Genomic DNA, 976182 nt, shown 5'->3' with positions numbered 1-976182 from the left:
TAAGAACGAGATAATATATCGATGATTAGAGGATTTCCAGTACATGGACTTCTACGAAAAGGGATTTGTCCAAGTTTTTTTGCCGATCTGTTGCAAAATCTTTCAAGATTTTCGTCGTATTACGACGTACCATTTCCATTTGACAACTTGAATCGAACTGCAATGCTCATCCATCTAACGCAATCCATTGCAGCTTAAGCGATTATGACGACGTTCGTCGTTTATTGCACCCGATGTTCTTTCGCGGAACAAATTATCGCTGGTGAAGAATTTTCCATGCTTGGTTTTTCTTTCTTCAATAAACATCTATCCTATGATGAGATTTCAACGATTGTATCAGGAATTTTTATTCTGCTTACCAAGTGAAAAAATTACATCACTTTATTTGTGAATCATGGTCTTGAGAAATTTTTATCAAGATAATTAACAAGCCCGAAAATCTCATCGTTAATGAATCTAATCTATGATTCTTAAAACACAAAAATCAAGAGCGAACTAAACAGGGGTTCACTTAATTATAATTTCGGTCTCTAGTGTCACTCATCCTCCCTTAAAAATTTAAATCATACTAAAACATTCTTCTATGAAGAAAATATGCGGCAAATGAAGGAAGTGTCATCAGGGGTGTACCTAGACGTGGGTATACGAAGCAGGAGATGTTAAGTGTCAAGGAAGAACGACAAATCGCATCGATCATACTTACTCACCGGCATCGTCGTGTACGTTTTCCCTGAAGTATCCGAGGATGTCCCAGGGCAGTTCTATCTTCGCGAGGAAATTGCTTACCCTCTTACCACGAAAATAGGAAAACTCTTGGCTGCTGACGAGCTGATGCGAACGAATGATTCCCTTTCAACCTAGAGTAAGAGGAATCAGGTGAAATACAAAGATAAAACGCGGGACAGGTACCGAGTCCCGGAAATTACAATGTTTCCGTGAGTACGTGTCGTACAAAGTTCCCAATAAATCTAAAATCACATTAAACACCGATCGTTTTCAAGATACTTTATCAGTTTTCTTGTTCATCGGTTTGTTCAATATCGAACCTGGCAGAGTTTGTTTGCAGAAGTATATACCGGACGTGATTTACAAGCCTGTAAGATAACTTAATCCATCAGCACACAAATGGACATTCACGAACGTTGTAGCGAGCCTTAAGCGCGTCTCACAACGTCCACGATCAATCGTGTCAAGTATTGTGTACAGATAGGCAGCCTTCGATTCGTGACACTCGAAACTGAATTTACAAAAATGATTTAAAACGAAACCTAAGCCAGATTAGTTTCGTGTTGGCAAATAGTTGTACCTTGTAGTTGATACATGGTTATCTGGTGTAACCTACTTATCTGTGTGATGGACTCTGAAGAAAATTAACAGAGGATTATGATAAGGATTGTAGTTTTATTTTATTTATTTATTTTGTGTTGCATCAATAGGTAAGATTATTAGCGATATACAATGTATAGGAAGGCTATAACTTTGCAAATTTTTCACCAAGTGGACCAAGTGGGCTCTTGAAATGTGGGTTGGTTCCTTCGCCATTCTTAAATTCTAAGACTCCAAAATTTTTGCATTCTAAAGGCTTAAAACTTTGACTTGGAACTTGACCCACTCCAGAAGAGGTTCCTAGTTATGGCCAAATCGCGAATCTACCTTGACAAAGTAGTTCAATGCGCCGGATACAGGGGGACGAAGTGGCTGGCGCCACGAATTTAACACTTGATTGTCCCGTCGAACAATTGTTTCGCCGGTATTATAACTGGCTCGGTCTTTTCTCTCCACGAGTCAGACGAGAGGACATCGTCGAATGAGTCACTCACTCACGATCGAATAGAAACACGTATTAGCGATTGTCTTTACCAATTGGTGATGTGGGTGATGGTTATCACCGACGAACAAACGGATGGACACGTGAAACGATACACGGCGATATTACTTAGATGGTGAAGAAACCGGCTACCACACGCTGGCATGTGGGCAGACGTGTGCACACATCGAAGGATTACGTATCAAAAACGCAGATGGACCCCTGCGGGTAGGCGAACGATCGTTTTATAGTAAGCTATCTGGAAACGGATACGTAATTGGAAAGAATTGGTCTAATTTAAACCGATTAATCCGGATCTTGACGAATCTTGAGTGACTCGTGCACAGAACGATCGGTGATTTTCTTCAATTATTTTGCTGCTGTTTCATCCAAAAATAGTAGTATAATTCTTTAAGAAGATTCGTTTAAACATATAAATAAATCTTTGTATATTAATGATCAAATAGATTCACGGCTGAAATCTCGCACAGTTTACAAAAAAACAAAATGATTTCAAAATTCCTGATCGTATCTGTCTATCAACGCTGCATAACATCGAGAAATAAAGTTAACCACATTACGAGGGCATTAACGCGCTCGATCACTTCCTCGAATCGTTATCGTTTATCTAATCTCCAGCGAGTACGGACCCGATTTAAATCCGCGAAGATCGATAGATCTTCGAGCAGACGAGCTTATAAGTACGAAGATCGATCAATACCAGAAAAGTCACTCGTCAGAAGAAAACAGTGTTCATTTTAAATCATTATCTGCTAGTTCTCGGTACATAACTATAACACACAAAGAAGAGATTTGTTGTCGGTAAAAATCACTCTGTGTAACCCAGGCTCCTATCTTGAACGATTTAAGTTAGCTCGAGTGGTGTGATACTGATTTGCAGATTATTTGGTTTTGTATTCTTGAAGAGAATACCTAGGATCTATTCACACGTGAACCGATATACATGAAAATCCACTTAAATTTTTATTTTGAAAGCATAAATGTCAAAATAGTGAAAATATAGAAATGGTACCTGAGTATACCCCCATGAGGATTAAGAGGGTAGATTTACTTATCAGTTTCATATCAAGTAAACTTAACATTATTAAAAATAATATACTAACATAGAAAAATTTATATGTATTATATTAAAATCACCTTTTCACTTCCTAGAAGCAGAAGGGTATATAGTCGCGGGTTGATTCTCGATTAGATTTTCATTGAAAGAGGCTTTTCCCGTCTCCCGTATGATGGGAGCTGGCATATGGTGTACCATGGTGCACAGTTTCCAGCACAAGAGAGAGGAAAACAAGAAGCGAGAGAGAAGGGAACGTTTAACGCGGGACAAACGAGCGTGACCAGGGTCGGGGCCCCGTCGTACACGGGGACTTTCATGGTAAATTTCTACGGGCTATGTAATCCCCCATAATGTACAGACATATGCACCGACGAATACAGCCACCCTCGTGGATCCCCGTGGACTGATATTTAGGGACGATATTCATTAGCAGTTTCACGCCAACCTAGAGAGAAACAGAGAAGGTATCGTTAAACGAAAAGAGAGGGTGAACGTTGACCTGACTGACGTGCTCGATGATAACTGTTCAAAAGGGTACTTCGATACCCCATAACGTCACTCCCCTGTACAGTGATCTATGGTTTCGTTTTGGCACGAAGCAGAGAGAATCCAGATTGAAAGCATTCGAAAGGCAGTCTGTTAATCGGGGGGATCATAGAAATCATTTGAAAATGATTTATTCGAAGACATATTGAAATTGGTATTGTTTTACAAAAGTGAAGATTAGAAAAAAATTTTTATGTTTAACACGTTAGAAATTTGCACCTTCTCAAATAATTAACCCTCGGACCATGGAGAGCGCCCGAATTTTAATTCTTTTAAAATTATTCTTAATAATAAGTAAGTTTGGGTTTCAATTGACCCAGACTTCTCTATTCTTAATACTTTCACGAATTTCATATTTTGTCCAATACCGTTCTTATAATCCAAAGAAGGGTTAATAATTTCGTCGCGAAGGATCTGAAATATTTCGACGGGGTGGGTGGGGCGATAGCGATTCACAATTGGCGATAGAGAGCGTTCCTCGTCCACTCCTAAAACTTCGGGATTACGTCAGTGGCTGAACGAGACAGACGAGAGAGGCATATCCGGTTGGCTTAGATTGACTTGGCGCCAAGCGCTGCGCGTACGACTGCCGGAATTAAATGATTATTGGGTTATACCACGACGGTCGGAACGAACCGAACAACGGCCAAGTACTCGCGACAAGATGAACAGAGAGAGGACGAAGAAGAAGAAAAAAAGAACAATGTCGACGGGGTTAGTCGCTCGGTAGGAAGCCCGAAGTAAAACCCGCATCGGTTGGTCCGTCACCTAAAGACCCAATTCGACTGTTGGACCGCTCGGACTCGAGCAATGCCCATACAAACCAATTGAACGACAACCGACCCCCGTCGAGGCAAGAATTAGGAAACCGGGCAAAACGATTAATTTTTATAAGCGTACGCGTCGCGACGCCGTTTGTACGTTCGTGGAAATTCGGTGCCAGGAAAACCTAATAATCTAGAGAAAAGTTAAACGGGTTAAATTTAGGGAATTATCGATAAGATCGAAGGTCCATAAATTGTTAGGAAAATTACAATTTAAGGTAAAAATTTCGGGTTTTCCTTAAATTGAATCATCGTGGATTAATTATAATCAGAATTCGACGGAAGTGACAAGTCATTGACCAAATTCCCAATAAGCGTTAACAAGGATTAATGATAACTGATAACTGGACTGTGCGGATTTTTGTGCAAATATACATTTTCACAATATTTTTTTTATTGAAGATTTATTTTTAAAAAATGATAGGAGCTCCGATTATTAAAGTAAAATTATTTTCTTCATAAATATTCGTGATATATCATGAAAAAAAGTGACAATAAAACAATAGATTTGGGAATGAAATTGTCAACTCGTCTTCAAGGGTGTACTTTAACCATCAGAAGCTATCCATTCAACGCACACGCACGTAAGAGTGAAACAGATCAAACGCAGTTTTACCAAACGACTCCCTGCCTCATTTGAATTGATAATATCGACGTCAGCATATCAAAGACCACCCTCTATCCCTGACTAGCGTCTTCTGCGCCTACAGTGGTTCACATGAAACGAGAGCAACGCGGTGGAAACACCGCGGGACGTATTTAAAGCGAAAGACAACGGCAAAGAGCGGAAGAGAATTCGTTGGATTCAAATAAGATCCTCGTAAGGATATGTGAATTTGTGGGAACCAAGACATCCCGTTTCCTCCCCGGGTTAGAAATGTGGAAAATCCTCTTTCGAATCATTTCAACCGCGACTTCGAATTAAATATTACTCACATTTAACGCTACTGTCGTCTCATCAATTAGGGGTTAAAATTTAAGAACAATTTTAATATATCAATATAAAATACTATGGAACGATATATAAGAACGACGAGTTACTTCGAAGTTAGAGGATAGGTAAGTTGGAGTAACCCGCTTCGATATGATTTACCCTAATCGTGATAAAAAATTCACGAAGAAACGGATGCGTGTACGAGCGACAGCTTGCTGGTAAGAGGGTTGTTGTTTATCCAAGTTTCACCAGAGAATCGGATGTTACAATCTCTGCCACCTAGCTGGCAGAACGCTTTCACTAAAATAACGTTATATTATCGGGCGACTCTGCCACCTGAGCCGCTAAAAGCGTCGCTCCCGTTGCGGCCATAACGCGACCTGCTGATTCGAGATTTACTTGCTGTGTAAAATTACTGGACCAACTGGTTCAACCATGATTTCCATTCAACAAGAATGAATTAATTTTAAAATACCTCCGTCAACCGAGGTTTCGAATGTTTAATAAAAATATATTACTGAAAATTGTAAGCATTCTACGAATGACTGGTCATGATAGAAACTATAACAAAGATGATAGTAAATGAAGACAGTGGTAACGAAAAACAGCAGGGTCAGTTTAAAGAATATATTACATCATCGTGACGTTACGAACACGCGCCTTGCTGAAGAGACACGAACAAAGTCAACAACGACGACAATGACGACGATGATGATGACCAGGATGAGTCAGAGTCGAGATTGAGAATAGCGTCGAGGTTAACTGGCGAAGGAAGTCCGACTTGACCGGCATCGTTTGACCCTCGAGATTAGTCGATCGTCCGGCGGCAACGACCCATTGATCTGCGATCAATCGGATTCATTGACGCTATGTTCCAACCGTCGCCATTTTCGCGGCTGTCGAACCTCCGCTGCATTTCCCCTCCTATAAGAAATTGAACTTTTATTGCCACGGAGCAGTTAACTGCATCCTGAAGGCTTGTCCAGAATTGGAACGATTGATTCGAACGATGTTTCATTTAATGCAGAAATTGTAAGACATTCTCACTATTTTTGGTTCAGGTAGATAATTAGGACAATGGTAAAACATTCCTACAACTATCTTGATGAAGTCCATCTAACTCTATTTTTTTTTTATTTCAAGTATAAGTGGGCAAATAATCTTCACAAGTAAAGATTTCACCTAGAATCATGGAAAAAAAATCGCAGTATCATTTCCAGTTATAATTCTTCGTTTTCCCGCGCAAGGTAAATGGCCAACATTAAAGCAGCCGCAATACTAAACCCTCTTTGAGATGATACGTGGAATAGAATCAACGAACAAAGTCGTAAACGACGTTGAAAGGGGGTGAGGAACAAAGGGGAGGTGATTCGAGGCTCGCCCATGTTTGCCGAGCAATCAAGCCCAATCATTAACCCCTGGAAAGCATGGACGTATCGAACGTGTAGGCACACGTTATATGAATAAACTCTGGTACGCTTGTTCGTCGTTTCTATGTTGCGACGGCTCGTGGACAGGAAGTCCAGCTAATCAGGGGTAGTGAGTGGCAAACAGGGGCGCGGTTATGCCCGTCGGGGCTACCTAGTGTGTAGTACACCAGGGATTCGAGGACGAATCGTCGACGAAGACGGAAGAACCGCTCGTTTATCCACGAACGTATGTGCCCTATCCACCGTAACGATCGGCTAATTTAATTAGTCGTCAGTCTCTGATTAGTACGGTAAGAAAAGAGGGTGTTCTTTCACCTAGATAGGAGGCTTACTTTTGTCGTCCTATTAAACCATCCGAGTAATGACAGTTTAGGTAATTACACGGATGACTTCTGGATCCGTTTGGATTTTTCAGATATTTCCTTTCGTCCAAGAATATTTTCAACGTAACTGAGGATCTTGCAACTTTGATCAATTTTAAGTAAATTAGAAAAGAAGGCTTATAAAATTATTACTTTGACTTAACGTTAAAAAGAAAACACAGAGGAAATAGTAAAAAGTGGAACTGCATCGTTGCACTGCAAGATCCTCAATTTATCGGCGACGATTCGCGTTTAACGATTAATTCTTTCTCCGTTCCGCAGCGAAAGAGAAAAACGATCGTTCCCCGAAAACGTAAGGTCGTGTGCGCGATAAATAATACCGGCGTTTCATAACCGTTGCTTCCGTTGAGCAAATGGAAGGGCACGAGTTATTATCAGAAGGGCTTCTTTTCTCTTTCTCCTTGTTTTTATTCAAAGCGGGAGGATGGAGGAAGGATGAAAAAGTGGCGTGTTAGGAACCGCGAAGGATAATAATAAGGCTGGTAATTCGCACTTTGACGAGCCCTTACGCAACCCACGACTTAACTTTTCGAGTTTTCTTCTTCATCGTCGGCCAGGATGTCTCCCCAGCGTGCTCGAGACCGTCAATTAAAAAGCGACCACCTGGACAAAGAGGGTCGAAACTGGCGTACTTTGTACTCCAAAGAATAAGAAATATCGTGGCAGTGATTGTGAAACTTTTCAATTTGTACGGGTATGCGGTAATTATCATTTTGATAATTAATCATCTATATTTTTAATAATTAGAATGATCACACGGTCGGTTTCGTTCCCAAGCACGAGTTAATCATTTCAGTACCCCTCTTTTTTTTCAATTCCAATTGAACAGACGCGCGAAAACAAAGTGGATTTGCAGAAACGCACGGGCAGGGACAACGAGTAATTTACGAATCTGGATGATTACTCGCGGGAAGAGAAAAGGGCGGGAGGAGGAGTACGTGTGAACCGCTGAAGCGTCGACGTAAAAACGGTCGCGTTCAGCTAATTTAAACGAAATTGTCGGAATAAACGGAACTGCATGCATCCCGTCGCTCCAGATGTTTCGTAAATGAATCCTGCCGCGGCAACTACTCTCTAGTCTACCATGCTATCGTGCCTTGACTGCTAATTACTTCGCTCGACTCGTAGCCAGGGAGCAGTAACGAGAAGGAAAAAAGAGACGGTCTCTTATGAAAATATTACGACCACTTTATCGTCTCGCTTTTCCCTATCCTCGTCTCGAGCTTCCCTATCAAATTCCAGTTACATACACCGATATCCTAGCCCTGAGAAACGGAAATCTAATTCTCTCGGTATACCAGAAGAAATAAATTCATCTTCCTTGTAGTTGGAAAAGAGGTTTACAAATCGAGAAAAATATTTTACATCGAATCGAATGCATTCTTTATTGTATCAAAAATACATCTTCCGGTTTCTCCAGCTGAACCAAGCAGACCCTGAATACAGTTGCCATTTATTTTTTCTGTTGAAATTTCATTAAAAGCAACCACTCCGTGATATCTTGTCGCAGTAAGACGAATTAATTAAACGAGGGAGTGGATTCCTGGCTAACCGTGTGTCTACTGGCAGACGATGTAAAAACTCGAAATTAAATTCAGGGCATAGGTCACCGATGACCACCAAGGTCCGCGCGTTAAGGTTGCGGTTTCCTTCGAGACACCAGAAAGGATTCATTCTCTCGTAAAGAACCGAACAGTTTTCCCTCCTGGAATTCATGAGGAATAGTTCCGTCTCGCGTATCCTTTGCTCCTGAGAACCAGTGTACCAGGAGATATCTTGGCGTGGCCGGGAACACGAGTGGACGGGGCTTAATTAAAACGAGGAACGAGCCGGTACGTTGCGTTATCATCGGCCACCGCATCGTATAACGCCGTGTTTCCATAATTCGCCCGAAAACCCAACCAGACACGGTGGTCAGCAACGGTGGTCGGCTACCGTTAGTGGACCATGGATCCCAACCACGGTTATTAACTGACCAGGATGAACGAGACACCGGGGACTCGGACCGACCTGGTGAACACAAACTGTCGGGTATAGACGAGCGACCCCCTGGAAATTCTGTTGGCGAAAGGATTCATGAAACGAAACGAGCTTTCGCGCCGTTTCTAGAGAGAGGTGCAGTATCACCGCGACTGCAAAGTTAATTATTCAGAAGGTAACTCGGTACAGTAGACGTTCGTTAATTCATCGTTAGATAGTCACGGTGAATTATCCAAAAATTGACTTCGCTTTTAGTCAAACAATACTGCAATACTTTATAGAGAAGGGAGCGGAATGAAATCAATGATCATTCGAAAGAACTTGAAATTGTATTGCAGATGATCGCGACCCCTCATCAGGCCGTACAAAAGTATAGAATAAAAAAAGAGAAGCAGGGAGAGGTAGACAGAGAGGGGAGAGCAGTTGAGAGAAACCACCCCGAGCAAAGTCAACCGAGGATCTATCGTTCTCCAGGGAGTAACCGGATCGTGCAGGTCGGAGATAGAGAACGACTAAAAAAAAAAAAAGAAAGAAAGAAAAGCAGAGGAAAAGAGAAACATAGAAAGGAGAAAGAGCAGTGGAATTGAATCGAATTGGACCAACGGCGGTGGCGTGTTCGCAGGCAGTTCGTCCAAGGATATTTGTACCGCATACGTACAGGACCTTCGGAGACTTTGTTGTTGGGCGTAACGAGAAGGAAGGACGAGGATATAAAGCAGTGAGAGCTGGCCGAGGCACGTGGTGCATGCGAGTTAGTATTAAGCCCACGTGGAAAGTCACGCTCGTCCCGGGAGACACGGAACCTGAAGATGGGTGCGACCGGTCCCTAGAGTTACTCCGCGCACATCCATTCGCTAATTGTTTAAAATCTGATCGTACTGACACGGTGGCAGGATTAATTAACTAGTGACGCAACTACTTGTCCATGGATGTGTGATTTACTCGTGGTCATCGATCGTGGCTGACACAGTTTCTCTCGCGCTTAATTAACCCTTGCAAATTAAGTATCAATGGCAATGCTGAACGATGCTACTGTGTCTCATTGTCAGACAGAATTGTACTGTTCGATGCAAGAAGGGCCTCGTGGAATCTAATTAAACATTCTATTAAAAAAAAGGAGTTCAAGCAACCTGAGGCCCTTCTTGCAAGTTCTTTTCTCTACCAGTATCATTCTCGTGGAATGTCATCAACAGCTCGTTGAAAGCGGTAACCGCGGAAAGATCCATCCGGCGAGGCGATAGCGGTTAAGGAAAGTACGCTCGAGATTTGCGCGAAGCGTGAATGGAAGAGGGCGTGGGAAACGGCGAACGCGGATAGTGTGGTGACTTGCGACCGGTCCGGTAATTGTCGTAATTGTGCCGAGTGATTCACACATCAGGATCGGCGGGGCCAGTCCGCCCGTGGTTGCGTGCCCGCCGCGACGACTCGCACGATATTTCGCGCACTCACACGCTCGCAAACACACCGAGCGCGAGCGCATCTGCGCGGGATTTCGGAAACAATTGCCGACAATTCTCGCCACTTGACTCGCGGCCAGCGATTGACGTGAGAATCCGCTTAGAACGGCCGTACAAACTCCGCTGCGGAGAGTATGAGGTCATCTTCATTAAATCGTTCTCCGCTTAATGACTGATCTAATTTTTTACTCTCCTCCCGGAGCGGCGACCACTACCGACCACGACGCACGAGACCCGACCATGCTTACCTTTTTTTTTGCGCTTAGATCTTCGAGGAAGAGAGAGTGGTGCCCGTTCCTCACTTCCCACGTTCTTGTCGCTTAGAAGCATGCTGGCCAGTTACTTTTAATTACTGTATTTAGTAATTATGATATCACGTGGTTGTTATTCTCACTGGAGGATGAGGCTTAGGTACATCCTGGACTGGTCATTACCGAGATCATTTTATCTATCAAATTTGAAAATAAAGTCAGCAAATGGTAATACGATACCCTGGCCACGAACAGAGGTACCGATTGTTAACATTTTTACATTCTATGTGGTGAACGCGGAAAAAACATATGTTAGAATTAACGAGGTGGCCATGTATTCGCGGTGGGAGCTTCATTTGCCGCAATATCGATAGTTCCAGGTATGCCAGAGCTGCATACCTGGTATACATACCTGGTATTGCGGTACGCCAACGTTAAAATACACGCATGGTATACGGGTCGGTGTGGTTCCAGCGAGGATGGCTCGTAAGAGGGTTGATAAGGCTATCGCGCGCATCGCCCCGCGCGTTTAGCATACATTTGAATAATGGGCAGGCCGGTAATCCTTTAAACCGTTGGGCCCTCATCCCGTAACTAGGTATCCTTTCATCTCTGAAGCTCGGAGCTCGTCCGAGGCTAACCGTCCTCCTTCTCCGACCCATCCCCCTCGCGTTCAGAAGCTTCCCTCCAGGGCTGACTGGCGGGGTTCGTCCTCTATTTCTCTCTTTCTCCTCGGTCGGCGTTTAAAGATATTTCGTTAAAATAACAGTCTCGGCTCGACTGTGAGTGTTAGCCTCTCTTACCCCTCTGGCTACCCTTATACGACCGGATGGCCGTGGCAAAAAGGGGGTGGCATTTGCAATGCAGAGGTTAAATGGCTCCGGGGGTCGGTCCAGGGCGGAAACGGGGGTGGAACGTTAGAGAGGGAAGATAGTAGCACGCAGCCACTGCACAGACTCGATTGGTTTTTTACTTGCCTCTCGAGCTCTGCTTCCCTCCTCTACCTACTATTTCGACCCTCTTGTTTTCTCTTCTCCTTTAACTTCTCCATCGACTTCCTTCCACCATCTAACGCGTCCTCTCTTTTCCAGTTTCATCGGGTCAGCCTTTTCGCGAGCGAATCGCGACTCAGGAGGAAGCAAGGAAAAGAAAGCAGGGAAAGAGAGAGGATATTACCTGGGGAACAGAGGGGGCTACAGGAGGTGGGCGAGATTAAACATTTATTTAAATGGCAGCCCGCTTTGCTGCGCGACTAGCACGCACACCCTCAAGTATGTACACGCATTTAATATATGTTCTCTCATTTCTATACGTGTACGTGTCTTCGCACGCTCAAAGTAGAAAAATACGAAGAGAATCGTGCAGGTGGACGATCGGTCGTGTATGCCGGCTGAACGTGGGTGTGGATATTACGACTACACAGCGAGGAGGAAGGAGATTAGTCTGGTGGTTTTCAATCCCATTTTCATCGCGCTGCTACCACCCTTTTCGCGGTGGAACGATATCGTTGAAGCTTCATCGAGCCACCGTGATCGTCCACCGGCACGCGCGCAAATGGTTCAGGAATAAATCAAAGGTGAACGTAGACAGTACCTTCCAATCTTCGTTGGGGGAGAAAAAGGTAACAGAACAATTCGTAATAATCTTTTGTAATATTAATTCCTTCTTTTTCTTCGCATCTGATTGAATTTCGTTGGATGCACTTGGATTGGATGCAAGTTAGGATAGACGAAGGTCGGGTTAGGTTGCCTTCGATTGAGCTGAACAATCTCTGTCGACCTCGGTGAACTCCTGACAATTGATACTTGTACCGATACATTTGTCGAAGTGGGTCGGGCAATGACCAACGGACAGATATTTGGCATCTCGCAATCTCGATGATAACGTGCACCGACGTCCAAGTGGCAATCAATGGAAATAATTTCGATGACACGTTATCGCATAGATCTTCATCGATCTCATTATGATAACTAGTGCAACAGCACTTGTTCTAAAGATGCGGGAAGTGTATTTAAGGACGTTGAAACTGGATTTCTCCATTACTAATATAGGCTTTCGGATTAGGCCACTTTATGTTTGCGATGTTTCCTTTCTGCTCAGCAACTCTCGGCACGGTGGGTATTACCGCGCCATAATGGTAATTCGCGAAGCCACTTTGCGGCTCGCATCAGCATCCGTTTCCGTAGACTCAAGGTAGAAGTTCCTCGTTGACAGGTTGAAGCGGTGCCGAGCAAATCCAATCCATCCTTTCCCTTCCGATCTGTAGAATCCTATTAGATTCGACGGGTATCGCGAAATCAACCCCCGTCAACGCGAATCCAACGAAAGAAATCAATCCACGTCCCGCAGGAACTGACATTTGACACCTTGCTGCACCGTGCCAGTGATTGGCTGATTATGATCTCGCTAATCCGGATCGCAGTCTGGTGGGCTTGGACCACCCTCGACGTGATTGCCCGGTTCTAAAGCAAATATATCCGACCACCCCTTGTCCTGGCTCTGCGACCCCAATTCTTCTCTGCACGCGTGCAACGCGTATTACACGCGATTCCACTGGGCATTCGTCCACGACACGAACGAAAATCCCAGTCGTTTCGACGGGGTGACGTTTGAAAAACTCGTTGATCATAGCGAACCGGCGTGCGTGCGCTTCCGTATCGCTGATAAGAGATTATGCTTTCCCTTATGGGGATACTAGATGTAAAAGAGTGAACAACTCATCAGCAAAACTACCTAGATAGACTGCATGCAATTTAATAACTTCTTCTTTCGTTTCATTTAGATTTTGTTATCCGCCAAGATCAATCGAGTGAATCAGATTCAAAGCGAAACGGAAACGGTAAAAAGGACATCGGTGGTCTAACATATGGCTGGCAAAATTGCCGACGGGGTGGCGGTAACAATATTTACAGAAGGCTCGGCTAACCCCCGGTGTTTTGTTAAGACTGCACACCGTACATCGCCGCAGCCCTGGGGGCAAGGGTGTCACTTTACCCCGATAATCCCCCCCGTAATACTCTTTAGCGATCCGAGTCGCAGAGTAATATTAAGTCCCTCACATCCAATTTCTATGGACTTACACCTTGTTCCCGGCGATTAGCATTTTGATTGCGACTTCCTCCGGAGTTGTCTTTCACTTTGCTTTGTTTCTTGCCTCTTGACGCCTCGCTTCCGCTCTAAATACCGAATACTCTTATCGTTACTTCATCTTCATTTATTTTTTAGATCGTTTTCCGTGTTATTTCGAGAAATCGGATGCAGGTTACTCGAACAACCGCGATCGATGCTGCTGTGTTAATATAAAACGGAATATAGAGCATTAAGCACGGGGTCAGAGAGGGTGAATCTCAAATTAGAAAGCGGAGAACGCAGGACGAATTAGCATCGCTTTCAAGTCGCTTTCTAATCTCGGTAACTGGACAAATTGGTATTGAATGACGAGTAACGAACGAATAGACGAACCGACCAACGATTCAAGTGGGTTTTGCGGGTACAAAGAAGGTTCACAGAGGGGAGGGATGTTGAACGACGTCTGACGTCGGTGACGACACGTGGCGCGGACCTACGCATGTTACACGGCCAATTTCAAATATCTGATCGATATCATGGCTACAAAATGATTTGTAATAAGTGACTAACCCTATCGAGGTGGAATTTTATTCGGTTATCCGAAATTTTCGGGTTAACGACTAACATTTTTCAACAAGACTAATTTGAAAACAAAAAATTAACAAATCTACACATTTTCTTTTTTCATATATAAAATCTAAATTCGCAAAAATATTCTGAACACGAGCAAGGATAGTTACGACAGATTTCAGGTGGTAGACGGCTACCTTTTCCACGCCCATAGCTTTCGTAAACATAAATTCACCATATATCCCGGTGGCAGGATTTATTACCCATGAATCGAACCGAAGGGGGCGGTTTACAATGGGCCAGCAAATTGCGGACCGTTTATATCGATGGAGACGTTACAGCGGCGGAGTTTGCCAGTGCGAACGAACAAGTGTGAAATCAGGTGCATCCATAATGCAAAGGGGTGGATCGACGTTTGGAAATTCACCCTGATGCGGTCGTATCGTGACCCCTTGCCACGCTGGGAATCAATTAGACACGCAACGGAACGCTACATTTATTTCTGGACGTGACGAAAGGCGGAACAGCGTGGAAAAATTGTCGTCTAATCACTTGGTGAAAAATCGTGGATGTTTACACGTGTTTCGAAAATATTTTTCATCTCTTGGAATTTTTAGTTGAACGAAATAAATGTACAATAAGGTTGAAGGTCATGCTGATCGTAGAAAAGGTAGGGATGGTGATTCTAACTCGCTAAGAATTAAAGTGAATCGCTCGGGGGTGGCTAAGGGTCGTAGCCTCCAGCGATTATACTAATAGTCGGGGCGTAGACAAGCTGATAGGGTGAATAGGGGCACAGCTAAAGCTACTAATTGTTTTACACGGCGAAACTTCGTTTGGTTAATTTCTGTCCGTCTTAACGGGTTCATGCTATCGTGAAAAATCCATGAAAATTGAAACTCTGTCAATAGAATCTCAATACTTAATAATTTTAAATAAAAATTCTAACATCACCTGCCCGTATGAATTCGATATAAATTGTTTAAAAATCCTCGAAGGATACGAATAAAAATAACAATACATACATTTCACCAACTGTTTGTATCCGAGCAATCTTTCTGGACATTCGATACGGTCGTACAGGAGCAAAAAGTGCCATGTATCCGAACGATCGTCCAGGAAGATGGTGCAGCATCGATGCGGAAGAAACTCGGCAACGTAAAGGCGAACAATGGCCTCCTTGCTGGCAGGTTGATCCCGCTTGAGTAATGTCGAAATCTGGGGCGTTCCTGGGAAAGGACACCTGACCCCTGCGTCCCTTTCGTCAGACACCACTGGACCCTCCTGAACGAGTCATTCCCACTTTCCTTGGCGAGTATCCAACTTTGTATTAATGACGACGATAACAATCTTCAAGTTGTAGCCAATACATTGTTACAAGGTGTTCACCCCTTTTAATCTTCGAAAGCCTAATAGGCTCATTGTTAAATTCAATGGTTTGCCATTAAAACGGATCAAGTTCTGGTTCCGACAATAATCAATTAAGTTGTATATCTTGAAGAAAATGATAGGTCCTTTCAGGATATTGTGAAATTGTTCTAAAGTCATTTTTATATTTTAGGGTCTATAAAATTATGACACATGCAAAGCACGTTTAATTTAATTTAAACTTAATTTAAGTTTCTCTCAGAGTTATTAGTCATTTGGAAATCATTCCAGCATCACTGTTCTGTTTTCAAAAGACGTGGAAGTTTCATCATGGAAACGGTGGTACGGTTGGGTAAAAAGTAAAAAATATTGGAATTTCGACAGGACGTTGAAACGTTCGCTGTGGAGCAAACGGAAGCTGTTTGGGGATAGGCACGCGGTCGGGTAATGGAAAATGTGATAATTTAGTATGCACGGTGGAGTTTATTTGAATTTTATTGGCGGGCTCGCTGTCACGTGGGTCAACTCGTAGGAGTGGTGGCCGTGCCACAAGGGGGTCCCTCTTTCGCTTTATCGGATCTGGGGAGAGACGATGCTCCTCCCGTTTTCTCGTTTCCCCGAGGGGACACTTCCGTCCGACCAATATCGTTCTTCTCTCTCTCTGTCGTCCTCCTCCGTCCCTTTTTCCTATCTTTCGCCCTCTCCTGGGCCGCTTCCAATATCTTTCTAAGTTCTCCGAGCCGGCCATGAATAAACTATTCCCCGACTTTGAATATCTGAACGTTTCGCGCGGGAATGGGACCGCCATCGAGGGACCGACCGCAGAAAGGACGAGAGAGCATATCGATTGATCGACATGATACGTGGAAGGGGTTAAAACCATCGGTAGAGGGGTTCGATCGTCCAAGGTAGCGTTCTTCAATTTTTGGAAAATGATACGAGGGAGAAGAATGGCAGAAGACCGTCTTGGGAGAAGAACTTCCAATTCAGACACTGGCAAAACGTTCTTGGATATTTTATTTATTTGCATCCTTGTCAAGGAATCCATAAAGTATCTAATCTCCCTTATACAAATTGTCCTTTCCTTTCCAAACAGCTCGCATAACCATCCCGCCGATGGAGGTGGCAAGTGTTAATCAGAATCTCCAAGTTGATCCTTGTCTCCCCCGCTGATCACGGGACAATTAATTTTTCGTAGCGGTGACGGTGATGAAATCAAGCAGTCAGCATAATGAGTAGCGTTGTCTGGCGTGCAATTCATCGGATGTCGTAAAACGAGAGGTGTGCAGTGAGAGGGTGGGTGGAACAGGGGCGAGGAGAGAAGGGGGTCGGCGAAGGATGGCACAGGGTTATTAATATTCAGAACGAGGAACAGGAGTCGAGAGCAGTGCCGAGTGACAAATACCTCGCGCCCGTCCCAACCCCGGAACGGCTCAACTCTGTAATTAACGCTAATCTCCCGGCCGTTCCTCCGACACCGTACCACCCACTTCGTCTTCTCTCCCGCCTCTGTACTTACCCGAGCCAGAGGGTGGCCTTAAACAGCCTCTCGAGTCGACTCACGGACGAAGAGGGATCTATGATTCCTCTTGGCGACGAAGAAAAACTACTCGCTCCGTGAATCGAACAGCGTTTCTTTACTCTTTCTTATAAAAACGAAAATGAACTAAGAGCGTTTCTTTTGTTCATTATTTTGATCCCTTTTTTAAGGAAGAGTAGACAGCATCTGGGTGCTGAAAAAACATAAGTGGCAGCGGTTCCTGCATATTTTTGCAAACATTAATGTGCCACTGCTCATTCGTCAGGCATTTGCACGCCATTTGAATTTACAAAACCGGAAGCTGAATTGCTACCGGGCTAAATTATCACCGGAGGGTGGTGTGAGTGGTTGGTATTCTGTTCATTCACACATTTTTCTTAAAAAAATTCATTTATTTAGATATTATTTACATTGTTTAACCTTAGATTACAAAGTAAAGAATAGAGCCAGATAAATGGAAGCGTCCCTGCGAGGTCAAAGGACGAAGATTCCTTCATCCACTTCCTGCGATATGCCGGTGGTTGCGCGCCTCGGTTAGCACTTGGTGGACTAAAATAGCGAGTCAGCCGACCGCGAATATCCTTGATTAAACGCAAAAAAGCTCCGAGACCTAGGGCTCCCCGCGTTGCGCTCTGGTGTGGCGTGGCTGCGTTTTTTCGCCACCCTCCGCCATCACGGTGCTCGGGTTTGAGTGTGGAATTGGATTGGCCGTCTTTCCTTCTCCGCTTTTCTCGTTCCCCTTTCGCTTCTTTTCCCTCTTTCGACGAGAAAGAAACGCTGGAAGCTTCAAAGCTTCTCGGGGACTCGATTACAGCCAGCATGCGACATCAGAAATACGTAAGCACGTTCGTTCCCAGGTATTCTTTCCGGTTAAATTGTTGTACGATGTTCTAATCTCTTAGAGAAAAAGGAGAACACTGTTTTTACTGGTACCAAATTTCATTCGAAATATAATCCTTGATCTATTCAAGTAATTATGACCAGTGACGTCTATGGTACTCTTTAGGTTCTCCTAAAAAAGACATCCATTCCGCTTTTTTCATAACGTCAATGACTCGGCAGATTCAAAAGATTGCCTTAATAGAGGTGTTCTTTAAAAATACCCTTGAAAGGCACTCGGTATTCCTGAAGAATTCACCGGATCAAGATAGACCCTCTGGAAAATTGCAACACATGGTGTTAACAAAAGGATTGTCCTTTTGTAAAGCCATGATAATCGAGGGTAAGGCTGGTCGAAACAATGCGACAAACATCCTCCAAACGTGAGGCGTGAGTTTCGTAGGGGTGATGTCAGAACACGGTGATATATGGTTAAAGTAAGCACGGGAAATGGCACGTGCCCAACCATACAGTTCCAAAAGGATTAGGGACCTACTACATTCTGCATCACGTTATTTGGAAACGTCGTTGGATTCTTTTTGCCGCCGTTGACCCTGGCCTATCAACCAAACCTGGTCATATCTGGCACAGTTATAGAATCAATTTTTCTAATTGATTTCTTCCATTTCCTGAGGCGCCTGAGTCGTGGTCTTTGAGTTAAATGAATTTTAAAACTTTTACACTTTTGTACCTCAATTGTCCTGAGATCAGACAAAATTAGATCATGAACTAAACAATTCTATTTTCTTAAAAATAGAATTATCATTGCACAATGACACACTGTAGTCTTCTAGCTGATTCTTCCTGAAGCATAAACACATGCCTGTCGCTGATAAAGTAAGTTTCTTCATATCCAACAAGAGATGTTTGGTCGCTTCTCAGAAAATCGGTTCTAAAAGCAGCACTCTCACTGCTCACAGCGCAGGGCGACGGTAGCAATGCTCCAATCAGAAATCACAACAATGCACAAAGGAACAGCTGTTTCTGACAACTACAGTTCCAAAGGAAAGCAGTTGTAAGCTGAAAACGCTGCGTGGCTCTTGAAGCGTCGTTCATTCCTTACAAGTGTCAATGGCTCTACTAAATTATAGACCCTTTGATTTCTTCGCTTTGCTTTTGATTGTAATTAATAATGTCGTCGAAGGTTATCATGCCGTGGTCGTTATCCATGGTGTGCTCACTGGAAGCGATAGCATGGAACTTATCAGCAATAGAATCCAAGAAGTAAGTACCAGAAGTTCATTATCAAGGATGATGCAGATGTCGCACCTACTGGCGGGTAAACATGATACAATTAAATTTTTTGTTTTCTTCTTCTTTCTGCGTTTCCAACACGATTTTTGATTGCAGATGCACCCTGGAACTCAGGTTTATAACACGCCAAGGTATGCTGGATGGAGTAGCCTGGAGCCAATGTGGCGACAGGTAGAGGAGATAGGAGTGGATGTCCTGTCCATAGGAGCTGCATTCCCTGAAGGAATACATCTAGTAGGCTATAGCCAAGGTGGTTTATTAGCTAGAGCCATATTGCAGAGATTTCCTAAGCATAATGTTAGGAATTTCATTTCATTGAGTTCCCCACAGGCTGGTCAATATGGAAGTAGGTGCTGCCATCTCCGCAGGAAAACAAAGGAACTGCTCATTCAAATGATTTTTTTTTTTTTACAGCTCGTTTTCTGCATTTATTTTTCCCTGATCTGGTATGTGAAACTGCTTATGAACTTTTTTATTCCAAAATTGGACAGCACACAAGTGTTGGGAATTATTGGAACGATCCACATCATCAGGTCGATATACTTTCTCTGGTATTCTTTCTTTGTTTGTTTGAAAAGAGATCGTGTTTAAGATTATGATGGTTTCTTTTGTTTAGAAATTGTATTACAAGTACAGCAAGTTTCTTCCATATCTGAATAATGAAATAAATATGACAAGGAAATCGACAGACTTTAAGGAAGGTCTTACCAAACTGAAACGTATGGTATTGGTCGGAGGACCCGAGGATGGTGTTATCACTCCATGGCAAAGCAGTCATTTTGCGTATTACGATGCTAACGAAACTGTGGTAGAAATGCGTGATAGAGATATTTATAAGGACGATTTAATTGGATTGAAAACATTGGACAAGAGTGACAGGCTCACTCTCATCACTGTACCAAATGTCCCTCATTATGAATGGCACAGAAATGTATCTATAGTGGATGACTATTTATTGCCATATTTAGATTAATGTATTTTATTAGAAGTGACTGATGTCATAACATAGGGATCTTAAATAAAACGAGGATTTCGGAAATCATGACAATTTGGGACTGAAATTTTGTATACTAAATAGGAGAAATCGTGTATATAAGACAATTTAGTAATAAGATACTTCTACACATTTTCATGTATCAATAAAAGTTTACTACCTCTTTCATTATAAAATTACATATCAGTATTGCATTTGTAGTATGATTACGTTTCAGTTTTATTCGTTGCCATATAGCTTAAGTTAACATTTTCTTATGGCTATACTGCAGTAAGTACAACTATAATAAGAATTATCACATATTTTGTCAGATTGGTTGATACAAGTAATTAGAAACTTTTATTGTGTGTAAAACGAGTAATGAGATCAAGAGCCCATTTAGGCTGATCTGCAGGAACCATATGACCAGCATTTCTTACCATAACTTCAGTTAAGTTATCAACAGTTTTTGAATATCCAGCTAATTCATTTTCAACCCACCACTGTTTTCTAAGAGCTACTTTATATTTTTCAGCACCAGGCCATTTTAATTGTTGCAAATAACTCTCTGTCAGAGGGTAAGCAACAATAATATCAAGCTGTCCATTGTACAAGAGAACTCTATAATGCTGTGTAAGATCTGATACAAGGACTGCCACAGACTTCATAACATCAGCTTTTAGATGCATTTCTACTGTATTATCTTCAACATGGAATGAGCAATTACCAACATGTATTGCTTTCCTCACATCTGGCCTCTGAATCCATTCTGACATATAGTCAGAATCATTCGAGTCTTTGGTATGCAGATAATTGAAGTAGTAATCAAATCCAGTCAAGTTTTTGAACAATGATGGATACCCAGTTAAGTCACTGTTAAGAAGGTCATCAAACACTTGGAAGGCTTCTTCATACTTCTCTTGTCTAATCAGACTTCTTCCCTCTTCTTCATACTTATGGAACAAGTCTCTTCCATTTTCATCAACTAATCCCAACTGATACAAATAATCTCCATAGTGTAACTGATTCTCTGGATCAGTCAAACCATTCCCAATTGCCAAACCCTTCAAGTTTATCTTTGTCTTTGCTTTGATATTGAAATCTTTGATTGCATGAGACACTGCAGGTACATATTTCCCAGCATAAGATTCACCAGCGACATAGAAATCATTGTTCTGTAGTTCTGGGAACAGTTTGAAGAACTGTACCAGTGCAGTATGAACATCCCTTCCCACAAGAGTTTCATTGGTGGCATATCCTTTATCATTCTCAGTGAAACTATATCCAGTACCCACCGGATTATCGATATAAATTATATTATGTGACTTGTTCCAAGAATATTTACGCATTGCAAGAGTTTTGTTTGCAGTTGCTATGAATGGACCATTTTCAATAAATAAACCAAACATGGATGTAGCACCTGGACCCCCTTGAAGCCATAACATTACAGGAGCAGTTTTCGGATTGTGCTATGTAAAATAAGATCCCATATTACTGCCCAATTATTTATTTTATTCAACTTACACGAAACATGACCGTCATTTCGAACAACAAACCTTCTAAAAGTAACGTCGATAAAAAAAAAATACGAAGTATTCGATTACTTACCACAGCTGGGAAAAACCAAAAGAACATGTTCGAATTGTAATATTTATTGACGGTTAGGTAACCGGCATAACTGCTGACATCATCCATTTCTTTGTGCTGTACGACCGCTTTGTTACGAGCCTCTTCTATCTTGCCACTTTCGATAAGAGGCGTCAAGAATAGAGGCTCTCCCGTATCTTCATCGTCGGGAAATGGATAACTTTTCAATTTAGGATAAACGTTTATGAATCCACTTACGACTGAGATAAAGAAAGCGATCTGTAAGACGAACACGAGCCTCTTCATGGTGTTTCTCATTAAACCTAACGGTCTAGAAAAACCACTTTCAAATCTCGCCCACGAGATCGAAACGTAATTGTCCCGATCAAACGCAAAACGAATCTTTATATAGCGGCGCGTCAATGTTGCCAATATAACGAATAGAAAGTTTAAAAACCAAGGCGATGCGAGCGTCGAAAACTTTACCGACAGTCCCTAGAAAAATCCCTAGAACATAGAACACAAATTACGTCGTCATTACTGAACAGAATGCAAAAAAATTTGAGGGACGTGTCCAGGAGGCCCTACAGAATGGCGCTCTGGTCCTTATTTTACCGAAATCGTCAAAAAGTTATAAAATATTGAAATTTGTGTCTGTCCACAGTCAAGAAAATGGCGGATCGGACTCACCTGCATTAATTTATTTGTAATATAAACATTTCTGCCAATAGTTTGTCCAAATAGGGACCAGACTGATATTCTTTGGGGCGGATATAATAAAACGAGCACCCAAGGGATGATGTACAAGTCTCCAGGAAGAAGTAATTTGAAAACTACGATTTCGTTGATTGTTCACTCGCGAAAGACGTCAACAAGGTAAAACAGACCAGAAATTTAGTTTCTCGTTTATTCTGTACGGCGCAGTTCGTTCGTTTGATTAATAAACAATTGTAAAATTAAAAATAATAATTAAATAATTTTTAATAGAATAATTAAACAAAATTTTGCAATATACCCACGCGGAAATGTAAAAAAATAAACAATTTAAATAGATATAACAATAATTTGATTAATAAACAATTGTAAAATATAAAATAATAATTAAAGAAATATTAACAAATATCAGATAGAAATAGTTAAATCTGCGGAACCGGTGAAGCGGAACGTCATGCTTGATTGCGCGCGCCGCGCGCCGGTACAAGCGCGACCTGAAGAGAGGTCAAATCTAATCAGTCTTATCGCGACCGCCAAAGCGTACGGATCGAGCTGTCAAACATATACCGGTACGGGTTGACACTATGGATATTCGTGCATGGATTTATCAGTGTGTTACCACAAATGTGCCTATGGTGTTTCCTATAGTGTTTCCCATGTGTTTTGGATTATTTATACGGATATATTAGTGCATTTTATAGTGTGGTCACCCATGTGTTCTGACATTTTTATACAAGTGCATTAGTATGCCGTGTGGTGTGGTACCCCATGTACCTGCATGTGCTTTATTGTGTTTTATGGTGTGGTTTCCTTTGTGCTTTGGCATATATTTACGGATTTATTAGTGGGTTTTATGGAGTGGTACCCTATGTGTTTTGGCATAATTATACGGATTTATTAGTGGGTTTTATGGAATAGTACCCTTTGTGTTTTGGTATATTTATACGGATTTATAAATAGGTTTTATGGATTGGTACCCTATGTGTTTTACTATAATTTTGCAAATATTTTATAGTGTTCTATGGTTTTGATCTTCAAGTGTTTTGGGATGTATTTGCATGTGTTTTACCGTGTTTTATGGTGTAGTTATTCCCATATAGTTTTGCATGCATATTTTTGAATTATCCTATGTATTAGCATATTAACTACAACAAATTGAGAGAAAACATATATCGTTCAAGAATCGTGATTTTTATGCTTTCAGATGAGTGCTTTGGCCAGTAGGGATACCGGTTCAATCTAACAATAAGATGCGTGGCGAGTGCAGTGGTGCAAGTCAACGGTCGGTGAGTCGCATGCTTTAAAGTTCCTCCGATTCCCATCATGTCGTAGGACGAATGGTCCGTAGCGACACGGGAATTGGTTGTAATTTTTATTTTTTGAGCGAGCATAGTGACCCACGAATATCACTGTATTATTTTATACAATGATAATCGTGCAAATTGCTTTTTTGTGTATTTTATGCCTTAGCTCAGGATAGGGTTTTCTTGTACATATTTACATATATAGATTTCGAGTTTAAAAATGTAGAGAAGTCGGATGACCCTCCGACTTCACAATACACTTACTTTTTTATATGTACAAGAATTTATTTCGCGATGAGCGGATTTCAATATCAAAGTAATAAGCATGAATACTATTAATTATTATAACTACTTACTTTGATAACGAAATCGCTCTTGAAATTGAAACGTTTTCCCGATTTTACTCGTGAAATTGGCTTCAGTTTAGCATATGGGCTGACCCCCAGAGGGGTCGGTATTTGCTCTTCAAGCATTGTGTAAAGTTCCCCTTTCGAACTTGAAATTCATTCTGTCACGTTCACTCATCATTCACACGAACTCTATCACATAATCATTTATCCACCTGCATACTTTTGTGTAGTGAAATATTACCCCGTTAGATATTAATGTACCAGTCATGTTTCTAGATCAGGATTTTCTATTTTAATTAGTGTTGCGAAAAATTTCCAACGCGTGAGTAAATATGACAATGCACTGACTAGTATTCGGTGGGAATCCTTTTGGTTTTTATTTGATGAAATTAGTTACAAGGATTCCGCGGCATAAGACCGTGAAACACCATCTCATGGGAGACAAACCCATGCATTACTAGGCCTTTGCAGGCGCAGCTTTAGAATACGGAACATATGAAAATATGTTACCATATTCTAAACTGTAGTCCTTTTGTCTATACTATGGGCGTCCGTCAATCTGACACCGTTGGATGCAACGTGTTGGACGGGCGGGTAGCGCTCTTAGCGAAGGGGTGCATCCTGTCCTGGCGTTACGACGTCCAGGCGGGGTGGGTGGTATGTAGCGTCGAGCGCAAGTTCAGGGGGCCTAAGAACCTCCGTTGCCAGCTGATATTAGCAGTGGACGTATGTTTGAGTCATATTTGCTCAATTTTGCATTTCAATATTTGCTCTTCAAGCATAATTTAAAGCTCCCCTTTAGTCATGTTGCTAGATCAGGATTTTCTATTTTAATTAGTGTTGCGAAAAATTTCCAACGCGAGAGTAACTATGACGATGCACTTACTAGTATTCGGTGGGAATCCTTTTGCTTTTTAAACTCAATGTTTTATTTAATTAATCAAATTATTACAAGGATTCCGCGGCATAAGACCGTGAACACCATCTCATGGGAGATAAAACCATGCATTACTAGGCCTTTGCAGGCGCAGATTTAGAATGTGGCGGAGTACCAAATCTTCCATTTGATAAACTGCAGTCTTTTGTCTATACTATGGGCGTCCGTCAATCTGACACCGTTGGATGCAACGTGTTGGACGGGCGGGTAGCGCTCTTAGCGAAGGGGTGCACCCTGTTCTAGGCGGGGTGGGTGGTATGTAGCGTCGAGCGCAAGTTCAGGGGGCCTAAGAACCTCCGTTGCCAGCTGATATTAGAAGTGCACCGTTTTTGCGTCATAGTTGCTCTATATTGCTTTTGAGTATTAGCTCTTCTTTCGTACTTGAAATTCATTCTGTCACGTTCATGGTTCTCGACGCTAAACACTCATCATTCACACTTCAGCCTCACGAACTCTATCACATAATCATTTATCCACCCGCATACCCCAGTATAGAGAAATATTAGCCCGTTAGATTTTCTATTTTAATTAGTGTTGCGAAAAATTTCAAACGCGAGAGTAAATATGACAATGCACTGACTAGTATTCGGTGGGAATCCTTTTGGTTTTTAAACTCAATCCAATATTTTATTTATTTAATCAAATTAGTTACAAGGATTCCGCGGCATAAGACCGTGAAACACCATCTCATGGGAGACAAACCCATGCATTACTAGGCCTTTGCAGGCGCAGCTTTAGAATACGGAACATATGAAAATATGTTACCATATTCTAAACTGTAGTCCTTTTGTCTATACTATGGGCGTCCGTCAATCTGACACCGTTGGATGCAACGTGTTGGACGGGCGGGTAGCGCTCTTAGCGAAGGGGTGCATCCTGTCCTGGCGTTACGACGTCCAGGCGGGGTGGGTGGTATGTAGCGTCGAGCGCAAGTTCAGGGGGCCTAAGAACCTCCGTTGCCAGCTGATATTAGCAGTGCACCGTGTTAGTGTCATAGTTGCTCAATTTTGCTTTTCAGTATTTGCTCTTCAAGCATTGTATAAAGTTCCCTTTTCGAACTTGAAATTCATTCTGTCACGTTCACGGTTCTCGACCTCTCGAACTCTGTCTCATAACCATTTATCCATCTGCATACCTTTGTGTAGTGAAATATTACCCCGTTAGATATTAATGTACCAGACATGTTTCTAGATTAGGATTTTCTATTTTTATTAGTGTTGCGAAAAATTTCCAACGCGAGAGTAAATATGACTATACACTGACTAGTATTCGGTGGGAATCCTTTTGGTTTTTATGTGATAAAATTAGTTACAAGGATTCCGCGGCATAAGACCGTGAACACCACCTCATGGGAGATAAAACCATGCATTACTAGGCCTTTGCAGGCACAGCCATAGGGTACGGGACATTTAAGTATGTCGCACTCCATACGCTAAGCTGTTTTAAAGTCCTTTTGCCTATACTATTAGCGTCCACCACTCGGACACGTTGGATGCAACGTGTTCGATGGGTGGGTAGCGCTATTAGCGAAGGGGTGCATCCTGCCTTAATGGCCAAGTGCCATTGCGGCCAGGTGCCTTAAACAGGCGGGATGGGTGGTATGTAGCGTCTGGCGTATGAACTAGGGGGCCTAAGAACCTTCGTTGCCAGCTGATATTAGCAGTGGACGCATGTGGAGTCATATTTGCTTAATTTTGCTTTTTAATATTTGCTCTTCAAGCATAATTTAAAGCTCCCCTTTAGTCATGTTGCTAGATCAGTATTTTCTATTTTAATTAGTGTTGCGAAAAATAACGCGAGAGTAAATATGGCGATGCACTTACGAGTATAGGGTGGGAATCCTTTTGGTTTTGAAAGTCAATGTTTTAGTTAATCAAATTAGTTACAAGGATTCCGCGGCATAAGACCGTGAAACCATCTCATGGGAGATAAAACCATGCATTACTAGGCCTTTTCAGGCGCAGCTTTAGAATGTGGCGCACGACCATATGTTACATATTGTAAACTGCAGCCTTTTGTCTATACTATGGGCGTCCGTCAATCTGACACGTTGGATGCAACGTGTTGGACGGGCGGGTAGCGCTCTTAGCGAAGGGGTGCATCCTATCCTAGGCGGGGTGGGTGGTGGTAGCGTCGAACGCAAGTTCAGGGGGCCTAAGAACCTCCCTTGCCAGCCCTATATTAGAAGTGCACCATGTTAGCGTCATACTTGCTCTATTTTGCTTTTCAGTATTTGCTCTTCAAGCATTGTAGAAAGCTCTTCGTTCATACTTCAATTTCATTCTGTCACGTTCACGATTCTCGACTCTAAACATTCATCATTCACACTTCAGCCTCACGAAATGTTTTTAGATTAGGATTTTCTATTTTAATTAGTGTTGCGAAAAATTTCCAACGCGTGAGTAAATATGACAATGCACTGACTAGTATTCGGTGGGAATCCTTTTGGTTTTTAAACTCAATTCAATGTATTATTTATTTAATCAAATTAGTTACAAGGATTCCGCGGCATAAGACCGTGAAACACCATCTCATGGGAGACAAACCCATGCATTACTAGGCCTTTGCAGGCGCAGCTTTAGAATACGGAACATATGAAAATATGTTACCATATTCTAAACTGTAGTCCTTTTGTCTATACTATGGGCGTCCGTCAATCTGACACCGTTGGATGCAACGTGTTGGACGGGCGGGTAGCGCTCTTAGCGAAGGGGTGCATCCTGTCCTGGCGTTACGACGTCCAGGCGGGGTGGGTGGTATGTAGCGTCGAGCGCAAGTTCAGGGGGCCTAAGAACCTCCGTTGCCAGCTGATATTAGCAGTGCACCATGTTAGTGTCATAGTTGCTTAATTTTGCTTTTCTGTATTAGCTCTTCAAGCTTTATGTTTGCAAAGTCGAGTCACTTTTATTAAAATAGTCTAGTAAGAACGTTTATTTCATCGCTATCTTCTCCATTCGCTCTCGTCTTCGTCTTCTTTCGCGTTCATCCTCTAAGCTATCCGACTATATACTCCACCTCCCTGGGGGGGGCCAGCCCATATACTAAATCAGAGCCGTGAAATTTTGCCGATATTCTTTCTTTTAATAAAGTGGGAATATCATCTTTAGTTTTTGCTAATCATACGTTTTAGCTTAGGCATTTCAGCACACATGAAGAAAACTGGTAGGTGAAAATACCTTTGGCCTTGTTCATTTTTATGCCCAAAGCTCATTCGGGTACTTAGATGTACTCGCGTGGGTGGAGGGCGGTGGACAAGGTTTAGTTTTAAGTTTCATATATTTTGGCGACTGACGAAAGTAGTGAAACAATAGTGAACCACAATACAAGTTCCACATGTGTGTGTGTGGTTAGGATGTGGGATTTGTATCGTTTATTAACAATCTTAACTTACTATAACAGTACAAAATACTTATCAAGAATGAATTGAAAAATTTTTACATTAGATAATTTAATAGAATACGAAAATGAAATGTATTATTTTAGCATAATGTTCACTATTATTTGTCAGTCGATTTCAGCAAAAAGGTATGATTTTATTAGAGTGTGAAAGTTGAATTGAACTCGGGTGTCGGAGGCGTCCCGGGACGTTCTCCCTAGGTGTAGGCATTTTTGCACCCGGGTGGTTGTATGAGAACCGTGGAGTGAATTTTTGTGAGAATGATTTTTGCCCTTTTTTAAATATAGCGATAGGCAGGCAGGTAGTTTACTTCTGGTGTGATTGAGTTTAGTTTATAAGTAGGCAGGGCCAGAGCAAGCTTTCATGTTTCTCTTCGTATTCTCCTCTAATACGTGAGAAGCTTGTATCTGGGGTTGGAAATTAAAAAATCAAGAGGAAAAATGAAAATGCAAATTAATTAGTTGATTAATTAATTAATTTAGCATTCTCTCTTGATTTTTTCAAGGCCAAGCCTTATTAGTTTGTAAGTCGTAGTCGTGGTACTAGACCCGATTACAAAAATGAAGTATTAAAGTGAAAGTGCAGTGAAGTGAAGTGAAATTAAAAAGTGTTTTGTGGTTGGACATTTGCAAAAATTGTGCAGGTATGCGAGTAGCGATTCAAGGGATCGTTGCTCGTTTACGTGTTACGTTTTTACAAATGTCTGAGCAAACGTAAAATTTTCGCGAGTGATTTTTGTGAGGCTATTGCCGAAGAAAGAAGAGGCTATATGCTGAAGAGCCCCGGCAAAATTTGCCCAGAAGAGGGGAACTACTAATGGCTCTCCATCTTCGGATGGACAGTCATTCTGTCACTATGCTCGCTAATTTCTTTTTTCATTTTTTGTGTTTTTTTTTTAACGGTATGAATAATACCGTCCAGGACGTATTGAACTCGACATTTTACGAGTTCAATACCCAGCTCGTTGAATGGTCAACTCGCGATTTTATTTCCCCTATTTCTTTTTCGTTTATTGTTTTATTGAAATAAATTATTCTTTTCTTATTAATTTGCACATCAATTATATTTCATTTTCTTATTTTAATTATGTTCTATTTATTTAAAACATATTCTGAGATTGTTAATGGTAATTATATTTTCTGTTGTCGGCATTTTTCATTTCAATTCTAATAGAAATTATGATGTTAATTATATTTTTTATTTCAGCATTTTACTGTTGAATTATTTTTTAATTGTTACTGAAATTATAATGTTAATTATATTTTCTATTTCAGCATTTTATTGCTGAATTGTTATTTTGTTAATTGTTACAGAAATTATGATGTTAATTATATTTTCTATTTCAGCATTTTATTTCAGCATTTTATTTCAGCATTTTGTTTCAGCATTTTGTTTCAGCATTTTATTTCAGCATTTTATTTCAGCATTTTATTTCAGCATTTTATTTCAGCATTTTATTTCAGCATTTTATTTCAGCATTTTATTTCAGCATTTTATTTCAGCATTTTCTTTCAGCATTTTCTTTCAGCATTTTCTTTCAGCATTTTCTTTCAGCATTTTCTTTCAGCATTTTCTTTCAGCATTTTATTGAATTGTTATTTTCTCAATTGTTTCTGATATTGGGATGTTAATTCTATTTTCTATTTCAAGATTGTATTGTTTAAATTTTTATTTTATGTTGTCTGTTTTGAATGATTTCACGTTATTGTATATCTAATCCTAATAATTATGTTTTCCGTTACAGCATTTTATTGTTAAATTATTATTATTTTCTCAATTCTTTCTGATATTAGGATATTAATTTTATTTTCTATTTCGAGATTGTATTGTTTAAATTTTTATTTTATGTTGTATGTTTTGAATGGTTTCACGTTCTTATGATTTTAGGGTGGGTCACTAACGTAGCCACCTCCATGTGGTGTGACCTGGTAATTGATATCGTTTTCTAAAGATAACTTTTAGAAAGCGATATCAAGCTAAGAGCTACAATAAAAAGATTTATATATTTTTTAATTGGGAAACAATAGTTTAAATTCAGAAAAGTATTTTCGGGATTGCAATATTACCATATAGAACGTATAACTATAGTAATTTTATAGTTCCTGAAAAAGGAACTTGTATGATTTTTGACTAATTACAAATGACTAATTACCTCCTTCTTTTCAAAGTCGGTTAAAAATAAAATAAAAAGAAAATCACAAAGTATGGAATTTAGAAAGAACGAAGTTGTTTGATACGCAATGATAGAACGAAATGAACCCTGACTTTATCCATGACTCTGGTCAAACGCCAGATCTTGCTCTTGCATAAATGGAGGGTGGATGGGATGAGGTAGGGCGGGTCTCCAAACCACAGCAACCTCCTCGTGGTGAGAACTGGGCAATCTTTATTATTTGATGACTAATTAATAACTGTATCATTATTTCTATGGTACATTTATTAATTATACAGCAAATAATACGAACGAATTGGCTGCGAAATTCATGCTTTCTTTTCTATTTAATCTCTGTTATATATTTTTCAGGAACTATGCCTTTCAGATTCTGAAGTGTATCACATTGCAACTACAATTTTACGGAACGAAAATTAATAATAACGAATGCATGGTCAGTATTGTTTAATTATGTACTTATACATATAGCTATCGTAGCATACACGTATCATTTAGGTGTATGCGAAAGGTGACGTAGTATAGCATGCCGTTAGTTGATAGGGTTGATAGCATGCGATAATTGAGATGGCGCTTAAATCAGTTTCTGTTCGGCCTAATTTTCGATGAAACGTTGACTGTTTTATCGACACGGAATTCTGGGTTCGGCCTCGACGCTCGCATCAGGTGAACATTACTTTTCCACTTTTTAACATGGAACTATAAGAAACAGTGGCGATTATACTTGATGTTACGAGAGTCCATAACTGCGATAAGATCAGGTTTTATTCTTTTCTGCGCATCGCCGCTCTGATTGGCGATACTTCCAGACGAAGTGGAAAGCGATTGGCGGAGAGCTCGCTGCGTTCCCCCACCATCTTACAACCTGTGCGTCTTAATTATGGACTCTCGTGATATCAAGTATAGATGTTTGGTCCGAACGAGTTAGTTTGTTGTAGGTGGCGCGCAGATATAACGAATTTTAGTCAGCTGACTGTGTCTATACAACATAATTTGAATTGGTCAGGTATTTATGTTCACGTCCGGTAATTTGATCGAAGGTTACTGCAGATTTCTTACTATTTTTAACCCTGACCACAACATATTGCAGACTATTTGTTTTAGTAATTAAAGTGTTGCACTTCTTCTGGTTAAGCGGTGCAAACTGTTGGTATTTACTGATTTTATTATAATGAACTTTCCAACCAAGTTTTATGGTTGTTGTGATAGAGCATTTGTGAGATAAGGGTTGAAAGAACAGTTCCTAAAAGAGTTGTATTCATATACATGCGAAAAATTTATTTTCTACATACTGTTAAAATAATATATATAATTTAAAAAATGAATGACTCTTTCTTGGAAGACTTAGAATTAGTACCTGCTGATGTTAAAACTGTGAATGCTTATCAAGTAGATCGGCATGTAACAACCAGAACTGCAACATCGTCCCCCTTACATAAGACAGAGAATGTGCACCATAGAATTGAACCAGTTGTTCTTGAAAAGCAGCAATCTGTTAAGGAACTACATGGAAAGGATTTAAGGAAGCTGTCTGAACATGACACTAGAAAATATCAAGCGAAGGTAAAAGTATCTGAAAGGAAGGAGAGATCTGTTGAGGGGAAGTTGAAACCAATTGAGAATAGAGTAAAAGGTGATGGCAAAGAGCATGAAGTTAAAGATGATGTTAAAACAAAAATGAGAGAGACAAGAGTTAGGATTTCTGAGAATAAAATTATTGGGAAAGATAGAACCCGTCGTTCTGGTAGTTGTAAAGAGAACAATCAGACCCCAGATGTATCTGTTAAAGAAAACAGCAGTACTTCCCAAATGGAAGTTCCCAAAGACAAAGGAAAGAAACCAGATTTCAAAGAAACTGATCCAGTTGCTTTCCTTAATGCCATTAAGGACATAGTAAGCATCTGTACTAAACAGGAAAGCACAAAAATTTTGAGAGCAATGCAGGAACTTCACCTTAATTCCCAAGCTAATCTTATCAAACATCTCTTATTTCAAACAGAAGAAATAGTGAATGAAATACATCCCAGCAAAGATTCAACTAGAGTAAGAAGCTTAATTGAACAGAATGAAAGGCAACAAGAGGACATTGTTATCTTGCAAAAGAGGAATGAAGAGTTGCAGAAGAAGATGGAGGAATTTGAATTTCTTAAACAAGAGAATATTGCATTGAAACTGAAATGCAAAGAGTTATCTAAAGAATAGCAAAAATGTACACTGCTGTGATCCTAGGTTCTTAGAATTCGTTGATTAACATGTATCCATTCCATTTCATTGTTATTATCCTTGATTATCATTAATTATTAACATTGAGTATGAAAATATAAGGCAGTTCTGTAACTATCTCGTACTTTCCACGAATTTAGTAACACATGGCTACGTTATCGTTATCCACGCTATCGTTGTCCCGATCCCTATAACCGTACGGTTTCGAAAAAAACCCAATGAGTGGAATTTACCCAATTAGAATCACGCCACGATAAGAGTCCACTTAATTAGAACCAAATAATTGTTGCTCAAACGAAAGATGTATTTACGCTTATATCAATTACTCGATTAAAATCGTATCTAGTTAAATCTGATAAAAGTTTAAAAAAATTCGATTTTCCATTTTGATATCTTTGAGACTGTCTATCCATTTCTACTTAGTGATAATAATTGATATCGTAATGAGAAGTAATTGTTCACGAGCGTTTTAACTGTACGATACTTTCCACGTTGTTATGTATTTACAATTTATAGCAAAGAAGATGATAATACGTGCGTTGGAATGAACAAAGTCGTATATTTTTTAACGTTTTTATTAATATTTTTAAGAGCTAACGTTTGATGAAAAGTATTAGTCCTCCTTAAAGCGTGCTTCTTGTAATATTTTATTCCAAGTTAATTTAAAAATATATTTATAGAATCGAACGGCAACTTGTATGTATATCCTTTTCAGTGAGAGAAATAAATAAATGATCAATAGAGTACTTTATAAACGTGTGACTAAATCTGGGAAGGAAAATTACACGAGGTCCATTCGAAACATGATTTATATTTGAAGATACTCTTAAAAGGCATATCAAGGCGACATGATACAATGTTTCAGCGAAAACGCGCATCGTATAATGTAATATTTACAAAGAATGATAGTCATCGTAAAGACGAATCTTCATTTCAAACATGTAATATATAAAACACGCTCAAGGCTCTACCATCTTCGCTATTCGTAAATGACAACTTGATGTTTTGATGATTAGAAAAACGTACAAAAAAGAACTAAAAATTTTGCTAACGGCAGTTTTCCGATGAACATGCTTTTATCTCGTAAAAATGCAGTCTGAAATGGAATCATGCTTGAAATGCAGACGTGGGCGTGAATTATAAATAAATTACAGATAAAAAAGAAACATCTCACATATGGTACGATAACTCATTCGTACACATTAAAAGCACTTCATAATCACAATAGTCTCTTCATATATTGTGCTACCTAAGCGAATCTCTTATAAATAAATATTAAAGTAAAAATTTCGCTTAAAACTAGGACAGTGAAATAAAGAATCTTATTCTTGCATCTTTTTCAACTTTTCGAATCAACTTCCTCATTGTATGTACAATTGCATACTATTAATGATTGAAGATAGGAACAATCTCTTCATTCATCAATCTAACAACAAACAGAGTTATAAATTCCTGAGCTTCTTTTCTTTAATTTCCAAATCACTCGTTACGCCATTATTCATAAGTGCGTAAAGCTATTTATATTTTGAAAGAAGAACTAGGCCAAAGGGTTAACTCAGTTTTTAACCTTAATAATATTGTTCGTGTTCCATTTTCGAAAATGTTTATTCACGACGAGTAGCTTCTCGAGATTCTTCCCTTCCCTCCTCCTCTGCTTCATCTTGATCTTCATTATCAGTCCGTTCGCCTTCTTCAGGAGGCCTTGTCCACCTAAACAAGAATATAATTAATTTATCATGTTCCAAATTCGATAATCTGATAATGATTATCTAAGTAATTAACCTGATTAACGTCTCTGGTGATCTGTAGAGGAATATCAATTTGGCAAATAGGTCCTCTTCGAGACATAATTCACCGCTTTCGCGGACCAAATAAATGTCCAGACACAGTCGGAGGATTCTGTCCACATAGGGCAGGTCATCGAACATAATCTTCGGCGCCATGTCACTAACTATTTTCCTAGTCATTTGGCTTATCACTATGACCGCGGTGGTATACAATCCTAAAATTCTATTAAACCATACACTAATTAATAATTGATACTCAATCAAGTCTGTTGATCAAAGGGGTTGATTATTTTCCAAACGTACCCTAATCCACTGATGAAACTCAAACCCTCAGGGAATGTTTTTTCATTAAACAAGAACATCATGATGTATTTGCAATTATTCAGAGGTATTTTGCTTAACAACTGCTTGTACAATGGATCATCACAAGCTTCGCTGACGATCCACCATTTCTGGTGGGCACAGCATTCCATATCAGTGGACAGATGAAGACTAATATTTCTATAGAGATAGCTATCGTCATGTTCTTTTGTATCCTCGTCGTCTCTTCTTGCTGGAAAATTAATTGACATTTTATATTTGGACCAATTTATTGTTGATCTACTTCTGGGACGTAACTTACATAAATCCATCAATTGGGGAACCACGTCGGTGTCGCGACCGGTTACTTTCAAGAATTTCGGAAATACATTTTGCAGTAGGATAGTGCCGTTATGTGTAGTCGATTCGTCTGTCGATAACATGTCAGCTAAGGTTCTTCTAACAGGATTAAACTCATCGTTGACGAATGGGAACAATTTTATATCACGAGTCTTCGTCGTTATGCCACTGACGTCTTTGGCATCTGTCTTTCGTGACACTGTCCATTCCACGTGAACGGTGACAGTGGTGCTGTTATCTTCTAATTCTTCTCTCAGTCTGGTATAAAAGAAAAATTACGTTGTTATATAGAATGCTGGGCACATGGTGTATTTAACAGCAGAGGCCATTTTAATTTGGGACTTAAAGTACCTTTGTAAGTCTGGTGGAGATATACTCCACAATTTTCTGGAAAATGCACTCAGTTTAACTGCAGCAACATCAGAATGGACATAATTTTCTAGGAAAGTAACTGCAGGTCTATTCCTTGAATAATAATTCGTAAACTTCTTGAATTCTGCATCACTGTACTCAATGATGGAACTACTTTGAGCAGACATGGAGTAAATAGGCTCGTATGGACCGATTCTAATCTTCATAGAAACGTCGTATGGAAGATTGGAAACGCCAACAGTGCCACCAAGTGCAAACAAAAGTAGTGGGAACCATATCAGTCCTATCATAAGGAACAAAGCACCACCACCCACTAGGTACTTGCTCATCTGATTCTTCTTGATCCCTCGTGGTTGAGGGAAATCTGCTTCTACGCCTCGCATACACTGAAAGTTTTATTGTTTAAGTGCTATTAATGTGTCTACACGTCCAAGAATTGAAAGAAATTGATCGTACTTTAATTTGATAAATGCTGGCGAATATGTCTTCCATTTTGAACCAGTCCATGATAGCCATGGATGTGTCTGTCCAGATCCAATCCATAACAGCTCTCAGCTCGAACAAGAAAGGAACCAGCATGAACCTGTTTTCGAAATAAAGATTAAATTGTTGTTTGTTATAAAATATAAAGACAACTGCAAATGTTCTAACCCTTTGAAGAGAACATAGTTCACAATGCTGTACTCCTTGCACAGGAAGTTACCAAGTATACGTGTGGGATAACCCTGTCGCAATTGATAGGCAGCCAATAGAAGGTAGAAACATTTGACCATATACCAAATTTGTGGTGGAAGCTTCTCATTAAATTGTCTACCATAATAAATGACTTTAGGTTAGAAGAATTGCTGAGATTTTGATTAAAATTTATATGTAATTAGTTATACCGTTCAGTCACGCTTGGCAAAATGAAGAACATCCACATGTGGACACCGAATATTAAACAATACTGGAAGATCAATTTTCCTAAGATGGATTTTCTTAAGAACAAAGCCCTATCAATGACTATCAATGCAAATTGCAATAACAACATCAATAAGAAGGGCATGGGTACTCGATTTTCTTGTAAATAAGCTGTCACACCGCCATCCCCTTGTTGAGTCTAAAAATGTACAAAAATTAATGTCTATTCCCCATGAAAATATATGTAGATGAATATTCCTTACTCCAAACGCGGAGAATCCAAAAATGAGCAGTAGAAAATTGAAAAAATCACAGAGGAACATATATGCGTATACATTGGTCTTCTCTTTACCACTAGTACTAAGAATCATTTTGAAGAAATTTTTCGGCGGTTCCATATACTTTTCAACACTGAAACATAAATTGTTATTTCAGAAAATGAACAAATATTCAATGAAACATCATTCACTCACGTCATATTCATAGCTTTTTGAAATTTTTCATTTTGAGGATTTAATTCTTCACTCTGAACTGCAACAAGTCTTTCATTTTCATCCTGGGTTTCTGGATTTTCACCTTCACCACGGATATTTAAAATCCTTCCTGACGGTGTTTTTACATGAGTACTACCCCTGAAAAAAAATTAAATTAATCAAATTAAGCAATCCAAAAAAAAATTTTCGAACATACTCTTCAGGTTGTTGTGGCACAGCCTCCCCTTGTCCTCTGTCTTCAGGAGGAGGCTTAGATGGAACTACAGTTAAATTGGAGGGAATAATTTTCCTTGGCTTAAGGGTTGGTGCTGTCCACTGCCCCAAGGACTTCAACATAAACCTGAAATATAAAATATAAAAAAAAATTAAAATATTTCTAATAGTCTACACATCATTTACATAGCCTGAATAAAATTTACCTATGGAAAAATACCATGAGGAGTAATAATAAATCCCATAAGGCATAATTAGATTTCCGTTCAACCCCTATGATTCTGGGCGTAAAAAGAGGATTATTGGGTGCAGCATCCCGGTTCCAAGGCAACAGTTCCAATTGGAAGATGCATTTTACGATAACAATTACCTGTAGAAATGTATCAGGTATTATTAATTTAAAAGATAATTCATTTATTGAAAAATCGTGTCTTACCTCAGTATACGCGATTAAGGTAACCCAAAACGTTTTCGAGGGTCGCGGAATAGTCAATGAACCCCAGCAAAACACCATGAGAGGCAGAGGTGTCGACAAAATGGAGGCGTTTTTAATTTGATGAAGAAACACCATGAAGTAACACAGTAAACTCGAGTGAGCCAATACACCGAACCATATAGAGGCCAGTAATTGTATTATCGGGGGTTGATCGACTTCCGATAATTCTCCCACTTCCTCGTCGTGTGGAACAGGTGACATTTCAGAGAAAAGTGTGCTATATGAACGATAATTTATATTAATTACATCAAACAATTAAATAAATAAAATTTCAAACATGAACTCGCAGAAGAAAGAAACTGCATAATTTTGTACAGCATAAAATTTTCTTTCTTTTACGAAATATTAACGTCGAAAGCACATTCAAAGCTTGAAAAACCTGTGAATAAAATAAAAACATGAATTTTTAAGAATTCAGTTGTACAGCATGGAAAAATATACAGTTCGAAGAAGAATGAAGAACAAAATGATTGAAACAGCCCACACGTTGTGTGCAAAGATTCACGTGCAAAATGTGCATTCAGCAATTAAATGAAAAATAATTATTCAGTTTTGGAGAGTTTCTCGATACCTGGAGGAGGACAAGTCCAATCCTCGCTCCAAACTTGGCGCCAGAATTCGGATCTGAGGAACCGTCAGCGAGCTTCTTTTCCTACCGAAAACAACTCTCTCTTTCTACGTCTACTTGAGATAAATGCGGGCAGAATTTAAAAAGGTGACTACATTTTATTTACGAGTTCACTTGATTGAGACATTACGATCAGAAAACGGATACAATTAGTGGAGATGAAATTGTTAACTATCACCAGATGATATCAGCTGATCAGTAGCGCAACTATGGGGAGTCAGAAGGGTGTTGACCCCTCTATTAAAACAATTATGGTTGCACCACTACACCATTTGATAAAAGCCGTTTGAAGCATCAAGAGCTTACCTTTCTTCCTGTGGCCGAGGTTGACTAGGACCCTCGCCAGCATCGACAGATTCCTCGGCAATTCCATTAATCGAGGATCTGTCAGACCGAGTACATTTACTACTCTACCTTCTACTGAACGATTTCTGGGCTAAATAGCAGGGTCAAGTATAAACTACTACTTCGTATAGGGACTTTGAACATTTCTATCGAGGATCGACTACTTTGGGAAGCACATCACTACTCAAGCTTTATAATTGTGGACAGAACCGGATTAAGATTTCTGAGGCTCGGGGCTATCAGATCTTCAAGACCTTAATTATTAAACTAGGTTCAAAGTAAAAGAAATTTCATTCAATATTTTTGGAGGCTGAGACTGTAGCTCCCCTTAGGCGTCTTCTTAATCCGACCCTGACTATGGGATACAGTAAGAACAATTGAATATACAATTTTTAAGATGAATCCAATTCATCGATACCCCTGAATTTCTTCTAAGCATCTACGAACAGATAATTGAAAAAGCTAAGATCATTTATTAATTAAAATCTTACCTCTTCTTAATCAAAGGTATCGGCTGCCACATTTGATTTATACCTAGCCTCATTCCCATTCGAAAATCTGGTTTTGCCTAGAAAGAGGAGGAAATTGAAGAAAATGAATTTTTCATGCTTCATTCAATCTTTTACCTTCAATAATTTCTTTTCTATCGCTAGAACTTTACGAATGTATCTATAGTCCCTTGAAAATCTGTTCAGATACTTCGTCATGGAAGTTAGGGCGCTGTTAATCATGACAAAAAGGAATTTAAAGTATGTGCTCAAAGACACTTTTTTCTCCTCTTCTTCCTTCTCTTCTTTTTCTTCCACTTTATCTTCTTCATACTCGTCGTCCGAGGGCTGTGGTGTCTTATCAGGTCCCACCTCTGACGTGTCTTTTTCTTCGGTTTCGATGTCGGCTGACGTGAGACTCGTCTTGTCACCGCCCTGATTCAAATGATAAATCATCATTTCATATGATGATCCTTTGATCCGTGAGGAAATCTTTAGTACGTGGAACTTGAAGACAGTGCCATCGATCAATAATTAATTACATTTAAAATTAATCTTGGTATGATTTAATTGATAATTTTTCAAATTTAATAAATAATAAAATTTTCAATCTAAAAAGAAATCAGATGGCATTTTGTCCGGTTCAAATTCTGCGTATACAGCTGCTCGGCATCGAACAGATTATACTGTTACATATTACAAAGCGTGAGATTACAGGTGCTAAAGTCGCTGTAACATAATGGAAACAAATTAAGCCAAAGAAGTATCGAGCGGTAGATTATGTACACCAACGACGAGGAGCCTCGCTGTCAGCTGCGACTACAACATTGAAGAGAAGTAACAAAAGGAAAAAAAGAAGAGTTAATAGAAATACAAAAAATAATGAAAATGGAAATTAATCGACGCAAATGAAACGCCACCCTCTTCCATTTCCTTGTTTGTTTTACAAAGCTGATGGCGAGAAAAATAAAAGAAGAATTAACGTTCGACTGTAAGCGCTGCGCTAGAGCGGGTGTGTGTGTCATCAAATAAAATTACCATGTTTCTGCTGTATTTGTGCTGACGAGATATACGTCTCGTGTAATCGAATTATTGTGTTAAAAGTGTTAAACTTGCGTGAATGCCTGCGTAGCGTTTAAAAAATCATTTAGAAAAAAGAAACAAGAAGACACACTTTGGGTTGCGATCGATCTTCGATGCACCCTTCAGATTAACGACAACTACGACAAAATGAAATAAAATAAAACAACGAACGGAAAGGAGTACAACAAAAGCGAATGAAAATTATAAAACAAATAATACTACTGAAAGATACACTGATAATCGACGATGTATTAGAGACAATGATATACAAGGAAAAAGAATTTTAATAGAGAATAAATGTTGAGGATAGCATAAATTAAATGTAACACAGGATAAATCGGTAACTATCACCATTTCAGATGATATTTCCGAAAATTTATCAAATTTTATTTGGCTGAAATTATGCAAATAACTTTATTTCACATAAAAGAATTTTTCTATCTGCAAAACTTCAACCAATTCAGCTTTAATAAATTTTTCAGAAATACAGAGCCCCGATTGAAATAATCAAAACGGTAATGGCTAACCGGTTCATCCTGTACGAATGTAAAAAATGACAAAGGATAAAATGATTTTGGGCAGGTGTATGAAAGTGAGCCTTTGTAGCAGTGACATGCAGCCTTTTTCTTTCTTTAAGGGGGAGGGTCTCACATCGGTGGCCACTGCTGTGTCGGTCTCGGAACGTGCACTTAGATAGGACATAGACGATTTCTTCCTTGTTAAGGGTACACTCCGACGACGAAGTCTCAGCGCGTCCTTTTCAGTCCCTCCGTACATGGCGACGTGCGTCGCGATCTCAATGTCTGTCTTAATCAGCGTGTTCATCAGCTGCAAGTTGGAGCAGACTCTTTAGTCTTACTTAGTCGTTGTCAATTATCACGGGACACGTGTTGCCTTCTTTCTTTCATTGTCTGACGACACTCCTCGATGTACCCAAGGGCGTGGAACACGTGAATAATACGGGTTCGAGGGGGGTGCGGGGGGGTGGGGGGCATTGGGGTACATGGTTGGGGGGATAACAGATGTAAATTAATGGCAGAATTTGTAGCACACACGGAAAATGAAAATAAAAGTTAAAAAAAAGAAAAAATAAAGGTATAGAATATCATTGATCACACGATATGAGAAGTGTCAACGTTTGGCTGATGATCCAGCTGATCGATAATGGGTAATAATCGAACTTCGCGTGAATCATAAGTTAACTAAAAGTTAACTAAAACGCGAAGTAAATTGAAACAAAAGTAAATCAAAAGAAATCAACATTGGCCGTGATTTTGGCTGATGATCCAGCTGACTTAACGTCAAGCTTAACTAAGTCATACACAAACTCATTAGATTTTTCAGTGGATCAAGCGCTTCAATTGGGATTAGTCAAACCCTCGTTTAAGATCCAAAACTTCACAGCAGACACCAGAGATTCGTATAGTAACCTTCCAAGTCGTGAAATTCAATTTTCTCCTGGCATTTCATCTGTGGAAGAATTGACATACCTCGGAGATGGTCATCCTTCGAGAACGTCTCTCTTGTTCCTGTTGAAGTTCTTGCTCTTTCTTCTCAGAATCGGTGTCGGGTATTAAATCGGTCACGTCGTCGTCGTCCAGATCATCGAACATGTAGTAATCACCCGATCTAATAGCTAATCAAGAAAAAAAGAATACTTAATGTCTGAGGAAATTCGGACACTACTGGTCGCGCTATTAGTGTGCCAAAGCCATGCACGATAAAAGTTTGTTTAACAAATCGACGGTGCTCAGAGAAGACCTTATTCCAACAAATTCACTGGTTAGAAGACGACACACATCTATTATATTTATAGAAATTGTTAATTATTCACGTAACACACACTGTTTTTAACCTTCCCCCTATATGCAAAGGTATAATCTTCCCCAAGGCTAATCACAATTTTTAATCTTTTTTTATACCTAAGGGGTGTAATTGCAGAAAGAGAAGGTTAAATCTGTGAATTAAACACCTTACCTATACTTTATCATAAATAGATGATTAACAATTAGGTAAGGTAAGGTGTTAATTTTGAAGAGACACACACGTACATATAAATAGAAAACTTATGTACAGCGTGAAGTTCTGTAAAAGCAGAAGGACCAATTGTTAATTAGGATGTGAAGACATCAGTTAGTGGAGTTAAAGCCCAGAAAAACTGCGAAGAATGGAAATTGTTCATTTACCCTCTTTGTAGGTCTTTGGAGCGCGAACTCTGTACAACGGCCGTGTCCCTGGATAGAGAGTATCTAACGAAAAGAAAAAACAGAAAAGATAGATAGATAAAGAAAACTGAAAATAAATGTCATCAGCACATACGAATTGATCTATCTTACAAACAATATACATCTATACATAATACATATATTACATGTTCAATAATCATAGTAGTATCCTGAAGTCCATGATCAGCAGGATCGACAGGGTAGGACGATCTGTGAAGAAAGTAAACGGATTTTGGATCTTCTATTTCCTACAAAATAGGTGAATTTAATTATGACAAAGATGGAGTATGGATCAGATGTCAAGGGGTGGGATAAAACATCAACAAAATAATCTAACCATCGAGAAACAGATACGAAATTATGTTCAATTATTTACATCTATGTACCAAGAGATCACATCTAACAAATTCAACGAAAGCGTATAAAGAAATATAGGATGATTCAAAAAACAACATTTCTATGAAATTTATGAACAACAGGGGCGACAGAAAGGGGGAGGAGTTTAAGAAGAGCTGAACATGACACCCCTGATTGAAAATATCAATATGGACAGACGTGTCCAACTTTCTATAGTTTCAAAATCAACAAAAGACTCCTATCAACACGATCAAAATACGAAACGAGAAAGATACGGGTGCGTCATAGATGATCTAGAAGGTGCTGGAGCGGAAGCATATGTACAGGACATCGTAGCAGATCGACGAAGAGGACGATCTTGTTTCCGTTCTGTCGTTACATGTGTGATGAGAATGCGGGGAACGGGAGGTGGTCGAGACGATCGACTGTCGTGGTGTCTGCAACCCGTTCATCCACGGTGGACCGATGAAGCTGGACTGACGACGATGCCTGATCGACGAGGTCAACGATCGATCCTGTGGTCCACGATCGTACGGCGGAGGAGAGAACACCGGGAACGTCTCGTCCGGTGATGGCCCGCGTGGATTCAGCTCGCTACTCGGTGGAGAACCGAAAGAAATACGAGTGGGTTCGAGGTAACCCTCGAGGCTCACTGTCATCACAGCGGAATTTGGGGTGGGCGCCTGCAACAGGGAGGCTGCTCGCGGTGTCAACGGAGCTGGCTCCTCCTCGTCCTCGTCGATCGGCGTCTGATAACCCTGAGGAGGCGTATGACCCGACGAGACGCACGAACTTACGCTGGAAGACCTTGCCAAAGGCGCCTCCCCTTCTTTTTTTTCGGGTGCATTAAATATAGAGATTCTTGGTTAGCCTGTGAGACATCCTGTGGTGGTGCAGGTGAGTCACGAGTTAGGTAAGGTTATTTCTTGGGTGCTGAAGGGTGCAGGAAGGTGAAGGATCATTGCTTCTACTAGTAAGGCTGATACCTTATGCCTTGGATTGTGAAATAAATTGCTTTCAGCGAAAAGGTCAACATTCTTGATAATTATTGGAAGTTCAAGGATTACTTCCAGGTAGTGGAAAGTGTGCTCAGATCCAAAGGATCAGATAGACATTCAGGATTACACAAATAATCAATCAACCTGACTGTTTAATTCCCTACAAAAAATAAATCAGAAGATTGAAACAGTCCTTACCAACTTTGTGCATCTGAGGTTCTCTGTAACTGGGTCCTTGTATCTTCCTCTGATTGGCCTTGATCTTGTCCATCTTGAACTTTAACTTCTGCAGCACGTTCCTCTCCACGTTATCCTGGATTTCAATACGCTTTTGATGTAGCTCCTCCAGTAATTCAGCACCTCGAGAAGCTAACACACTCATAGCTTTCGTTTCGTCCACTATGTGGAAGAAATAGTAGCTCTTGAAGAGTCGCTTCTGCAGCAACAGGAAGCCAAAACATAGACCGTCCCAAACCATCCCTATGTCCTCGCGAGGAACTTCACAATCAACTTTGTCCAACACAATATCACTGGCTGAACTTCGAAACTTCCTTAGACAGCTTATTCCAAACAACTGGATCACTGGACATGCTGAAGTTTCCAACTGTAATATCAATTTTTCATTAACATTGTGCTTTTATGATAAGACTTCCAAGGATTTACCTCTGTTATCAGGACACAACCTATACCCTGAAGCAAGGCTTTCAAGAAGATCACAGTAACGTTGTATCCAATCAACAGATTCCACCACTTCAGGATCGTCTTGACTGGTCTCAGATAAAAATCGCTGCCCTGCCAGAGGAATATGAACGCCCCGATCAGATAACCCAAGGAGAAGAGGTTGGTCCTCTTGGTTCCAGCCAAGAACATGATGGACAAAGTGATCCACATGAGACTCATCATTACACCTCGTTTCACGATGTCTAACCACGAGTGAATGCGAGACACGTAGTCCTTCACCGGATTTACGAAATTTGGTTTCTCCATGTTCTGGTACACGGAGTAATTGTGTCCAGCTGGAAATTCCTCTCCAGCCGCGGCGGTTCGTTGCTCGATTTGGAAAACGAGGCTCTGTCTTACGATCATCATCAGCAGGATGAAGTCACCTGGAAAAGAATCAAGTGGTATTAAATTAACTGAAGCAACATTAAGAACACATTAATCTTACATATTAATTTCCTCGGATTTGGTGGAAAATCTGGGTCAGGGAAGTACATCCATTCTTGCAGCCTCCTCAGTATTTTAGATTTGCTCCATGGATAATCTGAAAATGGTTCATTTCGATTTATAATTTGTGTATTCCAATTTATCAATTTTCATTATGAATGTTTAATGACCTAGACACAACCAGGAGGGCAGTGACACGACCAGAGCATACTGTATAGGTAAGAGGACTATGGCGAAGAACTTGAAGAAGGGCCAAATTTTGGAGATAGTTTTTCTCTTCAAGGAGAAGAGCAGCAACAACCAGATACTGTATAGAACCGAGTAAAAGTCCAATCTGGTACCAATCAGAGCCACAATTCCTATCAAACACATTTCCACGCCAAACTTGTAGAATCCATAATTGAAAAGGAATTTCAGGCATTCTTGGATCCCTTTATCAGCATTCGCTCTGGTGATCGATGGGAACATGACTTGCGGAGTGTCCAGTGGTTCACCACGCTGTTGTCGATAGAAACACTGTCGAATTCTGATGATTTTTCTCAGTGTCGTCACTGTTATAATCCCTATGTAGCCTTTTAGCAGTTCTGCCAGGTGTCCTGGTTTTGCTTTCTTCACTCCAAACCACTCTGCTATGTTGTATACTGTGTTATTACTGGCGTAAGGATGTTGAGATTCGTCTGTGTCCCTCTGAAAATGTTAAAATAATTTTGCAGAAATTACTATTTAATTACCAATTATTAAGGAATTTTCTCGCATACTTACCGTGCAATTAACGTTCCAATTATTATGCTCAATATACTGAATCTGATAAAGCATCTTCACAACCAACAACATAGCGATGATCGCTGCAATGGTATTGACCGTGCAAATTTGAAGGCTCCTCTTAGAATTGATCATGATAACCACTATCGCAACGAACACGAAATTAATAGCACAGACCTGTAATATACAATTTAAGTAAACCATATATAAAACACAAAATTTAATTAAATCGATGAGAACTCACATCATTTACACAAAGAAGTATCACAGAAATGAAGATAATCTTCTGCATATGAATTTCAAGAAACAGCCAGGTGTGATTGTAAAAGTTCACAAGATGACCAATTACTTTACGGAATAATGCAATTCTTTCCAATCTGGACATACCTGAATAAATAACATATTTAATATATTTCTTGTGAAATGATTAAATTAACATACGTTTTAATTGCCGTAAGGTGTACATGGTTTCGTCGTTCTCTTCAGGAATAAAAACCTCCGTAGGATTGTTTGGTAATATGTTAAGAGTCGGTGAATGGCCAAGACTGGATCGTCTGATAGTGCTACTCTCGCTCCTACGATTTTTAATCGCACGTATTATCAACCCATTAGTCTCAGATTAAACGACATGGTCAACCTACTAACCCGAATCTCTCGATATTCGTCACTTCCAAGAAATCTTTATGGAAATAATGAATCTGAAGGACAGTGATAATGACGAAGAACGTTGGTGTTAGAAGCCTAACGAATAGATCTTTGGTCTCATATTTTTCTAATCCTATGTCCATTTGTAGATCCTCATCTATGCGCAAGTAATCCCAATATCCCTGGAAATTATGGAATTGATAAGTGTAGACGAGAATCAACATGATCACCGAGTACCCGATGACTGTGAGCCAGAATGAGTACATCATCTTCCTCCATACTGTCCAGGATATCTGGATAATCGTAAAAATTAAATGTCTTCACCATCTTCTTCATCATCTCATGAGCGAGAAAATATATATTTTTTAATTTCATGTACCTGGAACGTAATGACTAGAACCAGGAAGAGAGACATGTAGACAATCCTGAAGACCGTCATACGTTCGCCAGTGATTCCACAGATGAAGAGCATGATAGCTACTACGGCGATCCAGAATTTCGTAAGTAACTTCTTCAGGACGATACCAACGTCCTTCATGAATTTACTTTTGATTTCAGGTGCTTCTTGGTTCATGGCAGTGGTGGCTGTCGATACGGACACGTGTAATGGAGCTACCATGTCTCGCAATGCTGAGGAACGTCTCTGTCTAATTCTTTCAGCGTTATACTGTCTCATCGTGATCCAGAACATCGATATGAATAGACACTGTAAAATGATTGTTAGGATTTGTTGAAGATTTAGCTGATATTAATTTAACCCTTTCATCAATAATCGAGGTGACTTTTGAATCTGATAAGTAAAATTCAGATTTAAGAACGAAAGGGTTAAATGAGTTCGATAGATGATTTTGTTTTATTTACTTTGACAACTAAATGCCAACGACTTTGCTGATCAGCTTTACTAAAACCAATTTCCGACATTTTTACTCCATTTATCTTTGTTGGTAGTTCCTCCTCAGTTAAATCCATACTGTAAATATACTGGCAAAGAAGAAGAAGCATTGCATATAGAACGATGAAGGGAGAGCACTTCATCATCGCTGCTCTTTTGTTAGGTGCCATCCAGAGGATCAAAGCCCATAATAACAGAGCAAACGTTGTCCAACTATGATACATTATGCTCCAAGTCTAATCAATGAAATAATACAATAAGCATATTTGAAATTCTATTGTATGACAATTATGATTACGTTACTGATATCGATTCTTACCATCATTATAATATTGGTAGCGATGTAAGATGAATTGATGATCAATTGGAAAATCGAGTACACAGCCATAATGATGTGTTCGATGATACCAGATTGTTCATCAGGAACAGCTGAAGTTTATTTGATCAATTAATTGCATTTCACATTTTTATTTGATTCGAAGGAATACAAACCTTCGCTAAGACTTTGCAATTGAATACTGTCATCCTGATGACCATCTTGAACGATGACACTTCCGGTGGAATCTTGCAGCAGCCCCGTTCTTCCGGACCCAAATCGCATCAACTATTGAATAAAATTGAGAATTCTAATAATCTCTATGTATCTTTAAAGGATCCTATTTCTACATAGAACTATGCTATTTCTCGCGATGGAATTTTAATTTGCACTACAAAATTCTCTTCTCATTAAGCATACACATGCAAGCTACACGAGAGTGATATTATTCACCTTCACCGTTAATTAAAGTAGTGCAATTCTTAAAGTGTAAGAGATTTAAATGTGCAATGATTGTGTAAAGAGTAAGAGAAAAGTATTAACCCCTTCGCTGCGAACAATGAAAATATAAAGACAGAGGTTTTCCTGACCTTTCCAAATTTTGAAGTGGACCCCTCACCATTTTACAAAAAATTCATATTCTCGCAGCGAATTGATTAAATGTGTTTGTTTAAAATACATGAGAATAGCATCGACATCGAACGAGTGAATAAGAGTGATCCCTGCGATAATGAACGTGCAAACTTAATCATTATACGTACGGGTGTGCGCTCGTCGACAGGTAGAGACGACGAATTAACGATCGGCTTCTAAAACAATGGCAAACTAAACATAGCGGCATCCAAACGGAAAAGAGTTTTTTTTTTTGCTCAGCGTTAAAGAACAACCGCAAATCTGGAAGGCGACAGCAAATAAAAAACCAACATGGGGGTCGTCTGATTGGAAACTGGTCCATTGAGTAACAAAGAAATAATTTTTATAACTATTACCATTCTCCTATGTACAAATCAATCGTGTAACTGTAAATTGTGCTGCATTCCATTTAAATATCATTCCAGTATAAAACAAGTTAAAAATTGTTCCTTACACGACGGATGCAGTGTAATTTTGACACCAAAGAAATTTCCAAAAATTATTATAATATAATATGATATTTATAAATGAAAAGTAGGTGAAAATTACAATGGGTTCGTCTTGCAAGGTAAAACGAATCAATGGGAATTTACAATTGAAATGGTGCATAGTTCGATGAATAACATTCCGAGTTAATTGAATAATTGTTTCTACAAGGAAGGATAAATGATTGAAGCGTGACTAGGAGGAGTGAATAATCTTTATTAGGAAAATCAGGACATGCTGGAGGAAGAATCCTTACGCGGGCTTTTCGACGGGCAGATTGCCATCTTTGTGAAGGTGTCCTTCGTCTGATAGAAACGTGTCTAGACAATGGAGTGTCCAGGTTCTCCAGTTTGCCGCTTAAGCGTTTCACTTTCTTTGCCTGGAACGCCTCATTAGTAAAAGCAACATTCTTCAAAACGGAACAAACTTGGATTCGTTGTAAAGTTAGTTAAGAGATCATGGAAGCACAGTTATTCGTGTTATCATATCAGTGTTAATTGTTCTCTTTAACCACAAGGAATTATTAATTGAATAAGGCGAACAGGCACGCAATCTGAGAAGATAGATTCAGAATCAAGCTCTTAACAAATTTATATTAATTTGTTTATCGGTTGTTTTTAGGACACCCAAGGTATTCGAACAGTTTTTAGTCAAATACTATAACAATAATCATGATTAATTAATTAAATAATATTTGAAACTATTATGTTGAGGGTGAAGTCATTCTGGAGACAGTGTCAGATTAAGGGCGGGTCTTAGAAGGTTTCCTCTCGAAGGTTTAATAACCCCAGGATTTAAAATGACAGGTAACTTTGATAGAAAATCATTTTGAAACTTCCAGAATGACTTCCTCCATTGATTGCATCTGTAATTAATATAAAAGAAGACCGACATAAATAATGAACTCACCGGCTTTTTGCTCAGGAATTGAGACTGCAAAGCCAGAACGTAGTACAGCCAAAACAGTCTCAAACAGTATCCATAGATCAACCAGTCAGCATTTTCAGTATAGTTCACGTTTCTCGGATCACTGCATTTCGTCTGATAGATCGGAGTCAAAGCGAGATAACGCTGCCAGGTACTGTTCAAAGGTATCAATTCCTGAGGCAGTTGATTCTGATAGCTTAGGAGGATCAGTAGATGGATGATCACGATGATCATCACGATCCTGCAAAGCACAGCGAATCCCTTTCGAAGCTCTTTGTTGCATGCCCACCAGGTGGCTGCTCCTAGGAAGACGACGAAGTAGAAACCACCCTCCACTGATGGTTTCAGGGATGCTGTGATGCATAATGATGCCAAGACCACATAGGTTCCGATGCGACCCAGGAAATTGACAGCCTGAGTATTTTTCGTATTTTTAATATTCTTAAAATTTTCATTACGGAGAACAATGCTTTGGACTAATACCTTTGTTTTACTGTCCTCGGTCTTTTTAGTGTTCGTTGCACCTTGACGCAACGATGCATCATCTTCTTCGTCGGTGACGGAGTTTCGAGACAGGATACGACATATACAATACACTGCTATGCTAGTAGGTAGGACAACTAATTCTGGGGTTAACCAGAAAAAGATCTCCCAAGGAGATGCGCTATCTAGTCTCACGAAACCTATGTGTCTGAAGATCACTTCCATCCATTCGCCTAAAAATCATTCAGATACGTCGAGGACCAAGTAATTATTATTAAAATTGCACTTAATCCTTAATATATCAAGTGAATTAATCCTTAGAGATTTAGATTTTTTTTTTTTAATTTGAGAATCATATTCTGTTGCATGATTTACGTACAATTTTGAAGAAAGTGTCCATAAGCAGGCAGCGCCAGTAGAACTATGTGGAAGGTTAATTGACTGGTGGCTGTGAGGAAAGATAGGCCGATGCAGGTCTTCAAATAATGTCCCGTGTGGCCAGCCATTGTCTTCGCATTTGGTATGGGGACATGGGGTGAGTATAGCATCAGAGCTAAATAAACCAGGGACAGTCCCACAGGTCGCCATACCGTACCTGTTTAATTCAATAATCAAGCGATAAACAGAAGAAAATAGAATAGTTAATTTATATCATGACCTAATTTCTTTGCTGTATTAAGCTTTAAAAAAATTGTAAAAATACTCTGGATAAATTATAGTTGAAAAATGTCACAACCGAGTGGGTTGAATAACTTTTTACAAAAGGTGAATACTTTTTTGACAATGATCTATGATACAAAAGAACACCCACATTCCGCGACATTTCTAAACGACACTCGTCACGCAAACAAGTGCATTTCATTCTGACGATATGAAACAGGGACTGGGTAGAAAGAAAGACAATTTTCTTGCCTGTGAAAAGGTCAGTTTCAGCCTAGGGAGTTCACAGATGAAACTCCACGTGTATTGACATTTCAATCTTCAGTTTACATACACGAATGAAATAATAATGCTGAAGAATACGAGGGTCATTCAATTACTAAAAAGGCAAACACCTGTGCTTTAAAAATAAAATTTGTACAGGTGCAAACTTTATCAATGAATTATCTTTAGAAAGACCAAGAAGGGATCGCGTTCCCATACCTGTTTTTACATCTAAAAAATTTCTATGTAAAAAAATATTGAATGAAATTATTTACTAAATAATTTTTATGTATAAAACTCGATCTTTCGAGGATTAAGAATGAAGAACCGATGAGTGTTAATATTAAAAACATTGGATGATTCTCTGATGACATCATTATATGAAAATAGTGATTCGTAATCGACTGATGACCTTAAGTCGTGGTTAATCCTATTGAAAGTGAATGAATCGTGTGAAACTGGAAATAGTATCATTTTCAAGGTAAATTATAAATAGACTCCTTTCTCCTGCTCGAATATTTTTTCTATTTCGAAATAGAAATTTGTCTAATGATGGTACGTGAAATTTAAGTGTCTCGTGTTGATCATTCTATTAGCAGACGAGGCTTATTATTCTCATTAATTATCAGGGTGTTATCAATAGTGCCACATATGTTCATGATGCGTCATGATGTTTCTACGTTGTCTTCAATAAATGACAGCCTATTTTCTCCAATTAAAGAAATATCTCTTTAATGACACCCGATAGTTTCCTCGTTGGTGGTAAATTTATAAAAGGGATAAATTTTTATTGTAACAGAGTATCGTACTACTAAAAATAGGAATGATGTAACATGATTCTCCTGTTGTTAAAATGAAAAAGGAGAATTTTCAAAGGTGGTTTCACCAGCACATATATATATTTTGAGAAAGTGCCGCAGAATTCCACCGTCGAGACCGTTTCGATTCTGTTTGCAAGGCGCCGTCTATAATTAGAGAGCATCGCTTTCGTTAGAACGTTGTCTGCATTTTATAAAAATTCTCAAAATTTGTACTATTGGCGTAAGTAGAGTATTTTTCTAAATTTTAAGAATCTTAAATTTTTTAATTTTATAGTTTTGAAAATGTGAAATTTTAATTTTATAATTGTAGAATTTTTGAGGGGTCTCAGATCCACCCTGACTTCTACCTAGCTACGCCACTGATTTTTACATTACACTTTGAGAAGAGACGTCTATTAATAATATAATCGTGTAGGCGAAAAATTTCGCGAGTCAAAGGAAGTTTTAATTCCCACGAATGATCTTTTTCAACCACAACTCCCTTTGATCTTCTGACCGCAATCGGTGCAAAAAATGAAATATGAAAGAAATTACGACGTCGGTGTTGAATGCAACATCGTTATCGCCTGTATTATCATCTTGCACGAGCTGGACGAGGTAATTAACCGTCCACGGTTTCTATAATTAACGATGCATCGTGAAAAAAGAATGCGAGACGCGTTCCAGCGAACCACGTACACGTGAAAATAACACCAATTTAATTTTTCATAATCATACATAATTATCCTCTACTTCTTTTTCAAAATTTATTCAATTGAAAGAGGGCGGTGCTAAAATTGAAATAATTCGTGCATTGTACTGGAATACGGATAATGGGCACTCGAATTTATTGGCAACTGGTCAAACTTTTGGTTGCTGAACACCAGGAAGAGAAAATAGTAAACAGAGTGCAGTCTGCGAATAGAAATGCGATTTTCTAGTACCACGGTGCGAACCTGACACGAGATCTATAAACTTCCAACAAGAATTATTCGAAAAACATCTGGACTCGTTTACAGCTACGTTATTAAATATTCTCCTATCGTAATATGGCGTAACATTTCCTGAAAGCTTATCGTAACAAGTGGGACACGCTTATATTATCTATTCCAAACAGGCTGCATAAAATCATTAAAAGGATTCTGATGACGGAAGAAACAATTAAACATTCTATTACGGGAAAGCATTCAATCGAAGAATTTTATTAAAACCTATCCAAAAATATTCGCATCAATTTAATCAGATATTCTGTATGATCGAATTATTTATAAATTAAGATGACGATGGTGTAAAAGACTCACATCCTGTCAAGACAAGTGGCAGAACAACCCTGACGAGGGCCACGTTCGGCCAATACTGCGGCATGCCTCGATCTGCTCGGATGGCCTTTCACCCTGAAACACAGAGAAAATGGTCCCGTAAAATTATCCACCGTGTATGTACGCTGTCAACATCTCGAGATTTTGCAACGGCAATGTCAGCTCTACTGGAATCGATACGACACTGCCGCAGTCGAATACCTTTAACCTCGTTTTCTCCAACACGCGCCACCCGCTTTATTCTTACGTTCCGCTATCCCTTTTCACTACCCCTTTAACCCTTCTTCAAGAATTAACGACAAAATGTACGTATAAATTATCCAATTTATCTCTTAACCTATTACCTCTTTGATCCATCACAACAGTGCTGGATTAATCGATAAGCGAAATAAGCACGTGCTTAGGACATCAGGGAAACAGGAGAAAGGGACACTGAGAAATTTTGTGAATTTTTAGATCTTTTATGTAGCAATAGTATTAATAAACATTTATGCGCATATGTGTACGAAACAGCAGAAAGAAAACATTTTTTGGTAATATAAATATAATGAATACCCTGTATAGAGGGACCTCAAAATCTTTGAGGTCCTAATCTGGCAGTGCATTACAAGATCATTAATTTCAAGCTGTCTACAACGTTAAGGGATTTGTCTGATTTATAAAGTGTCGCTGTTATAATTTATTAAAAATTGTGCTCGTGCCAAACGTTAATGGTACCCAAACACCCGATGAATGTACACATCGGATATGACGTGCACACCGTGTGCACACATTTCCTGTTTCCGTATAAAATTTCACTATAGTATCGATGTTTGGTTTCGTGAAAGAGGGTCCGGTCATTGGGCGGTTTGGATGATCACCAAGAAGTACACAGTTCAAAAAGAAACCTTATTATTTCCTGTCGATTTAATGCTCCATAAATAATTCCCTCCTTTAACAAGAGGGTAAATTGTCATTCAGAGATAAAGGGTTGAAAATAGAGGAGAACTTGAAATTATTTGACAAATTGCTTCTCAGAAGAGCTTTCATCAGTTGCCAATGGTTTCGGTAAAAACTGGCGCACCCAGCTTAATTATCGAGCAATTATACGGTACTGTATCGAGTAAGGTGCGTCTACCTATTTCCATGGACATGATATATCATTATCTTCTAACATGATACCAAAATAACAGAGCATAAGAGGAATAACGATTGATGGTCGTAATGATAACGTCTATCATCGATATGGGATCATCTTTTATCTTTCATATTTCGTGAAAATTGTTAGACACATCGTCTCTATTTTTTTATTGTCTTCATGCGTCTCCCATTATCTACGAATGTTACAACCGATGGATATATGCACACGGTTTTATCGTTTGACCCCGATGGAAAGAGCAGCTGAAGAGTTTAGTGGTATCATAAAAGGAATTACTTCCTGATAAGCAAAGTAAAATGAAAATGGTATTCTGAAATTAACGTCCACAGCGCAATTCACCGAAGGTAATTTTTACGACTTACCAGTCATTAAATTAACACTTTGAAGTGTAAGAAAATTTTAAGCAGCATTGATATTATATCACATGATCGCTTTAACAATGGAGAATTTAAATGCACAATAATTGAAACACTATTTTTATATTTCCATTGAGAAAACAAAGAAGTGAGAATGTTACGAACTTCCGGTTACATGGAGAGGAAAGATTAGAATTTTTCACGGGGAGTTACCTTGCTTCACGCACAGTTGCATCGAGGAAACGCGATATCAGAGGAATAGTTAACGTGCAATTCGTTTTTAAACCCGATCCATTAGAGAGTTTTCCGCGTTCGTCCATGTATCGTCTTGTCGAGGCCTACGGAAAAGGTGGAGTAACGTCCCCCTTTGACAAATAAAGTGACAACAAGATATACGATCGATGACACGCGTGACTAACTATATATCACCGGAACCAGATAAAAATCACTGGGAACTATTGATAATTCTGACATTTTCCAATTCATAAAATTTCAATTTAAAAGGTTAAAAGAGAACAAATGTTTCAAAGATATGAAATTCAAGAACAGACGGTGTTTTGAAGCGTATGCAAACGACACTCGTGAGTCGCTTTGCATTAAGTCCATTTAGTTGAGCCAAGTAACTCGGTACGTGAAGGTGCATTTCAATCAACCACGTGTCGTCTTGCTCTGACCAGACCGGTTCAAGAAATATATTACTCGAATCAAATAACGGGGACACTTGTTTTTAATTCCTCTCCTTTTAATTCAGTCGATCAATGTTTCTCTTCGAATCAGGTAACACAATTCTATAAATGAACATATTAAAAACCTAATCTAAAAGTGTGAAGAATAAAATTTTAATAATATATTTTGGAATATTCTTTGCTTGCGATAATCTGCTACTATTAATTTTATTATCATCGGTTTTATTAATAGATTTCCTTCGGCAATGATCGCAGAAATGAATCACCATCTTATCGACTCCGCTGACAAACAGATAACACGATGCTAGACTATAACAGGTGCCTGAAAACACTGGAACGAACTTTACTATCTACAAAGAGTTCTTCGATACTTCCTCTTTGTTTTAACTTCGTTAAACGAGGAATATGAACAGCGTGACTTTCAATAGTGAATTAGTAGTCGTCAGGTTTACCTATGAATCGATACCAATGACAGAGACATTGTGGTATCTCAGTAATTTTAGCCTTCGTCGTTCTGGAAAGTCAATCGTGTAAACGTCGTGCACAGAGTTGCTCAATGAACGTTCAATTTACTATGCGATTGATTCTGCGAAACTTGGTGACTATTAATAAGTTTATCGATGAGGTGAAGTAGTAAGTAGTGAGACACGTTATGACGCTAATGACGAGAACAAGTACCACCTTGTCATTACAGAAGATTACTCATCATTTAATTATTATACAAGGCACACGTACAAAGGATTATTAAATTCTTTCGTCAACGCGCACGAAAGACTGTTCCCTCACGAGGACTCGCTTTGATTCTCGTACAGTACCTTCTATTAAATTAATCGGATACTCTTTTACAAGGAAATGGGTACACATTGCGTGTACCGTGTGCGTAGGGGGTGCGTGTGACACGCGACCGAAAAATGGTTTGATTAAGGGTGTGCACGGGGCTTGTTACATATTTTCAGAACGAGTACGATTCGGGTTAGATTTTCGAATAATTTGATATCGATTAAATTCTTTATCTGAACGTTTAGCATAAATTATAAATTTATTTGTAATTATTAAAATATAAAATTATTAGCGGAAATATAAATTCTAATTTCACACCATAAAGGTATATTTCTGTTATTTGTAGTTTTTGTCGCAAAAACGATCCCGTTTTGAAACTTTCGTGTCCCAGATTCAGAGGTCTTAACTATAATAGAGTTGTTTACTATTCGGCTTCTAGCCTTAGGAGCCTACAAATGACTTAGTCTAATATTGTACCAGGCACAGGATCACATCTAGAATTTTTCGGGCCCTAGGTATACAAATCAATCAATTTGTTTTATTATTATTTTACCTATTTTATCTAGGAGCAAAGACCCCTACGCAGTTCGATATTTTAAATTTGATCTTTCAAGCCGGAATTTAAATATCAATTCAGAAAATAAACGGAACCCAATATTCACCCAACTACATATTACCATTTTTTTAATTATTCCTTAGTCATTTTAAAGTGTACGAGTAACAGTCATTTCTTGATTATAAATTGCGTTATTTATAATCACTCGCGAGTAGCTTCGCTGTATGTAAATACCTAAACTCACCGACTTATGATAGTCCATGCATTATCGCCTGTTTCCTCAAGGCCTCATGCATATTCGTGAATGTACAGAAGAAAGCAAAGGCACACCATGATTCATTGGTACCTATCTCGGTGCTTTTAGGTACGTATTACTCTTATATCAGAATACTGCAGAGTTGGTACCCGGGTAATGACTCTTGTTAGAACTTTTCTCCAACGAAGAAATCGTAAACTCCGCGAAATGTCAGCGGTTTTACGAGCAGCTCGTATTCTTCCGCCTCTCGCGCGGAACCAAACTAGTTTCCGGGTCACGAAAATCGTGACGAGACGAATTTCAAAGGAGTAGAACGGGGGAATCAGAACGATACAGGTTTCTAAGATTTTTAACATAATTCTAAGGAACTCGGAGAATGTTCAATGATTTATATTCTCCTCTCACGATTCGAGATCCGTTAAGTATAACAGTGCTGCCACACGATGTTAATAATACTATGCAAATTTTACTCCGATATTCATATCGAACGATCGACAAAGAACCTCCCAATTTATAAAAGATTGCGGTGGTGTTTATACGTAATATTAACGTTATTCAAAATAATTTAATTGGATAGGAAAAATCATTGTTTAAATGAGTCAGATAGCGATTAAGACATCATAATTTATTATAGAGCAGATAAAATAAAATATTCATTTAACAAATCCTATTTTATAATAATAAGACATTAACGTGTTAGCCGCAGTAGATCCAGCCATGTGTGCTGCGGCATTCCACTGCGCTCAGAACATTGAACGGAGAGAATTAAAAACTATACAAATCTAACAAAATAATTAATCAATCAATATTGAATTGCTAACATTTCAAATAATAAAATAATTTAATAAAAGTAAGAGACTAAATATAAGAATCCATTTTAAAATTCTTCTTCTTTTAATCACAATTGGATGATTTAAGCCGGGAAGGGTTATAGGGTCAAATGCATTATCTCGTTCCGAGATGAATTCAGCTGAGAGGAGCCACGATAAAAAGAGGCTCACCTTGAATGAAATAACTGTGTGTGTGTTTCAAAGCATCCCTCCCGAACGATTTTCTCCCAGCTGTCTTCAGGTCGATCGAATCTTGAGGAGAGCAACATGCGCCTCCCGGCTTGAACACGCGCGAAATCTCGCTGTCACCGCTCTGTCTGCCACTTTCACTGAATCGTTAGTTTTAAGTTTCTACTTTCGATTCGACCTCGGTTGACATGTAACACCAGCGGATAATATTCTTGGCCAGTGAATGATACAAACGCCCATCGGACGTTTACCGCGAAGAATTGCGACGCCTCCGCACCCAACCGGACACTGACACACTACACGCTCCGAACGCCGACTACCATCGGCTGAACAACACCCGCTTTGAACAGCCGACCACTTTTCTACGCCCGTTTCTGGCGTCAACAATCCGCGCTTGCGTGTATCTCGACGTCATCGTCAGTGCCGTAACAAAAACTGTGAAAGAACTAAAGAAATTGATAAAAATCGAAATTTATATTATAGTTTTTGCGATCGATAGAATATTGAGCTTTTTAATTTGATTTAGAGTTGATATCAGTTTTAAGATTTGATGCAATGTTAGTTATAGCGTGTCGTAGATTGTATAAAATGCAGGACGCATACAGTGCGTCAGCTGTACTTTCAAAAACTTGGCAAATTTGATTTCACTAAAATTTTGCAAATAGCTTTGTTTTAAAAACAATGCAAGAAACATTTTTGGCGATTTTCAAATGAAATTTTTATCATTTTAATGTCATTCATAACTTTGTCAGCATGTAGGGCCGCAGGTGTCTGGAGTGGGGCCTCCGGACACCCTTACACGCGGCCCGAGGAAAGGCCGGCACTGGGTGCGACCCCTAGTGTCGGCCATAGAGTAAGGTAGCAGGGGGAGGTCTTAGTTTGGACCTCCCCCGAAATGGGCACCAGTGTGCAAGGCGTGTAGGGCTCCTAAGTAGTATATATAAGATCCTGGAGCCCTTCTTTAGCGCCAGTGCCGGTCGCCGTGAGGTTTTAGTCAGTAAGAATCTGACACTCCCCCGCTGCCCTGCCCTAAGGGTCGGTGGGGGGTCTTATGCAAGATTTCCTCACGTTAAAAAAAAAAAAAAAAAAAAAACAGTCTGCAGAGACCGCTTCGAGTAAAGGTAAACGAACGAGTAAACGCGTAATACAGATTTCTCGTTGGCTGCATCGCCGTCATTAACCGTTCGACCTAGAGCGAACGTCAGTCTTACAGCGACCGCCGAGGGGTGCAGATCTACCTGTACAACATCCTTATTTTATCTTCTGCATTTATTTAATTTACTGTATTTATCTTCCCAGCTTATTGAATAAACTCATTAGGAGAAAGAACGTGTTGATTTTATTGCTCCTATATGCATCCTTTACATCCCTGATTCCTGTACATCTCATCATCCCTTAGATCCTTGCACCCCTTACGTCCCTGCATCGTTTACACCTCTAGCTCCCTTATATTCCTGCATTCTTTACACCTCTACCTCCCTTATATTCCTTCATCCTTTATACCTCTACCTCCCTTATATTTCTGTATCCTTTATACCTTGACCTCCCTTATATTCCTGCATCCTTTACACCTCTACCTCCCTTATGTTCTTGCATCCTTTACACCTCTACCTCCCTTATATTCCTGCATCCTTTACATCTCCACCTCCCTTATATTCCTGCATCCTTTACATCTCTGTCTCCCTTATATTCCTGCATCCTTTACACCTCCACTTCCCTTATGTTCCTGCATCCCTTATATCCTTGTGCCACCTATATTCCTGCATCTCTTATGTAACTCACCCGCGCAATTTTGTACAAATTTAGTTCCTTTTTTCGCCGCCAGAGGGCGCTGTATCGATATCGAAAAATTAGTTCGCATTTTTGCCGCTAGAGGGCCAAAATTTCAGCATGATTTAGTTCCTTTTTCAAAAACCAGATGGCGCTGAACGAACATCGAAAATTTAGTTCACATTTTTGCCGCTAGAGGGCCAAAATTTCAGCATGATTTAGTTCCTTTTTCAAAAACCAGATGGCGCTGAACGAGCATCGAAAATTTAGTTCACATTTTTGCCGCTAGAGGGCCAAAATTTCAGCATGATTTAGTTCCTTTTTCAAAAACCAGATGGCGCTGAACGGACATCGAAAATTTAGTTCACATTTTTGCCGCTAGAGGGCCAAAATTTCAGCATGATTTAGTTCCTTTTTCAAAAACCAGATGGCGCTGAACGGACATCGAAAATTTAGTTCGCATTTTTGCCGCTAGAGGGCCAAAATTTCAGCATGATTTAGTTCCTTTTTTTGCCACCAGAGGGTGGTATTTCGACCAGAAAATACATGGACGTAAGGGATGCAGGAATATAAGGGAGGTGTAGGTGTAAAGGGTGCAGGAATATACGGGAGGTAGAGGTGTAATGGGTGCAGGAATATAAGGGAGGTAGAGGTGTAAAGGATGCAGGAATATAAAGGAGGTAGAAGTGTAAAGGATGCAGGAATATAAGGGAGGTTGAGGTGTAAAGGATGCAGGAATATAAGGGAGGTTGAGTTGTAAATGATGCTGGGATATAAAGAAAGCAGGGTGGTGAGGAATGCAGAGATGTTACAGAATACTGTATATATAAATAACTCAGAAAAGAAGTTAAGTACATTAAATAAAGTAAATGGGAAGAGAATTTAAGTCACTGAAATAAATAACTGGGGAAGGAAATTACTTGCATTAAATAAATAACACAGAACGGAAATTGTGGAAATTAAATAAATCCTCAGAAAGGAAATTGGATAAATTAAATAATAACTCAGTTGCTCTTTTGAAATGATTTATTTATCAAGCCGCATAAACTGGATGCAAGTGATTACAGTCATTTATTTTAATAAGTTATACTTATACTAATTTTGACCGATTCCTAAATAAAGAGAATCAAAGATAGTTAGAATTGTGTCTTTTTGGTTGTCAGTATGAGGTGTGGTAGTAACAAATGGTCTGGTAAAAATCTTACATATGTAAAGCGCAAAGACGTCCGTCTTTCAGTTGCGGGGTCCTAGACACCCCTTATGCCATTATATCGATATGCAGAGTATCACCTGTGCATCGGGGTCCCTAACACCCCAGATGATATTAAGCTGGTATGCAGAGTGAGTGCTTTGGGGTTTCTAATACCCCAAGATGATATAAGGTCGGTAGGCAGAATGCTTCGGGGTCCTTAACACCCCAAGATGATATCAAATCGATATACATTGAGAGTCCCGTCGCGAAGGGGTCCCTGATACCCCACGATGATATCATTACCTATCATATGAAATCTCAATCCATATTAAAGATTAAACGATTAAAGTATAAATTATAAATATTTATTGGAATTCGAATTTAAAAAAGGTTAACATGTCTCGATAGCTTGATGAATGATGGTGCACTTGCGCCATCTATTAAAACGTAGTGGAAACTATTCGGCAATTTATCGACTGCTGTGGAGAATCGATCGATAAGTCGGTAACTTGCCGAGTAGTTTCCGCTATTTTTGAATGGATGGCGCTGGGATCGAATTTTAAAAATACTTATTTTATGACAATGTTTTTAAAATATAAGTTTGTTACACAATTATTTTTATAATTTGCCATGAACCCCCGAGAACAAGGAAACAAGGACAAGACAAGTCTATCTTATGTGATTATAATTTCAAATAAAAGTTTTATGATAAATAAAATTGATATTATTTATTTTATTCTGTCTTATATACGATGTTTAGTACATTAAAATTTATATATATCTCCCTACAGTTCTATTTAATAACATCTGTAGTTATCGTAGTTTTTAATATTTATATTGCCTAAGCATATATAGTCAAGATAATAATGGAAAATTTTATATTAATCCAAACACAAACAGTGATCAATATGCTGGTCCAAGCATTGCATATCTCGAAATGTGGAATCACATTTTGGACATATAAATGTTAATACCAATGGAGGCACTAATCTACCCGCCGCGCTGCTCTGAAATTTAAATTATCAATTAATTTTAAGAATTAAATTGTATGTACACAAATTACGTGAAAACTTACTTGATTTTCAGATATATTAGGCGATAAGCGAGTAATTTCTTGCTGTAATTTTGCATTGAACTCTATCTGTTTCTGTAAGTCCGTACTTAAATTATTTCTCTCATCTAATAACGATTCCTTAATTTTTCTCTCATGTTTGAAATCTTCTTCGTAAAGCTTCAACTGAGTTTGTAGCAAATTGGCATTTTCTAACTATATGGGGACAGAAAGTATTATTATATTTGTTACTTTTAAAAATAAATAATTACTAATTTATACTTACATGCTGTACCATTTCCCTTTGTAATTCTTTAATACACAGCTCCTTCTTTTGTATACTCTCATGAAGAATACCAATTTCTCCTACTAACTGACTACATTTTGCTTCAAACTTTGTTTTCTCAGCTTCTAATGTCTTTTTATAATGACTTTCGTAAAGTTGACTCTGTTGATCCAAAGATGACTTCTCTTCGTGTAAGCTTATTCTTTCCTGTCGCAAAAGTTCTTTGGAATCGTTTAAATTTTTGTATTCTAGTTCAAGAGTTTTTCTCTGGTCGTTTAACAAATTTTTCTCCTCTTCAAGCTTCTCTCTTTCCCTACTAAGTAACACTTTTTCTTCTTCCAGTAACTGTTTGTTTTCAGTGTTTTGCTTTTTTGATTCTGCAATGTTTCGTGCAGATTCAGAAGTAACACTATTTTTCATTGCTCCATCTTCAATGTTTGTATTCATCGTTGTTTCTAATTCATCAACTATTGAATTACAATCCAATAGAGTTTTCTGAAATTGATTTTGTACTGTACATGCGATTTTTATATCCTCGGAAAATTTCTGTCGTTCTTCAATAAATTTCTGATAACAATTTAATAACTGATCGTCAAATTGTTCAGAGCCCGACATTACACTACAAGAAACTTTGTTTTCTAATATTTGTGTGAGATTTTTCAGGTACTCTCCTATAACAGTGCACTGATTTAGCTGCTTATCAAAACAAGCTATTAGTTCTTGCGACTTATCATTGTAATCTTTGATTTTTGTAATATTTCGTTGACAGTACTTTTTCGGATTAACTGAACTTTTTATACAAAATTGTACAGGGGTAGTAATCTGAAAATGTTATATAATTAAAAAACCGTGTTAAAGAAATGATTTTTCACGCGAGCATCAAAATACTTACATGTTCTATCTTATGTTCAAGCACAACAATCGATTCTTTTAAAGAATTAATTTCCTTGTCTTTTTTCAGACACTGTTCACATTCCGCACAGTTATTCATAGGCTTTGATTGTTCAGAAGTAGAACAATTAATAGACTGATTAAAATAATTAGAATCAATGGACTTTGACATTAAAGCTTCCACTTCTAATTTTTTTATATTCAGCCTTTGTTCCTGGATTGTAGAAGTAGCCTGCATCAACTGAGAGCTCATTAAATTTGATATACTGACCAGTTTCCCAACATCAGAGGATAATTTTTCGCACTTAAGTTTTGAATTATCCAATTCATCTGTTAAAAGTAATACTTTCTCCTCGAGTTCATTTTGAGGAATAGAGTTTTGTTTTTCCTTTATACTATTTTGCATACTGTTTATATTGAGAAGCTATAATCAAAAAATAATATTAAGTTAATATCATTAACAAAAGTAAAGTATAAAATAATACCATATAACGTACATCATATCCCATTTCCGTATTATTAGGTTGCTCGGAAGTTAGTTTCATTTTCAAATCAGTATTTTCCTTTTTAAGGTAATTTATTAACTCTCTAGTTTCAGCAAATTTCTTTTTATGATTTTGATGAACTTTCATGATTTCTTCCTGCCAATCAGACAAGGTATTAAACTGCTGTTTCATAGCTATGTTGTTCTGTTTTAATGTTTCTTTCAGCTTTGTATTTTCTTGCAGTAATTCATTTAGCTTTTTATGTACTTCTGTTGAATCCCATAATGCGATCATGGAGTTGTAATCCTGTAAACAAATAACAATTGTGATTAGTATAATTCTTTTACTTTAAATATTAATTTTTAGTTAAACAGACACATACAACAGACATACTCTTTTGCTGGATGTCAACATATGAAGCAAGCGATGATGCTTGAATAGCATCCAATGAGTCTTTACCTAATACCACAAAGGATAAGGTATCATCTGTGTCAACAACATTGAAACTTGTTAATGCAGCATTTGAATATGCAGATGAATCATCATCCAATTTAAATCTAGCCTTTCCATTATCTATGGTAAAGCCAAGACTTTGTAAGTGACTTTCTGGTTCAATGTATTTTGAATCAATGCTCAATGATTCGGTTGAGTTTTGGTTTTGTAACGAAGATTTTTTTGCTTCATTGGACTCCATGGTTGAGTATTAATCCGCATTGATATTAATCCAATGATCCCAATGTCCAACAGCACTGTAACAATTCACATCAATCTGGTCAACTTACTAGTAACTTAAAAATACGAATACAAATCATTTGAGAGAAAAATTTAAAATGTATATTTTCAAATGTAAGTTCGATTGCGGAATATCGAAAATTATAACATTTGGAATAATTTGAATCTTGAAGAAATTAACGAAAAAAGAAACAAAAGGCAATCATATATTTTTAATAGGTTACATCATAAACTTATTGTGATATAACGTTATCAGTTGCATTAACAGATAAGATTAGAAATTAGATTTAATAATTAATTGATACGTCAAACAGAATTTTCAAATTCTGTCCAAAACGTAATTTAGACTTACCATATCATTGCCTTACTCATATGACGTCGTATACAATGGTATACAAAGGATAGTGCTGTACTGTCACTGTGTTGACAAAATGATTATGGCATTGATGATGGCGCCACAATAGTACCATTCCTAATTATAGAATCGATGATTTTACTATGAATAGAACAATTTATATTATTGTTCAGTTTCTATTTATTTAATGCTTTAAATTTGTAAATCACCGTTCTTTTACAATTAATTCATGTAATGGTATTGTCTTCTTTTTTTTTAAGTTTATGTTGTAAATTAAGGTACTCTAATGGTTTAATTTGTGTTAAAAACAACAGTTTTTATAAAATAATTAACTTAATAAATTTAAAATGTTGTAAAAACTTAATTTTAACATGATTTTTAAAACGGTACCATTATCGATGCAGTACCATGCTCGGTACTGTACAAGAAATTAGGACATCATATTGTAATAATAATTTTATGCATTATTTAATGATGCAATCATAATCGTTATACAAATAATGTACCAATTAATTATTACCATAATTTACCATTTTCTAAAAGACTTACAAATTGTTGAATATCCCAATTCGATAGGAACAGCATAGAGCTTAAGAAGATTTCTTTATTGATAATTATATTAGTGTAACATTAATGGAATATTAGTTAATTATCACTTTTAGTGTCATTTTTATTAGTTAATTATCATAATGCGTGTACAATATGTAATCAGTATTGACAATTAAATTCAAAAGACACGATTAATCAACGGAGTTCCCGATTAGTCATAGTTACAGCTTATCTATCAATTATTAAACGAGGATAATTAAATTTGCATACGTAATGCATGCAAGGTGGATACTTGCATTTCCACATGTAAAATCTTCAGGAAACATTTAAATGTTGTGAAACTTAAAATGAAAAGGACTTAAAACGAATAATATTATAAATTTCCAATAGAGCTACTTATGCAGTTTGTGTCACATAGAAAATCAGTCGACAAATGGCCCGATTAAACCGTGAAACAGGGCGAAGAAATAATCAAGCAATCAAGCATATTGTTGCAAATTTACCAATCTAATCGACGATTTATTATTCTTGTCCAGAGTAATGTCTCATTATTATAGTCTGTCTATGAACTAGTTTATTTATAGATATTGCGCAAAGGATATCCATTCTGTCGTGACAGGGTGTTGCGTAAAGCTTACCATGCTGCTTACATGCACTTCAGGTTTATCGTATCAAGGATCACCTATGCAACCCACCTATGCAACCAGTTGTTTCTTCTAATTCTGATGTAAACAGGAGTTCGATTAACAGAAGGTCGATATGTGGTGTTATTTCTTGTGTTAAAAATCATTTTAATTTGTATTGACTGATGCATGCAATTAGAATAGGTCAAAGGGGAGCTTGGTCCTCCAAAAAGTGGACTCTCTCCATCATTCTAAAATTTTTAAATTTCAAAATTCTAAAATTTCATCTTACAATAGCTGTGAACATTTGTAACATTTTTCTATTGTCTTTCAAGGAAAATTGAAATAATTAAAAAAAGAACGTTCTCAGTTTCGAAGTGTACATTTTAATACACCAGCCTTGAATCTTTTTCCGTGCTCTTTAACGACAAAAGAACAGAACTGTGTCCCCATTTCTTCGATAGACCGTCCCGTAAAATCAATTATCGAATCGACGACCTTCTGCGTCAAAAATACACCTTCTCTCCTTTTCAATAATCCATTGAATGCCCGTTCAACAATAGATACATGTACGTTCACGATCGCACGTTTTCTATCTTCCCTGTTCACGTGATCGGACTCTGTTTCCACGTTCATGATTTAAAGGAATACCGTGCGACGGGACGGTAGCGAACACTTGGAACAACTTGGCAATAAAATTCGAGACAAACGGAGCTCGATACGAGTCTCACAAATATCTCCTCTTTATTCCTTCATAAAATGGCTCGATTCAATAAAACGTCGCGTGTTAGGGGCAGAGAAACCGTCATAGAGAGAAAATCATAGACTGTTATAGACTTTTCCAAGAAAGAAAATAAGGACATTTTTCTATCGATTCCTTAAACCCTTAGGTACCATGACTCATTGTTAAAAATATAATATACAGGACATGGCATGATTAAAATTGACCATCTATCTTTTAGTTTTATCTCTACTATATTTATAATAATTACCAAATTTGATTAATTAATTACTAGCTGAATAAAATACTTAATTAAATTAAATGAAAGGCTTTATTTGAAGATTTGAACACTCCCTTCTTTTTATTGTTTCGAAAGATAGAGATTCAATCATGAAATCAATGAGAATGATATTAAAAAATAAAAGAAAAGATAGCAAGTTTTCCAATTAACCTGAGTCGCTGAAGAAACGTAATAAAGGGGGCAAACAGATAACAGGTAACTTATCCGACACCTAAAATACAACAGTTCAGTTGTTCTTATCGCGACTAATATATTTCGGATACACGGTAGGCTGGCCGATGTGTTAACAGTTTAAACTCGATGCCAGCAATATTATCAGCACTTTGGTTTAACAGCCGAAACTTTTGGCAATAACGAACTCGAGGTATTATCAACTATCGACACAAAACTATGAACAAGTTCCTGCACGTACCTGTAATATCGTACCCCTTAAACCATAATCTATGAATTTTTATTGTTTAAGTTAAAATGTTTGTTAAATTTCTTTATTTGTTTCCAATTTTATATCAAAATTACAAATTTGTGTGGTGATGATAATTGTAAATTCCAAATTCTTATTTTTATCAAGATTATAAGAAGATTCATGAATTTCTAATTGTAAGTCACCATAATGATTGAATGCATATATGGATTTATCGTGTTCAAAGGGTTAATGTATTTATAAATAGGTATATGGAGCAATAATAATTTAAATATCATGGTGTTTGAATATTAAACGTAGGGCTTTGTAATTATAAAGCCGATAATCTTTCATGATTGTAGACTGTAGATTATCGTTTGAAAATAAGTACCCTTATCCTGAACATGGTACGTAATTCTGATGTATGAAGGTACAAACCTATAAGCCCTAACAGACAAGTTCACCGTGCTCCCCCTCCGCAAACGCGATGCCTTTGATGGATTAATTAATTAATTGCCTGGGGTAAATTCATATTTAAATGGAAGCAATTCGCTGAATCGTCGTTGATCGAACTCCTGTATTATTTTACTAAGGATGCTTAAAGACCGTTTAATAGGATCATTAGTTTAACCCTCGGACGGCGGACCATGGGCAGAACCCCAATTTTAATTTAATCTTGTATTCCATACTATTGTATTTTCATTTTCTAAAATGTATCCTGTTCCTTTAAAAATTATTTGTCCAATTAATGAAGAAATGATGAATCATTAATGTAATTGATGTAAGAAAACTGTTTTCCATATTTTTATGAATATATAATAGATATACAAAGTTTCTCAAGTTATACTTGTTTTAAATTATCTAAATATTTTTAATTTCTATATGCATAATTTCAAAATATTGAAAATAAGTATCTCAAGTCTGAAGTGTAAAATTAATTAAATCCCCTTGGATTTATTTGATTTAACGCGAGTGTACAATTTCTTATTGACTTTCAAGTATAAAATTACATTCTCTCAATTACATCGGCTTTAACCAGCCTGTTATTGATTTATACACGTAGGAGGAAGCCTGACACTGACGGAAACCAGATCCTAACGCTTGACTTGATTTATTAGTCTTTCCAAGACCTGTCTAACTTCATTGCTAATCTTAGACTAACCGATTCTTGAACGCATCCCTTGTGGCTACCAGTTTTCCAACAGGAAAATTTAATTTTAAATCGAATCATTTATTACGATTTTCGTGAGAGCTAAATTCGTCAACAAATTATATTTATGTATCTGATGGGATACATAAATATGCGTTAAACTGAGAAACATAACTTAATTTGGAATTTTAATGGAAGATATTTAAGGGAGTTGGAAATTTAGGATTATCATAATTTTTATTTAATAAAACAATTTTTTAAGATTTTTATTTACATTATTATATTTAAAATTATCGATATAGGCGACTGAATATTGGATATTCGCTACCCAATCCCTGGGTTAATATCTTTTATCCATTAATTGACACAAAATAATTTTATTTATTATGTTGAGGACAATAGTTTAATAATACTTTATTTTTCAAGATGATACAGCATACGGTTCTTCCATTATCACGATTCACTGCTGATTCCAACGCACTCACACACCTGAAACTTTGCTCACCTTTGTTTTCTCAAAGTAAGAGAGCACGAGGGCCAGGTAAAAAGCAAATTTCAGGCGTAAGAGTACTGTCGAGGATGCTTCGTTACAACCTAAATATTTATTCCCGTTTCCTGCAGACATTTAATTTCCATTATATTTGATATATTCATTACAAACACTAATAAATTCCTTTCTTTGTAATAAGAAAAAAAAGAACAGTAGAATTTTAGACCATGCATGACCTGTAAATAAATTTTTGAAATAAAGAATTCTTTTATCACTTAATGCTACATGTCTTTTTGAAATTAAAGAAAAACTTTACCTAACACTCTCAGCACAGATGTCGTCATAAGACGTCAAGGCTATAGATCGAATGTCATCATAAGACGTCATCCTCGACATGGCGGAGTCCTAATAAAAATATTAACCAATTTACCGAGCAATAATTTAATTTGCTCCATAAACCATGACGATAGACTGCCACGAACACACCTGAAACTTTGCTCACCCAAACGACCAGATACGGGCAGAGCAAAGAGTCAGGCCCGCCCGTAACGTTCGGCTCTTATGCCCTTCTTCTCGTGTTCTTCTTTCACCGATTTCCCCAATCGTGTTCCCGTGTCACCGCGAGAACATTGGAAGCATTGAGAAAAGATCCAGAAGCAGGTGGGACGAGTGTCACCGATAAGACAGGGACCTCGAGAGCCATTAGAGGGGCTATAGGAAAATAGGGTGCCGGATAGAGGAGAATGAAGGAAGAAAGAAGTGAAGAGCGCAGAGAACTCCGAAGCTGCACTCAGCTATGACGACCAAGGAATCAAGACCGTTCACGGTTCATCCTACTTTCGACTCTTTCTCCTTTTTTTTTTTCCATCCAGACGTCACTCGAATCTTCCATTGTTCATGGTCCGGCTGAAACAGAACGGAAAGGAATGATATTTACCAACTGATTTTAAATATTTCATGGAAATTCTTTGAACAGAAGGAACAAACTTTCTTTTTTTAAGATAAATCCTATTTTTCTTTGATTTAATTTTTAAGGTGATATTAGTTTAAGATTTCTTAAATTTGGATACTTTATACATTTAATAAGTACGAGTTAAACGTTATTTAATTTTATTTAGATTAAATTTTAATTTTTAATTAAAGTGTGAGTTAACCAACCAAGGGGGTCATGAAAGGTTTCAGGGATCCAGGGCCTCGGAAATCTGAATTCGCTCCTGACCATGTTCTCGAAATCAGGTATAAATATCTTCCTCTGTACCAAATTCTATTTCCACGAAGAACAAAAACAAATAACGATAATAATAAATCTTGAATCAAGAGGAATTCTCCATCAGAAAGTTTACAATTCCACGAAAGTGTAAGTTTCCTGGTTAATTGCTAATTATTTCTAAACAAGTTTCTATCCCCTGGAAAGTGGCGGATTAATATCCATGGATTAATCTGAAATTAGATTGATGTTTAACAGTCTCTCGGATACATTTAAGTTGCTGTTAAGTGCACTTACGAGGATGGCTGTTAACACCGCGCACCATAAAGTATAGTAATCGGTTTAGTGGCACTCGCTCACGGTCGATCAGGTATTTACTAAAGTGCATGTAACAATGCGATTACATATGGTTCTAACACAAGAGGAATGAAATGCTAACAACATTCTTATAGGATTTCGTGGAAAGAAAATATTATAATCAGATCTAAACATTTTCAAAATGTAATTGGAAAATTTATATCGTTTTCAAAGATTAAGTATTCCTGATCATCTAATGAGAAAATACTCATAAATTCTACTTAAATTATTCAACATGTTCAACATAGAGGCATCCCATGAGATTTTCCATTGATATCTCAATCAGCTATGCAACCTACTTCCATCAATCATTCTTCCAAGTAATCAATAACACCTTGCGTAGGACTCGTGAAAATAATATTTCCGTCAAAGATATACTTATTCAGGATCGGATTAAGATTTCTGGGACCCACAGTCATCAAATCTCGATTTATGTCTAAATGTCTAAATGATGGTTCTCAAGCGTGACATCTTCAGAGCCGTGACCTAATGAAATAGGACAGAACGTTTCCACGCAATCATCGTTTCCACGAATCTGATATTTTTCATAGATACGTATCTGGTTATCCAGTCGCACAAGGTGGAAGCATGGAGAGTTGCATCGTGAAAGAGGCTCGCAATCTCAAGATACAGGCTGTCAGAGGGCAAACTCGGTGTCCAGGAGAGGAAAGAGTATAGCATTACGGTCTGAGATGTCAGTGACCGGAGCATAACCCCAAGATAGTTTCACCATTACCAACCTCTTCCTTCGGCTTGCTCCTTTCTGTCGGCCTGTACAACCGTTCGCTCCACAACACCTGAGTGTCTCCAGTTGCAAATGTTCGTGTCAACGAGCTGCTTTCCACCAGGATATCTTCTCCTTCTCGAGACGAAACGATTCGTTTCTATGCTTTTGCTGCCTCTACTACCGTGCTGCCTCGGTAACCTTATTGGTTCACTTGCTTTCTCTATTCGTACAATCTTGCGATCGAAATTCTCCTGAATAGACTGCTTCATCTTTTTGGAACGTTTTACGTTTATTTTTTGATTTGATGAAGAGAGAGAAATTTTGAGTTTCATTGCAATACGATTAGCAGTCACAATTTCAAATTGCAACAATTGTTAAAATAATAATTTAAAGGCATCAGTATTTCAGTATCTTGGAGAGAAGAAAAAACTGCATTGAATAATGCATTCAGAAGTATAGAGTTTTACTTAAAAGAAGATGCAACTGCACTTTTCTGATGCACCGATGCATAAAAATGCATGTATCTAATTTTTGTTTTACGGTATTCTGTTCCTGATTATATAAGACACCCTGTACAAAATAAATAATCACCGTGGTATTTTTAGAAGACTATGGATGTACCATTCTCAGGAGATTAAATTGTTAACTGTATTTAATGTATAAATAGAAGAGAATAAAAAAGAATTATTCTGCATTGTATACAATGTATCTTTAGACGATACCTTTCCCTTCTAATTAAAGTGTAATGCTACAATTAAATATAAAATTCTTTCAGGAAATGCAGTATTGGATTCTGCACGCTTTTTCTTGAACAATTAACATAATTTTTTCCCAGTGAACGGGATAATAGTATACCATCAATTGTTCATCTGAAATATTATTTAATTCAACGGTGTAAATATAGAAATTAATTAATAAAAATGGTAATGAATTATTGCATTATGATATATTTTTCAGATCTTCTACTAATGTAAATAGGTTAATATTGATTGAATATTTGTAATAATTTCGAAGAGTATACCTTTCATATATTTTACATAATTTTCTCCCAGTTATAAGACAAAACCATACAACTGGATGTGATCCTGAATACAAAACAGTTTATAAATCTAGATCCTTAAACCAACAGTTATGGAAATATAGTTAATCATATTTGCAAATTTTGTCCCATTTTCATAAATCTTGATCTTATAAATGAATTTTTATCTCTGGAACTGTTATTCTTATGGACCTATTCTCCTTCTCATTATACTAAGGCAGATTTACATATTCTTTTTCTGTAAATTCGAGAAATTATAAAAAGAAATATCTCTGTTCTTAGGTTTGATAAGACCAATTTGATAATAAAATTTCTATTATCGTTGCTTTTACTTTTTTATATAAGATTGATGTTAAAGTTGATTTATTATATATTTGTTTATTTTTTAAGTTCACATGGGAAATTCACGTTTTCAGTTTAATTAGATTCGCGATTTTCATTAGCGCGATCGTGGCCAGTTTAAATGAGGGATGAATCGTGCAGTGAGTTGATTCCAGTTCGACTGGGGGATTCACGATCGATCTACGAGCAGAGCTTTTGAATGCTTAATTGAAATTCGCTGGTTAGAATGATGAGAAGATGCAATTTTCTACGTGCACTGATTAATTATAGTGCCTGCTGGAGAATTGCAATTAAGTGGTAGCTGGAAGTTTAGAAAACTTTTAGAATATCATTAAGTTTATATAAAGAAACTTCGATTATCGTTACAAATTACTATTTTACACTGTTTGCGTTTGCAAACAGCCCAGAAATGAAGTTATGAATATTTAATATTGCTTTCGATTTGTCATTACAATTTTTAAAATTTATATTATTTTCCATTTGAAAACATTTGTTCGCCAAGTTATCAATTTCATTTAGGTGATAACGAATTTAATAAAATGTAAGTGAATTGAGTTACATAATTTATGGTGCAAAAGCTGTAGCCCAACCTGTTTCGTGTTACGTGTAACATGGTAAGAGATTCGATCTAGTAATTGGCATACTTTATATCACGTTACTCTCATACTAATATCATCTCGTGCATACTAATAAGGATCATATAAAATTACATTCAATTTGTGATATATATTTTTATCGTTTAAAAGATAGAAATACATTTTTATAAATATTAACAAGACAATATATTCTCTTTGTGGATTGAGTGTGAATTATTCATCTGCGAAATAATTTATTGGTGCATCAATGCTGTAAATAAATTCATACAAAATTCAGAGATTACTTTATTATTCATAGATGAGTGGACTTTTATTAAAACTGGAAACAATCTTTTAATTTACATTTTTATTTCAGTTTAATGTCAATATTTTACTCATAAAAATATAAAAAATAAATTTAAGTTATGTAAGCTGGCAATTTAAAAAGTTGAAAGTTTCAAATTAGGTACATTAAAATTATAGAAGTTCAGGATGAATTCTACTTAATATTATTAAGGAACAGCGTCAAGAAAGCTAAATTGAACTTTCCTTAATAACTCGAACAAATTCCTACTTTGAAAGCATTAAATGGATTCACAAAGTTATACTTCATAACTCTGAAGACGGTAAAATAAATTACGAGAAACTTGTAATTCAAATGTTCAGAGAGCTTTCCAAATCAAACAGTAAAACAGCATTTGCTTTTGATTTTAGAACATAAGGACAGTGGCAAGTACTTTCCCTTATATTTTCCTTCAACGCATAGCGACCGAAAGGAGTAGAAATTAAAAAGAACTCTCTAAAATTAATTAAAACAATGGAATTGACTTTAGATTCGGTAGACTTGTTGCGAAGGTAATCTTTACTATTTCATGGTGTTTCGTATCCCACCTCTGGTATCATCAAATTAAGCTTAACTATGAACCGTGGGATGATCGTGACGAGGCGTATCAGTATTAGTGGGATCGATAAATAGGGAATTGTCGAATCGGTGCATGATAAAGGGTAACGACCGCAGCCAGTTTGGCAGCGTTCGTGAAAGCGGCCTTTCTTCGAACCGACGTAGCCGGAATCATGCGATGACGGGGGCGATTATGAGCAGCGTGCCAGCGATGGAAGACAGTGTACGCTTTCATTTGGTATGCGTAGGTGCGTACCAACGAAAGAGGGTCACAGAGAAGAGCCAGTCTGCCTGGCTGCAGGATGAAGAAGGAAGAGATCCAACATTAAAAATAAAAAAAGTGAGAAGAAACCAAGGAATGAGAATGAATGGAGACGAGTTAGAGAAGAGGGTGAAAGAGAAGAGGAATGGTAATAGGGAACAACGTATGAGGCGAGGAATGCGAACAGTAAGAGAGACGAGGATTACGTCAGGCCCTCGATTTAAATGCCTGGCATTGCTGAAATTGGTTCGAAATGACCTCGAGACTCGCCGTCGTCTCTTTATCTAACCCTCTTCTGTCCATAACCAGACACCGTGAGGTGCTCGTCCGGATAAAAAGGTGAGACGCGAGTCGGGGATACCCGGGGACAAAGAGGAACACACCGGTGAAAAGGGAGTATGAAGAGGGTCCGAGCAAACATTCGTAATTACACGATCATTTAATATGTTCCGGGATCTCACTGGCCGCTTAACGCGCCCCGCCAAAAACTAGACCTGAATACGGCTGTTAACGGACAAAAGGAGGGGTGAACTGTGGCCGACAGCAATTCCCGAAAGTTTCGGGATTAAGCGAAGGGAAAGAAAATGGATTTAAAAATCGGGAAATTTAAGCTGGACGCGAAAAACACCATTGGGAATACACCGGTGGTATGGTACCTAGGATTCTGCAAATTGCGACTGGTTACAAACAGAGAAAGAGAAATTATCTTTTATGAGGGATGATGCGCTCGGTTTAAATGTTTAGGGGACGATGTTGTACGATTAATTTGAGGCAAACGGGAAATGGCATTGTGTATTTAAGTTGGTAATATTTTGGAGGGAAGTGCTGTAGCATTTAGTTGAATTGGTTTAAGAATTTGTCACTTTAAAATTTTTTTCTAGTCAATTAATTTAAATAGTTAAGTAATTGAGCCATCAAATGAATATTATATCCCTGTAAGGCGAATGCAAGTTGTCTGAACGCATGATCAACAGTAATACAATTAAACCCTGCTAATTAAACACAATTCATCAGGAAGAATTCACAGGCCTTAATACTGTCGTGGATGGGTGATGAGTCGATGTAATAAATTAAATTAAAAGCAGACACTAAGGATTCACGCCCAAGCCACGCCTCCGTGATACCAGACGCTAAACAGAAATAAATCATGGGAAAACGATGATTTATGTTCCGGGGACGATCGTTAAAAATGCCTTGGGAAACCTCTTTGAGACTTGAAGGGATCAATAAATCTACTTTGTACCTTACGTAAGTGTAATTATGGGGCACATAAATTCTTATATTATAAAAGATTGCTTTGGGCTTCATTCACACTTCTCCACGTGCAAATAATATTTCAAAATATTTTTTGTAATTGTAAATATTTCTTAAAAATATCTTGGATTATATTTCTCCCAAATAAAGTAGGCTTTTTGAAAAAATACCATTCGTGTCATTATGTTTTTTAAGAAGAAAGAATAAAAAGGGATGCTTATTATGCAAGAAAGGATGAACGAAAAAATTAACAGCGTTTGAAAATATTAAAGGGAGCTCCCGTAGCTTGGTAACAAGTCCGAGGTTCATCGTAACATGTAGAAAGGAACGAATGATACTGACAGGGAGGAGAGAAAAAAAAGAGTATAAGGTGAAAGAACACGAAGAGACAAATGGGGATTTGCTTGGAAAGTTTCAATGAGAATAAACGAAACTGTGCGCCCTTTCGTTCGGTCGCGTGAGCATTTTTTCCATCCGTGTGCGTGTACAAGGATGCGAGAGAAAAGAAGAGTTCTAGAATGGAGAGACAACAGAAAAAGGGAGTACGAGCAAGAAGCACTAAATCTAATTGCCCAGCGACGTCGTAGAAAATGAACGACGAGACACTCTTGTTCCATATTCTCATTCTTTTTTTTTTCTCATTTTTTTATTTTCAAACATATTGTTTTAATAATCCACTCGATTATTTTGAATAGCAATTGTTAATCGCTAAACTGTTTCAATTCTCGTGAATTTTTAATATAAATTAAATTATCTTCATTAATAGTGAGAGAACAAAGCACCTTTCCAGAGCAGCCAACGTGCTAATAGCTCTAGTAAAGTAGCTCTAATCCGTTAACTGCCACAGTAGAAAGAGACGTACGTAGTATGGCAGATGATAATATGGTTTATTAACACATGGACTGCCAAGTGAAAATGACCATATACATAGTACAGCAAACTATAACCAGAATTACACAGAATATTTTATTTTTATTTCCCATTTGGAACTTTTCATTTGCTACCCTTAACTTACCCTCGTCACTGATAACATCTCAGAGTAACCATCTGGCTAATGACTGATAATACCAATTTTCCCATCGCTAGAGCATCGACTAGATTAACCACGATGAGGAGGAACGTTCAGAATCGCGATGACGATGATGGTAGTTGAAGCAGACTACTGGTAGGCGGAAGTGGGCTTGACCTACTTCGATCGTGGCAACAAAGAAAAAAGTAAAAAAAAAAAAAGAAGAAGTCTCGACAGTTCCTCCGGGGTCATGAGCCGCGGACTCAGGGAATTAAAACTTGTTCCTGTTGGTTGCCTTAGCGGGCGCCAACAAGAGTCACGTGTGCCTGCTGTGTGATTCCCCTCGTGTACACGAGCATCTTCTTTTTTTTTTTGCTCCTTTAAATCCCATCTGCATTTAATTTTCTTGCTTCCTCGAAGCATCCCCCTCCCCCCCATCCTGCTTTTCAATCATTTAAATGGCTTGCAGAAAAACGCAACATCCCCGGATCTTCGTGCTAGCGATTATGTTAGAGTTAATTAGTTGAAGGATTAAGCTACCTTTTTTTTAATCCTTGAATAAATGTTCTGTGTTAGAGAGATTAGTCTACAAGTGGAATTATTGTAGTGGTTTTTTCATAATAACTTAGCAATAAAAATTGCAAATTAATGAAACTGAGAATCTACAAATAGAGATATTGAAATGAAGTGGATTTAATTGATATGTGTCAAGGGCACTTAAGTATTTTTAGTACTTAATTAACGAAGGAGTTTTAAATATTTGGTCGTAAGTATGAATGAATATGAAAAGGTTCTCTGACGTTTCTTTATTTTCTTTTCCAACTCTGTTACTTTCACAGCTTTTCCTGGGAGCTACACGCATAGTGAGCAAAGGTAATATGTATCTTTGATGTACGTATATTTCGGTGCTTTTTAATTTTATTTATACGCCTTTGCAGTTTGTCAACGATTAAATTAATTTGAGACTTGCGTTTTTTAAAGGGTAAATATAAAGTGAAGGGTTTGAAAAAAAAATTAAATCAGCAGTGATATTACATTAATAATATTTTTTATACGAACGATTTAATTTATTAATAAATAACAATCAGATGAATAGAGGTCGATAAATTTCTATGGGCAATTGGTTGAAGCTTCCAAGTCAACTAACACATTACCAAATTAAACCAGCCATGTGTGTATAGTATATGAATCACTATAGCAAAATTCTATTATTCTCTTATGAACAATGATCCTATCTATCTGACTGGAAACAATATCATTAAGTATTTAGGAGTATATCTAATGGCAGGAATTAACTATCATGAATTAACAGAATCATTAAAATTATAATTGAGGTTTTCGTTCTTTGAATTATTAAAATCATAATTGAGGTCTTCATTAACAGAGTAATTAAAATTCTAACTGGAACTTTCATTATTATCTAGAATTAATAGTAAAATTATAATTAACATTATCAGCATTAGGATTATTAGAACATTGACCAAGACTATTCTTATTAGAATAATAATTAGTACTTCCATTATTAGAACTGGAGCTGTAACTGGTACCTTCATTATTAGGATTATTAAAATTCTAATTAAGATTTTCATTAATTAAAATTAGAATTTTCATTATTAGAACTGCTAGAATTACACATAACTGGAACCTTTTATTACTAGAATAATAATTGCTACTTTGTTATTAAAATGATTACGATTATGACTCTCCTTAATCCTGCTCTTCTCTAATATCATAATCAAAATCCTAGTAACTAGATTTCTTTATTTATAATTTCTGTGTTTTTAGGGCTGAACCTGCAGATATTTCTTCAGACTCGTACGAGCGATAAGAATAATTAAGTAAAATGGATACCACCATTACTTTGCAAGATTCATCCCGAAACGAAAATTGATGCGATCAAACGCATCAACAATTCCAACTTTCATCGAATTTCATTGTATCATCATCTCGTTCACGAGTCCGCAACATTTCGTCTCGGTTACAGAGCACCCACGCCATAAATCACCACGTAACACGTAGCTAAACGTTCGCCGTAGCGGTAGACAGAATGCACACACCGTAGGAATGGTTCCCGACTTGTTTCATTTTTTCTTTTTTTTTTTCAAAGAAGTTTCGTGTTCTTGCGCGGTGAAAGAGCCCATTTGTTATTCTCAATGCCGCACGAAATCGTGGACGTAACACGCGTTACGCTTCTACGCGGAGACGCAAGAACACGTCCATTATTTTCCGTTTAGATGCGCGGCCCGGAATAGATAAGAAGACGGCCAGGACAAAACGAAAACCCCGACTGACGTGTAAATTTTAAGTACTTCCCACCCCTCCGCCACCCCAACGTGAATTCAAACTTATCTTTCACCGTTTCAGGATCCACCCATTCTTCACTTCCTTCTTTATCCACTGAATTTCCATTTTAGCTTTGACTTTTCTAGGGAAACAGTGGATGAAAAAGAAGAAGTCATTTTTTTACCTTTAAATTTTCAAATTTTTAAGTATCCAAACTTGAAAATGAAAAAATATCTAAATATCTAAACTTGTAAAAATCATGAAGAGACTTTGACATCGTTTAGCAATGAAAAATTCTTCCACCCTCGTGAAATATCACTGGTAACGCACAAGGGGTGTCTATATGAGGGGGTGGTTGCCACGGTGAAGTTTCTCGCATAACTTAATTCTAATTTTCAACGAGGAACCAGCTTAAGCGAAAATAATTCACCGGATATTTTCGAATAAATTTGCCACACGCAACGGAACCCCTTGGTGAAAAAGGGGCGGCGAGGAAGTAAAAAAAAGAGAAAAAGAGAGCCAAGGCGTTAAGCTTTTCCACGGGGTATGTAAATTATGCTCTTCTTACAGGCCGTTCCACGGCAGTTTTCACTCTATCCGAACCTGGCCAACGGCCTGTATTTATGTTACGAGTTATTAAGAGAAAGTTTCAAGTTTTATGTCGACTAAACGTCCCACACTCTGTGTGTGTGTGTGTTAGAAGAGCGGTATGGCTTTGAACGTTATTAAGGGTACTCTCATTAAATCACTGCAAAAATGGGTCACTTTTAGGATTTTATTTGAAGAAGCTGAACATCATAGAGATAAATGATGGTAATTATGGAGGTGTATCTCGTTGATTTCAAGGGCTTTAATATATTGATGTTCTGAATATAATAAGCACTCTGCTTTAATTTTATAAATATGCGAAAGTATTTTTAATAATATTGCAATGTTTGAAGTTGATATAAATATACATTTTTTTATTATGTGATTTTAACCCCCGGATCGAAAAGAACAAGAAATTCCGTTTCAATTCGACTTGAATGATTCCACCGAATACGTGGGGAAACTCCAACAATCTGAAATTCTATGATAGCATTTGAATCGATGAATTCATTTGTGGTTTCAAGAAATGAAAACAATGTTTCGAAATGGGATACAGTATCTATAGTAATAATCTTTCTTTCTGGAAATAGAATCGTTTGGAATATTGGAAATTGTGATTGATATTTATTTTATTCTATCACAGTAAAAAAAAAATATTAATTGAAAAAGTACCATGGCCTACTATATCTCATATGAGAATAATTCAATAAAACCTGGGAAAATAAAACACCTGCTATATTAACTATGGATCTATATTCTATAGAAAATTTCCCCAAAATTTCGAATTTGATAAATATCATTACCAAAACTTTTGGACAGTAGTGTATAAAGAGGCTCATTCAGTAGATTCTCTGACGTTCAGTTCACTCGATGCCCTTCCCGTCCCTTTTTACTTTCCCCACCTTCCTGTATGTTCCTTTTACGCGTAGGGCTTCTTACGTATCGGCGGATCATTGTTATCGACAGGAACGAAGGCGCAAAAGAATCCGGAGGTCGAGCACCGACGCGTTTGCGGTATTCCTTTACGATCGTACCACCCTTTAATCCTATCTGCCGAAGAGATCGATCGATTTTGCCAAAAGCAAGGGGGATCGAAAGAGCTGAGTCACTCGAAAGACATTCGATAGCGGTTCCAGAGGGATGACGGGGTGATTCTGAAGCCTCGTTTTTGAAGTACCCACCGATGAACTGCCTTCAGACTAGGACTTTTCTTACGCTTATCTTTCTTGTCCCGTTCTTCTTCTTGCTACCGATGCAATTCAATGGCAATTCAAACCGCTTTTCTGTCGCATCGTGAGAAGATGTTTGGAAGATACCCTTTTAATCTCTTTCGAGACGGTGTAATTTCAATTATTTATGGTGTTCTTAAAGATTCATTAAGAAAAATGGAATATTTTAAATTAAATGTATGGAATAGGGATGATACTGGAGACTGATATTACAATATCGAACTTACAGGTTCAGATTTCTTTATGAGAAGGAAATGAGATATTTTAAATTGAAAACTGTTTGAAATTCGTCCATGTCAAATAAAAAAGGAGAATACAGTTTGGAAAGGAAACAGGGCCAACATCCTGTTTAAACGTATTTCCGGGAGGTTACGGCTATCAAATCGCACGAGCCTGTGGTTTCGATGCTCTGCTGCTTTTTTGTTCTTACCACCATCATCATCCCCTTCCTTTGTCTTTTATTCTCTCCTCCATAACGGCACTTTGTCGGGAAATGACGTAGAAGTCATTTTTCCTTTGATTTTCTTCTTTTCGATTCTTTTACCTTACTTTAAGCGTTTCCATTTCACTGGAGAACCGTGTCCTTCTGGAACAATTAGGTTATTCGTTTTTGCCATTGTAGACCACCATAGAAAATTGTGCTCTTCTGCAGTAGCTCTACTGAGACGAATGTAACAGTTTATTTCACTCTTTGTCTTTTTAATACCTGAATTGCAGGAATTATCCCTTTTCTTTTAATTCGAGGAGTTTTAATCCCACATTTTTTGGGGTGCCAAATGCACCCTGACCCCTACCCTACTTCTGCCAAGAAATATACGCACAAAAATCATTTACCATAATATTATCTCATTAAAAATACCTTATTCTCTTTCCAACGAGAAAACTCTCCAAAAGAAAAATGGCCACTTCGTTAATCAAGACACTGGGAACACCAGTTAGCAGAATAAAAGTTTGGACAGTGGTACGGAACAATTTTCCAGTTTAAAAACAGTTGAAATATCTGCGTATGACTTGGACGTAGCCGGAACTTGTTTACTTCCTTTCCCCCAGCGTTAACTTATAAACTTTATTTCCCCATAGCTCGCCCTACGCTCCGACCACGGTTCACCGAAACTCACCGTAGATCCCATCAGTTCTTAATTAAAATGCAACCGTCGTACAAATATCGTCGAGCAAGTCCTGCTTAAACAAAGGGAAACGAGAGAAAAATAAAAAAGAAGGAAAGATGGCCAGATAGAGAACGTTTACACGGAACGTTGAATTTGGAGGAAGAGATGATCGTACCAACTGATTTCGTGCTGTTGTGGCACGAGTATAGGCCTCGACGAGAAAACTGAGCGCACCATGACCGGCATGACAAACAACGATCACAATAATTCTTTTCTTTATTCGGAGTTACAGACTTCCTTTCATCTTTTCGACGATCTATGTCGACGTTATGGATGCTAATGAAACGAGAGAGCTGACGAGGCGAAAAAATCGGGAAAGTTTGACTTACAATTTTCTCGATTTCTCTTTAAACATCGTCCAATGTAATATTAGAGGGAGATGAGAGGGAATGTATGTATTTAAGTCGAAGTTAAATATTGAATCGTCCAATTAGAGTGTCGACGCTTTTGGTATTCGTTTCCGGGAATCATAGTGCCTGCTGAAGATTATTGTAATAAAAAATGATGGGATACTTTCATTGCATAATCGAGGAATTTAATTCTAAATATTGGTATCTATTTTGATAATTTTTATTTTTTTAAATTGTTTTGTAGGACGGTTTTATCATTTTCTTTTTTTTTATAATGAATAATTTCTGCATTATTTACTGAAGAATATCTGTATCACTGTAAAAGTGTATCACTAAGAAAGATATACACGATCGAAGAACATAGTGAACGAGATACATAGCTGTGAATCGAATGAGGACGAATCCGAACGAAGCCTCGTTACCGAGTCGCAATTAAAAGAATCGTTCCCATCTCCCTTCTTTAAAAGTCAATAGCAGAGCAAATCCTGAGCCGGTGTAAAGAAACCTTTCAATTGGAGAAGCCTCTTTAAACGACAGACGTTGCTTGGCCTGCCTTTCAAGTTATTCTTCGACCACCGTTGCCCTCGGTAAATGACAAATTTCTTTGAACCTCGCGGGAAAAAAAAGTATGCCCATTATTATCAAGCTGTACGTGCGGCTGGTTGTTGCAACGAAAACTTCAAATGTACGCCAATGGGACGTAGAGAATGAAGAGGAAGTCGTCGACAAAAGCCAACCGTAGGGCGGAAAAACAGTTTTTCCGTGTCTTTAAAGAGAAAAAAATATTCAAGTTTCGTGCATTCAAAGTGGCACTCGACGTTCAATTTCATGCGAACATATGCACTTCTTTTTTTTCAGGGATAAGTAGACTTTTAGTATACCAAGTAGGGCTGGTACCATTGGCGTAACTAAACCTTGCATTTCGCAATTTTGAAATTCTGCAATTTCGAATTTTTACCTTATAATTATGAGTACCTGATCCTTAGCTATACTTCAGTAGAAAATTATTGCTTCTGACGAAGAACGAGTCACGTTTACTCATTGTCAGATTTCTTCCCGCCATGGAGATAGTCAGTTTCGAACTGAAACTAATACCGTTGACGGCTGTCACGGGAAAAAGGAACGGGTCCGGAACAGTGGGTCTAAAGTGGCGTTCTTGAGGGAAAAAGGAGGAAGCTTTCGAAGCGACTTTGTATATGGGGTGTACCACGATTTTCTTGGCTCGTTTAACATCAATCAATTCGACAATTTATGGGAAAGATAAATTAATTTCAGAGCTACAGTTTTTGCATTTATTTATGAAAATGGTAAATTTTATTTTCAATTTATTTAAATAGAAAGTAAAGGCCAAATAAATATGAAAGAAATTGATAAAATGCAACAATTAAAATTAATTTGAAAAAAGTGGTATTATTTTGTATTTCTATTAGAGAAATAAAATATTGAACGAGAATAAATTCTAAAAAAGCAATCGACCTCTCGTACCAGTTATCATTTGAAACTTCAACTATATTACCGAATGGAGTGCAATGAAAAATGGAGAGCTATCATACTCGCCACCCCTAGCAAAAGTAAAACAATATACAGCTGCAAAAAATATTTCCACCTACCCCTACGGTGCGCCATCCAAAAATTCGATGGTTCTATGAATAAACATCGGTTTTTTTAGAAAAATAATTTCATTCATTCATTTTTCCTTCTAACTAGCTATAATAAATTGACACGTCAAACTCCAAAGTACCCTAAAACCACAAAAATACACTCAACGAAAATGAAAATAAAAGGATACAGTTTGGAATACCGGAAAATGGGATAAGGATCGTTAGACAGGACACCCAGTATACGGAGGCAATACCGCAGAAAGTCTGTATCGTGTACAAAGCCAGACGAGGAGAAAGAGTAAGAGAGTAAAGATGAAAAGAGGCTGGGTAAGAGTATAAGAGAAAGAAGGTGAGAAAAGATAGAGAAAGAAAGTGATAGGATGAAGAAGTGTAAAAGAGGAAGATAGAAGGGAGTATATGCCCGATAAAAAGCCCTGATTCCCACGAGCGTGGATAGCCTACGATGAAAACCTCTCAGCTCGGCGACCACGGCCACTGGCATTAGAACGTCCACCGAGTAACATGTCGGATTTTTCGTCCACAGACACTCACCTAGCATAGGGACGAGCCAACATCACCAGGCATCCACGTAACGATTCGCTCTCATTGTACGCGTTTACTAGGCTATGATTATGCAATCACCGTCAGCTTCTACGGTTCGAGCATTGTTCGAGCGGCCATTGTCTTGGCAGCTGGAAATTTCTCGCTCGAACGTTTTCCCTTTTCCTTTAACGCGTCTCGGTGTAGTAGAGGATATTCGCGATATTCGCCGATGGACGAGTGAAATCATCTGTGAACGAATGCCCTTTAGGGACCAAGCAGTTGCATCGTTTAACCCTTTTCAGACTACGATTCTGTATACGGGTTCCGATGAAACTATTGTTACAAAGGAGGCTATACAATGTATGGTGGTTCAAGATGGGTGGTGTAATTTGGGAGGAAAAATAAGTGGAAATTTTAGAATACATTTCTTCTCATAGGTAGCTTCATTTTTATGGAAAATAGGGTCAGGTGCAATTGCTATAGTTGGTAGTGCAACTTCAAAGGATGTAATTTTATAAAAACAAAAAAATAGAAATTTCAGAATAAATTTCTATTCATAGGTAGCTTGATTTAAAGAAGAAAATGAGATTGTAAATTTGCAATTTACAAGTATAGATGCAATTATCAAGCGTCACAAGAGTGGTGGCCCAATTTCAAAGAAAATTATTCTACAGAATAAATTCTAAAATCCAAATTCCCTTCCTCCATTCTGCTAACCTAACCGTTTGTATTGATATATACGTTATCACAAAGCTCAATTCTGCAGGATGTTCTCGTCGACTACGTGTTTCTCTTCCAGAAGCTTTCAATCGAACGCCCACCTTATATTATATTATCCACCGTTCGAATTCGAAGCGTCTTTTATTTTATCCGTGTATACCGAGAAGAAGCGTCGTGCATCGATTTCACGGAACATTCTGTACCAAGTGTATTGTTACTCGAGCATCAACTTAAAGGGGCTACAACGACGACGAGACAAAGCGATTGATTGTAACACGATAGCGAGGGAATATAAAAGGAAGAGACCGGTGTCTTCCTCTTCTCTTGCAGCCTCCTCTTTTCGATGGAAAAGAAATCCACAAAAGAAATCCCTAGCGATGATTACCGACAGACGCACTCGAGGAATTGGAATAACGCTCAAGAAATGATATTTTTCATTTTTCCTTTAATCCACGATTCAAGTAGAACCGATCGGAATGGAATACAACGATTCCAGTTAACCCTATTGGAATCATACCTATATTGTAACAACTATTAGTCGCGATGACACATAGTTGATAATTTTAAAATTAAGAAATTGAACCTGATAATGCAAATTATTCAATAATTCTTTCATAAGTATAATGAGAAATTTTTTTTTATATTTGCAAAAAGGGAGGTACCTCCTGTTGGATTATCTTAAATCGATGTTAAGGATCGAAGGTTCGATGGGAAGCAATCAATGGTAACGCGATGGCGAGGAGCCACAAAAGGAAGAACGAGTGCATAGTAGGCGTCCGAGTTCCGGCATGGAAAGAAATCCGGCAGCGTGATTACTAGCAGACACGATCGAGGAATTGGAATCACGCTTGAACACGGTAGAGCCGTTCTTTCTAATCCGCGACGAGACAAGAACCGGTCGATAAACGCGCTATACAGGGTGCTTCTTAACACGTGATACTTATACAGGTAGATTCAGGATAAAATGAAAAAAAGTATCTCAAAATAAAAATGTAATACTATAATGACTTAACAAGTTGATTGCCATGACATTTATATTTAGATAACACTGACCTAATTAGGAATATTTATATGGGGTGCAACATATGTGGATAATAAATACTTGAATTTCTATAAGAAATCATCACTCATATTAAAATTTTGTATGCATACATTTTGAATGCACCTATACATTATTTGCCACGTGTTTGGAAGTACCCTACACGGCTAGTAAAGAAAGCCGAACAAAAGGGAGAGAGAAAGAGGAAATCTGCAGGCGTTTGCCCTATTTAACCCTTTCGACGAAACTTTTTTCATATTTTATGCACGCGTTCCGTAGAAAACGGGGAGAGATCAGCAAAAGCGGATTTCAGATAGACCGGCTGCTGGAACGAACATTTGAAATTCGAATCGAGCTACTCGATCATTCGAGCTATACTGACGGCGGTCGAACTTGTTTAAGGAAGTTCGATGCCCGTTTGATTTGTCGAAATAGTTCCAGGAATGTTCCAACAAATTGGTTGCTTTTGATTTGTTGCTGTTTTGCTGGAATCCAAATGTTTCGTTCTGCTTTGGCATTTTGATGAACTCGCCAATAGGGGGTTGAAATAAAATTTGATTTATTGAACAAACTGCGAAACTACTTCAGTTTATGTGAAGTAGTACTTTAGTTTCTCTGATGAATTCTTATATTTGTAATAATTTTTCCATTTTTTTTTTCGTGGTAGAATTCCATTTTTCCATATAATTATTTATAAAAATTCCAAAAAATAATTTTGGATCAATCTAAGTTCCATTTGAAGAAACTATCCTTCTCCAAAATTGTGATAATTTTTCAACCCCCATGCGGTAGAACTGGGATAGTTTTGAACAATTTATAAGAATAAAAAATATTCTATTGTCAAGGTAAAATTATATTGTTTCCGGTCTATCGCGTTCAAGATAGCACGCCTCTATCGAGAACCCTCATTCAGCAAAGAGAGCACGCGATGACAAAGGGTTTTCAGTTGAACGAAGGACAATCAGTCACAACGTGTTGTATCACAATGTTCTCGAGACCAATGTCTCTTACGGAAGCCCATATAAAACCAGACGAACATTTATCGATCCTCGTTGCAATGAGAAATAATGCATCCTCTGGAGGGCGTCGTTGCTTTTCGATTCGAAAGAAAATATATGCACAAGCTGAGAATAAACTGTTTCTCATTCCTCTTTCTTTCTTTCTTTCTTTCCGTTCGAAACACGAGGCTCTTTTAACTTGTCGACTGTTCTCAGACGCATCCATTCGTGTCTCAACCTTTCACCTCATTTCTTGCCTCGTTTAATCTGTTCAGTTTCTTTAGCAACTTCTATCAAAATAATTCCATAGTTAAATTAGAAAGAAAATAAGACTTTTGAATGGTGATTTATTGGTACGTTTTTGAGAAAAATTTGTTCAATTTTATTATTGGAATAATTGGAATTTTTGTTTTAGAGAAATGAATTAAAGATTTTGAAAATGTTATTGAAAAAATAAAAATTCAAAAGATTTTCAGCAAAACACAATCCTTCCAGACAAATAAATTTTAACCATTAATTTTCCAATTATCAATTTGACTCAATGACAAAAACTGAAAAAATAAACATCAAAAGAAAATAACACAACATTTTTATGGTAAAATGAAATCAATTAAACCATTTTCGAAATATCCTTTATGAATAGCACCTCTGTATCTGACAATTTCCAATAACCATTTTTATCAAAAATAAATATCGAAAACAATTTTCATCCGTCGCAAAGAATTATTCTTCATTTCAACTGATTTCGATATCCAGCATCGAAAGAAGACGGTTGATTTAAACATTAAATTTGATAAGTTAATTACAGAAGATGAACCTCTTTCGACCGTCGGAGTCTCAAAGTAAACGTACTTTCATTCCCGAAGAAACAAAACGAAAAGGACTGACTAAAGTCGACTGTTCGGAGTCTGAAGAGAAAATCCAAGAATTATGTTAACTGTAAGCGAAGTTACCGTCCAATGAATTTATAGAGGCTGGCTTAATTTCAAGCGTCAGCTTAACTCGCGGCGAAAGTAAATTAGATAGAAGAGGACAGCACTTCCATAATTTAATGCGAGGAACCGCGTTTTACTCCGATGCTTTAATTTCAGACGTTCTGTATCCTTCGGCAAACGAAAATCGTGGTGTCTGTTGATAAATCCAGATTACCGGTTAACCGGTTTCTAGTTTACTCACTTTGTAGACAGAAATGATAAAGAATCGTTAATTGTTTCGCTTATCGTTCTTAATGTACATTTTCTGTTACGGTTAGAATGCTGTAGGTCCAATTCAAAATCCCCGTGATTATCTGTTGTCTAATTTCCTCTACAATTGTAAAATGAAATCCCCGGAATATCACGTCGACGATAGCAGAACGGAAAAGAGATTTTACACGTTTGAATCTCTGAGTTAACAAGAAATCTCTCGATATAGCAGACAAACACCCGAGGCAACACAGTGCTTTGGAAGTGCGTGTCGTAACCACGTTGTACATTCTCGGAGAATTATCCTGGCTGTTTTCCGGTGACGCAATCCAGTTAAGTCTCGAAACTAGATAAACCGTACCTCTCCAACGGGTATTAAATGATGCGAGAATTTATTTTTAAACGCTTACGAGACCATGAGATAAAAGGGAAAACGAAATAAAATCTCTCTCTGCTCATTATTATTGGCGTAACTAGGATTTGTTTGAAATTTTCCTTTGAAATTCTGATATCTTGAATTTTGGAAATTTTAAAATTCTGGAATTTTTAGAATCGTAAAATTTTTAAACGACAAGGACTCCATATTTTCGGGGGCCCAGACCCACCCTGGTCCTCAGCTAGTTACTTCGCTGCTCATTATAAAGCGAATTTAAAGTATAATTCAATTTTAATCTGTCTCCCGAATATATCCTCAATATTCACCGCCTTTTCACTAGTAATCTACTTAAGCTGCTCTTTTTGGAGGATTCCGTATAATTCGAGTATTAATAAATTTGCATTAATTACGAGGGAGAGAAGCGAATTCGTCATTGAAATGCGAGAAACTTTGATTGGGGAATCATTCGGTGGGAAAACGAGGGTGATTTATGATTTTATGATTGGTTGAAGGAATTGAAAATTATGAAATATTATTCAATATTTGTATCTATAAATCTTATTAGTAGAAACGATAAATGAATGAAATCAATATTTTCCGTTTTATTTTAGCAAAAAATTGTTTGCAATATTGATAGAGTATAGAAAAGAAAATATTTTATCGTGTTATTCGTTCAAAGGTTATTTAATTATAGAAATTTTCAATCAAAGTTTTAAAGACTTACCAAAATGGTGATTATTGCAATATTGTCTGCTCCAAATTCTGCAACAAACAAAAAAAGAATTCATTAGAACAGATGGTAACAATACAATTTGAAATATAGATTTCAACAATTTTTTAAAAATAAATAATCATCAGAATTTATATCGTATTACAAATTTCCATTTTAAATTCCACTGTAATTGAATACCAATGTAAATTCCAAATTTCGTGTTGTTACAACCCTGCAACTGCACATTACTGCAATGCAAGCAGTATTTAATGTTTCAAATAATACAAATGTTTGGCTTGCAATTCTTGCAACTCAATGTTGATAATAGGAGGTTCCAAAATTGATGGGGTTGCATTTATTGTACTCTGAGGGATGCTAAATTACAATTTTTTAAAGTAATGTTTAAAATTTTCAATTTCAAAATTATTAGAATTAAAATTATCCAAATTGCAAAGTTGTCAAGTTGCAATTTTTTAAATTCCAAGTTCACATTGACATATTATAAAATAAAAAATTCACAGTATTACTATTTCCATTTGCAAAGTTCCATTCGAAAACCCTCAAATACAATAAACGAACCATCCTATTAAATTTCATCCCCCATAGACGCCAATAATTTTTTCCCCATAAAAGCAGCATTATTTAAACAATACCAATCGAAAGACGCGACTGATCACCCATTATACAAGCATCATCGCGATTCGAACGGATATTTAAAACGAACAGACCCGCAGTCTGTATTGTTCGGCTGTTTATTCAATTATAGGATCCGTAAACGAGAGATGAATGACATCTTCAACGATCCTTCATATTTAAACCATTTCTCCTAGTCTATGGAAATTTATGACTGCCTCATAAATATCCCGTGGCTCGTGTAAATCGTGACCAAGTGCCATTAAACCGATGCCTACCTGGTACTTTCGTTTCGCCAGATCTTCCCGCGCATTTTTATTAAACATCTCCATGAGGAGCTATTGAACGAAGAGCCAGTATTCAGACAGCGATCCATTAGCGGATGTCAAAGGTAGTTTCCCTCTATTCAAGAAACACGGTTCGGAAAAATGTAATCCGCTTTCGAACTTATTCGATCTCGTTCGACGAAATAATAGGGCGATGGATACAGGTTTTTGAATAACAATTGGTCGAATTGTATTTCAATTTTTCGGTGGAAATAAGAGCCTTTAGCTTTGATTACCGAAGCACCAATTTAGAACATTCTATCAATTAATTTTTTAATACTTCAAGGCGTCATTATAGAGTCAACACCTTTTTATTTCACTATAGAGTCAAGGGTTATAAATTTGAGAGCATGGTCCTATTATACGTATAGTTAAGCTACAATAGCGAAGAAGACAAGAAGATTCGCCATGAACAACGTCACGAATTGTTTGCAGATGAGAGATACGTTCGCGCGATTAATCACATCTATCAGTCCCATTGAATGGAATTTCTTTGGTTACGGATCGCCCATTCCTCACGCTGTCGCGTTTGCTTGCATAAGCCTTATCTAGTCGATTTGTCTCATCGCGAGTTCTCACGATGAAAAATACCCCGCCGTATCGAATATTATGAAAAATACTACCAGGTAAACGAAACCTTATTACCGAAGAGAAAAATAACTTAGTCGCGAGCTGACTTATCGGTAACAAGTTTTATTCTAATACGATCACAAACATTTGATGGCTATCGCGTCATTCGTATTAATTAATATTAAAATTCTAGCCCCTAAATTTCTATTTTATAAATTTCAATTTGTTTCAGATAAGATCTTTGTATTTCTTTGAATTATTAAAAAAATAATTTTCATCATTTTAATATTTCCTAAAGATGCAATTTTCAGTACGAAAGGCAAGAGGGTTGGATGAAAGTCGCAGAAAACGTTTGAAAGAAATATTTATTCGTTGGATCAGCAGGAGAATCAACAGCAAAGAAATAACGTTTCTCCTTGCAGCACGGTTTCCCAAAACAAATAAATGTGTCTGCGACACGCAGGCAAATCCGGATATCACTTTGGTACATATTTCATGTTTCGAGCCGTCCTCGACGTGGAACTTCTTCCTACAAATTCGATGCAGTTTGAGACAGGAGCCAGATAACAGAGGAATCCGCAAGAGTAAAGCCGAGAAAAAGGAAACGCGTAGAAAAATCCAGGTTTTCAATTTCCCGTGTATACACAGGAAAATGGAGAAGCTGTACTGAATGCACATTCTACACGATATCTTCGAAATATACTCTAAATATACAATTTGTATATTTCTACAGTGTATTTTTTCTGTAGAAAACTAATTGAAATTGCAGCAAGAATTTTCCTACCTCTGCTTTATTAAAAAAGAGTGGAAAATTTTGTATAAATGATATTCCATTTGAAGCTGTAATTACTGATTTGCCTACCCTATAAATTATCGAAACAAATATTTTATAAAATATGCAAACTCCTACATAAAATTTATTTCACGATTTTATAAAGTTCTCCCTATTTCAGATCACCCTGTATATAAAAATAGGAGAGGAACTCGTACCTTATTGGTTTCTTATGTTAAACAAAACCGTATATAATGGCGCACGGTGTTCCGAGACAAAATCGTTGGACACACGTGTCCTCTCGGACTTTCATACGTTCCCTTCCTGTTATTTATGACATAACAAAACGCTTTCTGACACGGAAAAAGGAAGAAGCCTACAGTCTGAGGGTCTGAAGGGGTACAGAAAAGAGGAAGATAGAAGCAGCTTATCATAAAATCGAATTTCCTCCGGTCGAATGGAAGGCAAACTAAAGGGAACAAAGGGAATATTCTCTCTTGAAAGATATAATTCTGTATCGACTACATTTCTACTAGTACGGTAGCTCCTCTTCCTCGATACTTCTGAATAATTCACCGGGAACAGCTTTATCCCGTCTATGCTCCGGTGCAATTTGTGATATTACATTGTAAATTCTCACCTGTTGTCAAAGTTGCCTTTTCGGGAGATTGAAAAGAAATATTTTATGATTAGTTTAATTTTTTATTTATTTTGGGAGGTTATTGGATATCAAATGCTTCATTTCTATAATATTATAGTTTTATTTGTAACTAAAAATCTGTAGAAAATATTCATCTTAAAAATTTTTATCCATATAATCTACTTTGCTTTCTTGTAATGTAATTTTCATGACAATTGTCTGAGTTTTTTTTGAATTGAAGAATGCTACAAGATTTCAGTTTGCATTGCCAGACATGCAGATTAATGTCAGTACAAATCTATTGTTCGCACTGGGAGAATTCAAGAATAAATGTTTTCGAGGCGAACCAAACTAAAACGACTTGGCATTCCTGAAGAATAATAGGTTACTTCCTTCAAGAGAAGATATTTTCCTACCTTTAAGAAAATATGACCTACATTCAAGAAGTGTATTCTCAAATCTACATAGTTTCAAAGTATTATTTTACGTTCCTTAGATGCTTCCCAAAGATTGTAAAGTTTCATCCTGCAACATAACTTTGTAATTTTTAATTTTAAAGAATTGATTTTGTAATTACAGAATTCAGAAACATTAATAACAAATGATTAGATTTTAAAACTCTAATACGAGATTTAGAAGCAAATTGAAATATCAACATTTTGATTAATTAATTTAGAATCCAATCAAGATTAATACAATCAAATGGTTCCAAATTAATTCAAAGACATTTCACGATATTCCTGGCTCACGTGCGTCATTATAACAGTGGTCCAATCAATTCTGGGAGCACGATTTACATAATATATAATGAGATCGTCGTATTAGAAACGGTCTATCGAGCAAAGCATCCGGTTACCCGCGCGGATACAGTATATGCAAATCAGGAAGAGCCATGTTCAACCGTACGAAACTTACAAAATAGAAAAAAAAATAAATAAAAAGAACTATTTCCAAAGCGTTTCGAGCGGAATCGTAACCGTAACATTAAAGAGACAGCCACAATTTCCAGTCATTACATTAGGCTACAACCTAATCCAATTACTACGATTCTGTGTTACCCTGTACTCTAAAGAATTGACACGATCCAATTTGATTGCAGCGCCGTTTATAGGCGCTGTTAGTTTCTGTACACAGGTAGAAAAAGTATTTGAATAACTAGATTCACAGTTTTATAGGTAAAATGTAGAGGACGACTGATTGAATAGACCCAATTAATTATGAATATCAAAGATTTTCATAAAGTCTTGATTTTATTGCTGAATGATTTGTTACTTTTTAATTGGAAGAAGAATTAATTGTTCGTGTCTCCTCGCACCTGGCAAATTGATTTGATGCACCTGTTAAGTGCAACAATGAATGATGCACAATTTCAAATCAGATTGCAATATTTCGTTACAGAGTCCTTTTTTTGAGGTCATTGAACTTCCTTGCATTCTTTTAATGAGCTCTTTTAAATTCAGGGTCTGGTGGCAGTCGTACCAGCTGCATTACGAGACCAGACGTTCGTTGTTTCATAATTACATATAAAATGATACCTCTACTATGTGGTTTCCTTTTTTAAATTACATAGTAACTTAATTCTCATTTTAATATGTGTATTATTCACGATATACGATATTTTCATAATGAGAACTGTAATTACTTTATTTCTCACCGTTTTGAAATAATGTAGAAGACAAGAAATTATTATATTCAGGCAATTATTTTCAGTTACCAAAAAAGCAATACCACAGCAACAAATTCAATTTTTAATTAATCTTTCCTTTCTAAGCATAAGACGACAGCCTCATTTGCAAGAACTAATAGCAAGAATACTTTCATTGTATTTAAATCAGATTTTCCTAATCCTCTCAGTGCACCTCGTCTTACGTCGTCGACGCATAATACAAGCGAACGAACTTGACGCAGACAAGATTAAAACACCGTCCAGAGGATATGTAGGAATGTTCATTTTTCTCGTAGTAAGTGTAAAAGATGGGCGACACAAACGTGTCGGTTTCAGTCGTAATTCATTTTATATTTCCCTCTGTTTCCTGTTAACTACCACACGTGTGCACCTACGTCGCACTGGTATATCTACTGCGAATGTGTTCAGCTTGTGATTCACAAAAGCGTAACCGAATTTCCGTGCAGTCCTTAATTTCTACCTTTTTTCTGCGAAATCTCTCGGCAGTGAGCCGCTTTGTGGATTCACCACGACTCTGTCCGTTTCTGCGCCTAGGAATCGGATTTTTTTCGCGACCATACCATTCCAGATTCAGTGAAAACTTAATATCCTATTTAAATTAGAAGAAGTGTAACTGGAGACAGGAGACAGGGATTAATTTCTACACTTTCGATCAGCTCAAACTTATTTTTTGCTCTATTCTCCAGTGTTAAAATGGATTTTATAAAGAGGATGGAGCACAGACCCGTAGATTTTCCACGATTTCGTAACTCGACATGACGCAATCGTCGAGCGTAGGATGTGCCACAGTGCGTGATCAACCGCAAGCACGAACGTATATATACGCGTGTGTATTCACGTATTTCCGCCCGCATCCACGGGCTCCAACTGAAAACGAGGTGTGCCCCGAATAACGGCACCGCACGCTGTATATACGCTTGAAACACGCGCGGGTATAAATACGCTTTATGACGTCATCTTGCGCGGCGAAGAGGACACGAATCCGTTCCGTTGTTCCAGTTCCTTCCTCGCTTCTCGCGTTATTTCTTTGTTCCATCGACGTCCGCGGTACGACTTCCGGTTACCTTGGAACGTTCCCGAAATCTGCCCGTACGCGATGAACTCACCGCTCTCTGACAAAAGTATTTTTTTTTTTTCTTTTACCTACAACTCGCGGGTCACCGCTTTGACATCATGTTTCATGTTTTTCGTTGATGACACAAAGAGATAGGAAATAGTTTCAGAGGTGATTGCTTTGAAGGTGGAGTGAAATGTGTCAGCATGTTGGCTTCGAGTTCTATTATTGAAGTTTTTGAAATGAAGGGAAATAGTGATCGTGTGAGATCATGGTTGTCGCGCATATTTTTAAAATTAAGGGGTAGTGCCTTTCTTGGGTGGTCCCGACCCTCCCTAGTTACGTCCATGCCTAATAATCATTATTCAGAATGTACGAATTAACACTAAGAAAAAGATTTTAAAATAGACCATTTTCTGCCGTTATATTCCTGTATAAATAATATTTAGCATTCCAGGGATAATTGCATCGAAATCGTTACCCACGCGAAAGTAGGGATTGTTCTTTTGTTTTTCACCGCTTCTCATTCCCATTTATTCGATGCAATTACGGCGAATCTAATTTTCTACGGGGAGGGCTCAACACGTGCGGTTTACCCGTGGCAACGTACCAGTTCTATTTTAGAAAAGTGTTTCCCGATTATCAAGAGGAAAAGAGAACTGATAGGAACCCGACAAAAGTTCAAGATAGAACGTGGACAATTGGCGACTAGTCAACACCGAGATAAACTCTTAATTAATGCGACAATTAAGATCCAAGATTTCGAGTCACGTTAGAGAACTCGTTTCAGAGATTCAATTGGGTTGTAGTCGCTTGCGAAATCATCAGAGATATCAGAGTAATCTTTTTCTTTAAGCACATAGTATCAGAAGTTTGATCGTAATTAATTGCTCATTAAATTAATAGCAAGTTTCTGTGTGTTTATTATTAGGTTGTTAAATATCAAATAGTGGATGTCGAAACATAGAAAGTTTGAATTGTATTTCATGACAGAAAAGTATCATAAAATGGCGCTTATGGTGCATCATCTTTTTAAAAGAATCTAAATTAGAATTTTAATTATTTAAAAAGGAAATTATTGCATAAATTAAATTTGTTGTACAATATGAAATAATCGTCACATTTTTCAGTGATTAAATTTCTATTCACCAACTCGTACGATTAATCGGTTCGTCATGAATTTTCACGGTGATACGTTGTAATTCATCGGCAAAGAGATCATTTCCTGTGTCTCTTGTTTCACGAATATTCATCGTTTCACGAGGCTTCTCACTGAATTTCGTACTTTCCTATCGAACGATGACGTACTAGACAGCATTCATGCACTCAAGGATTCGTCATTAAAATTCAATTGGTCTCGAGGACAGAAAGGGGAAGAAATGCAAGAAAGGAAAAAAAGCAGAGAATCTATAGAGAGAAGCCACGTTTTTACTTTTTTTTACATAGCAGAGGATTTAGTGTAGTGATTGTTTAAACGATGAAAAAATAAAAAAAAACACTTGAATTTATGTGGGTTGTTATTATTTCGTATTAAAATTACCTTTTATAATAAATTTTGAGATAAAAAATTAATTTTAATATTATTATACCAATTAGAAAGCTTAACACGTGCCTCCCCCTCGAAAGTAAGGCCCCGAGCTATAACTCCCTTAAACCTCCCCTTAATCCAACACTGTTCTACAAGTGTATCCAATAATTCCTTTTTCACATAAAACAGTTACGACACCGTTGGATCGTTTTAAACTAAGCCGGGCAAAAAATCAATTAGCACAAAGTAATTTATTTTATTACCTTGTTTGAATGACGTACTAATTGCGCGACGAAACAATTTGTAGCAAGCACGACGGTAATAATTATTGTTGCTCTTTTGCTTCGTAATTGCTGACTGTTGCTCGCATTCAAGCGTTTCTGTTCGATATGGGAATAATTAAAAACACGGAGAAATAAACCATCGATCGAAGCAAATATAATTACGAACAAATCAACTATGAAATTTAAACTAACTTCTATCAAAAAAGAGTGATCAGAGTTCACACTTTTTTTTTCAATTTTTTTTTGGGCAATATTTCATTCGTGTATAATTTTATGCTTCACAAACCAGAAACCAAAATGTTTGAGTGATTTGCAAATAAAAGATGAATCACGTGTATGTCATTTAGGAAGTATTATTAATTCATAACCGAGAGACGAATAAAATAAGGATGGTTTATGTGGCCAAGTTATCTGAACGCGTTAAATATTATGCAGGCACATTAAAAACCAAGGACAGAGTCCACGTAATACTGTGACAATAATATAAAGCACGTGTTGAAGGCTAATTTGTAAATGGCCACATGCGTTGGTAGCTGAAAGGCGTGATAGTGATTCACGCCCTAACAGATGTAATCAACATAAATTATTTTGTAATAATTAATGGACACGTTATCTGAAGGAGCTGCCAAAGTATTGCCAAGAAAAATAATATAAAACAGTTTGAATTATTTAACATTAAGACATTCGGTTTGTTTTCTTAAAACAAAATCTTGGAAATGATCTATTTTTGTGGTGATTTGATGGAAATCACGTATCCTGAATCATTAATTCATCATCGAGACGTATACACAAAGAAAGTTACACATTATGACGTAAAAAAATTTTTTACAGTTCCGAGACGAATCGTTCGCACGGTATATCGTACTTCGATTCAAGGAACGGAATAATATTTTCCTTCGCGTTACTTGCTCCAGCTTTTTCTGTAACAACCAAACCAGGGGCCAGATGTTAAGCGTGCGAGTGGCCAGCCTCGTAAATAATTCTTAAGTGCCAAACAGCCTTGTGTATAGTAACGTACACAAGTAGCCGGAATATTCCTCTAATAAACAGAGCACCACGTTCGAATTCCACGAATTCGGTACTTGTGATTCAGCATGCCAAGAATACTTAAATTAAACATTTCATATGTATCCTGGAAATTATTTTCCAGTGAATTTAACAGTCGAATAAATATGTAGAAAGTTAGTAATAATAAAATGGTGAACTATGTAAATGCCGGAAGTGAACATTTTTAATAAAAACAAAAAAAAATGGTTTGTTCGTTTTCTAATTGTAATATAAAATAGAAACAATTTAAATATGTACACTTGCAATTAACTCTGACTTCCCCTGGAAATTGGAGATGCTCCGCACTCCCGTCCTTACCCCTAGGCGGCCCGGGAACGAATGACAGGGAAGGGGAGAAGGCCCACGACGCGTAAATCTTTGATCCCCACCACTTGCGTGCAAGCGCTTCGGTATTGTGAATCGGTATTTATTTATTATTCATATTTCTTACTTATATATTAAATCTTATGATATTGAATAATTAAAAATTGTATTATTTTGTTCCTAAATCACTTTTAATGTTTCATGAGAGTTAACGTGTGAACCATGAATTTATCACAGACACTGTATTTTTTGGTTTTTAATTTTGCGCAAGTCATAAAAATTCGTATCACGTATCAGTTTTCATTTCATCTCCACTGAACGAGGATTATGATCCGGTTAACGATCACCGGTTTACGCGTTTTCTGGTGAGATTACCGTCGTTTATAGATGCGTAACCGGTTACCATGCGCGCTGACGATCAATTACAATGTACCCCATTAAAAATTATTACTTAAGAAATCGTTCCCTCGTTACGTCCACGTTAACGTCTGATTACGTGGATTTATCGTGTAATTTAATCAGCTATGCTAAACGTGAACAATTACATTACAGGGTAAGAATTCTAGACTTTTATAATTGCTTTCATGCTAAAATATTTCAAATCATTTATAATTAATTAATCATTAACTAAGAAAAAATAACAAAATAATAAAGATAATATAGATGATGAATCCTCATAAAAATTCAAGTACATACCACCCAAATATAAATAACAGCAATTGCTACACAATCTATTAAACACCCCCGCACCTAAAAAATTATGAACATATACACAGCCAACAAAATTTCCACCATCAGATTTGATTCAAGCATCAAATATTGAACAACTGAACGAGAGGAATTCACCGATTTTCTGTCAAACGTTCCTCTTTTTCAACTCGACAGAGGGTGTAAAAAGTCACACATAGCACGATGCTTCACAGCTAGTTAGTGCATCCTGTACGCGCGTGCATACGCGTTTATGACACGATTCACCTCTCTGTTCCTCCCCGTAGCATCATGTAACGTGCTTCGGGCAAGGAATCGACAGTTTGACGGATCGATGACCCAACGCAACGTCGATCGACCAGATCTCGAACGGCGTGCATAGATACCCGTGACAGGATTGCACGGAGGCGCAAAGGGGTTTCCCCCATTATTTATGAGGACGTAAATCAGGATCGAGCACCGATCCGCCGGATCGATCACACGTCAACCACGAACACTGCCGTTCCCCTTTGTCGAGGAAACACTGACGAGCCGCCCACACGTCACGCCTATCATCATTGTCGAACGACGAAACACAGCGACGAGTTGCTGCTCTTCTTGCCCTTTGGCTTCTTTTATACGGCAACTTGTCTAGTAGTCGAGGAAATAGCCAGACATTTGAATACTGAATTTCCATTTTTCTTACCGTCTTCCGCCAGACACTTGGATTTATCAAGATCTGGCTGCTACTTCAGAAAGTTTCTATGGCTTTTGTTGGACGGTTACTGTGAGGCTTTTTATGGAAAACAAAAGTGGACCGATAGAGGAAAAATTTCTGTTGTATTCTTTGGTATATTGGAATTTATAGTAAAACTTTGAAATTCTGGTTCTCCTCGTCCGAGGGTTGAATTAATAATACTTTTTCTGATAAATAATTTGTATTTTTCACTCATGTTCATTGATTTTCCCGTTATCCAGGACAAAACAGTGTTGTTAAAAATTTCACTGTCCCTCAGCTACCTCTTTAACTTTATGTACCGCGTAAAGCCATGATCGCAGCCCTTACATAGTCATCATCGCCAGACGCTGAGGCAGCGAAGTTTCAGCCTTTCCCGCCATCTTCGCCGCCTTCGAAAACATTAATCAACCCTCCGCTTGGACGAGGGCAAAATTTTATTCGCTCGTTCGAACGGTACACCTTTCGTCCTCGATAAAACAGTGTCTTATCTTTCTTCGTTTTCCATTCTTCTCGATAGTACCAGCTGTCCCGATTTCAACCATTCTCTATCATCCATCGTTTCTTTCCCCAACAAGAGTCGGGCTCCTTCCGGTCTCTGCCAGCGTCATTCCACCCGGTTTGCACCTGTCTAGAACAGGTGACGAGTTTGATTCTGCCGTTGCCACGTCCACGAGTCCTCGCTTCGCGAACAAGGGACACTGTTTTGGATGGCGGAACAAGAATCGGTAATCGAGCAGAAGATGAAAAGGACGACCGCGTGGATGACAGTTCTTTAAAGACATTTTCCGCGATTTAACCCCTTCGTTTGAACTAGATAACACTTTCTTACGTTTGTATATTAAACTGCGAATAATTAATACTTGGGTTACGAGATTTGAAATTTTGGAATTCTAAAATCGAAATCTTGCAATTCTTGAATTTTACAATACAGGAACTTTGAAATTTCTGAATTCTAATGCAAAAATCAAATTACTAAATTAGAAACAAAATAATCCCCTATGACAAGTAAACGTTATAATCTTGCGCAGATTGGTCTCAGCGGAGATATTACTGCAAGTAAAACGCAAACTGTGCGTCGCACAGTAAGATGACAGTATTAAAATAAAAAAAGGTTAGATCGTAGATCGACGTGGGTGTATCCAGCAAGGACATATGGACGCGTGTTATGTCATTCAAGAAGGAGAAGAAAAAAATATCTCGTATCATGATATCTTGAGCGGAGGCGGATCGGGAGAGAAGCAAGAACTTCTGGATCTCGATTTACGGATACTTAAAGTACACCCACGAGTATAATGTTCTACGGGCATTAGGGAAAGCTTCTCGGTATCGATTATACTCGACCTTGCGCCTCGTTACGTCGAGCTATCGCAATGAGAATTTGATTCGATTGACCGTGAGAATGTTCTTTATTTTTATTTAACGACGGTTAATTACTTGATTGTGGTTTGATTACATAGTTTCCAGCCTTCCAATATTGTGGGTTTCAAGTGGTTCATGATTGAACTTAAAAAGTATAAAATTTGAAAAATTCTCAGAAAATAAATTACTGAGTCATTCTATGTCTTCAAAATAATATTTTTATTTCAAAACAGTATAATTTAACTAAGATTTATTAACGATTTCAATGATGAGATTAGCCCTCTGTCAATAAATGGAACTTTGTCTAAAGGGATGTAACTTGTATCTCAGTGGAATCATCATTTTCGAAACGATTAAGCAACCAAAGTGGTCACCCGATGAGAACAGTTAGCACGTTCAACTAGTTACCTCTGCTGTTTCATTAAACAGCTGAAAATAGGTCTGTTTAACACCTGTTAAGCCCCGTTTTAGATTAACCGTATCGCAGTAGAACCTAATCGGTGGTGTGCCTCAGCTTGCATCTGGAAATTACCTGCCAAGTTTCCAGCAAAGTTTTACTGCTAAGTTAATTATTATTATTATTATCCATTATTATTTTACTATTTGATTATTATTCAGAATGTCTAAAAGAATCGATATAGCGATTTAAATATAATTTTACACCCTTGTATTTTTCCAATTTTTAAACTTTATATAAAATTGTTTGGTTTAAAAATCTGAATATGTAATTTTAACTACCTCTTTGAATTGAAAAAACAAATAATCAAAGTGTCAATAAATTTTGTTTCAAAGTTTGCGTTGTGTTCTTTCACAAGAGGGAATTGTTCCCGTCACTGACACAAAGTTTCCACCGGAAATGTTTGCCATTGACCACGCGAAAGCGCGCATTATTCGAGCCAAATGACGTTTAAAAAAGCTGTAGATCGTTTTGGATGTGCGTGTTTCGGTTTAACAATTAAATTCCTCGGAAAAATACGTGTTTCTCATTCACCATTCAGTAGAACAAAGGAACAGAGTATGCGTTTTAAATTGTGTCTGACAGAAATGGCACTATTTTTTTTAGTTTATTTGTAATTAAATACTGTAGCAATATTAGAATACTTATCAAATCTAATTTTAAGATATTAATAGGCAGCTGTGAATTACCAACTGCTGAAAAATTATGATACATTTAGTGCAGTATATTTACTGGTTGGCTGGTCAATAGAAACAGCCATGGTACATGCAACATTATAAATTCTTTTTTATACCAGAAATTAATTCTTCACAATGCTCCAATTTACTACTTTGAATTACCACTATAATTTTGATGGTATTCAGAATTTTCTTCTTTCTCTCTAACATAATCCTTTCATCCTATAAATCCTTTGCTTTAGTGGTAATTCCTCCTTCGTAAATTATTCTTTTACCTCGAAACCGTCCGGCTGGCATTGTACATTTCGAAACGTTTATTTCAGCTAACGACAGTCAAATGCAATTACATCAGGCCCCGTGCCCTTGCCGGAAGCGCCCACATAAACGTATCCGCTCGGCGTTAAGGCTGTGCTGCATACCTGATGCATGACGCCACAAGCTTTTAAGACGCAACTGTATCGAGGTACATAAGATTTTCAAAGCCGCCGAGGAAATCGTATGACAATTAACTGACTTGCTTGAATTTCACGCTTCGACGACTTGTCGATAGTATTATGCATCATTAGCCTCAGACCTCGTTTTTTTTTTTTAATCGCTATAAATACACGCCTTGAAAGGGTGCATTCAGTTTTATGGGATTGCATTGTTGGGTGTAATTGAGATATCGTTCGCAAATCGAGATATTGTTTGCAAATCGTTCGTGTTTTATATGATTCAATAGTGAAGGATACTAAGGGGTCTGTTCAGTGGTATGACTAGAATTTTTTATGGGGTGGAATAGGGCTGTTAATGAACAGGAGACAAATCCATCTTTTGGAGGAGGCCAGGCTAGTCATATACTGCTTCCTATTTTACAAAAATCGATGAAATTTGAAGTAATGGAAAATAAGAATTAAACGTACGACATTAGAAGCAGTTGGAAAGTATTGTGTCGATGCGGACGGTCGGAATCGTGAACCATTTAAATGCAAATCCGTCGTAAAAATATATCCGGGGTGGGAGCGTTTAAATTATTCACGAGCCTCTGATGTTCAGCCACGTTTACGTTCGCGTTCCGCTCAGTTTTGCGCGCCAGCAAATACGCGTGAATCACTAACGTATTACGCAATTTGACGAGGAGAACCGTGAAAATGGTGATGCGTATAAACCAGTGTGTTTCGTGTAACTCTGACGCTCGACCGGCTGAAGGGAAATCGATTTTCACTCTGTTCGTTTATGAATTTTATTACATGACGCAATTAATCGTAATATTCAGGGAAAAGAAAAAATTTCACGCGTTGAAGACGTGATTCAACGGTTCACTCGGGTTCCGCTGTTCAAGGGTTAATAACACACCTAACAAGATATGTTAAATAGTGATTAATATCGATAAGCGAACGCTACAATGGCTTACAATCGCATGCGGGAACACAAAAAGCGGCACGATCAAAGTCACGAACGTGTTAAAGGAAAAACAAGCTTGGGAAAGCAATTTGAGAAACAGCGAGGTGTATATACACGTAACACGAGGCAATTCTATTGCGAAGTTCTCGGGTTATGCCACAGAGGTGGCACATATTGTGGTTCTCTCGCATACCGACTCTTCTCCACAATGCACACAAGCCTCGTATTCATCGTTACGATTTTTTCTTTTTTTATTTTCCACTTCTTTTGTGTCACTCGCCATGAATTCCAATAACAGGCTCATCAAGGACGCGACGCGATAGCGTTGCACTTCAATAACGACTTAACGCGCCTCTTGCGAGCCATTTAAATAATGGTTTAAGTACCACGAGGGCGCTTTACAAATGTCCGAAGAGTGCGAGTTTCACAGAGGAAATGTCTCGAGCACGCGTGTCAAAGTATTGATTCAGTTCGATTGACACTTTAGGAAAATTGATTCGTTTGATCTCGTGGAACCATATTTTTTACATTTAGGAAGATAAATTGTAAATTATTAAATTGTGTAACGATTGATGTTAGTAAAATAAATAATATAATTGAATAAGAAATGTGATAGATTACTTAAAAATTGTACCGGTGGATAGATGATTGGAACGTTCACTGGCACAGTAGATTCAGACGTGTCTGATTAGGCAGATCATACTACTGGGGATATTAGCGCGTTGACCGACAGAGTAGAATCATCCATGTCCAGTAATATACGCGCTACAGTGGATTATCCAAGATATTACAAATTTGTTTTTTAATACAATATTTTAATTTGTTATTTTAATAATTAATATTATTATATACTTTATCATTTTCACTATGATTCTATGATAGTCAACGTGTTAAAAGAGCTTAGAATTCACTTTGAAAAATGCACAATTATCATCAGTACTGACGACACGATGATTAGTCATCCAATAATCGTTTGTTTCAATTCTGTGTCCGTAACGATCGGCTCGACTCAACGACCTCCGACCCAATTATTAACCACGTAATTCATTCGTCTCGCTGGTTGATATTTCGCATAACTGTGCAATCGACGTGCCAACACCTCGAACCTTGAGCATATTCCCGCGAGCGAACAACGAATCACTGTGATCGTTGAAAACGAGAGCGGCCAAGTGGAGTCACATAATGGCCGGTTTGTATCACTGCTGACGACCGGTTCTTCTCGTTACTCCATCGGAGGCACCGTGAATCACTCGACGTGCGAGAAATGACGAATTAACGGTGCCGATTGAGAGAACACGTTAGTCACAAGGATCGTTAGCACATTCACCGGAACGGTAGAAGTAGCCGTGCTTAGCACCGGTACACGATACTATGAATTATTAAGAGTATTAACACTTTGAGCGTCGCGTTAAATCAACCGAAACTCGAAGAAGTGATTTCACGTTTAACGCGTTCTCTCACACGTCAGTCACGTGTGAGTGACAGTGTTGTTCGGTGATGTATGTCACTCATGCCATGAGTGACAGATTTTTTCTTTAGAGCCATGTTTTTTTACTTTCTGTGACATAGAGTAATTTTTTATGATAGATGATATTATTAATAATAGATTCATTGTTCCATATTTGGCTTTCATAAAAGAATTTACTTCCTATATTCATTTTTAATATTTTAAACTTGAAAATTCTATTTTTTTTTCAATTATTCAATTATATTATATTAAATTCTTGATGCCAGTCGCCAATGTATTCCATGACATGTAATGTATTAATTAACTATCAATAAATCTTACTTTATTGATCAAATAAACACGTTGAATCTCTGTCAATAATCAGTACCAAGTACTCGATCATGTTTCCAGTCTCATTTTCTGATCCCCTTGTCTATGTACACGTCGTTAGCAACCACTTGTCACAAATCCATTTCAATTTCACGCGACAGAACTTGTTTCTTTCCCAGCCTCGTCCTTTCCTGTCTCTACCATTCAGGTGGCTCATTCGTGTCATTTTTACCGCTTCTTAAACGGGTAGACTTTACTTTCACCGTGGTAAACTCGGATCCCAAGAACAGCCTAACCATTCCTCTTTCTGTCTATCCCTCCTAACAAGGCGGACGATTCAAATTGCCCGCAGCCTTGTTTCTTCCCACCCCCTTTGTCGCGCAGCTCTTCCATCGTGTTGGTCACGGAACAGCAATTACCGACCCTGAAGACTATGACTCGCGAGGGCGGAGATACGACTCGGATCGAAATCACGCGTAACGAGTCTCCACCAGGTCAGTTTAGGTCTCTGGGGGGAGATTCTATAGTCATTTGGTCCCTTACTCATTGTTTCTTTTTTTCGTATTGCAAACAGAAACCTCAAGATACAATTTCATGCAGCAGTAAATCGTGACTTTTACTGTCATCACAGGAAACATTAATTATTTACGAGATATTAATAATTAAAGTCAGTTACTATAGCATAACTTCAAAAATTAAAAAAAAAAAAATTACAGGGAGCAGGATTTGAACTCGCGAACCTTGGATTTAGAGTAAAGCCCCATAGCCATATGACTGCTAAACCATAAGTGTGCGAGTTCAAATCTCGCTTCCCTAATTTTTTTTTTTATTTAATTATTGAAGCTATGGTATGATAATTATATCTATTAATAATTTATTAATTATTTTAAACATGTCTAACAACATTAATAATCTTTATCAAATCTGTTAGTCCAATATGTGGCAAAACACCCTTTAAGCTGCTTAATAGAATTTCTCAGGAACTGTATACAAAAAATTTGAAGCAAGACAACCACCAACTTTGCGAATCGTTTCATCGAGCGATCGTGGAAGTTTGTCCGCGTGTCGCGTATGTGCAAACTTATCAAACTTTGAGATTGCACGGAAACTTCATAAATGTCTTGCGTCGTCTTGGAAATTTCTGACACCGAAGACAAACGCCACACGCTGTAGGAAAGAGCAGCGAACTGTCTGGCGATTTTTACGCTTCGAATTTCCGGAAATCCCGTTCGATTCGGTGTGTCAAGTGTGTCTCGACACCTAGCATCAGAGAACAGAAGGGCTACGATTCTTGAAGAAGATAATAAAAGGGGAAGTCTCATTCACCAAGGCTTTAATCCTGTCTGCAGAATGGCTTTCATCGTTTCGACTATGCTTTCTTGTGATCAACCCTCTTCGGCGATAAAGTTTGATTGTTATCTAGCTTTAATCGCGTCTGTTCCCATTTTTCATTCGGAATATTTGAAATTATTTCATTTGTAATTGGAATTTATATGGTTTCCTTTTCAGCAATGATTTTAGATATTGTTAGATATTTAGATATTTTTGTGGAAATATGATATAAATTTTGCTCTGTCTATTCAAACAAAAATTTTAATAAAAGAAGAAAATTGTTTGAAAATGTAATGGGACAACTAGTTACGATTTAAACGAAGTCTTTTTTAAATGCGCCTGCGACTGGGGACAGTCAATAAAAGCATTGTTCCGTTTCACTTTATTGCCAATAAATGTTTTCTTGCCAAGAAATGAAATTCCTGCCGAGCTTGCAAGAACTTAATGGCACTTGACCCCTCTTCTTCCGCACATTTTTACTCGAAAGATCTCGCGAGATCCTCGTTCACGTCGTAATCCCGACGAAAGTAGAGAAGTTTCGCTGTAAAGGAATGATCATGCGAACGGTCGTTGAAACTATCGCCGTTAACACATTTTCGAGCTGGCTAATTCTGGCAGGAATAATCGTCCTCCCGGAAAGGCTGAAAGCGTTCTTTCCAACTTTAAACATCGAGACTCCGAAAGTTTAAATATCGACGGATCCGTTCGGATATTGACCAACCAGCCTTCTTAATTAATTTCTCCGTCAATATTCGTGGTTCAACTTTAAACTTACTTTGAGTTCGATGAGTTTGCAGTCGGTTTCCTTGATTAAAAATGGTTTAACAGGTTGAGAAATTGTGTTAAATTGGTGCCAAAGTGTTGAACAATTATTTCTATAAATTTTAAAAATAGATATTAATTATATTCTACTTTTTTCCGTTTTCATTTCACTTAAGAAATGTTCACCAAGCATAGATCTTTGAAAATTGCTCTTTTACGTAGGTGTTCACTTCGCTTTACAAATTCTTCAATTCTATCCAGCTTTCAAACTTCGTCCTATTTCGTCCTGTAACGAAAAATAAGAAGCTCCCGTCGAAGATACATTTTACTTCGAAGCAATTCGATTTTCCTGTCCCAACTCTAAGTTTCCGCAAACTTTCTATTCTTCACATGGAACTTTTATCCGAACCTGTACCTTCTACAACCTTTTAAACTTTCTTACGTTTCATGTTGTATTCAAAATTGTTGCAAAAATATTTTGCTATTAACGACCATTAAAATTACAACAGGTATAGGTATGTAGATATTAGGATATTAAGATTTTAGAATCTGGAAATTTAAAAATTTTAGTCTTAGAATCCCTCGACAATGAGGGATCCAGTCCACATTATAAGGGTGCCAGGTCCCCTGCCCCATACTTAGTCATACCACTGATTCAAGCCTATAGTACATCCCAGACCACAATACATCATAAAACTGGCAAAAACATATTTTATTATGCTCGTGCAGATCTTCTTGTCTCAGTGGTGAACAAAGCATTGCGCGAACACAATCGTACAATATCCTTTAACCCAGTCCCCTTTTATCCCGACGCTCGTCCTTGCCGTGCTACCTTACGCTTGAAACCGACGTTACAACGTTTTTATGGGACATGCCCCCTGGAGAGAATCCGAGTGGGAGCGTTGCAGATTCATCCGGCCTCGTTTAGATACGACTTCTCCGCCAATTCAGATACACCGAAATTGCGCAAACCGGCGGGCATAACCACGGCCGTAAAACCTTCATCGTGCTTCTCCTCCACCTTCCACCGAACCCCTCTAGCCACCCACACAGTCGGTACCACTCTTCTTCTTTTCTCCTCCACGCCATCCCAGCCGCGACCTCTGACTCTGTCTGGCCGCTTCCTGCACGGCTTTAACGCTCTCTCCTCGTGCCAGGGACCCAGACACCGTGATGTCGGCCATTTCTCGCGCGCATCAAACGCTTCGAAATCGACCGATGTTTCTTCTCTTTCAACCTTTCCTCTTGGTCTTTTCACGACCCTGTTTCTTTGCACGTTTAAGATGCTTAGCTTGTGGATTGAAACGATTGATGCTGATGGGGGACGTTCTATGGTGGGACTTTCTTTTTATTACAGAGTCGTGATGGTATTCTATTTTCTTTATGGAATTGTGCATCAAGAGTAGGATTCATTTGTTTAACCGATTCTTGACCTTTTTCTTGATCGATTCTTAAATTAGGTCAGAAATTAAATTTGCAATCTTTTAACTTTTTAACTAACTGAATTTTATCACAGAAGATTGAGAAGAATTATCATAAATATGGTAAAAGATGATTAGTTTGAATGATGTTTGTTTAAAATTGTTATTTGCAATTAGCAGTGCGTTAATACGCGCTTATTAGATAAAACAGTTCAAAGGTTTTTGTATCCATATTTTATGTAATCTTTAACAGGTTGAGGTTTCGTTAAATTTACCCAACGTATTAACGCGCAGATGTTTAGTTTCAGCGGAAGTATTTACGCAAGAACGTGTTGAAACACAACACATGGCGGTGGTTCGCGAGTTGAAGTTTCATCCTCGTCTAGTTTCCGGTGAAACTGCATCTCGTGTAAACGCCATCTTTATGCTGTAAGTGCAGAAATGTGTTTACACGAGACCGGAAACGGACGTAAACCTTCGTAAAATGGCTGTTTCATGTTTTAAGAACTTTAACAATTTTCCACTAATTATTGTGTTTCTAATTACTAGTGATTGCTAATCAGATCAAATTATCCGCTTCACAGTAATCATCCCGAGGAAAATGTAACTAATGCTAAAATTCCCATCTGAACAAAAATAAATAATCAAAATATAACATTTTTTAAAACCAAAATTATGGAATAACTTAGTATGATAAATCTGGGTTTAAATTCTGGTAGATGACTGCGTTAAAGTCATCGACGTCGGCGCGAAATGCCGCGGGCTGTAACATTCTCTTCTCCGATAGATTCACCCCCTTTCCCATCCACCCTCTGTTCCAGAAGCACCCTCGCACTTCCTCGAGCCACCCCCGTCACCTGGCAGCTTCGCGTTGGGAGCCGCAAACTTCGTGCCTATGCTAATTGACTTCGCACCCCTCCTCCACTACCGCCCTCTGTTCTTCCTGGCGCCCTCTTCCACCCCTCTCGCCTGCCCTAGACACTGTAAACCATCGTGGTTTAAAGTCAATTAACGCCTTCCCCCAGACAGCTCGTTCTGACCTTTTCTCGATCAACGAACGAACGAGTTCGCGTCGAATTCCATTGTGCCGATGAAACAGAAGCGTCCTCCTTTTTGCTCGTATTTCCAGCCATCGTTTGATGAATTTATTTTCAGCACTGTATTCAACTCGTCTGATCGAGTTATTGATTTCTGTGGGAAAATCTTATGGGACACCGTATGGGATCATGAAGATGGCCACAATTTCAATTTCTTTAATTAAATTTTAATTTTTTCGTTAACTTTAATGGATAAAATAATATTAGAAAAGAAATAATTATCTGACAATTTGTTATAATACCGATGTTTTTACATATTGTATAATTGATGCTCAGATCTATATAGAGTGGATACTAATTTCCAAGCTTAATTAACAGCTGATGGTTCAATAATTGTGTTGAAAGTTACATTACGATAGTTCTGTCACATTCATGTCACGTGGTCTAATTTAAATCGTTCTGACAAGCTCCGACAATTAGCTATCAAACTAAATCGACTGGCTTTATTTCCAGCGATCGATTTTCCATACGTTCCAACTTCACCAACTTCGCCTCTTCAAGTTTGACTTCATAAATTACCTCGAAACTCGCTGAATTGGTATTCGAGAACTAAATCATGATGAAAGAGGTTCTTGCATAGATAAAAGAAAGTTTTTTATGAAATTTCTTCATAAGATCCATCATTAAAAATAGGAATATTCTTAAAAAAAAAACTTAATACACTTCGGATTGTATAATATTCCAATATTCCGTTGTTCAAGAGTTAAAGGTCGATTTCAATTAATAAGAAAAGCATCATTTTTCCAAATTATCTCGAAACCTAGTACCCTAGTTACCTCAATAACCTTGCCAGCATCCAATTCGTTGTTAGCCATCGAAGCCAATAAATTCAATCGACACAATCAACAGTATTCCAAAGGGAGTCTAACAAACCGAATGAAAAGGTCGTCAGTAAAAACGTGAAACGATTTTCAAGCGTAGAGAGGTAACAAACTGGGTGAAAATTGAAATCGAACGAATTCCGTGGAAACGAAATTTACTTGAATTATCAGAGGCGCAGAATATCCATGAAAAATGAATCATTGAGAAGGCACCTCTCACACAAGATCCATCGGCAAGTGTTCTTCTTGCGAGGAGCTACCAGTAAAGCCATCGATGTGTAAGCGACACGAGAGAGTCACATTTCTCGCCAATTCAGCGAGTTACAAGGCTGACGTCACCGGCTCGACATAATTCGATTCAATTCGCTTAATTTTGCGAAAATTGCCAATCTTCTCCGGCGTTACCGAGTTCCTTCGCGTCCCTATCCTTCCACACCCTTTTCGTCCTTCCTACAATTACCCCTTTTAAAAATACTGTTCTCAGTATCCTAATATTTTTCATTAAAAAAAAGAAGCGTGTTTATTTTTAAAATCAGATGTTCCATATTAGATGCAGTTATCTTACTTTGTTTCCCTTCAGCAGGTATCGGTTGGCCATAATAAAAATAAATGAATTAGAGCGGGAGAAAAATGGTTCTTGTTCAAGAGGAAGGAGATTCAATTTAGATGCTAGCCGTCTTTTTCGCGATCCCAAGGATCTTTTGTCGGTCTCCGTTACACAATGAAGCTGCACCGATCGTTTGTGCCTTCATTCAGCTCACCTTTCGAGCCTCATCGACGCCTTCAACCGTGTTCCTCTCTTTTTCTTGGGTTTCTTTAATCTTTCAAGACGAATCGGCAGCGTTGGCCGGAAAAATGACGAGCTCGAATACCAGCTTTTGCACGATCCCCTTTTCTTTTAGACGGACCGTGGCTGCGCAGGCATTTGTGCTCGCCGTGGAATGTTACCGTTAGTGTCAGGGGGTTAAAGTGCATAATATTAAATGCTGAATATTTCTTTCAAATTACTAATTATGGGATGTATAAATATTCTTAAAGTTTTTGGAAAAATTCTTAGATTTTCTTTATCGAGTAGGCTGAAACTTCATTCATTTAATTTCAAGCGAAGGGAAACTCATTTTCCGGAAGGTGAATCTGTACTTCGATAACTACTCCACTGACCTATATAATTATAATAATTAAGAGCAATTTGAATTGCGGTATTCTTACACTCCGGATATCATTAAACTGAAGTACCTAACGACAAAAATGTTAATGATTCTAGGAAACTGAATTTTAAGTTTTAAGAGTCGATATTAAGGAAGACTGTTTAAGAGTGATTTCTTTTAAGTACATAGTTTTAAAATTAGTTTAAAGTAATTTTCTTTCAAGAAGAAAGTACTTCAAGTTAGATCTAAATTAGGTAATAAATTTTATAAATGTACCTAATTCGATTTTTCAACTAGAACAATTTGCAAAAATCCACCCAATTAAAAAGGAAAGGATTCTCAAAACCCACCAATATTTTTAGGTTTACTTACACCCTCACCTGATACCTTGCTCTAAATTGGGTCCCAAAAAATGCAATCTTCGCCATACAATTCTCCACCCTAACCATTCATTGATTTGAGCCGATAATTCCACTGAAATCAACGCTGAATAAAAATCAAGCTACCAACAAGAAAGGAAGAGGATATCTGATAATCGAGCCTTTCGAATTCTAATCCCAGCTACTTTCCCGAGATTATGCTGACCCCGGTGTTTGCATCGCGTGCAACCGTCGAGACATTTAGCAATCCGAACAAATTGGATTCGCCTTCGTCTCATTCCCTTTGCTCTTGTTCTCCGGCCACGGTCTTTACCGTCCTCTTCGAATCGCCATCGACACGAGAAAGAGAGCGGATAAAAGGTAAATGAGGCGGTAACACGGGACGGAGAAAGATGAAATCTATTTACCAGTGTGCCCAGCGTCGATTCAATTTCCTTGCTATCACGGTCCTGGTGCTTTTCGTTTCGAAGACTTAGAACGAGGTGGTTATAACTGAGCAGGACAAGGAGGGTGGTAAAGTTCTTCTTAGCTGGTTACGCGTACGCAGCAGATTGCCAGCCGGGCTCGTTGAAAATAATTTCAAGCGTTAAAGTGTCGCGCGGAACGCGCTCGATGTTCTTCGTAAATGCGATGTAATTTCGTCGTAACTGTTCGCGTTTTCTGCTACCGGAGCCAAGATTAAGGGAATCGCGTTCGCCGCCTTTGGTGATTGTTTAGAATGCCCAATTCTGTCACGCTCACGAGATAATGTATCGCGCGGACACGCTTCTAGATCCCTGAGCTGACATTTGTACACTCGCGATCAAATTAGGTTTCTCAAGGGAAAACCATAGGGAATAAAATCTTAATTTTGACGATATTAAAAGTAATTAAAAAGAAAAAAAAACAGAAGTCTGATTTGATTATCAGTGTACCTAAAGGGTTAATTTCAATACCAAACTTCCTTTCAATGCACTTTTAATAAATTTCTCAATTTTATCACCCAGATATCTTATTAGCATTCAATTACTCAAAAATAAAATAATGTATAGCTGGTGAATAATAATTGATACGTATTTTAAAAGGAAGTTTGATTAATTCTAGTTTATTGTCAGTAACTGAACAATAATGATTTCATTTATAATTAAAGCATATTATGATTGTTATTGTTATATTACTGTTAATTGTATGCATATGCTCTGTTTGTTTCCATACATCGTAAATGCAAAAATACTTGTAGATTAGCTATTATATAACCACATTTACTGATAACACCTATATTGAGCACTGGAAGTACTGACGTCAATTCCATTGAACATGTGTGGGCAGAATGAAATGAGAATTAAAAAGAGGAAATTTTCAACCATGATACCATAAAAGAAATACTTCTAATGATGTAGTGAAAAAAGACAATTTCCAAAATCCTATTCTCAAAATTCTTATTATTAATCCTAACTATTCTAATGTAAATAAAATAATAATATTCCATTCTACTTTATTTCGGACTCAAATTCCGCTGGGTTCAAGGGTTAAATTTCAAGAGAAATAATTTCTTTTTTACTCACCAATTTCGTTGAACTACAAAAACGATGTTCTCCATAATTAGTTCTTCTAAAACGATTCTCATCAATTTTCCTCGTTCACTCGCGAGAATTCCCCCCCGAATCCTTTTGTTCATTTCCTCATACGTTCGACGAATTGTAATTTTCAGGTTGTGCCAGGTACCGGGAAGTGATTTTTAATTGAAAAATTTCGAAGAATTAATGGGAAGGTTTGTGTCCAAGATCACATTGGATTAATTTTTCCTCCACAACCCAGGAAATACCAATTTAAAGACCCCTAATCGATAAAGTAGTAATCAAGTTAATGGAAAGTTTGAATAGAAATAGAGCAAGATTGACTCGCGGTTGAACGGTTAATTAATCGACAGGTACGCGTAACGAATCGCGTCGACTCGTCGCGAATTCTCTCGCGTGCAACAGTTGAAGCTATCGGGCAGGTCGAGGCGGGCTAATTGCGGTAATAGTTGCAGAAAAGTGGCCGGCTATGTATGTACACAAGCGTTGGGAGCGTGTTATTACGCCGAGTAAGAAATTAGCTTTTGATCGCGGCCAACGAGCCGGAGACACGGAACCAGGTATCAGCCGGTAATTACAGAAGCTGCGAATTGGGATTGCAATTTGTCCTCTTGCTATCGAACAACCTTCTATGTATCCAGGGGAATAAAATATCTCTTGGTAATTTATATTATGGTATACATCATTATCATATACTTAGAAAAATTATCTACCACTCCTGCAAATGATACCTTGTTACCCTTCGATTTGATTATAAATATAATTTATAAAAATAAATAACCTTCGAATGAATCAATCATCTTTGACACAAACTTTTAAAGCAACTCGAGTGATCTATTTATAGTTTACTGCCTTTAATCACACATATCTCGTTAATATTCGTGAATTTTGTAGGCTCGAGGGTTAGGGGGATGAGAAAAATGGGTCGAAAGGCTTGAAAACGGATATTCAGAGGTGCGAAAGAGGGGTAGAAGTTTCGTGGCAAGCCGATAATTCGCGTTTGAGCGACGCTTCGAGCGGAAGGGAAAGGATGGGCCCTGGAATGACCCTCAAACTGGTACAACTGGAACGAGAAGTTAAATATTGAACGCGTCGCTGCCACCCTCTGACTGGTCCGAATATCGATGAACCGGCTGTTGCGTTAATTTGTCAGATTTAAGACTACCATAACACTTTTCCAACATCCTCGACTAATTTGTTCTTAAATTAAACAATGATTTTCAATAAATTCTTTAGACAAACTGAAATATCTATTAATTTGAATATGCCATTAACTTACAATTAGCAAAATTTGATTTTTTCTGCAATTGATTCATAATTAGAAAATTAATATTTATTATTGCTGTGATGCCCTCGACTTTTTATCATTTTTCTCACTTATGGTGAACACTTCGTTTCGTAATATCGGCTTTAAAAGCTGGCCCCATTGTGAAGCACGTAGCAACAGCGTTTCGATGCCATTCGTGGACCAATCGGTAGAGCGACGAGAAAAATGCAATGTAAGAGCGAATTCTCGGGATCTATTCTTGCAATGCATCCCTATTAAGAAAAGCCTCGAACCAAGTGGCAAAGATTAATGGAGGACAGAATTTTTAGAAATTCCCCATAACGAAGGTAATTTAACTGGAGTAATGAACTCCTTTGACACGTAACAGCGTAAAGAAACGATTTCGATAAGATCAATAACTGCAATGACGACGTTGCATTAAGAAATATTACATCAGGTTTGATCGAGAAACGACTCATTCTATCGATCCATATACCTATATCCACCTATGTCTCGATATTTCAATAATTTACCATAAAAAGTGCACGCACGCAGGGCAGAAATACGGTAGAAATTCAAATTCGATTTACATAATGGCTGGAATCGTCGCCACTTGCCCCCGGGAGAAAAGTCAACAAGTTACTCGCTCGGGATAGCTGTGCGAAAAGCTATCAAGGATTCACGGTGGGAGGACGAGAAGATTGGCCGTTATGTGTGTGTGTTTCTTTTTTCATGGAAACGGCTTTGAAATTTCAACGTGTCCAGTCAACAAGTTACCCAGTCCAGGGGACAAAGGAGACCGGAAACACAGTCTATGAACCAACATTTCGAAATGATCGTCGAACGATTAAAAAATGATTTCCAACAGAAGCGTCGAGGAAAATGCACACTTCCACACGAATGGTCCGAAGCAGCTGATTGGCAGCGCGACTGACAGTTCCGGGGTCAGTCCATTCAACTGGAGCAACCCGTACCCGAACACCATAGGATCAATCAAATAACACGTCTGCACAAAGTTCGTACCGATCCCGATACCCGGCAACCATCCTATCCTTCCTTTTGTCCTGGTAGAAAAAAAAATCCCTGTCCTCGTGTGTATCAACCCTCCTCGAGTACACGTTTCGTCGGAAACACGGACAAAGAAACGTAGCCGAGGCACGTCGAGGGTTGCGCGATACTCGTGTGACACTTGTGCGGGTGTACGAAACGTAGGTACGCGGACGACACGTACTCGTCGAGTGCTGCTGACCCAGCCAGCAGACTACTCCGGATAGCACGGAAGAGAGACCTCGGTGGGATGGCAGTTTAAATGCAACTATGCTTCCTCGGGTTTGGGTTGAGCGCGCAGGGTCCAAGTCGGCCCTGTTCGGTCGTGCTCGGCCAGCCTCGGTTCTCGTCGATATGCCCATAGACACAGTGTATATGTCTATGGATATGCCGCCGTGTCGTGCCACGCTACGCTCTCTTGCTCGTGTCCTACTCCTCGTGTAACTAGCCACTATCCTCGTCGATCTCCTTTTTCATCCATCGTTAGCTCTTTCTTTATATACCTGGTACATCTCCTTACAACGCTCCTTTCTTTTGCTCTCCTTATTCCTGCTGGCCTGTTCCTTTCTTACAACGAGCCATTCCGCTCTCGGTCGCAATTAGTGTTGGTCACCGGTTAGATGTGCTGGTAATCGCGGTACAGGTATGCTACGGCGTTCGCGATCGCCGACTGCGAGGGTGTAGGTGGGTGGACGGCTATAGAAGGGACAGTGGTAGGGGAAGCAATTGGTAGTGGGGGAGAAAGAGAAAGGAGTGGGGATGAACGGAGGGGGGAGCTTGCGACAGAGACGGTCATATGGCGCCCGAGTCGGAAGGGGGATGTCTTATGTCATTTTTCTTCCCGATACTCTAACGGGTGTTCTGATCGTTAGGGGAGGACGGCGTTGACCTTAACCCACTTCGATTGGCTGGATTTTCGTGAAATTTTTATTATTTTCTTCGGTGCTGCCAGATCTGGGTGGACTTAAAAGGATGACCTCGTTCGATGTGGATTTTTCAAGGAATTTCCTGCGTTTTTTTTATTGACAGCTTTTCTTTCGTGTATTCAGTAGGGAACTGTAATTTTGGTTTATTGCCACACGGGTGATATATTCGTTTTGGTTTTCTGAGATTTCAATTTCATTGTTTCTTTAAAACATGATGTTGGTTACCTTTCAACATCGATATTTCAAATTAATTTCATAGGGCTGAAACCAATTGTTATTCAACAACCTCAGAATAAATTCCCATAAAAAGGAGTGAAATAAAATCACGTTAACAAGACATTATCCATAAATCGCGAGCCCTCGTAACGTTGCCTCTCATTACGATCATCATTAAAGCATCCAGTTCAGCGAGCATAATGCACAATATCCGCGCGGCTCGGAAACGGCGGCGATTTTGAAACGCGTTACATTATTCATAGCCGGTAATGACACACTTCGAATATCACGCATCGCGTGTACTCGCTAAAACTATCAATTGTTCTCGACTGAAATGTAACTCATTTCAGTCCCGTGCGTATACTACTCTCCCTCTTTAGTTTTTTTCCATCCCTACCTATTTTCTTTCTTCCTTTCGTTCATTCCCAATGCTCGAGCTCTGCTCGACGAAAGAAAGTTTCCCAGAGAGAAAAGTTATCGTGCCCGTGTTGGATTTTCAAACTTTGTCCCCTGGAGCGCTAATCGAGCTGGCCGTTTTCTGGATGGAAGTAGAAACTAGATCCTCCAGATGCATCATCCTCGGAGACTCGATTATGATAATAAAATTTAATTGGCCGAGCTACACCACCGCCAATCAGGGCCAAGGATTTAAACGGTCTCGATTTTCTCCGGGGCTGTTTTTCCTCAGATGGTTTCTATTTTATTGGGGATTGTTGCTCGAAAGTGAAGTGGAACAAGTGAATAAATTGAAAATTATTTTTATAATTTTATTTGTCTAAAATGTTTCATATTATTTCTCCAAATAAATCAGCTTCCCAGTTTATCTTTATTAATGTACTTAGAATAAGTAACTCGTACATTGTTCAAGTACCATTGTTCATTTCTATTGTTCGGAACACTGAGACACTTTTGACCTTTCGACGCAAGCAAAGATGCAAGAGAAACTATCAAAATTTGCTGACACGGAGCACGACTGCCTTTAGGATATTCACCAACTATAGAACTCGATAACCCAGATTTCCACGTAGCCGCATAACATTCGGGGTAAGCAATACAAGTATGCATTGCAACCCCCCTCAGTTTCACAGAGTTGGTAACTGAATCCTAATATCGTTTCCCAGAATCATAAACTTCCGGTCAAATTGGAAACAGTGCTAGTACGATTCACCGTTTCCCTTTCTGGGTTTCCTCGTTTGCATGAATCGGAATAAATTTTTTTTATATAACTAACGCTAATTCCTTCTAAAACCTCTACTATAATAAAAAAAAAATGAAAAAAAAAGGGATGAAACCCACGAAGAAATATGACAAAAGAAGAACAAAAACGGAAGAGAAAGATAACCCATGGAATGTGACGAATATAAGGGTTGAAATGCGTGTAAAGAGGGATTGGGGGTCACGAATAACCTAGATTTTGATAGTGGTCCCCCGTGAGGTAGTCAGCGCACGCGGACACTCATTATATAACTTTATCGATCGATCGTTCCACGGGTCTTGCATGTTCTTCCGGTATGCATGTGCATACATGCCACGTACATGCATATATTTACGTGCAACGACGACGAATTGGATGCCGTTATCTTCCGACCGGCTACCGTTCGACGGCTGATAAAAGCGGCACTGGGAAAAAGTGAGCCGGGAACCGTTTTATGGGGTTTCACAGCGCTGATTTTACAGCCTTTTCGCGAACGCTTCTTACAAATCAACCGTGTAAGCGTCTATTGTGAGAAAAGACGTGAAAGCAGTTCTATCTACCTTTTTGAATCAATCTGAGAGTTCTGCGGATGAATTGAAAAGAAATTGCAGAATGGTTGATATCACTGTTACAAAAATTTATTTCAAAGAATTTTTTTAAATGTAATAGTCGTTATTCATTTAAAAGGAAAGAAACGTTTTAATATTACTGTTATAAGAACCTAATATAAAATGAATAATAAATAGAAATTTACTGAATGGTTTGGAATTTTAGAGAAAATAATGTTATGGAATATGAGCAACAAATGTTCAATATTAGTTAGTTGAAAATACGATAGTAGGTCGAGGTATGTTCTCTGCTATTAATGCAATTTCAGCGCGATATTGCACCTTTACTCGTACGAATATAGCGGCCTTTCAGCCTCAAAAAGATGACAGAACTTTTGCATTAGCTTAAAATTATATGCTTTCAGCATATAATATGATTCGGTGCAGAGCTTTGTTAAAAAAATTGCACCGCTTTTTTGTAAAAGATTTTACAAATGGAACAATTTATAAGACCTTTGTAATAAATGTATTAAATTTTGTAAATGAAAAATATATCATAGAAATTATGATATATTTATGTAGATTTATGGACAATAAGATAAATCATAATCTGGTATGCTGAATGGTAACACCATTAAGACTACATTTCACCAAGCACGACAGCTCGCTACACATTGACGTACAGGCACGCATACAAAGTTCTACACGTTTGAATGGAACGTATTCTGCATTATGTTTCACGTCAGAAATCCATGGGATAGGGTGCGTTATGTCGAACAACTGACAAGGAAAGTTATTGAACAGTCCTCTGTTGATTTTCATGAAAATTTTCAAATCTCTAGAACAGTAACAAATTGTAGATATATTAAAAAGAAAAAGAAAAAAATTGAACAAAATATTCAGTACTACAAAGTGTAATTGTAATTGTGTTGTTGACCTATTATATATTCAGAAATCAATTCACAAGGCAAAGTTACAAGTATCGATATTGTATTTGTTGCAAAGCAATTCCAATGGATCTCTTTACCGAACAAGAAAAGAATATAGAAAATTATTGCAACCAAGTAATTACGTTTCGTCGGGGTTTTAATAGCTCGGTTCGAACATTTGCAAAAGCGATTCACGACAGAGCGTGCTTCGAGTCATCGAGAGTTCGTAAGTATCGGATAATTAACTCGACTTTTCCCGTTTCTTGCGGTTTCTTTGTAAACCACTTTATTCAACTACGCTCGATCGGATTCAGTCTTATCGATCCCCCTCGTAGAAAACTCACAAGGGACATTATCCAAGTGTTCTAGCTATTTTCTTTCTTTCAGAAAAGTTTCTTTGAAATTTTCAAAGATACGTATCTTTTTATAATTTCTAGCACAGTTTTAAAATTCTAGTATATTTGCCTTTCTTCCTAGTTCAATTTTACATTTCCAGGATTACAGTCTTTCTGAGAAAATTAAGGATTTCAACTTGAAAATGTACACTTTTTACAATTTTATGTTGAATTTTGAGATTTGAGAAAAAAATGAAATTGAAATAAAATTTTGACATTTATTTGTTAATACTAAAATAACTCAACCTGTCAAATAATGAATTTCAGATTTCCAATTTTAAATTACAAAATAATTTCAAAATAAAAAATAATTTTATATGTTTACTCATTTTATCTTTCATTGATTTTTTCAATTGATTTTCAATTTAAAAATCGATTCTAAATATAAGTTTGATCATTATCATGACACATACCTATTTGGTTAAGATACAGTTCTATAATAATAATAGAAATATTTCATTACGTATAATACAAAGGGGGTGACACAATGTTGGTCGAAGTTCTGACAGGAAGCAATCCCTTTTATTTTTCGATCGACGAACACGTGTGTGACAATAATGGTCACGCACCACGATAGATCTCGTGTCGATTTCGTGTGCCTGGTAGTACGAGCCGAAACTTCTTTCGAAATTGATGTTTCAGAAATATTTTATCGGACCTTTACTAACCCCTTGAGTGATTAAGCTGTGCAAGGCACAGCTGAGTCATTAATGTCACGTTTCGAAGGGCTCTTCTTTCTGTCACCAGCAGATTTATTTCTTTCTGCACAGGCTACTCTTATTAAATCGCGTGTCCAATATCAAGTTCCTTATAAATTGCGTGTAAAAAAAGCATTGACCAAGAGTTTTCATTAATTAAATGGAAAAAGGTCATTTTGATACTAAGAACATTAATTCATTTTCTAACATTATTTAAAAACCCTCTTAAAAGGGAATTATTTTTTACTTATCAATTTATCAGTAATAGATTTTCTACGTTTTCAAAACTCCAATATTTTTTTTCTTGATACAATTTTCATAAAATATAGAAAAGTCAAAGGAAATGTTCTTGTGTCTCTCTCTAAAAAATTAACGACGAAAAATTGAAATTTCGCAACAGATATAAACCGCAAATTATTTTCTGTACTCAAAAGGACTTTCATTTCATTGGGTACTACTTTCGAAAGCATCGTGCGCCTTTGGCTGTCGAACAAATCGAATTTTCCGTCAAAGGATTAAATTAATAATTGCTCCGCTTGCGGAACGAAAGCAGAGAACCATCCGCGTAATTGCTTGCAAAGTTATTAGGAAGTAGCGGGAGTACCGCTTACCTGTTTCGCGTGTACCTTCGTAACCGAGCCTAATTGAAGGTTTGTTTTCACGCGGATATCGTGGCCATTTACAATGTAAATTACGTCTCCCTTATTCATCGAGCACCGGCTATACCAATCGAAGGCTATCGGAAACGATTTTACCGTCTGCTTACTCGGATTCCATTCAATTTGTTGTGATAACACATCCCATTACAATGGTTCAAAAATGAATACATACATTAACACAAAAATGAATTTAGAAATCGAAGCAAGCAGATCAATTTATTTCACTGTTATTTCTTGTTATTTCACTAAAGAACATATTTAATCTGTGACAATTCATAAGAATGTGCATACGATAAATCGGGGAAAACCAGGTTACAGTTTTTCCCAGTGATTAATGAATAGTACAAACATTGCATAATTAAGGCGACAATTCTTACAAACCTGTTAAACTGCGATTGTAGTATAGAAGAAGTTAAAAATTAAATTTTCACAAAATATTTTAACTATAAAAAAATATTAGAATCTGAATAATTATAATATTTGTATGTTTTATAATTATCACTGAAAAACAATAAGCAACCTGGTTTGCATCTAGAAATGCTGCATAAAATTGTGGAATTTCTCAACTGCAATTAAACCCAAACGAGCATGCTGGTAATTTTGCAACAATTTTTCCAACGTTTCGCGACAATCAACCTTTGTACGTTTCGTTAAAAGCGAAGTATTTGCATCTCTGCGATACTATTTACGTTATTCACAGCGGAATATTGTTCTGTATTGCAAAGCATGCCCTTTTACAGAAAGCATCGTTTTCTGCAATAAAATGTAATAAAGGTGATCTTTGGGAAACAGAGGGAACTGATTGAATACATTCAACAACGCCAGAAAATTATTATTTTCTTTCGTGAATCTATTCTCACAGGGTTGAAGAGAGAAAAAGAACGGCTGGATTAATAAGAATCTGAAAAGGAAGAAAGTGACATAGATACAAAGAGTTATTCTTCGTGAAAGAAGAATTCAAGAGAAGCAATGATGCATTTCCGGTGTACAGGTTTTCTCTGAAATTCAAGATACTTGGAATCGAGTGTCTTCTCAATTTCAGACGGAAATTGCAATAATCTATCGTCTCTGTTTGCGTTCATGCGAAAAATGTGCAGTAAACTATTCGTTTGAACAGACAACGTGAAAAATGTATGAAATGTGGAAAGTACACTGATCAAAATGATTTTGAAGAAATTCATAGAAATAAATATAAAATATAAAATATTCTTTACAAAGAGGCAATTTTATTCTGGGTATTATTCAAATTATTGAAATTTTAAAAAATTTGGTTTGCAAATATTTCTAATTAGCCATTGATGCAAATGCCATTTCTCATTAATTTTATGGCATGAAATTATATTCAAATTTTTGCAAATCCACCAATAGAGATAAATTTGTCACTGCACAATTATTGCACAATGGAACAATAAAAAAAAATGTCCCATTCCCATGAAAAGGAAATAAATTATAAGATTAATACAGATTAATACTGAGAGGTAATTTTTCTTTTCCTCCAACATTCACCATTGACCATTCCTTACCACTGTCCTTTGTCTCCTGGCGAACCGGTTCCTTCTTTTTTTTATTAAATCGTCAGGAGATCGTAAAAATTCCTGGTGAAATCCCCCAGTATCTTTAACACGGTCGAAATTACAATTTAAATAGCGACTCCCTTATTCATCGACCGTCAGATGTGAGCCCTCGCGACTTAAGGGTGGCTATCTTTTTCACCGTGTCGACCGGATGGAACCGTTGAAGATAAAGAGAGAGGAAAGATAGTCGACGACGAGGACGTGCCTAAGAAACGATAGGAAGAAAGAGACGTAGGGTGAACGAAGAGGGATGCAAGCTGGAAGGGTGCAGAAGAAAGTAAGAAAGAGGGTGCGAACGAGAACAGGTAGGAGAAAAAAAGAAAGGGAAACGGAGTGGTCCGAGAGAGTGTAACAGAGTGAAAAAGAAATAAAAAGAGAACAAGCGTCAGACTCGAAAAGAGAGTACGGCGAATGGTAGAGAAAAAGAGAAAGAAGTGTTCTTTGTGATGGGATTTGAGAGGCAAGCAAGGAGACGTTCTTGACTCAATGCTGTCCTTAAACCACGAAAAACCTCAAGAAGTCCGAAAACCAACGGCTGAGTTCGCGGAAATGAAGATCCACCGTGGCTGTCTTGTCACTATTGTTCTTCACCTTTCGCTAGGCTGAGCTTTTTTACCTCCCTTAATCTTTCTCAATAAATTTTTAACCTGTATCAAGTTTACTATTGATATTGTGATTGAGAAATAACTGCGAGAAATTAGAATGAACATCCTGTAATTTTAAGTTTCACCTCGATCAGTGTTGCAGGGAATTTCAATTTGCAACTATGCAAAATGCGAATAGATACCTCGCGACGATTTCCTTTCGGAATCTTACGATACCTCGCAAGGGAAATCCTGTGTCCCTGGGTGGTCGCGGGCGAGCGTCGACCTCGAAAATTGGATTTACTTGGGGATCGATAAGCCGTCTCATAAATCTGTCCATTATCGTCCCGTAAAGTTCTCCATACGAGCCGCGAGATCACCAAAGTTTCGCGTGTGTGCACGTGTGCCTCCTCCCTTCTAGTATAGATTTCTACCTCGTCACCTGGAAGACGCTTTAGGGATTGCTTAACAGAGGCTGCGAAGGATAGAGGGTGGAATTATCCTGACACCCCTGCATGGGAACAAATCCTCTGTTAGACACGTATTTTCTTCTCTTTGAGTAGAAGAAATGTACAAGTGATTTTGTTTCGAAGTAGGGACCAGGGTGGGCTCAACTTCTACCATTCTACAAAATTTTTAAATTCTAAGAAATTCTGAATTCTGGAATTTAGAAAATTTTTGAATTTTTGAATTTTAAAATAGTGAAGGGGCCACTCTAAACATACCCTTCTAATAATTTTTGTAATCCCCTAATAATATTAATGCAGAATTTAACAAGAAAAAAAACTATAATTCCAAATACCAGAAGGAAAAGGGTAATATATCAGATCCCTAGGATCGCGATCAGAATATCCCCTTCATCCCGATCCAACCGGCTGTGAATTCGGGATACGAAATTCCTGGCGGATACGGGTAAGGGTGTTGAAAGAAGCACGAGTCAAACGTTAATTTCACGTCTGCATCTTTCTCTCGAATTCCCTCTCCGTTCTCCTCCACTCTAGTTACTTTCGTCTGCCCGTTTCCTAGCAGACTGCAGCCCTGTTCTGGACCGAGTGCATTAAAATAAATTAATTTTCATGAGATTTTCTCGTAGCGAATGGCCGTTACGGGACTTAAAATAATAATTCAACGAGCCGCATGGACGAGATTTGCATTTTCACGTCACGGCACGCTTCTGTCAGACGGCAGTGATCTTCAGTTACAGGAGGAGCGAAGAGGGAATGGAATTCAGATGAAAAATCGACTGAATGTAAGATGGTGAATGTGAAACAGAGAACAGAAAACCGATGGTTTATTGGTAGAAAATATTTCTCGATTCCTTCCCGGAATTTCGATAATTAAATTTTGACAAACAATATGATTATTAAGTTTTTTGGAGTTTAAGGAAAATTCCTATGTTGCACCTTGTCAATATCTCATCATTTTTATTAATAACTGGAATCATAAATTTTTTGTAACGAGTAATTAATTTTTTATGTCAAATTTAATTGATGTTTACTTCATAATTCTGATAATTAAAAAAAGTCTAAGAGGAGCCACTCTCAATCCTCAAAAATTGAAACTGAAAATCCACCACCTCGAGTATAAAACTTAAAACTTGAAGACCATTTCTCTAAAACCATAACCACTTATCTAAAGTAAAAACCTTCTGCAAGTGAGCAGAGGTGTTAGAAGTGTTATCAATTTAAACATAGAAACGTGCAGAAATAAGAAGAAGAACAGCAAGTCATAATTGCATCAATCCAAGAAAGATCGCGATGTCGTTCGAAGGATATTCAGGGAATATCAGATCGACCGTTCGCATTCGCTCTTTTTATCGAACGTCGTAAACGTGCCGAGTGGGAAAGCGTTTATTCGCGGTAGACCCTTTTGAGTCCGAAAGTGCCCTTTGGCGCTCCTTGACCAACCCCTTGTACAACGGCACGTGTTATTTTCTCTCTTACGTTTTCTCATCGTTAAAACGGAAGAACACCGGTATGGAAAACTTGCTACCGATTAAACAGGAACAATTCTCTAGCAATTTTTATTTTTAACAAATTAAAAAAATATTAAAATAAATAATAGTTGGGATATTTTCCATAAAAATATTGTATTCTGTTATAACCCCTTGTCAGGAGTTGAAAAGGTTGAGAAAAGAGCACAATAAGTATCACTCACCATATGTAGAAAAATATTCACCATAAACTTGCGGTGGGTTGTTACACAGTCCTGAAACATAAAATAATTGAAATATTAGATAAAATATTGTACTGTCAGAAAACAATATCCTCAAGTTTATAATCAACAATGTACTTTCACCCCCGAAAAGCCTCTCAAGACCTCTCAAAATTCATAAACAATATTCTCTCTCGGTAATCCTATCGAAATTCCAACTTCGTATTTTCCAATATTCTCCAACAATTTCCAGCAGTATGTTCCTTCGGCATCCAAGCCACGAGGGTGCACTCGAGGAACTAATTTTAGTTTTAAGTAATGGTGGCGCAACACCGGAGCTGCCTGCTCGTTACGATTCCATGGGTTTCGAAGAAAGAACTCGACCGAGTCCAAGTGTCGTCTGTGATCCATAAACAGTGGAGAACAGAAAGAGAAGAATAAGGCTTGAAAAGAGCAGCGGAGATAGAATGGCGCTTTGGTTTTAGGATCGCCATGGGAGAGAAAAGCTCTCGGGCCCGACACGCTCGTTTTCCTCCGCGGACCCGGCTTCTGATCTACGGAAGAGCCACCGGGGACTGCTTCCGACTACTTCCTGTCTACGTACTTCCGTGTTCCTACGCCAAAGTTGCGCATTCAACTAGCTATAGTTTGTTTCACCTGTTTTACTGTCTATGAGAGGAACAATAGTAGATATAAATGAAATTCTACAGAACTAATTCTTTGAATTTTTAATAATTTCTATTACATTCAAAGGATTAAGTTTTTAAATTAAATTTCTGCTCTTCAAAATTATTTTACCAAAAAATAAAGAAACTGTTTCTGATTCTGTAAAAATTTAAAAATAAATGTATTCAAGGAACAAACAGTAGACCGAAGATAAAAGAAAACTAGTTCTAGACGCATCTCGTTCTGTTTCTACGTGAAAAGTCCGAGAACTAGAAAATCCCTATGCATTTTGTCGTCCAGAAATTCCGATGGTTGATATGATTACCAGACAGATGCCCGGAGCGGCACTTTCGTTTCCTCGTTTCTTGTTTTCCCGGATATCTTTGATCTTCTAAAGCGTAGCATCGAGCAACGCGTCTCAAATGGAAGAGAACAATGCATTTAAATGGGACGATTCGAGGCGGAAGTGGTAGCTGGGTCGCGTGCACTCTCGTCAGGGTCCGAAACAATCCGGAATAGTTTTTTGTTGGTTGCGTTGGGAAGGAAATGCTTTTTCCACGCGAGCCACTTAGAAATATTAAATTCTACCCTTTACCGGAAATTCATGTATCAAACGTTGAAAGTATTATACTATTATACGAAAACGAAATAAATAAATAGGTGAACAGTGATAGATGAAAATAAGAAATATTGTAAAAATTAGAATAATTAGAAAAATTAGAAAATTAGAATCGTTGTTACGTTTTGGGTAATTTGTAATTGATGAAACGGTGCTATGAATAGCGTTAACCATTGCTATTTATTAAGGTTAATGTAACCACATTTGAAAAGGATCAATATTATTCCATGGAATGTCCATCATCCTGTTAACAGTTGACAGCGTTTGACGGAAAGCTAGTCAACTCGAAATCCCAGCAATGCTGGCTTCGATTTAATAAACGGATAGCCGACGAGTCGAATACCAAATTAGCCGCATAATCGTTTCAATCCGTATATCAGAGTACATCATCCAGGCGCCCTGATAGATCGAGTTAACGTGTCAAAGGTCAGCGGCATGCATGTTTAGCTTTCGATGAAATTCCTCTAACCCTTAGTAGAACCGTACCTTTCCAACTTTCTATTTTCCAATTTTCCACGAAAACCGTATAAATGTCTCCATTTTTTATCAATTTTCTTTGAAATCCTGACATTTGTAACTTTCCATAAATCACGAGATATCCAAAGATTTTTCACCGTTGAAACGGTGGTCGGAAAAGGTAGGATAACGTGTTCCCGAGTTTCGCAATTCGCTGCGGAAATGTCAACTGGAACAATCAGCATCGCGTCCCAGGGGCACGATGGGCATTCCTTGCGACGCGGTCGTGCCACGATTTATTATGCATTCCGTGAACAACGGCGATTACGAAATCGCGCGATAGAAATAGAGCTGGTACGTACAGAGAGACGAAACGTGAGCTTAGAACTCGCACGAGCCTGTTGTTGTTCGAACGCGTTATAATTTATGCCGCCAGCGACGTTCGATTCTTTGTGCCTTTGGAACGTTCGCCAGTAATTCGGCGAGTAGATGTGTGTTAGAATCTTCGGAGTGGTTGGAATACAATCGGCTATAGGATTTGGAATGCTGTTGGTGTTCGGATAAATGGAATTTCAGATGTAACTGCCGTTGGAATTCTTTCGGTTTGAATATTACTGATGTTGAAGTCTTCAGAGCTTAAAGTACAATTGATAGTGGCTTCTCTAGGATTTGCTACTGAATTAATTTGTACACGTCACATTTTAATCGAATCGTCTGAACATTTTTATATTCTTCTGACATCCTTCTTAGATCCTGATGAACACATGTTTTCCTAGTAGAGATACGAGCGACAAGTCAACCGAATGACCAATGGGAAATTATTTCTGCGTCGTGGAAAAGAGAGGAATTCCCTGTGTCGGTGGATCATGCGAATGATATCACCGCCTGTTCAATCATTGCTTGAGATACACGAATATCCAGGACTGTAGCTAACCATACCCAAAAGGGTTCCTTCTCCTATTATTAAATTACTATCAAATTTTGATTTTTAAATTATTTTTCTAAGAAAATTGAAAAACACCTGTATTTCATACTAATAGCATTTATCAATAAATCAAATTTTTCACTTCAATTTTCAATAAAAATAAATCCCAAGACCCCATAAAAAATATTCCACAATATATTCCTGTCTTCTTATTTATCAAAAATGTGACAAGGTACATAAATGCAACGTCTGTCGGTGCACCCCTTCAAGTAGAATTAGTATCATTCTGTGGGAACGCATGATATTTACTCTGAATCAGGAATCGTGTACCTTTCACACCTAAAGTGTATATTGGAAATTTTAATCGATTACTATCCCGGATTGATTCAAATATTTAAGTCGCTGCTGTGGTTTGAACCGTGTCTTCCTCGACGAATTAGAACACGAAGATTTTCTTGAGAGAACGCCGACCAATTATCGCGTGTAACGATGCTAAGACAAACAAGAAGGTTGCGATGCACAAATTCGGTAGAAGTTTGTTGAGGATGCTTGAAACTTGCTCCCATCTTGTCTGACGATGTAGCAGAGAGTTCGTTCGTTCGTAAAAGCTGAGATTTTAATTATTTATCTTGCGAAGAACATATCTGACTGTAACTTCTGTTTTGGTAGAGGTGGAGAGGAAATTGGGGAGAAAAATATTGAATGGTGCGAAGATGTACAAATTTTTTAATGCAACCATTTTTCATATTTAAAATCTTTCAATCTACTTTCTTCAAGCTCAGCAAAAACGAAAATTCCCTGCTAGTTTTGTGGAAAAATATTAAATATGTATCCTCGTTCCACGCTATGGTCAGCTAAAATGTACAACATCAATAACAGCCGGGAAAAAAGAGAAATCTGTCGTCGGAAAAACTTTCGTGGCCAGGTTCAACAAGCTTTTTCTTCCTATCCCCGCGAACTCGAAAGTTTCCAGACCACGGTTAAATGTCCTGTAAGATGAATAATGCGATTGTTCGAAATCCCCTGTTTTCCAGGGGTAAGTCATTTAAACATCGTTAACCATCTTTTTCTTTTGGCTTTTAACACGGCGATTCTGGATCAAATTCAATGACCTGTTTTCATCAAATTAATGAGAAGATATTTTCCAAGTTACGAAGCAATAACCTTTTCCTATTTCTCTGATCAATGACTCAACTTTTAATTTAAAATATAAATAAACCATGGAAGCTATGGAAAATTAATTACCAAAGTAGAACCACGATAATATTAGTAGCCTGGTTATTAATCATTTTTTGTAATACTAATTATTAAGCGATAAATTTTAGATTTCTACAATTAAAATTATTCTTTTTTAATTTTAAAGATTGAAAAAGGTTGTCCCTTAAAATTCTGATTTTAGAAACAGTCGCTACAACGAATGACTGTCTGTAGTCCACGTGTACAGCTCATGCCGTCCAGTTTAAAAGGGAGAAAGCGAAGGGGTGGGAGGAAGAGGGAGGGTGTGAAATGTTTATCGAAGTTATTCCGGGGACCGAACGAACGGGCTAACATAAGCAAACTTTGCCGTGAAAGGGCAGCAAAAGCTGATTATGCCTGCTCGCTTTACATCCTGGCGAATTAAGACGGCCGCACCAGTCGTCGAGACGCTCTTGCTAATTATATTTTTTTCATTAGCGTGCCCGTAAACTGACGAGGAAAATGAATTGCGCCACTGTTGTTGCCTGACACAGTGCTTTGATAAAATGATAAAATTATTTCACAAAAGCATTTGCATTCTGATCTTGAAACTTTTTTGAAGCTCAGACATAAAAATGAAGAAAATAATAGAAGGAGAATTTTAATTAATTACAATGTGTAATTATAAAGAAAACGTTGAACAATTAAAACTTAGGACGAGTTAATGTAAAATTTAAACGGTAAATCAAGTAGAGAGAAGAACGCATTGTTTCTGATTAAAGATAGAAAAAGCTGTGTGAAAAGTTACTCACTGCTGTACCGTGGAAAACTCAATTTCGAGGATTAACGATTCATAGTCTTTCGAGAGTGCAATCGCTTTAATACGATACTGCTTTTTTAACGGGATGTGGCCGGAAGCGAAACGAAGAGATATTAAAGGTGAAAGAAACATGAGGATAGATAATTCATTGGTGGTAAAAAGGAAGATGAAAAGACCAAGGGAGTAAGAATAAATGGTACACGATGTTGCAGCTGTTGCAATAACCTATCCTTTCCCTTATCTGTGTACATTGTGGATTGATAAGAGCAATACTGAAAGTCAAGGAGATTGATTCGATAAGAAAAAAAAGCATTATTCAAGATACTAAGAAATATTGATAGAATTTATTTAAATTAATTTTAGCTTTAGGAGCTTTTTTTGAAAATTAAAGTTTAAATTTTAATAAATTTGAATTTAACTCCGTATATAACATTATTTTATGATTCATGGAGGCTTTCCGAAATTTAATCTAACCGACAGGAAATACATCCTAATAGATAGAATAACTATTTTTGAGTTACGTTTCGAGAGGGGACGAATGTTGCACCATTTCTTCCAGTACAGAAAACACACATGCTGTTTCGAGGTACGTTAAAGAGACATTAAGTTTCGATCCGTAGAAATATATATCTATTTTGAAACGTCCGCTGTACGCTTGCACGCTCGCCTGAATATTCAGCAGCAGACCCCGTTGGTTGCATCGGGAAGTTCGCGTGTATGCATCCGTCTGCATGAATATAGCCGTACAGATATTATACGGGCATTTACATAAGACGTAGGTGACGTTCGCATGGACATCGCTGGGACATCGTATCAACAGCTCAGCTCGTCCAGTCTCTGGAACGATGGAGAATTTCCAGCGACAGCTCGCCACGTTCGTGGAAATTCTACGCCGCTACTAGCGATGGTTTAATATACAGGGTGTTCATTGCCATTGAATTGATACTATGCATCCATGTAGTCAAATTAATTAAACCACTTGAAATCACTATTTAACACCTGGATGATGGACCATGAAGACAGCCCTAATTTTAATGTAACCCTTTAATAAATACTTAATAAATATGTTTCAAATTCCTTAAAATTTACAAAAATATATTTTATTGTTTAAAAGGCAAATTTCTATTATTGTCTTTTGCAAGAGATGTTACCGAATACTCATCGCTAGCTTTAAACTTTCAGCCATTAAATAGCCAACTGTGATGAGTGTTCAGATGGCCGGATGCTCAAGAAATCACGCCAGAAGCCATGAAAACACTATAAACCGTTTGGATGTTGGAGCATCGATTGTTTGAACGAGTGGAAGGGGTCCAGAGTGGCCAAAATAGGGATCATGGTTTCGTGGTATAAAGGATCGTGATTAGCTGACTTGTGTAGGAGGAGAGATGTTTCTAAAGAGAAGAATTTTGCTAAGAATAAAATATGAAATATTCCAGTTTCCAAGAAATAAAACAAATATATCTCTCATAGAATCAACAATTTTGTTTTTCAATGAATTTTAAATTTTCTGATTCCAGAAATGATTTCACCGGATAAACGAAAAATAATTTGTTTTATTTTCAAAATTCATTATCGTTTCGAATGTTTCGCATATTTTGCATGGATCCTTCGATATCCAGTTTCAATATGGCCGGTATATTTGAATACCATAGGGTTCGAATTAAATTAATCGTTCGAGAAGCTCGTACGATCGAGTACGAGCAGCCACTTACGTTTTACTGTCGCATCGTTTGCAATTTATACGGCTTTGAAGCGTTGGAACGTATTGAGATTGCGAGCCGATACTTCCGGTTATATCTACCCCTCCCACTTCGCCCAACCCTTAACTCCCGATATGTCAGCCAGAGTCGGAGGACCGTAAAATTATCGACAGTATCCGAGGAAATAAAGACGTCCCTCCAGGCGAGAGACGAAAAGTTCGACTAAAAAGATCGTTCGATTGTACGACGTCAGCGAAATGTTCGTAGAAGACGTTTTCACGGTGAATTGTACTTTTACGTACAGAGTTCACCTTCTTTCTTTTACTTTGGATAAATGATGCAAGGGACGTGTTTTGTGTTCTTATGTTTATGAGATTGTAGAATAAATCGAGTGCATTATTTCAGTGTTATTTACGGAGTTTAAATTTCTCTTTAATTTCATTTTCTATTTTCACAATGAAATAATTCCTTTTCACTTAAAAATCAACAGTAAACAATATCCAATTATACTGTCATTTTCTGCATCCAATTGTCCTCCAATTTTATCTTTTATTTGAAAAGCAATAATAAATATCGTTCAATTATAATTCCACATTCTGCAGCCATATCGAACCTTTACATCTGGTTACAGATTTTTCGCTCGCAGCAGGCGTGAATAATATCACGGCGTGCCATAAATTCAATGCAGTGCAAATTTCATGTTTGGCAGGAGTTACATCCGCGTGAGGCCAATACTCGAAGCAGGTGTTCGACGTGAAAATCGATCGGGTCCGTGCGAGTTCGAGCGATAAAATTCGTCCGTGCGTCAATCGGTGCCAAATTTAGGCTTCCCTCGAACCATAAGCCACGCTGGCTAAATCCGTTTCAGCTATATACCGCGCTGTTTTGCTTGCCGGCCTTCCTCCGACGTTTTCCCTTTGGTAAATTCGACCAGACCTGGCAACTTTACACGCTTCGACATTCAACCTCCTCTACTTCATCCAGAATTTCACACTAAATTGAGATCAGATACAACATTCCAATCTTTTATTTTATCATTGTGTTGTTTCACGTTGATTCGTCCAAAGAACGATAATTTCTAAGAATGACAATTATTTATTTTTTATTTTTTAAATCAACACTGAATAATTTTTATAATTTGTTACAGCCATTTTTCAACTTTGAAATGAAAAATTAGAATAGATTAGGTTAGCTGGCCTAACTTACCTTTAGGCAGCTGAAGTGAAAACAAGCATTTATGTAAACCAAGACACACATTTTAATAATAAATTCATTCTCTTGGATTATTATTCTTGGACGTTTTATTTTCACACTCCTGTAGCATAGAGCTTATAAAGCAAATATTTAGATTCTTCCTCAAGGACTCTGCATTGTACACACATAAATTGACTAAAAAGTCCATTTATTTATTCTTGAAGATTGCTTTAAATTATTGTCTTTATCTTCATCTTTAGAGGAAATTTTCAAAAATACTCCACACGTGTATCAAACGATCAATCGTGAGATTATTACACAGCAACAAAAAAGGATTAATAAACTCAAACGTCAACATCTCACTCTCATTAGGAACGATAAACTATCAGAAGTATCATCTCGTGGAGGAGATTATCTAACCATCAAATTCCAACGCCATCATCGTCACAACACAACTGCGACAAGAAACTCGTCCCCATTGCGACGGAAAATTCCATCCATCAGGGAACATCCTTCCCGCCATTAATCACTCGGAGAACGCGTCACGAATCTTCGTTCAACTTTCATAGAAGACAGCTCGAAATGTGTCACAGGTTGTCGCAAAGATTGCCGAAACGTTCTTCGTTGAATGGCGATCGACGTTCTACTAATCAAAGAGCTCGTCTCAAAGCTCAAAGAGGATTACGCAACCGCCGATGAGAATCGCTGGAAGTGCATATCGAGTCTGCGGCTAACCACGCTTCCAGCCCTCCAGCTGTCCCGTAGATACCGATAGACGGTTACTTGAATTTGAATACGTGCGCGACCGTCTGCCACGACGTATAATCGTATCTTTAGGCTGTGCGTGCACTAAATCATTTCGAGTGTGCGCTAAGTAGATGGCCACGATGCATCGCGTTAATCCTATTGCGGTGTGAAGGGAGTGGCACTGGGACTGGGTGACACGGCACTGTTATAACTACTCATAAACATGTGCTTTCCTGAATAGAAAAAAGGGATGGGAGGACTTAGGTCCTAGGTAAAGTCTAAGACCTAAAATCTAGGACGAGCCTAACTTAAAATCTTCTCTCCCTCAAACCAAGGCCTATCAATAAATCCCAAAAATGGTTGATTATTCATTCCTTTAAACTTAATCAAAACCATTCTATCAATTAACCATCCATTAATGACCACATTTGTACCCACCCCCTCACCTGTGCACAGTTTGAAGAACGTCGCGACAAAGACAACAATGACGATACATATCCAATTAGTGAGAACGGGCCACTCAGTGGAATAACGAGCCACTGAAAGAAAATGAACGCGTTGCAGGGTGGGCGAGGTTACGGTGGTTGGGAAGACACATTGTGTCGTGTTGAAACGTTATTGCCAGTAGTCTCACGAGAGTCAAAACGATAAGGACACCAACGTGGATGGTTACGTGACATTTGAGGATTGACATTAAACCGAGCGAGGACATTGCGCCCTTGCTCCCCATTCTCGGCGACATTTCGTTAATGCCAGCACCACCTTTAAGGGTGGTTTTTACGAGAAAATCCGTCGTAGAGGTGGCTGGTCTAAAGCTGTATATAACTGGCGGAAGAGACAGGACGAGACACCAGGGCGAATTTTACTTGAGAATTCCCTAGGGAGGAATACGAACACTGTAAATTGTCCATTGACGATCGATCGCATTTCACCCTGGGATTCAGAAATTGGTTTTAACGAGAAGGTTAGAGAAGGTTTTTAGGATAAGGGTGGCGAAGAAGAGGGAGCAGAGAATTTCTGTTAATGACGTATAGAATAAAGATATTTATGTTAATAATGTTGGAAATATTTTTAATTGCATTGTATTTATTTAAAAATAAAATGAATTCAAAGTATATTCCTATTGAAATAAAAGGAGAACGCACACACTGGAATTTTACCCTTCCCTTTATTCCCTTTTTAATACTTTTATTTTCGCACATTCGTGTGATACGACCCCATTTCCTCTCACGCCGTGTCAGGGCCAACCGGCTTTTCGAGGATACTCATACTCAGGGTTGAAAGTTCCGGAGAAAATGATTACCAATCTAGTCGTGTGTCACACGGCGTGAAATTTTATCGACGTAATATTAGTCCCGATGACAGGTTTATAACGGGGACAAACGCGGTTCAAGTTGTGTGAAAAATATCACGATACCTATACTGTCTCTAAAAAAAGAAATATACTCGTCAAATTGAGTAACCTTTTCCTTTCTGAAGATTATTAACGAATATTAATCATATTTCTTTGGAAAATTCATTAAATTAAGAATATGTACTTTGCACTATATTTTAATAATAACAGCAGCTATTAAAAAAAATTTGAAAACCTTAAATTCCTACTATTTTAATTTTTAATGTCAAAGAATCTTAACCAGAAAATTCGCCCTATTTTAATAAAAACAAATAAGGAAAAACAGAGGAGGATTACACTGAAATATTCACGAAACTCTTTAGAAAAACGTTTCGTTGAAGTTTTTGCTCGTTCTGACATCACGTTCACCGCGTTTTCCATTTTGTTCCTGAGAATTTTCCTCGTGGAAAAGTCGAGTGAAACAGAGGAAAGGGGAAAAAAGAGGTACACGAGTCAACGAAACTGACAAAGAAGAATGGGAATCGAAGGGAGGGAAGATGGAGTGTTGCAAAATATTTGTTCGGAAAGGGTAGATATCCTAATCGATTTTCAATATTCTGCATCCCCCTGCTGGCTTCATATTCCTACTTGTTCTGAACGTTGTAAGCTGAAACACGAATTTATTCTGAAGATACCTATTGATTTATATCGTGGTACAATCTCGATACTAAACAATTATTTATGAGAATGTTAAAAATAAATTTATTTTTATAGCAAAATAAATTATTATCTCTGTTAAAAATTTGAAATTAATGGAAGAAGTAATTTTTATTTTACCCTGGAAAGAGCTCCGGTTAAAGGATTAAATTGTATCGTACAATATCTAACACATCTATTTAATAAAAAATCGTGAATCTTTATCTCAACGCACGTAGGTATCGCGAAGATGAGCATTGTCGAACGGTTGTCGAGGAAATTTTAGGAACGTGAGGTTACTGAAAATCGGGCCAACGATCGGCAACTAAATTGTCGAACTCGATAGAATCGTAGATAGAAGAGCTGTTCCATTGGACCTGGTCGATTGTTCGTTTATATCGAGCCACGAATGAACAGGAAGGAAGAAAGGCTGGCTCGTTGGAAATGTCTGAGATCGCGCGCTCTATTTCCGCGTTTTATTCTTCGAGATTCTATAAAGCTTGCCTTCCCTTTTTGCTCGCGATTTTGCGGAAGATTTATTGCACGTTTCCCGTGACAAATGGCTGATCTACACGTACGAAAGCTTTCTCGACGGTCAATGACAATATGTCATTCTTGAAGAAGTTCAATACTTTAGTAGACAGAAATTAACACCTTGTATTCTGCATCCCTATTTATTTATTAATTGAAAAGTCCAAATATTGTATGAATTTTAAATAAATAAATAGGTAAAAAATGTTGAACAATTTCTGACGAACTCTTTGATAGAAGAAAACGTATTTCAAAGTAGCACACCGGTGCGAAGCGTGTAATAAATTCCACAACATTTACGGGGAGTGATTTAGGAGAACCGGGGAATAAGAGAGGCGAGTAGCAGCTTTTGCAGCCTCCTGTAAATTCCCCTAATGAAAGTCTCTCGGGGACTTTCCTGTAGGATCGTATTAAACGTGGAACACAGCTAGGAAACCATGGAGTATCCTGGAACGAGACATCAGACTCTTTCGCGTTCTAGCCAAGAATCTTCGTGGTTCTTGCTTCTTATTAAATATTCTAGCCTCTCTAAGATATTTTCCTTCACCCTATGCTTCTCTTGTTTAAAGCATCTTTTTCATTCTTTAATCTTGAAGAATTTTGCTTTACGTCACCTGTGACGGACGATATTACCTCCAACATATTTTTATCAAAATTAAGTGAAAAGTATATATATTTTTGAGGAAAATAAATTTACACTTTTCTTAATAAAATTATAGTAAATTATAAATTTTGAAGTTTTATGATATAAATGTAAGGTTTAGGACAGGGCACTCTGAAAAATAGGGCCGGGACTGATTCGATACTGGCCTTTCTTTGTCATTATTGGTAATAGCATCTCATAAACACGTGTCAGAGAAAGCAAAATGTCGAAACACGTATCCAAGGCACTCCTCCATGGTCTCCATCGATTTGTGAATATTAATGCACACAGACATGGGTATCTCCCTTATCTATTCATCTATCAGTTCCTCGGTCTACCCTTCGTACAGTCCGTCTGTCGATGACGGCTTACGCAATGTCGGAAACTGATCGGATTCATTGGGGCGACTAATAATATTTTGCAGGGTCGAGCAAGTTCGTTCGCCCTGGCCCGTCCACGAACAGGTCGTATCGATTAGCTCCCTATTTCCCTTCTCTGAATTCTTTTTTTTTCTCTTTTTCATTCCGCGTGTCTTCTCCTCTCGTCTGAACAGTCTATCGCTTCTCAGCCGCACCCGCTTACGCTTACATTTGCTTCTGGCACCTTTTTGTCAGTACTCGGCCAACCTTACCTTGTACAAACGAAAACTGATGGCGGAAAAAATTGTCTATCGTTTACATTCAGATAATTGATCAATATTTGACTGTTCTGGGTATTTATTGAGAAATATAGTTGGTTATTTCGTTAGAAATTCAAGTAATAATTAGCTGAATTGTTCTAATTAATATTTGAGAAAATATCTGAGAGAAATGGTAAAATTTTTTATCTTATGTTATTAGTATAATAGTAATTATATAGGTAAGATCCACGTGAACGTGTTAATCACTGTCGCTGTAACGTGTCTGACTATACATATCCATTTCCACTGTAGTGATCAATGTATAACACATTAACTGGCACAGTAGAAATATCTATGCTTGATACGACACACTATATGTTATTGTAATTTCGATTATTCGCAATTAAAAATTCTTATCATAATTACTTTATCATCACGAATTATAATTATAATTTATATAACAAACATCATTTTTGAATCATCTTGTATAATTTAAATTATGTTCTGTTTGAAAGCTTCACTTTTGAAAAGGTTAAAAACACCGTATTATTATAATCACCAGACTTCAAAATTCTATCAGCTGACACCTCATTATCTTTTCTCACCGAAATTCCCGCATCACCGCACCTTTCCGCGGCATTATGATTATCGATCACCGAATACTACGGCAAACGTCCGTCACGAAACTCGTCCAAAATGTTGAAACGAAGCGACGACCATCGTCAGTAAGCCGATATATCAAACGATACCACAAACAGCGTAACATTCCACGTCCATTAGTGTCGTGGAGTGAGCAAACAGAAGGAGAACGTCAGTGTAAAAGCGAGGCTTTTCGCAACGATATCGTTTATCCGAAGAAATGCAGAATCGACCCTGAACTATAATTAAACTTCACACTTTTAAAAAGTATTTTTTTATAAATCGACGAGATAGAATCAGGTAGAATATTGCTGTCAAAATAAAATCAAAATATGAATTATCTGTAATTATTAACCCTCGGACGTCGAACCACAATTGTATTTGTGAAATACAAAATTAAATTAAAATTAGGGCTCTCTCCATGGTCCGCCGTCCGAGGATTAACATAAAAAAAGGCTGTAAACGATCATCAGGTAAGAGATAGCTTCTCCGATCACTGTTATCACCGGCACAGCTGAACGAGTCGGTTGGATGTGCGTGCCGGAAGCCGCATAAATTTCGATTAGATAATCTGAACGGCGCGTTTAAGGTTTCCAGCGGGCGTCCTAAAATAACAGGGTAGAGGGAGGCGTCGCGAGGCGTCGCGTCGTTTTGTGCCCGCAGGCTGTGCATGGAAGAAGTGAAACGGTTCGCTAACGAGGGCTTCCTAGCCGCTTGAAATTCATCGGGCCTTGTCGATTCTGCTGCGGGTATTATAAATAAGCGTGAACGCCGGAAACTCGGTCGAACGACAATTACGAATCGGCCGTTAATGACGGCGGCTATTAAGCCCCGTTCTGCCGCGGTTAATATTAATGCGCTCACGAAACTTTTCCGGGTTTGGCGCGTTGAACGCGCGCGACGACCGACGGATTCACGAGGGTCAAATTAAATGGGGAAAATGGCCTGTTTAACGTACTGCTTCTCGTTTAGTTTTGAGAAGAGGATTTCTCTTGATTTTAGCGCCAAAGACTACTGGAGAGTTACTCCCTACTTTCGTTTTCGTTTGAATAATGGCAATAGGGCGATGGGGGTGAGGGAGAAAGAGAAATTAAAGAAAAAGCGTTTTCGGTGTTTTCTCTTTCTTTGACTTGATTAATTAATCATATTGCAAGATTGATCTTTAATTTTTTTAAAGTGATTCGCAAATTGAGAAATAAATAAATTATAAGTGAAATTATAAGTCTTGGTGAAAGCATGCCATTTTTTATAACTTTTTTTTTTCTTTAATTTCATCCTACTTTCTCTTCAAAGCATCGAATTTAACCGAGCCGATGCAGCTGTTCATTTATGAAAAAGCTCTGCCTCGGCTCGTGTTTCTCCAGCGACGAGATGTAATTTCTTTCGGGACGCATCGCTCTGTAATTTTCATCAGACAAACGATGCTCCATTGTTCCCGTGTTTCCAGAGAACGTTTTCTGGGTCTTATCCTCTTACGTTGCGTCAAAGTGTACGATGAATAGCGGAAAAATTGCACGGACCATTGTGAATTTCATTAGAATCGCGACTTACCGAGATACCAACGGTACCGCTTACTGTGGATCAACCTTTATCCGAAACGAGAAAATTTTTATTCAATTTTAGGCAGCTTAACCTCCTTTAATATTCCACGACTTTGCATCTTCTTTTGAATTTGTGTTTTGTATCTTGAAAGGATAGTTCCCGTTTCAACATTATTCAACGATTCTCATATCCATTGGTTTAAATAGGATGTTTTTCTGAAGTGGGCCAAAGTTTTCTTACTTTTACTGACAGTGTCAAGTGTTTTATATGAATTCAATATAAATAAATAATTATTAATATTATTATGAAGTCAATATTGAACTTGAAACTCCAATGGAATGATCTATACGATGCTATTCACTTCAAGAAGCAGATTATTGATGTTTCATAGAAATTGTTGACTATATTCCCTTTGTACATAGTTCGAGCTATATCCTTTATACTCTAGCAGGCAGCTTACATTCCGTCCTTCTACTTCCAAGTTCGTGGACGTAATACGTTCGAAATTGAAGCTGACTACTGACAGGATAGTCTTTGTTCTCGGAACACACGGTATACGCACGCATCAGCCAGCTGCGGGGCTCATTGTTTTCGGAAACATGCCAGAAATACGAGCACGAAGGCCGTGTGATTATTCGAAATTTATATCTATACAGACTATCTTTTCCGTTAGTTTACCCGGAAATCCAATATTCGTTTAATTATCACAAACGTTCCCTTTCCTTTTCAATCTATGCACATTATCTTCTACTATATAGCCTAAATAAGACGATGCTTTGAAAAAATTTAATATTTTAAATACTATTTGAAATATTTTCCTTCCAAGTGTATATCTTCAGAAATATTAAAGATTCCTTAAAAACACCGATTTTTAAGGAAAGATATTTTTTCATCTTTTTTTTGTCCCCTGATAACAGAGCAAGTTCCTTAATATCTCCGGAATCACTCTTTCGAACGAGCTCGACGATCTAAAACCACCCGGGGTTCCTGGAAACTTCCGCTTCCTTGAAAGCATCTTGGACGTCGTTAACCCGATCTCATCGAGGTAAGGAAAAGAGAGGAAAAAAAAATGGAGCCCCGTGACTTTGATCGGCGATAGGCTGGCAGGGTTTGGTGTCAAGATGAAAAGAGGGAGGATCGAATGGACCGGATAGAGGCATGGTTCGCCCCCTGGTAGACTCTTCAATTTTACGAAGAACGCCGGAAGTATATCACTCAGCGGCTCAGACATATTGACACTTTGCGCCCGGCAGGCTTGAGCTACGGCATGCCTTATTAAACTCGCTGGCTAAATTATGGCAACCACTATCGTCGCCATACCGCACCCCCACCGCACAACTATTCTCACCACCATCCTCGACTTTATCCACGTTACCGACGCCACGTCGAATTAGAATTGCTTCGTCCCCCTCCCCCTTCCCAACCCCCCCTCGAAATACCGGTGACTGTTGGCTAAACGGTTTGTCCCAGTTTCCTGTTTTTGAGAAACGATTGTGGTAGAATTAAATTACGGATATATAGACCACTTCCGTTTCCCTGATTCATTCTTGATATATTGAGGTCGAAATGAATTATGGTGGAAGGAAGTGGTACTAGGTCATTTTGTATATGGATTGTGAAAATAATATTTAACAGTCTTATGCTTAAAGTCACACATTTGAAAAAAAATCTGTTCAATTTCTGCACAGTAGTTTGGAAAAGAAATCGCAGGAAAAATGGCAATTATATTTGCATCGGAATTTGCATCGAGATGGAATTCATGCAATCGCTGTACCTGCGGATTTTTATTTTATCTGGATTTCTCCGTCGCTTGTAGTTCGATTCGCAGGCTCGAGCAACAACCCAACCCCATTCCGAAAATTGAGACGCTAGTATGGAATCGTGCGAACTACTTTTTTTTTGTATTTTTCCATTTCTTCTTAGCTCCTTGGATTTCGTTCTATCTCGAATTGCATTCCTACGAGAGCGTTGAATTTTTAGCTGGCAGAAGAATAATCCGATTGGCTACAAATCCAGTTGAGAGTTCGAAATTAAACCGTAACTGAATTGACCCTAGCCGAGAACGTGGACCGAAAGTCAGAAAGTGTTTAAGGACGGAGGTGAATTAACTGAAAGAGGTTTAGCAAGTTCGTTGCGAATTTGTCTGAATTATTTTTGTTATACGTGAATTTGAAATTGTTTCTAATAATTAAATTTATCCCTTTTACCTTTTTATATTTTTTAAATGATTTTATTTGATTTTTTATAGTTCAACCTTTCTTGCAATTCCGAAAATAATGATTTTTACACCTTGTACATTTATTCAGATTTTCTTGTCTGATTTAATAAGTGCCATACGTGTACCAAAAATTACAAAACGTCCAAAAAGTTCCAGTTTAATTTTCCCAAGGAACTTTTATCAAGCGTTGAAAAGTTTCGCGTGTTCTGATATTGCATGACACAATTTTGAAATTGGGTTGCGAAGTTCCACGTACATTTGCAAACTTTATCATCGAACAGACACTGGGAACACGCGTTTAATTCCATCGTTTGTAATTTCATCTAGCCATTGTCCGCGATATTAGACGCATATTTCTTCCATAATTTCATCGTGTCTCGCGATTAATAATTTCTTAAACCGGACATCGTGAATCACGTTTTTTACACGTATTCTAAAGTAAAATATTTTACACGTGTTGAGGAGGGCTCTTAATCTCGGATTTTATGGTCTCTTATCACTTTCGTGTCCGCCTTTTATCACGTGGAAAGGCACCGACGGGTTTGAAAGACACTTTCAGACACCGACTGGAAGAACTTTTTTTATTTTCACGTCTTCGTGACAAAATGAATGTAAAATTTTTATTCATTTTTTTTAAAATATTTTTTACGTATGGAGTAGATAGGAAAAATATTGTTAAAATAATTTATAAATTATTCTTGAATAAAGCTAAAGAATTTTTCAAACTTCTATCTAATAAATTTCCATGCTCCTACCAAACTATATCTTTATTAAATTTTAAGTTTCTTTTTTTTTATTATAAATGATTGTATCATTAAGTAAATGTACAACGCTAGTTTTATTACATTCAGCCCACCCACATAATTCAACAACTTTCCAATTCGTAAATCTCCAAGTGTCCTATAATTTCCATTGGCAATCGATCATCCCAAAACCAGGGACACTCTTTATCCCCAACCACCATGAATCATAACCGTGTTCGTGTTTACCGTCGTTTCGACGAACGTCTATCAAGAATTGCGTCGTGGGGTTTATTCAATTATTGATTTTTGCCTTGGAAGAACTGCGTAAAAACGATCATTTCATCTGTATCAGAAGTTTTGATATTATCAAACGGTACTGGAAGCCACAATGTCGGGAAACAAGAAGCGTAAACCGGTCTCACCTGGCTCTCCTCGACACGAGGCAATTTTATAGCGGCGCGAAACACGGCTGTTTGAACAGGTGACCCGACAGCTGTTGTCCGGGATAAATTGTCTACTACCCCTGCCACGCATCGACAAATGCAATAATTGCTTGGTTACAAGACATTCCGAAAAAAAAGCTTAATTAAAAAAAAAAATCAATCTCAAAAATCTGTCCATTTGCATCACCGATTTTATAAAAGACATAAAATGAAATTCACAAACAACAGTCTTAAACTGAAAATAATAAAAAGAAGCAAAAATGAAACATAACTTTTTTCAACCACTCTTTACCACCCTCACTCCTATAGTAACCTTTGCTACCAACGGAATCCACGTTTGAGAAAATTACATGTAAAAACACGAATAAACTCGGCGTTCAGTGAAATGGCGATACGTTTTACGACGACCCGTTATGTTAAAGGATGGGCAGAGATGAATCGAAGGAGAAACCTAGACAGATGCATGGAAATGCCAGGGTAAGGTGGATTATGCCCCCCGTAACTCAACGTAACTGCACTGCAACCTCGCACGTATGCTAAGCCAGAGAATGAAACGGAGAACTCGCAAAGTAACCTTAGCATACCTTCCACCAAGCCACCCTCTCCAACGGAGGAAGGGGGTGAAGAGAACCTTGCGGGGTTAAGCGATGAATTTCATTTTACGGGGCTGGCGCCGTTTCTGCCGTTTCCTACGGACGATTTGCGTGACATTCATCGTCCGTCGTGCCTTCTCCAGGGACCATCAAGAGCTGCAACGCTATTCCTTTATTTTGATTTCCTTCACTATTCCCATGCCGAATGGTATCTCGGGACTATTAATATATTCTGCTGTGATTTCACAACGAAAGAAATGTTGACTATTTGGTAGAATGTGGAAAAATTTGATAAATGAAAAATTTTTATATTTTCTTTATAATTGAAATATTAAAATACCCTTTCATTTCTGCTCCTATCCACCAATGATATTTTCAAAGTTTTCCAACGTTCCACTAAAAATCATCGGGAAATCAATTCGTTCGTGATATTTGATAATCGAGCGTGGGAGTAGGGATCGAAAATGTCGTTATCGGGCAAACCGTAGCCGTGGGTGCCGTTTGAAATGTCGGGCACGTAGAACGAGTGGGTTCGAAGGCGCTATTATCAGCTGGCAGCACGTGCCACAGCCACGTGCACGAGCAGATGGTACGGCCCTGGCTTACACCTTGCTAACTTTAACACACAACAACATCTCTAGCTTTCGTTGTTAATGGTGGCCAACGAACATATCCGCCTGGTCTCGACAAAATACCAGCCAGCTGTCCTTACGGGCTGATCGAGCGTGAACGCGACCATCAAACCCCGTCGAATAAAGTTATTCGGCCAGGGGAACCGTCTGTTACTTGACCTGCATCTATCTTTTTAAATTAGGACCGGAAACGTGGGTCATTTGTGCCTTATCAATGGTACAATGACAGTGGTTCTCAATTTTTTTTTCCTCTTGAGAGGTGATTTGTGAATAGCGGAGATTGAGAGATAATTTTATGGGAAATTTGCAATATAATTTTGAACAGGTGTGATTTAACAATATTATTTGATTTAATTGATTTTGATTTTCATAATAATGTCAAGAGAAATTGAAAGAAAATTTTGTATTCAATGGTGGGTGTATTGTGGAATGTACGTTATGCGAAGGAAATTGAACATATGGCGTTCGAGGGGGATCGTATGGAGAATAGTAGGTCAAACATAATTTCAAAGTCAATTATGTGCTTTCAAGCGGCGTTCCCTTAGTTTCAGTGCAAATTGAAACAACGTAGCCACCTGAATCGAATTATGTTACATGCTGCATAATGTCAATTAAAAAGATGCTAATGCAATTAAATTTTAGCTTTAAATAAAAATTACCATTAACTGGATTTGTAAATAATTCTTTTTCCAAAATAGTACCTGATATAGAACAACCCATAATATTAAAAATATTTTTTCTGAATTTTAATTTAAAAAAGTGTTTGAATTTTAAATACTTCCCTTTTCACAGAAAACACTTTTGGTGTTTTAATGAAGCAAGCAAAGGAGTTAGTTAAGTTGATGTTTATTTGCTGCAGATATTCGAGCAGAAGGTTGAGATTGTTAGGAATTAAAGGAGCAATTCAAGCACGCATAGCCTCCAGCTGCAGTATGCATTTAAATGTTAAGGAACGAGCGAATATTAACACGCGAAAAAAATAGCTGAGAAAGCAAGCATTTTTATTCTTCTGTTAATTTTAACGAGGGAATTGTGTTTCTGCTGAGCTTGAAATTTGCTACATTTATTCCGTGACGGTTCATTTAAACTTCCTTTAAACTTTTAAATACATGAATATCTATCATTTTTTTCTCCTAGTTAAAACAAACTCTTGAATTGTACCTATGAATATATTGCCCTGAAGCAATATATTTAAAATACTGTTGAATTATAAAAAAGTTATTTAATTTAAATCTGAATAATTTTGTAATTGGCAGATGATACATTTAAAATTTTAACTGGATATTAATTAAAAAATTAATGTTACTCTGTAATTTCTGCATAGATATTTTAAAAGTAATAAATTTTACTAAAATGTAGTAACTGCTAAAATTATCACTCACCACAGTAGAACGCCCTTTGTAGAACCCATTTTCAAACAATAAATCTGTAACAAAAAATAGAATAACATTTTACAAATTCAATTCTATTGTTCGGAAAAAAAGAAGGATTAAAACGCTGATAAATCCTGACACCGAAAGAAATTCTTTGGCGTGCAGGTTTTCCCGGAATTTTCGAGCGAAGGTAAAATTTGACAAGCGTGGAAAAAAATTGGTGAAAAAGAGTGGACGATGGAAAGCGTCAAAACTGGAACTCGCCACTCGAGCTGGCCGTCGAATTGCCGAAAAGTCAATTTTCATTAGAGGGAAATTGGGCTCGACCCGATAGTCGGAATCGAGCCGATAGATAAAACGAGAGATAGATCGAAACATGCCAAGTTGCGTGAATCGGAATCATAAGTTTGAACGTTGCGACCGTGCGCCTCGCTGAACGGAGTTAATTAAATTCACTCGAATAATTAGGCTATTTGTCAGCCTAGCCGTCGATTTTCGGCACGACCCACCAATCAAGAGAATTAATGATAGTCTGCTCACTAGTCCTTTGAACGAATGACTGTTCGATTCCGGGAAAATCGTTAAATATTGTCTACCTTTTTATTGTTTTAAACAATGAGGATTTCTTGCTCCATGATACATTCGGGATTCAAGGAATTCAAATGAAACTCTATGATCACGATTTTGCAACAGTGTGTATTCTCAGAAATCGTATCCACCATCGCAAATTTTTGTCGCGACAGACTGCGGTCGCGCGGAACCGACCAGGATCTGACATAAATCTTAATTCCTGCGCAACAGAGAGTGCTTCCTGGCACGTAGAAAATTCCCTGTTACCGGAAGAAGGGAAATTTAAAAAGTCCCTGCCTCGAACATCTCACATTTCACAGAATCACGGAATGTCTTCGAGAAATGCTGTTTCAGCGACACGCGGATCCCAAATTTACCATGAAGAATTTGAGGATCGTTCCAATGATGCATCTGATGATTGTATTAGGTTCAACAGTTAAAAGCTCTGACACACATTTTGATGATATTAAAGCACCGCAAAGTAGCACTCATGCGATATTGACTCAAAATTTAATATTCTCTAATGGACAATGTTAGTAGGTTCATTGTTTGTTTCACCGGAGAATCAGCCATTTTGTATTAGGAATATTGATGAAATGATTATATAGAAATTTTCAGTGAACTTTAAGCTTTAAATTGATATACCGTAAGTGCATTTTTGAAATACTTTTATATCATCGAATGATGGTAGAATTTGCAATAGATATTATGCATGGTTCATTTTGTATAATAATTCAGAAATGTGATTCAGTAATTACTACCTGAAGGGAAATGTTTCATCAGAAGCATCATTAACGAAAACGATTATGAATGATAGGACATTAAGGCTCCCGTTACAGTTCAATTCATTCTCGAAGCTAGCGACAGAAGGGTCCAAACAGACCAAACCCTTTAGCCACTCTCGCGATGGGAGTTAGTTACATTAGAAGGAATGACTATGGGTCACGTATATGTGTTTGCATTCATGGTAAATTGCCTTGGTGTGACCCTAACTGCAGTCATTAAAGTCGCGGAAACTCTGATGGCTACCACACCTTAAACTTGCCTTGGACGTGATTTTAACTGTTACGGTTCAACATTAAGTAATTAACTGACTTCAAGTAATTTGCTATTCAAGTTTTAATAGCATGCAACATTAATTAAACATGAAAGTTTTATTGTTTGAAGAAGACGTTAATTTAATGCACAAAATTAACTTGGACATCTAATATTAATAAAATTGATACACGTTTGATTTCTCTTTTTACATCCCTATATGAAAATCAGTGCAAATCCCCCGATCTAAATTAATTAATAACAAATTAATTATATACTGACTCAAAAATGTATAATTTCACTTAATAATTACAAATTAATCAACGAAAAATGTTTGTCATGTTTTATAATAGAATCAGGATATATTATAGAAACTTGTTTGAATAATCATTGACTAGTACTACTTGCTGATCTATTTACTCTAGTTTCTGGATTATTTAAACTTTCTTTTCCATTTAAATTGTATTTTAATTTTGACAATATAAATCACTGTATTTTCCCAGACTGGAAACCTAGCTTCACCTTACTTTGCCCTAATCAGCGGTTCAATATGACCCGAAAGAGGCTGAAACAGTTTCTAATTGTAAGATCGATAAAATGGCCGTCGTTCTGGCCAGCTATTGTTCGCCAGAACTTCGCTCTTTGTAGTAGTGTGGCTCACAGGAATTACTTTTATGTGCATCGTCCTAGGACGTCAGCAACTCTACGCCAGTTTTCCAGAGAATTCTCTTCGAAAACTATGATTGATCGTTCCGGTGTGTCCAGATAGACTTGCACGAATGCCAGCTTGTTTCGTTTCGTTGGCTCGTAATGTCTCTCCTCGAATTGCTTAAACACCACTATTCTCTCTATTACTCGATTCTCAAAATTAAAATTTCAAGAATTCCCATGGATTTTCAAAGAACCCCTAAAAAACATAATTCTCCAAGAAACCTTCATCCAACGTAAGCTTAAATATCAGAGTTATCGCAACACTTCCAGGTGGTCAACACGCATATCCCAATGGATGAACAGCGACGCGATAAAACCAGCTGGGAGGGTCCTGGCGTTTCGAGGAAACGAAGCCTGGTCCGGGGGTTCGACACGGCAATAAACAATTACTTAAGGCACTGTTACGCGCGGCACACCCACGCATTAGCCAAGTAGAATGCCGCACCCATCCATGATCGTGGGCTTGGTTCTCCATTAGTATACATACACGATTCCCCTTTGACGTGCTTCTTCCCGTCGACAAGGACTCGCGCATCGATCGAATCGAACGATGACTTACCGAGTCATTTCTCAACCGAGCCAAGTTAATGGTCTATCGTTGGTTTTTAAGGGTAATTGAATGGTTCCCGGCTACGGGAGCGATGCTTTATGGGAATCGTTTGGAGGTACTAGTTCTGGCCACTCCTTTCAGACATCGTTTTGGGTGTGTTCTTTAGGAATCATTTTTAGGACGCTTAAATTTTGAAATTTTAAAATCCTACAATTCTAGAGTTCGAAAATTTCAAAATTCTAAACACCTACTATAAAATTTTGTCCCTCTACCCTTATAATGCCAACGATTTAAGTACTCATCATCAGTATTCTCTGCAACCAATTGATTCGTATTTCAAAAATAGTTTACCGCAATTTACGTAGCTCGTTACCAGCATACACGTTTACCAACATTAACACAGCAGGAGGGGGCAACATGTGCATCCTTTATTCGCCAGACCATAGGTAGATCGAGTCACGTGGATCACGTGTTTACCATGTGCACACCGAGCCGGGGTAATTAGGCTGATACGCCGTTTAATTGTTTTATCTGTCAATGGGTTCGAATAGCCTTAAAGCCCGTGACAATAATGCTAATCGAGGCAACAGAGCCAAGAGAAGGAGTGGCCCCCGTGTGCCAGCGGAAAAATGAAAATCGATAAGCGGCCACGTGAGGGCTGTATGGGTCAAATGGAACTTCTAATCGACGGTCTAACGTTGCGCAATCTAATACAAGCATAATTGAACGATCGATAATTACGTAAAGCCAGATATTGACTCGATATATTAAAACGGTGCCTCGTGAAGGGGTCGATCTTATAACCCTATCGCAAGGAATAATGTACCGGGTATTTTAGCTAAGATGGAAATTGAAAAGTTTTTTAAATTCTCAGGATTTTTAGAAATAATTTTTAAAATTCCTGAAAATTGAACACTGCAAAATAAGTCATCAAATATTTGTAATTACATTTCTTCAGACTCTTGTGCTTTTGTATATTTCACTTTAATAATTATTTCACATTAACTATTTACCCCCCTTATTTACATCCATAAATTATTAATGATATTCACCTTTATACTATAACCAAACTACCTGATTTTAGTATGCAATAATTTGCATCACTTACATTCAATGAATATGAAAATAATCTATGCATTTTAAACAAGTGCCCAGACTTTTTCCCTAAATTAGGTTTCTTGGTTAATAAATGTTAAATATTAAACACGGGTGATTGGTTGGTTTTTCTCTGTTGTTCATTTGCACAGTGGGTCATCGATGCAAATATTTCCTGGGAGATCTTCATTAGCAGCTGGACTGAAATTTTTCTGATACCACTATTCTCACGGGTATACCTGTCTGCAATCAATAAATTTCTCCTACAAAAACACGCTGTTGCACGCTTTCATAATTAACAGACAATGAAAAAATTGCCAGGAATTTTGGGTACATATAACAGGAGCTAGTATGCAATTAAAGCAGTCTGCGTTAATTCTGGCAAATATTTATGCAAACAGGTATGAACCACTTTTTTGTAACTCGGTATGAATAATAATATTTTTTTATTAAATGTGGTAGCTATTGTTACACTGAAGCAGATATTTATGATAACAATAACATACTCTCTATAATTTTTTTTTTGTAAATTACCATAACTTTTTAGAAACTTTAATTTAAAACAAAGGTATAGAATTGATTTGTGCACCTAATTAATATTCAAAATTAACAATTGCATTTCTATGCATTCTATATTCTACAAATTCGAGCAATATTCATTGAAACGTGGTCGCCATAAATACTCAAATATTTATTCATTCACGTTAACTTAAATTGTTAAACATTCATTAACGCGTCTCGCGATGCACGTTCATAATCGATTTAGCCTCTATAATATATTTATGCACTAATTGTTTCTCGATAATCCTCACGTAATTTATGAAACATTCAATTTTTTACTATCCACGTTGAAAAGCCTGTTTTACGCTCATTACGAAGCATGATTAATAAAATATTGATTCATTCGTGTACCATTACGTGGGAAGATTCGTAAAGTCGTTGTTATTTATGATGTATTATTTTGTTAATATCGCGAACAATAGCGGACTAACTGGCTTGGAATACGATGGAAATCTGTCCTTCATAATACGCTGAAATTAGAATAATTGCGTATTGTTACATCCGCATTTGTAATGTTATTATTCGGAGAGCAATGTAATTAGCATGTATCAAGCGTTATTGTGTGATATGAAGAAAATTTGGTAGAAATATAGATATAGAGTAAATAACACCGTACAGTACTGAGAATGGAGATTTCCTGAAGGAAAAGAGAATTGTACAGTATCGAGAATGGAGGATTCTTTAAGAAAAATGACACTGCTGCTGGGCACGTACATTATAAACATTATTCTCAAGATGACCCTCATATATCATCGATATTAATTTCCAAAAAACACCGAAAATTACACTCGTTCCTAACAGGTAGCTCAACGAGCCAGGTGGAAGGAAGGAAGAGCAGAAGGAATGTGCGACGGCTCGTGACCAGCGGAAGGCGGCGAGTCAACGATACATTTCCGGTAGCCAATGTCGAGGGTCCACTTGGAGCAAGTTTGCCCCTTGATCGTGGACAATACTGTGGGCGAGCACGCTCGTTACACGGTACATTGCCGCGAAGGATATGGTCGCGGTCCCGTGTAGTTGTTATTCGTGACACGCACCATCGATGACATGACCGACCATGGGATCCACCATTGGAACGAATTTACGATTTTCCATATAGAAAAAATATATATTTTTTCATTCCAGTAATGCTTGGATAATATCTTGGATATTTTATACATTTCATATTACATGTTATCGTCTATGTTATTTGGATGTTTCTGGTGAAAAAACATCGGTCAAGAGTGACCCAATATTTACTAGGCAAATGAGTATGAAAAACCAATTTTCAAACGACTCTAAGAACAATAATTCTTTCTTACAATCAACCTTTGTATCACGAAGTAACCACTCTTTCGTTACGATGGTTAACCTCGAAGAATAACGCGGACAAAGAACCAGTGGAGCAGAGAAACAAGTTATCTCGCCGTTCGTTTCGAAATAGCCGGAAATAGGATTCGGAATAAATTACGCTCGGTTACTCAAGCGATTCCTTGGATCCCACCAGGTATGTAATATTTAATCTCTCGACTGCTACATCAAAATGGATTAATCTTGTAAAAAGGATCACTAAAACGTGACACCCTAATCTTATCATAACTCTAAATGTCTGGAGATCAATTTCGAAAAGCAGAAGGGAAATAACGTTTCGAAATGGATACTGGAATTTTAATAACACCATTGGTATTCATGCAAACGACAATGGTGAATTTTCTGTTCGATTCTGGAATATGCTTTCCATCAGGCATTAAATATCTTCATGCGAGATAGATCAGTGTTCCATCAAAGCGTAGAAGAAACATGGAAACGTTTCATTTAAAAGCTCCTTTTGTTTAAATACCATTTGAATTTCAGGATTTTTGTCGAAGAGAAAATCGTGGCAGCGTCCGTATCGATATTTGATTTTTTCTGTCGGGTCGAATTACTTTTCTTCTTTTTCTTCCTATAAATTTTCATCCCTTCTGTCTTACTCTGTTTCGTTTCTTTTTCACTGTCACATAAAGAACAGACATCTTTTTTTTCTGTTCAATTTCTTCTTTCTATTGTGACAGTGTATTTCTTCTTTTCTTTCATTCCATGAAAATATTCTTGTTTTTTACTTCTTATTACTTTATTTATGTTTCAAATTCTTTCAGTCTCATTAGTTATATTTCTTCCATTTAATTTTATATTCTCTTACACTATCTTAATGTATTTTTTCAATTTTACTTTATCCCACGTATCCCCTATTTCCTCGGAAAATTAAATTGTTTACTTCGCCTTATAATCTTCCCTTACATTCACCACTTTATCTTATCAAATTTTGACCCAACAAATTTCCTAACTTCTTCATTTTCTTTACTTTTTATCAAGCTTTCTCTTTCCTCCTGTCACGTCAAATTTCCCCTCTCCTCGTCCCTTTCGTTCATTTAACCCCTTTCCCGTTCTCTGTCACGTTAAGATCCTCTCTTCTTCTCCTCGTTCCTGTCTCGTCAAACTCTCTCCCCTTTTTCTTTTCCTTTCTCTTAATCGTGTCCCTGAACGGAGTGGCAGGAAGCGGCGCTATTAGCCAGCGTAACTCTAGCTTCGTCCATCCAAGGATAATTGCGCGGGCTAATGGTTCCTTCTTTTTCCTTCGACCAGGTAAAAAAGACGTCTTTTCGACCTAGGAATTTAAACGCCCGACACTGGGGAGCCTGGCCACGATATCCTTTCGTTAGAGTCTTCCGGGGCTTTCCTTTGCCCACGATCGCGGAATTCGAAAACAGACGGCACGGTTGCAGCATTCCAGGCGCGTTCTACTTGCTTTCCTTTTAATTGGCCCACTGCCGGGCTGGTTTCCCTGTTTCTGGACTCCAGGATTTCGAGTAATTCTATTTTTTTTTCTTCGTTGCTTCTTCTGTTTAGATCTGGATTTGCAATTTTATCCAGACTTCCAGGTGAAAATTGTTAGAAATTTCATTAAATAGTGCAATTTCTAATATACTCAATATCAGAAGTATCCATTACTTCAAATTTCTAATTAGAATTCAAAATAATTAATGATGATAAATAACTGCAAAACCAATAGTTAAATAATTATACTGATATTATCGATCATAGAGTAAGAACAAATATGAAAATGAAAATTATACTAGGCTAATAAGCTGGTAAAATTGGTCGATTGTTAAGGATCGTATTCCGAACGCGTGACATCGAATATTGAAACAATCACGTTGCGGCATGGTGTTCTCATATTAAATAATTACTCGAACGAGTGCGTGTAAATAATTAATTTGGTCGCGTATCTGAATCAGCGTTAATTAAAACGCAGCGGAACAGTGGCCGGCTATTTCGACTGCATTATGAGAAACAGTTGTTATCGTTTTGCAGAAAACACTTGGCAAATAATTAAGCATTTTTTAATCGCTTCCTGAATATGCGATTCCGGGCGAGCGGTTGTATTTAAAAGGAAAATTATCTGTTGCCAGGAATGTTAATCGAATGTGTTGATATTATGCAGTATTTGAAAAAATATTCCAGGAAAATTATGTTTCTGAAACTTGATAATTAACAAAATTGAAAAAATTTTAATTTGTAATAATTTAATTAGTAAATTTTTTATTTTAAGTGATTAATAATGTTAACAAAAATATATTTAAATTTTCTGACAGAAACAATCATATCGAAAGGGTTAAATTTCATAGTACATTAATTTCACTGGCAAAGAAAGACCACCATGAAGTATCTCAAGAAGAAATATCACTATAATCTTCGAATTAGCTTTTCTCTGGTCGAAGGTACCAAAGAGCCATGGATTATGGGAAGGCTCTGATTGGAGTAGCATAGGTACACGGAATAGTGTCGCGGAACCCGCCCAAAACCGGTAGCCGTATTACCATACAGATTGCCGTCGACTGTTGTACCTTCCACCATTGGAGAATCTATGAATCCGACTAATCATAATCGTACAACAAACCGAGGCTAATCTGGTGCACGGCAATTCAAAATTTTACTGTCAGACCGAAACACGAGCATATCTGGCGAACAGGGAATGTTTTGAATGTAACCCTGGAATATTACGATATACGCTTAAGATTCAGCATCGTTCCTGAAATGGTCCCTGGGAAACCATTCCCGGATTTTATCGATGTTACAAGGAACAAAAGGGTTTATCTGTTTTATTTGGATTTATTTTGAGTATTAAAAATAAAAGATATAGTCATCTAAAATTGTGCAAAAAATATAATCGTTTTTATATTCAATTATTCCATTAGTTAGAATAAAAAATCAAAAGCGTATTTATTTTTATAATTGTTGAACCGTGAATTTTTGCGCATTGTCAAGCCATGGAAAAAGAGAATGAATTTCGATCAGAGAAGTAGCTGCAATTTCGATATTGCAATACCAATGTTGCCGAAGCTTTCAGAACTATTGGAGAACGATGTGCATTAAAATATCGTTTTATTATTCAATATTTCCTAGCGTGCTGCATGAAGAACAGACAAATGGATAATCTCCCTGTGGAAACTTTAATGGCACTCCAGAAACTATTACACGCTATAAACATAAATAATCTATGAACTTCAACTTTCATTCAAAATTATTCTTTTACACGTTCAAAATTGAAAATTCTGTCTGAAATTACATTCCTACATTACAACTTTTAATTTAAAAAAAAAGGGAAAGTATATAATGAAAGTTTACATAGAAATTCCAGAAGAAAATTGACCTTGTAAGAGGATGAAGAAAACACAGAGGCAGTGGTTCATGCGAAAGAGGGTCTGCATTAGAAAAATTAGAGTGCAGAGAAGAGAATGAAAAGGATAGTCAGATTGTCGGGTGGACACGTAGAAAAAGAGAAATTCTCGAGGGCGTCGTGACGCATGAACGTGTTGTACCAACCACCAGTTCATTGTGAATTCATCGAGGATTTTCCAAGTGATTTCCTTGGTTATGTCCGAGGGTTATGGCCAACCCCTCAGCAAGCAACTGTGTCGTCGCAAGGGGAGAACAAGCAGACATTGCCAATTTAATATTTGATCGCCTTTTCTTTTTGTTTTTGTCCTACTTCTAATCTTACACTGGACTCCGGCGAATTTTGCGTGAAAGATGCAAAAAAATCCATCCTCTATTAATTATTATTTCCTTCCGCGAAAATTCGTAATTACCAAATACAGCACGTACACAATTTTCAGTAACGATTTCGCGAATTAATCATCGAATAGCGTGCATCTAGATTTTTCATTTCACGAAGATTCTTATTTCAACGGGCGTAATCGATTTCGCATTCTATCTTCCCTCCATTTCTCCGTTGCAAAACGTTCTTCCACCATCGTGTTCCATTCTTCTTCCTCTCATTCCTTTTCACTTTCTTGCCCTCTACCAACGATGTCGTTAATCACCGGCTATTTTAATACGATCTCTCCCCCGTACTGGCTTCGATCGAACCAGTTACTTTTACTGGCCGATCACGTGCACCGATTTCATTGCACTTTTAAAATGCATAACGTCGATCGGTAATAAGAAAATTCATTGTCCGGGTATGTGGGAGTATAGGAAATTGATCTTTTTCCGATCCGACCTGAACTTCCCTACCCATGACTTTTGAAAACTCGAATATCCCTAACTTCTTCCCCTAAATTCCTCAGTTTCTCAATTCCTCAATATCCAGTTAAATTCAAAACGCAAACCAGAAAGCTGCTGGAATGCAGAAAAATGTCATGGAAACTTACGTAACCTTCGATGGTCCGTCGAAGCATAACGCGAGCCGTGAGGCGATGGGGTGGTTAGAAGACGTTTTACGGCGCAGATTTATGCGCGATGCCTTGAGACGAAGGGCGACGCGACGCGTAAATTGAACGAGCGTTTAGCGACGCTTCGTCGAGCGTGGCCGGCTGCAGGGTCATGTCAATATTTAAATTAATCCTCGGCCACCCAACGTCCTTCTCCATCTTGAATTATACTCCCCGCTGCAATCATCACCTCCAGACATCTTCCTTCTATTAAAATCCTCACTTCCTTCGCTTCCTTTTTGTATTCTTGTGTTTTATTTATTTTTTTGTATTTTTCTTATCTGAATTCGTATCACGCCCTCTCTTGCCACATTCAATATTCTGGCTGTCGGTGATTTGTTCTTTTCTGTCATTGAAATTCGTGTTCTTTGAGATTGTTGGTTTGCTACATTTTTCTTTCTCACTGGCTATGTGCCATATTCCATTTTTGCCGCGTCAGTTTCGGGTTTACGAGTTGATTTATCTTCTTGTGTTATGGAAATTTGTGTTCTTTCAGATTTTTCCTTGATATGTTAGGTCATTTCAAAAATTTATATTGGCTGGGTGAAACAAAAAAATTGAACTTCTCGAAGGAGAATAGTCTTGTACTTGGATAATGCAATTTAACTGACATTCTTCCAACTACTTCCTATATCACTTCTTCCCCCCCATTCAATATTTTCTTCAACATTTCATCGTCGCATCTCATTCATTCTTTGTAGCCTTTCATATTCCCTCAGCTTCTCGAACTTCTCGTTTCCATTCCACTCGTCCTCATCCATCTTCTTTCCCTCGTCTCTTCTTTGTACGATTTCCTTTCACTTTTCTCAGATTCCGTTCTCAGCCGATTCAATCTCTCTCATTCCGAGACATCGTCTTTTCCTGTGGCTTGATTTTGGTAACGGTTAACATAGCCCGCAGACCTTATCCCAGACCACCCCCATTTTCAGTTTTATTGAGGGTAACCCCGACCTACCCGTCTCTTAGGGGAGCCAAGTTATGAGAATAAGCGTTTCAAATTGACATGACATCGTAGTGTCTATTACTCTTCCATCTTCTCTTAATTTACTTTTTTAACTTTCAAAATATTTATAGAAATTCTGATGGTCTGATGAAATTGTAATTTTTGTAAATTTAAATTTTTAATCTTCTTTTTTGTAAATTATTCAGTTACATTGAATTATTATATGAATAAAAATTAATGTGATATTATACAATATCTCACTGTCCATTGTATTAATATTGTAATTTAAATTTTTAAATAATTGCCAACAGTGGCCCCAGTGACTTTTATTAACGACCAATTTCATAAAAGCTGGAATTATCTGAAAGGTTTGAAGAGATTTTTTAAGCTCTCCATTATTTTAGTATAATTGGCTAATTGTTAATAATTTTTCCAGAGAGATTCTATAATGCTTTTACATTGTATTTTAAATACCTGAGGATACAGTAATTCTGTCTGAAACTGATTCGTAAGGGAAATTGTACAGTTTTATGTACAGTTTCAGCATATTTAACTACCTATTATATTAATTCTGTAATTCTCTAATGGTACCGTGTTTCGCTGTGTTTAGTTTAAATTTGCGTTACTTTCCACGTGATATTTGCTCTCATTATATTTGAATGAAACTCATAATTGAATCTGGGTGTTGGTTGTGTTGTTTTCACGAAAACTTTCATGAGATAGAAGTGGTAGAATGCCACGATGCAATTTTGATAATTAGCTGCTCTTTTAGAGCCCTAATTGTTCCATATAAGCGGTGGACATTGGTTAATTTCCTATTTGCATATTTTCCTCCTCTTACATTTTCTATCAACTAAATTCTTTCAAAATTAGATAAAATTATAATTAAAATTATTTATTATGTAAACTTCTTAACAAGGTACTTATTCTAATCAGTTTCTATAAGTGCATTTTCCATGCATATTTTTTTAAAACAATCTACAGAAATCGCTAAATAAGCAGATTCAGGATTTTGCAGCACTTTGTCTTCTTCTCCGGACAAAGCGGTTGGACAGCTCGAATTTCGTCGTGTCCCCGTAGTAATTCCATATGGGCACGCGGGACTCCTGCCAATCGAATTCCGCTCGGCTCTCGAATCGACGTGAGTCCCGTTGCGATCGTACTTTTTCCCGTTCTTGCATTTATTTATCGGAGAAAAGAGGGCGTTTGCTGGAAGCTAGTTCGAGCCAGGAAACGAAAGAACCGTGGATAAGGAAAACGTCGTTTTCATGGAGGACATTAATTTCCTTGTTAAATGGCGTTCGGAACGTGTTGAAAATTCATTTTAGAATTTTAAATACTTCCAATGTTTATAGAATTTGAGATAAGTTACGATGAATTTCGAAATATAGAAATTCTTTAAGTATCGTAATATAACACATATTATATATTAAAATAAAGCTCAAAGTATCTAGGAAAAGACTACGTAAACCATTCATTAATATCTCTAACAGAAAATGACTAGTTGTGGATCGCAACAAACAATGACAAGGATCCTTCGATTAGCTTCAGCTCCTCGAATCGATTCGTTCCCATTAAGGGTTCTGATAAACGTTCCTTCCAGCAGTTAGGGATAGAACATTCGTCATCGAAAAAATGGTGAAAGTCGATGATGAGGATCGCGAGGGTACGGGTGGTCGAAGAAAAGAAATTATTGCTTTCGAGGATGGGGTGGTAGGGATGAACGCCGCGTGACTGCCGCTTTGAAACGGGGATGAATTGTAATTGGACGGAAATGGAATTCGGATAGCGTGCCTCTCTGTCGGGAGGAGCGAGAGGGCGCGTTGTAACGCGGCTGGAAACAGTAGGCTGAGAAAGAGGGTTACAGCGAAGACGAAGAGAATACGAAGTTGAAGAGAGAGAATGATGGAAGAGTAGAGGGGTGAAACGGGGGGGTGAGAGAGCCGACGCCAGTGGCCTGTAACTCTATGCTTCTCTGAGCTTCGATCAATAGACGCGGTACAACATCGAACCGAAACGCAGCTGGCTAAAATAGTCTGTACAAGGCAGTTTTCCAAAAAATTCTCGCCTAAATTTCGTTACCGAGGGACGACGGACAGGGATGATTTTTTCCTTGCGGATGGATACGTCCAGCAGAGGGTGGCTTTCAAGGGGGCTGCAAAACGAGCAGCCCGACTCCTAACTACGATTTTTCGCGACAATTTAATTGGGTGAGCCTGTTAGGCTGCCTTTTCCGAAAGTTTACTCGTCCGGGTCGAGTGTCTGGAAGAGAGGGATTTAAGGGTTGAAGGAGTTGCAACTGGAATGACCGTGAGCGTAACGAGGATTTAACTATTACGTGGAAAAGAGGAATTTAAATGGTATGGTAGGGGAAATAGAATGAGAGAGAATAGAAATTTGGGGGTGGAAGGTGAAAAATTAAATTCTATCAAAAAGAAAAATATTCCAATACCATTTCTTTGTTACAATGTATTGTTGAATGTAATGGAAAGTATGTTTAACAATCTGGGAGTTGCAGAAGCATTTTGCGACCCAAGTTTCTGAAAGCTATTTGAAGCGAAATGACGCGTAATGGGTGGCCCTTTCTCGAACGAAACGGCTTCGTCACAAAATAGCCTTAGGCTGACAAGAATCGATCGGAAAGCAGTTTTAGTAAGTTATCTTCTAATTTCCTGTGCCTCAACTTATCATGTCGTCGATGGTGTTAAGCTAATCGTGTTGATAGCTCGAGGCCAACGAGAATGTCGAAGCACATTTTCTTCCCTTATTAAATTCAAATATTTCAAAGTTCCTTCACTTTACAGATACTTTACATTAAACACCATGATTGATGTGTACTAAATCTGAATTTTCAACTTTTAGTATGAAAACTGTAGCAATTAGAAAAAGCATGACAATATATAAAATATTAAAAATATTAATGATAATTTTTTAAATTCTAATATCCTATGTATTGTTCACCCTATCAAGCACAAAACTCCCCTCTGTTAGAAACAATAAATTTCAGTCAAAACCAATAAGAATGATGCGATCTTCCGATTATGTTCTTTCCGTTTACGCCAATTTATCGACGATATGTATCGTCGGTACCAATCATTCAATTAAGTGCCCACGCCCGTACCCGGGTCATTACTATAAAAAGTAAGTTGTTGATTAGCCACCTACGCTGTCGACTATACTTGGATATGCTATCGATAATATAACGAGGTATTATCGAGGATGAAACATCGACAGAGTCTTCATCGATTTCTCGTGAATTATTGCCACCCGTCATGGCTCGATTCTCTGCTACGTAAAAAAAAAAAAAACACTATAATTGCGTTCTAAAGCATCATTGAATGGATCGTGAAATTACTTGAAAATTAAACTATCATTGAACCAAACAGAGAAGAGGATAATTTCATTCTCCGTAATTCTGATTTATTTTTAATAAGACTATCTTCTTTAATTTTTATAATGCTTTAAAAAACATATAATAATATTTACAATAATTTCCAATGCAACATATCGTACCAATGATCGTTTCTACGGTAATAGTCAACGTTACATTTTCAATACTGTCTTGCAAACGATCGTTGTTCAATGAGCAAGCAATGGTAGCCAGGTTCGTAGCTATTCCCACCTGATGCCGATACATATCCGTTTTTAGTTGGATTATGTTGACCACATTACGGCCGTTTGCCCCGGTAATCCGACGCGCCCTTTGCCAGTGTTGATTGGGAATTTGCGACCGACCGAATCGATAATAATTGATTCGAGATTAGCAAATCGGTTACGACGCATAACGATTGGACGGCAGATGCACATTACGCTTACAAGAAAAAACATAGCAAACGCTTATTGGTAGATGACAACACGATAGCCTGAGGGGTGGGAACATCCCTCTTTTCTAATTCAATTGTAGAGAAATTGATTGGTTATAGAAATATGGAGGAGAGTATTCCTGTGTACTGTGTTAACTTTTACTACCATAACGGGGTGACAATTAAATTTCCATAGGAATCTACTACCCTTATTACTACGTAATAATAATCTTTTTATTTACCTAATTAAAAAATTTTCCAGTTATATATTTGACGTCGTAAAACGAAATATTGTGAAAATAATAGACACTCGCTGTTAATTCATGGAGTTAACTTTCAGAAATATTCCCGTTGCATCCAGGCTAATAATGATTTACGGTAACACTCTATATCTCCGCAACGGCCATCTGTTACTGCTACGTTTCGCGGTGCACGACGCAAGACGCGCAATAAACTTTCCTGGGAAACTAAATTGCTACCGTATTATGCGAACGCGTTCCAATTTAATGACTGCGTCTCTCGCGATTCGAACGTATACTCTGTTATTTGAAACAACGAAAACAGCCAGAATGCCATTCGAAATCCATAACGGGCTTCGTATACCAACTACAGAATCGTTTCGCCAGAATAGCGAAGAGGAATGAGTGAATATTTTGCTGACAAATGGATTTTCTACTTTCTGATTTACCGATTTTGCGCGCGATTTTGGGTGGATGGTTCCCATAATCACTCGTTAATTTGCGAACAGAAATATGATTGTAATTTTAGTTTTGCGAAACGGTTAATGAAGAGTTTCATTGATAATTGTACAGAGCTTTCCTAGAGAAAATGATGATAATTTTGACAATATTAATATGAAAAACGAATCAAATAAACAAAGTCACAAATTGCCTTCGACTCAGCTAATTACCTCCTTTCTCTTAAAATCTTTTCACTCCGTTCAGAATTCCTCGACGAAGGTGTCGAGGGTGTTGCATTATAATGCAGCCTAACGGCCGGATCTATGCGCGTTTATTCCATTTCATTAACGCTCGATTAGCGATTCATCGGTTCGATCTCTATCAGCAGTAGTTCTCGTTCACAGCAATTACCGTTTCGATAATTAGTGCAAATCGATGCACTTCGACGACGCTTTGTCGCGGCCTACGCGAACGTCCTGGCAGAAAGCGAAGCGTTCTTGATTTCAATTCAAATCGAGCCTCTCTCTGAATGCCCATTTCACGCGTACCGAAACTCTCTCTTTCTCGTCGACGAGAACTGTGTACACGCTTGTTTGCGTCTTTGTGTACCAACTTGCCAACCGTTGTCTACCCTCCTCGCGTAGAGTTCGATGAAGTCGCGTTAATTGAAGCTTTCCCCAGCTAGCGTTAACGTAGCTACGAGAATCTTGAATGAAATTTCGCCGGTCTTCAACTCGAGATGCAGTTGAAAATTTGTTTAAACTCGAGAAGTTCGGCGAAAAGGCAACGAGTATCGGAGCTTTCGTGCTGGCAAATATTTAATCGTTCGTGAAACGGGTCGCATTCAGCACTGGGGAACGATGCTTTCTCCTGTCTCTTTGATTCTTTCTTTTTCTTTTCTGACTTGGGAATACAATTTACTTGAAGGGGTGGTGTTAAGTAGTAAGATAAGATTTATCAGAACCGAATTAAAATTTCTTGAATCCGAAAAATATTAATTTATATACTTCTTGTTTATGAAATATATATAAAAATTTCTCAAATTTATAAATGCAATAAATACTAATGCAAAGTTGGCAGGAACATTTATGAACACATTTTTCATGCATCAGAAACTTATTAATGTACTCCTGAAAATCTAGATGAAATTAATGCACCGTCATCGAGTTAACGATGCATGCATAAGTTGATTTAAACTCACATGATGTATATATACCATGATAGGTGGTAAATGATCTGTCACATACCCTCCCAGCAGTGCTTAAATTAAATGGTTGGTAGAAATTTTGTTAAATAATAACAAATGTTAGATAGTTTTATATTTAACTCAACTATTTTACTTCGTTAATATATTAACTGGTAGGCGTTACAAATTTAATTGGACTCTTCCTCAAAGATCGATTTAATCTAATTTTACCTAAAATTACAACTGTCCTAATCAAATCATCTAACAGGCCCATTAAAAAAACAGAAGCCAAATTGAACTATCGAACAAAAAAGATGATCATCAGTCTGCATTAAGCTCGAGTCGCTTCAAATGGCGACTGTGAAAAGAACGTGGGTAGAGTTCTCGATCATTAACGATCATAGATCAGCTAAGCGAATATAAAAGGGACGTATCGGTGCGTAACTGTCCGCCAGTGTCTCGATAGCGCGTGTCCGATCTTTCGAGGAGCCTATCCCACTTCGAAGGCCTATAAAAGATGTCTCAAAGGGGACAGGACGACAGTGGCACGTGTGAAAACGACATGTCGACGTCGAAAAACAGCTCGTTGTTGCGACTGAACCAGGATGTTCGCCGTTGCTCTGGCGATTGGCAGGATCAGGACACCGATTCCGAGATCAGCGAGACTGATTTCCTGACCAAAGGTGCCTTTTTGTTAACGCCTAGCCACGAGCTCAGTATCGAGAAAGCGGCGACCATTTGCGAGAAGATGAACTTTCGGTAAGGATTCCGAGACGTTTTAATCAGTGGAATTAATGACAAACATATCACCTCTATACGGGCCCTATTTTATCTAGTGATAAACACGGTCCTAGTGTTACTACTAATTTATATTTCTAAGATTAAAAATGCTCAAAAACAGTTTTAAATGCAATCGAAATTTTTCATGAAAATTATTGAACGTCTAAACTCTGAGCGATAAAGAGGTAAAATTTCATTTTGAAATTCTACCCAGCACGAAATGTTAATTATATACTAACAGAACGGTGTAACTATTAAACAACTAACAAGCGTACGGTGCGGGAGAGACAAGAACTTCAATACTCGGTTATTGCTTTTAGTTCAAAACTCGCAAACCATTCCCCTGTAACGGTATATCACAATACGAACAATAATTGAAACAAATTAGTCGCTTCCCCAAAGGACAATATTGAAACAAATGTTTGATTAACGTCATTAATCATTGTGCCGTGATTTTAAGGAGGCGCCGCGGCGTTTCAAAGAGAGATAAATTATTTTAGCTTCTTCTTGAGATTGCATTTTAGTTTTTAAGCATGTGGCAGGATAAAAAGGAATAAAAATAAAATAATTATAGTTGTGTCTAATTTGAATATAAACCTTGGAAAGTAATAAACGAATGAAAAAAAAGAAGATAAAGCATAATTTTCCCTTTGAATTTTAGTGGCACATTCTCTCTGACGAAAACGGCCACGGGTATACTCTTCAAGTTCAGCAACATCGACGATTTTCAGGCGGTCTACAAAAAGGGCTTCCACAAAGTCACCGGGGCACGTTTCTACAAGAAGGTACTTATCTTTCGGTACACAAAGGACCTTTCTCTCTCTTCAAACGCCTCTAAATACGACCTTTCGTATTCATGAACGCAGGTCGCCATACCATGCAGACCCGCAAAGACATTCACTGTCTACGTTTTGGACGTACCCGAAGAATTACCCGAAGAGGATATTAGGCACGCTCTCTACAAGTACCGATCTATAGTGGAGGTAACACGCATGCCTCTTAACACTGGCACTATTTGTAAGTACTTGAATATCGTTACAATACATTTTTTACCAAATTTTAGTTTGAAGCAAGCAAAATGATTAATTCTTTTTGTTCTTAATACTTAATACTTCTTATTGCAACAAAGTGTTAATATGCGTGAAACAATTTTATTTATAAAGTTTTGAAAACAATTTTACCACTTTCAAAACTCAATTTACAAAATGGAACAGTTATCGTTCCCAATATTTATTCTCCCTTAAAATCCACTCGATAAATAAAACAGAAAATTGATAACAAACTTGTTTTTACGAATTAAAAACATTCACCCCTGAATCAACAATGGGATTGTTAAAATTGCCAAACTTTTCTCTTTGCTAGCAATCACGGAAATGATCATCGTTAAAAAAAATAAATAAAAATATTTGAAATCCGATAAAATAAATAGATGGTCAATGCAAGGGGATACATAGGAGTGTCTCGCAATTAGTTCCATTAATTCCGGTAACGGATGCCTCAACCGACCCCCGATCGAATTAATTCACCCCTCTTTTACCCTCTCATTTCCCTAACTGCACCCGTTGACCCGTTGCTGTCTGCTTTGTGAATTAGTGAAAGCGATCAACGACAAGCTGAAAAGCGACTCTCACAACCAACACGAACCGGCTACCATTTACACGGGTCCACCCGTTATAAGGGTTACGTTGGCCAACGTGGAGGAGACCACGATGCTGCTCAGCCGTGGCTTGGATTTTTATGGGGCCACATATTTCCCCACCGAAACGCCCTATCCGGCTGCTCAACCCCTCGGCAAATACAAAAACAACAGGTGGGAAATGAATGTGTGTTCACATATGCTTGCAAAACGTTCTCTCTCCTCCTGACCCATCGACCAAAATCAATTTCAATTTATCAGGGGTGCCTGAAACGATTCCATCCCCTCTACTCGCTTTTACTTAATTTGTTTCCTTTGCTGCTTTTTCTAATGGCTTTAGAATGCGTCGAGTATTAATTTTAAATTATATTTTTTTTGTACACATTATATTTATTATTTTAACAAATTCATTACCTTTCATGAGTAAATACGATTCCTAAATTATTTTGCCTCTAATGTTACATCCCCAATTAAGGTTAATTATTTCATTGTACCTTCATGAATTAACATAATACTTGGATAATGTACGAACCTCGAAATTAATTCCCATTTGATCCTTGTTTATTTATGCGCAATGTACATTATACACAACATTACGTTTCCTCTTGATGATACTCCCTGCATTTAGTATCCAGTTTAATTTTATTGATAAAAATAGTGTTAATTTATCATTTCAACAATTCAGCTTTAAATTGAATTAATGAAAATAAATCAAATCTTTTTTTAATTTTCTTCTTGTATTAATATGATTCACAAAATTTTCAATCAATTATTAATCTAATTGATATTTTCTAGATTTTCAAACAATCAATTCTGTCCCAAAATTCTCAACGATACTATCTTGTTTTCAATTTAGTCTGTTTGTTATTCGTGAATGGAACTGTTTGTCGGTCGACTGGAAGCTTATTAGCACCGACAGAAAATAACAAACGTATCGCCTGGCGGAATGCTTCGCGTTTATGAATCATAAAGGCGCGCTTTAGCCATTAAATTCTAAAGCGCAAATTGGAAACGTCGAAAATACCGCGGCATCGAATTTGCGGTTGTTCTGTGAAAAGCAACAAAGCATGGCCGTATACCGTCACTGAAAATGGACAAGCTCGTTCGAATGGTCTCGTAGAAATTCAGCTTTCATGACGAAGCTTGGCTTCACGTGGATATAATACGAACGATATTCCATGGGGACCAACAGAGTTTAACCCCCCTACAGTTGTCCACGTGATTTCATATTTTCCGGCACGTTTGCCTCCCATAAATTAATGAGGCGCGATTGAATTTCTGCTAATGTGAAACGTACCAAATGTTCGACAACTTTCATAGGGAATTCACTCTTCAAATTTTCTCACAATTATAAAAAAAAAGATTTCATTTTTAATTGAAAAGTTATTATGAAAAAGCATCAGCTATTTTTTTACTAAAATGTTTACTTTAACAAAATGGATCTAAAATGTTATAAAATGTAATAAAAGTTGAAGAGGAAGCAATTCATTTTTCAACCCTGTTCACCATCATTACAGGTGGCTCGAGCTGGCAGCCATTGGCGCCGGACAAAGAGTCAGGGACCTACTTCCGGTCTTCGACAACGCTGGCTTCAACAAATTGCCACCTCCGGCCAGCCGTCTGATAAAACCACAAAAAAACTGACACATTCCTCGACTTCTTTCATCCCTCCTTCGACATTCCACTGGTTTATCGTGCTTGACGACTTTAAGCTCTATCCGAGCAGAAACAAAAGCGTTGAAAATTGATTTAGGAGGATCCAGATGAAAGGAACAGGAAATCCTGTCTACGGTAACGAAATCGTGCTGAAGAAATGCTGTGTCAATTTGATGATTTCGTTTGTTGAATTAACCGTCAGTAAGCCAGGTAGTAGAAATTTCATCCAAAATTTATTTTGAACTTTAATTTTTTTATAAATAGAATACTATCAATTAAAAATAATTTTTCACATAAATCGTGCCAGAGAAAATTAAGAATTGCACAGATATTATTATTTAATAATATTCCTGGACAAACTATAAAGGAAATATTATTCACTTTTGATATCAAATTTAATCTGAACAGATCTTTTGTGTTATATTTTCAATAATGGATATTGAAATATTCATTATCTGATTTTCATTTCACAAAGATTTCATTAACAATTTTATAATATGATATAGGATATTCCTGGAAATATTACTGCCTGGCTTTTTATCTCTTTAAAACCGTATGTTCCTATTTTCTTTTTAATTTTTGTGCAAAAATAATATAATAAATGCAATAATGATTCACCGTTCCTAAATACTATAATACATTAACTCTCAGATGGTGGACCATGGGCAGTGCCCCAATTTTAATTTAAGAGAAATCACAAACGTAGAAACAGGAAGAAATCCGAAAACCAACATGGAATGGCGTTGCCATGAAGGCACAGAAACAAAGAACAAGCAACTTGACGGGGCACCATAACGATAAATGTAAAGTTAACGTACGCATCGTTAGTACCATTTCCAGACCTGTAATAATCGTTCCTGCCAGAGCACGACTGTGCTCTGGGGTCACTAACTACTAATTGTTACCAACTTAGCGAAACGAAGAATCCTGTTTCTACGAAGCATCCTCGTCGCGTTACTTCGTCAGATTAAAGAAATTTTACGTTCAACAGTATGTACACCGAAACGAAACGTTTCTCGTTTATGTTTGTCCAGAGTCTGCTTGTTGGAAAGGAAAGCAGACGATGATAATTGTTGAAGTCTCTCTAAGTTTATGCTTTGTGATTAAAGAACAATTAATTTTATGATTGTTATTTTAATTTAAATGATGATATATAATAAAATGCTGTTGTATTGAACGATCTATAAATAAACTACTAATTCATCATAAATTAAAGTTTACTCATTTGCTTCATTGTTAACATGAAGTTATATCAATTCAAGCGAAGAAAATTCCCTACAGAATAATTGAAATTTCAAAACTGATGCACCCCTAAAACAGGGGTGGCATTACTCAGAGGGAAATTTGACTTCCCTTTAGAGAACAGGGAAGTCAATTTTAATACTCTGAAGTGTTTATCGTACAGCTGCAAACAGAGATTATCACGAAATTATGTAATGCTCATAATCGTGTCGCTTTCTCGTTTGAACTTGCCTCTTTGAAGAAGTTCATTACTTAACGAGTAGTTAAGTAATTATTACATAGTCGGTACTGGGCTTTATTAAAACTTACTAATTTAACACCGTTCTCGTACAAAGGTCTTTTTAGTCAGACTTGAAGCACAATGTTCTTAGAATAATGTATACTTTACAACCCCTTTCTAAATTACCTTCAACATTAATATCGTTTAAATTAAAATTTTGGGAATTCTTATTTCCTCTATCACCATTTTCTCTATGGAAGTCTCATTTGATCACAAGTGTACATCACCCTGGAAAGATCTTAACCACGAAGCACGTCCTTTCGTCAAAACCTTTTGACTTTTCAGGAAGAAGGCTATCAAAGGACAACCTTGAAGAATAGACAGAAGAAAAGCCACGGGAAGAATGACGAAAAAGAGAATCCTAGTCGTTGGCAGGGGGTACGAGTAATAGTCGAGGAACGCTATTACGTCCTGCTGCGTCTTCGAGGGTGAACCAGGCTATATTACAACGTAATACCAGAAAGGGTGGTGGCGAATGTCAGCTGTACTAGGGATGGAGAACCGGAAGAAACGGGATACGAGGTTTCAGAATTGTTCGACTTGCCAAACGCTTTTAACCCCTCCCCGTCACGGTGTATTTAAGGGAAACACCCTTGTTCATCCTGGTTGTCGAGTGGAAGGCGTTCTGGACGGGAAAAGACGTCCACGAAGGGGAGGATTTTTTTTTCTTTCCCTGGCATTCGATTAGCATATCAGCCACGGAAATTTGTATCCTTCTTGGAAGTGGTACGCCACGGTTAATATGGAAATAGGCTTGTAGAAATTCGCGGAGAATTTTGATGGGTTGGAGGGTGGTTTGGAAAATTGATGCAGAGATCTTTGAGCTTTCAACTTTTGTGAAGGGTTCATTTTTCTTCTTCTGAAAATGTAGACTGGTCCCCTCACCATTCTAAGATTCTAAACCTCCAAAAATTTTTAATTAAAAAATTCTAAGATTTTAATCAAGAAACCACCCTCATTAAGAATGAAATCGATTTTTCAAGAATGATGTCATTTCCAATTTGAAAATCCTATTTTCTTTATCAGCATATAATTAAATATAACATTTCTTAATTAACATCATGAGTCTTCTTGCGAATCAATTGGTTCAAAGTGAAACTACGTAAAGTGAATTAAAAATGTATGCACGAGATCTGTGCTAAGCATCAGACACTCACTTGGAGTCCTTTAGGCTACTGTACGACATGGGTGCACCCTGAACGAAGGGTGAAAGGGATGGATAAAAGGACGCTTACCGCTAGGCAGACCTGAGAGAGCGGAACAGAGACGGAGAACGCGTAGTAAGCACCTCTGAAGGGCCATCTTCGCCGAGCTTGCCTTCCTAATCGCATCGAAGTCATCTATATTATTACGGGGACATGCATATAGTCGTTCGAAAGGCATAGAGAATATTTGCATCAGAAAGCTGGCCAAAAGTTAATTTTGAAAACCTTACCATCAATTTAAAATTATTATTCTATGAGGAATCTTCTGTTATGTATAAAATCATATTCAGCTTTAAAATAAAATGTGCCTTTTTTATTTTCTAAATAATAAATTATTTCATGCAACTGAATTATAAAAATAATTTTCCTCCAACTTTCTAATACAAATATTAGATTACATTTTTCCTTTCACGTTCGTTTTGCTTTCTTTTCCTTGGTTTCCCTACTTTTTTCCTCTACTTGCCCTCCGTGGCAAGTGCTTTTAAAGATACAACATGCGAAAGAGAGAAGAAAATGGAATTAGCCAGGGAGAAAAGTTCACGGCGGGGTAAAAATTGCTGGCTCGCAAAGGAGAGAAGGTTTCACTCTCTGCTGAGTGAATCCATCGTTCTGAAGGTTTTTAGTTTTAAATTCTCCTGGATGGTGGAACCGTGAGGTGTTAGGTTGGTGGTAAGAATTCGGTTCGTTTGATTTCTTGCAATGTATTGCAAGAATTTGTATTTAAGAAAGGATACCAAAGGAAAACCGAAAGGGGAATAAGGTGGCAAATAGATTTTCCAGGAGAAATTTAACGTGGTAAAGCTTGTCGTTAAAACCAGTACTCGGATGAAGTCAAAGTTCCAACCAGTTCGTACAGAGTTTAATTAGCAACTCTACACGGGCTTCTGAGTAATCTATCTGCAACGTCCAATACAGCACACCCCTTACCATCATTAGCCGATTAATTAAACAAATATGGACCGTGAAAGGAACACGCGGTCTTTTGGAAACCAAGGAATCAATTTCACAGGACCAAGTTTCTTGAACGACTTAATTAATTAATCTATTTTACTCGTAGCAATCAGACCTACTTGCGCTAAAATTCGGATAATTTAGAACAATTTGTCTTAATGAAATTTCACAAGATTAATTAAATTCTTGGTTTCAATTTGGCATGGAGCTGAAAGAAACTTATTTCCTTTTGCAAATCAAAGAACTAATTAACTTTGGATAAATTAGATTTCCTGAAAGATTCTATTATCTAAATTTTTTCAATTTTCTAATGTTTCTAATCTTCTCTCGTTGCATCCAAATTTCTAATCTTTTCTAATTATTTGTTACTTTGAAATATTAAATGTCCCAATTTTCCTGCACGTAAGTACAAATACTGTCCCTCCTTGCACCGTACCATCGTGGATGCAGTTGCCCATCACTACCTTACACCGAAGAATGAATCGAGACGAAAGAACAAGGAATCAACAACTCTAGAGGTGGAAACGAATGAAAGAAACTCAGCTGGAAAAGTGCACGGTCTAACATTGGCGAGAGGTTGTGTCAGGGGATGAATATTAAAACGTAAAGTTCCCGGTAAATTAATTGCATTAACGTCAGAATATTTTCGCTGGCGCCTCTCAGGACACGCGTTTCTCTTCCTTTCCTTCTTGCCAGGATTCTTTCTCACTTTTCCTCTGGGTCTCTGAACGTTCTATTTTTTTCGTCGAACCCAGCCTGCAGGCTGACTGCACTTCTCTGCTCCTGAATATTCATTAATCTTGCTTTCTCCTCTTTCTCCCTCCACGTCGGAAATGCACGTCTCGAGGAGAAATAAAAAAGAAAATAAATCTACCAGCCAGTCGGATTCTTTCTCTCCTGCACAGTTTTCATCCTTCCAGGAGCAACGCGTTGGATTGCTATAACGAAATTCTCAACGCGTTCTACGCTGATATCGCCACGAGTATGAATGCTGGATTTATCCTGGATACGTGTTCCGGGCATCTTTGAATTTTTATTCCCAATTCGTCGGGATAGCCTCGTCCAGTCACCAGAATATTCACTAGGTACTTGTCAATGATTGTATTTCTTTTGTATTTTTTTTCCAGAGAAAGGAGAGAGTTGATTTCAGAATAATAATTAATTATTTGAGGCAATTTAGAATTTTTTTAATCATCGTCGTACCATAGTACCACACTCTTTCTAAATCAAACTTGATTTCCTCCAGAACAGCACCATTCGCTCCAACCAAGCATTCAATAAAGGTAAAAAAGAACGCGCGTCCGCTAAAACAGTCCGGGTAATTATTCACCGACACACAGGGAGCGTGGTGTCGCGAAACACCGTACCGGAAATAAATCGCGAACGAAACTACATCGCTCAGCAGGCTCGAACTACTGTTTCAGCGGAAAATTGTTCGACGCGTTTGGCTTAACACCCCTTGGCTCGCGGTATTTCACATTCAACCCTTTCTACCTAACCCCCACTCGCTATAACTTCGGAAGAAAATCTTCGGCAATTCGTCCGCTTGTAAAATTCTCCAGAACCAGCTACTTTTCTCAGAGGAACCGGAATTTTTCACGGTACATCGACGCCACGGGGAACGTAGATGCACCCCTTGTAGCGGAAAAAGAAAGAAGGAAGCGGAATGTTTGCGGCTCGGACACCAGAACAATCTCTAGCATTTTTCAGCAAAGTTTGTCCTGACCCCTACCACCCTTTTCTCTTCTACTTCACCCCGCACCTATACCACGCAGACCAACCCCTTCAATTTCGCCTGTTGCGGCACTCGAAGTTTTTCCTGGTTTTTGAAGAATGTTTTTTCTTTTCTTGTTTTACTTTGAAAATGTTAGAAAAAGTGTAGCTTGAACGTAATTTTTCCATTAGATTATCAAATTTCCCTATTTAGAAATAAACTTTCAAATTTTCCAATGTAGAAATTTTCCAACTTTTAAATTAACAAATCAACTAAAGTACTCCTTGCATCCAAACAAACAGAGATTGAGAAAAAACAATGAAGTGAGAAAACTTTGAGGTGTCTCGATATTTCGACCCGTATTTCTACCGGTACCCGAACGTAACACTTAAAACGGACGGCTGCTGCGTGCCAGTTATTACATTTACGCGATACATCATGTTAATTGCCCGGTAGAGCGAGGCACGTTCCTCGTAACTTATACTGGCTGCGAGTTTGCACCGGATACGCGGCACTAATCCGCGGAAATTACGCGAAATTTATATTTCCGCTCGAAAAAAAAAAAAAGAAAGTAAAAACGGAAGAACAAGAGGAAAGGGGAACTCTCGCTTCCCCGTTCGTGCTTTATGAAAGCATCGTCCCGCTTTCGCGAAATTACGATGTGAATTTTATTCGAAGGCACCCCTTTCGCGAACGCTGTCCTCCTTTTTAAACGGAATTTATGTTGCGTTTATCTGTTTCGCTCTAATCTTATTTCCAAACGTAATTCTTGGCACCAAATGAGTTTGATTAATGCTTTCATTAACAACAGAACGTTTAACGAAAAATGAGCAGTAAAAATATGTAAATTCTAATCGTACGTGGATTACCTCAATCTATAAATATTATTGTCAAACTATTAATTTCCTAAATAAATATTTATTTTCCTCCATTACCGAGACATGTAATAAATAAAAATTTGCATTAAATACCATCCCATGTAATAATTCATAAAATTAAACCAACAATCTTTGCATCTTTTCAATGATATATATTACGATTAGCGATCAGATAAATATAAATAAAAGAAAACGAAGAATTTTCATAAATTAATATTTCCATGATGTTGTACGGCTATTATTCAAAAGATTAATAGAAACGCAATGAACGGGTGAGCATAATCCGCGAAAATTCCGTGAAATTTATACCCCTTTGATGAAAACGCACGCCCCTAAGTCCGTGAGGCATGAAAATATTCTGTTTTTCGTGAAATTACGAGGTAGACTTTATATCAGTAGACCGCGAAGGATTTCATTACATTACGCGAATAAAAGCGCAGCCCACCGCTCTTCTCATTTAAACAATTTACTCTAATTTTGTCGAAAATTACGACATGGTAGCCAGACTGAACCGCTATCGCCATAGTAATTGCATCGCAATTAATTTAATGTCTAACCATTACAACGTTATTAATATGTTTTTGCCATGATACGTGACAAAGAGAAATGTACTTTTAACAGAAATTTTATTCAATGAATTGAAATGATCCATGTTACTTGCTTCAAAATATAGATTTTTAACTTTAAAGGGCCAATAACCCTATCAGCTGTTACCCTGCATAAAATTTTCATTTCTATTAATTTTTCAATCAAAAAGAATCTAGAAGGCGATTAATAATTTTCTTAATAAAAAAGGAAGTTAACGGACATTCATCTATTCTTTCCGGTATTATTCATTTGCATACAAACTAGATTTGACATTGTTTTCCAGTCGTAGCGAGCTCACGTTTCGCGTCGACCTCGTCACGGGGTGGAAGCCAGCTTTGGGATTATTATCGAACCAACGCAAATCCATTGTTAATTATGAACGAGTCCAGAGGAAAATAACGTGTCACGCGACGACGGGGATGACAACAATTATTCTGCGTAACGGCATCACGTGTTACACGCACGTGCGTCCCGATACATATACATATGAACCTGGACGATTAATAACCTTGTGACAACCTACTATAAATATACAAGGTGTCTCAAAAGAATTAACTTACATCAGACGTACTGGAAACCAAGGGAATGTAAATTTTTGTCAAAAAATGGAACTTGTGACATTTTGATTCCAAGTGCCTAATCTGATTGTTGAATGAATAGAGGGAAATTTTTAAGTCGTGCGATATAGTTCACATAATTCATGGATCAGTTACATGATTTAATTAATATCCAAATTTCAACGACATCATTGACGTGCATGCACACGCAGATTTGTACGTACGATTAATTATGCCTGATCGCATTACACTCCCGTGCACCTGTACCTACATAGTTGGTCCTTAGTCCGTGATGCACCTACATAGATTATTCCACTTTGATGCATGCAAATACGTGCACCCATCCCATATCTAAAATCTATATTTGATGATGAACACGTGAAATCACGCGTGACTGTATGAAATCAAAAATTTCCAACCCTGTAAGCACCATCTGGGCATTGAAATCGTTGTACAAAATAATTCTTGGATTTCTCATAAAATACTGAAAATTTATATTTTTCGCTTACGAAATTATTTGCATTAAAATTCAACGAATAATAATTTTGAACTGAAGGAAGCAGAAACCAATAATTTTTGCTATATTTATGGTAATTCGAAAATTTCGAAGCTCTAAGATTCTAAATTTCAAGAATTCTGAGATTCTAATTTTCTATTATTCTATACCCCTATTGTCCTCACCTATCACAAGAAGAAATGTTAATTACATCAAAGGGTGTTATTCACCAGTGAACTTTATGGCATGCAAGTGTTAATTATATTATTATAAAAATGGAAACCTTAATAACGCAACGCAATTACTAAACGCAGGAAACATATCATAACAACGTAATAATTCATTGTAACGACTTTAACAGCTTCAAAGTAAACGAAATTCTTGATCACGTGGCACATGCACGTGCAAACATACACACATACATCGGGACCATTAATTATCTCTTGGCTGTTATGCAGCTGTATGCACCTGCATATGGACTGATCGATCCTTAACTTGCAATGTATCAATATGCATCACTGACATGCAAATAAATGCACTGCACTTGTCGTTAAGTAAATTTGACAAACTGCTCGAGCCATTCTGATCGTTCCCATGAATCATGAAGTTATTAATTTTGTGCGATATAACACTAGTTCAAGAATATTTCAAATAATTCGCCTGCACTTGAGTAACGAGCATCAGAAATTCTTTTGAATAATATTATGCATTTGATAAAATAGATATATGCAAAATTGAAAATATATCATATTTTATATTTTACATAGAATGTATTTCTGAATTTACCTATTGTTATTTAAAACACTGTAATTTATAATATTTTATTGAATAATTTGGTATTGAGTGGTTTCATTAATTATTAATCAAATTTGAGAATTTCAAAAGATGAATTATTATTATTACATGGATTAATAATTTTCAAAAGACAGTCTCAATACCAAATTTACAACTACAGCAACTGCAAATCACCTGTTACAGTCACAGGTCACGTTTGCGTACATTCAAACGACTAATTATCGCTCTATCGTCTTACGATCCTGTGCATTTGCATGCAAACCAATTGGTAAAGGGTCTATTCTCGGCTACGCTGCAATATACGCACCCAAACTACCACCCCTTGTATGTGAGAACAACGCAGTATCGTATGAAGGTAGGGAATGTTTGAAGATGGATACATAAGTATCTTTCTTTGTGAAAATTCAGTTCAAAAGAGCATAGTAGGAAGTAGTAGCAATATAGTACAATAAAATAGCTAATTTGCTAATGAAATATTTTATAAATGTCATAATTAATTGAACTCACCCCATCACCACACTCCACCATTCTGGTCAATCTGAAACATAAATTAAAAATTACAATTATTTTTACATAAACCGTAAAAAAATCTTTCTTCAATACAAATTTTTAAGCCACAAACTGTGTCTCTCTAAAACTTTGTCTATCATATCCTATGTCTGGAAATGTTTACTTAAAGTTCATAGTTCCTTGACAAAGCTTATTACAGAAGTTTATGGACGATAAAATAATGGTTTTTGTCCATAATTTCGGTCGTACACACGAGATCGACGTTGCTGGAAACTTCTGAAAGCTTTGCACAGAGGTTTGTGTGTCTGTATTGTGACTGTCGTAAGGTCTATATGCACGTCAACTATAACACGTATATTATGTACGATGGCTGAACATTACACGCATTTCGTCGTTGCATATTCATGCGTCTATATACAGGTACGTAGTTGCGTTATGTGCAACTACACCTATGTATGTATACGTGTGTACACATTAAGTACAAAGGCTGGCAAGCATTGTATCAGCGTTCGTACGAAGTGTAAGTTCTGTCCTACAAGGTAAATCACTGTGAACTAACACTTTAAGTAACTTCCTTGTTTTCCACTGAACGAAACCATAAAGCGATTTCAAACTTAAATATTCAGACGATGATGTTCTGGAACTGTATACTCTTTTGCTTGAAGAGTAATTAAATTATTCTTCTAATGATAATTTGAAAATATTTGATAAGCTATATGTTTTGTTTAATATTTTTTTAAAAATAGAATCTTCACTGATTTGAACTCGTATCATAATTATATCACTATAAATCAGAGATAATTACTGAAGTTTTAAAAGGATTCTTAAAAATAATATTAAAAAGTTTGAAGAGGATTTAAGATATTAAACACTGAAGATTCTAAAGAAAATTAACTTGAATAGAATTAATTACATTAAAGCTTGAAAGCTGGAAAAATATTCAATATTTTGCAGAATATACTGAACCAGTTTTCTACGATCGAACAGTTTCGATAAATATTTAGAATATCGCGGGCTCCTCGCAGAATTTATATAACTTGCAAACTACCTTCAATATTTGCTCCAAGTCCACGTAAACACACATCCAATACCGTCTTGTAAACATTTCATACTCTTGATTTTTTCGCAAATTTTGAATGTCGGCCAGAAATATCAAATACCCGTTTCAGAACCAATTGCCAAAAATAAAATAAAAATTGTTATAAAACTTCACCCCAACTTCATATCTTTTCATTAAATAAAAATTTATGTACTCCTCAAATTTATCAGAACATAATAATTAACAGTACTAATTTCTCTACAAATTGCCTCATGAATAGATAACGATCAAAGAAAAAAATGAACGTTCTGAATAATCGAGAACCTGTTACACGAAGATATCGAAGACGAATATCATGCAAGAGAATTAATTTGAATACTCCGCGTACTTCATTTGAATACGTTCGAAACCCTGCGTTCTGGTAGACGATCGCATAATATTCTTTTTCGAGATTTACGTATACCTTGATAATTCGCTATAGAATAGCACTGATATCAGCGAAGAATTTATTGATTAACCAGTGCGTTCCTTCGTGTCTGGATTATTCCAGTAATTGCAACAGAATATGTACTCGAAATTCGACGAACTAATTGTAAGAGAAATAAGAAGAACAATAAAGCAATTTGTTACCTGTATGACTTTATTTTGTTTAAGAACATTCAGGATTCTAAATGAATGATTTGAAACTACATATTTAGTTAGAGAACGGTTCAATTTATGATAGAATGACTGAATTTCTATGAAATTTCGGTGGCAATATAGTTAGCAGGGAAGCGTCGATAAGTAGTTCAATCCGAGGGAAATTGAGAGAAGCCGGAAACCAAGACGCCGACAGGGAAGAGTTATAATCAGCAAGGAATTTCGGGATCGTGCATTCAGTTTACCTTACCCTTGCTTAGTTACAGTATTTCTCTTCATCCCTGTTAATGATTACACCAACTTGTGGCCTCGCAAAAAGCAACATATTATAACTTGCATAATGATACCACTTAATTGATATTTTCAAGGTTTATTAGACTGAGATTATTCAACCCTAGAAGAAAATTGAATTTCATGTAATTTTAAATAATATATATTATTTTGAAAGCTTAACTTCCCTCTACTCAAAAATTAAATTTGTAAAAGAAGGAAGTCTCTCAATTGAAATAAATCTCAGTCTACCGTTTCTAGGTTAAACGATGGAACAGTGAAAGAAACATGGTAAAAGGGCGCGAAAAAGGGCAAAGGTTCGCGAAAACATACATTAAAGTGGTTAGAGGTGATTTTCTAGTACACTCGTTCTAGACAGGGTCGGTCCATGGTGGTCAGAGGATCGTAAAAGAAGTACAGGGCTCGGATCTACGTATGGGGAGACCCTTGAGCTTTACGACTTTACCCACTTTACATTAAAAGCACTCTCGCGGTTAATGGACGACTTCTCGTAAACGAACTCCGCTTGTGAATTATCGACGCCCGAATTTCTCGATGAACAAGCTCCCTTTCCAATCTTCTTTTACCATCCGATATGCCATAAATTATCGTCGTCTATTAAAACTTTATCACGACCATAATAAATGCCTCGTGCAGTTTCGATAAGGAAATTTCAACAACTTTGATTGCAGAATTTTAATCATTCTCGCAATGGTTTGTTAACATTTTACAGATTGAATTAAAAATTTATAACCCAATTAACTTTGGTTATTGAAGACTCAATCATACTTTTTATAAAAACAGTGAACGTTTGAACAATAACAGTCAGAGAAAGGTGTTCCAAAGGTATGTATCTGCATATCCCAAAGATATCTATTGTTCCCGCAGCTTGGAAAGAATGTGCATTTACCATTGTCCAAACAGACATTGATTCCTTCAACTTCACCGCTTGGCCCAATAGCTTTCGCTTGACTGGCTACGTGCTATACAGGAACCTTCATTGAAAAGAGCAACGGCTGAAGTTATTGGAAGGATGAACACGAAATCGTGACTGGTGTTTGTAGGAAAAATACAAACGACCAAGGTTCGCGCAGGATCACGTCCAATCGAACCTTCATGCTTCGCTGCGCAACGATTTAAAACCCCCTATTGAAACAAATATTATATTGTTTCTTTGAGCGGTGAATTAAAAAGTTACTTAAATGAACATTCTTGCTACGATAAATTTTAGGTGTATTTTTTTTTTTAATTTCTGGATCAAAACCACTCCTTGAACAACCATCTGTTCACCTTTTTTCCAAGAAGACGCATTCCAACGCAGACGCACAGAGAGGAACGAAAGCCGAGGAAAATAAAGGGAAGGAAGAAGAACGTGACGGAAGAGAAGGAAGCCAGACTGGAAGGGTGCAGAGCGTAATTTGAATTCCGAGTGAATTGAGTTCAAGCCTTACTCGAAGAGATCGCTCGGTCCTGTCGAATAACGTCGACTTCTAGGCGTGTCTACCCTTAATGGAACATTTCCTCGCGTCCCCGTTTCCTCGATCGTATAAATAAATAATTAAGACAACTCTTTGTGCGAGTCTCCTTTTTTTCTTCCCAGGCGAAATTTACATTTCATTCGCCAAGTTCCCGCGACGAATTAACCCGTTCACGACTCCGCTAATGCGGCCACTTCGAAATGCGACGAAGAATTTGAATGGAAATGCCAGGAGGGCTGATTCAGCCTGACTTTGGGAAAAATATTCCAATTTAGCACGAACCACCGTTCGTATCGGGGAGAGGGAATTTCGTCAACTACTTGGGAATTATATGTACAAGTGGAGAAAACTATGGTTGCGTCAGACAAGCGTCTGCCAGTCCAACAGTTTCAAAGACTATACTTGTGCGAGCAATATTATTTCTGCTATATTTCAAATAAATATAATAAATACATATTTGTAATTGCATTAGAAGAGTTGTAGAATTTTTTAATACCCAAATTCTAAAATTTTCAAATACCCAATTTCCTAATAATACCTGATACTTAAAATTTGAAAGTTCTAAGATTCTCATAAAATCTTGCGAAATTAAACACGTAAAAGAACCTAACTCACCCTAGAAAAAATCTTAATTAAAATCACAACATTTTTAAATATCACCCTAATTCAATAGCTGAAAGCTGTACCTTTCTATTTCTTTACTCAACCACTCATATTTGAAAGTACCTTGGACCTTAACAAAAGAGGCTCTCACTGCGGTTTCGACAACTATAATTCTCAGCCGTCCGTTCTAATACTCTTTGTAGCTGAGGGCTGAAACGTGGCGCAGGCCGCTTAAAACTTCTATCCAGGCCGAAGTCTGTAACTTAGATTTGAAGGCGGGAAACGTGGTTGAACGAGGTTCTGTAGCGGCTTGTGGTGTCCCCGTGGCCAAGCTCGTTCCTCTTTAATTCGGGACGCAGCTTCAGCTGCTCTTTGAAGTAGTCTCGTCTACGATGTTGCGAGTAATCAGCCTTGGATACTTGTGCAAGCCTGTTTTCCCCTCAAATCTCGCTTGCCACGAAACTTTTCTTCGTACAAGTGGAAAAAAAAAGAAATCGGACGAACACAGCTTTTCTTTACTCGTGTTAACGGATCGGTCTTAGGTTCCTCTATTCACGCGGGATTAAATTGGATTTTATTTGAGCACTTCAAAACGAAACACCCTTTTTGTGTTAAGAGATATTAATAGTTTTCGTACTTCACATTTCTAATATTCTAATATTTTCTATAATGGAATTATAAACGTCTTTAACTTGAATTGAATATTTATAATATCTCATAACACCCTATAATATAATTGTAACTAAAAAAATCTGATAACAAAGAAACAGCTCAAAAACCCCCGGAACCTTCCCTTATCCCAAATTCCTCGCAACCCTCAAAAACACCGCCCGGGGTGTTTCACCGTAGAAAAACAAAGCTTGCAACGATTCCAAGCCCTCGTTTCAACCCCCATGGTGTAACAATCACCCTCACGGTGCAAGTTGGCAGACTCGAAGTCTGCTCATCCATTGATCCTCGTCTGAATCACGGCCAACGTGCTCCCGAGGCGACTGTGACCTTTGGCGGCGTCGCGACGCGGAGGAGCGTCTCGAGGAAGCTACCTGGATGGGATTTTCTCTTTAATTTGAGACATCGTGCCGCACTCGTGCCTCTCGAGTGGTCTCGTGTCTGTGCCAGTGCGGTCCAGAACTTCACTCGTCTGACAGAGTTGCGTCCAACCCTTCTGGCACCCTTTTTCTCTTCACAGGGCGCGTCACCGTGAAATTCCTCCGTTTAATCTCCGCCAACGTCGAAGCTAATTGCTGGCCGCTTTTTTTAGCAGTTTCACGCGTTCAAAACCCGTCTGAAGTGTGCGACGAAATCCGGTCTCCTGGTTCGACGTTCAATAAGGGGGTGGAACAATGAACGTGTTCGAAAAAGGGTTCTTTTAAACATCGATGAGAAAGGGGACATTTTTATTCTTTTCAATCGTTTGTTTACGATGCTTGCTTGCTTTTTTTTTAGGGGAGGCACTGTTTGCTCGATGCGTGCTCCGTCTTCGAGGTTGCCACTTCAATGCCTGCCTGAGTGCGTTCGGAGAATGCCTTTTGACGGAGATGTAAGTGGCGAGCGATTTTCAAAGGCAATTCTGCGGTTTTTTAATTGTTCCTTCTGGAAGGCTTTGTATTTGAACGATGGTCGTTCGATTAGGATTTTATTTGGGTAAAAGATTCAGTTTAATATAAAAAAATAATAATATTAAAATCAGTATACGAGAATCTCAAAACTGATTTTATTTTAGTTACTAAAAGCTTGTAACAAAGAGGATTGTAGGATAATTGGTCCAATTAATTCACGGAATCATAATTATGTTTAAAAACGTTTGTAGGGCGCTCAATTTGATTTCCAAAGTACCTAGTCCTCGTAATTAAAAGTTTGTACATTTAATGATCTGTCGGATAATTACTCTCTAGCTTTACGAACTGGAATTTCGTGTTTGTCAAATGGAAAATTAATTTTCATTAAAACAATCTGTTTCACGAATGTAATTAATATGAAAATTTTTATTTCCAATCTGGTTTTGTTTCCATAACTTAAAAGCACTTGAATTTTCGAGTACCCGCACACCCCTATAATTTATCCTACTCCCCTTCTGGTTATACGATCACAAAAAGAAAATGCATTGCGAACTGAATTCTTAGCTGAACTACATATAAAAAAAAAAAACATCTATGTAGCCACAGTGGGAGAAAGAATCTCCTTCGTGAATCCACGATTTATTCTCAGGCTACAATCAACTATCGTTCGAATCCACGGTCCATCAGTTCTTCTCGGCGCAGCTTGAGCCCCGAATAAAAAATGTACTATCCGTCTGCATGGCCCCGTGTTTTCCTCCCTCGAACTTCTCTCTGGCCATATTCTAGAATTCCTGGTAATACCAGCCGCCTCCTTTCACCCTATCTCTTTCCGTCAAACTTATATTTCACTTCCAACTTTTTTTCTTATCTCGTGTATTTGCTGGCTGCCAGCTATCTGCGAGCCAAACCGTCGTCTTTTCTATTCGTTTCATTTACCAGTCACACTTCATGACCCGATAAAGTTTCTTCATCCTTGGGATACAAGTCCGGCAACGGACTCACCCCTTCCATTTTGCATGAGTAAATAGAAAGAACAGTGGTGATAAAAAAAAGTATATTTAAGTTGGGTAAGCTGTACTAATTTTGACATTGTGGCAAGTTACTAATGCACTCGATTCTAATAAGAATTCATAAGAATATTATTTTTTTAAATATGTAAAAAAAATAACCAGTTTCAAATATTTCCAAGTCACCACTGGTATCCAGTAGCAATCTTACGCTGTTCTGTTTTTAATATCAATGCAGAGAAAATGTTTGGCGGAAAGAAAGAAGAAGAAAAATAAAAATCAACAGGCAAACAACTGTAAATCATAACCGAACCTGAATATTTGAAGCTGGAAGCATTCTATTCGACATTCATCGCTATTTTCCAATTCTCCCCGTTTATGGATGTTCTTCTCTTGCAAAGCGACGACGCCGAAAGATCGATCGGCGCCCTTCTGTCAAATAGTAGAACACCCGATCGTTCATCGATTTCAATGTTGAATAATTTGAATTTACACCCGTATGAAATTTGCAATACACTTCAAGTTTTCGTACATAAAATATCTAAAAATCTTTTATCGTATAAAACAACAAACAATACGAAAATCTGCTTCCCTCATAACCCACTAAATGAATCATTCACGCCTCCCGCATAAATCGTCTAAATGACATCCATTCGATCGGATTTGAAATCGAGCAAAACCGAGGGGTTGGGAGGTGGTGGTTGTTACGGGTACAGTTTCGGTAGATGGAGTCGAATCGAGTCGAACCGTAATCAGGCGTAAATGCCGGCACAAAACGTAACTTTTAACGGGCCAATAAAAAGGAGGAAATGAAAATCGTCAGCGAGCGTGTAGCCATCGCATAACTCCGATAATAACGCGAACGCGCGCGCGACGATTCTCTGCAGAGCCATTTTCAATGGGGTTTTCACCGGACCAGAGGGGGTTTATCGTTGCTCGACCACGAAGAGTCGGTGACGCGGACGAATTTATCGATGCTACACGTCGATTAGAATTGTGCGGAATCGGTGAACCGCGATTCACTTTTGCTTTTCGAAAATCCTCCTCCTCCACCACCTACGCTTGAGGCTTTTCAGGAATAACGATCGGTGGACCGAGGAATCGAATGAAGGCCGATTCGCATTCAACTACGATCGAAACCCTCTGGCTCGTGTTGCTTTCGATTATTCCCACGAACCTGGTCTACCATTGATAAGCCTCCGATGGAACGGTGAACTTTTCATGGATCAGTTTTCGTTATAATGCAAATTTCTGGATTTTAATGCCGGACAAATTGGAGAGGTTCTTGGCAACCGGAACGAACCGGATTTATACTCGACTGAGAATTTTTCAATTCACTTCAGATAAATAATAAGTACGATATTGATTGGAAGGAAGGTAGATGTGAAGAATTTTCGAACCATGCATCCCTTCCTAGTCAATTATATTAAAGAAAGTGGACAGAAGGGGAAAAATAAGGAAGATCAGAAAACTCGCAGAAACTTCAAAGGGGAGCAAACACGTCCCACTTTCCCCTTTACTGCTTTCCATTGACCTGAATTCCTGCGCTTTTCTACCACCAACATACCAACGTTCCTTTCCTATCGCCCGAGAAAAACTTTTCACCGTCTATTCTACCTTTTGTGTCTCGCTACCGCTATCATCGTCATATTTTGTTTTTGTATTCTTTCATATTTTTTTTTTTTTTTTTTTTTAGCTCACCCGCATATTTGCTGCCAGGTGTGCGCAACATCGAGAAAGTTTCTCCCTCTTACAATCTACCTCATCCCCTGAACCAGAGCTTGATGTCGCATCAGCGTGACATTATTTTGCGCGCTTATCTGACGTTATATTTCACTGTTTACCCCGGTTGAATGTTTCACTGAATCGTTCATGTATTCAGGTCGGTCGCTGCTTTCTCTTTTCCTTTATTTTCAGCATGATTAAAGCCGAATTGGAATTTTTCTTACTGTTTCAGTATGGGTTTGACACGGTTTTTATTTTATTCTCAACGCTTAAAGCACATCCGTTCTTTCATACAAAAATTGGAAGTAACATTTGTTAAAACTTTCTACCGTTAATGCAACATTAGGTCATTAAAATTTATCAAAATTTAATTAGTCTTCCAATTTTCTATTAATAAACCTCACAATAATCAAACTTTATTTTCTACTAATAATAAATATCTGTTATTGAACAAATACTATTTTGGCTCAGAAATTGTTAACAGGAATTCTGGAATCTTTGTTTTAAAAACGAGAATATCGGTTGCAACAATTGATGCAAATAATTTGGTAGAAATTAACACGAACGAGGCAACGTTCACGGACATTAATACATGACTGGTCATCGAAATAACGTTATCGACGTTCCACCGTTGTAATTATCATAATTGGCCCTCGCAATAATGATTTATCGAACGACATCCGTTACACTCGATATAATCTATGGCTAGCTATTATGTACAGCAATTTCCATTCGAAACATATAAATAAACCCTAGGTATTCCCACGTGAAAAAGCACAAGCGTAGCCACAGGCGGATAGAAATGGTTGGATACGTAGTTCCGTGAAATAAGGCTAATTCTAACCCATTCTAATGAAAATTGACATTTGAGCAGCTTTATCTATTAGATACTAGGAAATAATACATCAACTAATACCATTGTTGTTGCATTAACAGGTCGTGATGATAAATTGACAGAATCAATTTTGCAATAAAGTACTAAATTTTCATTAACGCTGTCGCATTTATAATTTTATATTCTTCGTAATATTTAGCAAGAAATTATAACTTAATATCTAATATCAGTGATCTAAACCTCTTTATATTAATTTCTCTTTATAGTAAATGTTAAAAGAAATGTTACACTCACCATTTAACAGCAATTTGGTTGTTACGTAGTTACAGTGAGCACTGATAAGCCAAAATCACAACACGTTTATTCGCACAAGATGTATTCGCGACGCGAGCCACAGAGACACTGAACTATAGCGGCTCGATTTGTTTTGGTAAGAGTCTTCTTGTATACAAAGCCCCGAAGGAAGGTCCTCGACAAATAATAATATGTCGAGGTATAGCAAGGTTTACCGAGACGGTTTCTACAGACACTTATGACGCATTTGGGTATCACAGAATATTCTGTTATTCAGATTTTTTCTCTTACTAAAAGTCTTTGCCTAAAATTTCTTACGAGTATGGTAACGAGATGAACAAGGTTTGGCTTTTCTCGACGAAAAATATTTCTCCTCGATCGATGCTTCGTCACTTACGAAAATCTGAGCGCGATGAAAAAGAAGCCTCGACTGAAAGCCCTTTATCCGCGTACGCTCGCATTTCAGTATTTGTCGCGAAAAGAATCGTGGCTAAAGAACCGCGACAAATTTATCAGAAGCACGAGCTGATCCGCTCGTCTATCGATGCCTTTTTCTAGTGTTAATTCCACGCGTGCAAATGGAAACTGACGTTCCAGGATTATTCTCGCAACGAAATATCGCGCATCTGCACGCTTCGTGTAAGCCGATTGCCAGCTTCGAACGAAACGATAGAACAACGAAGGAAAAATAAGAAAAAAAGTTACGTAAATGCTTTGACGGTGAAATTAAACTCTAACTCTATTGTTATTCGTTCAGTGTTTATTGTTATTATTTAATTCGAAGAATTAAAAAATACCATTCGTAGATTTAAGCAAGTTATTGTCGAAGCGACTTCAATCAGGCTTCAAGGAAGAAACAAATATACTAAAATGATGAACTGATTTGATTACAGAGAATCTCCTATTTAACACATTGCAATGTTTGCTCGAAGCATCGATTGATTTTCCATTTTCCGCCATTTCTAATTAAAAGTCTCTGAATAAACGCAACATATAATTGGGAACGACCATTTAAATTCGAATTCCGTGGCTACCTAATAGCATGCGGATTTATGGCCGCATTCGAAACGGATCATTTGGCGTAATTGATGACGGAATGGTTGGACCGACCATTTGTGTATTTGTCGATAGTATAGTGTTAAATATAAATAAAAATAATGATAGTTACCACGGTCCATCGTCCGCCGTTCGAAGATTAAATGATATACACCTACAACACTCTAGTCCTTTTTTACTCTTCCTCAAATAATCTCGGACTTAACTTCTATCGCTATTAGCCCGAAGTAAAGTAACAATTTTGGCGCTGAAAACGCGACGACCGGCGGCGTCGAGGCGAGCACAAACTTTTACGATGCCAAGACGAGCCCGAGTCGATTAACTTAATTAGACAATCGCCTAATGAATTTCACGATAGCCACCGTTAAGGGACCACCTAACGCGCATCCTTAATCGTTTTCTAGTATACGATGTAGTCAAAATGAAGATGAGTATCGTGAACATCGTAAATACTGCTTTATCGTCCCTTCACTTCCAATATTCGATAGAAAAGCATTTCTGGATACATCGGAGTTTCTAATTTACTCGACGATGATACACAGAATGGAATATACATGATAAGTATCATTAAATAATTTACTTGACTAAAGCAAAAATTGTATTCAGTATTAAAATCTAATAAAATAAAAATATTGGCCAAAGTAATGAATTATTTTAAGATTTCCTCATCCTCCTCGCATCCTTTAAACTTGTTACTGGGATCAATAGCAACAGGGATGCATCTGACAAGCCTTTTCTTCCCGAAACTTTATTCTGCTCGATGCTGAGGTCGATGGAAAAATTGCTCGTTAAATTAAATTCCTACGGTGGTTGGTTGCACTGCCTACCGACTTGTCCCCGTGATAAAAACGACCCGGCTTTAAATTGGTTCGAACCTTTCCTAACAGGGTTGATACAGTTTTGTTCTCTCTTCCATGAGAGAAAGAAAGAGATGCAAAGGGAAAATTTGATCGCTCAAAACGAATGGCGAAATATTCGACAAAAATTGATTTTAAGATATCGTGTTTGATTTATAAGTTTTTGGAAGCGTTGATATTGAACGTTCTTTTATTGACGATTGATATCGTTTGATTTTGACTGATTCGAATGAAACGAAATCTACACTATTGATCTCCTGTTGCTATTGATCTTTTTCTGAGGTGGGTCAGATCTCTTAGAAATGTCGACATTTCAGAATCTCTACTCACGATTAGACATTAGAATTCGAATTACATTACATTAAGCTGATATTTTTTAAATATTTAATGATAAAAGCTAATTTCTGATTTTATGGAAACGATAAAAAAAGTCTATAAATTTAAACTTTCTGAAGAATAATACTGAACTATGATAGAAATTTATAAAATTTATTATTGAGTATTTTACGTTGGAACGTTATACCGAAAGGAATTTATCGATAAACTGTTTCTGATACCGATGCTATAAAACGTGTCATTATATTTCAGGATATAAAGTTTCCTGTTTAGATTAAAGATAAATTGTTGTTTGCAAAGTATTAAATGCATCTACGTGAAGTAATACATGATGTATGCATAGCTATTATATTAATAAAAATTGAACATAAATAAGGATTAAATTGAAATTTTTTTTCTCTTGTGTAATATATAACACTTGATGTATTACATAAAAAATAAATTATGTTTGTTTCCAAGAAAAAATTCTGTTTTTATTTCAGTTTAAAATATAAAAACGTTAAAAAATTATTTTTTAATATTAAACATTAGAAATATAGTTTTAATTAATTTTGCTTACATTATGTATTACGTACTTATGATAATTAATTATAGATTTAGAAATATCTTTCACTCACAAAATATCCATGCAGACCATTGTCCCAGAATTATGCTGATTGATGTTAATGATTCAATGTTGAAGCTTCATGAAGTCAAATTGCCACCTGCAATCATATGTATATAATTTTGTCAGAAAGGTTTTATTATAATTCGAAATCCCGATAAAATATTCTAAGAAAAACATAGATCAAGGAAACAACTTTTTTTTTAATTTAAAAGGATATTCTATATTCTTTTATCCATGATAACTAAATTAAATCCACTAGACGAACAAAAGACTCTCCTACACCGACCATTTCCTACTTCTAAACTTCATTTCGCGAAATAAGTCCGTCTTTCAACATGCCTCAGAGGCTCTCGTCGACGAGAACAATGTCCGCCTGAGAGACATTCCTGAACACGTCCTCCGCGTGTCTGTCATGAAATACCAGGGCGACGCGACTGCCTGGTACTCCGCTGAATTTTTCATTAAATTAACGACGCAACAGGTCGTGTATGGCGCGTCGAAGAGAATTGTTTAAATGTTGCACGAAAGAAGCGGCGCGATCTCCTCTTTTTTTTTCACCCTCCGACGTCGACGTCGACGTCGAATTAACGCGCAACAGGTGAGTTTCTGCGCTGTCCGCGCATAACTCAACGAGACGGATATTTCGAATTTTTCCTTTCTTTTTTTCGCTGTCATTTTGACACATCCTAGTTGTATGGAGTAAACGAACAAACCTACTGGACCAATTGTTGAGAATATGGGCGATACAGAAAGAGATTCATATTAAATAACTTTTCACACTGTCTAATTCACATGTTAAAATACAACAGAACAATCATAGCGAACTGACGACGCGCGAAACATAACCCCACAACTAGCCGCGTGGGTACTCTTTTGCTGATAATGCAGTTTCTCGAAAGATCAATTCATCGGTCGATAATCAACTTACCACTTTTGATACCATGATGCGGCGCTCATTATCACTATGTATTTCAATTATTTTCTTGATTATTTATTCACATTTATGTAATCAAAAACTACTTCAACCACACACTTCGAAAGGACGCCGCAAATGAAGCTTCTTCCGCGCTCCGTCAAGGGATACGCGGACCGGTGATTGGACAGAAGAATTTCAGAGGCACTGATTGGCTGATCGCAGGTAGATAAACTAACCAATAGTGGGGCTGTGTCTTTTACGCGGGAAAAAAAGTAGTTACGACTAATATAAACAATCAGCAAACATTAAACCATTAAAAAATGTTTAATAATTATTAAACTCATTGTCAGCTATTATAATATTAAATGTAATAAAAGAATTGAAACTTGTCTTGTTGCAAGTGGAGGTCATTTAATTAGTATTATTTTGAAATCAAACCAATAATAATTTTCCTAAAAATTAATATGCAACATAAATAAACATTGCAAAGAAAATCACTTGGATTTTCATACAAATCTTCTTAGAATTCTTTCTAAAATTGTAGTCTCGTTGCATACAAAAGTTTCTTTCTCAGTGATCGGCTAAGGGAACCGATAATCCGTGAAGGATCTCGAGAATTGTAGGAAGCAGAAAAAGGGAACAAAATATTCTTGGCAAACGAGATGAGCTTCGATGGAAGAAGTAGGTTCGATGAGATTGAAACGACTTTTACGATGAACCACTGCAGACAAGATGCCACTGTGTTTGTAATTAAAAAGGAATTAATTTTAAGGAGGGAAAGGCGAATAAAAGACGAGAAGTAAAACGAACTGAAGGGATTTACCATGGCTTTGCTTGTAATTAAAATATGTTTGATGAGAATATTCAATAGATTGAGAAAGTATCCAGATAAAAGAATTTAAAAGGTATTTGAAATACCAATAGTGATGGTTAAAGTAAGCACGCCTACAATACCCTCTAATATATTTATTTAAAAGAATAATGATAATTATAATATTTGAAAAAATACAAGCTATGTATATTTCAAACAGAAACTATTGAAAACTTTCCTCACTGACCGTGCATATGAAAATATCTTTTTCATTTAAAGACTAAACTCATACCTGCACAAGCGATGACACCGGAAATGGGAAAGTTGAAAGATCTTCGGGTGACCAGCAACAAGTTGCGAAATCAACGACATACCAGCAGGTTCCTTCCAACGCGTAGACGCGTAAAATTTTTCATTCGCCAAGTGCTTTCTTCTTCCTACTGTCTCTCCTTTTCTCTCCGACTCTTTCTTTCTATTTCTATCACTGTGTTTGCCTTTCCTTCTCTTCTACGATTCCCCAAAAACGATCGAGACCGCTTCGTCTCGTCTGATAGTAGGGTGCAACAGGTAGACACTTAGTAACCTTCTACGAAGCAGAATTAATTTCCTAGACACGACGCGCGTTTATCAAGATGAAACGAGTGAAACGGAGTGATGACACTCCTACTTCCAGAAGATTAATGGAAAAACCGAATCAGAGAAGATAGAAAATTATTAATTTCAACGTATGCCGCGAAGATTCCTTTGCTGAAAGTTATTTTCAGGGTAGCATAAAAATGAAATTGATTGGAAAAAGGAGAGCAAAGAAGACTGTAATGAAAATCTATTTCTTTATTACAATTTCCTACCAATTAACGGAGCCAGTAGTGTTTGGTAAGTCCTACTAATTAGACACTCCAGACAAGAAATACGTCTAGTAATTGAGCCCATTGCCTTAATACAAAATCAATATTTCATCAAATTTACTTCACTCTGTGAAACACACACCAATCCAAATATAATAAATTGTCAAAGTTCCCAACAATCTTTGTTTGAAATGAAGAATAATATGAATAAATAGCAATAAATCCTATTAAATGGAATATCCTCGCACGAAGCTAGTAACTTGATCATGCAGGCGTGAACGATAACGATGGACAAAAATGCAAAAAGGGCGTCCAATAAATGTGGTAATCCCAGGATGGCACGTTTCAACACTGGGTTACTATCCATAGACAGAAACGACAATGTTCAATATGTCGGTAAGGTAATTTCCTATAAAAGCAAGGTGCAACAGGTAGAGAACGTTGCCTCACCTGAATCCTGTCACCCCAGAAACGATATCCCTGATTTTCGATCACCCCTATCAATCATTCAAAATTCATCATTCAACAAATTATCCTTAGCACATAATTGCAATGTCTATGGCACTGAATCAACTAATGATATTATTTTGAAAATTGCAAAAATTGTATGCTTTGACTGAGGGTTCAATCACAAATGAAGAATTGATAATAGTTTTTTAAAAAATATGAAAATGATGAAATATCAGTGCTTATGCAATTAATATGAATTTTATTGAATTGTAGTTGTACTTTGTTGAGAAACTACTGTGGAAGTTATTGCGAAAGACGATTTCTGCAACGTTTCATTTCTGTCAGTACCACGGGGCAGCGAATTCGTCGAGTTTACCACTGACAAATGACTGGCGCCGACAGTTTCAAGTGGAACGAGTCAACCAGTGGTCAGACCAAGAATCGTATCGATTTTTCATGGGAAGCGCATGACCCGGTTTTTAGCGCACGCTTTGTAACGGTCAGTCACAATTGCACCGTGAAATTGCACAAAAATTTGTCGAAAAACAGGCTGTTAAAAAATAAAAACGGATATCAAGGAACTAACTTCTCGTGCTGTACTTGAAGATCACCACTTCGAAGATGTTCCAAGGTTCAAAGAAAGTTTCGAAGCTGAAGACTTTGATCAGAGAGCACGGGATGGTTTTGAAACTTCCGGATCACGGTGGACCCCTTCAATTTCACACGGACCAAACTGACAATTTCCAATTAACGCTTAATTAAAGAGAAGAGTGTCAGAGAGGATTAGAGAGACAGGAAAAGATAATTCTCCTAATTCTTCTTGCTCGCGACTTATTTTTACACACCGACTCGCGTGACCGTAAAAAAAAAAATGAAATTGGACCGATGAAATGAATAGAAGAATAGAAGAGGAAGAAATGAGGAACACGAAGAGATCGGAGAAGTATCGAAGGACGTTCTATGCCTGTCTCTGTCTCCGTAGGTACTGAAGCGCAGTTCGATACCAAGAACGGTTATATCCCTGCCCCTACCCCCCATCGACGAGTGGTACGCATCGCAAGATGGCTGGCCGTGTTTGCAAAATGGCGCTTGCGCGTGCAATTTCTACTTCAGCCAACCTCTCGGCCTCGTCCTCGCGCTTCGTATTTCCCTTCCTTCATTCTTTGCCCTTTCCTATCACACCGGATAGCGATGGCCCCAAGCTGGGTCAAATTTCAAGAAAAATATTTTTCAGTTTCTTGGGTTTCATTAAAGAAAAATTTAATAAAAATACATAAATTTATTTAACTTTTGCTTGTTATCATTTTAACCCATAATTAAAACATCATTGTACTTGAATTACAGCCTATCAAATTAATAGAGCCATTTGCATAATTGACTTAATGGCTACTTATTATCATTTTTATTTTTAAATATATGTTGAAGTATTCCTTTAATTAACACATACCATTACCTAGTTCTGATTAGATTTAAATTTAATGGGGTCAGATCTGACCTCTCTATAGTATTTAAGGGTTAATCCCATCGCTAACAGAAACATCCCCTCTCTTTCCTTTCTACCAACTTCATCCCTCCTTTCATTCGATCATCCCTATCCCCTATCTCCTTCCTAGGACATTCTCGCCTTTTCTTCCAATTCTTCGAACAGCCGATCTTCAGCAACCCCCTCACCGATATTTCCTCAAGTACTTCGTCTATGATTATTTCTCACTCCTATTGGGTTTAACCACTGAATACCATCTCAATACCTCTTTCCTGATTTACAAATTTTAATTGATTTTTCATTCACACTGTTATATCTTTTACATAATAGTGATGAGAACCTTTTATGCTTATGGGGTTTAGAATTCAGTTTGTTATCTCTTGTTAGATTGTCTTGATATATTAATGCAATATTATACATTATACCTTATAAATATTTTAACCCCTAATTAATCAAAGAAATTGATATTGTAATGCATATTGAAATATTCAACTAACTGCACTCTCAAGTACGTAGCTGGACTAAAATTCACCTCATAACTAGTTAATGTAGCAATAAAAATTTAAATGGGACACGAGCCCGTTTCTTGGAAGAGTCTTGTGAGTATTTGTCACTATTATGGGTCATTGTGTCTCGATCAATAAACGCTGTGCTAGACAAATCCTTGCCCGTGCGCAATCATTTTTATCGAGTATTTATTACGCGATACCAGCCCGAATTCACCCATTTACAATCATATTCCAATGTTTCTGGTATTATCGTCGACGTTCATGATCCAATGTGATTGGATCGTATCTTCAGTTTTGAATAGGAGCTGCATCAAATTGCAGCAATCAGAGATGATACAATACGACAGATAATTTTCCTTAAGAATTGTGTTCTCAAAATATGAAAATATTAAATATATTCTATATGTATCAAAGGAATTTTCTCTTATACATTTATGTATGATAGATAAATAAATAAATATTTAACATAATTATCAAATTGGGGAATTAATGGAACAAAGGATATTTTAAAAATTGTTTTTCAGAAATTGTTCCATCTAAAAGTACATAAAATATCTACACATTTTCAATTCATTTTCTGACCTGGATTCTAACCCCTCATACCCTAAGCTCTCCACTTTTGAATTTTTCATCAAATTCCTACAGACACCAGACTTCTCTAACAGAAAAATTTAGAAATGATTATACATTTATACTTGTGAAAATTGTAACCAATTTTTCCAAATATCCTATATAAAATTCCACCTGCTTCTCACCTAGATTTTATCTTCCCATAACCGTTTTTTGGTCATCTAATGTATTACAACAATTTCGTGATACCATAAAGTGTCCCATACGAGGTAGCAAACAGATGCCACCAACAGTCCCATCTCTCTTCGCGTGTACGCACACGTTTTGCGCGCGTTTCGTCGCGGACACATTGAGCACAAGGGGATTCATTAAGCGCTCATGGACGTGCTTCGTCAGTCTGTTGGGATGGATGCTTGTGACGTTATGATTAACGCGGTTGAATTTTGCGTGGGATAATTCGCATCGAGCAACGATTGTTGGATGGATCGATTAAATTTCTCGAGTGTTCGATACCTTTGAAAATTTTCCAAATTTCCGCAAGAAATCCTAATCACGACAATGAATAAAAGCGTTAAGAAAAATAACTTTCCTCCCATAAATGAATTATCCTTAACAACCCCTCGATTTTCCATCAAGTTGATCGCAACTCCAACCCCGTACGAACACACAGGATCGTGCCAAGGATATAGAACGTAAGATACTTCTTCCTTTTTCCTCGTTCTTTGCGGATCATTACATCGTACCGGATATCTAGTCCGAGAGGATCTCCTTCCGGAACACAATTAAAGGCCGGAAGACCTGAGAGCCATCTTACAAATGTATGTGGAAGGCAGACCTGCAGGATAATGACAGTACGCGAGGGTGAATGAACACAGTTTTCTCGACTCCTTAAATTTCGGCTCGTACCACTTGTTGGAGGTGCACGGGAGCAACAGATGACACTGCGCCGCTGCTTTCGATTGTAATTTGATTTTTGCTCCCATATAGGTACACGGGGCCAGGAATGAAGGGAATGTTGTTTGCTCGAACAATTTGCGGCTACGTTTGTACGTGACCGCGGTGCAGAAAGGGTGGCTGAGTTTCTTTGTCGCCGTCTCTGTTATTTGGGTCGTTCGTTTACAAGAGATTACGAGCAAACGTGAAACGGATGGTTTTTCTTGGGTCCAATGATCTGTTTCTGATTAGGAAGTTGGATGGATTTTTCAGCTTTAACTTTTTCCTCGAAATGTTCTTGAGAACGTTTAAAATAGTTACCTATACAAAAGGTGCACGATTCCCGTGCTGGCCATCGTAATATTTCCAAAGTTATTAGCCAGGCCCGTGCAACGCTAATTTGCCGATATCAACTGCGTTGCTCATCGCAGCCGAGGGACAAGTAACGGTAATGTCGTTATAATTACCCGCAGCCGGGAACTTCGGCTTTGAATATTCAGCAGGCGGAGGCAGCCAGTAGTTCGAGTCAGCGCGTAAGCCGGCGCGGACCTTTTAATTGATTCCCTGAAATAAGCCGACGAAACGCCGCGTGTCGCAATGAGATACTCAAACGATTGCCAAAATAGAGAAAAATGTGACCAGAAAATGAAAAATTAATCGTCAGATTAAACATTCTCAGCGATCATTAACGCAAATGAATTCTCAGAAATTCTTGATATCAGTAATTTTAGTTTCGAAATCAAAATTCCTAATGAAAAAGTAAGTCTACCTGTTCGAATAAACTGTTTCCACTGGGAGGTTGATTTTTCGCGAGAAAAGGCTTTGAAAAACAGTCTGGGAACACCATGCGTCACAGTTCCGCTTTTCAATCGATTGCAATCATTCCGTGGCTTTCGTTCACCGATATTTCGGCACGTTCTAATTAAACTCGCAGAAGGAGACTTTAATTTCGCGGCTACGATCGCTGTTTCTACGGTACTGGTTACATTCGCCATCCCTCCGCGGGAGGGAGAAAAATTTGCTGAGTGTAGGAATTAAAAGTGTCATCGTGACTTCACTCGTGCCGCAAGAGTGTTTCAACGTGTTTTACCTTCGGTTCTTTGAGATGATTATCCTCTGCGATAACTTGAGGCCTATTTTAACCCTTAGACGATGTCGCTGGGTCAATTGTGACCCAAAACAGTCAAAGACACCAATCTGAAAAAAGAGGTTTAATGTATTAAAAAATAATATTTAAAGGAATAGTATGAAATTTTATATATAAATCAAATTTTACGAAGGAATGGGAATAATTAATTAAAAAGAATGTCATTATTAATGTAAATTCACTGAACATCTATGTTGCCATTTCCACTTACACAAAGGGACACAAGTTTCTCTGCAATGTGTGGTTTGGGTCAGAACAGGTAAACCAGCTCTCAAACATGTGACGTTTATGAATGACAGTGGAGGCACACGTTTCGCGTTCATTTGCTCGCAACAGAATTTAATGGCGCATTCGACGAACGAGGGAGAAGTTAAGCATATTTCCCGGGGACACTGTAGCACACCGTGTGCGTGAGTATTCCAGAGATAAATTTTCCCCGGCAAACCTCTGACGGCTGTTAACTCCGAACCAACCCGTAGTAATTCGGCCTTTAAGTCAATTAACTTCTTCGTATCCCAAACCGCGCGACGGACGATTAAGGCACCGTGTTGCTTGCCACGATAAATTTCTGCGGTTTATTCGCGGCTTGTCCTCGCTCATACGCGCCCATTACGACCCCGTGAACGCTCGATAAAGGATATTTCACCCTCTATGAATGGGGGATATTTATGTTGGGATACGTGGTATTCGTATTGCGTGTATGGAAAATGTTTTACCCCTCTGTGTCTACCAAAGTAAACTTCCATCCGCCAATTACCAAGGCACAAGAAGATAAAAGAATTCTTAACTATAATTGTATTTTCAAGAAACTACATTTTCTCATTAACATCAAGGTATCCCAACATGGCAAAAAGAATCGTGAAATAAAAATTGTTTCGTGCATTAAGTCGCAGCAGGATTCGAGTAATTCTGTGTTAGGACATTCTTCAGATATTGCTACTGTAAATAGATCGCATTTAGAGGCACTCAACTCCTGGTGTGAGGCCATCTCGAAACACAGGAAAAAGCTGCGGGATACACAGGCTTTTTCCTTCATCGTGTGCAGGAATGACACGAGGGAATAGGGTGAAAGAAGCAATCGATTTTTTATTAACGAGAAGAAAGACCAAGGGGCTCGAGTATCTGTGAAGTGGCCTCGCCGGCTGAAGTAATCGAAAAATTAGGTTATTTCGATGATACCCGTGTACCGAAGCTCAACCCCTTCGCTGCGCCAGCATAAATCACTTATTTCGATATTACTGCTTGTTTTTTCTTTACCGTGGTATTAATCGTACTATACAGGGTGGACCATTTAAATGAGAACATAAAAATATAGATTGATCTCCTCACCAAGATACCAAATTAAAATGTTAAATTTGAAAATCAACTAATTGTATGCCTAGTAATTAGTATTTTGAATGTCTGACTATATACGTCCATTTCTACTGTGGCAATCACCGTGTTAACTTAAAAGTTCTTTTTGACAAACTTCTGTAAATACGACATAAATTACCAAGTTACTCCATTTCCTGCCAGAAGGACGAAACAGAATACCGTATTTTTCCATGTAATAAATGTTTGCCGAGGCATCGAAAAGAGGGACGCGTACGCGGAATGAAAGAGGAAAAGATAGCAAGGAGAAAAGTATTTCATCCTTCTTTCAAGGCTTTCCCTACCGGATCTTTGCCAAGTCTGGCCCGGGTATTACGTCCTTTGAATCTACCACGAACAAGGGTTGCTCTTTAAGACGCTCGCGGGGGTTAGGTTAGTAATTTGCGGATTATACTGCCAAAAGGAGGGCAATGGAAAACGAAGCAACGGAAAAGTAGAGAAATGGAAAGATTGATGGAAACTAGGAATTTGAATGTTGAAAATTAACAATCAAAGGAATTTAAATTCGAGTCTCCTTTTAATCATTCTTTTTCTTTACGATGAAATTGTTTAGAATAAATTTCAATTTTATCAAACAAGGCAAGCCACGAAGAAAGAAAGTTTTGGCTGGGTTTCTAAACGACGCCGAAAGAAGACAGAAACGTGTATTATTCCCACGTGAGAAACAGCGAAAGAGAGGCAAAAGAAGATGACACAAATGAAGAGGCTCCTCGAGTGATAGTACACGCTCTCATCTGTAATTTTCCCCCTTTTTCCTCGTGTTTCCTTCGCTATCCTTACGAAGATCAGTGTCCTCATGGTAGTGTGGTTCATCTTCCGACGATGCTTCGCGACAGAAACTTCTCGTGAAACTTTTTTATTTCAACCATCCTGGAAATCTGTCATTTAACCGTACGAGAAGAGTGTATTAGCTTTGACAGCAAATTACGCTGCAGCCCTACACTTTTCTCTGTTTCTCAATGCAATCAATGATTTCGTGGACGATTCTTCGATGATTAAAGACATCTCATGAAAATAATATATTATTTCGTAGGTACTTTGAATCTTGATTTTATTATATAATTTAAAGATTAATAATGATACTGATATATACTTTTAATAATTCTTTATGCGGATGTATCAATTTGTATTTTTTAGTGTGTCAGGCCCACCTTGAACCTTTCCTAATTACGTCACTGTCATCACAATAAAATTTTTTCAATCGATCATATAAAAATCACCCAGGATATCTAACACCTCCATTTCTCCCGTCATCCAACTTCATTAAAAAATAGTGTCATAAAAAGAATTCCAAACAATATTTTTTCACACATTGGTACATCGTTGAATGATCAATATCAGAACGTATTCGATCGACCATTATATCGCTGAACCAAAGATGACGAGGACAATGTCTGTCAACTGTAATTTCTTCGCAAACGTTTTTACTCCCGGCACGTGTGGGCGCGCGTGTTTAACGGTGTGTTCCCATCGTTCATTAAGTTAACGATCCATCGTTAACCTTACCTTTATTGGATGCGTTCAACGGGCTTCATAGATAGGAAAAAGGCAAAAGGAACAGGGAAGAAGAGAAAAAAAGAGAAAATGCAGGGCTTCCCGATGGTTCAGTGTTGTTTCTGACGCCATATGGCCGTGGTGTTTTGAGACGACCGATGCCATCCATTTCAAGGATAGTACGCTATTCTCTTGGGTTATGGAATGTCGAGTTTAAGCGTTTTCCTGAACGAAAGCAGAGAATATTTGTTTTTGTGTTTTTTATTCTCCATGAAATTTGTACAATTTATAAAATTGTATATAACTGGAAAGTACGAATAACAAAGTGAATAATAATTCAAATTTATATAGGAGAAAGCCTAGGAGCAAGGTCGGAAATCCGGAGAAAGGGTTACCTATAAGTACCTGAGAGAATGATTAAATTTACAAATACTCTTCAATGATCTCTCCTCGTTAATAATCCTATGAATTCCGTTTAAAGGTCGTTCAACATTATTTCCCGTTATTTCTAGGGGCATAAACGAACCGCAACTCATTTCCGATTAAACGATTTTAATCGAAAGTTTACCTGGCCGCAAGATCGCGGTAAGAAACGATCAGGGGAGCGTTTATATGATTGCGCGATAAATTGCGTCCGTTCCATTTCTCTCTTACCCTTCTGTTTCCCTCAGTATCTCGATATAACCGATTTTACTGCCTCATGAAGTCGAGATCCCTTTCATTAAGGCTTTTACTGCCCGCTAAATACGCTGAAGCGCGAGCTGTTCGACTGGAGAACCGATCCGTGGGAAACGAGAGAAGAAACGCGAAATAATACAACAGGTCGAAAAAGCAAAATGAGAGAAAAAAGACGAGGAAAATGAAAAATGGAAGAGAGATGGTATCATTGGCGTAACGAGGATTTTTATCTAGGGTCAAAAAAAGTTTCTAGTGTTATTTTTAATTTTAAATAATAAAAATTATTATTTCATATTTTAGATTTAGATATTTATTGCTATTGTGATACATATTCGAAATATTGAAATCTTTACTTTATATTATTATTCTTTGTCTTGATAAAATAATATCTTACCAATTACTGAATATTTTCTTATTTATTCCAATTATTTTTAATAGAGGGTCCAATTACTATTTTGGGGAGGGTGGATCAGACTCAAACTTGTTTCTACCTAATTACGCCAATGGATATCCTAAAAATAGGAAAGAAGATACAGGGGATGAGAAATCTCCTTGTTCGTCGAATGTTAACCTGAATCACCCTACGACAGCCCACTCTCATTACAAGCGACTAATAAAGTCCCAACGAGTGTATGAAGCACTCTGTTCCATAAGACTGAGCCAAGATTTCCATGAAATCGCTTCTCGTTGACTCCTTTCAACGCCATCCAGGCTATTCGTGAAATACAAAAGTCAGCTAGCGTGCAATTAACAAGTAAATGACTTCAAATTGTTCCATCAGAAAATCACACAGTTTCGAGATTTTACTTTTTATTTTTACCTCTTCGAATTCGACCAACTGTGTACCTGATTAAAATCTCATTAACCATATAAAAATCTTTACAAAAAAGAAAAAAATAATACAGCAAAATATAAATTATTTGAAACCCTAAACTTGAATTTGCATATGTAACCCTTGCAATAAATGAATATTTATCAATTTTCCTTATTTTTATTTAAAAATTTCTTGCAATTGCACTACTTTTATTAAAAATTATTGAAATGCATCTCTCCACTAGACCAGTTACGGGTTAATATGATACTCATGAATGTTAAGTAGTTGAAGGAAATTCAAGGCCAGCTAAGGAACGCTGATATTATTTCAAACTACCGGGACGTTCTTTGGATTTTTAAAGAACGACCACTTTGTGTCGGTACGTGCTTGAAGAGAGTGAGACGAGGTCGTCGTCGTCGTCGTCGTCGTCGTCGTCGTCGTCAGTGTAGGACGTTGAGAGGAGGCCATAGGCGTCCAGACGGCGACGTCGTCGCCGGCGCCAAGCGCCGTGCTAACTAGCACCCCTAGCGCACACACCCACGCCTTTATTAAACGTCGCCCGTCGCCGCCTCGCCGTATACGTTTCCCCTCATAAAATTGAACATGGCGTACATACCTATACAGGCGGAGAGAGGCCACGAGGATTGGGAACGTACAGATAGATCCGAAGGAAGACACGCGAAGAAGGAAAAAGAAATTGAACGTAGATGGAGATGAAAGACAGATGGGAAGGCAACAAAATATTGAGTTTTGATTTCCGAACCGTTCAATCGGAATGAATTGCTTCTAGTTTGCGTGTGCATGATATTGCTTTGAATAGAATCGCTTTTTCATCATGTTCCGTGAAGTCTATTTCATATTAACCCTATGACGGACCATAGAGAGAGCCTCAATTTTATTTTTATTTTCTATTTCAAATTATTTCTATTTTCTACATTTTTCACTACATATTATTTTGTTTTAATAAAAATCAAAATACATTTCCTAAAATGGAACATTATTTTAGCCAACAGCTTGAGCTTTTAGTAAACGATGACGCAACCATTCGTTAGAAGTTTCGACATCGGTTGAAAAGAAGTTATTCGCTAACGAACATCAGCCAACGACAGAAATACAAAGGACAAAAATAAGAATGGGAGAAGAAAATGTCAGGTGGGGTGGTGAAAGAAGAAGGGACGCGTGGAACGAAGAGGGATTAAACTGTGATCCGGTGAGAATCAGGGCGGAAAGACAACGTGAGTCACAAGATTTATTAGATCCCGGTTCCTGAAGTCTTTTAATTACGATGGGATAACGTGACGAAAAGCAAAATTATTTCCAAGAAAGCAGGGATAATAACTGATGTTAATCATTAACAGTTATGATAAGGAATTACTTAAAAACCGAAGATATAAAGTAAAATAAATATTAACATTGGTGACTCACATTAGAAATTTAATTAAAATAAATAATATAAAAATAAAAATAATAGGATAGTTTTAAAAAAACTTTTGAAAAAACTACCTGAATAATTGATTTCCGTTCAACAAATTTGCCGGAAGTTAAACGGAACAGGAAATATTGAAATTTGCTCCAGCAATCGTGCGAATACCTTCACACAATAAAAAGTTCATCCCGCAACCTCTCTGTCCGATACCCAGAAGACCAGCACGTTTTACACGAGCGAGAATATATACATCTTAATAGGAATGGAGAGTAGAGGGTGAACTCTGGTGCAAAATTTATTAAAACCCGCCTCTCTGTCCGTTTAACCGTCCAGAAAGCGGCTACCATACGTGAATTAAAGGCAACGACATGCTGAACATGCCCTATACCCGGTGTATCAAAGGAACCATCCGACGCTCAGTTAACACGGTTAGATCCCTGTACCAACGTGAACTCGCTGAAGGGTAATTAAAAAGAATGACCACGAACTGGCCGAGTAAATTTAGAATTCGGTGGAGAAAGTGATGAGAACGTTGATCGATCCATTGTTATCTGTAACAGTTATTCTTCATGATGCTTAATATTTATTTATTTTTAAAGGATTGTAAAATAATAGCCTTTCAAATGAAAATGTTATTCTTTTATTGTAGATTTGTTTTTAATAATAGTGAAAGGGTTGGGGTGTTTTACTTCTGATTGGAACTGGAAACAATTGTCTTTCAAAAGCTTGGTTGTAATTGTTTTCATTGTATACACTTCTGCTTTTTTTTATTTTTTATTACACGAAAACTAATTTTTTATAGAAAGTAATGTACATACATGTGTTGTTATTACGTACAGAGAAAATGGAACACTTGGATGAATTTATCCTCTTTGCAACTTGAAAGATATAACTGTTTACGAGTAAAAATGCAGCAGGAAAAACCTGCTTTTATTGTATGCAGTTTGCTGTGAGCAGTGATTTGTAGCACAATGAAAAGATGCCAAAAAAATCTGGTGCCAAACCTGAATGTTGTTCAGATAAATTAACCAGAAGACTTTTTTCCTAGATAACATCTATCGATTGCTAAATATCATTTGCCAAATATTCTTTACAGAGTCATTTATTTAATGCCTGTTTTAATAAATGTTTGAATATTCAAAAGAATCGAACTTAAATCAAAACACAGCAATTACTTCTCAATGTGAGAAGTTTAAGGTAGAATAAAATGCGACCTGCTCATCGCCGCTTTAATTTCGCTTTATATAAAAAATTAGATTCTTAAGCCAATATTTTGTACAATTACCATTTTACCGAATGGCTAAGTGCAAACGAATTGATTTTTCAGCATTTAAAGATCTGATATCAACCCTACTCAACCTTAACGAGCAAATTAATTAACTCAAAGGCTCTGTACTGTGGCGATAATAAATCATTTTCCATTGGCCACTATTTATCCGTATCGTTAACCTCTGCAACTGAAGTGTACAGATCTGGTTACAAGTCAAGCAGTACTTGTTTCAATAATGGCGTAATGGAATAATAGACATCAAGTACAGTTGGAATTCGAATGATATTGGTGGGTATCATCGTTGGACTTTGAATCGATTGCGGAATTTGAAATCGTATCAGCACGCATTCAACGTTTCAATTCAATCTCCCTTTCCGAACATCATGTCTGTACTTTGAATTTAAAATTAATAACAAGATTTATGATCGAAAATTCAAAAGATTTTTCAATGGACACAGTTCTATATTTCTGTAAAAAAATAACAGGCTTTCCCAAGATCAATAGCGACCTCCATTTTACCGGGATGATGGTAGAATTATTATTTAGTAATTAATTAACAAAACCAAAAACGTACAGAAAAGCTGCATTATTATGTTTTTTAATTAAAAGTTAAGGGGTAGTACAAAAATGGTACCGATAGCGCCATCTAAGAATATGTGCATGATGCTGTCTCTATAATTGGTCATTTTCCAGTTTTCGAGCCCAAACGGCCCAAATGGTAAATTGTCATCCCTTAAATAAAGTAATTTGTTAAAAATATCTCGAGAATTAATAATTTTTTTACCATGGTACCTTATTTATTTCATTCGTAGTCTCATCAACGAGAGATACGAAAAAAACGTAGACTCTCGTCGATGGTTAGACATATCAACCAACGGGAGTGGGAGCCCAACTTTCTGAATTACCGACGTAACGTAAAACCTTATTTTCGTTAGTTGCTTCCAACATCACTAACTATAAGTTTGTAGTCACTGACACGCGTCCCTTTCATTGGTTCAGTTTGAATCGCAAAAAGAAAGCGTTTGTTCAGGGCTCAACGTGCGATGTCAACGGTTTTATGGCGCGATATTGCGTGCGATAGAAATGTATCACGCACGGGGTATTGTTAAGTTTGTAACTAAAGGTTCAGAAAATTAACATTATCAACGGTACAAGTAGAATAAATAAGACCCAAGGAAAGTCGAAGAAAATCGCGGTGAACCTATTACGTGATTTTAGTACTTCATAAACATTAAAACTTTCATTCGAACAGATTCTGTATTACATCCAAAATGAGTGCTTCGTTATCATTATTAGCTAGCCACGATGAAGTGGTACGTTGTACGGACGTACTCGTAAACGGAGCATGTGAAGAAGGTTTGGACTTTATTCATTTACCTCCTGCAATGTTGCCCCTATTCAATGTACCCAGCCTCAGCAATATACTAAAAGTATAATGTCTTTTTTTATAGAATTCTTACAATTTGCAATAAACCAGGAAGAAATGAGACAAAAATGGCTAGCATCTATTCAAGAATGTCAGCGTCTTCATTCAGCCTTAGAGAAAGCTCATCAAGAAGCAGCAGACCTGGACAGAAAACTAAGTCATGCCAGAAGACTTTTAGATGAGGAAAAAAGAAAAAGAAGGACTGTTGAGGAACAAAGAAATGCATTGGTAAATGTAACAGCTTTTCAGTTAAAGAACATGCACGATTTTATTTTCAATGCCCATGTATTTATAGGAAAGACAAATTGCTATGACCAGAGATCTTTTATTTAATGATGGTGGGAAAAACTTTAATGATGAAACAAGAGAAAAGTTACAGTTTTTAAATAACACTACATTAAATGGTCGTCACAGTAATATGCACATCAAAGACTTACAAAATGATAAGTGAGTTTCTTTTCTTAAATGAAGTTTTTTAATTATTCAAGAGAATCTCAATTAATAATCATTTCAGATTAAATACCATAGCGGAGCTGGACTCCACTGGCTCTATTTTAAGTGACTTAAGTTGCTTTTCAAAGTCAGAAGATGACTTAGATACTAGTGTAATTATTCAGCAACATCAGAAAAAACGTGAATGGAAAGAACATAGACCTAGTGGTGAATATTCCACAAGAAAACGTCATAGTACAGTACAAAAGATTGCGGAATTAAATTCTTCTGATAGAATAGTGGCTACAACTACAGTAGTAATGCCCAAAGAAGGCAATATCACTGCATCCTCAGTAATTGAGGCTATACCTAGAGATGAGAATACAGATCCCCAAGGTCCTTTACACAGCGCCCGTAAACGACGTAAAAGCGGTGATCGTAGTAAATCGAAATTGGCATCAGTTAATACAAATGAAATGCAAATCGATACCGCGGTAAATATTATACAAGATATTTAGCTACACATTTCTTTGATAGTCTTAATTTTAAGTAATTATATTACAGCCCTCTGCACCAAAAGCTGACAATCTTACTTCAGGATCAGATTCAGAAGGAATTTTCAAACCTAGTCCAAACATAGGAGGATATACTTTGAACACGAAATCTGCTCGAGGTCATAGTTTTATAGCGAAGACAGTAATCAAACCGGAAATTTGTACACCCTGCGATAAAAGGTATAAACATTTACACGAGTAATTAGTTACATTAGATATCAATTGCATATATAATATTTCAGGATTCGTTTCGGAAAAGTAGCTCTGAAATGTAAAGACTGCAGAGCTACTGCTCACACAGAATGTAAAGACTTAGTACCATTACCATGTATACCAACGGGAAATACACCCACATTACGTGGCACATCAGTAAGTGTTTTATATTCCCAACATTTTTATTTCTAATTTATCACAATGCATGTTCTTAGGGAACTATAGCGGATTATACACCTATGATCCCACCAATGGTTCCATCATTAGTTGTTCATTGTATCAATGAAGTGGAATTGAGAGGGATGAGTGAGCAAGGATTATATAGGGTAAATGGTGGATCAACTGAAGTGAAATGTTTGAAAGAAAAGTTTCTTAAAGGTAAAGGAGCTCCTAATCTTTCTGATGTTGACATACCCACCATATGTTCTACTCTCAAAGACTTCCTCAGGTATGTTTGTCCCTGGATATTTTTTTGGAATTAAAAAGGGATAATTTACTTTTACATTTTTACTATGTATAGATCATTACGGGAGCCGTTAATTACCGTGGGATTATGGGCTGATTTTGTTCGCGCCGCTACAATTCAGGATAAACAAGATGCAGATGCTGCTTTGTATCAAGCAATTTCAGAATTGCCCCAACCCAATAGAGATACACTTGCTTTTCTAATATTACATTTACAAAGAGTGTCAAGTAGTCCCGAATGTAAAATGCCTATTAGTAATTTGGCTAAAGTTTTTGGTCCTACTTTGGTGGGTTATAGTTGTCAAGAACCATCGCCCACTTCTTTGCTTACCGAGACGAAGAACCAAGCTGCTGTAAGTATTATAATACGAAGGGTTTATTTGGGCTGTTTCTTGCAAAATGGTTCTTAATGTATTAAATTTTTATCTTTTTACAGATAGTGGAAAGTTTATTGAAAATTCCTTCGGATTACTGGGCAAATTTTGTTAACCCCGAAAACTTAAATGGTATCGGTACTCATAGAACTGGAGAACTAAGGCACACGCCATCCACGGAATCGTTACTTAAGCGTAGCACTTCCCGTGGCTTCTTTAACACTCCACTTGCTTCTAGGTTCCTATTTTACTACTATTCTTAATATTAAGTATCGATTACACTAAATATATTGATTTAATTTTTTGTTTGTTATAGTCGAACGTTCATGAGGAAAAACAAAAAATATTTTGCTACACCTCCTTCTAGAATAGGTTTCTAAAGAAGATAGGTATGTAATTAAGTTACAGTTACTTTAAGATATAAATCATTTTTTACTCATTCTTTTCAATACTCAGCATAATATTTCCATATTCTGTTTGAAATTTTGTAATATTTTGATGGAAATATATTGTTGCATAACGTCGGACACAAGGTACTGTTAGGTTATTAAAAGTACAATATTAGAAATTAAAAGAATTAAAATCTGAATAATATATTAAATAATATTTTGTATATGTAAACAAATTATGATAATAGAATCTCAATATTTTTCTAATTTGAAATTAAAATATAATTATATTTATACCTGATGTCACGAGAGTCCATAACTGCGAAAAGACCAATTTTTGCTCTTCACGCATCTCCAGTACGCATCTTCGCCCTGATTGGCAGAGAGCTCGCTGCGTTCCCCCACCATCTTCCAACCTGCGCGTCTTATTGTTAGTTATGGACTTTCGTGACATCAAGTATAGAAGTTGACATTGCATATTTATGTGTGCAAAAATTTGTCAATATTTTTCATTTGAAACACGTTTAAGATTTTTTTTTAGGTTAATCAGTAAACCTTTAATATAACTTCATTCCTTCTTTTTTATCGTAAATTTATAAATACACGTATTCGTAACAAAAATTATAAATTTATTATTTCTAGTTTCGTAAAAACAATATACGTCTTATGCAAACTAAGTAAACTCGAAATATATATTACAAACATTGCTTTTTAAATCCATTTACATCATATCTTTCAAGCATTAGAAAATATTTTTAATTTGTACATACTTTCGTTATCGTAATAATAATCGTATCACAAGTACATATTACATTTAAAATGATTCTTTAACCGTAAAAAACGAGGTACTAATTTTTTAATTATGGCGAAATTAAATTTCGTGATTGTGGTAATTAAACTACAAGCTTATAAAACAATACGCTATATTATGATATTTTTTATTCTGATACCTTATGCTGTTTTTGTGCAGGATTTTTCTTTTATTTCCCAACAAGATTCCCAAAACTGTCTCAGTCTATTATCCCCGTTTGAACAAAAGTGTCTAAAATCCTGAATGAGTTTCTTCTGAAATAATTCGTCACCGGCTAAGGTAGATGACGATTTCCATTTTCGACTAACCATATGATTCCATGACCAAAGAAATCCAATCTAAACGAAACAAAAATTATTTACCCAACTACTTTCTAAAATCAATCACAGATACTTACCCTTTTATCCTTATTGTAATCATCTTTATTTTTTCCACTGACGTGCCTTGTAATATAAGCTTCATGGGGACTAGGCTGTTCAGAATGAATCGGATATCCTTTCTGTCCTGTATTCCGTCTTACAATATTAGTAGCAGTTCGTGGACGTGATTTTGTATTTGATGTAGAAGGAATCAGTATAAATGCATTGCCAGTCATATGAACATACTGATGGTCGTTCTCTGTACTTTCTATCAAGCAAGGAACAAAGCCAAATCTTTGTACAATTGCTTCTTGAAGTAGGTAAAGTCTTTGTGCGTGCGTGTCTTCTTGAAATTCTGTAAGTTATCGCAGACACTTAGAGTCTTAGAAAATTAAAACTTTGATTAATGTTAGATTAATGTTAAACCTCCAAAGACATGTTGTTTGTTTTCCAAAAGACACTCCGTGTTTAGTGGTATAAAAATAGGCCCCCTTAAAGGATCGCTTTTCAAAGTGAACGGTAGTGCTAACAGATCACTAGGGATAGGTACCATTTGAATTCCACACATTTGAGCTTTACGTTGCCACACAAATATCTTTTCAAAATAAAACCCAAGTTTCAAAAATAATTTATCATCATGAAACACCCTAAGAAAGTAATGGTACTTACGAGATCAGCAACTATGCTACCAGACGATGCTACCCATTGTACCACAAGTTCGTACGAATGATCCACTTTGTATATAGATTGATACCTTAAATGACCCCATTCAATTCTATCGCTTCTATTATTTATGTCAATGTCTAAATGAGTATGCTTATATGATGGAACTAAAAAATAAGTAATTCTTATATAGAGTTAGAAACAATTTTCAGAAAATATTTAATTACTTTGCCAATCTCTGTCATCCTCGAAACTTAGTAAGTCTAAATCATCCTTGAGAAACGATGGTACATTTGATTCGTCAACGGTATCGCAGCTAGGTATAGTCATCGGAGATGTCACTGATGGAAGTGTTCCTGGGGAAGTAGGCTCACACCACCCTTTTGGCGCTTTAATTTCGACCTCCACCCACTCGTTTTCGAAACTTTGCAAATCACCCAAAGGCGAAAAATAATCTCCTAAAGATGATCCAAAAGTGAATTACAAACTGATACATGTCACTTAATGGGAAGCATTTCATCTTACCTCTTTGATTTTCTTTATCTTGTACTATGTGATACAAGTAAAATCCTAAAATAAACGGTTTGGAAAAATCACCGGATGCATGGCATATTAATTTGTCTTGTATCATGCCCTGAATAAAAGTATGTTATTACAGTGGAATCAATCATTTTCTAATATACCGAAAAATTATTCTTACATTCATGATGTTAATAGCACCTTCTACCGTTACTCCTCCCTCTATGTGATTATTTAACCATTGTACCGCGTCAGCGCTAACAAATGTTTGACTCGGTAGAGATGGGTGGTGTGTGAGAAATCCTACACCAGTTTGCGGATGTTTCATTGCCTCTAGAATTTCAGTATTTGGCGCGGTGTTTTTCAATTTTGTCAGTTCCATATTTGCACTGACAATGAAGTTTAAACGTTAGTCCAGGGTTCGTTTAAACAACTAAATGCAACTGGAGATTCAATTTACCTGTCTTCATTAGAGTCAAATGATCTTGTTGTTGCTCGAGTGAAAGGGGTAGGACAGCTTCACTTGCTGGTGAGACTCTACCTCTATCCATCACCTTAGAACCTGACCTGACAGAAACAGGGATAAAACGAAATGATTATATAATGTTCAAACTGCTAAAATGATGCATAGCGAAGAAACACGTAGCGAATAGAAGATTAAGGAATATCTAAGATTGCAATACGAAAAGCCACAAAACTTATTTGCATATGCGCAATACCGTTTGCATTGATTTCAAACAATCATTAAAGTTATATCTTGAACTTATATGTATGTACATTATAATGAAAATTAAAAATTGTCCATAAAATCTTTTAACTTAAAGCTGCTATGGATCATTGGAGCATTGGCTGATTGCTTCAGCACTTGAATTCTAACATGTACGTACATATTTTATCAGTGATAACGAGTATTAAGCTTATTGCTGAATTGAAAAAATTTAAAAGAGTAAAACCAACCTGTTTGGCACGTGGCGAGGAGTGTCGAGGCACGTGCGGGCAGTCGCAGCGGTATTCACTACATGCCTCTCCTGTACAGAGAACCCCGTCACTCCCTCACTCACTACCAATATTTTCTATTATACAGAGCATTCGTACAAATGTATAATTACATACTTAGCAATTCGCTACAACACCATTTTCTTAAGCATACAGCAAAATGATACGAGTACTCTGTATTTTACATTTACTAAATGATGAAAAATAAATGAAAGCAGCTGAAAAGTATAGAGTAGCCTGTATATGTACAAAGATACCCTCAATATGTGTACAATTTTCTTTTACTTGGTGAACACACCCTTTCCAGAAATAGGATGCATTAGGAAGTACCTTCATATTCGTCACCAGAGTTGAAGCATGTAATAGTTTCAAACATATTTGAAATTTACAAATTAAGCCCTTCTTGATGCAACATAAACATTACACGAAGCATGTGTGTAAAGAGTTGTAATTGTTGTATTGTGTTCTCATAAAACATGCAGATTTGCAGTTTGTCAGAAATTATGTGTATAATTTCAATTTATTCAATTCCATTATTATATGGATTATTGGAGATATTAAATAATAATTAACTGTCATAATTTCTGCAAAGCTATGTTAGAAGAATTGAATGTAATTTTAATATGTATGTAGTATATTTAGTTATAAATAATTATGCATTAATAATAAAACACACATAGCAGAAAGCAAGAAATGAAATAAGAAACCATCAAATATCAAATTTCAATGACCTGCCATCACAAAATGAATAGGCTGCAAGCTATACCATTACATTTGCAAAAGGCAACAATGTTGAAATCATCAATCTAAGCTTGTTCAAACCTTGGTCTTGGTTTCTCTGGTAGGCGATTGCTTCCAAGTCGCTCCCTGAAGGGAGAACTGCCAACTAGACTGGTCTGAAAAGCATGATGAAGAGTATGGGTAACTGTAAATGTAACGAATAAGCTGATGATCATGAAGAAGTATATCTCTGGTTTGTTTGACTGTAATGGCATCATTATTAACATAATATTTAGAGAGCGTTATTACATTATGAAAAGAAATAAGGAATAAATCAAATGTCGGTGGTCTGCATTATTCGGAAGCTTGCTAAGTCATGTGCGCATTCAAGGCAAATGTTAAGCATGGCTGCATTCATTGTGTAATATGTTGTACAAGCTGTCTGAACATTCTACGTAATTAAAAGTCTAATACATATTACTGAAAAGTGACGAATTAAATATTGTATATACGTGAAGGCAGAAAAATATCAAGACTTCGAAGTTGTTCCTAATTATAAAGAAGATAAGAGTGAGGGCTAAACATGATAATGATTTCATTAACATCTGGATCAGCGTATCGAGGCTACAGGATGCGAGGATATACCTGGTTAGTGAGGAAAATCAGGCTCGTGCTGTGCCTGCGTCTGGTCAAGTGAGAGGCGGAATCTCTCTGAGGAACACCACCTAGAGTTGAAGGATTCTGAAACATATCATGCTAAATACCCCTCTAACTAATCTAATTTCTCCCTATAATTAAACGTGTATATTTCATTTAACCGTGTGTATATGTGTGTGTGTACTGCCGGTATTGGCGATCCACTGACTTTAAACAATATGTTATTGTAAGAAAAATTAGTCCTTACATAATATTGCCATTTAAAAAATATTATATCAAAGAAGCTTACGGACAAATCGTGCTCTTTTCAATTGAAACTAGCCCTCGTGTTATTGTTATGTTGTAAGGTACCACACAACACTAATATTGCAGTGACACTGTATACAAAATGTTGCATAACGTAAATTAAAAAAATGTACAATTTCTGATATTCAATGAAATAATAATAAATTTTCAAAACTAACAAAAGCATAAAAATAAATTGCATTATTTAAGGCATTGTACATCAGGAGGCATGCGACATCCAATTCTACAGTGCAATAATACAGCATAATATAATACAAACTAAATTGTTAAACTAAAGTGGTTTAAAATTTGGATTAAACAAAAAATATAATATTAAATTGCTCGTATATATACACGAGTCTGTTTGAAAGAAAGTTATCTTTCCTCATCTTTCAACCTAGATAAAACTTCTCTATCTTATAGCCATTGATAAATAGACAAATCAGTTAATATTGTATTTGTAAAATTGTTATAAATAAAAAATTACCCAATTTTTGTTTGGATTCGGACGTCGTATTTTATTTGGCCATAATTCGATGAAACGCAGAAACCCGTCCATAAAGGAAACTTGTTCGGAAGTAGTGAGAGGTGTGTATATGTCACATCTCGATGATCCCTCTAAAAATTTTCGAGTTGCTGAATTATGTAAGGGTAGTAGAAAAACTCGAAATCTCCAATATTTAAGTGCCTATAAAAATTGCATCGTAACTAACAAATTACGATTGCGCAAACATTATATATATTTCTTCATTTTAAATCTTACCTCTACTAAAAAAAAATCAGTATGACCTCTAGTGCAAATGTAATGATCTAAATAATTCCAATTATAATTTTCAAGTTTTTCCGTTGTAAAAGATACCCAAGAAACTTCATACGTGTCATGATGGGGTGCATGAAATCGGTACAGATAATGAATATTGAATGGAGGATAAGGATGCCTATGAAAATTATACATTACCAATATTTTTTCTTTGACTTATAATGCAATAGTACGTATTATAATTATTTACCTTGGACGATATCTAGTAACCGTTATACAATTGTCAAACAAAGATATTTTATGAAATATCCTACCAATGCTTAACAAATATTCCTCTTTGGGTTCTGATTCTATTTGCCGCCCCCGCATAACAGAACTTATTGCTGGGATAGCATTACTACCTGGTGTATTGCTTTGATTTTTATTATTTTGCGGCAAGATAATTAATTGAAACCCCTTAATGAAAAAGATTCCAATCATTTATATGAAAGAATTATCAATCATTTTTATGATCAATTTTCCTCTGATGTAATACCTGTGCTAATCGTTGCGACACAAGCTCTTTAAACACTTCCGCAGTCGTTAAAGGCTTTTTATATATCGCTCGTTGTTGTGCGAAATCTGTGTTAACATCGTCAGGTAGAAGATTATAATCTGATACAACATAATCGTTCTGCAGACTTCTTTTATCTGGGAAGTAATCTGTGGTAATGGGCAAACATGCTGGAATTGTCAACGACTTCCAATCTACGCCTAAAAAATACGATATAAAATATCCGTGAAAAGCATTCTATACATAAAAAATGACTAAAAGTAAAAAACAAATAATCTATTTAATGTATAATATTAATTTTGTTACTACATAAATACTAAATCTAAGTATTTATAGCAGTTAATACAAAAATACATAAATATGCTATATGAAAGAAGTTTTTATAAAATTATTTCAATAATGAAAATATGTATTGCATAGCCTGTATATGTACCCCAGTTGAAGAAGCAATTGTATTAGTGTTATGGTATGTGTTTCTAGTGTATGAAGTCCAAAATGAGTATGATTAGATATTTAAACATGCGATATAACATTACAAAAGTAATGTTGAATAAATATGCATGTATCTATACCGCAGTTTACCAGAGTCCATAACTACGGCACGCATGTTGGAAGATGGTGGGGGAACGCAGCGAGCTCTCTGCCAATCGCTTTCTACTTCGTTTGGGAGTATCGCCAATCAGGGCGAAGATGCGTACTGGAGATGCGTGAAGAACGAAAATTGGTCTTTCGCAGTTATGGACTCTGATGAACTACGGTATAGTATTTGTTGGTGCAAAATAAATTATGTTGCAATGTCAGATAGAATTACAAAAAAAGTAACTATTATCAAGCTCTCACAGTATTATGTTGCTATACATTAGTAACAGATTCTACCAAATACTAATACATACCATTTCTTGCTAGCAGTGCAAGAAATGCGCCGATTAAAGAGAAGTGATAAAGTGAAAAAGAATACAAAGCAGATGAGAAAATGTTTGAAGAATTTGTGAATTACAAAAAGTTAACTATAGTGTATATGAAATCATTTGAAACAAAAATAAATTACATTAGAATGTAAACTTTCCATACAAGAGATGAAAACAGAATATAATAAGTCTTTATGTAGGTGTATAATACTAATGAATACATATTTAAAAGATTGAATAGGCCTGAAGGAATTATATTGAAATTAGAATTACTAATTTGCAACAGAGAATTTACATGCACTGAAGAATCATAAAGGTAGAACTATGAAGAACAAAAATTATTCTAAATTTAATGCTTTATAAATAAATGTATACCATAACCGAATCAACCCCCAATAACGTATAGCGCTAACCTATGATTGCTGTTTAATGTGACATCATAGTTGGACATCACACACGCGTCAATGCGTCCAGCGTTGCATCCCAATAAGACGTACCATAGCATGGAAATAAATGTAATAATTATTCATTTAAATGATCAATGAATTTCAAAAATAAATATGAGTATGTCCAAGAATGAAAATATTCCTTATGCATGATGACTGTGTGATTGTGTATCAAACTTTCATTCAATCTACATGGAAAACAGTATTTTTCTTTTGAGCGTACACCAGCTATTTTCATTCTTTAAAAATATATATATATATATTAAAATTAAATTCATTAATCCTTCTTGGTATGAGTGAAAGTTTTTTTCACATGAATTCATATTAATCCAATAATTTACAATACTACACCTACATATCATCAATGCTTTTACTGTTTCCTTAGAACAGCCAAGAAGCATTATGTTTTATATATAATATGCAGTTAATATTTTGGTATCATAAAAATGGTTATTTACTTAATTAAAATATTTTCTTCAAACTGTAAACTCATTTTGTAATCATTTGTGAAAACAATGTGACTAATACTGTTATTTCAATATGTTATAAAATATTATTTGCCAGTAGTTAAGTAGTTCCCTTTAATGTCCTTATCAAAACGTATGCAAACCTGTTGTAAGTGCTGGTGTCCATTCTTGTTCACCAGTAGCACCCCATAATAATGTCAATGACTTATTCCCGGTAGAAGATACTGGATGCCCGCTCTTATCACCGCTCGATAATGAAAGATTTAACCTCTGGGGTTTACCTTTTGTATCTATGAAAAATATAATTTTGGTTGTACTATGGTACCATATAACATATGTACTTCATATGAAATACTAACGATCTTGAAAGTGATTTGAATTAGAGATATCATTATGTTCCAAGGGAGATCCGCTTAAAGTGGAAGTGGCATCGGATTGTGAACCTGCACACATTTGTGTCGGTACAGCCTGATAATGATGTTGCTGTATAAGCACACCTGTTGGTCCTGTAATGTTAATTGAATTGAATTACAACAACTCATATATTTTTTTTAATATGTACCTTTAGGGAAAATATGTGTCCATCTTCGTCTGTTACTAGTCAGTTTAATTGTAACATGAGACGGATCAAAAGGATTGATAAGTGCTCTACTAGGTCTAATACTTGTTGGTTGTGATATTGTATTTGTTGGACTTCCGGCACTGCCAACAACTGGCCTGAATGGTGGAGATATTTCAGAATCTGTTAAATCACTTTTCACCGACGTCCTTGATTCTGCTTAATAAAAATTTCTTCAGATTTATCATCTACGAATGACATCTATGATTAATAAATATCCTTTAAATACATGCCATTAATTTCTCCATTAGATTCACTGATATCATCTGTTCTGTGAGGTATTGAGATTGCCGCACTCCTTGTTGTGGTTGGAGGTGAATGCGATTCAGGGGGTGGATGATGAATGTCAGGGTCTGACATCTTTCTCTTTAGTTTTAATATATGCACGGTATTGTGTGTCTCCATACTTGCAACACTCGTCTTTTTGGTTCTTGTTGTAACCCGTTGCAAACTACTTACAAATTTCGAAGTTCAAAGTTTTAGTTTTAGGTTCTTAGTAATAATATAGTAGTACTCAAATGTAAAGCGCACGATCAGGACCGAATGTGGGAGAGATGACTCTATACCATACATTTGAGCATTACTGTATTTAAAAACAAATTTACCTCGAGGTATGAACTGAAGGTAATTGAAAAACTTGTGCATCATATGCATCATAGTCAAATAGGGTATTGTGCAGACATTCTCTTGGATCTTCTTGTAATAGTTTATTTTTACATTGTAATTTGCCGTTTTCCACTGGTTGTTTTGATACCCTTTGCGGAAGTTTTATACGAGGTATAAATGTTGAATAAGGAATTTTTTTGTTTGTTGAATAAAAGCTAAGGTTTATCCAATGTGGCATACTATAATCATCAGGTGCATTGATGGATGTATCCTTATTATGAAACTGAAATCGTGTAATAAATATTAAAGTATGTTATATATGAAATTATTACGTTATTGTTTAATACCTTTAATAAAGGAACTGCGTGTAATGGCTGTTCTCCAACACACACTAAATCACTACCAACACCATTATCAATAATTCTTTGTTTTGTAACATTTGTTAGTTCTCTGTCAACTTCAAATACACCTACACCAGGTGTAATTACTACTGATAATTGACCAGTTCTATCAAAACTACGATCTAAATAATGTTTCTCAAACACTGTAACAAAGCATTTGTTAAGAAAGATATATTTTACCGCGTATTTAAGTGTATGTGAACAACTATTACCATTTAAGGACATGTTTAAAACTTCTAAAAAATTGCCTTGTGCAGCTGTTGAATTCACTGCTTTTGGTATAGTAACGCCCGGTTTTTGATGATATTCTAATACAATCTTTTGATAGTCTGTGAATAATTTTCTTAACTGTACCAACACATTACTCCAATCTTCAAATCTTTCATTTTGTACTACTACTCTATAGAAATCTTCATAAAATCTTCCCCTATAATCATGTTGTAAACATTCGCGCATATGGTTTGGAAATTCTTCCAAATTGATGGCATTATAAAATGTCCTTGAGAATAGAACTATTGTTACTTCATGATTGCTGCCATTCTTTTTCCATTTTTGAAACAAGTCAGCTAAAAATCCATTAACAGCTTTTTCAAAATATAAATCACCATGAATGTCAAAATCCCACATTTCAGAACTCATTTGAATAAAAAGGTACACCATGCTAGTTGAAGAACGAAATACAACCTGAAAGTTATGTTCTTTAAAAAAATGTTCTATATCTGTATTTTCATGTTATGTTTAAATGTAAACCTTAGTATCATTGGTTATAACACCACAAGCAACTCTATCACCCTGTGACCACATTTCATATACTTGACATCTTATGCAGCCTCCACAAAATTCAATCTTTTTGTTCATATATACACAAGTGTTAACCTGGTAAGAAAATAATAAATTATAAAATTATAATATTATAATAGTTTAGTATACATGTGGAAATAAATATATTGTACCAAGCTGTTTTTGAGTCTCCACATTTCACTACGGCCTAGATATTGATCTTTGAAGGTAAGTTCAACAGAATCCAAGGCTACATCATCTGGATTTACAACATTCATATATACATCTCCAAATGTTCTCAGTTGAAACATTGTTGCTACATTATTTTCCACACTAATTGTTTCACGTCCTTGTAAATCTTCTTTGAAGGAGGTGACTTGAAGAAGAAGCCGGCTAAATTCAACTTCTGGCTGATAAATTTCAACAACATCTCCAGTCTTTATTCCAGGATGATCTTTTGGATTAATTATTAAATCTTCTTCGCTAAAGGTCTTTTGATGTACTATTAACTTGTAAAGCTTCATTTTTAACCCATTACTCTTTGGATAGTAAACTTAACTGTAATGAATGATGCAAGTTAATTGAAATTACCCAAGCAATTTACATGCATTAAATGAAGCAAGTAACTTACTATTAATCTTCACTCAATATAAAATATTTCTTCAAGGTATGCAAAACAATTGTTATGCAAATAAATCATCTATATGTACTGTCAATGATGTATTATTAAAAAGTAATAATTTACAAACATAAGGTCCTACTTTATTTCTTTTGTATATGAACTAAATTTTGCGTTGATATTATATAAAATTTATTTATTTCTTATGTAGTTTTTAAAGGAAGTGTTAACACTACACTAGAGGGATAAAAATTAACATAAAACTCAACAAGATTTTCAATATACTTTATTCTACAGAATTTTGGTAACACGCATTTGTTTTATACAGAGGAATGTTACTAGCCGTGTGCTTCTCTTATACGATCAATATCATTTGGCATTCTCCTATGTATCAACTGCATATTTTATTGTTAAATAATAGTCGTGTAGAAACGAAAAAGGATGAATGGGTTTAAGGACCAATTTAATCATGTATCAAAGTATATTTTGGTGCAAAGAGACTTTTCGATTTGCTTCCGATCTTGGGAAAACTTATGGAGAGACGAGGAGGGACAGATAATGCCTTGGAGAGACAGGGAGAGACGAGGAGAGCCAGGAAAGCTTAATCTGCAACCTTTTATCTTTAAAGATAAGATGTGGACAAATAAAGCAAACGATGAACATATTTTCATCTACAGTTCTCCATAACTGGAGAAAGCCTAAGTTGCACAAAACTATTGCCCTATTCTTTCCAATGGCGTGCAATGGCGCTTACATCGATTCGGAGGAGGCCTCGAAGGAGTCTGTGCCTTTAAGATTTTGTTCGCTATATTCCAAAAAATGCATCATATACATAACAGATTCAATACATTAACGATATATTTAAATAAGATTAGAGAGATTTACAGGAAATCATTTTATTTATGTAAGTTTCAAATTTTCTTGGGACTTGCAAATGCAGTGATGCCATAGTTATTTTTTATCATATTCCTACCAACCGATCAAAAGTTTCTAGAAATGCGGCGTCTGCTAGAGCTCTGACAGTGTTTTGTTATCAAAGAAAAAAGAAGAATTTAATCTAATCTATTATTATATAGATTTTAAGCATTATTTGTCATGAAACTGACTCATTGATCAGACAATCAATGTATTTCCTCGACATTATATATTAGCAATATACATTCTACTTAAAATGTTATCCGAGTTATAACGATTAGTCATGTCACAAATAATGTATAACCTACGTGTGATGTTTCTAACGTAACGTATCAACATAATTATCATTTAAAAATTAAACAACCATCTGATCAAATGATGAGAGATGCGTACCAAAGGTCTGCTATTGTTGCTTATCTGCATAGCAGGGAGCAGCATCACTTTTATTGCTTTCAGTAATCAACGACCTTCCATTCAAACTCTGGTTACAGAGACACATAAGCAATTACGGAACTTCCAGGTAAATGTATTTATAACACTGTATTTCATTTTATTTTATGCTTAATATACATGGACATAATTGGTTCTGGGTGTTTTTGTAGGAGAACTTGAAAGATGTCGAGGAGAAGAGGTTGGTAACAGACTCTAAGTATCTTGCAATGCTTGGGCTGGATGGACAAACTAGCACAACACCTTTTAGTTATAAATCTCAAAATGTGACTGTTGTCTCTCTTATAAGGCCTGGAAATGAACAAAATATTTATGGCTTTGTGAGAAATGTCAGTCATTTTTTGCCAAATAATAGTATTATCATTTATAGTGTTGGATTGAATGATGATTCTTTGCAAAATATTAGAGCAGCTTGTAATTCTACAAAATGTAATGTGATTCATTTTGACATAAGTCCATTTCCAACTCATGTTGAAGATGATAGACTGCATGTTTATAGACCTCTAGTTATTCAGGTAGGTACCATTAGAAATGTGTAATATTTTAACACAATTGATACAACTTGGATATTATTTTTGTATGTTGCAGACAGCTTTAAACACACTAGGAAACATATTGTATATGGATTCAAATATACGTTTGAATTCATCTGACATCTCAAAATACCTTTTACCAAAATCTGGAATTTTGGCCTGGCCTACAAGGCATGCAATTAGCTCTTTAACGCATCCAAAGATGTACGAATATTTTCACGTTTCCGCTGAAAGTTTTTTCTTTCTTCCTTTAATAAGAGCATCACATTTAGTAATTAGGAATGTTAAAGAAATCAGGGAAAAAGTAATGTTGCCATGGGTACAATGCGCGCTAACGAGAGATTGTATTTATCCCATTGGTACGTATTCATTTTATTGATACATGCAGCGTGTTAATATAATTACTATATAAGCAATTTTTTAATATTACTATAGGTGCTCAGTCAGCAGGTTGTCGATTTAACAAGAAACCACAGTACCGGTATTCCGGTTGCCACGCGTACGACGCTTCTGCATTAAATATCGTACTCGGATTACATTTCAATTTCGACGATACATATTATGTTCATCAAGAACGAGAAACGTACTTTAATAAAATCCAACCGGAGGAAATCACGGAAGAGTATCTTCTGATCACGAGACAGAACAATGCGACCGAGTTGAACTTGAGAAACAGCATATCAACTGAACGTTAATTTCTCTAAGATCTCGATTTATTTTAAATCAAGAATTAAGTGATACGTCGATCAAGCACAAGTTAATATAAGTATAATTAATAAGTTAAGAAACAAATAAAGATTTCAACCAAGAAACTGCATTGTAGTATCTGTAAGAAATTCAAGTTATTTTTTTATTATTATTTAATTTGTCTACTTTTAAATGATTATCAAAATAAACATTTTCAAGGTTGTCAATTTTATTGTAAAAATCGACCATGAATATCGAAAAGTATCGAGCGTGCTCTGTTTTTCCTTCCGGTCAATTGTTGAAATTATCCACAGAAAGTCATTAAAGACGCGATCGAATCTCCCTCTTAATGGAGGGTGTACCAGCTTGAATGCGACACCTCCATCAAATTCCAAATCCGTACACGAAACTCCGTGAACGTCTTTTCCGTTAATTGGCCTTGGAAAAGTTTTATATTGTACTGTAATTGCGACTGTACTAAAAGGGATTCGTCGTTGTTTGTAAACGAAAAGCGCAGCATCGCGTTGATCATGGACGAATATAATTCCTCGAGTTCCGTCCGGACTCGTATCAATTAATTGGAACACGGTATCGCAGATCAGCGATATGTGACAAGTTTACAAAATTTGACATACATTTCGTCCGTTGTAATCTTCATCGCATTATCTGATTAGGGTTACTCGAACATGCTAGACAGCGACGTTGACAGTTGGTACGAATGGAAGCGAGGAGATGATTTTAATGAAACGCACTCGGCGATGAGTACGAATGATATGCAACTGATCGGCACTAGATCATTAAGTCACTTGCAGTCCGATGATTACCGAAAAGAGCCTTCCACGAGCAACGGACTGATCTGCTACGATGCAACTTCTACGAGCTCTAGATTCAACCCGGAAGTCCGTTTCATCAATCCGGCGATATACGCGGAAACTCTAGACAAACGAAGAGGATGAGAGCAAGAGGTTGAGATTAGAGTGAAGGTCAGATCAAAGGAGGATGGACGGATCGGTAATCACGGTGATTTTACGCAAATGACCGATATGATGACCACGTTGTCTGTTAACAATGACCTGGCCACTTCCTTCGTGGACCAAGCCGGGGACCAAGCTTCAGCCCAAGAAACATATCGTTGTTATTCCTTGAATTCTCCGACCACATTCTCGTCCTATAAATCCGACGTGATGCGTTCCAAGTCCGTTACTTCCTGTAGACCCTCTGGCCGTGTTGAGAGACGATGCAAAATCGTCGACATGGCGGCAGATAATGATCAACTCTGTTCTGTCAGGCAAACGGAAGTGCAGAGGTACATTGTAATTTAGGCTTCCTTTTGTTAAGAGAAGTAAAACTTACCCTTAATTAAAGGAAGGAATGATATTCAAATAATTTTTTAATTTCAAAGGGAACGCGATGAAAGTTACGACGTATCCTGCAGATACACGTTGAACGGGCATCGACTCTTACGAGTGTCCACGGCGTCGTTGTCCGGTATTAAAATTTCCGAGAACACTTCGAACGACTGCGAGTTCATGAAGAAGATCACTTACAGCGAATGGATTCGAAGAAAACAGGAAACGATTCGACGGAAGAAGGAGGAAGAAGAGATGGCTGAGAGGAAGAAGCGAATGGAGTCAGAGAGATTGGCACGCGAGAAGGAGGAAAGAGAATTAAGAGAGCGAGAGAATTTTTTAAAATGGTCCGAGAGGAAGAAACGAGAAGAAGAGAGGAAGAAGGCTATGATTGAAAAAGAATTGCAAGTGCAGAAACAGTTGAAAGAGATCGAGGATAAAGCTGCTGTTGCGAAGAATATGAATCTTAGCCAGTGGGCTCGTAAAAAGAAGGAAGAAGAGAAAGGTAATAGAGATATCTTTCCGTTTGTTTCAAATTTCATTTCTTCAATGTTTATACAGCACGTCGAAGAAAGGAGGAGCTAAAGCAGAAACGATTAGAGGAAGAGAAGCAGAAGAGATTAGAAGAGAGCACGAAGGCATATGAAAATTGGCGAAAGATGGCGAAGAACAAACCTAAACCAGCTACCCAAGGACTTCTACGTTAGTTTATTTAATTTTATTTTAACATTTTGATGATTGCTATTAGGAGTAATGTAATTATGCATAAATGTTATCCTTACCAGCTCATCAGAAAGCAAAGCCAGCGTATGTGAACCCTACACCTTGGCAGCGAATTGTCGAGGACACCGAGGATGCTGATGAAGATGGATTGAACAGCAAGAAAACACAAAGTCAGTCGAAGATTAGCACCAGGAGAAACGCTATATATTATGATTAATTGAGAGAACTTCTCTTAATCTTGGCAGAAAAATAGAATTATAAAAAGGTTATGGATGAAGAGAGAAACCTTTGAATTATATACCCGCATATCGCGGTCTATCTTAACACAGGATATGTACAATTAGAATCATATTACCTTCATTTCATAGCAGATATTCTTTGATACATTTTACAATCTTAGTATTAACATATCCTCCAAGCTAATACCGTTCTTCGATCATTATTTAGATAAAGTAGAAAAAAAAAGAACAGAATCATAATAGATAATAAAAAAGAGAAGAAAGTATACTTACGCAAAGGCAATTAAAAGAAACGTGTATGGAAAAGTTGAATACTCTTATTATTTGTACTATTGATACTGTACTGTATATTACACAACGTAAATTCATTACACGAGAGTAGGAAAGTGCTTTCTACTCGTTCATACCTTGAGAAAAGGATTGGTAATCTTGATAGACCAGAACGTACAAAGTGGCACATGTTTTCATTTCTTCCTACTGAATGTATATCGCATTCGTATAAATTTTCAAAGGTGTACCTAAACGACTGCATATTTAGCATCGTCCAGTAGATTTACTTGACCAAAGTCTCCTCTTCTTCCTGGAGCCTTTCAATATCCGATTTGTTCATAAAGTAATACGATGGTTGTCTCGATTTCTGAAAACGTACAGCATGGGTTATTATTAAATATTTGTTTAATATGAACACACAACTCACTAAATCTTTAGTGATCCGTTTCGCTCCAGCTTTGATAAGGATGTTGCTAAGCTCTTCGACCGAGGGTAGCCCCATTGCGTAATGTAAAGCAGTTCTTTCCAACTGAGACAAACAATTCTCTTTTATTTCCTTATGAAATTAGAGTCTGTGTGTAATTATAATTAGTTATTTCTCACATTATCGCCAATGCGCAGAGTTTCCGGATACGTTTTCGCAATATACTCGACTAGTTCTTTGTTTTCATGAAGCACCGCGATATGAAGAGCACATCTGCTCAGAAAATTCTTCCCCATCGCTAATAATTTTCCTCCTCCGTTGTTTTTGTTCAGTAATTCTTTTACTTTTGGTACGTTACCCATTCTGATCTCGTGGTGCACCTCTTCTCGTTGTGTCTGTAAAAAGTCTTTCCTCAGTATCTTACCTTCAGTAATAAATTTGTGTATTCTGGATGTTAGATGATAATCTTTGGTATTTTACCACGTAATTTGGAATGGATTGCAAAAATTGTACTGTAGCCTGTCGTCCTCTTTCTGCAGCTATGTCCACGATGTTGACACCCTCGTCTGTCACGTCCAAAATGTGATCGTATCCTTCTAATAGTAGTTCTACCAATTTTTCTGTTTCACCTGTGCAGATATTGATATTATAAAATTGGTGATAGCTTGTCATAAACATTTTAAGATAATTTTCAGGGATCGGTGTTAAATCTCACCCCTAGCTGCTAAGTAAGCCACGTAACGATCAATCTCATCGACATTTTCTTTGATGTTAGCCAAGTCAGCGACGTCTCTAGCTGTCCTATACAATTCATCTCTGAAACCAACGTTTATTTGACTTTCCTGAAGCAAATGAAGTAATCCATCTTTCGTATAAGATCGTATGGCAGCGAAATGGACCAAGGTTTGTCCGTGTTCGTCCTGAACAAACGGAAGTAACAATCGTTTCAACAATTCAGATACACTAAAATATAAATCAACAATTTATATTTACTCTGTTTGCATTGCTGAAAGCTGATTCCGGTATGTCGGAGCCTGGACTTTGTGGATAACCAGCATCCTCATTTTCATTTTCAATATTTTCTATGTTCTCCTCCCCGGCGTCGGGAATGATCAATACATTGGGTTGCTATAATATTTTCAAGTTTTTCCTTTTATTAGAAGTCAGAAATGTGTGCAAAGTAATTTACCTGTTCCTGTGCGCTATGCTTGCTTCTATTGGCAAAATTGTACAAATAAGTTGCCAGATAAGTAACAGGATCATTTGGTCTATTATTCGCCACTTCTGTCAAACCTTTGATCAATGGATCACCGAGAGCTACGAGGATAATTTGTTAAAAATTCTGCTTTGTTTCATTCTCTTCATTATTTTGACCTTAACTTACACGATGCCAAGTAGCGACCCTCCTCCTCTTGAAATATTGGTATCTCCAGTTGACTGTCGTCTGAAAAACAGTTTCATTTCATTTTCTATTAATCGAACGAGTCGTAAAAACAGTGACATCAATTCTTCTTTTAATAATCTCTAGCGAATAAACGCATCGTGAAAAGCACAGTGAATTTCACTCTGAAAAACGTGTACACATTACAGACAGAAGAGGGTTGAACGTATAATTCCAAATACAGAAGCACATTTACACAACAGCCTCATCGGAAAAAATGAAGGATATTTTTTTTCAGTTTATAGTATTTTACATACAGTTGGATTATTTATAAAAATACACCGTTTGTTGTAGAATCGAGTACAACGGAAGTTGGAAAGACACGTGCTACGCCATTTCTGGTCTCGTGTGAACATCGAACTCGTGCGTGACACATAAAGAAGCTCTGGTAAAAGGTTCATTTAAGTTCTCCTCGAAAAATGTCATCTCTGTAACCAATTTTTTTCATTCTAGATACACATATACACTGACGAACGTACGTGCGACAACATGTAGCAATAACGTTCGTTTCTACTAACCTAAGGTCAATCAATCCAGCCTTCGTCCGAGTAGTTAAATTTTTCGTTCAATTATCATCGAGGACAGAGAACAACGTTCACACACGTCTTTCCAACATTCTTCTCTCTACAGTTTCAGTCTACGAGGATTAAATTGGCAGTCGAACGCATTGGCTCATGAATTATCACAGAAAGTTTCCACGTGTAAGCGTATCGGTCCACAAAAAGAATCAAAAGAAATAGAAATTGACGTAAATTAAGTTTGAAAGTTGCATCCGCTCCTTTCTCGTCCGTTAAGTCTGGAAACGTTTCGCGCTGTTACGTTTGCGAAATATTCCCGCCAGTAGATTGGCGATTTTCAAGGAACTATTTATCGACAGTTCCTTCTCCAAGGCCAGGATGTTCAGAACAGCCCTAGAAAAGTCTTGAAGGGTTTGCAGTTCGCTGATGCTCAACGACTGTTGATTACCGATCCGCACCGTGTCCTTTCTAGCCGTTTCACGTATACTTAATCCACGTACCACGCACAGATGTTTCAGATGATCGAATTTCTTGGACAGTTCTGGAAATCTAACGATCACGTTGAATCTGAGGGTATTGCCGATAGCGTAGGGTCGCGAGCTAAGGAAGCCCAGCTTTTGGTCCCGTTTGAACTTCAATCTTTCATCGAGGATCACCATCACTTTTGCCAGTCTGATGTAAGTGCGACCGATCAGACCAGGTCTGCTATCGGTAGTACGACACACGATCCTCAGGTGATCCTGGACATTCACCCATGCAGCAAGATCTCCAGCAGAGGACACGTAAACTCCTCGTCCGTATGGCCAGTGTCTTCCATGAAGACGTCGATCATCCTGGGGGTCGGAGTCTGCGATCGGTAACAACAATCCAGAAGCCGCCAATTGGGCTCTGATTGGACTCGGTTGGTCCAGGATCTCGTTAAGGGTGAAGTAAGTTCCTGGCTCATCTTCGCTACTCCCTTCGGCCATCATCTCCGAGATATACTGACTCATCAGCTCGCTGGTGATCACTCGTTCCACTTCCTCCAACTGATTCACCGTCAGAGTCAAAGGGAACGTGTAATCCTCGAGGTTCCTGCAACACTCCATCACTGCAGCTTGAACGTACTTAGCCGGTGGATCGAGGTCGTAGCCTTCGATCGTGGAAATGGTCACCTCGTCGATCGAATCGGGGTTCTCTTCACCCTCGTCCTCGTCGTGGAAGTATCTAGGAGGCGGATGATCGGGCAGATCGCCGCTTGCAGTCACGCAATGAATGTCTCTGATCAGAGGATCGAAGAACTCCGCGAAGACGATGTAACTTTCGTAATCAGGTGCGATCAATAAAAGAGAGTCGTCTTCTTCGAGGTTCGCGACGAACGAGTAAGCGCTGCTCGTATCGCCGCTGCTATTCGGGTTACCGTATTTCTTTAAAGCGGGCCAGATCACATCAAAGAGATTGTGGTCCATGCGTGTCACACGGTGCTTGATACGATCGAATATGGGCCGTTTCAGGCAACGGCCGATCAGTGTACCGGAGTTCCCAGCCGATTTCGGTGTCGCACCGTGCCTTGTACCAGCTAGAAGACGGAAACACCTCTCCAAGGTGGCTAACGTCTCTGGTTCGGTTATGTCACGACGCGCGGAGTACGTGTCTCCTCCAGGAACTGTTTGACCCGGCCATTGTCAGCACAGGGGATGGTCCAGAGATAGAAGATGAAGTGCGGAAATGCATGGATCCGCGGATACGGGAAATTTGTCAGAATCGTTAGTTGTGACGGGGATATAATTAATTAAATTGTGAATATTTTAGGGTCTTAGGTTTCTAAGAGGTCTCTCAACATAATTCAACAAGTACCTATCGCTAATTTCACTTATGTGATTCTGTGATTAATATGATATTAAACGATGGTAAAATTAACACATGTGAGAAAGCAACGTGATAGTATTATTTGAAATGTAATCTAGATTGAACTGAATTGTTTGAAAAATGAAAACAACGGTGCTCTGGACGATCGTACAATTTTGTTGTAACGTGATCGATGGTGCTTGCGAGTGTTTCGTCGAATGAAATACCTTTGTCGGTCAACATCTCGTCGGCGAGGTTCTCGTTAGCACCGAAATCGCGGAGGAGCGATTTGTGAGAGAATTCTGATTGATTTTGTTTGTAGTAATCTGCCTTTTGTCCGAACTGCGTGACGAAGTTGCATGTAGATAAAATCATACATCAATGAATAATTGTAAGTTTTGAATTTTTTATTGAAATAATTGTACTTACGTTATCTTGAACTAAAGGATTGGCACCCAGATGAAGCAGAAGATTGTAGTAATGGCCATTGTCTGCGAGGGTGGCCGCATAATGCAAGGGTGTTCGACCATCTAAATCGATTGCATTCGCGGTTTCTGAAAACCTCCCTGCCAGATATCTAACGAAAACAGAAATAATTAACGGGACAGGCGATGGGAATCGATAGAACTTGATGGAAAGCTGACAACATAATTTCTAAGGTACGTTCTAATGAGTCCTCGTTAAACATCAACGTCGAATTGATAAATTCAGAAATATTCCTTTTATTTTAATTCTTATTAAAATACCTGATGATGGTGGTATTTCCAAACACGACTGCAACGTGAAGGGGTGTTGCACCATGCGGCGAGGAACCATCCCTTGCAACTGCGAATTTGCGACGATCTAATGCACTTTGCAAATCTCTGAGGTTTCCTTCTCGTGCTGCCATGTGAACAGCGTGAATTTTTCCCTGTTAATGATTAATAATATTATCAATAAATAAAAAGATGATTTTTTCAAATTTTTTTTTGCAGAAAAAGGGTCATTCTCATTGGCATCACCATCTTAATCGCGAAATAAATAATAAAGAAAATAATTTTCAAAGTCTGCAAACATTTTCAACTCGAAGCATGAGTCAGCATTTCTAAAACCATCACACAAACGGAATCGATTTAATCGGAATCCTCAGTCAACAACTTGCTCACTTAATTTCTTAATGGATCTACAAAAAAAACTAGATGGCAATTTGCAGATAAGATGAGGTAAGCAAAAATGAATTCTTCTTTTTATGTTACGCGTAATACCATATAAGAAGGAACACGATCGATGAACGCCTGGAGTTCAGGATTCCCCGAACGCCGACCGACCAATCTTCTCCCGTCCCCGTTCAGAACCAATCCCGCCAATTGCTCCATGTTTCCGTTCTCCAACAGCTTCTCGATTTCCGGATCTGCCGTCATGCTTGCCTCGTTCACTTCTGTGTCCGGTGGTTCCTCGTGTTCACCAACGATCACCTGCTAAATCATGCCTTGGTGGAAAACCATGCGCACAGACGACCGATGCCGATCGATAGAGGAAATATTAATCATAGTTTACAATCTACACGCGAATCGATCGCTCGTTGTTTTCATATCGACTTTACATTGCGTGACTTTGCGTGGCACGATTCGACGTGACCGATGGTTCGACGTGTTATTATCCCTTGCAACAGTTTTTCTATGATTGTCCAATGATTTTTTATGGGAGAGCAATTTGAGAATAGTTTTATGTGAAAAAAGAAGCATGAATAATTCTGTGCCTTTTTATGAAAAAGTTATGAAAATTATAAAAAATGATTAATAGGGTATTTTGATTAATATATAAACTATTTGCTGATCAATAATTTGAATATAGAATTAATTTTATTAATTGTCCAATTACTTAATTGAATAATCTTAACGTGTCAAAGAAAATGAAAAAAGAATAGCGATCGTCTGAATGTTTGCTATCGAGTCATGGGTCTGTTGCATTCGGAATTCACACGACAGAAGTTCTTTGCTCAGTTATTTATTTATTGGTATAATTGTGCGTGACAAAGAACATACTCTATAACACTGTATCGATCGTTTTATAATTTCAGTACACACGATACCCTAACTATTTCCTGACATTTCCAACCACTGTTACTAACTATACACGAACTAACAATTGAACCCTAAGTATCTAAACAGTGTTTAATCACTTATACTCGTGTCACACTAGAATATCCCTTATACTTTTCACTCATAGATATCACGTTTAGATTAGAGGATTCTTGAAAATCGGATTCGTCTAAGTGTTATGCTGTGACTGTACCTGATCTTCGTCGTTTCCTGGATCATCGACACCAGAATCACCTGTGCTCGGCTCGTTTCTTTCTTCTTGTTCCACCTTGTTTTCCTCCTCCTGTTGGACGACCTCGTCTGCCTCTATAGGATCCGGGCTTTTCGATTCATTCTTCTCCTCAGTTTCATTTTCTTCTTCTGATTTCTCTGCTTCCGCTTCCTCTTTCTCTGGATTTGCTTCTTCCTCTTCCGTCTCCTGCGCCATTGTACCAGTTACCACATCGTCATCCGAGGATCTTTCTTCTGTATCCTCGGCTTTTGTTTCTTCCACAGTTTGCTCTTCGTCTTTCTCTGCAGTCTCTGGGTCTTTCGAGTCCTCAGCATTCTCTGGGTTTTCCGTATCTTCTTGGATTTCTGTATTCTCTGGTTTCTCTGCTTCCTCCTGCTCCTCTTTCTGTGAATCTTCTTCCACGTTTTTTATCTGTCACGTTAAATTATTTGTTAATCTGGTATTTAATGTTTGATGTTGTCAATATGCACTTTACCTGCTCCATTGATTTGCTGAGGCTTTTTGAAGCCGATTCAGCACTGCCAAATGCACTGTCAATATCTGCACTGTTAACTTTCCTCATTCCTCTGGATAGAGATTCTTCGACTTCAAGGATTCTCCAGTCCCAGTGTTTAGGATAAGATGTGCTGGCGACTCTGGGCGCTTCCGGTACCACGGTCAATAGTGATTGGTCTATATCCGATGGTCTGTTCTTGTAGAAGGCTGCTGCTTTGTGTCTCTAATTGACGAATCAGCAAATTACTTATATTCATTACTTGTAATTTGTAATTTTCAATTTCAGGTCGTGTATAATGTAATTTAATGACTGACTTACATTGTCCAATTTACTTTCATCAGCACCATGCTCCACCAATAAATCATACAAAACTCCATCATCCTTTGCTGCAGCTGCATAATGCAACGGTGTTTTTCCGTCATTGTCTTGCGCTTCAACAGTCGATGGATATTTCGCAAGAATCTCTCGTACGATTTCTGTATGTCCCAATCCAGCAGCCTGTTTAATTAATATAAGAGAAGAATGAAATAATGATGTACAAAATTATATTTTTGTTACAGACCTTGTGTAAGACATTTAAACCATTGCTGTCTTTGCTGCACAGAATGATGGGCGACGAGGAATCAATTTTATTCCTGAGCTCATCCAAATCATTATTTACTGTAGCTGCGTGGACATCTTTTACGGTACCCTATAATTAAAATTTATAAATTAAATACTTCTGTTGGGATAAAAAGTAAAATTTGAATATTACACGAACCATTATAAAGGGCACAGCTTCCAGAAACCTTTTGACCCGAGTATTGTTGCTGGTTTCCATACGCAACCTGTTTCCATGACCTTCCCATAAAACTTGTTGCAATTTCCCAAGGTCTCGGTTGTGGATCCATATTCTTATAGTAGAAGGTTTGAAGTCCGAACCTGGAATAACTTTCCTTTCTTTGCAATAGCAATTAATTAAACACCAAAGGCAGTTCTATTTTTAAACAATGACCTTCCCATCTATTCTTTCGTTGCTTCAAATAACATTTATCCATTTCTTGTGACACGTTATGAAACAACTTCATCATAGAAAGTGCGTGGATAACTCATATTAAAACACCATTTTTCATTTCAATTAGAGTATTAAACTTTGAATAATGTAAAGGAAGACATAATACAGGAAATAATCTAAGGAATACATTGTAATTTGAAGTAGTTAAAAATGTATATAATTTTTTGAATTTTGCTGTAGTTTCAATTAATTTCAAGCTTTAATAATTTATACAGCGATCATTTCACATAAGGTCCTCTATAATGTTTGACATGGTCCTGCTTTTGAAAAATTCAGAAGGAATAAGATTTGCAAGTCCGCGTCGCATGTTAGAACAGTATCATTAATATTTTAGACAACCGAGGGAATCCTCTGACCAATGAGCATCGATTTTGCCTGTAACAATGTTGTTTTGACAGAAACTTATCAATTTTTAATCCTTCCTGTTCTGAATAAATATATTAATCTTACAAGAAAAACTCAACGTGCCTGAAAGAAACAATCATATTGCAATTGAAGAATGAATAAATGATTCATCGATTATTACATAACTGTAATAACACACCGATGCTCAGGTAATTAAATGAGGTGTCTAGTAAAAATTAAATTGATAATTGCGCCACGTATCTCGTGGTTCAATTATCGTATACATTCAATTTAAGCGTACATGTATATCATACGAGCCTGTTTTACTTGATTTAAATTATAAGGAAGGTGCACGTCAGCCATAATGTTTCGTTTCGACCTGGATTGCGTGTTCCACGGTGGATTAATAAATTTTTGAAAAGCCAGCCAAGTCGGGCCCCCTCGCTCACTGACACGTTTACACTTTACCTACACCAGCTATTTTCTTGGTAAATAGATCAATCAACGGAGGCGGAAATGCTGGTACACTTGGTAGCATCATTTTAGCAATTATTCATTACATGACACCAATTAATTTACAATTTATTCCTACCGTATAGAACGTAATAATTACATCACGATACCCTGTAGTCATAATTGATTTATCGCGAAAATTGATCTTTTGCTTTTCTAAATTATTAATCACATTTTCTTGAAACAGTTTAATATTCTGAATGACTAACGAAAGAATTAGAAGGTTACTTCTTTACATCGTTAGAATGTCAATAAGAGGTTCCACGAATTATAGTTTTTGAACATTCTTAAATAATTCCTTCCTCGATCGAGCAGACCATGTCATTCTATCGACCCCAGCAGTTTTCCTTGCCTTGTGCATTTAAGTTCTATCGATTCTTCCGGGTCATTATTAAGAAGATTCTGTAGGGTATAAGTCAAGGAATCTACATTCATTGATTTTACAAGGTTGACATTAATCCTTGTCTTTAACTATATTTAACCCTCGTGCGCGGCGAATTTGTGGGAACTATTCAATTTATAATTACTTACATTCCCTGACGGTGCTCGCCTTCCTCCGGGACATGATCTCCACTTCGGATAATTCAATTTCTGACCTATGTTCCAGATAATAGGACGCAGGATTGCCCTTCTTATCGCAGATGCTCGAGTCGCAGTCGTTTTCTATCAGAACATCCCAAATGACCCCAGGATTTTTGCAACCAGCACAGTAATGCAATGCTGTTCTACCTTCCTGAAAATTGAATGCAAACGGTATAAACCATTTATTATTATTTAAAGAAAAATCTTGATGCATTTAGTACCCTTCTAATGGAATCGAAGAAAGAAAAATGTGTTTGAAAAGTAGATCAACTACCTGCCCCAGTGACTCATCAAACTATTTTTCTCTTGAAAAAGTTTCAAATGGAAAAAGAGGAGCAAGAAATATTGCCACTATTAAGGAACGAACATGCCAAGAGAATAGGGGCGTAAACGCGAAGTCGACGACAGTTGAACGGAGAATGTGTTAGGGTTGAATTGAGATCGAGGGTGGAGAAAGGGGGTGAAAAGTTGGCGTTTGCCGTATTTCACGTGCTGCGTGTACCAGAACGCAAAGTCGGATGACTGCAGGGGAAGAACAGGTGGTTTACACTTCGTTATTAGCCCTGTCACGCGATCGTAGTTAGGAAAAATGACTTTTCGATTATTCACGAGCCGAATATCTTGCTCAAACATCCTTGTCACGATACGTGGTAACCTGAGCTTCAATGATCTCGCGATTGATTCTTCGTACCGACGATGAAGATAATGCGATCGATTTGCGATGATTACTTTGTCCTTCTGTTGAACGGTAATGGGATAATTTTGCACCAGCCACTCGACGATGTCCAGCTGATCGTAGTAGACTGCTTTATGAAGCAAAGGGATGCCAGAAGGATCCTTCGCGATGGCCAGTTTCTTTTTGGGCTCCCCCAATATCAGTCTCTGCGTTTCTCCCAAGGAACCACGTACAGCTGCTTCGTGCACCTGAGAAATTTTCGTCTGAAATAAAGAAATTTTGTAGAATTATCTTCATCTTGTATATTCCGGAGTTTTCTAACGATAATTTACCAAGTAATTCGGGAGTCCTTTCAGGAAGACACGAGTTCGGAGATCTGGTGAGTGTTCACCTAACAGACGAGCTCCACGTCCTTCCAAAACGACATGTTCCAATTTCTCGAGTTCACCTCGTAGCAACCAGGACTTTATTGTTGTTGGGTTCATCTATGAAATATTTCGATTATTACGAGGTCTTTTCATTTAAAGACCTTTCAATTAAAGAGTATTCCAAGGATTTGAAAATTTGGCTGAAGACTATCAAAAGTTGAAATGAAACGACAGGTCTTTGTCTTTCCCATAAAAATATGGTTTCATCCATCAATATTCTTCAACATACGTCACGAATCACGAGTCCTCAAACATTCGTTATTGATTCTCCATCAAGCTTACTGAATCGAAACCATATGTGTTTAAGTTTCCCGATTTAGGTTCGTATTGACACGAGGATTACTCGACACAGGGCGATTTACCCATAAAAATAGTTTCCAAAATCAAAACAGCCAACAATTCTTTATTCAGAATACAGAGCGTATAAAAATAATTACGATTTCCATTTATTTACTCTGGTCAAACATTATTTTCCTAAAAGGAGACAATACTGAGTCATATCACTGCCTCGCTGAAGAGGTCAAATAAATGTTAATGATCGAAGAATGTTTTTTCCTCTTGCAATAAAGCAAATCGGTAAATCTCACGATTTGTGGGTCACAAAGTGTGTACTTCATTTATTCAGGAAAAAAATAGATTCAGAAAAATAAAATCATTTTAAAGTATACGTAAACAACTTAAAATCGTTATTATCGTATTAATTTTCATTTTATTTAAAGAACGTTATTCACCATAATGACTTTGGAAGCACGACACGTGTCAACGCAGTAATTTCGTTCTAAGAAATTTTTTATTTTCAATTCTATAATCGTACTAAATAAAAGCATGTGACAGTAAAGTAAATGGTGAACAATTTTCGCGAAGATAAGGCGTTGAGTAGATCGAAACTAATTGCAGAATAATGAATAGCTGCGTGACTAATAGTTGAGTGACTCTGGTTTTTTTAAATACAAACACTAGTACACTATCTGTTAAGGAAAGTTGTAGAAAAGCATTAATTATGGAAATTGTACAACTCTGAAGTGGATGTGTTAGCTGAATATTAATAAATGTGAAATCATTGATTCAATACAATAAATGAAAAAACTATTCTTTAATGCCTTAATAGTTCATATTATCGTGTGCCATACATGATCGTTTTTACAGTGACAGATAATATATTAAAAAGAAAAAGCAATAGACTGAATAAACAAAGAGTGCAGATTTTACAACGACAGTGATTACGATCAACAAACAAAAATCCGTGGAAAAGCATCGATAAAGCATGTGAACACCGTACTATCGATGCCATCGTGTTCACCATAATCGTCCTTGAAACGTGTAATTACCTGACGGATATCGAATCACAGTAAGCACGTCATGTTGAGATCATTATTCGCAACATGGTGCAATTTTTCACAAACCGTAAAAGGAAATCCAAAAGGAACGTGCGATACGAGGAAGCGTCGCGCGGCAAATGAAGCGGATAGTAGGCGTCGCGACGCCACCTGCGAACTCGTTTCCATAGATTTAGGGTCATCCAGGCTGGACATTCGTTTCTTGCGGGAAACGAACTAGGAAACGAGCATGGAACACGCCCATTCTTCTTCCTGTTCCATCAGGCTAATAGCATCGATCGTGAATTTGTAATGGTCATATTTTTTAATTATTTCTTGGGCAGTTTGCTATCTCACATTTATTCGAAAGAAATTTATGATGTTGATTACTTAATTTCAAATTGAAAGGCGATTCAAACCTATTCAAAATTATAAAAAAAGAAAAAAAAACACATAGGTGCGATTAGTCATGCTCTTCAAGAGGAATCACATTGCGGAACCTTGATTCACCGTCACTTAATAAGAAGAAACTTGTAAGAAATATGCGCGAGGCCAACTTGCTTCTGGTGAAGCCCCTGTAATCGAACAGTTTGCACTCCACGAAGAATTGTAAATCGGACGATAATTGTAATGCAGGAAATTGCGGAAGTGCTTACACAACAGTGTTCGTAACAGTGATTTGATAATGATATTTTGTCAAACGATACTAGCAACGAGGAAAGTTGTTCAACAACGTCGTCAGTCCGTGACAAACTTTCCCAAAATCATTGAAAGTAATTTCCATATGTATGTTGAAAATAATTAGTTCTGTGAATAATTTGAATATTTGCATACAATTGACGATTTTTAATTTTTTGAGTCTAATTGAAGGGTTGATAAGAATTCAAATGAACTCTCGTTCATTATCAACGTTCTGGAAAGGTTTTCAGACAAACTATTATCGACTTTTATATTCGACTTACGATGCCATGACCGATTATTTCGCTCGTTCGCTAGTCGTTTACCTCGTTTACTTATTTAACCTGCTGGCCAGTATGTCGGAATCGATATTCCTTGGTGCAATGACACATCGATCACGCGTGTATCGTGTTCGCTAATGATCCAGATACACAATCATTAAACATTCTAATAGCCGGTGGAAGCACGTGTTCAAATGCGTGAAATCAGAATTCCGTTCGATTGCCAAAAATACTTTTTTATTCTCGAGAGTTTCCGAAATCGATTAATGTATCATCGAGAAAATCAATCAGTACTTTCGATCTTATTTTTACATCAAAACAATTTTTATGTATTGTGTTATTGATAAAAAATAAATGACTCGTATTTATCCGAATATCAATACATATTGATTGGTACTTGAAAATAACAACAATTGTGTGACTGAACGAACCATTTCTGCGTTTTCCAAATTATACCATTTCTCTGGAATGTTTTTCAATTTCATGAAAATCGGTAGCCATGATTTAAAAGACTTTTCACGATGAAATAGGTACGAAAGTCACGGTGTCTTTCGTTCGACTGACGATGCATATTTTTCCACGTGTCCTAGTCAAGCATGCTTTTTATTATTTAAGAAGAGTATAGCACAATGGCACTTATGCCTTGGCGTTGCAATGAAGACTAAGATTCTGTCAATCAATGCGACCAATCAAACGTGACAGCGTTGTTTAATGAAGTTTCAGCACTGTTATTAAAATATTGTTCTTTTTTATTGCTGACAGATTGACAAATTCCAAATGTGTCACGCTGACATCAGCAATTAATATGTTTTACAAAATGCAAGAACGAAGTCAGTCAGTATTTCGTTGTCCTTAGGTGATCGAAGTTGCGGTATAAAATTCTAATAAAAATGGAAAAGAAAGTTTTAATTACTTCATTTATTTTAATCATCATATCAGTTGTATTCGCAAGTGGTAATTATAATTCAATATTTTGTTGCATTCCATATTCTTCCTTGATTTTGATGTTACTTTGTTAATTGTAGAAAGAAGTCTAAATAGATCAGACTTTAATTGCAGTGGTCGTGCTTACCATAATGTGACTATGACTGCTTATTACCCTGATTTTAATAGTGACAATGAGTCCGATTACTTGGATGCTAGAATGAAGAAATTGAGGAATTTGCAGGTTGCTTCCTAAAATCATTGTCTTTCAATTTTCCTATTAACCCATTAATAATATCAATATTATTTAATTACAGGATTTTCTTGATGGACGAAACGCCTTCGTGACAGTTTCAATGGACCTGGATTCAGGAATACCATATGGAACGAAAGTGTGCATACCTGAATTGAACGCGAAATTGCAACGTCAAATTCCGCTTCAGGTATTATTTTCAACATGTACATCGTTTAATAATATATCTTTCAAATAATGCATTGTATTCTTCAGGTCAGGGACAGGAGTCACTACGACGATGTTAAATCCAAGTTACCAGACTTCTCCCATGTAGACATTTGTGTCAGAACCGAAGAAGACACTTATGATAATTCCGTGAACGGCATTGTGACGCTTTATGTGTGATTGTAAAATAATTACAGAAAATTTTCAGAAGAAAAATAATACACAATATTGCAATAGGAATTAGAATAACTTTATTTTACAGAAGTACCAAGAAATCGTTGATTGAACACACAACATAGAATATCACGTTTTATTAAGGAGTTGGATTGAATTTTTAGAGAAACATAATTATGCGTGTGAAGACCAATGAGGCCAGGTCTGGATCAGATTGTAAAGGCTGTCACCTGGGCAGGTGGTTTGTTTCGTTTGACGATGTCCAAGTAATGTGTAGGTTGACGTTATTTTTCCCATGGATACACCGTAAGATATCAAATTCTGTACCGCATTGATCGCTGCTGAATTTGGATTGCGATCTGCAAATATTTTTATCGGTGAATTTTAAACGATTTTCTTTAATCAATTCCATATTAGTTATTGAAAACGCCTGTGTACTTACTGACAAAGTTGCCAATTATGCAAATTCCAATGCTCTTCGAGTTGTAGTTAGGAGCATGTGCACCAATTTTACCCCATCCTCTGCCTTCGTACACGTTTCCGTCTTCTCCGACCACAAAGTTATAGCCGATGTCAGACCATTTGTTGGTGTTCATGTGATAATTCTGCAACGAAATGATTAAGTTAATTAAAAAGGTTTCTGGAATTTCCATGATTATCTGCATGCGGGGCTTGACCTTTAATTTCATTCAAGCAAATTATTATTCATTTTAAACATGATTATTTTACCCAAGTTAATTTTATTTTTCCATTGAAAAAATGGTATTTGCAATGGCGTCTGTTAAATTTTATGAGTTATTTACCTGGAAACTTCGTACTCTGGATTGGCAAATTGCTTGAGTCGTGCACCCATCAGTCGCTGAATGATGGATGATCACATATGGTGGTACGATTCCAAGATTACCGACTCTTTTCGTCGGTGGTTTTGCACCCCATTCTGATCTTGATATTATATTCGGCTGAGCTGAAGAAATTCAATTGATGTAAGGAAACTTTATCTATAGTGTTTATAGAAATTATCGTGTAACGCTCGAAAACATTTTAAAAATAACATCGTATCGTAATTATGCATCTAAAGTATCTTACATAAACGATTAGTAAAATCGAGATGGATTCTAATGAATTAATTAAAACAGATGTTCAAATCGAAGTAGTTCTTTTACAATCATCCATTCAAGTCATTTTACAAGCAACAGTTATTTTTTGCAATACTTCTGTTCGTTTGATAAATGTGTTTGTTGACAAACGTCATGGCCTGCAGCAAAACTTGTCAGCAAGAAAATAATGATTTCCTTAGAAAGATCGGATCTCGCGTGTAATTAAAGGCGATGGAAGAATTTCTCGCAAATAATTATGTGAACAGTGTCATCGTACTGTTGCAAGGATCAATAAATTGCCAATCTAATCAGTGAATTGATCATTCCAAGAATTTCATGCAAATTGAAGCGTAATATGCTATCAATAAATATTCAATAAAAAAACAGATATATTATAATGTACATTGATCATCTACAGTCGAGTATGAATTATTCATTTGACAATAAAAAAATGCACTTGCACTTTTTTAAAAACAATTTATAACGTTGAATCACAGCAAAGTAACGTGGAAGGTTTATTACCGAATGTCTCCTTTTCAGAGCAGATCACTAACTGCCCAAGTGCGAATAAAATGAGCGTAATTGCCAATTTCTCCATCTTCGTTGTTCGTTTGATACTGACTCTGAAACTTCAAGCAACATTAATATATAGTATGCACGTAACATTTCTTGATCTTTGATCACAACAGAAGCAGGGAAGAGGGGTTTTAATGCACTACTTGTGTTCAATTTAAAATCTCTGTTTGTATCATAAATGCATCAAGTACATGGCCCAGAAATTGATTGATTGATTCGTGCGGTACTCTTTGATTGGGGAACTCCACGAACATTCATTTGTTTTTCTTCGCCCATTGAGGAAAGTGGATATCTTCCAGATGCCGATAACATGATTAATATAAACGAATTCATTAAACTTTCTTATCATACAGTAAAAAATGATGGAAAACACAGATATTACAAAAATTACATATTCTTAATTTATTTTCGTACAGTTGATACTTATTTAAATTAGGAACTTTTTATTCATCTTAATTTACTAGAAATACTATAATTAACGATTGAAAATTATCTACGTAAAGGAATGCATCAGAAAATATTATAATTATTGTCAACACTTGAATACTGTTAAGTACAGTTTCCTTCGGAGACTATACAAATACTATGGCGATTTTTTAATTACTGAATTATTTATTACATTTTTATATAAAATCAATTTCTATCTAGATTACATATTCCATGTAATTGTCCTAACAAATCATTTCTTATTCAAGTTGTTGTATCTGTTGTTACTGGTAGAAAAATCTCGGTGTAGGCGTCGATGTCCATCGCGGATGTGTCTGAACATACTTATACAATTCTTCTCCTGGGCACTCGGTATCTCTTACTTGTCGATGTCCAATGACCTGATAATTTTCATTTATTTTACCAAGTGTCACTCCGTATTCGATGAGAGCATTCACAGCTTTTAGAGCGGCTGCGTTAGGCAGAGAATCTGTATAAAATCATATATATTTCTATAAATCGACCAACTTCTTTGAATTGCAATCAGTGTACGATAGATAATCGCACGAGGAATTAAAAATTCAGATCACGAATAGATCACCCACCGCTAAAATCACCGATTATACATATCCCAATGCTCTGGTTGTTGTAACCAGGTGCATGGGCCCCACACGAATTCCAGCCTCGACCCTCGTAAACATTCCCATCTTCGCCGATAAGGAAGCTGTAACCAATGTCGAACCAAACTCTATCATCCATATGAAGATTTTGATAATACTTCACGATCTCAGAGCACTCGTTCTGAGTGTGACAGTAACAAGGGATGCCCCCGTGATGGATCACCACGTATGGTGTTGGTGACACCTTCATTTCTTCACGAAATACCGGTGCTCTGGCTCCCCATTCTTCTCTGCTTACGATCCTTGGGATTTCTAAAGAAAAGAACAAAAAATTAGTATCAACTTCAATCAGTATTCGATACATTTCCTTCAATTTTTCGACGTCAACTGTTTGTCAAAGAAAATATATTGCTTACCAGTATCGTTTTCGAAGTTATTCCAACTGGTTTGTAAGGCGGAAACAATGTTTTGCAGCGTTAGAATCAAGATTAAAAAATGGAAAATAGACGAACCCATCATTGACAGTAACACGGCAATACGTAGGCGAAAGTGTAACTGAATGGGAACGATGAGAGGACGTCGGTTTTTAAACGAAAAATTAAACGTGACCGGGGAGTCCCTCGGAAACTCACGTTGGGTCTTTTAACCCTCCCCGCTCTATAGATTGTTCTGTTACGAAAACAAGAATAAACCTGCTGGCCAATTCGCGATCTACCAGTCGATAATCTGTTCTGACCCTACGAATATCGTGAAACAAAAAAAAAAAAGTAAAATCGCAATCAGTGATGGATATAAAAATTAGAAACAATAGCGGGGTGTTGCGAAACGTTGCAGCGATAAGATACAACGGTTGATAAATGTATGCTTGTTGTATCAGATAGAAATGTGCATTCAGTAATAGACGTATTACATGATTTTCTAAGAGAAAAGTGATTCCATTAGCAAGTGATTCTTTTTTCATAATATTAATAAAAAGAATTTTCGATTATCTGAGTCATTGCCGTGTGACTTGATAAAGAGTATTTAGTGATACGGGTGCTTATGTCTTGGAGTGTATGAATGCACTAAAGGAATTTATTATCAAAAATTCAATGAACATGTGTAGTGAACTGATTTAATGATTGAGAGATAAGGATTTAACGACGAAATACCGGACACTGAAATTCTATATATATTTCATCTAATTGTGATACTGTAATTATCAGTTTAGTGATAAGACATTAAAATGATATGGCCCATGTTGTTTTGGTGGTTTTTAAGTCAGATAAACTTTAATTCAATAATAATTTTGCATACTGAATGATCGTGATCCATAAATGAAAATACTAATAGTGTTATGATAGTCATCAAGATGTTATCATCGAGATGACCTTGTATGTTCAAACGTTTTTTGTATTAACGCTAAATGATTAGATTAATGAAAACGAAAGGTGATAGATGTCCGGATTCATTGAATTATTATCATTCAATGATCATTAATAATGGTTAAAAAACCTGAAAATTATATTACCTATACAAACGAGTCATTAAAAATGGAGAAATAAACTATATTATTAGTGAAATGCTAAGTATACATTTCGCGCATCTTTTTTGAACATTTATCGATTAATCGATACATCGATAGAGGCCGCCGCAATCGCAGAACATCGATTTCAGTAGATACCTAACTTATCTGTGGTGAGGTAGTTCTCTTCGGTCTCCAATTGATTTAGTCTTTTATTGCTTTTCATAACGTGAATCCATCCAACAAGATGACACAGTAAATGTGTATAAATTCACCTGTTCGAAGCATAGCGAAAATTATGATTGTAGCGTTTAAAAAACTACATCTATTTATATTTGATGTCACGAGTGTCCATAACTGCGAAAAGACCAGTTTTCGTTCTTTTCTGCGCATCGTCGCTCTGATTGGCGATACTCCCAGGGGAAGTGGAAAGCGATTGGCGGAGAGCTCGCTGCGTTCCCCCACCATCCTCCAACCTGCGCATCGTTAGTTATGGACTCTTGTGGCATCAAGTATACATATACCAGTGTATCCTAACTCGTCTCGTTGGACGGATTATAATTAGAATCAGGATGTTCAAGTTTGGCTTCTCAAAAGACAGCGAAACTGAAGGTATTTTCATTCTTCTTTAATTCATTAATCTGGCTCCACGTTACGAACTTAATTTTAAGGTTATCCTTACATTGTCTTGTTTCTACGGACTTATCGTTTTTAAATTTATTTCTTAGGATTAAGATGGGATTAGAATTTTATTAGGATAATTATTTCAGAAAAAAATGTTGATACTAAAAAATTGTCAATTAATTGGCTACCTGCCTCGATGATAGAGGTATCGAAATCAGAAATCGAAACCAATTATGATCCAAACGATTACACCGAAAATCTCGTATTTCCGGGCTCTAAATTAAGGTTAATTCGTTCCGAGAAAGCTTTACAAAATTTGACAGAGGAAAATTGTAGAAATATTATAGATGCAGAGTTACAGCATTCTGATCTTATTCCAGCTCGATACGAAGGTAGTTTTTTCGAAAAGATCTTGCTTAATCAATTCGTCATTGATAGCAATAAATCATTCGAATTTTTGTATCAAGGTGGTTTAAAAGTTTGGGAATGCAGTTACGATCTGGGTCGTTATATATTCGAAAATAACATCGAATTTCAAGATAAGGTTGTATTGGATTTAGGATGCGGTACCGGTATCATTGGTCTTATTGCTCTTCTGAAAGATTCCACCGTTCATTTTCAAGATTACGTGCGTGTGCTTGTCATAGTATTCACGACGAATTTTTTACAAAATCGTACATATAACTAAATTTTATTACAGAATGTAGAAGTGATCAAAACCGTAACTATTCCAAACGTTTTGTTGAATTTTGAGAATCGGGAAAGTACATTGAAAAAATGTAAGTTTTTTAGCGGTGATTGGGAATCGTTTACGAAATTAAAGTCTGAGAAATACGATCTGATTTTCACCAGTGAGACAATTTATAATCCTGACAATCATAGAAAATTGTATGAGGTTTTCAAACAGAGACTTAAACAAAATGGCGTGGGGCAAGTATAACTGTTAGGACAGATTAGGTTTATAAGTATAGGACGTTGAAAATAATTTTGGACGAATATTTTTAGGTATATCGGCGGTAAAAGTTATTATTTTGGTGTTGGAGGAGGAATGAGGCAATTTCAATATCTTGTAGAGGAGGATGGTGTTTTTAACATTGATATAGTATGGAAAAGTCAAGAGGGTAATTAATCATTTTGTTATGTCATAAGTATATTTTCCTAATTGTTCAGAACAACAATTGTGCATACATTTCAGGATTGCAAAGGGAAATCTTGAAGATAGCATGGAAACCACAATTGTAGACTCACCCAACACCTAATAAGGTAATATTATACGTTTTGCATTTGCACAAAATAAATAATTTTAATTTATTTTTAATATCTATGGAGATAGCCTTTCGTAAATCCATCCGTCGTCTCCTTGATGAACGAGCACGTTATCAATCTTTTCCTTCGGCTTTGGTCGTCTAAAACGAATTCTATCGTGTAAACGATCGCTTTGCCCTTGCCAGAATTCCACCGAATGTGGAATAACGATATAACCACCCCTGAAATATTATCTCTGTTTATAGTATAAGAGAGTCTATAGATTAATACAATTTTTTGATGATTAATTACCACCAGTTGGGCCGTTTAACTTGTCCTTCCGGAAACTGGGCTATTAACTCCCTTTCCTTTACAATGAGCGTTTGTCTACTTGCTATCACAGTACTTTGTTTGCTAGCCATTGATCCAATCTGATTCGAGTATGGTCGACTGAGGAAGTAGTGATCCGAATCTTCAGATGATGTTTTTTCCACTTTGCCTTCTATGCGTATCTAACAAAAAATATTAACAATTGATTCAATTTCTCCCTATAAAACCATATATCAATATCAGTTCTTACGCCTCGTCTCAAAGGTTCCCAGTAAAACGTCAAAGCAGCGTTTGGGTTTTCAGCCTGAAAGTCAATTTAATTAATTATTTATCATGACCGTGAGAAATTCATTTATATAAATTTAACTCACTAGTTCACGACCCTTTCTACTCTCATAGTTTGTGTAGAATTTGAAACCCTCTGTACCGTAACCCTTAAGTAATACCGCTCGAACCGATGGAATGCCATCTCTGTAAATAGGATCGATTTATATTAAATATCTTTCGAATAATAAATAGACACATCATTTGTTTAATATTACTTGGTTGCTGTGGCAAGAAACATAGCGTTTGCTTCAAAAATTTGCGGCATCTTACAAGCTTCGTCAAACCATGCTTTGAACTGACCAATAGGTTCCTTACTTACAAGACAATCCTCTGTAAAGGTTTCACATTTGTCTTTGTACTTAACTCGCATACCTGTAAGAAAAATTTGTTAATTAACAGTAATTTATTATTTTGAACTGCACTATCGGTAATAGTTATCATCATCGAAATTATTAGTAACGCATTCTTGCGGTAGAATATTACACCTACTACCACGCCTTAGGATCGATAACAGGTGTGTCAACGGTAACTACAGAAACACGTTTTTCGGTCTCAAATTTGATTTGTGTGACTGTTTAAAGTAGAAAAAGTAAGTCTAGGTTGAAGTGTTTATACGTAACAATCATTTTGTCTGTTATCTTTTCCGATATTTAAAGTATTAATCCGATTGATTTAATTGACAACATGATATGTGTACATCCACTTTAGAGTCACGTTATGGTTGTGAGAAAAATTCTTTGCCTCTAAGGACAATAATTATAGGAAAAGGAAATTTATAATGCCAACTTTACCTCCGATGTCAACAGTATACTTCATCTCCTGAGTGGTAGGTTTTATAGATGACATTATGCGGTATACTGTTCGATCCTTTGACAGAGAAGCAGCTGATGTTCAATGAAAGGCTAAACGTCACTGACACAGATTATGACTACGAGTAAACTCGTCAGAGCATCAATTGATAAAAAAGATTATATATAGTACAATTGCTGTAATTTATGTTACTCGTATTATTTGTATAGCCTTCGGTATGATTAGAGGTTATCGTCGTTTTTCTTTATACTTACTTACTTGCCTTCCTTTCTAACGAAAGATGGCGCACCATTTTTGCGCACCATGTATTTTTCTACATTTTTATTTATTGTAGAAGTTAATTATTGGTGTCTTTTATTTATCCAATTTCTGTAGAAATTATCTTTTGTTCTATTTTCGTTTTCTTGTTATTTGATGTTTATTTCATACATGTTTATTATCCTCCTAATTGATGCAATATACAATTGAAATTTCAAAAGGTACGTGGTACGCCATTACATTATAATAGCGTGTGGTATGATATGTGTAAATAATCTTAAGATATTATTTTTCGGTTGCGTAATTCTTATTCAATACGGTAATATTTCCCGCTATATATCACGCTTTTTCATGATTAATGTGAGAGGTTAATTAAAGTATTATTAATCGGCAATTAATAATACTTTCATACAGCTATATATAACAATGAAATAATTTAAAAAAGTACAAAGAAATAATTTATTTGAAAAAATAAAACATACATTTTTATACAATTCTCTTTAACCAACTGTTTAATTGTTCAATATCAGCAGCAGTATCCGGATCTTTGTTAAATGCACTGCATTCCGCAAATTCAATATTTGTATCTAAATGGGAAAAATCAAAATCTTTCCCTTGTTTCCCAAGAAAGACATTTGTTGATGATGCATCTGTAGCTTCCAATTGACTTGTTTTCGTCATACGTAATAAGTTTATTTCCTTTTCCAATAAAGCTTTTATAACAGTAGAACCTTTTGCCATAGTCTGATCTTGTTTATTGCACAAAATAAGTACAGACTTTTTCTGTATACCAGTATCGGACAGTAAATTATATAAAAACCTAAAGGATTAAAGCTCTTGTCATTTCTGTTTTAGAATGTGATGAAGCATTACTTATGGGTACTTACTCTGCTACGTCTCGGATATCCTTTTGGAAAGTCACAGAATCAATCACATAGACAAGTCCCTTTGCAGATAACTTGAATTGATCAAAATATTTGTAGCGCAATCGCTCGTGACCCGGTATGTCAACGATTTTCAAGGAATGCTGAATACATGAACAAATGTGTTTAAGTATGTAATGGTTTGTATCATGTTAAAAAATATATTTACAAAGACTTACATTATTTATTATGATATCTCCTGTATTTTCTTTCACAGATGTGTGTGTTTTAATAAATTTGGAACACAGCAGACGTGCATATATCAGTGTTTTACCAGCATCACTGAGGCCAGTTAAGAGTATATTGTTTCCTATAGACCTTCTCCTTCGCCATATGGCAAACAAAACTGAACAAAGAAATAAAATAGCAGATTATAAACAATATAGTAATGCCTACATCTGAACCATTAGTACCAAGAAAATGATTCCACAGACTTAAATGTATGAATATTAAATTTACAATCTAAAGAAATTTTCATACAATAATGAATCTATTTTTGTATTACATATATAATCACAGAAGTATGTTTATCACATTTTTGGTAACATCTGTTGTGTTTTTTAGGACTGTTTGTACTGTAGCAGATATTATCACATTCATTAATCTTAAATAAAGACAAAACATGATGTATGTGAGAGTTTACAAATGATGAGTATATATGAGATGGAGTATGAATGAGACGATGTCTATATCTTTCATGCTGTGTGTGATATACAAATGCGTAGTAGCTAAACATATTTTTAGTTCTGCTAAGTGTAAGTACAAAAAAGAACTGTGATGTTATTTTGAATAATATGATAATAAATAAGTAGAAGATATTATTTCTTGTCTTGATCAGGTATTATTGTGAAGTGTAATGAAGTGTTTAATACATGAAATCACTGGACTTGGACATGGGTACAACAACCATAAGTAAGTTATAACCTACAAGTATGTATTTTGCCTACCTATAGTTACTATAATGGCAATTACGGCAGCTACTATGCCCATAAACTGCGAATCCACATTGTGATCTGTTAGCGGTTTTACATATTTTTCCATCGTGGCAGTGTTCTATATTTACGTTAGATCACCTCGTGGACATACGTGGATTGTATAAAATCACATTAGTAATTGTATATGAATATATCATAAACGAGGTGTAAGGTAGATCTACGATGCAATGTAAAAATCTCTATCATATCCTGCTATACCAGCTATTATTCATTCCACGAGAGATCATACCTGTTGAACAACAAGTTTCCATTCGTTCTGCGCATGTGATCTATAATTCGTTCATGCGCGCGCAGTCTGCGCAGAGGAGTAGCGACACCAAGCGTCGTATCCGGTGGCCTTTTATTTAGCATACCCATCAATATCTCCGCGTGTGTCCTTTATTCATATATTTTTGTCTACCGTGTATATGATCGTCGTGGAGAAAAGTGTATAGTAATGGGTTAGTGCTAAGTGAGGGCGAGTTTACTGAAGTTAGCTGAGATGCGCAATACAAGTACGTATGGTCTCACTTTGAACGAATAATAACACGATTGGAATTTTACCATAGTGCTTTTGGTGGTAGAAATTAAAATCAAAAACATGGTAGATCTCTTTTATATTTCGTCTTTGGTGTACATAAGCACCGACATAAGTCGGTGACATAAGTTTCTATAACAATTGTGGATAAGGTAGAAAAGGTCTATACAGGATATTCCCGGATTAAACGATCAAACTGCACCATTATGTTCTATGAGTAAAAATAAGAAGAAAATGTTATATAAACATAGATCTGCAGAACATACTGGTGCAAATTGATTGTTTAATCCGGAAATACCCTGCGTATTGTAGGTTATATAGGTTGCATCTTTTGTCAGTATATTTAGTTTCCACTATGCGTTAACAGATGTCAGGCTCTGATGCCATTTTGTTTTTTAGTTATCTGCTGCAAATCACAATTTTCTTAATTAATAATTGAAGAATTCCATGAAACGTAATTAATATCCAGTTTCTAAAATTGTTTTCCAGTTTTGGGAAAATTGAGGAGGAGCCTGGAGAGATCCTGAGGAGAATCTGAGGAGATCCTGAGGACAGCCTCACATTGGACCCCTTCTTTGCACGCGAAAGGGTAAGTACTGTTACCTTTACACTTCTATCTCTTTATTGAAATAGAAAAAAAGAAAGTAGAAATCACTTGCGCCACGGTCACGGTTGTTTCAATCGTTTTAACGAGGGGTCGTGCGTTTCCATATTCGGTGGACGGCGAAAAAAAGGGTTTTGTGCGAGCAAGTTTCGCCGCTATCAGATCTTTCTGTCGGCGACGTATCCGCGAATTTATTGCTTCGCTTCCTGGCAGAGGCGGGAGAGCACGATCTCTCGCCGAGAATTCCCTTTAGGATAGCGCCTTGTCTGTCAATTCCTCGCTATGGTCAAGACACTTGGTTCCCCTCATCGATTATCTGTCCTCCCTCGAGGTTTCCATACAACCAGAACGCTCTTTCAGCTTGCTAACCAGTTCGCGTTCATGAAATGTTTTTTTCTTTTTTTCTTTTATCAAGTTGAATTTTTTGTTCATTATTTTCATACCATTTATTCATATTCATAGTATAATGTATACTTTACGTAAATTATCTACTTATCTAATTCCGTCGAATAAGCATCCCTTAATCTTTTCGACAAGATATTTTGTAAACCATTGCTTTAATTTATTTAAATTATACGTCATTTAATCTGGGATCAGTTCATTTATCCATAATCACTGATGGCACGTCTGTGATACGTTGACAGAGGACGTCTGGACATTAATAGCGTGTCCGGAAGGATCTTGATAAATTCGCCAGCTTGTTCTTAATTACCTCGTGTATCCCTCGTTATTAAATGCATATCAATTATCATTGAGTCGATCGGGTTATGTAAACGGTGAGAAGATGATGGGTTTCATCATCCAAATACATCTTGCTTCTATTGCACGGGGAAGGTATGTCATCTTCGCAGAACATACTTCTTAATTAGCCTAATGTTAGATCGTCATCATCCGAGACACGACTGTACATCAGATAATGTCATTTCGGTATGTTTTTTGACGATGGTATCCTCGTTAACGCAATGACATGTAATATACTTTTCCTTCAACCCGATGATCATTAGTTCGTTAAACTCGAGTGTTTGAATAATAAATTATAAAACGTGATATCCTCCTTGAGAGCAGAGATTGGAGATATTAATTATAGTCGAAGTAATCGGTTCAAAATTTTATTACAATCGCCTTAAATAGCGAAAGGGTTAATTTTTCAAATATTTTAACCCGGTACTTGGGGTACAACGTATAATTTTTATTCTGAAAGGGTTAAATATCCCATAACTTATGAAGGCAAATGTACATCGTCCACAGGAAAACAATTCCTCGGGAACGGGAGCAAAAAATGCTCGCGACTTGATTCACGGAATCAACGACTTAATGAATGAATCGCGTCGCGGAAACAAGCGGTGGAGCCTCTTTAAATCCGCAATCAGTTTCAGTTCTTTATTACCGTGTCCTTAGCGGGACAGCTATTAAGGATCTTTGATTTCCTTCACATACATATACAGGGTGGGCCATGCAATTGTTTCAGGTGATAACTTCGCTATTAAGTGCTATTAACTGCGCTATTCTTTTGCACAGATCGATTCCCTTGTTAGTCCTCTTCGAACCATTCATTTTCCTCCTTTGCCATTTTCTCATGAATGCGTTAATAACGGAGTTATCGCCTGAAACAGTTGTCTGGCCCACCCTGTATACTTTCACCGTGCTTTTGTCCCGTCGTGCGTTTACCGATCGAATCAGAGTGAAAGGGGGAGGTCGGAAGAGTTAAGGTAAAGGTAGAAGGGTTAAAAAAAAAAATCGGGACACGTCGGGTTTCGGGCTACCGTAAAAGCGAAGAGGAGAGAGAAAGAGCCTGAAAGAAGGCAGTAGATATCGTTGGCTGGTAGAAAAAGGAGGGCGTCGTGATAAAGTACGGCAAGAAGATAGGAGAGGATGTGCTCGAACCGAGGGATGGAGGGGGTGAGAGCATGGTCGCGCCGATCAGAGTTTCTTACGGTGCGGTGGGACAGAAAGATCCGCCGCAAAAAAGGACCGCCCTGGCTGCGTGGACGCGCAGAATCTGCAATTATATCGCAAAAAAGGAGCCGAGTGTCCGGGACAAACTGCTTCCTGGCCCGTAAACAATGCTGCCAAATAAGTCGGCGGGCATAAATCGTAGCCGTTCGCTGGTTCGCCGGGCTCCATTGCTGTTTGGCCGGCGTGCTCGTGCGAGAAGCTACCGAGCCGCGTCCCAATCGCACGATAAAAAGCCAATCGATCGCTAAACTCTTTATTCCACCGCTGAAAAGCTCGATGGGATGGAATCGGTAGGATGAGACCAGCTTGAAGGAGATTCGGATTTACGAGTTCGGATATCGCGATATAAAGTTTCTTATTGGTATACGCATCGGTCCGCGCCAGATGGATGTTGCTTGATATATCAGTTCTGTTTAATCGAACTCATAAGTAATTTTCTTGATCATCCTACCTGGAGAGGTGTATCGAATCATCGATTTTAATGAAACTCTTAAAAAATGTTGTATACTTCATTCTCTTTATAAATCGTTTCCCATATAGGGGAAGATACGCGAAAGTTTCTGAGTCGAGAATGATTTATATAAATTACTTCATTATTAGCGTTGTAAAAATTATCTTAGAATTTTTGAACGAAAATCATACATTTCAAAAAACGAAATGTTTTAATTGAGAGCTTGACTGATCGTAATGGACGTCGACGTGAACTTTTATTGGAGATCGATTTTCGTGTCTGGACAATTACTGGTCGATTCGCCGAATCGGGATGCAGACATAAAATTTTTATGAGCTCCGACCGTGGCGTTTAATGCCGATGATCAGACTTTGGAATACTTAATTCACGACGTTCAGATTTTTTGTTGCCTGTCTTCGGGAAGGATATAATTGGGTTTGTTGTTAGTCGAAGGATCTCCCGTAAGATTTATTCTACAAACAGAATAACGAAAGAGCGATTGAAATATTATATTATTTGGAAAGTCTTTTCATTTGCAGTTCAGGTATTCAAACCTTCGCTCATAATTTCTTCAGCAATTTCAATCTGCAATCTACCCCCGCGTTACTTTAAACTCCTTGCCATAATTCTCCGTATCTGCAGAAAATTTCTCGACTTCCCATGCTATCAGACACTCCGGAACACCAAAGGTTCCAGCAGAGGTCGAGGCCGACAACCAAATCCTATTAACTCCATCGAACTTTCGTCGATCATAAATTAACGTTTTATCCCCCGGTCCGATACCCGCGTTGCGCGCGAAACAGGCGTGAGATTATTTTAATGCTCGCTCGATTGAAATATACGTTCGATAGGTGATTCCTGTGGGAGGGTCTCGATAAAAGAGGAACCTAATTAATCTGAGTGTATCGCGAGAGTTCTGGTACCGCGAATTTCGAGGCGTAGACGTGGCCCTTTCGTCGGTAAATCTACCCGTTGGAAGCGGTGGTCGCGTTAACGCTTCGCTCGTAATTATAATGGCGCGGTTAATCTGATGGGATTAATTTTGTTCCCGAGGCCGAGCGAGCTCTTTCTCGATTATCAGGCGCCTGGTGCTCGCACCTGGTTAACGCGCTAATGAATTCTCAGCATCGCGTAATTATGGGTTAAAGCGCGAAATCTCGCGCGAACACTCCAACCTTTCTCGCCCTCGAGTCCTCTCTCTTCTCGTCACCCTTTTTCCACTCAACCCATGTGTGCGTGTGTATGTTACTCTCGTTCCTTCTTTTGTTCTCGCTGAGAAATAATTACACCACCATGGCAGCAGGCCGATATCCGGTTACGACTTGACACGAGCTCGTTCCTCTGTGCACGGGTTATCATAAATTATTGGCCAGCAGAAGGAATTCCTTTCTGCAATCGAACTTTACGATCGGGCTGCATCGTACCGCTTATTGAGACGCTGCTTTGGCAAACGTTAACAAGGATGCAACGAAACGAGCGGACCCCTCGGTCCGAGGCCCCCTGTTAAACGGTTTTTTGCAAGCGCAACCGACTAGGGGGTTAATTAAGGGTTCTTTTTCTAAGAGCGTTTTGTTTGGCGGCTAGTTCTCGTGGGTAGGATGAATTTCGAGATAAGAAAATGAATGTATTAAGAGTATTTTGTTTAAGAAAAATCGCTGTCAATCTGTAATCACATAATTTTCCAAACGATCCTTGCTCCGGGATGAGTTAATTCGAAATGGCAGAGTTTCTTTACAACCTCCTGTTGATCATTAGCTTATCGTCACAGATGGAAACGCGTCGTTAATCAGATAAGAGAGCCGAGAACAGGAAGGGTGTATCTTTGCAATATCTCATGAAAACCGGTCACGTACGATGCGGTGAAAAAAGGAGTCACGGATCCGCGAATCAACGGCTGATTTACGAAGGCGCGAATTAGCCTGTAATTGCCACTAAACGGATCGCGCGTTAATATATATCGAGCTGCCCTCTCTGCTGTACGACTTTATCGCGCGTAAATCGACCATTAACCGCGATTCCGTTCCACGCCCTCCCGTTACTTTTTAACGACCATCGCACGATGGAATCGAGAGAGATTACCCGACAAAATGACGTGTAACTGATTACAGTTCGATTTCTTCAGGCTTTCACCAACGGTGCCGCGTATTTGTAACTTTCATTCTTTAGTCCATTAATACCTAGTGTGTCTGTCATCAATTTTATGGTGAATGTTATTTTAGTAATTTTATTACCTATCGTCTGAAGCGTAATTGTATCATGAATTTTAAACGTGATTGATATATCTTGCTTCTGCGTAACATTACTTTTTGTATTGGATTCTTATTCATTTTATTCTACTCTTCGGATATTATAGTACTCCACTTCATCCCTGTCCTTATTTCTTTATTTTTAATTTCACCTATAAATCCATAAGATATCCAGGTTATTTTTTATCCAGCTACAGAATAATTTAACCATCTGCATTTTCAAAAATTTATTCCACTAGAGGTGTCTCCTTTCATCCCTTATTCCCCACGAGTTTCGCGGTGCTTCAGCCGACATAAAGAGTCAACTTTGTAACAGAACTGATCATAAAAGTGCCATTCCAGTATCCTACCTCTCGTATGGGCAACGGGCATAAATCTCCATCCGGATGAATGCAACCGGCAGGGCATAACCGCCTAACAGGGCCCCCATCAGAACAAAGTCTGCCCATTAAAATCCTTCTATCCTCGACAAAGTAGCTTTTGCGAGATCTCTCGCGGACATTGATGCTAGGCTCGCTAATAAAATGTTACAAATTCGTTGCACGGAGGGTAGTTTATGGCGCGTGTGAGGCCTTCATCGGATGAATCTAAAGGCCCTCGCTGGCTCTTTATAACCCCCGCGGGTTTTGTGGTCCGTGCATTAACGACTGTCCTTGGTACCAGGACAACGTGTGGGTTAAATCGATTTAATTCGCGCGAGATGAATCGAGATTCACGCCGGGTTAAGCTCTCGCTGGTTTTACGAGACGGAAATATACAGGGTGTCGTGGGATACCAGATGGAAGAATGAATTTCTTCTTCTAATATTTCAGAAGAAATTTATGAAAATATAGCTCTTGAAATAAGTAAACTTTTGTCCAAAAGGCTCATAAGTTTTAAAAAATTCTTAGAGATAGATGCTTTTTTTGGTTCTATGTATACTTGTAATAGTTACGACCCACCCTGTATATGGAAGTTCGAGGGGGGAGTTTCTTTGTGGATGTTCGAGGTTGTAAATCACAAGGTTGTGTAGGTTTCGTTTAGATGACCTTTTGCAACTGCCGGTGGCTTTCGAGGTATCAATTTTGTACTAAAATTGTTACAAAGTTGGTGGTCGATTTGAAGCTTTTAAGAGCTTGTCGTGGGTTCGTACACCGGAAGATATCGATGAATTATGTGGCTGTATTTTATCGATCAATAGGGAGAATTTTGTTGAAGCAAGTGAAGGATATTGTGCTGAGTATGTCTAATCGAAACTCTTCGTAATCAAATTAAACTTGTTATTATCAAATTAGAAATCCTCAGTGCTTATCCATTTCATCTGGAAACACTATATTTATTTTCTATAAAAAATCATGAGAAATTATTCGATCAGTTTCATCGTTTAAGGCTGTTTCATACCTACAGCAGAAGGATTTCACTCAGCCAGTATAGGGGTCATATATTTTGACAGTTATAGCGGTTCTTAACGATCAGGGATTAATTTTTATTGCGGCATCTTAAAACGATACCCCTAAGTCTGCACAAGGAAGAATCTCGAGCCGCTTTATACGCTCCCATAGAATACATCGTCAACGTTTTCACGTAACTTTTTATCCTCCGTTTTAATGATCGTCGATGAAAAGTGTACAGGGTGATTCTGAAATAAATGATAATTTTGTAAGACTGAGAAATAATATAGAATTTCGAAGCACGTGATATTAAGTTGTAGACATTCAGGGTTGATTTAAGAAAGTGTTCAGTGTTTTACCAGCAATGCAGTTAACTTTATACAATACACGTACATAATACTTTCGATAAGGGTTGATCGAAAGGGCAGGTGGTGTTTCCTCGTGAGAAAGTTCACGTAACGTCGTTCTTTTAGACGGAAAACATCTTCCTCGCAGGTGATGTGAAGTCTAGCTAACCTCCCCTTTATTTCACCAAGAAACGCAGCGAACCCTTAAGAAACCCCAATCTGGATCCTCCTTTCTCGCGAGGAATCCAGATTTCTGGAAATTCTATATCATACATCTCGTCAATGCAGCTTTGTCGTGTACGGAGTGACATGGGGTCCACGTACAGACGCCATTGTAGGGTTCCGAAAGGATTTCACCCTCGTTCTCTGGAAAATAGGGTTGGGAAGTTGAGCTCCTTGTTCTGGTTATTTGGAAATATTGATCCGTTGTTTGATCGCGATCGGTCTAAATATTGATCGCCTTTGATCGGATTTCTCAGACGTTTTAATTACCTGCTTTTGGAATAGGAATTGGTTTAGGAATTAAAGAATCTTATAAAATCTGGTAATTGGTTTCAAATTAATTAAGCTAGTTGGACGACTTTTAATTTAAAAATATTAATTATATTTTAATGCACGAAAGGGTTGAGGACTGACTACTCGTTTTACAACAGATTTTATTGAATTTACTGAACGTAATTTTTATAAAGTTCATTGTTGGCGATCGAACGTCGACGCGAGATAAATTTTTTTTACATTTTTACGGTCGAGGGACTCGTTTCGCTATCCCTTTCCGCCCCCGCGATTCTCGTCTAACGTAAACCCCCAATTTTCGCACAATGGAGCGTCTCGAGAGTCCTTATAAAAATTCCGGATACAATGAGCCTTTTGTCCACGGACTTATCCCATCCGTTCGATTGAACCGGACAATTTTTTTTTTCCTTTCCTCCGACGACCCCTGTACGGTGCACCGATTTCTCGTAAAACGTCCGAAAATCGGACACACTCGTGAAGAGGTTAAACCTTTTGTGCGGGAATCATCGTAGCAGCCATTCACCGGAACTTTTTTTCACCTTCTCCACGTACCCCGTTTTTGTGATACCGACTAGATAGAAAGGAATTCTATCTTTCTCGAGTTGAGATCAGATATTTTTCTTTTGGCGAAAAAATTTTCCGCTAACTTTTGATAAAAATTTATCAAAATTGTTAATCCTCGTCGTCTCTATGATTTATTCTAAATTTGATTAAAAAATTCATGACCCGCATCCTGATATCTCCCAGTGAGTCGGGTTAACCGATATTCCAATATCCATGGCATTCGAGGCATCCTCGCGATTGAAATTCCAACGACATCGCGTATCGTCTTCGGTTGGATCTTCAAATTGTAGCTCGAACGGGGAATCGGAAAAATTGACGATACTAGAAACCGATAGGGGAAACGGCTTTGTGGAAACGAGCGGGCCGACTACCCGCAACAGATCACAGACAGGAAATCGCGATAGCCACGGGTATAGGGAGCGCACCGCCAACTTTATAACATTTCACGAACCGGAAATGCAATATGGCCGGCGCACGTGGGCAGTCGCGTACAGGTCGTGATAGGGAAGGATCGAGGGCCAGCTACGAGCTAGCAGGCTTATAGCTTAAAATCGGCGACCGTGCTTTTCGCTTCTCTTCGTGAAATGAATAAAAGATGCTGAGAGAGTAGCATCGCTTACTCATTAACGCTCTCAGACCTTGGCGAGCTAGTAGGGGATGGAATTTAAGCGGGAACGTGTGAGAGAGGTCGGGATAAGGGGAGACACGTGGGCGACCCGATGCTTCGGTGCATAATACGAATGCATAATTTCTTCTGGTGTCTTGCTGCAACGGAGCCCCTATAAAGAGACCGTTTAACGTAATGAAGCTTAATGAAAGACTGTTTCTCTTCGAGATGCTAAACAGTTTGCAGGAATCGAGGAGCTGATGGTAGAGTGTAGATAGGTAATTTAGTAAAGAGAGAATTGGAGAAATAGTATGTTTCGTTTGTGTTATTTAGGATATTATGCAATTATAGATGATACAAAGAAGTAAGACTTTTTTTCTTTTAATGTCCTTTAAATAGCTTGTGAAGAATTAAAATATTTTATACATTATTATATTTACAAACAGTTACTTTGGATCTCGTTCACCCAAAGTAGCTCACCAAACGCAACTATGTTGTTATTATATGTAATTTTCTTAATGACTTCCAAGTAGTGCGACTCCATTCGGAAGATCGAGATAAATTATAGTCTCTTGTGGAGGCGATAGAAAGCACGATAAGAAACCGAGTCCATTGTCACTGTTTGTATGCTTGAATACGTTTTCGAAGCGAGACGCAAGGTCCAAATGTGACGTCGATCGATAAGGACACGTCAATATGCGAAGCAAAGGTTCGAAAGTGTCCCTTTTGTCCAATGGTCGACCTAAAAGAACTCGAATCGAGGACTGAATATCAGCGAAAACGCTTCTGCCCGGGGTCCATTAAATACACAAGATCTTATCCCTTCTACTGTTTTTTACCAGAGTGTATTCTCTCTGACGATTTCATCGAATCTACCGTATCGGATATTGAGGTTGATGTCAGAAGCTCTTAAACATGATCCTATCAGTATGCTCTCTTTACATATAAAAAGAAGTATAAAATAAGAAAATGAAAACACGATGCCATCAAAGTGTGCTTCATTGTTTTTTGTAATTGACCATCAGCCATTTTCTGTTTATGTTATCTAATTGTATCTTTCTAAATGTCAAACAAACGGTACCTAACGGAGAACGTTAAATAAACGAAAGAAGGAGGTTGAAAGTGATCCGGAAGGCAGCAGTCGCAAACGAGCTAACGAGAAAAACAGAGGAAGAGGATGAAGCGCGTAAAAGCGAGGCTCGAGTGTCGCCGAAAGGGCATAAATCCCCGTTTACAATGCTGGCCCTAAGGGCACACGTGTTCGCGCGAGTGAAGTTTGCCGCGCGGATGAATGAAACTCTTTGACGAACACGTTCTACTCCCTTGGCAGGCCTTTGCTCGGCTTCCCGTTCTGTTATCGCGTTGCTGTCAGTTGCCATCGTTGGTGTTCCATGTTGTAACCATCGTTGGACTTGCTACTAGACTGTGGGTCCAGTAGAAAGAAAACTAGCACATCTACTTCTTTCTCGTTAATTTTTTTCTCTATAATTCAGTTTCTTATGGAGGATGTAAATTGTTAGATGGTTTGCTGAAATGGTTTCATTAAATTCAAGCACCATCAATTTCGTTTCTTAAAATCAACTTCATAACTCTTCTGTCCAAATGACTTCGGGACATTGTGAGAAATTGATCGGACCTCTGGATGTATTTAAACGAAGCCCAGTGTGGGCGAACTACTTAACCAGGACAGCTTCTGTATTTCCTGGACGCAGTCGCATCCTACCTTCCACGGTTTAAAGAATAACGATGCGGACCGATCTTGTTCGAGAGCTATCTTAGATATCTCACTTCGTCTTCGCGTACGTTCGAGTAAGCAACGGCAAAAGTCGCGTGGGTGTACGAACGAGTATCGAGTAGCTGGTCACGGTCGTTTATTCCGCGTTACTAGGCACACTGCATTAAGAGTAGTTTAATAAATTCACGAGTGGACGACGCGCGACAGCCCCGGCTCTTCGCTTGAATTACGAGCGTATTTCGATTCGTTTCTGTAACCGGAAGCTGCCACGAGACACGGCTGTACGGCTCAATCGAACACCGTTCAGCTTCCTTCGGGAAAATTAATGACGCGAGATGGTATTTTATTTTTTCGATTACGTGAAAGTTCTTTGAATAAGAAGAGAACTTGAGTTTCTGTCCAGCAAAGTAATTTAAAATTATTTCAAAGTACCACTTTGAGAATATGAAATATTGTTCCCTGTATAATCTATGTTTACTAATTCAATGTATTCAAAATTCAATTCTAAGAAAATGGTGAGCGCAGTATGTGGTCTAATGCACTAATCATTACCAGCAACATCCTTCAAACTCTCTGAAGAAGATAAAGAACCAATTTAGCCCTGAATTTAAACGAATATCGTATAGAAAAATTCGAACCTATTATTAACAATTTAACAACCGCGTGATTAACACGATACGTGAATCCTCTCCTCGAAGTCAATATTTCGAGGTCGGCTTTCCAAACAGCAGGTGATATCTCGGTGATAGTTAGTGAAAAAAGAGAAGAAGGTAGCTCTTGATGCGAGGGGTCGAGGTTAAAGAAAGCCTGGCCATCTTCACGTCCATCAAACGCATATCGAATCACAAGGGAGAACGATGAGGATCCATTGTTGCTGAACCTTTGGGAGGACCTTTTTTTTTTGTTGCACTCGAAGAACAAACGTAGCCTCGATTATTCGTTAAATGGATCCTTCCAAGTGGATGATACTTCGATCGAAAGAAAATGTTTATTATCTTTGGCGATGAAGGAGGCAAAGAGTAACGTGGCAATGTCATTAAGTGGATCAGGAGATCTCAATTAGAAGCCCTTGGATTTTTTCAGACTATCAGCTGGAAAATCCTGTGATACTCGAGTAGACTTTTCATTTTATTACTTTTGGGCGAGAAATCTGGAGACACATGCCTGGGGCGGGAAACAGATGTCGAGGTGGTAATTAGGGTTAAACGAAACATTCCGCTCGATATTGCTAGACTGAGTTATTTTTAAAGACGAGGACATTTTTTAAATTACTCGATCGGAGGATCAAGGATCTTAATTAAGGATCGTAGGACCTTAATTAACAAATACACCCTTGTTTTAATGAAAAGGGAAAGAATGAGAGCCACAGTCGGTAAAACTTGGTTTCCATTGAAAATATCATCACGACTAAGGGAAAAAGATAATAATCATGAATGACGTAGTTGAAACAGCACTGTGCGTATTAATTTGCACACGCTTGGTGGCGCGTACGATGATTCACATCGGTTCTTTGACGGTCGCCGTTCATGTCCCTCACAGAAAGATTCGCGGCTCCGCGATCCCTCAATCGATTCTTCAATAATGAAATTCCACGATGACGTTATCGTGTAGGAAATGAGTTACGTGATTGTCATACGTCCTGCGAGTACTATGGCGAGATGTCGAACGTCCTTTCGAGGTTGCTGCTGCTGCTGCTGCCTATTGTAAGTTATCCAGACACGAAGTGCTTGGGAATAAGATTCGTGATGGAATTCATCGCGACTGTCATTGTTCGAAAGGTTTTGATGGGGAAGACAATGACGAAGGGATGGAAGTTCTGTCCAGTGGTTCTCTTCATTTTTTAAATGGAATTACATTTCCATAAATTCTATATTCCAGATGATTTCAACGACGGTCAGACTATTTATTCCCAAAAATATAAACCATCGTAAAGGGGGGAACGAAATCAAGCTACTTTTTCATTCCAATCCTTCTATTACCACAGATTGTCGTTTATCGATTCAATCTCGAATATTTTTCGATCAGATATGAATAATCCCAGTCAGACGTCTCTTCCATCATTCCTTCCTTCCATATTTTCATACAAGGTAACCACCGTTGAAACGCATAATTGCGTAACTTGCAAGGATATTCGTAAATCCCGAACGTCCCTTATAAATAGAAACGTCAAGATCTTAGGGAATGTTGTGGGGACGGTGGAAGGTAAAAGGGAGGCGCGTAACTGCCCCTTCTGTCCACGCGGTGGAAGGGAAACGAAGAAGAAGTCGGCGAAGTAAGGGCGAACGAAGGTAGAAAGAAGGGCCAACGGCGAAGATATTTCATCACGCGACATCTGCATATTCCTATATCAAGCCAGTGGCGAGTCGAAAACGAAAGAAAACGGCGCACACGTCGAAGCACACAGTGTTCGAGGGGGCGGAGAGGGGCATAAAGTATCCATGGAACGATCGTAAAGCATGTGATATCATCTTCGTGGCCGACCGCCAGTTGGGGGCTTTGTCTCTTTGTGAGTTGTGTCGTTGCATTGTCTTCCGGCCGTTCTTTATGGGCCCCGAATCTTCGGTTGTGCGCCAATAGCGCAAGAAATCGAAGGGCAGCCAAGACAGAAGAGTGTGCGCTTCTTTCTTCTCTTCAAGAAATCACGTGGACCAACCTGACCGCAGGATTGCTATCATAATTCATCGATCTCCTATGATTTTCAATAATACATACGGATCCGTGTTTCGTCGAACGAATTGAAGATTTTTCGTACTGGAAACCTACTTCCTGTCCATTAATTCGCGACTCCGAATCCGGAGTGAGCTCAAGCGGAGGCTGCACCGCATATCGGGGAACGACATCACGGAAATTCGCATTTCAAGCGAAAATTATGCGCTCTCGAAAAAATCCTTGCTTCGGTGTCGCGTTTGATCGGCGGCACATTTGAAAGTTAAATTCAACCGAGCAGGACGAGAGAGAGAAAGAGTTCCTTGCCATTCTGGTACGCGCGTGGTCAACACGTTGCATCGAGCCTGGCCGCTACCATTCCTACGTTTCCATCAATCCGGCTTGACATGCAAATAATTCGTGGAAAAAATCGACCGACCATGCGTCCAGGACGTTACAATTAATCACGTGACCGTGGCGGAGCCACAACACCGTCGTCCGGCTACCGAAGTCACAATTTGTTATGGCTGACAGGGTCCACGGTCCCCTGAGCGCATCGACAATGCACGCTTTTTCTTCGCTCGACCGTCGACGATCCTTCGATCCACTTCAGAAGACGCGTCTTCCCTTCGAGAGTTGATTTTCAAAGATCTCGCTGAATTCCCAAGGGACCGCCGATGCACTGGCGTGCAACACGAGATATTCCGGATCGCGATTTCTCCGCTTTCGAGGCTCTCGATTGGCGTATTTGTTCGGATGATTTCAAATTTTAAAGAACCCGATGATTTACACCGGTTTGGATTAATATTTGAATAACTCTTTCCCTACTATAACCGTCCAACGAGAAGTGTGCACGTTTCTGGAAGAAATAAAACCTTGGAACCATCGAGCGAACCATGAACACGAACCACGTGGCAATAACCAGGATACAATAAGCCAGAGTTACAATCTATAAACTGGTAAATTTTCCCGTGCATCCAGGCGATCCTGTTCTCCTAGGCAGCGCGAGATGCGAGAGCAACGCGGCGGTGCATACATGTGCATCGGTGTGCATCACACAGGTATGCAACATTGACCCGGACATGGCCCTTGCTTGCTACCGTGTAACGTGCCTCGTATATGCATACGTGGGTTCGAATACGTTCTCGTGCGGGTTCGTCGAATAAAAAATAAAAAAAAGAAAACAAAAAAATAAGAGAGGAAAGAAGAAGAAAATAAAAAGTTGCCCGCTATACATCTATAAGCATACCATGGCGAGAGCGGGTCCTGTATGGCCACGATAAAGTTCCGTGTTCTCCGAGGAGGCTTCGTCTGGAACAGTTGCAGATATACGATCACGAAAGCCTCCTCGCCACCGTACGCTTTCTCGGAATATTGCGCCGAGTATATCGCATCGGACGATTGTTTCTGACCGCATTAAGATCCACGCGATATTTGCCGGAGTGAAATATTCGCGTGGGTGGCTTTATAGAAATATTTCGTCCCCCCTCGCACACGAGAGGAGGCAGCTGACACCGTAATCTGAAATGCGCGGTTTGATTACACGACGCGTTTTATCGGTTTCTTCGCTGGGGAGAAAGGTATGCTCATTGTGTCGAGGAGGATGTTGGAAAAATCGAGGACACTTTTAAAGAATAAGATAAAAAAAAAATATTTCTTGTTTCGATCACTTCCGACGAATCATCGAGTGCACAATGATTTTTCTCGTTTCTTTAAAATTCCTGCAAATTCTATTCGTAGAAACTCGTGATTTTCCTTCGTCTTGGATCCATTAATCACCCCCCGGGTCAATATCAATAATTTAAATATTGACTGAACCCCCCGCGTACGGCGGGTACGCGGAATGAATACGTACGTGCGTGGCAACGGAACAACCTGGAAGGTTTACCGATCAAGATTAATGCATTTATATGCATCGATAGCACGATCGGCGCCTTAGAGCGTTGCACGCTGTGCGTGAATGCACGCAGGGATGAAGATAAATATTTGTACTGACGAGTCAAAACTCGCGGTTACCGCAATCAGACGTCTATTAGTTTGCGATGACTCGAAACGATCCTTGCCTAACTTATCTCTCTCCCTTTCTATCCCTCTGTTTTCACCCTTCGCTTCCGATGCTTTTCCCCCGATGAATCGGTTGCAAAGCAAGCAGACTCATTCAAATGTAAATCACTGTCACCTACGAGGGTCCGTGGAATATCGTGTCGATCTTTCACGATCGATCCCTCACCCTGCATGCAAACGAGAACGGTGTTTATACTGTTTCCAGAGGGATAAAAACGGGGAGACGAATCGTTGATCCACGTGGCGACGTTTCTCTTTGTTCACTTGTGCGAATCCGGTAGATCTGGTTCTTGATCTGTCATGGATCCTTGATACCATAAGAATTTTAGAATTAAAGAATCGAAGGTATAGACTGGGACAATAATTTCATTTCATCTTGAAATTTTAAATAAGATGCTTCTACTTTTGATCATCAGTGTACCTGTCTCATTAGGATTTTATAATGCACCTTCAGGTGTCATAAATGCATAAACATCCCCGATCAACATCAATCAATAATCTAAAGGATATTCAAAGTTTCATTGTAGCTCGTCAATTTTTACTTTCATACACGTTGCATTATTTAGTTAATGAATATTCAGAGAGTAAATGTGGAGTATCATTGACTGTCTCTTAGGCTTCAGCTATCCGATTCGAATTGATTATAGGTACAAATAAAAGAGTTATCCCGTGTCTTCTTCCCACGGCTCGTATAATATTGATAGATGAGCTGCAGCCATCTCGATGCTACGAAAAAGGGGGATCTAACGTTCGAATTTATCAAAATCATTTTGATACCTACTCGGCACAGCATGACGTCACACGTCACAGCAGTATTCCGGCTGATCCGTCATTAAGAAATTTGCATACGCCAATCAGTCAGTGGCGGAAGGATTAGGATACGGTTTTCCTTTTTTTCTGAAAAAGGATTTACATATTTCCTTACCATCCTTCTTCGGGCACCCTTTTGTAACGAGCAAGGAGTAAATGTTTGAACATAGAATCCTTTCAGGAAGGTGCAAATAATTTTTTTCAATTTTTTCTTCGCGAAGAATGAATTAGATTAGGGAAAATTTTAAGTAACTTCGAAATATCGAAATATTTATTTGAAAAGTTATCTATATAATTAATTCTTTGCGAATGCATCTTAATAACAAAGTGATCGATGAAATCCGTACGCTAGTCATGCGAAATTCCTTCGGGTTGCATCTATGTATGCCGGTGCACGTTTCATGAGAAATAAGCTTCGTGATCACCTATGGTGCCCTTCTTCCCATGTAATCACGATGTCACGTCATCAGATGAGGCACGAGGCTTGGCTGAAGGAAAAAAATGTTCACGCGAACGGACTGTTAGGCTGCTCTCGGTAACCAGAGAGATACCAAAAGAAACTGGCCTCAAACTGCCTGTTCACTTTTGCCTTATTATTAAATGTCGAGTTTCATAGCCGTGGAAAGCATGGTTGTCACGCGTTTTAACGAATCATACGCCTTTCCCTTTAGGGGAAAAAATTTTCGAACAATTTCTGCCATGGGATAAGCGTAATTTATTAAACGCTTTGATTAAAATTGAATTTAGAGAATTTAAAATAAATTCTTAGATGAAAACCTAACTCGTGTTGCGAAAATCAAACAAATGCATCGATTTGATGAAAACCTTGTTAGAACGTATCCGCAGATTCGTGGCGCCTGGTCGCCGCTCGACACGGTTGTAATCGAATTGTAAACACACGACAAAACGAGCAATTCGCACGGCATCCGTCCGTGGCTCGTCGTGTCTCGACGTTCTATAAATATTTACGCGATTTCATTCATTCGTGCCGCGTCGAAGAGGGAGCCGCGTGTGAATGCACTCGGTTCTCGCGGTGCATCGTTGCGACTGCACCGACGAACCCACGCGACGGGAAGTAATGTCGTTTTGTTAAGCGACGTGTGCCGACCGTTTCGGTTCTCTCGTTGGCGAGCAGAAGAAATAGTCTAGCTCGTATTCGAGTCACGAAAACCGGCTATTCGTTCATCGACAAGCAGCGAGCTCGTCTGATGAATGAAGGTAAACCGTCCATAAGTTTCAGTCTTACGTTTAAATTAATATTATATCGAATACCCTTATTATTAGAATTTCAAATATTGTCATCACTTTTCATGATACCTGTGCTTGACTTCCAACCGTCGCACAAAATTATACGTAACTTTAATATTTCTATTTTCGAGGCGCATCTGTCTTCATCCCGTAGAAAATTACCTCGAGCTCGCATCTTCATTCGCGTCCAATCAATTCTAGCAGGGACGTTCGTTGACAAACGTCTGCACGATGGCGAACTTTCCCATCGGGTTCGTTCACCTCGATGTCCTTCGCGTCGTTTAATCAACGACGGTCGTTTGCATGAACCTACGAAAAGACAGGAAGCTCGTTTAAAGGAGCTCGCGAGAGAGACGCGCGGGGGTTGAACGCCACGTGATGACCGCGAGCTACGCCATAAGATATTACGGGATAGATCATCTCCACCGGCACGCCGTCATTATTTCAGCTGACCTCTGCAACCTGAACGCGATCCTTTCTGCATGAGAAAAGTACGTAATTTACGGGTCTCGCGTTTCTCCAACCACCACGGGGATTTACTGCGTTGGGTGCCCGGAGGTCACCCTAGCGGGGGTTCCCCTGCCACGAACACACTTTTCTGACCCCCTTTCCTCTCGGCCGCCCTCTTATTTTCAACGAGCCTTCGAAAGCGAGAGTCCAGCTTCCAAGAGGCCACGTTAGTACCAACCGCGTGTCACGTTCTCGCGGATTATCGCTGTGGGAGATTATCACCTGCGCCGGTAATTTCCTGCCGCAAATTATCAGGGTATTACCGAGGGCTGTAATTGCTGGTCTGCGCGCCTCGTTCCCTATCAGCCTGTCTCCTCTGCGTCTGTATTAGTAAATTGATCGTTACCGTTCAAACGATCTGCACGGGATACGTGGTTGCTCTTCCATGGGGGCATTTTGTAAAATCCTGCTACCGAACGTGTCTCGTAGACCGCTTTATTCGAGGAGATGCATGGGGCTAAGCTATGCAACGTGGAAATGATCATTCGCTCGTCTACTCGATGACGAGGGCTTGATAGACCGTTTAGGATTATAATGTGATTAATCCATTCTGCTATGATTTTTTCGGTAGTTGCGTTAGTCAGAGTTAATCATTTATTGCTTGAATTTTAAAGCAATTTGATACATTTGAATTGTAAATTTCTGGCTTATTTTATTGAAAGCATAATTTCTTTGGCAACCACCATTAAATTCTGATGGTCCTAAAAAATGACCCACCGAACCTTATCGTAACCGTACAATCGAATCGTCATTTTTCTCACCCAAATTCCACTCATTGCCACCTGAAGGCACCCAACCCCGGACCCAACGGTGTCCACCACGGGGACGTTCCTGGAGATTCCCGTTGGGTCAGGCAAAAATTCAGACCGCGTAATCATTCGCGAGGATCACCGGAGTCGAGAAGCATAACGCGAGAATGCTGTAGCGGTGCGTTCTCCTGTAAAGGGGTTGAGACCGTTCCCCAGAGGGCCCGGTGTGCCCCACCATAAGCGAAGAGGCAAGCGGTATAAGACCAATGGAAAAAGAGTAGAAGGAGAAGGGTGACGGAGGCCTTAGCCGGCAGGTGGCCCCGACTCATGGGGCCCCCGTCCATGGCTTTTGCGAGGATGAGAATCTCGACGGACACGCGCGCGCCACAAGATGGAAACGTAGATTACGCGAATCTTCTCTTCGCCCTCTGCTCTTCCTCGTTGCCCATCTTCGTCTTCGTCTCGTGTCTTCTTGCCTCGAACCAGGATATGAACTGCTCGAAAAGCAAACTGATCAACTATATTTTTATTTATAATAGGCTTACTTTATCATATTCTGACATCGCTCGTAATTTTATTTGCAGAAGATATTCACGTAGATGAAAAATAATGTTCTTAACGTTAATTTTTTTTATTTTTTATTTTATGCAGTTGATCAATTTGGCTTCCGAGCAGCTCGTACCTTCTCCTCTTTCAACGCGTCCCTCTTCCATCACCGATGCTCTCCTCTTTCCCTTTTCTGCTTCTGTTAATCTTAGTCCGCGTATCTTCTCGGCTTACAAGCGAAGGACCACGGTGTCCGGAGGACTTTATTTATTAAGACTTGCATTACAAATTGGGAGGCGTAAGAAGATATCATTGAAAAAATGTCAGGATCCGTATACCGCGCCGGTCCAAACACACCACGATAAAATCGTCGGTTTTTTTCGGAGGATCACCGGTACCTTTTTCTCTACTCATTTTTCTTCCGTTCCGTTCGCGAAACTCGCGGGTTACACGCGTTGCACCGGTGAATTTCAGTTCGCGTGCGCTTGATCGTCGTACGACATGTTACCCAAGGCTATTTATTAACTCGGGAATTACGCGTAGGAAGAGATCGTTATTTTTCCATTATATCTTCGTGGAAAAAGAAAAAAAGGAAACATGGGAACGCTCGATGGTTGGGAAACGGATTGCGAAACTTGAAATTTTTGTACATTCGCGTTTGAAAGGTCGAAGAATCAGTTGAAACGTCGATCAACGATCCGTGTGAGATCTCTTTCGCTCGTGAAATATACAAGGGTTTGTTGTAGGATAATACGCATTTCCGTCGCTGACAGCGGCAATGACACTTATTATTGCCAATTGGATAAAGTGTCGGCGCGGGTAGTTTGACGAGACAGCGTCTAGACGTGAATGACATCTTCAATTTCGCTTGCTCTTTCACTACGTCGTTTAAGAATAATACGATCCTACGTGACGTGCCATCCGTACGGTTCGATGTGTTTATTTCGATCCGATCCTGCGAGGAATATCGTGTCAGCCTCGTGAAAGGAGGAAAGATAGATAACGTGACGCGATCTTGCATGAGAACTTGAATGTTACCTCATCGTTGTTGGACGACGTTTGATCTATTACCCAACTCGGAATTTATTTGAAAATTAATCTGTTTCTATCTTATGTATTTGTGTACCAATACGTCGGCTTGATCGTTTATACAATTCTCTTACGGTTTCGTCTCTTTTCCTCGTCTTTCAATCCAACCGAAGATCGTCTGTTTGACGCGTAAGGATGATCCCAATTAAACGGGTTTATCCGAATCGACGGGGGGCCATAACCGGTGCACCAAGGGACAACGGTGTATCTGAATAAGAAATCAGGATAGGGTGATTGGCTCGCGGTGTCGTGAGAAAGGACACACGTCCGGAGGACTTATGAATATCCTCGAAGGTTCCTTCAGGGTGTGAAACTCCTCGTCCGACAATCGTTTCAGCCACCTCAGTTCAAGCCTCGTCAAACACCAGGGGTTGTTGTCCGTTCCTCGTTGCGTAATGCATTCGTTGCATTACCTTGCATTCTGACGAGTAAAAAAGTTGCAGGTTTGTGCGGTCAGGTGTTCGTGAATGCAGAAACATTATCACGAAAAAAGGGGTTGTCGAACCTTGAAAGAGTTTCGAGTATTTTGTTTTGCTATGTTCAAGAGATTTTTTCCAATTGTAATTTTAGAATTTTAAAATCTTGGAGTGTTATTCTTAATTTTCTTATAATTTGAACGATTACGGTATCGATCAGGCTTGAAGCAATGACTGGCAAAAAGCAGAGTGTTTCGAATCCTTTTCCCGAGCGTTGTTAGCGACTATCGTTCGAGATGGTAAAAGAGGGTTGGAAAAGGAACGGCACGGTGTAGGTTGAATTGATGAGCAAAAACCAACGAAATCATGAGCGATTGGCCGGGTTGGAGCGGCAGCACGCATCTCCTTGCTTCCTTTAGCCGGTGCTGCCTGGCAAAGCAATTTTTTCTCGGTGTCGTCGACGCCGCCAGTCGTTAGCTGCTTTTTCCGAACTAATCCCAACGGGTATCCCCTCCAGCCTTCCTGCGGCTGTATTATAATGAGGTGTGGATTGTAAATGAAGCTTAATGACGCCGACGCCGCAACGTCATTTTTCAGCGTTTCGCTGTAAAGCCGGGGGAAAAAGGTGTCCCCGACAGAGACGAGCTTCGCTATCGCAATTAATATTACGGATAGGTTTATTTGTTTAACCCTTTGTATCGTACATCGAACACATTTTCGTACTCGATTTAAGGGAAAAATAGATAAAACATGGAGCAGTTAATATTGTTTTTTCAAGAATAAAGTAATTTGCGATTTGAGTTGGGAAATAAATAAATAGTAAAATAAAACGAGATTCTAATGAAGTCGATATTTTTTACCAGCTCGTGCATACGACGTTTTTGGTGAAAGGAAATATAGTCGATGTGTTCACGTCCGTTACACTTGTTGAAAAAAAAAAAAAAAATGTAAAAAACAGAGGCGGTAAATAGCAGCCAGCTGGTTCAATTGGGGTTGAAACGATTTGAATACGCGAATCATTTATCAAACGTGAAATTACCTGGACGAAACTCGTTCTTCGAGTGGGGTAATCTTCTTTCACGGAACACGTGACAATTCTCACTTCACAAACGTGTTGTGACCAGTGTGTAAAATATAAGAATGGAGTTTTTTGGGGGAGACACTTTGTTATTTTATTTGAATAATTTAACGTTTAACCTTTGCTCTTTCTTTTCATCCGAACTTTATACAGAAAGAGACGCATTTTTTATTTAATTCTAAATCCAAAGGGGCAAAAGAAGTATGGTATTTTATAAAAGTTAAATTTCATTCACCTTAACAATGATAAAATAGATTATTCTCTTCTCGTTGATCATTTATTTTCTTCTCGCTGACAGAGAAACAAGCAAAGTACATTCGCTCAATAACAGCTCAACCCTTTGAGCGATTCTGAATCCGTTACACTTGCTGTTGGTGGTAACACGAAAAGAAAACAAAAAAAAACGAACTCCGGTTGTCAGTCTGTGTACCACTTGGGGCGAGATGAAGCAAGGGGAGCTCGCTTCCGGACCAGTTTTCGAATCGCCTTGTTATGAAGTGTCGCCACTTAAGTATCGCATTTGTATACGAATTGCTCGCTTGCGGTTCTGGATCGAGCACCCTCCCTGCACGTTCTATCTTTCAAGCTCGGGCTATATTATATCGTCGTTTAGGTTGACACGCGAAATAGGGGAGGCTGTCGTTTTTAAGGAGAAACGGAAACGAAAGAAAGGAAGAACGAATCGTTTCAATTTTTCATGGAACGCATAAGAAGAATTTTGTCCGACTATAATCGTTAGAGATAATCGTTGCGTTGATCATGAAAGTCGTTTAATTTGCCGGAACGTTTATCAATCGGGTAGATTCTAGCGATGGCGTTGAACGTATCTTGAACCATCATTAGTTCAATTAACACTCGGTGGCAAAGAAATTTTTTTAACCCTTTGACTACTTAATACTTCAGACTTAAACGTGTGTGTGCACGAAATAAAAATTAAGGCAATAATACTTATCATTTTTTGTTTTTATTTCATTTCATTTTTTTTTTTCAAAGGGTTAAATATACTCAAATATTTTTGGTGAATTCTTGAGTGTTTATGTACTCTGAAAAATCGATATTTTCGATATCGATACCATCACTAATCATATACGAGACGAAATTTGTTCCGAGTTTCAATTCGAAGATCGAGCACCTGCACGAATGATGTTGTCCTCCCGAATTCCGTAATATCAGAGCAGCCTGGGAAAAATTTATTTCGGCGGTTTGCTTGTCCTGTTGAAAGGAGGCAGATACGGTTTTTGCCCCGAACCACGATTCATCGGTGAGCAAGCTATCGATTTACAATGAGCGATCGCTGAAAGTTGGTCCCGGTAAAAACTAGTATTGGATTAACGCGCACAGGGGGGATCCGTGGGTTTTTCGGTAAAACCAGTCGTCTCGCAAAGAAGAGATTGAAGTTTATGAAGATGTTTGGATCTTGTAGACACATGTCACGGTGTCTTGATTTTTGCGCTTTTCGACGTAAAAATCTTATTCGTGAAATTCTCGTTCAATTGCATTCAAGAGTTACCAATAATTTTTATAAGTTTTCAATATTTCAATAAATTATATATTTTACTTTAGAAAAAGAATTCTCCTGTAACAGTACTAAATACTTGATACAATTTAAAGAAGACAATTTCGATCTCTTCCGGGGATCATTTCAAAAGACCACCGATCTCGGTCTTGTTAAAGTCTTCATCACCAGCTCGTCGAATCTTTCCCGTATCAATAGCGGTCTAAATGGGAAAATAAACAAAGCCATCTCGTTAGAGGGAGTTGCTTTTATCCTTCCGTAGGATGCACGTTGTTATACCGTGAAATGGAGCCTCGCTGTTGAATTTCAGTCCACCTCTATTCTTCCTCGAGGCTCCATCACGTTCGTGATAAGTGGCTGCCGTTTTCACCGTGGGCGCCACAACTGTTCGCTTTCCTTTTTACCAAAACTTCATTTGTACAAGTCATTAAAGACCTACCAGGTTAAACCAAGGGATCGACCCTTGGGAATCATCTCGTGATCCTTTCTCTTGTTTTGATTTAGGAAGAAACCTGTGGGAGGTGAATGGTGTGTTTTTGATTTAAAAAGGATTAAATTCTCGCCTCTTGAAGAGGGTGTCGATGAAATGGAAAATTTTTAATTAGACGGTCGCAGGTCATGGCTTGAATTTGGATTAGGGTTTATAAAAGATGTAGCATGAAAATGAGAAGAGCTACGAAATAAAAATGAAAGAGTTTCCTCTTTTCTTTTAAGAGGGTCAGTGGGTTACAGAATCGTGATTCGAAGGTCCACCCTGTACAGTATCCTCGAGGAGACAAAAATTTCAGTCCCTTTCGAAAGCCGAAAATTTACCGTGTATTTTAACGTCGTCGCGACTTTCTCCTTCCCCTGCGTCGGCCTTTCTGCCGTTGAATCACGAGCTCTTTTTTGCCAAAGCTGCCGCATCACGTATGCATAGTATGTTATCGTACAATGCGACTGCAAATGCATTTATCGGCTGTGTGCCGAATGCACCGGCCAGCCGAGCCAACGCGTATATCTTCGCGGGCATCTCAGCTCTCGGGGAATTCCGAATAATTTGCTTCGGTTCTTGGCAAGGATTTAGGCCCCATAATACCGGGTGTCTTCGTCGTCACCGGTGAATCTCGCCGTGGGTATTTGTCGCGATAAAACACGCGAGTACATTGCCGGTAATCGACGCTGACATCGGCGGTCGGAAGATTCCACGCGATCGCCTCACATTCGTCAGACGGCAATTATTTTACTTTTGCGCACGTCAGGAGCTATTAGGACAACCGTACTAATCGGCGTCCTTAAATGGCCGATCAGCGAATTCCTGTCGTGCTGGGCAGCGGCGCATCACCGTGCAGGAAGACACCGAGTGTCTTCTCTTCGTTTTTTCCAGTGATTTGCGATAAGAAGCGAGGTCGAGAAACGCTAGAAATTGAATAAAAAATGATTTGTCATCTCCGCGTTAAGAATCATACTCGAATATTTTCAAGTATCCGGACCATTAATTTTGCGTATTCTTCAAATATTTTGAAGCATTCGTCTCTAGTTTCACCACGTGGACAAACCACTGGTCTGAGACACGAACGACCGGATGATTTTTATCAGGAACCACTTCTGCCCCAAAAATTCCAGCGAGATTCGGCGAGTTTTTGGTTCCGAGCGATTAGGCCCGAAGATACGAGGCCGAAACAAACAAATAAGAACAAGCGTGGACGGGGCTACCTACTATTCTCTACGTTCACCATGAATCCTCTTGGTGTCCTGTTGCTTTTCGTGCCGCGGCAGGTGCACACCACCGTGGAATTACTCGAATGTGACAAATATGCCAAACATCTTCGCTAGGGGAGACCCGGTACAAGAGAATACAAATGTTTTTTTTCCTTTACCCCTTTCTCACTGAACGCCGCTCGCAGAAATCGAGCCATTGTCTTCGCCACCGTCCTCTTCTCTTGCGAACGCTTTTAATCCCCTTTGCGGAAGGGTGTACCATTCTGCTTTTTATAGTTTCCTCGATTCGATGGTTTTTCGTTATTTTCTTTTTAGGAAAAGGTTTCGATTATGGGAGGTATGGAAGGTATAAATAAGTGCAATAAATGTTTCAAATGCCTCGAGTAAAATGTGGAGACGAAATTTATTCTTTCAAGTTAAACGTATTGTATAGAGTGTATAGTAAACGACGATTTTAACGGCGCCGTATCGCCTTTACATTGTCAGGAAAGTCGAAGTTGAGTGTACTCGAATTTCAGGGAAGTCGAGAAGGCGTTCCTCCCATTGTCGCACTTTCAAATTGCTCGCCTTCACAAAAGACATTATGCTTACCAATATTCCTATTATACCTTTAGATACCAGTGGTTTTCTCCATCCTCTTTTCTAAGAATTTTCATTTCAGTTTATATTTTTAGTAAAAAATATTTTGTACTATGCTTTTCCAATTGCACTAAATTTTTAATTTCTTTCTCAACACCGTGAGAAAAAATTTTCACCACGAAAGTAATCTTTATTTTTCGTTTTGTAAAAATTGAGAACCTTCTGGCTAGAATGAGTCAAAGCTACTGAATGAAAAGTCATTCAGGTTAGGACTCGCTCTGGGGATTCAAGTTCATTGATGCTTGCAGTTCATTTTTGACAGATGGTGCATCTGCAGCTAGCCACTTTGTTGCAACCAAACGAAACTCTTATCCGTGACGGTCACATTGTATGACCATTCGAAGCGAATCGACACCCATCGTGCTTTTATTAGCTAAGTAATTGTCGAGCCTAGTACCTTTGAATTGACCTCCTCCATTCTGCGGCTTTTCGAGAAATGGGCGAAGGTTATTGCTGTTTTCATTGATATCCTTTGAAAATCCTGTTGGCTAGTCGAACGCTACTGGCCTTTGAAATTGGTACCAGCATTTCTGGGAAAATCTTGGAAAATCTTGCAAAGAGAATCGAGCAGTTTGCAAAATGAAACTAAAAATTTAATTTATTTCTTTAAAAGCGCAAACTATGGGGACATATTTTATTTAAATTATTTTTTCATTCATGAATTTTCAAACTTATTTAAAGTAGCTTCTTCTGCATCTGAGCGTGCATAATCGTTTCACAGTTTCCTTTTTCAACTGAACAAAAAGTAGCTGTAAGAAAAATTCATTCAAGATCTTGGGTCATCAATGGGCCATTGCAAGGGACATTTTAAACGAAGTGGTTGAAACTCAGAAGGTTTCTTCGAGTGACTTTGTAGTGGCAATTCATTCACTATTTTCTGAAGATTTGACGCGCCCTGCTGCTTTCATGCGAACTACTCGAGGGTATGGCTAGAGCTCATTCAAGTGATTCAAATAGAAGATAACAATAAGTTCCTCGACTGAAAGTTGTTTTCAACGAGCGTCAAATTTACCCTTAATTTCAAATCATCCACTCTAGCTTCATCGTATTAGAACCAAAATAACTGGTCAACCTGAAATACAAATCCTAGATTCATGAATTTTTCAATTCGACATTCATTCCTCTATTCTCGAATTGAAAATCGTTTCTCATGCCCATTCCTTTGCATTACACGTTGCACGTATAAACGCGCAATCTTTCTTCGCGTCTGACAGAGTCAGCACCATGGTCGATGGTCGTATCGTTGGAATTAAAAAAGTCAAATAGACTGGCACACTCGATACACCAGCTGCCTGGTCTGAACCGTAGCTCGGACGTATTTTCTCGCTTCTCGAGAAGGCACGTGGGTGGCGGTGTGGCACTTTGCCGGTTTTATGAGGCCCTTAAGAATGGTCCCAGGTCCCTTTCGTCTTTCCTCCTCTCTCTCTCGCACCCTTCTCGTCCGCGCCTTTTCTCCCTTCGCTTTTCGAAACTTTTTGTAGACTCGCCATTACTCGACAAAGTCCTCTGCCGTTTGGCCCGTTGATGGATGCCCATTGCGTGGGCACCGTCGTTCCACTCTGCCCAATGGGCTGCGACCAAATCCACGGCTGGTTGCTCGCCGAAAAGACACGCGTCCAGCTTTGTAAATCGTCCTGCTGCCATGCGGACCAACGAAACGTTTCGTTCGTCGCGAATTTACGAAAGGGAAAACGCACAATATGTTTCGTACTTTGTTTCTGCAAAGGGGATGGGAGAAGACCTCATCATCCCCCTTCTCGGGTTACTTCTTTCCATTTCTTTTTCTTGTAATCCTTGCGGTGGCTCTGGCAGATATACGCACCCCATGGTGTCATGCCACTCGTGGACACCTCTGGAGATGGTTGAACAAAGAAGCAGCTTGTAGTATCGTTATTATTTTATTGAGCATGTCCGAGATTTTATTTTTTCCTTGTCAGATTCAAATTACGGAAGTTTCGCATGGGAAGAGAAAGTGAATCAACAGGAAAGATATTGTAATCTGATAATTCCTCTACGAGAGGAATAGTTGCTTACGATTAGTGCCAGGTGTTCGATAATCAAGCAGCTATTTTATGGAAGGGTTAAATAACGCGCTTAAATTGATTATCATTCGAGAATGAGCCAATTTAGACGTTGTTACAGCTTATTCGAATCGAATGCTCTAGAAGTCGTGTAACCCACGCTGCATTTGTTCGCGTGCACGCGAATAGTTGTCAGGATGGCCAGGTACACCCACGCGACGATAATAAAGTCACGGTCGATTCGCTCCTGTCGCTTTGCTTCGGATAAGGGTTAAAATATCGCCTGGACGACGATCTCCCGGCAGAAATTCGATCTTCACCGCGAGCTCTTTTTTTCTCTTCTTACCATTTACGTTCTCCTTACACCTCGCGAGAAGAGATATTACAATGTAATATGCAAAGCGTACGCCTGGAAAGGACCTCTTAAGTGATTCCTCAAGTTCACGCTCTACCAAGTGCAAAGACGTGTCCGGGAACAAGGAACGATAACTTGGTTATGTAATCCAGATGTTTGTAGATGATTTATACATATATATAATATTATTTTTTAATTTTGTACTCCAAATATTAATTTCTAATTGAAATTTGAATTCAGGTAAAATTGTCAGTAATGAAATATAATAACTCGTGTAAGCTTAGACAGCCTTATAAAGCAACGAAAACAGGCTGGGCAATCAACGCTAACAAGTTTCTGCTCGGTAAAGTGTTAACAGCAACCGGAGGAACCTTTTGCCACAAAAGAAATGGAACCAAAAGTTCTTGTTCCATTTTCGGCCGGGGGTAGACTGGTCAGCAATTTGCTTACAGAAAAAGGAGTTACAAGTGTAGGCGACCTATTACCAGCAGACTCGAACGAGCCAGTATCTTGCTGGAGAAATTTGAACGACTAATCATAAACAATTGGTCGAAATTTTCGTATGAAAAATTTGGGCACACGAAAGCCACACAGAGTATTGCAAAAGAAAAATCGATGGATAGCTGATATATCGTGATATTATTAAAATTGCCACCAGACACCTGAGATACTTTTCACGAAAAAGAAAGAATGCAAGGTTTACGAGAGGACTATGCAGTCTTGCAAACAAATGGCCGGCAATTACCTGCAATTTGCCATACATACCGGCGCCGTGGCCTCCCTCTCGCGTTCTACCGACAATAGCTCGGCTGTTCCTCGTTTTAGTGGTGGTTTTCGGTGCTTCACCCCCCCGGGCCATACATCGATCGCCAGGTAATTGTCAGCGCTCAGCGCCCCGAACGCAGGTGTAGCAGGGTAACGGCCTAAGGCCTGGAGGGTGCTACATAAGTGCGTTAATTTATATATTTCGAAGGGGTGGGGATGGTAGAGGGGAAAAAGTGGCAGAGCAACGTAGGCTGCTGGGGTGAGAACGACGGGAAACATTGACTCGGGTGAAGATTATAGAAATTCCTTCGAATCCATGGGGTGCTGACATCCTAAGTTGTAGAAAACATTAAATTCTCTTGGATTTTGAATTTTTCGAGTTGAAGTATTTCAGGAGATCTCATATTTAATTCTTGTCAATTAAATTCATTTCTGTTATTCGAACTTTTGAAATGTTGAATTATTTAACCCTTCAACTTTCCCGTTTGCCCTTATTCGAAGGAAATGGAAAGGATCACGTAACGGTTGTCGATTTTCTCCTCTTTTTCAAGCTGAAAATATTCAAGTTAACCCCCGGTGTTCTCTCGTTTCAGTCGAGATTCCCTTTTTAGCCCTCGTTGCACTTGCACGTGCGCCACGTGACGTGCTGCCGTCACAGCTGTCACATGCAGCATGTCCCTGGGTCGCGTCGGTTCCGTTCTTCTTCTCTCCTTCTGGCAGCCAGGGAAGGAGGATTTTTCGAGTTAAAACGAAGGAAAGGAAAGGGTGATGAAAGGATGCGACTGGCCGCTAGCACGAGGAAGTGTCTCGTGTGTCCCGATTGCGTTCCGCTTCGCCCTGAGACACTCGATATTCCGAGCGTGTATCGCGTGTGCCGCTTATAGAGGATCGTGGCTAATGGCCCGTAGATTACCAAGCGTTGCACGCAACTTCTATGCACTGGGTGACAGGTAAGGCCATCGGGACACTCGATACGCTCAACGACAGCCCGATAACTGCGCCGCGTAATCCATTACCTGACCAGAGTCCGAGGAATTAACCCATTAGGCTTGGAATTGCTCTTTTTTCCTTTTCACGGTCGCTAAACAGCGATATAAGATCTTATTTTTGTTAAAATTTCCTCCTGGTCCACCCAGTAAACAATTTTAGTTACGCCAATGCTTTGGAATAGTTAAGAAAGGGTTAATATAATTGGATTAATATTTATTTGAAAGTACCTCGTCATAAATTTACAAATTCATTAAAGGGCTACCTCAAAGATAAAGAACTCTCGTACGTCACAGTCTTCTTTTCGATCAACATCCTTCTCGTTCGACCGCGTTTCCAAAGGATCGTTACGTGAAAGGATCCTCGCGATTTTTCATTCTTCATTTGTTTCCCGATCGCTCGGAGCCAGTGTCTTATATAACTTATTGTTAGAAGGAAGGCACGTTGATCGAGTGCATTTTAACTGGCTGTGAACGGACCCTTTTTCAATGTCAGCCGAACAGAATGCAGACGGAAGGGAAATCGTGGCTCTGAATGCGAGCAATTAGCTGGTCGAATAAAAAAGAATATTTTCGTAGCCCCGAGCTTGCTCGATTAATCAGCGTATTAAATCGATGCACGGACGAGCGTTGAAATAATCGAATTTATTTGAGTTTCTTATCGACCGACGAATATTTTGCCGAATATTTTGAGGAGGTCTTTCTTTCTTAGCTGTTTGCTGACAAATATTTCTATGAAATTGGGAAAGCTAACAGGTTCGATATCTCGCGAGAGGTATTAGTCTAATCGCGGTGGATAATCCGGATAGAATTCTACTTGCATTGGAATTTTGAAAACAGAATGGTTTCGCACACCTGGCGGTGTACAAATATTCGGGGAATGCAAATCTGTTAATAGATAATTGCGTGTACAATGGAAACACGTGGCTGTCTTTTATTTTGTTAATCCTCAACCGCAGTATATCGCACCTCCATAAATTATCAGATTTTGGTACGCTAATAGAAGAAAAAAAAAGAATTTCAAGGAACAAGAAAAGAATTTGAAAGCAATTAATTTCCATAAGCATAACAATTTTTATATTATTTGTACGGTCTACTTATCATCGTTCAAACAAATTCCAGACGATGAAATACGGTTCACTATCTCCGAAACGAGCTTATTTACAAATATTATCAGCCTTCGAAGGGCTCGGTGTTCCAACAGGTGCGAGTAAACGTTCAGAAAAGCCCCGGCTACACTGCCGTCACGAATTCGATTCACCTTATCCGAAATAATTTCCGACGAGCATTCTCTGGCACGTAATTAACGCGGCTCGATACGGTGCACGCGCGAATTGCATCTCGAGGGCCAAAGAGTCGGCGAAATGGTTCGCAAAGATTCACCGCGAAGATGAACACGATATAATGGATCAACGCGGCCCGAAGACTCACGAGGATTTACTTAATTGCAATTAATGAGAAGAGATATTACCGCGTTGGATGAGCGCGAGTTAAGGGTAACTAATACGCCGACGGGATTAACGATGCTGAGTTATCGTCATTGCAAGAGCGAAGCATCGAATCTTTTCCAGCCACCTCTGCCCTCCGTCGCTTTAATCAAAGGATAAGAAGCTATTTTATGAGCTCGCTTGATGATTGTGAGAGAGAGAAAGGAAAGAATTTTTTGGTAATTAGCTCCGTTTAAATTGCTCGATCAAACGTGTGGGTGAAATGAAAGAAGAATTTAAAGTGTGTTAAAAAGTATATCAGAGTACCTTGAAAAAAATTTCAAATTCCAGTCATCTCGTTAAGCAGACATTCACAGATACAGCGGACGAAACAAGCTCTCGGTTAAAGAGACACAGGAACAGCTACCACTGGATCGAACGAACCGGCTCACGGGATAGAAACTAGCTGGATGGAGGGTCGGGTGTAACATCGATGTGTAACGAGATAAATAATCCTCGAAGCGAGCACGTTTCGCGTGGGAGTTTCGCGCGGATGGTGCACGTGGTTGTGGTGCACGCGCGTAATGTGGACCGACCTGTACACGGCTGCCTGCACATAAGTAACGCGGCTGCCACGTGTGCCAATGGCAAGTGGTCGAGGGGAAAGGAAGTAGGGTGGTCAAGGCACGGCACAAGGCGGCTCGTCTGATTGGTTGAATTTATGGGGTCTACTTATCGCGTACTTACCGCGTTGTATATCAACAATGACACCCGCACCCGCGGGCGCTCCCTTCGCCCCACGGCACCCTTTTACGCCCCCTTTCCCAACGTACCTGGCTGCCTCTCGCACCTTTATATTCCCTCGTCTCGACCCTGCGGCCCTTCCACCGGAGACGTTTACACCGGGTAAATGGCTGGTCGATATAGGGCCTGCTCGTTGGAAACGCGAAGATGGTGGTAGGATAGGTTTCAAGCAGGCCGTTGCCGACGAGATTTATAGGAAGACGATAGGAAGTTGTAAAAGAATATTTATAACTAGACCTCTTCGCCAACGTTCTTCTCTCGATAGGGTATGGGGATGGCTTCTGAAAATCGGTTAAAAAGGAAATTGTCGTCTGGATTTCATAGAAGTTTTGGTTACTTGGATGATATTTACGTTTAATTAAACAGCCTATAATTTCTATTACTTTCAAATTATTCCTTTCGATAGACTCGTTATAAAGTTTCATCGAAACTTCGTTAAAAATTCAAATCAGAAACTAATCTTCAAGTCCAACCATGTATAAGCGGTAGCCTGAGCTACGACCCCTGTAAAACACGACTTCCTGAAGCGTCAAATCTTTGTCTCATCGATGTTCCCAAGCAGGAATACAAGCGGCCATGCAATAAACTATTTATTAATGAATCGGTGACGGGGGATCAGGTTGAATACGAATCGTTCGAACGATCATCGTCGAGACACGCGTCGCGGCAATATCTGTCGGCTTCTGGACATCCTGGCAGGACAAACAAGCGTGGGATACCTTGTGGGCGCCAGGAAGCACCCGTCACGTGTCAGGGCCGTGAATCACGGAAAAAGGAAACCTGACTCCCGTGACTTCAATCGAAATTATTGTGGGCGCGAGGACCCGGAACTCGGCCAGGCGCCAGAAAGTGTCCTGCTGCTAAAGTGTTCCTGTTCGAGGACGTAAATCGTTCGCTTTAATACCATAAATCTTCTCCCTCGCCTCTATATACCTATCATTTCTTAATCTTCTTATTTTACCCGAGTAGTTTTAAAAATGTGCAACATCTCTGAAAAATTTTATGAACAAAGAGGATTATTATAAATTGTTAAGAGTTCTTTCAACGTATTTCAACCTAGAGCATTACCTTCGTGTCCTGGAGCAGTCAGGATCGGTCGGTGAACGTCAAAGCTTGTAATCCAATATTTTCCAATGGGATTGTAACGAGGCACCACTACCGGGTGGTTCTTGGATGTATACGTTCCGGGAGTCCTGTCAGGAACGCAGGATCGAACAATGGAAAGAGGAGACTGCGAACAGGTCGAATTGTTTCGGACGTGTTGCGTTAATGCGACCTGGCATAGCAGTGCGTTGGTCTGTAACTGGTCAAGAAAAATATTTTTAATACCGAAAAGTTATACCCAAATTATAATGGAAACCATTTGCTGAAAGTCCTTATTTTCAAAACATTTCTAAGAGCTAGGACAATTATAGGATATCTTCAAGAATTTTTCCGGTCGTTTTGTTGAAAGTAGAGCTTCAGAGCTAAGGGGTGTTCATTAATTTAACGGTTTAAAAAGCCATAGCGATCGAGAGCGATCTGGTGCGTCGGCGCGACGCCTGCAGGATGGCGATCGAAAATGTGCAATTTTAGAAAATATCCCGTTTCACGGGACGGGGAAATTACAGGGTGGGAAAAGAAGTCCCTAGAAACGGTCCCGAGGGCTCACCGCGGACGTTTCCTAAAGTCGTGACGCCATCGTAAGTGGCAGCTGTCTGTTCAGAAATTCTTCCTCGATAACCTCTTTCCCTTATGGTGCCCACGCGTATCCCTCATCCGGAAATTCTTTCCAGCCAATCGAGCCCTAATTACATACGTTTAAGAAGCAATCGTGTCCGGTGACTAATTTTAAATTGCTTTAATCGCGAGGCTCTTATGAAATTCTGACGATCATCGTTGGCTTTCATTATTTTAGATTGATCAAATTATGAAATCGTGACTTAAGAAGCTTTGGATGAAATTTATGATTAATTTAAATTGTAGACTTAATTATTGGAAAATATTGATGTTTTTTCATCAACCATGTGTCTATTGATTAAAATTCCTTCATAATCAATGGAACCATACAAATCTTTCATTGTCTCCTTTTCATCAATGGTTCAGGCATCAAGTAACGAGAATATGAATGATCCGTTGCGCTTGTACGAGACCGGAATTCCATTAAGGAACCCAAACAAACCCCTTGCCACCCTCTCCGGGCTTTCGTGCGTCTAGACTTGATTACGAACGTCCGTTCGGGACGTAGCCGTCGAGGCGCCAAAAGTCTCATTTTTAAGCTAATCAGCAGATACGTAAGGACGTCTCGTCGACACGCTTGAATAACATAAAACGCGAGGAAACGCAGGCGTCAGCTTACATATTGAAACAGGTAAAGGGACTATCGTTACCGCTTTCCTCTCCGATCAATATGCTGTTCAGAAAGTTTCGGTGATTCGGTAAATTTTTGACACTTTGGCGAATTCTGCGATCTAGGCTCATCTTAAAGGGATGATTTTTCCTTTTTTGAAATTATTAACCTCGGTGCTTCTAGGCTTAAATTATCGGGTCTTTAATAGCCGTTGAAAACAAAAAAATAAAAATTTTTAAACATGATAATCTTCAAGTTTCAACCACAATGTAACTTTCCATGCTTGCATGTCTTATCAGGCAGTGACGTTCGTTTAATCGTTCAATCTCGCGTTTGATTTAAACGTCCAACCGAGAAAATCAGCCTCGGCTTGCTAACGTCCCATTAAACAGCACATGTACCCTGACATTACACGGAACGACGGAGGAAGGAGAAAAATTTTCCGAGTTTGCACCTTGCGGTAATTACGGTGCAACGAAGGAAAAGGCAACTTAACTACCGGACAGGAAGATCGTGGCTCCACGAAGGAGGTCTCCGAGCCCTGTAATCCCAAGCAATTACGTAGTTTGTGCAACTCCCATTAGACAGACTTCTAGAAGAGACACGATGTGTCCTGTCCTGTGTAGAGAGCCTTTATCGCGTTCGCCAGAGAAAAACACTCGTACCCTCCGACTTTATCTACGATCTCTGGAAAACGGGCAATGATAGACTAGAAGAGACACGCGAAATGAGGTATAGCCTGTTAATTGATGGTTCCGATGGAAATATAACAATTAGATACACGTAAATCAACGCCCATTTTAAAATAGATTCAAACTGTAGCGTTGTAAAGTCAGTGTTTAAATATTGAATCGTCCGGAAGATAAAAATGATTTTAAAAAATGATTAGCTTTATTAAAAATTAAATTGCCACTCGATAAAAGACGCCCACAAAAGCGACCCATTTTCAATTTCGAAAGTTTCGCTGCTCTTCAGCATCTCGTTGCAGTAAAACTCGGCTGTATCAGCGGACCGAATAAACCTCGGAATTTACGAGCGTAGTTTCTGGAGCAAAATCGTGTCGTAAGATTCATTCGATTGCTCGCGAAGGCGGTTGGATCATCGATGATCAGAGAGCTCGAGTTTCTCGTGAAGGTTCATTTATAATACAAACTTTAGCGCGATTTTACAAGAATCGTGAACGATAGGGTGCGTCATTAGCGTCGTTAATGGGTCTCCATTTTGCGGACCATTTTGTCCGGACAGGCTAGAATTATCTTGAAGCTGGCTGGTGGAATACGAAAGCCTGGAAATAAGGGCAGCTCGATAATTTCGTTAAGTATCCCTTTACGGAGGTCGACCAGAAAATGGTTGCCAATTAATTTTTCACGGAACTGCGACGGGCATGTTAGGTCGCTGCCGTTTCTTAAAAAGGGGACAGATTTGACACACGTCGAAGAAATTACAATGTGAACCTCCGCCACCGTTTAAATTTAACAAAATTCTATTAAAAAACTACCGACGATATAAAAAAGTGGAGAGATCCGTTCGGAGCTCCTGTATCAGAACCGACTGCCAGGCATACCTGTACGTCGGGTTGCCTTTCGCCGAACCCTGAAGAATCTCCTTCGAGCCAGGTAGATCGCAAATAAAGTAGAAACTGTAAATCGAATCGAGATGCAAATGAGTGTCGGAACAAACGGTTACACGAGCCGCATGATTGATCAACTGTTCAATGCGATAGAGCAAAAAATGCAGTCGCAAGTGCGTGAAAAGATCTCGGTGGGCGTAGAATGCATAAAACCGATCGCTAATTTATGCTCGTTCGAGGGACGGGGTAGAAAGAAATTAGGTAACCACCCCGATGCCCGCGTTTTTCGTCCAATTACACGAAACCAACGAGAATCGTTTTTGGCAGCGCGACAAAAGGGCAGAGGGCAGGTGAGGCAAACGTATGACGAGCGGAAAAAAGAAGCGACACGTGTGCCGTGACACGAGGGATTTTTATCCTGTCACCCTTTCGTTTTTCAAGCTGGATCGCTTAGGTGTGCCGTGGTTGCGTCGTAAAGAAAAACGCCATCGAGATTTATACGGTCGGATTTTGTTCTGGTCTGGTAAATATGCGACGCTGTAACGCGAATTTATGGCGGACGTATGAATTTTATAGGGCGCAAAGATCGGGCATTTAGAAGAACTTTCGGAACGGGTTTAATTCTCGTAATTGGTACTTTTAGAAATTTTAAAATAAAATTTTGTAATATTGCAAATTTTCAACCTTGTAGCAGAACATTAGAATCTATTGAACTTAGGTTCGCCTATTCTCCTCTATTATCCTTAAAGCGTACAATAGGAAGACTGACAATAACTTGGTAGATAATTCAAAGTGGTAGATCGTTCGAATCGCAATAAGCGCGGTAGGATTAGCGTCTAAACGAAATCCTCTTAGAAGATGAGCGTAGAATCGTCCTAATTCTCCGTGAATTCGAATGATTTATCAGGACGTTACCATCGAAGCTTTTCGTGCATAACGGACTGATACGACCGATCGATTAGTCGACGGCTAAAGATACCGAGTTTCTCATTAATTTCATCAGGTAGGTCGGCATTTAACGCCCCGTCTAATCTATAATCCGATCTGCATATAATATTCGGTCCCGTCATTAATACACGATACATCATCGTCTGGTTATCGCGACGACCGGCAGCGATTTGAATAATAATATTCGTCCATTAGACGGTTCGTCTTTTGTGCCCAGTTAACGAACTCTTATGTAAATCCACGGTATTACGATGCGTCACAATATTGAGCAGGATTTAACGATTCATTTAACCGACTTAACCCCGTCTCGTGAAAACCGTGCGGAGATGAAAGACATTGGGAAATTGTTGTTCGAGTATCGATAAAATTGTGACATGCAGGAACGAGACAACGAAGTTCAATTAGTTTTATGATTAGAGGGGACTGGAGTCAAACGATCCACTGGTTGAATAATGTATTTCAAAGGCTTTAAAATGTGTGTCAGATAAAGTGAGATTGGAAATAATTGTTAATTAATATCGTGGAAGATTACCATAAAGATATTTCATATCTAAGTTTATTTTTATCATTTCAAATAACGTGTTAACGATCGCTAAACTTCCTCGACACCTCGTTCACACCCACCCGTTCGAATTCCACTCCGCAACAATACCGTCGTCACTCGACGAACCATTGCGCGAACGTATTATCCTCGTAAAGCTAGTTAGATACTACGAGGAGAGATCGTAGGGTCTTAGAACAAAGCGGAAGGTCCGGTGAACGTAAATTCCATATGTTCCTAGGAGACATATAGAGTTCCGACATCTGCCTTCCTGGTATTTCGCCCTCGACCCGGGTGGCTCCAGGCATATCTCTCTATCGTGCTCCCTTCGATTTCGCCGAAGCTAGCGAAATAATCCAGAAATCCGCCTCTATTAGCATCGGAGGCGTACTGGAACCGGCCCGTAGAATAAAAAGAGTCGGGTTGGGTCTCCTAGAGCAGCCACGAAATAGCTGCATCGAAATCAGTTCCCTGTATGGGGAAGAAGGTCTTGTGAGAATGCGGACGACCGCGAAATCGCATATAAATTAAGCTTTCAACCTTTTCGGTTCGCCCTTTGTCGGATTCGTGGTGTTTCACCACGGAACACCAGGAACAAACTGTCGATGGAGGGAAAAGATGTCCAGTTGTCTGTAATATTTTCTGTAGAGGCTCTTGAATTTTTCTTCATTATATTTGAATATTATTTTTAATATATCTACTCACTGTCATGTTTTACAGCGCCGTGCAATCAGTGTTTTTAATTAAGCTTTCCGTATCAAATGATTAATGATTTGAATCAAACAACGAGTACATTGTGTCTGAATATAAGCGTTAATAATAATCAATGGGTGGATCAACATGTAGTGTCATGATCAGACGACGATACGGAGGTTGTTAGCCTATCACGTTTGCATAGAAGCAATACAGAAAATGTTACGTACAACGTGATTCAACTCGGGTCCAAGGTGTTCAGGTTCAGCTGACTCATAACAGGTGAACACGCGTGTCTTCGATCACCCTAAGCAGCAATCTGGCAGGGAAGTTTTAAAATTGTCCATGCTATCGAATCTCTGCTTCTCTGCTTCCAACGAAACGTGCTTGCCTTCTTGGACAATTATTTCTCTATCCATTTTAATGAGCATAAGACATTTTCGAGAGTGAGAGCACGATTTTCTGTCCGAACGGCACGTGGAAGCATAAATAATAACATTGATGCATGGGAAGCTGTTAAATGTATTTCCTTTTGCATATTTAAAACGTTTTTTATAGAATTCTAATACACTCGAGGTAGCACTTAAATTTTTTGCTGGTTCTTAAAATCACTCATGACAGAAGTTTAACAGTTCTGATTTTTATTTAGTTTTTGGCTTGATGGCTTGATTGCATAAGGACGGGGAGAGGTAACAAAATCACACTCTGTAGATGCGACGATTTCTTTTTTCTACCATACACATTATTGCACTCGTGACTTACCGATGCAGCCTGCATGACTAGCGACGTACCCCTCGTAATGCAGGTTAATCGATGCACCGACCCGTGTAAAACACCAGCAGGATAGTCTCTGCTATGCAGTAGACGCAGCAAAATGCAGTCAACGAAGTGTTTCTTATGTAACCGTTTCCCCTTTTGCTTCTCCGTCTACTTTCCATTTCCGAGCTGGCACGAGTCCAGTTGCGTGGCATAATCTCGAAACGTTTTTCTTCCCTTCAACGCGTGACGTTCATATTATACTATGTACATGTAAAATAATTCCGCAGGGATACCTACAGCTTTTCGTTCTTTCTTCGAATCGAATTTGCCTTCCTTATTCGAGGAATAATAAAAAATAGGATTTATAAAGTTCATGATCGTTCGTGACGTAGCAACGATGATTCAGATTTGAAAATCTGCATAACTTTCCACACGCATCCAGATGGAATATTGTTCGATGCAAAAAGAATCCATTAGAAATCATGAACAGACGGTGGTTCGATTCATTCGGCGCACCTCTCGGTTCGCGGCATTCATGAATTTTAATATTTCATCGAAGCAACCCCTTTTCCACGGAAGCGTCATTAGAACGATTCAACGAAACTCCAATATCACGGTGCCATTATAATTTTCGCGCATTTGAATATCAGCCCGCTGTAAAAGGGGGTTCCGTAAGATTTCTACGCCTCCGGCCAGATGCTTCTTCGCGCGACCGGATCGTAATGACTCGCGAAAAAAAAAAAAAAGAAAAATATCGGGTAAAAAGGACGCTCAACCCGATCTGTTGACGTTTATTGTGTTTAAACGAGCGAAATGGTGCCATTAAAAATTTCCTCGTCGCGAGTCCTTCACCCTAACGGATAAATGGGGTTTATTAGTGCAAGTCAGCATGGGAATACACCATCCAAGTTCACGATACTTCGACCGGTTCGACGATCAACCTTTTCTCTTATTTATTGATTGATGGCTTGTAAAAGGGTGCCACTATTTTGTTCCGACGTTTAGTCATGCAGAATACTAGGAGAGGACAATGTTTCGATCGAATACGCTCGCTTTTTACCCCGAGTAGTAAAACTTACCGTTGACGATCATTAATGTGCGAACGTGGAAACGGTTGCACAGGTACCGAAACTTTGCCTGGGGTGAAATTTATTTTTAATGTAGTTATAAATATTCGAAGATATTTGGTTGAATATTTCTCCACATCAGAAGGTCATTTTAAAGATAAAATTATCTTTTAATATTTTTTTAATGGGACTGGGAATAATTAAAATATCTTTCAGTCCATAATGATTTTTTCTATATAAATTTTCAACACTTGCACGATTTGGAGTTACAAATATCGTATTTAAGAAGCAACCACCATAAATTGACGAAAGGTGTCAACCGAGTTTTCTCGTCGTTAGGTCTCACCTCTTAAACCTGCGATGTACATAATAAATTCACGATGATGGGTATGGTAGTTAGCGTAGCTTGGCAAGATGGACACGTCAAGTCTCGAAAATCATCCATCGACACGAGCGATCCTGATTCACGACGGCATCAGAACGCGATTTAATCCCCCTCGCTCCTCGGTTCTTCCATAAATTGGCCTTTAACAAAGCTCTCGTCCTCGGTATGCATAAAGAGGGTAGAACCGTGTGTTCACCTGCCGACAAAAACGAGATCGAAGCTTTAACCATAATTTAATAACCGATTCGGCCTTTAGTTTTGAGACGGCAGCGACGAGAGCCGAGTAGAATGAAGAGCGAGGTTGTTCCATGTTTAAAGTCTGAAACGGCCTCATAAATAAGCCCCGACGGAATTACAATAATCCGATCCAATTAAACCGGAAATTTATAGTCGCAAAAAGCGTAGACGAGTCCCTTTCGTAAACCACCCCCAACCCCCTTACCCCTACCCCTATCCGTGGAGGAAACATTTGCATTTCGAAATTTGCAAGCGTAATTTTGGAATTTACTTAATGACCCCGGTCCCTCGTTCGATTACGCGATAGATTCCAATTTTAGTCGATGTTTGAATACTATGACGGCAGAGAGAAGAGAGAGGGAAGATCACGCTTTGAAAAGGGCCGACGTCCATTATGAATTTCATACACTGACTGACCATCTTCTTGCTCGTTTTATAGAGAGGACCCTGTAACTTTCGAACCGTTTATCATACCTTGCTGCAGGTAAACTCGATTTTGTCCCTTTTAAACCCTACTTTCTATCAGAATCAATCATCATGATTTGTTACATTGTTTTCGGAGGATTGCTCAACGTTTGCTTTCGATTCAACAATTTTTCAAAAACACCTGATTAATAAATACAGGAAAATATTTGAAAGCAACACTGTACCATAGTCAGGTGTTCCATCATTATATCGAACAGGGTTCGAAACCAGATCTAACAATCATCATCGAGCGGATAGCCGGTGCCAAATTCGTAAGGGCCCCGAAATTTTCTGCTCGGCCATTAGCATAAATTACCAGCATCAAGGTGACCGGCCACGCAGCCCGTTATTCGGTTCGCGCAATTCCGATCGTTAATGTCATACATTCTCGCTTCGGAGGTGTCGAGGAACGAGGCCGCAAGGCCTGCGAAACGGCAGAAACTCGCGAACCTGTTGAAAACAAAGCGATTCCCTGGAGTTTTAAATCTTAATGACATCTAAACGACTGACGAGATGCGGACGCCTCGGAGCGCTATGGCGTCTGATTGAAACCCAGGTTACAAAGGGGTATCAATTTCCTGATTTCCAAACAGGTGCAACGTTTCTTTTTCTTTTTACTATCATTCCTTCGAATTAGTGCCGCGTGGCGACTACAGGCCCTTGATTCTAGTTCGACTACTTTTCATAATCATTTTTTGATAGCTACGGAGGAGATCTAGGTTACTATACCTGTTCTTGGAAGTTGATGACGTGGATGATTTGACTCATTAGAGAATGATTTTCATTTATACGACTCATTTATTGACTGGACTCTTAATTGGTAGAGGATAGACGTTAACGATTAGCTCTCGGAACGTATCTTCGTCCGATACCTTCGGAGATTATCAGATTTTTGCGCGACACTTGCATCGGCTGATTTCCGATCTCTCCTCGGCGATAGATCGCCGAGTCTGATTGCTATGGATAATCCTAGCCACTCGTTCAACCTCTCACCCTATCTGATTGCGAATATAAAGAGCCTGGGGATTCGGGTAACTAGGGACTTGTAGACTTGGAGGATTATACAAGTCAGCGAAAATAGTAAAGTGTAATCTTGATGATCGTGAAATTAACGATTCTACGTTTACGAAATTTTTATCCAGGTGCACCAGGGTTAAACGCATTTCAAGCATCCTCTGAATTGAATGGATTTAAGAAAAAATTCCGAAACATCGTCGTATCGGTGGTATTCGTTCGTAATTATGCAAATATCTCACGAATGGCAGTGTTCCCTTTAAAATCGATCGCGGTCCGGGTCACAGAGGACACATTGTGTTAGCCGGTTTCGTAATCGGGGTAATTTTAAGGAATCGAATAAACGACGCCCGGCAGACTTGAATAATTGAAACGTTTGTTTGCATATCGAGCCCTTTGTTCCCTCCTCGTCTCCGTATAATTCAGAAGCAACGAAGCAGCGGTGGGTCGAATTCAAATTCCAACCGGAACCTAACAGTTCGATACCTTTTATTTTCGTCTCACGAATACGATCGTGGAATTCGTAGCATTTCTAGATGGTGCCCCGTTCACGTGCGTCGCTCGTTACGCTCCTGGAGGAATAAAATGTTCCTCCAGGAGGTTCTCTCTTAAAATGGTCAGCCATTGTTCGGACCCCTTGGACGCTGTCGATGGCTAAGGGCGACCTTAAATCTCGCGTAATGTGGCCGACGTACACGCGAACAGAGACCCGCTTGGTTGTTCCCCTTGTTAGAGGGAAAGAGTAAAAAAGAGCAGAAGGGCAAAGGGACGACGGTGATCGCGAGACCTTCGCGAACGGTGGTCGGGTTCCTGCTACCAGGAACACTGTTTAACACTAGAACTACCAAACCAGTCAAAACGACTGTCATCAAGTTTCTTATTTTAATTTATAAATTCTATCCTTTATCTATTTAAAATTTTCTACATTATTTTATATGTTAAATAATATAAATAAATAAATAAATTATTTTCAATTTTTTCGACGGTAGTTCTAATGTTAATATCAGATAGGGTTTGTTTAGGGTTACTGAATTATATTTATTTTATTTTAAAAAAATGAAAGAAATCGATGAAATATAAATCACATCCAATCGTCGTTGATTAAGAGAGCAGGCAACCGGACAAGTTCGACTTTGAAAGTTGAGCTTTATCGTGAAATCTGCAAGCAGTTCGCGATTTTCTCTTTTGTATGCGGCCTCAGAGGGGTCGACTTTGAGCAGGGAGCAGCTGGTGAAGTAGTTGGGTCTATCTGGAGCGATCTGGTGCCTGGAGATCCGAGGGCAGGATCAAGATCGAGCGAAGATAGCAGAGGGAACCCCGTGGATTATGCCTGTACGTCGTGCTTGTCGTACGACCGCGTTAAAAGTTCGTCATTGTCCTGGTTATTGTGTCGCTTGTCGTCGATTCTATTCTCGAGAAAATATTTAGCCTCTATTTTCTCACAACACCGGACACTTTTCTACGCCTATCTGTAAAGACAGCCGACGTGTCGGAAATTTGTCATTCTCCGTCTTCGAGTTCTTGGAATTTTAGATACCTTCTCTTGCGGTACAAATTAAAAATTTTATTTTATTAGAAATATGTAAAAGTACTCCTTTGAAGCACCGGGTATAGAGTCTCTAGTTTCGCGATATTTCACAGGAAATGGAATCGTGAGAACCGGTGTTACGTAAACCCCCGTTAACCAGATCATATTCGTTCCATCCGTCCGAAAAGATTTTTATAGCCGACCGTAAAGGCACGTGGCTGGCTGGAAGAAGATTTAAATTTCCTGGCCGAGGGAAACTCTGCTCGAAATCGTCGCTTTTATTCCCGCGTACGCGTTCGAGTTTCTAAGCTTTCAAACCAGTCGCTCCTCTTTTCGTTTTACGACACGTACGTGCCATCGTGGTGGCGTTTTCAGTTTTAATTGCACTTCCAAGGAAGCGACGCACCTCGAGCTCGCTTGTCCTTTGGGCGTTACCATCTGCGCGATGAATGTTTGCTCGAAACTCGTTCTATGAGAGTTAACGATGCCATTTCAGTTAGAAACCCAGGGCTCCAACTCGTTCGCCTTTATGTCGTATTTATTTTATTAATAGTAACCGCGGTCATTAGGAACCTCGATACTGTTTTAATGGTTTTAGGTCGTTAATGATAATGGTGAGTGTACACGATTGCAAAGTTACCATTTATATAATCATACTATAGGTCAATAATTAATGAAATTGTGTACTATGTTATGAAAACGCAGCTGAGTAATTTTATTCGACAAATTAAGAATTTTTCCCATTTTAAATTCAAAAGGAAATTATCAGGGTGTTCTATTTTTTTATTTGAAAATGTTTGGTTCCTTCACAGGTTTGCTTAATTATCTTGGTAAATAATAGTTCTCGATGAATCATAGTTTAGTCGTGTTTCACCGATTTCCTTTCACCGATCTCCGTCCTTTGAAACGAAGGAGCCGGAAGATCGTGTCGACCTCTAGAACGTAGCCAAGGCGAAACGACTTCCCTGTTCTTCGTCGCTTCCGCGTTCAAAATGCGAAACACGCGGCATCGTCTCGCCACTTTACCAATTAGTCTTCGTACAATCCGCTCGTTATCCAACGAGATATCTGATCGTCGAGGGGCGAATGGGCCGGGCATTGTACGTCTTTATCGTCAACGAGATCAAATTATCCGTGAAAGGGCGGACACAGTCGAGTAGCTCCAGAAATGGCCCCACGATCGCTACGTCCCTGTCGAAATCTAATACGTTTTGTGAGATGATTCTTTTCTTCTTCCTTTTCTATCAAATAAATTACAGTCTGACTATTCTTCGTTTCGACTACTCAAGAGATAATCAGCAGCTGTATTTGTACAAAATTATCAATAGCTTTCGTTGCAAATTTGAATAAAAATAAAAAAGCGTATTATGTAAATTTTTGGCACAAGTTGTGCAAGAACAAAGATTGAGTTTCGTCAATAAGCCGCCGCTTTCGAACTGTCGCGGTGTCATGAACGCTATCTGATCATCGGCATCGTGACCGGTCGCATCATTGAAACACCCACGTTCTCGAGATTGCGATCCGAGATACCGAGAAATAGGGGACCAAAGTATCCTTGGATCCTTACGCTTTAGACACCTTTCGTTATCTGCCAGATACTGTTATATTTGCACCAAGAGAGTACCGCAAAATCCGTCTGCGATCGTCTCGATCGATGCTGCTGATGTTGATCTTTTCGAAGCCATTGCTCGGCGGCTATCATACAGTCCTTATCTTTATCTCGAGCAACTCTGGAGCCAGGAATGGTAAACTGGACTTGAAAGGGATCTACTCTAAGTGGCATATAGGGTAGTATAGATTTTTGAGTCATTTTTTTCTTTCAAACACACCACCCATACACCCAATTTCAAAATCATCAATCAATCAAGAGTATAGTACGATCCAGGAGGAAAATAATCAAAAGATCTACAGTTAATTAAAAGAAACAAGAAAACAATCTCACAATTCATCAACATATTTACTCTCCAAATCGAATGAGAGCAACCATCCTCATCGAAAGATACCCATACCCGCATCCTCTCGAATTAACCAGCAATCACGCGAGACTAAAGCCGACTAAACGAGATCTGAAAGCGATGGAAATCGAGTAAAAGGAATGGAATCCGATACGAATGGTGGACGGTACGATCGGAGAGACGTGTAATTGCACGCGAGCAATCAGCGGTGATCCAGGTGGAAAGAGGTACGAGTGTCGGCCTCGGCTGTACGATCCTTGCGGAGGACGTAGAAGACACGGAACACAATGGACAGGCGGTGTGGCCCCCTGGTGGGCCCCACGAACACCGCACCACCTTATCTGGCCAAGATCTATGGGCCACGGACTAGGACCCAGGGGCCCTGTTAGAAATATCGTGCCGACCGATCGCAGATAGGACCACGATAACAACCCCTCTTTTCACCGCGAACAGACCTCTGACGTGCTCTCAGAGGGCCAGGTCTGGAGGGGGTGGTGGATTACGGGGCAGCTGGTGGACCTAGACAGTTTACAATAAACTGCACTTGCAGCAAATTCGTTCGAGCAGGAAGGTAGGGGGCGTCGTTTGGCTGACGTCTTCGTCACAATGAGACGAATTCGTTCGCGTTCGCGACCCTTTGTCAGGGATTTTCTTCTTTCCACTATACATCCCCTATTCTTGTTGCTAGGATGAGGGTTGGAGTTTGATTCATCCTTTGATTCGATCGTTATTCATGAAGATGTCAGAGACGTAGGTGCCCAGAATTTTATATTTATTTATCTTAAAGAAGAACATAATTCTTGCTCCAGAAACATCCAAACAAAGGGATCTTCCTTCTGAAAGTCACGATACTTCACAAGCTTCCCCCGCTTGATAACCACAGGGTGTTGAATTTTTTGTGATATCATCCCGAATCCCGATGATTATTCCGGAATCATCTTTCACGTGGGAGCGAGCATGCTCGAAATAATTAGATATTAACCGTTCGGACTACCGTAGGGGGTCACGTCGGTGTCTAGGCGCGGAGTCATTCGGCTTAATACCCTCGAATCCGCCTTTGATTCGAGTGGTAGCCGACGTTACAGGTGGATCGGTTGGTCATTAGTTGGGGCCCGCGTTAATTACAAAGATCGTATTCATTGGCGGCTAACGTGGCTCCTTTGACATCGCCCTAGGAAGGCCGTTTCATCTCGCCGAAATATTAATTTCTATCGAGATCAGAGCAAAGGTGTTCCTTAACGAGGCCTAAGGATGACCGAACGCGAGAAGGAACAGGTAACGGGAGCAGCGGGCCACCTAACTACCACCTTCTGAATTATTATCGCCTCCTGGCCTTCTAATCAGTGGCTATTATTTAGCGGGGCCTCTGGTCGCCATTGATCGGCACCTTAAAAGGGCGCGCGAACTACGAGCGCTCCTTAACGTCGTATTTTTTTTTTTATTTAACGAAGAACCGAAGGTCTTTGATATTTCTTTTTTTTCTTCTTCTTATAAGAAAGTTGTTGGAGGATTTTTTGGACTGTTTCTGAACGAACGATATGAATGCATTGTTTTCTTACCTTTAAACGAGGGTAAGAGTGTCAACCCTTACTTACGATTTCCGGTTTCGAGGCCAAAGTCGTCGGTGCTCGAAGCATTTGGTGTCACGCGAGCAACCATTGTCCACCTGCAATGAAACAATGCAGCTGGTGGCACCTTGCATCACACCCCCTGCACTTTCTTCCCGACCCTTATTGTTCGACTAACAAAGGTCTTTCGGACTGTTCTTGATCCACGAGGCTGCACCTTCTTGCCTTTATTTCGTCAAAGTCTCATTGTCTCTTCTGGTCGTGCTGCTGGCAGGTGAACAGGGTCAGATCTATAGAAAAGCCTCACCCCAGGAGTCACGCCCAACAACGTCGCTAAGTTACAAGATTTTTATCCAGCTTGCTTCAAACTATCGTTTCACGATTCGATTTCCCACGATATAATTTTCAATCCTTCGAAAATTTATTTTTTTTTATCCAATTGCATCGAATATAATAACGCAAATTGCGTGAGTAAATTGATAAGGAACCCCTGGTGTGTCGCCCGAGCATCGACAGGTGCATTGAATTTACATGAACCATCACGAAACGCCTTTCAAGCGAGCCGATTGGACCGTTTAAGGGCAAATATGCGATAATGAATGATAATCATTGATAATGAAGATACGCGAACAGGTAGATCGATTCCAAGTACACTCGTGTATGTGTATCTTCCATATATGTACTTTTCTTTTCGTTCCAATTTGTCTGAAACGGTGGCTTGATCGTTCCTGTTTAACGCTACACCGATTTATTTTAATTCGACAGGTTTCTCGTACATAATCACGTAATGATATTCAAATTTCATTTCTGATACAGCTTTCCATAAATTTAATCAATTCTACACCTCTACTAGTGTACCTGCTCTGTAACGATCAATGTTTTAATTACGTTAGAGCAAGAAAATTATTATTATTCATCGAAAAGATAAAATTTGAAATTTTGATTTTATTAATCTTTAGGGTTGTTCAACGTTGTAATGATTTCGATGCTAATCTATTTAATTTCTGTATCTTGTTTCTCTCGTGTGTCGAGAAAGTTTTTAAAAACTCAGAAATGTTATAGGTTTACGTGCTTCGTAATAATATTATGGGCGAGTAACGTATCAGGAAACTGAAGTACATAATCTTTAAGCTTATTTTATCGTAAATGGATCTGGCTGAGTTGCAATCAAACTCTTATTGGCATGGAAATTGATGTACGCAGAAACGATTACAACTTAATATCAGAAAATTTAAAAACAGAAAATTACATTGTAATTTTCAATGCACTCTTGGTCAAAAATAAATTTCATTTAAAATCTTAATTATCTTGCCCGGAATAAGAATGTTCTATTTCGTGATCCGTCAGAAACGGATGTTCAGGGAAGACAAATCGAGGCCACTCGTCGCGGAAAGCATTTACATCGTTTCAGAGACGAGCTCGAGGCGGTGATAATCTTTATTAAAAATACGTCCCTTGCCCACTTTGTCCTTAATGCGTGAGTGCCACCTGTACTCCGTTAAGTGGTTATACCCGCCACTTAGGGGCACACAGATTATCTTCACGTCGAGGAGCAACGGATCCGTGGCTCGTTTTGGTATCCGATCGAGCCACGGCTCGTTCCGCTGTCGCGGTTAGGTTTCTCCGTCGCGATTTAGCGGAAGGTGTTCAAATTAATGACACACCGGTCCCGTGAAATCTTCCAGGCTTCGCTTTCTCTTCTGCTTCAATTTTCGGCCGATTTGCTACGGCGACGATACGCCGTGCTGGATCTGCAATTAGACCTCGTTTAGGGGCGTTTAGGGGCCCTCTTATCGGGGCCATTACCGTTATTATCGACTTATTACGAGGACGATGCAGCGCGATCCTTGCCTGTGATCAACGGCTACGTGCGTTTCATTGCGGACACCGTCGACTGTCTATGATTTTAATAGATCTTGTCGAAGATTCGACGAGGTATCGATTGGGATGATTAGGGATAACTTATCGATCTTGAGAACGAGAATTTAAAAGATGCCTATGCGTGAAAAAAAACCGTCAGGAAAAATAACTTTATACCAACTCAGGCGTGTACGATGGGAGGTGTTCAGATGTTAAAAAATCTCTTACACGAACGACTGAATGTTACCTTTAAAATATCACCGTGAATTTAAAATTTCATGGGAATAAAAATTAGTAGGTACATGGTACCACTTTAATTTTATCTCTTCTCAGCACATCCTTAAACAGCAACCTCTTCATAAAGAAAGCATAACAAATGGGATATACTCCTCGTAACTCTATTCCATGTTCTCTTTCATCGCCTGGAAGCATGCTAATGAACGACACTCTTGATCCAACAACGTATCAATAATGTAAACCCGTTCGTGTTATTGTACGTTTATACATATACGAGTACATATTTTTTCGGAGGCCACATTGCCTCCGGTTTAGAAAGTCGCCCGGAATGGTCCTAACGGTCCATCCAGATGGAATATTACCGGCGATTACAAATGAAAAATCATGAAGGTGCGAGCAGAAACTGACCAAGAGGGAGTAATTACAACGAGATTAATCTTTCTTTCACCGTGGCTTCAATACGCCTTCTTAACGAGCACCAAATGGATCACCGTTATACACGTGTGCCTGCAGACTGGTCTGGTATCGGTTTAAAAGGAAATCGTTCCCGCTCGCTTTTATATGATTCCTCTTACGAACATCTCGTGCGTGCTCCCCTTTTTTACTCGAATATATCATTGGCAAATTCGTGCTTCATTTTACGTAACAGGTGCTTCAACAATAAGTTTGTCAGAAAATTGCTTCAGGCCATCGAGATGTATTTTGCTTCTTCGATTCTTTCCCTTTGCAATTTTCAGATAATTTCAGAATGAAATTTATGACGCGTTCAGCTATACATTCGAGCACCTGTTCCATGATCCTTTGGGAAGGATGCCACTCATTGGCGTGACTAGGATTTTTTAGGGGGTGGGACAGGTTCTTCAGAATTATAGAATATTAGAATTTGGGAATTTTTCAATTTTAGAATCTTAGAATCTTGGAATATCGAAGGAGTCACTACACATTTCTGCGGGGTGCAAACCCGCCCCAATGATTCCCAAAACCAAAGGTGTTCAACGTTTTAAGATCATGCAAATCCCACAGAGGATCTTCCTCGTTTTCCTGCATTGTTTCGGGTACAAAGAAAAACGCAGCAAGCTTGCCACGAAGTGGGCGAAGCGTGGCCAAGGACAATGCTACCTGTCAGAATTGGCAATCGACAATGGCGAGAGAAAAGCTCTGAAGAGGTTTCACTGAATAGGACCTGCTGTTTTCCTTTCGCCTTGGAAAAGTCCTGCTGCAGGATGAATGGGATCATTAGTCCGCGAGGAGTCACTGATCGAGATCTATTATTCTTCGGTATATTTTCGTAGGATCGAGGAGGGAAAAGGATCCTGTCAGAAAGTAAGAAGGTTGTTCTTGGTTCTCGTCGCTGACAAATTGTCTTCGTCTCGTCACTGGCTCCTTCAAGACGGTTTCGTCCTTTGATTTTTTATCTCTGCACGATTTTATCTCGGGTCGAAAGTGTCTCATTAGTCATTGACGAAGGGAGCACGTCTTCGGGGCTCACATAAAAAGGAAAGGTCACGTTTGCAATAAAGTTTCAGCGTGACAAGACGCTTCGGCCGAAAATCTTAACATTGATATATTTTCTAGCGTAACCGATCGAACGATCCTACTCGGCCACGAAAATTACAGAGGACGATAATTTACGACGCAGCTCGCTAATGTAATTTATATAATTTTCGTAATAAATTACTAAGGCTGATTATACTATTTGCATACTCGGCACGAACCAGTTTCAGCATCCGCGATGTTTTACGACTACAGTCAACTTTGTACGCGTTCCTTTCACCGACGCTTTTGACAAAATTGTACACAGCGAGATTAACGAACCCGGGCGGTTGTATTTCTCGCGAAACACGCGAGAAAATCTGATTTTCACAAGGCTGGATCGAGTTTCGTTCGATAATTGTCCGCGCATTAAATTAATCCCGCAGGACTCCGCACGCACCGTTTTAATTTCTGATGTTAACTCACCTCGCCGTCCTAATTAAAAGCGTATAAAACAAACGCAAGGGTGCAAAACACGAAACGGCCTGCACGCAACCGGATCGGTCAAATACGAGTTTCTAAACAGTGGGTCAGTCTGGAACAATCAGGCTAAGTGGTATGTAGGTACTAGCTAATGGTGGCTAATCTGCTGAAATTCTAACACGTGCAGAACTGTACCTCAGAAACTAAGGTTGCACGTCTGGCAAAGAAATAAGACCATTATCGGTGAAAGATTATACGGTGTATACCTGAGATTGTTTCCAAAGCCATTGAAAAAATATAATGCTGGGTTTCGATTCTAGAGGAAGATACAAAAGTTGATTATTTTGCAAATGAAAATTTCGCAACCTTCATAATTTTTATCAAAAAATAGAACTGAAGTTCTCTTGAAAATGTACCAACTCCGAAAAACAAATTTTAAAATTTTTGATTGTTGTAAAAAAGGAATAACATTTCCGTGTATACGCGTGTCTCGAACGGCTTTCAGCCGGCGCAATCATCTCGGTTCTAGGGCTGTGCCCAGCGGACAGGCTTGTTCAGCGAGGCAGTCCTCGTGCCTGTAATTTTCACACCGTTCGGCCAGTTGGGCTTGCAAATGTGCGAATGATAGCTCCTCTCAGAATCCAGCCGGATGATTGCAGCGAGAGAGTGAATAGGGAAGGTGAAGGAAGAAACAGGCACTGTCTTTCGACGAACGAGGGTACGAATGCGATTTTCGGGCCCGTCGAAACGCCCGTTTGCATATCGGCCCTCTGGGCTCGGCTACTTAGCCAAAGAATCGACGCCACTGCAATTTCTTCGATGCCCTTGTTAGCAACAATCCCCATCTGTCCATGTGTCAGTTCGGTCTTGTTGAAAATTGAACCGAGGGAAAAGAAATGATATTACAACAGGAGACAAAGTAAATTTATTTTCTGTTCAAATAGAATTATTTGCCTTTTGTAAAGCGAGAAGAAAAATAATATACCGCGAGAACTTTTATGATGACCCAATTCTATTTGAAATAACGCAGCAATTTCTGCTCCATAATACCAGGTTCTCGTATAAAATCACTTTGGTCAGTAGTAATTTCGCCTAAATATATTTCTTCGTCCTTTCGTTGTATCATTCCCGAGGGAATTGCCGACTAATAAACGCGTTACCCGCGAATCTCTCCTCTATTACCAGCATTGATTCGATGACTTATATGATCTGGATGAAGTGTGCGGCTCGCGTGCAACGCCTCCAGCCAACTGCCTTCGCTAACGACGGTTAATTGATCAATTTTAATATCGACGCGAGGATCCGACCGCATCAATTACGCGATTTCTCGATGATTCTCGATCACTGTGATCGTCGAACGATCATCGATGAAAGAATCGTAGATAGGCTATACGGAACGTCCGCACTTTTGAAATGGGATTAAAGGGAAGATCAGGTTGGACAGGAAAAGAAATTTCTCGTTAAGGAAGTGGGTTATTCTTGATGTTGGTCGCGTGTACAGGCGAATGAATTATAGAATGTTACGAGGATTAATGGGTCTTGATGGAGGAAAGAATATAGGGTTCCTTTGAAGAGACTTGATTTTTTAATTTTGGGGATGATTGTGTTTTGAGATACATGTTAATTTAGCAATTGTGTTAATGAAGACATTGTGATTATAACAATTCATAATTACTTTGGTATTAATATCGTAGTCTTCTTTTTAATCACGTCTCTTCAAAGTTTATAAGAGAAAATTCAAATGATAATTTATTAAGTAATGAAACTCTAAATTATTCATCCGTTTGGTAATGAAGACCCATTACCGTTCATTCACGCATACTTATCGAACGGAAATTGAATCACAAGATTGGCCACACTTTGAATAATGGTAGGTTAAGTAAAATTTGAGGAAATTTTGTTGCATACGAAAAAAGTGTGAATATTAATGCTGCAAATGATAAGCTTGAAAAGTGGACCGGAGGGCAGGTGAAACTGAATGGACCAGCGTAATTTTGATACCCTCGTTACTAAACATTTCTGAGGTATTCATCACCTGCACTCGAACCAGAGATTCCGACAGTCGGAATCCGGTAATAAATGGCTCGAAGCTTGAAATTATTTTCGCCTCTCATTTTCTTTGCTCTATTATCTTAGGTGTTCGTCATTATGCACCCTGCTGCAAACAGGTTAGCATTTAATGACACTGTTCGCGACAAAACCGATGCAAATCACTATGTAATGTGCTGTTTTAATTTTAAATGCCTCGTTCCATTAAAAATCCAAATTTCTTGTTCGAAGTTGAGAAATATGATAAGTGATGCGTATGTTCACTCTCGGTCTTATTAATGCAGCAAGTGGTATAATGATACCAGCGAACGAAAAAAAAAATCGTCGAAGGTTCCTTCATACCGAGCCCATTAACGCAAGGTAACCCTTGGGAGTCGTAAGGCTGCAGAGTTTCTCAAGTATCAGTATTTTTCCCGGATACTTTTTTACGCTTTTTACACGGACCATGGTGCATCCTTCCATCAGCACGAGGGGGCTTCTGGCTCGGAACTTACGCCGGTTAGCCAACTGGCAAGCTTTACAACTCGACGACTGTCTGCCTCGGTGATTTACCACTCTCGAGCATGAGAATTTGCGAGAAACAACGAGGTGTAAAGAACAACCGCTCTGCCCCACGAATCCTCGTAACACTACGCCCAGACACCGCTCCTTTAAACACGGCTATCTGACCCAGCAAGTGCGGGTATAAACCACCTTCATAACCATGGCTGACAGTGAACCTGTAAACACCACAAGTTCCTTTCTCCTCGCAAGTGCTTTTGCAAGTTGCACCAGTTTTATATTTTGAGTCCCAAAATCTAGAATCTGGATACAGAGGGAAGGTCGCCGACCTTCCGGACGGATTCTTGGTAGGAAGGTACCATCTAATGGTACCGAAGTCCAAAAATATAAGTTCCTCTCAAAATAGAGGGACAAGAAACTGGGGCACAAAGTGTTGGAAAGTAAAAACGTTTCTTCGATCCTGTATTCCAATTCTGGTAAATGATCCAATTACCATTAAATCTCCACTTCTTTTTCTCTCTTACATAACGCTTCGCTTGCGTAATCCCGATCCAGAAGCGGATCCACAAAAAACTATATATCTTTGTGAGGAAAGCCAAGGAACACGAACGATTTCTTTTGTCGAAGCTGATTCGCAGTCGTGTGGCTCGCGTCGGAGGGACAGAACCTGTCAAGATCGTTCCTCCTATTATAATAAAGAGAGCTCCGGGCCAGGAGCGGCTTCCTTTTTTCGAGGTAAACGATTATGGTTGGCCATTGTGCGGCTGTGGTCGCGTGCGATAGTCACGCCACGTTACGTGCACAGAGGCGCTTCAGGATCGTCGATAATTTTCTAAATCGATCTAACAGCTGCACTCCTTTCGACTAGAAAACCGTGTTTCGAGATCGGCAATACTTTATTCCGTGCCGAGGTCAAGGTAATTGTGATTTGAATGGAAACGCTCGTACGTCTCTCTATGCAAGTCATCGGTTCTCCACGCGTTTAAGTCTTCTTTTTAAACAGCCTCTTTAGGTATAACACATTTCTTTTGGGGGAAAAAAAACGGTATAATAGCGTGTTAGCAGGTGCATAGTTCGAAGAAGCATCCTTTGTGTGAGAAATTGGGAAGGCGATTTGAAATATCTCGGTTTTTCGATAATTTACTCCTATTTTCTTGTCGTTTGATTCATTACGTTTCGTAGCTTTCGCAGTAAGCACTCGATAATTCCTTGTATTTGATGAGGCAATTTGTCGGCCACGGGCGATAATTTCGAAGAAAGTATAATAACGAATGCGATACGAGGTGCCAAGAGTTAATAGGAGAATCGAAAAGAATAAAAATCGAGAATGGTCCACGGAATCACCGGGTATTCGCGTTGTCGATTCGTATCGTTGACAGATTTAAGTAAGAGGGGTTAAACTGTCTGTTCGCTTTAATTGGGGCGCGGAAATTGCAGGAGAGACGAGCGTGAAGCGGACTCGAGTCGGGAGGAATTCATTTTCGAGCGTCCTAATGAATTCGAAGTGCGTCGTTACGTTTGGAAGAGAGCTCGAAACGAGCCAACTTCTCGCCAAATTCCCTCCAATTTCGTCCAGGATTCGTCGGTAGTATCTCTGTTTAAACGCACCTAATAAATGCTCCAGTATCTCTTATTTCAACTGGACGAAGTTAGCCGGCGCAAAAATGGCACTCTTTCACCCCAGAATACGAGGGACACCTTTCTTTTTTGCTCTCTCAAGAGCCCGCATCTTCTTATCGTCATTCACTTGTTCTTATTCCATTTACGTTCTCGATTCCTGATAAAAATATACTCGAGTTATCTGAAGGAGGTCTTGTAAAGATGTAACCTATTAATTCTTAACGCACCTGACGATGTCTGAAGCATTTATAGTCCTCGTTCAAAACCAGGGATTCTCATAAGTTCTGGAGATTTTTGATGATTTTCAGATTCATTTTTTATTTGGGAACGAAACGCGAAACAACTTGTTCACGTTTTACGCATTTTAATAAAAGTACACGAGACACGACGCGAGCAATAAATCAAGATTCACGTATCGAACGGTCGAGGAGAGGTTCCATCGACACCTGCGCTGTATCTTTAATTCATCGAGGTTGGTCCGCGAAATATGATGCACGTGGCCCACGTCAAATCATAGATAGAAATCGATTGTAAGGTCGAAATGAGTTTTTTGTATCGAGACCTTTCGACAATGGAAAATTAATGCATTTGCATCGGGACTTGTTTCAAGTTTCTTATTTTAAATTACAAATCTTATCGAGGTATTTTTGGTGACATTTATGTTGACTGCTATTTAGATAAAGAATGGATGTGTGTACTAAATTATGTTTCATCCTCCATTTATTTAATTTTCTACGTTGTTTTCTACCTTGAAATAAGTGCATATCAATCGTCGGTAGTTGTAGCGTTTACAATTAAATTCTCTGGAAGTCATCGTTTCCTAGAAATCAGCAGGATGACCAGTTTCTGGATCTCTTCTATTAGGCTGCTTAGCACGTAAACACGTAACAAGATCTCGTTCAGAGACAACTCGGAACAGTATTTCCTCGTTCGATCGTGCAACCTCCGCCCAAACCGCCCCACGGTCCCTTTCCATCGAAGATCGTCGGCAATTAGGCGGTTTCTCGAGAACATAATTAACACGGCCGGTGTTAATGAGGCCGCGAAGGTGTCGAATGCAGTTGTTCAACTTCTTTGCCGTCCGGACAAAGATCCAGAGACACGAGCTCGCGTAGGACACGTTGAAGAACGAGAGAAACATGCTCTTGTATTCGTGACCAGGAATAAATAATTGGTTTCGGGTATTCTGAATTTATAAACCTACAGTCTTTGAGAGATACGAAAGGGTTAATTACGCGTGGGTTGGTTAACGTTTACCATTAATGAAAATGTCGTGTCGCTGGTTAGCGATCGTAAAACTACTTCACACGAGTCGAGAGGAGTGTGATTTCTCACGGTGGAAGATCGTCGAATGTGAGAAAATGGAGAACCATTGCTATTGTTATTCACACATCCTGTTGCCTGAATGTTGAGGAACATTAATGGCACTCTGTGTGAACTTGATCACACCTAGTTTTCTGTCTTCGTAATTTATTTCTGAAAAACCCTATCAGAAAAATACTCAAATACAGTCAGACAGAAGTCATAATCTAGCAGCTATAACTCCTGGAAGTTCAAAACGGTCCTTCGATGGCGCGTTCAATCACGTCCCTCTTCTCGAGAAAAGCGCAAAAAGCTCAGTAAAACAGGCAACCGTTGCAACATTTAAGTCGAACAAATATTGCCGTCCTCGCGGAGACATTTAAATTTCATCGCGCAACAAGCACCGGCTGAGAGATGGTATCTGTTCTCGCTCGGTGCCCTTTTTTCTCTCTTTCCACGGCCATCTTGCGCAGGACAGCTTGACGTGGAATCGTCGAAAAACGCGCATAAAGCCGTACGTAGACGGCGATTCGTTTTACGGCCACGAAGGGCGTGCGGGCACGAAAGAAATTCGCAAGCTCATGCATATACAGGGGGGGGGGACCGCTTGAATGGTATCAATAGCCGATCGAAAAACTGGTACAATCTTGCACGCCGCGTTCTCAACGATCCCCAGCACCCTCTCCTCCACCCTTTGCCCACCTCTTTTACAGTCACAGTTGTCGGCGATCGCTGCCTCACCTGGGCCTTTTTACGCGAGTCATTGTATTTGCGCGAGCGTGCCCGAAATATTAATCCTTTTGCCCCCGGGGGGAAAAGGAGCCTCGCCCTCCGCTCTCGCAGCCACCTGTACCTCGGGATACGACTTAACTCGATCGATCCATGATCGACGCCGATCCGCACGCAATGGCCAGTTGCCAATTGGTTTGGACACGTGCTGTTATCGAACGGATTCATCGGCTCAAAGGGTGACTCAGGGTTTGTTGCCCGGTTTGATGAACAACGGTTCTTTTGTTTCGTAAGATCCTAAAGAGTTCTGCTTACCAATCGGGAAATGAGGAAACGGACAGTATCGGAGATCTTTAAACGATCAGAATGTCGAGAAATTAGTAAGTGAATGCCGGACCGGATGATGGAAGTAACACGAAAAAGCTATTCGAAACATTGACCGGGACACATCGGTGGTAGATTATCATCCTTAATGCAGAAGCCAAAGGCGTTCGAGCGCCGACAAAGAGGGTCGAAGAATTTATCGGAGACGAAATACGTGATATTTGGCCGTTCCATCCTAGAGAGCTTGGAATGGCCGCCTTAAATTGTCGGGACAGAATCGTGTACGGTCCTACGTGGTTGGAGTCCTCGCAGGGATCAAAAGACGCCTGAAGGATACTAGAGAAAGGAGTGGCTGAACTGGATCCCAGGTAAGATAAGAGGAGCCACTACCGTGCTACCATGCAGCATAGAGATAGGATAGCTCCGGAGAAACTCATTACCCTCTAATAGTTCCTCGTACCGTAAAGGTTCCGCGGAAGGGCTATCCAGAATTTCAATTTGAGAGAGCACGGGACCGTAGGCCCGGGCTTCGCCACGCTTTGCATAATAAATAACCGCGGTTTCGAAGATCCTGGGATTTCGGGAACACTGTCTACGATCCGGCCCAGAGGGGGGAGAGATATTTTATACATGAAAGCATTGAGCCGACTTTAAGCAACTTTAATACTTTCGGAAAGGATCATTTCTGGTCCACGGTTGGATAGCTGGGATGATCGTGGTGAGAATTGAGAGTTTGATGAGAATCTTTAATATATATTATTATTTTAGGGTTAATGCTTGTGGGTTTTATATTAAAATTTAATGTCCATCGGCAATTTGGGATAATTGAGTTTCCTTCTAGGAACAAACTGTCTTTGGTAGCTCTGCTTTGAAAGATTATGATTTGAATATGATTTGAAAACTTCAATTCATCATTTCTTTTTCTTTTAAAACAGACTATAAATGTTCCGTAATAGTATAATAATATGATTGATTTAAAAAAGACAAGTATTCCGAAGGAAATGGTAATTGTGCATAATGTTTCCGATTCCATTGATTGCGAAACTCATCACCGAGAAATGGTGCACATCTAAATCATCCTAAATGATTATTTAGCTGAAGTACTATATTTATGAACAGTGAGATAATGTCTTCGAGGGTTCATTTTCTTGTAATTACTGCTGGAATCAAGCAAATTCACAGTTTATAGCATTTTAGCATAAACGTAGATATTATGCTATATTTAGAGAGAAAGTGGCACATTAAAAATCATTTAATCCTTAGGTAAGGAAATTTCATTTCAAAGTCAGGATAATAACTCAATAGGGTGAAATATTGAAAAAAAATTGGGAGATATCTCAAATCAAGTGTAACGATGCACTTTCACTTTCTTTTAGAAATGAATTTTTAGATTTTTTTTACGTAGATCGATTCTTTCAGACATTCTGTAAAAATTCCAAGTTCCCTCGTGGTAACTATGATCCGTGTTGCATTGCAATCGCGTGTCTGTAAGGACAAGATGTTGAGATCATGGAGTGTTGGGAAATTAATTTCCTTATCTTGAACATCTAAGAACTATCCAGCAGAACGACCGTCATGAAAACAAGATCTTAGCCGTTAGAATGCCTCCAGTTTTCGGTAGTTCTACCGTCGAGCGGTATTTTAACGATCTAACGACGCGTCCGCTCGACATTTCCGAGTTTGCTCGGCAGTGCTCGTGGTGTCTCTTCTCTTCGAATAGATAGGACCTGGAGGACCCTTAATTGGGCTCCATGTTGGCATGCTATCGCCGGTAGCGGTAGTAGCCGAGGTACCTTTCTTCCCCACTTTTTCCACCATCTTGCCCGATCTCCGCTTCGTTTTCGGCCGGATCCCCTCGTCACGTCCTCTTTTAACCCTTCACAGACCCGCGCGACCTCTTCCTGCTCGTTTTTCGAGCGTTTATCTCGCCGTTGATGCACGCTGTGCGCGGGTGCGGCTGATTTTCAGCGGATAAAGCCGAGGCTGAAAGGAACAGGCAGCCACTGCTGACTTGTAAACGCGAGCAACCAGGGTGGCTCGATAAGGGTAAGGGGATGAGGGTGTGAGATAAAGGGACTTAAGTTCTCTTGGAAGTTGGGTTCTTGCGAAGGATCGAGCTAGGAAGTTGGGAAAGGTTATTTCAGGGAAAAGGTAAAATGTGTACTGGAAGGATTTAATTTATATATTTGTTGCAAATTAATTTACTTCGCTAAGCATACCGAATAGAAATGTCAGCTCGTTTTTTGCACGCTATTGGTCCTCTTTTTGCAAGCACGTTTTCTATCACGTTGCGTCGGCGGATTAGGCGTGTGCTGATGACAGGTGGCCAGATTGGTGAAACTTCGATGGGGATCGAATGACCCCGGTGTATACCGGTAGCGTGGAACTCGATACAGGGCAGACCGAAAGTAGCTCGTCCAAGTTAATTTAGTATGCGACAAGGAATTCTATACACACGTGATGTAGGACCTTCCGTAGAGCAGTATCCCTCGCGAGCACCAGCTGACACGCTCGTCTAACCGGACCGCGACGTCTTCCATCCTTAAAAAACTCTCAATTTACGCCGACGACCAAGATAAATTCATCATACGTCGAATGGTAATTCGTTCTGACGTTTGAACTTTTTCCTTCGGACCAGGTAGGCCTGAAAGTTTCCAGCCGAAAGGTTTCATTAGATATTCGGCTTTGATTGATGAAACTGATTCACCTTGACTGTTTGCGTTGATGAGTTAATAATTAATATATCAGAATTCGATACAGTTACTTCTACGATTTTTATTTTATTTCTTCAACAACTCAATGGTTAGCAAAAAATATATTTTATCAAGTCTCTCAATCGACTGTTTCTTCTCTCAATTTTTAAATAGGAAAAAAAGCGAAGGCTACCGGTGTCTATGGGGTCCCGTCATTAAGATTGTGACTACCATCGAATGATAAAATTAAGGTTCACTCAGACAACCTAGGATTTGTACTTAAATGAAAGGTATGCGATTCGGGCGTAGGATGTCTCATTTTCCCGCTGAAATACACTCGTGTTGGCGAGCTACGGCGCTTTAATTAAAGCGTGGCGTAAAGTTAATTTATGGGAAAAGTAGCGGCCCATGAAGAAAGCAACGGAAGCCAATTAGGCCAGAGCCACTTCATCGGCAGCAGCGCCTTCGCTTATCGGTTAGCTCGTTTCTTTTATTTTTCCTCTTCGTTCTATCGGGGAAGGCTCGTTTGTCCGTTGCACCGCCCTTTCTTTTGTCGCTGCCTCGTTACGATCCTTGAGAATGCCGTGGAAACACGGCTTGAGCACGATAGAGTACGCGACGCCTCTGATAATTAAGAGTTCTAATTACTTTCAACGAGCTACCTTAACAACTTCCACTATCTTTCGACGACTGTGTCGTGACACGGTTGTGACAATTCATCATTTCGAGCACTATTTCTGCATTTCAATTTTCATGAAATTATAACATTTTTTTAACAATTAAATTGAGAAGTAATGTCAATAAAATCTTATTTAAAAAATGAAACAAAGAAGTTATATAGTTGAAATTCAGCTACAACGATCATCGAACAACACAAAAACTCTGAGAATCGTTTTCACACCGAATTCTCAACGCCGGTCAATTTGTCCGAATCATATAGAGTCGGTCCTAAAATAGAACACTCCATCGGAGCGAATGGTGCGGAATACGAATGAGAGGGTCGAGTCTTTCGCAGCATGCCGACACTGGCATCATGGGAACCAACCCAACTTTTTTCGTGGCTGTAACACAGCGCTAGCGAGAGCTACTCGATTGACACACACTCTCGCAAACGAGTCGGAGGATCGACAAGATCGGATCGCAGAGGCCCGAGTCTCGGAGCAACCGAACGAACGACCGGTCCTTTATAAATCTGAAGCCGCAGCTGGCAATTTCAGACAGCCCTCCTCCTGACACGGATCCTGTAGGCGGCAATGAGAGATGAACTGTGGAATCGTAATCGAATCGTGGCTACATTGTTTCGGACATCCGAGCGCTGTGTCGACGATCGATGCTTTCGATCTTGACCCGACAGGTTGCCTCGAGTATTAATCCTTTGGTTAGATCGCGATTTATCTGTAGCATTGTTCGTTATCCCATGGACGATTGTTGAAACTTGATAAATAAGCTCTTCGTTATTTATTTTTATTCTTAGACCTGGAGAAATATAAATCGAGGGTATCCTCGGCGTTTTAATGAATAGAAAGGAGGAATTTTTCAAGCTTCGGATATCACTTCGTCATTTGTCAACATTTTTTACCAAGAAAGGAAAGCAAGAAACGAATGAACCGGGCATTAAAGAGACATTAAAATTTAGCGAAGAAAATGAAGTAAAGGAATCAACGAACCCGCAACTTCACCGATTACATGCTGCACATGACAAGTTGCGCCAGAAGGAACATTTATCAACTTTCCCGGAATACATGGAAACGCGTTTCTCACGGTTTCGCGAGGAGGAAGTCGTTCGGCGGGGTAGAAATTTCGTGTAACGCTTTCGCGTCACATAAATCTGTTTTAATGGAATAACTATAAAGCACCTAGATGACGTACGATGACTATGAGAAGAAGAAGAAGAATAAGAAACGAGAATGATTTCTAAGCAACGACGAGACTGCGTCGATTATGCGATCTCAATCAACTAAATTAGTCGTAAGCACCGGATAATTGTACGGTCGCGGTACAATTAAGCCGGTCAGCATACCTATGACAAATCATGGTCTCCATTTGCCTTGGCTCGAACAGGTTTCCCATGGACCAACTTCATCTACATCGGGCTGATTTATCGCCGTGGCCCGGATTCCGCGAAATTATTGAGACACGCGTGAAATGTGGCCACAGACGTCCTGTCGCAATCATTAATCCTCTTCTCGAAGAATTAAGTATCTCTCTTGATTCGGTGCACAGATTTAATTGAATAACTGATAATAAAAACGAATAAATTTCAAAGAAGTTGAAATAAAAATGACTGGAAATTTGTCAGACTGAATATGTTTGATGCAGACAGGATTTAGAGCAAGTAAGTAGAGAGGATGCATAGAGAAAGTGCGCACTAATGACCGAGGAAAGTGAATTATTAGGAGTATTATTTATAATCGCAGTTAAAATTAGTATTATAAAAGGCATCTATAAATAATTACCAACAGCGTTGCCAGTATCCGGCCGTGGGAAAGTTAAGTTTTCCACGAGGGAAAGTCGAACCTCTAGAGGTGGCATTAGCTCGATTTGCAATCATATAACAATTTTACACGCGTTTGCTGCCTTCTAAGGAGAGGTACTTTAAGATTCTCATGTGGGAGCTACATTGTAGGTGTGTGCCATCGTATAAAATAAGTCCATAAAGAAGAATACAACATTTTTATTATTCATTTAATACAACCGAACCCATTTACTTTCTCTTCGATACAAGATACAACAGTAAGCTATCAAATAACATTTAAATCCTATTATTATCAGTGGAAAAATAATGTTTCATTTGCGCTAACCTAATATGAACAAGAAATTGAAACTGCTCAATGGAATTTATTGAACTGGACGAAGTGCAATTGGTGAACATAAATTTGCGTGTCATGATTCATTTTTCGGATTAGCCTGGACAGGGAGATTAATTGATCGACACGGGTCAAGGGGAGAATTGCCGTGTCGCGTGAAGATAAAGTCAGTGCGCGTTTCTCGGTTACGCTCGCTGGTCAAACACAAAGGGAACAGACGTCGACGCCCGGAGTCACGTCGTCGTCGTCCAGAATTCGCGTGGGAGTCTGAGGAATTGTTAGATGAACTGGAGAATTGCTCACACCCACGGTTTCAAAACGGCCGCCGTTATAAATTGGCGCAGTACCCGCGAGACTGTGCAGCCTTCAAATTGAATTCCCATTTCTCTTATGACTCACTCGCGTTCGAATCGAAAATCAAGCGATTTCCATACGACCATTTGCATATTTCGACGCTCGTGAATTGATCTCGTACAATTTCAGATCGGCATAACTTTAACCGTTGAAAAATTGACTTTTCGAGGAGAGATCTCTCGACGCCTGAGATTCTGCAACCCACCTTGCCTCTCAGTCGAGACGTTTCCTTCTCGCTCAACGTTGGCAAAGAAAAATTGATAATAATTTAAAAAATATCAAGTATATACATTACAAACTACAAAATTTCAATACTAACCAAAATTAATTTTAAAATTTCCCTTAAAAAAAAAAAATTCTAAAGTGTCAGGTCATTAAGATTTGTTATCCTAATATGAATATGATATCCTATCGTGATTCAACATTCTATAGAGTTCCTTTTCGCGTTTTATTCTCCGTTTGCTCGCGGCACTGTCACCGATCCAAACATTGCCGTCATCGTCGCGTTCTATCGACACACACGCGGATTTATCGGTGTCCCACAAAGGGCGGGAACAGCGTGTCGTTTCTCGCGTGATCGTCGTACGCATTTCTCATACTTTAACCCACGTACATGAGTCAATCCGTGCAACGATGACGCCAGCAGGTCTGTTGGTGACACTATGTTTGAGTCATGTCCTCGTTTATGAACACCTCTAGTTGCATACTAGTGCCGTTAATTAGCCGATACATAGAAGCAGGGAAAGAAATTCCGGAGCTACTAAGATTACCGAATTTGTTTTCTCCTTTGACTTTCACTGCATCCTCAGTGAATGGACGAGTATATCCTACATTTCCTTCGCAGAAGTTACAGGCAAATTTGTTATCGTATACTTATCATGCGATTAGTTAGAAGGTTATTACCATGGTACTATCGCTGGTGGCCATTAGCTTAGGTCAGTAGAAAACCACATTAGCGATTATCTAAGACATTGTTAAACCCGTTCGCGTATCTGCTATAGTTTTCGAACTCCACGAATGTGAAACATTATAAATTTTGTATTTTTCAATTCACGATACCTGGAATTACAAATTTTGTTATTATTAGCGCTTACAAAATTCGTGCGTCATTCAAAAGGATGCTTCAAGAAAATCTCGATACTTTCCATTAACGCTATTGATTTCCATTGTGAATCATCTAAATCTCATTCAGGTAAATGCGTCATTCACGAATCCTTTACTCACTGTTCTCGGAATCGTACGGGGATTAGAAAAATCCACCATTCAACGATACAAATAGCTGGCCACTATATTTTTGAAATGATTTCACCGGATTTCTTCGAGAAGAAGGAAAAACGACACGTATCGTACGAGAGCTAGGATAAAATCTAATATTCCTCACGCTCGTGTTTCGACCTTTAGCCGCGATGAACAAGGTCGGGGGCCTCGCAAGACCGTAAACCATCTTCAACATCCGTGAAAGGATTCCAACACCCACGGACGAGAGCTCAGCAGTCGGCCACCAGTCGACTCCCACATCGCGGATGTAGAAGTTGGAAACGAGGATGAGGTTGCAAGGATTACGGCCCGCCGCCGGCTGAGAACGCTGAAAAGGATTATTCAGGATGTAGACGGAGCTTAGGGAAAGAGAATCCGCACAATGTCTACGCCCCGATGCTCCTTGAAACGTATTCACCTCCGTTGTCGCGAGAACCGGAACCGTCATGTTTCTACGAAAGTGTGTTAATGACGTGTGTGGATTTTGTAGGATGTTGTCCTTTGTTGTTACGATCATTTTTATTAATCTTGGAGCATGACACATGGGGTGTGACGATGACAGAGATGAAGAGAAGATGATTTTGCATGAGAACATAAATTGAATCAGATCCTTTTTTAAATTTTCTTTTCTTGATCGACAATATTAGAAATAGGAAATGATGCTACAATGTTGACGATTGTAACGCGGTCTTGTCTGTGGCATTTTGCGGGCTAATGAAATTGAAAATTGAATGCCCGCTACTGAACCGATAAAGCAATAAGGGTTCGATGCAAAAACCTCGGTACAAGGTTGCGGTTCAAAGCGGCTCGACGGGGTGGAAAAAGTCGTGAAATAATGGAGGTTTTGCGATACACCGTCAGCGAATTCCTGTTCTACTTGCTTGTACGCATCGTGTCTGTTGGCTGGACATGAAAGTTCACGCGCCACTAGTTCCCGACCGCAAACACGATCGTCATCCAAAAAGCCTGATCCCCAGGTAAAACTAAGCGATCGACCGCACTCTTACCGTTAAATGGAAGTTTCAGTTCCGCTGCGTTTCATTTTCAATCAAACATTCGTCCGGTCTCACCGCATACCGATATCCTTCTGGAATTCACTTTTCTTTTTGCAAACCTTCACTGCATGATTTCTTATTAATTTTTCTATTTTCCTATCTATGATTTTTTAGTTGAATAACGATCGCGTGAACTCTATCTGTCAATGCGATTGACTGCTCTAAAAGTAAAGATCGCTTTCATTTTATTTGCGAAATACTCTGCCGCATCTGGAAAAAGTTCCGAGAAGATAAAATCGTCCGACAGGTTGGCAAGTTATCGCAAAAGCACGAGTCTAAAAAGCCGAAGACCTTTTCGCGGCTAATTTCCACTTAGTAGCCGCAGCCGTGTGTACACAAATTCTCCTTACGATCACGCATCTCGCACTATCGCGATTGCACTCGCGATTATTTCACGTTTCTTGCATCACGCAGCAGCGTTCTTGCAGTTAGCCTGCATCGGTGCTTCTAATCGGCGTGCAATAACATGCAGGTGCAGCAATGCAAGCTGCCGCGTTTCCCCTCCGCTGCAGTTAGTGATGGAATCAAATCCAATATGTACACACGGACATCAAAGCGAACTTAAGTGTCGAGTATCGAGTCGTTGAGATAGAATAGTATTCTTAATATAGAATACATTAAAAGAAATAATAAATCAAATTTAAAATAATTATTATCAAATTTTTTCCAAAGTGCTCTGGTAATTAGTGATTGAAAAATTTAATTAAAAGTAGCACAAAACAATAAAGGAAATAGAAAGAGATCAATAGAAGTATTGAATGAATTCTTAAGCTTACGGTCACCGAACAGAGGTGTTTCTCGACGAGCTGATAAGACCACCTGCACGTCAAGGCCCTTTTCAGATAAAAATCTTGCGCTTCTCATAGCCGGCACGATGGTGGAGCCCCATAGGTAGTGCCCACCACCATCCACCACAATGGTTATTGTTTCAGCACGGTATGCAAGCGGCACTGTGTGCCGCCTATTTATGACACATTATGCGAAAGCGCACCCGATAGAGTACGAGTATTGCATTTCGTGCCATTGTGATGGCAACAATGATATACTCTAGGCCATATAGCCTGGTACCACTACATAAATCATGATCCGTGCTGTGCATCGATGCCCTTGCTGCATTTCGTTCGCCTGTTAGGTGTCGCACTGAAATTCTTCTCGCCGTCCCTTTATTTTTTTTTTCTCTCTCTTCTTTTGGTATCGATGAATTCGATCCGATATTTGGATGATCAAGAAGTATCGGATTATCTTTGTATAAATTTAAATTGAATTTCTGAGGTTGGTTAAATTTCGAACATAGAATTTTTTTAAAACCACCCCCGCTTTGCCTTAAACTGGCGCAAGCAGCAGCAGTAATATATCGGTATGGCGCCAGAATCACAGGAACCGTGGCCTTAGACATTAACGTTCATTAGGCGGGTCGTTAAAACGGAAAGGAACGGCGGGCACCGGAATTTCTGCGGCTCGAAATAATATTTCTGCCATGCTGAAGATGGCGGCGTGCGTGTGTCTCTGAAAGAGGAAAAGATAGACAGAGAAGTAGTTCTCGTGGTTTATTCGGAAGAGACAGAGAAGCTGAGTATGCAAATCGAGGCTTTAGATTCGATATAGAGAGCCGAGGTGCACGATTCGAAGGGACTGGCCTCTACCATTCGCCATATATCCTCGTAATTAAGTCGGTCCCTCTTATTAAGCACCGCTAGGTATATAGTATCCTTGATTAAAGGACACAGCCTATGGCGACGACGCTCTCTGCATCGGTGAGCTTTATTCTCTAAATTTCATTCCAACAGCTTAGACAGCTGAAAGGAACTCGGGTAATTGATGACAGGAATGATTATAAATATTCCTGATGAATTGGATGGTGGCTGCAAATTTAAGCTTTCAATTAGGCACCTTGTATCTTGACTTATCTACTTTACCGGCGATATATGAAAAGCAAGTACAAAAGAAAGTATAGAACTTTCCTATTGAGGAAAACAAGAGAAGATAAAATATGAACCTACTTATCGCAACAAGGATATTGCTACATTTGCTAATTACACAATTACCCCCATGGTAATCAAGGTTTCAATATAATGTCAATGCGATTTCTAATCAGCAATCAACGTTGAATTAAATAAAAATAATAATCCAAGGTGTTGGGAGACAGCGGTCGAAAAACTTCGATCGGCACTGTGTATGCTAATCACCGAAGTTACGGATCAACCGGTCTTCCTCAATGAACACGTTAAACAAAAAACACGAGTAACAAGAAGAGAAAAAAAAGGGTTCGCCAGATTTGACGCCAGCGAGCCTTCATTTGGAAACCTTGCTCGCTTCTCAATCTCCGTCTCTTATTGGCCAGACCGCGTTTCAGTCGCGAGCGGCAGCACGGCCGCGCCGCATTCCAGCCACGCGCCTTACCTAGGAACACTGGCGTAAGTACCGATCTTAAACGAGCCGATTTGTCAAGACCCTTTCACGCCCCTCGATAAGAAAACCCCCGTTGACCACGATGACGATTACAGGGCAATCGGTCGTGAAATGCAACTACCGGTGATCGTTCGTATCGTCGCCGGATGTAACTCGCTGAATTCTTCTTGCGGCTTCGATGTTCGGATTGAAAACGGTACTTGTGGCGTTTTCTTGCCGATTCTTTTCTTCGAACAAAGGCGACAGGATTTCTTATTCGAAATTCTCGACGGAGAAAATGATATTGTTTTGTGGTTCCTTTTTGGTGGTATTTTGTAGAATGTTAATTGATGACTTTCGCATTGATTTTTAAGTATTTAATTGATTTAATTAATTTAAATTAATTTTATTTAAAAGTGTTAAGAGAATTTAAATTAAAAGTGTTTTGATTTAGGATTTGAACTGTTTCATGTGCAAAGGGTTAAGGGTGATGAAATTCTAAGGGTATTTTTTTATTTAAGAGCTTAGAAAAGAACTTCATTTCTAGTTTCTAGAAGACTATAAAACTATCTACCTTTAAAAAATAATATTCTAAAAAATTTCTTCGAAAAAGGGGTGGAATTTTGAGCCTCGAAAATCGGAAGTAAGTTTTTCGTGCGAAAATCTTAGAAATTCGTAGCTGTCTTGAAATCTCAGCTACCTACGTCAATGGGAGTCTGCTAGGTACAAGAAAAGCAGCAAAAGCAGCACGAGCCGAGGCTGTGTAGCGGAGCGGAGGCGGTGGGAGCCGTCCTCTCCATCGTGGCGAAAGAGAAGCAAAAAGCAGTCGAACGGCGAAAAGGTACGGCTCTACGTGGAAGGGGATGAACGTGAGAGGTGGTGGCTGAGGAGGACAGAGAAATTCTGCTTGATAAACGACGAAGAAAGATAGAAGAACGGCGACACAATCACGTCCTGCACGCGCCGTGCCCCGAGCCACTTTCAGACGCTGTTACACGAGGCACCAGCTCTCCTCTCCTCGACTTCCGGACGCGTAAAGTACGTTTTTATGTCGGAAAGTTGGTTCCGCGAGCGAACTCGATACTCGAGTTCCTAAACAAGCATGTGCGTATACTTTTTCCCGCTACTGACACTTTCAAAATTCGTACACGCGTTTTTCTATTTTTATTCTGAAACTGAAATTCAAACTGATATCATTTATTTCCCTTAAATTCTCTTCTGTAGGCTCTATAGTTTCAGTAAAAAAAATATGAAAAATTTTAACTTTATTTATCTTAGAACGCGTTTCTATCAAAATTTTCAGTAGTATAAGCATGAAATTGATCAGACGCATGGGGGAAATTAACTGAAATAACCGCGACAGGTAATATAAAATAATTGAATAGCACTATTATCACTCTAATAACATAACTTGATTAGATTGAGAGGTTTTTAAAAATTTTATGTGTCATCTTCAACATGTCTGATCATACGTGTCCATTTTCACTGTGGCGGTTGCTATTGAAATTGCATTGCGATACTTTATTGAAATACGAAGTGCGATGAATTCGTCTCGTGTAACATTACTTGAATCACTCGGATCGCGAGGCTCGAGGCGTCCACAAGCGTCTGACCCGTGCGCTTCTATCGCTCGAGGCAGCGTGGAAGTGTGGGAACTCCTCACCTCCGAGCCTCCCGACGACCTTTGCCAGCAACCTGCAACCGCGTATATCCGCTGCACCCTTGAAACTGAAACGTGGATGTGCATCTCGACACGACAGGCTCCCTCTTTTCCGTGGTACGAACACGAGTCCTCGGGTATAACGGGTTCAAGGTGGACCATTAACTGTGACGTATCCCGGCGTATTGTACCGGCTGATTGCGGGCCGTTGGCGATTCTGCTCGCGCTGCCATTTATCTTGTTTTTTCGCGTACTCGCAGAAAAAGGTACCCGCCAGGAAAAAAGCCGACCATGGGAAAAAATGATTGGCCGAGAATTGAGCTGTTCAGAAAACGGGATAACCGAAAACGGTCAGTCCTTCTTCAGCCCTACCTTTTATGGGCGGACATATTGTTACATGGCATGTATCGTTTAATTATTCCGTTATGATCGAGGAAAAGAAACGGAACTGTCCAAGTTAATATTTAAACTTAATTATCTTTGCCTGTTGTTTCAAATTGTATACCACTTTGATGATAATATTTTAAGAAATAGAAGATATTGAAAACTGACAAGTTTAATAGTAGGTAGTCACCTTCAGTTTCTAATGCAATGTTGCGTGTTATCCCTCCTCAAGTGCATATCATTAATAAACCTGTTTTATGGAAATTCAATGCTTCTCGCGCATAGTTTCCGAGATAGTTCAAAGGTTCCTCTTTTTATCAAAGTCAAAGAACATTGCTTCTTTACATACGTAATGATCACCTGTGCTGCTTGTTTTATCAGTAATTGTACCTTATCCTCGTTGAGCTGTTCAATTTAGTTTTCATAATCTCCCGTAATTGCTTAGGTATTTCTTCTATTAACATTTTAACCATCTTTTCTTCTACCGTGACCTTTCGTTACGATCGAAGTCCGCTAGGCGAGCACGATCTTTCGATCTGGATCGAACGGGTGATCCGGTTTCTGGTCCCATCGAGGGTAAAGGCACGCAATTATTATCGCAATGGCGAATCCTCGAGGGTGCGTTTGCTCGTCGTACATCCAAAGTACAGGCTACGATCGAAGGCTTCGTTCGCGGATCGTTTCGTCCCCCGCGATCGCATCGTCAATGATTGCTGCCCGTGTTCGAGAACGGACCTTTAAGCCCTGCAGCTGCGTTTACATGTTCATCGACTCGGCGCAAGGCAGAGTCAACCTGCAGATTTTCGCTCGGTGATCAAACGGCTGTCAAGTGGTTTATTCAACACTTTTAACGCGTTCTTTTTGCCTCGGCCAAACAGCCAGGCGGAGACTATCTTGGAGATTTCTCTTTCTTTTCCTGCTGCAAGGTTTCAAGCTGGAAATTTATTCGACAGAATAATTTGTAAATTTATCACTTTTAGCTACGTCAATTTTTACTTGATTGTTTAATTATGTTAAACTCGCGACAGTAATCGATTCAGGTATTTTAGCATACCAATTTCTTTTTTCCTCAAATTCCTGTATTTCCATAAATAAATGTATTTTTCAGAGCCACTTTACGAAACAGTTCTAGTTGGTAAATATCAAGTCAGAAAAAATGGCACATCGATGAATAAACGGGATCGATAAAATCGATAAAACAACGTGTTTGATGTGTTCATCGCCAGATTGGCTGTCGTTAATAAATTATTCGATGAGCGAGCACCGTTTAAAATTCATGCAGATGAGAGTTTCGTGGAAAAGATTCGAGTGTTTCGAATAGTGATCGAAGGTTAAAAGGAATCTCGGTATACACGTGTACAACAGGAAGATTTCAGATTATAATTACAAATTATGAAAGAGAATAGCAAACACTTTTCTCCTTGGGATCTGTAATCCCGTTGGGTTTTCAAATGATTGTTTTTATAGTGAAAGATTGTCCGTGAAATTTCTTATACGTTAATTTAATCGTGAACTCGATCTACGTTCATGAGCCCATTTGATGTTAATTAGTATCAGATTACCGATAGACTTTCGCATTCTATTGCATTTAAGTCTGTTTGTTGGGCAATTAATCTTTTCTGCAGAAAGTTTAATTAATTAAGCCTCTTCCAGTATGATCTTTTCATTTTTGCTGAAATGATTTTGGGCCAATGACTTATTGAAAGGCCTTGGAAGGCCTTGGAAGGCCTTCGAACGCGACGTTTAAAAATCCAGACATCCAGTCGCCGGATTAATCGAACGATGAGAACATTCGCGTATCTAATGGTGCCAGCACACCTTTCTCCATCACCTTCGATTCGCACATCTAATTTCGGACACCTGTTTTCAAATATTCATGCGAGTGGGTTCAGAAACTTCAGTGGTAGCCGCACCTGTTTGGGCCGATGTGGAATTCAGCCGCGCCTATTTTTAATTATCCGCATGGCCAACCGGTCAGCGAAATCACGCTAATTTCGAGAGATGAGTTGCTTACAAAAGGTACATCTGACAAGTTTAAAGGTGACCGGGTTTCGTATTTCAAGAATGAGCGGGTTCTAAAGTTAGAATAGAATCATTTTAGAAGTGGAAAAATATCTTGCTTTTAGACTTTTAATCAGAAACAGAATCACACGCTGTTTAAAATAACATCATTTCTGATCTGAGAGAGGCAAGAAATTCACTGGAAAGGATACATTTCTAGCTATCCATTAGACGATTAAACGTGACACGCCTCTACCGTCCGCCACTTTTTATACGGACAATTTTGTCCCTTCTCGTGGAACGACCAAGGGGGGAAAAAAGTCGTTCCGTTGATCGTTCTCAAGGATCCACGCGGCTCGCTATAGACTCGTTCCAGGGGCTCTATTCGCGAGATTCCTGGCAGCTCGTTCCTTCGTATTACAAAAAAGAAAAATGACACGCGTGTCGAGTGTTCCGACGACAGGCTGCGAGCGGATTTTCACGACTCTTTGAGCGAACGAGTCGAGCCGATATCGCCAATTAAGCTCGCCTCCGTCGCGATCGAACGACGATTTATCGCCAGTTAAGGCCTCCTTTCGTGGACAGACTGGCAGTCACAGCTGGAAATGTTTTCATCCCGACGATGCTTCCCCTTGGATCGCCGCGATTAGCGCGTCCCTGCCCGCCGTGAAATTTAAGGACTGGGATGGTCAAACCTTTACCATCGACAGACGTTGTCAGCATAGTTGGAATGCGGATAAGAAACGTGTCGGACGATCGTGTTTTAATAATACTGTATATTTTCGAGTTGTTTCCGAACTGGGTTGATGGACTGAATTGATCCTCGTCTCGATTGATTGATCGAATCTCAACTTTTCTGATGATTTTTCTGAGAAAGTTTTTGTTTTAAATCATAATTTGTCTCTTTTTGAATAACTATAACAGCTGTGCTATAATCATTGCATTTATTCATAATTAATTACATACACTGCAATTTTTATAGAATTTAAGTTATTCAAAATAAAATATAGAATTTTAATTTTTCAAAAAGAGGCAAATTATCATTAAAAAAAAAAAAAAAAACAAAGTGGGTACCAAGGATTTGAACCGAGGACCTTTAGATTGCGAGTCATGTGTTTAACTACAGAGTGGATCCATGACTCGCAATCTGAAGGTCCTCGGTTCAAATCCTTGGTTTCCAAAAAATTTTTTTTTTATTTTATGATAATTTTTATGTAATAGTTATTCGAAAAGAGACAAATTATCATTAAAAAAAAAAAAAAATGTTGGGAATCTCGCATTAGCGTGTCTCGCGGTTTCGAGTCGTATCTGGTTGTCTGCGAAAAGCGTCGCGTCGCGCTTCCCTATTTATTATCGCGTCTCCAATTAATTTGGCCGTGGAAGCGTGGCGTGGTCCCGTGTACGAAAACAAAGCAATCGCGCTCTGGTATCTGCGGTGGCGGGCAGGCCAGCTCGTTTAATTAGCGAGTATTGTGCAGCGAGAGGGAGTCGAGGGCGACCGCGGGCCCTCCTCGCTTGGATATCGCGTAACAAGATCTTATTCAGTGTTCGGCTCACGGAGGGTTAATGATGCTATCGCCATACAGTGCCAAAGCGATCGCATTACAGATACTATTCCGTGGATCGTTGGCAAGGAGCCGCATACGACGTCGATATTTCTTTAACGATCGCCGCTGATCCCACGTGGCCAGCAGCCACTCTTCCTACCGACTCCCTTCACCCTGCAGCATCCCCTCTCGCCCTTCGATCTTTTGTTACGAGCCCCGGGAAGCTTGTCGTATTACCTGGTAAGGATTTCGCTGCGACTTTCGTCGATTAATCGACGAGGAAGACAGCGAACGTGGCTCCTCTCCAGAGATTCTTATCGTATACGTGTTACGGCGGGATACAGCGTTCTCGAAATTGTAACGTTTGTTCGACTCGCGATGCTTGCCTCGTTGAATCGTTCGGTGATGGTGTTTGTATAGGATGGGAGGAGATATGGGAATTTTTTGGAGGAATAATTGAATCGCGTTTATCATTAGTCTTCCACCTGCTTGAACAATAAAACGAAATTGCTCGTGCACCTTCGGATTGCTCTACGAAGGTTGCACAATTTTCCACTTTCCACGTCGTGTATGGGAACTGGAAGCTTCTCACGACCGGTTGGATGATGGGAAGCGTCTGATTACAAGTGTCTGGATTCGCTTGCCACCAGATCGATATTGATCCGCATTCCAACTACTTTACATATCTGCCAGTTACTTTCCACTTGTTCGAACCTTGTCTGTCGTTGTGCAGTTAATTTCATTTCACTTCCGACTGCACTTATTCCAATGCAATTTCCCGTGCACGTGTTATCGGTATGCATCGGAGGCAGAAGGTATAGAAAGGTATTAGAAAAGTCTCAATTATTTTATTAAATTAAATTCACGCAGTTTCAATTTCCTCTAACCTTCTCAGACCTTCTCCAAAATGGGCACTTGTGTGCCAGACGTGGAGGGCTCCGGAGTAATACTTGTAAGATCCCGGAGCCTTCCTCTACCGTCAGTACCGGTCTCCGCGAGGTTTTAGTTAATAAGAATCTGACACTCCCCCAGGAAGCCCCCGTCGCGCTTTTATTTCCGTCCAGTTGCTTTTTTTCGACATTGACGTTGCATAAGTGCGTACACGAGGCACGGGTATCGTTCGAATACGTAACGAACCGTGTGGCAAAGGAATGGGTGGAGTCGTGTGGCATGTAAACGCCACGCGTCCTAATTACTATATTAATTGCCCTCCTTACGGCTTATCTTATTGATTAAGGCAGAATCTCTTCGGATTAAGCGTACCGTGATCACAGCGGCATACAAAAGAACGGATCGCGAAATTAGCCTGCATGCCGCTCCTCTCAACCGTTGTACCGATTCAACCAGTTTAAACGACGTGATTTAATATCTGGATGACGTTTATTATTTTACTCATACCGCTTCTTAGCGAGGTGTAAAGATCCGGATCTATTTAATAACCCGCCTGCGTGCAAGAACACGTTCGAACGGAACGGGTAGCCAGGAAATGGTTAATGAAATTCGTTTTTATCCGCGGTAAGCTGGATTTGACACGATAAACTGCTGTATGTACACTTGGGTGCAACACAGGCTTCTCTTAAGGGATGCAGTTGGAAACTACCATCGTTTGCCTTAAATTACAGGAAAATTCATGGAGGCTATTATTTTTTTTATTTCTTTCTATATTTTTGTCTCAGCATTTGCAACTGCAGCCCGAAGACACAGAGACCTACATTGCTGCAGTGGTTGCAGTCGGCTGCAACGAATGTTTCAGGGTGTGGGTTTTCGTGGAATGGCAGTAAAACAAGTCGAGGTCAGGCAAGACCGCAGATTTATGCGTAGTAAAGGCGGACGTTCTCTTCGACGTCCTTTTCAACCCCTTTGTTCCTCCTCGTCTCTCGCGCGTAAGGACGAACGTATTAGCGTTACTCTCGCCGGTACTTACGGATAGTTACCGCACGGTATCGTAAATTATTGTCCACGCCCCGAAACTTTTACTGGCACTTTTCTGGCCCACGTGGACCGACGAAAGAGAAAAAAGTTCGCCCGGGCTTCTTTTAACAGCAACGCTCCGAAACGCGAGCATAAAAATTGATTCCCCTGCTCGGTGGTCAGCCTCCAGCACTGTCGTTGCATTATGCTAATCGGAAGGTTAATTAAGTTAAATACGTCTTAAACGATTAGCGAAACGAATCCGAGGATTTTCAGTACTGGCGAGGAACTCGTTTTTTGCGAGGTTTTTTTCTTTCCTTGGTTTACTTTTTGGAACACGAAGGAAGCATTCATTTTTCGAGGGAAGTTTCGTATCACCTGAGGACGATGGTGATGGCCGGTTGGTACTGCTTTCGCTTTGTTTATGACCGACGGATAATAATTGTATCGGGCTTATTAATTTATCGGTAATTCTTGGCTTTCGGTTAGACTCTGTTAATTGAATTCGTTTTTATGGACTCGCTTTTACGAAGCATTCGTTATTCAGATTCTCATAAATTTAATGTTCACTTTAAATTTACCGATCAAAAAATGAGGAGATTCCTTAAATAAAAGGATGCTATAAAAAATGAAGCCCAAGAGATGCACGAATGAATACTATCATGATCTAAAGTTATCCATCGTTGAAGCTATCTCATAAATCACCTTTCCCTTTCTTTCTTTCGTACAAAACGCGGCAATCCTTCAGCTGTACATCAGAGGAACGCTAAGAGCGGAGCCAAAAACTTCGGGGAACCTAATCAGGCACGATGATGATGATGATGATCACGCTAGAAATAGCCGCGGCCGGAGAAGAAGGATGTTTTATTAACGAAACAAACGCGAGAATCCGCTTCTTGTTTCCGTCGCGGCGGCGTGTTACATGTCTAGTTAGGATCGTGGTGAACACGCGATGCAGTAAATCGCGCGCCGCCGCGTTGGCTCCAACGATCCTGGACGCATATCGCGAATAAACTCGCGGCGGCACACGTGTTACGTTTGCAGCGCGTGTACCGTGTTATCGTGGCCGCGTGTCGTTGCGCGTAAAAAGCTCGTTACGCGTGTAAATGCACCGCACGAGACGAAGGGAGCCGAGCGGAGCGTATTGACGAGGGCAAAGCGTCATCGAGTCGAAGCGGATTGAATAGAACAATTGTTACTTTCATTTATCGATCAGCAATCTTTCCAACTTTCATTTCAAATTATTGTACTTTTTGGTATTAACTCGAGTTTGGGTTGAATATTTATTTATTTATTTATTATTTATGCGAGGAACCTCGCAAGGATCTCTGGGCAATGAATCAGTCCGTTTAGAATTTTGTAGAAAAAGATAGGATCATATCATGTCCTCATCGATCGATATCGATTTGATCGAAGCAAATTGTTCGATCACCTTCGTGGAAAGTGTTCGCGCGATTTGGCGTCACCTGAGAGTTAGCTTTTGTTATCTAAAGTCGTATAAGTTCACGGTTCGATAACGGAGACACTCCTCGGCGTCGATTATCGCGAGAAAAAGTTTACGCCGCTGATAGTCTCGCCCAGAGCAAATACCTGGTACACGGGCGGAGATATCGGAATTGCTTTTTCGCGAATTTTTCGCCAAACTGGTTCCTAGTGAAAAATATTCCTAATCTTATCCACTGATAAACATTTCCTTTTCATAAGGAACAATCACGACACTTTCCCATTATGAAAGTTTCAATATTATCTAAAACATCTTTCGATATCTCCACTCGTTGAATTTTGAAAAATTTCAAAAATGTCAATACGTCAGCAATCATCAGATTTCACAGATACATCGACGCTGAATCAGACAACCAGGTTCTCATAAATCTCCCCGCACGTTCGACATTGTCACACGAATAGCTTTCCGGGAAATTTATTAACGCCCCTGCTCTCGTATTCTCCGTTCCGTCCATTATAAACAACCCTGGGAAAAAAAGCGCGTTGCCGTCCGCCTGCAGGGCGACGCACTTGGCGAATCCTACCTACGAGTTTATGGTCTCGTAAATAAGAGAACGTAAAACCAATATGTCCGCTTTTTATGCAGCAAACAAAACCCAAGTGCAGCGCGCGCCATAAGTGTGCTCGACCCGGTGCAACGCGGATCTGCACGCTTCGAGCTTCTGGGCAAAGCTTATATGCATGTGATCCTCGATAAGCTCACTTAATTTATCACCCCTTTTTCCCTCGAGGCAAATGCACCTTACCGATAGTTTTTCCGCTCATTTGGAGCCGAGTTGATCAACGTCATTTTCGCTCCCTTCGTTTCAACCCCTAATTTTAACTTTCTGAAAAAGCAAGAGGATCTTGTTTTTCAATTTTTTCAGACACCCTATATTTGTCACATTTGAACTCTAGGTATATTACAAGACAACGGGTTAAACCTGCTAGTGCAGTCTCATAGATTTATTCGCGATTGTTGTTTTGGCGCATCCTCAGCACCTCGCTCGTTTCAATAGCATACAACGCTCGCATTACATAACCTCCGGCTTGCTATAACTTCATACCCCGGATGCAAACAGCACCTGCGATCGATCGCGATATTCCTTCGAGGTGGTCCTGATGCACGGTGCATGCGAGAGACCCCTGTCTTCTCCTCCCTTTTCGTACCGATAACGCGACGCGGTCGGTGCACGTGTTCCACGGGTTTCTCGAATATACCAGGCGACATAAAACATTCGCCTGCGATATAAATCGAGCGTGCAACGAGATCGATCCTCGTTACCCGTAGACGGTCCACCGAGGTTTAACAGAGGGGGATGGACGGTGCCTTTTGTTTTTGCCCGTACATCAGATACTAGGCGTCCGTTATCAACGAATGCTATCAGGCCCACGGCGAGGATGTAAGTATACGCGGCGCGTACCTTGGCGCACACTGTGTGCCTCAGATAAGATATCTCCGGTCCAGGGCACCGATGCCCCTGTCCACCGTACTCTTCTCATCCCCCGGACCCACCGAACCTCGCAATAAATAACTCGAACCCGACGGTTTTTGCCGATCGGAACGTTCCATCCTGTGCCGCGAGTGCCATTTTCATCTGGAGGATTATTTCGATACGATTTCAGGGTAGCTTTGAAATTTGGGGGTGAATCGGGGTAAGTTTGTTAGATTTCTTTGAGAATTGAGAATTTATATATTAATGGTTCGTGGAGTTCGTTAGAAGCGTCTTAAGAATTTTCTATAATTAGTTCCTGATTGGCGGATCATGAAGAGAGATCACTGTCGCATCACGTCGTACTAGACACGGTTATTTCTACTGCGGCGTTCGCTGCACAGTAGTTACGGTGATCAGACAAGAGTCCTGCGAGTCGATCGATCCCAATTACACACATAGCACTCCGCAGATTCACCATCACGAGAGTGCTCCTTTTTTATGGGTTTTTGTCGTGCGTTTGTTTTTCTCGGTGCTCGGCAAGCGGATAATAGCATAGCGGCGGATCCTCTGGAAACGCGGGACATTCGACGGAACAACGAAAATTACGATTGCCAGAGAGAAAAACGATTTGGCAATTTAAAAAGCATGTCTCGCGGCGTGAGATCGAAATCGGTATCGACCACCCTATGTAATCTCCGGACGAAAATTACACGACGATGTCTCGTAGGATAAAATCGTGAAGATGATAATGTTCGACGGCCATGCAAACGGACGAAATCGATGTCTTCGAAAGTACGTTTCCTTCTCTTTATCCTGGCACACGCTGCCCCTGCTAACGAGTACTTAATAACAGAAGTGGTTGATTGCCAGCTTCGTACGAGGCACGTGTTTAAATATAATGTCGTTGCTCTGATTGCAGGACCACTTTTCTTTATCGACGTTTCGCTTTGAATATCAGCGTGCAGCGACTTTGAATTTTAATCGGGGAACCGGCGTGATTCGATGGGCGGATTGGTCTGATCGATGATCACTTATTCTACTTTTGTATTAATATGTTCGCCAGCAGCACTCAATTAGAAATTCGACCATCGTAAACGATTTCTCTTTTTTAAAATAATATTACTGCATATGTAATATGGTGTATAATTAGTAATATGCAGTAATGTACATAAGGAACAAACTATGGACAATTTTAACCTGACGAAAATGTGCATCCATAACAGTCAAAGGGTTAATGATACATGGGTAATGATGACACTGAGTTTCAAAGTGTCAAAATATTGTCATAAATCAGTCCTCGTTATTAAGTCCTCGTCCACTTCGAGCAAATTCATAAGAAATCTGAATTCAAAGGGTTTACGAGACAATTCGTCCGATTACAAGCTCCCTCGGATACTGTTCGCTGGTAAACATGGTTCGCGTATAATTTCACCGGGTATTATTCAAATCAGTAGTGGTAGCGAGTACCGCGGGGCTATTCGAACGTCGTTAACATACTCCACTCGCATATGCATATTGCCACCGCGGCCGGTGCACAGGTACACGCGCGTGTCGTATGAAAGCGTTCTGTCGCGAAACAATAACGTGTACAGAGAACGATACGAGGCACAAAGCTGACTTGGACTGATAAAAAGTGCCGTTTATATTTCCCTCGGTGGCCTTTTGTGCGTGACGCGCACGTAGCACGGTTCGAGCGAGTTCTTCTCGGAATGTGTCACGGTACCCGTGAAACAATTTTCGCTTCGTTTTGTTTCGATACTTTTGTGTCAATGGAAGTTTTTCGAGAAATTTTGGTGAATAGTCTTTGTTCAACTTAGGAGTCTCTGATGAATGGCGTTTATTAACCCCTGGTACTTTCAGTATAGTTAAAATTTGAGTTTAATTCTAATTACAATTTGCTCAATTAAGGATCTTTATTTGTTTTAAAATTGAAGCAATTAATAGTTAGCTCTGATTGACGCAACTATTGAAAAAATCATAGGTGAAGGGGTTAATGATTAAATTATTAATAAATGATAGGAAATAAATTTTAAGCTCAAGCTGTCTACTTAATTTAACACAAATCTTTGATTCCAAAAATTGTAAAATTGCAAATCATGAATAAGTGGATGGTTAAAAAAAGGTTGTGGGTGTTGTCTCGGTAGCGATTGTGGAAAGTAGCGGCGCGATTCAAGGGGCACGTATCGAGCAGCGTGCGTATGCAAAAGAAGACGATTGCAATTCAGTATGGAGTCATGCATCAGTTTATGCAAATACGATGCAAAAGCAGCACTCTTTAAGTCACATACTCTGAAGCCCGGTTGAAAAATTCGCCACGGGCGAGCGAGCAGAAACGAGAAGCTTCCATGCAAGGAACAATACTATGCTGTACGAACAATGACGCGGGAAAGGAGTTAAAGAGAAGAGAATAAAAGTAAGAAGAAGAAGAAGAAGAAGCTGGGCACGAACGACACCGCCAGTTGGCGTGTTTAACGCGTTCGCCGATGCGCGAAACGCGTCTGGTAGCATTCTTACAAGTACGCGAGGGGCCTCATTACGGGCCCAGAAAGACGGTACTGCTCGTCGACACTGTTTCATCGGTGATTTCTTTGCCTCCTCCGCCTTCTCTTCAGGATACTTCTTCCTCGTTCTTTCCTTTTATTTGTAGGACGGTGGTTACACTCGGAAATGGAAGGTTTTCACTTTTATCGGTAACTTTGTCGGTTCTAAGGGTCCATTAATGACCATCCATCTTTCAAGATGAAAAAAATCATTAACTCGTTAATTGCCACAGTGAAAATGGATATGTATAATAAGACCCATTGACACTCCACTTATTAAGAATATAAATAATTGATTTTTTCATTTAAACTTCCAAATTATAATTCTCTACAAAAAAATTTCACTCGTGCAATTAAATATATTTATAAAGATGTCCTGGCTAATATAAAATGTTTTTAATTAATAGTTGCATGGAAAAACTTGTAAAGAATTGATTTTCTAATTGATTATCGAGTACACTACGGAGTTTCTTTTTTTTCCAAGAAATTGATTACACAATTACCGTTCGGAGTACATCGTGCAGTATAATGATTAATTATAATACTGGTTACGGCTCGACAGCGAATTAACCAGGTAATTAATAGCTGGCTGAATAATTAAATATCAAGCTTTACGTTGATGAGCACGGTTCAGGGACGAAGGAAAGTGGAATATTACCATTCAACAGACGTTTCACTCTGCCAATTCTTAATTGGAACAAGTTAATGAGATATTAATCACATTTTGCCATCGATGTGTTCGAAGAAACTGTAAAGTTTCGTGTCATCCAACCGGTAATTACAAAATGTAAACAAAATTCTTCTTTTTATATAACACAGGAAAAGAAATGCCGTTCGTAAAATTTCGAAATGTCATTCGTTGATCTATAAAATTGATTTAAATTTCTTTTTTATTCAAAATGAGCCAAAGGTTAATATATCTTTCTCGTGAGAGTATCTTAATGAGTTCTTCCTCAATTAATGTTTATGAATTTACTTTCGAGATACTCGTGTAACGTCCTCCAACTTTCGCAGTATAATTAATAAACGATCGCTAATTACCGATCAATTAATTTGGCCGGTTCTTACGGTTAAAGATTCTTGATTAGTAATTTCACGTCCACGGAATTGATTGTAAGAAGTAGTTGAACGTGTGCGTGAATTCTTATTGAATCTCTTCGCGATATTAATATTTATAAGCATAGTATGAAAAATAATATTACGACTGGTGAATTATTACCATTTAAAAATTGGTACTCGAGTTTCTTTTTCATCTTTCGTGTAATCTGATTTATACAGATTGAAATCATCAATTTTTTTTTGTGTACTTCTTGCTACTTAATTACTTTTATAAATTTAAGGATAGAGGGAAGATTTTATTAAACTTTATTATTACGTAATGGTAAAAAGGTCTTTTTTTAAAATTGACACCGACAAGAGCGAGGGAAAATAAACATTCTTCCACTCGGTTAAAAATAAAAAATTTCAAGTGGAAAAAAATGTTGAAAAGGAACATTGTCCGTGAAGAAATGGGAGGGTTCCACTTGACTACCTTCCCAGGAGAGTCTTTTGTGAAACCGAGGAGTCGCTGGTTGCTCGTCTCCACGGTCTCCGACGTTTTTTGCGCCGGCTTAATTCTCATCCTTCGGTGTTGCCACGAAAGAGAAGTACGGATAATTTTAGCGAGTCACCGTGTGATGATACTCGTCCGTGTTTCTCACATACTTACTAACTCTGATGATAGCACCACGTGGTGGTCATTAAAGCTTCGCGAAAGACGCGGAACGCGAGGACAGCCTCCTCTGCAAAGAGAAATATAATCCCGTATCTCGATGCTGGTGTTCCTTTGAAACAACCAGACGCAATCTACTTGAGATAATTTGATAAAATGGAAAATTATTGGAAATTGTTGTGCTTCGACGAAGAGATTATATCAACGTCGTTACGTAATGTTCCTTCTTCCTTTTCATTTGAAAAATTCATTTTGGAATTTTGTATTACGGAATAATTATTTTTTTTTTTCGTCGAATTTGTATGGACAAACATTTCAGAAGAAATACTCTTGTAGAGAGACGTGGGTGTTAGTGTGTGTCTCCAGGGTAGGGTAAATTATCGCCATGGGTTTGCCATAAAGCAGCGAGCAAATTAAGTAGCCAAGAAAGAAAGTGCGGTTCTCGTAGGGACGCTCGTAATTTTTATGGAAATTATTATCGCCGGTAGGAGGCAGGCTAGAATATCGTAAATAACGTCTCGCGACTCTTGCCTCGTCTAATTATTATTTGGCAATTAAATTTTACTCTTTACTGCGTGTACACGCCTCTGCCCGGCTCCGAGCCTAAACGTTGGATGTCGTAAAAGCTGAACAGAGAGGATCGTTATAAATGGTCTGCTGTTTTCAGAGAACATCGAAGATCAGCAACGGTGTTTCGTTGTGGCTATTTAATAACCATGCATGTTTGTATTTCATTCAAGTAATTTCATGAAAATGAAATATTTTATTAAATTCAATATTGTATCTTAAGTAATAGCAAAAGTGAAGAGAATGTCAGGTACCATTATGAACACAATTTGCTAAGTATATCTGAAACGAGACATTCTAAACTGAAAGGAAAATCATTTGACCAATCAATTGTCCAATTATTTTCAACATCTTACGTCCCAGCGGATAATGATTATTCTCTCCTTCCATCCCTTAATTTCCCTTTCGATTCTCTTCTCGCGGTGGAATTTTCTCCAGCTGCGTTTCACGCCGCGACAGGCCTGCCGCGTTTGAATAATATCTAAATTAATGCACGACGGGGCCCGCGTATAATTATCCAGTTAACGTCCGCGTGGCTGACTAAATAATACCGAGCGAATATTATATTTTATAACAGGCCACGTTGCGCCGCAATGTCCGCCGTTATTAAGCGATCGTTTCGTCGTCAGCGTTTTTCCCTTTCTTCTTTTTCATCCGACTGAGCAAAATGAAGCCGGGACATTACACACGTGAACACGTCGCGTCCTGCACGGCTTAATAGATGTTGTATATAATTATCCAATTAGCATCTGTGTTCTCCACCGGCGTAACGCCGACAAATTGTCGTTAAACACGGACCAGAAGGAACGAGCGTGACTTCGAAGATTCCTTCCGTAATAATTGGTCCTCTGAAATTCAACAAAATGAAGAAAAAAAAAAAACGATATTTAGGTAAGACCGAAAAGACAGCCCGTCATAGAGCTTCCGTTTCCAGCGGTCGACGCAAATGGCTTCCACTAATTGATTTTAAAAGCCGCTAATTTCTTCGTCTGCCTTCGGGCCAGCACGAGCCGGGATTTTTCTCCGGATTTTCAAGATGGCCGCTAACGCGTTCCCTCGAGGTTTACCTCTCTCTCTCTCTCCTTAATTTACATTGGACACTCGTTGAATCCTTCGTGGCCGAAAGCGGTCAAAGCAAATTTGCTTAGTCCGGTCACGCGCGTACCGCTGCTCAACGCGCGCATTTTGCGCTTGCACGCCGTTCCTCCGTTTGCCCGAGTCATTATTACCCGTCCACGGAGTAAACTAAATATGCACGCCGGTTAGTGGCTACGGCGATAGAAAACGGAGCTAAACGAGTCGCCTTCATACTTTGACGCGGTTTACACGGACACGTGCTCAGAACTCGGCTAGAATGCGTTCATGCTGTTTTCGAAAGCGATTAGGAACGTTGTTACGCTCCTCCGAGAAACTGTTTGCATTTCTCTCTTTTTAATCAGTAGGTAATATCTATTTTTGCCGTCGTGAAATTTAATTATATTTTTTTAAAAGTTTCACACTATTTCTAGGAAAAATAATTTTTTCAAATATATGCAATTCGCCTATTGATTCCTCATATAAGTTACATCACTTCTGTCGCGAATAGCAAGTCATATTCCAATCGGACGATCGTTTTCCAAGATCGAATCGTGTTTTTTACACGGTTATCGCGAAGTCGTAGTAAAAAGAAACAGCGTTTCTCGCGGGTTTGAGTCATCGCGAAACCGACGCGACGCGTCCTATCAGACGGTCACCTGAGTTGTCGCTTATTAACGCAATCTTTGACGAGTTACGCGTCGGCTTACCGATATATCTGCATGGCTTATCTCGATTTCTCGACGGGTTCGCGTGTTACGCGCGTTTACGACGAAGATCGAAAGCCAGGGGGAAATAAAACGAGCTTCCTTATCGGCGCGCCGTGTTCGCGATTGCCGGCTTTATTACCGCGACGATAAACCACGGAACTCGTTGTCATTTAATGCCTGAACGAGACTGGAATACGTATCGCGGTGTTTCGAGTGCTGTTCGTTGGAAATTCCCAATAAGAGAAATAAAGTTAACTGGAACACGAGGAAGGGAAAATCATGCGAAATCGTTTCCATTCACCATCTGTTCATTATACGGGACAATGTACAGCTGTTCGATGGTCGCGCGCGTCTTTCAAAAATAATCCCCGGCACGCTTGGCCACGTGCCCGCGAACGTGATCGACCAGAGGGAGGAAGATCGGCGTCGGCGTCGACGTCGGCGTCGCGTTCTATTCGCGGAAACGTATGACGCACGGTACGGTCGTCTCGCGATTTCTCCGCAGCGTCGCGTCGCGTCGCCTCTTGATAAATCGTTTCCATGGAAGGAAATCTGTCGAGTGTCTCGTGATACTCGTTCAAGTTCCACGGCCCTGGCGACCTCTCGCGATAGACTCCCCGGGGGAGGAGATGATCGCGGCAATTAATTGGATAGCGGACCGAGAAGAAATGATCGAAGCTGCCGAACGGAAGGCGTCGTCTTATCGAACGATCCGTGCGGCAGCCGGCACGTGACACCCTCCACGGACTTTGAACGCCTCGTTAAGATTGTTTATGAGGAAACTTCATTAAGCCGAGAGTATCGAGCTGCATCCACGTTTTCAGTGATTTATTGAACGTCTGCGCAACGACGGTGATAATCGCGGCACAGGGACAGAGCGGGGAAGATCGTCTGGCTAGCGTCGAGACGCCCAAGTGGAAATAAATTATTTAATGCCGAAACTGTTATCGTTTCTCTCCAAAACACGGATCACCGGTTGTTTGATCAATCTATATTCGTACTTTACGGCCGGTAAACACGAACCGAGTTCGCGCGAAGGACGCGCTCCAGTTCGACGCATATTCCGAAAAAAGATCAGATCACCGGCATCGGTGTCGGGCAAAATATTTGCGAAAATTAATACAAGAAAGCAGACATTCGTTGTACGATAAGCGATGTCAGTGATCCCGATTCGTCGGCGAACCAGACGGTTCGAACTGGTTATCGTTTCTGGAGCACCGTTATCATCGGCCGACGCTTCTTCGATGCCAGGCGCCTTGTTACCTGGCGGTTCGCGAGCGTCTATCATCGTCGTTCGGACGATCGATAAAAACGATAATTGCCGGGAAAATAGGAGGCGAAGAACGCAGCGAGCAGACAGAAATTTCCATTGATTCCACGAGCGCGAGAAAAACCTTATCAATTATTAATCTCGAGACACCGATTGGAACGGGTCAAGTAGTTCTTTGCGGCTGGTCGGGCGGTAAAAATGGAGGGAGAAAGAAGTCGGACGTGATCGAACGGTTATTTTCTCGTTCGAGGAATGATCGACGTCGTGTTCCTCTTTGTTCGATGATTACGATGCTCTAGCTGTTTGAAGAATCATTGTTCGTCCGTCAAGGATAAGAAAAAGGAAATTGCACTTAATTTCTTGCCGCGGAAAATGCAATAAAGGGTGACTGGATTAGAATATTGATGAGCTTTATTGTTGTTCGAAATAAATAACCGTGGTCATTAATTTCTTGTTACGTGTGGATGATTTCATTGCTCGTTACGAAACAAGCTTGAATAACAGAATCATTAAATGGTAGACACGGAGATTCATTGCTTATGACCGTAATCTTCGAGTAGGTTGTTCCTTTGGAAAATTATAATAATTGCATTTTTAAGAACGTACACAACTTTCATTCAACCTCATGAATAGAAGGATTTAAAAAAAAAAATATTCAAAAAGAATTACTCCATGAATTGATCTACCTTTTCTGTTATTGAAGAAGGGATGAATAGAGGGATTTTTTGAAAAAATTATTCTGATAGAATTACTCCATGAATTCATTTACTTTTTTTTTAATTAGAGAGGGGATGGTTTGCAGATTATTTAAAAAAATGGTAGAAGCGATTTATGAACGGCATTCTTGGTCGAATCGAAAGTCGTCCTTGACGTAAGGAAACCGATCGCGAACCGTGACGCGGGAGTCACGAGGCCGATTACGAGCGTGCACGCGGAATACGTAGTTTCGTGTGCTAGGTTATGGTTTCCTGTTTCGCGGCCTGCTTGCCAATATTGTTCGCGGAATTTGCTGATCGAGGCCGATTTCGCGGAAGACACGCGTTACTTTAGTTTCGCGGTGACGCCAGCGTGAGACGCGAAAGTAAAGTCGCGCGTAAGCCGCGGCGTAATGACCTCGTAAATTTTCCTTCTCATGGGTGCTCGCGTGACTCTTACTCTTATTACCGCGTAATATCCGTCGCAAAGATCTAAGCCGCTGCCAACTCCCACGCACTCACTTCCGGAACTTGAATTTCCTTCACCGGGTTAGCCTTCTTCGTGATCGTTAATCATCTTTGACCAACGACAGTGGTCAGAGTACTTAATGATTCGATATCGCTTCTTTTTGTTTTTGTAAAGCAAGCTATAAAAATAGAATTTCTTGAAAAGTGTTGCAATTGAGATAAATGCAATCTACCGCGATTATAACTGTCGACTAAAGTATGTCATGCTTAAGAAAAAAGTTTGGAAGAAAACAGTAGATTTGATATAATTTAAAATTTTTCTTGGAATTTATATCAATGATCCAATTTTATGCTTTATATCAAGATAGAATATTTTATCGATCATACTCCTATTACAATTTAGTGCGTAGGCTGCTTTTTTTAAATATATCTATTCTCGTCCCAACATCTGACAGTTTATGTTGCACAAAAGTGCAGTGCAACGTGTAATCTTAAACTTCAAGCGTCGCATGTCGGATCTCCTTCAACGTGCAAAGAAACCGAAAGGAATTTCAGAAAACAGCTTAGATTGAAATTTAGAATCCCGTGTATAAAATAAAAAAAAATCGAATATTGTTTCATACGAAATGAAAAATTGTCAATTTATCCAGATGCATTCATCGAAGTTTCTCATTCGCGTTATTTATGTATTTTAATGTTATTCGTGACGGCTGACTGTCCGCCGGAAGTATCGTAACGACACGTCTCCCATTCACATACTCGTATATTGTTTCATGAGAACTGTGACGCCGCGGAAAAGGGTCATGTGAACGTGTCACGGGCATCCAGCGTATACTTGCATCGCGAATCCGAGCTCATGGGACGTTGACCGGAACGAATAAATCGTTCTGCATCGCGAATCAAATTCGACACTACTCGGACCAAGCAAACTGAAAGATAAACGGGCTTTGCACCGGTTTTGGTGAAAATGAAAAATTAATCCGTCGATTGTTTGTTTGGAAATATTGTGTTCCATGGGGGTCACCAATAACCAACATCAGAAATTAAATAGAATGGAGTAGCAGAAAGAAAAGAAGAAATTCTAGAAATTCTAAATTAGGTTTTGATCAAATGGTCTGACTAATCTAGTCCTTTTCTACTTAAAAGTCTTGATTCAGCTTATATTGAATTGAAATGAATTCCATAAATTGGAATTTTATAAATTTTGAAAATTCGAATTGTGAACACCTCTTAAGAGGCACGGGTCGTCGCGTACAGCCACGTGGATTATGGTGGGGATTGGCGTGCGTCGACTTCTCCCATGAGGATCCGGCGTGAGCCTCCTTGTACAGACTCCCTATTAACGTGCTTATTCCTGGAACTTCGTTAACAATGTTCTTAAATGAAAATAGGTATTCTTTTAATTAACGTACCTCGTGGTAAAAGTAAATTTATGATCGCTTCTTTTTGCCACCGTGCCGCTTCGCTAATAGGCGATCGACTTATAACAAAAAGAAGAAAAGGGTCATTAAAGACATTTATAATTAATATTTTAATATCCTGCTTCGATCTACGTTTAAGTTACTTTATGCTGATAGAGCTCTCCGTTCGCAACTTTCACATCTCGTTCCCGGTTGGAAATGTGATTCGAGCCTCGGGAACAAAAGTGACCCGGACACTCGGTCGCGTGAATTAACGGGCACCGTGTCGTTTTACTGCAACGTTATACGCGCTTACGCGATACTAAAGTCGATGCACCTACCCGTTTCTCTGCCCGTCCGCGAGATAGTGTTATTTTGCGCTGATATAACGGCGATTAAAGCGTTTGCCTCCGCGTTTCTTCTGCTGGCTACCAATTAACCACGGTACGGCTACGTGAAGAAACGCCGGGGAGATTGCACGATCTCCCACGGTCGAAACGAGGAGGCAACGTTGTCGTGAAACCGGAAGAGCCGAGGCCCTGTAATCGGGGAACCTTCGACGATAAACGCCTGGCTTTTACTTGAACGAAGCTCGAACCATAGATAATGCTTCTTGGAAAATTTTTCAAGGTTCAATTCTATTTTCATTTATGTAAAGTGTCGTTTTCTTATCAGCATGGATATCGCAATTTTTTCTTCTTTAAATTTAACCCTTTGAGGAGACCGACACATTTGTGTCCAAACAAAATTGTTATAATAATTTATAATTCTCGATACAAAACACACTAAGTGTAGAATTATTATATCCATTAATTTAAATTAATTAAAAAGGGTTAAATAGTTTCTGACCAACAATGTACCATCGACCCAACTTCCTTTTTATTTCCATTCATTTCTCACATGAATGGCTTATCATTCGACCAGCTTCCAATAATGAACCATCAAAATGACCCTCGGTCTGGCCACCGGTGTCCCCTAAACTGCGCGGTTAACTCGTCTGAAAGGGTTAACGCGTTGGGGCATTATTTTTAGCAGGAAAACGAGGGTAGGGAGGTAATGGCCGGAGTGACAGGGGAGGTAGGCGAGTTAGAGTGTTCCTTTCAGCCCTGTCCACGGTAGCATAATCCAGAAATCAGATTAAATGTCGGATATCCTGCACAGGGGACGTCTCCCTTCCCGTGCAGTTTGTGAACAGCAGGAAGCTTCAGTCATTACCTCGCTCGGCAGACCCCTCGCGCATCCTCCGCGACACACTCCGATTCACACATTCAAAAAGTCACAGTGTGCTGCACACGCACACCATCGCGTCTCTGTGCATCCACCATGCGAAACAACCATAGAAAGAGGGCAAACACATGCAAACAGCTGGCTGCAATAACTATGCACCGTGTCATGGAATTTCATATTCGATGGATGATTTTCGACGCGATTTCGCAAAGGTTCGTTTGATCAGCTACGTTGAAATAGGTTTGATATGCTTCGGGATCGTTCATGGTTCAAATGCGAAGGGAGAAAATTGAATTAATATACAGGAAAAGTAACAAGCAGAAGATACTTAACATTCATGATTCTTTCTATGATGGATGGTATTAGATTGTTTGATAGACAACAATATGATACAATTAATTCGAAAACCTAATATGTTGGGGGATATAGTTCATACATAAGTAACCAGCCATTTTGTACTTACATTTCTTATGGCCAAGATTAAATCAGAAGCTATTACAGAGAATGAATACAATTAACGTCTAGATAAATTAAAACATGTGTTGTAACATGTGTATTATATTGCATTTGCAATGTTGATAATCTGCCAGCGAATAATTAAGCAATTTATGAATGTCTAGGATTATTCAGAGGTTGAGTTTATCGGTTGAATAAAAATAGCTACTGGTATAATTACAGCTAGAAACGAAGGACTCGTAATTAACGCAATTTTTTGTTAATTTCTTAGTATTTTTCTCACCGCAAGGCCTTAAATTCTAAAAATACGAAATTTCATGTTTACTCGAAGACCCAAGTAAAATGGACCATCCAGCACAATTTCTCTTACAAGAGACACTGAAGAACGACGATTTCCTTAACCACCAACTGCGTCCACCCACTTAACATCAACGATTTCCGTCGTTTTCCCGAATCATCAGTCAAACGGTAACACGAATCGTGGAGACCGACTGTTAACCAACAGACGATTAGTCTCCTTCCTTAATTTCAGCCTCTTTATTTAGCACGCCACCCAGGCAACAGGAAAGAGAAAAAGGACGCGTTAATATGCCGGATGACGAGCAATTAACCGCGCCTTTTCAAAATACTCGCGTGTTATTTTTCATCATTGAAAGCATGCTTATAATTGTCGGATTGTGGTAATGAAATTAGCGCCTCACGCAACAGAGACTTAATAACTAACATTTCTCTAATATCGTTGTTTTTCCTGAACGAGCTACCGTCACTGAACGTGTATATTATTTTATGAAATACTGTTATTATTTTAGTGCTGATAGCAGTAGGTGACGAGTGTTTAATATTTTCTATTTCTTTTTTATTTTGTGATACTAAATCTCCAAAACTTTCAAGTTTAATCGCTTTCTCATCGAGTTTATATATTTTAACAAACTAAAAAATGACTGATTTCTCGAGGGAAACACGTCAGATCAAATATCGAGCAATTCGTTGCTCGTTTGGCCAGGCAATTTGGTCAGTTTTCGGCCGTTCCCAATAATCATGGACCGTGGCTGGTATCGCAAATAAATCGGCGCTGTCATGAATAAACAGGTGCGTTTTATTGCTCGTAATTCCTGGCTATGAAATCGCCGTATCGAGAACGAGAACATGGTAAAAAAAAAACAAAAAAAAAAAAAACGAGACGAACAGAGAAGAATCGATTACTGTCTGCCGCCTCGTATTAATTATCGAAGTTACCGGTTGCCACCCCTCGTGGCTTCATCCGGTTCGAGTTACGCCACGCGTTCTCATTAACAATAGTTTGTAGACCCTTCTTTCCACTCGATGCATGCAACAACTCTTTCGTCTGTTCGTTGTTTAACCACTTTACGAATTACTTAACCCATTTTTATTAAAAATACTGGAAGGGTAGAATAAAAAACAGGCGATTTTCAGGAGTCTTCTTCAAGTATCCATCGCTTAATTTCATTAAAAATTTATTAGCCCTTCAAGCTCCTTGTTTCTGGAACGTTTGAGCTGGGCTCGGATTTCGTTAGGTTTTTGAAAGTTATCTGCTGTACGAATCTCTGATCAGAAGATACCAGATTCGAGCTGCATTATGCATTCTCTTTAATAACAGCGCAGGAGGGCAAATTACAAATCGTAAGGCGGTGTTAAAGAAGCTTCAATTTCCTTAACGAGGAACCACAAATGTGTTTTTAGTGATATACAGGGTTCTCCATCTTAATTTATCCATAAAATGTTTCAAGTGGAACTTGCGTTGTTATAATTAACTAAGCAACATCGTTTTTAAGGAGTATGTAGATCATTTCAGCTATTAAATTATTCTTAATTGACGTCAGCTTCCATAAGTCCGTTCGTAACTTAAAGTATCGAGTTTAATCATAAATACTCTCATTAAGGATGATTTATGAACTCTTTTTCCATTGATGATTGCAGTAATGATTCTCTCCTCGTGTCTTAATTATACTTACATGTAACCGTACGAACATTTTATTACTCGAAGTTGTTTAACTTTCTAAATTGTAACTAAAATATTTTGCCCGTATTTCAACCGTGTAACATTTGTCTTAAAATATTCGATTCGTAAATGTCAAAATATTTTCGAACCCCGAGCAGTAAAAGCTACGTTCGAGAAGTAAAAGCGAGGTAAAAAATGAATACAATTAACAAAGTTGAAACTCCGTTCAATCTGTTAGCCTTAATAACCGCAGCTCTCTAACTTTTTCAAAATTACAATAACAAAAAAGGAAAGATTGCGAGAAAAATACTGTGTCACTGAAACGACCATAATTTCCGCTATCAACGAGGCCAGAACGATTTCCCAGCTCGACCATTTTTCACGTTTCCATTCCGTTCAAAGCTGACGAAGTAACATCGAGGCGTTGCAAAAACGCGTTGATTGCTCGCTTCATAATTTACCGTGTATACGCACAATTTCACCGACAGCGGTGCCGTTTTGCGTCTGGCAAAAGTTTACTCGGGTTGACTGGGTGCGTGAAAGGCTCGTTTCCATCGTAATATTCTTCGTGGTCGTTCATTTGTCAAGGGATCTCCTTAAGCTCGACGATTCGACGCCATTCGGACGCGACACTCGACTTTAATTTTTCAAGCTTTACCCGCTACCACGATCGTCGATGTTTTTCTTTCGACCATCCGCTTCCCGTGTTTCCAGAGTCCGCATAATTATTCCGGCACGACGGCAGCTTGCATCATTTGTCAGGATGAAGCTCCTTCCTGCACGAGCAGATCCTTCCTTTATGGACTTTTCGACAAGAGACGAAAGATCGAACAGGGAAACCGAACAGGTCGCTGTGTAAATCTTTCAACGTCTGAAAATTGTCTTTTTACACAAAAAGGCAGTTGATTTATTACTATATTATTCATTTGATAGTAGTTTTATTTATACGAGTCATCGTTTCAAGTGGTATGGAAATTTCAGTTAAGGTAGCAAAGCTTAAAATGAATGAAAAAAGAATTCTGGCAAAATTCAGGATTCACCATGGGCATCTGTAAAAAAGAACAGATAAGAAAATTGAGTCTTTGGAGTCTCAGGTAGCAGGGCCACGATTTAGAGGGCAGAAATCTCGCATGATGTCTCGCTGCTCGGAGCTTCTGTACAATTACAGATTAGCCACACTCACGAATCGGACCACACCGGTGGCTCTAATCGCCGTCAACTACCTTGTATCTCAATTCGTCGTACGGAATATTGATTTTTTCCTCGGCTATTCGGATGTTTTTTTCTTCCTCGAAACCGAAACATCTAACGATCGCGGATCGCAGCCGCCGCCCTAAAAAGCCGGAGAACGATTGCAATTTCGGCGAAATCACCGATTCCACCACGGTGGTCCATAGACGCACCCGGTGAATTTATACGGGGATTATACGAATTTGTAGAAACGTGATTCTACAGATTTCAAGCTTCCACAGAACGGATACAAGTTTATAGAGGGTTTACCCAAGTATATCAATGTTTTAATTAAATATTTTAAGAACCTGATATTAAAATGGGATGAAGATTATAAAATTTACATTTGATCATTTTTCTTCCTTTTCAAATTAAATTAACCATAAATATATAATTGTACATAAAACGCAGTGGTGGTTCGCAAAGGTACCTGAATGATGTCACCCATTTTCGAACTTTTTACCTGCTCCCCCCAAGTTTATTACGAGTGTCCCCTGCGAGCAACAAGTCACGGAACGTGTTATCCAAGTGCACGGTAGCCTTTCAATCTGAAAATTCAATTTACCGTCCGCGTATGTACCTGTCCATAAAAAAGCTCGATTAAATGAAGCCGTTGGTTCATTCATGCTTAGCGAAGAAAAAGAGGTCCCCTTCTGATGGACTCGTCGTCCAGGGGACCATCAGTCGGGCAAAATAAAAAAGGTAATCGTCGACCAATTGTCATAATTACGGAATACTCGGTGCCCATCCATCCGTGCATCCGGGTGCACGTACGAAAATCCTGATGCATGCGTATCGAGGGTACCGAACGACCAGTGTGGTCCTTCATTTCGCCACCTGTCCACCTGGACAAATGACCGTGTAGAGAGTGAGTTCGGCTGATAACAGCGGTCCGGTTAAAAGGAAATTAGGGACGATGCCGACCGACGAAAACCGCGTCGCCCGGAGGATCAACGGATAACCTGCTGTCATTGAAGAGGATGTATAATGGGCCACCCTGGATGAGTCTCGTCCTGTCAGTTCGGGCGCAGCCTGGTCCTTCGAACATGATGAAGAAATTGTTCGAGTGTACCATGCGAAATTACGTCACGTCTCTGCGACGGTTTAACGAGATAAGGGACGTTTCTGGGTAATTCGTCGGCGCTGGGGGGCATTGCAGATGGACAGGATATTCGAATTTTGTTACGCTCGATGAGAAACTTAACCCTTTGGCTTTTTATTTTAACATTTCATAAAAGCTTAGAAGAAAATTATGAAAATTATTAAAGGAATTTAATAATTTACGTTTCGTTGCAACGTGGGAAAATAATCTTTAAAATGCAACGAGCTGTCGTAACCCAACGATGGACGTTCGCCTCCTAACAGGTGTATCGGAGGTTTCCGGGTCATATCGCGTTATCGTGGTTCCGCGATACAACCGTGAATATCGTCGTCGAAACGATGGTGTCATCCGTGAACCGCGCTTTTTACAGCGTCGATTAGCTTATCTCGAACGGCGTAATGGCGGCGCTTGTCTGACGACGTGTGCAAAAATGAGCACCGACGAGGACGAGGGACAAGCGGCGCAGGGGACGTTTATCTAAAGTCGAGTCTTATGCGGCCAGGATAACCCGTGGCTAAATTGCAAGGCGTCATAAAGCGTCCCAATTACTCGTGGAAACGACGACTGGGACGTTTCGTGTTATTTTTCCTTTACTCGTACCATTTTTTGCTTTACTCGTACCAACTCGCACGGCGAGTTGGTTATGTATTCGCGAAACTTTCAGCGTGACCGTTCTGTAGACGAAGCTGGGTGGTCAAATGGACCCGTCTCGCCTTATCTGTTAGCTGGACAAACGGGATCGAGAATCCCTGTGGCACGATCTGGAAAGGTGAACGACGAGGCGCACCTCTTCGTATCGGAAATCGATACGGATCGTATACGGGACATCACGTGAATAAGAAGCGGCCACGCTGATACCGGCCACTTCTGTACTCTTTATTTGGCCCGGCAAGATTAGATAGACGTTTTGTAACAAGAGGGGGGGAAATAAATTCGGGAGATTTGCGCGTTGATTCGTGCCCACGCTGATTGCCGAACCTTTTGCTCATTCCTTCGACGAGCGAACTGCTCGCTTTTTGTCGCTAGTTCGTTCGAATTGGAAATTTATTCAAATGTCCCCCTCCCTGGTCGAACGGCCGGAACCAGGGAAATGTATTTATTCCGGTATCTGAATTTTAAAATCGATTCATGCCACGAAAGGAAAGTGTCGCTGACGCGCTCAGAAACGAATACGCTGAATCTGGTTCAATTTCGATGCAGTTTTTATTGCTTTTGTGGAATTTATTGGAAAAATTGTTGTTTCGGACTTTTAAATCAAGCTGAAAGAACACTTCCTTCTGCACAAAGGCCAATTAAACGATGTGCAACGGAAGAATCCTCGCATTCTTAGCATCACTGGTATTTTTTTTCCATTATTTCCTGGTAGAAACGAACCGTCCTCTCGTCGAGCCGCGTCGCGTCAAGGCTCGTCATACGAGTTTTCTAATGCATCTGCTTCTAAGTAAACGCTAAGGTAAGAAGAGGAAGAAAAAAAGAAGAACCGTGTCCCCGGTCGTCGCAGCACGCTCTCTCGGGAAACGTGTTCAAGTGCACACGCGGTGCAGCGGCAGCGTCAGGTCTTTCCACGATTCGTTAAGTTGTCTCACGACAGGCACACGAACGGCACGTAAAACAAATACGCTGTCGCCGGTGGACTTGATCAAATACCCGCGTATCTGTTAAAATAGGGTCAGACGGCTGCACCTTATTAAATGCAAGCCTGTTTTCCCTCGTCGTTTCGAGATCGTGAAAACATACCGGTGTACACGTTTGTTCTGACTTGTTTTTCGTTTCTGTGTTTGATTTTATTGGTGAAATCTTCATTATATTTTTTTCCAATTTCACGACACTTTCATTAGGAATAAAATAATCCAAAACCACCCCAAGATAATTAACATAGAATTCCTAGAATTTTAATTAAACTTTGACACTCGTATGTTTCAAAATATTCTCGTTTCTTTTTACTTTCCTGTCGCTCAGTAAACAATACCATCGCCTGACATGCATTTGAATGTTTTCCACTCCTCCGCGTTCCATTTTTCCCGGCATGTGTCTGATAAAACGTAGGTGGCCGTTAACATTATGCAAATTTTTTCACAAAAGAACCGCGTGTTCGTTGATAAACAAGGAGAAACGTGCTCGTGGAACATCGTCACGAGATTAGGCCGAAGGTGAGATGATTTAATGAAAACATCATTAAATGGTACGTCCACGGTGATACACGTGCAAAAACACGTACGTACATTTGTCACGCTCGATTAGCAATTAAACACACGCGTTCCTCGATACGTGAATTCACTGACGATCGTATTTGTCTTTCTCTTTCGTGGAACTCCAAGCAAATGGCTCATCCAAGTGAATTTACTAAAATTATTCCGACAACATTTAGCTCGGTCTGTTTCAAACATATTCCAATAATTTCCCTATGAAATCTATATTCGTCGAATGATTCATAGACGACCATAAAACGACCAGAAATATCGTTGTTTCAACTTTACGAGGGATCGTCGGAACGAAAGTTTCATGTACGGAAGAACGCGAATGCCACGTTTCCTGTGCTCCACGTCATCGGTATAGATAAAGGAGCGTGGAGCAGAAAGGGAGGCAGGGGTTGGGAACGCGAAGGAATTTTTTTTTTTTCTTTTTAAATGGCTCCATCAACGCGTTGGAACACCTTGATGGACGAGAAACTTAATCTCGAAGAAGAACGCTGTTATCTAGGGTTGAAACTGCGCGACGTGCGGTATCTAACCCGGCTGAGACAACATTTGAGGAAACTTAGAACCTGAGCGCAGGTAGATATACACGTCCAGAACCGCTCCTCTCTGCTCTGGGAAAGTCAAACAGTCAAACAACCACGCGCACCAAGTGTTGACTCGCGGCATACATTTGGTAGGAACACTTCCCCTTCGCCTCGCAAGACAAACAACCTGTCGCGATAATGATACACCGGATAACGGCAGATAAAAGTGCATGGCACTGGGCGGTTAAGAATATTGGTAGCATTTGATCGACGCAGGGGAAAAATGAACTTTCCTCTGAGGATCCTTGAAGATCCTCGACTTCGAGGGTTCAACATTTCATGGTTTACCACTTTGGTGCATTAGAAGTTGTCTGAGTTGATTTTTCACAAAGAAAATTCTTATTTTTCTATTTCCTACTTCCAAAATTTGACCATGGGAAGTATCAGAATAAAATAATTTCATTTTTCAACTAAATTCGTGTTCTCGGATCTTCGAAACGTTGAATTTTTCCAACAGAAGAGCAATCAACCCCGTTCACGAACGTTTTACCCGTAGGGCCTTCGAAAACGACTTTCAGCGTGGGTGCACGCGAGAATCTCGAGCTAGCAGAGAAGGAAAACGAGATGGTAGAGATGAAATAAAGAGGGACACGAGAGTCAGAGAAGACACCGACGAATCATTCCCACAATTAAGCAACCGGGTTCCAGTGCCCTGGTCTTCGAATTCGTCCTTAATGAAGGATAATCACGTTTAATTGCCCGCCCCGGGCGTCAGGAGCGCACCTTAGGGCTAGGATCTCTGACAGTGTTACCAACAGTTTCGTGAGACCATCCCCAGGCTCTTTGCTGCCACTCGCAATTAGTAGAGCTAGGTCAAAGGAAACGTTAACGACTTTCGGATCTAGCTAAGCTCTTAGTTTCATCAAAGATGGCTCCGGGGATGGACTCGGTTGCGGGTTAATTTTCATTCTAGATTGAGCACGATGGATGGTTAGATGTTTTCTTTTTTCTGGGCTAGATCGTAGGTTTCTGAATTTGATCGCTTAAATTATTCGAAGCTTTCTGAAAATACTTACACCGGATGGAGTTTCAACTTTGAACATTGAATTAATAAATTTCAAGAGACCGCTATTATTGAAACGTCGAGGAATAATTATGTTACACGCAGTAAAGTAAAAAATACTTATGTCATTAAGTTATTAATCGCCACTATTATAAATCATTTAATCCATAAAAAAAGGAAGATAAACAGTCGAAGCTCGGTTGCGTAAATCTTTTTTTCATCAAATAAAGGTTCATTTTTTGCTCAGTTAATGATGCATGAATTACCCAGTAATTGTGAATAGAGTACCACATAATGGTACTTACGTCTCATGTTAATTCATCAAAAGCGATTAATTTTATTTTAAAATTCAAAACTGAAATTAACGTGAGACTATTAAATTTTTATTAATCACTTATCGAATCATTCAATTAATCGAGCCTTCCTTGACAGCTGATTATTCTCGTCGCGTTTGCCTTTTCGCGTGTCTCGTCGATTCATCGGGCTGACAAAAATCCCTGAACGTCCTTGATTGAGCTGTGATCGTTGTCAGACGAAGCTCAGCGTCTAATTGCACGGATAAGCGCGGTAATTCCGCGGCGCGGACGGAAAGTCGCGGCGTGTCAACGGTTTTAACGGCGATGTAAATCATTCCGATAAGTATCACGCGGCTGTGCGCTGCCGCCACGTCGAGCAGTAAGTAAGGTCGTGCCACGGTGTGCCTCTTTCACTGTCTTCTACTTAATCATTTTCGTACAATTCGAGTTAATCCTTCCTTTTTCTGAATAATTGGTCATACGTGATTCAAAGAATTCAAAATTCTTTTTCCACATTTGACTCCTTTATAGTTGAAGGATTATATTTCTAATTATAATCATATACCTGGTTTTTTACTTATTTTAATTAATATCTCAAATCCTCTAAACGATCTTGGATCGTTGAACAAGCGAATCACGAACAGGAACGAACAATAATTTGGCGCAAGGTTCAAGCGGAAATTGCACGATAAAACGTGGCTGAAATCGAATCTTTCTAACGGATTACGGTGGCTGTCCATAAAATTCAAAGTTAACGCGGCAGGAACAGCCGGTCGTGGCCCACGCGTTTCTACGCTCTGAAACGTGAGTATCCTGACGGTAGCAGCAATCGGCCGCATTAGAGGCGACACTAGATCCGAGTATGCGAATATTTTTCTTCCTCTCCGTTTCCGTCGTAACGGATACTGGTATCTACGTGCCGTATTTGCGGTACTTTCGATGCGAATTCCATTCTTAATGTTCGGCAACTCGCCTGCGGTCATCTCCATCTGCTCCTTGTCTTGCTAGAATAATTGAATCGTGTTCGACTTCCGAGATGATCAAACAAGAAATCATTTCACACGATATTTGCAATTAAAATCTCAAAGACACCCGTCCGAGTAGAAATAAAAATCCTGCAACCTGGATCGTTGTTATCACACTTCGAATCTGACGAAGCGATAAATCGTGAATGAAAGTAATTTACAATACAAACAAACACGTCTCATTCCACTGTGGAAGGATTAAAGTGGAAAGTGGTTTTACAACTTATCCGCCAATTATTTCGAGCAGCCGTAGAGGAAATCCCGATTCCACGGTGACTTTTTCGAACTCGTACATGAATAAACACCTCGATGGAGGTCGTCTTTTACACGCGGGCAAAGGTATCGAACGTTACGTTCGCGTGTATCGCCAACGAGCATACCGTCCGGTTTTAATGACTTAATTACCTCCCGCTTTCATGCGTCATCGCGGAACAATCGCGTCACCGTACTGGTTGACACGAACGGAAAGTGATCTTTGAACGATACGAGCTGACACGTTGAGCATAAATGGCGACAAATATTAATTGGCTAGGTAGACTGGCATAAATCGTTCGACGTTGACTCGCGGTCGTTCGGAGTGTTCATAAATAAGGCCGAAAGTATGATTTCGTTCGATAATCACCTCGAGGGTAATTAAAATCCCCGGGGTAGTTGTTGGCCGCTTCAAGCCCCGCTCCGAGGAATGTTAGAGGGAATATTTATATGGTGGACCATGGAGAGGTGGAAGCCGAGGTTAGGCAGTCGCGTGGTGTCTCGAACCTTTCCCTTTTTTTCCCTTCGTCTTCTTCTTCTTATTCTTCTTCTTCTACGTCCTTTCTGCGCCGCGAGCAATCACCATGAATCACGGCTTAGAATCGACACACGGACTTTCACGGGGTGGTTTGAAGCGCGTGGCTGTTACCCGCGCGCGGCTCCCGCCGTGGAACTTTTGTTGGTCCCATTGGAAATGCCATGATTCGACGGGTTTCTTATTGGACACGCGCTGAGAAATGAATTTCTCGTTCGAACGAGTGTGACGAAGCGGAGAGAGAGAGAGAGAGAGAGGGGAATTGATCTATTGTTGCTAGGTTAAAGGGAGATTTCGTACTGGATAAAGAATGCTTCGTTTTATTTATATACACCCTTCTGGCTTTTTTTCATTTCGGCAACAATATTCGAAAATTTATATTAAAATTAATTTGAATCTCTTCGAGTACGGTATGTTTTATTGTAAGTACACTCTGTAGGAAACCGGTATGGTAACGAGCAGCGACGATATTACATTAGTGTATTTCATATTTCCGTACAATTATCATTAACGGTACGAATTAACGAGCGGCTTCCTCCTAAGGGAACCAGCTGAACGTCCGCTGTCTTTCGTCGTAAGTTGTTAGGTGCTACTATCGTCTGTACCGGAGCTTATTTAAGACCCGCTGAAAGAATGTAATTCCTCGGAAACGATAATAAATACCGGATAAAGCGTTTCGCGAAACTCGTTTCTTCGGTCTCTCGCCGCGGGATTACTTGGAGTCAAACGTTTCGCTCCTTTACTGAAAATTATTCGGAGGTAATTGAAAATCAAAGTTTTCTCTAGAATTTTTCTTATCTCCAATTGGAATTTCTTTCAATTAAGATTAGAACAGAAGAGATCAACTCAAAGTTACACTATCGGTGAGGCTCGTTATTCCAATAAATTATCATCATTATCGTTAATCAAGAAAGGGGGCGAGTTCGATTGGTACGTTCACACGATCTTCCGATAATTTTGTATCGGTCATTAGGTTTATTGGCGGGGACCAGTTATCGATGACTTACGATGGATCGAGGATCAAAGTGCGGTAATTATTCGCAGCGCGAAGAAAATAATCGGTCGGCTGATTGCTCAATCCCCCTTTCGAAACGGGATCCCGCTTGATCGTCGTTCATCCCCGAAAATCGTCCGTGCCGATCCCGTTGAGCCGACTTTTAATTTGCGCATTAGCGGTCTTATACACGCCCGACAATTAGTCCCCATCGATGGGCTCATTAATATTCCCGGGACGCGCCTCCGCCAGCCGCCTAAATGCAATTTTCCCCCGTGACGTCGCTCGATCGACACGATCTCGCGATTATGTCGATCGATCATCGCTTTCGGCTGACGGGCGAGGACTGAAGTCGATTAAAATCAAGCTCGTGCTTCTGCGAGTATTTAGCGACGTTATTGAGAAACCGTGTGGAAGGAGCTGCCTCGAGGATGTTGAATTATCGCTTTTTGCATTCAGGGAAAAAGTGTGACTGATTTATGGTCGGTTTATTAACTCGATAATTGAGTCACTTTCGACTGGAAAGGAATCATTTTTGTACGAATTCACGGCTTAATTATCGGCAAATTAAAAATTCAATATCTGAAAATTAATTAGTTTTTTCCTTCAACATTATTGAAATATCAGATTTATTTTAAGATGATAAATTTACCACGAAAGTGGTATTCGTTCACACTCCATGGAATGTTCTTTGCGCTCCATAAGCGTCGACTTCCGGGATTCGTTCGACACGTTCGCAGTTTCTACTTTCGAAAGCTCGCGAGCCGGTTACTATCACGAGGTTGATTCCACGAAGGAGGAAGCGTCGAGGCTGACAAGAGGCTACTGACACGGTTCGATGCTTCCTGGGCCGTGGCAGACTTCCGCTTTTGATTTCTGTATCGGAGGACAGGTGGCCGTAGGAGCCTCCCGACTGGCCATCGGTTATTTCCGCTTTTGCCCAGACTTTCCCTTCGGATTTGCATTCGATGCGTGCTGCACTTGTCGCGCATCGCGACCCAACCGGATATTCGATAATTAGCCACGCAGACGAACGGATTTCAAGGGCGTTTTACACGTGGAAACAATGGTAGCTTCCTTTTAAAAATGAATAAAGTCGTTATTTTTAATTGTATCTTTCCATCTAACAAAAAATTTATTAAAACAATGAACATTAATAAAGCTTATCATTAATCACCTTTATAAATTTTGTATAATTGAATAATTGAAATGAAAAACATTTATAAAATTTTAAAAGTTCTGAAGATGCTAAAGACTGTATTGCAAATAATGACGAATTCTAATTGCCCAACTTCCTCAAATCGCAATTTGTTAGACGAGGGTAAATATCAAAGGAAATCGAGCGTGAGGTGCAAAAAGGTTGGGGCTATTTAGCCTGATAGCGAAACCATGAAAATGTTTGAACCCTGCTAAAACCAACAACGACTTAACTCTTCGTGATCGTGTGCTGCCTGTCCAAATGGCAGTCACGCTTCGGAAGGGCCGCCCCCTTTTAACTTTTAACGTTTCCTGCGACAGGAAACCTCGGCCCGATGAGTTTTAGAGGGTTAGAAACCGGGGAACATCCCTTCCTGTTACGCCATGCTTACTGCGCTTCCGTGTCAGGTTCCGTTCTTGTACAGGTGCAAACGTTAACCGTTTCGCGATGAAATCTTTCAGATCAGATTTTATAATTACATCAGACCGGCAGTTAAACTTTTCAAAATTGCTACAATATATTTTCCTGGCAATTTATCGGTACAAGTGCTTGATCGAAGATTTATGGTTGATCGATTCGAGTAAATCAAAGTATTCCAGTGACACAGATTTACCAACCATATAATATCCATCCAGAGTTCCATGCTTGGCTATTACCGACCGCAAAACATAAAAAAAGAAGAGAGAGAGAGAAATTTCTCCATGTACCCTTCCTGTTACGGCCGCACTTCCGCGGAAGGAAACAGGTCCTGCTATTACGCACAGCTGCATCTGCTGCGAATTAAATCTCGAGCTGCACATGCAACCGAGCACCGATTTCCAGCAACAGGTTTCATTTAATAAACCACCGCTGGAAAGCCCTCCAGCGGTTACGTAAGCATAATAACGGATCACCACCGAATGTATCCTTTCGTTCCTGATTCTCGATTAACTGTTTCGATTCTGAATATCTTTTCTGCGTTATGGCGGAAGGGTTGATTCAATAATATCAATATTTATTGCTAATTTCGATAATGTGCAAATTATTGGACAGATTGATTCTAGAAATCCGGATTTGGAGAGAGACCAAATTTTAATTTAATTAGTTTCATCTTCTAAGTTTTACAGTGTTCTTTTATAATTAATCCCTTAAAATTCCTACATAAATATTTGCAAAATCCCTGTCAAAGCAGCGGGTGCATTACAATCGCGTAACAAATTAAAAAACTGTGCGCCACAGGATTTCGCAAGAGGATCTTGGTAACGCGCGCGTAATGTCAAGGATAACTCGTGCGTTACGAGACGAGCCTCGTCGGCAGCTGCAGCCTGGACATCTCGCAAAAAGATAGCATAAATCGGGGATCCAGTCTCGGTCTTGCTGGCTTCGAACAATGACAAATGACATAATGAATCGTGCAAATCGATCGGCGCGGAAAGATTAAGATAAATTATGTAAGAATCCGAGAAGCGCTTCGTGAAATCGCATTACCGGTGTACATGCACACGCGGGAACTGGTTTACTGCGGTGGATCACGATCGAAAGCGCATCGAGAACTGGTCGATAAACGCAGCTGCTGTTAGAGGACAAAAAGCGATACAAACGATTGTCGGTCATTCGGATTTAATTATGATTTATTCGGCTGTAAGTGGACGCTAAAGTAGCCCTTGGTTCGTTCGGTTTGTTGCGAAAGATCGGGTTACAAATGACTCGATGGGTGCTTAGTCCTTTGCTTGACACGCAAGTTTCGACACCTTGTTAATAAATCATCGGGTAATTGCTCGGTACCGGTGTTCGACTTTCTTCTTTTTTTATCCACGAGGAAAGCACGAAAGACCTTAAATTTCATGGGGTGTTGGTTGGTGCCTAAGTTATTGAGTCGTGGTACTTCAACCCTTTGATTGTTATGCTGCTTCTTTGTTTCATAATTATTTGATTCAATTGAATTGAAGTTATTATTTTCACGCCACGAATTACATCACAGCCCAGCTGTACCATACGTCCATTAATTTAAATACTAATTAAAACTTGCGAAATTACGGTTTGCCAAAGATAAAGTATGCACAGTAATTGTTTGCAGTGAGTACCGAAATCTGAGGTAATAAATAAATTGTAAAGCAGCTAAGGTGGTGGATAAATTGATTACCATCGATTCCTTGATTTATGAATTATGAAAGAGTAAAGGTGCGAAGATAATAACACTTGATAATTACAAACTGCAGCTTTCTGAGGGATGTATGATTATATGCAAGGTGTTCGTTAAGTGAAATCCCATCATATTGCAAACCGATGAATGAAAGTTTATCTTCCTTGCGTCATTCGCCGGACGGATAAGCGGAACGGTTTCGACGCGATACATTTTGATTGATGGTTTTCTTATTTCGAGATAATTCTCAAATAAAAATAATTTCAAACGAGGAATATTTATTTGATATTAATTTAAAATTCCAATAATTTGAGGAAAAGTGTTGTTCTCTACAAATTCAGTGTCAGGACCGTAATTCCATAGAAAAAGCTTGTCGAGGCGAGAAATTCCTCCTTGTACCGCGCTTCTTTTGCCGCGTGATAACCCCTGCACGCGGTTGCAGACTCGATTCACTCGGTTAACGAGTGCGCGCCCGTTAATAAGTGTTTACGTGTCGCCGGAAGATAAATCGCGAACGCGAGCTTCGTGTGGGGCTGCGATAACTTTCTACTACGACTCTCGGTGCTGCGTGCAGAAGTGCACGAGCTTGAATCGTTATCGGTAAGTTCCCGATACGATGCGCCGATCGAGTTCCCTCGTCAATAAAGGCCTCGTGAACCCGAGGTCGATTCCAAATGTCTGCCTGATACCACGTTCTTGACTTGGAATGAATGATTGCCGAAGATCTTCAACTCCGCGAGATTCGTACGTTTGACGTTGACGAGTCTGTTCTGTCTGTCTTAGATACAAAGTTTATAATTTTTATAATTTTTTATAATTTATGTTGGAATATTTGTAATTAAGGAAATTCTATCTTATGGTAAAGGGGTTAATTAGAATTTTTAATTACGTCCCCTAAAATTTTTATCTTTGGTACCTCCATGTAATGCATTTTCCTTGCATTTCTCTTGCATTGCACTTTTGATCAAAGTATCAAAGAATCTTTTATGCACATTATTGATGAATAATAACAAACACTGAACTAACACGAATTAATCACGAAACACGAGCATCATTTTGCGCAATAATTGTTTATCAAAAGTTTATGTGACTCTCTTATGCAAAACAGTGAGTTAAAAAAATCTGAAGAAACAAGCAAAGAACGTACCATAATTACGAGACTCTGTACCCTCGTACGACGTAGTAAAATTTCTTTTTATCTCTTTTTATTTGGAATCATGCGATGATATTGGATTCAAAATTACTCAGCTCTTTTGTTTTTTTCTCTCCTTCGAAATTACAAGCGATTAATTAACTCTGACGATAACATTACATTGATTCATTCCTTTTTTTCGTCTCGTACTAATCCCAGATCATGAACCGTCTAGATTCTTTAGAAAGGTTTAGATTGCATTCACGATCTCAGGGGTTATCAGACTCGATATAGCTCCGGAGTTTTCCTTCCTGAGATTAGATTAACTCTCGAGAGCGTCCTATTTCGATAATTTCCGCCGTCTTTTTCCTTTTTTTTCTCTCTTCCTTTCGGATATTACGCTCTTAATCAGCAATCGAGTTTGCAATGATTTCGCGTTCGATGGGATGGTGTGAAATATCCCTATTAAAAAGAAAGTGAAGTGGTTTTGCTATTATAATATTAAACAGCTGAGAAATTGATAAAATTACAGTGTTGCAATCTGAAACCTTTCTTGATTGATCTGAAGATTCATTATCAGCTAATTACCGATCGAACTCGTGATTCATTTAAATCAGATACTTTTGTCTCGCCGTTTCGCTGATGGCCGACGCATTTAACAAGCCACACGAGGAACGTTAACTGCTGAAACGAGCTGGAAAGCGCTTCGTTAGTATGCCATATTTCACGAATACTTAATTACCCTCGGCTTCACTTCAGCGCGGATACAAATAATCGTAAAGTCAGCGTATATATTAATATTGTACGTGAACTATTAATGCAGCCTCACCTGGCCACGTCCGACGTTTATCGTCTTCAATTTATTTTTCCCGCGACGCCCACCGACGATAAATTTCAACGAGGTACACGCTTTTCCAGTATTTATTATCCTGTTACGTTTACGTGCTGCTTCGACGTTTATCCTCTTCAAATGGAAGCACTTTTTTTTATATCATAAAATTCGTCTATTTTAAATCAATCTAATTATTACATTTTCGATGTCCGATTATTTCCTTCGCTATAGCGCAAACGATAAAATTATCCGTTAAACGATGGAAGAAAGAACGAAGCACGAAGGTATTCGAATTATTCTTTGTTTGAGAAAGGCTCGCCTGCTTCTGAGCACGTCCCGAGATAAAGTAAGAACACGCGTAAATTGGCATCGAGGATCATAAAGCACGTGTAGGGAATCGCGTGTGCAAAACGGAGCACACTGCCGGGGCATGCTCGTGTCTCGGAGAAACGATTATTCCGGCCTTCTTGAACCGGCCAAGTCGGCATTATCTCCATGGAAGAAGCCACCGCCGCCATTGACGCACAACTTTAGCCCGATAAAAGAGGCTAAAAGGTATTCTTTCCCGCGACCTCCGCGCAGTGTTATCGGCGCGTGCGAGTAGCTCGTAAGAATCGTTCACGATAAAGTCGATTCTCCTCGTTCGTCGTTCGATCACCGGTAGAATTGCCGCTCTTTCCTTATCCCCTTTGTTCCTTTTATATTCGATTAAGTCTTTTTCTATTTTCCCTTTTACACCAGCCTTCCTCGCGATCTCTATTTATAGTCCTCCTCTGATACTCGGTTATCATCCGCTTCTCTTCCTTTTTGACTAAATTTTGACTCCGTATATTTTCAATCATTTTTATCCCATCAAATTCTTCAAATTTAATAGCCAACATATATTCCAAGAAAATTTTTAATTTAAAATTGCTTCACTCTTCAGTCTGACCATTCGATTCATCATTAACAGACCTCGTCTACCTAAAGCACTATCTATAAGTGTTTCTTACACTCTTTGTCTCATCCGGTAGACACGTTTACTCGCTTCTACCCGCGACCCTCGGCCATTTCCTCGCGTGGCTCGTTCATTTTTCTCCGTCGAGCCCGTGTCCGTTCGGCAGCGTACAAAAGCCGGCTTGCGTGCGCCGGTATCTTCGACCTACGACCCTCGCCTCGGCTCCTTATTTCTCCGAGAGGCCGAGACAGGCTCGAAAAACACGGCGTTACGGGCGCGCGTGTTATCGCGTGCGCGCAGGGGGCATCGCGGCTATCCTTCCGTCGGGGTCACAGCACCGGGTCATCTTCGTGACCCGACCAGACCCGTCACTGCCGCCTAGCGATGGGAACGAGGCGCTTTCATTCCACGCCAATGCGTCGGAACGCGAACCATCGATTGCGAGATGATTAGGAAAAAAATGATTTTTCTTTTTTTGGGGAACAAGATTTGTCTGTAACACCGAAAGGGTTAAGTTCCGACATTTATTCGAAAGATTGTCGTATCTTCCGAGTTCAAAAATGAAAATCATCCACGTCTGAGACCCGATGACTCACGAAGCTTTTCTCTTCTTCGCGTTTCCCTGAAATTGACCGAAGGAAAAGGGACAAGGAGCCAGACGATAACCCAAAGTCTCGCGGCTCTGATAAACGCGACGATAATGGAAGCGGTTCGCTCGATAAACCACAGGAGCTGTTTACTCGTAGCTCAGTGACAATCACGTATTCCATAGATACGTGTTCATCTCCGCTCCTTAGTCTCATTGCTATCTCCCTCGTGTATTCTTTCGATCGATCTAGCCGCAGGTAAATATACCGGTCTTACCAGTTTTTGGCAGTGCTGCTGATTACAGGCTAATCCGCTTACGTCACTCTTCGGTCTGACCATTCGATTCATCATTAACAGACACGCGATTCTATCTCTGTATGATTAACCGATACGACAGCAGCGTCCGAAGAGCTCGTGTTAAGCTATTTGTACGAAGATCGAAGAAAAATTGGATTTTTAAGATGCAAAATGACCGGTAACTAAAATTTCTTGCTATTCTTCGCCATCCGTTACACCCTAAAAAGTAGCCTACAACGCGTCCCATCTACTTGATAATCGCTTATGGTCGTTTCTTAATCGAGCAGAACACGATGGCAGCAAAAGCAATCGTGTCCACCAACAGAACTACAAGACGATCGAAGCGTTGTTAAGAGAAAAATAAAAAAATAAAAAAAGAAGTCGACGGTGGGCCTCGAGCGGCAGTCAGCGTAATCATCGAATCGGTTCCCCTCTCATTGTCCGGTGCTCAGGTAAAATTAATAAATCGCCTCTCGGCCAACAATCGAAGCGACCCATCTCGACGGCGTGACATTTAAGGGAAAAAGAAAAGCGAGAGTTACAAGGAACCGAGGTCGAGCTTGGTTAAAGAGAAAGAGAGAGAGAGAGAGAGAGTGTGTAATCTCAATGGTCGTCAGACCGGCTGGTTGGAGCTGGTTGGGGCTGGCCGGTTCGTTTGGCCCACTGGAGCGGACACCCGGAGGAAGCACACCCGCCGGAACGTGGCACGCTTTGTAGCCTCGTGTATATACCGGCACACGTGCAGCCACGGATATACTTGCAGATACACTCGACGCGAGTATATACGCAACCGTGTCATGTACAGGGTGACTCTTTCATCTTTAATGCAAAAGTTGCACAAAGAGAACCTTTTCGCAATCGCTTGGATACCGAAGAGTTTGCGTAAGAAACTCGAGTAGAGGAATTTAGAATTTTGTAAGGGAGATCACTTGGCTGGTTTTCAATTTGAAATTTCACTAAGCTAATGAGATTCAGCCTTTCTTCTGAATTTGCATTTGAATAGCAATAATTTTCTTCAGAAGAGAATCCAGTACATCACGATTATTAACCCTAAGCTAGGCACACGATGATTACTATCGTATATCAGCTGCATAATTCAACGCAGGATCATCTACCAGAGAATATTGATTACCACCATCAATTCGATGAATGAAAAGCATTGTTGAAACATAGTCTTATCGATATCACTTCATAGACATAAGAACCTATCATCAATTCAATAATCGTAAACCATAGTCGAAGGCTCGATCGGTAGCTGCGATAATAAGAAAAACTTTTATCGTATGAAATTAATTACCTTCATCAATTCGATATTCATAAAGCATCTTAAGAAAGGTGGGAGCAATTGGAAGAACCTACACTTTGCAAAAATCATTTCAATGGCAAGAAGTTGCGTATCGGGTGTAATTAATTATCCCTCATTCATTAGGATTCATAAGGTGCTATCAAACCGAGGTGCATCCTTTGCGACACATGAATTTCATACGATACATTCCAGACTTTATAAGCTATAATTAACGCTTATAATATTTTTTTTTCTTCCTGTATCTGGTCTGAAAACTCGAGGGACCCATGGGTTACCGCGTATGTGCACGAACGCGACAGGGTGAGTGCATCACGGAGCGAGTGAAAGGAGTGAACAGGGGTTGAGAGAGAAAGAAAAAGAAGAAGCGAAGTGAATACGGACACCAAAAGGGAACTGCGCACCACTAGCCGGAACCGTCCATGGCGTAGTCATCGCGACCATCTCTCGTGTCTATCGTATCTGCATACGTGAGTGACGACCCCAAACTTGTCTGTGTGCTGCACGCGTGCTCGTACGCATAGGCATGCATGATCCGTGCATCGGGCTAGGAAGCATAGATCTTACATACGTGTTCTCTCGATGTCCCCCGAGCATACGAAGATGAATAGATCTTAACACTTTGACGTATTCGTGACTTTGATAAGTAGCCTTCCATCCTATCAGTCTCTACCAATCTCTGTGTTGCATTCAAGTTTTTTAATTGCAATTCAGAAACCAGTAAAGAATTTTTATTAATTTCTATTTAATTTTCAAACAAGAAATTTCCCTTTCTGCCAAGCATCTGTAGATAGCAAAAGTGTTTCCCTCAGCGTGTGAGATTTTCACTGCGCACGCGAAACCGTGGCGTGAATCCTATCACGCTTCTCTTCAATCCATCCTCGTCACTGACCGAAAGATATAGCTGCTCCGTGGTAAGAGAGGCAAATAGGCACGGCAGCTAGGTCTGGGAAAACTACCACGGTAGGATGAACTTCGAGGCGTGAATTTTAAGCAGCTAGGCACGTCGGATGAACGCAGTAGTTGGAACGAAACGTTGAAAGTGCTTTCTGAAAGTGAAGATCACTTTTGCTTGCATTTTCGCACGATTTCAACGTTCACCTGGGTCAGGGATTTTTCTCGCAATTGCGAATTAATATCCCGATGCCCTCGCGTTTCAAGTTGAATCCTCTTCGATTCTAACAGCTGCCTATTCTGTGCGATCGATCGATGAAAAAAAGGATGAAAGGAATGATCTATCCGTCGGAAAATAACGGATCGCGATGCTCCGTTCCACATCGTATCGAGCACGTGGCAGTCGACCCGGTTCCGACCTCTCGACTTCGTGATTCCCAACGATTTTCCTTCGCTCCCACTCCCTTGTCTCCTTTTTCTTTTTGCTTCCATATCGTTTTTCGATTAGAGGAGCTAGCCGAGCGAATCGTCGAACCGGAAGGCGAAGCCTGATCGTCGATAGCTATGGCGCCGCACCCATGATCCTTCGTGACGAAGCTGACCGACCCTACTTCTCGCTCTTCCGATCTTCTTTCCGAAAAATTACGGGAGCATTGCCTTCTCGGTTTCCTTTTTCTTTTGCATAACATCGTCGAACAAAGGAGTCACTCGAGCGACCACTTTCCAGTCGAAATTTTCGGCCCCGGGATCCTCTGCACCGTGACGACGCGGAGGAAACGCTGGGGGGTTATCCTGGCTCGGTTTCGAGGAACGACCGCCTCTCGTAAACGTCATGATCGCGTCGCTGATTTTTCGCGGTGCCACGGTGCACAGAGATGATTGGGGGAGATATTTTCGCGCTGCTACCGGTGCTCTCAGGTGTTGAGACGTGAAACGCTTCGCGCTTCTTACTCCCGAAACGAATAACGCAAACTTCGTTTCAATGATGGCTAGGTTTGTTCTCTCGTTTTGTTCGTTTCGAAAAGATAGACCGAGAGCAAGTAAGCGCGTCGAGTATTTGCGGGAGGACAGAAGCAGGAGCGTTGGAGTGACGCTAAGCGGAACGCGAAACTGCAGCGAATAATTGCAGCCTGTTGGAATCGCGAGTGCAGCACAGACGCAAACGTGAATCCGTGTGGGTTGAACTACGGCTGCACCCACTCAGGCCCAACCGCTGTCGGGCAATTAACCCGAATGGTAACGAGCCGCGTCGAGTGCGTCGATTCTCGTCTGCGGCTAACGAAATCCGGTGGCTTCGTTGCCGAAATACCGAGCGATTTGCCTGGGTTTTTGTAACTAGCATCGTAACTGGGTGGCTGAATTAACTCATTTAATTTTTGCGATTCAACAACGAATCAACGTATCGTTTAAGCAGAAAACGAATCGAGTTCGCTGTTAAATCGTCGAGTCGTTAAATAATCAGTCGCGAGCACGCGAGGAGACTGTTGCGAATGTTATGCAATGCAACTGTTCGTTGCAGTTTCGTGCATGATGCACCTGCATTCTATGTACGCGTGTTCACCTGCAGCTTGATTGGAAGACTAATTTGAAGCGTCTTTTGCCGCGACGAACCTATTACGCAACCTTCCTTCAAACTAATCTTCCTTATCACTGTGTTCTTTATCTAGCTTCAATAGCTTCCTCGTGACACACCCACGTCGATACGTGGGCTGCTGATAATGTGGAAGGTCAAACACCGGATACGAGAAATTTCGGGACGAGAAGAACGTGAATTTTGTCGTTTTACAACCGTTTGCACTTGTTCCAGCGTTGGAACCTTTCTACCGATAAGATCGTTACAATATGTTGGATGTTTTAAATTATTTACTTTAGATAAATAATAAATCAAGCTCGTATAACAGCGCCACGGTGCACCATGCATCACTGTGTAACGAATTCCCATTAAAAGTATCCTTCATGGGCGTCGTCCGTCGTATAATTACCGAGGATCATTAAGGAGCGGCTTAAGCACGGAATCACGTTTTCAGCCTCCCCTTTTTTCCACCACGAAAGGCGTGAAACGACAAGCTAGAAGTCTCGCCGAATAATCAGTCATCCGTGAGATGTCTTGTACAAATCTTCGCCGTCTTCTAATTATCATTATTAAGCCTCGATTCGCTTGCTATTATAACACTATCAATATTACCCTTAATAACGATCTGTCAACCCTCGACAATCAGAGAGGACGAATTTTCGTCGACTACCATCGAACGTGAAATCACGAAACGTTTCTATTTTTCGTACCCACTGCCAATTACACCGAAACCCCTGCCGATTTCGATGTAATTACAGTTTGCTAGGAAGTGGAACACTTCACGGTAGCCTGCTTCTTTCGAAGCGCAAAGAGGAAGCACGGTGGTGGTTATCGTTCGTTCTTTCGACGTTTCGACAGCCCCGGGCTGTGATTCCCGTCGCGTGATCGTTGATCAATCGCAGATATAAATGCGGGAATTCTTTGATTCGAAATTATGCAGATGAACACCTACGGTACCGTTCGTTTCGATGATTGCCAGAGAGGCTGCGAAATCGGAGACTGCTGTTTTCGAAAGTTTATTGTGATAGGAATGTTCGTTTGATCGATCGACTGTGAAATGGGGAATGCTAGATTCTCGTAATTCCTCTTGTTGAAAGTGATCGATCGGATAAAGAGGACGGTATGCTCGTCAGGATGACGTAGAAAAATAGTTTGCTGGTAAAAATAAAAGATTTTCGGTGGTATGCAAACGTTGAAACTCTCGCGCGTGGTTTGATTTTTACTCGACGATAAATGGCAAGAGATTTACACTTTTTTCAAACAAATTCCAAGTTTCTTCGATCAATTCACGCGTTCACGATCGAGCAATTCCTAAACGTTTCAAACTGTCGATTTCACATTCGAGGAAGCATGAAGTTTCTTCGACGGTGGTTGAGGGTAAAAAGAAAATGAAATAGGGAAGTAAAAAAAGAAAGGAAAAGAAAGAAGAAGGGGACGTTTCGCGGTTTCACGATCGAACGAACTCGACTCTGGTAAATTCTTAATGGAAGTGTTCGCGGACGATGGGTCAAGCGAGTACCAAACCGCAATCTCCGGTTCCCACCGGCGACTCAGCGTTATTAATTACGAAATATTTAGCGTTAAATTTTGTGGAACGACCACGGCAGCAATGCCGTTTTCAATCTTTGTTGCAGCCGAGGAATTCCAGGGAGAGATCGTCGAACGACGACCGCAAATCGTCGCTTTTAACGCGATTCCTCGATGTTTCTCCTTCCTTGAATTTCTCCTCGCTGAAGCTTGTAATTTCGAGTACATTTGTCAGTTAAAATAACGATACTTCCATTCCATTAAAAAACTTTCAAGATTTTCTCTACGATCCCCGATAATTCGCCACGGACCCGACACATTCCTCGGTTCATTGTTCCATCTGGATCTTTTCGATAGTTTCTTTTGTTTCCCACTAAAGTGGCCTAATTTTCCAAGGCGGTGCAAGGAAAACTCCGTGAGTTAATCGTGATTTCATAGTTTGATACAGGGTCTCGGTATTGAGGACCTGTTGATGGCTTTGCTTTTGTCCTCTTTCTTTTCATGATAGATCATGGTGTTTTTTTGGTGAGCGAGGATCGTGATGGGTCAAAATTTGTGAAATACGCCCCTTTTGATTATTGTTGTTATACAATAGTAAAAAAAAACATGAAAATACTCAATTGTATCGAATAAATAAACAAACGAAGAAATGTAGATTTCCTATCGCAGCAGGAAGATCCGATCGCTCGACGCCCGGGTAAAAACGTGGCCCTCGGTTCCCGGGGTACCGAAAGGGTCTGAAAATAGCCCATTTAATCCACGGGGCTCCTCCTACTCGGCGCTATTAGCCTTTCGCATTTTTACCCTATGAATTCATCTTCGAAAATTAACAACCCAATTAAAGCAGCCATTAACGTCTCGGTATCTCATTAGACCGGGAATCGTTTGCAACTTTTAATGAAAGGGGGCACCCGGTTTTTGTGAAACTCACAAACGGTTGCTTTCGAACGGATTCTCATTAGTAAGAGACTGCTTTATGATGTTTTCTTATCGTCGTTATAAGATTGAAAACAGGAGAAAATAATTTTTACATATAAACATTCTATCGCCATTTCGCGATTGTAAATGTGGTTGACACATTTTAACGATCACTAATATTTAACTACTTACATTTTATGGAGTACTTACAACAATGTTATGGAAAATGTCAGGTGCAACAGGTGCAATGGAAACGTAGGCATCGTCGGATCCATCCCTCTTCTAATTGCAAGGTAACGCCTTCCTCTTTACCCGATTTTTCAAAATGGTTCGAAGGAAAAAGTAGTCGGGACATCCATTCATCATGGTCCGTCTACTTTCGGGCAGCTGCATTGTCTTAGGTCTATCTCTGCCTTCATGGTACCCATTGTTTCTCCATCGAAGATACGCACGATCGGCTCGAGGCAGATCGCCTCGTTAAATAGCATTTCAGCGCCGATTAACCGAATCTCGTAACTTCTGTTCAGCCACCCCGACGAATCGGCTTGGCCGGAAAAAAGCCTGTTCTCGCCGAAAGAGACCGACACTTGGAATACTTTTTCTGCCTATTGTCTTAGTTTCACGCTCGATCACTTTCGTTCCGGGTCCTACGAGCTGTTGCTGAAACAATGAAGTTTAATTAGAAAATGTTGAGCCGGGCAACCATCGGAAAACACCGAAAATTCTTTAAAAATTCACGATGAATAGAAATTTGTTATTTACTATTTCGACTTAGCATCGCTTTTAACGCCGTAAGCATTAATAAAGGTCTCGCTTCCAAATGTTAGGCACGACGATCGATCACTCGTCCGAAGAAAATAAAGAAGGAACAGCGAATAATTAAATTTCGATGAAGAACTCTGACGGACCAGTGTGCGAAGGGGGATAAATTTATGCGACCACCCCCAGAACTTGCCACCCTCATTAACGATATTCATTGGCGTCGATAATTCAGCCATTCATCAAGCCGATCTAACGATCCGTTCGGTTCTTGCGGCGGACCGGGCGAAATCGATTAAAGTGATCGACTGCGGTCATCTTTGTATAGAAAATGAAAGGAGGGAGATCCGCAGGGGTGATCGTCGGATTTCGTGAGCGAACACGCACGCATCCAACTAATTCACGAGACAATGCATCACCCTGGTCGGACAGAACACCTCATCAGACTGCTTCAAGTTAATGAGCGACGCGAAGAAATATGCTTTTATTTTTTGTCAGATCAGGCACTGGACTTTGGAGAATGGATTTCGAAACCAAAAGGGTGGACGAAGGCTGTCCCTTTTTTTTTCCTTCGATCAATTTGATGCTTTGTTTGAGAAACGATTGACTGTACTCTGGTATCTTTATTTCGAGATGTTGGAGGTTTAATTGCTTCGGTGTCGATAAGGGTGGTTTCGAGATAATAATTTTTTTTAATTTTGTGTGGTAAAAATTTGCTCTCCTAATTATACTACTATCTAAAACTCTGCCTATAAAATGAATTCTGACCATCCTAATTTTCTTAAAAATCTCCTAAAATGCCCGACTACACTTTAAACTAATCTCCAGAGCATTCCAGCAGCATGTACGTCACTCTAATCCACATCCAAAGACAGTGGAAACTGTATCACCCTAAAAACTTGTGGCATCCGTTATTTCTTGCTACCCTATCAGCGTTCACGGTTCAGAGCAGCGCTTAACGACCGTCCCAGAAGAAAGGGTTCTCCTTCTTCCTTGGCAGATAAGGATGTTCTCTTGTAGGGTCATCGATCAAATCGACAGGACGTACAGTACTCATTAGATTCGTCAGTTTCGGCGGCATTTTTCTCGCTTCTTTCACGAAGAACCGAGGACTTCTGTCCGGTTCCCGAGAGCAGGTGAATCGCAGTCGGTGGTGGTTGCTCGTTCAAAAGGACGTGGCTCAGCACGGGTTTTAGGGTACCAGAGTTGTCCAGGGCCGCCTCAACGGGGGGCACCTGGCACCCTGTCGAGTTGCTCCCTTCCCAAATCGCTTTGATTATACTTCGGGCCCCTGGTTAAAACCCTTGAATAATTAGCAGCCTCTGGCGTGACCAGACAAGCTCTTACGGGCTGCCATTTAATTATTCCCTTTAATCTAGGAGGAAATATGCGAAACACGATACGCGAGCAATAGAATGAACAGTGACACTTTTATAACTTTGAATTATTATTATAAGAAATTTCATTTCTCTTAATAATTCATTTAATCGGTGTTCGACTTTATTTCATTGATTGGTAATAACGTTTGACGCGCGTCGCGATTAATATGATACATGGTCGAGTTGAAATTAATGTCCACGATGTAACGAATGGAAATTCGTCACGCGAAGTCGCAGCAGTTTTCGCAGCGGGGTGGTCGGAAAGTTCTCCTCGCGCCTCGAGCGACCCACTGAAATTTATTTCGAACACGGACACACCCCCGAATTTCCATTTTCAAACCACGAGAATGCATATGGTTCGACGTTAATTACATTTGTGAATCATAGACACGAATATCTTTTTTAAATCAAAAGTGTCAGCTTCAAATTTCTGACAAAATCGAATTTACTGTTCCATTCGTCCAACGATGTCATTAAAATTTCCATAGAAATTCAACGTCGCGTTTAACGAAAGGATCCCGAAGGAAGATTCTTGCATCTTAGTCTATACATTCTCCCTCGTTATGTGATTTTAACATGGCGAGCGTGCACCTTAAAAGGCGTGCCTAAACAATGAAGTTTATGGGCTAAGGCCTGCGGGAGCGGCCATTAAAACAATCGACAGTCGCGCTTACAAGGGATGCAAATGTTGGCGCGAGCACAATGGCGTTTCGGGAGAGGCTGCGGCAGTAAATACCAGTATAATTGCCAGTCTCAAAAGTTAAGGCAGTTTTAAGAGGCCCTTCGGCCCCTTTTCGACTTCCCTTATATGCAAACCACGGTAGACGCGTGTGCAGCCTTAGAATTTTAGGCCGAACGCATTCGAGTCACATTCCTTTAATTTTCTTGTAATTTTAATAAATTATCACACTTTGAAAATAATTTTTAATATTCACTCTTTGATTGTGAAAGGCTCTATTTTTATATATCAAAGTGTTGCTTTATGAACCACAAAATTAATTAATTAAATTTTGATTAATAGCAGTTTATTTTTAACTCAATAGAAATAAATAATTTCTAAAAAATCTTGGAAATAAGCTAGCTTCAATTTTTGCAAAACATAGGGAAACTTTTAAAATCGTTTTTCGAAGAACACCGTGCAGACACAGACTGCTAAGTCGTTCTTTTTCTTTCTGAGTTAATGGTCGCGTTTGTAAGTTAGCGAAGAGAACGACGACAGCACGTGTTGCTTGGTAGAGAAGAGAGGCGAGCCGACCAGGATGAAAGAAAAAAAGAATTGCAGTCACGAATCCAAAGCAAATTATGCGACGCTCATGCGCAACGCCACGCCCGCCAAATGGCCAATTCGTGTTTGCAGATTGCCTCTATCTCGGCACCCTGTCGTGGTCCAAGATTGCAGTTTCCTCTTTCCTTTAAAACGACTGAACAGAAACGAGAGCGTGCCCCGGCATTGTGACGCGTGCACGGTCTCGATAAACGTTCCAGTTGCTGAAATCGCCTTGAATTTCGGTTCTGTCGTTGAGCAACCGCATGTAAATCATTGCTTCACAGAACAGAGAAGCACTTTTAGCTTAATTGATAATTAACACGCAATTTCGCAACACCGATGGCGTCGAAGCGCCTGTTCGAATACTGAATGAACCATCTTTAAGATACGTTTCACTATGAAATTCAATGACCATGAAATTGATAATATAAATTTTTATTTAGAACAATTTCGTTTATATTTAATGATTTTACGATGGGTACAGCAGCACTTGAAATTTAAAATATTTTTAAAAGCAAAGTAATTAATAGTTACAAACATTATTGAAATAATTAATAAAAATCGTATAATGTTATTTGCGTACCGTTGTACATAAGAATACTACAGATGTTTCGAAGCATAATGAATGCTACGGATATTAAGAATAAGATTCATAATCTACAAAAACCAATACTTCAGAAATCAACAACAAAATACAAGAAAAACTCAAGCTTACCTGGCTCTACAAGTTCCAAACACGTTATGATTCACAGAAACGATACAGAAACAAGTTGGGATTCCTCGGTGCCTAGTACGACTTCGAATCATGTAAACAAAACATAGCTCCGCTTGGATTATCCTCGCGCCTAGATCGCAAATTCCGACGTCACGTGACCACCTTTGGAAATTTCGCCAACTTCAGTGTCGTACCGGCCTTCGATCAAACGCGTACTTAACCTCGCGTGTCTACGGGTGTGTCGTTTCTCATTACTCCTGCGTGTCTATACCTATTTTAATCGTTCAAACGCAAGTGTGTTCACGTCTTTCGTGTTCGCGAGTGTTTCTTTTTATCGTACAAACTTCTTTTTCGCTTTCACACGCTGTTAACTTTCTACGCCGGTGCTCCATTACTCGTCGCGATTCGGAAATTCGGTATCGATGGCGAAACAGACACGCGGGGTCCATTCAGTGTCAGTCAAGATTAAGTTGAGTGCCATGGAAGCATCGGATATTTGGATCAAGCGGCTTTTTCTGCTTCGTAATCCATATCAATGCCGCAATGTGCAACCATATGCAGAGCAACAACGGTAAGTCGATTTCTTTTTATGCTTGTTTGATTTGCGAGCGATTTTGAGATATTACTTGAAATGATTATTGAATCTGAGACTCTTGCGCTTCGATGCACGTGCATTTATTTAATAATCAACATTCCATCGCGTATCAGTTTCTCCCCGTATCGTATATTTTAATCTTTATCATTAGATCCTGTTCGGAATCTTTAGTTCCTCTCTACCTCCATTTTCTTTTTTGTCGACTAGCGACCTCGCGCATGCGCGACTAAAAAAGTCGGTCGTGGCGCGTTTGCTTTGAAAAGTGGGATATGCTAAGTATGCGCGAGCCACGGGATACCTCGTGCAAAAATTTCGCCGATTCCCTTTTCTTCCTTTGTGCACCGATATGGCGGCCGCTTGGCGATAAATCGCCCCTATTTTTTACGGGGACGAGCCCGCTCGAGCACGTTTTTAGGAGAGCGAAATTGGAGCCGCGTACGCGCTGGCTACGTGAAAATATTCACGCTGCAAAGAGATATTTTTAAAGCGTTCTTGAATTTATCGCGGCATTGTTGCGCTGAGGTGAGAGAAACACTTTGATATTTTCAGATCCCTCGTTTCTATAAATATCCGTCAGCGTGCGAAAATTTTTGCCTCGGTATTTAAAGCGTTCATTCTTGGGAATAGTTTCTCTGAAAATTTTTTATATTTTCTTTTGAATATGGAAATAATTAGAGGGAGAAGGTAGTTTTGGAAATTCGAAAGGGTTCGAAATAAATTTTCTTCAATGAAGATAGATTATGTGTAATGACATCACCAGTTGCAGCGGCGCCAAATGGTAATAAACTGCGAATGGACTATCGGAAACCGCGAAGGCGTGCAATTTGTCGCGGTTATCTGCGTCCTCGAGCTCGGCCCCTGTATACGGATAATCAATATTGGCAGCAACCAGTCTCTGATAAGGATGCTGCTTCACCTACCCAGCGGTCGCACTTCCTTCGTAAAGGAAAGTGTAGCAGAATGGCCTCTACTTTCGATAAAACGGTGCCTTTAGATGCGTCCAATCGCGAGTATCTTAAAACGGTCATATTTGACAGACATAACTTTCATTAGAAATTGTAATAATTCAACGTTTCAAGAAATAATTTTACGAATATTCTATTTTCTATTCTAACTCGATTCACTTCCTATTTTCTATTTACTATATTTACACCCCTGAGCCATTCGAAAGTGCACCAGTTAGATAATTGTACTAAAGATATTAGAACGTGTACGATGAGAGTCACAGGCAATCGCGTTCCGCATAATCGCCCGTGAAGTTTCATTATCGAAGATCTGAGAAAAGTTGTTCGAGCTTCTAATGTAACGTGTTCTCCGGTTCGACGAACTTCTAGTAAGATTGTCTTGAATATCGATTAGCCTGGCTCGTGAACACGGTGCTACTGGATGAAGGGAAAGATAAATGACCCTAGGTTACATTGTGCCAGTTTATTATTTCTTGAACATTCTTCATCCACGTTGATCGACTTTCACCGAGCTAGATTTTAATTTATGACATTTCGAGTGTCCAAGTTTTGCTTCAGTTAATAAAATCAGCTAATTTGGAATTAATCATTCGATTTGAAAAGGCTATTAATTTATAAGGAACTGTTTGCTGACATAAGAATTACAAAATCTTAACCCCTTGATTTAGCTTCGATTCACGTTCACCCTTAAAATTCTCACGGCAACGAACCACGAAACCCGAAGACTCAACATCGCTTACCGAACGAAATATTGCACAACAAAAGTTGCGAAAGTCGTTGATCTCCGACGAAAGTTTTCTCACGAGGTTTCGTGGGTCCATGTTGTTTAGGCTACGTGGAAGGATTAACGAACTCGTTGCACGACGGGCTAAGCCGAGGAACGTTCGGTGAAATATTTCTAAACAGGCGCGGGCGGGACCAGTTCTCTGGTCCGTCGAGAGAAAGAGAGAAACCGGAGCCAAAGCACGCGTATAATAATAGCTAATAAAGTGGACGTAAAAGGGGGGTCTCTGGTAGGGCAGGTGGCCCTTGAAACCTCCATGGGGGCACACTCCGGTTACCTCTGCGTGGCCAAAAACCAAGCTGGTGCCTCGCCTCCGGGCCTACGCGAGTTAAAGTGCTCTTCCTCCTCTGTCGTACGTTTCGAGCCAACCTTTGTCTGGCTTGATACCAAACGACAAAAAGATCACGCGCCGGCTAAGACTCGAGAGACGTTCAACGAGCTCTTAAAAAAGTTTCTTAACCTTTGCTGGAGTTACGAGAGATAAATAAGTACTTCTTCCCACGGATACTTTTAATGACAGAGGGAAGAAATTCTAAGTCCCGATTCTTGGTATCTAAAGGGGTACCTTGGCACAGGGGAATAATTTCTAAGCCCCGTTGCGTTATTATGATATAAGACACGCGTCGCCTGCGTTAACCATAAAACCAATCATCTGGCCGGTTAATATGGAGCCGAGAGCGTTTGTCAGAATGTATATGATGGCATATAGCAGTCAGCACGTGGCTCGCATCATTTTCTTAGGCTTTTCACGCCTCGAAATAGAGGTGTTCTCGAGAATTGGGGTAAAGAAGAAATATATGTTGGCTTAGTTTCAATGGTTCAATTAAATGTAGTGGAAAAGCTTCAGTGTTTCAAATGTTAACCCTTTGCCATATAATATCGAGTCACAGACGTTACGCAATTTACTCTTGAAACGTGCCAAATTTTCCTGGTGCTTTTAGAATGGCTGAATTTTTACTTTAATTTTAATTGTAATTTATCTAATCAAAATTAGAATAATAAGAATAAAATAAAATTATTCTAAAATAGTTAGCTTTGATTGGCACAATTATCGAAAAAATCATAGGAGAAGGGGTTAATATTTTATAGTTTAACGGATTAATTTTAACATTTGGATATGAAATGCATTCCCTTCCACGAAGCAAACCCGGATACTCCGAGAAATCGATTCGGGATCTCATCCCACGAAGCTCGAGAGAGGGGTGTTTTTCTCTGGTCGAAGAGCTGGCGCGTGCTCGTCGCCCTGGCGACCGGATAAATTCCTGTCGAGCAATTTCAGTAAAGACGGGATTTACTCGTCCGACTTTCGTCGTCGCCCCCACGAGCGAAACCTTCAATTTCACGAACGCCGTTTCGACGTAGAACTCGAGAGCGTACCGCAGGCGAGTTTGCGGTATCGAATCGACGACGAGGACGAAAGAGGGTTGCGGTACGAAGAGGAGAGAATGAAAAACGAAGAGGAAATGTTAGAGCAGAGACGAGGGAGACATCTCGGTAGTGATGGCCTCGTAATCTGTTCAAATCATTTCAAATTTTTGAAAATTTTAATCTTTTCGATTCTGAATAACTTTGAAATCAAGAAAATATGCTATGAAATTCAGAAATTCGAGCTTCGTGGGATGAGATCTCGAAGTATGTTAAAATTAATCCGTTAAACTATAAAATATTAACTCTTTCTCCTATGATTTATATAATTCGAAGAGTTATTATTAACAATCATCGCGATCTATCAAATCCACGTGTGCTCCAATTCCCCGTGGCGGTGAAGAGAGCCGTTTTCTCCCAATGATTCATCCTGCTCGAGGAAGCTATCTATCCTGTTCCCCGTGGCAATCGTCGTACGCCACGTAAAATAATGTCCGTGTCACGGGGTCCTTGGATCTCCGGGGCACGCCCACACGGAAAGTTCGAAAACATTAGCGGTCGAAGTGGACCGTTGGAGACCGTAAAACGATGTTACGTGGCGTTCGCTTCGTCTTCTTCATTCCTCCTCTTCATCCCCCGGTTGCACGTGGACGACGTCGTGACGCTCCAGGGCTATCGTCACGGCTCCCTTTTCCCTCCGTGCTCTCCTTCGCAATCCTCCTCCCTTCCATGCTCGTTTCTCTTCCAGAGCAGCACGAGCGAAGTACTTCCTCGGTACTTACGACCGTCCCCGAGTAGTTTTATTCTGTCTGGCCGCGTGGGCGAGAGCGGCCCGATCCACAGAACTTGGGGGCCATCTCCATTTACCGATTACTCGGACTCCATCTCGAAATGTAACGATCCTCATTCGATATTCCCTCTTTCTTGCACATTTCGGATCAATTCGAACGTCGCCTCCCTTCTGTATTCCATTTCAAATTTAATTTATTACAATACAAATTAAATCATTAAATTATTCTGCTTTTAGATCAAAGAGAAAGAAATATTCCAAGTTTTAATATTGCACTAGATTACCAATCGCTGATTATTCGTGCATTTTCATCCTCCTTCCGCAATCAAGCAAAAACACCGTGAAAAGAAAAGAGAAACAACTTTTTCGGGTCTACCAGCTCGAGCGCAGGAGAAGAAAAGCCGTAAATCTATGTTCACGGTCCAGCTGGCCGAAAAACAGGCGAACCGATGCAACAACCTGCCGTGGGCCGTTTCAAGTTTCCCCGTGATCGCCCACGCGCCGATACTTAACGGCAGCAAAGGCGCTTATTAACGGTTATTACGTCGGGGGTTGATGTTAGTCGATTAAAAGAAAATAAAAGAGAAAAAATCGAAAGGAAAGGAAGGTGCGTTGGATCGGCAGCGATCGATGCATCCGCGCAAAATTAACAGGCAATCATTCGTCGAGATTTATTCTTCGTAAATCAAGTGGAAATCGAGAGGAAGTGGGTCGATCTCGTACCGATAATCGATCAGCTCCTGCTGGAAGATTCATTGGACGATTTTCCGTAGCCTGCACGTGACTCGGCGTCGATTATAAATTTTAACTAATTCGAACCCTCGTGACCTATGCCCCTGGATACTCTTTCGCGGCTCGACTATAAATAGCAGCGTATTAATATTTTAATATCTTACAGACCGAGGGATCGGGCATAAATCATTGAAGACGGTTGTTGCGCCTAGCATTTATAGGTTGACTTTTTACGTACCTCTTACGAGCAACTAAATTATTTTCACGTGGTGAATATATACGGTGCCCTAGTATTCATGGTACAACCTTAGAAGGGATGATTCTAAATTTTACACGAATAAACTTTTATTAAATTTTTGTTTTTGAAAAAAGCATGAAAAAAAATTATTAGAATTATCCCCTTCACGATTGTACCATCAATACTGGGACACTCTGTATAGGGTGTCTTATAATTGGTGTTGCAAGAAATGTAAAAAAAATTAATTGAAAATTTTTTCATAAGAGCCTTTGTGTTTGAGAAAATTGATTTTGATTTTAATTAACTTTCATCCATCGATCTATAAAATTCTTTATACAAGTATCCTCCACAATTCACATACTCGATTTCCAGAAGTCGTAAAGGAAATCCCGGTTGAAGCAGGGTATTCAACTTCCAAATATTCTCGAAACCCTCGAACGACCTCCTTCGCTCTTCAATATCCCTGTTTCAGCGAAACGCTGGACCACGGGGATGCTGCGGTACGTGTTTCCCGTTCCATCCACCCTTTGTTTCCATAAATCACCGGACGGCAGCACTCTCCAAGAATGGGCAGGTGCTCGTGCACCCACTGTCACGCTTGCTGCACCCGTGCCCGCAACTCTTCCTCTCGGTTTCTTCGTCTTCCTCTTCGTCTCCTTAATTCACCACTTTTCTTCCTCTTCTACTGTTTTAAAACAGCAGTGTGAGCAAAAAATTCTCAAAATTTTTATCATTCTTTATTACTTAAATTTCCAATGAAATCCATCATTCATGTTATTAAAAATTCTTTGATTTATCTAATTAGAAATACTCGTATTTAATTTATAGAAAAAACAAATTTGTGGTCAGACTGTTTTTTAAAAACACTATATCCCATTTCGTCTTTGCAAAATTTCCTCTACTCCATCTTTTATGTGGTTTCGCCGTTTACTTTTTCCCTGTTTCTTTTTTTCTTCCTTTTCGTTGTTCCCTCGACGCACGTTCTTCCTCATCTTAACTTCACCCGTTTCACCTTCTTCCTGCTTTTTTTCCCTGCTCATCCCCGTTCGCCGTTGCAAACGCGCCTTTACTTTTAGGCCCCCGGCGTAATTATCGCGTCTTGCGGTTTGCTAGCGGTTTGCCCCGCTGGTGTTGAGCCTACAGGTGGTCCCCCCTGCGTCCAGGAACCCGTTCCTCTGTTTTATCCTTCCCCCCTGCCCTTATCACCCGTACGTTTTCTTTACTCGTGTTATTAAAGCGTCTTCGAGCTTCCTTTCAGTGCAACGCGATTTTTTCATCGTTTTCGGTGACGTTTCGTTGGTCCTTTTGAGAATAAGGTGTTTCTGATTAAACACTTTTGTCGCAGAATCTCTTCAGGTTCCTGAAAAATCCAAAAACGACGATAATTACACCTCTTTATACGTATAAGGTCGCTCGAAAAGGATGTGAATTGACCGCTATCCTTCGACCGGTACCATTTTCTTCAAAACGAAGAAGCGTATGAACAGGTGGCATCGATTACCTTGGCATGCGTTCAGAAACTTCCGCGATTTTTTGGCCCTCCGGCCATAATGAAAGCGTACGCGGATACATACGTTAAATACAGGGTGCGCGTTAACATGTGGGAAGTGATGAACGATGAAAAAGATTCATACGAAGATACTCTTATTTTCGAGTTAAAGCTCTTTTTTCTTTCTTATGTTTTGTGGAGGAATTTTGATTGTTTAATAGGCGAGAATTGGAAATTGGTAATCTAGGATTAGAATAGACTTATCTTAAACGAATTATAGGTTGAAAATATTTGATAAACTTTTCCCATTAAGGAAGTCCTTCAGCGCATTCGAAGTTCCTCTACTTCGGTGCATCCATCTTCATCAGTTTCCCTCCTAAAAGCAGACACCACCATAAAGCAACTCAGCTCCCGTAGTAAAGTCGAAATTGCATCGGTGGAAGCGTCACAGAACCCAGTGTGCGTCGAACGACGGCTCTAAGCTTCGAATAATTACCGTCCCCTTTTTAGATTAGTCCGCCAGTTATCTGAAGCCTCCCTTTCGAAATAGAGTACCCCTCGAGATACGCTCGGTTTTATTAGGATGAAAAGTCCGTCCGGTTGAAACACAGTATTACGTGTCCTTTTCTATTTCACTCGTGAAAAGAAGGAGGACTCGAATACACAGGTCGAACGAGAAGCGATCAGGGAAAGATAAAACGGCTACAAAGAACAAGTATTTTACTCGCGAGTCATCCTTTCCAACACGTTGCACTTTGACTTTTATGCCGAAATAAACGTTTTATAATGATGCGGCAGTATCTCGGGAACCCGTTTCGTCCATTAGCCGGCAATGCACCTGTATCGAGAACGAGCTACGTGCGGGGGTGTGTTCAAGAGCAGCGAGGAAGGGTTGGATCGACCCTTTAATTTCACCTCGAACCGAATACAGCTTCGACGAGGAGAGACGAAACTCTTTGGTCTCCCAAGACTCGTCTTGAGATATAATTTTCTTTTATTTCCTAGCGCTGAATAAAGGGAGTATGATTGAGGTAGATTAGAAACCGGAAGGGTTAAAATCGACCGTGAAGAACGTTCTATTCTTTTTCTTACCGTTTACCAAGAAAGTAATTTAAATGTTTCAGCTTTCGATTAATTAATACAAACGAAAATCGTTATGATTTATTAAGAAAAAGAAAGTGCAATTGCATTCTGCAAATTATTCCAATCAGCATTCGGATCCGCTGATAATATTAGTCGTTCGATTCCCTAATTTGCGCTCCCCGGGTATTTTTATCGAATTTCGCCGCGTGTACGCTACGTACGCTACGCGATCGCCGCTCTCTCGACTTATTTGCATTTTTTTCACCATGTTTCATTAACCCTTGACCCAAGAGCGGCGTCCGAGCGGGTATAAGGAAGCGGCGAGCGCGTAAAATAAAGCCGACTGAATATTCATACGGGCCTGGCTGTAAATATTCCGACGACGATAAATTCCGGGCTTCCTTCGTGAATTCCTTGATACCCCCCCCCCCCGCCTCTTCTGCCACTCGACACCGTTTTCGAGTCATATCGAATCTTTGCGGAGAATGAATTTTTTTGTATTTATAGGTAAAAGAGGTATTAATCAAATTTGATCGGTCGTTCGCGCGTCTTCTAGCAGGGAGATAATTATTTCCCGGTGAAATTTTCACTCGACGTTAAAAAAAAAAAGAAACCGACTTTCGACATTGATTTACGTACCGTGACCTTTGCACAGCTCAGTGACGAACGCTGCTCGAGCACAGGTAAATGAGGATAAAACGGCAGGTGCACGTAACACGGTAGTTCCTCGATGAGAGGACCATATGGTGACGTACCGTTTTCATGACTGAAAGTGGGTCGTAAAAGGATGCTAATGGGCACACGTCGTCTCCGTCCAGCGAAAAATAAACTTTCCGATGAATAAGGAACTAACTGGCGCATAAATTATGGGATACTAAGAAATATTATCTGAAGAATAAAACAATCAAGAATTATATTTACGTTTCAATAATTCTGACTAACTTTGCCTGTACGGCTGGCTCGATCTTTTGACTGTTGATTATCGTTTCCGACGCGACGAAGTTTATCAAAAGTCCGGGAGTCCTCTTTTTTATTCAGGCTAGAGATTTAACGGATGACCGAGGAAACATTTGAAAAATGTCGGGCCAATTTTACGATCGCAGCTGCGAACGGCTCGAGGTTGGCGCGGGCATTTAAGCAGAATGTTTGCAAAGTATTCGGCAAATCCATTAAATCTATAATTTAAGAGCGACCAACAGATATATCTCAAACGGGCAGCACTCCCGTAATCTGCCGAAATGTATTTTTACTGTCTCGCCGTAAAATAACAGTTACATTCCGCGAGCGTTAATTCGCTGTTCGAGGAATTACACGAGCCGTGTTCGTCTCAGATTTTAATTAGGACCGCGTTTAATTAGGATATTCAAAGGCTGCGACTAAAGACCCCCGGGATCGACGATCGTCGCCTAAGAGATTCGTTGAATCTGTTCGCTAATCGCTGGCCAAGTAACGTGTCTTTCCAATGTTTTTCAACAAATTGCAGCCAAGACGTTCGTCAAGCTGTCACATTTTGAAAATAGAACAGTGTAGATGAAGTAGAAGCAAGGTTGAATGATTCACAGATTTTATAAAATAGAAATTAAAGATTAATCACTTGAATTTTTATTGAAAAAGAAAAGAGAAAGCATTTAAATTTGTCGGCAGTAAATATTTTATCTTGAAAAATAATTTTTATAACGGCAAGCAGAATGTCGGATCGTTGAAAACAGCCTTACGATCACGATTTGTACCGGTTCGACGATTTACGTTGCTAATAAAGTTCCCAAAAATTTGCATAATACATTACCAAACATGGTAGCCGTAACTTTCCCGCGGTTACCCCTTGATAGTAATGCAACGTGATTTACTGCCGCCTGGTCGGCTGCAATGTGTGTATTACCTTACAAAGCCCGGAGACTCCTTGCTGCCATGTTTGGCGATCGGTAATGCATGTTAATTATCCTACATTGTTTTAATTCCCGTGCGCTCAGCTTTATTATCGAGCGGCTTTTGATTTACGATCGAGCGGTACCGTGGTATGAGAGACCATAAGGCACTTCGATTTTTCTTCCAGAAAAATATTGCTTTTGTTACGCTGTTCAACGTTTATTTCATCTATAAATATTAAGAAGGGACAGGATAAGATTTATTTTAAACATAGATTGTATTTCATGGAAATTTCGTTGAATTTTCAATATTCTTCATTATCAGAAGTACTCTAATGATCCATACAGTATTCAGTCGATTAAAAATAATCTTCAAAAAATTAATTCTTCAACGTTTCTTCCAGCTGATCGCACGCAAAACTCGCCGCTTCTAATTAAATACCCGATCGAAGCGCATTTCATTCACTCAACGTTTTTAATTCCCCGGATCAAAAAATTTCTCGAAAGGCAATCTCAATGTACCGGCCGGTTAATTTAATGCAATTCGCGTACGGGAAGAAAAATTCGTACCGCGCGATTCAAAAGTTTAATCTGACGATTTACCTGTGCCCGGGGCAATCTTCGTTTCCCTCGGCTAACAGCAGAAGCATTAAAATTTTTACCTTTAATATCGCGCATAAACACCACGACTGAATTTACAACCGTCGTATTTAATCGACACCGTCTTAAAAGGGTCCCTCATCGGGCCACGACCGTCACACCGTTTCACTGCGGTTATTATGCCTTTACTTAACTGGCATACCGTTTTGTTTTGCCACCGTGAACGCGGCACGGTTGCAAAGAGGCGAAAGATGGGAAACAAAAGCCGGATGCGAGGTAGATGAGCTGAGATTTGCAAGGGAGAGACTATAAGGGTAGAAAATGAAAGAGGAGAGAAATATTTCGAGTCTTGATAGGATTTTAATTAAATTTGCGAAATATCCCGTATGCGAGTGATGATAGGAGTCTATCATTCGCCTTATAAAAATAACGAAATATGGAAATAAATTCGTTTCTAAATTTACCAAGACCAAATGAGTGCCGTATCTAAGGTCAAAGTTCCAAGACTCCCGGTTATCGATTCCTATCGAGTATTCGAATCGTGCTGGAGCGATTGAATGCATAACCGCATACTACACTATGCTCGATCTGCAAACGATTAATCGCTCGAGTTTACGATAATGACTTTATTGCGATTACGATAGTATCGATCACCGATAAAGCGCATGCACGGGAGCAATTCAAAACGTGACGAACATGAAAATTAATGTTCACGGAACTGGCGCTTCCCTTGTGTAAATTGTACATTCAACCTGAGCTATTTTTAGGTAAAGTATATGTTGTGGCTATCAGGATTCTGGGATACCATCAACTTCCTGGATTTCTCTTCCAATAGCCAATTCCATCTTAAATACGCGAGACATTTATTAATCAAGAAACTTTTTTAAAAAAATGTATATTTTACAGAATTTTAAATTTTATATTTGTCTACATTTTTTTTTCTTTTTATTTAAATATTTTACCAATCATCTGTTAGCTCGTGGGATCATTTCATCTTCTCGGCGAGATTTCTCACGCCATGCGTTGTGTACCGTGGCGACGAGTAAGGTCCTCTAAAACGTCTGTACACGTGTCGTGGAATCCGTTTCCTTTGAGGTCCGCGTCCCGACGCCAAACAGAATTAATTCGACAAATTACGCGGCGGGTAAAGGCTTGTGCTCGCGGGGTTACAGCTTCCACGATTTCGATGTACAAGACTCTAACGATATGGAACGAAGGTTGCACACGGCATAACCGTTGGTTATCCGAGTGCTCGAGTAACATTCCAAACATCCCACGAGCGGTCACGCGATATTCCCCCGGGGTCCTGTAACACACTCGGTTCTCCTATACAGCAACGCATTATCCCGGAATCCAACGAAACGAATCGTCCTTTCCCACGAATCGTCCCTTTCGTGGCCACCGCCGGCGTATTTCGCGTGTGCATAACTCCCAGGGACCGATTAATTATCGCTCATCTAATTGCGGTAATAATTACGACCACGCAACCACCGTTGCCTTTAGTTCGAGGGAATCTAATCGGTCGTGGTTCGTGTGAGAGAGAGAGAGAGAGAGAGGGAAACCCCTTGGCGTCGGGGCGCAAAGGTTATCGACGACGATAAGTGCTCGTAAATAGAGGAGAAACGTGGAGATACGACGGTGTGTTACAGTAGACAGTGCGTTTGATACCAGAGAGATACGCTGCGAAGGGAATGGTTAATGGGCGGGAATGCGGGGGTGGTGTTGGATCGATCGTCACGGGACCAGTTTAGATCGGTGGAGGAGTTTGCGATGATGGAACTAAGGTGCTGAAGAATGGGCTCTTATTTTTTATTTGGAGAAACTATACGTGTTAAGAATTTCAAATCTAAGGACGATTGTAGTTTATGATGCAAGGTATTTCTCAGAATTTTAATTAGAAAAAGAAAAAATCAAAGGGTCTTTGGGTAACGCTGTTTCTTCGAGCAGCATAATTTTCTGGTGCACCGGTTTTTTCCTCGACGCTCGAACCACCATAAATAAATGTTGTTTTTATGGCTGCCAAATTGGGCATTTAAAGTGTACACGGGTTTTACTAGCAACAGGGTGCGTCGATGTTTTGGCAAAGGGTCGGCTACCCTTTCTTTTTCATCCGCAAAACCTCCACGGTAATAAATAACCAAAAGTATTGCTACTCTGTATGAACAGGTTCCGAAAGAGAAACACATTTTTTAAAAATAATCATGTAAAAATAAAAAGGTACTTTTTAAAATGAAAAATTGAACATTGAGTAGTACTTCACCCTTTAAACCAGAAAAGAATCGATGGCTCTTCCGCGAATGCACACAACGAAACGAGAATATACGAAACTGCCATTGACCGGAACACGAGGCCAGGGTGTTCCTCGCCAGAGGTACTAATTTTTTTCGCGAAGATAATACACCACCGTAACGTATCGGGCACGCAAAAATACCGTCATCATCGAAAACCGTCCGTAACCAGAAATGAACGCTATATTGTTCGCAGAAATAGAAATTTAAATTCTTAAAATTTCAGGAACAAAATTAGGACATTCAAATTTTAGCCTCTAAATTTTTGGAACACAATTTATTTAAATTTTGAATCTATTGAACCTCTGCTGCAATGTTGCAGACAGGTGCAATTTATCACATAATTGAAATTTTAATGAAAAATTCCCTCATAATTTACAAAAATTTATCGCATCGTTATTAATAAGGTTTCGTAAGTCCAAAGAATCCCGCTCGAAGCTTTGACCATAACACGTTCTTTCCAGTGATTTTGAATTGCAAATGACTTCGTCAATAATTTAAACGTAATAAGACATCCGCCATGCACGAAAGGTCCAGCGACGTTAATGATAGGCTTTACTTTGCTGCTTGATGCTCAATTTGCCAAAACTAACGACAAGTTGGTCAGTATCGACAGCTCGGGGCTGGGGGAAGATCGATTTTGCTACAAAGTTTGTGAAACCAGGACATTTCCCTGGGGCATCTAGCCATCGATACTTAAAAAAAAATTAGATCGTGTAAAAATAAATGAACAGATATTACATTTTTATGTTAAAGTATTTGCTCAACCTTATAGAGAATGTACGAATAAAGTTTAGCCGGAGGATAGTGGGACAGGGTGTATTTGTAGCAACGGGAAATTACGATGTCGATATCCGGACAAGATTACAGAGTAATCTTTCTCACGTGCTCGCTTCGTGTAATCCGAATTCCCGGGGCAGATATAATGAGCGCTGCTTATACTTTGCGAGTGCATCCACGAAAGAGGATTGTCCTCGAGTGCGGCCCTCACTTTACTCTTGCCGTTGCAGCTGCACCCCTGCGCCTGCGTTGCACTCGCTCGAGTATAATCAGAGCCTATTTCTTTTAATAGGTCCCTTGGGTAGGGACTTCCTTCCTATATATCGACCAGACCGACTTGGTATATATTTGACCTCGGTCCAAGGTAATTGCTCCGATGGATGAAAGAAATTGGATTTCGGGGAAATGAAAGCTACCACGAGATTTGATCGAGCAATGATTTAATCCTGTTACATTGTACGAGATTCAAGAATCTTAGGATAAAATAAAATTGCAATCGATTTTTTGATATAATACTCGAGTATGCTGTAATTTTCGGGGTGTTCGGAACAACCCTCGTTGATTATCTAACCAAAGTACCCTATGGTAAAAGGTTCTTTGCACTTAGTACCAGTGAAAGATAATTCAGCGAATCTTCACGATTTCTCGGTAAATCTTAGAATTACCCCTGAAACTCGTGGTTACACGAGCGTTCATTTTCGGTTCTCCATCGAAATTACAGAAACTTCACGGAAACGCATCTCGTGCGCGAAGAGTTTCCACGTTTCGCGCGAGCAATGATGGAGTTTTATCGAAAGATGAGGGAGAAGATCGATGGAAGCATATCCGAGCGAAACACGCTAATGACAGAGAATTTAGGTCTCGATGCTGAAAATACGGGGGAAGAAAAAAGGTATTCCACGGTTTATGGTGTACGAGCGAACCTCGAACTGGTTGATCCACCGGTAAAGGTAATCGTTCGCCTCGGGCGAGTCGAGCATCCGCTTGGCGAGTGAGCAGCACGCTCCGCCACGCTTCGACATCCCCACCCGCACTCGAAGCCACGTTTACACGCCACGATCGTGACTACCGATTGTTCGCGAGCACAATGAGTCGATTAATCATTTGCCGCGGTTTATCGCTGAAAGAACGCCCCTCCAGGGAATTTTCGATGGGGAGTTTTCTATTCAGTTTTGCACCCTTGCATCGGGGGGCTGAAATCTTGGCTGGTGATCGAAGATAGCTAGTAGTAATAATTTACTTTAAGACCAATTAACGTTAATTTATATCTGTATCTAATATTTTCTTATTTCTGTTTGTTTATAGAAAGTTGACGAACCTCAAAGACCAGTGCTTCTCATGGTGAGTCGAAAAATTAATTTTTCATTTAATTGCATTTTGCACCCACTGCATTCGATTGTTAACTACGGTTTATCCGGAGGAAAGTCGATGCAGCTTACCGTGCAGTCTCCGAACGATCATTACCCTTGCGCTAATGTTCGCTCCTTTGACTTTAACGGCGTTGTCACTCGGGAATTTTACGATCCTTCGTTTCCATTCGACTTTACGCAGCGACGTTATGGTTCGGCTCGTTGTCTTACCGGTTCGTTAGCGACAGATTCCGCGTCGCTTCGAAGCCACTCGTCGCAGCGAATTTATCGTGCCGAGCGTAAAAAGGACAACCGAAGTCCCCGCGAATGCTTCTTATTCCGGTGGACGCGAAATGGATTCGGGCCGGTAGTTGGTCCGCGTGCCGACAAGTAATTGGACGTGTCTAATTGGCGGCCAATTTTGGTGCGCTCAAGAATTTTCTTCTCCGATGATGGTCGAATAAAAATTGAAATTTACACCTGACGTCGGGCACACGCGATGTTTACCGCTAACTCGCAAGGTAAAAATGTCCCTCCTCTTGTGAAGACATCATACCGAGCGAATATTTAGGATTTTTATAATGAATTTGTTAATTATTTGCCCTCTTTAGTTTGATTACCTTAATATTTTGAAATATTCTAAGGTCTTTTTTTAATTTCTATTAATTTATCAATTTTGATTTAAATTGTGCAATCGTACTTCTTTTTATTAAACCATTTAGGGGAGGAAATTTGATTGATTCAAGTGGAAGAACCAATTATAGGATTTTAATTATCCACGCTTTGAGAAACGATATAATTATTAGAAAATTCGAAGCAATATAAGTTTCGATAGTCGGATAGACGTCTTTCCAGTCGATCGCTTCGCACGCTGACCTATCTGTCACGATTTTTCTCCCCCGTTTGTTCGGGCAAATTGCCCTGAAAATTGCCAGCACCGGGTTCGCCCGTATCGCAACGCGTGTGTGGGTGAACCTGGAGCAAGAACGTGCGTGTCCACCGGCGACCCGGTCGTTACGACTTCACGCTGACTTTTGCACGCGCAAACTCGCATTGCCGCCACGAGCGTTCGTGCGAACGAAACGTGTGCACGGACACAAGCGGAGGCCGGCCACGAAGCCGCCTCGAGCTGATCCAGTAAAATTGCGTAGGCAGATTACTCGAGTTGTTACCCTGGCCATTACTTGGCCGGCCGAGCACTCGAAGGGATCGACCGGTCAGAAATCAAGTCGCGACTGAATCTTCCTCTTTTTATCTCTCAAGAACTCTGTCGAGCAATTTCGATGGACCTTTCCTTCGACGACGACGATCACGCTCTGGAGGAGATTGCTGTTTGAGTTTTACATGGATGCTTTTAGAACACTCGTAGATTTGCATTTTTCAAATGAAATGAAAATTATTTTTAGAGAAATTCGGTTCTTCTAAATCTTTGAAAATCTTGCAATCTCTGTCCCTGAGGCGTACACGATACTTTCTCCCGACAGGTGGTCAAACGTTATCCCGAACGCTTCTGCGGTTCGATCGTGGTCAAGCACACAGGGGGGTACCAGCAGAATTTTTCTCCATTGTCGTTACCTGCAGTTCTGTGTAGGCTGAGATCGAAGGTGGCAGCCGAAAGCGTGCTGACGCTGGGCACGCGCCTCTCACGCTGCGAGATAACGGTACCTGCCCTTGTTCCAGGATTTTAACCCGGACCTAACGGCCATCCTCGGCTGAAAAGCTTGTAACTTTTTACTCGTTTCCTTGTAACGTTCGCGCAGGTGTCGCGAACGCTGTCGAAATTCAATCGGCGATGCTCCCCTTCTTTCTTTTCTTTCGAGAAGTTTATCTGCCGTAAATTCTTCTTGATATTTTGCAGAATGAAAGATAAATATCCAATTTCTTATTTAAAAAAGAAAAATTATATTTTCGTTTATAGAATCTTCAAAATTTCCTGAATTTCTTTATTATTATTGAATTTGTTCCCGATAGATAATAAATTATGCGAAGACCGTGATGCTCAAATTGATTCTCCCGATTCGCTCATCTGATCGGTACGAGAAATCCTTTGAAGTTTCTCGTTCAACCTACTTTCGTTAATAACCCATTGAAAGTCAGAAATTGAATGGGGGGACAGGTCAATAAATGTACTTATAATGCCTACCAAGAATCATTGCAAATGAAATCGCACAATCACTTTCGTCTTACGTATTCGATTGGCACAGTACAAGGAATATCTCTTTAAAATACCATTATCTCCTTTTACGATGATTTCACGCTTGAGATACAGTTATGCTATTCCGTTTCAAACGACAATGTTGAATTTGTCAATGTTCCTTTTATTAGTACATAAATAAAATCTTCAATATTAAAAGATACACTCTTCCTCTTTAATTTAATAATAAGGCTGTTTGAAATAATCTCTTTCATTTAATTCGAAATTAAAGTTTGCTCAGTCCCTTTGGCGAGCAGGGTTAAGTATCTCTCGAACGTCAAACAAGGGGTTGAAATTGGATGAAAAAATATTGAGAATCCCTGGTAGACGTACTCGGGGTTAAACTCCCACGAGGAGAGCCCTCAGACGTATGGTGGTCGAAGAGGAATCCATGGGGAACGCCTCTTCGTAATAGATTGTCATCCGCAGGTGAATGCAGCGGTGCGCTCGGAGACAGTAAAAAGGAGTCGTTTAAACGACGGGGCGAGCTTCAAGTAATCTCGGACGGATCCGAGTAAATTGGGGCACGCGTGTAAACGTTGAATCGCGAGGGGATGGGGTGAAACGTGTGTGGTAAATCGAGCCAGAGATATATAGCAGCAAAACACAGTGTGTCAGACTAGGAGATTATCTCTTACCGGTCTTAATAATCTGAATTTATTTCTATTCTGTTAATAGAATTGCCAGGGGTAAGAATTGAATGGCATAGAAAACTATAAGTAATATAAAGTAATCAAAATTTATCTATATCTCCTCTTCGTACCCTAAGAGATCTATATTTTAATCGCCTATCAATTGTAATTTCTCCAATAAAATATAGATCTCTCGCGGTATCGAGCATCATAAATCTTGTGCGAATACGTTCAGAAAATAAAGCATCGAACGAACCGTAATAACGATATAATTTCTACCATAAGCACTTTCACAGATGTTAATCTATGACATCTTTAATAACCATCTCGGTGCAAGATCAGAACCAGTAATCCGAACGAAAGAAGGAAAAAAAAAAAGGAAAGAATCGTTTAAAAGCATCATCAGTTTCCCATCAGCGTGTAACGCGAACTTTCCGCTGTTACCTTTAACGTACTCACATGGGTACTTATCGTACTAATTAAAGTGATGCCCGATTTTTTTTCATCGATATCGTTCACGATCTTAAGCACCGAATCTCTGTGCGGTCTTCATACAGCCGGCCCAATGCGCTCCTTATTTGAATCGAATTTACGGTGGAGCAATTATGATTGCCCGGTCTGCCATCAAGATGGACATTCAAGAAAGGCAAATGAATAATAAGGGATCGACGGGACCCCGTTGAACTTACATAATCGTTGGCAATTATACGTTTTATTAACAACCATGCTGCGGCCAACGATTCTACCTAACCCCGTGTGTACGTACCATACGAATTTCGATTGTGCAACGTTCGCCTCGCTTGAATATTACCATGGAGCGGCTTGTTCCTTTAAAAGGCGGGCGTTTTGTAACGTCGGCATCCGAAAAATTCGTGTCCCTCTCGGGATTGCGGCTCGCGAGATAAAAATTCCCCGGTATCGAAGATCTTTTCGCGTTTCGTGCCTTGACCGGCCTTTTAATTACGCGTTCCAGCGGGAAACCTTTTCAATTCGAAACGATGATTTGCTTGTTTGCACAGCTTTGCAGGTGGTCGTTTAAAATTTGCAATAAAAAAAATTTCTCACGATTGTCGAACGGTTTGGTTATGATTCTTGCAAAATCGTAGTCATCCAGTGGATAATCGGCAACAAGATCGAACCTGTCGGTCGAAATCCCGAGCCGGTGCAATTATTCAAGGACAAAAGGAGCCGGCAGGTGATCCCTGGCTCGTGAAACGTATTAGCAGATATCCTGATTTCTTTCGAGCCGCTTGTGAGACGGGCAAAAAGTGTGGACTAGTAAGATGCCTAGGAAGCCCTCGATGTTCGCTCGACGCCTCCCTGCCTGCCCCTTCGTCCCACCTTCGCCATTTGCGGCAGGTGAAACGGAATATCGCGAAACGCCGAAGGGAAGAAAAAGGATTCCATTCGGCTGCTCGATGATGCGAGACCGAGCCAAGGGGAGTCGGCTAGTTCGAAACCACAACTCGAAATCGATCCTCGCCATTTTCGTTATTACTAGCCTCGGATGTCTATGGTGTTGGAACGTTAGAATCGATGGGAGAAATTTGAGATTAGGCTCGATGAGTCAGGTGTTAGGAGTTGGGGTTGAAATGTAGGTTGAGGAATGTAGGAGTTAAGAATTTGATTATCTCGAAAAATTAGCAATGAATTTTTATGCTATACTACTATCAGTTTATTAGAAAAGATATAACATCAGAAGATGGAAGTATAACGAAAAAAAAAAAAAACTAAAAGTGTCGTTCTATATTTCCTTCGTTTTATCGTTTGTCCCCAAGCTATAAAAGAAGTCCAAAGAACCTTACACACGATTCACCGTAAAATTTACATTCCATCAGCTTCCTCGACGTCTTTCTTTCCCCCGGAACCCAATTCGATCGAACTACCAGTTCCACGATCGTCCTCGTTCACCGCGAGATCTCTCAACTAGGAGAAACTCTGAGCTTCCTTAGGCAGGTAAGAATAATATCACAGTGGCAGGTGGACCATTAAACAATCTGTGAAACTAGTTTGAAGCTTGTTGCGTGCTCGTTCTCGGCTGTGTTTGCAGATAGCACGAGTTCTTCGAGCAAGACATTCGTTTCGCTCCTCTCGAAGGTCTTCCTAGTCTTCCTTGAAACCTTTTTCTCAATTTCCTTTTTCTTTTTTTTTTTTTTCTTGAATATTTCAGCCTCGCACCTGCCACCCAACCGACGAGTTCCGACCTCAAGGACTAGGAATAGCCGTGATTTTTTTGCGGCCACCGCTAATTCGTTTCGCAGGCTCGTAAGTGTCACTCGAAGCGAGGCTCGATTCGTTAGCGTGTCCAGCTCGACCTTTTCAGGGGGAACGAATGATCGACCGGCGATCGTCTTTGGCGACTACCACTTTTTCTTGGCTACCGCGTTTTCTTCACTGTCCTTTTGCCCGGCTGCGTCTCAGCCGCGATGACGTTCCGTTTGATCCTCGTCCGCTGGATCGTTTCGTGAAATATCCCTCGATTCAGTCGTACCTTTTAATGGCTGTGTTATGCCGGTTGATTCAGCCGAAGATCTTAATGAGCCGAGCCGAGAATGTACGTAAGGTACTCGTTTCAGAGGGATTTGTGGGATTTGTGGAATTTCGCTTTTTTCGAATTATGGAGCTCGATCTTGGGATAATTAAGGGGATATTCGATCGAGAAAAGAGTGTGCAACAGATTGAGTCTGCAGGACGTAGGAAAAAAAAATTCGAAAGACAGGAGAAACCTTCGAACTTTCTCCGAAAGACATTTTACTCGAATTACAAATTTATTTCTACCGGGACAAAGGATCGCGCGAAACTCCTGAAAGGACAATGGACGTCTGCCCTCACACGTGGCCAATTGCGCAAAGTCACGCGGTGTTCCGAGCTTAGGGTCTATTCATAGCGAACGTAGCACGAAAATACGAGGATGACGGGGACGGCACGTGGGAACCGGATAGAGGCACGTGCCTCAAGTTTCGACAACTCCTGGCGAGCGGGCGAACTATTTCCGCCTGACGAGGAAATTGTTCTTGGACGTCCCGACGCCGCGGGAGACGGCGCGCACGGGATTCGTCGCACCCTCGCAGCGGGTGTTGACCATCGCGTGGCTCGCCGTTCCTCTTTCCACCTTCCAAGCCTAAAACGAATTTCCCCGAGATGATTATCTCGCGAGTTGCGAAGAAAAATGATGAACTGGTTTTTACCTATGTAAAACGAGGGATTCCGAGTTGGGAAAATGAATTATTCGAGCTTGACCAGGGAAAATTGGAAAGGTTCGGCAGGTAGGTGAGGGTGGGAGGCATACAGGATGGTTTTGAGAAATTGAAAATATTTTGTTTCATTCGAATTGAATTTGCTATCATTAATCAAGATATACTAAAAAGTATTCTACGTTTATACCGTGCCTAACAATATTGTTGTCTACACCCACTAAAAGATGCAACATTCACGACAGACGAATATCATCAATTAAAATCGACCCAGATGAAGACGTTTATAAATGACAAGTAAGTTCACGATCACAATAGACAGCGTAGGAAGATAGCAGGATACTCGTAGACACGCAAAGGGTTAATCGATGAAGCCGTACGAGAGGCGAAACGAGTTCGTGGTCATTTTGAAATGACCAACGATCAAGCAGAAGGTTGCGTGGGTCACTTTGCATTCCGTGCATCGTGCTAGCATCGTCCTAGAACGTAGAAGAAGAACGTTCCCTCGCGAGCCTCTATTAATCTTTGCAGGGTCGAGGAGTAGCCATTAATATTAAGGCGGGGTCACCCGTGGCCGCGTATCTTTCTGAGTTATCGTTCCTCGCCCATGTCACTCCAGTTGACTATCTTTTATTGTCGTTCGAACGGAAGGACAGTTACGGACGTATCGATTTCGAGGACCTTCTGGATCGTCCTTCGAATCTCGGATTGGGAGATAAATATTTTTAGTAACAAACGGACACCCTTATAAAAATTTTATTTTTCAAATTTTCTATGCTACAAATAATTTATAATCATCGATAATCGGAGATGATACAATTAATAATTATGGCTTACAATGTACCTACGGAAAGCTAATTAATATGCAAAAATCTGATCATTATCGAAGATGCTGCAACACAGAGCATTAATGCCAGAATGATCAGAGCAAAATTAAAAAACCTGCCCGTCGACGATCTTATTAATTCATTCAAATGAATTTCTCTCGATCGAGTTGCACCTGGTCATCTTTATTTCTATCTGCAAGTAAAATCGAGACAGATACGAGTTCGTGCGTTTAAGAATCTCAACGTACACGGTCCTGTTCATTCTCGAATCAAATTCTACGATAATGAGCGCAATTACGAGTTAATCCGGCCCAGACTCGGTATGAAGAGATCGCGAGGGACGACTTTCGCTCGTGTCCGACCGGTTCCCTTTGATTTTATCCGCGATCGCTTTTGAAAAATAACCACCTCCGGACGGCATGAATCTTAGCGGATTTGGGCTGTTACGTGCGAAAGAAGGTTTCTTATTTTACGAGAAATCGTCGAGGATAGAAGGATCATCGTTCACTTTCAATGGGACATTTTTCAAGATAGCTTTGCTATCGAGGACACATATTTCAATTTCAATACCTTCGACTGCTAATTAATAAATTTTTACAAAGAGAGACAGAAATTTCACTTTCTCGATGATTCAATAGTCGAAGGAGGTGATAAAAATTCATTTTTCACTTACTTTCAAATTAAAGCAATTTATCACGATCTTCTCTGAAAGCGTGCCACCGAAGATTCAAAGTCTCCTCTCGAGGAAAGGGCTCGAGCCGTCTGGTTGGACGAAAAGAAAGGTAGCAAGAGAAAAAAGTAGAATCTAGTAGGTGGCGAGCGTGAAACGCGGCGCGCGAAAGAAATCCAGAGCCGCGTCACCGGATGAATATCGCGACGACCATTTATCACCGGCCGCATCATCCATCTTTCGCAGCTGGAAATCTCTATTTGCATCCGTGGCTTATCTGGCGTCAGCCGGTGCCAGGTCGTCGTCGACGACGACGATTGCGACGAGACAGCCGCGAATCTCGACTCGGCCGTGCTCACGCATAACGAATCGCTTGGAAATTAAGGGTCCCCCATGTGTCGACCCGTCATGGTGTTACGTTCAACACGCGACTTTCGTTTCTCGTTCAAATTTGACTTAAACTTTACTTTATAAGCTTGAATCGCGACACGCGATATGCCTTCCGATAGAAAATTGCTCGTAGAAAATATTTTTCAAACTTTCCAAACTTTCCAATTCTGGTCTCGAATATCAATCTCAACGATCCAGAATCTCTTGCAACAATTTTGCATTCAGCTTCGAACGAAGAGGATGAATAATGGAACTGTTGCAACCGTGGTTACCAAACATAGCGGTGTTTTCTTAGTCGCGCCATTCATCTTGCTTTCTTACGGGTTGCAATTCACCGACGAGAAGCTTTCGAGCGACAAAATTTTGCGTAATCGGTAGCGCGCTTTCGATTGCGGATTAATGGGCCGCGCACGGTCGAGGATTAATTTTGGAATTAAGGGCGCAGCGGGACGCTCGCCACGGGTCAGGATATAAATTATCACCGAAATTGCGCCAGATGGTAATGAGCACGAAGCAGACACGCGATTTCGTCTCTTCTACTCGTCAAGAGGGGTCAAATCAGTGGCTGTGAAATCATATTTCACTGTGAGAGAGATTTGTTGAAACGAAATAAACGGGCCAGTAATTGCCACTGTGTTCCAAATGCGAGAATGCAAGACGAAAATGAATAACATCTAGAATTTATAATGAAATTACTGATTCCTTAATTTTATAATTTTAATAATTAGACTAGATCTTACTTCGTGATCACCCGATTCCAGTTAACCGACTGGCGATCCTTCACGATGGAATCAAGGTTAGCGGAGCTTCCGGTTTTTGCGAAAGCCGCGTCCAATCACCGTGAAAATTCCCGTTTTTCATTCGACCGACAGACGGTCGCATCAACTATCCCGTGGAATGCTTCGAGCACTTTTAAGAGATCCTGTTAGTCGCGCGACACCAAACTTGAACGTTCATGAAGTACCTGTTGACCTAGTAATTAGGTATTAGGAATTCTCTGAGTCATTTAATGAGAGATTTAGATTCTGTAATTAATTTTATTACGAAATAATTCCTTTGCTCGTGAAAATTTATTCGCAATTCGCCATCATATTGATACGATAAAACCGCCGGAAGGCTATCGATATCTGGCGATCGAGATCTTAATGATATCACCGACCACGGTGCTATCAATTATATTATGGAACGGTGATGAATTTACGTGGAAAATGGAAGCATTTATCTACCGGTGTAATTCCGGCACGATGAACCGAGATATGAAACGGGCCATCATCATCATCCTCGATAAATGATTTAGGCGCGTTGATCTAACCAACTACTCGCCTGTAATGATTTATCAACATCGAACAGAGTAACGTGTATCTTTCGATCTTGATATCGCATCAACAGAGATTTCTTTGTGTAATGGATGAATAAGTTACCTGATATTCGTGTCATTATCGCATGTTTTTTTGAGATATCATCGAAGCGATATGTTTTTAGTGCTCGAGTATTAATATCGAGGGTTTAAAGTGTCTATTGAGTAATCTTCAAATCATTGAATTATCAGCCAGCCCATTTATCTTGGATTTTTCCACGTTTCTTCGTACAACTTCATCACAGCTTACACTTATCGCTGATGTAATAACAGGTTTCAAATTTCTCTTTCAACGAGCTGTTCCTTCATTCATTATTTGAATAATTAATTAATTTGACAATTCATTAAACAACAAACATGTAACCTATCAAGGAAGAACCATTCCGGCTCGCCTTATCCAGTTTCATAATCATCACAGCCCCCCAAAATCCAACAGGCTGATAATTAAAAACAACACTTCCCCGCGTATCGAAGATGAGAAAAAGAAACGGCATCACTTTCGTTACAGGCAACCGTATCTCGAATAATTACCAACACGTTTTTATCCGAACACGTTGCTGCTAATTTGATAGTCCCCGAAAGATTCCAGCAAAGATTCGCAAGCCCGAAGCGTGTCCCAGCAAAGAGCCGGGCCACCCTGAGCTACCGTTTCTGCACCTCTTTCGTTAATTACGCGCTTGGAACCTCCGCTTGTCCCGATGATAATCCGTTTGAATAGCAGCGAGTTTTCAAGCTACGAAGTCCATCCGACTCGTAGATAAGTGAGTGTTCCTGTTTCAAAGAGCTCCGGGTCGTTCCAATGGAAGGGGATAGTGGGCAGGTTAATTATTTCAGGCTCGATTGCAATTACTCATAGCGGGTTGGTCGTTAAAACGCGATCCACCAGGTCGCGGAACGGTCCAGCGCTCGTTAGCTCCAGGGAGAAATATTTCGATACGGTTCTGTCTCTTTGTGGTTTCTCTCTGCACAACAAATGGAACAAGGGCTTTCATCTCGTCGTTAAAAATTTATTTTCAAATGAATATTAATGAATTCCTTGTGGGATTAATTTCACGAGTTAGCTGATACTCGATGAAGTATCCTTTGAATTGAATTTTAATTCCAAAGGAGGGTTTTTTTATCAAATTTTTAGGAGGTAGTAATTTGACATAATGTACGTCATCCGTTATAATAGTATACGAAAACAATTATCTACTCTTACCCAGTTATCTCCGTCCATTAAAAAATCATAAATCACCTTGTCCAATAAAGCCAAGGAAGCAGCGTCCGTTGTTGTTCCTCGAAACGATAATTCGACCGATAAATCGACCCATGGAGCCACGGCAACAATTACATCACGAGGAAGCACAGTTTCACCCACGCGTCGCGTCGCTAATTAATAATTCAAACAGTGCTTGCTAGTTTCATCGTGATAAATTCTATTCGAATGGGCTCGAGAGCTGACTATCAGATTCATTTTCTGTCTGCGAACGGTTCATGTAGGTAGACGGGTCGGGATAGCGATCTGAAAACTCGGCTAGAAACGAAGGACGGCCGCCCCCGTGACGGGATTGTCCTATCAATGGATCGACGATCATTATTCAGGGGTTCAATTAAAGACTCGCTAGACCTCTAATTCGGCCGGCGCCGTGAGATTATCCTGATATCTTTCCTATCGATTGCTCCCAGGTGGGCCTGCTGTTTTATATATAGCGTACAGGGACGGGTCAATAGAAAACTCATTTCATCGATGTATCTGAATTATCTGTTGGTTATTAACTAGGGTAATTACGATGTAATCATGGTGATTAAAAATGGGCATCGGTCTCTCGAGTATCGGGTACTTGATACTCGTTAGATGTTACCTTTTGAACATTAGTTAACCCTTTGCGATCGATAATTATTTTCAAAGTGTTGTTTGATAGGGCTGTGATTACTTGGATTGAAAAAATAAAAACGTCTGCATTTTACTCTGATACATTGTATAGCTAAGAAGAATATTAATAAAAATTCGCCCCAATTTAGCGACTCATCTTCTCGATCCACTCACCGGCACCCAACTTCCGCGAGATTACAGTAATTAATCACCCGTAACTCTTCGGAGCACCGTTTCGATTCTACCATCTCAATTAATAATCAACCTCTCGAAAGATCTCAATCCTCCTTTCAAGCAAGCTCATTAATTGCTACCCTCGATTGACCGACTTCCTGTACGAGGAATCCTTTGTACAAAGGATTTCTACGTTTCCCTCGAGTAATAATATATACACGACTCTATCAATTGGGCCGACGTGGAAAAATATCGGCTGTCGGTTACAGTGGGTCAATCCGGCCCTGACAGTGCATCAACGCGAAGGCAAAAGAGCGTGGGCGAAGCTCGTTGTATCGATCTCAGATTCTTCGACGAGCATTTCAGAGCATGATACACTGGGTGGTCCATCGAGAGCGTATAACAATGAATCATATCTCGAGGAAAAGGATTTCGGTGTGACACGGTACCGGCTGCACGGCTCTGCGTGCACGAGCTCGCGAGGAGAGGAACGGGTACAACCGGAACCACGATTCCTCCCTCCTCTTCCAACCCTTTTACGAGCGCCGGATAAACGAGCCGGATGACCGCGTGGATCGAGATAACGAACTGGGTGAACGATTGAAACAAAGGATTTATTATTTTTAAGATTCAATTTGTTCGATTCTCAGGGATCCCACTTTTCTATTATCAATTTTTCATTAGTTATCTATTAACCCTTTCGCCTCAGTTAGAGCTAATTATTTATTCCTCCAATTTTGAAACTGATAAAGAAAGATTTAACACATTTGAACTGTAAATTGCGTCCTGAATGTGACACGATGTTGTAAGGTAAAGGGGTAAATCTTCTGTTGACCCTATCAATGTTCCAAGATAATTCGTTCAAACTTCCCTCCATCGAGTTAACATTGCCAAGAATTTTTTCCAAGTCGAAAGCGTTAACCATCGAGAGCAATTATCATCCGACACGGAAGCGTTTCTGAAACGTACGGTTCACTTGCCACGAGCAAAACATGGCTAATTAAATTAGGCTCTCGCTGATAGATTTCAATCAGTCTCGTACCTACCGGCAGCCAAGCTGTGCGCTCGTTTAAGCGTAATCGTACGGGGCTTCCGATCTACACGCCCCTAAAATTTAACGAGCTACCAAGCGTCCACTTCCAGCCTCCCGCATGTCATCCTGTCTCCTTCCACCGAGTTGCAATTAATTAGCCATGCCCTCCTCCTTCCTCCAGCGTCTTTCTCCGTCGAGAAAGATTCGTTCGCCCTGCAGCCTCGTGTAATTTAATCTAGCCAGGATCAGGGTGCCTGCGGGTCCACCCAACCGAGGGTTGTTGCACGTATTTCGTGCCCCTTCGACTTGAACGTTCCCCTGGGAGAAGCGTAATTCTCTTTTGCCAAACGTCACGGTTGCACCCGTATTTCTACCGCGGTTTTACCGAACTGTATTTATTAACTCCGATTCAGGCGATCGAGTATATTTCATCCGTAAATTAATAAAAATCTTAATGAAATTCCGAGTTTCATTAACGTCATAAAAATTCTGAGGAACTTTCTCCGGCTACTTAACAAAGTACGGTCAGTAATATAAATGAAACTTGGCGAATTACGGGAAAAAATTCAATTTTATAAATTTTTTTTCACGTGCAATTCGAAGCGTAAAGTACTTTGCAACGAGAAAGTCGAGTCGAGAATTTCTGTTGAACCAATCCATCTGGATTCTGTGAAAAAGTTGTGGAGGTCCCGTTTGAATAATTTTTTAGTCCGTTGGACAGGTTTAATCGGGAATGTTTGAGTGTCATTACGTATTAAATTAAATTTGTTTTTGCCGACAAATCGCGACCGTTCCTGATGAGTTGCAATTATCCAGCAGACACTTTGCAACGGGTGAAGTTAATCCAGTCAACGACTCGTGCGCTAACTAATTCATGCCGGTTTTTTGCGAACTTTCGCCCCGAAATTACCTGTCCAGACCGTGCATTTTCGTTTCGTCACTTCGCGAGCTTATTCAACAGCGAAAGCCGTTACATCGGGACACTGTTGTTTTTTATTCTTTTCGCTCCGAATGACAGACACCTGTAGATCACAGTCTCCTGACGATCGTGGAATCGTAGAAAATATTTTTTGATTTTATAATATTCCCAATATAAATACCCTTTTCAAATAACACTCGAAGAATTTTGTTCTCCGAAAGAAATCTCGCCGAGGAATTTCCTGCGGGAGTCTGGCGGGAGATAAAGATCTTCAATTATCCAGGGGCGTAGACCGAGTGCGGTTCCTGTTTGCTTTATTCCTCGCGTGCTCGAAAATGATGAAAGTTACGGTGATGTAACGCAGGTAAATGCGCTTCTTAAATCCCGGATAAGAACCGGCGAGGGGGGTAAAGGTGAAACAGGCAGCTGGCGAAAAGGCATTTATTGCCTGTTGCACCATTTTACGGGTTCTTCGTTCCTTTGCCGGCCTGTTATCCAGGATCTGAAGGGTGCCGCCAGGAGTGGACAATCCTTTGAGAAATTCACACTTTCCTAAAAACATCCCTGCCCAATGCCGCTCCTCTATACCCTTGAAAGCAACCCCTCGACTAGGGATACTATGCTTTAATTAGTACTCGATATCTACCGAAAGTTTCTCTTCTCCCTCGCTAATGGACACTGTTTTATCTGTGGACAGGGGTGTTAATGGAAAAGTTATTTACGGGGTGTTTTCAGTGATTTCGTCTTTCATAAAAATTCTCCCGTTCTCCTTAAATTTCCAAACGACCAAAACAGAATCGTAATCGTATCGCATCGCAAATAATCCTTTCAAACGTTGTTGAGATTTTATTCTCCCGATTGCTATCGGCAAGAAGACCGTCCTCGTTTTTTACGGAACTCGTTTCGCCAAGTGGTCGCATAAATTAAAAGAAGCGAGCCAACTGCGCGGTGAAAACAAATTATTTCACGCGAACTGCTGGGAATCGATGGTGATCAAAACATTGTCACCTCGTGTAACAACAGTTAGATTTATCTTCGACGAGAAGCACGCGATATAAATTATGGGTTTATGAAAATTATTGAAGGATTTATTTCGACCGTTACTCAAATTTATTCGCGAGATTCTTTGGGTTATATAAAAATCCGAAATTATTCTCGGCCTCTTCAGCTGCGTCTCGTTTCGTGCTCAAAGGGTTGAGCCCCCGAGCGATAATGGTAATCGGCGCCACAATTTTCGCACGGTTCAACGACACCTTTCCACGGCTTCGTTTCGTGGTATTCGAACGTCATTAATTATCCTCCATGCACGGACGACGATGGAACGAGGTTACGCAATTTAAAAAGCCCACTACGCCGAGATAAAGCATGAACGTTGTTGTTGGTAGCGTGGCCGGCAATATCGCTGCTGCTTCGCCCCGTTGCAACGCGTTTCGCCGAACGATAAAAGTAACGTTGATTGCTCCGCCTGCGGAGCAAACGCGCGCCCGCCACAATGCGATTTCAATTTTATTGTGCCAGCTGCGCCAGATAACCGCCCGGAGGTGGCCGTAATTCACGCGGTGTCTTTTAAGCTGTCTTCACGGCTGAAACTGTGTCAAATCAAACGGAATAACCACTAACGGATTCGCGGGGATATAGAGAGGTAAACCGTGCTGATATCGGGACTCGGCGATTCTTAACGTCCTCCTTGGCCGGAAGCGCGGTCTCTCGCTCCGACCGGAGGTGCACGCTCGTTCGATTGAGATATCGGTTGTGAAAGTCGTGAGCGGGCAACTTTTGTCGGTAGAAAAGCGTGAGTTGCGAGATAAATTGGGTTCGATTCTGATTACAAGCCTCGGGAAGGATTACGTATTTGCATTCATCATCGTCAATTTTGAATTCGGAATGAACTTAGATTTAAAAAATTCAAATTCCCAATTATTTTGCCACAATGGAAGCTTCAAATTTCGCAATTTTGGCCAATATCCAGTTCCTGTTAAACAGTCGTCGATTTCCATTCATTCTCGTTAACTCGAACGCGAGGATACGCGCATTGCCGACCGTGTCCTCAAATATTCAACCATCGGCGATGGTCACAACCCATCGGAGAGTTTTCATAACACGGTGCCGCGTTTAATTCGTGCGCTTCTGTTTCGTTACGCTCTATCTGTCAGTGACGAGCTGCGTCCAATTTGTCTGCCCGCTTCCTGGGAGTCATCTGTCGTTTTGCCCGGCTCCCGTTGTTCGCCGTCAATTATTTGTCCAACCGGGCGAAATTGCAGCTCGCGAGCCACCTCGGCCATTCGGCAGATGAAAGGAAGCTTAATTGCTTTTAACCGTTACACAGGAGTGCGCGCGGACGTGCACGTGTCCTGCTCGACACAATGTTGCTTTACGACGGATAAATTGAAGAGGGTTGCCTTTGAGGCGCCTTTTCGAGAATTTTTTTGGAAACCTTTCAGGGTACCGAGAAATTATAGAGTAGCTTGATATGGGGGATGATTTCCTTGTTCGCTGTTCGCTGAGAATTATTATTGCCAAAATCTCTTTAGTAATTTCACAATCAATTCTTTACACCTATGATTTCTTTTAACACTTTGACTAAAGACATTGAAATATTTCATTATATTTTTATCCATAATTTCTAATTAAGTCAAAGAATTCCTAATAATACGTGGATGACGTGGCAGTCAAAGTGTTAAGTAATTAAAATTTCCATGATTATTAAAAATTGCACCATCATTAGCAAGTCCCATTTCCTGCTAGAAATAAAGACCAGATCCAAGCTTCTTGAAAACTCCAACTTATCTTGAAATTCCTTCGAAATTATTAAAATCCAAGATATGCAGAATTCTTGAGGTCAGTCTCTACCCCAGTGTCATAAACTATCGAGGAAAAAATCGCGCTACCATTAAACGAAGAATCCCATAAGGTTCGAACAGTGGCTTGGCCCTCGGTATCCCCGGTGAGGGGGTGAAAAAGCCCGCATGCAATTAACGAGTCATTAAACCGGACACCGAGACTAACGTTTGATCGTCCCCACGGTGATCGTTATTAATACCAAGGCATCTGTTGTTTTATTCGATCGTCAAGCGGGGAGTTCGCGTTCAGCCTTCGGCTTAATTGCCCGCAGCGTTGCGTGAGAATGTGTTCAAGTCGAGAGAACGCTGCAGTCGGCCATTTTTACCGCAGACAAATTGCGCAACATGCATCTAAGTAGTCGTGCAGATATTCGAAAGTCATTTATTGAAACTGAATAAAATAAAATGAAAATAAAAATAAAGAAAAGGGTGACCTATGATTGGGTTCCAATATCTGATCCATAATAAATTTCATCAAAAGCATTATTATTTTGACTTTTTCTATGAATCTCGATCGAAAGAATAGTGATAGACAGGCTGAGGGTATTCTAAACATTTAATAGCAGCGTTTCGCGAGCAGGTAGAAACGTCACGTCCCGTGAAAGTTGATGGCGCCTGTCGAGGGGGCCAAGAGGGCTCTATTTACATAATGGTCGTCCAAACAAATGCCAGAAGGACTCACGCACCCTTTCCAATTATCATGGCCGGCCAAGACACTCGAAACCCTCTTACAAGGTAGCCGGGGTCCAGGGTGGCCGTCCCGGCAGATAAGGCTAAAAGCAAGAGACCGGCGAAGGAGCAGCAGTCTCTCGCCACGAGAAACCCTCGCTGATCTCGCATGTATATTTATGACACGTGCGATTCCCTTGGCGCGAAACTCACGAACCATTTTACCGTTGCTAATGGAGCTACGAAACGTGTCCCCGACGCGGGCACGACATTCTGTCACGCATTGATCGAAATCTTGACAGTGAACAACGGGTTAAACCGACGGTGTCCTTGCGAGCAATTTCAGGGCTTCGAATCTAGTCCGAAGGGGATTTATTCGGAGACGGGGAGGTTTTAGTGGGACGAATTTGTTCCTGGAACGGTCGACCCAGGGGACGTATAATAATATCGAACCGCTCGATATAATTAGGGTAATAAGAGGAATTTTTCTATATATAATTTTTTTAAGGTCGAATCACGAATGGCTCGGAACTGTTATACCTCTCGTAAATCATCGAAGCATTTATTTTCTTAATTTCCATCTAACACCACCAGCGGCCAAAGTTAGCCTCGCAGAAACTTCTTAATTACCAAGCGTCCGTGTGCTCTATTCGCGGATGACTACCGTTCGACACTGGCGGGCCTCCAATAAATCGCGGTCCGCGTTCCGTGGCTTAATACCGTGGCAAAATCAATTTACCGTGGGTGGCTGCTATACATATCGAGGTCCGTGGTGTAATTAAATTGTTACTTCGGGCGGACCGCACGCCAATCGACATGGGCGGCCACCGAACACCCACCCACGTACAGTATATCCCGGTATTTATGATCGTTTTATTTCAGAGACCGAGTCCTCTATTAATAATCCGGAACATTAATGAACTCGTGAAAGGATTCATTCCGTCATGCTTTCATTCGACCCGAATCGTCGTCGGGTCGCTTTACGAACGAAAATTTCCATTTATTTTTCTATTTAAAATTATTCCTCTCCCTGTAACTTGCACGGCATCCTGTATATCGATTGCTGGCGCCACGGGGTGACCTCGGTGTCGTCTACGCCCTTTGTCGATATTCCCCCTCGTCCACCCTCTATCGCTTTTTTCACAGCGTCGTGACCTGCGTGCCAGGCTATTAATGAATATTCGAGCGGCCAGGTGAAATACGATTTCATTGAATGGAACGCGCGTGTTCCTGAAGCACGTGGCGGTGAAAGGGAGAGGGTGAAATGGTTGATCATTCCGGGTAGTAGATGTTGTACGATAATTTATAGCGATCTGGTTCGTGCTGTGAATGGAAAGCTGGTTGAACGAGGGAAGCGTGTGCTTTTGATGGTTCTTTTTTAATTAATAGCCGATCTAATGGACGTATTAATTGATTAACGGGATGGAAATTTTGAGGAAAATTTTTATTTCTGAGAAATATCCAACTGGTCGTTAAAATAAATTCTTTTCCTGGTCAAGAAAACATGCTTTCTCTGTTTCTGACCGGTTGTACTTTAACGTGAACCCTTAATTATTCGACGACCCTTTTCCTTCGAAGCCGAACCACACGCGTAGCATTTGAATTAGTATAGAGAGGCGCCCATTGGGGTAGATCCTACGAGTTTCTCGACTCCGGTGCGGTCATTTCAGAGGTGTTTTGTTAGGTCCCGGGTATTATTTCAGAGACTCGCCACCCAGAACGCGTAACAATTGCCCCCGGCTATGTCTGAGGTTACAAGTAGGATGGTGTTGCAAGGGAAGAAGAACGGACGGCTAAGAACAATGAAGTTCCAGCAGAAAAAAGTAGCATATTCTCGTCTAAAGTCTGGTTTACATTGATACATGAAATAATTCACCGGAGAAATTATTCTACTATAATTATGTAAATTATCGAGCCAGCTGAACGAGCGAATAATTCAATTATTGGAAAGTGAAATGTCTCTCGACAAGAGGATGTTGCATCACCGTATCGATTAACTTGTCGTTAAATCATGTAAATTAGTTGGGCTCTTTCAATCTCTCCAACTAAAAGGGAACGCACGCATTCGGGAAATTACACCAGGTGCAATCGTGACGATAAGCAATTTCGTTTCACTGCCAGCCATTCGAACGGATCAGAGACACTCGATTACCGATCGGGCGACATTAAATGCACAAGCAATTTCCATACATTGTGGCAAACCGCGGCTTTCTCTTCCGCCAGATTTTGCGGAACGAATCAAACATCCTGGACATGCGATCCCGTTTCCAACAGTCGGCCAGCTTTTGTTACGAATCGGCATGTGCAACTCGTGACCCCGGGGACATGATATTTGAGAAAGTACAGCTCTTGGATACTTTTCGAAGCCCTAAGGGAGGGGTCAAGAATTCTTTAAGTTCTTCCCTTTCAACGCCATCGAAGCAGAAATTCAAATCCATGGTTCCCAAGTTTTTTTTTTAAATTATAATTTGTCTCCTTTTGAATAACTATTACAGCTGTGCTATAATCATTGCATTTATATTTTAGTTTAGAATTATATAGAATTTTAGTTATTCAAAAAGAGACAAATTATCATTAAAGAAAAAAAAAAACAATGTTGGGAACCAAGGATTTGAACCGTGGATCTCTAGATAAGGCGATTTTCACCGCAAGAAATCTCGGAACACGCAACAACTCTTTGAAAGGGATGTCTTTCACAGAAGTGACCCAGATTCCCTCCCTTTCTTCTGCACCCTGAGTCCACGTCACTTCCGGCCCTATTACGACAGATTATCGTACCTGCCGGTGTAATGCGTGCTCGCACGATGAATATCCCTGTGAATAGCCCTGCAGCGCATTTATTGTGCCGTGGAAGTGAATAGGGGCTGTTTAAACCCTAATCCACGGTATTAGGTGAAACCCGTCCGGCTCTTTTCGAAGATTCGAACGAACCTGGACAGGTAATTTCACCCGTGGTGAGATCTGTATCTCGCCTCATTTTCATCCCTTCGTTCAGGACTTACGGGACCCCGCTCTTTTTCCCCCGGGTAAATATTTATCCTCGTTACGTTCCTCGACGTGCCACGTGGAACCGCGACCGACAATCGTTTTTCAGGGATTTCGGATGGGTTACCGAGGGATTTATGGGATGGAAGGTGTAACAAGGCCAGGTGAAGATGTAAGAAACGTTTAGTGAAGCAGAAGAGTATGATTGGGGGTGTTGTAGAAAAAAATATTTGCTTGCGAACAGAATGAGCCTGTGGAAAATATGGAAAGTTGAAAAATTTATATTTTTAATTGAGGGTAATACTTGGAATTGACACCTATATGAGTGTATGAAAATATTGACTTATAAATTGCTTAATTAATAAAGGCACAAGAATCTAAATATTTATGCAAATATATGTACATCATAAAACGTTTTCTCTTTTACACTTTGCATATTTTGAATATTCTATTTGATTTTATTGCACATATATATTGCATAAATAATGTATCGTACGATCCTGTTAAAAATTATTTAGAAGTTACAAGATACAAGTTTCTACTTGCCAAAATTTCGCCTCTAAATTGAAATTCAGGGAACAGATTCTCCTTATCGTAAATTCTTTCACATTTGACACTCAATTAGCCTAATTAGCGTAATTCCAAAGCTCTCTCCGACGAAAAGTGCAAATTTTATCCTCGATTTTCTTATTCGCGCTATAGACGACACCTGTTATTCCACAGAAAATTATATCCTGAATAATTAACCAATGACTTATTATTACAGCGTACTTTTAAATAGTAAACCTCTCGTTGCGAAGAATATTCGCGTTTAATTTTCGAATTCCGTGTGTCCAGTTTGCATAAATTCCTGTTCTCGTTAGCTGGAACCACCTAAATAACAGCAAACACTGTAAACACCGAAAGTGGATATTGAAAGAGGTCCTACTGCTTAATTAGGCCCGAACAAGACAGGATTTCAAGCGTTTAATGAGCAGTTTTGAGACGTGTCGCGTTCGACGAAGGGAAACAGAAATTAAGTAATTATGTCCTTATTAAGGGAATTACAGTCAGGCCTGTTTTGTCGTGATTTTCACCGGAAGTTTGTGTTAGGCTTGTCTAGTCAGATTTGTCTGGACCACTGGGTAATAGGTTTGTTTTAGGATGAATTTTCATGGTCGGTCTTTGGACATGATGATGATCCGTCTCTGCTTTTTTGGTTCGTCTAACTGCATCAGAATCTTCGATGGAACGAAAGATAAAGATCTAAGGATCTCTCGAAAAGAAAATTTCCAGTGTCATCGTTGACAAATTTCAACAGCTGCAACACAGCGATCAATGCTTTTAATTACCGCAATTAAGTCCTTTAAATTACCACGTATCATTGACTCCCTTCAAGCTTTCAACCTCGGTAATTGAATCATTTGGAACCCAATATTGAAGACTAAGGTTTCTTAAAATCCATGACAAGCAGCAGTTTCTAAAACGTTCATTGTTTTCCAAATCACCGCGGTGGTCGAGCGATGAGCAAGCACGTTTCAGGTGCAGGGGATAATTACGAGATAATAGAAGAATACGCCATAGACGTATTCGCAGCTCGTGAAATTTGTTGCAATTTCTATGGAATTCGTTTCATGGAACGACCGAATGAGATACAGAATCATGGGTGCCGTTAGGCGCAAGCGTTCGGGTGGTCCTTTGTTCGTGATCCGTGCAACTTCCTTCCGGTTGGTGAAACGTGCAGTTTGCTGGCGGCAGTTGGCATTCGGCTATGGTCAGATTTTGCCGCCCATCAAAGACCTATTTTCAAAAATTCTATTTCAAATTCAATACAAAATTCTTCCATCTTTGAACTCGGTAACAACGGAGACTGTCCACCGTCTCAAAGCATTCTCGAAAAAAGTCAGAAGGATCAGAAGATGCGCGATCAAAGGATAATCACGAGGAATTAGGTTTTTTGGCGCGGCATTAGGTCGTCGAAGGAATGGCCAGTTTTCATGTGACACCAGCACCATGCGAAAGAAGCAAAGGGCCTTGGAACGAATCTTTTGCAAACGAGTCACGTCGTCGACGGATGCTTGATCGAGCTACCGACTCGTTAGTCGCCTTTCGACTGCGATCAAAAGCGCGTTTCAGATCTCACCGCTAGCGGGTGGCTACACGTAACGATGAATCCTCTCCGCGTTTCCTCGTCCCGGTTCGCCGCGGGCCAGACAAAAATGCACGCCCACTACTCCACGAATTACGCGAACGAGCGTTCCGCACGCGATACTCGAATCTTCGACACCGAGATTTCGACCGGTCTCCCGGAACGTGTATCCTCTTCGAGGGGATCTTTTTGTCCTCGCACGGTGAAACGAACATTGTTACCCGTTAGTCGAATTTTACGTGAATTTTTCAGCTTTAGAAATTCATAAAATTTTAGATATTTGCATTTTCAAAACCTCTCTTGAACAGTGGATGAAAAAGAATGGTATTCGGACAATCCTTGAGGAGGAAGACTGAAGTAGTCAGAGTGACTATATCCCGTCGTTTTCTGGTAGACATCGGTTTAGACACGACCACCGATTCTGACCGTCGCCTCTGCAAGGACCTACAGCAGTGGGCCACGTCACTCGAGTGTATTTACGTGTTTCGAAATGTTATTATAAGTGGAAACACTCGTAGGCTCCGAGTTTCCATGGGGATCCTTATTGGCGCGTTTCTATGCAGTTGAGTACTCTATCGATTCGAGCACGAGTCACGAGTTTTTCCTGTCTGCCCATTCCTGGTTGCACACTCGAGATTAAGATCCTGTCTGCCAGGATACTTGCACTTTTTGTTTCGTTAGAAGGATGGTTGATTATTCTATGATAATAGGTGAAAAATATGATAATAGACCAATAACCGTTCAATAATTTGACCTGATTCATCAAAATTTCGCCACTTTCTCCTTCCACTGATCCATTGAAATTCATTCCCGTTCCTCCTGGTTGGGTGCAAGAAAGCGGTGGATCCTGAAAGAGGGAATATCAAGCGGTGCCAGGATCCCGCCAGAAGCGAGCACGTGGAATTCCAGAGAGGGCAGGATTTCTCAGCGATGTTTCTTAAGGACCGCCTTAACGAGGCGTACGTATCGTGGGCCACGTGTGCGCCTGGAAAGAGCAGCTCGCAATTAGCGCTTTCGGTACTCGGTGTTCGCCACTCTTGGTCGCTCGCCACGATAAAACCTTTATAATACGATTTCGTCCGTCTCTCGACATGGGCGGTCTTCGTTGCATCGACGATACCACTCGGTTTACGCATTTCCGAAAATACCATTCCCCTTCGATAAACCGCACGAGTTAATAAATACGTCGAATAACGTCAGATTCCTTTGCGTCTGATTATCGTAATCGAACGACAAGAGCATGCGTTTCGACGGGGATAATGGAAAGCCGATCGGGCCGCGAACTAATTAGTCGGTCGGTCGCCGCGTGCTTCGCTAATTTCGGCATTCGGTGGCCCTTTTAGTTTGGTACACGCACCGTGACAAAGTACCGGACACCGAGGAATCGGTTCCCTGTTTATTATCCACCGTCTGACTCTCAACGGTTCCTTCTTTGTTCCTTTCTTTCTCGTCCTTCGTTATCCGGATTCCACCGTGTACTCGGCACTCCTCAGCTTTCCACTCTAATTGGTACGTCGATCGGGGGGTGGTAGATGAACGGCGATGGTAAATACTGGGGACTTATGGCGAGACCTGGGGCTAGATGGGGGTTTGATGAAGGTACTCGTGAAGATTGGTTTGGGAGTGATTGTTGGAAAGATGTTTGCATTTTATGATATTGATATGGTGTGACGACACCTTGTGTTCATTTTTAAGAACAAAAATTGACCAATTTTCTGTTTGCTTTCAGAAATCCTCCAGCCAAAGAATCACAGCCCACTTGCTCTTCGTTTCAAGGTAGGACATAAGAAATGTTTAAAAATTATATTATTCTAAATTACTTGCTCGCGTGTAGATACGCGATAAGTGCGGACGCCTCGTTACTACCATCGCACCGCCTCTAAAAAAATATCGTCGCGTAATTGAAGGTAACGTTGGAAGTTTATTTTCGCTCGAGGTTGGAAATATTTTATTTCTACACGGTTTAAATGCCGTCTTAGTCTCTCGTATTTTGCATAAATTGAAACGTAGCGCAGGTTCCCGTGCGAAAGGATCGTGCAAATTGGCCGCTGAATTGACCGGCGGCGAAGCGTAATTAATACGCGAGCACGACTTGGAAATTATGTAAAATTACATGACGTAACGCGGTTGTCGAGACTCGTGTGACGCGTCTTTAAGAAAAAGACGCGATATGATTTAATTTCACGCTGAGACTTTATTCTTTTAGATAAATTGAAAAATATTTCAGCCAAATGAGCGTGACGCTACATTTTAAATATTAAACGTGTTTAAGAAAATTTCCTGGCTCGAATAAACAACTTCAAATTTCTCGTTTGATAAGAATCATTTTAAAATTGCTCAACATTCGAGTTGTTTTGCTCCAACTCGGCAGCGATCGGCTCGAAATTCCAGCGAAAGGATCGACGTGCCATACGCACCGCTCGCGAATATTAAGCCTGAATCTTAGGCGATAAAGCTGGAATTAGAACGATTCAGGCTTTAATCGGTTCGCCACCCAAGAAGGCGCTCGATTGATCCTACAATTTAATCGGCCAAGAATCCCATCGAACTCGAGAACGAATTAAATCTTCATGGAATGATTGGTAACAACCTGTTGGAAAGAAATTCTTTATTGCACCGCGTTTCATCTCGGTTATAATTTTGCAATGTTCGATTCCTCGTCTGAATTTTCCTTCGATTCCTTCCGCGAAGCTATTAAAGCTAATTACATATTCCGTACTGCAAAATTAACTCTGAAGTATCATAGCAGAGCGAGGATTATCTATTATCTAAAATATTTTCTCAAAAAGGCTCAGCCCATATTTCTAGACCATAAGGACGATGATACCATAACGACGCCCATAAGGGTGATTTGCATCGATGAAACCTTCGAGGGTGATAATTTCTGCTAATTCAATAGTAGCGTGGCGCGGAACATCACTCGTTTATTCATAAAAATTGAGTTATTACACGGCTTGCATTCCACGGGGCTAATTGCAGCCTGGCTAATTACGGTTATAGTGCTATAACTCTTGAGGATCACACGTTACGCCTTGTTTTGGTTGTACGACGATTAACGCCTGAAAAAATAATGAAATAATTAATCCGCGATGAAGTTTCTCGGACGAAATTAATTTGAATATTTATCGATGATTAATAGGTGCACTAAATATCGAGTATAAAATATTTTTCTCCATAAAAAAAAGTAGAAGTGCAACAATTAGAAGATTAAAATCTCTCACTTCCTCTCGTTCAACTGGTATCTAGAATAAAGTAATTATATCGCTAACAAGCAATTATTACCTGCTCCTCGTTGATCCAGTTAAGAAGGATGCACCTGTAATTAGATGATGAATTCGAGGATGCAATAAACTAAAATTCAGAGTACAGTACAGGATTTTTATCAACTAATATCGGACGGCAATACGAAGAGGAAATTAAAAATTATATTATCTCGCCTAAGAACCGGGTACCCTGAAATTGCATCTGAACCGATAAAATAAATTGATAATTCACAAATGAATTTTTCCAACGAAACGCGACCTACCTTGCGCGATTTCCCTGGTGCATTGTCGACTTACTTTTTCAAGCAAAATCTCCCCATTATCCTGCGAAATAACATGCATCACTGGAAGCAAGCTTAACGACAAGCATACCCAATAATAACCGTACTTTACGACGTCGTTGCGTTCGTTGCCGAGATTTTCATCCCTTCGAGCCCGCCAGGAATTCCCGTCGGATTAATACCGCAAATCTACGGGGTCATTAAGCTTCGCTCACGGGTAATGTTCATAGTAGACTCGCAGTCATCGCAGAAGCCCCCGTAGACCGGCATTAGTTTCCCTCCATCCGGAGCAGCCACTTTAATCGGCTTGCCATAAGCTGACATAACCCGCGGATTTCTTTTTATTTCTCACGATCGACCGTGTCCGGCTATCAGAACGTTGAAAATCATAAGGCGAGGATAAAATGATTTAAAGAAAAGTGGAACCAACGGAAGGGGGGTACCGTGTTTCGGGGTCGCTTTTATAGCTTGCCAAATTAAGACCTACCATCAGCTCGCTGCCTATTTCGACCCGAATGTCTCGTAGAATAGTCCCAACCGCAATTTGGCGAAATTACAGGGTGCCGTGGCATTGATTAGGGGGGGAACGATTAAACAATCTAGGCCTCCCTGGTCGAACTTCTGGGAGGGCGAGTCGGCTCGCGTTTTGCCTCATGCGTCTAGTCGCGAAAACATCTCGGCCCGGTCTCAGCTCGTTCGCGAAAGGCAGATGATCGCCTTCGGGCTATACGCTCGAAATGAAGCAGTTATACGACCGAACTAATAACATATTTAGGGTAGCATGCGGATCCCCCGGTGGCGCGTTCGCGACCTCCCAAGACGGCCACGCTCCCGAGACCCTTTGCCCGTTTTTTTCGACCAGAAACATAGATAAAAGCGGCGAGCTTCGTTGCAGGTGGTGCCTGTCCACGATTTTGATGGTTCACCCTGCGCCCCGAATGGCTACCGATGGATCCTTCATGGTTTATTATATTTTCAACGACGCCCAGAACGACGTGCGTGACTTTACGCGGATATTGAAACCAGGGCCGAAAATGATGCATAATAACAGCAACCGTAATTTTAGCTTTCAATTACATAGACCGAAGGGTTGGAGTCTCCTTTTGTTCAAGTCTGAATGACTTAAGTTCCCAGGCTGATGGGGAGTTTATTGTTCGGTTTCTATGGGGTGGATGGAAGCTCAGGTGCTGGTAATTGGGTTGAGGACGTTGGAGATTGTAACGGGAGCAGGTTGGCGGGGATCTTTAGGGTTTTGAAAGGGTTCAGGTTTCTTGTACAGGTGTAAAGGATCTTCCGAGGAGAATATTAAAGTACACGTGAAAATACGAAATTAAAGAAATTACTTTAGAAACAATAAATAAAGGGCTTTCCGAGGGAGGAAACGATAGAAAAACTGTAGGGAAGCCAAGGAGTCAGCGGTCGAATTCTCTCCCCCTTTTTTTTTCTCCCTCGGTTTTCGGGGATAAATCTGAGAACGTGCGTGTCCGAGGAGAAGCAGGCACGACAATGCGACCCGTTTCCATGGACTTAAATTCTCGACAATAGAAGAGAACCGGAGGCGCCCTTTGTCGGCGTCCGCCTCCGTGGAGTCGCGACGTTTACGGGTCTCCTCGGACCACCAACACGTGCCAACGGACCTGAAACACGTGTTACGGACTTTCGCAAGACTGGCTCATGTCCAGACTTCTGATGGTGCCACGATCAAGAGAGGTCGACTGTCAAGGACCCCTCGTCGTTTCTGCGTACACTTGATCTTTTTGGGGGGAAACTTTATGTTCTTCTTACACGAGATTCCATGGATTCTCTGCTTCAGAGAGAATCAACCTTTTCCCCCGGTACGTTAATCGTTCTGATGACACTGTTACCCGTTAACGAGGATCGTTTACTTGGATCGTGTTCTTGGAAGGATTTTTTAATTGAAGAAGTAATTATTGTAAGCTTTTAAAAGACTTTCCAATGGGGTGCTTAATTGATTAAATATAAAAACCAACCTTCTTTCTTTATGCGAAAAAATAATCGTAAAATCAAAAGCTGTTGATAAATCTTGTTAAAAAAATATTAAAACAAAATGGAGATATTGTTGGGGAATGTAATAATTTAACGTGTCGATAATATATCTCGATCATCCTCCCTTATCGATCTTTCTCCCAAAACTCGTGGCTCGAGGAGAGATAATCGGATAAGATATTTCTCTCTCTCTCGGGGTAAGTAATTAGGCTTGTACCGTTCATTAGCATAATAACTCTTTTACGTTGGGTGGGATGCGCACTTGCAAGCCGTTTCATCCCGTCGAATTGAAGAGCGTTGCTGCTGCCCCTCGCTCGTCCAGATATTCGGAGCAGTTTTGAAGCGCTGAAGGCAAGGGGAGGTGTCGAATAAATTGAGGTCGCGTGGGGCGGACATTTGCCGGAATGGAAGACCACACTCGCGTATTTTGTTCTACCCCCGGGCTTCTGGATCCGAGAAACTGCAGTCTGTTGCCCCGTTGGCCCCTGGGGGTGGTTGTAAGAGTTGCCACGTCGAGGGCGGTCTTGCCTTTGAACCGCTTCCATTTCCGTCTACATTTTCCAGAAACGTTTTTATTCGCTCCAGGAAGAACATCCTTCGCTCGTTAGAATTGTTCTGACAGAGAAGTTATTTCTTCTCTTTATTACAGTAGGAATATCGTGTTAGTTTCTGCAGGATCATTAATACTAGTATTTTTATTTGTTTATAAAAACGACTAGATTATTTCTTATACTCTTATCATCATAATTTTGCTCCACGTTCGACCAACGTTTTATTAGCAAATATCTTAATGGATTAGTGATAAATTAATTTACACGAGCAACCGTGGCGGGATAGATGGTCGACAGGTCGGCATTTCGTGAGATCTATGACAGTTAATAACAAGCTCGAGGGGAACAATGCGAGAAGATCGATATCTGGATCGTGTGGGGCGGACGTCCGGCAGAACACAGGACCACACTGCCACGATTCTTTTCCTTTTCCTACCCCGAAGCACCCGGCACCGAAAACACTTCCTTCCACTCGTTGGAAGAGTTGCAGACAGGGCGGTGACGTTCTTTCAAACGACGCCGTTTCGGTGAAAATTGCCGGGGCTCGGTTTTCCCATCGAAGAATAGGAAAAAACCGGAACCACCCTGACGCTACCCTCGATTCCGGATCCCGCATGTGCTCTACAGAAGGGAGGATCCTTGTGCAGGTCGAAACAGATTTTTTCTTCTTCATTTTTTCTTAGTCGACTTATGGTTTAGAATGTTTTTAATATTTTTTCAATGACACTGAAGTGTATTATAGTCCCCGCAAAATTAGGGGTAGTTTCGCCAATTCAATGGCGAATAGCCAGGAAAGTTTATTGTTTAATTAGTTCGATTGATGGGTTCTTAAACGATGAGCTCCGATCCCATTTCTCAAAGGGCAGATTGTACCACTGCGAACAAACCGTGAAAATATCCACGCGTATGCGAGCCATCGTAAAACGTTGCTGAAAGCGCGTATTCGAGTCGGAACATTTGTTTCATGTTACCAGGCTGCTCTAAGAAAATAGACGTATCTTTGCCAGCACATGGTCCGCTCGTTTGCGAGACAGCGTTCACTCGAGAACATCATCAAGAGAGATCCTCTTCGTTTTAGCAAAGGGCAAAGGAAGGCTCGACGTAGAAAAATAATTGATCTTCTTAGATGATTCCCGATTTCCTGGTATACCATGCTGTTCCCCGAATACTTGAATTTATTATTCGAAATGGTACATATCATTTGATCTTCGAGAAATTTATTCAATTTTCAAATTCTTCTAATTTATAATTAACGTTTTCAATGTCAGTTCACATTCTGAAAAAGGCACTGGCAGCCTCGGGGCAGTAACAGGTAGTCATTAGAGAAAGGAAGAGACGAATTTGCCCGGTCGTATTAGATTCGAATCCATCCTGAACGCACTAATTTGCTGAAACTGTCGTGAAACGGTCCATGACGGTTCCAGAAATAGTGAGACGTTACGAGGCCAGACGTCAATCAATTTCATTCCAATCCGACATCTGCCCTAGGAAATCCCTTTCACGGTCCATCAAGTCTGACGTGTGTGGTCTTATTGGGACTTAACCATCCTCCAAAGTATATCATTAATATCGATCAACGAATATCATTTTTGGAAGGTAATTCATTCTATTTCTAAAGAGACCAGGGAATAGAAGATCCTCGGTATAATTTGCGATGCAAATTCTCTCATAATTGATTCCTCCGTTTCTGCGAGCCAGTCAGCTCGCAGCGCGCGGTTACACGCGGAGGATGGCAAGAAGATGATTGGTGTAAGCCGCCTATCGCACCGCGTTATTCTCTCCTCTCGATACACCTGCCGTCTTCCCACGTGAGCACGGTACCTCCTCGTCATCCGTCCTGCGAGGGAAAAAGGAACGCGCAAGAAAATGAGAGAGAAAGTAAGAAGATCGAGGAGAGGACCTCGATCAGTGGCCCCCGATAAAGGCAGCGACCATTAGATAGACATCTCTAAGGGAACCACCGAAGACGTTCGATATAATAAACGAACGAGCAGGATCGAATCGAGTGGGACAAGTTCGAGGGCAGCATTCAGTGTCAATCAGGGAAAGTGATTTGAAAAGACGGTTGGTAGATGGTGTTTGCGGTGAATACCACCATCGGGAAACCGAATACCTCTGTTCACGTGCTATTCTGCTTCGTGGCTCGATTACCCCGTGGCTGGTTTAAATTATAAAACCAATTTCCGGGGGGAACGAGGTCGTGCCGGGGTCACCGTGCATAATGAGGACCGATCGAACGGATGCTGCGCCCTGGTTTTCTTCCCTTCCAAAGGGAGACCCATTAGGCAGATCCCTTCGCATGGAAGGACTTTTTCGCTAATGCTTTTATTGTCCGTTCGTGGCTCGATCGCTGGTGATTTTTACCAATAATTTCTGGGATATATTAAAAATGAATGGTTGGGTGATTTTAGTCGAGACAACTGTGCGAGAATTAAATTTATTGAAATGGTACTTTTGGGGGGAGTTGTAATGGTCCACCTACGTGGGTCATTAAAGACCTTATTTAAATTGCTGTTGGTCTTTTGTCTGTTTAATTCAGGAACGAAGGCGTTGAATCACTTAGGTATGATGGATACTCTTACGAGTGTACTGTTGGAAAAATCAACACGTTCTCGCAACGAGTAATCGTATTCATTAATACATATTCATTAGTAGATATTTCTCACCGTGAAACACGTCGGCCAGTGTTTCTACATCCTGGAAGTGAAAATGTAGGAAGCTTCTGAAACTTCTAGGTTCAAATTATTCCAATAGAAATATCTCTTGAAACAGGTGCACAAACAGCACCCACGAATTTCTCAAATTTCTCAACCCTTTCGCACGGCGCATCCGTCCACGGGTCCTTAAACGTTTCATCGGATGCCGATTAATTAATCGGCTACGTTCCACGTCGGACAGCCGGGTTCGCGAGTCTGTTGCTTTTGTTTTAAGCTGACCGAATGATTCAAAGTCCTCCGTTTGAAAAGACGAGCTCGCCGAGCGGTTGCACGCTCCTCTCGATGACTCAGTGAACGCAATGCCGCGCGGCAGCTATTAAATGGCAGTACGCTCATAAATATAAATCATACGGAATTGTCTTGTTGTTCCTCGATGCTTCTGTCGGCCACGACCCTGGGAAACAGCTGTCCTCTTAACCGGACTCTGTCCGAGGATGACACCAAATTTGGTCTCGCGAACGTTGCACGAATTTCGGGCTCGATGACTCCTGTACAGAAACTATTTTTTCTATACATCTGTGAAAAATTTGATTTTTTTTACGGTATCGAAAATAATCAGAATCCGATCGAATCGTAAAGTTGTCGATAAATCATCGTGTTCTGCGGTCACAGCAGCAGCAGGAGAAGCGTCTAGCGACCGTAATTGACTAGCCAGACAGACGAATTTATCGGGTCGATTTTGACAGGGATTCCAGTTGCAGTCGGACAGCGCGAGGTCTCGCGCCATAAAATATTTGCCAGGGTGCAGAGAGAGAGAGAGGGGCGTATAAATATTCATGACGCATCCCGCGATAAAAATCGACGCTTTCCGGTCTGGCAGGATTTTTCGGTGATCGATAATTTTCGACTTCGCCTATTTCGTGCTGTGTCTCGTTTCGCTTAACAATCTTTTTTTTTTTCTTTATCAATGTAATTACTCGAAGCAGTCGGTTGACCGTTTCTCGATCGTCGATCAAAATTGCAGCACCGGTGGCATAGGATATCTAATCATCGGATTGGACACGGCGAGCCTGTTAACGAGCAACCGGACGAAACGACGGGTTTTTAATTAACTTTTTGCCAATGTCGCCTCAACAGTAAAAAAGTAGTCGAATAACGATTTTATTTCGGCGTATATGGTGAATAATTGCCGGAATAACGAAGGGGTAATTAAATGCAGTGGCAGAAATATATTGGTTCCTAAAAGAAACACGATGTTCCTCGATTGTACCTTAGGCTTTTTAACAGTGTTTAATTTTCAGTTAGGGTCATTTTGAACAGAAATTCTAAAGCGCGATCAAACCCTTCGAACGCGGTGATTAATTCCTCAATTTTTATCCTCTCACCCTTTGGCACGACCATGTAACGAGCTATTTTCCACGGGGATAGATCATTGTCTCACCCTAACCGTTATTACACGGTTGCGTTCTAAGAGAGGCGTGTTTTTAATTACGAGCAAGCTTTTGAATCGCAAAAGAATATCAAGATATCATCTGAGCCGTAGAAATTCTCGTTAACAAATTCCAGCAATGGTTCGGCTCATTATTAATCGATGCGTTCTATCATCGAAGCCTAATCTCGGGATCGGATTGCGGCCAAGTCTCATATGCATTTTAATCGAAATATTTTTCAAGATTCCGTGAAATCCGATTCCTATGCTCCATCGTTTTCTGCATAGGGAGCTAATAAAAATTCGGCCTGCGTCTAAGAAAACGATGCACCCAGACGTATAATCAGGACCTGCTTCGAGAATAGAACACTGGCTAGAGAGACAGACCGGTCTGAAAATTTAAATTGGCCTAGACTGGTCGTAGCATCGTTCCCATGGTGCGAATACGTGGATTAGCCTACTGTTCGGCCTCTGTCGCGAGCAAACCGGTGATTATCGAGCAGGGAATCGAGCCACTGAAAAATTGCTACATTTCAAGCTTGCATCGTTGATCAGGGTGATGGAAAGAATAGAAAAAAGAAAAAGTCACTTTCGAATCGGAAAAATCGTTTCGTTTAAAGAGTCTCGGCGCCTTTGGATGCGTTTCACACACTCGGTCGGATAATTTGCGAAACAGGAAGATGGAAGATTCGAGGTAGCCCTCCCAGTGACTATTTATACGAATTCGTCATGGGAAACGTTCACGAAGGCGATGCATCAGTCGGTGGCGCGCGTTCGTGCCGTCTCAAAGCGGCTTTCACCCCGTAAGAGAGTGACGATCGCCTGGTTATTATTGGCGCCAGAAGGCGCCCACGCACGTGCGTAAGTGAGTGCAAGCCGCCACGCGATGTTTGGCACCGGTATACCCGGGGCTAATTCGTTTTTCCGCGTAGAGTGAGGAGGCACCGTGGCGAGCGTGGCCGCAAACGTACGACTTTGGCGTACGCCCAAACGAATGAATTATAACAGAGGTCGCGAGATCTCTTGGCTCGGCTTATACAGACACCTAAAAGATCTGACGCGAAGCGTTATAAATTCTCCCGACGCTTAACGCGACCGAGCGACCGATAAGTCCGAGGAATTGTTGGACACGATAAAAACGCATGGTACTTACGTGCCAAGGATTTGCTGTTCCTTCTATTGACTCACCGACTCTGTTTCTAAGAGGGTGTAAAACAGTCACGGATATCGGGGACATTTTTCGACGGGGGGGAACAACGTGATGCATTGTCATCCGGACAGATATAAACGGCGCACGTTTAACGCTGTAACTCATGCGATTTTCTTGTTTTCTTGAAACATATCAAAAAATTATTGATAGAACTACATTCGAGAGCTTGATTTAGCGCTGGTTGAATTTATTTCCCAAGAAAAATAAACCATCCGCCGTCAAAGCGCATTCTTTGGTACGCGGACAAATATTTTCCCGCGCGTCCGGGCAATTAAAAAGAAGCTCCGTTCCGCGAGTACACGGTGTACAGAAGCCGGGAGAGTGCACTTCTGTGCTTCAAGCTCGGATAAAAAGAAAACAAACGGTGAATCGAGTTGAAATGGGCTCGGTGGGACGCGTCGCAGCCGGCGTCGCGTCGCTGTCGTTTCGTAATCTGAAATTGAAAGCGACTAAATAAATAAATGCATCGATCATTAGCGAGCGAACCGCGCCTAGCGTGCTGGTGCGTGCACGAGCGTAGGCGAGCCGAGCTCCGCTCTCCTACGAACGCGTGTGGGCCTCGCGAGTGCCCGTCGAGTGCGTGCCTGCTCGACCGTGTGCTAGCAGACGTCGGGACGAGAGAGCGTCGAGTGCCGTGGGACACGGTCGACGAAGGTGGAGGAGTAGGCAGAGAAGGAGAAAGAGGAAGAGGCGGATTTACTCGGCTCGTGAGAGAAAGAGAGAAAGATGTTGAACAGCTCAGTCCCACGCGACGGCTCGTGGCTCCTCGTGGCCGACGCGCGTCGCGTCATCGCGTCGCCCTTTGTCGGGGATTGATAGCGAAATCGAGGATAAATCAGACACCGACTACGTTCCTTTATCGATTGGTACTGCAACCAAGGAACACTTTTCTTTGATAATAGCTTGAATTTTCTAGCTCTTGAATTTGATTTAAAGAATCTTAAACGAGACTCGTTTTGCCTGAGCAGATCCCAAAGATAGATCATCATTTCTCTTGGGTTCCTTTTCGAAAGCACAATAGAGCATAAATCAGATACAATCGATCATACGACGGATCATAAGCAGAAATCTGCGTACGCCTGCCGATAAGATTGAAGCGATGGTACGCGAGATTGTGGAACGAGGAATTGCGATCGCCATCGCGAATTTCTGTAATAAGAACGCGAAGAATCTTATCAGTCAGAATGACTGGTTTCAATTTTCTTATTTCAAATCATAAATTTTATCAAGGTATTTTGGTCATCGCAAAGAGTTGAATTCCTCCCTAAATCATTCACACCCTAAAAAGCGCACCACCTACCATTCCCATGTATCTATAATTACTCAATCGGAAGACATTGCGCGTAAAGGAGGACCCACGTTTCCTCGAAACCCACGATGCGTCCACGCGTGGATCTCGAAGCTCACGCAACTGCCAGCAGAAACTAACACGCGCTTCAAATTAATGCAAACCAAAAAGAAGAGTAAGCGTGAACCTTTTAAGTGGCTCGTGGGAGAGTCGAAACGAACGGCTCGGCTTCGTCGGCCTCCCATGGCGAGCGTCGCGTCGCGTTCACGAAGAAGGAGAAAGGGTAAAGGATACGGTGGGAAACGATCGTAAGGTCGCGTGGTTTATGCGTCGCGACGCTTTAACCTCGTCGAGCGTACGGATGGAAAGTTAAGGTAAACCCGCCAATTAAGGTCGCGTTTGGCATGGTTCGCGTGTCGGCACGGTTCCGTCAAAGGCTACCGGCTGGAATCCGTTTTACTACGCTCCAACGTTCTCTCCACGATGGATCGTTCGGATCGATGTAACGGAGAGTCCAGCCTGTCGATCAATCGCGAAAGAATGAATCGCGGGGTACGGTCGATTCCGTTCGAGCGAATCGAACGTCGATTCTGTTTTATTTCACCGGGACGTTTGCTCTTTCGGAGCAGCTGGTGCCTCCAACGTTTTGGACATTTCTTGATCATCTTTTTAAAATTAGATTATTAGAATAGCCTTCTTATATTACTCATTAATTTTATAAAATAAAACTAAAGCAAAATTTGGAAAAATTTCTTTAATCCTCGTCGCGTTAATTAGTTCGTTAATTACACACGTGTGTACGGGTTCGTTACTCTTCGATCGTCAGGGTAAAAAGTTCCGCTCGTTCAAGGCTCGTACGTGATCCGGTACTCCATTTAAATCAACCTATCCCCTAATATCCTCGTTTCCGAATCGGCGCACGCCTAACGCTCATTGTCTTACGCTTCCATCCGGGACTTCTAAACACCGGTCGGCCTCGAGAAATCGCGGCTGAGAAACGTCCGTTCCACGAAGCAACGTGCGTGGCCGCCGGCACGCCGCGCGAACGTGTTAAGTGTTAATTCAGCTGAATCAATATACACGCGGCGTGGAATTTTGAATCAGATTCGCGCCACGCGCGCGTGGGCGCATCCCCGCAGGAAATAGCGGCCGCGAGCCAGCCTTGAGCGGAGAAACGGACGCGGTCGGTGACACAAAGAGACGTCGCCAGGCGAGTATGATTTATTATCGATTTCCCAGCACGATAACAGCCGCGACGTGCCATTCCGCGAGTCTACCGTGCTTGCGCGACCGCGTTTCTTAACACGTTCGCTGTCGCGGTGAAAATGGTCGACCATGGTAAGACACGTCGACTCTAAGAATTATTCTTTCGCTAGGAATAATAAAAAAGAAATTTGAAATCATCCGTCGTTTGAAAATTCCACGAAACGCGAGGAAACGTTTCAGAAAATCGTTCGGGGTATCAATCAGCGAGGAACGTCGACACCTAGGCAGCGTGTGATAACGGTTATCACCGAATCGCGCAAACACTCCGGTGCCGTCGGTGTCGTCGTTTTATCTGCTCGGTCGGGGCGCACGTGACGGCGCAAAAACAAGAGCGCCTTTCGTTATCAACGCGACGCGGCGCGTTCCGCGTCGTTTCGAAAGAGAAAAATATACCCCTCCGTATATTTCACAATCAATGGACGGCTGGCTGTCGCGACCGTACCGAGACCGTTTTCAATTTATCCCCGCCGATCAAATTACAATTCCGCGAGGGAACAAACTCGTCGCTGACGGCGTCGCGATGCAATCCGCCTCGCGAGAGGAGGCGGAGACCGTACCTCGCCGTGGGGGCCGTTTTAGATTCAGCCTAGTAACGCGCTCGTAAAACATAGCGGGGCAGAATTCCAAGAATAAAGGGAAAAAAGAGTAAAAATTTCAATATTATCGCATCGCGTTTTCGAGTTGAGATCAGTATCAAAAATAAAACATGCAGATTATGAAAGATTGTTTTGAAATACAGTATAAATTCGATACTCTATTTCTTGGAATTTCTCTAGACCCGCAACGATCCGTGTAAATAAATGATTCCGTATTAACAATCGATGGTTCAACGGGTTTGCCGTCGCTCGTAAATCAGCGGCATTTGTTAACGGCCGCGCTTCGGCAGCGACGTTGAAAAATGCCTACCGGGGCCCAATCGGCCGGCAATATTTCAATATTAGTTTAGCCATTGTGCTTCGTTCAGCGAGGTGGCCTTCGTGGCGAGCAAAGCTCGTTGCTTTCGTACGATTCTCGTGGCTCGCTGTTTGCCATCGCGATTACCAGCAATATTTTCGCGACCGCGAAACCGAGTCAATGTTCGACCGTGACGTAACGAAAATATTTGCCTGGCTTCCTGCTCGACCGTGATAAAGTGGCTTTTCCTGCCACCATGCAGCCAGCTTTTTTCAAATTTACGTTCGATCGATCCTGGCTATCGTGCACCACCCAGCGGTTCTCTTTTCCCTGCTCGAAATAAAGATTAACGTTCGATTCGAATATATTTTGCAATTGAAATTTTTCGGTATCGTTTTAGCCCCGTATATGTATCACATAATTGGGCATATTTTATTGAAACATTCCAGTAGAGAAACTCGATCCAATTCACGCATATCCTTTGTCTCGCCCTTTTGTATTCCATGCTGGTAGCAGCCCTCAATCACGCCAGACATTGGTGGCGACCGGTTTCCGCCAAAATCGGATTCAAATCGAGGATTAACCCGGCGCAAAGTTTGTAACTCTTTGTGACACACGGCGTTGCGTTTACCACGGTTCCTTTGTTCCTTGAAACGTAGGACCTCCTCGAAACGAGCTGCTCACTCTCGTACGTCTCTCATTCTGTCGAATGAAAATGCTCGTTAAAGGGTACCACGGCCTGATGGACACGTGTAGTCATTGATGGATGAGGGGAGCCTTCGAACCGATTGCTTCGAATTAACGCGACCCGTGACGAGCAGAACTCGTCTCGATCCTTTGCTTTGTACAGGATTATTGGTAGTGGGAGGATGATGTGTGTGGAGCGTGTCGTCTCGATGGCTACGGTTCTCTAACTTGATAACACCAAAAGGGAAATTGTGGGTATTAAAAATTTAATTCATTTTTATTCGGATATTATCGTTTATTTGAAAATTTTACAAAAAATAATTAGTTATTCATCAAACCTCTATCATCAATGAAAAATTTCCCTAATTAGTCTCTGTACCCGTTACTTTCATGAATTCTCGACTTCTTCAAGGATATCCACGAATCGATCGCACGTAGAAAAAGCAAAGGGTTACGAAAGCATACGTTCAAACAGCGGCGAACGTACGAGCATTCCGCTCACGCATGTCGCATGAAATTATGCATCTCGCATTTTTTCCCGTCGGGTCCGACAATACGGTTCGCGTTCGTCCCCGGATGCCATTTGTGGAAAAGCCACGCAATTATCCGCCGGCAAATCTGAACGGCAGCTGTGTACTCCAAGTTTGGTACCATCCACTCTCTCGCTCTAGCTTATCCATCAGTCTGACCACAGCCCTCGTTCTCCTTCTTTTCAAGAACCTTTCTTCTCGATCGTCTCTGGTACACCACGCTTTGCTCCGCTCAGCTCGCGTGCGGTCTCTCGCGGCAATCTTCGTTTCATTTAAGGCGGTTGATGTCTTAATTGGACGGCTCGTTCACCTTGAACAGGGATCTCTACGCGTGCTGGGCAAGGACGCGCTTTTCGCGGGGGATTCTAATCGATCGCGATTTCGAACGAGGGTTACGCGATAACGGGAACGATTGGGGCACGATCGCGTCCGTTGGTTTCATCGAAATCTCTTGTTTAACCCTTAAACCGCCGCTTGTTTGATATCGTTAATTGTAAATGCCCGATCACGCGACATCACGTGCCCGATCGTCAGCGTTTAACCTTTCGCTACCACTTGAAAAAGCGCGCTTCGTGAAAAACTTTAGTTTTTTTATTACTTTTTACCTTGGTTTTAGACGTTTGACGTAATGGTACACTATGATCGCTCGTGGTGGTATTAAAGAATTACCGAAGAATCTTTGCTCTGAGCGATAGTAGAGTTCTAACAGAGTTTGATGGTTGATTATTCGAGAAGAGAAAAAGTTCCATTGTTTGTTATGACGCATAGCATGCGAAATTTCTTAGCAAATACCGTAACAGATAGCCAAGATCTCATCACGAGGTCGTTGTGACAAAACGTGTATCATTTTTATTAGCATCGTTCTCTGCTATTAGCTCTACTATCAGTTTTTTCCATCGAATTCAAGAGACATCAGTTTAAATTGTATTTCATCTAATAATTTAACCCTTGAAAAATAATAATGTTGATTCAAATTCACGTTACACTTCAATGTATTTAAAGAGGAAGAAAAAAAGAATGGAAAGGACGAAATTGTAAATTCACATTTAAATTGCCGTACGGTCAGGCAATCTTCGGAGGGGCCGAAAGTGGAGAAACGTCAAGCTGTCCTCGCGTTTAATGGCACCGGGCCATTTCTGGGTCCAGGAGAATCGTCTCGTGTCGAACACAATAGACGATGTCGGGGGCTGGGAATACATCGGAGGAAGGTGGAAAAAGGATGAAAAAGTTGAGAGAAACGTAGCTCATTTCGCGCTGGACAGCCCGACGACGCCCAGTCTGGGTCGAGTTATTTCAGACGAGCTGGCGTTCCGTGTGCTCTCTGCCTTCGTAACCGTACATTTAGCTTCGAACGTGGACAGCTAGACAGGTACAGAGAGAATAAACGGACCGGTTTAATATAGATATACTGCTTAATTAGCAGTTTGCTGGTCGCTTTACTTTTTCAGATTTACGATGTGAACGTATTCGGTCAGGTACCTGTGGCGTTTCGCATGTTCTATTAGCCAGCTTGTTAATTATCCTCGAACATGAGAAACTATGTTGGCTATAATCGAATTAGTATTAAACGGAAATAGATAATTAGTTGAATGTAAAACGCGAATGATTGAAAAATTAAACCCTTGCTTCTTCACGAAAGTGGTAATTAAAACGTGTCTGACCATATATGTCCTTTTCTACTGAAACGTTGAAGGTTTTAATATATTTCAACGATCAGGATGATCATTCCCAATACACGTAACTCACACGAGCATAATGGACACTTGAATATCAGCATTGCCAACATTTTCGCAATCAATGATATTCATAGATGGAGGGCGTCGTTCCTCGAATCAATAAATTGAAATGCTTATCGAGGCTCGTTGCGGAAGGTAGAGGAACAAGCTGTAGCTAACAAGATCAAAAGTTAGGTGGAGAGAGGGAGGGTTTGGTCGTCCGGAACGAACGTGGGACGACGTGGTGCGTCGGTGCGCCATCCGCGTGGGATCATTGTTGTGTGCGTGGACGATCGCCGGGTCCAGGTCGTTACCCAGATACCGAGACGTCGTGTGCGTCCACCACCACCGACGCCGTCGTCGTGACGCGTTCTATAACGACGTGACGTGTGGGAGTCTCGTGCTGTTTGCTTCAACTCCTATCTCGTGCCTTCGTACTTCTCGTTATTCCATTTTCTCGCCTCTCTTTTCTAGTTTCTTGCGGGGATCGCCGCAATCTTGAACTCTTCCCTTTCATCCAGTTGTATGCTGGAAAAATTTTGCAATTTCTCAAAATTATGCCTTTTTTTCTGCGTTTTTATAATTTCAATTCCACTGGCTTGATTATCTTTGCCAATTAAAAATTGAAAATTAATTTTAGACCGATCAGATGCCGAGCAGTTTGTTCGCAGTTAATCAAGTTTTTAAACTCGGCATACTCGCAATTTAATTTCATTTTTTTCTTTTCGCGTTCATGTTTGCCTGCTGTCTGCTTTGCACCTTCTCGTTTCTTTTTGCGTATCTCGTTGCGACACGGACACGAAACGCTGCTCTTGTCGACATCGACGCGCCGTCACCCAGCTCGATAAATTTAGTCGGCTGATGTCGAACAGGACCGTCGTTCGACGGAACGAAGCTTAATGATCGAAAATTTAGTCCGAGATCAACGCGTCCGATCAAGCATCTTCGTTGATCACGCACGATTTATCGCCGATATGCGTTTTTATCAAGCGACACGACGATTACTTGCCACTGGTGTTCATAACCTGTCGATGCCTTTCAAAAATCTGACGGGCAATTATATATTTTTCATTTTATTATTCCAATGCCTTGTTACTAATTTCATTTTAAAACGCTGTAACAATTTCTGTCTAATTTCAAGATACCAATTAAAATCTTCAGTCTTTCTTAAACGAAACAAAGCATCGTGAAACATCTCTCAAGCACTTTGTCTTTCTTCCTTGTCGTTTCTATCGGATGAAAGTCGTGGCTCTCCATGCAGCATCTCGAGATCTTGATCTTACGTTTGCTAAACTCTTTGCAACGGTGCTCGATGAAATACGACGCGGTCGGCCAGGGAAGTCTTAGTTATAACGGCTTGGACAAATTACGACTGGCGCGTGACTAAAATGGTCACGCCGGACGAATTGTCGATCGTTAACACCTCCGTGCCAGAGTGCTCGCCAACACTATTTGCATCGGGGCCTGGGTGGAAAAAAGTCTGAGGAGAAAACGGTAGAATAGAAGAGGTCGATTATCATACCTACTCGAATCGTTGCAGTAACCTATTCGAACCGATACTCGAAGAAGAAGTGAAATTTTCTTCCTTCCTCTTGAATGTATTCTTACCAAGAAATTTTCGATATTTCGCCGAAGAACTTGAAACCCAGATAACCCAGTTACCAATCACCATACACTCGCAAGTCAATTTGAATTTTCATAGCGAGCCGGGACAAGGTATCAGAATGTCCCGGGCTGCGCCCATCGGAGTCGTCTGAATTTTTCGTTACTAGATCGCGGCCGGTGGCCCGTGCAAGATCGCACAACGACAATGCAGAAACGCAGCGACGTGTGGGCTCGGTGAAGTGTGGGTTCGGCCGCCTTTAAGCAGTCGTATTTGGCGATAGCACGGCAGAAAACGGTCGTGTGGGCTCGTCCAGCCTACCCGGCAACTCGACGATCGTACTTGGCGAAAGCGATACTCGGAAATTAATCGACCGAGTCTGTTTCTCGCTGAAATCGTTTCCTTCGCGGTCCAGTAAAATCGCTAATGCAACATCGATTCGCTATCTTCCACCTCCGAGAGGAGAATCGACGAGATCGATCCGTTTTATCTGGCGAACGATAAAAAGGAAGGATCGATCGAAGAATTGATATCGCGGATGCTTCTTCTGCTGGTTGGATACACGAAGTACCGTTACAGTTTAATTTGACAAGGTCGATAACGAGACTCGTCACGCGAGCTTCGGCTACGTGCTACTCGCTGAAGAGGTTAATGGAAAGTTATCTTCTTTAATCTTGAAGCCTGTCGCGCTCGTGCTCGCCGCTGCGCCGTCAGAAGCAATTGAAATGGCACGTGATTGGCTTGGTGACTGGGTAACCGCGTGGTTCTTCTGGCAATAAGTATATTCGACGCGCGAACGAACGTCTGGCAACGGTACCGGGTGATCCATATAGAAATTGGAAAATGAAAAAAGAAACCAGTCGCTTTATTTATCCATAAGCTTCTTCCTAAGTTTCAAATTCACTTTCCTTAACTTCGAACCACGTCACACCTCGTCGAACCGAACCTCTTTAGTCCATCGAATCGCTGGAAAGTCTCGGAGGACCTTCAGAAAAAAATTCCCACGTGTACGGTGAACGCAAACGAAAGCCCACCAGCTCTTTGGCCGCCTCCAGAACAAAATCGCGTTTGCTCGGCAAACAAGCTATCGCGTCTGAAACGTGCGCAAACATCGGCAGCTCGACTCGTCACGACGAGAGATCTTTCGTCGTGCTTGGAAAAAGAACGTCGGTGTCGTAACCGCCCGGTTGACACCTGTTCAAATCCGGTGGCTGACGAAGGAGGCGCCAAAGGTCGCGATCGAAAAACGTCTGACGGTTAGAAGCGTCACCCACGCGTACACCGAGGTTATTAAGGCAGGCTGAGTTATATATACGAAGAAGGAGAGGACAGGGAGTATCTGCTTAAACCTACGCGGCTAAGTCGGCCCACTTGAACTGAAATACTCCGGAGATGTATGAGCGCACGATCGAAAGGACAAGGGTAGGCGCTAAGAATGACCTGCCTACGAAGCAAGCTCTAATTAGGCGTCCGCCGTTCCTCCTGTTCCTTATGCGTCGCCGTGAAGCGAATACGAGCCGTGGATGATCCGCGTGTCACGTGGGCTACGGGATATTAATCGTTGCAGGAACAAGGGACTTGTTAGGCGCGGGTCGAGAAGTCGACTCACCGTGCCTTGGACAGTGAAATTATTCGACCACGGGAATTATCGATGGCTTTCGATGGTGATTTCTTTATTTTATTGTAGATATATTTACGCCGATGGCAGCTCCACAGTTGCCTTTAATTTCGTGAAAGATGTTATTGACTATGATGGTCCCTGATAAATTTATCAATGACGACCCTTGTACCTTTAAAGTACATCTGCCGGATGATACTCCGGGGTGTTAGATTCGACCCTTCATAGGGTCTCTTCATAGTACCATATTCTCGAGTATCATGCAGATAAAAAACACGAATATATGGGGTCCGATCTTCAAATCTATCCAGACTAACACACCATGGTACCTTTTCTATCTCTCAATTTCTACTTTCGAAGAAACAATTTTTATATCGATGGACTGTTTTGCCATCTTAATGGCAAATATGGTTCAATTTTGAATATATTTGTTTTAAATACAGCCTCTATATAAAAATCCCAAATGCACCAGATCGATCGTCAAAGTGTTAAGGCGATTCCTAAAAGCACACGTGTCCAAGCGGAAATGATCTCCCGAAAAGGAGCTGGTCGTTCGTTCCGAAAACGCACCGACGGAACGTAACACGATCGATCCGCGAAGAAGCAGCAGCAGCTGCCTGCACGATCGAGTCAATATTTAATACAGTAGTCCCGCTGTTGTCCTCTGACCAGTTTCGGCAGGGGTGACGTGTCCCACCCCTTTTCCGATCGAGCTGAAGCGCATTCTTCCCGCTTTTTATCGGTCCCTCGCATATCGGACGAAGAGTCCGCGATCAAACGTCAACGCCGGGATACCGATTCGGGATGCGATCGAAGATCGTGGCGCTTCGTGGACCGTTTGTTCGATCGACGAAAAAACGGGTCGATATTAATAAGATGACACTGTTCGTTTGAACTCCGTACGTGGTTCAGCGATTGACAGATGTTCCCGGATCGAGTTCTTCGACTTTCGACGACGATCGAGTATCGTTTTACTTTTACATGGATAATTGTCTTTCTTCTTACGTTTATCGTCTCGTGATCGTTGTTCTTTCAGCCTCGATGGTAGTCTCCCGTATACGTGATACGTTCACGATGCGAATCAAAGGTAGCTCGATTTTTTTCATTGTCTTTCGGAGTGAGATTCTTAGAGTTGGAAAGGGAACGACCTTCTTTGGGGAAGACGATTCGGAAGGCAGAAGGAGCCCGCTCTCAGGATCGCATCTAGATTCGGTTTTTTGATGTTCTGGCAAACCGTGGGACGCCGCGGCCCAACGGGGAACGAGCCAAATATGTCCGCTGGCGAAGCCACATTTTCATCAGGTTTTTGCCGGGGAATGAATTATCGCGGCGGCCTGCGGGCGAAACGTTTCGTGACCCGAGGGAATAGTTATAGGTCCGGATTCTTCGGATTTTTCGACCGGCTGATTTAAAATTTTAAATCGATCTCGTAGTTTCTTTGCGGTCTACGAAACGTTAGAAACTATTCCTAAAAATTCAGTCTCGTACTTCTTCGACATTTTTCATCCTCGTTAAAACAACGCTTCTGAAAATGCAAAACGAAGCATTTTCTCGTTTGAAAATCAATTCTCGTGTCAACCCTGGCACTAAGACGCGGTTCCCGCGCGACCAAGTGGAAATATCCGAAAGCTGAGTCAGCGAAAGGAGCGGGCCACGCGCTTCCAGCACACTTTGGTGGGGAGTTGGAAAGAACAAGCTGGTCGCCGCTGTCCGAGATTGTATTCCGAATGTTTCCCTCGTAATCGTCTGTTTGTTGGTCCACCGTCGGCCCGGGATCCAAGAGGGTTGACCGGGGCGGAAAGAGACAGCTTCTTGCGTAGCGTGTTTGTCTTCGGATCCGCCGCGTGATTGACGGACGTGGAAGGAGACGAAGGCTGCCTCTCTGTTTCGCTACATCGGTCTGATCCGATCTTTATCTCTGCTGCCCTGCCACGAATTCGTTTCTCTTGTTCTCCGAGCAACAACGTACGAGCCCAGCTCCGCGCGATCTTGCGATCGTATTTCGTGCTGTTTCCTCGAGGACGGATCCGTGGATGCCCGTTGGATTAGCTGAGAGAAGCTGAACGGCAGACGGTGGATCTCCTCGAGATAGGGAAGATTGACATCGGAGATCCCTTGGCGCAGAGAAATCGACCGTCGATCGGAATCGGATGTAAGATCCGCATGCAACATCTATCGTATCGCTCCTTTTGATGTTCTCGCTCGTCCTGCAATTTTTTCTCTCTTTTCCCTCCCGAATCCCGTAGGAATTTTTCCAGCCAGTTTTATATTTATTAGGGACACGCCTAGGTTCGCCTATTTTATTTCTATTTTATGTTAATTGGAAACTTGAAATTTGGACTGCGATTTCTTTAAGTAGGAATGTTTCAATGCCTCGAAGCAATCACTTCTAACCAGCTCTCGCTAAATGAATACGTATACATATGTATGTTCATTCTACTTCTTTTTTTTTTTAGTCTGTTCATTAAACTTTGGTTCACCTGTACTTGAGATTGTGCTAGCATAAAATGACGTATGTCTTTTTTCTGTCAACCATGAAGTAATTATTAAGACTAAATTACGGAAAATTCCGTGATTTGCAATTAAAATATTGATATTACTTAATGGACTTAATCGCGTACACGGAGTGAATATTTTAAATTATTTGTTTTGCTGAGGACTTTTGTGCCGTAGGTTAATTGGACTCGAGGCATAATAATGATTCGAAGAAAAACAAAGGGGGAAAAAATAGTCTTAACAAGCTTGAGACGGTTATGATGCAATTAATTGGACCCGGGATCATAAATTGATGTAGGTCGCATAAGTGATAAAACGCGAGCCTCTTAAAGAAGGACGACTATTATAATTTGCGGTTTTTAACGAATGATGGATATTCGAATACTCTGCTTTGAATTAGTTTGCTATTCATAGATTTTTAAAACCCAGAACTTGTCTTTCTTTCTTTCGCTGGTCAGAGAATTCGTGGTTTGGCTGTTGAATAAGGAACCATCGGATGACTGCCATTATTTATTTCACAAAAGTACGATTTTACTTATCTAATTGACAACTTTGATTCGAGCGAAACTAAAGCACTGACAATGCAAGAGTGATTTAAATCGCCAAGGTATTGATACGAATAGCGATTGAACCGGTTCCAAACACGATTCTTGGGAATGTTAATTTTACCTTTAAACACGGCCTTTGCTTTCTGCCACCATGTTTATTACGCGAAAGGAATCATTACGGGAGCCAGAGAAATGACCGTTCCTCGGGAACGCGCGAGTCGTTCCAGCGTGCAAGGGCAATCAGCACAATTATGCTTCTGTTCCAGTGCATTTTCTGGAGCACCGTGCCAGCCTTCGACGCGATGGGGGAAAAAATGTAAAGGCTAAGAGAAAGGGAACTGTTCTTGGGAATGCGTTTTCCTCGCTTGAAAAGTAACGTGTCATGGTCGGTGTATTCGAGATTCAGCAATCAAAATTTTTTACACGAAATTATAGAAATATCTTGGGTTAAAATTGTTTTCTAGAATCGTGACTTCCAGTCTCGTGCGAAACGTTGGTTTGATAAGAAAGAAAAAGTCGAATTTCTTTCTCTCTCTTGTTTGCGCGACGACTCGATAAGATCTGGTGCATGCTTTTTACCGAGCCGTTTAACTACTGTTTTACTGCTTGTTAAAATCATGCTAGTCCAAAGTCATGCATGACGCGGTAGCGATATAAAAATCACGCTACAAGTGACCGGCGGTTATAATTTCCATTAAAGCACGTTGCGATGAATTTTATCATTATCATCGAGTTTAATTACTGAAAGAACGAAGGATGTAGATTTATTTGATACCCGAAGCTACCGTTTACGAGCTCCTAGAAAAATAATTTAACGAACATTAGCAACAAATTTCAGCCGATTATCCAAACAGCTCGCAGAGGAGATGAAAATTTTGGAAACATTCTCGGAAGAAAAATGTAAAAAAGAAGCAGGGGTCTCCTTGCAGAATATTTTCGTTGCCCTTGTTCGCGGTAGCTGGTGCTCGCCGGAGCAAAGAATAAATAACCTCGTGGCTGCTTAACGGATCGTAAAAGCGTCGCAAATTTTCTGGCGAAAGAGGCTCGGTGCAAGGGCAATTTCCGAACATAATTCGCACCTGGTCCAATAAGCATCGTCCTCGGGAGCCGTTGAATTTGATGCTGGCTCGCGTCGTAAAATCCTCCTCCTTGCGTTAATCAAGATCTCGTGGCACCGTTTATCCTCTCGCGTGAGAAGTGATAAAACTTTCGTTTCGACGACGCAAACGGCTCGCTTTGAAACACTGATCGCTGTATGAGTAACTTTTAAAAACTTGGAGCTCTTTCAAATTGCAAAATATTCATTTCGGGACACAGAAACGCTTTATTTTTGTACAGAGAACGTATGTTAATTTGCAATCGACTGTGTATTCGTTTATTCCGTCTCGTAAAGGTAAGAAAGTGCGGGCTCGAGTTCGTATATCGTCCCCGAAATTTGGATCGTGAGAAACGTCAGCGGATCGGTGTCCACCGAAAATTTCAAATTAAATTCCTCCATTAAAAGGCGCTTATCCACTGGCAGTTTCCCGTTTAATTTGAAGAGGAGCACATTAAAATTCTCGCGTTCACACCTTTGCCTTGGAGGTTCGCGGAATCATCGAACGCTTTACGCGCAATTACGTCTTAAGTGGCTTCTCCTCGCTCTTGGGCTGTTTTTGTACCCGTTCGTGTTTCCACTTCATTGCTATGCATGGAACGACGCGAGCATTGCAGGAGGACGACCAGGGTAATTGATTCCTGTCCGAACGAGATATTTACATACGCTAATGGCGTGCTTTCGGCTTATTTGGCGTTGAACAGGCGGCTTTTCACGTTCGTTATTAGCCCGACGCATTTTTAAAATCAATCTTCGATTTTTCGGTGAAATTCGAGAAAACAAAATTCTAAAATGAAACATTCAGCTAAAAATTCTCAAAACTTTCGGCCTGCCTTTGAACCACTTTACTCGGTTCTCGCGAGCCTCCGTTGAAATTCTTCCTCATCCGCCAGACGTCGGCGAGGAATTCAGCATCGCTTTCAAGCTCGCAACGGAGAACAAGATCGCATTGTTCACAGCGATTCACCGTCGCGTCGGGAGCACCGGTCCGCGTCTCCCTGGGCTCACCCACGTGGCGTGTTGGCGGAACACGCGGAGCGCACGGGCGGCCAGCGCACGTGTCGCGGTTTTCTAGCCCGAGAGTATTACGCGGTCGGGAGCAAACAACGAAATAAGAGCATCAGATAGGCGGCCCCACGGTCGTGGACTCTTCGTGGTACACTTCATAAATAACTCCGCTTTCTCGACCCACACGTATACGCATGGGAGAGCTACCTTTCCGCTGCGAAGCTGGATCGACGGTAATCGTGATGATCGCGAGCGTGAGGACGAAGTCGTCATCCTCTCCTTCCCCTTTAACCGGCGTTATTAACCTAAATTGCCGTGATCGTGTTCCCGCACGCCCTTATCCAGTCCCACGCGAGATTCCTCGATGATTCCACGGGAATTGAAACGATCTTCCGTGGGTCGAATCTAGTGTTCTCGATGCGGGAGTATTGAAAGATGGAAGGGTAGGGGAAGGAAAGACAACGAAAAACATCCACCCTTGTTTTCCTCGCAAAGGGGAAGACGAGGAGGCGACGATTGGGTGCGAGCGATAGGTGTCACCCTGCTACTCGTACAGCGCCGTTAAAATGCCTACAATTAGTGATTGTGAAGAACTTTTTAGTTTTGGATTAGGATCATTGAAATTTTTCTAACAAAGTAGCTACCTACGCGATAGAGTTCAACTCGATTCACAGCTCGGATGGGCATTCAGAAATATGTAAATAGCGGATTACACAGGGCGAGCAAGGTCTCTGAACGAAGTGTCAGTCGAAAGAGTGAGAGCTTTACAGGAACAATGGTAGATCGTGACTGGCGTAGATCGATACGATTCGATCTGCGACCTATGTAAATGTAAGCAACATTGTAAGTATGCCTGATCCATTCTTAAAATAGTGGAATAATGTTTTGTTGAAACGAAAAAATTCTTTCTCTTTCGCAATCGAAGAATACATCCGGTGCAGGCATTTCTGCCCGATTTATCATCGAATTCATTTAGTATGAAAAATGAATAGGGATTGAATATTAATGAGATACGGTGAAATTCATCGATTAACGATGGTCGAGACTTGCTGATCGCGCTTCGAAAAACTAGCCAACTTCGTCGTTCCGCGAAATAAACATCGTTCACTTCCGAACAGCGAAAGAAATTTGAGCTGCTTAGGTATTCCGTTTGATTATTCAGCGTCTGGCAGCCGTTAGCAGACGCTTCGTCATATTAACATTCTCGAAATACAAAACCGCCATTCAGAGAAGGGAAACATCGATAGAACGAACGGCTACCAGTCATGGTATTGCGCATGCATCGAATTGGAATCGTGATCCAACACTGACTGCTTTCAGAACGAACCGTCAGAAAGTGTCAGCTGGTTTTCCATTAATTGCACCATTAATTTATCGAGTATTATTATTCCTGTTCCAATCTGCCTGTCGTTTTATCGCGTCATCGCGAGGCATATGTACGTCGGATTTCTTCTTGCATTTTTATTCGACGATAAGACAATTGACGTCAGTTCAATGGATATCATCACGGGTCAATTTTATTTTCGTTTTAATGTACTTCAAATTATGTTGAATACATTTTTCTAAAACAAATTAAATTTCGCGCGATCTAATAACGCAGGTTCCTCCGTTTCTTATCGATCAGACGATACTTTACATTCGTCAGGATCTTATTGTTAGCTGCCCGTCGAGCAGAAGGTTCGTGGCATTCGGCTGGTCTTTGGGGCAACGAGCACGGTGACCAAAAATCGACGCCCAAAGAAACCCGAACGACCCATTCCTCTGGCACGTGGAACGCACGAAAATGCCCGGCTTCTTTTGGCTCGCGTCGAAGGGCCGCGTTCGATCGCATCGTCTCGCGTTTCGCGAACGGCTGCACGATAAACGGCGCCCCGGAAAAAACTTCCAAGACGATCGTGTACGTGAGAGGCAGGACAAACGGCTAATCTTCGACGGGTGCACTCGTTCCTTCGAGGGATCCTCTTAGCCCTTCGTCACGTTTATGGCGTTCGAAATCCGTCTGATTTATTCGCAGGCTGAATTCAACCCTTGGTCAATCGAGATAAATCCGATAATTTATTTAAGAGAAAATGAAAAGAAACTTAAAACGGCCGAAATTTTAAGGGCGATTTTCACCCCCTTAGACTGAAAAAGGGCAGTAAACGAAAATTGCGTTTTAACCAGAAGAGCATCCTCTACATATTCACAAAGGTTCATCATTTTTTGAATTTCCGGGTTCGGGATCGTTTCTTGTAAGTAGATTAGGTCAGTAGTTTCCACTGATTTGTACAACGCTTTATTCGCGTGCGCCGCGTAAGTAGAATAGGGCCAGTGGTCAGACCGCGCATCAGTAGGCAGACTCCGGCTCTAAAGTGAAGTAGATTTTTCTTCCCTCATTTGTGTTATTATCATTCAACCTTTTTTTTCCATTAGTATATAAAATTTCAGGTGAATTTATAGAAAATAGGCTCTTCCTCTGATTTCGAAACTAACCGTGCCAGGAAAGAAATTTCTTAAAATGTTGAATTTTCCAACATACTATCCGCCTTATCTATAATACAAGTTCACCGAATTTTATCATATAAAATTAGAATATCAATTGAATCCACTGAGCAGAGCCATTAAAAAGAAAATCCTAAGTAGATAGGGTCAACTATTTCCCCTCCCATGTTACTCTTTCTATCACCACCAACGAAGCCTTATCTCCTGATAAACAGTGGCGCCCTGAAACTCCAAACATCGTCTTCTACTTCTCTTGTTGAGTCTCCTTTCCAAGTCGTAAGAGCCTGGGTCTCGCCACGTTCCTCTGGTTCCAGGCAACGGAACCGACTCGTAGGAAGCCGAAGGCTTCGCAGCATTTTTCCACGGACTCGAGATAACGATCGCGTGCTCTGGTACCGTGTCACCGGATAGCACTTATCAACAAGAGATTGACGAGGCGCGGCGAGCTCGGGGCTCGGGGCTCGGGGCTCGGGTACAGTGAGGAGCGCACGCGGCTCGCGAGCGTGGGGGATACGCAGCGAAGCATAGAGAGATGCTGTGAACAAGAGAGAAGAAAAGGAAGAGGGAGGGAATGAGATCGAGTCCGGGACCCCCCACTTGCTGTTTGCGAGTGGCGGCGCGTGTCAACCTTGCCTTGTCCTTGAAACCACGCGACCGCGACCGTACAACGAGCCAACTCGATGCGGCAAACTAGTAGACGCGAGCACGGTTCTAGGAATCAGCTGATTGGACGAGAAAAGGGGAATACCTAGAGTTCCCAATGGTCCGACTGGATTTTCACCGTTCTCCACGTGAATGGACTGGGAACAATTGTCATTCCGACGGAATAATTACTGTAAATTCCTGGCGGACTTTTCCTATGTTGCTTATTCATCCATTTCCATGAAACTTGGGAAGTGTGTAGTTGTTCAAGTCAATAAGGGCGGGATTCATTTGTGCCCAATGGTCCTTCAACAGAAGATGAAATGACCATTCGTATTGACGTCGTTGGAATATTCCAATAAATTACATTATCTAGATATTTAATTAAATTAATGAGACACAGATGATGCAATTAAATATTTCAGCTTTATCTTGTTCATCAAACCTTGCGAATTCATCGTTCCGTCTGTTCCCAACAGTTTAACACATTTTAAATTTGCACAAGCGATCCTCGTTCAGCTGTTTAAGCAGAAACTAGTCGAAATCTTGGAATTTGCGTATTAATTGTCGCATTTGAATAATTATCAACCGTAACCAGCAGTATAAACTCGCGCGTGTTTACGAATCAGCGAACACGTTGCCTGCCTTTTGCGCAGTCGACGTGTTTTTCGTTGCGACGCGAACCGACGGCATTGTCAATTTTAGAAGCAACCTCGTGGAAAAGGCTGCCTCCTCGAGCAGAACAAAAGATCTCAGCGCGTACAAAAGAGGAGAAAGGATTTGGTTTGCTTTCAGCCAAACGGAGGACAGATTTCTTTTATTTGATTTTCTTTGCGCCACACGGATAATGGCCAGCGACACGAACAGCCACGCGATTTAATTAAATTACCTACTAAATTATGCGGCTCGATTATCATCCTAATGACCATTAAAGTCAGCCCGGGTCGAGGCTAATAAATAAAGAACGTTTCCCTGAACCGACTGGCTGGCCAGACCGGCAACCGAGGCGTAATTACGCTTTTGCGTTTCGACACGTACAGTACCGAGAATGGTAGCCTTTCCTAGGGAAAAAATGGCGATATAGGGAAACGACTACCATGCATTATTTACCCAGGAATTGAAGAGTCTTCTTTCCCTGTATTGCCATTTTTTCCCTAGGGAATACTATCATGCTCGTTGTTGTACCAATCGGATGGTTGTAGAACTCGTGCCGTTATGAAAATGGTACGTGAGAGGTTAGGGGAGGAGAATCCGATCAGACCTCGTGGTATATCTCGTGAGACCTGTTTGTCTGAAGATTTTACGTAACGAAAGATAACCGACTCGACGCCGCGCAGATAACTAGGAGTTCTAGCTCCTGTGCGCGCCGCTTATGCAATTCACGAGACGGCATAAAATCTGAATTTTCATAGCCGGCTGTGGAAACCCGTGGTTACGGGGTCAGATGGCAATGGAGGAGGTCGTTGTATCGCAATCCGGTACGGAAAAATGGAAATCGTGCGATTTCTTTGCAAAGAAAAGGTGAACTACTTGCTCGATGGCGATATTTACTTTGACCCGTGATCTGGGTTCACGATCAGAGACGATAAGGTGCTGCCGTTGAACGCGTTCGCCACCGTTTACGTCGCAAAATTGCACTGCAAAAGCGAGGATCGTTACAAAATTGCAGTCTCTATGGTTTCCTCGAAGCCGAGCGTCCAGAAAATAAATCCTACGCGGATGTTTGGCAAATTTTTGAATGTCCGGTGCGACAGACCCTGAAGAACGGTCGCAGAGGTGGCAATAAATTTAGCTTCTTGGAAGTGTTGTGCTTTCACCGGCCGGTGACACATATTTTTAGCCGGTCCGTCTTCAAGAATTTTCCGGTGCCGGAAGCGAGCTGAACAGCTCCGATCGTTCGCTGGAAAATTACTCATAGTCGATTGCGAGAGAAAGTCGAAGGTGATAATCGGTTATCGCGAGCGACAGGGGAGCCATTGTTGAGATTAGATTTTAATGCTGTCTGATAATTTCTAATCCAGCCTCGTTTCTTCGATCGCCAATTTATTACGTAAACCGTGTGATCGGTCGTGAGGCGCCCTCTGTTAACTGACGAGAAGGGAAAGGGCGAGAAATCGGGGGATTTAAGGGCCTTAAGGTGTTCGACGAGTTGACAGTAGAGGGCAGCAGGATCTTGGACACTCTTGCTTTCGGCCTAGCTGGGAGTGGGGATGGATTTCGGGCCTCGCCGGACCCCTGGGCCTGAAAAGGGGTCCGGCGGACCGGTTCTACTTGGGGGAACCTTCGATATCCTCCTTTAGGTGGCAGCACCTCGGTGGAGAAGGCTTTGTACCTTCGCTCAGTCCCGATTCTGAGCTGCAACAGCGTGGATGTAGCAATCAGACGGTTCTGAATCACCTGATTTGCATATTGCTATTATTTTCTTAACTCGTATGGTCGAATGAAAATTATATCTACGAATGAACTGCAACTTTGAGGCTTTCCAGATAAACTGTACTTCAATATTATTAGAACAGTTTGGTAGAATGAATTTATAATAGATTTGGAAGGATACTTTTGGTAGGATCATTTTTGAAAAAATAATTGAACGAATAAGACAGTGTTAGGTTTTCACAAAGAGATCAATATTTATTTGATGCTCTTGCAGTGATAAGCGTCGATCTTTTCTATTCTCACAATAGAGAGGAATTATAAATTTCATTTCTCTGCACTCATATAAATATAAATTAAGACGATCATAACGCACGCGATTCTCAAACACACACACAATCTCTCTCTCTCTTTCGCGTCTTGGCTAAACTAAAACTACAAACTAGGCATTTTTCGCGTTAGTTACAAGGGTTTCTCGTACTTACAACACGGTACACAACACTCGCTTGGCGTTTTACGTACAAGAAACAGAATGGAAGACCTCGGTGATTCTTGTTGCGTAAGGCACTTAAAATACAATATCCGTCTAACAATATGTACAAACGAAAGAAGGGAGCGAAATGAAAGAAAAAAAAAAAAAATACGAAAAACAGAAAGAAGGGCCGGGAGGCGCGAGAAAACGAAAGGCGCAAAGAAAATGGTACACGACGCGAAGGATCCTTACATTCTTCCGGCTGTTACGACGAACTCGATTTAACGATCATAGAATATTATTTACAAGGCACTGTATAAGGCACTGCCTCATAGGCTACTGGCCGACTGCACACACTCGGGAATTATCGAACTCACGATCCTGGCTCGAGATGTCCTAGCTCGCAGGACACCTTCCAATCCCAACCGCACCCCTGACTCCTAATGCGATACGTGTAAGGAACAATGATCCGTGTTCCGCGGTATAAATCGCGGCTCGACGAACGACTAACCGAACCACGTGTGTCCTTCGTAGTCGTTCTATGTATCACTCGAGATTGTCTTTATCACTCGCGACCAGCTGCTTCTCGATATTCAGCAAGACTTCAGGATCAGACCGGGTCGGTAGTTCTTTACCATGGCCTCCATGGTTTGTCCTCGATCTCCGGTACCACGCTTTTCCTCATCACCAGAGCGAGAGGTTTCTGGAGAGGTGGGCTGTAGACGCGGGGGTCGAACTCTGGGTCGCTGGTGTAACCGTTAGCCGGGGATGTCGCGACATCCCTGTGGCTGTTGCCGGTATTGTACGCCGCTGGGGGTGCCTCGAAGGCGATAGGACTCGCCGCTGACGTGGAGGTCGAGCTGGCCGAGGAAGACGAGGAGGATGCTGACGCCGTACTGGCCGTTCTCTGAGGAATCGGGATCAGAGTTGGCAGAGGCGATGTCGGTGCTGGTGAGGTCGCTGGAGACGTGACTGGGGTCGCTTTAGCTCCGGCTGGGAGGACTAAGGCGATGTCTCCGTTCGGCAACCTGGTCGGGACCAACTGAAGGCCCGTGCCGTTGGCGTTCGTGAAGAAGATACCGTTCGATTGCTGCACCTGGATCCTTGGTGTCGCGTCCACTTGAGGTAGAATGTGCACTTGGAGCTGCGTGGTTGGTGGCGCCGGTTGGACAGGCTGTTGATTCGTAGCCTGAGCGTTGTTGTTGCTGGCTTCGACCGGTCCAAGGCATGAGGCCAAGTGGGCCATCAAACGTCTCTTTACCGAGGCGTCCAGACCGGGAAACCTGCCAACCTCACCGGCGCATTCCGTGAATCCAGCTCGGAATTTGTTCAACACATTCGGATCTGTCGCGGCGGCCAGGGCAACTTGTTGACGCTGGAGAGTTTCCAGGTGTTTCACAGTCATCTCCAGGATGTCCGCCTTCTCCAGTTTCGAATGCCTTGCCGGCTGTAATCAGAAAGAGAATTCCTCGATTATGTAAGGGTTCGAGTTGGCTCGAATTCCGAGTGAAAAATTATGAGAAGAACAGACAGGTTTACGATCGAAACGTGGGAAATCATTGCAAGCGGGACGTGTGAAGAATTCAAAGATATAATACTTACGTCTTTTTTCATGGCATCCAGTATCAAGGTCTTCAGGTCGTTTAGACAGTTGTTAATGCGGGCTCGTCGCCGCTTTTCCATGATCGGTTTATTGCTCTGTAACAGAAAAGGAATCGCCAGGTCAAACACACTGTCGGGCTACTTCGGTTCCCTGTTCTATTTCTATAGGATCATTATGAACCTGGGACAACAGTCCTAGGTGAATACAATTTTCTGTTGCCTTTGTGTCGGTATAGAAAAAGCTAATTCTATCCAATCCTTATTGGACATACTACAATATATTCCTCCCTAAAATTTCAACTCAATTCCAAAGACATGTTCAGATGTACTAACTTGTACAATCGTACTGTGGAACTTGTCTTTGAATTTTAATTCTGGATCACGAAACTTAAACCTTAGACCTCTAAGATGTGATCATCATCAGACCTCACGAGACTAGATGTCTCGTGACAACGAATCGACCCCCCCGATAATGAGCTAGGACTTTGTCAAAGACACTAACCCGTCGATTCTCTCCTGATCTCCTGGTGGTTGTAGTCGTGGTGGTGGTTTGCGCGGTGGGTTGGCCAGCCTCTTGGGGCACGTGTTGCGCCGGTGGTGTTGCACCGACCGTGACACCGCCGGTTGGCATCGTGGCACCCACTCCGGTCACCATCGTGTGTCAACTCTTCAGGTATCACAGAACGAAGAGATGACCGACAAATCGTACGCACAATTTGTTGCGTGGCACTGCACTGGTAATCCAAGTTGGCTGGTGCGTTCTCACTGATGGTCTGGCCAGATGTGGCCAGCGCGTAATCCAAGTGTTACTGACAGAACGAGGACGACGAAATAGTGTCTCTGTGTTGATATATTCGGCCGAGAACTTAGTAAAAGAACCGTGTCTCTTGCTAGTCTCTGGCTCGATCGCTTTAGCTGAACTCACTGAACTCTGACGACCACTTGGGACGGACGTCAGAGCACGACTGACTGAACGAACGACGAACGTCTTCTGTCGTCTCGTCGAAGCGTGCCACCCGATGGAATGCCCGGTGGAGGCGCTGCCACCTTAAGGGTGGGGGGAAAAACCGACGAGCCCTGTGGAGGGGATAGCGCGTGACGGTTTAACCTGGACTTCCCTCCACCACCGAATTCCGACGGTCGGACGGCACCCGGTTGCCTTTAAGAGCCCCCACCTCGAGTTTGTACCCCCTTCCACACCACCGAACCGTCGATCGTGGCGGCTTGCCTCGCGCGAACCCCCCACTACGCTCTTCTACACGACTCCTCCGGATCGATCGAATTTTTCGTCAAGTATCATCGGGGGCGGTTTGTAGAAAAATGAATTGCGTTACGTGGAAATGTCTTACGTGGTCGGAAAAATTTTTTACACCTATCTGATTAAACATTTAGGAATGTTCGATGTTTCATAGAGGACCTTCAAGAATTTTGCGGGAATCCAATGGATAATCAGTTTCTTGGAATTTTCAGTGATACAAATGTCTGATAATTCAGACGCGAAACTTAGCAATGGTTAATCGACGCCAGTCAATGGCGAACGAATGAAAGAGGGCGCGAAACTAAAATAGAAAATGGGTCAGAATAGAAGTGGAATCGAGTTGAAAATCGCGCATTCATCGGTGGACAGAGGCGATAAGAAACAATGGGTTGCAGTGTTTTCCCCGGGAGGCGATTAGTCTCGTGACGCGTATCGCGCGTCGAAAGGTCATTAGAACCGGCTGGCCAGTTTGCGTAGCGATCGAAGTGGTGATGGTAATTTCTAGACGGGGACACACATACGTGGCCGACCACGAACGTCATCGGGGCTTATATCACGTTCTTCGAAAATAGCCGAGTGCCACCGTGTGTCGAGAGCGCGGACTGACGCACGCACGCGCGCACCACTGGCACGTGCCTCCTACTCCCTCCCTGCCTCTTTCGAAATTACTCTTTCTACTTGTGCGACCGATTAAACGCACGCCGCGGCATTTATCTCGCGCATACGTGCACGTATGCCCGGCACGAAACGCGGATACGTATTCCACGGATACCGTGCAACCGCTCCGTAATTGATACCCGATTGGATAGAACCGGTGTGCTTATCGTGGTCTCGCGGTCTCACATGCTCGTTGATTTAAGGCAACCGGAATTCTGATTATGCCATACTGAATTTCCATTCGTCTATCCGGGCAAGTATAAAATATAAGTCGCAAGCATGAAATTCCTTCCACTCGTGGTTCGTAAATAATCAACAAACCCAAGCAATCTGGAATTAAAGGATTACTTTCAAGAATTTATCTACTTTATTTGAAGAGCTGATGTTATCGAAGCAGGGTTTTTCCTCCCTGAAGAACCTTCTATCGCAAATTTCCAGCACTCCCTCGATGCAAAGAGCCGTCACTGCGAAAATACCCGTCTGTTCGGCAACGATTCACGTCGTGGTGTTACTTTAATCAGCTCGTACGGCAATTCCCTCGGTATCTAGGGAGTATCTCTAGCTGAGAGCACAGACGTGTCAAAGGCTCGTGGAAAGATAATCAGCGGTGCCGCGTCGATGGTTCCGGCGCCGAGCGAAGCCAGCCAAGTATTTCAGCGGCTGAACTCCGCCGCCCTACAAAGGGTAGGAAACAGGAGGATGAAGGGAGAAAGCCCAGAAGTTCGTAGAAGCTCGGTAGACGCGACGAGGATCTTAGCTAGCGAACGAGAGAGACGGAACGAAGAGGTAGGGAGTGGAAAGGGTGGGAGTTGGATCGGCAAAGGACGAAGGGAGACAATGTCGCAAAGGGTGAAGCAAGAGAGTGCAACATTGGCCGGGAGAGAGGCGACATAACCTCAAAGAACGATGCTGTTCCACTGTAGCTGCGAGAGAGACGAAGAATCGGCGGCCGCCAATCACGTGACCGAGATTCGACGCGGCGTACGACGAACAGGCGCCGATTGGCTGAACCGTACCCCCCACCACGGGATCGAGCCGAGGACGAGCGTGCCGCGTGCGACGCTTGCGTGGGTGGTGGGGGCGCGATCGTCATTCGACTTTGAGCGCCAAAGCGGCGCGGCGGCGTCGCGGCGCGTGGGTCGTGGCCCTCCGGGGCCACTCGATCCGATGGAATGCGTGGGGGAGAAAAAGTGTGTGGCGTGACGGGGAGGCGAATACCTGTAGCCTCCCTAAGCCCGAATACACTCTCGAGAGTGCATCAGGCGGTCGTGGAAAATCGCCGCCGCGCCCGTCACTGCATTTGGCTCTCGATGCATCGAGGATGCATTTGCCGCGCACCCACTACCTCGTAGACGTATCAAAGATGTAATTGGAGTGCACTAGACAGTACGCGGGAATTGAGTCATGCCTCAAGTGCATCGGATACTTCGCGGAACCGTAGAATGCATTTCGAGGTGCATTCAGTGGGTGGAACAGGGAGCGGCACTTTCGAGATGTTTCTTTCGATGATGATGTTAGACCCACGATATTTTACAATAATTTGGGATTTATTTTGGGAGTTTGTAGTATTTTTTAAAATAGGAATTTGATAAGTATTGCAGTAGAGATATATTAATTAGAAGAAATCTAATAATTGTTGTGCCTACAGGCCATCCTTTTTCCTCTATCGTCTTTTAAACGACTCTTGTAGATTTTCTCTTATCACCTCAAATCATCTAAAATACATTTTGCTGGAAAAATTGTAGGATACGCCTATAATTGGGCGATGTCTGATCAATGATAAACGTTTCTACTCGCGACATCTAATTGTTCGCGAAACAATTAGATGCAGCTTATAAATGTTAGAAATTAATGACAGCATTCTCTTGTTTCATTTTATTTATTTAATTAAGTTATCATTTACATACATGATATGATAACAATGCGACTGCATAATTGATTAGGATAATAAAGGAGTATAGAAAATGATGTTAGGTATAGCGGAATCAGTAGAAGAGATGCACCGATAGTGTGCTTCCATCTGTCGGAGACCACCGTAGGTTTTTTCACTGAATCTCCGGCACATTCAATCTCTACAGAACCATCAAAATGTTTAAACAAATTTATTTAAATTATTTCTTTTTTTCTACGTATTGATTACTATTTTTAAATATTTTGCAAAACTTTTCCTTATACTTTAATAATTCATTCAACATTTCAACCATGAACGAAATATTTTTATTGATTTTTGAAAAGATCGCAATTTCTGAATGGCAATTCTTTTAGACATTTAAATATGACGTAATTAATGTAAATATAACGTGTCACGATTCTTGTATATGTTTACCAATTGAACGTTCAATATTCCCTCGAGTCTCTATGAGTCAGAGACACGTCTAAGCGTTTTACAGATAAGGATCGTAATACTTTGATATTACGCACGGTGGGTGTTAATCTACCTATAAATTTTGCCATGTTCTACGAGCCACATTGAAATTGCTCCGATCGCTCGACACACAATCAGCGTTCGTCATAGTAATTTTCAACATTTCCATTCGCATTTACATGAAAATGTAAAACATGCTATTGACGATCATTGCTAGTACCTATTGACGAAAGGTTGAAATTTTCCCACTGATTGCAAAAGTTACAATAAATTAACTGCTCGACCGATTCTCGTATATTGATTTTTATACAGGATGTTCCAAAATGAAGAGCAAGCTTTATACGCTATAAATTATTATTTCCACTTATGGAGAATCTGCAGTATCCGGGCTATGCAATCTCTTTTGAAAAAACCCTGTACTTTTTCGTCAAAATATTATCTCTAACACCCGGTATTAAAGGATTGACAGCAATCAAGAGCCGCGTGTTTCTGCGCGAGCATTGTTCGAGCGTATCGAGTAAATTTTTCGGCGAAAGTGCCACCGATCGTTCTTATCTGTCAACCTAATCTTCAACCAGTCACATGCACCACGTACTAGTTCGAATCGTGACCAAATTTGACTTATCTCTAACCACCGAACAGCACGTCGCGTGTTTAATACAGTGTCTCGATAAAAAGAATCGCCTCGCGATACGCGACAGAGCCGCTTTAATTCCCTTTTTTCCAAGAAAATTGTCTCGACGTGTTCGCAATTATTCTTCCTTTCGAAATACCCCAGGACTTAACGATAATAATTAGAAGCCGAAACGCGAAATTCTTTTCACAACGTTGTTCCATGAAACTTATTAGACCGACTTAGACGTATACCTGGAGTAGCGACCGTCTTCAAGCCCCATGAACCCGGTATGACTCATTAACTTTATGGGGTGCCGGTGGATTACGCTCGTCGCGGCTGGTGGTCGGATAAAAGCGTTCGCGATGCGGCATCCGTTTTGCTCGCAGCAAAACTGACATTAATATCCGCTACTCTCGCGTCAAAGTATCAGCTTTGGGTGTCTGTTCACTTTTACCCCCTTGGCTTTATTATACTTTGTAGATGAAACAAAAGTGGTGGACAATGGGGGATGTACACAGGGGTGTGTTATATTATTCTGGAAAATTGTTGGGTATTTTATGGATGTTCCTAGGGATTCATCAGTGTTTATGTTTCCTTGAAAAGAAACACAGAATTAAACAATAAAAAATTTTTTTCATTGGGTCGTATATTTTTTTTATTTAATTTAAGAATCGTTGAATTTCAGACGGTGAGCTGTAATATCTCACCCTCTGTACACATCCCACGTATTTTGGTGTAGGGTAGTAATCGTGCATCGAAGTGGAGGATGCTGAAAATGGAACAACCTCGATTCTCGTTTTCGATAAAACGTTCCTGCACCGCAGGGTCGGTCGTTGTTTCATGGTAATTTATCGTAGTTACAGGTAGGGTGTGAAAATAAAGCGCAGAGTGTTCCAATATAAACGAGCTTTTGCAATTTTTCTTCCTTCATTTTGATAAAATTGTTCCCCTTTGTTGGTGGTAGACATTTTCATTCGCGTTGTGCCATCGCGTTGGGGTGTTTATTTTTCAACGATATATAAATCCCCTTGTTTTGCGTTTGAAAGAATAAACTGTATTATAAGCATCATAAAATAAATATACTGAACTGTTCCAATAAAACTGTACGAAACAAGCAATAATTCAGAAGTTAAATTAAACAACTGGAAGGGCATTTCTGAGTAAACGTAATTCCTCGTAGTTTACAACTTTCTGACAAATATTTGCTTCAATTTCATAAATGGCCATTTCAGGATTAATTACTCTACCTTGGTATACAGTTTAAAATCATCCTGTCCAGCTGAATTAATTAACAGAAAATCAACTCTGCCAGTTAAATATCAATCCATTAAATTACAGAATATTATTTAATTAATAATACTTACCATCACTTAAATTTTTGTATAAACCAATACAAAAAGTATTGATGACGTTAACAATCGGTTCCTTCCTCCAAGCTATATTCCATTCACAAACCTTTCATGTCCATCAAAAGTAAAATTGACATTGTCCAATCAATTTCGAAGCACGCGAATGTAATAGAATTCTCGTTTCGGTAAATTGTTCGCCGCAGGATTGAAAGGCAAACCGTACCCTTTCTTCGTCCATCGACTTACGTTTCTCATCTTTTTGGATCATTATCAAATTTTCGCTGCTGCAAAGGAGGACGTCCGGCAAACCGAAATGCATCCTAAACGCGTTGCTAAGCGCCGAACAAAACCTTGTTTCCATGGAATTGCAGCTTGCTTTCGTGAGCAACATTTCAACAGGCACTATTTTTATGTCGATCATTACGCGGAGCAATTCAGTGCACGAGCCGTGGCCAATTTCCTTTATTGAATCTAAGAACGACGAAAACGCGAGGCGGCTTTCGAAACGAGCCACTTGTAATTGCGTTAAATTATACCGAGATTTTAGCGAAGCTGTTTGTAATTTTAATTAGAACAAACGAAACTTAAATTTCTAAATTTTTCATTAGAAATACCTTTTGAACAAAGGGGATGATTTTCAAACGCATACAGTACGCTTCAAATAAATCTAAAAATTTTATTATATTTAACACGAAGGCTATTTTACATATGGTATATCAGGGGAACTAGGTCCCTTTATTTGCCTAACGTATAATAGGGCGAAATTGTTGGGCTGTCAATCACGCAGAACAACCACGAGCGCACACGGACGAATCAAGTGCTGCACGATTCGTGCCAATTTTATGAGCCGCCCGGGGCTGCCAATCGAACAGTTCGAATATACGACGATAGGATCGGAATGGCATGTGCAATTTTCGCTGCTCGATTTTTCGGACGAACCCACAGCGGAACCAGAACGTCACGTTTCAACGAGCAATCGATACTGACGTTTCGTAGAGAAACTCAGCTCGGATAGCGTGCGTTGATAAGGACGCCTGTCGTCGATCCGGTGAAATTGGGAACGAACACGTCGGCTCAATGAAATTGGGAACTCTGATTCAATTTAAACGATGGTTAATCCTTTTCTTTTTTTTTTCTATCGTTGTTGGAGCTCGATTGTCCGGAAATTTGATTTTCTACAGTTCCAACAGGTTTTCAGATTTCTTTAGTTGAAAATCTGTGGTTCATTTATTTCGTTTTGTACCTTGAAATTCTTTGTGGAACACAACTAAACATATGTCATTTTTTTTTCAGGTTGCTGGAACGAGGAGACACGTCGGTTCAAGGAGGAGATTAAAAGCAACGCTTCCACCGTCATTTTTCAAACTGGTCGGGTAAGGTCAGAACGAAAAAATTGCCGGACACCATTTTTCAGGAGCGGACAAACGTTTTGAACCGGCAAGTCACGGTATGATCGTGTTTACGGTGGGTAAGTAACGAGGGTGCTCGTATTTCTCTGTGTCGTCTGTACAAACAAACCTGGAAAAACTACTTCTGCAACCGTGCCCGAAAAAATTCTCCCTTTTTTCAACTTTTATTTTTTGCTAACAAAACGTGCCACGTAAAAAATCAACGGCTCAATAAACGCGCATCGAACTGTAAAAAAAACCATGTTCGTTTCGGAAACAAAAAAATGTTTCATTTTTTTCGGATTGGAAACGATGGTTGGTGGAAAAAAGTTTTTCCTGGTGTTCGATGAAAAAATCGACCCGCCCGATAGACCGTCATTAAGCGCACGAAAGGGTTGCTGACCGTTTGTCTGGCGAATTTTAGAATTTTGTAGCTGAAACTCTACCTGCTGTTACCAGAAAATTGGTGCTATTTCTGTGGAATATTTTACGAAAACATATTCAACATTAATTCTTTCAATTCGATAAAATATTCACATATAAATTTTTGTTCGATTTTAATCGCGATATTTATTGATGCAGTAATTCAACGAAAATATTTTACTTTATGGATGTTTTATTTTAAAGAATTAATTACTTTGTATAAATTCCTGAAAAAGGAAGAAAGAGGGGATAAATACTGAAATCCAAGAAATCCAAATCTATGTAATCTTTATGGTGAAAGGGTTTATCCTAACCCCGGTGATCATTACCTAAAATCGGATATCCACGGAAGGGTTGCACCTTCCTAACGGTCAACCGAGTGAAAGGAAAGGGTTAGAAGGCGCGTGGCATTTTCCTTTGGGTGAAATTATTACGTGCAATAATCGAGGCAATTATTTCGTTTATTACGCGCCGCTTGCGTCAGCTCATTAAGAGAATCATTCCCAATTGTAGAAGGCAGACGTGATCTGCAGTCAGAAATTTGTTTCATAATCGAGCATCGTTTCGATCATGCAAACGAGAAACATTATACAAACACAAGGAACTTGACATTAAATCGAGTGTTGTTATGAAAGTTTCGAAGAAGTTTAAAATCGTACGTGCGAAGGAGGTATTTACCATTCCTTCCACGTTCCATCAGTTCTCTGCTTCGTTGTGTAAACAAGGAAAAATAAGCACGGACTTCCCCTGAAACGGCTGTCGAAAAAATAAGTTATTTTTATTTAAATTCACAATTTTGGTTTTCTATTACCTGGTTATTAAAATAAAAATAAGAACCTCGATGTACTGTATAATTCCATGTAATTAGAAATCAGAAGGTTTGTTCTTCAATCGTTAATTAAACACACAATTTTAATTAGTTTCATTATTATAGGGAAAAGTATAGAATATTGTGGATAAGTTCGTGGAAATGTTTAGAAACCGAGAATCGGTGGTCGGAAATGCTTTCATTGTGAATCGACGTGTCCACGATAGGCATCGATGTTTGCCAAATATTGTACTTATAGAAACTAACGGAGGCCACGGTCGGCCGCTTACCTCTTTAATTAGGGTTAAATCGTAAAACGCAGACGGCCGTCCTTGGCAGTTGCTGAAGCCTTTGCGAAAGGGAAAATTTGCAAATAGCGGTCGTAAAGTTGATGGATGGGGGAAGGGTGTGCCTGTCCATACCCTTTACGGTCTCTCTCGGCCATGGTTAAATATCTGGAGTTCATTTCATGGGGAACCTTGGTACACCATTCGGTGAAATGATGTGTTTTAACAGCTCCTTGCATACTTAGACACGTGTTGCTCTTGTAGAAAACAGAAAATTTAATTAATGAACTCCTTTAATTTTCAAAAAATAAATTATAAGCAAAACCATCAAAGAAAAATAAGAATTTTCCATAGAATCACGCTGCACGTGCATCGTAAAAGATGCAAGTGACAAAAGAGTCTGATTAAAAAGCATAAACGAGAAAATTCGAGGAAACGACATGGCTTGCTGGTCGTAAAAAATATTTCAACACCATCTCGACATTAGAGAACAGGTAAACAGGGAAGATTTGGCCACCATAAAGCCGCTCGTTTGGCTCGTGGACGAAAAAACGTGAAGCGTCGTCGAAGGGTAGCCTGTAGGGGTGAGTTCGGCAGTATAGCAATATCTTCGGAAACCACAAGTTTCTTTCCAACTACCATATTTCTTCGTGAACGTAGCATCCCCTACCATCGTTCAAGGGGTTGGAAGGTACGCCACGTCGTACCGGCGATGGTAATAAACCCATAAAAAGTCTTAAGCCTGCCGGGAAGGGTCAAGCTCGTAAGGATTGTAAAAGGGGTGTAGGTGTGTTCAAAGGGAAAATCCTTCTCGTAAAGCTTAAAAATCGCGAGGACGAGATATTGTAAACCCTTCTCACGGGACCAAAGCCTTAAGGGTACTTTTTTAACAGCACTTTTTTTCCCCCGTTTTACCATCTTCGCTATCGTAAAACGATTCTGAGGCGAAGCTGGTCGCGAGGCTCTTCTTTTTTTTTCGACTTTCACTCGGTGGAACATAGAAAATTCTGGAAACTCGCCGGTGTCTTGGGGTTGTAAAAGGGTTGCAAATATCTGTTCACCCTTTCATCGACAATCAGGCAGCTTAACTCGCGGTGGCTGGGTTAAAAAGGATTGTAGAAACGCAATTGCCGGCGTCTCTGAACCCTTTTATTGGTGATCAGCGATCCTTTCTACTTAACCCGCTCGAATACACCTTTTTTTTGTGACGTGTTGTATTTTTCAAGGGGTTACCCTCTGTCCACCGTTTAAAAAGCTACAGGACATCGGCACGCGCCGTCGCGTGTCCTGTGACATTATCCTTTCGATGGCAAATAAATTCCAGGCTCTTTGGAAACCCTTCGAATCGATTAAAAGGGACATAATAATCGTGATACATTACGTTGATTAATCGAGGTCAGTTTTCGTGTATTTAATTTGCATATTGGACCCATTTATTTGAAAGAAATCATTAATTATTGGATGCACGTATCAAGACCTTGTTCGTTCGGTGGAAAATAAAATTCTAAGAAATTTGGAAACCTCTTGGGTTGATTAAATTGTCACGATACATTATGTTAATTAGGCGAAGTCAATTTCGTACGTTCAATTTGCATACTTGATACATTTATTGGGAGGAAATCATTAATTATTAAGTAATCATTGTAATAATAGTGACATTATCATTAAATGCTCTACATTTAACACTTTGATTGCTGCAATCGACAGCATTAATGAAACATTTATTCAGTCATTTTCATGAAACTACCCAGCTTTAAATTGATACGATCCGAACGTTGTTTCGCAGCGCGTTTTATGTCGCGAAATCGTGTCAGACGTTTTATGTTTGGAAATCAACCATTTGTGTTCAATAACCCGGTACTACCCTTCATGGCACTCGTTTTAAACTTTCTCTGAATAAAAAGTTCGCAGTGAAAAATTCAAAGAGCTGTGCAATCTGCAAAAAAAAGGAAACCTTTTCATTGAATTCGATGTCTGTTAAGTCGTGAATGATCGAATTCGTTTCTTTCATCGCCTGGTATCGATTTCATTCATTTTTTCCGAATGATTTTGATATCCGTGAAAGCGTTCCAGAAAGGAATACCGAAAAAAACGAGGTCGAGAGAGTAATACTGTCGCGTATCGCGTTTTCGTTCGAGAGAAATTTGTCCAAGTCGAATTAAATCGTCGTTAAATTGTCTCGCGGGATTTTTGTTTTATTTGTCGAATGCACATTACTCCACGAAAACATTGTCGCAACGCCGATCGAGATACCACTTCCGGCGCATTGATTGTAAATTTTGTTCGGCTCGGTTTTATTTTTACAGCCTCGTTCGAACGAAAAACGCGGTCTGGAATTTCAACGAGCGCGCACTTTCACGATCATTTGCAGCGAGGATTCGCGCCGTGAACGAGAATTTTTTTTATGCGTATTGTACTTTTTAATGAGCACGCATGCGACACTGTTTTTTTTTCTCTCTTTCGTAAAATTCTACCGTAATTTCGATGTAAATACAGTACGTTTATAGGCGGCGAATAAATACAAACGCCACCCAATTTGCGTAGCCGAAACGTAACTGGCTGCACGATTTATTTTTCGAATTTCTGTATTTTCCTCCTTTTTCCAATCTGTAATTTGTATGGAATGTTTCGAATCTCTCTAATTCGATTTGTTGCAAATTTCACGGGAAGTTTTAAAATTTTTGAACGAAACTTTCATAGAACGAAACTTTCATATCATTCAAATGACGAAAAGATTTCCCCGATATGTTGCGCCGCAGATTTGTCATCATTTCCTCGTTACCCCCAACATCTACTTTTCATTTTATGTCAAATCGTTTCCTGGTGATTTATCTCTTATTTCGTACGCTTCTCTTTTTAATTCAATTTCCCGTATTCTTTTGCGTTTAAATACAAATACCTTGAACTTCCCGCAGAGAACATTATGAAGAAAGTTTTCTTTGGAAAATAGCCGATCTTCCTCCCTTAGAGATTACTTCATCTTCATCTTCTCCAAAGAATTATATTAATCCTCGATTTTCCAACCCCTGCTCCAAACTGAATTTAAACAAACTTGCAGTCTTTCCACGCCAAATTATTCCTGAATCCGTCAGCTTGATCCGCGCTCTCGAAAGCGAGTGGTTCTGGTTCCCATGCTTTTCTCTCCTAAAATCGTCGCCCGGAGTCACGCGAGTCCGTACGGGACCGATGTGTTCGATTTTCGGTGGATGTCGAAGAAGAAGAAGAAGAAGAAGAAGAAGAAGAAGAGGAACTTGGGCACGACACTGTTCCACGCCGCAGGAGTATCACGTTGCCCCTCACGTCCGAACGAGTTTGCTCACGTGGAGCAAGCTGGTCGAGCGGATTTTTGCCCTCTCGCGGCGCGGTCTGCTCAATTTGCACTTCATTTGCTTCAGATCGGGTTGCCCTCTTTTTTTTGGCACGCGCACACGCAACAACGACGACCCAGGGATCCCCTGTGAGAACCATGCCCGGGATTTTTTCGCAATCGGATAACCGCTTGCGATGCCTGTCCCGCGTGATCAGCGTTACATTGGTAAACCTGAACGCGGTTAATAAGAGAAACAAGAATTTCCTAGCCTTGACTCGATCACGTTAATTAAACACCGATCGATCCTCTTGTCTGTGACGTTGATGGGACTCTATGGGGAAAGAATCTGCTCAAAAGTATGGGGAATTAAACACTAGGGAATAGTGGAGTTCGTAGAATGCCACGTGGGTCACCGATAACCGGCACAATAATTAAAAGAAAAATATAGAAAAATATTTTAAAAATTCCCTTTGGCGTTGTAAATATTAGTGTGGGGAATTTTGTGAACGATTTTTTAATAAAAAGCTGTTTTGATAAATTATTTTGATTGGTATGCAACCTTGGATTATTACATCCTGTATCACGTCAATGTCTTGCTATGGGAAAGGAATCGACCGGCGTTGCATGAGGATAAAAATTACCGAAACAGAAATATTTTGGAAGACTCGAGTCATTGAACAGACAGAAAAACTTGTTGGGTTTGTTAGTGGGCAGGAGAACCGGAGTAGGATTTCGTAATCTTCATTAAACGTCACGACTGAATCGCCGAATTTTGATTAATAAAAACGCGATGAAATGGGATGAAAAAAGATGAATGTGGTATATTTTTGAAAGGAACAAAGATTACTTGAATATTGATGAACTGCGTCATTTCAGGATGTTCTAAAATTCCTATAGAATATCGTAAAGATGCTAACAGTTGTAAAAGTCTCCACAATTTCATTTTGACAGACATTTAGCTTGAAAAAGATACTTGGCTAGATAATCAAATTTTGATTTAACAACCTTGTTCGTCATTAAAAAGATCGTCGTGTTTAAAAGCCTTCAAATTATTTTCGACGTCTACGTCAAAATTTTCCTGTATTTAAAAAAATGACAGAATTTTAGAGTTAATTAATAGTTCAGCATTCCAAGAGTGATATCATATTCCTAGAGGAATAGCAGGATTCTCGTACACCTATTGTGCATGGAGCTATAAAATATAATCTAATGTACATTTCAACTATAAAATATGATCAAATGTGCATTTCACTTCGAGGAGGGGCATTAGGAGGGACTCAGGTGTTCGAGGCAGAGATACAATTGCAAAAGTATTTGTACACGATTCACTGTACGTTGTATTTCATTTCTAATGCACAATGCAAAGCTTCCCTCTCTTTCTCTATTGTAATTTCTAACATATTACTCGTCACCAATTCGTAGCATTTCGAAGCTCACCCCTGTCACCTTTATACCGTCGCTAATTACCCGATTGTTCTGTTCGCGTTAAGAAATCCAGGCTAGACATTGTTATAAATATCGACGAGTTATTGTTATCTTTCGAAGTAGTAGCGGTAATTTTATTTATGGCAGCTTTCTTTGTATATCGAAATACGGGTGTAAGATTCGAGTTAGAAAGTGTGGGCTCCTTTCTATGGTGTACCATGGTATCCCTTAACGTTAGATATCCATACGTAATCACGATCTCTTCATGGGAACGCGAACCGAGCTACGCAACAACGTCATTACCTGCTCCCACGCGTGACTTAATAAAAATATGGTTCGATGATTAATTGGATAGCTTCCTCCTGTGCGGGTTAAATTGAGAAATATCTTCGAAACGGATGAATAGAAGCTTGCTGCTGTTGCGTTTGAAAGAGTCTACGATTGAAAGCGTGTTCGGAGATAATAAAGATTGAAACCTTGATCGGTTGGAATTTTTATCGATCACAAAAAAGAAACCTGTAGAAGGAATTCGTAAATATTTTCCTCTATATAAATTTGACGTGGAATGATTGATCATACTGATTCGATTGCATTTTAAGTAATGAAAATAATTTTGTTATTAAAGTGTTTCCTTGGCTAATAAGAAAGCAAAAGCATGAAATTTCTCGAAGGAAGTAACGGAATAAGAAACGCGGTCGATCACGCGACACACGGCCCTAACTTGTCCGTCGACACGGTCTTGGGTACCCTGCAGTAAAAGTAATTCGCACGTCCTGCTATAAAGCGACACCGAACAATAAACTGTTTACAGAATTAATTTTACTACTCGAATGACGACCGACAATGAGCGTCATGGCCAGGTAGAAAACGAAAGTCCCCGACGCGAGGTGACGGCTTGTTTCAGCCCTTGCTGGGACGCGTTCAATAATTTCCTTCGTCCATTAGACACGTGTTCTCTGTAGAAAATCATTTTCCGATAATTTCATAAATATTACGAATTTCCATGATACATAAAATCATTAGGCATCGATACGATCTCGAAGACAGGCAAACGGTAGATCAGATCTCTGGGCGCGTCGAGAGGATAAAAGAAAAAATGATTAACGATTGTTCCGAAATAATTAAACCCTTTTGATACCGCGTTGCCTGCCATTCATCCTCTACGTTCGGTCAGCCGTATCTCGTTTTGATCGTTTTCTCGATCGACCAGACGCCCTAATGAAACTGACATTCCGAAACAAGAAGAGGGTATCCTCCTCTCATCCCTTGTACACCCTGTGTTCCCGCGACGACGCGACGCGACTCGACGCTCACCGTCGAGACGTGAAATAGGATTTCGTCTTCGTTTGCCGGATTAATGCGCACGGCCGTTTAATCCGACAATATTAATGACCGTCGATTCTGCCTCCGTCTCGAGGTCGGCTTCACGATTCAAGGATCTCGCGTTCCTTTTTAGAAGAAGGAGGATGAGAAGAGAACCGCGGTATCCCCTTGGTCGACTTGAAAGCCTATTCAACGGTCTCTGGCTTACGCGCGACTACCGGAGTTCCACCGGCTGAAATTAATCGAGGTCTTATCATAATAATTTTATTCAGACTGGCTATGAAAGACCGTCTAGCTACGGCAAGGATTTCTTCTCCGGCCGACCGGGGGAACCAACGCCGAGCCGCTTTTTTTCATTCGTGGGAGAAACTAGCGAGCAGGATTTGAATTTATCTGAAAGGGAGCTTTGGGAAAGGGGACACTTTTCTATGCTGTTGCGTGAAAACGTCGAAGATATTGGACGTACGCTTGGGGTGAATTTCAAGGGGTGATTATACTTTGCGTCGAACGGGAGACAATGGAGAACTGCGTAAGGATATTAGTTTGTATTTTGTGATTTCTCGAAATTGGGAAATGTCATATTTAATAATAAATTGTATGAAACTGGACGAGTAAAATGGAAGAAAGTCTCAGTTTCATTTATTTTTATAGCTAGAAATAATCGGTCCCTTTTCTTGATAATTATTTAAATACAGAACGATTCTAAAGTTTCAAATGTCAGCTTCCCGATTCGGAGTTCGTGCAAAATATTAATAATACAATATCTACGAATAGCGTTGCACGTGTTTGGAACGTGATCATCTGTGTAATATCGATGGCGGGATAACCATCGAGAAGAACTTTCTGCTCGCTCATTCTTTACACGATTCTGCGATTTACCAGAAGCATATCGCGGAAACGTTTCTTTCTCGTAAATACGAGAGCTGCACGAGTCCTTCGGGTTCTCCAGAACGATCGTCAAAGCGTAATATCGCACGACACCCGGCAACATTACACACGTTTCACACGCTTCGTGCAAACCAAAAACGGCTGGGTCGTTTCCACGAACGACACGTCATTTTCTAAGACAGTGCTTCCCAACTTTCTCGATGCCTCATCTTCTGAAAATCAGTTTCTTCGCGTCAAGTGAATCTCTAGATGAAATCCAATTATACAGAAATTTCTACAAAATTCCAAGTATTTTTGAAAATTTATACTATTCATCAAAATCCAATTGTCAATCTATGTTAATCCCATCTAACAATTCCACCCTCTTGTTTCTCTGAAATAAGAATTGCATTTTTTGAATCTTCCAAATCGATTCTAAAAATAATTTACCATTTAATTAAGGGTAAAATTCTGTAGAATGTATTTCAACCCCATCCAACAATTCCACCTCCTTGTTTCTCAGAAATATTTTCATTTCCTTTTGAATCATATTTCTCGAATCTCCCAAATCGATTCGAAGAGTAGCAGAAAAATATATCTCCCATGGAGATCCATCCAGTTGGGAGACCCTGTCGTTTCACCCCGCGGAAGAGGTTGATGGCGCAGGGCGAGGTGGTGGCGTCCATACATAGGTCGGGACGTATCTAATCGACGGCACGGTTATGTAAATTTTATTGCGCCGCTTTACCGTGTGCCGGAACCGGAGAATTTATCTCGGCGTGAAAACGCCGCTCGGTACGATCCGCGTGAGAGTTACACTCGTTGCCGGATCGGTGTTACAGGTGTGTCCGATAGCCGTGCTCGGCCCCCGAATGGAAATTGATCGATTATGCTAACGGCCGGCGTGGACGCGACTGACGGTGAAGAAAATAAAAGAGGGAACTCCATGGATCACGATTAGAGGTACGGTGAAACCACAGTGGTAAGCCAAATTGATCCTTGCAGTATATTTGCCTCCTTCTTCCACTTAGCTGAAGAAAAAGATATTCTCTTTGTGAGAACGCAGTATGCGATGTTGAAAGGTGGTTCTTCTTTTTTTAATTTTAATTTGTCTACGTCCCAATGCAATTTCATCGTGAACACTAAAGGATAACGTTCGCTTCCTTTCAGTTACTCGAACATCTTCATTCATCTTCATTAATTAGCGTTCATTTTCATTAACAAGCTGTCTACTACAATTACAGCTTAAATTTCTTAGTAACCCTAGCCGAGTACTCCATTATAATTTTAGAAAATATCTCAAGTAGTATATTCTAAAGAACACATTTCTAGAGAAATCGAAGAGCAAAGTTTCCTTCGAACTTCGCTCAATTGGGTTAATTAATATTGAGAAACTGCTAAGAAACTCCTGCTTTTCACTTTCCAACTCATACCACCCTTAACGTCAAACTTCCTAAATGTTCCTTGGGAACTCGTATCTCACGTCTGAAAGTGCCTCTATGAAATGAAACATCATATTCAACCACTAATTACCAGTGCATTATAATGCAATTAGAAACTAAAGTATCACTGCAAATAAAATTTTGCGAACGAGATTATTTTATTTAGGTTTCTACACTTTTCTTGTTAATCTTGTTTTCTTCCATTCGTATTTGAATACAAAAATAAAGAAGAAGTACCAAGTGACAAATGGGGTGTCAACCAGAAAGCGTTAATTAATCACCGAACAGCAGCGATCTTCGTGTACACAGCTCGTGTCCAATTTTTTTCATTAAGGCCTCTTGATCCACGCAACGGTCGAAGGTATTCCCTAAAAAAAGGGCCGTGAATTCATTTACACCATCGAGCATGATGTAGGGTTTACATCAGTTACTCGACGACGTGTCCTATCCCTTACACAGAGGCTTCTTCACATAATTCCAATTATCCATGGACCTGCTCGTATCGCATTAATTAGCGAAAGCCTTCCAGCAGCGGCAAAAAAGAATTCTTCGTAAGAAATCTCAGCGACATTTTGTCCAGCCCTCAGGATAACACAGGAGGATTACTCGTCCCGTTTTTTCCGTACAGTTCCTTTGATTCTCACCCTGATTCGAAGGGAACAGGTTCCCCTTGCAGACTCAAGGGAGAGGTTCTTTCAGAAAAAAGAATCCTTTCGATCCCTCTCGACTCGTTCACCCCTCTCCTCTTCTTGCCACCGTGGTTTTGGTTCGTTAATTTCGTGATACGTCCGCGTTAATTGTGGGTAGCGAGCTGTCTAATAGAAATAATATGGTAATCCGAGGGAAAAGGTCGCGTCTCGTCGGGAAAAAACCGGCAGAAGAGATTTCGGCCGGGGGTTGATTATTCCGCCGTGTAAATATTGGCGCAAGGGGTGGTCTCAGCCGCCGGGCGTAGATGCTAATTGCCTGGAAGGAAGCTGGAATTTAGATACGTTGCAGCGTGCACTGGAGAAGTCGTTGGAAAGGTTGGCGTTAATTTTTTATCTCGAAGAGATTTCAAGAAAAAACACAGTTTCTATAAAACTCTATCTCTCCGGTTATACGTTCAGAAAATATGAAATTATTTTTACACTTTCCCTCGGATAAGCTCGAAGGATATTTCCAAAATTTCCATCCGACAGCTGCCCGTCTGAAATAACAGTTTGTTTCGAAGATTTACCGATAGCGCGGTTCATTACCGCCCGGAGCAAAAACCGAGGATCAATTTTCGGCAACTCGGTAAATCGTTGCGAAGAATTAATCGCGAGTCGTAAGAAAAGAAGAAAATAATTCTCGCAAATTGATTTCGACGCCGACGTTGACCCAGCTGTGGTATAAAAACGAGGGAGACTAGCAGCGATGGGATCGAGAAAACGGCGTGTAATGTTAAAACGTCCGTCGATAATGAAATTTCACGGCAACGGTATGTAAACGTCGAAAATTACAGCGTACTCGAGTAGGTAGACTTTTGCCAACTCTCTCCAGCTCGTGTGTCTGCTTTCGCTGATGGAAAGCTATTGGTCGCCTGTGGCCAGTCTACGCAGCCCCGATTACATCATGGGGCCCCCATAGAGGCTATCTTGGATCGTGTAATGATCGTTCTGGCAACGGTAGCCAGCCTGGTGAGAAATCGATCTGTTTGCCACCTGTTTCCTTTCGGCGTGTCCACCACCTACAATCAACCGTCCCTCACGAAACGATTATGCAGATTACCAAGGGCGGGCCCTGGTGACGGGTCATACGTCCTCGGTCCACGTGGTGACACTGTAATTTGCATCGTTAAATCGTGTAATCTTCGCGTTTAAACGTTTTTAACGATCGCCACAACGGCTACCATCTTCCTTTCAAGATTTCCATCCTTTGATGATTCTTCTTCAAGTTCCTCAAGATTGAACGAGCCACGATCGGCGTCTGCCGGCTGCTACTGGGTGGTCGGCATAAATTCCCTCCCTACCGCCCGCGAATTATGCTAATACAGGGAATTACCAAGTGTATAATTGATATTTATAACCACAGCCGTCGGCGTCGCGATACGGACGCCTTTCTCTAAGGGTGGTTCGCGTGTTCCTGTAATTGCGATGCCTGGAATTCTTCGACAATACGCCCCCTTCAGATTTCCGTGTACCTACGATTCCTTAAAATCTCGCCGGATGGTATTATTCCGTTTTAATCGAGGTTGTTTCTCGTTATCGGTTTACGGAGAACCGGAGTGTTTGGAGGAACAAGATTGGGTGTTTATCTCGAGGTTGAATAAGGAAGGAAATTGCACACTCGGTTGGTATTTCTAGTACTCATTAAGGCCGCGTTTCCGAAGAAGAAAGGAAAAAACCGCGGTTCTTCCAGGAAACCGTCCGAGACGTTTTGATCAAACAGTCTGCCCGGATAAAAGACTGCTCTTCAACGAATGAACAAACCGCTCGGAGGCGACGTCTCTCGTCTTCACGAGGCATGGACCCGTAGGGTTTCATTCGACTCGTAGGGTTAGTAAGGTCATCGAGCGTGGGAACTAAAGCCATCCACGATGACGAGGATGACGCCAGCGAGTGACGTCATTCCAAGAGACGAATAAAGAAAGCCCGCGAAAGGAGAGCTCGTAAATCGGAATGCCGGCATGTGAGTCAGTCCTGTTCCGGTATACGGCAATGAGTCGTTCCGTTCATTCCCGGGCGCCCTTCTAATTAGACCAGGCTGAAAATAAACACCAGTCGTTCGCTTTTAATTGCTAAGCTAGACGTTGCCCTCGCCCGTGGAGACACGCACAGACCGTTTAATTATGTATCCTTTTTTCCTCTCCCGTTCGCCTTCAGTTCCTAGCTCCGTTGCAGCACGAATTTCAAAAAAAGGGACGACAAAAGTGGGTATTAATCTTTTGCTCGCGGCTAATTAGCGAAACGTCCGCGTTTTGGGAGCTGTTCAAGTCTGCTCAGTCTGCTCTTTGAATCGGCCATTAAATTGGTCATTAATTAGCTTTCATTTTGGAGCATTCAAAAAAGTTCGTTTAAATATTGATACACGGTGGATCCGGAATGGGATTCGATTTAATTTAATGATTTTTTTTTTTGATTTTTTCATTTGATAGAAATGCAAGGTTGAACAAGAATTTCTTTATAGCTACATCATCTTCGATGAATTATTTAGTTTCCTTCAAATTCAATTTATTTTCGGCAATAGAATTCATTCGAATATCGATGACCGAAAGTGGACGAAAGTCCCTTCAGCCAGGATGTTCAATCAATACTTCCTCTTTGACTTTGAGTGCACTCGACTGCATCTCATTTAAAGTTTGATCTAGCCACCTCTATATTGGACCGATACCTTCGGAGTTTCGAGTTTCGATTCGTCTGCCACCCAGAGGATTCGACACTGTTTACGACGGTTCAATATTTGGTATTTCATTAGGGAAAATTAATGGCATCATTTTGGCAAAGCTCTTACGTCGAGCACGCAACATTCATCCTTCCAAACTGAAGGATAGATAAATTATAAATCGGTCTGTGAATCTTATCAAACGAACGATTAATAATCACCGGTCATCCAGGAAACTGGCGATAGTTAAAATAGCAATTTCGATTACGCGGACACGATGATGGATACCGACAACAGGACGGTAACGAGCGTATGAATTCGAGGATGTTTTCGAGGACGAAACGAAGAGGCATTTGTCAAAGGTACGTTAACTTCACGCGCCGTATGAATTCGATGCATACGGAATCAAGGAAGAAGGAATAACTCTTGTTGGTAAGAGAAAATAAAAAAAGAAAAATGCTGTCCAAAACGAAACGGACAAGATGATGGTGTCGTTCTTCGTGGCGGAGAAAAGGTGACGGATAGAGAGAGAAGGATAGCGAAACGGTGCTCTAGTGAAAGAGAAAAAGAAGGTGAATTTGAAGAGGGACTTGTAATAGAGAGAAGGCACACGAACGCCCATACACTGTCGCGAGTTCGTATTAACTTTAACGAGTGACGGCCCACGCGACTGTTCGACGGGTCGAAGGTCAAGCAGACGTGAGAATCTTGGTGGATTCTTCATTTCCATGGCCTTCAGGGTGCCGACACCGTGAAAGTCGAGATTCACCTCTTTCCACCGGTGGTATCACTCGTTTGCTCGTTAGAAATTGAAATGGCACTCGAACCTGCTGCCTATTATTTCCCGCGGTCCGTGGGCGGTTCGATAGCGAAAGATCGATGGAAAGTTTACCGTAATGCCGTGTTTCCAGGGGGAAATTCTTGTAGTTCCATCGGCGATTGCCTTTGTGACCCCCTTTCGTTTTCCCGGCTGAAAACAGAGGTGAAGTTGAAACTCCTTTGATGTAAACGAGAAGAGAACAATTTTTGATGGAGTAATTTTCATTTTGCAATTGTAACAAAATAGCAATTAATTACACGGAGTAAAAAGATATAATCAACCCCTTTGACACGATACAGACGCTGCACCAAGAATGTTTTCTCCGATTGAAACCACTAGCAATTTGATGAAAACTGGTACACAATAAACATCCGGTGAAAAAGAAGAAAGAAAATCGTTGTTGTGTGTAACCGAGGGGTCAACCACGCTCGTTAGACATCTGAATCGGTGTGTTCCAGCGATTCTCGCGGGTTCATAATTACTCCGACGGTCTCAAAGAGCGAACCGCCGGTGTCGGCCGCCGAGAAGCCACTGATTGCAAAGGTGTAGCTTGTTATCCGTCCTAACGAGCGCACACGTGCGCCAGTTTTGTTCGTTATCGTAAAAAAGAACCGGAATCGCGTTCTTCCCTGTCCGACGGCAACGGAAGCCGTCTCTTCGACGAGTCGGTTCGCTCGTTTCCTCTTTTCCCTGTTTTTTTTTTCTCTCTCCTCTTCATCGTGGTTCCGTGGTGGCCGGCGATGATTACGCATATAAAAATGTAATTTCTCACCAGTGCGCGAGACAGGACGACGCGTGTGGTCTGGCGTGTGTGGCCAGGTCCGAAATTTACGATTAAAAATCGACGACACGGTGGCCAGGGTCGTAAACCCTGATGGTTGGGCAGCAAACCTCTTACAAAGCGATCGATTTGTCATTACGAAACGTTTCCACCAGCATAACTTCCACCGAGATTCCTGTATTTTCTTCGGCATTCGCCGGTGATTTACGGGAGTCGATTCGGTTCCGTTTGCCCAGATTGTGTGAGGCAGTTTATCATCCGGCCGGGTGGTTTAATCGAGGAACTTCCGGATAAAGTATGATTATCAGATTTCTTCTTAATCGAACATGATCTTCAGCATTTATTCATTCTGGTATACCAGAATAATTTTGAATGAAATTGTGCTGAAATATAAGGGTAGAAATTGACCATTTTTAAAGACTGAAATGTGTAATTATTTATTTTGGGAATGGAATCTTAGATCAGATAATTTTAACAATTTTTCATTGACAGTCAGGTTGAAAATTGGTTCCTCATGAATTTCAAAATGAAAATGGTCCCCTCCCTTCGACACTAGAATTTTCAACAATGTCCGATTCGAAAAGGATATCGAACAATTTAGCAACACCAAAGCGTGAAGAGCCTAAACCTTCCAGCCACCCTTCGATCTTCAGAAGTGACCATACTAATTGATTATACCGTCCATTTCCGGCAATTCCGGTGTTCGCGCTCGAAGGGAAGCGTCCAGAGAGGGACAAACGGTTAGTCACGCGATACCAGTGTTTCCAAAATTTAGACTTTTGGGTTAAAATACGGTAGTTGATTTTTTTTCTCTTGTTGCTCCTGCTACCCTTATTGTCGGATATCCGTGGACCGGAAAATAAAGATTTATGTGTTTACCGGCTGCGGCCAGTCGTTTCGTCGAGCCGGAATACGGTATATTTGCGTTTTTTTTCCCTTCCAAAAGGGGTAAGACGTGGTAAAAATATAAAGTCAGTCGTTTTTACGAGGCGAGCGACGAAAGAATTTTTAACCCTTACAAAATCCTTCTGCCGGAAAGGGTTACAGTACAACAGCACCGCTGTGTTCCGCGTCAAAATATTGCTTTATTGAGGTGCTACCCCCAATCCAATGGCGGTAAAGGGTTCTCCGGAAGGGGTTGACGTCGAGGAAATCCCTTGAAAAAAAAAGGAATCCTCTCTGGCGGATAAGCTTGACTTCGCCGTTTTGCAGTTAACTTTACTATTTTACTGGAATTCCATAAATATTCGAAAGGGTTACAGTTAGGCGCATCCCTCGGACCAGTCGTAAAACAGCATCGAACACTTTCACCCCTTTCAAAACATTTTCTTTACCAATTTTTTTTCTCCTTTTCAACGATGCACATACCGTTGGATTTATTATTTTCCTTCTGGACGAAACGTTGACCGTGTCTCGAACTAGGGTGTTCGCTAGGAAAAAAGTGCAAAAAAAATTGACCTTTTAACTGTAAAGTTAACTGGATTCCACGGTGACATATTTTTTCCACGTAACGGAGTTTGAAAACGGTACACTCGGTGCTTGCCTGAGATCGAACGGATTCCCTGTCGGTTTCTGGAGTTTTCCAGGGAAAAACTGGGTGAAAAATATCATGTATTTTTCCTCGATAGCTAGTTTCTGGGGGTTGTTCAATATTTTCTTTCCATCTTTTCGAAAGTCTACAAAAATAAGACGAACTTTTCCATCCTTCGAATCATAAACAGTATCAGGAACACGAAAACGGAGCTGACTGAATATACAAACTCGACTGCCATCGTCGGTATATCATTTACGCGTTTCGTACGTCAATCGGGACGCCATTGATACGCCCATTACTTAAATTAGGCGAAGCTGCTATTACGCTTCCGAATGTTTCGTCAGAGTGACGCAAGAATTCGACGAAATTCGAGCACGAGATACAAAGGAGTAATAAGAGAGACGATTTGATGGTGCATTAAATTATCGTAATTTTAACCGTGAAAGAAAGCAGCGTCGCGTGTCTCGATTTCTCACTTTTCTTCTTCGTTCTGGATTTCTCCCAGTTTTTAACGCAAACAGGATAAATTCTTTGGGACCACCAAAGGCGAACCGACTATGGAAACAAGATTTGTGAAAGAATAATTTTTATTCAAGAAATTCCATAAAATTAACCCTTCATTAAATTTCGAAAGAGTTGGACAGGATGACTTCCATCCAATATTGAATTAATAGATCATTAAGATGAATAAAGGAGCTTTCACACGTTCGATGAAATTAGTGATTCCTTGAACGTTGAAAATGATTCACACTCTCCAAGTGACTCCAACAAAATTGGGCTCTCCCTTCGGATAAAGGAAGCAACCTCGACGAAGAGGATCGACGAAAAGAGGGAAAGAGAAAACGCCGAATTACGAGCAAGTCGACCGTTTCTGGTGGTACCGAAGCTTTCTCAGAACTCTTCGACGACAGTCCGAAAATAATTATACCGGGGACCTCGGTTGGGCAACGAGCACCTCGTCTAAAGTGTAACGCCGTCCGTACGCGTACGGAAACAGCCCGTGGCCGGTCGAATCGTAAATTAGGAAATACGGGCGTCCATTCACGGCCCGACAAAGAGCGCCGATTTAAACTGTAACAGGAAAGAGAAACAGATCCCACGCTCCGTGTTACGGTTCGTCGCAATAAATTATTTTTCGCCTCGTGGTCCCGGTCGCGGAACAACGAGAAACACGAGGCTCCCTGGCGAGGAGAGGGAGGAGGCTGTAAAATTAGAGGCCCGTTTTTGGTAACTGTACCGAGAAAGGGGTTAAAGCACTAAACCAATTTTCGGGAAAATTTACAACTAGAGCACCGGTAACGGGCACCGTTTTTACGCAAGCCGAGGAAAAATGACCCATGGCCACAGTGGTGGACCTTCTTTTCTATTCTCAAAGAAAATTAACTCGTGCCATTTTCAAATTCAATTCATTTTACACACGCGTTTTGTCATTGGCATATATTAATGTTAAAGGGGTGAATTTATTATAGGAACATAAAACGAAGGGTTTCGTTCCCTGAAGATATTCTATAAATACAAAATTTCCTCAGTTTTCAAAGAGTTAGGTTTCCAAGAGTTACGTTTTACCACTTTCCATGCGCCAGTAGCCCTTTTCCCTGTTAAACCGTAGAATATTTCTGACATTTAACTGGAGCAGGTACGCGGCACCCTTCGTTCGAAATAAAAGTTCAATCAGTTCCAGACTTGAAACAGCTAAAGGGTCAGTTTAACGGAAAAGGAAACGGTTCGACCGAGGCATCGTGAAAACGAGTTTAACCTTGGCCGTTCGCTGCAAGAGTTTATTATTTTATGCAACTGGAGCACGCCTCGCCATTATATCGGGGAAATTTGTCTTTACGACGTAATTGTAGGTTAGGGTTAAAAATTTCACCCTTTTGCGTGAAATATGAGCAGCCGGCACAAGTTTTATGGACGACCAATATTGTTTCCAGTTCAACTTCTGCTCCAGTTGTAAATAACGCTTCCGGGTAAGGGTTGATTTTTCCGTGTTTCCCGGAAGGAGTGCTGCTCTTCGCGTTGCCCAACAAGCCCTTCAGCAAAGTGCCTGTAAATATCGAGCATTGTTCGACAATTTACCTCTTTCCAGGGCAATTCTCTTCAGGGTCGTTGCCGAAATTCGATCGTAGCATTTCGAATATTTCAAAGATGTTCCTCGAACGTCCACTTCAATTTTCCTGAAAATCTAGAGGGTTGTTTAGACTGTAGAGGGTTGTTTTGCAGAATAGTTGGATTGAGTCGATAGGGGTTGAATTTTATTTTATAAATCCAACATTATTACTATTCCTGTATTAAATTTATTTTGATAAAACTTGGCTGTTGAGATAACAAAAGCTACAAGGATGTCCCTTCAATTTCCTACTTCCATTTTCACGATATTACAACTTTCTCCACGCGACAGCATTTTACAGCCCCACTTTGTCTTATATTACTGGCCAACAAAACCTTCGCGAATTACACATGCATAAAACTCGACTGTCCCAACGATGGACAATATAAATCCCAGCGATCCGATGATTTCGTCACGCATACCTGGGTCTAGTAAACCTGCGTACCCGACACGGTTCAACAAGGTTCTCGTTCGACCTGCCCGAAGTTGCCCCCCATTAAACCAATAATGACGCAGACCCGATACAAATACAGGCAAATGTAATTCAGACCGAGGCGAGGGCATGCCATGGTGTTTCTTTCTATCACGGCTACGGTTTATGGTAAAAACGGCTCGTTTCTGTTCCAGAAACGAATTTTTACGATTTTTGCCCGCCGCGTTTACGGGCTACGGAGTGCCATAACGTTTTTGTAGGTCGCTCGGTACCGATTTTTCCTCTCCTCGGTGTGACCTTAAACTTTTCAGAAACGCTCTGACCAGATTATTTTAGGACCTTTTTCGGTACAGTTTTCCGCGTTATTACGGTCACCCAAATAAAAACACGTAGCTTCGAGCCATTTTTAAATGAAACACGCTCGTAATGTTATATTGGTCCGAGGATCAGGGACGTTTCGTTCTCGTACCATCGAGTACTTTTACCACCCCCGTATTTTTTTCGACGCCCCAGGCTGACCAGGTCGACGAATTCTGTTGTAAAATTCGTTTTCCGGATATACAATAACCTTGTAAACACCACCGAGAATCGTACCAGCGTTTTGCTTTTGAAAGCACTCTAGTTTTTACTATTATTAGAGCAATTTTTTTTTCTTTCTTCCTCGGTGGAGCGTGGCACGGCACGCGTCCTCCTCGTGTTCTCGTTGCTCGATTTATTGGGTCTCCGCCACGCTGAGCTGACTCTCTTCTTTTGCTCGACGTCAGCTCGTTCCCTGAGTCATTTCGAGCGTGGAATGATAGCGTATAAAGGAGCCAGCTCGAAACGGATATGACGAGACGATGTCACGAACCCTTTTTTTAAAAAAAAAAGGCTTCAACAGACGGATGGAAAGTCTGGAAATTGGATATCGTCGGATCTCTCCAGGGATCGCGCACTCGTTCGAGTTTTCCGACCGATAAATTGCGCTAACGAATGCTCTTTGGATAGTGGGAGGAAACGGGAGGGATTCAGAGTGGTGGTTATCAAAAATATTATATTCAACCCTTAAACCTATCACATTTTTCAAGACGAAGATTTGTAAATTTATTTTATCCTCGCAATGAAAATTCCCGTACCATTAATTAACGTAGTCTCGCCTCTTAATACGTTTGTTTTCGTTTCTTATTCTCGCCCAGAATTCCACCGTCGCGGAGGGAAAAGGACTGTAATTAGTCGAGATGAGACGTAATTTCTTGTCGTGACAGGTGTTGCGAGGCCGTCATTACGATGACCATGAGCGGTTATTATACTGATTCTGCAAGAAACTCTCTCGTTCCGTAAACTTAATTAAACGTGTAATTAAAAACTAATGCCAGACGTTGTATTCTTTTCTTGGATTCGCTTTGTCAATTTCGCAACAGATTACGTAAAATCTAAAATCGAGTTAGATGAAGTTTCATTGTAATAAGTAGCCTGGTTGTTCTAATGTTAACAGTGAGGTTCAAAGTTTCAAATACACTTGTATCTAAGCTGGAATCCTCCCTTTTGAGTTTATTGTAAACAGGATTCGCCGACAAAAAGGTAGACTAAACAGAAGCCAGGTCTGGTCTTCGTAAATATCATTAACTCTCATTCACCCTTTCGATGACAGAAGGCTTCCTAAACGAAGATCTTGCCGCCCTTTGCTCCTTTTATGTGAAACAGATGCACCGAGAAATACACGCTTGTCCGACATTATTCCCCGAGCTTCTGGTGCGTGTTAACTCGACGGCGGATGCTTTTCAGAAAACGTCTGCCTCCCGTGAAATCTAATAGACGTTCGAGCTTATTTATCGGGAACAGAAGAGGGCCAATTATGTGTTACTCCGAGCAACAAGAGCTTCTCGTTATTATTTCATCGTCGTGGTTCGCGCTTCGCCTAAAACACATCGACGACTTCCGTTCTCCGGCGTCAACCCTCTTCGTCGCGGAAGCGTAATTTACACGGAACACGTGGGCGTCGCTTGTAATCACGTCGTTCGACGTGTAATTGTAAAAGGAAACGAGCCGAACGTCGCTTAAGGAAATATGAAAGCGATTAACGTGGATAGTTTTTCGGGTGTCGACAAATATTTTACAGCTGTTTTTCATTTTCCTCTTTGCTCGATATTAGACGAATTTTTCTTAAATTTAACGACGAATCATGGGAAAATTTCTACAATTTTTCTCGACACCTCGAGATTGGGAATCGCAAAAGTTTCCTTGATTCCTGAACAACGAACGTGCGTTTGCCTCCGGAGAGGCTGTAAAAGGCGGTGACTTGAAAGAGGTTTTCCATGAAAGGAGTGGTCCTGAGCAGCTACCTTTTGTCGAATCTTTGTCGGCGGATCTTAAGGTTGTCTTGTAGGCGTCGTGCACTTCACAACCCCCTATTTTACCTATTCCATTTCTCTTGTAATTGAATCGATTCTATAATTGTGAAATATCGATGGATTTTCCTTAGTAATTCAATTAAAAATTAAATTAAAACTACTTATTTTTCTTTGAAATTTCTGTCAAGAATGTCGGAAAAGAATTCAAACTATCGTGCCGTTTTTATCCACGAGGAAAGCTTTTCAAACGAAAAACGCGTCGACCATCAGAAACGTTAACGTTTCCTTTCCAGAAACTTTAATAAACATTTCCGGCTGTCAGTCGGCCGGTACCTGGAACGTAGCCACGGTATTATGCAGTTCCCCTTCGGTGCCACAAGTTCGAGCAGCTTTTAACCAACAATCGTCAAGTCTGATGGGCGGGGTTGCTGTCCGAGTTCCAGCACGGAACGTAGCGGGAAAGTATGCGAAAAGTTAATTGAAGCCACCGACGCCGCTTTTCCACGCTTCCCGATACAATGACGGTATTGTCCGCGCGTCGTCGTGCTCGTAAGGGGTGTTTTATTATGGGGGCTGTGACCGGGGGCTGGCTTCGCTCGAGACTCACCACCGTGACCGAGTACTCGACAGAGAAAATGCTGCGGGAATATTCATGGCCGCGGCATGAAATCGGAGGGCGTGCTGAGAATAATTCAAGAACAACTTTCGTAAAAGCTGTTAAATTCGTCGCTCGATACGTCGCTTTCACGGCTGTTTCGGAATTCGTGAAACTATAACTTGTTTTCACGACGACACTCCGTGATCTTTGGGGCGAGAAACGTTTTATGATGATGGAATCATTGGGAATGGGGTGAGATTTTATGATGGAATTGCTATTTTCAATTCATAATGAATTTAGTATATTTTTATTTTTCATGGATTTAGAAATGAATTTGATTTGCAATTAAAAAATATATTTAAAGTGGTTAGATATCCTTGAGTTATTGATTGAAATTCTTGATTAAGGATCAACTTTAAAAATTTGATCTTTTTACTGCGAAACATTTTCATTTCACTGGTTTTAATAGATTTTCATCTAAAGCACGGTGTAGAGATCCAATAAAATCGAGGCGAAATCGGAACAAATAAAATTTCAGCGAACTTTTACGTAAATTACAGTTAGCATCGAAATTCATTAGTTAAAGTACTCGATAAAAATTCAGCTCGATTAAATTACATGGTTTCTCGTTCGATTGAAATTAATTTGCGATTTTTAATTACTCCTTTGGAGTGTATTATTCATCGAAAAATTATTTCATATTTATTCATCCTTGAATTGAAACAACCGAGGTTTAATTAAAATTACTGGTAACTGAAAAGCCCATTGAAATATCCATTTGGTATAATTGTCTCTTAAATTCCTGAATTATGATACCTTGTGATTCCACTTGTTTCCATTTAATCTGTAATTATATTAAACACAAATAATCGTCAAATTCTGTACAACAAACCACAGTTTTATCATTCGAACAAATCTCTTCAATATTTTCACGATTCCAGTTATTTTCCAGGCGCCCAATAAAATTTTAGTAAACGTTCAATAACTTTTGAAATTTGTACACTTCCTTGCAGAAATGATCGAATGTATTCGCTTCTGATGCAAAAGGGGTTAAAGAACCATAAACTCCTCGAACCATCCATAACTCCCCATCAAACTCGACGTCTCGAGGATAACGTGCCATCGGTTCAATCCCCGCGATCACCATAAAATTCCTCGCGAGGACGTGCTACCGCGGCTCTGAACGCGCGATGTTCTTGCGAGGATGCAACAAAAGTGCACTCGGTGCAGTCAAAGGCCGCGGGTCGAGCGAGTCAAATCGGCGACCGACGAACTGGCTCGAACAAATATCGTCCGTTCGTTCAGGATACGTTCGAAGGGAAGACGGTCAATTATTCTCTGGCTACTTAAGGCATGCCCTCATGTTCGTAGAGTCGCGCGACCAGAGGCCTGCATAGAAATACGTCGCCGAGTCGAATCGTCGATTTCACGGAGACCGATGCGGCTTTTGCGGACTTCTCCGCCCACGAAGCCGCGCTCTGTCCTGCGTTTTACAATGTCCCTTCGTTAAGAAGAGGCAGCTGCGACTGTCGTGCTTCGTAAAAATAGCCACGGCTTGAATTTCATTAAAATTTTCAAGCTGACGCTTCGATGCCCCGACTGATTACCGTGAAAATTGCGAGTTGTACACGGTTCTTGAAAGAAAGAAATTAGGAAACTTTAACATGTGAGGGACACTGGTGGCTGGCATTCTAGATAAATAAAAGAAAATATTTAAAAAATTTTAAATTATATTTGCAATTTATTAGGCGTCAAATTGAATTTGCAAATTACAATTAGAAAAATCTAAGCAGTTTTAAAATCGAGCTTCGTCTCATAAATCAGTCTCGTGTATTTTCAAAGGACCCAGAAGCCACGCAATACGTGTGCTACCTTGAAGAAACCGAGGCAGCATCAAAGATCAGCAGATGACGAGCGAGCTGATTAGATTCGGTCACCTTTGAAAGGGATCCACGATGCCCGGGACCGTCACGGTTCTCGAATCGGCATTCAACCGATTTCCGCGCACCTTGGAAACGGTGATTTCGCTATGGCAAAAGGAGAGAGTTGGTTTTTAAGCTCTTTCATACCATTCCTGAATCCACTTTGCCAGCTACCAGATGCGATCCGCTCGTGATCCGGCCGGTTTTCCCGATTTTCCACGGTTTCCATCGTCGACCGCGCGTCTTTGTACCTCGTTGCTTACGGCACATGTGAACCTCGCCCTTAAGCATTGTCCGCGAATGGTCTACGGCTCCTCGGAGCTGCGAATAAGTTGAAAATGGATGTCTTCTGGAGGAAAGTTCCCTGAAAATCTGTCGTTTCACCCTCGTTTCGCGGTGAATTGTGTCCGAAAGAAGCGCGATTTTTCACTGGATAGGGGTGGTTTTAAAATCGTCGAATTTCTAACAAAAAATACTCTTCAAGGTTCACTCTTTCTTCCATTAAATTCAACCACCTTCCAGACGTCATAACAGTCCTAAAGGATTACAGGAAAATCCTTCTATCCTTGAAGCGAGATTAGGACCCGGAATAAAATCATTCCAGACCCGTGAGGTCCTCGAACGAGATCAGTTTTCGTCGTTGAAAAAAACCAGGAACACGAAGATGGTTTCTCTTAGCGACTGATGATCGTTCGCGTAAATAAATGGCCGATAGACCGGTCGGTTTACAGCCAGGAAAAATTACTTTACAGCGAGGAATCGTAAAAGCTGTCGAAGAATTCGACCATTTTCTACTCGCAGCTACGACCACATTATTACGAATTGTCCATGCCATTGGTTCGTGACCGTATATCTTGCCCGAACCTTACGCAATTTTATTGCAACCTCTCTTCGAGATGAATCTGCAAGAAAGGAGGAGAAAAAAGTGTAGTATTTTTACGAGGGTCCCGTAAGACCTTGGTACATTTTCGCGTAACCTGGCCACGTCGTATATCATCGTGGCGACTAGAAAATACTAGAAAAATATTCAACTAGGTGTCCGAAAGGTGGCTAGGAGGAAAAAGAAAATGCATCTCGGTTGTGGTGAAAACTCAAGACTATGGTCTGTTTGCGGACCTCCTAACGTCTCTGGCCATATTTCTGGCCATAAATACACCAGACCGTGGCCAAAATATGACAAGACGATGCCCTCTATCTCCTCTTCTCGTGAAAAGATTTAAGTTAAGGTTTTGCTCCTTGAAAATCGTCGTCCTTGAGGAAATCATCGCGCAACCTCGTCTCCGGAAGCCCCGACCTCGTCACGCTGATTTTCCCGGGTTGTTTTTAAGCGATGCACCCCTGGGAGTGCTTCCGAAGGTTCCTTCTGCCGAGGAAAAGTTTGTTGGTAGGAAATTTCCCATGGAAATAGAGAATTTTCATTGGAAATTCGAAATGGTGTTAGTGAATTTTCCTTTTGCCTTGATTAAAAATTTTTCTTGAAATGGGAGAATTATAAACGCGTAAAACAGAAGGGCTCGCGGATTTAAAATCTGTAATTTAAATGCTGATATTCTTTAATAAAGAGAAAAGTAGCAAAATTCCGTCGTTATTAAGCTCGTTCTCTATATATTAGCAATAACCTCGGTGCAAGCAGAAGACACTCGCGTACTTTTCACCGTAGTATCCTTTTATCGCCGTCGTTTCATCGCCTGCTCGGTATAAATCATAAATCCGATATTATAGCTAATAACCCCGGCGACCTTATTTTCACCGGCGAATAAAACAAGCTGTAAAGGCATGGATCCCAAAGGCATCGGTGACCAGAGTGCAATTGCCTCGTGGCGCCTGCATAAATTACCATGCGATTTACATTACGGCCCTTGCAACTGAACGAGCACACGTGTACAGGGTGCATCGATTCCTCCGACGGATACATAGATTTATCAAATTCGATCCCATGCAGATGAGAAGGAGAATGATCAGGGTTTCTTGAAGAACTCAAAACCGGTATGAGTTTCACGAAATTCTCTTTCTTGGTTTAATTTAAACAATTAATGAATTTAATTTCTTTTCAAATGATTAAGAAATTAAAATTACACTGATAACTCAAAATTTTCAACAGAAGTTTCTTTCTTTTTTTCATTTTTAATATTTTGATCATTCCAGCGTTACATAAAGTTTTCACACAATTAAAACTACTAGTGAAAAGGATCAACGATTCAAGACACACCCTGTATACGCCCATACACGCGTCTCTATATGCAGAAGACCGCAAGTATCATTGAATGACCATAACAGCCAATACAGTGTTCGATCCAATCGACGTATTTCGTATCTCGTTGTGGGATTAAATCGATCGTATAAACCGTACGTGGGTGCATCGATAAAATTTTTCTCCTTTCCCATGTTCGAATCGTTCGGGCTATTCGTTCGTGTTTTATTGGTATTAATAAATATTATGCAAACGGCTTGGACATCGCTGTAACAATCACCGATTATTGCGTGAAAATTTATCGTTACAGCGGTACCAGTGAAAGTTTTCTGTTTTTAAGCTGCTCTTTAAGCCTCGTTATTACAAAACAGATACACGATCACAGATAAAGTTACGTTAATAAATAATTTTCATTCTTCTTTTTCGCTATCCACAAATGAAATGGTATGGTATTATCCTAATGAAATACCAACTAATTCCACGCCCTCTGAAGTTCCTCGACATTCCCTTCTATCCAATCTACAGAGACCAGTAAATCTAGCTACTTCAACGTTTCCCCTGTACAACAGAGACTTCACCGTTCCGTTCCGGTTCTCGTGGCCAAACATCGAAAGTTTTACCAGGAAGTTAGCGGTAAGTTTCGGCACTCCCACGGGGTTAATCCGTCGACCACGAAGCCTTACCGCAAACACCATAAATCATGCGGCTGCCGCGGGTTCTATCAAAGTCCGATGGTGGTTGCCGGACGGGGGTACACCGAATGGACGTTTCGCGAAAGGCAAGTTTGCGCGTGCCAACACGCCGTTTGCCACCGTAATAAATCAAATTCACGCGCGAATTCATCGGTTTCCACGGATTCGAGAGTGGCGTTATAATCTTGCCAGTCGAACAGAGGTAAAGCCAACAATGGACCGTGCCAGTAAATCCTTAAGGATATGCATTATTCCCGTTGGAACGACGTTATAAATCGCTCGTACTGTTTGCCCTGACTGTAGCCAAGCAACCCTTTACTTCTTCTTCTTCCTCCACCGAACCCTGCTCGGACAGTAGGATTGTAAATATTGCGGGATTAAAGATGGTACCGCGATTCCTTAACCCTTTCCGGATGATCCACGGTAGCCAGCCACCGGTTAGAAGTCGATTGTTCCGTGACCATAGAGTTTTCGACGGACAAAGTTAACCGAAACGGGCTGCAGTTTCGGCTCTTTCCCTCCTGCTGGGTTTTAATTGGACGTATAGGCCGATTCGAAGAAGTTCCATGCTAATTGAAGCTTCCCGTGGGCGTGGAGGACCGTGGGAGTGTGTCTCTTCGGTATCGATTTCTCGCCGAAGAAATGCTTTCACCCAGTTCTGTAAATTTTGCTGCAAATTTCTTCGAGAAATTGCAAATTATCCTCGGACAGTTTGGAATCAAATGTTAAGTGATTCGATTTTTATTCCGGTTGTAGGATTGAAATTTCGCAAATTTGAAATGCTAATTAATTCTCTTTGAGCTGCATTTTTGCATCTTCGATTATACGACTCGTCAGGAGCGAGATTCGAAAAATTCCTCGGCGAGTTCTTTCTTAACGCCTTGTAATTAACCGGACTTATCGCCTGGTCATCGTTGAACTTCAAATCGACCGATGAAACAGCCTTCACAGTCTCGAAGCTATCACGAATGATCGAGGGCGTGGCGCTTTCAAGATGGATAATCTAAAATTGAAATGCTACACGTTGCTCGCGATTTCACCTCTGTTACATCGTGATTTCCTTTCCTAGCGTTGTTTCTTGCCTCGATTCCACCTCTTTGTTCTTCGCTTTTTTCTCACTCCAGTCTCTCTTGTACCTTTATCTTTCGCCGAAGCTGAAGGCGGAACAGCGTTCATTGTTCGGATCCCAGCTTTGCTCGCCAGGAAACAAATGACCGGGCGCATAAAGTCGGTTTGCAAAAAGCATCGGGTTCCTTCGTTAAAACTAATATATGTCACCATTATTTTTAATAACGCAAAAAAAGGCAAGTACCATCCACCGCCCCGTAATGGGAACTTTCCGTGGGTCCCTCCTTAAGGCTGACCACTCTTGTTACTTTTCGCCTTCCTCTTTTCTCAACCTCGCCGTTCATTGTCGACGAAAACCGGCAGATGGTAGCGGCGTTCACCTAACGAGCCCTGACAGACTCGAATCCGAGAACCGTCGTTTTACTTATCACCCGCCTTTTACACATTGTTGCTCTAATTAATGGCCCGGCGATCGGGGAATACGAATTAGAGGTTGCACGCGAGTTGGGTAAATTTAATTGATACGTGACTCGACGGGTCTCGTTTGTATTCCGTGCAACGGGAGCCTTTGGAACTGACCAAAAACAGGCTTATAGAATGCTGGGTTCGTTTCTTGTTGATTCGAGGCATGTCCGAGGATTTCGATTTTTGGAGATTTTATTGGGTGAAATTTGGGGAAGTTTTTATTATTAAACGATTAAGTATAAATCTTAATCGTTTTATACTTTGCCCAAAAACGCTAGGCCTGCTTCTCATACATTGCCGGTAACATGTAAAATAATTAATTTCTTTTACCAGTTGCACATAATTTCTCCGGCGAAATTGAAACGTCCATATTATTACCATTATTTCTGAGAATCCCAATGGAACGACATTCATAAAACGATAACCATTCGACGTCTTCGAAATATCGTTTCACCCCCGTGCTCGAAATCGCGTGAAAAGAAATTGCTTCGTTAAGAGGATTTCAAGCAAAAGCGTAGACCACGCGAGGCGCAAAGGCGATGCGATTATTACACGCCAAGTTATAGCCAATTAACGGGGTAATTACGAATTCGACCGAACGATCCGTGGCCGCACATAGATTCCACGTCTCGCACCACCACCCACGGTGCAATCAATTTCCCCATGGTGGAATTGGCAATGGGATTTTTGCCACCGTGCGTCCACGAGATCGCCTTTTACCGAGACAACTTTACGTCTCTATTAAGGCGTTTGCATGGTCACCGTGGACCATGTGCGTAACTCGGCTGCCCAGCTAATCTGCTTAATGGCTTTCGTGCGCAATGATATTGCGTCCCTCGACTGCGACTCCTCACGCAATTCCTTCGTTCAACCATTCTGAAGACGGTCGTTAAGAGCACGGAGAAAGAAAGAAAGAAATTTGGAGATAAGGAGAAAAAAGGAAGGGAAGATTTAATTGATCGCACAATTTTCAGAAGAATTTAACAAATTTATTGTTCGGTTTATAAAGAAAATTTACATATTAATTTCTTATACGTCAAAATATTTAACTCATCCAACACCCGTACACTCAGCACCCTTCGAATACAAAAATCATTTCCAAACGAAAGCACTATTCTTCACACGCCATAATTCATCAACTCATCGCGCTTTAAAATGCAAACGATCGCATTTACTCTCACCCCGAAGCACCCATCGGTGCCGAACGCCACCCTTTCTAATCACCGGTCCATCTATCAGCCCGATGCGGTTCGATGACCGTTAGCTTCGGTTCCGAACGATCAGATAGAAATCTAACAGTAACCAGTCGGCCGATCTACCGGAGTCGTCTGCATATTCATAAGCCGTGCCCGGGCTTTATCTCTATTTAAGCCACGGTAGCTGCCCGCAACAAATCAATTTTCCTCGCGAATATATCCTCTCGACACGCGTATCGACCGCGAGCAAGCAGCCTCTTTTTCCCTCTGTGTTATTGAGATACCTTCCGTTCCGCGTGGACGTCGAACGAGGAAGGATCCTCCGCGTAAAACCCACGCTAGCGTTCTCTTTGTCAGCGAGGACGTCACAATTATTCCGCTGCCATCGTAGAAGGCAACGCTAGCGTTTTAGTCGGTGAATCCGCCCGAGGGCAGCAGAGAAACCGCTTGCGTTTGCCTCGTATATCTTATTTTCTTACGATACCCGAGGAAGCCGGGATCCCCGACGAGCTTCCTGTATTTTCTCCTCCGCGAAATGAAAGTCCCGCTGGGATTTCTTTTCCAGCCTGAACGGGAAAATGAAATGATTAAACCGGTGGTATTTTAAATTAGTAAATTTGAATTAATTTCATTCAATTCTTCGATTATTATGTATGTTACGAAAAATATTTCTATAAGGTATTTCACCATTAGTAGCTGATAAATAATAAATGTAATCGCTGTTTATCGACGTAATAAATAGACGTAGGTCGTAGATATATGCGTGAACTTCGATCTGTGCCAGGTGCAACGTTCACCATCCATGGGCATTATATGGGGGCGTTGGACATTCAAGCGAGTTTTTGTAATGGGCCCTCTTATGCGGGCGCATTCACGTCAAGTAATTCATACAAATTGATAAACTCTGGTGCACGCGACCTCCTGGCAAGGCTTAAACCTTGATTTAGAAAACTCTTGATCTCTTCATCGTGTGGTCTAATCCTTCAGAATTATCCCACCGATCCGATCCGATCGTATACCTTCGAAGATTTTAAGAAACCCACGCATCTTCCATTTTTTTTTTAATCCTTTGATTATGAATGACAAGTAAGAGTATTTTAATCCTTTGCGGTCGAGGACTTTTTCAAGTGTGCTTCTCCCTGGGTCAAACATATTTTTTTGAATATAAAACAAAGTATTGCCAAATAGGAAAATATACCCAATAACGATATAGATAAAGAAATTATTTTTTGCCACTTCTATGGCGACATTCGATCGCAAAGGGTTAAATTAAGAAGAAATTCTTCGTCTTTTCACACTTATCTTTAACATTGAGACGTTCTAAAGTATGGAACGAACGCGAAGGGCGGATATCTCTTCGGATACTCGCGTCAGGTCTATGGATCAACGAGATGCAATGATAGCAAGCTGCGCATAGCAGCTGTTGCCGCGTGATAGCGCAAGCAAAGGTTTAATGTACCTCGAAGCCGAGGCGAGCACGTATACTCGTCTATCCGCTTTGCAGTTTACCCTTCACGAGCGGCATATGGCGCACAATGATTTTTCCGTCGAGTTAATTATGCGAAACCGTCTACGTTATATGGCCAAAGGGACACGCTAGCCGCGGTGCATCCGCTCCTCTCCGCTTCCTGTATCTGCTTCTGCCATTTTGTTTTACGCTCGGTAACCTATTGCTTATCTCTCGAGGAAATTATGCTGCTGTGCAACGGGGAATTTGCAGAATTAACTTCTGAGGAACTTCTGAAGATAATTTATTTTATTTTTCTTATAAATTGGAATTTATATTTTATAATTAAACATTTTCAGTCGATTTATAAATACTTTTCTGTAGGATTCTGTACAGTCGATGGGTATTGTGATAGGAAAAGAAGGATTTGGCGCGTTGCCTGTGCTCCTCTTTGATTCCTCTATCTGCTTCTGCCATTTTGTTTCACGCTCGGAATCCTGTTGCATATCTGCAGGGAAAATTGCAGCACAGACGAGTCGGCAAAGGTGAACCTCGGAACATCAGTGAAACGTCTTGGAAATAGCTCGCCTGCTCCTGGCAGGCCTCTGTAGGGCGATGCAATTTCCAGGATAATGCGACCGCCACGCGGTATCGGATTTTAACGTCGGAAAATCATGTCCCTCGGTTAGAATCGAATTTCGCGAAGGGACATTGCCCCAGGTACTCGAGACTTTGATCTCCAAGTCTCGTCGATTTGTTAAACAAACCAATTACGATTTTATACGTCGAGCTTTTGACAGTAGACAAATTGAATTTCAACAAGTCTCCTCTGCATTTAAATAACGCCAACTGCAACAGCGCTCGAACGAACCGCACCTTCGTCCTTATCGAGGACACGATTGTCGCTCGTTTTATCGACGCTTAATCGAACCATCGATTAGCGAAATTACTATTCGTTTTTACGAGGTGTGGCTAATCGACGCCTTCGTACTCTCGCGTTTAATGCTTCTCATCAAACCTGTTCGAACACCAACGAGCACACGCAATCGTTTGTCAAAGGTCGCGATTAACTATAGACTTCTCAAAGTCCCCGACACCTGTTACTCATAGCGCATACGTCAAAAAGTGTCATGCTGAATGTCCGAAGTCACTTCGGTCCCCCTGCTAATGTACCACGAGCAATTTAGGACAGACGTCAATCGGTAATGTAAAAGCAAAACTGGTCTCCTTATCTGCCGACATTTCGAAAGTCTATTAATATTAATGCTATCAATCGGTTCTTAAAATGTTTGTATAAAATGTCGACTCTTGCGAGCTCTGAAATAACCTTCGTTGGCTTTTAAAGAAAGTTCAAAGTCTCTTCGAAATTTTGAAGGAAGTTTCTAACGAACGAAAATCGCGGATCTTTCTTCGAATCGACCCCGATTCCGGTAAGCCCTCGCAAATATTATTCCGGTCGGTTGTCCGCGGCCTCCCTAAACGATGATACGGCTCTTGTCGTGAAAGGATTCCCACAAAGGGCCCAATCATTCAGCCCGGAACGTAATGAATGGCCAGCATTTACATACGAAGATGGCGAGTATCTTATTACAAGGAGAACCGAGTGGGGGGGTGGGTTCCGCGCCGTTCGGTTGAACCCGCACGAACAATGCACGACCGTGGTGGTCGCGAAGGTAATGCTTGGACGACGCGTTGCTGAAGACATGATTAACATCCGTTAATAAGATGGATGCCAGTGACGGCCATTGTTGTGGCCGTTGACGTCGGCTGTGATTTAGGTGCCCGGTACCTCGGCTTCGTTCCTGGGTGTCTATGAGTCTTCTAGAGTGTGATCGTACCTGACATTGTTGGCACGCCATCTTTCGACGTCTCGTTCGGTCCAAACAACAGGTGAACACCGTTCTTAACTAGACGAGATTAAAATAATTCAATTATTAAAAATTTCATTTTGAATTTTCTCAACAACTTAATACCCTGCTGTACTCGAAAAGCCTTCGTACATGAATTCTGTTCACTTTTTTTATTTCGTACAAAGAGGCTTAATTCACACAGTGTGTGGACCTTTCGGACCATCTGGCTGTTGTTTCTCGTCCATCAAAGCAGCAAACGAGTTTAGGCTCGCTTCGAGGAATTTGCTCGGGACACGCGAACGCGTTTTGTCTTCGGGGCGTCGTTCGCAGCCAGATCTTTTTCGGTGTAGGCATTCGAGCACCACTGCACCCACGTTCCGAGATGCGAATGCTTCTAGAGACGTTTTATGTTTTATGCGAGTTGTGCAGCTGCCCGTTACCGACACCCCCGCAGCTCAATATTCAAATTAGCGGACGGGTCTCGCTTTCGCCCCCTTTTCTGCGTGTCTGCGTAATGAGAAAAAGGTCGTGGGCCCGCGAAATATTATCATAATGACATTCGACCGTAGGTGGAAGACATCCGAGGGGGAGAAAAGTGACGCTTCGATGCGATACACGACGTATCAATTTCAAATCTTCTTACCACCATTCTTTTTTCCTTCATTTCATTCTCACGGAGTAGGCTTAGTTCTTTGGCTGAGTTATACTTTTTTTAAAACTCTTAATCAATAACCACACCCTAATTCATTTAAACGAAACGGGGATATCGTACAAAAAGAGTAACACTAAGAATTACAAAAAAAAAAGGGAAAAGAAATGAACGTGGATTCCATACGATTGCCATCAGAATCCTGGACCACCCTTTACGCTGCGCGCCCTTCTTCCTCCGATACCAGCAGAAGCTCACGAAACAGGAAGACATTCGATACCGCGAACGCTGGTGGATATATTTAGTAAATTGGAACATAAATTGTCCCGTTGGCCCTTCAAAATCCATCGGAATTTCCGTCGGGAATGCGGCAGGATTTCGAGCGTAAAAAAGCGTTCCTCGTAAACGGAACGAAAAGGGAAAGATTGTAAAGGGACACGGGCCCAGCTCTTCATCACAGTGGAAGCTCGATCAAAGTCGACGGAAGACCGGGAGCGATCGTTCGCCGATGGCACACCAAGATATCCATCTACAATGATGTTAAGGGCCGAAGGAGCGGGCATTTGTAATCCAGCGAGCAGCTCGCGAGCCACGGGAGGGAGGTAGCGGCAGCCCAATTTATATATTGCGTCCCCAAGACGTCACCGATTAATCCTGCGGGAGTCGCGGGACCACCCAGGTGAAACTAACACCGTTTCACCCTTCTACCCTGACACCGGTCGCGCCTCATAAACGTCCTTTCGTCCTACTTTAAAGGTCCGGCTTAACTAAACGCCTGTCGCAGCTGCCCACGAGATTCTCCTTTACCTAGGGGACTGAATCGGCTTTAATCGTCCTCGGGATCATAGTCGACCCATAGAAACGATAGATCGTCAAGCTCAAGGGTGCTGGCTGATTTAACCATCCATTTTGGGGGTAATATTTTTGTCCCATAAATTCAGAATTTTCTTTCTCATCTGTTCGTTATATTAGATATGAAATTTTTCGGTTATCTTCGATCGCATACTTTCCAATTCTCGTTGATCACTTTTCCGGAAGGATTCGTCGAGGTTTAATCGCATTCTTCTATCGGTCGTCGATTTTTCAGCAGCAGGGAGTTTAATTTAATACCGGTCCACGCAATTTCGTGCACATTAGACGTTAAAGAGCCGCATCGGTCTCGATTTTATCTTCACGCGCCGTCAAAAGATCGCTCCCGGTCTTCCTCTTCGATCCGGTCGGTCAGGCTACTGTTTTCATGCTTGTTCAGTGGCTGTCGCTGGAATCCAGGCCCAAACGTTGAAACGCCGGTTCGGAAAGAAAAAGAAACGAGGAACGCTTTAACTAATTGCATTCGGCTGAATTTAATCGGTCGTTTTATCAAGGAATTCGAGCTCGACTCGCCACGCCAGCCGGAAATGTTCGTTTCGAGGTAACGGTAGCTGGTTAAACGCACGCTTACGCGATTACATTTCCTTCGATAATCGGTTTAATGCTTTTTATCCGCACGAATTTCTGTTCGTTGCGTTATCGAGGCGTATGGATCGAGCGGAGAGCTGATCCAGCATTCCTGGCGTGTCAGGATGTCAATTCTTCGGGAAGCGTACGGAATACCTTTTTGTCCCTTCAAAAATTACCATCTAGTCACCGTTCGCCGGTGTAGCACCATCAATAACCTATCCCAGGGGTCAGGATCGCGCAGGATTCTCTTGATCGTTCCTGTGCATCCATCTTTCAGCATTCTCCTTTCGAGGACACCTTTTCTCTTCTCTCGAATAAAATATGAAAGTCCTCCAAATCACAGAGCCTTCAGAATTGAATATTCTAAACCTCTAAATTATCTTCGAAAAATTCTGTTGTCAATTCAACACAACATTATAACATTGAAAAATAAGCCAAAGTTCCATTAGGGACAAAGGGACCAGAGTCCTCTTGGTATCTATAGAATAGCGCGAGGCTCCTTGGTACATAACCCTACACTTTTATCATTCAATTTCCAGCCATAAAGATGCTCGTTCCACGTCGAACCTCACACTTAGCGACCCGCCAATTACAGGCAATAATTGGAATCGCATGGCAGTCGAATCGATCCTAGGGTGGTTGAAGTGTATGGGTGTCGGTGTCTATTCGAGTCGCACGCAATCGGCCAGCACCATAAAGTTGCACGGTTCCGACACGCCGCGGGACAGCGCCAAGAAGTGTACAATGCTGTGTACCTCGTGTCCATGGAACACGACATGCCCATGCGGTGTCCAACAAATGACGGGACCGTCGTGTGTGGTCCCACCTGCGTGGGTGTCACTCGTTCTCTCTCCTTCTCCCCGGTTTCCAACCCCCTTCCTCCTTCTGCCCGGTATCACCTCGCCCCACGTGTCCTGAGACAGGCCTATCCGCGTCTCGCCGTCGTTCCGGTGTGTCTTGACACGAGCATGGATCTCACGGGGATCTTCTCGCCTCCTGACATCCGTCTTGCTACGAAAATAGGAGAGACGTAAGGGGCAGTCGTATCGTCCTGCTCGCGTGGGCCGAGCAGAGATACGGCTGCGAAAGGATCACGAAGACGACCTCCTTGATCTTTCTATTACAGGGATTCGTGGATCGCGGCGGAGGCCGATGGTGTTGCGAACTGGTTGAGTCTCTATAGGAAGGGCGAGGATGATTATTTTCTGATAGGTAGTTTACGATGTTGTATAATATTTTTGCGCTGCGGAGTGGTCCTTGGAGAACTCATTATTAATGGTACAATCGTGATTGGGGTGATGGAACAAATTTTTGGAATTCGTTCAAATTTCAGAATTTTCCTCAAATGAAAATGGTACCATCCAGACGTCACGTGCACCGGCATGAACTTTCATTTAAATCTGAATTTTAATGCAGCACGCGTTTCTATGTTTCACAGTCGTGACGCTGAAATCCGAACGATACTACACCCTCGAGACTTCTCTATGGCTTGTGCCATCTGTGCACGCACGAAAATAGGAGAGCCAAGGGAGAGAATGCCACCGCGTTGAGCGTGGGTGTTTGAATAATCCGCTCGTAAAGTTCGCGGGTGTAGAAAAGGATTGAAGCGTACCGCGTTCTGATGATCGTTCCATTATGGACCCGGGGAGAGAACGGTAGAAACGTTTCGCATTAATACGCGGATCCCTTTTCTCTCGTCCTGAGAATGAACGACGCTCGCGTGAATCGATCTGGTTTCATAACGTTCAGGGAAAAATTCTATGGTGGCCATGTGGGAGGAAAGCAGTGACCGTAAAGTCTTGCCGAAGCTGGAAAAGAGCGTGTTCTCCTTGTTCCTTGGACATAGAATAATAATGGTAATAATTCGTGATAGTATAAATGTCCGGATCTGTTTTCTGGATCATTTCATTCCTAAGGATACCAGGCTCTGTTTTGTTCTTGGGAAGAATAACGTTTCAGAGAAGGAAAGGTGTGTTTGACGATGAAACAAGTACCTTTAATGAGTCTAGTTACGTAATGAATATAAGAAAGTATTTAATTTGAAAGATGATTCGAAAAATCCTTGTATGATATCATTCATTTCATTTCTAAGGGTATCAAAATATCTGTTTTGTTCTTGACAAGGATGTGTTTGACAATGAAACAAGTATGCCTTTAATAATGGTATTATATAATATTGATTGGTTACATAATGATGAAGGGATGAAATTGAGAAATGAACTGAAGGAGGGTTAAAATTTGAAAGAGAAACACTTCAAGGAATAACGAAAAAGTGTTGGGAAGATTCAGACGTGAAGATGAGAATAAAGATACCAGTCAATTGAGGGAAAACAGCTAAAGATGTAAAATATTCAAGAAAAACAGAGACGTTGGTATACCGAACGAAACTCGAAAAAGATTCTCTTTCGCTTCCATGTTGGCAAAAACCGAGATTTCAAAGGATCTGAAATGTTGAGATTAGAAAGTCGAAACAAACACACCTAATTCGTCAAACGAGCAATCTACCCCTTAGATCGCACCACCTACGTGCCAGGTAAAGAATCGAACAGTCGATAACTCTTGGAGAGCGTGAAGACGATCGCGTTGCAACGTAGGATCCTTCGGAAGAGGATGTCACGAGATAAGAATTAGAAAGAGGTCCCGGTTTCGTACGGGCAGGTAGTTTGTAAACAGCATCCAATTGGAATGAAACGGGACAGAGATATGTTTTGAATTTCGACAAGTAGATGTGCAGGAAGATACAATGTCTACGAGGGCGTCCCTTTTCGTGCGTTAGGTGTTGCTTTAGGCAAGGGTTTCGAGAAATAGATAAATATCCTTGCGCTGGAAACAGGAAGTGGCTGTACGTGGGCGGAATCCTGTTCGTTTCCAATATGCTGATCGACGTTTTCGTACTTTGCACATCCAACAAGTTTCTCCATCACGAACTTCTACTCCAACTTGAATATTCTTGGCAGGATTGATTTTATAATGAGGAACAGTTGGTACCGTTGTTCCTCAGATATTTCCTCTACCAGATGTGATAATAATAAGGGGAAAAAGAATTTTCATTTTTTCCTAAGATTATTTCATTAATTCGAGTCGAACAAAAATGGTAAAATTGTCTCAGCTTTTCGCGCCACGTGCTACCAACAATCCACTCCAGCCTCTTCACCGAAACGTGTTAAAGGAAATACCGAGCTGTCGGTAGACAATGAAGTACTTGAAGTGGACAATCTGCAGACACTGTCGGTGCCCTTTTCAGTGACGACAGAAAAGGAAGCGCGTCGTTTGGAACAGAACGAAGGGAAGAACTTGCGAAATGCCCTAAGTGGTCTCACGTGTGGAAGTGCTTGAGAAGCTACCGGCATCATCGCTGGCAATCAAAGATTTCCGGATACTCGAATACCTCGAGGTTCCTCGGGAAGGCCATTATCGACTTGACGCACTACCCAGGCCCGTTTCCGATCTGTCACCACAGTCGTGAAGTTAAGAAGCTGCTGTGAATCGTTTCTGAGCTGTTGCCAGGATGCGGGCTCACGCCTGGTGCGCGACCATTTTTACGGGTGTCAAGTGTCTGGCCAAAAATTGGTAACAGAGGGCCCGGCTTCCTTTCAGCTATAATTCAGTGTCGGGCTTTTTGAAAAGAAAAAGCAGACGATTTGTTGAATTAATTTTATCTGAAACATGTGTTTTTTTTAAAGTAGGGACATATTATCATCATTTTCTCTACTGAGGATAATTAATCGTTTTAAAATATTCCGAGGCAGGTGTACCAAAATGATTTCCACAGAATTGATCAAATGTAACCAGTTTGATAAGATGTAAATACCATTCGAGTGTGTAACAGCTAATTATTTTTATCGATCGCCATAACGATCCAAGGAATTAATTGACAAATTTCTAACACAGATAGGTGATCGTAAATTACACTTCTTCGATGGTTATCGATCGAACGATCGGCTAGACTGTCTGCTTTTACGAGGCCGTATAGGGAAAACAGACTCGTCTTTCTAGTCGAGAGGCCGCATGTTGGATATAAAATCACGGTACACAGCCTATCGGCGGCTCCGCTGTTGAGAAGCAGTAACAATAAAATATTTAAATGAGCTCGATGCACTTGACGCGGGTTAAACGGTTCGTGCGATCGCTGCTTGAAATCACGCTTCCATTCACGTCGCGGCTCGATCGGGCCCTTTAGATTGTCTTTAATCGATCGTAAAGGGTCTTGAAAGGGAATCCAGCATGTGCCGCATGTGTATGATTTTCAAAACGGTGTTTAACCCAACAGTTACGTGGTCGTTAACGATCGACGTTTCCTGATTGTAAATTATTTGTAAGAATCGATGGTTAAAGTGCTAAAAATGAATTCCATGGGGTGTTTGATGACTCTTTTGAATTGTGCCTTCTTGAGAAATACATTACTCTAGGAAATCATTTTTCTCTGATAAAATTTCTTTTAATACAAAATTTATAATAGCCAAATTGTTATTTTTCATTTTTATTTCAAAAGAAATTTACGAATCTAAAGAAAAATCGAATGTCAATCGCAAGCAGCACAATCTGATTCCCGATATAAGTAACGATCCAATCATGAACTACTCGTTTTAAGTTCATTAAAACGCGATCCATCATTTAAGCCGGTACTTAATCGATCGCAAAGCGTCCTGAATGGAATCCGCCATGCAAGAAAAGATTAGGACGAAGAAGAGTGCTGCATTCCACGTTTCATGCAACGTCATTCGAGCAAGTATTAACCTTCCTTGATACCAAGCCCCATGGGATCTCAAGTTTCAGCTTATCTGGTCGGTATAAAGCCGAAGGCACCTGTCGCGGGTTCGTTATTCCACGTTGTGCATCAGCTCTTTAATGAATCCACCGGTAAAGAGGAAATTTTATGCTTCTTCTGAAAAATCCACCACCATGCCGAAGAAGGCTCGTTTCAGAAAGAAAGAATTCCATGGAGAATTGGCTCGGTTAAACGAACCGATTGACAGGTTGCTACGCGGCTAAAGGACGTTGACTTTTGTATCACAATAACGGGGATTCGATGTTTCTTGCCAGCTTCTTCGTTTCGATAATCGACTGAATACGCATCGATGTCCTGTTTGTCCAGGTACAAAGATACCTGTCCCGATTGCCAGACAGATGAGATTCGCGAGGACAGGTTTATTTGAAGATGAAGAAAGGATGCGGAAGATTTTAATATATTGTCAAGGTGTTAAAATTCTCGTAATTGCTTATACTGATACGTGTGAAAAAGATACCGTGCTAAAAGAGATAGTCAGGTACACTCTTATCCATAAATCATGGGACGCCTTAACATTTTGAAAGAAACTTAAATTAATAAAAGTCAAGTAATAGATTTTTTATTAAAATATTGGAAACATCTAGAGAAAAAAAATGAAGCTAATTCAATATTTCCATATTTTTCATTTTGAAAGAAGTCGCGATGCGCATCTTAAGAATCTTCCTTTCAATTTCCGGAACTAAATAGAAACATCCATTGTTCGATCAGTATTTTCATTTAAAACATAGCATTCAGTGTGCTCGGCGGCAGCGAACGTTTTCCTTTACCGTGATTAATGTTACTATATATTTTCTGGTTCGTCTGTTCCACCTCACCGGACACAGCCTGTCATCTCCGGTCCGTTCTAAATCCAAGACGGAACGAAATCTCGAAAAAGGATTCTCGACGAAGAACGTGACCTGTCTTCTCGATACAGAACCAAGCCACGACGCATTTAAATTTGACCGTCTCGCGTTCGTGAGTCGCATAAGTTCATCCCCGCATGATCCTGGTATCCGTTACACCGTGGTTAATCTTGGGATTCAATCCTGGCCACAATAATTTTCTGGAGATTCCTCCTTGCGAAAGAGTCGTGGAATTTTGTCAGATATTTCATTGCAAATTTCTGCCATTCCCCTGAGAGAAATTCTTAAAGTAGAAGATTAAATTATAAAAATAAATTGGAGGGTCGTGACGAGAATAATTATTCTTTCAATTTTCCCAGGATTATTCCAAGGCAATTTGTAAAGCATAAATCAATGTAACATTTACCACCCAAGCGTTTCATCTTCGCCAGCAAGGATCACCGTTTACAGGTACCAGCTTTTCCCCGGGTTTCTGACACACCTCCGCAGGATCATCTGATATCCATTACACGGTCCGAACGAGCTCGGTATTCGTCTGCCACGTAAAGGATACGAACGCGTATAGTCCGTTGGATATCGTCCCTGTTTTCGTGGTAAACTCGCCAACGCCTCGTCCTATTATCTGTTTCTTCCAGGACAGTGTTAGGTTACAGGCATTACCAGGGGACCGGGAGATAAACGGCACTCAGGGACAAATGCTTGGCCAGGAGACGAGCGATAAAGTGTATCTTCCCCGTGGATCCTTTGCCTCTCTGCTTCCCATTCGAATCTCGTGCAACGTGTACACGGCCTCCACCTGCCTCCATTCTCGTTCGTGCACGGTTGAAATGGTACTAAGTGCCGGACGATTACTGTACATTTTATTCCTCGTTCCGGTATCTCGTAGCCGGAATCGTTTTCGCTCTGAAACGTACCATCCAATGGATCCCATCGACTCTGTCCCCGACTCTGTTACCCTTCCATTCCATAATCGTATCGTTTGTACGTCGTAATTGTACGAAATTACGAGGACCATCGGGGGGGGAGAAAAAAAGGGGCCACGCTAATAAACGTGGCGTTTTACAAATTGCCACCGACACCGGACTATTTCACGGGGCTGGCGGCTGCAGATTAGCCGATTATGAAATAAACGTGGTAGTTTTCATTCTGATCGACCTGACGAGGCTCGAATGCTCGGTTAGCGTGACTCGAGGTGGTTCGAGGGTATAATAGGAGGGTTGCTCGCGAGGTGCTGTAAAATTTTCAGCAAGAATTAGGAGCCGGTAACGCGATGCGACGCCCGGCAACCTGATACGAAATTTCAGGATTAAATCGCGTCCGACTGGATTTCCTAATTTCTCACGCCTCCCGGTTAAATAAATGACCAGGGGGGTCGGTCGTGGAATTATTTATCCAAGGATCCACTGAAACTGATAAATAAACGAATTCTAGAAATTCAACAAAGTTACTCGCAACTTCATAAATTGCAAAGAAATCTAGAAACGCCAACGATCGTCTTTTTTAACGAGACAAGAATTCAGCACGCGACGCGTCCATGCGATATCTTCATCCACCTCGGGCGGTTCTCGTTTTAATTGAAACGGAGGAAGAAGCGAGTTAGCCAGGTAGAAATAAAAAACAGGTCACGATGCTGACTTTCTGTCCGACGTGCCGGCTCGGGGTATATTTTCCGACGAGACAGCGAAAAAAGAGATGCAGATGTTGCACATGCATTCTTACCCGGTCCCCTGGACCCCTTTCTCGTTAAGACAAAAGGGACTCGCGGGGTCTTCTTTTCCGGACGGTCGCGTCGGGCATACATACGTCTCGTGCATGCTTGTATGCAACACGTGTTGCCCATTGGACGTCCATCTGTCGTTGACAATAGCCTTCTCGCTGACAGTCTGAAAGGCGAACCGGCGGCCGTGCCTTATACGGCGGTCCACGGTAAGTTCGTACAATAAACGAAAGCCGCGCATGCAAATGAAGACCTGCGGCCAATCAGCGAGGTGAGGGACCATCGCTCGACCCTCGCGCTACTTCAAATTTTCTAGCCTTCCAATTTAGCTTAAAGCTTCCCAGTTTCGCGCGAAATGAAAAGCACGAAAAGAAAAAAGAATGGTGACTCGAATTAAGATCTAGGACAGAGGGAAGAGGATTTTTCTTTCTCGGAGAAGACAGGTGAAAGGGAGATTACCAGGGTGCGATGTCGGAACGAGAATTTCGTGTTCGCGTCTCCGAGAATAGAATCCGCGAAGTTTCTATTCATAACCATGGCCCCGTAATCGCGGTGATATTTAACGGGATGCCACTAAGTAATGGTCCCCTTAGAAGAAGGGGACGCAGCAATAACTTAGGAATTACAAATTCAAGCGTTTGCCGCGTACAGCTTGAGGCCCGCGCTCTGCCATAAGCCACGATATTTCACTGGCCAGACGTCGGCTACGGGCTATCGCATCACCCCACGGGGATAAATCGCCGTCAAGAAGATCTTTCATCAACTTTAATTCTTCCGATTCGCTCGCCCCCGGTCCGCGCTCACGGAACGATATCTCCAGGGATTAACCCTTGAACACAGAGATCGTCCAGGCGAAAATGATCCACGAAGCTGCTTCTTCTCTCTTTTTATTTTTCTTCTATTGCCGCGTCAATTTCGATGATTAACTCCAGGGGTCCGTCTCGGGATTACGTTTCTGCTTTACGGTATGATTTTTAATCCTGAATTATTTTTAGGAAAACGAATCCTAATTGAACCTAAATAAATTTTCTATTGAACGTTATCTTCGGTCAGCAATAATTTTTATCTCTTAAACAATTCGTGGAACACCGTTAAGGTTTCGAAGGAGCAGAAATCCTTCCACGAAGCAGTCGAAATGAAATCGTAACCATGCAATCCCGGATGATCGTCGATAATTTCGGCCGTTTCGTAGCTGGATTATCTATCGTTTTAGGAATACAGGATACCGTTTCCGAGAAGAGATTAGGCGGTGGACGACGGAACCGAGGGACATCGTTAATCCCCGCGTCGCGAATGGTAAGCCACTCCCGTCAGGAACACCGAATTCATTGGAATCGACGAAATCGTCCTTTCCACGTGATCCCGTGACATAAATTCGGCCTACCCGATCCGTGAAAGCCGACGATCTTGTCTCGCGCTCCCTCTGTTTCTTAAATACCCTCGTCGAATGCAAAACTGTTGGCGGGGGAAGATATCGGGATGCAGAATCGAGACGAGGACTAAAAATTCGCCGGGCAAGGATCAAGAGTTTCGGCTTCGTTCGCTCGGCCGACCACGTATCATATTCAATATCACGGTATATCATAATTCCGGCGGCGCTGTTTTGCCCACTTGCCTGGATTTTCGCCGAGATTTCGGGCATTACGCTCCGTACCGTCTCGCGTTACCGGCTCGAGAAGAATTTAACGACAATAAACGTGTGCACGAGGTAAAAGTGAAAAAAGGATTACGCGATAGAGGCCTGCGGGTGCGAAAACAAAGGACGGTGGAGAAAATTATTAAGATTTCAGTGGCAGAAATCGTTTCGCGCAAATGAAAGTGGAAATTAATGGCGCGAGAATAAATCAGAGCATCGTAACGAGGTCCGTTCAAAGTTTCTCCTGAGCGAAATTTTTGTTTCTCTCACAGGAATGCCTGGGCCCGTTTTCGGCTCGGCGGATAGATTTTTATGAATGATTTCAATTTACCTCCGGAGGAGTTCATTCCGCACGACACCCTGGAAGGATATTAAAGGCCTCATTTCGACTCGTTTTCTGCGATGGCTGACAGTCACGTGTACGCACCTGTATTTTGCAAGCTCGCCTTGGTGCGATTGTGCGAAAGCCATTCGACGTCCGGCATGTTAAATTGCACCTTCAAACGCGCTGGACGTTTATTACGACTGTCTTAATGGCAGATTTTTCTGCGTCCCGACGTCGTTAATATCCAACGGTTTCGTTCGCTTTGCCCACGCCGTGATATTAATAACGGAATATTGCTTATTAACTTTCGTCGAAGATCTATTCATCCCTTGAATAATGAATCATTTTATGAATAGTGCATGTACCACGTGGGAGGGATCATTGTGTTCTTTAGGAGTGACAAATTGCTGAAATTGTTAGCAGAAATTTCGCTGATTAAAAGCAGGGAAAATTGTTGTAGTTATGAAACTTGAAACAAGTGTTATTTATAGAGCCTGAAGGCTAGGATAAATAAAAATTATTAAAGATGGAAATTGGACTTCAGAATCTTGGAGTCCTTTACATTTTTGGGGGTAGATGCACCCCAATGGTTGCACGTAGATAAAGTTATTGTACACAAAACAGCAAGTGCCAATCTGCCCCGAACAAACACTGGAAGGCAGTGTGTAAGAATATCAAGATACGACAAACTCTCCCTTCTTTCAAAAACTCCGGCAGACGTCTGCCCCTAACCCTTCCGAACCCTTCGCCGGTGCAATACACGCGCGCGTTCACTCACGCACAGTGTAACGATGCAAATTGCGGGCGGTCCAAGACAAAAGTGTTTGCTCGCGCGATTTGCGGTCGGACGAGAGGGCCGGATCCCGGAGGCAGCGGATTTCAATTACGAGTCTTCAGCGGCTGACAGAGGCGCGCGCAACGGGCTTGGCGGTAGCTCATTCGAAATTCGGTAGCTCGGACGAGCGCCTCACGGTAATGAAACATTCGCAGCACACCGCAAATTGCCCCTCACCGAGCGACCAAGCAAGAAACCAAATGTTTTCGACCGCCTACTTACGTATCTGCCTTCTTTCCTCGACCCCTTCGCCTTTCGCCATCCTTTTTTCCTCCCCGTTAGCCTCGCGTCGCGCCGCAATCTCGTGTGCAATTATTGGTTTTCGTGCCGGCCAATCTCGCTACGATGAGACCGTACCTCTGTACCGTGTTTTTCGAACCTGTCCGCCGCGAGGGAATCGCTACGTGCTTACGTAACCAGAAGTTTTCGAACAACGGTGAAACGGGTCCTCTAAATTGCTATTTGTATACGGTCGATGATGTGTACGATTTCAACTCCTTGCGGTGGTACTTAACTCTTTATAGGATAAAAGACCGAGATATCGAACAGCCTCCAATCCAGTATTATTCTCTTCGTAAAATTTCAAATTACAGTTTTCTAAGTAAATTTTAAATTTTTAAATAAAAATTTTTGTTATCAAAATAGGAAACTGAGGAATAGTTAAATAGAATTAAATTCTTCAGAGAACAATATTTTTATTCCAATAACGTGAAAGCAGAAGTACGCAACCCTTTCACCGACAGAGGGGATGAAATATCACGACGTCCCAATCGAGCGTGTGTTCCACGTTCGAAGTATACCTTTCACGTGCACTAATTGCCACTGTCGTGGGTCGACGTCAATTTTAAGGAATTAGTTCGTGGCTGACTGCGTTTCGTAGGGTCCACTTCAGAATGCAATAACGTCGAAACCGCGAGCGTGACTCTCGTTTCCACAGGATCGCTTTACCAGAGCTATTACGGTTCCCATGTGCTCCACCATGAGTGTATCGGTGGTTGTGCACACGAACGATACGGCTCGTGAGACCAGGTGGTACGGTGTAACATTGGAACAGCATTCCACGTTGCAACTGATGCGCGGCGTTCTGCAGTGGCCGTTGCACACGACCCCCGATGAACGTGATAGAGAGTCACGAAGCCGAAGAAGAAGAAGCTCTATGCACCCGGACACCATGGCTCGGACACCTTGGCCTGCTATCTTCCGAAGAGCACGAAGAAACAGAAGATCCTAAGAACTGGCTTAAAGGAGCAACTGATTGATAAAGAAAAAGGAATTGTTTATAAAAAGGTTCTTGATTTTAATGATATTGCTTTTAAGGGGCAAATTACAAAATATGGATTACATATATTTTTTTATATTTCTACAGTCAACTTGGACAGATGATTACTTAGGCTCATTTTAGATTCGAGAATATGTGAAATCATGCTTACAAGTGGATTTGACTCGTCGTCAATTAATAGACTCAGATACAAGGGTAGTTAGAAATTGCAAAATTGAAAAACTAAAGTATTCGAGGTATGCAGTTCATTAACTTTTTCATTGTACCATATTATCAGCGTTACAGGTAACATTCCTTCGAAAGCATACCAGGAATTTTTATTTTTCGATCTTCTTTAAAGAATATTCCTGAAATCATAAACACGCTTTCATATCACAGATCTCTCTAATCTTCTTAATAAAATTCGAGTTTGCAAAACATCGATTGATCCAGGAATAAATTCCCAAAAATCCCCTGATAGTTTACGGCAGGTAATAAAATGATCTTATAATGGTAGTTTTAAATCCTTCGATAATAAGCCGGTCGTTTTTACTTTTTACGATCAATCAGCGAACCTGGTACGATTTGTCTTCTATAAGAATCTTCTTAAATATGCCATGGATCATCTCGATCGGCTGTTTCTCCGATCGTAATTCTCAGAGGCTTACGGAATCGCGCGTTTTAAAACCCTATAAAAGTTGTTCCTTCTGGACATTACCAAGTAAGAAACGCCATAAGTCTGAAACGGACCTAGTTCCAACCGAGATGCAGACCTCGGTGAGTTCGATTGGTAGCTGCAGTTATCTGCATTCAACGAACACCGACGCGTCCTGTTGAACTGCAACTGCAGCTGCCATTAACGTGGTCAACCTTGGACGTCAGAAACACTGGCTTCATTAAAGAAAGCAGGGGATCAATTTTCTGAAACAGCTATCGTCAGAGATATTTTTATTTTATTTTCTTGTGGAAGAAACGAGTTCTTTGATCAACGATGACACAGGGAATTCTTTGATCGTATCACAGCTCATTGTGATTTTATTGAATCGTATCTCTGCTGAATGCACGAGATTACTATAGAGGGTGAATTTATATACCAAACGAAACGAAAACTGTTATTTGAACGTACGCTTTATATATCATAATTTGCTGTTCACCAGGACTTTATTCAATGGTACCTGCGATACATGCATGAGAATATTTTCAGTCACAGTTCTCAGAACAAATTGATGCAAATATCGACCGCAATAATTTTGCGTCGATTCTTCTGACGCTCGTTAATTTAATTAATTTCCAATCACCGATGTACCCTGTTTTTTGCCTGGAGGTTTCACCGTGCACTGAGACAAGGAACAGCATAAATTCCGCTAATTAAGTAACGTCGCGTTGATTAGGCCGAAAAGGCGGCACCAGGGTTACGTACGGAAAAAAATAAGAGGATGGTATTGGTTGAAGGAGAAAAACTATCGCTTGCATTGTCACCGAATCCACCTGCGCGCATCCTCTTGGATAATTGTACCATAAAATGTTGCTGCTTTTTGTCGATTGACCACACGCGAGCCAGCGGGCTTCTTCTTGAAGTGGCAATTAGGGGATCGGATGCGAAAGTATGCGAGCTAATTGTGAATTGAAGCGGTCGTTCAGGAGAGAAGGACCGCCCGGCGCAACAGCTGGGACGGGCATTCGTCAAATAATTGACAAATGAATTTAATTGCCACCCCTGCTTCTTGCCCTACTACCGCTACGCTTTCTTGATTAAATACTCCCGGCGTTTCTTACTTGTTTTCCAAGTTTTTCGAAACCCTCCTATTTTCAACTCTAATTTAATTAGCAGACCGCGGATTTCTATCATGCATGCAGAATGAAACAGTATTTTTTAATACATTCCGCAGGAAAAAGTCGTAGATCCAGTCTGAGATCCGTAGCAACTCGACCCTCCTTAATGAACGTCACTCATTAAAAAGGAATCGAGTATGAAAGGTTGAAAAGCATCTTGAAGCGAAGATGTATCACAAAAGCGGAGCGAAGCACCGTCGAAACAATGGAGTACACGTCTGCGGTTCGAATTCAACGTGGAATATAATCTTTGTGAAAGCCTTGGCACTTGGAGTATCTCAGACGAGACGTTCATTAAGTTCGATTCATGAAATCAAATCTCTTTTATCACTCCGTCTGCTCTAAAATGTCTGCGGGGATAATCGATGCGGTTCGTCGAAGTAGGTCGATCGAGTCGCGTTGCGCGACAAACAAGCGATCCGTATTTGTCAGAGTAAATTAGCCATCGATATCGAGATAAGGAAGCGGAACGATGTCCGTATTTGGGAAGAGTAACGCGAAACAACGGTGTCGGGACAACGAGCTTATTTATGCGCAAAGTTACCGCCAAAAATTCCGAGTATTTTTTCCTTGTACTGTAACGAAGGTAATTGATGACACTTCGACTGGCTCCAATTTCAAGAATTCCGATAATTATTTATCGCTGAAAATTTGGAGTATTGTCGAATTTTTCCGCACATTTGATTTTTACAAAAATCGTCTCGGCAAGACGAAGGCAGGTTGAAAACGAGACGACTTCTAGCCGCGCCGGTATACAGAGCCGGTGGATTTAAATTTAAGCCGTTCGTCTCCGGACGAACGACTTTCGAATCATTAGGATCTCCATAAACGGTGGATGGCCTAACGAAGCTTCCTTAAAATACGGGATGTACGAGTATTACGAGCGGCCGAAAGGGCGAACGAGGAGAAGAGAGGAGGGAAGAAAAGAGGACAGTGAAAAAGGTAGACCAAAGGAGAGGAACAGCGATTCTCCTAAAAGTACATCTGCCGCCTAACCGATAAGCGTATTTGTAAATCAAGACACGCGCGAGAGTACCGAAGCTCATAGAAGGGTGCACTGGCTATGGAGAAAGCTGAATTATTAATACGAGTACGGTTACTGGGTCCAATCAAGTCCTCCCACCTGGCCACCTGGCCGGTCAATTCTTCGACGATGTTCCTTTGCCCGGGACCGCCATATTTAAAAGCGTTGCCCGCATGATCCTCGACACGATTAAGCTCTTCGGCGTCTCTTAAGGATACGAAGGAATAAAAAGAGATATGAGAAATCAAAGGACGGACCGGACCGACCACGGACCCATGGCCCCTTCAACACGAGAAAGAGCTTCGGGCTAATCTGCCGTTTCGCGTTTGCCCAACGAGAGGACCCCTACGTTTAGACGAGTTTCGCGTCAACGTTCGAGGAACCGGCTTGATTACAGACCGGGGAGGAGATGCTGAAATTGTTTGCTTATTTTCATTCGGAAACAGGAAGTAATCATTGTTAATTTGAGAATGGAGAAGAGGATGCGTAACGCTTTGATTTCATCAAGGTCGCTGAGACATTTCAGCCCTAACCAGTTTTAGATAACCATGATCCATAATCCATCCACCACGTGTCACCCATTTGAATTTCCATAGGAATTCATCACCCATATAATTAGGAATTCTTTGATTTACCTAATTACCAACACTAGACACTTGAGATTTTCGATAAAACCAGAGGATCTAGCTGACCCTAAAAAATTCTAGTTCTACCAATACCATGAAGGACACAAATTTTGCACCCTTCCTAAAAAAAAGGTTAAGAGTTTGGTGGACGATCACCAGCAGCGGAGGCTGAAGCTTGAATCTACCTGAGAAAGAGCGTACGTGCACGTACGTCTCCCATACGTTTCAGGGGGGATCCCATGGTGGGAGAAGCGCACGAGAGTGTATGGGAGGGCGTCGGGTCGGCGCGTGGGCGGCCGCAGGCAGGACGCACGTCTCGTAGAAAGAGAAAGAAGGTCTGGTGGTATGCCACGAGGCCGAGAGAGCGATCGAAAAGGGGACTTTGAGAGGTGAAGAAGAAGAAGAAGAAGAGGAAGGGAAGAAAAGGAACAGAAAGGTAAGATAAACGATGGATAGAGGGGAGAAGACGGTGGAAAAAAGGATGAACGCGAATGTTCCTCTATATATCCGCGTATGGGAAAGGACGTGACGAAGAGAAAGGGAGAGGAAACGAGTCGAGAGGCTCGGATCCTTAGCTGGTTAGGAATAAAAGGAGTTTTATATGACGCCGTGGTTTATGGCCGTGGGTTTTATCTGATCGCATTGCCACCGGTGCGGATTTCGCAATAAATTAGGCCGAGGTGTAATTAAAAGGGCACCGGTTGCAGTCGACTCGTGACCGTCGTGTAACCACTACCGAACCATGGGGGGAGATCCTCTTCTCGTCTTTATGAGGCCACGAAATCCGCGATCTGACCTTCGTTTTGGAAATAAACGAACCACCGAGAGAATCCATTCGACTGGCTTGCACGGCTAATGTTCCCTCCGCTCTCATGTTGTGCTTCTGCCTGGGAGCATGGTCCAAATTAGGAAGGAATAATTTTATCAACAATTTTTATCAGATACACGAGAAAGTAAGTAATTTTAAGGTTCTTCTGGAGGGTGATTTTTATCAAATCCATGGACAACAATTATAAAAATCGAACGGGTTCAAGTGCGTACCGTTGTCAAATAAAATCACGACGAACATTCGGCCGAATGTCGCTGCAATGCGGACTGATTGGAGACAGGCCAAAAAACGGTACGAGTAATTCGTTGTTTCCACGAGGCCGCGCCGGTAACGAGCCGGTGTGACGACTAATTTGTTCGTTCGGCAAATTGAAATTACACGTTGCACGGCACTCGTCCCCGGCCAGCCGTTGAATTATCGCCCGAACCTCGAAAAAGAGACTCTCGAAACACGACGTTGAACACCTCCAAGCACCATGACCCGAGATAATGTCGGTGCACACCGACTTTCACCCGCTTTCTGTTCCACCCTCGTACATACCGTGCCATGCTCGCGGAAGGTTATTAATTTCGCAACTCTACTAACGACCAACTTATTATTCCACGTGAAATTTTTGCATTAACCTTTATTGATGGCGCGTCCACCCGGGTAGCAACCTTAATTTGAACGTTACGAGGTGTCGGTGAAACGCGCCGCCACGTCATGATCCTTTTTCGATGATTGAACGAACCGGATGGACGCGCTCTTGTCGCGCCGAATCGTGTCCCCGTTGATTGGCTTTTTGTCGTGCGTCGTTGTCGACGATAGATTGCCCTTCTTCGAGCAAGGAGAGTTTCGAAGGAAAAGGAAAACCGCTCGCAGCGGATGATTAATGTGTCAGGAAAAAGAACGGACCTTTAATTTCCTTGTTGAAATTAGCGGTGTTATTTCGAAAGAATATTTATAGAAATAATGTATCACGACGATCAATGATTTCTCGCGTGTCTTAAACCGGTGGAATTAACTCGTCCAGGCAGTTACGTTGGAATTCACTGGAAAAAGAAGCAACGATCTCGCGTCCCACGGAGTTTCCCATAAGATCGTGTCTTCCCTCGAAATACTTTTTTCCAGCTGCGATGCTCATAACGCGAGCCAACTTCCTGCGCCTCGACGCCACGGCGCCGTGACCGCAAAACGAATATCAGGAAATTTCTAGGAGCACGCGCGTTCTCACGATCCCTTTTCTCTATTTTCATCAAGACGCTCTGAGCTTTTCTTACTTTGTTTCCATCCGCGAGATCTCTTCCTTTTCTTCCACCTTGAACTCTTATTATTTATCGTTCTACTTGAAAGAAACGTATCGCTTCCATCTCTTATCCGTGAATTACTGGAAGGGTTAAATTAACAAAAATTTCACAGAATCACAGTTAAAGCATCTCCTCTTCCCCGACCATTAGTTGAATATTTCAACAGAGTAAAACGGTCACGGGAACGATAAGATCGTCACTTCGTTTTACGTAAGTAAAAAAATTGCCTCCATTTCAGTCGACGGCAAATTAAAGTCATTTCCAAAGTCGGCTATCTCATTTCCGATGCACCCGGTACATTCGTTCCCAGCACGAATTCACCGAAGAAGAAACCGATTCAAGAACGGTCGGTTTCCGCGAATGGCCAGTCGATTGATAATTACATAGATTTCGGTGAGAGTCCGAGCAACGGAACCACGGGGCAAGATGACCGCGAAAAGATATCAGGACGGACGTTACTCGAGCGGTCGGCGTTACTCTCATCTACATGGCAGCACGATATAACATTGCGGTGGTCCATGGCGCTGGCGAGAGGTCTCGAAAAGGATGCCGGCGATGCAGATATGGTTTATATACCGGACCTCATTGTGGAACGCCTTTGCGCCCCTCTCGCGGCGTGTAGATCCAGAGATACTCTCTCACGGAGCTGCTCCGCGCCTTACTAATGCTCCAGTTTATAAGGGTTATCTCCTCTCGAGATCCTCGAACGGAGAAGACCACGGAACCGGGGGGATAAAGAGTTTCGGGAGGAGACGGTAGAAAAAAGTGAAAGAAAGCCCTCTGAACTTGAAACTGAAGAATTTGTTAAAATTTCAATTCACTGAAAAAGTAAACTTGAGAAATTGGCAGGGTTTGAATGATACAACTGGTGACATGATGATGGAATTAAATTTTCTGTAATTGCACTCGTAATAATTTCCAGCTCATCAATGAAGACGTGCGGTTCTTATTACCCTCGCCGTTCGTACGTTCTCCGTGGCGTGCATATGTCAAACGAAACAGATATAAAACGCTGTCATGATCATTAAACTAAATACTCTCGTACACGTCCCGTGTAATTATTTTAATTTGAAGATGCACGACCGGTCAGCTTAACTCGCGTAATTTTGTCTTACGCCTCTCATTAATATTCAACGTAATATCTTCAAATGCACGGGGCTACGGCATAACACGTTACATTCGTTCGTAATTGAGGTACGTAATGGTAGAGCCATTTCTCCGGCTACCTGACTTCAAAGATTCCTTAAACTCGTCTCACAAAATTCTCAGGCCGACGTAAAAACGGCTCAAAACTCTTCTAAAGTGTATCGTCCGACGCATCCATCACACCTTCGCTAATGTTCTAACTTATTAAAGCGGCATTACCAGGACGCAGTCGATGGCCTCGTTTAGCATCGAGCAAGCTCCAAAAACGAGCCGTAATTGCTCGGCAAACAACGTATCCACGTTTTAATTGACACATCTCGACGATGCAACAATAATATCCCATCATTTCCATAATATCGTATGAAAGCGCGTTTCGTGTTTCAAGCGGGCCGAACGAACGCCTCTCACCGGGAGTGCCGGCGATAATCCTCGAGCTGGTGATTGCACTCGATCTTTATGCGAATCGCAGCCACGTGCACCGATATCGAGGAGTTTCGGCAGCGTGTCCTCGCGAAATTCCACGCACAGAAAGGGCCACGATTGTGTTTATGATACGTGGACGGTCCACGTCGAGGAATGCGAGGGTGTTCACGATTAAGTTGTATCAAATCCGCGATTGAGTGCCTCGTGCATCGCGAGTTCCACGGCTATAAACGTCCGGCCTGTGGTGTTTCCCATAATCTACGGGTGGGCACCCAGAGCTCTGAGGAACAAAAAGGTGTATAGAGCGTACGGGGAATACGGTGCAGGATAGGAAAGAGGGAGATAAAAGATTCCTGGTAGAAGATTCGTGTAGAAGGATAGAAGAGAGATTGAAAGTTCTGCGATAAGAAGCGTGATGGTTAAGGTTGATTGATAAATAGACTGCGGAAGTTTATGCAGTTACGATATGCATTGAATATGCAGAGTATATGCTGGCTATTTTATTTTCAAACAATGTCTAAAACAATCGATCTACGCAAAGAAAAGTTCAAAAATCGATTTATAAAGAAAGTGCATGTGCATCGATAAGTGCATCGCTATACTTAATTTGAAATATCTGCTAAACTATTCTGTTTTCAACATTTTATCCTAATACTTTCTTATACAGAATGTCTAGAAGAATCGATCTACGTAAAGAAAAGTTCAAAATTTGTATTATAAAAAAAGTGCATGTGCATCGGGCAAGTGCATCGCTACACTTTATTTGAGATATCTCCTAAACTATTCTGTTTTCAACATTTTACCCTAATACTTTCTTATACAGAATGTTTAGAAGAATCGATCTACGTGAAGAAATGTTGAAAAATAAATTTATTAAAAAAGTGCATGTGCATCGGGTAAGTGCATCGCTGCAAAATCTCATTTGGTTCATCCATTTCTCTAAAATATACATTTGCATAAACTTCTGCAATCTATTAATAAGTGAAGGAAGTTATAAAATTATGGAAAAATTTATTTACTTTGAATAGAAAAAAAATGTAACACATGGTATCGATAAATGAATCCTTTTCATGAAGCATCGAGGGCTGGCTTTCGCAAGAGGGAGCAGATAATCAGTTTAAAATTCGAGCAGAGTTCGCACGGAGTCGAAGCCGCGTTCAATCTACGTATCCGATCGGTGCGTACTCTCTCGCTATAAAGCCGCGGCGGCTTCGTTCGTGCGCTCTTAATCGACCGTAAATAATTGCATTTATCACAGCTATCATTGCGCCTCCGTCGAATTGGCCCTTCCTCGATACTTCTCGCTTTCACTGGCCAACGAAAATTGGCACGTTGCCAATCTCGGCTATCGATCCTCGCCGCGTTTTCGAACTTTGATTTATCGCGTTCGCATCACGCTTTTCGTACGAGACCCTCTCTTCCACCTGCTTGTTACGATACACGTACGCGATAATCGCTTGATGGAAAATCGCGAAGAGGAAAAGCGAAAGTGACGCTGTTGAAAATGAAATTAGGTCGATATTTTTAAAGAAAAATTGCGTTTATTCCAATGCAATCCTCTTGTAAGTACAGAGAGATATATCACGTCGCGTTTCTCGTTGCTCGCCGACAGAAAAATATTCCACTCGCGACCCACGCACAGTGCGTAGAGAAACTTGCGCGTGGCGCGAGGTACAAGAAGAAAGGAAGCCTTCGAAATAAATCACGGATCTAGGCAACAGGTGTACGTATTGCCTCACGGTTTCAGGTTCTTTGCCCGCCGAGACTTGGCGGGAGCTCCGTCTGAATCCGTCCACGTATCGCTCAGCATACTTTTCCTGAATCACCAAATATGCTCGACCGTGGACGAAGAAAAATGATGTACATCGATTTTCTAGCCGAACAACCGTGGGACGGGACGTCAAAGATTTTCTTCGTGGTCGTCAAGATTACCGTAACCATTTCAGGGACCTGTAAATTGAATTAATTTGAGTGGAAGAAATTAGAGAAATTTATCGATCTGTCTGAACAACTTTATCTTCCCGTGAGAGACTACTCGAAGACACGTTTTATTTTCTATTTAAAAGGAACAGTGATTACTTATAAGATGTATCTGATTTTCACTTTTGAAATGACTTCACCCCTTTCATTCTTGCACCAGGAACCCTAATTATCCCCAAGATCAGTCTGAACCTCAATCACCAGGCTCTTCGCGATAATCATTAATTCCTTTGGAAAGTATCTCGCAAATCTGTTGAAAACTACCTCGCACACATAGAGAGCCACCTGTCCCCCTGACGGGGTCCAAAAGGAGCAACAGGAGCGGCGGTGTGCACCGAATAAAGACCTCATCCGTGTCCACGGGTCTCACGTACGAATCCCTGTTTCGTTCTCACAGAGGGGTCGAAAGAGGGGGAGAGGCTGGCAAACAAGAAGAAGAAACACAAGCAGAGGTGGAACAACACGAAGGAGAGAAGCGAAGGCTTTCGGGACCGGTCGTCGTAGACGGCCTTGGTTTCGAATAAAATGAAATTAATCTGAAGAAGCCGGCGGGGGTCGGCGGCGTCTCTGTCCTAGTTCATAATAAATAAATCCAACAGGCCGGCCCCTGCGGTGTCCCAATTAATTCGGTCTTATTCTAGCGGCCCTGTCCCCCAGAATGCTCCCTTTGTGATATCGGCATTGGTCACGGTAGTGGATTCATTATCGTTCGTCCTGCGTGTCCCCCTCACCCCTTTGCACACGAATTTAATTAAGCCGCGGGCTATGTCGTGTCCCTGCTACGAACCACCTTGCGCCTGCTTTGCGATCAAGGAATCTGCTCCGGGCTTGCAAGAAGCCAGTTTGATTTGAGAATGTAATTTGCGAGTAGAGAGAGAGGATAACAGCTCCTTTTTATCTTCTCTAGCCGAATGTTCAGCAACTGCTCCTGGAGCTCTGCTACTGGCTGATAAAAAGGATCGGACTGTTCCTTGGGGGTTGTATTTTAGCTCCCTCGTTAGTCGTCACGGGGTGTGTCTAAATTCTACTACGAATCGTGAATCAAACTGAAGATTTTTATTTTATTTAAGGGATGGATGCTCCGCTTGATTAAAGATCGCACCGAAATCTCCTCGGCTCTCGTTAAAACGAGACGATCGCGAGTTTGGAAGAGGATCGAAGGAGCTGAAACTAGCTCATCATAGAGTTCGGATGGAAACTTTCCTAATTAAAAGGAAGAAGTAAAATTTCCCCGTTACAAGAAATTGTTAAGATTATTCTTCTACCCGGTAAGTCTGAACTTCTCGGCTTCCAATATTCTTCAGCAGACTAAAGTTACAAGTTTCGATTCGAGCAACTTTTTCCCAGTTTCCGAGACCTAAATAAATCTACCCCCGAAGCTGTCATCGATCTAAGATTCTCAATCGAGCCTCTTCCGCTTGAGAGCAACACAAAAACCAACGATCTCTCTTATTTCTCTTGAAAAGACCAAAGATTTCGGTGGTCCACCGCGACGAACGTTAACAAACGACCACGAGGAAGGAGTTGGGAGGACGAGATAAATCAACCGGGGCCGATGAAACCGTTTATAACGAACGGAGATCTATCTGCGTAGCAATGCTCTCTCGTACACCCCTAGCTATCCTATTATTACGCGGACCTGCCAGCACTCCCACGCCGAGGGTAACATGATCGGGGTTAATCTGACCGTGACCTGTACTATGCCAGCACCTGCGTGCGACCCAACCTAATTCCAACTTCTCCTCTCTTTTTTTCTCCTCGTTTGTATTTTTTTTCTTTTCTCGCCAACACGGTTCTTTCTCTATTTCCCTTGGTACCCCTGTGGCCCGACGTCCTAGGAACGGAGATAAGGAGGAACGATAACAGTTTCTCCTCTGAAAGGCTTGACTAATGAGAATTTTGAGATTTCGAGATAGCAACGACGGTTATTAGAAGCCTCTCTTTCTTCCCTTCGGTTGTTATTGTTCGTTCCTCGTGATTGCTTTAATTGGAATTTAATTAAGAGAGACACCAGTCGTATAGATACGTCGGATGACTGTCAGATAATTATTCGGGTGGATTTTTAAATTTCTTTGAAACGAATGAAATATTTGAAATTATAGAGAGATACTTTCGTTACTATCGAGGTCAGCAGGTAAACAGGTAAAGGACAAGAAGACCGGAAATCAAAAGGTTCCAATCGTTGTTCGCTCGTAAATCATCGCCTTCGATGGTACACCTCCGTAGTTTTATAAAGACACGTGTATCCGTATGTTAAAAAGGGAAAAAGAAAGGAGATGAACGCGATATGGGAAATGTCCTATCGGGCTGCAGGCAGGTGCACCGGCCATATAAGGTTAAAAGGCCATACGAAGTCGACTCTCACTTCGGGAGTACGATAAAGAGACGGGTTGGGACCGATTCGCTCGTGCCTCGCCCAGCTTCCACTCTCGAGAGAAGTTATTACGAACGCCTACGCCCCGAGAAACGCCGCAGGAAACCCGAGCCGAGGGTTCCTCGGCGACCACGAGGAAAGGGGTTTGTTTTTCGTGGATATCCATGGAAATTGGACGTGGGCCCGGCGACGAGCCGTTAGCTTGTAAATCTTACCCGCTCTACGTGGTCCGCGGTTTCTCCTGTTTCAACCTACGTTCCCTTCCCTCGCGTTTCCTCGTGGAGAGTTTGATACGGTGGCAAACACGTGGGCAGAGATAATTGGGAGAGCGTTGGTACGGTTAGCTGCTTTCGAGTTGAAAGAAATTTTGATTTTAACAAAATGAAAAAATCTTACTTCAAATAATTGCCAAATATTCTCTAATTATATCACTTCAAATTTAATTATAATCTGGTTTCTTTTCCTTATAAAGTAAGATCCTCTTAAACCACCATATATTGGCGACAACGTTTAATTTCCCCGGTAACGTTATCTTCGTCCAATACCGAAAAAACCGTGTCTCCCGTAGCCCCCTAGCCACTAAAGTTCCTCGTGTTACGAGGCTGCACGTAATTTCCTGTTCTCGCGAGAAACGTGGCAGATAAAACGTGCTGGAAAGTGTATATCTATAAGGACGTATCAGGAACGGTCGCTTTAAAGAAGACCGTTACAAATTAACTATCTCTGCCACGAGGATGGACATTTTACCGCTAATTACGTCGTGCACGACGATGTACACGGTAATTATACCGACCACGAGTTACTCGATCGAGAACTACTTTTTTTTATCTTTTCGCTCTCAAGGGACCCGATGACTAATAACGTCAGATCGAGGATGCGGTATCGATCCTCGCCGTGGAATATGGCCGGCATCGAACTCCCATGGGGAAGCATGGACGTCACCCGCTGACCCCATACCTGTGTTCCTTTAATTGGGCCCAGAAACCGAATCGTCGATCGGCTGCAGGTGAATCGCAACGATTTGTATCACTGGCAGATCATTACTCATCTATCCTCATGGGGAATTGCTCGAGTCGCCATTGCGGCTGAAGCATAAAAGGAATCACGTATTCCCCAGATGGATGCGAAAATTTTCCTTCGTTAGCCCTTCTTCCGTGGATATGGATGCTTTCTGTTTCTTACCATTCATAAAGAAGTGGGCGGTTTGGTCTCTCAAGGTAGCTCTTACTCTTGGAATTGCATATAATGGACAGTTGTTGAGAAGATTCTTCCTTTTATCATTTTTGTTTCTTAAATTAATTATAAAATATTCAAAGTCACGCTATTATATTCTATTAATACTTGAAAACCGTGAAGCTCGTTCTTACACGTCGAATAATAGCCACGTTAATTCCGAACGATGATAGAGAGAATAACGAACGCGAGTCACAACTGCAACGTTATCTACATGTGTCATCTAAACTTCTCGCTCATCCTGCATTTATATGCGCATCATTAGGCCAAGTCCTCGTGCCGGTTGCGACGTTCGCCGTTCCCACATCGCGTTTCCGCTTCCGCCCAACACGTGCATCCAACCGATCGACCGTTGCCACCTGAATTGTTCGAACATTTGTCGCGACATCTGTATCGTCTGATCGTGACATTAAAAAAAGAGGATTGGGTCTTATGGGCAGTACTCGATAATGACGTTGATGAAAGAACGTGTTCTTCAATTAATTATTTACATCTTTGTAGGAAGGTAATTATAAATTGAAAGATACAACATAATTCTATTTTTGGCTTTTATGAATTCATCTCGGTACAATGGTCAGCTTGTATTCAAAGTGGTTTTAATGGCATAACGGTGAAACCGCAATAAATCCGTATTTGCTTTTCGCACTTGTTAATTCCATCGAGGCATCCGTCGTTTTCGAATTACACTGAACCAACATTAACGCCGTCGTATTTCCTGTTGCCAGACGTTAAGTAGTACAAATGAAAAGACTTATCTGCATCGTAAATTGCGTATTTCAATGCGAGGGGAGAAAAAGAATGCAATCCAACCCTTTTGATTCTTGAGGAACGTGAATCGATGCGAGGAACGATAGGAGCAAGTGAAATTGTTTTGAATCCCTTCTACCAGTCGTAAAGTAATGCATTGTTATAGTCGGAGTTTGGGGAGTTGTAAATTTCACGTAGAAATAAATTTCTTTGTTTTTCAAGTTCCATGGAACAAGTTTATGCGGTAAAGTTTTATCGTTTTGGAGTCGTGGGAGATGGAATTGGGTGACACGAGTTGAATTAAGATTTTTTCGTGGATTCTGAAGTTTCTTGAGAGTTTCTGAATTATATGGATACTTGAAATCAAAATTTGGTTACTTCAAATTCTTATTATTACACCAATAATATCGTCGATTTATGCCGATATTTGGTTAAAAGCTTAATCGAGTAGTCGTAATGTATCCTTATAACCATAACCGTAGCGAAATATTTTCGCCGAGAGATTTTTAACTCTTATCTATATGGTCGTACGGCTCGGAGCCTTTGGTCCACGTGAAATTTATAAATATTCGATGAACGTTTCCTCTTTTGCCCGCTCACGAGCACTTCGCACCTTTGCTTCGGAGATCGATCTTATCGAATTCGGACAACCACTTGGTTCACCGTTAATGCCCTCTTCTGAAATTTAATCGACGACGGTCAAATTGCTTTCAGCCTACAATTTGCAGTTACGATGACTTCATTTCTTCGAAGAAATCTTCTTAGCACCGTCATTCGAGAAAATGTTTCAGGAACCGCGGGTTTATTGCCTCGAATTCGTCACCAGACAATTTACGTTGCATTAATTAGCAAGGAAAAAAAATCACTACTCATAATTCGAAATAAACTATTAATAATATTCATTTTACGATCCGATCGAACCCTGATCCGATTTCATATTCCGGTAATAAAGCGAAATTCTCTCGACCCATCTTCGCGTTAATGAGAAAGTTTATGCATCACTTTAACGATACCGGTTTCCATTAACAAGTAATAATCACCGGTTTATCGATCACTGCTGCGGTCACATTATGAACGGGTTATCAGTGACTCGTGCTGCTAACACGAGTCTGCTGACAAGAGGATAGGTTTCGGATAGGTTCCCTTTAAATTGAGAGCTTGGTCCTCGCCACCTTTACGACTGCCGCTAAATGGTTAATTAAGGCACCTTTTCTTCTCTCGGTACTCCTGTGACGCGATTTAATAGCGCCTCTGGAGCACCGTCGCCAGATAGGAAGGATCGTTTGCGTCGTAAACTTTTATTTCGTGCGATGAACGCACCTTTGATAGCAGGGAAAATCGTTTAGGGGGAATATTGATGAGCCATAACGTGGCCGTAATGACATCGCTTTCAGTATCATCGGCTGAATCACTGTAGATCGATGATTTTGATAGAAGGGTATATATAAGTATAATATTTAATGTACAAAAATTCATTTTCTTGAATTTAAAATTAAAATGTCTCAATTTTTATTAATAATGATTCTGTTTCTCTGTTGCAGGCAAGGAGAAAGTGCATTAAGATGGAAAATAATAGCAACAGCCTACGAGAATATTACTCAGGATTAACTGGATCGTTTTAGACATCCCCCTGGTCTACTTTCACCTGCAGGGTAAGAGATTATGATGGATACACGCCGCGTTTCTAAGACGACCTCTTAAAACGCAGCCCTCGCGTTGAATGCAGCGGTCGTTAGGCATGCAACACGCGAGCCTCGGGTGTATGATAATCAACCACCGTTCACGACATGTTCGGAGGCGTGCGAGAATAATGTATTACTTGAAATATTTAACAACCGTAGCTTTCTCCGGCTGTTGTTTAGGAGATTGGTGCTTTGAAACTTTCCAATTTCATTTTAGAAGCTTTTAGTTGCTGTACTTCAAACTTTCCTTCAAAGGGAATAGAAATTCTTTGAATATTTTTCTTTGCGCGATAAAAGAGAAACGTAAAAAGGACGTTTGTAATTGTTTTACAATCGCTGTTTCAATTGGAAAAATAAGGGGAACAGCAAATACCCGTCCAATTACAATTCATTTCCAGCCGTGAAACGTGTCCCAGGCGTAATCCGCCTTCGAAATTTCACGATAGCGTCGAGGCCCGCCCTCCCATTAGCCCGATAAATAACATTTTAAATAACACCTCGCATCTTGTAATTACGTTTTAATTACACGCTCGTCTCCCTCGTAATATCTTCCTCTCTTTTACCTTTTTTTTCCGTCAGTGTCCACCACCTGCCGCGTTCTCGCGTGTTAGAAAATACGAGGGAGGAAAAGGAATTTCTTAATCAACGACGATTAAAAATCAAGAAAATGTATTTCTAATATTTCATGAATCGCATCTTTAATTACTTCAATCGGATGATTCATGTTTCGCGAGTCGTTTGTCGTCCACGTGCCACGATCGAAGACGTCACATCCGCGCGCGCGTCTCGCTGTAAAGAAATAATTCCTGAATGGCTAATTAGAGGGACAATGATGCGGAACTGGCGAGACCGGAAGCAGACGAAGGAACTGTTCCCGGGCGTCGAGCGCCTCTTCCGCATCGTAATTACACGAGGCGGACTTCTCTGGTTCCGGATGTTAATTAAGATGCGCGATAGAAAGACCGCGGGGTTCGCGTAATTGTCGTGAAAAAGCGCGTTAGCCCAGTTTCCTCGTCCTCTCGGCTGATAAATATTAATGGCGGAATAATGAAGCGGGGAATTTGTGTTTCAGTTCCTTTTTAAATGAAATCGTAGAACGCTATACCTGATTAAACAAAATGAAACTATAAATTTTAGATAAGATTATCTTAATTACTACAGAATTTAATAAATAAATAAAAGATTTAGAATTTAAAAAGGAAATAAAAATTAAATGAGATGAATGATTTACAGAGGTAAATATCAAAATTTTCTTAATTAAATTTTCCTCTAAGCAAAAACAAATGTTTCATCAAACCAACTTCTACACTTTCAAGAAAAATAGTTTCACACGTAATCGTGGAGTATCAGATCTCAGTTAGTAGCGAATGATTTGAGTTCATAGAATGTTACAGGATGATATATTAACGTTAGCTGCTGTCAGCGTTAGAAGCATTGTGTTCGGTAGGTAAGATGAAAAATGACACGCACCCGATGGCAGACAATCACCTATAAATCGATCGAACGCCCATTCCCATGATTAAGGGCCATAACTCTCGTCCGTTTCTTAATATTTGACGTCCAATTAAGGCGCAGCCCGATATATTCAGCTCGCGACAAAATTTCACCGGGTTGCCACCCGGTATGTACCGACTGTCGTCACGTGCCTCGAATTTCCATAATCATCGAACGGTTGTTTTACTGCCCCGAAATTATGCCGCTGTATAATCCAGACGCTTGATGATGATTCTTTAATCAAATTGATCGTGCCGTCAGCCTGGTAATCGCGAGTTTCAAAAGCCATTTTGCGTATGGGATATGTGTTTCAGTCAGAAAATGATTATTTATTAAGTTCCAAAGAAAATACAATGTTTTGTAATTTTGTACAAAATTAATTTTAATAATTTAACCATCGTTCAATGAAGAAAGAATCGCCTGAAACGGGGGAGGTCTTTTAGAAAATCACCGAAAAAGCGAATACGTATGTTCTGGAGTATGGTAAAAGCCATGGTAAACGCTTAACGGCTTAATAATTGCATGCGCCGTTCCCTGTGTTCTCGGGTGGGCCCACGGGAATCCGTTTTACATGGTGCCGCATAATTACTATGATCCTGCGCTTCACGGTGCTCCAGTTCTCCGCGAAGTAGAGTCAGGTGGATTCACGTGGCTTCTGACAGAAAGCAGCTCAAAATGCGCCGCCGCCAAAGAAAACCTACAATCAACGCGTCAAAAAGCAGAACTTTCACCTAACGAACGTTGTTCGGTATCTCAGCTTTGTGCCACGCGTTCGCTGGATCGGCTTCTACGAACCGTGTGTCGTGTTCGAAACAATGTAAAATTTTATTCTTTTCCATCCATATGGTTCAGAAAATTTCGTTTAATTTTTGTTCTTAAGATTCATGAAAGCTGATATATTCACAGAGTGCACAAATTAACGCACACACGTCACCTTCCACTAAGGAAACTTCAATGTAAGGAGGTAGAACTTTCCTCGAAAGTTTCCTCTCTATGGTGCCCTGGGAGCTATTAAAAGACACAAAGTTTTTAGAGAAATGTTTTATAGCTTCCTAAGTAAATTAACAGCACTGGTGTAGGTGAGAAACTTCAACAGTTACTTGCATTACTTTTCTCATAAATACTTCATAAAATGAAATTAAATATGTTTATTGCCATAAGAAAAATGAATATTACAAGACTCAATTTTAAAATAAACTGAACGAAGTGCGAATGGGTTCGTACTAGAGATTCTGTTCAGCTCGCTTGGATGCCATAATTAACTCGATAACGATGACATTATTGCCCGGCAGCGTCCTTCTTGCCAGAGGCACAGCTATTAAAGCTCGCGGATCTCTAGCCAGCATCTCCCTCGACTATTTCTCAGCCTCGTACCGTTACCCGCTTGAGATTCACGCGCTCGTATGCGCGTGTAATCGCGCGGATGCAGATGCAGCACGCACGCACCGGTCTGCTCCCGTAATCCTTTCTTGACGCCTGTAATGGCCGGAATTGTGAATTCAATTGCCTCTGAATTGGATGCAGTCGCGAAAGAGGCTGACCATCGGCTCGGAGCACGTACGTGGACATAAAGCGTGAAAAGCGGCCACGACGCGGGTGCATCCGTCAGTCAGCCAACGAGCGAACGGACAAAGGAGAATTGCACTCGTGATCGTCGCTAGAGTGGAAAGATCTTCCGAGTAGGTGACGACACGCTGCCGCCCGCTCGAGCACACTCGACGATCGCTTTAAACGGAAAGGAACTCGAGTGGAATCGCGCTTGGACTCGAGCTTGCGAGCTTCGACGACGATCGAACGCTGCCGGAACTGTTGATCTCCTTTGAAAATGTATTAGCAAAGAAATACACGGTGGACTGCAATTACCGATGAAAGCCGAGGAAATTGTATGGCTTAAAGTAAAATGAAAATCAAATATGTACAGAATGTCTAAAAGAATCGATATACGTAAAGAAAATTGCAAAAATCGATATATAAGAAAAGTGCATGTGCATCGGGTAAGTGCATCGCTGCACCTGATTTGAGATATCTCCTAAAATATTCTATTTTCAACATTTTACTCTAATACTTTCTTATATAGAATGTCCAAAAGAATCGACCTACGCAAAGAAAAGTACAAAAATCGATTTATAAAAAAAGTGCATGTGCATCGGGTAAGTGCATCGCTACACTTGTCTTGAGATATCTCCTAAACTATTCTATTTTCGACATTTTACCCTAATACTTTTTTATACAGAATGTCTAAAAGAATCGATCTACGTAAAAAAAAATACAAAAATTCGTTTTTGAAATAAGTGCATGTGCATCGATAAATGCATCCGTACACTTGATTTGAGATATCTTCTATATGGCAAAATAGCATTGAAGCAAACTACATTTGACATCGGCATTACAAGATATAAAATCCTTCACTGTCACAGGCAATTATAAAGCACGATATAAAGCAACTTATGCGATTCCTCTTGCGAAGACTTACAAACGTCGAAACGACTTGTTCCAATCCTGTGATCAATACGAGACATCAACTGGAATGATGGAAAGACAGAAAAGCTCGATGATCAGGCTACGTTTATTATCAGTGCTATTTTGTTTCTATCCGGAGGAGATAAATTATGAAAGATAACGTGACATAACATAGGCACGTAGTTGCAGGCTGACATCGTGAGCTCGTCGTTTTTCAGGCCGAGACGCGCGTACCGCCCACTGCGAGACAAAAAGAACCTTTTTCGTTTGATGAAACGGGTAGAACAAAACTACTTTCACAGAGAATCTCAGTCTTAAACGTGTCTCGTTTATTTAATGGCGACACTGATTCGCCTATTCACGCTTCGATCATCTAAGAAGAGTGAAACCTCCTTTCGCAAGAAGCTACTAATCAAGAAATTTCTTAAACGTAGTTTCATAGCCTTTATGGCAGTTCTGTACATTTGTTGCTTTTATAGCATTATTATGCAGTATACATAAGAAGTTTTTGTTTAAAGAAGATAAACTATCTAGAAAAATCAATGTTGGATTAAGGAGACAGGTTGAGGATCGCTGGTTCCTTATGTCCTTACTTCTTAGCTGGAAGATCTGCGAAGAGGCGTCACGGGGATGTCGTTGAGCGAGCTGTCCTCTCGTCTTTCAGCCACTCCCATTTTCAGCTACCGAGTTACTGCCACTCTGTCAATCTCACCTGACGTTCCCGTCCAAACGAAGATACACTCCTGGCCATGAATAACCCAGCGAGGTTGTTCACGTTGTCACCAAGAGGAAAAGTTGCATCGTTTCTATCCCGTGAAATAGCGAACGCGATCTGCCTTGAAAATTGCTTCGAAGAATCTTCTAAGTGAAAGGTGACATTACTAATGAACACATTCCTGATGGACAAATATTTAATACTCTTCACTTCCAATATTGTCTCCTTTCATCTGGAGCTGATCAATTGTCCCAACACCGTCGTAAATAATACTATTCCTGGAATGCAATACTCCAGAGCGCTGCAAGTCAATTGTCAAGATGCAAGAAATCAGCACAAAGGGATTCCATCCTTGGATTTTCCAGCTCTAAGCGAGTTACCAGGTTGCCCGACTGGATGGAAGGTCGTCCCCAAGGCATTTCATTTGAATAAGACAAATGAAGACATCCGGGAGGCACACGGCGAGAACGATGAAGCTGATAGCCGAGATTGGGGCGAGGATCACCAACAGCGTGCTCGAGCATCGAACCGTGCCGATTGATTACGATCGTTACCAAGACAATGCCCCGACACAGGCTTACTCTAACGACGCGGTTCTGACTTAGGCATCGAGGATTACTTCGGATAGCCTACGCGACGGTTAACAAGCTCCGTAGATCGAGTTTTGTTCGTTGAAAGCCGATCCTCCGGCTACTGCCCACGTCTCGACGTCTTTGGCATTTTTCGACCAAGCGAATCGCCGCTTTATCATGCAAATCGCGTCTGGTAAATGGAAAATCACCGACGGTGGCCGCTTCGGAATCCTTCCATGTCACGCGACAGTGTGGATTCAGAAAACAATTACTAGGATTTTTAATTTACCAAAAGAGAAAGCGAGAAAATTATCGGGCAACGTCGAGGAACAGCAATTTTCATGAAAGTTACATTTTTTTTAAATGATATAATTTTCATCCAGGCTTCATAGTTACTCGAACAAGGTTGCCACAGCATTATTATCGTTAGACAGGTAGTTGATAAGTGGACCAACAAGAGCGAAGATGCTTGCTCAATTTGTCTGGTGGGCGAATAACGTGTTAACGGGCTAGAAAGTGGCTGCAGGTGCTTGCTTTCGTGACTCGACGCGTTAGCAGCGTGGTTACGCTTCCCTATACTGATCATCCTACCAAAGACTGTTTTCTCGTCAGCCGTACGAAAATGTGTGTAATCGAGCAAGCTTGTTTAAAAGGATCGAGGAACGCTTCTCTCTGAATAGTAGATCGCTTCTCGGCTGAAACTTTCTATCAGAATGATCCGGATCGAAGTTAGAGAGCGGAACGTGTTATCAAAGAGATCCTTTGTGAAACAAGGGATGAAAGATTTAAGCATAAAGTGGCTGCAACGAGTACCATTTAACTGCGGTTGCTTTCAGATATTAATAATCCTTTTGTTTTTTAATTTAACACCTGATATGAATTTTATACAAACGTTCGCAGATAAAATAAACGACGGGCCAATCAATAATTTCATTTGCAGTATAAAATAAACAAAAATAATACTTTTCTATAAAAATTTAATTCACTTTAAATTGAAAATTCTATCTTGCTACAATACAAGATTTTTCATATACGCCGGAACGTGGCAGAGTATCGAACGTACATACATCAAGAGGAAAGAAGATTTGTCCGTCAGAGAATCGTATTCGATACGTTTCAGACGCACCGTGAATGAATCATGTTTCCGATTGTTGCCGGTATAAACCGTATCGAAGCCACCCCCGCGAGCGTGTACTCGAGCGGGTGAAACGCGCGGCGGCGGCGACGGTGGTGGTGATGGTGGTGGGTGTCGGTAAGGGATGGGGGTAACAGAATTTCTGCGCAACTCCGAGCATTTCCCCTGTCCCTCGCCATCTGCTGGAAGCTGCACGAGTGAGGAGATGTATTGAACAGGCTGAGTGCGCGTGCAGAGATGCGCGAGTATCCGCGAATTCCCGGCAGCACGGGGCCGCAGTCCGCACAATAAAGAAAAAAATTGCACGGAGTTAGGGGAACGGAGAGGCGAGCAGCCAGACGGAGACAGAGAGACCGTCCTAATCCTCCTGGACGCCGAAGAGGCAGACTCGATTAATAGTCACGGTCGCGAGAGAAACGACGTCGTCCTCGCCGGTAACCCGGGATGAGAGTGACGTTGGTACTTTAAGCCGAGAGCTTCCGGAACGGTGGACGTCGATGGGCCACCGTAGTCTGGTGAAACGTTTCGTGTGATCGCATTTGAAATAATCGTCGGTCATGTAAACGGCGTGCTCGCGTTTTAACTGGAGGTCCGTTCTTCGAACTGGGATACGCGATAACGAGGATGAGACCTAGTGCGGTTCTTCTGTTGCTCTTCCTGTGCACCTTCTACCTGGCTACCGAGTCGAAGCTACATCAACAGGCGGCCGTAGACGAGGATGACGACGACGACGACGATTGGGACGACGACGAGGACGAGGAGGACGACGACGAGGACAGCGATCAGTCTTATCCGTCCAAGACAGAGGTGGACGACGATGGTCGTATCTACAAGAACCCGAGGAATTCGCCGTCGGCGATGTGTCCCAGGGACGAGAAGCAAGCGGGTCTCCTCGGTCAGAAGTGTCTGAGAAAGTGCTCCACCGACGAGGACTGCAAGAGCAAGAAGAAAAAGTGCAGATGCGACGGTGCCTGCGGGATGTCTTGCATCAAACCGGAGAGGGAATGTCCGGCTCTCCCCGAGATCCAACACGGCGTGATGACAGTGACCGGCAGATTTTTCGGCGATCGTGCCCATTACACCTGCGATCCTGATTACTTTACCGTCGGCCTGACCGAAATAACGTGCCGAGCCGACGGCCACTGGACCGGCACTACGCCATCCTGTAAAAAGGATCCAAGCTCCTTTTGTTCTCAACCACCGAAAGTGAAGAACGCCAGGCACAACGCTCTCGTCGAACAGACGACCTTTGATCTCGACAGCGTCGTACAATACTTTTGCGATCATGGATACGTAACCACCGGTGTTAAGGAAGCGAAATGCCTGTTGATGGAAGGTATAGCTAGCTGGTTCGGTCCTGATATCACATGCGAACCACAAACCTGTGGTCCACCGGCGGACATCTCCAATGGTTGGCACGCTGGTATGTATTTCTTCTGGAGGATTAGGTTTCTTAATGTTTAATAAGTAGTTATAGTTGAAATAGGAAGATGATGAATATTAATAGACAATATAATATAAATGTATCTTCAATCTCACCTATCTTTATTAAAATCTGTCCTAACAATAACTTTGTTAATTAAATTTGTAATATTTGCAAAGAATATTTAATCAATTCATACAAGGATATGTAGGGAATTAAACGTGTCTACGCGTCGTCTACCATGATGGTCGCTGGTCACCGCGTTCAAATTTAATTAACACTTTGTACGAGGAGTTAGTTTCATGTAACTTGCTGATGGTACCGAAATGAGATTTTTCTTGCGCGATAATTAAATTAATACAGAAGCACGTAGAATTATTTTCATTTGTTTTTGATTTTCAAGGCGAGTGTTACACGTTTGATTGTCGCGTGTCGTATCATTGCGCGGACGGCTACGAATTGGTCGGCAAAGCTGAGAAGTTGTGTTTGGCTGACGGCACATGGACCCCGAAAGAAACGCCACAATGCGTCCAAGTAAGCGGCACGTAAACATTCCTCCGTTTGTTCACCCCTTTTCTTCCTCGGTTTCCGCGGACACGCCGACCAGGAAACGTTTTCTGTTCAGGTTACGACGGTGCAATGCCCGAAACCGGAGAACCCGGTCGACGGGAAGGCTGTGTACACATCGTATGCATACAATTCGATCGTGTCGTACGAGTGCAATTACGGGTACACGGTGGTTGGCGCGGCGACGAGACGGTGCGGGGCTGATAGAAAATGGACTGGAAAGACACCTACCTGTCAGGAGATTGATTGCGGTTCACCTGGTGTTCTGTACAACGGTTGGATTGAGAATATCGAGGCGGGTGAGTTGGAGGAGAAGTGGAAAAAATAACGCGTTATAAATAAATTCGGAGCGGTATAAATAAACGATAGTACTAGCAGGGAATTACGAGTATTTAATTCTGCAATATCAATTATTTACAATGATTTTAAAATTTTTAAATATCAAAATTACCAATGCTATTATTTCAAAAAATGGCCCCAGCAATAAATCCCAAGTCTAATAAAACCACATTATTCTACACTTTTAAATAGCTGTTTCTTCACTAGGCACCGGACTAGGCGCGAGCATAATTTTCCGCTGCAACGACCACATGAAGCTCGAAGGGAATACGTCATCCGTCTGTCAGATCGACGGGACGTGGCGTTATCCGTTGCCGCAGTGTCTCGCTCCGTGCGTGGTGCCGCAGATAGAGAACGGTCACATAACCGTGGCGAGCAACGATCACATCAACAACGTGACCGTGGTGGAGCACGGGGAGAGATTGCTGGTCTCGTGCGTGCAGAATTATGAATTCGCGGCTAACAGCACACCGGTGATGTGTAACAACGGCACGTGGTCGATAGTGCCGAGTTGTTCGCCGGCCAGGTGCAAGCTGATGCCGAAGCCGCCGAAAAATGGTATGGTGATCGCGCCTAAAACCGACCACGGCATGAAGGCGGTATTCAAATGCAAGGACGGCTTCGAGCTGATCGGCGGCGGGCCGTTAAACGCCTCGTTGTCGGTCGAGTGCCAATATGGAAATTGGATCGGCGACATACCGCACTGCGGGCAAGTGTTCTGCCCGTTTCCGGGCTTCATCGAGAACGGAAAGGTGTTCCTCATGGGGAACATGGGCGTCTACGATTACAGGCCGTACGTTAAGAAAGTTGTGAACAATAAACAGATCATGTACGATTGCGATAAAGGATACGTGCTGAACGAAGGACCCACCGGAGCCACTTGCATCGGAGGAAACTGGAGTCCGAGGGAACTGCCCAAGTGTATACCTGGACAACATCCCAGGCTGAGATGGAGCAGACGCAGGAGATCCGTCAGTGAAGAAGATCTTACCATGAGCTATAGGTAAGTGACGAGTATTTTTAGAAATCATTTTGGAAAAGATTATCAAATTATTAATAATTCGAATAGCGTTCGTTTTGATTGAAAATTGAAATTTCTTTTGTGGAAAACAATGGCTATATTAATGTCCATCGGTGCGACTTTCCAACTCAGTTTTGTTCTCTGAAATGTATGCTCGCTCTTCGTATCAATAGAAGAGAAATGACCTAATTTTCCAGGAAATTCATCGAGTTCTTCCGTAAGATCGGCAAGAAACTGCTTCACCTGGAGATGAACAAGGGAAAAGATCACTCTAAACACAAATCGGACGTGAAAAACTCGAACGCGACTCGTCAGGACAACAGCACGGAAAGTTTATCCTGGAAGAAGCACGCAGGACACGGGAACAGGTCTCGGCTGCGCGAGGAGAAGATGATCGACTTCCTGAAACTAGTCTATCGGAAGCTTCAACGAATCGACGCAAGACAATCGAACAATTCCACGAACGGTAGCATGCACGATCTTCTGAACGCGATGTCTAAGAACTTCTTCCACGTGGACCTGTCGGAATCCCGTAGGAACGGAACAGGAGGCAGAGGACGTTCGGAGTTCGAGATCAGGAATCAGAGAGAATTCATCAAGTTGAAGCGAGAATTCGAGAGAATCATGCGTTTCTACAACAAATCGATGCGATGGAACGAGAAGCAGAATCGCAAGGAATCGAAGAAGAAGGGCCAGTCTCACGGTGACAAAGGGAAGAAATTAAAGGAGAAGAAGAAACACAGGAAGAACTATTACAAAGGATTCTACGAGTTCGTCAACAGTTACGTTACCGAGAAACTGACGATGCTGGAAGCTCGAAACGCGACCGAAGAGTTGATCAAAAACATGAAGATCGATAAGTTCACCGTGAAAAACGGCACCACGTTCACCGTGGGCGAGATGTACGCGTTCTTCAAACATATCATAGAGGCTAAACTGAACGCGAGCGAGGAGACGACGCCGACCGAGACGTCTTCGACCCCGTCCCCCTCGTCCACGACGGCCTTCGTCGTAAGCACGACTATCTCGAGCGCGTCGACGAGCGACGGCAACACGACCACCACGTTACCGACCCCTAAAGAGATCGAATCCCACGATAATCGATCCTCGACGATCGCCAGTAACGAGTCCACCGTCCTGGACAACGAGATACCCGCCAAAGAAGGTGTGCCAAAGCACCGCAGCAAACGAATACGAAACGCGTCCGAAGACGCTGGCCCTCCGCGACAGAAGAGGAGGCTGCTGTCGTTGATCGGTAACAAGAACAACGATGGATCATCGTGGCACCGGGTCTCAGAGAGATCGTACGCCTACGATGACGAGAAGACCAGGCTGTTCACGTTCAGGGAACTCGAGGCTCAACAGCAGAGCCGTTCGAAAAGATTTCTACCATTGTACGAGCTGGATAATCAAATATTTCTGAAGAACTTGTATCTGAACGCGTACGAGGACGGGTATCGAACGAACGTGAAACGATCGATCGTTTTAGGAAATCGTACGAACGAGCCGATCGTTTACAGGCGGCGCAAAGGGAACCTGGTCGATTACGAGATCAAGTGAATCGAGATCTTTAGTTCATTTTTTTTCTTTCTTTCTTCCAATTCCTCGTTTTTCTTTGTGTTGTGGTACCGATCGGAATTCGACGAGGTCATTTAAACGATATCAAAGTCGATTTTTAGGCGAGTATACAGCACATATACGGATAGATTGTAATCGTTGTCCCTGGTCGATGCGCATTGTAAGACGTGTATCGCGCTTTTTTCATCAATAAATCCATTTTTCCATTGCGAGTCTCTCGGTGTACCCGATTTAAACACGGGATTCATTATTCGACAATTTATCGACGCGATGTGAGCTTGATAGATCGGCCCACCAGTTCTTCTTCTATGATATTCTCTTTCGTTCAACCCTCGTCGTGTTGTTTTAGCTGGGAGAATGGTGAGTTGTGACAAATCCTGGGCAGTCGAGATTAATTTTCGTGGTGATCGAGAGGTCATCAAATTTTAAGACTGATCTGCTTCAAATTTTAACATCTGTGATTTGGTTTGTGGAAAATTTTTAAGTTTCTTCTAAAAAATTTAAGTGAAAGTGTTTCTTTCTTTCTTCCTGATTCTTAATCAAATATCACAATGATAGTTCATAGATAATATATACGAGTGAAAAATCAAAGGAACGAACGTATCGACTGCAAAAGAGGTGAAGGTACTTTAGGTATCTAGAAGGTAAACCTAGAGATCAATCGCATCGATGAGAACGCCTTTCTTCTTTTTAAAAATGTAGTTAGCTCACATCGCAAAGTATTTTAAGCTCTTCGAAAAATCCTATTAGTAGAGGATACGTTAACGTATTTTAAGTATCACAAGTGGGAGTATCGTGTCCAAACACAGTTTTGGAACTCGTTCAAGCAAAACGATCTTCCGTTGATAATTAAGTTTTTCAATGAACTCGCGAGGCTGTGTTTGTTAAATCATTGTATCGATTAAAAAAAGAATAGGTTTTTTAACTGTTATCGAAAGCATTGTAACGTTGCGACGTTGTACATACGTTAATTTAACGTGTTTCTCTTCGGTTTGATACCAAGATGAAGAAAAAAAAAAAAAATATACGGTCGTATCAATATTCCCGTCCTTGTCTATTCGTAATTAACTTTTACTTGCAAACATTTAAGGTTCAAAGAATACGTTTGAACCATATGTATCGATCTATCGGTCGATCGATCTATCAAACATCAGACACATTATCGAGCACACCATACACACACACACGTACACATGAACCACTCTTAAACACTGGTGCATTTTTATGAACAACAAATCATGGACAAGTATCATTAGTGAATAATAAGTATTATGATACGAACAATATTAACAAGGTGTATGTCAATTTCCCGAATCAATCGCGTTTTTATTTCCTAGTAATAGATTCGGTAAATTTAAAAATTGATCAAGCCGTCTGTTTTATCTCAAGACGTCAATTTGTTTCTGCTGAAAATCGACAAAAAAAAAATGATCCAGAAAAAGCCTCCGTATAAAAACAAAAATTGATCGAGCCATCTATCTCAGAAATAACTCTGTCCACTCCATAAACCAGCTACCTCTCCAAACAACCGTAGAATTCCTGGAATCGTTTTAAAATCTACCCGTTTCTAACCTACACCATAAAACCATCAAGATCTCCAATCTTAGCAAACAGCTCCTTGCAAACGTCAAGCCATTTTGTTCGAAATAAATAAAAAAAAAAATCATCCAAAATAAATAAGAAATAAAGAAGAAGGCGAATTCGTCCTGAAGAAGATCCTCCAATTAAGTCCTCAGGATCGAACGCATAAACGGAAGCCATAAACGGAGGATATTTTAGTGTTCCATTCGCCGGCAATTTCGTTTCGCCACGTTCCTCGGGGATAATTTCGCGACCATAATCTCGATCGGTGAACCGCGAACGAAAGCAGGTAGCGAATGTTTGGCGGAGGTGCTTGTTCACCTCGTAAACGTACCTCTCACGGCTGCCGTTACTGTTCGATATCTCAGGATCGATACGTTGCGAACGATTGCCGATTATGCCGTAACATCGCAGGTAATTAAGCCCCGAAAATAAGCGAGTCGCTTCGAAAGTCGGATCAAGGGATGAGGCGCGTAACTCGCCACCGTCCTCCAGGTGTCCGGGCTGTCAATAATCGAACGGTGTCATTAATTACGGACCAATTATAATTCGTGAGCGGCCACGGAACCGTGTACCCTGATGTTATCTGTCGCGCCTCCGCTCGTTAACACATCCGTCGTCGCTTCGAGGAATCGTGTTAAATCGATTAATCCCTAACCGACACGCCACATTCGTTACCGATAAAGACGGGCACCAGGTCCCCGTCCAGATACGGACCAACGATATCGAAGGCAATAAGGCCCCGTTTCGGACTTTCAAAATTACACACTGTTCCAATAAAATGTAGAAGAGGTTTGCCGATAATTGGACCAGGACTGTCTCATAACGTGTCAACCGAAGAATCTTTAAGAACACGTTTCAAATTAATTTGATACATCCCTAATACCACCGATAACCAAGCATCGTTCTATTTTCATCCTGGCGAACGTTTCGTAAAGATGAAAGTGTTCAGTTTCCAGAAAACGAGGGTGCATGTAAAAACCTTGAACCATCGATCGATCCAAAGGCCATAGGTCGCATTCATCTACCCCGACGATGCTCCATGGGCGCAAAGAGTATCAAAACCGAGCTAAAATCGATAGAAGCGTAGGGCAATGTGCTTAAACCGTAATCTCATTCGTACGCCTGCGCTCGAACAGAAGGCATGAGAAAAAAAAGAAATGAAAGAAGAAGGAGGCACGCACCACTAATTCACTTAGCTCGGCTACGTTTCTTGAGCCAGTTCATACGACGATGATTATGCGGTCGGTTGATCCGGTGCTAAACACGCTAACCGACAGAGTGACGACGATAAATGGTCCCTGCTGCTTCGACTTTGTCGTCCATTAGAGCTTTGTATCCAGCCTCCTATGTAAACGGAACAGGGTAGCTACGAAATTGATGCTAAACGAAGAGCAAACGAATCTCGGATGAGACAAGAAGCATAGCGATGTTTGATCAATTTGCCTCCGACGTAGGTAATCGGGTAGATATGAAAATTTACAAATCACGGTGTCGTTTTATCTTTACACGTGCTTGGTACATTTACTTGAGATCTAAAGGTAATTAGAAGTTGTTAGATACTCGGTGGTCTAATGGTTAACGCTTTAAGATCGATATGCGAGGAAGATACCGAGAGAAACTTTTAAGCTCCATTCGGTTCGCTTAAAATTTTAAGCGATTTCTCTGCGAGGGTATCACCTGCCAGTTACACTCCACTCGAGACGTTTCTTCCAGATCGATTTTACGAAAAAGAGCTGTGCAAGCGAGACAACGTCTGACGAATCGCGTCGAGTACTCGTTCGACGCCGATTCCACCGACAATGCGAGCGTGGTTGTCCACGTGGAAGAGTTAGCCGGTGATAATCTCATTGAAAGAGGGAGTTAAGCGACCACGGGCTTCCTGCCAATTCATCGAGCCAAGTGTCGCCTTAGAGAGGTGAATGCCGCCACGAAATTGCTCGGTGGCTTCGTTCAATGAAACCTACTAGCGTTTCACTGAAGGATTTGCCTAGATAACCACCGACGGGATAGGCGTGCCAAGTTAGCTGGACCATTGTACTTTGCAACAAGTTCATGAATGGAAAACCGTGCCCCCAGCGCCGGAGGCTGTGACCCACCGCCAATAGATCGGAAACGGTCAGGCAAAGGGTTTAGAGAGCTGGCTTTGAATCGTGCAAGAGTGGACAATCGAACGAGGTGGGTAGAATTGTTCCGCGGACAACTTTCCTGGAACTTCCTGCTTCCTGGGAAACGACGATCGACTCTGACCGCTTAGAAACGTGACTCTCAGAATGGAGAAACGTTCAACGATGTCTCGTTCAATGGGTTCGGGTTTGTAATGGTGACTTCCAGCTTCTGAATTTGTTGCTGGGAATGTTGGAGTGACCTACATTCTAAAATTAAAAAATTCGAAAGTTCCATAGTTCCAAAATTCCATCATGGGCAGAAATAGTAATTGCATTCATGCTGCCTCGAATATTTGGGAGCAAATTTCTAAATTTTCAAGCTCCAAGTTCCTCACGTTTTAAAATTAAGAAATTCAAAAGTTCCACAATCCCAAAATTCCATCATGGGTAGGAATAGTAATAGCATTAATTTCCAAATTTTCAAGCCCTCCAAGTTTCTCACGTTTCATAGAATTTCGAAATTCTCACCTAAGGATTCGTGAAAATCTCGTTTCTCAATCTCTTCAGAGACCGCCGCCCAGCTCTCTTTTCTCGCGTATCGTTCACCCGGAAAGCGGTTTAACGAAAGGATACACCGTCTCTTTTCGCACCTATCCCGGCCGCGTTCAACGCTCTCGAAAGGGCACAATAAAACGATTTATCCCATAAAGAGGACGGTCTTCTTGTGATCCGAGTTACGCGGGACCCATTAAAAGTCTCTCTTCCCCTTTAACGCCTTCTGCCTTTCTACTTTTATCGTCCTCGGTCATCCGTGTTGCTCGTTCGACCGAGCATCGTTTGCACGCGTCTGCTGCCAGCAAATTAGCCAGCTGCTGTGCCAAGCAAAGCTTTAGATTATGATACACAGTGAGCTGATGGTGCACGTAGAAGGTGTACGCAAACATCTGGCGACCTCCTATCGTCGCTGATCCTTCGTTAAAAGGAAAGGATTCCCGCGATGACCCACTGAGTCAATGTTCGTCGAAAATCTGGAGAAGTTTAAATATTTATAGGCGACGATTCCGTGAGATAATCTGCAAGATTTTCACACCTTGTCAAGATTTTTCACAGAAGTTTCACCCTCTATTTTCATTTTTCACGATCGACGGGTAGTGTTCCTCATTAACAGGTTCGTCCTGTCGAGTCCAGGCGGATTTCAGCGAAGCTGGAAGCAAACAGGAAGCCAGCTCGTGAATTTCGCGCGTAATGACCGCCTGCTGCGAGCATTTTTTGCTCGGTCAACAGACTCCTCTTTTAAGTAGGTGCCGCTTAATCAAGCGTAATCGCGCGTGCTGAGGTACGGGTCCCCGAAAAAACGAACGCGGCTGACGAGGCTGGGTAATTAGCCGCACCGGATAGAAATGCCGTCACTTTCAGTTTGATAATGAGGCGAGAATGTAAAGCGAGGGGCTGGCTACCTTCTCATATGCATACGGAATCGATAAACACGAGGATATTATGCCCGCTGTTAAAGTTCGCCTCGAGGCTCATTAAGTACGACATAAAATCCCGATTTTAATGGGATCGCGTTGAATCAAGTCAACCTTGTTGCATGGGAACGCGTGCTCAGCTTGTTCTTTAGCGAAATTGTCGATTCCCTTCGACAAATCGTGGGTAATTTCGGGAACACGTGCTCTCGACGATCTTGGCACATGTTCCAGAGATCTGATAATTAATTTTCGAAAGAAAAACATCCTTGTTTTAAATATTCATTGATTCGCTGTAACTTTGCTCGGAACAAAGGTTTGATTTCAATTTTATGTACCACGTAAAATTCTGTGACACGTTGAATACCATGAGCAAATCCCATAAAAACAGATACATTCAGAAAGGCATAAAAAGCACGTAAAAAACGTTGGCCTTTAAATTACCTCGGTCCCTTAATGAAAATAATGAAATGGAAGGTAATTAGCGGACACGTGCGTGAAACTTTCTTCCTCAGCATCCTTTCACGTCGAAGGATCGTAAAACCCTTGGGTAGGTGAATCTAGAGCAGGTTCGAGGAGCGGGGGCGAAAGAAATTGCCGGACGTTTTTAGCCCCTCGACGCAGATTTATCGTGGCGTCGCCATATATGGGGTTCGCACCTTGCCGGATCGGCGTCGTCCTATAAATGGCAGATTTCGCGGCTTCCCGGCATCCGTTTATGGTGTCTGGACAGCGGAACGATTACGCGCCGTACGTGGTTTAAGTGAATCCAAGGCGAAGGTTTTACCTTCGATTTCGCGCTGCTTACCAGCTTTGGTGTACTGCGACCGACTGAATTATCGACGGTTTAATCTTGGATACGGTTTTAATAATTGACCGATTTCTCCCGTTAGCCTTTTGTTCCGCGTTTAATTTATGGACGGTATACGTGAAAGTCAATTCCACACTTGGAGTTGAACAGAAACGATTATTTGTATTTACCATTTTTAATTTATGTCATTCAATTGCAGAATCCTTTATTTCAATTTATCAATTAATTACAGAAAAAATTAATTGAACCAAAAATCAACGTGTTCGAAAAGAAAAACGATCCACGATTAGTTGCGACCGAGTTTCTCCGATTGCAATTGAAAATTCCCACGATTCGTGAATTCAATCGATCCGTCACGACGTCTGCTCCTCGATTCGTCGACAAAAGGAGTCTTCTTTTTTCGATTTGAACCTTCCACCGGGCAGGTCGAACGATTTTTACTCGGCTCGCTGGACTTCTCATGGGCGGCCTCATGAATCATGGGATTTGTAGATGAATTAAATCCCATCACGTGGAGGCCGTTTTCAATTCGAGGCTCGGTTACTGCATCGAAAAAACGAGGCTTGCACGGTGGTCCTAGCTCGCGTAGTAAAGTACCGGTCATTGTGACCCGCCCTCCCCCTTAGCCACCCCTTTTCTTCTTTTTCGTTGCTTCCTAGCTCGCGTGGTACCCTTTTTGTTAACCGGATTTCAAGATGCACAGGTGGCTGGGACATCGAACGACCAATGGAAATGAAAAGCTTCTCCTTTCTATAGGACAGATTAACCCGTTCCTTACAAAGTAACGTAGAAAGAACATAAAAATATTTAATTACTCGGTAGAAAATTGAATTTTCTTTTTTCTAAATTTTCAATTGCACCTTCTATTATGAACGAAAGATCCAATTTCAATCTTCGGCTGAGGATAAAAAACATAGCCAATCTCTGAACTATAGCAGTCTTTCTCTCGAGCGGAATAGAAACCCGAACGAAAAGGGGGGGAAAAAAGAAGGTATATCAATTTAAAAGAATAACTCCATTATTCGACTTTCCAGTCGCAGTCGCGTGAGTAAATCCAACACCCGTGAGTCTCGCTCGTTTTCGAAGAAAAGCCACACCCCGGGAACGAAAAAACTCAGCGTTCCTTAATTCGAATTAGATTGGATCCAATTTATTCCCAATTAACCGAGAAAGACGACGATGGTCGCCGGGCGAACCAGTGGAATCCTGTATCCGTTTCACCTGCAAAACCGAATCCCATCCAGGAGGATTGGTCACGATAGCTTCGATATTTTGGATTTGATCCAGCCTCTTCGACGATAAGTATCCCCCTTTGGTCAGTCAGCCGGGGACCATTTCGATCTCGGGAGTGGCTCAATTCTCTCGTTTCTCCATGGAATTGGACGTGGGCAGGTGTTGGCGAATTTCGCCGATGCAAAAGAGAGCGAACAGGACGAAAAGAAAGAATAAAGAAACAGTCTAATCTCTGGTCGAACTGGCCCGGGTACTGGCTCTGTCCCGATCGAAGGACATAATGACTGTCCTTGTTGGACCCTCTCGAGCCCACTCGTGCTCTTCGATGAACCCTAACCTAAGCTAAGCCTGTTCCACAACGCGATCCTCTGTCTTTATCATAACGCCCGATGACTGTCCGCTCGGCTGCTGGCGGGTCAGACTGAAAGGCATCGTTGTTTTAGCGAATGCGACCCGTCACCGTTCTCGATGCTCTTCATCAACGGATAATGACGAGTCTTGTACCTATGGACAGCCATCCGATGAATGGATCGCTTGTGAGACTCTTCGACCGCCTGAGATTCCGACCAACGGACATTGGATGGTTTTGTACGAAATTCGAGGGTTGGACAGGAAGTGAATTTCTGGTGGTAAGCGTAAGCCTTTGTGTTCGCTAGTGGGAGATTTTTGATAGGAACCGAAAGGGTTGACGGGGATCTTTCGCTTCCAGGAAGGTTTGATTGCGCGATCCGCGCTTCTCGGTTTGGGAGAATCTTTTATCTTTCGGTAGAGACTCGTGTTAATGTGTTATGTAAAATCTTGGTGAAGGTGTCGAAATATTCTCGAGGATGGGAGAAAACAAAATATGATTAATGATTAATAAAAAAAGATCACCAAAACTCAAAGTCAATAAAAGGCAAACTAAATTCATCTTCCACGAAACTCCATAAATTGATCTAAACTATCATTGCTCAAGGATTTTCATTTATAGTCATCATCTATTCAGCTTTCCTGAAAATCAACCAATGAATTATTAGTTACGAGCAATATACCGATTCAATAATCCCGGTAACACTTTCGTTACCTTCACCAGGACTATAAACCGTCCACGGTGTTCACCTGAGACGCGACGGCGGAGACAGGAAACGTATCGGTGAGTTTCTTCTTTCCATGAAATTTTTCGGGGCTGTAATAATAGATCATAATACCCGGCGTCGGTGTAAATGCGTCGAGATGCGAGTTTTAATTTTTACGACGTGACACAGGGGCCCAGGGCGAGAGATTTTTTACGAGGAGCCGAGAAGGCGTATTTCGAAAAAGAATTCCAAGGTAGTCCATCCGCCGCCGCGAGATAAAGCCTTAAATTTCGGGGAACGTATCTCCCGTGGTTTCGATCGTAAAACCCTCTCTTCGCACGGCGACGATTGCACTTGTGTCGTGGACGGCACAAAGCGACCGACAAAGCGTCCTCCTATCGAAAGTGTTAATCAACCGTGGACGGTGCTCTAGCGACCTGGCGAAAATAGAGGTGCCTTATGCCGTTGCAAATTGGCGAACGGGAGCGTGATCGATGGTGACCTTGATGGATCTGGTTTAAATTAAGAGACGAGATGACTCTTTTTTTATTGACATTGAAATTTCAAATTGAAAATATAGAAATTCAGATCTCTAATTAAGAAATATCTCTTTTTTAATTGACATTTTCAGATCTGCATCCCCTGTCCCAATTATCATCAGCTAAAAGTGCATCTCCTTTCGCCTGTCATATATTTTTCTGGCCAGCCACGTCAAGTTGCCGATGTTCCTCGGGCGAACGTCTCGTGTCGTCGTTCATCGTTCAAATTATAATTCCTTCGACCATGGTCAACGAGTGGAACGATGGGGGTGACAGTGGGGTGGTCGAGAATCTTTCGAGACGTGGAGGACAAAATAGTCGCTACTTGATGGCGACTTAAGGTGATTTTGAATGGTGGCTAACGACTTGGAGCCGCGTCATGGGGCACCGTGCGCGACCGCAACACCAAATAATACGGAGTCACGCTGAGCACCGTTGTCCCGAAGTCCTGACGACGAACAGAACGTCCTCCCACACGGACGTCATTTTGCTATCCCCTGCTCCTTAACCTCTCACCCCGGGGCCTACGTTTCCGTTTAAATCCGACGGATAATAAAGGCTGCGACCTCGTCCAGGGACCCGTTATCGCGAATTAATGCCTTTTCGCTCTTTCTCGAGAAGCTGGCCAGTCTGGCGCGATTCAAATGTCACTGTTTGGGAGCCGATTAATCGCCTCGCTACGTGTTCACGCCCACCCTTTGATAAATTATCCGACGCTGGTAATAAAGCGACGGTGAGTCAAATTATTCGAAAATTATCAGCTTCATTTATAAAGGAAGCTCCGGATAATTTGGATGAATTTTTGTAGGCTTGAAAATATTTGAATATTTTCTCACGAATTTCTCAATCATCCCCCATCTTTTTATCGTCAATCTTAAAGAGACGAAAAATGGCCATCAGCCACCCCTGGAAATATCCCTGTTCGATTGAAATCCTTCCCCAGGATGGCCTGCTGTGTCCTTGTGAATCGTTGCAGGGGAAGAAAAGAAGCCTTCACGTGGTGTACACGTGTATTTACCCCTGTACTTTTAAGGGTGTCGGACAGCAGACCTGTTCGTAGATCCAAAGGATAACGTTGATGACGATAGCACACGAGGGTGGATTGTGCTGTTTCTTTGAAATTGTGTTCAATGGATAGACATTCTTTCAATTTAATCGTCATTTAATTACTATGTATTGTAGTTTCAATTTCGGCCCGGTTTCTAATCTACCATTTCCAGCTTCAAAAGATCGCCGAGGTTCTGGCTATTCGTTCTCTACAATGAAACTTTCTTTCCTTAGATTTCTGATAACAATGACTTCTTCGAGGCTCGCCTTTCAAACGTTATATCCGATTATTTCCAACCGGGGAAATAATAAAGAGCACCTGGGCGGTGATTGCCTTCGGATTGCAGAAAACGATTCCGCGAGACAGGTGTCGGGTGAACCGGAATCATTAATAACAAAGATAATTTGTTGGAAACAATCTTGGCCCGAATGCACAGGTCGATCGTTATAAGCCCGACGATTCTGCAGCATCATTCATTCTGTTCTATTTCACTGTTACCGTTTCTTCCACTCTCTAGCCATTCTAATCGTTCTTCGCTTTTCTATTAGTTCTTCTATCCGGCTGTAATTGACAGGTGAAAGTAGCTTAACCCTTTCGCTACTAAAGATGATCAGAGTAGAGAGTTAAATGGAGCAAGAAAAAAAGCTATCAATATTTTCAGATCCTGTCGCTCAAAGGATATTCGGTAGCTCGAAGTTTCTTTTGTCGAAAGGAGTCTGCTGGCAGAGGAGACAGGAACAAGCAGAAGCTCCTCTTGACTCCTCGTCGAAAAATAAACTTCGAAGCCTTACGGAGGATTTCCATGAAGGGTGGACGCGACATATCCTGTTCGAGGGTTATATACTCGTAAATACTGGAAAGTACGATTATTTTCTCAAAGACCGTCGACAACTGGACGTGCCTGGACGGTAAAGCCGTGCTTGACTTTGTCGTCGTCGAAAGGGGACGGTATTATTTTTCTAACGAGCACCAGAACGACCCTCCGTCAAAGGAATCGTGCACAGATGAAGATTCCGTGGGTAGTCCAATAAAAACAAACTTCCATCATCCTTGCAGGGACCATCGCCAGCCACTTTCCTTCCTTCGCGAACTACCTTTGCGTTTCAACGTCCTAAAACAACTCTATCGTCCTTGCTTTCCACCAGGAAAGTAATAAATTTAATATACCACGGTCTGCTACGATAAAAGCGAATGTTTTTCTACTTATGCTGTTTTATGCTAATTACCTTACGCTATTTTAAAATGAAATTTTATAACGTTGAAACTTGCGAAAGATGATGACTTCATCTTTCAATCGTCACAGACAACCCCCAGCAGAATCAAAGGCATCTTTCTTGACGTCTGCCTTCCACCTGGAAGAATCCTCGCGCACTCTTTTTATCGCAATTTAGCTCCATTGAACTCAAGGATCGGCTAGTTCCGTACAATTTGCCGCGTTGTCCAGCAGCCGCTGTCCAACAGCGTGGACAATGGTTCGAACACGAACAACGAGAAGGCAAAAACTGTCGGGGTTTGCAGGACAATGGTCGCGTCCAGTGTTGGACCAACTGCGTGAATCTAATTGTCCACGGTTGGAGCCGGAAGAGCCGCTTCTTCGGGAACTCGTCTAGCCGCGTGATGTCTTCTTTCACGCGTCTTTCACAATGGTCGCCGAAGGACGACACAACCTGGAAGTCGCAACGGGAATTGGTAACGCGTGCCAAAGTTCCTGAAACGTTTCACGTTTGTATGGGAGGCTCGTCGATTCGACCGACCACCCTGCACGCCCCGTGAGACGAGACGAACCCCCGTTGAATTTAAAAAGCTTCGACGGGGATGGAACCTTTTTTTTCTCCCCCCTGGAGCCTGTCGGCGATCGAACGATCGCTTCGAATTGGCAGTCAGCCAATGGCCGAGAGGTTAACCAGGGTCGTTTGCTCGTTTTCTCGAATGCTTCGACGTTACTTTCTCTTTAACGAGTCCACTTTTGCGAGTGACAAATGCTCGGCAGCGCGCGCGAGATGCGAAGAGGGTGTTGTCCTATTTACGTAACGAGGTGTCTTGTAAACAAAGTTGCTTGCGTGCCATTAATCTTCCCCGAGTGAGCCGTGATAAGGCTGAACGTTATAAATAAATGGTCTGCAGGGTATAAATATTCCGCTGCAAATCGGTCCTTCCTTTCGAGCGCGTAAATAACGTTGAGGATAAAAAAAAGAAGCTGGCACAAAGTGATTCTTAAACGCCTGTTAATAGAGGATCTTTATTCTTCATTTATTTTATAGTGCAGACCAGGTTCACTTCGTGAAGTGTTAAGGTTTAATAGGGCGTGAATAGAAACGACGGTACTTCGTTTATAGGGGTAGTTTATAGGTAAGATAGGGGTAAGTTTCAGTTTCTGATATATTATTTTATACTAAAATGGGGATAAATTTCTATTTCTAATTTAATATTATTTAGAAAAATAATTTGAACAGTACTGGATCATCCCCATCGCTACTAAACACTAGAGAAACGCTAGGTAGAGGAGCATAAAGGAATGAAGATCGTTGTTGGTAGATTTGCATAAGCAACCGGGCAGCTCGACTGCTCGTAACTTCCTACGCTGCGAAGTGCAGCACCTCGCTTCACCAGCTTATGTTTGCTGTAATGAGACGGATAAATAGAAGAGAAGGGTTGATTTGTTTAATTCTACCTGTGATCAATTTATTAGATAAACGACAGGGTTGCTGCTAAGTAGACGTGGCGTACAAGTTGCAAAGGAATGTTGCTTACTGAAAACATCCCGCCAATGAGAAAGAAAGAGGTAACAGCTCTCTTATCGCAGAAATTCTTTCCAATCGTAAATTTTCATTTTATCCAAATTACTAGCTGCTGTGCCACCCGTGTAAATTATAGAACAGGATAGTAAAATCAGTTTTATTTATCAGAACACATAGATGGCATTTAGTATATCTTACTATTTATATGCAAATAGGTTTTTCTTATTTTAATATTTTTTTCAGTACAAAAATTTTTACAGACAACATAAAGATCCGGCAACATTTCCTCAGAAATGAAGTAGAATCTTGATGGTATTCATTTCCCAGTAAAGAGATAGCAATACGTATCTCTCGAAAGTGTGCAATTAGCAGGAGCAGCCGGTTAAAGAGTTACCTGTGGAACGTAACTAGAGATAAGCTGAAAGGGGAGAGCGAGGTGAGCTGTCTGGGCTCTACCACCTGTCCCATCATAGGCTAAGAATAGAGCAACGCAACAACGCGCGCGAAGAAGCAACGCCAGCAAGATGGTGCATACACAGGCGGGGTCATGCGCCTGTTCTCTTCGTCTTTTTCTTCAACGCGTCATCCCCTCGAGGCGAACGCTCGGTTGCCTTTCGTTCGTTCTTCCTCTCCCTCCGCAAGCTTTTTACAGGGTACGCGGCTAATGAGGGAAAAAATCGGAGAATAATTGCTACCGCCTCGTGCCGCGACTTCCAACAACGTTTCCACTCGATACCACGGATCGATCAGCACCGTTTTCGGTCGTTTCATCGGTACAAATGGTTGCAACAGTCTGCCTCGAGTTCTGGGAAGCACGCGTGGGTGGCTGAATCGACGAAGTCGAAGAAGAATTCGGCTAATGGAATATTCTACTTCGAACAGACTAATTGGTATTGGAAGGGATTTTCTTTCTAGGTACATATCGAATATCGTATGAAGCTTTAATGAAAAAATACTTCAACTTTCAAGCGCGCACGGAATTTAATAAAATCCCAACTGGGAAATATTCGGATGTCCAGAATGTTTGATGAAAAATGACGAATCGGTAGTTGGATACCGATTTCGATCCCGTATTACGCGTTAAGGGGGACGCAACGATTGCACAATTTCGCGCAGGATCAAGGGCTTTTAAATAACCCTCGGGGAAATAAAAGCAAGACGAACGGGACAGGACGATGGAGTCTGTGCGAAAGAACAGAGTTCACTGCTCGTCTTCTGGTTCGTTCTTCGGCCAGCACCTGCCATGACTCACCGTCCGCTCCCCCGCAGAACTTCGCCGGATTACAAAGACTTAAATACCGGTCTTCTGCCGAATATATAGAACTACCGAGAATTATACCCCGCTGAATGCGCATTCGAGTTCGCGCGACTGAAAGAAACGTCCCCTGGGAAAAAGTGCCGGGGTAAAAAGCAGACGCCGGTCCGTCGGTTGAAGTTACAGCTCGTAGAATTGGCAAATTTTCACGTAACTATCCCCCCGATGGAACAAATCATCCCCCAAATCGTTTTAACAAAAATTTTCGCCTTGGAGGATGGGTCGCGAATTTTTCCCCAAGTCACTCGAACATCATTTTGAATTTTTCCAGCAGGCAGCCCTTTCACGCGTGCATCGCGATACCCCACAAGGTTGCATATAAATAATAGGCTCGTGAGCGGGGGCCCTCGTGACAGCAGACAAAATACTCGCTCTCGCTCGGTTCCTAGATCTACCGTTGATATCTTCACTAAACGAAGCGCCACCCAAGGTGTTAGTCGGGCTTAGATGGGAGTGCACGATACGCGACAGCATCCCGACGCATTAGCCATTTCATGGTAGGGCGATGCACCTTGAAGGAAACAGAAAGGAGGAAGATAGGAAGCGAGAGATCGTGACAAGTGGGTGACAACAATGGGCTCGACCACCTTGGTGGTCCGTGCAAAATTCAACCTTGAACAATCAGAACTTTTGCAAAGATCTCATCCCGGATAACTGTTTGCGTCTCAACCTTCTCCCGTTCGTTGGTATTTGAATATTATTATTTTTCTCTCTGAAATAATTTTTATCCAATCGCAAGGATGGAACAGGTTCGTTCAATGTCGCGGTTCTGATTTACGATCGGAAATAAAAGCTTCAATTTGTCGATGAATAAATCAAAGGATCATTGTCGACGGAGCTCGTTGTACGAACGCAATGAAACGCGTAATTAATCTTTGTAAACGATCGTTTACATACGCCCATCGTGTCGGACAGATATAATAATCGTGTACTGTTGTCTGGGATATTTATTGTACGCGACTATTGCTCGGATTCGTAGGTTGGGAATAATTACCGTCGCGGTGCCGACGCCTCGATGCAATTTAACGCGGATTTATTATCGGTTATACGTTTATCCGGGTATGCATCTTACGGGTACCGGTATCGTAATCGATGTCGAGACTTGGCCACCAGATTGCACAACACCCTCTATTTACATTCTCTGTGCGGTGTCTATTCGGAACGAGGTATCTCCGGCTAACTACAATCCGCATTAGGAATATTGTCACGAACGAAATTAATTTAAATTGCATCTGCATTGCAGAATAGGAATTAGAAACGATTATACCGCTCGTGTAGTTTTAATTGAATTACACTTTGATTTTAAATGTTGCAACGATAGGGATCTTGTTTAATTCATTGAGGAAAGTATATTGAACTATTACTTAAGTAGTACGAATCAATAATTACAAACTTCTTCAAATTTTTATGAACTAAACATACAAAATTTTATCCAAATTTTTAGATCGACCTGATCTTTGATTATTTAATTCTACTTTTAATCAATTTCACACAAATTTTCATTAATCAAAGCCCAATTTCATCGCGTGAATAACCGAAAAAAGTCTCTTTTCTCCAACATCGATGCAGTGGTGAATCGTTTAATTCAGTTGGAAGATCTCTGTCGACAGCTTGGTCTGTGTAATTATCCAAGGATTCCGTACAATGAGCACTGCAGAGGAGGAGAAAGGCGGTTGAAGCAGGAGCAGAGAGCGGTGTCGGTAGCCGCAAGAAAGGGAAGAGACTGTATATACACGGTTTCAGGAGCAAAAGAAAAGGAGACTGGGCACAGCTGCGGTCTCTGACACGTTGCTCGTGCCACGAACGAAGCGCAATCGTATGCACACACGCCCTGGCGTGATTGTTCCGAGAACGGGAGCCTGAAGAATGGAAAGAAACGAGCATCGAGGATGGAGGAACTCGAACGAACCCGTGAGTAAAGATATCGGAATGTCATGCGTTGTCTCGTTGAGAAAACTTCCCTCTTTTTTTATAATAAGAAACACGATTTTCTTCCACTTCCATCGATTTTCTTTAACAATGGAAACGCCGGCTGTTCGATGATTCGCGATCGACCAGAACTGACCTTTCAGGCGAGCAAGATTAAGGCGTCTCGGTATTACCCTTTTCGAGCCGGGGAATTTATTTCCTTGTCGAAGAAGTGAACTTTCTTCGATGGAAATTGCGCCGGGATATCTGGAAATCGAGGGAGACGAAAAGGCACGATGAATCGCCTGGCACGTCTATTGTTTCGGGCTGAGAAATGGCAGTTGAAGGTTTCACGTGGTTCTTTGATCATTTATTCGATAATGTGACGGCATTAACTTTATTAGTCAGTAAAATTAAATATTGAATATGAAAAGGGAATTGGGAAAGGTAGAAAAATCGATAAAATGACAATTTTCGAAACATTCCAACGAACCCATTCCAGTAAGACACGAAATCGTCCCGCGAATTTCATTCAAAGTTCCTCGCTCACGTTCCATTAAACCGAGGCGTGATCCCGGAGAATATAAAACGGATGTGACGTTCCGCGGAGGAAGCACGTCCCGACCTTACAGCGAGATAGTCCGCCCTGGAAACGATACCGGGATGGGTCCTGATCGATCGTAATCGAGCAACGAGCCGCGCCAAGCCGGCGTGCCAAAGGTTAAGGAATCCTCCTTGCGCGGCATTCTCCGCACGTTCCTCGTAAAGTTCTTCGAGATCTCCCTCTTCTCTCTTCCTTTCACCCTTCCGTTCGAGCACATTTCCAAGGCTACAAGAGTCTTCGGCTCCGGTCTTCGCTGCAGTACAACCGGCTGGCTCAATCGAGCGCACGACAGGACACGGTTGCAATTGCTCTTGCTCACGGATCTTCCCTTTCCATTTCGTGTCCTGCCCCGGCATCCTTATCCTCGTCGCTGTTTATCGTGCCCTGTTCCAACGAGAACGATCGTGCACGAGGAGCTGGACGCTGCAGCTGCAACCGGTCCCCGCTTTTTCCATCGAAAACGATCACGCCTTCGCTACGTCGAATTTCTTTCACTTACTCGGTAGATCGAAAAAGTTGCACACCTTCTCTTCTCGCACGTTTGAAACCAGAAGGTCGCCTTCGAGATCCAAAGACGTCCTGTTTAGATCCATCTTCGAATTAACCCCAGTTAAGGTGCAATCTCGGAGGAACTCAACAAGCCGGGGTTCGTTAAAACAGAGGGGTCTAACGAAGGTAAGTGGCGCTCGTGAAAGAAAGAAGGAAAAAGCAGGTCGTCCTTGAGAAAACGAAAGAAATAGAGCGAAAACGAGCAGACCCGCAGGCTGTACCAAGCTGGGGAACAATGAATGAGTCGCTCGTGACGGCCTCACGACCGCATGATGTATACTCGGTCAGAACCCAGCAACAAGATGAAGCCTGATTACACTCCCGCGCAATCTGCAGCTGTTCTGATGCATGTTTTTAACCGTACATGCACGCGCGCTGGTGATCAACAGATAGAAATGATGTTTAAGAAGATCTATGGGCTGGTGATAAGACCTCGAGGTCGTTGGTGGCATCTTCTCGTCAAGTTAAGGTAGTAACAAGAATATTTTTCATGCTTCTATGATTCTAGAGTCTACTTTTACTTTCTGAAATTAAATTTAAATTCTCATTGTTTCAACTATCCAATGGCCACTGTTTGCTTCTAAGGACGAGGAGGACCTCGTTTGGAGCTCCTTTCATTATCTCAGCAAGGGGGATCATTCGAGCGATGCTTTAAATCAACGTCCATGCGACAATTAACTGACTGGTGTGAGTGAATCGAAGGGGTACACCTAGCTGGAAGCGAACGACCGAGTGAATCACGCGTACACCACCTGCCGGAGCGTGACCTCTTAATGCCCATGCCGAGAGATGAGACCCCATGGACATTGGCGTAGATATGGGCTTCATTCTTTCCGCATTATGTCCACCGGAACCGTGAATCTCAATTAAACTAATGGAGGTTCAAGTAGAAGATATTGCGGATGCATTTACGAATATCATAATCATTTTTGCCGAAAATGAACGATTCTCGAGATATGGAATTTTTTCGAAAAACTGGGAAACGATATATCGATTTGTGGTTTAGCGACTTCCGTTGCTGATTTTCTAATGTTTTCATTTTTTCTTCATCATCCACGAAGCTCGAATTCAAACGTAATCTTGTAACATTCAGTCCAGACTCGATGCTGAAGAGATCGTAGGAATAAGGGCCTGAGAAAATGACTGGGTAATCAAGGTACTACCATAAGCTCCCTTCGACGCATCAGCCAGACTCTATCTCGAACGCGAACGGGATCAGAGGTCGTCGCTATAAACCCAGCGATGTTATTGCAGGTGTGCGAATCGTATGCAACGCGGAGGGCGAGTCACGCGCCCTGCTCGGTGCAAACTCGTTTCGCGGGAAACGTATAAAATTATAACTTACGCTACATTGACTCGCAAAGCGGCTGCAAATTATTCCTCTTCCTATGCGCGAGCGCGTGACGCTGGTGCAAACGAACACAGAGCGATTCCATTAGATTTCGCGGCGACAGTGAATTCCGAACGAGCTTGATAAATAGGACAGGATAGTCGTGATTACCTTTTAAATATTCATATTCTGAAAATTTTCAGATTTCAATTGATATACCGTAAGTGTTGTTTCACGATACTTTGATGTCTTCGAATTCTATGTTTCGAAATCATCCATTCGATATGCACCACCCTAATAACAAAACCGCAACAATTGAATATAAATTCCACCCACAATTTCCATCCTCCTCCCCGGTGCCCGTAATCCCGACCATCGAACGATTCACGAAGAAACATCGATCTTTATCCGATCATCGATCAGCGTATTCCACTCGAAGCCCCGTAGGGTCAGGCTATCCCGGTCATTACAGAAGTACCACGTAATGGGGGACGAGGGTTGTTCCTTTAACAACGCGTACAGGTCGGCCGTCGCGAATGATAGGGAGGCGATCGAATGCCGATCGTGAAACGTAGACGCGTCCTCGATCGTTCCTGGCTCTGACAAGGTAAAACCTTCATTCGTCATCGAGCCAGCGTGGTCGTCCAGTCACGCGGCTTAGCTCGAGTGCCATCGGCGTAATCATTTACTCCCCTTCGTTGATTAATGGCGAATGGCTCCGTGCATCTTGACGAGTTGAAACCGCAACACCGGCCTCTGCCCTAGACGTTCGAAGCCCTGCACCGTGCGACGTGATCGCGGTTTTTCTGTCCCTGCAGGGAGACGCGTGATGGACGTGTCTGCATCGCCGCGACAAACGGCCGAACCAACCTTATGCCCCACGTCAGTTCGAGAGTTCTCGATGCTCATTCACCGACCGAACATCATACGTCTTTCGGTCGTACTGTTAGACTAGGACAACCCTGTTCCTCGTGTACGACGCTTAATGGAGACCGGGGCGTAATCGATCATCCGACCACCGATCAAGGTGCAGCCACGTAGCCGTGGTGGTTGCGACGAGGTTGGACGATTGAGATACTCGGGGAAGCGGTGTTAATGGGGATTAAATTGGAGTACGTCTGATTGGGAGGAGGGACATTGCGAGGTGAGCTGAGCTTTGCTTCTACTCTTAACATTAAAACTACCGAATCAGACAAAATCACTGGTTTCAAGTTTCTTATTTTTAATTTTTAATTTTTGTATTGATGTCATATCAAACTTCATGGTACCTAACCATTATATTCCAACAATTCCCATTTTACAAATAACGTTTTTATGGAATTGCACCAAAAGGTGCAAAATATTGCGCCACGAATCAAGGCGTCAAGGGTTTCGTTGTATCTTTTGTATTCCTTAATATGTCCATAAAAGTGTTGCCAGTACATTTCACCGGCAATCTCTTGGAAAGTCCCGATTACAGACACCCACCACCATAAAAAGCATCCTTCGAACACATTGTCCGCGGTCCGTCACGCTCGTTTCGTCACGGTCCACGGGAAGCTTGCCGATCGATTTCCCGAAAATTACAACATTTGTCTCCCCTATAAAGCAGAGGCGGTGAAGAAAACAGGTACTGTACCGCCAGAGATTTACGTAACGACTCGTACATGCGTGTCAGCTCTCCCGTTGCAGATCCGGACGCGTTGCTCGTGCTTTCGGGCACCTGCTAGTTGGGCCGTGACCTCTTCAACGTAGCCCCCGGCAAGGGGACACGAGGAAAAGTAGAGCCACGAATGTGAAACAAGAAGAGGTCCAAGAAAACGAGCGCCTGTCGCTGATTGACGAGGAACCGAGTCACCGAGATACAGCCCGGAGAGCAATAAAGCACGTGCGAGAGAACGATCTCCGGAGCTGAACACCTGCCTGTCCTCTTCGTGGCCTCCGGTTCGAACACTCGACGAGAGGGTGTACGTTGGTACGTGTTTGTTCAGCAAGAAAATTAAAGAAAGCATACGCTCGACCGCGAGGATTTAATCGAAAAACGTTGAATTTACACGGCGGAAGAATAGTGGCTCGGGGTATGACGTAAAATAAACCGACATGCTCGGTGAAGAAAGTATAAATAATCGGGAAAGAACTTTCGTTACGGTTGCTGCTTTCTCCGCCCATCGTTCCTCTTCGAGTCTTGACGTTTACGTCGACAGGCTTTTTACGCGAATAAAAAATAAACCGTGGAATGGGGGGACTGTTCGTGATCACCGGAAGTTGTTTTGCAGTTGGATAAGAAGGTGTACCGTTGATTACCGAACGCCCGAGGGAATTGTTCTTTCGAAAGACGGTTAAAAAGGAATGTCGCAAAGTGAAAATTTTGCCCTAGCGTTCGTAAAGAAAAGGAAACGTCCGGGTTTAATGATAATGAATACGCTTCGTACGTTATGTATAAATATATGCAGCACGGTTATCGTGACTGTAACGACGGGTAGCGTACGATCGCAGCGACAGTCGTAAAGGCCTGCATTAAATCGCTGCGCTTCTTGGCTCGCCGTGATTCGGCGGGGAGCAGAGAGAGGGCGAGTCACGCAATCGGGCGCAGGTGCGCGGTAGATCCTCGAAACAGAGTGGGGCACGCGCAGCACGATCCATAGCGCGTGCGCGTGAAAGTCGCCTCTACCCTTTCTCTGGGATTCCCATTCTGTACGGGCAGACGCTACCAATCGCGGCGAGATGCGGGATGCGCGGACGGACGCCGATTAATTAGAATTAATGCGGTTGCCCGTCATCCCGATATCCTTGCCTTCTCGTTCGTGTCACGCCGTATTAAGGGCCCCGAATGAGACACTGCTTTTCGAAGTAAATAGTTCAAAAGGAGTGCTTTCATAATGCCACATCGTGTACACTCCTCTTTATTGCATCTCCTTTATGGTTTTTTGGCGGAGAGATTGGGTGTTTTATACTATATTGATGAGGCTTTGGGTTTGTGGTTGTCAGAAATGAGGTAATTGATACACGCAATTTATTGGAAATAAAATCGTTTATTAATTACTAAATTAATTTAACGTTATCAAATTCGGGAATCTGAAATCACTGTTCAATATCTCGTCGGGGGAATAAATTGGCGAACGGATAACATCGTAACACCCCAGGCCCAGGGTGTGAAAATTACGTGAAAATATAAATGGTATCAAGGAACGATATCTCGGCGTTGAAATCGAGCGTAGAAAAATCTTTATACCGACGATTCGAGAGTACCCGCTGAGAGTAATTTGCGGTTCCAAGCGGTAATTAATGATGCCCCTTATTAAACGTCCTCGTGTTAATGATCCCCGTGTGCGATGCATCACCCGGCTACGTATAAGGTTGTGGACAATTACGTTTCGTTAAATTGAAATTTTGCTGCTCCTTTTCTCGTAGCCAGCTTTAAGGTAAACCTCGCAACGAGGCGAACCGTATTAACGACCAGTTAATTAACATCGTCTTATTGAAACCGGTTCGCCCGTTGCCACCGTGACACACGCTCGATATAAAGTCTTACACATAATTATAGTAAAATATTACGACCAAATGGGCACGTTAGGTTGATACTTAATCTAATTTCCGATCAAACGACAAATCGAACGATTGCAATCAGACTTATCGTACACAGAAGTGCACTGAATATCTGTTTCGTTAAACGATCCCCTTGATAGACTCAAGAATTTTTATTTTCATTTCAAGTTCAATCAAAACCTACATCACAGCGCTAACTTTTTTCATCCCAATGTTGATATAAAAGTTTGATCATTTATTTTACAGGTACCCCGTATAACAACCATGAATTTCAACGAACGACTGAAAATTGCGGAGCCGAAGAGAAAGATAGCCAGTCGCTAATTGCGAAATGAGACGACGAAGTGATTGCGAGACTGAATCGAAGGTTTCTTTCGGTCTGCTTGAAAAAGTAGGTAATATCATAGTTTTTTGCAACGGTCGGGTTATAATCGAAAGCGATCCTTTGATCACAGGGCCCGCACGTTTTTCAGTGGCGAGCGTGTCTTGTCACTTGTTTCGAGTCATCGTTCGTAAGTACCGCAATTTCACTTTTTGTTCGACCCGTATCTCGGGCATCAGTGCCATGGTAATTCGGGTCTGAAGAAACAACGACCTGAATCCGAGTGATCTCGTAACTTTAATAATAATTTTCTACGAAAAGTCTGCCAACAATTTTGCATCGCGTATTTTCCAATTATTATTATCGTCCATGTATCATTGGCGAACCGTGAAACGAATCAACGAGGCGGAATACGCGAATTCGTTGTTAAATGCAGTCTGCTTTCATAATTTGGAAAATTATCGCACGTAATCGCGCCTGATAATTCTGCCTGCTCATTAACCGTGATTAATGTTCGATGAACGTTCAAATATAGCGTGAATTATCGGTAATTCGATTCCAAAACGTGCAATTAATTCTGTTTAGCGTAAAATGGAAATTTATTTTTTATTGGAATATCAAGCTTAAAATTAGTAAATTGTCAGATTATAAATTGACAATATTCAGCCATAAAAGTCTTTAATGGTTCGCATTTGATCCCCGTCAAAAATTGACAGAGTCATTTTCATCGAACCATAACCGGAGTAATAATTACCGAAAGGTGCGCAGAAAAATGAACGCGTTTTCGAACCTGTCGGCATGGTTTTGAAGTGGGACGAATTAAGAACCATAAAGCGAGCAATTATGTTGTCCATCGGCCAGAGTGTCGCCCCGGTGATCGGGCAATTTTTAAATACCGACGATGTCAAATCGTCGCCCTGAAACGGAATGTCGCGAGGACGTCGGACATCTGGCATCGGCAATTGGCGTGTCACACACCAGAAATGCCAACGTCGAGGCAAGAAAAGTCTGCGTTTCGCTCCTTGAAGCCGGTGTCCAACGCTCGAAGACGCTTTTTCGTCGAAAGGGCGTGCGATCGTTTGTCGTGCCGCAATCTTCCGCCGAAGAATCCTCGGGCTCGCCACTTGGCGTCAGTTTTCGTTAAGAATTGACCTTAAATTCGATTTTATTGCGCCTTTTTATACCCCAGCCTCGAACATGGCCACTTTTTCAATCGGACAGTGTAATTACTTTATTCTCCTTTCGAGAGACCCACAGAGAAAAGTTCAGAGAAAAATGTAAATCCTCGAAACGCACCAGATTTATAGATCATCCCATCAGCAGGAAAAGAAAGGAACGTTCTGAAAATAGGCTTTCAGGAGCACGAATTCATTGAGAAAATAAAGGATACGTATCCCTGCAGGAGCATCCTGTCTCCGGTACAAGGCAGGTGCATATCCTCCTGCGGAACCACATAATTTCCCTTCGATCCTCTGCATGTTCGCAGGTCAGATTTTTTTCGCGTCGAAATGGTGGCATAATAGAAGTCTAGTGGATCTCTTTCTTTTTTCCCTCCTTTCTTTCTGCTTTTCGGATTCGAGGGCTGTTATTATCCGGCGCGAACCGGAAGCTGGACGCCCAGCAGGGATACAGGACCGAATCGAAGATCATCGCGGTGACTTCCAAGGACCTGGGCGGATCGAGGAATTACAGAAACGATATCGTGTGTGGTCCCTTTCAAATTAAAGAGAAAATTGGTCCAATTCACAGCGGAGAATTTTTCCAAAATTATTGAAACTCTTCTGCGGTTCTTTTTTAATTCTTCTTTTCTTACCATGTTTAATATCTATATCTCAGGGGAATTTAGGTGAATAAAAAGGAAGAGTGAGATGAATAGCACTTCAGGCTACGAGGATTAGAACTTTATTGCCTGGTTTATTTCACGTTTCTTAGAAGGGGCGAATTTTTACTGCCGAAAATCGTCGATTTGCTTTCTTCCAGAAGCAGCGGGATGCCAACAACGAGAGCGAACCGAACGGAGAACCAGGGATTCGCGTGTCCGTCGATGATTTACGCACGCCCACGTAACGAATCTATTAATTATTTATGGGCTTGCGGAATTTATTTGCCGTTCGCCACAGGGTTCCACTGCCCTATGCCCTGAAGGGTCTTCTTCAGGAAAGTTTGCCTAATGTAACGGTGCTCTCTACGTGCTCCGCAAGTAGACTCGATCTTCCTGGAAAAAAATTAAAATTGTAAAATAAGGGCATATTTCTTGGATCAGACAGTCAGAATTGAATTTAAATATTTATTCCTGTGAAATATGTTCCAATAACTGAAATTTTAGAACTGTCAATAATAATCGATATATTATTGATGATCGTTATCCTAATCGTTTCTAAAAAACTGAAACTCACGTTCCGTTGAAATTTTTCGCAGACATGTGGCGCACGGATTTCGTAGTCGAGTCATTCAGCAGTCATCACCGAGGCGAGGAAAAGCGCAACGTCTCCACCCTTTTCTCTAGCTCGAAAAGTCTCCGACGAAATTCGACACGCGCCTCCGGTAATTGGTAGACAGCAGTTTTCTAACGACTTTTCTCGCAGTTTCATCGTTTTTTGGCGAAGTTAATGAAAGGCCGCTGTTGGCTGGGAATAAACTAATTGGAAAGGGGCGCCTTCTAATCATCGACTTTAACCTCGCGCCAAAGGTGACGGTCATTGGCGACCGGGGGGCGTGCGTCCACGATAATTAGTCTTCGAAGGTGGTGGAGTAATTATGGTTTCTCTGGGCGAGCTTTGTCAGAATAATCGAAGTTCCTGTGATCTTCTACGCCGACGGTGTCGCACTGCTGACGAGTAAATAACACGATTCACCCCTTGGGAAACTCGTTCAAAAGGAATCAGTTGAAAATTGGAAAATCGATTCGACGAATTTCTTCGGTAATTAGGTAGATCGCCACTAATAATTTATTTTAATTTTAACAACAAATTTTACCGTGGTAAAATAAATCTTCTCTAGGATGAAATTACTATAGGAATCAAAGCACCCTTTTGAAAACGTTTCCCTTTCAATCTAACCCCGAAACGGGTACACAGAGCGCGATCAGGTTTCGTCGAATCTGCGAACCGGATGGCGAACGATAGCAGGGATGAAAAAAGGATTCGACGGTGCATTTTTAAAACGATAGACGTATCTCGGATGTTCGAGCATTTCTCTGTCCATTGTCCTGCCAGCGGACAATGACGCGGTCGGAAGGATTCTGTGCGCGAATTAGAGCAAATCCTTTCTCTGAATGTTCGCTCTAATTCGACAAGAACTGGCCGCAACGAGACGCTCAGCGGGGAACCATTCACGAATTCGTCCGTGAAGAAACGAGTCTGAAATGAGTCCTCGAGATTATCTGGCTCGTCGTTAGCGGAGCATTAACAATAAGCCGGCGGCCATGTTTTGTCACGGGGACAATTGTGGCCTGTCACAACACGTGGCCGGCTTGTCGAACTCGCGACTCGATCGTTTGCTTTAAATTCTTTACTTATTTTCAGTATTAACTGCAAATTTTGTTTTGATTAATCTCATTTCAATTTCTATCATTACGCTATCGGTAAAAATGCCCCTGTAATAACATTATTAAAACGCGAAAATGGATCGTTCAAACCGCAAAATCGTTCAATAACGAATGCAACCACGATCCGACCTGACCTGTGCAACAGAATCAAAGAGAGGCACAAAAATGCAAATCAAATTGCAAATCAAATAAAACGCCTCTCTGTCTAATCTTCCAGCTCGAAATCGCGCTCCAGCAATCTCGTTTTTTAATGGAGCCCGATCGTGCAGATTCGAACTGCGGACGATTCTTCAGTTCGCGTCGGCGAAGGTCCATTGTACTCCAAATTGGCTTTTTATGGAGGGTTAATGTAACACCGAAGACGTTTGGCTATTTTTTTCTTTCTTTTCTTTTATTTTCATCACGATTCAGTGATCAGTCGAGTGTTACTCGTGGGAAGAGGAACTGGTTTTCGAGCACTGTCGAAAATTTTGCATCTTCCAATCCAGAAATCACGAGATTCTTAATTGCGATGAGAAGAAAATTTGATTGAATGAAATGTTACTAATATTTCGTTGGAAATATAATGAAAGTCGAAGGCTAAATTTATTGATGCATAAAATATTGATATTCCTTATAATTACATCGCTTCAACGAACGTGGATTTAATTGAAACTCCTGGGGCAATATAAATCAGTAATATTTGCTATTTAATTAGAGTGTATAAATATACCGGAGAACCTGTCTGGATAGCTAGTTTATCGGCTAGGTTAATTAAACTCGGTTAATCGTTTAATTAAATAGCTGCCTGAATGATCCATTTACGGTAATGATAGAGAACAGGGGGGTTTATTATGAAACAGTAATTGCAAGAAATATCGAGAAATTCAGGTAATACGAGTATAATTAATTCTATTGGACAGATTGAAAGTATAATTAGTACACCGAGCATTAGAAGAAATATTAAAATGAATCCCCTTCTATTCAGAATTAAACGAGAAATTTAATAGAAATATTGCGAAAGAGCACTCTTGGTGTATCAATTCAGAAGGGTCTCTCTCCGTTTCAACTTCCGGTTAAGCACGCTAATTCCGGGTGGCACAATAATGCGAGGGGAAACTTCGAACCGGCCACTTAGCTCTGTCGAAATCGCGAACATCCGATTTCCTTCTTACGCAGGCTTACGTCACTGTTCGATCAGAAATTCTCTTCAGGTTCTGAATTCAAGAATAAGCCATCACCGTCGTTCCCCATAAACGCAGGATCGTTTGTTATTACGGTATTACGGATATCGAATGTCCTTTTGGTACTGGCGCTTCTATCCTCTGTCTCCGTCGTTTTCTCGGTTATAATGCGTACCGTAGGAAAAACCGAGTCCTTGTATACAATGCTGAAGCGCAGGCTGCAGTTCCGCCCACTTCCGGGCACTGAATGCATTCCCGACTCGTCTAACTACCCTTAGCAGTGAAGCCATGCGGAGCGTACAGACGCGTCCTTTCGACGGTACAATTTCTCTTTCTCTCTTTCTGCGCGTTCTTCTTCTTCTTCTTCATCTTTTTTCCCCTTCATCGACCGCTTTCAGAGCCGAAGAAACGTGGCTCGTGAGCCGTGTACGATTACTTCAGGTACTCGAGACAGTGCCCTCGAATTTTCGACGAATTGCGTGCGTCGGCGTTTGAGCTTCCAACCGAAATTACACTTTCTCTCTCGAATATTCATTTGATAACGAAGATATCATTATCGAAGGTGTCAACGTTTCTATTTCTTCGATTTTGCTACGAGGGTGTACGTTTTCATCGCGACTATTCGAGGATCTCTCGCAGAGACCGGCACACCCTGCAACACCCACTTCCCTTTCGACTTGGATATGGGATACCCCGGACCGTAAGAAGTTAAATGGACATATTATTTTCTGGAAAGGACACTCGACACTTTTACCGTGGCGCACATGTGCGATCGGAGTGGAAAAAAGACAAGGCACGTGCTCGGTACGTTGTTAGCTTTTGAAAATTATGTTCGCGATAACGGAGTGCGAACAGACGTTCACTACTGTCTCGAGATTTGTAGAAATCCTTTCTAGAAACACCTTGGAGAACCTACGCCATTTCTAGTTTCAACAGAATTATTTGCATCGAAAAAAAATTTACATTCGGTTAGTCCAGGGGTCACCAAACTTCTTGAGTTCTGTATAAGAAATCATATTTCTTATATAAAATAATTATAAATAAACCGGATATACTTTGTATACTGTCCTATAGAAAATTAATTTCTCATAGAAGTTCGTTCACGAAGGGAGTTTAAATTAAAGGCTCTCCTTGTTCATCGATCACGTTTGCATACGGTCATCTTAAATCACTCTGGGAACAGGGCTACGCCCACGAAAGAGCGCAAACAATCTTCGATACGTCGTCACGCGGTGCTGGTACGGTAATTAACTGTAAGATTGCCTCTAATCGACTTCCGCCAATAAATCAGACCTATTGGCTTTAAGCTGCACGAGTAACCCGATAAGTGGACCGCCCTTTTCAGTTCCTGTTTGTTGTCGAACCCGAATGGTTCGGTGTTTCGTTACGGTCTCCCACTTGCTGCCCAGAAGTTTGCCAGATAGTCGCAAACAGGACCATCGAAAAACCACCACCCGGTCCTGGAAAGTTTCCTTTTCACCCATGTAATTTCTCCTTTTTCCCCCCGCGGTGACCAGTGGAAATCGCCAACTGTCGCTCGAGAAACACTGTCCAGATCGCCTTCGACGGTGGTTCGTTAAAAATGTTAGAGTACCACTTGCGGCTTTGTCCACCCAGCTTCCTGTAGAATCTTTGGTTAGTAAATTTATATTTTATACTTTACAAAATTTTTTATCTACTTCCTGTTATCTGAGAATAATTGTTCCTCTAACGAACTCGTCAAACTACCCCCATGGAAGCTGAAAACAAAAATGTATCCCATCCTCGAATAAAGCAAACGGAAACCCAACAATATTCCAAAGTTGAAGAACAAAGTTCATAACTCGGAAGGTCGGTTAATCCGGCGAAAAATAATCCAAACTGTCAGAGGCAAAGCCCCGAGGGGTAGTTTCCTGAAACGAGACGACTTCCGTGACCGGAACCACGTCCTACTATCGCCACGACGGAGGCCTCTAATCCGTATCGGGCCTTTTCCAGGATTTGCACGGGATTCGGGAATTATGTTGGCCGCTCGCCGGGGATGATCCTAAATAAACATGGAGCACGGCCACACGACCAGCATCCCCTCCACCCGGTGGCAACCCTCGAGCAAACATCCAGCTACAATGCTCTGTGTATTGTCGCGAAAAGGGCGGCAGGTTGGGTGAACATTTGAAAAGGAGGACGAGGCTGGACGAAGGTGGAAAAAAAGGTGCTACCCTCTGCAGCCACCCTCGCCGTTATCCTCAATGGATGAATGTGCCCCTTTCAATGTACACGCTGTTATGTCACGACCTGTCTGCTTTGGACTCCCGTGGGAGCACGCGAACCAGGGCAAAATACACGAATCCCGTGCAACTTCCGTTGTTGGCTGTTCGCCATGATGGATGAGAATCTGGGACAAATCGATGGTCGCGAAGCGTGCCCATGATCGTTCCTTTTCTTTGAAAATCGACGTTCAGTTATTGATTTTGAAATAATATTAGGCTGTTTAGAAAATTCGTACATTTTAAAAAAATATTCAAATTTCATTCGTTTTTCAAAATTTCACTCGATGTTGCGATACAGAATTTCAATTTACGATCTTGAAACTTGTTCTCGCTAATAGCCGATGATCTAGAATGTTAGATACTTCTTCGAAGCTTCGATTTCCAGTCGGAACAGGCGACTCTTCAATCTTCCTTTCAGCCATTAACTCGGCTAGCAAAAACAACCCGAAGACGATGTTCGCCGCTTTCATTACGCTGAATTATGCCTTCCTATTCAACGGTGGATCGTGTTAACGCGTTACCACGGAAAAACGTTAATCAACCGCGTACGAAGATTACCATACGTAACAAGAAAAAGTGGATTTCAGTTAACCGGTATGAAGTCCCATTACGTAACGTATATTTTCGTCGTCACGGATCGCTCGACGACTAAATGGACGGCTAAGTGGATTCCTACGGGAACCGCTGGAACCGATAATCGCAAAAACATCATCTGTGTACGCATGCGAAAAACGATCGCGACGGGTAACGAGTTGCAATTACACACGTTCCATCGCGTGGCTCGGTGAAATTCACTTTTTACCATTTCATCGGGTGGCTATAATTATGTCAACTTTGACGACGATTATCATGTAGATTAATAATTTTGTTTATATGGAATAAAAATGAAATTGTTCACCGTGATGATTCCACTGTGCGGTCAATCAGTAACACGATCGTCAAATCTTGAATCCTTCGGACCTCGTTGATTCCTCGAGTGATCCTTGAACCGTTCAAGGAAGAAACGAATTCGTATCAGGTAATACCAGTCGCAAAATCGACGTCTAGTTCTCTTCCGACGAAAGAAACATTCGTCATTATTACCATTGACCGTTGGTCCTGCGGGTCTACCCATTCGGGTTCCACAGGAAGTGGGCCGGTCGGATCAAGGGCCAAGCTGCCCTTTTCCATTTTGGGACGTTCCATTCAGGTGTAATAGTCAGTTAAAGACTATCCAAACATAAGATCCCACCGGTCGCTTCGATGAGCCCGTACTGACCCTCGTGCTTCCCGATGGCAAACTTCTGCCGGAAAAATACGGACGAGCACGTTTTTCACGAACGATTTTGCAGTCTCAATTTACTTCGAAGAAATATTATTTTGAGGACAGTATTTTATTAATTTTTGTTATTTTTTTTACAGATACAACCATGGAGATAATTATAAGGCAACTGGTTGGAACTTGCAGAGAATATGTTGAGGATGAAACTCTGAAATTACTTCGCAGGATGAGCTTGATGGAAAAGTTGAAACACCAAAGGCGTGTCGCGAATTTTTGAAGGAGCTAGTGGAACTTTGTAAAAAGTAACGAAGCGAGAAATAAAGTTTAATCATTTTCAGTTGAAAGCTTCGTTTGCAATTTTTATTCGATACTAACTGAGAAAAGGAATCTAATAGAAACATCGAAAGACTTCTGCATAATCTTTTCTCTTTCGGATTAAAGTGAAATGTTACGATAGGAAGAGATTAGCCAAGAAACGTAGCTCCATTAAATCGCGATGACTTAAATGGCCCGCAAAAGCACGTTCTATTTAGTTGGCTAATATTTGACTTTCGCCAGATTGGACCGTGGTTCCCTCGCGTCGTCGCTACCACCGTTTGTTTGCACTTTGCCTTCGAGTTTCGGCTCGCGGCAGGTTGATTTAGGATTTAAGGATTTCTACGTTTGTTGTTCGAAGATCACGTGGATAAATATACTCGAGATGATTCCTCTATTTAGGCAACCACGGGTGGCCACCGTTTCGTATTCACAATTGCGAAATTCAACAATTTACAGCTGAATACTCCAGAATAGAATGTAAGAAAGTAATTATTTTTATTTTTATAATAATTCTCTCTGAAAACAGCGCGGTTGAAACGTAAGATACAGAAAGAAAAAGTAGCAAGAAGACGATGGACGTTCATATCCTCCATAACCACCGGAAGTTATACGGCAAACCTTTCTCGTGCCGCTTAAATCAACCGAGCCGGCGCAAAGACACCTTAATCCGTGGAGATGCAGTAAAAAATGCTTTTCGCGAGGCCCCCGAGGGAAGCTTTTAAGTCGGTCCTTATCTGAAACGAGCTGCCTTCTTGCCCTGGCGGTAGCTTACACGGGAGCGAACAAGAAAGAGAGACGGAAAAGGAAAAAGATAAAAGGAACGCGTTGGCGAAGAGGAACGAAGCGGAGGCAAGACAATGACCGCTGTTCAAACAGCGAACATCAAACGGGTTGCCGCGTTTTCACGAGACTCGCTGCCCTCGCGGACGCGCCAGGAACCTCCGTATCCCTGCGAAGGATTTTAAGGACATCCGGCGGACTGGAATAACAAATATTTGTACCACGGAAGGTTGCAGACTCGGCGAACCCTTTCATTTGTAACGACAAGTCGAAATTAGTGCGGTACAGAAACCAACAGAGTTTCTGTCTCGATGCGGAAAGGATTCTAGGGATCCCTAGGAATGTTTTACTAGACACTCGAGCCTACCACCGCGCGATTGCTCCTGATGGGGCCTGAAATAAGCCAGCCTTCGTAAATACAGGTGCAACGCGGAATAATAACTGGTTTAAACGCGCCGACGTTCCGGCAAAAGGGTTTTGGTTGTTGCAGCAATTGCGAGCGGTAAAACGGGGAATCTGGTAACCTTTGCGAAAGTATGCAGGGAACGTTGTTTTTGCGATGGTCTCGCGTCGAGGAAAAGTAAATAATGTTAAATACCGTCGATACCAATTTCCTTTTACTCCTTTCTCTTTTGTACGGCGCTGTTTGGTGGTCGTTTCACGCCATCCTCTGTGGGAAATGGAAGCTCTGTTTGCTTTCGCTGGAACTTGTTGCTCGAATTTCAGATAATGAGGGAACTGTTCGGTAGAATTAAATGTAACTCTCTGTTAAAGGTTTTCGATGTATTTTATTTTCTGTTTGATACATTTCGGGATTAATTTATCTCCCGTACATTTAATTATTCCATCGTAATCCGACAAAATTCAGATATTTAATCAATTTCAACTCCGTTATTTCTCACCCTCCGGAAGATGAAAATCGGACGTCGATGAAAACGCATCTTCATCTGCATACGCCAGAAACGGGTTCACGGGTTTGACTGACGAGCACCGCCCACTCCTAATCGTTCAATCGCCAAAAAATTCACCAAAAAGTACGCCGAGGGTGATCGTGGTTGAGGGCCGAGGGAAAAGGAGTCTCGAGAAACAAACTAAGACGAGACCGTTCGGCACCAGGCAACGCCCTTGCACTCCACCCATCCATCTACAGCTTGCATATATTTTTGGGCAGCTAGTTTTTTCCCCCAAGGCAGATTTATCACGTTCCTACGCCTCTTTCGCGGACTGCTCCATCAGTACGCCGACGTGTGGCAGGAAATAATTGGCAGGCTCGAGGAGTGGCCGTGTTTAGTTCACGAATACTCGTGTAAGATTGTTCGGTAAAGCCGTCGCGAATCGGCAAAGTGGAGGGCTGAAGGTGCTGCTTCTTCAGCGTCATTGTTCCTTGAACAGCCTTGAAATCGATGTAAAATTACAAAGAAATTTTTTCTTGTAAAAAGAAATCAAACGGAGAGGCGTAGCTATAATTGTCCAATTTTATTTTTTAAATACTCTTTGAAAGGGTAGAAAAAATGGTAAAGTGGAACGGAATAAATTACAAACTTCAATCAAGCCAGTATCAGGAAACATCGTTCCCGATTGAAATATTAATTTGAAACCGCGATAATTGCGTACACAAAATATGCATTATTCCACAGGGTACTTCATTACCATTGCAAACGATCGTTCATTGGTCCGGTCTCCTCATTCTACGTGATTTCCATTCGAATTCCGTGTACCGTGACAAGAGGTGCAATCGATACTACCGTTCAATCGTGCACGAGCAATCGTTTCTCTCGTTAGAGGGAAACGTTACAGTTAATTAAGTCACTCGGGACTCGGCGAACGGTGGCGAGTCTCGTTTCTGACACCAACCGTCAGAGAATGCCGGACAATCGACCCATTTCCCGTGGCATTTCTGCAATTTCCTTGGCGACAGTGGCTTGAGTGAACGGCCACCATTACTCCACCATGTTTGGAGCAAACGTTCATCCGGACGGGTTCTTTCAGCGTTTTACCTTGAAACAACTCGGATCGCACGGTTCGAGGAACAAATTTCCTTGACAGTGCCAACTGTTGTGATAAATTGCCACTCCTTTGCTTTCAAAATTATATTTTTCTTTCTTTAATGCGACAGAAGATTCTTTCGTAATGATACTTTTTTTACAGACCTCGGTTTTTAAAGGGCATTTTGAAAAATTAGAAGTATTTTATGGTTTAACGCAATCGTTAACGCAAAGGGCACTTTGAAAAATTAGAAATATTTTATCGTGTAAATCAATTATAAGGCAAAGGGTTGATTTTGTCGCTGTCAAAGTCGTTACGAATAAAATTCTAACTATCTTTGTCTCTACACTGCACTAACGCTCGAAACGTAAATAACAGGCTGTGTTAACTTGGAGCAGCTCTATCCGTTCGTCAAACAACCTGGAATTAGACAGAACAAAGGGCAGTTGCTAAGACACGGTAGTAACACGAATAAACTTGAGCCCAAGTCCAGACTTGGGCAAATACAGTTGAACATACAGCGTTGAAATTTTCAGTGTGTCGTTAAAATTTGCTCGAATTTCAGAGGATTTCTTTCTGGGAAAATAATCAGGGGCTCTCGGATTCCTAGTTACATCACTGATGTAAACACGATACGTGGTAAGGACTTTTCGATGTCACTGAACAATTACACGATTCGAAGCCGATTCAGTTGTTGATTTTCTTCAGAATCGATCAGTCTTTTATTCATAATGAACGCGGTATCTTTCGCAGAGGAGTTTACAAATTTAATTTTTCGATGGACCAAACCAGTGAGTGCAGATTTTTAATTTAAATTATAATTAAAACACGAAGCTCAATGTTATCCTATTTCTGAAAGTATTTCTGTTGCCAGTGAAGTAATTAACGGTTCAAATTTTTAAAGATACAGAGTCGAATAATACTCTTATTTATTATTAACAAATTTTCAGTGTACTTGGTGTTAGTTTCTCATAATTCAAGATAAGAAATCTGGAATCCATCGTCGAGGAATATATTTATCAGCATCTGGAGTTTTTACTAATATTAATATTTTATTATTAATATTAAAATATTTTTTCAGGGAGAAGGCGGTGATGGTCCACCACTGACTAATCAACAGCTATTAAACGCAATTCGAGATGTAGTTCAAATACTGTTAGGAGTATCTCTACAAGTGCCCGATTATTCATCGGTGAGAACACCAGGTACAGGAATCACCATTTGCACTCCAAATGCTCCCACTGTACCAAGATTAACTATGGACTCAAACAATACATCTCTGGCAAGGTTACTAATACATTTCCAATTAATTACACAAGCCGATTAACTCTTACACAAAACCTCTGCTCTAATAATTCCAATGATTTTAGATTTAGATCCCTGGATACTTTAACTTTTTGTAATGCTGTTAACATTTCTAATAATGATACATTGATTTCGAAAAGTCAAGAGAAGATAGAAACATTGAATGGTGATCAAGCTGAAAGTACTCCCGAACAGAAGAAGGTACTTTACGATAATTAAATTAAATTTTATTTAAATTATCGAATCATTTATTTTCTGCTTTAGTTTATATCACGGTCAAGTCCAGCCATTCACGTGAACTCTGTAGCCAGATCCGACACGTTTATTCGCGAGGAAGAAGAAAAGGCTGGTGGTATGAATAAAAAGAAAAGAGAAGCTGAAGAGAAAGATCAAATATCCTTGGATCCAGAGAAAATGAAAAGCAATTCCTTCTTGAAGAAAATCGCGGAGCTTCGGGAATGCGCTTACGATGTCATATCGAAGATTGATCAAGTGAAGAAGGTTGGAGAAATGATTGAACGAATCACTGAAATTCAACAAATAATTTTTGAATCAAAACAGGCGAAACTTCTCGAATTGTCTTTAATTTATTGAACATTTAATTTGCATAATTTCACAGGATATCTACCCTGAAACGACGAAACCCATTCGTCGTCTCTCCTCGATCGGCACTTATTCCGGATCGAATCGTACCTCGACGTTGATGAGACCGACTCAAGCACCGAAGCTTCGAAGATCAACGTCAGCCTTTCCAGGAACACCCACATCTTCGAAATTGAACACGACGATCACTGCGGGCAAAGACGAGGCCACGGCGAAACGTAAAAGTATGGCGACATCGAAAATCTCGCCTACGATTTGTACTCCATCGATGTCGATTAAGAAAATATCACCGTTATCAAGCAGTAAGCCCGCGAAAAATCCGAAATACGCCCACGTGCAGAGCACGATATCGAAAACTTTGGTTAACAAACGAAAAACTTAATCGCAACAAGAAAAATTCGCAGAAATCTGAAACAAAAGAGTCGCAGAAATTTTTTTTAACTAGAGTGAATTTGTTGTTGGTAATATTAAATATTTTTTAATGAATTTGTTATTAGGTCGCTAATTAATATTTATTTATGAAAATCATGTTATAATTTTCTTATAAAATTCTTTATGTGAGGGGATGATAATTAATTCCATCAATTTCATCAAATTGGGTAGCCAAACAAAATTTTGATGAAACATGATTTAGTCGAATTGTAATTTAACAAAAAAATAAAATTTTGATGAAACACAATTTAATTGTAATTTAATAAAAATAAAATTTCTACCGAGTACAAATTATTTGAGACGTAGTTTAATCTGAAGAGGAGGGTTTGATCCAGTTCGCCCGAAACAGGGGGTATTTCTGGCCGCTGGTGATGGGCGAGAATGAATCGATACCAGTGTCCAGTTCGATTAAAATCTTAGGACGCGCTGTTGCACGAAATCGCGGCAGTAAATCATGAAAAAGAGAAAATCGATCTTCACGCCCATTCTGGACAGAGGAATCGGCGCGCCGATCGCCGTGGCTAGCTCGCGGTCACCCTTCCGGCCAAATTCGTCCGCGATCAAACAACGAGTGCCAGGGCTTAACAATTTTCGCCTACCGACGCTCTCGTTCTTGCATCACGCTGCAGTTTCGGCTATGCAACCTGTTCGAAGGGGGAGAAAAACGAGAATGCATCCAGTGCATCGCTTCGGGCTGATTCACCCACGTCGAGACTGCGCGATCCAGTTTCGAAAGCGCTTGTATGATTGAGTGTACGTACAATGGTGATGTAACTTCATCGAAACGAGATAACAGTCGGATGGTTCAATGGAAATTATGTAAACTGATCCAGGTGTGAAGAGAACGATGAAAAATTGATGCCTGTGTACAGCGTCGTTTGTTAAAACTTTTAGATTGTAGGAGAGGGGAGAAAAAAAAGGCAGACTCGTCAGTGGAGCTGACAACAGACGTTCCCTGCCCCAGACACCTATCATAACGCAATTCGGAACTCCCCCTCCACTAAACGCCTACAAGGTAAAAATTTAATAAAGGATAAAAGATAAATTTTGTTAGAAAAATTGAGTACATAATAATGGTATTGAATAACGTCGTCCACGAAGTAAAAGATAATTAATTCGTGTAATTACTACTTTTACATGCCTATCGTCAGTGTCAGTTCCATCACAGATCGTTCAGGTTTCACGAGATAATTGTTAGTTGAAAGATGACCCATTTCCTAGTAACTACAGTCTATCTTTCCACTGAAGGATCAGATAATCTAGAAGAAATGCCGGTTTCGTAGATTGATGGATGATTGATGAAGGCTCACGGCGCCAAAGCACCGCCTACGCGATTTTTATAATTACAAGCCGGGATACTAATAGTTCATTTGTCTACGTAACTCAGAAACGCGAAACGGTGTCTGGGTTAACCAGTTTTCAAACCTTTGATGATAATTAACCAGGCCAATTCCCGATTAATTAAACGATCACGCGGAATATTTAATTACCCTTAATACCATGTCTGTTGGAAATTAAAAACAAAATAGATTTGAACCCCATCGACACTATTAGTATCAAATTTTAATTAGATCTAGATTCCCATTAACTGTAAGTTACTCCATAGTGATTAATTTTCTATCGAAAGTGCTTTGCATTAAATTAATTCAATCAGCTGATCAATCTCATAATTCCTGTATTAAAATGCAAAATCTTTCATTAATTTAGAAATCCCATATTATCGAACGTGAATTTTACCAATATTAAAATTCACCGCCACCCTCTTCCCATGGAATCTAATTTGCATAACAGTTTGCCGAGGAAACAAAAGTGCCGTTCTGGATAAAATGAAATTATCAAAGTCTCATGGTTCATCTATCGAGTCTCGTGACTTCGATAATTTCATTAAAATTAATGAACAAATACCGCTTTCTGTAGCTTGCGCACTCCTCTAATGACACGTTTCTCTTAGCCCCCATTAACACGGCCCTGTGATCAGCGCGATCCAGCTGCCACTTTGTCCAGAAACGAATTTGCGGACTGGACCAGTGTCTTTTTGCCATTTCAAGCTCGTCCTCCTTTTTTTTTTCTCAGCTCGCAGAGTCACCGTTTTCTTCTTTGCAAAACGCGCGCATCAAAGAGCGTGCACACGGGTTCCCTTGCGGAAGACAGGCTTCACGAGGACAAGCAATTTACTCGACAAAAACAAATCGCATCTTTCAAAAACATACTTGAGAGCGGGGAAAAAAGCGTGGCCAATTTTCAACGAGCACAGCCTGTTGTTACTGTAGGTGAGTTCCGGGGACATTTAACACCCTCTTTCTTTGACACCCTTCGCCGTGGACGGACGAGTCCTATAAATCATCGAGTAAATCGTGCAAGGGTAAGAGTAGAATTTTTGCAAAAAATTTGGCGGTTTTATGAGCTTGTTAGCTCGTTACCATTGGAATGAAAAGAAAATTATAGAAAGGTTGCTCTTATTAGTCTATAAAATAGAATTAACACTTTCATTCATAAAACATTTTCTTTTTCATTAAAAACTCCATTAAATCAGAGATGCCAGAATCTGTACAAAGTCTGAATAACGAAACCAGAATCAGATGAAGATTTAATCAAGGAAAGTTGGTGTTACGAAACCATCAACTGCATCGATACCTTACATTACCTCAACGCAATAAACCCTCCTTTTTCCCATAAGCTAAACAAATTCATTGCAGGTTGAAATTCGCGTACTTTCATGATCCCGCTAAATGAAGCACGCGTAATCGTGCAACTGTTCCATCACGCGATCGATACTGTAGACGGAACACCCTGCAATTTAGACCTTTTGCAAACGGGCCACCTCGACACCTGCTGTGAAAACGCACGCTCTATGATTCTCATGCAAGGTGGAGTCTTTTCAGGTAACAAAAAATTGACGTGGTTACATTGTGAGCCATGGTAAAGTTTCATCCCTTAAGCTCTTGCTAATTACTTAGAAATTTGAATTTTACTTTCAAGGGGTTGGAGGATGTACGAAAAAGGGACAGAGGGAAAGGGTAGAGAAATAGGATAAACGCCAGTTTCGTAGTATTCTACGCCGACAGGAAGTGGGACGATGATTACACGTGTCTTTTTAACGCAAAAGGCTCGAAAACCAACACCGTAATACGACGGGGTGGCGGGCGCCCTGTAATTCACCACGTCCAGACGGGACCAGCTTTCGTGATGAGACAACCGTTCTGAAAATTGCGATAGTCGCCCCGAAAATAAGGTGAGATTGCTTCGATGCCGGACGTAGCCGCTAACCAACGGGCCCCTCCTGTTCGAGTTATTATTTGTTTTTGCCCTGGGCGACCATCACGGTACTTATCGAGTCACCGTTCGCCTCAGCTGCAACGGTGCGTCACGCCCAATCCTCTTCGAGATGAAACAAGAGCAGATAGAGAGCTGTCTTGTTGCCAAAAAAATGCGTGGGTGTTGGGAACGAGCCCACTCAATAGGTGACGGTACAATACTTGCGACAAAAGTTTGATTTTATAATTTCTGAGGTGGTTAAATTGACAAGCAGATGGTTCTTAGAGATATCACGAGAAAAAACAAGTTGTTTAAAAAGCTTTTTTCTCGTTGAAGCAAATTTGCATTTATCAATCATTTATTTCTCTTGTCTGCACTTAATGTCTTCGATAAGAGTATCGTGTTTCTGATGCGCTATAGAGAGATAAAGTTACGTATAATTACTGGTGAAAGATTTTATATCAGGATATTCTGTTAATGAATTAATTATAAATTCATAATGATTAAATCTGTGTACATTTGCATTCAATTAATCAATCTTGAGTGGTAAATGAAGGGAGGGTTTGGGGCAGCCTTGCGCTTTAAAAGTGATAATTATATGTAGAATCTTTCATATTATTAACCCCTTCTCATATGATTTTTGCAATTGTTGCGTCAATCAGAGTTAAGTATTTATTTCTTCAACTTTAAGATAAATAAATAAAATTGAAATTTCATGCAACGATCCTTGACTAGGCAAATTACTTTTTAAGCAAATCCAAAACTACCCCTAAAAATTCTTGGAAACGATTCAAGAAAACGATTCAATACACTTTTTAGGGTGCAAGCTTAGCAGTCTCAATATTGCATCCCTCGAACGAAGCTGCGTAGGGTAATAAAAATTAATCGCTGCCAAGAATGACTATCGAAGGACGGCCTCCCTTTTTTGTAGGTCGTCCATTGAATCGAGTCGAGGGAGCTTGATTCACCCAAGAGGTCCATCTTTTCGACGAAGCTAGAGAAGCGTGGAAAAAAAGTCGTCGAAGGCGCGAATCGAGTAAATTGGCGGGGAAGCGGGTCCAAAGACCGGCTGCAATTTCGGCCCCCGGGGCAGCGGCGCCTCTCGAACGATAATTGATATCACCTGCCATGTAAATATCGGTTATCGGCGTGGCCCGTACCTGTCGGTGGAAAAAGGGCCGCTAGGATGAAAATTACCGAACAACCGGCGGTGAGATAATTACGTGTTGGTTTTAGAAAAGGGGGAAGCACCGGTTAATTCCACACCGCGCAAAACGATGCCCCGGGGGTGATTCTCGGCGATCCTTTTTCGCTCGAAACCGTTCGACGAGAATCGATCCAACCACTACGGGGTGCCGAAATAATTTCGTTGGTGGAATTGGACGATCCGATTTTAATGACGGAATTCTTTGGAATTTAGTTCTTCTGTGTGGAAATCGAAGCGTGGGAAAAGTGATATGTGATTGTTTTTTGTTGGAGAACTACCCAAATATTACACTCACTTATTAATAAAACTTTGCCAGCATGTAGAGCTCGTCGAGCTGAATACGCCTATACCCCTTTTGGGGGCAGACGGCTAATTGTTTAAAAGATATTAATAATTAAAGTTAGTTTACTCCTTACATTCTGAAGTATGACAAATTCACACATACAACTCTTAATCTAGTTCAAATCCTTGGTTCCCAACATTTTTTTTTTGTTTTTAATGATAATTTGTTTCTTTTTGAATAACTATTACAGCTGTACTATAATCATTGCATTTATTAATAATTAATTACATACACTGCAATTTTTATAGAATTTAAGTTATTCAGGGCCGCTGGCGTCTAGAGTAGGGGCTCCGGGCGCCCTTGCACGCGGCCCTAGGAAAGGCCGGCACCGGGTGCGACCCCCGGTGTCGACCACAGAGTAGTCAACAGGGGGAGGTCTCAGTTTAGACCTTCTCCAAGATGGGCACTTGTGTGTCAGACGTGGAGGGCTCCGGAGTAATACTTGTAAGATCCCGGAGCCTTCTACCGTCAGTACCGGTCGCCGTGAGGTTTTAGTCAGTAAGAATCTGACACTCCCCCGCCGCCCTGCCCCGGGGGACGGTGGGGGGTCTTATGCAAGATTTCCTCACGTTAAAAAAAAAAAAAAAAAATATCTGGTAATACTGATTCGAGTAAATGTAAGTAAACAAGTAAACGCGTAATCCAGATGTCTCGTTATGCAACATTATGCATAGCCAGCTGGCAGTGGCACCGTTATAAACTGTTCGACCTAGAGCGAACCTCACTCTCATAGCGACCGCCGAGGGGTACGGATGTACCTGCACATCGTCCACGTACATCTCTGCATCGCTTACATCCCTGATTCATTTACATCTCTCCATTCCTTATATCTCTGTTTCCTTTACATCGCTGCATTCCTCACATCCCTGCTTTCTTTACAGCTCTGCATCCTTTACACCTCTACTTCCCTTATACTTCTGCATCCTTTACACCTCTACCTCCCTTATATTCTTGCATCCTTTACACTTCTAGCTCCATAATACTCCTGGATCCTTTACACCTCCACCTCCCTTATATTCCTGCATCATTTACACCTCTACCTCCCTTATATTCCTGCATCCTTTACACCTCTACCTCCCTTATACTCCTGCATCCTTTACACCTCCACCTCCCTTATATTCCTGCATCCTTTACACCTCTACCTCCCTTATATTCCTGCATTATTTACATCTCTACCTCCCTTATATTCCTGCATCCTTTACACCTCCACCTCCCTTATATTCCTTCATCCCTTATATCCTTGTATCACCTATATTCCTGCATCTCTTATGTAACTCACCCGCGCAATTTTGTACAAATTTAGTTCCTTTTTTCGCCGCCAGAGGGCGCTGTATCGACCTTGAAAATTTAGTTCACATTTTTGCCGCTAGAGGGCCAAAATTTCTGCAAAGTTTAGTTCCTTTTTTTGGCACCAGATGGCGCTGAACGGACATCGAAAATTTAGTTCGCATTTTTGCCGCTAGAGGGCCAAAATTTCTGCAAAGTTTAGTTCCTTTTTTTGGCACCAGATGGCGCTGAACGGACATCGAAAATTTAGTTCGCATTTTTGCCGCTAGAGGGCCAAAATTTCTGCAAAGTTTAGTTCCTTTTTTTGGCACCAGAGGGCGCTGAACGGACATCGAGAATTTAGTTCGCATTTTTGCCGCTAGAGGGCCAAAATTTCTGCAAAGTTTAGTTCCTTTTTTTGGCACCAGAGGGCGCTGAACGGACATCGAAGATTTAGTTCGCATTTTTGCCGCTAGAGGGCGCTATTTCGGCCCGAAATGATATAAGGGATGCAGAGGTGTAAGGGTTGCAAAGGTGTAAAGGATGCAGGGATGTGAGAAATGCAGAGATGTAAGGCATATAGAGGATATAAGGGTTGCGAGGATATAAGGATTGCGAGGATATAAGGGTTGCGAGGATATAAGGGTTGCAAGGATGTAAGGGTTGCGAGGATGTAAGGAATACATGGATGAAAGGAATATAATGGACAGTGGAGTACAGGAATAGAAGGATACAAGTATATTGTGTAGTCCTAACTAGGCCCATAAAGAGGAATAAAATAATAAATAATTTGAAAGTATGGAAGTTGGCTCAAAAGGAGGGATGAAATTAGAAATTAAAGAGTATGAGGAGCCGAGGCCCACAAGTGAGATAGAATTAGAAATTTCATCCCCCTTATGAGTTAATTTAATAAGCTAAGAAGATAAATAAAGTAAATTAAATAATAACTTAGTTACTTTTTTAAAATAATTTATTTACCAAGATAGATGAAGTGAATACAAGTTTGTCAAACAATTATTTTAATAACTTGTCAGTCGTATGCTGCTGTCGACGTTGATTCCTAAAACAAAATAAAATCAAAGGTATTAAAAATTGTCTTTTCAGTTGTCAGTGCGAGGTGTGGCAAAATAGGGGGCTAGTAAGACAGGCACGATTATCATACCTGCTGTGCTCTCTGCATGCAGACTAAATCTCATCTGCGGATGTCTGGGACCTCCTAAAATCATGACCGCTCGAAAACAAAGGCACGTCCAGTCTTTGTATCTGTAATCACTGCGTTCCGTTTGCTCGCGTGGAACAGCTATTCATAACGTTGCCGCCGCTTAACACCTCGCGATCGTCGAGACAGCGCGTATCTCTCAACACCTTCCTTATCGATGCTCCCTTTTACGCTTCTCTAATGACACGTTTCACGATCGCTGCGGGCAACGAGATGCTGCTGAAAAAGTAGACCAAGAGCGCGTCGTTTGCTTAGCAGCCGGAGAGAATCGTTCGACAACCACCGGTTTAGGCGGACACCTTCTTCTCCACCGTGAGAAACTGGACTGGATCTGGTCTACTGTATACTTAGATACCAGCTTTAGTTACGTATCATTTTTTCGCTAAAATAATGGGCTTGAGGGATGATTTTTTTTCTTTTCAGTTAATAGGGATCGGGGATTTTTGGCTCGAGGATAGATTCACTCACGATTTCATCCAAGGTCCCTGGCCTTTTTCTCGTTCCTGTGATTCCCTTCGCGGTCACCTTTGCACCCGGTGTAAATGCATACGCGTTCGCCGCAGCTGAATTCCGCGAGCCAATCAATTTAATTGCAGCTTATCACGTGCGCTGGAAAGGAGCACGAGAAGCCGGCACAAAAGCAGCTGCCCTCCGACCGGAGAGAACGAAAATTCTTCTCTTAACGTTGTTAATTACAGGCTACCGTTCGAGCACTTTCCTTATCGAGCCATCGAATCGGTTCGCTCGACCCAAGTCAAAGCCCGTCACGTTCCAAGCCTTTTCCATCTATTCCGTTCGATCGATGGATCCTCTCCTGCGGGATCGATCCACCGGGATCATCGTGACGGAGCTATTCCTAGGAAAGCGACTGGTCTGTCGAAATTTGCCTTTAATTATCGGTTATATCGCCTCGAACCATTTGCACAGTTATTAAAACGTCAAACCGACTACTCTCCGATGGGATAATAGAAAAGCGATTGTTTCAAAAAGATTTATATCTTTTCATTTTTATGCTGTATGGATTTTATTTAGGTGTTTCGGTACACCAATGGTATTGGATTGCAAATTGAGGGCATAAAATATTCCTTTCGCTCCAGCAGTAATTAATAAGTAAACGTAAATATGTTAAAGAAGATGAAAGAGTCTCGGTTAATGAATCAGGTTGCTCTAACACGAGTAGGGATCGTTTCTTAATGGGTTCATCGAGTGTAGCAGAATGATTTAAGGAGCGTAAAACCGAGATCCTTTGTTTAATAGGCGGAGCAGGGAAATGCAAATTCCCCGGTGAATCTCGGAACCCGTTCACCCGGTGGAAGTTGTAAATTAAAGTGGAAATCGTGTAGAGAAAGATCGGCTCGCGAAAGGGCTTCGACAACCGGACGAATGTTAATGCATTCGTTCCTTCGTTATGGCGTTGAATTATGTTTGAGCTCGCGTTACGTTACACGGTGAAGTGTCAAAAGTCCTCTTTCAACAAACACGCCCCCACGGTCGACGGGTTTCGTTCCCGTAAAAAAGCAAGGGAACCCGGTATTTATGGCAGCCTAATTAATTCCTATGTATTTTCGGCCACTTCTCATGCAAAACACTCCCCCTACCGCGCGTGTCTTTATGGCTGTTCATGAGATATAAATGATCCGATAAAATGTTTTAAGCGAGGACGAACACCGGGACCCGGCTATCCCCGATGCCACGGGGATGCTATTATTATAGAAAAATAAGAGTGTCGTGAGCCACGTTATAGCCGGCTCTTGCATCGACCTCATGAATATTCATAAAACGAGAGAAACGTTCTTAGAAGCGCGTCGAACGGTTCGCTGTTTATTTTACGAAACTCCTGGACCGGGATGCGCCCTCCTGCTCCACCCCCCCAGACGATATCGCGATCGTGTAACTTAAAAGGCGAAACCAGCCTGACTTCTTATTTTTAATAAACACACGGACGGGGTTCTGGTTCGTGGCGATATTAAAAGCGACATTAATCTGCCGAAATTTTCGCGATAGTCGCAGGAGCATGGTGGTTGATCAATGGACCTTGGACTTTGGGTAAAAAGAATTCGATCGTTGTTTGGAATTCTTGAAATTTGTAAAAATAAAAGCCTCCTTGTATTCGGCAATGAACGTACCATCGCGAGAAAGAGAAGTATTCGAAGAAAATCTGAAATTGTTTAACCGAACGTTAAGAGCCACGCGAGGACCGGTGCTCTTTAATCTGTCGGCGAATTTAAAGCCATTAGAGATGCGTGTGTAAAACCACGAAACGGATACCGGATTCGTTCGTCTACCATCCCGACCGAGGATGGAACGCGTTCGTGGATGCTCCTTATTATTCCACGTAGGCTAAGGTCCGATAGGTACGTATGCGAGCCGTGGGAAGCGGCGTATGCCGTTGGAAATGCTAATTTCATGCGATTCCTTCGAGCAGCCGCTCCTACACCGCGCAGGGAAACGTGATTACGCAATAAAACTGGCAATAATTGTGAGAACGTTTTCTGTACCATCGGGCATGCAGGTACGCACCGACTGCGTGACACGCAGCCATCAGCAGCGTAATCTTCCTTTCTGACAACCGATCGTGAAGAAACGATGGAATTTATACGTTTCGATTACTGTGAAAATCCTGGCTTGCTAGATAAATCAGTAATAATTAAAAAATTGCATCTGTTGATGCACCTGGTGTGTCTCTCTCGGATGCACCAAAGTGCATTCTAAAAATGCAACCTCAAGTTCCCGGCTCCGATCTTCCTCGTACCTTAACTCGCTTTATAGTCGAGCAGAATAGTGATAGCGATCGTTAGCAAGAAATTCGTTTAATTAAAGTAGCTAGGATTCCTTAGGGGCCAACGGGGGTCATCGTGGCCACACGGGGCACCTCGAAGGAAAGGGAGCGTTGTTTCTATTCCACGGAGAACTGGTTCTACCATTGGAAGAGGCGAGCGTACGCCGCGCGTGCCACTCGCGTGTGTCACGTGTCCCAGAGTACAGGTAACAGGTAAGAGGCTGCAGGTAAATACGCTCGGCGTCTTCGCCGAGGAGACGCTCGTAAATCCGGCCTGCACTGCAAATTATTGCGAAATTAACGACCGCGTCTCGGTGCACGTGTCGCGATTATACGTTCCAGGTTGCTTGGAAAAATGTATGCTTTAGATTATAGCTTTGATCCTGGCCTGTTTAAGATAAGCCGATTGCCTCGATGTCTTTTTTCATGCTCGGGAAATTGCTACCGCGTTCTAGACGAATAATTGCATCGTCATTTTAATAGATTCCTTTCTCGACGATTAATCCTTCATCATTCTAAGGGATTTTATTTTGATTTGAAATTGATGTTTAAAATTTGCAACTATTTTATTGAAAAACCTTAGTTTGGAAACAAACGATGTGGTCACCAAGTGGCCACCAAAGGTAAGAACACAGCTTATTGTTCCCTTGGTTTAAAGAAACACAATGCCTCTGAAAGATTCCTCAATGGGATATTTCAATGTAACTACAAAGGAATCCTGCTTTTGGTCATTACTTCATGAAAGAGATTCACCCGTGGCTCCATTTTGAAACCTCCTGCTTTCCAAACGTTTATCGAGGATCTTCTTTTCTGAAAACACCATCACGCACAGTCGGCTTATGTTCTTTTCCCTTATTTCCCTGTTTTCCAGCCACGTGGCACACGATGCCTTTGATCATTTCCAGCTTTTCCTTTGTACGAAAGATTTGCACGATAGAATTGTTTGTTTCTTTTTGGACACGGTACGTATACGATCCTCGATGATCGATCCTAATTTGAGTTAAAGAATGACCAACAATTCCATCCTGCTATCAACCGAGGCTGCTGAAAAGTAATAATAGTAATCATTGATTTCCTTGATTGATTTTTGATGGATTTTCTGATTGCCTCGTATCGAGATGATTCTTTTTAAACAATCCCTCTTTCGATTGTTGCAGACAACAATCTTTGGATTACAGAATGCAAATAACCCTTATGCAATGCTCATTTCGAAACGTCCCTCGAAATTGCAAATTATTGATCTTGGTTGCAATTCGACATGGTAAATAATGATAAAATTATAATTCAATTTCAAATTTTCAATTCATTAAAAAATAATTGAGGTGACCATCATTCCTCAAATTGTTCACTTTCAATTTTTTATCCTAAATAAACTATGTATATGACATTTTGCTTGGTATACCTTCTTTCAAAACTCGAAAAGGTTAAGCTATCGCGTGTTAGATTCGCCTGGTGGGTGTGCGGAAATCCAACGAACACCTCTAGATCCATGGTTCGCATTCCTCGAGGCATAAAACCGATACGTGACTTTCTCTTACCTCTTACTTGACACTTTCTATCGATAAAACGATTCGATTAGCACGAGCGGAGAAGGGTACGCGATCGAAACGCGAACACGAGTACGAGTACGTTAACAATGGCAACGATCGGTATTAACAGAGCAAACAGTCGAGTTTATCTCATCGAGCCAATTACACTCGGGTTTGAAACGAAATTAAAGATGCATATCGATTGGACATCTGTTTAACACCTCTGAATTAACACTTTCTCGCGGCGTCAATTAAACGATCATCAGATAAGTGGATCGGAGAAGCCGAGACTTGGGTGCTGCTATCTCTGCTTCGCCCTGATTAATCTGAATTCAATCGTTAAAACGGGATGATGCGTAGAAATTTTAGTGAAAAGGAAATCATTGTTCGATAAACTGTGTTGGTATTGAAAATTCTTGAATAGAGAGTTCGTTTGCATTCTATAAAAATAATTGACAAACGAGAAATTCATGAAGTGTATAATATAATTGACGATTCGAGTGTCTGGTCAGCTTTGAAATATTGCAAATGAAGGTCTATCGATTCGCGAGCTATCAATTCCCACTTTAATTATCGGGAAATCGATTCTCGTTAGCGCGATTTGTCGGCCCCGCTAAATACGCGTACCATATAAATTATTCGTCGAAGAACACCGTACGCCTTCCGTTTCGTTCGTCCATTCGTGGCGTTTCTAATTGTGCTGTATGCATAGCTTTAATTAAGGACTCGGTCACGTATATCGCGTTTGATGAATAGTCCCCAAGGCAAAGGTCCTGGACCCGTGGCATCGATTCATCTCTGGCAGCCAACCATCCTGGAATAACCATTAATTTCATGCTTCCGGCCGAAAGTCGCAATTACACGAATTATCGATTGTTGAAGGTCAAATTTCGATGGAGGTCCTCGGGTTCGATCACGAGAAGTTCGCGTTACCTCATTTCCATGACCCGAAATCTCAAAAGATCGTCGGTGCAACAAATTCCTAATTAATTATCCTTGAAACGAAGCTACGTTCATAAATTCCCAAGCGAAATTCCGCGAATCAACTTGAGACTGAAGGGGAAAAAAGAAAGGGGTTGGATTTTTTTCGCATCGGAACTCATTCCCCATGATTAATCGAGATTACACGTCGCCAGGGGTAATCCTTAATGCGACTGGCGAACACGTGGGTGTGCGCGACCCAGTTCCGACGGTGTATCGGTAATTTAAGATCGATAAACCTCGATCTATCGATGCTATCCGGTTACCGTACGCTGGATTAAAAGTATATAGCCATTCACGGTAATCCCTTCTTGCTTGGGAAATAATACGGAATCGATGGAACACGAGAGCCTCGATCGAATATTAGGTTTCCGTAGAATCGGTCCCCGAATATGTGTGCTTGATATTCGATGAAAAAAGTGGATTAAAAATATTATGTTCCGCGATATTATACCGTTGGGCATCGTCGATCCGACACGACCTGTCCGGAGTTTAACCAGCAATCTTCCACCTTAACGTGGTCGGATCGAACGTCGGGTTTAGTCCGAAAATCCTCTTTGCGAGCTTTTTCACGGTTTTACGTTTCATAAACACGACGGTGCGCCGTGGACGCGATCGAAGTTAAAGAGTAGCAGAGACAGACGGACAGAACGGGGAACGGCGAAGAAACGAAAGGCTTATCATATTTTCGTGGCCACAGGACAAATCCCTAAATCTTGTTTACAAGCAAATTCCACAATACCGGGTATAAGGGATTTAATGCGACTCGTGGCCGATCTTCGCGAAAGCCTCCTTTAAAGTGTAATTTACTACGAAAGGATTATTCTGCGGGCCGGGAACGGGCAAGGGAAACGCCTTTTGTCGCGGGACGTTTGCCAAACTCGTTCTTTACCGGCTCACAAAGCGCGAATTATTCGAACGCGATGCATCGATCGTGTTCGAAGGAGCTTTTCGAAACGGGAATATCCTCTACTGTTTGCCACCAGACGCTCGGTCTGTTGGTCGGGGAATTTTGTTTACTGCGTGAAAACATGGAAATCATGCGCCGTGTTCGTTGGACATTGTTGCAGAAAATAACACTGAAATTTAATGGAGCTTGAAAGCCCCACTTTGTTACGACGCGGTATTTTAAATTGAAGGATGAAGCGAAATGTTTGGAATATTCAACGAAATAATAATTAAGTCAATAAAATGAGGTTGAATTGAGAATTGAAATTGACTCGACGACAAGAAGCGTGAAAATTATTGCTGCTTTGGGAAGAAATTCCATCGAGAATATTGAATTTGAATAAAATTTGCAGGAAAACTTTGCGACGCGTCAGCTGAAACAGACTCGATATACGTCGGAGACGAGGCGGAATCTATTTTGCGATAAATCGAGTTGCCTTTAACGTGGGCTGAGATTGCTCGATCCCGACTGAGAGATGGCACCCCCTTTTTCTGTTCCCAGCAGGGTGTATTCTGGCCAGCGAACCGTCTCCTAACAGGATTACTATGACGCGATTGTATACGCGTCAAGGAAATAGAGCGGCATTGTGGATCCCCGAGACTGAGATTGGATGCCGGCCAGACTGAAAATTAGGAATGCCGGCCCTTTCAGTCCTGTATGTTAAATATTTCTTATGCCACCGTTCCTCCTAGGACATCTGCTCCTTGTGAACTGCAAGAGATGTAGATTATGTAACCGTTCTAAAGAATATCCTTTCAAACGGATCTATTGTCCGTGAAGAAACCTCGTATTGGTATAAGAGAATAGCGGAGAAAGGATTTTTACTTGAAATTAAACATACTCGACACCCTTAAATTTATTGAACTCGAAAATCCTTTAAGGACCCTGCGAAAATCACCCTCCTTTCATTCGTAATTAACCAAATCTATAAATGAATAGCAACTGACACCTAAAAGGGCTCGGAATAATTTTCTCATTTTTCTCTTTGACTTAGGTAATTTATTCTTTCAATCCGGGCTGTTCCTTTTCCGGTGCGCGACGACAGCCATCGAAACGAGACAAGCTGCGTTTCAACGCCCACAAACGCTTAAAATGAACACGCCTGATTTAGTCGCGTCCGAAATGCAGTGATAAAGCTGACACGATTTTTCAATCTTACCACTCGTTGATAGGGGATGATAGCCGTGGGACGAACGAACGCGTCAGCCGTTGTTCGAGATCGCAGACATCAACCACCCCATTTGTCGCGATCACCGTACGCTCATTTATTAAGAAGGGTTGAACACGTCTGCCAGTTATAAATACACCGGAAATTGCCAGACGTTCCACCGCGTTCTCGACACCTTTTTCTACCACCAAGTCGCGTTAACTTGGGGTGGTGGTTTTGTTGTTCATCCTCGAGATTTATGGCGGACCTATGGTGATTTGTGCGGGGTTGAACGAGCATGTGGTTTGAAATTTAATTGAAGATTGGGAGACAGGTGTTTAAATGAACGAGGAAGAATTTGTTATATTTTTGGATTCAAGTTTCTTCCACCTATTAACTCCATCCTTCACAAAATTTGGAAATTTTTCAAATGGAAAATTGATCCAATAGAAAATCACATCTATACAGCATCTTTGGACTTTGAAGAATTTGCAAACATACCTGGCACGGGTTACAAATATTTTTCACGACCATATCTGGGAAAACATATTTTCCGCGAGGCAAAATCGGCGTAAACAGTTTCGAGAAATTTAACGAGGCGTGTCGCGACGTTGGGACGCCTTATTAGACCGGATTTGAAGTTTCTCTTACGGCGTGTGACTCTGCCACCCACGCATTCAATCCTCGGTGTCCCACACCCCTCGATCCTCTCGCTGAGCTACACAATGTCCCGGTATGAGGTCCAAGATGTTCCATTCACAATAGGGAAAACGCACCACGGAAGAAAGGAATCCCGAACGGGCACGGGACGGCTTGCAAACTGTGATCCCATCGATTCACGGTTCACTTAGTTCGAGCCTTCGTTCGACATTTGTCGTACAACTTACTTCAATGTTGTTACACAACAATTCCGCGTTCACGACACGCGAACCACCCGTGGACACTGGTGGACGTTCGTTTGAACGTTTCGAGGGTGGAAGTATTTTTCGACACCTTTTAAACGTATTACACAGCTGTTAATAAAATATTGATTTTCACGGTGCACATCTACCGAAAGGAAATGGAATAATTAAAATGATACATAAGCGAAGACGGAGCAGAGGATGTTTGACAATTGTGAAAACAGTAGCCAGCTGCGTCAACGAGATTTCAGCAATCAAATTTCGATGACCATCAATCATTTCCCGTTTTTCCTTAGAGAAGCAAAGTGTGGATCATTAAGAACTCCTCCCCTGATGAATTTAACACGCGTTACAGGTCTGTTTTTACGGAGCGCCTAAAGAAACATCTTGTGGCTACTTCCTGAGACGATTAATCAATCTCGTTCCTCATTGAGGAAATCCTTGTTTGATTTTCACCTTTTTTTCTGTAACGCCGAAAGCAACACTTGTCTCCAGAAAATCTTGTCTCCTTCGACATGAATTGTTAAAAAAATTCAAGTAACAATTTTGCGGTATAAAATATGATTATGGAATATAAAAGTCAGTGAAATACATAAAAATATGATCCTCTCAGTTTATTTTACAACCCATTTCTGTGCCTCCTTTATTACCTATAAACTCGGTAGATGTCTTCACATGGGGATTATTTTTATATCCGCAATTAATTATTAGGGAACAAGATTTGAATTTAACACGACAGCCTTACCGAAAGCAAAACGAAGAAAGGTGTAAAGGAAAATCGAAAAGAATAACCAGCTCCTAGCATCAAAGCCGAAGTATCTTTCTCGGCTCCGCGTTTTCGAGCCCTCCCGGAACGATCATTAACGAGGCGCGGATTAATTAGAATTTCAAATTAGCCGGAGCCGTGGCCCCATAAACAATTCGAGGCAGACGGGCCCCGAACGCGCAGGTAAGCGTTAATACCGAAAATCGAAGCTCGCACGCGATCAACAGCTCGAACCCTCTTTATGCGAAGATCGAGCGCGATTCATAGTCGGACGCGAGCTGGTTCTCTACGTCATTTACAAGCGGTACAAGTGGTCCATCATAAATTTCGGCTTCCTATCGACCGTTCAGATCGTATTTATCTAACAAATAATTATTCCCGATTATCTGGCCGGTGATGCATGCGTTGGCAAACAGAGATCAAAGATACGACGACCGACATCGAACGTGGCCCTTTGTTTAACGCTTAAAAACCAAGCCGAAAGGCATTTGGTCAACAATTTTCGTTTTATTTACGACGTGGTGGTGGCCAGGACCATTCGGCACACCGTGGTTCCGTTAGTGGGTGTTGACGCAAGGGTTGAGCGCCTATTACCATCGTTGCCTTGGGGGTAGACTACCCCGACGCCCGGTGCATTCAAATTTTAGAGTTATTGCTCGGTGACTGCGCGCGGACCTGAAAGAGAAACCAGAGTCAGAACAGGAATCACGATTTTCTGTCGACGTTACTCATTTTCATAAATGTAATTAGAAGAAGCTACGCTGCATCGTTCCAGAAAAGAAAAATCAGAAACATTCCTTATCTCAATCTGCAATTTAAATTCCACCGATCCTCGCATCATCTAAAACGCGAAACCTATCCTGGAACATAAATACGAGCTCGTTTCATAGAAAAATAAAATTCACCTCAACATGTTCTCCCGCGAAGCGTCAGATTACGCATCTTCTCTTGCGGTAATTTAACTCGCAACATTCTTAATTACATAGTTTCCATGAAGTCGGTATCGCGGATGAGACACGCTCCGGTGCGTGTAGGTGCTGGAAGAGTTGCGTGTCGAAGACTGACGCTTGCGTAACGACATGCTAACCTTCGATCGACACCCTCTCGATAACCCTGCCTCTCCTAAGGATCTCTAGATCTTCCTCGCAGCTTTCACGAGGCGCAGATCGCGTGCATCGGATATTTACGCGGGTCCTTACGATCAAGCGCGGATGCGATCCGCTCCCGTGCACGTTATGAAATGTAAATTGTGTAACACGCAGGAGGATGCGTCTTTCTCACGGCTCGGCTAGCCAGCATCGTGAGTTATTGCGCGTTTCGATCTTCCCTACGATGTCCGCGATCTTAATTAACCCGTCGATGTCTACGTTCTCTAGCACCGGTTCGTGCATTCCGATCGGAACGATGCTTAGCCGATCATCGCCGAGATGAACAGGCTTTTTCTCGAAGAGGATCGATACGCTTCAGTGATCGAGACTGTGAGAACGGAAGGGTCGATCGGTTTCCTTATGGTGTGTGAATATGGAAAAATGAGGAACTGAGTCACGCTTCGATCCTCGAAGAGCAAATTTTAAATAAACTTAATTTTATTCAAACTACCAGCATCGTCCAACTCCCAGCTTCCTCCAACAAGAAGAAGAAATTACTCGGCAGGGTTTTACGGGTCGAAAAACAATCCAAGCGCGAATCGTCGAAGTTTCGCGCGGCCGTCGAGGCCGGTGCACCGTATCGTACATCAACGTCTCGCAAAAGGTGGGCGGACGTCGCGTCAGCGGCTGACGCCCCGCGAAATTGAATCTAAGGGTCCGGAGAAGTCTGGCGTTCCTCCCTGAAGCCACGTTCGCTGCAGGGAGGTCGCAAATCATCACCTCGCTACGTTTACAACGTTAGATAGCCCAAGATTACGGTCGTTCGCTTTCAGGACCGAGAATTCCATCCACCCTCTCGAATGCATCCGCGTTGCTCGTGGCACCTTTCGCGAAATCGATTCGACGTAACCTTTCGCGCGAGAAACAATACCGCGCCGTTCTTTCGCCTGTCTTCGCGGCCGTAATTTATCTGCCAGCGAGGACTAATGAGCTGATGATTACAGGGACCGTGCGGGAAGAACATCGCGAGGTCGCGTCTACGCTACGTCTGTCCTCGCGTATTATCGCGCGAAACACCCACGCGACTGGAACTTCGTTCGCTTATTGTTTCTCCCGAGCGTTCGGCTTGATTGAGTGCTTAACTGTGACAGGGGTCTGGCATGCTGACATCATTGAAATGCTACGCCGGAAAAGTTGCTATGTTATGCGGTTGAAAATGGTACGACTTCTCTGATGAATTTCAGGGATTGGGAATTTCGTTTAGAGATTTATCAAACTCTGAAATTGATTGCAAAGGTGAGAGATCGAGTTGTTTATCAAACTCACAGACTGTTATTATAAAACAACATGTAATCATTATCTTATCATTACCACAAGAGAAATGTAATCAAGATGAAAGTGCTATGTGAATTTAAGTGCTAATTACTGAATTTAATCACTTGGACCTCATGTTTGAATTCTAACATTATTCTTCTTATATTCTGCAATAAATAGAAATAAAAATGCAAAAAAAAATAATTTGGCCCATGGGGGGATCGAACCCGCGACCTTCGCGTTATTAGCACGACGCTCTAAACCAACTGAGCTAATGGGCCGATGTAAGAGACGACAAATTGTAAGTATTTCAGGAAAATTTACACTGCATATTTATTTTTAAATAAATTAACAAACACTGCAAAACTTTGTCTATGTTAATCGCTTGGACCTCATTTTTGAATTCTAAAATTATTCTTCTTATATTCTGCAATAAATAGAAATAAAAATGCAAAAAAACAAACTTGGCCCATGGGGGGATCGAACCCGCGACCTTCGCGTTATTAGCACGACGCTCTAAACCAACTGAGCTAATGGGCCGATGTAAGAGGCGACAAATTGTAAGTATTTCAGGAAAATTTACACTGCACATTTATTTTTAAATAAATTAACTAACGCTGCAAAACTTTGTCTATGTTGGTATATTAATAAGGAAAATAAGTTTACGTATGAACCATGGTGAATCATCGAAGAAGTAAAGATATCGCAGAACAATTGACTCTCTGCTTCAAAATTGAAAAACTCTTGATAACCAAGTTTTTTTTCTGAGAGTAAAATTTGCAAAATTGACAAGTATAAAAATCAATCAAAATGCCTGCTGAACAACCAATTGACATGTTAAATAATACTCTGAAAGAGATCGTATTTAGAACAAATAATCATCAGAAATTCAAACATTTGTCACAGCAGACTTATTTTAATTACAGAGAAGTTGAAGGTTATATCTTTTTTAATAACATACAATTTTTAATAAGGAATTTTTGTATAACTCATTTATGTTTTATAGCTCTGGCAATAATTCATCGCAAATGCGTCGAAACGTTAGGTCCCATGAACAGATTGAAGTTTCGAGACCTCTTTCATTCTGGTTTCGATTTCACGGAAAATATTCGTCATTTATTGATCGACAGAGTATTTTCAGTATTCGATAGACACAATGCTTTGACGGTAATCAAAATCATCATTAATTGAAACCTTCATCAGTTATTAATGAGTCATTATTTTAGATACACACTGATCAATGGGCCGAAGGATTGTCCATTGTTCTTCGTGGAAATTTGAACGAAAAAATACGTTTTGCTTATCAAGTAATTATATGTAACATTCTCTAAATTTGTGAAATTAATTAAACTCATGTTTTTACAGACGTACGACTACATGAGGACCCAGAAATTGAAGAAAGAGCACATATTTCCAACAATGCGTGGATGTTTAATAAAACTTCAAAACGATGAAAATCCCGACGAAGCAGTTAAGGTAGAATTAAACATAATTAATAATTAACTAACGAACCTATTTACAGACATAAAAATCCTTTTGTTTCAGGATTTGATAGACATGTTGATAAGAAAGATGGACGTAGATCGCGACGGTGTGATTTCCAAAGAGGACTTTAAAACAGCAGTGAAAGAACGAAACGAACTTCTCCTGGAATGCATGGGTCCTGTTTTTCCTACGAAAGAAGCTTGCCACGTATTTTTGTCCACGTTCACCGATGAACTAGGAAGATACTGATAATCCAAACTGTTCGTTTAATTCGAGTAACGCTCCACGAACACCTCGCCAAGAGGTAGACTCTTGTCGAAAAGCCAGAAGCACTCTTGGTAGCAAATAGAGGAGGAAAATGTGCCAAATCAGTCAGAAGAGATCCTGCCTGGGTACGAGAACGCTCCACTAAATTTTCGAGCTTGCCGATGAACCTGAGGTGCATTCCTTACGATTCATCGAACGAGAAAGATTGACTTGCTCTTCCTTACAAACAATCGCTAATGGACCGCGATAATACCATCTCCTAATCGCATCAGATGCAATCGGTGATGTAATCGTGGAAGGGGCCGATCGAATTGCTCAATTCAACTCTCTGAGCGCAATTTGTGTTTACTCGAGCAATGCTCTTTATTTTATTCCTGTTTGAGTTTGGAGAAATTTGATGTACATTTTGTAATTTGTGTTTTATCGAAATCTTGTCAATTACTGTGGCTATTATTTTTGTATTATTTGACAAATAAATTTTATAAAATTTATAGTTGTTGCTTCATCTACCTTAAAATTACCCCCTTGACAAAATACCATTAATTGTCCATCGCTTTCAACGTTCCCATCTATATTTCGCTCCACTCCAGTATTTTCCAAATACAACCCTCCTGATCTCACCCTATTTCATCCCGATTAATAGAGACGGTTAGCTGGATGCGACCGCTGGCGCAAACACGTCTCTCCTACCGAGTACACAGCAAACAAGGGGTTCGCGCAAAAGCCGCGATTCAAGTCGCGTTTCAGCATTGGTGGATGTGTTACAAAAAAACATAATGAATGTTTGAGGATCGTAGGTCTCGAACGAATGGCCCGATCCGCATCTCAAGCAGCTATAACAACAAATTAAACGAGAAAATCTCGAGGCTTTCGTCGGTACGTCCACCCTGGCCAGGAGGCTCTCGCCACAATGCGTGGGCGATACACGTATACGAACGAGTAACACCAACACTCGGCTGATTGGGCCAAGTCCTCGTTCTTTCTTCCACCATTGAGAAGGTGGAACGATATTCTGTAAAGAGTATAATAACGTGCGTATGAAAGGGCAGATCCTTTGTGGGTAGCCGACCGTGTCTTGAAAGGATCCACCAGGATTCTGCCGTGGTATGGAAGAAGACGAGGGAGGATGGAGGATCGTCGAGATCGAGAGTTAGGGCACCAGCTGAGAAAACATGCCCGTGGTGTGTCGACAGCGAAATGTTCGTATTTGTGTCTGCGGTACATGGCCGAAAGGGGGGAGATAGAGGTAGTCCAGGATGTTCGTAAATTCGTTGATCGTAGAAGGAAAAAGGGACGTGTGCAGTTGGCGAAAATATTCTGATATTTATTAAAAATATAAAATTTTGATTAACCCTTTTGATCCTCTACCTCCTAATTACGCTACTGTTTCAACGGCTGTTATGGGAGGCCATAGAAAGCATAAATCCTAATCAGGCTCAGTTACGCGGAATGGCGATGATTCGGATGAAACGTGATGAGACACGGACCGATTCGATTTGCGTGGCCCACGCCTACGCATCAAAGGGGCCGGCATCGTGGTCCGCGGCAAAGGATTACCGAAATACCCTGCGAGCCTTTTTCTTCAGCGATAAATCCAGTCTGGTAATTCGTCGAGGGGTGCGATTCACGTGAAATCCAATGCGTAGATCGCATTCACGCGTACGTGTGCACGCATGGCAGCATAAAGAAGATGAAAAGGCGAGGGTGAAGGCGAAATAAAACATCGTGCACGGTGCTCGCGCAACACGCCTCACCCTTGCCCTTATAAACTTGAGAGAAACGTGCCATTTACAGGGGCAACGGTATTTCGTTTCAACGAGATAACGTCGGATTTATTGATCATAGATCGATCGATTGTGACAGGATTATTGGAAATAAAATAGTAGAAATAGGAGGCATTTCAACCGCGATACTTCCTAAAATTCCTGTCGTTCTTAGCGAGTATTTAATCACTCGCGAAGAAGTTAATAGAACATTAATGCCACTGACCTGCAGGCGCGCGTTGCACCCTCGAAAGCAGTTAATTAGCCCATAAACAAGAGCGTCAGGAAATGGAAGTTTTCTCGAGCAGAAAAATGGCCATCCACCTTTCGGTACGGTTCGATCCATAAATATCAATGGAGTCCGTTCTGGTCTATCTGAGCCGGCTTGCTTGCACAATGTATCGCGCGGAATGTTCAATGAAGCGTGCAGATGCGCGTAAATAGCAACTGTTCGCTGTGAGACCAAGAGAAGGGACGACAAACACGTAGCAGCATGAGGTCACCCGTTCGAACACGACACCCTGTTGTCGAAACAGCAGGATCTGGCCTGACACGGCTGCCGGACAAATGGATTCAGGAAGATTCCGCTAACGAATCCGCTGATTTATCGCGTGCTAAGGCTAGCCCCGTTTTCTTGCTACCACGTCACTTTCCACGTACGGCCATCGGAGCAAGAATTATTGCCACCCGCGTCACGCCTGGCGGAAATACGAGCGTGGTTTGTTTCTGCCGACGGAGTCGGTGTACGGGGTAAATAAGTAGGTATGCGCGATAGGGATAGGCGATTTTCCTTCTGACACCTATGTTTGGAATTTCTTTGCTAATTTCTTTGTTAATTTTCAAACGATTTCAGAATTGGACATCTTAAGAACCGCTATTCTACCCTGTTTATTGGACCTAAGTCAGACCCTCCGAAACTGAAAGAGAAACAGCTGAACGCGTCATTAAAAAAATGTATAATCTCATTCTTAAGATAAAAAGTTCCCTTCTTCATAGGTAGACGTAAATCCGAAAATCCTCGGTCTCTTCCACTTCGGTCGAACAAACAGCTAATCTATAATCATCGTTTCTAAGATGTCGACCACACGGTTGTCCAAGTGAAAAGAAAAAAAAAAGAGAAAAATGAACGAGTTGCCAGTTTGGTGCGCCATCAAGTTAATTAGCTTGGCAAAAGGGACGAAGGGGACGTCAAGGCGAGATGTTAGGATGTTTGAAAGGTATGTTGGGCAACGCCCGCGACTCGCCACGCGACTAGACAGATTTCCAAGCGAGAAGAAGCGGGAACGTCCGTCTCGAGTGGGCAAAGGTATACGCGTCCTGACGGACGGCCACATTAAATCATCCTCGTGGCTCTCCAGCTGTTTGTTTCTCCACGAGCCGGATTCAATTTTCTACCGGACGTGTTACGACCAAAATTCGCAATATGGCTGCACGCATTCCATCCAGCCCCTTCGGTAACGCTTCTGATCGAAATTACAGGGGATTTATCGCGACGCGTAAAACGTATCCGCTTAATGTCGGGAATAAATTCGAGTTGGTAAAGAAAAATATTAATCTTGCGCGATCGTGATCGATCGATCGCGTTTCGGGGCTCGATTTGAAAGGCTGGAAGAGCAATTTTAAAATGGAATAACTGAATTTAAGTTGCCGGAACGAAACTCTGCCCTTTCTGTTGCAACCTGGTTTCAAGATGCAATCTCCGAAGGTGGAATAGTGTCGGGTTAATGGAAATCGAGGTGAACAAGCTCTCTCGTGCAGGATTGTTTCCATTTTGATGAATCTGAGAGTTGATGATTCAAGTTTCTATATATATAGCCAGGCAATAAAGCTATTTACGAGGAAAATCATTTTTCCGGTCCAATTATCATATTTCCAAGAAATACATGAATAATACCCAACTAAATAGCACCTGCAAAGCTTCAAAAGCCCTGCACCAATAAATTACCAGATCCACTGCACATTTTCTTCCATCCATCATACTCAGAATCCACAACGAACCGTCCAAATGGTCTCAGGAAAAATAAACCTCCATCGAATCCATGGTAATCGAGAAAACACCCTTGCATCGATTCCCACCGGGTCCAATTAATTATCCTGACAGAATAAACACTAGCGAGCATCGGGACGCGTTTCATCAAGATATCCCTTGGTTTTCTTCAAAGTATTTATCAAATCCGACCGCTCGCACAAAGGAAGATTAATAACCGGCCGAATCAAAGGCGTGTAAAAAGTGGACGACCGATATCTCCTGGTCTTATTGAACGTTCGCCCTTGAAAACCGATCGCAGATAACCAGCCAATTAATGGACGAAAGAAGGACGCGAGATTCGCGTTGATAAAGGTCCAGCCGTTTCTACCAGCGTCGAGACAGCCAGCGAACGGTTCACCGAGATAATAGCACCGCGCAGTCCAAGATCGACCCATCGCCATAAACTATCCGAAGGTGTCGAGTTTGTCACGGTCATGCGAGACCAAGTTTTCAAAACAGGATTAGGCATCCTTCGGATCTCAGTGCCGTATCTGCGAAACGTGCATCGTCCATTTTTCAAACGCGTCGGAGGTTTTTTTTCTTCCTTCTACACGATGGTTCGTAACCGTGGGTAACCGGAGGGATTATCCACATCCGGTCATTTCTGTCTAATTTTTTTTCTAGCTACCCCTCTTACCGAATATCCGAAACTCGGCATTTCAGGATATCGAGAGCTGTTCATGGATTCATTCATCGTTTCGAGATGGCTTTTAGCATTGTTCACCGAGGGTACTCTCCTGAGAGATCGTAAGAATGATCTGATTCAGAACAGCCGGATGATTCCCTTTTCTATGCTTCCTTTTTTCCTTTCTTTTTAGAGGGTGACGGTGTTTCGTGTACGATGCGCATTTCTGCGAAACGATTTTGTAGGGGTTGCTGTGACTGCGAGGGGGCGGAAGCGTCTTTTATAGTTTGAGATTTAATTGCGGAATTCGGAGGAATCATATGGCAATGGAAATAAAATTGCTGCTACAAAAATTGAAAAATCAACCGCGTCGTCTTTTAACAACCACCCCCGCGCTTTTCCCCGCGAAAGAAGGAAGGGAAAATTTAATTTATTCTCCGGTGAAATTCAACGATCTACCTCGGTGCCGATGTCAACACACGCTTTTCCTCATTTCGCCGAGAGTAATCCGATACTAGCAGGATGGCTCATTATCCTGTCAGGATACCCGCCGGGAAAATGACAGGTTTCCACGAAGTAGGTCGCGTAGCAGGCATGAAATTTAAAATACGACGGGATTACCATAATCATGTGGATAGAGAAGAAACATTTTGACTCGTCCAAAGATACGACTGACTCGTCGGGTTTTTATTTGTCTACTTTAAATCCTGGCTGGTACAAACCAGCTGGTTTTGATAGACCTGGCTACGTTTCGCTTCGACAGCTTCCTGCATAAAACCAAGAGAGATACGCGTAGTTCGTTGCTAAGAAAACGGTGATTGCATCGTTACACGTTTACGAGGAAAATTTGCATACCGAAGCAAGAAACTCTTAACACGATAAGGTAAGAATTTCAATAAGTTGCAGAATATCTTTCAGAAAATGTCACATTGAAAATATCGAATACCTTTTATGTTTTTAACAAGAGTTGTAATAAATTGCGCGCGCTTGAGATACAGGCAGAGATATCTTTTTAAAAGGATAATATTAAACAGCGAACATTAATAATTGTCAGAATGTTTAAATGCAAAACATTATCAAACAGAAGAAAAATATTTTAATTGACATTTTGTAAGGAATTGATCCCATGTACTCTAGTTTTCGAGAGAAAAATCGTTCTTAATTGTTCCCACGGGATCTCTTACTTAGAATCCACCGTAACACACCACGGTGGCCACCTGTGTTTTCGCCTCCGCAATAGTCTGTTGGCCATTTACGATAAAGTACGCCGGGAAACCGAGTTTATCCATCAAGCTGACGTGCGCCATTCTTCAGGCTAAATACCAGAAGTACGTTTGTTCTTTTCTTCGTGTGCTAGCTAGCCTTGGATCCGGGATGAAGCTGTTGGTATATTAATCGAGGTTCAACCTGGTGATAATTATTTAAGGGCTCTGACATCGGTTAACGACGACACGACTACCGGATTGAAACTCATGCTCGCATTTGTATGTAGAGAGTTCTGGTTCGAAACGAATGCAGGAGTGAATGAATTATCGTTGAAGTGTGAAAGTGAATGAAATACCTCGAGATTTTAGAATTCTACTTTCTTTCAACCTATTAATGACAGTCTACACTCTAGCAGGCTTAAAGAATTAATTATTGACGTGAGGAAAGATGGGACAGGGTGAACTACCCTTTTCACTATTTTCAAATTCTAAAATTCTAAAATTTTTTGGACCTGGTCTCCTCCAGAAAGAAATCCTACCTACGCCAGTGGGACAATTATTATTTGACACCTTAAAGTTGCAAGGAATATCATGAAACTCGTTTCTGTCATCAAAGAGGAGCTGCTTTCAGAGTAATATCCCTTTCAGAACGACCCATTTACGTAGCACCATGATCGAGCAGTAGGAATTCCATTTCACCCACCCCTTTTCTTGGCCACTTTCTCAGCAGAGTGGCCCTAATTGGCTTGACCCCGCAGCTGACCACCGTGCAGATGCAACCGTTTGAATTTGGATCCGACGTAAGGCGACAACGACGCAAGGATCGTAGGAAAGCATAATTTTTCACTTTAACGACCGATGACCATCGTCGTACCTCCTTTTTGTCGACTGAATAAGCGACAGCTCACCCTTTGAATCCTCTTTTCTCGCAATGGTCACACCTCCTCGGTTTGCTGCTCCTCCTTTGCCCGTCGCACGTACGGGCCCCACTAATGATCCGACGGATTTGCATATCAATCGCGATTTACCAACCTCCTTCTCGCGTTATGGCCCTCGTAATGGCTTTTCGTTGCGAACACGGCTCGATCTCGCTTTCACCGTATTTGACAGGGCAATATGGAACGATACGTCGTGCCACGGGGTGCCACTATTTTTGGAAGTAACTGTACCTCGTCCAGCCTTCCTGCATGGGCGATGAATAATATGGTAAGTTTCAGATGGACGTTTGCAGTTTCGTTATTATCGCGGCGTGGGAAGATGCGGACGTGGAGAGTATCTCTATGGCGACAGGGAAGCTTTCAGAATCTTTGATTTATTTTTTAGAAAACAATTTCACTAACTCCTTATGCATTCATTTTTATGACAAATTAGGAAAGAATTTAGTTTTTCTAATATCGGTATTCAGTTACTGGAGAAGAGTATCCAGTTGCCAGGAAGCAAAACGACGAAGAAAGTTTCAAAAGTTAGACGAATAGATCCTATCTCTGCAGGGAGGCGTCAGGATGTCATTTACCTCGAATAACTACACGACAGATGTCGAGTCGTTAGCGAACCATTATACGAGTGTCGTCACGCGTCTCAAAACACGGATTTCCATGTATCCAGGAGAATCCACGAGCCTCCGATGCCGACAATGGAATCACGTCGTTTGCAAATATTCTTGTAAAGCCATTGTCATCGTCGCCGTCGATTCTAATACACCAGGGACAATCGAATGAGAAAAGGTTCCGTCCGGAACAAACCGACGTCCATGGAATTTCACTGGCATCGAAGTTTAATATTCGAAACGTGTTTTGAAAATATTTTCTACGCTGAGTCATCGATGATTTTTCAAGGGATCTTCGATTTCAAGATGTTAGCTCGAAGATAATAGAAACTCGAGGTATTCGAAATTCAGTATCTTCGGTATAACAAGTAGCTCCATAAATCCACTCGAGCTAAGTATGCAAACTAGATGAGGCTTGATCACAGGAGCGGTAATGAAAGATTCAACCCTTTCAAGCAGGCACAAATATCCCATGAACTCTCGCATTACGCTCGATGCAGTAAGCACTTAAACTCTAAGCACGCAGCTGTCAGCGATTTATCGTTCCCCGGAAATTGATCCGCTCGTAATTCATGGTAACTATGAAGTCAGATGATAATGAGTATTAAAGAACGATAGAGCAGCCGCGTCGTGTGTTGTAATCAAGTAATTCGCGTGCTACGAAATGCCCAGGGCCATGGTGCACCGGTTGCTTTGGCAAAGTTGCCGAAGATTCACCGAGAATATCGAGGCATCTCCTCTTATCGATCTACGATTAATATCTGCCCACGTACACGCGATATCCGGCAACGTGTGCACTTTGCCCGTGCTCGTAATCATTATCGATCATTTCCGTTAGCTGCGGCTCGATCAGATGTTAATACAAAATCAACGCTGTTCCATGCTGGAACTGCTACGTTGTTACTTTCTGAGGCGTGGCATGGTTTAGATAATTAATTTGTGGGTGCAATGTAGAAAATGTGGAATTTTAAAAATTAGGGTGAATTTTGTAAGAATAAATTAAATAAATTATTATTTTACACCGTTTAACCGTCCTATAATCTGATAAATTTCACTTCGGTTAATAAAAAGTTATACACTGCATTAAAGATGAATAAAAATGAAGCACCTTATCCGATACAACGATTACAATAAAAAGTAATTTTCTTGCATCTCGATTTCATTGAACACGGCGTGGTCGACTTTCACAGCTCGGAAACTGTTGCACACAAAGTGTATATGTGTTCACCCCAGATATTTTAATAGATTTGCATCGTGTTTTAGCCGCGGGGAAAATTACCGGTTTCGATAAAACGCTCTTCGGTTTACCATCACCTGATACGCGCTAAATATGGTGCATTGTGATGCAGGTGTCTGCTCGGAGGACGAGTACTTTCCTCGGCCGATTCTGTGACTTTATTAACCGATCCTGTCAATGCAATTTTGTAATTCGTGTAATTTGTCAGCGAGCCTAGGGACAGTGCGATTGACACTGCCGAATGAATATTCATATCCGAGTGACAGGGAAAAAGAAAGGAACGAGGCCTTTTCTCCTCTTAAAACGCGCGATATCCTGTAATTACAGCAACGATGTACACTGAGTTGCATTGAACTTGTCGCAGTGAAGGTGGCTACAAATGCACTAACGCATTCACGCCGTGTCGGTGAGCCGATGGCGAGTTCGGTTCACCGACGCTGCGGCGTGAATGTGTTAGTGAATTTGTAGCCAACTTCATTGCGACAAGTTCAATGCAACTCAGTGTACACGATAAACGAACTTCACACGAATCCATTACGACTTTCTAGTACCCGCGCGAAAGTACGGCTCGGAACACTGCATCCATTCGCGTAGCTAACAATTTTTCGTCTACGAACGAAAGGCAGGATGCGGTTTCCCGGGATTGCAGCCGACTGCAATTACTCGCAGGCTGACCGGTAAGTCGAGGCGGGACGACCCCTAACCCCTGGATAATGTCTGCTGCTATGGAGGCTGCTGGTAATCACGTATCCTATCGTATCGTGCTATACCGAAAGGAAGAAAGGGAACGAAGGAATGTAGAGAAGAGAAATCGAGGATAAGGAGGAAATGAAATTGTTCTCGGGGTGTACGAGAACGATCAGGGTGACTGGGATTAAGGGGGGTAATTGTGTTTTTTATTTCCGTTTTTAACTTCAACTCTAACTTTAAGATAAAATTTACGTTTTCCGCAGCAACGAAACGAAGACCATGAACTCACCGAATCGAGCATCGACGTTTACGACGCCGGCCGTCTAAAAGTAGCCACACGCGGTTTCGCACCTCTGTCATCCACGATTCTCTGCCATCCGGGTCAGGCGTAAATTAACGCCCGTGCGAACTTACGCGAGTGGTCTGCCAGGTCAGACGACTTCCTCATTGCCGTTTCGCGGTGTCGCGCTATGGAAATTCGTTCCCGACAGCGGTGGCTCGAAGCCGCACACGCGTTATCAACCGTGGTCGTCGTTTAACGGCTACGATCAGCGTTGACGTGTACGTCGAATAAATTCAATCGCAACGACCGGTTGCCCGATTTTACGAACGACACGTGTGCGCTTAGGAGCCGAACGAGAATCCAAGCTGGAAAGTTGTTGAACGAAAACGGTTGTTCGATTCTTCACGCTCTTTCGTCGCGAGATTTAAACGTCTTTTGATGGTTTTAATTTTTTTTTTTGAGGAGGAGGAAATGTTTCGTTGAATCGCGTACAATGGTGTCGTGACGAGCGACAAGAGGGCACGACATATTTTTGGCCCACCACGATTCATCCAGCCTCGAAATTATGATCTCCGTTTCTGTCTCGTTCAAAGGCCGCTCCGCTAAACAGGACAATAATGGTTATTTATGAAATAGTTGAATGGCGATTCAGGGACCGGCGTGGAACATTGCTCAATATAGCGGAAAGAGGACGCTAAGCATCGGTGGGCAGTGATCTCGAAAGAAAACTCGGGATCGCCATGGAGGAGTTGGAAATGAAAATTGCAAACTTATGGCTCGCGCGAACCTTTCACGTTCTTCAATAAAATGTTGCTGTCATATACCTGGAGGTCTTGGAATGTCGATGTTGCAGCTGTTTTATGATGACACTTGAGCATCGATGATGCATGAATTTCCGAAGAATCTTGGATAAAATGAAAATAGATCGACCACGTGTTACTTCGACGTGTTTTCAGCCAGAAGCATGGAAAAAATCGTTCGAAAATTATTCACCGGTGGCAGACAATGAATTACAAGGCGCGGTGCCGTGAGATCGATCCTGCCCTTTCGCGCTGCAAACTGATCGTTACGATCGAACTGGAACACGATCGACTTTCGCGAGTCGAACAATATCGTATATCGTAATTAAGCGTTATCATTACAACGCTGCGCGAAGCACTTTGGAATTCCCGTTTCTAATTCGATATTCCTGTTCACCCTTTAACTTCGCGGTTCGATTCACAATGACACAAATATTATGAAAAGAGTTGCCAAATGATCGAGGTGCAAATTCAAAGAAAATCAATTTCCAATGGCGAGAAAATGAATACGTTTGAAAAATAAGAAAGTCTGTTGATTTGCCACGAACTGGATTGATTTACTCCCTTTAATAGCCATCGACATGATCGGTGTTCGAAATGCTCCTTATCGATTCGGGATCGAGCACAATTTCCCGGCGAAATTATCGTCGAAATTACAGTCAACGGTTAATTTATTAAACGGCCAAGTACACACGAAAGTATTTCAATCGAACCGGGCATTATTTTATGAATTATTCGGGAAATTACAGAGGCCGACGCGCTTTTTAAATACACCCTCGAAAGAGAACGCTGTTCCAGGACGATAATAATGATGATGACGGTGATGATCATCATCGTGGTCATGATCACCGCGATGAGTACGCTTAATTGTACATAGTGCGTAATTATGGTAATAACGGGGGATGTCGTAGGGATCGATATTCAAATATATCAGTGAAGAGCGAGAATGATTTTTCAATAATTAAAGGATATTTTTAAAATATTATATAAAACGCAATAATACTAACCCTTCCTCTGCTATGTTCAATAATAAAATTGAACCTCGTTGTTCATTTCTCCAGGCTACGTTCAACCTGCTAATATACCATGCGTATCAAGTTTTACACGTTCAATGGTGGCCGACTTTCTTCTACAGAATCATCTAACTGATTTCGAAGTTCCATTGGTCTGCAAAACCGAGGTCAGTCATTGCAATAATGCCTGGCGGCTGAACAACAACGGCCGTATCATCTCGCGCCCTCATTACACCGTTATAAATCATACCTTCCTCTCATTTTCGTGGTTCGAGGCTGGCTTGGGATCCAGGTACTTGACGTGGAGGGTCATCGGGTCGTCGGGCCAGGTGAAATGTTCGGAATTCACAAGTGCAATGGTTGGACGAGAGGGTTCCTGCAAAATATCACGAAATGTTGTAAATAAAACTCTTGGTTATATTTATGAATATTAGGACACTCGAAACTTTAAATTTGAAGTACCGGTAAATTTGACCATCGTGCGTTAATATTCTTTCGATGGATGAATTACACCGTCCGGATGTGGTAATAACGAAAAATGGAAGCTGCATCAAAGTGGGTCGGCTGGATTTACCGCCGAATCGTACAGACCGCAAAAATTGCACGGCCATTTCTGCGTGGTGTAATAAACCGGGATATCGATGGATATAAATGCCTGATATGAACGGACGGGTACTTTAATGTATTGCTGACCGATTGAACTATGCTCGATCGTAATGAGACTCGTGTAACGTTTGCTGGTTGATCAGGATTGCGGTTATCCGTTTGAACTTTCTATTATATCGACAAGTATGAGATTGTCTGGCTTGATTGTATTGAAAAGTGATTCTATGTTCAAATTAAAATTGCGGTATTTAAAATTAAATGCTATTAGCTATTGTACGATACGTACACAATGGTGATTCGAGTTCAAACAAATTGAAAGGTGAAATTTGAAAATTCTCTATCTATATACTTAATTAAATAACTAAAATTGAAAAAAATTTAAGACAAATTTTAAATAGTATCTATATTATATTCATTTTCCAAGGTGAGAAGCTTGAATTGAAAAATGAAACCATCTCAAATTTATCCATTTTAACATAAAAAAAATTAACTTTATGAAAAGATTTCGGACAATGTGGCACGAATACTCGCGCGTTCGTCTGGTTGCAGATTCCAAGGGTGATTTTCTACCCACCCGAAAAAACTCGTCGAAGGAACACGAATTCTCTACGACAGAAAATCGAATAGAACTTCGAACAGCAGAAACAGCCAATGGCTCCCATTAAACCCACGTGTCCAGCCAGATAAGGTGCACAGGTTGTAAGCTTTTAATCGATGCTGTCCACTTGAAACTGAATTTACGATACGTGTTTTCGATAAGTACAACGCGCACACTTAGAGACACCCTTTCACGTAGGTGAAGGATCAAGCTAGTGGAGCTTGTAGAAGATTTTTACGAGAACTTGTACGTATTAAAATGACACGAATTGGTAGGGGCAACGGTGGCGTGTACTTGGGAAAGGAGCAACATTTTAGTCGCGGTTAACCGAGAAAATGAATCACAAATTGAATCGTAATGCTCCCCTTTAGAAAGGCGATGTTATCACCGTACGAAACACGATATAAATTCTATCGACCCTTTTTACTTTTGTCCAGAACATCCGTGAAATCCAGATCTGTCCTTATACAGTAATTCTCCCTTTCGTTATTACACATGAAATGTAACTTTGAGTTAGAATCGACCAAGGGGTGGAGCAATAATTACACATACTTGATTTATTTATTCCAATTGTACCAGGATGGGACACCCTGTACCGCAAAGGGTTTCGTCGATGGTGGCAAGGTGAAAACGATGTTCTTGCATCCACGTCACGCGCGGCCACCTGAAAATTAACAGGCATAAAATTTTAATTAAGATTTCCTAATCCGTGCCGCCGCCCCACCCGTTAATTACTATGAAAAAAGGTTTCGTAATATCGTATCGCGGCGAGATTTACACTTCGGGTCTCCCAGGCCGGTTCCGTAAAATTTCAATCACCATAAAGTCTGGTGTTTGCCTCCGTGCCCGTTGAATCCCCGTCGGTTTTCACGATTTTTATGAGGTTCCAGGTAATTCCCATCGCGATCGAGCACCGTTTAATCGAACCTATAATCTCTGGGAATCGACTATTCCTGAAATCTGACCCAACCACCGTATGGCCTGTGTAATTTTCTTCGATCCCCATCGATCTAAACAAGGGAAAAGACCTCGACTGAACCATGTACACGTGATTTCAATTTCTACCGAGTTACTGTGGATTGAAAACACTTTTGTAATGTCAAGAATGTTCGTGATAATAATATTGTATTTATTAAATATTTGGCCATCGTTCTCTCAGTGTTCGTTGCCAAATATAGTCGCAACACCATCGCGATTTCACATTCTCTTTTAAAAGCACGCGAGTTTTACGATCGTCCCGATGCAACGCCCTTTGTATGCCCTCCCGAGGGATTCCAGGAATTGCATAAGCGTTGCGTAGAGGCGCGTGGGCAGCGTGCATCGCGTTGCACACGGTTGGTGGGGCGGAGGTCAGGCAGGTGCGTGCCATGGGGTCATGCAAAGAACATTCACTGTCACGTTGCGGATATCACGCCGTGTCGACGTGTACGCACTTTCACGCGTTCCTACGTTCACTTTGACCAGTGGTTCGTTCAACGTTCGAGTTCGGAGCTTTGTTTAATTAACGAGTTGCCTCGATTATCGAGGATAATAAACGGGTATCGTTTTAGTTTTAATTAAGAAACGGATTGTGGGATGACCAGTGAGGTAATGATACATTTATCTTGGCACGGATACCATTTCGATTCATTCGTCACGAATATTTTAAAATCCTTAATAAATCGTAAATTGAAAATTTGGAATTTGAAGCAAAATTACAATTATGTGTTATTACCATTGAATGAGAGAAAGGGCCAAAGTTGCTGAAACTGCAAGGCTGAAGACCGGGCGAACTGCATTCAGGCGCCTCGGTGCATCCGAGAAGTGCAACAGGCTCTTGAAATTCAAATATCATAAGAAAGTTATAAAACCAATGGAACAATTAATTTTTTAATTATTGTAGAATTATTCTCCACCTCTGTGATATAAAATAATTTCGACCAGTTTAATTGCTCTACTATTAAAAACCACTTCTGAATTTGATTTCGTAAACGGTGCTTCATGCTCAGCGTTTGATTGCAACCATGCAATCGTACCACGGTAAATCTTAATAACGAGTTAGGATGTGCCTCGGCTTAAAGGAATATTTTCGACGACAAGACAATCGCGTCCGAAGGAAACTTTAATAACAGAAGCGAACCACTCTGACGTACCTTGCTCGCGTTCTCTCTTAATCATTATCCTGCTTGCAAAAAAGAAAGGGGATCCTTCCTTTGAAGGAACGTACAACGAAGTCCGGCTGCTTCTATAGCCGCGAGTGAGGAATTAAATTAATATTAATCTGGAGCACATAGCCATCAAAATTCCGGGTTACGGGCTGCGATCTGCATAATTTCAGATTTCACAGGTGCCTCTTTTTTATTTCGGCTAATTCAGCCCTCTGACTTTCGTCCTAGTCGCGAACAAAGGACAACGACGGAAGAAAATCCTTGAAAACAGGGAAAAATTGAAATTGAAATGCTACAGTTACAGTTTGTAGGTATGGCAAAATAAGTGGCACGTTTGTGCTGTCCCCTAAATCATTTTGTACGATTAAAAAATAAAAAAATGTGTTGATCGTTCAACTAAAGTTACAAGTAACAAGGGTGCACGTAACCTCGCCGGTACTTTATTGCTGTAATATAACCGGCCGTTTACCTGTGTCGTCGCGAAAAGCCGCCGTGTTTGATCCATTTAAAGCCGCGACAACGACAACACGTTGCACCCGCCGGATGATTTGTAACCGCACGGTACGTGATTCTTCGTTTTCTAATGCCGCCGCTGCAAACCGGACGATAAATTAACGGCGATACAGGCCACGATAAAGCGAGAATTCGATCGCCGCGCGAGAATGAATTGCAGGCGCGTGTTCCTCGCGGAAAACGAAGAAGGATGGGGTGCAGGTGTAAATGCCGATAGGCGTAGGAAACTGGAGAACGCGAATTCGTCAGTAAATTTCATGGCCATATGAAATTCCAGCGATCAATGATCGGTTATAAATATATTCTATAAATAAATAAAAATAAAAGAATTACATCGAATTTATTTTATGAGCCATGAACAAAAAATATTGCCGATTGTTACAAGATATTCAGATGGAAATTTTTTAGATAAAACCATCGTTAACACGATTCAAACAAATGTTATCAGGGAAGATAACATCCGGTCCCATTAACGGAGGTCTCCTAAACCTCGTCGAATCAGCGATTTACGGGTGTAGCTCGTGTTAAGTTTCTCGGAAGTCAGGTCGTCGTTTAAGCGTCCCAATTAAGGAAGCCACGAAACGTATCGAACGAGACACAGGTACTGGGAATCGCGATTGTCACGGCACAAATGCACACCGTGACGATCGGCTTTAGTCTACCGATTCGAGAGAACGGAATCATGGTCGAGGGTTAGGAGAGGAGCGTAACAATACCGGGATTATTTCTCCCACGGTATCAGCACGAGGTCCATGAAAATTGATCGGCGACGCCTGGAATCGATTTAAACGAGCTCGAATAAGGAATCTCCGTGATCTTAGAGCGGTCATGCATCGATGACGGTGAACAAGACCGATCGGGAGAATTCTTCCTTGCCAAACAATGGTGAACGAAGAAGCGTTGAATTGGAAGTTTAGTATCCTTTATAGTGTTAGAAGGAAGAAACAGATAAAAATAATTATTGAATCCGTTAAATTATTTTATGCAGCCCCAGAACTTCAAAATAAAATTTTTATTAAGTGATGCACCATTTCCTGGATTCAATACCGAGATATTGAAACAAATCGGCGCATCACAGTTCGAATATCTGTCTCAGCAGTCCACGAGAATAACTATACCTCAGGTCCGCGAACGAACAGCAATTATCAATCACGTTTAACAGATCCCCCACGCGTCCCATTGCAATCTTCTCGGAATTGAATCACGATCATCAATTGCGAACAGCAGGCCGGAGAAACGCTCGTTCCCTTTGTGCCCTCGAGGATGGCACTCTATTGTATCCGGCCTCTTGCGCGTTATATCACCACCGAGCAAGTCCCACATCGCATAAAGTCACGTCCACAGGCCACCCGCTTGTTCAGCGGACCAACTGCTGCCCACTCGTGCTCACCGGACCGAGTCGTGACTTTAAAAGCTCGCGAAAAGTTCAAGCCGGTCAATGAATCGACCCCGTTCAACATCGAAGCCCGGGATGCCTGAAGAATTTTGTCGAAATTATTTCTAGACCGAGAAATTAATTGATAAAAATATGATTCTTCAGAACCATCAACGAAATGTCATTCTTTTCACAATCCCCACTGGGTACATACAACGTTATTACCATCGCGAGTACCAAAAGGCGCGGGACCGTTCACCAAGAAATATATTCACCCCTAAAATTTCAATATACGGACAGTTTGCGCGCGACCACGTAGAGCGGGGAGGTAGAAAGAGGAATAAAAGGAAAAGGCAGCGCAGGTTGTAGCCGTAAACGAGGTCCCAAACTACGAGCCTCCTGGACCAGAACCCATCGAACCCATCCAGGATTTCTTTTTTGCAGAGTCCGTGTTGCGTGCCCATAATGTCCCACGAGCTGTCTTCGCACGGCCATGTCGAGCAATTTCGGGATACCAGCGTCGTTCGTCGCAGCGTGAACTCTTCCTCGCGGGATTTTCGGCTCCAGCTGGAAGTGAGAGGCGGTGAAGATGGGGGACCATAACCTGACGAATTAATCGCGGGCGTACGCGACCGTATCTTGCCGCGAACGTGGGACGCCCCTTTCTGTCCGGAGTTTACGGAGTCATCCTAACCAACGCGCTCGCAATTTCACGTGAACGCGGCCAGCTTCCTTCCTCGAACGCGTCTTGTTAGCGCAACCCCGTATAATGAAGCGTAAATTGCCATGCTGGATTCCGGACGTCACCCCATTGGCGTAGGGTGCTAGCGAAAACCATGTTTATGGCTGAAGCTTCCAATTAAGTTAAGAAACTGTAGATAGTGCTCACGATGAAATTTTACTTTATGTAGTAATAATTTAGTTAATAAATTATTGTAATTTAAAAGAAAATTATAGTTAATTAACAATTGCAAACTGAAAAATTGTGATTAAATAAATTTTAATTGAACAAGGTGAAAGGTAGTGAATTTTTTCGCGACCGCCGAAGGGTGTGGACCTACCTGTCAAACCTTCAGTTTGCTTTCTGAGTCCACTTAATTTATTTTAATTAGTTTCTTAGCTTCATAAAATTTATGAATTTATTCCTCTTGTGGGCCTCGGTTGACCATCCCTTTTATTTATTATTTTACCCCTCCTTATGCCTACCCTGTCTTGTTAAATCTGTAGTCACTGCCGTAAGCCAGATGTCACAACAAAACGTGGCGATCAGACTAAGAGGACGGCGATACTTTGATGCAAACTTGCCTCAAGTGTTTCTCCTGTCACGCACGTGCTCGCGTGAAATCTTCTCCGTCAACTTCTCGTTTCATCTTTTAAAATCTCCAATCCGAAGAAACGCTGTGAAATAAAAAAAAATGCCAAATTACATCTAAACACTAAATTATATGATTGGCTTAGCAAAGATCCAAGACTTCCATCGCCTGAAGGTTGATAATGATAAACTTCTTCTGAAAACAAGGATATGAAATTTTATATAACTACACTTTCCAATGAAATTGAGTAAAAAGAAAAATGTTGAAGGTGAAGAACACTTAAGCGAAGTATACTTCTACCATAAGTAGCAAAACGTGTACAGGATAGCATGCACGTTTCTGAAACGAGTTTCCGAAGTAATCAAGTAAACTTCAGCTAAATTATAGAATTTCAGAGGTTATTTACAAAGTTGCAAATAGGTGTATCGTAGCAGGTGTATGAACGCAACAGGTTATCGCGGCTCGTTTCAAAGAAATTTATGATCGTTTTCAGTCAAGATTGAAACTTCGCGACTGCTTTATAGTCCATTTCCCCAAGAATTTCTTGAATCAATTCCATTCAGAAATAAACAGCTCGTAGGAGAAAAATTTCCCGAAATTCTTTGTTCGTTTGTGGGTCACGAGTTGCGTTCGAATTCCGGAAATCGTTAAAGATGCATTTTAGCCGCGAGGGAGAAATCGAACTTGCTCGTGGCATGCGTGAGAGCGGGCGAGTAGTTTGGAAATAATTTTAGAGAAGCAAGGCTCGCAAATTAACCCGGCACCTCTCGCGTGATACGTAAGTTACCTTAATGGTCGATTGGTCACGCACCGTGAACGTGCCACGACACGATTTACAATCCCACATCTTAATCGTGACCCGCAAATTATCACTTTAGCCGTCGAGTGTCTGCCGGACAATGGGTCTTCCTTCGCTGCACCTTCTCTCGCTTTCGACGATCCCATTCTGTGCTCCTAGCACGAAACTGGCCATTTCTCTTCCAATTTCGACCCATCTGCTCACGAATCCGCAGAATTGTATCTGAAAAATAAATTGATGAATCTTAGAAGTGTTCTGAGGAAGGCAAACTGTTTTCCATTTATTAATACCGAAGAATTTTTATTCTTGATATATTTCTGTTTCGAAAGATATAAAAGAGTCTAGCAGGCTCAAACAACACCCATAATATTCCCATAACACTATCTACAATTTACTTAATTTCCCATATATCACGAGAGCTATAATCATCACTTTGAACGCTGATTGTACGAAAGGTTTTCGATATTGGAAAGCAGGTTGTTCTTCATAGAATCAAAGGTGGTATGTCGGTGCCCGGGGCGAGAACCTGCAGCAGCAACAAGTAACCTGGCAAGATGTTGGCTACCCTATGCATACAGAATGCTGCTACCATGCTGCCGGCAGGGAAGAATTTATTATGTGATCTAATTTAAAGCCGCGTGATATATGGACGATGCTTGCCTTTTCACATTGCTTCGGCACCGACCAAACTTTACCATTCGTTTGGTTAAACCTTCCGGGCTTTTCAACCTCTCAACGTTTTGTTTGAACAAATCTTTTTAACTTAAATCACGAAACATAATATTCTTTTTAAATATCTTAATAAAAGAAAAATGATGTTTCTTTTATGACTTGTGTTTAACAAGCAAACATAAACTGGAACATTCGCAATGAATTTCAAGAAAGGTGTAATTTTTCCAAGATAATTTCAAAGAATCATTTCGAAACGAGTTCGAACCCTTTCATCCCTGTCGCGAGGATCGCTTAAACACCGGGTACACACGGCTGGATGCTTCCGCTTTAATTTCATTCGTAAATTCATGAATGCCGGGGCTAAAGGGACGGTGAATCGGTTAATTCCGAAAATTTGCGGCTGGCCCGGCAAATTCGAGCATGAAGACGTAACTATGGCCGCGAGACGAGAGCGAACGGTGCATTCCTGTTGGCCACGAGGCCGGAAACATTGCGTAATTGCCCGGTGCATTCGAACCGTCCGGACTTCAACATCCCCCTCGTGGCAAACGAGCTACATAAATTCTCCCCCGGACCGTGTTTACAACTCGTAATTAGCTGGAACTCGAAAAATCCGGTAACAGGGGCGTCGCTCGTGCGCCGCGAAATGAAAAAGGTATCGATTCGACGTAGTAAAACGTATATTGAGCTCGGTGCATCGGGACACACAGGGTGAAGTCCGGTTCGATGCATTTCTTCGCCGTTTCATGCACGCGATTATCGGGTACAAATTGATATCGATGGTCTCTGAAACGATCAAGACGATTTTGCGGAGGTTTCTTTCGTCTTTCCATATTCTGGGTGGCAGTACTTATACACTGTGGAAGTTTGCGAATATTATAAGAGATATTGGAAGAAATTTCCAACTCCATTATAATTAACGAAAAATTAAAATTATTCCTTTTCTCAAATATTGCCGTTAAACGATTAAACTCACCAAAGCACATGGATCGGGATACAAAGGTGAAAATGAAGAGCTCGTAAGCCAGCAAAGGCAGAAAAATGAGTCGAGGAACAAGCGTGAACTATACCCTGCCACGGCGTACAAACCCCGAGTCTCTCCCCACGTAATTGCAGAGGGCGAGCAATTAAAACGTAGTCAACGCCCGTCTCGAGATCTCCATTGTAATCTTCCAGCTCGTAGCACGGTTCGAGCCGACGAACATAAAAGCTCAATAAAAATATCACGATAATCACGCCACCATCTCCTCGCTCCCTTTTTAACCCTTCCAATACATTGTACCAACATACAAATTTTCATGCGTTACATAAATTTTCACTCGGATCGTTTCGTTTCTTAAACGCACTTGTATCTCGATAAATTTTTCTACAGAATTGATTATTGATTATCGGCTCCGAGGAATTCCTCCGCCTTGTATCGAATGATAAATCTTACCGAAGCCTCGCCGATGGACGAAGCGGAAAAGTAATTTTACACACTGTTTACACTGACCTCGGTGCGCAAGCAGGAGTTGCGTACCGAGGATCCAAGAAGCTATCAACGTAAATCAATAACGGGAGCACTTTGGCGGCGCATCGGCCAGCTGCTGCTTCAGCGGCTCTCCTCCGTCTGGCATTCCATTGGCTATTGCTTTTTCGAGGCTTCTACTTTGCAAGGAATCACATCGACGACGTTGTAAATAATAATCCTGGGTAACCACAGGGTTCGAACCGCGATGCCTTTATACTTTCACCAATTAACCGATGTTCTCCGAGACGCGCTAACCCCACAGGATATCCTGACAATGGATCAGGATACTAAGTAAGTTAACGTACCTTGGCTCCTCGCTAGTTTATACAATGTTACGTTCATCCTATTATGCATGCACCTTGAGACCAGCAGAATTAATTTACGGATATTTTGAAAGAAAATTGAGGGTTACCGGAGTGCTAATCTTCGGTGAAAGGGATATGTAGATCGGAGGAATTCTGGACGGTGATGTAAGAAAAATTGCAATAAGCAATGTGTGTTTCTTAAATATTAATTTAATCATGGTAATCGCAACATTTGCATACCTCTTTATTTCACCAGTGTTAATAACGGTATCATAAAGAAACACCTACGTGAAATTGTATCACCGGTTTGTCAACAAGCTTAATTCACATCTTCCAAAGAGAAGGTATAAACAAGAGCAGCAAAGTACATCTCGTTGCAGTTTAAGAAAAAAAGTAATGGACACTGCCGAAACGTCGACAGAGAAGAGCGAAGCATCGAAAGCTGATATTGAAATTACGTTAATCGATAACCATAAAGCATAAGCCAGGACATACGAGTGTGACGCGAGGCATAATTTATCTTTCGCATCCGCGCGAATATATTCAGTGATTCCGCATGCTGGTTCTCACGTCCAGCTGTGCAAAGAACGGCAGCAAACGAGATCGGGCAAAAATGATTTAGCTTCGACAGTCGCGGCCGGCCCGATAAATTGTAGCTCGATTTTCTTGTAACAGCAATCATAACTCGCGATAAAATACGACACTTTTTATCGTCCAGTTTGACATCCACTGGACCTGTTATCCCTTGGCAGAAAACGTTCCTTTGCATTCTTAACCCGCATCGAATTGCATAGACACTTTGCCGAACGAATATTGATAGTATCTAAGGTTAGCCTGCAACGCTATGTAACTCTTGTAATGTTACATGTTATGTCACCCTTGGAACTAATGCACTACCGATGATCCCAATACAAACGCTAATTAGAATTCCTAATGACCAAAATTAAAAATTTCTCCTGATGCAACTAAGACATCATCGACTCCCATATAAACGCGTTAGAATTTCTAATGATTAAAATAAAAAATTTCTCCAAATGGAATAAAGGCACCATCGATGATCCCCATATAAACGCATTAAAATTCTCAATGACCAAAATTAAAAATTTCTCCTCATGGAAATGATATACGGTTATAGGTGTCAGGATGCATAACACGACCACCTGCGAATTCTCGGTTAAAATCATCGAATAAACTGCATACGCGTTCATACGTGTGTCACACGAACGTGCTAATACCATGGTATTATCGCATCCGATGGGAATATCGGTTGCCGCTTTTAAAGACGTGATTATTCTCTGACAGCAGAGCAGCCGCCGTATACACGCGGCGAGATTATTGCCGTTTCACGAAATTCCTGTTCGCACGTAACCACAGCTGTCGTGGACAATTCAAACACGCCGCGTAAATGACGTGGAATTATCCCTGTGAAGTGTGCTCGGTGGAACGAAACCACCGTGTGGCGGAGATATGCGTGGATAAGGCTGGCAAAGGTACCAGGGAACACAGAATGCATTTAGGAATGCAATTACAGTAATTATACGCGCACATTACGTTAACGGAGTGAATTGCAACCAGAGTGTACACCTGGTCGCAATAACAATATTTTGATGATATTACGATCCGTATCAATATACAAGATTTTCAATTCGCACGTGCGAATTTTCTTCGTTTGGTAGAATCCCTTATAAATATCAAAACCAACAATCTCCATTTCTTCAGAAAAATGTTGTAACTTTTCTTTTACAAGCTACCGCCGAATTCGTGACACGCAACAAGGTCTGACCTCGAATGGAACAATCTCCTTACTGTTCCACGCACGCAACCTCCGATTTCGTGACATTTGAATACTGGAAGGGGGTCGACCTCTCACGCTCAACACCTGTTAACGTGTTCGTTAATAAAAATAAAGAAACACTAAAAGTATATCATATATAAAACTCTGTGAACGTATTAAAACGTATCACCTTTTAAAATTGTCAAAAAATCCGAGAAACAAATGACCAAACTTCCACAGGTTGATAAAACGCCGATCGGTAAGAGCCGTGTGGGTTAACTCGTCGCGTGGGTGAGCTTTACAAGTGGTTGGCTATCCGGTGCACCGGACATTCGTTGTCTTCGGCGTGCCGGCCTATAACGATCGTGGCTGACCATCCCATGGAACGTTATCGAGGTCCATTTCATGCAAAAAAGGGGCGCTCAACGAATTGTCCGGTGAACGAAAAAAATTGAACGTTCCGACGCGAGTGTAATTGGGACAGGTATAAATCTCGTTTGGGGACAATAGTTTTTCTGGTCTCTCTGTATTTACAATGCATCTTGGTATCTGCAGCTGCCGCGTACGTCTCATTAATTAAGCCTCTCGGTTCCACCATACCATCCACTCCCTCGTCTCTCCCTGTTTCTTTCCACCCCTCTTTCTTCTTCTTGCCGTTTACTCTTGCTATCCCACCGACAGGCGAACAGAGACTCTCCGCCTACACCGGACCCTACACTGTTCACCAATACCTTCTCCACCTCGGCCCTTTTAAAGGCTGCTTTCGATCGCTCCGTAACGCTGTAAGACGTCTCTTCGTACCTTCCACGCGTTCCCCCAGCTTTGGGATTAATTAAAAAATTCCTTTGTACTCGTGGTAAGCGTGATGGAGGACAATTATCTCCGTACACTTTGCGAAATTGTTGCTTTGTAATTGCTGAAATTCTCTTCGTACCCTCGTTCTAATAATAAAGATACCTTGAGACTTATTTTACCAGTAACCATGGGATGACCTGATATGTTCGGTAAAATCAATATCCATCAATTTGAAGTACCAACTACAAGGAACAATGGGGAGTTTGATATGCATCATCCACCAAGCCTGCAGGCTGGCAACTTCGATTCCCCGAAGGCGAATTAAACTAAACTTTCCAGCCGGTCGCGGGCCGCTCGTGCCTAATTAAAATTAGCGGAACAATGGTGTTGAAATAAGAAGAATACCCTTTTATGTTGGAAACCGGGCCGCGTGGTCCTGGAACGGGGTTCCCTCGAGTGTTCCACGGGGAGAAAGAGCAAAGTCACGGTTAGAAATTGGCGAGTGCCGAGTAACCGGATGAAAAAGAAGCCACCGACAATAACCGGCGGAAACCGTTATCCTGCACGCATGAAGACGTCCCGCGGCACGATCGCGCGTGAAAAATATTAATCCAGGGTGACGTGGAGGTGCCTTAACGGGCGTCGCGTCTGTCAGTCAGCTCTGGTCCCGGAGAAAAGACGCATTGCCGTGCCTTCCCTCGCTAATAAGCAGTTATGTCAACCCTGGCCACCGGTAGATCGTACGACGATAATATTTTCGCCGGATCCTCTGTCAATTATGTTAAACTAAACCGAAGGACACGGCGCGGCTACCAGGATCGAATCGGGGAACCAGATATCTTAGAGAGGGAATGAGTTTTGATCGATTATCGGCGAGGGGATGATAAATGAAAGCGAGTCGACGCGACGCGGCTTCGTTTCTTTCTTTGATCGATGTCGATCGAGGATTAGCGGCGAGGATCCTGGTGTTTTGATCCTTGCCCGCGAAAGCGATTAATTTCCTTGCTTTTTTGGAGGTGAATGAGTTTCTTGCTCAAAATAGACGGAGGAATTTTTGGTATTCTTTGAACGAAAGACTTTCAGGACGTTCTAATACTCCTTTTCTTGAATCCTCATCGAGCTACCGTTGCTTCTCGCGTGGCGCGAGCCAGCGAAGCGGGCGAAAAGAAGCGGTGGCACGGAATCATCTACCCACGTAGGTAGTTTCGTAATAACGGCTAAGTAGGATCTTTATATTCCTAGCCGTGAGGCAGACTGCGTTGGGAGCGAGTCAAAGAAGGTGGACGACGGGGTCCAAAGGGCAGGAAAGAGACGAGGCTTCGAGAAATGAAAAAGAACGAGAGAGAGATAGAGGGGGTGAAAAGGAACCGAGAGAACGAGCAGCCAAAGTGAGTCTCATTTTAATTAGCATCAGCTGGTGCGACGTGTACTTAACAACTCGAGGCTGGCTGCGGAGAAGCCGCGAGCATCTTCGTCTTTCTTTCTCCTCGCCAGTGGCTGAAATTCCTCGCGAGATGTTTTATTCAGGGACACCGCGGGCCTCGGCCAGGGCAGAAACGAGCTGATGCCCTTCTTCGAGCCGTTTAAATGCGCTGGCTCAAGTAGCCGCTACCGCAATTTGCATACAATCCGCGCTGATTCGGCATTCGAGAGGAAAGAGGAAAGACGAGAGGGGCACCCACTCGTCGCGGACGCCTTCGCCTTCTTCTCGACGCGTGTACCCGCTCGATAATTCCTACTGACGCGTGCTACTTCAATTGTCAGTCTTCGAAGCACGATGTGCCTCTACAGTTCAGAACCTTTGATGAAAAGTATCGGTCACGAAATAGAAATTAACTTAATACTCTACCACCTGGATTTAGAATATTCAAGTAATCTACCATCACACTTGACTTTCGAATCCCTGGCATTCGCCTAAGGATGACACCCATCGTAGAAAAGCTTCAGTTTCCAGCCCGAAGCGACTCGACTCGCAACCCGCTACTGTTTCTTAATTACAATCGCTCACTGGAAGTCTACCCGAAGATCGCTGATTCGATTCTTCGGCTAATAGGAGCTCTGTCAAACACCCCCGCTGGAAGTGACGCGAACACCCAAAGCATGATCCTGCTAAGTCTAATCAGTCGACGTCAGGTTGACCCTCGGTGAATGATGAGGAGAAGAGCAGGACGAGACGTTGCACGCTACTCGATGCATTATTCATCCGCAATGCAGCCCGAAGGGAACTCGGTCAGGATTGGATTTTGATGAATTTAATCTCGAATTTGCTCAAGGCCTTCGTGCACACGGGATTAACAAGTTCTTTCGGTTTCGTTGTAACGCCACACGTGTCCGTTTTGCTACAATACTCTCGCCCGATGTTATTAAAGTACCATTTAATGTTCGGCTGAATAATGTTCCTCGCTGGAGTTCTCGCAACAGCTGTCGTATTTACTCCGCTGACTTATGCGGAGTTTATACTTTCTTTAGGATTAAGAAGTCTGAAAGAGAAGGATCGTGACCTTTCTTGTGCAACTTCGCCAACTCCATCGTGAATACTTAATTTCCAATCGATCGATCCTCTCGTTCGTCTAGGATCGACGATGTTCTATGGACGGTTTTCGTCGGAAGGGCATTTGGGCGCGCACATCAAAGGGCTACCTCGAAGCGACCTGTCTGTAATTACAGACACGAGGCGTGGCCCTGCGGAAGAACAATAGGGCCGCTCTTTATCTCCCTCTCTTTTACCAGACGCGATGGGATCTCCGATCTCTGCGCTTTCGGGCCCTCTGTGATCTCCCATCTACTCACCATGGAATATCGATCAGCTATCGATCGCCGATAAGACGATTTTAGGCGCTAAGGAGTTTCCATTCGGACGGCATACATTAAGCGTCTGACTTGCCACCACCCAGTTCGTCCTTCAAGGATTTGTCTGTTCCAGGACCACTCGTTTTCACCATCCATTCTGATCAATTTCTCATCATTTTATCAGAATTCATTAGGGTGTTAATTAAATCTTCGTCAGAAATACTAAGAAAAAAGTCTGGCTCATCTTGTTCCTAGCAAAACATCAACTTCAATGAATTAATGTCAAACTGCAATTAAAATCAGAGATCTATCCAGAGTTTAAGGCTGAATCTTTCGAGGGTAGATTGATATCAAAGATAGACGTAATGGGCATAATGCAATGCTCGTAAGTACCTGTACACCTGACGCATCTCGAACACCTAAATATATACCATCGGACTAATTAATGATCCGTGAGGGTGAAGAAAAAGGGGTCAGCGTGAAACCGTTCGATCGACGATGCATTGCGTTCGGTATCGCGGTCAATTTAGATAGCCATCGAATGGATCAGAAATTCGAACGAGGATGGAGGGGACGAGTGTAATAGACCCCGTCAGCGGTGTAATTAATGAACTTGGCCAATTCCTTTCGCCTTTTTCGCCACTTTATTAACCGCCGTTATATTGTCTAGCGCGATTCCGACAAAACCGTGCAAAAAATTCCATTTACAGCGAGATTATGCGATGACGAGCCGTGTTTTGCGATCGATCGATCAACCGGCGCGTTTAGAAAGATGGAATAAAATGACGTTTTCGAATGTGCATCGTAATATCTCGAAGATTCATCGATGGAGTCAGCGAAACACTTCAAGTCCTATGCTTTGAAAATATGATTCGATTATGCTTGCGAAAATGAAGTTATTAATTTTAGGAGATGAAAGTATGATTACCGAGCACTAATATTATAATTTTTGTACTAAGAATTCTACTGAAGTTTTGAAATGAATTTCATTCTTAATGTTTTCCTTTTCAGTGACCTAAAAACGTGTTAATTTTTCAGACAGCTTGTCTTCGTCAAGATGAAAGACACTTCTATGGCGCAAAGAGTGACACTTTAATCAAGAATCCAAGTTGTATCAGATATTCGTGCCTAGACCGGTGACTTTATCGCGAATCTTTAATTTAAGTCGATCGATCTTCAGCCAATATCTCGCTCGTGCTAAAGATCAATCTCTGACACTCTTCGTGCTCATTTTATGCAACCTATCTTCGAACAGGCACGATCGTCCCTCTCTTCAATACTTCATCGAAGCAGGAATTTTTAATTTCGGAAATTGCTGGCCGAATTGTTTCGCGTTAGACACGCTTTATCCAGAGATTTTAATCTTCACCCGATCTCTCCTTCTCTTTTTTCATCCCTCGAACCGATCGGCTTAATGGTTCTAAGGGTTTTGACACGAGACTTCTTAACCCGTTCCCCAAATCATATGCAAATTATTGTACTAGACACTTTCCATAAATAAAAGTGTCGTTCCTCATAAAATTTCAAGGGAAAAAAGCAACATTTTTCTTCAAGAAAATGGACCTTCTTTCAAACCAAAACGAAAACTTTCTCCGCCCGTATAATCCATCTGTCGCGGATTATTTTCCAATAATCTAGCAATTGTTAAAGGAACGACGATAAAGTTCCGGCATCGGGTGGTGTGAGTTATGTGACGTAAACGATATGTTTTCACGGGATCGGGAACATTAGAACGGCCACAAACAAAGCGTTCCCGTGCTTTATGTGACATCTAATCGCCTCGGAGCCTCTATACCTGCCGCCATCGCCGAAATCGTAAGTTTTTGGGCGTAAGTCAGTTGGCATAGGCGTAACCGGTGCCGGTTAAAAGTTATGTGCCAGGAAAGTGATGGGTACCGAAATGGTAAAGTCGTGTTATGCGCGTTAAAGCGTGGCGAGGCGTTTCTAACCGCACAATGGGCGAAGAGTTGTTCGGACCGTGGTCCTTCTCGTAACTCAGCCACGCTGGATCGAAAAGGAGTTGGGAAATCTTTGCTTTTTCCGCGTAACATCTGTGCCTCGGGAAAATTTTTAGGATCGAACGATTGGTTTTGCTTCGACGAGGTTCGACATTTTCAGTCTTCTGTTACCTAATTACCCATCAGTTTTAATTTATTTTATATTGCGAGTAGTATGACACGGTGAATGGTCAGACTAATATTGCAAGTGCAAATTGCACCTGTTCGAAAAAACCACATTTCAATTCGTTTAACTCATTTTCTAATCCCTCGACCACAGCACGTTCCTTCGTTCTTTTTTCATGGAACGAAATCATTGCTGGTTCACCGTACAATGGAACGTGATCAGGGATACCTTGGAAGGCAAGGTAATGGCATAATCTACGATGGAAGGTGGTTTCGAAGGATCGGATTACCTTGACCTACCGTTCGGTCTCCTATATGTCGAGCAGTAACCAGTAGCCGTTAGGGTATTATCACCGAGACGAATCCTATACTGAAAACTCATTCCAGCAACGAGCTCAGTGGCTCGCAAGGTAAAAAATATTCCCTCGCCTTTTGATCGGACACCGCCAATATCCATTCGACTATCGCCGCTAGACACGCCACTGGACTAATAGCTGAGTCTCCAATTTCAGTCGATAGTTTTTTGCGATCGTAAACGCGTCCCAGATTAACTTTCGCTCTTTCGCCTAGCACAAACCCAATTAACAGTGGACTCGTATAACGCGCGACCTCCACTTCAGATCTGTCCATGGAGAACGAATTTCGCCGGGGTTAAATAAATGTCGAGCCAATGATTGGTGACTTCAACGCCCGTATCGCGTTCGCTTTAACGACCTGACTAATGGATCAATGGGAAGCTTAATCCTTCGCCATTGAAATTTCTGATCGTTCCAAGAATTATTTTGAAAGAAATTCGCTGGAGACTTCAATGCCCGTGATGAGAGTTTCTTATAAATTTAATTACACTACTGACATGCGGAATGTAAAATTTGTATGTGCCTTAATTTACTTATCCAAAGAACTACCCAAGTGTTGAATAACTTAAATTCTATAAAAATTGCAGTGTATGTAATTAATTATTAATAAATGCAATGATTATAGCACAGCTGTAATAGTTATTTAAAAAGAGACAAATTATCATTATAAAAAAAAAAAATAAAAAAAAAAATAAAAAAAATGAGGACCAAGGATTTGAGCCGAGGACCTTTAGATTGCGAATCATGTGTTTAACTACGGAGCGGATCCATGACTCGCAATCTAAAGGTCCTCGGTTCAAATCCTTGGTTCCTAAAAAAAATTTTTTTTTTTATGATAATTTTTATGTAATGATTATTCAAAAAGAGACAAATTATCATAAAAAACAAACAAAAAATGTTGGGAACCAAGGATATCACATTTTAAAATTAATATTGTGCCCAGAATTTTGGTCCTTTACCCCACATACCGATATAAATGTTTGATATATGACACGTATAATACTGTTCGTAGTTGCTGCTTCTATGTATTGCCCGAGACTTATGCAAATGAACATCGAATTGAATTACATTGAACTTTCACCGATACGGTTTGTTTGTTCCAAGATCGTGGCACGACTCGTATCCTTCAGCGAGGGTAGGCTGGTTTTAAAATTGGCCCGACCTTTTTGGCTGAATGGAATCATAAAGATCGACGATCGCAAATGTAATGGCATTCCCTGCTGAGCATGCCCCGTCGTAATCTGTGGGAAACCGAGGTCCTGACCCCACCATGGACGAACGTGATTCTGCGAGTGCAAGGTCCTCGCGATTCACGGTTCCTTTCCACGAGAACCACGTCGAGAATTGTTTCGCAGAATCTTTCGCAGGCAGCGAAAGATTTTCAATTGCAATTACAATGATATCAGATTTAAGTAATTAAGAAAGGACACTTGATTACATTACATGCTTGTCTTTAAGCAATTAAATCAATGTTCCAACGTCTTCTCGATTATCATTGGAAATCAGTGAATATACACTTTTGAATGTGTACATTGCAAGTAAGTAATTGCAACAATTAAGAATTACTCTTTAGGGTACCACCTTCGCTATCCCTCACCTTCTGACAGTTTAATGAATCGAATGAACCTGTTCCTACAGATGATTCTCAATTTTTTTAAGACACTTATGGTTCCTCTATTTTGCCCTTTTACTCCTATTTCGGTGGTGCTTGAATCTCCATAGAAATTCATCATCCATATTACTAAGAATTCTTTAATTACCTAATCAGAAATACTCGAGTCTTTTGCTCGCAATTAAAATGATTTGAATTGAGAACCTCTGTGACGGTCAAAGCTGGCTAATTGAAAGTCAGTCAAAAGTGGCTACCATGTCTGCTCGCATGTGCAACAGCTTCTATCTTGGGCCAGTGATTCGGCAGTACCTTCATTAATCCCAACATGGACCTCCGCGAACGGACGGTGCATTTGATGACTTGGTGACCATACTGCGCGCAAAATGATTCCATTAATGAAGACACGATTGAATCCGATACCAGATGTCATATGCTGATTGCTTTGAAAATTTTGACGTTATGTCCGGCCTTGATGAAATTAGGAACCTGTTTCACAGACTAATTTTAAGAAGAAAAGAAAAGGAAATATCAATCAAAAGGATCTTTCTGTCCAATGAAAAATTATTCTTCCTTTCTTATCACGTGTCCAATGCTCGAAAGATTGACATTTAATAACTCATACTGAAAAATGAATTCAATCTTATTCTCGGTATTCTGAAATTGCATTTTCTCTAACAATTTATTATATTATTTTTGCAACAGCTCGATTATTTAAAAAAATAAATTCACCACCTGCCACGAGAATAAAATAAATTCAATGGCCAGATCATTTTCATCAGACCATATTTAGGCGCACAATTTGCAGCTTCCTCGAACACCTAATCGAATTGAATAATAAATGATACTCTGTTATTATGGAAATTTTAAGGATGATTGATGAAGAGTCTGGTTTTTTGGTACCTGAAAGTGAGACCATATTTTTATCAAAGAGATTTTATAGCTGCGGAAGAAATGAAATGATTTAATGTCTCTTAATTGCTGCTAAATTACGATTCATTAGCGATGGAACTTAATTCCGGTTCTAATTTAATGAATCGGCAGATTTGAAATCTTCTCGAGGAAGAAAGAAGAGGGAGGGTAAAATTCTTCCGGTGACGAAGAGGAGAACGATGATGATCGTTTTATAATTATATGCGCGTGCGAGGAACCCAGTTTCAAAGACGAAGCCTCGCTGAACAGTGAAGAACGGCGATTTTGCTCTGCATAGAGAAGCAGCATCTGTCCTCAGTGATCCTCAAACATTGCACCATAAATTCTCATACAAGTTCCTATTAAATTTTCTCAAAATCACTCGGTAGATCATTTGAATATTCATTTCAAGCAGAATTTTCGTAGTACCTGAGCGTCCTGGTTATAAAACAACCGTGAACATTCTGATTATTAATACAAAAATTAATTCCTGTTACATCAGTGGCAAGTAAATTTCAGCTGCACGCTGTAATCAGCTTCTCGGAACTTGATTTCCGTAATAAAAAGCCTCTCAATTATTACCAATGATGTCACAGTGGCGACTGTGTACACTCGATGGCCCGGCCTGATCTGTAATTTCAGCGTGGCAAGGAATCGAGATTTTCAGGTATCGAGCCACGGCGCAACCCCGGTAATAATGCACGCGGTGCAACGAGCAATGCATCAACGGTAATGCAGTAATAATGTAAGGCATGAAGCGGTCGCGAAACGTTTGATCGAAACACGTTTTATGAGCGTGCACCTGCTTCGAAACGGTACGTGAAAAGAATCCATCCTGTCTTTGCTGTGCAATCCAACATGACGTAATTTCAGCGATTTACCGAAGATTTACCGAACCATTGCCGATGGTACGTGATCGAAAACGAACGATTAAAGAAATTTGCTCAGCTGCTGCACCGCGTGAATAAATATATTTTATGTTACCCTCTGAGAATGTGGATCAAATTTATTTTCGTTTTTAATTAGAGGAATAAATGCACCGTTCATGGCGAAGAATTAAATTTAATTATTTTATCGGTACCATTGTTACCATTTGTGAGAACCTCTGTGCGACGTAGGTAAGCATCGCGCTTCGTGTGGTCCACATTGTCCGTGGTCAAATTACATGGAACGGGGTGCTTCTAATGGCAGTTCTCGTTCTTCTGGAGAACCAGAGGGACAAGGGCACTCGCCGCGACGAAGAACGAAGCAAACAGCACAGGTTGAAGGAGAAACAACGCCACGGACATCGAACAAGGAAGAGTAGAGTTGGATGGTCGAGAAAGGAAGAAGGACACGGTATCGCAGAACAGAACGGAAAGAAAGGAGAGGGTATCGAGGATCTTCCTCTGATCTTTGACTGTGGAAGAGGATGAGAAAAGGGAGACAGAGCCGGTCATGCTTCAAGTTCGCTTCGGTCTCGCCTCGACCCCGCTTCTGCCACGCGACGACCGTGAAGGAAGCGAAAGAAACACCTGCCCTCTTCGTTGACATGCAAGGAAAATCTCGCGATGCTCAATGCCGGCTGAAACAATGCGCAAGTTGCCGTGAAAGAACCTTAACGTACCCTGGGCAATCTTAATCGCTTTCATTACGAAACAGTATGACGTAAGTTTAAATTGATGCTTACGTAAAGTTGGATTTACGGTCTGATACATAAGTAAAGGGTTAGAAAGGGTGAAATTTTTCATTTGAAACCGGCAGACGAAGTAATGGAACATGATGGTTGAATTAAGAGCACCACTGAAAATGTATATTTTAGCAGATTAGTCGATGTTAGTTAAATGGTAAAAGTTAGCGAAATTGCTGGCTACGAAATTTTCTGAATCATTCCAGGATAATCTCGTTCGTCGTCGTTAGTTCCAAACTCAATTTAACTTTGTCGGAAAGGGACTGCGATCGTCGAAACTATCCGTGGATTTGTTTGGAATGTTTGAAATTGTAGAAGCTCGCCGAATTGTTAGACGATTCTACGTGCCTTTAGATTAGGAGTTCATCGAAGAGGAAAGGATTCGAGTTATGGAGATGCAAGGATATTAAAGCGTTCCACACGTTTTCGGTATCAAGAAAGATCCAGCCAATCGAGAGTAATTCTGTCTGCTCGATTGGTCAGATGAAACGGCGTGGTAGCATTGGACTGGTAATAACCGTAGCTATCCAGTCATTACCAGCGAGATTTTGCGTGGTGTATTAAACCTAATACGGTTTTCAGGGTGGTCCGTGGAACTGCGATTTCGTCCGCCGGTGGCCAAACTTAAAAACACGCGAAACAGACATATCCATGAGTAATTTCTGGGTATTACGTGTTTTGTATCATTTCCGTTTTGTAATTGAATGGTCGGTTGCACTGATACGTTGCTTGGAAAAACGATAAAATTTACCCTTAGTAAAATAAATACGGGGAATGAGAGGATCTTACATTTTGAACACTGCACGAACAATTATCGTGTTCGATTTAAAATCAATTCACGGATATCACCCATGGCGATCGTCGAAGAGAACCCGCTGCTTGCACGCGACGATACTTCGGTTTGTAATCGGCACGTTGTAATCCGAGGTAAGATAAATCGGTCGTTTAATTAAAATCGATGGCACAGCTGGAGTATCAACAGCTGTTGAAAACGTGCACGTACATCGTTATCGAGTACTCTTTGATTCGATATCGCGTGTTGATCGTAACTTGAAAGCTTGAAAGCTGACAAATTGTTAGACATCTTTATAGAGATATATTGTTTAAAACAATTAGAAGAACTTTCGTGGATTCAGATGTCAAATTGAAGCTTCGAGTTCCTAATTTCAAATCTCAATTTATAAATTTTTAATTTTTAATTTCAGGCATCAGATTTCAAATGTAGACAATTTGTTATACATAGTTTAAAGAAAATTGAGAATAATTAGGATTTATCAATAGGATACCCGTGAGAACACTCGTTCCACCCCTTGTTCTGAAGGGACGCATCTGCTGGAGCTTACTCGGTTAATAGGACGCATTAATTTTGTAATTAAATCGTCGCGGATAATAACAGAGCGCTGTGGCGAACGAGCAGATCAACCTGCAATTCCTCGTCATGACAAGATTATTAAGGGCCAATTACCGTACGTTTTATTGGCGGATAGAACGCGCCGTGGGTTTCACCTGTACATCGATTGCCGCCTTCTACTTACGTTGACAGTGATTTACGCTGACGCAAACTTCCCTCCTTCGATTGCTCCCTTATCCGTCAAATCAATCGAAAAATTTCGTGGAGAAATCGTGAGAGTCTCTTCCCCTGTCACTTCATCCTACGTTTCGACTTAATCAAGTACAACATAGTCTGCTTTTAAAGTGACAAGTATACAAGAAGTTGATAATTCATTGTCGAAAGAAGAGAAAGTTTCTGAAGTCTCTGACAAAATATTTTCATCTTGCCTTTTAAACGTAAAATTATCAGAATCCTTATTGAAAATTTTGCAAAAAATTGACTTTGATATTGATAGCCAGAGATTACCATTATGCAGAATTGTAAACCAGAATTTCCAATAAAAATTTCACTCGCAACTTTCACCGATCTTATCGCGAAGATGGTATCAAAGTCGCTAGTTTACTCGACGTTGCCGGAATACGAGATACAATTGCGACAGAGGGTAATCGAACGCTCAATTCGTGATATACAGTTTATAAAAGTACCTGATGGCTCATTATTGAACTTCCAGGAGTATCGTCGAGGAAATTTACGAGACAGACGCTTACGATGCAGATGCATTTAACGCCTGGAGCCGGGCCAGTGCTCTGATTCCCATGATCTCCCTCGATCGACGATCTCCGATCATTAATCGTTTAATTGCGCAAACCTGTTGCTAGAAGCGTTCCACGAGCTTGTTCGATTCTTTCACCGAACGTTAGAACATGATTTCAGCGAAGAAAACACTTGGCTATTTGGACTTCTCAAGTTTTAACACCACTTAGGAATAGTGATTGACATTCGAAAGTATCTCTAATAAATTTTTATACTTTTCAATTAATTTAGATTTAAAATTCATACCTTAGTCAGATTACGGAAGGAGCCGGTCATCAACAGGTGATCAGGAAATTTCTTTTAATTAAGTGGCTCGTAATTAAGACACCGATCCTTGGCGCGGAAATTGAATTGATAACACTTGCTCGGCAGAAGCAGTTTCGTGTATTTAATCGAACACTTGTCACATTTCTTTCCTGTAATCTGAAACGAACACGAATTAAGACGTTAATCTTGCCGTTATATATTTTTAATGGAAAATACACGCAACATAGAAAGTCTCGGAAGATGCAAATTTAAAGAGAAAAAAAACATTCCTTCAGTTGAGTGACACGAACGTGATCGCAGGGAGTCGGTAAAAAAGTGCACGAACGGAACAGCTGGAGAACAAGAGTAGAAGGAGTATTTTCAGGTGATCGGCGTACGGTGACAAGAAGGACAATTAATTTTAATTGTCTTGTCCGAACAGAAGGTAGGTACGCGTGGCACGGCGAAAACGGTCGGAATATTTCCCGGTTAGTCCATTAAAAGGGCTGTACCTGTAATTGCGCGGTCTTCTCCGAGTCCTCTCGCTTCCTTTCCACTTCGTCTTTCCTTGGGCTTCTTCAGATTTAAGTACTTCCCAGGTATGTCGTCTGGCCACGCTCACGTAGCTCCTCGTCCACGTGGACGAAGCGCGTTCCACCTTCTCCAATTATTAAAACTCCACGGAAGATCCGAATGTTTCTCCTTCGAAATGTTTCCAGACTAATTACAAGCTTCTGGAACGAACAGGTAAGTGGAATCTACCTGTTGCAACAGGTAAATCGATGGGGATACATATTGCTACCAAGTGGGCTGCAATTTTTGGAATTTATGGTTGCACCTGTGCTATCTGTACCATTGGTACATCATTCTGAATATTTATTGAAAAATTCCTATATAAATATTCTGTAGGATGGATCTTTTTTAAAAATAATGAAAAACATTGTCGCTTGTTCTTGAAGAAGAGAACAAGGAGGCGACAACTGAGAAAAATCGAGGAAAATCTTATTCGGAATAGAAGAATACATTTTGCCCGAAGATTGATGTCTGAATTAGTTCAGCTCATCTTATCCCAGGACTGCGCAAAGCTGCGATAGGAAAGAAGGAAAAAGGTTGGATTTATGTACAAAACGTGACCGAACCGAGGAGTTATTCACTTGGCAAACGGTCGATAACGAGACAGGAAGCACGCCGTATGCCTGTTTCTCAAAATCCTTCGAAACTGATCTCCTTAGAACGTGACAGGACATCGAGACGAAGCCTTAGTGACGATTCGACGTGCGAACTGTCAACAATGAACCCTAATGATCATCTCTGAACGTGTCAATACTGTATTTTGTACACAGACGTCATCGCACAATGACATCCCGTGGTGTTTCATAGAAAGAGAAGCGAAAACATGTTACTTCTGCTCCTCCGGCACGCCTGAGCAAGAATGCCGGAAGAGGATTATGCGAGGATTCGATGGGTTCCGCACAAAAATCGTTTAAACAATATACTCCACGCTGTTTGAAACATAGATTCATATTTTTGTTAACGTAGGTTTTGATTTAAATAAAAAGGTAAATTGATGGCCGACAGATTCATGATAGAACCGATGCCATAAGGGATAAAAGGGACCCAGGAAAGCCCCATAACAAGTAGATGGATGGGTGTCGTGAGTCGAACGACGAGACGAATGACCAAGAACGACGATACACGCGAGGAATGGTTATGATGAAAAATTGTTTGTACAAGGCAGGTGTTTCACCGTGATGATTCTTAAGGGACATCGTTGTCCTACGACATTCTTTGCTTCCCTGCATCACTCATCTCGGACACCTTAGGACTAGTTAGTTAATTCTGCGAGATGATTAGAGCTTTTTGTCACTTTGCTAAGCTTTCACTTCATTTCTCTCAAGGTGTTTAACATAATGAATTCTGTCAGGAATAAAAACAACTAAATTTCATATTCCAGGGGAATCAAAAACCCATAAAAGAGAGAACACATTGTATGGAATTATAACACCAATTAGATATAAATTTGTGGAGTTCATTAGTATGAAAATTGTTCCAAGTTCAAACACCATGGAAATATAATTTACAACGAAGATTTTGTATCGGTGTTCATAGATGTTAGGTGTTTGAAAAAGGACATTTATGACCTTTTTTCGATCTTTATCTCCGTTTGGTGGACGGTGTCTGTGATAATTGGTTGTCTAACATCACGATGTTCAGAGGTTCCATTCGTAAATGACCAGTGTCACAAGGAAGCCACAGCATCATCCATTTTAACCCTCTGCCGTAGCACCCTTCTTTCGTAGATAACAATCAGGGTCTTCAAATTATTTGACACGAGAACCGTAATTTTCGAATTGAAATTACACGTTTGGTACCACCATAAGGAGAAAGAAATAATTGCTTTTAATTAATGTTAATATTTTGACAGCTATGAAAGTGATGCAATTTAACAACGATGGTTCCTCTAGAATTTACAATAGCCATTCGATTCCCGGAATAAACTATGACAAATACCTCGCCGGGTTCGATTTACTCCCTCCTTCGTTCGGTACGATGTTGATATTAAAAATCGAGGCTATTTCACGTCGCGGTTGACGTTTGAAAAACGCCTGTGTCACGTTGCAGTGCGAAGGAAGTACCACTGTAAAACTATTTACAATGTAAATATCACGTTACACGTTCGCCTCCCATTCATTCGATGCGATTTACTGCGTCGACTGCAAAGAGTCTCTACGGGCGTTTAGTATTCAGCGACAAACACCGGTGCAACGTTTCCTGGCCTCGCCATTACGACGATATCTTCTCTCCGTTGCCGAGGAGAAAAGGAAAAGAAACGGTAGATCCGCACGCGTCCGATGGAAGCGGTAAAACAAAACCCACGGATATGAAAACCGGCCGATTTCTCATCGGCCACAATGGAAGGGTTGAGTGCTTATACAATAGAGGTACAAGCCACACGGCTAGTTTACACGTAAATAATTCAGCCGTGATAGTCATCTTCCATCGATGATTAATTGCCGAAAGTTGACGCGGCGACGAGCCCTCTTCCTTGACCACCACCTGCGTTTCTCAAGAGGACGCGATTTATTGTTCTATGCGAACGAAACGCCGCTCTTGTGACACTTTTTTTCGATGCTTCTTCCTTGTATTTTCTTTGTTTATGCGTGTCTTTGAAGTTTATTGGCTTCCTCGATCAACGATTCATGAAATCTCCAAGAATTTTTCTTGTAATTCCCTAAAGATGAGGAGTTTGTTAATATTTTAGGGGAACCTTAGTTTCATACCATTCATTAATCATGGAACAACTTAATGAAAACGAGTTCCTGTATTAATTATTTATACAACACTGACGCAGATGTTCGTCTTGTTTCGATTGGTCGTTTAATTAAAGCCACGTCGGGGAGCAATAATTATTCGTGTTGTTTCTGACAGGCAAATGATAGCTGCCATTCTTTCGTAGAACCGACATCAACGGGGAAAATATAATTGCTCGGCGTGTAATTGTTATTCGAAGTAGTAACACGAAATAGTCGGGCACCCCGCTGTGTCGTAATAACTTCTCCTCCCCAGAAATCTTCCGACTTGGCAGTTTAAGAGTCTCGCAGGTAGAACGAAATCTAGAAATCTTCGACTGTTCCCTGCCGGAATAAATTAGATTCAACGAGAAATATGATATCTCCGGGTCAGTTCACGTGGACCGTGTCGAAATTTTCAGCTCCTTACCTGGATCTTTCGGTGGATTATAATTTCGATCACGTTTGCTTTCACGTAACAATATAAATCTTGGTATTATACTTTCATATAACTTGGCATTCGATGTATCATTCTTTGGTCACGGAGCCTTAATTTGTCAATTACAATAATTCAATTTGTCAGATTGATACGAATATTCGAGGATTTAGTGTTTTACATAAATAAAATAAAATAGAGGGAAATTAGTTAAATAATCCAATTAATAATCCCGATTCTCATTTTCGCCCACGTGAATACAATTGATCGAAGGTGCACGAAAGAAGTAGAGAGGCAGTGAACTCGATTTCAAATCGACCCTGCTTATTATTTCGGAGAGATTTCGCCGCAGGCTTTTACGTAAGCCGACGTGGTGTCAATCAGTCTGTCACAAAACCGTACGCGAGGTAACCATGATCGTTAATTTAACGGTATATGCCTTTGTACAACCGAAAAGCAATAATTGTTACCATCGCTCTTCTTTAGAATTTCGACTATCGATTTTATTTTCGAAATCAACGGAAATTACTTTCCATTTTGAAGTTGATTATCGCCTTCGTCGCTGACAATTTAAATACTATTATTTTTTAATTAAACCAGTGAAATATAATGACCGAAATAATCGAGGGAGAATTGATATTTTGGTTGGCCGGTGGTAATTAGTTCCTAACCAGAACGTTATTTACAAACACTGGGAGGCTGGGTAAATTACACCGGCTGTTTACCACCACCCCATAAATCGAGAAGGGATCGCAATCGCCATTGCTTGTCCCCTTGTGTACACGAAGCAAGGTATCCTTATTCTGATTTAAGACGCGTATTCGCGGAATACTTTGGCGCATGTCGTTTGAATCTCTGTCACGGCCGGGGACAGTAATTTACACCCGGTAGCCTGGTCGTTTGATATTCAAATTAGTTTTTCAGCAGCCGATTAATTTCGCGGGTAGCTTCGTGAAAAATGCTGCCTCGTGAAATCGATTATACGCCGGGCGTGAATGTCCCTATGGCAGATTAAAGATTTTTTGGCAACCGTTTAAATCGATACTGTTACTTATTATAATTCGCCGCGTTTATTATTTCAAACATTGTATAAAATTTTGAATGAAATGAAAGAATTCCATCAATTTGTACTCCCAGTTCATAAATCTCTCGTCAATGAAATTCGAAAAATCTCTTTCGCAGCCTTCGATCTCTCTCTGAAATTCCAACTGCGAATCGGCAAATTTGATCGGTCCGAATGAAACTGGTATCCAGGAATGGAATCGTTAATTTCCGGAGGATTTACAGCAGCTCGTGGTTCGGCGGAAAGAGCGCGTTCGAGACAATCGGTCGTCCGTTCGCATCAATTAAATCTCTCCCTCGGCGAGCGAGTCTCTCGCTTTGTAATCGAAACGACGGCGGGCAGAAATTAAGCCCCGTATTTTCGATAAGCCCCGGACATAATTCAGGACCGAGCAGGTTTATGGGTGACGTCTTGCCGAGACGGACCGCCGACGAGGAGAGAAAACGCGTGGAAGTTTGGATAGAAGGGAAACGAAGCGTACCCGGCCCGATCGATCGGGCCTCGTGTTTCCAGAAGTATGTAAGGGGGAGGACCCAGATAGCAGGCTAAAAGCATATTAAATAACCTTAAATTCAATTAAGGAACACACTTAGCACGGTGCAAACAAAAAAATCGTCCTCGGTGCAGCCGCGAAGTAATTACTGCTGCCTCGACGACGGTCCCTCGAGAACAGCAGACCTTTCTCTTCGTCTTTACCTTCTCTTTTCTCCTTTCCTCGCTTCGTTCCACCCTCTTATCTATCCACCCAACGTCCCCTTCTTCCACGTTCCTGCTTTCTTGGCCCCTCGTGATCCTTGTACCGCCTACTGCCCATAAATCCGTGTTTTTGTCCGGCCTACCTTTGATTAGCTCCCGCGGGAAAGTATTCGAGGACCTCGGGATTATCCTGACGCGGTCAATTAATGTCCTCGAGGAAATGTCGATTGGTGCATCTGATTCGCTAGTCGATTCGCAGTTTGATTAATGAACGGTTTGGGAGACTGATGTTCACTTTGATTAGCATAAAAATTTGAAATATTCAAAGTTTGATAGAGAATGAATGAAATATTTTTGAATATTTCAGAGAAATATTGCAATTAAGCAATGAAAGATTAATGGATGTACAACAGAGTAAATGTACTCATTTCACAGTCAAAGAGTTAATTAATATCCTGTCGTAATTGAAGGTATAATATCAAGAAATGACAAGCAATTGTTGATATGAAATACCTGAAAGGGAAGCAACACAAATTGCACCATATTCGTGGATACCATTTTGGACTAACAACAGATATCGAAAATTGGATCGCTCGATCATGTCGAGCCACAAATTAGTCGTGTTTCCTTCATTCAGCGAGCATCGTCCATTAAGCAATGACATCGACGTGGACGATTCTCCATCGAGGGAAACGTTCCTGATTGATTCCCGCGGGAAAATCCCAGCGGTACCACGATAGATCGTTGCATTATTCCGGTCCGTTCAATTAGTGTCAACAGGGGAAGATTGCGCGTTGCGCCAGTGGAACCTTGCTCGTCAAAGAATAAGTAATGAAAGGGAATAAAATTTGAACCGCTTGGTCAGCGTTTCGTGAAACACGGTTAACTGAGGGCACCGTAAAAAAGACAAATTTATTGCTGTACTCGCGAGCAAGAAGGGAAGGAAAGTGAAGCGCGCGTATCTTCTGAATTGCTCTTTAATTGACGTTCGAAGAGGAATCGCCGACCTACTCTTTGATGTAACGAACAATTGAACGTCGACATGGAATTGGAAAAAAGAGTAAGAAAGATAATACGCTGGGGAATGGTATTAGATCAAATGGGAATTATTTCCAAGAAATTGGGAAATTAGAAAAATTGATAAATTGGGAAATTTGTCAACTCGCAAATTGGAAAAATGGAAAATTTGACAGCTGGCAAATGGGGGAATGAGAAATTGGGCAACTGTTAAATTAGGGGAAATGGAAAATTGAGATTGGCGAATTGAAAAATCGAGAAATTGGAGCAATGAGAAATCCGGAAACCGGCATGGGAAATTAAAATTGTGAAATTGAGAGATGGGAGATCAGGGAACTGTGAAAATGGGAAATTATTCCTTGCCAAGAATAAGCTGCTTTGTTCGGATCCAACTTGGATAATTTCGACGTCTGACTGTCAATTACTTCGCCACACTTGGTTCAATCTCTCGGTTCGTCTCAAGAGCGTGCTCGAGCGTCTGGAAGACTCACACGTTCAATCGAAACTCCAGAAACTCGAACAGACAGGGACTTAAGTTCAGAGATAATTCAGCGCCAAACGAGCACTTTCAGAATCCGGCTGTCAACGTTCTTGGAAAGCATCGAAGAGAGAACAGAGAAGAGACTCGATTTCTTCGAGCGTCAGCTAAGAAACACCAGAGGTTCCTTTCTTTCCGTGTTTTTCAGTCGGTTCGCGATTCACACTCCTCCATCGCAAGCCATTTTTATTCACGAACGAGATAACGTTAATGGCGTACCTTAAGTTACGCGCTTCCAGTGCCGCCGTTTAACCGGATGCTTGGTTATCCAGTCATCTTGCAAGAGGAACCACCTGCTACCAAGAGTCTGTGCCAGGAAGACGAGCACCCAGGTCTCAAGAATGGCACCTTAAGGCAGTGGTAAATCCATGAGAGGAGGATGGCTGTAATCACCTTCCACCAAGGATCATGATATCCTGAAAAAGTTCATTTATATCATGAAATAAAATTTAAATGTTTGATTTTAATCGATGTACCATCCTGTGTCTTCAAATAAGAACACTATACATTTCGTTTCTCCCTGCATCGTCAGTCTGAAGAAATAAAACAATACGAATATGACATTAAATTTTTTGCCATTGAAACATTGATACGAAAATGTTTTTGTCTGGATAATCGTGGCCAAGGGGACGGATATTAAAGCAGCTGAAATCATACGAACATTCGATGGTCTACAATAAGCCAAATGAGTCTGTGGTTAACACACAACTTTCCACACCTTCTTTTTTATATAGCAAGAAGCATATTTCCGGTCACGGATGAAGAAACGCAGATAGCACCGAGACCCGTGGGATATGAAGAACATGGCCAGTGAAGGGAGACGATAGTCACCGCAATGCTCGCATTTATCTCGATGGAAACACACTTGCACCAGTCGAATTTCCTTTTATTTCTCCTCTTCGAATGGGAACGGTTAACGCTTGCATCTGTAAACAGGAAGAAAGTGAACGAAACCGCACGGCGCAACACTTTTGATCGGATGTTACCTGCTGGCAATTATTCAGGAACAATGAATCTTTCATTGCAAATGTAAAATGTAAAATAAGAAACTTGATAGTTCCAGTATTAAAAATATCAAATCTCCACTCACTCAAAAATTTTTATTCGAGACCATTTCCAAAATTCTACTCGTAAGGGGCGCATATCTGAGCCAACAGACACGGTCCAGCAGGATCGTGTACAAAGGATCTTATCCTGGAACAAAAGGATCGTCGGGAATAAGCAACTTCCGGGTAAGCCGAGCCGGAATGCCTCTGTCCGAGTTTATTGGATAACCCCGTCGCGTATGGAAATTTCGACATGTCGCGGGGAGAACAATGGGAACGTTGGTCCGGCCGGATGTCGTGTGGCCGTGGAGTGGGCATCGCTGCATGAATACGCGAAATCGGGGTAGCCGCGAATAATTTTCATAAATTTCGGCCGGTCAGCCTCGTAAACATCGAATCGGGAATGCGGCCCGCTAACCGAACGGCATTCGATTCGGCCGCACAGCAGCCGAGCATACGTCTTTCTCGCCAATTTATTAGATTATTACCGCGGCCAAAATTCACCTGCAACCGCGCTGCGTCGTTCTAATGGCTCGATGTACGAGGAAGCCAAGAAATCGGACGACATCGTTATCGAGATAGCGTGTCCTCTCCGTTTTTGCTCTTATAGATACCGATTCGTATTTACGAGGAAGCGAGACAGAAATGGTACCTCTGGTCTTTAATTTTTGACCCGTGTCAACTGAATTATGGAGAAGACCTGGAGCTAGAGTAAAATATGCAAATTGCACGAATTAAGATGATTTGCCTGCGAAATTATTGACTTCTACTACTGAACTCTCCATAAATTTTCTCCAGGTCTGAAATAAAATGGTCTATCGACCAGTAACTGGATTAAAAAAGGTGTAAAACGCTTCTTGAAAGGCGAAGCTAAATCTTCGAAATGCGTGACCAGTTGCTCTCGATCGTTACAATCGTGTCCCCCGGCCACCATTGCCGATCTCTCAGGATGCCATCGCGTTCTTCGATTTCTCCTCTCCATTTCTTTTCTCTGGCTGCAATCGCGCACGCCATCCGATTTATTGACACGATCTCGCTCGATTTCCCCGAGGGTGGAGAAACCATACGCTCCGATAACCTCTTATAGGCGTCGTTTTGCTTGAAAATGGGATACTCTATGAAAAATCGGCGAATACGACACTGAGACCGTCAATTTTTCGCCTGTTCTTCGTTTTGCATTATTTACAACCGTAAAGTGTCCCTGCCATTTCCATTCGTTGACTTATTCAACAGCCTTAGGGACTCTATACACGGTTTCCATAAAAGTGAACAGAGTTACCTCTGAATCTGACGAAAGTCACCTTTGAGGATTAAATTTATAACGATAAAAAGATTGCAAATTTTCGTTATAAATCGTTCCAAGCTTCATCTATTTTAAACATCTCTAAATAACCATTTTTCCATGTTCCATCTCAAACTTTATCTATTAAACTACGTTCGCTGTGGATCCTAACAGGGTATACCTTTTGCTACGCCACCTTGTCGTCTGAGAGGACACTGTAATTTACTGCTGAAATATACGTTTTGGATTTCATAAGGGTTAAATCTGTTAGTACGAAGGTGCAAGACTGGCCGTGAGCCAACGTTTCCTTCTCGATGCAATTCAATGGAGACGCGTATATTTATTGCAGCTGTCGCTTTCTATGCGTTCAGCCTCCTCCGAAGTAGAATTACAACCCCGTAACTCAAGAGACATGGGATAGTTTCTATCATTGGATGCAGTCACGGTGAACAGGCACACTGATATCGTAATTGTATCGTAGATAAGGTTACACGCTGACCTGGGAACAATTTGCTTATCCAATTGCATCAGTCACGTTGGAAGTTTGCTTAACAAGCGGTCATCGATAAGATCCAGGGATCGATAAATTCACCGTCCTTTGGTTACAGCTATTTCGAATTACACAAATAATATCAGCTTGGAAATATTTTTTTTTCAAAAGTTCTTTAAGATTTTGCATTTCACACCTAACGTCGTATTAGGGAAGGTTCGAAGGGAGGTTGAAAGGTTGTTCGTTTCGAAGGCGTAATGAGGTGGCAGCCCGAGGGTGGGTTTTAATCAAGAATCGATACATAACAACGATTCGAGGCTTGGCTACCGCGGACAACGCAGCATCGCTCCTAATAAGGCCGCATCTATTCGAGCCTCGCCTCAGGTGGCAGAGAGCTCAATTATCTGCCGGCATGAGCCGCCATTAGATAACGAGCCGGCAGATGCGCCACTTGGCGTGGGCTCGGTCTTATCCCTTCTGAAAAGGATTCGTTGTTTACGAGCGAGGAGATGCTTGCTTCCTTCCTCGTACCCATTCCACCAGTTCCTTCTTCGAACGATTGCTGCCAGGCACTGTTGAAGAAAATTTACGTAACACTTTCTTTAAAACTATATGCAGTCGATGTTTGCTCTGCGAATGCTGGAAAAATTGTAAAATCTTAAATTATAAATTCATTCTTTCAAAATTTTCGATTCATTTCAGGGGAGATCATGTATTTTATTTTAAATTAACAATACTCTGTGCAAGCTTAGAAATATCCCGTCCCTCAAAGGGTTAAAAATTAGTAAATCTACCCCTACAGGCACCCAGCCCTAATCTCCCTTACCATCGTACGACCTTGAAAGACAGAACCACTCACCTCCTTGTTCATGCTAATTTCGTCCATTACTTGCCGAAAGTAGCAAAAGCTTCGGAATCACCAAACGACCAGATCGTGACGTTCAATATTTCTCCATGCACGGAGAGGAGATGGTTCTTTGAACGGTGCGACGATCCCCTTCGATGAGCAAGATGAATTTCTTCAACAGTCACTCCTCCCAGCTCGATCGAAGACCACGCGGAACGTCATTTCGGCGTTTCACGTCTTTGAAACCGTACAAATTGATTCGTAACGTTTCGCGTCGTTGACACGCCATTATGGTGGATCACACCTACAGGACTTTGAAACGAACATTACCCTGTACCGCTTTCACGCGTTTCACTAGCTTCACCGATGCCAGACGGATCGTGATTTGCACTTTCTTCCTTCGCCTTCTTCAGATTAGAGGATAGACGGGGTGAGAAGGGGCGCAAACGAGTGAACCACCTTTCGAAATCGTCTTCACGCGGCATCGTTGAAGATTCTAAAGAACTTTTTAAATAAAATTTATTTTTTTTCCTATTATTTAGGTAAGGTAGATTTACAGTTTGTTGTATATTTTTATGTTTCACAAATATTGTAGCAGATTTCAAGTTGTCTTTCAAGGTTGGTTTTATATTATGTTGTCTGTTGGCGGTGTAAATAAAATTTTGTCTGCCTAAAAAACTCAGAATAAATGACTAATGCAAAGGCGAAAATGAAAGATGTCTTTGTTCCGAAAAATGATCACATCATTCGAACGAAGGAACAGCAGCAACGTCGAGGTCCACCCGAATTGATCATTCGAGACTGCAGGAGCAATTTCGATCTCAGCGAACGATAACGCCGAGATTAATTGCGACTCTCCTCTAAATCATCGGCTGATTTGAAGGCTCCGGATTAGGCGGCCGCTCGTTTCGCCGATGGTTAATCGTTCGCCGGTTCTCGATGTAAATCGTCGCCGATTTTCGTTTCGGTAAACCATCGAGCCCGATCGACACGCTTCTGGATCCGTGAACCGATTATCAATCTCACGCGAAAAATAACACCGCAAAACGAATTAAGCCGCTATCCCGGTGCGCGGACGCCTTATAATAAAGATGAATCACCGGGGAATAATCTCACATTTATAAGTAATAAATTCACCGGCAATTTGCATGCTCGCGTGTAAATGTAGACATTACTTTCCTCCCAGCCAAGGTTGGCCCACCTGCGGTATAATTTGTTCAAGGCGTTTTCGAGTATTTTTACGTTGTACGCGTGTTACCGTTGGCTTGTTGAAAAAATAAAAAAAAATTCACCGTGCGTACTCCTGCTTTACCTTCGATCCGAGCCATTCCGAAGCTGAATTACCTTATGAAATTTTCATGGAACGCGTGAAAAAAACTGGGACGAACAGGACCGTTGGTGTCTTCGTAATTTCAAGCGATTACTTTCCTCTCCTTGTAGACATAATTCCAGAGGATTTAAGATAAATGTGGCTGTAAAAAAGATTGCGGGTTATTGATGCTTCTAATTGATTAATCGGTGCTTATTTTAAACAGAATGGAAAGTCGGATGATCCCAATTTTTATTCTGTCTATATATTCGATTCAAAATTACTGTAAATTCTGAACTCTAATTAAAGTGACAACTTTATCGGTCTCAATTAAGTCTCACCCTCCGTTTCATTTTCTTCACCCACTTTCCCCTTTGTTCTTCGACTCTCACCACGAAACTTCTTACCCAACTGTTGTCAAGAATTTCTTGCTACATACTTGCAAACGTATCTCTCTGAAATCCTGCCAAAAAAGAGGAGGCGAACGAGCACAAAGGGAAGAGAAGGAAGTGAATCAAGCGACGAAGCAGCTTGTTACAATCCTGCCGGTGAAATTATCATTCCGTCGTAATGCAAGCTTATTATGTGGTTCGTGTGTAATGGTATCCGCGGCGGTTAGTGCGTCAAATGTGGCTTTGTTGGGTGATTAATGCCCTCCTCGTAGCTGACACCTCGCAGAGTTTAATTGCACCTTATTCCGCATGAATATGGATGCCTGCCTCCCGGGCCATCGAGGTCCGCAGAAGTGGCAGCAACAGCAGCCACGCATCGCCAGAAAGAACAGGACGAGCAACCACCAGGGGACTGGGAGGCCGCGAGCGGAATAAAAAAATGCAATTACGATTTTGAAAAATGGGCCACGTCCTGACGGGAACGAGTATCCGGCGAGTGGTTTAGGAACCAACAGGATTGCATCGACTTGATTCTTTGACCACCGTGCTGATATTCCTTCGATATCGATGTAACGCCCTTGTTTTTCATTTATTCGATTCCTAATTAATTTTTATTGATGAGATCGTGTTACCTTGTTGGGAGTCCTCCAGGCAATTTATAGGGTTTTGATAATACGCTGATTTTTGATGGGCTCTAATTAGAAATTAAATTGAATTCTATCCCTTTTCAGGTTTAATTTTTCTAATTACAATAAAATTTGAAATAAAATAAAAATTGAAATTCCAAGACGAGTATTGAAATCTAATGCCGACAGTGTAATTATTCATTCCAAGTGTTCATTAGAAATAACTTGTTCTGTTAGCAAGATCGGAAGTTTTCAATTGAACTTGTACTCCTTATGAATTAATTTGTCCTGCAGCATTCGTTCGACTGTTTTCGAACAGATACAAGTTCCCCTTGTTTCTTTTTGTTCGTAACGATGCACCAACGTCTGCCGGAAATTACGGACATCAACTGAGGCTACTACAATCGTTCTTCGAGACGTAAGACCAGGCTGTGCGTTATCAAACGATCATCTCTGTCTTCGCTATGTAACGCCCGGCAGCGTGTACGCTCACCTACCAGAACCTGTTCCCTTACCTGTTATCTCCAAGTGAAACCGGGCAAGAACGCGATTTATGTATTCAACCACGTCAACTGGCGTTGACATCCTCGGATTTTCAGCAAGAAACCTGCACCCCATCCCCTCTTACTTTCTTTTAGACCAGGCTGCTCGGCCTCGATGCATTTATCCTGGGAACAATTTCAAGACATTAATTGATTAATTAGGATAATTACACTAGGATCAACAGGTATTAGGTGTTAAGAAAATATTTGAAATTGAAAGTTTCAGAAGAACAACCAAAATTCGATGTTATCTACCTTTAAATAAAAATAAATTATTAAAACTTTGAAAATAAATTAGTGTACCTTTCTGGACGAAAATGATATTTTTGGACAAAAGAATCAAAATCTATCATCTTGACAAGCTTGATGCGTTCTAGTATTAATAATTGTTTCTCGAAATGAATATCCGAGTCATTACAAAATTTGACCGGTGGTATCTTGATCTAAATTGGAGGCGAAAAAAATAAATCATCCAACACGGTGAAACCTTAAGACGCACGTTAAAGCATCAGATGATCAAGCAGCTTTATTTACATCTGTTTTTCTCTTACGATGAATCTTATCTTACCATCTTGACCGTCTTGATAGTCGGTCCGCGCGTACAGCTTCCGTTCATTCATTAGTAGCAGCAGTCTGCAGCAGTCATAAGTTGTCGGTGAAATGATTCTCTTTCAGACCAACCGTGATTCATGTCGGGAAGAGAACGGCGAGAATGACAGATGAAGAACGCGACACGGTATGAAATATCACCATACGGAATCAATTTGCGGTTTACGATAAATGAGAACGATGCGCTTGTTCCGGGGATCCCTTACAATTAATGCCAACTTTTTTCCACCATTCACCTTCAGCTGGTGTTAAATAACAGCACCGAAGAGTATATAATTTCGCCTTATTATTAACACAGCTCTTACTTTTGTTATAATATTTCCAGGAAGAAATGGTTTGGTTTACTTAGCTGCTAAAATAATTAAAGGAAATCAAAACCTTTTGAAACATTCTAAATTTAGAAATACTAATTGCAAAATTTTGATTGCTCCACAAATCGCCACGTCTAATTTATTACTATTTTACGATATTTCATTCTCTGGCTAGCAATTATCAAAACGAATCTCGATTTGATAAACCACCGAAACCATTTAACACCTATACCCGAACGGTGTTCACCTACCAATCTATGCCCAATCATCCGACCAATGAAAACCATAAAAATCTGTGCGCCATAATCATCGATAAAGACCTAATTACAATCCGTGCCAATCCATAAAGTTCGCTAATAACAGGCTCGTGTTGAGGAATCGATCGAATTATTACGAACAACCGTCAATCGAACTTCCTTGATGGAGCAGCGTGTAATTTTAAAAGTACAACACTCGCGTGAAATTAAAGACGTTAACTTTAATTAGGATTTCCGAAATTATTGGCCGGACCGATTACAATGTGCCGTATCGTTGGAGGCGTACTCAGGTTTTAATTGAACAAGCAGATACACGAAGCTTAAAATTAAGAGGAACTTAATATTTAAAGTCTTCGATCAAATAACTTTGATATTCCATAGTATTTCAAAGGTGCGCTTCAGTGACGAAGGGTTTAATTAATTTTATGCAAAATTCATAGTTGACTACGATTGATCCGTTGAAAACACGGTGGAAATTTATGCCCCATTACCGCTATTAACCATTAACAACGTAGCAACCTGGCCGTTCTCAGATTTAATTGAATTTATAATCTCTGGAACGAGGCAACAGCGTGTAATAAAATTTTCGACTGTTCTTTCGCGCGAATAAGCGATTTTCGCTCGTGTTTCCACGTCCCGGTGATTTATATACGGCCGATCCACACGAAAGGGGATCTCCGTGAACGACCAATAACTAGAAACGAGCTGTCGTAGATCAGAGATATACATCGGCGGGCAGGCCGGCACCGAAAACAGCGAATCAACGGCGCGCTTAATTTCCAATTAATTTCACCGGGTCTAAAAAATATGCGAACAAGCCGCGACTAACACCGTGAACGCGTGTTGCTATTCATCACGAGACCGGTCTACACCGGCTCACCCATGAGGCATTAGCATTTATGTTGCAGAAATACGACAACTTTCTGGCGGGGTGGTTAAATCAAGCTTGAATCACGACGAACGTGATTTTCGATGCTTTGATGGGCTTTGAAAGAGCTGCGAGATGAAATTTAAAATAACGTTTTGGGTGGAAAAGAAACCGAAGTATATTGAATTTTCTTCCCAGTGAAAGTAAATCAGATTATTCTTAAAATATTTTGCGAATTTTATTTTTCATACGATCTGAAGATTGTATAATAAATTTTCTATCTCTGTCTTTTTTAAAATAAACCTCAAAAAAAAGGATCACCCCTTGCAAGTTACAATATAACATCCTTGCAAGTAGTTACTTTTATGTTTACACATGATCCAAGCGTATCCGGCCATTAAAATCCGACATCGCAAGGCAATAAGCTCGCGCGAATTTCGAAGGATCGTTCGAGCGTAGAAGCGAGAGAATTCGCGTCTCGAATTCGACGGCAATAAACGTGGATTTACGGCGTTGCACCACGGGGAAGATGGAAGAATGCATATCTGGCTGGTCGTCGTGGTTATTCCGTTTAATGGCCTTTAACGACATCCGAAATTACCCTCGTATTTCAACGTGACCGAATAAACAATTATAAGCTACCGCTTCGTTGCCACCAGGCGAAAGAGTCGTTCCGCCTTCGTCTGCTGGCGGTGTGGCGATTTCTACGGCCATTCAGTTTCGCCACCTTAATTGCATCCAACTGAACCATGCTTGCACATTTAGATACCTTCAAATGGCCTTTAATTCAAACATTCGTGGACATTAAATACTTGCTGTTTCGTGTAGAAATTGAAAGGGTAGTGAAAGAGGAACAAATTGTATAAAATTCTTCTGCAGAAAATTATGATAAAGAATATTTCGATTACAATATTCTTAATTCAATTATTAAAAAATCAATTTATCAAAAAGGGTAATTCTTTCACCACCTGGTGTTTCCCACGCGTTTAGCCAGAGTATTGATAATGCTTTCCAGCCTACCGTCGAAAACGATAAACCGCGGTGATCTACGAATTTTAACGACTGGAATGTCGTGTCCAGGATACCGTTGCCAGAAATGGCAAGGAATTTGTTTAGAATTCGCATTAAAACCGTGCAGAAGTAAGGTGGACCGGATGAAGCCGGTGGCCACCGAAGAAGATACTTCGATAATGGTGCAAGCATGTTTATGGTTATTTCATTATGTTCGGGTCGTTTTGGCTCGTCTTGCACGGGCAGCCGGCCTGTTTGGGAGGTCGATCACGAGTCAGTGAGCGATAGGGATCACGATGGCTGGATATCGATACCGCACAAAATCGATAATCTCTCGTCCCGCGAGGGACTTAATGAAGTGATGGGCATCGGCGAAAAATCGGCCATTTGAATTTACCAAATATTTTCTAATCCACTTCAATTTAATTTTCTTTCAAATAAATCCCAGTGTTTTTAAAAAGCTCTCGCAATCTTCAACAAAATTTCAACCCCATTATCAACCCCATTCAAGATTCCATAAACGAACGTGTATCCCCGGCACGCTACTTTTCAATTAAGCTATCTACCATGAAATCCCTGGAAATTTTTTAACTAATATCAGCGTCGGTCGCTTTAAATGATCCTCTTCAACCCCTTATTACCCTTCACGGCAACAGGTGAAGGTAGACCGAGGCTGATACTATCCAAAATGTTCGATGATGATGACAGTAATGCCTGGAACCAAAATGTGGTAACGGGAAATGATGGTGGCTCGATCCGAATTCGTTCGGTCGATCGTAGATAACCGTGCGTATAGCCTGGGGTCAGAAACGTCTGCAAAAATGTCGACACGACGTCGGATCATCGGCATCCACCTGTTTGACGGGTCAATCTCGCCGAGGTGTTCGCGTTCAGTGCCGTCACCTTCTCTTGATCGGCAGTTTAATATAACAGGTTAATTAAAACGCTGTCTCAATTAAACCTCGCGACGTTAATTACGATCGGTTTCACCGAAGCGACGAACGATCTTTAAGGTGGCCGCTTTACATCTTCGATCACTTTATTTCGTGAGAGTTGAAAAATTCTCTGATCTACGATCGTGTTAATTGCAACACGTTCCAGCCTGCTGGGAAGGGAATGTTGCACAGTATATTAAACATTTTCACGCCTGCATCATTCCTTTAGCGATCTGCAACGAGTATGTATATGGTCAGTTTAATATCGCGAGGATGAAGACACCTTTGATCGATGTTAGCTTATTTTTATAGATTTCTCCAACAAAAATCATTTGTTGTATTTTAAAAATGAAATGATCGAGCTGTTAAATATTTATACGAGACGATGTACACGCAGGCAGAGGGTCGGCTGTGTCGAATCAGAAATTCGATAATGCCTTACTCAGTACGGTGCATCATTCGCCCGGAAGCTGCGAATTATACCGTGAGTTTGGTCGATCGATGCCACGTTACGTGCAAAAGCTCAACTTCGGACTCTGTGTGGTCCATCCTGTGTATATTCCCTGAATGTCCTGATAATTTTGCGTTACAACATTGGTATCCTCTGCGGAGATTGCAATTTGTACGAGAATCGTGCGATCATTGCACGAGGCTCTTTAAAGGGTGCAAACAAGAGTGCATCCATGTAGGACATGGTGCGATAAATTTTGAAAGAAAATGAGGGTTTATTTATCGGTGCGAGTGTCTGAAGTGTTCTAATGTCCGAAGTTTCGATTGCCACAGAGTATTCCAACGATCCTCGAATCGCCGATTCGAACGAAATGGTAACAAAGAAGTAATTTCAGGTACACGGTGCCATTGCGTGTGTATCGCTTATCGAGACGAGACCGAAACCAGTTCGGTATGGTCACGAATCGCGTAAATACGTTGCTGAGATCGCTGATATCTCACTGGTTATCGTGGAAAGGAACAGTCTTCGATTCGTCTGCGGCAAAGAAACGAGGAGGAGAGTTGCGATAATGGCAGCTAAGTATTTTTCACCGAAATCAGACAAGGGAATCAAGATCGCGCTCGAGATTACTATAGCTTCTTCGACAAAACTCACACGTTCCTTAATGCTCGAACTTCCCATTATTTTATATGCAGTATACTTTTTTCAAATCAATTAGTTTTATTATCTATTTAAATTAGATTTTTCTTTCCGTAAGACAAATTCTGCGAAAAAGAGCAAATTAACGGAACAATTTTAATTAGCCTAAATTAGCCATCAAGTTTATACACTTATGTTTAACTTCAATCTGCCTTTCGGATCTGGACTTTTTAATCAGCATACGGACCGACGATAATTAATTCCAACGATACCGATAAAATTTGCCGGCCACATTCCGGTTCTATCTAAAAAATTCGCTGGGGGACCGTACCACTGGCGACCCAGCAACATATCGCACGACTAATTACTAACGACTGTAATAATTTAGAAAGTGCATCGTGTGTGGCACTGTGCGGCTTTACTATCGTCGGTTCAAAGCAGAGATTCGCCGCTAATAATGGTTCCCGATCTGGCAATAAACGAGATAATTAAAAATCGAAGTCCTTATCGAAAGAAAGAAATCATTTAATAAAGCAATTACATTAATTTTCTTTGGGTCAGATGAAAATCTGCCAGTAAGAAAAATATTTAAAGGAGTCGTAACTCTTTGTATTTTCAACAATTCAGTCCCTTAATTAAATTACTTCTCTAACGGGTGGTCCGAAATTCATTATCAGGAGCGTAATTCAGCTTTCGAGTATCGAGCTATACCGAGTGTAGCCAGCCGCGAAAAGGGCGGGGAATGAGAAGAGAATAAAAGGATCAAGGCCTACATATAACCAGTTCCCAGAAGGTGGTACACGGAGGCCGAGGTTCACGTAAAATCTCACCCTGTGGGAGTTCATAAACCCCTCGAGCCAGTCGAGATAAACCAATAAAGCAGCGCGATAGCCGGCGAAGCAGGTGCAACGTGGGCGGTGAGTTACCGTGCGGGTCACAGGTCAGCGCGAACCCACCATCTCCGGCAATCCTTCTCACACACTCAACGCAACTCCCCTTTCACCTTCATCGCCATCTTCCTTTCTCCTTCGTAACATCCTTCTAACGACAAAGGTCCTGCAAGAAACACGGGTCGTCTGGTGTATGTACATAGAATCTAGCGATGGGAGCAAAGCAAGGTAAACCTTGATTCAGGTGTTTTGTCTTTAGAATATCTAGACATGAAAATTTTTTTAATTAGGTAAACGTATCCTTGATAACAATGATCGTTCCCACTATAAACGTCTCAGATAATGATCAACTTATGCAACTTCAAAAAATTTTAATTATCCAGTTTCTACAACACGATGCACTCCTCGTAATTCAAAACGAAATCTGACAGTAAGTGTCTAGACAATGAAAAAATTCATTTGCAAATCTATGAGATCGTTTTATCTAGACCTTGAGACCAAGGATTTTGACTAGCTATTAATCTCGTCGACAGGTTCATATGCATTAAACAAACGAAGCTACAAGAATTTATCGTAGATATTTAAATAATTCAAAAGAAAATGTAGAAAGGTGGGAAGTCGCGGTGAAATATTCAAAGGTCGAGTATCCCTAGTATATTTCGCGAGGGTTGAATATTTTTCGATTCCAGACACCACGAGTGGACATCGTATAATATTGGAATATCCAGCGTTTTCGTCTTAGAAAACCTCCTTGGAGAGTCCTCGATATTTTATGGCCTCTCCAACGAATCCTTAGGATGCCGATAAGTTTGATTGAAAATTCAAGGGAAATCGCATCGAATGCCCATCGCTAGATGCAACAAGATACGAGAAGGGTGGTTGTAAGGTACTACGAGACCTTTGGCCAGATGATACTTCATCGAGAAGGAACTCGAAAGCAATTTACCTTGCAAAAGTTTTTACTGGTAGGTAGCGACAGATACATCTGTTTCTTTCATTGCGGAAGATATACTTCTTGTTGTTAATAAAACGCGCGATATTTCTTAGATTTTTATTCGATATTAATAAATGTGAATACCCGAGCATTGAAATCATCTTAGCTCGTATTTCTTTCCATTGTTAATTCAAGAAATCATTGAATTTCGAACGTGAATTCGCGAAGGGAGCCCCCAGAGTTCCCAGAAACAGGTCCTTTAATTAACCTGCACCCTAAAGGCTAACCGCTTAATGTAATTTTAACACAATTAACCGGACCGTTTCGATTGAGACAGATGAAAGTAAATATCGTAGATACCGATCTGTAAGATATAAATCGACCGTGACAATTCGATTGCCAGTGTAGGATCTCCCTGGTTCGGTTCCCAGCAGATTAAATTAACTCGGGGGATACGTAAATCGTAAGATTCTTAGATGCCAAAGATAACTTTACATCTGCCGGTCGATTGCGATAATTAGGCTGATCGGAGATTGATTGAAAATCGAATTCAATTTCAATGCTACGATCATTACCTAATTAAGCGACCGACCGTACACGTTTCTTACCCTTATTACGCGAACTAATTAAGCCGAGGATGAATGTAACCGGTCGTTCTTTGTGCTGTTAGACACTTAGATTGGTCGTCCGAAATCTGGATCCTCAGCAAATTTCCTCCTAAAAGGGTGAAGATTGATCAACTGCGAATCAAGGGGACAGCTAATGAGGTCCGGATGAAAAGGGTTGAATCAGGGATGTAATGGAGCGTCGGATGTGAATGGTAACACATCGTAAGGTTAATTTGGATAAAAATCACGGATTCAATAATTCTCCTCGACTTTCTTGAAACACCAGAAGTCTGTAATCTCGCCTAAAGGATCAATTACATCCACCAGCCGTTTAATCCTCCTGTTCTCGTGAAATTAAAAAATGAACGCAAGATTGCAACCACGAGCGCCGCGAAAGATCTGAAAACAGCAACAGTGCTGTTTTATATTACAGATTTGCAAATCGTACGATTCATCTTGACGCCACCGAAACGTCAGAGGCCTGTAATCATACGCGAAGGATTAATTTCGCGCGTGGATCACCTAAGTCCCCGGTGTTTCGTCGGGATTAACGTCTGCCCTATCCGTCCGTCCGAGACGAATTACCAATTTCGTCCGTCTAAATTAAATTTTCACGTGACGCCGCGTCTGGCCCCGGTCATTAAAAGTGAATTTAGCCGAGATTGCCGGGGCCAGTGAAAAGCACCATAATGGCGCGCGTGTGAGCGGAAAAAAAGACGGGGCCGAAAGAGGCAGGGAATGAAAAAGCATGGCAGCGTGTAGACAGCAGGCTCGCGCGCGAACGAATCCCGAATGAGATTTGCATTTTTATGCGGCTGTACGCGCGATGTCATCCGTCAAAAATCGGGACCCGGCTTTTTGTCAACGGATCCGATGGACGAAAAAGCCTTGGTACGGTCATTTTAAATTCATTAGGAGATTCAAGTGAAACGCCAGCCGTCGCGACGGCGGAGGCGAAGGAAGACCGATTTACCGCCGCTTTCCGGCCCGCCCGGCGAGGAGGACTCTTTGTAATTATTTTTCAGCCTTGTTCCTTCGGTGCGGATCAAAGCGTGCGCGAACGGTGTGAAGTCTTGAACGGCGGGGCTGCATAATGGCTCTAAAATTCGCTGGTAATTACCCGGCAGTTTTCGACGCCAGAAAGAAGGGGGAAAAAAAATTTCAATTTGCCAAGAACGAGAAAAGACGATGTCGGGGGCTGATTGTTTCGCGGTTGCGCCCCTGTTTCGGGGGTATTCGGGATTATTACACCGTGGAATTATCATTTCAAAAGAGACGAACCGTGTGTTTTTAAAAATAATTCTTCTAAGATAACTAATTAAGCAACGAGATTATGAAAATAGTCTCGTGTAAGATGTTTTTGGAGGAAGGATAACGCAGAGAGCGTAAAACGTGAAAGCTCAGGGACGCGTAATTGATTTAATGCCAGCCCAAGGGACAGCAGATGTTGCAACGAAGCTTTCGTCCGCCATCTGTATTCATGGAACCGCGATCTCTTCAGGGAACGTTAATCGAGTCGATTCAACTGGAAGAATTCAAAGTCCGACACTGCTTTCTGCCGAACTTTGTAACATTTTCTTCCGTTCCTTTAGCAAAGGACTCTCGACAAGTCAGAATTGTTGCATTCTTCTCGAACGGCGTTTCTTTCGCGCGTAATTCGCACACTGAAATTGCCCCATCTGATTCCAGGATAATTGCTCTTTTCTGTTCCCTGAAAGCCACCGGAGGTTCCCTTTGCATTCCGTTAAAACTACGCGGCCAATTAAACGGCCCGAAGGGGGGAGGCTAATTGAGACATAGTTATTTGAGAGAATTCGGCTCAACCCCGTCATTACCTGGGCCAAATGCACTTATAATCGACCGATTTTAATTATCGCACGACGCCGCGATTTATCATCGAACAGGCAACGTGTGATTCCGTTTCAGAATCGTTTCGATCGTTCCACAACGTTTAGCTCGGGTTAGATATGATATTTCAAAACTCCTTCGTAACATTCGTTGCCAAAAAGTTTAAATCTCACTGATATCGCGTTCTCTCGGGAGGGATCATTTGTCTGCGTAACTCATTTTGGCAAGTTCCTCGCGGAGATTACCGCCGCGTATCGAAGCGAGCGGAATCCGCGACGTGGTAGAAATTATACGGTCCGCAGGGCGGCGCGGACGTAGAAAAAGAAAAGGCTAGGGACAGTGATAAATCACAAATTGCACGAACTCGTTGCGGTCGAAGACAAATTGGCTCCGGAGTCATGAGCTACGCAGCGGGTAATAATATAATTATAGGACTGCCAGCCTCTTTCGACGTTTCAGTTTCAGCTTCTTGCCTCGACTGGTCTACGCGAAACGCCGAGCTGGCTCGCGTAAGAGCGTTTGATTTACCGTCGGCTTTCTTTTCTCCATCGATTTCAATAATATCCGTATCGACGGTGTTTGGAAAGAAAGCTTAATAACACCTTGATATTAATACAAGGGGGTACAAAGGGTTAAAAATCATAACCGAAGTAGGAAATGGCGAGAGGAACTGAGTCGAAGGATTGCCACACAGGAGGCTGCGTAGATAAGGGCCGAATGCAAAAGTGGATCATTACACGGGCATAAAGGCGAGGCAGCCGGGCTACCGGCAATAAATACTTCAATCAGTGGCCTCTAAGGCGTCAGTTAGCATCGCGGCGGTGCTTCGAAGACAGGAGCGCGGCGGCGACTCGCAAAGACCCTTGAATCCTTCCACTTTCGTCTCAACTGGCTAAAGTATGCCCGCCCTCTCTGACAGCCAGCTGCAGCCGTTTCGAGAACGGGCAACCCTTTGTCGTCGATCTGCATAACTTTTTGCCCGTCACGACTAGCCAAACGCCACATTTGACGACGCGGAAACACCACGGTCACTTGGGTGGGAGAGTATCGTTCGAATTCGGCACGCGTCAAGCTCGCGGTTCAAAATTCACCCAACTTTCGATGAAGAACGCTGTCCACTCGCGATCTTCGGGTACAGGGTAGAAAATCGCTGACGAGATAAACCTATCTCTGTCGATCACTCGCGTGACCGCGAAGATAGCAATGCCAGCCGATAAATCATGTCAATTATATATTGTTTATGATCCGTTCACCGTTGCTCGGAGCTTTGCTAAAGGTAGATCCGATCGGATCGTAGCGGTAGCTTGATTCATAGCGAAGAAACGCTTCTCTGGGAGGAAAGAGGGCTAAGCTCGTTGTCAGGCCCGCTGATAATTGGGTGAGCAAAGCGACACGACACCCTTCCAGCACGCGGCTGGATCCGTTGTTGGAGGACCCAGCAGCAGCAGGAGCATCGTAAAGAGTGGCTGCCACCATCAGGGGCATCAGGATCCCTCAGTCAGCTCCTCGTCCGAACAATAAATCTGGCCGTTCGGTGGGTAATTGGGTTCACTCGGTGAGATCAATCCGATACTGTCTGCCTCGTGTCCGTCTGTCCATCCATTCGCCGCTTGCTTCTTCTCCTTTCCTCCATCCTGTCGTTCTTTCCCTCATCCTCTTCTTCCCTCCGTTTCGCTGCCCCAAACCAAGTCCGCGTTTACGTGAACACCGCGGCAGGAATTCCAGCCAGCTTGTCACCGTGCTGTTCCTTGCGATTGTTTAATTATTTTTATTGCCGCAACCAGCGGGCAGCTCGAATTCAGCCTCGGCTATCAAGCGTTTCGAAGAGGCTAGAGGAGGGTTACTCGGCGTGATTTAACGAGTTCCCACAGGGTGCTTTCCGACTAAACTTTCGTCTCGATAACGCTGGAATATCTTCGAGGTTTTAGCTAAAGGATTATCGAAAGTCTGGAAACGTAGCTTGTTCTTGGCCAGAGATATCTGGGCTCGTTTGTTACGAAAGATCAGAGACGCGTGTACCCGTGCAAGAGGACCGGCACAATGCTAGCAAGCCGAGTCCGCTTGTTATGCGCCGCTTTCATTCGAATCGAACCGAAGATCGTGTCGTATGCAAAACGTCGAATTTCCAGGCTTCTCTCCGTTGCCCACTTGAAGGGCTCTCGCGGCCACTCGAGAGAAGTTGCAAAGACCTGCCGATCTGTGGGAGTCAGCTCGAGTCTGGCTATAAATCTGAATAATAAATGAGTCCCGACGGCCTCTAAGAAGTCTCCGACTCAGCGAGAAGACGTTCCTGAGGGTTTAAAAGATGAATTTACGAGTGTACCGTTCATGAAGTCTGGATACGAAATAAAAAAAAAGTACCGTTCACTCTCTCGTTCCCTCTTTTTATCTTGTTTCAGGGAAAAAAGAATAGCGATTCGATCGAGAGGAAGATACCTTTCCGATTATTTTTCCATTAGAAACAATTTTTTCCAATAGAAAGTAAATTCTTTATATATCTATCCTGCAGTAAAACCATGTTTCACCATGTTCGAGTTTCCCATTTTACCTCTGTTCTCACCACGGAATTAATGTCAACAGGCTTGTTAACTAGTGTTTCGAAGAATTCCTCGAATTGCCGCGAAGCAGCGAAAGGCTTTCTCCTCAAGGATTCTCGAAATTCTAAATCTATCCTGAAACACATCGCTGTCCGAAACGAGCCGACACCTGCCTTTGTTCGAATGGGCGTGGAAGGGTGTACGAATTTATTTATGCTCACGGACCTCCCTAATGAATTTTTGTGGACGGTGTGAAATTTCGTCGATTCCGTAATTGGCTCATCCATCTTCCCCGTTAAAATCGGCAAAAGTAAAAAGCAAGCCAGCCCATTATTCTCTATCATCCTTTGAACTCCCTTTGACCCTCGTAGATCGTAATTAACCCTTTGCTACAAGTGTAAAAATATTGGATTCGTCGGAGAAAAATAGCCTCGAGCAGGTGTGCAATTCAGAGAAGTTCGTCTAGTTTCAAAAACATCAGTGTCTATATTTCATCAAATTTTTATCAAAGAAGATGATTATTCTAATTTTTGCTGCTTCATTCACTACGATAACAAACCCGCTGCTGTATAATATTTTTAATCAACGAAGGTTTAACGTTTCGCCCTCGCCAGCCTACAATCTCCTAAATATTCGTCGCATGCCGATCGAGCCTCATCCCGTGCCCATTATACTTCCAAATGTCGAACGAGCCCCTGTTTTTCCATTCAACCGGCAGCGTTTCCCGGGAGAACGAAACGCGAATCGATTGAAATTCACCGATAGCCATCGATCGGTCCGCGATGAAATTCCCGCGGGGCGGAAAGTGTTCCATCGCGGCGCGTTACGTGCATGGCACATCGATCACGGTTATATGACGAGACGCTGATCGAAGGGACGTTCACGCGTATCGAAGAAAAGGCGCGAAGGAAAGAAACGGGTATGCTCGATGAGCAAGGTGTATAAATATGATGAAGCTGGCGATACGGTGGGCACGGTTTGTGCCGCATCAGGCTGCTGAAGCCGAGCATCAGCGTTCACTTTTGTCTCTCGCCGACAACGGTTACCCACGTAACTCACGTCACCGGTGTGTCCGCGATTAGATCTTCACCGTTCCCTCAGCTTTTTTCTCCTCTTCCCGACCGTTTCTGTAAGTCCGGGAAACGCCGACCGGTCGTTCTCGTGTATATGCCGTGGCTGTCGTTCGTCCTTGTAGATATTCATAAACGATCGACGATCTCGTAATGCATCGGCAACGAGCAGTTTATTATTCCCGGCCGCTGCTGAATTCGAGCTCGTATTTTAGAGGATGCCGGGCTTCCGTGAATGGGAATCGAATGACGCATCGACAGGGGAGGAATTATGAAGCCTGATTAGGCGAAGCGGTACGCGGAGGAATTTTCGAAGACTCCCATGGGTTCCTTTAAATTCAATAAAATTGCGAAATGATATATCAACTTGTTCTTCGAAAAATATATTTGATTTTTAGAAGTTGAAATGTCCCTATAAAACGTCGACGATTACCTATCGCGTAATAAGTGGAATTAGCCTCCTGCTGGTATCCCAATTAAAAATACTTAGTTAGCTAACCCAATTAGTTAATCGCGAAGCGATAATCGAACGATACGACGGGTACGAACGCGAAAGAACGAGCGTTGAAATCGAAACGTATCATTTTGCGATGCATTTTCGCATTAACAAGCAAATGTTCAGCGACGGCAGGCGTAACGATAACATTAACCGCGGTAATTGGCACAATTATCGCGACCGTTACCAATCTCATTAGTTGTTTCTCGGTAGCTGGTACGGGTTTGAACATTAACGCGACAACGTTTATCGCGTTTCGACCGAATCGCCGGGATGCGATACCGGCAATAAGAAACCCCGAACCGATTTTGTAGCCGGGTTTCTACACTTTTCACGGTCTTTGGATAGCGGCGAGGAGTTTTCTTGCGGAACCACGAATATCGCCGGCTCGTGCACGCCGCTGTTTTGCTCTTTACGAATCATTAGCCTCGGCTTTCGCGGCTAATTCAAATTGCAATTCCCTGACCGGTCGCTGTTGCTGCTCATCAAAATACCGGACACACAGCGAGCCGCGCCGTGGACCCGGCAAAAAGGTCGAATTAACTTTTACCGCGGGAAAAAGCAAGTTGGGTCATTTTGCGCGCCGCATGCCTTCTCTGTGAACCAGTTACAGCCGACCGAGGCTAACCCTTTTTCATCGTTTATGCCGATAGGTGCACGAGAACCATTGGTGGACGCATTAAAAGATTCGGATGACTTTATGGACACAGAAATTTTTAAATATTTAAAATTAAATGACTCATTTCAACCTTCTTTCCATCTATTGCAGGGATGAGACATAAGCAAAGCTCTTCCTTTCGAATGAAAGTATAATTTAACCTAAATCCCACCAGATAGCGCCAGCAGAATGCGCCGAGTCCCACTCTGATGAAGCGCAATAGATCCCCCCACCATTTGGATCCATGGCACGGTATCCCCACCAATAAATACCGGTACTCACGCGCGGCACGCTCTCCACACGTGGATCGTGCGTTTCCCTCTTCGGCCGAGCTCGGTTTCTTTCGGATTCGATCGTGAACCGATGCCTACCACGTGTTCCGCTCCATCGAAGCGAGTCCCACGCGTTCGTCCCGTGCGATCCTTTCGAACGGAGAGGGTGGAGGCAGCGATGCCAGAACCGTGGGACGTGGGACAAATTTTTACCCCCTCCGCCGTGGAGGTGCATCATCGCGTTCTGCAATTAACGCGAACTTGTTGAACACGCTATGAGTTGCATTAATTGCACTCGCGTGTACATTATTGTACATATTATTGTATTCGGTACAATTTAATTTGAGTAAAAAAATGAAAAAATAAATTGAGAAATGAAATGAAATAAAAGAACAATGATAAATGTTGTTGACTTGATTCTTCCTCAGCTTGATTTAGCAATCAAAGGGTTAACAACCCCTCTTTTTTGAACTGGTCCAATCCAAGCTATTAATTTCTTTCGTACAGGTTCATTTGACTAATGAATGCTGGTAACTCAGGCCTAAGAAGCTTCTTTATATTCAAGAACAGGTGAATGAGTACTCGATTAATCATTCGAGGAGTCAATATCCAACCCTTTACCAAGAAAATTCTTCACAATTATAAATTAACTCTTATTTTTAAACTTCAAATGATTAAATCTTACATTTACTGTCGATGTAAAGATAAGAATCCATCTAGAACACAAAAGAATCCATTTGCCATCAGACACTCTTGATGGTAGGGTGTTCTTTTTGGAATCTTTTTTGCAAATAATACCAAGGCATTTGTAATTTTGCTCGGTTATTACAATCAATTTTACCGATTCCATCGCGCGGTTAGGAGCGGAAAGGGGTACACTGTATAGTCGCAGTCTATAAAACCCTGCAACCAATGTAATTACCCTGGTCGGCGATGTTTTAGAGGATCGAAGGCATAGTGGTGTAATTGGTTCGGAATTACGAAAAATAACGGTTGCTGGGGCTAGATCGTAAAATTGAGCTAACGAGAAGCGCGGCGAGCGGGCGTTCATAGCACGCTATAAAAATGGGGGCCAAGAGTGTGGCTAAACGCGACGGTTATCCACGAGGATGCAGGTTATTATGTGTTTAATTTTCGACCACACACGTGCTGGTTACTTTGAGCTTCCGAGAAGAGCGTGCGAACGGTTCGCGTGATGTTTCGTGGAAAAAATAAATTTTAATTTACGCGGAGAACATTACGACGATGTTCATCCCCTTTTGTTCCTGCTATTTTTTGGTAACTTAAGAAATAAAAATGCGAATACAAAAGAATCTACAATTACAGTTGAACTCCGTCATATGAGGGTTAATTAAGATGAAAGAAGTAAGCGTAGCAAAAGAAATTTCAGGAAAAAGTGTTCACTTCCTGCACACATGTCACTACATAATGGCGTTGATTTCAATTACTTACGGGATCATAGCAGGTGGAAGATTTCGTAAGAACCTAACTGTATTGCATAACAGGACTTCATCTTGAAACGCATCCCGGAAATTGTCCCTTTTAATTCTTACCTGTAGGATGTTTCAGGTGTAGTTTTGGCAAGTTACAAAAAAGGGTCCCTTCCGGTATTGAGAGCTTCTATTTTCACACGTTTCTGGTTTCGGTGGTTTGTAAAGGGACGCATCTGCAAGTATAACAATTTCGAACCCTTTATATAAAACTGAAATTTGCAAAAAAATAAAAATTAAATGCCGTTGATTGAAATCTAAATTTAAAAATTATAAATTATATATCCCTGGAATTAACTTAGCTCGCCATCTAATGGAATCCGCTTCAAGCTCACAGAAACCACTGCAGTTTAGCAGTTTAACAGATGATCTATACCTACGCTAGATAGAAGGAATCTCTAACTTACTATCAAACAATATAGCAGATACCTACTTAACCGTTCTCGATCATGTTGTCTCGAACAGTTCCTAAAATCACCGTCCTGAATTGTAAAAGGCGCGACAAAAAGAGTGGCAAAAATGAAGTTTTCAAATAACGTCGGTATTTCAGAACGTGAGACACGAGATCTTATAGGATGCAGTTCTTTATTAGATGGCAATAGTAGTACTGCTTTCAAAACGCGCAATTATATGAAATTTTTTATTTTTATATACCTTAAGCAGTTTCTACAATGTTGCATTTAATTGCTGTGGAAAATAATTGAAAATATTATTAAAAACCTATACTCATTATACGTATCGCTATACTACTAAACAATAACGCGACTCTTCTAATAACATCTGTCGCAAAGAGTTAAACTATTTGCCATGTGCGTCATCAACCCACCGGACGTTATTAACAGACAATTATTGTCTATAAGAACAGACGTTCGAGCATGCATCGCGACCGGATCTTGCCTTTTTCACGGACAAAACTTTTTCTACTGCGGTCGCATTCTGCCAGGTGTTGAGGCATCCATGGGAATTGTGCTGATAACTCATCACGCATTCTCACGGTGGTCCAACATACGACATCATATGTAAATGCGTAATTATTTCTCGTTGAACATAAATTAACAATCTGCTGGTTACACCTGTGCTCATCAAACTCATCCGCAATTTCATGACTTTACTAAACCATTGAAATTATTTTTCTATTATGCACTATGGGCTTCAATTTTTCCTTGAAAAGGTTCTAAATATTAACATTGAAAAATTCTGCCTTGATCCTACACGAAATTCAAACTCACCCTGTCATCATCTTTCCCCATTAACTCGCCAAAAGCTTCATCAGATCGAGTTTCTTCCAGGCCAGAGAAGAGAGCCGAATTGAAAACGGGTCCCTCGCGGACCGTAATAATCGTTCCTTTGATCGATTCCCGGGGAATCGAGGCCGCCACGCGAAGTCACACGAAGGAATTCCAGCAAGTCGAACGTCGTGCTGATAAATACCCAAAAAAATCCCAGGTGTAAGTGACACCGGGCCAAGAGGGACGCGTGCCGTTTTCCCACGTGTGCACCCCTCTCGCATGCGTCCCGCGTAATTCCACTTCATTCTCCTTTGCACGTTTCTCTACCCCCCTCCCCATTGGTCTCCTCCATCTTCTTTTCCTCCTCGGTACCACGGTCTCTCCCCTGGCTCTCGAGCACCCTGTAGATGCCTCGTTGAAGATTTCGGCCCCCGTAGGGATCGACGTCACGTCCCATGACGTGTGGATCTCGTGACGTCACGAGCATGTGCCTTGGAACCCCCGTGACGTAAAGAAGGGGAAGTCGCACGGGGTAATGATTTCTTCCTTGTCTCTTTCTTTCTTTCTTTTTTTTTTTGTTTCCTTAGGTAAGTCGTCCTGGATGGTCCTGGGGGTCGTGGGATCCTGAATTTTGCAGATGCAACTTTAGACAGATGCAAAGGAGCACGTGTGTTTCTTGACGAGTGTGTGCACGGAGGAAACGTGTGGTATCGAAATATTTAGGGATTTGCGGACGACGGGAAGAATGGCTGAAAGAAGAGAACGAGTTTCTTGTTCCTGTTTCCTTTCATCCTTTCCGTGTCTTTTTCTGAATTTTTAGAGACTGGGTAATAACAGAGCTTTAAGGACCCAAGGGTGTGACAGAAATGTACTAAACGATTTAATAAAGGGTGCCTTTTGGAACTTAAGCATCATTCTCTTCGTCTCTTTGGACATTTCTTGAATTAGATAACGAACTAGAAAATTAGTCATGGATTTCGTCATTCTTCGTGTACTAGTTTCTCGAACAATTAAATTGCGGTCAACCACTTACACTAGTTATTGAGGTGTTACCTGGTTCAGCGTGCCCTAGCACTTTTCAAGACTAGGTTAATCTTCCACAGTGTTCAACATACAGCAGCTGTGAGAGCAGACTTGTTATTGTTAAATTTAGGATTATGCAAAATATGTTCGTATGTCCTGCAGTTTGCTTAAGTGGGACATGAATTTGCATCTGAAGACGAGAGGTCTTGTCCTTTGCCTAGTAATTAGAAGGCTCTCTTTACGATGAATCGTTCCCAAAAGGTGGAAGAAACTCGATAGATAAATTTAAAAAGATCTCTATTGCCCGTATATGTTATTGCAGGGGAATCGTTCGCCATGAGAAACAAATTCCAGGTGCTGCCATCGGTATACACGTGACATGTGCATGATTACAAACGCTATCGTTATGGGAATGTCGTAAAATGAATTCCGTCGCACGACATTTTTGTTTCCACTACATAAAATAATCATGCCTTTGAATAAAACGTTTCGACTTGATATAGGTGACCCAGAAAGCAGTTTGTTCGAATCGAAGCAGGTAGCAGGTGCACGGAAACGCCTTCGATTCGACGCGAAGGTAACACGAAATCACTCGGCGGTAGCATGAAACGAGGAATCTCAACGTTTCTGCCATATGTCGTGGCTAAGATAACGACACGGAGGTGTCTCGGTCTGCTGATCGACGCAAGAAAGCACGACATTGCAGCTGCATGCAAGAGAATCGATACAAGGACTTCAGTGGGTCGTAGAACGGGGCAGGTGACGTTGGTCGCGTGCCAAGCTCCCCTTCTTTAACCGGCAAGAAAAGCATTTTGCGCAAGCCATTGTCCTTCTTCCCTCCTTGCTCATGGCTTGTGGTCCCTTTAACATAGGCACCAAGAATGCCGCCACCCTTCGGCAAACGTCGTGAAGGGATTTCCCTTCGGCTCGGAATAAGAGGCACCGATCTAACCGTGCCGTGCATGTATCTCGTGTGCATCTTGAAATGATACCGAGGTCCCGCTAGGATCGACCTTTGCACGTGGAAAGATTTTTTATTCAAGATTTTCAGAAGAATAATTCGTCCTGGGTCTATTCTCAGTTATAAATTGACAATAAGGTAGAAAAATAAATAAATAAAGAAGACATTTTAATAGCACCTGGATAAATTCTATAATTCATTCTCTGGATGGAAGTATCTTTTAGGTGTATCGAAGATAATTCAAAAATTTATAGCTGCTAAAATATTTCTAGCCTGCTATCGATTTCCTGGCCACCATCTGCTTTCCGCAAATCGATAAATCGGTTGCAGACAGACGTCTGGCGCGTGCCGTTATTTTTGGCCATCAAAATCGAAGACTGCTTTAAGAAAGGCCCCCTACGATTCGTACTGGACCATTGCATTGTTCAACACCCCAGATACGAACGGAGCACGAGCACATTTGCTCCAGCTGATGCAACGATCTTGCCATCAAGGTGTCCCTTCATTGTGTCATCAGTGATTCGAGATCCTGGGCTAATGCATATCAAAGAGAATACCATCAGCACGAGGAAGAGTGGAAAATTTTCTTAGATATCATTTCAACGTAGTGAGGTCATTTAAAAATATCTTTTAAGATGACGTCAAACTCTTCGACAAAATCTGAGGCGATAATAAACTGTCGTAATTAACATTCTAATTTATAGAACGAAGTCCACGAATTATATGATCTTGCTTGAAATATGTTATATTTTATTTCAAACTCTTAAATAATATATGGGTCTGAGAAATTTTTCAAAGAATCTTCCACGACATCGAACAAAGTAGAGCATACAAATAGACTAGTAATAAAAACAGCTAGCTAGCTCAAATCAATAACTTCCGTACCTTTTTTTCCCTGTTCGAGCCTTCTCACGTATAAACCAAAGAGTAGACAATAGATGGCTAGTTGCGAAACAAGCAGCCGATTTCTTCCTGCTTAATAGCCGGTTTACTCGCTCGAAGTAACTCGTTCGAAGTGACAAATTTCACGGGAGGTAGAGCGTACCCCAATGGGACCTCGAGGGAAAATTTGCATAGAGCTGCGACGGTGACGTGTTTTTCGAGAAACGGGCTACGTCGATCGTCGTTCGAAGGAACCCACCATTGTTAAATCGTCACGTTGCGTCAATGAGAACGGCAGATGCTCGTACGAGCAACCATTCGATCGTGGTCGTCATTGGTTTTAATTGCTATTCTGCCTGTTTCCTTTTCAAACGCACCGAATGACCAGGAAATACGAGGTAAAACCCTTTCTTACCTAGAACCTTCCCTGCGAACTTTCCTTGTTCAAACTACAATTTCGCAGAATCGGGAAGGATTAGAATTCAAGGACATATTTGAAACGTGATGCAAGTGGGTAATAATAAATTTCAGCTCTGCCCCGTCATAAAAATGACTAAGATCGACAAATTCAACGAAAACCTGTTCTCCCAGAAGTAACAGAACGGCCCGAAAGTGGGTCCGAAATTTAATAATTAATAACGCAAACTCTCTATCCAGAGGATCGAACTCTTCCGGCCGAAAGAGCAGGCCGCATACCTAATAAACAAACACATGCAACCACCGAAAGGGACCGTTCCGCATAAATTAAAAGCAGTAGTTCCTTTCGAAACTTCATTACGACACCTCGAGCTTGGTGCTCCGTTGAGCAAACAGGGCCAATGCGGAGCTGCCAATTTTCAGTAACAAAAGGGCACACGGGCCCAGGAGGACTGGGACCGATGCCGATATCGGGAGCGAACTACGAGCCGAATACGTCCGAAGAGGTGGACGAAGATGGCCGAGGAGGATGGTGGGAACGCGTGGCGCGGAGTGTTCTCACCAGCTCGCACTCTCTCGAGGCGCCTGGCTGCGAGGAGAGCGCCTCCATCGAGCAAGGTTGCTCGCTGCCGCTTTGACATCGTGCTTCTGCATCGGCCAGGTCGATGCAGCAACCTGCCGTTCCCTGCTACCTCGCTGAAATCGCGACAGACGGGGTCCAAGTGTGACCCTTGCAACTTTCGACCATCCTTTGTCTCGCTTGCGCGATGGATCCTCTTCCCTTTGTTTCCTCTCGAGTGTTTCTTAATAATTTCAGTAATCGTTTTGTTAAGAAAGTATAAAAATAGTTATCCAACTACCGGGTTGTTCAGACGAGGGTTAAAGAGGAGCTATTAAAAATAGCGAGGACTTAACCCCGTTTCCGGTTATGCTTTCCTCCACAGGAAGAGGTGATTTAAGTACCACGTGAGCGTAAACCCTTTGCTACGAGCAAATCCAAGTATTTCTTGGAGCAAAGGTAATTAAGAGGACAATACAAAAACAATCCAGTATCGAGATTACGGTTCTTGTTCCTGAAACAAACGATTGGTCCCACGAAAGAGGGGTCCATTTCGAAGCACCGAAGACTAAACAGATCGTGTTTCCTAAAGATGGACCGACGAATGATTTTAACGGACTCGTGAACACAGATTTTTATACCGTTCGTCTCGGTATTTGACCTGATGGAGCTGGTTGCTACCGGATGTGTTAAAAAGATTGAGTTACTGTATCCATAACAATCAGAGAATTCAATTCTAAATTTCATTTTTGATTTCTTTACTGTCTTCGACGACTAATGTAAGAGGAGTACCCTTAACCAGCAGCAAAATAATCGTAAAACAATAAAATAGAGTAATTGAAGGTTCAGGTAACGAGCTGCGCAGTCAGGCAGTGTCGTATAAAAGATTCTCACGAAGACCCCCTCGCCTCCCACGACCCGAAGGGAAACAGTTAGCTAGAGGAGACGAAATTTCAACCTTTCTATGCAAATACGTACCTGCACGGGCCGAAGCCGTGCTGGCACCGTTTTCTTTTTCCCTCGCCAATAAAACGTAGGTTCCCTATCGCGGGGTCCCTCGTGTGTCAGCCACGCGCACCTCCGTAGCGGTCAGGGCCCCATAATAGATGCACGAGGCACGGCTCGTTTTCTTTTCTTCCCACTTGCCTCTTTTCCTTCTCCCTTTCGCCACCGTTCGACGGACCCTTTTTTCCATCGTGTGCGGCACTATGGGCCCGAAATATCCACCGACGACGACGACCACGGCGACGACGACGGCCGCGTAAAGGGTGAAGCGAAACGCGAATCGCAGAAACGTGGGAACCGTCGCCAGGTGATCCTTTTGCGCGACCCAGAAGAGGCAGGCAAAGAGGACCCGACACGAACTTCTGCGAGCCGACCAAGCCAACCGAGGCTGAGCATTCTCGCCGGAAAAGGAAGGGGACGCGTAAGAATGGGGTGGCTACTTGGTGCACCTTGTTCGGAAGGGGTACGTAGACGCAACTGCGTAGCAAGAGGTGGACCTCGATAGGGTTGAATCGGCCTTCTTCTTCGCTTACCGGGTTGGGAACTGGATGTTTGCAGCTTTGCTTAAAATCGATGAGTTATTGTTCGTCTAATGGGGATTTTAACAGATGGCTGATTGATGGACGAAAGCTTTGCAACGGGACTCTTATACAGAATGTTTGAAACAATCGATCTTCGTAAAAAGAAGTCGAAAAATTCGTTTTTAAAAAAATGCATGTGCATCGGTACACGTGATTTGAAATAATTCTGTTTTCAACATTTTACCCTAATATGTACTAGCGAAGGGCACGTGTATCTGTTCCAATAATATAGAGCATTACCTGGACGCATTCGCCATTGTAATCGTTTTCCTTACGTGTGTCCAGCACACGACCCGATTCCCAGCGGAGTGGCACACTGACCCAATTTAACTGAATAGGGTACCTCCAATTTACGATCGGGATTTTTAGAAGCTTTGTTCGACGAATCTTCGAGTTATATACCTTTGAATAGATCAGACTACCTAAGGTATAAATTTTCTGTCACGTTCAGCGTTTGCTTTCAATTTCTCTGTGGCCCTAAACAGTACCCCCAAATTGCATTTTTATTGCATTCGTTCTTATACCCCGGAAAATACAAGCTGAGCAAAGAATCTAAAGCAGTTCTTGTTATTTATAATATGTATGGAATTTTGAGCAAGAAGTGGTAGAGGAAGAGCTTCTTTTTTTAATGAGGAAATTCATGGGAATTTGACCCCACTGGTAGAAACAAATACCCGGCGGTTATAAATGGTACCGTCTGCTACGCGAATGGGACATTTTTTTTATCAAACTCCCACGAAAACGAGTTACATTTTCCTGTATTCCACAATCTAGGCGCCTCCCTGCTACGACAATCCAGATGTCGGCTAAAAACGACCCCACGCACGCATTTTTTACGACAGACTCTGGGGTGCCTCATAGAGGCGTCGCTAACATGCTTCCTTTCTAATAAAATGAATTTTATACTAGTTTGTATTTTTCTTATAACTCTTCCAATTCTCAAAGCTTTCACGCCTTCGCATTAACCATATTAGAACGATATTTATCATCGGATAACCATAGGTTTCGAAAGCATTAACCGTGTGAGAGCAAATTAATTTGAGAAGAGTCGATTAGGAGGTTCCCTCGTGAAACTAGGAAGCCTCCATCGACCAGCGGAAGCGAAGATTTCAAGATTCAGGGTATACCGTTTCCTTCCTGCCTAAAGGATCCCATGGTGAGCTGCAGGTGGATCCCAAGATCGATTCCCGCGACAGAGGGTGGGCGTTCCAAATTTAGACTCGCCTTCTTGATCTTGCTCAAGAGGTTCGTGGTCAAGCGGTCTTCGCTAGAGGCTCCCTCGGTTTTCTCAGGGTTAATGAGCAGGTCGCGACATCTGACCGAACGCCTTCCGTCGTGACAGCTAGTTGGAATATTTATGGGAATTTCTGGATCATGGGAATAACACGAAACCTTCGGATTACTTAATGCAGAACCTTTCGATCTTCTTTTTCCCCAGAAACGAAGATGAATTTTTCCATTTGCGAGATCAGAATGATTTTTAAAAGCTTGTAATAAATCGTAACTACGCACAGGTATAGAGAACGTTAACGGTGAACGATGATCTTTGGTGCACCAAGAGGGGCAATAAGTTAAAAACAAAATTCAAGGCCGCGGCCTGTTTTATTGTGGAAGTCCAGTCTCTACCCTCCGTAGGAACTTCCGAGTCCAGAGTTTTACAGATGCAGAAGCGAGAAGGGGCCTCGAGGCTGTTGCTTCGGTCCCTCTTGTAACTCAGGGGGTCCTCCATGGCTACGCAATAATATACCAGTCCCAGGGACAAAGCTGCAGTTTAGCTAGCGCATTATGCATTTACTGATGCTAGGTACCCGAAATAAAACCATAAACTACCTACTTTTACGGGGACCTATCCTTTTTCAGGGATGTAACGGACTAGACAAATTAAATGGCGACTGAAATTTGCAGTATAAATATTTTTGCACTATTTTTAACGAAACTCGAATAAAAATCAAATGTAAGTAAAATCTACCAGAGAAATAAATTGAAAAATTCCACGTGTCCCGACCGGAAACAACACACTCGACTTTCATCGAGCCTAATCCCATTACAATAAAAAAGCTGGATAACGATCGAATCAAACAAAGCTTGTCCTATGAAATTTACAAACCTCAGAAGTTCAATGTTTTCCCCTTTGAACCGTTTTATCGAATGAATCTGAAGAGGTATCCGAGAGCGAGTCGATCGTAGAACGAGCGAGAAACAAGGGGTGAGTTACCCTTGCTCAAAGAAACGTCTGCCCTTATTCGTTCGATCGTCTGGTCGAGGTTGGATCTTGATTTTTCGATCCGAAACTACACGTAAGAGCACACGGATTGTCGGTGTACGTGCATCTGCCTTGCATGCACGAACATAATGCAAGCAAAGAGCAATGTTAACGCGGAAGTTTTCAGGCACAGCTGTTTCCAGAGACGATTTATCGCGTAACTATCGCTAGTCACATTGTGACGCAATGACGCGATGTGAAATTATTTCAGCTGTGTGCTAGATTGCGATAAACTACTTAAAAAGTCATTAAGAATCTTCTTGAAGTCTCGGACGTAATTTGGTACAGAAGGGGTTGATTTGTTTATTCTAATTTCAAACACGGTTAACTGAGAATCGTCGTCAACGAATGGGACAATTAATTTCCATTAATATAACGAAGATTGTTATCGTGTTTGCCCGGAAATCATGGAGGACTGGCTGGCTAGAGACGGTGAAATAAATCAACGGGTCAACAGGGACGTTTACGTAGTATAAAGTCGGAAACACTGGCAACGGCCCTGCCACGTTACAGGCCTCTAAAAGTAAAAGTTGTCCGGTGCAATAATCGCGGGTCGTAAAGGTTTATCTGTTTATTGCGGCCGCCATTGCCTCTTCAAATGGGCTGTAACTGATTTTGTCAGCAAAACAAATGTCCGGCATTTATTGTCTCGCGTATAACGCGTTTGCCGTTTCGTGAACGCGTTACGATCACCGTAAAACGTCTTTATTTTTTATAGTTTTATACGTTTATTGACGAGGTGTTACTTCTAGGAAGCGTGCCGCTCGTCTATTTCGCTTCTGACATTGTAGCCTTTGAATTGAAAAATTTCTAAGATCCTAAATTGAAATTTGAACTTTGTAGAAAAATTCTGATGAAAATTTCCAAGAGGATAATCATAGTTTTAACGATCGTGCGCGATTCGGTTTCGCGTTTTCCCATGGGGCTGCCTGCTTTCGGCGCGTTTCTTCTCATCGGCGTTGCGTAAAAGAAAGAGTTCATTGATGAAACGACCGAGCAGAACATTGCGGTGCCGAGTAAACACTATTTAACGTTTCAGAAGAATTCCCACACAAGCCCTCACGTCCCTCTCGTATGCATCGCTGGCATTGCATCGCGTTGCGCGCGCCAGCCACACTTATGACGTACGTACACACGTCCGGCACACGGTGTGTTTGCCCTTCTCTGTCCAACGATTCCTCCATCTATCGTATGCGTTTGGTGTGTTGGGGTCGTGCGTGGCTCCCTGCGATCGTGTAATCAGCCTGCTTCTCGCAAACCCTCTTTAGAATATTCAATCTATCGTCTTTTGCTTGGAATATCAGAACAGATTTTTTGTTCAAATATGAAGAAGAAAATTAAAATGAAATTCTCAGATTTTATCAATTAATACTGATTTTTTTTTTGAAATTATTTAATCTTCGATGCTATATGAAATTTGATAATGCTCCAACGTGGAGAAAGAAAATGGAAAGAAAAATATCGTGCGAAGCGACGAAAGGAGTGGCAGAGGAGAGACTCAAATTTCGGAGCAGACTATATCGCTATGTCCTGGGGGACGGCGTGAATTCCCACACATCAACAGGTCTCAGGAGGACCGGGCACCTCCCCTCTCCAAAGGTATCCGGCAACCCCACTCCAGGACACGCTTCACCCCACTCCAGAGTTGGTGAGTGCATCGGCATGCGGTCTTCGAAATCGAAAACGTCAAACAGTTACCCTCCACACCCCAAGCGGGACGTCGCCGGTAGCGGCGATCATCCCCTTTACGAATGCCAGCGAAATTTCCCTCTTCGATTTCATCGGTGTACGTGGAAAAATCGCGAGTAACCGTGTGAATTTATGGAACATCAGTTCACGTGCTCGTGATACTTTCAGAAACATTGAAAGTGTTTATTGTGCTTGGGAATTTTAATAACGGTGTTGTATCAGTGCATAAATGGTGGATTATTATAATTACAAGATGTCAGGCAGCGAGGAGGAACCTGAGTCGCATTCGCAGCCAGGGATGACCAAGGCGGAATTGCGGAGGGTAAAATTCATTTGAAATTTTTTGAAAAATTTTCAAAATTAAAAAATTTGGGAAAATGTATTTGCCTATGTTATTGGGAATTTTCTGATACTTCTATCGTTTAGTGATAGTAATTTTTAAGAATGTAGGGTAGTAAAGTAAGCACGTGGTGATTTGACAAAATTGGAGAAATAAAATTTATAAGAGCACGTGTTACTATGCCTACTAATTATCATTAGATTTCTATTTTTAGATCTATACAGGGTGTTTCAGTAAGGATGGTACAAAAAATAAATCAACAATGCAGAATAAAATTTTCCAAAATTTAATTCTACATTTTTGACATACTTTTTCATTAGGAATTATAACTGGTTGCATCATTGCTGGGACGTCCTGTATAATGAATTGATACTTTCTCAAAAAAGAAATTTTTAAATACTTATCAAGTAACATGTTAAATATTTCATCAATCATAAGCGAGCGATAACTTAATTACTCGACCAGAAGTACCCATACCAAATACTGGAAATCATAGATAATAGAAATCGCGAAATTCTCGCATAATCATCGAAAGCTTCTTGAAATTCAATGAAACCCTCAATTGCAGAGCAACAAGCCGATCATGGAGAAACGGAGGCGTGCTCGGATAAATCAGTGTCTGGACGAGCTGAAGAGCCTGATACTCGAGGCGATGAAAAAAGACGTGAGTACAGAAACCCTCGTCCCCGTTTGTCCAACCTGTTATCAGTACACGCGATAACGTTCGATCTTCGACGATCGATTAGCCAGTTAGATTGTGACGGACGGATTGCCAGTGGGATTTTAATCTCTCAATCGCGTGACACGGTGTAACGAGGAATTCTTAACGAGGAACGTCGCATCAGCAAAGCTCCGAGAGGACGATAGCAGAAGCGTGCGCCTATACGCGTGATTTCAGGCCGGTACTCGTGGAATCCACGTTGTCGCCGGCGCCCGAAACGTGCCACGGTAAAACGTGACCTGTGCACGATTTATCTAGCGACGTGATCCGAGTTTACGAGAGATAACGCGAAAATATGCGCAAGCTCTCTCATCAAGAGCCTCGAAGAACGAACGGCGAATGTTTCTCCTTGCTGCAATCAAGGATTTCTCGTTCACCAAATTTTTAATTTGAAATATTATAATGATATATATATTCTTCGGTGAATTTCTTTCATTCTTCTCGACCACGAAGTGGCAATTGAACGAAATCATAATTCGTCAGATGATCCACACGGAGCAACCATGACAGATCGTTTCGGTGCTGAGTGTATAAAGGTCAAGAGTCGATCTTTTAATTAAAGTGATAGGAGTAGCCTCGCTTAGCGGATGTTGGATAGAAGCGTTTGATCAGGCCGTCTCCTTTTTCTCATCGCCGCCTTCCTCTTCTGCGACACGATTTGTTTTTCGACCGTAAAATCGGGACCTAGTAGCACGAGGTGGACGGGTTTTGTTTTAGCGTTTTAGATGCCTTGCCGTGGGAACGGATGGTGGTAGCCCTCTGCCAACACGTAATCTCCGCTGTAGACTCTACAATGGCACTTCAGTTCGTCCAACCGAGTGCCAAGCCAGTGTTGGGCACATTCCACTTGATCCCTCTTTCAAATGAATCGCATTTCGTTGCACGACCTTTTGCTACGGCTAACAATTAAGTTAGGAAATTTTTACACTGGACCAAAGATTCAAACACGATCCAGACTGGAGTTATTTAGTTCATTCCATGATGTAATATATTATGCAGCGAATGCATAATATTCGATCGATTCATTAATTTACAAAATTAGAGGACTGGACCTCTGTTCTCGTTATCAGCTCGTTAAAACACAGTCTACACCAGCACGTTCTAAAAATAGAATATTTCACTGTTTGTCACTTCCAGTGTATCCCGAATATGATGACTAATACATATTTCTGAAATAATAGATGACAGCACTTTTATACAGGGTGTCCCAGTATTGATGGCACAACCTTGTACACGTTGTTGGAATCACGAAGATAGAACCGATTCAAATTCTAAGCTAAAATTGAATCTATCAAATTTTCCTACGTTCCAAAAGTAGAATCCGAAATTGGATTTCAATGTATTCTACAGGATTATTCAAAAAGGAAGTTTCACCTGCGTTCGCGAGATTTTCCCCGAGTAATCGAGGACAGAGTACTCGATCGCGTAATACGATCCAACGAGATTGATTTCTCAGGCAAGAATGGTGTAGCAAGAGAAGCGGAGGCGCTCTCACCGTTCTCTCCTCGTCCAGATGACTTCCGCTACCTGCTCGCTCCAGTGTCCGTCCCGTTCGCCCGTACGAAACGCCCCCCGCGTTCGTGGGAACCTCGAAATAATAATTACGAAGAAAAAAAAAAAAGAATCTCATCTCGGGTTGCAGTCTCCCTTTGTTGACCGTATCATCTTTAAGGATCCAGCTTCGCGAGGACGGCGCCCAAAAAAGGAAGAGGACCTCTTTGCCTTCAGCAGGTGTCCCGTTCCTCCGCGGGTGTCGAATTCGCCCGCGGGAAAATCGATTTTCGGACCCGTGTTTACCCATCGATACGGATACTTTTTCCAAACAACAATCATAATTTTCGGTTTCTTGTTTCGAACAACAATCGTTACGGTTTCTTCCTGTTTACGCGGTCGAACCACCCTCCACTCGAAATCTTATTCAAAGAGTTTCAATGGGCTGTGTAAGCGATCTCTTCTTCGACTCCCACGCTTATTTCGAAGGTGACCGCTGATTTACCATAAAAATGCGAGCACTGGCCTGATCTAGGGACGAGAAGCGTAGCGTAGAAATGGCACAATAGGATTTCGAGGCTCTATAACTGCATTGGTATTGAGCGATTGATCCCTAAAAGGCTAGTGGGAAGTGTAAGGAATATTGAAAGGGCTGATCTTGTAGCGGGCTATGAAAAAAGCGCCGGGAAAGTTGGGAGATCTATCGTGTTCCCACGAAGAAGAGATTGGTTCTTTTTTTTTGGATACTTTTCTTTCAAGATCGGACGCACGTCCCACGGTTCATTTACAAACGCGATTCTGGCTAGGATAATTATTATTCCAAAGGTTCTTCTTGTCGTTACCGGAGAAATAATTTGCATGCAACTGACGGGTGGTTCATAGAAATTACTGATGTAAATTAGAAAAAAAAATTCATGCTGAACGCAATACATTGCTTTAGGCTGACTATAAAATTGCTCGCACTAGCTACCGAAGTCACTGGTCTGTTATTAAGGTAACAGAACGTATCAAGCCAATTACGTGGGCGTTACCGAGGCATCATAGTCTTCTTAAACTCGCGATCGGTATTCATACCTCATCCCGCAGTGTATCCTCAGGGTACGATTTGATTACTGGGCTTTGAACAAGGTGAAAACGACCTTACCATTTCTAAAAAAGCTTTTCTGTTTTACCACTGATGGATGAAGTAGAGAACCTCTTACTAAGCGAGGGTATTACTGCTTCCTATACTATCGACCGAGATCTAGGGAATTAATGTACCCTAGGATATACCATCGGAACATACGAAAATGAATGATGAAAATTTTAAATATAAGAAAAATTTGATGAAATTAAGAATGAAAAATAATTTTGCAATTATCAACGGGTCCTTTTTTCTGTTACAGCCAACTAGGCATTCGAAACTCGAGAAGGCCGATATCCTCGAGATGACGGTGAAGCATTTACAAGCGGTACAGCGTCAGCAATTGAGCACGGCGGTCGCTACCGACCCGGCGGTGCTAACTAAATTCCGTTCCGGATTTTCTGAATGTGCTACCGAAGTATCGCGGTACGTCAGCCACCTCGAGAACGTCGACCCTGTTGTGAAGCAACGACTGGTATCACATTTGAACAATTGCGTTAGCAATCTCCAGCAAATGGCGCCATTCTACAGCCACTACGTGCCCTACATGCCGGAACGCCTCTATCCGGAGGTGAAGGTCGGTTTCCAGAGCGATTTCCAGAATGGCGACGAGAATAATAATGGAAGTGCCAGGATACAGATACCGAACGGGGTTCAACTGATACCCAGCAGACTTCCTACAGGAGAGTTGGCCCTTTTGGTACCCCAGTCGGCCAACATCTCGGCAAACTTTCCTTTCTTCCCCCCGGCTCCAGAATCTACCTCGAAAATTGGACAATCCTCAGCTTTCACCTCTGTCCATAGATCACAGAGTCCACTATTGAGTCCATCAACCTCCACGTCCAGTTACGGCGAAGAGAATCATCAGTCCGAACACTATGCACAGGCTGCATCGCCTAATCAACAACGTCGCTTCAAGATTCCTGATCAGAGTTCGGTCTCCTCGAAGAGCTTCTCTTCGTCACCGGAGACCCAGAAGCCACAAATCAGTTCAACTAGTGACAGAAAATCCCCAGTAACCATTTTCATGGAACCTAAGTCTGAAACGAACTATGCGTCCAAGAAAGAAGCCGATTCCTCTGAAACGCTGAACAGCAATGGAATGGCGGTATCCAACTTAAGACAACCATTATCAGTGATCACTGATAAAACCTATAATCGTTCCAGTTCGATGACAACCAAGAAAGAGTCTCTGAAGAGGCATCATTCGGATGGACTCCTAGTAATTTCTGATAAGAGACCTAGGTATCAAGATACAAATAGTTCATCGATTAATCTAACTTCTTCTAATGGCATTTCGAAATCTGGAGAAGATCAAGCGATCTCCGTGGAGGATTTGTCGGGAAGAGCGACTTGTTCGACTAATAGAAATTCTAATTCTAATCCTATGAAATTTGCCGCAGTGGCTGGTCCTTCAGGCGCTAACGGCGATATGTGGAGGCCATGGTGATTCGTAAGAACCATGTTCCCTCTTGATTGCTTTATTTAAAAATTGGTTAAGATTATTTAACAGAAATTAGTATGATGAAAATACTAAAAAACGAAACCATTTATTACAATAGTGCCTTATAAATCGTTCACTATTCTTAAATGATTGTAATTTGTTTTATCTTAAGTATGATGCATGTGTTACGATAAGCATTGTTATATTTATTATTAATATAAGGTTTTTTGTAAGTAGTGATAGAATCTAGGTTTAATGTCGACGACGAACTTGAGAACAGTAACAGCCAACTCAGTATCCTCGCATTTGAAGACTTCCAAGCTTTAACATAGTACAATAAGCTACCCCTTGTGAATAATCTTGTAAATAATCGTCGATTTTATTTAATGTAATTTGTACGATTAAAATAGGAATTTGAACGCGTGATTTTATTATTAAGTTATAAGTTGATATTGCCAGTTTACGTTCAAGGAGCCGAAATAAATGTGAAACGGACATTGTGATCAGCCTTCGTTGTACCTGTTTTTATCTTTTTTTCTTTTTTTTCTTTGTCGAAACTAATAAAGCCTGTCGTAAGGAAACGAATCTAGTATAAAGTTCGTTGAAAGAGGAGGAAATAAAAAGGAAAATGATCTCTTGGTTGTGGTCTCTGTCGATATGTCCCGTGGTCGCGTGAAAGGCCGAGCAATTTCCCTTGCTGAAAAAAGCCGTCGGGGCCGCTTTATCCTTTTAAGAAGCGTTAAACGCGCCCCGATTCATAAACTGGAACTTATTCTTTCCTTTTTTGCCGATAAAGGAGCAAAAAGGCGCGGCGAATGAGAATTTCAACCACCTGTTACACCGCAAAACCACCCCCTTTCTCATCGACTGAATGCTTAAACTGATTTATCGACAGACACCGTGAAATTTGTTGAATGCCCTTAGCGTTGTTCGACGAACGCTCGATTCGCCTTCTAGTCGTTGAAATTCTTAATTCCGACGTTGATTTACGATCCTAAAAAGGAACACTCTAATTTTCTTCGATACCTGACGCTTAGAGGACGCGAGATTATGCATACACGCGGTCTAAACATTCATTAGCCCCGCTACGTCGTGATCTAAGAGGAATATTGATTTTACGTTAATCAGATTGAAAAGGGCGGAGGTATTTCGTAAAAAATTGACACATTTTTTGTAGGTCTGAAAGTTCCCTTGGGGGTAGTAAGATGGCAGCACGATAGTATCTCGAACAATAGGATTCAATTTTTTATAAGTTTCTTAAAAAATTGTCGAACTTAACTGAAATACCTATCACGATTAATTATTTTACATTTATTAACGAGTTCTTGTGAAAATAGCTTTGTAAGAAAATTAAACTCCTAACATTAAAAAATGAAGGGATTTTATATACCCCAATTAATTTTTGTTTTCAATTTAAATTACTTTTCATTTTCATTTTAAAATTTGAAACGCTGATCACCGATGACCATCATGATCAGCCAATATATTAAACAATGTTGATACTTTAATTTACCAAAATCGTGTTATGCATATTCTTTTATTCTACCATAAAATTGAAACCCATTTTCAATGAATGATTTCGTTGAAAACGAAGGAAGAACGAATTTTAATTCCACCACGACGGATAATTTTTCCCCGCGTCGCGGAATTCCGTCTTGTGTCTCGCGCGAGGCATCGAAGTCGCCGATTCGTCGGCGCGCGGCTGAGATTAATATCAGGAAGATCTTTTCGATATTCACGCTTACAATTATAACAGCCGAGATACAGATACTGGCTCGTGGTCGGAATAACCATGGGCGCAGCCATCTATACGCTATATCACGTGTATAAATAATTACTCCGGCGCGCAGCAATTACTATAAGTTATAGCCTAGCCGGCACAATTTGCAATGTCAAGACATAAACACTGCTACCGCTTACATTTGAATACATTAAAGTGGCACGGGATGGCCTGATTGGTCGAACGGGAGTGGCTCAAGCCCTGTATCGTTACGTGAGCTACGATCTGGTTGACGATTTTTATTACGGAAACGATCATCCCGTTGGCTCCGGGCGTTCGATGCCTTTTCTGCCGCACATGCACTCCCCTTTTACTATTGCCTTTCCCTGATTGATGCCCATTCCCATTCCATTCCCGATCTCCTCGCTAAACTGGATTTGCGATTCCCGATCGATCTTGAAGTATTTACGACGCTCGTAATCCCGATAATTTCATTGGTCAATTGTTTTATGACAATTCGAGAAGATCGACGTTCAGTCTCTATGCTACTTGTAGAAGATCGAAAGGGTATAATAGATCGTAGTTCACGAGAGTTTCTCCAATTAGAGACGTGGGATGATTTTTGTGGAAAGAGAGTAACTGATGTGACATTGAGCTTTGTTCTCAAGAGAAACTTGATAGATACTTGTCTTAGAAGGTAAATAATTAAATAGAGCATGTATAGCAATTATTACAAAATTTATCGACTGAATTCGTAAAATGGATTCGGTCGTGCAAATTGAAACAACGTTTGATTTATTGATCACCTCCGACCACAGCAATCACTGAACTAAAAGCGTCCCTTTTATTTTCTCTCCGGAAAGAAGCAAATAAAATCTCACCGCTATTCTATCCTCAAGAAACGAGCTCACCGCACACCGTAATCCGTAATTCAATCTCGCCGTGAAACACCAAAAAATATCTGAATTTCGAAACAGGCAACGCGTTCATCGAACGACACCCATAACCTATCCAGCTAGTAGCGATCGATTTTGAAGTGGATCGGCAAATCACCGGTGAAAATCATCGGTGCAACTTGTTTCCGTTACACAGTGGTCAACCGAGGGCGAGTGTCTCGGGGCGGCGGATATAGCAATCGCGGAGTGTTTTTCGCGTTGTTATATCTCGGCTCGGTCCGATCGCGGGTACGGCATAGAACCATGCACCCTGTAGAATCAGCAAAAGAGGAGAGGAGCGGTTTCGTCCGCGCGTATAGTGCGGCTGCCAGGCCATTTGCCTCTGCGGTCTCTTGATTCCTAGCGACTAAATTTTCATCTGTACTCATTCAAGTTTTAATGTGTTTTTGCGGCATCAGTCATTCAAACTTAATCAACAACCAGTTACGCGCTGGTTCAAACGCGCTCGCGCGGGCGCCCTCGCCTCTGTTCATTCCTCGTCCCAGCAACCATACAAACAGACGGAAAGACACACACACATTGGTACGTCGGTTCTCATGTTTGTGTCAGCGTGGAAGAGTGTGTGGGCGCGACGGAATATTGGTCGGCCGCTCTGTGACGAGAGCGTATTAATTATAACTCTGGTCAGAGGAACGTCAAGAGATGCTTTTGCAGATACCTACGATAAATTGTCGGTTTACCAGCAAATCTCATTTCCAAACCCCGCCATTTTTCCGCTCGTTTGTCCACGCCCATCGGCCAGAGAACAACGCTATGCCCGCGCTAGCGATCGCGGTATTCCCTTTCCTTTACCGGCTTACGTATGTACGTACACACGTGTGTACACACGTCCGACACCGGTCGTACGCGACTGTCGCGTGCACAAGAGTGCAATGACAGCGAAAGGGAGAACGCTTTTATCCAATAAACTTGATACGGGTAATAGGAATGTCGGCATTGACTGTCTTGTCGCGCGTTAACAACGCGACTCTTCTCTTATCAGCCTGATCGGACCGTACCGTGCGTGGATGCACCGAGGGAATTTTTAAGGGGATCGGAATTTGAATTTTATCATTTTTGGGAATAGGGAAAGAATGCTATCAAATTATGATTTTTTAAGATATAACTCGCACGTAAAGTACTTAGCAACCTAATACACAAAGCTTCGTTTCTTTTCAAACAATCTCACGATCAGATCATCTGAACAGAGAAGAATTTTAATTACAAAATTCCATCAGAAAAATCACATTTCGCTTAAACAGTTTCAATTACTGGAATGCACGTCTCGTAGGAAGCGCCGTCAAGAGTCAAGCGAGGGAAGTTAAAAGGGGGCTCGCAAAGCGTGTGACGAGGCAAAAGAGAAACGGAAATAAAATCCGAACCAATTGTCCAATCTCCAAACACATTCCCCGGTTGGCTCCTGGTTACGAAGTTTTACCGTGTACACGCGTGCCGAATTAGCCGAGTGTAGCGGAGAGAGAAGTGTCGGGGCAAGTAGTAGGAGAGACATTTATTTGCCTGTCGCTGGGACCAGTTGGAAACTTCTGCATCCCGTGCCGCTACCGAAGGGAGAGCAACAAGATCGACGTTATCCCAGCAGGTGGAAAGGGTAACGTTAAAAAGACGAGGAAGAAAGCACGCGACCCTCGAACGTGTAGAGGGGTAGGAGAGAAAGAAAGGAAGATAAAAGGACTCGTTCACGATGTAGTAGAAAACTCGAAAGAGAAACGAGGACGGTTGGTGAAGGTGTTGAAGCGTGACCAAGGGAAAAAGAAGGGGATGGGGGAGGGGAAAAGGAAAACAGAACGGGAGAGTGTAAGCGTTGGGATTTGTGTAAAGGTGTCCGTGTGTAATCCATGATCGTGTGAGGGCAAACCGAGTAAGGGGTCTCTGGGTAGAGACTAGAAGGGAGGTCCGAAGAGCAGGGAGGAGCAAGCATGTTTTATTAAGTGCGTCGCGCGTGGAAAAAGCGCGAGGCAATTTTCAGGTGCTAAAGGGAACGCTGATAACACGAGACCACATTTGAAACAGTCCGTTACACTTTTCGACTCGTTATTTTCTGCCATCTCGCGTTTGCCCACGGACTTCTACTTAACGCCCTCCGGATAACGACCTCGTGCCCTTCGAGGGTGAAATTTGATTTTTCCTGTTTTCACTCCTACGCCCTTCCACCTGGCTAATTCCCGGCTGACACAGTGATACTGAAATTACCTGTACCGAGACTTTCCCACGTACACTTCTCGCTCGAATACGATCATCAAAATTACGCTCATTTTACTAATTATTTAAAGAGCAACTTTACAGTTCCTTTTTATTTCTATATAATAGTAATTTCCTCAAATTAAATATAATAATATTTCATCGCAAACTTTCGAAAGAAGGGTAGAAAAAATACCAGCGCGATGGTGTTCATGCGCCATCGGTTCATCCGGATTTCACCCCCTTCTCTCTCTGATCAGCGTATCAAACATTTTCCCCGGTCCTTAGCGGTATTAACGTTGTCCGAAAGACAAAAAAGGATTGCATACATCGTTAACGCGTACCTATACGTACCGAGGAAGCAAGCCATCTATTATTTCACCCGTCAATGAGATGTGTCAGCGGTGACGGGTATACGTCATCCGCGGTGTTCGTCCGGCAGCGGACGAGTCGGTGCGGGGGTTCGCAGAGATAACCAGACAGGAGGAACAGAGATAGATGAACGAGGAGACGGTACGATGGAGAAAGAGGCAGATCGCCGGGCCGAGAAAGGGAGAACAAAAAAAAAAGAAGAAAAAAGAAAAAAATAGCCGGGGAAAGTGGAGAGGCGTCGACAAAGTGAGAATTAATATTCAATCGCATTAACGAATCGTCGCTGGCGACGCCATCGTTATACCAGAAACGTACGCGTACGGTAGCTCGAGGAACGGTGGGAGAGATGTGGGGGAGTCACAGAAAACGGGCTAGCTGAAACAACCCCCTTTGGCCCCCAACCCCTGCGAGAGCGTCGCTCCATCTCGCTCGAAGCGCGACGCCAAATGAAAATACCGAAGGACAATGGAAATACTAATGATTGATTGGATACGAAAAAGAATTATAATTGAAAAAAACGCGGAGTGCTGACCAAAAAAAAAAAGGGGCGAGCATGGGTACCGGTTGGTTGAAGCGAGACGGAACGACGAAGAAAGACAACGTTAACCGGAACGCGTGCGGAGAAACAGAGAAGGCGAACGAACTATTGGGAATAATATATCAATACCCATCGAAGCCACGCATACGAATGCGACGATACCGTGGAGCCATTTCGGAGGCAAGGGGCGAAGGGGTTCGACGGAGACCTGGGTAACGGTGTACACGGGGTAAGGGGTCGAAAGGGTGGCCGTTCGGAAAGAGTAAAAAATATTACACCCTCACACACTGGCGCCGACTCGCGGATGAAACGGGCACTAACCAATACCAATAACGGGCGGCACAAAAGAACGACCGGTCGGTGCGCGAAAAACAGACCCACACCAGCGGCGATCACGATGCCTAGCTGGCATTATAGCTTTTCACGTACCCGGTGGCTTCTCGATAACCTTTCAGGCCAATCTGTCGCTTCGCCACTGTCAAACATCTCGCTACCTTAATATTTGATTATGTTCGCCAAACATTGTCTCGAAACTGACAGGGTGCAATTCTTCTTAATCAAGAATTCTACGAATTACAGGATCGTACTGAACACACTAACACATAATTTTGTGGATTTGATTGTAACATGCATGTAAATCATTGAGCTTGTTCCTCTTTGTTGGAATCATTAATTAACACGTTAAACGCCGCAGTGAAAACAGACACGTATATTACAACACGCTGTAATTGTAATTATTCAGCATACGATTTTCATTTGCCAATTTAAACTTTCCAGATAATCTAATTTATCTTTCAATAAAATAGATTTCATTGGACAATAAATTAGATTAGCAACGAAAGATAATGTAAATAATGTAATTCATGGTTCCTGACGAATCGATCGCTAAAAAATCTGCTCACTCGAAACGATATTAATTCAATACCGTTTGCACCTGTTCGTTAAGTATAAGCGACACGATTCTTATCGCAAAAAAGGAGAAGCAGTGTTCGGTCCCGGGCCGGGCGTCGCGACGCGTCACGCTGACAGCTAGGCGTCTAGTTTCTCGTTCAGGGCGACCCTGTAGATGCCACGTACCGTGCACACGGGATGGGTGGGCACGAAGCGCGCGTTTAGCATTTGAAAAAAGCCCTCGACGGCTGACCGCCTCGCCCGAATCTCCCATACACACCCGCGCAAACAAAAGGCTGCTACATTTAGCATTAAAAAAGCACGCGGACCAGCTCGACTGTGGGCTACTACCTGGGCCAGAGGGGGTGAGAACGGTAGGTGGAGGGCGAAGGAGGTGGAGGAACGATGCAGCCCGATGCCAGTTACTCTCATCTCCGTAGCCGGACATGCGGCCCTCTTCTACTATTGTCCGACTATACGCACACGGTAGCCGAGCAAAACGACAGGGAAAGAAGATCTACTCGTTTCACGGGGGTGAAACAAAGACAGGAAGATCGAAACGTACGGGACGTAGGTATGGGCGGCCTGGATCGGGACAGAAGTGGTTGATGCATTGGGACAAACACATTTGGCATTAAAAAAAGCTCCGACGGTACGTGTGTTCCGCGGAAACGGCGTTCCTCCACCCGACAGCCGTCTCGTGTAAGCGAACCGAGGGTTGCACCCGTAGGGGTTCGCGATACGGATCTGTGTCTGTGTGTATGTGTGAATTTGAGCGAAAGAAAACGGACACGGGTGAAACGTTTCTGTTCGCACCGTGTATCCCTCTGGTTATGTCTTTTATCCAATTTCTGTTGCTCTGTTAACGCGTTGATGATGGACATTCTTTTTGGTTACTTTTATTCTCCAAAGAGGAAACTTGGAATTAAATGAAAGCATCGGTAGGGTGAGCAGGGTGAGTTTAACCCCCCAAAAATGTAGACGAAAATTTGAAGATTCCAAACGTACAAGGTGCGAAACGAAGAAACTTTCATCCCCGATTTTTCGCGTATTATCCGCGTCCAGTTTACGCTCGCTGCGTGTCCTCGCCTCGTCCAAATGCTGCTGCACGGCCCGGGGTTTCCATCATTTTTTTTGTCCGCGTTACTGCACTTCTATTTTCATTCCGCCTCACGTTCCGCAGGCCCGCTCGTGGTGGAGGAGAAAAAATGTGTTCCCCGAATACGATTGATAGGTATGAGGGTGCGGCAACGCGCGCCTGTATACGTGCCCGTGTAGAAGATGACAGAGAAATTATACAAGCCGCGGAGAAAGCGAGAGGTGAAAAGGGGTAGTCGTTGGTAATACGTATTTCTTTGTCTCCACCTGCTACCAGGTGGAAATAGTTATCAAGTATGGTTTATTAGTGAGAAGACATTTCTGAAGGAAAAACGAAAGCTTGAGAAAAACTTTCTTTCTTTTTTCAGATATATTTTCATATCGCTGATAATTTTTTTTTTTAATTTTCGCCCAATTGTGGGATTTTCGTTTATTTGGTATCACTCTGTTAAATAGCAGTAAACAATTTTAAACGATGAACCAATGCTTACGCTTCGTAAGTTTGGAAGAGAATTTGCATGATTCGCGTAGAATCGGTAAACATTCGTGTGGGAATTTAATGTACTCGTTGTTATCGTACACCTTGCAAACGACAATTTTAAATATTACTGTGTGAATATGCGAAGTCAAATACACGCAGGTGCCCAAGGGATTAAGGCTGGCTCGGTCGGATAAACACGAAGTCTCGTGAACAAAATTTCCAAATCACGCGATTGAATTTAATCACGTGTACTTTAAATGAAACAACGTGATCGCGCAAACATTACACTACAGGTCTATCCAACCAATTAATGAGAGAAACGATCCTGTCAAATGATCGTAGATTTTATGAATAGATTTCTTATGAAAAAAATGAAAAAAGTTGTTGAAGTAGCTAATCGAGTAATAAACAATCATTGATCGAGGGGTTCGAAGAAATGGCAATAAAACAACAAGAAAAGAAAAGAAGAAAAACTGTTGAAAGAATGAAAGTTACGTGGAAGGGGTTGATCGGTTGCCCGCCCCTCTCTCGTCCAGCGGATAATTAAAAATAGTCCCCGCGGCCCTTTACTCCTTTTTCGCGGCTCATTAAATCGACTATAAATTATGCATCGAAAATTACAGCCAGGCCATCCGAATATCGGTACGAACTCGGCCCACCCCGCAACCCCCTGGTGGCAGCGTCACGGCATAATAAGCAATTTGTAATCAAGAGGCGTCGTACGGGTGTTATAGTTAGTAAGAAATCCAATGGAAACCCCCCACGTCCCATCCGTGGACCGCGGCACGACGGCCAAGCTGAAGGGGCTGGAGCGTGGTGGAACGCGTAAAAAGAATTGCAAATTGCGAATTAGCATTATGCACCGTCTACTCAAATCGTTATTATCCAGTGAAAGTTCTACTCGTCGTTGATGCTCGGCTTCAACCCTGCCCCCGGGGATGCGCTTTGTCGCGATACTCGCCCCGACAAATCGGATTCGCGTCGTTTCGAGCGGCGACGCAACCGGTTATTACGCAGGAACAGGAGGAAAATTAAATATCGCGTGGGTGCATGCGTCGCTGTTCCCTCGAAAAAATAGCTGATAAACCAGGAAAGAACCGCATTGTTTCAACGCTGGCTGACTGGGATTCCTCGACCCACCTGTTCTTGTTTCATCCGTCAGCTTTTTCAACGAACCGGTGATAGGGAAGCTGGCTTTATTCAAAGTGCTCTATACAAATTTGTTTAACACTTGAACAGTGGATGTTATGAGAGAAAAAATATCATTTAAGAAACCATAGATAATTGATGCTCTAATTCGCAATCTGAACTATGGAAATTGTACCAATTTTCAAATGTATCGGTTTATCGATTAGGAAAAAATTTCATTTTTATATACCAATATTTCGCGAGGTCCGTGATCGATGTTTACTTTGAAAAACAGCATTTTAAAGTAGTGACACAGGGAAAATACGAGTGACGGAAGTCTTGGTGGATCGCGCGTGTCCACCACGTTCCGGTGCCGAATTTAAATAGTGGCCTGGTCGTAATATTGCATTAATAAATGGAATTAGCGAAACAGTAAAGTGCTTTTAACGGGCTGTGTCTATCCTGACTCCTCTAATATGACAAATACACCATGGCGGTTGGCTGCCGGTTTCGTCGTTCTTGCATTCATTAAATGACGCCGACAATGCGGCCCGCGCGATTATTAATGGCACCGTATCAAAATCAATTTTCATTTGTTGAATACTTATGTACGTTGCAATCCAATTTGCACGACCGTACCATTGCCCCTCGTTCCCCCTCGACACCGCGAGCTTTACTGTAATTGAAAGTCCTCGAAAATTTCGACCGGATATCAAGGAAAGATGTGACCGAAGGATCGACGATATCGTGGCAGCTTTTCGTTGAATAATTATTAAGTCTGTCCGATTATAACATTTGCTCCTCCACGGCTATTTTTCTCGCCGCTTATAACCGCTCGAAAACGCTCGCTGACCCGGTTTTTTATCGTTCCCATTGCCGCTACCAAATTGGATGGAATTTTCTGAATTGATCATTAATATTCGCTCGTGAGAGCGATAATATACGACTTGATTACTTTTTTAAAACATGGATGGAAAGTGAAAAAGATTCGACATCAAATCGAATAATCGAAATGGTACGAATAAGGAATGGTAACTTTTGATTAAATTAATTCATCTTGGTCCACTTTTCTTATTTCGGAATATTAAGTTTAAAAATTTCTTATCGTATTAATTTAACATGTCATTTATTGTACGAATTCAATTAGAGGTATGCAAAATGTAAAAGTGCAATGTATGGTAGAGTGTACGATTGAATACCAGTATTTGGATGTGCAGAATCTAAATTTGTTTTAAAATATATTAATGAGGATAATGATTCTTATTTCGAAAATACTCGTATTCAATCGTACATTTCACCATAGATTCTATTTACATGAAACCTCATATGAAATTCCTAAAACATTATTAATTTATAATTCAAAGCTAACCTCTGCATGAAACCATATATTAAATTATAATCCAAAGATAACCTCTGCATGAAATCTTATATCTAATTCCTCAAAAATTATAAATTTATAATTAAAATATAACCTCTGCATGAAATCTTATATCTAATTCATTAAAAATTATACGTTTATAATTCAAAGATAACCTCTACATAAGAAACTTTCCCACGCCAGGATAAGATTCGAACACATTCAACAAAGCTCGTGTTATTAACATTAGAAACATCGTAAAACAATTAATAAATGTGTGGAAATTATTTGACTTACCCAGTTAGCTGCGTATGCGATCTCTGCAGGAGTAGGTTGCTCACTCTACGAATGTTGATACGTAAATGACAACACAAAGCCTATCCGACGCCGCGAGGCTTCTTGCGAACAGGCCATCTTGATACCGTGCTAGGGAAAAAGTTAATCCGTTTAGATAAACACTAGAATTCTTGGCGCGCGGCGGTCGAGCTATCGAATTGTGTACTCATTCGGTCTTGAAGCTTGCTGGTGTCAACACGTGTTTGGAAGACCGAATGAACAAAGTTTATATCTAAACCAAGTGTACATGTTCACATTCCACGGATGTCTCCAGTGTGATCTACAGTAAAAGTAAGTAAATCATATTCTTTTGTTTAAAACGTTCAATTTTTACTGCGTAAGAGTCAAACAATCGAATTCTCTGTTAAACACTTTGACAACTGCGTCATCCAATATGGCTGATTTCATATTATTAGAAACATTCATGTTCTTTGACTTGCTTAACTGATGAAACTGATGAATAATGAAATATTTTGAAAATATCTATCGATTAACATCTTTGGTCTTGACCAAGGCCAAAATTTGCACTAACCTCAACATTGTGCATTTTCCGAACATAACCATATCATAATCACATATTACATATCACGTATCACATACATAAGATTTTTAAAGACAAAAATAATACTTAATAGAATTTTCAACAACTTGAACGTGGTAGTCAAAGTGTTAAACCGAGCACGAACCAAAAATTGATTTCATCAACAAAGAGTAAAATTTGCTGTTCGATGAAAAATAAATTGGCAAATGGTCAAAATATGAATTTTTTTTACAACAAGTACTCTTCAACGCGTAATTCCATAGAATTTCGAGTAATCTTCGGCATCATGAAGTGCCGTACCGCAATATCCAGAAAAATGAATATTCCGTGAAAGCCTTCGAACAATTTTATCGCTTTTTCGACATGCAATTTATTCAGTCGTTTAAACCTCACCAGATATTTTTGCATTACAATTCCAATGTAAATTTCGTGCGGGTAGTTTGATTCGTCGGATGTCACAGTTCCTCCATCGGCAGGGAGGGAACGAAAATAATAACAAAACATCATCCACGCGATGGATCGATCGATTAACGAGCACGATAACGAGCAAGTAGTTAAAGAAAAACTCTCGAAAGATTTGCCGGGGGTAGAAACACATCTTGAGCGAAGATTTCTTGGCCGGAAGTTGCGGACCGTTGACGAAATAAAGGTCCGGTCCGGTAATAATACCGTGAGAGATCAACGAAGCGGTGGGAGATCTCGAAGAAATCTAATTAATTCGCTTCTTTCGAATTGAACTATTTTTCCGCGATCGTTGCTAAGACGAAGGAAAAAAGTAAAGAATCGTAAAAAAAGATGGGACGGGCGGGGAATACAAAGTAGATAAGAGGGTGGAGCGCAGTGACGTATTTCAAGATAAAGTGTGAATAAATTATTTCATGTTTCTTTTATTATATATTTGGACCCGGTAATTTGAATTATAATAGATATGTTATTAAATTTATTCACACTTTTTCGCGAAACGCGCCACTGAGCGAAGGAAGGTAAGGTCCGAGTGGTCAGGAAAAAGACGAACGGAAGGTAGACACAGCGAGAAAGGGACGAAAGAAAGAAAATCAACGAGTTTCGACCGGTAGAAAGTTGAAAAGAGAAGGGCAGAGAAGTAGTAGGTGCAAGGGTGAGCGTGGTCGGTCTCGAAACTACCAAACTACTTTTCAAGCTGCCCCCGCGGCCCTGGCAAGATTATAATTAAAACGTCGCGCTGCGCTGGATAATAAATTAATGCATAATTAACATAGCTAATTATAATACCGGCTGAAATTTTTCTCGTAACTCGCAACACACTGGTACCTCGCATGCAGAGGCAGTGCAGCCTGGTAATTTATGATCGGACATGAAAAATTACCGTCTCGGGGGGGAGGTTTAATCATCCTCGAACCACCCCTCTCCCCCGTCAAGCTGCAACGTATTCGTCGACCTTTTGCCAACCAACGAACACACGTTCGTGCCATCCTACGGACTTAATAACTTATTATAATTCGACGCAACGTTCTGGAGAAGCTGAATCGACAAATTCTTGACCATGTTTGAAACTTTGAACACAGGGTAGGGATATAGTTTATCAGACCAATTTTAAAAAATCGTACGAAAGTTGCTTTCTGTGATTTGTAACAAATAAGAGGCGAAACAGAAGAGGGTGAAAGATGCACAGGGGTTGAGCCGAGAGAAAATCGAGGGGTTCAGAGAGGCAAATCTAGTTAGGGAATGATGAATTTTAAAGGGACTGGATTTGTATTTCTATTTCTCGATTTTCTATAAGACTTTGCAAAAAAGATCATTTTTATATCAATTATCAAAAGATGAATTTTATAAATAGCCTTCTTGCATCTTCATTCTTTTATTATTAAAACATAAAAACTGTCTTCATAAACAATTCTCTCCATCCATCGTCGGTTAAATTAAGCCTAATAATTCACTTACAATTCCATCGTGCCCATCTCTCGCGAGTTTCCGCGTTCATCTTTTCCGCTCGGTTAAATCCGGCTCATCAGGGAAGTGCAGCGATCGGACTGGTCTGTTTAAAAACTTTGTCGCGAGTTACAATTACGCTCGTACACAATCGCACCGAGTTGCATACAGGTGCATCAAGTTCGAATCAGACAGTTAAAGCGGAGGAGCGTACACGTACATCGAAAGATGAAAAGTTTCCGTACGTCGAGCGTCCTGACGCGGTAATAGAATACGGTCTGTTCGTTAATTGACTTATAAAAAGCTTAAATAATTAAATTAGCATTAAAAGCCGTCGCGAGTCGAGGCCCTGCCGGCTATCCTATAATTCAACATTGTTCTTTATTTTCCTGCCAGTGGTAGCTACGTGAAAGCTGCTGCTGGTCTTTTTCAAAGCGGACACACCGCACGCGCGTTAATTCATTAGTCCTCGCTATACATCGTTCTCGCGGGTAAAACTTGGTCCGGTTTTTTAGATTCCCTCTGTCACGGCTTTTCGAGCGATCCGGAAAGCCCTTCCAGAAACGGTTTCCTACGGTAATAATTTACACTCCATACGAGCCGCTACTTTCTCCCCGCTCTTTGATGTTATTTAGGCGCGGCGATATATCGGTAAACCGTGGAAGTAATAAGCGGAGCCTTTTTATTCCATAAATATTTAGAACCGTCAGCCGGACACACGGCTCCGTTCGGCTACCCATAAATCGATACCCCTCGATCGATGATTTAGACGACAACGTCGGCTCGTATCTATGAAAATTTATAGAAAACTTCCGAGTTATTATCACTGTGCCAAATGTATTCTGTTTGGACTTTCGAAATAGAAAGGCCACCTAGGGTGGCTCCGAAGAGGGATCCATTAGACCTCTCGATTGCTATAGTAACTTTATTTTGTAATTTCTCAAGGCACCGATGTTTTTTTCGATAATAATCGGCTAGGCGAGCCATAAAGTCTTTCGTACGAGTCCCAACGTGTCTAAACATATTCCATGGGTGACCATCGCAGCCGGAAAGCGTGCAACGGTCCGGTAACAAAATACTCCCCCAGCGCTGGGTATATAACTTTGGTGGGACAACGCGGGTCGCATCGTTTGTCGAAAAAATCTACAAAATCGCCGGCCGTTAGCCGGTTAAAATCGCGCAACACGACGATCGCTTAGGCACGACACGCCACGAATGCACTAGCGTCGTAGTAATTTGTCCGCGTTATACGAACCGGTCATGGGGCCGGTCCGCCAACCCTGGACCCCTCTGGTCTCTATCTCTCGCCCCTCGCGGCGTTTCGACGGCGAAGGGGGGCTGCAGGCGACGGGCGGCACGGCGAAAATGCAGACAAATGAGTTAAAAAACGCGGGTTGCATCGCCGTGGCCGGCGTCGGTAGAGCCGGCGTTGCCGGCGATTTGACATTGTCGAAAGTTAATCAATGCCTCGGTGGCGGGTTGCAGAGAGCCCACCAGAGAGGAGTGAAGAGGGCGCGAGGGAAACAGACAAGAGGGAGAAAGAGACAGGCCGGAAAGAGGGAGAAAGCTGGATCGTGCAGCCCCGCCCGTGCGCCGTTTCGTCAATTTTTTAAAATTAAATCACTATCTGTCCTTGTTAAATGCATTTCCCGAAACCACCCCGTGCTGCAGCTTGCTCTCTGCCCGCCGCCACCGTCACCGCCGCTACCCTCCCGACCGTATACCGTTCGCGCGCGCTATTGTGCCACTCTTCCCCGTCGATCCACGTGCTGCGCCTAATGACAGACAGTTGGCCGCGAAAAAAAGTGTGTAAATCTGCTGGAACGAGGCAGACAGAGATACACCGATCGAAGTGCAGCCGATCGTCCGTCGGCGGACAGGGTGCATCGAGAGGAGCAGGGAGAGAATCGGAGAGAGCTTCGAAAGAGAGACGGAGACATGGTGGCAGCGAGTACCGTAAGAGAGAGGAACGGCTACGAAACGGCGATGGTGAAGAACGGAAAGAGGAATGGGTACGAAAGAGATAGGAACAACGCCATCGCGGACTCATATATAGATGGCGGGTACGTCCTGGTCTGGCGGAGCGCGGCCATTCCGGTAAAACGCACCGGAATAAAAATAATGGCTGGAAATGGACACGAAGGGGGGTACACCGGCACCTCGTCATTTTTTTCTATTAGCCGAAACTTACAAACACCAGGGGCTTCCGGCCATTTCCGAGCGCACTGTCCACCGCCAAACTGCTCCGCCGACCGTGTCCCTGGTTATGCCACGTCGAAGCTCGAAACGCCACGCGGATAGTTCTCCCCCCATCCATCGCAGCTTACAAAAATCGTGGCCATATTTTTGTTTCAGACTTTCCTGTAACCTCTTTTTTTTCCCTCCCCTCTATTTTTCGTCGCGTTGTTTTGTCGTTTTTTTTTGTTTTTTGTTTTTTTTTTGTTGCTACGCTTTGCTCGACGCGATGGGAACATTGAAGGAGCTGAAGCGGCGTTCAACGGCGCGATTAAAACGTCATCCGCGCGGTGCAAATGACGACACTTTTTTTCCCGCGGACGGTTTCGAGGGTGGGCGACCGAGCACCGCCGCGAATAATTCAGTCGCTTCATTGTCGTTATTAATTTCGCGGGGGAAAAAAAATGCCACCGCACGGTGTTTCGAATGGGTTCAACTTATGCCGCTCTTTGGCTGCGCACCGTTCTGTGCATCGCGTGGATAACGCCGCCCCCGCCGCTTCCGGCCCGTTCAAGGGAAAACCTGGAAGATGAATGGCGAACAGTCTGTGCTACTGAATCGGGGGAACGTTTTAGAAGATGCATGGTATTGCGTGGGTCAGGGTACCGTGATGGAATTTTACGTAAAGCTCGTAAAGGCTTAAGTACAATTTAACCAATTTGAGAAATTCGTGGTCTAAAGACTTTTATTATTTCTAACATCGCCTGAAACGCGTACCAAATGTTTTAAATTCAGTTTTAAGAAGATATGTAGATTGAAATAACAAAAGTATCTGTTACAATATAACTCTTCAGAAGGGCTCGGTTAAACAATAAGGATACCAAACGAGAAAGGATGAAAAGTTTGTCCCCTTTGTTCGGGATCGAGTTCGAACTCATTCGTATGCGGGCCGAAAAGCCCTAAGACGTAACGTACGCGTTTCGTTAAAGCGGATCAGGCGAAGGGCAGGCAGAAAATTATGCGCAATTAACGTCAGTCAACTATACTTATGTTACAGTCGCGAGGCAAGACATTTATGTACACCGAGCGTACACGCAATTTTATGTGCACGGATACATCTTCCGGTAATCATATACGGCGATGCCGGCCTTAAACGGAGACATTAGGAGCGACGGAGCCGAATGAAATTAACGATGTTCCTACAGAATGTGATGGATTTCCCGATCTGTATTCCCCGATTATTGTGTCCCGTGTTCTCGTTACCATTGCAATTCGGACGGTGTGTAACTATCGCAGATTAACTGCCAGAGTCCATCATTGTTCGTATTTTGGTTAAAGGGACTCATCAGCAGTGCACCGATCACCATCCTCTTACCTTCGAATCGATGTTAATATCGTCGGCCACGAACGCAATCAACCGGCATAATAACCGTTTCAAATAGCTGATGGATCTTCCAATTGTACAGAATAATACGTGTTTGCAAAAGTCCACTTTCCCCTCGTTTTATGGTAATTTGACTTCAGTTTCAATTTTATCCTATTGTTAACCTTTTGAATCGTAAATTTAATCTCAAATAGCGTCTTCGAATAATTTAGCATAAAATAATCTTGGTTCGAGAGAGAAATAATTTTTCCCATGATCAGACACTTTAAGAGTTCAATTCAACCTGATAGTGCAATATATGTAAATCGTAATTTCTATGTTGCCCATAGTGGGTGGAGTTAAATAACGTGAAATCTCTTAGCTAATCAAGTATCATAAACAACACACTTCACGGAGCTTAATAAAATCAGCTTACACCTCTCTAATGCATGTAGACAAGCATTATCCTATGCAAAATGCATTAATCCGATCATTGGCGTATTGAAAACTCGCGAATGGCTTAGGTCACTTAATCAAAGGGAACAACTTTCCCGATCGAGTTACGATGCGCATTAGATCAACAACCCCTTTATGGATCGAGAAAAGCTACGTATCAGCCGGTCTCGCAAATCTCACGAATCGTTCGAGGTAGCTGGAAACCGGTCCGAAAGCCGTGTATACTTTCTGCTGATTCTCACAGAAGTATCCTTCTGATCTCTTTTTAACCCATTCAAAACCGGTGTCTTATTATAAAACGATCTCCAGAAGTTGCAACATTTTTACATTTATACCATGTCTTCCTATCAAGGAACATTATCCATTTGATCTTGATACACATTGATTTTTTTTATCGGCAAATGATCATGATAGAGAGGTGAAAAGTACTGAAAATTAATTGAAAAATATTTCAGAAATAATTAGAAATTTTTAACAGAATGAATTAGTATTTAATCCTCCCATCGCTAATTATAAGGATAACTCGTTAAAAAATTTCATGGAACTTTTCAGACCCTATTTCACCAGTTAATAAGTAATCCGTTTCAATTATGAATTTGTTTTAATTATCAATTCTGGATTGAATAAACCAGAACATAGAAGGTTGATGTGGAGGCTGTTAAAGTCGATTCTCATGAACCTTCTCGATGTGTCCTTTTGTTTTGCATCGTCCACGGACTCGGCTGGAAAGGCCATCGCGAGCCGAAAGGCGTTAATTATAATTAGCAGAGGCGAGATTAGTAATTAACACTTGGGGGTAATCGCAAGCGTTGCGTGAAGATACAACATCGTCGAGCGTGTGTGCCATTCGTTCTCTCGCGTGTAGACGTGCGGTTTGCTCGAGTGTGCGAATGCGGATAATAACGCCTGGGCTCGAGAAGCCGGCCGAGGCAGGTCGCCCGATTTATAACGCAGATAATAATTGCGGGCCGAACTTAATATTCATGAGCCAATCAGATTTGCACTCCGAGTCGACGGGACTCTTGCAGCCTCCGCGGGCCCTCTTGGAGATTCATTGTAGCCTGCCACTGCGACGTGGTTGCCACGATTGTATCCTGGATCACCGATACGATTTCTTCGGATCGATATTAAAAATGTATTTTCATTTCCTTTCGTGTACTAGTCGAAAATTAATCAGCGACGGTAACGATCGCATTTCGCCCCATTTTATTTCTACGAAACAAGGACACATTTCCCAATTGTCAAACACCCCTCGCGCGATCGATTGATTCACCGACAACGCCATTTTCCCCGTTAGGCTCCCCGTGTCGCATTATCATCGGCATTTGAGAGTGACGTTGGCCAGGGTAAACCGAGGGCTACCTGCTGCCGTCGCGGTGCATCGGCCAGCTCCCGCGGCACTCTGCGCCCAGTGCAGCGCCTCATTAAAATATGCAAATACACAGCTCTCGGCTTGTCCGTTCCGTTTCCTTGCCTCCTCCCCTAGCGGCGGCACGAAACGCGCGAGCGTACGCGTCGAAATGTTTACGATCACGGCGAAATTAAAAGTACCGCTAAAATATTGCCTCTAATACGTATGTGGTGGCCGCTCGTGTCTCGGATTCAAGCCTCTTTAAAGCCTACTGTTCGCTACGGATAGCACGCACCATGCCAAACGATCGCATTCGATACGCCGCACTTCGAACGGCGCGAACATCTCGGACAGTTCACTTAAGGGACTTTGAAACCGTTTAACTTTGTTACCCTGCCGACCGATTCGATTCGTTTACTCTCCGTTCGATACAATAGAATGGCGAATGAGACTTTCTGCTTGGAATTCTTCGTTGTTTCGACGATGATAGGGGGATGTTTATTTTTCGCAGTTTTGTAGAAATAGGAAGATATATAATCTTTTTATAGGGGTTGGGATGGGAATTTGAACCCCTTCGTCTATGAGGAGAATACCACCCTTTCCTCAGAGAAAGAGACAAAGTAAACCAAGCAACGATCATTCCAGTAGTTCTTCAAGATCCCAAGCGGTCGATATTTCCGAGTCATCAGCGATCCCGATCGCCGTCACCTGATCCGCCCGATAATCCTCAACAACGAGCGGGAGTTAAGGACTTAGCCGCGTCCAGGTGACGGCCAATCGCGATAAACAAGTTCCTATGGATTTACGGAAGAGGTATGGGTCCCGTGAAGCTCGGGTTAGCTTCCCTTTGACGAGCAAAACGAACTGCTTTCGGACAGCTCCAGGCGGAGTTTCGCCTTTGGCTCTTGCAAAGCGATTCTCCTCTCGTCTCGTCGCGATACCATTCGGCCCGATTGCCTGACAAACCCCGCGTGCATGCCCGTTCGCGCTTAACCGCGATGATTTTTACGAGCCAGATCCGCTAACGAGTATCCCCGTGCCTATTCCCATCGGGTCTTATGCGGCGATAATTCTTCATTATCGTACATTGTTGCGACCAGTTCGTTTCGCGTTGCTCGTCTAAGTCATCGGCGGAACGTTGTTTTTTACGGTACACCATGGTAGTCGTGGGTTAATCAGGCTGCATTTTAATTGCCCGCGTTTTTGTCCGGTCTAAATTTGACGTTTACGAGAGGATCCGAGAGGACTAATCAGCCAACAAAGTAGTCGATTCGAATTCGGCATTCGTTACATTGCGGTGTTTCGTATTGCGAGCTCGTTACGGGACGGGAACGAGGTATGGGACTCTATTCGAATTATCCTACGGACGGTCGATTAATACACCGGCAAAACATCGACGTCTGGCTTGATCGTTCGACGTGATAACGTCTTCTAATTGCCGTAATCGCGTGGGCTGTCCTCTCGGTGCTGTAGTTATTAACCTTTAACTCGGTAATGTCGACAATGTGGCCGGTGTTCGATTAGCGTTTCGACCGCTCGTTTCTTGCTGATAACGCTTGATAGCTACTTCAGAAATTGATAAGCTGTTCGTGGTATGCGTGGATAGTTGCTTGAAAGCTTGGTAGTTATTTATTTTTCTTGTATTTCCTGGGACAGTTAATAGAATTCTCGAATAATCTATTAACCAATGAATGGTTGATTTGAGACATCTTTCAAACTATTCTGTTTTCAACATTTTACCCTAATACAATAAGAATCTCACGTTTGCCACCGTTTCAAGCGACAGGAAAGCTTGTTGAAAAAAAGAAAAAAAGAATGAACGAACCGATGGAACCTCTCGGACACGGAAATTAATTACACCGTGGAAGTTAACCATACACGGCCTACTTCGAACGAGTATTTTATTTATTAATGAACACGGAACGAATTTCTAAAGGTGTGGTCCGAGGACAGCTGACCGTACTTTCCGCGTTACGTTTACGAGCATGATTTATTGCCCGGCGACTCCTGTGCGCATATTTCCCCATCGTCGGGTAATGGTATCCAATGGAGAGGATCGTGCAGCTTGCAAACGGTGGACAAAGAAGAGCTTCTTCGACGTGCTAATTATGCGAGCCGTGGGCAACCTTCTTCGTGTAACATTGGAACGGTAAAGTTGGACGGGCTCCCAATTGCTTCGGCGATATAAACGCCGCGACAGGCCGCGACAGAAGGATATGAAGCATGGCTCGACATTCGTTACGTTAATGCGCGATTTTATTGCCCGCTTCGTTTTTAATTGTACCCTTAATGACGCACGAAAGTCTTTCTCTGATGCCATATACGTCTATCCAGTTTTGGCCCCTTTATTGCAGGATTGAAATAAATTTTTCTGACTACTTTCTTAGGTAATTTAGTTATATTTAATCAATGCTAGAAATTAAATTGTAGTGGGATAGGAATTGCACAATTACACTTTGTTGCAATTTGATAATTAAAATTGCAACCGCGTCTCTGTTTCGTTTATTAATGAGCGAGCCATTTACAGCGAAAAATAAATCATCGAAAATATTCCTCGGTAATTAAGAAATTATTGCTTCACGAGTTCCATTATCCCAAGCTTCTCAATATCGAAGACACCTGTCAATTTACATATTCTTTCATGAGACATCAATGACCCACCCCGTGCAAAGCTCCATTACACCGTGTTGCAAACAAAAAATCCCATTATGAAAATGAACAAGAAGAAAACATCTTTGCAGATAAATTAACACGATAAAAGAAAGAATATTCAAGCACCGTTTCGTATTCCTTCGTCGTACAGAATGAATCAGGCTGACGAAAACGAATTAATATCCACCATACAATGTAATTAACAGGGAAGGGTCCTTAAAGGTTCGTTTTCACAGAAAGATCTCCGCTCTTCCGTCGATCGCGGTTTTCACGGTGGCGGTATAAATCTTTGTCGCGGTTGCAGTGCCGCGAGGCTTCTTGTGCAGCCAGGAAAGCACTTAATCACAGTTAGCCTTATTGAGCTTACAGATTTATCCACGCCCAGTAGCCTCGGTCCTATCACGCCGACCGGATGATTACCCAGCCTCGCACCAAATGACGCGAAAGACCGGCCAGCGAGGCGCGTGTAACAAATAAAATGCCAGAGGGTGCATCATTACCCGTTCACCTTATTCCCATTCGAATGTCGTGTAATAGCGTGATCAACTCGAACGCTTCTGTTTATGAAAATTATATAGTTTCATCTCTGACGTACCCCAACGATACCATCTTCGGAAAGGAAAATTCTTAATTATAAAAACAAATTAGATATATTGTATCAATATTCGTAAATCGCATACCGACAGTGTAAAATCTGGTTCGAGTAAAATCGCATTAAGGATCTCGGTACACACCGGCTTGAAAATCGGAATTAATATCGCGTTACCATTCATCTTATCTCCGGGCAATTTATCCCCCTCCACCTTGAGGGGCTGATCGAAGAGGCTGGGTGGATTTTTGTTAATGCGTAATTGAATTTACGAAGCGTGTCTACTAGATTGTATCTCTGCCCTATAGATTTCAGTCGGACGATAACCTTGGGAAGGCGTGGACGGTGGTTCGATTCAATTCCCATTTATAACACCGTCACATCGAAAGTGGCCGCCGTAAGTATCTGCAGCCGACTGTAAATACACACCTGTACCCGACGACTAGTAACACTCGTCTGCATTTCTATATACACGGTACGTGTATGCACCGGGTACATCGTACCGCGGTAAAATTCAATCAACTTCTTGCTCCTTTTTTTTCACTTCGTCTCTCCCTATCGTCGTTCCTGGGACAACTCCAGATTCCCCCCTCGTCAAATACTCACGAATACCTGTTCGTTCTCTCGGATCGTGCAAAAGCAGAAGCGTTACGTTGTCCCGGTTGCATGGTCACTCATTAATATTCGTCCTCTAATTGATACGTATCGATACCGATCTCGTACGAGGTGATCCAGTCCGGTAAGAGCTAATAATTCTCGATAATTCGCTGGACTTAACTTTTCGTAATGAGAGAGAGAGAGGTTGATCATGGACGGAGGTAATAACTCGTGATCTTTGACTAAAAAATGAAGAAAAAAAATGGACCGGTCCCGGTGAACCACTGTCGAGAAATTAATTCCGTGCGAAATTAACGGGTGCATCGTGGCATGGAACGCAGGAAAAATAAATTCTCTCTAATCATTATCAGGCAAGGAAGTTTTTTTCGTTAAGCGTACCACCGCCGTGAGATAGGTTATCGATACCAGACCGTATCATTACGCAATTTAGTTGCCACTATGTACACGATTATTTATGAATGTATCCAGAATATGACGATTAACTGTTCTCTTTACTCTGACGCAAAAATCAATTCGTTGTGTTGTAATTGGACGGTGCTGAGTAACGTGGTTAATATAAATTCTGGGTTTTATGCAATTTTGATAAGCAGCAGTTAATTTTGGTAACGATTTTGGTTTATGCAGCTGCGTAAAATTATAATTTGTCAATAATTATGGGGAATGGAATTTATCTTATTTATTTATTCATTAGGTAATAGTAAATTTTATACTTTTCTCGATTGGAAAATTTATTAATAATCTTCTAATTCTACAAAATGTCCGACCATCGAGGTGTTAAAATTGACCCGTCCATTGCTCTATTCTATCCAATAATAGACGCTAATGGACCATCTAGTATAATTTCCACTCGAAGATAATTCGAAGTATAAGTGTAATAGCTTCGGACATCTAGGAAGATCGTCTAATATTTCAAGTCAACGCCTGAGATTGTCACTTAACGAGGTAACAGCCCCCGGGCAAATTGTTAGGGCGAATCGAAGGAACGTGTTAAACGTTATGCGTTTCGTTCGTAACGCGATAGCGCGTGGGCAGGCGCAACACGAATGTTAATTGTTTACCGATGATACTTTATGAAGCACATGATTCAGCAGCTCGCTCTTTGTAAGCTATGTGTTCGAACATCGATTCGACATTTTCTAACGAGCACCTACCACACGCAACGTCCAGCATATCAGAGAACAGGCTCGATTCATAGCCGGAGGATGCATTATTTCAAAATCTCAGCTGATTCTTTCGATCGATGCTACCGATCTATTTATCTTTCTCCCACTGAAAACTTGATCGCGATCACTGTTACATCCCACGATGGCTCATTTAATGTAAATTATTTATTCTGCCTTTGAATTCTCCTAAAACGAGTGGGTGGTCTCAGAAAATAAAATTATCATTATTTCATGTCTACTTCTGAATTCCTGAATACTTAACGCCTGAATAAGCGTGATAGAAAGCTTGAAATTTGAATAATAATTTCACTGTGACGTTCATTGTTCGAATTTTCTTCACCGTATAGTCGATTGATAGCTAACGTAGAACGATTACTTTGGACGTTGAAAATCCTTGTTCCTTATTCCGATGGACGAAGTAGCACGGTTGACGTCCCTGAAGAGACGGACAAGAGGTCGAACGTGTTATTCTTCGGATGACCTGAAACACTTCCTTATACAAACGAAGCGAAGTTCGGTACGGCGTTACCCAGATCTCGGGTCGCTGGCTGATGGCCATAATCTGAGCGGGCTGCCGTTGCAGTTGGCCCCCGCAGAGAGGGGCAGGGGGTTAACTTATAATAACAGAAGTTGCTCGAGAGTTCAGTGACTGGACAGTACCTAGAAGCTCCGGACAGCTAGGACAGGGATGAGGGATGGGTCGTCGCCAAGTGTCCAGCCAACAGAATGTGAGCTATAGTACAGGGTACAAGACGTGAGACCTGGTCTCGCGTGACCACCGGCAAACTAACCGTGGCGTATGCTGCACAAACAGTGTCGAACTTTGACGCAAATCGTGAATTTAGAACTTCGATATGTCTTGGTGATACTGCTTGGTAAATTGGCCGGCTGCGTCGGAACGAATTTCTTCCCTGAACATACCCGGGTATTTCGCAACGCGATCGTGCATGTCGATGATCATCCTGCGATACGATCCGATTTATCGGAATTAAATTTATAAAATGAGCAAGAATTCTTATAATTAACATACAAGAATCGCTCTTCGAATATCTTACAACGATCATAAAATTCCTAGCAAAGGAATCCTATTATCCGTTCATTTGTACTTTTACACGACTGGTAATTACGTTGACGCTGACGATGTTTTGTTTGAGATGGTAGGATCAGAAGGAATTATTCCAAGTAATCTACAGCGTTAAAAAGCAGCGAATGCGTTCAGAGGCTTTTCAAGACGAACAGAGAGAGTTGAGAGAGAACGAAGCAACTTTACGAGAGCGGAAAGTTGCTCCAGAGATATAAAGCAACCGCGTCACGTATAACTTACAATCAGCCACGTTCGTTCGGCCACCTTTTCGTTTCACTCCTAGTCTCTTCTCGTCCAGCTACTGCACGACTTCTCACCTTGAACCCATGGGATCACCGTTCGACTTAGCGACCAAATTTACGATCGAACGGTTGCCTAATTTAATGGATTCCGCAATTTACGGTCCGCGAGACGAGATTTTGATAAACCACGATATACAGGGCACAATTGCTGACTAAAATATTGTGGCCAGTTTTTCATGTCCCTTTGCTAATAAGCGGTATTGATTTATTGCGAAAATTGAATTTGAAAGGTGTGTACACGAAGACTTTTTAACTCGTGGGTGGAGGTGCAAAAATTTTGCTAATTAAATATTTTTCCTTACTGGTTCAGTAAGTCCTCAATAGGACGTGACGAGCTCCATAAACGATTGCTTAGGTATTCAGAGAAGTAGCAGCAAGATTTTACGTGGCACAATAGAGGAAATAAATCGATAACTTAATTAAGCCCGTTGGAGCGACGAGAATCGCGGTTAATCAATTGGTAGCGGGTCCATATTGTACGAATACGTATAACAATCTCGATCATAAAGCAGGCTATATCGCCTTCGATTTCATTAACTCGTCTTTCTCCTTCGTCCTGGCCGTTGGTGCGTGACTGCGACGAGTAAAATCGACCAATTATGGTGGCCACGTACACGCGAAACGAAGTGGCAACGACTTTTTACTTGAGGTAGCCTGTCCATCGAATCAGCTTCGTTATTATTCGATTCCGCGCGCATTTATTTCGCTTCATCGACAGCGATCCAGTTTCCAACCGAAGAAATATTTCTTCAAAGCTTCTCGTGTCATTAGGAGGTAGCGTAAATTTTATTTATTAAGGAAAATTTATAATTTTTTTAGTAACAATTCACCCTCTCAACTAAAGGGTTAACCATCCTCAATCCGCCACTTTATTTCATACAAACGTTTTTCCATTCGAAAGCTGACTTCTTGTTTCGCAGACAATACTTTAATCTGATAATATCTTCCATCAGCGCCCCAATAATCGGCGATACACCGATATTGAACGCGACCCATACCCGTTAACTGCCCCATGGCTTTTCAGGGGTTTAAATCGAGCATGTTCAACCCTTACGAAAGTGACCGCACAAATCAAATCGATCCGTTTTCTCTAAATTGCTTAATTTTCTCTGCTTCTTATTTAAAAAAATAATCGATCGGACTTCTCTAAGCGCATACCCGAATCGCAATCCCCGTGCCATTATTGCCAATATTATTTTTCACCCTTCCTTTCGCCACCAGGTCTCCCTATGGAATCCATATCGCGGTCTGTAACGCGGTTGTCTAGTTTCAGCAGGACGATCGAACTCCCCGCCCCTCTAATCGTTAAATCCCTTCTCAGAAACGGGCTGAAACTGGGAGCACGTGACGTAGTTAGAGAATCCTTTCGCGTAAGGTGCACGGAATCGTGGAGAACACGGAGCTACGAGCTGAATATAACCGGGAGTTAGACACAGAAAGTGGTTGTGGATATCCGTTGGCAAGGGCGCGACAATAGATATGCGGCGGACAGTACAATGGTCATTGTAAATCAGGGCATTTTAAAAATCTGACAGGATATATGTTGACTCGGCCTCGTATATCGTGTCACACACGGCCCTGCACTGCTGCCCATTAAATACAGCATTATGCTACCCGACCAGCGGACCAACTTCAGCCACGTAATGGTAATTGCTGGGATGTATTCCCAACGCCATTTTCGGCAACTTGCCATTCAGGGATATCGTATCTCCTCCTACGACCTAACTCTTCCCGAGTCAACCGAGCCTTTTGCTCTTTTTATTCGAGGGGATGCTTTTGCTTTGATCGATGGACGCGATCCAAGATCTTCCATGCTACACTGGACGATCCTTATTAGAGTGACAGTAAGAAAATCGTGTTCTTTAGATTTTTAATTAACAATCGTCGTAACCTGAGTGTACGAGAAATATGAAATGAAAAGGATCGAAGAGACAATGAAGGATAGTCGCGAAAGGAAAAGAAGAGATCGAGACGAGGCGTGGGTCAGGTCAAACGTTGCGGGTTAACTGCAGTCAGACACGCGACAGACACGCCATAATTTCTTACAAATATGAAATAAGACCCGTAGTCGACAGCTACGTGTCGACTTTCACCACCTCCTTTTCTCTACGTTCTTCGTGCAAAACTTTTCGCTATTCCTTTCGCGTTTCTCTCTAATCAACAAAGCCCTTAATTTGAGGAAGAATTAAAGCGACTATCAATCATACCAACAGTACCGCAATTTCAGTGATTTATACTTAATGCTTCCTTATTTCGTAATCAACATTTCGTTACTGTAATTCAAATGCAAATAGTAGAAGTATATTTTTTTTGCCATATTCTTATCCGAGATAAAATTTATTTTCGACAAATGATTATGATCAAAGGAAATTCATTTTGTCAGCTGACTTTCGTTGTCAAACGCACGGTATTCGCGATTGACCGGGCAATAATTTTCGTACGAATTTACCGGTTTTTATCGGCGATACGCGAAGAAACGAACCTTTCTCCTCCTTGAGCAAACCAGTTATCAGAACGAGCGACCCGAAAAGGATACGCCCGTGCTGATTTCTAACACGGAGCCAGCTCGTAAATTTCACTGTTGACAGGCCAGCCAGTCTATATCGCGATCACAAGGACGTTAATTAACGGACGACTAATATATCGATTACTTACTCCGATTGCGATTACCGCTTAATGCGAAATTATGGCTTCCCGCTCTACGGGGTTTCATGTTTCGCGCCCGTTTTCCAACGCACGAAGAACGGTAAGTTTGCCGATAAGCAGTGAGGTAATCATAAACAGGTAATACGAACAGCTGCATTGAACAAACCAACGATTAATTCCCTACCTCATTATCTCTCTTATTCCTCGTTCAATTTCGAAATTATCCAATTTCTCGGATAATAACAAGGTTTCATTTAATTACTACTTCAGATACGCTCATAATGAAAATTTGTCTTTAAATATTTTATACAGGGTTGAGATATTAAAAATAAAATTAGTATAAAGGTGATATTTATCAGTCATAAATTATTTTTCCATTAAATTTTACGTTCTAAAGTAGAACGACAATTTAATCATAATTCCGTTAAAAGAGAAAAGCTTACGCAAGGTAAACTCCAAAAATCCTCCATTTTCAGTGTTTTTATCTTCAATAAAATTCTGCTTACAAAGTTGCACCAATTTCAATATTTGCATATGCTTTGTCTTTACTGATCATTCGCACGCGTATACCCGTTTGCATTGTGCCAGTTGAAAAAAATGTAACGAAACACAGTCACCCTTTATTTCGTCCTTTCTCCTTTGTCCATAGCGGCGGAAACGAATGAAAAAAAGGAAAAGTAGGAGTTTGGCGCGATCTGATAGAATGCACGGGGTGAGAGCCACTGTGTTAACCACTGTGCAAGCTAGAAATCCAAACGGTAACAAGAGGTTACGTTTAGGGGTAGTAAGCGGTAATGTATTCCGTCGGAGAAGTGAAGCATGCATATTCTAGATATATTATAAATAATTACTCAATTATATCTTTGGAAAGGCAATGAATAAAGATGTCTGTTGCCGGGCCGCGCGGGAAAGGAGAGAGAACGGACAGGCTAATAAAAAAAAAAGAAAGGGGGAAAAAAACAGGGAAAAGAAAAAAGAAAAGGAGGAAAGAAAAAAACTTGCGTTGAATATTCAAACGCAACAAACTAGGTACACGGGGGTGCTAGAAGAACGGGGCATTGGGGTGGAAGGGTGGTGAGCTTATTTCAAATGGAGATCCATATTATACCCTCTTCTTACCGGAACGTACTTTTGTTTCCAGATTTCGCGATTTTCGCTGTGCTCGAGTACACCGAACGAAGGGAAAGAGACACTTGAATTTCCAAACGGTCCTTTATCTGCCTATAAATGTTGCAATGAAAATCGAGACCCCCATCGATGACTAATTATAGCCATCGATGTATACGAAAACACGCGACAGATGAGTCACATCGCGACTCGTGTCGACGCTCCTTCGATTCCCTCGCTGATCTTCCTCGGGCCCATCAACCCTTCAATTAAAAAAGAAAATCCTTCAACCCCTCGACGCGCACATCACCATTTCCCGTATGAGCTTCCACGTCATCCTTGTACCCATCATCGAGGGACGCGAACCTTGCGCAACTGGTTCCTTCGTTTCATTTGTGAAACGCTCTTACGGTTAATTGTACCATGATTTTTCAAGTATCTTCGTCTAATGATTTTATTTACACTGAAATATAAAAGACGTTTAGTAGTTTCATCGAATTTATGAATTTTAGAGTGCTGCAGTTTAGATTAGAATTGCACTTGAACGTAACAGTCTTAATTCTTGAATCTACTTGAGATAACTTTTTTTTTCTTATTGTTAGAAATTGTTTATATGAAATAATTCAGTCGATTGCTTTCGAAGTATGATTGTCTATGGAACAAGTTTTTATTCGATACCAAATTGAAGAAGATTCGTTAGACGATAAAGATTATTTTAAGCTTAGACGAAGTAAAGCGTTTAATGATCCATTAACGAGATTTGCAAACTTCTTTTATTCCAACGTCCGCGTAACGCGGTTGTCCCTCTGTTAGTCTTTTACGAAAGAGTCGAAAAACTTTATTGGGGTATAAATTCGCCGCTGGACACGATAACTTTAAAATATTACGGAAATGAAAAGCTTTCGCCGACGCGTGCAATGTTTGCCTCCTTTTCCGTGAAAGATAATGCAAGTACGGGGCCGGATTTACGGGACGTTGTTTTGTAAGTGGACCTTTCTCGTACGAGCGAAAGATACCGTGAATTTAAAGCCCGTTAAGCTACTTTTTCTCACTGGCGGCCCGCGTAACGTGGCTACTTTTCTCATATTACACAGGGAATAGGGGAGGATTTAAGCACCTCGAAAGCGTGCCTGACATTTGATAACGAAGGATAAGACGGTGGCAAAGAAGCTTACACAAACCGCACCCCCTACCCTACGTGTTACACTTATGTATGCGAACTGATTTCCACAGACCCCGACCATAGCATTCCTTTCGTCTACGCTCCTGAATTAACGTTATTTCTTCGGGGTAATTGCATGAGGCTTTCGTGAAAAGCACGTTTCTTATATCTGACGCAATGATACCCTGTTTCGCGTGCTATCATTTTTATTTTGAACAGAAATTATGGAGATTGCAGATCTAGATTTTTATAAAAATATTCTTCTCTCACTTCCTATTAATTTTCTAATAAACAATTTTTTCTCCTTTGTTCACAGAAATCCAAACTTTGTTAATGAGCTCGTATACCATTCATCCCTTAAGGAAATGAAACCGAAACATCCTGGTTCTTCACCTCGTGTAACAGCTCGAAGGGGATGGAAAGATAGCGGATTTGGGGTAAGTGAAATTCACAGACGTTTTCTACCTTCTCACCCCACGCATCAGTGGGGCAATATTTTCATAAGACACGAGGACAGGAATCGACGTTTCCGCCTCAACGATTTTCCGCATGTATGGATACGACCACCCTTCACCGGACGTGATTGGCTTCTGATAGAATTACGAAGGGTGGACACACAGGGTAGCTAGTTTCTTGTGTGCGACTCGTGCGGTTTAAGTGTGTGCGCGGGTATGCATAGGCAGGACCACAAACGACCCTCGCTTAAAACAAAGGACGTCGCTCGCTCGCATCTTCATATAGTCAGGATCATATTAAGTTTATTTTTTGTCCTTTCCTGCGGAAACGGGGAAATTGATGAGGTCCTTTCTACGAGGATGAACTGGACGATAGTGTCCTTTAGTTCTTTTGCAGAAAATTTTAGGAAATCTTAGATATGACATACTTTGAGAGAAAATTATACTCTCTGAAATATTGATCGACAATTTTTATTTACATTTAAACGTATCAATATTGGGCTCGCTGTATTTTAATAAGCACACTTTAATTCACACGTGGCTCGAATTTCCATTAATTTACATAATTTAAACAATATTTAACTTTCACTATATTCGGGACACAATACGTACAATTATTTTAATTGTACCGCGGATCCGATAACAAAACAGCAACTTTCCATCGAAATGAATAAATAGAAAGTAAGTTTGGCCCGCGTTTTCGGTGGTCATCGAACGCGTTCTGATTATTACAATCGATTGGAGAATCGCTGACGTGCGAGTGTGCGCGATTTAATTGAAATTAATATGGTCAGTAATTAGCAATTACTTACGGGCCGTTTGTTTCACACAGAATATCCACTTCCTCAAGCTCTTTATTTATTCAAACCATTTCATCCCTTATTCGAGTCTCTCCATCATTTCGTAACCTAAATAAAATATTTTTACATGAAAATAAATTTCTAATCTTCACCCGAATGTAAACTGAATTTCAAATCGAACGAGAAGTGTCCCATCGAGTGGGGAAAGTTCATCCCCATTGAGTAACACCGAAGAAGCACGATCACCTTCATGATCTTCTCTAACGGGCCGGAAATGGGAGGGCAAGACTGCGAATAGGGGTGCGGAGATTGAAAGATTCGAATGACATTCATGCCAATTTCCTTTCGACGCAATTTCATAATTTTATTGGCAGTTTGCGATCCATTAGCATCCACGTGCGAATCGTGCGGCGTGATTGACAGGAACTTCGATCTTGATCAATCCTTCCTACTTATCCTACTGAAAGGAAAGTCCTTCGAAGGGTTTTCAACGTAATCTTCGCTTGAAATGGGTCGACCGGTTGGTTCAGGTGATTCGAAAGGGTGCCAGGGTGGGACGTAATTACGCGGTTTCAGAGGGAATGAATATTATGGAAGGCTCGCAGCGAATTTAATTTGAAAATCCTTTAGCTTCGATCGAATAGGGACGGCGGGGAATATATATATATGAATTTTTTTTTTTTCACAACACCGACAATTGACTAGCCGAGTGGTAACACGAACGAATTTTGAATAGGATGAATGGGATATTATCGTCCGTGTTCCGGAGTTTATAATGCATTTTATTACGAATGGATTTTATCGAACTCGCGTCCGATCGATGATCATTATTTCAAAAATTCTTTCGACCGGTGTATTATAATTAACCTTTTTCATCGACGTATTCTATTTGCGATTTTTATTTACTAGAAGTACTGGAAAGCTGATCAAAAATTTTTATTAAAATCTGGACAGACGATCGATCACTTTTTTGAAGATCCATTATATTTCCCTTTTTCCAAAAAGTATCTATTTAAAAGTGCAAAATTTCGAAGACATAAAGAGGATAAAATAAAAAACATAAATCGTAGATCCATCAACATAGATATTTTTTTCTCGTTCGACACTGGTTTGAACGTCAAGGCGATAATTTGTGGCGTACAATTTTCCCAGATTTGTACGATTTTCGAAATGCGAAAGATAGAGGAGAAAATGATTTACGATGTAAACAAGAGAGCGTAGCGTTGATAGAAGATAGCCCGTTTCATAACATTATTCCGGCATCGATATTTACGCGCGCGGACAGAATATAAAGAGTTGGTCAAAGGAAGGAAAGACACGTTTCATAGCCGAGCAAAACGATTTCAATTACATCGTGCTGTCCCTCCAGCCTCGCTTCCTCTAATAGTCGAAGTTATCGAGACACTTTCACACGTGTCGCGGCGCACGACGTCCACCACCCTTCTAAGAGAGGCGAAACCCACCCTCTCGGCTGCATCAAACCATCCCTCGTGCTTCATACATATCCACACATACAGAGAGAGAGAGAGAGAGAGGGTAACTCGGTTGAATTTCAAGCTGGACTGTACCTGCATGCCAACAGCGTCGGTCGCCTGAAAGTCAAGCACATCATTTTATCTCCATGATAAATACGCTACATTTTATGCGCATTATTTTGCGCCCCCTCCATACCGGGTGCCAGAGAGTCGACCCAAACCCCCGAGTCGACGGCAACTCACCCCCGTCTTCCTCGCGTTCTCTCACCCCTTAAAACGACACATACGTGGAACGCAGTTGTATCTCACCATGCTCGTCGTTCGCAACCCAACGACCTCTCTCCCTTCATCCTTTTGCCTCTAGTTCTCCACCTCTCGTGGCAGCCAGCAACCACCTCCTCCGCTTGCTCCTCTAACCCCTTCCTATCCTGCTCTCTCGCGCGTTCGTCCGTCCGGCCACCGCCACCCCGTACACAGCCCATCTTTTTTAATGTTAGGCAGTTATAGCCGGTGCGCAACGCGACCGTTCTCTGTTTCACCCTCTCTCTCTATCTCTCCTTGGTTCGTTCGTTCTGGCAGTTCCGTCTCTTTCGCGTTCCACTATCGTTCCTTCTCCCTCCGTTTCTCAGCCCGTTTGTATAACGATATCTCTGTCGTTCGACCGGTCATAGGAGGGAGGAGGAGGAGGAGGTGGAAAAAAAAAGAAGAGGACTTAGGTCAATTTTTATCACACAAACCGGCCGACCGAGCGGCACCCATAAAAAATGCCTCTTTACGTATGGCGATTGGTCCGCAACGGGGCTCCGGGGGTAATGCCGAACCGCGCGCTCTTTTTCTACCCACCCGCCGCCCCTCCGTCAACCCCTGTTCTACCGGTGTATCGGTATCCTCTTTTGCTCTCTGCTCGTTCGGCTCTTCTTTCTCGACCGTTTCCCTTCTCCGTCTCTGTTGTACACGCGCAACCCCTTGTCCCGTTCATTCCCTCGTTCATCGTTCCATCTTCGTCCCTCTCGTTCTTTGCTTCCACGTTTTTTTTTTTTTTTTTCGACGCGGGGAAAAAATGCGCGCCGCCCGTCGATTGGTCGAGGGGACAGATGACGTAGTGAGCGACGTGCCACCCCCCGGCACGTTTGGGGGTGGGGATGCACGCGAGACGATGGTGAGAGGGCGCGCGGTCGAGTGCGAGCTCCGCCACCGACGGGGGGTGCATATATCGAGGGGGTGCCGGTGGTGGATGCCGGGGGTGGGCCTCAGGTCGAATTGGATGGAAATATTATTACATTGGAGAAGCCTTCGCGAGACTTAACGTGCGCGTTCAACCGACTGCCCGCTCTCTTGCGGACCTTTCGCAACCACCCTCCTGGCGAGAACGGGGGTTGCTCGAATTTTCCGAAGGTCACGCGACGGAAGTTGCGCGATCACTTTTCTTCAAATTTTGCATTCATGGTACTATCTTCGGAATAATTTATTTTTAGTATCCCATAATGAACATAATGAACCCTAATCTTACCATAGACTCGTATCTTTCTGTACAACTGCTACTATTATTTTCAAATTCGATTCTCTTTATCATCTGCTCTACGATTTGAACTTCTCCACCCTCGTACAGCATTCCAAATATTTCTAAGAAATTTTTAAAGAAAAGTTCCTTCGTCCCCATTCGAACGAAAGTTTGCCAAAACGTCTTCAAAGCAGGTGTCAAAATTAACCAGAGAAATGGGAAAGAAGCGAAACGTTGGTCTTATTATTGGCCGCTTCGGAAGTTTCGCGATGTTCTGCCCGGCCAGGAGGGTTGCGTTCGAAAAAGAGGGACGCTCGGTCCAATCTGTATGCTTCTCTATCGATGCTTTGTACGTGGCCGTGTGTGGAGGTGGACATACAGATACACGGCACATCGGGGCAGGGGTCTACGAATCGATAAAAACGCATCCCAGGCAGGCGCCAGCTAGAAGAGGAGCGTGCGGATGAAAAAAAATGCGAGCGGGGTTAATGCGCTGATCATGTCATATCGAGGTGCTCGCTAAACAAATACCCCTTCGTCGACGGGGACACGACGGATGTACGAATGTGTCGACACTCGCCAATCCTTCTACGATCAACGTTACAGCCCCTCCTCTTTGCGGGGGTTGCGATTAAATCGTTGATTCACTCGCGATTTTCTTTGCTCTCTCGCCACCCCAAATGCGGTTCCGACTGTCGCGCATCGAATGAAACATTATCGAGCTCTTTCGCTGCTCAAATATTACAAAAATCATGGAATTGAATTTGTTGAACCTGAAATTATTATTTGGAGGAACTTTTGATAAACTTAAAGGTCTGAAACATTTTGGAAGAAGACTTAAAATTCTCAGAAGTAGAATTTATTTTGAAAATCATTGCCTCTTCATCCCCTTCGAGAAAGCTAAAGATTCTCCTCCTTAATCATCTTCTAAATAATTAAGAAAAAGATCAACAGCTCGAATTTCCTGAAAATCGAAATTGATTAATACCGAAAAATACGTGACTCGCCAAGACACATGCCAGATAATGTTTCGAGGGTAACTGATCCGCGGGTAACATTAATCTTGACCGGTGACCAGGGGGATGGATCGTGTCCATCGTGCTTCAGACGCGTCGTCAATTTCGAAAATCCGATCCCTCTAGCCAGCAGGCCATTCTCCGGCGAATTTTTTAAAACCAATTTAAATTTACCACCGTGGCTGTAAAAGGTGGATAATAAGTTTTATGGGCCATGCCCATCGACCATCTGCGTATCCGTCATAGCTTGGTTACGCGTGATTCACCTGCGATACATTGTTCTACCATAACCGAACGGTGCAATGACCATGATGTCGTTACATCTCGTCGATTGTTGTTGTTGTTGTCAGTATTCGTGGATTCTTCGTCGTCACGAATTGTTTCCCGTTTCTGGTTGTTGGCCTCGAATCGATGTGGCGTGCCAGGCATAAAATGGACGAAACGGGGAAAAAAAAAAAAGAATAAAAGGAGAAAAATAGAGGGTGGATCGGACAGTACGCGTCGACGAACCGTTGTGGCTCGGTCGAAGTGGCGCGAAAAGATTGCGGGAGAGAAAAGGGCGGGAAGTCGGCCTGGAGCCGGGCTTTTATCGCTTACGGAAGTGCCAAACACCTGTGGAATAACGGGGCCGGCCAAGTACATCGTTGGCGAAGAAAAACGAAAGTATTTAGCACGCGAGAACCGCAAGATGGGATTTTATTGCTCGCTACCACCAACGCCAACCACCAGGATCGTTGAAACGCTCGGTTGGAAAATATTTCACTCTTCCGCTCTGTTCTGCTCTGTTTCGCTCTGCTTCCTGTTTCACCCCTGTCTTAGATAATAGGCTGCTTTCTCGTAGGGTTTACGCTCCTGTTGATTTATCGAGGATGGTAGAGACCTGAGTTTAGTTCGAATTCAACCAATTGTTGGATAAACTAGTTGCATTTCTGTAATGTGCAATCGAGTTACCTGAATTATTTATTTGAAACGATTTGAGAAAAAAAATTCAACCTAAAATTCAACTACCCTTAAAGAAACACCACAGATAATCGTTCAAATCTTATCAACTGAGCCAAAAATCGTAATCGTTATCAAAAACGAAGATGCCAGAGGAGAACAACCATCTCCCTCCGTAATGTGGGTGACATAAGCATAACAGCCGCGAAATGGGGGATGCACGGAATCGGTTGTAAAGTCAAACGCGATACTTGGCTGACCGTTTTGCTTTGGGGCTTTCCCCTCACACTTTCGGGATCGGTCGCCGGTTGGTAACCATGGTAACAGAAGCTCATAATGATCTTCTACCAGCAGGCCAGAGTCCGGCACCCTTCTCACTTACCGACACACTCGAAAAGCGTCCGCAAAGCCCCCGTACACAGGCCAGTAGTCGTGACATCGACCGATCCTCGTGGCCAAGGCTCATCTTATTACAATAAAGTTATCGCAAACTTCGTTCCGCACTACTACGTCGATCGTTCGCACGGGATTACCATGGTATATATATACGTATAGGGGTCAGCTCGTAGGCTGCTCCATATATCGTGGAAAGTATTAACCGCGTTCAGCGTGGAATATAGTTTGGTCCGGCCTCGTTTGCTCGCCTCTTCTTCCTTCCTTCCGTTTCGCGGCGAATATTTAGCTGACGTTCGTTGCAACGATTTTGCGGCCTGAATATTAGATGACGAAAACACTGGCACGTTGAAAATTGTACGGGAGGAAAGGGGTAACTCTGTTTAACGCGGGTTAAATGAAACCGCGTGGCGATAGGGATCCTCCGCGCCGCGTGAAATATCGTCCGGTACCAGCTGCGATACGCGGCCAGATTCCTATTGTTGACTCGTAACTAATAATTTATTCCCTTTTTTAATCATTCTTCGATAGCGGAAGTTTCGTCTTCGAAAAATGAAAAGATAATAAAATTAACATGCATTAGATTATGTCTTAGATTAGTTTCACCGAAACGAACCGCGAAACCGGTAGAGATTGAATTTTTCACAAAGTCGGTACGAAACGGTCCTTTTATCGCGTTGTCCGTGCCGCGTAAAAATGAAGGCAGGCGACATTTTTTTAAAGCGGAACGCGACGCTGGCCGCGTCCGAATTAAGAGGTGCTGTAAGCGAGTTGTTTCCGTACAAGTTGCGAGGCGTTGTGTCGCGAAACGCCCGAGGACATCGTGTTCAACGTGGATAGAGGGAACGCGGATGAGGAGAGAACAAAAAAAAAAATAGGGAAGAAATGAACCTTAACTCAATCTGTAGCGCTCTGCATGGGAAACACGAACACCGCGGGCCGGTCTATCAATTTTTCAACAGCAATTCTCATTTCGGCGAAATTTTATGCCATAAAAAAATAGGAGCGCTCTCTGGTACTTTCCAAGTTGAACGTTACACCGTGAAACGCGGTAATGCGAAACGCATTCATTTCGACGCGGTTTGCATTCGTAACGTCACCGCATGCTATTTTAATCAACAACTTTAGTAGAAAAATTACGTTGATCTCTGTGCGATCAAGGTAACCGGCCATTTATTTCGGTCCATATGAAATTTGTAGATTTTTATCAGTGTTAAAAATGATTGGTAAGATAGAATTTTATCTATTACACATGGTAGATATGTTAAAAGAAGTGTAAAATGATGGTAGAAAACAGACAGTAGATTTTAGTCTTATCGCATTGGGAGATAAGTAATTAATGTAATTCAGATTTATTTTATTCAAGGCGTTTCACGGTTCATGAAGGAAAGTGCACATTTATCTGTTAATTTTGAAACGCTCGGAAAATTTATTCCTCCATAATTCATGAAAGAAATTTACTTACTCCAGCCGAGTGTAACACTTGAAGCTTGTATCGTGTCAGTGTTGAGCTGGAAAAACGTTTTACAGGCTTGGAAATGCAACATTCAAGTCGCGTTCTGTGCTCGTTAACGCTTCATTAGGGGATGCAGGAGGAAAAAAATACGAGCAGTCGGGAAAAAGCAGCGATTCCTCTCGGTAATAATTGAACGAATTAATCGTGAACATTTAATTAGCGCAAACTGAAAGGGAGAAAAGTGGCACAACGTGGGTCTGATTGCCCCTAGCGGATAAGAAGGTTCTTTTCCATTTCATAAAACGACAAGACATCGACGCGAGTGAATCGCGGGGTTGATTCAACGTCACGATCTCTACTAATTAAAATGATCTCCGTGCGATCTTTGCTGAATAATTTCATCGTCTTAATCACTGGACATTCATCGCATGAAAGAGTCTTGATTTTAAGTGAGCCCTCTAATAATTTCTAATAACGACAGGCTCCACGGCCCTGTCATTAGATCGTGCCAGGCACACGTCTACGAACGGTTATGCAAATTATCGGGGGCTTAATTTCACCCCACCACCCCCCAATCTTTCCTCGTGCCTCCTGCGCGATTATAAAGTGGCGTGCAATCATCAACCCCTTGGAAGGAATTATTTTTTTTTCTGATTGAAATGTTGATATATTTTAACTATCGCGTTTGCAACATATAATGAAAGTTTAATTAAGTTCAAATACTTTTTAATTATTTGTACAATGTTAGGTGAATTTCATTAAAAAATTGTCGAGACTATAGCGCAATTTAATTTCGATTCCAAATATTTGAAAGATTCATTAATTTTCAACCCCGTTGATACAATTGGTCAAAGTGTAACAAATTTTAATCTACCTCGAGAAGTTATTGCGATTGAAACTTCCATCGGCGTTAACCCTTTATGATAGAAAACGAGAGACACCCCAATCGATTGTTCGACCCTTAAGATTCATATCAGAACGGGGGTTGAAAAAGCCGAACGGCGATTTAAACGCCTGTGCCTCCGGTATTTTCGTCGCGTTGGACACTTTGGTCGAATTTTAGAAAAACACGCGTACGTCAGAACTTGTGTGCGTACTGCGGAGCGAGAATGAAAAATGGACTTTAAAATCGAATAGCTGCTGTCATATTATAAATTGAATTTCGGCTTCGCAGCGTGTACTGCTGGAATTTTTTTTTTTTATTTTGTTCGTTGCTCCTTCCCACTGGTCACCGGCTTTCTCTTTTCCATCCTCCTCTTCGCCCCGATGAATTTAGCGTTCCTCGTTTTTCCTTTTCTCTTTTTTTTTAGTTGTTGCCGTTGTTGTTGTTTTTTTTCCCTCGTTCGGACGTCGACCAGGGCCATATCGAATATTTTTGACGAATTGATAATGCATGCCCGGGAAAAGAACGAGTTTCTCGAAGGCTGGCGAATGACACTGTTAAATGCCGCTGGTTTCGATTCAACCGCCGTTCCCGCTGAACCTATGGAGATTATTTTCCCGGAAATTCAGTGACGCGATCGAAGGGTTCGAAATACGACGAGCGAAATTGTTTTTGCGAGGAAATAATCATAGGAATTGTTAATAACAAAATGAAAATAATTTATACAAGGGTTAAGTAATTAACATCTGCCAGTGGTTCTATATGAAACCATGCGAGTAATTAATAGTAAATGCTGTAATTATAATTTCTGAACGTGTAAACGACTTATATTTCCTCGTTCTGCGTATCAAACCACCACTGTATAATCTTAGTGTGTTTGCGATGCTAAATAAGGGGGCAATCATTTCAAGCTGCACTTTAGTCCGAACAGTATATATTAGTACACTGCACGCTCGGTATATTATATTAATTAAATTTCTGGTCGTGATAGTATCGGTCTGGATGAACGTTCCGCGGTGTATGCCATAACTGGAACGAATGGGACACCGATAGTAAGCAGCGAAATAATTACTTGAGGAACGTTGCATCTCCTGGATTAGTTATTGTGCCAACATCGTACAAGTACATTTAATTATCACGTGTTTCATAAGAAAATGAATTAAGGAAATGTGCACTACGTTAAATATCAAAGAAATAAGACAGAAAGGAGTCGATTTACATAAAATAAAGCAATTGAAAAAGAAAAGAAATCTTAAATGTGTTTAATAACAAAAGACACTTGCAGAAGCCATAGTAAATTTACGAGCACGAGGAGCTCTTTCCTCTCGCATATCGCAGGCTTGTTATCGAGCATCGTCCAGCCTGATTATGCTAAGCACCAAAATCGATAGCATTAGGACGCAGACATTCCCTGCTCCCCTGTGGCAACGTGCTTCTCGTCGATTCGAACCCTTTCGGTTCGTGCAATCACGGCGACATAATCAGTATGCAAAGTCCAGGGTCCGGTCCAGCGTCAACGAACCCTCTGCTCGGCGTCAAACGTAAAACGTTCTCGGGAAAACGATGCCGTATATACGAGGCACGTTCAGAAAATTACTAAACATTTTCATATGAAAACTATACGATCTTTCGTGTTTAGAAAAAATATTTCTGATCGATCAGTGAAAGGATATTCAAATTCCAACATTCTCGATATTTTCACCCTAACCAGAATCCAGTCCTGGCAGTAGAATTACTTGAAACAGGGGTGCTTTCTGAATCATTCCTTATCCTACGGTATATATTATTTATTCCACATCCGCGCTGTTCTCAGTTCCTTTGTACTGCGAAAATTTTGACCGTAGCCATCTTCGATCACCTGCTATCTCTTCATTAAAGATTATCAAGAGTCTTAATTATAATAGATATTCGTTGGAAGGTTTGTTCTAAAGGTAGACTATAAACCGTCTTGTTTAAACAAGAAAAAATATCGAAGTTTTTCTTTAATACCATTCGTCGTTAGAAGAAACATCCCCCTCGCAAAACTTTCTCCGTCAGAACTTCTCGAGACGGAGTTGGAATTCTCATGGGAGCGATTTGCAACGGCGCGAAACACGGCGAAAATACTATTAAAATTCCATTATGATCTATTCCTGGCTCGATTGCACACATTCCTGGATTACCTGCCAGGCGTTTACGTCTTATGGAATTTCAAAGCACAATTTATGCGCATCGGTTATCGGCACGATTGGCCCAACGAAATGATAAATCGAACATTTTTTAAGCTTGCCAGTTTCACGAACACGCTCAGAAGCACCATCGTCAGCTTATCAATTAAATGAATTATTCTTTCTATCATCATCGAGCCAAGTTGCCAAGTGCAAATCGTTCAATTTGATCTGAAACCGAAACGACCGTCGTTGACGATCATCCAACTGGTTGGAATAATATTTTACCGAAGGACGCTCGGCAGTTTCTCTGCTCGGCTATGCGTTTCCTGTCGTTACGGATCTTAACGTTCTAATCAAGCATCCTAATGTAGCCACAAATTATTACAACCTCTCGTTGCGGTCGACGGCAGTCGTTGAAGATCCCCGAACGCGGCTAGCCGAACAGAGGCTGGCCGTTCAGGGGTGGGAACGGACACATTTGCATCCAAGTGGCGTCCGTTAGCAATCCTAGCCCAATAATCCCTGTTCCACGTCGTCTATCGGCAGACGGTATCGGCTAATGACAAAACTACAGGCTCCGACAGTAGCACATCGGCCTGCTGGTGGACATCGGGTATCAAGTTGTTGCCGGTCCAGTTCAGTTGGAACCCTCGCTCGGTGGCCGAATGATAATTTGCAACCGCTCTTCCTCCTCTATCCACCTCCGCGCCATGCTCACCTCTAGCCAGGGAACCCCCTTTTCCTCCTTCCGACCCATCGCAACACCCTCCCCCTCCCCTCTAGAACTCGTCCTGTCGCCCCTCTGCGTTCGTGTCCACCCTTTGATTACGTCATACCCCTCGCCTTCCCTGCCCCCCCACAATCCTCTAATTATATTCACTCGCCGCTCCGACTCTCCGGCTCCAGGGGGTCCAATTCCGTTCACCTTTCATTACGAACTGGCTACGATTCCAACGATCGAACCAGCCACGTTTTCCATTCCTTTTTTTTCTCCGCTGTTGTCCACTTTCTTTCTTTCTTTCTGTCTATTCGACGGGCTATTCGCTCGCATGCGAGCCAAGCTTCGTCATCCTCCTCGTACGTGTACACCCCCCCACCGACTGGGTCTTCTATGCCTGGACTTCATGGATCTCTGTTAGCGGTCGTGCATGTGCAGCCCGCGACTGGAATGGTACCTCGGAATTTCCGCGTGCGTGCTGCCGGATGCTGCTCGCCGAGAATACGGGGGTGGGATTAAGTTCCTCGGTAATTCGGCCGCGAGGCCGACCCGATTCACCCCGGAATCGAGGAGCGGTCCTCGTTATGTCACAGAGATGCTGGAGGTTTCCGGGTAGTTACTTAATTCTCTTTCAAAAAATAAGAATTCGATTCGCTGAAACTATGATCGTTTTAACAAACGCCATCAACCCTTAAACTTTAAACCCTCGGTTCTGAATGTTCCTATTTAATGTACAGAAGTGGTAATACTACTTTGAGGTAAAATATCGTCGGCAATAAGACATTTGTAAATTCAGCAACGAAATGTTGCATGTTTCTCAGTGCTTAGACATAGTAATATTCAAAAGAGTGGGCGTTCCCACGATGGAAGGTTTCTTAAGGTTGGCCCAGCTGGACGTGTTGATTAGAAACTAATGGGCCTTGAAATATTGAGATATTATACGCGACGCGGGTGGTTATTACTTCATAATTTCGGGAAAATTATTAAGGAAGGAAGTGGCTGTCTGCTCGTGTAAGAAAGCTTAGCTATGTTATCTCTGGAAGATTTAGGAGGATAGCGCGCCACGAATAAGCCGCTTTATGCATAAGAGCTTCGAACACACTAGACGTCTAGATGACCCAACGTTAAATTCTGCACCGATGAATGTTTCATTATGAATTTACATAAGGGACGTGCTGCTATTTCGGTAACGATATATTGATTTCGCTTAGCGGGCATTCGTTTCAATCTAACGTCATTTACCTACTGATTTCTAGAAGGTAGATCATTAAACGATTTGTTCTTGATCACTGTATCAGACTTGATAATTGTCTATTTCAAAAGTTCAAAGAGTTAAGTGTGCAGTTAATTTTTATGAAAATTATTTGTTGAAATAAAATGAACTACAGTCCATCAAATAATTATAGTATCAAATAATGTGTTATTTGAAGTTTCAAAATTGCCCGGATCTGGTTTCAAACCATGCAATAGAAAAATGAAAAATTCGTGGAACCACCTTGTTTTACTTTTTCTAGTATAAAATGCTCGATTTTTTTATGGAACTGCAGAAACTAAAGAATTTCATTCCGCATAGTGTGATCAATACGTTTGAAAAAAAAAAAGAAAAACAAGTATGAATTTCAAACATTTTTTTGAAAGCGAACATATCACCAATTAATTTGTGCATTAATTTTTATTCTCGCGTTGTTTTGAACAATACACAGACGGGGGTGAAAAACACGAAGCAATCTTAACTCGAAAATTTCAATTCAATTGCCGGGTATATGAAATCCTTTTGTTTGAAAAATTTGCACAGCTAACTTTAGTCAAAATACCGTAGCAAACGTTTTGCAAATATACGCCATGATTGGTGCAAGCTCTGCTAATTAATAGAAACATAGAAAGAAGATGGTTTCATGTACCTTTAAAGATAAGTAGCTAAATCTTTGTAAGGCTAAGGAGAATAGAAAAGAAATCACGGTTTAAAGATATGCAAAGTACGTTGTTTGCGGATAGCCAATTAGAAAGACACTCTTGCGAGGAAGCCGTTTCGTCAGAGACAAATAGCCGATAGTCGAAGAGCGAGGCCGAAGAGCTGCGCGAAACTTGTGAATTATCGTCGTCGGAAAGTTCGAAGAATCTGCTGGCAATTTTGAGGGCGGCTAGAAGTTTCTTCGTACTCGAAACTATGCCCGAATTTTCTCATAATTTACACGCGTGCATCGGCGATCGTAACGATGTAATCCATTACGAGCCAAATTCTCTCTGCCGAACACTTTACGAACACTTATCTTTTTTTTATTTTCCACGAAAACGAGGCGCGGAAAAAAGGAACGGAGGAAAACGTTCAACGACTACGTTATCGTTTAATGAGTATTTCAATCGAGCCGCATCGCATTCTACCCGGCGCTGGTATATAATTAAAACCCCGGTAAAATGCAATCAGACCACAGATACGGCGATATTTTCATAAAAAATATCTCGTTTCAACGCGGATAGTCTGATAACGAGCGGTGGAAACATCGTAATTTAATTAATAATTCAATTTTAACCGGGGCTCCTCTAATTAAAAAGATTGACACACGGTTAAATCGCCGTTACATGAGCTCGCCTCCTCTATACATCGGCGTACAAAAAACTGCCTTTCCTAAATTGAAACAATGAGTTGCTCACGGTCTTTGTATAAACAGTCCGGTATCCATCGAACGGGCGAGCAGAAACGCGCCACGGCAAAGTAATTAGTCTCTTCCCGATCCGTTGGACCGGCTCTGAAAACTTCAACGTTTTCACGGATAAAATTTATCGCCGGTGAAAGTAGAGGGTGGTGGGACATCGTATCGGTGATCTCCCACCCTCCTCATCGGCCATCCAAAAATGATTTTCCACGATGGAACCTTGCGTTTCGCGATAATGCAAGTGGAAACGATTATCCTGAAGCATATGACGATGCATAAACGGTGCATTTTATTTGCCCATCGATGCGATACATATTCCTTATTTTCTGATAAAATTAACATCGTGTAATTACCTACAGTAATTATATAGAACGCGATCGTTTTATTTCATTTTTTAATTTAAATTTTCCATTCGACGTCCATTTAAGGATCTAGCTATTTAGTTGATATCAATATCATTAAAGCACGCGAGATTGTGCTCGGTTAATCATGAATTTTAATTTCAATATTTATTAAGACGAGAAATATCGATGAAAGAATTTTTGAGAAACCACTTCCGAGAAATTTCTGAATTAACGATAATCGTTCTGGGTAATTTCCACAGAATTTACGACGGTACAGGATATTTGAGCAACATCGATGCGCAGCTAATAGGGCAAGCACGATTGGCGTAATAAATAAGTCATTATTGGGTGCTGGCCTCGCGAGGATTATTTAATCAACGAAGAAAGGTCTTCCTTGCTTCTGCGATCGGTTCCCTTTTGCATTTCCATATAATCGTCGCCGTTTTCCCCTGCCGGGACCACCGGTATATTAATATTCCGAATGCACGCGAGATACCGAAATATTTTAATCATGGCTAATTGGCGAGTAATAATGGAGTTCCACCAGGAGGGGGGTTCAGGAGAAGAGGTAACTGGCTGCTTCGAGTTCCTTCGGATTCTCACTGAAGGAGCCAAGGAGAAGCTTGTTGTCCACGGTTGCTGTCATTGAATTCGGACCATTCTGGCTCCTTGGGCGTCTGGACACTTGCGGTATTTCCAGTGTCGCGTAATAATTTCAACGCTTTGATTATACGCCTCGGCTCGCGCGTCAATGACCGCTGAAACGCGTTCACGCGATACTTAATACCTTATCATCTTCCATTTCATTTTCTATGAGAAACAAATAGTCTAATAATTTTCAACTATTGCGTCAATGATAAAACGAAACGGCAAAAGTTTCATAGAAGACAGATTTCGAAACGAAGAGCGAAGAAAACAAGATAACGTTACTCGGGACACGGTTGGTCTGAAAATATTTCATGCAAAAGTATCCCGTTACCAGGAGAGCGAGGTCGTTTCAATCCTTGTAATGGAGGTCCAGTGGTCGAATTTAATTCGAATACGGTATAGCAGGCTAGGGTGACGGTCTGGCCAAGAACAGAACCAGAAGAGGGTTGCTAAATATTCAGGCATTACGGCTCTGCATAAATTCATTTCATTATAGCGCCACCAAACATTGCTTTTGATGCTTTCCGCTCTTCTCCCTTCTCCTTGCAACTAAGCCACCCCCGCACACGTTTCGGCCCTGGTAGTATCGCACGGAACCGCCCGCGGCGCTCTCGGCGCTTGCATTCCGCTTTCTCACCCCCTTACCGTCTCACTCCATTCTTCTCGATCGCACCCCTTTCTCGCTGTAAGTACCGTCAGCTCCATTCGACGTCCGTTCCGTTGAACGATTCCGGACGAACTGGCGCGAGAGATCGAAAATAATTTCCTCGATATCGCATTCATTTCGTACCCCTACTGCATTTCTCCAACCCCTTTGCGTATACCTATTCTACTCGTTCAGCTAAGATTATCTTTGCTGGCCGATCCGAGGCGATCCGTATGGGCCAGTTTTTTATTTCAACCTCGATTACTCCGATGAATTGTTTAATTCTTGATTGATTTAATTTAGATTCCATCGTTATTTTTAACCCTTTGAATACCAAGATCCATTATAGTTACTTTAATCCACAAAATAGCGAAGCGTCGTTGTTCCAGCTGATCCGTCAATAAAATCGCTGATCAAGTCTCACGGTGACAATTACGATCATAATCGATGAGGAAAGAACGATCGGGAAATGGAAGATTTCCGATAAAGCTTTGGGAAAATATTTAAAAAGGGCGGAATCGCGTCGAGGGCAATATATCCGGACGCTACGACCGCTTTGGTTATAGTGACTAAATTACGGTCCACTCTTTCGCTCTCTTTTTTTTTCTGCTGTTCGCACCCGTCGACAGGCGTGCAGGCGCCATTATTCTGCACGTAGAGACGTTCGATCTGGGCTCATCGAACTCACGATACGTCAGTGGCACGCAGAGAAAACGCGCGGGGCACCGTGGACGTGGTGTGCAAAGCGGCAGGCTGGCCTCTCTCATGCATATGGAGCGTTTCATTATATTAAACCCTTTCAATGTATAATTTACTTTTGCGTGAGTCATTTGAGATCCGGCCTGTGCCGGCGCCGGCATTGGAGGACACACAGGGCCTCTGTAACATCGTCACAGCCGAAGATAGCGTCGGACAGGAGCGATAGAAAGCTCTCGGTATACATTATCCTCGCGTGCGATTTTCACGGAAGTTTTACCTTCCTTCACACCTTTATTGCGACAAGGCTTTTTTGCATACTAGTTGGCAAGGCCGCGTGAAAACGCAGCCGCACACACGGCTCGTACACACGTTTCTTTTCTCACGGAAAAAAACGATCGAACGGATCGCGCGAGAGGCTACATTTTCACAATTTTTTTTCCCGCTCTATTTTTTTTCATTATCGTTCAACGATGATTTTATACATATGAGATTGGCAGTGATTGGAAAACGATTGATACACGACGGTGTCGTTAATACCGAATAATATTCACTTGGTCCTTTGGAAAATGAATAAAAGTTTCTATTGACGGAATGTTAATTATTTCATTCAGCTTTCGTTCCAAGAAGATTACAAATTCAATTTAGCTTCTTTTATAAAAAATAAAGATACAGTTGCAAGATTTTAAATAAACGTTCCCTTTGAGAAATAAAAATCGACGACGATATTAATATTTCATCTGGTAAGCCGTTCAATCTGGCCTCTTCTCGGTTTCGATTATGAGGTCTAATTAACGGCAGGTTTCGTTCATTATGCAAATGAACGTGGCAACGCATGAGTGGCCGCGTAATTCTCAGCACGGTCCCACTTAAAACGTAATATAACAAAGTGAAGCGCAATTAGCGGGGACGCAAAGGTATTGTTAATTAGCGCCTCGACTTCTGGCTCCTTTATTATTTAACCGCTGGGATCCGGTTACCACGTCGGCCACAAAGGAACAAATAGAAGGACCTTGTCTATTTTATCCGCGGTTCTCGCGCAAACGCCACCGGACTCGAGGAACAAACAATATCTCCTATTCCTATTGTAATTACGTTTTAAAACGAAATGAAATTCTCGTGGACCGCGAATTCCGTTGCTCTGTCCACCTGTCCTATTTACGAACACTCGATCTCTGTGTGTAAATATAATTAAATAACAAAGATCTGCACGAAAGATCAAACAGGCTCGTTTCATCGTCGTTCGTAAGTTTATCGGACATGAAAGAAAGGAAAAGAAAATTAAGGAGAAGTGGAAAAATCACGTTTCCTCGAGGCTAATTTGAACGACACTCGATAGATTTTTCACGGATACAAACGGGTCTACTGTATCAACAGGGGTGCACGAAATTATTGAAATATGCATGAGACGAACGGTGAAAAACGCGGGATTAAATTTGCCAAGAATTAAAACGAAATATTACGCGCAATCATATTTCCAGGATACGATTCCTTTTTTCTTTCGTTGTTCCATACAGGATGTTTCAGAAGCTATACAAACAATAATTTAAAAAATCTTAAGCAGAAGCAGCGTAAAAGAATTTAAACGCGTCCCTTATGTACAGTTTCCAAGGAAACTAGAGCAAAGGTTACTTCGTCCTTTTTGCAATCCTTTATTTAATGTTTTCATGGGAACGCGCGAACGTTTGTTACCGAATAAAGTCGCGGTTCGACGGGTGAAAGTTACATTAATTTTCAGGATGCTCCGCGGACGTTAAAAAATATGCAAACCACCCTTTTTACTCGTCAGAGAACGGGAGCCGTATTTCGGTTCCTCTCTGAGCAGCGTTGGGGTCCGCTGGGTGAATCGGACATTCACAGTAACACAATTAGACCAACAATCGATAGGAGCTGCTAGTGATGAATATGAACCTGTTCTCGTACTTTCAAGGCATTCATTACAGCAAGAAAATATTCAAGAAACAAATCAGAATTTGCATAAATTAAAAATTTCATTTCTACCTTCGGTTGCATAAAATAAAATCTTCTATCTTCAACTTGAAATCTTGAAATTTGTATTAAATTCTTTATTGAAATAAGTAAATGCAAGAAAAATGTTCATCGTCGGATGATTTACCTAATCGGTAGCATTCTTATTCAAAGAGACCGTGGAACGTTAAATGAAATATCACTTGTGGCGGATTTTTCGTCGCAGAATAAGGAGATAGGTGGGGAGAAAAATGCAGCGAGGACCGTGCGTAGTCTTTATGAATCAAAAGAATAGAAATTAATTAATGCGGCATAAGCTTAATCCGGAGGGACGTTCTCTCTGTTCGAGCTCGGGAACCGTTTGAACTTTTCGCTAGGAGCCGAGTCTCTGACCACCACCTACACCACCGCCTTCCCCTTGTCCAGTATAGGATTTCATCCCCCGTCCTCTCCGCGTTCCCTCCACCCTCCTCTCCTTCCTTTCGTCCTGCCATCCCCTATCTCATTTGGCCTCATTGTGCCTTAGCCGTCCATTGTTTTTTAAATTACGAACCCCACTTCTGTCAAGCAAAACTCGATTTCATTTTTTGCCCAGGCACTGTCACTTGCCTGAAACGCTTCTCGCGATCCATTCTCATGCCGAGCCTGGCCCGTTAAGTTGTCTTTGCCGGATTAGCGACGTAGGAACGTACGAGGGAATGATAATCGACCTGGCTCGTTGGAAACGACCCGGGTCGAACTATCAAGCGACGTTAATGGGTAATTTGCACGACACCGTGCACCGACGGCCCGGCCGTGGCTACACTGTCATTGTTTGCGCAAAAACGGAATTACTCCGGCATACCATAGAAAGGGAAATATTGCGTCGAATTTCGTGCTGGAGGTAAACGTTAAATTGGTGATTGCACGCCCGTATCGCGCCGTTCTTGATATATGATTATAAAATATTTTAAAACGAGCCGCAACACGTTTCGAATTCTGATGCACCGGTTAATTTATCGTTACACCGTTCAACGTCGCGATGATTTGTGGTCATTTTTAAGCAGGGTGCGAATGAATTTCGATTTTAGAATCAGTAGTACATCTATCATTCCAATAATTATAATTTAGTTTTCGAGGACGTGGACATATATCATCCCTAACGAAAGGGTTAAATCGATTGGTATATAAACCTAGAATTGAAAAAGAAGTATTCACTGTCCTCATCCACAAGTGTCTCCTTAACCCACCCCGAAGCTTTATAAACACGATCGACGCGCAACTGAATCCGCGTGCCGTGATAATTAGCGGGATTCACGGTCAGCCCCAACCATCCGGCGCGCGGTATCACGGGGATGATTTTCCGCGCGTTGCGTTCGATGATTTTCCCTCCAGCCGTCCCGGTTGTTTGTATCGCGCGGCCAGCCACAAAGCCGCATTCTTTCGAGAATGCGCGTACTCGAGCTTCCCATCGATAGCTGTCATCGATAACACGGTGCATGACACTTTCACGCGCGCGCGACCCATTTGCCGGCATAAATCATTGGAAACGAAAACATATCCCCGCGGCCACGCAAATTTGCCAACACCCGACCGCAGGTGAGAGGGACGGAGGTGAGGGACAGCCTGCCCTCTCATCGAGAGAGCGAACGATCAGTGAAGTGCGGAACAGAGACGGGTATAGGAGAGAGTGACCGGTGAGAGCGCGTAAACAAACGCGAAATCATGACACGGGCCTCTTTCCGTGTGTGTCAGACTCGCGGGCAACCCGTGTGCACACGGACACCGATGAACGATCGTGTTGGACGAGGGCAGGAGCGAGAGGTGAAACGGTAACAGAGGCCGAGAGTCAGCGAACAAGCTCGATGGCACGTTGGTCGAAGCGAGAACGTCGAGCAGAAGCGAGGTGTTCTAGCGTGGATGACTCGTCATTGCCGTGGGGCGCGCGTGCCACCCATACTCGGCTACACGATGGGTGCACGCGTGTGCGGACGCCAGGCGGCCGGTAGCAACGATGCACTGCCCGTTCCGCGCTGATCTGTATACGGTATATATCCGTGGTTGCATACAGGCTCGCGGTGCAGTTTGCACATGCATGCCCCCCACACACGACCAAGTGGCGCCCGTTCTCTGGCAGTCATCGCCCACACCAGCACCACTCAATTACTCGCGGCACGCTGTGGAATCATTTACCCAATCATTTAGTTACATCAACGCAACGCAACGCGACTGCCCGCTACACGGTCAGTTTCGCGGGCTTGCCGGCTGTTTCGTGCGGCAGCGGGGCGCAGGGCACGGGGATACAGCTGACCAGAGAAACGTTCGCGAGAGACAGAGAGAGGGCTTGGGACAGGTCGGCACGCGGATGCTATTGTGTTTCGCCACGCGGGACCCCCTCGGTTCTCTCTCTGTATCGTTACCCTGTTGATTTCACGTTATATCGTTATGATGACGATATAATAGCTCCGCTGATGCTCGTCGGCTAGATTCACTTTGACGCGGCGCACCGACGCGTACGGACGCGGCCGTTCGAGCGTCATCGACGGACGCCGAGCTTTTCCTACCGTCCGGGGTAAGAAAGAGTATTCCGGGGTGTTTCTTTGGACTTTCCTTGGGATTTAAATGATTTTTATTCCTTTAGGATTATTGATAACTATCAACCTATCTAATTAAAAAAAGGATCGAAATCTTGCCATATATTAGTATAAAATTTGGAAAGCCAAAATATCTACCGAAATAAAAATTTCCATATCGATATATATATATATATGAAAATTTTTACTATCGGGTTATTTACCGCGCGTATAACTATTGAGCCATCCGGTGTTCGATGATTAAGCAAATGAAATTGAGGGCAGAATATTTGTTGGAATTGTCGATGGCCGAGGGTGTCATTAAACGCGGAAGGGGATTAAACGGTGTTACAGAATAAGGTAAAGGGAAATCGTGACACGGTGGAACGGCGAAGTGTAGCATCAGCGGTTGTTCCATGACGCGGGGCCAATCGTAGCAAACTTCCATTCCCCGGCAAGTCCGGATACATCCTCGAAAAGAGGAAAAAAATCCATCGGCGTGGGTGGGGCCGGGACGGGTGGTATATTGCAGATCAATACAATTGCACGTTAGTGCTAATAAATAATAGGCGGTGGGAGCAGAAAAAAGCGCGCAATGCAGCAACGAACGCAACACACAAATAATACGCAATACATCAACCACGCCGGTAGGTAGGTACGTACGTGTTTTCTCTCGCTCCCACCCGACAATTTCTGTCTCACTTCCGCCACAACCTACGCCAGTCCCCTTTTTTTCTGCCCCGCACCTATAACCGTGCAAGCACCACCCCCGGGGCACCGCCATTTCCGGACAAATAAACTCTAGTCGACGTAATTTTTACGCTGGCCGCCAAACGCGACGAAAAGCGAGCGTTGCCCAGCGTTCGTTCGATGAAACAACGAGAAATCGCACTCCTTCTTGACCGCCCTTCGAACCATTCTACCCTTGCTCCTCTATTTTGTCGCATCATTTTTAGTAAATGCGAGATTCTTTTATAAAAAGATGATGATTACGAGTGATTAATTAGAACAGGTACCATCAACCCTTTTTGAATTATTCCCAATAAGCTTAAATCTAAGTGTACTTTATCGAATCCATAATTATGCAAATTTTCATATGAAACGCCCACCACTTTACTGAGAAAGAGCAACAGCTTTGAAAGATGAAAAAAAGAAGAATCGATTTTTTGACTGCCTAGTCCCCTTAATTAAGAGTGATTAATGTTACGCGAGGCTGGACGAGAGACGAGCGGGACGCAAAGGCGGGCGACGCGGCGCTGCCTGTCGAACATTAGTTAATTTTGAAAAATTGCGCTAAACACGCTGCTGGTGAATTGGCTTCTGGGGGGCTTTGCCAAGCCAATCGGGAGGAGACATGTACGTAGGTACCCCTCTCTCCACCTTTTCACCCCCGGTGGAAACGCGAACAGAGCAGACCAGGGGCTGGTAAACCCCTTTCGCGCCCCTAAAAAGCGTTTCCCCCGCGTCCAATCCACCCTCTCCCCCCTCGACTCTTCAGCCAGCAACGACCCCAACCCACCCACGCACACGTTAATGCCTGAAAAATGTACGGCAATTTTTTATTTTTTAATACGCTCCTTGTCGCTCTTTGTCGCCTCTCTTTGTCCATCCCGTGGATCCCGGGCTCTCGCTCTCTTCCGGCCGAGCTACGCGCGTGATGTAGCGCCTCGTTCGGGTTCGGCTTGGTCGCTCTCGGTCTCGGCTTTTTTCGCTCTATCGATAATTTGTTTGGATAATTTCCAATGCTATTGATCTAGATGTACATCCTGCAGGATGTATACAACGCGTATATAGGCGTCGCGTACAAAGCACCGCGGACGTAGGTGGAGCGAGAGGAATAAACAAAAAGAAAGAAAGGAAAAAAAAAACGCAACACAACGAGAAGGGAGAATACGAGAGCAGCGGAGCAAGAGGAAATGGCAGAAGAGGGTGTTCAGCCTGATCGTGAGTTACTGACGTTTTAGTATTTATCCATCTACGAGCTCGTTTTCCGCGTATCCGCTTAGTCGGTGGAGAGGAACCGTACACGTACAATACACGGAACAGCCGGGGAAACGGCGGTGCACGTACGCGCGGATGTTTTCGTACGGCCGACGACGTAATATTTCGTTAGCCGTAGGGCGACGAGCGCGTGTAGGATAGGAGGAAAGGGAGGCAACACTTTGATGAATCGCCCTCGTCGTCGATACCGCAGATCGACAGATACGATGGCGGGTAGTGTCGTTGCACGGATTTCCGGTGACAGCCGACGAGAAAAAAGGAAGCGGACGGGCCGACAGGTGCGCCGATCGCGGCTTCAAGAACTGGATGACCCTGTCACCGAGAGCCGTGTTCGTTCGTTTGCCCACTTATGCGGGAGGGTGAGAAAAAGGCCATTCGATGGCCAATTTGCCGGAGCATCTTTCGGCACGCGAGAGGAATTATTGCCCGATTGTCGTTCCGGTCTTTTACTTTCCAAGTGAAATGGATCATTTAAATTAGCACGTTACGTAATTATCATTTTTGGACGTTCTAATTTCAATGGAATTTTTTAAAAATATCATAAGAAATTGAAGCAATAATTTTAAGTACATTTTGACTTTCTTAATTTTATTAATTTATAGCGTCCACTGTTTGCTATTCTAACTCCAATTGATACCCTTTGATTTCTCTCTGATATTCCGTTAACTCTTCACGCAATCACACGAATACACGCACACACACACGCCAGCACACCCACGCACTCGTCATTCAAAAATTCCACATCGATTCTCTGTGTCATTTTCATCGTCACTCTCACACCTATTCGTCCGACCTATAACTCGCCGCAAACACTGTATATCGACACCCAGAAATTTTAAATATTCGACAAAAACATCGTTGAAAACATTTGTAAATAAATTATCATCGTTTATACGTTAGAATGGAGCGGAAAAATGATTTTACGATAGGAAAACCATAGAGAGCTAAACAATTTTACCAATCAATTTCTATTCTATCAATAATTTTCCACGAGGGGTAAAAAGGAAAACAAGTTCCTGTTTTTCTGAAATTTAGGATAAATTTTTAAACCTTGAATCAAAGGAGAAAGAAAATTAAAATCTTGAAATTATTTTTTTTTATCATTCACCCTGTTATACGTGTCGTTCGATGAACAACACCCCCTTGTTTCATCGCAAAGTGGACGTAAGAGGTGGAGGGTACGAGGGGGATAAAGAAAACGTTTGTGATCATCAAGACAATGCGAAAATAATCCCGGAAAAAAAGTGGCGGAACGGGATCAGAAGGATAAGAGGTGGAGTGAGGTGAGACTTGTGCTCTCTGGGGTTGGTTTTCACCTCACTTAACCCCTCATAGCGGTCGGCTTGGTGACCGAGGGCATTTCAAGGGCCGACTGGCGAGGATGCGCTGGCCTTCGTGCCTACGAGTCAACTTTTAATTAGCTTTTCTGAATTACCGATGTAGCCGAGCTCGATTCAGACTTCTTTGCCAGACTAACAAAGAGAGAGCCACGGATTGTAGACCCCTCCTTTTCGTTGGACCGTGGCCTATCTTGGACAATGGCCAACTTGCTGATTACGGGGATCTTAATGAAAACGTCTCAATTAGTAAATAAGCGCGAATTTTTTTTTTTTTTTAATTTCTTACGAAGAAGCATCTCTTTGAAAGGTCACTCGGACGAAATTCGAAGTAATTAGAAGCGAACGAATGGTATGGGATTATTGTATGGATTATTTTGGGTGGTCCAGTTATCTTGTGATCCTTTGTTTGCGATAGAAATTATACTTGTCGATTTAGAATCATTTTAGAAGCCCAAAATAAGCCACTAGTAACATAGTTTCCGAAAGACATTCGTTATATAACCGATCCAATTTTAAGATAAGCACTAATAAACTAATTGCTTCGATCGGAAAATTCCTTTAGATATTGCGCACGTTGATGGTTCTTATTAATAAAACGAGGTCTCTTTAGAATTGACGGTGTGTTCTTTGTTATTGGTACATTGTGCTCTGCAGACGTAGTTGGAGAATATTCAATCTGTAATTCATTATGAGGCATGAATAGCCATTGACGTTACTTTTCTTACAACTTTTGCAACCTTATGTAACCTTTTATGTAATCCTTTAGGAATTTTGTCTCTTAAGATTTTAGCAAGTTTACCAATGTTATTTCTGGTGGTTCGGGTAGATATACTATCTAGGATTCGAATGAAAAGCAAAACGTTGGAGGCTCGCGCATCGAACGTTCATCGAGCGTTCGCCTAATGAACATTCAGCGGCGGAACAATCGTCGGCCAGTCCTCTAATCACCTTTTTCACATGGGTAAAATTCGAAGTAACCCAAATATCTCGCAGCCAGAGAGCGCAGCTCTCATTCCCAATCTCGCGAAAGCCGTCGAATTCGTTTAACGAGAACGACCGAACGGTGGAGGCCTGTCGTCGAAAAAATCGTCGCCACACCCACACTAACACCCATCCGGCCACCCACACGTTCCCAACCCTCCCTCTTGCTGCGCCTCTTCGTCCTCTAGTTCGGACGTTGCAGAGGGGCACGCTAGCCGTGCCATCAAGGTGCTCGATATTCCGCGCATTTCGGTATTTCCCAATTAATAGGAAAGCGCGCTCGCGCGCCACCGAAAAGATATCATGTATATACAGGGTGTCATGTAACTGCCGGTGGAACCACAAAAAAAAAATTTAGATTCCACGGGTTGAAATAAGACGAATACGCGGAATGAAATTTACCGATACGTGGATTCGTTTTTGAGAAAATCAACTTTGGATATTTTACATCTGTTAACGTAACGTATTGCCTGAATTATTGGAAAATTTTCCTTTAAAATTGGAAAAATGTAATGTTTCGATTGTACGAAAGACAACCCCATTTTATCAGCGGAGCAAGAAATTTTATTAAATGAAAAATATTAATACTGGATGTATTATCAGTCGATTTTCTCAAAATCCGAACCACCATTTTCGTCTTATTTTCTCACGTAGAATCCCAGTTTCTTCGGTTACATGACACGATCGTACATTTGCACACCCATGTACTAAATACGAAACGTACATATCTGGCCGTACACCGACGTGCATTTATATACCTGACACGGCAGGTACATATGTACACGCGTACACCACAGCGCACGCGTACTTCGACAAAGCTTCTAACGCGAAAAAAAAAACCGGGCTAGAAGAGAGCGACTGGCAGTCGTTCTGTCGAAGTGTGAGCGAGATACCGTGTAGCTTTGGCGCGGGGGTTAGCGAGAGGGCAACGAAGAGTAGGCGAACGTGCGAGCGAGAAATGAGGGAGAGAACGATTGGATAGAATCAGCAGTCTGCGAGTAACAATGGGGGGTTCAATTGAAAAAATAATTTAATGTGTCCTTTTAATTAAACAGAGAGGAGGGACAGTTGAAGGGGGTGGATTGGGGTGGTTGGGTGGTTGAAAGAGGTGCGGTGAGGATCGAACGAAGGGGTATGAGTTGGCGTACGATGGACGAGAGGTGGAAGAGGACACCACGGCTGGGTGGTGTGTGGAGGAGCACCCAGTAGGAGGAGGCAGAGGCGGAGGAGGCGGAGGAGGAAGAGGTGGAGGCGCGGCTCGGATGGACGCGGAAATTTAAAACCTGATCAATTGATAGGACGGAATGAAAAAAGTAGGGTTGTGGGGTTGCGCGGGTAGCGGTGTGTACCGGAGGAGTGGGTGCCACGGCGCATCGACAGTGGTGAGGCGGGTGAGGCCGTAGGACGTGGTTGGGTGGGCAAGGGTGCCAGGGGGACGCGGACGGGTACACGGGGTACGTGGTGGCCCATCGCACAAGAGGAGGAGGTGGAGTAAGGGGCGAAACGGGCGAGAGAGGCAGGCGGGTGGATGGGATTGCCGGGCATTATTCTGAAACGCGAATTTGTTCATTTGTTTCTTCCCTCTGTATGCGCCGCGGCGTGTGTGCATCCTTTTATCGACTGAAATCCAGGCTTCGAATTACCGTGCAAATGATTTTTTTTTTCGAGTGCGCACTCGCGTTACCCACCCTACTAGCTCTTGCAGCGTGCCCCACCGTCGTCAGCGGCCTGTTCCTTCCTCTTTCAATCGGCGTCATCCTCTGTCTCTCGTTGTTCCGTCCTGCTGCGCTGCACCGCAACACCCGCGCAACGGACTCAAAAGGAATTTAAAACCGGTGCCGGGGCCCGCCGTCGACGCCGACGCGACTCGACGCGACGCGACGTTCCGCTGCGAGATGACGCGCTACCGACAAACAAAAAGAGACCCCACCACCGGGATCCTTGTGATTTTCGATGCCCCCCGGGCTTGTGTTACCCGAGTCCCGATTCTCGAAATATCGCGGCCACCAACCCCCCTCAGACACTCGCGACAACCACTGCGTGGCTAACCAGTCAAGCCCATACTACTGTGGTGAAATACTTTTTTCCTTTTCGACCCTTTCAAACTCTAGATTATCTAGCTTTGAAATAGTTTTTCGACTTACAAGAATTATTCTATTGACACCTGCTGATTACATTAAATTACATTAAAATCTGCAGATGTAACATTTTATAACGTCCCTTGTCAGATCCGTTTTAGTCACAGGGGTGTTCTATGTATTTCTATTTGGAAATGTATGACTAAAGATTATTTTAGGTATAGATAGAAATTAGATGTGTCTTTAGACTCCATATCTATGTTTAATCGTTTTATTGTCCACTCTCATTTTCATCATCAGTTATCACGTGCACGATGTTACGTTTCTATTGAGGGTACATAAATATACAAAACAGTGTGCCGAATATATTTCCAAGGGTGTTACGTAAAATGGACAGATATAGAAGTAATTGATTCATGGAGAGGCTATTACAGTCTACAAGATCCTTTGCCATCCTAATTGAGAGGATCTCATTCCATGTTTTATTCTTGAATCTGAAGCACACATTCTGTTTGATCATCAATGATGTATTTTAAGAAAAATTTAGTCAATTTCCAAACAATATCTCTCATTTAGAAATAGGTTTATTTTAATCTCTTCCTGATGATGGCCTAAAATTAAAAAGCCATTAATAATCCAGTCTAATAATTGGCTCTTGAACACAGCTTCCTTCATATTCAGTTTGTTTAAAAGAGAAGAAAATATTTCTAAGAATGTTTATCAATCACTAGAAGGCTGAAGGAATGAATCAGAGGTGCCGGTTCCAATAATAATCAGATTCACACGGTTAATCATTATCTCAACGACGAAATAACACGTTTCGTGATCCTGGGAGCGGATAACCAAGTTGAGTGTATCGCGTGTTCGGTCTGGATCTCCTGCAGTGCAGGTTACCTTCTTTGGAGGCAATCGCTGGTTACCTCTTAAATATTCCAGCAGGCTAAATGGTCGGGCTCGTTGAAACGCAAGAAACTCCGTAAGGAAGTTTCCACGTCGATCCATCGTCGTTAACCGCAGCGATCCCAAAGAGAAACGAGCAACGATTTCCCAGCTCCACCCCCACCGCTAGAATGGACATTATTACGAGACGAATCGAGGCAGAGATAAACTTCCGGGGCACGGGATCCAGAAGCAACGCGGTGGCAATATGAAACTCCTCGATCTAATATGGCTTGAGGCGGCGACGAAGCGTGACGTCACATCCGTCCAGTCGTCCACCGGTCATCTTGAATATTGAGTCGACCGCCGGCGGACCGGAAGTTATGAGATTCGGATTTCGACCCCGATGTCCCGATCCGCGTTTATATATCCCGTTCACTTCGTTTCGGCTCGATGAACGTTCCTGAACCTCCTCCGCACCTCCCCCGATTCTACACCCCCTCTTTCGTTTCTATCAAACCACTGTTTGCGAGACCGTTGGACACCGACAAATGTTGCATTTCATCGAACCTCCACCGGAGAATCATTGAGTGCAATTAAATTATGCGACCAAGATACCCTGGCAATAAACCGGTTCACCGGAAGTGAATGAAATTGGGATTAGAGGAGGGGTTCCATGACGTTTGATGACTTTGACGAGTGAATTGCGAGGACAGCAAATATAACTTGTTGCGACCTGGGTTATTAAAGTGGGAAATTTGGTATTTGAAAGGGTGTAAGGGGGTTGCTTTCGAGGAAGATGAATTATTTTTCATTTTGGATCTTTTATCAACCACATTTTTCCTGTTTTCGTGGTAGAGGAAATACTTGTTGTACTGGAAAAGAATTTTTCCAGGAAAATTCTGTGGAACGATTTCCAGAAAAAAGAGGAACGTTATACGTTTCGGGAACGTACGCAGGATCGACGTGGGTTTGTAACCAACCTAATCAAACCCAGCTGATTGCAAACATCGTGCCGATTGGAAAGGCAATCAACTGAGTAACGTTAACTAAGTGTAACTTTGCTCGTTACTCGACGAGGGAAAGCTGGAACTAGATTTCCGATCATAAAACCACCCTAAGGACGTTACAAATCCTACAGATTTCTTTTTTCTTTTTGTATCTCAAAATATCTTGAAAAATGGAAAGACATTGTAACTAAGGAGGGAAGTATAACGAAGCATTAGTAATAAGCTCATCAGCGAGCCGCATTGGGACGAAACAATCGATAATTCATTTGTTGCGTCAATTAAAAATGTAATTTAAAAATATATTAAAGGGGTCGGTCGGTATAGGGCAGCGGTGATGGTACGCGGTCGAATGCAAATGAATTATTAAAAATTTAATCAATCGAATCGACGCTGCCTTGCCTCCCATCTACGACGTAATGATTATTCATGCTGAGACGGTTTCGCGCGGGCGAATATTTATAATTTGTTTATTTAAATTGCTCGACCCAACCGTCAGCGCCGCGTGTCCTCACGAAATTGCGTTATTAAGTTTACCGTTTCGTATAAATCGCGTTTTCAGCCGGAGATTATTGGAGGCCACGAGCTTTTCTATTCGCCTCTGCTTTCTTCTGACCCGCTGTTCAGGAATGGATTCTCTCGCGATGGTCGGTTTGCCATGGTCCCCCATAATCAATCCGGCAAACAACCACCGCCAACAGAATAAACAGTTGGCAGAAGGATAGGAATTTGTTAGGAATCTATGATTTGTTAAGAATTTTTAATTCGAACTGCAAATTAAGAAATTTTTATTCCAATTATAAGTCTTCTATTATCTAGCATGGATTTGTAAATGAATTAATTTGATATACATCCGCTAAACATAGCTGCAAGTAGTAAAACATAGCATTGGTCAGACTTCCTCCACTCAACTATGAAAACTGAATAATTCAGGATAAATTTCAACGCTATGCTATCACGCGGCATAAAATTTACAATCTTATAATGCAAAATACCCTTGCAACTCTATTTAATCGTCCATTTTCTTTCAATCAATCCAATTTCTCTTCAAAGTATATACTACTGGGCACACGATTTTCCATAAATAAGGAAAAAAGAGAAGAGCCAGAGGAAATTCCCACGTATGCACATATTCCCGCATAAATACATTAGACGACGTGGAATACGTTTCCATCGATGGACGCGAGGAAGGGCGAGAAAAATGGAGGAAGCTAAGGAAAAGAGGCGGCGTATAAAAATGCCTATGAGGCTACTTTGAATTTTACATCCCACCGAAGCGGTCAACATTTAAACGAGTCGATACAGGGTGTCTCAAAATATACGAAGAACCTTTCAGTGTCGCCAAAGGGCCAGAACATTACCCTGAGTCAAAATGACATCAATTTTAAATCCCGAAATTTGGATTAATTTACACCTGAAAAACGAATGGTTCAAATTGAAAAATGATGAGGGAATTTTTTCTCGATTTTGCTTTGAAGAATGTATAATTTTTGGAAGGGTTTGTATATATCGATCGGTATCTCAGATAGGAGGGGTTGAAGCAGTTGAAGATGCAGCTGGTCAGCCGGGCGATAGGGAGAAGGAAGGTCTTCGAAGGGTCGTGATGAAATGAGACGTTCTCGAATTCGCAAGGGTCCGCTCGAAAGGAACATCAAACCCTGGGTATTGGCCTTTCTCGAGGAACCGTCCGGCTCTCCCCTCCCACTTATTAGTGGTGCTGGACGAAATACTGGAGTTCTATCAGGAGGGACGACAGCTTCGTTAAAGGAAGGCTTCCAGACAATTCGGGCTACATTTATGTGCGACGATCATCACTGCAGCCTCTACATTGATTCTCAAAGAGACCCGCTGACGTTCAGTTCGACTGCAGTCCCGGAACTTTAGTCGAGCGTAAATTTGAGTGAAATTAGAGAGCGTCGGTGCGCGCGGCAAACTATGGGGAATCGTTCGAACTGAAGGAATCAATTTCTTTCGAATCTCTTTGAAACAATATAACTTTTGATTTCGAATCACTTCTCAGTCATGATTTTCTTTTTCAAGAAAAGTCTTTTGAATAAAAGCAAAATTCAGTGAACCGCTAAAGAAATAAAAGAAGCGAAATATAAATATCTAGGTATATCATCGTAAAACTGGGGCGAAGAATAAAAAATTCTGGCCCGTAGAATCGTCAACAAAACACGCGTCAACGTTAACTCGACGACATAAACGTTCACGCGGAATAATTAACAGCTGGCCGTGTTTCTAAATAGAATTTAATTAAAACGCTTGATTTCCGTTGAATTTTTCATGCCGACGACACCGGTAGGAAACGTAAATAGTACGTGAGCTTTTTAATCATTTCCTCGTCGTCCGGAGGGGGGCACGAAGTTCACCGTGGGTGCGTCGATGTTGCTCGAAGGGAACGAAAACATCGCGTTGCACAACGCTGTCAAAATATACCTTCCTCGCGTTTCGTTCGTGCCGCTTTCTCTCCCACATTACGCGAACGTTAAATATTATTTTTAGGGGGACACATTTATTTGCGAATAAAAAATAGAGCTGTCTCGTGAATAAAGTGCAGGCCCGCGGAGCGTATTTCCACGGAGCGCCTGTTGCTAAATATCCCCGCGATATCTGCCTCTCTTTTCCGCCGTTGTTTCGTCTCTGCCCGTGGACCGGGACGAGGACACGCGTGCACGCGGTAATTACTTGGTGAACAGTAATTATTTTTGAGAATATAGAGGAGCGACCTTTTCACCGGCCGTGAATAGCGCGATGATAAAGCGGCCCAACGCGATTTAATGCTTTAAACGATTACGTGTAACCGGAGACAATTGACATTTGCCGAGTATCCAGCTGGATAACACTTCCATTTGTAATCGTACGAGTTTTGCACTTTCAAACTCTTGTTGGTTAATTGACGCTGTTTGTGTTTATGGTGGTTCAGGTCGCTGGCAGGGCTCATTTGCTAATTTTATTGTTATACTACTTCAATAATTGTTTCTGTTTTTTTTCTTTTTTATGTTCGTTGTTCGATGAGGCTCTTCATTTAAATGAAAGAGAAAAATTTGGTTTGAAATTAAAATGATTCATTCACGAAAAGTGAAAGTAAGTAGATCGATGTAAGTAGAAAAGGTTCGTATGTGGTCAGACATACCGAGAACTTATTGCTCTTCTACTTAAAATCGAGTCGATCAATTGAACAGAGAACAATCATCAAAAGACCAAACTGCTCTTAACGTCGTCGATAGTTATCGAATTTCGATCGACCGATCACGAATTGTTTCGGTTGCGTCCAAAAACCGCGCGAATGTTGGATGCAGCCTCAAAGATGTATCGATGCGGTCGTGCCGGCGTTTTGCGGCGTTTATTTCGGGTCTGGTGCTGCAACAAAGGGACGGGAAATCAAAGAAAAAGAACTTCCCCAAAAAAGAGAGGGGAAAAAATCAAATTTTTCGGTGGAGAGACCGGTATAACTGAATGCATTTATAGATATGTAGGATAAACACGTATAGTGCCGTTGCGGAGCGGGTCTAACGCACACGTGTTCCATCCTCGCATACAAGGCTGTCTACCTCCCTTGTCGCTAGTATACAGGGTGTACTATTAATCATAGCGCAACAGCCAAGGGGTTGTTTTCTTTTGAGAAAATAAATTGAAAATAGAGAATAGAATTTTTTATACATACACCTTCGATTTTCGAGGAAATTGAATGAAAGAAATTTATAAACAGAATTCATTTACTGCGAAAATGATGAAAATTTTAACGAGTTAAAAAAAAAACTAATAATTACATTAATCAATAATTTTATTAGCTGTACCTCTCTCTTTACCAAAAATAATTTCTTTTTCTAAATGTTTGGAAGAACTTTGAAGTTTTTTTAAAAAATGAAGCTGTAAATAAAAAATTTTTTTCCTACAATTTCAATTTATTTTCTCAATGAAAATTTGTCTGATCCTGGTTGTACCAGGACTACCGGGACACCGTGTATAGGTGCACGCGCATCGAGACTACGTAACTACGTTAGCGAAGAGAATCTGGCCGCGGGGTACTTTTTAAAAATTCGTGATTTTAAAATTCGCGTTGGCAAACAGCCCCCACTCGATTCGTAGAACGGCCACCCCCCCCTAGACCACCACCGTAAACCCTCTCCTCGTCACCCTGGCAGAGCTGGTTTCTCTCCACCTACGGCCCAATCTGCACCCCCTCGTCACCGTTTCGACTCTTTTAGCTGCACTCACGCTCCCGACGGCGCCAATGGATGACAAAATATAAGCTCGAAGCCTGGATTCAATCAGAAATGGCGACGCCCCGCGCGCCACACATACGCGAATGCTCTCTTCTTCTTCTTTTTTTCTCTATTTTTCTCTCCTCTCTTTTCCCGTCCCTCTCTCTCTCTTTTTTGTTTCGACCACCTTTGTCGGTGAACCGTTGCTGGTTCGGCTTTTTCAGACTCGACGACTCGATAAATAACCATAAGAACGCAGAGCCTCACTTTGTAAGCGATATGAAGCGATCATACGTACGCCTTTACCGCTGTGCCTTTTTCTTTTTTTTCTTTTTTTTTCTTTTTTTTAACGGGCTTGCGGGATACTCGGATAATTAAGCGATTGCTTTTCAATCCCGAGCAACGGATGCTCTTTGATGGAAAGCCTTTCAAGATCGTTTTTTGGGGAAAACGTGTCGAGAGGCTTTGGTAGGTCGAGTTTGGCCTGCGGCTACTGGGATTAGGGATCGAAGGTGGCAACTGTTGATACACTCGGCCGGAACGATGAAACGCGGTCGCAACGTTATCCGCGTGCATCGAGCTTGTTTCAATGTTGTGTTCCATCGAAATGATGATCTTTAACGCGTGTTTGGTATTCGATGATTCTCGTGTAAATATTTTACTGACACGTTCATCGCGATGCGTTTAATACCGACGCCGCCACGGTTGAATTGTGTGTTCGGGGTTGATTGAAATGGACTTTTATTTGCGTACGTCAGCTTTATGACGATATTATGGAAATTTTCTTTTCGTATCAGAAAAGACTATGAGGAATCTTCTTTTTTTATTAGAAACAGTACATGTCTTAAAATAATTTACATTCGCAATATAAAATTAATTTTTATTTTCAATTAGAAAATTATCCATTTCTCATTTATAATGACTGGATGATTATATTGTAAGAACCAATTTATCCATTCCACTAGAATCTCATGGAAACGTAATATCGATTAAGGGCGAACAACACGATGTCGAGGGTGAGGTAACGACTGTAAGAACGAAGTGGCATTTTTAACTTGGTTAGAGAATTCTGAGGGCGACAGAATTCGCGGATTAAAACTAGCTAACGAGAGCGGCCGCAACGGTGATTGCAAATAATAAAATCTATTTTGCCGGTTTATTAAATCCGAGCGTGGAATAAAAATGTTGCCGGATTATTGAATTATTCCCGTTGGTCCGACGTTGAACGCGAAGTGGTCCGGCACAATAGCGGACGTGCCGGCTGGAAAGACTAACAATTTTTGCATCGACCAAGCAAGGAATCGCTTATGAGATTTCCTCGTCGTATTACAACGAATGTTAATGGAGTTGCAAGGCGTAAAAATGGAAAATTATTTCGTCTGCTCGTCAAAGGGAACGTTGTTCGAAAATTCGAAACGAGTTGATGGGTCGAAAAGTGTTTTGTTCCTGAAACGAGATTGGTAATGAGGCTGTCAAGGTTTTTAATAAAGTTTAACGATGCTTTGAGATAACCCGGTTATTTTTACATTGTATTCTGTTAATTAGGGAAGGATTTTTACGTTCAAAGGTTACAGGAATCGTATAACGTTTTTTCTTAACGTTGAAATTTTAATTTTTGTAAATCGTCGTTTGATTCGATTAATGTTTTGACCCAGTTTCGAGTATCCGTATCAGAAACGAGACAATTATGATCAGGATTGAAGGCGCCTTCCGCGTTCCTCCGGGGAAAATGAAACAGGGGTAGGTTTCCTCGATGAAATTGCCGACAGGCCAATATTCCATCCACATTTTATTTCCCGGCACCATTCGTGTTTTCTATATCGTTGCTAAGCAAAATAATTACGGTGGTTCATCGCTGCGAACAAAAGCAAAAGCAACGCGAAATAATAAAAAAATAGGAGCAGGATAGGAGGAAAAAAAAAAGAAGAAAAATTAGAAAAAAAGAGAGTATCGAGCGAAACGCTACTAGCCGATTCCATCTCCAAAGAACGAAAAACTATCTATCCCAGGTATCATATCGATAACGTTCGTTATTACTCTTTTTGACATTTCATTTCCATATCAACTCCACCCCCCTTTTCGCTCGTCTCCCGGCTAAACACATAACACTCGCGACCGTACAAAGACGACAGCGTTCGCGGGCTAAAAATCCGTATAAAAAATGCCCGGACCCGACTGCATCACCCGGGCAAAAGTCATTTCGACGCGATGCTGCCGTTTATTTATATTTCACAAATCGCCTTCAAAAAGAGCGCAATACTTTGGGATTATCGAACGGACTCGAGCGATGATAGGAGAGAAAAAAAATGTCACACAGAGCATCGTCTATGAGCCCCGAAAAGGGTGAACGAATTTCGGAAATATGTATTATTAAAAACCGTTTATAATATAAAAATTACGTAGTAGTAGGAATTATCCATGATTACACATTTCTTCTATTAAAAGAAGAGGTGTTGATCGCGTTAAGAAACACCAATGACAAGCGATAAAATGGAGCAGTTCCCGTTGGTAGGGCAATAAAAGATAGTTAATCGAATATAGTCGCATTTAGAAAGGCGAGAAGAAGAAAAGATCCAGACGGGGCAGTTTTTTTGTTACAGCAAAGCGTCCCGGTGCTCGTTTTAAGGGTAATCTACATTCATATAAAATATTCGCCGGCAGAAGAAACGGACGGTAATAGTATTCATTACGGGGCTAAACTGCGGGTAAACGGTCGCATCAGTATCGCAACGGGCACGTCGTTACGTTCGAAAGTGTTGCGACCGAACGGAGAGATACAGAACTGGTTCTGACATCTTTGCTGGTTCATTACGAGCCATGCTCGGACAAAAAGCGGGCCAGCCCTCGCCCTGGCCGCGTTATTATCATTAATTATACGAGCATTACTGCCACGACTGTCTGTAACAGTGTTGCTGTTATTAGTTTGCAAATCGCCAGTCGATTTCCTTATTTTTTTCTTCCTTGGGTGGGCGGGCACTTTCGAAGGGAAATAGTGGATCATGATTCTTCGGGAAATAAGAAGTAATCTTTGATATCGTTATTTTTTATTTTTACCGATTTTCTGTAAACGACGCTGATATGTTTATACGTGAATAATAATGACGCTTACTACGGTGTGGATATTATAAAGGATGAACACGAAGAGCATCATCCCTGCCAGTGGAAGCTTTTTCGAAGGTCGGTCAAACCGGGCCGAGCGAGGCCAGGGTTTAATGTAATGTTATAAAACCGGCATAATTTAGTAATGAACGGCCACTTTGCACAAATGGCTTCGTGCATCACGGGCAAACCAAAGAAGTCCCTTTGGCCGGGCGAACGCGTGATAGGATAATAGTAATGTGCTTAATGGTAAATGGAGGCATTCAAGAGGCCGAGATTCAGATGGCACTCATAATGGCCGGCTGAACCGGCGTATCACCCCTAATAAGTACAAGTGGCAGAAAATAGCTGTAATCACTTGACATCGTGGATCGTAAGATTATCTTTATCCCCACCTCTTAAGACGTCGTTCTGTTGCTCGGATACGTTTGTCGCATCAACGACTTAGCCAGCTACATCGGAGTCAAGGTGAGAGGATTCATTTTGATCGGTGTAATTTAGAGCAGGGATAGGCAAAGAAATTTTTTTTTCTTTGGGATTTTTAGCCGTGGTAGTAAATTCTTTAGAAAATAAATTTGAAATTTGTTTCCCATAAAAGTCAAATAATCAGAAAACAACGAAATATATATCAATCATACGAAGCAACGAGCACGGAATGAAAATCATCAAATGTTTGCCCGATTACCGAGGGGTAAATTCCGGAGAATTTCGGTGGTTAAAAGAGAGAGGCAGGTGGTTCGTTATTTTCCTTCGCATTCGCGGCTGTTTATCGCGGAAAGGATCGAAACGTCGGGGGTGCAAGGTCACGGTAATGGACCGTACGGGAATCACGGACTAATAATAATCCAGGTCGCGTCGCACTATCGGCGGTAATTCAAAGCAAATTTAACGCGGAGCGTATCGCAATTGCGGGCAAACCGTATATAGAGCGGGAAGCATAACTCACCGTGGGTTTGTTTGCATTATCTGCCGCGCTCAAATACCCATATTTATCTCATCTCTCGTGACACCATGATGGGAGATCGTTATTTTATTGACACCTCGCGTTGGACGAATATTAAATAGCGAACGATAACACCGTCGAACAACGGGATTCCATATTCTCTGATGAAAATTCGAGCGATCCTTGGAAATTCTGGAAGAAAAATCAATTATCAAAATCAATATCGAATCGGGAATAAAATTGAAACAGGTTCCATTCGATGGGACAAAATTTATTCGAGCAGTGGTCTTGCGATTTTTTCTGATCCGGGTGTATCAACGTGGCCGATGAGTTATCGTTGAAACAACCGGCATAATATCGACGGCATTAATCCCAGTAATGGCGACGCGGAGTAATTATTAATTTATACGACGCCTAGGAAAACGATTCGTGACGCCGGAGCATTTGTCACGAGCTTAAACCTACCCCTTCCATCGGTTTAGCTCCCTCTTCGTCGATCGTCCAGCTCACCCAGTTACAAAACCCACCCCCCCCAAACCCCTTGCGTTCACCCATTTAAGGGACTGTCCGTTGGTTCGTGATCGATGAAACGATTTCAATTAACAAAATGCGCCGCATCGATGGCCAGGAAGCGTCGTGTGTGTACGTACGTCTGTCTGTCTCTCATTTCGAACCGAGCGGACAACGCGAGTTGCGCGTTTTTCGAATTCGTCGAAAAATATGCTCGTACTCAAGGTTAATGGAGCGGATGAATGAGGCCGTTTTGCCGGGCCGGAATTCGCGGACCGAAAAATACCGCCGGTGAAGTGTCGCGTCATTCGGTGAAATTTCGATGCCGCTCGACGTTTGTTTCGGAGATGGGGCGGATTCTTGGGGTAGTTTTGTTCCGCTAGAAATTTCCGACATTTGCTCTTCCTAAGAAATTTTATCAATCGGCCTAGCCGCAATTTTAGGATTCTAAAATTCTAGGATTCTAAGGTCCTAAAATTCTAAAATTCGAATATTCTGAAATTCCAAGGTTTTAAAATTCTGCGGACGAGAGAAACAGAGTTACGAAGATTTCATTATTCGACGGAACTTGAAAACCGGCGAAACGTTGACGCGCCATTCGCGCTACGGAATTAACCGTGAAAATTAATTAACACACTCGAGGTGGAGCGCGATATCGATACTCAAACGGCAAGGAAACAATCGGGCAGAAATCAAATTCGCCTAGAACGTGTACGTGCAGCATCGTGCGTTTCTCACTTCGGTATCGTTGCTAGCTGCGATAATTAAGCGACTGCTCTAATGAATCCCTATTCGCATGACTAATTTGCGCGATAAACTGACTAAATAATAATCCGCGATATTTCTCCCCTGGGAAAAGCGCGGTCGATCGGATGCACCCTGAGTTACTAATACAATATCGACGAAACATATTGTTGAAGGGTTTCTGTACGGGCCAATGTAATTTGACAGGTCACCGTAGTCGGTAATACGTTCCGAATTAATTCCTTTTTAATCCGTTGTGCCCGCAATCAGCTGCGGCTGGCTCTGTTACGCGAGGCAGAAAAATTTCTTTCATTCATCCAGAAAATAATTGTAAAAATAGAAAAATTTAGGATACGGTTTAAATTTGTCACAAGACTATTGACGAAATCATGTCCCGTGAATTTTCCAGGCAGAGTCCCAGATTTGTTTGCGAATTAAACATGGGGGCTGATTTTAGTTGATACTGCTTTTATTGTAAATATTCACGTTATAAACGCGTATTATCTGTACAATAGGGTGGTAAACAGATATTCAATTAAAATTATTGTTGAAGCATTAATGGATACAGTCAATTTGTTATTATTGATTGCGATCAGAAATACCTTAAAATGGAAGATATACGAAACGAGAGGATTTTTAATAAATTATTTTAAACATGCAAATTGTGGTTTCGAAATAACTTAAAATTGATCGCCCTCGATACTTCTCGCTTTGTCTTACGACCTAATTCATTTCCACTGGTTAATCCTCAAAATTAGACGAGTTCTCGGTGACGGTGATTCGCTAATGATTCAAGTCCCGCTGCCGGCTATTCCGAGATAAAACTTCTTTCTTTCTTTTCTTTACTTTTTGTCTTTTTATCTCGCGGTCGTTGCCGGATCTCCGCGCGGTTCTGCGTTAGCCAGGATCGAGATAGTTTCAAGGCGCGAGATAGCGCGATCTCATTTGCATGAGAAAGGCGAATGGGAAACTTTCCTTCTTCTTTTTTTTTCTCTCTCCCTTTCTCTCTCTACCCGCGGACTTCAACTTTAATTCTTAATGAAAATGAGACCCTCGTGAAGTCACTAGGCTGGCACAAGATGAGATGAGAGCGAGAAGTACGGCTGGTTGGTTGGCGAGGGATCCATCGTTGTGTGCGGTGGTCGACAAGCGAGCCAAGGGGTAGGAGGACGCTGACTATGAACAATGAACACGAGAGGGCCGTTCCAACGCCTTTGGCCACACGGCCCACGGCCATGTACTTAATGTCGTAGCTCTGAAATTGTCACTGTCTCCTTGATACGTCTTACGTCTTGTAGCTTAGTCATGAAGAACTATTTTCCGGATGCTTTTCTCCTTGATGTTTCAGAAATTCTCAAGTACAACCTTGTTTCCATAAAATGGTCAAACATTTGGCAAACTTTACCATTATAAATACTGCACATTTTCTTGTATCAAGAAAAATATTTTTATTCATTTTTTTCAAATGGTTCCATAATTTTACCATGTAAGATGTTATCTTATAATAAAATAGAAGGGTAATAAGTGAAATGTCATATAATATATTTTTGATCTGTTTGATTTTTTCAGATCGAATTGGTGGATCGGATGTCGGGCAATCTTATTAGAAGTCGGACAAAATTTCAGCGGCCGGATGCAGAAGAATCTGGACGAGAATATGTACTCAGTAAGTATATGCAAGCCTTTATCTTACGGAAGAGCCCTTAAAACCTTACCGCGGGCGTCATACTTGGCGAGTGTACGTTCTCTTTCGAATGCAATATTGCTTTACCCGGTAGGCAGTCGAGACGCTCGACTGCCAGGCATGAAACAATAGTAATCGCACTCGACTTCATACTTAACCGAACACGGTTGTGGCACCGCCAGAAGGTATGTCTCGAAATCAGGAACGTAATCGTTATCCCTGCTATCCATACAGTTCCTTTCGTAATTACAAATATTTTACAATCTGAGCTTCGATCCTCAGCAATTACATTTTATTTTCTCAATTACTAAATTACTAAAATTCTTTCATTTAAATGGAACTTGAACCCTTAACAACTCAAATGTCCATTCATCCATACAATTTTTATTTCCAATTTAATTTACACCCCATAAAAATAGAACGAACAGTTTATAGAACAAAGGGGGTGGCTTGGATGGATTCTTATAGTCTGAAATCGAACGATGCGTTTCACGGCCGAGGTAAGGGTAATGTTAAAAAATCTTGGCCGAGAAAATCCCTTCTGCATTACCCTGTCTCTGTCGTGCTTCCTCGTCCCGTTCCTTTTCTACCACCCCCTTCCTCCATCTCCTCCAGCGGCTGCTCCTCCTGAGTTAACAATGGGGCGAGGCTCACGTGCGCGAGGAATCAAGTGTTCTCACACACTGGCTCAGTCCACTAGACCGAGGGCGCATGCATAATACAATGACCCTGCTAAGTACTATTTTAAAACAATGCTGAAATTGCTTTAGGGGATAAAAATGAACGAGGTAGCTAGGTGTATTTTTCTCCCCCACTTCTTTGACGAGGGTGCACGTACACGCCGGCCCATACACGGGGTAGTTACCGTCGCCCCCTTTTGCGCCCCCTTACTGCTGTTCCTGCACATAGGCATAGCTACGTACAAAGCTCTAAGCCTTTGAGTCGCAGTCTCACCGGTGCACAATAAGGCGTCCCACTTTTTTGTTTTTACATTCACTTCGAGTGAACGGCTGAGAGAGAGAGAGAGAGACTGTTAGGGGCAGGTGGGGTGAGAAAGAAAGAAAGAAAGAGTTAGAGACGTAAAGTAATGTAGGTCCAAGGGTTAAGGAAACTACATATTTTTGTCTGTTTTTTTCTGCAAACATATCTCGCAGGGGATTATCCTGTGTCTCGCACCTTCGGGGGGTGAATTCGTGAACAGTGGAAGAAAATTATTCGATCCGACTGAAAGTTCTATTCTGATTTCTTATGCTCGCGAGTCGACTTCTTTTTCTTTACCTCTGTTATTAGTGTTATCGAAAGTTAGTTTCTCCGGCGTTGAATTTATGATCATCGCGGCGTGGGAACTTGACCCTCGCGTATACTAGTATCGATCTTCGAAATTGCCGTTTCGTCTCTTTGTCTGTCTTGCGAGAATACCGCGGGAGGGTGGCCGAATGGCCACTCCAGCTACACTGGGTCCGGGGTTCTTAGACTGCCGTTACTTTGACATTTTTAATTACCGGCCCTTGTTTCCGGCAGGCTCACTTGTCTCTGCTTTGTGAGCCGTCGACTCCTGACGGCTTGACCGGCATTAAAAAGCGACTTTGACGGAACGAGCCGAGAAGCATGGGTTCAGCTTAAATTAGTAATCGTCTAAGGCTATCCCGACCGCACTTCATACGATTCCCTGCTTCACCAGCCTCCTTTGATGCGAGTTAATTGTATCATGAGCGTATAATCTTGTCATTTAAGCGTGCGTGCCGCCTGTATCCTCCGTTATCGGTTTTGCAGACGATTCTGATCCATTTTCGTTTTTCCTTTTTTTCACATGATTCACGGTAGAATCAATTATCTGGAAGTTTTACGTCCGTTCGCCGCAACCTTTTCATTAACGCGATTCGACCGGCGGAATTTAATTAAGCGATATTAAATCTTGCCGAGTTTTAGGGTCGTTTTTGAGAGCCACTCCGATAATGATGTTATTTTTATTGTAAATGAAACGAAAAGCAGGGAGTAAGAGCGGCGAACGAGCGGTGTCCTGCGCTCCCTTCTATCGTCTCTAACGCAATTTTTCAATGTCGTTACCGGGAACGTTTGAGGGAAAGTGGAAGCTTTTAAGGTAAACTAAAATTTCGGTGTTTTTCACGGATGACAATGCAGCAAAATTCAATTAATTACTTTCCCTAGGGACGTTGATACCGACTCGATCATCGATTTATCTTTGCACCATATCGTTTCCTTATTGATTCAATATACATATATTTATGTAATTATCTGATACGTCTCTAATTTATTAAATCTGATATCGTTATCTAACCCAGATCGTAATTGATCTAACAAATTCTAAAACGAGAATATTATAAGCGTGACCTATTTATATCACTCAATCTATATCATTGATTACAGATATTACTTCAATTTAAACAGTATCATCTAATTAATTAAACCCCCAGACTAAAAAATAATTAATACGTTTCCGTTACAGTTTGAATATTCAGAAAGTCTATACCGCTAAAAATATCTTTCAAATGATCTTCTTTTAAAATGAACATTTATTAACCCTTTATAATTAACATTTTCATTTGTATAAAACGCTGGAATTAGATCTATTGGTAAAATGGTTAATAGTCGAAAATGAGGGGGAGCAAAGCGATTAGTAGAGGATCGATTGAAACGATCGATCGTTCCATGGCTCGCTTATTACGCGTGCAGCGTGGCAAGCTATTTATCAACCGGTGCCCGGATCCACAGATTAGAAACATGCACATTTCCAAAATTAGCGTCACTCTGTAGGCATAATGTAGATAGCTGTCCTCGTGTGAAACCAATAATCGCGCGGCACCGGGCTTGGATATAGATTAGAAGGGGTGAGTCGGCATAGCTAATACACGCGTTAATAAGAGCCCGTGTTCCACTGCTCGCTCTCTGAGCTCTGTATATAAGCGACAGCCATGTAATTTCTAACCACATTTCTCCCTGTATTCGCTTCAAACCTACGTACACGTACGAGGGAAGGCGGTCTAGAAGTTACGAGGCTCGTATACCGTGTGACCCGATGCAGAAAACGGTGAGCTGATACGTAACTGCAATCCTGCAATGTTCCTCACCGTCCATCATGATAAACGATGCGAAATTTGCATATTTCATTTGAATTATAATCTGTGAAATTGAAGATTCAAATTGAAAATGAAATTTATGAATTATCTAAGAAGAAAATTTTATACCCTCTTCTTATTTAAGGAAATATTGAAGTATTTAAAATTTTATTTGAATTACAATAAATTGAATTTTTAAATTCGTTCGGAAGTCCTCTCGAAGCAATCGTGTAGAGTTCCATGGGATTTGATGGAACGAGTGTAGGAGACGCAACTTCCGGCCTTGTTCCACGAAATGTTCCGGTGTTTAAGCATCGCCGACAGCGTATCACCCGTTACAATTCGAGTACTTATACGGTCACAGAGCGGCACGGTAGCCATGCACGCTCACAGGAGGCAGAGGGTGGTGGCTGTCCGTAGCCCGCAGCCTGTAGTCACGTAATTAGGTGATTAAAATTAGATCTCGCATCAGCCAGAAACTCAATTAGCAATTAAACGTGGCATTTTCTCTAATTACGATACGTTCTCACTAATTACAGTAGCTAACCTTCCCCCGCTTGGTTCCTGCATCTCCCGCGACCGTCCTCTCTTTCTACCCCTTCTCCAGTTTCTCGACCACCCCTTTCTACGTATTTATCCATCTTTGTCCCTCTGTCGATGGTATCACCCCCTTCTCTTTCTCCCTTACGTGTGTGTCCTCCGTCGAAGCGTAGCATCGTAGAGTACTCGGGGAAACGAACCGGATCTGACTCGATGCACGCGTCGACCTATCGAAAGTATCGATGCCAATTGCCTGCCAGCCTGAACTGACTCTACCTTTTCCAACCCCTCCGACAACGACGACGACGACCATCGACGCACTCGTTTATCGAATTACGACAGGAGAAACGCGTTTTCTCTAACTCTTTCGCTAACCACCCTCTCCCCACCTTTCGTACGGCTTACCTTCCACTTCGTTTCTGGCGAGGGCTGATCATGCTTGATGAACGGGATCCTGATCGGGAGGGCTGGGACCGTCGATCCTCGAGGGTGGAGGAACGGCTGTTGTCTCGCCAAGGAGACAATTTATTTTCTCCTCGTGTACCAACGGTATTCCTGGACTCGCGAGGGGTTGCAAACAGCGGGGAAAATAATTTTCACGGAATTCGATTGGCTATATTAGCGCTCTGAGTGCTATGCCAAATTGGCAATAACTTTGTTTCTTTAAATATTTTGTAGGTTTACACCCTTTCTTCGAAAAGAATTACAAAATTCATTCCCTTTATCCGTAAGAAGAATTTCGATAAGACAAGTCGTGTTTGATGATTTCCCTTTGATTAAGGCGAATTTCTGTTGAAAATCATCGGAGATTTTCCACGTGTGCCGACACATGAAAGCGTTTATTATCAGGTGGCTAACAGAAATGCGATGCTGCTGTATGGTCACCGGTGCCGATTATTTTAATCACCGTGGAATTACCGTCGCATTCACCTGTCCCAATGAATAATCATATCGAATTACACACGAACGGCTCTCAATCGTAGATACGATTATACACCGTAGGTACGTTACGTAACACCAGCCGACTTAATTATTGAACGGGGAGTCAGGCGCGACTATTGAGTTTGGTAATTTGCCACTTACACGGATTGTCGTATATACACAACGGGAGACAGGGACATGTATGTACGTGCCCGAGATTGTTATTTCGGATATCTGATGATGAACGCGAATCTGATTCTCGTAAGCACGTGTTGTCGGCAGCGGCTTGAATTATTGGTATTGTCGATTAAATAGCTGACGTTCGCTCGTGGAAACTTCCTGTTCCATCGTTTTCGAAAGTCATTTTTGCACCATTCCATATGTTTACCATACACGTTCTGACCGAGTTCTGTTACGTTATAAGTGAGATTTTTGTATTTGATACATTTTATTGCCGTTTGATTTCACTTTCATTGATCAGTACGATCGATGATGCCCAATAGATGTATTCTCTGCGACTGTTTATAGAATTTTATAAATAATTTATCCGTATCAAGCCGGTAAGATTTTATTATTTTAAATCCACGTCGTTTGAAGAGCCTACTGTTTGCACTGATTTGAATTACCGGTGTCGTCGATCAATTAACCGAAGTTAATTGGCGGCTCCATGACCGTCTGCTTCTTCGCAACATCCGGTAATAGGCTCGATGAGACTTATCCGTATAATTCAAATTGCCGCACACTCGAATTATTTTTACGCAATTATCACCCTCGAGCAATTCGTCGAAATGAATTTATCGAGATCTTACACATTGATTCCCTACAGAAAATGACACATTTTAATTTAATTGTAAAATAATTGTTGGCAGGCAATTAAAGGTGTTTCCACAGAAAATGTTGAAATTTAACGATTACGTTGAATATGTTAGATCATTAATAATTTATGATCATTCGGTTGGTATCGAAAGGAGGAAACCACTTTGATGGCTCGTTACAAAAGATCACTAATGACATGGCCAATCGATAAGATTATCCTAGCATGACGTGGATCCTGAAAGGCTCGGTCTGGAGAAATGTATAATTAAAGCAATATTTAGGCTTACGTAATTACGGTTCATTACCCGGTCACCCTCTGTTCCCTCTCGCAGCCCTCACGAAAACACCGGACTCAATAGGATACGCATGCTTGGTTAACATTATGTCACATCGCCGAATTACGTCCCCGGTTCCATTAGCTGAGTTGGAATAAAGTTACCGATCAATAGACACCGGTGTGCGGGTTGTACGTACAAACTGATCGCTCGAAGGTTTCTCTAAAGCCCGGTAATGACGAACAATAAACTGGATGGTGTGGCATTGTGTCCGGTTTGCTGGGAAAAATTGTCGAATCAATGGACTAGATTTGCATTTTTTATGTTTGCAATTGTTCTTCTATATTTTTCCTTTTCACCAGCCAATGTGTAATGTGCATTGCTTTCATTGCGATAGAAGAATGAATATAGATTGCTTCAGAATTGGTAGCTTGCAATGGAAGTTATTCTTATTATTCAGAGGATGTTGGTGAAAATATTTGAATTCAAATTTGCCCAAAAGTATTAGAAAATTATTAGAAGTATTTCAAAAGATTATTGATTCACGATAATAGAGTTTGGAGAAATGATATTGATCTAGACTGTGAAAATGCAACATAGTCGGTGCAACAGTGTTTAACAGAGGGGGAAAAGCATTAAAATTAAAATTGATGGACTGCGGTATCGCAGCCAGCGAAATAATCTGGAAAGTTATGGACCTCGTAATTTACCGCGGCCTTACTTAAATTCATAATGAGACGCATTTAAAGCAGCTGCCGGTAATCACGGCGATTAAAACGTCCTTAAGCGCGCAACCGAAACAAATTATATTCGCTTGGTTACGAAAAATAAAAAAAAGGAAGCAAAAATAAATAGAAGTAGATGAAATAAATTCAGTCGCATTGCAGATGATTTTTCGGCCGATGCAGCTTCGGAAAATACGAACTTTCGTTACGGTAAACTATCACGGTTGTTAAAATGATCGCACGCATAGTTTGGTGGAACGCGTAATTGCAAGTGAACTATGATGCACGATAAGTGTTTAACCCCAGTTTCGCGAAGGTTTCATACAATTAGCCAGTTTCCAGAGCATCTGTTGGAAAAGTTTACTTTCGATGAACGCGTTTTCATTCAGCCTTGTTAATTCCTTATCAACGCTGCTGCCAGTTCGATGATACGTTCTTATTAATTAGTAGATCATTAATTTCCTTGATACATTCAGAAATTTTATTACCGTCTTAACTATCGATGTACATACTGTAATTGGAACATAAAACGCATTGTTATAATTACATTTTCATGTTTAACGTTACATTGCCTTCAGACGATTAATGATTAATTTTGTAGATCTTAGGAAACGAGCTTTGTTTCCGTTAATTGTTTCCGCTTTTATAATATTTTTTTTTTAAAGATTTCATAGAATTTCCAATTTAATACGATCTATAAAATAATACAGGGGAAAGTACGATCGTTCGAATGCAAGAACCGTGCCGAGACACTTGTGGAAATTGATTACCCCTTTCGAATCGAAACCGTATCAAATTCAACAAATATAATTGCAGTAAAAACGAGGCCTTACTGGTACGACACGTTCACAACGTTTCCGACAATTACTTCTCCATCCATTCCCTATCGCCGCAACCACGATATTCTCGAGGAATCCGATATATTCAATTAACGTTATACCGCACTTCCACTTGCGGCTCATGCCGCGTTTCATGCCTAGGAAAGAGTAATTCTTTTCCGGGGCATCAAGCCTCTATCTCCCTCTTTTTTTTTTATTTTTTCAACACCGACGAGTTTATGAGGTCAATATGCGGTTGCGGTCGCTTACGATTTTAATTCGACCGGTACACGTTCTTTCGCCCGTCTCAATCTTCGTTTCACCGAAACTGGATAACGAATTTTTGTACCATCCATGCCCGCGAATCCACGCGAAAAGCACCGGCGAAAATTTGCACCCATTCAATTTCCCAGCGTTTCTGGTGGTTGGAAAAATTCTTGCATCGAAAGGATGGGGAGTCATGAATTTCTCATGGAAATTAATTGATCGTACGTATCACGTGTGTACGTGAATAATATTGCTAAAAGTTGCGTGAATTTTAAGAATATTGAATTTTACAAACAACGATACCTCTTTTTCCCTTTGCGAAGGGGAATATTCACGGTGTTCTAAACTTTATTTATTTTTGTTTTTCGTGTCACAAAATCGTACGAATCCCCTCATTATCCGCCCCGGTTTAAAAACGGGGCGAAGCAGAGGGGTGCACGGTTCGAAAAAACATTTTTTTTCGCGCGACGAAAATTCCTTACGCCGATAAATCACGATTATTTGACCGAGGCTTGCCCGACCGGGGGGCAGTATATTTTACTTACAAAGTCACACGTTGGATCACGCTCGCACTTTTTTTTTCACCCGGCTGCCGGGTATTACATTTTTAAATGGTTTTTACGTTTTGAATAGCAATGGGGTTTGCTCCGGCATACCTTTATGTTGCCGTGTGACTCGCGATGCTACCCTTCTACGCCACCCCTTTCATCGAGTGGCCGCGCTATACGGTGCTCTCTAGCCGGGGCTGAAGATTTTCGTCTTTCAAGGCCATTAAGCCAGTTCTTCATTGTCCATGGAATTTTAACCTTATTTTCTAAGAAATAAAAATGAAGAGAATTGTTTCGCGTTGATTAAATAATTTTGCGTTTATCAATTGGAAAATGAAGAATGTACATTCCGATGATGTACGCCTAGGAAACAAAGCCGATGTCAGGTTATTCGCAGTCGTGCACGATATCGTTTGTGTCAGACTGGCGCCGACCTCATTTGCAGGGCTTTCGTTGGAACTTCGCGGGCAAGAATTATAATTAAGATCCTGTAGCGTTCTCTTTACCCTCTTCCTAGTTCTCCTTCACTGGCAGCGTAGCTACCTTCCGTGATATTACATTCCGTTCCGAGCTGGATCAATCCTCTAATGGCCGGAAGTTTAATTTGTGCGCCGCTACAAAATAATCGCGAGCAAGGCCGGGGAAGCGTGACCCGTCGAGAGGTTTATTATTCATAAGCTCTTATCATTGCGTCGATTCGTCGTTGCCATCGTCGATACGTCCACTCTTCGAGATCTGCTTCCGAGTTGCCATTTTGAATTCTTCGAAAATCCTCATTATTTGAAGGAAATTTGAAAATATTTTCAATCTAAGAACGTCACTCGATATCAAAGAAACAACGAACCGAATCTCTGTGAAAATATTTCTCATCGTCGATCGATCGAACCCGTTCAATTGATAGGGAATATTTTTCTTCGATTAAAATCTGAAGAGGTTTTTAATCGCACGGGCGAAACGATCATTGAAAAACAACAAGCCATCCTGACGAATAATATTTAATTTATTCGAGACGTAGGTGTATCCTGCGTTGGGAAACAGAAACTCTTCCTCCTGTAGGGTAAATATTAACGCAAACTCGAGCGATTTGCTCGTAGAATCTAAATCGATAAGGACATCGTCGTTGAATTGATACAAAAATTCAACATTTCCAACTAGATGCACAGAGTTCGATAAATTTCGCCCGTATCTTCGATAAATCATTTCGAACGTGATTAAAAAAAACAGAAAAAAAAGAATAACCAAAGTTGGTGAAATTCTTCACCATCCACCCTGTATATTGTAGGAACGTTTTACACGGAAGCACGGTAATTTCGCGGGACGATTCGCGCGTCGAAAGTTATTCGTTTGATTCGTTACCAACGGAACGAGCTAGCTCGTTCGCCATCGTGTTCGCTGAAATGCAAAACGTTTTCGTATCGCTCCGCTCCGGAGTCGAGATACATTTTTTTCAAAGCAAGTCCCGCACACCGTATCGGGGTGGTGCGTGATGGCGAGGAGGTGGCGGGGTGGTCGGTGAGCCGTAGTAGAGAGAGCCCCCATATGAAACCGTTATCTGCACCGATTCAGCAATATTTTTACATTTACTACCCCCTACCACCTGCTGTGTCCCCCTTTTTATGCCCATACCCCTTAATCTGAAGCCCGCAACCTAACGAACGTACGAGTTTCACCGGGGCTTACACTCACTGTCGCGCCAGTTTTGCCCGCAAAAGCCGAAAACTACCCGACACTTCAGACACCGTTCGTTATTATTACCAATTCGATTGCTTGTTACTATCTCTCCAACATTTTTTTCCTACGTACGTCGCGGCTGGGATACCGTAATAATCCTTTCCGATGGATCCGCCATCGACGATCCTAGTAATGTCACCGGTTATTTATACCTCGTTCATTCGCATACCGACGACAAAGACACAGAGGGGAAAAGCGTTATTTTCGAGATCCATAGTGAATAAAATTGCAGATTAATTCCGGTTAAAATACTACATCGAGGAACCCGAGTTTGCGTCGCGTTGTTATCGTTGGGACACGGCAGAGAGAAAAAAAAAGGGTGCGAGGGAGGTTTTTTAGGGACGGGAGGGAGGAGGGCGATGGAAAAACAGAAACGGTTGTGTACGGTTATCGAAACAGAAAATAGAAAAAAAAAAGGAAGGAAAGAAACGAAGGGTAGGAGGAGCGCGAGGGGGTACGGAAAATGACACGCAGACGAGACAGACAGACGAGGCTTCGCGCACGGAAAGAAAGTCATCGGATTGGACTTATCAAACGGCACTGATCCATCGCCAATGGATCGAGCCACAATGCTCTGGAACTGATTTTCGCGGTTCACGTAACGAGCACGGTTCAGCTGTTGAATCGAGGGTTCACGCGCAGTTGAACCGCTGAGTGGTCGTGAGTCACCTTAGAACACGACAGTGGTGCTTCGAAAGGGTTGAAAGTACCGGTGGCAGGGGTGAAATGAAGGAAGAAGAAAAAAAAATATTGAAATCGAGGAGTGTCAATCGTTCGACTGGATTTTATTTCACGAATGCGTTGATTCTCGCAATGCGTGTAATCATTCAAGTGGCACACTCGACTCGTCTTCTTCGTTGCGGATGGATTTTTTTTTTTTACTTTTGCAAATATTTCGATTTTACAATCCCGATGATTATGTTAATTTTATCGTTGAACGTGATCGAGATTGATTCGACGTGGGTGAGAGCCGCTGGTTTGACTACTCAACGAGAACCCAACCGGTACAACCCTCGGTATAATTCCACCCTTACAATTATCCCCGGCATTAAAAACACGATGTTAATTTCTGCGCGCAGAGAACTTGGGGAACCCCTTCGATTCAATCGATTTGTAATTCTCCGACTAAGCGTTGCCATCTTGCGCGATACGCACCGTCGATGAATTCGTAATATTCAACCCCTCTTGATTCGTATATATATATATATATATTTTTTTTTTTTCATCGAATGCATTCGTTGAGATCACTCTTTAAATTCGCAATTCCAACTTGATTCCCGGTGTCGATGGGATCGCACGAGTACGCATACAATTAAATTAGCCAGTTCGAGGAAGAAGTGATTCGATCTGTGAAAAAAAAAAGAAAATAAATCGAAAGCGCGGAAGGGAATATTTTTTTTGTTGGTTCGAGGTACGAGGCTTCGTTTTCGGGAAGATCGATTTTTGGAAATGCATGGGATATGGGTGCAGTTGATTAAGTCTCGATTTCATGGAACTCTGATATTTACATGGAAAGTGGTCCAATTTAGAGCTTGCTGTGCTTCAAGAATGTACAATTGAAGCCGCGATCCTTTTTTTATTGTGTAACGTTAAACGCACTTTTCAATGGAGAACTGCAAACGAAGATATTAATAATAAAATAACGGTACATTAAAGTTTGTGAATTATTCAGCGACTAGCGCAGTGCAATAAAATAATGAAATTTCCAATTTATGAAATACGAAGTAATTTAGTATTTGCTTATTTATTTATCTCGCGAAATGGATAACCACCCTTTGATAATTAGAAATACGATAGAAAGCGTTAGAATTGTTGGAAATAGATACATAAAAGACAAAATCAAATTTTAGAAAGTTAGCTTTGCCTTTCCTGCACCAATTACGAAACATCCTGCGTTTAATCGTCAGAACATCTGTCGCTTGCGACGATTGAGTTACATTCGATTTTATAGAATCGCATGGGGCGTTAATGGAACCCTTTCGAGCACATTGGTGTAACTAGGATATTCCTCTAAAATTTCAAATCTAAGACTAAAGTTTGCTTCATGGTTCCTTAAAAAAAAAAAATAATCTAACGACGAAATCCCATGAAGAAACGCGAAAGGTTCACACGGTGTTGGATCACGGTTCGATTCGAGGCATGGAAATATCGCGTTCGCGGTCGGATTCACGAAATCGACGGTCCTATTTTAAATCACAGCACGCCACGCGCCGTGGGGTGTAGCCAGAAGACACAAGCGCAAAGTAGAAGTGGGGCATAAAGAGGGGTGGGGAGGGATTGGTTCACCCCATAAAACAATGCTCCCACATCTGTCAGCCTCTTCTACTTCCTCTCCCCTGGTAGCCGCCCCTTCAAGTCCCTAATTATACCACCCCCTTCGCCCCTCTCGCACACTACGCCGCCACCCTGTGCGTCTGCATTATGCGTCCGGACCACTTGGGCACGCACGGGGCGAAGGGGAGATACCCTTGTAAAACAAGAGCGAACAACGGTCAAGACGAGAATCTGAACTTTTTTTTCCATGACATTTGCAAGCTCTGCCAGTCTACGGTGACGAGGGGACAAGGGCGCGATACCCGAAGACACCCTCGAGACAGACTGAAGACGTCCAAAATTTTTTTTTTCAACAAAACGAGAAAAACTAACGACCAAACGTCACCCCTTGGATGTTAGAACATCGGGGTAACTGGATAGAACTTGTTAACAGAAATTTTAAAACTGCAGGGATGATATTCGAAGGGAAGTTTTTTTATCAATTTTCGACTAAACTGTCGAAGCAAATATTTGTAAAAATGAAATTTGCTAAATTCAGAAGTATTTAAATAGCGTAGAATTCTCGAATGCAGAACCACGAGCAAAAGAACGACATTGCAATATTTTGACTCATTTCTTCTCCAGTGAAATTACTCTGTTTTTTGTCGAGCTTTCCAATTTTCACCATACTCTGCGCTATAATTATAAAACTCGTCGGGTTTTCAAGCAGGTGTAGTTAAGCTCTCACGCAACGTTACACTTGTATTTCGTGAAATTCTTCGTCGTCCATAGAATATATCTTTTAAATTGAATATTTGAAATTCATATTTAGTTATCCAGAAGATAATAAATTCGTGTAAAAGTATTTCTTCGTACAAAGGTTTCCCCTGTTTCCAGGAATATTTCAATTTTCCACGCCGGATGAGTCACATCTTTGAATTTTAATTTCTCTAAAAAATCTGAGTAATCACCGGAGAGGCTGGTGAACATGTGCAGTCACACCTCTCATTAGGTTTTTGACAGCCCTTCATACGAGGATCAACCCACCCTGTGCATCCACCCGAGTTCCCAACCCCCGTACCTCCCTCCCTGTACGCTTCTTTGTTCTTTGTCTCACTGAATGTGCCCAGCAACCCCTCTGCTGTGCGGCTTAAATCAGTCGAACGTCGAATATGAGCACGAAATTCACGAGTCGAGCGGCAATTAAAATATTCTTTACAGCCGACCGTGTGCTAGCCACCGTTTATTCCCACAACGATAATGAACGATCAATATGAAATTCTAGAATCATAGCCGGTGCCGATGAAAAGATTTCCAGCTGCGTGCACGAACAAACCTTGCCTTTTCTTTTCTTCTTTATCGTCAACGCTGTGAATTCTCAAATCTTTGTAATAAATTCGAGAAATTTTTATGAAATTTTATAAATTACCAGCTTGATTATCTAAAACAATGACTTTCCAATTATGGATTGGAAAATATTCAACCTTCTTCGTGGCACCGATGAATATCTTGTGTTTCGACATTCACGTAAATGATTAAAGTGTACAATTTAATTGGCAGTAATAGTAGAAGGCGTGCACACTCGTCTCGATACGTACGATTCATAAATATTCCAGCAGCGGTTGATTTATCGGCGAGGCAGTCTGATAACCTCTTATCCAGCAGCCTCAGTTATCATCGTTTCCAATCGACTATTAATAAACACCAGGGGATGGATTTAAGAGAGTTGCATCGAGAATTTAACGTGTATCGTCTGTCATATCTGTAATGCGATGCAGATGCTCGTCATTGAAATACACTTACCGTTTTTCATGTTGCATATTGAGTCGGGCTTTATCAAAGTTTCGTTGGAAATTGATTTAATGTTTGCTTTAGTTTCTTCTGTATAAATCTTCCTCCCAAACAGGTCAATATAATATCGAAGATTTCTAAGCTGCATAATTCATATGACTATTTATTTCATCCTCTCTTGAAACTCTGATGTCGAAATAGATTTCTTGGGATCGAAGTGGTACTTTAACTCGACTTCATAATTATACATTCAAGAATCATAATTATACATTATAATTTCGACGAAAATTCCACATTTATAAAGGCAAGTAAAATTGCGTTCGTTGAAAATTCAAGACACAAAATGATACTTAAATTCTTAAATACATTTACCTATTTTTAATGCAAGTGCTCGAGAGATATGTGCCATGCATAATATGTTATAAAATTACCCGAGTGTATGCAGGTACTCGGAGAATAAGAAGCACTCGTCTGCCACCCGTATTGCTGGTTTAATCGTTTCCTTCGAGTATCCGGATCGTTAAAACACGTTACAGGATGCTGATACCATGACACCTGTTATTATTGTCACACCTACTCGGAATATTACGCGCACAGATGCGATCTGGCATTTTTCGACAACGGTGATCGATGTTTCTGCGATTGGAACGGCCATTCCCTGAGACGGAGCAATAATTACATTCAATTTGCATTTAATAATGAGCGAGGAATTGCATGACTCAAGGTGTTCGGAATAGCATCGCTGTAGAAAGTAACGAGATCAATTCGTATAATTGAAAGTACCTAAACAGTTGATTAATTAACGCAGAAATAAATTATTCCTTGATATCTTATTGATCTCTTGAAATCATAGGATTGCTTACAAGGAGAACGAAATTGATTGGCACGTAAAAAATAAGAAAATCAAAAAAGATGGAAGATAAAAGAGTGGGAAATGTGTCCATGATCGACTAAAACCGACCTCGACTAGGGTAGACACAAGAAGAAGAGTAAAAGAGGGGGTACGGGGGTGGGTCACAGAATGAAGCAAGTGCCAGCCGCGAGAAGCGAGTGCGTAGCTTAATTTCCTGCTAAATTACTACTTTAATAGGAAAGATGAACGCCGTTGATGAGGAGGGTGAGCCAGAATATAAATAGGGGGTAGGTCCCTTTCCTTCTCTATTCACCCACCGTCTCCCTTCTGCCTCTCGACACCCCTTGACAGCCCCCTCCCTTTTCTTTAGCAACCCCTTAACACGAGACATCATCGTCGCTCGGTTAACAGCGTGACAGGAGACGGAGGATGATGATTCACGACCGTGACGACTTCACAAAGAGTTTTTCCCTCGAAAAACTGGCCAATTTCGTGTGACTTCGTTCCACCAGACAACTCATTGTCGGCTAATTACAATGCAAAAAATTTTGGGGGTTGTAAAATTTAGAAAATGAAAATAGTATTTAAATTTTTGTTGCCTGGCAGTCTGTTATCCGAGGGTTGAATGATTATTAACAAGACTGTATAGGTGAAAAAAATAAATCACCCTTGAAGCAGGAATTGAGGAACTGTGATGTTAACTAAAATTCAGAGGGAGGTCGCAAAAGGGCAGGGAGGATTCTTCCGATTAATAACCAAGCAACGCGACTCGCAATTAAAGTTCGATACGGCGATAAATGAGAAGAAGAGAGAGGGGTCCAGGAGTCGACAAGAAATTCGCATAATAATTATCGATCGACCGTTAATCTCTTCTTTGTTCCCCTTCGCGCCACCCCGTTTTCTCTCCATCCTCCACCCCCGCGCATTTCAACAGAGGAAAACGAGCCGCCACAAAGCGGATCGCTTTAGTCGTCTTATACATCTCGTGGAAGTTAACAAACATTGTGTTCCTTATCTCTCCTCGGCACAATTAATGCCAGGAACCCTTTGGCCCTCTCTTCGTAACCCTCCTTCTTCTTCATCCTCCTCCCACCTCCTCCTCATCTTCTTCTTCGTTCGTTCGTTCGTTTCATCCACCACCTTCGAAGACGCCTTTGGTGCTTTCCTTAACGCGGTATTACTTATGTAGATGAGCCTCGCAATTCCTATACATTATTTGCAAAGAGCTCGACCCCGAAGGGCGGCGAAACGGACGACGGGTTGAAAGGATCTCGAACTTTCGAGATTACGGGGCGGCGTTGTGCAAATTTCGAATCGTGCCGCGAATAGAACAAAGGAGAAACGACTGTATTGGACCACAGTTGCAGATCCTTTTTCCGACAATAAGGACGCGTGTCCTTTAAACGCTGCTGTCTACGTCGTCGTTCGTCTTTAACTACCTTGAGATCGAGTTATCTTTCCGACTTGGACGATCGGTTGCTTCTTGAGAGGAGATCTTTCGCTAAGAGATTGCTTTCGATGAGGAAGAAAGATGGATTATAATTGTAAGCTGTTTAAGATCGCGGTTATTTGATAGTATTGTCTGAGGAGTTAAGGTTTCTTGGACGTTTTACGGGTTAATTACGAATCGAGGGGAATTCGAATAGATTGAAACAAATTTATCAACGTGGAATTATTTGAAATTTATTTGGCAACGTTTAGTGAAAATTATTTTCGATCTGGGAAGTGAGATTCTACGCCAAGTTCACAGCGGACAGTGTCTTGTTACACGAAATCACGAGTAATCGTAAAAAGTCTGAAAGTTTCTTGATATACGATGCAAACTCTGACCGGTCGTGACTCGAAAGTTCACCAGTGACGACGATTCCCTTGTGGACCAACGGAAAATCTGACGTTTTTATCGGGCCATATATTGAAATGTAAATTTGGCCCGCGGCGTGATGACCGGAGGCGGTATATCTACTTTACAACCTATTTTAGTAGTGATATTCTTGCACTTAACGTCGCAGCATGCAGTCGGTGGCTTTTTCAAATATCCCTTACGGATTCTGTGGACATTTTGTTGCACGTACAAGAAAATCAGAATTGGAAATGCACGAATGGTTTATAGAATGATTGATCGAATTAATATCACTCGGTAAGTTATTTAACGAGTTTCATTTCGAGGATTAAGGATCTCGAGAATAACAACGGCTCAAACTACTCCGAACGTTAACGAACACCATTACTCTCCTTAATTTACATGCTTAACATAGCTAAACACAGCGCAAGATATTTAATTTCGCGAAGGAAAACTTTATACCATTTCCGTGCGGTCGTTTTTCACTCTCATTATGTAACGCTGCAAAGTAAATGATCCGTGGTATTCAGCTTCTTCTTCTTCCTTTATTTGAACCATTTCCCGTCGCTCGTAGATAGAAATTCTTATCTCATAATTATTTTACTTGAAAAATATTCAACTAAAAAGTAAATAATTTAGAAATATTAATGAAGCGTTTGTGGCCAATTTTCTCAATCTTTAATTCTTCTGCAATGCCTTTATGCTATCAAATCATGCCAATCTTTCTGTAATAGGAAATCAGTCATTTTCTATGATACAACCTAATGATATTCATCATTTTAATATGTTCCAATTGAGCACACGATGGGGAAGCATAAGAAGCAAGTATAAGATAAATTCAGTCTTGTTTAAACTGGAGAACGTAAGGTTCGCGCAATCATTTCGTCCCTCGGATCATTGCGGATTAAATGACCCGTGCTACATAGTTGGCCGTGTTTCCATTAAGGCCGTTCGCGCGATTACAAGCGGTCCACAGCGAACAGCACGAATCTCCAATAAGAAGGCTCGCATTAAGGTGGCAACTGGTTGGAGAACGGATTTGCCACGCGAGACTGTAATGAGAAGAACATTGGAATCTTATCAACTACACCCACGTAGCTGGCTAATTATCTATGATAATTAAGGTGCAGTAGTTTGCATAGAGAATGAGAAAATTCTTTTCCCCCCTTGATTAGTGCGCTATAAACTATCGTCGTTTGCTATTTCTAACATTCTACAGAATAATTGATTACAATTATACTAATCATTTTCTAATTAACATTTAAAATGAACAAATCCTAAAAAAACTTGTATTCAAAACCGCTTGAAATAACCTCTGCGAGGATGAAAAACGAAGCTCAACAAAATTTCCTCTTAAAACTAAAAACATTCGATTAATTTCAGACGATAAAACGTTGACGAGAATTTATCCCGAAAGAAGATTCATTCCGTTTTGCACGTAGTAAAAATTGTCGGGCCATTACTAATTGTCCCCTGTGATTATTTCACGCGGGTAACCGTCAGCTCCGGCGGCGGCGGCGGGTCGAGATGGCGAAGACTAGTCGTAAAACGCAGCACGGTGCATCGTTCATCCAAATTTACTTTGCAACGCGGCTAAATAATAAATAATGCACTTTGTCACGCTGCCCGGCAACATCCTCCATTTTTAAAGTCCCGCTTCGTATAACTATCCCTTCCTTTTTATCGCGTACCACGGTTCCGCGCGAGCTGACAAACGTCCGAACCGACCCCTTTCTCTCGGTATAATCGTCAGGAAAACGGTACCGAAGAAGACGAGCTGACGTTTCGAAGAAAGAGACGCGAGCTGCATAAGAGCCACGTCCATCGACAGGAAGTTGTTCGTCACGTCGGTTCTTATTGAAACGTACACAAAAGGGCGATCGTAGCTTTATCTGCAGTTTGATTGTAGATTATTGATGTTCCTCCCCGTGTTCGTCCATCCAGGCAAGCGAGGGCCGTCGCCTGTAAAAAAAAAAAAAGCTCCGAAAAATCGACGGCAAAGGGTGGACCACCCACGCCACCCCAGCCTGGCCCCCTTCTACCAGCATCCACGACCACCCATCGCTAGCCTCTCGTTCCCTCCGCCCTGGCCAGTCGAATGCATGTCTCTCCCTGCACTCTCTCTCCAGTTGCACGTAAAAAAAATATCTACGTCCTACCCGGTACGCTCAGCTCGAATCGTTCGCTCGCGCGCGAGCTTTTTTTTTCACGCGTGTGCGTGGGCGATGCCGCCTCGCGTTTCCGCGTCAGATAAAACGGGACGGACAGAGGGCGATGGGGGTGCGCGCGGACACCAACAAGCCGTGTACACAACGATCCGTGTACGTGGATGGATAGACGTAGACACGTAGGTAGAGGGAATCGGCCGCGGCCGTAGACAGAGAAGCGAGACAGGTAGGACGTGGCCGCGTTGTTTTCCCGTATGTAATCTCGATTCACAATGATTTCACATACTTTTGCCATTAGAGCCGATTCACAAGTGAGCAAACAATGCGTCCCATTCTTCCGATCGCTACAAAAGGGTTTTTGGCACACTTTCGCGCGCGCTCGAGCATATACGCCCGCGTTTCACGAGAGCCGTTCGCGACGCGGAGGAGGGTGGCTTGGAAAGAGCGAGAGAGAGGAGGGAGGAGGAGCGTAACGATAGCTGAGAGCGACGAGGAAAGAGGGACGAAGCGAAAGAGGCGCCCACGGATAGAGATGGTGTAGAGAGGGGGTTGAAAAAAAGGGGTGGTTACCCACCCGTCTGAATTGCATCGTCGATGCACCGGCGCATCGGATTTCCATGCGACTCTTCCTGACAATCGCGGTCCTCCTCGTTGGCAAACGAAAGCCTGTGCCTTGCACCGAACGCGCCCCGTTACGAGGAAAGTTTGGCACCGCTCGGGCTCGCTCGGAGCTTATCTTGTCACGCGGGACGATTAGCGAATCGCAGATACCGGTGGATGCGGGGTCGCCAGCCCGACCGTAACCGGCCAGCAAAGGATTCCAGCCTGGACGTTTCGAAAGTCGTGACCAGCGATTATTTTCATTTATTCTCGTTCGTAGCTGGATTTTTTTTCTTTCTTTTTTTTTTTTTTTTTTTTCGTTATCCCCATCCCTTCCATCCTGGACCTCTCTAACCACCTATGGTGCCGCTGCTGGTTGTCGTTCCATTTTCGCCCCGTAACACGATTGCCACGGATAGAATTCCTGCTGATGGGAATAAACGATTTCGAAACAATATTTGTTGTCTTTCCAGACAGCAAACACACTGGCGGCATAGCCGGTATCACGGCGGCTGTTACATAGAAATCAAAATGTAGAAACACGCGCGCGCCACTTGAATATCAACTGAATTGGATACCGTCGAGAGTCTCCTCTTCGCGTTGAGCCAGCCAACGAGCTCGTGGGCCTGATCAAATATTTTTTTGTATTTTGTTTTACTTTTTTCTCCACCCCCCTGTTTTGTATATGACGAGAACACGTATACACGCTGGACTAATCGTTAGCGGATCCAACGTCAGACGAGTAGTCGTAGCTCGAAAATAGATACGCGTTCGCCAAATTTGCTGCACGATAAATCCGTATGTAGGGAATTTTGTTCGGCTCCAGCCCGATATCCATTAGATATTCCCGGTTTCGGGGCATTAATTCGCCGGGTTTTTTTTCAAACTGTTCACCACCCCCTTGAACGAAAGCTGGGAAATCTATTTTCGGTAACTTTGGTACCGGAGAGCTGATTGATCACGCTGACGGTTCCAGGCGATTGAAAAAATTGACTTCGACCGCTTTTGAACGGTCCGCGTGTATGGAAAAACCTGGAATTATAATACCGTTTGAGGGTGGAGTATTTTCACAACGTTGTATGAAATTTTGAAAAGGATTAAAGAGCCGAAATGAAGCTGCACCTTTTACAAATTCATTCGGCGGTTGCACGAATGCAGCTCGTTACCGGCATGAAAACTGTATAAAAATTCAAGCACTTAGGAAACGTATAACCTACTCTATAAAATTTAATAACATGAAAAGTGTATAAAGAATCGAGCGACGTTTAATATAAACACTGGACCTTCCAAATTTACCACGAAAAATTTTGTCTTTCATAATAAAAATTTTAATAATCGAAACTTCATTAGACACCTAAATTAAATTCATTAGCTAACCAGCATTCGTAGTTAACTTTCAACCCGAAATGTTTCTCAAATAATTACATCTGGTTATCTTTCATCTGTTCTAAAAAAAAAAAGAGTCGACTCACCAGCATCTATCATCCAAAAAGCGTTCGCAAATCGAGGCCCGGGTTTGCCATTTACAATACGCTGGGGCCGATCGAAGGGTAGGTCGGTCCTGTGCACCTGTCAACGGTCTGAATTCTAAAATTCCGCCTTGAAGGGTCGTTAGGTTAACGCGGTGACATCGGAGGTAGCTAGCCTGCTGTAATATATCGAATGATGAATCCGCGCATCGCGAACCCATAAAAACCCGTCAGCCCCGGACAGATACGAGATACGCCCTATTACTGTCCACCAACACCCGGCCGGGCCAACGGCGTCCGGTTCGCAACGGCTAACTAAATTACCAGTTACATTTTTTACTGTCCGATCCGTGGGCGTTTTTTACCGTCGTATCGAACGCAATGAAACGTTTCCGTAGGTCGTCGCCGCGGCGTCGAAGAGACGGTGAAAGGGCCGTGTCTCGTTTTACCCGAAAATGTAACTCTCGTACCATTTTTCCGCCGTCACGAAACGATAGATTCGGAAAAAGGAAATAAATACATTGCTCGTAACGGGGTGTAAATGCGCGACAAAAATGGTACGACTCCGCGTCACACGGGGCGGGGTTTCAACGAAACGGCTGTGTTTTTCGAAAATTTTCCGTCTACCGCTCGGCCCGGATTCACCCGAGGGGTTGAAACATATTTTTATAGGGCACGGAAAGGTTTACTAATGTCATATAATACTTTCGGTCCATTCGATGTAGCCGACGGCGTTCTCCATCGGCGATGCAACGATGGCGTCGCTCAGCGACTTCGACGACCAGTAGAATAATTATCAACGATGGATTTAATTGATGGAATTAGATCTAGTCCACTTGTATTACCGGCTATGTATACTTACGGTAATCGTTGCGCTTATTAAGGGAATGCGACTTAAGTGAGCGTAATTGGAGGAAGAGGTAATTAGAAGCTTATTACTAGGAACTGTTACATTTTCTGGACGACGGTCGCGGGAATTTTATTCACACCGATATCCCGCGAGTGTAAAGCAAAATTTATTAACTGTGAATCGTGGTGATCTGGAAACTCGCGATTTTATTTTGCAAAGAATTTTATTAGGCGCTCGCAAAATCAGCCATAACTAATATTTTACTATTGTAAGGGAAGGATGGGTGCGGTGTATAAAATAAAATGTTGCACGCGTTTATGCAACTGCCGGGCCACTCGTTTCGGAAGTGAGACGGTGTAAATTTTACAGTGCGCGGACGATAAACGTGTGCGCCAGATGAAACATGGTCCGGACCATTTTTCTTCGCCATCCATTTGCGCGTAAGTCACCGTTGCGTCGGGAATCTCTCTCGCTCTATTTTTTTTTTTTTTCCGTTCGACTGGATCGTTATCCTCGGATCATAATCGTTTGCTACCCTCCAGGTACCTGTAAACGTCCGCCGGATGTGTATCCGAAACGTTTCCCGAAAACAGGTCTTCGGCTAGTGGGCAATTTGACTATTGGCTACGGCTAGCTATAGTATTATCAATCATGGTAACAAGAAAATTCGCTTCCATACTGTCGGTATAACTTCCATCAGCTTTTATGTTTCGAACGATACATCTTTGGCACAGAAACTTTATTCCTTTTTCAGTTCGAATCGTTATAATTGAATTTCTTTTACACTCTGTATCGATAAAAAACAAATGGACCACGTCAATCTTCTCTGGTCCCTAAATTAATCTTCTTGAATTTATTTCGACTAACCGTTGCTATATTATCAATTGATTAGAATCAAGTAGAAATAGTCTCGAATAACAGGTTCGAAAGACGCCTAATATCAAATTATAAATTCACTCTGCCCTTTCATTCTCAGCAGGTGTTGGCCCGACGCAACAACTTAGTTGCAGACCACCCTAAAACCTCGACCGATAATTTCGTTCGATTCCGTGACAGGTAATTACCAGTTGCAATCGTAAATTCCGAAGCGGTGCGTTAAAAAGAAGATTCGTTGGCTACGCGTCAGCTTCCCGGAAGGAGTAAAGCTCGCAGTTAGCCTAATTTATACGAATATCTTTACCCTGGCTGGGTTTCTTCGAAGAGGTTAAAGGTACTGCGTCTCGAGAGGCATCGGGTCGTAACTGATAGTCCGTATTCGCGGCTAAGTTACGACCTCGCTGGGCCGACTTCATCCCTCGTAAAAAAGTCGGAACGGCCTTCCGAAACGAGGCAGTACGCATAATTATCCGGCACGTCCCTCATTCCTTCGTCGGCCCTCTTAACTTTACTGTCCCTTCGCAAGCCTTTGCACGGCTGTCGAAAGTTTTCGTGAAATTACGCGCAACTCGGCCCCTCGGACCCGATTATGTTCGCCTAAAATCATCTTCGTGTTCGTTTTCAGCGGAGCCGCATGGCAAATTAGCGGATCGCGTTCCGAGGATAATTTAGAGGAATGAGCGGACTTTTAGGGACGCACAAAGTAGTACACCGTTGATATATTGAGTAATTATTGTCGATGGGTGCGAGGGTAAGAGTCGGGTTTCAAGAACCAGCTGCTGGATACTTGATGCATCGATTAATTACGGTGATTTTGATATTGATGAGCTTGTTCTCTGCTCCTCATGTTTTTCTTCAGATAAATCGTCGGAGTTATCGCCGGGAATACTAATTCTTGTGCAACTTTGCAGAAGCTTAAGGGTCGTTAGAGCGAAAAATAATAATATCGAACAGTTTCTTGTACTAGTTATAGTAGCGATATACGAGGACATCGTGCTAATGGCGTATCTAATTATCTCGAGCACAGATGCTCATTAATTTTTTTAACCGAATCACTTTGTTACACGTTGCTACTTTCAAGAACATCCTGCATGGTAATTATTCGGAGCTTCGATATTCTCATTTACAGGGACGATTAAAGCCGAACCGTGCAGTTAAGTATCAATTTGCCAAGGAATCTGTATTAAAAACCGTATCAGATGAATTTATACGTTTATAAAGGGTTGTACTTTTTATTCGTGGACCTTATACGGGGAAGGGTTACCTTGATATCGATCAGCTTACAAGGTGCTTCTTGTTATGACTCAATTAAGGTCGCGCAAGGTGCAGAATCCTTGGAACATCCGGAAGGAACACCTGCTAACTGAAGTCTAATTCATCGTCCCTCATCATTTTTTCCATTACCTTATCCATGGAAAATGATCTTCAATTTTTATTTTTAAATGGTGAATAAATAATCGATGGGTTTGTTGATAAAATTCCGAGGTAAAGAGCAAGTTCTGAAAGCAAGTTCGAAAGGACTACCGCGACGATAAAGATTAACTCTTGGAGCGGTGTCGCGAGCTGGCGTAATCAGCAAGACGGGCATAACGGAGCGGAGTTATCAAATTGATCAAGCCAAAATAATCTGTGCGAACGAGCAGGCCGGTTATGCGCCATAAACGCAGTGTATGAGCAATACCGCGTGCCACCTAACCATGTACACACCTACGTATGTACAAAGCAACGTCCACTAGTTCGGTGCTCACCGGATCGCCAACACAAGCGCGGAGAACATAACATAACCCGGTGTCACGCGCAGGACTTTACAACTCTGCCATCTCGTCGTTGGTCCTCGTTCACGTTCACCCTTCCACGCCCTTAAACCGTTCTTCCCTTCGAAATTCTCCCTCTTCATCTACCGGCACCACGTTCCGGTAGTTCAATTTGTAAGCACAAACTGAACCATTTGATTTGTTGCCTTTAAGATTTCAGTAAAAGTGCTGCAACTAGTTTGAAATTTTTTCATTCTTTTCTTTGGATCTTTGTTAATATATTTTCTTCGAAGACTTGCAATGATTCGAGGGGTAGACAGGTGGAATAAAAAGTTTTTAAAAAATCTGTGCCTCTGACGAAGGGAAGAGAATGGCGTCGGGTCGTCGAAATCTCTGCGAGTGACAGAATGATGGCCAGAAATAGACGTCAGAGGAAAAGAAAACAAGGTTCACCAGCGAAACGATCGGCCATGGTAACCGTCGAGGAGGCAACGAACGTCCGTTGGGTGCTGGCAGATATTACTATAATGCAACTCTGGACATAAACGCGTTTACGACGCGCTGCGTTGTCATTACGCGGCCCCTGCATCGTTCGCCAGTGGCTTTAACTTTATCGGCACCACCACCGACACCGACGCTTACAATCATTGTTACCACTACCGAAAACGACCTCCGCTAGCCCCGAAACCTTCCTCCGAAGGAACCGCTTCAACCTACCTTATTCGCCCTCGGGAAACACCTGTCTGCGATGCTTTACGGCGCACTCGTAAAAATTAATTACCTATAATTAGAAAAATCGCGACTGTAACACGGGAAGGGAGAGGAGAGGTGCACGAATTCGGCAGGAGGATGTTAGCGGTGACTTTTTGGTGCTTCTGCAACGGAGGGATGTTTTATGGTCCTCCGCAGATACAAAGAGGAGGGAGATTGTTCTTATTTTATCGCCTTTGTACTTACAAAGAAAGATGCGTTTAAATATCTTTCGCAAAACATTTATTATTATTTTCATTCGTGCAAAAATATGGATTTTTGGAAATCAAACGCATATTTTATGGAAGAATTTGCACTCTGAAGTATTACCATGCTTACATGGTACCTGAAATTCAACTGACTATGCGAAAGGGCACGAAACGACCAGAAGAAGACAAAATACGTGAATATATGTCCGCGTGTTATATCTATCCATACATGTTCGTGTTTCTATCGTACACGCATTGCTGGGGTGTTGCGGCAAGGAAGGGTTTAACGATTCCCGTAGCTGCGTCGATTTACGACCCCTAAAACACATCGAATGCGCTTTATATGTATGTAAATTAGGTCAGCCGCTTTGCTTCGAACGGACCCCCGATCTTCGCAGTGCGATACGTCGGATAAAACGGAGTAGAAAGGAAAATTACGACGTTCTCGTTTCAATTCATAAAGTTTTTGCAAGATTATCAGAAAAATGTTACAAATCAAAGAAATGAAGCCTGCAGACTGAAAAGTAAATGATCCCTCTTTCACTGTAATCATCAGAAATGTTATATTTATTTATTCTTCTTACATCTTCATGCATTTCATACATTATATACCTTTTGCAACTAACACACACGCAAATATACTGTTTTCGCAAATTCCTTTTTCGCAAAAGAAACGACGATTTCACGAGTTGCACGCTAATTATCATTCCTTTCTTCGATCATCTTCACACTTGTTTGCCTTGCTAAAGTCCACTAATGGTCGCCCTTGAATCCCGAACAAAAGGGGAGCCGTCGCGTTTCTTTGGCGGAATCGTGCCGTTTAGCCGGCAATAAATCGTAACAATGCAGAATGGCCGTCGAAGAAAACGGTGAATTTTGATTTGCGAGCGTCGGATCGTCAGTAATTTCAGTAATAGCTTACTCTCGAAGAAGGGTACCGACCGTGGCAGGATATCCACGACTCGAACCCATTCTTCGAGCGGCTGCACCTTCGTGGTTACTTCATAAAAGACCCTCACACCTCTCTCTTCCAATGATTCTCTATAAAACAGTATATCTCAATTCTCCTTGCAACGACGTCTCGTGCATGCACTTCTGAATATAACTGGTGTGCTTCAAAGACATTCTTCTTTTTTTGCCAAATTCGTTTCGCAATGTTAAAGACTCTTTGAAAGACAAATATTAAATCTAGAAAATTCAGATTTTCTATTTTAACCCTTTGATTGCTGAGTACTCTAAATAAGAATTAAGTCAATATCAAGAAGCCTCGAAGAAACTAATAAAATCAAAGAATTTTGAATAAGAACCGAGTTAAAATGCGATGCAGAAAGCGATCTAAACTATCAAAGTCTCGCGTTAAACCTCGGAATAGAGGAAGCAGTGTGTGGAATACACTTAGGTGTCCGGGGGTCGAGGTTGAGCCGCGAGTAGATGGAAACAGTCGGCAAACTTTATGATCACCCAGTACAACTTGAACGGGAATAGCACGTTCTAAAGGCTGGAGCGGCGCTGCCTACCGTAGCTTGCAGTTTGAACTATAAAACGACGTAAATTATGGCCACGGATTGCAATATTATGAGGCTATATACGCACGTTTAATGATCGGGGCTACCGGGTTGGGAAACGCGGCTAAATATTGTCCGGAAATGGTGTGAAGGTACCAGGCTTGGCTCGTCTTCGCTCGGCTGGCAACTATTGACCGATACATTCGTGACCGCGTATTGCCGGTGCTTTCCATTCCTCGATGACCACGGAAATCCGTGAGAAAACGTCGGTAAATGATCGCAAAAACCCGTCCCGATGCATGGACAAAATTAACTCTTCCGAATGGACGGAATCACGCGATGTAAGTGCATTAGCGATGGTAATAATTGACACCTGTTTAAAGCATCGAACCACTGGCTAGAGTCGGAACGCTTTCAGCGCAATCGTTATTACCGATTTTGCTATTAGACGGCTGCTTTCTGTTCGCGGAACAGGTGTGACTTTATTTATGGCTACGATAATTCTGCTGGATTATCCATTTTTTTGGTGTTCTGGTAAATCGACAAATTTTATCGCGCGTCCGTGTAGTGCGAGATAAAGGAAATTAATGACGTTCTCGGAAACACAAAGACTCGGTGTAGATTTTGAAGGGATCCAAACAAGAGCAAAGAGTTTCTTGTTACTGGATCACGGCGGGAACGAAGGATCCAAGGCGTAATCTTTCCAGGGACACGAAGATGCGGGTGAAATATCAAGTTCGTTGATCGTTTCACGGGAACACCAGCTCGTCACGTTTAGATGGTATATCCTCTGCGTGAGATCCGGTTAGAACGTGCAAATTGTAAACTTATTTGCAACGCTTTGCAGCAACACTGTACATCCCTTAAGCGATATACTAGCGGCATGAAAAGACCGTAAATCTTGGGGACTAGCTGACGACGATAATTGTTAATTACGCTTGTACGCAAGAACCGAGCGGTTTCATTTAAATACAGTATATACAAGTTAGGGTTCCGAGGGGTTTGGTGGGACGGTACGCAAAGCGTCACTAACGAATCTAAACGCCGGAAGGGACAAAGATCTGTTTTATTATCAGCGTATAAATTGTGCAATAAACAACGACAGAAGACAAGACGGTATATTACTCAGTCATAAAAGGCGAGAAAGAGGGACGGTTACTGTCGTCGCGATCCCGTGGATCGTTGTTTTGTCACATTTTCTCGGGGAGAAAGGCGCAATCAAACCAGGAAAATTTCTATATTTCTTCTTCTTTAGAATGTTTCTTAAATCAATGCTTCCGTACGTGAAAAATGTGAAAACGTTTCGAGAAATGAAATAAATAGAACGGCTGCGGTTTCGCGGCATTTCTTAGTTCCGTCTTGCCAAAAGTTTCGGGTAAAGGAGTCGTCTGAACAACGTGGTTCGCGGAAATTAAAGCATTGTCTGGCCTTCCGGTAGAATATAAAAAGGCCCCCTTATCCGGGTGGCGGCGCAGAATGTATCGGGAAGCGGTTATTACAGCAAACAATGATGCGCGAAATTATCGATCAATGGGAGCTTGATACAAAGAGATGCTCCCTCAGATTACTTTGTTTCGAACATCCTTGCCCGGACACGACATCGTCGTACATCCCCGCGGTATTATCTTCATCAACCACCTGCTCTCTCTCCCTTCGCTTCTCCCTTGCCCGGGAAATATGTCTGAATGCCTCTGGTAAGATGCGAATTTTCAACATCTCTGAACAGTCCCGTGACTCGATCACGCAATCGTGAAAGTGTTGCGTTTCTCACCCCGTCACGATTCATCGTGTTCCTGTTTTAAATTCACCTCTAAAGACCCCATGTGGTTTCCTCCTGATACGTGAAAGAGACACTGTTGCGCCGCCATTCTTTCGTGTTCCTTTCAAAAATTTCTTCCGTTAACCCGTCGCACGATCGTTCTCTCCTCACTGTTTTCTGTCGGACCTTTCGTCGATCGACGACTCGCGACCGCGATCACGATCACGCGATATCGTCGATCGCGTTAATTAGCCCCGTGGTAGTAGGCATCTCGGAGAGCCGATGGGGCCGGCGTTTATACTTCTGGGAAGATGCTCGTAAAGACTGCTTGGCTTTCGCTGGCTCTGTTATTAGCCGAGTGGCTGCGACTTCGAGCGAGGCGAGATGGAGAGAGCAGGACGGGCCCGAGGATATAATCGCGCCTCACCACGCAGTCTTTCACCCAATACCACTAATCTTCCGTAGCTGACTACTACGCGAACAGACGTTTCTGCCTCGGAATTAAAAGGTCTCATCCTTCGAAGGTACGCGTGTTGCTCGCTGGGATTGAGCGATCGAGGTGAAGGAACGGAATCGCGCCCGATGGGATTCGAGGAAGTCTTTGAATCGCGGTTAAAACGCATCGAAGTAACAAAAACACAGAGGCAAACGTGGTTGAAGAAGTCGCGAGGGGGATGATTAGCATCCGTTCGATTGGAAGAAGAATTCCGTGGCGAGAGGGAAGGTTGGTTCGACGCTTGGGCACCGCACTGGTCCCGTGGGCGCGCGAAGGCAATCCCGTCGGGACGGCGAAGTTTTACGCGGAGATTATCAGGAAGCGGAGCGGACGCCCATGAATACGGAGATCCTGCGATAAAAGGACGAAAAAAGAGGAAGAAAGTGGGTAGCAGGTAGCAGGAAGCAAGAGCGAACGGGCTGGCTGGTTGAAAAGGGTGAAAGAGGAAAGGAGAGAGATAGAAAGTGGGAGTTGGGAAAGAGTTGGTAACCCAGTGCCGCCAGGAGAGTGCCGGAGCAATGTAGTCGACCACGAATGAGCGTAGCAACGGATGGAGAGGCAACACTTTGTAGTTTTAATCGATCCGGCGGGACGGGGGAGAAAGACGGAGCACCCCGAGCAGAGGGTGAGTCGGCATGTGCGGCAAAGGAGAGTGAGGGAAGCCGAGCGGACGACTGAGAGGCACGCGAGACGAAAGCGGACAGAGAACCTCGGTGCAAGAAGGATAAACCCGGTGCGAGGGACAAGGTGACGATGGTGCGACAGAGACGATAGGAATATCGGAGAAACAGAGAGAGAGTAGAGACCCACATCCTGCCGACTCCTACAACTTCAACCACCAGCTGGCTACACCTCTACGGGGGCGAGTTATATGTGAAAAGCACGTGGACCTTCGAGAGGAAGAAGGACGAGCGGATTCATTCATTTCCTCGTGTGCTTCGTTGAAAAGATCTGTCGCTACTTTCGTCTCTGGACAAGGTGAAGGTGGAACAGGTGAAAATTTTAGCTGATTTGCAGATTTTCTTTGATTATTTTATCCGGCAATTTTGAAAGATCTTTATTGATGAGTGATTAACAATGCACAGTATTTTTCATTATTTAATATTGATTATGCCTGCATTTTTCCGACTTTTACGGACCCGTACGCCGTACCCAGGGCACCAAATTAAAAATTTCTAATTATTACTGTGGTTTTTTAACTTAAATATCCTATGAGAAGAAGTGATTTCAAGAAAACGGCTTTCGCATTTTATACAGATATTTTCAATGACCGACTTGAAACATTCCCCTCTAAAGCCGGCAAATCTAATCACTGACTTCACGTGTTGCACGATCAATAACAACGTTGCTAAAGAAGGTCTATAACAGTCCATAAATAAATGTAACAATTTCCTGTCAGCTGGTATGACGTGCACGTTAGAAGGTAAGAGTAAAAGTGTAAGGAACCTTCGTCTTGGAGCGGTTTATTTCAGTCGAATCGAATGTATTTGTAGCTGAGGACGCGCCTCTTAGGGTCGAATCACGACAGAATATTGTCGAGGTCGATGTCGGAGAAATTGAGGGGAGAACATTAAAACACCGAGGGTGCGGACAGTAATAGTGGCGCCGACGAGGGTAGCTCGTCGTTCAAAAGGGGTAAAATTTGGACTTAATAAAGACTGGCTGCGTAGTAACGAAACACGTACTTATATTCATGCGAAATTCTGCCTTCCAGAACATCCTCATGCGCGGCTGATCGAACATGGTATTTCGAAAATACGTAATTCATTAGTTCCTTATCGTACAATGATTTTCATAAATTAACCGAGTTTTTATATAATTGTAAATATAATTTAAATGTACATACTTGGAATTTTCTTCGCGAAATGAAGAAATCGCGTGTGCGGGAATTCGCAGAGTCAGGGGATCGAATCTGCTGCACATATGGCGGAAATAATTAATTTGTAAGTATGCGAGGCATGTGCTGAGTCGAAGATAAGATGCAAAAAACATGCGTAATATATTTTGAAGCAAAGTAGCCTGGCCATTCGATGCGGCAAAAAATCTTGGAAGATTTACATCCTATAGTAAGCGCAATCCTTCAGATTCGTCCAGCAATTTGGAGTATTATATCATTCTAACTTCGTTCGTTCTCCAAAATGAATAAAATTTACAATTAGATTTAAATTTTTGTCATTTCAGAGTTTGAGGGTTAATTTAAAAAAGGAAGAGGGTAATTTAGCGAAAGGGTTAAGTATATGATAACGCGCATATTTCCGCCACGCACCTGTCATTTCACCCCTTAACGACATTCGTCTTGCACATCCGATGAACACATTGTCATCCTTTCGATCGAATTCGTCGACAGAACGAAACGAAAATGGCTGGCTATCGGCTGGTAGCTTTGCAATTACCAGCCAGGGGTTCATCGCGCCCCTGAAGATAAATGAGACAGTGGATCAACGTCGACGAACTCCGACTTCTGTGTACGACGATTTATCAAAATTAATGACCGTGAGGCCTACCCGGCTGACCGGCCGTATAGATAATTGGAGTGCATTCTGTGACTTGCAATTGATAGGATGTGTGCTTAAGGAATGTGGATCAGTTTGGTAATTTGAGGGAAGTTGAATTTAAGGATGATAGAAATTAAAAAAAGAGGACACTTTTCATTTGAATACAATTTATTTTTATTGTTGTAATTCATTTTAATACAAAAATGTGAGTTAGACGATAATTCACGATTCACTAGAAAAGGAGCACGCTAAACCAGCCCTTAATCCCTTAAAACACACATAGAATTCAAATTCACCCCCGAGAACTCGCTCTATCTTAACCATTCAAACTTATTCCATTTTCAGCGAAGAACCACCGACTGACCCATCCCCGAGGAATCTGCCCATTCGGAATCAGGAAGAAAAACGATCGGCAAGCAGTGGAAGAACGGTGCAGGTGGATCGAGGAGCATCAACCCCCTGCTTACCGATTCTTCGTGCCAGAAGTCGGCCGCAGTTACGGAGCCCTCGAAAGGGTGTCTCCGATCTTTCGATCAGCCCTTAAAATCACATCGTTAAAAGCGTGTGCCCGGTTCTCGTGCAGTTTCCTCGAGGAAGATCCGCGAGATCGGTCCTTCGCGGCAATCGCTCCTCCCGGGCTACCCTGGCCAAGTACTCTTCAGCCCCGTCAGGCTGATTTGCATCACGGTTACGAGCTCGTTCGAGCTCGTGGTGGTTATATTACAGAGCAAGAGAGAGAAAGAGAGTGAGACGAGCAGGATGGAAAAAGGGAGACAGAAGAGGGTGCCTCTCGCGCGTCCGCGTTCCACCCCCAAAGGCACCTCGCAGGAGGCAGCTCGGACACTCATAACAATCATAACAACGGGATCCCGCGAGTAACTCGCGGACCACCTCCGCGCATCGGGACCGCCCCCAGTACCGCCTACGATACCCCTTCCACTTGAAACGAGCATTGGTTGCCAGCTAGGCGGGAGAGAAGCCACGGCGGGTTTGCCTTCCCTCGGTTGAACAGCGGGGCCACTACGCAGCCAGACTGCGGACCGTCAGCATTCAGGTCCAAGTTTTCGCGCCGAGCTTCGACCGCGCAACGTGCACACCACGCTGCCACCCGACACGAGGCACACCACCACCGAGGATCATCGAGCGTCCGACAGAGGCAGTAACGAGCCCACTATCGATCGATCCTCTTCGATCATATCGCTCCGTCCCCGCTAAGAGGACGCGACCATCTCGACCAACAGTGTTTCCGAAGGGATTCGTAGACAATTTCACTCGGAGGACGAACGCGAGCGACCTGGTCCAGTGGGACGTCTGGTGAAGAAGGTGGTGTCCAGCAGGAAGAAGCTCGCAAGTGGAGGAAGTTTGTGATACGTCGGTGATCAGCCAGTGTGTGCTGCGAGAGTGATCAGGGAATCAGAGCGTAGAGGTGCGTGCGCCGACTCGTTCAGTCGGCACGTGGACGCGGACACACGCACTCGTACACTTGACTGTTACCCCGTTCTGTGGACACCTTCTACGGTGAAATTATCGAACACGGTGATTCAGTGGAATAAGTGAGAGAATCGTCTAACCTCTACGCGATTATATTGCTTGTTGTGTTTCGGAGCAACGCTCGTCCTACGGCGAAGTTTCGAAAAACTTGTATAGGTCAGGTTTACCGGCGTAACGTCGTGATAACCAAACAAGTCGCGGGACGTTGTTGGAAGACTGTCGAATATACGTTATCAGAAGGGCCACGTGCGGGAGGCAATTAAACGCGGCAGGTGCTACGGACAGGTGGTGGCCGAGTTAATTGCACGGCAATAAGCGTAGACATTCTGCGAAAGATTGATCAACGTTCAACGGTGCCGGAACAAGCGTGTTGCGCGTGTGTGTTCGCATGTAACGAGTTGGCATCGCGAGTCGAGTGATGCATCGAGCGACGATACAAGGACTCTAATAAACTCCTAATTATCCCGCCGGATAATTACGACACGTGACCGCCGCCGACGCGAAGTGGTGTTTTTTTTTTCCAGCGTGGAATCGAGCGATAAGCACGGACAGCGAGCTCATCGTTGACAAATAGAATAATTAAAATCGCATTAAAACAACGTTGCACGTTAGAGTCGCGTTATCTCGAAGGTGACCCGTGTGTACATAGAAACGCTGGCATTTCAGTGGAACACTTTTTTTTTTTTCTTTCATTCTTCTACAACGGTGCTCGTCGGACAGAGTTTTGTCGTTCTCTTCCGGGTGCCGTCAGACGAGAACGATCGAAGAATCGAGTGACGTTATTATCAGGTCTCGAGCAATTAACAGTTTGCTGCTTAATCGCTCCTAATTACTCGCAATTACCCGGCGTAATTATGTAGGCTGATGTCACCAGCGGTCGATGTATTTGTGAATCGTCCGTCCGTCGACGTCGGTCCACCGTCACCATCCGGTCTGTTCCGTGTCGTCGTAACCAGTTGCTGGAAAATTACCTGGTGATCGTGGAAAAGAAAGGAGGTGAAACACGGGAAAGTGCTGGCACTTGAAAAGGGACGAAACGCGATCGAATAGTTCGCTGGCAAGCGAGAACTGTCGAGAACAGACTGTTCGGTGACACCGAGAACACGAGTTTCGGTTCGATCGAACAGCTAGTGGCATCGAGCTGAATAAATAAACGGCAGTCGAGTCAACCTACGTCAGGACGACGTCCCACGTACATCAGCTGCAGGTCGCTTCAGGTGAGTAATGTCAATCGTCAACTTTTATTCATTCATCGTTACCAGCAGGAGAATTAATCTTAATTGGATAGATGGTCCATATATGTTCGAGGAAATTTGTATTTCTGAGATGAGATTCATCAAAGTTTCAGAATCGCTAGAAAATTACCGCGGTGGAAATGAATCCATATAATCAGACGTATTCTATAATAGTAACGGTTAAGCTTTTCAATTCAAGCTTTTACTTTGCTATCTTATAATAATTACAAAAAGGGGGTTAATTAGAAATGAATTTTGTTCTCGAGATCAAACTCGTTAAGATTTCAGGATTAGTCCAAAAATGTTCCTTAATGGGTTAGCTATCTGAGTAGAAATAGATATCTATAATCAGACAGAGTAATAGTAATTATTAAGTAGATAATGTAACTTTCTAATTAGAGCTTTTCCTTCATTATTTTATATCGCTAGTGTAATGGCAACTTTGTTCTAAATTCTTCTTATTTTCTCTAACTCCAATTGCTGAGTGATATAATTTTGTCAGTTATATCTTAAATTTATATCGAGACTCCATTATTTGCATATCATTGATATTAAAAATCATTTTTTAAAGGAACATATTTGATCTGATCTGAAGATAAACTTTCTTGCTAGATCTGAACAATAAATTGTAGATTGTCAGGTGTGTTGTTAGGAAAGTAAAAGAAGTGTTTCCATCAAAATTTTGTACGCCAAGGCGGCGTGTATTTATATCTGGCTGGCAATTGCGAGGCTCGCGAGCGATAATCGTTGCCCCGATAGCATGAAGTTAATCTCTGTAATTAAGAAAGTTACTCCGGGGCCTGGCCACGCGGGAATGTTGCCTAGCGAGAGATTGAAACAGGCGTTGGGTTCCATGCGAAAGGTACGCCCGAAGCTCGGCGATAATTCCCCGCGGCTACTTAGCTGTGTTCCAATAATTAGGGTGATAATTATGCGCGATCGCGAACGTGTCCGCGTCGAGTGTGACCTGAAAATGCTAATTGAAGGATCGTGCAGGTAAATGCAAAGTGATCGTGGATCTTTCTTAATGCGTTCCCTTTTACAATGTGTTCTTGAGAATTATGTTACAAAGAGAATTGAAACGGTAACTTTTATATAAAATTCTTCTTTCTTATTTCGCATTTTCTGTTTAATTTGAAGGAAGATATCTGGTATCAAAAAATATTTCATACACAAAGTCTTCTAAAATCTCTTTGGAAACATCCACGAATTTATTTAATCCACTACGAATAACTCAAACAACATCTGAATCCACTAACAGATGAAATTCGCATATTTCGAAAAATCATGAAAATTCTCTGATAAAAAGTGAAATATCCGCGATAAAAACGCATATCTCAATGAAAATGATCAAACACCAATTTATCCATCCGCACGTTTCACCTCGATATCCAGTAAACAGTCGGAATCACTCGAAAAGAACCGCGGATACCGACCGATCGGAATCATCAGCGGAATCATCCCCTTCGAGCGCGCGTACGGGCACGAAGTGCGTGTCGAACACGCATGCACTCGTCATGAATCCAATTAACCCAGCTCGCACACGCGCGTCAGATATTTTCGATGAAATGACACCGTCAGTGAACTACGCCACGACCCCGTACCATGTGATTGGAGAGGTAAACAGGAGCACGTGTTGGCAGCGTGACTACGAGTGACGTTGCCGGGGGTCGAGGGCGGATAGTAGCACGAGGTGTAGGCGGAGGAGGTGGCGGTGTGCGGTGAGGAAAGGGGCAGCGGAGGGTAGAAAATCAGTGCGAGCAACCAGAGGGTAGGAGAGTTCTTTGCTTGCCACCTCGGGACTATGGTGAAAGAGAGGGTTGCTTGAAAGAGGAGCGAACGGGGAAAGGAGAGGCGGTCGCTTTACGGGACGGGAAACAGAGAAAGAGAGGAGAAAAGTGGTGGTTGATGGAGAGTCGAAGGCGGAAAATCCCAAAGGAAGCACTCGACTCGAGGTATCGTCGGGACGCTCGTTTCGAGCGTCGCTGAGAAAGAAAACCGACGCTTTTCTTCGGGATTGCGAAATCCTTTTCGTCCTGTTTACTTTCTTCGAGGTATTCTGATACAATCAATCGAACAATTTCTTTCCTTTGCATTTTTTTATAGTTTGTAAATTTTGCAAATTTCAATTTTTCAAATTGATCCGCGAGAGCAATTGTGTCAGTTTTAAAATTACACGATTTTCGTTTGGTGAAAAAGAGAAACAAGGATAAAAATAAAAGAAACACCTCGGTCAATAAATACATATTCATGTCCGTATGGCAGTATACAGAAATATCCTGGTAGCTTTGAAAAGAATCGGAAAAGTGCAAATAAAACGTACGGTTTTGCGGGCATTCGGTGGATAATAGGTAGCGGAGAACACGGATATTGTCCAGGTCAAGAAAAGTAATCGATGCTTTTCCCCCCTTCTTAAATCCTTCCACAATTTCTCCTCGTTCCTCCGCGTTTATCCTCTGTCTCTCTTCTCCTTCTCCCTCGGCTCGTCAACCCCCGTTTGCAGCCCCATTCAACTCCCTTTTACCCGATTCAACCCCTGCCGACGATCCGGCGCGCGATAACATTTCGCTCGACAACTTACCCACTTCCAGCTCGCTTTGTAGCCTTGCTTCTCTATTTTCCATCCGGCGCCCTTCCATCGATTATCGACTCACGAATCACCGCTGTTAAGCAAGTTACGCCGTCGTCTTCGAGAATCAAATGTGAATCGGCAAGTGTCCGCCACCGTTTCGCGATCGAACGCGATATCGCGTGTATTCATCGACCTAACGTGTCCCTCCTTGTGTTCCATTCATTTTAATTTCTTCCTCTTTATCGCTTCTTTGAGAATCTTCCTCGATACACGAAAATGGTATTTTCAAAATGATACAGGGATGATTCTGAACCCTTTCGCTATTTAAATTTAAAGTTCAAGATTAAGGAATATAAAAATTTCACGACCCTCCTTTCATTTAAAGCAGAAAGAAAGCCCCTCGAAGCTTATTGTCGCGCATTGATGAAACGATTCAAGCACAATTGCACGTGACATTGTGCCGTCACGTAAGTACAATTACACGTTTCGAGTAAGTGGTTCTTTGAATGAGCAGAGCGAAGGAAAAGGGAGCGGATAAGGAACGGAAAAGGGAGCCCATTGCAGTTCGATCTGTTCTTTTTTCCTTTTCAACCGGATCCCCGCACGCAATTGGACGACGTGACGCCCCATAGCGCGAGACGATGCGTGCGGTGTCATTAATTCTAATAATTCATAAAGAAGCACGCACGTGCGTAACAGGGCGGGGAGGATTACGCGTCGAGGGACAAACCGATGCTACGGCACGAGTGTTTTTGTACGCTCGATGCTCCTAATAGAGCTAATTTGCGTGTAAAAGCACTCCCGAGATTTCCGTGCCTCGCCGCCCTATTGAGGACTTCTTCTCGCCGGGAAAAGGGTCCCCAAGAAGAATTTAAATTCCTCGAAGAATGGCCCCGTGCTCCGCACATATTTTACGCCACCCGTTCCCTTTGCCTCTTGCCTCTTCTTCTGGGATAATAGAATCGTTTCCTCAGCTAGATAATGCTTGACTTATATTTCTGACCCTTCTATTTAATTATCCTTCTTCTCTTTCCCTCTCTAACAGTTTAGCCTTATTTTTAATTTTCATCTTCCAATGAAAAAAAAAATGGCTGTTTGAAGCTACTTGACTCGTTACACGGTCCGATGGATCAAAAAAGGACATACGGCTACTTTGCGCTTCAAATTCGATCATTTTCCGGTTCGATCGACTGATAAGTGGCAGCGGTGTTCAAGTAGGACGGTTAATCCCGTTAGATAAAGGAGAAAAAAAAGGAAATAAAAGGGGTCCAATGAACCGGGAGCAAGCTCGTCTTTGGGCCAGATGTTAATACGAAACGACTCAGCGTGAGCCGCGAAGGCGGTTTAGTACGTAAATACATCTTCAGCAGGGGGTACCATTATAATGGGCATGTGCGGTTAAGGTTCTATTTGTGGTAATTCGGAGTTTAATGCACTCACGCTCTGATTTAGCCGGCGGGCTGACACTTTTTTTGTCCGGGCGCAACCCCAACCACGCTGGCGCCGTAAAACATGAAATATTCTTCCTGCGCCTTCGAGTATGCTTTCTGTTCGCCTACGCATTCGCGTGTTCCATCGTCATTTCCATCCTTTGTGGCAAAATTTTACGCCCCGTTATACCACCTACCACCTCGGCCTGAATTATTCCGATTCGAATCCGAACGAGGTGTCAAAGGACGTAAATTTTATTCGCATCGGGGCAATTGAAAATTCAGAAATTTATGAAATTATGAATAGCCTTTTGGTATCGGATAACATCTATCAAAGTTTCAAGTTCACCCTGATCAGAGGAGAATCTTAGTGTCGCGTAGCGAGACCTTGATGGTTCTTGAATCTTGGACCATAAACAGAGATTCCGATCTGATTCGTGAGACGATTTATGGACGCTAGTGGAATGAAAGGTTCGTTGCGTAACGCGGAGTGGACGAAGAGTCGGTATCCTCGTCGAGGTGGTCGAACAGTCGCGTTAACGGGTCGCTGTTCAGTTTAATCCTTGCGTTTCGTGACCCGGGACAAAGCCCCTCGGATTTCTGACGAAATGGTATCGCACGAAACGACCATTACCTCGGCCCGCCACTTAGCCGCCTCGCTTACATACGTTCACCGTTAAAGATTAATTCGAATCACTCGATACCATCCTACCTGTTCAAAGGAGGACCTCGTTTCCAACGGTTTATACCGCTGGAAACATGAACGATCACGCGTATATTAATCGTACGAGAACTTATAACAACGAACTCCTTCAATTTTGGCAACGGCTTTTGTCGATTCCCGTCCGAGCGAATCGGTGTTCGCGCACTTCAGCTTGCTTTCAGCTCGTTCTCTTTAGCATTACCAGCACGGTTAGGCGCCACAAAGCCGCGATTATGCGTTGCCATTAGACTGGTCGATTGATTACGGGATCGTGAAAAAAAAAGAAAAAGGAGTCGGCAAGGACAATGTCGCGATGGGCGGTTGCCAACTGGTCCCGCTGGGATCATTTTATTGGCCGTGTTTCAAGTAGGAGGGCTACCCATGCTGTCTTCTCCCTCTCTCGCGAACCTTTTCTTTTTCTTCTACCCCCTCGCAGACGGCCTTGTACCTTCGTCCAACGTTTCGAACCCCTGTTTTCAACTGTCCAAAGATATCGGCGTTCATTTTGCTCTGTATCCTGCAGGTAACGTTGAAATTGCTGTCTCGAGTGGAAAGCGAGAGCGATCCTTAATTTCTGTTCAACTCGTGGGAACACGATGCATTTCATTCAACTTAATCTCGAAGTAAGGAACTTCCCGCCAATTTCGTGTCTCCGAGTGACTTCTGTTTCCGCTCGTCCGGAAGCGGACGCGTACTCAATGGCACGAAATCGAAGTCTCGGTTAAAATGGGCCAAAGACTACTACGATGGCGCGGGTAGTCCGCGTCATGGTGGTGCCATATGGCGATTATTCGAGGCTCGGTTATTTATAGCGTTTCGTTTGCAAGAGCAACGCGGCATTCGGCTTCGTTTTCGCGGCTAACTGGACCGAGCCTAAAATTCTAAAACCGCCCCGTGCGAGTCCGTTGCCGGCCACGGGAATCGGCCTCATAAATCGATGCCCCGGACTTTGGGCGGTTTACGCGCACCTCGGTGTAGCCCGAGGGGCGAGAGAGAAACGGAGACATCCCGTTCGCGTGTTAGAAGGAAAGAGAAACAGTCAGGACTATGTGGAAACTAGCTGCTGGCCAGAGGCGTACGGTTGTTTCTAAACCCACCTTATCTACTAGCCCCTATAATAAGCTGCGATCTGAGACCGTATATCCCACCCACACGCACACACAGACTCGGGAAGAAGCCGAGTCCAAAGTGTGCACACGTACAGGGTGTTCGTGAAAATTGTTTTAGTACTGTAATTGTGGTACAAGAGGTAGATACTCTTTAGATTTGATTTTAAGATCCTTTCTCATTATTTTATTATTTATTTTCTTTAAATCTGATAATTAAAATTTAAAATGTTTCATTTCATTTGAGTTTCTTATCTCAGAACGTAATTTTGGAAAATTTTCCTTTTTGTATTGTAAGATTTTCATATAAATATTTGTTCAATATCTTCAATATTATGGGAAATAAAAGGGTGTTCGAAATTTAGTATGGACACCCTGTAGGCACACCAGGTCGGCCATTCGAAGAGAAGGAGCTACCCGCAATTCCCGGACGCTTATACGCGGTGTTGTAGGCCACGGAACGCTTGCAATTACAAGCTGGTCAACATATAATTATCCCCAATGACCATAAATTACCGGATTTTTATGCGCAACATTCTTAATTACCCTTTGAATTAACATCAATCAACCCCCTTAATTGTACGCTGCTGCTGGCGGCGTCGCTGACGTTGTGTTGCCTCTCTTCTTCGTCGGTCATCCTCCACCTCCTCCTCCTTCTTCTTCTTCGGCAAGTCGAGCACGGGTATAAACGGGGCACGATGATAATGCGAAAACACGATACTCGGCCCCGAAGCGAGAAGAAGAAACGTCGAAGAAAGGGGGAAGGTTAAGTGGACGGGACGAAAGTCGGTGATACACGCGGTGGGGTGGTCGGGGTATGAAATCAGCCCGAGGGTGGCTTTTAGTGGTTAAACGTCTCCGATCGTGGAAAATGTGAAGGTAGAATGGAGCGGGTGGAGAGGAGGCTCGTGACGGCTGGTCGCATAATGCACGCGTTTTAATTGCCTCCCTAGACACTCGAACGATCCTCGTATCAATGGTCCCGGTGTGTTTTAATTGCATATTCGATTACGTGGACTTTCACCGGCTGATCCCGTCAGCAATTATCGCTCGTGGAGACATGCTAGGATGCGCTCGGTGAAAGCGGATACTCGTTTCTCGATGAAAAGAACCGCGAGCCTCGATTTTCCCGAGAAAATTGACCGACGGACTTCCGTATCTCGCGTGTTGCTTCAGCTGCATTCCACTTGGAAGACGAGACATCTGCTAGAGCGATTGATTTTTTTTTATTTGAATCCTTAGAGGTGTAATTGGTTCTTCTTTGGTAATTAAATCAATCTTAACCACTTTGCTTATCAGAGCAAGGACTTAAATTGGAAGAAAAATATGATTTTTTAGACCTTAAAGAATGATAAGAATTCTTTAGAAACATTTTAACTTGAAATGATTTTGAAATCTGAAGAATTTCTCGGAAATTCCAACCCTCGTCAAAAGATTTATTTTATCATAGTACCCAACTAATCCCTATCAATTATCATGATACAAACCGAACGTGCAATTACGTGCAAACGAATTGACACGTGTAATCGGTAAAATGGAAGGTTATCGGATTCGACGATGATTAATCCATTGCCAAAGCCGTGGTAGAAACGAAACGCCTCTCGAACAGGCTGCTTGGAGGGTAGCAATTTTCAAATATTAAGCCTCAATGACACTTGAACGATCACGGTTATAATCATTGCCGATTTCTTCGAGCTGGCTACGAGGGATTCTCCTTCCGTTTCACGTATCACGATCGGGAACGAGAGGGACGATGCGATACGCTAATGAAACCGCGCTCTCATTAAAGCATCCAAATCGACGATACTAATTGGCTAGCTTTCGGAATACCCAGCATTATACCTCAGGATGCGATATAATAATCGTTGCGGACGAATTCGGTCCCGGACAGCCGGTGGTTAAAGCGTCTAGTAATTTCACGGGCGCAGCCCTAGAGCGATTAATATGATTCCAACGGAAATTAACGACCGCAAACGGAAAAAAGGGAGGCTCGTTCGTCGGGATGCTCGACTGGCCACTCGATCGTCGACAAGCAGTCCTTCGAAATGAGAGGATCGCTTAAGACGCGAGCAATTTACTTCCTTTTAAGCGTACACGTTAACTGTTTGCTTTGCTTTGCTTGTTACTTTGACTCTGCACGTTGAAAGCGGAAAATTTCTTTTCCTTCATCAACGATCGTTCTAATTCTTTTTAACAACGGTTAACAGGTTCGCTTTAAAGATTGGTCATCATTTTTCCTCTCGAATTATACAGTTTCTTCCACCGACACTTTGGAATAATTTCTCAGCGAAATCGTCGTCGGATCGCGTCTCTCGTCGCTAATTAACCGACACCGATAGATTTCCAGGAATTCTCACGTACGATGCAATACCCGCTAATTCCGTACGATAACGAGACGCAAAACTGCTGTAATTACACGGTTACGTAGGCTGGAATAACGTGTCGAGGCCCTACATACTTCCTAACGGTGAATCTCGATGATCGCGATCCATGCCTCGACCGTAGGCTGTTGCAAACTCGTACAACCTTTATCATGAACGACGTTTTTTTTTTTTTCTATTTTCGAAAACCCTAATATTTAGAGGGCGACCATTATAAAAGGCTTTTCTCGAGGAACAAAGTAGTTGGTGGGCTGACGGTGCGCCCTTTGACAATAATTTGTCCAGAATAACCGGCTGCTCTCTCTCTCATTCTCTCTCTCTCGCTCTCTTCCTCTAACCCAGGCTTCCGCTCGATGATCCATCCAGCCGTTCGTCATAGGCGTACGGCTTTTAAAAAAGTGAAGCGCTGGACTCGGGCCAGCGCAAAAATAGAAGCAGATGTTGTTAGTTGCGTTCAGCAAGTACACGAACCGCGGGCTTCGACGATGGATCACGACGACCTCTGGCCCGGAGGAAAAAAAGAAAGCGAGCGGATGAAAGCTTGATCGAGAGGAGTCAGGGAAAGGAGATAGGTTGAACATTAAAAATTTATTATCTTCTAAAATCACTGTTATCATTTCATTCATTTTATTCGATTTAATAGAGAAATTCTAAAAATATAGAGACCTTGGTTACCACAATTTACCCTACACGACAGGGCAAAGATACAGGGATGATCTCATTGCCCTTGAATTCTTACTAACCGTCCCCATAGATAAAAATAATTAGCCTGATAAATGCGAGGTGTCTGTAAGTGGCGCCCGGTTCCCAAACGCTTTTATTCTTGAAGCAACGGGATTCTTGCTTCTCTCCCTCACGGTATCTCCGACCCGATGCCATCGACCAAATGTTTTTGCTTTGAAGTCGGAAGATGAACGGGGGCCTCCTAATTTCCACTGTCTGCATTCTTAACAGCTGCACGCAGCACGCTTCGATACGGCCGACGGGAGAGACGCGTTTAATTAGTATCGTGTTTATGCGTGTCGCTCTGCCCTTTCATGTCACCCTCGGGTTAATGCCGAGGACGATTTGAAATCCTATCGATCCTCGGGGTTGAATCTTCTTTTGGTGGTATCGTTCAATTATTATCATCCTGCCGATATCAGTTTTAACGTAATTTTCATTAACGATTGATGATCATTCTTTGGTATATGAAATGAAATTTGTCATTGAATTTCAGGACGTTTCACGTCATCGTTCTGTCCGCGTAGAGAAATTGTATTCAAGCCATTATGGAATTGCAGGGTACTGTAGGTCGGCACGCGGCGATTTCAACTATTAGATCGGTCCTTAGAGAGTTTTGGTCGATTTGCAGATTACGAGTCCCCGGGATGCAAGGCTGACATGGCGGAGGGTTCGGCCGAGGAGGAACAGAGCAGTACCGCTGCACCCGCTTCCCCGCCAGCTGATCTTCGCACTCTGAACACCCAATTGTCGCCGCCTTATCACCACCAGCCCCATCTCCAACCTCGTCTTCAGCATCTGCAGCATCCCAACATGTTGGCGACCGCCGTACCGCCCAGGCACAGCCACAGCATGCTGTCTCATCAGGTGAACACGGAAGCCGAGTTGGACGCGCCCTGCGACGTGCCATTGAATTTGAAGAGCGAGGTAAGTCAATGAATCTCTATGGATTAATCTAACGATCGATTAAGAATCATTCTAATCGGCCGGATACAGCCGCTTCATCGTTCGACCCCGTGTACGTTAATTAGACGATGAAATCGAGATATTATTGGTGACCCTTGGCTCGTGGAAACCATTCGATCGCGTATTTTCAGTTAATTTTAATTGAATTTCTCTATCCAATTAATAGGAAATGAATTTTTAGTAGAAATTCGAATTGATTGATCAAAAGCGATTACTTCACTGATTAATCCAGTGTTTGTTAATTACACGACGAACCAAGGGGTTCTTCGGGAAATTTGATATCTGTTAGGCGAGCTATAGCTAGATCGTTGATGTAATTTCAGTAAAATATGAAATTAATCATTTCAATCGCTCAGTTATATAATATTTTGCAATAATTTTTTATTTTTCGACGATCGTTTTTCAATTTTATTGGATGTTTATTTAGTATCAAAAGCTTATTTTTCGTCACGATTCTTTAATGATTTATAGTTCCCGATCGAGGGTACGAAATCGAACTCGAATGATCCTCGGTGAATGCGCGTCGATTCGGATGGTTAATAAGAAAGCCCCTTTGTCGAAACGATTGTCACACTCGTTAGCAACGGTTTTGTGTGTCAATGACAACCAATTGTCCGCTTAAGTAGCTGCTGCGTCGCGTCCAAGCCTAATTCGGCCGATGATGGTCTCTCTCTGACCTGTATATGATTAACGTAGAAAACAAAGCGTATCGAATCACTTCCATATGAATGATGGGGTCAATGTACAGTTAATATTCTTTCTTCAAACATCCTATTGAGACGTTGCTGCTCGAATATCGGGCACAAAAATAACATTCTATTTAATTTTCACGATAATTTCTTTTAAAATCATTAGAAATCATAGATCGAACATGATTTCACGAAATCAAGACCGCTTTCTATAATCCTCGATTCGCGTGGGGAAAAAAGACAAAGCCGTGTTATCGGGAACGCATAAGTGGCCATTATGCCAATCTAATCTCCATACTTGGCGCATGGTCATTGGAGCGTTTTAAAGCGAGAGGCAGTCGGGCTCGACTCGGCTCGGCTTATTACCAGAATTTGCCAGAAAAGGCTGCTCCCGTTAGCGGATCTGTAGTCGTGGGAAAATCTTACAGATAGAATGTCAAAGTTTCTAACGGGTTACACGCTGGTATGCGACTTCTACGCGCGTACACACGACATTTGCCTAAGCGTTTGCACGATACGCTTCCGCGTTCCAGCGACCGAGTTAAGTCTAATCACAGTTTACACGACCCTTTCCGTCGGGACGATTTCGATGATCATTTATCAGCATGTAATCTGTGCTGTATCGTTTCATGGTATCGATTAAAAAGAGAAACGTGAACTTCTCAGGTGAACTTCGAGTAAGTGAATACATAAGTAAATTAATTTTCTTTAATTTCGACCAAGCGAGTTTAATTTGGATTAATTTACACGCCTAATACCACGGTGATGATTGCTCATCGTAATCGTCAGGTGAGAAAGTAAAAGTACAGCTGCAACGACTATATGGATCTAGATCGGCTAGATGTTCCGTATGTTGGAAGCGTAGGAAGTAGCTCGCGTGTTAAGCGCGAAATTAGTATTTATGGGAGGTCTGTTAACGAGCTCTTTTGTTCGGAGCGTAAACGAGGAATTATTTAGGCGTTGATTGTAATCGTTAGGAGTGTAATTCGTATTGATAGGCAAATTCGAAGCGTATCTTTTTTCACCGACTGACGTAAGGTCCCTTTAATTTATTCCAAATTATTGCCATTTTAAATTTAACCTCGACCAAAATTTCATACGATTTTAACCCGACGATAATCCAGTTCCAGTTTCGAAACGAATTTCGTTGAAAAGAACGAAATAACCGAGCGCGATGGTCAGCAGAAGAGCGTTAATGTCGCCTGTAATCTTAATCGGTCGAGCATTCACGCGGCTGTATTATTAAAGTTCGACAAAAGGTACTCTTTTTTTTTTTTCGTTTTTATCCTCTCCGTGTTCCGCGTGGCGCGGTTGATTCGCGCATCAGGAACGAACAATTCGACCGTCCGACAATGCACAACAATGATGCCAATTAGCCGACAAAAGAGAATAATAGTGTACTAGAAGAGAGGCGAGGCGGCAGACTGGAGACTAGAGTCTCGAAAACAGCAGTCTCATCCGTTGGTACGCTGTTCCTGTCCATCCATTACACTATTATCCCCTCGGCAAACACAGGATCCATCGTGGAGCCGTAGTCCACGCATGGACTTAATGCCATGGGCTAGCCCGTGTCTGAGGAGGGAGCATGCAATTTACGCGCAAAAGAACTCTAGGATGTATCATAGCGGAGGCTGCAAAAAGAAATGCCTCTGCTTAACAGGGCTACAGCATACATAATAATGTCCCCGGTGTTCCCTAGCGTTGGCTGGGTTAGGTAGATGAAATATGAAAAGCCGAGGAAAAAATTGCGATCGTCCGTGCACTGCGATCTTTCTTATTTATCGGTATTAACATGTCAAAGATGCTTGTAACTTGCCTCCTCTCCTCTCGCTTCTCCCTTCAGCATCTTTGAAAACTTTCTCTTTGAAAGTTTGTTTTATGCTTCTTTTGAAATGTTCACTGGGGTGACAATTTTGATACACGCAATCTTCTTCCAACATTGAGCTTCAAATTAATATCTTTTATGAATTGTTTGTATTTTCTACGATTGATACCGTCGATTATCCAGCAATTTTCATGAGAAAAACTTTACCCACATAGAATAGCTATCGATCGAACTTCTCTATTCAATGATCATAAATTATCGGACCTTTGAGCGGCGCATTCTTAACGATCCTCTCAATGCCATTACCCGTTCCTCTTAATTGCGGAATATCTTCTTCTCGCGAGAATAATGGATGTCCAGTAAGGCTAATAAGTACACGAACACAAAGGCATGGCAGTCCTTCAAGGATTTCGTTAGACGCACGAGGCCGTTCGTGACTAAACCAAGCATCTCCACCGATTGAAAAGCCGAAGGACCGTGTACGCACGATGATCGACAATTAGAAACCATAAAAAACCCGGCGAGGAGCAATCACAATTCACTGCTATCGGTCACGGTTTTATTCATGGTCATCACGCCTTCACACTTCTTTGCATTGTCTCGTTGAAACATTGTGCTTCGTTTCACTCGAGGATTCTTCCCGAGTTCGAACCGTGTCGCTTCATCCTCGTCTCCGTAAGATATTCAAAATTTGAAGTTTCACGATGAGAAGTGATAATTAGTTTTTCGTCTGGCGCATTCACCTTTTCGAATATTCAGAAGCATTGAAATCACCGGCGAAAAACGAAGAAGAAGAAGAAGAAGAGACACGTGTAAAAATTCATCTAAACCGATTAGTATCGCAGAAATCCAATTTCTCGCCCACTCGAGAAGCCCCGCGAGCGCGTCGAACGAGTTAAAATAAATAGAGACGCATCGCGTCGAGACGCGAGATGCATCGAGTACCTTCGAGGCTCGAAAGAATCGCGGCTCGATACCAATCTACTATATATGCATCGTCACGAATGCCGTTCCACGATCTCGAGGAGAATACGCGATAGAGAAGAGGGATCCTCGTGACTTTTGCCAGAAAACCGTCAGCCTAGATGCAGCGCACTCGAGGAGAGGCATAGTTTCGCGTTAGGATTGCGGATTCACCGAGCACTCGATGGATCGATAAGCTACAGAGAGGAGGGCCTTAAGGCGCATTCCGCCTTGATGGCCAGCAGACCTGGACCGTAAATGCATCTGTCAAGAAAGTGATTGAAGGTAAACGAGGGATGCTGGCGCAGCAAACCGGCCGGGTTCGCGCTCGGATCTCATTACCTAGCTGCTTCATTTCACCGAGTCAATCGGGTTTCGATCGAATTTCACAATTACTGCGACCCTCGATTGTGCGCCTTCTCTGGTCAAGGTTACATTTCTCCTCTTCCAAGATTTCCAATTGATTGTGATTTTTAAATTGGAACTTGTGACACCAGTGGTCAAAGGGTCGCTTTGATAAAAAAAGAGAACGTGAGTGTTAAAAAAAAAAAAGATAGAAATAGAAAGGGCGACTGGGTTGTAGGGGATGGAAAGGGGGAAGAGGTGAGAAGGGTGATATCCCGTCGGTGGACGGCTCGTCTATTTCTCTCGCTTGCTATTCCCGGAGTGATGGAATGTTTATCAATAGATTAATCTCGGAGATCGGCGTGCGGGTGCGCAGAATCGTTGGAGCGGACTCTTCGATTGTGATTAAACATAAAAGTATTATTTCAATCTGGCCCCCTCCGTCGTTTGGCGTACATTGAGCGCGGGCATCGGTAGCTATATAGCATCGCGTACATAGCCTCGCCCGGCCGATAGATCGGGCATTTTTCCATTAGATTGGAACTTGATTAAATTGAAAATCTGTCAATTTAGGAAAAAGCATCCGACAGCTTATATTGACGGTGGACATTATACGCCAGTGGTCAGGCAACGAGGCGGAGAACTCGTTGGGCTGACAACTCGCGCAGATAAAAACCCATCGTCGCGAGGACCGAGTCTACTCGGCCACGGGCCGCTTCCTCTCGCTTTTTGCTTCCTTTTTGCGCCCTTGTAAAATTAATTGCCGACGCTCTTTGAGGGCGACGCTCCCGTCGCGGCGAGGCGCGCGAGCCCGATCACGGAAATTCACTAACGCTTCCTGTCATTCGATTCGATTCGATTCGATCCAACGGCTGATGCGATTCCGTTTGATGCTCGCTGATTCCACCAACGGCCACCGACCATTTTCCTATGGATCGTCGATGATTTTCGCGTTTTAATTCATACCATGTCATTTCGCTTCAACGTCCTTTCATTTCTTGTTGTTATCGTTTCGCTTACTTTTGTCTCGGACCTTGATGAAATATAAATTTGCTGTTCGACGACAGCTCGTGATTAGTTGTCATTCGACGCTTTTTATTATAAATATCTCAATTGATTTCGTGATCGTTTCATCGAACTATAGCCTCGAATGATTTTCCAGTCAATCATCTAGCGACAGATATAAAATTCTCCCGATAATTATCCTCCGCGATTTTATGTAGGCTTCGAAAATTTTTCAATCACGCTATATAATTCACCGTAAATTTATGATAATCTGCTACAATCTGTCAAGCGGATACGTGTACGCGAGCCGGTGCTTAATTAACCTCAGATCGTTTCTTAACGAGATTCCAAGAAACCATTTGAAAAATTGTTTATTAAAATGACGATCAATTATATGCTCACGGCTCTCGTGAGAACTTTTTATCAAGCTTCATCAGCATAATTTCTAAATAATTCATAAGCAGCGATTTAGATCTACAACAACTTCTGTCGCTACTTTTTCCATTTTCTCTTATCACCGCACTTTATCGTGCTTCCCTTTGTTTATTCTAATTCCACGCGTACATTCGAGCTGAAAAAAAAGTAGCTCGTTCTAGCGTGAGCTTAGCCAAGAGCTAGTCGAGAGATAATGCGACGATTAGGCGGAACATAAGCCGGATAACATTATCTCGACTGATTTAAAACGGTATCTTGCGAGGAGTAACGCTAAGCACCGCGGGAAACGTGATTGCAATTCGCCTGGCCGTATATGGAACCATTGTCCGAACCAGTTCGATGTTCGCTGTGCAATCGAGAACGTATTACGCTCGCGATAAGGCGTCGCGATTGCTGCAGATATATTTAATTGAAAATGCTGGACCGCCTTAATGATAATACCGCGACGGCCAACAGAAGTTTCACGGTGACACAGTTATTATTAAGTAATTCAGATGGACGAAGATTACGCTGGTTCATCATTTTTTCTTTTTCTTCCGAGATTCTCTTTCCTTTGTCTTCGAATCTTCTAAGGTATTCCAAGCGTCGTTTCGCGTCTAAATTTCCCTGTCCTTCCGTGCGCCGTTCTTCCAGCTTGATTAAGGACAATCGTGGTGGAGGAAGAACCACGGATAAGTGACGGGTGCAATCGCGCACCAGGACACAGCCTTTTAAAGTAGGAAACTCGCCGGAAACTAGCGGCCGCACGGTACCTAGAAACTCTCCGGTGCGGTGCCAAATAACAATGTTGAATCTCATAAACAAGGAGACAAGACAAATACCCGGCTGGACGGTGGTCCAAGGGCGCGGAGTGGACAAAGTCCGTTCCACCCATCCACCCCCGCTGGGATGGGAGACTCTGCTGGTAATTTCACGGTGTCTTGCATCCCTGAGCCACCCCCTCTGGCACTCCCTATTGCAGCTGCTTCTCTCACTCTATCTCTCTCCGTCTCTCTTCGAAGCATGTGATACGCTCACCAATATTCGTACGCCAGTCTCGCATTATGATCGGCATTCGATGCATTAATCGAATGCATCTACTCTTTACCTTTCTGGTAAGACATCTTCATTTTCTCGGTTGATATATTCGTCTGGGAACATTGTTCTTCTATCCTTAACGGAGAGATGTTTAACCCCTTCGCCTATGATTATTTTGATAGCTATGTTGCAGAGCAAGGGGTTAATTTATGAAGCTAAAAGCTAGTTTTCATGTAGAGGGAGGTGTGACACACATTTTTTAACGTGTTACAGACAAATGGGAATTGTGCGTTCCCATATTAACTCAAGGATTCTCCATCGCTGATGTAAGATCCATTAGCACAAAAAGCAATCAGTTCCCAGTCTAATGTATGACACAATGTTTCATCTAATAACAGACATTACCTGTAAATTACATTTCTTGCCACTATTAAAAGAAAATTGTTGCTTTTCTTGGAAGAACATCAGTCGAATCTTAACAATAGACGTAGTAACATCGTGTCTCTGATTTTTGGGTAGATCTTGGAGAAATATTAGTTGAATTAAAAATGTTGCTATTTCATGGACGATAACGTTAAAGCAACACGGTGTCTTCGTCCACGAGCGGGCGACGTCTGGAAGGGTCACCGGGATTTGCGCGAATGGCCGACGACTTAATTGATCGAGGGCCATAAGCGAATTAGGGATGACCAATGTTCCATGTGCGGAGCTCAGGAATAGAGCCGGGGGAAGACGCCGAGTTAATTCAATTCGAGGAAGGCTGAAGGGGTTTTGGGATGTCTCTCGCGAGACGTAAATTTGCGTACGACTGTGCCTCTGTATACCCCTTCAACCATCTCTTATCCCCCATGGACGATGGACACTCTGGCAAATTGCGTCGATGACTCGAACCCTTGCGCGTTACTTCTTTCCTTAGATCGTTCCTTCGACCGATTCTATAATTTCTTTTTTTTCCTCTTCTGGTTTCCGCTCGAACGGCCGCGAGTCATAAATCAAATTACACGCTGAGTGAGATTAGATTTCTGTTTGGCCACGTTCGAGTTTGGGTCCCGTGGATTCGACGAGGGTAAGGACTGCTGCGGTGGCCTGGACCTTCCTCCATCCCCTCTTTCTCGTCGTTGCTTCGAAACCATCTCTCTTCATCGTGGCACGGTGTTGCTGCTCGGCGATAGTGGCGGGTTTAGGGTGATGGTGGTGGTGGTGCACTACGAGGTCCAACATTAGTTAACGATTAATCAAGGCGCTTGTAGCTCAACATATATCATTAAACTAGTTAGCGAAGTAGGGTCGGCCAAGTGTGCTGACCACTGGCTACCACCACCCACCACCCTTCAACCTGACCAACCCCCTTGACCGAGCCCCCATCTTGTTTCCGCGGCCGATCCAACCCTCTGGCGACGTGCTCACGTAGCGAACTGAACTCTTAGAGACTCCGAGTTCAACCTCGTCCCTGATGTTTAGCCTGTTTCTACTGGCTGCCAATTGCTCGTTAAAGCCCGGCAACGAGCGCAGCAGTTTCGAACCGAGTTCGAAACGAATACCGTCCATCGGCCATGATGGTTCACGGCATGCATTATCCATGCTCATAATGAACGGTGAAAGGGTTTTCTTGTCTCATAACAGGACACGATTACACACGGCGACGTTACGTCCAGACGAATGCAACCCTCGGTTTCTAACGCGTCTAATGTTTACACTAACCCTTCGAGATTGGAGAGAAATTTGCTTTAGTTGCCGGGTAGCAAAGGAAAATTCAACGTAGCATAAACTGACCAGTGCATTGGGTGCATGTGTAAATATTCTCGCGTTCCAAGGAACCGGAACCTCGAGGATCGCTCTTCAGCTACTCTGCTAGCCAGGGTCAAAATATACAATTCAGTTTCGTTCTATAAAATTTCGCTTCCTTTTTTACTTCACTGATAATAATTTTATTTTTCTATGCTTATAATATTACAGTTATTATTATTATGAAATTCGCTACCTTCGCTACGTCCTTCTCTCAACACTTGTGCACACAAACGATCTGCCCTCCTATCCCACTGGTCTCTTCTAGTTTTAACCATCGAGAGACGGCCGCATAGCCTCTTGTGCGCCCGCGGGCGCCCCTTATAAATCCTGCAGGACTCCTGCAGGCACTAATGTACGACTGTTTGCGGGTATAACTTGGCCCCGACACGAAGGATAGGGGATGGTGTTTCCAGTACATGCTAAGCCGGGGCTAAAGGCTCGCTAGACCGAGCCATTCCTCACTGCCCTACAGACTTACACCTCCTCCTGGCCACCCCCGTGTGCTTGCTTGTCTTTGCTTCTTATCCCTAAGCAAATGTGGTCACCGGTGAGGAGGGCGCCGGGATTTATTGATGGATTTACGACCTTGATGTTTAGATCTTGGAGTAAGACGAATGGAATCTTGAAATCGCGAGCGTCACTCGTGTTTAATCTTCGTTTACGTTCGTCCTTCGTCGTCAGGATGAGCTGTTTGTTTCTACGAATTGACGTCAGACTTCGTCGCCTTCCATTCGGTACGTCCTACCCTCGATGAGAATTTTCAATTAATACTGATTGCGCGACCGGTGACTGTGGACTTTTTGCACGGTGAATTTAATCCATCGTTGCTCGTGCCTTTATTCGACTCTGTAAACAAAGTTGCTTAATTAAACGAGACTAATCAGGTCTCTCGGTTTAAAGAACTTATCGGTCAATGAAATTTTTGACAAATCAGCGAAACCCTCTCGATTGGGAATAATTCAGCTTCCACCGACGTAAACGACGTTGCACGAACACCGCCTTTGGATTATCGACATTCCGAGATGAAGCAGAAGCCCGAAGGGACTGGACACATTAATACCGTCGCTGGGAATCACTTGGCGAAGTTATTTGACCACCACTGTTCATCCTGGGAGATGGTATTAAATCCCTCCCCTTGCCTCTACCACCTCTACCCTTGCTGGACCAACCTTCAGTGGTTCGGACAGACTTGTACCAAGGACCAGAGCTAGCTAGGCACCAGTGTCCAGCGGTGTCGTCGGCAAACGTTTGCTCGACAAACAAACTCAACTCCTGTCCCTGCTTCACCATTGCGCGACTCTGTTTTACTATATAAATGAGATGGTCACCCTAAGTACGGGGTTGAAAGGGATGATACTGTACGTGTGTGTCTGCACCACCCACCCGTTTTCCACCTTGATGACCGCAAGCGGCGATCCTTCATCCTTGATCCTCAACCTCGCTTCAGAAGTTCAAATCGAGGGCTAAGAAATTGCTTCATCGATTACGATTCGTCTTCGAAGCAATTCTTTTTTATTTATCAATTCCTGAAGGATTTCTATGCTTTTTGAAACTATTACCGAGTTGAAAAGGAAATTTGACCTTTAGAAATGTACTTATTCGAAGCTGAGTGCCATTCGTGCTGATCAATAGTACTCTCCTTGCAACTCAATTACAATTCAAGGTAATGAAATTACTTTCCGGAACTCGGTGCTTGAATGAACGAAAACAACGAAATCTGAATTGTCAGGGAGGAAATTTATCAGAAAGTCACGGATCATCCGTGGGGTTAAGAATAACGTAATCCTCCAAGGTGCACGGTAACTACTTCCTATTAATGTTTGCACCGATATCTGTAAACAGGCATTACCTGTATCTACGCGCGAAGGTGTAACTATCTGCTCACGGATTTGAACGTTAGCCGGCCACGGGGATTAGGAAGTTCCTTCGGTTGGGTCACTGTGCACACTGTTTGCGCTTTCCTATCGGTATATCGTGGAAGGAAAAGAGAAATTCGTAGTTAGCTGCTTCGAAATCCATGTTGGTTCGAAGATTTCCACCAGGAACAACGAACACGATCTAACGATCTAATATTAGACATCATCTTCGTTTCGAAGATCTCAATTTATCGTTGCAGACTATTTTAGGGGTGGATTTTTAGAAAAATTTTATCCCGTATTGAACTTTCAACTTTCGAAATTTCTTCATCGATGGATCAATGTTTCATGGCCGTGATAGTTGCGAAGCAATCTGACCGATCTATAATCATGAAACGAAGGGCAATTTATTAGCGAAGGCCGCATCGAAGCGGGTAGCTAACGCATGGCGTTCAACGCCACGTGAAATATGCAATACTCCGATCTTGCCCGTCCCCCTGGCGAGCTTATCAGCTCGCAGTGGCCCTAAATCATGGTATTTTTAACGTTTGTCATCGGCGGCCGTGCAATCATCTATATTACGCTGTTTGCTCAGATACGTTCCGAGGGAGGGAATAAAAAGGCCGGTTTGCAAGGATTCATTGTGGACGATAACGCGGTAGCGTGCGATGACACACTGGCGTTACCGTAGATGACAGAGTGGGCCGGTTTCATTCGCACGCGTGCGTGTACGTGGACGGTGGTTAACTGACGCGGAATATTTACATTGTGTGGCGGTGCAATTAAGCCTCGTATCCGGCATCAAGCGTAGGAAATTCCGTGCGGACTAACACCTTCCTCCCCGCTTTCATGCCGCCTGCTTTCTGTCCTTGTGACAAGCCGGACTGTTCCGTGCGAAACAGGAACTTTCAACCAACCATTTTCTTTTTTTTTTCTTTTTTCTTTTAATTCTCCTCCATCCCTCTTCTTTCGTTTCTCGACGATGAATTTTTTATAATATTTCATCACCGTATCCTGCATTAATTATAGCTTTCCATTGTTCTTCGCGATACGGTTTTTGGTTCGGTAGGTTCGACATTGTAGCAGACATCTTTTTTGAAAATTTTGTTGTTAATAATTCTCAGATTAATTATGATATTCCGGTAGGAACGATGTATCCGCTCGGTTTTCGCAGAAACTTTACAATTCGTAGCTTCGTAACTAGTTAATCTGGCATTAACCCGGGTGCAGTCGCATAATTAGATTTGCTACTTGGTTGGGATTAAGTTGACCCAAGTTTACCGTATACCGAGCGTATATAACATAATATGCGAGATCAGCTTAGAAAATGTTATATAAGAACACGTTTGATTATTTGTTGTTGCAATTATGTAACTATTTGTGCCTTCTAATAAAACCCACCTTTAATACGTTGGATGCCATGGGAGTCACCATTGATCACACATGCCTGAATAATTAAAAGAAAGCAATAGAAAAATAGATGGCTTAAAATTTGAAAATCAAATATTCCTATTCTTAATAATTAAAATTCAATACGTCTTACAACGTATACCCATTTGCACTGTGGAGTTCATTGTATTAAGGGTGGTGCATCGCAATTACGAATTAATCATTTTGACCCAGATTCAAGCATCCGAGCTTTATTTATCCGGAAATATTGAACAAGACAAGTAGTACTTTAAATCAGTAAATCGTAAAGATAGAAACAGGTGCATCGGTCTAAATTCGTGAAGCAATGCACAACGGGAAATGAACTTCGATCGCTGCATATCGATCAGTGCTCTCCAGCGAGAGGATATAACTGTTTCTACTACTCGTAAGGGAATTCCAGGGTTGAAACGGGTGGGAAACGTTTCGGAGAAACGTTAATGTTCCCTTGACTCGGGAACACCTTACAGATGATTGTGCTCTAGGGAATTGGGAAGGGGAATCTTCCCCTTATTTCTTCCACAATATCAAGTAATTTTTCTGCGAACAAAATTAAAGGTTCGTTCAATTTTTTAATTAATTTTCAGAGGAAAATTTCTTTCAAATTCAACCTCTAATTTTTCTAACTATCAAGCGGCCAGTTGCTTCAGCTTTCTTCGAGCAATCAATTGTTGTCGTCGGTCGCGAAACGACAAGACGATCTGCGAAACAATGGGAGCGCGAGACAGGAAGGGCGAGGCGATATCGTGTCCTGGGAGTCTCTATCTAGCCGGTTCTATCTTTTATTAGCATCCCGTAGAAGCTATTTCGTGGCCCTTTCTCTATCGGCCAACCTATCCAGGCAGTTTCTCTCCGGGTCCCGAGCGTTCCGCAGCCGAGTAGGAGTACCAGAAGTGCGTATTTACGAGCGTTCCCGTCCATAAAGCAACCTCGCGCCTGATTTTGATACATTCTCCACTCGCGGCACTATCTCACGCGCGAATACGACCCACGTAGCCGTACCACTTGGGATTTATGGTGATGCCACGGAAGTGGCGCGATAGTTCTGTTTTCTAGGTATTCACGACTCTTTTTTTCCCTCCCCGTTCCCTTTACTTTGTTCGAACTCGAAGAATTCCTCGATCGTTTTTCGAACACTGTTTCCAAGATTTTCTCGATCACTCTCCGAACCTTTGATAAAACAAAATAAAAATGAAACTGATAAAATATTCAAAAAAGATTAAATGAAAATATAGAATTTCAACCCGGGCGAAAGACACCCTTCATCGTCCCTTAAAATTATCCCAAAAGTTTCGCTACAAACTACGGAACAGTATAAAAGTGAGAAAGCGCTCGTCCTTTTATCATACGAGAAAAATTTCCAACGAAACGAAGTTAAGACAAAAGCAGATTGCAGGTCCGGCAGGATATGTATTATTAAAATATACATTTAGGCGTTGGAGGAATAAATGACGTGAGAGGTCGATTATGCGGGAATAAATGTATGGTGGAAACGTGGAGAAGGGTGATACTGGTATTGGGGGTGTACACTGGGCAAGGGGCATCCGTCCGGACCCGTGCGAATATATAAGCGTCTCTGCATATCGTAATCACAATATTATGCTGAAATTGGGAGGGCCGAGTTTCCCATTTCTATTTTAATGGCTTCGGGGATTTCAAACGGGTCTGAGCCAAGCGTCGCGTAATAACTTGTATCCCCGATCCCCCTGCTCTGTTAAAAAAAAAATATATATATATGTATCGAAAGGCCCTGGGACTCGGTTTTTACGATTCTCGTTTTTCATTCGACGTATTTTATTAAAGCTCCCGCGTTCGCGTTGCCGAATGAAACATTAAGCAATATACCCGCGAGCTGATTCTCTTTCGAACGATTTCTTTCAAAAATTTCTTCCTCCTCTGGAAGTTTCACGAATGAAGACTAGAAGGGAAAGGACAGCATTAGCATAATGTATGTCGCAATTATGGCCGTAATTGCCCAAGTTGTTGGCAACTTATTTCAATCTAAGGAGATCCAGCTCTTCCCTCGAAGAGCGAGTGGAGCCTCCCTTCGACGACAGCTTTAATAAACTGTGCTTTCTGAAATTTAATTCTTTTAATTATAGAAGTATATCAAATTTTCACTGTCAGTCACCGGTGACCCCTACATTATTCAACGTGTTTTATTTATAATTCTGAGAGCATAATTTGAGAGTAGATAGAAATTCAGCAATTTTAAATTGAAATATTGTATATTCGTAGATGGTTTCAATCTCGTGTGTAAATACGATTTAAATAAAAAATAAGGTAATGAAAGCACAGCGTATTTTATTGGAGGGAAAACGAAGAGAGGGAGAAGGAAAACGCTTTCGCAGACAGAATAGCCATAAATATCGATCGAATTATGCCTCGGCTAATTGGAAATTAAATACATTAGGTGTCGATGGTCTTAGATACAGCGGGGTTGTCGTTGCCGGCTGTTTTACGGGGAAAGAAAGTTGGCTGGGATGGGGTTGGAAAGTTTACTTCGACGTTGGACGAGGGGTTGGCGGTCGGTGAGAATGACTCCGAGAAGTTAGGATCCATGAGAAAGGAGTCTGTAAAGTTGCTGGAACTTTTTAGCAAGAATTAATCACCGGAAGATGGTGACTGGTCCTTATTAAATTGCGACCTCGCCATTTATTTCGATGCGGTTAGGTCCTAACGATTCAATTTCACGGGCCCGGCATTATGCGAGTAAATTATACGAAATGACGACTGCTGTTACTTAGCCGCGGCTAATTTCCAGAAATTTCGTTACACGAATCCCGCGGAATCATTAAAACTTGCCAACGGACTAATTTCTTTTCACTTTCGGTGAATTAACTTCTGTTTAAATCGAAACGTCTCCATTTTCCTGAGAATTTTTCATCGCTCAGAAAATTCTTATCAAATAATTTTTCGTTTTATTTGTTTTTTAAAATCCTAATATTCAAGACTGTAGGTAAAATCTGATTTTATATGCAGCTAAAGGAATATCTTTCCAATCTTGTGTACTTTTCATGAAAAACACTGGAGTCTCTAGGGTAGATTTACCGTCTTACGAGCTGTTTGGTAACTTTATACAAAATTGTAGACTGTTGCAAGTAATTCTAACAAATATGTAGCTCGTTACTGCACAAATTACCTTGTGCAATAAAGTTCCTTCTTTGCGAACCTGTTTTTCACCAGTGAAACTTAGTCATCCTTAAAGTAAACAGTTAAATTCCTTCAACCCCTGCAGTATTTTTAAACATATTTCCGTGGATCAGGGAAAGAAAATATTTGCTGAAAATCTTGCAAAATGTTTCTCGTTCAACGAATGATACGACACCCGGGTGAAAATAAATCAGAATTAATGCACGTGGCGAAAATCAAATTGAATAATCCGCATAATAATCCACGGTTTAACTTTTCGGGGGAGGAAAAGAATCGACGAGGATTCATTGAATCGAATTTTTCCGTTCGCGTGAACCGAGCGGTGTTCTCGAACAGCTTCTCAGCGGTGGAGCACGTTTAAAAATTAATTAACAAGATCCGCGAAATTCGCGATTCCCGATCGATCTGGACCTCTCTCGAATCGGCCGACCGGAAGCGACTCGGAACACGCCCGTTTGCGATGCTATTTTTATTCTATGCCAGCCTCGCTCGCCTTAATTCGCCTGCATAAAACTGCTCTCGATGTCGAATTTCATTTCTCCCACCCCCGCAGTCGGACTGTAAACAAAAGGAGCGGGCGAAAAAACACAAGTAGCAACGGCGACTGGGTTGAAAGAGAAAAAGGGAAGCTAATGATCACGCGTATTCTTCGAATAAGTCTGTTTTTCTGCGTCGGATGAATTAATTCGGTGCAAAATTAAATAGAAGGATATTCTCGTAATTATTAGGTGTAGAAATTAATTCAGTGCCTTCATTCTCCTTTTTAATCACTATTTTACATTTGAATATTTTCTCGCCCTTTCATGAACTTGAAAGGTGAACTTAAAAGTTATTTTAATAATTGAAATTACTGTAATTTTAAAAAAATACATTCGAATTAATTTCTACACTTAATAATTTTTGAATTGGTTTAAAAAAATAATTTCTCTACGTCATCAAAATCATTTTAAAACACGTGTAAAGCTACTCTAAATACAATTGCCTACTTTCCCTTGAAAACAAGCATCGTCGCGATCTCTGGATCGTTGAACGAATGCCAACGGTAGAAATCTTCCCCGTCGTTGCCGGGGTGTCTGACAAAGAAACCAAACAAGAGCGTCTACGAGGCGTTTGTCTTTTCCCGTGGCGGAGCTGGCAAAATGTCGAGGTAGCCAAGAGAATCTTGACGACGATGTCCAGATACCTCATTACAACGCTATTGACCCGGATCCTTTATTATCCCTCGAACAGACGTGCAGAGGTAATCCGCGAGCACACGGTGGGAGTGACTAGCGCTCATTATAGCGCGGAAAATAATCATTATGCCTATTGACCGACGTGCTGGGGCAATTTTATATTTTCTGCGTACCGTAGTCGTCGCTGAATACGTCTCTGATGACGATTAGTGGCCCCCGGCATCCTTAATGACCACTCACACCGTCCTGACCCGCACGTTTGTGTGCGTGCCACGTCGCATCCACGATGACACGGCCAGCTGATATCTAGATCGTTCTACCTAGCTGAATACGATATTTTCAGTTGAGAACGTTTAATTAGGCGTCACGCGAATCGCTTCACGGAACGAGCCTGTTGTTGCCTTCCTTTTCATCCTGATTCAGGAAAAATTTCGTGAACGCGTGAAATTTGAAAAGCTAAGAAAATAAATAAGTCCATTCGTCAAAGTTGTTAACGAAGCATCCTGTGATTATCACCTTTTTTTTAAAGAGATCCTCCAGAGAAACGGTATTTGAAAGGTTAAATACACAGGATGCGTTTGTGCAGGTCAGAAATCGTTTTGACACCAGGAGATGAGTGGCAGGCTTCAGAGAAATTGGCCCAACTGATGATTAGCCATTCCTGGTACTCCATAATGATAGATCAAGTGGCAGGGTATATTTACTCGTTGATCCCTCGTTTCCACGAGGTTGGATAGATTTCAATGAACAGATTTCGAAGAAAGTGTTGCTCTCGCAAATTAATTACACCGATTTAACGAACAGAAGAAGAAGGCGCGATGAAAAGGAAGGATACTCTATCAATTTTCGCGTAACGATAAAATTTCATCGGAAAGGGGAAGGGAATAACCTCTGGAAAGGGTTAAAAATTCATAGCGATTGATGCTGGCGGAGACGAGATTCGACAAAAAACTGCCACGGAATCTGTTCCTTTATTCCGGTGCTCAAAAGACCGAACGAAACGATCGAAATGAAAAGGGGATCGCAAATGAAAGAAGCGATTAAAGAGGGAAAGAGAAGAAAAAAAGGTAAAAGAAAAGGAGAGAAAGAGAGTCGTTGATGAAGACCGAAATTCTATTAAACGGAAATTCAGGTAATATAGAGAGGCTCGCCGCGTTAACCTTGAATTCCAAGCACGAAGGAAATCAGCGGGAGGAGGAAACACGAATCACCTTTACTTCGATCTCGAGAGGCCTACTCGAGATCCCCGTAATCGCGGTTAAAAGCCGAGAACCGAAGCTGGGGGTTGGGAGCAGGGTTGGAAAACGAGCGTGGCTACGGTGAGAACGAGCGTAGAACAGCGGCGGTGGGTTAAGGGGGTGAAAAAGAGAGGCGAGAAAAGGGTGCGAGAATCGGGGGATGAATAGAGACAGAGGAAACGAGAGAGAGAAAGAGGATAGGAGCGAAGAGAAAGTGGAAAACCGAATAATCGTCCAGCGTCGACCTCGGTGTCGGTTAGGAGCCGACGAAAAAGAGGAGATGAAATGGACCGTCCGACTGACAGGAATTTACATCCTCTCGTGCGCAATCTGCGTGAGTGAATTGTGTCGTGTTACCGTCCGGAGAATTAGATCCGGAAAATCCGTAATAATTACTCGAGCGACGCTCGCCGAAGCATCCTCCGCCACCCCCTCTCTCACTTTTTCACCTCGCTCTTTCCATCCCCCTTGGTGTATTCTCTTTCCAGGGCCACAGTGTGCAAGTTATTCACCGTACATACGCGTCTAATCAAATTTTTATGGGATCGTTTAAGAAATCATTAAATTATACAGGGGTGGGAAAATCTTAAATCGTCATTCTTATTCAAAATCTATTATTTTTCGCTTTATTTATATTTGTATAAGGTACAAAGGTAACCGAATCATCTCTGTTTTCCACGGTGTGAAACACAGGCGAAAATAGATAATGATTCATCGCGCGACATTAGCGTGAAAAGAAGCGCGAAACGCGGTCGGTTCCAGAGAAACGCCCGCGGTAACGGGCTCGTTTAACGCGCGCGTAGGTATGAATGTAGGTATCACAGGTGAGAGCGTGTGTCGCGGCGCACCGTATGAAACGCAATCTACTTCTCCCGGTTCTCACCCTCTCGCGAGCCGCGTCGCGTTTTACACCCTCCTTTCGCGTGCAATTCGCGCGATTATCGACTCGCCAAGAACGAACGAGAGTTTTGATACTCTCGCGGCACGGTTTCGTTGATGATCAACGGGATAATTATGAAAATTGTACTTCTTCGAAATTAGAGGAATTCATTACAGCGCAGCGATGTTGCGCTACATCGCCGTTCGCGTTCGTAGAAGTCGTTAAGGAACGTTCAGTGATAGACGTACGAAGCTAAATTCGTTCCGTGTTCCCGGAACGAAGGGACCAGTTTAGCACCATGAACGTTAATGTAGCTGCTTAGAGACAGTTATAATTAGCACGCTTAATGCCTAATGATTTATACGGCCGTTCGCACGATTTGGGTTAAACGGTGTAGCACGTGCACGCTTAACCCCCGCGCAAACACGCTCGCCGGCTTCGTAATTGCGGAGAAGCTTGATGGCTTGGCATCCGCGATCTTCTCTACTTGGATCTCATTGTTCTTGTTCGTTGCTCGAGTGTTCTCGAAATTGGGACAGGAATGTTCACGATGGAAAATTTTCTAGTCTTCTTTATGCATTGATTTAATCTTCGCTCGACTGGTTCCAGTTGAAATTCTTAAATTTGGAAAAATTCATCCACGAAATTTTTAATGTAAAATTGAAAAATGCGTTCCCCGTGACAAATGTCCGCATAAACTGACGCTTAAACCGCGAATCTGTAATTCGCAGAGAAACTTGCTATTCGAAAGGGGTGACCACCACCCCGTGCGCGATGACTATATAGCACGGTCGATTGGTTCGCACGAAATTCGAGTTAATGGAGCGGGACCGAGTAATCAGGTTGGAATTCGAGTTCATCACTTTCTCGATGACTATTTCGGGTCATCGTTCAGCGGCTCGTGTTACCAATCGAAAATAATAATTTCTTTGTCAACATTGCGAGCGATCGTACCGTCGCGTGTTTGTACAATACATATATGTATATTCTCTCTCGTTCATTAATCGATTATCATTTTTCACCTGGCACGATTGTTTATCACGGTCGCGGTTTTGCCTCTCGATGATCATTGCATCGATCGATCAGCCATCGCGTCTCTAGTTTCGCTATTTTAATTTCACGGCCTTCGACCGCGATAGGGAGTACACTTTTAATTGCCAATTATCGATTATCAACCACTTAATACGGCGTCGTGTTACGAGCTGCATCTATTCCATTTTTGAAATTACCACGGTGTCGATCACGACCCTCGTCCTTCCTATCTTTTTTTTTTTCTTTTTTTCACCTTTTCAAACTTCCTGCGCCGTTTTTGAAACGAGCTTTTTCTATCGATATTTGATAATCAGCTTTTCATAATACAAGAACGAGATCGGATTCGATATAAACTGATGAAACAAAAATTTCACTTCGCGAGATTCGAAGAATTGACATTCTCATTATCGCTGTTTGATCATCGCAAACGTCCCATTTGCATTCACCTTTGACTTTGATTTCAATTCTCATTCCGGCCCACGCGATTTCTTGCTAATAATTCCATCAGATTACACGTCCGTTAAATCTGTCGTCATAGCCGGGAAATCCGCGAGCCGGTACGAAATGACTGGCAAAAGCATCCAGAGTTATCCCGGCTACCAAAGTAGCGAGACACGAGAACGACGGACCGATGGTCTGGCTCTTTTTCCCCGCGGACAATAAAATTAATTTCGTTCGATTCAGATTAACTTCGTTTGTAATCACACGAAAAATAAACATACACGAGGAAAGATAATTCCGTGTGCTCTCTTGTCTCCCTCTTCTTCTCTATCGTTCACCCTTCTTTTTTTTTTTTTTAGTTTTTTTTTCAAGCAGTCGAGCTACCCCCGTCCGCGATCTCCTACCACCCTTCCATTTGTCCGTCTGTCTGTCCGTCCATCCGTCCATCCGGAATGGTGGCGAACGTACGGCGGTCGGTCGCTTTACTTTTTCAACAGATATATATTTTCTGTGTCCGGCCGCAGCGGACCGCTCGCGAACCGAAACGTAGCGAATGAAAAAAACCGGAGGGATGAGGGGGTGGAAGTGGTGGAGAGGCGGTGAAAAAAAAAAAAAGGAACGAACGCGGATGAACTATTAAAAGGCACGTTCGGCCGGGCCGACGGTGGTCGGGGGTTTTCATTAAAATTCTTTCGATCTTTTAACATTTCCAATCGGTGTTTGTCGGAATATCGAGTTCTCGCGCGTCCCTGGTAAAAATGTAAAAGGCTACGCTCGCTCTCTCGCGATGCACTGTCGAGAGGGTAGGATACGTACGCGAGGCGTTCATAAGCGTTCGAATAGGTCCTGTCCAATCGAATACCTTCGACGCGATTAACCGATTGTTCCTCCCTCTTTTTCCGCGATTCTCAAAGATCCATCCTCTATGGAATCGGGTTCGATTCGAACAAATTTTTTGGCAACTTCCGGGACACGGTTCGAGTGCGATTTTTCAATTAATCGACGGAAAGAATGACCCCACCCCCCATCTTCTCTGTTCTTGCGCAAATATTCGATAATATTTTCATTGTACCTACGCGAAACGCGGCAGATCGCCCGATTTTTAATTAATTCCCAGCCCGGTTACGTGTATTGACTTCCGGCACCGAGCTGCACTATGGAAATTCTGGTCAATCGGTGAAAATGCTAACTGTGTTCGGTGATTAGTCGGTTTTAGGTGGGAAATTTATAGTTGCTTTATCTTGCAGAAATAATCCTTGATTTGGTATGAATAAACAATTTAATTATTTTCACATTCGAATGTTGAAATATTAGGAATATCAGTGATAAGTAATTTATTTATTATTTAAACGAGGAATTTTTAAATTGGAAGCAAACCTGCACTCGCCAGATTATAAATTAATGGCTTCTCATCGATCTGTCGTGAATTTTTAATAAAAAATTCATTTGTTCGAAAAATTTACACGATTACCGTGTTTCGAGTGATCTCAATCGAACGAGAATAAAATTTAATTTTAATCTTTCTATAAAAAGAAAGAAAAAATTTGCAATCTTCTGCCATTGCAGCATTGAAATTTGCGTTATCGTTTCAAATAAAATTTTTTTGCCTTGCAATACCCGCATTCCAAGGTTCCAATCACCGGCGTTCGCGGGGGTGGATCGCCGTCAATATTTTCCCCGCGGACCCACCCACCGCGGCTGTTCGTTAATAATATACGCGGAAATCTGATTATTTGTCTGCTTCACTGTTTTAATTTCGAACGATTTTTTTTGCCGCCCCCCTCTCCAACCCCCGTTCGTCCGTGACGAGCCCTTCGCGCGCACCCCTACGCCCCCGTGCGGTGCAGTTCAATGTTTTTACGCGGGGTGAGGTCCGATTGGTCGGCGGCCGTTTTCCGAGTGGGGTGGGAAATGAAAGGCTGGCCACTCTTCGCCGTATACGCGAGATCGTACGAGTAACACACGTGGTCGGAGCTGAAACGTGTGCTCGCATCGGAGGGACGGAGAGGAACGTAGAGGGTGGAATCGAGGCCGAGAGAGAAAGAGAGAGAGGAAAGAGATACACACGAAGGCACGATACGTGCGAACGAGTGTTTGCTGGTAAAACAAACACGTTTCTGTACTCTCTCGTCGGCTTCCACTCGCTCGTGCACGCTCGAGACTCGGCCAGTCGCGAGTTTCTCGTTGCGTAAGAATTTCATCGAGCAGGGGCACTTTCACCTGAATTCGTGCGAAAAAAATAACTAAATAAACTAAACGTCCGTGGACAATTGCACGCGGAAAAGAATGGGCTGTTTGATTTTAATTTTTAGTTTTAAAACGAATCGTTCATTGATTTCTGTACGATGTAAATTTACAACGATATTGAAAATCAATATGTAGCTTTAATTAATTCTAAATTTTCGCACAGCCGGATTTCCAAAATTAATTTCACTTCTTGGTAAAAGTGTTAAATTTTAACATTACTTATAGAAGATAATTACAATAATTGCAATTATAGCGTGTCCAGTTTAGTTTCACTGTCGCGAGGAAAGGTGACGACGTACGATAGTGCCAAAATTTTAATTACTATAGCAAACGTAACAACTGGAGTCGCTGGAACAAAAACGTATCGGCTGTGTAAGTACACACGGGTGTCCGTCCGTGTGTCGTGGAGCGAGGGTGAGAGGGTGACACGAGGGGTCGAAGAGGGTGCCACAGGCTGGCTGCTGTCCGAAGCAGAGAATTTATAATGCGAAAAAAAACCCGGTGGCACCGCAGAGCCGGTTGTTTAAGCGGCGTCTCGCGCCGCGGAGGAGACACAGACGAGTAAATGGTGTGCGTAACGCGGCTGTGGAATTTATATTTCGAAAAATCGCCAGCCTCGACCGTGTGAATGGAGACGCGTGACTTTTTGATAGCGGCAGCTTCGCTTCTCCACCCCTTTAGTTCGTTCTCTCCTTTTTTTTCAACCCGTAAATTATTTTCTGAGAATCGCCGGCTCGCTTTTCGCCGTCAGCCGGCTCTGTTGGCATTGTTCCCTCCTGTCGCGGTTTGCCAAACAATCATTTTTTCCCCATTTATTTTAAGAAGCGCTGCCTTTCTTTTTTTCAATGACATCTTGAAACAAATTTTCGACCTCGATGACGCGTAAAATTGAAATTTTCGATTGTTCCACGCGCGCAGATCCCCGGCTGCTCGACGGCGCGAGGACGAGAAGTTAATTCCGACGTCCTTAATCGAGTTCGATTGTGTCTGAACGGCGAACGGTGGCGGCGAGGGAGAGTGAACGCGTACGAAGTTCAGACTGAAAATCCGGGTCAAATGTGTAAACAGGCGTAACAGACAATGCAACGCGACAGATACGAATTCGGAGTCGTAGAGTCCCTACTCCCCCTCCCTTTCCGAATCGAATCGTTACTCGAACGAACACCGCAAGCACGATGCTGGACAAATACCTTCGTCGAGGTCCTTCAGGAATCCCTGGAGTTTCGGCGGGTAGCGGTGGAATCCTTCGATACTCTAATTGGTGCATTCACGCTGGTGTTGGCCGTGTATTCCGGTTGCAATCTGTATGTACCAATTCGATTTTCGTCCGTCCCTGTATCCGTGAACGTCGTACCGTGGACTCGACGGAACCAATTTGAATTATGCCGATAATCATGTACGTATCTTCAGGATCGAAATTCTTCGTTAGCCGGGTCGCGGTAATTAAAGTTGAAATTGCTTTTCGAACGCGACTGGAATCTAACGGGCGCCACCCACCGCCTTGAAGCCTCGCGAAATTCCATTAAACCGGGCGAATACATTTTTGACAATTTCTAGGGAGAACCCACCCTCTAAATCATTTGAAAAGAGAGAGAGAGAGAAAAAAAGAAATGAATCGAACGGAACGATCGCGATCAGAATCGCGATATCGTCGGCCTCGGAATAAGTATCCTGCACGTGCTCTAATTACTTGGAGCAATTTGCGAGTCTTTTGTCATCGGTGACGACCACCGCCCGTTGCGTCGTTTCCCGATGGTTGTGGAACGGGGCGCGGGGGTGGTCGGATCGGTTGGACGTGGCATGAAAATCTTTCCGGCGACAGGAATGAAAAACGCACGCTCGAACCGAGATAAGTAGTTTAGTTGTACGCGTGTCGCCGCAGAACGGTGCTCAGGAAGCGCGAGTGCACGAGAAAAGAAGAATGCTCGAGACTCGTCAGCGAGACACGCGAAAAGAGACCGTTAGGGGTTGGACGAGGAGGGTGGAAAAGAGAACGAGACGTAGAGGCCTGGGTATCGCATTAAGGGGGCTGTCAGAGGGGATTGGAGACGTCGGGGAGGGCTTGTCGTGGCGCTCACCCTCTCGTTCCGCAAACAATGCTCCATATCGTCTCCATAATGAACGTGGGTAGAGGGACATGCATGCTCGTCCCCTTACAGTCCTAGTAATAATGAGCACGCAGATTATGCGTGGTGATTGGTGCTCGATATACCTACCCTCCGGAAAGGAAGCAGCAGGAGCGCGAGGGTACAAGATTCACGCTGGATACAAACGAGTTGCCGAGGTGTGCGCAGCTTTCAAAGATGATCGTTTCGAATTTATCGTCGATCGTCATCGACGATGCTACAAGGTATTCCTTCTAAATTGCTTTCGTCAGTGATGATTCACAGGGAGAGAACGAACGGTTGATCTAGTCATTTTATTAATATTCAGTTCAATTATAATTTCATTCCAAGTATACGTATTTCCTTATCAAAGGATCTCGGCGAAGTTACTTCATATTTTTTGAATGCACCAATTAATTTAATACTAAACGACCATTAAGGTGTAATACGATTGGCAAAGGAATTCGCTTTCTAAAAAAGAAAGGAGTTACAAGAAAAAGGAAGTCGATCGGTATTGCGGAATATACAACCTCTCAAAGCGTTCGTAAATACTTCTCATTAATTTGTTAATAAATCAGCGTGTTGTGAAATACAATTTGCAATGCGATCGAGGTTGCTCGTCGTCAAAGGAGAAAGGGGGGAAAAAAGGTTGAGGATTTTTCGTGTGCCGGGGTCGCATCGAAGAAACCCTCCGGCACATTTCTCGAATTATATCGAACGAGAATAGGGGCTGCACGCGCTACGACAATAAAAACACCGGCATTCATTTCCATACGTTGCAGAAGTCTTTGCCGCTCATCGGTACACGAGTGTGCAATCAAGCAGCGCAATTATCAGGGCCTTTGTTCATGAATAATTACAAACAAGAGAGCCGTAAGCACGCTCCTACTACCTTCTCTTTCCGCGTTCCTCTTTCGCTCCTATTTATGCCCGCTCTCTCAGGGATCGCGGAAGGGTTTACTCGCCTGTGAAGGGACTGACAGCCGAGGGCAACCGTTTGGAATCAAGTAACACCACCCTTCTGAATTTTGACACTTCTCGCGTCTGACGTTTCTTCGGGGAATTTGAAATTATTTTTATTTTATAAAACCGAGACGTGTTAAATGAATTTTATTTCTCATGTACGATGATATAACTCGAAGATAATTAAATCATCCACGGTTCAAATTAATCCGGTACCATTCTACAAGCAAGGTATCATCGTCGCGATTGCAATTGACGCGGATCAGTAATTTCGGGCGGTCTACGAATTTGCAGAAGCTACTGCGAGCCACGATGGTGAATAGCTGCTAGCGACAATAATGAACGGCCGGCTACTGTATCGTGACGCAATCTGCACATACTTAACGTAGGAAAATTGCATATTCATAACGAGGACAACGCGAACGCGTTCGCTACCACGCACGGAATTCTCCTCTTTCTCCGTCTGTGCACGCGTGCCGAAGGTAACGCGGAAAACCGGTGAGTTTTAGTGACGTTTCGCAAGGATCAAGGAATAATCATGAGAGCCTGTACATATGTTCCAGTGTTTTTAAATATTTTTTGCCATTTCAGCGTTTTAAATATAAATTGAACGGTAATTTCATAATCAATGTCGGTGTCTAATGTAAAATTCAAAGCACCTCGGGTAATACGAGGTATGGGTGCTTTTAATAAACAGTGCAGGTCATCATTGACAAGGAACGTGTTAAAACTTGTGATAAAAGTGTTCATCGAGAGGGTTACATTTAGGAAGTTACTTCATTGATTCAGTCGACCTAAAATTCGGGAAAGATTCTAAATTAGGTGCTATCAATCTTGTGTTCATTAGCGATTCATCAGTTGCTACGAGTAGCACGTTGCTATTTTCCGACTTCATTAATACCACGGTTAACTTTGTTCAACATTTTATCAGTTAGATTCTATTGGAATAGTGACATAGATTTTAGTCACATTGAAATTTAGATCCTTCAATTATTGAACGTTTTAATGATTGTCGACGATTAATTTTCAAGGATCATTATTCAGAAATTTTCACCTTCCGATTGCCAGGGAAATTATAAATATCCTCAGACGTATGGTGTTAAATTAATTTTCATATAAAAAGGGCCATAATTATTAAGTAAATTCTGCTACTAATTTCGAACAGCTCAATAAATATTCATCAATCTTTCCCTGCCTATTATGAAACTTCCTGTAGAATATGTACGTCGCCAATGTAAATAATTAAGACACCACTCTATTACCATTCTCATTCACACTTAAGGGAAGCAACGTTTTTAAAACTAGCATGCTTCACCATTTCCTCGCGATTTAATCTACGTTCACGCGGCGTCTGGTACGAAACTAGTTTCCCCATTATCATTTTTGATAACGCTCGCGGTAATTATTGTGATGCAATTTCTGAACGGAATATTAGCGGGTGTAACGAGGAATAAACCGAGTCAAATCTAGCGGGAATAATACGGCTTGGAGCACGACGACGGTACGTTTAACCTAGTGACTCGACTGGCCGTGGTTGACGGTGCCGAAGACGCCGGGACGCAGGAAGAAAGGGGCGTCGCGACGCTGGAAATAGACGGGCGAGCTTTCGCTCTCGACGGCGAAGGCGACGTTCCAACAAGAAAACTTTAAAGTTGGCGGCCAAGTTCAAGTCGCTGCCATTCAAAGGCGAATGCCTGGCACTCTTGAAAGTGTGATCCCGATTTGCATTGCGTGCCTCTGCCAGCCAGGGGATTCCTTTCGATTCGACGCTGTCGTTCGCACGTGCAAAGATAATCGGTAATTAGCACCAATTTCTTTTCCCCTCAAATTATTTTAATATCGATCCTGAATTTTCTAAAATAATTTCTTAGCGCGTTTCGCGTACACGTACGATTTCACATCGCCACTTTTCCCGTTAGCGATTCAGGTGCAGAACCGTGACGATTTTATTTTCAACGTTCTACTTAAAACGCTCGACGAAAGGAACAACACAGTCGGCTCGCGAGTCTCGTACGCTCGCTGGTCGTATCGTAACTTTAAATTACGCCATTTTGCAACTCGTTTCATAACTAGCATCAATTATTTCGGGCGAAACGGGTGACAAGGAGAGTTCCAAACGAGTGGTTTCCCGTACGACGAAAAGTCCACCGTCCAACTGTCCCGCATTTTCCTGCCTCTCAGCCGTTGTTGTTGCTCCTTTTTTTCCCCCCCATTTCCCGTTCTTTAATCTCTTTCGTTTCACCTGTCCCCGGCTGTTCGTCTTGCTATCCCTCATATTCTGTCGTTTCCTCGTTAAACGATCAATGTTCTCTTGTTCGTCCCTCGGGGCCAAACGGTTTATATCATTTTTTCACTCCTCTCTTTCGAAAACTTTGTCTCTTTTCTCTTCTGTTTCTATAGTTATACAATACAGTAATTCAGAGGATAAAAATCAAATAAGAGGAACAGGAGGAGTCGGAATACAATTAATGTTTCTATGATAAAGCGTAATAATTCTCATCGAAATACGCCACAGTACGCGGCTTTTTATTGTTGCTAGCGAACGTGTTAATCGACCTCCGCGAGTGTGGAACTCCGATAAAAATACGTGGAACGGCCACGTCGGCTTTTGTGAATCCGGTGAACCCGGGTCCCCGTCTGGTTCGTCCACGTTTTTAAATGAGTAACTGCGAAAATCAGTCGCCGGGTGAAACAAAACGGCTGACCAAACTTACTGGACGCGATGGGGGATGAACGGCGGACGGTGTTATTATTTTCGCGCCCTTCGAGGGGATCGCGACGGAGATCGATCCAGAAGGTGGACGAACGGAATGAAACGGGATGTGAGAGATCGTTGCAACTGTCCCATCAATTCTTATGCTTTTTGCGCGATCCTGAACGCGACAGCCCCCGACGAAACGAATTTATGGTCGCGAATTAACCCTCTGAAATGTTGGAATGTTTTGACACTTTGGCAAAAGTGAACGTAGATCTTTTTTTTTAGCATTGTCGAGGATTCGTAATGAGTATTCAGATTCTCTTTACGATTCCAGTAATTAGTAATCAGTGTTATGGCTGTAATTGCCCCTGCTCGTGAAAGGGTTAAAGATAAACACGATAGCTTGTATAAAGAAATATTAATGATGTTTGCGTTACATCGTGCCGTTATTAATATTTCAGTCTACTTTATCGTAATTAAAATCATCATTTAATATGACGAAACGATAAAAACGAAGAATTTGAAGAAATTTATGTACACCTATGATAATTAAAGTCGAGGCGAACAATATTATGAAAGTTTCTAATACGATTCGCGCGTACACACGTGTACATAAATATTCAAAGCTAATGAATGATCCGATCTAATTATAATTGGAATGCGTGACATGAGCACGACTATTAATTTTCTTGCTGCTTGTCGACGGGTTTTTTTCTCTTACCGTCGTTTCTTTACATAATATAGCGGCAACCAGCGTGTTATTTTCAATAGCCACGATATTATCATTGATACAAAGTAATGGAACTGGTTCTTCGGGAAGTCTCGCATAAAATGCGCACGAACTTCCGGAACTCACTACCCTCTTTTCTCTTTTCCGTTGTCCTTCGAATAACCAAGTCACTATTCATTTGTTTAGACAGATACATTAATAAAAAGAAAGGAATTCTCACACCCAGTTGCATTGTAATCGCCGAATAATTATCTCGTAATAAAACACTTTACATAATTGCAATTATTCAGCACACAGTCGTTTCATATAGTTTAAATTAATGAGTAAAAAATTCAACTTGGAGGTTTTCTTTTTCGTTCGATAAAAAAAGGAAAAATTTATTTCCATTTTTTCCCTCTATGCAAACAAATCGTCGGACAAATAGCAAATCCTGTTCGGAAGTGAAGTCGCAGCAATTTCGTGTCGCGTTCATCTACGAAAGAAAATAAAAAAAATAAAAAATAGGAAAAAAAAGGAAAGAATCGATCCCCTTGCAAAGCGGCGCGCAAAATTTTCCAGCGAATTTTTTTCCCCCGATCAGAATATTCCGTACGAAAAAAGCGTATGAAAAATAATCGTTCGTTATGATCGGAGCTCAAGCCCGGTCGCAATATTCCCAATCCTCTCTTTCCGACCGTTCGTTTATATCAGACGCCATAGACGCGAGCATAATAAGTGTTGATTCCGGCTCAGAAATTACTGTCCCTTTAAATTCCGCACGTTTTTTTCCCCTCTGCAGAGTAACGATCGCGTATCAGTCTGGACGTGTAACGAAAAAACGTATTTTTATTTAAATTACCGATGGGAGAGCAATATTTTCGATATTATTAACCTCTCTGGATCGGAATGCACGGGGACAGCGGCTCGTTTTTTCAGTTTTTCTTTCGCTCTCTTTTCTCCTTTCCACCTTTTTTCCTGCTTTTATTTCAAACAACGCGTATGCAAGCGTGTGTACACATTCAAACGAAAGAGCAGAAAGAAAGACAGAGAAATTAGAGGCGTTCACAGAAATTTTATACAGGATGACCCATGCAGTTGGGCCGAAAGAAGTCTGAATTCGATCGAACAATTTCCATTCGGTCATAACTCGTATAAATCACCTATGCTTATCGTTCTTTCATCGAGCCGAAGGTGAACTCGTTTCGTTCTCTCTAAATACGCGTCCGTCTTTTTCTTTTTCCCGGCGAAAAGCTATTTCGATTAAAATGGCGCGCGCGTTTCGCATTTTGCCAGATTATAAAAGGTTACCCTCGCCACCCTTCGCGCCTTCTTTCCATCCCTCTTCTTGTGTACGCGTTTTTCCTGATTTCCCTTCAATCGGATATATCGTCTATAGGGAACGAATGTTGGACATTTTTCCATCGTTCTTTCGTCGATCGAATCGGCGTCACTCATTTGTGGTTGATTTTTTGCTTATTGGGCAGACGGCAACGTTTTCAGTCACGTTCGATGCGAAAATTACGCTCGCTCTGTGTTCATGAATGGTAATGGTATTTTTACTGGGAGCAGCTTGAAGCGTGGACGAATTCCATGATAATCTGCAATTGATGTTTGTATTTTGATAGCGGCACGAGCGTGACGCCGCAAGTATAAAATGGAAAAACTCGCCATGTACTGATGGTCAGTGTAATGATTATGTTACAGGCACTGTATAGAGAATTATCCGAATTATTTTAATATTATATAAACTTTTAATAAGTAAAATAAGAAAAATTCCTGAAAGGGCTTTAATTTGAAATTTTAATTTAGAAGAAAATTAATATATTCTAATATTCTATTTTTCATACATTGCCAATGATAATTATATCATTCATATCCAAGATCGATTAATAAAACAAAGAAGAGAAAAGACTGTACCGAAAAAATCAGTCTCGTTTTTGTCCGTTCTCAATAAAGGAACAATTCTTTCCCCAAACGAAGATTCGGACGTAGCATCGAGTTATGGCGATCGTCGTGGATATTTCCCCGACAGCGAGCAATTCGAGATTGATGCGTTAGGTAAATAGCATAGGCGCGTCCTCGTTTGTAGCGGCGGACACGACGGCTCGCAATTAATTGCAGGTAGGATCGTTAATGCCGCCTAATTTCGCGGAAGGACAGAAACGCTCCGGGGGCCGAGAGAATCACGATTCGTTAGAGCGAGCCAGCAATTTTTTTTTTTTTTCACCCAGTCCGCCTACCGGTTCGCCGGCTGTCACCGTGTATTCGGAAATATAACTAGATTTACGTCGCTCTATTATCTCTATCGCGAGGCTGGCTCCCAGCGTCCTAACGGCGGCCAAAAATTCGCCGGCCAGCGAAATTTCCGATTCGATTTTTTACATCGACAACGAACGAACCGTGCCTGGTCCGGGGAGAGGGGAACCAGAGAGAGAGAGAGAGAAAAAAAAACGGCAACAACTTACGATTTATAATGCACGAGATAAAACGAATTAAAAGCGGCGCGAAAAAAATCCGGACGCGCCACGGCATCGAAATAAAACTGCGAAACGAACGCCGGTCCGAGGGACCAACGAGATTTTTCACGTATTTTCGGCCAACGTATGAAATTCACGATTATTGGAACTTGAGCGTGAGAGATGAGTTTAAATCTCTTCCTAGTAAGAGCGGCCATGGCTGTCCCATGTAACAGCGTTTGCATTTGAAAATGTTAGAGATACGTGAAAGTTTTCATTGATCATGTATAAATTTTCAATTATTTCATTCAATTTCTTCGTTTCTATAATAATCATTTTAAAGTCAAATTCTTCTAACAGAAAAATTCTAATAACTTTCTAATTTTCTAATAGAAAGTTTCCTAATAGAAGGATCTGCATTTCCACACTGTGATATTGTTGATTACATGGACAAGGTAAGACGTGTTGTATAAGTACCTAAGATTACACGCATAAGGTAATGAAGAATGCTTAATTGGATTTATAGAAATAATGGAAGGAATTAGAACTGGCTGTGTATTGTAATCTCATTTCACTGCTTCACGTATCAAGCGATCATAAAATTTCAAATTACACTCGTGCTCTGTTATCCTGAATATCTGGCAAGTCATTAAGCCCCGGCGCTTGAAGGAAAAGTGGGGAAATTAAAGGAAATGAAATGACGAAAAGACGTGAATGTATGGAACGATTCGAAGATTACATAAAAATTTCGAATAATTCTAACGCTTAATTACGCCATTGTTGTTTGGATTAATGAAACGCGGTGTAATCTGGCGAAATTTTAACGATACTTTCTCTTGTATAATACGAATTTTCTTGGTGCCGTTTTATTACATTTTTAATTAATTTGCATCCGGATGAAAATTGTAATTGCACCGGTAACGACCGGCGTTGTTTCTCACGTTGTAAAGTACACATACAACGACGGTACGTGCAGTTAATTTGACGGAAGGTAATTAGATCTTAACTGTCCCGTCTCAATCGACTTCGCAGCGAGATGATAATGGAAGAAATGAAATTGGACTCGACGATTGATTGAAACGGGGAAATGAGGGACGGAAAGGTGTCCGTGGACGAATGCAAAAGAAGAACACGAGCGATGATGTGGAGTGACTCAGCTCGGTTCGTCTATCGAAACGACGATACCATCTTTTTGTATTAGAGTAGAACGTTTCACCTGTGAAAGTAATCGACGACAGAGAAAATATTCGCCATCGTTACCGAAGTTTAATTCGTTCTAGAAAATTATTTTCAACCAAAAATTTAACAGTTTCACTGTTCGGATTTCATCGTCAACAAAATTCACCCTTTCCCTACATTTTACGATCCTTCCATCAGAAATGAAATAAAGATCGAATCGCGCAAATTGATATTAACTCACACCAATAAAAATCGAAGAAAATCAAACGCGATTCTCGCATGACTCATCGCGTATTTTCAGTTCATCAAAGAGCAATCATTCGTTCTTCTCGTGCCGTTCAGAGGGCCGTTGTCGATCGAATGGAAATTTATAATCCTTCTTCTTAGCTACGCGCGTGGCTATACGATGACGTCGATGTAAACGACGTTAAGCAAAAGGAACTACGTCTCTAACAGGATCGATCGGCACAAAGCATTAAATTAAACAGTGAACCGTTGTTATTTTAGTCAGAATAGAACGAAGTGAGTTTGTAGCCGACGAAATAGGTTATTCCGAGCCGTTGATTTTCTCCTGTTACGAGGAACGAAACGCGGGGAGAATATCATTATAAAACGCCAAGTCACGAAACCGGCCATTCCCGGCGTCCTATTAAAATATTAAAACACCTCGTCCAGCCCCTGGTGAGTCCTGGCGTGGGGTGTGAAAAAAAATAAATCTACCTTGTCATGCACAGCCCCTCTCCGTGACTCTCTCGTTGTCTCTCGGAGCCCTGGCTGTTTCAGGAACAGGTATGAACGGTCCTTGAACACGTCCGATCGATCGATGGAACAATTCGTTTCAGCTTTCTTTACCTCCAAGAAAACCACCCCTTCTTTCATCTTTCTTCGTAGCCGTATTAATTACAAAATTATTTAGATTACACATGTCTATGCAAATGTATGATTTTGGAGGAATATTTTCTCCATTCAGATGATTCAAAGGGTTTTCGATATAATTTAAGAACTTTTGATGTGATAATGATAAAAATTTCTGAATATGATTCTGGAGACGCAATTCTAGATATAGATTCATTGAATTCTATCGTGGTAAATGCTCGCTGACCTTCGTTAGCAATCGTACCAGTTGGCTAGATGAGGTATAAATAATGATACATCGCTTCTAATGCAATAACAATTGTTTAACGTCATTTGTGCTATTGGACTTTGAGAATGAAACTGTAATAGTAATCTATCGTTTAGAATCTTAATAGAAATTTGAAAAAGTTCCTCAATTTAATTGGTAATCTAATAAAAAGCTAACATTTAAAAATAGATGAACTTGATAGAAAATATTAGCTTCAATTAGAATAATTATAATTTGAAATTCAAATGCATACTATTACAGGAATAACGAAGTATTCAAAGTTAACAGAAAAACCATCTACATCTCGAGCCTACTCATTCAGAGTTAATCATCTAACAACCTATCATCGTGTAGAGCGGAAGAAAAAGGCGGAAAAGAAAAAGAACATAGTTGCACGGGGAATTAGTGAGCGTGTATCGGGTCTAAAGTGGCTGTTGTATAGAGTACTGTTAGAAACCGGTCGGCAAGTACATCGAGCAAAAAGCGTAGGAGCAAATAAGTCGGCCGAGGTGGTAGTTCGAGGCCGTCACCACTTCCACGCTATTTCGACCTGGCTGGACTTGTCCGGCCGCTCATCAGTCAGAGTCATTACCGGGATAATTAATTACATTTGCCCCTTGGTCCCTTCAGACCCCGGTTTCACTCCACATCTCACCCCTCCCAGACTGCCGCCCTCGATTCTGATACGAACAGTGCACGAATCAATGGAAAAATATAGGATTAGACTTGCCATACGAACTTCCTCTCAAAAGTATAATTCACAGGTGCAAAATATCTTCTTGACCTACGAATACGTGTGCATTATAAAATAATCGGCTCGTGATTTAATGATAATTTTAGCTAAGTAATCTGACATTTAGAAATTATTTATCTCTGTCTTCTCTATAGATACCAAGAATCCGTTCGCTACTTAGAACTTATTCCTTATTTCTTGCCTTCGAATGCCTTCCTAAAAATACCATGGATGCGGCCGAAGGGTCGGTGAAGAAAAAACAATCTTTTTTTCCCTCCAAGTGAATATTCTTCCAGTTGAAACTGAATTCCGCTCGTTGAATCGTACCGAGCCTGACGAAGGATGAGGTGAATAAGGATCTCGAAGGAGGTTCTCGTCTGGACGAGGTGAGGGCGAGGCATGAAAATCTGTTGAAAACTCGATTCCTTCTTTAATTAATTATGCAAATGGCCGGCGGGCAGCGTGCTTAAACTTTTCGTCGGAGACCCGAGCTCGCGGTAGCTCGACCCGTGGCGTTAATTATACACCGAATAATAACAATTATTACAATTACCGTGAGCCACTGTTTGCATGGCTGCTAACCTCCCAGCTTGTCAGATATGTGTACATGTTTTGGATGATCTAACCGTAGATAATTTATTATTACCTTTGTGTAATGGGACGGGAAGGATTACGGTTACGCGTTTGACCATCAATTCTGATTAAATCTACAAAAATATTAAACCTTCTCTTTCGTTCCGCCTTTCGCGCGAAATTAGCCCTACTAATTTACGGAAACGCGACTTGAATGAGCAAGGACGTACGAATAAAAGGCGTATGACGTTTTCGCGTGCCCTCTTACGCAATATGTTCCGGCTGCAAATAAAAATAAACAGCTTTCCAGTTAACCAGCCTCGTTCTGATACAGTTTTATGGGTTATGTCATTGCTGTTCGTTCAGGGGTCAGCTGCATTCGTAATGCAAAATTATGTTCACGCAGCTGGCCGATTAAGATCGGCTATCGCTTTGATCGAATACCAGGAAATAATTAATTTTCTGAGAAACACGTTCCTGGTAATAAGGTGTTTACTTTGCTTGGATTTGTTGGAACTCCGCATTCTTTTTCTCCTTTTAATCATCGAGTAGAGCTTTCGATCCTTGAAGCTTTTCAGTAAATTTGGAGATCCTTCAGGAGTTGTTGAACTTCAAATCTGAAGTTGAATGAAAGATTGAAGAGTAGAAAATCGATTATAGGTATTTGAGTTTTATGAAGTTTCTTTGCCACGAACTTCATTCGTGAAGTAACTTATGTTTAAAAAAAACAACATTATATGATGGATGTTTCGCAACTTGAATATGTAGATTAATAATTTTAAAAGGGCACGAATAAAATTTTCTGCTACGCGTTGCGTGCAGTTACGTGTAATTATAACGTCTGCTGTATATTAAGTCACACTAGAAGCAACATTGTTTCAAGACACTATCACAAGATTATTCATCGACATAATTACCTGTTATTCAATCTATACAGTCATTTCATTTAATTTGAATGATTTAATTGGCCAATCAATCCACCTGCTCAAAAAATCTTTTTTTTCCCCCCATTTTAATTACAAACGATAACACATTTCAGGCGATCTAACTGCTCCGGAATTTTCAGATAATAGGGTTGCACCATAGCAATCGGAATTTATTACGTAAAATAGAAAATATCCTGCTTTCAGTAATAACACGCTTTAAATCATACCAGACTCTTCGAGCATTAAACTTTCCATTTATCATTTCAAGACAGGAACACAAATTTTATTCGCGAACATCGTTAAGTAAACAATATGAATTAATAAAACATCCATCACACGTATCTGTAGAAAAATCACAGATTCTTTCTGTAGAATTTAGTTTCTCAAATCGAAGCAAACGATACGTCATAAGAATGGTAAAATCTAAAGTAGATACAGATCGAAATATGGCGTTAATAAGGTGTTCCCGGTTTCATTCGTCACGAGTAATTATCCTCACGCAATCAGACCGATTATAATTCTAGTTATGTACACGTAATCGAAGCCATTTGGTTCTGGAACAAAGGAAGCTTCCTGGAATCGGCATCGCGGCCGTTCGCTTGATTTACACGTAACAATTTAAGCTTTCTTCTAATTGAATCAAGAGAACCGTCTTTCCTGGCATGTTGCGAAACGCTAGAGGCGTGTTTCATTTGAAAATTAATGCAAATTGGCATTAGTTAAGTAGCTTTTTTCGAGTGAATTTTCAAATATTGGAAGTCTGGAATTTTAGAAATTTAGAATTTTTTAATTTAAGAATTTTAGAATTTTAGAATCATTTCACAAATGCAATCTGATGCAATTCACCGGATCGGTGTCTACAAATGCAACATTGCATACCTTACAGGTTCTCGGTATCTGGGATCGGTACTTTCAGCGTGAAAATACCCGTAATCAGTCGCCACATAATCCCGCCGCATTACGAGTGAACATAATTTATTTACTACGCTCCAATTAGCCGTGCAGCTCACCTCGTAGAGTATCGAATTTTACTTGTTGCGTTTAATCACCGCTTGCTATTGCCCGGAGGACAGCCGCGTGTTGAATTTAATCGTTCTACGTACGAGTTCGCGGTTCGTTCGTTGTCCAACGAAAGAAACGGGAAGCTTTTCTTCTTGACACAAACGAGAGCAAGATCGTTGCCGTTGTCGATGATCAACGCGTGTAATTTCCGGTTGTATACGAGTTCCCGTGGCCCCTTTTTTTTTTTAAATATCCGAATCAAAGGAACGCGGTTAAGCGACGTTCGTCAGCGTGACGATGAAAAACGACGGAAAAATTCCCGGCAATGCGATAATTGCAGGCTCGAAATAAAGCATGGCAAAGGTCTTGGGACCCGTGCTCATTTCCTTTCTCATTTAGGTCTGTAAAAACTGCTCATGATATCGCGTTACTAATTAGTAAATGAAACAGCTCGAGATAATGCCGTTGCCACCCCCGGGAAAATATTGCACAATACGTTACAACTGCAATCTCTGCGTGTGCCTCAAGCGAAACCGGGCAACTCGTTCAATTTTTTATTTTTTTTATTTTCCTTCACTTATTTTTTGCAAAAAAATTGTAATTATATTAGTTCCGTTTAATGACTTTGTCCGGATGATACTTCGTATCGGGTGCGCCGTGTGTTCGACGCCGGCCAGACATTAACACAACGAGAGAGAAAAAGAAGAGGGATATAATTAAATTTAATTTAAAAAGTGTTCGGCTTTCGTTCGAATTTTCATGGCGATATAAAATTTTAACGAACCCCGCGCTCGCTCCCTCTAACGCAGCCCGCGAGATCAACAAACGAAATTAAAATCAATTGATCGGTTCGTGTTGAAGCGTACGGAGGTAGATGGTCAAGAAAGGTTCTTCGTTGTTCGACGGATTTTATCTGTTTTCTAATTTTTCTCAATTTTAATTAATTTCTTTGGTGTTGCGTGCAAATTCACGTTGTAGTTTTATATAATTGATACGACACTGACCAACACGAACTCCTTCGAATTCATTAAATTCATTATTACATCCTTACAACTACCTTAATTAAATTCTACTAATATCACTTCCGCCATTAGACGGTGCAGGTTCTTCAAATGCATTTATCGCAAATTATTTCATATTTAATAATAATAATAATCACTGCGGATGTCACTTTACATATACAGCATGAAGATATAATTATCTTTGCATCGTCGCTTATAAATATGCATTTCATAAAGAAATGATAATAGCATTTTCATAGTTATTGAATAGAAATGGAACGTCTGGAATTTCGTAAACACCCGTCGTGTGTCATTTTATCGACGATTTATCGACGGAAAGTCGAGGCAAATGGCGGGAAACGAAATAAACTTTTCCTCGACGAGGATCGATGGAAATTTGCATAGTCGAAGGGAGATAACGGCGAGACTGTTGTCGGTTAATAGACCGAACGGCAACGGCTTTCATAATTTTCTTTCCTTTTTTTTTTTTTTATTCAGAAGCTGGCAAAATTTGAATTAGCGGTATCAATCGCGCAACTAATGCCGGGAATACGGGTAGAAAATTGCGAACGGGGATTGCGACCACGTCGTCCGAACGATTGGAAGCAAATTTGGCACGAAATCGCGTCCCCACCGTGGGTGGCGGTGATTCGTTTAAAAATTCATACGACGCGCTCTGTAAACCTTTTATCGCTCGGCTTTCGTCGTGCTCGTGCTTCATGGATTCTTTCCTCTTCCTTGATTGTTTGTCTTGACGCGAGCCTCGAAAATGCAATCCATTAAACATCTAACGAACACCGAAATCTCTTTCTTACCAATTGATATGACTCGTAATTATCTAATACGGAGAACTACCCAAGTGTTACATTCACTTATTAATGAAACTTTGCCAGCTTGTAGAGCTCGTCGAGCTGAACACGCTTATACCCCGTTTTGTGGGCAGACGGCTAATTGTTTAAATGTAATTGCAATTTGACACACTTATACAAAAAAGATAATAAAAAAATTTACAATAATTCTTATCGCAATACCTCGTGGATACACACAGGATCGTATTAACTAACCAGGCAATTTTATTCAAAGCATCCGCATTGATCCAATAATAATTAACTCTATACTATATACTTCCATTCTATTTAAAGAAATCAATCAATTTTGTAATTTGACTAAATCACGACGAGGTTAATCTCGCAGCAGGCGCCACCCAGTGTCAAATGCCGTTCAATATTATTTCAATGCTAAACGACACCGAACGAGATTTTAATTTCACCGAATTTCCGCGTAAATGGTATGCGAGCGTCCGATAGTCGCCGCGGCGGTGCGTTCAATTAACCGCTAAATGATGTCAAGCGAAACCACGGCTTTTCACGCAAACTCCGCGCGAACAACGCGGGCGTATGAGCGGCTCTCGGGCCGAAAATCCGTTGGCAGAGGATCGTTCAAGACCAGCCGCGACGATCATCGTACTTGAAGAGCGTGAAAAAGCGGCCGCGTTCCAGTCAGACGAGCGTCGTTTCGCGCGGTCGCGTATGAAGCACGTCTACGAGTGGTAGGACGCGGTGGGGGTGGTAGACGAATTTGTTTCCGAACAATTTTCAGTGTTCCGCCGTCCAAAGAGGGTTGGCCAGCAGGAATAATGTATACCCGAGGTTTGGCTGGCTTGTCGAGCCGTGGAGCAGCAGTTCAGAGGACAAGGGGTGAAGAGAAACAGACATCGGTAGGCAGAGAGAGAGAAAGAGAGATGGTTAACCGGGTGCGAGAGAAAAAGAGAACAACGGTGGACGAATGTAACGTTAGGGGGTGGTAGTGGTAGTGGGCGTTCAAGGGGTGAGGGGTGATGGCGATACTTTTTTCGGGTGTAATTTTTTATCAGCACCGGCAACCAAGCGCTTTGACCAATCCCTCAACCCCCTCCAACCCCTATATAACTCGCCTCTCGGCATCCCTTTGCCCCTCTATACCTGTACGTACCCCGAATCTGCACCCCGTTGAACCCTCCTACCCTTCTATACCCACGAATTCGTTCCTCTCCTCCGCCCTGGCCACTCACCACCCCCCTTTTCGATACCCATCGCGCCCTAACCTCCCCTTCCATCGACCAATCTCGCTACCGTATCGGTGCTCAATCACATTTGCGATGCATTTTTTTTCCTTCCTCTTTTTTCATAAAGCTGGATTATAATTGCATCGCGAGTTCGAGTTGCGGGATAGCCGGGCGAAAAAATGGAACATTGCCGGGGTATGGGGGTTTGGTGCACACCGGTTCGCTGGCCCACCGCGGAGGATGAGGAGGTAACGTGCAAGACCGAGAGCGAGAAACACGATGGAGAGGGACAGTGAAAGAAAGGTAGAGGGGTGGATTGAACGGACGATCGGTTCGGGAGCGGGTGGAAAAAAAAAGGGTGGAAGGGGGGATCGAACAGGAGGAAAAAACCGATGAGGTTTCGGGGCCGCTTGATTGGTAGCCGAACGTACACCTACTCGCTATCAACGAATCCGACTATTCGTGTCCTCATCTTCACCCCTTGCGTTATAACCCAGCGCGCCCTCTCCACCTACTGCTTTGCTGCCACTGCTCTGCTGATCCTCATCCCCCCCCCCCCCCCCCCCCCCCCCCCCTCCCCCTCTTGATCGTGTTCGACGCCCCTGGTCTATGCCATTCTATCGGAGCAATGCTCGAAACTGGCTTGCACCGTAGACTCGTGATCTGCCGGTCGTATAACGAAATCTGGAACACCTCGTTATCCCATTAGAACGGTACCTGCTGATGCGACTCGGCCCACGGTCGGACCGGAAGTGCCGTTGGAACACTTTCGTCCAGTCTGTGTTCCGGCGACGCGCATTCTGGTGCGTGGAGATACGGGACGGGGATGAAATCGTCCGTCGACGTGCCTTTTCGTGAGAATCGAGGTCGCTGAGGTTGCACTACCTGAACCTGGGACATTTTCATGGGGTGGCTTTTCCTGGAAACCGAGCTGAAAATTGATTTACGGATAACAATTGGAATTCACGAAATTAATCATCCAATCATTGAAATTTTTATCATTTACTATATGAAATAGTCTGTTCTTTGACTGAGATTCTTATTGACCACTTACAGTTGTAATCAATATCAGTTGAACGAGTGGTTCATGTTATGCATAACCAATAATTGTTGAAGGCAATTGATGCTAATTGACTGTTCATATTTAATTTTTACATTGACATTGAAGCGTTTAATAATCCGAGTAATGTCAATTGTAAAACTTCATTCTACTGGTAACCTACTTTACTATTCTACTTATCAATCGATTTGAAAATCGATTTCGACTTTAAGTTCGAACCACCGATTAAACGATGAATATTGCTGCGAAGGATAATTGTGTTTTAATGGCGGTCATAAGTCAAAAATTTGTGCTTTTAGCACACTTTTGTATCGCGGGCGTATTATTTCTTTTGACGAAGTATAATTATCGTCGGGTGAATGGGGGCGCGCAATTTACAGGGAGCAAATGTAATTGGTCGGTGAAAAGCAAGCGAAACGAAACATCGCGATTCAGGTATGTCGGTAAAAAAAAAAAAAAAAATGGAAAGAGCCAAACTATAGAACAAAAAGAAATAGGGAGAGAAAGAGAGACTATATATTAATTTATTCTTAATTCCGTACGTCCAATTACTTTCACCGGCATTGCATAACTAATTACGAATTTCTGTGCCCGCGATGCAACCCCCTCCTTTTCTAACTCTTCCCAAGAATTTATTATACCATCATAATTACATGAATATTTTATTTCAACGAAGACCTGGCCACTCGTGCCTCTTACTAATTAAAACCATTCTTCGCATCTGCTTAAGCTATCCTCGATAATCCATCCCCGCCACGGGAATCCTGCAACTCGAAGCCGTCCAATAGATGAGAGGGTGGAAGGGTTGGTAGTAGGGGGTGGAAATTCGCGGATCCGTTGCTTTGACGATAAATTTATCGCAACGAGAGATTCCCGCGACGTAGCGGGATAATTAAACGATGAAGAAGTAGCAGAAGAAAGGGGGATGAGAAAGAAGAAGGACAAAAGGGAAATGGTCCAATTAAATCGACGCGAGAAGGAAGAGGGGGGTTTGAATGGTTGTCGAAACAGATAGAAAAACGCGGGATCTTCGGAAGAGAAAAAAAAAGAATAAAAGGTCGCGTCATTCGTCAAGTTGTGCAACGGCAACAATTTCAGGTGGCTAACAAAGATCATGCCGGCGATGATCGTCGGACGATATCGCGTTTTGGAGCAGCGGGTGTTTTATTTGCCGTTCGTAGGGAGAGAGAACGACGTCCTTTGGACGTGCAGGCCGTCGATAAATAGCGAATGCGATAAAATGCCGCGAATTTAAAATACGCCCAGGATTTCACAGCGGGGACCAAAGGACAAAGCCGCTCTCGTTGTTTCGACAATACCGCTCGTCGAAAGGGGGTGGCGACGGCCGACAGAGAGAAAACGAGATCAGGGAGGGGAATAAAAAACAGGCAGGAATCGGGAGAAGAGTGGAAAAGAGACGAGGAAGCTAGGGAAGAGAGAGGGTTGGAGGAGTTAGTGGTGCTGGTGAAGAGTAGGGAGGGCTGATTCTTCGGGCAACACACGTTCGCCCGCACGTTCACGCAGCAGCATCACGCGCCGGCAGGCGTCGCTGGTTTTAAAAATGGGGGATTTTTTCACATTTATCAGTGCACGCTCAGATCTGGCTTCCGTATCAATGTCCGAACACACGTGAACACCCAGACAATCGAGCGTTTCACACGAATACATTGTCCTGATCGGATTGTATGGATTTTTTTCCGGGACACACACCCACCCCTCCCCCCGTAACCCCCATTTCCACCCTCTCCCTACCTTTTGCTCTTCTACCCACCCCGAACGGCCGGGTCTGCTCCCGTCTACGCCACCCCCGTACAATACCACCCCATCAGCTATTCCGCCACCCACGCGACAACCGTAATTTTAAGCTGAAAGGACCGATTTTTGTGCATCTCGATGCTGTTTGCTGCGTCGTCGGCTTCCAGCCGTCCTGCGCCTGCCGATATCCAGCGCGAACACACCCCTATCGAAATATAAATTCTACCTTTCCACCTCTAAAGTCATCTCGTTCTTCGATTTTTATATATACTTTTCTACCCTGCAAAACTAATGCTGTTTTAACCGGCATGAATTTATCGAGCAACTCAATGTAACCCACGACAATTTCCATTTGCCCAAGAACGAATCGGTGTGCCATGTGTCGTCCGCGGTATGTGGTCGCGAAACATCAATGCGAAACCGCGGAGGCGCACAAAATATAACCGATCGCCACAATTATCAAGCCGAACGTACGAAATACACTTCCATCCTTCCCTTTCCAACCCGTCGTTGTGCATACCTCAAACCCTCCCTTCGCGTATCTCCAACGATCCCGAGGCTGCGGTTAAAGCCTCCGACATTTGCGGAATCAAAAAGCTCTTCGATGAATGGAAGACGATCAGTCGTGTCTGTTCGCATGCTCGGATAAATAAATAGGGATCCGCCATTATCTGGAGGACCAGCCCTCGACGCCGTTGGAAAAGCCCCTACCACCGGGAACGGGTCAATGGAATTCATAACGTTTGCGCGGATAAAAAAAAAGCTGGCTGGCCAAAGGGTGGGGCCACACCGGTACATTACTCATGCCTCGGCGTTCGCGCAATTTTTAGCTCTGAAATAAATCATCATTATTGCGGCCAGAGGGATGCGCATTATGGGGGCCAACGGGGGTAGATTATCGTAGGTGGAGGCCATCTAAAGCCCCGCATCCTCCCCGCTCGCGCCACCCAAAAGGGGTAAACGTCGATGAAACGAACCGGGTGAAAAAAAGAGTTTCGGCTTTTGTGAAAGTTTCGCTGAATTTTGCTGATTAAGATTTCGGAAAATTCCATTCAATCGAAATGTCAGGGAAATGTTATATATTTTATTACCCTGTTCATTGAGGTATTACAGAACGATTATGGTAATAATAGATATATCAATCTCAGTGAATCAAATTTTGGATAATGATATAGCCGATGGATTGGAAATGAATTACATTAAATCCTAGAATAATTAATGCTTCGAATTTTCATATATCTATTAAAATTTTAGATAAAGATTTAACTGATTGGAAATAAAAATTAGATTAATTCATATTTATACGTATTTTATAAAGTTGTTTCGACATGGGGTAAATATTAATTTTTTTTTGCAAAGTCAGGGAGATGGAAATAACGAGTCGGGCAGCCTTCACCCATTTCTCTTCGTTTTGCCTTGACACGATACTTTCGTTCCAATTTATAATAATCCTCCTTTGAGACGAGACTATCCCGTGCTTATTAGATATCTAACCGAGCTCGATACACAAAACGATCGAAACAGCATAATCGAGAGGCTGATTAATATTCATACGTTACAGCCGTTTCTACGAATCGAGATTACTTTGTGGACGCTAAGCCGCCGTATAATTAACGATAATTGACAAATTATCCGATTGCTTGCTGGGGAAATTATCGCATTCTTATCGTCGCTTAACGTCTCAACGTCCCTCCAATGTAGAGAACAGGAAATTAAAATCAATGAAGGCAACATATCTGATAGAAGAAAATAGAATATCGATACGTTTGAAGCATAAGACTTTGCTATTAAAATCGAATAATTCATTCATTCTCTGATTAGAACATGGAAATCTGTTTAACAGGGCAAATCGGTCTGTTTAGCGTGAGGTAAGCGCGCATGTAACACGGAAGGATAGAAAGTGAGTGGGGATCGAGGGATAGGGGAGGTCAGGGGTCGGTTGAAAGGGCGGAAATCGGTGGGAGGGTGGTCGGGATGATGTTACATCATCAATCAGCTGGCAAACATCAACTCAACACTCGCACCCTGGCTGGTATGTCCTGACCTGTAGCCAAATATATGCGCCGATAATATCGTCGCAGCATTGCTACATCATGTCCGGCTGTAATTAATTATCTAATTCTTAATCGACGGTTACCAGACAGCGTCGGAGGCATCGACAAAGATCGGCAAAGATTTATAACGACCCTCGATCGTTCGACGCTCGTCCCCTTATTCCTCGTTTTCTATTTAAAACGAAAACTTTCACGCTGCCTTCGACGATTTTCCCTGGTGTTAATTATCACTGTTTCGTGTCTGAAATGTACCTGTACACGGTCACGATAGCTTCAGGTAACAAAAATTTATTGCCTTTAGCTAGTAACCTCGCCTGGCAATGAAGAAACGTGAAAATGTAGTCCTTGAGAAGTAGCAAATAATTGCTAGTAATTGCTGTTTCCAGTGAACGTAGGAAATGTTCTCTTTGTTGTTGAACATAGTTGCCATGCAACGAGGGAAATTAATTTTTTTTTTAAGCTCCAAATAACGCAACTTCTACAATGACCTGATAACAAAACAAGATACCCCGAAGCTTCTTAAAGAAGTGAAAAAAGAAATCTATAAAGTCTCGAAGAAACGATGCAATTAAGTAGAATCTCGCGTATCGACGCGAAGCATCGGTCTATCTTTAACGCACCGATAAACACGCGAAGCGGAGCATGGTCATCGATGGCCGAGGAAAAATCGGTACAAATTGAGACGCGAATTCGACGCGAAGGTGAGTCGATCGTAGAGTGGGTTAAGGTTACTTGGCTCATTAGCGTGTGTTGAGCGTGTGTTCACGCGGCTCGCGTCGCGACGAACACCGTCGGTCCGGCAATCATCGGTAATTGTGACGATCGATCTTGATCGAAATGCTCATTTCCTGTTTGCCTGGCTACTAGTAGCGGGGGAGGGATTAGGAGGGAATGGGTTATGTATACGTAGGAGAGAGAGATGGTCGAGAGGCTGCCTAGCCGGCGCATCATTAACGTGATTAATGTTGAAATAAATCAGGAGCTTCGAAACGGTAGTCGATAAATCCAATAATTGCGGTATAATCATAAGTAAACAGGTAACGTGGCTCGCGTTAGCATATCGCTGCTGGCGATCGACGCTAGCTCGTCCCATTACATATGCATTGACTTTTCATTCCGACTAGTGACTTTTCGCGTTTTCCGAACTGACACCCCCAACAAATCCGCCAGCTTATCGATCCGGATCCCCTGATACAACAGACCCGGCCAAGGAGCGTAATTATTCAGCGTAAATGAGTTATTAATTACGGCTACGGTTTAATTATATGCTGATGCATGATTTATGGGCCTGGGACAAGCAGGCCGCGTCTTCGTTCTTGCTTTCCTTTCGTGGAACGTTACGATCGAAAGATCGATGAAGCAAAAGGGGTTCGATCAGGTGCGAAACGCGGATAAGGCTGACTTTTCAACGGCCAGATCGAAAAAGGAGAGTGCTCGTAAATCGTTCGTGGCGAGAAGAAAGGAGAAGGTTTCGAAGGGCGACCTTTGTGTGGTTTGGGATCGACGACGTTAGTGGAAAAGAAAAAATAAAGCGATATGTAACGTGAATATTCTTTATTACCATTTTAATTGCAATTAACAGAGCGGATAACAGTGACGTGAAAATGAATCATGAATTTTATAATGACGTATAAGATACTTCTTCGATCTTATTGATGAATAATATTTCATCTGTTAATTTTCCTGAATAGGAATCAACAAGTATCGATGGTATTATTCTCGAATCTCCTCGTGATATCGAGTTACAATTCAGGTGCTGTTGTAATGTTGCGCAATCTCTGCAAGTTTGGAAACTGATATCGGTTAGACGGAAAATTGATGCTGTTAGGTACGATTCGACGAAGAATATGGATTGCTATATTGATTAAGACAATTACAGTATAGTGACGCTTTTGAAAATTACAGGAAAATATTATTCTTCCAAGGTGCTTAAAAACTATAAAAAGATTTTCCTTTTTTGGTACGTATCATCTAATGAACATGCCAGACCCTTCTCTGACAACTATACAGCTTCCTCAATACCTGTCAGGTATCTTTTCGATATCAATGTCAGAGCTGACTACGCATCGTCGATTAATCATTTCCTTTTAATTAACCTGGTAATGATACTAACGTAGAATATGGTAGAATCGATCCAAAATCATACTTGCACAGTATTTTTGATATCTTATTGTAATTTCGTTAGATCACCTTTGACACCGTCACACGGTCGTTCACAAACCTTCTAATCATCCCTTTCATAGATATTATAATTACCTGGCACGTATCATCTAACGAACATGCCAGACTCCCCCTCTGACGACTATACAACTCCCTCAATACCTATCGGTACGATACCAGTATCAGTCTCGAAGGTGATCTACAGGCTAAACGATCGATCGTCTTTCCTTTTCCCTGTGCAGCAGGAAAACGGATCGTTGTTGCGTGATGTTGTTACAGAACATCAGAGCGTACAACGTGGAAATTTAGCGGCACACCGAGGTAACCGTGTCGGCAAGGTACAACGCGATGGCGGCTTTAACACGCGCCGCGGACAATCGCCGCCCGATAGATACATAATAAGCGTTGCGTTGTAACGTGTCCGTCTAAGGCCCGCGGTAGGCTAATGAAGCCTGGGCTAGTTAGGCGGGATGTTAATTAAATGATATGATCATTAGTCGTTATAACGTCATTGTGTGTTGCCAGCGACTTGATACTCGCCGTTGTTGTTGCTCGCTCCTGGGACCTGGTGCATTGCGAAGCGTGTAACAGACGCGCGACCATGCCACGCCCGGTGCCGACGTTTGTCGCGTTTCTATGAATACGAGCCCTGTCCACGCGGACTGTGAATAATCCCTAAAATAGATATTCCACGCTCGATACACTGGTGGGAAACCTTCCGCGGAATTATAATATTAATAATTAACCTTCTAGGAATAGAGTTCTAATTTTCAAGAATTTTAAATGCCATTCATTGAATTTCTAACGTTCACGAAGAAGTTCTCAATCGAACCGCGTGATCTAACGAAAGTTGCAATTCTACTTTCTAATGCTTTTAGAATGTAATTGACGTGCGATCGATGCTGTTTCTAATTCCTCCATTTAGCATGTTTCATTCTTTAATGTGATACGAGGAAATCCATTTATCGGGATCGAGCTAAGTGATCTCTTCCTGTTGGTAAATACGATCTCCTTCGACTTCGAAACGGAATCTTATAAATATACCTATCTTGGAATGAATGACGGTGCTTTGTACGTGGACCGTCTTATATTTGGACGAATCGAACAGTCTCATGGTTTACGTGAACAGGAAAACGAAATTTTCTTGTCGTCCTTTAGATTTTATCTAAAATCTGTCCGGATGAAGGTTTTACAGTTTCCTTCGACATTATTTAATTTATTTTTAAAAAACTCTCGAATAGAATAAAGTTAAAAGGTTCCAAACTCCTCTGCATGATCTTTAATATTCTAACGTTCTTCCCCAGTTGCATCCATTTATAGATTAAAATGGAACAAACATTCCACAATCCACGTTACAATTAAATTTATCAGCCGGACGTATCTAAAAAGCAGGAATACGCAAAACAGACGTCGCTATGACGACGAGAACGTGTCACGAGTTGTACAAAACACTCGTCATTATCCGAAGAAGGTTCTTCTTTTTTTATAAATAAATAAAATTTCAAACCGACAGCTCGGCTCTTCGGCGTTTAAGTGGCCGTTAAACGAAGAAGAGGAGTGGCAATTGACGAGTGGAGTATAAACAGGCGACAGCTTCCTCGATCTTTCTGCTCGCGTTGGCCCGCGGGCCGCTTAATTTCAATCGAGACACCGAGAAATGCTAATTAGATCGTATATTTATAGCGCGAGCATAAACGAGCCTGGATCGGTGTGAACCCGCGTACCATGGAACGCATCGCTACGTCGCGTTTCGCGTTAATGGCCACAATTAGGTGTTTTAATTAGCGCCTCCGCTAACAGTGGCAGCTGTCGGTTGCCAAATTAGGGACGCCGCGAAACAATAACTGCCGATTGAAGTACCTAATTAACGAAGGTACTCGTTCCTTCAAACCTGTCTTCAATCTTGCTTATAAATTAATAATTGCACTTGATCGTTGGTGTCGATGCTCGCTTACCGGAAGGATAAACTTCGGGTAATTAAGCCGACTGTATCGCGAACGTCGTATTTAATAAAGTAAAAATTCTTGCCAGATTTCACCGGAGTTTTTCGTCGAATGCGACGGACGGCTGGCCGCTATTAAGCGAGCAGGAAGCTAATTTAACGTTAACTTCACTGACGCTGCACGAGTGCTTAATGTTTATCATCGCGTTACATTGTAAATGCGGTTAATGCGTGCATGATGATGTCACGCGCACTGAAAGTCAAATAAATTATTGGCCGTAATGCGGGAGAGGAAAAGGGAGCAGCGTTGAAGCACAACGAGCACCACTCTTTCATTAATTTTCGTACGTTTTCAACTCTTGCGTGGCCTCTCATGAGAGAAGTTATATTTAAATATGCCCGGCCAGGCTACAGAAAAGCGGATGCGCGAAAAATAAGTACAAGCGAAACTAAGTAACACGAAATATACATGTAGATATTATCGTTGTGTGTAAACGTGGCACGGACCTTAAAAAATGTATAATGTTGCGCGAGCGATATTTATCTCTCCCTTCCACCGCTAATTTTCTTCCCTTACGGTTTAATTATACGAGTTGCTCCTGCTTTTCAACCTGAAAAGACGCTCCTATACCGTGTAACTTTATCGCTTAGAATATTATTATATATTTCTTTTTCCGTCGCGTCGGTTGAAAGCTGTCTTTTGTTTCTGAAATAGAAAACTTAATTTTGCCAGTTGCTCAGAACGAAAGCAGGCGTTCCGATTGTTCGAGGCTCGCATGACGAAGGATACGTTTATTATCCTGCCGCGGCTGGGACGACTTCGGTTAATCCTCGAATGCAGCTACTCTTCCTGTAATATGCCCGGGACCGCGTTCGCCAGCACCCCTTTTTCCGGGGAATCGTCTCGCGATTCCCGGTCCTGTAATTTAATATACGCACGAAAATGGAGACAGTAATGACTCGTATGGTTTCCGGCTTAAAATTAAATGCGACTATCCGAGTTAGTAAAATTCCTAATTCGTCGACGTCGTTCCAGATCTCTGTCGGCCAGACGTAGCCCGCCGCGAAGCACGTACATTTTTCGTGTGATCTTCCGGGGCTTCGTTTCCTCGTACCAGTCGGGCGAGCGGAAAGGTGCAACTGGACGCGTTCCAAATTAAATTTTGCCCAGGGAAATGAAAAAGAAGCAGACGGCCGAGATGGCGCCTCCTCGTCCCCCTTCTCTTGTCCATCCCCCGTCCATCATCCGGCTTGTTTCGCTTCTGTAACCAGGAAAAACGTGAAAGATTCTTAAATAAATCCCTGTTCGACCCGCATATCCGTTCGACGAGCAGTCTCGACTGAAGCTTACATGCGGGTCGTCTCAGGAACTTCCGAACCAGCCTACTCCGATCGAAATGCTTATCAAACACTGTGTACGATCTCGTCTGTCCGCTACTTTCCTCGCTGATGATATTCCCAGGCTCTTATCGGACACTTCGAATACATTTTCCTTGGATTTGCTCGTCATTTTTCTTCGAGCTGGGATTGATCTTTCTCACAAGAAGACTGAATATTAAACCTCACGGAAGTGGTCTCATCGACATTGCACCAGGATACAGTGATTAAATTCTGGTACACCATCGGAATATTGGACAAGCTATGAACACCCTCCTGTTAATACAGTTCCTAACCTTAGTACAGTTTCTAATAACCCCTGCAGTTGATATTTTGATACAAAAAAAAAAGATTGGGGAGATAACTGTATTTACTTTATTAGTACATCCAGAGTCCATGATAAGAGGACTTATATCAATAGATTGATGGTAACAGAGAAAATGAATGCAGAGGCTATTTATTCCACGACACTTCTAAACATAGCGCATAAACTTCTACCATAAATTATGCATCGTGTATCCAGCACTTCCGTCGTCCCGTCAATCAGAATCCTCGAAAGCTTCGAGTGACCATCAACTTATCAATCCTATCCCTGTCATTGGAGAAACAAGCTGGCGCGAAAAAGTTTTTCCCCCGTTTCGAAGAAGAGTTAGAAAGTCGCAGGGCTGAAAGGTGGCGGCCGCTGCCGGACATACGCGGCCCGTTTAATTAATGTGGCTTATTAGCATATAAACTCGCGTCGTCCCGAGGACGCGCCGGTTGCCCGCGGCGTTCAACGGATCGCATGGACGAAACGGTCGTGCAGGAGGTGGCCAAGCGGTCGTAGACCCAGCCGTTTCGTCGTGGGAGTGGCCGGAGATGCAAAATGTCGAGCACTCGAAGCAGCGGGCATTACGAAGCCCCTGGAGCACTGTACCCGGCAGTCACTAGTTACATTGTCTAAGGTTTCAATAACCTAATGAACCCTAACGCGCAGATCAAACCGGGCGAACTCCGTCCTGGACAACGGAGAGACGACCAGGCTCGCTTAATTAAATACAAATTAGAGCGAAGAAGCGAGACCACGAGGGGCGAGACAAGCTGAAAATAACACGTTCCACGAAGATCCATTCGGTGAGAGATTTCTTTGAATTTTTATCCTTTGCACGGTTGACAGGTTGAAGTTGAGGAAGTTTTTAAGATTTTAGGTGGAAGTTCATTTGAACTTCTCAAAGTAAATTTCACGCCCAGAAATAATGAATTTACAATTTCGATACTTGATAAATAATATTCGAACCCTTCAAAAATTCACCATCGTTTTCTCGTGGTGCGTGCGAAGAGGTGGAATAAAGATCGAAATCGTTCCCGCGCCGTTAATAACGTCTTCTCACGGCAACTCGGAACGACTGTTTTTAATTTGCGACCACTGAAATCTCCGACTTAATTACGTCTCTCCCTCGCACGCCTCGAGGCCGTTTCATTGACGCATTTAAATAAACGTCCATGGCGGCCAGGATCATGAGCCGGTCGCGTTTAATCGTCGGAACCGTAAATATTCCGGTAATTCGTTTTATCTTAACGTTTGCACCTCGATGTACGCGGTCAATTGCGGCCCGAGTGTGCGTGCGTGAAACGATTTTGAGAACGGGCCGACCGCGGGGGCGGCCCAATCGAATATATTAATTTAATCGTCCTATTAATGACCCGTTTTATATTCCGTACGTGGGTGTTCATCTTCGCGGCTCGCATTGCCTCGAGTGTATCTTTTCATTCCAACCATCGACTGGCCGTCGATTTAATTACACTCCGATCCCCCATATTCGCGGTGAGAGATTCCAAAATTTTTGCGAATTCACTTCGCCATGATTTTTTATTATTATCCATGCCAGATACCGACTGTATTTCTCTTCGCAACGTCGTTCCAATTGATTTAATCATTGATTTCGGCTGAGAAATTAAGAGATATCGAAAGGGTGACGATAGGGAGCACCCACGAACAGAATGTAAGACGAATCATTAGCAGGACAATTAAATTAAAATATTTGATTGCCAAAAGGGTCTGGCATGGTGGCGGTTATATCGAATGACGGGGTTGCGGTATCGCGTCGGAGCTCTCGCCGAATTTGAAATGCTAAACAGCAAATACGCCTAATGAACACGTATGCCCGGCCGTGTCCGTAGGTATGTTTGTACCAACGGCGACATTACTGCCGGCGTATTTACGTTGGCAAGGCCCCTACGGATAATAGATTCATCCTTCACGCTTCTTAATTAGGAGTTAAGTTTTATTGGCCTTTAGCTCGCCAGCAGTCGGTTTTCGCGCCCGTGTGCGTCACGCACACGAGCCGCCGCGATGCGACGCGGAACGGCGTCGAATTGCCGAGCGTCGCGGCGGGCACCCGCGAGCGACGATGATGCGCGTGTAAGACCGCCTCGTTAAGCTGTGAACCCCGACCTCTTCCTGTACCGCGAACACATTCAGCTTATTGCTCGGAGCCTCTTATGTTCTGGCTCGATTAAGGTAGTTACAAAAAAGAGATTTGCTGGGAAATTTTGAAAGTTCGCTTTTCTAGACGATCCGAAGCGAAGGATAAAAGAAAGGAGCATATTGTTATTTTAATATACCGGAAGTTGAGAAGGTATATATGATTGCTCCCTAAATATCCTAAAGAAAAGAACGTGTATAAATCTGAAAGAACAAAAATATATAGAGTTATTGATCGAACTGCAGAGGAATTAAAGTGTAAATTCTTCGAATTAGTAACTAAAATATTTAACGCTTAATTTAATGGAAATTTTGTTGACAGGAATATATTTAATTGGTAGAAAGAGCTCTCTAGAAACAGGAACACGATCAAGTATTCCGTGAAATGAATGAATGTCTATTATAAGCGCTCATTTTCCCAGCTGATCAAATTAATCACCGCAATTACCTAATTTTCATTCAGTATTTGTCAATTCAGTTGGTTACAGCAATTGATAAGGACGCCATTCACTTGGAATTAAATAAGTTCAGTTTGGAGATATATTTTGGACTGTAGCAAATTTGATAAACCTCCGGAAGTAATGGAGTAATATAATACTGTCGTCTACATAACGTGGTTTCTGAACGATAATGCAACTTCCATTATTAAATTTTTGACAATTCGCGCTCTTCTTAACGCGTGCCGTACCGAAAGGGTTAAAGTTCATCTAGCAGATCATTAACGTTCAAGTAATGGGTCATAAGTATCCGAGAAAATACGCTTGTTCACGTGTTCCAATAAAACGTGTAATAACGGAAGAAAGGATCGAGACCATCCAGAGACGTTATCGTTTGGATCCCCCTGGTTCTCTCTCAGCTCTTGGTTCCTTCCCGGAACGCTTTGCATTCCGTTCGCCTCGTTCGGCGTTTCGTTTTTGCAGGAAGCATCAATATTTATATTGCATAATGCATTCGTAATTGCCGCGTGTACACTCTATTTGTTCCGATTTTGTAATGCCATGAAAATGTATGAAGCGATAGCTATTATTAGAAGCGGGATGCAAAACTGAAGCCGGTGCCCTGTGTTCGGTTAACTAGGTGTAGACAGGCAGGGAAAGGAAAGTAAATGAACCAGGGAATGAGATTGCAGAATTATCAAAGAACTTTCTTGCGTGTGAACTTTGTCCCTCTCTCGCTCCCTTTCTTTCTCTAATGTTGCTTTTTTTTCCATCGTTTTTCGTTTCCTTTTCCCTTCGTTACGTGTCCTCCGGTACCAACACGACGACGAATCGTTTGTGATGAATGAGAACGCGTCTATCTTCGATGCACAATGTAATATCAACTGTATCAAAGGATTGAGCTCATCGAAAACACCTTTGTTTTTTATCGGATGCAGTTTGTTGTACTCTGTGGTTTCAACAAAGGGTTGGGATGAGAGGAAGGGAACGGATAATTAGAAGTATCTTAATTAAGATAGAATTTCTTAAAAATTGTCTAATAATTTTATTCTAAACTGAATTTACATGAAATATTCCGTTCTCCAAATTTGCTATTCGTTTCTTTTACGTCCTCACCCTCTCCAACAACTCAAATCTCGGTGCACTGTTAAAGATAACACACCCTAATCCCCATGGCAGCTCGTTCGCGTCTAAAGTGCTCGAGCAACAAAGAGAACCGTTGATTCACTCGAACACCGGAGTGATTCAGAGCTAACCGACGCGTCTTTTCTTCTGAAAATCCCTCTGGTTGCTTAGCGTAGCAGGGGTTGTTGAAGCCGTAACACGCGTCAAAGAATCATCATCCCCCTTTCAACGAATCCATTTCGCATCGATGCATCCGTGGATGGTGGTTGTTTCTTCGACACTTTTAGTCCCGGATAGAACTGTCCGAAACTGGACAGGAAGTAGGTCCTGGAGCAGATGTCGAACGTCTCTCGGCTGGCTGAGGCGTGTCAGAGGGAACTGGACGGTTCTCGATTTATCGACAACCTGTACCGACGGTGTTGTTAAGACCTTGTGGAAATGGCTCGCACAGTACGATCCATATTACGAAGGACCAGCCAGACAAGATGACCGCTTGCTCGCCAGCCAAGATCTGCGAGAGAGGGTTCCATCGGAGGGTGGGTAGCGGGCGAAGCTGGAATAAGTTATCTGCAACTAGCAACCCTTCGGCTAAGTGGACGGTTCTCAAGCGGGAACATCTCACTCCTATTGTCCTGCCACTAAAATTTCATCAAAATTAATCATTCCCTCTCGATCGCTCTTATCTCTGATCAATTAAATATCATTCAAATAAAGAAGAAGAAAAATGGGAATAGGCTTCGTGTAATTAAATAGAGGTTTCAGGCGTTTTCTTTTGATAAAAAGAAATTGGAAAATTAATGTTAATGATCGATGGAAGTTAGGATGGATAATGATTTTTTCTTTGGCTATTGATGAATGTATAATGATTCGATGTTTCACTGCAACAAGCAAAGGGCTCTGGTTGGGAACCTATTTTCCCAAGAGGGTGGAATAAGGTGGAAGGAGAGACTGAGGAGGGAGTCGTTGTGTCCAGTGTCTCGGCGTGCGGCCACTGGGGTGGTTGTGGCCAGTCACGAGGGCGTATGGGATGGGGTTAGGTCCCTCTTGTACACGAGGCGAGGTTCGGACTTGAGAGATCAATAAACGACCCTCCAACCTGGACACTCGGCCCATCCCTCATTCTACCACCGGCCAGCTACCTTCTCCACTACTTACTTCGTCCTATCTAATGTCTCTCCTACAATTGCCTTTTTTGCATTTCTTAACAAGATGTTCCATCAACCACAGACGACCCTACGAGGATCAAACATTTCTTCACGATTTATCAATTTTATTTTATTTTATTTTATTTTTTCGTGTTGCAAGATTCGAATCATTATTTAAAATGAAATTTCAATTGCAGATCACGTTACATTCACGAATCACTGACTAATTATCATACGTCTAATTAATTAAGAAATACGTGAACAAAGTGAAATCAGTGTAGCATTGCGATCAGCAAGACAGATACACGATACTTTACGTGTTATAATTTCAAGAGTTACGAGGGCGACTCACGTAAGGTTGCGAACAGGGAGGGTAGACAAGGGACAGCGGTATATCTTTTGCCGGCCGAGGGTTGAAGGATCGCATCGACGTACTTTGTTTCGTATTAATTTGCATAAGGGCGGCTAATGTAAGCAGAGACTGCTGTAGGGTGCACGTTTCGTACGGCCGAGGATAATGCACGGCTCGCGATCGTTGCTAGATGTTTCTTAAGCGGTGTACGCTAAAAACCGCATAATTGAGCAAATTAATTTTCTGCCAAGGTGCAGTCGACTCGAAATAAATACAAGACCCTCCTTAGGCTTCGCGCTTAAATATATTCAGACGTCTTATCAACGTCGGGGTTAAACCTGAAACCGCCGGAAGCTGAATATTTTCCTTCAAAGTCTTTCGCTCTCGGCGTGTTTAGCTTTTCTTTAACAACTAACTCGCAATCTATCTTGCAAACAAATAAACAGCTCGTTCTTTTTCATTTATACTCTTTGCAAAATTTGGCGTGAGAGAATTTTAAATTATTTTCATTTTGATGAAATAGAATGTACAAGATGGTGAATCTTCTATATTTTTATCTCGATTAAACAGAGAGAAATCGTGCAGGATCACGGACGAACGCGTATCGGTTCGTTCCCCTTGCTAGCAATCGTCTGGTATTTCCCCGTTTTATTCTCTAACCCAGTTTCGTGGCCGAAGAGAGTCTGAAGCCGTGGATGGGAGAGAGGAAAAGGGAAAAAGAAGAGGACCACCCCGACCACGGCGGTAACCGAGAGCTTCAGACTTTTACGGTAATGCAGCGTCGATTCGAGTGGGGTTTTCTGCTCTAGCAGCAACTGGTGGCTGGAAAAAAAACCACCCCTCCGACCAGCTTCTTCGAAATCTTCGCGTTCGTTTTTATCGGTTTACGATTACGCGTTGACAACGGCTAGCCGAAACGACCCTCTTCTCTACCCTTCTCTTGTTATTTTGTCGCGTTTCATCCCCTGAAAATTCTTCTGGATACTTTCGCCTCTATTTCTCTTTTTCCTCAATTACAAGAAATTGAATTATCTTTCTTAAAAATTATCAATTATATTTTGCTTTTAATGGCAAAATATTATAGCTAAAATTATCTTCAATTACTCTTGGTTAGTGATAAAAAGTGACAATTGAACAATCGAGGGATGAAAACTCAAAGAAAAATCGAAACAATTCCCTCGGATTTTCCTTTCTGATCATTGACCTACACCTAAAACCCATTGAACCGTAAGAGGACCTTTTTTGTACCCGAGAATGCACCATGAAGGAGCGTGTGTGTATCGGGGTCGAACGTCAAGGAACGGCAAGTGGAGGATGGAAGCGAGTTTGGGACTTTTATGGTCTGCCAGTTTTCCTTCTCTCTCTTTCTGTTCAGCAGCATCGAGAGGGGTTTGCGGATGCCGCGAGCAACTGGTGGTGGAAAAACACCCTCGTTCGCTCTCGCCACCCCCTTAGCACCCTTCGTGCGCCAAACTCTCTTCCACTTCCTTTTCGCCTCATCCTCCCGCAATCTCTCGACGTATCGTTTGCTCCTACGAGCCGAGTATCTCAAAAGCGATCCTTCGACTTTTATTTACGCTTAAACGCTTCGGGACATCCGGGACCTTTCCTCGGTACGCGTGCACACAGAGGGTGAGGAAAGAAAGATTAAACGTTCCATTGGAAACTTGAGGGTGTCCGTCGGGGAAAAAAGAAATCTGCGCGAAACACTTTCACCGAGGATGACACAGTTCGTTCCCTCGGGTTCTACCGTGGCCTCGACGATTCAGACGTCGTTACCCATTTACTCGACCATTCCCACTTTATTGTTTCTCCGTTTATTCCGGCTACCGTTTCAGCTTTCTTCAGTTAACCGCATTCCGTATCCATTGTTCGTGCAACACCTCTATATCTCATATCGTGGTTTTCCAACCCCCTTCGTGCCGCGCACCGGATGTGGACTGTACACTGTGCAACCCAGTGGCCAGTCGTCCGATGATCATTATCGTTGCACGGTTTTAGAATTTTCTGCATAATTCCTTATATCTTCTTTGGATCATTCGAAGCGATTTAAAATCGCGATGCTTAAAATAATTTGTTTTATTCAATTATTTTATTTCCTGTTGATACATTTACTTTATCGAATATCCGATGCTTTGAATTATTCAGGAACCCGTTCCTCTGTTATACGTCGCAAAAATAAACTGAACTTCAATTTATCGATAATTAAATTATTCTCGAGTTTGACTTCCAAAAACAGCGGTCGCCCAAAGAAGCTTCTCGTAGAATTTGACCGAGGACATTTTTCCTGGCGAATTCGTTTTATGTAAAGATTGAAAAAACAGTTGGTTAAACGAAGTTTCTCGCGGTGGACGTTCACACGAGGACAGGGATGTTCATTAGCCTTGGCAATATTCCGGTTTTAATCCCTCAGATCAGTGAGCAGATGCTTAAGCTATCATTAAGACTCGAATAATTCAGGTTAACAGCTAGTGCAGCCCAGAATAATCTTAATTTGCATTTCGTTGTTTGCTCGAAGTAGACCAGTCCACGCAAAAATAAACATCCTGGGAGAGACGGTGGTCTGAACTCTCAAAATTCTGAAAAAGAATCATTCGTCTATCTAATTCCATTCAAAAATTTTCAAAATCCCAATTTTCTAAAGGAAACCTTAAGAAAAGCAATTAATGATTTCCTTTAAAACAGACACTGAATTTAAGACAAGAACGATCAGGATTGTCCAAGTATTGATCTATCCACTTATATCCAAGGAAACCTTAAAAGTACGCCCTGTCTAATTTGCCTGTCCATTTGAAATTGCTTTCTTCGGGTCCCTTCTGGACGATGGTCAATCGGTCGAGTCGGCCGGTCGCTTCTTGCAGACTCCCTGAGTTTCCAGACTCCAGGGCCGGTTACTGAGCTGGCCGGGCAAATACAGGCTATGCATAACAATCGATCTCCCAGGAAACTATGGGGGCGGATGGTGAGCGGGCGGATAAAGCAGGGTAGTTTCACGTGGTAAGGGGCGGTGAGGCGGGCACGAGGGCAGACCGGCACAAGATGAGGGAAGTCTGAGATAGCCAGTGGCCAACACCCCATCTGCTGCCCCTTTCGAAACCAGGTTATCTGTTCAACCCCCGTTAGAGTCGAATGAGACTCGGCTAGCAGACGGGGAACTACGTTACGCATCCCTCCGTGTGATCGGGACAATTGTTAATGCTCGAAAGACTTCCGGAATTATATGCTGTCCTGGGTATTTTCTGCTGTCTCGCGGGCATTCGCTTTCCGATTAAGTAACGTCGCCCGACAGAGGAAGTACGGTGACTTGAGTGAAAATTTGTACCGTCAATGGAAGCTATCGAGGATACTTGATTTCGTGTAGCAAATAAACTCGTAGAGAAAGATTCTAGAATCGGAAATTTTTCAAAAATTATGAAAGGGATATATTCTCCTAATTACAAAGCAATTTTTTGTTACTGTCCGATTGTTTTTATCTTAGATTGTTTTATAAATTGAAAGAGAATTCGTAAAAAAGTTGCTACAGAGGTGGGAAAAATCGAGTTAATTAAAATGTGTAAACGGACACGAGTTCTGCGAAGCGGATTCCTTTTTTTTTCATAAAAGCAACGTCACGAACGAATATAAATATTATAAAATTTCTCCCTCGAATATAATATCGCTTTTTTTTTCCACGCTCGAGCGTCGAAGAAGACTGATAATTTAATGCGCCACGCACGGATCGCGTGTTTACCTATTCGTATTATGTTGAAAAGCAGCATCGATTTCCATAAAAATTTTTATTCATTTCATAATGGGACTTTTATTTCACGGAAAACGCCGGCTCGCATTTTGTTTTCGTTGCTGATTAATAAAACGAATGGTCGGCAAGAGAATTTTGCATTTTAATTCGAACAGTGGTAAGTCGCATTTCCAATGTGCCCGGGTCTTCATCAATTACAAACGTTCGTTTTTATTGTGAATTCGTATTTTATGCACGATCTTTCTCTATCGATGATATAAACGTTGGAAAATTCATAAAAGATCACTGGAAATTTTTTTTCGTTTTATTGGAAAATAATTTCAAATTAAAATTTCAAATTGCAATTAATAATTATTTGATAAATAATTTTTGGATGATCGAAAGCTGGAGCAGTGAGGTCAAAGAAAGAAAGGAATTTCTGAAAAGAAAGACAAGTAGGAGAAAGAGGAAGAAAGATTTTCGCGAGGCACGTCCAAGGCCGGAGACGAGTGAAACCATCGGTCAACCAGCATTACGGCATTTGCATGTTATTTACTCGCGAGCCGCCGAGTACATTTGTTTGGATTATCCCTGAAATAAACCAGTGCCCGTTCCCTCTCTCGCTGCCCTCTCGATGTTCCGGCATCGTAGAGAGTGCAGCCTCCCAGGATAGCAGACAAATGACCCTAGTTTGTCCACTTTATGCCCGTCTACATCATTCGGGAAACGTCACTATCGCGTCTTCGCAGCGGGAATCTGTCCCCTTCATACGAAACCACCTACACTTTTACTCGAAATCGAAGAAATTTTCTCTGGAATGCTTGAAAATTGCAATATCCTGGTTCCGTGAAATCTGGAACTCGTGATCTAGATGAGAATGTTTCGACACAATTTCAACGATATTTGAAAAATTGTAGAGGATTCTTTGAAAATTTATTACTCTTCTATGACATTTCTTAGAACAAAAAGCCAGCATGAAATTCACGTGAAATTTATTCCTTGTATCGTTCGTGTATGATTAACAACAGGAGAGAAGCGATAATGTTTCAATAAAAGCTGGCAAGGAGAAATTGGAAGCAAGCAATGATCGCGGGCAAATTTAAAAGCTAGATCGTACGAAGATAAACGCTTTGGCAAATGTCCATTTTTTCACGCGACCCTGTGTCCGCCTTCGTTACGGGATCGTCCGTGTGGTACGCGCGGACGAATGGAGCCATCCGGATATGTAGATCCGATTCAATTAAAGAGAAACGCTGGATCGCATGCTGTTGGCCGGGGAACCGAATACGTGAGTTATTCCCGGCGAATCCCGTTAAACCTATACGATAAACCGGCGACTTTTTCGAATTCCCATCGAGTCGACGTACGCTCGGATACCAGACGACGTTCCCTGGCCTCTCTTAATCGGTATACATTGGAATGCATCTCAAGCGACCGCTGAACAGAGGCTAAGTAATCGTTGTACAATGACGTATCGTATAAATGTAAGGATCTTAAGAATTGTTGCCTCAACAGGATATTTCATGGTGAACTTTAACCCCTAATTTCTATGGTGATATTCTCGTTGAAAGACAAATTTTGAAAATTTTTATTTTAAGCTTTATTTAATTATTTTTTCTTTTTTTCTTTATAATATTGAAATACGAAGCGCATAACTGGAAGTTCAATCGTTCGCTGATAATCTTCACAATTCGTCCGCGAACTTACAAACATCCGAGCGTCATCATTCTTACCGAATCTCTAGCGTTCTTCGAGTCGTCGAAAACTCGGAGGAAACATCCGGGAATCGTTTCCAGTCGCAGGGGACAAAACAACGTTCGACGGGTATCGATCACCGGGTAAAAGCACGGACGTTCGTCAAAACTCGCCGGAATTCCGTCAATTACAGCCCCCGTCTTTTGGAATTCCCACCTAACCCTTGGATAACGAAAACGTTCGTCGAACGGACCGACGGGTCTCTCCTAATCGGTATTCATTGGAATTCGTTCCTGTTTCCCAGATACACGTACACACGTAGGGAAATAAATATATGTACGACGTCCACCTCGTCCCCGTCGTCTTCGTCCACGCGATATTCGCAAATTTATGGCAATTCCGTCAATTAAGTCGAGTGAAGCGGAGTCATAACATAAATATGTAAACGGCCACGACCAGACCTCTCTCTCTTCGAGTAGCCATATAAGCTGCGCTTGTCCATCAATGTCTCCGCGAAAGAGGTCCAACATGCTCGTAAATGCATACCCAACGAAATGCAACGGTCAGTGGCTATCATACATTCGTACGTGAGGATCTCTGAATCGCATAACTCGTACTCTTTTACCCTGTGAGACGTGGCACGACTTTGCCATCGCGCGTTTTATCGTTTGCAGAAATCCGACGAGACTCCGTGCCGATTCTTCGAGCATACTTTTCGCGAGGCTGGACCTCCGGCTATTTCGAGAAATTTTTTCGAAAATAACGAGACATTTCGTTTCAATTCGCGAGGATAAGTGACTCGGCTTTGATTCCCTGGGGCAGGAATACTAGATCACTGTCTTAAATATTGTTGGAGAAGTTAGGTTCAACGTATTTTCAACGCACGCATCGCGCAATGAATTTCACAATAGATTCGTTAAAGTAAATTCAGCAGGCAATTTCAAAGTTAATATTTGAAAACCTACCGCGTATGTTTTCCTCTTCGCCATGTGTTAATTTGTAAGACTTTCTTACGCGCACCCGGTCGTGCTTGTACAGTTTCCCATATCATTATTGAATCGAAGGGTTGTTTCCCTCGTGTTGTAGAACGAGGCGCGTTGCAAACAGTAAATTACCATGGAAATAAATTTTCTGTTTGAAATCCGGGCAGCTTCTAAGTCAGGGCAAATTTAATTAATCAATCAGAATTTATGAATATAACGAAGGGTGTTTTTCAGAGGTGCGTTACTTAAAATGCAGTAGTTAGTGTATTTCGCAAAGTGGGCGGTTCAACCCTTTCTTTCTGACGGCGTGCGCCGATATAAACTTCTTAAACGATTTCTTAATTCGCCACTCTGCAGGGGTTCTCCCTTTTCGGTCATGTTTCCAACCACCCCTTCAACCGGTCGAGCATCCCTTTTCTCTTCTCGTTCGCTGAACGTCTCTTAATTTCACGAAACCCCTAGCTACACTCTCTCTCTCTTTCTCCGCGTTCCACGGCGAATGTAATTAATGTTTAGCATCCACGTTATTTGTTTAGTTTCATTTCATTATCTTCGAAGGCGTCGACTACGACGATTTTATGCAAATAAAGGCGAGAGACGAAGTTTCGCGTTCCCCTTTCGACCCACCCACCCTCTTTTAACTCTGCCTCTACCGAACACGTTTCTTATTGTTCCCGTGCCTCGCCTTCTCCTTTATTATCGTCCTTCTTTATCCTCCTCTCCTTTTTTTTCTTCGCTCTATCCTCCTTCAGCCTGTCGCCATCGCTGTTGTTGTTGTTGCTATTATTATTACGATCGTGACGAAGATTCGCATTATCATTTTCCCAAGTCGGTTCGGTGCTCGACGAATAAATATCATTCATAATTCATTCCACTTCTTTGGCGTTCATTAATCCTCTGATTAAATGTATCTCATTATTTAAGAAAGACCGACCCCCGCGTTTTATAAAAGCGGCCGAAGTTCCATTACCAGGCGCGGCTGAGAACTACCCCACCCCTTTCTTCTTTCTTCCCTTTCATCTGTCCTTTATTGTTTGGAATTTAGTAACGAGAGTGCCGGCTAATCGAACCCACCCCCATCTTCGATCTCATTTACGTTTGTTAGTCAGAATTCACGAACGACACGTTGAATTTTAATTTGGAAAATTAACCCATCGAGTGATCCGTGGAAAATAATGTTCGATTCGCGTATAAAGGGTGGAAAACACGAGGAAACGACACGAACGAGGGTGGCGAACATGTTGCACGACTTATCCAGACGACGTATTTAAATTCAGTGAAACTTTGGAGCCGTAAGTTCGCCGTGGCCCGGGACCAGCTGAATTGAAAAGCTAATTCTCGTCGTACAATCGACTCGTCTCGGCGTAGGGCAAACTTTGTGAATGTGTCTCATTAACTGGCTGCGAGCAGCGTGCGCACGCGTGAATTCGCGCGAACCGAGACGCGTGTGCGTGTTTAAAGCGTGTAACCACCGCGTAATCTCCTCCGCGGTCACATATTCTCTAGGCGTATTTCAATTCACACCTTGCCTTTCCGTTGAAAACGTGCTTCAAAATTGTCTTATCGTTTCTGAAATTTTATTTAGAAAAATTCTTGCCATCATTCCAGCAGCTTCGATTCTTCTTGCTTTTATATCAAAAATTAATTTGAATTTCTTATCATGCAACATTTATGATAAATCTTCATCATGGAAAGAAAGGAAGACAGAAAATATTTCTTGAAAAGCCGTGCTCTCCGGAGAATCAAGTTGGATTCAGTTGCAAACTATGTTGCCCAGTTTCCCAATTAACTGCGGGGCCGTAAATGGCACAGTTTTCAGCGACCGCGAACCACCCCTGAAATTCGAATGTTCGCGGTCGCATTCCTGTGTTTTTAAAAGCTCGGCAAGGGCGCGGAAAACAAAAGGCAAGTTGCAACGACCCGCAACTTGCGTCCCGTACGTACGTGGCGGAAACGAGCGAACAAAAATTTAAAAAAATAAAAGAGAGACAGAAAGAAAAGAAAAAAGTGTTGGGGGGGAAAAAAGAGGAAAAGATTCGCTGAACCCGCGGCTCCAACGAGCTAACGCTTTTATTATCCGTCGCTTTAATTTAAGCGGGTCTAGTCGGTCCGTCACGGTTCCAGGTGTGAATTAAGCGCGGAATAAGCGAGCACCGGGTATCCACTTTCGGCGCCCACGGCGATGCGCGGAATAATTAAATGTGTGTTTTGATAAACGCAAACGAAACGGTCGTCGGCCACCCTCGGCGAGAATCGCGCAAGAAACACGCGATTTCCTGCCCTGTTTCGCCAACCTTTCGCGACGAACATTTCACGGCCCACCAAAGAACAATCGTTTTTCATGCATCAGCAGCAAATTTTTATGCTAATATTTCTCGTGTATTTTATCGCGATCCCTCCGCCAGCTAGCAACATTATCGAAGCTACTCTCTTCTCTTTTTTTTTTCATCGTGTATATAGGTTCAGCCATGGAGATACGCTTCCATTTTGCGGAATAAAGGTGATTCATTGTTATTCGTTCAATTTGTAAATGAAGGAGAGGTGGTGCAAGGGGATCGCGGGTAATATTTCATGAGATATCGAGTGCTTAATGTTTTTTATCCGTGTGCTGTTTTAAGAATGATGGTGTGCGACAAATTTTTCGCTGTTTGGTAAATGGTGGTCGCGTTCGGTTTCATGGGAAATCAGAGTATTCTGAATTTTTCAAATATATAAAATACTGAAGCGTGGGAGTCGCAGCGTGGCGGATGTGCTTCTCTTCTCTTATAAAAAAATTATTCATTGGTTTTTAAAAAGGAGGCAGTTTGCGAAAAATAGATTATTATTTTTTCACCGCTAAACCGTCCTACAAAAGATATCTACAATCTTCCTGCCCTCGTTTCGCAACTATTCGAATTAAACCAGATCCACGAATCTGAATCACCTTTGACCACCTCGTTATTTCCAAAAAGAGGTCGTTTCACGTACGAAATTCCTTCCTTTCAAACGAGAACGTCGAATATCTGGTTCGAACTTCCTGGAAGTGTCCGAGGGCGGGAGTTTTTGAAATCAGCTACCCGTGCGACCACTTTCGACGCCCGTGGCGACACACGGGCCGCGATTAAACGCGTGTTTTGATAAACGCCAACACGCGATCCTCGGGTTTGTAGCAAGAAAATGGTCGACGCGTCAGCCAGGTTGCTCGTGAAACTTTCGTGGAAGTGTCTACACAGCGTCTCTCTTCATACGTGTCTCTTTGTCGCTTGCTCGTCTTACTTGCTGTCTCTATCCGACCAGTTAGCTAGCTCTCGGAACAGCAGCGGACCAAGCGATAGGGATTTGTGTTAGGGGGCCGCACTGGCACTGCTCTGGAAACTGCTGATTCGAAATTAACGAAAATTAATTGGCAACGTCGCGATATTAATTCCCGAGATTAATTCCCCAGGACGTAGTGCTAATTGATATCTCTCGCTGCCAGGAGCGAGCGAGACGGCGATAGGAAGCGGAAGGGAGAGGGGTGAGATCAGAAGCTTACAACGCAACCTGTACCTGAACCGTTCGAATCTTGATACCGATACGAGTTATCCTTTTTTTGGATGTAAAAATTTCTTGATATCTGATCTTCAGAGAAAACCCTTTTCCCTGGTATTTTTTTTAAATTTAAAGTCTGCGTGATCCATTCGCATTGATACACGTCGAATATCATCGACGTCTCGAGCCTCCTCCGGCATCGACAGGACAGAACATGGAACCGCACGCGAATCCATCATTTACGAATTCGCATGGTCCCTGTGTTCCATCGAAAGGATCCAATCCTCCGTGGACGAATCAGCGTCTCGGGGTTCGTTCACCTGCCGTCGCATAATTATGTGTCTATGCCTTTACGGCAACGATGTAACGAACGCGACCCGGTGCGCTTTCAGACGTTGTAAATTAAAGTTGAGAAAGTGTGCTACGCGAACGAGCGGTGCTAGCGTATAGCGCGCGAGCGCGTTAATTAAAGCTCATTGTAATAAAGAGCACTTTTTTATTCACTTTGCCTCGTTCAGCTAGCTACCTGGTCACGATATTTTTTATGTTTAATTATATTAAGTTTTACGAGCGCCACGGTCCGAGTGAAACGAAGGGAACGCGACTTGGTCGAAATAACCGAGAGTTCTTCCAACGATCGCGAGGAAGAAACGCGAGAAAAAGTTTGTCATCGGAGGAGGTTGGGTGAAAACGTGTGCCGATCGGTGAATTTTGAAGTAATAAATTTCTCGCGAGGCCGGTCGATGCTTCGCCGTCAGGTTATGCGCGAAAGTTGAAATTTATGCCTCGGTTGTTTATGATCGGCCAGTGATAAGGGATCTACGGACGCATGACAAATGATCCCGTAATGAAAAGTGAAAGATACTGCGCGCACTGGGCCCGGCTGCATAAATTTCAATGATTTAATGCGTCGCGCGGCTTGCGCGTATCCTCATTGAATAGGGATCGATAAAACTGAAGCTAGGATCGATTCGTTCTCCTGAAAAGTCATCGATCTTTCGCGAACCGATGTGCGCGATTCGAAGACAGTAGGTCAAAGCGATTCTTCTTTCGTGTACTTTTTAGAAACGTTTCGTCGAAGTCCTTCTAGATTCTCTAAGAAATTGATATCTCTTTTTCATTTATTTTATTCTCTTTCAATTAGCAACTCTTTCGTTCATTTCTCGATAGAAAATAAACGATTTGGAAATGTTGGAGAAATCAAGGATACCGAGTGTAAGAATGAAGAAAGCGGGGGTGGTTTAGAAGGTGTTTGTACGAAGCGAGGGTGGCAGGAGAGATACCGATAGTTTGCCGCGCGAGTTTAGTCGCATGCCGGACCGAAATAGCGATAATCCTAGATTGGCCGAGTGACACTGTAATCGTTAACGAAACGATCTAGTCGTACGGGCAGCAATGACCACGTCGTAGCACGGAAATCGTCGTCAGGGCGGTCGATCGATGGCGAATAACGCTGGAAACGCTGGCTAGGCTCCGGTAGGTTAGGTAGGGTGCTTAGGTGTTACAATGATTATCCGAGAGGGACAGCGAAAGGTAATTATGCCCGATAGAATCGGCGTGCCGGAGTGAGACAGTCGTATACTTTGCACAGGCAAGGAAAGAGAGACGCCGATAGCCGGCGCGCCGTCGACGACGAGAAAGACGGCGAATCCTCGTAATTACCTCGAAGTGAGCTGCTTTCGGCTCACCCGAGCCTTCGAAACTTCGGGAATAAATAGTGTTCCGTATTACCGATCCGACTTTACGAGGTCAAAGGAGGGACCTGCCGCGATCGGGAAACTGTTACGATGTTACGGGAAACTGTTGGAACGTATTAATTTTCGCGCCATCCATTTCCCGGATACGTCAACCTTCTCACGATTCACAGTAAAGATTCTTCTTTTCATCTAATCCTAAATTTCTTTTCTTTTTATGGTACCATTTAAGGGTAAAAATCCTATCTTATGAAGTTCTTATAATTATAAAATTTGATTATGAAAATCGTTTTCATTTTCGCGTCTCGTCGCGAAGTGCGATTTCTTTTTTTAAAAGAATGATTGAACACGAGTGATAACTGTTTCCCCGCGACCGTAAAAATGCCTACATTTATCATAATTTTTACTTAACGCGAGAATTTTCGAAAATAGATCACCAAGCAAGCGGCATAATTAACTACTCCTCTACCCTGATCCCACCCCGTCTGTCGTCGGTTAAGATTTAATCCGTTAATCTATTCCCGTAATAAGGAATCCATAATGAGTCGAAGCAGACATCTATATCGTCGTTGGTTGAAGGGTATCCCGAAGGATAGACGCGTAGAACAGCGGGGACAGAGAAAGAGGGACGCGTGTTGGTGGGGGATGGAAAGGGGTGTAGAATGCCAGGGTGATAGAATTGGTGGGGGGAGGGATCAGGAAGGGTATGGTAGGGGGTTAATTAAGCCGTCCTAATATAACTTCTCCTCGGCCCCCGGAGTTATCGAGTATTATTCCGCAAATGTGTCGACCTCAAAGACAATGCCATTCCGGGAAAATTTATTTGTGTCGCTGTACACTGCCATCTCTACCGCCTCGAAACAAACCCGACGAAACTTCTGCCAGGCTCGAGCAACTTAATTAAACCGACCGTGGCCTCGGTCCTGTACGAAGTGTCGAGCTCTTCTGGTCCGTTGCTCCCTTTTTTTTTCTCTCTCTACTCTTTCCTTTTTCGCTTGCCCACGCGATTCGTCCTTCGCTTCCTACTTTATTAACCCTTGCAGGACCGGGCTGGAAATGTACGTTTCTACGGAATCTAACATTTTGATCGTTGCAACTCCATTATTTTTACGAATTCCGGAATATCCTTTGACAGAGATATTTTTGAAAGATTGATTTTCCCAAATACTTCCTTAAATTGAGCCTAGCGGTAGCCTCCCATCTCAATAAATAACCGACTGGTACTTCCTACGCTAATAAGAATTCTAATTCGGTCGAGAAGCGGTGACAAATTTACTCTATCGAAATAAAGCGACGAAGAGGGGTCGAATTACCGGAACAGAAGGGTGAACGAACGTGTTGGCCAGGAGGAACGCTCGTATTGTTGCCTCGTCGGCCATCGCAGTTGTTGCGGTAATTATGTGCTGACGTTTTCCTCGGCAACGTCTGTAAGTGAACCGCCGTGAAGATGCTTCCCAGAAGTCATCAACGTTCAGCACATGTTAAGCGATCAGATCCACTTGCCGTTGCTCGTGGGGGAAAAGAGCAGGGGAATGAATTATTATTACCCTGGTAAATCCGGTCAATCTCGCGGAGAGACTCGAAAGCTACTAGATGACAACGAGTGCCGGCAATCGGCGCAATAGAGATGCATGGGAGTGCGTTAATCCGCGCACTTAGCGTTCCGACACTTGACATTTCCTTTAATAATGGCGTCTTCATTCGCTGAATCGCAAGTTCAAGTTAAACGCTCGAAGGAGAACGTCGTTGATCTCCGCTGATGGTGGATGGAATTTTTACGGGGAAACCGTTTTCACGAAAGTATGATTCTTCGAATGTTATCGATATAAAATTTTATAAATAGCAAGTCAGCGATATTAATAAGTATCAGAGAATTTTGACCAAGTTCCGAGAAGTCTGATTTACCAACTCGTTGATTCAATTGGGTGAAATGAGTTGTCAATTTACGAATGGAATTAGGATTAATTAATGTCCGTCGGAGAGCAATTAGCAGCTGAATGAGCAAGGAACGAGGATGATATTCGTGTCAAAGATCGAAGTTACAAAAAGATTTTCTCTCGTTCGTTTTGTAATTTGACGTATCCACGAAATCACTTACGATGAAAGGCGAGGATATTAATTAATCGGTATCCTCCGGTTAAAATGCTGGCGTAAATAAGCGAACTCCCCAAGGAGAAGACGGTTAAATTGCATGCACACGCAGACACGATTTCACGTAGGGGAAACGGCATCGTGGCAAGCGTAATTTTGAGCGTCAATTTCCGATAAGGATCAGCCGCGAAGAGAGAAAACGGAACATTATTAACCAGCAAGCCGTTACGCGTTGCGGCACAATGAAAACTACGAGCGAGTTAATTCGTCCCCCGTCCCGTAATGCATCCGTCGCGTCGCCTTGAACGACGACGGAAAATTGATTCGACATTGATAGTCAAGTTTCACAGCCTTGACGATGATAATGGAGAAACCTCGGTACCGATTAACCTTTTTCCTCGCGGACTATATTGGCCAGCAGATACCTACTTATGACCGTACTCCTTGCTTTACCGCCTCGGCGAACGTAGCTGGAATAATCGTCTTAGCAGAGAACCGCGAGTACGCTTGGCAGTATCGTTGGAACATCTAGAATTACGCTCATTAACACCGAGGCATCTGCTAATGATCTTACTTGGCTCAGGATTGTGTAACTCAAGGACTGCGAGGAAATCGGTCGCCGTGTATAATAAGCCTTCGTGGAATAATGTTATTCCTTATACGAATTACTATAGGCTTCCTGTAGCGCGAGCCAAACATCATTACCACTCATCGTCAAACGTTTAATCATGAAAATTTTCAATTACCAAATGATAGATATTTTCAGATTTTTCATTTTATACAGGATTTCCTGTTTGGGTCAGTAGCGCAACTAGGATGATCGGAAAGATCAATTAGGAAATTAAAAATAAATCTTCTGATTTTTGGTAAACGTGAGAATTTTGATTTTACGTCTGAACATTACCCTCGCCAGACGCCATGTCGTTAACACCCCATAGCAGTTTTCGACGAGAAAGACACTTTGCAAACGAGGACTTTGTCGATCTAATAAAGTCCCTTCCCTTGGATCGAGGCTCTAATATTATTCCGCTCTTTGACGTTTTCGCCTAAGTCGGCGGCAACTCGCTTAGCAAAGACGCGCGCTTACTATGTCGAGCCCAAAGGCTAACGTTCACCTTTCGCGCCAGTCTGAGTGTGTTTCACTTTTAATTTCTTGCGTTCACGTCACACGATCCTTGTACAATGATGAAAGTATAATTACTCGTCACTTGGGCGAGCCTCTTTCGTAATCGTTCAATTTGAAATGATAATTAACGAATGCAAATTATTTAAATTGTTCGATCTAACGTTCTTCGCCAATGAAGTCCTTCGAAAATAGAAAACTACCGTTGATCCAGTGGATAGAAGCTGATGCGAGGGAAAATCTGATGAAATTTGGAAAAGCTTCGAATCGTCTATCAATTCGAATTATCGATCACCGTCGAACGTAGCCTAATTTACACAGGGAGAACGAACAGTGTTGGCTTAGGGTAGCAGAGCGTAGGCCAGAATGACATTCTTGGTAATCCCCCGGCCCTTGCCTGTCGTTTCCAACCAACGATCGAGGGGGGCACCGCGATGCCTCACGGTACTATCGATCATTCGGCAGGCCTCATAATTAGCAATTAACTATATCCATTAGTCGGTGATATAATTACCATGTGCTCCTACTACCGACGCTTAACCCGCCGTCTGCACGGCACGGCGGACGTTGCGAGGGGCTGATTTTCGCGGCATTAGCAGGTACATCACGATAATTATACGATCGATTATTCTAGGAGACCAACAGGGGTTGAAAATTGCTCCCTTCGTCCCCTACCCGAGTGTCTAGTAAACTTGGTTGGCTTCGACTCGAATCGATCCATCCTATTTTCAGTAATTCAAGGTCCCCCACCCCTTTGGATACAAGAAATACATTGTACACTCATACGAATTCTTCCTGCCAATCGTTAAAACATTTTTCCAAAATTTTATTTTTATTTTTAATTCTATTGACATTAATGTAACTTCCCGCAAAGTTACCGAGAACGTTCACCTTTGTAATACACAACAAGGTCAGCGAAACAAGGTGGACCCTATTCTATATAATTACCAACTTTCTTCTTTTTTTCCCTACGTTGATGGCGAATTGCCAGTCACGATTGTCTCGCAGAGTTTCGTAGCCCGTCCGTCTGCCTCGCCGGACGGTCTTAATTGTATTTAATGATTCGCCAGATTACCACGCTGGCAATCTCGGTGTCCAAAGGCGAATAAGACGTTCGCAAAGTGACGACAGGAAGACGCGGAATCGATACTTGTGGAAAACGATTGATCGGTCGTTTTCGACGATGCGGGTGTTAGTTTTCTTTCCTATTCGCGGGTCGAAAATGAAATTTAATCACCGAAGGAGTTTAGGACGCGTGTGCCGTCGAATTAGCCGCACGAGACAGGAGAATTCACACGTACGTAGATAGGCGGGCACATGTGCACGGCCGTCGGGCCGAAAGCTGAAAGTTTCAGCTTCGGTAATTATTATCGTGGGATTGGTATAACCGTTGATTATGGCTATTATAAACTGTCGGGCAAATATAAGAAGGTTTGGTGAGGTAGGGCGCGAGCAGCGTGTGTTAGGTAGTTGGAATTAGCCGGCTAGGATCGGCCTAGAACTATCTTGGATACCGCTGATTGCGGAATTAGAATTTATATGGATCCGTGCACGCGAGCCCAACCCCAGTGGTTCTCAATTTCGACGCTGGAAATGAGCCTCGTGATACGAGCGATCTGTTTTCGGGGCCGCGGTTGGTTTACGATTAATTCTAAAAGCTCTCGATATACCGCTTAATTCGGGCAACGATATCAGCGATTAACGTCCGGCAATGATGCGGCGCCTACGTCGCCCCGCCTCTGGCGTCCAGCTCTCCAATTCACTCAAAACCACCCACCCCTTCTACCGCCCAACCTAACACCCTATCCCCCTGTCCCTGTTCCCACCCTTTTTCCGCCCGCTTTGCCCGTCGCACGCAATGAAATTACTACGCGTCCCATGAAAATAATCTAATTGAATAACGCGTCGTTATCATTTTTACGTATTATCCGTGAGGGTAGACCTTGATCGTGATTTCAGCACCGAATACGCCGCTGTTTCGTGAAAACGATAATTGTTCGGTATTACTCGACGACAGCGTGCGCCGGGTCGATCGTGTAACCTATCGGTGGATTAATGTTTCAAGGAACGTAGCTCGGGGAATTCTCTTGTTCGCTGTTCAAGTTACATTCAACAGTTTTCTGTTTTGCGATTGAGTTTCGGCTACCTTTTCATTTTTTGAAAAAATTATTCTTCGAAATTCATAGCAATGCTATTCCATATGGTACGACCGTGATCCCAAACGCGACACGGAAGAGACCCAATCCCAGAAACGATCCCCTATGTCCCGGTAGCTGATTAGACAGCAAAGCCGTTTGAATAATATTTGTCGTCGACTTTCTTCGCGGCCGCGAAATCCGTGCCCACGTTCGATTCTGCTATGCATATGTAAGAGCCGTGCCCGGCACTCGAATTGATGAAATTCCCAACATTAATTGTATCACAATGGTAATTGAATCTGCGGAGCGCCGTCTATTTGAACAATAGTTGGTTATATTATGTAGATTTGCCGTCGTAGCCTCGTACCCCTCCATCCAGCTTGCCGGATCCCCTCCTTTCCCTCCCTTGTTCGTGTTCAACCCGTTCCTCCTACCCTCAACACCACCATCTACCCCCCTTGTCTTCCCGTTACCTTCGCTATTCCGAGACCCCTTCCACGACGATGACGACGACGACGACGACGACGACGACGACGGTTGCCGCAGCACCGCCTGGCTGTTTAAACACAGACGATATCAGAACTACCAGAACTAACGTACGGAGTTAGCACGGGTTAGGCGCCTCGACTACGCTCGCCATTATCATAATTGCACGTGCAGTTCCTTCGACGAAGCACGGCTGACCTGTCGCAATGGGAATAGACGATGATCTCTTCGGTGACCCGGAATCACTGCGAGCCAGTTTCAGCAAGATCTTTCGATCCTGCGCATTCTATAGAATCTTGACTGACGAAGATTTTCATTTTTCTTATCTTTGGATCGATATGAAAAATTTCTTCGCTGTTTAACCCTTTTTTATAATTGTTTATTTTTCATCTGGAAATGAGAACCACTACTCCAGCTAGGCATTCCTTTATCACAGCGAATAAAGTTGCAAAGGCTTTCGTAATAGCCGTTCCCTCCGTCGCTCGTAAAAGTGATACGCCTCCATTACCACCCATAGATCGTTACATTTTATAATGGTACTGATTAAAATCGTACCAGAAGACTATATTCTCTCCTTCACTTATTTTCACTCTATCAGTTACAAGCTGTTCCTCATTGTTCCTTTCTACGAGGTAAAGGGGTGGTAAAGAGATGCTGAAGAGATAGGAACGGTTTGTAACAACAGAGGGGAAGATTAAGCGAGAACTAGTGTAAATAATATGCACGCGTCCCGCTCACTGGTTGACACTTTCGCTAATCGGCCACGTTGGGACTATCAGGAACGGTTCGACCGTGCGCCACGATATGCCCCGACTGACGGACGAGGGACGAACCTGTGACGATATTAGGGACGTGTTAGGTTTGCCGAGGGATCCCTCCGGGGACAACAAAAGGACCACACGCACCGGGACGTACCAATGGACAACGTTATATTGCGCTGAAATTGCCCTCGACCGACCGATCGCCTGAATCTCCGCTCCCTCTTTTCAATTCTTTCCGGAGAAAACCGACATCTTTTCAATTTCGATTGAAAACTTTGATTTCTTCTATGAATCCTTATCTTTGCAATAACTCGATTTCTTATTTTCACTATGATTTGAAAAACTTGAAAACTAGAATTCTGTGCACGTTTGATACAATATATTACAGTAAATTATATTGAAGAATTTCCAAAATTTTTATAATTTTGTCCGTATTCATTTAACATAAATTACCGTTTCTTATCCACTCATTTGATTTATGTAATATATTATTTGAAGAAATGATTAAATGACAAGACTACGGATTCTCCAACCAATATTAGCATTGGTATACGTAACAGAGGAACTATCGGATCCCGAATTTCGAGAATTTCGGGTAGCTTTTAACGCCCATCCTGGCATCGTGGAAACTCGTGTTAGGCCAGGGCCAGTCGACGTACGATCGCCCGATGTGCACGGACTTTGCTCGCTGGCGATGGTGTTCTCCCACTGCTGAGTTGGTAGCCCTGGCTGGCTGTGCCTGCCTGCCACCACCTCATTTGAATTTCTAATTAGGAAACCTCCATGCAATTATTGGATTAATGTAAATTACGAGAGCTGGCTCGGTCTCCGCCACCGCTACCGCTACCGCCGCACAAGGGTGGAGTTGTCTCTCTTCCTCTCTCTCCCTCTTTGTCTCTATCTATGCCCCCTTTATCCAGCCATCTCTTTTCAACCACCATTAACTTTCTCCCTTCAGCTTCCTCTGACAGTTTCACCGTCTTTGTTCCACCCGTTCAACCCCTTATCGTTTCTCTGTCTTTTACCCTTCGCACTTCTCCACCGCCACCCTCTATCCTGTTCTTTCGGCAAGCCTCTCCTCTCGCGGCGGGGGTTGGGGATAATTAAAATCCGTTGATTAATATGTAAATTTAATAAGATTACTGTTCTAGGAATGCCCGGCGCAGACAAGCGGCTGTACCGCGACTCCTTGTATCGGGGGTGGGTCTGTTGTAGCGTTTGACTGTCATTCGAGAGCGAACCGGGGAAGGGTGATTTTCTTGTCGGGCTTCTTTCGAACTCTTGCTTCGCGTAAACAGGAAGCGATGCTCCGTTTTATTCTATCTTAAATTCCCTGCTAGGATATTCAAGGCAACCGATCAAATATTTCGATGGATCTTCTTGCTGGTATAATTTGTCACAACGAAGATCGTACCTTTTTCTGAAATTACTAAGAAAATAATCCGATATTCTCGTAAAAACAACCATCAATTATCGACTATGTTTCGCGGGATCGCGTTTTGCAAACCAGGAAATTTGCACAGATTCATCCGCGACAGCCGCAGGCAACAACCCTGGCGCTGGAAAAAAAAGACACCGAAAACGTTAGCGGCAGCGAAGGGTGGTCGAAAAGGACTCACCGACGACAGGCAATTTTTGTCCCTGCGTAAGCTAAAAATACAATTTGAAAAATCCAACAATACCGGCCAATTCGCAGGAAAATGCGCCAGTCACCCGAACGCCGTCGGTATTGTTCGCCGGCTGGACACAATGCAGCCGATTGGCGGTCCCGGATTTTTACAACATTCGCGACTTTTTTTTTCGCGCGTAGCTACCCTCCCGCTCGCCACCTGCCACCCTGCCGGTTCGCCGGCCAGGCGAACCACCTTTTTTGTTTCCTTTTCCACTCCTTTTTTCCGACGACGACGGTTTGCTGCACGCGCGGCTCGCGCGCCAAAACCGGGCGTAATCGCCGCGTTACGCGGCGAAACGCGATTTGCATAGCCAGAGCCGAAAAGTGGCGGCTGCTACGTTGATTTCCTCTTTTTCTTTTTTCTTTTTTCCGCCTCCCTCGCTGGCCGCACCGGCAGCCTGACCCACGGCCGAGCCGTGTCGGCCAGGATAATCCGCAAAAAGCAGCGGATTCCTCGAAACTTTGCCTCCTAAAGCAGCCCGTCGCGAGAACGGCCGCGTGTACACGCGCGTTTCCACGTGCGCGCGATTTTTTTCCCGCGTTCCAACGACACTCTGCGTTTATTAACCCCCATGCTGGAGGGTGGAACGCGCGAGTTTGCGGCGAGTCAAGCAGTCGTACGAATTTTTAATTACGCGACCAGATTGGTGCGCACGCAAACATCGCCTCTGATTAGCGTGATTTCGTTACGAGAGAAACAACGAATTTTTTAATTAATACCAGATTATTTTCCTCTCGGCTCCTCTTAAGATGTCGCATTATATCATTTCAATTTTCGCTTGAAATTCTCGGAACACGGAAGATTTCCCTTGTAGAGCCCTTATGTAATTATTTAACCCTCAAATTTATAAAGCATGAAACTAAACGCTCAAGTTACCACGCATATGTCTTTCGCAGCGTCGTTCGGGCTGGATCCAATCAATTTCGCGTCACTCTCCCGAAGAAACTCTTCACCCAGAAAGCCGGATGGGTGCAAGGAGGGGTTATTTAAATTCTGTTACAGCGAAATCGCTTCGACTCGCTGGGACTAATTAATCGTCGAACAAAAAGATTCTTGTTTCCATAAATTAAGATAAATTCCTGTGACACGTCGGTTCGTTGCCAAACATCGGCGCAGTTTTTTCTCTGGAACGAAATAGTGTGGGTGGGGGGTAAAAAAAAGAAGGGAAGAGAGTGGTCCATCGGCAACGGTATTCCCCCAACGAATCTGTCACGCTCCCTTTAGCCAGCTTGTAGAACGAAGCTGACGCGTGCGCTCGCACGCACACGATCATCCCCTTTCTCGTCTCCGCGAGTAACCACCCACACCGACGAGATACGTTAACCGGTACACCGACAATTCGGGCTACTAACAAACCCAATAAAAATAATGCACTTTCGCGCATTTGCAAATGAACGTTGTCATTTTATTTCGACAGGAATGAGTCACGTGGCGCAGTGGGGTTGCCAACAGCTTCCGCCGCTGATAATAATTATGGATATTGAGAATGGTTATCACTGACCACCCCCCTGTATTAATGATTGCCCCGATGTCGATGAACAAATTTTCTGTGTCTGCTATCTAATTTTTTTTTCTGTGTGTAATCATAGGAAGGGGGTGATTTCATTAATTTTAAAATAAATTTTGAATTAGTAATATTTGTATTGCTATTATAGTCCGTTCAACGAGACGAGTCAGTATATGTTTACAAATTCACGCGCTCGACGCAGGGCCGGAGCTCAGTCGTTTCCAGTTCTTCAAACGTGTCGGTCGAGGTTTGTGTACTGTGAGCCGAGCCTGCTTCGAGCACGTGAATTTATACGCCTTTACTGTCTCGTCTCGTTGGATGGACTGCATCTCCGTACAATGCAACTCGAAATTTTCATCATCGAACTCAAAGCTCAGAGGTACGCATCTCCGATTGCCATTTTTTAACATTCCACGCTGTAATTTCAAGCTTCGTTTCGATCAATTCTCGTGAAGTTAAGTCATCGCAAAAATTCCGATACACGCCAGGCAAGAATGAACGTTTCACGCCATGAACATTTTTTTTTATTCTTCTATGGAGGGTGGATAGGTGGCGGACGCATAACGTATAATTACTGTCCATGGAACGGTGGAAGCTACGTTTATGTGCTGACCATGTAACGTCCAGTTATACACGGTTCTCGATAGTCGTCATTTACAGGAACGTCGCGTTGGATACGGGCGTGTACGCGTGTGCCTGTTTATGAATTGACACCGCATTAGGGATATTGCTTAACAATAGCGACACTGTTGCCTCGTCGAAGGGCCGGCGTGAAAAGCTGTTATTTTGAAACGCGTTATCCCCGGAAGTAGTAATTGCGAGATTGCTGAACGCGTTATGGAATACCGCACCCATGTATCTCGCTACTTTGTGTCATAAGACTGCAACGTTTCTTGGAAATTTATCTTTTAAAACCGGTAATTTCACTTTAGGAATAGACGTTTCTTTTAACTATTCTTATTGGATATAATTATAGAAAACACATGATTTCTCTCACTTTCAATTTTCACCATGACGTTGTAATAATTCACGCTTCTTTTTTCACTTGAAAAATTCATCGAATCGTGTCTTATTAATTTCTCTGCCAGAACTTCGAGCTACCGCAAAACTTGCGCGTTTATATTCCGTAATTAATTAACGTGGCTCATAGTCGGGCAGAAAGAAAACTTTTGTATAAACATCGTTGTAATTAAATTCGTTGCTGCGTTTTCATAGAAAAAAAACGGCGAAGAGGGGAAAGGAGGGAAAAAATGACGAAGAGGGTTACGTAATTTCTGAAACGTTCTTTGTGACTTCTTCTGCGAGACGCTTTCCAATAGAACCGGAACACTCGAATTCGTAATTATAAAAGTGAAACGGCAAAGCGACCACCGGTAAGAATGCGAATTTTTCTTCTTTCTTTTTTTTCTTTTTAAACACAATAAGGCGAAACACCGGGTTAAACGGGGTTTTCTCGCCTTGTTACGTCGATACTTTGCGACACCCTCATTACCTTTCAACGACAAAGTAATTCCGCCTGGAGAATTAATACTATTAAAACTATCGCGTCGGATACTTTACTTGGCTTCGCTGTTCCCTTTGCCGCTGTTTCACTGAATGACTGAATCGTTAGAAATATTTTCATTCAACTCTTTCTAAATGACACATGTTACACGAATATATTGTTACATGTTTAACTCATAAATCGAGCTTTGACGATTCTTGGAAACTTTTATTCTCCTACGTTTTCTTTCAGCTTTAATTGAAAATAAAGAAACGAATCTAGATATACATTTTGTGTAATCGTGATCTGCCATAGAGCTTTAAGTTGCTACTTTCCTGCAGCAAAGTCGTTCAACAAAGGGTTGTTTTACACCTTTGACGAAACGCTTCCATTTTATTCGCGCGCCTCCGCCAAAAAGAGAGAAGAAAAGAAACTCGCGTCAGACGCACAATTGCAACGCGTAAATAAAATATTCCCAACCTAGAAACGAAAGCAGTGTGGCGAGATTGAAAAAAAAAAAAGAAAATGAGTAGAACGAGGTGGTGCAGGTAGCCGGGCGCGTTGTAAGGCAATTCTCAAACCGTAGGCGCGCGACCGCGTGAAGTGCATAAACTTCCGGTGACGCTTGCGCGTGCGAGGAAGCGAAGGTGTATATAGAAAACCGGCGGGCAAGTTGGGCGCGATATAAAACGCCTTTGTCTTGCAAAAACCCGCAGACGTATATCATGCGAGGCCAGGGCAACGGGCATTGTTTCGTTCTCGCATAATTATCGCGAGTCACGTTTTAAAGTTGAATTTCACCTAAATAAAGCTTAATGTTATTATCGCGGCCACCGGCGACCCGCTGCCGCCATTATGAACTGGTTACAGTCTCAAACGTCATTGTACCACGAAACGATCGTTTCCAACGATATTAAAGGCAGAAACGACGACGTTTTTCCGCTGGAAATTTTTTTTTTTCGACCGAGATCTACATTAATTAGATGCACGCACCTTTGCTAAATCTTTCTTAATTATTATTCAGAATGTTCTGATAAAGATTTTGGGAACCGCGGGTGACAGCCATTGACGTCATCGGTAAATCGAGAAATTAATTACTGAAATTGCAAGAAAAACCAGCTGGCTCGATAACTGATACAACTTCATTAAATTTACCGATCGATGAGAAGTCGTGGACAGGATGGCGACGCTGGCGGAGTGGAGTGAAGGGGGTGCAAAAAATCAGGCTATTATCCCTCCGAAAACGGCGGTATTGATAAAACCCGCGTCGCGATCACGGCCGACCGAACAAACACAATGATACCGAGCGAACGAAATTTTTTTTTTTTTTCTTTTTTTCGTGTTCCCCTCCCGTTGGCGGGTCGTTGCCGCGAAACTCCCTGGATAAAAGTCGGCGTAATAAGCGGCGAATGTTCCAAAAGGGGTCGAAGGGTGGATTAACCGACGGGTGGCGGCCGTTGATGGAACAACGTAATACATACGTGATGTTTAATTAATCAATTAATAAACGTATTATTGTTTTGTTTAATTAAAAATAATGAATCTCTCTCTTTCTCTGTAGCGTTGGTGGGCGGATTTACGAACACGGCCGGCACCAGCATCATCCACCGTACGTATCAATTGCATTTGATAGCTGACGCAGCCGGGCTACGGCTCAGCCTTCCGTTATCCGTCTGTGCTTTTTGTCGATACGATAGGTATTGTTCTATTTTTTTTTTTCATTTTTATTTTGGTACGTCTTAACCCCGATGCCTTGGTAGTTTCCCCTTCTTGCGATTACACTCGGTTCATAAATGTTCTACCTCGAGGAATGTTGGAATTCGGATCAATATGGATATACAAATAATCCTGGGCTATTTTTAATTAATTAAAAGTAGCGTCAATTTCAAAACGAAATGCATGGGATTTTTTTAAAAATAAATATTCATAGTTCTTCTAATTTTTTCCAATAATAAAATTGCAAAAGCATGTATTTATATTTTAGAATATTTCTGCTGATCAGTATTGAATTTTATACACGGCTAAAAGTACAGACGTCTTTTATTTATTTCCCGCATACTGTCCGAAAGAGATGAAAGAAAAATTTTACAATATGAATGAAAAATAACGTTGATTCGTTTATCCGTGAACTTCAAATCTTATTTAGGAAACATTTCATCTTGTAAGACCAGTATGAATTTCGTATCGTCCTTAGTCTTTAATAACCCAGTAGTTGATGCAATAAAACTAATTGAAAAGATCGAAACGGCGTTTCAAGCCGATGGTATATAAACAATGCGTTCGTTCGATGGTGAAAAATAATTAAAAGAAGACGTATATCGTTACGGCTGGTTCCATCGTTCGAGTGTGCGGCAGCAATTTCAATATTTCAATAGTGTACAAAGCAAGAATGAAAGAAGAAAAAAAAAGGAGAGTTTAACGAGGGCCAGAATCCATGCGATTCCCAGCCGAAACCTCGCGTCCACGTTTGACGGTTTATATTCGCGGCCAGTCGATTTTAATAAACTCGATGTAAACGGTTCGACCCCTTCCCTTTGTGGAGAAAGTTTCCGGGAGAACGCGCCGATTTTTAAATATAGCGCCGGTAGGTTTGGTCCACCAATGGGAGCCGGATGGGTTAGGTCTGGGAAAACCGTACCACCGTCAAAGCTTTTTCGCAAGCGTTCCTCCGCTTGCCTCGCTGATCCACGAAAAAGGCTCGCCATCCGTGGAATCTTTTGTTTATAATTTTTTTGATCATTACCCCAACAGGCTACTAATTCCGCCGTCGGGTGCATTCAAAATTTATCGACGGCGCGACAAAACGCACCCTCCAATCTTTTTTATCTTCCCTCTCCGTCCATCGGTTCGTTGTCTCCATTCTTTCATCTCTATTACTCTTCTTCTGTTCCTCTTTCCCTCGCGGTCCCTCGTTCTTTTTTTTTTTTTTTCAAGCATCCCACTCCCTATTGGACGGCGTTCAAAGGGTATTCAGAGTCGAAGGTCCGGAAACAGTTCGGAGCAGAAAAAAACAGGTAGACGGAGTTAGGCACTTGTTTGTCGAACGGATCCATCGTGATTTTCCAAAAATTCAAATCCTATTCTGGCAATGGGTCTTTTTCTCTTCGCTCTTGGCTAATTACCCAGTGTTTACCCTTCGTGTAATTATTTTCATGAAAATTCAAGCTTCGAATTGATATACCATAAGTGCTACATTGCAAATTTAATATCCAAAGATTGCTTCATAAAAATCAGTTGATAAACCTTCGTATTCACGAAGTGTTGTTTGAAATTGATTGCTCCGTGAATACTCTCTACCACCCGCTGTATATTCGCCCTTTGATCCTCCCTCTGGCATCGTTTTTCCGGCGTAATTATCAACGTTTAAAGCGTTCCCATAATCAAAAATGTCTCCGCTGTTGGAGGTTTTTTGTTCCGGCGCCGCGTTTCGAGTGGTAATCAACTGCGCATTGCTCGTCAAAAGAAAGCAAGCACCGTTAATGAGACGCTTACACGTCCTGCAATCCCGATACCGCGACCGAGGGGCGTATTTAAAAAAAAAAAAAAAAAAAAAGAAAAAAGAAAAAAGGGAGAGAGAGAAGAAAAAAGTACACAGGCAGAGAAGTGGCCTCGAGGTGGTGGTAAAGGGTAACAGTTTGCATTCAGAGATCGCGGCATACAAGGGTGCTACGGGGGAGAGGGTGAGAGCAGCAGAAGCGGGGCTACGGAGAAATAATGTGTTTAGGCGCAGGCATTTTTATCGCGCTACACCCCCGCCCCCGCGTCCCTCCGTTCAACCCCACGGCACGAAAGCTTTTGTTGTTTCCAATGCTTTATGTGAATTGCACTGTAAAATCTCATTATATTCGTGTGCAATGCGTCCATTATATCCCGTGCCAGAAACATTTTTCCCTTCCCGATTTTTCCCTCATTCCCTTCTTCTCTTTCCTTTTCCCCTTTTTTGTTTCGTTCTCCGTTCCTTCTCTTTTAAACATTCCCTAAATTTATTCGCTCGCGCGATGCGCTCCGGTCTAATTTGTTTTAAAGAAGCCGCTTGATGGGAAAGGATGCACCCTAATTAGCTCGTGACTCGGATTATCGCGATTCAATTTCTTCAATTTGAATACTTTACAAACGTCTCGTCGATCTAACGAATGCAAGTTTCGAAACGTGGAAACAAATGACGATGCATCATCGGGTGATTATTAAGCAGAAAGAAACTCGGCCGAATAAAAGTACGAGACAAACCGTTAAGCTTCAGAGCAGCAAAGCGACTGGGAGGTTAATGGCGCGTCGTTGCGTATTCCAACGGTGTTTGTTTCCTCGCAGTTGGCAATAAACTAAGATAAATGAATGTCCGTAGGCTAGGCCACTATTATTCCTTCGCTCGCTGCTTACATTAAGTTGCCTCGCATTAACGGCGATGCGGAATGTATCGCACCCATTACAACCTCGAATTCCCGATCGAACGTTCCTCTCCGCCTACGAAATAACGAGGAACAGCCACCTTTTCTTCAGGAACTTGAAATTTAGGATCAAAGGTGTTCTATCGATAAAAAGAAAATTTGAACGAAAAAGAAATTCTTGGTACTATTTTAAACGAATTAAATTCATAGCTTTTATCACTTGCAACGAATGCAAATAATCATCCAATAATTAAAAAATGACAGAATCGTAACAAATTATCCCATTCACCCTTCCTGTATATCCCAACTATTCTTGCAAGCATTATTCGCGTTTTGCATGCCTGAAGTAACTACCGAAGTACGTGCAAAGCAACGATTCAATTCAACAAAGGAAACCGAAATGCATGTTGAAAACGATTTCTTTATTACCCTAGAAATATTCCCGTTTCGTTGGCCGTAGGCCGAGCGAAAGGGTTGAAAATTAACGCGTCGTTGCGAGTGGAAATGATCAGCGATGCATCGTGCAGTTAACAGGATGGGTTAGGATAACCGCGGGAAACGTTACGATTCGTTCTTAAGTAGCGAAACAGGGGATGATAGGGTAGAGGGGTAAGAAAAGAGGAGGAGATCCTCGAGGGCAGGATGGCAGGAGCGTCGACAGTAACGTCGCAAAATCCACTGCGAGTACGCCTCAAATTCCGGCAGAGGAGGCTCAGCTCGTAAAGCACAGGAAGATGCATGCCGGGATATTAAGGCCATTATCGCCGTTGCATATTCATGCCGTATTATAATGAAAATACAGTTTATTACCGAAGATTAACAGCTTCTTACGACGACGCGCGCCCGCTGCCGTTTGGCGAGTACGCTTCGCGTCGTTTCACCAACCCCTTGTCATCATAGAGTCGTTTCGATGTTGACGAAAGCGTCGGGTTTATAACATTCTTGCCGAGCTTGAATTTTAACGCCGGACCAGTTTCTCAATTGTAATATATATTTTTTTTTTCATGCCGTCATGATAAATTTTAATTAATTATCTGTGTTGAAAATTTTCTTGTACCAGGGTAGCCATAAATTGGCGGTAATAATTTTTTTGTGGATCAAGCAGAATTCAAATTCATTGCCACCTTCGGCCAATTTTGTCATCAACGTTTTCGATCCAAGCAAGCAATCTCAACTCCCTACGTAGTCACGGAACGAGCCGCTACAGTTTCCGTTTACGTAGCCGTAAATAAGTAAATAATTCATTCTCTGACTCGCTTGGCAAGTGGCACGAGGAGCGAGCGTGTCTTGGAGGACGACGAAGAAGTTGGAGGGATGAAAGGGAGAAAGAGGTAGCGGTAGCGTGAAGACGAGGAGGACAGATTGGAAGGAGAAGGTTTAGCGGATAGGGGGAGGGGAGTTGAAATCTGCATAATATCGGTAATGCTCAAAATGCGAGTCGCGTAGCTACCTGCCTTGCTTACCCCGCGCGCCGTTCCGCAGTCGCGTCAACTAAAACTTAATTATAATTAATTAATGCGACTGCTAACTGTGGCGGCCGGACAAGTATTGACCCGACACGACACGCCATCCTCGACCGTTTCTGATTCTATTCCGCGACCTCTCGTGTCGCTCCCGATCTTCTCCGCTTCCTTTGGCTGGCTGTCTCGCGATCCTCGCCGCTCCGATGTCGTCAACTTGCTGACGCGGCAGATTTCACCTCTTAATTCCTCATTCGGACGCCATCCCCCATCGTTCGACCGTCACCGTACTCACCCCTCGTGCTTGGATGTCGGCTCCGAGCTCGGCTCGAACAAGAACTGGGACATAACATTTCCGTGGCGAAGGCGGCACTAAGTCTATGGCAGCGTGCAGCACGTAATTAGAAACCTTTGTGCAAAATGAATACTGTTAATTAACGTACCTAAAAAGACATTATACCCGCGGCGCGGCGTGGTAAACTAAATATGGCCTCCGGCGAGCGTATTACACCGTTCACGGTGTAAATAAGCGATTTGCTGCCGCCTCCGTTACCGCTCGCGCTATACGCTTTCTTGTTGCCGTTAAATCATAATGAATTGTATTCGCGAGAAGACTTTCTCGAACCCTTCTCACCATTGGCTTCGAGTTTCCTCGCGCACCCTTCGTCGACTTTATGCTACGCCTCTCGGTGACGAAAGATTATTTTTAATGCTTCTATTTGATTTATTGAAATTTTCAATAATATTTATTATTGATTATTAGGTTGATATTAAAAAATTAGGTTTATTTTAATTAATACAGAAATTGAAAAGGTGGGATATTTTTAGCTGTGACATCCTTCAAAGGGTTAAACGTCGTTTACCGCGAATCAATAAGTTTCCAGTTAAATATAAGGTCTGAAAGATAACACTGAAAGACGACGAACGCAAATGGTCGATATTAATTGCAGCTTGACTCATTAATTCGTTCGCATTATCTCAGCTCCGCGAGCAAGAGAGCGTCCGAGATCGTGGCTCCTCTCGCTTTTGCGCGTCTCGAGTCGAGTTCGGTGGGCAATTACAATATGAAAGGCACATAAATCAGCGGGTTTAATTAACGCGTTGTTATTATGATTATGACACTGCCGCGGAATTATAATATCCTGAAACGTTCCCCGACAACGGGCCATCCGGGGTGAGCCGTTTTTCAGCCTAGCAAAAGCTTCCTCCAAAATTTCTCGGGAAGAAATACAATTCAATATTACCTTGCCATAATACCAAAAAAAAATATACGAAAATTCCACTTGCATTCAGGGCGTGAATGGCACCGTTCGCACCCCCCGAAAAATAGAAACGAAAAAATACCCCTGAAGAACAATAGAAAGAAAGCAAAGGATGTCGAAATGGGAAGGGAGAACCCTCGGTCGTAACGGAAGAGCTATCTTGGAACGGGGCCGCTACTGTTCTTCTCTCCTCGTTCCCTTAGCTGCGAAACAGTCTGTGAAAGCACGATTTCTCTATTACCGTTGGTTAATAGGGTTTTTAAAAGTCAAGTGCAGCTCGCAACCCTGAGCCGTTGACGAGGGTGTGGGAGCCAGTGAGCGGAGCGGAAGCGGGACGAGTGTAGGTGGAAGGCGAAAAGGCATCAAGCAGGGTGGAGGGATGGTGGAATCGACGGAAACATAGGGAATGAGAGGGATTCAAAGGTGGCCAATAAGCCGGCAAACGGTTGATGCCGGGACGTTTGCTAGTTTTCCCGCACGGACGGCTGCCAGGCAGTTTCAGAAAACATCGCTCTCACTCGATACTCATAATCAAGTAATCACAGATGATGCGGGAACATCGAGTGGTACACGTTTCAGCTATCAGCTATTAAACCCCGTCGATACGCGGAGGGTCGCCTTTTAGTCAGGGGCTCTCAACGCGGCGTTAAAGTTGACGTTGTCGTCGCGACGTGAAACAACAAGAGGCCCCGGCGACGACAGACGAAAGAATCAATCGACGGACGAGGATGGCAACCGACCGACTGAGCGACGCTGCGATATTTTTTAATTAATCGAATTATTGAACTGTATCGCAATTGAATTGAATTAAGTGTCGGTGCTGCGCTGCGGAACCTGGAAGCGCGCAATTTTCTGTCATTATTGCAGCACCCACGCCTGCACCCTCCGCCGCCTGCAGTCTCGATCGCATTTTTCTTCTCCTCTCCCCGTTCCCGCGTCTTCCTTCCACTCACGAACCCTTCTACTATCTTCTCGCGTCGCAACCCTTCGACTTTCAACGTCTATCCGCACCCCATCGCACTCGCTCACGCATCAACCGATACGCGTGACGCGCGTTTATATCGCGACTGCACCACGTGGCTCTCGCTAATTACCTATCCAGATGGAGCACGCGAGTAAACGGGCAGGGTTGATTCCTGCCAAAAGTAAGATTTCTTTTTTTGGGAAAATGAAGGTAACTTTATTGGGACGCGAGGCAATTAGAAGAAAATAGAAATAATTTAGATTCCGTCTAGCGTATTTAAATATACGCCCTGAAAAGTAATTCAGCACTTCGAAAGCAGACCACGTCATTATACCCCGTCTGTACCTTGATCATAGCTTAACAATGACTCATTAGCGGATTTCGAATACAACCGCACACCATCGTAGCAGAAAGCAACGGTAATTGAAGAATCTCCCCATAAAGATCGATACGATTTTAATTCACCGCGGTTCCCCGCTTTCAATCGGGGAGTTTCAAAAATTCGCCGAACCGATCAAACCGTGGCTGATCCGCAATCGTGTCCCGGTTCCATCCATCCTGGAACATGGTTTCCCCTTGCCTATCGGGCGCGGCAGACCACAATAATTCAAACGAGACGAGGCCAGAATGCTTCCGAAAACCGCGAAACGAATCGTCTCAACGGGACACGATTTAGAACACCTCTCCCGGTGCCGCGACACCGGGAGAAAGAGAGAAATGGTAATCGAAGAAGGAAACGCGAAGTTGAAAAGGGGAGGATGGAGGAGGTGGTGCAGAGGGTGCAGAGGGACGCGGGGGTGGAGGGTGGTCTAACCAAACTTAATTGAATCCCAGTCCGAATGTATAATATGTAGACTGCCTGCATAATGTCGTGAACCGGCAGTGATTCTCAATGGTCCAGGTGGGCAGATCGACGGATAGTCGTCGGTACGCTGGCTCGGACCTGTTACCAACGAATTTTGAGAACCATCCACGGAATTAGATATACAATAATGTAAGCAGAGCCCCGGTGCGGTGTAAGGGTTGGTGGTAAGGTCATGTATATTCATACATCGGTCGACCCACCTCCGATTCTCTCACCCAAGCATCCCTACCATCGCTACGACCACCACCACCCTTTCTCTCAGACATCCTACTCTCCTCTAACCCTCTCGTCTCTCCGTTTCGCCTTCAACGACCAGCTACCCCTACTTACAGCAAACACCGTGGGCTAAACAACCACCCTGCGAATAGATTTACGTCACGTCCGCGATGTTTACGAGCGGTGAACATTAAGATCTCTGTCGAGAAGAATACCGGCAATCTCTTCGCCGATGGTTTCGTTGCAATCATTTAAAATATTAATTTACTGTTTCGCACTTAATCCCGGCGTCCTTCGTCAACATTCATTCGCGCGAAACAATTAACCGTGAGACTACGAATCAAAGTTAACGGTGTTATTTAAAAGTTACCTCTGCATTCCTCGATAACAGTGGCCTGTTAAAGTTGCCCGAACTTCGTTTTCATTCCCCTCCTACCTCTTTCTTGCCAATCAGACAAAGCAAAACAACATTTGAACGGTAAAGTTACGCGGGTCGTCGCAATTAAAGCTTGGGTAGAGACGAATAAGACGGGTGGCAGTCGCATTATCGCGTCCCGGATTCTTATAATTTTCACGAACGCCGTGTCGAAATAGTCGTTAGAACGCATTTCCGTCGAGACGATATCTGGATATAATGAAGGATCCATTTACAAGTAAGATTCGCCCCCGCGACTTCATTACCCACGATTTCAGCACGGACGCCCCGCGGCATTCGTAATGAGCGATGGTCATTCATTTTAATATCCATTAAATGCAAATACCGCCCAAGCACAAACGTTTACTCCTATTTCGAATTATTTCGCTGACTCGGTGTAATTAAGCTTTTCGAAGGGACTCGTGGAAACATTACCTACGAAAGGAGTCGTTACTGGTAACGATGCCCACCCTCTCCCTTTCTCTTTCTCTTTTCTCTTCGAGGCTTCTCTTGTATGAAGCTACCTCGTAACGTCACTCACCATGACGATTTTCGTGCGCGATAGCCGGGAAATTAAAATTTAAGACAGAGCAGCACGGTAAGAAGGTGGAAAGGAAAAAAGGAAGGAACAAAGAAACGATCGTCTTATCTTCTTGCCTGGTTTTTAAAATATTCATAAATTCTCGCGTTAATGACGCCGCTTTTATAATGATTTTAATAGAACCGTGATACCTCGGCCACGTTGACATTAAGTTTCGCCCCACAATTTACATATCGCCAGGAGAGAACGGTTGCGTCTTCTTCGATTCTGCGAATTATAATTAAAGTTTGAACATAATTATACCCGGTAAATTCAGACAAATTGATTTTTTTCTAATATATCTTCCATTCGAGTAAACCTTGCGGTAGAATGGCAGCGGATACAGGATATAAATTGTAATCGCTATAGAAGCAAATTAAAACAGATTGTATTCCAGTCTGTTTCAAGTATACCTCAAACAGAGAAATGACTCATTTCAGTTCTACATCTGTACCTCTGTGGCCAATGTGCAGCTTTCCACTAGCGAATCGATCGTTTTCCAAACCACATAAGTGGTCTCGACTGACCCTCTATATTTAATCTACCAACTGTGTTAACCCAGACAAAATCTACTCCGAAAACTCTACACTCCTGTGAAGAGTATTATGTATTTAATAATCGACAAAGGTTTTGTCAAAATTCATTTCTTATTTGATTTTTGAAATATCAAATTTTTGGAGCTTGTCTGAACGACCCTAAACGCGATCCTACGTATTAGAATGCAATGGCGTGTGGAGGTGGAGATTTTTCGGGCTCGCGTGTACCCGAAGAGTAAGACGCGAGCCGCGGATGCTCGAGACACAAGCTACCGACAGAGAGTCGGTCGTTATACACTCAACATTCTGCAATCTACCCTTTCTATCGGCCCTAATTTATGTTGAGCAAGGCAGCGGTAGTAACCCACCCTCGACTTGCTTCGCTAGGAAGCCTCGGTAATGTTTCAAGTGGCTTGTCTGTTGTTAATTTAACCCGGTGGAGGCTTGACGGGGGTCTGTCTACTCGCTATAGTGCTCGGTTCGTTACGATAAATCGGTCATTATTCTGACAACACGGTTAGAAAAGTTCGTTCATCGTTCTCCATTTTCTTCGACTCAAATTGCGAAAATTTGCTTTTGAGTTTGCCAGCTCGATTCGAAGTAGTCGATTACAGTAACCGGATCGATAAGAGACCGTTCCTGGGTAGATAGCCAAGCCAGATTAAGGGAAATTCTCGAGTGAAAATTAGGGATTCTCGGTGGTCTCGTGTAGTTTTCGAGACGCTTCTGAGTTACGGTAATAATATTCCTCGTTTATCCCTCTAGCCAATTGTATTACGCTTGTTTCTTTCGTTGATCTTGAATATAAGCTCGTAAAACTGCGCTAAAGACGCTCAGTTTCGCAGAAAATTTCTTCCGGTGTCAATTTTGGAATTTTGTAAGCAACGAGCATCGACGGTGTAATTTCTAGCACGGCAAATCGTGCGTCGTAGCAGGCGAAACGGAACGGTCGTAAACATATATACGGGTCGAGGACGAACCCTTTTCCGCGTATCCCGTGCACCCTTTCGCGCCAGACCAGGCCGACTCGGCTGGAACATTAATATCGCGAAATGAAGCTCATTTGCATATAAATAAGGCGGTGGTGGGGCTGGTTGGCGCGGCAAGGGAGAAGCAGGATGAACCACCCTTTTCCTCTGTACGTCCGTCTCTGTTTCTCCCTGCAGAAACCCCACCCTGGACTAATTACACTTACAGACAAAGCAGCCTGTGCCGAGGGGTCGCTCGACACTCGTTTCTTCCGTCTTTCTCCTTCCCGTTGTCTCTGATTTCTCGTCCTCCTTCTTCTCACACGTGCTACCCTACTCCCGATAACAACGGTTCCCAATGACCACGTGATAATTGCAACCCCCGTGGAGCACGTCCCCGTTAGGATAGCCCTGGATCGTCGAGGAAATTCATCGTTTCCTCGCACTCGGATAATCCTTAATCCCGATCAATGGAGTACTCGTGACTGGGTACACTGTGAGTTAAAAAAAAAGCGTCTTCGAAAGATTCTAAAGTAACTAGAATTGTACAGGGTGTCTTAACTTTGGAGGATAATTTTTAATTTTAATTACAGAGATTAGTGATATTGATGATATATTGCAACCCTTAAAATTGAAATCTTTCTAGATCCTTAATTTGAGTCCCAATGTTACACTTTCCAGCAAACAGGAATCCCTTCAGTGGCCGAAAGGTCGAACGAACGCGAAACTCGTTGGCGATCCAGCAGAAAGCTCTAATCCCCTGTTCGAACGAGAAAGCCGTCCTGAAAACCTTTTAAAACGCAACCAAACAAACGAATATAGCGGCGGGTGTATCGGATAGAGAGAGAAAGATCGATCGAAACGAAAGATTGGCGAGAAATAAGCGTATAGGTAGGTTCGCGACCGGGGGTAGTTACGTTGTATAGAGAAAGAAACATAAAAACGCGTATTACCGATTCCGGAATACGGCCATTAGTCTGAAGTCAGCGGGGCTATCGTTTATTAAGCGCAAACAGATATTAATGTATTTTTACACGGTGGCCGCCGTTTTCGTTGCGCCGACGCCAGCGACGCCGCCACGGACGCCGACGCCACCGACGGCCAGGCACCAGTGGCGCGGTTCGCGGGGTCGAAGCCAAATCCAATTACTTTTATTCGGGCGAAATGAGTGCAGCTAAGTCATTAATACTAATCAATGGAGCCGGGACCCAGCCTCTTTCTCACTTCAACCCTCTACACTCTATCCCTTTTACTCTTTGTTTCTGTGTTGGTTGGTCGCGCGCGTTCCACACGAATTACCCATAACTCAAACGCCTCGAAATGACTTTATTGCAAAAAACTTGCGCTTTTGCGCGGCCGCGAGCCGCTTCTCTCGTCGTATCCGCATTGTTAAAGGCTCCCGTGCCGATAAGTAATGTTTATTGTTGCATTTCCAACGACCGTGTATCCCAATCCTACCACCACCCCCTCGATCCCACACTAACGTCGCTCGCAACGCCGCCCTTTTTCTGCTTCGCTCTTTTTTTTTTTTTTTTTTTTTCGTCCTCCCATCCCCCTCGGTGTTCGTCCTGCTACACACATACCACCCCTCCGTCGTCCACCCTCTGATCCGATCCGCTCCTCTCCCTCCCTCTTTCGCGTTCTGTCTCTCGATGCAGCACGGTTTTTCGCATTAGCGAGATGGCCCGTGAGGGCTGGCTAACGATTTTTTACTGCTCGAACCGACCAACGAACGATCCTTCCCGCGAAATTTAAAGCGTTATTATTTCGTTCGACCGGGCATTGTCGCTGATGGCCGGTGTTCCGATTGCTCCGGACTCCGCTGCTTCCTGTAAATCGGCGTGCTTTCGAAGGTGTGAAAGGTCGCGGATTAGTTTCTTTTTTTTCAAAAGAATTTATCCTATCCTCTTGTATCGAACAAGTTTGCTCATTACGTTCTTTCCGATTTGCTTCTTCTGTTGTTTATTATTTCATATTTTTATATTTTATATATTTCTCTTGATATTCCAAACTTCTTGTCATTAAAAATGACAGTTCGACGGAACGAAAGTGGATCAATGCTTTAATAGAAAATTCGCAAACTTTAGAGACATTCAAACGAGGCAGTACCGTTTTCGAAATGCAGCAAACTTTTTCGTCCTGTTTTGTTAGTATATTTAGGATACTTGAAGCGAACAGTTTATTCTGGGGTAATTAGAACGAGGAGCGAACTTGTTAACGGAATTGGAAGCGGCTGCCAAAATACGGGAATGAATGAACAACAATTAGAAACAGTAATGAAGTCAATGAGAGGCAGTTGTGAATTATGCACGGGAGAAGCCCGTTCTCGTTTCCACAGTTTTTTTCCAAATGATCTGTTTGTGCTTTTATTCCAGAAATAAACTCGTTGTTTAACAATGCAGATGATGTATTTATTGTATAATTAGTTGGATGGAAATAATTTAAACGCCTTACAATATTTATTATTGAAAAGCTTATTTCATTGAAAATTGTTCGATAAAAAAGTTGCGGATTCGTTTTTATTCTTGAAAAATTCCAAACATAGAAGCACTCGATGTTAATCAAGCTTCTATTCTCCGGAAGTTAAGCGTCACGCTGGCATCCGGTGGAGGACAGAAGTGGGCTCGTTGTTCGAAGCGATAGGGGACGGTGATCGACTGATTAATTTATGCGAAATGCCGAAAGCCCGTAAACATACGTTTCTACGGCTTACTATATATCGGTCCGCACTTTTACAAGCAAAATGGCCGGGCCTGTGCATTCAACTAATCCCCCTCGCCTCATCCATTTAATATGGGGTGGCCATACCGTCGGGTATAGCAGCCGTTTACGAATTTGCGTGGAAAAAAAGATTGAACTACCGCCGCGGTTCCTGCGCCTCCTATTTTCGTTCGTTACCTATCGACCGGGCTTTATCTATTTTTTATGCAATGAAATGCCCCGAACCGATGCCGCCGTCCGCCCGTCCCATTGTACGACTTTGACGAAAATTCGAAATTACAGCGCCCCGGAAAAAGGGATATTCAGCCTTTTATATATATATATAAAAATGGTGGCGACGGGTGTTCGAATCGTTTGATAACTTCCACCTTTCAGAAATTCCGGAAATCATCGTTTTGTATTTTTATCTCGCGTTTGTAGAAATAATGAAAGGTAAAAATCACGAATACATAAAATTAGATGACGGTCTCGTCGTTCAGTTGCTTTAGCAGCTGGTGAAAAGCTGCGGAATTTATTCATGGGTCGGAGCCAGCCGGGTTAGAGGTCCTTTTTCGCGAATTAGCCGTGTGTCGAAGCTCTAACACGCTTAATCTGTATCCAACTATGGCGATACACGTTCCGGGATATTTCCATGCCATTATGCAAAGGGGCCGCGGCGGGTAACATTACTCGGTAGAACCGGCATCGGTTATACACGGTGGCGGTAAAGCGTCGCGGTACCGCACCTACTACTCCATCGATTTATTATAATTTAGATTGTCTTCTAAGAAGCCGACTGTACGTGCACGTACGTATACAAGGGACGCGCCTTAATGCGCTGCCGTTCGTTAATTATTCCACCGGCATCCCGTAAATATGCATGAATTATATATCGCCGCGGCACGAACACACGGGGATACTAGGGGCAGGTCGAATGATTAATACACGCCACTCTTTTCTATGGCTTTTTTTCCTTCCCCTCTAGCGTTCGTTACCGTTCGATCCGCGAACCGAACTGCAGTTGTGCAGTCCGATGCAATTGGTCAAATTATAAATCAAAATAGGCAAAATTATAGAAATTTAAATTCGAGCTGTTAAAGAAATTACAATCAACCGGAAATTTCAATTACAGTTCGGCAAAGTACGAATCAGTCAGCCGGGGTCAAATCGGTATCACCGAAGTATTGTTGTCATTGACAGGCAATTGATACTCTTATCAGACGCACCTACCTTTGTAAATATCGCAGTCGTCGCTAGACCGTGCACAGGTGCGTCCAGGATCTTCCTTTGTCAGTATTTACAGTAGAATTACTGACGTTCGAAAATAAAATATAAAACTAACGTACTTACACAATTTTTGGTGATGCAATGTAAAATCGCAGTTGTCCTTCGTTTTTCTGAAACTTAAGAAAAAGTGATCATAAGTAACAAGCGTCATTTTGCAAGAGAATCGAGGCCCACACGTCCGAGCATTATAAATTCGATTCGAGAAAGGCAAGTCTTTGTTATCGGTCCTGGGACGGGGCAAGTGTTTCGAACGACGCTTCGCCAGCAATTTTTCTATTCATCGATGATTCGTCGCGCGGTTTCATTGTTCCTCTCATTTTTTATTTTTTTATTTTTTTTTTCAACATCCACGTCGCGCGTGTGTGTACGTCTACCGCCATTATTTCGTAGCGAAGCATTTTAACGTCGGCCAGTTGGACCGTGAATGATTATTAATCAATTTTCAGCGTTAAACGTGCCGCCGCAATAAAAAGCGTGGTACGTTAACGAACCACGCGCGTATAATTGAGCATTTTGGCGAGAATGATTGCGAGCCTGTGCTAAAACCTTTGCGTGCCCGTTCGATTGATTTTGGCCAGCAAGGAAAAAAAATATGGAGGAGAGAGAGAACGATGGGGAGGACCACTTGAACAGCCTCAATTTTTTTTTTTTTTTTTTTTTTTTTAATGGTTAGAGAGCCACGTCACGGGCGACGCTTCAAATAACCGGCGCGATCGTACAGAGTCGCTTAGAATGCTGGATTAGCGTGCCGAAACGAGGCTTTGTGCGGCCGAAAATTGAATAAAATCATGGGAAAATGTTAATTGAAGCTCGTTCCGCTGCTGCAATCCATTCTGGTAAATTTCATAATTTTTTAAGGGCGTTAGAATAAGGAGCAGTATTTCTAAACCCTTGGGAGATTAATAGAGGAGGATCTTTTAATAAGAATAAATTTTTGTGTATCTTGTATAATTTTCAATTCGAAAATTGCCTGGACTAGGTCAGATACTCGGGGCTTATTAAATATATCGCCACAATGAGGATCAATAATTTATAAAGTTGAAAACTCGCCGAGTACCATCGAAAGTTGGAACGATTATCGAATTCCCTTGGGGTAGGTTGGCTTCGACGGTCCTTAAACAGGTAGAAAGTCGGAACTTTTGGTGGAGGAAAGAGGTAACCTGACCTTCGTTAAACGAACCCCTTGCAACGCGCTATGTTTCATTGACCAACGTGTCTGACAATTGTAAATTGAAATACAAACTTCAAGTTGACACTTTGACTTAAATGAATAGTGAGATTATTTATGGAACGAGGAAATATATTAGTAAAAATTATCCATAAGTAAATTAACATCACTGATGACTTGTCTCGGCTACAATCACTTGTTTCCGATGAAAAGTCACAGAAAAGCTTTGAATGTCGTGCTCGGAATTTGCGACGACGTGTATAGTCGAAAGCACTTTGTTCGGTGCGTGGCGTCGAATATTTTATAATTGTTATCAATACGGCCGAAATGCGAGGGGGTTTCAAACGCGGCGTAATAAACGAAATGAAGTATCACCATTTTCGTCGTTGACAGCACGGAATCCCGGCTCTTCGTCTGCCGCTCGTATTCGCCCCTTCTATCGTAATTAATATTCTCCCTGCTGCTTTCCTCGACTTGCAAAAATTCCCGAACAACGCGATTTCATTTTTTTTTCTCGATACAGTTCCGCCAAATCGCTCACGATTCGATTGTTATTTCTGTTACAGGACAGCGACAGGAGTAGCGCCGGTAGTCCTGAACCTGCTGCCACTACCGGAAGCTCGCTTCACGAGCATCAGATGATGATGGACGACATGAAGAATTCGCGAAAGGGACGATGTAGTCCGTCACCTGAAAATCTACACCACGCGAAACGGGCGGCTGTCGCGCAGGCACATCTCAACGGCACAAGTGAGTCAATCAGTGAGTTGATTAAACAGATTTTTATTTCGTACAAATATTTCGATTGTTTAAAATTATGTAAATCTATGTTCGTATTGATTCGTTATCAGTGGCCGGCATGGTGACCCTGCAAAATCTTCAGAATCTGGCGAATCTGCAGAACCTGCCACAGGTGGCATCCCTGGCTGCAGGTCTCCAGGGAATGACAGCAGGATTGACTAACAATCAGCTCATCAACACGCCCCTGAATCTAACTGTCAGCTCTTCTGGTAAAGTAACAGGAAACTTGACACCCTTAGCGAACATTTACCTCTCCATGATTCTACTCGTATCGTCACCAGCAGATTTATCGTTTATTCAGAACCAGATAATGTCTTATTCTCAGCCAATGAATTTTCCTGTTCAGGCGGTACCGTACCAACAGCCTCGAGTACGACAGCTGCACCTCATCTTCTGCCACCGAGTTCGGCGCCAATGGCGACATTACCTCAACTATTATCTCAACCACAATCGGTCGCGATGCCTCAATTCATCCTAACGTCCGGTCAATTGGTTCAAGGCATTCAAGGGGCTCAGCTTCTTATCCCCACGTCGCAAGGTAAGCCTTCTGTTTCTTATGCGTCCGTGTTCTCTTCGGCTTTCAAAACGATCCATTGATTGACATCCATTCAGACTTCGTTCATGTTCAAAACTAGGCCTGAGTCGACGTTCAACGTGTCACGTGAATTGATTATTCTTTGAACAGCTTCGCGAATACGTGTGCTCGGTTCAATGAATTATTCGGATCGCAGCCTGATGCGAGATGCACCGATGAATCATTTTACTTTTAAATCTCAGGTGATTTCCGTTCTTCGGGAACGTAAGGAAATTTACTTGGAGTAATTAAAACGTTTCCCATTTTGAAAGAGATTTTTCCAAAATCGACCCTTTCAAATTGTCACAATGTTTGATGAACCTTAACTAAGGAATTTAATTAAACGACCCAGGGATAGAGGAGCAGGTATCTCGAGCAATCAGTGAACGAACAAGAAATCTCTAACAATAATCCCTCAGTCATTAAGTATACCTTTGAATTTCTCGGTGTAAATCAGTCGTAGCAGGTCTGATCGTGAAATCTGCACGATGTGCCGGCGCATAATGTTGTGCAATCAAGATGTGCCGATATACATAATATAATATCAACTATCTCTGACCAGGCTCGGACTAAGGCTCGCTCGTCGTCCATACTTAGTGGTCCTAGACTAGCCAGCCAAGCAGAGGGCAAACTCTGCAACTAATTTCAATGTATAATTAACGTTTCACTACCCCCCCTTTGCAGAGCCACGAATAACCCCTTCCTAGGTACTGTTCCACCTACCCTCTCCTAACCCTTCTACACTCTGGCTGGACATCACAGCTCCGCGGATTCGGCCGCTATTATATCGATTGCGGTTCGCGCTAACTTCGTTTCTACCAAGTTGGGTTCCTATTCTGGCAATTGAGAGGAACGGAGAGATAGAGAGATGGTTGCGAGAGTAGGATAGGGCGGCCGTGAGGAAGGAACAGCAAGGGGTAAGGAGAACTTTCCGAGTCCGCCTAAGTGGATTGAAGTTCGTGGATATGGACCAGTCGTGGTACGATGACGAGTTACGTGGTGGCAAATAATGTTTGCACTGCTTTCCGACTCAATCGATGCTAACTGACTAACGCTCGATTGATTCCTCATTCGCGATCGACTGTCGTGATTATTTTTCATTTTTCCTCGAGGATGTACGGAGTTTAACGACGAAGGATATAGAACGCTGCTTAACGGTGTTCGTAGTGAACTTTTGCACCAGTTTGCGGTAGGTCGATTGAAAATTTTTGTAACCCTGCGAAATCGTGCCACGACGGAGTCTAAGGCGTACAATTTCGCAATGAGAACAGGATTGAAAGCAATAGTGACTGAATATTTGATGGGCCACAGTAGGTCATAAGAATCATTGGCAGCATAAATAACGAGAGGTGGAATATTTTAGAATCGCGTTTAAGAATACATCGCGGGGATGAGGGTTATTCTTGCTGCGAAATTGAGGAGTCTGAAAAAAGACACGGGTCAGAAGGAAATCTTCGTTCGTCGTCTTGAGAACAATTACGTAAAGCAATTTTATTTTTCATTAACAAACACTAGTAGAGATTCTGTTCCAATTGAAATTTTATTTCACGATTTTGATTCGTTTATCGGGGTTACTGGGCCATTTCCAAGAACTCGAAACACGAACCATTTAGTTAGGTTGGATATCAAATTGCTGACCTCGAAATGTAAAAAGTCTTGCAGGATATGATGACATAGAAGTACCGTGAAATTATACTCGTAGGGAGAAAGGGCATCGGTCGTGGTCGATCGGGAGGAATAAAAAAAAAAAAAATGGAATTGATTCCAGTACGCGGAATATTATCGTCGAATATCGTTTAAACTGAACGTTAATCGGATTGTCAGTTGACCTCACCTCAGAACGGGAAACTTTTATGGCTGTTCGGAATACGGGATTTGCTTAGCTTAGCTATAGGAACCAACACGGGTACGTACTCATGATCAGTAATCATATTAAGCGCGTGTACAGGGTAATCAGATTAGTGGAGCTGGAGGTAATCCCGAAACTATTCTAAGTATGATTAGGCGTCCTTCTCGCAGCCTAGTCCAGTGCCAGTACCTGTACCCACTATTAAGATGACGATAATAGTTTGCCAACTACGCTGGCCTACGAGGTTACCTGCCCTATGGGTTGCCTAATAATCCCTCTATGAGACTCTGATAACTTTACTACCCTTCCTGGATCAACCACGTTCATAATGGAAATGAAGTATCTATTGATTCGAGACACGTTCGTACGAGACCTGACCGAGATGGTATTATCAACTAACCCATCGACTGTTGTTGGATCCAGGAATAGCCTTCTTTTCCTTTGTTCTCAATCAGGAATCGCCACACAGACCATCCTCACCATCCCCGTCAGCCATGTAACGAATAATCAGATGGTGAACCTGGCGCTCAGCAATGGTCAGGTGGTGTCCACCACCCTGGCGAATCTTCAGTCAATCGCTCAACCACAGAACATGCTGAATACACCGACCAGTAATGGCGATTTTACAGGTTAATTAAATTAGTCATTCAACAGTTTCACGCTTTTATTTTTCTAATGGGATTATACAAATAATGAATTCTTCATCCCAGTTCCAACAAGTCCTAGTTTAGCATCGGGTCTAGGGTTAAATCCAGCCGCTTTGCCTCATCTTTTGAGCAACAGCTCGGCCAGCCAGCAACTTTTGAACGCGATGCAACCACAGCAACTGCTTCAAGCTGCGCAGGCTGCTCAGGCGCAGGCGGCACAAGCGGTACAGGCTGCTCAGGCTTCTCAGCAACCACTTCTGACGACGTCGCCGCAGCAACACGGCCATCGACACGGCTCTCACATGAATCACTACACGGTACGTAGACCGGTGATTACTCGGGAACGGAATAATTTGCGCCTTTTCTACGCTTACAAGAGAGCACTTTTGAAAAAGACGAGGTCCTGATTTCGTGAAATATTAGCTCGTCGTAATTGGAGTAATTAAATTAATTATCAATATTTTTGAAACGTAAGACCATTGAAATATTAATCGAACTTGTTAATATTTTTCTTCGAATCGATCATCCATTTCGTTCGGTTCAATAATCATTCGTTCTCTATCAAAGAATTTTGATTTACCTCGGTTTCGTCAATAACTAACACCGCTTCGTTTCCGATATCCTCTCGATGCCCTCGGTCCTACCATCACCCCCGTCGTCCCGTAACAATATAAACGATCGGGTAACTGGTGGACGATATACGAGGTAACCATGGTCCCTCGGAAGGTGGAAGGGCTTAACCAGCGCAAGATCAACGGAACAAGCAGAATAATTCCCCGATAGCAAGCGATCTCGTTAAGAAAGTATTCCGCGGCGTCGTTTCTTCCACTAATTAGACTCTAAAGTGTCCCGATCGAAAGAGAGGCCGTGGTCTCATTATTAAGTGTATAATTGGCGTGGAAGAGAGGAGCATTGTCGTTGCTGGTTGAGCTACTAATCCGTTACTAACACCCGTGTCCCTCGCAGCCGACGGAGAAGCATCACAGAGAGAGGCCAGAGCAATCGTCGCCTTTGAACGAGTCCGTGGTATCCGCAGCATCGGCCCTGAACAGACTGGCGGCCAGCAACGGGGAAATCACTATCACGACCACGCATGGACACAGTGGTGTCGGTGTGAAAGCGTCCCCCAGTAGCATGCACAGTTCGAAAGAAGAGGAGGATGATCTGAACGATTCGCCCAGTAAGATACATTTCTTTATTCCTAAACATTTTGCATTTCAACTTCTAAATTTTTCTAATTACAAATTCATTTTGATATTTTTTGGTGACACCGTTGGAACGCGTTGGTCTTGAAAATTTCAATTTCTAAATTTTTCTAATTTTTCTATTTTTGCCAAAAATTGTCTAATAATCTTATTCACCTCCAAGAATCTCTTGTAGCATATTACAAATTCAAGCATTGCCGGCTGGTTGCTTCGAATCGCGTTTCCTTCCTTCGTCGAATTCAACATTAAGCGCACGGTCAAAGCTGGTAAATAATAATGGAGGCGGACCGCGCGGAGCTCTTAATAATCCTAATAGGATATCGTAGAATGCTCGTCTCATTACGATGTATTAGTTAGTTCCTTGCTGCCTTCTGGGAAGCCATAAACATTCCAACGATGCGCGTAACCTCCAGACAATAATTTTAATAATTCACAATCATTGCCCGGGCTGGCACTTCGTCAATCCACGCTCGATAGAATAATCGTCGGCCCGATACGAGCCTAACGATTCTCAATTGCTGCTGCCAGTTGCCGCGTTGCTTGATAAATCTGCATCTTTGTTAACCTATCCTCGATGGATCCTTGAACGAGCATTCGTGAATTTCGTAAGACACGCACGCCGTTTTTCTTTCCTCCCGACAATAGAGTGTAAATTCCAAATGGTTGTTCTACAAGAGCGCTCTTATTATTACAAAGCTGTTGCTTCGGAAAATTTCGATGTTCGTTGAATTAACAGCGGCACGCGAATCAAGATCAATTGTCCTTGACGAGGAAACGGTTTATCTTCGGCTATTGATAATCAACAGAATTAGAAGCAATGAATTCGTTGTCTTTCGACGAGGAAACCGCTCAATCTTATTACTGATTGATCTGTCGTGAAAAATGAGGAAACTTGATTTACTGAAACGTTCAAACTAGTTCGTTAATCGTTCGAGTAGGCACTATGTAAGTTCAACGCACCGCGTAGGTGTGGTATTTTTTATTTTCACTTATGGTAATTTGATAGATTTTCAGACTACGTGCGTGGATGATTGAAAATTTTCTTTCTACCTATGTTATCCTTACATTCGTCGAAATAGGGTACTTTGTAAACGACACTCGAGAAAGTCAAGCAACTCGGTGTTTTTTGTACGAGAAGGATGGCACGTTCGATTGATAATTAACGAGCGTAGAAACAAGGTGCCAGCGAAGAAGGATTTGCCGTTTATTGCACGATGCAGAAACCAGGCGAACTGGTCGAGATTGCGGAGTATGTGGGCACCTCTATTGCATGCGTGTACATTCGGGGTGATAGATTTATGAGAGAAATCGGTGTAGCTGAAGCTGCTTTAACGAAGCCGCCTAATGTCATTAGACAGCTGGAACTGCGAAACATTCCGAGGAATCCATTGTATCCGACTTTTCTTCGAAATATCAATTTCCTTCGGTCTCTATATTAAACGCGTTGATTGGCGCGATGAAAATAATTATGATACAGGGTCGGTCCGATTATAGGAAATTTTTTTCCTCGAACAGAATTTCAAACAAACACGTTTTGTGATATTAATTACAGATCAGCCGACAATTAACGAGGCCACGAACAACGTAGTTGACGGGATCAATCTGGAGGAGATCAAAGAGTTCGCGAAGGTGTTCAAACTCCGTAGATTATCCCTGGGTCTGACGCAAACCCAGGTCGGACAGGCCCTGAGCGTGACAGAGGGGCCAGCTTACAGCCAAAGTGCCATATGCAGGTGAGTGTGAAATTCACGTATCTTTCCTTTCCTTTTTCTGATAAACTTCAAACGGACGTCGCTGATGAGAACCGAATCGAAACGATACAGGTTACCATTAACAACAGTGTGCCAGGTCACTGGAAATGGCCGGGAAAAAGTAATAAAAATAAAATATCTACCTCCTATACATTTCTAGACCAAAGATCAAACTTTAACACCGTATATCCCTGAATCCGCGTTCAGTTAGCAATACATCGGATTAACGATCCCTGACAGAACGTCCTTGAATTTTCACGCGATCCGTACTCTCTGAGAAATGTATAATGTGTGATCTGCCACGGTGGTTCCTCGAAAAATTCATTTCTCCGAGGAGGAATGTTCATTTCTAAATGATGATCAATGTTTGCCCCGTGAGAACGGGAGGAACCATCGTGGTAATGCCGGTGGCAAGTAGAAACACTGTTTCTAGATCCAAGAGTTCTTATCGTAACGACTAATTTAAGCATTGGTGATTGTTCCCCAGTGCCCTGGCTACCCAGATGTACGCTGCCACGCAGATTGCCTCTCAGCAGCACGCTACGTACGTTCACCCCTCATTCTACTTAATTTACCTAAAGATCTAAAAACTTTTTTCAAATCCTCTCGAAGGATAGCAGTTATACCCAAGCATGCGAGACTTCGTTGATCCAAATTACAAAAGGTTAATCACGTTATTTCGTTAACAAGAACCGGTACAAAGTGTCTTCCCTTTCTATCTATCTTTCTTCCTTCGTTCGTCATCGATTCTCTACCGATCATCTCTCGTTACGATAGTTGCGAATGGGACATATTTGGGTATAGCTGCGAGCACTCTTAACTAATTTCTAACTCCGTTTCTGGCAAAAATCAGATGCGAAAGGAGCACTTGTTAACGAATTTTCTTCGAGCCAGGGCATTGGCAAACTTGGGCATGATGTCGCCAACTCGCGAACAAAGGAGAAAAAAAAATAATAATTCAATTTTGGCGTCCGTCGAATGTGTTGCTTAGATTTTCATGTTTCTCGTCGTTGATCTTTTTGTTCTTGAACAAATAACGTGTCTCGTTTAGAACGATCAAACGCGTTGGCAACATCATACACGGCATCACCAAAACCTCTAAGCATGCACGCATTGTCAATGTCCTGTTTTTTGAGTCAATGCATGCCTCTTAGTGCTCCTTTAGCCGAAGACGACAAGACGAATTTTCATGGACCTGTCTTTCTTCAATTTTCACTGATGAGAATGAACGAGGAAAAGATTAAGGGTTGGCCAGAAACTTTTTTGAATATCAAATTTTTTTCTTGTGACCAACAATCATTTCAAATATTAATAGAGTGATACAACCTTCGACTCTTATTTCTTTTTAATTAATCACGTCTTTACGTCTTCCGCGTGGAATCGTATCTTTTTCGAGTTCGTCTGTTCGTAAAATGCGAACAGAGAGAACGAGAATCATAACTTATTGTTGGCTCTAGATTCGAAAAGTTGGACATCACGCCAAAGAGCGCGCAAAAGATAAAGCCGGTCCTCGAAAGGTGGATGAAAGAGGCTGAAGAGAGGTGAGTTTATTTAATGAAAATTCAACCCTCCTCCATGAATTTCGTTTTTGTTCAAAAAGATCCATCATTTCCAAACGATTTGCATCTTAAATCTTCAGAAGCATAATATTTGAATTAGAGTTCAAGACGATCGTTTTTAAAGTGGCCGTTTCGTGGAACACGATTATTCCGTAATCGTCCAACAGGATCTGAAGCGGTGTCCAAGAGCGTGTGAACGCGTGCGTGCTAATTGGTAATTCGCTAATTGAATCCACCTGATTAATTGCAGATCCGCGTCTAATAAATACGCGGAATGTTAATTAGAATGGGGGAAACCGTTAGCGGGACGGTGCTCAGGCCGGTACAGGTATCGGCGGTTTTATTCGTGTCGCGAAAGAAGTCGCCTATCGGCTTCCTCCTCGAGGATATCGGCTTTTGCCTTGTTCACGAATACACGCAGACCAGGCCACTTCAATTTTCTGCGAACTCTGTATCAGGATCTGTAATTAGCGAAATTCAAAGTTTAATTCATCCTTTGCCCGTGGTCGCCGACACGACCGACCTCATAACGAACGTCCTGCTGTCTTTCGATTTATCGTCTTGCCACCCCGATTCTTACCGATTCTCTATTTTATACTTTGCTTCGTTGTTGTAATTGTAAATGAACATCTACGGTACAAATTAAATTTAAACTAATATATTGATTTTAAATGTGCATTTATATCCTTGATTCTACGTATGATCTTATTGCCTCTCGATTATCATTCCTGATCATATTCTCTGATCGAACGAGGGTCGTTTAATTGGTAAAACGATCTAAGGGCGTCGATCGTGCGAATTTTACGAGCGACCGACACCTAACACGGTTTATAGTTTCGATTTCACCGTGACACCGTTTTATTGTCGGTAAAAGCGCGGAAAGTACGTGTATGTACGGTGCGGATAGTGTATGCAAAAAAACACACACACGCACAGTTTTATATAGGGTAACGTACGCGGCTGTGTATATACATATCACGACCGTGAACCGGATGATTCGATGACAGGAGCACGCGGTCATTTCTCTTTCCGCGGCCGAGCCGGTAACAATGACCCATTCCGCATTCCCGTGGCGTAGCGTCAACAGATTTTCCCAAAACGAACAAAATGATTTGTTGACTGTGCATTAACACCTTCGCGTGGCGAATCATCCACCAGCGGTATTACCGACACCGAAACGTTTCCCGTTTTAATGACTTCGCTCTTGATAACGCGTTTTATCCCGCAATCTCTGATCATTCTTTTTTGCTTTTTCAATTTACCGATGGTGATGTATTAATTTCTTTTTTTTTTTTTAAATTTATTCTTTGAATAATCATGAAATTGATGTTTACTGATAACTAATAAGAAACATTAGGATACAATTAACCCTCGGACGGCGGACCATGGAGAGAATCCGAATTTTAGATTAATTTTATATTTCATACTGTTTTTATTTTCTAAATTTTACACTGTTCCTTTAGAAATTCTTTTTAACCACCCTTCGAAGAAAAACGATTCACCTAAAGCTCAGTTTCAAAGAAAGCCTCGGCATGGAAGGATTAAGTGTCTCAGACCGGTCAGCTAGTCGACGATTATTCAGCCGATTCGATGACGGTTTAACCACGGTCATTTCTCTTTCCGCGAGCGGAAAGCGAGCTAGTAACAATGACCCATCCCGCATTCTCGCGGCGTAGAGGTAAACGCGACCGTGCCGGCCGCGTCCGGGGAAAAATGAAAGCGGCTAGTTTATGCGGTGCACGTGCACGATTTATCTGCCGAGTAATTAAACTGTGGACTAATTAAAATCAGGTTTCTGATGTACCCCTCCTGCCTGCTGTTCCTCTCCCACTCTTATACTCTGTCGTTTCTTCTCCTCTTTCTCCATGGCTTTTACCTCTTACCTCTGCCACCCACACGCTAATACCTGCTCGATTCCATTGGTACACCCACGCCAACACTTCCTTCTTTCTACTCGTTCCCGTCGTTTGTCTCCATTTTCTCTTTCCTCGCAGACTACTGCTTCGATACCTGAAGTTCTTAGGTAATCTTGAAAAAATTTAGATGGACTAGTTTCAATTGTATAAAATTGACTCTCCCTCGAATGAATTTTCTATTCCTGAAGGGATTAATATTTAATATCGTGTTTTTCCCATAGGAATTGTTAATCGTTTCAGGGAGAAATTAGTGTTTCAAGATGACGTGACTATGGGAAATATTAAAGTGGAAGTTTCTTTCTTTCTCGTGACAGCGTTTAATTTTTTTCCTCTTTTACACTCTCTGATTCTCTTACCCTCGTGGATTAAACCTCACGAACACGTTTAGCGGTGTCCTTGTTCGTCGTTAGCCGTGCTTGTTCCCTTCTACCTTTTCGTTTGGCTTCTCACCTGTGCTGGAATACGTGCTCGAGCTAACCCTCGACGCCAGTTTGATATTCTCTATCGTCCTCCTCGTCCCTCTTCGTCGTCGCGGCTTTCCGCGCTGCCAACGCACGCGTTTTAATAACGTTCCCTTTGTAAGCGTACGTTTATCATTTCGTAGTCATTTCATTTATTATCGCAAGCACGCGTTTATTAAGATTATTGAAAACGTAATCCGTGCTAAATTCGTGTTTGCGATCCTTTAAATCATCCGATAACTATGTTCCTTTTGATCACAGCCAGATATTGAATTTTATCTTTCTGTAACCAGGAGATTCTAATATTTTCTTAATCATCGAGTTCGCATTTCGGCGTGTCAGTTGGCTCGAACATTTATCAAGCCACAGGGCCAATAACAGGAAAGCAATCAATACACTCTGCTGTACCGAAAATAAAGCACCTTTGTAGGAAAAATATAATCTACCGTATGGTTAATTTTAATTATATAGCGTGTACATTGGACAACATTGTCCAGAAGCAAAAAGCTTTTTGGTCAATATATTAAATTTGTTTGTTTCTGGGATCGGTAATTAAATCATCGGTAAACCGTGCTAACATTAATATACCACGGTTATTGGAAATAATATGGAACACTCAGAAATTCTTGTTAATATTTAATTATTACGACAGCTACAATATTATTAAAATTTTCAGTCGTAGCGAAGGGGTTAACACAACCCCTTCGTAAGAAAAATATTTACTTACATTAAAAACTAAATAATAATTATTTTATTTTTTTTCACAGCATTTTTGACAAATTATATTTTTAATTTAACCAAGCGTGGTACGTTTAGCGTTAAGAAAATTTCTCCCTGGCAAACGTTTAATCTACCAGTCGTATAAATCAGTCTATCCGATCATTACTTCCAAACATCATTCGTCTCCAGCCGTTAAACGCCGGAGAAACACATTTTTAATCGTCGACGGTATCTGCTCTCACCCCTCGCCTCTGCCACCCCTTCTGTTTCGAAGCATCGGTTCTTCGTCCGGTTCTCCATTAGCATATTGTTTTCGCCGATTCGACGAAATATCACCGCGCGAGAGATGCTAATGGCTCGGGCCCGCACTTTTTTTCGGCGTGGCTCGACAGTTGGTCATACGGAGTTAAATTAAAAACATAAATTCCGCGGCGGTGTCCGCGTACTACGCCCCCTCGTACGCGTCGGGACGCCGGCGACCCTTCCACCCTTCTGGCTCGTTTAGCCGCGATTCCCGGCGGAACTTCTCCTGTTTACGGTTACGGGCTTTTTTCGAAGCGCCGCGACGCTTCGATCGCTAATTTCATTTGTGCCCGGCGACGTCGCGTTCCATTCGGGAAAATTCATCGTCCACGCTGGCCCATAGGGGATGAATGCCCTGTAAACAGTTTTCTTCCTCCTCTACCTTTTTCCAACGAGTCTTCGTCGTTTTTCCGAACGAAGGCGATCGACTAGATCAGTCTACGAACGTTCCACGTTCGTCTCTTTCCTCTTCTGTTTACAACGCCGCTTCCGTTTTCCATGGGACGAGCTTTGACGTAGAGAAAGTTTGCCGAGTTAACACACGGCTGACCAACGCTTGCGTGTTTTGTTTTAATATTTGATTAGAGCATGATCGGGGTATTTGCACGGGCGCCGGATTAAAATTGGGTTTCCTTATACCAAGTCGAACGGGGATGTTTTTCATATATGCTGTTCATTTATATATGTTGAGTAAGGTCTAACATTTACATGAAATACCATTTGAAATAAAAAATTAACTGTAGTGTTTAGTTTTTTTACATTAAAGTCCGTTTGAAATATTTTCTGTAAAACGAATAACTCGGCAGATAATTGGGTGGATAGATTAAAATTGAACGCTTTCCGTGCTCCTCTCGTTCTTCTTGTTTTTTCTTCCTCCCTTTATTAGCTCATTAAAATATGTTAACAAGGTGGATACGAGCGAGAACAGTGTGTCTGCTTACAGGTACAAAAGCGGGGTGAATCATCTGACGGATTTCATCGGCGTTGAACCCAGCAAAAAACGAAAGCGACGAACCTCGTTCACACCGCAAGCTTTGGAATTACTGAACGCTCATTTCGACAGGAACACTCATCCAAATGGTAGTTTTTCTTCCTACCTTTTTTCATCAAACAATTTCAATTAACACGTTTTGTGGCAAGGAAATTTTACAGTTTATAAAATTTATTTAAAATCATAATTGATCAATTTTTCAGGTAACGAAATAACGAACATAGCTCAGCGTCTCGGATACGACAGAGAGGTGATAAGGATTTGGTTCTGCAACAAAAGGCAGTCCCTGAAGAACACGCTGAGGTCGTTATCGAAGAGCGTGGCGTAAGAGGCACAGTGATTGAAAAAGATTTATCGATCACGAAACCAGTGAACAAGAATAAAAGCTTTAAGGACTCGAATTTACGCAACAGCTCCACGAGAGACGTTCATCGATGGAATTTATAGTGTCGCGTTAATAGAAACAAATACTCGCGTTTGGTAGGAGCTGCTTGAAAATTTGCGCCATTCCTAGCGGTCGAAGGGCGGGAATTTTTAAAACGCCGCTACCCTCGATCGATGTAAAGATCGTTTGTGATCGCAAGCGTATACGAGACCTATCTGTAAATAGTTTTAACCTTATGTGACTAATGTGATGTACAGGAGTCGAGCGTTAAGATAATCGCGCTGTTTACCGTCTTTGTTTCATAGGAACCTTATTGAAAATCGGACAATTTATCGACGGTAGTACACGACGGTTTCGTTCGTCGTCAACGACGAATAGCTGCACCATCGACAGACGGTACAACAGTATTACGAGTCTACGGTAAAGAAGATCCAGCGGGCTTTTTAATCTACCGAAGCGCTGTTAGACACGTTAATCAAAGGACGATTATCAACGTGTCGACTCGTCAAATTAGGATAAGTAAATTCCGCAAGTAATCGCACAGATAAACGCTAACTCGTGAAACGATCATGGAAGTTTCCAGTTAAATGAGGATCGTCCGTCTGTGGAACCATCCGGACGAAGCACAAAACGAGGAATCGTACGACAAATACGTACGTGACCGAACCTGGAACATAGAAGGATCGAGGAATAGACGTTCCAGTCTATTTCGCACACAGAAAAGAAGAACATAGTTGAAGCAACGAGAGCAATCAACCACAACAGCAACAGTACCGTTCACAATACCGTTCACACAGGGATACGAGTTCATTTGTCCATGAAATAGCAACGGAGATGTTTTACAGTAACGCCGCCTATCGTTTATAACGGATCATCACACAAGATTTTTCATTTCGTTTTCTACCGGAGGAACACAACGACAACAAACCACTTCATCGCAGGCTTCGTTCGAGATCAAATGTTTCAACCATATTGTTCTCTGGGTGTGCGCTCGTCTGTATGTTACGCGTGTATTGACTTTTCGAGGGGGGGAAAGAAGAAGAAATCTGTAGCGAGTTTAAAAAGAAAAAATTAACGCAATAACGTGTTCGAAAGTATAATTAATCATCCTGATGCCGAAAATTCTATTCGAACCAGATGGATATAAAAAAGAAAGCTACTCCAATAGGTGGTTTCAGGTCATTCCGAGGAGTAACATGGAAAAAGTAAAAAAATAAAAAAAATCACTAGTCCGTAATAGTCTGCCATATACGAGGTATACGTATTAAACGTTTACGCATCTTTCGTTCCTAAATGTTCGATCTTGCTTAGCCCGCTGACGATAGATTGGATGCGTTCCGTTTCCGCGTTCATGGTAATTTGCAATCGATATACAGTTGGGGGCAACGGAGGCTTCTTTCGGTTAAGGGGAGAAGTGGAGGAGCGGAGGTTCACGACATTTGGATCATTGATGGATCATTCTTTCCCTGCACTTACCCTTAACAAAAAGAAGTTTAAGTTACACGAAATTGTACAGCACCTAGCATGATAGACTTTCCTAGGTGGCGCCATCACTCGGAAAAATTTTGTTACTTGTCGAGTACAAAAATGTCCCAAACCAACTAGGCACAATGGATTCTAACTCTAGAGTATTACACTTATAAGACCTTCTCCAAAATAGCCATTTTCTCTAGGGAAGCCTACCTTGCTCGCTGCTGTACTTATACGGGAAAGTAAATGTCTCTTACCTTTTGGATCAAAAGGAAATTGAACGTCACAAGGCAATTGGTCGTTTCTATAAGGGATAACAAACACGATTTCCGGTTTATACTGTTTACACTAATGAACAGCAAATATACTATTTCGACTGCAAATTATATAGTACGGAAGATAATTCCGCTAGGTGGATGATTTTAAGGGGAAAACGCGACGAAACGGAACGGACAGAGACAGGTTCCAATTTCCACGGACGAATCTCCATATTTACGCATCCAGAGGAACGGTTCGTTGGTAAAGGAAAGCTGATTAAATAAATAAAAATTATAATACGATAACAAGAAGCTTAAAATATCGACCATCCCACAAGGATATATCTCTCATGTATTCCCGGTTAATCGATAGTGAGTAATAGAGTTTCTTTGAATGTGTTCCGCTTCCAGCGAACAAACTCTTACTTTCGTCTGTCCTAAATGAAAGGCAGGATCGGTCGTTTATCGATCGATCGAAACACACACCTTCTATCGACATTTTTCCTTCCTTGCGTAATAAACGATACTGTAGGCGACACCCATCCCATTAAATGGTACGACACGATTTCTTAATATCTCAAGCTCGAGTATAATTAACGAAACACAGTATGATTGGAGCAGCGAAAGAGGGACAGACATCATATACACTTACACGTTCATACATATACATACACATGTACTTCGATAACCCAGACCGTTTGTAATTGGCTATACAGGCTGACAGGATGGTAAGTTTCCAAATTTTGATATCGTATTTTATTTTTAACGAGTAGAAGTTACATTAGTGTAATTCATCTAATCATCATCTTAACACTTTAATGACCACTTTCATGTATTCGTAATTTTTATATTTGATTTTTCACCTTATTTTTATCTACTCTGTGTAAGATTAATTGCGCTTTGAAAATTCATTAAAATCTACACGTTTTGCACCCTTAGAATGAAAATACATTACCAAAATTTGACCCCCTACTTTCCTGTCGCCCTGTATACAGTATAGCCGTTATACAATTATTATAACCACGAGATCCTTTAAGGGGGAGGGTAGCTAGGAGCGTGTGTACATATTAAGGCGACACCTAGGGACTGTAACATTGTAAGAGTCTAACACTTTTTAAATCGTACATAGCTATAAAATAGCTGGAACGACGTGGATGATTCACAGTAAAGGAATCAATTAAAGTCGGAGTGAAAAAAATGACAGGGATAAGGGTGACGAGGAAGCGGATATAAATTTCTAAGGGTAAACGAGTACGTTAAGGCATTCTACTGTTTAAGGTACGATTTAAATCTGATCTGTTCCTAAAGTAAACACGGAAAGGGAGACACGAAGGAAAGCAGATGTTTTTTCTGAAAAAAGACAGGAATGAAATGGATATGGTGTATTATAAAACGATGGAATGGTATACGATTGAAGGGGGTTGGATCGAAGGGTAGGTTGTTTCAAAATTCAAAATTTTGATCTTTCGAGGGTGGGTTCGTGTTAGATTTTTTAATAGAAGGTGAAACGATGAAAGAGATGCAAAAAAGTGTTTGTACAGAGATATTCCGGTTATTAAATTTTGTTATAAAAGAAGGGGGAGAATGGCACGATGGGTGTTGAGAGAATAAATAAAATTGAAGTGAGAGGGAGAGAGAGTGTGATTTATGAATCATGTGTATTTTCTTCGTGGAAAAATTGATATTCAATAGATGATTACGGAAATATAAGAAAAACAAAAAACAAATAACATGAGTATTAAAAGAAACACACACAAAAAAAAGTACATACGTGAATTGTATTCGTGAGTGTCATATTTCTAAGGAAGATAGATCCACGGGCGAATGTTTTATAGCAGTTTCCGGTCGAATTACGAGTCCGGACAGATTATAAATCGCGAACAATACGTCAGGCTAATAATACAAAGTGTAATTTAACAAAGAATGATACGATATATAGAGACACAAAAGTTTGAATGGAAAAAACAAGAAAATAAAAAAGAAGAAAAGATGAAGTTCGTGGCACGAATAAAATGGAAACTGCTTCTGAAACATTGCTCAGCGAAACCAAAGTTCCTACTACGTTTTATAAAAGTATATAAACTGAACTGCAAGAAACTTGAATTGTACATAAACGAGGGTTTTAAGCTAGCAAAACACGATTCACAAATACAATCAGCAATTGGACAATTCTGAGCGAACGGGATGCAGGATCAATTGATTCCACGTCGCGATTCGTCGATGATTCGTTCAATAGAATCACCGTAGAGAATGGCATGCACGAAATGAAATAAAGGAAATTAATCAGTCGTTTACCATCGTCTTCGACGGGGGACAATTGATCGTGACAGCACAAGATACGATGAGCATACGAATAAACCAAGTACGAGAAAGGAAAAAAAGGACACGTAGGACACACCATACATACACACAGGCATACGTATGTACATGAATATGTGAATACGTAACAGAACACGCGTACAAGTGAAAGGCAATTAAGCACATTAAGTATACAATTAAATTAAGCAGCCGTAGCTTTAGCTTGAATGTTAGCACCTAGACACACACATTCACACATCCGTACATACACATACACACACGTACGATGTACCATTAAATTACATACGTATTTAAAGAAAAAAAAAAAAGAAAGGGGAGAAACGGAGATGAAATCTTAGCGGTTAAGCGAAAAAAATACCTGTGTAAAATCTAGTAGGTGTCCACAAGAATAAAATAAAAACATATATTGTGGTACAAATCACACAACAATGATCGTACCTTCAGGTCCTGACTGCGCCTCCAACCGAACTCTTTCTGTACATATAATTTTGATATGCATCTGATTTATGTATGATTTCTATGTATATCGCAATTATATACATATATATATAATTTACATGATCCTACAACGAGAGTTTTTCGAATAACTTCGTTAAATTATTGTTGAATTAAAATGATACTCTTTAGGTGTTTCGTTTATGCTATCCTCTGGATCAATCTTTAAATTTTTTCAACCCCTTTGACTCGACATACAAATTTTCCTACGTTATTTATATAATTGAAATCGTAGATTGATCTTAAGAAGATTTATCATAATCACATTAGAGCTCACATAATTTTTTTTTTTTAGTACTCAAGAAGATTTGTCAGCTCGATAGCTTCAAAGTTTCGACGTGTCATTTACTTCCCCATTCGCGACCAATTCAAAGTCCGGTTTGGATTCCGGGATCGCTCTGGAAGCTTTCCCAGACCATTCGATCAGACCATAACCGATCATTCCGAGACCCAAGATCCCCATAAGGCAGTAGAGTTTCGTATGAGTGCACAGGTAAGGACTATACGCGTACGTGATCACCGAACCCGTAGATTCCCATAGACGGAAGTTCGAGAAGGCTGCTTCCTCCTTCCCTGGGAATAGCAGTCCGGACAAAGCTGTAAATGAAGAAGGTTCAAATTTTTTTATTAATCAAATTTTGTTTAATTTCATATTTTATATATCTAGCTGCATTTTGAAAATAATGCATTGCTGCCATCTGACAGTGACTGAAGAGATTATTGCAACAAATAAATGAATTTTCACTGCACTGGCGCTACTGAAACGTTCCCCAGGCACAATATAATTTTAACAACAAAGGGTTAGAATAAAAAATGTACAAAATTGTAATTTGTGAACTATGTAACTCTATCGAACCGTTTAAGGGTAGTATTGTTTTAAAAAAATAAATGTTTAGGTCTGCTAGTTTCACCGTTTGCCAGGAGATGGTGGAAGCGGTATTGATTTCAAAGCGCGTTTATATGAAATCAAAAGATACGTACCATTAACTTGTACCAGCCACATGGCATCGCAGAGACCCCATAATCCAGACATCAGGAAGAACATATAGTTATGTTCTGGAGTCGGTTTCCATCGCAATAAGAAAACGAAAATTCCAACGTGAAGAAAGAAGGCGAATATCATTAGAGGCCTTCTTCCTGTTAATTTCATTATAGATCCTGCGCCTAATGCAGCTATGGCATTCGTCACCCCGAAGCATATCATCACGAAACCGATGTTGCTGATTCCCCATGCACAGGACACGAAGGACTTGAAGAAATCGATAGAAATTGTTACAAAATAATTGATAAGAAATTGGAGGATGAACGTGGACACTCACTGCATTGTAATCAGCGAACAAAAACGCTTGTTCAGCTCCTATGAATATTATTATTGGTAATATTAATAGTTGGTTCTTCTCTTTCAGGAGCTTCAGTGTCACCGCTAGCAGCTTGAATCCTGATAGTCCTGTTGCCGAACCTGATCTTCCTTTGTTGTATCTGAAGAAACGCGGAATTCGAGTTAAATTCAGATGCTCGATTTAAAATGAACATCTCGTAAAGAATGGAAGTATCGTTCATTTTTATCTCTCATAACATCTTGTACAAAATATCGATACGCAATTAATGTTATCCGGTTACGAACGAATCAATATTAATGCTTCGCTATAAAACATCCACCGTACGGATTTCCAAAGATTTCTTTCCGATTGCGTTGATCGTCAGAGCAAACCGATCGTAATTCTTCGAAGAGAAACAATACCCGCGGTATCCTGCAGTCGCGATTTAATGTCCTATCAATTCTGGACTCGAGGATACATCTGGATGTACTCGAAATGTTTACGGCAAACGGGACAATAACGTTCTGCTTCGGTTGCAAGTCGATCCTATCAATACGCCCACACTTAGCCGATTCACGATCACGCGAATATGTATTTTTTCGAGTGAGACTCAGCGTTTCGTACATACCCATTCGTTTCTATGCAACTGAAATTTTCATACGCGATATCGTTTTCCAATAACTCGCTGATGAGACTGATTTTCGTAACGCGAATACTGAAAGCAGCTTCCATATAAAATCATACACGTTTTCTTCGAAGGTTTTATAGGAGTATTGTCAATAATGTTACTGGCAGAAATTGAATACGATTTTTGGATATTTCAGACGTGTATGCATTATTGGATATGGTTGTAGGTTTATATTAGGGTCGTTTATTCGAATTGGAATAACAAGTTTGTAATTCATGATTGAAATAGTTTTGAATTTTACAACTTTACACTCTGTACTTCCGAATATTCTGAATCTATAGTAACTTCTCACCCTATATCCTTAAACTTTGCTGTTACTGAACTTCGAGACCTTCTAACTTTGAATTCGATGGTTTCCGGGCACAACAGACTGGATTCAGTTTATAAAACTTGATACTCTTATGATATTATAATATCAAAATATAATGCAATTATAAATACAAATATTTATTTCTTCCATTAAGCTTTAATTACGAACTGCATCGATCCCACGGTTCCAATATAAAGTAACGTAGTTTTACGACATCATATCGAGTGGAATACCAATTAACTAAGCTTCGACTAATTGCCAGAACTACAATCAATTATTGAATTCCATCAATTTGATGGTCAATTTATTTCTGATCGCAAAATTCCATTGATTTAATGGTTAATTTATTTACCTTGAAAGAGAATCGACACCAAATGTGACTATCAAAGAGGCGACAATCATGCAGCATAAATAGATGCCGGAAATTAGATGAATTCTTTCTTCCGATGGCCTCTCTAATTTTGGGCTGTCGGTGGTGTTGGAGGTGGCACCACAAAAATTAGCGCCACATACTTCCATTACAATACTGCTGTTTAATGTTGTGTTTACTGGTACAGAATCCATCCCATAAGAAAGAACTGCAGACATAAATAATTGATAACAATAATATATTTGAAGAAAGAAAATAAATTCTGCAAAAGCGAATGATATCTGCTGCAGAATAAATTGGCTTTCCCTCGTAACGAGAAGAGCCTGTTACTCCAGTTGCAATTTGATAAATTCATTAAACTTTTTGACTTCATTGAATGTCAAAAATACAGCGAATATAAAGTCAACCTCTGTAGGATTAAAATTCAAATTCCGAACTCGTTAGAGAACTTGTTCAATTAAGCTAAAAGCAGCTCAGCGCTAATTTCTGAAACGACTGTTTCCAGTACACTTCAACTACAAAGTTACATTTTTTATGTCGGGAAAAAATTCAAAATTCCCCTCGTATTTTATAGAACCTCCGTAAATTGAAAAGTTTTTGCGAAAAGGAATAGTTAGAAACAGCTTCGATCAAACGTGGCAATATTTTTACGTTAATCATGCAAAGTTAAAAAAAGAATTTATTCGATAAACAAAAGATCCGAACGTCGTAATACGATTATTCGAATCTTCTTCTGTGGATCAGGATCCGTTTCCAAGGGGCGAAGAATTACTGGCCCGATTTTCTCCATTGTGCTCGGAGATTCTAATGAGATGTCGGAAAGTTTTTAAAGTGGAAGTCTACGCTCGAATTTCCCGATCATCCCGGTGGTCTTTGCTTTCCCGTTTAGCATAACAATGCCTCGGCGTTCCGCGATTTCGCGTTGTATCGGGGAAACGCTAAAAGTTTCGGAATCTTGGAATTCCGCCCTTCCATTCAGAATGGCTCATAAATAAACTGGAACAGACTGTCATCCCCCATGAGAGTCGATAGAGAAGTACACCAATCCGTGGTGTCGTTAAAACTCTTGAAGAACGTGGGTTACGACACCCCCTGATGTTTTTATACTCCTTCGATCACTTATTTCTTCGGTTTACGATTGCCCGGGATAAAGAAGGTTTATATCGACGCGTGTGGAATAACACAGATTCCGTGGCATCGAATACGAGCAATCTTATCAAATGTTGAACACGTTTACCGAATTTGGAAAAAGAGGGTAAAAAGGGATTATAATAATTATTGATATTACAAAGGAGTGTCTTAATAATTATGGATAGCATTGGGAGATTCGCCCTTTTATTTTTCTCACTTTCTGTCATTTTTCAAACGAACGGTTTCATCAGAAGCCCCAAAATGTCAACAATTTAGTCAGGAATTATAAAATAACCGTGACATATAGCCTCGGAGGTTTACAGAGTACGCAGGCTTGTCGTCGAAGGCGCGAAAGCAAAGTACCAGCAGCGAGGTTCGCCGTGTCTAGCTAATTAATTAATTTTTCCCTCTAAAACACGGTCACGAGGATTTTTCACTCTCTGACGGAGAAAAATTGTACGCCGGCTAGCTCCTGGCGTCACTTTATCACCTTTATACCGTCCGCGTTGTTTGATCGTTCTATTTTGACGATAAAGTTCACCCCCTCGGCCGTTCCATTTCAAATTCGCTAGGAAACACGCTCGACACTGTTCCCCATTACGGCAAATTGCATCGCAATTAAAGCTTTTATTTCCTTGTCTGTTGAAGGGCGGCGCGCAAACCGTGCCGAGCAAGCTTCAGGATAAGAGGAGAGAAAAAAACAGAAGGTAGTTGGAAGTTGAAGGGAAAGGTAGGAGAGCCATGAAGACTTTTACTACTTTCACGTCAAAGCATTTCAACGGAGACCGGTTAAGGGAGATTAAATTGAGTTCGTTAAAGTCGCTAACGATTTACAATGAAATACAGTTTATCGTGATAAAAAGTGTCCAATCCTGTTGTCGATTATTCATATACTCAATCGAATTCCAGAGGAACCTGAAGAGACTCTCATTTGGGGATTGGAAATTTTATTTAAACATTTATTAAACACAAGATTCTCTTGAAAATTCCAAAATTACTTTGAGACAATTCTACAATTTTTTGTTTCCAGAGATGAGGTAGAATATCGATAACGATAAAAAAAGTTTCAATCGATCAAACTTTTGATAGAAAAATGAAAAATTTCGACATCTCTTTGTTCGAACCTGTTACCAACAAAAAATGAGGTGATTATACGTACCTGCCGAAGATATAAGGTTGCCCCAGACCTGTGCCATCTGGTAGAACATGAAGAACAGGCCGAAAAACCTGGTGACGAGCACATCTGCAGCAACATCCGACAAAGTGGCGTAAGCTTCCGCTGCGACGGTCAAATAAGTGCACTTGGCGCACCAAAGTGGTCCGGCACCGATGCCAACCATCAATCCAGCTGGGATCATCGTGTAAAATTTTGGGTAAAATTGAGCTGCCATAAACGGCACGTAAGTCAAGATAGACAAAGATATCGTCCATTTACAACCCAACCAGCTGCAACGAAAACCGATGGGATAACATCACTTTATGCTTGTATTCTGCTTCAACTTTGACCTACTTTTTCCGAGGTTTCCCTGCAATTTTTCTCTTTAACATTTCTCCTTTCGCTGCTTTCGCAGTACGTACATGCATTCAATGAACGTAATTCGTTAAATACGTTCCAATGCTTTATTCAAATTAACTCTTTCAGCAATTTCTGATGATTATAACGGCTATTAAAAATCTTAATTAGTGTAATTGGGAATTTAATCCGAGAAATTTTTTTTGCACACGAAAGGATAAAAAATTTTTATGATTTGAAAAAAGGATCGTAAAGTTTCAATGGATTAATCATCAGTAATTGTGATTTCCGAAATGCTTCTTTTCCCAGAGAAGAAAACAAATAGACTATTTTCATTTCATGCCACGGCTCTCCCGTTTTGCTCGGGCTCGAGATGAAACTCGAGGCGGGGGATTAAAAAATACAAAAGATAAATGCTGGTCGACTGCTTGACCCTTTTTGGGTAAACAGGTCACGCGCGCTTGAATACAATGCCGTGAAAGGGAAGCGGAAAGGCGCGCTCTCGTGATTCGCGCCCTCTTCTAAATACGTTGCTACTTCTTAATGGCTTCATGGTGTCTGCGAGTACAAATTTCAAGTCTCCTCGAAGAAAAAATGTGTCTTTCGCAAAATATTTCACTTTAATTTTCAACATTTCACACGACTTACCTTATGACCAAAGTTGGCAGAAAAATGTTGCTAAAAATCAGACTGCCATAAATGGAGGCCAAGGTGAAGGTCCCCAAGGAATCATCGGCGTTGATGGAACTCTGGAGGTTCGTCGCCCCCATGAACGCGGTAAAGTTCACCATAAACGCGGTTCCAATCACCAAAACGTTCCTCGTTATTCGCCATCGTTCCGAAGGCTTGAACTGATTATCAGGCTTCACTTTCACAAAGTGTTTCAAGGTATCCGTCTTCTCCGGTACCATGATTTATTATTAATTACGAAATATTTCTGTTTAGAAATCGCGCGATGCTTCCGTACGTCCGCACAGCTGATGGACTCGTAAAAAAGTCGTGTTTAGAGGAGAGAGGTGACACGCACAGAGAAACATGGAGGGTCTAGCGATGGATGATGAGATTTATTGGCAGCTTGATTGAAATATTGCCGAGATACGACCGATGCTTCGCTTATCAATGACTCTTACAAGAGGGATAGTTTAACGATACTCCTGCAATGTTTGCAAAATTGCTTGGATATGTCGACGTGTACCCGGAAGCGACGTTGATTTCATAATTAATGGCTGAAATGCTGATGGAGCGCGGTGTTTCATTCGGTACTCTGCAACAGACATTTATGAATTTATTAAAAACAGATGGAGATCGTATAGCGAAGGCGTTTAAAAATTTCAGAATTTTAATTTTCTAACGTTCTATGATTACGCCAATATAATCATTGTTCTAACGCGTTCATTTTCACAGTAACGATTAACGCGTTAATTAAATTGAATTAAATGTCGCTCATCGACCACCACAATGACGTAATCAGAAACGAGCGGGAAGAACGGGGTAGAATCATGCAAACAGCCCATTTAAATCTGTATTCGATTTCATGAAAGAGTCGACGAGAAAGCAAGAGAAACCGAATGGTAATTAACGGTTTAGCTGTGGAATTACACTCGAAGACTATCGGATACCCCGTGTCCGATGTTCCGCACGTTTGTATTTGACGTTTAATCATTTGTACCGCTTGTCGATTGTCGTCAGCCCTTTGTCAAGGTAAACTTTAACGACCTATAATTCTCTTAGCGGCCATTACCTACCAGTAATGTTACACTTGCGTGATGGTTTGACCTGCATAAGATAACCGATCTGTGCACGTTCCACTGATGGAACAAACGTGCTTTAGTCTCTCGCAGAGACACAAAGGACACTGGTGCCGTAGGTGGAGGCAGAGAAATGTTCATTAGAAGGTATGGTTAGATGACGATGGTTTCTGATAGTATTTTTTATGCTGAACAAAAAATTGTGCCAAAGGTATCTATAGCTTTCATTATTGCAAATGATCAAACATTAAAAATCTTGTAGAATTTATCGACTCTTACAATTTTCTGTTGCAAAATTATTCATTTTCAAATTGCAATTATTATTCGATAGAACCAGGAAATGTATGAATACGCGACAGCTGTAATTGAAATAATTAACATTACCCTCATGATCCCTCGACTTTTGTCAGTCGTATAAAACCACGGGCACGTTCGATCGAATTAATAAATCGTGTATACGTGCGGACAGGCTGAATGTTCGCATTGAAGCTCCGTAGAAAACCTTCAGCTCGTATTTCACTGGGAACAGACTTAAAAATTGCAACGGAGGAAACGGAAACGAGCCCGGGGAGAGAAAGACGTACGATCATAAAAACAAGAACAGTCGGTGAAGTCGAAGAGAGTGAGAACCAGAGGAAACGGAAGGTTGCACTGATATTGACCAGGTCTCAACGAATTCCTTCGAAGATTTATCACTTGGCTGGGAAAAGGAATGGAGCAATGATAGAGTCTGATAAAGCGAGAACACGGAATCATAGATAAATCACAATGTAAATTCATTGACACGAAATACTTGTCAGCGAGTTTTCAGTTAGATTTCAGCGAGAAGTTTCGCGGATGCGCGATGTACAGGACGGTTTTTCGACCCGGTGATTGATATGAAAGATCGGGGAAGGAATGCTAAAAGCACATACCAATGGCAGACGTTGAAAAATGGACGATAGACGGGAGAAGAGAAATGAAGGAGTCCCGAAAGAAACGAGAAACGTGTAAAACAACCGCTGGCCCCGAAGGAGGTTCCGTTAACTCGGTTAAGAATAATGTCTGCCTCTGACTTCGGCCAATTTGTAAGTAATTTTAAACACGTATCGCTTCGATCAACCAGCTTAGTTCCTGTCTGACGATGCTTTCCTTTGAGATATTACAAATGAAACGATTCTCAACCGATTCCTTATTCTCTGCACGACACTTGGTCTTTTAGGAAAATTAATTAAAAACGGTATCTGCTTCCCGTTCGATGAGACTCCGCATCGGGCAAGTGGCATCATTATTCTCAGATGAATATTGAATCATAGCAATTGCTATCGCGTCACTGCCATTGCACAAACAGAAAGACAGAGTTATTGTTTGACGTGAAATCTCTGGAATACACGCGTAGAGAAACCTATGTATATTTGTTTCGGTGTTGCAACATCAAAACCCGTTGAATATGTATGCTCGCACCTATAGAAGCTGTACCATTTACATGATTCCAGGAGACGATTTCAAGGTGAACAGTTGCAGAAACGGTATGAATTTGAGCAGAAATCAAGTTCCGCGGATATTAACCAGCCGTGGGATTCAGGAGGAATTTATTGAATTAATTTGCGAATAAAGCGGAATCTGATTACGTTTCCGTTCTACCGATGCTCCTGGAGCAATATAAATTTTAATCATGGGTAATTGTTATTAAATATTTTCATCTCAATTCCGTATTACTATTGCGAAGGTAAAATGTCGATCGTAATTAAACGCTCCTTCTGGAGTTGATTCGATTTGATGTTTCTAATGACTCGTGACCGATGCGAAAGAAACTACTAACGAAGGGTCGAGTTTGTCTCCATCGAAGCGAAATCACGAAACGACGTTTCCTCGCTTAAGGTAGGCGGTCAATTGAGATAACGGACGTTGCACTTTCACCGGTGGAAAAATTAACTAACGAGACGGACCTTGAGGCACGAACGCTTTAACATGAAAAGGTCGTTAGATAATATTGTCGTTAGATAATATTGAATACATGCATACATCATCGGTGCCAATCGGTATCGAGACGTACGACTGTTTCGAATCATTCGTCCTTGAAGATCGGTATCTTTGCTCCTTTCACGAGGTCCGATCGAACTGGATACATTTTCAATTCCAACCACGAAGAAGGAAAATTGCCTAACTACCATTTGATCACGCAATTAACGCGTTCGTTGTCGTGACTCGGGTTTCGCGTGAAAGACCGCAGTCACGCGTGTTCGACGAACCATGAAGACATTTCACATCTTATAATTATTTTACCGAATGGAATTTCTAATATCGCCGACAACGCATCCGTTGATTATTTTGCAATAATTACGGTAATTGAAATTTCATCAAGGTATCAATTCAACCGGAGAGACATCGATAATCATCGACATGAAAATTACTGTTTCCCTCGACACGTGGTTCCAGACAACGGATTCCGTTCAGAGATTCATAGAATCGCGAGAAATTAACATAACCAGATCCCGTGGAAACGGAGATGCCATATCGGCGTTTATTGGAAACTTCATTCCCCATCTGATTGTGTCTCCATTTCATTAGAATATCTCGCTGAAATCGAAACGTCTCCCGGGTTGCTTCCTTTGATAGGGTTTCCAGCCAACATTTTCTCGAAGTTGCATAATTGTTATACGGAGCATCGAATCAACGATCAAGTAGGAACAAACTGACTAAAAAATTTCATTATTACCGTGACAAACAATTTTTTGCTCGATGAAATCGATCACCTTTGAAACTACCATACACCTCTTAAAATAATATCTCGTTACCTGATGTTCTCAGAAAGCCGTACACTCACCTTACAAAGCTAATTACCGTCGGTTCAACGTTGTTTGAAGAAGGGTTAATTATGTAAAAGCAAACTCAACCGGCGATAATTATTCGGGGAATTAACTGATGAGAACCGATAGTAATGAAATTCTATTTTTTTTTCAGAATCGAGAGGCGCGAACTGCAACGAACGAAATCACACTGACCGAAGAAGAAAGACCGCGGTCAAAACATCCTGTTCCGCCCCACCAGTGTCATTTCTGTCGCGAGAGGATACGCGAGTAGAGGGATTTCGATGCTTATCGAAGCGAGAACGGCTGTTGCTACTTCGGCTGCGCCTTGATCTTGGATTTAGTTTGCTGCCTTTCCGGTATCCGCTTCAAATCGAAAGGGTATGGTATAATTTCGAAAGGTAACAGCCTTGAACTTCCACTTTGAATTGTAATAGCTATTGGTTAACCAACTGTTTTTACAAATTTACAAAAAATGCCACCTTTCTGCAAATGAAACCATCGTGTGTAATAACCGTGATTTCATTATTCATTTTAACGACGACAGTGTATCACTTTAATTAGGCTCTCTGGTTTAAACGCAGAAACTTATAGACTTTCGTACAAATCGAGTTGTGATGTAAGTGTTGCGGTTATAAGATATTTATCGACTGTTTCCCAACCTATTAATTATGAAAGATTCGCGAACGATTATTGCAATTATCATAGTAAACGTTGTGTATTTAAAAACACATCCTCTTTTATTATGGAACAGGCTGTGTCTGCAGTATGTTATAAAACGCCGTTATTATAACTGTTTGTAGCTTGTTACAAGATTATACCTCTTGGTAATTTAATGACGTATCTGTAACAAAACTGCAGAACACTTTGTGTCTCACTATTAATCAATTATATCCAATAATAGATGGGAAATAATTTGAAAGAAAAATCATTAAATTGTTGCCCCTGTAAGTATGTTGCGATAAAATGATAAACGGAACGATTGAACGTACCGCTAATTAATTAACGTTACGCAACATCGATCGGCGAAACCGTGAGCAAGGAAACCGTATCGAATGTCGGAACTTTAATCGTGTCCATTAATCTTTGGAATTAATTACGGAAGCTCCTTCGTTTTTGTTTGTAAAAAAAATCCCTCTTCGCAGAATACTTTTAAACCATTCTGACTTGATTTATCTATGTTCCTTGCGAAAAGGTCGCTTTTATTTCCAACGCCTTTTTTCCAAGAGAAGCAATTTGTAATTGGTAAAAAGGGAAATTCTAATTAATCGCTTTGAAACAGTTGACAGAAATAATTGCAGCTTTTGAATTTAATGATAGGGAGGAAATTCACAGTTCTTTTAGTTTGGCCAGAATATAGTCTTACTCAAAAGTATTAAACGCGAGAGTAAATAAATAATTTACCGCTTTCGTAATCATGTTCTCTTAATTATTTGCTGTACCTGTAATACAGAAAAGTACACGTTAACTTTGATCTCGTGCCGCTACTATTGCAATAGTACTAAAACATCATAAATAATCCAGATAAGTACGATGTTAGTTGGGCGGTAGATAATATACACTGAATTATGTTTGTTCTTCACGTTGCAAATTTCCTTGAACGATAATCGCGATGTTTTATTTAACGTCCAGTATCAACCTGGTCGTCGAGTACAATGCAATAATCCTGCACGTCGTTTATTATCATGTCCCGTTCAATTAGTTTCTTCATTTATTGATTTTCTTATAACGTTGATTGCACAACGATAATATTTGTTCAATAAAACAGCAATTAATGCTTGTTAAAATCGAGGACTCGTTTGCTGGATTATTCTATTTTATTGGGGACAATTGCAGGGAAATTTGAAAAAAAAAACAAATCGTTTATTGGTGGATGAAGCAATAAATTTTTATGAGGGCAAACAAAGCTTTCAAAACAACAGATTTCAGGCATTTTATTTGAAATTATAAAAATTAGTAACCTACTATTGGTGGAATATCATCCATTATTTATTTATTTTTAATTCATCTAGCTTTAATACTAAATAATCTTAGAACTGATTAGCTAACTCAGTTTCAGAATTATCTGACCATCCATGGGAAGCATTAGCAGCTGCATCAAATCCATACTCGCTACAGTTAATTACTCGATGACGTTGATAGATGTGTCTTTGATATGTTAAGTACCATATGACGGTATTAATGGCAATTAGGAAAGGATGAACAGTATCGAAACCGGAGCACTTCGTCACCAGGAAGGAATACTGGATTGATTCATTTTTAATCAGGAATTTATTGAACAAGAATTATGTGCTTAACGTACAAACGAAAATTACATATTACAATTGAATATAATAGAATGTGTAATCGAAAATGTCCGATCCTGTTGATAGATAACCAGCATCAATTAAATTTACAGGAGAAACATGTATTCCTATGGCTTTAACCTTTGAATTTCAACGCAGAACTATGAATGATACATGAAGAGATAAATTAGTTAACTTGAAATTCCCATACCCATCATTTTATGGACGGACTATATATCCTGCAATTTTCAACTTGGCAAGTTACGATACAATCAGTATCACTGAATAATTGCTGCTGATTAGCATTATTGAGATCAATTTGAATATACTTAATTCTCCTTTTCAGTTAGACTAATAATTACAGCCAAGACCAAATTGTTCATGATTAATTAATGCAGTACAATCATGAATTGTATAGTGGAATAATTTTACTATACAAGGTGAGTCTCCTAACATAAGGTTTTTCATTACCTTACCTTTTTAGTAAAATATTAGGGTCACGTTTAATTTTTTAAATGGAACATCTAATATTTTTTCTCAAATTAGGATAAATCATCAAATTTTGCGTAAAAAGATATTACACAAAGTGGTAGTTAAAATGAATAATTGCCGAGATATTTTTAAAACAAGTTTTACTTTAAATGGTGTTCGAAGTGCTGCACTTGCGTAACCGAATTATCAGTGAGCGAAGAATATTTTCTACTGTTTCTGTGGTAATTACAGCACATGCACTAATAATACGTTCTCGCATATCTTCCGCTGTCGTTGAAGGCTCGCGATAAACTTCATTTTTTAATTTTCTCTAAAGGAAATAATTGAGCTGCGTTAAATCTGGTAAGTGATCTGGCTGACCAATGTAAAAAATACACCTTGTATATAAGAAATTGAAATTGATGTCCAATGATCATTGCTGTCGCTAACTTTGTCAAAATGTCAGGAATAATTCTTTGATCTACTACCATATTTTTTCCACTTTTTTACCGGTGCTCTTACAAAATCCTCCTACACGAGTTTCGAATTCATGAACTTCATTAGCTGGAACAACCCTTAGCCTCGTAAAATGCTAATCCCTTGGAAGATAAATGCACCAGGCGACCAGGGTAATTTCGGATAACTTACGTAACCGGGGAAAAAAATTGATGGAACATTTAACACCTTCGACGTCCACGAAATATAAATTACAACTACGTTAATTCGGATTCTCACATGAACAGTCACGGTTTCAATAACCTTCGTCGGTATTAACAAATGGTGCTTCCTTTTTTCACTCTCGCCTGACGAAGGGTTATATATGATGCATAGATTCTGAAAAATCGAAAAACCATTTGTGACAGGTATTCTGCAGGCATTATGCAAATATCGGGTAGAAAAAATGGTACACTCGATCCTACTCTTTTCTTCTTTTTTTTTTTACTTTCCTCCTGCGGTAGTTTGCTCGGGGAAATAATTTTCCCATGAACGTTGATGTAAATTTATTTTACAAATGGTTTTTCGTAATTTACGTAAATGAAAGAAATTTGTCACTTGAAAAATCAATGTAGATAAATTTTTCGAAGCCGATGCTTGAACAAGAGACAATACACTTACTTGAAGTGTAGTGTGCTTGATTTTAACCGAGCTAGCAATTACGTGATTCCTCGATTAAGTAGCTTTGCTGTCGAGGCGAAAGAAACTTCTTAACAAGAAGGACCTTCGAATGAAGGAGTGTCAGAGAATTTCTTGGTCAGAAATTTTTCTACCCACGAAATACAGAGTATCTTCTTTCGTCTAAAAATATAGTAGTTTTCCCGGATGTATTTTTCATCGAGAATAAAAGAAAGTTTCTGTTGCTACCGATATTTGTCCGAAAGGACAATGTGGTTCTTTGTTATCTGTGGCTCAGTTTTTCTGCCGATATATTCACCATATTGATAGAATTCTTCTTAATAAACACTCTTATTTTATTTTGAAATATAGAATATTTATTTTGTAATTGAATATTTAAAGGATGTAAACTAATGGAATTCTCTTTAAACCCTCAGGAAGTTAGTAAACTTTTCCTGTAATATTATTGTTCGCAGTATATTATGTTAATTTGAAGTAGCTTCCTCTTTAATTTGCATTTTATAAAAGCTGTACAAAAATAATTTCTGTTACAACTTTACACTGGATGAAAGGTTTACCTTTATTTTCTACTTTTTTTTCCTCATAATTAGAATACTTGAGTAGCTTTTTTCATTTAAGCTGAGAGATCAATATTTATAATCTCGATCCCTCAGACCCGTCATTCATTCCACGTTCATCTGTGTGTACTTCGAGTGAGTCGGGAAAGTGGAACGTATCAACCCTTCCTTTAGAGGGATGAAATAAATCCCTCTGTCGGACGTGCCAAATTTCAAGTAACTGATCGTTATAAATACCCTTTTGTCCCTTGGACATCGATACGTATCGACGTTCAGAAATTACGTCACCGGTTCGTGAATGTTTTTAAAAAAATATCATTTAGGCATTGAAATTATTTAGAAATTACTTATATTTATTTTTAAGATACAAGCAGATTAAATATAATTTTAACAACGAAACGTCAAGCAGTAACATAATTTTTCATGAATTTTAAACAATTCCCACGTTTCCATTACCAGAAGCTGCTAGTTTTACATTCAAATCCTACATGCATACGCGAGCTTTGAAAAAAAAGTTATTTTCCCAGAGTGGAACAAAATTCATGTAATTTCAAGTTTACATCTCTGCTTGTTTTCGCGCTCGTGACATTTAAAAAATATATCTTGAGTTGCCAGAAGAAATAAGAAACAATTTGTCTGGATTTTCTTCCGTCTTTCAAGAAAAAAATCCCTGGCTCGTGTTTAACACTTTCATTCTCCTTTCTTATTATTTTTTCTTTATTCTACGAAAATCTGTTAACACGTTCACTGCTGCAGCGATAACAGCTGTGCTTGTCTGCGTCAAATATGCAATAAATTCTAAGTGGATTTTGAAATAATTTTAATTCCTGCCACTTTAGAAATATTACAACGCATCCTTTATTCATACCGCGTCGGTAGAATTATAAAATATTAAAAAATCTTCCTTTTCTCTCTTGGTGTACATTGGCAATGTGTCAGCTTATAAGTCTTCAATTAATATTCGTTAGTATAAATCGTTCATCAGTCACAGTAGTCAGATAAGAAAGGTGTTGAACAAATTCATCAAAGAATAAACGATGAAATCGAAGGGTGGTCGCGTGATTCGAATAAAAGAGGCAGGGATAGGTATGCTTCATTTTCCAGCCACGTATTTTGAAAACCATGGGAACTCGTAAGGGTATGTTTAAAATGTAATAGACGTCTTAACAACCGTGCGGGGCGTTAATAAAAAGCGGTGCGATTACATTTGACCATTGGGGACTCTGGTGCGTGACGAGTGGCCTCCTTTCATTCTTTATCGAAAGGAATTCCACGCTCTACGATATTACGAAATGAAAGGTGTACGCAGAAATAAAGAAATATTAGGAGTATATATTCAATAGGAAAACGATTGGGAAAAAATATAATAATTTTCTGAGTTCTTTATGATATTATTATTCCATGAAAATTAACGAAAAATTAATTTTCCATTCTAATATTTTATGTTTCTCTTGCGATGCATCAAACGTAATACATTTTTGTAATTTTCTCAGAATGGAAGTTTACAACTGAAGGCTCGTAAAGAGAAGGATATCTCAGTGGCTTATTTTACTTCGTACACCACAAAGTCGTGACCCGTCTAAATGTGAATAATTCAACGATAAAGAGCCATTTTCCGCTAATAATTGCGGACTGTGTTGCAAAATAATGCTTGATCTTAAACTTCTTACGAGAGAACATTGCGCAAACCAACTTCCAGAGAAGTTGTTCAACAGTTTTGCAGGGAAATTTGCATCCGGAAGCAACGAGCCTTCGCGAAAATGTGGCTTAAGGTAGCTTAAGCATTTCAACTTTGTTGCAATAGACACTCCGAGTATTTCTTTTTTAACATGCAACATTATTCGAGCATAACGAATCGTGTAATATTATTTAATATTCTAAACGCGTTTACAAATTTTCTAGAAATATTATTCTCAACAAAATTATCGTCAATATCCAAATTCAATCATAATCTGAATAATTTCTTTATCGAAATATTTACAGTAAGAAGAAGCTTACCATAATCTTCTTAAAAGAAATTTTTTTATTGGTTATTGAGAAACCAAATTAAATTGATGAACGGGGTACCAATATCTATTAAGGTTTATTTATATAGCTTTCAAATTAAGCCGGATAGTTAAGTGAAGATTCTGAAACATCCTTTATTTAAAAATTAGCTAAGTTATATTCTTTTAAAGAGAAGAAAAATTACAGACATTAAAGGTTTCTTTCGTTGAGGTAAATTATGAATAACCCATGATTTGTACAACAGGAAATATGTTAAAATTATGTCGGTCTGTATTTCTTCTGGAGGTCGGAAAGGCTGGAAATAAGCAACGATAAAATACGTTCCAAGAGAAATAAGCGTTCGGTAAAAGTTGCCTGAGGGGTTCGTTATCGTGTCAGAATTGTAAGAAAAGTTTCGAACAGCTATCCGTAGGAAAGAACCACGTGAAATTTCGAATGAAACACGCAGGTATGAAGCTCGTTCTCAATGCCACTTGCTACCGACGTTTTACCGGCTCTGCATTCGAAAGTTGAGCTCTTTTGCCACGTGGAAAGCCAGTAATGCAACTTCATTCGACCACGTAGAACTTTTTATTGCCTGCACAACTTTCTTCCGCAGCTTCAAACGAAAATCAAACATTGTTGTTAAACGCTGCATCGATCGTGCAATTGTTTCTTTGTAATTTCATTCCGCCTCGCTTTCCTTCTTTCTTTCATTTAATTTTGTTGTTGTTAAATCATAAGAAAATATTGCAGGTGTACTTTAAAAAATTTAATATGCTTGTTTTTCTACTGAAACGATATTTTATTAAAATTTTCAATCCACCATCCCCACGTTTATTAATTTCAAAAGCGGTTCTGCTTTTAATACCTACGAAGTTACGAAAAAAAAATCAATGGCAGGATCAAAAGCTTTATATCAGAGATATGAACGGGCCAACTTGGGAATATATTTAAATCCGTCCCACCAAAAGTTCCACCTAATATTTATTTCACCGCCTCGTGTCACCGTTTACGAATGTGAAATAACGTCACCTGCTTTGAGGGATGAAAAACATAAATATTTAAAGGCTCACCCTATCGGTGGCAGGAACGGCGCGTTATCAAAGGGAATTTCATTCGCGTAATATCATCGTATAATTCCCTATATATTTGATTTTCCAGATTATCCGTATCCCAAGAAATTAACTTATTTTATATCATGAACCTGCGTTCATGTGCAAAGGTATGACTTTTAATTGGTCACTTTTAAAAACCGCAGAAAAAATGTATTTGAACTATTCTCCCAAAAATGATTATTTATTAATAAAATTAATAAGCATTTTTGACAATAATTTTCTGGGGAAATGGTATTATTGCTTTTCGTTGTATATTCCCAACCCTTTCTGAGCGCGTCCTCTGTTTAACTTCCGGTTGAAGCCTCTGGCCACAGAATTAATCAACTCGACAGAAGATTTTAGGAAACCGCCGGAAGTAATTGCTGAGTAGACTCTTAATCGTCTTGTAATTCTCACGTTTAGTCGTTCAATTAATTGGAGTCGCTAGAGACCCCAGATTCCACGAGTTGAGAAGAATAATCTGATTAACCCTTTCACTTCTATAGGCAGCTATATTAACAGGCTGCAAAGTTATAGCTATCTGATATAAAATATTTTTGTTGCCAAACACCATTGTCGTAAAATTGACATTATGGTGCTTTTATGGAATTTTAATACATTGCATTTCTAATGTGTTATGTATCATTAACTCGTGGCGATTTTACTTGGTAAGAAGTTACAGAAGTTTTGAGCCGTTCTTTCAAAGTTCAAAGGGAACCGAACTTCCTTTTCCATAACATTTCCATGAATTTCAAATGTTCAAGGAAATGAAACGCTTCATATGCATGATCCATTGGTTCCATCCATTATTTCAACTTTCAGCTCTAACGTCAATTTATGACTACTTATCATGGAGCATAAAATCAGTATATTGACTTGAAACATTTTAACTTTCTTCGATATTATCTTTAATTAGAAGTTTGCAGCATCTTCTCAGCTGTAGTTAGAAGTTTGAAAAGTTCCAGTTACGCCACACTTTCGGTGTCAACGTCTACTTCAACTTCCAAGAGTCCTTCTTCAAATATCTGTAATTAATCTAAGCGGAAAAACGAGTACAAACTTCAAACTGATTACAGATCTTGTGAATTGCATTAAGTTCTTCGTTATGTTTGGCAGAACTAATTCATGAAATTCTATTGTAGAAATAAATAGATGCAAATAAACTTTTTTTAAAGTTTATAAGTTTATAAAATAATAGAAAAAAGAATACTGCATTTCAGTCGAGCTTCAGTGCTTTTTGAGGAATGAAAACTGCACTTCCACTTTTTCGTGTATTACTCTAAAAGAAAAGTGATAAAGCCGAGATCCACGAGAGTTGAAACGAATAAAAAGGTAATTAGAGTGGTTACTTCACAAAACCTCAGAGTTGTTTCTATAATACAAAAACGTGAAGACCATCGTTCCGTTAGTCATAAATTTCCTTCTTGTTGAAATAGAAGAAGGATATAAAACTGAAGAACCTTTTTCCTTGCTAGACGTTGCAGCTGTTAACGTATATAAGAGCGGATTAAAATGGATGAACCCCGAGTAATCCTGTGAATCGGTTAATCTTGTAGTATATTTGTTGTACTTTCCTTCTGAAGTGGAAGTTATACCACAAAAATAGTCATCTTATACCGAGCTTTATTTTTCATGGTGTAAATCTCATGAGTGATATTTTCTATTTTACCGAAGGCATATTGGAAATTAAAAGATTACGGAATTAAAAAGTCAGGTGATTAGAAACTTATGAAATTAAAAATCTATGAAATTAGAAAATTAGGAAATTAAAAAGCTAATAAATTCGAAATCTAGAAAATTAAGAAAATCCAAATTGCAAGAAATTCTAATGGATCAATTTATCTAAAAATGATCCTATGATTAAATTTTGTGATCGTAAAACATTTCTTCAATCGACAGACCGAACGATACAAAGCCGAAGCGAAACTAAGTAAGTTTCAGTTCATGACTTGTTTGCGTGAAAATAATTGCTGCCATTGGAATTGAACATGTAGCACAGTTGAATCGTATAAACGAATCAGACAAATCAGAGCAATTGAAGTTCACATTGGCGCAAAATTGAACCTTCTCGGTAAGGCGAAAGCTTCGTTAATCAAGGTGCCACTGGTTTTTTCGGATCAAGCGATCGATTCCTGGATTATTTCAAATCCGCGATAAGATACTGCGAATTTAACGATGTCCGAAAATCAATATTGCTCGCCACACGGGAAAGCGGATGGTTTGTGAGAAAATAGAAAACAACAATTTCGAATATTTTTGCTTTTCACTGTTCGAAACAGCAATTACATTATTGGAACTGCTTGGAATTGCAAATTTCCTTTTCCATGACTCGCGAAACAGAATAAACAATAAAATGATGAAGTTCGTTTCGTAGTTTGCTATTTCGTTCGATTATTCGGTAAGCGCGTTTGAAATCTATTCAACCGTGATGTCCTTCGAAATGCAACAAATTTCCAACAACATTGTTTGACAAACGGTGAATTCTACAACAAATATTGGTAACCATTGTTTAATGTGTAACAGGAAACAAGATTCCCAGAGCGGTAGTCAACTCTTTCTGGTCAGTTATAGTGGTCCCTTTCAATATCCACCTGTTATTATTAAACACTACTTTTTCAGTTTTTATTTTCTTTTTAAATTAGATCACATATACCTATACACAATGTTGCATATGTGAAAAATTTTCGTTATTGTGTAATTTTGTTGGCGCGGCTGGTATATCGTTGACCTATACTACTTGCCCGCGCAAGAGGTCTGACGCACCATTGACTCGTTCTACTAGCAGAGTAAAGTAATGGTAATGAATATACGTTATCAAGGGCCAATAAACATTATTTTTTCATCATCTATCATATGTTAGTCTCCTTGAAACTCGGCTAGAATATTTTAACAGCAAGCCTATATGAAATTTGTATACTATTCATGTTTACGTAAGCTTTCGCATTCCACGCACATCTAAAGCAATAAAGCATCTAGCGGTATGTGGGGACGTCTGCGGATCTCATTAATTAAACATGAACAAACGTAAATGAATTTCTGTTGTTTGTTTTAGATAACAATTTATTATAGATTATGTTTAATGCAAACTGTTCTACGAAAATAATTACAGGATTAAGTAGTATTAATTATTGCTCTGTAACTAAGAGCTAATGTAACGATATCTAATTAAAATAATGTAGTTGGTTAAATATGATCCTCGTTACAGATATTTATATCGAAGACCCTTTTCAGAACTGGCTACATCCAGTTTCCAACTTTAATTTTCGCACCTTTTTTATTAACCTTGTACGAGGTTCAGTTTAGTATAAATCAAACAAGTTTTTCACGCTCAACCTAGTGAATATTTTCGCCCTAGTAAATTTCAAACTCGTTAGCTTCGAAATTTTATTAAGCTACCTTCGTTAATTAAAAGTGCGTAAGCGAATACTTGGAGTTATAATTTTACACGATTAGCCACAATTATCCTAATCTAAAATTGTCATAAAAAATTATTTTTCTTTAATGAAAGAGGAGAGAACTTTTAAATCTCTGTGAAAGAAGTATCATTTTATCGCACGTCATCTGTAAGCAAAGGAAATGAAATTTTTCCTACCAAACAACTTTCTGTATTGGTTTAGTAAATCCCTCAGGGTACGAATAAAATTTTTCCTATGCTTGTTAATTTTTATTACTCGTTGGAGAAAAATGAAAATGTTTTTACGCTTTTCTGAAAAGTCTGTGAAAACACAGTGAGTACCCTTCGAAGTGTACCTCTAAAAATAAATAGAACTGCAAAATTTTATTTCTGTCTAAACTGTAATTCAAAAATTATAAAAAGTAAGAGATGATACATCTCTGTGCATGAAAAATTAAAAATTATTTAAATTTATGAAATATTGAGAATCTCTTAGCGACGTAGAACTTGTAGGGTAATGTAGATGTAATATTAGTATTCCAGAATTAACGTGATAAATATCTTGTATTTACCAGTGTAATGTATGCACAGACGTAGAAGGTAGGAATTTACTGGAACTCCAGGAAAATCGTAAAGCTTAGGTAAAATTTATTATGCAATAATTGTGTCATGTGAAATTCGTTATAGCTTAAATTGCATTAAAGTTAAACTCATTAATGGTAGAACGAAATCAGAAACCCCTATGTATATTAAATTCACTACGATATTTCAACTACATTTTCATGCACCAATTAATTCTACAATTTTCTACCATTACGAAAATTAATTTACAAATTTCTATTGTTGTGAAAGTTTATTGGAAGAGAACTTTATACCCTTTCCATTGGTCTGATATAACATTGACTTGTTCTACTTGAGTTATGAAAGAATGCCCTTTGTTAGAAAGTTTCCAAGTCCAGCTTAAAAATTCCTGGAGTCATTTGTTGGTTCGTGAAAATTTTTCCGAGAGCTTATCGCGATAGAAGGGCAGGGTCCGATAAGAGAATGCGCGACGCGCGGGATGTTGGGAAGAGGGGCTGATGCGGTTCAAGCCGGCGCCCTCGCTTCGCAAGTTCCTTCAGTGTACACGCGTTGCTACATTCGGCTGGACCTTAGCTCGCATCCTCTTCAAGAGCCCGCGTTCGTCGATTAAAATCCTTCGAATCGTGATTTAACAACAATCCTTTCAATGATAAAAGAGAATCATCGTTGAAGCATGTTTCGTGAAATAAATCTGGTGAACGTCCTTTAAACATGAAACTTTGACAATTTAAAATGTTCAAATCATTTTAATTTATATTTCAAGACTCGTAACGATGTCGTCAAACTGGATCTATTCAATGCAGTTTCACTTGTTCTCGAAACTTTCCAAGTATCTTCATTGAAAGTTGAGCCCCTTAACCGCGAAAGTAACCGAGACGGAAATATTCGAGTGAGAGGAACTATTTAAAAGGTGACAAGTGGAAAAAGGGAAATGAATCATTGCCGGATGGTAGGGTGAACGAAACTCGTGCGAGTGATCAAGCGTGCAATGAACTCTGTCGCGAAATCTGTCGAGTCAGAACTCTTCAACGTATTGTTTCCCATTGAAGAACGTTGACTGCACATCGAGGTGTACAAACTCCGAGAAACTGTGATGGATCAGCTTCAACTTCTCCAGGGAGGAAGAACCACTGCCACGGGGCAAACTCTCGACTGAAGGTGAGTGTCAGAACCCTCTGGAATGTGTCACAACCCTCTTGACTATCAGTCAAAAATATTTTACACGTCGGATAGAATGAATATTTATTTATAATTAGGGAAATGTAGCTGTGATTATTTAGAATATTAGCTTACATAGAAAGGGTGAAACGATGTAATTTCTAATGATTTTTATATTTGCAATTTTTGAATAATTCGTTCTCAATTATTGCAATTGGAAAAAGTTGTTCTACGGTTAAACATTGTCTGAAGCGGTTTGGTAACAATCGTTTATTCCATTCGGGATTTAGCGAGAACGAAAGTGGTGGATTTAACACGTTGATTGCTATGGTGGCCACTGGTGACTGGCGACAGGAAACTAATTTAACAGTTTGACTAACACGACACACAAATCTGGTCGAGTTTCTGTAGAAGTTTGTCATTCATTTTACGGGACGATGGTGCACCAATGTACACGAATCGCATTGCATACACCGAGGTATAATTTGAAAAAAAATTAATTGAGATATTGAGTTTAGGAAGTGTGGGAAGAATTCTGAATACCATGAATATTCTACCAAAATTAATCATTAAATTTTTTAATATTTCAACTACTAATTTTAATACCTAATATTTATTGACATTTAGTATATTATTCAAAGTTTAGAATTTCCTTTCTTCTGGAAAATGATCTCCACGTACATAGTTTAGGACAGTTCGCCGTAATATCCCCTTGTTTCGGCAAGAGTGTTCGAAGTTGCATAAGCAGCCAAAACTTGATCAATTAATCGACAGTTATTGGAAAGGAACTGGCTAACGAGCCATTAGTTGAACAAAACTTTCTGATTATATCCCGGTAATGACCTGTCGCATCCAACCGATGCAATTATCCGAACTGATGGTTAATGATTGTATCGTGACCTGATAATTGGTGCGACTCCATCAGATAAATGTGTATTTTATGTGGCTCTTTGTTAACAACAGCTGGTAAATCGGTCAGTTATGTTTGAAATTGTCACAACTGCTGTTTGATGTATGAAAATATTTCACTAGTATTGGTTTACTTGTGATACTTACGAGTTGTTTCTTCGCAAGTATTTACCCCATGCTGTGTTTACGCAGAAAAATGACCTCAGCAGGATGCTTCTGACGCTAACAACGTTATCAGTCGAAATATATGTTCGTCGGCAGAGGTTGTGGATAACCATGATACACTGGCGTAAAACACAGTAATAAATCACTTCTTACGTTCGTTACGTTCATTAAACATTTACCATCCCGAAAGGGAATAGCAAGAAGTACCTTCTTCTCAATCCCGGACAGTTGGAAAGCTAATTAATCACAAAGACATCAACTACAGGCGAACGTTTTCACTCGCTTTGTAATTAGTTGTAAAATACATGGAAGCGAGAGAAACGAAAGAAAGTGAAAATAAGAAGCTCTTTCTCTGTGAATTAACAGAGAGCGAGGTAAGTGAAAAGAACCGAGAAACAGGAAGGAGATGAAGAAATAGCAAATTGAGAAATGGAAACGGGTTAGAGGAAACGGGGTGAAAAGTAAAGAAAGTAGTAATGGATGAATAAAGGGGAAGTAAAGGTGAGGAGCTGTTAAGTGCCCTTTTGCAGTGTACACACCGTTCAAATCGGAAAGAAATTTTCTTCCCTCGAAATGAATTTTACAAGTAATATCTTAAGATTTATATATACATTGTGTAATTAAAAATTGACATTGAAAGAAAATTTAATCAACTTCGCATAGATACTTTCTTAATTAAACATTTAAAATATTATTTCAGCTTTCAAAGAATTATTTTAATTATGAAATATCTTTTTGAAAATTAGTAATACTGCAGGTTGGAAGGAAAAGGGTATAGTTCAAAGAATTTTTGTTTTGAAATTCAAAGGACTTCTTCGTACAAAAGTCATCGATTGATGATCATTAATTGATGAATTAAAAATCGGAGCTCGTTAAATCGTATTTCACGTTATCGTACATCCACAATACGTGCAGGTGGGGTTTTTGTTCTCACCAGAAAAAGGATCGCACGGAACTCGGTGGTGGATTCGAGAGGGCAAAAGTGGAGCGAGCAGTACGCAACTTGTGAAAGGGAATTATCAACGCCATAAATCGATCGAATGGTAGACGTTGAAATGGGGAAACGATGAAGCTGAAAGTTTATCATCCACCAAGAATTGGTATGCATAATGAAAGGCTATCCTTCTTCAATGAAATTCACATTTAAATATAGATTAAAGAATTCGTTTAAAATTATTTCAATTCAATCAAAAATTGATGAAACGTTATCGACTTTGCTCTGTGATTAACAAGGCAAGATCTGAAATCTAGAAATTGAAATTGAAATTTAGAATTCAATTTAAGGGAAAGAAATTTTCTTTAAATTGAATGATAAGAAATGTAAAACCTGATCGATAAAAGCACAGCTGATCGAAGACTTTCAGAAATGTATTTCCAGGGTGTTACGCGATTCAAATGCATCACTCTTTTACCTTCGAATAGAACGTTTTAAAATGTAGTTTTTATTGAGCAAAAATAATCAATTTATTTCATTTTTCCAATATTAAATCACGAATATTATCTCACGAATAATTATTTAAATATATGAAATTTTTTGCACTATATAAAAGAATATTCACAATTTTTCAAATAAACGTTTCCAATGAATAAATTCCAGAGACTTTTGTTGAAAATATTCCAAAGAGACGTCAGTTTCATAAATGTTTCTTTTGAAGAGGATATAGCGTGGAAAACAAGTAACGAATAATAATGATAACATTTAATTAAGTGGAAATTTAATGATAATAAATATGATTCATCCAAATATTCTAATTATTAATATACGTATATTTAAAATAATTATGCTACAACTATTCAAAGTTTTTAGCTTTTCTCATTTCACTTCTTTCCAAGCAATTTCATTGCAGTTCGCGAACCATTGATGAAATAAATCATGGTGTTAGGATTACCATTGTTTCTAAAAATGGCGATTTAAACTTCTATCCGTCGACGTTTGTTAACGCACATATACCCATGGTAAAGCTGCGCATAGCGTTTGCAAGTTGCTGTGGCGTTTTGTTGGAACAGTGACACTTTGTAGCTCGAGGCGGGCACAATAGGCCGTCGACGTGTTCAGTTCGTTGTCGCGTGTATCCTATTGTTTAAGAAATCACTCGGCGCACAGGAAATCGGAGGGAATTTGCATCGTGGAATTCATTATGTAGGCGCGATCGATATTTAATTTAGCACCGTGTAGATTTATTCGAGGATAAGTGGTTTGTAATTCCCTTGTTGCATGCCAGTGACGCAATATCCGTTCTTACACTTGTGACAGGCGCGGCAAGAAAGGAACCATCGACAAATTGAAAGCGGATCTAAGGATGACAAATTTAGTATGATAAATCGAAGACAAAGAAGTACGCTCATTAACCCAATTACTCTAATTAACATTTTAAAACGATAGAAAAATAAGACCATCAGAAATGCAATTAAATGAAATTGTTTTTATCCAGAAACATATGGAACTATAAATATTTAAAAATATTTTAATAAATGCAGAAATGATAAATGGAACATTTTAATTAAATGAAGCAGAATTGGCATGCTAAGTTTCATTGTGATAATTGTAATTAAGGATTTCCGCAATTAATGCAATATACAAAATAAAATCTCTTAATTAGTACGATTGCGATAAAATCCATACGATTTCTTGACCGCTTTTAAGCAAAGGTGTGCCACCTTTTCATCGAACAAGCTTCTGCTAGTCCGATAGCATCGATTACTCGTGATTCAACCTTGCAGACAAATTAATTCTGCAATCTTGATACAAAAACGGGGGTGCGAGTGATACCATATTGATTTCATTAGTACTGAATAACACGTTTCTAATTAACCCTTCAATAAATATTTCGTTTAAATAAAAAAATATTCGAATTTCAAACTTAGAAATATTTCACCCTTAAAGGGTTAAAAATCTTTGAAAGACGATTATGACGCCATCGCAATATTTTTATTGTTTTCAATTGCAAATTATAAGAAAAGAAAAGGAGACACCATCTAAATCCTAGGATGATCAAACTATCCGTTAAGGACATCGAAAAAGATCAATTCTTATGGGGTTAACGGTGAAGCTCCGGGATTTGTCGATGGACATTCTTTATCTTGGTTCTTGGTTCTTCTTCGACTGAAAAAGATAAGGATTGTTTCAGTGATTGATGTTGGAGAAACTTCGTTGATAAATTGCTTAATGCTAGAAGTTCGAGTAAGATAACGTGCATGTACGCTTTCTGTTGATAGTACTTGTTGAATCGTGGCTAGTATTTTCTTGATTCTGTTAAATGACTGGACAAATATTTTCTATGACCGTTCACGTAAAAAATTGAATACAAACAAAGAAGCAGAACAATAAATCATGAAATATCAATATGTTCTTTTATCCACACCGTGATAGAACACCCTGAACGATAGACTGTGACGTTCATTTAAAGTGTCACCTATATTCGTGTCGTAGGCGATAGAAATATTGTTTCAGAGGAAAAAAGTATTCAATTCCAACAGTGTCTATTATATTCGACGAATATCGACGTCGAATGGTGATACAGTGGTTGAAAAACTTCCGCGAAAACTGGTTATTTTTCGAAATTGATCTATTCCTAGATTGAAACCGCGTATCCATTTTCTATATAACAAATCTATTTTTCTCTATTATTTTAGGTTAAAAGATTAAATATTTCATTTTTGCTATCTTTGCATGAATAGGAATGCAAAACCGAATTATTAAAACAATTCATTTTCTAAAAGTGATTAGTTGACACATAAAAAGATTACATAAAAGTTATCATTAAAAAAAAAAAAAAAAAAAAATGGAAACCAAGGATTTGAACCGAAGATCTTCAGATTGCGAGTCATGGATCCGCTCCGTGGTTAAACACATGACTCGCAATCTGAAGATCCTCGGTTCAAATCCTTGGTCCCCATTTTTTTTTTTTTTTTTAATGATAATTTGTCGCTTTTTGAATAACTTAAATTCTATAAAAATTGCAGTGTATGGATTTGATTATTAATAAATGCAATGATTATAGCACAGCTGTAGGTCATCTGTATTAGCCTACAAAACCACAGATCATTTTTCCGCAATAAAATACTAGAAATGGTGGACATTTGCGGTTAACCGTTCGCCCGTCCTAGAAACAGTTGCGCGAATGGACACCATCAATCGAAAATCCTCTGGTTTTTCTTCCCATGGAAACCACAATGCGATCGAAAAACATCCATCCTTCTTTTCACATACTGAGCCGGTCAGCTTAGTACCATTCACGCGATTATCACTTGTCTTTCATCACTTTCGAACACCTTATTTCCTTTCCCTTTTTTCAAACAAAGATTATTCTCACGGAAAAATCATCGTTTCCTTCGCTACGGGTTTATCCAGATTTCCGGTTGAAACGTAAAAAATCCTGTCCAGAATTTAATCCTTTTGAGCTTCCATTTAACCAATTCGAACGTCGCGGTAAATTTTAAACTTTTTTGTAATTCGGCTCGTTAATTAACTGCATGAACCCTGTGTCCTTTGAAATTTTAATTCGGACAGAATTGGTTCAAAATGAATCGCGCAATTCAACGAATGATCAAAGGGCAATTTTTTGCGATTGGAAATTTACTATCAGCGGATGGTATACTTTCGTATCCTGTTCAAACTTTGGTGATAAAGTTTAATTATTTTATTCTACGAGAGTCGGTTAGCGAACAGTGGCTACCATTTTGCCACATTGACAGTCGATGCACTAATTTTCTTTCACTAGGAAAATGAAATGAACACATTTTACGAAGACTAAATCGGTAGTGTTATGAGATGTGCCCCGATGCATTTGAATCGATTTTCAATAATGATGGCTTTGAACTGGGTCGATATATTCAATACTAATCTTTGATATCACACGATGAAACTTCTTTTATGCACCGTCATACAGCTGCATACGATTGAAATCATAGATTGGCAACTGCTGAATCGAGAATTTCTAGGCAAATAATACTGTGCAGTCAGAAATCCAAACATAAATACAATTTTTTGAAAAATTTTAAATTATTCTATTCTGTAAAATAAAAATTTAATTAACTGTAATGAAGCTGTGAATTTCTTTGACTTATAAAATTATACAGAGCATATTTTCTTCTAGTTATTGCACTTTCTGTTATAAACACCCTGGCAGTATAGAATGTCACTTCTCTTTATCAATGCGACGAGGAAAACTGCTAATTAATTGATGTCAACCCACTTTACTTCTCACGAATTTAATTAAGTTTTTAACGGTAAAAAGGCGTTCAGTTTCCGTGAAATATCGCGAAATTCTGCAGGTGCGTTTCGTCGTGTTCTCGAATATCAAGAGTAATGGGTTATTGTATATTCGACACAGCCGAGTAACAAAGATAATTTATAATTATGTTTCATATCCTTTGTGTTATGAAGAATTTAAGGTACAATTAATTTCGTAATTGAAAGCACTTTGCACGGCAATTTAAAATCAGCAAACAATACAATTACCACGTACTTTATCTTTCTGCACAATGCAGCCAAATTTTTATTTTACTGAGATTCGATGCTTTCTATTATTTGATTTTTCAACAGCTTGCTATTCCAAATTTCTAAAATAATCAAAATTTATTTTATAGCATTCATCATACTAATACATTTAATTCTATTTCAAAATAAAATAACTTAGAAGCATGACAATATTATCTTCTGCTTAGCGGTATTATTAAAACCAGAACATTGTAGGTAGCACAGAATTAAAGAGTTACGAGGCACAGGAAAGAAAAGGGTGAAAACGTACTCTGAAGCTGGTCGTCTAAGAAAGAATAGGTCCAGCGAACTGTAGGCAACAATTCCCAGCAACAATAGAGACACAAGCTACAATTCCATTCTTCAAAGGCTTAAGAGAGGGAGGAGGTACTCTGAGAGCCGTTGTCGAGTTTCACTCTGCCACAGTGGATACGTTTCTCTCTGGAGGCCCGCCAATTTTCATTTTCCTCTTCAGTTGCTTGCAAAAGTTATCTAGATCCGACAAGATAACCAGCAGTTTACAGTTTCCGCCCCTGCAATTTGTCGTCCTGTATAATTAAACAAAATGAATCCCCGATCGAACCGTTTCCATTCCATTCTTCGATCGAATCATTCTCAATTTCATCGAACTTAAACTTTCTTTACTTCGAGACAAGTGTCGTGAGTTTCGAAAGACAAACGGAGAGCTTGCTGGAAATCGGTCATGGTGTCAGGAAACTTTGTTATTATTGCATGCAACAAGTCCGAGGGTGGCTCGAGGTGTTAATGGCTGTTCAAGTGCTTTAACTGGCGACTCGTCGTCGTCGTCGATTCATGGCCGTGTTAATTTCGAAAGCTCCAGATACCGTCTTCTAATGGACGGGATAAAGAATTCTCCGAGAAGTAGCCCGTTTAAAACTCCCTTCATTTCTCTTTAGGTAGTTTTCTAAAGGTGAAACTTTGTTACTTCACATTTTTATATATAAAGTGGAGATTTGAGGAACATAGAATTTCTGAAATCATTTCTGGACAGAAAAATATTATAAAATACATGGTAGGAGTAACATTGTAGATAATTCAAAATCTATCGTAGCTATTACCACAAATTTTGCTTCTTTACCTCCAGGTTAAACGATAATCAATTCGTATCAGAAGCTCTATTCCGACAGCTGAAATGTCGGTGATGTTGATAACAAATGTGATAAGGAAATCTGTGCAACGTAGCCAAGCACACTTTAGGCGTATGCAGTAAGTTTGATGAGTTTTTGATGACTGATACCCTCGTATCTCCTTTAGAACCCATTAAGATTGCTCTAATGCAATGCAACGAGGCAAACGTTCATGAAATTTTGTGAATATTTTATAAAGATACCTTTATTTTCAATGAAATACAATAATATATCATTTCACGCGTTCGCTTGCACCAAATTAATACAAATTATTATTTAAATGCACCGGGACATTATAAATTGCAGCTTTCACTCTGATATAGATATTTCAGTGAATCTAGATTCTATTGTTTCGTTTCAGTTCCAATGGTGTGTATAAAATAAATGAAATAAATGTTTGTTCCCGATGCAGGGCATATAGCCAACATAAATATGTCAATATTTCTAGCTTTTTCACGAAAGAATTGTTTCGTTCGTTTGCATGTTCGAGATAACAGTTGTGAAAAATGATCTTTAGCATTATCAAATCACGTTTGAAACTTGGCGATAGTGGGATACAGGAGGATCCTTTCAATGTTTCGTTTAAATTAAAAGAAGCAGCATTTCAATATTATTATTGCTGCAATCTATTAATTATTTTTCATATTTATTACGATTTGACAACTTTAAATCTATAGAGAAATTTAAAAATTGGGCTCTTATGTTTAGAACCTGACACGATTTTAGAAGACGACCTTAATAATACATTGATCCAGGTGATTACTGATTATCCTTTCCATCGAAATGTACCTTCAGAAATCGAAATATTGCTTCGACGATTCTTTGTACGTGTCAGCTTCGCATAGAAGTTTGTCATAGCATGGGTTACCGGATAAAAGTAGATAGGTACGTTTCTTTGTCGTTGAGCATGTGGGTCATAGCCGAAGCGCGATGGCTTATCGAGTAACTGGAAGAGAGTCTCTGTGATTGCGACGATGTTCGAGCTTGCTTTTGATGTGCGAAACCGAGACCAGAAAAGGATCACGCTATCTTAGAATAAGAAAAAAAGATAAGGGATCGAGAAAAGGGCTCGATAATCGGCACACCAGCGTTCCGTCAATGTTCAAGGTAATTTCAGTGATTTTGACCTAAATTTTCCTTTTGAAATAAACGAGCCACTCAAGGGACGAAGGGATCGAATCGAGTGGGGAATCTCTGAAAACATGTGGCATTCGACAAGCATCATTATTTGATTGCTCAATCGAGAAAGAGAAATAAAACATGAATTTGAGAAGTTGCAGTTCCTTTTTCACCTCTGACAGATACAAAAAGACTTCTGTCCTCGAGAAGTCATAGTTTTGGGGTACCAGACAACCCAAGTGATGATTAAGACTGCATCTACAGAACACAGTAAGTATAACAGTGATGTTTTATCAGTCCCTTTTTAATTACACCTTGCACTCACAATTGAAAAGATATAATTCCTACTCCCTCTGATACTATTTTTCTTTTTGTTGTGTAGAAATCAGTCAACATCAGTCAACAGCACAAGACCAAAAAAGTAATTATATAATTTTTTGACAAACTTGTATTCACTTCATACACCTTGGTAAATAAATTATTTTAATAAAGCAACTAAGTTATTTATTATTTAGTTTACCAAATTTCCTTTCCGAGTTATTTATTTAAATTACAAAATTTCTGGAATGTCACAACTGATTGAGCACCGTTGTCAATACTTCAACCTTGAGAGGTAAGATGTCTTCAGTCGTATAGCGACCACCGAGGGGTGCAGATCTACCTGTCTAGTATACATATATCTTCAGTTTATTTTCTGAATTTATTTAATTTACTTTATTTATTTTCCTAGCTTATTAAATAAGCTTTTGTGGCCCTCAGCTCACCATCCCTTTTATTCATTATTTTATCATTCCTTATAGACCTCAGCTCCTCTTCCACCGTTTTCTTCATTATTTTATCCCTCTGTTTCCTTCATTATTTTACCCCTGTTTCCTTCATTATTTTATCCCTCTGCTTCCTCCATTATTTTATCCCTCTGTTTCCTTAATTATTTTATCCCCCTGTTTCCTTCATTATTTTATCCCTTGACCACTTTTCCCAAATATCTCCTTTTGTTTATTATACATGATTTTACCCCTCATTAGGGACAAACGCCCACCCTTCCCAGTTATTTATTAGTTTATCTTTCATTCTGGACAAAAATTTTTGCAAAATTTAGTTCCCTTTTTCGCCACCAGAGGGCGCTGAATCGACATCGAAAATTTAGTTCACATTTTTGCCGCTAGAGGGCCAAAAATTGAGCAAAATTTAGTTCCTTTTCTCGAAACCAGATGGCGCTGATTCGACATCGAAATTTTAGTTCACATTTTTGCCGCTAGAGGGCCAAAAATTGAGCAAAGTTTAGTTCCTTTTTTCGAAACCAGATGGCGCTGATTCGACATCGAAATTTTAGTTCACATTTTTGCCGCCAGAGGGCCAAAAATTGAGCAAGATTTAGTTCCTTTTTTCGAAACCAGATGGCGCTGATTCGACATCGAAATTTTAGTTCGCATTTTTGCCGCCAGAGGGCCAAAAATTGAGCAAGATTTAGTTCCTTTTTTCAAAACCAGATGGCGCTGATTCGACATCGAAATTTTAGTTCACATTTTTGCCGCTAGGGGGCGTAATGGGATGTTAGGAATACAAAAATATAAAGGATACAGAGATATAAAGGATGCGGAAATATAAAGGATACGGAGATATAAAGGATACGGAGATGTAAAGGGTACGGAGATATAAAGAATAAAGAGATGTAAGGGATCCCGAGATATAAAGGATAAAGTGATGTGAAGGATACAGCGATATAAAGGATATAGAGATGTAAGGAATACGGAAATGTAAAGGATACGGAGATATAAAGGGTACGGAGATATAAAGAATAAAGAGATGTAAGGGATGCCGAGATATAAAGGATAAAGTGATGTGAAGGATACAGAGATATAAGGAATACGGAAATGTAAAGGATACGGAGATATAAAGGATATAGAGATGTATGGAATACGGGGGTATAGAAGATATAAGGAATACTAAGGTGTATCCCGCCAGTCTTACGAAGAGTGAAAAAATTATGAATAAAAGGGATGGTAAATCAAGACTCACAAAAGGGATAAAATCGTAGATTTCATCCTCTTTGTGAGCTTATCCAATAAATTAAAAAAATTAATGAAATAAATTAAATAAGTTCAAAAAATAAATTAATAATATATGCACGTTCGACTGGAGGTCTGCACCCTTTGGCTGTCGTGATAAGACTGCCTGGGATTCACCTCGTTCTATACTTTATATGGATGAGTTGATATGAGTAATTTTTTTTTTTTTTTTTTAACGTGGGGAAATCTTGCATAAGACCCCTCACCGTCCCTGGGGAAGGGCGGTGAGGGAGTGTCAGATTCCTACTGACTAAAACCCCACGGCGACCAACACTGACGCTAAAGGAGGACTCCGGATCCTTATATATATTACTCCGGAGCCCTCCACGTCTGGGACACTGGTGCCCCTCTCGGAGGAAGTCAAACTGAGACTTCCCCCTTGGCCGACACCGAGGGTCGCACCCGGTGCCGGCCTCTACTCGGACCGCGTGCAAGGGCGCCAGGAGCCCCCACTCCTGACGCCTGCGGCCCTAATGATTACACTGGTTTTGGTGCTGGGTCCGCCATATCTAGTGTTGAAGGAAGGGTTGGATTACCCTTTCCTTGCTGTTCTTCTTCGCTCTGTCCACGTTGGGAGTCGAGGTCCTAGGTCCTAACATCTTTACGGACCGCAGTAACTAGTTTGAGACAGAGACCAGTCGTGTTGAGTCTGTAGACACTGCCTCTAAGTTTTAGGTTGCTAGAAAGAAAGGAGAAAAAAGATGGTGAAAGTAAAAACTGAAAAGTAGACGGTGACTCGACTCGGTTTCAGTTTACTCGTTTTCGATGCATCACGAAGGAAAAATAAAATGGCGATAATCAGAGAGAGTGTCTGGTTTTAAAACGTTATTAGAAAGAAGAAATTGAGTTCGTTCGCGAACGTGACACTGGTCTGCGAGATTGAAACACACATGGTTTTAAAAGGGACGTATCCCCGTTAATTAAGAGACGCGAAACAGGAAGCTATATGCTACGGGCCAGGATAAAAAGTGATTCTTTTACCCCTTCTGTAAAACGAGATTCTTGCGGAAGAGAATGTGTCGTGCGCAGGACATTTTTACGGCAGATTGCGACCGCTTTTTCCTCATTTTATTAGACAACCCACCGTGAGCACATGGAGCTTTCCCTGGAAATTTGTGAGCTACTAAAGATCTTCTCGTTATTATTATTTTTAGTTTTCTAAAATTAGAAAAACTTGTAATTTGTAAAATTACAGTTTACTAGCTGTTATCTTATTTGCCAATTGTATATCCAAAATTTGCGATAATAGCTATAATAAATTTTGAGTTATCTGCAATGTTGCTTTTGTTCCCGCTTTCCTCTACACTGTTTTATATTAAAACCAACCAGTTAGTTTCAAAGTGATACAAATTGAAATACCTACTTTGAGTGAAACATTTCACGGTTTAGAGTTGCACGTTGAATTCATGAAAAATTGCCCGAGACCGAATCACGTTGTACGAACGCTCGCATTCCGGCATCCCGTCCTTTTTAATTCAACGAGAAACACGAACGAAAGAACGTCGATTAAAGTCGAAGAACGTGTTCATTGAAACGTAAATGCCGTGATCCGAAACAATGCAAGGGATGCACAGATTTTCTCGCTGTTTCCGTTTTCAGTCCGTCAGACAGAAAATACGTTTTAAACTGGAACGAGTAATTTGTACGCGCTTACGAACCGTGGATAACCAAGTTACCTTCGTTCTTCGACGAATCAACTATTTCGTTAACCTATCAAATTGAAGGAGCTGCCATTGTTTCGATTGCCTCCATTTCTGTCGCACGAAACCGGCAACCTATTTGTTACGATGCATCATTGTTTCCTCCGCGTTGCTCTTCGTTCGGATGAGAATGAATAATTCATTGTTTCGGCTCCTTCATCATGCTGCGCTATGTACCGAACATCGCGTGCATCAATCACATCGCGAAACGATCGATGATCAGCTCCCTAGCGAGCCGTAAAATTGATTCGACAGCTTGCTTCAAATATTGGCAAAAATTAGGCCCTAAGTTTATTGACCATTGCTCGAATAACCTTCCCTTTTGCTATGGGGCAATTTTAATTAAATTAATTATATTGCTATTGTAGAATAATTAATAGAAAGGTTGAAATTTAAAATTTGTAAATTAACTAATTATATTTTCATCGAGGCAATTAAAATGTTAATTATATTCTTTCTGACAATTTAATAAATCGATGTTCATATGGGATACAGTACCAATGTCGTCTTAAACAAATCCGGGAAATGAATATATCGATTGCATAAAAGGCAGATGAAATGGAAGTGCTGGTTTCCGGTTGTTCATCGAAACAATCGAATCCAATGTCTCGTTAGAACAACGAAGGGTCGCGGAAAGATCGATATGATCCTCCCTACCTCGTTCAATTTCCGCTTTCGAAGACTTATTACGCTCTGGACATAGAGATTTACCGGTCGAACCGTAACTACGAAAGGGTTTTACAAAGCCACCGTTATAAATTAGCTCGATTTCCGGGACACGTCTGATTAAACGAAATGTTTAACAATCAAACCGGCGCGGCGATGCAATCCTGGCCTACCAATAAACACGAAAAAAAGCGGTAGAGGGTGAGGAAGGAAATGGAAAATTAAAGTTCTAAACGATCGGGTACACGAGGGACAGAGATACAAGTATACGGACGTCAGCCAGAATCAAACTGGCGGATTGAAATTGATATCGTGGCTAACGACCGACGTGTGCTGACGTATCGGTATACCTGCTGCACATGTGACGAGTTCGATGAAAACGTCATCACCTATGTTGACGATTTTAACCTTTCGAAAAAATAGGATTTGTTCGAGAAGAAATTTCTAATTTTAAGTGATTATAAAAATAGTGTTATAAAAATGATTGAAACTCTGGCTGAAGATATTTTTCAAGAATTAAATAAAAGGCTAATATCGATGAAGATGTACAAATTCCATCAGATCCCATTTCAATTAATAAAAATCTGCTTCCAGGAGAAGTTTCTTGAAAACCAGTAATGGAATTACCGATGTTCTCAGATGATCTCATTTACTTAACTCAGAGATAATTAAATATCTCTCCACTACGAAAATTAAATATTCACTAATGATTCGTGTTGAGTTACTTGAAACACTTCGATCCATCGCGTTCTATAAAATTTTCCCTTCTAGAAATTATTTATCGGAGAGGAAAAAAAATTGAAGTATGAATACATTGAATACACGAGTGCACGTATGTAACTGTTGACACGTAACACGATGATAGCCGATCACGAACAGAATTCAAAAGAGTTTAAAAGAAACACGAGACCCCGGAAGGCATTCGTGGATTAGATGTCTCCCACAATTGAGGACAAATTTTCAAACGCCAAGAGAAACTGAATGCAGTTTTATCGTAGCCAGAAAAGTTGGCCAGCCTTGTGGGAGACGTAAACATCCGTCACGTTCCGTGTCGTGCATTGCATCACAACGATGCATACGAATTGCAATCCTTTTCGCGATATTTGCATGGTGAAACAACGTTGTTACGGTTCGTCCTCCACAATTTCGTCGGTGTGCACCTTCGACCTCGGTTTGCAAGCTCGTGAAAGGCTCGTTTGCAAAATCATTTTCTTCGCCTCCTACTTTATTACATTCAACCCTTCGCGAAACACGTGCACTAAAATTGCAACGAACGTTGGCAGCTGCACTTCTTACAAAATTGGGGAGGTTGATGACACTGACGTTGTGAGAATATTAATAATTTCACGATATAAAAGTATTTTAAAATAGTACTCATGGCGCATCAATTTAAAGTTTGAAGTTTAAGGAAAATTACCATATAAACTCTTGAAAAATATTCTAACACAAAATGGTTGATTGTTAGTTGAAGCAAACAGTGACTAATTTTGAAACATTTATAGATTGGTTAATTCATTATTTATTTCCATGAAGAACCAACCATTTCCAGTTAATGAAAACAGTTTGTGTAATAGTATGCACGTAAAAAACAGATATACCGAGAAGGTAAACCGTACCACGAATTACTTCTATTTTCCTTCACAGCGAGCCACAATTGCGGAAAATAATTTAAACAGGAAAATTTGTAGTTGCGATATATTTTAATTTTATATATTACAGAACGTACGCTCGACGACAACGGACTAACGAGATTTTCTTCTCCACCGTAACCATATAAATTTTCCAAAATAACGATCTCCACGGGTCATAGGTTATCGAGCTTCCTCATCAGCGTGGACGAAAAATTTTCCAAGCAAACTAGTTTCTTAGCTAAAAGCATTTGGAATCCATCCAAGATCCCGTTTCAAAATCTTACTCTTCACTTTTCTCTCGAAAGGTGTTCTATTCCACGTTTCGTATAATCGAAATATCGAGTTACGTGAAACTTTTCACAGGAGCTTGAAAACTCCATCCGAAGAAGTCGAAAATGTCGCATTTTTTGAAAGACGATAATGCTCTCGTCTTTCCAACTTTTTTATATTGATTTCAAATAAAACGGAACGAACGAGTCGTAAAAAATCTTTTAAGGGACACGATTTTCCCTGTAAAATTGTCAATTTTCCACGTTACTTTAATCCACCAGCAATATTCTGGTCCCAACTCTCTTATTTTATTTTTTCATTTCATAAATGCACGAGGAATTAAATATTTTCAACCATGTTACAACTTGTCAAAGGGATTTCGTGTACCAAAAAATCTTTCATTGGAACTGTAATTCGGTCAAATAATAATCTCTCTTGCAACCAGAAACGATATTTTTTACTATAAAAATTGGATATTAGTCATTGCTCGTAAATTTACATAACTGAGTGTTTAATTTGCATTCAGGATATCACGCTGCAAAATTAATCAAACGATATAGTAGCAACATCCCATGATGTAGCACTGATTCAAATATAATTCACGTTGCTGACGGTTCGATGGGATGGGACATTGTCCAGCTTTGTAAGCCTGTAAATCAACAGAATAATCACGTGGTAAACGATCAACGTTGCAAATTACACGGAACATTGCTGCGAAATGTGTCTCGTGGAACAAATTCGTTTATATCAATCGATAATTCGTTCTATATTTACCGAACACCGAGGATCCTTTTTTTAAGCAAAACAAAGTGACGAGTAGATAAAAATTATTTGCTCGAGCCACGGGTATTTCACGATTAAAAAACAAGAGAGAGAGAGAGAAAAAATTGTTAAAACGCGACGAATTAATGAGAACAGCAATGAAAATAAATATTTGTCGGTTCTATTACACCGAATTTTCACAACTCTTTTCATGTTCATTTAATTACATATTATTTATTTATTTATATAAAAAATAAGGTTAATGAGGAAACTACCACTCGTAATTATTTAATTTGGTGATACGATGATGACAGAAGATAATGAATGATTTTAAATTGGGATAGAACTTAAGTTGGACCGAATATCTCAATCTTTCTTTCCACAAATGAAATTCATTGCTGTCCTATAATTCTCCAAAATCATTTTCAAGAAAATTCACAAGATCTTTCCTAGATGTAAGCATACTCACGGGAAATTGATACAATCGTTAGTGTCGTTGCCACTCGGATGCAATTGCACGGAGCAGTATTGTTCGTTTTCAATATATATTTTTGTGTTAGATGACGATAACGTTCTACCCTTTGTTCCCGTGCTGACGGCTGACATCGTTCTCCACTTGGGTCGCGAGAATATTGGAAAATATTTGACGGAAGTGAGTAACGTTCAATAAAAATTTCGTCAAGCGCCAACAATGTTATCGCTAAGAATATCGACATCTCACTAACGGTCTTAATGGTTCTCAGGTAATTTCCATATACTTCAAAAAATTGTATAAGTGGAAGTACAGAAAATCTGTCTAGATTTTTCAAATACAAGGCAAGCAATTTAAAAAAACAGAAATAAATAAAAATGCAGCAGTCGATAGAAAAAGAACATTTCAACGTAAATTGAAACCGACATCCACAACGTGTTACCACGTATCCGCGTTCACCAGATATACATACGGCTTTTGCGGTTCACGCCTACCCCATGTAACTTACTCACCTTTCCCGACACACGACTAACCACCCGTAGAGAACATGTCGCCGCTATTGTGAGCGCAACATCGTAAACAACAGCTTTGCTTTACGCTTAGCCGTGTAACGTCGCGACGCGTTGATTCGAACCGAGTGGAATCGAAAGAAACTCGTCGCCGTTTGCACACCCATGGGGATGTCCCACCTCATCGACGTTTTTATTGCACGGCAACGATAAGGAAACCGGGTCGTTCACTGGGAAAACGAAATTCCCCAACGTATTGCTTGCTCAGATTCTACCAGAGATTTTTCCGCTCCGCTAGAACGAACCTTCCAGGCTTCCAAGTGAACGCGCTCAAGCTTCTTGAACTTCAATCGCGATACTTGAAAATTCTGATTCGGTTTCTAATTTCTTTTTGGAGATATGTTGTGAATAAATTATAATAAAGTTTCTCAGGCTGGGTAATATAAAGGGGTGATTTGATAAGTAAAAATAATAAATTTTCGAAATTAATTTTCTGGAAAAAGAAAGCTCAAACGAAAAGATTTCTTCTTTCGGCTTATTTTTATTTATAGAATGATCCTCTGCCCGATTATGCTACCCGACCTGAGACACTTTATATTACTATTAAAAATAAGTACCGTTGTTTCTGAAGAAATTGAGCTGAAATTTAAGTGCTCGCTCGTCTGAGATTCGATCCAGCTCGTCTTTCGCAAACTCCATCTTCTTCTCAAACGATTCTATTGAATTTCGTCCTTTCAAGATAATTGCCAACCCCGAGGAAAATACTTCCTCTTATTCGTAAGTCACCAAGAATACTTGCGAGGAGATTAAACAAGTGAAAACACGTGGAATTTTCTTGTCCCAGGATAAATTTGCGAATAATTAGAAAGGCATGACTCGTGTCTTCCTTAAAACTGTGGAGCAAGTGCTCAGGAATTTTAAACACGAAACATTTTTTGGTTTCTTGTAATTAATCAAATAGACACGTACGTGTGGTCTTATAAAAAAAAAAAACTTTCAAATAAGAAATATTTCTTAGAAGAAGCAGAAGGTGATAATTAAAATTGCATAGAATTTTATTCCACGAATCCATTGAATAGTTTGTCCCGTCCAATGTTTTTGTCGAGAAACTAGGTCATCGTAAAAGTTTTCATTCGCCACGTTAATTGCACGCAGAAAAACGCCGTACAAAAGTGTCAGGAACAAAACAGAAGAAAGAGTTTCTGCTATCCGGAAAGAAATGCATTTATCAGTTCAGAATAAAATGCAAGAAAATTATAGACGTCCTATTAGATTTTAATTTCCAGGAATTTTCTTTTTACCATCCAATTAAACTTTGGATCCTTAAATTTGAATGATTCAGCTATTCTAAAGACCAAAATCGAATATCGTTTTTGCAAGCTCTTAGTTTTTCAGAAATGTAATTTCGAAAAAAAGATTACGAATACGTGAGAGCTCCAGTTAAAGTGCAAGCGGTGCATCTCGTGTATGCAGAAATAAGGGTCAAGTCTACCCTGACCTTATCCCTCAGCGCATACTAACATGCTTCCCTTTTGTAGACGTGCTCTTTGGCTTTTGTACGCTATGACTTTTGTGCATATTCAGCCATGCGAAATGAGAATCCATTGTCTGAAACGATATCCAAACCACAGGATTAACCGTACAACTTCGACCCGTTGTTGATACTTTGTCGATACTTTAAGGACTGTTCGACAGCAAACGTTGTAGTTTCCTTAGGAACAAATCTTAGATGACACGACACGATTGTCGCCCCAATAAGCACGAATAATAGGGAACAATATGGTTGGAATCGTAGTAAAACTCGATTACCTTTGACAAATAGGAAATTCGTGACACTTGATAATCCCAATTTATTGATTGCTTCCTTGTCATTTAAATTTCATCCTTTATTTCATGAATTTCAGAAAATTTCCTATTTAATTTCTAAAAATTTTAAACATGGATACGAATTCAACGTATCATTTTCAAATAAAATAAAAATAAAATTATTTTCCTTGGTGCACTACTTATAAGCGTGAATTGAGTCCTCTTGAAATATTCTCGACGATATTTTATACTTAATTGACAACTAATTAAGTGGAAACATTGTCGTTTGTATAACATCGATGCTCTTCAGCCTCGTGTGTCGCAGCAAGACATTAATGAGTTTCGGAAGAGCGACGATCTGACCCAGTTGTTAAAATAATCAGATGTCAATGTATTTTCACGGAAGCGCATAGTTAATGTCTGGCCTGAATTCGCTACAAAGCGAGTGGATACTTGTTGGAAATATTTTCACATAACTGTAGACTTTTGCTTGAAATATTCGAGTGGGAACGGGTTAGAAAATTATTTCGACGAATCAGGCTCGAAAATTTATTTCCTCGACGAATCTGTGTCAGTTCTTACGTTTGAGTATTCGAACAAGTTTGTTGCTTGTTAAAGTATTCATAAGTGGAGAAAACTCTGACTAATTTATACTTTAGTTAAATATCTAAACTACTTGTTATGACTTTCCTCGTTAAAACTTGCTTAATTCTCGATCGAGTTAATAAAATGATCTGATATTTGAGGAAGCTGTTGCTCGTTAAAGCGTTTGACGACATTAAAGCTTGAATAAGTAGCAGAAACTGAGATGTACATACTTCTAGTCAATGAAATCTTCCTTCGTATCATAGCTATTTCATTGGTAGATCAATTTCTACCAATAGTCTAATAATGATTAATAATTTTTAAACGATCAAATTAACTACACGATTGGCGTCGTTTCATCTCGATTGACAGAAAAATTAATTATCGTCAGTGCGATTGCATTCAAGCAGATCATCATCGTAATAGGAATTTTAATATCACTGAAGAATGTTGGATGCACGACGAATGTTCGACTATCTTCACGCGTATTCTACTTCGCTGGCTGTCTGCTCACGTACGGGGATATTCTCCTTAACCCGCGCCGACTCTTATGCGGACTATTCCACTCACCGGATGGCTGACTATTCCTCGACCTATTCTACTTCCATCCGCTACGCTTCGCTGTACTTCCAAGGGAAACATATTTATACATAAATGCGAGCAGCCGATGGCGACTGCGGGCTCATGATAAATCCATACGAGCCCACTGGGATACATTTAATGGCGGTTTCATGGAGTTTTCGAAAAATTACATTCACGAAAAAAAGTATCTTTTCATATTGCTTAATGCATTGACCATGAAATCAATTATTCGTCACCTTTACTTCAAATAAAATTTTTCAACGGTATAAAAATTTAATTTGCAATGCACTTTGGAATGAATAATACTCATTACCGTAATGAAGTTTAGCGAAGTCTCGTAAAATACAATTTTCTGCTCTCATAACAGACTCGTTAGAACTTTTCCACGTGTAATTAGAGATTAAGATTATGAGCTACGTTAACAGCGACTAGCTACACGGTTCAGCACTTGGATCGTCGATGTCAACCAGACGCATTGATTGTAAGCTGGAAACACGTGCAATATTGCTGTCGTAATGCATCCGGACAGTTCCAGGCAGGTTTCTGCGTACAGAATCCAATACCATAAGCTTCTGTCATAATCTGAACAACAGAGAAGCGATGGAATTATTAGCAAGACTACCTAGGATTCCTGTAATACTGATCAAATCCAGAGAATTACATTCGCGATTCACATGAATTTCATATGTCCCTATTCCCTTCGGAATCTCGAAAGTGCCCTCCAAAAATTTTCCCGTATGATGATACGACAATTATCGATAATTTCACGTAAGTAGAATTTTTTAAATAATTATCCAGAATTCTGGAATCCTCTCTCAATTAATACGAAACATCATTAATAACTTGATCAATTAAAACCACTCGATGTCTACGTTCACGTGACAAAAAAAAAAGGTAAAATTTAAATGAACCGAAAAGTAACGATCCTCGCGTTCCGCATGCTGCCCATTTAACACATTCTACGCCCACATACACAGTTTCGGCTGGAATGTTTTTTCAATAATCTGCCTGTCGACCGGAAGTGCGTGGACGGTTATCTATGTAAATTGACGAAAACATTTATCGCATCTGTGCTCGTAAACATCGCGACACTTTTATAGAAAAATTGATCGCATTGTCTGATATACAAATAGACACGCGCAATTTAATTTAAATTTTCATGAAAATGAATTGCCATTCTTTTTTCCAACGATGTTATTTTAACTTATAAAAGATCAGAAATTAAACGAAATAACTTTTTATTTCATCAAACGCAACCCCAGAAAATTTTCCTGGTAATAAAATTAAGTAATTGCTTTAATCAACGTGAATTATATAATACCATTAGAAGATAGTAGTAATTTAGACTGCGCTCTTCAACATTCCCTTTCATTTGAATTCCACGGAAAGATACGTTTGAGAAGCTGTTTGCTTCGCAAAAGCTGTTCCATCAGGAACAAAGAAGATCCCCTTACTGTGTCTCTTTTATTTCTTCCGGCCGTTTCTCTACGTAAATTCTGTGTTGCTCCCTAGAGATTTGCGCGGCACAAAGACCTCGATAATATACTTTAAAGAAAATCGTAGAAAATTAAATGTCAGAAAACGTTTTAAAACTTTTATAGAAACTCCGTTTTAATGTTTTGAAGAAAAAAAAATGGGGTTATTTTTAATCCTTTCACGAACGTTCATAGCAATGAAAGAGTTAAATTAATAACAACATATTAATAGAAAATAATGCAACATGGATCAAGAGTGAGCCGATATTGGCTTAAACGATACAGACACTATGATTTATAATTCAACGAAGCTTATAGAAACTATCAGAGGATAAACTGTCGAATTAATCTCGAACTGGAAGAAATAGCAAGGAAACTCGATAAAAACAACGTCACGGTTATTTCAGTATTTGCGGAGGAGTTTACTTTTAAACGAACGGAGGATCAAATGAAATCGCAATAACTCACCTTTCTTGTGGAAAGACGACCGTGAAGAATAAGTCGGTGGATCAGCTTTAGATTAGAAGAAATAGCAGTAGATTCATCGTAATGAAAGAGCCGTAAACCTATGGCTGTTTTATGACCCATCAAGTATGGGTCTTAAACCACTCGGTTCCAAGTAAAAAGAGTGAGATGATTCGTGATCGGTGCTGAAAATAGTAGAAGTAAAGCATTGACGCTTTAATGGTTGACCTGTACTACTTGAATTATCAAAAAGTGCTGGAAGGATTAATATAAAAATTGTAGAAGATATTAAATATTAAATTTGATACCAAAACCGGCAAAAAAGGTCAACAAGAAACGTTGGTACTCTAAAGATTAGTACTTCAAGTTTAAAAAAGGAGGACTAAGCACCGCTCATAGTAAGAAGCTTTTCCGCCAGCTCTTAAAACATCGACTGAATTTTTCATGAATGCAAATGGAACAAAAGAATTTGCCACTCGATAATACTTTTGGGTGACTGTCAATCGTGTAAATTTTGCTTACATTCTACCCAACACGAATTAATAGGACAGATTCGACGATAATATGTAATTCAATATAAACGAACCGTTAATACAACCATCAATGTTATTATGTATCATTTAATTGTAATTAAAGTTATCGTGCAATCTGATTGACGATTACGTTGAATATTTTTCCGGCCATTTGAATATTATTGAATGAATTGTTTATATTGTTATTGTTGGAACAATTTAAAACAATCTGTTGTACAATCCAATATCAATTAAATTCTCTTAACGGTCGAAATGAATGGAAAAATTGCATTGCAAAATCGAATGCGATAAAGAAAAATGTATAGAATAAATTTTCGTTGTAAATATAAGTTTTCTTAAGAATGAAAAGTCAACTGCGACAGGAAACATACACGGATTCTCCAGTAACGTGTTTCATGTGTCCTAGAATAAGAATGCGTCCAGTTTGTATGGAAAATCTGGCAGTAGGAATGCATTATCAAGCTTAAAAACGAACCACTGCGCGTTCCCTTTAAATCTGTCATGACTATAGCAATAGCATACACCAGAGGACAGAAATTTAACCAGTTAAATCCGCTTAGCCGAAGATCAAAAAGAAACCAACAAAAACGAGGAAGAAATATAGAGAGCATTTCCATGTTCACTTCACCTATTTTCCCCATTTTCTCGAAATGTACTAGTGATTCATTAAATAATCAATAATGAAACTTCTAAATTAATTTAAAAATGAAATATCAGGTGAAGATTGAAATATTGTTCATGAAATTTTAACGACATTAATTATCAAATTTATGTGCACTATACGTTAATTTGAGAGGACTTGAATTCATGGAAATTTGGAATTAATTGAGGGAATTTATAAAATAACTAAGGGAATTTATGGTTAGAAGTCATCACACATTATGGAAAATTATCATTATTTTAACAATAAATACTGTATCAATTTCACACCGGAGAATTTTAATTAAAATCAGCCAACGATACCGGAATCATTGTAGCCATGATCTCAGCAAATATTAATTAACCAAACATAGTATATTCGCGACCGGGCAATTTGCAGCGGCACAAACAAGATTTAATCGTGTCAAGTTTATTAATTCGATACATTAGAATTTTGAAATATTTTCTTACGATCGTTTGCCGTGCCACCGATTCATTTATCAACGCTCCAAATATCGCAGCGGCCATTAATAATCTTTCAACGGTCAGCAGCGATTTTATCTGATTTGTGACTACCCTTTTAGAACGAACCAAAACGTTTCTGCCTGATAAACTTGTCGCCAACTTGTCTGTTCGAATAAAAAGACTCCTATTAGAAGAATCGTTAATTAAATAAAGGATGTTTTTTTCGCACAAAATTCTCGAATTTAAGCGCGACGGTTGATTATACGTAAAAGCGGAAGCGTTTGAGAGATTGAAGGGGTAATATAATACGTATCAAATGACCACAAAGTTCATTATTGCATTGTAATTACGATAGTTCACGCGTGACGATTCAAACACTTCGTCCTGGAATTAATTGCTACGCGGATGAAGTTATGGTGTTGGAACAAAGTTATGGGATCGTTTGGATTGCTCTTAATGCTCGTTTTATGACGAAGCTACCGGTATAAAGGAGATAATATACGACTTCTGAAACATTACAGTTCTTACCGACTTTTATGAAACGTTACCTTAAATTATAATATTAAAAGATTAATTACTAATTTCGAAAGTGCATGTAATATGCAGGATATGAAATTGTTGAATTCTTTTTACGGATATATTGTGAATTTGATTTTTCTGTTAAAAATAAAAAACCATTAGATTATAAACCATCTACCGTGTCCTTATTTTACATTTCATATAATTGAAAATGATATTTCATTTCAGAAATCGTTTTCGTTCAGCACATACATCTTTCATTAGGACATTGACGATAACCAGTTAAAACGGCGATGTTGTCCAGTGATTTATGAACGCGAGTTACTCGCATGGGATACGTGTATACATTTCCGGAATTCAGGAAATTTTCGTATCGTCGATTTTTAATCGTGCCACGAGCCGAGTAGTTTTTTGTCGAAACGTAACGTCGGAAGGAAGGTAAATTCTATTTGTCTCCTGGACCGTGACAGGGAAAGCAATTTTCTGATCGATTGATCATTTCCAAACGAGTGACTTAAAGATCGAGAAGAATGTTAAAGTTGAAAAGTCGAATTGAATTTGTTGTATCGAAGTACCAGTGAAATGAACTACTCGATTAAATTGAATTGAAAAGCTGAAAGCTAATGTATCAAAAATACAGTAACAGACTTATTAAAAATAAAATAGTGGAAAAGATTTCCTATAAATGAATCATGATCGTGAATTTATCTTTCAAAGTGTCGAATGAAAAAGTACTAAAAAGTATAAGAGATACGGTGTAATTTCATGAGAGGACAGCTGAAATCGATCCTATTCGTTCGTCGCTCCATTTCCGGTTAAGGATCGCTAAAACTTTTACCCTTTGAATTACCCAGCATTATCCAGCAATCGGCCGCGAGAAACTATCCCAAAGGGGAAACATTCGTTTGCTCGAAATTCGGTTGAACGAAGTTTCGACTTTGCTTCGTACATCTCTAAAACGTAACCGAGAGGAGAGCCTTCCTCGGAAGCTCGTCGCTGAAAAACGACATGATAAAACAGGCGGAAGAAGGTAATATAATAACGATGAGACGAAGGATAAGCAGCCTGGTAAAATGGGAAAGAATAATGAAACTGGTTTCGAAGGGAAAAACACAGCGGGGAGGGTGGTAAGAAATGTTAAAAGGTGTTGCAGAAGAAGTATAGAGAAATGGAAGGGTTAGAACGTTGAGTGATGTGGAAGGGGTTCTCGAATTTTACATAATTGAATTAGAAAAGTTATTTAGCAATAGAAATTTGAAAATTAATAATTTAGAACTTGTAATTTAACCCTAATAATATTCTAAGTTCTCAAATGTAATTCCACGAATAATCTATTTTAATAAAAAGGAACATCAAGGTGCAATAGTAATAATTTCCACGAAATGTACTACCATCCAGGCATTAATGTATCCTACTATAAATATCCACTGTCACTGTGGTAGTTAACGTGCTAATAATTGTAACATGGGTTGGATTTATGGTTCACCTGTGAATTGTTAATCTTTCAGAGTTTGTCCTTTTTCCCTTGTTTCTGCAAACTTCTGGGCTCGATAAATACTGTTCTAACGACAGCTATGTTTCCTGCGAGATTTCGTTCCTGAAACATCTACGACGGACACTCATTAAGGTGAACGAAAATGTTGATTTTGTGTAGGGAACACTGAAAATCCAAAATATAGAAAAATACAGGGGAGGAAGAAGAAGAAGAGGTAAGAAAATGAAGAGAACTAAGAAAAGTAGAGAATCGAAGGACGTCTAGCTGCCAAATCCGGTCACACTGCTTTGTCAACTAGCAAGATTGATGAAATAGCAGATTCATGGTATTCAAAGAACCTTCAACGCTTCCCAGTTTCATCCCTCGTTCTTCAGGGAATGCTTTTTCCTTCTTCTTTTCGCTTTTTCCCGAGTGTGAGCCCGGCAAAGTTGCAAGATGCTCCGCTTCGAATAAATTATCGAGCGGAACACCACAAAAGAATCTTCAAGGATCCCTTTTCTTGCCTTCTTATTTCCAAAGATCCAAGAAAATTCTTTTGTCGCTATCTGTTTGTCTTCGAACATTCTTTCAATATTTTTTAAGTCATCGTTCGAGGTAATTATCGATTAGTAAAATTGATATTTATAAAATTATCGAAAATAATAATTCTACTAAACGAAGATCGTTTCCTTATTACTGTTCAGGGTACTCGTGTACCTCATTAAACCGATGACGCGCTATTTAATGACGATTGATGTTCCGATGATCATTGGCAGGAAATCAGAATGAAAGTATGATAATTATGGGTAACTAATGTTCGGCCTTCGGCCAAAATCGAGGATCGTTTGGTGAATTAATTTTCATTTAGGTACAATCGAACAGCCATTGCAATCGCCTTCGTAAATTGGAATTACAGGCTTTAGTTATCTACATAACCCTCGTCAATTACGGATACTGGCAATGCACCAAAATTGTTAATGAAGAGGAATAAGAGAACTCAAATTTTATTGCTTGAAACACTAATTCTAAATTCAATTCCAATTACCGTATGATATTTTTAAAAATCACGTTGAAAAATCATTAGAGATCCACGATGGAATAACAAGTTTCATTCACAATGTAAAAACGATAAGACACACGCCACTCCTTCGACAATTTATTCAAACGATTATTAATTAACCTCTGATCGAATATTGCCAGCCACACCTCGATAGCAGCAAGAAACAGCCTTATTAGTCAATTAGAATAAAACAAGCACTGACTCATTCAAGCTTCCGTTCGCCGCTAATGATCCGGTCGGTTGCCATTCAAATTAGCAATTTTATTAGACACGAACACACGAGATTGTTAATGGATTCTGCCGACCTTGGGCTACTTTTTATTTCTTACAGGATCTCGTTGTTCCGCGTGGCAAGGTAATTGCATGCACTTCGACGCGACGATTACACGATAAAGGAACACCGTTGTGTGACAAATCGAGTGGAAACGAAGAAGGTTAAGGGTCGTTTCACGAAAAAGAAAAGATCCCGTGTCATTGATCGGGAAAGATATTTTCACGTCACATTTGAACAGGATGCAATTAAAACTAATATGAATTAATTTAACCTGAAGGATGCACCAAGAGTAATTATTAAATCTGCTGATTTATTTTTTAATTACCTTTCATGGATCGGCTATTTTAATTCCATGGTCGTGTGCAGTTGCATTGTTAACGACAGATTTTACTCGTGAATTGAAACTAATGAGGAAATAAAATGCTTTTGAAGAGCTTCTCATGGAGACACATACGGAAGGAACAGAGGATTGTGCGCCAATTGCAGGAATTAATTAATTAATCCTCTATGCGCGCGTATAACTTTGAGGTAATGTATCAAATTTCCGTCGCAAATTCAAAACTTTGTTTCTCACGTTTCCCAGTATGTATCATTGTAACTTATACAGATTCACGAAAATACTCAAACTGCGTTAGTATTTAAACGTACATAAATTATGTAAAAATATGCTACTTCATTGAAATTGTATATAAATGTGAATAAAATCAGATAATATTTTTATACTTACAAAATGTTGTTGTAGTTTTTAGTAGAACCTGGAAAAATAACGTTTATTCAAAAGTATTATATAAAGCACCAGGTAAGGCCGACACACCTTTCGCCTCGTCGCTCGCTCTAATTCTGATTCGCGTTTCTATATTTACATCGTTTCGCGCTCTTTTCTCTCATTCCCCCACTCATTTCTTCTCGCTCTCTCCTCATTCAACCTATCACTCGCTCCATTCCAAATTCATTCGCTTGCCCATTCGTCATTTTATCTTTCTCTCTCTGTCAGTCACTGCAATGTTTTTTCTTTTTACAAATTTCAAGTCCATTTTCAATAACTCATGCAATTTCCAAATACAACTCTTTGAAAGAAGATTATAAATTCAAGAATATAGAATAAAGTGCCATTTATATAAATTCTAACTGAAGTATCACTTCAAAACAAAACATGAAATTTCTATGATATAATTCTACCTGAAATTCTGCAAAGAATTTACGATATAATTGGAAACGATCCCAGTACCGACCTGATTTCCATGCTCGTTTATAACGAAATCCGAATGGTCGCAATTTAAACACTCTACTTTCACAAAACCTCTCGTATGATTCAATAAAGAGAAATACATTAAAGAATTTCGCTGAAAACGTGCGTATTCGAAACGAGTGAAAAATTTATTCAGCACTTTCGATCGGTTGTACCGTCAGTCCAAACGGGATGAAAGGTTTAATGAAAGTACAATGGTAGAAAATGGGCAATTTTAAAACTGTATGGAGACGAGAAATTCTTTCAACATCAATCTACGTCAAACGTTAATATATTATAATTATACAATCAACATGACTTTATCTTTTCATTTATTTCGATTCAATAGGAGAAAAGAAATTATTTTAATTTTAATAGAATTTTAGAAGTATTATAGTAATTCTGTAAATTTTCCAAATGCAATTTCCACCTTTTTTTTATAAGGAATAATTATTGAATTATTATTCTCTCACCACGAAGGAATCAATCATCACTTCCTAGTTAGATTTTATTATTTGCTTTTATCGCTTCATCAAATATTACAGCACGAAATGCGCAATAGCTGATGTACTCATTAGCAATCGCAGTATAAATAATCAGCAGCAGGCGTGGCACGTAGTACTACGTGTACTCGTAACTAATATTGCCAAGCAGAACGGAATCGTGTATGTAAATCTTTCCTCGAATTACCGTATACCGCGTCTCGAACGTATCCGCGCATGTTCCACGCTTCGAAACGCGGAACAGCTCGACGTTCTAATGAATCGTGTGTCGCAAACGCTTCATCGAGGTTGTCAAAGGGAAACTCTCGAGCCTGGAAATACTCAGCGGGAATATTTAAAAGCTTTATACGCCACTTTGTGCGACGAAAACGCGATTCAAGAGGACCAGGAGCACCGGTTTTCAGCTACTTTATACACGGACGTTCCTCGAGCACGTACGTTTCCGTTCACAAAACGTCAAACGGATGCGTCCGACGATTCTGGGACGATAGAAGGACGGACAGAGTGTGTTTCACGTTACAACGAATAGAGGCGAGATATTGCTAGTCAGGAGATAGAAATTCGACGGATGTAGATGAAACTGCAAAATAAATTAACTGAAGATGAGAAAGGAAGCAGAAAAATAATTTTTATTGTTCAAAAGTAAAAAGATCTTTCGAATTGAAAAGAAAAGAGTGGATTAATTTAAAGACTGAATCAAGGAAAGAAAAGATTTTTTGTAAGAAACTGTCTGAGTTTCTGAAGTTTATTAAGATTTCAGTCACTTGATTAGAGAGAAGTTTCATATATTTCATCCCCTGGATCTAAACTTATAAAGTTTGCATGATTTAAAAAGTTGCACTGGCAGCTGACTATAAGAATCCTTATTTTATGAAATTTTCGTGTATTTTCAAGAATATCCTTTGTGCCGGTAACCTAACATAAATCCAGGAATACTAAACAAATCCTGTTTGCATATTTCCTGGCACGAACATCAACTATTTCATACGTCGAATATTCAAATTCCTAAATCCTGTGAAATCGAATATCAGCTGATGCATTCCAGCCATGCACAAAAATACCCTTTCGTTATCTGCGAAGAAATTAGATACAGGATATATCGGATATCGGGAACGTTATTCCAATCTTCGATGGATTCATTTTACGTACACCCTGTAAATTCCCGATCGGCGGAAAACTCAACATATTCGAAGTAGCGGCAGGCGAATAAAATGCAGCCGGAAGGAATACGATAGAACACCGCTGACATTGTCAGTTTCCCAGGGAATATGCAAGTATGCGGTGCATCCTTAATGGAATGCATCCGACGCAATATATCGTTAGAGACATATTTTCCGGCGAAGAAAGAAATCATCAGAATAAAAAACAAGATAGATGACTTTAATATCTTAATACCATCGAGACTGTGTTATCGACACGCTGGATGATCGCTAGAATCCATATCCGGAAGTACCCTAAGGAGGCACGGAAATGCGATCCAAGTAAATATGCATATTAGGTCAAACCCCACCGATGACCCCGACCCCGAGCAACTCGTTTATCAACTTCGTTGATAAATTGACAAAGGAATATCTGAAGAAATAATTTAAAGTTTGGAAATTATCCTTTTCGTTCTTTTGATGAAGATCGATTGAAAATCCTATCTAACTTGAAAAGAAGATCCACAAAAGCGGTGTTGTTGCAGAACCATGATCCAGCGACTACATATTTCTGCCATGAATTTATTGCTCTCGCAAGTTCGCTTTATGAGTAATAAATTTCACGGTTCAAGTATCATTCTTTCCTAAAGGTACTCGAAGAGAAGAGGAAGAAATACGAGGATGCTCGTAGAACGTTAATGGGATTGAAACTTTGTATCCTTCAGCATGCATGATGCGCTAATTGTAAGATGCCTGGATTATACAAGTATCCAGGAGTAATTATGCATTCTTGTATCCCAGATTTATGAGATTTACGAGTTACCATACTTCACGTATCCTCCCCTGGTATGCACTGAAAACATGGTTCCTTGGTGGCTGGGACGTCGAGTTGTGTCGATGTCAACCCAGTTTATGAAGAAGGATTCGCAGCGAGAATTCAAAATAATTGAAAAATGGTCATCAAAGAGACTTGCCTTTTCACTGCGATTTTGATAACTTTGCAAATTTTCGAATTTCCATCTGACAATGTATTCTAATACTCTGTCAAAATAATAAATAGAAAAGTTTACAGCTTAATTCTCTCATTTTCCATTTACCTTTATTTTTATGGAAAACTAATGAGTAGTAATAATACATGACCTCCGTTAGCACGAGTCAAGGTAAATTTAAACACGTTAACGGGCTTAATAACGTCGAGTTGGAGTCCATTTAACCTTTTTATCCTCGAATAGATAAACTCAACAACTGAAATTCAAGGTAATCTAAGAGGAAATGAAACGTGTTGATGAAATAATAAAAAAAAATTGTTCTCTTATGAATATTGTAATGCGATACAATAAATACACGTCCTACATATTAATCTATACTAATTAAAACTCGCGTTAAAATGGTGGCTGGTAGATCGTAATCTATATTTATGGCGTCTGCATTTCTACCTTTGGATTCTTAACGAGCACATTTCTCATGATTAAACGCGCATAGAAACGAAATGGCACTTCCTCGCAGAGAAGAGAAATTACAATTATTCTTGTGTAAAAAAATGTTTAATGCATCCTCGGATGCGGAATCGATCTATCGTTCAGTTGTATCGCCGATACTGACCCACTCTCGCCACTGAATTTATAGCACGGTCAAATTTACGATCGGTTCGATTTTAAGCAGCTTTCCGTGCCCGGTGCACCACTTTACACGATACTCCGGCTCGAATCTTCCGCAAAGTGGTCGCAAAGTGAAGTGGAAGTATCCATGAACAGCGATACAATGGCCGACAAATTCTTCCAATCGAAAGTATTCGAGGCAACTTACAAAAATGGTCAGGAAAGAACTTTCTTGACGGTTGAACATTATTCGGAGGGTCTCGATTCGAAAGAAGAAAATATGATTAAAGATCTACAAAATAAAACAGAGAAATGTTTTGACATTTACCACTTCTTCATGAAATTCTTTTCCTCCGTCGTATTTTGAAGTATTATTTAAAGAAAGGGTTTGTTTATTCGGGAATTGTGTCAACGAGAGACAATAACGTCTATCAAATATCTTTATTCTTGCAGAAATTCTACGGAACGTTTCTGAAAATGAAAAACAGAGACGTGACGTCTCTGTGACAGTAGGGTATTACAAACGATCCGATACCTACTGACGTTCTAACAATTGGTAGACTGAAAAATTGATGGATCTTCGTACATTTATCATTGGTCGAAGTTTTGCCTTCGTCATGTTGAAAAGACTGATGATCAATAGAATATATTTCCCCGTGTTTCGAATGTACAGGATTTTGTCGGTGTAGATACGAGTTCGATATCTACTCTGTTTGATTCACAAATACAATAGTTGCAAAAATCAACAGACGTCGGTAAACTATTCATCGTGAAAGATAAATATCACTTTATTAAAAATCTGCCTTCAATTAATTCATCCATAGTTGAATTTATCTTGTGAAAAATGAAAAACTTGTAACCACACGTGGTAACGCGTGTCGTAAAATAAAATATCCAAGATAAATCAAAGCTTTCGTCGATTTCACGTATCAAGAGAAATTTTATTGCAACGAGTTTACAGCTTTCCGCAAACGAGAAACGCGGCTGACTTCGAAAAATATCTTCGCCCTAGATCGGTGAAGAAAATTCCTCAGCCTGAAATACCGAACAGTAAAGTATCCGCCGAAAATATTTTCGCTTCGTGAAGTTCGCCGAGCATCTCGGCCCTTTTTCAACAGTCGCTACCGCGGCCGCGGCCAAGGTTTATTCATCGCGGATATCTTCGAGGAATTTCTATTCATCCCGTTGTGCAAACAGTACACATCAAACGTTTCTGTTTCCAAAGGCTATCGCAAATCAAAAAGTTGAACTCAGCCAACTTCTCTTCCCGATGCAATTCGGCACCGCAAAAGATTACCACTTTTTTTTCCTACTTCCCTTTTAATCATCCCTTCATTTTAACCCTTTCTAAAGAAACCGTTATCTTTGAAGTTTTAATCGAGCTCAGTTTGTCCTTTGAAATTTTTCCTCAGATGTTCGTTTCAATAATACTAAACGTACCGGTTGAAATCAAATGGAGAAAATTAAAGCTTTATTGTATTTGATTGTGCAAATTAACCTAACACGTCATATCATTAATAACCAAATGGTCTCCTGCGTCGAATAATAGAAATTACCATTAACCAAATTAATTGCCCGAGAAAGCCATTCCCTATACTATTTACTGTACGGTATAATTGTTTCATTTAATGTTGAAATAAAATTAAGAAAAGTTGTAACTACAATGAACATAAACCTAATTTTCTTTTTTTATTCTCAAGCTAAAATTGCCGTTGCAATTTTCTCCGCAACTTTTCTCATAAACTGCAACTGCAACTGCACCGATATTGCAACAAACGAGTAGTTATGACGAAGTAAATACTGAAAGGGTTAACGCGCTTTTGTAGTTACTTCGAACGAAAGGAGGAAGGTGTTAACGGAGGCCTGTGTTGAATTCTCTTCAAGTTATGATCGTTTCAGTGAAAGTTACCTCGCAAAGATCAATTGGAAGTTCAAGTTAGCGAGCTTCTGCAACGCTTCAGGGTCCGAATGCAGCGAAGCGAAACTCAGCGAGTTATTTATTAGCCCGTTCCAGATTCTGCTTACGTGATTTATAGACGGTTAAATTATATTTTCCGAGATTTAGAGCCGCGAAGCTGATATTTAAAAAGTTGCTTTCAATAGAAAATTATTTTATTTAAATTTGGATAACAAGGAAACGATAAAGGGATATAATTAACAATCATCGTATGATTCGGTAATAATAACGTTTCTCTGCACTCTAATTGAACAACGATACGATCAATATACAGGAAATATGTTCTCGTCCTTCTATAATTAACCGGCACTAGATGGCTGCAATCGGTCGAGAGATATTTACGGATCGTAATTGCAGGAAGTGGCGATTGTCGTAAACAATTTTCACGCCATGTTACTCGTAACTGTGTTTTGACACGATAATTGCTGCCGTCACATCGACGATATTTGTGGGAGGGGGTCGAAATAGAACGGAGTGAACTGATATTCAGTGAAATACCGAGAACGAATAATATTCGAAAATATGTATTTCCGTAATTAGAAGGTTGTTCAATTTCCACGCTTATTATCGTATTTCAATTTTAATAAAGTAAAATGTTAAGACATTTATCTCCCGAAATATACCGTTTCCTTTTTATAAATAAGCATACCATTTCGTCGGAATATTTACTTTGTAGCGCATGAAATTTTATGTACATACTGATTCATGGTTGTACTTAATCACGACACTCACCCATCGCTGATATTCTGCAGTAGCTTTTAGAGCATCTGTATTCAGGTTCACCGCTTCCCTTCGCGTTACCGGATCTTCTAGATGGGATCTGTTAAAGGAGAAGTGTTCTCGGTTCCGCTTCTTTGGTAACCTGTAATCGAGGAGTCAACTTGTACAACGTTTGCCAACCGCAAACAAGATGTGAAATATTATTCGAGCGGAAATGCAATTCCGCTGTGAAACGTGCAAGAAACGTTGAATTAACCGAAAGTTGTTTTCGATTAAAATTGACCGAAAACAGGAAATAAATGAGCGGAGAAAAATCTCTGCCAATAATATTAACACGTTAATTGGCACAGTAAAAAATAGATACAATAATTTTCTTCTAGAAATACTGACGATATCAGGAAAAATAATTATTCCGTTGCAAGATCGATTCGGCGAGGCATCAGGAAGATCTTCCCTTGTTTTATCAGCGTAGATTATTATTTTAATTATCCTAAGCGAACCGGTTGCTCCCGCGAGAATAAAAATCGCGGAATTATTAACGAGAAAGCATACTAATTCAAGGTGGAAGGGAATATGGAGTACGTTTGATTTATTCGATGCTCTTCGTATAGTTACATCTCCGACGAACGTACTGCGTTCCTCTATCTCGCGGTGCGATTTCGGCAAGCAATCTCAGCTCGTAAATCCTCTCACGGTACGCCGAAGATAAAACACGCCAAGACCTTGCTTTCGACGATGATAAATTTTTATCTTCGACCGAACTCGTCAGCATCCTCGTTAAACGCCATCGATTACGTGTAACTCGTTCACTTCTTGCGAACGAAAATTTAATCGAATCACCTTGCAATTTCATTTAACATAATGTATTCCATCGTGGACATTATCGTAATCATAATCTATCGCGTGAACCCTGCTGTTGAGTTTACACGATGTATCGTATAATTTGTTACTAGACATAAAAAAAGGAACTTCAGATTGCAAAGATCATAAATTTACAGCTAACAAAGGGTGGCATCTTAAAAAATTGGATTTTTTGCTTCAAAAAGAAGGTGTGATATTTTTATTTTTAATATCCGATGTTAAAAGCATTGGACAGAAGGAAAGAGTCAGATAATGGGTTTTGTTTTCTGAAGAAATGGTTCCTTTTAAGGAAAATTTTGTTAAAAGCTGACGAAATTACTTCTTTCTTCTAAGTATGTACGACAACAATGGATATTTTCACTTCGTAAGATGATTACAAGCTCCCTAAGTGGTTCCAGACGTTTTAAGAAGAAAAAAGCGAAAGTTCAAACAAACTCATAATACTATCCTTTCCCTGGAGGAAATATCGTCTATTTTATCACTGTATTCTCACTGTCACGCGAATTGTGGTTTCTGACACTTTCAAGTATGAATCTAGCTTAAAATAGATCCTTCCTATTAAAACTGAACAATAGTATCAAGCTACATGCTCTCTGTTTTCACAGAGAAGTGCATTTATTAAGTCCTTAACTAGAAGACTAAAATAATCTTTATAAATACCATGCTGCAGGAAGATTGTATGCTTTGTTGAAACTGAGATAACAATCCTCCCATTGTTAAAAAAATGTTACTCTGTTTAATTAGTAGAAATATTTTCCTACAGACTGCAATATGGAATTATATACATATTTTTAAAGAAGAACAATTTTTAATCTAAAATTTTCGTTAAATAACAAAAATTTATATTTTATATTAATTTATATCAGCTTAAAGCTCAAAGTTTACTTTAGCTAAAATATCTTTCTTGATTGATATAAATGGAATACCTTGTATACGATAAAATACCCAGGAGAGTATCGAGACAGTATTATTTATCATGATGTTTCATACCTGCCCACGATTTTTAACCGAAGTTTGCCGTCGCGTTGACAGACCTACTTTTCAAAAATATTTTATAACATTTTTCATGCAATATTCCTGATCTCTTAAGAGAAACTTTCCTTCTTTTAGAATCAAATTGATGTCTCTCCTCGAAATATATATTTCTTCCCATCTGAGATCATCTTTTAGGTCTCTACACCTCGCATTTAATAAAATACAATCTAATTTGACTAATGAGGATTTAATGATACCTTTTTTTATTAAAAAAACATATTTACATTCGTTCATCGATCTCTCAAACTTTCCTGTTCTATAAATTACCTACTTTTACGGGCACCCGGTTAACTTTACGTAATTTATGAGGCGACGGCTTAAGTAATTACAGTGTAATTGTAACTTCGACGAATAACTTATTGCTCTACGTTCATTTATCTGTTTTTCCTTTGAAAATTATTCCAAGAGAAATCTTATATCTCTCCAAGAAGATACAATTACAGAAATCTGAATCAAGAAGAAGCTACTTGCAACGAAATAAATTATTAAATTTGTTGCGTTAATGAAACAGTTTTATAATAGTAATAATACAAAAAAATATAAATCTCGTTTAAAATAAAAATACAAATCTCGTTTAAAATTTGCGAACAGCAAAATAGACGATTCAAAGTTGCTTCGAAGATCAGAAGATTCTTCGACAACAACTTTCAACATCCAAAGAAAGTTTCCTGAAGGAAGTTGAACTTTTAACTATCAATATTTACAACAGATGGTCGATCGCATTGAAATCTTCGCGAAAGGACATGCAATTTTCCGTCTCGAAGGATAATTGAAACGCGAGCTTCATTTCTTTCAATTGCCAAGGAGAATTCTTTCCCGTCTCCTGCGATGTTTTGTTAGCCCGTGAAGAAATAAAACAAGAAAAGAGAGGAAATTACGAGAAAACGGAAGAACAAGTCTGCTCGTGAAAGTCCAGTACAGTGAGGAGTTTCTCAGAACAAATTCAATGCCAGATACGAGGATTGCATTGAAAACGGAAGACAATCGATATTGTTTTCGATGAAGTTCGTCACGATTTCCGGCTTCACTACTCGACGTTGTAACGTAATACTTCAATTGTAACAAAGCGGAAAATAAACCCAGTACTTTTCGCCTTAATAAGTATCGAGTTTCTTGAAGTAGATCTGAAAAGTTAATAACCCCTAAACTCTTTGGAATACCGAACAATAATAGTTCATAGGTTTTTGAAAAGAATGAAAATTAATGAATTTTCAAATATTATCCTTTTCCAATGACTGGATATTTCGAATTGATCGAATGATACTTTATGACATCCCATTTCGGGTATAGTATCTCAGAGGTCGAAGAATAAACTCTTGACGAAGGTTTTGAGGATCCATTTAGTCGCTTCGAAAGGGTTGGGCCACTTATGTCCGGTTCTTGAGCAATCTCGTTCCGCTCACTTTTGTACGTAAACTTTTCACTCCGACTGCCCCTTTCTAGTAATACGACTTCCTTTGCTACATTTCCTTTGTTGATACAATACAAATAACTGTTTCGACCTCCATCGAGAATCTTACAGAAAGTACATTTATCGACTCCTTACTTTGTAATAAAGAAATTCATTCAAGCGAACAAGTAGTATCAATCAATGCATAGTCGGACCAACAGAATAATATGACTTGAGAAGAGCAGTAGTATAGAGTATACATGGGCAGACAAGTACTGTGAAGTGAAACAAGTAGTACAGGTCAATAATGAACTATACAAGGAAAATAAGACTGCAAATTATCAAATAAGCTTATTCTAGCCTAGAATAATATTTTGCAACTTGTGAAATTATACTATAAATTTTAGAACAACCTTCTACGATCGATGTAACACTACAAATTCTATCAATCCGGAAACGAAAAATGCTGATCCTTGTAGAATATTCTTTTAGTATAAAAGGTCGCTGTTGAAGAAGCATATTCACGAGATGCTTCGAAACATCCTCCGAGTATTTCACGCGGAGCATACTTTTCACAATCGAACGAATTCCAAAAGCAGAAACTTTCTATTCCCCTCGCGGTTATTTCAACGAGGAATCCGCGAGTGCATAAATATTTATGCAGGCGTCGATGCACTTCTGCGCGGGTAAACAACGGGTAGGCGTTACGTGTATCGAACGCCGACGATTTAGAACAGAAATGGCGATGAAACAACTTCGATGGCCGTCCTCTACACCACATTTGAAACCGCAAGAAAGAAATAATAGTATCACACACGTGCGTATTTTCAGGGCCGAAAATATTGCTTCGAAAGGAATCGTTCGTTCACGTGTAACATGGAAAACGAAATTCGAAAGTACGAAGTCGTTCGGGTGGAAATCCTACCACCGGAAATTCCAATAAAAATCCGTGCCAATATTTCGTGACAATGTAAATTTTTCCCACCGAAGAAAATGTTTCTTTTGACTAGTTCATTAAAACCGAACTATTTAATCTGTTTCATGCGGTGGTTTATTTTTTAATATAAAAGAATAAATTCTCCTGATTACAAGGAATAAGTATAATGATTTTGAATTTGAGGTCGAAGGAATTCATTAATTAATAGAAATTAATTTTGGAAATATTTTCGAATTGGGAATTATCGTTGATCATGAAGAAAGCAAATGGAGCGGAATATACGTATTGACGACTACCTTTTAGCATCCCCTTGCAACATTCATCAAACGTGATTTATCGATGCATGGATCAGCTTAATGTCTGCTGACGTTTTTCATTAGCCTAGAATAAACGAAGTTTACTGGAATCCCTTCAAATACGTGTGATGAATGCAAATCTTTTAATCTTTGAAAAAACTGTGAACGAAACAGTATCGACGTTCAGCAAAAAACGACCTAGAAGTGTATAACAAAATATAATCAGAAAAGGAAATCGGTAGAATCGAGAGCATAAATTTCTTTGTGTCAACAAATATTTCGAGATAATTTTTATAACTTTTTCTTTTCTCAAAGTCGAAGTTTTAAACATTTGAATTAAAGAAAATGGTACGTGTTTTTTATGTTAGATACAACATGGTGTACTTTATGACTTGGCATCGTTGTGTCTTTTTTACTGCCTGAACAAAGAAATAAAAAGGAGCTACATAAACCTTGCGCAGGTATACAACGCGTAGAAAATTTACCCGGAAAAATGAATATTTAAAAATTTTAAGAAACCTCAGAGGCAGATGACCACCCCCAAGGAATGTATAATTAAAACTGTTAATTACAGCTGTGAAAAGAAAAATGAACTGATATAACGAATTCCACGATTCATATTAAATTTTATAGTACATTGTTGTTATTCATTTAAGCAAAATCCACATCATTAAAAATATATTGTGATACGTAATCATCAAGATCCTACGATATAATAGGCAATTACCAATATATCTCAATAAGTCGATTCATTTGTCATCCAAACGACATTTTCCTCCGCGAATAAAAGGAAGAAGAAATCCCATGCAGACGACGTTACATCGATATTCAAATTTATGACTACCGTAAAAGCTAATAGGCAGTGGAACGAGCTGCTGCTTCGGAACAACATTGCGTCATAATGCGAACGAGGATTGAAATCAGGGAGAGAAGCTGAGTAGCAAAATAAAGTGGTGTGTAACGAAGAAGAAAACCGATTTTCTGTCTTTTCTCTTTCAATGAACCTGGTAAATTCGCATGCTTTAAAATAGTACACTATTTTTCAACCTCTACATAGAAATGAAAAAGAATTATGCTATACCAATTTGAAGGCTAAAATTTACGTAAAAATATTTTTCTCCAAGATCGAAGGATAAGAACCTAAAGTTTTATTCTCCTCCGATATCGATTTCCTGTCAATAAAAATGTTTTGTTCAAAATTTACCTTAGCTGCATAGATCTATTGAAAGACACGTCGTATTTCCTGACATGCTCTCGCTGAGAGGAGCTACTTGTCACTTTTATTGCTTCCGTTAGCTAAGCGAAAAATGATGATAGAAGATACTGTCCACCCATTACTCCGTTATAGGGCCATAAAACAGCGAGCCCGAAAATTCGACCAACTGCAGGTCGACAAGCAATAGATCAAGTGATTTTTACATATCACAACATAAACGGTGAATTCTAGAGAATTGCTTACGTGTATAGCTTTCGAACAAAGCACACCTTGAAATCCTATGAGATCTGATAAGGATAATAGAGCTGCCGCAGCAATGAATTACTACTCGTATTATTCGATTGAGTTTATAGCACTTTGGGAAAGCCCTCTTCCTTCCTACAGTACTCTGTGAAAGATACAGAAGAGCTTCTAGGATGTTTCAATGGCTACTTTGGGACAATCTATTAGCGGTAATATGTGAATCAGGAAATTGGGAAACATTTCTGAAGGAGATTTCTTAGATAGTGAAATATTTGATATTTAGGGAGATATTCTCAGCTAATTAGAATAGTAATACAAAAATTTAAGGAATTGTTAATCCCTTTTGAATAAATGGTACCTTTAATATGTCTCACTGGGCTTATTCATTTCCGCTGCGTCAGCCAACGTGTTAAATCGCACAAAAAAAGGAAAATAAAGTGAAAAGTGTAGTCAGCTTAATATTCTGCCATAAAATCTATGATTTCCCTGAACGCGTTCAACTGTAATAAAAAGAACTGATATTTCCCGTGGAAAGTTTTTCATGTCTCGGTATATCAGAAACCTGCTTCTAGACAAAAGTGACAACTTTTATTCCCATCGACATCTGTTTCGACAGTTTCGTTTCCTAGTAAATATAAACACCCATTGATCCTATTTTACGATTTTATGCGTTCTTACGCGGCTGACAACGTCGCGACATGCGAGATGGAAAATCTCGCGACACTATTCCCCATTCGATAAAGATCCTTTTTACGAACCATATTGTTTCATCTGTCAAACGAAATTGTATTCTTTATGTAACGCCTTTTCGACAGCTTTTTATTGTCCATGATTTCCTTTCCAAATGCAGTTTGAATTTTTATATAGTAAAAGTTGTTGCTATACTGTTTATTGAAGGTTGAAACTTATTTAGTAGAATATACCGAATAAAAAATTTGGGTATCCTACACACAATTCGACGATCTTCCAAATAATTTCTTCAACGAACCAAATCGATTTGTAACCTCCTCAGGATCTACGATGCTTCCGTGCAGTGCCAATTTCCGGGCACGGATGCGTGTAACACGATTTCGTTCGCCCTGTAAATAATCTTATCAGTGGTCTAGCAGGTGTAGTTCGTTGCCACTTTGTTCAAGATGCAACAACAAATCTCACCCTTTACCACACTGATAGCCAATAATTTAACCCAGCCAGTGAGAAGCGACTCTACTTTTCGTTCTTGAAAATTTAAGTTTTTCATGATAACTGGAAACCCCACAAGAAAACCATATTTATTTTACAAAAAACAATGACTTCCATGTTACAAAAGTGTCTTTGTAAAATTGTCTAGATAAAAGATTTAACCAAAACCATGCTTACAGTACTGAGTTTAACAATTTCTTCTGATTTCAGCCATGAGCTCGAGAAAAAATTTAATCAAAGTATCGCATGGTGTTAGAAAGTTAAGAAAACTGGAACATGTTCCCAGAGCTAAAAGCACTTGTTTCAGAAAATTGTAGCAGCTCAGTGGTTTTTTGAGAAAATTGTGTTAAAAACTACAGAGTGGTTTTTAAAATTTTGCAAACACAAAGAATGTATGTTTATATTATAATAAATAGTTTCTGTTAATTAATTATTAGTTCAAATTACATGTTAATTAAATTCCGTCAATGTATTTCCAATGACACTAATAAATATATTATTATAGAAATGTTATTATACTGAACATAGGATATCATGTTTAATTAATATCAAAGTTGCAAGGGAAACTTGGGTATTGTACAATAGGCAAACTTGAACCACCATACACATAGATATTCCTCACATTATTGATGTATTATACACGTATTACCATAGATGTTAATTGGAACGTGTTTATATTAATTGCGTTCTAGGGTTACGTTTCAAGACAAGCAAGTCTGAGATATCATCCCTTTAGTTACGACTATATATACATATTAATGTTAATATTTTTGCTGTCAGTCAATTGTGATGAAAAGAAGAAATTTAATACCCAGGAATAAATGAAGGAGTAACGACATTAATACTATTGTTTCGTGAAACAAAAGAGCGACACGTTAATATTAATGATGTTGAATTAATGAACCGTGGAACTCTCGGACACGTATCTATTACCTTTGGAACATTGAAAATTATGGTTGAGCTGAATTGAAAAATTATGTAACCATGATTCCTTGAAAAAAAAATTCGAACAATTCAATTTATTTCTGGGTATCTCAGTGACACATACTCTCTTAAAAATATCTAATTTAATTTTCTTTCCACGTAGTAAATAAAATTGGAAAGCTACCAGATAAATTCAGGAAAGAAAATCAGGACACAAATACGTTTGCTCGTATATGAAGTAATAATGAGCAACAGCTGTTAAATCGTGTTAGGCGGAGCTCCCTGCTAGATTAAATGCTTTAGTTGGTTTAACATTGATCGTTAGCTCAAAGAAAGGATAATCGTTAATCAGCCGAGATTAACTGTATTACTATCCATAAACATTGCTTAAAGGAAGAAGAGACGCGCGTTGCTTCAATGAACGACAATAATCTAATGTCGTAAGTTTAATTATCAGTAGAATCTCGTTAGATATACGAGATTCTATTCTTGTACACGATCAAATTACAGAAAAAAACTATTGAATCTCAACAGAAAAAAGAAGAAAATTGTGAATTTTGAACTAATTTGTTAAGTTGAAATGAGAAGCATTGTTCCTTTAACTATGATTTCTCTATTATGCAATGCAAACTACAGTCATCATTACAATAACAATGTGCAAACAAACCAAGGAAACTCGAGAAACATCTGGGTTGTTTGTTAATCTGAACAGCCAACGCAGCAACGTGGTTGCACGTTGCAAAGTTAACAACATTCTCAGAAGTGCCGACGATATCTGCTTTCGACAACAAGCGAGCAAATATTATGGCAGCCCTTATTAGAGCTTAAACTTGGCCGAAATTTACCTTTCCAGTCATGGTTTTGCACGCGTGAAAACGTTGGTTAGCCGCAAAAATCCAAACCGTTCATGGCGAAGCAGTTAATTGCTCGTCAAACTCGAGTTTGAAGAGAAATTTTCAGCTGGTGGTTTCTGATGTGTTCATCGGCTTGTGCAATTAGATCGTCAATGATGTAACTCATGGTTCGTTAAGAACGATCGCCGACCTAATTCCTCGCTAAGACACACCCAAATGCAAACAGTGTGAGAAATTTGATTAGAGACTTGAAACGTAAGCACCTCGTTATGAATACCTTCACAGTGTTACAACGTTGTTCTATAATAATCGAGAATATTCGATTAAATGTAAATAATAAATTCGTGGCAATTGTTTCGAGATCGATCGAGCGTCAGTTATTGAAATATTTTGATCGGCTGTCCAAATATGTGTGCAACTTGTAAATACCGTTGAACGCGTTCGATTAAATCCTAATCCAGGGGATGAAACACGAGAAGCTTGCAAATATTTCTGAAATTTGCATACACCACCAACGCGATTCGTCAGCGAGCTGACAGTAACGCTGAATTGATTGCATCGCAAAGATTTACGAAGTGATCAATCTTCCTGAATCATTGAAACTTTCGAAATTGCTATACGCCGCAATTGAAAATAGTTTAAACAGCATTTAACGTGTTCGATTTTACATGAATCCTAAAAGAATGCGTAATTTTTGAACCCTAATTAATTTGAATTCGGAGATTCGAGGAACTCGTAAAGACAGATTTCCAATGCGTAAACTGAAAGTCGCGCATTTGCATAATCGAGCGATGCAATTCGTGCAAGGAATAGAGAGGATACTGAAAACAATGAGCCAATTTCCTAGTGAAATCTGTTGGAAATCTGAAAATTAAACCAGACAAGAATTGTATTGGAACTGATGCAACTGAATCCGCTGGTTTGTAAAATGGAACAATTAAATGGTTGAATAAAAAAGAATAGGGGAGACCATTTAGAATAATAAGTTTAATTTCCTTCCTTCCTGTTTTGCAGTTGGTCTAGTTTGTAGTAAACTGAAACAATTCAGGAAATCGATCTAATCTCGAGTAAACTTTAAGAAGTTTTTAAAATTTCCCAAGAAAAATACAACAACATCCTGCTAATGAAATTCCACGAAAGAGATATAAGATTTTTCAAATGCATATACCTCCAAGGCTTTCTGACCTAAATACGAATGCGTCCACGTAATGGAAGATAGCCTCGCCTCGTACCATTGTTGTCTCTATGAATCCCTACGAAGATTCCTTTTTTGTTTTTCAAGTATATTTTGCCAACATCCCGAGGGTACAAAAACCATCAGCTTTTCGTAAAATTGAAAACCGTATTCGTTGTAAAAAGCGAAAAATATTTTTACGAATACATTTGTAGTGAAGTATATCTGTTGGAAAGTAAAACACTACTCGTCTCGTGCATCACTTCTAAAATAAAAACAGGACGATTCAATTTCACATTTCCCTCCTCGATGTGGAGTAATTAAAAAATGTTCACTACTTCTCAGGCAAGAATTAATTACTGTAAATTGATAACAAGCTGGAATAACTTCTACGAATCGATATTTTTTATATACCGTGAGAATAAAATACAGAGGGATATAGAAACAGTATAATTTGATTTACACTGAAAGTTTTCCCATTTAACACGAAATTTAATCACAGTTTCAGGAGAACCGGTAAATTTACTAGAAGTTTTCATAATTTTAACATGAACCGAACAAACCTGACCCATTTTCAGTGATTATACATGCTATAAATAAACTCTTAGGGTCGAGTATATTATAGCGCAATAAATCAAATAATTTGTCGTGCAAATAAGTACACGTGAAAGCAAGAAAAATGGGCAAAGGTAATAAATGAATGATAAACAAGGTAGGGGAAATTTAACGATCAAAACATGCAGTGGACACGTAAAAACGCAATCTGCATAAAATGATAACGGTAATTAAAAGCAACACGCTTTTAATGGTATGCAAATGCACCAAATGGTTTTTGCCACCCACGAAGTACAAACGACACGTTTCACGGAACTGCGAGCCCCATTGTGTAAGAGCAGCAGATTCAATTTCACAATGGAATTTACGTCGTGTTCAAAAGAAAAACACGAAAAATTTCAGTGTGAAAAAAACCTACGGGCTGAATGACCCGTAAAAGAAGATTTAATGGAACCGCTCGATTACAAATTAAACTGCACCTAACATCCACTCGGCGAGATCATTAGTAACCACGAGGAAAACGATTACGGTTTAAGCTTGTTTTTAATGATAACAAATATGCGGTAGAATTGCCACAAACGAAGAACCATGATCCCTAAAAGCGGTACTTTTCATCGCCTCCACCTTTTATCAGCAGTTACATTTATCACGGCTTAAGAATATTTAAGTTTCTACTGGAATAGAGATGAGAAGAGTTGCAGCTTGAAGAAAAATAAAATTTTTAAGTTAAAATAAAGTTGGTGCAAAATTTTTCGATTTTGGTTTCTATGATATAAATACGGTGCCCCATAGTTAAACCCTTCAAATTGAAGAATTTAATCTCCTAATTGATATTAAAATTAATAACGACAAACGAGTGCAATTTTGTAATTAATTTTCCACCGTCTTCCCATAAAAGCACAAGTTTCCTTCAAGATCGAATCAAGCCGATGGTTTTCCTTCAGCTTCTCCACGAACACGTGTCCCTGGTGCACCATAAAGTTTGTAATATCGCGGAGCTTTTTTACGGCCGATGGCATAACACGCATCATGAAAGAGTACATAGTTTACAGCGTCGAAAGACAACAGGTTTTATTAAATTCTCGGTACGTCGCGTTGGAAGATCCACTTCTCTGATTAACACGTCTCGTATAATATACGCTTCCCTTCAACTTTTCCTTACGTGACAGAATGAAAAATGATGGCTGCGGGAGATTGAATCTTCGTGTGAATAGAAAAGATTACTCGTTGCACGATGTGCAAAGAGAAGTTCAAAAGATTCCACTCTGCCTACCTGCGGTTTCCCCGAATAAACAGATATTTAACACTTGTTGCTCGAAAGGCGTAGCAATGTTTCATTCCCGTTCCTCCTCCCGGTTTTTTCCACCCGACCGTAGCCAGATTTTACTTCCTTCTTTTTCTTCGAGCGGTTAATAAGTTCTATGGAAGCTCGCGAACGTGCAAAAATTAAGGTCCATGAAGATTTGTGGTGCTTGAAGCATTCGCAAAAATCATCCCCTCGAGCAAACCAACTGTAGAGTTTAAATGAAAAGAGTAACTTCTTTTTAATTTCAAATTTCAAGACTTTTATTTGCTATTTTACGTTATTTATAAAATAGCAATATTTAAAATAATTTAAAATAATTTAATAGGGCAAATAATGTCCTGCTACAGTATAGCAGCAAGCATAACATTGGAAGATTATCAACAGGTAGTCGCATCGATTTAACCAGGTGTTTCGTTTGAATAGAAATACCCCGAGTATTATATTAGTCTGGAAGATACGAGACAAAGAAGTATCATTTAACTGTAGAGTAGAACCACAGGTAATTAAGTCAGTGAAACGGGACCACAATTAATCAGACAAGTAGTACGAGACAGCAGATGGCCAGATTAGTAGTATGAGGCAACAAATGATCAGACAAGTAAAATGGGATCAGCAGTAGCCAGGCAAGTAGAATAAGAATACAGATATTCAAAGAAGTAGAATGGAACGACAGGTAGTCAGACGAGTAGAACGAGGGCACAGGTTTTCATTCGAGCAAAATGGGGGTAGACGCGATCAGGCAAGTAGAACGAGACCATGGGTGGCCATCCAAATAAAGTGGAACAAGAGGCTGTCAAACGAGTGAAATGAGGTCGTAGATTGTCAGCCGAGTAGAATTGAACGAGTGGTAATCAGACAAGTGTAATGGGCACATTGGAGGTCAGCCAAGTGCAATGGGATTATGAATGGTCAGGCAAGTGAAATGAGATCGTGGGTAGTTAGGCAAACGTAATGATGTCGCAGGTGCTCAACCAAGTAGAATGGGGTGGTAGGTAATCGCGCAAATAGAATGAGTGAATGATCAGACAAGTGAAATGAAATCGTAAACGGCTATCCAAGTAGAACGGAACGATAGATGGTCAGACAAGTGAAAAGAGCCATTGATGGTCAGACAAGAATAATGAAAACGTGTCTAGACTACACTTTCAAGATTTCATTATTCTATTTTACCGAACATTCTCATCGCTCGAATGATTTATGTAACCCGAATAAAAAGTAGACTCGGATCGCACGTTTCTCAGCTTGGCGTTTCATTTCCAGAAACAGAATTACGATACTTTTATGCAGTATGCATATTTTAATCTCAGCTTTTCCCGCGCATAGAAACTCCCATGTTAACATGATTTACATAACTTACATTTTTTGTTTTTTACATTCTTCCTTCCGCGATACGTTTCTCTCCCGCTACGTCTGCCGCGATACCTTTTCATTCTACAACAAAATTTGTTTATTTCCGTCGGTTTGTCAATAAAAAGCTACTTTACAAGTGTAATTTTAAAATTAAAATTTGCATCGTTGCAACCTCGTTAGCGAATAATATAACCAGAGAAAATATAATTTACCGTGTTGAATATTTGCTGAAATAAAAGCACAATTGCATTGTGGTATCCCGTAGATTTACTCGCTCTTTTGAGAAAAAAGACACCAAAAACTGGGTGTTTATGAAAACCTGCAAAGAAACTTTTGTGTCCTACATTTTTCCTTGTGATGGAAGTTGTCTTTTCAAAAAACAGTCATTAATTTCCGCGCGAAATATGCAATTAGTAACGAAGAATGAACCACAATTAACCTTAGCCGAGCAACGCGACGCGATATGAAATTGTAAAGACGACATTATGCGTTCGCGCGATACCGAACGAAGCATTTTGAGAAGGAACGCGTCGCGCATACGAAATGCCAAGCTCAGACGCGATAAATCGCTGGAAACTTTAGTCAAAACGCTCCGAGACGCTACTTATTCAGTCGCGACGAAGCGTCGGTTTTCGACGCCGGTGAACTTCAAAATGGAACTCCTAATTCCCAGTGTGGTCGACGCGTGAACTTGCCCCGATCAAAGGTTCGGCGGATCGCAATCAGAGAAATTAAATGCAAATGGGTGCGGCCAAATGAGGGGCAAAAGTTTAAGGCAGTACAAGTTCCACGGAAATCTTCGGGCTTAATGGAGAACACCTTCCTGGCGAACTTTGCGCTTCAAATATTTCCCGATTCCAACTATTGATCCAGCTTGATTTCATCCCGGAAATCCGATTGGAAAACTCCAACGGGGATTAAAATGTGATTAAAAAAGTGCATCGCGTTCGATGTCTGAGATGTCGCAGACTACTTCCCTGAGAATTAACAAAGGCAACGATAGAACTTCTTTTCAAGCGTACTTGTTAGCGTAAATTGAATATATTTCGAGTTTCCTTTCGATAGATTGAAAGTTTGCAATGAAGTAATTTCAGATTGTTGCAAAAATCATCTTGGATTGATAAATTAAATTGAAGGAAATTTAATTCTTTTCGAAATGAATTCATAGTCGTGGATAAATTGATAATCCTCGTCGTTGAAATTTCGAAGGCAATGTACGACGATCACTTGGATCGGTTGCTCTGTAATACTTCCGGCTGCAATTTATCAAGTTGAAGCGGCAAAAAGACGGCTGATGTACGATGCCAACAGGAAAACCTTGATTTCTTCGTCGACTTTCAGCGTGAAATTCGGTTTGCTACTTCCGCCGGTGATTTTTCAAGCGTGAAACCGAACATCGAAAATCCACAAGGCAGTCGGATAGCTCGCCGTACAAATTTCGGTCGAGGCTACCTAGTAATAACTTCCCGGTTAAAGTTCTACTCGAGCCGAACTCGATGAAAAATACGTCCTGCAACTTTGCGACGTATTCTACTTCGTTCCGTGAAAGCTAGCAGAGAATTTGGTGGAGTTCTACACCTAGAAATTTCAACGCAAACTCCAATTTGACACTCGCGAAAATGATTTGTGCACCCATTCCTTTCAAATTCGATCGAATTTTACAGAAAGTATCACCCACGTTGAAGTATCCACCGTAAAACTTGATCCGGATGTTCCTCTTTGTATCCACCGTACGGTAGACGATTTTGTAATATTCCAACTTTGCCGAGACTATGTAAAATTTCAGTTTTCAGTCGCTTTCAACATTGTAGAAAAGTTGGAAACCGTTTCACCATCTAGGAGAATCCTTTGATAACCTCGCTGCGCTCAGATTTCGTTGAAGACTTTGAAGGATGCACAGAGCTTAAAATCTTTGATAGAAGTTTCAAACTGAATCGAAAGTTCCATTTTACTAAGTTGGGAGAAAAGTAGGGTTACTGTTCGTCATGCTAATTTCATATAGAAACTTCATACTCGTTTTAATTTTATATTGGAACATTGTTGCAGTTTGCAATTTGTAATAGTTACTAAACGAGCTCATTAGGCGAATCAAAGGACCGTTTTCACTTCACTGACCCACCGGAAACTGCGAATTTTTCGGATCGCAGAAATTCCAGGATTGGAGGAGAATTTTTAATTTCCTGTCACGGAGCTTAATCAAAAGTCACAAAATAAAACTTCCGAAACTATTCTCTGTCACTCGTCCATTTCCTCTAATCGACTTACAAATGTATTTTATCATCGTTAATTTCAGCTTAGAGTGCGATCGAGAGACAAGGATTGATGAATATGATTCGATAACGAAATTACAATCGCCAAGGTAATTAGGGAGATGTGATTTTTTAACGAAAGGTTTCCGAAATGAAAAACCGGATCCATATAGAAAAATGCACTATGCGTGCCTTTGAATAGAATTTCTTTTATTGTGATTGGATCTCCAAATTTAAATAATTTTAATTTCCATAAATGTTTTTCTGAGGCTATTGTTCTGGAATTTTGATTCGTATTTTACAAAGGACCTTTTCTCATGGCTTCCTTCAGAGTTTTTCGGAATAAAACTAACATTTTATAGGGAATCGTAAATTTCATGAATGCTCTGCATTGTTCAATAACTTTCAGTCTCAACTTATAAAGACTGCTCGTTTATAATAATTTTCCTCTGCTGATAGTAATATCCGCACGATGAGATTTCCATTTCCCAGGCGTAAAATGGTAAAGTATACTTTGATGATTGATTTTATCTTCAAAGAGAATATGGATTGCTTCAGTTACTTACGACCTATTTTACCATAATGGGAGAAATTTTGTCAACTAAAAATTACAATAAATAACCATTACCTCATCCTTTTCAATTCTAAATCAAAATTACTCTCTAAAGTCTTAAAATGATAAAGTGAGAATTTAATAAAATTTCAAATGCAGAATACATCCCACTATTGCCATAAAATGTATATGAAATTTATTTAATAACTGCTTGAAAATTCCATAAAATCCAGGTTTAAATTTTCAATATAATCTGCTTAAGCAACTTCAGAATTCTTTTTAAGCTGAGCTTACGAAGGTTCTTTTTTTCATAAGCTACTCTTGAAATCAGTTCGAAAGTTTCAATAAAATTTTTTCAAAAAGAAATCCTTCGATATCTGTCATAAAGATCATTCCCAGTTCATTCTCTATGTAAACGTGTTAGTTACACACAATTATCAGTTTATTATGAAACTCCAAAAAACTCCCAAACTATATTCATAAACTTCAGCTAAGGATTCTTCGAACATCCCTTAATAACTGGTCCAAGTTTATCCGCAAACTTTCGATAAAAAGTTCGCTTATAAGAGGCATTAAACCGATGTAACTTGCCATCCCTGCTTAAAGGAACTTCGTAAGCCGCTCAGAATTTCGACGAAATTTGTCCGCCGGCTTGCAATACTGATTTTTCCCGTCGTATCTCTACACGCATCATCTATCATTCTTCGAAGGAAGAAGAAAAAGCTGGCGTAGACAGTTCTAAACGACTGTCATACGGATGCAGGCTCACTTTTTTCGAGCTTTAGTGATTTAAGAGGTTGATCGAACGCTAACGCGTTGTTCCGAAGACGTTGTAGATTAAATTTCGGTCCAAAGCGAATTTCCGGAATAAATAAATCTTGGCAACGTTGCACCTTCTTTCCATGGATTGCTAAAACCGTACAAATAAAAAAAAAGGCAATGGAAAATTTTCTAGAAAATTGGAATTCGTCCAAACTACGATGCCTCTGAGCAAGAGCAATTAATCCTCGCGACTAAAGCGACCGAATATCAATGAAATTCCCAATTTCGACGAAGCACACACCGCTGGGACAACGATTTTTGTTGCTGATTGTTTTCTGCTTCGCTGCTGGCCTCTCTATTCATCCATTTCGTTTCGCGTCCCATCAAGGATCTTCTTTTGTTCGCTGGAAAACACGCGGAGCGCTGCGTGGAGGCGACACCACCATGGGATTCCATTCGAGTTGAGTTGGTCCTTTCAAACCAAATGAAATCCGAACGCATCCACTGCACTTCCGGCTGTACGACTCGGAATTATGAGAAAACTATCCCGCTTCCTTATTTCCATGTAAATTGGAAGGTTCGCAATTTTGTTATGTCAGATCGTGATACCGTGGAAGAATGAATCGAATGGAACGAGATTATCAAAATTTTACTAATTATCTACTCCTAATTAACGCCTTCAAATTTGAATTGTTTAATAATCACCAATGACGGAACTTGTCAACCAAGTATTTCTAAATGACACTTACAATTAGAATTGTTCGAAAATCAACAAACGACGATCAATTAAGAGTATTGTTCACAATTCCATTAATCAAGATGACACGGTTTCCAGGGGTGCAATATTTCGCTGGAACGTAGCCGCGTTCCCCCGGGATCGTAGCATCAAATTGCTTCCGCGGATTGTTAATCAACATACGCCAAGGTACTTTAATTAGAAACGCACTAACATCGTTTCATTTATGACCGCACGGTAACCGAAGTCGTTTCCAAGCAGAAATGTCGAAGCGAAACCTTGGTATTGTTATCAAGCCGTTATCCCAGAGGCAGTACATACCGTGAAATCGTGTTGTATGCGTAATGCAGCTACGTCCCATTGCCTGATAACGATTGATGATGGGTCAACTATCACGAGATTATGTTAACTGAATCGGATACACACGCAGTGTTTACCTCCTCATATATCAATGATAAAAAAATGATAATAGGTTCCTTGGAAAAAATTGTGCAACTTCTATGTTACGCCCATTATTTTCTATTCAAATGTGACAATGGAAGAAAAAGATGAATCGAGCGGCAAGCGAAGAGAATTATGTAGTCCCCGGTATTATCCGCTACAACTAGTGCGTGTAATTATCGTGACGCATTGTGCACTTACGCTAGTTTGCTCGCGAGTGTTCCGTTTCCATCCCTAATTGCCCTGCTGCGAGCTGCTGACATTCGTGCCGCCCACGACAACACGCGCTATCGTGATTTGCTTAATTGTATTCCAGATTCCTGTAGTTTACTCCCTTATTGCGGATTCATGCGGGTTTGTTCAAAAATAAGGACATTGTGGCAGTAAACGACACTATTAACCCCTCGATGTTAGAGACACTGATAACGTAATTTTAATTTTGGTAACAAAAATTGAAGCCCTTGTAATTAGCATCTTGTACAGTGGAGAGAAGATAAAGATTGATAAGATACAGACGTATGTGTCAAAATCACGAACACCTGACAACGACTGCGAGACAATTAAATTAACGTATTGCATGTCTGCTATTGATCTTTAGGAAAATATACAATCCAACGTTCATTAAATGAAATACGGTGATTACCCTATTTGCTTTACCAATGTAAAATAAGCTTCTTAATGATACCTAAGAGGGTAATAAAAATTTTAATTAGAAAAAAGAAAATAGAAACTCTTTCCATATTTAAATGAGAATTTATGGGAAGTAAGTATAGACATTCCGGACATGGTGGCGAATGTGGCGAGCACCGGCCACAGGAAATTAATTTTTCAAAGCACTGATTATTGAATTATTACATGGCCGACGAACAATAGAGCGTGCTTCAATAGGATTATATTTCCTCTTCAAGCATGTTCGTATACCCTATTAGTGTCTACATATTCATTGATTTTATGCAGCATTGGTGATCACGAGAAATATGAAATGGTATTGATAGCAACGTCATTTTTCATTTATTACGTTTAATTAACCCGAAAACCTAGAAAAACATTCCAATAACATATAAGATAAATCTCGTTTGAAATATAACTGCTCCACTATCTCTCATATGTCACTGTACGAATCTCACTATAAATGCTAATTACACAATTTAATCGAATCCTCGTGGAAATCGACCAAATTAAACATTCCTTATCAAGTCGCTGGCATCATGGAGATCAATCAGGGATTCCTTTAGGATAAAAGCAAAATCTTCGAATCGAATTCTGTCGTTCATTAACGATGCAGATAACAAAATGTGTCGTTTATCCTCGCTTTAGAAAGCTTACTGGCAATATTCCAAGCACAACCGTGGAACAATGATCGCTGCGGCTATTTTAGATAGCTTTATAGCTCGTTTCGCTGTTTAATAATCGAGGATAGTTATCTGGTTTGATTCAGCGAGCACCGAAAATGACGAATGCTCGTCGGCATATCCCCGCTGCTGTACGAACGCGTCGTGATTAATAACTCTGACCTCGTGTCGGTGAATATTTTAATACCGTACTCGCATCCCGTGGGTTAATTAAAAATCGTTCGTTATTGTGTCGATCCGCAGTGACACTGATCAAAATGATCCTGTTCGATGGTGTGAAATTTGTACGCAGCCAGATTTGAAAAATCACTCGTCCTCGACGCGAATTCCGATGATAATTCAAATTTCGAGGATTCGTCGGATCGTGGGCGCGAAATGTAACTCGATTATTTCAGAATACCAAATGGTAATGATTACCAACGCGAATTTACATTCAGAATAATTTCATTGAAATAAAAACATTATTTCGATTCCTTAATTAAACCAGCTTCATCTCAGGTTCAATTATACTCGGAAGTTATATCTATAACAATTCCATCCGAATCTGAGGTAGTTTCACTTTCGTGAATTCCGCAAACTCGATTCGCATTAGATTCACGAGAAATTCAAATTATGGTCAAAGTTAAATCTACGACAGACGCGGTGCAACAGTGGTCTCATAAAGCCATTGGATCTAATTAGAAATTTCAAAGAAAGTTTGAATGACCAAAGGCAATTGGGATTATACGTATCGAAATAAATAATAAGTTCACAGAATTTATGATTTAATTGCTTGTAAATTATTAACAAATATGAATTATAAAGCAGTAAGTATCGATTGCAATTTGAAAATTAATTACCCCTGATAGTAAACTGGCTACCACAGCCATAAAACAATTATGAATATTTCGAAGCAAAAATTGAAAGCTGAATGCACCGTGCAATAATTGTAATAGTTCATGATTATTTTGAGGCAAATATTCAAAGCTTAATGCACCGTGTAATAATTACAATGTTTCCTTCGTTTCAGGATTAAGGTATGATCGCCAAGGGAGAAAGGTGATGCGGCGGAACAACGGTTGGTTGGCCATATTGGCCATTTCGATGGTGTTGCCGAATTTACGGCACGGATTAGCGGATGAGCAGCTTCCGCTCGATCATGGGAATACGGAGCTGCGGGCGAACCGCAGCAAATCCGCTTACCAGTCTCTAGCTTCTAATCGAGCGATTCATAATCTCCGTAATCACGACAATCGTCAAGAATCATTTCTACCGACAGACACCAACGAAGCATTATCCGCGAACAGAATTCCAAACGAAAGATTGAAATCAGATTCTCAGCCAGTTTCGTCTGTTGAACAAACGAACTCGAAAGAAAGAAAACTCCGCCTGGAGGATTCGCAAAAACGAACTGATAAGTCTTTAGCCAACGAACGAATCGCAGAAACGGAAATCCTCGACAGGATTCGAAATTCGCCTTCGTCCTGGATTTCCGCTGCCAAGATAAAGGACCATTCAAGAACCAAGGAGCCATCTAAACGCGAGAAACAGACGCAGACAAGCGAAACGCTAACCGGAAACCAGCTCTCGGTCGCTGGGCATCCGTATTACGGTCACGTCGATGGGAATTTGCAAAATGACGAGTTCCTGGGAACTTCTGAAAAGGATGGACAAGAAAAGGATCACGTGAAAGGATTTTCGACAGAGGAACTGGATGTAGAACAGGAAGACGTAAATGGTATAAACCCAGTGCCATTTATGGTTGCAAATGACAACGAATTCACGAATAAATCTATTGTAATTAATGAGAAGTTAGAAAATGATGATTTATTAAAATTGAAAGGCAAATGGGACAACGCGTCGGTATACAATTTAATGATCGGTGAACGTTCGATTAATAAATCCATTAGAATTTTAAGCCGAAAAGGAAATGAAAATACAGAGAAACCATATCCTTCGTTTGATTTGAAATCTTTGAATCAATCAAAGCAGGGTGATCATTCTTCAAACTTTACAAACGAGTTGACATTTAATAAATCAGCAGCCTCGGAGAATCCTTTGGGAAATGAAACCCTTTTGGAACAGGCATCACTCGTGGACAAGAATGCTAGCAGGGACAATGGTAGTACTTTTTCCACAGATCCAGACTTTCCAATCGTGTTTACCGAATCGAACACCAGAGAATACCTGTCAGTCGTGGAAACGACACATAATTCATCAAATCAGAATCACGTAGAATCGAATGACAGAAGAATCCAGCAAGAAATTGAAAACATCTTTAATAACGAAACGAATGAAAATAATATGCAAGAACCAGACTTCACTTTTGACGAAGAGAACATCACAGATAATTCGATCAAGGAGATGGAACTAATATCAAAAGCACTAGACTTAAATGATGAATCAGGAACCGGATCTTTGATGTTAGACAACGAAGACCAGTCAAACCGGCAGGACGAGAAGGAAACAGATGCGATAGAATTAAACGCGACATGGAAGGAGTTTAATGAACATGACAAGGAAGTCGAGTTTAAAGCCACACAGGAAGAGGGGTCTTTATTCAAGAGCGTGACAAAGGATGCTGAGGTTTCTCTTGTCGAATCACTTACTGAAAATCCTACACATTCTTCAATGATTGAAATTAAGACAAATTTCAATAAAAAAAATAATGAAGCCTCTCCCAATAATTTTCAAATAATTGCACAAATTATGAAAACTGAGAGGACGCAGTTGAAGAGTTTAAAGCAAGAAAAAAATATTTCATTAAATGATTCAGAATCGGATCAGGAAACCCGGTTCGTTAATCAATCGTTGATGAGTATCCGAGTGATCTCCAAAGAGAGGTCTAATGGTTCAATAATTGTTTCCGAGGAAGAGTTCCTGGTTCCTCAAAATAGCGTCGAGAAAATCAAGAATAACGAACCAACCGTTGAGTTTCGTTGGAAAAACGCGGAGAACAAAGGGGTCGTGGGCGGATCTGGGGATAATGGAACGTTGAACCAGGTTAATCCGACCAGAAACGAGGGAAAGGACATCGAACATCCAACGAATGAGCGATCGATGGACCGTAGAGTATCTGGTGGTATTATGGCAAGCTGGATGAACCAGCATTTTCCGAAAGGCAGGAAATCCAGATCCTCGAAAGTGACGAGCACGACGTCGACTAGCCTCGAGCTAGGTTCCTCCGACTTGAAGAAGGATCTTGAAGAACGGGCGCCTGTATCGAGCAACGAAGACGCTCGAAACCAAAGCAACCTCCCTCTGGATCATCCTCTGGAGTTCGTCCTTCGAAATCAATCGAAGAACCTAACCGAAATTATGCAGGATCCCGAGGAGATTTCCATCGATGAGAACGTCACGTTTACGACGACTGAATTTGGTCTACTGTCCACCGGTAACGAGCAACCATCGTTCGGCTTCGACGTGAACCCTTTGGAGACGAACGGAGAGGAACGCTCGAATGTGGAAGATGGATTGTATAAAGTAAATAACTCGTCCGTGGAAATGGAACCTTTGAACCAGTGGCCGGTTAAACACAGTGCGGTCGTCGAGGGAGATTTAGTGTTGGGTGGTCTGATGATGGTACACGAGAGAGAGGATACTGTTACTTGTGGCCCTGTGATGCCGCAAGGAGGTGTACAGGCACTGGAAGCGATGCTCTATACACTGGATAGGTTGAACGATCAAGAGATCGTGCCTGGTGTTAAGATCGGTGCCCATATTCTCGACGATTGTGATAAGGACACTTATGGATTGGAAATGGCAGTGGATTTCATCAAAGGTAAGTAAATATGACTGTTTTATATTTCATCAACATGTTCACTGTCAAAGGTAAAATCTATGAACCATTAGTTCTCTTTGATCGAACGTGCTAATGATCAATGCAACATGTTTAATGACGCTGGTAATTAATAATGCTTCAGAATGATATAATGATTGACAAGGGAGAAAACTAGGAAGAACGTATTAAGGAACAGGGCGTTAATTCGACTAAGCTTTGCGAAACGATTCATTATTATCAGTGAGCTGAAAATGTAAGCTGCTAGGATTATCCGTTAAGCTTCTGATATTCCATGCAATGAAATTTCGCAAGACAGCAGGAATTAGCATTGTTTCATTTTTTAATTAGCTGTCGTGGGATAGGGGTGAATGGGTAGATTTAGATTAATTTTTAATTAACGAATTAATAACAATATTTATATTTCGAATGATAAATTTATATCTTCCGTAATGGTAAAAGATTCAGAAGATAATATTTGTTGTAGCACAAGAGACATTCACTGACGCATAAATTAATTTACTAAACGTTCGATAAAGAGGGTATCAGTCACGATCTTGTTTTATCGTGTGATAAATAAGATCCACATACAAATCGTTTATCCCGAAGTTTTTCCATGCCTCTAACAATTTGCAAGATAACATCAACAGGGTGAAACTTTGGAACAGAGAAGAATATACCTTAATCTTCCCGGCTCTCGTAAATAGGAACAGCATGATAGAAATTGATGATCGAAAAAAACTTCACCGACTTTTTTTTATAAGCCGATTGAATAAACCAATCGCTCAATCTTAATTTTCTAGAACTGACAATGTTAATAAACTTTGTCGATAACTTTAATGATATGAAACTCCTACAGCGTGAATTTTTGAAAGAAATAATTTATAGTGGTGAAAGAAGAATCTCATCTCGTATCGACGCGTTCTTCGTGTTGGAAATAAAAGAAAGTAATTAAAAGGAATAACTCGACCTTGTTTCGACAGTTTCGACCTCTTTCTCCTTTTTTCTTCTTAATTTATTGCGATGATGAAAACGTGCAACGCGTTTTTCATCGACGTAGATGCACCATAATGAAATACCAAGTAATATTTCAGTCCCTGTGGCAAATAATCCACACTCTTTATCAAATGACCTGTTGAAAATTGAAATGCAACGAACAAAAAGAATCGGAAAATTCGCGCAACTTTAACGCACGTGCTTTTTATTGTCAAATTAAACTGACATATCGATATAATAAATTTATAAATTTTTACTACAGTTGTCACGTTACGTTATTTTGTATTTCACATTTTCTTATTTTCCATTTGCCGTCTTTCCCCTTTTATGTTACTATCCATTGCACGAATTCGTCCCAGCCTTTTCAACCATTATCCTTCAAACTTTCACAGCTCTCATGAAGAAAACAAATTATTATGCCTAACAGCTCGAAGAAACGAGACTATTTGTACGTAAAATTTCAATCACGAGAAGAATACAGTCCTTCGATACATTCGGTGAAACTTTTCCGCAACTTTTTCCTTCCCCCATGATCCATGTTAATCAATTATTCTCCGTGAAACGTACACTGTTTATGAAGCGAATCGTGCCCAGGAAACTTTCGTCGAACTTGAAATCAACGAAACAGCCATCCTGAGGGTAGCCTCGTTAGCGAAGATCCGAGTTCTCTGGGTTTTAACAATTTCTCAACAAACTGACTAGAATATTCGCGATGGATATCAGGGATCAAGTAGGGGAATGTCCTCGGATTACGAGAAACTGAAATTAACGTCGTTTAGCTTGTTTGGAAGAAGAAAGAATTTTTGGTCTGCTTTGTTGAACTTGAAACTTCCAAATTGGCTAATTAATCAATCACCGTTGAAAGGAATTAATCAGTATTTTTATTGTAACTAAAGCAAACACTAAATGGATGATAAATTAGTTGTTTTAGGTAGATAGTCAGGAGGTATTTCATACCTTCTCTCTTACACTTCCAGTTAATCTCTTGCAACTTTGTGCACACACCTGATCACGCTCAATCACTCACGTGTCACATACTTCATCCTCGAGTTGCGATTTTGAAACTGTATACTATGAATACAAGTTCGAAACTACGTAAGATAATTTTCAGCCTGTATAAATCTAAAGTTTACAATCCAAACACTGTAGTGAGAAATTTTATCTCGGTTTCACTGTAATTGTTTGCAATGTTAATATTTGGATTAACAACAAATTAATACAGTATTAATACTAGTTCGAATTTTCTGTACGTTTTTAGTCTTATAAAACTTATATAATCCGTTTCAGAAGAAGGGGTAACGATTGACCCGACTCTCGCCATTCGAGGGTTATCATAGAGATCCTAAGGGTGAGATTCCAATTATGTCGAGATAAGTAAACTAAGTTCGTAGATAGAAAAATATTATAAGTTGAGATTCTTGGGACCATTGCTCGTCCACATTTGTCAGCTGACCAAAGGTCATTCGTACCATTAACCTTCTTTGGTCAACTTCTATAGATTCCAAGACAATATCCGAAGGGATGCTGGAATTTTTTTTCAGACGAAAAGAAAAAAATAATCGGTAGGCACACCTAAGATAAACGTATTTTTACCAATCGTCTGCAATTCCAGTGTGCAAAAAATCACCAATAACGAATGACCTGACGAGAGGGCCTTGTTCTCATTCCGAAGGTGTCAGAGTCAATCAATCAACGAGGGAGAAAACGAGGATAGGTCTTAATCCGTTTCTTCGCCGTCTGAGAATTCAATTTATTTAATTTGTCATAATTCTAGCAAACTGCTAGTCATTTTCTCTAGGTCTCTGTGCAATTTCAGCAAAAAGTAGCCGTTATAGTGACACATTCTATGGAGAGTCGAGAGATAAGCCCTTTAGAATTCAATTTCCTTGAGGAGGATATCGTAAACGTGACACCGTCACCGTGCCAGTTTACTGCCAGACAGTTTGCATTCCTGATGGATATACATTGTATCTGCTTTGCAAATCCGAAAATGGATAATTAGATCCTCAAATTGTACCGAGCAATCAGGCTCTCGGCTTACTGTTCTAAAGTCATTAGTGACCTCCGAAAGACGATTGACTCACTTTTGTAGAAAATGTGTTTGAATCTTGCAATCTTATTTTTTTTTTCTTTTTTTTTTAAGTAGACAATCCAAAAATGTCGATTTTCAGCTTGGTACAATGAGAACTTGCAAATTCCATATCACATTCGATGAATATTTATGAATGATTTCGTGAAACTGTAAGCTAAAATTGAAGCTGGATATTTCCAAAGAAAAAAAGAAAATATCCTTGGTTGGTGGAAAGCATTCGGTTTCTATAGACTGGCCTATATAAACAGATGAGTCTCATGGGAGGCATTGAATCGAGAAAATTTAATATATGGAGGGTCGAAAGAGATCAGAGGTGTCATTGGAATTCCACTCAAACGAATGTAGAATATTTCAGGTTGTGTATTTTTTTTTTTTTTCTAACGAAGTACTCAAATTCTTAACAACCAGAATTTATTTTAGCAAAAAGCAATAGAAAATTGACTATTCTTAAAACGAACATTTTCAGCGTAATGAAAGCGTGATTTACCTCCATTATACGAACCAAAGTAGTCTAATTTCAGCTTGCCACAATATCATCCTAACGAGAAGAATCATTTTTCCCCCAGGGTAACAATTTAGTATGCATCATAGAGACGAAGTTTAATACGATCCTGTGCAACAACAACGTGGCGAAACGTGATGAAAATGTACTTATTCTTCGTGTTTCACATTATTCGTACATTTCTATGGGATCACGTCGTGACCTACGGTGAAAAGTTCAGGGAAATCGATGGGTACAATGTACCCTCTGAATATTATATGGTCTACCAGACGATGATTTCGATATAGACACCGACAATTTCCACGTGATACGAATACGAAATTACCTAACCAGACGGACCGTAATGCTCGAAGCAGTGCCTTTTTCGATTTCGCAGAGAATAAAAAAGATACGAGGATATTCTGATCTTAATTCGACCCCGTGGGAATACGAACTGACGTTCAGAAAAGGTCCAGTATTGGTCCGAATATCTGAATCGATCTGATAAATGCCTTCAAGATAACAATTTGTAATTTTATTTTCTTTTTTATTGGAAATATTTTCACTACAATTCTCTGAAATTATTGCACATTAGTATTTGAATTATTGACCCTTTATCTGTCATTTATTGATATTTACTTTCTGTTCTACGCCTTCAAAGCTTTTGCTTTATTGATTGAACATCTACCTTTGATTGATTAACCCACTTACCCGTTCACTGAAATGAACTCTTCGAATTGTTACACACATATAAATTGTACAATACGTCTACAAACAGCTGGAACTTTACATTCCTGCCGCGAATTCATTCAAACACAGGTTTCACAAGAATCCAAATAGGGATTTCAAATAGACACACGGTTTCCTCTATGCTATCTCAAATATTTGATGTTCAACTTCGAACATAGAAGCACTTCATTTGCATTCAACATGCAGGAAGTTCATTATACAAAAGCAGTACAATTCTTAAACTCTGAGGAATTTTGTTAAAATTTATTTTAATGATTCTTGTGCTAATTCTAATTTCTAATGAATAGAATTGTGGAAAAAGAATCAAAATTTTGTCCCTATGGTTGTGTAAATAAAATTAATCAAAAATGATAAAGGGGTTACATACCCCCTGTCCATGGGGCATTGAAAAATCTATCTCGTCTGTGATTTCACAATTTCATTCGCAATCGGCAAAGAAATTTTCTTCCCGATTTTATCTTCAACCCTTGAATACTCGACGCAGATAAGGGAAAAGATACACAGTTCGTCGATATGCGAGCTTTCGAAGAGCTTCTTCAAAGCTCGAATATCTCCTGTCGGTAAAGCTGTGATATTCCGGAAGCTGGGGTCGATAAGTTTTCAACATTGAGATAAGGGAGCTTCTACTGATAACAAGGACATCGATAATAGCAATTTCTCCAATATCAAATTACAGTAATTTAATGTTTCATTATGAAACGATCCTTTAATTATTAATTAGTTTCTTTTTTATTAATGGGTAATTAAAACACTGGATATTTAAAAAAAAATTATATCCAATGAAATACCATTTAATTTAATAATTTCTTTCCGAAATACAATTGTGTTATTTTATTTCATGAAATAATTTTGAAAATAATCAGCTGGTATTTAATATAACAAGATAATAAAATATTGAAGATTGTTTCTTGAAATAAAGAAAATGAAAACGAGTTACTGATGCGCGAAAAATTTAATAATCCGAGCAAGTGGAGCACAGTACAATTTAGCAGACGCGCATTGTCGGACCAATATCGTATCTTACTACTGCTGAGTAAAATTAAACATTCATCTTCCGCATTTAATCTCGCTACAAAAGTAATAGTCGATGTTGGAGTTACAGTTTTATATTCAACAACTATATTTTCCGATACAATCTCGTTGGTATTCGAGATAGTAACAGGTTTTATTAATACTTTTATACCCAACACTTAAAACACGTGCACGTGGGATAACCCATTCATATCACGAAGGCATTGTTATTCCACTACCAACCAACTGAACCTTTATTTTATTTTCTACTCTTTTAGGGTCCCTCTGTTAGCCCTTTATAATACAATATCTCGTTTCTTCGTCAACAAAATGGCAAACATTGAATTAGTAATTGGATTTCGATATGCAAACATTTTTATTAATGCAATGTAAAAAGTAATATGTAAAATGATAGACTGAATTATTTTCAGAAATTGAAGAAATTCGAAACAGAAAATTATCAATTGGATTTCGACAGCAATTCGATATGCAAACTCATTTGTTAATGCAACGTGAAAAGTTATATGAAAATGATCTTCGAAAAATATCCGCTTTAATTTGAGAAATAACCAGCATATACTGGAAATAAACTGTCCGATGGTACCGTGAAATATTGCTTTAGAAGTAATAATAATACCCATGTGTGAAAGAACAAAAATAGCGTTAAAAGCTTACGAGTGTTTAATTACAAAATTATACTAAATTATAGCGAGTTAAACGTACACCAGCGTGTAATTTTGCAACACGAATGTACCGGCAATTTCCATGCACCTTGCTGCAACTGTAATATCATGCTGTAAAAAGTGTTCAAAAGAATACGTGTCTAAACTAACGGGCGCAAGAAATAAAGAACACCACATAAAGAAGAAATATATTTCATGGAAATTGTACGTTTCGCTGGTAACTGACTGTAAAAACATTATTTATTTCTGTTTTCTTGAAATGATGGTAAAGGTACTGCATATATTTTGACGATTAACATTACCGTTCAAATTAGAATTGGAATTACAACACCCTAATAATTATCTAACATATTTTGTATTCAAAATTATTAAAGGAACAAAAATATTCTTCGGTATCATTTTTTTCTTTTGACATTAAGGGTTGAACTTCGTAATTGATACACTTTTAACTCAGATACAATGCAGCCAGGAAGAAACCAGCTTTTAAAAGTTTTCCTAGGACTTCAGCGTTTTTTCTGAACTACTATTAAAAATATTCAAATTTCAACCACAACATGGGAAACCTCTTAAAACTTGCCGTAATCTGAAGGGAGTAAATTAAAGTTAAAGAAAGATCCTCAGTTATTTGATACGTGTATTCGATTTAAAATTTCATCGTAAGCCTAGTTCAATGCCGAGGTGAAACTATAAAGAATTTAGTATCACACCAGCTTCGCTACAATCGAACATTGCAATGTAACTTCTTGACCCAGTTTTGGGATTCTGGAGGAGATTGAACGCGTTCAACTTACCACAAGACCTAATCAATTTTTCATTTGCTGTATGAAATTAATTACTTTCCGCTCCCTAGGTACGCTCTAATCAAATAATTAAATAAATCCTGAGAAAGAAAAATTTCGGTAACAAATTCAAAAATTACATTTACATATACTTAATTAACCCTGCTGTCAAATGGAAAATGTAGTCAAATATTAAATTTTATAACAAATGAAGTTCCATTTACAATGCATTTTTCCATGAAAAAAAAACGGGATTTTAGTTTAAAACTTTACTGCAGCGAATGTCCACGCCAGGTTATCGTAATTTTCGCTTCATGAAAAAATGAAAGAGATGCAAGAAAAACAGATTTCCCGTCCATGCCATGGCTTCAACAAATATTCTCATGGACTGACTGCAGAGTACCTTCATGTTTCTGACAGATATGCTTTTTTCCCCGCCAGTTTCTCGAGGAATAAATAATTAATGGCTGGAGTTTTTCGAATGTTTTCACTTGTTTCCAGAAGAATTTGCTTCGTAATTGGAGAAGGGTAAGTCATGCAAGAAAATGGATACAGTCTTCGATGTTCGTTCGAAAAGTAGCTGAGAAGAATTTCAACTTCGTAAACAATTAAGCTGCAAATCTTGATTAAAGCAAAAAAATCATTTTTGGAATAAATTGAAACTGGATAAGTACCAAAGCTTTCGCAGAGCAAAGATTATTTAACATCAGTTAAGAAGATTTCCTCCGTTTTGATTGCTTTGCACCCTGAGAAGACTCGGTTGAAACGAGAGTGGGAATCCTTCAGGATACGCCAAACCCACCGATGATAGTTAATTAAGATTAAATGAAAAAGGTATCAGATACCAAGCCTTGGAAATTCAGCGTTCACACTCATTAACTCTTCAAACGTTCCATAAACGAGACCCTACCGGAGATTCCCATAGGATTTTCTCTTGAATTGTCGACACTTGACCCGGACTAAACAAGCATTCATGCAAAAGAAATGAGGGTCTGCTTCCACGCTTTGTATTTATGAAGCGAAAGCTGATGAAAAACTTGCGAATTTAGACATTCTTCTGCGGTCTCGGGGTAAGAAATGTCGCGTTCGTATCCATAAGCGACAGAAATGACCAAATTCAAGGGGATATAGCGAAGCATTTCTGCTCTCAGTTCAAAAAACATCATTTGCATCATTGCAATACTTAAATAATTCTACTTTCTTGATTAAATTTGAACGTGTCATAAATTATGCAACAGAAAGAAAAAGCTGTACAAAATATTCCAAGAATATTCAAATAGCTTCGATTGCTTGTAAATTGCTTGCAAATTGCCTCGTACCGAAATCATCTGGAATACAATAGTCCCATGATACTGAAATATTTAAAACTGCTCGCGATCAATGTAGCGCAACATCATACAGAACCATGTGCCCATTCAATTAGCAATACTCATTAATTAGCATCGAAATCATGGTCGTGTATTGCATAAACATTCGTTTTATCGATAGGGAAAAAAAAGAATTCGTGGAATTTTTACACTTTTTCAATTCTTTCGTGGGTTTAATTAAATTCGAAATGATCCTCCTATCGATTTTCTATACTTCCGGTATCGGACTTTCGAAGCATTTCAATTTTAGTAAACACGCTTTTCTCTGAATAAATACAGATTATCGAAAAACTATTAATTATTGTATAAATCGTGCTTGATAATTTGTCCTAATTTTAATAACCTCTTGGTTTCTACATTACAAATTATAATTTTTGTAAAACTAGTGCAGCTTCCAAGAAAATTTCGAATTTTTCCCTTTGTTCACTTTTATTTTCTCACAGAATTCTCGTACTCGACGAAATATGTGTTCCATGAATTCGCGTGCCACTCTTTTTTTTATAAAAATAAAGAGAATGTAGCAGCTTCGAGCAGAGAAAATAAGAAATGAAAAATAGGATGAAACCCTTATAAAAAACATTTTATTGTCCATATATCCGAAGATCCAAAATGAAATAATGCATTTGAGTCATAAAATGTTATGGAAAATAATTAAGGAAAAAGCATTTCGTCCCAAGACTATCGGTAAAGTGTAGTTAAGTGAAAACTAGCGAGGAAATAGATGTATGTAGATGTTGATGTCCCTCTGGTGGCATGAAAGCTTCGATTCGTTCGCTTCCACGAAACTCGCCCTCATGAATAATGTAATTCGAGCTATCGCATTCTGTGGGCCGCGTCGAAATAACTTTTTCAACGGTCGACTGGTTCGCTAACGGGCCGAAATTAATTTTCAACGGTGAACGATCTAATCGTCGGTAGCCTGGTTGAAAGTTACCTATATAATTACACTCGTTACAGATACGAATCGTTGCGGTCGTCCAATGTACGAGATCACCGTTGACGATTAATTACTTTCAACGTCGTACAAATTAAACGTCGAACAGGGAAACTTACCGCGAAAATGACGAATACCCGTTTATTTTTAAGCGCGTCGCGTCGGGATCATAGGGCAGAGATAAAGAAGAAAGGACGAAAGCTGCAATTACTGGAGAGTTTGTGGCCCGTTCACCAAGAAAATTGCCCCGTAAACTCTTCTTATCGTATAAATATAGAACGTTCCGTCGTTGTAAAGGATAATATTCACGTACACTACTAACACCGTAAACTGAACGCTTTCTTTTTTTAAGAGGGATCAACTTCTTATAATCATCAATTATAGCACATTAAATACCGCGCTGAAGCTGTTGAAAATTTCATTAAGTAATATTTTTACTGACATAAGTAGGATTTTTTGTTTAACTTTATTAACGATGTTAAACGTTAGAATTTAATAATAATAGAATCTTAGAATTTTGGAGTTTTGAAATTCTGGAGTTCTAGAATCATCAATTTTTGGTATTTCAGACGAAATTTCTAACTTTACACTTTCACTGTTAGCCACCACCCATATATATATCCAAACAGTTTTGCAAGAGTTCATGATCCACATGTGTGCCTTGAAACTTGCGACCCAATCGTTGAAACTCCACATATGTGCCAGGACAGTTTCAAAGCCATAGTTCATGATCTACACACGTTTCGTGAATCCTTTTCGCGAGAACCCTCTAACTCAAATATAACGTCAATTTATTTTCAACTCGATCGATTTTAATTCGAACGAAAAATGTTCGTTTGCCGGCAGAAGTAAAAAGTTAAGGGAAAATAGTATAAAAATGTAGTTAAAGGGCTTTCTTTTGTGAAAGAAAGGGTCAACAAGTCCCATAGAAATCAACGAGAGGAAATCCTATAAGTAGTAATAGAAGTTTGAAAGTAGCGTTAGTCGAAATCCATGGACGTTGCTTTTCTCGGTGGTGTCGAAACGCTACTTTACAGAAAACTTTTACTTCGTCAGGATGTATCCAACTTTTATCCCGCTCGATCCTTGCACATGCAAATACCCGGAAGAATCAAGGAATATTGGAAGAGAGTCTGATAGCGCGACGGTCAAAATCCTGGACGGTGATGAAATTAGGTTTTCAAATTTTTAAAGCGAACAGATCTGCTGCCGCCCTCGTTTCGCCCTCGAATCTCATCGTATACCTGATATCACGGAGAAAAAACCTTTCACGGAAACTGGCAGCGAATCCTGGTCACGAAATAACCGGAACTATCGTAGGATATTGGCAAGGGACAATAGGTGACTGTTCGAGGGAACGAGGTCAAACATACGATCTTCCGTTTCGAAACAAAAACCTTTTGTTTCGTTACGCTTCTAATCAAATGTTTGCAAAGAATTTACTCAAAATTGAGCGGAACTTCAACGCTCTTTCTCTCTTTTTTTTTATTTACAAAACTGTTTGTTTAACTCCATTTTGGACAAATGGTTTTTCATACCATTTGATTGAATTTGTTTGAGAACTAAAGGGCACTAAAAGGATTTAAAAGGTTTTATTTGAAAAATTTGAAAATTCGTCAACTGGAAATCTAAAAATCCATCGACCTCCTAACAATTTCTTATTTTTCTTTTTTCTCTAAAAACCCTCAGCTATTGTATCGAATAAACTACTTTGATTAGTATCTTTTACGAAGTCTTGATTAACTAACCAGGCTACTTTTATCGCAAAAACTTCTTCGGACTTCTTCCGATAAATTGCAACGAAGACGAAGTGGAACTTTGTAATTTAACTTCTGCATTCTTTGTAGATATAGTTATACAGTTGGTCGTTACGAAATTGCTGACATTCGATGTAAGGTTTTTACACGAGTTATAGTACATTCAAAATTGAAATTAAAACTTCATTCCTGTGTGAGATACTGTTGTAAGGAATTGAAGTACTTCTGATGATATTCAGTTCTTTTAATCAATCTTCATTTGTCTCGATTCCTAAATCCAATCGCTTCGAACACCCTAATCGATAAGGCAGCTTATTGAAGTTCCAATAAACCTACTTCCAAGATGGACTAATGTCTGCCCTACTTAATTGTAACTACTGTCAAGAATACTTCAGAGTAGAACAGGAATATCGCATTTGCAATATGTGTGAATAATTATTGAAAGAAACTCAACTTTTCATGAAATAAATTAGAGTTTCTCAGCCTTAAGCTTCAAATTGGGATTGAAATGAGTCACTTGACACGCAGCAAGGTAAGAAGAGCATATCACCACGGATGAAGGATAATCAGCAGCAGAGTCATCAACGCCTAAGGGGAGGTGTTGAAAACCGTCAGCAAGCTGTTTGAATGAAACTCGATTACTAGGTGTTCATGCATGACAGCTCAGCCACTATACCTACATATCTCTCGAGAGCGTTAGAGAAATCTTGAACACGCAATTCCATCGTAAACGAGGCAAACTCTCGTTGAATCCTTCAGTAAAATTTCTTGATAATTTCACAGGGAGTTCTTCGTTTATTTATACATATGTAATGTAGGGCTTTTTATTTTATTAAATTAAAAAAAAAAATTTTTTTAAACAGCAACGACAATCTAAGCTAAATATTGCTAACTTTCTTTTACTAATTAGAGAAATTATTGCGAGTCGTTCAAGGAACTTTAGATTTCGAACACGATTACAAGTGAGAAAGATTCTGTTAAAAATAGTTCAGATTTTCTCAACGAATCACGCACGATTACACGATGCAGTCCGCTTGGTTAACAACGTTCTTATCTACGACCTGTATTGTGAAAATTTATCGGCAAACCACCGAGCTTCCGGCACGAATTTCCGAAGGAAGCTCGCCTCCTTCTTCGCGGATGTTCTAAGTAACTAGGTAAAAACACCTCCAATTTATTTTCCCTGCCAGAAAGTATGTAACACTAATTTCTAACGTGTCTACGCCAGATTCTTGATCCTGATGAAGAACGAAATTGCTTGTCATTCTTTAACCCCCATATTTTTCTGTCTTAACGTTCTGAAACGAGAATTATGATTTCTTTCCCGATTACATGAGCCAACGATCGTGCTAATTATGTAAATTTATGAAGCTAAAACCCTGAAAAACATACAATTTTTCGCTACGATAATTAACGTGTCAACACTTTGACGGCCGGTACCACGTGTTCGTGACTTTGATATGCAATTTTTTGCGCCAGTATTTTTCAATCAATTTCAATTTGAAAATTGATCATTTTGCGGTGTACTCTAAAAAAAAAAATTCTCATTTTTATCGTAATTAAAATCAAATCTGCGATAAATAGCACAGATCAGCAGTAACCGAGACAGAATGGAAAGCGCTTATGTTCGAAAACAGCTCGCATAAAGCTTTCTTCTACAAAAGGGTCACAACGAAGCTCAAGACCTCTACCTTAAAGTCTCTGAGATAGTAGCAAGCTTCCTTTCACGATTCTATCCCCTGGCCGACCACAATGGCCAACATTGTTACGAAATATTTCTTAGCTACCTTCCACTGGTCTGTAAATCGTACCCAACCGTCTAACCACCAACTATAGTTGTGGTTTTCTATTTATCGAACCCCATCTTGCTTTTACGACTCCCACGAACTTTGTGGCGCGTGCTTAAGGAGGAATTCGAACGTTTGATAAAGGACAGTGTCAAAGAGCCTTTTCGATTTTCGTACAAATTAATAGTCGATTGCTATTAGCAGCACTTGGAACGGTACCGATTGTGCAATTAATTAAACCAAGGACGATCGATAATTTTCGGGAACGCATAGCGTTTATTGCGAATGAAATTACGTTGAATAAGTAGCCGGGAAAGTTTGACTGTCGAACAGCTTGTAATTACATCGAGCTCGTGTAAACTGTTCGCTATTGCACGATATGATATTGTTGCTGGACACAGAGATCGATTCGTTCCCGATTCACCTGCTGCCACTGGTCACGATTTACATCCGCTCTATGAGTATTGCCCGCTCGTTGCGTGTTTCATTCTGTCGACTTGATTGTGCCGCTTTTCAACTTGCACTACGGAAGTGCTTCCATGCGATACACTGCTGAATGGCAGCTTGGTTACTGCTCATCGAGACTGATAATTTTTTTGTTAACGAATTGACAACTCGACGAATTAAAAATAATTCGATCCGTTTGTTACGTTGTCACGAGCGTAAACCGCCCCGTGGGTGTAGTTGTTAATCCACTCAGATTAATTTTTTCGAGCCAAGAACAAAACTTCTTACACCGATGAAGAATTAAGACTTGCTAGGTGAAGTGAAAATTTCTGAGGCTCTAAGGATTTTTTAATCAATAAATTGATTAATACGATATCTTTTTAGGGAACAGTTTATTGTTCCACTGTGACCAGACCAGTATTGTCTTTTACCAAATTTTCTTTCTGTAGTAGAAAGCACTCCTCTGGAGAGATAGAATCACGAATTTCTCATAAATGTTGACATATTTCTGGCGTGTAAAGATTGTCGATAAAAACACACAAGCGGCCGAAAGGTTTCTTTGAAAAACCAGCCCCAGACATAAAAGTTCACCGCGTATCTAACGATCCTCTGGAGAAATCTATTGGCGATGGTACATCAGTCTGGAGACACGAGAATTTGTACCCAGAAAAAACTTTCATCCGTAAAAATTACCTGCTCTCAATTACACGTATATTTACTTGCACCCAAGACAGTCGTTTCTATGAGTCGTTTCTCATTCA

At 41.1% G+C, this 976182-nt stretch overlaps 23 protein-coding genes, 5 long non-coding RNA genes and 2 other non-coding genes across 66 annotated transcripts; 14 read left to right on the top strand and 16 right to left on the bottom strand.

Moving 5' to 3' along the window:
• The first annotated feature begins 19074 nt into the window (after positions 1-19074).
• Positions 19075-20543, top strand: LOC114880388 (lysosomal thioesterase PPT2 homolog). 2 transcript variants are annotated; one of them, XM_029196343.2, is made up of 4 exons: positions 19075-19340; positions 19467-19716; positions 19785-19903; positions 19987-20543. In XM_029196343.2, the coding sequence occupies exons 1-4, from the start codon at positions 19188-19190 to the stop codon at positions 20341-20343; spliced, it is 879 nt and encodes a 292-aa protein (XP_029052176.2). In that variant the 5' UTR covers positions 19075-19187; the 3' UTR covers positions 20344-20543. The 2 variants fall into 2 exon arrangements, with proteins under 2 accessions (XP_029052176.2, XP_029052177.2); XM_029196344.2 differs by having other exon boundaries at positions 19304-19395.
• LOC114880387 (venom serine carboxypeptidase) lies at positions 20497-22332 on the bottom strand. The gene is made up of 2 exons (XM_029196341.2): positions 21952-22332; positions 20497-21812 (listed from the first exon to the last, which is right to left on the bottom strand). Exons 1-2 carry the CDS (start codon positions 22246-22248, stop codon positions 20694-20696), a joined length of 1416 nt encoding a protein of 471 aa, XP_029052174.2. The 5' UTR covers positions 22249-22332; the 3' UTR covers positions 20497-20693.
• Positions 22333-31709: 9377 nt separating this feature from the next.
• LOC114881262 lies at positions 31710-33142 on the top strand. The gene has a single exon (XM_029197999.2). The coding sequence runs from the start codon at positions 32123-32125 to the stop codon at positions 33002-33004; it is 882 nt and encodes a 293-aa protein (XP_029053832.2). The 5' UTR covers positions 31710-32122; the 3' UTR covers positions 33005-33142.
• A 674-nt stretch (positions 33143-33816) lies between these two features.
• LOC114881260 (piezo-type mechanosensitive ion channel component) lies at positions 33817-58561 on the bottom strand. 7 transcript variants are annotated; one of them, XM_029197992.2, is made up of 37 exons: positions 58199-58561; positions 53408-53500; positions 50762-50977; positions 50383-50615; positions 49882-50313; positions 49229-49351; positions 48030-48141; positions 47857-47966; positions 47507-47773; positions 47025-47351; positions 46646-46938; positions 46442-46575; positions 46245-46387; positions 46001-46177; positions 45409-45925; positions 45240-45335; positions 44735-45177; positions 44270-44675; positions 42678-42740; positions 41982-42127; positions 41143-41319; positions 39547-39843; positions 39412-39488; positions 38882-38959; positions 37888-38164; positions 37658-37821; positions 37435-37578; positions 37218-37376; positions 37008-37155; positions 36729-36943; positions 36496-36654; positions 36301-36427; positions 35824-36230; positions 35435-35730; positions 35116-35365; positions 34808-35035; positions 33817-34735 (listed from the first exon to the last, which is right to left on the bottom strand). In XM_029197992.2, exons 2-37 carry the CDS (start codon positions 53469-53471, stop codon positions 34630-34632), a joined length of 7611 nt encoding a protein of 2536 aa, XP_029053825.2. In that variant the 5' UTR covers positions 53472-53500; positions 58199-58561; the 3' UTR covers positions 33817-34629. The 7 variants fall into 7 exon arrangements, with proteins under 7 accessions (XP_029053825.2, XP_029053827.2, XP_029053828.2 ...); XM_029197994.2 differs by lacking the exon at positions 49229-49351 and adding an exon at positions 48615-48662; XM_029197995.2 differs by lacking the exon at positions 49229-49351 and adding an exon at positions 48615-48659.
• A 3330-nt stretch (positions 58562-61891) lies between these two features.
• LOC114872551 (centromere-associated protein E-like) lies at positions 61892-65065 on the bottom strand. The gene is made up of 7 exons (XM_029179856.2): positions 64976-65065; positions 64274-64640; positions 63904-64197; positions 63408-63830; positions 62516-63337; positions 62254-62445; positions 61892-62185 (listed from the first exon to the last, which is right to left on the bottom strand). Exons 2-7 carry the CDS (start codon positions 64583-64585, stop codon positions 62060-62062), a joined length of 2169 nt encoding a protein of 722 aa, XP_029035689.2. The 5' UTR covers positions 64586-64640; positions 64976-65065; the 3' UTR covers positions 61892-62059.
• Positions 65066-68973: 3908 nt separating this feature from the next.
• On the bottom strand, positions 68974-117108 carry LOC123988451. Of its 2 annotated transcripts, none has more exons than XR_006830068.1 (4): positions 114127-117108; positions 89690-89727; positions 69699-70118; positions 68974-69617 (listed from the first exon to the last, which is right to left on the bottom strand). It is a non-coding gene; the product is annotated as an uncharacterized LOC123988451 (long non-coding RNA). The 2 variants fall into 2 exon arrangements; XR_006830069.1 differs by having other exon boundaries at positions 69715-70118.
• Positions 117109-126333: 9225 nt separating this feature from the next.
• Positions 126334-189193, bottom strand: LOC114872553. Its single transcript, XR_003788783.2, has 4 exons — positions 189108-189193; positions 176790-176820; positions 146648-146691; positions 126334-126384 (listed from the first exon to the last, which is right to left on the bottom strand). It is a non-coding gene; the product is annotated as an uncharacterized LOC114872553 (long non-coding RNA).
• LOC114872552 lies at positions 163969-167879 on the top strand. The gene is made up of 5 exons (XM_029179860.2): positions 163969-164263; positions 164946-165069; positions 165151-165301; positions 165878-166094; positions 167438-167879. The coding sequence occupies exons 1-5, from the start codon at positions 164022-164024 to the stop codon at positions 167562-167564; spliced, it is 861 nt and encodes a 286-aa protein (XP_029035693.2). The 5' UTR covers positions 163969-164021; the 3' UTR covers positions 167565-167879.
• Positions 189194-204784: 15591 nt separating the features above from the next.
• On the top strand, positions 204785-215617 carry LOC114872543 (rac GTPase-activating protein 1). Its single transcript, XM_029179844.2, has 11 exons — positions 204785-205170; positions 205266-205468; positions 205536-205687; positions 205755-206166; positions 206237-206406; positions 206469-206595; positions 206655-206887; positions 206960-207257; positions 207341-207516; positions 207595-207667; positions 214900-215617. The coding sequence occupies exons 1-10, from the start codon at positions 205086-205088 to the stop codon at positions 207656-207658; spliced, it is 1920 nt and encodes a 639-aa protein (XP_029035677.2). The 5' UTR covers positions 204785-205085; the 3' UTR covers positions 207659-207667; positions 214900-215617.
• LOC114872542 (GATOR complex protein Iml1) lies at positions 208276-219708 on the bottom strand. The gene is given in 26 exon segments (XM_029179836.2): positions 208276-208816; positions 208876-209192; positions 209264-209432; positions 209507-209667; positions 209728-209958; positions 210026-210134; positions 210201-210408; positions 210480-210498; positions 210501-210586; positions 211838-211911; positions 212381-212476; positions 213165-213365; positions 213441-213615; positions 213688-213893; positions 213973-214190; positions 215312-215320; positions 215955-216101; positions 216171-216317; positions 216374-216586; positions 216664-216884; positions 217036-217319; positions 217384-217580; positions 217650-218121; positions 218188-218313; positions 218391-218775; positions 218849-219708. Coding segments are annotated over 25 exon segments (4635 nt in total). The 5' UTR covers positions 218742-218775; positions 218849-219708; the 3' UTR covers positions 208276-208618.
• Positions 219709-219849: 141 nt separating this feature from the next.
• On the top strand, positions 219850-221648 carry LOC114872545. Its single transcript, XM_029179846.2, has 4 exons — positions 219850-220271; positions 220354-220716; positions 220790-221093; positions 221170-221648. Exons 1-4 carry the CDS (start codon positions 220137-220139, stop codon positions 221427-221429), a joined length of 1062 nt encoding a protein of 353 aa, XP_029035679.2. The 5' UTR covers positions 219850-220136; the 3' UTR covers positions 221430-221648.
• Positions 221649-221741: 93 nt separating this feature from the next.
• LOC114872544 (calponin homology domain-containing protein DDB_G0272472) lies at positions 221742-223917 on the top strand. Its single transcript, XM_029179845.2, is given in 4 exon segments — positions 221742-222727; positions 222824-223275; positions 223332-223472; positions 223556-223917. Coding segments are annotated over 4 exon segments (1368 nt in total). The 5' UTR covers positions 221742-222107; the 3' UTR covers positions 223711-223917.
• Positions 223918-224063: 146 nt separating this feature from the next.
• On the bottom strand, positions 224064-237433 carry LOC114872566 (serine/threonine-protein phosphatase 6 regulatory ankyrin repeat subunit A-like). 7 transcript variants are annotated; one of them, XM_046288768.1, is made up of 21 exons: positions 237326-237433; positions 234524-234676; positions 234245-234454; positions 233465-233666; positions 231782-231951; positions 231584-231712; positions 231340-231519; positions 231001-231243; positions 230487-230936; positions 229457-229669; positions 228959-229122; positions 228642-228789; positions 228440-228554; positions 225811-225870; positions 225616-225743; positions 225420-225554; positions 225142-225346; positions 224907-225055; positions 224606-224821; positions 224430-224531; positions 224064-224369 (listed from the first exon to the last, which is right to left on the bottom strand). In XM_046288768.1, the coding sequence occupies exons 1-21, from the start codon at positions 237377-237379 to the stop codon at positions 224286-224288; spliced, it is 3510 nt and encodes a 1169-aa protein (XP_046144724.1). In that variant the 5' UTR covers positions 237380-237433; the 3' UTR covers positions 224064-224285. The 7 variants fall into 7 exon arrangements, 3 of the variants coding, with proteins under 3 accessions (XP_046144724.1, XP_046144725.1, XP_046144723.1); XM_046288769.1 differs by having other exon boundaries at positions 231782-231942; XM_046288767.1 differs by lacking the exons at positions 224064-224369; positions 224430-224531; positions 224606-224821; ... (1 more) ...; positions 225142-225346; positions 225420-225554 and adding an exon at positions 226886-228030 and having other exon boundaries at positions 225639-225743.
• Positions 237434-237748: 315 nt separating this feature from the next.
• Positions 237749-238458, top strand: LOC114872565. The gene is made up of 4 exons (XM_029179873.2): positions 237749-237848; positions 237920-238062; positions 238136-238261; positions 238327-238458. Exons 1-4 carry the CDS (start codon positions 237785-237787, stop codon positions 238456-238458), a joined length of 465 nt encoding a protein of 154 aa, XP_029035706.2. The 5' UTR covers positions 237749-237784.
• Positions 238459-238506: 48 nt separating this feature from the next.
• Positions 238507-241901, bottom strand: LOC114872555 (peptidoglycan recognition protein 3-like). The gene is made up of 7 exons (XM_046288703.1): positions 241588-241901; positions 241157-241483; positions 240840-241041; positions 240072-240178; positions 239256-239416; positions 238895-239057; positions 238507-238811 (listed from the first exon to the last, which is right to left on the bottom strand). The coding sequence occupies exons 1-7, from the start codon at positions 241688-241690 to the stop codon at positions 238627-238629; spliced, it is 1248 nt and encodes a 415-aa protein (XP_046144659.1). The 5' UTR covers positions 241691-241901; the 3' UTR covers positions 238507-238626.
• A 953-nt stretch (positions 241902-242854) lies between these two features.
• LOC114872562 (histidine protein methyltransferase 1 homolog) lies at positions 242855-247212 on the top strand. Of its 3 annotated transcripts, none has more exons than XM_029179868.2 (7): positions 242855-243287; positions 243446-243691; positions 243767-243927; positions 244000-244229; positions 244305-244420; positions 244495-244562; positions 247125-247212. In XM_029179868.2, the coding sequence occupies exons 1-6, from the start codon at positions 243248-243250 to the stop codon at positions 244539-244541; spliced, it is 840 nt and encodes a 279-aa protein (XP_029035701.2). In that variant the 5' UTR covers positions 242855-243247; the 3' UTR covers positions 244542-244562; positions 247125-247212. The 3 variants fall into 3 exon arrangements, with proteins under 3 accessions (XP_029035701.2, XP_046144714.1, XP_029035703.2); XM_046288758.1 differs by having other exon boundaries at positions 243404-243691; XM_029179870.2 differs by lacking the exon at positions 247125-247212 and having other exon boundaries at positions 244495-244617.
• Positions 244534-246487, bottom strand: LOC114872564 (pyridoxine/pyridoxamine 5'-phosphate oxidase). The gene is made up of 7 exons (XM_029179872.2): positions 246266-246487; positions 245993-246187; positions 245417-245573; positions 245246-245345; positions 245125-245178; positions 244857-245056; positions 244534-244786 (listed from the first exon to the last, which is right to left on the bottom strand). Exons 2-7 carry the CDS (start codon positions 246045-246047, stop codon positions 244621-244623), a joined length of 732 nt encoding a protein of 243 aa, XP_029035705.1. The 5' UTR covers positions 246048-246187; positions 246266-246487; the 3' UTR covers positions 244534-244620.
• Positions 246715-248342, bottom strand: LOC114872563 (signal recognition particle receptor subunit beta). The gene is made up of 4 exons (XM_029179871.2): positions 248140-248342; positions 247372-247538; positions 247157-247296; positions 246715-247089 (listed from the first exon to the last, which is right to left on the bottom strand). The coding sequence occupies exons 1-4, from the start codon at positions 248231-248233 to the stop codon at positions 246756-246758; spliced, it is 735 nt and encodes a 244-aa protein (XP_029035704.2). The 5' UTR covers positions 248234-248342; the 3' UTR covers positions 246715-246755.
• On the top strand, positions 247208-549295 carry LOC114872567. Of its 4 annotated transcripts, XR_006830107.1 has the most exons (14): positions 247208-247332; positions 247410-247947; positions 248031-248104; positions 249194-249293; positions 382697-382732; positions 406337-406383; positions 445860-446034; positions 507155-507265; positions 534104-534404; positions 537703-538028; positions 538295-538493; positions 538556-538838; positions 540656-540800; positions 549092-549295. It is a non-coding gene; the product is annotated as an uncharacterized LOC114872567 (long non-coding RNA). The 4 variants fall into 4 exon arrangements; XR_006830109.1 differs by having other exon boundaries at positions 445860-446030; positions 538295-538838; XR_006830106.1 differs by having other exon boundaries at positions 538295-538838.
• On the bottom strand, positions 436480-439385 carry LOC114872561 (protein hairy). The gene is made up of 3 exons (XM_029179867.2): positions 438824-439385; positions 438322-438417; positions 436480-438166 (listed from the first exon to the last, which is right to left on the bottom strand). The coding sequence occupies exons 1-3, from the start codon at positions 438974-438976 to the stop codon at positions 437351-437353; spliced, it is 1065 nt and encodes a 354-aa protein (XP_029035700.1). The 5' UTR covers positions 438977-439385; the 3' UTR covers positions 436480-437350.
• On the top strand, positions 508535-519883 carry LOC114872560. Its single transcript, XM_029179866.2, has 5 exons — positions 508535-515094; positions 515498-515628; positions 515720-515960; positions 516208-517003; positions 517219-519883. The coding sequence occupies exons 1-5, from the start codon at positions 514296-514298 to the stop codon at positions 518579-518581; spliced, it is 3330 nt and encodes a 1109-aa protein (XP_029035699.2). The 5' UTR covers positions 508535-514295; the 3' UTR covers positions 518582-519883.
• A 3343-nt stretch (positions 549296-552638) lies between the features above and the next one.
• Positions 552639-554620, top strand: LOC114872548. Its single transcript, XM_029179852.2, has 5 exons — positions 552639-552826; positions 553117-553322; positions 553406-553541; positions 553605-553841; positions 553960-554620. Exons 1-5 carry the CDS (start codon positions 552767-552769, stop codon positions 554323-554325), a joined length of 1005 nt encoding a protein of 334 aa, XP_029035685.2. The 5' UTR covers positions 552639-552766; the 3' UTR covers positions 554326-554620.
• An 18706-nt stretch (positions 554621-573326) lies between these two features.
• Positions 573327-573401, bottom strand: Trnai-aau. Its single transcript has one exon. It is a non-coding gene; the product is annotated as a tRNA-Ile (tRNA).
• Positions 573402-573585: 184 nt separating this feature from the next.
• On the bottom strand, positions 573586-573660 carry Trnai-aau. Its single transcript has one exon. It is a non-coding gene; the product is annotated as a tRNA-Ile (tRNA).
• A 270-nt stretch (positions 573661-573930) lies between these two features.
• LOC114872559 (EF-hand calcium-binding domain-containing protein 1-like) lies at positions 573931-574854 on the top strand. The gene is made up of 5 exons (XM_029179865.2): positions 573931-574057; positions 574127-574287; positions 574347-574427; positions 574486-574596; positions 574666-574854. Exons 1-5 carry the CDS (start codon positions 573931-573933, stop codon positions 574852-574854), a joined length of 669 nt encoding a protein of 222 aa, XP_029035698.1.
• An 8934-nt stretch (positions 574855-583788) lies between these two features.
• Positions 583789-589088, bottom strand: LOC114872554. The gene is made up of 5 exons (XR_003788784.2): positions 588982-589088; positions 587820-587931; positions 586314-586439; positions 586058-586217; positions 583789-584852 (listed from the first exon to the last, which is right to left on the bottom strand). It is a non-coding gene; the product is annotated as an uncharacterized LOC114872554 (long non-coding RNA).
• A 1111-nt stretch (positions 589089-590199) lies between these two features.
• On the bottom strand, positions 590200-666606 carry LOC114872557. Of its 11 annotated transcripts, none has more exons than XR_006830072.1 (8): positions 666524-666606; positions 639843-639955; positions 621357-624021; positions 617581-621263; positions 610834-611083; positions 610322-610498; positions 592509-593636; positions 590200-591869 (listed from the first exon to the last, which is right to left on the bottom strand). It is a non-coding gene; the product is annotated as an uncharacterized LOC114872557 (long non-coding RNA). The 11 variants fall into 11 exon arrangements; XR_006830076.1 differs by lacking the exon at positions 590200-591869 and having other exon boundaries at positions 592279-592700; positions 593403-593636; XR_006830074.1 differs by lacking the exon at positions 590200-591869 and having other exon boundaries at positions 592279-592700; positions 593427-593636.
• On the top strand, positions 650473-655513 carry LOC114872556 (transcription factor HES-4-B-like). Its single transcript, XM_029179862.2, has 3 exons — positions 650473-650710; positions 651297-651392; positions 654326-655513. The coding sequence occupies exons 1-3, from the start codon at positions 650618-650620 to the stop codon at positions 655511-655513; spliced, it is 1377 nt and encodes a 458-aa protein (XP_029035695.1). The 5' UTR covers positions 650473-650617.
• A 144-nt stretch (positions 666607-666750) lies between the features above and the next one.
• Positions 666751-882458, top strand: LOC114872572 (POU domain, class 6, transcription factor 2). Of its 8 annotated transcripts, none has more exons than XM_046288588.1 (17): positions 666751-666853; positions 685996-686116; positions 726333-726429; positions 758179-760541; positions 770106-770401; positions 849764-849811; positions 865575-865758; positions 865860-866018; positions 866156-866347; positions 868688-868861; positions 868943-869196; positions 869846-870059; positions 871637-871817; positions 872323-872379; positions 873293-873376; positions 877738-877874; positions 877989-882458. In XM_046288588.1, exons 5-17 carry the CDS (start codon positions 770135-770137, stop codon positions 878111-878113), a joined length of 2076 nt encoding a protein of 691 aa, XP_046144544.1. In that variant the 5' UTR covers positions 666751-666853; positions 685996-686116; positions 726333-726429; positions 758179-760541; positions 770106-770134; the 3' UTR covers positions 878114-882458. The 8 variants fall into 8 exon arrangements, with proteins under 8 accessions (XP_046144544.1, XP_029035721.1, XP_029035720.1 ...); XM_029179888.2 differs by having other exon boundaries at positions 865575-865770; XM_029179887.2 differs by having other exon boundaries at positions 877723-877874; positions 877989-880983.
• Positions 882459-882605: 147 nt separating this feature from the next.
• Positions 882606-892769, bottom strand: LOC114872573 (UNC93-like protein). The gene is made up of 7 exons (XM_029179896.2): positions 892597-892769; positions 888691-889306; positions 887689-887975; positions 885381-885606; positions 884031-884190; positions 883693-883960; positions 882606-883308 (listed from the first exon to the last, which is right to left on the bottom strand). Exons 2-7 carry the CDS (start codon positions 888951-888953, stop codon positions 883037-883039), a joined length of 1476 nt encoding a protein of 491 aa, XP_029035729.1. The 5' UTR covers positions 888954-889306; positions 892597-892769; the 3' UTR covers positions 882606-883036.
• Positions 892770-976182: the final 83413 nt, after the last annotated feature.

Source organism: Osmia bicornis, chromosome 14 (genome assembly GCF_907164935.1).
Source record: "Osmia bicornis bicornis chromosome 14, iOsmBic2.1, whole genome shotgun sequence".
Taxonomy (NCBI): Eukaryota; Metazoa; Arthropoda; class Insecta; order Hymenoptera; family Megachilidae; genus Osmia; species Osmia bicornis.
Note: the sequence above shows the minus strand (reverse complement) of the source record. Positions and strands in the feature narration are given on the sequence as shown.

Coding starts and splice junctions, on each gene's coding strand:
- LOC114880388 (XM_029196343.2), top strand. CDS start 19,188: ATGGCTCTACTAAATTATAGACCCTTTGATTTCTTCGCTTTGCTTTTG. Junction 19,341..19,466: donor TCAGCAATAGAATCCAAGAA/GTAAGTACCAGA, acceptor TTTTGATTGCAG/ATGCACCCTGGAACTCAGGT. Junction 19,717..19,784: donor ACAGGCTGGTCAATATGGAA/GTAGGTGCTGCC, acceptor TTTTTTTTACAG/CTCGTTTTCTGCATTTATTT.
- LOC114880387 (XM_029196341.2), bottom strand. CDS start 22,248: ATGAGAAACACCATGAAGAGGCTCGTGTTCGTCTTACAGATCGCTTTC. Junction 21,813..21,951: donor TTTGGTTTTTCCCAGCTGTG/GTAAGTAATCGA, acceptor TATTTTACATAG/CACAATCCGAAAACTGCTCC.
- LOC114881262 (XM_029197999.2), top strand. CDS start 32,123: ATGAATGACTCTTTCTTGGAAGACTTAGAATTAGTACCTGCTGATGTT.
- LOC114881260 (XM_029197992.2), bottom strand. CDS start 53,471: ATGCCGCAGTATTGGCCGAACGTGGCCCTCGTCAGGGTTGTTCTGCCA. Junction 37,377..37,434: donor GTGCCACAACAACCTGAAGA/GTATGTTCGAAA, acceptor ATTTTTTTTCAG/GGGTAGTACTCATGTAAAAA. Junction 35,036..35,115: donor AGTTTCATCAGTGGATTAGG/GTACGTTTGGAA, acceptor ATGGTTTAATAG/AATTTTAGGATTGTATACCA.
- LOC114872551 (XM_029179856.2), bottom strand. CDS start 64,585: ATGGAGTCCAATGAAGCAAAAAAATCTTCGTTACAAAACCAAAACTCA. Junction 64,198..64,273: donor AGCAAAAGAGTATGTCTGTT/GTATGTGTCTGT, acceptor ATTTGTTTACAG/GATTACAACTCCATGATCGC. Junction 62,186..62,253: donor CTAATATATCTGAAAATCAA/GTAAGTTTTCAC, acceptor TTTAAATTTCAG/AGCAGCGCGGCGGGTAGATT.
- LOC114872552 (XM_029179860.2), top strand. CDS start 164,022: ATGTCTCAAAGGGGACAGGACGACAGTGGCACGTGTGAAAACGACATG. Junction 164,264..164,945: donor TGCGAGAAGATGAACTTTCG/GTAAGGATTCCG, acceptor TTTGAATTTTAG/TGGCACATTCTCTCTGACGA. Junction 165,070..165,150: donor GGGCACGTTTCTACAAGAAG/GTACTTATCTTT, acceptor TCATGAACGCAG/GTCGCCATACCATGCAGACC.
- LOC114872543 (XM_029179844.2), top strand. CDS start 205,086: ATGAGTGCTTCGTTATCATTATTAGCTAGCCACGATGAAGTGGTACGT. Junction 206,407..206,468: donor TGTACACCCTGCGATAAAAG/GTATAAACATTT, acceptor ATAATATTTCAG/GATTCGTTTCGGAAAAGTAG. Junction 207,258..207,340: donor AGACGAAGAACCAAGCTGCT/GTAAGTATTATA, acceptor ATCTTTTTACAG/ATAGTGGAAAGTTTATTGAA.
- LOC114872545 (XM_029179846.2), top strand. CDS start 220,137: ATGCGTACCAAAGGTCTGCTATTGTTGCTTATCTGCATAGCAGGGAGC. Junction 220,272..220,353: donor AGCAATTACGGAACTTCCAG/GTAAATGTATTT, acceptor GTGTTTTTGTAG/GAGAACTTGAAAGATGTCGA. Junction 220,717..220,789: donor ATAGACCTCTAGTTATTCAG/GTAGGTACCATT, acceptor TGTATGTTGCAG/ACAGCTTTAAACACACTAGG.
- LOC114872566 (XM_046288767.1), bottom strand. CDS start 237,379: ATGAAATTGAAAAACATTCCAGAGAAATGGTATAATTTGGAAAACGCA. Junction 234,455..234,523: donor AAGGACTCCCGAATTACTTG/GTAAATTATCGT, acceptor TCTTTATTTCAG/ACGAAAATTTCTCAGGTGCA. Junction 231,520..231,583: donor GTTTAAATGTCTTACACAAG/GTCTGTAACAAA, acceptor TTAATTAAACAG/GCTGCTGGATTGGGACATAC.
- LOC114872565 (XM_029179873.2), top strand. CDS start 237,785: ATGGAAAAGAAAGTTTTAATTACTTCATTTATTTTAATCATCATATCA. Junction 237,849..237,919: donor ATCAGTTGTATTCGCAAGTG/GTAATTATAATT, acceptor TGTTAATTGTAG/AAAGAAGTCTAAATAGATCA. Junction 238,262..238,326: donor AACGTCAAATTCCGCTTCAG/GTATTATTTTCA, acceptor TGTATTCTTCAG/GTCAGGGACAGGAGTCACTA.
- LOC114872555 (XM_046288703.1), bottom strand. CDS start 241,690: ATGATGGGTTCGTCTATTTTCCATTTTTTAATCTTGATTCTAACGCTG. Junction 239,417..240,071: donor CTCTGAAAAGGAGACATTCG/GTAATAAACCTT, acceptor GAATTTCTTCAG/CTCAGCCGAATATAATATCA. Junction 239,058..239,255: donor CCAGAGTACGAAGTTTCCAG/GTAAATAACTCA, acceptor ATTTCGTTGCAG/AATTATCACATGAACACCAA.
- LOC114872562 (XM_029179868.2), top strand. CDS start 243,248: ATGTTCAAGTTTGGCTTCTCAAAAGACAGCGAAACTGAAG. Junction 243,288..243,445: donor AAAAGACAGCGAAACTGAAG/GTATTTTCATTC, acceptor TAATTATTTCAG/AAAAAAATGTTGATACTAAA. Junction 243,928..243,999: donor CCGTTCATTTTCAAGATTAC/GTGCGTGTGCTT, acceptor ATTTTATTACAG/AATGTAGAAGTGATCAAAAC.
- LOC114872564 (XM_029179872.2), bottom strand. CDS start 246,047: ATGTCATCTATAAAACCTACCACTCAGGAGATGAAGTATACTGTTGAC. Junction 245,574..245,992: donor GTATACTGTTGACATCGGAG/GTAAAGTTGGCA, acceptor TTTTTCTTACAG/GTATGCGAGTTAAGTACAAA. Junction 245,057..245,124: donor GGGAACCTTTGAGACGAGGC/GTAAGAACTGAT, acceptor ATTTTTTGTTAG/ATACGCATAGAAGGCAAAGT.
- LOC114872563 (XM_029179871.2), bottom strand. CDS start 248,233: ATGGAAAAATATGTAAAACCGCTAACAGATCACAATGTGGATTCGCAG. Junction 247,297..247,371: donor GAGATATCATAATAAATAAT/GTAAGTCTTTGT, acceptor TCATGTATTCAG/CATTCCTTGAAAATCGTTGA. Junction 247,090..247,156: donor GATATCCGAGACGTAGCAGA/GTAAGTACCCAT, acceptor TTAATCCTTTAG/GTTTTTATATAATTTACTGT.
- LOC114872561 (XM_029179867.2), bottom strand. CDS start 438,976: ATGGTGACCGGAGTGGGTGCCACGATGCCAACCGGCGGTGTCACGGTC. Junction 438,418..438,823: donor GATCAGGAGAGAATCGACGG/GTTAGTGTCTTT, acceptor TTTCTGTTACAG/AGCAATAAACCGATCATGGA. Junction 438,167..438,321: donor TGGATGCCATGAAAAAAGAC/GTAAGTATTATA, acceptor TTCTGATTACAG/CCGGCAAGGCATTCGAAACT.
- LOC114872560 (XM_029179866.2), top strand. CDS start 514,296: ATGAGACCTAGTGCGGTTCTTCTGTTGCTCTTCCTGTGCACCTTCTAC. Junction 515,095..515,497: donor CTCCAATGGTTGGCACGCTG/GTATGTATTTCT, acceptor TTGATTTTCAAG/GCGAGTGTTACACGTTTGAT. Junction 515,961..516,207: donor GATTGAGAATATCGAGGCGG/GTGAGTTGGAGG, acceptor TTTCTTCACTAG/GCACCGGACTAGGCGCGAGC.
- LOC114872548 (XM_029179852.2), top strand. CDS start 552,767: ATGAACGCGGTATCTTTCGCAGAGGAGTTTACAAATTTAATTTTTCGA. Junction 553,323..553,405: donor AACAATACATCTCTGGCAAG/GTTACTAATACA, acceptor CAATGATTTTAG/ATTTAGATCCCTGGATACTT. Junction 553,842..553,959: donor AGATTGATCAAGTGAAGAAG/GTTGGAGAAATG, acceptor ATAATTTCACAG/GATATCTACCCTGAAACGAC.
- LOC114872559 (XM_029179865.2), top strand. CDS start 573,931: ATGCCTGCTGAACAACCAATTGACATGTTAAATAATACTCTGAAAGAG. Junction 574,058..574,126: donor TAATTACAGAGAAGTTGAAG/GTTATATCTTTT, acceptor TATGTTTTATAG/CTCTGGCAATAATTCATCGC. Junction 574,597..574,665: donor ATCCCGACGAAGCAGTTAAG/GTAGAATTAAAC, acceptor CTTTTGTTTCAG/GATTTGATAGACATGTTGAT.
- LOC114872556 (XM_029179862.2), top strand. CDS start 650,618: ATGGTGGATTATTATAATTACAAGATGTCAGGCAGCGAGGAGGAACCT. Junction 650,711..651,296: donor CCAAGGCGGAATTGCGGAGG/GTAAAATTCATT, acceptor CCTCAATTGCAG/AGCAACAAGCCGATCATGGA. Junction 651,393..654,325: donor TCGAGGCGATGAAAAAAGAC/GTGAGTACAGAA, acceptor TTTCTGTTACAG/CCAACTAGGCATTCGAAACT.
- LOC114872572 (XM_029179886.2), top strand. CDS start 770,135: ATGGCGGAGGGTTCGGCCGAGGAGGAACAGAGCAGTACCGCTGCACCC. Junction 770,402..849,763: donor CATTGAATTTGAAGAGCGAG/GTAAGTCAATGA, acceptor CTTTCTCTGTAG/CGTTGGTGGGCGGATTTACG. Junction 871,818..872,322: donor AGCCAAAGTGCCATATGCAG/GTGAGTGTGAAA, acceptor ATTGTTCCCCAG/TGCCCTGGCTACCCAGATGT.
- LOC114872573 (XM_029179896.2), bottom strand. CDS start 888,953: ATGGTACCGGAGAAGACGGATACCTTGAAACACTTTGTGAAAGTGAAG. Junction 885,607..887,688: donor CAACCTTATATCTTCGGCAG/GTACGTATAATC, acceptor TTATGTCTGCAG/TTCTTTCTTATGGGATGGAT. Junction 883,309..883,692: donor GTGGCTGGTACAAGTTAATG/GTACGTATCTTT, acceptor CTTCATTTACAG/CTTTGTCCGGACTGCTATTC.